This window comes from Botryllus schlosseri, chromosome 12 (assembly GCF_051294905.1).
Source record: "Botryllus schlosseri isolate E-star chromosome 12, Bs_hap1, whole genome shotgun sequence".
Classification (NCBI taxonomy): domain Eukaryota; kingdom Metazoa; phylum Chordata; class Ascidiacea; order Stolidobranchia; family Styelidae; genus Botryllus; species Botryllus schlosseri.
In genome coordinates, this window is record NC_137247.1 from 9,228,858 (window position 1) to 10,342,939 (window position 1,114,082).

Genomic DNA, 1,114,082 nt, shown 5'->3' on the forward strand with positions numbered 1-1,114,082 from the left:
TGAACTTGCGACGCACCGAAAATCGTAGCTATTATAACAACTTGGCCGGAGTGAAATTGGGAACGCAATTGACGCATTACGGATGTTAAAATTTATAATTTCATTCGAAATAATTGCAATATAAACACCGGAGAATAGTATTTGAGAGATTAGGCAACTGAGAAAGCATGTAAAATTGTAAGTGTGGTAGGGAACGAGTGAAGAGGGTTTGGAATATGGAAATGTCCCTTTCCATACCATACTATGTCATGTGTAGCAGGACTCCTGTTACCTCTGTTCATTATTTACGCTTCTCTGCTATACGGTCGACGTTTTGAGTTAGGCTAAGTCTTTCTCAAGGTCCTCACACTATACAAGCACGACATAACCCCTGAATCCACATTAATTGATAGGTCGTAATTCTAGAATATGACAGAGTGTGACATTCAGAACTCTCCTTTGGGCCATGGCTCGTTTTGATTTAGTATACCCTAATTACCAACCAATTTCTTTCTGGCGTTTCCTGATGTATAGAGGGATAAGGCGAATATAAAATAAGGTATTTTGGTATTTTCAGCTAGTGCCGTATTAAAAAAGGCCGCAAATTTCTCATTACAAAACAGTAATTTAACATCCCCGCGCTTAGCATATATGAGCTCTTGCTGGAATGTAAACACAGAAACTTCATCAGACAGTACCATTTCCACCTGACGGATATACTTTATTGCATGAAGATGAGTGGTTCAAACTACACAAGCAGCTAGTTAGATCCTCGCAACGAGAAATCTACGCATAGTCAAATCCGCTATTTCTCTCAAGATATGCACACAATTGATCGTATTCTTCGTTGTGCAGCGCCATTGCGAGTTCATCATCGAAATTTGTGTGCTGAGAATCGGGATAGACATGTTCTGCAGCTGTTGCATTAGTATTGAGCTCATCATGAGTTTTTACGCCGGCGGAGTTGCCGTATCTACTGGCGTCGTTCGTGCTACTTGTTCGCGCATATTCGTCTCGTGGGCGTGGCGTAGTGTTTCTTTTTTCCCTCTCACAGCCATTTTTGTTAAGTTGTTGGACTTTGCCTACATCATCCATGTACAATTTGTTTGCAATCGCGGCGTCACTTTCCAATCTCGATTGCGTCGACGCGTACCATTCATCGTAAGCTTGGTTCTCGAGGTGTTTATTAGTGAAGGTATCGTAATGGCCGCTGCTATGCCAAGATAGCCATATCGAGTCTCGTTGCGTGTAAGTTTGACTTCCGTGCTTTGTTGAGCTTGATTGTTCGTTATCGTTGTTGGTTTGGAAATGATGGAGCATCACCTGCACCTTAGGATTATCTCGCGATCCCCCTGTAAATATTTTAACCGTTAACAGGGACGTAGCCAAGGGGGCAAAAGACAGTGTATACCAGTGGTTCCCAACCTTTTTCGGTGGCAGGGCCAAATTTAGAATTTCAGAGTACGGCCGGGGCCGCACGAATACCAAGGCAATGAAAGGAACCCAAAATAGTCACCAAAATATGAAAATTGGGATTGTTCCGATCATTCGCTTGACGCCATTGTGTTGCCGAGTTCCCGTTGTTCAGAACAATCAACCTTTGCTGGCTATTTCGGAGTAGTTTTATTGCCCTGGTCAGATTTCAATTCGTATTTTTGGAATCAGTGCGACACTTGCTTTCGATAAACACCGACATATCAAATTATTCGGACGCTTGGGTCGCGAGCTATAGGACTAACAATTATGCTGCTTTTTGCTGGCTAAGCAGTACGCATCTCGGCGTATTCAATCGTGAGTCACTTGTTGCACATCTATTCGTAAATTAGTTATCAATACCCAGGGCCGTAGCAGCACTTCGTCAGCCCCCCCCCCCAGAAAAACGTTTCTCTTGTCCCCACATATAGGGTGATAAACAGAACTTCGAAGCCCCCAGACCCCCTCAAGCTAGATGACTGTTTACCGCTATTTATCATCTAAATCGGGTGTCCGTTTTAGGCAGCGTCTCTCGACAAATCGCGCGAAGCGCGAAAAATTTATATAATTCATGATTGAATCGGTGAATATAATCGGGAATTGCATATATCTTGGTATCAATTTTTATCCTCTCTCTGCTCATATAATCAGATTGGCCGGTTGAGCCGAGTGAGTTGTGTTTGAAAAGGTAGGACCCCTCAATAATACTTAAAGATCTTCGGGCGTATACCCGTTGGCAGGAACGAAACAGCACTTCGTCATGCCCTCCAAAACACTTAGGTCTTGAGCTCACATAGGGTGATAGACCGACCCCCGTGCCGTTGTTCGCTTCTGCCACGAAATCAGGATCCCCGTTTAGTGAGCCAGCGTGGAGCGCGAACATTTTCGATAATTCAAAATAAAATAGGTCAATAAGATCGGGAATTGCATATATATTGCTATCAATTACTTGTCCTCTCTGCTCACGTAATCAGATTTACCGGTAGAGCTGAGTGAGGTGTCTTGGAAACTGTAGGGCCCGTAAATAATAATTAAACATATTCGGACGGGCGGACTCGTTGGTGCGACTTCGTTACATTGTTATTATTGTTCTTTCGTGACCGCCAGTCTGCTATATCAAGAAATATAGAATCGCCCAAACATAGTAAACTAAAAGATGCACACGATTTCAAATTGGTAGTTCTTCACTGGCATATAATTCTTCCCTGCGGGATGGTAGCCTATTTGCCTCGTGACGTTCAGATTGCCAAGACACGAACGTTCGGCGCCAGTCATTTAGGCACAATTGTCAATTATACCTATATGTATTTCGAATATACATACCGAAGTTTTTGGTCAGCGTAAGGGCAGTCCTTTTCGGGCAAGGTTTTCTCGCTGCCGATCGTTCTGGCACACTTCTTGGAGTAATATGTTACATGGCCTAAAACTATATATGTTTTCGTGCGTCGTGGCGCGGCAATGGCCAACGCCGATATGCCCATTTCTATAAATCTTGCGTATTTTATCTTGGTCGAAGAGTACCCAATAATTAAGGTACTTGGAAACTTGAATTCGCGCGCAGCGCGAAAAATCTTTGAAAAAGTTGCATAAAATTTCATAAAATACTCTCTTTAATTTATGCTAATTCACTAAATAATTTTGGGCCCCCTTCGAGCTCGCTCCCCCCAATTGGGGGGCTTGGGGTGCGGCAGTTACGGTCCTGTCAATACCTATATCTATACCTGTATCTATAGGTACTGCCCGTTCAACTGGAAAGTTACGGCACATTGCATTGAAACAGCAGTGACGTAATCTTAGCAGTCTACTAACAACCTTCCCGCAATCCTAATTGAAAACTCCAGACTCCAAGCCAAGCAAGAGTATTTTATAAATATAATTTTTTTTCATAAATCGATTTCTCAATATTTTTGTGGGGGCCGCAAGAAGGCTAGCTGGGGGCCGCATGCGGCCCTCAGGGCCGCGGTTGGGAATCACTGGTGTATACCGATCAAGAGGCTGGACTCTGGACGCACTACAGCAGTGGTTGGTAAACATTTTCAAGTTGAGTGAAGATTCAGAATTATAGTGGCCAAAGGTCAATACTAAAAACTCACAAAATTCCAAGTTTTAATCTCTTCTTAACATGATTTCCTGCCGTACTGGGCATCCATTAGTGACCTTATAGTAGGCTTACCATACGTCCTCTTTTAAGAGGATTTGTCCTCTTTTTTGACTTTTTTGAAAGGGTCATCGGAGGACGCACAAAGTGGGAAAAATTCACCGTTTTTTGAGAATTCTACTCTGGTTTTGCAACTTGCTAATTTCTGAAAAAGTGTCCTCTTTTTGGATTTCCAAAATATGGTAAGCCGGTAAGCCTACCTTATAGGGTATGAGCTGCAATAAATTTTCAGTATTCTTTGAAGACCGTTACGCGCAAAAATTTTCAGTGCCTGTCTGCAGAGCAAAGAAGGTTGCCGACTCCTGCTCTACAGTTACACTATCTCGTTCGGACTGATCACCCATCGGATCGGTCTCCAGCAGTGTCGGCATCCAGTCACTGCCTTTGAGAAAAAAGTCAGTCGGGTCAATGCAAATTTTTACTGGAGTCAAGTCAAGTCACTTCAAAAGTATTCAAGTAAAATTGCACTTGTATACTGTCTTGTAAGCGACGTTTATAGACTGAGGTGCTGCAGTCCGGCTATATATCTATGCCAACCTCTTATATTTGAGCATAGAAACATTATGTTTGAAAGTGTGGGAGACAGAGATTTATTTCTTCGTCAACCGGAATGAACAGAATGAGTATGCAAAAAAAAAGACTCAAATCAAAAACCAACATACACAATAATAATAGCATGTAACTGGCTCTATAACGGTATAGACGGGTGCCGGCGATATGATCCTTACGATCTTCATGTCAAGCCGGAACCTTGGAGATTAGAAACAAGTATATAGATACATATACTCACGCTTACTAATTGAACGAAACAGGGAGAAATCTCTTACCAAATTTCGTTGACAATGCTAAAAAAATACCAACTTTCGTTCTTCCTAGAACATAACCTTTTAGTGAGTAACCATTCAACTGAATGTAAAATATATTTGTGCGATTTGGGTTGCATTCATCTCATCTACAAAATGGGCGACGCAGGTCATGAAAGCTTTCAGTGTGAATTTTAAATCAGCGAGTAACTTTCGAAGCGTAAACTTTATCTTTATTCAAAAACTATTTCCCTTGGTACTTGTGCAACGTATTTGCAATATGATTCAGGCTTGTCTTATACACAGATAGTCAACTGTGTGCACCCTCAACTAGCTCCACACAAACGATAATAATTTATTGAATAAAGTAACGCACGGTTTTAATGATATTATAATACCAGTCAAAGTATTTCGTCTGTAATGTAGCTGCTGATGGAGCTAACCAGTAACCATTAACCATAAATCAAAGACATAAAATTAAACGGAAAAAAGTCAATAATGAATTAGTAGTATCAACCACATGGCCACTTATGACGCGGTCGAGAGGTTTGGAATGCTTTGCAAAGTAGAATATTTAATGACTTCAATATTGATGGACTTGAAAATTAGTCCTTTTGTCAAGGGTCATTTCATATTTTCCATTTGTCAAGTCAAGCCATTTTGGGGTGGTGACCAACTGGTCAAGCGATGGTAAGTGATTTTATGTAATGATCAACCTGCACCATTATCACGAAGTGTATGCGATAGTTATAGTTAACAAATAATAAAATATTTATTTTGACGAGTGCAACTGACACAGTTTTCTTTCTAATCAGTTATCAAAATGTATATATTGGTTCATACCTATCAATGAAGACATAACAAGTTTAATTAGGAAGTTTAGGAACCGAAGGCTCAAATACTCCATTTTGCACTGCCCTACTAAACTACAAGACAGATTACATTTATAGAATCTCGTTACCTGTGGTTATATTGATATTGACATCTAAAACTCTTGATAAGGCAAGAATTTCCGGATATCCAGCCCATTCTCCTTTCAGCTGTGCAGCAGATAAGAAAACGTCAATATCGCCTTCAACCAATTCCTGTAAATAACACATAATTACAGCTTTTCAAAGGTGTCAATATATTATGGTGGGAACCAGGGCTTTGGAGCAGCCGTAAATTTAAACTGCTCCAGCTCCGGAGCTCTCTTGTATCATACATTAGCTCCGGCTCCAGCTCCGGAGCCGCATTATTACCACTGCTCCGGCTCCAGCTCCGGCTCTCAAATTATCGAATGGTCCTGTCTATATCAGTGGTGGCCAGCACGCGGGCCAAATGTGGCCCGCGAGAGGGTTTTGCGTGGCCCGCGAGGTAATTTCCTGTTATATTATTGAAAATGAATTGCTCAGATTGTGAACTTGCAATGCCAACCAAAAATTACAATTCTGGCTGCGACACTTGGGATGTTGATGACTAAAATATCAGTTCCAACGCATTGGCAGATCCAGGGTCCAGTCACATTTTCAGTAAATCGTCGTATATTACAATAAACTAAAATAGTAGCGAAATTTTTCTTCACGCTTTGTGTGTTTAATTGTCACACGATTTCTTGGTTGGTAGCCTACCCCTACTGAAAATGAAGAAAAAAAACGCACAATTTACCCGATTGAGTCTAACTGTATTCGCAATCACGGGAGAAAGTCTTTTTGCGTTTGTGCACGCATAGAAATCGTCGACGGTGAAATGTAGGCACAAAATGCTTGTCGCATATTATCGGAGACCTTCGATATCGATGTGTCCAGACGCCGAATAGTCGTGTCCTTGCAAACTGCGCCTATTGGGTGGTATACAATAGACCCGCAATACTCCCCTAGTTTGTTTATAAACTTAGAAAATCTTACCCGCTTGGCCCGGCTAGTGGACCGCGCACTCGACGTCAATTGCATTTGCCCCTGTAGCCGAAGAGGTTGGCCATTCCTGGTCTATATAGATTACTAATCACCCATAGGTTAGTTATCTATAGTAATCTAGAGTCTCTTAGCCGTCAGTAACATCCGATGTAGCAACGAAGACATATAGGTGCCGCCGCGCCGGCTTGTGACTTCATACTGAATACTTGTCAATTGTCGACAACATCATAGTTGCAGTAGAGTAGAACACACTTTACTATATGCCATTGCTGTACAATTATGATAAATCAGCAGATGTGGTTGTTGCATATATAATAGCATCTTATGAAATAGGTCGGAGCCGGAGCTACTCCTCAAACAACGAGCTCCAGCTCCGGCTGAATTTTATGTAGAGCTCCGGCTCCGGCTCCAGCTCCGATGAAAATGCACGGCTCCGGGGCTCCGGCTCCGGGCTCCGGCTCCAAAGCCCTGGTGGGAACGCATAAGAGGTGGTCAGTAAATGAGTAATTCTAATTCGAAATACTCAAGCAGGTTTTGCATACTTGAAGTTCTTACTCTTGAAAGTAAATCTAAATTTATAATTTATAATTACTTCTTGGCTACTTCACAGTATTCAGTTTTTGGGTAAAACTGATCCACTTGGTAGGCAACAACCCAACTACCTAATTGGTGACATAAAATCAGATCATCAATCCCACTCTGCAGTCGTACCATAATGTAACGGGTATAAATATTGACACCGTTCAAGCTAACATACAATATTGACACAGTCTTCAAAATCCGCAGAGCAATCACCAATGCCCTTGGGGAATACATTGCAGTTTTCGTTATCACTACCAATCGATTCAACGAACTGATAACCGATAGCACAATGCCATACCTTAAATTCTTCTTTATGCTCCCTGATATGATCAATGGCAAGTTGCCGTAACACTTGATGCTGATTTTGATCCAACAAACAAGCTTGGGCCACGGCTCGGTACAAACAATTGCCGTCTGGTATTATGAGATGTCTGCATAAAAGACACCAGTAACTTATTAGTTTCTATTGAATATTGATATATTATATCCATGTCTATTAAATTTAAAGCATTATTCTTATTAACACTACTAGTTGGTAACACTCTTTATGTGGATGAATCATATGCCATAAATTATAGACTGATGCTCATGCTCAATCACGATCATTATTCTTCGTCATTAACATTCAACTGTTCATCCCCATGCAATTTCTACACAGGACGTGATGTAATCATTGCAATATTGGTAATGGATGACATGTCACATGAGTCACATGTCGCAGTAGTTTGTTTACTGTGTACTCAAGGCATTATCTAGCTCTGGATATGTGCAGCCAAAGCTACTATTTACATTGCTACAAGCTCTACCATGATGCTGTTGGGCAAATGGTTCAATTGGATCTATAGTAGGCCTACTGTATTTTTGAAACTAAGAAAAAATAAATGCTAATTTACATGCGCTGACTTCAAATAGGTCAGAGATCCTGTGCCCAACCCAAAATGCCATTACGTAAACTTCCAAATTAAAACGATTCAGTAGGCCTAAGCCTTTTTACACCATATATTGGAATATTCTGAAGCACTACGCGGGGGATTTTGTAATGAGCAAAATCTCATGCACCGTTTGTACCCAGCCTTTATAAAACAATAGTTTCCACTACCTACTCCAGTTTTGTGTGACAGATCTTGAGACCGACATTTTTTATTCTGCTATTTGATATTCCACGTTTTATATTCTAACGCAATCCATCTCATCAAGATAATCAATGAGCAAAACAGGAATTTGATCGGGTTCTGAGAGAATTGTGCCTTTACAGTTGTCAATCCATAATGAATGTAACCTTGCTGGTAGGTGGAAGTGAATAGAGTGCAAGCGTATATCGTTAATCCCTCCAATTACTGAAAGTATGTCCATAAAATGACTGTAGGCAGCAAAGCTCTTAAAATTTGATTGAGCACATGCTTAACACTGAGAAAACAGTGAAAACTGAAAACGACTTCTTATTGAGAAAGTGTGTTTGGCATGATTTTCCATAAAACAGTCCAAACTGAATAAAACTGTGCTGTATGGCATCTTACAAACAATATTTCAGGATATAATCGAACACACGACTTAACATTTCATCATTACCGCACTTGTAACATATTAAGGATCAGTTTCGAACTATCAACAACAATTGTATTGATATGATCTATTAAAAATGATTACTGTGTATAAAGATGAACTCACAAAAGTAGAGACCGTACCTGTGCAATCTATAACTTTCCTTCATGAAATCATCCTGATGGGCAATTTCCAGCTTGTTATCCAGCTTCTTGTCCGCCTTTGATTGAGTTGCTTGCCTGTGATTTGCGACATCGTCCATTTCCTCATCCCTATACCCCGATACCATATCGTGCTTTCTACTTTCATAATTTGTAATCGGTTTGAAGTCAAATGAGTTATTATTGATTTTCGACTGATCTTCATATTGTTTATAATCGTATTCTTGTCGACGAAAGTTCGAATCATGATCAGCCGCCCAGTCATTCGTCACGAAGTCAGAATTCAGTTCAGGCGGGGCTCGTTGTGGAGATGTTTTCTTTGTGACACCAGATTTTGAAGAATTAGCGCTAGCGTTTCTTGCAAAATTACTGCAGTCGGGCAGTTCTGGATACGTAGTCCGCGGTGTTCTAGCGACGGTATCTTCTTCGGGGATGTGTTCGACAGTGATATTCACTCGGCCCGCATCCGATATTTGTTGAAGTAAGCGATGCGGTATGTCGCCAGTGAGGGATTTCTTTCTGCGAAAAATCATGAAGAGACGAGTAGCATTATTTTCTTCCGCTCAGATCACAAAACACATGCGACACAAAAGAAACAATGCATTGTAATGAGCACATAAGAGAATATATATTCTACTATATGTGTTCCATCAACCTGACCAGGTTCATTTCAATATGATTGTACTATTCAACTGATATTAAATAGTATTACCGTATGACACGGGGAAAGAGGAGTCCCGATAAACCCTAAATTCCTTGAAAGGTGCTAATGCTGAGATATAAACCGACACTTTCTCGCGTGCCGTTGGCATCAACCGGCTGTCCCAACTTCATCATATAATACAGCTACAGCATGACATCCGGGAAAATTAATGAACTAGTGTCAGAACATTAGATGTCATAGTAGGCCTAGTGAGGTTAGGGGTCGGGGTGGGGTTAGGAGTCAGTGTAGCTTGTGTGAGAGTTCAGGTTCTGGTAAAATCAGGTTGGCTTGGATCAGGGTTTGAAATAGCTTGTGTAACAAATAGCGTTAGTGGTGAGTTCTGGGATATTTGGAATGACTTGCTATGAATACACTCACTGAATTTTGAAAGTTAAGGTTTTGACACTTTTTATTTAGAATCTCTCATTTTTATGACACTAGCTGTTTAGATGTGAGCCCTACAAAATATATTGTAGGTTAAGATTGTGACCGCAAAAATGCCATCTTGATAGTAGTCTGGTGAACTCATATAACTTCAATTTGGTAGCATGTAATCCATGCAGCTGAAGATATCGACCAGCAGCAGAAGGTTTTAATCTGAGTTGAGAATTTTGTGGTATTCACTTTCATTCAATCAATATCATTATTCCCCAACAAGATTTGCAACTGATGCATGAAATGCAGTAAAGCAACACAAAACATCATTACCAGCATCCGATCGAGTCAATGCGATATCAATGCTGATGTATAGGAAAGAGATGCGCTCTTCTGCAAATGGTTCTACTTCTACTATTTGTTTTACAACTATCATTGCATTAAATTGATGCACACATACTCAGTAATTGTCACCTCGCTAAGCAATAGTGTTATTCGAGTTCACTCACGCAGCGCACCATGCAGATTAAGGTGAACTGTCATTATGCATGGGCGACATGAATGGTCTCATATTCATGGTGATGCAACACCAGATTACCAGTAACACACATTCCCAATGGTGTATCAATTGAATTAACTCCTGATATGGGGAAGAGAACTTTCTATATTCCGATTATTCACTGCAAGTAAACAAGTAGGCTAAATTATTTATTAGTAACTTCTAGCGGATTCTTGCAATATGGTTACAAGAGTTGGTCCGTGTCATCCTTCTTTTGCTTGCGGTACTGCCTGATAATTATTCGACTATAGTTGCATCATGGCACTATGAAATTCTGCTGTATGGCTATCAGTGCTTCAATAGCAAAAAACATTGTCACATCACAGTATAATTCGTTTCATGCGACTGCGAAGGCACTAACGTTTACCAATTGCGACATCACAAAACATCAATATCACATATATGTTGACACCGAAGCAATGAAATAATCCTAATAATCATCTGAAAAAATGAAATTTTCCGAACGACTTACACCAGTGGTTCCCAAACTTTTTTCAGACATGCCCCCCTTTATGATAGAGAAAAATTTCGCGCCCCCCTTATATCTTAATATTACAAAATCCAACCGGGATGCTAGCAACCTCAACAGATTGTTTGATGGCATGGAAGGTTATGACTGTTGATGAGAGAATTAAAAAATATGAAATTCGGTCTATATAGAGAGAAACACGCGAGAATTGGAGGTAAATCAAGCAGAGCGCGAAATTTTTTTTCAGTTGACCGATTCTTCGCGCCTCCCAGGTTGAGAACCACTGACTTATACTATCAGGTAATCACTTGGGCAAGTTTTTGCAATTAATTTTTTTCAGTTACTGAATACTAACAATTTATGTAGTCTGATGTTTTAACATGTTTAAAGGAATTTTATATTGCAACTTTTTCTGTTTTTTCATGCTACTTTTTAGCGCAATTGCACAAAATGTAACTGAGTGATTTAAAAAATCTGCTATAAAACTATTCCTAGTACGGTTCTCTATTTGAATTGGATAACAAAGAGCTATGTGATTGATTAGCTGCATCTCAATGTTATCTATGATGCGCGCAAGCAAGAAGTTCCACAACCCCAGCCAAGCACTAGAGTGCATGAACTATATGAAAATAGATTGCTTGATTGATACACTGTTGTTTAAATCTGACGAACGCCCAGGCGAGATCGCCGAAAATTACATTATCACTGGGTCACCTTTTCAGGCTATTGATTTGGTAAAGTCGCCAACACTGAGTATTGCTACAATGCCTCGGGCCAAATTTGCAGACCAATGGGATTTGGCTCGTGGTATTAGACTTGTTTTATGGGTTACCGATTTGCTGTTTGGATTTTTGCGAAAAATTATTCCCAGATTGCGTTATTTTCTTGCTGCGTACCGGGACAAAACGTAATTTTTGGCGGTCTTGCCAGTTCGTCCGTGAAAGGGAAAGTACCGAATTTGCCAGATCTGCAGTAGCTGACAGAGAACTGCTGTCATGTAGGTTTCAAACCTGATGAACACAAAAATGTATGCATATATTGATTGAATAGCCAAGGAAGAAACGGAACAAGCAGACACCCTGCAAATTTTAAACTGTTGGGTTATACAACGGCAGCTTTCGAGTACCTCGTACCCCAATAATTCTAAAAAAATATAAATGCAACTTTTTACCGCAACTAAGTACACTCACATATAAAACATCAATTAGGTGAATTGAATGTCATTCGTTTTATACACCCGTGATTCTTAAACTCTAAACATATTTTCATACTGTCCTCTAAAAACAACAGGTTACAAACATCCCCCCATTCTGACAAAAGCTTTTATTGTCACACACACAAACTCTGTCGCAGCTTATATCCTTTTTAGGTTGATCCAATTCATAGACAGCCCGATGATATAAACGTTATGTTAGCCAACCCTCTAAACCTGCACTCAATTGACTTCGCTGGCTAATAATTCTATTGCTGGTATTTGTTCGATTAGTTTGACTGTTCAAGGTTAGTTCACGACTTGAATAAAGTGACGTTATCAACGGGTGACGATATTATACCTTTTCTCATGACAGGGCAGACATTCCTCGCCTCGCAATTTTATCGTAGGCTATACTCATTGCTATTTCTATTTGTAGTATTGTGTTATCGACACCATATCATTCATTTTTAATGGAAACTGCTAATTCTAAACATTAAATTTTATTACCCAAATAGTTTTTGAATCATATCATACCTTAAACCGACTTTCAGATTTTCGTCCAGTGAGTCCACAATAAATGAATGAGAACGGTGAAGGGTGTAACATGGAGGCCTTCCTGCATCAGTTCGGTTCCTATTGGTGTTGCTCATTATTCAGCCCAAATCAAAGTCATACAGCGTCAAAATCACTCGCCAACTGGTCTCAATGTCCGTCCAGCCGTCACTGCAGCTACGCTTTAGAACCGTAGCTACAGGAAGAAGACAACAACATAAATAAGTCGGCGGGGAGTCCCCAACGAATTTACGCACATCTGACACGGATGACGTGCGTTGTCTTATGTCTCGGGGGCACTGAGCTATAACACAACCGCAACGCCGGTATGGTAATGTTTAAAAATAAAATTCTAATTCATTACATCATTCAAAGGCCCCCGTACGAATACATACCAATCGCCCCTATAGTGCCGCGCAGATAAGTTATTTGCTGGTAACGCAACTGTGAACTGTTGATATAGAAACTGACTTGTTAGATCTGAACAAGGATAGCATTTTCGGGTAGGGCTACTATAACTGTGGCAGACTACAGTTCGCAACGTCATGGTCTACATAACCCGTAAAAATAGTCGTACCCTACGCTGCGCACAAGCTATATCGACATCGTCATTTGTTGTATGCGATCTACGCGCATCCTAACCGGCTTAACATTTCTGGGCTATACCATTACCAAGATTGAGTTCCTCTTATCCGATGTAAAAATGCATGGTCGAACACTCACCAGTAGGTCGATGGATTGCAATCGTGCTACCGCGAAAGGAACAACGTGAACGTATTCGAAAAATATATTAATATTGAAATAACACCAAATATTTTCGGCTGACACTCGTCACAGGTATGCCTCCTAAACGTTGGCAACTACTATAGAATTTAACAGATTCTCGGTATCAAAATACTAATAATTCATTGATGAAGAAGTTCAAGGTTCTTTTGTTTCCCTGACCCCGGATCTCGTGAAAATATACGTTGCCCGAAAGTAACTACAAAGCTGCCCCGGACTTTTAGACAACTGCACTCCTTCCATACTGAATGCAGGCTATTTGAAGAGCTAATTATAACCTGGCATGCGAATTGAATGTTATAGTCACGGAGGGGACCCCAGCACGTATACAGGAATCGAACCTATCAGTCACCGTACATTTGAGATCATAATAACTATGGGTATGCGCATGGAGGTATGAGTCGAGTAATGCCGTATCACTAAGGAATCGAGATTTTGTGATCGCGCCACAAACTGCTTGCAACACCCAGTTTGAATTGTAATCGTTTCTCCAATCCCCGAGGAAATCTGAATACTTGATTGTACTTTGTCGGGGATACCGAAATCACACTGACATTTCACGATCACTCTAGATTTATTAAAAGAAAACCGCATAATTCCATCATATCCGCTACCAGACAAAGAAAGGAAAAGAAACGCAGAAGACACATAGGCCTACGACTGGAGCCAAGCTCCAGGCAACGAAAAGCACATTCATATAATGTAGGAACGAAATTCATAAATACTATAGACCACGAAAAATGGTAGTGATATAGGCTAGATGGATAGGCTCTCCTGCACGAAACGAAATGCACCAAGTATCGCTCATGTCTTCGAACCTTTCTGCAGCCTGTGGTAATCGGCGAGACTCAATTCCTTGGCGTAGCGCAGATCTTCGTCATCGCTGGAATCTGCACAAGGGAAGTCGGGTTAAACACGTGAAAGAACACCAGTAGGAAACGGCAGCGAGCCGTTAATTCCTTTCCGATTTTAAATAGGATAAGAAGTTGGTACTTCATACTTGGTAGAAAGCAGAGATGGTCGGTAACGAAGTGGCCTAATACTTTTTTAGTTATCTTGTAACGCAGGCTGCTCATGAATAGAGCTACAACATTATCACTGGACTGACTTGCATAGCCTTTTTGTGTTACAGTGTGTTAGGTGTAGCAATCAGAAAGCAGTTGACAAACTCGTAATTCAAGATAAGGCGCAAGAACTTCGAAGGAACATTGAAATGCTGCAACAACCAGAGGATGTCTTTGATTTTGTGCAGGGATGTTCAAAAATGACTTTTTTTTCTCAAATCGTACTTGATAAAATTGTTAGGTTACCTAATTCAAGCCTACACAACAACTTTGGTTCAATTCCAGCCAGTAGCCTCATTACTACAGGAGAAGAAGGTTTCTATTTACTATAAAAAAAATGAATAAATAAAAAATTGAAAATTTTCTGTTCACCCCATGAAAGTGTTAGGTTGTCTATAGAGACGTTGTTTACCAAATTTGGTTCAATTCCAACCAGTGGAAGCGGAAATATCACCATCGAAAAATTTGGATTATCAATAAAATAGTATTTACGGTGACCAATTCTTTAATACTAAATACATAAATACTATACGTAAATACTATTTTATTTAATCCACATTTTTCGGCGCCGATCACTCCGCTTTCACTGGTTGGAATTGGACCAAATTTGGTAAACATTGTTTCTATTGACAACCTAATACTTTCATGGAGTGAACAGAAAATTTTCAATTATATATTTACTTATTTTCATATAATAAACAGAAACTTTCTTCTCTTGTAGCAATGCGGCTACTGGCTGTAATTGAACCAAATTTGGTGTGTAGGCTTAAATTAGGTAACCTAACATTTTTATCAAGTAGCCAGTACGATTTGAGAAAAAAAAGTCATTTTTGATCACACCTAAAATGTGCACCTTAAATGATTGCTTGTAATTGATCACCATCAGAGGACTCATATTCGTTTTTGGAAGCCAATTTATTCATTGTATGTGTTTGTTTTGTGGAGTGGTGGTCAGTATTTGAAATTGGAATCAGATAAATTTACTGCGAGATACAGTACGACAATCATGAAAACGCTCGGACGTGTAAATGGCATGTGGGATCCGGTCAATTCCGAGAATTAAATTATGGAGAATGCTATTACTGGGAAGGACATTACAGTTAAGTTACTATATGCACACTACTGAGAGCGTTAGGACAGATGCTCCTTTGGTTAACGGTTGGGGGTTAGGGTCATTAGGGTTGGGGTCCTATAAGGGGGTTAAGGTTACGATCCATACTGTGCAGGTACTGTCCTTATAGTGTAATAGACATTCTCTATAGCCTCCATTCTCAATATTATCCTATCTCGGCATGTTTATTCTCGGTAATGTCCATTCACGGTGATATACATACTCGGTAACGTTCTTTCTCGGTGGTGCCATGTACCCATTCCTTGTATTGGCATAAAAGTTGCATGTCCAATGCTACAAGTGCTTCTCACTGCTACGATGCCACAATGAGCAGTAGTGATATTCTACCCAGAATACTTGGGCACGTAATTGGGCCCAGCCCCTAATAAAACACCAATCTCATACTTGGGGGATGCCATCATCAAAAACCAAGGACAGCCAAAGACCAGAAAATTTGGAAACTGATGACTAGGGCGATTTTTTTTGACATGTCAAAATAAGGCAACATTTTGACAAAATTGAAGCGTTAGGTTAGAAATTATTTAAATTGTTTACAACATAAAAAAATTTTTGACCCCTGCATTTCATTTGTATCGTAGATTTTGCACTGTCGGTAAACTATCATTAGACATTTTACAACTTGCAAGCCTACTTCAAGGCCTACCGTTATTGACTACTTCCCATCGTCTGCTCATTGTGAATCATAAACGGTCAAATGAACAAATAGGATGACATGGTGTTATGCTCAACGTACCGCAATATCCTAACTGAATCAAGACTGCTTGGGCATTGCATGGTTGTGATATCACGAAGCGCATGACAAATTTTTTGATGTAGACACCATTGTCAGAATGAAGCAACACGGTGTGTCACCAGCAGTAAACGCACAACTTCAGTGTTGCGTGCGAAAACACCTAATTTGCACACGTTACGTCCAAATTTGGTTAAAATTGAGTTTTTTTTAGGTAAAAAAATGACAAAATTTAGATTGTTAGATCTAAATCTTCCGGTTTTTAGGTTAAAAAAATCGCTTAACTGATGACTGAAAAAATGTCAAAACCCTAGTCCAGTCCAAATGCCACCTGTTCACCGCCTTTTTGGTAAGCAGATTCCAAAAAAATAGGTCATCATTTCCAATCAGTGCCAAAAATAAAAACACATGTCAAAAATGAGGACAATGAAACATTTTATGACATCTCGCCCCTCACCGTAGGAACAAATCTTAGCAAAAAGGCCGGTGTGGCAACTCTGCTTACACTACTGGCATGACAATCGACGTCTTACCTGAATAGTGCAAAGGACTCGTCCTCGACCTCGCGTAACGCAAACGTTCGTTGTGAACACCGTGGAAATGACGGTGGTGGTGATGCCGCGGAGAATGGTGGTGGTGACGAACGTGTCGGTCCCGTCTCGAATGGGAAGATCCTTCGATCGAGTCCTGGGATTCGCTCAGCAGTTTCGCAAACTCCAAATCGTCATCGACGCCTGCAATGAAGATGCGTTAAAAATTTGAAACGCAATTTCGATTCTCTGAGGGATGGCAACATGCAAATAATACCTGCGTCGTCGGATAGGCTTTGACGATAGCAAGTTGTAATCGACTTGACGCTAGCGATCCTACCACACTTGACGGTAAGTTTGCAGACACTTTTTCCAGTTTACAAACGTATATATTTAACAGAATATGCGGCCCCGACATTAACAAAACACTTGCTGTTGAAATCCGTCAATTGAGACGACAGGGACAGCAACAGGACCGCGTTAATAACGTAGCAGCAAAACATACAGAGGCGAAAATAAATAAACAAAAGTAATAAACAACAACACCTTTTACAGATACGAAGTTCAGAAAATTTTTCGTGGAGATGTGTCCAATATGAAAGAGTCATTATGAATAAGCCGAGCTTTTGCCTATTCATCAGCAATTCAGAACAGCAGTTTCACCCGGATTTTAGTAGTAACAGTAAACCTCAAATGCAGACAGCCACCACAAACACTTTCATATCCACATTCACTCGGCAAAATATGGAATGTTTTCCGGTTTTTTGTATAAGAAGTATTGCATGTGGGAGGGGGTAAAAACAGCAGCCTTTTACATCTACACCACCAGTGTTATAAATGTAAAGTAACTCTGCAACGCGGAATTAGAAAAAGAGAAAAAAAATCTTGACCTGCTTCAACAAAAATCCCGACAAATTGGTGTCACGAGTTTCTACATGTATACATCTGGTGCGAAGTCTTATGGGAAGGAGTTTAAATTCTAGTAGATCAAAAATACCTGAATCTAGTAATTGGTTTTAACAGCATACAAGGAATGTTGCGGGAGATTGAACGCCGTACCAGTGGAATAATCAAATAAACATAAGCCTGTAAAGTTACGTCAGTCGGAAGAGTATGGTCGTATAAAAGTATGATCCAGCACTATTGTACAACAATAGATACGTACCACCGTTACACCGTAGAACAAGGCGACAAACACACTAACATTGCGAAAATCGAACACACTGAAATAATAGAGACGCACTGATTGATAGAGAAAACAAAATGACGTGGCCAACGTGCCCCGCTATTTTGAGTGCAGCATTTCTGCACGGCACAGATATCAGTTTGATTTTTTTCATATTCAGTTAAGAGGAAGATAAGAGTCTCATTAATTAGCGATCTGCTCCATACCGTCAACTTTGACAGAAATTAATTGTCCGTTTTCACGAGTTTCCACCTTTTCCCGACCGTTCTCTCTCGTTCTGAATAAAGACAAAAACAAAACATCAAATACAGGTCAATATTAGGCCTACTAATCTCCCAACAGTGTGTGCATAGTGAAAATAACCATTGCTACTGAATCAATTGCATGGTAGAAACATACGATACCGTAGCCTAAGTGAGAACCAATTGTGCTTCAATTGTGCGGTATTCTTCACACTTGCGGCTCGTACAACTAATCAATTCAATGGATAGGCCCATCACAGCAAGTAACATCGAAGGATCCGTAAATTTACCCAATATATTGACTATGTTGAAAATTACGAAGAAAACAATAATCGAAGTTAAGGAATCTGACATTTGTAATAGAAGTCGACATAATACCACATACCTTTTCACTTCTAGTCGCTTGCCGTTAACAATCTTTGTCGTTTTGGACACCGATTTTGCGGATGGACCACCGCTTGACATGAATGTTGACGTGGAAGAGAACCTTCAATAATATGGACATCAGACTAACTCATGTGCTTAGCAATCAGTTGCAATGAAAAACGACAATTGAGAATGCGACACTTTTGAGCATCGAACACACTTTACAAATCCGAAACTAAACCCCAACCTCAAGCCTAACCCTAAATGTAATCCGTATGCTTGAATGTCACATTCTTATTAGCAATCGCAAATAGATCATGCCCAGGAACTATACTGATGCTATATTCCGTAAATACAGATTTGGACAATTCTAGTTATCTTATTAAGGATATTTGTCCTCGGATATTTTTTGCGGCACATACATCGACTCATGATATAGATACACACGATCTGTGCATATGCCGCTGGACAAGGAAGGTGCGGATATAGCATTGCAAGGCTTCTCAAGTCTTGCACCACCCCATCCCGGACATGCTGAGCGCCATGCGGAGAAGTCATGGATACCAGTGTTAGGCCTACTAATCAGGTCTTTGGTCTGACCCGGCCGGGGATTGAACCCATGACGTACCGATCAAGAAGCCGAACGCTTCGCCATTACGGTATGCCAAATGTTTCTTTGCTATAATTCAAATTCTAATCAATTTGTGAAATGTATGTACAGTGTACACTCTCTAATTTCAATTCTAGTCTAATTTCTGGTTTTCCTTGAAATGCTACAGGATAACTGTATAGTGGGATGCGTGACAAGCTTGCTGTACAGTAAGTCACCACTCTCATGCTTATGTGAAGGGACATTAAAGGCTGTATCAGACGAGGCGATGCCGGCGGAGCGTTAGTGTTTGTTTTATCATCGCTGCCATCGGCCAAATCGCCGCCGATTTTAATTGACAGTGTCAATTAACTCGGCGACATCGCCAGCGATGAGAGAAGTGGGAGATGCGCTCATGCGTATCCATATATAAACCAGTGTCGAGACTTGAATAGCGTCACTTTAGCTCAAGCCGTTTGGCGGACGGACCTTCTGGCGAGGCATTGCGAAACGAATTACTGCGATGTAGTACTAAATTATTGAGCCGCTCCACTTATCCAGTATAAGCCGGCGTTGCAATATCGGATGCACCCACCACCTTCGAGTAGCATCAGCACGCGCATATTCTTCTACAGCTATCATGGCAGTCAAAACTCGTGCTACCTTCAACTTTTTCGACCTACCCTTACAAATACCATACTACCATGGTTCAGAGAAGGTTTCATTCGACAAGACATTGCAGCATGAACACATTGGACAGACATCATAACCATATTGCAGAATTAGTTTCGAATATTTTCGGCTAGTTGTAACTTCGTTTCCGGATAATTTTGAACAGGCGTGACTTTTGACTTCAAGTCGAAAGAAAAAAATCGTCAGCTCGACAACCAAAATGGACAGTGTACCCCTTGTTATAGGACTGGTAGCGATCTAAAGTTGTTTTGTCAAAGGTCCAAGCAAATATAAACCAGCCAACTCTAGGTCGTAAATGTATCTAGCTCCGCTGCACAATTGGGATTCTTCGGAATATTTATTCTGTTCGGATTTTCTGGATTATGGACAAGATTTTTCGGATTTGCATGGGTATTTGGATGAGATTGTTCGTATTCGGAAGGATTGCTCATCAGAGCTTTGAGCTGTCGGATGGATTCGGATTCTCAGAAATCAATATCCGCCCATCACTGATCATAATACGGTAGTATGTACGTTGTACACTACAGTGTACCTGACCTGTACAACAGAGATGAGCGGATTTGGAATTTCTATGTCCTAATCCAATCCAAATCCGATACTTCAAATCCAAATCCGAAACCTAATCCATAACTTTTTCATTTTATAGTCCATGTCCAATCCTAATCCGATTCCAATTGAAAATTCAGAAAAAATGCTAATTTATACAAGGGAGGGATTGGAAAATTTACTTTCACAACCAACGATTCTCTTGATTTGAGATAACTTAGCATAGGGCTGCACGTCTCATGTTCATTTGCACCGAGTGAACCATAGTGTAGTGTACTATAAGTACACCAATAACTGATCTGAATAAAGTTTGTCGCCATTCGCCACACCAAATATTAAGCTCCCAGAAAATAGGTAAATCCAATCCAAATCCTAATCCGTTCAGAAAAAAATCTGTTATCCTAATCCAATCCAAATCCGACAAAATTTCACAAATCCTGTTTTTTCAAAACCTAATCCTAATCCATGCTCATCTCTGCTGTACAACAACCAAAAACCGATTCGCAGATGTCAATCATCCCCGAGCAGGTTTAAATGCAACGGGTCAACCCCTTCTGAAACTAATCAAGTGCAACGATCTCTCACATGATGGTAGAGAAATTATCGGCCGACATCGCCGGCATCGCCTCGTCTGATACAGCCTTAATTTGATATGAACTGAACTTATTCAATTTCGAAGTTTTCACTATTTCAGTAATTCTAACGTAATTTGGAAAAACCCATGTAATTCTAATCAAATTTGGGAAAAAACTGTGCATTTATAATTCTAATCAAAATCAAAGTTAGAAAAGTTCAAGATTTTTTAGCTGTCACAACTCTGCGTTGATATGCAATAACAAACATTGCCGGACTGGACCGCCGCAGCGGACAGTGTGCACCGCACGATACTCACCCGTTACCAAATCCTGATGACATGTCAAAGTTTGCAAAACCCGAAGGCATTCCAAAATTTCCAAAATGAAATCCATTCATTTCACGAGAATGACCAGATCTACGGCCAGTCTCAAACGGATCGTCAAACGGGCTGCCGCCGAAGTGGTGTCCTGAAGTGCAACGAGCGGGTCAGTTCGACGCGAGTATCTACCAAGCGGAGCACACTCATCGAGATGTAAGCAAGGCTAGCCTACTGGAACTGAAGTCGATTTATGTCACGTTGCTATGTCAAATATAGTTGGTTGTAGTTGGATTTGCTGGAACCAAAGAATCATAATGCCATGATATGATAGGCCTATGTCACTGAATAACTAACCCAGACTTGTGATATCTGGATCAAAAAATGGTAAGCTCTAATCGGAAAATCAATCACCGTAGGCCAGTGGTTCTAACCTTTTTCTTATCGCGTACCATCTCAAGGTTCTATGATTTTGTTGCGTATGGACAAATAACCGAAACATTTTACTTGAAATGTATATAGGATTATTAATATGGGTGGATTAGCAAATAAATCCGCCCAGCAATTTCGAAACAAATGCCGCCCATAAGCTTATCCGACCCTGATTATTATCGATAACACATACTAACAAGGAAGAATAAATGTGATGGTCGAAATTGTTTCTTCTCCGCAAGCTTATCTAGGCGGGAGGAATGCAACCGAGTTGAATGACGCATAAAGTATTATCTATCCATCTGATGAAGACATTTCTTACATTAGAAAAAAATTATGTTAACAATTTGTGAAAACTATCGTTTGACTTAAAAAGAAATCCCCACGTACCACAGGTTGACAACCACTGCCTTAGGCGTAAACCTACACCAGTGGTTCCCAACGTGGGCGATTTTGAGAAACAAGGGAGTGAAAATACCACAAAGTGGGCGAAAATGTCATAACGTCTTGTGATATAGATATATTTAATTACCACGGCCAAAAAATTGCATGCTAAGACGACTGATTTTGCATATGACGCGAAAGTTGACTAAATAAAAAGGTCGGGAGAACGGACAGAAGTCACGGAAACTGTTTTTTTAATTTTTGCAGTCGATTCACCAGCGATCAGAGTCAGGTGAATAAATTTCCCGCTTAGGCCTATATGTCCTCTTTTTCGAATCCGTAAATATGGGGGGGGGGGGGGCGGAAATTTGTGTCAAGCTTGATAAGGGGACGACGAGTCGAAAAAGGTTGGGAACCTCTCACCTACATCATTCATTTCTATACCATATATTGTTATTATTTGTATTTATCCTATTTCATCCTTACAAACCTGTGTGTCAGGGCATGCTATGGAATGGGAAATTTCCATACCTGCATCAATCGTTCCATACAATAATTACTTTGGATAAAATTATCCATTTAAACAGCCCCGATGCACTAATTCTATCCTCAATTTCTTTGTGGCATGTGTCAGCGATGTAGATTGCTAATCATCGAAGACGGAACATAAAATATATACCAGAATACTTCGGAATCACAACACAAGCTCATGACATGTAAAACTAGTGTGGTCATGGCCACGTACTATTGTCAGTAATATGGAGATATCATCTATACAGAATGACGTGGAACTAAGGTATTGCCCCATTAGAATATATCTTAGAATACAATATCACATCGCTACAATCACTAGGAATTTAGCGACAGTGGGTCAAATGTCTGATTCCCCAGCCAATGTGTGGGTCGTACTCATTAGCTAACATCAGAGTGTCGAATGACCATTCTAACCAAGATTGAATGAAGTTACAATGAGTGTTGGAGGCCAGCATGGCGTAACATATTGCATGATGATCATCTGAGCACAAAGCACGGAAAATGAGTTACAAGTTCAACAAATTGTTATAAATATCCATGTAGGCTAACTGCTGCATTCTCACAGTCTTATGATTTTAAAACTCCTCTTGGTAGCTTACGAAGTGGAAATAACGATAAGCGAAATGTATGCTGTCACGCGACAGCTGTCGAATATCGAATGATATCTTTTTATGGTATTCAGATTGGAATAATTATCATTAATATCATTTTCCTTCGTATGCGCATTGCTCAATATTTTATCTTCAAATAGATGTCGGTCGGAACGAGTGAGTCTGAGTCGCAATTTAAGATATGAACAAATAGACCTGTCAGTTAACGATTTTATGAGGTATGCCATCAGTTTGACGAACCGTAAGTAGGATCAATGTCATGGTTTTGGCAAGACTGCCAAAGTATGGAATGTATGGAAAAAGAATTCCATTATCATACTGATGTATCTCAATTTCGTTATGTGTTGATTGTTTAGTACCTCATTTATGGCTCATTGTAATTGGACACTATTTGACCATGACAGACGTAGCGCTTCGCAAGTATTCGCCAGGCTGCATGCTAAGTGCGGGAGCTAAAGTTGTTTGCTTGTATTTCTTAATCCTTTCAGATCATAGTGTGATTGGGGTTATTGCCTATTAGCATACAATAAAACTGTAGTCACATTCATACTAAGTATTGCGTGGGATTTATTACATACCATACTTGGATATTTCAATATTCCATACCATAACATACCATGCGCTGCAGTGTGCATTGAAAAAAAATCTGCGAAAGGGTCTCTTCCACCGAAAAATTCTGCAAAAATGTCTTGAGGTGATCGGAATGTGAAAGTATGCGAGTGTCCTCCTCCACCGCCTCCCCCTCTCTCTAACCCCTCTTTTCCGTATCTGTCATAGATTTCTCGTTTTTCCTCTGCAAATACATAATCACCGTGAATTCTACAGCACATATCTCCCAAATCGAAATATTCAAGATAAAGTGAGAAACCGGACAGTCAATAAATCATAAGACTGGAAAGTTGTTATTTTTTTCATTTTGTAGATTCGTTCATTTGGAGTTTTCTTTTACAACGAATATCTAGTATGCATTCAGAAATAGCACAAACTCTGTTGGCTGTTCGGTTGCATCAGAAGTGGCTCACTGGAGCCACTAGCCCGATTATGTGTTGGTGATTTTGCAGATAGGGGAATGATAACAACAGAAATATGTCCTATATACTTACTGTCTGATAAGATATCATAGGCTTCCCCAATTTCTTTAAATTTTTCTTCTGCTTCTGATTTACTATCTGGGTTTTTGTCAGGATGCCATTTCAAAGCGAGTTTCCTGTAACTGCAAACACGATACCGTGATCGATATGGGAAGGAATTACAGTTTTCTTGCAAGGAAACGACCATATAACCCATACCGTTACTTGTGTAAATGTATTACATTATGATGCCTCCTTCGATAAACCATAGACTGGCTTGGCATTCTAACACTTTTAACACTATTTCATTGGCCAAATAATCTTGAAATAAACTTACACAGTATAGGCCTACATAATATAGACGTGTAAAAGCACCTGAACGCCTTGACATGTACACAGTTGTTGATATAGTAGTATAGTACTAGTCATACATTTTATTATAGTTACCCTAAGCCAGGGGTGGGTAAACAACGGCCTGCGGGCCGCTTGCAGCCCGCAACACCGTTTTGTGCGGCCCGCGAAAGCCTCAAGAAACAATGTAAAAATAATGATAAAATGCGTACTATAAATCAAATTACTGTGTGTACCTACTTGATTACATTGTTTTTTAATATATTTCAACATGATAGCCCGACCTCTGGGCCCAGGCATTTTGAAAAATTTCAATCACTAAAATCACAGAAAGTGAAGCGTAAATGACTTAATTGGGACCACGAGTGTGATTTCAGAATGACAACACAAGCAAGTTTATTACTTTTAGTGCTGTACTTGGAAAAAAACGATTCGCGAGTGTGTTAGATAGATTTTTTCTTTGTATATATGTAGAAGTCTTTACATTCGTCATATTTATATATTGTAGAAACGTATTTAAAAGTAACATGGTAATTATGCTGTCAGTATTGTGTGTCCTGGAGTTAAACCAAAAGTACAATCAGCAAATCTATAAACAGATCGCTGCTCACAGACTCAAATTTATATTCAGTTTTAAGAATCGGGACAACCGAGTTTCACCACCAATTTTGACTATGAGAACGACAAGCTTCTAAATTCTCAATGTTTCTGACGCGTGTACGTTATCGTCAAATCAATGTTTGGTTTATTTTGAATATACAAATACATGTATATTATTTCCATGACATCGGTCACACTTTATATTATTATATTATAATCGAATAACAATATATTGGCTAAAGTACCATATCCCATTGTGCGGCCCGTGAGGCTGCGAGCTAAAAAGCTTGCCCACCCCTGCTCAGCTCTAAGCAAAGGTTTCATAATCACTTACGCTTTCTTAATGTCCGATTCAGAGGCATCCTTGCTCACTCCTAGAATCCTATAATAGTCTCCCATCGTTCAGATTTCCGTTTCAATTTGATTTGGATCAATTATTTAACAGACAAATCTTCTATCGAGGCAGATATTTCATACTAGAAGGATGGAAGAAATAAAAATGATGTCTGAGCAAAATGAGCATACACAACACACATTTATACAACAAGTAATCGTGCTATAGCTATAGACTGAAACTATTTATCACGAAGATTTTCAAGTAATGGCTCGCAAAGGCTATATAGATTTGGGTCGCCACCCTACCAGAACGAGCATTTAATATAAATGTTCGGTTAAAAAGAGCATAGATCGGTAAAACAATGTTGCCTTATTGGAGATTGGAACTAAAACATTACACTAAAATTGATGCCAGAAATGACACATTTGTTTTTGTGTTAATACTCGTGTCCCCTTGTCCCAAACGAATAGTCGAAATTGACTGGTACTACCAATTTAAATACTCTGATCAATAAACCTACTGATGTGTGTCCTGCGCCATACGGCATATATCCTTGGCCTTGCAGTGGCGGGAATGTAGATCATGTGTAACTACTAACATATGTGAAACCTATATAGTCCTCCAGATGGTGTTTCTATCTCCTCAAAATCAGTGGGCATGAGGCGCTCCCTAGAGACGGGACAAAGCCATTAGTGCGTCGCCATTGCGAACAACACTGGTACGGTAAGTAACATCTATAAATATACTAATCCGATCCGAGTAAGACAGTTCTCCATACACTTTCGCTACTACCATTTTATGTGCCACTAATCTATGACGGTCACTAGCCGAAAACCTCCTAAAATTGACTGCGTCACTTTCAATGACGAAGACATACTACAGTTCAATTAATTATGTAGTAATGTGCGCATACTGCTGAATCAAATTAACATCATCCTGAATGTACGAAACGACCTAAAACCTAACACAACAAACCGACCAAACAATGAATCACAGATACGCGTCATGCATCAGTAACTTTCTAGAATATTCTATAAGGGGAGCAGATAGGGAATTCACCTAGGTCTCAAATATCATGAACGCGTTATGTTGACGTCGACTTTGCACACGCACCTACTACGTACTAATACCGAGTGAGCAGCAAGCGCACTTCTAGGTGATACAGATCAGTCTGTCTGTCACCGAGCCTTACAATCACCATACACGCATTCATCGAACCCTTTGCAGTTGGCGTACTTCTTTCGATAAGTTTATATCTGGCTACACACAAAGGAAATGAATGACATCGATCTTAATTTTAAGCTATCTGCCACACTATTCCCGAAACGCAAATTGTTATCTAGTCAGGTCATGGAATCCCACAAAATCACCACCACCGATGAAAATCAGCGGTCCGCTATAAGACGAGGTATTTACACTGCTTTTACATCGTTCGGCAAAGAAATGCGTCCGGACGAAGTTGACCAGTAGCCGCGAAAAGACAATTCCAGACTTGCGCAATTTCAGATTATAAACTTCACTCTCATATCATTTTTGCAGCAAAAGTCCGCAGTTGTCCGTTGGTATTATATCTACCATACCCGTATGAGACTGGTCACTCAAATATCTTGCAACAGTATGCGAATCTCATAGGCTTGATTTCCGCCGAGACCCTTCCACTGAACACCTGGGGTTCGACTGAACCCTGTAAAAGAACCACTTATAGAGATAACGTGTGGCGACAGATCCCAGTGGAAGAAGACATCTCGTAATACTGTGACAATCTTATATCTCCTCAAATAATTGAATTGGATGCCTAGACTGCAAAAACAATACACTGTAGCGAACTTTCCTAAAATTGTGTATTCTAAAATCAGGTGTGCGAAATTAAGTAGGGCTGTGATGGCAACAGAAGCTGTTGAGCACCACAATCATAAACCCAAGATGGTTTAACAAAAACAAGTGCTGCATTCGTCGACAGTGCACGATCGAACTCCTGGTCCCAATCCTGTTCTGTAACCACATATTCTATGTCATCATTCATGTACTTGGATATTTTTCTGAAATATCAAGAAATCAAAATTCAAGTCTGAGCACAAATTGTAAATGTACCATCCATTACCCTCCGCAAGCAACGATGCAGCGTGTTAGAAGTCGTTGAATTGATTGCTCAAAATCTCCGTAAAGCAGAAACTGTTTATGTTCAAAGAAGTCAGGTAAAGGCGGTAATCCATCAGCTGAGAATACAAATAGAAAACAAACATATTTGATTACTTCTCTTGTGAGTTTCATGAAGACGTTTCTAACATACCAGATGGCTGATTAACTGCACCATTTTCTTCATCAGTACTTGCATCGTAAACATTGTCATTTTGATTGTCCTCTTCAATCTTCGGTTTCAATCTATAAACAGATACAATATGTCCAGTCCACACATTTCCATATCAACTATTTCAAAGTGTGCATAAAATTCTTTATGATATCTTAAAATCCATGAATCACCGATATGGACACAAAGCGGCATTTTAAAATTAATTGACAGAAACCAATTAGTCAACAAACCACGTTTTGGCGCGAAAAAGGAAAGAAACTAGACTACTGCCTATTCTGTGATAAAAAGATACCAAAGGAAAGCAAAAGACCCAAAACATCCCCTGAGAAAATGGTGCCACTCCAACCAAGGTGGCAAAAGGAATACATAGCAAAGGAAATATAAGCGGAATGACCCAAGAAAAGTGAAGGCGGAATAAGGAAAATGACACATTGTTGAGAAACTAAAGCCCGCAAGGAACGAAATAAAACAAAAAAATGCTCAAGTTTTGGCGTATAAACCCATCCAGCTACTTCAAAATTGTTTCAAACTCGCAAATGGCAACCCAAGAATGAGTGTTTAAACAAATTTTCACCAATTATTATTATCCATCTACAATATAAGGGATGAATTACAATAGTGATTCATGGTACCAAGAGTAACTAAGCATGGTCATCTTTCATTTCAATAGTGCATTACAGTCGATTGAGCGTGGTGATGCAATTGAGAATATTGGGGTAATACCGGGTTGGGATAACTAAAAATAAGTTGCAACAGGATTTGTTGCCAGTTTCGTCACCTTTTGGTGTGCATGCCTGCAGAGTGAACTAATTTCCCAATCAAACGGTATCAAACACTCATAAATCATAGTAAATGATATGTGATATGTTATTGCCTTGGTTGTGCAATAGCGCTACATGCATTTTATAATTGCATACTGAAAATATTAATCTATCGCATATCCCAACAACATATGAATGCCATACTTTTCTATTTCGTCCTCTGTGTCACCACCTTCATCTGTCGAACCTCCATATGGATCCTCATTGTCCGATTGAGCAGGATTTACATTCACTGTTGGTTCATCCTCACTAGACTAAACAAAGAGAATTGGATAAAGAAGCTGGGCAAAGTTGCCGAGCCAATGGGATTCGAGTAGTGCTGTCCTATTTCTAGAGCGGAATTCGTGGAAAACTATTGGATGTTAGGTTGCATTTGGATTCAGCCTTTGACAGAGTTGTAAATCGAGAAGTTTGTCAAAAGTATGACATGTCAGCAGGGTTGTAACCAAGTCACAAGGCTCCGAGTCACAAGTCAATGTCAGTTTTATAGTTTTGACTCGAGTCAAGTCGAGTCATTTCAATCCACCACCGAGACAAGTCCGGGTCCAAGTCAGCGAGCAGAGGGTCGAGTCCGAGTCATGGAATTATGACTAGAGTCCGAGTCCAAGTCATTGTGTTGACTGCGCAGTTTCCAGTTAAAGTCTTCTGAAACCGACTTTTATAACTCTGTTTGGTGATATCGAATGTTTCGCATTTATAATATACTAATTTTCCTCCCTTTTAGCAGTTTCTGGTCGCATTTTCAAGTACCAGTTCAAACAGACGAATTCTCAATAGTGTGTTGGCTTCGAAATTACAATGAAATGTCGGTCTTGGCCGTCTGAGTCTCGAGTCAATGACTTGGTTCGAGTCATGCGCAATGACTCGAGTCCAAGTCGAGTCAATACACAAATTGACTCGAGTCGAATCGAGTCATTTCCGTATTTTGAAAAAATGACTCGAGTCAAGTCGAGTCATCAGATAATCGTGACTCGAGTCGGACTCGAGTCGAGTCATGACTCGAGTCATTACAACCCTGCATGTCAGTAAACATTACTTCGATAGATTGTAGATTTGCATTTACTCCGTACCTTGCTAAAAATGGAGAGCTGACAAGAATTTATATTGAACTTGAAGCTACAACGTGTTTTTGGACAAATTTGATTTTATTTGAAACTGCGAGTGGTAATCAACCCTTTCCCACTTATCTTGAACATTTCAAGTTACCATTGTCAATAAAGTCGTCCAGGATAATGCCAAAACTAAATATCCATTGCGTCCAAACTGTGTATGGGCGACGGGCGTACACGACATCAATTTGCAGACTTTGTTTTATGCCAATGAAAACTCCTGATTTCAATGTATCATTGTACCTCATTATCTACAAAGTCGAGTCACAGGGTCAAATCAACAGCCACAAACATACCGCGTCTTCGAATTCAGATGACGATGACGAGCTTGAAACATCGGCGTTCATCGCATACTTTTTCCACGGCATCTGACGTTTCATTTTCGCACAGTCGTCGATCCACTCCTTCCTTACAATTCTACCCCCGGCCCCCTCGACTTGCCTGTACTTTGGGGTGTTCGGAAAAGCGCACCTGTAAAAGTCCCATAAGTCAGACACAATATCGCAATTAACCGAAAACACTTAAACCTCACACTAAATGCGTGGAGTCGCGGGTCCAGTCTTTTCTGTACTGCGCCCCCATCCTCAAAGCCTTATCTCTGATATCACCACGGAGCGGATTTTGAAAGCCGCTAATGACGAAAATCACTCCGCCAAGAATTTGATCGTAAGGCTTTGCGGGTGGCTTCTTTTTTTCTGCCTTGCGTTTCTTTGCTGAAGACGGTGGTTGTTTCGGCGGCTCTCTTTTCTGAGGTTTCGGGGGCGGAGTCTTTGTTTTCAATTGATCTGTAGTTGGATAAAGACTAGTGAATATCAGAAAGTTTGTATTCTTCAATGATGAAACAATTGAACACCTTAGTGATGAACGATCAATGATTTTAGATGAGATAAAAATAGTAGGGTGGTGTGACATACTCGCATACATGAATCAACATCTCGCCAGCCAGCAGCTGCAGGGGGTTTTGATACAAAGCTGATATAATTCCACAAATATCGATACCTTTCGGACGAAGATGAAATGATTTATGGCATTATAGGAGTTGAGAATGACTCTTTGCAAAAAGGTGCGCTTCAAAAAATACTAACCAAAATTCACTGGCGTTGCGGGAGGCCTCTGCTGTTTTGGTGTTGCGGGAGGTCTCGGCTGTTTTGGCGTTGCCTTCCGATCCAACTTTCGTCTTTTCTCTTCCAATTCTCTCGCATCCGGCGATCTGGACCTTCGCTTCAAAGAAAATTACAGAATTACGCCACACCCACAAACAGTTAACGTAATTAATACATACTGCACACACACAATACCTGAAAGCTGTTTTTTATAATGGAAGTTAATGTGTAATTGACCACACTTCCATATCAATGGCGCATTCAGATCGGAAAAACGACGCAGCTGATTTCGACCCAGTGTCCCCGAATGGAGTAGAGGGTCATGAACAGAACTTTATCACATGAATTGTTATGACATATTTTATAGCGTCAGTCATCATACCAGGGATGAGTTAGAATATTCTGCAAAATTCAACGGCATATCAGAAGTTTATAAGACGGGTTAGATTCCCACATAATATCACGCACTTCGACAATGAAAGGCCGTACTTCTACTGAGCTATATCAAGCTCAACAATTTTAATAACTGTACTGGTCAGACAGTATCTGCTTACCATGTGTTCCTTTTTTATCTTGCTTTCAGACGATTCATCTGTAAGGAAACATATTTTGGTAAGATGAACTCAGAAAACTTACACAATCGCATTATATTCGAGTAATCTTCTAATGCAGACCATCAATTGATCACGGAGGATTTAAGAAAGAGTGCTTAGTCAATTTAAAACTGTATATTGCACATGCATAATATCAACAAAAGCAATGAAATTGCAGCGAATTATTGGAATTGCCAACAATATTTCAGATATAGTAGCATGAGTAACGTCAAAATCATGCGTAAATAGATCATGAATATGATAAGTAAGCGACGATAGCAGCAATGTCACAAACGATTTCATGTTTTCTAATTGCTACAGGTAATACAGGTTACAACGCTGAACTACTGACTCCATCATCACTCAATGTAATATAACCAATAAATATAAATTGAAAATATGTATAAATAATTACACACCTTTTTTGGCCAGCTGCATTAGCTTGCCGGGATGGAATGTGGAAGACTTGGAAGTGTCATTGTCATCCTTCATTTTAAAGCTGCCGAAGATCTTTGGTTTCTGAATTGAAAGAGGACACACATTCTAACACGAATTTTGGCACTTCCCAGCTCATTCCAATGGTTTCCGAGTAAATGAGTTTAGGCTTTTCGGTAGCGGTCCAAAACACTTGAGCATCATATAGTTTCAATTTAATCTTGAGATTTCTGCAATCTACATATATGACATTACAGCGGAGCTAGACTCTTAGTTCTGAAAAAGGAGTCTAGACTTTTTCTGGAGAAGAATGCACCCATCCTAAAACCGATAACCCACAACCATTTTCAAATAATAAAATAATGATGCAAGACTGAGCTTACAACATCAGATGGCAGCGATGCCGAGTCATCCATACTTTCAACCCCTTTCTCCGACAATGAATGCAGTTTGACAAAAGTCAATCCGTACGACACCCTCTGAAAATACATAAAGAGAATTAAATTTGAAAGCAAAAAGTTACAACCTACAACTAAAATTACATTTGGTCAAATAGATATAGGTGATATTTGGCTGTCAGTGGCTACACCGACAAGCTTGACATGGTCGTAGACAGGAAATGAGTGAGGAAAACAATTTCATCAGTCACATGACATCATCACTTTGCTGTGATGTCAAAATTGAATATTGTCAGAACGAAAGAGACGATAGAAAACAGGACCTGCCTTGTTAAAGGGTTGAGTGCATACAATCTTGACAATGTCCCATTGTTCCGCTGCGACGTCAGACGAGAGTTTGTCGTGGCTGAAAATTCGAACTCTGGTCGGAGAAGTCCCAACCCTGCTTTCTTGTGGGCTCATAAAAGAAGATGCCACAAGCAAAACCTAAAAAAATGCAAGTATTTACGTCGGGCTTCTAATTCATTTGGCGCCAGTCATATTCTGTTGTACGCACGTTGACCAGTGAATTTGGCACGTTAAATTCGGTACTTGGTGGTCCCTAATCCTAATCTAGACCTACCCAATCTGAATTCTAACCGCGAACCGGAATACATTAGGAACGGTACATACATAACAATTGCCAAGTGACATATATCATAATTTCCACCAATATTCAGTGACGCATTACTGTATTTTCCAAATTTATTATGACAATATTGATGCATTGCTTTCATAATAATAATATTTGAAGAGCTTTTTGGAGGTACCGAACTTTAATATAATTCAATAGCAGATTCATATTGGAATGAACCGGAATATTTTCAGCCGACACTCGTCAGGGCTAATCGTCAGCAACTAGTGGAGAATTGAAAAGAAAATTGTATACCAACAATCGTATCAAGCCACCGGCATGAAATTTTGAATAATCAGGGCGAAGAGAGCGCTCAAATTCAATGTAGGCTACTATTTTTAGATGGTACACAAACTCCTTTGTAGGCAGACTTTGTTGGCGTATTTGGTAAAAGTAGACTCATAGGGACGGAAATGAAAGTTTGAACAGCCTTCAGAACAGGCAAAGGCCATAAATTCTGCCATTGGCAAACATTCGTCAAAAAATCCTGTTTACACCAAAAATTACCAAGATGACGGATTTCGGGTTCTTGGGAGAGGCCATTCAAACTTTAATTTGGGTTCCTTGGAGTCGGCTTAATTTAAATGTTTACAGAGTTCTGAGTTGGGAAAGGATTTGGTTGCGTTACAGTCAGCCTGTAAATACACACTCAATTAAAGATCTGAAGAAACGACTGGTGTGAAATGCTGGGGTCTGATAACTTGAAACTACTATTGCAAGGTTATAACAGAGCATTTACCTGATACTTGACACTTTCTTGACCAGACCGACCCACTAAGACTTCCACAAAGGCAGATCCGTCGTTTCCTATATCAATGCTGGATATTTTCGTACATTTCTCAAGCTGAAAAACTACACAGGCCTGCTTCTCTCCCGGTTCGCATCTCCACTTCTTGGTTGTATCGTTGCCCAACAGATTCTCAGCTTTGTGGGACTGAATTCACGACGGAATAATTTTCAGTTTCAACAAGAGGTAGTCAAACGGTATTTGAAGAAATCTATTGAAAATTAATAATGCATCTCCAACTGTTACATGGGATGCTATGGAAAACATTTCTGTGAATGCAATAGCGTTTTCCAGTTTCAAAGATGTTTAGTCATATGCACCATTTACAACTTACTTCCCAATGAAAACAATGTGATATGTCAATTATGGATAAGTCATCAAAAACAGTGATGCAGGTAGGACCAGGTAGACCAGCTCTGTCAGACAAAATCTAGTATCAACACACTGTACCTTATCTTCACTGCTGAAAGATACGATATGCTTTATCTTCACTTCAGGCATTCTTATCCACGGCAGCTTCGATAAAGATTATTCAAGATCTAAAAACACCAGAATTTGAACCATCACAGAGACATTAGGGAAGGAAATACTTGTACAGGAAAACAAACAATGCAGTAGGCATGTCATACAGTATCATATATCAAATATATTACATTTATCATCACTACTCAAAAGATAATATTCAAGCACATAACTAAAACTATCCTGATGCAAAACACCAGGGTATTCGGCCAGCTATGGTAGGGTTCAACAGGACACAGGGAGCCAAGTGTTCAGAACCAGCCAAGTACTTAATCTAATACCGGAAGTGTGACTTCAAGAGAAAGTTTCTTTTCTGAAAACGACAGTTTATATTGGCCTTTTCACAGACTTTTTGCAATCGTGACCATAGCATTGATTACAAGTCAGCAAGCCCATGTCATAGGTCTACTCATAAAGTGTACAAAAATATTCAGATTCATAGTTTATACAAATTTCCGGTACTACAATTTCATTATAAATCACTGTGACTTTGACCTGGCCCTGCAATCTTGAATTTGGTGATGATAAAATCGCGCATGTACAAATGAATACAATGTATAAGCCCATACTCCATTCAATAGTTTGCGTGAATTAAACATCAAAGTAACTCGTAATTAGCGCAAAGTTGTCATCTAGTAAGCTACTGTCTGAAATGTATCTGACTAAGCAGTGACAAAGATAGTCAATCGTACAAATAATCATCATCAACAAGTGCCTTAAACATTTGAAAATATCTATAACAAAGTAGGATCAAAACAAGTTGTTATCATATTGACATTAAATCTGGCAGTGTAGAAATTCTACTTGTGTGAATCCACACAGCAAACAGGGTAATTATGACAACAATATACCAGTAAGGTGAGCTTCTGCATTTTTGAAAATAATCATTTTTTTTTCTAATACGGGTACAATGCTGTATTGATCAGTGGAGAGAGAGAGAGAGAGATATGGTATTCTTTTTCGCCTGCACCATCGAGATGCTTTGACGACGGAGATGCGATACGGCCCCCCATGAGGTCATCTAGTCTGCGCCCCCGGTTTTTTCTCCTCCATGCTATCCGTGATTGCTGAGCGCCTAGCAGGATAGCCACGGATACCAGTTTTCGAGTCTTCGGTCTGACCCGGCCGGGGATCGAACCCACGACCTACCGATCGAGAAGCCGGACGCACAACCATTACACTATCTCGCTGGTTCCCAGCGTGTGCAATTTTGAGAAACAAGGAGGCCAAAATACCAAAGAGAGCGATAGGGGGTGAAAATGTTAGAACATCCAGTGAGATATATTTATATAACATGGTCAAAACATGCACATGAAGACTGCTTATTCTGCATATGACACGAAAAAAGGCCAACTCAACGAAAAGTAGACATGGAAACTGGTTTTCTGAGCACCTACCACCTCGAAAAAATAGCCTTTTTTTAGTAAATTCACCAGCGATCAGAGTTGGGTGAATAAACTCCCCAATTACATTCCCTTTTTTCTGATCTGTAAATATGAGGGGGTGAAAATTTGTGTCAAAATTGATAAGGGTGCGATGAGCCGAAAAAGATGGGAACCGCTGGCGTTGATGAAATTACATGCAAACGTTGATCGAACACAAAAATGAAACGTCAACTTCAGGTAACCCTTCAATACACCAATGCATAGCCTATTTTCCTGATAGGTAATAGTATTTGAAGTCAACTGACTTTAGCGTATATTTCCATCAGATAATATGCAGAAGTTTCATCTGTCCATCTTCATCTGTCAAACTGCAAATAACACATAATCTTTCACAAGTACAAATACAGTATGACATTAATGACAAAATAAGATAAAACTGACGAACATTTGAGCTTATGAACTGTGCTCGTTCCTGTCCATGGCAAGATAACACGCCGGACAACCAATTCCTCCAGAATTTCAATTGTCATAATAATGATGACAGTTTCCAGTCAATTTGCACACATGCATGCAAATTAGCATATATACTGCGAACAGTGGCTGAATTGTAGTGTCTGTCTTCGTTGGAACTAGGGCAACTTGTGCTGAGGCATCAATACTGTAACAGTAACGCACTAATATATCACCGTACCAACTTGGTTTCTGAATTCATGCTGGCCTCATAGCGTCTCCCAGAAGTCCCAACACCTAGCTACCTTTGTATCATGTACCGTTATGATCATGGTGCAAAAGTTCAAAGGATCCAGTTGAATTGGAACTGTCACTATCATCATCTTTACGAATCGATTTCATTTCAATAGAATTCGCTTCTTGCTGCCGTTTCTTCAATACCTTACCTCCTTGATACCCAACGACAGACCCCGTGACGCCTGCAGCCGCAACTGCCAAGCCCCCCAATTTCAGACCCACTAGCATCCCCACCGGTCCGCCAACGACCGCTCCCACAACTGGAAACATCGCCGCTTTTAACACAGTCGCTCTTCTTAACTGAGACGTCCCTGCCTCTATGTTATCACCGGCCCTCTCCACATTACTTGTGATATCATTTATAGTTTCTCCCTGGTCATGCACCATAGACGAAACGGTCTGCATCATTTCATGCAAATCAGTCATGTCCTTTTCCAATTTCTTCCAACTATCACCAAGATCGTTCAATTCGTCTGTAACTAATTGATCTTGAATCGGGGCATCAACGAAGTGTTCATTGTTAGTCAAGGTAGATTCAGAATCGTCGCAAGTGCTTTGAATTAAAAGTTGATTACCCTGCATAGTGACATGCCGAGAGTCTTCAACGGAAGAAAATTGGCGATTTTGTCTAACGATAAAGTTATCAGTCAGTAAAGATTTATCCATACTTTCAAGACCTTGTTTTAAAGTCAAAAAATCTTCGACAGCCTGCATAGCTTTCGTTTTAGCTGGGTTCAAGTATAAATCGAACGTATCCAAATCTTCAGCAAGAACCCTAGCACGTAAATTGTCCATATCTGCTAAGGTTCTTGTTATTTGCTTCACGGTTTGGCTCGAATTTTCGTATTCAATTTTCAACTTTGAGAATTGTTCGGAGGTACGCCATTTAATAATGTTCACTTTGTGTTTATGCAATCGTTCAACATCAACAGGCAAAGCGATTTCGACATAGTTCCGCACGGTACTTTCCAATCGTTTGAAAGGTACTTCCCGTTTCGTTTGAAATCTGTTGACTCCCAAATCATCGTCAGTGTCATTTACAACACCATTAGGAGGAGTCGCATCTTGGACGGTGTTAGAAGTAGGCTTTAGGAACCTTACCGGTTTCCACAATGCTTCCGACAGACTCCAATTCATTATGTAAGCCAAGATATTGAGCTTATTATTTCAGATACACATTTTTAATTCAAACTGCAATATAGAACAAAGATGAGAGAAAATATGTCAACATGCATAAAAGGCAACATAAAATACACTGGTATGAAAATCATAATCACTAAGTCCAGGACTCCGGATCAATCCTGAATTTTATGAATTGGGGCTTACGGGTGTTATAAAATACCTTTGGTCAAAATGTAGGCCTATATGAGATTTGATAATATGTCAATAACAGAGCATTGCGGGATATGCACATGAAAAAATCAAAACTATACACACTCAAATGATTATCTTGAAAAATTCATTTCAACAACGTTGTAAATAAGGACCAAACTGTCAAATGCATTATAGGAGTGATGGAGAAATTTGCAATAGGATTTTATACCAGGCCTTAACCTATCAATGAAAGGCTGTACATTTGTAAGGCAAAATGCAATTCTTTCCACGTAAGACAAGAGTCTGATAGCCCATTAGAATAATCAACGCATGACAAGTGACAAAATAATTGGTTGTATCAAAATAATTGGCACATATTCCGCATTGAATATAGTTGCAATGAGTTTGACGTACAGTCATCAATATTAAACATAAATTTACAGGACAAATTTAAGATGGAATAATTTCAAACTACTAAGTAGCAAACAATGGCTAACATATCTTAAAAGATCAGGGTATAAACATCCATCGGATGGATACACAAAACATAATCAATCATCCAACAAAATAGAATGTAGGCAAGCAACCCCTACACATGATGTTAACACCAAGTTGGGTGTATCAGCAAAAGCAAGTACACCAGTCAAAATCATGCATAGGTCATCATCAAAGAAATATTGTAAGAAGTTTTAAAACAAAATCAAAGATATCATTTACAGTCCAGGTAATCAAGAAATGGCAAGCAGGTCTAGTAAAACTTGAATGTCAACACACCTAACACCAGAGACTGCACATAGTAGGCCTATTACGTTGTTGATTTTAGTACGTACAATCACAGTTGCCAGCATTTTGCTGCGACATTCAAAGTGTTTTCATTGACACAAAATGTTTAAATGGGAAAATCGTCAGGATCGCTATCATCTTTCTCAATGACGGAGGCCCCAACAACGCCCCCCTTCTTTGAGAGTTGCAACAAAGTCTTCGGAATAATGTCTTGGTCCTCCGCTATTTCATCAGAAGAATCTAAATCCACGCTGACAAGGCTTTGGTCTTGGTATGATTGAGATTGCTCGCTACCTTTTGAAAATTCCTTACATGCCGACTGATCCGTTCCGTCAAACTGTTTCAAGTGTATTCGTAAATGTAGATTGACTTCTGCAGACCGACTGAGATAAGGAAAATTGCCACCGGACTTGAGATGGGCTCGTTTTGAATTGGGGAAGCACTTGTACATATCCTCCTTCACATTCGGCGAAAGCGCCGAATCATCAAAAACATCCAATATCGTCACTGGTATATGTTGTAAGGCATGCGGGAATCTTAAGTAATCGCCGTTGCAATGCAGGAGAAGACGCGATGATATTTCTTGTTGGGATAAGTTTTCCAAACAATCCACAACAAAATCAGTGGCGTCAGATTGTAAGGTGTCGGTTATGCCAGACGTTAAACTCCCCATGACAAGACGCTTTAGGATAAACGCAGGGATTATCCAAAACGCGGTGGCGGCACGAGTGTATTTAAATACTGTGGTGTCAGTAAAACCATTGCAAACAATCAAGGATGCCACCATAGACGTACTCCTCACTCTTTCCGCAAACTTAAGCGCGAGATAGCCACCAAGGGAGCATCCGAAAATATGAACTTGGTCAAGCCTTAAGTGATCGATAACCTTTCTCAAACCAGAACAAAACTCTTCGATGGTCCAATATACCGGATAATCCAATGCAATTACGCGGCAGCCCATTCCGGATAATCCAAGAACTTGCTTGAAAAACACATCTGCTTTTCCTGCAGCGGGTGGCAAGCAAATGATCGGGCATTTTATGCTTCTCGGGCCAGCATCGTATAGACTCCACACTTTGCTGTCGTCTCCGTCCACAACGATACGCTTTAAGGGTACAGCATTCCTGAAGCTCTGATACTCCACCGAAGCAGCAAGTCTATTCGACATGCCTGTATAGCTAAGTGGTCTGTACTGTGATGTTGATACACACAATCAGTCTACTTAGCGATAAAAGCCGCTGCACCGTTGGTCGGTTTTCACAAAAAGTGGTGAAAGAATCAGGAAGTCTGAACGCCGTCGAGTTGAAGTCGAAGCCGCAAGCAAGCAAGCACCAACAAAAGGAAAAATCAAAACAAATATAGGTCGTGTCCGGACAGGTCCGGATTCGGAAATCCGAATGCTTGCGTTTTTTTCAAACTCATGCGGTTCGGTTTATTAGCAATTTTTATGTCAGTTCCTACAGTACAGTTCAGTACAGTACAGTACAGTACAGTACAGTTCCTTTATTGATGCTCTCCATTCCGCGGCTCTTTCTCGCTCTTTCCATTCTTTGTGCGTGCGATATTTCATCGGGACTTTTTTTCTTGGCTTTTGTTTGTCACCGTAAGAACAGCGACGCGGGGAAAAAGGAGCCCAGAATAACCTCGGACGCGTAAGTGAACCAGGGCTGCCTGGAAGACAAGCGATTGTCGTCACCACTACGCTACCCCCCCCCCCCCCCCCCCTCCGGAACAAACCTCAATGAAACGGCGTGGAACAGAAAAATTTGCCCAGAGCTAGGCAGCATTGAGCAACAAAATACTATAAGCCTTTTATACCTTTCATATGTCTAACATAAGATTGGAATTTTTCTGACATAAGCCAACGCTATAACTGAAACTGAACAGACCTGAAACTTTCACAAGGCAACTGCCTTTAAATCAGCCAGGGGTCACCAACACGCGGCCCATGAAGTAATATATTGCGGCAAGAGGTAGGGTCTTTTCCAACCGCACAGTAGGCCTACGTACCATCCAACAGGTTGAATAGCAATGACCTTATTGCGGTTTCATCGCATCTCCTTCGCCCACGAAATTTATTTGTTATGAGACGACAATATTTAGGCGTACTGCCGTCCTCTTCCTCCAGCATCCGCCCACCCTCGAAAATGCGTCGTAAATAACTCATAAGACGATCGACGATCTGGTTATAAACATATTTTACTCTTTTTCTCTTGAAACATATCTTTATACATAGGTCTATACGAAGCACCTCCAATCCAACCATATATTCAATATAATGGAAAGTAAGGTTTGATTTCACGATGATTTTCATTAACCTACTTAAGTAGCCTAATCTACAATTTCACAAACTCTACACGAGATTGATGCCTCATAGCCGCATATCATCAAGGGAGAGCGAGTCATTGCTATACTCCCGCCAATTCTTGCAAATATCACTTCGCAGCAATGCTGAAATTAATCAAAATTACCTGAACCCTGAACCTGTCGCCTGTAGATGATGGCTGCGATTGCGACATGAAAGTAGGGTAGGGGGAGATGTGGCACCGATGAGACACTGGGACCGAAAATACATGACAAATTATCTATGATTACCCCATAATTACACTCCGTGAATTTGTCTACAGTTGCATGCTAGCAGAATCTTTCCTCGCATACAAACAACTTCGACCTGCATGAGTTATGGGGTCTCGGACAGATCTTTTCTGTTTTAGGGGGTGTAAAATAAATTTCGATCGACGCATACATTTTCTTTGTAACCTTCAACACAAACAAACCAGCAATCATTCTTAATGTGAAGTGTAGGCCTGTATCAAGATATATAAAGGCACATGTATTTTTATTCAATACCAACCTTGAGTGGCAGAGGTGGTCAGTAATGGAGTACTTCTAATTTTTGCAAGTACCAAAGTATAGTTTGCCTCAACTTCTGGTATTTACTCAAGCATATATGATTTTCTCTACTTTTACTTATACTTCGTAATATTTTGTATATTTGGTAATATCTACTTACTTACTTTTCGCTATTTTCAGTTTGTCAATAAGAAGTAGTTTAATCCCCCAATACGAAAGATAGCCTGAGGAATTTCGGGGCTGTTTTCACGGAGTACCAACATTTGTTATTCACAAAAGTCAAGTCAAGCCCAGAAATTTTGTTGCGCTTCGCGCACAGTGGTTATGGAGTGACAAATATGTTTCACGAAAGTATCAGTGAATATAATGCAGGTACCGGATTGCTTGGTTCCGCTCGCACCGCATTGTCTCCCACATCAAATATTTCATCGCAGTTATGGCCCACCATAACGTTTGAAACTACCGTTTCGCAATCTAGCAATCGCCTATCATATAGTAATCTAGCAGCCCATGACATGTCATGCTAATCTGAAAAATCCGGCTTTGTTGAACGTTACACCTGTTTTAGCAGATCACCTTTGAAGCTTCGTGGACAAAAGACATGATATATATTTTCCGCTTTTTAGAAGTGACATTTGTATTTCACTTTCAATTCCGAGTATCATACTTTGAGTTCTAATTACTTTATCAGTTCTTTTGTCTGCAGAACATACATGTTGAAGCATAAAAGCAAGTGCCTCCATTTTTCGAAAATAAAGCTACACTAAATATAAATTTTACGATCCACAATATTTGTTATTAACGTATACTAATCGCGCAAAGTGTTGAAACCGTATCCGATACAACTTCTCCGTATTGCTTTTCGCCTAAGCTTGGGGCCTTATAATATGGGGTAGGGCGCAATGCCATGATATTCTTTAAAATGGGGTCTTCTAGTATCAATAATATAGTTTGCATCCCATGATGCGGACGAATGCTAATTCTGTCAAAAATTGACACCTCCTCGGATGCATCAATGCGAATCAAACTCTCTGCACCTTCCGCGTAACTTAATTTGCAGCTTTTTGACAGTCCATGCGAACGAATTAAGACTGCTTTCACAACTACTTACTTACTTGAGTAGATTTAAAGTCAGTCAATCCTACTTCTGCTTCAAGTAGTTTTGGGTGGCTTATGGAAGAAGTAGGGGAGATGTGGTACCGATGGATCAAAAATTGGAAAATGATCGCTGGCCTCAAAATGTTCAGCCGAAAACAGCAGATCTTTTGCTGACTCAGCACTTTGATACAAGCTCTACCTATCGCGCACATATATATGAATATCCGTCTTTTCAAAAAAAATTTATGGACGTTCAAAATTTGTTGCTCGAACGTGTCATCGGTCCCCACCCGGTGGGTCCAATGGCACACCACCCGGGGACCTATGACACATATATCCTAAAAACTCAGATGTGACAACTTTTCTTGCTCAGTATTATAATCTAAGCTACAGCAAGCCAAAGAAGAATGTTTGATCGCAACCGTCAAAAAATAGAATAAATATTAACTCAAATGTTGTCATAAAATCACGTTACGATTCAGGCTCGGACTTATAATTTTGACGGTACATACATATTGCCCGAAAATCGACAGTGTGACTTCCAAATACCTCGTTATAGCGATAAAACATCATATGCAATTATTACATAAAGATTTTCTATACGCAGGCATGTTTCATTTGTTTCATGATTAGTATGCTTGATTATTTTGCTTGATTTGGCTATTGTATCATCGGTCCCCACCCTACGAATTTTATACATGAATCGAAAAAAATTCCACTCAAGGAAAGTACTGAAAGAAATAATAGGTGCCATTATATAGCCTGATACAAGCCCTACACTTCACAATAAAAATGATTGCTGGTTTGTTTGTGTTGAAGATTACAAAGAAAAATGTAGATGTCGATCTAAATTTACTTTACACCCCCCAAAACAAAAAACATCTGTGAGAGACCCCATAGCTCGCTCACGTCGAATTTTTTTGTATGTGAGGAAATATTTTGCCAGCATGCAATTGTAGACAAGTTCACGGAGTGTAATCATGGAATTATCATAGAGAATTTTCAAAGTATTTTCGGTCCCAGTGATCCATCGGTACCACATCTCCCCTACTCGTACTTGAGTAGATTTGTTCGCCGCTACTTCTACTTCTACTTGAGTAGCTTTCTTCACTGTACTCTAACCACCTTTGTTGATTTGATTTCTTTTCAATTCAACTACAAAATTTATAGAGTTGAGGCCGATGATATCATAGCCACATCAAGCAAAATAGTTGGACTAACTAATCATACAACAACAGAAACAGGCTTGCATAGCCTACATAGACGCTATATTTAGATTTACATGTGGTGTTTTATCGCTATGACAAGTTATTTGGAAATCAAAATGTCGATTTACTGGCAATGTGTATGTACCCAAAAATTTGTAATAATGTGCCTAGATCGACCAACGTGATTTCATGGCAACATTTGAGGTATTATTTATTCTATCTTCTCCCGACCCAACGGGTGGGGACCGATGATACGTTCGAGCAACACATTTTGAACGTTCATAAATATTTTTGTCAATGGTCGTATATCCATGTATGTATATATGCGCGGTAAGTAGAGCTTGTATCAAGGTGTTGATCCAGCAAGAAATCTGCTCTTTTCGGCTGAAGATTTAACGGCCAGGGATCATTTTGCAATTTTTTATCCATCGGTACCACATCTCCCCTATATGTGACAAGCTATACTTGACCTACTTGAAAGATCGTATAAATACAAGGATTTGTTCAAATCTCTTTCTTTCCTTGCGTTATGAAAGCTTATTTATGTAGGTTATTTATTTATTTCACATATCACGAATAGTAAGTGCCGCAGATCCATCTTATATTATGGTCCAAAAATATGGAATGCCATTCCATTAGCCTGGAAGGAATTGTCGTTTTCTGCATTTTGTCGTGAATACAAATCTCATTTACTTATACCGTATTGAAGTTAGTTGCTTTATATTGCAATTGCCGTTCATCCTATTTATCTCCTGTTTTGGTTGTATTTAGTCCTTTCAATCCTTTAGTATTTTGCCTGTTACTCCTTTGACGTTTCAAACCGCTATTCGGCCTGCTTACATTTTTTAAATATTTATTTATGACGCGAGATTCGAATTGAACAATGCCTAATTAGTTCTCCATTAATGCCGCTGACTGGATGATCCGCGGGAATACCTTAAGGATCGTATCGCTGCAGCATGTATTATATTTTCATTGCAATCTTGTTCAATAAAACTGTCTGTCTGTCTGTCGATACTATGGGGAAAATGACGATGAAGACATCCGTATAAATTAGATTTCTGTTTTAGTCGAAACATTCATCGCAAACAGAAGCGATATTTAAAGATAAAATGCAAGCTATTGTCAATTGGTAATTTTCGATACTCAACTATAGGCTACTGTCTTGAGATGAAACAGCAAAACTCAGCAATCAGCAAATCGTGTCGACACCTTCGTTTTATCATTGCAATACTTGTAGTATCTTAAATGAACAACGATGAGGATGATGATGACCCTAAGGTCTCGCATATATCATTATGTTGTTGTCAGTGGTGGCTTTTTGGGTGGGCGAGGTGGGCGGTCGGCCCCCCCTGGTCGAAGGCCCCCCTATTTGGCTGATGCGCTTTTTTTAAGGATAATAACGAATAAACATGGAAATCCGTGTACCAAGCAAGAATATGATTCCGTACAGATGTGTGAATCATCATCAAATCTTTGCATTTGTTAGAAAAGTCCCGTATCCCGACAATCATCACGTCTCTGCATGCGGTAGAATATCTTGGTTTTTAAGTAGTCCATCCTTGCACACATGCAATAATAGACATGACCGAATCCAGCACCTTACCGCGGTGAAAGATAGATAATAATAAGAGATGGGAAAAGGGGCTACGGTTAGATCCTTATAAGGGCCCCCCCGGTAAGTCTCGCCCAGGGCCCCCCGTTCGTAGGGCCACCACTGGTTGTTGTATAAATTTAATGAATGATGCTATTCCTTCAGTGATGATTGCGGGTATAGAAGGTTCCACATAAAAAGTGTTGATTGTGAAACTATAGCAAATTCTTGGCGCAAAGTCGGCGACTGAAAAACACTGTTCCCATCCGCAATGTTCACAATCATTTTATTAATACATATAGGCCTACATAGCGGGTAATGGATCGATCGATCGTATAATTGCAATGCAAATAAGGCATGCTGAAATTAGTAAGCGGTCGACAAAGTAAACTAACACTGTTATATAGTCGTCTCAAGACACAATTGTGTGAACTAGCAGCTACGAACGACATCGTGTATGTTTATGACTGTTTCACATACACGATATCTAATGAAACGGGCTGGGTGAGACGCTAACAGGCGATCATAGAGTGTAGTTTATCAATACGGAACTCTCTGATGCACCGTGGTGTCTGCCAGATCAATTAAGATATAGAAAGTGTTGACTATGAGTCTATCATTTGGTGCTGACAATGTCACAGTGGATATATATTCGAAAACACTAACTGTTGCGACGACACGAGGAAAGATTACGCTTGATTTGGGTATTCATGTCTCCAAGACAGAAGGTATTGTTGTGCTAATGAACTCTCTTCCCTTAATTACCACAAAAGCGAAGGAGATCACACCATCACATCAATATTCAATATTCAGAAGGTTGTATCAGACTACAACAAGATCCAAGCTGGTCCCGTTGCTGCCAGGCTCCATGCATATTTGAATTGACAGAGACATGTCGTTTAGTCCAGGGTTTCTCAGGCTACGGTATAATATAATCAGCAGACTTTAGTTACGGTCGCATTAATTACTTATATATGATGGCGTATAGTTGCATGCGAGTAGTTACCGTTAAAGGTATGGCAGCGCCATTGGTTCACGGAGTCTGATATCCATGTTAAATTGACGACTGTATTATGGGCTGGGAGTAGTAGGCTACCATCACCATTTCGTTGTAAAATACCTCACGCATGACATTTGCAAATTGCAGAACGCCTTATCCGCTGTTGAGAATCACTGCGGCTCGTTTATTACCAGTAGTGAAAACTTGGAAAGTCAATAAAGTTCAGTTAATATCAAATCAGAGTTCAGAGTTCATTCTCATAAACAGGAGAATGACAAATGTCCGCACAGCAAGCTTGGCTCGTCTCGCACGACACAGTTCTCATCTAGCATTCTCAGGAAAACCATGAGAAATTATTCCAGATCAACGAAACCATTCACAAATTAGATTATAATTAGATTACCGGAATTTCGCTTTAATTTATGGGTCACTAACACGCGGCCCGCGAGGTCATATTTTGCGGCCCGCGACCTAATGTGAGATTTCGGAAGAACGCTTAGTAAGGTTAGTTAATTGTGAAATGCTGAAATTGATCTGAAACTGATTGACGAACGAGAATAGAAGACGTGGCGACACTTGTCGGACAATGCAGTTTTCAAATACACACTGTCTTCCTGATCTAAGCACAGAGATAAAATGCCTTGGAAGTGTCAATCACAATTACAAATTGAAAACAACGCCATAGCTATCCACTTTCGTGATTGGTTAGTAGCTTTCTAGCACCTCCGTAAAAATGTAGGTGTGTCACGCAATGTTACGTAACGCCGTATGTTTTAAAAGTCGATTAATGCTTAGATTTTCAAAATCAGCGCGACAATTACATCTGATTAATATCAGTGATTATAAATTCTAAGGTGTTTACGATGAGTTGAGCTGTCACAGGTGTGGCTTGGCCCGTTTGTGCCTCATCTGAGCCTTACCTCTCCTTTGACGCTTCATTTTCGAACAATAGATATGAAAATTCCGTGATTTTGGGAATAAAAATGTGTAAAATCTAGTCATTCATAAACCATAACATCGATAGAAAATAACAATAATCATTGAAGGGTTCACAGTTCTCTTTCACTCGTCCCTGACGACATCTGAGGCACTGCCTCACGTTGCCCCCACTGACGTATCACGCGGCGGGTATGTGCTGCTGCAGCGACCATGTTTGGCTCCCCTTACCCATGTGGGCAGAGAAATATGGCGCACACGAATCCCATGTATTAGTGCTACCTCTACGCCACAGATATTCAATTGTGACGTCAACAGTTGATTGACATGTATGGCTCTTTGAGAGTTCCAATTGAAAATATTGGGTCAATATGGCTCTTCGGTCGAAAAAGGTTCCCGATAACTGCCATAGATAGAGGAACAATTATTTGATATGAATGATGGGCAATTGGGCATATTGCCGTGATGTGCAATGATGTCTCAGCATAGTGTCCTATATAGTGTCGACACATGGCAAATCTCACGCCTCAGTGAAATTGTATCACGTCACAATTTCCATTTGGCTACAGGCAATTTGACGGTCATTTTTGACCGGCTTGCCGAGCATCAAATTTGGTAAAACGGGTATCAATCGAAAGCTGACTCTGCACTGATTACGAAAATATAAATTTTATTCCGCTCGTGGCCCTGGAACTCCCACAATCGGCCTCGAATATTTCACTGTTATTGATATTGGCATTGGGACGCAACAATGCTGTCTGGGTGTTTTCTCTTGAGCTACTCTCTCTCGTTTCGCCAGACAGTATCGTTGCGTCCCAATGCCAATCTCCATAACAATGAAAAATTCGAGGCTGATTGTGGGAGTTCCAGGACCACGAGCGGAATAAAATTTCGATTTTCGATTGATACCTGTTTTACCAAATTTAATGCTCGGCAAGCCGGTCAAAAATAATAGTCAAATTGCCTGTAGCCAAATGGAAATTGTGACGTGATACAATTTCACTGAGCCGTGAGATTTGCTTGTGTCGACACCATATAGGACATTATGGTCTCAGACACTGCCAAAACCGAGACGCTTAGAAAACGACTTAGGGTTTATCCAAAAAAACAAGGCTTACCAGGAGATAGTTTTGCAGCAAGTGCAGTATCTAGCTAACCCCAATATCGATTCTTTAGTTGCTGAAAAGTATTGTTAGGTATCGTGCGCAGCTCATGGTTCAAAATAGAATGAAAGTGATGATCATGATATTTTTGTCGTATTTGTATTTCATTGATAAAACAATATTAGTTTTGTGGTAACTATGCCCGTCACCCATGTTAGAAAGCATAGCGTTGTACTGACGTAAAGTTTTAACACGTGGTTGTTAAACTGCGTGGCCTATAGGCTACTTTACCTCGATATTGAATTCCTGCGGCCCGCCGCCAAAAACGAAGTTTGAAAAGTGGCCCGCGACCCATTTTGAGTTGGTGACCCCTGCTCTATAATTAGTCAATTTAATGGAATTATATATAGGTGTCCAAGTCTGCTATATAGCCTACTTCTTTGTGCTTACCTTCGCACTGCGCCTTGTAGCGAATTACATACTGTGTCTTGAGCGGATGAATATAAGAACAGCTGATTATGAGGATTATTATGGGTAAAGATTCTCGAGTGTCAACAATTATGATATAGTGAAATCGCTCTCATTCAGGGTTTACGATAAAAGAAAGAACAGAAGATACCATTCACCTGATAGGATTTCTCAACGACTCAATAACTATATCACATCACCCGCGCGGAGAATACGATGTATACACCGTATCATGGCTCGACAAGGCTCCAAGTACTTCAAGGCGAATGTCCTGGCCATCAGACTCCTTCTCCCTTTCTGACGGTCATTGGTATGGCGGGCCCGAGACGCTCCTTCAGAAGTGGCCAATAGCCGAATCATCGATACCGTTGCAACCATATATTTCAAGAGATATGGTGTCTCATAAGGATGCTGTTTATGGTTCTTTTGTCGAGAGGTATTTTCTGAAGTAAGATGAAATGTCGATTAGGCCTAGTTCTTGCTTCAGGGAGCATCATATTGACTTGATATTGTGCTTTAGCTCCAATGGATGCAGCGTTATTATCGATGAAAATGTCCCTCTTTGGGTCGGCATTAATGAAAATGGGGATGGCCGAATAGTGTTATCGGGACGCCGTGATGAGCGCGTCTGTCCTCATAATACGAATGAAAATGTGCTGCTGAAGTATGATATCATTGTCGGAAGTGATGTCAAGGCAAGAATTTTTCAACTTCTTCTATTACAGATATAACCGACGAGCCCATGATATTTTATATTAATCATGACATGCAAAGTGTAGTAGATCTTGACATATAATGTGATCATATTTCAGAGTGTCCATAAAATTTCAATGAGGGAGTACTTCCAGCGACCGGTAGCCATACCAGATGAAAGGATGTTCCGTTATCCGATATGGTCAACATGGGCCAGATACAAGGTTCCAAGTGGAACATTGTGAAATAATACGCGCGGTGTAATCGATAGATGTACTTTTGTTCATCAGCAAGATGTATCCCAACAATCTGTTTTGGATTTTGCGAAAGAGATCGATAGCCGCGGTTTTCAAAATTCACAACTTGAAATAGATGATATGTGGTCAACGAAATACGGGGATTTTTTGTTTGACGATACCAAATTTCCAGAACCAAGGAAAATGATGGCGGCGTTGCGTAAATTAGACTTCCGAGTTACCCTCTGGACAACTCCGTTCTTCAATGTCGAATCCGAGGTATTATAGCAACTTATAGCTGACTTATCGTTAGATATATAGATCAAGCGTGACTTGCGAACCATATCAAGGTCTTAGAAGCACGGCTGTAGGATGCATATTGCATATGAGTCATATGAACGTGATCAGACAAGTGCCACAGGTGCACGACACTCTGAAAAGTGGATTCATAGTGGTGCAATTATACCCACGGGTGGTGTTGAATACCACATTGGCCGTACAGTTTACAGGCTACAGGTATATTCAAACTATACCGTAGGTCGCTTTCGAATAGTGTGTACTCCATACTTCGCTTTTTCTTAAAAATTGCTGATCAGCAGTGGAAGTAGTCTGAGAGCTTATACCCACTCGATTAAATGGTGCGACGGACATAACATACCTGGGGATATATAGGCCTACATTATATATTCAGTCCATTTCATATATCGTTTGATTTTCAATGTCATGACTTTATGGAGTTGACTGAGCTATACCAGAAATGTAGAAGTACAAACTTTCTGAGTTTTATTCATGTTCTATATAGACTTTGCGTAAATGTTTGGATCATCGGTGGATCAGAGATGGTCCAGAACCACCAGCACAAGCCTCGCTATTCGTCAGCGGTACCTCCGATTCTCCTGCACTGATTAGATGGTGGAATGGATACGGTGCGATGGTAGACTTCACTAACTCGAAGGCATCGGAATGGTACATTCGACAACATGCAACTGTACGTAAGGGATAGTTCATGAGATTATATATAGCCTATATCAGGGGTGAGCAATTGTTTTTCCCGGCGGGCCAAATGTGAAGCAGAAAATACGTTGGCGGGCTGAGACAAAATTTACACTATGTTCTGCGGCGTACAGATTTATTTCTAAATTTAAATCAGTGAATTACATTGTTAAATACATGTTGCTAAGCTAAGTGGATGCGGTAGTATTGGGCTGCATCCTTACTTAGCTCTGTGTGTTTTGGTCGAATAGCGTTGCTTATTTGCTCGCTTTGCTAGCAGGCTCGCATCAGCCAAGTGTATGTATTTACTGCATGGTTTTTCTCATAAAATGCCGACTCAAATTATATTCCTCAAACACGGAGACGTGCTCGGTACGCACTATAAACTAAAAAAAAACGATTCACGGCTGACTTCAGTACGCAGATAAATAGTGACCAAATCTTGTTGAACTGTCGGCCGCCTTTAGCCGCATTTTTCATTGCTTGGCATATCATCTTTTGTGAGTAGGGAGAGGATAGCCGCTAATCAGATGCAATGATTGCATTATATTGGGAATCAAGATTCGGAAATGTATGACGTAACAGTTTGAAGCACAGACCAGGCAACAAATGAGATTTGGACTTGAATATGGAAATTGACTCGTAACTTTGTTGGTTGCGGCTTAATTTGATATATTGGCTATATCTGGGACGAGGATCAGTTTATATAGTACTTTTTGTCTACAGATTAACATTAATAAATAGGTTTATAGCGTAAATGCCAAAGATTTGTTCGTGGGCCGCTCATGATAGCTTCGCGGGTCGCAGAATGACCATTGTCCAGATCTGGCCCACACAGGCCTATACTTACCCGTACCTAAGCCTAAAATATGTGTTTTCATTGGCGAATCTGGCGATTTTGTTTCCATAGGTCTCCCCCATTTAGTAGGGTACGCTGTCAAGGTTATTTAGTTCATTGGAATAAATATTACTGTATCCCGGTTATTTTATAATATGTTTCCGAAGTCGTGCTATGAGTTTACATTTTAATTGAACAAAGTTTACAGGTGAACGTAGTTCCATGAACGTGCATTTCCCATTGTATATCAAGTTGTAAGATAATCGTCTCTTCAGATTCTCAAGGATCTATCGATTGACTCCTTCAAATTCGACGCAGGAGAGGCTGAGTTTCTGCCTGTAACACGTGGCACCAAGGTAGGCGCGTAGAAGGTATCGTTTGCATTCGCTAAATCCCTTCTAGTTTTATTAAACTGTATAGGAGCGTGAATTGCGCGGGACTTTACTTTGATGCTACAAAATAAATCACACTTTAGCCTATACCTGACTAAAGGAGTAGCCTAGTATTTTTAAAACCAAACCCTATAAGCCTGCAAACCCCAATTCTTCCGATTGCTGTAGGATTTGGACCGAAATATTATATTTTCAGCGCGAAATTCACCATGCTTGCGACTTTTCCAAAGCGTATGTGGAATGTGTGTCGAAGTTCGGAGGCATGGTAGAAGTCAGGTCTGGATACAGAACCCAGAATTTGCCAATATTTGTGCGTATGATGGATAAATATTCCAACTGGAGGTAAAATGACCAATGACCATATATTTGATTTGACTCAAATTACTGTGATATACAAACACGGCTTATTAATGATAACGTTTCCAAACTTGGCTATAAATCCGGGTGCTGTAATTACTAGGGATGGTGTGAACATAGTGTCCTATATGGTGTCGACACAGGCAAATCTCACGCCTCAGTGAAATTGTATCACGTCACTATTTCCATTTGGCTACAGGCAATTTGACGGTCATTTTTGACCGGCTTGCCGAGCATCAAATTTGGTAAAACGGGTATCAATCGAAAGCTGACTCTGCACTGATTACGAAAATATTAATTTTATTCTGCTCGTGGCCCTGGAACCCCCACAATCAGCCTTGAATTTTCCATCGTTATGGAGATTGGCATTGAGACGCAACAATGCTGAACAATGCTGTCTGGCTCTTTTTCTCTTGAGTTACTCTCTCATTTCGTCAGACAGCATTGTTGCGTCCAAATGCCAATCTCCATAACAATGAAAAATTCGAGGCTGATTGTGGGAGTTCCAGGACTCGAGTCATTTTTTCAAGATACGGAAATGACTCGACTCGACTCGAGTCAGTCTGTGTATTGACTGGACTTGGACTCGAGTCATTCCGCATGACTCGAACCAAGTCATATGACTCGAGACTCAGACGGGCATGACCGATATTTCATTGTATTTTCGAAGAGAAGTAAAGTAACCACACTCTTGGGATTTCGTCTATTGGTATTGGTTCTTGAAAATGCGACCAGAAACTGCTTACAGTAAAGAAAATTAGTATATTATCAATTCGAACCATTCGATATCACCAAACTGAGCTATAAAAAGTGGGTTTAACAAAACTTTTACTGGAAACTGGGCAATCAACACAATGACTTGGACTCGGACTCGAGTCATAATACCATGACTTGGACTCGACCCGCTGCTTGATGACTTGGACTCGGACTTGACTCGGTGGTGAAGTGAAAATGACTCGACTTGACTCGAGTCAAAATTATAAAAGTGAGATTGACTTGTGACTCGTAGCCATGTGACTTGGTTACAACCCTGACAGTGACTTTCTACGAAATAAATACGTCTCTCCTAACAGTCTCGTTGCATGTATGAGCAAATGATTCGAACGGCAATAAGAGATCGGATTTCGACAATTCTGGTAATAACCGTAGAAATGTGTGAAATAGGTCTAGTACGTGTTATCAGGCACCGCCCTTCAAGATCGGTTTAATCAGCAAAAGCGGCTCAGAACGGTATGGCAATCATGGATCTATAACAAAAGGCTGGTCAATTACTCGCGCCAAAGCCATCCACTCTTGTCTTTTCCCCTCGACACAGGGTCGCCAGAGCTTTGCTCGCCTTGAAGCGCGATTGCGTGGTGTTTCGTGGTGCTCCCACTATAGGTGGGCGAATTTCAATTATGCCGCGAAGGCCATTGTCGTGCACGGTACCTTACCGTTGGCACATGTTAGTTCAGTTCTTCTCGGAGAACGGAGTCGCAGTTAAGCGCGATCGGACCAGCCTAATTCCTGCGAGTGGCTATTGGTATAAATATGCTTGATGATTTGGATTATATGATTTACGGTGAGCAATAGCAACACTGCAACACGTGTTATTTACCCTGTATGACATTTACACACCAGTCAACCTGAACGCTTGATTGACGGGCGAACAATGATTAAACGACCAGGAAGCAAACTTTGCAACGTCTGCCTCGAAGTCGCGTCGACAGTTGTTAACAGTTGTCATGCTGTACACACTCTGCACCGGAAAATAATAGCTCACAACTATACGCATTCACCAGTTACATTTACAATCTTTCTGTTACTGTTATTATTATTTTAGACACTATATTTACTTTTACCTCGGAGATATTTTCTGACCGGTCCGAGGTTCGGTATCAGTCACGCATCGTTGTGTGACGCAATGGTGAAGCTTAAAATATTTTTCTAGCATTACTATCAGCCCAGCTTCGCCGGATAGCATGGAGGCAGCGCCGTAACTTCCCCACCCCAACCTCCCAATTGAAGGGGGGGCGAGCTCGAAGGGGGCCCGAAATTATTTCGTGAATTAACATAAATTATAGAGTATTTTTTAAAAATTTGTGCAACTTTTTCAAAAATCTTTTGCGCTGGGCGCGATTTCAAGTTGCCCAATAAATTTGTTATTGGGTACTATTCCCTCCCAGAAAAAATGCGCGACATTTATAGAAATGGGCATATCGGCGTTGGCCATTACCGCGCCACGACGCGCCAAGACATATAAAGTTTTAGGCCATGTAATATGCGACTCAAAGAAGTGTGCCAGAACGATCGGCAGCGAGAAAACCTTGGCCGAAAGGGACTGCCCGTATACTGACCGAAAACTTCGTTATATATACCAAATACATATAGGTTTCATTGTCCATATGCGACTAAATGACTGGCGCCGAATGTTTCTGTCTTGACAATCTCAACCTCACAAGACAAATACCATCCCGCAGGGAAAAATTCTATGGCAATGAAGAAATACCAATTTGAAATCGTGTGAACTTTTACTTCAGCACGTTTGCGCGATTCGATATTTTTTGATATAGCAGACTCACGAAATAACATCATGTAACGAAGTTATACCAACGAGTCCGCCCACCCGAATATTTGTTTTAATTATTATTTACGGGTTTTACAGTTTCGAAGACACCTCACTCAGCTATACCGGTAAATATGAGTAGAGAGGACAAGAAATTCATAGCTATATATATGCAATTCTCGATCTTATTGACCGATTTATCATGAATTATCGAAAATTTTCGCGCCTCGCGCTGACTCACGAAATGGCACCACTATAATTTCGTGGCAAAAGCGAACAATGTGATTGGGGACGGTTTATCAACTTATGAAAGGCCATGACTCAAGTTTTTTAGGGGCCTGACGAAGTGCTGTTTCGTTCCTGCCAACGGGTATACATCTGGAGATGTTTAGTTATTATTGAGGGTTCCTATCTTTTCAAACACACCTCACTCAGCTCTACCGGTCAATCATATTACGTGAGCAGAGAAAGAGTAAAAATTAATAGCAATATATATGCAATTCCCCATGATATTGACCGTTTCAGTCATGAATTATACAAACTTCTCGCGCTTCGCGCGTTTAGGATAGAAAAGCTGACTCACTGAACGGACTCGCAATGCAGATGTAGCGGTAAACAGCGATTAGCCTGATGGGGATTTTTTGGGGCGAAGCCCCCCAGAAGTTAGGGTTATCACCCTATGGGGGCCCACGACCATCGTTTGGGAGGGGGGCTGACGAAGTGCTGTTACTGCCCTGCATGGAGGATAAAATGGTGGTGCAGACCAGATGACCTCACTTAAACGGTCGTATCGCATCTTCATCGTCAGAGCAGGCGAAACTAAATTTAAATCTCTCTCTCTCCCTCTTACCCTCTCTCCCTCTCTCTTAATATATATATATAATTATATATATTCACTAAATAAGTGTAGGATTTGGGAGTGTCAATGTATAGAAATTAAACATGGAACGGCAACGACCGATTTTGCAGCTTCGTTCCGCTTCGCCGAGGCTGGAGTGGAGAATTGTTTTGCGTAAGCGACTGTAGGATTTGTGGCAATCCAAAAGCTATCTTCCCGAGCGCAGAAATTACTGAATCTGGTCTTGATCGAAAGCTATTGTTGCACCGATTCCGAAAATATAAATTGAAATAATGATCAGGCACTGATCCACCTAGAATCCGCCCCCAAGTCTGAAATATCGGCATCGTTCAGAACAATCGGGTAACCGCAACACAATGGCCATAACAATGACCCGTTGCGATTCTCCGATTGTTCGAACAATTCCGATAATTCAGATTTGGAGGACGGATTCTAGGTGGATCAGTGCCTGATCAGTGATCATATTTTAATTTATATTTTTTGGAATCGGTGCAACAGTAGCTTTCGATCAAGGCCAGATTCAGTAATTTTTGCATTTGGGAAGATAGCTTTTGGATTGCCACAAATCCTGCAGTCGCTTACGCAAAACAATTCTCCACTCCAGCCTCGGCGAAGCGGAACGAAGCTGCAAAAGCGGTCGTTGCCGTTCCATGTTTAATTTCTATAGTCAATGTCTTGTCAGCTTCGGCGTCTAATTTACTTAATACAGTCCTACATGTAATTCATATTAGAAAAGCATACCTCAGCGCTCTTATTCAGTTCTCCTTTCTCCCTGGTCAGCATTCCAGGCGAGATTGGAGATCCACAATCTACAAGAATATGGTTACTCGCAACATAGACCATCGGTTCTTATAGGGATTGTGTGAACCTCTGAAAGGTTCATATGTTCGTGTGTACGCGAACCTTTTTGAAAGGGTCTGTGTGAACGCGGACGTGAACCTCATGACGTCACGTGACGTCATATTGCTAATTCCAACCCTCCGTTTAAGTGAAGTGATGGCCTATTTTAATGTACACAGAACCTACCAAGGTTCGTTTGTGAACGTGAACCTCCAAATTGCTGAGATTCACACACATCACGCTCACACCACCCCTAGTAATTGCAGTATTCAATTTTGGATCACACTGTACGCAAGTGCACTGTGTGTCAGTGTGTGGTGTTATATGAGTAGTTATGTAGATCGCTCGCGATTCGTAATTGTTTCTTATGGGTGCGGCGGTGAGGTGCCGAGAAACCGGGGGTGGCATGGTGACCCTTATGTCTTATGGCGGGGGTGGCATGGTGCCATTGTGTCTTATGGCTGCGGTGGCATGGTTACCTTTTCGGGTATAGGCTGCGGCGGTGAGGTGCCGTGAAAACTCGTGGTGGTGATGGCACCCTTTTACACCCCCTCTCGGCGGTGAGGTGCCATGTGTTCTTATGGATGCGGTGATGATGGCACCCTTTCGGGTATAGGCTGCGGCGGTGATGTGCCTGAAAACTCGTGGTCGTGACTCGCCTTTTTTGCTATGGGCTGCGGCGGTGATGCGCCATGTATTCTTACGCGATATGTGGTGACTCGCCATGTGTTCTTACGGGTGCAGTCGTGATTCGCACTTTCAGGCATCTCTCGCGTGGTGTTGAATAGTCACCAACAATAATCGCACAAACGGAAACGTGGCTTGCAAGAGGATTAAGCAGTGCGACCTATATTTCGAATGACCTGCGCGCTGAATTGTTTCACAGCCAACCGCGGTGGTCGTGACTCGCCTTTTTTACTATAGGTGGTGACGGTGATTCGCCTGTCGTGTATTCTTACGGGGTCTGTGGTGACTCGCCATGTGTTCTTATGGGTGCGGTCGCATGCGGCTATTGCGTCTTATGGCGGGGGTGGTGAGCGGTTATTGATGCTAACACGAAACCCGGGGTGGCGAGCGGCACTTATTTCTTATGGCGGCGGGTCTTATTTCTTATGGGTGCGGTCGTGATTCGTACTTTCGGTATAGACTGCGGGCGGCATGTCGTACTTTCAGCAAAAAAGGTGTGAAATAGTTTGCCAAGTCTAGGAATCACTTGCAAGGTAATATTTTGGTATTTAGTTTACCACAGAGACGGCGTAGACGGTGATTCGAATATCAACAATAACAACGCTCACGAATTAACACTTCAAATAGCTGTGAAATAGTTTGCAAAACCCCGCGATCGCTGACAAGATAATGTCTCGGTCATAACCATCTTTCACGACTTGGTGTCATAACCATACCGATCGCTCACGCGGTGAAATTTTAGTAATCAGTTTGTCACAGTACTTGATATCGCTGGTAAGATTTAACAAGTAACGAATAACAGACCGCGGTAACTTGAATAGCGACAAATTGTAACTTATTTCCGCTCTAACCCTAATCCTTTGTGAAGTGAACGCTTATTCAAAAGGGTGTGATATAATTTCAAAATCCAACAACCACTCACCCGATAATGCTTCAGACATAGCAATCCCTCATACCCGCTCACAAGGTAATATTTCGGTAATTAGTTTGTCACAGAACCGTCGCAGGTGGTGATTCGAAAACCAACAATTTGTCACTCGCCCGCGATCGCTATATGTTTCACGCCTCCAGAATAGTGGCTGACTTTAGTTGCGTGATAAGATCCATGAAAATATTCAATCAATGTGTTAGTTTATCAACTTGAAATGAAACTCACTACACAAATCAAGTCGATTCGTATCTTAATGTTTTAAATCGGTACAACTCTAATCCTTTGACAATTCCCTTGACGCGTTTTTGTTGAATCGAACGTAACCCGAATATTACTGACGCCGACTTTCAGCCGCATCGAATTATTCGCACATTCCGCCCCACTGTTTTCACACTTATAGATTCAATACCAACTATAACTCTACAAGAATCAAGAATCACAAGTATGTGCATTACACAGTTATTGTCTTTATTAACTTGAAATCAAACACTTAACAAAAACACGCAACTAATCATTTGGCAACTCTAGCATTACCAAAAAATTCCAGTATTGTTGATCGAAAATCCTCGAATCCGTATTATTAAGAATGTTATAGTACCGCATCGGAATCCATTCGCGGGATGTACTAAATGTAAATCCAGATAACCCAAAATGAAATATTTGGACTTTGACAAACATGACTACCAACTTTGATCCAGTCACATTTCAAGATCATACTTTGAAACAATACTTGAAACTTACAACTCTATTCACGACTGACTTTTCCGTTTATCAGTTAGAGTTTCAGTAAATACTATCGCGATATTTTAATGTGTTACTACACACAATAGAATCAATCAATGAAATAGCACCTGTTGTAAATATTTCTAACTTGACAACCACTTGTGCATACCGTGATCAAGTTGCGACGCGATGAGTTAAATCGGGATATTTCAATCTATTTATCGAAACCTTGAACAAACTATCAGGTTATTTTTTGTTGTAATCGAGTGAACGGAAATAGTATTACGTCTCAACATTTTAACATCTTCCCATACACAAAAGAGTAAAATACAAAAAAAAACTTGTCAAGTCAATCCGTTTGTAACTTACCCAACCAAAGCAAAAAGTATCCTTATGAAAAGTAGACAAGACTACGTGAGTAATCACCACAATCCAAAATCCAGAGCAAGTTCGGTTGCATTCATAGTCCACCAACTCGTATTTTTATTCCACTTTAAAAGTCGTTACTATTCCGCAAGACAAAGAAATTACTATGTGGTATATTTTGTAAGACAAAAGTAATTACTTCTCAGTGTCGGCGACTTGAGATTAACATAATATGTTTGAGTATACGAGATTTGATAGTCTGACCATCGTAGTTGAGAATTCATTTCTTACAATCGAACACAGGTGTTATATCAAAAGTTATCATACTGTAAACATAAGGATTGACACATTGATTTGACGTATGTAATAGTTGATCACGACTTGATTAATAAATTATTCGCGTTAATTAGACCCGCGTTGTGTTGAAAGTTATGACAGTAACAAACTTTTCGGAAACGTTGTTATTAACATATTGATTTGTAAAACTATACTTGTCTGAAATGTTCTTGATTTGGAAGATATTCCGTGTTGGTACAAATCACTCTGCGTATTGTGGATATCAGAAAATATTTTACAAATGTAACTGTTTCAGTACCCAAGACTAAAGATGAAACAACAATTTCGTTTTCTGATTAACAACCGGTACAATACTTTATCATCATATTCCGCGGTGAGAATTGAAACACTTTCGCGCATTACCCGGTGTCAAGATATCACACTAGGTGAATTGACATACCACCGCTAGAATAATACCTAATCCGTTCGCACCATTTCACATACTTTGATCATTACAAAAGTAAATTGTGATATGTTTGTTAGATGCATCCAATTCAGTTAGAAATGTCTGGTGCACAACAATCGTAATATCAAAAAAGTACTTGCTACACTGTTATTTGCTAAACGTGTTTTGCATTGTTGTTCATTTGTAGTATTGATTGAAATTGTTCTCGAACCCTCAAATAATAACTCCTGACATGAAACCAAGCCGCTGAAAGTCGTTACCATCACGAAGATACAATGTGTACGATGTTTGTCAAATGTATCCTACCTGGCCAACAGAAAACAATTTTCACTGACTCGAAATGAAACCAATGTGATGGTCTCCATTCGATATTTTGTTTGTGTCAAATACTTTGCAATGAACACATTCGCGTGGTTGAGCTTTACATCATCAAGCTGTTATTTGTAAATCAAGATTTCAGTAAACTTGTAAATGTATCGTTTAACTAACCGACATTTAGTGATTGGGGAACATACCAGACGATACACATCCATCTCCGAAATACTGCATTGATCTTAATTTCCATCATCGTGATAATCGAAGTACATTTCTTTCGAATTCGTAACAACCGACTACGACACGATAAATTTTTGACAAGTTATGCTTAGAAGATTGATTGCATATCGCGAAAAAAATAATATACCTCTCATATTGATACTGTTACTCCATTGATCGATATTTTCAAACGAGTAAAATTTATTACTTGAGTTTCTCCGCTTAATGTAAATGAAAACTCAGCCGTCTTTTAACATCACAAAGACATTGATAAAAAGTAGGCAATCAAACACAACACTTTGTACGACACTAATTATTGTTCCACACATCTCATTTCATACTAAGTGTATACGAAAGATATTCACGACACATGAAAATATTCCCATGCTACAAACCTGTACAATGATTGGTGGTGCTTTCAAACTGTTTCGATATCACAAGAACTTTATTGTCTGAACGGGTGTTCATGTATCTTAATAACCAACACAGAAATAGTACTAACAGAAACAGCAGAGTTGTTTACACAAAAGTTTGTATATGTACACAGCATGCGAATACCATGTGTAAGTCTAGCACAATTGCGGTATCCATCCGAGTTTAGTTAACACAAATTTATTACAACGGAGTCACGTAAACTTTCGTGAAAGAAAAGCATACTCACTCCTAGAGGGTTATGTCAATGCCATAGCAGTTCCCCAACAACAAAGTATATATGTTTTCTAGTCACGGTCCTTACATCTTTCACATAGATCAATCGACTTTGCTAACGAAAAGTGCTGAGTCATCACATGATCGCTCTCACAACAAAACAGCTAGTAGATATTATCATTCAAAATATTCCTAACCCTTTACACACCAGTAACAAATCATACAACGAATACGTTTTGTGGGTCGAATTGTTGTTCAGTGTCAAGTCTACCTGTTGAAACGTACATTAAAACAACACAGTCACAATTAAATTAAAACCACGAATCTATTTTCATTTCCTCGCAAACTGTCACATACAGAAAAATAAATTTAATTTCCCAAAACATACTTGTAACCAATCGTTTTCATTAAACGCACAACACCATAATAGTATTCACTTTCTACAACATAGACATTCCGCTGTAGTCAAGAAATATTTTTAATAGTCAAAATCATCGACTTCTGTTTACGGTGTTAGTGTGTGCATGTCATACATGTGGGCCCGTATTAAAATGGACACGACACGACTGACTGTAAGGAGATAGAAGTCTATCGCATAGATTTACATGTGGTCTTCGCTACGGTTCCAAAAAACGAATCATCTCTTTTGCATTGATCTAGACCGAGCAAGTTAGTTAATGACCATGATTGTGTTTGTCATATGCGAATGATAGGGTTACTGTCAAATCTACATACAACAACCTTCTGACGATCATAATAGCAATTTCATTTTCCACCCCTTCATAATTGTACAACTCGGTAACTACGTTTAACAAGACCAAACACACTACCAGCGTTGAACACAAGATACCTACCCAAGTAAAAATATCATTCTGGTTTGGACAACTGACGTTTACCTGTGTAAAATTATCATTTTCACTTGGAGGTCCACCGTTACCTAACTAAAATACCATTGTCCTTTGGAGATTTATCGTTTACCCAGTGTAACAATCCCCTTTTCACTTGGAAATCTATTTTTGCCCTGGATAACAAACCCCTTTTCACTTGGAAATCTATTTTTGCCCTGGATAACAAACCTTTTTCACTTGGGAATATATTTTTTCTTTGGGTAACAAACCTTTTTCACTTGGGAATATATTTTTTCTTTGGGTAACAAACCTTTTTCACTTGGAAATATATTTTTTCTCTTGGTAACAAACCTTTTTCACTTGGAAATATATTTTTTCTCTGGGTAACAAACCTTTTTCACTTGGAAATATATTTTTTCTCTAGGTAACAAACCTTTTTTACTTGGAAATATATTTTTTCTCTGAGCAACAAACCATTTTCACTTGGCGGGTCGTCGTTTACCTTAGTAAAAATATCATTTTCCTTTGGAGATCCGGCGTTTACCTAGTGTAACAATAAATTTTCTCTTGGTCATCTAGCTTTTCCTAGAGTAACAAAACCATTTTCATTTTGAAATCTGACAAACACACCTGACAATTTGGTATTTGTTGTATTGACGATAGTTTGAAATAGATTACAACGAACAGTGACGGAAATATACACGGACTACCGGTTACAGAGTATACCTCCATCAGTCGTATCACATCAATATCATCGGTTAACCACATACAATATACTCTGGTACACAGAAATGTATGTTTCGGAAAATTGGACAATAGGCTTCGATAGTTCTGTGATGTCCGGGTTCGTGCTTTGGATTTTCCAGAGTCAAAATGTCTGAATAAAACACCTCCTCGACGATGGTTGGTATGTGGAAAACGGTTGGATTTATGTTCCCCATCGCGCTAACAACACCTGGTTACTTGTGAGAGTTTCCTCGGGTCTGTTTACTATATTGTGTCTTTACTGGTCAATACATGTCGCTCCAGTCAGCTGAAACCGGGTCACCAATATGAGAAAGTGTGGGGGCCGGATCCGGATATTCACTCATGACCCAACGACCGATATTCAAGTAAACATGTTACAGACCGTGTTTTGTCTCCATGAAAAATACCAACCATCACATCAAGTACGTTACGATTGTTCACAAGTATTCGCGTAAACCAGGTGTACATACAATGTGTCGGTGTACAAACATCACGGGACACAAATTCATGTTCTCAAACCTCATCATGCGACGACTCTGTACATTCAATGTGGGCATAGATGACACATGGTATGATACAACGAACAGGGCATTCTGCGTACCGATATATTCTCAGTCAAATATGCGAACCATACACAACCATATACCCTGATTTTCGCTGAATATCCACAACACCAACAAATCTGTACATTTCTTTTCCCTCAACATCGATGATAGAGTTGTCATCCCAATGTATCAATCGAGTGTATGGTTCATCAGGTGTAAAATTCAAATCAAATGTCACCAAGGTATCGTTTTTCATTTTCAATATTTCCACCGCTGCATCTTGTCTGTGTCGTAAAACCACGGTGTGGGGCCAGAGGAATCTATGGAACGTTACGCGTAGTCCCATATTTACTCGTGGATATGGTCAGGCAACGACAACGTTTTCTCAATTGTCTTTGAGGGTACACCGTTTCAACAAGTAGCTGGATCAACTAGACCAAAAGTTTCCAACCGCGGTTTATGTTGACCTGTAGAATTACGAGACAGCGCCCTCTTGTGGCGTGATTAACACGAAATCAGTCTTCGACTCGCAGAGATTCACCTTGGATTACATTATCAAATCGTAATCGAACTCGAGATTCACACACACACACAGAGTCCATGTTTACGATTTCAATGCGGAGTCACTGCTCACGATGTTTATCTGTAGTCGTTATGTGGGAGTAGCGACATCTGACATATTCATCGCGTGAAAGATTGATAACGATGGTGAACGCCAAATACATTATGTCGGGTGAAACACTGCGGTCTCAGCAAAATAGTGCGCAGGTTATGACCAACAACGCTCAGGGATTGAGTGAGTTACGCAACACGATTATATCGAGGTCTTGATCACGATGCAAGTCTACTTGAGAATCCGTACAATCTTGCAAAATCAAGGTGTGAACCCGTGAAAGGGTTGTACTCGTGTGAGATTGATTTTTCACAAGTTGGGTGGAGGTCGGTTCATACTGAGATCATGTTACGTCCAAATATGGCTGCCTGCTTGTCTCCAAGTCATCTATGCCCACATTGAATGTACAGAGTCGTCGCATGATGAGGTTTGAGAACATGAATTTGTGTCCCGTGATGTTTGTACACCGACACATTGTATGTACACCTGGTTTACGCGAATACTTGTGAACAATCGTAACGTACTTGATGTGATGGTTGGTATTTTTCATGGAGACAAAACACGGTCTGTAACATGTTTACTTGAATATCGGTCGTTGGGTCATGAGTGAATATCCGGATCCGGCCCCCACACTTTCTCATATTGGTGACCCGGTTTCAGCTGACTGGAGCGACATGTATTGACCAGTAAAGACACAATATAGTAAACAGACCCGAGGAAACTCTCACAAGTAACCAGGTGTTGTTAGCGCGATGGGGAACATAAATCCAACCGTTTTCCACATACCAACCATCGTCGAGGAGGTGTTTTATTCAGACATTTTGACTCTGGAAAATCCAAAGCACGAACCCGGACATCACAGAACTATCGAAGCCTATTGTCCAATTTTCTGAAACATACATTTCTGTGTACCAGAGTATATTGTATGTGGTTAACCGATGATATTGATGTGATACGACTGATGGAGGTATACTCTGTAACCGGTAGTCCGTGTATATTTCCGTCACTGTTCGTTGTAATCTATTTCAAACTATCGTCAATACAACAAATACCAAATTGTCAGGTGTGTTTGTCAGATTTCAAAATGAAAATGGTTTTGTTACTCTAGGAAAAGCTAGATGACCAAGAGAAAATTTATTGTTACACTAGGTAAACGCCGGATCTCCAAAGGAAAATGATATTTTTACTAAGGTAAACGACGACCCGCCAAGTGAAAATGGTTTGTTGCTCAGAGAAAAAATATATTTCCAAGTGAAAAAGGTTTGTTACCTAGAGAAAAAATATATTTCCAAGTGAAAAAGGTTTGTTACCCAGAGAAAAAATATATTTCCAAGTGAAAAAGGTTTGTTACCAAGAGAAAAAATATATTTCCAAGTGAAAAAGGTTTGTTACCCAAAGAAAAAATATATTCCCAAGTGAAAAAGGTTTGTTACCCAAAGAAAAAATATATTCCCAAGTGAAAAAGGTTTGTTATCCAGGGCAAAAATAGATTTCCAAGTGAAAAGGGGTTTGTTATCCAGGGCAAAAATAGATTTCCAAGTGAAAAGGGGATTGTTACACTGGGTAAACGATAAATCTCCAAAGGACAATGGTATTTTAGTTAGGTAACGGTGGACCTCCAAGTGAAAATGATAATTTTACACAGGTAAACGTCAGTTGTCCAAACCAGAATGATATTTTTACTTGGGTAGGTATCTTGTGTTCAACGCTGGTAGTGTGTTTGGTCTTGTTAAACGTAGTTACCGAGTTGTACAATTATGAAGGGGTGGAAAATGAAATTGCTATTATGATCGTCAGAAGGTTGTTGTATGTAGATTTGACAGTAACCCTATCATTCGCATATGACAAACACAATCATGGTCATTAACTAACTTGCTCGGTCTAGATCAATGCAAAAGAGATGATTCGTTTTTTGGAACCGTAGCGAAGACCACATGTAAATCTATGCGATAGACTTCTATCTCCTTACAGTCAGTCGTGTCGTGTCCATTTTAATACGGGCCCACATGTATGACATGCACACACTAACACCGTAAACAGAAGTCGATGATTTTGACTATTAAAAATATTTCTTGACTACAGCGGAATGTCTATGTTGTAGAAAGTGAATACTATTATGGTGTTGTGCGTTTAATGAAAACGATTGGTTACAAGTATGTTTTGGGAAATTAAATTTATTTTTCTGTATGTGACAGTTTGCGAGGAAATGAAAATAGATTCGTGGTTTTAATTTAATTGTGACTGTGTTGTTTTAATGTACGTTTCAACAGGTAGACTTGACACTGAACAACAATTCGACCCACAAAACGTATTCGTTGTATGATTTGTTACTGGTGTGTAAAGGGTTAGGAATATTTTGAATGATAATATCTACTAGCTGTTTTGTTGTGAGAGCGATCATGTGATGACTCAGCACTTTTCGTTAGCAAAGTCGATTGATCTATGTGAAAGATGTAAGGACCGTGACTAGAAAACATATATACTTTGTTGTTGGGGAACTGCTATGGCATTGACATAACCCTCTAGGAGTGAGTATGCTTTTCTTTCACGAAAGTTTACGTGACTCCGTTGTAATAAATTTGTGTTAACTAAACTCGGATGGATACCGCAATTGTGCTAGACTTACACATGGTATTCGCATGCTGTGTACATATACAAACTTTTGTGTAAACAACTCTGCTGTTTCTGTTAGTACTATTTCTGTGTTGGTTATTAAGATACATGAACACCCGTTCAGACAATAAAGTTCTTGTGATATCGAAACAGTTTGAAAGCACCACCAATCATTGTACAGGTTTGTAGCATGGGAATATTTTCATGTGTCGTGAATATCTTTCGTATACACTTAGTATGAAATGAGATGTGTGGAACAATAATTAGTGTCGTACAAAGTGTTGTGTTTGATTGCCTACTTTTTATCAATGTCTTTGTGATGTTAAAAGACGGCTGAGTTTTCATTTACATTAAGCGGAGAAACTCAAGTAATAAATTTTACTCGTTTGAAAATATCGATCAATGGAGTAACAGTATCAATATGAGAGGTATATTATTTTTTTCGCGATATGCAATCAATCTTCTAAGCATAACTTGTCAAAAATTTATCGTGTCGTAGTCGGTTGTTACGAATTCGAAAGAAATGTACTTCGATTATCACGATGATGGAAATTAAGATCAATGCAGTATTTCGGAGATGGATGTGTATCGTCTGGTATGTTCCCCAATCACTAAATGTCGGTTAGTTAAACGATACATTTACAAGTTTACTGAAATCTTGATTTACAAATAACAGCTTGATGATGTAAAGCTCAACCACGCGAATGTGTTCATTGCAAAGTATTTGACACAAACAAAATATCGAATGGAGACCATCACATTGGTTTCATTTCGAGTCAGTGAAAATTGTTTTCTGTTGGCCAGGTAGGATACATTTGACAAACATCGTACACATTGTATCTTCGTGATGGTAACGACTTTCAGCGGCTTGGTTTCATGTCAGGAGTTATTATTTGAGGGTTCGAGAACAATTTCAATCAATACTACAAATGAACAACAATGCAAAACACGTTTAGCAAATAACAGTGTAGCAAGTACTTTTTTGATATTACGATTGTTGTGCACCAGACATTTCTAACTGAATTGGATGCATCTAACAAACATATCACAATTTACTTTTGTAATGATCAAAGTATGTGAAATGGTGCGAACGGATTAGGTATTATTCTAGCGGTGGTATGTCAATTCACCTAGTGTGATATCTTGACACCGGGTAATGCGCGAAAGTGTTTCAATTCTCACCGCGGAATATGATGATAAAGTATTGTACCGGTTGTTAATCAGAAAACGAAATTGTTGTTTCATCTTTAGTCTTGGGTACTGAAACAGTTACATTTGTAAAATATTTTCTGATATCCACAATACGCAGAGTGATTTGTACCAACACGGAATATCTTCCAAATCAAGAACATTTCAGACAAGTATAGTTTTACAAATCAATATGTTAATAACAACGTTTCCGAAAAGTTTGTTACTGTCATAACTTTCAACACAACGCGGGTCTAATTAACGCGAATAATTTATTAATCAAGTCGTGATCAACTATTACATACGTCAAATCAATGTGTCAATCCTTATGTTTACAGTATGATAACTTTTGATATAACACCTGTGTTCGATTGTAAGAAATGAATTCTCAACTACGATGGTCAGACTATCAAATCTCGTATACTCAAACATATTATGTTAATCTCAAGTCGCCGACACTGAGAAGTAATTACTTTTGTCTTACAAAATATACCACATAGTAATTTCTTTGTCTTGCGGAATAGTAACGACTTTTAAAGTGGAATAAAAATACGAGTTGGTGGACTATGAATGCAACCGAACTTGCTCTGGATTTTGGATTGTGGTGATTACTCACGTAGTCTTGTCTACTTTTCATAAGGATACTTTTTGCTTTGGTTGGGTAAGTTACAAACGGATTGACTTGACAAGTTTTTTTTTGTATTTTACTCTTTTGTGTATGGGAAGATGTTAAAATGTTGAGACGTAATACTATTTCCGTTCACTCGATTACAACAAAAAATAACCTGATAGTTTGTTCAAGGTTTCGATAAATAGATTGAAATATCCCGATTTAACTCATCGCGTCGCAACTTGATCACGGTATGCACAAGTGGTTGTCAAGTTAGAAATATTTACAACAGGTGCTATTTCATTGATTGATTCTATTGTGTGTAGTAACACATTAAAATATCGCGATAGTATTTACTGAAACTCTAACTGATAAACGGAAAAGTCAGTCGTGAATAGAGTTGTAAGTTTCAAGTATTGTTTCAAAGTATGATCTTGAAATGTGACTGGATCAAAGTTGGTAGTCATGTTTGTCAAAGTCCAAATATTTCATTTTGGGTTATCTGGATTTACATTTAGTACATCCCGCGAATGGATTCCGATGCGGTACTATAACATTCTTAATAATACGGATTCGAGGATTTTCGATCAACAATACTGGAATTTTTTGGTAATGCTAGAGTTGCCAAATGATTAGTTGCGTGTTTTTGTTAAGTGTTTGATTTCAAGTTAATAAAGACAATAACTGTGTAATGCACATACTTGTGATTCTTGATTCTTGTAGAGTTATAGTTGGTATTGAATCTATAAGTGTGAAAACAGTCGGGCGGAATGTGCGAATAATTCGATGCGGCTGAAAGTCGGCGTCAGTAATATTCGGGTTACGTTCGATTCAACAAAAACGCGTCAAGGGAATTGTCAAAGGATTAGAGTTGTACCGATTTAAAACATTAAGATACGAATCGACTTGATTTGTGTAGTGAGTTTCATTTCAAGTTGATAAACTAACACATTGATTGAATATTTTCATGGATCTTATCACGCAACTAAAGTCAGCCACTATTCTGGAGGCGTGAAACATATAGCGATCGCGGGCGAGTGACAAATTGTTGGTTTTCGAATCACCACCTGCGACGGTTCTGTGACAAACTAATTACCGAAATATTACCTTGTGAGCGGGTATGAGGGATTGCTATGTCTGAAGCATTATCGGGTGAGTGGTTGTTGGATTTTGAAATTATATCACACCCTTTTGAATAAGCGTTCACTTCACAAAGGATTAGGGTTAGAGCGGAAATAAGTTACAATTTGTCGCTATTCAAGTTACCGCGGTCTGTTATTCGTTACTTGTTAAATCTTACCAGCGATATCAAGTACTGTGACAAACTGATTACTAAAATTTCACCGCGTGAGCGATCGGTATGGTTATGACACCAAGTCGTGAAAGATGGTTATGACCGAGACATTATCTTGTCAGCGATCGCGGGGTTTTGCAAACTATTTCACAGCTATTTGAAGTGTTAATTCGTGAGCGTTGTTATTGTTGATATTCGAATCACCGTCTACGCCGTCTCTGTGGTAAACTAAATACCAAAATATTACCTTGCAAGTGATTCCTAGACTTGGCAAACTATTTCACACCTTTTTTGCTGAAAGTACGACATGCCGCCCGCAGTCTATACCGAAAGTACGAATCACGACCGCACCCATAAGAAATAAGACCCGCCGCCATAAGAAATAAGTGCCGCTCGCCACCCCGGGTTTCGTGTTAGCATCAATAACCGCTCACCACCCCCGCCATAAGACGCAATAGCCGCATGCGACCGCACCCATAAGAACACATGGCGAGTCACCACAGACCCCGTAAGAATACACGACAGGCGAATCACCGTCACCACCTATAGTAAAAAAGGCGAGTCACGACCACCGCGGTTGGCTGTGAAACAATTCAGCGCGCAGGTCATTCGAAATATAGGTCGCACTGCTTAATCCTCTTGCAAGCCACGTTTCCGTTTGTGCGATTATTGTTGGTGACTATTCAACACCACGCGAGAGATGCCTGAAAGTGCGAATCACGACTGCACCCGTAAGAACACATGGCGAGTCACCACATATCGCGTAAGAATACATGGCGCATCACCGCCGCAGCCCATAGCAAAAAAGGCGAGTCACGACCACGAGTTTTCAGGCACATCACCGCCGCAGCCTATACCCGAAAGGGTGCCATCATCACCGCATCCATAAGAACACATGGCACCTCACCGCCGAGAGGGGGTGTAAAAGGGTGCCATCACCACCACGAGTTTTCACGGCACCTCACCGCCGCAGCCTATACCCGAAAAGGTAACCATGCCACCGCAGCCATAAGACACAATGGCACCATGCCACCCCCGCCATAAGACATAAGGGTCACCATGCCACCCCCGGTTTCTCGGCACCTCACCGCCGCACCCATAAGAAACAATTACGAATCGCGAGCGATCTACATAACTACTTATATGATTGTGCGTCGCAACGCCACCAATCAAGTTTTTCAGGCTAAAATCTGCTTCGTGTTAGTGCACTAGTGTTGAAGAAGCAGGCTAGCCTGCGTCTTCTTACATGATGAGATTAGATAATTTTCGTAATCATGCAGCTATACCAACGGATTGAGAAGTCTGATACCAACCTGCTTGACGCTCGGAATTGTTGGCTATCCATTCATATTGCCGGATATGATTGGTGGAAATGCATATGGCGGAAGCCTTCCTACCAAAGAATTATATATTCGATGGATCGAGATCACAGCATTTATGCCATCAATGCAATTTTCTGTCGTCCCATGGCAGTACGACGATGAAACTGTAACTCGGATCGCAAAGAAATATGTCGACCTGCACGCTTCATACGTAACTCCAATTGTATTGAGGTAAGTCGTGCGTACAAGGACAGCTGCATTTCCTGCGATAGAAGGTTATTACGAAATAAGTTTTATCGCGCAACCGATGGACTGAAACCCTCAGTCGCGTGCCGACCACCGACCCAAATGACAGGAGTACAAAAATTCCGCGCTGATCATTGTCATTCGTGCAGATATGCCAAGCTGTCAACAATCGAGCATGGAAGTCCGATAGTGAGACCGTTATGGTGGGTGAATCGTGAAGACTCGGTGACATATACTGTGGGCGATGAGTTCCTTATTGGAGATGAGGTTCTAGTTGCACCGATTGTGCACGAAGGAACGACTTCTAGGGATATTTATCTTCCTGGTCCAGAAGGGTGGAAATGGAAAGATCAAAGAACGGGAGAGGTAAGTTATAACGACGTGGCTACTATAGTGTCAATTGTCGCTTAATTGCACCTTCTGAATTTAACAAAGTTTCTTCAAAAGTCTCCGTAGCTTTCACATATCACTTGTCCGAAACGAGTTGTATAGGCTACGTTTAAACAGTTCGTTATAACACTTGCACCACTCTGACGCTATACGCTAGGGCAGTGGTGTCAAACATACGGCCCGCGAATCAATTCTGGGTATATTGAAACATGCGTATATTATCCAGCACATTTGTACCAGATGTAAAGTTTTTTTTTATGAAATATTGCCATTAAGTGATCCCTCAAGACAGCCAATGTCGAGCAAGTCCCTCGGCCACACACACCCGACTGCGGTGCTCGTGTATCACTCTATAGTTACCACTAGGAACAAGTCGGTGACTTTGCACCGAATTTTGAGATGGCAAAAAGTGTACACTGAGTTCGTGGGAAAATGGACCAAACGTAGACCAAGCGAAAACCCCAATGCGGTACCTACGCAGTTTACATGGAGAATATATTGGTTTAAAAAAACATAATTCAAATATCTGTGGTAGCACTGCGGTGTCACATACAACTCAAAAGGTCCCCAGACCCCATACAAACCCGAATCGCGATTTAATAATAAGAATACAAATTCCCACGTCCGCGTTTACATCTCTTGTCTTCTTCACTCCTCATACGCAGACCAGATTACGACTAAAGCAAAGGGAGCCTGCCAAATTATATCGTCGTTAGAGCCATTGTTTTAGCGGTTTATATCTGCATTCAATCAATCATTGTGTTTTTATCAATTCCATTGTTCGCGAATAAAGGTATCTTGCTAGAATAAAACCTCTATGATCCGTGGCACAATCACAATGTAATATACTATTATCTATATATACTTGAAATAAAGTATTCAGGTGAAAAGATAGGGCATGAAGTAATATTTTGAAATCAGTTGACTGGTGCGGCCGGCGAACGATTTGAAGGTTTGAATCCGGCCCGCGGCGCGATTTGAGTTTGACACCCCTGCGCTAGGGTTACCATATTCTGGAATCGGGAAGGAGGACACTTTTCACAAATCATAAAAGCTAGTTTACCGATATTTGAAAAGTGCTGATTTTGACTTATTTAGTGGAAATTTTGTTGTGTTGACTAAAAAAAAAAAGATAATCACTTTGACTCAACTCCCGAATGACCCGCTCTAACGACCCCGTCACGCATTTCGCGTTATTTATGTTGATGTGCTGTTGACCCTGTACATTTAGTATGAAGGACATCTAGCAACCCTACGCTAGCCCAAACTAGACCATGAACTCCCTCCCTCACCATACAAAAATACGTCCCACACTTCTAAATAAATTTAAATTTTGATGTTTTATTCCTCTAGTACTAACTAATAGAAAAGCGCCCAAATTATTGCTCTCTGGAAATGAGATATATAATTCTAATGTATCTAGCGGACCGGGCGCGGGGGGAGGGGGGTAGCGTAGTGATGACAATAAACGTATACCCAGGCTGCCTCCTCCCCCACGTTGCTGTTCCTTACGGCGACAAAAAAGCCCAGAAAAATGCCCGATGAAAGGACGCACTCACAAGAAATGGAAAGTGCAAGAACGAGCCACGGAATAGAGTTTAACATCGAAAAAGAACTGTAACATCGAGCCCTAGGTCGAGGTCGATGCCAGTTTAAGATAACGCAACTGGTCGTTCGGCATTCTCCTATTTGTTTATTACGTCGCATTGTGTATTATCGCATTGTACATTGTGCGTGTCGTGATCAGATGAAAACGTAATCTGACGAATATTGATTAATGACCGACAGAAAATGTGTCACGGACCGGCGTTCGAGGATCACTGGTGTATCGAATCTTGGGTGTATTTGACCCGATCGTATTCTGCACTGGTCCGATAACACCATACTGTTTCAGATCTACTCATCGTCACAGTGGCTTTCAGACTACGAGATTCCTCTGGAGGAGATTGCGTTCTTCAGCGCCATCAAGCCCCCAGAAAATGACGCATAAAGAAACGGAATTTGCATGAGTCACGTGATCATACTGGTGTTGATTTGAATTTATTGGAGCTTGAATAGTGGGGGTTATATAATTCCAATAAAATACTTGTGTCGGAATATATCCGAAACCAATACTGACGATTGGGTTTGTTGAGCAGTAAGAAATTTACGCAGAAATTTGTTTAACAAGTTTGATCACTGATACGAGACAAAAGTGGTGAGAATATTGCAAACGATGACATGATTTACCCTGATAAATCGATTGTATTACTACGTCCACTGCAGAGGGCTCAGTACAGGACTACTTGCTTTTTCAGAGCATTCAAGTAGGTTTTGCATACTTGCAGTACTCACTCAGAAGGTAATGTTTTCTACATGAACAGTGAACACTTATCTAGGAAAAACAACCTTCTGCTTACAATTTCGATATCGATATGTATAAACTAGTTTTGGGATCAGTTTGTATCACTCTTATGAGTGAAATTGGTATAAGAACTAAGTACATGAATATCCCTGTACCACGGCAACAGAATATAGTTTCAAAATTAGCACCTATTTTTCGTGTCGACAGTCAAATGTCGTGAAGATAGACTACATCCGCGTCAGCGGTGTCTTACAAAAGCCTAGAGGTGGGCCGTGCTATAAGTCGGCAGTTACGGAAAATAAGAAGAATATCGGCCTGGTGTAAATGACCATGGTAGTCGACAAACACCATGAATACCCCAAGAACAAACAAACAGACTACATCATTCTATTTCGAACGTGGCCACTTCTTGATTACCACTAAAAGTATGCGACCCCTCGAACAAATCTACTCTTTAAACTATACTTAATTGAGTAGGCCTAGGCCTACTTTTCAGGCTGTAATTTCCCATTGAAGTAGTTTTGTGATGTCTTGGAAATCGCTCCATCTTGTAATTGAGTAGAGATTTAGTGCATTATTATTCGTCCTCTATTTGAGTAGCAATTGACCATTTTGACAATCGAACCTCTGGTCCGTTTTGACTCGCCAGTATTTCATCCCGCCATGTTGTCTGTCTTTTGTCTCGTGCACTGGAGTTGTATATGCTCGACGTGACAGAATTCTCGACAATGCGACCGCGCTCGTGTAAAGATACGCACAACAGGCAGGTTTGTTTTTGTGAACTGCTTTGTTGTAGTATGACACTCTCCCATGGCTTGTAATTACTCAACTCGTTACTTCGTGTGTTGGGTCGACTTGTACTCGAGTCATTATGCATGACTGGACCAAGTAATTTGATTGCAGACATTTCTATTTATGACTTGATACAAGAATCGTGCACCAGGACTGATAATTGATAAATAGGCCTAGAAACAGTTTAAATAAATTTCTTAAGAGTGAAAAAACTGAGCATTTATGAATGCGAGGCCTTCGATATCGCCCAAAAACTTCAAAAAGTAAGTTGGACATGACTTGAACTCAATAATGAATAGTGAACAAAATTACTTTTACTCGCACTCGAGTCTCGACATTATGACTCGGTGCATGGTGAGTTGTAAATGACTCGAATAGGAGTAGAAACTATAAAAGTAAGATTGACTTGTGACTCGGAACTGTGTGAGGTTGGCTACAACCCTGCACTCGCGCATTTTGATTGGTGGCTGGCCACTGATTCCTAACTGCCAACAGCTTGAGAATGATTCATTGTACCCCATCATCCATGGTTAGACACCTTTACTTAGGGTTACCATATTTTGGAAATCTAAAAAGAGGACACTTTTTTCAGAAATTTGAGACTTGCAAAACCGGAGAAGAATTCTCAAAAATCGGTGAATTTTTCCCACTTTGTGATCGGTTGACTAAAAAAAGGGCAATTTTCACGCTCAGAGCCCAAAATACCGTTTCTTCCTCCACATTGCCGGGTGGTTGACTAAAAAAAAAGGTCAACTTTTCGCCCAGCCGGAGCGTCACTTCTGTGCTAATTTACGGCGTACTCGTATTCTGCTCTAAATATGACCTAAATTTTCAGAAGAGGACAAAATCTTAAAAAAGAGGACAAAAAGGCGTCCTCCGAGGACACTTTCAAAAAAGGGGACAAATCCTCTTAAAAGAGGACGTATGGTAACCCTACCTTTACTTACGTCCACTTTTCCATCTGTAATCGGACGTATTAATAAGCACCGTCCTCTATTTGCTTGTTGTAAATATGCATGTATGGTTGTATACTGTCTAAACCAGGCGTCACCAACTCAACATTGATCGCATTTCCAAGAGAGCCAGTATTCCAACTTGGTAGGCGCCGCCGGCCAAAACTTGGCAATATCGAAAGGCAAAGGTTCTGCGATACTGCTATTGTCACTCAATGCACTCTATAACCCAAGGGTCGGGAACCTTTTCTATATACCGGAAATCTTGTGTCGACTAATAAAAGGTCATCGCTTTGTCTCGACTCCCGCATCACCCATTTTTTACGTCAGGCTACTTCTGGGGTGTTGACTAAACATTTTAAAGATTTTACTCCCGCGCAACCACCTTTTAGTCCGTAAATTAAGGTCTTCCATATGTTCCCGACCTCTGCTATAACCTTTTTACGTTCAGTATATGTCCTGGTGCTACATGCGGCCCACGAGTTAGTGAGCCCTGGTCTAAACAGTAGCTGTTTGTAACTAAATGATTTCCCAATCTGTTGCTACAGTCTGCTTTTGCCAAATATACCCATAGGTATTCTATAATAGCGGCCTGGAAGCAGTGTGTCTACCATACCCCCCAAATACGAAATACTCATACATTTATGATGCCGATGTATTATTATAGACGGCAACAATATAACACATCACACATGCAAATATCAGATCGATTACAATATGGTACGCCAGTCCCCGTTTCCAGCCGTGTCTTTAAAGAACGCTCTCATCTGAAATGCATCGCACCAGTATGAAAGTCAAAATCGAAATTATCCTTTACGGCTTCAGGCTTGGGGCGCACGGTGGGAGCAGATCTACAATTTACTTCATAAGAAATGGAGGCCGATGAATTACGGAATCAAGGTTGACAGTGTGTCCACTACATGGGGTGGGAAAAAATTAATTCAGCAGGATGTAGACATGAATACTGTTTAGCTACGAGAGGTCGTCAGAGTAGTCAGGCTTCCTACTCAAGTAGAAGCAGAAGTGATGTCTTCAAAGTTGCAGTAAAAAGTGGCATGGAAAAATAGAAAAAGTTGCAAATATATCTATATTTATAGCAATTAGACGACATCATGGTACCATAGTAAAGCAACGGCCAGCAGCGTAGCTATGGTAAAAGTTTAAATTTGAGGACACAGGAGGGTACTGTAAAGCCCCAAAACATCCATCGAAACTCACCATTGCCTTGCCATGGGAGCGCCAGTCACTTCCAGACTAGCGAAAGCAGACGTTTCCCCGTGTACATTCCTGGCGACACATCGATAAGTGCCAACGTCCTCTCTCCCACAGTTCTGGATTTCCAAGGACACAACCCCTGCAAAGAGAATGGTGAATTATATATGACACGATCAGCGTAAATAACAGGAGAGCACAACGCTTAGTAATCACTAATCACATTGGGTAAGATATGTCTTGAAAATAATTTCAAGGGCCAAGCAGGTTAGTAGTAGAAAATTGATAGCAAATTGAAAGTACCCTATTTGAAACCTCAGATAACTGACTGGGCTTACCGTCGACATCGGAGCTATTGTACTTTTCACCATCCACAAACAGCACCATGCCATCTTTGTACCATTGAATAGTAGCGGCAGGAAGAGCCCTGACGGCGGCTGTGAATTTGGTTTTCATACCGACGTGAACAACGTGCGACCTGTTATAAAAGGAACGAACAATTAGATAACGCTCAATCACAGAAGACCAGGTCTGATGAGCAGGGATGGTCACTGCATCCCTTTTGTGAGTGGAATTGTCATAAGAATAGTGTGATATAGCCCCTGCAGCTAAAAATATTTTGAAAGATTCAATTTATTTATAGTGGCATTAGTCATATTGTGTCAGTACGTAAAATTAGCCAATAGGCATGGTCGAAATATACCAAATATTCATTAATGTGATTTGGAATGACATTATATTCTTTATGGTCGGATAAAAGGTGTATATTTGATCTTTCCACATCTGTCTTAATGTTGTGACATCATACTGAGGGATACTCGAATACTCCAATCGACTCAAAGCCTAAGTCTCGATTCAGAATCGACTCATGCCTAGTGATAACTGGCAACCGCTATGGAGCGGTCGTTCACTACCCACCTCATTTTAAGCTGAAATTTCGGGGATCCGTCGGAGGATTCTTTGATTTCACACGGCTTTTCAGGACGCAAGTTTGAAAATCGGATACCTGACTTCTGTATTCTGAAAACAGACAAAAAATTACAATAATCCACGCAGTCAATAATGGTGTTATCAACAGAGGACAGTTGCGATCTACAGCCAGCTAAATTTTAACACACACAAAGCGACAGTATATATAGCAGTATAACATATCTCACCTTGCGGGTGGCCTGTGCGATTCCGGTATGATGGTATCGGAAGACGTCGATGAAGAAGATGACAAGGTACGTTTCCTGAGCATTAGATCACTCACAGGTCTGGTGAGTTCCTCGAATTGGAAAGATCTGAGAATAATCGGTGGGATAACATAACAAAACAGGTAGTTATCAATGATAAGTACAATATGTGCATCAGTCTTCACATAAGTTTGAATAATGGACACAAGATACATTGAATCCACCGCAACGGAATATGCTTCAATAGTTATCTTTAAACATGAAAAACTTATGAGATTCATATAGCCATTGAGTATATCGGGTTAGAATTATATGATATAAGAAAACGCCTGTAAGTACACACAGACACAATGTCTATATTACCTGCCCTACATTTGACGTTACCTCTTACGGATTTGGGCTCCATTTTCCGGCCTCGATTTCGACATCTTTTTCTTGGATCTGAGAGCGGAAAGTTGACCCTCGATCTCTTGTTCGAGCTCGCTGTCGCGGTCGTTCGCTTTCTGTCGCACTTTTTTCAATCTCTTCTCGTACCACGACTCGACCGTCTTTTTCGACTCTCTGTTTTCGGCGTGAGAGTTTTGACCGCAACCTTGGTACTGCGATATCTTGCCGGAGAGCGACCGAAGTAGATCGCTTTCTTGGATGGAATCTAGAGTTTCCGACCTGCGTGTATGGATTGCGTTGGGATGAAGTTCTATCTTCGATTCAAGAGTCAAGGGACTAAAATGATGGATAAAGGATAGGCACATATACACACTGACCTCATGTTGAGGAGCAGGGAAATAATCTTTGAGCGTTTAGAACAGTGATTTTTAACCTTTTCATTGTTGCCGCTGAATTGATAATATGAAAATGTTCCTCAACAACCTCTAAATTTGGTAAGGTTATTACCAAAAAAGGCTCCCTTCGCCGATACCTACTCACGGCCTATTGGGGTGCTGATTACTAAAAACAGGTCAACATCAACACCTTTGCAACCATAAGAAAAAAGGCAAGAAAGTAAATATACTACCTTAATGAACACATCTGGCTTCGTAGCATATGAACAGCCTACCTCGATTTGATATCGCTGTCAATAGATCTGTGCCTGTCCATCAATTTCTTCAAGGAAGTAGAAGGAGCATTTTTCGTCGGCATTTCATACGAAGGAAGCGGGTCGACATTTTGCCTTTTGCGCAATCTGTGAACGTTTCATTGGTAATACACCACTGATTTTGTAAACATTTGAAGAGATTCTTGGAGGTACAGAGTACATTCATATTGAAATAAACCGGAATATTTTCGGCTGACACTCGTCAGGGGTAACCGTCAGCAATTAGTAGAGACTTGGAAAGAACATCGCATATCAACAATCGTATCACAAAATATGACGTCTACCTGTTGCGACACGTGATTTGATCGCTAGTGACCTCTTCTTCGGCAAGGTATTCGATGCTCGACTGCTCCAGCAGATATTCGTCGACCGGCTTCAAATACTAAAATGAAATCCAGATTTAGACTCAAGCATAGATTACAGGAGACGGAATAGATAAATTGCTTGAAACATCCTGGAATCACAACAGACTTTGGTTTAATGTTGGCATGTGACCAACAAACAGAGTTGGTCAAGGTAATCAGCATTGGTACTCAAGCATAAGTAGAAGTAACATTGCTGCAATTTTTGAAAATATTTCACGTTTACGTGATAGAAATTCTAGTTCGCACAGTTCTTATGACAATTTCACTGAGAACGATGATGCAACATAGCCATAAACTACTTTCTAAATTCCTCAATGCCTCAATGCAAGGAGTCACCTTTTCATCATCCTTCATCGGACGGAAGAATTTCCTCCTGACAGCAGGCGGCGTAACTTTCCGTTCCGACATACCCTCGTTTTGCTCGTGCTTTGGAATCTTTTCCGTAGTCATCCTGTGCCCGGGCACTAGATACGCAGTATCGGGCAGGATATGCCGTTTGACGCGGTGCGATTTAACACTTGGCTGCTGGGTATCATGGGCGATGTACAGCTCATTCGACAATTTAACCTTGACAGAAAATAGTGCCAGCGAATAATCCAGACATATTCTTTACTTGTGGTGATAGAAAAGATACCTTTTTATACCACTTTGATGCGCTACGCGGCTCGTACATCATCAATTCTTTATTCCATTCTAAAGCGTGATCGTCATGTTCCAAGAGTGGTGGCATGACATACGGCATGCTCGCGGTTAGCTTCTCTTCTTTGATACGTTCTCTTTCGGCTTCATCCTCCAAGCTTATCTCTTGTACCGTTTCGAGCTCCATGAAACGCATGTTCGACGAAGCCGTGGCTAAAGCCTGTTGGGCGCTCTCGGGCAGATTGTGATCGTAGTTTTCGCCTTTCAACGCTGCCAGAATATCTGCTTTCTTGTAGCCTTGATCTTTCTTTGGCCGGGAGTCACTGAAGCAAAAAAAAACGATGTACAGAACTTGGGCAAACGTAATATTGTAATATATAACAGGGAACAACTGCATCTTTGTAAGATTTTTAGTAATTTATAATCAGTGTGAACTATGTTAAGACCAAAGTGGTCACAGCGGTTCATAATAATATTCAAGCACGAGAAGTGACAATTCGAAAAGCATGTTTAAAGCACTTCATGTAGAAATAGGATATAGAACGTTTTATAAAGTACCAGAGTAGCTTGAAAAAGTAGTTCGGAACATTGTGTCACAGATTTTTTTTACTAGCAATAGCCCAAGGTCCAAGGTTACTGCCACAAGCATCTTTACAAAATTCTAAAAGCATAAAGTAATTCAAGTTTGCAAACTGTTGAAGTATTGTTGCTTGTAGATACAATAGTAAAATCTCCCATACCTAATGCTAATACAAGAGAACTCAAAAGTATAATGACCATGGTTAGTGGTTGCTATCCAAATGTACTGTTCTATTACACAGGTGCGGCATACCAGACTCGCTACACTTACTCTTTCATGTTTTTCTTCAAAGGTTTCCTGATGGAGAGGGTAGCTTTACTGCTGGCAGAGCCTGCCGCATTGGTAGCAGTGACTTTATAAACCCCGGCGTCAGGCTGAAACACATCTTTCACAGACATGTAGAACGACTGCTGGTCTTCCCAGACCATCTCGTGATGAGCGTCAGCTGTCAATCGCCTTCCATCTTTCTCCCTGCGATCAGAGACGCTCAAAAAAGTGACTACAACAAATCGAAGCGGCACTTACCAAATTAATTCCGGTCTGGGTTGACCCGAGACTCGTATTTCAAATTTCGCGACCTGACCCTCGTGGACAAGCTGATTGGTCAAAAGTCGACGGAACGACGGACGCAAAATGACCTCGTCCTTGTCCACTTTTTCTGTTACAGAGCAAATCATGAAATTAATGAAAAAGGTATGTGATAACCAGAGGTGATGAAAGTAGTCAGTGGGGCTACTCAAGTAGAAGTAGAAGTTTAGCAGCAAATTTCTACTCAATTACAAGTAGAAGACATGGTTGTAATGACTCGAATCGAGATTTTTTGGTGACTTGACTCGAGTCCGTTTTTTTATTGACTCGACTTGTACTCGGGTCATTGTGCATGACTCGGGACTGGGACGGCCAAGACAGACATTTCATTGTAACTTCGAAGAATAATAAAGTTACCACATTATTGGTCTATCAGTCCCGATACTTGGAAAACAGGGCTAGAAACTGTTAAAACTGAGGCATATTACAATATTATGAATGTGAGACATTCGGGATCACTCGAGCAGAGTTAAAAAAAGTGGGTTGAACCGGATTGAACTAAAAGCTGAACAGTGAACAAATGACTTGGACTCGGACTGGACCCTCTACTAGCTGACTTGGACTCGGGCTTGACTCGAGTCAAAACTATAAAAGTGAGAATGACTTGTGACTCGAAACCTGTGACTTGGTTACAACCCTGCAAGATATCACTAAGAAACCCGAATCTTGATAACTTTTAACAACAATTTAACAGTAAGAGGCCACTTCATAAATTGCAGGACATATCTATGCGACTAACGCAAACTGAGGAATGACACTGGAAATAGGTAGATATTTGACAATATATCCGCTTACCGTGACACATGGGATATTTCATGTGATTCTAATGGCAATTTTAGTCGTAAAAATGATGCAAACTTATCACGAAAACCCAGGGTGTGAAAAGTAAATATTTTTTGCATAGCCACTGTTCAACTAGAAGTAGAAGTACTCTAAAAACACTTGAATAGACATGCCCAGTACTCAAGAAGTACTATGTGTTCCGAAAAAGTAGAATAACCTCGTTGTTGACCACTTCTGATAATAACAGTATTAATCAAATTTTTCTACATACTCTTCACAATCAAGCCGGCCTTGCAAGTGTCATCCCCATAGCTGTTGCGAGCAATCACCACAATATCCCCGGCATCATCATGATCACATTCACATATCGTGAGCTTGTAAAGGCCAGGCTCCTTATCCTCTTTGTATTTTTGATCGTCCGGTGCGAAGTGAAGACGTTTTCCGTTATGATACCAGAATATGATTGGAGTTGGGTGGATAGTCACTGTAATATTGTGTGATCAGAAAATGCTGCTGCTACAGCTAACATACACATTCCTTGACGGTGGTATGATTTTTAGTGATGATACCCGTACCATAGATAGCTCAAGAATGAAGGAAGTTCATAGAATATTCAATAACTAATGTTCAATGTTCATTGATGCAACTAGACCATATAATTCATACTTTAAAGTTGATTCACAATTTAATAACTGCCGCACAGCGGTGGTTACAGTACCTGTAACTGTGAAAGTCACATCACCGCCCTCAAACACAGTGCGGTTGTACAGGGGAAGAGTAAACTCTGGCGAATGCCGAAGAGATCTCATAACATCCAAGCCTGTGCGCTTGAGAGCGTTCTTGTGCTTTGCGAAGTAAAGACTGCGGGGTGACCGCGTCCATTTTCTGCCAAGATTTCACAGTTTTTCATTCAAACGACGGATGTATTGAGAAATCTATCATACCCTGATTTCAGATGGACGCAAAGTTCACACTGCCTCGTGGTTGATCCGAAAGAGTTTTCCACTTTGCATCTGTACGTGCTATCGTCGCTTTTCTGTATGTTCGTTATGAGAAGCGATATAGTGCAGTTTTCCTCGTCCCAGGAGAATTGATATTTATCGTTCTCTTCAAGACGAATGTTGTGTTTGAACCTAGAAATTAGAGATATTGCAGACCGGCAACAGGGCGGTACCTTTTGCTCAAATAATGCAGATGCTGCTGTTGGAATCAAAAGTACCTTTATCGGAAGTACAAAGTTAAAAATATATACCAGGCTGCAAGTATATAAGACTCAATTTTTGATATTGACACCATTTTTCTGGAAGAATCGAACTGTCAGAAGACTTGGATCATTCGTTTTTTGAATTTTCGAACAAAATATTATAAAACTTAACCTATTGCATATATAGGCTATATTTAGGCTGGTGCCAAAATCAACCCCACACTCACACATGTCTCACAATCACTGTAGTAATGGTCTTCAGTTTACTGAAACTGTAATCATTCCGGTATTCTTGGTAATATAATGAAATACTCCTACTATTTCTGAATACTGCAGCAGGTCTGCCTACTTTCACTTCACAGGCCTAGAATATTCCTTCTCACTTACTTTGAAATCTCTATTTCTACTTGCACTTGAGTAGAAATTTATGAAGTTACTTTTAGTTCTACTTGAGTACCCATGATGACTACTCAGGTGCGAAGTCACAATTACAGAATTACAGGCTTTTAAAATTCAAGTTCCCAATGCCTACCAAGTTATATTTTCATCCCCTTCTGGATCGTAGATCGTGAACTGCAGCAACGCATCACAACCCTCTTCCCCAAACTGATGACACATAACCCCGAGTCTGGGGTTCATGTCGACGCTCTCGATTTTGAGCTTTGCGACCGACTTTCCTTTGTATGATCTCAGCGACCCGCCAAACGCCAGACGTCCGAGCGATATGACCACAGTGGACGTCTCCAAGATTTGGTTTGCTTTGAAAAATTTACGATGTAGTATCGTTGGTATCACTTGCTCTCGCTTTGCGGTTTTCAAATCTCCGTCGGCGTGACAGCTTGTCTCCAGCCAGGGATGACGCAAGGCGTCTTCCGCAGACATACGTTCTCTCTTTTCGCGTGCCAAAAGCCTACGGAATTAAGAGAATGTTATGTTTGTATGCCATAATACGATTATAGGAATAGGGTGTATTTTCTTTCCCCGATGTTTATTCATCAACTCATGATATACATACACACAATATGCGCATATGCATGCAGTTTAAACATACTTTCTGAGGAAGTATTACAATACAAATTCGCCTACCTTTCTATGAAGTCCAGAGCTTCGTCAGAAATGTCGCTCCAAGTTTCGTGATTGAAATTCCACTCGGCTTCGGTAACATTTTTCAAGGTTTCGTTATCGTTTTCTCCTTTGAAAGGAGACAGTCCAGAGAGCAAGACGTAGGTAAGCACACCCACGGACCACATATCGGTTGCACGCCCGATGGCGTCATTCAAGATAACTTCTGGCGCACAGAAATCAGGCGTTCCGTACGCGATACGTAGCGTATCACCCGGTTTCAATTGCCGGGACACTCCAAAATCGACTAGCTTCAACACATCACTCTTCCTTGTTTTGAAAAGCAAGTTCTCCGGTTTGATATCCAAATGCGCGATGTTGTGCGCATGCAAGAATTCCAATGCCTGATAAATCAATCAGTCTTGAAATGCAACACAAATTTCATGATGGAATACATACTTGACATATCTGCCGTGTAAAATCTATACAAACGTTTTCCGTCAAGTCAAATACGTCGCTGGTAATCCGTTCAAACAAATCGCCGCCAGACACAAATTGCATGATCATAGTCTGCAGAATAATAAATTGTACGTAGGAAAGTATGTGAGGATGTATAGCACTTGAAGGAGTGGTGAAGTAGTAGTCTAATTTGAGACAGTATTGCACTCCCAGCAAAAGTATACTACTATCCACGTGGTGTTACCAAGTTAATCTCTGTCATCTCTGGGCAGCCTTTACTGACACTACAGTGTAAGCTGTAGTAAATTTTCGATGGTAAACATTTGTGGTTTCTGGAGACCGGTCAGCTAAAATAAATCAATTTCAAACCAGTCCGTGGAGCAAAAACGGTTGCCGACAGCTGTACTAATAGACTTGGAGAGCAATAGTCCTGGAAATGATTAGAATTCAAAATCTTTTTTGAATTTGAATTTTAAACTTGGGACCTTCATATACTTACTGAATAGCTATTCGCCTATATATGAGTGATCAAGCATCGAGATATACCACAACAAGCACAACAACAAAGTCATTAATGTTCATGCTGAATCAGACAAAAATGTGGATGTAAAATGATATCCAAATATATATACTGTACACTACACAGTTGTCAAAGCTCTTTTCATTGCTGTCAGGGTAATTTGATTGGACTGACGAAAATCTCACAAATAAATTGCAGTTATACAGTATTATAATCCTCACAATTTATTTCACCTATGATATCCCTCGAAGCAACAAACACTCACGGTTTCGTCTTTGGTTTCAAAGACTTCGTGCAGCATCAGCAGATTGGGATGCTCCAGCTGTTTCATGATTGCGATTTCCCTTGCGACAGCGGCTTTGTTTGCATCGTCGTCCAATTTTACGATTTTCGCGGCCCAAATTTTCTTTCCGGCTATTTCCTGAGCGCGGTGCACATTGCCGAAAGCGCCGCGACCAAGTTCCTCCAGGAGGTTGTAGCGCGTCAGAACGTTAACGTCACGATGAATCTAAGATAATTCATTGTGGTTATGGTCTAATTATAAGATACTAGAAATGTACTTTATTGCGAATTAATTTTTCTCCTTACACAAGGAAAATAAGAAGTTTTGACTGTTTTATCTACTTCGTAGGAGTTTCCTTCCATTCTAGGTTACATAACAGCTTTTTCAACAGTGCAGAGCTAATATTCGAGTCATTGAATTCGAACTTCAGAAAAAGTGACCCAAACAGACTAATAATATATTCTTCATCATGTGGGGAACAAATTGAATGAAAGTTTAGCATCAAAGATCTTTAGTTCATTGTGTCCTCGCAAGGTTAAGGTTAAGAGCCAAAAGAGAGAGAAAGAACAGTTCATTTATGCCAGTTATATCTGCCTGTGAGGCTGCGTCTATGGGAGAGTCTCTGAAAAAGTGGTGCTGGGAATAATGGTTATTTGATCCTTGGGTAGTGACGGCTCTAATATTCTCCAATATTTGGGGGTAGCATGAAGCATAAAACAGTGTTTGGAATATTAACAATTCAAGTAATGAAACGGCCAGCCAAATCTTACAAAAAGCTGGTTAGTCTGGAAAAAGTTGTGCCACCCTAGATCTCGGAAAATTCTCATTATAATAATACATTCATGTACCTTGACATTTCTAGATACACAATCCTCGCCGACATCCACCATTTCGTCATAAGTAGCCGCCATAGTCGGATCTTCTTTTGTGGTAACAATACCAGTCGGCACAGACGGCACGCTCCTCCCACATTCGTTCACCGCACAAACCCTGAACTGATAACTGGTTCTCCCGGACAGACCACATACAGTATAATGAGAAGTGCTCGAAGAAGACACCTTAATCCAACGCCCGCTAAACGCCATCGATTTTTCGATAACGTATTTCAACACCGCTTTGCCTCCGTCGTCTTTTGGCGGATTCCAAGACAAATCGACAGCGTCGCGAGATATGCAAGACACCTGCAGCCGTTCTGGTTGAGAGGGTACGTCAGCAACAATCAGTTCCACGGTTGCTTGATCGCTACCAAATCGGTTGTTTATGGTGATAGTATAGAACCCAGTGTCGTATCTCCAAGCATCTTTGATAGTCAGCGTTGTTGTAGACGGTGTAGTTATGATTTCATATCCACTTACTTCAGAATTGATAGCCTTGCCCGATTTAGTCCAAGTTACTAATGGAGCAGGGGAACCTTCGATAGGCACTTTCAATACGACACGTTCGTGAATTTTATACCAAATCGGCTCTTCTGACATATATTTCGGCACCAACACTTTAGCCGGTACTTGTATTATGACTCGTACCGTATTTGTGACGTATCCTCCGACATTAAAAGCTTTAACCGTGTACGGCCCTTCGTCATTTGCATTTGCTTTCGCGATGGTCATGTAATAATTGTTTCCTCGTCCGTACCTCATGCTGTGTTTAGAATCTTTTACGATTTCTCGCGTGCCCTTGTACCATTTGATAATCGGCTTTGGATGTCCCGTTACTTTGGCATATAACGTAACATTTTGTAGAGGTTTCGCGACTACATCGCGCATTCTCTCTATCAGCCTCGGCTTTGTGATATGCACGTTGTCCTTTATTGTGATAGAGGATGATACCTCAGATACATCTGACGTTCCGAATTGATTCTGTGCCGATATCCTGCAGAAAAACATGACACCTAAAACACCACAAACAGGATCTCTATACTCTTGGAATATTTCATTAGTGCTGTGTTGTTATTTAGTTATTTTTGTAGATAAATTTGGCTCTGTTATACATTAACTGTGCTTTGTTACATGAATATCACATGTAACATACCTGAATTCGTAGGACAAGCCCGGTTTCAATTGATATATGGGGCACACTGTTTCTGTAATGGTATTCTTGGTGGCGATTCTCCATTCTGATTGCTCCGTATCTTTGATTTCGATCAGATATTTTTTGACATGTGCCACATCTGCTGATGCCGGCTGACTCCAGTTCAGCAAACATGCATCCGCGGTAATGCCAACAACCTACAAATAATCAATGTAAAATCGATCGTCTGAAATATATTAACGTATCCTACCGATACTTTGCTCGGAGGCAAGGGTTTTTTGCCACGCACGTCGTAGGTGCATTTTTGGCTGGCGCCGCCAGTTATCTTCGCAGATTGCTTGATTTCCACAGACTCGCTGAGTCCACCTTCATTCGCCGCCATGATTTGAACCCGGTAAGAACCTTCTTCAATCGCCGTCACCGAGTAATGGGTGAATCTAATTGGATTGGTGTTGCATCTACGCCACATATCCTCATCCTAGAGCAAATTACGTTTGCACACTTCAATCGACTGAGAGAAATATAATATTGGTGGCTAACGTTAATAAAACATTGGTATATATGTAAATGATGATGGGTATGAAGCAATCATTCCGTACTGGTTTGATACACAAGGGTATTTATTTTTAAATCCAAAGATCTAATCCACTGAAATTCTTATATTTTCGTCAGATCGAGGTAAATGCCAATTTGTGAACTTGCCTTCTTCATTTCAATAAAATATCCCGAAACTTTATTCTCGTCGCAATGCTCTGGTTTATCCCAAGCCAATGATATTGTATTTTCAGTAATTTCCACAACTCTTGGATTTTGTGGTGGTGACGGTGGTTCCAGCTGGTCCCGACATAAAACCACTGCTGTCTGCTCGCTTGGCCTGGGAAACTGATAATGAAAGTGACTAGAAAAACATTGCGACTAATCGTAGCTTACCTTCCCTCTCCAATTTTATTGATAGCAATGACACGGTGCACGTAGCTGACACCTTCAATCAGTCCGTAACTGGTGAACCAAGTCTCTTTGACGGGAGTATGAGTTGCCTTTGTCCATCTCTTTCCCTGATAAAGTAATCCACAATTAGTGAATCCTTCACGTTGTAAATTAATATTGCATATATCATACTTTGCATAAGATAAGTATATATATATGTCTGACAATATTACACCAACCATGTTCCTGATCATTCTGTTTTCAGTTTTCTATGAGGGGGTTCGGGAGACAGTGTTGAACAAATGAGTTATATCATAATACAGGGCTACAGCTCTGCCTGCCTTGAGTTGGCTATATATATCCAGAATTAGCAGAAAATATTTACTCCAGTACGAATATTCACACAATTTCAATTCAATATAATTTATTGCTAAAAATTTTATCATCCGGCGTTATTTACAAGTCAAAACTTGAAGTAGTTATGTACAGTATTCATTATGTAAAGACGATAGTAACCAATATATGCGTTTAACTGCGTGCACTAAAACAACACCTTCATACAATAGCTCACTCCAGCCAACCAGTTGTATGACGGGGCAATAGGCAATATCACTTTCTTTAAGGAAGATGACTCAATCAAAACTACTGTATGTCAACTTGAAAGCGGCCAGCAAGATATGCTTGATCTAGAAATTTTGTATTAATGTGTATTTGCTCACATTTCTCGCCTTTCGTTCCACTACATATCCAATTATATCCGCCCCTCCATTATTAACAGGCTCCATCCAGTTAATCGATATCGAATCTCTAGTGACCTCGGTGACTTTAGGACATCCAGGCGCCCCTGGTAAACCTGAAAAAATTGACACTCAACTGTCACGATATCGCAACGAAATGTTACTTTCTTGGATCAATCAATTCAATAAACGTGAAATTAATCAAAAATACAAACTGTTGGACGTACTAAATTCGTATTTGGCAGTGACACTGTCAGATAGAAGAGGCTGACCGACACCAAATCGATTTTGAGCCGAAACTCTAAAAAGATATTCGGCGTTCTCCGATAGCTTTGTAATCTTCATCATATTTCTAAAAAATATGAAGCATATACGGTAATACTGCCGGCTACAAAGAACAATATAAAATTATCACCTTGTCACAGTATCGCTTACAACAGTCCAATTTTTCCCGTGCCTTTCTTTGCGTTCGACAATGAAATTTGTAACCGCAGCACCCCCATCGAACAACGGACTACTCCAGCTCAAGTGTACAGAATCTCCGGTGACATCGCTGAATTGAATTGGACCAACAGGAGACGATGGAACGTCTTTAAAACAAATGGTTATGAGATAACATGTCATGGAATTTGATCAATAGTAATACTCCAACCCTATGCTTTGAAAAAGAGAGATTATGAATAATATGGCTATCATACCAAGCACTGTCACATTGAAATCAATTTCCGAGTATCCTTCGCAGTTGGTTGCGTTCAGAATATAATTTCCACGGTCTTCCACATTACATTCTTTGACTATCAGGGTAGCCAAGCCATCTTCACAAATCAAGATTGCTCTGTAATACAATAGACATTGAATATGCACCAATTGGTGATGGTTAAACAATAAGTTGTGTGATATTGAATTATTTTACTCATGTCAGTGTATATAGTAATATAGAAATGCTATAAGTCACCTCTTGTGAATAATTTCTTTATCATCAACACGCCAAGCACAAGTTGGCAACGGACGACCAGATACTGCGACCTCTAAGCAAATATCCTCTCTCGCTTTTACAGAAACATGCTTTGAAGCATTGTTCACAATCTTCAACGTGGGTTTTGCTGAACATAGACACGTTACATAGTATGAGTTGATTTTCCACAAGATATAGAGTTAGTACCTGGCTGTAATTTGACGGTGATGGCGGATAATATTTCTTTGGCTGCACTGTAGCCGCATGCGTTCTTTGCTTTCACTCGGAAATGATATTCTTTGCCTTCTTTCAGTCCGCTGACAGTGTATTTGTGATGGTTAGTGGATGTACAGCTCTTCCATTTGTCAGATCCTACAAGGACGAATAATATTAGTAATGCGATTAATCACACACGAGACTACATTTGTTATAATTCCTTCTCTTCTCGGGAAGGGAATAATCTTCTATGTTGGAATCAAGTGACTTAGTGCATTTGTGATTTGGTATCTAATACATCCATGACACATTGCTGATTTTCAATAGCACAGGTGCAAAATTCAGGTTCACAGTTCCAAGTTCTGTTATTCGTAATTGAAAAATAACTAAATATAGTTTCTAATAGCTTAGCATCATAGCATATAATCAACATATTTTGGTGATCACAATCATCAAGTAGCAGATGCAAAGTGATAAATTTCGAGAAAACCAACCTTTTTCTTTTGCATCCAGCTGATAACTTTCTACTGGTGATCCACCATCTTGCTGCGGGCTCTTCCATTGTATAGTCACACTAGAGTTTGTCACTTCGGTAGCCTGAATCAGCACACAACTTTAGTATGAACGGAAAGGGTGAATTGCCAATAGCTTACTTCAATGCTAGAAGGTGGTGAGGGTGGTTCACAGGCTAGTACGGGTTTGTCGGTGTCAACGGTATCTCCTAATCCAAATTCGTTCTCAGCAGACACTCTGAAGCAATACCATACTCCTTCTTGCAAGCCAGAGACACGATACGTGGTCTCGCGGCACCTGTCAAAATAATATGAACATACAGAATCCCCACTGCGTCTTATTGCCTTTTCTGCCTAGTTCTATTGCTGTTGCACATTTTTTACATTTATATTGCTGCTGTACAGTTGAAAATGCTTTTTTTCTTGCTGCTGCATAATTGAAAATGGTTTTCTTCAATCACTTTGATAGGAATTTGTTTATAATATTGTTTAATGATATACTCCAGTGATTCTTAACTAAAGGCTCCTCAATATTTCCTTCACAATCCTTATAACTTTAGATGTGAATAAATAAATCACAGATACAATATTGTGAGACAAATACATTGAATATATCGCACTCAGTTCAATGAGAAAGATTATATATACATCATTTTGAATGCTTATGATTGTATGGAGAAATGGTAATAAATTAATATTACTCTTTTTCAACTGTGTTCCAAGTACGTCGAGACTGCTCTCTTCTCTCTACAACATAGCTTTTGATTACACTTCCCCCGTCAATCAGCGGTGGTTTCCATGCCAATAAGACGGAGTTTCGATAAACTTCTTTAACTTCGATAGATTCAGGTTTTCCAGGCGAGTCTGCGCGAAAAAGATATCATTATATAGAGAGATCATCGCGTAGAATCTACGTGCGGATATTACCTAAAACTTTGACGGTAATAGTCTCCTCTTTTGAAGACGAAGTATTTCTTGCTGATATGGTATATTGTCCAGCGTCAAACCGATTTGTCCTGTCAATCACCAACGATGCTGTGTCTCCGTGGTTTTCGACAGTTGATCTTTGTTTGAATGTACCGTCGTCTGGAGTTTTAGACCATGTCACAGTAGGTTTTGGACGACCTGAGACATCGGCCGTCAAACGCATTTGGCGTCCGGCTTTAAGAACCACAACGCTTTTCATCTTATCAGGTAGTGTAATGCAGGGATCGATCAAGATATCTTTCGATGTAACAGGGTCTGGAATCTATTAAAAACGCATTAGTATGACCTGTTGAAGAGGTTTTTGTCCACGGTTTGAATACCTTGGAAGGCATGTCGCTATCACCGATGTCGTTTACGGCGAATACACGGAATAGATACTCTTTGTTTTCGGTCAACCCTCTGGCCGTGTAATCAGTCCCTTTGACGTACTTTGATTTGTGGGCTCTGTTGAAATTTAGAGGTATAATAATGATAATGTCATATGGATGTGTAACGTATAAAATTTTCCGCACAGATTGTGGACTCAAATGGTAAATCACAAATTCGATTCTCTCCTATCAAGCCCAAAATTAGATATTGTCAGTAATCAACAATAGTACGATTCCAGAAATTCAATACTACTACAGCTGCGATAGCAGGAGTGCGAAAATTCCTCTTCAAATATAACTCAAAAAACATCGGAATTTATGACCATTGAACCCAATCTTAATATCATATTTAGATACGGGTGAATTTCAATTTCCCTAATATGCCTTAATTTGAGCTCAAATGAAATCAGCAAAAGGTTAAGTTTTATGTGGATTGTGTGAAATATGAATCACACACTATGTGATACAGCATGTTGCATACAATACCTCTTCCATTCCATATCTTCATCGGGTGTAATTTCCTTAATCTCCACAACATACCCGTGTATGCAAGACCCTCCATCATAACTAGGAGGTTTCCACGCTAAGCTAATGGTCGATCTTGTTGTATCGACAACGCGGAACCGATCAGGCGTGCCTGAGAATGTTTTTGTGATAACAATACTGAAAAATTATTTGATGAAATCTTGTATCCACCTGGTTTGAACTGCGGTTCTTGAACTACAACGGGAGCCGTGGGTTCGCTGTACGGTCCGGCGCCGGCAACGTTTTCAGCACATACTCTGAATCGCAACACCGCTGAATGCCGCAGATTAGTAATCTTCATTCTTGGTTCTGTGATCTCCTCATTTCTACCACATCTGTATGGGCACAGAAAATATAACACGGATGATATTTCATGTTTCAGGATAATGAATAACAAGCTGCCTGCTTCTGACGTTATTCAAATGTAACGTGGACAATGGGCATACAGTACATTGATGAGCCCTATTTACATGATAAACGTAGTTATTAAACACAAAGCCAACTAAATTGCATGTTACTCACAAACAATCCCACAGTATGAATCACAATGACACAGATACAAAAAACCGGATACTCCAATTTCCCAACCCAATCTCAATTCATATTAAATCGACATAGGAGACATATGAATATACCTGGTCCAAGTATGACCCTCAATTTGCCTCCTTTCCACAACATAATTAGTAATCGGAGATCCACCATCGTCGACAGGTCTATCCCACATGAGAGTGACGGAATCTTTACTGGTTGTGACGATCTCAGGCACATCCGGTGCATCAGGAGGACCTATGGTGATTTGAAAATAGTATCACCTACTCTACTTAGATGTGAACCAGATCAGGCAATACCAAATTGGTTTTTGACTACACAGCACTCAGACAAAAGCGGCGGGCTAGCACCATATTTGTTAACAGCCGACACTCTGAAGATGTATTCTGCGCCTTCTATAAGATTCTTGACGAGGCATCGGTTGGAAATGTGTTTGTCATCAACAGTAATCCAACTGAAAAGAAGTTCATAGTCATCTATGAAGTGGTAAAGAACAGTTTTTGATTTAGTATATGCATATTAGAGAATAGAGTTATTGAACATGAATGAAACTTCTTACGTTATTCTGGATATATCTTTCTTTTCAATGACATAATGTGATATCTCAGCTCCACCATTTTCCTCTGGTACACTCCAAGATATGCAACATTGGTTGCTTGATATATCAGAAATAACCATAGGACCCGACGGCGCCGATGGTACATCTGACAGATAAAAAGATACATGTAGAGCGCAACATTTCATTTGGTATATTACAAAGCAGTCGTACCAAGTATCTTGACGTTGACCGTGACCTTTTTTGTGCCCGATTTATTCATGACACACAAGGAATATCTCGCTGAATCTTCTCGATGACAGTCTTTGATTGAAAGTACGGTACTGGCAGATGTGCCAACTATTTTCACCCTATCTGTATTTTCCAATTCCTTTTCACCTTTGTACCAATGAACCTGCATATTAAAACATAAACGTCTTAAAATGATCTTCATAAAATCAGCCATTTGTGTAGTGAGAAAAAATACGCTAAGCACAGAAGGCGTAAGTAGCAAACTCATATACAGTACCCGTCACATGAATTAAATACTTACATGGGGTTCGGGTTTTCCATAAATTAATGCTTCCAATTGCAGCACATTACCCGCACGTATCCACAACACATCAGCCATGAGTCTACTGTCAAGGTCGATCATAGGTGGAACTAAATTGATCAGTAATATAACACATCGATCAGCACACATCAAACGCAGTACAACATTACCGTTATCTGGTTGGCATTGAATCGGACCAAGTACTTCCGACGGTAAACCTATCGTCCCAATAGCATTTTTAGCGGTGACTCTAAATTCATATTGGTCACTAGGTGCCAATCCACCCACAGTAAACAAGCATTCGTCGACTGCGGAGAAGTTGCATTTGAGCCAACGACCATCCGGTACATGGCGACGTTCGACATTGTATCTTTCATATCAAAGATAATTTGAAATACCCTGTTTTCGAATCTAAAATATCATATACGAACCCAACAATTTTACATCCTCCATCTGCGCTAGGTGGCTTCCATTTCAAACAGATCGACTGCGATGACATGTTCACTATTTCAGGAGTGCCAGGCATCCCGACAATGCTGACGGCCTTCACATATTCACTCTCGTCACTTGGTTTACCGATGCCGGCTGCGTTTTCAGCGATAACTCGGAACTTGTAAGAAAGCCCTTCTTGCAGACCTTTAGGAAAACACAATGTCCGTGGTAACATTGAAAAATATTATCCCATATTTGTCAATACCGTCAACAGTAGCACTTTTGCAAGAGATTTTATCTTCAAATACACGTTGCCATATCACTGAATGTTCTTCCTTCTTTTCAATATGGAAGCCAATCACGGGGCTTCCGCCATCTTGGGCAGGGTCTTCCCAAGACAGAGCCACCGTGTTACAGGTGGCACCCATTATGCGGGGGACTCCGGGCTGCTTGGGTGTGGCTAAATTAGAACACGTCACTTTGAATTATGTTATATATGTGGAACTGACGCCTGGGCTATACAGTTCTGTGAACATTACTTGATACAAAAGTCGAAAGCAAGGTTATCATTACAATGGACATTGCGTCAAGGTAAAAACGGAAATAAACTTACTAAATTGTGCATCTGCTCTGCAAATCTCAGATAGCAGTGGTTCTCCAAGTCCAAAACGATTTTCGGCCAGCACTTTGAATTGATATTGAGTGTAGCGAGCAAGATTTTTCACCTGTCACCAACAAACATTGAAGAAATAAAGACATTATTCAATGTAAACGGAAGGGTGGTAATGACTCGACTCGAGTCACGATTTTTTGGTGACTCGACTCGAGTCATTTTTTCAATTGCATGACTCGAACCAAGTCCTATGAGTTGAGGTTAGGACGGCCAAGACAGACATTTCATTGTATCACCGAAGATTTGTAAAGTCACCACATTACTGGTATTTCGTCTATCAGTCCTGATACTTGGAAAATAGGGCCAGAAATTTTTGGCAGTACCTCCACTTGAGTAACAAAGATGACCATTTTGACCATCTCCGATTTACCTTGATAGAAGTTTTAGTGGTACATGTCGTGTAGTTAGACCAAGTGGCACGTCCAAACTCTCTGAAGTCCACGCTGTAATTGGTGACGTCACTTCCCCCGTCTTCAGAAGGAGGTCCCCACGACAGTGTGATTGATTCTGAGTTTACGTCAGAAAACAGTATAGGTCCGGTCGGGGGTCCTGGTTTATCTAGAAGACATTACAAAGATATCACCGTCGAATTCCAGTAATGGGTCAACAAAATTCATAAACACATACCAAGCACAGATAAGAGTATTTTTGCGTCACACCCTCCATGCTCATTTGATAAATGAATAGTGTACACCCCACTGTCGGCTTTCTGCGCATTTCTTATGAGCAAGTGTACAATCTCTTGGTCGGATGTCACACAGTATTTTTCACAACCTAAAATTGATAGTTTGTTATATTTTCCATGATATATCAGCACGTAGAGACAGTAAAGCACATTACCTTTCAGAATAGCGCCGTTGAATGACCAGACAGCAGTTGGCAAGGGGATGCCACATATTGGTATTCGAATGCTTGTGTTTGATCCAGCGCGGCATGATACAACATTATCATATATTGAGGACAAATCCAAACTTGGTAAAACTGATCATAAAACATGGAGCATTTTGTCACAAAACTAATGATATATATAAGATTGGTATTGTTACCTATTTTGTCTTTGGTAATCACTGTCGAAAATGCATATCTCGGCTCGCTAAGCCCAGCCTTGTTACGTGCTTTCACCCTTAATTCATACTCAGTCATAGGCTTAAGCTTTGTTATTTCGTAACAAAGACAGTTAGGCTTCGTGGTAGCGCATTCAAAGAACTTATCCGATCCTTTTTCCGCAATCTCCAACACATAACCGGTGACTCGAGACCCACCATCGTGTGACGGTTTTGCCCAATTGACGGCTATCGATGTCTTGGTTACATCACAAATATTCAACATCAAAGGAGGAGATGGTATCTCCATTACTGTGATATCATCGGATAGTTGCTTTGGCACGCCTACGCCGTATTCATTCTCCGGAGTGACTCGGAAAGAATAAGTTGATCCTTGAAACGAATAGAAGTCATTCATCATTTGCACATATATAATTACAGAAACGTTTGCATGAAAAGTAAACTGTAAGGCACACACCTTCTTGCAGTCTTTCGACTTTGTAAGTAGTACCAGCACAGTTGGTTGTCACAGTTTGCCAGCTACGTCGCGATGCTTCTTTCTTTTCGACAACATAACTTCTGACGTGTGAACCGCCGTCGTTTAGTGGAGTTTTCCAAGCCAAAACAACGTAATCTCGATTTACTTCTTGACAAATAAGGTCTTGAACGGGACCGGGAGAATCTGGAATAGGTTTTTGTTTTGTTTTCAAACTGTGCTACATGGTGAAAATGGTATTTGCTTGACAAGGAAAGAAGATATGAAGCTACTACTTAAACCCTCGACCTACTGATTGAGAACCCGAGAGCTATATCTCGTATAATGTACACTAGGGTTGTTCAAAATAACCTTTTTTTTCTGGATTCTGGGGATTTACTGATTTAATTGTTGCCTAAATAAAAACGCTGCACACTAAATATGGCTCGACTCCAACTGGTAGATGTGAACGCACAGCAATTTATTATGAAAAAACTTTAAAAAAAACTTTAAAATTTTATTGCCAACCCATGAAATTGTTAAGTTGTATAAAAGCACGATGCTTACCAATTTTTGCTCACTTCCAACTGGTATGAGCGAAGTAATTACAGTTGAAAATTTTTTGTTCAGTTTTTTTTTGATAATAAAATAAAAATTTTCAAACTCTTGTGCTCAATTTGTTGTGCAGAGTTTTTTTTAGGCGACCTAACAATTTAATCAGTGAATCCTCAGAATCGGAAACAAATTTATTTTTGAACAACCCTAATGTACACAGACGAGATCATGAATGAATCGTTTCACAACAAAATTCATGCAACTATGAAAAAAACATGCTGTCAGTGTTGACAATATGATAATCTGCACTTATTATGGGTGGTATACCTTACTAAATAAAGTATGCAAGAGACATTCAAGAGATTGATTGCTATCGCTATATCAAAACAGCTTGATTCGCTGGTGTCTCTAAATAAAATGTACAGGTGTCTTAAAATCGCCTTCAGCAAATATCATCTAAGAATGAACGGAGCAGAACTCTTACCTAGCACTTTCACATTCAGTCCGATCGATCTCTCGCCAACGCTATTCTCAAGAGACACATAATATTTCCCACTGTCTTCCCGAGTGGCATGGTTCACCAAAAGCACCGTCTCGTACGTCGAAGTGTGAATTTCCGCCCGTTCGAAGAGAGAATCAACCCCCTCTTTCCGCCAGAGTACTTTCGGCCGGGGCCGCCCGTGATAACCCACAGCCAGTCTCAAAGGAGCTCCGGCCCGGGCCACGTACGTGCATTTAAAATCAGCGTCCACATTGAAATCAGGTGTTTCAAGTCTGTCGCACGCCACAAGCTGGAATTCCGTGTCAATAATTGTTATAGTCATATATGATTATCATCATATTCTTCAAATCCGGGGAGCAAAGTGGCCCCCTAACGAAAATTATTAGATTGAAGTAAAATTTTAAAATCTCAGTACTTGAATAAAATTGCTATTCTCACGCAATGCAAGATGATGATGGACTATATAATTGCGGTACATGAAGAATTGGAAATGGTTTTAGAGGTAGAGTTAATTAAAAATAAAGAATCGAAATGACAGAAGTTGCGCAATGATTTTCATGTCTATGTGTAAATTAGTCCATTGGCTCATTCAAGGTTTTCAAAAGAATATACAGGATTTCTAATAAATTGATTTTTTGGACCATGTCGAATCGAAAATTTCCCGAAACCTTCAGTATATGCTTCACTTGTTCTTTGTTTATTATTACAGTCATCATATATATACTATTATAATTTTAACTGACATCAGTAAAATTCAATCTGTCAAAAACATACTTTCCCGCTTGCATCGGTGGGTTCGCTGACCCCGGCGACATTCACAGCGCACACTCGAACGCGATACTCTCCGCCCGGAGTTAAATTCGGAATTATGTAGTCGCAGCCTTGCACCAGTTCTTCGTTGGCCCGGATCCAATTGTCAGAACTCTCAGATTGGTCGTCGTCCCCCTCTTCACTTGGCATATCTGAGATACGAAATTGAAGGAACTTATTTTATCATGTATACAACTATCGTAAAGACCATTGGTTCGCAGCCTATACACCGTGCATGACCGACTATCCTTCAGCATATATATTACAAAAATATGTAGAATTACCGTGATGATCCACGGCCATTGTTTCGATCACGTATCCAACGATAGGACTACCGCCGTCAAATATTGGGGGTGACCACACCAAAGCGATTGTTGTATTTGTTGAATCAGTGGCTCTCACAATCCCGGGTGAGTCGGGTTCGCCTGCAATAAGGAAACAAGGTTAGGAAAGTGGAAGCCAAACATTTCAGTATAGAGTAAATGAAGAAATTCAGAGAAAAGATAGAAATTTTCTGTTCTTACATACATACACACACATCTCTTCCAGCGAACTAGAGTTATGGTGGAAGAAATTGGATATACCTAGCTGCGCTTAGTCTATTGAACTGTGTAAGTAAACATAGTGGAAGTTGCCCGTAGTACTGTTGATTACATACCTAAAAGGTTTATGCAACTTCTATAGTACTTGCAATACTCACAAACCGGCTCCCTGCATATGATATACGGCGAAGCTTCGCTCGGCTGACTCAATCCGGCTGCATTTTCCGCATACACCCGAAATTCGTACTTGTTATTATGCACAAGATCAGTCACGGTAAATGTCAGATCCAATGTAGCGTCTCTCGTCACTTTAACCCATCTTGAACTTTTCCGTTCTTTTCTCTCGATATGATAACCGGTAATGGGGCTACCGCCGTCATTACCCGGTGGCATGTACGATATTGTGATGCTGTCTTCGTCAGCCGTGACACAAACTGGCTGTTCGGGAGCATCCGGGATTTTATAAGACACCTTGATGGCGACAGGACTTGACACCAGCCCAGGTCCGACTCCAAATTCATTTTGCGCAGATATGCGGAATTGATATTCCCGGTTTTTAATCAATCTCGAAACAGTGTAGGATTCAACGGTACAATTGGCCGACACCTTTACAAAAGGACAAAAAACATGAAAATTTTTATTCTAAACCCTTCACTTTGATTACTTACAAATGACCAGCTCAATCGAGACGTTTCCCTTTTCTCGATGACATAATTTTCTATCGAAACGCCCCCCGTATCTGAGCACGGACTCCACGCTAGCGCCACTGAATCATTCAATACGTTGCTGAAAGTGATCGGTCCTTCCGGAGCATAAGGTTTATCCAAAACTTCGACGATGCATTCCATGCTGGTAGCCGAGCAAGGATTGCGGGCGTATACTTCATAGCAGCCTCTGTCGACGCGAATTACGTCTTTGATAGCGAGCGTCGTTCCTTTGTCATCGACATGAATGGAAACCTGGTAACAATGATAATATATTCTAATTCGTTCTCAAAGTGGGCAATATTTCCCCCTGCGTTACAATTTGGAGACATAGAGGATGAAAATGTTGCAACATTCAGTGAATTAACCGTTTGGTTTCTTGCTGATTTTAAATATAATCGATGGATGTTGTTGGAAAAGCAGCTCAATACTTCATCCCAGCTCGAGAGAGGTGAATAAGATCAAATCGGATATATTTGCTTCAATTGAACTCGTGGATGAATTCTCTCAACATTGTAGCAATGCATCATTGAAGTGCATCCATAACTACTTTACTTGGCAATGTTAGTTATGCAAAAATTAGTATTTCAGCATCAAGAACTGATAAAGCAGGAGTGGTATACGAACAAAACTATTTGAGTAAGTGAAACAAGTAGAATAAATTTACTTCAGCACTACAGGAAAGTGCAAGTGCTTTGTTAGTAATGACCTCTGGGTTTTATGGGGCGATGAAGATTCATAACGGAGCAGTATAAAATAGTTTGGAAGTTCTGTTCTAATTGAACACAGGTTTACACACAACAAAGGCACATGGGATAAATAGGCGACCCTAGACCAGTGCTGTGTATTCAGGTTTATTCACTGAATAATATTAAGTCGCCCACTATCACAAAAAACTCCAAACCTGTGAATTCGGAGTAAGTTCCTTCCCGTCACGAAGCCACTTAATTTTCGGGCTGGGCTTGCCAGTGACGGCAGCCTTCAACTTCAGATTTGCACCCGACCTAATCGTCACCCCATCCAATATTGATGCATCCAATAAGATAGAAGGAGGTTCTATCAAAAGCAATATTACCAAGATTAAGAAAAATCAATGATAAAAAAAACACAGGCGACGTACTGAAATCGTCTCGACATACGACCTTCGAACTTGGTTTTGACGGTCTGCTCAGTGTTCCAGTGGTATTGACCGCTATCACTCTGAACTCATATGTGTCACCAGTATTTAGGTCAGTTATCAGGGCGTCGCAATCTGGTATCAGTTTGTAATTGCATTTTAACCACCGAGCTGTTAAACCTAGATAGATTCAAATTTTAGAAAATCGTTTGTATTACTGCATTCATAATATACTACCACATCTTTTCTCGACAGTATATCCTTCGATTTCCGAGCCCCCGTCCGACGTAGGCGGTGTCCAAGACAATTTGACGGAGTCGCGTGTCGAATCGAGACACGTGGGACAGCCCGGGGCACTGACAGGGTTATGGGCCCGTACAAAATCACTGGCCTCGCTAGGTTTGCTGAATCCGGCTTTGTTAACGGCGAATATTCTATACTGATACTCCAGGCCCTGAAAGCAAGAAAAAAGTATTAGAAAGAGTCTTTATTTTAATCCTAAAAATAGATAGATGATACAGTAGAGCAACTTATACACAGTATTTGATATCTATCTTGGAGGTAAAAAAGTCTAATCATATCCGCATCAAATAAGTAAACTACACACATGAATCTGCCGTAAAAATGATATCTAAAATGAAATAATAGTAGCAAACATATAAAATTAGACACAATGTCATGGCTGAGTAGGGTAACAGTGTTAGTATCAGGATAAGAGGTTATCAAATAAGTCTATATTAAATGTATTCTATGCTGTGGTAGTGAATTTGAAATGCTTGGTCTTTAGTAGTCAACCGATCTCTTGGCCAAGTTACTATTAAGCCTGGAATAGACGATCCGTACGAAGCGCATGCGTTTAGTGGGATTGGTGAGATAGTGAGATTACGTCATCGCAAGGGTAGTAAACAACATGCGCTCAGCCGTGACTTTCACGTATCGGTGATCATCACCTGCACAGTTGGGATTGTTGGGAATATTCACAAATGTTTATTGAGCCTGACAATATTGTCGCTTTGGTGTTTGAGCTTGAGGGTTCATTCGTTTAGAGAAGTATGCCCCGTTTCAAAAAAATGGGTAAAATCTCAAGCCTTAGTAATAAAAATGTTGATATTTTAGGTGTTCTGGCTGCTTTTATGTCTTCCTACGTTGGATTCTGAATATCGATGTGTACAATGCCGAGTATGCAAAGACTCCGCATACTTAACATATCTCCAAGTCCATATCACAGAACAATATCAAGCCAACTTGTATTCCGGGCTACCTTGTTATAGTAGTCTGAATTGGTGTGCTTGTACGTACAGTTCTATACACAGCGGCAATTATATTCTCGTCTTCTATATATTCATTTTGTTTTACAACTGAAAATAGCATAAAATCGCATGGTTAATCACTGCAACTTCAGAAAGTGCGATGTCCGATCACTACAGGCCTGCCAACGCAGCTGAGCGGATGGAAAATACGCGTGAAAGGGAACGCGTGCGCGTTCTCACACTTTTGCTCTTTCTGCTCCTCATTTTTCCTCGTCCCTCTTCTCTCTCGCACGCATCCGTTTGAGAAGAGAAATAAGGAGAGAAAGAGACGGACGCGTTTACGGATCGTCTATTCCAGGCTTAAGATGGGGCAGTAGATCACACAGTAGAGTTCAACTTATTTGAAAATTATATATAATTCAAAATCTTACCTCTGTGAGATCACTGGCAGTTATTTCTCGCTTTTCGACCGTAGTCTGTGTAATGCGTGTCCACAAAACGGCGTGCTTTTCCTTACGGTCGACGTGGTACCCAATAATTTTCGAACCCCCGTCAGTGTTGCAAGCGCCCCATATCACATTCATTGTGTGTGCCGTGCTCTTGATGACTTCCGGTTGCGGGGGTAGGCTCGGGACCCTTGCGTGAAGACAAAAGGTTTGAAATATAGCCAATAATGAAGTTGGTAAAATACTTTGAATAGTCTATTAAAATCTTGAATTCATCTTAATTCAGAAAGTTCTCAGATCATTTCTCTAGATCTGAACTCATAAAACCGTTCCATCATTGGTAATAGGGTTGCAATTTATATCATTTTTCTGTTTTCGAGTTTAATACGTTTACAATTTGCCTACCCAGTCTAATTTGTCAGCAAAGAGATTTCGTTTATCCTATGAAATTGCTCCACAATATGTACTATTTGCGTATACATTACATCTATTGTATTCGTGAGTGCACAATTTAATATGATATCATAATCTGTGATTGCTAGTTTTGTTAAAAAAGATGCAATTGAAATTACATTTATTATAGGAGTTGGTAACCCTTGAAAAGTGTCGGATTGAAAAGTTGTGGGTGAATAAGTCCAATACAGTATATTATAAATGTCCTCATTCCTAAGCCTTTCCTAGTAGTAATGTTTAGTTGATTAGGAACACATCATCACAGCAACCTGGATTGAGGCAATCAAGTCCACACTTAATCAATACTCATACCTGAATGGATATCTTGACACGACTCTATCAGACAACACAAATTCTCCGAGACCATATTTGTTTTCCGCCGCGACCCGGAACACATATTCACATCGCGGTGCCAGCCTGGTCACATTCAAGCTCTCTCCTACGCAATTGGCCGTGACCGCGACCCACGAATCTGCACCAGTCTCTCTTTTTTCCACGACGTAGTTTGTGATGTCACAACCTCCGGTGTCTTCGGGTGAGGACCATTTTAGGAGGACGCTGTCTGCTGTGATATCGCCGAATTCGATAACGCCTTTGATCTTCTTGGGGACTCCTGCATTTGAAAAGTATAAGGTGAATGATATTTGTTGATTCTGAGATAATATTTTGAAGTTTCTCAATTTTACGTTTTATATTCGTATTTTCTTGAAATAAATCCCGAAATTGTAAAGATAATAGCCCACTTTTCAGGCCTTTTGAAACCAGAATGAACATGAATAGCGAGTGAATAACTTACCATAGACATTCACAGTCATGCTGACTTCCTTACGACCCGCGGAATTCTCCATGGTGAAAAAATATTGCCCGGAGTCGGACCTTGCGAGATTGCACAACTGCAGATATGCAACATTCTTCGCTCTTTCGATCATGACATGTTCCGTAACTGGGATAAAAAACGTGCGATATGACATCGTAAAAGATGCGCAAAGCCAAATGTTTGTGGCCATTTGTTGGAACAGATGTAGCGTGGCCCAAATCTATGAACTTAGTTGTAATCAATGGATGTTTTATGAAATAACACACATATCGCTTGATAAAGACCTGGTATTTAACCCAAAACACCGAATGAGGAAAAATTGAGAGAGTATTGAGAGATTATGGCTTGAACAAGAATCTCTGATCTAGTATTAGTTAAGGCATAATTGCTACTATCAATGCTTCAATTCATAAAACACACACCTTTGAGAGGAATTCTGTTTTTGCTCCAAGACACAACAGGGCTCGGTTTACCGTAAAACGGAATTTCAAACTTGACACCGCACCCCTCCCTTGTGTCGATAACGTCTTTGACGAGGCTCAAATCAGCCTCCGGCGGTATCGTGATTTCTCTGATTCCGATTGGCCCGATAATTTCCGCATCACCGATCCCAGCCTCATTTTCAGCCGTCACATGAAACTCGTATCTTACGCCGCTTTTTAATTTGTTGATCGCGGCTTTGGTTTTCTTGCCGTTTGAAATATCCGTCCATTTGTCAGAGTCTTTTATGGTGTATTTAATGATGTAATTACTGACTGGAGATCCACCATCGTCTTCAGGTTTTAGCCACCCCAATATTACCGACGAGTTTGTCATGTCGAGTATTCTCAAATCTGAGACCACGCCAGGAACAACTGAAAATATGCAATAATGTAGAGATGTTTCGTACGTTACACAATTGCGATATTGCGTACCTGCTGCCACTACTGGTTTTGATAATGTAGGCAGTCCCAGTCCTTGGGCGTTTTCGGCCATTACACGAAATACATAGGTGGCGCCGGTTTTCAAGTTACAGGCCTGTTGCATCAGAATGACATGACAATGAAAATGCCAATGTGCCATTTAAATAACCGAACAATGCATTATCAACATTGTGAGATTATAATTTGATATTGAAAAGGAAAACTATAGTATTTAAAAAAATCTCTCCGCCCTGGTTAATCGAAATTTCATGCCGGTAACATCATATTTGGTGATATATTTGTTGATATACAATGCTGTTTTCAATTCTTTACTAGTTGCTAACGATTACCAGATTACAAAAATATTTGGCTTTATTTCAGTATGAATATATTACTTTATTGTCTTCATTTAACAAGATAAGGAAATAATATATATTGAGAGCTTATTGAGAGGTTGCAGACCAAAGAAGTATATGGTAATATATACTTTGCTATTATTCCGATGTTCTAAGACTAATAGCTTGCTAGATGATACTTGGCAGATTTATATCGCTTTCACAAATTCCAAGGCATATACATGTATCTTCTCATTGCTTGGCATTTGCAGAATACTTGGGACTTACTTTAAACGCAGTTTTTCTGCAGTCGCAAATTAACGGAGTCCAAGATCTCTGAGAAGTTTCCTTCCGTTCAACGGTATAACTCTCAATCTCCGAACCTCCGTTATTTAAAGGCGCAGTCCAAGTCAACGCAACAAAATCACGTTTGCGATCTTTTACAATCACACTTTCAGGTCGATCGGGCGTGTCTGCAATATCGCTTTGATTCAATCAAACAAAATAATCAGAAACACACGTGAAACATTACCGAGTATTTTCACGTTCACAAAAGTATCCACGGAACCGCAAGCATTTCTCAAACTGAGAAAGTATTTCCCGGTATCGTCACGGCTACAATCTTGGATCAGAAGAGTGGTTTTTGCATTCTCATTAACAACTTTGCATCTGTGTTCTGCCAGTCCCATACCCTCACCTATACCAGCAATTTGTAAGTTGGTTGATCGAACCTTATTAATAAATATGAAAGAAATATTTTCACCTCTCGACCACGATATGTTGGGAAACGGGCTTCCTTTGATTCCGACCGTCAATTTCACTTGACTACCGGCTTTAACAGTTAGAAATTTCCTCACAGCTGGGTCTATTTCATAGTCTGGCATTTCGAGACGGGCCTCTGGTTTCACAGCCTCTAAAATTTATTGTAACAAATGTTAATGTTTATTGTAACTAGAACTGCATCGTCGGTGTCACTAACCTTCTAATGTAACCGGGTCTGATATTCCACTCTTGGTAATAGCGGAGACTCGGAACACGTAAAAATTCTGATCCACAAGGTTTTTGAGCTCAATAGTGGTTTTAATTGTGTTGCTAACTAATGTCGTCCATGAATCTTCTTCCGTTTCTTGGGAACTTTCGTACTTGTCATTCGCATCAACAATTTTAGATTCTATCATATATCCAATGATAGGGCTTCCACCGTCCCATTCCGGCTTCGTCCATGTCAGCGTTATTGAGCCCTTGGTCGTATCTTTTACACGGATATTTTCTGGTTCATCAGGCGGTTCTAATGAAGACATGAATGTTAATTTACTATCATTTTGGATATACTGAGATCTATGCCTAGCAAGTTTAGATGCGGCATTGTGTCATTATAATTCATGGAAACTTCAGTTAATTAAATGGTTATTCCAAATTTAGTCTAGCTCGTAATTATGAAGCCAATTAGGCACAATCAATGCCGTCATATTCTTACTGCTATGTGGACAAGATCATCACAGATTGACAGAATAATGTGTTAGCTTTGAGTTAAGATAATTTTTGACGATACTCAATTCTATTCATAACATGATATCGGTAAAATAGAATGTTATGGCGTGATTATAAGGTAGATTGCTTACAACAATGAAACATGTCTCAGATATCTGCAAGTATTCCATGATGGGGCACATTAAAAAATTACAATATGTTCAGCCATTACATTCTTACCGATTGGTCTTGTCATCATGACAGGGACGTTACTGCAGACACAAGGACCGATTCCTGCTTTATTTTGGGCAGCGACTCTAAATTCATACTCTTTGCCAGTGATGAGACCGACTGCGTGGAACCTGAATAATATAATTTAAATAAATCACGACTTTATTCAGAGTTAGAAATATAAAAATACAAATCCTTATCTCAAGGAAAATTTTGGCCATTGATGAACACATGACCTGAATTGAGCTTATTCCAAATACAAATTTTTGCAGTCAACTTATAGTAACACGTAAGGAATCCAAGATTACAAATCAGATCTATATTTGGAGTCAAGATTCAACAGGATTCAGTATCCAAGATTTTACATCACAAAGCAGTACTGAGGCAGACAATAAAGATATCCAAACACAATTTCATGTATTTAAATTCAAGCGAAGTTGATAGTTTACCCACAAAATTAAAAATCTACTGGACTTGACCTAAATCCAAACACACAATTCATTTCTAACCATAACTCCTTAATCAGTTTCTTGGAGCATTGTATCCATCGATTTCCTTTCATTTCTTTCCTTTCCAAGTAATATCCTTGAATCCGTGCTCCGCCGTCAGATGCTGGCTCTTTCCAATGAACAACGCAAGAATCCTCCAGCACGTCGTCGATTTCAATAGATTCAGGCGCACCGGGCTCAGCTGTGACAAAAAAGTTTCATTCATAATATAAAATTATATAGAATCATATAATATAAATTGAATAGCTAAATACATATTATTATATTATGAGCTTCTAATGAAATCCTACCAAACATATTCCGTGCTGTAACAGTGTCAGAAACCAGTGCCTCCCCCTCTCCACAGTCATTGACAGGCCGTATTCGGAACTTGTATTCATTTCCTTTGATTAGCGATTTCGCCGTGAACTGACAATCTTCTTGACGTTCCGCTATTGTTGACCATGAAACTCTCGCCATGTCTCGCTTGGACACCACATAGTGAGTGACCTTTGAACCTCCGTTGTCGATCGGTGGATCCCAGTTGAGTGTTACTGAGTTGTTGCTGATATCGGAAAATCGTACGGGTCCGGTCGGCGGGCCTGATTTGTCTGGAAATATGTGTGGAATTACATGTTGCCATAGTTAGTAGTGGTAGTCAGGTAGTCAAACTAGTATAGTGGATAGGTATTATGAAGTAGCAAAGTAGCGTAACCTGTATATTGTAGATACTGCTGTGCTATACTTCACTTGTGAATCAACCTATTTTGTGAGATCTTGAACCAAAGAGATTGCTCAATACAGATTTATTAGTAGTTGTTTCAGTAAGTAGCGTTATCTTGAGTCTAAATTCTATCTGACACAGTCTCGCAGTTTTGCACTCTCTCAAACGAGAGAGTGACGTCATACAGGGACTGCGTCATTAAAAACTACTATAGCATGCACAATCTGTAGTACGTGATGTATTTGTGTAGTAAGCTCCATGCTAGATATCGGGCGTGTTAACTTAAGACCAGAGTGTTCGAAAATATATTTACTTACTGTGATACGAGGGCTATTACGCATGGTTCTTATGACAATTTCACTCCTAATGTGATGCATACTCATGCCACAACTACTTTTCACTTTTGAAAGTCAAGATTGCAAAAGGAAAGTACTCTGAGAAAATATATGTATGTATGTACTTTGCTAAGAACCGCCTCTGTGTGTAAGGCACACATTCCTCATCATTAGAATTAGTTTGGCTTAATGGCAGAAATGGATTTCATGTGATGCTGTAGCTATATGCTTCTACACTATATACAAGTTGACTGAGGATAAATTACAGCTGAACTGACGGCATTACCAGCATATAAAAGTACAAGGCGAAAAAGTTTTGTAGATTTGAAGACGAAACATTCGCGATTTCTTACCAGAAACCAGAAGTCTGACAGTAGCCGTTTTCTCCCCGCAATCGTTGGTGGCGGTCACTGTATAAATTCCGGAATCACCTTTGCTGCAATCCTTGATCAAAAGACTGCTGTGATCGGGAGCGGAATCGACGGACATTCGGAAATTTTCCATGATCCCACAACCGTCACGAGACCACGTCACATTCGGCACGGGCTCACCGCCGACACCAACATGCAAACGCACAGCGGTACTAGCCGTGACTTTGATCCCTTCCCGTAAATGCGGGTCGACGTTGATCTGTGGGGGTTCTGAATAAACGGGTATGTCATATTTTTTCAATCCACACCACTGTCACAAAACCCATTGGCAAAACCCGGTTTGTAATGCCAATTATTATTCATCAGTTAGATCGTTAAGGCATAGCTATATTATTTGTGATGCCACTAAGCGAGCTGATCCACCCACAATTATCTATGATGTGATGTGGAAAAGGCATTACTTCTTTTGTGGTCTCATATGGTATATATTTTCCATATTATCCATATTGTTATGATACTTGAATACTCAAGATCGAATCACACAGCCCCAGTGCACAGCACTCACTCATGTTATCTTCGCACTTGAATTCACCGGTGCTTTCTGACGGCTCACTGAAAATACCAGCCTGGTTTTTCGCGATGACGCGAAATTCGTATTCTTTCCCAGCTTCTAAACCTGGAACAGTACGCAAGAGAATTCCTTAATGACTGTAGCGATGTAACAATATTTGCAACCATAAACACTATCATGTGTAAAAGCAGTAAAATTTCAAATTTGGAATTGCGCGGTTTCCCGGAGTCGGAATTAAGATGAATTTGGTTTGTAGCATTTTTTTAGGCAGCGCAACATTATAATCGATATGCAAGTGAAGTTTAGACTTTTCTTTGAACAGTCATATCCGATAAAATCCATCCAAATAAGTAGGTTTTGAGGTCTTGCGCATTATTTTTTGCTTTGAAGATGAAATAATAATTTGGCAACATTGTGTGTAATTGCGTATGTTCGGGACAATTTTATTATCACTCGTTACCAATTCTGTTAATTAGACACAACGTAACAACGTAACTTTAGACAGCTTATTACTATATCATAATATTGTTTATTATGAGATGACGGCGAAAAAATTCAATTATGGAAAAAAATGGTAGAAAAGTGTTTTATTTGCCGCAAAACTAAAGCATTTCACTTCAACAAAATGTGTGCCATAGCAGAATAATTGCTGTACTTGATTGATTTAAACTTTGCCTTATGCTACTTGAGGAAAAACTACAATAACCAGAGCTAATTAAAACAAGACAAAGAAACATTTTATCAATTTCCGCACAACCAATGTCTCTTGAATCAATGCGAATAATATTGTGACTTTTTGAGGCAAATACCCACCCGTAAGAGTATACTCCCTGTCCGGTATCATATTGAACGTGGCTTTAGTCCATCGTCCGATAGGAGCTTCTCGCATTTCCACGATATAACCGACGATCCTTTGTCCACCGTCATACTCTGGCTTGTCCCATTGCACAGTACAAGACGATCGACTGTGACAAGCATGGAAGTCACTACTATTATAACATAAGGAGAAATTAAAGTAACAAACCTTAGATCTTTAACGCAAACATTGGGAGGCGGGTCCACTGGATCTCTAGTGAAGATACCATCACAAAGTCGACTAGCTTTGCCACATCCAGCTAAATTTTCGGCGATGACCCGTATTTCGTATTCCACACCCTCTCTCAGACAGGACGCTTTGAATTGCGTCGTTTTCACCGAAATTCGATTCAGTCTCTTCCAACCAGACACATCCCGCTGTCTGCATTCTACGTGGTAACCCGTTACGGGATTGCCACCGTCGTTTACAGGTTCTTGCCATTTGACGAAAACGCTTTCTTTCGATAGAATTTTCACGGTGACACCGCCAGGAGCCACAGGGGCCTAAAACGCAAGATTATCATGTATATACTATCTCTTACAGTTAATACCAGATATTGTGAATAAATATGATTGGTGGTGGTATAAGTAATCATCTGTGATAGTCCAGTAGAATTAGAAGTAGCGATTTTACAGTACATATAAAAAAGTATTCTTGGCCTAGGCTTGCCGAAAAAAAAGTGTTAAGTAAAATTGGAGGTAACCTAAATACAAAACCATTTGTCTAAGTAATGAAAGTAATCATAACCTACTTGAGTACTTCATTACTGGCCACCTCCTATTACGAATTTGATTTATCAAATCAAAATTTCATAATTATTAGTAAACGATGAAGGACACGGCAGAAAAAAAAGACCCACCTTGTATCCCAATTGTGGTATAACTGTCGGAGTTTGAGTAGGAGTACCAGACCCGAATCTGTTATTCGCACGGACCCTAAAAGTGTATTCTTGCCCCTTCGTAAGACCGATACACTTGTACGTATTGCGGACCACAGTGCAAGATATTTCCTTCCATTGCGGTTCTTCCGGTGTTCGATAATCGACGGTATAAGATCTGTGGAAGGTTATCGAAATGAAATTTTCGACGAAAATTTTTTCAAATCATTATTATCGATACCTTATTGCACAGCCTCCGTCTACTGAAGGCGGACTCCATGTAAGTTCTACAGATTTGTTTGTAATGTCTGTGGCTTGAAGATCTGATATTGGTCCCGGTTTTTCCAAGACGATCACTTTCACGGATGCGGATTTAGTTCCAACTGTGTTGGTCGCTATCACTTCATAGACACCAGCATCGTTCTGTGACAGTTAATTTAAATTACATTCATTCGCATATCTATGAGCATTGTGCATGTGTATTCTGATGTAATTCGCAAGGGCAAATACTACAATATGCATAAATGTTCTGAATATACGATAATGGAACCAATAACACAGCAATGACAAAATTTCTAATTGTGGAGAGTCATTGGTCCCTTCAACTATGTATAGTTACAAATATTCCAAACAGAATATTGATTAATTCCACTTCCGGATGGGTGGAGAGAAAATGGAGGTAATACTGATCTCTATAGGTGACAAAAAACCACAATATTGACATGACAGCTATCAAATTTTTAGACCCAAGTTATTTTATAATGATTGATGCACACTGATCCATTCCAATATTATGACAGGTTGATGTATTATGATATTAGCATCTAAATGACACCACAATCCTACCTGTGACATGTCAATGACTTTCAAACTAGTGACACCGACTCTGTCACTATCAATTGAAACCTGTTGCCCTTGCAACAAATCAACGTCATCCTTCCTCCACAATATGCTCGGCAGTGGTTTTCCAGAATAAGGAATCTTTGTAGATGGCAGGATTAGAAAATGATTTGATCGCAACAATATAATATCTTATACCTCGAGCGTCAAAGGTGCGCCTGCTTTTACGTACAACAGACCGTGCGCGATGGAGCAAGAATCTATCGTCGGCATTAAAAAGTTATCTTGAACCACGATCACCGAAGTCGTATCTTTGGGATCTGACATTCCGGCTTCGTTCAACGCCATCACACGGAACGAATATTCGGAACCTTCTTTCAAATTTTTGATCACCGTTTTTGTGTCTTTCACAGTGCCACGTTTTACCCATTTCTCTTGTTCTCTCTCCAAAGACTGTAATTTGAATTGTATGATATAGGATATTCATTCATTCGAGAACATATTTATCAGTCGAAAACATCATAGGATTGTGACACAACGAAAAGGAGTCGAAAGGGCTTGTAGCAGTCTTTCAATCAGACACCTACCTTGGCCTGTAACATGTAAATAAGATACATATGCACATTGAAAAATAACAGAAGATAACAGAAAAGGAATGTGATGGTAGGCAAAATCGATGTCAGATCTTGGTCCGGTAATCTCGAGAGCTGACAAGTTTTCATTTAATTCAATCTGCTTGCATTTTGACCTGACACATTTGCTTACAAGGGCTACTAAAAACGTGTTTAGGCTAATTTGAGACCGTAGCCATCTATAAGACAAATCCATAAGTACAAAGCAGGTGGTTAATTGTACCAAACTACGCAAAAAAGATTTTAGTAACCTGTTAGCATTAAAAGAAAGTATTAGCATCATGGTAATGGTGACTGGCCTGAAATCTAAAATCACCAGCATATGTTACATAGAACCACTGCGTCTTTTGCGCGACTATGTAATGCTAAGCCATAAAAGGAGAAATGCTGAAATTTTTCGTTACTTTCCACGTGAATGACTTACCTCAACAATATACCCCGTAATGGGGCTGCCCCCATTATGTTCTGGTTTTCCCCACTGTAGAGTAACCGACGAGCGATCGATGTCAATGGCTTCAACTCTGTTAGGTGAGGTAGACACTTCGCATGCCTTTGTTGGTCTCGGGGTTTCTATGTATTCTCCCATGCCTTGTTCGTTCTCAGCGCAAACTCTGTAATTTGAGTATTGTATTGGCAGTCTTATTTACAGTCATATTGGAATGTGGAGAAATATTAGTATTGGTCAATGGTATTTGATAATATAAAAGATGTATTCTGCAGAAAAAAGTTGATTACAATGATTGGAATTATAGTAATTTCGAAAACAGACCACTTTGGAACCCATAATTTTACATTTAGTAGACATTCCCTGCAATGAATACTAGCCCAAATCGGTCACAGAAAATCTGAAATATCTACGCACTGATAAACTAAGTATATCTTCCCGGAATCACCAAAATATCAAGTTATTTGCCAAAAATTTGATAATCGGCCTATCATGAACATATACCAACGCTATATGTAACATGAAATTTAAGTCGTTACCTGAAAAGGTAGCTTTTCCCTTCACCTAGTGATACCTTTACGAAGGTTTTCTCGCAAGATGGAGTGATAGTAGACCAAGTGGTACGATCTGTTTCCCGCTTTTCGATGACATAATTTGTAATGTGAGATTCTCCATCATTTTCGGGAGCCTTCCAGTACAGCATAACCGAATCTTTACAAACATTCTTCACCTAAGCAGGGAGCAAAAAAGGCGCGCATGAGAGAGCAGCGATCAAATTGTTGAAAGAAATATGACAGCAATTATTACTTCGAGATCTCGACAAGGTCCTGGCGAATCCAACACTCTGACAATGCAGCTTCCGGTGGCGGTACCAGAGTCGTTTTTCAAAGTCACAGTGTATTTCCCGGTGTCGTCTCTAGTAGCCACGGACTTGTAGAGCATAGTACGAAATTCGGTGGTATCTAACTCCAAGCCATCTTGAAGGTCCTTGTCATCTCTGGACCAAACAGCTTCAGGCGCCGGTTTGCCACGGATTGAGACAAGTATTCTGCAAATCCCATCAATTTAATGGTCAAGTGTAATAGAAGAGTATGATAGAAGGGAAATTGGAGAAATGAAATCGTTTCAAGGTACAACAGCGGAAGAACCTTTCAGAAGAAGCAGCGTCTCTCATCACCTGATTGGTTTCCCGGCTTTTATAGTTAAATTTCTGATTTCATCCAAAATTTCAGGAGGTTCAAACTTATCGATGATCTCAACGCTGGCGGGCGTCTCGGTGTAATCGCTTAATCCTTCTTCGTTGAAAGCAGCTACTCTGAAGAAGTAGCTTTCCCCAGTCTGTAAGTTTACAGAAAGTAATATTTGAAATGGCAAATAAGTACTAAGTAGTGGTTAGAGATTGCACAAATGACGAAACTTTGACGCATATCAAAGTGTTTTAGCGGATAGCAGATTGTATTTATAAAGGATTATGTTTGCATTGCTGGATTTGGCTGAATATCTACCTAATATTCAGACTTAAATAAAGTATTGCAAGATTGATCTAACACTTGGTATGCTCATAGATTTAGCAGTTGGCAAGGACTAAAATACTGACTTAAATAGCTACGTAACACCAGTAATGAATCAACTAGATTGACAGTATCACGACGAAAGTTTACAATCACGCCAAAAAGCAATCGCCATTGAAATTAATCTCAAAAAATTTCTTTTCAATTTCTTCCATTGAGTCTTACACAGGTCGAATTCTAGCTGATGGTTAATGACTTTTATCCCAAAAAAACACGGGAACACATTGGCATCAGCCATGGACAACACAAAAATACCAGTAACAGCCTCATATTTGTACAGTGGTCGATTACCATAGCAAATAAAATAGTGAAATTATCAATTCATAAGTGGACATTCAATAAGGTTTGAAATCTGTCAAGATCTTATATATACCACTCAAAGAAAAAAACACCAATCTTAGTAATCAAAAACTGCCTTACCACCAAATTAGCGATGGTGCAACTGCAGGATTTCACTCCAGACTCAGGAGTGCTTAATATCCACCCCTCTGGCTCATCGTCATCGGTTTCGCGCATTCTCTCTACCAGATACCCGAGTATTTCCGAACCGCCGTCGTCCTCAGGCGTGGCCCACGTCAACGAAACCGACGCAGACGTGGTATCGGTGATTCTCGGCGTGCCCGGAGCGTCGGGGATATCGATGGGATCTCGACATAGTGATGGCGCGCATGGTTCGGAAGGTTCACTCAAACCAGCTTCGTTCTCGGCAATGAGGCGGAATTCGTATTCGCGACCTTCTTTCAGTCCGGTTACTTTATGTTGCAGTGCCGCGATTGGTCTTAATATAGAACGAGAGTTAAAGTAAAGGCATGAGACTGAATTATATTCGATATCATTTAAAATGGATGTGATGCTGTAATGTACTTAGAGCTTATTGATGTGAACATATCAGAAGGTCCTCAAGTGCAGGTCTACAAGAAAACGAATGAATACCACCATCTACTCGACATTGTACAACACAATGTATTAATTGTAATCAAGTAGTGATAATGCCTAATCGCAATACACGTCAAATGTAACACTAATAGAGGAATATGCACCTCTTCACTGGTCTTCTCCATCTTTTAGCGGACTTGATTTTCGTTTCGATGATATAACCGGATATAAGTGTCCCGCCATCGCACTCTGGGGCGGTCCATGATAAGACTGCAGAATCTTTGGTCACACTGGTCACCTTCAATAACATATGGCAGTGATGCCTCAAACCGTTCCAGAAATTTACCAAAGAAAGATATTGCTAGCTATATATCAAGGATTTGTCCAAGTTTATCAACGATAAAGAGTCTCTCTCTCTCAAATGATATAATAGATGATATTGTCATATAATATTCAATGAGTACAAATTTCGCTTGCCTCCAAGCTTGGAAAAGCATCCAAAGCACTTACTTTTGGGGGAGCTGGAAGTCCCGGAACATTATAAGGATTCTTAGCCACGACAGGCTTGGATTCCAAAGGCACGCCGACTCCCAGTTTACTAACGGCCATCACGCGGAATTTGTATTCGTTATTTTTCAAAAGCCTCTTCACCTGTACAACACATGAACGTAGTTAACAGTAAAAGAAAACAAAACATTACAGTAACATACTGTATAAGAAGTTTCCGTTACATCAGTAGCAAGGAAGCTCCACGCCACACGGGATGTTTCCCTTTTTTCGATTAAGTAGTGAGTCACGGAGGCTCCACCATGATTCAAGGGTGGGCTCCAGGTTAATTTGCATTGGTTTGTTGTAACCCCTGTGATTTCCAAGGGTCCAACGCAAGGTCCTGACTTGTCTTGAACTACCACGGTAATCGTAATCGATCTGAATAATGAAAATAATTCGATTGTATTGCATTGCATGAGATAATTGGTATTGGAACAAACCTTGACCCTGCACAATTCTCCAAAAATAATTCATATTTCCCCGAGTCATTCCTGGTAGCATCCTTGATCGTCAGCAAAGTACTACATTCCGTATTATCAATTGCAACTTTCCAGTTATTTTCAAGCTCTTCTTTGTTAAACATCCATATAATTTTCGGTATAGGCTTCCCGAATACGGCGGCAGAAATTTTCACATTGTCACCAGGCTTACTGAAGACAGTATCTCTCAAATTTGGATCAAGGTCTAACCGTGGTGGTGTAAAATCATCTTTGCATTTGACAGGGTCAGAAGCGTCGCTAGGTTCTGATATTGAACCGGCTGCATTTTTCGCGGTTACTCTAAACTCGTAATCTTCTCCTTCAGTGAGACCCGTCACAGAGTACGCGCATTGTAACACGTTGCTGAAATTACACCTCATCCAGCGTGCTTGATTTGCGGCAATGCACTCTACGATGTATCCGGTGATTTTGGCGCCGCCGTCGTGCTCTGGCTTTCTCCATTTCAAGTCGACGCTGTTCTTTGTGACGTCTGTGATCTCTAAGTCTAGCGGAGGTGAGACCTGATCGATTGCTAGAATAGTATCGCTGGCCTGGCTTGGTTTGCTTTTGCCTGCAGCGTTTTCAGCCACGACTTGGAATTCGTAAGCGTGCCCGCTCTGTGAAAAATGATGCAATGTTATTAAATACAGAGCAGTCGTTGGTTAATTCTAGCCGTGGTAATATAAAAGAAGCAGTAGGATGAACTAATTTCATAGTAGTATTTTGAAGTTTATATATATGAGCTATAATGGGGTGTGCCTAAATATTCACTGTTTAGTTTTCAGAATATCAATGCATCAATAGAGATGGTCAAAGTCGTCAGCATTAGCAGTAAAGTTGGAGTAATGCCATAAATTTTTACTCAATTAGTACTAGAAAAGGTGATTTGCATGAATTTTAAAAATTTCTTCAAGAAGAAGTAGAAATTGAAGGCCTTGGGTCGCAAACATTTAACAGTTGACTGATGGCTGAAGATACATCTCTGCAACTAATGAAAATTACTGATGACACTGCAAGCAGGTGCCATTGAGTAAGTAGTAGAAAAGTCCTACTCCAATACTTCAAAAAGTAGGATTACTTTGTTACTGAGCACCTGTATCGATTATAATAATTATCGTGACCTTTGCGATTTCAATATCAGCACTACAGTTAAACGGCTGAACGCACGTTATCTGTACCACAATCATTACATTTCATTATTTACCTCCAGCCCTTTCACGGTGTACTTGGTCTCTAGAATATCCATATTGTTTGCTTTACTCCAAAACAGACCGTTCCTCTCCTTTACAGCAACATGATAAGCAATCACCGGGCTGCCGCCATCGTGAGTAGGCTCATGCCAAGATAGAGATATACTATCGCAAGACACACGAGTTGCCTACGTAAAGAAAACATGTTACGAAAACTATTCCAACAATCCATATCATGCGTCATACCCGTGGAATACCCGGCGACCCAGGCTTATTGAACGGGAATTTGACCACTATCTTTTCAGAGCATACGTATGGACCGCGTCCGAATCTATTCTCAGCAGCTACTCGAAACTGATAATCTCTGCCCAAAGTCAGGTTTGCGATCTGCAAATTACACACAGGTATGGTTGAGTCTGAAATCATTGGTTTACCCGACAATTCTTACCTTAATCCTTGGCCTCACCGCAGGAGAATATTCCATCCATTTTTCCGAGCCTACCTCTTTGTATTGCACCGGATAGTGTGTGATTTGGCAACCACTGTCCTTGGCAGGCGGCGACCATTTCAATGTTACGGAATTCTGGGTGACGCTTTCAATGAGCAAATCCGATATTTCGCAGGGCTTGTCATATACATTTAGTTTCACCTCGGCTGTAGAGCAAGGAATCGTAATGAATATGTGCATCTCATCTAAGGCTTCAAATGCAATTCTTGTAATGACTTTCTACTATGATACCTTAGGCCAGATTGCGATAAAAGATTTGACTGAATTTGCTAAAACCGCCTAATCGAACAAATATAGAGGTTTACATCTGTGAAATTGAGATTATGCAAGTATTATATGTTAACTGTATTACTTTAACTTTCAATCAAGGATCAGAGACTTCAAATTTGTATCATATTAATCAATGGATCATATCCAGACTGGTATCAACGCCCACCGAAAGTTATCACGCCAAACACATAATTATAACTTACCTGTCATAAAACCGGCAGTATTACTGGCCGTGATGCTGTAAATCCCGGCATCATTCAAGGAACAATCCTTAATATTCAAAGTGGTGTGAATCTCATCGTTAACGGTCGACACTCTTGAAGTTTGACGCAAATTTTGCCCGTTCAACTTCCACACGATGTCGGGAAGTGGCTTGCCAGAAGTAGGCAACGTCAGTTGCAGAGCGCTTCCCGCCTTTTTGTTGATTCCGTCTTTAGGAATATCTCTGACACACACGGACGGCTCTTCTACTAAATCTTTGACCGTTACTAGTTTTGAGAGCGTGGCAGGCGTGCCGAGACCCTTGTCGTTCTTTGCTCTAACACGGAATTGGTATTGGCGGCCTTCCTCCAAGCCTTTGACGGTGATTTTTAATTCTTCGACGGTTTTATACTGCTGCCAGTTGTCGAATCCGGCGAGAACCATTTCCACTACGTACCTGGATTTCATACCAAAGAAAATGTATAAAGTCGCTCCAGGAGGTGCAGAACTTCCATATACAATTGAATAATTGTTCATATTGAAATAAACCAGAATATTTTGGGCTGACACTCGACAGGGGTAATCGTCAGCAACTAGTAGAGAAATACTATATCTTTGGAACGTGTGATGCTATGCATCAAGATAACCTTAATACAAATGAGTTGTATATACGAGAGATTCTTAAACTATGGTGCATGGACTCCTTGAGGGTCTGCATACCTGAATTAAAGAGTTTATGAAATGCCAATGTTGACGCTACAACTATGAACCATATAACTACACCACTCTTGTAAGATATGTAATTATTTTTAGCCTATGTCCAACTACCGACTTATTTTCAGGATTCACCACAGGTCCCGATAGCCACACGAATGATAGGAATGCTGATAATTACATTTCGAGTCAGTGTTTAGGCAGCAAAGACATCAAGGACAAAAATATGTCCTTTTCTTGCTTCGATAGGTAATCTGGCCGTATCGAGGACTGGGCCAAAGGGATGACATTTTTTTATTCATCGGGTATCTTTTTAGGCATCAACAAAACCAGATGAAAAGTGACAGCCATTTTGTTACTTGTCTGACTATGCTAACTTTATTAAAAACTGAAGTCAGTATTGAATACAAAATCTGAAACAAGCACACAAGAAACCTACCCTTTAATATCGCTCCCGCCATTACTAAATGGTTTTGTCCACGCCAGAGACACGGAATTTTTTGTAGAATCCACCAATTTGATAGTGCCTGGAGCACCTGGTTTTGCAGACACCAATATCGGTATCTTAGTCTCACACGCAGTACCGATTCCCTGAGAATTTTCGGCTGACACACTAAAATGCATAAGACAATGATAGCAAATTCGTGCAGGATACAAGGCAATGAAAATCATACCGGAAGAAATAGCTGTCTCCCTCATTCAAATTAGTCACGGTAAATGTACTAGAAGCGCAATCGTCTGATATGGTAACAAAAGATCTCCTGGAACATTCTCTTTTTTCTATGACATAATTTGTGACGGGTGAACATCCGTCGTAACGAGGGGGTTCCCAGTTCAGTATGATCTCGTTTGCCGCTACGTCTTTCACAATCAAATCTGTAACCGCTCCTGGGCTGCAGATAACCTACGAAAAATTGATACACTGGTATACATAATAAATGTATACTGTATATTGTCGGATCCTACATGTACCATTGATAGATTTCTCTATCTCCTTTCCACATTATGGAGTGGAGAGTTTGCCATGAAGACCAAAGTATCAATTCACATCACAATTCAATTAAATAACTCAGTTACGATAACATTCTTACAGACGATACAAATCAGTATTTGCTATCAATATCTTACGATTTTTCTTCACAAATATGAATGGACTTGGCCATGGAGATCAAAGTATAAATCTACATCACAAGTTATTTTTAATATTTCAATATTCACAAATATATATCGTGACAGTCACATATTTAAAGAGTTCTAACAATCCATATACACAGCAACCATCTCACCTTGACTTGAAACACAAATTCTGCGTTTCCTTCTGTGTTTTCGATTGTCGCAACGTAAATGCCAGCATCTTCTCTCTCCGCACACACAAATGACAGTGAAGTAAAACAGTCCGATGTTTCAATAACACCGTGATCCTTGATGTTGGTCTGAAAAAGTACCGGTTTTAAAAGCGAAAAGAATTACGAAAGAAATGTCAATACCTCCTCTCCAGACTTTATCCAAGAGACGGTAGGACTCGGCCGTCCGATGAATGACAATTGCATTTTGATTGGATCACCCGTTTTTGCCAAAATATTTCTTGCCGTGGATTCGTCAATGATAAACTCTGGCGGTTGAAACACGTCCATACAAGGGATGGGGTTTCTGAAAAGAATAAACAAATTTCATATACGAGATTAACCGAATTAGGATTTGATTTTGTGTAAGGTGCCGGCAGCATCACAATGCATACCAAGGAAAGGGAAGGAAAGGACGTAGCTTATTTTTATCCTTGATGTTTTTACGGCATATACACCGACTCATGATACACATACACACGATCTGCGCACATGCATACCATGAGTGCATGATGTGCATATGCCGCCGGACAATAGGGTGCAGATATAGCCTTTACGGCTTTCTAGATCATGCACCGTCCCTCCATGCTATCCCAGTAATGCGTGAGCGCAAAGCAGGGAAGCCATGGATACCAGTGTTACTAATCAGGTCTTTGGTCTGACCCGGCCGGGAATCGAACCCATGACCTACCGATCAAGAAGCCGGACGCTTAACCATTACGCTATCTTGTCGGATCGGAGTGTCGGAACCAGGACAAATCTCCCCTGGCATAAACCTCAAACAGCAAATTAACACACCTTGAACCAAGCTACTGTATTCAATGATACAGATAGAACTGTAATTATACCTGAGTGTAATGTATGCTCCAGTACCAACTTTATTAACCGCAGCGACTCGGAACAGATAATTAGTCCCTTCTTTAAGATCGATGACATTGAAATCATAATCAATTAAATGCTTCGGTCCAGACACTTTCTCCCAAGCCAACAAAGATTCATTATCTTCTTCACAATCCGAAATGTCACAGCAATCTTCCTCTTCTAAGGATGCCTCGGGGAGTGTCTGCTCGATTGCTTCCACGATATACCCGAGAACGTCACTGCCCCCGTTTAGAATAGGAGGATCCCAAGACAAAAGCACGGAGGACCTGGTGGTGTCTTCGACTGAAAACAGGGACGCAATGAATTGTAGTTTAAACTTATGATACTTTCATCGCAACAGATTAAATTATGTATCGTTTTTGTTGTTTTGTTGTTGTGTTGAGTCACACCTAACCGTAAACCTATTCATTGCATTCATACAGTTATTATAAAGGAACTTGCACGCTACTGTAAACATTTTGCAAAAACAAGTTTATAAAGCAATTTCACAGCATACACTTTGTCTTATTGTGAGCATTTGGGTGAGAATCATTCTTGTGCATGGTACTATAATGATTATGTGTTCATATAATTTTAAAGTGTTGGATTCTATAAATTTGCAATTTCTGTAAACAAGAATACTTTTTGTGCTAGTAGCTGACAGTTCGAAAATATTTGGGTTCATTACAATATTAACATTTAGTCAATTGTATACTGAAGTTCTGTACGTCCAAGTGTTATAATATATGCAATATTGCAATATATGTTGTGATGAAAGCAATATAAGAGCTGTGTAACACGAATCCAGTTATTAAAAGTGAGATGGAAAACTCATACCTCGCAAACAAGCGGGCGCGTCCGGTGGGTAGATAGGGTCTTGAGCTATGACAAGTCCTGTCAAGTCTGATGCTTGACCAGGACCGGCCGCATTCAAAGCGTACACCCGGAACTCATATTCCTGCTTGTACACCAATCCTCCAACACGGCAACTTAGATCTTCGACAGGCTCTTTTGTGACCCTACAATGGCCGGCGTGAGACTATGCATCAGAAACCGCGTACAATTTTAACTCACGGCAGCCATTTCGGGCCTGTTTTTGCTCTCTTTTCGACCATGTAGCCGGTTATTGCCGCACCGCCATCGGACTTGGGTCTTGACCAGAACAGAGTCACCGATTCTTTTGTCACAGACGCGATTTCCGGTGTAGGGACTTTGTGAGGGGTGGAAAAAGGATTCATAGCAACGATATCACGCGATTCCAAGCCTTTTCCGACGCCATGTTTGTTTTCGGCGGATACACGAAATACATACTCGTTGCCAGCGATTAGTTTTGCTGAATAAAATATTATTAATAATTATCGGCAGCTCTGAAACATTCATCTGCTCAAGAAGTAAAATGCACAATATGATACATGAGTGAAAATGCGAAATGGTGAACAGTTATGTCATATTTTGGGAGGTCATATTTTGCGGCCCATGATCTCATAAGAGATTTTGGAAGAGCGCCAAGTAAAGCATTTTGCAATGCTGAAATTGATGTCAGTATCAAAATAATGTTGCTGTTTCAGAATAAGCTATTCACCTGTTTAGCTGAAACGGTATCGGCAGATGGTAACAGCATTCAACCGAGGGAGAATCAGCTAATAAGAATGGGTATATTGCTTTGACATGCAATGACCCAAACTCTGCCAAGAATGAGACGCGTAGAAAACGACTTAGGGCTTTCCCACAAGATCAAACTTTAGGAGGATATAGTCTTTCAGCTAGTAACGTGTCGCGCTAACACAAATATCAATTCCTTAGTCACTAAAACGCGTTGTCAGCTATCTGGCGCAGCTTATATTTCAAATAAAATGAAACTTATGATCATGATATTTCTTGTTGTGTATGTACTTCTTTAGAAAAATATTAATACTTCTGTGGTATATGTATGCCCGTTGTACTGACGTAAAGTTTTAAAAACGTAGTTGCGCATCTGCGTGGCCTACTTTGTCTCGATATTGCATTTTTGCACCCAGCAGCCTCTACGAAATTAGGACTGTGGTCCGTGACTTGCTTTGAGTTGGCGACCCCTGAGTTAGATGGATGTCGAAACAACCAAATTACAACTTGGCTGATCATTCAGATGCGGAAGCGTATATTTATCAATCGTGAAGTGTTTGCGCCAACGTGACATATTGCATTTGAAATATATAAACATATATCTATTGAATACAATTCAATTTAATAATCAGAATCATCGGTTCTAATATTTTCATCCGCTCAAGACATATAGTGCACAACGCGATGTAATGAACAGATACGGGGTTATCGAAAAAACGAATTGCGTTCTCTCAATCTAACATCCACCTTGGCCTATTGCCCGACGTAACAGGGTTCAATATTGATCTGTCGGCTGTCTATCATTTTTAGACGTTTTGTGAAGGTTTCAGAGTTCAGAGTTGGCCGGCACAATATTTTCGAAATGGAAATTGAGCTAAGGTTGGAAACCACTGAACAATGCTAACTACCCACCGGAATGGAAACTGCTAAAACAAAATACATACTGATATCATAGCTTGTATCCTTCACGCTAACGCTGACAAGCACCCACGCGAGATGACACGTTTCGCGTTTCTCCACTATATAATTGATGATGTCATCACCACCATCATCGACAGGCGGATTCCAAGCGATTGTACAACCATCGCAAGACAAGTTCGAGATCGTAACCGGTCCAGCTGGGGCACTGGGTCTGTCCAGAACTTTGACATTGACATGCAGACTCCTGCGTACAGATTTAAAAGTAACGCATGAACTTGAAAAAAGAATAGTAACCAAACTCACTGTGTCCCAGCTACATTTTGAGCTGTGACCTTATAACACCCGCTGTTCGACCTTTGTACTGCAGGAATTATCAGTGATGAGTACCCGCCAACACTTTTCGAGGCTAAGTCGGCGTTTTGCGATAATCTCTCATCCTCTCTCATCCAAGTCACAACCGGTTCTGGTTTTCCTAGGAATAGGAATAGTACAAGACTTTATATATTTTTGTCCTTGATGTTTGTACGGCATATACACCGACTTATGTTATACATATACATGATATGTGCATATGCATACCATTTGTGCATGATGTACATATGATGCTGCACAAGGAAGGTGCAGATATAGCCTAAGATATAGCCTAAGTCACCCCTGCATGCAATCACGGAAATGCTGAGCATCAATTACCAAGTTTTACTGGTCAGGTCTTTAGTCTTACCCGTACAGGGATTGAACCCATGACCTACCGATCAAGAATTCAGGTGCTCCTGCATTACGCTATCTTACCTCTGATGCCAGCCTCTAGTTTGAGAGTATCTCCCGCACGCATGGTTACAAGCTCGGCGAATCGAGCGTCCATATCGATTTTCGGGGCAATGTGCTCGTTCTTTGCAGTCACGGGGTCCACCGTCATGGCTGGAATGCTGATTGAGCCCGCCGCGTTCTTGGCGCATACCCTGAACTGGTACTGGGTGCCTGTGGTGAGACTGTCGACTAGATAGCTGGTGTCCGAAACGTTTCCGAAGTTGCATTTTTGCCATCTCCCGACAGGGTACTCCATTTTTTCGATGATATATCCTTAATACAGGCAGAGGAGGTTAGTACCGGACAGACTCCAGGGCACCCAAATGAAAGTGTGAGGCTTCTCTCGACAACACGAAATCTGTCGTCTCGATAATTCTTCGCGAAAACAGAATTAGCCAACAATTGTTTACCAATGGCATTAATTTATATTGGTATTGATATACGATATTGTCAAAACATAAGGATGATTTATTTGCTAGTGCACCGTATGAAATTACATCGATAATACATTATATAAACTAATATTCTAGTAATTGTTGAATTGACAAAGGACTTATCAGGGAATACCATCATAGAGACATTTTCTTGATAAAAATATGAATCACCCACCGGTAATTTTCGCACCGCCGTCATACTCTGGCTTTTTCCAACACAACATAACATTTTCTGCAGTAGTCTCGACAACTTCGAGATCTATTGGTGCGTCGACGGCGTCCTTGGTAAGGGCGGGATCAGAAACTTTACTGAATTTACCTAAACCAGCCATATTTTCGGCAACAATGCGAAATTCATATTCCACACCTTCCTTAAGACTTGTCACCTGATATAAAGAGATTAAAATTAGTCTTAGTCATAGTGATAGTCATATAAATACGGCATTGCAACCTTGCTTACCTTGTAGGTGTTACTTGTGACAAGGGACTTGTTGGCTTTCATCCAGTTTTTGGTGTTTTTCTCTTTACGGTCGATGTGATATCCCATGATTGCTGAACCGCCATTTTTAACCGGAGCAGTCCACTTGATCGTTAGACTTTGTCGGCTACTCGCTATCACTTCTGGGACGCCCGGTGATCCCGGAGCCTGATAGGACATATTTACGTCATTTAGGTGTTTTAATAAATGTATTCCTATGACGGATGTTGTGATGAAAGCAATTTGAAATTCTGTACCAGGAACCAAATGTATAAATAAACTACTTTGTATTGCATCAACCCCAGTACATTACAAGTCGAGATTAAGCTAACGCCATATCCCTGCTTAGAGACTGGAATATTATCTAGACTTGTGAACACTCCCCAAGATGCTCCAAGGCCATTAATTGAAAAGGTTTTAAGCAAAACGTATTGCTCTATTTTAAGTCGGCAGAAGTAAATTGAAACGGGTAATCCGGCTTGTTGTAAATCAACATAGCACTCAAAATGTAATGAATAACATGTAAATAATGATTCATAATCATCATTAGCGTCAATATAGCAAATTTTAAGAAACATTAATAACTACAATTGTACTTTTGCATAAAATCTGTACCAAACCAGTAGACATAGTTAACAAATGTTCATTCTCACTGCACATAAAATTATACCAATATGGTCCTTACCTTGAATGGAAAATTAACTTTCACGGTAGCAGACTCCAACGCCTTCCCGATGCCAAACCGATTTTCGGCCCTTATTCGGAAGCTATACTGTGCTCCAGTACGCAGTCTTTTCATTTTCAGCGTGGTACGCGCACTCGCACCAGTCACCATTTTCCATTCTTTCGCCTTATCGTCCTTATCTCTGATTTCAACGAGATAACTGCTGACAGGACTGCCGCCGTCTGAATGCGGAGCCTTCCAAGCCAACGTCAGAGAATCGTTTGTGATTTCTGAAAACTCGACGGGACCCCGTGGTATTGCCGGACGATCCAATACTCTTATAATAACCGGGACAGATTTACTGCCATGCTCATTTTCCAGGAGAAGAGTGTAATGCCCGGAATCTGTAAAAGTGTCGTGTGATAAAATTTCTTAATCTTGCGGAAGCTAGGGTAACAATTCACTGTCGATGTTAGCATCTTTTATCATAAGTTTTGCGATGTTGTCGCAGACATCAACATTTGTTCTACTCGTCATCTTCACGTCTTCAGTTCCGAGTTTCCATGTTGCTACTGGTATTGGCTGACCTTTAAACCGTACCTATAATAAAGTCAAAGCATATTGACGATTGATTTGAAGATTATGTAGATGTAAAATTGTGAGTATTATTCTACATCAATGTTAATAATGGAATATATCTTGCGACATTTGAAGAAGTAACCACAAAATTTTATCAGAATGTATTCTCTACATTGCTCTGAATTGAATTAAGATATAGTGCTAAATAGGACTTTCATATCTCATGCTTGTTGCGAGAAATATAGAAGAGAAGTGTCGTATGGTTAATGCGCTCCTATTTGCGTGATATATATATATATATATATATATATAAATGACTTGATCTGACCTAATAAGAACATTTTTCATTTGCAATTAGTTGACGAAACACAATGCGTTGTGGTAATGGTACCAAACAAAATCAGTGTGAACTACGGGTCCGTGTCAATGAGTCATGCCGTCGCGGTAGGTTGAAAGAACCAGGCCATTCTCGCATTTGAAGCCTGATGAATTGCGAAAGAATACAAGCCAACTTTTGGAGTCAGCTCATACGAAGAAGATAATAGACGCATAAAGCTTTCTTTCTGCCTTACTGCGTTCAATTTTATGGGCATGGAAGTCATGCTATTATTGACACCCAGGTTCAATTGTGGTCAGTCAAGTTATTTCATATCAGTATAGATGTCGAATATACTTTACGTCTCTACTTATTATTTCAATCTGTCCCGATAATCCAAGTATAAATATAAACACACCTCTGCTGTGATACATCTTCCTGCTTTTCCTTCGACGATTTTCTGCGACAGTCCGTCTAATTCAGCGTCAGGCGGCGATATTTGTTCCGCAACCAGTACGTAGTCGGACATGGTTATGGCAGGACTGAATCCCGTGCTGTTCTTAGCGAGAGCGCGAAACAAATACTGTTGCCCATCATTCAAATTTCGGACGGTACATGATAATAGATTGGGCTTCAGGGACACCGCCTTGGACCACTGATCAAAACCTGAGAGAATTTTTTTAATATCAGCAAGAGCCATAAGCAAGGTATTAGGACTAATGCATTCATTAATCTCAAGTCAAACATGGAAAAGTTTCTATGGCAATTCTGAAGTATTGCATGTCTATTTTCTCACCTTTCTTCTGCTGTTCAATAACATATTCCACAACCTCGCTACCTCCATCATAATCAGGTTTCGACCACTGTAGCTTCACCGTGCCTTTGGATATCTCGCTACAGTACAGCGACGCAGGAGGGCCCGGTTCTTCGGAAACTTTTATCGGAATTTGAGTAACGGATGGGTCGCTGATGCCATGATCATTTTCGGCCATCACTCTGAGAATAGAACAAGGTTCAGTATTAACCAGTGCCTAATATACATGTAATAAGCTTCAAAAGTATATATTGATCTACGATATGTATAATTTATAAGAATTATGTGCTTACAGTACCCAATATTAACTAGAACTCTTGGAAAGCAATGACCTTAGTAGTTTCAGCATTAGTTGAAAGAGTCAAGCGCACAACTCATTTCATAAAGATTCATTTCAAGAATTATGGCATCAACCGTGGTATCTTAAAGTTGATATGTATCTCTGTGTGTCATGTAAACATGTTATTACACAAATACAAACCTGAAATAATAACTGAACCCTTGGTTGAGATTGGTAAATTCAAAACAAGTAGATCGCCAGCAAGATTCAACGGTAAGCCACGACTTTCTGGTGGACTCGCGCTTCTCAAGAACGTAACTTTTCACAGGCGCTCCACCGCAACTTAGAGGTTCCTCCCAGGACACAGACACAGAGATTCGGCTGACTTTGGATACTTTAAAACTCTCAGGAGTACTCGGAATGTCGATTACGTTCACACTGGTTGTAATCGATGACATGCCGGCAGTGTTCTTAACAAGCATTATGTATTCACCAGAGTCATTGCTTGTGATATTTTTAAAGGAAAGTGTTGATTGTCCGGCGCAAGTATCTACTGAATAACTCTCAGACGGGATATTTTCAGGCACCAGCCACCTGGCTGTCGGGTCGGGACGTCCATGAAAGACATGGGATATCTTCAACGTTTTCCCAGCATATATCGTCAATCTTTTACCCTCCGTTTCATCACAAACAATGACCGGAGCTTCTGGGCAATCTTCAGGTTTCACTGCTTTCGATGACAATGCGGGCAACGATTTTCCGACGCTGTTATGGGCATAGATACGGAACATAAAGAACTTTTCCGACTTCAAATTGGAAACAACGCAACTCGTGGTACGCAATTGCGTTTGGTTAAAAGCTAAAATCCAGGTCCAGTTTTCTTCGTTGTCTTTGTAATCTGAATCCGAATCCAGTTCAGTGTATTCTATGGAATATCCTGTCAGATTAGCGCCGCCGTCGTAAGATGGTTTCTTCCATTTCAGAGATATCGATGATGAAGTCTTATCAAACACCTCGGGTGCACCTGAAAAAGGCAAATATAAATCAAATGTCGAAATATATTTCGGTGGACTTTGTTACAAAAATGATAGGAGAATGACAATTTGAAATTGGCGATATCGCAATTCTAAAATCGTAACAATGCAACTGGTCAACTTCGTCCAGATGCATTGTTGTCATACAAAAGAAACTCAGTGCCGATGGCTCGTTGTTTCACGGCACTGAGATTGTTCGAAACAATGTTAATTTTCATCTTTGATAGTGAATTTGAGGCGGTTCCATTGACCTGACTATATTACAATTTACATTTAGGTAGTAAGTGCTAATGAAGGCTTAAATCAAGACCAATTGTGTGTAGCCAGCTATAAGATCAATGAAGATGAATTTTATGTTATTTTCAACTGTTTATTCGGTGAATACAGGCATAATGATGGAGGGGTTAGGTGTCTTTCAGAAGGTTGAGAACCGCTGCATTGAGTGTAATAAGTCCATTAATTTACCTGGTTCATCTGGTTCACAGACGGGATCTTTCAGAGCAAAATATCCAGTCGGCTCACTCGCGGGTCCAACCCCGGCCTTATTCTGCGTATATATCCTGAAATTGTATTCTGTCGCAGTGGACAATCCAGAGATTTCGTATCGGAGGCCGGCAATCAGATTTCTGGAAGCTTTAATCCATCTCGGAGATTTTTTCGACTGATACTCAATGATGTAGCCTGGGTGAATACATTTTATCCATCAAATCATCTAAATGCAGCTTTTATCGTAAATGACTTGCCTTCTATGTCACAATCACCGCGATTATGCGGTTCCTCCCATGTCATGTTGCAAGCCCCGTCCTCAATATCAGATACCAAGAGTGCTGTTGGAGGCCCAGCTACAGTGAAATGATCCACAGCTCTGACCGGATCGCTCTCAAGCGCCAATCCTGCTCCAAATTTGTTTACTGCTCTCACCCGGAAAACATATTCGATATTACGCAACAGTCCGGTAACCTAAACAGAAGAGCAAAAATGGTTAAGTAGTCAGCCTTATAACTCGAGCTTCAAACATACATTTATTTACCCAGACTATTTCGTGCGATTTTCATGACAAATTCACTCAAAATAGGGACATAACTGATGCTACAGCTAATTTCTATCTTTCAATTTCTCTAATAACTGTTCCAGTAATCTGGGAATAATCTGAAAATATCGTAAATCAATCTTGGGCTGTTGAGGAATCATAGTTTAGATGCCGCAGTGGAATTAGTCTAAATCAGGGTTTATTAGAGTATGGGTCATGACTGCACCAGAGCAATCTTTTAATACGCATGTGATATTAGTTAATTTCTTGCAACAGAAAGTTTTCTTCATTTGTAAGGTCACTGTGCTGGTAACTCTAGAGATAATTACGCCAATAAGCGAGACATGGTTACGAAAATATAGCTCCATCATGAGAATGTGCCGATCTTTGTATTACACAGCTATGACGCTATGATAATGTTTGTCCGACATTAGCTTTTCTGGAAAGCCCAGACTTGTGCATCATAACAGGTATTTTGAGGCCGACCATGGGCCACGACACTTGCGGACATGAAGTTTTGACCAATATGCGAAAAAATGCGGTGTCAATAAAATCGGCGACGACAAAAACTTAACCGAAATTGATGGCAGCTGGCTGGCCAAAAGCTTCGATATTGATATGTCCAATTGGGGAAATGGTCGAAACCGAATCGTCCTTGTAATTTAAGCCTCGTTGTACAAATGTGGACAGCATGGACAATAATGCATCCCAATTTGTAATTGTGTGTATTGTAGGTGTGTATAGGGCGTATCACAACAGTGTATTTTCACGCCATAGTAGCACATGACGTAGACTTCCTATTGCGATTATATCGAGCATTTCTAAACTCGTGCAATAGCAAATTCGAGATGAGACTTCATGCAATCTACTGAAAATACGTAGAATAAACTGTGTATGAACAATATATCTCGTACGAAGAGTTCACGACAGTAACGAAGAGGACAATCTCTCTCAGTTAAGTACCAGACAGTGCAGCCTATACGCAAGGACATCTACTTGTCTGAGTTCTACTTACAGAGACATAAACCCAAAAACTGTTCATCTCTCTCGTTGTCTTAGTATTTAGACTTGATTAGTAAGTGGTATTGATTGGCTAAATGAATTGCTGTTGTTTACACCTATACGTTTTCTATTTACTTCCGCTTCATTGCATGTTCGCTCCCTCAAGCAAGGGATGCTGCAGGTGTGTATAGGGCGTATCACAACAGTGTATTTTCACGCCATAGTAGCACATGACGTAGACTTCCTATCGCGATTATATCGAGCATTTATAAACTCGTGCAATAGCAAATTCGAGATGAGACTTCATGCAACCTACTGAAAATACGTAGAATAAACTGTGTATGAACAATATATCTCGTACGAAGAGTTCACGACAGTAACGAAGAGGACAATCTCTCTTAGTTAAGTACCAGACAGTGCAGCCTATACGCAAGGACATCTACTTGTCTGAGTTCTACTTACAGAGACATAAACCCAAAACCTTATAAGTTACTGCAGTATCACGCATGTTTCATAAAATTTCGTTGCGTATAACTGATTGTATAAACCTTCTCTATTGCATGCATACCTGTAAAAGCGTGAGTTACTGACATTAAAAATACATTATTTCAATCCATGGCTCGCGAGATACCAATACGACTCAGAGTTGGGTCGCGGTCTAAAAAGTGCAAGAACAACTGGTCCTAAGTCATAACTCCTTGAGTTAGCAGTGCAAGTAAGCATAACCTACTCTAGTGCTGTGAAATAGTAGAAGTACTTCTTACTGACCACCTCAGCGTAAAAGCACAGGGAATCGAATGAGCACAGGCATGAACAAATCAACATGTTATTTCCAGCCACATCGTTGAAAGGAAACATACTTTGCATCGGCTATCCTCCACTCCATCACATACTGAAATCCAAGCCAACTTTGACGAATCTCGCTTTTCCACGACATATCCTGAAATCTTCGATCCGCCGTCTAACAAAGGAGCTTGCCACTCCAACACGCATTGCGCCGACGTGACAGACGACACTTTCAAAGGCCATCCGCATTGCCCGGGCGGCGATAACACCTGCACGTTGATTCCGATATTATGTTGACCGCCGCTGTTGGACACTTGCACACGATACACGTCGCTATCTTCTAGACGGCAATCTTTCAATTTGAGCAATGTCTCACAGTCTGCGGTCTGAAATGGAATACCTACTTGTCAGTACACGTGATTAGTTGTTGCAGGTTACCTCAACGTTCTCAATATCAAGAACAAATTACCATTTGTAGTAGGGTTTGAGTACTTCAATCAGAAACTACCATTAATTATAATGGCTTCAGTCAATTAATGAGATACAATAGCAGTTATATTACGATTGATAATTATAATTTCGATGCTTCTTCTCCATCCTGGCGCCTTGAACCTCGAATATTATCACAGTATACAAAACATATAGCACTAACCAAAGCATGTGGTGACTTTTCTGTGAAGATATGATCAACTCACAGTATTGTCACAATGTGTAATATCATATGTATCATAAAAAAATATCAAATTATCTTGAATGCGATGCAATATTCTCTTTAAAGTCGCCTAAAACGTACATATTCGAACTTTCCACATCATCCGTACTGTTGTGATATCATAAAGCGAGATATTGCAACACTCGTACGGAAGCCTACCCTGAATTAGGAATCAAATCACTAAGATGTTGGATTTTGCAAGCCTTTATATGTAGTGGTCTGCAATGAAACACTAAAATCTCATACCGATCACCACACATAGACTTAAATATCACTCGTTTACTTGTCACTCTGCGCAATTTGATTAAGCCCGAACTTACAATCCCACATGGTGATCTTATACTTACATTGATAGATATCTTGTTGCTTGAATTCAGAACAACACCACCTTTCTCCCACATCACTTTCGGTGCCGGATTTCCCTTGAAATACGCTTTCAACGTAACCGAATGCCCAGATCGCACGGATATCACATCTCTGTAGTCGGCGTCGACAAACACACGTGCCGGAATAACGTCGTCCTTCACCAAGACGGCATCGGTAGATTCTGACGGCATGCTTACACTACCCGCTGCGTTTACGGCGACAACGCGAAACTCGTATTCGTTGTTTTCCGTGAGATTGCCAATATCATATTCGCAATGGATAACCTGGAATGTGAGAAACCAAGTTGGTAAATTAAATCACATTTGATCATGGTGGTTTGATATCGTTCATTTTCCATAGCGGGAAAATTGAAAAGAGCGTATAGTTATTCATTCTATATGTAAGCAGAGTAGAATTATCCATTTATCAGATTTTTATACATTCAATAACTAATATTAGAACACGTCGTCCAATATTCAATGATTTTTATGTATTCTATGTTGCGGGAGCAGCAACCAGCGTACTTTAAATGAATCTGTCCAGCATGCCAGTGATTCCGGTAACAAGCGCACCTAAATCTGCTATTATTTACGCAAAACAAAGCCTTTTAGTTATCCTGAAAGAATAGAAACTGATTCCAATTTTGCAAATTTTCACTCTTTGATTTTATACAATACAATGTGACAGCAACTTGAACAATAAAGTGACATTGAAATATAGTGGCTGCTATAACCTGTGGTTATAAGTAGTGAAGTACTTTCTACTCTTGTCACATACTCAAGTAAGTTTTGCCATACTCACTCAAGGTTTCGATGTTAGACTATTTCAACTATGCGTTATTTGAGCAAAACTAGGCCTAGAATAGTAACTTTGAAATAGTTACATCTATTTGAGTACCAAGGGTGACTAAGTTTACCACCAGGTTCACTACATGGTTTTATTCGCCGCACCTTATTGAAATTAGCTTTCATCCAGTGCCCATCTGGAAGATCCAGTTTCTCCACAAAATATCCGGTAATTTTGGCACCGCCGTCATATTCTGGTTTTGTCCACTGTAGAGTTACGCTGGAATTGGTAATTTTCGTCGGCACAACGTCTCTTGGCGGTTCAATCGGATCTCGAGTCATCACCGGGTCCGACATCTTGCTTTTCTTGCTGAGACCTGCATGATAACAATCAAGGCATCGGGCAAAAAGCAACAGCCATTTAGTGTTTCAATAGTGCAAATCGAAATAAGCGCAAGATAGAATGTTTTAACAAAGTTGAAGGAAAATTGAAAATGATGCACAATATCATCCCTGTAGTGCATGAGATATATCAACTTTAGAGTCGGTATTGTAAGAGAAATTCAAAATATTTTCATCAAAGGGATGAATAATATCGTACTTGAGTACTGCAGTTATATATATCAATTTCAACGTTAGCATCAATCTGAACCATTTTAATCAAATGACTCGAATGAAAATTGTGGTCCCGCAATTTAGGTCGCTGAATTATATAGTGTGTAATCATAAACTTAATAAATTAATCGATTTGGCGTAATTGATGCCATCACGGTCAATATGGTTTTCAGGGTTGAATAATAGGTTGCTTTGAGACCAATGGAATTCACAGTCGATTTTATTGTTAGAATTATTTTCAACCATTCTAAACCAACTCCCAAACAGACTTCATTAGAATTTTGATACAGCGCAATGAAATCTAGTGAATTGTGTAGGATGCAGGCATTAGTTCAGTTGTGGGTTTAACAGATTTGGTATGGTAAGTGATAGCATGGTCACATTGGTCAGTGTGGCTTCTGGGTAAAATAAGTGTTTTGTGGCAAATGGACGTCGTTTTAGATTTCAAATTTCAGTTTTCTGGCACCCATTATAATCGACTCCACGATTGACTTGAAATATTCACAGCGCAATGTAATTTGTTAAGTTATCATCGATGCACAGTTGCACACATTACTTCAGTTGCACGAGTAACCAATTCGGTGTAATCGATGATCAATATTGTATTGAGTGTAATTGAGCGTAATACGGTGTTTTCATACAACAGACTATTATATTTATTTACCTGCAATATTCTCAGCCATAACTCGAAACTCATAACACAGACAAGGCGTCAGATTCTTCACCGTAAACGTATTTTCTTTTACAAGATAGCAATTCGCTTTCGTCCAAGAAATGGCGCTTGTGTCTTTGTATTCGACATGATAACCCAAGATCTCAGAACCGCCATCGCTAGTTGGTTCCTGCCAAGTCAAACGCGCTGATTCCTTGGTAACTGCAGTGGCTTTCGGAGTGCCGGGAATGCTCGGCCGTTTGAAAGGATGATTCGCGACGACACGTTTCGATTCTAAAGCGTCACTGATGCCGAACCGATTACAGGCTCGCACTCGGAACGTGTATTCACTTCCTTTTTGTAGTCTTGTTACTTTGTATGTCGTAGCGGCCACAAAACAAGACACCTCAACCCAAACGTTGCTAGAATCTCGCTTGTCGACCACATAGTGAGAAATTGATGCGCCACCGTCTTCTTCGGGTGGAGACCACAAAAGAACCGCGTGTCTGGATGAAATCTCGGATATTACAAGCGGACCGGTGGGCATAGAAGGTCTCTCCATAACAATGATTGAAAAGTTGGTGATCTTGGAACCGACACAGTTTTCAGCCTTGATGCTATATACGCCGGCGTCCTTTCTTACGAGATTCTTTAATGTTAATTTGGCGACATCATCTGAAAATAACGCGAGATATGAGGAATGTTGATATGTTACCTTTAAAACAGACAAGGGTTCCTAAATTTTTGTAGCAAGGACCCTTAAATGGTATTGGTGGTTGCGTGAACATCTGTTGTGACCTGGTTTGAGATAAATTTTGAACCGCATGACCATGGTTAACGAGGATTAAATTTTGAGTAGGTTAACTGTAAAATATGGACATATTAGGACCAAAAATAGGTCATCAATCACGTCCAATACCAATCCTAATGATAGACTCATTACCATCTAGGTCCAAAAAATTAAAAAAAAGTTCATCATTTTGGCCTAGCCCTTGTCAAAGACTGAATACAAGTTGAAGTACAATCAATAACTGTTAATGTTTGTAACGTCCGTTTGGATATTGTGACCCGTCAAGAGCACTGGAAATAAGACAAAATATTGACATATGTCAAAAATCAGGACATATCTTATGAACAAGCTAGTTTTAAAGTTTATGGTTTGTACTTTCAACATAGGTTATTTATGGACCCCTTAAAACTAATGCACGAGCCCTCAGGTTAAGAACCCCAGTGGCAAAAGAGAAATTACCTGAGATAGATGTGTTGACACGGCTTGTCTCCTTCAGTATATCATCGTTACGACTGAAGCTGACCACTGGCAATGGAGTACCAGAGAATGGAAATTCGATTGTGACGTCACTTCCGACCTTACAAGCAAGAAGAATGAATATTACGATTCACAATGCACTTTTGTATTGACATGAAAATAACATGCATTTTTACAGGCTTTTACGTCGGAAAGCAAGCACATATAATAATCGAGTGGAATTAAAGAGTAATGGCATACAGACAGAGCATTGTCTTACCTTCTGAACTATCGAACCACCAATTTTGCTTGTGTTGATATGTGGCGGGATCAGTACTTCTTTGATATTGACCATGTCACTTTCGCATGGATGTGATAGCCCGATTTCATTCTAATTCCGTGAAGAGCATATAAAATTACAGAACACACATAAGAACTAACTGTACATTCTCATATAACTATCCACTGACCTGTGCCCGAACTCTGAACACATAATCTTTTCCAGTGGGCAGTTTGTTCACAACGTACCTCGTTGATTTAGTGGAACCCGCCACTTTCCACGCCTCAAACCCGCCTTTCTGTGACATTTCCACCACGTATCCTGTTATTTGATTACTACCATCATGCCCCGGCTTGGTCCACGACACAGTGGCCGACGAGTCTGTGACATTTGTCACTGCAATCGATTCCGGGGTCCCGGGGACTTCTGAAATTCGGACGGCTTGCTTCGTCTCGCAAGGAGCACCGAGTCCGTACTCGTTCTCAGCCATGACTCGGAATAAGTACGAAGCCCCTTCCGATAGCCCTTCTATTTTTGCTGACGTACGGTATGTAGCGACAGTTGCGATTTGCCACGATTTCCTGGTGGCTTCACGTTTTTCGACGACACACTGTGATATCACAGAGCCTCCGTTGTTAGCAGGCGGTTCCCAAGAGATTGTGACGTGTTGCAGCGTGATATCTTTTACTGAAATGGCGAGACAAGGTCCAGGTGTGTCCAATATTTTCACATTTATCGAAACCGAAGTGGAGCCTGAATCGTTGGTGGCTGTAACTGAGTACCTGAGTACAAGAACAGAAGTCAAAACCTGATCAGTTATTGAAGTATTACTGTTAAAAACCCGATTTCAAAATAATTGTATGTTATTCGATATTGATTCTGTCCCGTCCAAATTCCAGGAATCCTAATCCAAAATCTACTAAATGCTCAACTTCAAGTAAAATTCGGCATGGCAAAGTGCATTACCAACTGCACCAACATCATTCCAATGGATACATGAATATCCCAGATCATCCATCCATAAGTAATTCATATCAGAACTGAATCCAAATACATGGTCTATCAATACTCATAATACAAGTTTATAAGACGCGAAGTCACACTTACGTTCCGGTATCATTTCTTGAAGAATCTTTTATAACAAGTGATGTGGTGTCATCAAAATTTTCAACCATCGCCGACTCATTGATATCTCCTTCCACTTTTTCCCATTTAACCTCGGGAACAGGACGTCCGCGTACTGATCCCGCCAATTTAACCTGCGACCCCGCTCTAACAGTAACATACTGTCCGACTTCGGAATCAATATCGATCTCAGGCCCGATTTTAATATCTCTCGGTTTGCAAGATTCGGAGAGTTGCAAAGGGTCTCCGATTCCAGCCTCGTTGATAGCTGAAATTCTGATGCTATAATCGATGTCGTGCAGTCCTTCCAAGGTGTGCACTAAGCCTTTGACGCCTTGTGGCGGAGTGACGGCTACCCAGTCTTGTTCCGCGTCTTCGGTGGAAACATCCAATATCTCAATTACATACCCGGTTACCTGTTGCATGAAGATAAAAAATTATTATGACAAAACAAAATCATAACTTGGCCTATTTTGCGGTATTGGACATACTTTAAAGACAATTATAGATCATTTCTTAACAATAGATGATACGATCAGAAAATAGGTTCATTTCATTGAATTTACATGCCTCACCACAGCGGGATTATTGAATTTTATCAATGACACCATGAAACAGCAGTTAGCCTATAATAGTATTAAAATGAACAACAGTGACAATTTCTAAATTCACTATTGCCGCTGTTGTAGACTCATCAGCTAAAAGTTCATACCATCCTAAGACGACATCATATCACACAAGCAGAAAAGCAATCATGGATAATTGAAATTGTTAATACACAAAGCATATTCCAGTTACCTCACTGCCGCCATCCGACAGCGGTGGCGTCCATTGCAGAGTGATGGAATTATTGGTGGTGTCGAGAACTTTGATCGATTTTGGTTCGTCAGGTGTGAAAATTTCGTCGAGCGCTTTCACTCTATCGGATATTTCGCTGGGCTTTCCGGTACCCTCAACATTTTCCGCAAATACCTGAAAGGTCAAATGGAAATATTATCTGCCGATATGGTTGGAACAGTCACGGACTCAACTGGTAGTAGAATTAATTTGTGTAAAATCAACCACATGTAATGTACAGGTAGAAATATTAATTTCAAAGGCAAGGAGAAACTATTTAAAAAAAAGCAAGGAAGGGTCGGAAAATTACTGAAGAAAGTATCCTTAAATAGAGCACTCTGCATCCAGAGGTGGTCAGTAATGAAATACTTCTACTATTTTGTGTACTGAAGAAAGCTTTGCCTACTTTCACCGCGTTCTCAAGTAGTTGCGACATATGACTAATTCCACTGCTACCTGAAAGTTTTCAGTTTTTTAGGCAGAACTAGGTGATATTTATATTTTTTTACTTTGTACGAAATGACTGTTTCTACTGGCCCTTGAGTAAAAATGTAAATTGTTACTAATACTTCTACTTGAGTACCAATAATGAATACTTTGACATTCCATATTTTTATAATACAAATCGTAAGATACTTTCTACATAAAAAAATGTAAGAATTGAATCATTTAGCTTTAGAAATTGTCAAACTGGAAGTATTATACAGCCAAACTACTAGATTTAGTGGTACAAATACATAAACGTGGTAGAGTACTCTGCTAACTACGATATTACAAGGCATGAAACACCCAAAAAATCTCACCCTAAACTCATATTCTTGATTATGGTGCAGACCAGTAACTCTAAACTTGGTGTCAACAATCGATTTAGCTGTAGCCCGAATCCAACGTGATCCGCTTGTATCTTTCCTCTCGATAACATAATTGGTGACGGGCATTCCTCCGCTGCGCTTTGGCGGTTGCCATACCAACAATACCGCATTCTTCGTGACGTCGCAAGGCTCCGGTTTACCGGGAGCGTCGGGTACCGTAAACGGATTAACCAATGCTATCGGTTCAGTCACGGATGGGTCTCCAAGCCCAAACTTGTTCTCAGCTCGAACCCTGCATGAAGAGCATACAATAACAGTAATATAATCAGAATAATTGAAATAGAAATATGACAGAATCAGTATTATGTAGAGGTGCAGCATTGGTACTCTGGTAAAGTACAATTATTGGCAAAAATTTATACTCAATTAGAACTATAGTAGCAAAGTCCACGGCATCACATAACTGCTTTAATTGAGAGTACAATATAAAAACCTGAAAAGTACTGAAATAAATAGCTTAAAAAGTAGATTTGGTCATGGGTTTGCCTACTTTTCGCAGTTTATCGGAGATGGCCACTTCCGAAATTGTACGATATACCTTTGTGACAAAAGCTTAATGAATCATGACACTAAAAATAGGTTCAATAAAAAAATATAATTTTGTTACCGTGATGCAGGCAAGTTTTTTGAGATTTCCACTCATAATAGTAATGAAAACATGTCTCAGAATGATATCTACGATATAAAATACATATTGTGAAAAGTAAGCAGTCTTGTCTACAGGGTTGTAACCAAGTCACAAGGTTCTGAGGCATAAGTCAATCTCCCTTTTACAGTCGTGACTCGAGTCGAGTTGAGTCATTTTAAATTCACCACCGATTCAAGTCCGAGTTTAAGTTATTGAGCAGAGGGTTGAGTATGAGTCATATTGTTGTGACTCAAGTCCGAGTCCAAGTCATTGTGTTTACTGTTCAGTTTTAAATTCAATCAGATTCAACCCACTTTATTCAAATCTGCTGAATGGCTCGCATTCATAAAATCGCAATTTTCGTCAGTCCTAACACTTTCTGGCCCTATTTTCCAAGTATCGGGACTGATAGACGAAATACCAATAATGTGGTGACTTAATTCTTCGAACTTACAATGAAATGTCTGTCTTGGCCGTCCTAGTCTCGAGTCACATGACTTGGTTCACGCACAATGAATACACAAACTGACTCGAGTCGAGCCATATTAGGCATTTAAAAAAATGACTCGAGTCAAGATGAGTCACCATAAAACGTGACTCGAGTCATTACATCCCTGAGTGCAAGTAAGCAAAATCTACTGGAGTACTTCATTACTGACCACCTCTGGTATTATGATACATACCTGAATACGTAGTCTTCATTTTTCATCAGGTGATTAATTCTGATAAACCTTTCGGTTAAATCTGCGTTTACTTGCGTCCAATTAACGAGATTGGACTGTCTTTTGTCAACGACATAATTTGTGATTTCACAGCCTCCGTCGTTTCCAGGGGCGCCCCAATGTAACGTGCATGCGTCAGCCGATATATCTTCCACAGTCAGATACCGGACTTTTGAAGCTACGTCAAGCACCTTGACATTTACCGTTAACGATCTTTCCCCGGCTTCATTACACGCTCGTAGAATATATTGACCTGGGGTACAAAGTAATAAACATCCAGTACAATGGTAATAGGGAATAGATGCAAAACGACAATATATAAAGTACACATAATTGCTCTTTGTGACAGACTTCGTTTTACCAGTGAGTTTCCACTGGGATAACACCTCCTGTATCTAATTGGATGTCCAATGATAGAGATCAATTTGAAATGAATTCATTGTTGATATACAATGTTCTTTCCAATTCTCTACTAGTTAACGATTACTCCTAACAGTATCAGCCGAAAATATTTGGGTTCCTTTCAATATGAATATACCATTCAATTGTATATTGATGTTTTGTACCTCCAAGAAGATCTTGAAATGAAATATCATGAAATAGTCAATTGTTGATATAGAAAACTATAGTAAACATGTGTTCATTCATGGAATATAAGAACATGAAATTATTTCGAGGATGACACAAGAGTGATTACTGACTCGCGATATGTCAAGCGGCTTCCTATAGTTTCCTAAGAAAACAATGTAGGTCTTTATCTGGTGTTAATGTCAGCATTTCCGAGATTGTTCACCATATTATACCGACTTCAACATTGTATGCTAATTTGACCTAATGCTACCCCCCACTGTGAAGGTCCTACTTCAACGATAGGCATACACAAAATATGTTTGCTACTCTGGCCAATCTAGAAATAAAAGATAACGAGAAAACAATCTGAACGAATAGAGCTATCTGAAACAAAAATAGAATGAGATATAATATTTACCAGGGCTGTAACTAAGTAACAGGTCTCCGAGTCACAAGTCAATCTCACTTTTATAGTTTTGACTTGAGTCAAGTCGAGTCATTTTTAATTCACCACGGAGTTGAGTCCAAGTCAGCGAGCAGAGGATCGAGACCAAGTCATTACATTAACTGCTCAGCTTCGAGTTAAAGTCTCGGCAAAAGCACTTTTCATAACTTTGTTTGGCGATATCGAATGGTTCGTAATTTAATTATACTAATTCCTTCACTTTTAACAGTTTTAGGTCGCATTTTCCAAGTACCAGTACCAATAGGCGAAATACCAACAGTGAGAATACTTTACTGTTCTTCGAAATTACAATGAAATGTCGGTCTTGGCCGTCTGAGACTCGAGTCACATGACTTGGTACGAGTCATGCGCACTGACTCGGGTCCATGTCGAGTCAATACACAGATTGACTCGAGTCGAGTCGTTTCCATATTTTGAGAAGATGACTCGAGTCAAGTTGAGCCATTACAACCTTGATATATACATCCGATAAATGTACTTTTCCAAATATAAATGCAAAAATTTTGGTGATTTTCAAAGTGAAGGATTATCAACATGGAAACATTTCATACATTGAGATCCAACCTACCAGTGTCGTATCTCGAACTGTCTCCAATAGCAACAGAAGTATAGTTTGACGTTGTCTCAATCTTCATTTTCTTAGACGCTGGTAGCACAACGCTGTCCTTGCACCAAGATATTTTAGGCGCAGGCTTTCCGAAAAACGAGGCAGAGAACTTGATTGTGTCACCAGAATGGACGACCAGTACGTCAGTCAGCGAAGAGTCATATTCAATGGAGGGAGGTTCTTGATCGTTTCTACACACAACAGGTGATGTTGGGTCACTCGGATCAGAGATGGAGCCTTGAAGAGAAATGGAAAAGTTGGATAAAATCAGTGAAAAATGTCACTATTAGCTAAACTGCAAAATTATCCGCAAACATCATAAAATCAATGGAGTTACATTCTGAGCAGGATTTAAACAGACATATTAAGATGAATTTGATACAGGTTTAAATTATAATGCTCACAAGTAGGGTAACGAATTTGCATTCAGAAAAAATATCATTGAATAGTATATTCATATTGAAATGAACCCGAATATTTTCGGCACACGCTCGTCAGTTTTAATCGTCAGTGACTATAGATTAACAATCATATCACAAAGTATTGTATACAATGTTCTTTCCAATTCTCTACTAGTTGCTGACGATTACCCCTGACAAGTGTCAGCCAAAAATATTCGGGTTCATTTCAATATGAATATACTAGACAATTATACATTGTAGTTATGTAACTCCAAGAGATCCAGAAAAAACAGCGCATCTGCATCTTATTTGTCTAATTTTTCAACCCAAATTCTAGGAAAGAGCCCAAATACTGCACCCCAAATAAGATATACACAATTAAATATCATAGCACCAACAGAAAGGAAAAATTGAATCAGCTAATTTTTATTTTGACAAACAATTTTACATATTCTTTAACATATGCAAGCGTATACACAGTGCATATAGGCTACAGCAAAATTACATGCGATAATGTTGGAAATTAAACTGAAATGACAATCATCAACTGTAGTATGAATATATTGCAAACAACTTGATTGCAAATGCAGTATTAACATAAGCTTACCAATCATATTTTTTGCGCTGACGCGAAACTCATATTCCGAACCTTCCTTCAGGCCGTCCACCGTAAACACAGTTTCAATGACGTTACAAAAATTACACCTCTGCCAACGGCCGGTGAAATTCTCCAGCTTTTCAATTATATACCCTGTGATATTACTGCCCCCATCATATTCCGGCTTCATCCACGTCAAAGTAACAAATGTGCTTCCAATCTGATGGACTTGAACCTCCTCCGGTGAATCCACGGGATCGCAACACAAAGCAGGATCTGAGCATCTGCTAGGCCGGCCTATTCCGGCTTCGTTGACGGCATAAATTCTGAACTCGTACTCCAAACCTTGCTCGAGACCGGTGACTTTGTAGGAAGTGTCTGGAATTGTGACTTTGCTAGATTTCTGCAAAAAAATTCAGTAATGCATCTCAGATTTGAGAAGAAAGATACCCAGTGGCTGTTAACCGGGCATGGTTATTTTTGGCGTTTCGGGAGTCAAATTCCAAAACTGCCAAGAATAAAATTTGGAGAAAGCCAAAAAAAATCTTTTTGCAAATATAGATTTTCATGAAAATTTCGATCGAAATGTCAACAAGAATTGACAGCAGTTTATATGAACTGGCAAAAAAGTATGTAAAGCAGAATTCTTAAATTAGAGTCCGTGAATCATTCGGGGGTTCGCAGAATACTACCCAGGAGATACATGAAAGTACAACTGAAGAGTTTGACATGGTTAATTCGAGTTTATGAATCCGAATTTATGGCGATGCTAAAATTGCCAAAAACAAGCTAATTTCGTTATTTTTGCCATGTGGCTGACCGTAAACTGACATTTCTGAAGCCGTTGTTGCAGGAAATAGTCTCAACGACAGAAAAATGACTTTTGGGAAAAATAACCGTGCCTGCTGTTAACTATAAGCATAATACGATAAATTGATCATTCCAAATCACAGGTGTACCATAATCTTCCTTATCTGCTATCTAAATAGTACCATGGTAAATATGTTTTTACAGTATATACTTCTGAGGAAATATTGCCAGACTAGATAATATTGATATGTGCCTTCAACATACTCACTTTCCATATTGTAGAGGCCTTGTCTTTGTGTTCGATAACATATCCGATCACCGCAGAACCACCATCTTTGACAGGTTCATTCCATTTGACATCGGCAGAATACTTGGTCACGTGTGTCACAACGGGCTGTCCGGGAGGGCCAGGAATATTAAACGGATGCTTGATGGATATGGAGCTCGACGTCAAAGCCGGACCGGTACCGAATCTGTTTTGCGCGCGAATCCTGAAAATGTATTCATTGCCCGTTGTCAGCCTGTCGGCTTTAATTGACGGATGGACACAATCTTGTGACACGTTCATCCAGACCTGTGGGAAAATAAAGATCATTGTGTGAATCAATCATTCAAATTCCACTTTCTGCATGTCATATGGTATAAATGGGAGATGTAGTCGATAGTATATCACAGAATCATCACTAAATGCAACAATGCAACAATATCACAACCAGACTACATTGAAAATGTTATGTAGCGTCGCTTAAGGACGGTTATTGTTACATATACCACTGTTAAAACTGATTTCCATGATAAGTAGTAATGGATACTCATAGCATGAACACATTTTATACAAAGCATTCGCAAAATATCAAAAATTCGGTGAAGTATCTGGAAATTGATGCCAAATTTCGTATAGCTAGCATGATTCTTGAATTCATATTAAAATTGATGTACAGTATAATGCTATTCCAGAAGTTGCCAAATCGAATCTGAGAGCATGTAATTTTGCCATGACCCAATTATAGTTGGAAGACACAAATATCAAATGAATGGGAGAAGACAAAACATTCCTTGGCCATATACCATTTAACTTTTCGGTAACCTAGTTTAAAAGTTACTAGGAAATAAGTAACAAACCCGACCTCACCTGGCTGACAGCTTCTCGTTTCTCAATTATGTACCCAGTCACCGGCAACCCTCCATAATCAGTGGGAGGAGACCAAGAAAGTATCACAGAGTTGGCAGTGACGCTGTCAAAGCTCACAGGACCAAGCGGAGGGCAAGGCTTGGCGAAAACGATAACTTTGATTACGATATCCGCACATCCTCCAACATTGGTCAGGGATAATTTGTAAGACCCTCCATCATCCACGTTACAATCTACAGGATAAGTATGCAGTATAGGTTGATTGGACGGACTTCTTCATTTGTGCATGAAAATTTGACGTTATATATCAGGAAAGGAATTTCAGGTAAATCTGTAACTACTGGTGGATGAATCATTACAATATTGGCAGTGGTGGAGGATTGTAGCTATTTTCTCAAGCAAAATCTTGTCAAATTTACTATACCTTTTACTGTCAACAGGCAAAAGTCTTCGTGAGTATCAGTGAACACTCTGCTGCTTTGAGGTAATTCATGTCCATTATGATGCCACACAACGTCCGGTATTGGTTGCGCGCTGAAATACACTTTGGCTGTCAAATCTTGGCCTTGCTTCACGTAGTTCCACAAGCTTGGTTGATTGAATTCACTAATCTCAGGCGCTGTCACCTAAATCACAAAGAGTAACCAGTGAAACACCATAAATGAAGACATGATGATAATGAGTATACCTCTTCTTTCACAAGGACAGGTTGCACCATTTCGCACGCATCACCCAATCCATTTCCATTCAGAGCTTTGATGCGAAAGTAATATTCCTTGTTTTCGACCAAGCGTTTCACTTCAGTACAAGTATCGTTAACTTGGCAAGACTGCTTCCATTGATCGGTTCCGGACTCTCGGAACTCAACCAAATACCCTGCAAAAGCATCGAGAATTGGTACTGTAACATAGCATTCTTAGTCTGTTTTAAACATCCAGATGAATACTGATTTGTCAAAGTGTTAAAATTACATTTCCATACATCATACACTGACAAATTTGGGGTTCACGAAACTTCTTCAAGTTAAATAAATTAAGATAAAATGAATGCAGTCCGGAAGGCAATATACAATGGTAATCACAGTGAAAACTGATATCTCACCTGTTACTTTACTTCCTCCGTCTGATTGCGGCTTTTTCCAAGACAAAGAAACAGATTTCGAGGTTGTGGTAACGACTGTGAGATTCAACGGTTCTGTTGGCAGTTCGGAGGCGATGACCGATTTTCTCAGCTCGCAAGGCACACTGCAGCCATGCTCGTTGACCGCTATCACACGGAAGTAATAGCTCAAGCCTTCGTTCAAATTGTAAACCTTCAATAAAATTTGTGCTGTATTAGAATAGCATCATTTACGGCAGTACAGATAGATGTCAATTTTCACAGAAAAAGTAACATGCAAACTATGAATAGGCATATCAGTAGATAAAATATTGTATTTAGAAGTATATTTTGTGCAAATTTGCATGTACTAATGTCATATTGCTGCGAAAGCTGACTCTGTCGCCGGAACGAACACCTCTACAGTCTTGGAAAATCTCACTAATATTCAGCATACTGATTTATAACTGAATATGTGCTAGTTAATCTTTGCTGTGTACCATACCATGCTGTCTAGTTGTTAGTTTTCGATATTATTATGACACATAGAGACTACTCCAAGTCGCTTTGGCGTTTTGATTTGTCAAAAGAATTTTTTAGAATGATGATGACGTCTGCAAAATAATTCCTATATTTCAAATTAAATTCACCGCATTACTGACACTTTCTATATTAGTCACTAAATTAACAATATGAAGTTATTGTTTTATGTAGTGTAAAAATGCTCTGACGATACAAATAATGGTCACACTAGGATGGAAACTACTAAAGGAGGAGTGAACATCTCTTACCTTGAATGTATTCTGCACACACGAGCTAGTCACAGGCACCCATGACTTTTTAGTAGATTCCTTCTTTTCGATCACATATCCCGTGATAGGACTCCCTCCGTTGCATAGCGGAGAATCCCAGCTCAAAACAACGGAATCCTTCATCAAATCTTTGGCGGAAAGCTTCAAAGGAGCAGACGGAACGTCTAAGATGACCACGTCTATTTCGGCGCTCTTTGAACCCGAAATATTGGAGACGGTGATGGAGTATCTTCCAGAATCCGACCTAATCACAAACAGAAGGCTTTAGATTAAGTAAATCCTATGTGATACTCAAAGAGATGGAATGACTTGCCGTATTATATATTATCACATAGAAAATCGTCAGAAACTAGTAGAGAATTGGAAAGAACATTGTATATCAGCAATCGTGCCACAAAATATGACGATTATCAGCACCAAAATTCTACGCTGGGGATGTAATATTTTAAAGAAAGAAATATTGCACTAAAGAAATATTTTCAATAAAATTAGGCAGTTGTGCTCGACTGGTGAGCATTTGAAAAATATGAAGTATCATCCTTATAAAATAAATTACCACACACAAAATCATGAGTCCTACTTCTCCACTATGATGTAAATATGTGTTATCCCAGTTCAAAGTCAAACAAATGTTGGCTAAAGTTGACTTGATATCTTTTACAACCAATGAATTATATCACCTGTTTGCTCCATTAATAATAATCGACGTGCTGGTTTTTGACATCTCAGTATGGATTTCATCCGGTAACTGGCCATTATTTTTCAACCACGAGACTTCGGGAGTTGGCTTGCCCAAATACCGGCATGATATCTTGGCTGTGGTGCCTGCTTTGATCTGTGAAAAATGCAAGACCATAATAGCAACAAGATACTCTATCAATTTCATTTCCAAACGGACAAAGATTGTATCTACAGCCAATAACCTCATAAATATTTAGTTCTAACAACTCTAACTCGGACAACATACCTTCAGTGCTTTGTGTGTGCTGACATCCATTTCAAGATCAGGAGCTACCACGATGTCTTGGGTCGTCACAGTACCAGAGACGTACGAAAATTCACTGGCACCTGCTTCATTGAGTGCTGATATTCTGAATATTGGCAAATAGATATACCTACACTAGCTATTACAGATAATAAAAATATCTAATGTACCTTATTCTATACTCTGTATCTTCTTTCAAATCTCTGATAGGGTAAGATAATTTATTTTCCTCTGCCGTCACAACGCATCTCGTCCACGAGACATCGATATCATCGTTCTCATTATCAATTTCCGTAGACGTATATTCAATGATATATTGTTCAACTAATTGCGGGTCCTCGGCGTCCATCTTCCATGACAAAATCACTGAATCTTTTGAAATCTCAACTACTTTGGGATCGATCGGAGGTTCTGAATTGGTAGAAGAAAAAGGAGTGATTTTTCGAAAATCATATTTTTGTGAGAAAACACATGAAAATAATATATTGTACCAATTATAAGGCTCACGACAAAATTTTATTGATATAATTACACAATGTCCCGACATGGAACTTGGTGCCCTTTTTATACATAAACAATTAAACTTGCTACATCAAGGATGTCAAACATCTGGCACGCCAGACGATTTCATCCGACCCAATGAATTTTTAGTATATTGAAAAATACTTGAATTATCTAGCATATTTGTAACAATTTTTAGGAAGAACACTGTCATTAAATGACACCCCAGTACAGAAAACGTGGAGAATGTTCAGTTCATATGCCAATTTATAATCCCCCGTCAGCGGTTGTTCTGATTTTACTCAAGCCACCATCGGGAACAAGCCGCTGACATTGACCCCCAATTTCGAGAAGGCAAAAATGTGCGTACTCAGCTTAGAGCTTATGCAAAAATGGGCAAAAAACTAGTTATTCACAGAAGCGAAATTGCAAAACGAAACCGTTGGTACAAAAAATATAATCCAAATATCCTTGATCGCACTACTGTATCAGTTCTGACCCAAAAAGTTCCAACCCCCCAGAGCAACCCTAATCGAGATTTAATATTGAACCAAATTTCTACGTCCGCGTTTACAGTTACATATCTTGTAGTCCTCACAAAGCATACGCACGACTGAAACAAACTGAGCATTGATAAATGCAGACATATATCGTCTTTAGAGCCACTGTTTTAGCAGATTATAACTATTCGAACAACGCAGTTTTGCCAATTTCATTGTTGCGAATAAACCTTTGCTAAAACAAAACCCGTAATCCGTAGTACAACGTAATAAACTATTACGTATATCAAGTGAAAAATAGGGGTATGGATTTTGAGGTAACATTTTGGAATCATTAGACTTGTTCGGCCCGCGACGCAATTTCAGTTTGACACCCCTGTACTACACAGTTTATGAGTAATATCCAACATAAATACATACCTGGAGGGTAAGCAGGATTCTTAATTTCCACAAGCCCACTTGATTCCGTGGGTTGACTGATTCCGGCAGCATTTTCAGCCAGTATCCTAAACTCCATGAAGGAGCCTTCTCTCAAATCATTCAACAGACATTGATTATCGGAAGTCTTTGCCGCTAGCAGCCATCTGTTAGAATGCCTGAACGGAATTGTGAATATCAGTATCGCATATGTAACATATCAACCAAAATTTCATTACTTGTATCGATGCTGGATGATGTAATTGGTAATTTGAGATCCACCGTTATTTAAAGGCGCTTTCCATTGAATTTCACACGAATCGTATGACACCGTTAAAATTTCAAGGTTTTTCGGACGGTCCGGTATTGTGAAGGAATTTTGGGCAGTCACGGAATCACTATCTGTAGCATCGCTGATGCCGTAGTTGTTTACGGCATAGACACGGAATTCATACTCGTTGTATTCTATCAGATTTGTCACAAACAGCATAGTCTCCATACATTCGCCGTCGACCAAGGACCAGGCTAATTTGCCAACTTCTCTCTTGTAAATCTTGTAATGTGACACGGTATCACCGCCGTTATTTAACGGAGCACGCCATGATATTTTAGCAGTGTTGGCAGATACTTCGGATATGGAAACTTTACCGACTGGTCCAGGGCGGTCTAGCACATTCACGCTGATTGTAGAAGATTTAGACCCGCCTACGTTAGTCACAGTTGCTTTGTATATTCCGGCGTCTTGAACTTTGATATTTCTCAACTGTACAGAGCTTTGCAAATCCGTCGAAACGATGCATAAGTTGTTTTTGGGAGCCAGCCTGCAATCGTCTTTCGTCCAAGACACTGTCGGGACTGGATTTCCCGTGATAAACGCGCTGAACTTGATGTTTTCTCCGGCTTTTACGTAAAGGCCCTTTTTGTATATCGGGTCGAATTGAACGTTGGGAATAACACAGTTGTTTTGACACACTGCCGGTTCAGATTCTTCTGAATATTCTGACTGACATCCTGCAGCGTTTTTGGCTGATACTCTGAAAATTAACAGCATATTTTACATCCATAAGCATTGACAGCAACTACTAAAGTCCATCACATCAGATAATGTAAATATTCAGGATTTTCTCAAACCATATTCTGAAATCATTCCATATCAAGACCAACTGTAACACCATATCAGCAAAAGACTCATCCATGAATATTTATAAATTATAAATAGATTTTTCATGTCCAAATCTGGTAAATCCCTCCAAATCCAAAATTTTCAACTTCAAATCTAAACCTACACTGATATTTGCAGACAATGAGTTAATTCGTCATATTTTGTGATACGATTGTTGATATACAATGTTCTTTCCAATTCTCTACTAGTTGCTGACGATTACCCCTGACGAGTGTTAGCCGAAAATATTCGGGTTCATTTCAATATGAATATACTACAATGAGTTGAATGAGCTGACTTGAAAAGTCAATGATCAGAGACGAGTGTAGCTGATTAGCCACAATAATATAATTTCGTAGGTAGTATTTGTATTCTGCCATTCCACTTCACTTTATAAGTCACGACAATTCGAAGAAATCATGAACTACCTGAATATATATTCACAATTTTCAGTGAGATCCACGACGTTATACGAAAGGTCGACAACATTGCTGAAGTTGCATTTGGTCCAACGCCCGGTGGGAAGCTCCCTTCTCTCAATAACATATCCTGGATCATTGAATGGAAAATTGTATAAACTACAACATAACTCTCATATAATAGTTCGTGCCTATGATTTTGGAGCCTCCATCGTATCCTGGCTTTTCCCACGTTATCTCCACGTGATTTTTCCCGATGGTCATAACTTCAGGTTGTCCGGGACACTCGATATTGTCCCGGCACAGCACCGACTCGGACGGCCTACTAAACTTTCCGTTTCCTGCCAAGTTCTCGGCGCACACGCGGAACACATACTCCAGACTCTCGGTGAGACCGAAAATCTGAGAATACAGAAGTAACTTTCATAGCCTCTTCCAAAGTATTGCTACTAAGGTGGATAGCTTTGACTTGTACATATTCTCCTTTATATTTTACGATTGCTCAAGAACATGAAATATCAAATTCAATCTGCTAGAGCAGATTCATGCGTAACAAAATTTTCTGGATCAGATTAACACTCTACAAAGTGACATTTTATTCTGTTATTCTTCAAGTTTGAAGAAATTTTACTATTAAAAAGTAAAATATAATTATGAAATTAGCAGCTTATTAAACTTCCACTTACAAGTTATAGTTTTATTCATTGCATGAGATTTCAGAAAGCTAGAAAAGCTAAGAATATTGCAACTTTGCATTTATTAATTAAATACCATGATAAATGATAAAACTGAAATGCAAAAGATTAGTGGCATTGACTAGCCTAATCTCTATTACGCCAACAACTCATACGACGCGGGCGCTATTTGTACATACGCACAATGAAAAGAGCAAGAAGAAGACGAGATGGGTATCCGCTCATCCGTTAAAGGAAGACATTAGAGAGAGAGAGAGAGGTGTTATCAAGAGATAATCACACAAAGACCTTAATTTTATCAAGAATACCTGCTTTCAGAAAAACAATTAAATAAAAATAAGAAATATACCTTGACAAAATTGCTTTTAATTGTCCCTCTCATGGCTGGACTCCACAACAAGGCATTGCGGTCTCTCTTTTCGACATGATACCCAACGATAGGTGACCCTTCAGAAATATTAATATCACAAGTCATTCATGATATAAATATATTTCTCCGTCCTACTGTATACCTCCATCATTGGTCGGTTCCCTCCACGTCAGCTCGACCGAGTCTCTGGTGCATCGGACGATTTCTGGTTCTGGCGGCGGCCCGGGTCGTTTGAACGGGTACCGGACCACCACGGACCTGGACACAGCCGGTTCCGAGCGGCCAAATCTGTTCTCGGCAAAGACTCGGAAGACGTAACGTTGGTCGCGTCCAAGTTGAGTAACCTGTGTGGCGTTTATAGGTAGCAATAAATGGGATATACACTGCATGCAATACACATGATCCAAATCCAGGAGCTGTACAATCGATTTATTAGCGATGGCGAGAGTTCTAAAATATTAGGCCAAACTGAAAAACCTCTCACTGAATCTAATGAAACGCCAGGATTCTGGAACAATTCTAATGATTGCTTACACATAAAACTGAATTGTGATGGAAATTCATAGCTTATAATATCTTCATTTTGTATTAGTGACACTCACCACTGATGTGATTCAAACAAAATCTTCTAGTGAATAAATGAACAATACAGAGACATTGTTTTGCGTAATTTTGAAGTCCTGAACCATGAATGGCTAGCTTAAATTTATAGCTTGAGGCAAGAAGTGTCTGATAAGACGACATCTATACACCGTACATTGGGTGGCAATGGTACTATGATGAAGTGCAAGTTTGAATTAGTGGAATTGTGAGTTTTCCTGGAAGAGAAATATCAACAAACTAGGAAATTGGTGCTTCCAGCAGTGTCACCAGTAGAATTTATACATATCACATATAAATCACAAATATTCAGGAATGCATTGATAATTATATTGTGTTACCTTCAATGTTGTTCTGAGAACAGAGGTAGCAACATCGCTCCATTGGTCTTCCTCTTTCAATTTCTTTTGAACAACGTAGTTGCTGATCTGTGCCGAACCGTCATGTGATGGCGGCTTCCAGTTGATAACCAGGGAATTCACGCTCACGTTCGCGAATTCGATATCCCTAGGCTGGCTAGGTCGATCAAAAACAATAACCTGAACACGCAATGAGCATTGGATTCCACGATTTTGTGACTGGATTCTCTCCATCGTTACCTTGACAGGTGAGCTTGTGGTTCCGATGTCATTCTTGGCGATAACTTCATAGACGCCAGCGTCCTCTCGGACGCATTCCTTGATGTTGAGGATAGCATCATTATTTTTACATTTGGAATTGATGCGTCGAGTCTCTGGCAAAGGGGTATCGCCTGTTTTCCACTCCACCGTTGGCTGGGGCATTCCTAAAAATTTAATCCGGAAATGTATACTTAAAAATGGTTAAGGTTCCCAGAGATGATAATATCAAATTTTGCTATAAAAGAGGCAGTGATGACCAAAATGTTCTGAAACCCATATGAATTGCAAAAGTGCAAGGAGCTATGAAGTATTTGCGGCAATTTTCCAAGTTAAAACGGTATAGTGATGACATAAAGAAAAGTCATGAATATTCCATGTCGTGACAATAGGATAGACTTCCATCCTTTCATGACTGTGACTATCTTCATAAGTCATTAGATTCAATCAGTAAATCTAGTACACACATTCTGTAAATTTGACTTTTTAGGGAATGGCCAGTTTTATGTAACATGTTTTCAATGATTAATTCCGGATTGTTCATCTGAAATAGTTTACTGTCAATAGATAGTTTAGTGACAACAGGCATTAACACTCTTACACTTGAATTAAGCGTTCAAGTTACTGGGGTATATATGCCCATATATTTTATGTTTGTAGCTACGAATTTCATGTTTGATGGAAACACGCCTTACCAGATACTGGTAACACAATCCTGATATCTTCTCCAGCCTTGGCAGAAATAGTCCCCATGTACAAGGCTTTGGTGTCAATAGCCGGCAGAGCGACATTGTCTTTCACCTCAACAGGACGATCGGTACAAGTCGCTTTGCCAGGTCCCGACGCATTCTTTGCATAGACGCGGAATAGATAGGAAACTCCTTCATTTAAGTCTTTCACTTCTCCACTGAAACATTGAAATATTCATCAATATGATACCATGAACCATATATAGCCGAAAATTACGTCAAATTTGGAGTTGAATATTTTGCAATCCAGGCTTCCATTCCTTCTCTTTGCATCTCCACGACGTAAAGTGAGATGGGACTTCCTCCATCAGTTTCGGGTTTTGTCCATGATAAGGTCACCGAGGATTTGCTAACAGCTGAAATTTCAACTGATTGAGGTGGCCCTGGAGTCTGAAAGATAGCGAGTACAATTAATAAAATGAGTGAACAATCTGAAATAAATGTTTTATCATAACTACTGACATGGCTGTCACGCTTGAATATGCTCTTTATAAACAATAAATTTTTCAGATACGTGGCAATGGTGATCATTCCTCTCTAATTGATATCACGTGGACATGCACAATTATACAGCAGTGGTTCTAAACCCCCTGTCTCCTAAATATAAGACTATTTCATATCCTAATGAAAAATGAAAGAAGCTGAACACTCGTCCATTAATTAGCAAAATGAAACCTCAAATTTTATGTTGAACGTATCTGAATATAGAGTTAATGGTCAGTTTTGGAATTGGTATAAGTTATAATGCTGCAAGTGACCAACCAAATTGTTCAAAAGTACCAAATAAAACTCTTCAGGCATTATGTGAAAGTTATATATAAAAACTAAAATGACTTTAGGAACAAAATCCATTAAATCCCGTAGGTACAAGATAGCAACATATGGAAGGCGCTAGCGAACAGGAAAGTCACAGTTCGTTCAAAATAAACCAAACAATCAAAGTTAGTGGTTTTTAACAGAAAACCCCCTTGAATAAACAATAGAATCATGTATAACATACATGATATCAAAACGCAGCAACAAATGCTCGTTGAATTGAAGCTTCCAAGTTGCACGTATATGTCATAATTGGGTTTTGCGTTAATTTTGATTTTCATCGGTCCACAAACTTTGTTTTGGAATTTTGCTGGTTCCCAAACTAAAAAGCTTGAGAGCGATATTTTCTAAAGTTGGCAACTACTAGATGCCCTTTCTTTTGGTCGTCGGTAATTAATGTGCATCACACCTCACCTCCGAAGCCCTGACCGGTTGCTTTGTCTCAGCCGGCGTCCCGATACCGAATTTATTTTCCGCCATCACACGGAAGAAATACTCTTCGCCTTGCACCAGACCTGTGACGCGGTACAATTCACGCGTCACGTCAGTAGCAACAACAGACCAAGACTTCCTAGTGGCCAGTCTTCTTTCAACGATATAATTCGATACGCAAGCGCCGCCATCGTGTGTAGGCTTGTCCCATTGAAGAAACGCAGCATTCTTGGTGATATCAACTACTTTCAGGTCACCCACAAGGCTCGGAGAATCAAGTACTTTCACAACAATATTGAGCTCCTTGGATCCAGCCACGTTTTGCAATGCAAGAGTGTACTTTCCACTGTCATCACGGCAACAATTATTGACGATCAGTAATGTGTACGATGGTGTAGTTTCAATAGAACATCGCTCAGTTGGTAGTCCTTCTTCCTTTCCCCATGTAGCAACTGGCGTTGGCCGCCCTTTCATTGTAACAAACAACCTGGTAGAACCACCAGCCCGCACTGTGACAGTTTGCCTCAAGTCTGCATCCAGCTTGAAGTCGGGTTCGTTCAAAATATCTACAGGTTGCAAAACATCGCTCACGTCACCAGGTTCAGACATTCCAGCCTCGTTAAGGGCAATGACTTGGAATCTGTAACCTCGTTTTTCCATTAAATTCTTAACCTCATGTTGTGTGGCTGTGATCTTGGTTTCTGTTAGAATCGTGACATAGTCTTCACTATCTTCAACCATCATTTGCAATAGATATTCTGATACGGGTGATCCACCATCGTACGACGGCTTTGGCCAAGATAGGGTGATGCTGGAATTTGTAGTATCAACAGACACGGGTTTGCCAGGCGGTTCGGGAACATCTGTAAATGATCAGGATATTAACAGGTTTCAGATATAGGTGTTCCAAATCAGTGATTCCCAATGTATGGGTTGTGATCGAATCTTGGGTCGCCTGATTCTATCTGCTTCGCTTGTCTTCAGGCATATCGTATATGAGGCGTGAAGAGATTACAAAACTTTAAAAAAGATACACAATGGGCCCAGTATTAAAGAAACATTGCTCAGTCATCTAACTCATTTCGCATCAAATCGGTATTACATCTATTTGTTCGGATCACAAAATTTTGATGTTCTATATTTGTTGAATAACTCGCGTTTGGAACTGCTGTTCTGAGTCATCAATGATATCACTATGGTATCAGTAAAGGTACTGCTCTGCAATAACTTGAAATATTGCCACACCATTGGTACTTGATCACCTCGAGTAGAAAGCCTGAGATATGTAAATCAATTATATATAAACTAGCTGTATGTATAAATCATTGTCTATCTTGTGGTGGGTTTGAATCGATGAAACTATCAATACACAATCACATTGGAAGTTATATGCTACATCTCCATGGCTAATGCAGGACGGGAGATTGCAGGTTCTACATTCCTCTACTTGCTGTACACTACCAGGCTGTAATAACTATCCAACTGATTTAATTAAAAAATACATGTACTCCCACCGAACACCATTAGGCCCTTGAAGAGACATTACAAGACAAAAAGATGGAAAGATACTTATTCATATCCACTGGAATACAGAAAACACATACAGTCATCTGACGTAAAAATGCATAAAAATAACTCACCAATAGGATCCCTGATTTTAATAGGTCCAGTTGATTCACTCGCCAATCCAGTCCCGACACGGTTCTCAGCAGCTACCCGGAACTCATATTCCTTATTCTCCAAGATATCAGTAACGGTGAAATGACAATCGGTAATTTTTACCCGGTTACACCTGTTTCAAGAGAAACCAGTTGATGATAGCAAACAATAATTCACATTCAGAAAAATACCTCATCCATTTCAGACTCTTTCTTGCTCTTTTCTCAACCCTATACCCGGATATTATATCTCCGCCGTCTGTTGTCGGTTTTTTCCACATGAGGCATACTGCATTCTTTGTAACATCAACCACTTCCAATTCCAGAGGCTCTCCCGGTGTTGCTAGATATAATGTAGGAATTTTTTATCATGGAAAGTGTTGATGAAGAATGAATTCTCACAGATTTTATCTTCTGCCGCGACAACTGACGAATTAATGGCTTTTCCGATACCAAATTTATTCTGGGCCGACACCCGGAAGATGTACTTGATCCCTGCAATCAGTCTCGGGCACCGATACCAGCATTTAATCCCAGATTCACCAACCTAAATAAACAAGAGATCAGAGCTACATATCAATGTCCACGGACATTTCATTGTACCTTCGAAGACGCAAAGTTACCACATTATTGGTATCTCATCTATCAGCCCTGATACTTGGAAAATAGGGCCAGAAACTGTTAAGACTGAGGAAAATTACTATATTATGAATGCGAGCCATTCTATCACTGGAGCAGAGTAGAAAAAAAGTAGGTTGGACCGGTATGATTTCGAAACTGAATAGTGAACATGACTCGGACTCGACCCTCTACTAGCTCACTTGGACTCGGATTTGACTCGGTATTGAATTAGAAATGCCTCGACTTGACTCGAGTCAAAACTATGAAAGTAAGATTGTCTGGTGACTCGGAATCTTGTGACTTGGTTGTAAGCTCGTTTTGGGTTAGGGATATTATGGTTAGGTTAAGGGTTAGTGATATTATCCCTCACAACAACCCTAATATATCTCATCTCAACCCTAATGTTGCAAACTCTCAACCTCAACCTAGCCGTAACGGTCATCACCCCCAACCCTAATATGTCTAACCCCCAATCCTACTATGCCTACCCTCAACCCAAAACACTATAAATTTTGGCGTTGTGTAAGTGTTCATGGAAAAAATTGATTGTACATGGGACTTATATCGAAGAAGAGCCCTATTTTTACCATTGAATATAACCATAGCTGTATCTCAGCTTACCATTGTCCACATCAATCTATCAGCCTCGCGTCTTTCGATGATATAGTTGGTGATGTCACTACATCCGTCATTCTTGGGCGCATCCCATTCTAGTTTGCATCCATCGATGCTAATGTCGCTTATTTTTATTGGGCCGGATATAACATCTGGCTTGTCTAAAATAATATTTCAAACATAACACTAAAGTACTCTAATAGGAAATTGAAAGAACTCTACCTAACACTCCAATTTTACACTTCGCGACTTTGATCCCGTAATGATTAGAAACAGTGACACGGTACTCTCCAGAACTTTCCATATCAATGTCTTTGATCGTCAGGCAGGCGTGAACTCCGTTCCGAGTCATTTTATAATCCTGCCCGTGCTTCAAGTCTTTCTCGTCAAGACACCATGAGACTTGGCGAAAAAGAAATAATGAACAGAGTGCTGGCAATTGATATTGCAATAAGGATGCCAATTTTTCTTACCTTTCGGAGCAGGCTTTCCAGATACAACAGCCTGTATTTGGATATCTTCGCCGGCGCGTACTGTGACGCCATGTGCCAATGTTTGATCAATCACAACATCAGGAGGTTCTTGAAAGAATCAAAACTTGAAATAACGGTCAAACAGAGATTTTTTTAGTCAACCTATCAATATCAGCAGCAATATTTCCAAATTTTCTGTAATAATGAGTGCTACTTCATCTTTTGTAAAAGCTACTTTTTACGAGTGAAATTGTCATGAGAACGGGGTGAAATAGCTGCCGTTTTTCATAACTGAATATCTTTTCGAAGATTGTACCAACTTCATATTACATTTTGCATTCTTACTAAAGATAAATGTTGTAATTTCAAAAATAGCATCCTCTGATTATATCTAGTAAAAGTATGCAAACCCAAACCAAATCTTATTTTTAAAAGCACCTATTTAAGTAGCAATTAGATTTTCTATTTCCATGTGCAATAGTCCTGGAAATGGCTGCTTCACCTTGAGTAGCAATGCTGACTACTTCAACCCCTCATGTAGTTGAAACGTCCCACATGTAATAAACCTACCGTATTCCTCTTGGCAGATGATCTGTTCTGTGCATTCGGAAGGCAGGGAAACGCAACCGGCAGAATTCTTTGCTCGCACTCGGAACATGTACCGACCCCCAGGATTTAAATTAACGGCCTGTGACGTGACAAATAGATTGTTGAATAAAAAAAGAACTACATAAAATATTAGGTTAGAGTGCCTTGTATTCAGTGTCTGATATGTTGACGTTGTTGATAGTGGTCCAAAGTTTTGACGGTAGACTCAACATTTCTACGTTGTACCCGGTTATTTTGTGGCCGCCGTCGAAGTCCGGTTCCTCCCATTTCAAACTTACAGACGTATCCGTGAATTCGTACGCTGATACCTCAGTGGGTGGATCTGCATTCAGCATAAAACAGTTAGTTAGACAGACTCTACATTTAAGATGTGCATAATAATATTGGAATCAAAGCTAGGTCAGTTAAAAGCAATACCTATCTGGTCAAGTGCAAATATGGGCACAGTTGCTTCCGACGGAATAGACATCCCAGCCTTATTGACAGCTTTGACTCGAAATTGATATTGCAGTCCTTCCGACAATCCTTCGATGACCGTGTCTGCAATATTCATACTATTAAAAGTTACATCAAGGTTAAGATTTATTTAAAACACGAGATATACCATTGCGCGGCGTTTCGGCGACATTCTTCCAAATGTTGGAATTGACTTCCTTCATTTCGATCACATATCCTGACACGGGAGAGCCACCATCGCGCCTGGGCGGATTCCAATTTAAAGCTACTGAATTTCGTTTCACTGATACTAGTGCTGGAATAGCCGGTGCGTACGGGACTTCTGCATCAGAAAAGGGCTGGTCAGAAATTAGTATTTCCAGAAAATACAATGTTACTTCTAGTTCTGCCTTAATAGCAACTTTTGAAACCCCATTTCCTACTCTTTACAATACAAATATAATACAAGAAAGAAAAAAAAAACTTACTGAAAGGATATTTGGCAACGATAACTTGCGACTCCACAGGAGAGCTGACTCCATATCTGTTTTCACTCATTACCCGGAACTTATACTCATTATTTCTGATGAGTCCTTTCGCGAGACATTTATGCTCCGTGACCGACGAAGAAACCAGATTCCAAACACCGTTACGGATATCGAACTTCTCGACTATGTAGTTTGAGATCTGCGAACCTGCAAAAAATGTGGCTATAATTCATAATGTCATGTCAAATAGAGTGGTGAAGTAAGAAAACAGTTCTTCCCTGTTTGGAAAAGCTGAAAATGAACCAACATAAGATATGGTTTAATATACAGCAGCATTGTAAACTCTATCAGTGTCCGTATGAAGTGAGTTAAATTAAAACATGAATAGAGTGATAATTCAGTATTCCATCTAGTTTATTATTCGAATTTTCCTATGCATGCCCCGGAGTCGAACTAGTTTTTACCAACATTAGTTCACCTATAATCTTAAATCTGCCTTGATTATCCAAATTTTCATGACGATGATATCATATTTAGTGATATGATTGTTGATATACAAAGTTCTTTTCAAACATCCACTAGTTTTTGATGATTACCTGACGAGTGTCAGCCAAAATGCTTTATTTCAATATGAATATAGCATTCGATAGAATACACAAATGAAATAAACAACCATACCGCCATCCTCTTTTGGAGATGTCCACGAGATTACGGCCGACTCGGCGGATATGTCCGTGACGTGAACGTGTCCGTAAACCGGCCCCGGTTTGCCGACCACTATGACTTTGATGGACGAACATTTCTTTCCAGCCATATTTGTTGCCGTGACGACATATTTTCCCGAATCCTCACGGCCAACCTCCCTGATCACTATACTTGTCGATATTTTTGTAGTGACTACCGACACGTGGTCATTTTCCACGATATCGTCGTCTCCTTTTGCCCAAGTGATCTCTGGCATTGGGGAAGCCGTCATTGGTATTTTCAATTTCATAGGCACGCCTTCGCGAGCAATAAACGTTAGATTCGGAAATTCAGACAGGTCAAACTGCGGCTCAATTAGCTGAACAAAGATTGTGAATTTTTAGCTGTAAACAGATGTAAAAATAATAATACACCTACTTGTTCCATTGCCGTAAACGTCTTTTCACGACATGGGCCGATTCCGGCTTCGTTTCTTGCAGATACACGTACGCTGTATTCCATATCTTCTCTTAAACCCGTGAGCTGCAAATATTTGAGTGTGTACGATGAGCATTATATGACATATAAAAACACAGGTGCCAAAATAATTTGGCTCAAATTTAAAACAACAAAATTTAAATTAGTAATTCTTTCAATTGGTTTCCTTTGTATATAAACTAAATATAATGTGTTTTTTTTTCACAAAATGTACCATTGTCTTCATCTCTGTGGTACCGAGCAAACTCTTATGTCATCGCTTCTTAAGTATATGTGAAATTTCAGTTACTTAAGTCATCTTGGTGTTTCAGAATCTCAATGTCCTTTTTACTCCAAATAAATTATTTCATATGCATTGCTGTAAGTGAATACTTGTGTGAAGAGTCACCGATGGACATCTCTGAGGCATGAAGAGTCAGCAATTACTACTCCACTCTTCCCATGATACCTAGGTACCGGAAACTGCATTCAGAAACAATAAATGACAATGATAGTTATATTTATGAATCGGGAATCACTACTAGCAACGTTTGAAAAAAATTAGAAAATATACCTTGTAAGACAACGCCTTAGTCTCGCCGAGATCCTCAAATTCATCCGAATCTTCACAGCACAATTGCACATCATATCCAACAATCCTACTCCCTCCATCGTGTATCGGTTTCTCCCAAGCTACGACCGCACTTGATTTTGTAACGCAAGCCACCTCAAATCGGAAAACCTGTCCAGGCTCTTTCGTGATTTTTATCGCGTCCTTCGTCACGCTAGCAACACCGACACCATATTCATTTTGAGCCATCACTCGGAACATGTACAGCTTCCCGGTGTCGAGTTTCGACACGGTCCAGGACGGTACTTTGCAAGTGGAGCTGACCAATGACCACGACGTTCGGTCGTCCTCTCTCTTTTCGATGACGTAATTTGTAATTTCCGAGCCTCCGTCGTTGAGAGGCTCTGACCAATCGAGCTGGACTGATTCGAGGGTGACGTCTTTCACCGATAATGGTCCTGGCTGTCCTGGCGTGTCTAGAATTTGGACTGACACGGTGGCAGACTTTCTTCCGCATTTGTTAGCGACACACATCATGTACTGGTCTAAAGTGAAATGATCCATATCAATGGTAATCAACCTTGATAATATTTTTAATCCTGAAAAGATTATCTACAACAGGGTTGATGCCTCTATTGAGTTAACCACATGTAGTGATAAAAAACGTATTGGCAACACTTTGACCCCAAAATTATCTATTGTTACTGGAACACTCTTCCAGTAGATTTCAGAAATTGAAACAACAGCGGAACAGAAATATATCTTAGATAACTAGATACCGATGTCGCCTTCTTTTGTCATGAAATGCTCATCGGTATGTACTGCACTCAAAAGGCATGGTACTGTATTTATGTTCCAATATGTTTATCAGTTGCATATATCTTGTTTTGTATCCTGTTTGAAATTATTTTTGAATTGCCTTAATATTTACATGTTATATCCAAGTTCTGTAACACATATCCATCTCTTGAAGCCTTTCTGTGTTTCGCAGTTTTTTACAGACAGGTTTATACAATATACGACGTAACTAACAATGTGGATTACTTCTTTCTGGGCAGAGCCTTACCTGTGTCATCTCTTGAGCAATTTCGTACAGTCAGCACGGTGTCCCAGTCTGAACATTTGACCTCGACAGAGCTTGACAAGTCTCCGTTCAGTCTGCTCCAACTTGCCCGAGGGACCGGACGCCCACTGACAGGAATTCGGAGAACAACGGTGCTCCCGGCATGAGCCACCACGCCATCTTTCAAATCAGAGTCCAGTTCAAAACTCGGGGACACTGAAATTATGACATTCACATCAAAATTTTAGTAATTTACAAAATTCAAGTTCCGACAATAACATATGTTGTTGTTTTAGTATTTACACTGTTTCAATATCTATGGCATTCATAACGATATTCTTATTTCGATTCCTTATAGTGTGGCCCATTTTAGTTCTGGGATTTTGCAGGGTTGTAATGACCCAAGTCACAATTTTTTGCTGACTTGACTTAACTCGGGTCATTCTCCTAAAAATGGAAAATGACTTGAATCAACACGAGTCAATTTGTGTATTAACTTGACTTGTATACAAGTCATTGCGCATGACTCGGGTCGTTACAACCCTGGTAAAAGTTGTACGAAATTTCACAAGATTTGCTAAGGAGGCAAAGATTTGAGATAAAGATAGGAAAATACATTATACAAACATAACATTCATGTATCCAAAGTTTACATACAGCACAGATAGGAGACATAAACTTACCCAGAACTTCTTTGGGTACTGCCGGTTCCAGTAAAGCTAGAGGTTCCGATTCCCCAACAGCGTTCACAGCCTTCACCCGAACGCTGTATTCCTTTCCTTCCTCTAAACTTGTAATCGTAAACTTGCAAGCGGCAGTGGCACCCACTCTATGGAATTTCTCATTTCCCGCATCGGCCATTTCGACCAAATACTGACTGATGTCACTTCCGCCGTTATATTCCGGTTTTTTCCACAACAGATCCACTGTGCTACTACCCGTGTCCGTCACCCGCAAATTTCGAGGTGAGCTGGGCGGATCTATAGAAAAAGGGATTAATCATTACTACACGTACAAATAAGTAGATCGATTATTATTATATACACATTAGAGTCCAATTGTGCTCATCATATCCAAAAATCGGCAAAATTGTCTCATGAATCCACTGGCTCGCACCACAATTTGGATGCTCGAGTCTTTGTTGAACATAAACCATAAACAGAGCAACTTAAATAGTAAAAGGATTAGGGAGTTACATATTTTTGTCCTCGATGTCTTTGTGTCATATTCATCAACTCATGATAAACATACACATGATCTGTGCATATGCATACCACGAGTGCATGATACTCTTATGCCGCTGGACAAGGAAGGTCAAAAAATAGCCTTGTTAGGCTTTCCAAGTCTTGCAACACTTCTCCATGCTATCTCGGAATAGCTGACAGCTATGATAGGAAGCCACAGATACCATTTTTACTGATCAGGTCTGAACCGACCGGGGATTGAACCCGTGATCAGCAACCAGATTGCAATTTTTTGTAGAAAATATACTGCAACAATCTTCTCAATCCGAGTAAATTTTCGTCTAATTAATTGCAGTTGTAGAAATTTGGTGATTTTATCAACATGAATGGACCAACATCAATTTTTACGAATTTAGTGGGCCATGAGTAACCCAGGTTGAAAATCCCTGGACTAGATCATCAAATTAAAAATATCTCTTCAAGTCGTTATTAAGAATACAACTTACACTTGGGATCTTGTGAAACTTGCGGCTTCGACGGGACGCTTGGCTCACTGATACCGACGCTATTCTCCACCAAAACACGAAATTCATATTCAATCCCTTCCGAAAGCCCCGTCACCGTCATTTCCGTTTCGTTCATGGACTTTCTGTTCAGCTTATGCCAATGTGTAGTGTTTGTTTCTCTCCTCTCCAGGAAATATCCGAGTATCGGCTTTCCGCCGGTGTTTTTCGGTGGCTTCCAAGCGACCGTCATTCCTTCCTTGTTGTATTTTACAACAACAGGGGACTCTGGCGGATCAGGGATGTCTGCAAGTAATTTATTGTTAGGGTGAGTTGAAAGATGTGATACAATTAATTTATGTGGTTGATTCTTTTAAGGTCATGCTATGGTATACTTTTATTTAGAAAGCTTCTTGGGCGTACAGAACTTCAATATACAATTGTATAGTATATTCATATTGAACTGAGCCCGAATGTTTTCGGCTGACACTCGTCAGGGATAATAGTCAGCAAGTAGTAGAGAATTGGAAAGAACATTGTGTATCAACAATCATACCACATAATATGACATATGAAATCTCATATACTCAGGGCAACCAAGTCTGTCTCTGCAGGAGTTCTTGTAACATTTAAAAATTGTGCATTAAGCTTAAGCTCTCTCTTTGCCCCGATTATTCGCGATTTCATGCCGGTGACCATTGCTCCCTCTAATTTTTTAGGAGTTTGCGCGCACTCACCAACTCACAGCGTGGTCCCTTGGACAACAGTGCGTAACGACACTTCGGATTTTTTGAGCGTAGCCTAGATTTTCTGTGCGCAGAGACCGTGTCAGCAATGCGCAATTGCGCACGTGCGCAGCTTAAAGGGAACATTGCCGATGGCTTCATATTTTGTGATACGAATGTTGATATACAATGTTCTTTCTAATTCTCTACAACTTGCTGACGATTACCCTGGACGAGTGTCGCCCGGAAATATTCGGGTTCATTTCAATATGAATATATTATTCAGTTGTATACCGTATTTAAGTTCTGAACGCCCAAGAAGCTATTTTATTTTAGTATATTCACATGCTGTAAAGTGCATTTATAAGTTCTTCACAAATTTTCGTGTCGAAAACCACAAATGATCTTACTGTACGGGCTTTTGACGGTGACAGCGTCAGTAACAATGCCGGCTCCAATCCCGAATTTGTTTTCCGCCGATATTCTGAATACGTAGTCTTTGTTTGCAACAAGACTGCCTACAGTCAACTCACATCCGATGACATTTCCACTGACCAAAATCCAAGTTACGTTAGAAGATTCGCGTCTGCCAAATAATAATTCACTGCTTAGATGGCGTAATAAATAGTATTAGCATACAACAGGACAGTAATTTTTTTCAATTCAATATTTCCAATGCAAATTGGTCAAATCATTCAACAAATAAACCATAACTCAACTTACTTTTCAATAACGTAGTTGGACACCGGGGCGCCACCATCTTCACACGGAGCTTTCCAAGATACAGTCACCCTGTCCGCCATTACATTTGAAAACACGCATGGACCTTCTGGCATTCCAGGTGCGTCCAAGACTTTGCACATCACCGACAGAGATGCAGAGCCACTGCAATTTTCAGCACCGATTGTATACACGCCGGCATCCACTTTTCTGCACAACCTGAGAACATATGGATTCGGATTATCAAAGTATCACTACTTTTGGTAAAAAACAGCTGACCTTTTAGACAGCGTGCTTCTCGTTCTTGTCGTGTCAATCTGAACAGTTCCGTCTGAAGTATTTTTCAATGAGCTATCGCCCAGTCTCCAAGTAACTTTTGGTTTTGGTTTTCCAGTAATGAAAGCATCTATCGTGAAATCGAGTCCCGACCGAACCTCAATTCCATTGGCGACAATCGGGTCCAGCATAATACTGGGTGCAACTGTAATAAGAGATTAACGGGTAGGTCAAGACAGAGTGAACAGAATGTATAAATTGTTGAAGGCAAGCAGACAGATTCATTATTAGTTCAATGCATGTTGGCACAAAAACCTGAAACAGACAATCACAGTAATACAACCTCATTCAAGAGATATGATCATCGAGCCAGTTGTAGTCATAGCGTACTTAAAGATGCATGTATACCATATAACTGATGGACACATTCAACATACTTCTATGCTTGAGGAACAGAAGAAAATAAATGCTTAAAAAATTCACAATTACTAATCCTATGTAGAAGCTGCATCCATTCAATCAAAACATGTGATAGCTTGCAACAATGGTAATATAAAACTATAGGGAATAACTATAAAGACTACAATGAAGAAAGTGCCATACCTAGTTCCTGTTTGATGAGGATTGCTTCTGTAGGTTCTGAAGGCTTGGAAGTAACAATGTCTGTCTTAGCCTGCACTCTGAAACAGTAGCTATGACCCTCTTCCAAATTCAGCAGAGTGACGCTATTGTCAGAATTTCTAAACACGGAAATAGTCATCGTGCTGACAAGAGAATCCGCATTATTATCGAACTCACCTTGTGGACACCACTCGAGTCCAGCGCGTGTCGGGTAGGTTTTGTTTTTCGATGATATAACCGAGTATCTTGTAGCCACCGCTACTTCTTGGAGGCTGCCATTTTAATTCCACGGAACAGTTTGTTACTTCAACGACTTCGGGTTTGCCAGGAGGATCTGAGAAATAAAAAGAAAAATCACTGGTTTTAATCAGTCGATATCTAAATATAAGTTTTCGACCTCGGACATCAAACACATACATCGGTACTCATAATAATTTTCAATTGAATAGTATATTCATATTGAAATTAACCCGAATATTTTCAGCTGACACTTGTCAGGGGTAATCGTCAGCAACTAATAGAGAATTTGAAAGTACATTGTACATCAACAATCGTATCACAAAATATTACCATTTCCAGCACCGAAATTTCATGCCGGTGACATCATATTTTGTGATAAGATTGTTGATATACGATGTTCTTTCCAATTAAATGTGTATATGGAAACATAATCATGCCATAAATCCAGTACGTTATCACATACTATCCGAGCACACTCTTACAGACTAAGTTTTTACAAAATTATGATCAATGTATATATAACATCTCGTGTCATCACGGAAACGCGCCATAAATAAGATATTTACAATACTTCATTATGAAAACCAACGTTTCGATGCAGTCTATAAACTAAGCTTTACAAATGGAACCACAGTAAAATTGATTCATTCGATGCATCAAACTCTTGACCTACCGCATTGTTCCCTTGCGATCGCAGCCTCTGTAGGTTGGCAGTAGGGGCCTAATCCGGCAGCGTTGACCGCTTGCACTCTGAACTGGTACTCGGTGCCTTCCAGTAGACTGCTGTCCGTAAATTCTCTCCGTTTCACAAGAGACTGTTACAAACACAAATTAAGCTCAATTCTGCATCATTGTTCTCAAAAGATTTACTCGAAAACATACAGTATGGTTATTTTTGCAAAAACATCAACATGAGCGTGTGTACCTTATTGATCTTTGTCCAAATGAGACTATTCGTTTCCTTTCTCTCAACGTGATAACCTCTCACCGGATTGCCACCATCGTTTGGCGGTGTTTCCCAAACCAAAGTCGCGGAATCTCGGCCGATTTTCATTAACTTCATATCTACCGGCGCTACAGGGGTGGCTGCGTAAAATAGTGTGATATACGTCATCGGCCGTCATCTCATCGAAATTTATTACGCAAGTACCAAAAGGATGGGTCGCTTTCACCGGTTTTGAAACCAGATACTGACTAGACCCGAATTTATTTTCGGCTCGCACTCGGAAGACATATACACCGTTTTTGGTCAAGTCAGAGACACGTAATTTGGTCCGGGAGACATTGCCGTTGAGCACCTGCGAAGAGAATGGAGCCTTTGATATATTTTAAACGTTTTTCACTTCACTAATTTACCTTGAATCCTTGATGATTGGACTCTGAAATCTCTACAATGTACTTTGATACAGGCACACCGCCGCTATCGTCAGGCGGATTCCATTTTAGAGTGACGGTGTCAACATTGATGTCTTTGAATTCGATAGGCCCCACTGGTATTGAAGGATGGCCTGAAAAGTGCATGAACACAATAAGAAGCATACCAAAGACATGTCCGATTGTGGGAAGTAACTTTGGAAAAATTAATTAGGGAGGAAAGGTACCATTTTGTTAGGAAAAACTACAGATTCTAGCTACTCTGACATGCCTTTAATCTCTATATTAAGTAAATTTCAGCCTTTCTCAATAATTCATTGAGCAAAATGGGGTTGGAACACTATCAAGCACACGGTTAGTACGGGGAGAAGCCTGTGTCATCATGGAATGCTTGATTTAAAAAAATTCTAGGAACGGGGTCCAGGGGCCTCTAAGCATACGGTAGAATGCTGGAAATTTCCAATTATACAAAAAAATTCACTTCAGCTAAGCAGAAACAGCTCTCTGAACCCAACCGTTAGAGGTAAAATTCTTGTGTGATATATCACAATACACTTGCGACAACAAGACTTCAAATTGTATCTCAGCGGTGTCACAGTTTGTGTATAAATACTAAAGCAGTGGTTCTCAACCATTTGGTCTTCGCGGACCCATTTTGGACTGTCACTGGTCTTGCGCAAATATTAAATGTAGGTTAGTGATAAACAGGGAAAAAAGACTTTTCTTGAAAATAACATCATGCTATTGTTCTTCTGGAATAGTGGTTATGTATATCACAGGACAAAATGGATCTTTCTTAACATTTCGAAGATTGACCTCACTATTCTTCACACCCCAAGAAAACATCTCTAAACAGCAATATGTTTGCATGAGTGGGCTATTGGCAATTCAAAGAAGTTTGCACAGTAGGATATTCCATCTCAGACGGCCGTTTCGTTGATGTGAGTCATGAAGTTTTAGCAGCAATGAAGCGTAACCGCCTTGTAATAAAAGTTAGGATATCAACGATCTTGCAAATTTCAAGGTTTCGTGGACCCACTGAAAATACTGGACCCACTGAGAACCGCTCTACTAGAGTGTCTCGTTTGTTCACTTACTTAGTACTTCCACTTGCACTTTATCCTGAGCCTTTCCATGCTGGTTTTCCGCTCTCAAGACATATTCGCCACCGTCTTCCCTTAGCGGTCTCTTGATCGTAAGAACGCTGCCTGACGCCGTGTTTTGTATGATGGTCTTCTCGCTGTCTTCAATTTTAACCTTTTCTCGCATCCAGTAACATTTCGGCGTGGGCTTCGCTTGAATGCTGCCTTCAATTCGCAGTTTGTCTCCGGCCGCGATTTTCAATTCTTTCGGCAGTTTCACAGTCGGGGATTCTGGAGAAGTTGGATTCAAGTAAAGTAATAAAACAACGAATATGTAATCAAGCGTTAAATTATGAATTCAATACCTATTTGCTCCTGAACCGTCACTGGGTCCGTTTCCCTACCAGGGCCGGTGCATTCTTCATTTTTAGCTTTGATGCAAAATTCATATTCCAAATCGGTTGACAAATTTACGACTGTTACTCTTGGCTCTGTCACCGTCCGGAATAACAGCCAGTCATCCATTGATTCGCTCTGGAGAAAGTCATTTTCGATTAAAAAACATTGATACCATCACTGTAGCAGTTATGATCACAACTTCATTGATATAATACGGAAGAAAAGACAGCTGAATAAAATTTTAGACGTATCGGGATAGTGCTTAAAATTGCTGATGGCGCAAGAAATTAGTAAACTGAAGACTAAAAACCGTCCTAATCACGGCCTCGTTGCCGAAAATAAGGACTAACAAGCCTCAAAGATGGACAAAATAAGGATACAAGTCAAAAATAATATATAATCTCATTAATAAGGCAATGTAGAGTTATCAGTAGGGCAATTTTTATTGACATGTCAAAAAAGTTGAAATTTTGTCAAATTTGTAGCGTTAGGTCAAAAAATTGTCAAATTGGTTTATAAAGTAAAAAACATTTGCAACCCGCATTTTGTTTGTATGTCGTTAAAACAAAGTTTTTTTAAGTAAAAGTTTGTCAGTTTCTAAGTGAAAAAGTTTTTTTCAGGTCAAACTTCTTCGTAAGGACAGACAGTTCCAGGATCATGTATCATCTGGGAAATAACGATGGTATAGCAACCCTGTAAGTATGAATATCATTACTTTGTATTCAACAGAATATCCGGTGATCTTTGCGCCTCCGTTGCGTTCCGGTAGGCCCCACGCTAGAGAAACCGATGACTTTGTAATGTCTATAACTTTCAGTTTGTTCACAGGACCTGGTTCGGCTGGAAATCAACACACTATAGTAACTTCAATATATAAGCATGCCACCATTAAACTCACTGATAGGCTGCCTGGCTTTTGCCGGCTTCACGGTAGAAACAGCCGGGCCAGTTCCGAATTTATTTTCAGCCATCACCCGAAAATAATATTCCTTCCCTTCCAGCAACTTTGGTACACGGAATGACGGAGTCTCGCACAGAGTCGATGCATTCGACCAGGTCTTCATGTCCGATTCCTTTTTCTCGATAACGTAATTGAAGACCTCTGAACCCCCGTTATTATCAACAGGCTCCCATTCCAGTAACGCCGACACTGCATTTATTGATTTCACTATCAGGTTTTTCACTGGGCTGGGAGTATCTGCCAAGGAATGTTGTATGAAGCATACTCCAGTAATGTATCATTGTAGATTTTCTACCTAATACTTTCACATTGAAGTCGACAGACTTGCAGCCTGTCGGATTGGAAACAGTCAAGGAATACAACCCGGTATCATATCTGTTGACTTCAGGAATCAGCAAAGTTGCTATGTCACCGGTGACGTCCACATTTGCACGGAGCAGCAGTACAGAACCCTATCGCAGCAAATGACAAATGAACAGTTAAACAAGCGACAAGGAACTGGTAATCTTCATAAAATGGAGTCCACCAGAGCATTGCTTTTTAAAAGGATGATGATAAGGGGAGACGGCTGCACATTTTATATTTGCCAAAAATATCAAACTATGGAAAACAGAAACAGTCTTGTTACAATATTGCTTACAAGTTAAATCTTTCATGAACTCAGAGTCATATTAATTCACACTTGTCCTGATAATGCTATAAAGATGGTGGATTCATATGAAAACCACTTTTACTAAATAATATATCATAGATAGGCAAGATGGTTGATTAATGGTATCTGTACATCAAAGTAGTTCGAGTTACAAAATTACAAATTAAGATCCAAGCACATGATAATCATAATAAAATTTAATAATAGGTGGTTATACTATTTTATACGATCATGACAAACAATGTAGGGACAATACAACACTTCAGACACAATAGATTGAGAGCAATCTCTTCCAAGTATATTATTGACATTGCCTCTGATTGATATGAAATAAATTCTATTCAGTAAAGTAGCATCATTCCATAACATTTTGATATTCAGTACTATGCATGAGTTGTGCCAACAATGACGCATCACGATTAGCATCACACAACCTACCTGCTTCGTCCATTTTATTTTTGGCAGTGGCTTTCCTTTCACGGTAGCCACCAACTTCAGCGCCGAACCCGCCTTGATTTCCAGAACATCCTCTCCAAAACTTCCATCCGGAATAATTTCCACATCTTCCAAGATATCTTCCGGTTTAACGCAACCAGGAACGTTACTGGCTGTTCCAGTACCGGTCTCGTTGCACGCGGAAACACGGAATAAGTACACCAGTTTCTTGCTCAAGTTATTGATGGTAGCCGACGTAGTTCTGAGTGGGCCAATTCCTGTGCTTTGTTTCTTCCACTCGTTTAGACCTTCAACGCAAGACTCGACAATATATCCGATAATGCGACTTCCCCCATTGGTTTCAGGAACGTCCCAAGTTAATGTTACCGTGGATCTGCAAAGAAATGTTAGTATCCATATGTCAGAGTGCTGTGGTTGTGCTTTGTAGCGACATTCATTCATTAAGTTGTAGTAACCACTAAAACAACATTCATTCAAAGAAGGAAGTGATCACTAAACTATAATTTTTCTTCATCATTCAAACGTGGAAGCATATACCCATAATTCTCTAAATTTTAAAGTGGCCTACAAGTACGCAATCATAGGTATGATGCATTGCAATTGAATTCAATTTATATATCTTCCAATCAATATTATCACCAGAATATAGACACAGATTCGAGCTACATACTTCAATATGGAATATTTCCGCACACCATTCAACTCTACACGATTTCATTTATGGCGGCCTTGCTGAGCGTTATTCAACTTGAAAACCTTTCAGTAACAGCAGATCAACTCTCTTACCCTGTAATTTCAGTCACACGAGCGTTCCTAGGCTCGCTCGGAGTCACTAGGGGTCGCTTTGCGACAATGACTTCAGATGGTGGACTTGGCTTGCTTCTACCGGCAGCATTTTCCGCAATCACGCGGAACTCATACGCGAATCCATAGGAAAGCTGATTTACTCGGATACTGAAGAAAATTTCATGTAAATCGTGTGCTGAGTATTTTGCAAGTAGCTAAATAAATTCAAAATCCCCGATCAGGAAAGGATAACCAAATGAGATATGGTAAAGAACTAATAGTTTATTCGGCAACTATACAAACATATGAAACCAAATCCAAATTTCAAGAAAAGCTACATTCAAATTCAATCAATTATAATCCTCCTCATATTTAGTTGTAGAAAATCCAGTAGCATAACAAGGAAAGGCAAATAAACATAGCAAATATGGTACGTTACATTTGAAGCAAAATTGTATATTCCAGAAAATCTGTATACCTCGTGTCTTTACAAGGCGTTGTGTTACAAACAGTCCAATTAGTTCCAGAATGTGTTTCTCTCTTTTCCACATAATATCCAGATATATCGTGCTTTGGTAATTCGTCCGCAATGGACCACGACACAACAGCAAAATCATCGCCGACTGTTTCTACTCTTGGTTTAGCCAACTGTGATGGTATATCTGCAAGGAATATGACAAATAGACGTTAAAGATTAGATCTCAAATTTGTATGATAAGTTTCACGTACTTATGCAACTTTTAGCGGTTATTACTTCCGATTCAATACCGACTCCCACACCCATTTTGTTTTGAGCGCTGACACGAAATTTGTATTGGTTTTCTTCAAGCAGTCTAGGAACCGTGTAATTTGTATCCAGCGCTGCGTTGGTCACCACCGACCAAATCTGTTTGTAACACATTATGATTATAAGAGACTCCAATGTACATTGTTTACATCAACATACCATTTTGGTAGCTTCACATTTTTCTACAATGTAATTGGATACGGGCACTCCTCCATTGTCTTTCGGCGGCAACCAACTTATCACACATCTTGAGCCACTCACAGAGATTATGTCGATTTTTCCAGCACAAGGACCAGGTTTGTCTTGAAAATGAAATATAACTATTGTTGACTGTGTTTAAATAAATCTTTTCAATATCGCGTGATTTAAGACATGGCGTATTTTGAGCCTTTCAAACACTATCTCCTAATCTCTATTACTTACTGCTTACCTATTACAGTCACGTTGACAATTTTCTCACAAACGCCATGCGCATTTGTTGCTGTCAACATATAACCGCCACTGTCGTTTCTCTTTGAAAATTTTATAACCAGCTGTGAAGCATTCTCGCCCCAGTTAATGGTGGATCGGTCAGACATCGTATCCCCGTCAATCAAGGACCACTTTGCCTCCGGTACCGGCTGGCCAGTAATCTACAATATTAACAATGGCTATGTATGATCGCATGTACAAATATATTGCATTATTTACATAAATCTGTATAATGGATATCAAACTTCAGAACTGATATGTAATGTATAAGAGAAAATGTGTAAAATCACTTGGGCACCATAACATTAGGGGAAAATATGAGAAATAAGGTATAAAACATAAAAGATACAGTAAACTATCTAGGAATCACATCACAGTTTAAATTTGAAGGATAAGAACCATTGTATACTGAAATACTAGCATGAATACGAAACAATTAATTTTGGAAATTACATATTTGAAATATGATATTTTCATAGAATATAGAATTTCTCATTTTCAAGACAACAGCAATCTTACACAAGCAGATATGGAAATGTCTTCCCCGGCGTTAACAACTATGTCCTCAACGGCATTCGTCATTTGTATGTCGGGCCCAGCTTTAGTTTCTGTGGCTGTTATATACTGTGGAAACACCGCCGGTGGACTGACGCCTACTTTATTTTTTGCCATGACGCCGATCCTGTATTCACAGTTCTCCTCCAAGTCCGTCAATCTGATTAAGGATAGTTGGAATCAGTTGAAAGCAGTCGTTGAAAATTTGAAGACTTACTTGTAAAAGCAATCCAAATCTTGCAGTGTGTGTTCCTTCCACTCCTTTGTGCCCCTTTTCATGACCACGACTTGGTATCCAGTTATTTTGGTGCCACCATTGTCTTTAGGTTTAGTCCAGCCAATGTCAATTGACGAGGCAGTGCTTGACAACACGTTGATATCTTGTGGAGGTTGCGGTTTCTGTAAGCAGTCAAAAAATTTCTTTCAAGTCATTGCTGCAATTCTGCATGGCCTTGATCAAACCTTGAAGTAGCAAGTGTATTTCCGTATGATAGTGATTATGCTAGGTACTTAAAGGCATTCACAACAAAATTATTAACACAAGTGGACAAAATCATCCTCATCCTTTCTATAACATCAAATATTACTCAATGAGTCTGATGTTAATTTACTCTCACAGGAAAATGACTGAGGACAAATCAAATGGTTGAACTAAGCTAAAAGGTTTCTGCTGTGCTAAGGACACAGCAATTCATGGATTACCCCTACCGTAATTTCCAGTCACATAGGGTATAATTCTACTATACAAATAAATTGATATTCTAGTAACGGGATTGTGGTCACAATGTTGATCAGTAAATAGGATAATGGAAATGGTGTGATTACCGTTGAATTAAACTGAGATGCTCTGCAATAATATTGGATATAAGCATCTAAAATACTGTGTGATATCATAAGTTGGGAAGGACACAATGGACTCTATTCCTACCATCAATTTTTCAACTATTAGTCAATCTGATTCCGAAATTATTCTAATTGGGTCAAGATCCTGTTACTAAAATTAGATTAATAAAAACCTTTGCCGGATCCACGGCTAGCACTGTAGATGGTATCATTGTCGGATCACTCAGCCCACAACGATTTTCTGCCGACACTCGAAAGATATACTCGTGATCTTCACACAGCGGCACGCGAATCATTTTTTTAGTTCCTGAAGAGACATAGTCGGAAATGCCATAACAACATAATGCCGATTATTGTCAGTTGTACCTCCGGGTCCAACGATGGTCCATCCAAGAGAGGGTATGGCGTGCTTGCTAGGTTCACGCATTTCGAGTATGTAATTTGAGATATCTATTCCTCCATTGTCAAATGGAGCTTCCCACGAAATGATGCATGACTTTCGTGTGATGTAGCTGGCTTTTAGATTTCGGCATTGTCCCGGTTTGTCTGAGTGCACAAAGGCAAGCATTAAAAGATGATTCTATTAAACTAGGATGTCACTCAGAAGGGAAAATACATGTAAAATTCTACCAACGTACAAATACAAGTTCGACTTGCCAAAATAGGATTCATGGAAATGTGATCCAAATAGGTAGTTTATTACAATTTGTTCCTGTATCAGTTAATTGCGGTGACAAGCTTAATATAACTACCAGCGCTACTAATTACTATAGCAGCTGTATTGTGTTGTGGGGTTGTGCAAATTCCATCCTAGACAAAAGTTAGAGCGCAAGTGATTTTTCCCAAGCAGGAGCAGAAGTGTCGAGTAAATACCACAAGCAGGTCCAACTAAATTTACAACACGAAATTGTTCCGTCACCTAAACTTACCCAAGACACAGACTTCTACTTTGGCAGTGGTATCCCCAGCCTTGTTGCTGGCCTTGATAGTGTAATACCCGGTATGATCCCTTTGTACATCCTTCAGTATCAATCTGGAATACGTTCCATCGTGTGATATCGTATATACGTTCTCATCCACAGGACTGCCCGATCTCATCCACGTTATTTCAGGTGCCGGCTTGCCATCTACCCTGACTTTCAATTTCAAGGTCTGGCCGACGCGGAATTTTACTTTTTCCGCCATGTAGCCGTCGAGATGTAAGGCTGGCTTCTCCACTTGATCTTTGATGATGACGCTTTCCGGTATTTCTCTAGATTCACCTTCTCCGATGTCGTTGACAGCTAATACACGGAATCTGCATATTCAAAAGACTGTTATCGTCATGAATGTTACTGGTAAGGTGGTTCTGGGTTATAAGTCGAGTAACTTGAAAATTTTGAATCTAATCATACCGGTCTAGTTCTACGAAAATATATTAAGATACTGTGATGAAGTTATCAATCCACACGGTTCTTATGAATATTCCACTCCACTCACAAAACTAAGTTCTAATATTCAAAATTTAAACCCCAAGTAGTCTTGTCTAAAATCTGATCAAGTAGAAGTGAATGTAGAAAAAAACAGACACTTGAGTAAGTATTGCCAGAAGACATTTATAACCTACTTCAGTAATCTGAAAAGGTAGACATACTTCGTTACTAACTAATCTTGTCCACACACTACTTAGATTATAAATACATAGTGCCGATTATTATCTTTAGGAGTAACTTATAGCATCAAAACTTACAAACCTGTACTCGAAATCCTCTCTCAAGCCAGGAGCTTTGAAATGACATTGCTGTATCAGTTTCTGATTAACGCGAGCCCACTTGGGTTTGGTGTTCGCCGACAATCTGCCAGGAGTCTTCAAGCATTCCACGAAATATCCCAGGATCGCCGTGCCACCGTCTTTTAACGGGGCTTGCCATGACAGAGTGGCCGATACCCTGTCGTAGTCCATGATCTTGGTGTTGACAGGGCAGCTTGGCACCGCTAAAATTCAAAGACATCCCATGATATTATGTAACGATGTACATGTGACAGCAAATTGTGAGTGTAGTTTATTTGGTAGCGTACCTAATGGTCTCGAAATCTCTGCAATGTCAGAACATTCAGACACATCTCCAATTCCAGCAGAATTAACGGCCGAAACTCGGAAAGCATAGCTTCTCCCTTGGAAGAGACCTTTGACCCTCAGATTCAAAGCCAGCATTGGCTCAGAGGTGATCTTCGCCCATCTTCCGCTGTCTTTATCGAATCTCTCCACGATATAGCTACAAGGCATAAGAAAATCTTTGCCAGGCAGAAGTTTGTGTACAAACAAAACCATAAATTAATGACTGCATTGTTAACTATGACAAATGTTAGATTACCGATGATGATATTTTTCCAATGAAGATTTGAACATTGAGGTTGAAGATTTTCACCGAATGCTAAAACAGGCCTACCTAATTTAGTGGTTCCCAAACTTATTCAGTTTGTGGCACTCTAGAAAAATCATAAACTCTCATAGCACTCTAGGGCGAGATAATATGCTTTAAAAATGATCAATGTTTTCTCTCGTTTGCAGCTTTTAATTTCATTCAAAACAGAAAAGTCATGTTCACGTAACCACGAGCATGCAAATTTCAACACAATTTTGATTGCTTTTGTACCAATCATGGAATAGGATTTGGAAGCAGACAGCGAAAATCATTCAATCTCTTTTGGAGAAACAGCTATTTTTAATGGGCATTTTCGTGAGTCAATTATCTGTTCTTCTGAAAAAATTTTCTTGATTTATTATGATGACCTAATTGGTCTCATTGTGACATGTGCTTCTTTATCAGCTGTTGAAGAAGTGAAAGCGCTTTCAAGTCGCATATGCTAGACTTGAGGCTTTTTTCAAAATATTTATACAGTTCTTTTCCAAAAATCCAAATATATTCGTGCCACACCTGAGAATCTGTGGCGGCACACTAATCTGCCACGGCGCACAGTTTTGGAATTACAGCCCTAAGCAGTAAATATTTGGATTTGGTGAACTAACAAAAGGTATACACATGACACGACAATATTAATAGTAATGTTGATATGCATAGATATAATTCAAAATTCAAAAGTTATCAGTATGCAGCACGGACATCCTGATCAAAAGATTACTACCAATCCACTCACCCAGTAACAGCGCTACCTCCGTTACTTTCAGGCTCTTTCCAATGGACGGTACACGCAGATTCCGTCATCTCCATGACACGTGGCTTTCCTGGTGCAGATGGTATGTCTACAAAAATAAAATACACTACACCACGGCCGAAGGCCTTCTATATTTACAAAACTCGTCCTACCGAACGCATGCTTTGCGATTTCCGGCACCGACTCCAACGCGTCGCTAAACCCGTATTTATTCTCGGCTCTAACTCGGAATTTGTACTCTCTGCCTTTTGCAAGCCTCGGAACCTTGCAAGTGGTTCTCTTTCCGTTCAAGCTAACAAGACCCCAGCTCTGTCGACACAGGAGATTGAAAGTTTAACATATTCGAACGTGTTTAAGCAAACTAACAAAATCCATTCATCAATGTGTCACTGATTCCACATAATTGTTTAAAGACAATGCTTCCCAAAGTCGGCAATATTGCCTCTTGGGTGGCGATTTTCAGGGACAGGGAGTAAAGAAAATGACGGCCTTGATAGCGGGCGAAAAGGTTGAAACATTCAGTCATTTTATATTTAAGGTACTGTTTATTTCCTAGCCAAGTTCAATTTAGCATCAATGAATTATGATAGAAATGCAGCTCAATTCTTGACTAATCCCAGCCCGTGCGTAGATTAGGGAAATTTCCTTCAAATTAACACCAATCGGACTAGTTTATGAACTACTGAAGTGACACAGAAAAGGAAACGTTCTTTGTTACTGATTAAAGTCAAGCTTTTAAGGGTGCAATAAAGACATATCGACCTTGGTAAGTGGGTGATAAGCCAAAAAAATATGGAAACCACTGTTTCGAAACATCACAAGATGAGAATAAGTGCAAGAAATCAGTGGGAAGATGAAGACCATCGATCGGACACCAATAAAATCATTGCATGCTCTTGTATCGAATAATCATTCAGTAGGGCACTCTCGCATCTTGTCCTGTATTTTCATATTGACTTGATGACTAACAGATACCTCTGTATCCGTGTCTTTCTTCTCGACGACATAATTTTGTATGAGCATTCCTCCGTCATCTCTGGGTGGCCTCCACGAAAGCACCGCATACTCAGGCGTTATTTCCTCTATGTTCAAAGGCCCGGTCGGCGCAGACGGACGGTCTGAGATGTGCCACAATTGAAAAGTATGTCGATACATTACAAACAGTACCAACAAACCTAATACGGTAATATACAGCGGAGCGGACTTGGTGCCCGAAGAATTTTTCGCCACTATCGTGTACTCCTGCGAATCGCTACGTTTTACATTTGATATCTTCAGAATACAGATCGGACCTTTTCTTTCCAACAGAAGCCGGTCGTTTGATTGCAGCTCTGCGCCGTCAACTGACAACCATTTCTCTTCTGGTTGTGGCAGTCCGTGCAAAGTCACAGAGACAGAGACACTTTCACCAGATCGAACTAAATAAAAACAGGAACATTTTCCGTGGTTATTGCAATAAGTCCATCAGAGGTAATCTATCAGTAATGAATTATTTTTATCTGCTTGCCATACTTACTCAATTAAATGACATTTTTAAGCAAAACTACCTACTGATGACACTGTGAAAGTAGTTTTCGGACAGAGTCTATCATAGAAGAACAATATACCGGCCTTGATACTGAATGCATAATTCGGTATTCAAACACAAATAACACAAATACCAATTATACATCAAAATTGACGCATTTTTACAGGTGAAATATGGTAACAAATTACGTTACATGGCATAATGTCAGTTGGTGGCGTGGAGCTGAAGTCATTCGGTAAATTCTGTACCTCGAAGACCTTCAAGGGCCTTGACATCCACTTCAATCGAAGGCGGAATTAGTTTTTCTTGCGTTTTGATTGACGAGATAACTTCCGGGTTGCTTTTTCCCGCTTCGTTTACGGCAGATATCGTTACTTTGTATAAGGAATCCGTTTTCAAATCTGAAACGAAATATAAATGCTACCTACCGCTTAAAAATTCAAGAAATATAAATAGTAGATGGATATCTATTTCATTTTCCTATCCCAGTAGCCTACCTCGAGAAAGTATTGAAAATCAACAGACCATTAATACTAAACAAGGTAAGCGTATAAAACACAAACAACTTACTGGTGATGTTACAATGATTATCCATGACATCAAAAGAATTCCAGTTCAAATCAGAGCTGCCGTCATCAACTACTTCTGCGTATGCAACGCAATACCCTGAATATAGTAATTCAAGCATTCAAAATATGCAATGTCGTAATGACGCAATAATAGTCTACCAGTGATTGGAGAGCCGCCGTGACTCGGTGGTTTCAACCAGGTAAGAGAGATAAAATCTTTTCCTGTATCGGATATTTCTATCAGTCTCGGAGAACTTGGCGGGTTGGCTGGGTTTACGGCTGTGATAACATCAGTCTCGACAAAATCACTGCATCCAAACTGGTTTTCTGCCCAAATTCTGAATTTATAGTGGTTCCCCTCGATCAAATAATTCACCATGAAGCTATTTTTCTTGGCCGCCAGGCAAACCGATTTCCACTTCCCACTCTCAACGCTGCATTTTTCGATCCTAAAAAGCCAAAAATCATGAATCTATACAGCCTACATTATTAACGCTCGCATACTTGTAATGCGATATCACAACTCCGCCGGTATCTGCCGGAGGAGACCATTTCATGTAGCATGAGTCGGCAGTAATTTCTGAAATTGTCACGTCACGCGGCGGCTGCGGAATATCCACTACTGTGATGGTGGTGGAGACAGCTTTGCGGCCGAGAGAATTTTTAGCGATCAATGTGTATTTTCCACTGTCTGCACGACACTGTCATAATAATACATGTTAGAATGCTACAATGAACAACAGCATGTGATAAAACAGAGGTTCATATAGTTCAGATTATTACCTGGAAATTTGAGGAACAAATATAAACTGGAAGAAATGTGAACCTAAATACTATATTGTATAATTCATATGAGAAGATGTTTTGACTTTAAAGTTTATGGTATAGAGATTTGGGCCAACGTCTAACAGGGCTAACTTTCTCATTCTGCGCAGGCCCCACAATGAGAAGGTATGATGGTCACAAAATTTGAAAAGTATGTTGGAAGCAATTGAGATTGACTTACGGCATTTTTCAAAACAAGCACTGCTTTCCCTTTAGTAGAATCCCAAGACGCAGTCATCCTCTCACTGTCAATAGCAGAGGCATTTTTAATCCAAGACACTGTAGGAGCAGGTTTTCCGGAAACAGTCGCGCTAAGATGTACTGAAGCCGTAGCCTTAACGATTTGTTCACGTGCAAGACTTGCGTCAGGGTGGATCTCAGGATAGTCTAAAAAGTAAAGATGAAAAGGTCAAGCAATTGGAATCCGGCATAGAATGCAGAAATAAGACGACAATTGCTCCAATTCTCAAGATTGCTTGAGCTTTATACTGTTCGCGCCAGCCGCATCAGTCTCATTATCATTGTTGTAAAAATGCAGAATCATTTACGTTTTATTATTCAGGCATGGGACGGAGTCAGAGGGCGCCGGTACTCAATTCACTGTCTAGGGGGGTGCCAGATCAAAAAAGTTTGGGAAACACTGATATACTAGAATAACAACTCAATAAATAATGCTTTACCATTACAAATATTCCTTCGAGATCAATAAATCTTAGGATGCATATTATACTTGGCACTTGAGTTGAGATTATTGTATACCTGAGCTCAGTTCAAGCATCTTCGTGATAGATAGATACGATTGTCAAATAATGACTCGCAATTATTAACTTCATTTGTCTTTTCTATTATTTCTGAGCTACCATTTCACTATATTAGCGATGGCTTTCCCACAACAAGTTTTTGAAGGTACAAATTCGTAGTCCTTACGAAATGAGCTTGAACATCTGAAAAATGGTTACTTTCACTTACTATCGTTCACTTTGATAAGCAACGCCTTCTTGATACAGGCCGTTTCGCTAGAGCCGGCTTTATTCACGGCAGATACGCGGAAAAAATACTCCGTGTTGGTCTTCAGGCTACAAACGGTGCAAGTGGTTTCTTTTTTGTCGTTGAGCGTACACGCCACCTCCCATGTTTCGCTGGCATTTTCCAACATTTCAACCACGTATCCGCTAATTTCGGCGCCGCCATCATGTCTAGGCACGGTCCAACTTATCGTGACGTCACTTTCGTTGTAATCCACGATTATCGGATTGACAGGCACTGTCGGCGGTGACACAGGGTTCAAAGCTTGAATGGTTTCAGACGGCTGGGAACGTCCACCCAGACCAATGCTGTTTTCGGCGCACACTCGAAATTGATACTCATGCCCTTCGTACAATCCAGTCACAACAAATCTGGTTTCATTGATAAGATCCTGCAAAGATTTACTTCCATCATCACGATATCCATATCAAGAATACATTTGTTATATCTCGAAGACTCTTTGGGTGCCTCTCATTGAGAATAATTAGCATACCAAGTTGATTCAAACAGACTCAAAAGTGAAACCTATATGGAAAAGTACGTTGTAACAACCAGAATTACAGACAATGAATTTCGCATTGTAACACTGCCAACAACAAAATTTGACATATGCTGTATAACAGCGGCACACAACCGTCATAATGGGAATTGCCATCAACATATATCATAAATTAAGGACATCGAAATACTGAGCATCATATGAAGCTATTGACTAAAAAAGGACATGAGCATGGCAATGAGCCGTGATTAAAGTCAGGAAGAAAGTGATGACCTTCTCTATTAGTCAGTACCATCATCATCTAGAGCAGATTTGTAATATGAGCCATGAAAGTCTGGGTTGATACGAGCATTTTTCCTAGTTATGAGCTTCCTGAATACCACACCCGAGATATCCAAATTGATAGAGTCCCACTATTTATCCCTTTCAGGGGGCTGTCAAAATTGTTGAGAACGACCGTGGTACAATAATAGCAACATAAACGATAAAAACAACATACACAAAACAAAGAAAACTAACGGGAGATTCCTAAGTTAAACAGTCATACTTTTTATTCACATGAACTGGGATCGGGAAACCGAGTTATTGTTGTTTCAACTTTTGCAATGACAGTGAACGTGTCATCCTTGTTCATTATATTCTTATTAAAATAAACCTGAATATATTGAATATATATATATAGACATGATGCATATTGAATTGTATATTGAAGTTCTGGACCTCCAAAAGTCTCTTTATTTCATCATTCTAGATTATTTTATATCACTACAAAACAGACAAATTAAAACACTGATTAATCTAACCTTTGTAACCCTAGCCCATCTATCTTCCGTTACATCTTTCTTCTCGACGACGTAGTTGAAAATGGCTTTGCCGCCGCTGTCCGGCTCGTTCCACGATAAATTGACCGAGTCTTTGCGTACTTCTTTCACGACCGGGGCATCGGGTGGGTTAGGTGCGCAGTACCGGTCTTTGATTGTTACGGTCGGCGTCTCGGCCGGGTCGGAGAATCCCTGCGCGTTTTCAGCCATGACTCTGAAGACGTATTGCGCTCCTTCCTCCACCTTGCTGATTCGAATCTCGGTCTTTTGTGACGTGGAATTCACCGTACTCCACATCATGCGTGAGGCATCTAAAATAAAATCATGTAGCAATGAATATGATCGAGTGGAAGTCAGCAGAGTCATACAGGCAGACAGGTAGAAGATCGGTGCTTACAGTTAAGCACATATTACATGCGTATAAGTGAATAGATCTCTGGAGAAATAACTCTTGAGCCAAATCTCAATCATGGATTTGCACATTTAGTATGCTATAATGTCGTTTTGTTGATGAACGATACTGAGCTACACAAGACTTACAGAAACATCAAACGTTGGGTGACTTTGGTGAAATATCAGGAGTATCAAATTTCAATAAAACATTCGTAAAATAAACAAAATTGAGAAGCATTTTTTCAAATACCGCATTTGGTCGTTAATATGTCTAGAGTTTCAAACAACCAATATTTTCTCTAACAATTAAAAACTTGCAGTAACGTGTCATTGAATTAGACCCAACACGTAGCATACCGGACACAGTCCATTGTTAGTAATGTAAGGCAATATTTCACCAAAATTGTGTTTATCACACCAGCGCGTTACCTCTTTTTTCAATCACATAGTTGGTGATGTCGCTACCGCCATTTTCAATGGGAGCGCTCCACGAAAGTATCACAAACGATTTACTCTTTTCCTTAACGTGAAGGTCTTGGGGCGGGTATGGCTTGTCTGAGAAAGTAATTTGTCAAAATCTGCTAGCTCAAATGTGATTCACAGAAAGCACTTACCAACGATTAATAGGTGAAATTTGGAGTCGCGGATTCCCCCCGCATTTTGTACCGTTACCTTGTACACGCCAGAGTCTGAACGCTTGCCACCTTTAACCACAATGCTGCTGGATTCCGCCGTGCTTTTTATCTTGGGACGAAGGAACAAGTCATGAACAATACTGTGACTTGGACTCGAGCCGTTGAACCCTGACTTGGACTCACTCGAGTCAAACTATATAAATACAATTGACTGGTGACTAAGGACCTTGTGATTTGTTTACAACTCTATTGCACACAAAATGATTCCAGAAACCACACAATATCATAAAAGTCACCTTAAATCGACTTTCATCGTTGGGCATGCTTCCACCAATCCGTTCCCACGTAACCTTGGGCCTGGGCCTGCCTGTGAACTTCGCCAACACCATAAACCTCTCCCCAACTCTCACGACGATTTTTTCGCGAGCTTCCAAAGTCAGACTGGGCGGTTCAATAGTGTCGTGGCAAACCACCGGCTTGCTCGGTATCGACGGCGGGCCGGTGCCTTTTTCGTTTTTGGCGGCGATACGGAACTCGTAGTTGTCGCCTTCGTTGAACCCGGTCAGAGTGAACTTGTTCTCTCGTACCATTTTATCGGTCGCCGGCAGGTAGCGGTCTTGTCCTATGAGACGTTTTTCGATGAAATACTCTGAGATTTCAAGCCCGCCGTCCGAGGCCGGTGGCTTCCATTGAAGAGTGACCGAATCCTTTGTGACATCGATGGCTCGGATTTCTTCAGGTCGTCCTGGCGTCGCTGTGGAAAGCACAGTGTGTCAAAGCACTATAAATTCACGAGGAGAAAGCAATCAAGTCTTTATTCATCATTCTTTTTTACTTATATGTAGTTACATATACATATTTCATCTAGTCTGATTGACAGCAGTAAATATACCAAAATATAGATATATATACAATTGAATAGTACATTAATATTGGAATGACCACAATATTTTCTGCTGACACTCGTCAGGGGTAATGGTCAGCAACTAGTAGAGAATTGGAAAACATTGCAATTCGTCTATCATATCACAAAATATCTCATATCATGTGATACGATTTTTGATATACAATGTTCTTTCCAATTCTCAACGATGACCAGTGTCAGCCAAAAATATTCGGGTTTATTCAATAGTATATTGAAGTTCTTTACCCTACAGAAGCTCATTAAATGTACATATACAATATGCGTATTACATTCACATATATTGTTAAACATATTATTCCATTATAACAGTGGTTCTCAACCTTTTTTTAGACACGCCCCCTTTATGATGATGAAAAATTTCGCGCCCCCTTATCGCCATATCACAAAATCCAACCGGGATGCTAGCAACCCCAACAGATTGTTTGATGGCATGGAAGGTTATGACTAGGGCAAGTTTTTGCCAACTTTTGCAACTTTTTTTTTACAGCTTCCGGCAGCTTCCTAAATACTCGTAAGATATGTAGAATGCTGTTTCAAGCTGTTTGAAGAAATCTTATAGTGCATCTTTTGCCCATTTTTTACATTCAACTTTTTGCAACATTTTGCAACGTTCTCGAATTTTCATCAAAGTATTTTCGATTCCGTTGAAATACACGGTCAAATTCGACTGAAACACCGTAAATCAGCACCGAAGTTAGGCTTTTACGGGTATTTCGGGAGCTGAGCCGGAAAATTGGCCTTTGTTTAGTCAATCTGGGAAGTTGACCATTTTTCAGTCAACCGAGCAAAATGTGGTCAAAATGCAACTTTTGCAACTTTTTCAAAAATAAATGCAACTTTCCACGGATTTAACCGCAACAAAAACTTGCCCTAGTTATGACTGTTGATGAGAGAATTCAAAAATATGAAATTCGGTCTATATATATTTCGTTTTTGCAGACACATAAAGTTGGGAACAATGCCAGGGCTGAGTATGGTAACAGTGTCCATATTACGATAACAGGTAATGAAGTAAATAATTGTAAATCTATCACACGGCAATTTGTGGATATGTTGCGGTACATCTTTTAGCTTGCTTACTATTAGCGTAGATATTTCCTTTTGAGGAGGATCTTGTATAACGAGAATGAACATCATTATCAGGTAGGAAAATGTTATCGAACACACGAGTTAAACTCTTGGAAAATATACATAAGATTAGACACTAAGGTTCCATAGTGTTCATTAACTTCATCTTCAAAACATGAGTTCACTTACAAACGGGATCTCGTGTGGTGAGGGGCAGACCAGATTCCAGCGGGGTACCAACGCCAATGATGTTTTCAGCAGATACGCGGAACATGTAGGATTCGTTTTCAATCAGACCCTGTAGAGATAATGTATCTTGTGTTGACCAGTGACCACAAATCAATAATTTCAACACATTGAGTTTAAAAATTTTTAAATACATATCGTCACGTTTTAAAGCCGACAATTGCGACTAAATATTTAGTAATTCATCACAGCACATCAATACAGACAGCAAACCTGCACTACAGCCGATGTCCTAGTGGCAATCATCGGCACTTTGGTCCAAGAGCGTCTCGAAGACTCCCGCTTCTCAATGACAAAATTTGTAATGGTGCAACCGCCATCGTCTTCCGGTAGATTCCATGATAACGTCACAGAGTGCTTAGTGATGTCATAACAGGACAGCGGCCCGACACAAGAACCCGGCACGTCTAGATTTGAGAAGAAATAAACAGGCATATTGAATTAAGAAACGTGGATTGATATGTTACTGAGATGCTACAAAAAAACATTTTGTTTCTGAACAACGATAACTTACCGTGAACTGTAATGTTAGCGTCAACTGAGGCATCACCGGCAAGGTTCTTCACAGTGAGACCATAATTTCCATTGTGGGATCTTAGACAGTTTCTAATGATCAATCCCTCACTATGCAAGCGCGCTTCTTCTGGTAAGTTGTCTCCTAAAAGGGGTTGTAGTGGAAATGAGATGTATGAACATATCAGCATATTGATTTATAAACATATTCCAACCATTGATTGCTCTTTGGTAAAACATTTCATTATTAGATCTTAACAAAACTCGTAATCAACATCTCGTAATCACCTTCATTTGAAAGGCATAAGATGCATGGATAAATGTAGTCAAATCGAGAAAACCACATAATAATTATATCAGAGAAATCACATGTTGAAAAATATCATCACATTCTCTTACCGTCTTTTGTCCAGACAATCTCTGGTGTCGGACAACCCGTGATTACAGTATTTATCCTGATGGTTTCACCGGCTCTTACCACGAGCGAATTCTTTTTGACTGGTGGCAAAAACTTGGCTTGGGGTAGTTCTGTCGACAATATCAGGCTTAGCAAGGCAATCACGGCGCTGACCAAATCAACGATTACCTAACGTTATACCAACGCATACGGCGCTGGGAAGAACTCCCGGTATCCCGCGGCCTGCAGAATTGATTGCGGACACACGAAACAGGTAAGACTTTCCCTCGCACAGGTCTCCGACAGTGATTTTCTTCCAGCGATGCTCATGCCCGCTGACTTTAATCCAATCCTCCTCACCTGTGTGTCGCATTTGACGGATTACCTTCTATTATTATCATTTGAAGTACATAAAATCTTATAGCTAGAATAAATGTGTTATGGTAGTGCACATTGATTCACACAATATGTGAGTTGCTATTCTCTCAAAGCTGCAAGAGACTTGATGACTAACTGGCTCTTTTGGTGTAGAAAGTCCATTGCTGCCCATATTTTATTCAGCATTTCATGTTTCACTTTGCTATTCATTGTCATTGTCACTGACTTAATTGAGAAGTAAAATTCCACCCAGCAGAGGATGTTAGTAACGAATTAATTCTATTTAACCACTAAGAAGCAGGAGTGCTAATAAGGTAAAAGTTATTCCTGGTCGATTTCAAAGCCTTGTCGCTAGATTGGATGGACCTTCTGGTATACCAAGCAATTTATAACCAGTGATATTGATACTAAATTAACGAAATTTGAGTCAAAGCATATTCCAAACTATCAGTAGAGAAGCCATAATGTGGAGTAATTGAGTACTAGCTCAGTATGAACCTTTCTTTTTAGTCAGCATGTTATTAGATAACGGTAGCGTCCGCATCTGAAGAGCAGATCGCATTTTGCCTAATAGTGAGCACCCCTGATCTATAGAAACGGAATAAATGCACACGCCTGATCCACAATCTTGAGAAATGGTCCGAACAACACAGAAACATTAATACTAAAATCGAATTCCTGGAGCAAACAGTATCTTTTACCTAAAATTGATGCAAATCTTACGCTACCTTCAAGCTGCTTTTCCACGAAATAGCTTGAAATTTTGGAACCTCCATCATCTTCGGGCGCTGTCCACTCTAGAGTGACCGAAGTCTTCCCAACTTCGGTCACAACAGGAACGGGAGCACCGGGACAGTTAACGGCCAGCACTGCAAACACCGGCAAACTCGTCTGGCTGAAATCTCCCTGACCGACTTGATTGACGGCAGCCACTCGAAAAACATATTCCTGCCCCTCTTGCAGACAGCTGGCCCGGAATTGCGTGCCGAAGATTTTTTCCGTTGTTGCTTTTCTCCAGCTTCTATTTAAGCGCGACCTCTTCTCCAAAATGTAAGATGTGACGATGGCGCCGCCATTTTCTTCGGGCGGGTCCCAGTATACTGTCATGGAATCTCGGGTGGCGCCTTTTATCTGTGGCCTGTCGGGACGGCCGGGACGAGTCCACGGCTCTTTCGCTGCCATTGGCGGGCTCAAAAGCCACTCGCTCGAGCCGTAGTCATTCACGGCTCTGGAAAATTCATTATTTGCAGATTAGAAAATAGTAATTTCTGGTAGATGTTTGAAAACAGCATAAGTTAATCAGCCCATGTGATAAATTCCCTGTACATACATTTCTCTAATATACGTGAGTCAGTTAAAGTCAGTTGAATCATGGACAAATCCTATTCCCCTAAATGGATTTTGTCGTCAACATTGTTCATTTATGAAATATTTTGTCACTACTCGAATATTAATCTCAATACTGCTGTTCGCAACACGGCTGCTCAAATCTTTAAAAGCTTCTACAAACTGAACGTTGGACTAGTCACAACAAGTAATTCAAACGCTACTCAATTCATTCTTGCTTTCTGGACAACATTCATTGCAATATAATATATTCCACCCAAAGAATCTTGTGTGTTCCATATCTAGAATTACCAGTACAATAACAAGAATATAAACTGAGAATAAAATGAAAATGAATTCGGCAAAGAAACTGACGTAACTGAAATTATTCTTGCCTCAATGCAGCATAATTTATTGAACACAAAAACTTTTCCAGTACCCCATATCGGGTGTCAACGGCAGTCACAATAGCAAGCATATGCAAGGATATGCAAATGAAAACCAATTTGGTATAGTACAACATAACAATGTGATTTTGAAAATATGGCTAGAGAAAATAACATTGCTACATCACACTCCGCCAAATTGATTTTCATTAGAATCGCTTTGAATATGCTGCTAAATCTTCAAGTAAAAAAAAAATTTAGTATCGTTAGCCACTTATTCAACAGAGGTTAGTCATTGTTGATACCCAACTATAGAAATAACAATTTCCAGGAAAAAGAATATACTGGGCCCAGTTTGATCTAAAAAGCTGATAACTATGGAGTAGAACCAGAAGTCGCCTAAAACCACTTTGAGGCAGTAGAGCAAGTGGGGAAAACAACTTGAGTACCCTGTTATACTTCTTTACTGACCGCTAGGTTTATTCAAAAAGAACTAGTGAAGACACAGGAGTTCGAAAAATTTGACGCGATTCCAACCCGTAGAAGAGATGTTCTTTGAGTTTTTCATGAATAATTCCGTGATTACCCACATGGACTTCGCTTCTACCAGTTGGTAAACATCGTTTTTTTGACAACTCAATAATTTCAAGGGTTTGACAGTGAAAATTTTATAAATTTTGTTTCAATTTTTTCATAATAAATGCAAAATATTCCCCTTCTTATACCTTGACATCTACCATTTGGAATTGAGCCAAATTTTCTGTGCAACGTTTTTTCACCCAACCTAACAATTCAGCTATTCAATTTATTCTGTACAAAATAACCACATATTCCGCACCTTATTCGATACACGTACTCCTTTCCGGCTTTCAGATCAGTGGCGCACACAGATAAATCCTTGACTTCGGCCACAACGTGCCAAGAGTCCCGGTCAGTCTCGCGTTTCTCCACGGCGTAATGTTTCACCCGGCATCCGCCGTCGTCCAGCGTGGGGTTCCAGAAAAACGACATGAGACTCGAAGAAATTCTCGTGAACTCGAACGGATTGCAAGGTGGGCCCGGGACGCCTGAATATTGCACGAGATGTTACAATGTGGGCAGACCAATTCGTACCTACTACCTTCTTCAAGTCAGGGTTGTAATGACTCGAGTCATGACTCGACTCAAGTCTCAATTTTTTATTGACTCGACTTGACTCGAGACTTTTTTTTTAATGGAAAATTACTCCACTCGAATCAATTTGTGTATTGCAGGGCACATCTTAACGACTAGCCCCAAATTACTAATACCACTGCAGATAGGTGCTATTTTTTTGAAATACCATTTAATTACCATGATATACATTCGTTATGACAATTTACCTCATAAACACGGTGGAAAGAAATCCCCTAACTACTTTGTAATTTACAAGATCCTAATTCTACAAAGTGATAAGTTTTACCAGAAAAACTGGTAACTAAAAGTGGACATAGGGAAAAAACATAACACTTTAAGTACTCTGTAAAAGTTGGACTACTTTGTTACTGACCACCCTCCGTACGGACGTACCTATTACTTCCACCTTTATGTCTTTCGTGGCTTGTCCCGTTGAATTTTTGACGATAACGGTGTAAACGCCCGTGTCTGATCTTGCCGCATTCGAAATCAATAGCTCCGTGGTTGTCGACGTCGATTTGATAGAAGATCTTGAAAAAGTTGATAGCACACTCAGGCGAGAGTAAAGAAGATTAATTGGGTGCCGGCCGCAATCAGCTTGAATAGGCCTTTAGAAGTACGGAACTTCAATATTCCAACAAACAATATGTTCATTGTTCAATGCTCATATAACGAAATTTATAGTGCTCGAAGCTTTTCGACTGACCGGGTCACACCAGAGACCTGAGCAGTAACACTGGTATCCGTGACTTCCCCGCTTGGTGCTTACCATCACCATAGCATGGTGGGATGGTGCAAGACTTCAACAGGCTTACAATTCTGTATCTGCACCTTCCATTTCCAGCTGCATATGCGCATCACGCACTCATGGTATGCATACGCACAGACAGGGTGAACATCAAGGACAAAAACATACAACGTCCTATTTGTCCTATTCCTACACCAAAATATTGTTAGAAATATAGTTCCTAACTGTAAAACACACCCTAGCACATTTGAATAATATATTCACACACCTATCCGAGTTCTTCAATTCTTTATCAAATCGGAACCATCCAATTAACGGCTTCGGCGTGCCTAAATACGTTGCCAAAATCGCTATATTATTCCCCGATTCAACCGACTGAAAATCAACGGCGTCGATAGTTGGAAACACTGTAAAAAACGTGTCATGGATATCAAAAGTTTCGCTTTGAGGAATATCGATTTACCAATGTCATCTTTGCACTCGACTGGGCCGACAACGTTCGAAGGAGGGCTCATGCCAACGATGTTCACTGACAACACGCGGAAACACGGTCTGTACCCCTTTTTTATCGTTTTCACGGTATGCTCCAACGAGGTAGTTTCATCGCATCTGGATTATGAAAAAATTTGGAAATGGAAAATTTGGGATTGGAAAAGTCCTTTATAATGAGCGGGGAGAGAATTGATCAACAAGGAGATTAAATAAACATAGATTTTCACAACAAATAACATATATTCTACGGCAAGCTTTCAATAGATTCTCATCAGGAATGTATGTGGCCTGAATACGACAAACCACTTTCGAAATATAGACATAATTTTGTCGGTGCGACGTAATATTGACAAGTAATCAGACTAGTGAACTGTAAATAACAACACACGGTCATGGTACAACGACGACAATTTCGGCTGTAACAACTTGACACTAACGAAAAATTCCAAGGCAATAGAAATGTTCTTTCTGGCGACAAAGTGTCGTTTGATGCAGTTTTGCGATAGTTGATCCATAATTTCAAGTTTAAATGAAAAAGAGAGCGACCACAACTACAGAAAATTGGTTGTTATCATAGGCATTACAATATTTGGTATATTCAGGATGTTTCTCGAGCTGTTGTCGAATGGTAGATTTCTCATACTATACGACTTTAAATCATATAATTTTAATGTCGCACAGCTTACTATTTCACAGTACTTCACAATTCCAGTTTTCCAATTTGCTTTACAAATGTATTAGTAGTTTCCCACATTTAGCAGCGTTTCCGAGTGTTTGAAGTTTACTGAGCATAAATTTAGGTGGATTTCAACCAATTGAAAAACCTCAAGAGTCAAATTCCAGGTTCAACTCCACAAAGAATGATTTACAATGATTTACATTTACAATGATGGTGACACACGACAATTTTTGGCTGGCGAATTTTCTAATTTTAAGAACATTCTTATTTGAATGCTATTGACTTGGTTATTGATACCTTTGAGCATAGTATTCACCAATACCACAAAAAATTAATGTGATACAATATCGCACTGAGGTAAGTTGTGTAAAATTGATCGATACAGTTGGTAACAACATAACGTTACTTACTTAATCCATTCTGCCTTTTCTCCGTCGACGAGCATTTCCACGAGATAAGAAGTAGCCGGATGACATCCGTATAGCTCAGGAGCGGTCCATTTCAAAGATACGCTAGAAGCCGACACTTCGGATATGCGCAATCGCGACGGGGCGAAGGGCGTGCAAGCCGGGTCATCGATGTAGACAGGTTTTGTGGTAGATGCCCATGGCCCTTGTCCGATGGCATTGACAGCACATATGCGAAAGTCATATTCATCACCTTGCAAAAGCCCCACCACCACGCACTCCGTAATGGAAAGAGTGGTTTCCACCTAAATACCAGCAAGGAGTCAGAAAGTAGTGTTTTAGTCTTGAGACTTGAAGAATCAGGATTGCGTCTCCCATCTAAATTTTTACCTGGTGGAAATTTATGTCAAAATATTACTGTATCATTCACATTTAGATGAACACTAGAAATAGCAAGTACCATGAGTAAAAAATGAGCCATATTATACCTGATTCACGTATAATTGTACAATTGGGCTGTTCAGAAAAATTTTTAAGTACTGCTGGCCTAAGCATTGAATCGTTAACTTGCCTATAAAACGCAAAAAATCAAATTCAGATCAATTTCAACCAGTAAAGTCTGAGTCATAACTAGGCCAAGTTTTTGTTGCAGTTAAATCCGTGGAAAGTTGCATTTATTTTTGACAAAAGTTGCAGTAAAAAGTTGCATTTCTTTTTCCACAAAAGTTACACTAAAAGACCACATTTTGCTCGGTTGACTAAAAAAAAAAGGTCAACTTTCCGGCTCAGCTCCCGAAATACCTGTAAGAGCGTTACTTCAGTGGTGATTTACGGTGTTTCAGTCGAATTTGGCCGTGAATTTCACCAAAATCAAAAATACTTTCATGAAAAATCGAAAAAGTTGCAAAATGTTGCATAAAGTTGCATGAAAAAAAATGGCTAAAAGTTGCAAAAAGATGCACTAGAAGATTCCTTCAAACAGCTTAAAACAGCATTCTACATATCTTACGAGTATTTAGGAAGCTGCCGGAAGCTGTAAAAAGTTGCAAGAGAAGTTGCGAAAGTTGCAAAAACTTGCCCTAGTCATAACAGTCTAGAAATTTGATAATTTTTTGAAATAATAGTATTTACGGTAGCAAATACCGTCTGGATAAATATATCCGGTAAATTGGCTAACAGTGCTTGGATAGTTATGTTAAAGAAACGGTCATACAACTCAAAAACAAAATACTTTCATCGTCGCAATAGACAACTGTATCAATTAATACCTTTCTCCATGCTCTGCCGTCGATTTTCCTTTTTTCAACTATATAATTCCGTATTTTCGACCCGCCAGCGTTATCAGGATGCCTCCAGTGCAGCGTGACTGATCTTTTCGTCACGTGCGACACTTCCAAACTGGCCGGGGCGCCCGGCGTGTCGATCACTTGCACTCTGCAGGAACAGAATCTCATCCCCGCCACGTTGGTGGACACGACGGTGTACGTCCCGCTGTGAACTCGGTTGCAGTTTTCCACAGTCACAAAATATCGGCCGTCCTTCACGTTGATCAAAACTGATTCGCTAGCGATAAGCGCGTCTTGGTCTTTTTTCCAGGATATCTGAAAAGCATTATGGTAAATCCCATCGGAACAGGCACGGGTATACAAAATAACATTTCTGTTCAAATGCAGGTGAAAGTAAGGATTTTAACACATCAAAACTACTAAAGTAGAAGTAGAAAATGAATGGCTTGAAAACAGCTCAAGTAAGTAATTTCAAACTCGAATCCGACTCTAGTGATTCGACTTTCCTTGAGACTTTTTTCAAATTGTAAAATGACTCGACTGACTCGAGTAAATTTGTGCATTGACTCTATCCAAGTCATAACTCGAGACTAGAACAGCCAAGATCGACATTTCATTGTAACTTCACAGAATAGTTAAGTCACCACATTATTGGTCTTTTGTCTATCAGTCCTGAAACTTGGAAAATAGGGCCAGGAACTGTTAAGACTGAGGAGAATTACACTATTATGGATGTGGGACATTCTATGTCACTGGAGCAGAGTCGAACGAAGTCGGTCGAAACGGATTACACTCAAAACTCCGACATACATAATGACTTGGATTCGGACTCGAGTCTTAACACTATGATTGTGAGTTGGTTACAACCCTGGAACGAGTTGTATTAAGAATGTGACACCGTACTCACCTCAGGTGTCGGCGTACCCGAAATGTCTGCAGACACGCGTAACGTCGCCCCAGCTCTTACTTCCAGATAATTTCTCAGCCCGACATCCATGTGGATTGAAGGCGGATCTTAAGAGACACCACGATCCATTTTGAACAGAGACATACCAGAGGTAGCCAGCAAGTACTCCCAAGTACTCAAGTACATTTTGCTTCATTACAAGTGCATTTTCTTTCAAATTTTACTGGCTACTTGACTAGATTGTTAAGTTGCCTGATAAGAACGCTTCACGCCAATTTTGAATCAATCCCAACCTATATAAGCATTGCTATAATAAAGAAAAGTTTTGGATATATTTAAGAAAAATGGATATATTATTTTCAAATTTTACTGGCTACCCCATGAAATCGTTTAAGTTGTCTGAAAAAAATCAAAGAATTTGCTACCGTCAATACTATTTTTTTTTTCAAATTCAAAATGTTGTATTCCAATAACTACGCTTCTACCGGTTGGAATTGAGTCGAATTTGCTGTGTATCGTATTATCACACAACTTAACAATTTCACCGGGTAGCCAGTAAAATTTCAAGAAATAAAATTACATTTATTTTTATTAAAGAAGTCCCAAACTGTTTCATTATATAGCAATGCTTATATAGGTTGAAGCCAAAATTATAGTGCAGGTCAACAATTTTATCAAGTAGCCAGTAACATCTGAAGAAAAAAGCTGTTGTTGAACAGCCCTAATGGTTACGTAAAACGTTTGTAGACTGCATTCACTTCTACTCCCGTTTTTTATTCAAGACCACTGACATTTTATACAGTGCTAAGATAATATACTAGTATAGTAGTTTTGGGTAAAGTTTGCACCGTTTTTTATGTGTGAAATCACAGAAATACCCATCACAGCAACTGCTGAATATATTTTCGACATATTTGTACCTTTTCGCAACATCAAAAATAATTGTGGTGCAGTATACTTTAAGATGCATATTAGAATTTCACCATTAGCCACCATCGACTAACTACCAATAGCATGCGAGCCATCAACAAATTCTACTTTTCAAAGCTTTTTGCTTCTGAGTACTTTCCATACCATCCATTTCTACTTCCAATCGAAATACCGTTGCCAGATCTTGAAAATTGCTACTTCTACGGTGTTACTTCCACTTCTACTGGAGTAGCAACACTGAGCACTTTGACCACTTCTGGATATAATTTTAAAAATAAATATTACCTATCATGTCCTTGACCAGGACGTGACGTGATGGCATCGACGGCGGTCCGGTGCCGATTACGTTCATGGCGCTAACACGGAAACGATACTTTGAGCCAGTTTTTAAATCACGTACCACCGTGTTCGTTTGTGACACAAACAGCTCATCGCCAAATTGCAATTTCTTCCAATCAACGTCAACCTTAGCAATGGCTCAAGTGAACATATGTGATTGCAAATACAAAAAAAATATCATACCTCATCTTGATATTCCAGCTCATACCCAAGTAATTCACACCCACCAGTTGATTTCGGCGGAGCCCATTCAAGCGTTACCGTTGTGGCATCTACATGGGTTATTTTAGGGGCAAGGGGTTGGGACGGTGTGTGCAGTGGGTTAGCGGCTTTATGCACGTCAGACACCTCGCTGTGGTGCCCGGTGCCTGCCTTGTTAACTGCGCTTACACGGAAGCAATATTTCAAGCCAGAGTCCAAAGAGTTGACCTGATAGAAAATAAGTATATACAGTTTGTATACTGCATACTGCAGTTGATCTACGTAACTTGGCATGGTATTAGATGAACGCCCCTTTTTCTGATATGAAGCCTATCAGTCCACGTACTACATATATGCTTCATATTATGGTAATCTGATATTATTTAAACGATGCATACGCTTACGATATTCTCCCGCAATATGCTTGACTACATAAACTGTGAAATTCTCTCAGTTCGAGAGGCACATATTACACAACCTACATTGATCGCACAACTATATTTTGTATCGAGCAATCTCTCTAGGTTGAGACATTGCAAACCAGGATTCAGGTCAACACGAGTTAAGTAAGAGTATGGCTTAACCAAATGTGGTTGGTTAGCATCTTTGTTACTTCAGGAACGCAACAAGTTCCCAATCACTACAATACATTCAAAAATAGCTGGCTTGTGGTGAAGAACTTGAAGATCGCAACACCCAATGCATGAATAAATTATTTAAAACTTGAAACATTATAGGTGCGTCTTATCAAGAGTCATCGGTACATTCTCCTAATAGTTTACTTTGCTTTGTGTATTTTGTCTGTGGTTTATAACAAATTATGTTGCTATTATACTTCAACCTTTGCTGTTGCCATTGTTACAATGCAAGTTTCATGGTCTCCAATTTTGATCATTACATCGTACTTTGCCATATTGGTTTTACTTACGAATATGTTTCAATCCCTTTAGTGTCCAATAACTCTTGAGTTTTAATAAATGTATTCATGCAGTGAATGTTTTATTGATAGCAATGCCTACTAAAATATATTAAATAATACAAATATTTTTACGGAAGATGTGGAATACCTTGTATAAGCAGGCAGATTTCATATGCCCAGCTACAGGCGTTCGGGAAACTTTCCTCCACCTAGAGCTGTCGCTGTCCTTCATTTCGAGCCAATAACCTTCAATCGGTGCCCCGCCGTTTTCTTTCGGCGGTGTCCAGGAGACCACCATAGAGGTGGCGGTGACATTAGACACAACTGGCGTAGAAGGCGCTTGGGGAAGCTCTTAAATTTTCATATATTTAAAAATAGCGTCATAAAACTATTTAAACTTGAGGTATTTTACCGTAAGGATCCTTGGCAATCGCGGATGGCGACTCAGAAAATTTTCCGACGCCTAATCGATTTTCAGCTGCGACTCGAAACTGGTATTCGACACTTGCAGTCAATTTTTTCACTCTGATTAAAGAAAAAATCTTAATGCAAAGATCCAATGGCAACAATATATAAATACCATAAAAATATTATATAAATATAACGGTATAAATATAAGCAATATAGATCAACTCCCTCACCTGTACTTAGTATCAATGACAGAATTGGTTAACGGCGTCCAGTTGCGGTTTTTGCCCTCACGTTTTTCCACGACATAACAAAACAGATCTGCCCCACCGTTATCGAGGGGTGGGTCCCAAGTTACTGTGAGGTGGTCCTTGGTGACTTTGACGAGACGTACGTTTTCAGGCGGCGCTGGTACATCTGTAACATTACTTCGTTTAGTGCGTATCCCAAAACCTTGCCACACTGTTTGTGAATGAGAGAATGCCAAGTTCAACGATCAAAAGTTTAGAAGGTAAGAGTGTCACGCATTAACAGTAACCATCAGTATTGATGTTCAAAATTTGAAACTTCAAATTAACGGATTTAAGGTGGGTAGATCATAAATAATTAAAGAATTGCCCACCGTGAATACCATATTTTCCAAATCCAAAATTTGCTATTCCAATTGTTTCACTTCTACTGGCTGGAATTTAGCCAAATTTCTTGTGCGTCGTTTTTTCAGTCGACCTAACAATTTCATGGGGTAGCCAGTGAAATTTGAAGATATTTTATATCTATTTTTATTAAATAAATCCAGAGCTTTTTTCTCTTATAGCAATGCCTATATAGGTTGAAATTGCACCAAAATTGGTGTACAGTGTATTTTAGGTAACCTAACAATTTTATCAAGTAGCCCGACATTTTTCAACATCCCTAGAGACCACGTCTAACAATTTTTAGTGGAGGGAGCAACCAAATGTCAACATGGTAAAATTTAAGATTTTTCTAGTAATTTCAGTAGATCATATCCGACCAAAAGTGTTTGCACATAAAAATACCTCAATAGCGAGATGCTCAACCGCATATTATAATATTAGATACACAAAAAACACAAATGGCGACAGAAGTAAAAGTATGCTTGCAAGGAACTAAATATTTAGAGTCTACTCACCGTTCACTATCACTGTAACTCTCACAGTCTTGGTGCCTAACGTATTCGACGCGGTCAGATGATAGATACCATTGTCCGTCCGATTGCTCTTGGGTATAAATATTGTAGCTTCGTTGCCTAACGATGTGCAGTGTTATCAAACCCACTAAACGCGACTTGTGACATCGACTCAAACCTTTGCGAACGACCTGCATACGATCGGTGCTACCGGTTATGGCTGTGTTCCTGTCTTTTGTCCAAGTAACGGTTGGTGTCGGGACGCCATGGATAATAGCCGGTAAATGAATGCAATCACCGCCTCGGACCTGGAGAGTGCGATTCACGCCAACGTCGAGGGTGATGTCTGGGGATGCTGAAAATAATGAAGCTGATGATATGTCTCAAAAATTCAGGAGCGAAAAGCTGACAAAAACGAATGGCATCAATCAGTTTACAGGGATACAATCTGATTTCAGGGATCACAAGTATTCTCATTGTCACTCTGGTTGTCGGAATTTCGATTCACCCTGGCTGAAGTTCCTAGCATCAGAAGCACAGGAAGGAGACCGCTAGGGTGAGTATGAGCTCCACAATAAATAAAGTACAACTTTATGAATCTGTATTTTGGGATCGATTACCTTCTCCATATCGCTGTATGTTAATATTTTCAGAGTGTGATTTTATGAGGATTAGCAAAATAGCGCTATCAACAAATATAGCTTATGGATAAATGAACTATTTGGTGGCACAAAGCAGTCATGGCAATTTTTAACGATGACGTTACATCATGAACATATAGTATTGAAATTACTTTAATTCTGATACATCACACTCTGAACACACTTACCAGGAGGCTCTCGCGCTTCTGTTAACAGCGTCAACACAGGAATACTATCCCCGACATTATTCACGGCCTTCACTCTCAATATATATTTCATTCCCATGACAAGATCTCCCACTTTCAACGACGTTTCCGTCAAAAGTCGCCTAACAAAACATCAATATTGTGAGGATTATGATTTTGGAGATGTCACGTGCTCATGCATAAAAAGAGGGTCTGATCATATTTTAAATGAAACATCAAATATTAAGCACTTCCGGACTAACGTATGAAGTTGGTTTCAGACCTGAAAAATATATTGATATTTTTGAGCCACACGAAATGGCATCATAGCTGCTGAAGGTATTTTCTCCCTTCATTAAAATTTGTTGCACCATGTTATCAAGCGCCTGGCCAATAAATATATACAGGTATTTCCCTATTTCCATATTCTCGGAGCACTTAATAGATGAGGTCAAAAAACCACAATGTTAGAAATTTCAACATATTGCAAGATTGACTGTCACAATGTTTCAACGTTTTCAACGCAGTCAAAGATATTTATTTGCTAAATAAACCAGGAATTTTCAGTGATATCATTATCATATCAAAATTTTCTTATTTCTGCAGCATTAATTACGATTAACAATTTATTGATTAATTATTTACTATCATTAATGACTAATGATAAATCACTGATGATAACGGATAATGAAAACTGCTACTGTTGAACGTTTTATCTACATTCTTGGCAAGCTACTTAGTAAGGACAGACACTTTCTACACGAGAATGTAGGAAAGTATCTTCCGTTGTACTACAACAAATTTTAATTATTTCTACCATAATGAGTGATGTAACTACAGGAATTCTTCATAGGTCAAGATTTCGTTGAAATAAAGTTTTTTCATGTAAAAATTTGTCAGTTTTCAAGTCAGAAAATGTTTTTCTGGCCAAACTTTTTCGTAAGAACAGACAGTTCCAACCAGAAATGAAGATAAGTAGTACAATTCTAACATTATGTGCGAAAACACCATTTAAAAACATGAGTGCAAAATTCTGTCAAAATCAAGTTTTTTAAGGTCAAAAAATGTCAAAATATTGATTTTTCAGGTCTAAGTCTTCCACTTTACGTCAAAAAGAAATCGCCCTATTGATGACATATGTGACATCGTACTTGCTGCACGGAACCCATTCACTGCTTCCTTGCTTCTTCCTGTCCACCGCATACCCATTAACCGCAGATCCCCCGTCGATACGAGGTGGATTCCATTTTATTAACAAAGAATCGTCTTTTTTCTCAACAACCCTCAAATATTCAGGCCGACCGGGCACAGCTGAAAATGATCCAATTAGATTGCTAATGTGAAATGGGGTGTGATGTTTTTTCGCTTACTGAGTGCATCTTGACATAAGACAGGTGGACAATTCACGAATGGACCTCGGCCCATTTCGTTTTCGGCACATATACGGAATGCGTACGTCGCCCCTTGAATTAGGTTTCCAACTTCATATTCAAACTGAAATGCAAAATTATACAATCAGCAACACACTATTTATATCTGCAGTGTTTCATTCATACCATCACTTATTCTATGTTATCATGATTACAATGGTCATAAACACATTATATTAAAGATATAATCAATATGTCATGGACACATCATATTATAATTCATGTTGTGAGTGGTTGTATGAATGAAATCAAATATGATATAATACATTGCTAAATATACTGAAACGCATATATGAATCGAAAATTTAATAGATCTGAGATCTTCTTGAAAAATTGTATCTCACCCGCAACAAATTGTTGGGGTTGAAAAGGTTTAAGAGAGAGTTGCTATGATCACAGTAATATTTCATCGGCCAATGATTTTCATATTTAAAAGACACATTAGGTACCTTTTCAGTTTCCTTCACAGACAGCCACGCCTTCATTGAAGTATTCCTTTTCTCGATGACATATTGCAATATAGGCAAGCCGCCGTCATCCACAGGAGCCCTCCATTTTAACCCCGCGGACGAACAGCTGATTTTCGCAGTTTCAAATTCCTATGTGGGCAAATATTACTTCATTAAAACTTGCATACTACTAAGTACTGTAATTTACTCACAGTTACAACACCAGGGACTTCAAGCACGTTAACGAAACAGGAGCACGTTTTTGTGCCGTATTCGTTTTTGGCTGTTATTATGTATTCTCCCCAATCAGCGCGGCAGGCTTTTTGAATTCGAAGTCTTGTTGCTAAAGTTGCAGTTTGATATAAAAATGCGGTATTGTATTCCAGTGTTCATAATCTTGACAACTGCAAATTCCTACTTATTAATATTGTTTTCCATTGGAGACATAAAGTCCTCCATGGGATTGGTCATAGTATGTTAATCCAAGTTTAAGCTTGTGAGTCTTCTCAAAACAACGACTTTGAAAAGGCACTGGTTCCATATACTGTTCTTACCGTTTTGAATTTCGGATACTTCCACGTATTCCGGCAGTTCCTTCGAATTCTTTTTCAGCCATGATATCTCCGGCCATGGCCTTCCGGAAATACCCGCGGTAATCTCTATAGTTCTACCGCTCCGCACAGATAGTCCATCAAGTATATCCGCTCCAAGCTCAACTAACGGAAGATCTGACAAAACAGCTCCTTTCAAAATCTTGAGTAAATTTAGGCGAAACGAGTAAAGAGATGTGGAAAATCAGCTTGATTTCAACATTTTCACCAGTACAATATCAGAGAGTGCGAAATTAAATATTGTAATAACTACAAACTGAATAAATACATGACTAATATATTATATGGTGTCATTGTAAAATATTGGAGCATTTAGTTGTAATAAGCCCAATGCAGACCTAGTAAATCAAAGGATGCACACATCGGCATCACAGTGACAATAAATATCCTGACAAGTTCACAATCGTTACATAGTCGCAGCATTAAATTAACCATGATCCACATGACACAACAAAATATTGACAGTAGCGAAATTCCGTAGTTACCTATCCTTTCTCTGGCAGTGGCTTCAATCTGAACCGGCTTACTCTCGCCAGCCCTGTTAACAGTCTTGACACGAAAATTATAGGTTTTCCCATCCTCCAAGGAATCCACGCAACACTCGAATTCATCCGTTTTCTTGTCGCAGCATTTCGTCCAAGTTCCATCATCCGATTTCAGTTCGACGATGTAAGACAGCCTGCGATCTCCGCCATCGTACCACGGAGCGTCCCAGGCCAAGGTAACAGTCGTCTTGGTCGAATCTCGGACTCGTAAATTGCTTGGTACGGCCGGGATACCTATCGGGTCTTCACAGGGGGTCGGATCGGTGGGGACACTGAAGGGTCCGGCACCGGCTGCGTTTTCCGCGCACACTCGGAATTGATACACCGAGTTTTCGTACAATCCAGACACCACCTGGAACAAGACATATTATCCTTGGGTTTGATAATTTTACAATAGAGAGAACATCGTTAGGAGTATTGAAAGTATACGACCCATTCCAATCAGAGTTATACTATCAACAGAATCAGACGTTCAATGCGTTTCTACCTACGTGGAAACCTTTAAATCTCAATTGGTCATATCACAGCATTCAAAACATGAAGTATGAAGCCATTTAGGTTGGAGAAAATGACATTCTATGAAGCCGTGATCAACCTACGCCCTACGGCATCGTCACAAAGTCCAATGAAGTGGATATGATGATAAAAAATTTAGCTTTTTGATGTTGAACTCACATTATTGTCTTTGGGGTTGCATGAAAGGTACATATTTGAACTTCCCATATAAACCATGTTCTTACAGCATCATCATTAGTGAATACTCGACTGGCGGCCTAATATAATACTCCCTTTGGGATCAAATCACTTGGGTACTCGATTTTGATCAGCGAGAATCATTGTACCTTAAACTCGGTCGAATGAATTAATTCTCGGACAAGTCTGGTCCACCGGTTCGTCAGGCTGTCTTTTCGTTCTAATCGGTAACCTGTGATGGTGCTGCCTCCGTCGTCTGGCTCATTCCAGACTATGTGCATTGACTTTCGGGTGGCTTCCGCAACTGTGGGTTTTTCTGGGGCTGCAGGCTCGTCTGAAAGGATCCTCCATGTTAGCATCAATCTCATTACTTATTTCATCAATTGAAAACACAGGATTTCGATACAATGAAACTATTGGTAGTATTCGAAATGACTTTTGGAGTGGTATTTTAGTCAGGCCTTGGTCTAGACAAGATGCAAATTAGAGATATGCACACTGAATGGGAAACAACTGAAGTTAACGTAAGAGGACAACAATTAGTGGAAAAGAAGTGGCCTGCATCAGTAAGGGAGGTTCATGAATCATATCGTTGTCTGGGAATCACGAGCCGACTGATGCCTCGATCTGACTGACGTTCTGATGAGTAATGTTTCTATGACACGAAATTTGGAGAGTGTCCGGTAGAATTGATAATAAGTGGATCACTACAACGCGGCAGATATATTACATTGGAACAGCAAGAAAATTCAACAATAATGATCTGCAACATTGGGAACAACTTTAACAATATACAGTAGACCGGGGTAATTTGGACTTGAGGGTAACTTTGGACACTAAGCAGTAAAACATTAAAGTGGGTATTGATGGAACAGGGTTGCCGCTAGATGTCCAATTCTGTTTAGGAGGCAACAGTACCACAAGTAGTCTCAATAAAAGGTGGATTCTTTTCAGTACCAGTTAAACCTGACCCATATTGATAAATTATTTGCGTGGGTGGATTTCATCAGAATTGACGGTAATTGAAATTCTTACAACCAAACATAGATAGCATGTGAGTCATAGATTCAAAACTCGGCAGCAGATACCGCAAAGTAGTCTTGACTAGGGCAAAAATCTCAGCGGACTCACCCTCAGATCAGTATAAGAAGATGTGATATTCAAAGTTACCCCCTCAAATTTCGTCAAAACGGGGTCACTTTGGACAGTAGAAAAAGTGATAGTTAGAGCTCTAGTAAGTGGCTGCTTCATCTGCGTCAAAGTGTATCGTCAACTATATAACTTGCCTCGTGGCTTTTTAAAATGGAATGAGAAGGTTAATAAATTAGGTAAAACTCACGCAACAGGCCAGAAATATACTATTTTGTTTCAGTTTTAGCCACTGCTCTAATCAACTCTTACCAAACAAGCCTCATTCAAGAGGTTTCGTAAACAATAGAATGTAAAGACATACCAAAAACTACATTGTCCAGAGTTACCGCACGTGCCGGGGTAACTTTGGACACAAATAATTTACAAAAATAAGGTACTTATTCATGACCATGGAGATTTTGGAGTAGTTAATTCTAATCTTCGCTCCATAACCCCTGAAAAACACAAAACTTGCCTCCCCTACACTCTAACATTTCCCAGATATTTATCGAAATTATTGAAAACTGTCCAAATTCACCCCGGTTTACAGGTATATTGTTTTGTCAAGCCAAAAGATATTTAGTTAGTATAGTTGCCGGAAATTTATCATTGACTAACAATATAAAACACGACGAAATGGCACTTACTGAACGCCATCTTCGCAACGTAAGGTTCGGACTCGAGCCAAACACCTCTGCCGAATTTATTTTCCGCAGCCACTCGAAACACGTATTCCGTTCCGGTGGTGAGCTTGTTAACACGACACCGATTTGAGGATAATGTCGTGGAAAATGTGGTCCAATTCTAAAATGACACAGAGAGAAGCAATAATAATAATCTAGATATGTGGCACGTGTAGAATTGTCCAAGATTCAAATAACATTAGATATCTCCATCAAGTATTTCATCACAATGTACCTTTTTCCCAGTTTCCCGAAGCTCAATGGTATAACTCAGGATTTCGAATCCGCCATTATCCTGCGGTGGTTTCCAACGAACCGTGACTGCTTCTTTAGTACGATCCTCAAAATTCCATGGCGACGAACATATCCCTGGTATGTCTACAGAGAAAGACTTTCAGCATTAAAATTAACCTTCAAAAAGGTTGACTTTACCTGACACAAATACTTCTACAGATGCAGTGGCTCTTCCCTGGTCATTCTCGACGCAAATAAAATATTTTCCTTTATCACATCTCCTGCACGGGTCAATTAGGAGCTCCGTTGTACCATCAAGTATCTAGCAAAAATAATACATTCGTAATTGGCATATGTAATTACCATGACACTAAGATCAATTGAAAATTACAGACATGCAAAATGCTATTAAAAATGTCCCGCCAAACATCACTTGATTAAACCACTTCCTCCACAAATACATTTTATCATTTCACCTCATTCAACATCTCACATTATGGCTACACAATGAGTATATAAACTTCTATGAAAAAAAAAATCACGCACACAGCTCTATTTGGCAATTTAATTACAAACTTGTGTAGCATAATCATATCATCATGATTGGCTTTTTTCATATATTATCATCCGCTGGTGAAAAGCGTTGAGGTACGATTATAAGATTCAAACATTCAATAGTTCAATATTATCACCTGGACAAGATTACGAGGAAAAAACATGCAAATTTACCTTCAATTTTCGAGTTTCCGAGTCTACAACGTCCGATTCTCCTTTGTCGTGATGGATCCAACGTACCTCCGGTTTTGGCATTCCGGTGATCACAGCGTTCAACAACAATCTGGAACCGCCCCGTACTTCGATGCCTCGTTTAAGGTGAGCAGCAAAACGTACTGATGGAGCAGCTACAAGGAATTTAAAAAGTAGATCTTGATTGATTGACCGTTTTTTTCAGTAGCAATAAAATGATGATTCTCGTTGATGACAGAACTGATAGTATAGATAGGAAAGTAAGCCACATGTGCAACTAATGATTGGCACTCATTACTAGTCCAATACAATGCATAGTCAAAGGAGACTAACGTAAATGCCTGAACGTAACAGTTCTCTGCAGTGGTCGGATTCAATTTTGTTGTCAGCCATTTCTATCACAAAAGTCATATTTTTCAGCCGGTTCTGTTACATAAAGTAACCAGTAACCATTAATACTAGCCAGTTGGCTGATGTCATGTATTTTTTTAGAGTTCTATTGAACTAGTGCAAATAGGCTGAATCCGACCACTGGTTTAAGGTCTCCTACTCTGATAACAAATCGACAAACACGTACCAATCGGGTCCTTTGCGAATACAGAATGTAAAAGAGCCGGCTGGCTCATGCCTGCTTTATTCTCAGCAAACACTCTATATTCATATTCAAGCCCTGGCGTCAGATTCTCCACAATATACTCCGTGTTAGGAAATTCGCTCGCGTCACATATCCAATTTTCCGACCCTTTTTCACGAAATTCCACGCGATACCCAGTCAAATGGCATCCACCTTCTTGACGCGGTTTTCTCCAAGACAGTGCGATTGTCCTAGATGTGGAATCGTTGTGACATAGTTGCTCCGGGCTTGACGGTGGGGATATCGGGTCCATGGCTTTGACTGTGGACTCCAACTCGGCAGGCTGTCCGCGGCCTATTTTGTTGTGCGCGAAGATGCGGAAGTTGTATGACTGCCCGCGAATCAGTTCTGGTACTCTCCATGTCATTTTTTCTGTGTTTAGAGTCACTGTTTTCCACGTGCGCCTACCGCATTCCCGTCTGTTGCAGACAACACGTGACTGTCAATGTTTTTGGAAAAGAAAGCACACAAGAGGTAGTCGTAGTCAAAGTCAGTATTAAAGTTACTGAAGCAACTTCAGAGCCCAACTTTTAATTCATCTGTGTTCGAAAAAACTTACACGCACCGCCTCAAATTTGTAAATATAATGATGAATTTCCTTTGTCTTTTAGTCAAAAAATCACAACTGATGGAGTTTTAACCTAATATCGTAACGGATGGATTCAAAATTGCACCTTACATTTATCGGAGTTCTATATTAAAATTTTCAAGTTTCCGCTGGGTTTGGATATTCAATTATCTGAATTATATCATGTCAGCCCATATTAACATGCTTTTCAATGGACTCATATTTCAAGCATATTGGTCTGCGTTGGAATTCGGTACTACTATATCATACCAGAAAGAAGGTTGCATGATAACATTTAACGGGATTCAAAACAAACTAATTCTCCAAATTACTGTGTGCCGTATACAGCATTTAACAGTTCCCTACAACTTACTTTTCAATAGAATAATACAAAATATGTGAACCACCATCGTCGACCGGCTGTTTCCATGACAAAACACACGATTCGTTACGGATATCGCATACCGTCAATTCTTTTGGACAACAAGGTCGATCTAAGAACAGATATTATAATAGGAGAAATGCATTGACCACGAGCGGAAAGAACTTACCAAGGACCGTCACTCTGCAAGACTTGGACACACTGTCCTTCTTATTTGTGACAGTTATATTATATATCCCGTCATCAATCTTGGATGCAGAAGGAATGAATATTGATGCGGTATTGTTACAAATCGATGTCTGTCCACAAAAAATATGAAGGTAATGTCAGCTGCCAAGACGTACCACATGTACACAACGATTATTTAGAACTCTCTTTTCCACCATAGAGCAAAGCTCTTCGCCTGCCAAGAAGTGTGGATACAACAGTACTATTCACAAATCATACCAACTATGATGTGTGAAATATATCACAACTATTCCCTTAAATGAATAGATAAATTCAAAAAAGTTCACCCACCAAAACATGTCTTGCCAGGTCTTTATCCCCGAGTTTCCATGATATATCCGGCACTGGTTTCCCGTCAAACTTCGTAAGAATGCGTAATCTCTCGCCAGCATTAACGATTAGATTTTCTGGTAAGTCTAACGTAGGCGGATCTGCACGGAGATCAAATCCCCGGTTAAAGCAGCAGTTTATTTGATACCGTGTGATATTTTTCATACAGTCAGGTTTTTCAACTAGTACTTCTTCCGATTCTTCGCTTGGATTACCGATCCCGACAGAATTGAAGGCGGATACTCGGAATTTGTACACACGTCCATTGCGAAGGCCTTCAATCTGAATTATAGAGTCAAAGCACTCAGTAAAACACTTATCGACAGGAAAAATGCTTCAAGGCCGATATCATAGTAAATAGTCTTTAAAAACTCAGTGAGTATAAATAGAGATTTTTCAACACACATTAATCCATTTTCTATTATCTATTTGATTAATGTTGGTAATTCAAGTGTAACGGTATGCAAGGTGAGCACAGGACTGAATTCATACAACAAAGCAATGAAAACTTTGTCTGATAAATCCTATTTACACACATCTAATAGAATTGTAGCACGTTTTATCTACCTAATCACAACGTATGTGTCTCATGTATACATGAAATACAGCAGTGATTTCATTTCATATTCATATTCCACAATTAGTAGTGTCATCAATGCCAATCCAAAATAGAATCAGTGTCTTAAAATAACATGCAGTCCCTAGAGCTCTTCAAAAAGGACTTTTTTTCTCAAATCGTACTGGCTACTTGATAAAATTGTTAGGTTACCTAATTTAAGCCCACACACCAAATTTGGTTCAATTCCAACCAGTAGCCGCATTGCTACACGAGAAGAAAGTTTCTATTTCTTATATAAAACTAAATAACAAAAATTGAATATTTTCTGGAATCGGAGTTATTACCGTCGAAAAATTTGGATTATGAATAAAATAGTATTTACGGTGACCAATTCTTTAATTATTTATTATAGTGGTGCCCACCGTAAATACTATTTTATTCAAATCCAAAAATTTTCGACGGCAATAACTCCGATTCCACTGTTTGGAATTGAACCAAATTTGGTGACAATCGTTTCTATAGGCAGCCTAACACTTTCATGGGGTGAACAGAAAATTTTCAGATTTTTTGTCGTTTAGTTTTATATAAGAAATAGAAACTTTCTTCTCCTGTAGCAGTGCGGCTACTGGTTAGAATTGAACCAAATTTGGTGTGTAGGCTTAAATTAGGTAACCTAACAATTTTATCAAGTAGCCAGTACGATTTGAGAAAAAAGTCATTTTTGAAGAGCCCTATTGTACACGTGTGATAACAAATTCGACATTTATTTTAGCTTACTGTTTCTCTTAGTCTGCACCAGCATGGTGCTTGGACAATGCGAAGAAACTGCGAGTCAGTACCACAATTTATCTCAGAGCGTCTAGCAGGGAAGTTTTTCAAGTCATTAGCCCGATCCTCCCAGGGATAGAACCCTTAACCAACCATTTGTGAAATCTGCGTTCTACCGCTCAGTTAATTCTTTGGTTTGAATTTGCGAAACATGCAAGTGATTGCTTATGAGAATTTTCTCTTACCAGTCCTTGAACGTTTACTAACGGTAGAACGTTACATCTGATCCAGCTGTCATCGTCAGCAAGACATCTATCCACGTAATAGCCGAGTATGTCGTCTCCGCCGTTGCGGGCTGGCTCGACCCATTTCAGCGTGACTGACGTTTGACTTTTATCGATCAGATACAAGCTTGTCGGTGGCCCAGGAGGCACTAAAATACCACGTAGAAAGACAATATTTGAAGGAATTCTTTTATGTACTGACTAAGTGACTACCAAAACCATTTAGAATCATACTTACATATGGGATCTCGTACAAGTATCACGGGCGTTGGTTCACTCGGCTCTCCATAGCCAGCTTCATTCACTGCCATCACACGGAATTGATATTCTGAATAAGGTGTGACATCTTCGCACTGAAAAGAGACACATCGTGTGACAATGGCAACCTAAAATTCACTGGCGATCTTACCTTGTACGTGCAGTTAGGTCCTGCGGTTTTGCCAGACTTGGACCATTTTTCACTTGTTTCAGACACGGCCTTTTTTTCAACGATGTAAAACTCGATATCGGCGCCTCCGTCGAAGGTCGGATTTTTCCAAACCAGGTCCACGTCGTAACGGGAAACGGAGGCGGCCTTTAGAAATCTTGGTTTTCCGGGCGCAACTACAGGGAAAGGTTCAGTGTTTACAAGCATCATCGATTTAGGAAATTGATTTACACGCATTGAAATACACTCAATAGCAGAAAATGGCACCAAACACACACTAACACATGACGGCTGTTATAAAATCAGTATTTTTAATTACCAAATGGTGTTAACCCATTTGTGTCTCAATAGTACATCGTAGCTCTGTGACTTTAATTCAGTATAGACACTGGACATGTAGCTAAAATGGTTTGAGGTGATTGCCGGCATATAAATTACATCAATGTATGACTCACAAATAAATTATCGTGCAGAATTCTTTTTTAAAATTGCATGTTATAATATATATGACACAGTAGCTTGGTACTTGATAGGAATGGCGGCAAGATTGAACAAAAATGAAATCAACTACTGCTTTACTACCTATGAGACATATAATCACTACGAAATGCTGTTTCGTATCAATAAAACGGAAATTCGACTCTTGCATTTCAAAGTTCCAAAAGTCAGTTGACTGCGCAGCAACTCCATTCAAATCCGTCCACACCAGACATCAATTTAAAATATCAATACGACTCACCAAACATACAAACAGCAGTCGCCATGGTAACATCACTCCATAGACTTTGCCCTCCTTCATTAACAGCCGCAACACGATACCCATGGGCGGCACCTTCTTTCAAATCAGCGTCACTGTACAGACAATCCTGGATATCGTCACACAACCGAGTCCACGTCTTCTGCTTGGAATCCGACTTTTCGATGACATATCTCGATATTTTACTGCCCCCGTCGTAATCTGGAAGCATCCATTGAAGGGTGATGGAGGTTTTTGTGGTTCCGACGCATTTGAGATTCCGCGGAGCGTCGGGCCCAGTAATTTTTGGCTTGCAAATCACCACGTTAGATTCTTCACTCAGTTCAGATTGGCCGGCTCTATTGACGGCTGCGATTCTGTGTAACAATTGAAGATCATTAACAACTGCACATGGTTTCTTCCTTGAAATAATATATAATAGGATGGAAAATAACTAAATGACTGTATATTGCAGTGGTTCTTATACTTTTGTAAGGAGCTAAGCCCCACAATTGTCATTCACCAAAAAGAATATGTACATTGTACGTATTTAGGTAAACCTACATCTCGCTACACATAAAGGAGATGAATGAAACCGGCCTGAATTTACCCTATCAGATACACAGATTCCGAAAATGTAAATTATAATCTAGTTATGACACCAGAACTCCAACAAAATTCACTCTCAAAGATGAAAATTGGAATTGTTCCGAGGAATCGCAACGCTGTGATACAATGAAGCATTAACGTTAAGTTTCCATTGTTCGGTAACAATGTGTCTGGACGAAGTTGACCAGTTGCCTGAGACGATTTTGGGAATGTGTGATTTCAAATTAGTTAGTGTCACTCTCATATCATGTTTGCAACAAAATCCATTGCTTTTTTCGATTTAACATCTACCATACTCGTATAGTATTCCGTATATAGGCTAGTACCGGCCCGATATCTTGTAACAAAGAGCAAGAGTTTCTCAAATGGTTACGAGTCTATGTCAACTTTGCATTTTTTTCGAACAACCCAGCATGCCAATGTAAGGCTCATATACTCAAACACGTTAAGTAAATAATGACAGGTTGAGATTGGAATTGCCAGTTACAACTTTATACAGAAAAATGACAATCATGGATACGCAACTCGAATGCAGTCCCATTTCTGCACTTACTTGAAAGTGTACTCGAACTTGTGCGGTATCAAATCCACTACGTCGTGCTCGCATTCGTGCACTGCTGCCTCCCACAAAACATAATCGCTTGTCCATTCCGTTTCACCCATGACACGTTTTCTCAGCATGACGACATAATGGGTGATCGCACCTCCTCCGTTGAATTCCGGCTCACGCCAGCGTAAGCGACATCCGTTCCTTGCCACCTGACGAAGAGACAGTATAATTTACGAATGGGCATGCGGACAAAGTAATGTGTGTCAAAACCACAAGTTTATATCAGAGAGGAATTCCAAATAGGTTAGGGATAAAGTCAAGAGTCATGAGTAAGGATAGGGTTAACTTGGTTTAGTTTGAATAACTCACATTCATGGCACTCGCTATTTTTAATGGCTGGCCATTTTGAATGACTCGGCATTATGAATTTCCGCTGATTTTAAACTCGCTATCTTAAATGACTCGCTGTTTTTAATTCGATTTATTGTTAACAATTTCATCATTTCAATACACCGCAAGACGGCGATGCAATGAAAGATAGGAAAGTGTTGAAACGACTTGGAGTAGTCTTCGAAATCAGACACCCACCTGGCCTAGGCAGTGTAAAAGGGAGGCCTGCACACTGAATGAAAGTAAAAGAAATTAATATAAAAGGATAGGCTACAAAAAGAGGTAGTACGTGTCGGAAGGCGTGATCGATATGTCATATGTATATGTGACATGTTGAACGATTACCGTATATGAAAGTACGCACTGCTTGAAATAATTTCGTAAGCCTAATTCGACCACCAATCGCGATTTGCTTCCAAAATCTCACCTCCACAACAGCAGGCTTCCCCGGTCTTGTCGGTGTTTCAATTGGATTATCAGCAAGAATCGGATCGGTCACTTCGCTGGGTTTACTCAGACCACACGTATTTTCGGCAAAAACCCTGAAATAGTCCGCAGGTTGATATCATAGAATATATTTGCGGAGGTGGTCAGCAACAATGTACTTGCAGTCAAGTAGATATTTTCCTAAAATAACCACACCCGATTCCTACTCTTGCTTGACTACTAACGCTAACTACTTTGACTTTGTATTCTGAATATTTGTGGACTAAATAACCGCACAGTAACTATACCTGAAACAATATTCCTTGGACTTTTGCAGCCCGGACACAAAGTAATGAAAGGTGTCCTCGTCCAAAGGCTCGTTCCTGAGTCTGATCCAGTTTCCCTCTGCACCCTGTCGCATTTCAACGTAGTATCCGGTGATGTCTTGACCGCCGTTATCCCGGGGTTCCTGCCACGTGACCGTCATGCAGTCTTCGGAAACGTCTTGCATCTCAACAGCTTCTGGTGGGACGGGTACGGCAAACGGATTTGCGGCGGTGATGTTAGTGGTGACGCACTCTTTGCCGGGGCCTAGCTTGTTGATGGCGCTGACCTATGAATAAGGTAATTAATTTGGAATTAATAAAAATTCAATTACATAGACTACTTAACCAAGCTTTTTTAGTGGCATTGTACATATACACAGACACTATGAGAAAAAACGTTAGTATTCTCCTGGCTGTAGAGTGGAGACAGATACAAAAATACCCAAATCACTTGTTAAATCGGCTAAACATTAACAGCGTCAGTTTAAACCAAAGAACAAACAAAAAACACCAAATTGCTATAAAATAGGCATATCCTATATGGTCGCATATCTATTATGTCTAGGACACCAAATCTTTTGAGCAGACATTTCTTTGACAGGCAACCAGGCATCTTTGGGGCCCGAGCAATGATACAGAGTACCAGTTGTAGTTTTTGCTGTGGGTTAAGTGCACTTTTACTGAGCCTTGAGGTACACCACAGGTAACCAGATGAAGAGAAGATAAAGAGTCATAAATTGCAACCATTTGTTGGCATCCAGTGAGGTAGCTTTACGTAAGCTCGAATTGTGGGCCTCTGAACCCGTAACGCGCCAATTTCAAAAGAAAAATATCATGATCTCACCCCGAAATCGTAGCAGCAGCCTTCCGTTAAATCTTCGACTCGATATTTCCTTGTTTCACTTCCAACCACAGCAAGCTTTGTCCACTTTTGACGCCCTAATTCGCGTCTCAAAATTTGGTAACCAGTAATCTCACACCCGCCGTCATCATCGGGTGCAGTCCATAGGAGATCACAGTAGCTCACGTTGATATTATCAACATCTAAACACAGCGCACAATTCAGCGGAGTAGTAAGAATATCAGAATTTGGCCATACCGAGGCTGACTGGAGCGGTAGGTTTGTCGAGGACTTGTACTGTGCATACTGCCGATACTTTTCCGTGTTCATTTTGGGCGATGATAGAATAGTCGCCGTGATCATCCCTTTTGGTCTGCACAGTGAAAATTATTGCATATCATTTCATTGCATTAAGATCAGGTTGAGGTATAGTAAATACTGTACAATGAGGAACAAGCAATCAAATATTCGCAGGGTTGCACGATTTTCTGATGACTCGACTTGACTCGAATCATTTTTTCAAAATACAGGAAATGAGTCGACTCGACTCGAGTCAATCTGTGTATTGACTCGACTTGGACTCGAGTCATTGCGCATGACTCGAACCAAGTCATTGACTCGAGACTCAGACGGCCAAGACCGACATTTCATTGTAATTCCGAAGCCAACACACCATTAGGATTTCGTCTGTTGGTACTGGTACTTGGATATGCCACCAGAAACTGCTAAAAATGAGGAAAATTGGTATATTATAAATGCGAAACATCCGTTATCACCAAACAGAGTTATAAAAAGTGAGTTTACCAAGACTTTAACTGGAAACTGAGCAGTCTATACAATGACTTGGACTCGAGTCATAATTCCATGACTCGGACTCGACCCTCTGCTCGCTGACTTGGACTCTGACTTGAGTTGTGCTTCAGTTTCATCCAATAATGTCATCTGTACCCAGGTTTCTGAGTAACTAATCTTTAGAACCAGACCAGTAATGCAGGATTCCCGCAAATAAACCTGAGCATGATTGCTGAATCAGCAGGAATATGAAGTTTTGATTTGTATATTCTTAAATGTGATTTACAATGATTTTCGAATGCATTTGTGCATCAAATAAGACAACCACAAATGTGAAGTTGGGAGTATTCCGCTAGTGCCAACCTTTAATATTCGCAGCATCGATCCATATTCGGTCCTTTCGATGATGAGAGATTTTTCAGACTGAAGGGGAACGTTGTTGCAAGTCCATCTGGTGGACGGATACGGACGACCTAATACTTTGGCGACAATTTCAACTTCTTCTCCAGCAGTAACTGTTATGCCGTCAGATGCACCGCTGACCAGTTCAATAGTGGGTAGTGCTGAGGAAAAATTTCAAAATTTAACACATTTGGCTCCATGTTAATAAAGTATATAAAAATAAACTACATCATTTAGGAAGAAAAAATTTGAAAGCCCACGCTACCAATGCTGCGAAAGATAGTGATAGATATAATATTCATTTAAATAATTAAATAATCTCAACCCTTCAGAACACTCTTCAGAAACGCTGATTGATTGATTAATAAATTACATTTAGCTTTCAGACGGGAACAACTATACGCTTAACCATATGTCATTACCCCTGTCATCTTGTATCAAAACAAGATCAGTTGCTTCCGACTCCTCTCCGGCCCCCGCTTTGTTCACAGCTTTAATTTGAAACTGGTATCTTGTGTCGGTTTTCAATTCTCGTAGTATAGCCTTTGTTTCGTATCCGTTCGTGCTAAGCATCACAGTAAAGTCTTCTTCATCCTCTGCGCGTGCCTCCACAATATAACCTGGAAATATGATCAACGTCAATAGCTGTGGCGCGCACACTTAAGAAGTCTTCTTCTATTTTGTAATACCTTCTATGCTTCTAGTCCCGTGATATATATATATGTATTAGGGCTGTTAAAAAAAACTTTCTGCCAGATTTCACTGACTGCTTGATAAAATTGTTAGGTTGGTTAAAAAAACGCTGCACACCAACTTCGGCTCAATTCCAACCAGTGGAAGCGATATTCTTGCAGTAGAAAGTTTTGAATTTATCATTCAAAAACAATAAAATACAATTTCAAAATTCTTCTGTCAAACCCATAAAATTGTTAGGCTGTCAGTAGACATGATTCACTCCAAATTTGGCTCAATTCCAACCACTACAAGCGAAGTTATTGCAGTAGAAAAATTTGGATTTGAATAAAATAGTATTTACGGTGACCAACTCTTTGATTATATTATTTATTATAAAATCATGAAATTACGGTAGCAATTTTTCTACTGCAATAACTTCGCTTCTAGTGGTTGGAATTGAGCCAAATTTGGTATGCATCATCTCTACTGACAGCCTAACAATTTTAGGGGTTCAACAGAAAAATTTTGAAATTTCATTTTTTTATTTTTAATGATAAATTCAAAACTTTCAACTGCAAGAATGTCGCTTCTACTGGTTGGAATTGAGCCAAAGTTGGTGTGCAGCGTTTTTTTAACCAACCTAACAATTTTATCAAGTAGCCAGTGAAATCTGAAGGAAAATTTTTTTTGAACAACCCTAATATGTATAACCAAAATTACTTGTCTATACACATTATACGCATATCTTCAATGTTCAATAAGGCACTGACAGTACTTGAAAACATCATAGCAATAAATTACATGATTGATAAGATAATAACAGTTCCTTCTAAAAAATATCACCACACATGAATTAACCCATCCAAAAAAACAGGACGCACATAAAATCGAGCGGTCGATTCTTACGTGTGATTTTCGAGCCACCGTCATATTCCGGCGGTGACCACACAAGAGTTAGAGAGTTCTTCTTGACATTCGAATATGCGATATTGGCAGGGGCGTCCGGAACATGCAACGGATCTTCAGCGACTATGATTTCCGACTCGTCCGAATACGGACCGCGACCGTACGTTGTCACAGCGCATACTCGGAACACATACGATTTTCCCTGTCGAAGATCTTGAACGCTGAATTCTTCAGCATCGTTACCCTCTGCGACCTGTACGAAAATTATTTATACATGACAGAATACAGGGAGTCGCCTGTCATCACTATATGGGTTGATAGACATAGGATAGACAAGGATGAGCAATATGTACTGTACATATACTCCTGCGTAGCAACACAATTTTGAAAATTGAAATTCAAAGTTACCGCCAGCCCATACTTTAGAAGCAAAGTAAGAATCTTCGGTGGCACAGGTACAAGACCATGCCAAATGCAAAGACATAGGACAGGATGCAGCTGATAGGATCAAAGGTGGTCAAAGTGGTCAGTGTTGCTAATCAAGTAGAAGAAGTGCATGTTGTCAAAACTTAATTCAGCAGTACTGATTAATTGTGGCTAGGATACTAAGATAGAAAATCCTCTGTTCATCCGCAGCATAGCAACACAGACTAGGGAATCAGTCATATCATTATTATTTGTATTACAGGATACCACAACCCTTCATTAAACAAATACAAACGCATAACAGTGAAATACCTTAATCCAAGCTTTGCGGTCAATCTCTCTTTTCTCAATGCAGTACGACAAAATTTTTGAACCGCCATCGTCAGCGGGAGCTTCCCACGACAGAAAACAAGACGCAGATGTGACTTCGCTGGTTTTCAAATTCAGAACTTTACCGGGTTTGGCTGCAAAGTTTATGTTATTCGGTCTGTAGACTGAAGCCCATATAAATTTACATTACCGTATACTGAGATAGTAAATGTACACTCTGCTGTTCCTTCCGCATTTTCAAGCAGCAGTTTATAATCTCCACAGTCGGTGATGCGATATGAATTCCGAATTTTCAAACTCGTGAAAGTGGCAGCGGTTTGAATGTCGCTACGTTCGTCTTTAGTCAACACTGTGTTATTTGAGGATTGTATCCAAGTCATCGTCGGGACGGGGCGTCCAAACACCGGAACCCGGATTGTAATGCTCTCCGGTTCAACGACCGTGATATGCTTCTTATCGTCTGCTACTCGGAAGCTGGGGCCAACTGTGAAAGAGAGTAGTAATTTGATGCATCGCCAGTTTTGCTAGATGAAGATATTTGAAGAGCTTCTTGAAGGTACAGAACCGCAATATACAATTGACAACTGACCAGTATATTCATATCGAAACGAGCGCGAATATTTTCGGCTGACACTCGTCAGGGGTAATCGTCAGCAACATTGTATATCAACGATTGATTAATATATTATTCAATCAGATGACGCTATCCTTTGCAGTGCATTTGAGTGCATCCTTTTTAAATGGGTAAATCATGGAATGCCCGTATATGACTCGACTGTGTTGAATATCAATCCCAGTTTGCGTTTTTGAGATTCAACTCATCGTATTTGGATAGGTATTGTAGCGCCAATGTGCTTAGCATACTAAATAATGTAACGTAAAAATACCTTCAGGAATTTTCTTTCGTATTTTATACTAATTACCCTATTGCCACAGATAGTACATTGTGTAGCATATTTCGCCCTATTATCAATAGTTCTATCCTTGTGAAAACAACAAAAGATTGTGATACAATGAAAAAATTCTTGAGACCAACTGTGACTGCAAGTTATGAGAGCGAATTCCTGAAGGTGTTTCGACATTACATAAATCACTTTTGCCCAGACATGATCAGTGATCACGGCCTCATTGTGTAATTATTAGCACTGTTAACGTCCGTGTGGCTATTTTGGCCTGCGGTGAGCAATGTGGTTGAGAACAGTGGAGTTTTATAGTTATAGTTTCAACATCGTTTGCTGGCTTCAGTTTAAGAACCCCCTGAGCAAACTAGAACAAATAAAAGATGACCAACCTCTGGCGTCTACCGCGGCAAGAAAAGGAGTTTCGTGACTCGGTTTCCCATACCCCACCCGGTTCTGTGCTTTCACCCGGAACGAATACTTTGACCCTTCCTCCAAGTCAGCTACGGTATGACTCGTGATATTATCTCCCGTTATTCTCACTCCCGTTGTCCAATTATCGGCGTCTTCGTCGTCAGTTGCTTTGCAGCATTGTTGAATCAGATAGCCGGTAATGGCAGAGCCACCGTCACTGAGAGGTTTGGACCATAATATGTCTATCGTGGAGCTGGTAGGATTTTCACAGATCACTTGTTGAGGCGATGACGGTAAATCTGAGATAGTACGAGAAATCAAATAAGAGAGATTTACTATCATCAGAGAAAGTGTTAGACATTCCAAGACTTGAGTACATTGAGCAGATAGGCTGTTCAAAAATAATTTTTTAGTTTAAAATTTGCGCCTACTTGATAAAAATGTCAGATTGGCTAAAAAACGTTGCACGCCAAATTTGTCTCAATTTTTCTAGAACATTTGAAGCTGTTTTGAATTTATTGAAAAAAATTCCAAACTTTACTGTCAGCCCAATTAAATTGTTAAGTTGTATAAAATAACAATTATTGCTCACTTCCAATGGGTAGCAGTGAAGTTATTACAGTTGAAACTTTTGGAGTTGCAAAAATAGCATTGACAGTGGGTAATCACAGAAATATTATTGAAAAACTCGAATAACTCTTCTTTCACGGGTTGGAATTATGTTAAATTTGTTTCTCGTCACTTTTGTAGACAATTCAACCATTTGAAGGAGCATTAAGTAAAAATTAGGAAAAAAATTACTTTTTATAATAAATTCAGAACTTTCAAACTTTTATAGCTTCACATCTTTTGTTGGAATGGAGCCAAATCCATCAATCAAGGATAATTCAAGAATTATTTACGAAAAACTCAAATAACTCCGCTTCTACTAGTTGGAATTGATTCAAATTTGTTTTGCATCGTTTTTGTAGACAAAACAACAATTTCATGGGGTTAACAAAGAAATTTGAAAAACTATTTTTTCAATTTTTCTTGATAAATCAAAAATTTTAATTGGCTCTGCGGCGGCTATACTTGTTAGAAGAATTGGACCAAATTTGGTGTGCAGCGTTTTTTAGGGTAACATGACAATTTATTCAGTGAATGGCTGGAATCCAAAAATAAAAAAGTTATTTTTTAACAACCCTACTGTACAAGCTCAACGTCACATCAAAACTTGAAAATATTTGAAAACATTGCTTTCTATCACCTCTGCCATCTATGTGACAAATTTACTTAATAAATTAGACAACAAATAGAAAATTATGCCGCTTCTCTGAATTGTTCCTTTGCGTCATTGCAAGAAAATCAATATTAAACCGTATATACTTTCCAGAACAAAAATCAATCTTACTAATCGTATCTTCCATCGTGATGAGAGGTGTTGACTCGCTAGCCTCGCTGGTTCCAAACTTATTCGTGGCACACACACGAAAGTAATACTGCAATCCTTCCTTGACATCAGGTTGGGTGATTTGCGCAGTGGTATCCGGGCCTTGCACTTTGAAGCATCCCATCCAACTAAAAATATAACTGATTCTTGAGTGTTCTTAATCGAAATGCATTAAATGTCTGATAACCTACCCAGAATTCATTTTTCCACGTAGCTCAACAATGTAACCCGTAATATCACTTCCGCCATCAAATCCAGGGGCTTGCCATGATAACGATATATGGTCATGTCTGACTCCTGTTACCTCTAATTCGAATGGTGCGTCTGGAGGACCTATGAAATGGAGTCATCGTATGCAAGTTCAAAATGCATTGAACACATAAATGTCATATGATGATGTAGTGTTTGGTCACCTTTCAAGATAGTATCGGATAGTTTTGTGAACATTCTTACTATTCGTTGATCATTATCAAGCAAATATCAATACAGAAGCTGTGTATCTGGTGCAAAAGAACGGTATTTTTCAATATTTTTCCTAATTTTTGTTCAATTAAATTCTCATATCAATTTGGTCGACCATATGTGTGAACCAAAGCGTATCGCATGTCGAGACATGCTGGATCAGTTGCGTTAAACTAGACAGGCCCATCATCAACATTCAAATTACTCGCAATTAATGGTAGCCAGTTTTAACAAGTGTTGAAGATAATGGTACGTATACAAGGTATGTACCAGTGAGAGGTATCACAATATACAGTATCATACGCAGATATTTATGTGAATCAAGTTGAATCACTTCAAGAGTTCCAATATGACAGTATCCAAATCAGAATAACTCAACTTACCATACTGTGCTCTAACAAGCACAGATTTTGCTAACTGTTCCGGGGCTGATAAGCCCACTGCATTTTCACTCGAGACTCTGAAGAAGTACTGGCATCCTTCGTTCAATTTGGTGACCTGTCATGAAGCGAAACGGATTGTAGGAGCAAAGAGAGGAACGTAAGAGAGAGAGGCAGAGAAACAGAAAGTTATTTCAACACACGGTCGACAGGATATCACACTGAATTTTGCGTGCCAAGTTTGGAAAGATAAAAGTCGAAAATGTGCTTTGAAGCAGATTATACAGGAAGTCATGAAAATAAACAGTATGAAAACAATGACCAACAGTGGTGAAACTAGGATCATTGGAGATGCTCTAGGTATGAATCATATGACTTATTTGTTAACCTGTGATTCAACTTGAAATATTTTCACCCTAACTACAATGCACAATCTCGATTGAGGGAAACCATGGTGTTAAATATTATACTTGAGGATCCGAACAAAAATATTTACCACAATTGACGTATCTTGAAAATTTTCGGACACGGTCTGCCACATTTTCCTTCGAATGTCGCGTTTCTCCACCAGAAACCCTGTTATTCTACTTCCGCCGTCGTCTTGAGGCTCTTCCCAAGTCAACGACACGGTGTTGGCAGTCACGTCAACCACGGCAAGATTGCTCGGAGAACTGGGTTTATCTACAATGGGAAAGGGAGCTGGTAGCTTAGACCCCGAAAGATTGAAAGAAAATCCATAAAGTTGTCAAAAATTCTGAAAATTTATCTGATTTCCAGAAATCGCATGGTAAGATATGTGGAAATATTTCAAATTCTGTCAGAAATACCAAAAGTTGGTAAATGTAAGCAACATCTGTGCGCATACGATAGTACGACAAAGTTCTGGTAAATCTCATTCACAGCTCAGAGATCACTGTACTACCATATCTGCTTCACCCAAGTGTTATTCGAAAAATAATATCAAGGAGGTAAACACAAGAAATGCGGTGACTGACAGCTTGACAGCGTTCAATAATTTCAATAAAAGCTTCAGAAGTAGTTTTGATTCAACATGCCAATTTACTGGCTAATCTCAGGTCAGGCATCTTCTGTACACGCTCGCACACAGAATATAAATTTTCAATAAAAACATTTCTGATCCCAGATGGATAGAGTATGGTGCAACGACTCTTGAAAATGCCGAAATTGGGATATAAAACCTACCTATCACTTGTACTTTGAAATCTGCAGACGCCTTCCCGTGCTTGTTTCCAGCGAAGATGCGGTAACATCCGGAGTAGGCGCGGAGTGGTTTTTGGATGAAAACTCTGAGCAAGCCGTCCGACTGGCGCAGGAAATTTTTATCGGCAGGCTCCACCGTGTTGTCATAAACCTGCAGTTTAATTAGTTATCGAAGTTTTGAACCTTTCAAAGTGACAAATCATTGAGGGTGATGCAACACAAAATTTGAGACCATGAGAATAGGATTCATGAATTTCGTTCAAATATGGTCACAAATATATTTTATATCTTGAAACCAACCTTGTAAATAGCTATTGAGGGTCTTGGCGTTCCTTTCATGTCGACTGGTATTGACAGGCAGGAAGAAGTCTTTGCTATGACGTTATCATTTGCGATGAATAGCGTAGGCGCGATGGCAAGATTCACAATGCCTTTCGTGTACGCATCTTTCTTTTTGGAGAAAGCCGCATATTTACCAACGTCCTTCACGTCAAATTCTGATACCACGAGGATGTGTTTTTTGCCCTGAAAAAACAGATATCACATACGGAACGTGATGTAGTGGATACAGTCCATTGCATGAACACTGCAGTCTTTTACAGTTATCAATCTTATCATCTTCACATTGAATTTGATGCGCTGCATCCTCACAGCAATCAATTACATTGACATTGCTACTTTCTGGTATTTCCTTGATCACATTTCTACAGATAAATCCACACATCATTTATTTACATAAATAATGCTCATAAATATGAGAATATTGACAACAGTGCACTAAATCTAAATACAAACAAATATAGATCACTCACATTTTCCAAAACTTTGATAGAGTGTCTGCGATCATCCTTTATAAGAACACCATCCAATGTCCATTCGATGTCATAGGCACTTTTATTGAGCTCACAAACCAGTTTCACATCGAGTCCAGGTTCGTAACTTGTATCGTAGAGTTTTTTGACGAATCGCAAAGGTGCCTGCGTCACTTTCAGTTCGGTTGAGCACGAATCATCGATCAAGCGGCAAGTGTATGTTTTCTATAGGAAAATTAATGGATCATAGACATCCAATAAGCATGGGCCCGAAATACGGTGACAGCATACGGTAAAGGTCTGGAAATGACATAGTATTAGAGCTACCACTATAATCCCAATTGGCAGTGGTGTCAAGTTAACCCAGGTTCACCACAGAATATATGCAAAAGTGTTGGAGAATTACCTAAGCTAAAAATCACCACCAAAACTACAGAAAGGAAAACTTAACAATTGATTACTTCATAATCATTAATTTAATAATCATTTCATCATTTCTAAAGGCCCCAATATTGTGATACATTGAAAAGATATCAAGCAGTCGACTTGGAGTAGTCTTTTAATCAGACACCCACATCAAGATCAAATTAGGTTTTTTAATGGACCGCCTCCAATCAATCTCTTTTAAAAATGCTGCTTAGACTCCAGCAAATATTTGGATGAAAATAGGTATTATCGGAGTCTGAAATGCTATACTTCTAACAATGGCGGGAAATTAAATTCTTGTCAGCTGGTTCTATTGTAAAAGTCTAATCTTTCAAGCAGCTTTGCTATTAAAAGTGATAGAAAGTAACAGGTACAAACCGATACAAAACAGGTGAATCTGTCCACTGACATTTATCCCCACTAGATCCAATTATCAGTGGGGAATAAAGCCACCAACCTCATCGAATCCAATTTGGACATCTTCGATGATAAGCGATCTTGTAAATCCCGAGGCGACAGCCTGAATTCGACTCTCCTCATTCAGACTGGAAATCGATTTTCCGTCGACAAACCATTCAACGATAGCTCCCTTTGACGACACTTGCAATGACAAAATAGCGCGAGACACCTCTTCTACAACAGTGACTTTGCTGAGCCGTGACACAAATTTCGGGAGCGCTTCAAACACGAGAAGGCGAGCATACGCTCGGCAATCGACAACCTGATATCGGAAAAAGCAGTGAGAGTGTGAAACGTTAGTAATGTGAAAAATCTTCATATCTTCTCAGAGATCGGTTATGGATTTATTGATGTTACACGGACTGAAGCGGATATAGGCCTATGCTGTGAAGTTGTATCACATTTTCAAGTAGAAATAGCATCTTTCAAGACAGGCAAAACCAGCTTCAGACCTTTAATATGTTATCATGAACCTGTATCACCAAAGCGGACTCATAAATAGTACTACTTGATGGTGTCATTCAAAACTATTTTCATTGATCATGTTATACGGGCTAAACTGGTTAGTGTTTATGTTCAATTGAGTATTAACAATGATGGAAATTTATCTATTTTACACTTGATACATACCTTAAGCCGTACTGAATGTAGTCTAATATCAAAACCACTTCATTGTTCAGTGAAGGAAAACGCTATCTAATTAAATCAGTACTCAGAACAGATAGAAGTATTATATTATTCACCACTGCCGAAAATGGTGCCCACAATTTCTTACCGAGTAACACAAACATTGTCATCAATTTATATTGGAGAGGTGGACTGAAAAATGTGTTATGCAAACTAAATTTCTAATGGGCCTATGGTAGGTTCGTAAATTGCAAATCATACATACCTGGGAAGTAATAACAGAGCAATCATCCCGCAAAGTACATCCCTTTATTCGGAGAACATACTCTCTGTCACTGTTTTCCATTGTGATATCCTCGCAAGGAAACATTTCTATGCCGTTTTTGTACCAGGTTACCTAAAACAATGCAATAATGATAGTTCACAACCGTGAATACCAGTGTTACTAATCAGGTCTTTGGTCTGACCCGACCGGGGATTGAACCCACGACCTACCGATCAAGAAGCCGGACGCTTCACCATTACGCTATCTTTTCGGCAATAGTGTGGGAATACTTACTTTCACACCGGCTTTGTTTGTGATGCATGAATATATCGCCATCTCCCCTTGCCGTATACTAGCATCCTTGGGCGGGACATCAAAGCTGATAGGCACAACTTTAATGACAGCGGATAACGTTGCATCTCCGCATATCGCATTCAGCTCTCCATTGTGACACAGATCCGCTTTACTGATCCGCAAGGCTCGATTTTTTCCTTCAGAACTCAGTTCGAAAGCCCCGTCATTTTCCAGCGGCATCCCGTTCAAATGCCACATAACCGGGTATTTTTCCTTGCTCACGGTGCAATTGAGACGTATTTCGTCTCCAATGCAACACCAAACGTCGCCGATGATAGATGTAAAGCTGGCCGGTAATTCTGAAATGAATTGTACGCTTTTGAATCCTAGAATAATCAAAGAAAATTTCAAATAACTCCGCTTCTACTAGTTGGAATTGAGTGAAATTTGTTTTGCATCGCGTTTGAAGACAGCTCAACAATAAATTAAAAATTTTTATTGGATCTGTGAGGTCTTATACTTGTTAGAATTGAACCAAATTTGATGTGCAGCGTTTTTTAGGGTAACCTGACAATTTATTCAGTGATTGACTGGAATCAAGAAAAAAAAAGTTATTTTTGAACAACCATATTGTGTATGCATAATAATTTAGTGACAAGAGTCCGAACATTCATTCAATACCTTGCACCGATAACGTTGCACTGGTTGAAGTGTCTTCACCACACACTCTGTTTGTATAGCAACCAGCCTGGTGGAGTTGTACATCATGCAAAACCAAGCGACGTAGCACTCCATCAGAATGGACATCAACGGTCGCGCCAGATTCAATGATTTTTCCATCTTTCAGCCATTCCACCTACAAACAATACATTAGTCAATCACATTATATTCGTGGGATTGTATGGTATGAATTTACATACCACAACATTCGGACGGGACACTTCACATTCCAACAATGTGCTCTCAAATTCGGTGCATGTAACATCAGAGAGAGTTGAAGCATAAAAAGCAGGCGGCCAATCCACCCACAACTTGGCACTTGTCTCATCATCACCAATGCAGCATGAAATAGTATTTCTAAGAACAAAACGACAGTAGTGAGTGATCGAATTGAGATAAACTAAAATATTTAATGTGAAAATTTAAAGCAATTTAATCATAGTTAGTTATGAGGATGTGTCCTTACTACTGTATATCAGCAGATGATCTAGTTCAGCGGTTCTCAAATTTTTTTGACACACCCCCTCGATGATGGCGAAAAATTTCAGGCGGCTTCGTGCCTCCCCTCAAATGCTTTCACGGCCCCCCATTTTGAGAACCACCGATCTAGATGGAAATACACCAACTATAATCCACTTATCCGTGAACAAAGTTACTGCTATAGAATGCGCCAAATTAAAGTGACTCAGGTTTTTTACTGTACATTCATGATCATTACTCCATTGAGATCGACAATGAAATCACAAATTCACACAAGTAACCAATTGAGTCGCAACTTATCAGTGAGAAACACTGTCTTTTCCATGCCCTATATGGTAGCAGTAAGAGTAGTACCTATCTTCCTCATTACAGTCGTTGATAACCAATGTTCTAGTCTTGAAATACTGAGCCATCGCATATTTGGAGGATGGGACCAACTCCACGCCTTGTTTGCCCCCGCTGTACCAGGTAACCTGCTGATCTCTCGGAGAGACAACACAAGAAAACGTGGCGACACCGAGATGCGGGATCGATACGTCTTTGATACCCTCCAGAAATCCACACGGGGCAGCTGCGTAATAATTTGAATCAAAATTCCATTTCTACGCATTGTCGAATACTGCAAAATACCTTTGACAAGGAGATCGGCAGTGCATTTCGCGTATCTAGCCACAGCTAGAAAGGTACCAGCGTTGGACATACTGCACCAAGGTATTGTCAGCGTTCTCTTGAATCCATCCGAGTTCACAACCATGTTCTCCCCGATCTCAACTGGTTCGCCGTTACAGTACCACTCGACAGGAATATCTTCGGATATTTCACACTCAAAGGTGACAGGATCTTTTTCGAAACTTTCCAGATTTTTGAGGGTTTTGAGAAATTTCACACCATCTGTAACAACGCGGGTGTCAATGATTACCAGACATGGAACAGTTGTATAGTTCTTACTTCAGCAAAGTGGTAGCTATTGGGTGCATTTATATCATAGGGAAAGTAGCACATATCGCCAAACATCTCTATGTCAATATAAGAAATGTCAGAGGTAATATCATCAACTACTACACAATTTAAGAATACATAAGTCGATACAAATATCATTCTAGACTAAATTTTCGGGGATATTTGGCAAAGTTAGGTTGGAATTTCGGAGAAAATAAACTGTTAGTCTTATCTCGTCCATTGACATGACTGCTGGTTTTTCAGTAGCAATCATATGCGAGAGATATTGCATTTCTGAATGGTATTCAGAGCCGGAGTGGAGTATAATTGGGGAACATTACAGGTTATGATAATGCTACTGTAGATCAAAAAGATACAACAATGCCACAGGGAACATCCCAAGTTGTGATATGCTAAATTCACTTTTGCCCATGCTGATTGTTGTATAGTTGTCGACAAGTGCACCTAAAACATACTTTCATATGAACTCACCTTTTACCGACAGCGTTCCCTTGGTACTTCCTGTTTCACATTTGCACGAGTATGACCCTGCATCCTTTCTCGTGACATTTTTTATGACCAGACTTCTGCTTTTTCCGGTGGAAACAAATTCGTATTTTCCAGAAGCAGTCGTCAATTCCTTGCCGTCACGATACCACTTTACTTGCCCCGATATACTAGAATGTAAACAGGTCACGATTACATATCCTGCAAAGAGCTATTCGTGAAATAAATCGCAAGGTTCACTAACCGATCTAAAGTGCATGCCATGGTCGTTGATGGCTGCCCATCTTCGGCGGTAGTATCACAAATGGGTTCCGCAATCTTTGCAGGTTTTTCTTTGACTGTCACTTCGCACGAAGAAGTAGCCTTGCGTATTTTGCATTCATACTCCCCTTCATCTTGAGGCTGAGATTTTCACAGAAGGGTGATAAAAAATCGTATAAATCGGAGAATAGATTACTATTCAAAGTGTCTTCACGCCCCTACAATGATACAGAATTCGGGCTACAATAAATAATACCCGGCAATCTCAACAAAATCATTCTGAAAAGAAAAACAAGTATAATATATGAGAAACGAAAACTAGGAACTAAGTATAATGTTATAGCTATTATAACCTCTGTTATATTCAAAAAAGTGATACTCTCCATTATTTACCTTGCAGTTTTTGATGACCATGTGCACATTCTTTCCATCATGACCAAACGCGAATTTTTCGGAGGCCTCCAAAAGATGTTTGTTGTATGTCCATTGGACCTTTACATCCTTTGCGGTGTTGATCGTGCATGATAAAGTAGCATCAGTTTCTTCCAATGCCTTCACGGATTTCAATGGTTTGGTGAAAGAAACTTCCAACTCTAGATGTTAAGTTGCAATTATAGTTAAGGTGCTCAATCTTATCAAGCACAATCTGTCATACCGAGGGAAAAGTTGGGTTCTCAATTAAGTCTTAATATAAACAGTAGGGTTGTCCAAAATTTGGAAAATCTTACAAATCCTCCGTTGTAATGTCTTAATCTATAGATTATTGATAAAAAACGACACTGGGCCTAAAAGAAGCTCACAGGAAGGCCGTTAAGATTTCGTGCAAAGCGTTTGAAAGTAGCTGCCGAAGAATGGGCGTGCCACCGACCATCGAACGGCGAGAAGACTAGTAATCACGAAACCACGGCTCTTGATTGGCTGATCGGCTATGCTTCAATGACCACGGCTGCTGCAGCTTGCTGATTATGTGATCAAGGAGTCTGCTACCGGCGGCGATTCTGAAAGCGCATTGTATGTAGGTTTACAATTAATGATTTAGGATTGATTCAGGGTATGTTGAGGTACGAAATACATGATGAACAAACAACAGCTGCTTCACAAAAATGTCTAAAGCATGACCGGTTTAATGTGAGGGACACCGACGTAGCCTATATGCCTTGTTTTCAACGAGGGAAAGCATAGGCGCTTATACAAGTGGCGACGGATTCCAAGTTTCAGAAAGGATCTATCATTATTGAATACAAATATAAAACTTAACAATGACACTACTTTGTCTGTGTGATCTTATTGGGCTCAGGTTGTAGTACATAGTTGAAGTTTTGAAAGCTCTAAGGATCGGCTGAATCAGCGGGTTATGCTTGGCACTTATCAGATGCTTACATCAAATTGTATTCACTTGCAAGTCTTGTCAAAGTCCTTAATGCTGACGCGGAAAAGGGGTGTAAAAGTAAGCACATACTATGCTTGATATGATATGTCAAAGTCCTTAATAATCGTGCAGAAAAGGAGTGTAAAGGTAAGCACAGACAACGATGCATAGTGCACAGTATCCAGCATAGTTTGTATATCATATCAATCATAGTCTGTGCTTACATTTACACCTCGTTTCTGCGGCATCATTAGGGACTTTGAAAACACTTACAGTTGAATTCAATTTGCTGTTAACATCTGATAAGTGCCAAGCTTAACTGTCTGATTCAGCCGATCCCTAGAGCATTCAAAACTGCAACTATGTACTACAACCTGAGCCCAATAAGATCACACAAATTATATTGTCATTGTTAAGCTTTATATTTGTATTCAATAATGATATATCCTTTCTGAAACCAGGAATCCGTCGCCACTTGGATAAACGCCAATGCTCTCCGTCGTTGAAAACAAGGCATATAGGCTACGGCGGTGTCCTTCACATTAAAGCGGTCATGCTTTAGACGTATTTGTGAAGCAGATGTTGTTTGTTCATCATGTATTTCGTACCTCAACATACCCTGAATCAATCCTAAATCATTAACTGTCAACCTACATACAATGCGCTTTCAAAATCGCCGCCGGTAGCAGACTCCTTGATCACATAATCAGCAAGCTGCTGCTGCCGTGGTCATTGAAGCATAGCCGATCAGCCAATCAAGAGCCGTGGTTTCGTGATTACTAGTCTTCTCGCCGTTCGATGGTCGGTGGCACGCCCATTCTTTGGCAGCTACTTTCAAACGCTTTGCACGAAATCTTAACGGCCTTCCTGTGAGCTTCTTTTAGGCCCAGTGTCGTTTTTTATCAATAATCTATAGAATAACACATTACAACGGGGGATTTGTAAGATTTTCCAAATTTTGGACAACCCTAATAAACAGTCACTAGTCAGTAAATACTAGATTAGATAATTGTAATCTCATATCATTCACTCACTCACTCGCATGACTAGCATATATATCAAACTTTTATGCGCTGTCCAAGTTTATTGTGAATATTTCAATTATCAGTTTTTCAATGTTTATATTCATTTCGGACAATGTCCACTCTCCATAGCTCTTTTAGGACTAAATTCCAATGCATATTTTACCGTTATTGTAGACCAGTGATTCTTAACCTTTTCTCTTCCCACTTTCAGAAATTCTTAAGGTCTGCCTCCCCCTCCCCTTCAAGCCTATCGGATTCGAGCCCAATGTATACACCCCGATTTCAATCTCACATTCCCATTTCATTTGTAGCTCTTGAATACCACATTTAGTTAATCATTGTGGCCAGGAAGATTCGATGCATGACTACTGTACAAATGTCTCAGACTCTTTAAAATGCAATAGAACTTCTGATTCTTATGTGCAGTGTGCTGCAAGATACAATACCACGTTTCAGACATTTAGCTGGTTTAACCGCTGTCTAGTGTGATGGAACTGTGTTCATACAGACTTTGCAATCTAGAAGTAGTGTACACGGAGCATAAAACCCACAATATATACGACAATTTTTGATATTCAATGAATTTTGTCGAACATAAATTTGTAAATGATATCCGGGACATATAGAACTATAGTTTTACTATAGCCCTTTGTATCCCCATGAGAACTAGTACACCTTCTATACTGCTACGCCATTTGTCTTGGGCGCCACCATAGCAACCACCCCACCCCCACCCCATGTTGTTCCCTAAGCATTCGGCCCCCTTCGAAATTCATATCACCCCCAGGGGGCGCTGGCGACAAGGTTAAGAACCACTGTTGCAGACCAATATTATTGGTGTTTGTGTAATTGACTTCACAGCGTTCTTTTAAATACAACAAGCATGAATCTCACCCTTCACTGTGAGTTTACATGTGGTTTTGGAGTCCACACCATCGCAAGTCCATTCGGTATCATCAGATAGATCGGTTTTTTGAATAGTCAAAGTGCGCTTTATCCCAGAACCACCAGTCTCAAACCTAAAAATAACTTAAAATATAAAAAAGGAACAGCAAGTACTAAACTACTAGAAGTAATTCAGGATCACGGAAACGTTGTTTGAACTGATCTGAAAAGTCTTACTTTTCATTATCAACAATCTTCATATTCGCCTTCCACCAAAACACTTCAGCATTGGGTCGGCTGACTTCACATTCCAACACAACTCTATCCATCTCTTCACAACTCCTGGACTTGAGGGCTTTTGGGAATTTTACCGGAGGTTCTAGCAAACAATATCCAAACAATTTATGAAGTATTCAACAGCGGGAAAGTACCGTTCATGGCTCACCTTTCACTAAGAGTTTGGCTTTTGATTCTGCCTTTTTCGACACAAACCTAATTTCTGAAGAATCCGACAGCTGACAGTCGTGTAATTTCAAAGTGTGACGCACGCCATCCTCCAGCATCTCAACCATTTTACCCCTCTTCAATTTCTTTCCATCTACCAACCCGAACAAATTAGTCATGATTTTTATAGTCGTAAAAGCTCTACACCAGTTACCTTTTAACCAGAAGTATGGTATATCATCATAATTGGTAGTCACAGAAAATTCAGCGGTATATTTCTCTACCACTGTGTTGTCGCAAAGCTGCTTCACTATTTTCACAGAGTACTCTGAATATAACATAAGCATTGTTTGTTATTGTTTGTCGTGTTATTTGCATTCTTTTACCTTCGACGTAGAACATTGCAGCACATTTCTCCTCTTCGGCATGAGCGGATATGGCCGTTGCGTCGTCATCGAGACAAGCATTGTGGAACACAAGCCAGTGTACGTAACCTTGCGATCCAAAGTCGATGTTTTTGGTCCTGGCCATTTTAGCGCCGTTTTTATGCCAGTTCACTTCCACGTCTTTGTGCGAGAGGGTGATTTCAAATCTTGCTTCGTCGCGCTCTGTCACCTTCAATTCCTTTAGGGGCTGCACGAATTTGATTTCACGTGCTGGAAAAAAATTCGATGATGAGATTTCTGAATCCAGCTTATCTCCAGAGATGTCAAGTCAGCATGATAAAATGCATCATTGAATAATCGAATAAGAAGCTTAGAGGCAGTCATCATCCCGTAGACTGTAAACACATTTCTGGTAGTTTCTGGGCCTGTTTGATGGAACCGAAAACCTTTACGCATCATAGAAAAAATGGGTAATATCATCACTAGGGCGATTTTTTTACCTAAGAAACGCAAGATTTTGACCTAAAAAATCAAAATTTTGACATTTTTTATCTTAAAAATATCAATTTTGACCAAATTTGACCTAACGTATGCAAATTAGGTGTTTTCCCACATAATGTAAGAATTGTACTGCTTATCTACATTTTTGGTTGGAACTGTCTGTCCTTACAAAGTAGTCTGACCTGAGAAAATACTTTTTTGCCTCAAAAACTGACACATTTTTACAAGCAAAAGCTTCATTTTAAAGAAATCTGGCCCTATGAAGAATTCGAATAGTTACATTACACATTATGGTAGAAATAATTAAAAAAATTTGTAGTACAACGAAAGATACTTTCCTACATTCTCGAGTAGAATGTGTCTGTCAAGTTAGTGGTCTTTAAGGGAGCTTTGCGACCTTCGCCTTACAGAAACTTCAATAGAACTACTTATAAATAACGAATGTAAAAAAGGTAGCACTGAATGTTGCCTATATTAAATTTGAGTTGCATACATTAATTGAATTCAGGGTTAGTTTCGATTTTTGAGGGTACACCAGTTCGCAACAATTTCTTTAAAGTTTTACCGGTCCACGAGGTCAAAAAAGTTGAGAACCACTGCATTACAGTATACAATTATTAAAAAGTAAGTTGTTTTGTCCCGTAGAAGTGAAAGTCGTTTGAAAATATAACTACTTGAGTAAGTACTGCAAGTAGGCAAAACATACTTGAGTGCTCTAAAAAAGAAGCGCACCCAAGAACTTCATCATCCGTTCAATATTTCTAACTCAGTCATTAATATTATGTACTCGTAAAATCGACTGATGATATCAACTTACGCTGAACTGTTAGCTTTCCGTAAGTTCTCGAGTCGTCTGCGTCGCACACGTATTTCTTCTCGTCTTCGAAAGTACAATTACGCAGGACTAGAATTCTCTGACACCCGTCCGCGATGACCGAGTGTTTCTCCGATTCTTGCACCAAAGTGCGTCCTTTGTACCAACGCACTTGCGCGTTAGGCCGAGAAACCTAACATGATAATGTGTCAAATCTACGGAGATACTGAATGCGCAGCAACATGATGTAGGCCAATATGAATTAAAATTGCAACTCGAAGCTATAGCAAAGTGATTATCCAGTCTACTGCAGCTGTATGGAGTAATTTGATATATATATTGCGCATTGCACTATAACAGTGAATTGCCATAGTGTAGATGCAAGAGCACAGGACGAGACAGATTAGTTATGGAACACAGGCAATATGTCTTTATCAAACATCAGACTATTTTGGCTGCAGAGGTGGTCAGTAACGAAGTACTTCTACTTTTTAAAGTACTTGAAGTAGATTTTGCCTACTAGCACTACTTATTAAGTAGTTATGATTTTAGACTACTTCTACTTCTACTTGACAGTTTTCAGTTTTTTAGGCAAAAACATACGTAGAATACCTACTTACTTGTGAACCGCCACTCCTACTTCTACTTGAGTAGAAATTCCTGCGTTACTTCTACTTCTACTTGAGTAGCGACGGTGACTACTTTGACCACCTCTGGTTGGCTGCCACTAGTTCATATTAGGAATACTCTCAACTTTTATACGATTCAATATGATAGTTATGATATTGAATTTTAAATACATATAAAGTGACGATGAGTGATGATTTTTTTCAGATACTGAACTGATACGCCCTTTTTCACTAAGAATTATACTATGTTAACTAGATTTATAGGTGTCAATTCAGTTCATTATTAAAATTTCATGATTTCAAAACACCACAAGACATAGAATGAAAAGATAGGAAGGTGTCGAAACGATTTAGAGTAGTCTTTGAGATCAGACACCCATCCCATAGTGACATTTCTTTCCGTAGTTGAATGCTTTAAACCTCAATAGATCGCTTGTAAGCATCCAAAACGTAGTACAAAGCTATGCACAATCGCTAAAATAGCATTTCTGCATGTTTCAAGTGGTGATCAGCCCACAGTATTGTCAGTTTAGTGTGCAATGGCATAGGTATGGTCGGAAAATTACCAAATAATATTGAAGTGGTGGAGAACTGGCATAATATTCTTTCTGGTCGAATATTTAAACTTAGCACATCATCCATACTTCTATGACATCACGATGGGAGACAATCAAATAATAATCGGCTAGTCTCAAAGATTAATACTCAGCATCAAATTTCTCTGGCGCTTGATTTTTTCCTACCATAAAAAAATGACAATAGTACTACAAATATCAGTACATTCTTGAAATGTGTTGGAATAAATCAGTACACTAACCTGACATTCGAATCTGGCATCGGACAATTCCTCCACAATAACATCCTTCAATCCTCCTACGAATTCCACAGGGGGTTCGAGAACTTCCAGTCGCGCATCGGAGGTCGCACTGCCGGCTTTGATTTTAACATGCCCTGATTGACTCGCGGTAAGATGATACAGCGTCATTCTGTGTTTTCGCCCGATACTTTCAAATCTAAATGTTCCATATTATGGTATTTTCATAAATTTTCACTTACTTGAAGATTTGATAGGCCGATATTGAATATAATCATTTCATCGAAATAGGTCTAATTGCAGAGGTGGTCAGTTACAAAGTCCATGGTGATTGCATACATATATGAAACATACCCTGTTGGTAGTGTCATTGGCATAATGATTTTTTTGAACGAAAAATAAAAATTTTGACGTTTTTGACGTTAAACAACTTGATTTTGACAAAATTTTGACCTTATGTTTGTAAATTAGACGATTTCACACATAATATTCGAATTCTCTACTTGTTGCTGACGATTACCCCTGACGAGTGTCAGCCGAAAATATTCGGGTTCATTTCAATATGAATATACTATTCAATTGAATATCCGAATTGTACTACTTATCTTCATTTCTGGTTGGAACTGTCTTCCCTTACAAATGGGTTTGGCCTGAAAAAACTTTTTGACTTGAAAACTGACAGATTTTTTGATGAAAATATTTAATTTTAACGAAATCTGGACCTAGGAAGATTTCCAGTAGTTACATCACGCATTATGGCAGAAATAATTAAAATTTGTTGTAGTACAACAAAAGATACTTTCCTTCATTCTTGGTTAGAAAGTGTCTGTCCTTACTAAGTAGCTTGCCAAGAATGGAGAAAGAACGTTGTTGGCTGGCAACACTGAACTTGTGTGTACACTGCTGATGACACAACGTGTTGCTTCATTATAGCAATGTTGTCTACATCACAATTTTTCATCATGCGCTTCGTGATATATAAACCAATGCCCATGCAGTCTTGCTTCAGTTAGGGTATTGCGGCACGTTGAGCATAACACCATGTCAACCTATTTGTTTCATTTGACCGTTTATGATTCACAATGAGCAGACGATGGTCTACAACGGTAGGCCTAAAACGAGGCTACAAGATTTGAAATGTCAAGTGATAAGTTCACCGACACTGCAAACATCATCGATACAAACAAAATGCAGGTTGCAAAATAATTTTGACTCTGCAAACAATTTTGACAAAATTTCGACTTTTTTGTAATGTAAAAAATTCGCCCTAGTCAATAGACATTTGGTGTTTGTGGCAAGTATTTCAATATGAATATACTATTCAATTGTATATTGCATTTCTGTATCTTCAAGAAGCTCTTCAAAGTTTAATAGTTAAATAAGATTATTCCACAATTCGTTAGTTGCCGATGGCGACTTACTTGACATTATCAGATGCAGTAAATAATTTGTCGTTGAGATACCATGTAACTGGCACATCATTATGAGAGACCTCACACTCAAAAGTAACATTGGTATCCTCGGGAACTTCTGTTTCTCGCAATCCTTGTCGGATCTTAACACCACGTTCTGAAACGAACAATGTTTGAGTAAATCTACTACTAATGATCAAAGGCATTACGAAGAGAAAGAGAAGGTAACCAATTTTTGATTTCACTTCTTGCCAGCAAAACTATAGCAGTCGTGAAGTCAGTTAAGTGATTATCACAGAATGCCCAAGATTTTTCGAAGGAATTTCTCATAACGATATATGCCGAGAGATAATATGCCAAGTTACCATCAATTATAAGGTTGCATGATGTAACATCATCCTCCGACTTGCACGAATACAAGGTCATGTCATCCTCGGTCACTTTGGAAACCACCAATCTCCTCCACCGTCCCTCGACGACAATCTCATACCGTTCGGAATCAAAGATCTCAACATCATTCCTGAACCATTTAACCTTGCCCAGGCTCTTGTTGACTTCGCAAGACAGCTCGGCTACATCCATCTCCGCTACACTCACGTCTTGAAGCTTCTTTGTAAACTTGACCCCGCATTCTGATCACAAAGAGATAGAAAGCATGTTGTTATTTCATCACAAAGTAAAAATCATGGTAAGCAGATTACCATTTATAAAAATATCCGTCGAAGTCTCAACACCTGCCACCTTGAAAGTATACTGGCCAGAGTCATCAACAGTCGTATCGTGGATGAGCAAAGACTGTTTAACGTCTTCAGTGCGGAATTTCACCGATTCCGAGCGGAACAGTTTATCGCCATTATGGTACCACGAGCCTAATGAAACAGATAGCCGGAGGTAATGAATGAAAGCCCTACTAAACCAATGTCAGAAGCGAACCGTGTAAGTTTGGCGTGTTCACAGTGCACACCAGCTCAATCGTGGATCCTTCGTCATATGTCCCGCCAGTAAGATGTTGTACGATTTCAACAGCAGAGGTGACAAGAATAAGGGGTGCAGCACTCTGAAAAAGTAATAATCAGAGATATCGAAAAACCAGATACAAGATATGATCAATCTATGATATCGAGTTACAAAAAAAATTTGTGCAAGAGAAGATCCTTTTTGCTGAGTGCAGTGGTGGAATAGCTATTTACTAATTGGAAAATCTCAGAAGGGGATCAAAATATCATCAATTACTTCAAAGTCAGCCTGAACAGGGACAGAGTTCCAGTACAGAAACTTATGGTATAATTTCAGTGCTTCTTCGTTTTACGATCATGACAAGCCAGTGTTCCCCATGACACCAACAAATAATTCCCATGAACACGAACAAAAATTTATAAACGTCAAAATAAATTGTTGTTTTTTTGTGCCTTTGGAGAGACGGATATTAGGGTTGGAGGTGGGTTAGGGTCAAAGTTGGGGTTAGGTTAGGTTAGGGTTACCATACGTCCTCCTTTAGGAGGATTTGTCTTCCTTTTTCGGGTTTTTGAAAATGTCCTCCGAGGACGCCTAAATATCCTCCTTTTTGGCAATTCGTCCACCTTCACAGCTTATTGAGCTAAGTTGATGGATAAATTCGAGTGGGCATACATGAAGCTAAACGGGAAATACGTGGTTCGAACGGAAATGGCGACCTTTTTTTCGGGATTTACCTCCGGTATTCTAAGTTCGAAAATTTTGAAATAGTGTCCTTCCTTCCAGATTCCAAAGTATGGTATCCCAAGATTAGGGTTGGGGGAGGGAGGATATTAGGGTTGGGGAAGGGGGGTATTAGGGTTTGGGGTAGGGGGGGATAATAGGGTAAGGGTTGGGGATGGGGGGATATTAGGATTGGGGGAGAGGGGATATTAGGGTTGGGGAAGTGGGATATTAGGGTCGGGGGAGAGGGGGATATTAGAGTTAGGAAAGAGGGATAACAGGAACCCCTATGGATGTGCATATCTTGTGAATTTGATGAATCGACAATGCAATCCTCAAATAAAACATTTTTAGAACCATCGCTCTTATTTGAAGAATAGGGCCGAGAAGTAAATATGTACAAGTGATTTGTGGTACAGAACTTCAGAATAACGCGAAACAATAACTTCATATTGTTAATTTATTCGCTAAAAGCTAAAAGCTAAAAGTAAATATGTGTACGGAAAAATTCATTACCGGTATACTCAAAAAGTGCCGCGAGACAAATCAGTTACATACCTGTAAGCCTTTCTCTGTTTTAATCTTAATCTCTCCTTCATCCCCATGTTGAACATTTCGCAAAACCAGGGTGTGTTCACATCCAGCTTTGGAAATGTTCACAGACTGACAGTCAAGAAGTCTCGTGCCATTCCGGTACCACGATACCGTAACATCCCCAGAAACTGTGCATTTATACGTTACATCACTCCCTTCCACAGCACGAACTTCTTCCAGGCCTTTCTCAATAGTCACATCACTGTTTCCAAATTCACTTTTGCTCGAATCTTTGCCATTTTTCTCATCTGATCCATGAGTTACAAGAGGGGCAGTCACAACTAAATTAGCCTCTCCAAATCCAATGACATCGCTCGAGTCGAATGCATCTATTTCACGAGTAGGCAAGTCCGGAGATTCTAATCCGACATGTGTCGCGGTCAGGCGAGTAATCACAGGGTCGACTAACTCGTACGTGATTTTTCCAGCCCTGTTCGACTTCAAGTTGCGAAGTTTGAGCGTATGGAAATTTCTGTGAATTGTTGAAAAATAATAATAAATCTGTTATCGCCAGTGATAGCAGAAATCAAGTAAATTGCTTTGTGCAAGATTGTAATAGATATCACTGTGCGATTTTTAGAAAGTGGTAGAGAATATCCATGTTACTTTGAAAAATTCCAACAAATTTGCTCAACGGTACCGTTTCGGTTTAGTTTTTGGTCGTTGTTCGAAAAGGTGTTGATACCTAATTTTAAAATTTGGTTTTGAATCATAGATTTGTGATGTCACCAGATAGAAAATCCTAAAATATTTAGAAACCAACCAAATTCTAATCTCAGCTATGATGTGAGAAAGCTTATACGTAACATCACAATTTTAAAGTATTTATAGACCTCAGAAATAATTGCAGATTGAATTTTCACCATCATTGCACACTCACCCTGTTTGTTGGATTTCCACATCGGGATCATTGTCCAGCTTCTCCCCGCACAGATACCAATTAATTTTGGTAGACTCTCTTTGAGTGGTTACCTCAAATGTGGCATCACCTCCTTCTGGAACGGACTTGTCTTGAAGGCCATCTTTTATGCAACAATCATAAAATGTTAAGATTCTATTGTCACAATTCAAAATCTATACACTGCAATTACTAGTACCGGTATCTAATTATTCGTATTTTGATTATCTACCTCGCCTGGAAAGGGTTAATTGTATCTTGTTCCTACTAGGATAATTTTGATTGATATATTTCCGGAATCAGTGTGATTACATAGTTACTATTTACCAATGCAGAAACAATTTAAAATGTTAAGTTAATTGTTATACATATGAGATGCTCATATATCATAGTGTATTTACTGTCGCCCGACCAATATTTGCAGAGGCCTCTAAAGTTATCAAGTGATCAACAAATGGCATGGTCCTTCCAAAATATCTTGGAATAAAGTCGCACATGTCTGAAACATAGGACTACTGGATGTCTGTGAACCAAATAATTGGGAAATACATTGTAATCACAGCCGTGATGAAAATTTTGGAGGGGCAACATGACAATGTGACACGCTGAAAAATATGATGTCACATTGTGTAGTTGAAAAATTAAGCCTTCTCCATCCCTAGGTATGCTATGCAGCATGTATCCAAGCAGCAGATGAACAAAAACCACCGAAAGTAACAAAAATCTGCCGACGGATAATAATTTAAAATGAATGAGAGATTATAAGTACACTTTTAAATCCCACTAATTGGAATATGATCAATTACAAGACACTTACACAAGGGTATCCTTGACTGAGACATTGCCAAAATGATTACCAAGGTCAGTACAGATACCACACTGATTGGGCAAATTACCAGATTGCACAAAATCTTGACTTGACACATCCAATCATTATGAAAAATAATAGTGACACTAGAACTGGTGCTTGAATTATATAAAAATCGTAATAATCGTAGGCTCTAACCAGGGGTTCCTAACCTTTTTTACACCATGACCCCCTTCGAGAACTTTGAAAAATCAATGCCACCCTCCCCCCCCCCCTATTTTTTATTCCTCCAGCTTCCCCGGATTCATTGACTCATTAGTTTGCACTGTTGAACATAGCATAAATAGAGGCTTGCACACTCCTTCTTGATGTTGTAGATGTATAAAGTCAAGCTTACGATAACTTTCACCATACTTTCTTTTTCCGCTGGAGTAGCCATTAGTCTAATTTCAAATACAAAAATAGTAGTAAAACAAATAAAGTAAACTCAAGTTCAAGAAGTTGCTTATTGGCGTACTAATATTGACAATAATTTTTAATCTACTTCTTTGTTATAGTAGAGTCGTCTTGCTGATGAAAAATGTTTCCATGGCCCCCTAGGTTAAAAACCGCTGCTGTTTATAGATATTATATATCAAGTAAGGAAAAAAACAAGTGGGAAGAGAGACTGACACGAACCAACCATTGTTTACAAAGAAGCATTATGGACAGTAAGAAACAGAGGACGACATGAAAGGAGTGAACCTAAAATTCCTTGAAATTTCTGAATTGTTGATGCGATGTTATAGGGTTACCATATTGTGGAATCGGGAAAGGAAGACACTTTTTCAAAATTTTTAGACTTACGATACTGGGAGTAAAATCAAGAAAAAATGGTAAAATTACCACAAAATCGTGGTTTGTTGACTAAAAAAAAAAGTCGTCGCGTACGTTCGAACCCCGAAATTCCTGCTCAGCGTCATTTATGCGTATTTTCACTCGAATCTATCCATAATCTTAGCTCTAAAAGCTGTAAAGGAGGACGGATTGCCGGATTTAGGCGTCCTCGGAGGACATTTTCAAAAACCTGAAAAAAAGAGGACAAATCCTCCTAAAGGTGGATGTATGGTAACCCTATATATTATGATTCACTGAAGTTTCTCTATTTGGAAAGCTCTGACCGAATATATTTATGTTCATTGTTCACTGTATCATACAGAAAATCACCTTTAACTGTGAGGGTTGCGGTGGTGGAGCTAAGTCCGGTGACGCATCTGTAATCTGAAGCGTCTTGCAACGTGCTGTTGTGAATAATAAGCGAACGTTTGTATCCATCCTGAATAACAGTGTATCTGAAAATATATGAGAATGCCATAGATGACTGCTTGCGAAATAGTCTACCGCCAGGAAAATAATAAATCCATAGTTTGCTTTTAACACATTGCATAGAAGATACAGCATAAAGTTCTACAATGGACAAGGACAATACTAGAGCACAGGGTTGTAATGACTCGAGTCATTTTCTTGAAATAAGGGAAATGACCAGACCCACCTTGAATCAATCTGTTTGTTGACTCAACTTGTACACGGATCATTGTACATAACTCGAACCGAGTCATATGACTCGAGACTTGGACTACCATGACAGGCATTTCACTGTCATAGCACTTTATCGGAGGTGGCCACTGTACAAATTCCTGGTGCATCTTCGTGTTTAATGTAAAATGACCAATGACACTATGAATAGGTTCACTTTTCAAAAATATATTCAGTATATATATAATAATATACAGGGGCTCTTCCACCCAATTGTCGTGACAACTTCACGCAAAAAGGGATGTATGCCTTAAAACTACTTTTACTCAACAAAATAACAAGTGTAAAAAAAAGTAGTTTTGACTAAAAATGACAAGTGGAAGTAGTCAGAAAACCAACTACTTGAGTAACTAGAACAAATCCGCGAATCTACTTGAGTACTCCGAACAAATAGAAGTACTTTAATGACCACCTCTGGAAGTATGTATTGCCCATACAAAATATAAATCATCATTGTTAATTAATTTTAGCCACAGACTTACTTGTCTGCGTTTTCCTTCAAATTGATAGCTTTCCCATCTTTGTACCAAATCACTTCTGCATCGCTGTCTTTCACTTCACACTCTAGTATCACTGTCTCCGTGACAGTGCAAGTGTAGGCGTCCAGACACGATGAGAACGCACTGGTGTCTTCCACTTCCAGGCCCGATATCAGCTCGTAATTGAGTTGTCGTAATTTATCAATATCGTCTGAAACAGAGGATGAAAGAAGTGCAAAGGTCGTCCAGCCTCATTATTGAAAATGTTACCTGCCACTTTCAGATTCCCTGTCGACGAATAAGGTCCGGCTACTATTCTATAGCGTGATTCATCTTCTTCGCCGACGCCCTTGACAGTGAGCCTATAGACATCGCCGATTTCTTCAATGGTATATTTTTCGCTCGGGTTAAGTTTGGAGTTGTCTTTATACCTGTTACGAAATCATGTCACCAATTCGTGCAATGCGGTGTCAAATACGAACGATCGGAAGCCAAGCTGCGACAGCGTCAAGATGTAGAATATGTAATACGAACCAATTAACTTCGATTTCCGGTAAATATGTTTTCAGCTGGGCTTCAAACGTAACATCTGTCCCCTTGAGTGCGTTGATATCGTGCAGGCCGACAATCTCCTTCACCGCGTCTTCGACGGACGTTCTTCTCGCCATCAAACTCATCAACCCGTGGATTTTCTCGTCGTCACCTTTCGCGATTCTCATCAAGTCACCGCCCTAATAGAAAGTCCACATATGGAGCTGTTTCTGTGTCAATTGTATTAGCTTTCACCGAAACGTCAGCCTAACTAGGTGTAGTTTGTCGGCACAAACCCTGGCCTAACGCGCGAACATAGCAACTCACTGCGCTAAGCGGTTATATTGCCACTTATCGCAGATAAGTCGAACTCTAAGAACTTGGATTCGGACACATACACATTACACGATATTGAGGCAGCAGCAAGATACAATCGCCTTCCAAAAATTCATTGTTACCTCAAAACTTTCTTGGAATTTGGAAAGCGTAGGCTTGAAGTCTTTCAGATTGTAAAACCTTGCATACTTTTCATATTCACGAGGATCGACCTCACGCAGCAATTCGATAATTTCCCAAATACCGTCAGATTTTACCTCCGGCCGATCCGTTGACGACACTCTGAATGTGGTTTATGGTTAAATTACAAGGCCAGGCATAGGCCAACATATTACATACTTGCGTAGACTGTCGAGCTCTAGCGTTTCCTTCATGAAGCTCTCTGACACGGATACTTGAAAAGACGAATCAGCCTGACCGTGCTTATTCGCCGCGACGCACCTGAATTATAGTGCACTCTCAATTTTTGTCACGTCCTCTCGACCGAGGCTACGAAATTACAAATAATATCAGCCAGCAAACCTGTAGACACCGGTATCTGGCACATCTACACTCGAGACGGTGAGGGTGTGAGTGTGAGTTTTCTCATCATGCTGCATCTTGAAACGACCATACCCGTGTATTTTCATCCATTTACCCTTAGTCCAGTGAACATTTGGTTTCGGATTTCCGTAAATTCTTGCAGTCATTACCATCGTTTGTCCTAGAGAAGGAACCAATTGTTTTAAACCGTACAGTTTCGTTGAACTGAAGTTTAGTATGTCTATACCCGAATGTTTTCGCTGATCTTTTGGCCGCTTCATAAAAACGGGAAGTGTGATTTCTGGGTCGGGTTCCTCGACCACATCATCCAGTCCTTCATCAGACTCTTCTGTTGACGACGGTCGATCAGCTGTTAACGATTGTTTATTTGTCAGTATCGACACCTCGTTCGCGCGATAACTGGATTATGATACTCACCAGTCAACAGGCTGAAACGATACTTGGTTTCACCGTGATTATTGGCGGCGTAGCAATCGTATACTCCGTAATCACAGTCTTCCACATGACAAATTGTCAAGACATATTCCTTTTTCAATTCATTATGAAAAATTGATATTCTCCCATCATCTTCCAACAGTTTTCCCTGTGTAAAAAGCGAGATAGAGGCCTTCTGGGAAACATCAAACATTCAAACATACATGGATAAGTATATACAAGCCTACGGATCGCATAGCTGTATATCGATATTCTATAAATGGCTGTCTTCACAATTCGTAAAATGCCCCAGACAAAATGTGCTTTTCGTTCATTCGTCTCGATAACGAAGGCCTACTAACCTGTTTCAACCACAAAACCTGTGGTGCTGGATTCCCCACGATACGACTACGGAATGTAACCTTGTCTTGCAATTTGGCGATCTCACTTTTCGGCTTTTTGGCGAACTCTGGCGCCGCACCTGTGAAGCAAAAAGTGCAACCTCGTCAGCTGCTGCGCAAGGATCGACATTGCTTATAGATCTACCTCTAGCATTAGATGGTGAAGCTGGATCCATTCCCCTGAGCTTCTGTATGACAACTCAATACGTGCAATCGACTTCATGTGAATAAAACAGCGTGTTAGGCGGATGGCCAGACATGTGCTCCGAAAACTTCGATAACAGGCATACCTGAATATTTGCGGTTACTTCGTCCAACGCGATACCGATCTTCGTATAGATCCGGAAACGTTTCGTGGACGAAATCTAAAATTGTCGTAACATCGTTGGTTTTGATATTGTATTTTTCTAATTGATTGCAGAATCATACGTACCAGTGTTGAAAATGGTAAAATCTCACTATTCCAGGATATCGTTTAATCAAGTTCATTATATCAGTTTCACGCAGGATAAAATGGTAATAATAGTAGTATGAATTTATAGGCAACGGCCAGCGTAAAAATGACAAATGCGTTACAATTAAAGTTCCAGAATCATAAATGTCAGTTATTATTCCATTTATGAATGCATCCACCACAGAGTTTGAACGGATTGTGCAAATAGTTCTGTCGCGCCCAGTGAGGGGCAATACGAACTACAGATTAGAAATCGAGTCTAAAAATTAGTGTTTTGCTTGATTCAAGACCATTCAAGTATAACCGGGCATTTCGAATATAGAATTCGGTAATTGGGAGCGGTATGGGAGATTGCTGTCTTACAACGAAAAAATGAGATATATATTTGAAAGAATAATTTAGACAAATAGCGTGGAGACGCCTCCAAGATATATCTATACATTCGAAATGTGTTGGCTTATCCTTTCAGACTGACTCGACAAATCCCCAACGAATATTGGCTGCTGTGGAAATTCAAGTTGGATATTATTGGGCGGATATAAATTGCCAATGTTAGGATTGCTAGCGGAGTCACTATATAATTTGGCGATGGCATCGATTAATCATATATTTGGCACCATCATGATATATAGGCAATTAGGCATACTACAGTCGGCGGTTGGGTAAGGTTGGCTTGGGTTAGGCCAGACCTGGGATAAGTGCGGCCCGCGAAGTTATTCTGTGCATCCCGCGAAAGGTTGCTTGGATCAGAATATAAAACTTGCTTTTTGATTGACTAAAACCATAGGCCGTATCAAATGAACAGGAAAATCGTTTACTTTGAAGCCTGTTCATTCATATGTCACGATTACGCTGCCTACGTACCTGACATGCGTAATCCAGATTCAAAATATAGACAATGTGGCAAAGTATGAGTAGCAATTGAAGTCACAAGAAATCACTCTTTCCATATAGTTTAGTTCAAACCATCCTTGTTGACATTGTAAAATTACGCATTATACGGTATGTGTTTCAATTAAAAATGCGATGTGTTTCCAAATCCCTAATTCGTAAAACAAGTCAATCAGTGCTCGCGATTACTATATGACCCATTATATCCATCGCCCATAAAGGATTAACGGGCATGCCAAAAAAAGAAAGTCGAACACTGAAATTCAAAGAAGGTCTAGAATTTAGAGCACTAAATATTCGTATACTGGAGTCAGGGGTAAACCCGTCCTTTCAGTTTTTGCCGATCATGTCGCCGAGATTAAGGATTTTAATTGAAGTCGGTCTTGTTACAAAGGCACGAAACACTCGGTCGAGGGACGGCGAAGTTCACAAAAACTGCAAGCTTCGCTCATCATTATAGCCACACTGCTCGGAAGACAGCGACCAATAAAATAAGCTTTGTACACAATTACATATACATTTCAGTGTAGTGGTTCTCGAACTGGGAGACGTGAAAGCATCAGAAGGGTGGCGCGAAACCGAAGTATACTGAAAATAATTTCGCGCTATGCGCGATATACACCCAGCTTATAGTCGTTGCTCTGTGTATATTATTGTCAAACTTTGATATTTCGCAATTCTCTCATCAACACCCATAATCTTCCATACCATGAAACTATCCGTTGGGATGGCTAACATTCTGGTTGCATATTTTCATATTTTGTGATATGATAAGTGGGCGCGAAATTGTTCACTATCATAAAGGGAGGCGTGACTAAAAAAGTTTGAGAACCACTGTTTTAGAACGTGGATAGGGGTTTAAAGATAGCTAAAATGTATCATGTCCAACATTATTTCGAATCATGACAGCTAATAGATATTTTTTAATTATTCGTCACTAAACTTAAATCCTGGCCCTAACCCCCAACCATAACCAGTAATATCCTTCTAATCCATCCATAGCGCAATCTAACCAAACCCATCTCCTTATACTTAGCCTAACCAAACCTTACCCGACCCCTGACACTATAATACATTATGACATCGCCAAAGTATATGCTGACATCGACAAATCCACTTCATATTTTTGTTGGCCTCTGAATAATAAATACTTCCTTCTAATTTCTGTCATTTCCCCCAGTACCAAATCCCTCGCCCTTTCCCAGATACTGACTATCGAACTGCAGTTATACAGTCCCACGCCAGTCAACGCTCTTTCTGAGCATCACACGTCTGTGGCGACGGCGTGAATTATATATACATGGACTTTATTGCCTAATTATCACCCGTTCAGAAGGTCACCGTGTTCAAATCAAGTATATTTCGTTGGCTGAGCAACTCGTCAGCTGCATGCTCGATGTGTTAAATATATGTCCTTATTTTTGGCACAGCCGAAGATAGCGACATATAGGCCTTCTAAAAATGCATATTATGGCTATAGAAACGTGTTTTTAATTTTCATGACCGACGTTTCAATGAATTTGAGCCAGTCTCTGATTTTGATTTGGACTTGTAGTTGAAGATCTTATCGAGATAAGAGATGCACGTGATCCGCATTTGGGATTGGAATAGGATTGCATTAGAAACCGTGGCGTTGGTTATGAACAAGCGTTTGATAGATTTACATTTCGGTCAATGTAATGTAATCTCTGTTATATAATTGTTTTCGGGAATCGTACGTGAATCAGGCAGCGTATTGAAACTGCGATTTCGGTTTTAGTGAAAGGGGTTTGAACACTGTTTCCACCAGTGGGTCTCGATGGGAATTGGTAAGAATAGAATTCTAGTGTTGCTACATCCTGTGTAGGTGTTTAAAGTCCGCTAACGCTAATCGCCTTTTCAGTTATCTGACGTGAATCCGGTAGCGTATGAAAGACTATAAAAACGATTTCAGTCTTAGGGGAGTTGGGATTTTACCCCTATTCGCCTCAGTGGATCGCGATAGAATTTGGGAGGAATAATGTTCAAGCGGTTCCACGTCTTGTGTATAGGTGCCGAAAGTCCGTTGCACAATCGTTTTTCGGTTATCTGACGTGAATCCGGCTGCTCCTATATAAATTCGTGATTTCATTCTGGGGAAGAAGCGGTTAGGATCCTAGGACGCCTAGATGTCCTCCTTTTTGGCAATTCGTCCTCCTTTATAGCTTTTAGAGCTAAGATAGTGGATATTCTAGAGAAAATTGCCATAAATGACGCTAAATAGGAAATTCGTGATTCAAATGAAAGTGACGACCTTTTGTTTTCAGTCAACCGACCGCGAAATGGGAAAAATCTGCCATTTTCAGGATTTTCCTCCGGTATTCTAAGTTTGAAAATTTTGACAAAGTGTCCGCCTTTCCCGATTCCAATATATTATATGCTAACCCTACGAAAAATGAACACCAAATCCTAGCAATGCAACGTCATAGTCAGAGTTCACGACTCTCATCTGTACCTTTACGTACCAATTTATCGCCTTACTACCGTAAGCATCGAATTTTGCGAGTTGATGAATTATATCGCTTCGAAGTATCGAAAGTTGTTCACAAATATTTTTCCAATAGTCTGCCTCCTGTGTTTGATGACTTTTTCATACCTGCTAAACATGTCCATTCCCATTACACGAGATCCTCGTTGTGGAAGCTCTAGCTCCCTCTCTCCTATCCGTATGGAGCAATCCTACATCACGTGACTTATCGCATAGTTATAAGCGAGCGCATATCGCATATTAGCCCTTTTGATATGAGACTCACGTACGCCGTATAACCTACTGCTTGAAGTAACCACCCGTCCAATACATATGGAAAAGGCAATTGTCGTCTATTGAACTACCAGTCAAGAGCTACACGCAGGACGTTCGTATCCGCTACTGCCAGCTAAGGATATTGGAAGCCGCTATCCGTAACATACGGACTTGCTGTATATACCATCGCAGAATATCCGACAGACAGCTCCTTTCACCGCATCGTCTAAAGGAAACATCTACTTACCCCCACCCAATAGCAACCTAACTAAGAGATCTATCGACTACTCGGGACCTATCATCTGGAATGCATTACCACCATATATCCGTGAATTGCCTTATAATAGATTTAAAAAAGCCCTACTTGATCACCTCTTGTCGTTACACTAACACTGTTGCCCTACCTCGCCCAGACATTGCTTCATTGATCATTTGCTACTATTGTTTGATTTTTTTTCTATTTTTCTTTCTTAACTAAACATTTTTTTACAGCCAGAATGTTCAGAGTCAAGTGTACCTGTTTGATGCTGGTGTGATCAGACTAGATGACCTTCACGGTCTTATCGATCATTCCTATCTAATACCGAATACTGTGCACGCATATTTCTGTACCACCATCACTGCCGTTTGTTATGTATTTTGGTTTGATGAAAATAAAGACTCTCTCTCTCTCTCTCAGTGGCAGCTTTCGAGTTTCGATTAGGTTGTGTCCGCACCATAGGACACTATGGTTGGATAATCCCGCCTGTGCGAAAAATTATCGAGACGACAGATTTCGCGTCATCGGGTGGGGGGGCTCACACTTTCATCTGTGGGCCTAGGAGTCGACCTTTATCAAAATACATCAGCCCAAGCTTTGTCAACAAAAGGAGTTCGTGTACCATCTTAAAATAGTACAGTGAACGCTCTCTTATTTGAGATCTCATTTCATGCTGGAGACGTCATGATATTCAATGTTGTTTCCTATTCTCGACTAGTTGCTGACGATTACCCCTGACGAGTGTCAGCCGAAAATATTCGGGTTCATTTCATTATGAAGATACTATGTTGAAGTTCTGTACCTCCAAGAAGCTAAAAATTTTGAAAAGGTCTCCTCTTTTCAGACTCCCAAAATATGCTAACCCTTCAATCTTTTCAATATATTGCAATATTGTAGTGGATTTGATTTTTAAAAAAGATAATTATTAATAATACTCTTTATCAGAGATGCATGGCTGAATCGTGGTTTCTCATGATCAAAATCCGGATCCTGTTTCCGCTTGTAATGTTATCCGGAACAAAGGAATCCTGCTCAAAGCTCTGACGCCCTTGCTCTGACTCAAAGCTCTGACGCCCTTTGTAATTGTGCCTCGAAAATGCATTGCAGTGGTGGTGCAATGATACCGAGCGATTTCAAATTCATACAGAACATCGAAGTAAAATGAGTGAATTTAGAAATATAGAATCCTGTTCTGATGCGGATCCTGCACTCGGCTAAACATGCGAATCCGGATCCAATCGTGTTTTAAAAAATATTGTCGGGTTTGTGTGTAACCTACGGAGGTTAGTTATCTATAGTTAGTGGTGTATGTATAGTGTACCTTAGTAATCTGTAGTGCGAGTGTACGATCTTTATTCCAAGATACTGCTTGTGTAAATGGAGAAGAACCTCTATCAGGGACAGTGTAATTGATGGCAACGCCATGCACAACTTTCCGTTTAATTTCTCAATTATTCTATGCACGTAACCCTTCTGTCACGCGCAACTTACTGCCGAAAACAACCATTGTTTCCAGTCTGGTATCAGATGGCCATAGTGTTCCTCAGTGTGTTGAATGCCAATGATGGAAGCACTTGTAAGTTATAGCAGCATGCGATTTTTAGTGATAGCTGAGAATTGAGATAGTGATAGCTGCGATGGCTGATTATATCCACGGGGCCTTGTTATACTGATTAGGCTACGAATATACAATTATTATATATTTTTTATTTAATTCCGCTTAAGTTGTTATAATAGCAAGCTTAAAGTTCCGTGTTATATATGCATTATGTCACAAGTGGAGTGTGATCTTTGCTTCTACCTCGTGAAAAAATACTATGGACGGATCGTGGCGACTGTCGGCCAATTTCTCTGCAAAAATAGATTGCAGACGTTGGGTCAAATCATCCACGGGACCAAGCTAAAACCTTCGTTGGTGCGCAAAGCGTTGTGTGTCCTGATCAAACACGGGCTAGTGAATTTTGCACGGAACAAAAAAAGGATGGAATACAGTTTTGATACCAACGGCACGACGCATATACTCATGATACCTAAAATCATCTATACTACCAAGTCACTTTATGGCGATCCCGGTGAGATGATCATCGAAGAAACCCTAATGCATGGCATGATAGAAAAGGACTCCATAATTAATACCGTGAATCGACGCTTGGAGGAGGTATCGCCCAAAGTTGAAAATGGTGTTGTAGAGAAAGTTTTCAATGATCTAGTCGCGGCAAGATTTTTAATTTCCGAACCCGTAATTCCATTGGATGATGAAAATAAAGAAAAAGCCGGGGACGACGTCGAAGTAGACGTTGGATCTAAAAGAAAAAGAATTTGCAGTGATGATGAGATTGAGAACATTGCTAAAAAAGTTAAAGTTCTGGACACTTATTCTGTAAACTTTGTGAGATTCAACCAATATTTCCGGGATCAATACATCGTAAATGGAATCAAGCAAAAATTTGGTGCGCACTGCGGGGAGATCTTACGTGCGATATTAAGAATAAGCGAAGTTACGACATCGCCACAAGCAGAGCGCACCCAACCAATATCAAGCAACGAGATAAGGCAAGCGTTGCCTGTACATTTAATCATGCCGATAATACACGTGGAGCAATATCTAAACATAATGATCAGCGATCCGGGCAATCTATTACAAAAAATTGAAGAGAGCAGCAGCAACCTCTATGTGGTTAATCTGAAGAAATGCGTCGAAGCCGTGTGCCAAGCGAACGTGCTGTCTTACATTCTGGAGAGGTATGGCAGCAAGAGTTGCAGGATTTTCAAACTTCTGTTGCTTAAAAGCCATCTGGAACAGAAACAAGTCGAGGATTTCGCTATGATCCCGTCGAAAGAAGCAAAAGAGCTGTTGTACCAATTGTGGTCAGATCACATGCTCATTATGCAGGAAATTCCTAGAACTGTCGACCACGCGCCGTCACGGACGTACTACTTGTTTAACGTAAACATCAACAAAGTCATCAGGACTTTGCTGACTCGATCGTATCGCACGCTGCTGAATCTTTTAGCCCGGCAACGTCACGAGGTAAAATCCAATAAAAGACTAGCGGAAAAGCAAGCGAGGGTGGAACACATCAAGGTTACGATTGAAAACGCGGACGAAGCTCAGCTGCAAGAGATCGACGAAATGCTGACTCCGGCGGAGCGTGACCAATTGCAGAAAATGGAACACTGCCATAATAAGCTTGGGAAAGCGCAAATTCAAGTTTCTAACACGGCGTTTTTATTTTCGTTACATTTGACTTATTAATATTCAAGGATGATCATTTCAATACTGTACTGAAATGAATCAATCTGAGCCGTGTCATTTGACTCGATACATGATTTGAAGAAGTAATGGACTCATGAGGGGAGTGGACTATCTGAGTCATTACTGGGTCATGACTCATGAGCCTGTCCGAAGATCCTACTACACTCAATCATTAGAGGGCTGGTCTGTGCATATCAACCCGGAACCGTAGTGTTGATATCTATCTAGACCAGTGGTTTTCAACCGTGGGGTCATTTGCCTTGAGTGTCGCTAAGCTGCTTTTTTTTTCTAAGTAATGAGCTTGCCAAATTTTTTTGGGGTCGTGGGTGGACCATTTTTAAATCGGAAATTGGGCCATAAGCCCATTACCATAATAGTAAAAGGTTATGAAACAGAAACTCTGGTCTTGACAGAAACTCTAAAGAGTTTCATTGCATTCAATGCACGTCATTAACCACAGGGCTTAGGTGCTCATACCGCCCAACTCTACGTTATGAACATTGACACATTTTCAAGTATTTTGACCTAGATCATTGTTTCAATGATCATAGGCCCATGCTTTGGGATTAGTGATTTCATTCCAACACTGTTCAACTTCAGTGCTTTTCAACTACTATTCTGCTGCTGGTATCTTAATTATATTTCTTTATTTAGTTTTAGATCATAGCACCACTAATTATATTGCAATGTCGCTTGGAGATAGCCCAGTCAAGAGAAAGAACGATGGAAAATGGTTCATTGACTTGACGCCCCGGAAAGGAGACAGGAATCGGGAATGCCCAGACCCACCTGGATATTCAACCAACAGACAACAACTGAAAGAAGCCTCTGGTGCAGCTAGAGAAGGCCCCGATCAACAATTGATCAACAAAAGAAGCTGGGACATTGCATTAGGCCCTATCAAGGGATTGCCGATGAATGTGTTCATTATGTATATGTCCGGTAATGCCATATCAATATTCCCAATCATGATGGTGGGAATGATGTTTTTCCGACCTATCCAGGCCATTATGGGAATAAAAAACACAATGAAAATGCTGGATAGAGCCGACAACAAGCATTTTCTAACATTCGTTTTTGCAATGGGCAATCTCTTGGCTATCGGACTGGCCGTGTATAAATGTCACGGAATGGGGTTATTACCGACTCACGAATCGGACTGGCTTGCATTCAAGACTCCGTTGGAAAGGCGAGAATTTGTGTCTGGCGGATTTTCATTATAATTCTCGTAACTGTTGAGAGACTGTATATGCTTTATTTTAAAGAAATGATATCTTACCGGCACATGCAGTTGAAACCTTGTTGCGAACAATACTACTAATATTTTCTATAAGGATTTGTTGTGTCAAAAGGCTATGTGTTGTTTTTGTGTGGGACGAATTGAATGATGTACCATGCAGAGAAAGATTGGGAGCGGTACTTTTAAGTTATGTGGGTAAAGGACTATGCTTTGATTCATTTTATTACGACTGATAGGCTACCATTCATGTGTTTCTATACGTGATTAGTGTAGCAGATGAAATAGAATTTGTGCAATAGGTAATTTAGTTTGTATGTCTGTGCTTCTCAACCTGTCGGTTATATAGGATATGGATATGTATCATATAAATATTTGTGTCATTCGGGAAGAATTTTTGCAGTGCGAATGAGTTTCAAAATTCCATGACAAAATGTTACAAAGATAAGTCTCGGGCAAGTTTGTTCCAGTGTCAATCATTAATTTAGTGAACACTAATTTCTCAGCCGAAAGTTGTACAATTGTAATTTCTTAATTTTGCTTAGCTGCTACATGGTGTTGTAGGCCTATATATATTTCACAGTAATCATTATCAATCATTCTATACTATCTTTTGACGACTTGCAGCTAACTCATTTCTAGTGATGTGTTCCTAACACCGCATCGATACTACCAGAGGTGTTGTGATGATTGTTATTGTTACATAGCTGATGTTGCAATGTTCTGTGTATCTTTACAGATTGTATTGTTTATGTCATGAGAGTAATTAAATCATTGTCAAAGAGATGGAGCTCATACAAGTACAGGTTTGTTCCGTGGATGAAGTTGAAGATACGCAGTCAGCCCACGACTAGAGTAATTGATGTCGAATCTGATAAAGTTGTTCCCGATGAAGAAATTTTTAGTCAGTTAAAAAGCCTTTTTGAGCACTTCAAGTCTCCTGGTGGTTTACAGTCATTTCATAAACTCAAAATTGCTGAAAGCACGATTGCTGATGCTGGATGTGGAGTATTTTTGACTGGTAGCAACCTTCCTAAAGGTCAAATAGTTGCACTGTATCCTGGAACTGTGTATCTACCATATGAGCCAATATTTCTCCAGTCGATATATAACAGATACATTTTCAAATGCACAGATGGTGTCCTGATTGATGGTAACAACAGAGGCCTGTCCAAGACGATATACAAGTCCTGTGAAGGCAGAGATAGAATTAGCCATCTACCAAGTGCTGACTTGACTTGGCTTGACCCAGAACCCACTGTGAGCGTTAACGTAGGCCAATTTGTGAACAACAGGTCCCTGTCAACGCCTGCCAATGTGTGTTATCAAGAATTTGATTTTCCTGTGGATTTTGACAGGGCCTTGAGAAAATTTATACCTAATGTATATTATCAAAGTAGGAACTTCCACCGTGGAATGAGAACTGTGGTCCTTGTTGCGGCGCGGGATATTTCCGAAGGAGAAGAGCTGTTTTCCTCGTACTACACTGTGATTAAATCATGAGTTCAATGCTACGCAAATTTATATCACCTAAACTTTTTACTTATGGTAAAAGTTCAGCAACATTAGCTGAACGACACCTGGCCTCCCAACCAGGCAATGGTGAAGATACCGTGAAGAAAAAGCCAGAGATTGGTGGCGTTTGTTGTATGAGTGGCTGCGCCAACTGTGTATGGATTAAATACGCAGAAGAATTGCTGGAATACTACAAAAGCGTTGGCGGTGCGGGGGTTGACCAAGTGATGGACGCGATCGATAAAGAAGTTCAAGATGATAATTTGAAAGCATATCTGAGATTTGAAATCGGCCTCATGCTCAAGAAGAAGTCATGATCGACTGGTGTCTCACGTAAAAGTGAGACAAACAACATCTCGTGTATGCCCAGCCCATGTAACTATACGGGGCATTTCTACAACCTACGCTAGCAGTCCAATTAATGGAGCTAAATATGTGTTCTCGAATTTTTTCATCGCATGGTCATGTGACATAACGTTACTGGTCCATACTGCCTCTTCGTGTCATGAAAATGTCCTTGCGGAGGCTGGCTACCGCTCCTTATTGATATTTAGTGCTTAAGAATCTTTTTCTAACACTCTCTTCAGTTTCTAGTATCCTAAAAGCTTTTTTATTCAATGAGAGAGTAATATAACGCAATGAACTTGGTTCAAGATGAATGTTCTTCTTTCCATTTCTTTTTAGCTTTCATAATAACTTTCCGGTCTAGCACCATGGCGAAGGAGACGGCAAGGATGTAATACAAACTGCACTTGTACAGTTTCGAAGCACTCGAACTGTTGCCTTTTCTGTATATAGGAAAACAAGTGTTTTTCAAGCAAAAAGCGGCCATCATTATTATGGATGAGAAACTTACCTATGAAATTTGATGGACTCCGTCATCAGCCACGCATTGAAAGGCGCAGACAGTGCAACAAACGCCCATGACGTTATACCGGTCAAGGGCGCTGCTAATGACAAACCGCAGAGCGCGAGTGAGTGTCCGACGGCCACATGCTTTGTTGCCTGCGGATGTGACAACGGGAGCATATGATAATTCCCTCTCGCGTAATCATTCTTTCTTCGCCATGCGAGAGCGAAAAAATGAGGAAACTGCCAGCAGTAGAGTATACCGGCCAATATGAATGCCCCTGAATAATAAATAGCTTGGCGTTCATGAAGAACAATGCAGAAATTTAGCACTGATGTTTCTCACCTGCATCCAATGATCCCGTTGCTGCAGTCCATCCCATTATTGGAGGTATGGCTCCAACAATTGAACCCGCCCAGGTATTGAACCAATGCCTTCTCTTCATTGGTGTATATATACCAGCGTATAACAGAATATTGGCCAATCCAAGAGCCGCCGTCAGCCCATTCACACCTACATCAAAATAGTGTATATCAATTATATGCCTATATCTCTTGTTTATATACTCACCGTAGTATAAACACGATACGCCGACAACTCCAGATGATACAGCAAACATAGTAGCATGCAATGGTGTTATAATACTTCTCACTAATGGCCTGTTTTTGGTGCGGTCCATCAGCCCATCATATTCGACTTCAATGATCTGAAAGTATCACTTCGCTAATAGACAATGTCTTTTGCATATTTATTGATGAAGATTACTCAAGTTGTGTTCTAACTTACTTGATTGAAGGTATTAGCAGCGCATGAACATAACACCGTCCCCACTGTAGCAAACAGGAATACTTGCTGATCGAACACTACTGGCGCCAAGCAGTATCCAGCATCGGCTGTCATCGCAACAAACACTGAAAAAGGTGGTTTTCAGGAATATTAGACATGCTGAAATCACATTCGAGTTCAATTACAAACAACGGTCAGTTTCGGTTTGTGGTACCAGGTATGTCCTGCTTGTGTCGTGTTTATTATGGCCTACTTATAAATGACATACTCTTGACTACTTTGAGGTACAGGTCCAAGCACACATTGCCAATATTATCACACAGAGTAGACAGGGTAAATTCCTGCCAAATGAACAAATTCCTGCCAAATGACAAGGGGGTTGCACCAAAATTAGATAATTTATATGAAATTTGGCACATTGGTTGATGTAGCTTAAGACATGCCAAATCCGATTTTTTTTCATTTATTAAAAAGTACTAAGTTATGAGGCTTCAAAGTTTCCACATTTTCTTTGTCACGCTTCATTGAACAACACTATCAATTATTTTTTCAATGTCATAATTTGATAGGAAAAAATCCGTCAACGTGGTTGAAATTTGGGGACATGATACTACTTCTTACTATTCAGTATTGATTAATTCAATAATTTCCAACTACACCAGTAAAAAACTGCAAACTAATAATTGGATTAGATAAACAATTAAAAACTTTCAGGTGATTGTTCACTGTGATGTCACAATGCATCCCTTGTTAAAGGTGGCTGAATGGAGGAAACTGGCCATGGGAATCACAGTACAGTTGTGGCTGAGAAACTAGTTAATTTTAGTGAGTGACTTTATTGTCTCAATTTTAACAGGTAAAAAACTCATTTGAATGTATAGTTAGAAAGGTGGTGTCTCAGCTTGAAAATTGCAGTAGGCCTATTGTAAGAAATTTGCCACAAATAAAATTTTACCGCGAAAACCGGGTTGATAAGTGTGCCGAGCTTATTGAGGAATGATCTTGAACCACAGTTATTATCGGCAGTAAAGTTGATGTAGATCGAATAAAATCATGAATACTATATGAACAATATACACACTGTGATATTTCATACCACACTGCAGCCAATGGGAGGGGGGCTGGTGCGAAGTCAGGTCAGTCTTGTTCACAGTAAGGTTAGTCCGTACATACAATCCAAATATCCAGGTTGTTCAGACTGCATTGGCACTGGGACAAGATGTGTTGGGACTGCGTTGTTAATCGGACATTATAACAAGAATAAGTAAGACATGTCGGCTATCAAGAAAGAGTATGTGGAATTATAAACGGACTACATATTAGAAATCTCAAACCTAAATTACACTAACCCTCAACTTATTGTGATTGCAACTGATCTTAATGTGAATCTAATCGCACCAACCCTGTATGTCAATGGCATTGGATGTCTGGATAACAGTATGATGATGGTTAATTTGATGCTTGGCTAAATATGAATTGGCAAATTCCGTATTTTCCAAATCACAATCACAGAAATTAAGGCACCAGCAGTTTCTACTTTTGATGTGAAATAACAGAAAACCACTGGTCTACACAGGATGGCAGAGACAACTTACGTGTCAGGTACCATTTCGACAGCGTCATATATATCTTTGGGTATTTGTACCACCTTGTCTCAATCTTACTCAAATCCTTTGACTTGAAAATTGAGCTGTCAGCTGGGCTTCCAATATTTAATGTGGGAAAGACAGCAGTGACATCCTGAGAATTGTCGATTGGAGGTGATTTTTGACTCCTTTTTTGACTGTAGGACGCCGCAACGCGACTGGAGAATGGTTGAAGAACGGCATTTTGAGAGTGGTTCCAGCATGGGAATCTTGCGACAACAGAAAGTTTTTGAAATTTTCCGCAGGATAATAGCCCGACTTGCGCAACTTTCCAAAACATTGCGATATCTTATTATCCAGTTCTCAGTGACTTTGGTTACATCTCTACAGGCACAGTGACATCACCATACTGAAAGTGAAAATGATCACCATCTGTAACAAAAAACAAACATTTTCATTCTGAAGAAATCTAGCTTTAAGAGGAATAAATCATTTGTTTGATTATTATCAATAGCCTGTACTAGGTTTGATCTAGTTTTCAAACCATTACATGAAATTTCTAGAGCCCTTGATAGTAACCAAGATATTCAAAAAAGTCTAGCAGTCCATTCAACACCAGTTGCAAACTTGCAACTGGAAATGAAAGCCAAATTTCATATATTGTGCATGCGCATTATACTTTCCAACCAACTAAAGTGATCAGTTTTGACTTTGTTGGAAAACGTCACATACAGCATACGGTGTGATGTGAACAGACAAATCCTATCGGATAACTGAATCAGCAGACCATTTCCGATGCTATACCATCAACATCCCCGAGGTCATTTTCCCCAAAAGCTTTCACTAAACCATCCCGAAGGTCTAGCACGATCAACTTTCAAAACTCTTGCATTCGTATGGACAGCATTGTCATTTTTATATTGAACAACCGTCTCCTCAGTGAGGTTCAGTCCCGCTTCCTGAAGCTTTTCCCGTACTTGCTGAGTCTCATATCTGGTCTGATTGTAGCATGTTTCGCACAAGTGAAATTTTTTCTTGAAACCACCACAGGAACCGCAAGGCACCAGCATATGCCAGGATTTGAGAAATGGATAAAATCTCCTCATATCTCGCTTCTTTTTGCGTCTCCTTTCGAGTCCTGGCTTGTGCTTCGGAGCACCGCCAAGTCCACCGTATAATAGAAAACCATCAAACTGCAGCGGGTCGTTGGTACCGATGTCATGGGCAAGCAGGCCAACGGGCTGTGATACAGCGGCAAGTGACAGTTGCGGGCCATCAGTCAATATAGAGAAAATTTGCCTCGATGTCCTATGTAGAGTCGCGATAAGATTTTTTATCAACGCCATCTAAATTTCTCGCAATCAAGAACAGTAGGTATTTCAGATCAGATACATTGCTGCGAGCCGGCGACTCGCATCACTGAATCTGGAAACACGGCTGCGAATCGAAGGTCAACATGAAATGTTCTTGTCATTAAGATAGTATACAGGCAATATGCATGATAGAAGTATTAATCCTAATCATATATTTATAAAAATGATTGCTTGGTTTACTAGCTACATGGTACATTGTTTTATTTAATTTTGGACATATTGAGCTACCATAGCTGTCTTAGATTCAGGCGCAGGAAATAGCTCAGTGAAAATTTTGTGAAAAAATGCAAAACATGGCAAGAATTTTTAAAGTTTGCAGGTACTGCACTGTACGGGCATATCATATGCTCTACAGCAGGGATCGTGGAATTACCTATTTTCGGGATTATAATCCAGCCAGCTGCAGCTGGAAATTTGAAATTCAGAGTCCGAAAAATCCGGCTCGATAATTTCTAATTCAGAGTACGAAATAATCCTGCTAATATCAGGCCATTTTTTTTTACATATTTCAGTGGGAATCAATCAATCGTCAGATTATATCATCATTTGCCCAAGACAGATGAGTGTTGTACAATGCGATATACAAGACACACAATGCGTTGTAATAACAGATAGGGGATGCCAAACGACCAACCAGTTGGGGTCTCTTGAACTGGCATTCACCACAGTCTTCTTCGATGTTATTCTTTCTTCGTCGGTCCTTTTTCAAGAAGCTGTGTCTTGCTCTTTTTTCTTTCTTTATCAGGTCTTTTTTCTGAGCTTTTTTTTCACCGTAAGAACAGCGACACGGAGCCCAGAATAACCTCCGACGAACCCGGGCCGCCTGCTTGGATGGCGCCGACGCTCACCAGTACGCTAACTCCCCCAACCGGCGTTCAAAGCAAATTAAAAAAACAGCACACAATCCGGCTACATCAGTTTATTGAGAATTTCATCATTTCAAAATACCACGACACGACGATACAATGAAAAGATAGGAAGGTGTCGAAACGAATAGGAGTAATCTTTGAAATCAGGCACCCACCATTAAAATTTGATGACATACGGCTCCTACTCCAGCTCCTAAACCGGATCGTGGCCAGGCTCTACAGCAGAGTATAGCTAATCTCTGTCGTAGAGCAGCGGTTCCCAAGCCAGGCACCATGAGGCATTATCATTATATAGGTAAGGGCGCTACGGCGTTGAACTTGGGAAATTCGATAGCCTTTGTTTTTATTGCTTCTTTATTTTTTTTAAACTTAATATGCGCTGTTAAATTCGGAGGTAGTCAAAGTAGTCAAGAAAGCTACTCAAGTAGAAGTAGAAGTAGCGACGAAAAAATCTCCTCAAGTACGAGTAGAAGTACTTCTTTCATAAGCAGCCTAAAACTACTTGAAGTAGAAGTAGAATATTGACTGATTTTAAATCTACTCAAGTAAGTAAGTAGTTGTGAAAACGATCGTAATTCGTTCGCATGGACTGTCAAAAGCTGCGAATGGAGCTATGCGGAAGGTGTAGAGAGCATAATTCATATTGATGCATCCCAGGAGGTGTCAATTTATGACAGAATAAGCAGTCATCCACATCATGGGATGTAATTGATAGTATTGATATGGAAATGCGATACTCGAACACCCCGTTTTAGAGAATATCATGGCATGGCGCCCTCCCCCATATTATAAGACCCCTAGTTCAATCGAAGAGCAATACGGATAAGTTGTGCCGGATACGGCTTTCACACTTTGCGCGATTAGTATATGTTAATTAAAAATATGGCAGATTGTAAAAATGCCATATAGTGTATAGCCTAGCTTTATTTTCGGAAAATATAATGCATTTCTACACTTACTTTTATACTTCAATATGTATGTTCTCCAGACAAAAGAACTGAAACTATAATTAGAACTCAACGTATAATACTGGTAATTGAAATAAAAATACAAAGAGGCCTACTACTTCTAAAAAGCGGAAAATATATTTCATGTCTTTTGTCCAGAAAGTTTCAACGGTGGTCTGTTAAAACAGGTCTAACGTTAAAAAAGTCAAAGTCCACTTTTCCAGATTATGACACGTCATGGGCTGCTAGGTATGAAAGGTAATTGCTAGATTGCGAAACGGTAGTTTCAAACGTTATGGGGGGCCATACTGTGACTGTCTTTCTTATTGGGGGATTAAACTACTTCTACTTGACAAACTGAAAATAGCGAAAATAAAGCAAGTAGTTCACAAAATATTTCGAAGTAGAAGTTGAAGTAGCGAAAAAAAGATCTACCTGAGTAAGTACCAGAAGTAGAGGAAAACTACTTGAGTACTTCGAAAAAGTAGACGTACTTCGTTACTGACCACCTCTGGTTAAATTTCAATATATGCGAGAGGTTAGGATTCTATTCGTAGGCTTGATCAGGTTTCTTTTCGCAACGGCGCAATCCTGTGATTTTGCTTCGATAAATGAATGAATATTGAATTATTCTTATGTAAAATCGATGAAAATACCGTCTACTTCTAAAATCATCGGTCATCGATGTATATCGTGGGAACCTATATAGACCATAACAAAACAATAAATAAATGATGGTGGTGGTAAAATAATAACATATGTCTGAATGTGCAGATTGTGCACCTTCACATGCTCATATTCATAATGTTCATACTCTATTGAAGAATATTGACATGTGTTCAATTATTTGGCGATAATATAATTCTTGGGAGGCCTACCTGGTTACTGAATTTTAGTTCATTCAATGGGCTGCCTAAGAACATCTATTTGACGACATATTATGTATACTACCATTTTTGCGCACACGTTCTCAACAGATCAACGCTTTAGGCTATATTTCACTCAATAGTTTCAGAGACGATAGGTAAGTCGACCGGTTATACTCAAGATCATTTTTGCATCGTCTAGCTGTGTTGGAGTGTTAGAGGTGTGCAGGAATCGTGCAAAATCCTAGTCATTGATCAATTTCTTGCATCGCATTGTGTGTCTTGTATATCGCATTGTACATAGTGCGTGTCTTGGGCAGATAAAAATTTGATCTGTCGATTGATTGATTGATATTCTTACTTTTCGGAATATACGTCTGTGTATTAATATTATGATATAGCGTATGTAACCTGCCGTCTAGCATCCCGGTACAGTCGTCCATTTTCGGTTATTGTGACAGACTTCATATAGTCGACACGTGAAATTGTCGCCATGTTTCAAAAAAGATATTGGCAAGGCTATGCACTTTGGATTATTCGAGCAATGTTGTTGCTGTCCGTTTTGAAGTTCGCGAAAGTACAATTGATGGATAACTGCAGCGGGTTCAATCATCGGAAGGCATATCTAGAAGAGCAACTTTTGGAATACAACGATACTTGTCTCTCTCCTCTCGTCGTAAATGGAATCTGGTAACAGCCTTTCGATTGAGACTTCTGTATGATTTCTCATTCTATTGATATTGGTGTTCGAGGGCAGCGCCGGGAAATCGTCCTATGCCACACTGAAGCTCCGTGACATGAGTCTAATGAAGCCACTGCCAACTGCAAGGCCGTGTTTCCAGTTTGTGCTGCAACCAACCAAGATTAACTCGGCAATTGAAGATGGCTTCCGAATTGGTACTGTGATATTATATGGCTTATGATAGTTACTCTATATGTGCGATTGCATTTCCTTAGACGCGCTACATTCAATGGTAGTGGCAGTAAAGTCACATTGGGGCAACTTCGACATGAGGGTGTTTGCGAGAGAAAGTTGGGCTTCCTATAAATTCTTTCGGGGAACTGTATTGCGAGTGTTTTTTGTTGTTGGATATCCTCCGAACGAAAGTCAAAGACAGTTGCTGAAAGAGGAAAATGATGAGTATGGCGATATACTGCAACTTGACATATCGGAAACTTATACGTAAGTCTCTATATATATATATATTAATCTATTCAGCCCTTTGACCTCACATCATACGAATATAATAAGATTTTCAGACGCGTGATGCTGAGATCCGTCGGTGTACAATACATGGGCAGATATAGCAAACGAAATTCAAATAGTAATGATGTGCAATTGCTCCGATTTCAACACCAAGTTTAATAATAATTATGAAGTGTAAATTATGATTGTTTTGTACTAAATGTGAGTAATTGAGGTGAGGATGGATTGTGATTTTGATATGAAAAAGGAAATCCGAAAGTATATGTTGGATTTGGATTTCGCGAAACAGATTATAGAACTTGATTTGGACGCAGCAGCTCGATTCTATTTTAATTTCCATGCAAATTTTAGTCGAATCTAAGTCAAGACCGCATACAGGGTCCGATATGGACTTGATGAAGAAGGAGACGCGGTTTGTTTTCGTTTGCACCAACGATGATGTGCTTTGTGATGGAGATGCGACGCAAGCGTTCGATTATTATTATCGAGTCAGTACCGCCAACTCCTGTCCACACAGTCCGGTAGTGATGGGCGCTAAAACTGGAAGCCGTGCGTACGAGTTTTACTGCCAGCATTTGGTCGGACAAACCGGTGCTCGCACTATCTAACATTATCTCGCCAACGATAAGAAATGAGTTTATGGGTCAGGACTTGGAATTATTTAATAAGCTCATTCGGAATAGATATAGAGACTAACTTGTCCAGCAGTGTTTATTATAGAAACTCGGAGCAGACTGGTGTTCGATTTATTATTTATGTTTACTTTTAGTGCCGTTGGGATGAAAACTCTTGGCAGCATGCAGTGGGTGGCAGAAAATTTCCCGAGGCAATGGATCTTCGCTTCGTGTGACGATGACATAGTGCCAAACTTGAGAGAGCTGTACATCTCAATCAAAAAACATTGGTTCCAAGGTGTAAATGAATCATCCCCCGTCTCGTCAATACAGTTCCCCATTTTATGCAACTATCACCTTCAAAGACACCAGAAGCCGATTCGCGTAGGAGATTCGGTGAAGAACACCGTACCGCATGATCTCTATCCTGTGGACACGTATCCGACTTTCTGCTCTGGAGGATTTTATACAATGTCTGTTGCAGTCAGCAAAGTCCTATTTCGACTGTCTAGATCTCATATGTATTTCTTCAATGATGACGTTTGGATTACTGGACTTCTCCGGTTAGCAGCGATTGATGCAGGATATTTGCCGTGTAGGGATATATCCCTTGAGTCGTGTGGCATCTCAACCATACCTAACCCATCTGTGAAACACTATAGAGGTAACTTGAAAAGGATGAAAAAGCAGTGGAATTTTGTTAAAAGAGTAATGCAGATCCATTAAGATGGAATGATATCCACGGTCTATCATTTTCGCGGCGACTTGAAGCCTGTTCGAGTCTCGCGAATGGTCACAGTTGTTCGTAACTCACCGCCATCGGTGCGGGACACTGGGGTTAGACTCTTAGCATTAGAGCACGTTCTGAATTGTCGGAGGTTAAACTGGGCCTGCGTCACTGACCTTATGGTGCCTTTACAAACAAAGACCAGCTGCTGAATGAAAAATAGAGGATTGAAAAGAGCGAGAAAAGCATAAAAAAGAATGACAGTCGAGAGCTCAAAATCGAACAATGTCACATTTGGTATGAGGCTGAGATTGAGGTTAGATTGTAAGACCGTGCCTGGTCGCTGTCTATATCTTCCTATCTGTCCATCATATCGCATTGTGTCTTGTGTATCTTGAGCGGATGAAAATTATGGAACACGCTGATTATAACTATGAATTGGGACGCTAGTCGCAGAAGTATTTGACATGACACGTAAAAATCGCAAATACAGTAGCCCGGTGATAACGATACCGCCAGTTGACGCTACAGGGAATGCTCAGAGACTCAGAGCCCTCTTGCCGTTGGCATACGTTACGTACCGCCTGTAGTCATGTACAAGAACGGAAAAACAAGCTGTCGTACACAGAAATTGCTGCTAACTGCGTTGCGACCTCTGTTGCAGGTGATGTCTCATCAAAAAGAACCGTAACGTAATCATTATACCAGACCTGACGTGTGGAACTGTATCCCGCAGGCCATCCGACAGTCGACGAGCGTGTCCAGATTCAAGTCGAAATACAAGCAATTACTACTAAATAAATACTAGTCCGTCCTGAAAATTACCGGACCACGACCTGACCTACCGATCTCGCCTTCCAACACATGCCACCCCATTTTTTGTCGCTTGCTTTTGTCTATACTATCTCCTTTTACTTTTCAGTCAGCGTGCACGCCTCCTCTCTACATCGCCTAGGCCAAGGTGGGTGTCTGATTCCTAAGACTACTCCAAGTCGTTTCGACACCTTCCTGTCTTTTCATTGTATCACATATTTTGTGCTGTATTAAACTGATAAAAATAAACCAAACTGAACTGATCGCCGTTTTTGATTTGTCATGTCAATTCGCTGCAGTGCTGCGTTGGATTAGGATTGATTACTCATAATATGTCTCAATCTAAATCCAATTGATATGAGCTATAGGCCCACCTATCCTGACTAACAAATCGAATCGCGAACAACCCTGCTACATTAAAAAATTGAAAAACAACTTGTCAGGCCGGGTTTACCAGATTCGTGCAGGTAGATATTTCGAGATATTCCTGGGTAAGGTTCAGAGTTTTCAAATCCCCACATCAAATAGCCTTCGTAACCCTCTCGAACATGTCCAATCAGATATGTGGGGAATATGCGTTCGAATCTTTCCATTACTGCGACTTCGAAGTACGCTAATGAAAGTCATTTCAAAATTCAAACATTGAAAGTAATAGGCCTACTGCTTTCAACAGCACGTTCATATTAACGTTTATTGACTCGCACGCCTCTTATCAAGAGCACACGGCACGATGTAGGACATAGCACAGAGTTAGATTCAAAACCAAATGGGGAATAAATGTAGAATTTATAAATATCATGAATGGAAACTGAACCAATGAATCAATGCAGCGTATATAAGTAACAAGCAGCGTAAAAGCATATAGTGTTCTATGGTGAGGAGTGGTGCTCGCGTGAGGAATCAAAATACAAATATAGTAAGACAATGTAGTATTGCAGAGGAAAAGAAAAAAACACGGATAGACACCAGCCAAACTACGACAGCTAGTAAGACATCTGGAGACTATACAAAATTTATTTCTGACAGGATATAGCGCACTTTGGTAACGATAGTAAGTCTATGCGTCAATCGGGAAATCAAATATCTAGTGTTCAGTCAAGATTTTCCAGCAAGAAAGAGCATGTTCGAAGTACAAATGAATTGTAAATTTTGCAGACTTAGCCTCTACTCAAAACTGTTCTGCATCGCTCTATTTCCCAGTATTTTATCGCCATTGTGACGTCTGCACTCGACGTCCTGCGGCGCGCTTTCATAAGTCATTTCAAGTTCCCTGACAAGCTCTGGCGTCCATTTTAGCCGATTGTAATTAGAGGCCAAGTTATTAAAGTTCACAGTTTGTGGTTGTCCGGTGAACCTTAACAAAAAATCAGGTTAAAATGCTATTACATGTGTCCGACGAGTTTGTTGGAAAACTTTCCGCCAGTCTGTATAGATCAGTGGTTCCCAACGTGGGCAATTTCGAGAAACAAGGGGGTGAAAATACCAAAAGAGGGGGCTGGGGGCGATAGGGGGCGGAAATGTTAGAACCTCCAGTGAGATATTTTTAATTAAAACTGTCAAAAAATACACGTGAAGACATCTTATTCTGCATATATCGCGAAAAAATATCAACTCAACGGAAAGTAGACGCGGAAACCGGTTTTCCAAGCACCTACCACCTCGGAAAATGGCCCTTTTTACTACATTCAGCAGCAATCAGAATTAGGTGAATATATTTAGCGATTATATATCCTCATTTCCGGATCCGTAAATATGAGGGGTGAAAATTTGTGTCGAGATAGATAAGGGGGAGATGAGGCGAACAAGGTTGAAAACCACTGGTACATGTATTGTAATGACGAAGCATGATGTTTTAGACATACATGCCACGGATATCTAGAATTATAGATATTCCTGATACATGTGATCTCAAATGTATAGGCCGGCCGGTTGGACGGAAGTATATAAAAGTAACATGCATCTACTTTGCAATGCATAGCCAACTTACAATTTTTGAAGAAGAAAAAATTCCCCGAGAGTCGGAGTTGAAATGGAGCTCTTGCACACCTCTACGGACGAGAGAGGGTAATAATGAAGATAGCTGATGCACATTTCTTGAAAAAGGCTATCCCCGGTCGTGGTTACGTTTGATCGTTTGGTGGAGTCATATGAGCAAGCTGTGACAAGTGAGTCCCCCTGAAATACTCGGTAAGCCATTATGAATATCCTGATGTACATTATGGTTGTTATCAGCTAGCTAATGATTTCGCTACGCATCTATGAAGTCTATATCGACGTAACAGTTTTGTACTTACTGGTAAAACTCTAACCGGCGGATAAATTTGTCTAATTTCTTGAAACGTGCTTTGATAATGGTTGTCGCGATTCAATTCGGGAAGATGTTTCTGCCCTCTTAAATGGGAAATCCAGACCTTTCTCCCCATCAAATGAGTGTGAAGTTGCGAGGCAAAGACATTGATTCCTTCTGGAGCCAAACCCTGTTGAGGAAAACACATTTAGACTATCTTTATGTAAATTGACCGTGTCTTTGCATAACAAGGAATGTGTTTGATGAACTTGATCGGATAGTTTCCATTGTCAGCCTTTCTGACCTCTTGTGTGCATTCCGAGGTACATATCCCTTTCAAAACGAAATCTTCATTTTTCGGTGGGATAGCAAGATTCTCGTTGTAACTGATTCCCACTTCCAACACGCCTGCGTCATATCTTCTTAATTTGTCCGTATAATAGAAGTTCATGCCGGATGAGTCGACAATGTCCACTAGTATATTTGGATTGTGGTAATGTATCTCCAAACGGAAATATCGGGATTCCCCGTACTCCCCAAAAGGTATTCCGGCTTCCTCGGGATAGAATACATCCTGTAGATAAAAGCCATGTTAGCAATAAGTTTGATCTCACTTGGTCAGCTTTCTAAAACACTCGTGGGTAGAATTTAAAACTATACAACTATCTGAAAGTACCTGGGCTCCTTTCGCCCACGCTCCAATAACTCTGTTGCATCTCTTCACATCATCAGGCTCGTTAACTCCATCACAAATTCCCGTGTACTGGGATACTTCTCCATCTTCGGGATCACAAAGAAAGACCTGTTATTGAAAAATTGCATCACGACTGTAGGATATTCGGCCGCAAGCTGATGCTCATGTGTTTGATAACTATGATTGCTTCAGTCATGGCATTTCCAGTTGTGACGTAACTGTGACATATGCGCGTATTTGAGGCGATCGAGTATTTACTTCCTACCAGGAAGCTGAGTAATAAAAAGCAATGACTTTACTATACCTCCATGTGGTGGACGATGTCTCGATTTGAACGGGTAACATTGGCTCCGAATCCAACCGCGTGAATCTTCGATTCAATAAAGTCTGGCAGCTTGCCTGTGGAGCACCAGTATGTGGTAACCTGTGTTGGCAGTGTTACGTTCGGTTGCAGAACGCTGAAGAACGATACGTGTTGCTCGTTGCCGAAGTAAGAAGGCGGTACGTCTGGTTTTAGCAGCTGTAGGCTTATCATTCTGCTTTCCACGTCGCTCGCGTTCAGTACTGTATCGGCGGCTTGTTTCAGAAATTCCTCTACGTCTGAGAAGCCGTATTTTCTCTGTGTCGTATCTAAAAGTATAGTATTTAGTATTATTTGTATTCACTGCAGCTTAAATGTTTTCAGCTTCATAATTTATTCAACGTAACGATAAGCTTTTACCAGCGTTGCCGGCGTCGGGATTTATCCTACATTTCGAGGTCACTTCGGGTCGTACTTTTTATTACAATGTCTAGCTGGAGGAAATATGTTGCAGTCAGGAACATGCTAGAGCTAGACTGTAGGGTAGGCCTACTACAACGCATGGAGGCGGTATGTGGTTAACGTTGGCGTCATGTTACGAACTTGATGCTTACACCATGTTGTACACGTAATTCTATGATCACGACACGGTGCGGTCCAAAAATATAGCAACCATTGAGAAATTGATATCACAAACGTAACGATTTTTCGTCTATTGATTCAGTGCACCGTATATCTTGCAGTCAAACCGTGGGTTTGCTTCAAAGCACCCATCTACCTATGAATGATGCAATAGTTCACACTGTAGAAGTAAGTCTATTTTCATTCGAGGATTATTCGTGTTATCAAACGGACTGTTTCTAATTATATCACGTACCTACGTTATTTTCACTCCAGCATTCTAAATTTAGAGCTGTGTACGATATAATCACATGCTGATAGTTGACTGGTCTACATACCTTGCACGAGCGTGAAATAAAACAGATTAGTTGTTCCATTCTCCATGACGTAATCTTGTTTGTCATGGGTGTCAATATCTCTTGAGAATGCAACGCTAACTCGGTCGTTTTCCACGCTGAAGTCTGCGAGGTAGTAATTCTGTTCATCGTCTTCAAGAATGTTTCCCGCCCGGTCGCTCCACGAGTCCTTCGATTTAATGAAGCATTTACAAATAGGCCTATAGCCGCCGCAATACGGCATTATCGTGTTAAAAGTCCATTATGATTTATGTTTATTGGTGAACTTATACATTAAACAGTCCTGCACAAATAAACAGGTTATTTGTCTTTTGTCTCCAAATCTTTGGCAAGTGTGTTCAGTGGTACATCACCGAATAAGGCCATTTAGAACTGCACTGTTTGGAGGGCACTCGAGTCCGAGGCGGGTTGGATGAGTTTAGAAATTTACATAAAGCACACTTACGCTTCAGTGCTTCGAGAAACTGTGCGCTAATTCATGCGAGGCGCGGAAGATATTCGAAGAGTTTTGTTACTCCGGTGTAGTTGAAAATCGTTTTCGTAATGTTATCCATAGGCACGGTATAGTTCGGTGTTTGTTATAAGAATTTTACGTTGACCATTTGCAATACATGTATCTAGTAATAGCGACTCCAGCCTTCATAGAAACAAGCAAACATCTTGCGTTCATGACTGGATAACGTCAATGGTGATAATTTTATGATTCATTTCGATTTAAGATATAGAAAATAATGACATGTTTACTGACAATCACCACCTGTTTGCCACTGACACAGGGGCAAATGGGACTTTCCATCTCGCTTAAACCGTGTGGGCTGTCATATTAGCCGATACCTGTAATATGTTGTTATCGTCATATTCTACGGTCGATGAACATGGCAGCATTTGTCAATATCTATGATACGCCAGGCACCTACAATACAAATTTTCTCTGAGCCGAAATCAAGGACTATTGCCACACAGGAATGACCTCAGCTCGCCTATGCAGTTCGCAGGGTGCGTTTCTCTTATGGGTTAAATTTTCCGTTGACATATGGCCTGCCGTTGAACGCAAATTGATACTTGATACGCCGCATCGTGACGAAATCGCGATTCGAAAGTTTCGAATAGTACAGGACAATGGATGCTGTTTCGTGAACTCAAATACTGCAAATACCTTTAATTCAATTCCATCTATCTTATACCGCATCACAACGATGTCAGCGTTCGTAGACTGCCCTCTATCTGACATTCCGATTCCTACTATTCGAGTTGACAACGTTGCCGGCCCGGAGATGTCCAGAATGAAGTTGACGACTCTGTCGGCGTAGTCCACGTTCCACCGCAACTGCATTTTCGGTGAGCCTAAGAATTGCCACTATCAACATTATAAGTTTCCAGAACTGACTCAGTCAAATGTATCGGATGCATAAATATTTTTTGCGGATATATGCTATGTGAAATCGGGTGTCTCGACCTTACAAACGCCGTCATTCGTTAGTATGTAGTAATATGGATAAGGATAAATGATAAATGATGATGCAATTCAGTTACTGAAAGTCATATTCTATTTACTGCAGTTTGGGGTTTGCGTTGAGCAGTGTTCCGTGTGCAATGTTGGGTCCATTCTACTTAGGCTTACCAGATTCCCTCAATCAGTACATGCTTTTATGTCGTGATCTTTGATATGATCGTGAATGTATTCAAACTCAATAGCTGCACTGCAAAGCCGTATAAAACTAGAATATACGATAAGTCCGTCAATATTACCTTACCTTATTGTTTCTACCAGCACCGTAACTGCCGCACCCCAAACCCCCCAATTGGGGGGGGCCCGAGCTCGAAGGGGGCCCAAAATTATTTCGTGAATTAGCATAAATCATAGAGTATTTTTTGAAAATTTATGCAATTGTTTGAAAATTTTTTCGCGCTGCGCGCGAATTCAACTAACCGTTTATCTATATTATTGGGTATAGGGCCATTACCGCGCCACGACCCTCCAAGACATACAATCAAGTTTTAGGTCATATAACATGCGACTCCAAGAAGTGTGCCAGAACGATCGGCAGCGAGAAAAGCTTGGCCGAAAAGGTCTATGCCCTTATGCAGACCGAAGACTTCGTTACATAGGCTATACAAAATACATATAGGTTTAATTGTCCATAGGCGCCTAAATGACTGGCGCCGAATGTTCCTGTCTTTGCAATCTGAACCTCACAAGACAAATACCATCCCGCTGGGAAAAATTTTATGCCAGTGAAGAAATACCAATTTGAAATCGTGTGCGTCTCTTAGTTTAGAAGCCTACGTTTGGGCGATTCTATATATTTTGATATAGCAGACTGGAAGTCACGAAATAACATCATGTAACGAAGTCATATCAACGGGTCCGCCCGCCCGAAGATGTTTAATCATTATTTACGGGCCCTCCCGTTTTAAAGACACTTCATTCAGCTCTACCGGTAAATCTAATTACGTGAGTAGAGAGGACAATAAATTGATAGCATAATATATATGCAATCGCCGATCTGATTGACCGATTATATCATGAATTATCGAAAATTTTCGCGCCTCGCGCTGACTCACAATACAGTACAGATAATTTCGTGACAAACGCGAACAACGTGATGGGGGGTCGTTTTATCGCCCTATGGGAGCCCAAGACCCATGTTTTTGGGCGCCTGACGAGGTGCTGTTTCGTTCCTGCCAACGGGTATACGCCCGAAGATGTTTAATTATTATTACTGAGTGCAGGTCCCACCTTTTCAAACACGCCTCACTCAGCTCTACCGGCAAATCTGATTACGTGAGCAGAGAGAAGATAAAAATTGATAACAATATGTGCAATTCCCGATCATACTGACCGATGAAATCATGAATTCTAGAAATTTTCCGCGCTTCGCGCGCTTATAGGCGACCAAAGCTCATTCGCTAAACAAACTCCCAATGAACATGATGGATAGCGGTGAGCAGTGTATCGCGGGAGGGGGGTCTGGAGGGCGAAGCCCCCCAGAAGTTCGGTCTATAACCCTATGGGGGGCCCAAGACCAAAGTTTTGGGGGGGGCCTGACGAAGTGCTGTTACGGCCCTGGTTTCTACATATAAGCATCTTATCGTAAAATCACCCAAAGCAGACCGGCACCCCATATATATAGGCCTCTTCGCTAATTAACCCTAATGCGATGCCCCTATGGGCCTAGATACTTTGGGCACTACTTCAGGACTTTACGCCGAGTGTCTTCGCCTGGTCGATCCTAATTTGGGGCTACAATAAATCCAGGCACGTATTCTATGGTCGGCTGATCACAAGAACAAATGCGAGGGTCTTGTCATATGAAATCTAGACACGCATTTCTTAAATATCTCACACATGTCTTTTCAGTCATGCGTTGTGTGGTGGCCTTTATTGCCGTACGTATTAAGGATTTTATATACACTCTTTGACTCTTAACAATATTTGTACTTTACCCATATTATACCAGTAGCTTTGTGCCGTGGGTAGGCATACGGACAAGTCGAAACGATGCAAAGGCAAACTCCCAAGATCCAAATTTACAATTACATGGTAGAAGACTGTGGTGTCGAGACAGCGTTGAACAAAGAAATAACGTTACTCTTGCAACCGACTTGTCGCCGACAGTGATTCAAACAGACACATATACATTTGGGATCTGAGCACGAGATTGGATTTAAGAATTTTTCGACACGGATTTGGATATAGATCTTAGTTGAGACTTCTCTTGCATTTTCAAGCGACCTTTTAACTTGATTGTGTCAGTAACATCCCGCAATTCGATATTTGCATCTTTAAAATATGCTTATGCGAACATATCTTGCAGGAATGCCTTGCCTGCATATTATTGTTACTAATACTTACTTTCTGGTAGCTCAACCACATAATCCTGTCGTCCCGTAACCGTCTCAAGGTGCGATATGATAAGTGAAAATGCGGTTAGGTAACCTATTTTTAGGAATAGCATAGTGTCTGACTGAAGTAAACAAATAATTGTTTCATCCGAATTAAAATTTTGATACGTTGAGCGTATACAATTCGGATTATTCGTTTGGAATGAAAATCTCAATCCATAAATTGTCTATGATCGTGTTCTTTTGTTCAATTGCTACTTATTAGCTTTTCACGGCGATATCATGATATATAATTGCGTTTATACGGAGTAACAGCGATTAAAGTTACTACATTATTAACGTTGCAGATCGGCCAATTTGGCAGGCTCGGCTAGCGCTATATGCTTTTGACAAGAGAGCTCTTTACTATTCGATTCGCATCATTATCATATATACCTGAACAATGAACGTGAACTGAACATGAACATGGATGTGCCAATATCACCAACCAAGTGATTTATATAAATATAACAAGAGTAGATTTTGTCTGCATCTCTGCAATATCATATCTGTCATGAACACTGTCTGAAATGCCAGAGAAATCCGACTCATCTTCACGGGGCTGTATCCTTATAAACCTACCCTGATGATTAGATTTGCGATATACGTGTTTTAGAATCCAATACCGCGATCATATTGTATTGGTTTTAATTTAGGCTCACGTAACCGTACGCCTTCCATGTGTCTCTATTTGATTTTATTTGGTTGGATTTCGTATCAAAATCAAATTCTGTAGCTTGTCCACCCGACTGTATGCAATCCACTTGACTTTCTTGAAATTATGTTATTTTCGGGCAATAGCTAACACAAATAACACCTTATGTCGTAAAGATTGTCACAGCGTCGCCATAAACCGCCTTACGAGTGTACAAGAGAATGCGAATTTATTGACGCAAAATGTACTGCGTATATATAGTATGATCTGTACGCGAATCTATAGAATCGAAGGAAATGGGGATTACCTGATCGATCATTTTTCGAATTATTTATTAATATTGTGATTTTCTCACCAATATATCTGTATACCCTACCTCGACTAATTTACTCTACGCGTTTATATCTGTACATCACCATCATGAATGACGATATTACTGCCTGTAATAGTGCCACTTGGTTGCGTTCATAGGAATTATATGTTATTTTTACAGATGTTTCACAGATTTCGGGAACTGTGCAGTGTGCACTGAGCGATGTGTATTAGTTGGTAGGGAGTTAATGAGAAGCAGCTTTTATACGATTCATAATTACTTCCTCATAGACATTGCAGCATTGATGCAAGATACTTGAGCGAATTCGTTCATTGAGTTATACACATGCGGATGGACATGAACCTCCCGGAAACGTAGTGAGGAGAAGCGAACCGAAGCAATATATAACAGTATACGCATCATATTCAAATCCCCGGATAATCGACTGCTGGAGATGAAATAGCTTGCCACAATCTCCGACGAACCGTTTGCTGCTAAAATGCAAACATTGACCGCCTACACTCCTACATCTTCGGTCTATCGCAGTGGTTCCCAACGTGGGCGATTTCGCCCCCCTGTAGGTGATTTTGAGAACCAAGGGGGCGACTGGGGGCTAAAATGTTAGAACGTTCAGTGAGATGTATTTAATTAGCTAACGCGGTCGAAAAATGCACATGAAGACGGCTTATTCTGCATATGACGCGATAAAAAAGGTCAACTCAACGGAAAATAGACGCAGACAAGTTTTCCGAGTAACAACGCCTTGCAAAAAATCACCGGCGATCAGAGTTAGGTGAGCACATTTTCCGATCATATGTTGTCTTTTTCGGATCCATCAATATGATAGCAAGATAAATAGGAAACACTTCATTCCGGACACTGCGTCAGACGTGTAGCTGTTCCTCAAACGCTCAGCGCATTGGAAGAGGGAGCTTGGTATCATCATTCGCGGAGCTGAAGTCTTGCTAGTGTTTCAGGTATACTATGAATTTAATAGTATTTACGGTGAGCACGAAAATTCTTGTCGCATAGCCGAAACCTACGACTGGCTACGAAGTACACGCATCATTGCAGAGTCGATACTATATTTTATCTCACCTTGCAAGAATTTATTTCAAAAATATATTATTGCAAATATCAATTAAATAGATATGTTAAAAAGTTTGCATACTTTAGTAATTCTTAAATTATAAATTTATAGAAACAAGAAATCCATTTTATGGTATTTATAATACAATACGTAGCTGTTGCTATTATAGTCGATAAATCTCTCGCGATGGCTTTTCGGGAAATTCCCCGATTGCATCACGATTGTTTGGGTACCCACGCGGGTAGAGGGTGTACTTGTCACTATATTTCCATTTTAAACGATGCAATGGCGTCTCTGAGAGTGCAGTGGACAGCTGGTTCGGTAAAATACTTGTCGTAAGCTCGCTTTGTGCAACCTCGGTGGGCTATGCTTGCAGCATCGTTTGGTAAATTCCATAGCCATGATGATATTTTGGAGGTAATCGTTGTGTTATCGATTGCGTTGATAAGCCAGCATTGAATCTTCGGTGAATGCCTGCAGTGATCCCGATACGACATACCTAGGTTATAAACCGCAGTAGAGTCTCAACTGCTCCAATGGCGATTTCAACGTTCATTTCTGGAATTTTAATAATAATACTTGGAAGTCAATGTGATACTTCATCATATGTTATAGGAATCTCACCTCTTCTTGTGCGAAAGCTGGCTCGCGCGGAATGTAATTTTCCGTACGTGTAAGGGAAAGACGCCTTCCCATTGATTGCTTGCGTTCTTTTCTGGTGTAATCTCGGGTTTATTTACGACGCCATGGTATGCGCTTTCATTCAAATGCTGTTTCTGCAGCCTTTCGTTGAATGCAACACCTTGAAATCACCACCACTTGATGTCATTCGAATCCGGTATTGTCGGGGGCTATGGTGTTCGGAACGCACTTACAGGCCACTGTAATGTACGCCAACCCGCTATGTGACACATCTCCGAGCGATCGGATAACGTATTTCTTCCATCGTCTTATAGGTTTTATTGTATAGTCACTCAGCACATAGCGAGTCAACGGATTGTAGCACGATCCGGAATGACATTCAACTGAGATGAACTTTGACGGCTCCATGTTTTTGCAGTGGTAAGCATTGGATATCCACGGAGATACGCTGTCGGTAACGTTTTTTGACCCGTTCGCTATGACATGGCACCTGAAAGAACCAGTTCAATTATCATGCGTCACATAAATGTATTTGAATCAACAGAGTGGTGCAATTATGGGTTTTCGCGGAGACAATGAAAAAAAAATAATCTTGAATACGTTGGTCAGCAATTCAAGTCATGGCTTGCAAAATTATTCGGACTGTAACAGGAAATTCCATTTGGCCTTAATTTTGGACAAGACTGACCAAGTACTAGGCATGTTTCTAATTTGCGTGTGCGTAATGCGCATCTGGCAATCAAAAGTTTGAACTGATATGCGAGCCGAACCGACGGGGGTATGTCCGAAATCGAGCAATAAACTATATCTTGGTGAATCATTGCACAATGGAATTGTTTAAATTGTTGGGCTTGGTGGATAGGAAGTAGCGAACAATGACCAGTTTATTTTTAACTTTGAAATTGATCTAGACCTGGCAGTTTCGATATTCCATTTAGTTTACTGTTAAGATCCGATTTGCATAAGCATAAACAATTAAGCATTGGTTAGACCACCCGTAAAGGCATAGGATCAATTACTTACTGCGGCAAATCTTTCATGGCGGTCAGCGGTATCCCCTCTGATGGCGTCACGGAAGATAATAGCGAAAGCGTGAAGTATACAGTTTTGAGTCTTGTGCTCTACAAAAAGACGGTCCTGAATAGGCTTTCATTCTATGCTACAGTTGACTTGGAAGTAAGTTTGACTCAAACCACGCGTGCTGGTAACAATGCGGCAAATTCCTCATTTGTTTGATAAGACCGTGCGTCCATTCTTGCTCCTGACATTCCCTCAATAGCATCGGAAACAAAATAGCTAAACCACGCGTGTTTGGGGACAAATATTTACTTTATGAATACCAATTCCTTTCTATGATTTCGAGATATTCTAACCTGTATTGATTGACAGCACCGGGTCAATGTTTCCGACAAAACGTCAGTAAATTGGACACGACCCGTTTCCAGAAATTCTACTACATATCATTAATCAGATCGGTGGTCCCAAGTAGATTTATAATGCATTATCGCACTTATTAAACTATAGCTACGTCAACTTGGCGTGTTCACATCGCGCGCCTGGCGTTACGCAATATTATCACTCACGTTGCACTGATATATTAGCTCATCGCTGAATCGCAGTATCGGCAACTTGTATTTCTTGTACTTTTGGAGAGAAGATATCACGCCGAACATTTTCAACTATCTGACGACGCGAGTTCTCGCTCGCGAATGCCTGTCTTTTAACGAATCACACAGTTTATATGTAGACAAGAGAAGACCGGCTAATCGCAACGCGTAACCCCGCGTGACGAAATTGAAATTTTACCCGGGTTAGCATCACTCGGCGATATGAAGGGAATTGTCGTAACCCGTAAAAAGGGTGTCATGATGGATTGCGACTTTTTAGTCTCGCCCCGCGTTAATTCTATTCAAATCTCTCGCACGGTAGTTCTTGGATATTCGCCATAAATTCTCCCTCATTCGAAGCCAAAGCGGTATGGATTGCGTTGTCACAAGGGGTCTTCATAACTCCATCGAGGGTAGAGAACATGCATGGATTCAAATAGTTGTTCATGATCGGTTTCATTTGACATATAATCACGTTCAATTTCATTCTGTATGTCTCAAGTTTCGTTCTGGTATACAATACGGATGCTCGCTGATGACAAACGGGACTGCTGTCGCTCTTTTTAACAAGCGTTTTTTTAGAGCTTCTTGGAGGTTCAGTATTTCAATATACAACTGGGGCTATCTCTTCGCCCCGATAATTCGACATTTTGTACCGGGTACGTTATATTTGGTAATACGATGTTGATATACAATGTTCTTTCCAATTCTCCGCTAGTTGCTCACGATTTTTGATTAGAACTTCTATGAATATACTTTAAATATTAAATGAACAGTACATACTTTATTAAAAAATACTTTAATCGCAGAAATATGAAATAAATAGGTGTACGCGATATAAATAAAAATTACCATGTAGAAAAGATAGTACACAAATCGGTCTCGTGTCATTACGTAAGAATTTCGCTGTAAAAACAATTCAAAACAATTCAATTAACAGTGTTACTTGGATTTTGCAAGCAAAATTCTTCAATAAATAATTGCATAAAATGGCATATAAAAATAAATAGAAATGTACTGTAAAATGAGTAATTCAGTGATAGTCACAGAAAAGGGTTAAAATATAGTTGATTGAAGAATTGAGAAGATAGTTTGTCTTTTTACTCGAAACAGTGACTTTCACTGTCTCACGCAACCCAGGACAGGGATCGGACTCGGTTGATATTATTGCACAGTTTGCACGACGAACAACAATACATGGCATCACGATTGGCCATAGCTGCACTGCCAAAGATGCTTGACCGCTACACAGGCACAATCACTGTTCACCAGCATCAGTCCTTTCCTGTTATGTCTGTCGTGATACGTCTTCTCTTTCACGACCGGTAAATTATATCCGGTATATGGCTCGCCACCCGATATACCTCTACATCGACTTTCCCGACATTCAGCGCTGTAGAACGTTGAAGGAAACATATTTTTACAATGATACACCTTCCATGTCTTCTGGTCATTTACTCTCGCTCTGTGTGTTACTCTGCACCTGTCAAATAGGAATTTTTTAGAACATTTATATACAAGGAATTATGACGCTGCACTGTTGCAACCGACATGACCAAGTGTTCTTGTGGTGATGCGTAATTTAGCAATTATTAATTTCACCTGATGTGTTCTGCTGCTTAAAGCCACATTGGTTACTTTAATAAAGTGACAGTAAGTTCACGACAATTTAAGCAACATAGAACGCAGCCGACAGCAGAACAGAAAAGAACAGAATGACATGGTAACGAGAAAGCAACACCGTACTGTGCAACTGCGGACTAATCAGATGAAAGTAATAATTGCTAAATTATGGGTCACCACTAGGGCTGGGCAAAATCGAGTACCTGAGTGATTCGATTCTGAATCACGTAATATGCTTCGAGTCGAGTCGAGTAATCGAGTATCACTCATTATGACGTCACAAAAGGATGTACTATGTCGAAGTTCAAATATGAACCTTTTATGCCACCACAAAGAACGTAATGCCTGTTATCCATCACATTAAAGATGCTTTGGTATTTTTTCGACCATACCGATTTCATTGCACTTCTTAACAATTTTGTTGGATGATAATGACTTCGGAAATTTGTTATTTCTAGTAACGTTCGTAGCTTTAAACTGTGCCTGATATGTTCAAACACGGCCAATCAAGGTTTCGCGGCTTCCTCAGTGGAAATTAGTATCAACACTATAATTCTCGTCAGTAAATTAACTTTCAGTTGCGAGGACCGTATAATTTTAGTACTCGGAAAAATCGTATTTTACTACTCGACTCGAATCATTAAAATTACTACTCGATTCAGATTCGAGTACTCGAATCATTTTGCCCAGCCCTAGTCACCACTTCCCCTAGCGTTATATAAATTAGTCACAAGATTAAATGATGAAAATTTTCAATGACTAACAAAAATTAAATTGAATTTTATAATTGTGAATAAATCTCTCAACAGCACGAAAATAGTCCCCCGTCAAGCTTTGTATGATTACTAATTATGGCGTGAAAAAGTCTTTTTTGTAACGAGCAATAGTCTCAGAATGGTACAAGTTGTTGTTGCTTGTGGTGGTCATGGTGTTTGTCGACTACTATGGCCATGGTCATTTACACCAGGCCTATTTTTTCATTTTTATTCCGTAGCTGCCGACTTGTAGCACGGCCCAATTCTAGGCTTTTATAAGACGCCGCTTACGCTGATGAGATGGCGATGAGAGGCCTAGATAAACCTCCAACATTTAGGCTGGGATTGTGGAGTCGGACTCGAACCCGCAATCCATTGGTGTTGCAGCTATCTCGCCACTGTAATGGTACACGTGAATGAAAAATGAATCGATCTATGAATTAACGACAGTAGACTGATGGAATGGATGAATACACGCTAAGTGTAGTCGTGATCAGATTCTGATATAGGTATCCCACGGAAATGACAGAAGTGCAATATCCCCGAATTTCGCTTGCTGGCGCAGGCGCTGCTAAATAATCAATTGGTCACGCTCATACTGATTGAAACATGCACATTGCACAAGCACATAAGTGGAGGATGAGACATAGCACCGCCTGACCGTAAACTGAGGAGATTCTACAAGCTTCTCATACTGTCGAGCTGGTCACCCCAGTATTCGCTGTGTGCTAATGTTTATTGCTGAAAGGCACTCTTGAAGGTACAGAACCTCAATATACAATATAATATTAGATTTCTGTTGAAATAAAGCTCGTCAGGGGTAATCGCCAGCCGAAAATATTCGGTTTATTTCAATCTGATCAGTTTATAGGTCAGTTCTACGTTACGGTTGACGGATTGCAGGCGGCATTCGCGCGAGATAATGTAAAAAGAAGTCAATGTACTGAACTGCTGTTGATGGATGAGCGCATGAGCATTGAGCAAGCATGAGTGCAGTCACGTATACGCAAGTTGGAAGAAATCGTTTGCTCGTCGAATTTACTGCTTGATTTTATGTTTCTCTCGCATTTTGAATTTGAGTATAAGCAAACTATTCATTGCTTAGATTTCACGGTTTAAAGCGTTTGTCTCTCAGCAGTATTTCGGCAAATTTCGAAATATCGGCCGGTCGGCGTTACGGTAGGCTGACAATTGGTTATCGTCATTTCAAATCTATTGGGCGGTTGACAATAGCCAAAAAATGTATTATAAACCGCGCAATCGCTTGGTTCAAAATGCGCGTACAATTACGCTGGTATTACTACAAAGAATAGGCCTACCTCAATGTTTCCTTCTGTAGGCGGCGCCCTACCTCTGATGCCACTCCCATCTACCTGATTAAGACTTAATTCCTGGCGTTGCGTACTGTACGTAAATATAATCAACAAGTACGAACAAACCAGCGAATAAGATTCATTTGGTTGTTGAGCAAATGTGAGTATCATTTCAGCTAATCTGATGAGCTGCTTTGAACGCACTGACCACAGGATAGATGTGGGTGTTGGTAGGGACTCTGATGAAGGGAGATGCCCTCCGTCTTCATATGATGGGGGTATAAGAAAAGTTAGTGAAATCAGAATTATGCAGCCTAACATAGGCTGTGTCAGACTCAGATATTGCTACGAATTCCAATATCTTTTCGTCGTTGAATACTAAGCTAGTGAATCTACCAGTCCCCTTCATTCATTTTGAGGAGTATGTGTGGAAGGGGTCTGAAAATACTACACTTCTACCCCTTTACTGGCGTTAATGTTACATCGGTTGTTATCGTCTTGGTTGATCAGTCCGTTGAAATTGTCGGGCCCGATTTTATAATGAGGTGCTCAGTGACTGTTTCACCACGAAAGGATGCATTCAAATTGTCAATTGGGCCGCTTCAAGAACGAACGACGTATAGCCTACCTATGTACTTGACGATTGCGTTTTCCGTAGCTCGATTTTAGACAGGTTTAGAGCAGTTTTCTGCCGAAGCCCTACCTGCTGCACCGTTTCCCATGTCAATCTCGGTTATATCTTTGAGCGAAAGGTGGTGTTGCATTTTCACTGACATTCTCAAAGCCCGTTATGGTAACGCTATATTCGGGAACATGTCACCACCACAATTTAACCCTTGCGCTGTCTATGCAATCCCAAGTAAATGGAATATTGGTAGCCAAAATGCCTTTGGTTTGCGTAAAGAGATTCCGCACTTTAAACAGAATTTACCCCTTCTAAATCACATTATTGTCTTCATTATTGAAGAACACAAAGTAAGCGGACCCACAATGTAAATATTGACTCAATGGAATTCTAAGGTGAGTACTAGGTCCATTGTATATATACTTTACCTTTATAAATGATCAAGGATGCCACCAACTAACAACAAAAGTTCCATTCTAGTATCACCCCAAAACATATCTCTATTGTGGTATGACACAGCAATATCAAGGCAGCAATTTACTTTAATTTACTCACCTTGTCACCTCCGAGATGTGTGGTAGAGCATTCGTCAAATAGATAACCGTGGTCAGACTCAGAATAACAATTGTTGCGTTGCAAAGCACTACGGCCATAGTTTATCGACTTCAGTCTCGTAAAAGTCCAGCAAATTATATGCTACTGCGAGGACAAGCTTTATAAATAGGTGAGCGATGCTTTGTTACGGAATTTATCATTTACCCATGGGTAATCCCATCGTCAGTTGCGGGGATTCCAGAATGCCGGCGCGTGCAGTCCGTGCATACATTCTGTTTTATCTGGTAAGGAATTTACTGCAACAAAATCCTTCAACTGATATCTTCGATCGATGCGATAGATCTGAAGAAAATCTCCGGGACGGAGTATTTCGCATATTGTAATATGAGAGCTTTTTTGAATTGGTAATATAATTTTACGTGCTGCTTTGTATTGTAAATGTATTTGAAGAAATCACATATCACCGAAACACACATATGGCCGATTTGGATCAGATATGGTGGACGATTGTGCACTATGTACAGCTGTCGAATACAAGGATTTTTAGAAGGCAATGCAACAATTCTTTGCGATACAATTTCCATTTTGCGTGGAGAAGCTAATGCCAGAATCATGACATGGCGAAACCAGTACTAAGATCCCCCGCAGTGTAATTAAATCTTCAATTTAACCATTTCAATCTTGATGGAATTGGTTTTTGCAGTATTATCATTGTTTTACCACAGGCACGAAATTTAACTCGCAATAGATGTGTCACTAGAATATATTTAAACTGACTAACTATTTGTGCGGCTTCAGATTATTTTAATTGTTATCATTTCGTACATTGGGGGAGGCGAGTGGCGACTGCGTTGCGACACCAATGGTGGCTGGTTCCAACCCGATTCGGGCTAGTTTCTACGTGTCGGAGGTTATCTGGGCTCCTCATCGCCGATCCCGCTGTACAGTGTCTTCAAAAGCCCAGACACACAGTAAGTCACGCTGTACGAACTACGAAGTCGGCACCAGTGATCAGCTGGATGGATGTGAGTGAGTCTGTGACTGATGAATGAAAGTGAAATATCGAAGCGCTTACAAGCGAATGAAGATACGAAGTCACTGAAACTGAACTGGTACAATATCAATGTCGTGAAGCAAAAGAACACAAATAGCGATAAGCGTCACTGAAATGTTGTGCATTGATAATAATTGACAAGTGGAACGTATCGCCTGTTAATGTCTTTGTACGCGACGACAATGCATTGGCAAAGTCCATGTGCTGTGACATCTGATGTAGCGCTAATCTTCGTTGGCGACTCCATTTTAAGTTGTAACGCAATGCGAACCCTTCAATCGCTCTTTTTCTCGCGTCCATCTTCGGGTAAATTCTGTTGACTTTCGAGCTGGGCATTCTCGGCCACTTAGCTTTTCATGACGCCAGGCTGTGCTAACATCGGGATCGCTGACTGGTGAGTACTGCTGCAGGTGATGGTCTGTTTTTATCACGAAACAAAGTTTGTATACGTCAGTCGGGACGACCCAGTATAGTGAAGTCAAATTATTATATGCGCAATGTGCATCCGTCCCAGCCTAAACAATAACAAAAAGCACATGTTACACTTTACTGCAGTGGCTGTTAACCCCTTCTCTTTGGTGTCACTAAACAAACTATACTTTGGTTCACGCCTCCCCTCACAGAAAATAAAGGATTAAGGAAAATGTGGCTTGTTCGAATTTATTGTGATCATATAATACTATGTGAGATAGCTGCAACCAAATTATTAATTTGTGGTTCAATTCCTACGAACTAATGTTAGTCTCTTTCCACCATTACTTCCAATCTTCCATATGCATTTCCATATTTTCTCAGTTGCCCAATATCTCAGAAAAGAAAATTCTATTTATGGCGTGTGGAGATTCTCCAGCGTTTTCAGTCTAATTATTTTGGATGGAATTATTAATTTGAAAAGCCCTGATGCCTCAATTTCATTCCCAATTTATTTAGGTCATATGTCAGCGATGTAGGTTGCGAAAGCATCGACGGCAGAACGTAAAGTATGTATGGGGCTATTTGCGAGTCACAATAGAAGCGAGATAGACTTATGACTTGTCACAGTAGAATATATCTCGGAACATAATTTTGCATCGCTACGTTCAGTAGGGATGCTGCGATAGTGGATAAAACGTCCAATTCCCCCGCCCGTGCGTGGATCATACATTATATTCATTCGCGAACACCAGCGGTACCTATTCTGTAATCCGGGAGAACCAGATGTAACGAAGTTAGAAGCCGTACTGGAGGCCAAAATGATTTTAACAGAGACCCATCCGTGAAAAACTTTCTGCAGTGTGCAATCGATTTGACAAACCGAAAGTAGGACATTCGTTATGGTTCTTGCCAAACTGCCAAAGTATGCATGTAAGGAAAATATTTTTCATACGAGATATGGAAATATCGTTGCCATACCATACTTACACATTTTCATATTCCATACCGAAATTTCGTTTCATACCATATGAATATATAGGCTACTATGCTCTGATTGGAAGTAAGGTATGCAGGCTTTGAAACTCATCACGCCGATTCCCCACCCACTTAATTTTAATCTGAGCCTTGACTGGACGATGCTCAATAGCTCAGTGCACAGTGCACACATGCGAGAAGCGCCTGATGCAACCTTACGATCATACTTGAGACGTGTGCACTAGGGTAATGACTAGAAAAAAAAATTCAAAATTTTGAGTGTCCTGTAGTCACAAATGATGAGCTTTTGTGTCCTGATTTCAAAACTCACAAAAGTTAAGACTGTTTGAACAAAAACCTCCCGCACAAAATTTTTCCAGTTTTCACTGTATGGAGGATAGGCTTTCTTTTGTAGATACAGACTATATAATTTATTTATCGACTGATTTGAATTTAACTGACCCAATTCCAATTGCGAAGATTTAAAATAGTATTTTGGTACATTTTGATCGCCCAGATTGAATTATTCATATCGTGTTCTCGTTTACAGTCAATATTAAATAATTAATAAATAATTATTAATTCCGATTTTAGATGTAGACAGTATATATCGTATAATTTCAATTTGTCTGGCACAAATCAAACTGGGTGTTCGAAAAGGCGAAAGTAGAACAACTCTAGGTATTTTCAGCGGTCTAGAAAACCGCTTAGAAGAATATGATGTACAGGAAAATTTGAAAATCTCATATATCATATGTGACACCGTAGCATCTGTTGATACTTGACGGCAGAATGGCGTTGTTTCGAAACTGCGAAATGCAATGATGAGCATGGGTTTTCATATCCCTTGCCAACATCATATTATCGATTCTTAAAGCATATTAGAGTTCTTCGATCCAACGTCTTCAAGAAATCCAACTCTCAGCTACAAATTTGGAGATGATGTGGAAAAACACTACGAAAACTAGGTGCAATCCACCAAGCACGAATTTCAGATGAAAATATTAGAAAACCAAGGATGTAGGGATGATTTTAAGTTTATGCCGTTCTTCCAAAGAAAATAGTATAGATTGCCACTGATCAAATGGCATAAACTTCCATCTCTACGCAATGCGAGAGGGTGCTCAAGGGTTGCGTTGCGTACTTCCACTTCCCCAGAAAGAGAATAACTCTGGAGATACTTATTTATTGCAAATGCTTGTCAGGAAGACTGGTATTCTAACCAGATGTCTAAGGATGGAATATACTAGAGCCCGACCGATTATCGGTTCGTCGATAATATCGAGACGATATCACACTTTGAAAGAATTATCGGTATCGGCCATTGGAGTTGAAAAATTAACGGCAATTTGCGTGTGACGTCACAACATGGCGGAAGGAAGCCAGAAAACTATAATCTTTGATCGCTAGACTGAGAATATTGATATATTTCATATAGCTTACACTTTACAGGTGTCCAGATGCAGCCTTTCTAGTTCATTTCATGTTCAAGTATAACAATGGCTGTAAAGATGTTCAAATAGATGCCCTCTGAAGATTTGAAAATGTGCTTATGTATACATCCAACTTCTTTTGAATATCGGCTGAATGTATTGGGGTTATCGGCTAAGGTGCGAGATATTGGTTTTATCGGTATCGACCCAAAAATCCAATATCGGTCGGGCTCTAGAATATACCAAAGATCATTTGCTGCTATCTTTGCGGTCGAAGGTGCTGCAGCGATAAAGTGCCCCAAAACCCCATTTGAAGTCGGATATGTCCGTCGTAGATGTCCCTGGCACTAACATAATAACAGAAAGGGAGGTCAAATTGATGAATGAACTTTACAATAAGTGGAAAAGGACATATATTTGAAGATTAAATTTGTAGCAAAGAATATCTTTGAATTTTAAATTTTTTCCATATTTGGACCAGTGTCGAAAATTTGATGTTAGTTTGTGCGGGACATTTTTTTCGATTTGAACAAAATGATTATGATTTTATTAATTTATACCAAAATGTTCATCAATTCCTGCTACAGGCAAATTTTTTTTTTCTAGTCATAACCCTAGTGTGCACTGTGCAAGTGTGCAGTGCATGGCCGTAAACCAGAGATTAAGTTGCAGAGCACGCCAGGGCTCGCGTCCCACGGTTACAAACTACTGTCTTAGTGCCACGAAAGGCTATAACAGTGCACATAAATAATAACAATATTCCGAATGAAGTAGGAGATCACGTAGAGATAGAATACAATTGCCACGCTCACTACCCAAAATTGCTCACCTAACTTCCAATGGTGTGTTCAGTATTTTATTTGGAAGCTAGCTGAGCGGCTGGTTTACCAAATACTCACTAGATATATAGATGAAATGTAATGACTAAGTTTGCAGATATATTTTCTAATTATCTCTCTTCACCGTGGTAATTCAGACCAGGCTTGCGGACCCTAATTTTGTTCGGATCCTCGTTTTTTTTGCCAATTTACATTCTCTTGCACGATATGCACGATAGGGCCAATAAATTGAGTAAGTCTAAGGAGAATCACGTTGTTCATTTGTTGGAATTGAAGCCCATATGAATGTTTGGTCGGAAGGAAGCAGTGTTGTATATTAAATAATATATCCACGTGAGACATGTTTGTTTTTAGTCTTCATTTGCAATAAAGAGGCTTGAGTATGGTTAGTAAAGGGGACGCCGAAGAAATAAGTTTAAATTAATACACTGACATATAGATGCATATGCCAATAGCATGTTATTATACTATTGGCATTTACCGTCCCGTAACTTGTAAGGTGTTTGTCGAATTCTGTCTCATATCTCGGTTCGCGGATGGTGGTATCCAACAAAAGTAAAATCTAACTTTTAAATCGCCCTCGATTACCATCATAACCCCGTAATACGGCGTGGTTCAAGTTTAAAAATAGCACACTACTGAATTGGCGAACTTTTTACAACGATTACCTCTGAATGGAATGGATATTCCCGTACTACTAGGCCGCTGTTTTGTGTCAAACACAACTCAATCTTCACACTTTGAAACTTGATACTATCACCCGTTGTATTGCGCTTGTAAGTCCCGTACTTCCAGCAATCCTCACTGCATCGATGGAGGCGAGTGAGAAAAAAAAACGGGAAACGAGATGCACCACTCGGCATCGCGAGTATCATGAGTCATTGGCTTGTTCTGTTATATTGTACTCTTCAATGCCCTGACAAATTCTAAACGCCGAAGTGGCCATTCGTATACAAGCTAGTTGCGAAGCAACTTGTAATTGTAATCATTACTGTATAGTTGTGTCAAGTGATTTATCCTATTATATCCGTATCACCAAAGTACAGGTACAAGGAAGTACATTCATTCAACGCTCACTTTGGCGATTCGAGGCCGGGGCTGCGTGGTGTTGAATGACGATCTACGAACAAACCCTGACAGAAACTAGGAGCCAGCAAAAGCAGGGAAATATTGGCAGCCTTAATATCTCTGGCGTTATAAGATGGCAGGGGGCCATGCGAGTTGGAGATTCAGAAGTCATTAGTTCTCAAGTCATCACAATGAATATTTGTGACGTCGAGCCGTTATTTAACAAAATCACCGTCACTATTTCCATTCTGGCTATGCCTATATGCAGAAAGCCATATGTAGTTACCAATATGCAGACATCACGAGAATTCACGACACCATTTATAAATGAATTTTGTTGACGCTATTCTGGATATAATTTTTCTTTTTATAGACAAGTAATGTCTCGTATCTTCATTGATCTTTTTATTGGTGTTATCTCTTACTAATGAGCCGCGCCATGGAAGGCCGATCAGTGCTCGATCTCACCACGTTTCTAGCTTGCGTAATCCAGCCTCCATTATCCACCATACTACACAATTACGTCAGCAACTCATGTAACTTCACACTTGAATGATCTCAGACATGGCCGTGTGCTGCACAGTAAATGGCTAAGGCCATGCTATTGTTAGTCACCGGTGGTGTTGGCGCGAACCGGAAGCATCTTGTAGCTTTATGGAGACTATGTTAACCTATGCATGTGGCAAGAATACAGATTTTCAAATATTCTGACGCACTATATGCGAATATTAAACAAGCGGGAAGCTTTCGAGCCGTTAATTTTTAATAAAACTTTTTAATAACCCGTACAAGACCAGACGTTACCAACTTAGATCACTTCATCATATTACCATATTACCTAGACAGTAGACATGTCAGTAGTTTCCAACCGGGGGTACGTGAAATGTCATTTTGTGTTCATGCAGTTTTCCCATTATAAATTCTACGGACTCTAAAGTGAAAATCCCTGATTGAATTTGACATTGAAGTTCTAATCGTAAAATATCTCAGCACGCTTCGTGAAATTCGCCAATGCGACCAATGATTAGTCGCCCCCTGAGCCGATCGCCCGGCGTACACGATGCATTTCCAGATAATTGTGAGCACAACAGTTCGATCAACATAATTTTGGAGTATGTGCTTTTGTAAAATGTGATTTACGACTATAGATAGTTAATTTATTCTCAACGATGATCCGAAATCCGAAATGCCCAATCTACCAGCACATTTATCCCTGATTCTTGACCCACACACGGAAAAATCTCGTTGTAATTCAGCTGTTAGCTCACGATACGGGTAGATAAAGATATTGAAAGGTTAGAAGACGAACAACAAGATCTGAGTACCAAAACTAGCAGTTGGTACTAGTCGAGATGGAATTTATGAAGCGCAACGATTCAATCGTAATATACATCCGCTCCGCATTTTGTGAATCTTGCATCGCCCAAACTCCTCAATCTCGGGTGGAAATATGCAAATTATACTTATAAATAAAGCTGTTGAACCGACTATTTTGAGGGTTACAACCATCCTATATCGTATACGTCGGCTATATAATTGAGTGGTATAATTGTCCTTATAGGCTCATACAACATGTTTTTGAAAAGTATTTACACAATTACGGCATAATTTTGCAACTAAAAAAAAGCACTTTTTTTAAAAAAAGGAGTTTGTTTAAACCACTGTTTAAAACATGTTTTAAACATAGTGCTTTAAACAACAATTTGTTTTAAACGCAACCCTATGCGTAGCTTATTCCGCCGCAGTTTATGCAGCTTGTGCGAGGACTAATAGTCATAGTTTCCGCGCTTGTGTGCCGTGCATTGGTGTGCAAAACCTTTTTCTACGGCTCTCGTTTTGACGATTTCATGATTTGCTTCGGACTCGTCTAGATATATTTTTAACTTACTGTGGCTTCGTAAACTAGAGCAAAGTTCGCACAGAAATATCAAGGAAATATCTAGATGTGTTAAATTCATTATAAAAGTTTTTTGGTATCATGTAAGGGGGTTGAGGGGAGGGAGTCAAGTGTTCCACCTACCTACACCTATAGAGTTTATGTGTCGTCATCAAATGACGTACCTTTGTTCATACCAAATATCAACAGGAAACGGGTCTCGTGATGTAAATTGACCAGCGAATAAACTGGACATATTTGTTCGAAAACCAACCACGCTATCTTTATATAGGAATACCTAACCAACCGGGGTCTACAAGTGCAAATTAACAGAAGATTTTTTCTAGAACTACCAGTAAACGGGTTTTAGTTTCGGGAAATTAACAGCGTATCACGTAATCGATCAGGAGACATGGTATTAATATCTTTAAAATACCCTATGTATGACGCAATACTCGCGTACATTCCGGAATCCTTTCAATACACTTTTAGAAAACAACGACCACTTTATCACTAGGACTCATATTTGGCAAACCGGTAGCGGATTTGGCTTGCTTTACACCTGTTGCGTTATACGTTACTAATTACCACTCTGTGGTGTACTTTTCCTCCGTACGTAATCCTTGGCATCACTGTTTCATTTTGACACGGCAATATTGGTTACAATAAAAACCGCGGTTTATCACATTGAATCACTATGTTAGAATCAGAAATGGTTAAATAGGGCTCAAAAACTTCACTTCCATCACACCTGTGGACATACGACACTATCAATTCCCACAGGATAGTGACATATATGTGACATTGCCATAAAATGTCTACGAAAGCGCCGAGTCGCAACAGTCCTACTGAGTGACACATAACAAGGATACGGAATCATATGATTTTTTTTTGCTAAGAACGGTTGTTCAGAGTCCAGGCCCTCGTTAAATCTGAAACTACTTTTTGTGCGCAAATCGCACCATGCTTCGAATACCCTGCTAATCACGGCTTGAAGTATAAAAGATAGTAAATGGTAATGTAAATGTTAAACCAATCCATTAAATGCTCAAAAAAATTGGCTTGTTCAAGGTCAGGGGTTCTGAAAGCTTCACAGCTATGGTGTTGCAACTTTTTAAATAATCGCTGTCGTGATCTCGTCACTTCATAAATACTATATGGCTGTGTTTGAATTACAATGGGTAACCGCGATAGAGCAGACGGAAACTTACATATAAAAGTCACTAAAACTGTTCAGGGATATCATAAGATGGCGCGTACGTGCACAGGATTCGGCTGTAGCCATAGGTGCTTTTCGCGGGGTCATTTCTCCCCAAAATCTGCTTTTGAAACATTGCGACATTCTGGCGAAATATCGCAGGCACATCCTTGTTATTTTTTAGTAGCGGTAACGAAGCAAGATTGAAATGATCACAGCATAACAACCACGCCGTGATCGGAAATGTCTTGCTCATATTGAATTTCAAGGTTTGTCAAATTCAAAAACAAGGGAATTACAAATACATATTTCACAATTCCATGGGTAATGACCTCACCTCATGGTGAAATGACGTTTGTACGCTGCATCCCGACAGAAGGTCGGCTATTGCAAAACATCAAGTCTATAACCGTCGACTTGCAGTCGATCTTGTTGAGCCAAGTAATCCACCTTCGAGAGCCCTGGCCACATTTGCATACAATCAACTCAATTTGAATGCTCGATACCGAGAATATAATCCCTTTCACTTTCACTAATGAAGAATTCCATTCGTGCTGTCAAATTCCAAATCTGAATCTCAACGAGCAATAGAATAACCAAGACGACATAATGATCGCGAGAGTGAATCAAGCCGCAATCTGGAGTGCTCCGTAGCTGCTGCGTCGCGAGCCAACATTACGATCATTGAAGCAAAGATGTGACTTCCGTCGTGGTCCGGATTCCCGAATAGCAGTTCTTGGGTGCAAAAATAGGTCGGTATGATCCTGAGAGAGCGAATCCACTCATCAACCCACCATATCCCGAACCGGATAAAGAGTTGGATAGGTTCATATAGAGTTAACTTCTTGGAGAAAATGCCAAAAATTTGTCTTGAACATAAACAACAATATACTACGTCTGTTGGACTGGTAAGCCCAACAGTATAGGGTTGCATTTAAAACGCAGAAGTGTTTTAAACAAAGACCATTTCAGAAAAAAAATTGTGTTTTTTTCAAGTTGTAAAATTATGCCATCATTGTGTAAATACTTTCCAAAAAACTTGTTGTATGAGCCTACTGACTTTACTACTCGATATAGCCGACGCATATCGATATGGGATGGTTGGAACTCTCCGAATAGTCGGTTCAACAGCAATAGTACAGATATTTCGTCAAAGGAGCTATATTTAACCTATATTTTTAATTGACAATGTCATCCACTATGACGTCACAATTTAATATTCGCGTCGTCATGACTTGAAAAGAAGCACACAATAAAAAACACGTTTCAAACATGTTTGTTTTAAATTGATATTTGTTTCATAGGCAAACCTACCTATTAGAATTAGTATCTTAATCAGCGCCAGTTTTATTTAAAAGAGATTGGGTTTCCATATTTTGGAATCGAGAAAGGGGGTCACTGTTTTCAAATGATAAAAGTACTACCGGAACTGAAAACATCTGGTTTTCAATTTTTACTGGAAATCTTGTGTTGAATAAAAAAATATCATCACCCCTACTCGACTCCCAAATGACCCGCTCGCACGTCCGCATTACATATTTCGAGTCATTTATGGCGTTTTTTAGTTGTCCCTGACCATTAGCCTAGTTGTCAAAGCTGTAACAGAGGACGAATTTCCAAAAGGGAGGATATTTAGGCGTCCTCGGAGGACATTTTCGATTTCCTGAAAAAGGAGGGCAAATCCTACAAAAGGGGGACATACGATAACCCTATAAATAAACGAAGTTTAGATTTGATTGATTTTTGAAATTACTGCCAATAATTAAGAGTTCTAATTGGAATATGTCACGAGGGCATACCGCATTGAGACTCCGTTAGCGATGGATATGACATGACTACATTCGGAACGCATTTGTTCCGTGTTCGAAAATCATATCAACTAGGTTTCGAAAATGGCTTAGTTCCGTAATTCCGGTCGCTCTGACGTCTCGTATCAATTGTCACTGCAATCAGAGATGTTTTCCAATAATTAATTTAATAAACGGACGAACAAATTCGAGTCAACTCACATATAATAATCAATGGGAAGAAATTGACTTTAATATTTTATGGTATGCCGTGGATTTTTGGCTGGCTATAACGCTTTGGCTACGGCCAGTGCATTAAGTGGCCTGCGGAACATTTCTAGGAAATAGTAATCGAAATGCAGCATTGTCACGGAGCGCTGTGAAATAGGTTTCATATATGGTCATTGGTCATTGATCAGAAAATGCCAACTACTTTTGATGACGAATTAGTGGCACCATTTTTCTTGTTGTCACATCAGATGTACAGTACCATCATTTACGATCTTTCCAGGTCATTAATACTGCTATGACATCATAATGGGTGTCACTCGCATACTCGACTAGACGCTGAATACTTTACTCGGATTCCAATCAACCAGTTAGTAGATTTTGTCCAGCCTGCCACCCACAGCATGATAAGCCGAGCTTTCGAGCAGAAACAACATGAATAAACTTCGAAAAAGCCGGAATTGACGTAGTAAAGTCTTATTATATCGCAAATGTGGTTTCGAAATTACTCGAACCATTTATGACATGCACCACATACGGTTCGCATGCATAATTGTAATTAAGAACTGATTACTGGAATGTTTCTCATATACCATGGGTGTCCACTGTCCAGCTGTCCACGTCCGATGTTTTTGCTATTCACGACCGTATTTCGATTACTTCTATAGCCTACGGCCACATGCCAGCGTATAGCCCCGAAGGTCCACCTGATGAACGCCAAATACCCATGTAAAATTTGGTATTGGGGGACTTTCCATTGAGGACAACCCTTGTGGTATTTCTTGATGGGGTGTATCATTTCTCTATGCGGGTCGCATTTGGCTCAAATTGCAAGAACAGACCGACATTCGAAATATACATATCGAAAGTCTAGCTCTGGGCAACCTGGCGGAGTCCCATGTTGACCGAAACTTCATATGCTGTGGTGTGTCACTGTGACATGGTGCCATAATGTCAAAACCGAATAGTCGAAGACCAGCAGATATCACGCCTTTAAAGTAAAGCATCTCAAACACATCAAGCACTATTAGAAATATGCCGTTCTCTAGTAATTGTGAATTAACTCGATCTCATTCATGTAACACAGGGCCGGCCAACCCATGGCCCGCGAGGTAATTTCCGAAATTGGTAATATTATCAAAAATGGATTGCACAGATTGTGAACTTGCAAGGCCAACCAAAAATTTGATTAGTCTGGCCGCAACACTTGAGATGTGATGACTAAAATATCAGTTCCGACGCATTGGCAGATCCATAGCCAGTCACATTTTGGTAGATCTTCGTACACTACAATGAAGCAGAATAATTTGCGATAGACTTATCAAAAGTAAAAATTTTCTACACGCTACGCGCAACATGTTGTCACTAGATTTCTTGCTTTTAATATTGTTACCCCTTTGTGAAAATGAAACAACGCCTAATGTATCAGATTGAGTCTAGCTATATTCGCGATTACGAGGCAAAGTGTCGTTCAACATATGCAACCTTGCGTTTGCGCCCGCAGAAAGACCGTCGACTATGAAACCTAGGCACAAAATGATTGACGCATGTTGGTCGAAGCTTTCGATATCGATATGTCCAGGCGCCGAATAGTCCATTCCTGGCAAACTGAGCCCAGCGATATACAGCAGGCCCGCAATATAGCCAAGTGACAATATTATTGACATATGAACTTTGAAAAATTTTCGCGCTTCGCGCGGCTAGTGGCCCGCGCAATAGTTCGTCAGTCAAGTGTGGCCCTTTAGCTGAAAAGGTTGGCCACCCCAGATGTAACATATGCGTATCTTTTCTTCGGGAACGGGGGAGTACAATCCAAATTCGGATTGCATGCTGACGGCCGTCAAAACATACTTATTGAATGACTCGTAACGGTCGCACAATTCCTCTTCTTCTCCGGCTGCAGGTTTGCCACCATTTTCATAGTCTCGTGAAAACGGGTGGACTTCAGAAATGATTAAATTTCATCTCACGGACACCTTGTTATGTCTTCAGGATTACGTAACCATTCACGGTTTTTGTTTGCTTTGTGTCTACATTATTGCTAAAGATTATACGAGAAATTTAACCAATTATGATCAACATGTGAATTGCTGTTTCGAGGTGAGTATATCGTGAGAGAATGAATGAACTTTTAAAATGAATAAGTTAATAGTGATCTACGAATTACCATTCTCGATGACGTATAATTTGTATGTATATATATTATATATGTAGCATCAGCACAATGGTTTGTACGATTTTCATGTCGAAGTCATAATAACATTATGCACCTCCGAAGTTGATCATTATGATCAACCTCACACCTCGCAGATGTACTGTGCATTGTGTATTGTACAACATTCGAATATGCTGTGTGTGAACTGGATTATCTTCTTCTCAGTCGCCTTCCTGCTCTTACACTTACAACATTACATCGCCACTCACCTCTCACGCCTTTGGCACGAGCCAATGAAAGATAGCCATCAGGCAAGAGTGGAATGATTCTCTAATTCAGTGAAACGTGTTTATTTATCGACGGGCAGGTAACGGGTCGGCTGCTTTGCGTTGCTAGTTCTAACACGTTGTTGCATCGGCAAAGGAGCAGTTAGGTATATGCGTTATTGCGTGCCTTGTAATAGCTACGCTGCGAATTGTATGCAGCTAGTCGCATGAGGCTATTGTCTTCCTGTGCGTAACGGATGATTGCTTTGCAATTAGGCCTTGTATCAATGCTGCTATGGATGTTATAATCGAATGCGTTCCAAACTTTAGCGAAGGCCGCGAAGCCGGTGTGATAAAAGCCATATCCGATGCCATCAGAGATACGCAAGGATGTGTTCTACTGGACTGCGATCCTGGCGTTTCTACTAATCGAACAGTGTATACGTTCGTAGGATCTGCTGATAGTGTCATAAACGGTGCTTTCGCAGCGGCTAAGGTAGCCTTCAAGCTTATAGACATGAGTCATCATCACGGCGAGCACCCGAGGATGGGCGCGTTGGATGTATGCCCCTTTATCCCCGTTAAGAACGCAACCATGGATGACTGCGTGCAATGCTCTGTTAAATTCGGTGAGATGTTGGCGCGGGAGTTAAACGTACCTGTATATCTGTATGGGTTTTCGGCAAAAGAAGAGAAAAGGAGACTATTACCTAGCATTAGAGCTGGGGAATATGAAAAACTCCCCGAGAAACTTCAGGACCCGGCGTGGAAACCAGATTTCGGTACGACTGATTTCGTACCAAATTGGGGTGCGACAGCTACCGGTGCTAGGAAATTTTTGATAGCCTACAATGTGAATTTGATCGGTACCAAAGAACAAGCCCACCGCATCGCGCTGGATTTACGCGAAAGTGGCCGTGGTCAGGGTCGGCCGGGGAAATTAAAAAATGTACAAGGCATCGGGTGGTACCTGGACGAGAACAATCTAGCGCAAGTATCCACCAACATCACCGACTACAATGTGACTCCCATTCACATGGTGTACGAAGAAGCTAAGAATTGCGCGCGAGACATTAACGTGCCTGTCACGGGGTCAGAAATTGTCGGCATCGTACCTCTAGAATCGATTTTGCAAGCCGCGAACTACTTCATCGAAAAAGAGCAACTATTCATTCTCGATGAGCGTTCTAAAGTGCGATTGGCGATAGCTAGACTAGGATTGAACTCTCTCTCTCAATTCGAGCCGGAAAAGAGAATTATTGAATACTGTGTGGCTGATGAGAGACGTGACTACCCGCTAGCTTCGTTGTCCGTAAAAGAGTTTATCAATGCCGTCGGATCCAGAACCCCGTCGCCAGGCGGGGGCTCCGTTTCTGCAACGGTAGCGTCGATGGGCGCTGCACTTGCTACCATGGCAGGTATCGTTTTTGTTTCAGACCGTCTACTGTAAACACACTATTCAGTACACTAGTGAAACAGAGAAGGTAATAGTAGTAATAACTAGGGCTGGGCACAATGATTCGAGTACTCGAATCTGAATCGAGTATTAATTTTAATGATTCGAGTCGAGTAGTAAAATACGATTTTTTCGAGTACTGAAATTATGCGCTCCTCGCAACTGAAAGTTAATTTGCTGACGAGAATTATTGGTCTGATACTATTTTCCTCTGATGCAGCCTTGAAACCTTGATTTGCCGTGTCGCAGCATAAGAGACATAGTACAAAGCTACGAACGTTACTGGAAATAACACATTTCTGAAGTCATGATCATCCCACAACATTGTCAAGAAGCGCAATGAAATCGGTATGGACGAAAAAATACCGACGTATCGTTAATGTGACGAATAACAGGCAGTATGTTCTTCGTGGTGGCATAAAAGGTTCATATTTGGACTTTGACATACTACATTCTGTTGTGACGTCATATTGAGTGATACTCGAATACTCGACTCGACTCGAAGCATTTTACGTGATTCAGAATCGAATCACTCAGGTACTCGATTTTGCCCAGCCCTAGTAATAACAATTCCTACGCGTATACTGTAGTTATATAAATGGAGGCCGTTATTTTAAAGGTTCGCCAAATTATTTTTCATAACTCTGAAGTGGAGAGGGAAAGATTTGTATAGTAATCAGATGGAAGTTGAGCAGAGAATTTCCGTAATAATTAGGTTATGATTGACAAGTTGCCGCGACTCTTCGGCACTATCTAACGATGGTCGAATCCTTTCGATGACATCGCCTCGCTTCGGGTCACAAGCGAAGCTTAGTTTTAAACTTTTACTGCTGTTCAGTGTTTATCAATGACACTGACTATATAGCTTATTTCGGCTAGCCCACATAATATATTAGGGTGGGCACAAATAATTGAGTTCTCGAATCTGAGTCATGTATTAGCCTACTTTCCAAGTCATTGTTACCAGCGTGATCTCGTGATAGGCGGTACTCGACTCGAACCCCAGCCGTAGTAATAATTATCATTGTCCAAAATCCCGATTAAAATGCGGAGGAGGACAATCAGCCATCGAATTTAGCTTTCTTAGTGACAACATAGTACAGTAATGTTTATTTAGTAGCCTAATAAATTATAATTATACATCCATATCCGTTGGGTGTGATTGTGATTCCATGGCGTTTCTGTTGTTGGTAATTAATGAGTATTTGCGTTATTTATTGGTCTACCCTCACAGCTATGATTGAAATACAACCGCATTCGTGCTTGCCACTCCTACTTCAGTATTTGTAATGTTTCTGCAGGGCTTTTGACATATGGGAAGCGGCAATGGGAATCCCTTGACGGCGTTATGAGAAAAAACATACCCCCATTATTTGGCGCAATGCAGGAACTTATTCCGCTGATTGACCGAGATTCGAAAGCGTTTGACGAGTACGTGAGCCCGATTACGACCATCTGCTGTTTATCTTGGCAGCGCTTATATTGACAGTAAGAACAGTAGAAGAACGACCCTTGTTTGAAGCGTAGCAACACATGTCCCAATTGACAACAAATAGTAACGGAAGCGGTGCAGAGGCGAAATCGGGCTGTTTACATTGGGCCCGAACCCGAACGTTGTTTGTAACCCGTATTGAGCTCAACAACTATTTCTTTATTCAGTCGAAAAGTTGTTTAACCAGATATTCAGAGATGGTCAGTGACGAAGTACTTCTACTTTTCGGAGTACTCAATTCGGTTTTTCTTATGCCCTACTCAATTTGTTGAAGATATTTCCGCTTCAACGTAACAGCATATCTTGGACAACACTTCTTACTTTTTAGATTTCGGATTTTGTAGAGTACAAAGTAGTTTGGGAATATCTTTCCATCGCGTTTCTAAGTGAAATTATCGCAACGACTGAGCGAGATCGCTCCCGTATAACATAGGGTTACCATACGTCCTCCTTTAGGGGGATTTGACCTCCTTTTCATGTTTTTGAGAATGTCCTCCGAGGACGCCTAAATGCCCTCCTTTTTGAGACTTTGTGCTTTTTTTTGAGAATTTTGGTCAAATTTACTGTCAAATTGGACTGCGATACCGTAAATCACCACCGAAGTAAAGCTCCGGCGGGTATTTCGGGAGCTGAGCCTGAAACTTGACGTTTTGTTGTTTAGTCAACCGACCACGAAGTGGGGAAAGTTTACCATTTTTCAAGATTTTTCTCTGGTATTCTAAGTTTGAAAATTTTGAGAAGGTGTCCTCCTTTCCCGATTCCCAAATATGGTAACCCAAGTATAAATGGAGCAGAATATATTCTGAAGATTACACGAGTTTATAGTGACATTGATCATTTTGCGCTACTCGCCAAGATGCAACCTGCAGTTTCTGTAACCACATGCCATCGACTATGAATAGCAGTGATCTCCAAACTGTGTGCCGCGGCACATTAGCGTGCCGCCACAAATTCTCAGGCGTACCGCGAGTCTTTCTAGGATTTGGAAGAACATACAAGCAGATGCGAATTTAAAGCGGTCGACCTTGCACGAGACCAATCATGCCGATGAATAGGGTAATGTTCACATCATGATTGGGTTGCTAACGCTGGATAAAATACTTTTGTTCGTTTCAAATCAACTCGTGAACAAGAAATCGTGCCGCTAATCGTGATATCATTGTCTGGAATTCAAATCGCACATCGACAATACTTCTCAGGATTTGCTGTAAACAAATATTTTATTGTCATATGCACCTTAATGAGTAGGCTATGTGAACATGTTTTCTTCTTCGTTTTGTCTGAAATTAAAAGCCGTAGCCGTGAGATACTGATTGGAAAACGACCAAATGCGTGTAGGCTTATCAACAATTAAACATCGTTTCAGCCGAATAAATGTTTTTATAAACAAGTACAGCCATCCCATTAGCACGTGAATAGATTTTTAAGCAACTTTCTTGTAAGTGTGCCGCGAGCGTTTTGTAAGTTTTCTAGTGTGTCACACGCAGAAAAGGTTTAGGAACCACGGATGAAAAGTATGCGACATCGCGACCAAATATACTTTATGGAACTACTTACTTGAGTACTTTCCAGATCTACATATCCTACTTGACGTAGTTTTGACGTGTCTTGAAAATCGTTACTTGTTATTGAGTTTAAATTTACAACCTAACGCTCACTGTTACTTGAGTGCCAGCAAGCAATGACTACTCTGACCACGTCTGCATATTCTCTGCAGTTGAGCCCGAAAAGCTCGACCTGACTCCACTTCTGCTAACTTGATGACAAAGGTCCTGATAAAATCAATGTCGTGGAGAGAATATGTGGTAGCCGAATACTGACAAACTTATTCTGTGTCTGCCGCAATATGACTACGAAGATAGAAAGGCCTTGCGACACCATGTGTCCAACACTTGCGTGGCACATATAGTATATTCATAGCTTGTCGAGCATTAAATTCGGTAAAACGGGTATCAATCGAAAGCTGACTCTCCTCTGATTACGAAAATATAAATGCGGAACAATGCTGTCTGGCTCTTTTTCTCTTGAGCTACTCTCTCGTTTCGCCAGACAGCATTGTTGCGTCCCAATGCCAATCTCCATAACAATGAAAAATTCGAGGCTGATTGTGGGAGTTCCAGGGCCACGAGCGGAATAAAATTTATATTTTCGTAATCAGTGCAGAGTCAGCTTTCGATTGATACCCGTTTTACCAAATTTAATGCTCGGCAAGCCGGTCAAAAATGACCGTCAAATTGCCTGTAGCCAAATGGAAATTGTGACGTGATACAATTTCACTGAGGCGTGAGATTTGCCTGTGTCGACACCATATAGGACACTATGGTATATTTGTCTGCTTGTCTGATGTTAGGTAATAGGCAAGTTGATTCAATGCTAGCTTGTCAAGTTATGTGTTATACTATAGAATGTAAACATAACATTATATAGTTATACTGAGTGATTGCATGTCGATAATAACGCTGATCATTATCCTCAAATTTAGCTATATGTCGGCATTAAAATTGCCGAGGAAGTCGGAAGAAGAAAAGGAGTGCCGCGACCGGGCTATGCAAGAAGGACTTGTCAAAGCTATAACGGTCCCTCTGTCGGTCATGGAGGCGATCAATAAATGCTGGCCATTCCTGATCGAAATAGCGCGTCATTGCAATATTTCTTGCGCATCCGATATACAGGTGGGCGGGATCATGTTTTATTTGAAGCTCTGGACGCGACATGGTCGCTTCATCATATCTCGTCCGCCCTAATACCTGGTATGTCGTCGGTAGGGCTGCATTTGAAACATACGGTGTTTTTAACCAATTCCTTTTAAAAGGAATTGTTTTTGTAAACGTATAATTAAATTAAGGCATAATTGTGTAAATACTGTCGAAAAAACATGTAGTATATGAGCCTACGGATGATTTGCACCCAATATAGTCGGCGTATACGCTGTGGAGTGGCTGGATAACCCTCGCAATCGTCGTCGGTTCAACTCAACAGTTATAGCATGTAAATGTAGATTATTGGTATGGAATTGGTGTTTTGATAATGATGACATCCGACCGCAAAAATGCTGCATAACGACGTAGTCCCGGTTAAAGATATTTTTGGTCCATTTACGACAGTGGCCGGAAGCCCTTTTCGTCGAAGGAGCCATATTAACCATATATTTTCAATTGTCTATATGTCAATCCAATGTGACGTCGCAATCAAAGATTCGTGACGTCATGGCTAGAAGAAAGAAAAAGGGCCTTGTTTTAAACACGTTTGTTTTAAATGCAACCCTGGTCGTCAGTATTCGTTTCAGAATGGAGAATTGGTTCTCCTCGCTGCCTTTGTAGATTATGTTTGCAACACTATGAGATTGACAAGATTAAAATAGGCCTTTATTTGCGATACGAACATTGGAAGATGTGTACCGGCTGCTTGCGTTGCAGTTCGGAGTTTAACATTGAGCGCTGAACGCTGAGTTTGATTCGACACGATTTCCGGTTTATCAGCAACCTAGACGTGTCTGCCGAGTTACTTCCTGCGGTGGTATGTTAAGTTATAGCTATAGTCACGGTTGCCATACCGTCCTTGTTTCTAGCATTCATCTTTGTTGTGAAGGGCGATGTCTTATTAAACTAAAATGCCCTTATTTCTAAGATTTTCCCTTTTTGATGACATATTGTCTTTATGTTCGGCACGGAGCATGTGGAGGAAAGTTGTGACCATTTTGTAGTCTCCAGTTTACAAATTTCGTGGTAAAATTACTTGAGTTTTAGCTGTTCCTAGTTTTTAATCCATATCTATGGCAACCCTGACTATAATGTTATCTAATATTTTATTATATATCCCCGGCAGCCGAGTCACGCCCCCGGATAAATCCCTGACCGTTTTAGTTTCAATGATATGTGTGTGGTTAACGTTCGCATAATTCCTACTACACGTAAAGTGTCGCGAACGTGTCTCAATTTAATATCCGAATAGGTCGGCGCGAAGTGCTTGGAGACTGGGTGTTGGGGAGCGTTGCAGAATGTTTTCATAAACCTGAAGGATCTGACGAATGAAGTCAAAAGAGTGGAACTCGAGAACGCCGGGAAGGAGGCATTCCAAGTTGCTAAAGAAAGCTGCGAATCGGCCTTGAAGATTATTGAAGAGAGATTAGCAAATAAATGAAATTACGAAACATCCCTCTACTTGCCGGGTCATAACTAAGGCCTCGTTTTTGTTGCGGTATTTGTCAAGTATTACATTGAACTTGGCAGTTGTGAGTACATGTATGCTGAATTGCTGATATAGCTGAATTCACAACATGGATAGACAATGTTGTAATGTATAACGCGGAGATCTATCCAGGAAAGGATTGACCTGGAAATTATTTCCCATATGCCATATTTGGCAAATAACAGTGCAGGACTGGATTAGCAGGTTAGAGATTAGCAACGGTCGTAAACTGGGCTATGGTCATGCTTGAATTCAGACTTAAGACACACCGGCTAATGAATTGTCACAGAACTCCAGCAATCGCATGTCGCAGTCACGTGGTCCGTGTCTATATAGCCTACATCCCTCTGGGGTGCATGAGAGGCATCACATGCAAGCTGTTAAACAGTTCTGCATTTTGAATTTTAATGTACGGCCTAGGACTCCACCCTCTATTCACTGACTCGGACTTGACTCGGTGGTGAATTGAAAATGACTCAAGTCAATATAAAAGTGAGATTAACTCGGAGCTTCGTGAAATGCTTACAACCATGCTTCTATGCTGCAAGCAGGCCACCTTTATCACAATCAGCCTACGGTACTATCTATTTCATGGATCCTCAACTTCCCATATACAACGGGCCGCATTTTAACATGAAAGTGCTGCGGTCAGCAAAACATTATTGCCATGTGATCGTAGGCTACTATTAAATTCACTGTAAATACCAGTCGTGTTATGTTCTTGATCTTGTTTGAACAATAACTCATACGACGAGGTTGCAATATGAAATCAGTATATTATCAGCAGAATATCTTCAAGACAGCGACACGATCCAGAGTGCAGTTAAACGAAAGACCAGCAGACAACAGAACACAGGGTATAAATACAAAGCACGACACACGAGGAAATAATGATTGGCAGTAATTACTAATCCCAGACAAATCGAAGACAAACGATACGAACGTAAAATGCACGAACATAACAATTCGTATACGGATGTTAAATACATGTTTATGCATTCCGAAGCATTAATAGACAGCGTTCGCAAGTTTGCAGTTGCTGTTATTTGTGTGAATATGATCTTAAGATGAGATATTGTATATATGTACTTTGAACTCCGGATGAAACTGTCAGTGATATCGTTTTAAACTTCGTCGTTTCGTTGCGACAACTGGTCTTCGACAAATAAGACACATCAGGTTTCCATCTATCTCTGCGAAAGCTAATTTGTTGTACCCAACCTATAGTTGAAAACTCAGTTTTCGTGATTTCATTTCCCTTTCCCTGTCGCGATCTGTTCAAGTCAGTGGTGGTGAGTGCAACCAGTGGCGGCCCTACGATGGGGGGGGGAGTGGCTGTGCGAGACTTCCGGGGGGGGGCTATAATTATTTAATCGCAGCTTCTGGTAGCTCTGCCCCCAGACCGCCCTTTCGCCGATATTATGACCAACCTTATATTGGTGCGCCATATGGAACGGAATTACGTGATGTGTGTATTAGGGTTACCATATTTCTGGAAAGCAGATTCCGGACACTCTCTAGCGCCCACTAGCGGATTTTAAAATTAGATATAGCTAACCGTCTGTCAATATGACGTCACACTAGCAAAACATTGCCAAAGGACTGTATACAGGAATGGGGTGGAACATGGGTCATAAATTGGGCCATTTGTTATATGATGGTGATTGATACTTGCTAGGGTCTGCAATAGATTTCTCCATTGGCCGGATGAAATCGTCTGGCCTGTCGGGATTGTGTTTGACAGCCCTGCTATACTGTTAAGTCGGGGCGGCTATCTGATTGTGAGTTTTTTTTAATCGGGTCCGAAACAACATTTTTTCTGCCTCCTTCCGCCTGAAAAAATGCACTGAAATTGAGCTCACCATAGGGCAGGGGTGGGCAAACTACGGCCCGCCACACCATTCTGTGCGGCCCGCGAGAGTCTAAAGAAACTTTTAAAAAATATGGATGAAATGCATACTAAAAATCGAATTAATGCAGGGACTTGATCAAACTTTTTAGTATATTTCACCATGATATTTTTAGCGAAGTGGTTCTCAAACTGGTGGGCGCGCCCACCTTGAGGGGGTGAAAGCATCTTAAGAAGGGCGCGAAGCTGAGAACAACTGAAAATTTTTTTCGCGCTTCGCGCGACTTACATCCAATTCACGGTTGTTGTTCTGTATTTAGTCTCAATTTGATATTTCAACATCTCTCATCCACAGTCGTAGCCTTCCATGGCATCAAACTACCCGTTAGGTTTGCTAGCATCCTGGTTGAGTTTGGTGATATGACGATAAAGAGGACACGTCATCTTTAACCATCGTAGGGGGGCAAAGTTTGGTCTCTTGCAAAGTTTGAAAACCACTGTTCTAAGGTAAATACTTCCGAGACTATTTTTCATTTTTAATGTCTGGCGCGACAGCCCGATAATAAAGCCCACGCAGTTTGAAAGGTTCAAACTGCTAAAAATCACAGAAATCGTAAACGAGATTGACGTAATTCGGGTCACGAGTGTGATTTCAGATTGGCCACTCAAGTTTCAATTTTTTCAGTGATGTTCTCGGTAGGTAGATTCGTTCTCTGTATGCGTAGAATTAGGGTATTTATATTTTATCCACACACAGCAGAAGCGTGTTTGAAGCTTACATGGTTACGATGCTGTCAGCATTATGTATCCAGGAACTGAATCAAAAGTGGAATTAACAAATGTATGAACCGATCGCTGCTGACAGGTTTAGATTTAAATCCTATTTTAAGAATCGGTACCACCGACTTTCATCCCTATACTTTTGACAAATTGGTTGTTGAGGTCCACCAGCCTATGAAATCTCGCCAGTGTTTCTGGCGCATGGACGATATAATCAACGAAATGCTTGGTTTGTTTTAATAGGCATCTACATGTCCTCACTAATCAAATACCAATATTGCGTTTTGGTTTATAATCCCAATTTTATATAGTGCGGCCCGCGAATGGATTCAGATGTCGAATGCGGCCCGCGAGCTCAAAAGTTTGCCCACCCCTGCCATAGGGTAATCGATGTAGCTTCTCGGGCAATTACTATAGGCCTATGCGTTTGACTGTTAAATATTTTAATTGAATTCTGTTTTGATTCTTCCATTAGGCTACTATGAAATGAACCAGCAGGTTGCACATCCGGTGATTTCCAACCTTTTATGGTCACGACCTCATTTCTAACTGTCAAACCTCATCGCGATCCCCAGATAAAGGCAAACGACCCCAAGATTTGGAGCCACTATCTATGACTGAAGCATCCAATCGGCCTTAACCAACTCTAGGAATATACCGTTAGCTTATAATTGCGATTACGATTAGACTTATTTCAGTAAATGATGGTTATTCATGTTTATTTTTGATTGCATTTTGGCAAGGGTGGTGCCTGGTGCTCATACTAATATCAATTATTACCTCGCGCGCAGCGCGAAGAAGAATTTCAAATTGCCTAGCTGAGCGAGATAGCGTAATGGTGATGCGTCCGGCTTCTTGATCGGTAGGTTGTGGGTTCGATCACCGGCCGGGTCATACCAAAGACTCGAACATTGGTATCCGCAGCTATCCTGCTAGGCGCTCAGCAATCACGGATAGCATGGAGGAGAAAAATGGGGGTGCAGACTAGATGACCTTACTTCAAAGGCCGTATCGCACCTCCCTCGTCAAAGCATCTCGATGGTGCAGGCGAAAAAGAATACCATACCTCTCTCTCTCTCTCTCCTAAATCTGCTTGAAAATAATATTGTTTATGTTGATTTCAGACATGGGGTGATTACTTCATGAATGTAATCGATTGCGATTACGATTACTTCTGAATCACGCGATTACGATTACGATTACGATTACAGCAAAATCGGGAAGTAGTCGATTACGATTACGATTACATTTGAAAAGTAATCACGATTACTCACGATTACATTTATTTTGCATCGTAGTAGTTATATTGGAAGACAATACATGGATTGCGCTGGAAAGGCCCAATGGTATAACAACTGTCTTTAAAAACGATGGGACATTTCCTTGTTACGTCATAATGTACCCATAGCCCATTTTATAGAGGACGGTTTATCGCACCCAATGATTTGCATTCTTGCCATGTCCATGACTGCCGCACCCACAATTCCCCAATAGGGTGGGGAGCGTGGTTGGAGGGGAGTCAAAAGTATTTTGTAAACCAACATAAATTATAGAGTATTTTCGAGAGATTTCATTAACTTCGAATTTCTCTTTGAGCTTTGCGATTTAAATGTCTCTAGATAGCTTGATTTCGAAATGCATATAGGTCTCCCCCTCAAGAAATAAAGCATGCATATTGCATAATTCATAGTAATAGGCATTTACGTGCCAGTCAATACCGCTCCTCGACACATCAAAAGACTTATGCAGTTTCGGCCAACATGAGACTTTACGAAGTGTCTATTAAAAAGACATTGGCCAAAACTTAGCGTATGTGTCCATTGTTAGTAGCCGCGCTGGGTGGGCGTGACTAATAGTCCATTCCTTCCAATCTGAGCCCACGATGCAAATGCCACCCGGGCACCCACGGAGCATTAGTTAGACATGGCAATTTGTGTGTGCGTCTCACGAAAGTTTTTCTGTTAGTCTGTTGTTTGGGCCACTACTTTTGGCTATATAACAGACCGGAGGTCACGAATTAACAACATACAAGAAATTAATTATTGCAAGATACCAGATGTTATAATTATGAATTACGCCCCCCCCCCCCCCGCTCTTCAGGTAAATCTGACCTTAGGGCGCTGAGATAGGATTAAAAATGCAATATAATGCAATTACCAATACTATTGACGAAACAAAATCGTCAACTTCAAATTGACTACCCTATGGGGGCCCAAGACCAAAGTTTGGTTGGGGGACGCTTTTGCTGTTTTGATCCTGATTCTAGCTACAACCGACGCTAACATGGTATATAAGCCGATGGCTATGGCGGCAAGTCCAAATGTTCAGTAAAGAATTGTGAAAGAGCGATTGGCGCCCGTTTTGAGTAGAATAATATGAGAATAACAGAAAGAGAACATAAAATTCTGCCTTCAACTTAATGCAGATAATGTAATGCAAGCTGCCATTACGAGAAACGGCAAAGCAACGGCCCAGTTATGATACATATCAGCAGCTGTTGATTTTAATGCTTCGTTGTGGAAACCGTAATGTTTTATTTGACGAGTACAAAATTTTAAACCTTTGTCTGCTGTATGTTCGTACCATATAGGTCTACTGCTCGCCAAGCAGCAACGGTGAAACTGCATTTAACTCTAGAATTAGAACTATTACATTCTATAGTTTAACTAAGCATAACCAAACATCAATACAAAAGTTGCTATTTTAACTTAGGCAGAGAGGTGATTATGATTAATTATCCTGATGCGAGGTAGTGGCGCCTGAAATGTATTGATAAACCGGTATACAGCACGGTGGGTTTCTTACAATCACACTAATGTACATCGAATATCTATTTGCTATGTGTGGACACTTCCTACGCAAAGACGAGCAAAGCTAATAGGCTACCTCTGACGTAATAATGAGCAGTGGCATTTAAAAATCAGACGTTTGTGCTCTCAATAACTGGTATAATACATCTTCCTTGTTCACGAGTGTTCAGTTTATGTCACAGTCCTTGCACAAATAAAAAGTAATCGTTCTTTCATAAAGAAATCGATTAAATATGGGAAGTAGTCGAATACGATTACGATTACTTCGGGATTTTTTCGAATGTAATCGATTGCGATTACGATTACTTGAAAATGCTGTAATCGTCGTAATCGATTACGATTACTAATCGCGATTACCCCATGTCTGGTTGATTTACGAAAAACTTTCGAGACTACTTCCAGTCTTCAAAATTCCGGACATTTAGGCATATTTTAAAAATTCCTCCCGGACGCAGATTTTTCAGTGAAATTCCGGACATGTCCGGGAAATTCCGGACGTATGGCAAACCTAGTGTATATGACATTATTACACGGCTTTGAAGCAGAGCTAAATAGTATAGCGATACAGCGGCTGCAGGCTAAATGGACCACACTAATCTGGAAAGCTATCGGTTGACATTAGTAAATAAGCCAGCACACCTCGTCAAGGTCTGAGCCAGGTGCTGGATTGGGTCATATCTATTATTGCATGGTTGCAAGGATAGATTACATTAAAACTAAGTACCCTTGCCGCATGCAGAGACTTGATGATTATTGGGACATCGGACATTTCCAGCAAATGCAGAGATTTGATAAGTGACCCATCGGTACGGAATCATCTTCTTGATTGGTACACCGATTTCCACGTGTATTCGCTATAAACCTTGAAATAAAAGGCGCTAAACCAAAGAGGCGACCGCCCACCTCTCCCACCCCAAAAACCACCACTGAGTGCAGCACTCTTTATATAAGTGTACTACCCAGCGGGATTCTCTTGAACCAGAGTCCATCAGACGAATACCGATTTATCAACGAACTTGAACTCGAGCGTATCAAGAAACCAGAATGAATTATTATCAATAAATAAAACAGAGACGGTGCGATGAGAGAGCTAAAAGTAGCTATATTTATATAACAATGCCATATCAGTAATTACTTTTATAATGGAGGATGTTGCAGGCCGCGTGTTGTGATTGTGAACCCCCGGTTTAAAAGAATAAAAATCCATTAATACAGTGGTTTCCAACCTGGGGGAATTCCCCCCATGCGCGGAATTTCGAATTTTTAGAGGGGAATCTGGCTTAATATTTTCAGAGGAAATCTGGCTTTGGCATTGTATCGGAAGATACACGGGGTTCACAAGGTTTTTAGATTTGTATGGTATAGAACTGTTAAGTAGAAATTAGTTCTTTACAATTGTATGTTTCTTTGGCGGATTTCAAGCTAGTTATATGTTTAAATGCCTTCCGTAGATATTACACCCCCTGATAAAGCGACGCTCACAAGACCATTTCGTTGGGTCCGCGACAGCCTCTCGACCAAATTGCTACTAAGCAGGAAAACGTCAAGCCGAATTCAGCACAAGGCCGCTGATGAAATTGTTTAACTCTTTAAGCCAACATATGAGCTAACGTGAAAAACATACCGTACCAAATTCATCGATTCAACTCAAGTCCGTAGCAAGCGGACTTGGTGATTTATTTTTCGTCAGCGGCTACCCGACCGGTCCAAAACGGGTCAAATTTGACTGTACTTTACCAAAGTTTAGTGCTGTCTGCATTCGCCATAGTTCGGACATATCTGAATCTGTTTGGCCATTAATTGCTCAGTCAACAAATGGTTACGCGTAAAAAGCACATTTTTTTAGTCACTGGCAAGGTTTTCATAGGGGGGAATTTTAGCTCAAATATCGGCCAAGGGGGGCATGAGACGAAAAAGTTGGGAACCACTGCATTGATACATAATTTTCACACAAAACGAAAACATTGTAATCAATGGCTTATTTATTACAAATCCTTTTGAATTCTGCAGTTCCCTTTTCGATACCAGCAGTTCAGAAATGCGAGGCTTTACTTTGAAAAGTGTCATCGTATTGTTCGGTCGAAACGCAACAGCGTGATACCAAATGAGCTTATAGATGTTGGAGATGAAATTCGCATTTCAGAAGGACGGGGTTTCAATTTCACATCGTACGACGTACTACCACAACGGCTAAAATTCGACTGCTGATCCGGCCTAATTGCCTGCAACCAATGGTGGCCGCATCATAGTATATCATTATTTGTTGCGTGCGCGTCTTCAGCTCCAGCCAACCCCTGATACTGGCTGAGGGAACCTCCCGTATGCCATGAAACATCGGTTAAGAACAACTGCTTTTGGCACTTATTGTGATTTGTGTGGGCATCGCACATCTTTGTAGTAACGTACTGCTTGCCAACGTGGTTCAATTTCATATGACGTAATAGAACACAGTTCCCGCTGCGGTGGAGTCTGCCTCGCGTCGTTGACGGAGACTGGAATATGCTTTCTCGAATTACATTGGTATTAGCTTTTGACAGGTTCTCGTGGCTCGCTGGTATCCTGGTGAGCTTGTGAAATAGGCTTGTGAATTAGGCTTGTGAAGTGCAGAAAGGGCGCAGAAAGGGTGTCGAATCCGCTTCGCCATGATCGTGTGGATGATCCTGACTATAGCTGTGACACTTTGTTCAGGTGGGATCAATATTTTCTGTTCACCTTCATTACTGTAGTAGCGTATGCGACGAGAGTGTCTGTAGGCAGCTGTGACTTTTTAATATTGTACGAATTCGAGAAGCTATCACATCTCCATCAGTGCTTCTCAAACTATTCAAATATGCCTAATTGTCTGCATATCTACGAAAATTGCGAGTTGCTGTACCGTCAAAGCTGCATGCGGCAGCCAGGGATATCTAGATATCTAGATATCCCTGGCGGCAGCCTTGATCACTAGCAAGTCCGATTGGAGCAGACCTGCCATCGGTATGATAGTATTACTTTTCATTTTATATTTGTAATTGTTTGGTGACTTATGTGAACTAACTGTCTACTCTAAACTAAGCCATAAATTCACCCGTCAGTGTATGCACCAGTGATGAGCGGATAGTGCTTTTCGAGACTCCGGACTTCGAGACGCTGGGCGCGACTTCCGGGCCCCTCTAAGTATGTAATCGCAGCTTATGGAGGGCTTATTTTACCAACTTAGTATTTGTGCGCCATATGGAACGAGATAACGTGATGTACAACAGTATAACACGGTTTTGAAGCAAGCCGGTGTTGAATTGCTCTATAGCTTAGAGGTAGGCAACCTTTTTGCTATTCACGGCCGCATTTTTATTACTTATGTAACCCACGGCCCTATTGCAGTGCATAAGCCGTAATGAACTAACTGGGCGTCAAATACCCATGTTAAACTATCCATGTCCATTTCTGGTCAACTCCGGACTAATCTACTTCCGCATATCAGTTTACTGTACACACCGAAATCGCGAGTGGCCATGTTTTGGATAATTAGTAGGAAACTTCATGGTCGCGCCAAGCGCTAAAATTTCTTCAGATTCACAGATGAATTTCGGCATTATTATTAGTATATTCAGATATTACAATCAAATATTCATCATTTATCAGCCTATGTGATCAGATTCACTGGTGGAGTTGATGGAGGCAGTGTGTCTTCGGAAATTTAGAGCGAGTTGCACATTAGGGATGTTCAAAAATGACTTTTTTTTCTCAGATTATACTGGCTACTTGATAAAATTGTTAGGTTACCTATAATTAAAGGCTGCACACCAAATTTGGTTCAATTCCAACCAGTAGCCGCATTGCTATAGGAGAAGAAAGTTCTTTATTTATTATATAAAATGAATTATAAATATTTCCAAATTTGCTGTTCACCCCATGAAATTGTTAGGCCGTCTATAGAAACGATGTTCGCCAAATTTGGCCCAATTCCAACCGTTAGAAGCGGAGTTATTGCCGTCGAAAAATTTTGTATTTGAATAAAATATTATTTACGGTGGCCAATTCTTAATCACTTATTATAAGTGTGCCTATCGCACACTTAAAATAAGGTAACCGAACAATTTTATCAAGTAGCCAGTTCAATTTGAGAAAAAAAGTCATTTTTGAACACCCCTATTGCACATGATGATGCATCTTCGAGTGGACCAATTGTTATTAGTCACTTTGTTGCATGCTATTATTTCTTGATCTACCATCAGGATTGTCGGTAGCCTATAGCGCAGTGGTTCTCAACCTTTTAGTCTTCGCGGACCCCTTTCGGACCGCCACGGACCCCTCGGACCCCCACGAAGTTTTAGCTCAAATTTAGCTCAATTATCGCGCAATCGTCATCTGTCGTGTGCAAATGATAACTAATAGCCTTAGAGATAAACATCAACAAAAAGTATTTTCTTGAAAATAAGATCATACTATTCATGTAGAAATTGGGTTGACTTCTCTTATTTCAAAGTGAATTCTGCAACAGCATTTCTTGAAATAAGTGGCCGTGTCTTGAAAATCCGCGCCTTCGATTTGACATGAACGAGTGCCGAAAATCCATTTCCACAAGTATAGATGGTGGCGAAGGTAACAATAACGCGGAACGCGTCCGACAACACATTTGGGTATGATCGCAACAAATATGGCACCAAAATGGACAAACAATTTTTTTTTATCTAGCAGCTTATCTTGAAATTACTATGGGAAAAATCGTTATCTATCACAATGTTGGAGGTGGAAGTGTTGGAGGTTTACCTAGGCTCCTACTCGACCCCTAATCCGCGTAAGCGGTGTCTTACAAAAGCGTAGAAGTGGGCCGTGTTACTAAATATAAATGAAGAATATCGGCCTGATGTAAATGACCATAGTAGTCGACAAACACCATGAATACCTTAAAACAAACAAACAAACAGGAGAAAATGGATTGTTGTAAGCATTTCGAAGTCACCGTTATTGACCTTACTCATCTAAATTTTCTTTCCCACAATCCCCAACAAAAATCGTTAAACAGCAAAATGCTTGTATCAGTGGGCAATTTAGCAATTAAAATGATCTGTACATTAGGATTTTTCATCTCAGACGGCCATTCTGTTGATTTGAGCTCTGGAGTTAGACTAGTAATGAAGCGAAACTTCCTCGCGATTTTCCGAATTAAAAAAATACAAATGAGGTTATCAAATATTTTAAGGCTTCGCGGACCCCCTGAAAATGCTTCGCGGACCCCCGGTTGAGAACCGCTGCTATAGCGGAAATAAATTGGAATCGCCCAAGCCAGTGGTTCCCAACCTTCCAGGATATCGGATGTAGGGACCGCATTTCAAACTTCAGAGTACGAATGGAGCCGTATGAAAACACTCGAGTATAGGCTACTTATAACGAAAATTTAAAGAGAGCTATAGCCTACCTCTGCTCTCACCATCCGCAGCTAATTCAAAAGCATGAACGTTGCACATGCACATGGACTTCTATAGATTCTGTATAGGTTATTATAGCATTGATACAAGCAAATTGGCGAGTACTATTATGTCATGGTGTGATAGCTCTTCATACAATACGCTGAGCAATGTTGGACTTATCGCAATTTGTGCTTGACTATGAGCCGTTATTTTGATATTAGTAAAATTGTGTCGAAATTTCCTCTTCACAGAGACGATATATAAAGGTCTATGACCAGCAGAGCTCAAGATACATCTTTGTCTGACGGGTATTCACTATTCATCCATACGTTTGACGCTGGTCTGCAAGAATTTTCTTTCCCGGTTTTCAGAAGCGGCCTTTGACGGCTTTATACATAACTAATATCCCTCATCTTAGCATTCATATACAGAAACTGCCTATAGCTATTCATAAAAACAAACAACAACTGTTGTCTATTATATTTTCGTGACATATTTAGAGATCAATCAGAGCCGCAGAAGGCTACCTCGGAGCCGCATGTGGCTCTGAGAGCCGGGTTGGGAATCACTGGCCTAAACGTACTAGAAACGAATTTCTTTCGTGGGAAGCACACTACTCCAAGTTAGTATTTCTACATGGGGTACATCATTTTTATCTGCTGCTCGCGTCCGTACTGTGGGGCTCAGATTGCAAACGCCGCTACAATTAAATTACGTGTCACGACCGCACAAATTTCCTTCTACGGCCGCAGGTTGCCCACTCCTGCCTAGCTCCTGAGCCTTCTCTTATCATACACTGTCAAATTATAAAAGAAGTGAACCAGGCGATCGCCCACCTCGCCCACCCCAAAAGCCACCACTGACCACGAGATATGTTAATAGTTGAATCTTTTACCAGAGTTGCACGTAACGTCGATTCTAAACACTATGGTTTTCGGTAATCGAAGATAGAATTAGATACTCAGTTACTCTGCTGTATCCCCATTCTCAATTTTTTTCGCAGTGTCTGTCGCCGCAAGGCGTTCTGACAATAGCTACCTCGTCATGCACTCGCCGGCAGACGTGACAGCTCGCCAAGGAGGCAGCGCTAGATTCAACTGCAGCATTGACACCGAAAAGAAAGTATATTGGCACTACGGCCGCCACAGCATTGGGCCATGGCCGGCTGTAGCACGTATGTAAACGCGCTATTCATTCGCTTCTACTTTTTGTAGTACTCAAGTAGATTTTGCCTACTTGTACTATTTACTCAATTGCTTGTGATTTAAGACTACTTCTACTTACCAGTTTCTATTTCATAGGAAAAAGTAGGCGTATAATACTTAGTCGGAAATTGATAGTTCTGCTTGTACTTGAATATATATTTACGATCCTACTTCTACTTTGAGTAACGACGATGAGTACTTTGACCACCTCTGTTCCTTTGTGAGTATAAAATGAGAGTCAACATTTCACAATTAAAGAGCGATTCTAGAGTCTTGAAATTTTTCAACATTCAGATAATCTTCACAATAACTGTTCGATATCTTTCACTACGTAACAAGCATTCCTGCCCTTCTCAGCCAATTATAAACGTACAATGACACCGATATACATCTACCAGAGTAATATCACTATCAGAGAGACATTTCCTTACCGCTGGATAGAAGGGAACCCAGCAAACGCTGGTGTGGCAACCTATGCATGCAAGCGTGTTTATTTGTTTGTACTCCACGCACGAAATTGCAAGCGGCAAGCATGCTATATCAATATACTATGCGCAATAAATAGGCTTCGGAAATTTAACCGCCACCATATCGTTCATAATCCTAGCTATCATACATCACCTTCGTGCGTGATCGAATATTTCGTCGCTGACAAACTCGTAAGTAAATGTAGAAAATAATGATACTTGATATGAGTCGATTTATAAGATCACCATCGTATCGCCGCATGACTCCGTGGCGCAACGGTAGCGCGTCTGACTCCAGATCAGAAGGTTGCGTGTTCAAATCACGTCGGGGTCACGTTTTTTCAATGTTTAGATCGGGAAGCGGACTACTCTTATCCCAGTGATGCATTGGTTCCCCTTCACCAGTTTGATATTGTTATCAATAATGTCACCCTTGGAAATCACGACCAGGCGCGCTTTCATTGCCGAACTGAAAGAGGTAAACTGGTGTCGAGCCATGCGAATCTGAAGGTTATAGGTAAGTATTTTTAAGTCAATGTATCTAGGTCACATTGAAGTAATTATCATTTTGATTTTTCGACATTCTTTTACCAGTAGATAGGGTCGTTTTACATAACATCCCAACAAAAATTATCCGACCAGTCCAGTCCTTGACCCTGTATGCACCCCATTGAAATCAACAACCAGTTGTCGCGCCCGCGCTATAAAACAACGGAAAAGTATGCTGGACTTATTTGCAGACAACCATTACTTTATTTTGTATTGTGAAAATGGTCATGTTTCCGGATAATCACGGAGCAGCTAATAAACAATACGCTGTCTATTGCGTTACAACAATGTATTCAGTGTGTGTTGCGCCGTATCCAGGTTCCGCGCCAGCAGTCAGTGATTTTGGATTACCTCACTATCTCGTGGCACCCCTTCAGTATTGCAAATGGCATGACTTGTCTAAGGACCCGGCAAAGCCTCCACCCTTAGTGGGAGACATACCCAGCAAGCCTACATTGTACTAACTCAGTGGTTCCCAACCGGTGTGCCGCGGCACACCAGTGTGCCAATTGGACTGCTCAGGTGTGCCGCGAGCAAATGCGCTAAACTGGGTCGAAGTATAACAAAAATCCAAATTTTGAGTCCGTCATTGTTGGAGTTTCTATTGAATTTACTATATCAAGACACGCGATGTACAATCCGATGCCGTGAATAGATACAAGGATGTCGCGACGGCCATAGTAACGTTACCTCAATTAGGCATTCCCATCAGGTCATGGATTAGGTCTTTTTCTGGTGGCTTTTTATTGTAAAGACGCTCTGAGCACAGCAACGTATAGGGTCGGAGAATCTCATAAATCTGCGACGCTTCGTAACTTGCTACTGCACTGCCATGAATGAAACTGGGGCCTCTACCTTCAATGGGTGTGATACACTAGTTTGCCCACATATAGTAGCATTTAGGACGGTGATAGATGGATAGATAACTAGACTCGGGCTATTGGACCGTGATGTTGAGGTGTGGCCGAAGGTGACCTTTTACTTGTCACCCCATCAGAACCGGATGCAGAACAGGGACGTGACGTAGTTGATGACCTTGTGTTTCTATTTGTAGTCGTATTCTTGCCATGTCTTCGTTATCGATGATGATTTTATACCATGCCGATATAACATATTTTGACTCCTGAGATGCCAACTTATAGCACGGTCCACTTTTTGTAAGATGCTGCTTTTACAGATCCGAGGACGAGTAGGAGCCAATATAAACCTCCAACACCTAGGAAGGCATCCCCACCCTCGAGAAATGTATACTCTTTTGGAAGTGAGGTTCACGTTTACAAATTAGAATTGCCGACATAGCCATTCACATTGCGATTGTTAGGTAGCATGCCAGCATTGCAGGTAAAATGGAGGCTCAGGGCGCAACGTAATGTTGCAGACGACAAATTTGAGAATTGAGAAGTAATGTTGATCAAATTATATCAGTTAACAAATTTCACCGGTCCTGAGGTTTATCATCCCGGTTTGTTGGAACTGCAATTGAACAGCAGCTGGCTGCCAGTAAGACTCTTGACTGAGGTATTGCTATCCTCACAGAAGCTATTCCACGATCTGTATGGAAACGCGTTTGGCTTCCAAGTATAGACAAGACACCTCTATACGCGTCTATATTTGTTAGTGACGATCGCGATTGGACTCTTCCATGCGACGGTTAATTACATCGACAACAAGGTAGTGGGCGCACTTTGTTGTCAAGCCAATCTTATGAAATTAACCTCACCCGGAAGTTTGAACGAGGTCTCAGCAGGCAAGTTATGTGGCAACAGAGGTAATGGTTGATAATTCAAAACCTCATACGGATTGAGAGAAATTCCTTATTCCTGCCTGCAATAAAATTGTAAAAAATGAAGAATTGAAAACGATCCCCATGTCAAATTATACCATTCGCAGACGTATTTGTGAAATGTCCGCAGATATAAAAGAAAACTTAATTTCTTCTTTGAAGCAGCGAAAAGCCTACTTGAGTACACCGAAAAGGCAGAAGTACTTCGTCAGTGACCACTGACCAGTGACCACCTATATAAGACTGTGGTCGCTGCTATACGCATTCTGTAGTTTGCTTTTGCCGTAAGCCAAAAGAGTACAGAACCACGGTGCTAGTGTGCCGCGAACTCTTTTTCATTTTCAAAGTGTGCCGCGAGGTCAAAAAGGTTGGGAACCACTGTACTAACTACTCACCAAGCTGCATTGGGCGACTACTTACGAAACAGGATTTTCCTGCCAGCTTCACATAATAGTGTGATTTTGGTGGGGCAGTGGTCTCGTGTTTAGATTGATTGATGCATGTCTCCAGATATTGGTGAAAACATTACACATGAATAACACTGGTCAACACATATTTTTAGGCGGACAAAGTAAGAGTGGTTTTGGGGGTTCTGAAGGGCACTGATTCCGAATATGACCTTGGTTTTTTCAAATTGGCTCTTGTTGTGGAGATAACCCATGGGGCTGTTTTGACCAAAATCTCCTATTTTCGCGGTAATGACTAGATGTAAAATCGTCTTAGTGGTACTATAAAGTTTAGAAATTCAATCTACTTGTTATTTTTACACACACAAGACTATATTAAATCAAAATACAGCAACAGCACTATATTTTGGGGTATTAGATTTATCATAGTTACAGACTTTCACGAATATCATGTACATAAATGAACTCCAGTCATGTATAGAAGCATTTACCTAGATACTCAAATAACGTGGCATTAATTCAATCAGTTTTACGTCAACCACCTATTGTAAATTTGAAATAATCAGTTGGAATACAATATTATTGATATATTTTAAATCGAAATTGTTTTTTTTGTACGGTTTTCGCCTGTAAACTATTTAGTGCAGTTTCTCGAAAGGTTCCGGCAACGGTCTGACATAATATGATCAATGGTTAATCTCATCTGCCCTGGTATCTTTCTATTGTTGGTCTAAAGTCTTCTTAGAACCTCTCCCCTTGCTAATCAACATGATGATCGGGAAATACATCAAGATGACTGAACAGGAAGCGAACTTTTATGCTCATGTTTGTTCCAAGTTTTCGATATGCAGATACGAATTTTCAGACCAACTGTTTGTAGTTGGGTGCTTTGTGATCAGCTAAAAAGTTTTATTTACTATATCTTAGGAGAAATTACATGCTGTGAACTCCTCCTAATGTGAAATTGGAATCTTTCATCGGTATTCGAATGTACCAGATAGCAGATTTAAGCTTCTCGTTTGATAGGGTTACTAGGTATACCCACTTCGTTGACTCAGTGGAAAATTATCCATTTACCAGTCAAAAGAAATGAGACACATATAAGTATTGTAGTTAAGCCTTTCAAGGACAAATTTTATAGTTTTATACTCCTCTTTAATCTTGGTAGAATGACCAATTGATAAAGGAGAAGATGAATTTCCGTTTTGGAAAAGTACAATTTTTAGGCTTGACAAACTGCTTTTTTGAAAAACAAATATTTCGCATCATGCCATGTTAATATTGATAGAATGACTGAGAATGACATGAGGGTTCTTCATAGTCAATTAGCCATTTATGCGCAGTATAAAATTAGAAAAAACTACGATTTTCTTCCCACCAAGTGAAATATTTAAGGCTAAATACAGTAATTTTGGGCTTTTTTAGGGGTATAAATATCTTCTGACAGAGAGCCAATCTGACAAAACTAATGTGATATTAGTAATCAGCTACCTCAAAAACCCCAGAAACGGCTCTCAGATGTTCTGCCTGAAAATAAAAATTTTCGTTTTGTTGACCAGTGTAATTAGACAGAGAGACAACGATGTTCCGCGCTGGCGTTGAAGATTGGCGTAGTTCAATCCTAATCACTTTCACTGTCCATCAAATAGTACCTCCCTCTGTGGACATGCAGCCAAAGCCGGAAAAGGGGATAATTAAAGTGAAAGCACCGCAAAAGAACGTGACTCTGACTTGCGTCACCAATTTTGCCGACCCTCCATTTGAAATTCAGTGGATAATCGGTAAGTAATATTATATTCGATGTAGTTATTTCAGTTACGAAAATTCGGCTGTAGTCGTAAGAACATCACGAAATTGTAAAAGATACACAATTCTTACTTAAATTAAGTCTCAGCCCCGCGGCTTGAATATAAATATAGCGGAAAAGCGACACATATTTCATCACGCGTAGCAGTAAAGAGGTCTTAAGAACCGGACCCTGCCCTATATATGCTGTACTGGCGGAATGCGATTTCGAAAATGCACCTATTTGTAGTACTATTGGTCCTTCTGCCTTCGCGAAGATTCATTTTCGGATTTTGAGAGCTGTCGCCGGCGCATGTGAAGTAGAAGTCTGCCACTCCTAGTCTGCTTCCTGTTCAGAAGTCTGCCACTCCTGCTTCAGACCACTTACTCCAGTACTTTTCATTGCTTTCGTGTACTACTTCTACACGAAGTAGGTTTGGCATGTCTTGGAAATTGCTGCTTCCTGTTCGGACTGTTGCCCTACCTCGCCCAGACATTGCTTGATTGATCATTTGCTACCATCGTTTAATTTTTCTTCTATTTTCCTTTTTCAACTAAACATTTTTACAGCCAGTCTGTTCAGAGTCAAGTGTACCTGTTTGATGCTGGTGTGATCAGACTAGATGACCTTCACGGTCTTATCGATCATTCCTATCTAATACCGAATACTGTACATGCATATTTTCTGTACCACCATCATTGCCGTTTGTTATGTATTTTGGTTGGATGAAAATAAAGACTCTCTCTCTCTCTCTCTCAGACTTGTACAACCTTGGTTGATGTTCAACTAACTAACGGTTTTTTGAGTAGTTCTAGTTCTAGTTGCACATTTCCACATATCAGTTGCTTAACAACTGGAATACACGTCTCGTGGTTTTGAGCGAATTGAGATGCCGGTGTTCTGTTGAATGATGTTTGTGCAGCCATCGCTCGCTCACAGCCGGTCCGTGGACATATGAGCATGCGACATTACAGCATGCGAGACTTGGGCATGCGACAATTTGGCATGCGACACATGAGCATGTTGGTTAAATTACGGGTTAGGGGTAGGTTAGGGTTGGATTTATGGTTGGGTTAGGGTTAGGCTTTAGGTTGGGTTAGGCTAGGTTAGGTTAGGTTAGGCTATGTTTCGGGTTAGGGTAAGTTTTTGGGTTATACAGTATCATGCTGAAGTGACACATGCTGATGTGTTCCATGCTGAGCTGTCGTTTTCCATTGTGTCGCATGCTCATATGTCGGGCAACCTTTCCAAGTCATTAAAGGTTAAGAACCGTAAAAACTGGATTTCATTCTCCTAGTCAACACATTAATTTTCATTTTATCGGAAATATTAGACATAGAATGGAAATTTCAAACTGACGGGATTTCGAGTTGGAAATGGGAGAAATTCCGGCCACGCCACTGTTAGAAGTGATGGCTGTGAGGGTTGCCCGACATATGAGCATGCGACACAATGGAAAACGACAGTTCAGCATGGAACACATCAGCATGTGTCACTTCAGCATGATACTGTATAACCCAAAAACTCGAAATCCCGTCAGTTTGAAATGTCCATTCTATGTCTAATATTTCCGATAAAATGAAAATTAATGTGTTGACTAGGAGAATGAAATCCAGTTTTTACGGTTCTTAGCCTTTAATGACTTGGAAACCCCTACGTCACAGATGTGCAACTACTCTCTGAGAATGACAGGCAGGAAATACTTTGGCGAGCCAAGTCAAAAGTTTAGACTATATTCGGCGGCGTATTAATTTCTAGTAGGCTAATTTATAAATTGAAATTAATGAGATCTACGTATTTAACACAAGCTTCTGGGTGGATGTGTTACTATCAGGCGATTACCGGTAAGAATTTAGAGTCAAAGTACAAATATAATATTTATCCCACGTAATTACTCGAAACAATGGTAAACAAGAAACATTGGTAACTCTTTTTCTCTAGTTGCGGATTTTGGAGTTCGAGATATCGTTATTCAAGTTTCGAAAATTGAAATGTTCTAGTTCTAGTTGCGCTTTTGAAAATCCAGTAGTTTGTACACGACTGTTCCTGTCGTGTTCGCGCATAACTTTACGGCGTTACTGCTGCTTTAGCTTGAGTATCAACAACGACAACAACCACGAATACATTTTCACCACCTCTGGTGTTTGTTTGATAGCAAGAGTGGGCGAACTCGAACTATGACTGATTCGACTCGGAATAGAGTATTCGATATTCACTAACCATAACGTCTTAGATATAGTGGAAACGAAATGCAACGTTCAATATTTACCTTTCATACGCTCGCAAAGACGCAAATATAACATCAGCACACCTATAGAAATAAATATTGTTTACCACAACAATCACATAGCATTCCTTGATAATACTACGGGCTGATCTCCACACAGTAACACAGTCTCCGTGAACGTAGCACCATGCTACATGCTTTGGATGTCACACGATGAAATCAATCGAAGTTTCGAGGCTTCGATGGCGGGAAAAAGTGTCGAAACAAAAGTTACCGCCGATACAACAGTTCTTCTTTTCGATTGGCGCGTATAATTTCGGTGCTCGAAAAAGATGGACTTTTACTACTCTGCTCGAATCATTAGGGGTAGAGTGGGGTGAAACGCCCAGACGATGTAAGACGCCCACCATCAATATGACAGAAAAAGCGAGCGCTGAGTGCGTCACAATATCGCAAATAATGCCTAATGGTCGGACGAAACTGACATTCTGATTTCCATGCCCTAATGAAGATTTGAAACATTTTATATGAATTTATGACTTTTACACATATTCTTACCAAAAGAGAGCCTTTTACAACCAAGTGAAATGTCGTATTTAGCGGATGCTACAGAGAGTTTTCCGATCCTATTTATGATTTCACGGCGCGCAGTTGGATTTAAGACACAGTCCGAAGGCGAATTCACACAATAACCACCTGGTAGCTGATCCACAATCATTGGCGACCTCGAGGCTAAAACGCCTACCCCGCCCGTGGGGTAAAACGCTCCACCCCTTGAAGTCTAGTAAATATGGATTTAGTAGCCGTTTATGGGTTCATCAAGGATGCCTTATCGGAGAGCGCCGTTTCTGTCAAAATTGATATTCAGCTGGCGAATATAGGCTATCCCTCTGACTAAACAAGGTACACTTCAAGAACTTCCGAACTTTTTTTTGACTTATCATAATCAGTTGGTATTTATGGATTAAATTTGTTTTCAAAAGATCCTGTACGCTATGATGAGGTGGAGAAGCGTGTAATGGTATGCATAGGGATTAAATATTTATCGGTTACTGAGTGGCATGCGGTATTTCGTAGGGTATAACGGGGTAAAAAGCCAATGGAGGCGTTTTGCCTCACCCATGTAACAAAACGTCAAATTGACGGACATAGATCGTGGTAGAGTTGGTACGATATCTCGCGCGCAAATCCCGAAATTCAACCGTTTCGACTAGTTTATTGGATATTATGACTAGGGCTTGGCAAAATCGAGTACCTGAGTGATTCGATTCTGAATCACGTATTACGCTTCGAGTCGGGTCGAGTATTCGAGTATCACGCATGATGACGTCTCAATAGAATGTATTATGTCAAAGCTCAAATATGTACTTTTATGCAACCACAAAGAGCATAATGCCTGTTATCCGTCAGATTAAAGATACATAGGTATTTTTTCGACCGTACCGCTATCTTTGCACTTCTTGACAAATATTGTGTGATGATCATGACTTCGGAAATGTGTTATTTCCAGTAACGTTCGTAGCTTTGTACTATGTCTCGCTTGTCGCGACACGCCAATCAAGGTTTCAAGGCTTCCTCATCGGAAAATAGTATCGAAACTATAATTCTCGTTAGTAAATTAACTTTCAGTGGCGAGGAGCGTATAAGTTTCGGTACTCGAAAAAATCGTCCTTTACTACTCGACCCGAATCAATAAAATTAATACTCGATTCAGATTCGAGTACTCGAATCAATCATTGGGCCCAGCCCTAATTAAGACGTTTCCCGCTTAGGGTAGGCGTGTTGCCCCACTCTACCCTACAATCAATACTCAACGCAGATTCGATTCAAGTACTCCCATCGTTGTGCCTAACCCTATTTCATGCAGATGGGTATACGAGCCCGGTATTGGAAACCAAAGAGTGGTACACGAGGCCGTCGAAGCGCAGACTACTGTGGAAGAAGGAATCCAATTACACGATTCCGCGACAGAAAACGGCGGATGACAAGGCCCGTGAAGGTGCCGCGTTCTCGCCGGAACTACTTAAAAGGTATGGTGTCTCTTCGAGGTTCATGGCTAATTAAAATTAAAATCTCGAATCTTATCTATATATTCTAATGACTACGCGCACGAATTATTATATGTCGATAATCGACTGGTGTTGAAGTTTGGAATAATCGTAGGCTATTATATTTTTGTCCGCTCAATACGCAATGCGATGCAATGAACAGATGAGGATGTTGAAACGGACAATTACTGCCGCCTTATCTTACATCCACCTCAGGCTATAGACTCTACAGCGAGGGTGGGCAAACTGCGGCTCTTCCAGCCTTTGATTGCGGCTCTTCCAGCCTTTGATTGCGGCTCTTAAATAATTGCACAATCCAAACGCATATATGCGTTTCGCCATTTTGCTAGCGTATTAGTTTAACCTGATTTAAAACTGATGCATTCTACCGCGTATCAACAATATGAGTATTGTTTTCGTGTTGTTTCCTTCCTTGGTTTACGCAAGACTTGTAAAATTTACGGGAAGGTACCAACCGATAAGGTAGCTCTAGGGTTAGAAAATTGCAATTGAACTCTCGAATCGAGTTCACATAAACGTTTTACTCGACACAATGGATGCCCGGTCATCAATCAATGATAAACCATTGTGTTCAACAATGAACTTGATAATGAATCACGCCAGCGCAGGTCACAACGATTTCCGGGATAGCATTGGTGAATAAGGCTCTTCCACTTGTATTGTAAAGGCTAGCAATAACTGCAAAGTTTGGCCAAGAAAATGTCGCCGAGATAACCAAGGTGATATCTTCCCTGAATTCTCATCAGCACTTGAATGAACTGCTCCTCACTGTTTGGACGTCATGTCAGTCTGATTTCAATCACCTTGCGGGCCAGGTGAAAACGCGCGGTATCACCTCACCACACAATAATAAACTTAATTCAATAGCCTACATTTCAGTGTGACGTCATAACTTCGTATTGTTGAATTTTTGTGTTGCGGCTCTTTCAAAGCTAAGATTTTCGATATGCGGCTCGCGCATGAAGCAGGTCTGCCCACCCCTGCTCTTTTGCATGTATTATGTGACAGTGTTCGAGTTTAATCTCGAGGCTCTCTTTCTCCAGGCGCTTTTACTCGCTGTTTTCATTCGCTTCATTGTATATACTTCCATCGTCAGATATTTTTATATGCTTAATTTCTGTGAGTACGCCGTAAGAAGTTACCGCTTACGCGGGTCGGATGTCCAGGGGGAACCTTGAGAAAAATGTAACTCTTAAATGGGAAATCTTGAGTCCACTTCGGTCTGACTCTAACTGGCAACCCATTGATATTGCAGCTGTTGAACGTACCATATAAGCTATCTCGCCCCACACTAGTATACATATAGATCCTAACATTTCCAATCACGCGCTGCATTTTACAGCCTGGGGCACACGAGAAAACTTATGGAGAAGAACTATTCTACGACATACCACGTCACTTGCAGAGTTGTGCGCAACGCCACCGCTTTAACGAATGCGACTCAATCCGCCTGGGTGCTTTTCGAAGGTGACACATGATACGTTACTTACCGAATAACATGGTCTGACGATATTGCCTTCTCTCGTTTAAGATCCAACATCGGTAGTGGAGGACAACACGGCCGAGACCGCTTTAGGGACTGTCTTTGCGTTACTTGCGTTGCTCTTGGTGACGGGGATCGTGGTGTATTTAAGATGTCGGCCCAAATGGATGGGTTTCGTTGAGAGTCGGTGGTGTTTTTTCTTCGAGTTTGGAGTCACGGCAAGCGTTAACTGTATATTTACTTTTAGAATGTCTTGATCGTATAACGAAAGAACGAGAGGTAGATTCGAAGAGCGTTACTCTCAAGTCTCATGGTAATTATGATGCAGAGCTTGTCGTCATTGGCAGTACTGCATTTATTAAGTTATTCTGTTATTTGTTTGTTAGTTAGTTTTATTCACACACACACATACAGTGGCACTTATCGCCTATACGGCCATTTGCGCCACGACAGTAATTTCAGTCAGGTTATTCTATTGATCACGGCCAGGCGTGGATTTGGACTAGTAAAACATGCATCAATGGATTTGTAACTGAAATTATATGCTTGATTTGGGCATGTTAACAATATTTCCTCGCACATCTGCTGCAGACTTGTAGAGATCATGGAATTTCGTCAGTAACATTGACTCCTAGGACGGATTGTGGTATTGAGCTTGACCCTATCATGAAAAATGTGCTAAATTCATTCGATCCTGGAAACTTCTTGAACACAAGGTAGGCCAAATGAGTATGACCGTTATTTCACGTTGCAGCGAAGTGAAACTTCATATTATCGCGAAGGCTGCGATATAATTTCTAATAAAATGTGTATGTAAGAATTAAAAATATATATGGATGAATTGAAATAATAAAACGCGGCACGAACATTCGTTATGACGGAGTGAAAACGAATGACGCCATACTGCCATGTCGACAATTCGGAGGGGCGTTCACGCGTTGCCCTTCCGGCTGCGTCAGTGGAGACATTTTGTTTAAAGAATAAACGCATTTAAGCGATTTCTTGTAAACTCTATAAGTAGTCAGATGCGGAATCACAATAAATAATATCGGCCTGATATAAAAGAATAATTAACATTGCATTCTCAACACCATAAATACCATAGAACGACAGCATGTAACCTGTGGTCCCGCTCTTTTCAGTCACCTGCACGGAAATTCCGGTTGTGTCAAATTCACTCGAGGTAGATCTTGTTTCCATGCCCGGCACAGAACCGTCGAAGAGGTATTCTCTGTCCGTGTTGCCCATATCAGCGAGAGGAAGTAGCACATCGCTTCAGGTACGGGCATGCTGATAGCAAGGCGTATTTTGCTTGGCATCCATATTGGTAGTGTTGAACGCGATGATTCGATTAGTGGAATCCGAATGGCGGAGCGAGAGACTGCTCATTGCTCAACCGAGTGTGGTAATTATACGCCCCTTGCCGTTGCGAATTATTTTGGCAATGAGAATAATAGTTCCGATACATTCTTCTCGCTGCGCAAGCATTGCATTGTCATCAAATCGCCATGAAATATATGATTGAAGAGTGCCAAATCATCTACAATGTAGTGTAACTGACATTATTTTATTTGTGGTCTCACAAAATCACATATTTGAATTTCTTTTATTCCAAGACGCGCAACGGACCTTTTCAAGGCGGAATGCAGGCGCGAAGTCAAAGCTACTCGACGATTAGACTTTCCCGTAGCAGTACGTATCCGATATCCTTGAGGAGTAATATTACAACGAATGATTGGAGTTCCGTATTCATAATAATCACCGGTACTCGTACTGTCGTCTCTGTAAGTTCAAGACAGAGCGTGTTACGTCACAGATGCAGTCTGGTCACTGTCGCTTGAATGATCATTTATTTCGAATCGGAACAGTAGAATCTGCAATATGTCGTCTTTGTTGGTATAATGAAACCATGTTTTTGTTTGTTTAATAAACAACAACACGAGGAGCCCACGCTAAAACCCCGTCAGCATTTCGAAAAGGTTTAGAATTCGTCTTATGCATCATTAGCCCCTTATACATATGGCCGGCCGCGAGAGAGCTGCCAATTTGTGGACGCTTTGAAACCTCGAAATTATTTTCAAACCGGTTCAATCTCTCTGTTTCAGGGTTTGTGCCATCAAATGCCGCGATATCAGAGTCACTACACGAATACCCGACGTCTGCGGTCTGAAATTTTCTCTGATGCAAGGTATGCCTACCAGTGATGAGCATCGGAGCGGAGTCCGAGTGGATTCGGAGTGGAGTTTTGCCGATTTTGTGACAGTCGGAGCGGAGTCGGAGTTTACTACAGATATTTTTTCGGAGAATTTCGGAGTATTGTAACTTTTGTCTCCGATATCTTTGGATAGCTCTGACCAGAATACACTATTGATTATGATTACAAACCAAAACACAGACAGTTGACATCTTGTAAAGTTGTAATATGACGGGTAACATGCAAAAATGATTGCCAAGTGCATAAAAATCAGCCATCTGCACTGCAATTGGGGACTGGAGAGTAAACAATACTATGAGGCCAACCATATTGTCACATGTACCATGTTGTACCATGTGTACCATGTACCATGCTTGCCACTGTTTCGGATACTTGACGAGATTCATCGGAGTATCTCGGAGTCTGGGATTGAGCTCTCCGGAGTCGGAGGGAGTTTTCCTCAGACATTAAAGTTGTCGGAGGGATTCGGAGTCTCGAAAAGCACTATCCGCTCATCACTGATGCCTACCGTATTCGCTATCAAGTCGCCAACAGAGATGGTCAAAGGCGAGATAGCGTAGTGCTATAATCCGCAGCTGTTACACCGATGGATTGCGGAGGTTTATCTATAGGTTCCTCCTCACCTCGCCATCTCATCCGTGTAAGCGGTGTCTTGTAAAAGCCTGAAAGTGGGCCGTGCTGCATGTCGGCATCTACGGATTAAAAATAAAAAAGAAATTGGCCTGGTGTAAATGACCACAACGTTTTACAAACACCATGAATGCCACAAACAACAACCGTGGTGGTCAAAATCGTCATCATTGGTACTCAAGTAGAAATAGAAGTAATGTAAATTTATTCTGAAGTACAATTACAAGTAGCAACTTCCAAGTAGGTAAAAATTACGTATTCTTGGTCCAGTTTGGCCTAATAACTGAAACTGTCTAAAACTCTAAAAAGTAAGTGGCTCTGCATAAAAAACAGTTCAGTAGAAATGCAAGTAATCTACATACATGATCAATTGGTTATGTAGTGGAAGTACGCAAAACCTACTTGAATATCCCGAAAAAGTAGAAGTGCTTCGCTCCTGACCATATCTGGTCGCGAACAGGTCATATCAAACCGTGGACTTGACGTGGGGGAGTTTAGCCTACCCGACATGTTTCACGAATTTCCCTGACCACTCTCACCAGTCTAAACCCGGTGGATAATTTCGATCGCCGACCTCTGGGCTAATTCTTCACTCATGTAGCTGGTTACAAGACAACGTGCTATTTTATATAATTGATCGGTTATGACGGTATATAACAAGGAATTATTTTTCCAGGTAATGGGAACCGATGCGACTGCATGGGAATTGAGAAAGTCTACGGTGTAGGCATAGCTTGCTCTGAATTCCCTAATTTTTCTTTCATATTGCTTCTTTGGTCGCAAAATTCGTTACAATGTCGCATGCATCGTGTAGATTGGGTGGTATTCCATGTGTGTTACGGCAGGTCAGTTAGCAAGGTAGTCAGTTTCGGTGTTTTAGGGCAGTGATCTTTAATCCCTGCGTCGGACCAGACGTGGATCGAGGAGCATTCGCAGATGGGCCGTATTGCCGCCGGTCTTGACCAATTTTCATTGCCACGTACGAGAAGGATTGACAAGCTATGGCAAAAAGATACGTAGGGTATGGTGGCGTTGATGTCGAAAATGATGTGTGTCCCTGTCCGTCTGATATTCACAAAGCTGGATGCCACCGCAGTCGTATTGCGGATCGGTATTATTGGTATACAGTGCATACATCTCATGAACGAAATCGGGTAACCTCAAGACAGGACAGGTTTTGAATCTGAAATCTTTAACTCAGCTCATGTGACAAACTTGACGATGAACCACGATTGATATATGCCAGATAACGACGTCAGAGTTGTCAGACATTGCAGGTGGTTTGTTGCTTAGTTGGATGATTTGCCAGCTGTCATCAAGATGAAGGACAAATCTGACGGTGAGGAACAGGTGTAATTTGCATGGAAAGAACAAAGACCGTTTATCATTATTTATCACAAATTGTGGGTCGACACTGTAACTACGGTACTCTACGATGTAAATGAGCAGTGAACACCTTTGTTGTAGTGTAGTGTTATATTCTGTTTGTTTTTGGGGTATTCATGGTGTTTGTCGACTACTATGGTCATTTACACCAGGCCGATATTCTTCTTATTTTTCCGTAACTGCCGATTTGTAGCACGGCCCGCCTCTAGGCTTTTGTAAGACACCGCTGACGCAGATGAAGTGGCGAGGAGGAGCCTAGGTAAACCTCCAACACTTAGGTATCGGAATTCGGAAGTCGACCTCGGTCGGACTCGAACCCGCACCCATTGGTGTTGCAGCCGCGGATTATACCACTGCGCTATCTCGCCACAGTGTTATATTCTAATTACCATTATATATCGCCTGGGTCATTTCACAACAGATTTAGTCAATTGCACTCTGCTTCGCCAGCAATACTCTTGAATGCAACCCGTAAGAGTTCGAAATACCCTAGCCTAGAGTTACCATATTTTGGGAATCTGAAAAGATGACACTTTTTAAAAATCTCCTGACTTATAATACAGGAGTGAAATCCGACAACATTGATAAATTTATCCCGAGTTTGCAGTTGATTGAGTAAAAAAAGGTCGTCGTTCTATAGCTCAAATTTCGAAAGACCCACCGGACCGTTACTTCAGTACTGATTTCCTATATCTCTGTTGAATTTTCTAATACATTTAACGTGGATGGATGTCTAGACTAGTAGATAGTGTAGATATCTCTGACATTTAACCAAAATTTTCATGAAAGAGGACAAATTCTTAAATAAGAGGACATTTGGCCGTCCTCCGAGGACACTTTCAAAAAGTCAAAAAAGAGGACGTATGGTAACCTTCCCTACCCTAGCTGGGTTACGGGCTCAGCCTTGGCTCGGAATGTTGATCGCCTAGCTAGGCTGTTGATGTGTCGCAGTTTTAGCCAGCAGATATGATTGGTGGCGTATCGTTCAAGGCTGCGTTTTACCAAAGTCACTCAACTATATAACCAACAACCGCGACATAACATGTGCGCGTGGTGTAGGTAGTTGACAGTAGATACCAGGCTTTTACAGAACCGCGCACGGCGATGCTACTAACAATCGTTATCTGGAACAGCAATCCGTGATTAGCACAGTCGCTAATGTGCACTGCTGCGCTTTCAGAGTTTGAGATTTCCAGCTATTCGACTACTTTGGGAAGCTTGCGCCTGTGACTGTTCCGTTATAACCTCTATAGTTCCATCATACTCGCAAGGTCACTGTACTTTTGTTTGTACTAAAGGTCACTAAAGGTTCAGGATAAAAGGTTTATTCTATCATTTGTGACGTCATGTATACATATCATTCAGAAACTTACTTCGCAGGAAAATGATGACGCAACCGTAACCACGTTGTAGAAATAGAGTGATGTGTAGATTGTTGACAGATCATCGTGGTATGTGGAGGCTATTCGCAATTATCTGCATCCGATTTGGATCGATCAAAGTTGAGAAAAGTCGGAAGCAAATTGCGTTTTGTTTATGGTACATTTTGAAGCGAGTAGTGAAGTTGGTTTTTATTATACATTACCGAAAGAAGTGAAGTCTGTGAACTACTAAATTGTGATGTGCTTTGTAGCGTATAGTTTGTATAGCATGTTTTATACACATTAGATCGATAACGAGTGCTCTTAGGCGTGCCTGATACTGAAAGGTTGTATTTTAGTTTTTTTTTAGAAATACTGGTAATATCAGGGCAGTCAGTGGCGCAGTGGTTGTACTAGTTACTGGTTCGAGCCTCGTCTCTTGCTTCGTTCCTATCAGTCGGAGGCTTTTCTGGACTTCTTTTCGCTGCTACCACAGCGTGTTGAAATGTCCAGGGGAGGGCGGGCGAGGCTCCGACGTCGGTTACATTATCCTGTACGTGGATTCGCGTAAGAGGGTAACTGAAGAGTGATATTGTGCGAGAATGGAAATCGTCCACGAAGTTTACGAAAATCAGGGCTACTTTCCTGGAGATTGAATTCAGGCCAATTGTATATCGTGAAGCTGTATAAGTTATACTTGATGACACTAAGGAGGCTGATCCGTGAGCAAAGTTTGCCTTGTTCATGCTCATCTTCGTGCCTCCTTTGTTGTGGAATCGTGACTCCGAATCAAGGGATAAAAATATGAATTCCACCGAGGATTCCGACCTTGTTTTGTAATCCAACATAAGCTTTATTGAACAATTGAAACGCGCTCCTCCTTATATATAGGGATACTTCGTGTAGTAATAATAATTAGGCATTATATTCGAAGATTTGGAACCCAGAGCCTTTTCGCAGTTGACGACCCTTGTGTGCAATAGTTTTCATCGACTTATCGAATTGTCCGCGTTTGTTTGCGATCTACTGGGATCGGAGCAGATTTTACCCATAGACGAGTAGGCCTATTAGCTGAAAATGGAAATGCTTACAGCTTTATTCGTCACAAGTCTGCTTTTACCTGGTAAGATGTATAATATATTACAATTTTTGTGGCGTAAATTACTCATTATGTGACCAATTGCCATATTGGATCGTAACCTCGTAAGCTTTTACTATTTGTTCACTTGAATATTCTTTGTAATGAGTTGACGCACACCTTTTTTGGATGGCACGTAGATTTATATGCGGAGACTTGTGAAATTATGTGATCTGATTAGCCTCAAACAATAATTCGTATCATGTACCCACACTGTCACATGTTCACTTGTTCACACACCCCGTTCTGCTTTTTTTCAGGTGGAAGATCAGAATGCACGTTCTGTGAAATCACAACATATCCTGAAGATATAACGGTAGTGGCCGGAGAACCTGCCAGATTCAATTGCACGATAGCCATTGACCTCGATCTTCATGCGGAATGGAATTGCGGCGGATTTGTCGTGGGCCCCTGGCCTGGTAAGATTGGTGAACTGCCTGGTGTCATATTGAAAAATCAACCCATCATTTACAAAATAGAGTCTAACCGTATTCGCAATTACCAGAGTACAGCATATCAGCCAGTCGCGTGTTGAGCGGTACCTGCCTGCGCATGCGCACTCTATTTAGCTGAGTTCATTTCATTTTACGATTACAGAGTACAAGATGGGATACGAATACCCTGCAGATGCAGAGATATCAATTGGCACCTATGACCTGGTCATACCAAAGGTGTCTTGGAAAGAGCACAACAACATGCAGTACAGATGCCAGATAAGAGAACTGCGAAAAGCGTCCGACTTTGCCAAGCTCACAGTCATAGGTCTGGCGAGTCCTACTATAAGCTAAAGTTGCATAAAATGTGTGTCTGGCGTGGATATTTATTAATTCGTACTGTATTTGCGTATTTTCCGGTCCAGGCGCGTATAGAGTGGCTAAATAAGTGACGGCGTTTCTCGCTTTAAAAACTTATTGCTAATCACCAGAGGTGGTCAAAGTAGTCAAGAAAGCTACTAAAGTAGAAGTAGAAGTAGCGACGAAAAAATCTACTCAAGTACCAGTAGAAGTACTTCTTCCATTAGCAACCTAAAACTACTTGAAGTAGAAGTAGAATTGACTGACTTTGAAAGTACTCAAGTAAGTAAGTAGTTGTGAAAACGATCCTAGTTCGTTCGCATGGATTGTAAAAAGGTGCAAATTGAGCTATGCGATAGGTGACGAGCTTGATTCATATTGATGCATACCAGGAGGTATCCAATTTCCGATAGCATAAGCAATAAGCATTCGTCCACATCATGTGATGAAAATGATAATATTGATATGGAAAAGCGATGCTAATCCTCTGTTTTCTCGAACAGCGCGTTTTAGAAAATAGCATGGTATGGCGCCATCCCCCATATTATAAGGCCCGTAGTTTAGTCGAAGAGCAAAACGTAGAAGTTGTATAGGATACGGTGTAAACACTTTGCGCGATTAGTAAACGTTAATAAAAAATATGGTGAACCGTAAAAATGCCATATTGTGTAGCTTTATTTCCAGAAATTAAAGGCATTACTACACTTGCTTTTATACTTCAACACAACATGTATGTTATCCAGACAAAAGAACTGATAATAATTGTAACTCAAAGTATATGATACTGACTGGGAATTGAAAGTGAAGTATAAATACAACTACTAAAACCAGAACATGTATTTCATGTTTTTAGTCCAGAAAGTTTCAAACGTGCGGTATGCTAAAACAGCTCTAAAACTTAAAAGAAAGTCAGAGTCCACTTTTCCAGATTGGGACACGCCATGGACATGCTAGATTACGATATGACAAGTGAATGCTAGATTGCGAAACATCAGTTTCAAACGTTATGATGAGCCATATATACTGTGATGAACTATTGCATATGGGTGAAGGGCGACAATGTGGTGTGAACGAAACCACGTCAACCCTCTACCTAAATTATATTCACCGATACTTTCGTGAAATCATACTGGCCACTACGAACCCACTGCGCGCGAAGCGCGACGAAAATTCTGGGCTTTAGTAAACTTTTATGAAAATTATATGTTGATACTCCGTAAAAACAGCCCTGAAATTCATCAGGCGATCTTCCTGATTGGAAGATTGAACTACTTCTACTTGACAAACCGAAAATAGCGAAAAGTAAGTAAGTAGATCACAAAATATTACGAAGTAGAAGTAGCGAAAATCAGATCTGCTTGAGTAAGTACCAGAAGTAGAGGAAAGCTACTTGAGTACTTCGAAAAAGTAGAAGTACTTCGTTTCTGACCACCTCTGCTAATCACACAGAGCGCAGAAATCTCATTGTCCGCAACTGGTCCAGTTATCTATAAAATGTGTGGTCGGTTAGGCGTATGCGGATTCTATTGCGTCTGGCCAATTACATTACGGCGCCTGGCACAGAAATACAACGTGCGAACCGTACATCGTGTTTTAAGTACAATCATAGTGATATTTGCAGGCGTCATAACTACAAGCATGCTACTATCAAGTAGATTTATTGGTCCCGTAAATCATCCGATAAGACCGACATATATTCACATGAACTTCATGGTCAAAAGGTCATATATAATGTGTACGTGAAATATCGAATGGTGGTATGAACCGTAAATGTTGTATTGATATGGTTTAACTGCAAAGCACGCTAAAACTTATTCTTGCCAATTTCTCCATTTCACAGTACCTCCCGCTATTGAGATGGCCCCGAACCATGGACTGATTACATACGATTGGTCAGAAAAGGAGGCGGAGATACTATGCTTCACTAATTACGCCACGCCTGGGTTTCAAATAGAATGGACTCTCGGTAAGCACATTATCTAAACCAGTGGTAATCGTACATCCCGATCAGCTGTTCACTTTATATCATAGTATCTGACAAAGTTCTTTGACAAAGAAATCGATTACTACTGATTTCTTTTTAAGTATAATCGATTGAGATTACGATTACATGCCTGGCTTCGACTGAAAATTTCCAGATCGTGATGGTGTGGAGAATATGACATCACAGATAGCTCAATATTCATTATTTGTAGAGTCATTAATCGTTTTGGTCACGAAGATGCACACTACAATTTCGTTAGTGACCTCCGATCAACTGCTAAATGCATGCCTGCCCCTTGTAATTGAGTTGAAATTTACCGCGTTAAGCCTACTTGAGTAGCAGCACTAATCACTTTGACCACCTCCGCACGAGGCGCCACCCACCCGTTTACGACACGTACTTTGTATTTAGACGGTCGAGCGATAAATAATGTCTCCGAAACAAGAAATGTGATGCGTGAACGTGGCGGCTATCTGATTCAACTTACCTCCACCATCGTCCTGCCGTTGGAAAAACGCTGGCAGCAGGACTCCGTATTACATGCAGACAACGCAACGGGAAAGGGCTCCGCGTATGTACTATGTATCTCATATGTATACGCAGTAGCATACGCGACATGCCTGTCCTCTGGATGTAATCGAAAGACACGATTGCGTAGACTAGATAATTAAAGCGAAATGCCGGTAAGCTAATTCGAACCTAACTTGTGCTTCAACTGAAAATATTTCATGAAAACTGTATAGCGCGAAACGAGCCAAGCTTGGTGTACAGACATTTTTTATCATGAGAATGGACTGGACACTGATCTGCAGGCAGTGTTATTTTTGGCATGTTTCCGATTTTATTTTTGGCAGTTTTGGCATCGCCAGGAATTCATATTTGTATAATCGAATTAACGATGTAAAACGCTGTACAGTGTAGCCTATCTTATCAAACGAAAGTCGCAAAACGTGCGGTATACTATCCACTTTGTGTCATCAAACAGCGGTAGTAAAAACCGAATTGACAGCAGGGTTGGAAAGTCAATTCGCCCAATACAAAACCGACCGACTGCTTCTGTAATATCTAATGCGAATAACGATTCGATATGCATGCATATTGCATATTTACCTGCATTCACGCACATCGCAATACCGCTTATGGTAACAATTCTAAACCGTTGCTGATACGTTTGAATCACATCCCGTTTGAATTGGTAACCGATGGTGGAAATCACGAGTGGCTTTAATATTCAATATAATATGAAACAATATTGAGGTTGAGAACCTCTGGTCTAGGGTTACCATATTTTGGAATCGGGAAAGTTGGTTTATCGAAATTGAAAACAACTGATTTTGAAATATTTACTGGAAATCTTGTAGTGTTGACTAAAAAAACGTCATCACTTTGACCCGACTCCCGAATTACCCACTTTTTAACGATATGGTATTGGCTAAAAAACATTTAGGCGAAGGGGTACATTTCTCCAAAAAGGAGTACGTATGGTAACTCTGCTATTGTCCGACGTGCATGATTGCTCGACATGCTGACATTTTCATTAACAAGTCGAAAGTAAATGGATTACATACGCGTCGACTTAAATGCAGCGTGGGTCGCGCATAGGCTTCATGATGTAGCAAAAATGCACGAGAGGTGACGACAGGAAAATTCCTTGGCATTTAGCTACATCCCTCTAATTGCTGGATATCATTTACTACCCGGGTTGATCAATCAACAGTATATTGTAAATCCAGGTATCAGTACTCGACTATTCGCATTACATAGACCCCTTGGACGGTACACCTCGGCCTTCCGAAGGGTTCACGGGCCTTCGTTTAGGAATTTAACGTTACACACTTGTTTTGTCGCTACATGCAGACTAATTTCAATACTTGTTGACATTTCTATCTGAAACGTTCATAAAAATCTATATTTGGTAGATGCCAAAAATAGCTTATTTTTGGGACTTTACACATATTTTGGTTCCCGAAATGCCAAAAATAACACGGCCTGCTGATTTGATATGAACTGTAGGCCTATTCTATTTTTGTGGTATTAATATCACAACAACAAAAAAAAACAATAACAACAACTCACAAAGGGGATGGTAACATGCCTTAAAACTACTCTCTACATTACAAAATCCTAAGTTCAAAAAGTAAGTTGTTTTGCCTAAAGAACTGTTAAATATGCGTGGTAGAAGCTGTCTAAAACGGTTGCCCGACATATGAGCATGCGACACAATGGAAAACGACAGTTCAGCATGGAACACATCAGCATGCGTCACTTCAGCATGTGACTGTATAACCCAAAAACTGACCCTAACCCTAAACATAGCCTAACCTAACCTAACCTATAGCCTAACCTAACGTAAACCCTAACCCTAACCCAACCATAAACCTAACCTAACCTACCCCTAACCCGTAATTTAACCCACATGCTCATGTGTCGCATGCCAAATTGTCGCATGCCGAAGCGTCGCATGCTGTAATGTCGCATGCTCATATGTCCACGGACCGTCTAAAACATAACCGCCTGAGAAATTAGTGGCTACGCCGGTGCTGCAAGCTATATACAGCAATCCGTTTCCCGTTCAGCTCTCCATCGCGCCCTCGCGACTACCGCGCGTTCCTACAGGAAACGTACGCCGCCGTCCGTCACGTGACTTGCCGCGTCGTCAGCAACGAAACCTGGGCGAAAAACAAGGAACAGTCGGCCTGGGTGGTGCGAAAAGGCGAATTTAAAAGTGCGTGTATCCTCATAGAGTCTGGTTACACAACCGGCTTTTTACCGGGGTCTTCCCGTTTCAGCTGTGGTGTCGGCTGGGCAACGGGTCTCGGTCAGGAATACGATGGATTACTTTGTGGTCGGCGGTTCTGCGATTCTTGTAGTGGTGCTTGCTGTAATATCCTTGCTGGTACTGCGGCGGAGATGCGGAACCCAGCCGGAGAATCCTGAAAAAGATAGTACGATGCGAACATCCTTTTTTCGTTGTTCGTTTAACCATGTATAGCTTGCGTTTTGTTGCAGGCGATGACGGAGAATATGGATTTCCCAACCCGTTTGGAGATGTTCCCGCTTCCGAAAAAGGTGATGCGTTATTGTTGGCGGGGACTTGGCTAGGATGAAATGGGGGGGGGGTATTTATTTTCGACTGTGACGTGACAAATGGATATAGGGTCGCGATGCGAGTGCTAATCGCCTGATTAAAAACTGTTACTGGTGGCGACCTATTGCGCTGGCCGCTGGGTTAAAAGTCTCACCAAAATGTTATCCAACTTTATGCGCCACGATTAACAGTTTTAATTAGACGATTAGCATTCTCCTGGATAAGCCTACTTTATTATCTCCGCCTTCGAGCAGTGGTTCTCAACCTGCGGATTCTCCACTCGAACATGATTATGGAATTAGTAAGGGGTCCGACTTTAGGAGTGTAAGGGGTAGCGGTAGGTACGCCATGAATTACGAAATTTTTCATGTTGTTATGGCAGAATGTTAAATATGACATTATAGTTATTTCCATAATCGTGCATACAATCTTTTGCGCCGTCGTAGGGTGGCACACGAAACACACTCCATAAGGGCTGGAGTATTCGACTCGTTTTCACCCATTGGGATGGGCGTGAAATCCAAATATTGTACTCAGAAAGTGCCGTTTATCACCTTACACAACGATGGAAATCGGCGAAATACACTAATCATACGTTTACATTGCAATATCCTACGATCCTGTGGTGTAGTCCTGGGAGTAGTGTTGTGACAATATCGCAATTCGTTATGTATAGTTCATTTACGCAAAACTGCTCTATTGTAGACGGCGAAGAAATGCTCAGCGTATGCAATTCCAGCCGCGGGGTGCGGCTATCGCAAGCGTTGTCGTCCCCCTTGACGGTATCTACGGCTGCTTCCGACACGGTAAAATCTTTTACTACCGCCAAAGTTGTCGCAAGGGTAATTCCCGACGAGTCGCGCCGCAGCTGTAATGCTGCAAATGCACACCGGCATGGAGCTGAGCGCATAATAGTCGCCATGGTGTTATTTTGAGACTATTTGACGATGATATTTATAGGCTGCTCATATATTTCCATAAACTTTGTCGGCCGCAGATTCGTAATTGATCTCTTACTTGACTGTATTTTGGCCTGTAGCCCCAGTCTATTACGCCATCATGTTGAACTGCGTGGTTATGAGCCAGCCAGCATGTACATATCGGAATCGAATAGCTGTTGTGATGATTCGTACCATTTATGCGACCACAAAAGATTTAATGCTAGCATTGGTATTATTTTCGTGCATTTTGTGACAATGCTGTGCTGGTATTTGATTATACGACTTCAGAGATATGTCACTCCCACAAACTCACGTACAGTTCAGTACACTATGATTACTGTTACCACCTCCGGGTAAGGGGACGGCTGGCTGTCTCTTGATTTCGGATTCGTTAAATCTCAGGAAGAAAACCCGCCGCCGAATCAGCCTGCGTTCAAACGCTTCCGTCGCTTTTCGCGGGCCTACAGAGACGCGGGAGAATGTGATCACGTGTCGCGACTCGGCACGCCGTACTCGTCGTTGCGGCGGCTTGCTCCGATGCCAAGCCTCGAACAAAGCCCCGTGTCGCACGCGAGCACGTTTCGAAGACCCGGATTGTGTGAGTACTGGGAAGTTACGCGAAAGACTTGTACAAAACTAGCGGTCTAGTTAGTTGACGGCTAAGTTACTACTGTTTTTTAGTAATTCTAGTTGCGCATACAAAAAAAATTGAGTTGGTAAAAAAACTAGAAATAGGTGTCATCGTTTATCGTGAATCATGATTCCGGTGTTCTTGTAAGGCTCCATTGCTAGCTCAGCGTCATCACGTCGCTATACCTCACTACCACATTAGTGGCAAGGTAGCGTAGCGGTATGACCATAGTGTCCTTTATGGAATTTTATAAAATTGGTATCAATCGAAAGCTAACGTGGTACTGATTGCGAAAATATAAATTTTGTTCTGCTCGTGGTCCTGGAACCCCCCAAATTCAGCCTCGAATGTTGCATTGTAACGGAGTTTGGTATTGTGACGAAACCATGCCGTCTGAGAGCATGTGAGACTCAGCGCAAACTGGAAGCGTATTCGCCATTGCTGTGCAACCGATTGAGCATTCACACTCTCACTCTCCCACTCTCATGGTTTCGTGCGTCACAATACCAAACTCCGTTACAATGCAACATTCGAGGCCGATTTTTGGCGATCCAGGACCACGAGCAGAATAAAATTTATATTACCGCAATCAGTACCACGTCGATTGATACCCATTTTATTCAATTTAATGCTCGGTAAGCCGGTCAAAAATTACCGTCAAACTGCCTTTGACCAAATGGAAAGTGTGACGTAGACCAATTTCACTGCGCCGTGAGATTTGCTTGTGTCCACACCATATAGGACACTATGGTATGACCCACAGCTGCAACGACGATAGAGGTTTATCTATAGTCGGTTGCGTTGTAGTTTATCTAGGTTTATTTGCAGACGCCGACCGGCCGTATCAGTTCGGCTACTTACCGCGGCCCGCTCTCGGCGCTGGGACTTTACCGCCGAGGCGAATCGCATCTTTTTCAGGCGGCTCACGCCCGCCCGTAACATTACGCGGAGAAGAAGCGGGATCACTGGTGTGAGATGCCGTGCTTTGGGCGCACGCTTCACAAACGCTGCGTAGCGTAATTTTTGAGTATTTTCATTTCTTTTTCGTAGTCTGCTCTCAGGTTCCATCGTTTTATTGTATTTTTTCCTAATTTGGCACGTCGATCCGGAAGATAGCAGTTTCGCCGCGGTAAAATGACTGGTGTGACGTCGCAATCTCCATAAAATCGAAAATAACTTCATAATCATAATCAGTGGTTCTATTATTCTTTCCCGCTAGAGTCACACAATGTACATTGTATAATGCAATGTAATGAATATTTGGTAGGACAGGGCTACTCCACCGATACAATTATAATTTGCTTACCGTTAATGGAATACTGTACAGTCATTTATATGCAACGCGGTATAACAATCCGGTTAGCAACAGCGTTAAGCGAACTGAATATATTGTTATGTCAGTAAAATCAACGGTAATGGATTCGTTATTTTACAAACAAAGTAAATACTGAGACAGATAAAGCTGTGGTTCAATACTGAAAAGGTCCGCATTCGGACCATGGTACGCCAGTCAAGTGGCCCTGTAGTGTGGTGTCTAAATGAGAAATCCATTGTCGATATGGTGTATCCGTAATCGCAATAATCGGCTCTCGCTGAAGACACAGGATGTCAAGGCGACCATGCACTCAACCACACACTGTTTACCGGTCCGACATATGAGCATGCGACAATTGAGCACGTGAAATAAAGTTTGAGTTAATTTAGGGTTTAGGGGTCGTAAAGTCACATGCTCATGCTCAAGTGTCGCATGCTTAAAGGCAACCCAATCTAACACCCCCTCGTCATAATGCCCGATATAGAGGTGTAACATCTTAATTGTTCGGCTGTCTTTCTTTTGATACGCTTTTGCTTTCACATCTCATTCATCTTTTGCTGGGCTTTTTTGCAATGGCCACGTAACAACAACCATGCCAGATCCAACTGTTTCCATTCGCCTTGTTTGGCGTTTACTGTCATTTAGAACTGTGATGCGTTGTGGAAATTAATGCAGCGCGATCTTGATCGGCTGTCCGCATATTGCTATTGGCCGCTCGGGCGTTTATCAATTGATGTGATCATGTCTGGTTTTTCGTTATTGTGATTCGTTGTAATGTGCCTTATCATTCGTTCGAATAAACGAGGTATTTTTGTAAGTTGCGTGTGTTCGCTGGCAGCAAGGATAGGCGTTGTAACAGTAATGTGGATGTAATGGAAGGAGAAAATAGAGTATAGAACAGTGGAGCCAGTCTCAGGGATTCTCTGGGGGTCAAGAGCAGATATTATCAGAGTCCCAGTATTCCGAATCCATCCGCCGGGTCCATTTCCGATTCAGAGTCCAAGATAATCCTGCTAAGACCAACACCTTTTGTCATATTTTAGTGGAGAAATCAGACTTTCAAGCAAATTCTTTATCCGGATCCAGTCTGGTTACATTAAAATTCGCCGTCATTGGTTGCACGTAATTAAGCCTGATCATTAGTCGAATTGCGACAGCTGTAGTGGTAAGCAGGGCTTTGGAGCAGCCGTAAATTTAAACTGCTCCGGCTCCGGAGCTCTCTTCTATCATACATTAGCTCCGGCTCCAGCTCCGGAGCCGCATTATAACCACTGCTCCGGCTCCGGCTCTGAAATTATCGAATGGTCCTGTCTATATCAGGGGTGGCCCGCGAGAGGGCTTTGCGTGGCCCGCGAGGTAATGTGCTATTATATTATCGAAAATGAATTGCTCAGATTGTGAACTTGCAATGCCAACCAAAAATTACAATTCTGGCTGCGACACTTGGGATGTTGATGACTAAAATATCAGTTCCGACGCATTGGCAGATCCAGGGTCAGGTCACATTTTCAGTAAATCGTCGTACATTACAATAAACTAAAATAGTAGCGAAATTTTTCTTCACGCTTCGCGCGTTTAATTGTCACACGATTTCTTGCTTGGTAGCCTACCCCCTACTGAAAATGAAAAAAACGCCTAATTTACCCGATTGAGTCTAACTGTATTCGCAATTACGGAATAAATGTCTTTTCGCGTTTGCGCTCGCATAAAATCGTCGACGGTGAAATGTAGGCACAAAATGATTGTCGCATATTATCGGAGACCTTCGATATCGATGTGTCCAGACGCCGAATAGTCGTGTCCTTGCAAACTGAGCCTAGCGGGTGGTATACAATAGACCCGCAATACTCACCTATAGTTTATTTATAAACTTAGAAAATTTTACCCGCTTGGCGTGGCTAGTGGACCGCGCACTCGTTCGTCAATTGCATGTGTCCCTTTAGCCGAAAAGGTTGGCCATTCCTGGTCTATATAGATTACTAATCTACGAATAGGTTGGTTATCTATAGTAATCTAGAGTCCGTCAGCCGTCAGTAACATCCGATGTAGCAACAAAGACATATAGGTGCCGCCGTGCCGGCTTGTGACTTCATACTGAATACTTGTCAATTTTCGACAACATCATAGTTGAACTAGAACGCAATTTACTCCATGCCATTGCTGTGCACAGCATTAAAATTCAGGCCTGCTGTTCAATTATGATAAATCAGCAGATGTGGTTGTTGCATACATAATAGCATCTTATGAAATAGGTCGGAGCCGGAGCTACTCCTCAAATAACGGGCTCCAGCTCCGGCTCCGGCTCCGGCTAAATTTTATGTAGAGCTCCGGCTCCGGCTCCGGCTCCGGTTAAAATGCACGGCTCCGGGGCTCCGGCTCCGGGCTCCGGCTCCGGCTCCAAAGCCCTGGTGGTAAGTCGTGTGCAGTGGCGTACTCGGGGTTGGTTGTGGTTCTAAATTGACACCCCGTCCTTCTGAAATGCTTATTCCGTCTCTAATATCTATAAGCTCATGTACAAAAAAAGCAATTGGCATCAAGCTGTTGAGTTTCGCCCCACCCCCCATCACTCCCTTTGGTATCTTCACCCCCTTGTTTCTCAAAATCGACCTCTTGGAGAACCTCTATTCTACAATCTAGATCAGTGGTCGGGTCTTTTGCCTTAATTCTCGCGGTCACGAAGGTGTCGACCATTTTTTATGACAAGCAGCTTACTAAAATGACATTTTCAAATAGGAAATTGTAGGCGACCATAAAAACGGTTGTGAGCCACTGATTTAGATCAATGGTTTGAATGGCTAATGATTCTGAACTATTGTCAAATCCTGCTAAAAGAGGTCATATGATATCTGGCCCTACCTAGTACGACACCTAAGACCGGATAAACTACATATGTAGTATGCGTAACGTACGATATATTAGTATGTGATGTGTTTACATTTTGTATCGAGCGCAGGAGAAATTCATAACGAATACCGCTACTTTAAGTCAATATTTGCTTATCGGGCCTGGAATTTCCCAGCCTTTTTATGTTCAGGGACCTGATAGGGTCATACCCCCGAATATAGACAAGACGTTCTATAGTGAGTGCCAGAGGCCAAGATTATGTATGAAATGTGACATTTTAAAATTTTCTCGTATAGTTCCACGCACACTATGTTATATATGGTACAATATCACGCCTTTCAAGACGGCAAAAAGTATGAAAATCTTCTGGTAAATTACACAAGGCCTCCGTATCCATCTCATACCTACACTTATCAAAGCGATTTCCCTGCCAGTGACATCACACCACACGTCTTGGAGCTCATAGCGTATCATTCTGCGCCTGGTAAATGCTTGAACCTATTTTGTAGAAGTAATTGTCCCAAATTTCGCATTCTTCGAAATGATGTGCAGCAACAATACAAGTATTGTATTTATTGTTATTTGCAGTATAAATAAATGGTAATATAAATCCAAGTTCTATATTATTGGAATAAGACCCATATTCATACGGGACTGTAACTTGGCAATATCTGATCCAATGATTGCTATAGGAGAGGAATAAGGTGCGCGACGCAATAATGAAGTTTCGGAGAACGAAAATTCTACACCAAAAATACAAAATAGAATTGACAACGATATCACCATGACCAGTTGATAGCAAATTACCGACACGCATTATAGTTTACTCAGTGCTGGGTTATTTGCATCGATATTTGCATAGCTAATGGTACAAAATGGTTGCAAGGTAGCAAGACTGCACACTTGAAATCGACACAAGTTCGCTCTGGGACTGTTTGTTGAATGACAAAGAATAGAAATTGCAATATGTTTAATTTGAATTAATAGAAGATTTATCTCTTCCGAAAGACGCACCGGCAACCTGTGCCTATTGTTACTGTGGTGTATCTCCCGCTATCCATTTTAATCAACTCCTGTTTCGTTATTCTTTCAACCCTATATTCGCCTTTGCTCTTCGCACTTCGAAGTATCTGCATGGTCACCGGATCTTGACAGAGTTTTTGCGGGCATAGTTTGGTGGTAAATTTCACCCCGCCCTTGCATGCGACCTTGGCGTCGATGTGCGGTACCATCGATTCGCTGACCATTGCTAAGCTGGTGATTTTGCAACGTCGTCTGGACACTTTCGGTACCGGCCTGTTAATAGTAATACTTTCATTACGAGGGGGCAGTATTTGGACATCACCGATCAATTCGCACGTTGGATATTCATAATGATCTAATCATAATCTCGGTATTTATCAATCACACATACCCGAATCGCAATTCTTTGGTAGGCTTGCATCCGCTCGTCGCGCTCAGTAGTAATAACACGGCAGTTATGCACACGGCTTTCCCCTGTGACAAAACGAAGGTTAACTTGTTTACTAGCGAAGTGAGTCCACAAAGTTCTTATCATCGAGGCTGGTAGGAGAAGTCGAAACGGATCATAGATAACGAACGTCGATTATCGTGACTTGTATGTTTATTAAACGGAGTATTTTCAAGTATAACGTAAACGTAATAAACGTCAAATGGCGCTGTAAAACGATTTCCATGGTAGGCGTGGATACTGAGTAGCGCATATACCTTCATTGTGTCGTATCAGCTATTGTCGTCTGTGTGTGCTGTCTGTCTTGGTATCTCGAACGTTCCTATAATTCTCATGCTCAGTACATCGGTCACACTTTTATACCGATACGACACGAAACTTGCCATTGATGTGTAGGTAGACTACAGTGTATTCGCGTCGGTACAATTTATAATTATGGGCAAATCCGCTCGTTGTCAGTACCATAATCAGTTGCTGTACGCTGAATTAATACCATAAGTACCACAGTACTCGCTTGCATTGTTGCTACCATTTCCAAATTTCCAAGACGTTGTGTTCGTCACTGCGTCTCAGAATGGGTCTGTTGCGTAAACTGTATCGTTGGGCATATTTTTTACGGTAACGTGACGGATCTATTCTCTAGTCCAAGTATCTACGCCGGGATTTATCTCTGTGACGATCTGCCTCTTGCGATGGAATGCGCTTTTATGGTATAACGAGTCGAACGGAAATGTTTGACGAGGCAGAAGGATATAGTTTATGTCATTCGTGTTTCTTGGCCGCGGAAACACGCGTATCAGACAATGGGATCGACTAATATTTGTCCCATCGGTTAACAACACTGGAAGGGTCGGGAGTGTACAATTTTGCGCGGAAACGACATAAATATCAACATTGAGTGGACACGTGTTGTTTTAAACCAGAGCTCGCTTTTCAATATGTGGTCTCAGTGTGTGACCCTACTGACTGAGATGGCATGCGCTTTTATATGTATAACGACTAACGAGTCGAATGGTAATGTTTGACTTTGGATGAAGATAGCTTATGTGATTCGTATTTCTTCGCCACGGAAGCGCGTGTATATAGTCAGTGACAGGTGCATATATTAGGTCCCCATGTTAAACAACTGTGTTCATTCCTGCATCACGATCGAATAGCTTCATAATCGCAGCTTTCCGTGGTATAGTAGCAAATGGTAGATAGAATTGTAGTTGTATAGTGCAGGGACCGGCAACTTTTTGTGTGCAGCGTGCCAAAATGTCAATAAATGCCAAATTATTTCCAGCTCGCGTGTCAAACATTCAATTAATTATTATTTAACGTTTCAAGCAAGGAATACATGCAATCGTTTTTCTGCACCTGGCAACGGCATCCGTTACGCCAGTGTTTCTTGAATTATATTATGGGTCGCGAAGGGAATAAGTTTGGTCGCTCCCGCACCCGACCTATCGCTTACAAATACAGGTACACCCGACTTATCGCTTATATTTACGTAATTTATTCTGAGTCGCACAATGGCCGATCTTCTGTGGTTAATTTGGTCGTTTCTACGGCCACCATGTTCGGTACCATATCTCACAAGGGACAGGCCAATCAGTGTTGTTACGGTGTTATGGTCTGATGCTGATGACAAATATGCCCACCCCTGTATATCATTCAAGTCGGTTTTGTGTCACAGTAAGGTTGGTCTGACACTAGATTTGTCTGCAAAGGATGCGGTAAAGCAGAAAAGATTGTCGTTGCTCCAGATATATTGGAATCGCTTGCACACTAGACGAATCTAAAATAATATCTCCTGCCGAGAGACGAACACGATTACAAATTCGCATTTAGACACGGGGCTCATTATTTCCCTCGGCGGTCCCATTTGATACGCGCGGCTTAAGCTGCGGTTGCTGGACTATTCAGCTCTGGTCACTTCGGCGCCTTGACAAAGGACAATCGGACTTATCAATGTCGAACGTTTTGGTCAACAGCGCGGCGGTTATTTTGTTTCAAGGTTTTATCGTCGCCAATCATTTTGGCAACGCATACACCGCACGGGAGTCGGATGGTCGCATGTTGTTAGGAACTTTACGTCTAGGTCAGGGGCGGGCAACTTCTCCAGCCGTCGGGCCGGATATAGGAAAATCAAGAACTTAGCGGGCCGAATTGCTGAATCGATATATTATTCGCCCGTTTATCCACTAAGACTAATACAAGGAATAAATCGTATTTAATGAATGTATTTTAACGACAGCAATGTCACTTCGAAGTCATTCCTCGCCAATAACGACGAAGACAATGCGGATTTGAGAACAGCATTGTCATACAGCACCACCATGTCTGCTTATCTCTGATCCATCAACGCACGGTGCAAATTCTTAATTAATATTTCAAGGCGTTCAATAAGCCCGGTACCCCAAATTCACCAAGATATCAATTCATTAGGCTTTAGTAGGTGACGAGATAGCGTGGTTGTTCAACTGTGTGGCCTATTTTATCTTGATATTGAATTCATGCGGCCAGCGGCCTCTACGAACTTTGAAAGCGGCCCCCGACGCGTTTTGAGCTGGCGACCCCTGACAAAAGCGATGTCTTACAGAAGCCTAGAAGTGTCCTGTGCTACAATTCAACGGTTACGGAATCACAAATAAGAAATATCGGTCTGGTGTAAATGACCATTGTAGTCGACAAACACAATGATTACCACAAATGACATTAGGGTTGAGTACATCGTAAATGCCGATAATGCAAGAAGTATTCTCGCTTCGACGAACTTACGCGTAAGCTCCACCCTCGCTCGCTGCGCATACATGTGTATAATGACATACAGTCCCTAAAATTTGACGTATAAGTAAGTAGTGCGGAATCTCGGAAGACTGGGGCCGCGGACCACACTATCATGTATAGAGCCCGACCGATATTGGATTTTTGGGCCGATACCGATAAAACCGATATCTAACATCTTCACCGATAACACCGATATATTCATCCGATATTCAAATAATGGGGAATCTACCACAAAAGGCGCATTTTCAAAACTTCAGAGCATTTATTTCAACAACTTTACAGCCAATTGTCATACTTGAACATGAAATAGACTAGAAAGGATGCATCTGGGCACTTTGAAATTGTAAGCTGTACGAAATGGAGCAATATTCCCAGTCTGGCAGTCAAGAATTATAGTTCACCGACTTCCTACCATCACGTTATGACGTCACGAAAATAGCCGATATTTTATCAGCTCCAATGGCCGATACCGATAATTCTTCCAAAGTGTAATATCGACTCGATATTATCGGCGAACCGATAATTGGTCGGGCTCTAATCATGTAAGACGGAAAACTGTCCGCGGGCCGGACAAAATCCCTTCGCAGGTCGTATGTTGCCGCCCCTGGTCTAGGTCGTGTCTTCTATTGCGTGAAAACGCCTACCAGCGCTGCCGTAGCCTATACACAGTGAACACTCCTAGACTAAAGCAGCCAATCGGTTTCATGCGATATTTGGTTGAAGTTCTTTCATAACTGTTAATAAGGTTGACTCATTTCCGAACGTTATGCATATTTTTTGAAAACATTTTCTATACACAAATATATGCTGCTGGGTTCCCACAGCATAATCAAGATATCAGGTTTCAATAAATCACTCGTAGTGCGGAAAAAAATTTCAATCCAAGTAAAATCTGCCCTAAAATACTATTTCATTTGATTTACGATAATAATTTTGGATCGCATACGAGCTTTGTACATTTTGAAAACTTCTGCTTCACTTTTTGCAAAAACATGGTCAGAATATGTCGTTAGCGTGAAATCATTCGGCGTACCAAGAAACGTCATCTCTCATGCCGCCCCCATTGTAGTATATAACATCTTTTCACTTATAGAAGCGATGCCTACATTGCCGGACCACGATCTGACATATATCAGCTTCGCTTATCTACCCATGTCACTTCTTTTAAATTATCGTCTTCCAACTCATTCCTATATTTTCCTTTTATCGCAATATTGTATGGTGCTTTGAAAAAATGAAATTATGATACACGGAGCTTAGCTAATATATTATCAACAGTCAAAAAAACCGCGGTGCATTAACAGGAAATACTGTTTTTAAACTACACATTTTCGCGTTAATTTCTGCTACATATATTTGCTTACACCAGAAGTGATTTCTTGAAATCCTTGATTAGAGTAAAAAACCATTACAAGCTCATTGCCGAGGCTATTGACTATCAAACTGTAAGTTCATTTGCATGTACCTCAATACAGTGGATAGTTTGAGAGTAGAACATCGTGCTTGTCAGGTTCTCATATATGGCATTATTTACTTTAACGTAATGTTTATTATAGAGCTGTGGATTGGCTGTCCGGCCGGATTTTCTCATTTTTGGCCAGAGCTGGTTCGGAGCCGGATCAGTACTAATTTCTAAGAATAGGCCAACCTTATTACCCTCTTCCACCCACGAATCAATAGTTGAAAGGGAATGTTCACGGAAGTATACTACATGCAAAGTCCAGGTTGCCATGATTACTTCAGAGAGGGTTGGACTTGATCTTCGAGTTATTAATTTCCTGTTTCCATTGTTTTAATCAACATTCAATAACATCCTGTGAGTAGATAATTATTATCGTTTTTTTCGGACCGGATCACGGTCATTTCTAGAATCCGGTCTAGGAGTCGGAACAGAGCTTTAAAATATGCAATCGGAGTATGCTCAGAGAATTTGTCGATCCGCTCCGCACTGTCAGATACCGGTTCAGAAATGCGAGGCTTCACAACGGCATGTGTCGTTGTATACTGTTCGGTACAAACGCAACAGCGTGGTACCCATTGCTTAATTACAAATGAGATTAATGTACTGAAGACAGAATTGGCACTTAAGAAATTGAAACCCCAACATTTGCTGCGTACGCCACTTACCACCACATCAGTCACGATTCGATTGCACTATCTGATCGGGCCTAATTTCCTGCAACCAATGATAACCAATACGTATCATCAGTTCATCACAAATCATATGTATGTGTTGATTGACTGTGTGTGGTGTTCAGTTGTTGTTGTTTGTGGTATTCATGGTATTCGTCGACTAATATATAGAGATCGACCGATATTAATTTTTGCAGGCCGACACTGATACCGATTATCGAGACACTCACAAGGCTGATAACCGATAATATATGCCAATATTAATATGGAATGAGCAGAGCGCCATTTCGCCAAAAATATGTGTTAGGCAAGATGACACTTGTACAATGTACATGCCACCGAAAGATGAACAACTAACGAGGAAACTGAAATTCAAAAGAATTATTGCTGAATTGTGGACATTCATTGGAATTTGGGCTACCCAAAAAGCGAAGTGTGGTACAGAATTGCAGATCAGTCCAGTAGAGCTAGATTGTAATACAGGAAGCACAGTTTCTCTGCATAATCACCCAGTTAAACTTGTCCTGCAAGTGTAAATCTGTCACATATCGCCCTTTGCATCGCCGATTTCTTGAGATTGAGAACACGTAGCATTGAATGTCCAATATTTTTGATTTTTTTCGATAAAAAATATCGGACGCGATATCGGCCTTCATTGGCCGATATCGATAATCGGAAAAGGTCCAAATATCGGCCTCGATAATCGGTCGACCTCTCGTTTACACCAGGCTAACTCTCTTCATTTTTATTCCGTTGCTGCCCACTATACCACGATTATACCATTACGCTATCTCGCCACTATCCTAGTGTTCCGTGCAACACCGATTAAAAACCGCTGTAATAGACGAATGGTTCTAATATGAAAACACAGTTTATATATGCGTATGGTGTTAAAGAGAATGATTGGAAAAATATGCCGGGAGAAAAGCTCATATAAAATTACGACGTCAAATCTGACAAAGATTGTAATGTGCGTAATACAAAATGCTCATCGGCAAGGCGTTAAAAATATCTGGTAAGTAGAGGCATGACGATAAATAGCAGCGTGAAAACCGTGCATAGCGAAGAAAATATTTTGTATACTTGTAGCTTTTAAATACTTGTAACTTATTTATAAACTAATAAATGCAAATGGCAAAATTGTCACAGGATAGGTTGTTGTCAAGTAGGTTACATCCTAACAAAACGGTAGGCAAGGTATGTTGTTGGATCTCTCCAGACCCTACCCATTTCGTAAATTTACAGAACCTGGGTTCTGACCGATGCAATTTATACCGTATTCGTACTTGGAACATCATTTGTTTTGAAAACACAACGGCAAGCTGTCGTAACAGTCACCGTTACAGTCCGGTTGTTGATCAGTCTGTCTTCCACAACTTGCTCGACTTCCCACACGCCGATACTCTCGTTTTGCGGGAGAACTCTCATATCGACCGGATCTTGGCATAGCGTCGCTGGGCATAATTTTGTAGTAAAATTCACTCCGCCGCTGCACTCGACACGCGCGTTGAAATGCGGCACGAACGATTCGCTGTCCATTTTGACGTTGGTCACTGCGCATAGGTGGCCTCGATGGCTGTATATTGGTCTGTAAAATGAAGTTGTGGTTTTAAACATTCAGGTGTTCACAGTTTTCACCGCGATAGCCAACTGTAATTTAAATTGGCACATGTCAATTTAGCTCATAGTCATGAATTGAGTCGGCAGCTGATTCATTGACCACCAAACCATACACGGCCGTATACAAGTAAAAAATACTTAATATGGATTCTGTGATCGTAGTAGCCCAATCATACCCAAATCGTAACTCTTCTATCTTCTCTATCGGCTTGCTCTTCCCCGACTGACTTGTCACCACGAGTAAGACCAATAAATGCACCGCTCCTACCTGGAATAGATAGAAGACCATGGTAGTTTTGATACATTGGATTAACGCGGAATCCAAATCTTACCTTCATATTACTTGTGTTTACTTTGATTTGTACGCTCTTTTGATGTATGTAGACTGGTGTAGTTTTCTTATTTCATTAGTGCTTGTTGGTATTTGTGCAATTTCATGGACTTATATAACGAGAAAGTTTGCTCTGCTCCGGTAAATTACCGGGCCTAGTTTTAGGTTAAACTTGTCAGTCGGTCCTTTAGTGCAGATCTAGCTTTATTGGTTGCTGTAAGTTTATTCAAATATTAACTCACTCGGCTACCGGGCGGTGATATACGTTTCCCCGATTGTGATATTTACATCGTTGCCGGCGATCAAAAGTACCAACGGTGAGCTATACATTTGACGGGAATTCACCAGCAGATAACCTGAACAAATATCTCTAAACGTATATCCATCCATCTAAGATTCGCCTACGCATCGTTGCATGCTCGATTTTTTAGACACATCGACGCCATAGGCCCGAAATTAATCAGCAGATAGCAACGCTGTACGCACCGAACGTAAATTGAATGAATAACGATGAACGAACAAGTGGTGTCTCAAAAATATTACGTGGGGTTCATATTCCTGAAAGGGGGCCGGGACTTTTTTCTATCCAGTCTCGAGGTCGACAAGTTTCCTGCCGTAATTTGTCATTATGTAAGCCTAGTTATCCATCAGATGTTCGCCAGTCAATCGGCTGTTTATAGAAATTTTTATCAGTTCAACCACAAGATTGCCCTATAATGAAAAGATAGGAGGGTATCGAAATGACTTGGAGTAGTCTTATAATGACACACACACCTTTCCCTAGACTAGAGCATGATAAGAGGCATGCACACATTACACAGTGCACTGCACACTGAATGAAAAGTAATGGAAGTACAAGCGATGTATGAGAATGTGGGCAATAAGTTATGGGTAGGGCACGTTTTTGTTGCAGTAAAAAGTTGCATTTCTTTTTCACAAAAGTTGCTCTAAAAAGTTGCATTTATGAACAAGTTTCTTGAAATTATTAGGGTATGAGATACTACAATCGATCCGTATCCAAGGAACTGTAGCGAAGCTGAGTGTTGGCGACTTCAACAAAATCAATAGCCTGGAAAATCTGACCCAGTGAAAATATAGTTTTCGCCGGTCCATAGCCTGAATGTACGTCAAATCAGAAAGGACCTCAAGTTTAAACGACAGTGAAATAATCAAGCGATCTATTTACATATAGTGACAGATATTATCAGTAAAAGTTAGTTGTATGAAAAAGCGAAAAAACTAGCAAAAAGTTTCATGAAAAATCGAAAAAGTTACTAAAAGTTGCATGAAAAAAATGGAGGAAAGTTGCAAAAAGTTGCAATATAAGAATCCTCCTAACAGCTTAAAACACCATACCTAACTTCTGAGTATTTAGGAAGCTGCCGGAAGCTGTAAAACAAGTTGCAAAAGTTGCAAAGACTTGCCCTAATTATGCGTTTTGAAGGACATTAACCAAGTTTGGTCGATTGATGCTATTAGCGTTCTTGCAGTCAAGTGTGGTGGAAGCCTACGTACGTGATGTCACATTATTAACTCTAAATGTCATAAAGGCGAAGCGTATGTACAGGAAAGGGTCTACCAGTTAGCATTTGAAAATTCATGATGTCACACTAAAAATACAAAATTTACCGCGTGAGTAATTGACTATAATACATTTTGCTCTGCAACTGTATGCGACCATTGCGATGTACTTCGCAAAGCTTTGAGTTTGTTGCGTTTATTGCATGGGATTCGGTTTCCGTTTATGTCAGCGAAGTGTGCTGGGACGAAACCGACAAAAGTAATTCTTTGCAAATGATGCCGATGATACGGACCTCGATTGCGCAAACACTGCTAGCTTCGTGACATATATATATATTTGACATTGCGATGAACTGGGCGATGTGACGCAAGTGTAATACAAGATAGCCGTGGCAACCATAGTCATTACCTTATGCTAATTGTAATTTTTTTCTCAAAAAGCAATTGCTGCTATAAGTCGAGTTGCTATGTGATGAGTCGTAGATGGGTAGATTAGTATTGGTATCGTGGCAGATTTTTTACCGGTGCCGTGTCGGCACGGTGCAGAACTACAGAAAATATTTATGGTGACGAATCCATCATCATACCGACGAGCAATGTTCCCTCTAAGCTACGGGCGTGCGCGCTGCATTGCTGACAAAGTCGCCGCGCACTAAAAGTTATCACTACATCTTTCGCAGAAGGCACTGATGATTATCACACCAAACTGACGACTATTTTAGATGTACACATGTAGGAAATGTAGTAAAATGCGATGAAAAACTCGACTATACGATGTAGCGAAAGTCAAAAATTGGGGAATTTTGGAGTCGAGTCAAAGTGATGACCTTATTTTTAGTCAACACCACGCATTACCGGAAAAAATGTGGGTAGATCGGGAGTCCAGACAAAATGATGACCTTTTTTTATTTTATATTATATTGGAAAAATAATTGCCCACCCCTGATCTAGATCCTAAATTACTAATTTTAGTCAAATGTACTAGTATTATTAGTAGTTTGCTTTGTTAATACACTCTAACTCTAACACAAATGAATAGAACGAAAAACGGATTTAATTTGCTAGATACAGCTGTTTCGTATAGAAAAGATTGTCTATATGCGGGGTATAACATTATTCATGGCATATTGGCAAATATGTCCATGTCCATTGCACATGCTCGATTGGACGATCTCGGCCATTTAATGGCCACCTAATTGGTCGAAATGGCCTCGCACTAACACGCCAAGGTAATGGATCTCAATTCGTATTTTCTGCATTTTTGAATTAATGTGCCGTTTCAACAGGCTGGGCTTCATGATCGCGTTAAAAACCGGCTTTCACAAACCACGCACAGTAGCAAACATTCTCCTCCGTATTCGATTACAGTGAATCCATACTGAATTTATTCTGGATTATACTCTCGTTTCGACATGATTAAAAATTGTCGACCTTGCTACACTGATACATTAGTATGTTAGCCCCCATTAGCCTAGCTAGCCAATATCACCGGATGCTTGCTTCTATTTGTGTGAATCCGGTGTGGCTCAATGATATCATCGTGAAATTGTTGCACAACTAGTAATTGTGCATCGTGTGTATTTATAGTGATTTACTGCGAAGTACAGCAAATTGTAGACGGGATACAATTAAAAATCGCCGATCCACTCGCCTACCATCTGGAAAGGTCTCGCGTACCACAGTTTGAGAACCCCTGCATTACAATATATCTTAAAATACACTTATACATCGCTACAATCCTAAAGGTGGGTCAAACTTCCAATTATCCCGCCCATGCATTGATCATATGGGCCTATGGTAAGTCCAATATCATACAGCAGCGGTATGAATTAGAACGGGGCAAGGACCAGAGACGGACAGGATATTCAGCGTTTTTTTTCATTCTTGGTCGGAGCCGGATTCATAATTTTTCTGATCAGAGCTGGATTCGTACTTTTTGGATATGGTCAGAATCGCTATTGATGAGCATGACTGTTGTAACTACCAACCAGTAGTCGTGACAGTTTTTATTGTCATGTTTCTTTTGTTGGAATATTCAATAGATTACCTGAAACCGTACCGCATGCTCTACTTCAGAGGCGGGCAACATACGGCCCGCGAAGGGATTTTGTCCGGGCCGTGGACAGTTTTCCGTCTTACATGATAATGTGGCCCGCGGACCCAGTCTGCCGAGATTCCCCACTACTTTGTTTCTACGTCAAATGTTAGTGACTGTATGTTATTATGTACGTGTATGCGCAGCGTGCGAGAGTGGAGCTTACGCGTAAGTTCGTCAAAGCGAGAAGACTTGCGTTATCTAGGCTTACCATACGTCCTCTTTTAAGAGGATTTGTCCTCTTTTTTGACTTTTTTGAAAGTGTCCTCGGAGGACGCCCTTTTGTCCTCTTTTTTGAGATTTTGTCCTCTTTTTTGAAAATTTAGGTCAGATTTAGATCAAATTGCGAGCGATATGCTGCAAATTAGCCGAGAAGTGACGCTCCGGTGGGTATTTCGGAGGGAAAAGCGGTGATTTTAGCTCTGAGCGAAAAGAAGACCTTTTTTTGTATAGTCATCCACCTGGCAATGTGGAGAGAAAAACGTTATTTTGAGCTGTGAGCGAAAGTGATGACTTTTTTTTTTTTTTTTTTTTTTAGTCAACCGATCACGAAGTGGGAAAAATTTACCGGTTTTTGAGAATTCTTCTCCAGTTTTGCATGTCTGAAATTTCTGAAAAAGTGTCCTCTTTTTACATTTCCAAAATATGGTAAGACTAGCGTTATCGGCATTTACGATGTACTCAACCCTAATGTCGTTTGTGATAATCATGGTGGTTGTCGACTACAATGGTCATTTACACCGGGCTGGTATTTCTTATTTTTGATTCCGTAACCGCCGACTTGTAGTGTAGCACGGCACACTTCTAGGCCTTTGTAAGATACCGCTTATGGCAGGGGTCGATAACTCAAAACGGGTCGCAGGCCACTTTTCCAATTTCGTAGAGGACGCGGGCCGCATGAATCAAATATCGAGATTAACTAGGCCACACGGTTGAACAACGACGCTATCCCGTCACCTGCTCAACCCTAATGAATTGATATCTTGGTAAATTTGGGGTATAGCGGGCTTATCGAACGCCTTGAAATCTTAATTAAGGATTGCACCGTGTGTTGATTGATCAGATAGAAGCAGACATGGCGGCGCCTGTATGACAATGCTATTCTCAAATCCACATTTTGTTCGTCACTATCGGCGAGAAATGGCTTTGAAGTGACAATGCTGTCGTTAAATTACATTCATTAAGTATGATATATTCCTTGCATATGTGGATAAATGGACGAATAATGTATCGATTCAGCAATCCGGCCCGCCAAGTACTTAATTTTCCTATATCCGGCCCGCCGACTAGAGAAGTTGCCCGCCTCTGCTGTACTTTGTAGTAGTTTACTAGACATAGGGAATCGTAGATGATTATTATTGGAGTTTTTCAGACCAGATTTCGGTCATTTCAAAATTCCGGCCTGGTAATCTGATCGGAGTCGGACCAGAGAATTTATCGATCCGCCTGCAGTAGTATCAATGCTTTGATCAGAGATTACCAGAGTTATGGAGGTTACAATGCGTGGAGGAAACCGACTGTGTATTGCGTATAGTATGATACTTTTGACCACAGAACACAAGTGAGTGACAGAGCTATCGTTTGTAAATTATGATGATGCATATTACAAAATCATTATAGCGTAATCATAATTCGAGCGAAGCGCAGAGAATGATTTCCAAGTTTAACAAGTTGGTATATATTAGGGTCACTGGCGTAGCAGCATGTGGTGCCGTCCCCGGCTCTCGCTTATAATGCCGCCCCCCCCCGAGTAGACAGCAGCAAATTTCGACATAGATGAATTTCCAAGCAATCTTGTCAATAAAAATAATTACAAATAATATGCCGTGTCTCAGCGTCACCGCCTCAACGTTAATAAGGCCAAAAATAATACAGACGAGAAATAGCCAGGGAATGTATTGTGCAAATAGAAAATCAATAGCCGCCTCAAAACTTAACTTTTCGGGCTCTCAGTGAAGCAAAATCACAAAAATATCCTCAAATTAGTTTTTGAACGTATAGTGTCTTTCTATAGACAGAATGTATGGAGCTGATGGCCGATCATCATTCATGGTAGAACGGAAATAATAAGTCTTAATCACTTTGAGCTTTGAGAAGCTCCTCTCACAGCTCGCAAATTGAAACACCAATGGTCAGATAAAGTTTCAGGCACGAGCATAAATATGGTATCGAATCAAGTAGCTTTGCATTAAATAACCACTGTAAAACATCAAACGCTGTTGCACTACGATCAAACGTGGTTTCACTGCTTCGCACCAGCCTCTTAAATCTGTCAATTTCCACAGCTAACTCCAAAAAGTCCACCTCGTCATCATAAGTGCTTTTACAAGCGCTGCTGAAAAAATTCTGACTTTCGCTTTGCAGCAGCGCGTAGGGATTAAAAAATCCAAACATATCATTTAAGTGGCGTATGCCGGTAAGCCATGCAAGTTTCAGCTTCAAGTTTAGCTGTCACACTTAAATGCCCACACAAGCATACTGCTGAGCCAGCTAAAAGCAGCATAATTGGTCATGGTCATCCTATAGTTGACCAGGCCCTCCGAGCGCTCAAATTTAACAATACTGATCTTAATCGAAAGCTATTGTTGCCCTGATTCCGGAAATACAAATTAAATGCTGCTTGGTCTGAAAATCGGCATTGTTCCAAATAATCGCTCGAAATAATTTCCATTATCATGGTCAATTGGTCAGTATGTTGCGGCGCTCCGATTGTTAGGAACAATCGGCCTTGACGGCTATTTTGGAGTGGTTCCATTGCCATGTTAACATATTAATTCGTGTTTTCGGAATCAGCGCGACACTAGCTTTCGATTGAGACCAGTTTGATTTAATTTTAGCTCACGGGGCGCCAGCAATAGGACTACCAATTACACTGCTTTTAGCAGGCTGTGCACACTGTGCAATGTGCAGCCTCATTTTGCCGCCCCCTTGGAGCCTGCCGCCCCTGGCGCAGAGCCAGAACCGCCAAGTGGCTGCTACGCCACTGATTAGGGTTACATATTTTGGAACCGGTAAAGCGGGACATTTTTATAAAATCATAGAAGTTAGTTTACCGATATTGAAAACAACTGATTTTGAAATATTTTTTTGAAATCTTGTCGTGTTGTCTAAAAAAAATCTGGACTGCCGAAACATCCACTTTTTAACGCTACTTCTCTGGTGTTGACTAAAAAAGGTCTTCAATCCGATTCGACTCCCGAATGACAATGACCCACTCGAACGTCAGCGTTGCGTATTTCGCGTCATTTATGACTCTGTCCATTAGTCTAGCTCAGTGGTTCTTAACCTTTTTCATACCGTTACCCCCAAGAAGAAAATGACAGGATGCAATTACCCCTTTTCAAAAAATAACAAATTACAGCTTGCACTCAAAGTGACGTCATAATGTACCCTGAAATGCCTGTTAAGAATATCAAATTAATTGGAATGCTGATGCTGTTTTTGTGTTATCCAGTGGTCACATCTAGACAAAGGGGAAGATAATAGATAGCATCTCATGCAATTGTCAATCACAAACTTATTTCGATATTTCGTTTTGATGGATACCATTGGCGGATATTCAATCAGAAAGTTCAATGCTATTATGACGAAAAATGGTCATTCATTTTGAAGGTGAACCCAAAAGGTTTCAAAATCTTCCCCTCGTTTCTTCGAAGGCACTTCGATGATGTCAGACATAATTTTTCTGGCTGGACTAGACCACTACACTTTCCAATACTAACAACTATATATTTACGATATTGTTACTGCATTATAGGCCTAAAACTGAACTTAGACGGCCCTCGTTGTCTTTCAATTTGCAGCGTCAAAAGTTTATGAGAAATGTCACGTCGAATTACCCCCCGAAAATTGGCAAATTACCCCTTTGGGAGTAATTACCCCCAGGTTAGGAACCACTGGTCTAGCTGTTAAAGCTGTAAAGAAATGACGATTTTCCAAAAACGTGGAACATTTAGGCATCCTCGGAGGACATTTTCGATTATCTGACAGAGGAGGACAAATCCTTCTAAAGGAGGAGATATGGTAATCCTGAGATGAATACTAATGTATAACTGCCACATTTAGAGAGTCTGCGATTTTAAGACTCATGGTAGGTCGTGGAGTGGAAGTAAAAATATACGAAATGTAAGACTAGAACTCGTAATCCATTTACAGTTTTATCAAGACGCTAATGCGCCCTGACAGAATATGCGTGTAGTGGAAGACGGTCATATAATAGCATACGCAATTATCTCTAATGAACACGGCAGCATTGCATATATGTGTCATTGTCGGCCTATATCCAGTCCCCAAGGTTGAATGTCGAATTGTTCAACCTTAAATGAGATCAATTGATAGTTCAGATCATGGCAAATAGAATTTAATTGGTCCACTTTCCAGACGGGAAAGACTGCGGATTATACCATCGGTGCATTTTCGGTTTGCATTAAAGTTGATATAGACGGCGCTTGTGTTTGGACTGTGACACGGGTGTTTGGCATGACGCTTTCCCCACCCAAGGCTGTGCAATTATTGCGTCACATTTTTTATATAATATTTGCTCTCTAAGCTTTTACCTAGTAGTACTTATTTCCTGCCTTAATGTAATGTATGTTACTAGTTGCTAAACACGGTTGAAGGATGACGTGCGACCTTATTAATCATCAACCATGATCAATCAACTCTGGTCAAATGATGAAATAATTATGAAATTGAGCATATGATCATACGTTCATACATAGTGGATTGATTTATGATCAGCCCCATTTCGCGATACTGCCGTTGATCTTTGATCGTTGACCTTTGATCGCGTGTATAACATGGTTGTGATGTTCATTTCGCTAAGTGGGTCACATTGGTTGCCCGAATAACCTGAAGATTTTCTCGGGTTATATACCACGTTGCGATGAGCGCAGCGGACACAAATGGCGAGACGTTGTGTTCCTTTTATCTAGTATCGGAAGTCTACAATTTGAAATACACACAATGATGATAATAGCTAAAATTAATGCGCTGAATATGAAATAGACACCGGTATATGTCTATGATGTCCACGAGCGCGCGACACGCGCTCCCACCGGGAATTCCGTTTTGTTAAGGCCTGTGAACGATACCAGGATATTTGACGTGGTGAAAATCAATGCGACAATGAGTAACCAACATCTTACGAGATGTATTCGCATAAATCTTCATGATACGTTCGGTTAATTCATCATTTAGAAAATGCATGATTGCCACGAGAATAACGATATTGTAATTGACACGGAAATACGCTACGTGTTAGGTAAAGGTATAGTTGTCGCTGCAACTGATACAAAAATATAAAAGTTTGTAATAAAAACAATGCAATGATCACATTTCCTAGATACAATCACGTGTCGGAAAGTTAGGTAGTGCCTGTCTGTTGAAGACGGATTATATAGAGTTGAATTTTCTGGACAAATATGATAAATTTATGCATATAAATACACACAGCTAATTAAAACACAATCGATTGAGGCACATAAAATTCCAAAAAATACACAAATTCGTGCTTTCCCGGTTTTAAATTGTTGGTGAAGAGGTGGTAGCATTAAGGCACGGCGGACATTCAACTTCGCATTTATGAATCGAATATCCGACTGCATAGCCGATGATGAAAGCTATCCAGAAGATGGTCAAGGCTACCGTCACCATAAGTATGATGCCTCTCTTTCCAGTGGTCCATTTCTCCCAAGTTGTCTGCGAATGTGTGTCCAATGTCTGTAAGAATATATGTCAATGTATGAATTACATCAATGACTACTGCATAGAAATGCACATGGAAAACGAGTCGAACACAAAATGAAATAGGTTTGCAGTTACAATCACATTGTCTGCTTTCGTCAATGTGACTTATTTTACAATTTTACAATCATTCTGAGATACTACTGACTGAGTTACATGTCATTCTATCTTTTCATAGTTACAAGATCTTATGGCGTTTTACAACGATGAAAAAGACTGAACGAATAACGATCATCTCCCTGTATACCCATTACCCAATTTAGTAACCTATGTAGGTATACGACAATACATGTTTATAAGTTTCATGCAATGCAACCATATATCTACGTTGATCAATTACTACCGTAATTTTCGAAAAGAAGTATTCAGATATTACGTATAAATTTACCACTGTACTGTGAGCAGATGCACCGTCGTCTTGCCAATTGCTATATCCATTGGAAGGCATAATTTAGACAAATAAATTAAGACACGAAAAACGAAGAGATCCCAAACGCTGAAGTTAAAATTTTAAAAATGTGAGACTTCAATATTACGTCAGTCAACTGATGATGGGTTACTGCTTGTCTCGTCTAGATCCACTGCCTATATCTACTGTTAAATACGGCATAAACGGCCTGTTGATAAGACATGCAATTTCAGATACAGGTTACCTACGCTCAACAATGTGAACTGACTGGAGTTGTTACTATATATATGCCCCGAAGCAATGTACCATCGTCTAGGTAGAAAACAGTCTATACTCGCTGAAAATTGTGGTCGATATGATATTTCTGGCTGAAATCGTCTCACGTCGTCATAAACCATGCCGCGCAAGTCACGATGACTGAGTAAACACAAGGCAGCGTAAACTTCAATCGGTTATCGGCTTGCTGTGTTTTTACACGTGCCATTGTGCAATTGTGCAATGTGCAGTCATGCTAACAACATTTTTGGCTAACTTACCATGTAGGCAAGTGACGCGTATCTGATTAGATGACTTACGGGTTGCGCAACAATGAAAGTTAGCGTGGGGTCTACGACCTACGATAACTTATCGTAGGCCGCGGTTAGCGTATTGTCTTTAGAGTTAAAATGGCCGGGATTACGGTAACTGGCACACCCATTGGCTATGGGTGATGGTAAATAGATTTATTCGAATAGTGTGATGATTCATCTGCAACTGTATAACTGCAGTCTATCTATATTCTATACATAGCATTGCATATAGCTTGCGTGGCCAGGACATAACTCCGAGGCATTTCACATGGTTCATCCGATGTTTATGAACTGGACGTAAAAATGACTTAGGCCATTGGTTCCAAATCTTTTTCGATCCATCGCCCCCTTTTCAAGCTCAACACCGATCATCGCCCCCCAAATTTTGTATACCGAAAAAACTATAATCACCGGCGGGTTGACTAAAAAAAGGTCAACTTTTCGGCTCGAAGCCTAATAATTTGACACTTTTTTAACTAAATTTCCGTGGGTTGACTAAAAAAAAAGGTCAGCTGTTTTGACGCGTCATCGCCCCCTATCGCCCCTTCGCCATTTTCGCCCCCCGTCGCCCCCTTTGTCCATTTTCGACCCCCTATCGACCCCTTCGTCATTTTCGCCCCCCTAGACCGCCAGATCGCCCCCTGGGGGGCGATATCGCCCACGTTGGGAACCACTGACTTAGGCAGTCCTTGATCGGTCGACCGCTTTGCCCCCAAGGCCCGCCTTTCGATGCTACTCGGCAACCAGACTTCATTCATATCAAAAGGCTTTGCGAACGTAGATTGGAAATCCAGCACGATTCTGGAAACAATTGCCGCGACGCAAGCTATTTACTCGAAACCAATGTTTCCTCTAATTTTTCACGAGTATGCGCAAGCACACCAACTCTGTGCGCGGTCCGTTGGACAATAGTGCGTGATATCAGACGTACGTGTATCCATTCAAGCCACATGATTAGATTGATAGAATCAAATATCCGTATTTACATTTGGTTTTATTACACGACACCAGATAATCACATTGTAAGTGAAGAAGGGGAACTGCGATCTAACCATGAAGTGGTCTCAAGTGAAGGCATCGAAGCCACTTTCTTCAGGAGCTACCTTATCCGAACTGTTGCCAAAAGATTTTTTCAAAAGGATTTTCAAACACACGTGCGACTCTGTGGCGCCGCAAAGGGCTAAAAAGTAATGATCCGTGATGATGATAAACTTCGACATAACGGATATTGCATGTGTGATAGTACATATTTCAAAAATCCTTTCGGTTGCAGTTTGAATTAGAATATGGTGACATTCTGCGGAAAATGACTGCCGCCAAAAATGGGTCACTTTGTTGCATGCTGTTATTTCTTGACCCCGCATCAAGATTGCCGGTATAGTGGAAAGATATTGAAATCGCCCAAACGCACCAGAAACAAATTTCTTTCGTGAGGAGCGCACGATTACAGGTTGGTATTTCTAGGGCGCAACATTTTCCTCTGCTTTCCTCTGTGGTGGTGTAGAAAAATGGTATTGGTGATAAATCGGTGCGTGCGCAACTCAAAAATACATTTGCGTCTGTGGCTCAGTTGAAGTTTGTCGCATTATAATCGACATCTACACATTGATCTATCGAATAACTTCTATCTTATTGAGGTCAGTAGGATACGCAACCTCGCGGCATCTGAATTGAATCTCAGATTGCTTCTGAAAATGTCGATCAATATTCGGATTCTTTTCATGCTTGGATTCGTGATCTACCTTAGTTCGTCTGGTAAGAGGAATTTGTGTTCCAATTCCAATCGGATTATATTTTATTTTTCCAGCGGAATTCTGCGTGAGAAAATACGTAAACGGTAGATGAATCCTGAAAGGGGACTGTGGGGTTGCTATACGAGTAGATTGCCGTCACCACTGAAAGTTCTATTCTGTGTACTTTTCATGACGGGCCCGAGAAGAATGTCGGAGATGCTGAAGGAACTTCAACGCAAAATTAAAGATGAGAAGAAGAAATGCATTGCAGGCTAGGGATGGACTGTGAGTAGCATTTCAAATCTTTCTTTTTCAACGCCGTAAGCTAACTTGCTTTATGACGAACTTCAAAATTAGGTTTGGCCCACAATCTTAAAGTCTCTAAGAAAATATGATTCGTGGCCTTTCGGAAACTTTGACTATTTGCTGACTTCCGTTGCAGGTTTTCCAGTGAAGAGTGAACGGAAACGTGGATTTCTACCGATATTGGGATGATTACAAGAAAGGATTCGGGGATTGTGATGGAGATATGTGGCTCTGTAGATTTTGATTTGATTCCTTCAAGATGTAGGACTTCATCGATCTTATCATGGTTATGACTATGGGGCAAGTTTTGTTGCAGTCAAATTCTTGAAAAGTTGCACTTTTTTCACAAAAGTTGCAGTAAAAAGCTGGATTTATTCACGAAAGTTGCACTAGAAAGTTGCGTTTATGTTCCATGAAATCATTAGGGTTTGAGATACTCGAATCGTCTCGTATTCGAGGCACTGTAGCAATACTCAACGTTGACGACTGCAGCAAAATCAATAGCCTGAAAAAGTTGACCGTCAAATCAGAAATGACCTCAAATTTAAACGACAGTGAAATAATCACATATAGTGCCAAATATTTCCAGTAAAAAGTTAGTTGCATAAAAAATCGAAAAGACTTGCAAAAAGTTGCACGAAAAGTCGAAAAGAGTTGGAAAAAGTTGCATGAAAAAATGAGGAAAAGTTGCAAAAAGTTGCTATATAAGATTCCTCCAAACAGCTAAAACTCCATACTACATAACTTATGATTATTTAGGAAGCTGCCGGAAGTTGCAAGAAAAGTTGAAAAAGTTTCAAAAACTTGCCCTATAGTGTTACATCTGTAATACAGCTTATTCAGGCAGAGTAGCTTGATTCAAAACCAACGCCTTCTACAATTTCGTAACGTTTGTCTGCTGGGCTTGAGGAATTGCATGAATGGACAAAGAAAGGAGACATGGAATTGGAAATCAACATGATCACAAAAGATACAGGAATTCTTAAAGATAAAAGATATAGGTAAATTTTACCACCGACTCCAACTCCGACTCCGACTCCGACTCTGGCTCCGACTCCTGAGTCTTTAAAAACACCGACGCCGACCCCGACTCCAACGGTACTACCAATCTAGAACATAAAAATCCTATTATAGTTTTTTAGTAATGCAAAAGAAATCTTTGAAAAGCAATTGTTTACATGATAAAGAAGTTGGAGTCGGAGTCGGAGTCGAAGTCGGGGTCATTTTCACTAACTCCGACTCCAGTCAGTATTTTTTCCACGACTCCGACTCCAGCCACTACAGTTTTCACGACTACTACTCCTACTCCGACTCCATCAAGCGAAAATTAGCGCAACTCCGGCCCCGACTCAACCGACTCCGATTCCACAGCCCTGTTTTGCAGCAATGGTTCTTGTGACCAAATATCTGTTATGAACGCATGCTCTATACCTGCGGTTCTCAAAACTTATTTGTCACCATGGACCCTTCAAATTTTAGTTCAAATTTAGCACAATTATCCTGCAACCGTCTTCTGCGCAAATATGAACAGCAGGCGAGTGACTGTATAAATTGCGTAGATTGTAATTTTGCGACTGTTGCCAAGATGCATGTTGTGAGTTTGAAAGTATAGCTTTGACCAGCTAATATCGTGCGACCCCCGATTCCGATCTACTTTTAGAAACTATCCGGCTGAGTTCTTCTCAAACCTTCATTTTCTATTTTCTCTTGAAGTAGCATTATCGTGTCTTGGAAATCACATATCACGCAACTCATTATTGGGTAAAAATGTGCGACGTGATTACTTGCCCGAGCTTAGAAAATGAAATATTAGGTGACCACCAGCTATAGGCCCACTTCTCATTATGATGACAATCCATGCCATCGTAACGAGAGCTAAGCAAAGCGATCGCAAGAACGGAAAGATTAGATTATTAAAGCGAAAAATCTGAAAGTGTGGCTGATAAATGATAAGTGCAAAGATATAGGCTACGGATAGCCTAGCTACGTGAACGTAAAAGGTTTATTCATAACACAGCATAAAACAGGAAATAATCTCAGTAATTGGGATATGACTCTGTCCAAAGCAACCCTACCATAGATCATCGGCGTAAAATCGGTGTATCTATCAGATTTACACCATAGCGTGGGGTGCCAATCAGGTGAGCGGGAATTTCATGCACCAATTATTAATGAATGAGCCAAACACACAACTTAGGGTTACCATAATTTGAGAGCCAAAAAAGGGGAGACCTGTCCGAAAATCTGAAAGCTCTAGTAAACGAAGAAAAACTGATGATATTTAAAAATTTTCGACTAATAGTACTGTTGACTCAAAAAAGGTAATATTCTCCACTCGACTCACAAATTATTCGCTTGTACCCCATTTCAGCGGTGTTGACTAAAATATGAAAAATTCATCTTTCCCATATGTACTCCCAAAATACCATTCGCGCCGTAATTTTCATCAATTGTCTTGCCAACTCTGGCCGAACGCCTGATTTCGATTTCTGATTTCGAATTTCTGATCGCATTTTAACAATTTTTATAGAAAAGAGGACATTCAGGCGTCCTCCGAGGTCACTTTCAATTTATTTAAAAAAGAGGACAAATCTACTTAAAATAGGACATATGCTAATCCCACACAAATCCAATTCTCAGTGTTTCCCGATCCTGTTTCTGTGAAAAAAGTGACAGAAAATTCATATCCCATTTTGACAACCGCTAGCGTCGCTCATGAGCATCCGGCTATTTTAGGGTTGTCCTCTCTTTCAAGAGGATTTGTCCTCTATTTTAAATTTTTTGAAAGTGTCCTCACGTCACGTCAATGATATATTATTAATTAATTACACATATACGGGGGCCGTTGTTATCAATTACACTGTTGCATGTTGTTATGTCGTGACCTCACGCCTGCTGTGTACTCAAAGATATGGGAATTGCCCAAACGTATACAAGACTAAACTAAAAGATAAACACCTTTCGTGCGACGCACAAGTTGAGCAACATTTCTTCTCGGGGTGCATCATATTCGCAGATTGACCAGAAAGGACTCTTCGGCACCGGCCATTTAGGCGCCTATATGGAAACTATTAGGAATTGGCCCATTTGGCCCTCTTCTTGTTACTCCTCTGACCCTAGTTGCAGTATCTTGCATAGGATATTATTGACAGGGCATGGTATGGAATGGAATGGGAATTTTCCATACTCCATACCCGCCCAATCGTTCCATACCATACTTGACAATTTTCCATACCATAGCAACATTCTTCCATACCATATTTGATACTTTTTCCATACTTTCAATACTTGCCCAACCTCTCAAGTGATATTCAATTTTGGTATGTGGAAATGTTGTGGCGTTTTTAATCTAATTATTTTATATGAAATCATCCGTTTAAACAGCCCTGATGAATCAATGATATACGCAGTTTCTTTATATTATATGTCGTCAGCAATATATGTTGCCTAATCATCGAAGACGTAACGTATAATATAGACCTACACACAGGATTATTTGGAAATCACAACAAAATCTCATGATATGTAAATCTAGTGCGGTAACGGACTGCTAGCAGTAACATCATCTACAAAATTACATAAAATAAGGGTATTGTGAAATTAGAAGATTGGTTCCCAACCCTTTTTTCTTTATTCCCCACAACTTGAAATCTATATTTCAACCCGTTAAAATTGACCCCCCCAATAACATTTGGTAAGACTTTGTTTTGTAAAGACTAGCTATTTGTGAAAGTTCAGACCCCCAGAATTGAACAGCACGCAATAAGATGAATGAGCAGTGAACTGGTAACAGTAAACGCAATGTTGCGCCTCCGTCAAATGTATGTGTAAGCCGGCAGACAAATAGGAAGGGCTTGAAATATTTTCAAATGTAACGAGGTAGCATCAATTCGCATGTGTAGGGTTACCATATATTGGAAATCTGAAAAGAGGACACGTTTTCAGAATTTTCAGAAATGCTAAACCGGTGGAAAATCATGAAATAACGCTAAATTTTTCACACTTCGTGGTCGGTTGACTAAAAAAAAGGTCAACTTTCTCGCCCAGCGACCAAAATAAAGTTTTTCCCTTTACATTGTAGGGTGGTTGACTAAAAAAAAGGTCATCTCCGGCTCAGCTCCCGAAATACCCGCCTGAGCGTAACTTCAGTGCTGATTTAAGGCATCTCAGTCCCTTTTGGCCGTAAATTTTTCCCGAAATTCTCAAAAAGAGGACAAAATCTCAAAAAGAGGACAAAAGGGCGTCCTCGCAGGACGCTCTCAAAAAGTCAAAAAAGAGGACAAATCCCCTTAAAAGAGGACGTATGGTAATCCTGCGCACGTGTAAATGCCAAACAATGCACGGGCCAGATAAACTTCCTGCTGTTAGATATAAGGCGCCATTAGCTACACTTTCGCAAGCTACAACTCAAAAAGAAATATTTCATTTCATCTGTAACGAGTCCGACTATGCTATCAATTAGGGAGTCCGCGATCTCCCTGAATACATATTCATATACATATGAACTCTAATTAGGCCTATAACAAATCAGGTGATTTCAATCACACGTACCATTTCGCATGCGACTGAATAACAACGTATATGCGGGAGATCGCGTGCCGCTGTCCAGTCGATTCTCGGCTCGCTAATTGGAGGCACTGATAATACGAATCGCTGGGCCTAATGTAAAGATTTTTTCCAAGTGAGACCAGATACCCCCAAATTTCCCACCGGTTCGAAACCAGTACATTACAATATATCTTGGAATATAGATTTACATCACTACATTCATTTTGGTACAGCGGATCACATGTCCATTTTCCCGCCAATCTGTGGGCCACACATTAGATTCGTTAGTCGAGATCAGGGTATGCATTCTTCTATCATAGATAACCAAATTTCATGAGGTTTATTGCGTGTTGGAGGCCGGCATATTATAACGTCGCTCCAAGATGAGCTATTTATATGTTTGAATTACAATGATGGTTATTCTATGTCAAATAGATATTGCGTGATGATCAACCTACCAAAGCGCAGAAAATTATTTCCAAGTTTAACAAATTGATTAAAATATTCATGTAACTTTTAGATTCTCATAATCTACGATTTTAAAACTCCCTTGGTAGTTCATGGAGTTGAAGTGCAAGTTGAAATGCAAGTTATAACGCGACAGCGGTCGAATATCATTCGTTTTTATAGCATTCAGATTTGATTCGATTATTCGTTATTAATATAGTATCTTCCTTCATATGCGCGTAGCGCTATACTTTGTTGTCTTTAAATAGATGTCGACCGGAGGGGGTCATGAGTGATAAATCCCAATTTCAGATATGAACATAGACATAGACAGTGAGCGATTTTCTGAGGTATGCAATCAATTTTACAAATCGAAAGTAGGATCATTGCTATGATTCTGGCAAAACTGCGAAAGTATGGCAAATTTCCATACCATACCATGGTCTGATTCTTGAGCAAATAAAAATTGTTGCACCGCCACTTGAATTATATTGGTTGCACGTCTTTATATAGCAATTTCCAGTGTACGCTGTAAATTGCTGTCTTTTTGATGCCTTCGTACACAATTCAAAAGATAACAGCTGGGTAGCAATATTTGAGTAGAGTTACAACGAAAGGCGCGCTCGGTCGTCTCTGTGGCGCAATCGGTTAGCGCGTTCGGCTGTTAACCGAAAGGTTGGTGGTTCGAGCCCACCCAGGGACGTCCTTATTTTCGATATAGGATTGCAGTGGTCATCGTCACTGGTTTATTAGTGATTTTTTGTCAGTTCAATACATCACAAAAATGCGATACAATGAAATGATAGGAAGGTGTCGAAGCGACTTGTCATACGGTTACTATCTCTCACAGCGGAATGCTCAAGACGTGCGCGTGTATTTTATTCTATTATAATTAGAGACCTGTGACTAAAGTAAAGAATATAATAATAGCAAAAGATGTGAAATTTCCACCTTTAACTAGGTAGAATGAACAATGAACATAAATAACCAACTACAGTACATGAAATGAAGCATCGATAGAATGAAGGAGCAGCTTACAGTATAATAAAGATTGAAACCTGAACTAGATTTTAGTAATCTGTATAGCGAGACCATCGTCTGCTTTTCCTAATCTAAGGGCTGCTTAAAGTACGGTGAAATTTTTGTGCAGCGACCAAACAAAGACAATTTTGCGAGGGTATACACTGCACGATTGATGTAACATAAGAACCAAAACAAAACATACATTTGCGGAAGCGGAAGACGTAGTACGCGCGTCGTACGGGAATAGTGGGGCTGCTTACAAGTAGTAAATCACGTTTGCAGCATTGGGGACTTCACAATGATGGGTACGTATTCTTAATTTATGACTGCAGGGAAAATACTTCAGTTTGAAAAAATGCATTACAATAGGTGTTTGAAAACTTGTGAAACGGAAGAGTGAATATAGTGATGTTACATGCTGCACATGCCGGTTTGTCAATGATAGTGAAACTAACCGACCGGGTGTTCCCCTGAACCTCAGGGATCCTAATCCAGTCTGGTGGGTTCCTTGCGGGTCACTCAACTCATACGCTACGTATGATGTGTGATGACACATACCTTTCTTGGCCATCGTTGGTTGCAGGAGGCCAGACTGGAAACGGTGGTGGTTTTCGCCTGGTTCGGCAATGAATTGCGCGTTACAGAAGTGCTTCTTGCATACAATAATGAGTAATTAAGTGGTTCCACTCTATGGCAATTAAGGCTAATCAGTAGGCAAATTATTAGGGAATGTCGAACGACACGCATCAGTAGCGATCCTTTACTCTAACATCCTACTTGGCCTAGAGTGCCCGATGTCACAGTTCTTTTCGATGTTGATATTTTTTGAAGCCGCGGCCCTTTCTACTAGTTCTTTCCATTCCTTGTGAGTGCTTTCTTTCGTCGGGTCTTTTACTGGGCTTTTTTTGTCGCCGTAAGAACGGCAACGGCGGGGGAAGAGGAGCCCAGATGAACCTCCGATAGGAATCGAACCCGGTTCGTCAGATTAGTGGGCGCTTATCGTAACCACTACACTATCTCCCCCGTACTGCCAATTCTGTATCCATTATTTGTAAGCTCGTTCACAATCAAGCAATTAGTATCACGCTGTTGATTTCGACCAAATAATACATGTACTCTCCAAAGCGACTCTTGCGTTTCGGGACTTATATCTGAAAGAGAGCGGCTTGAGTCACACAGAATTGTGATAAATAATCATTACAATGTTTTTGTTTTGTGTGAAAATCAGATTTGAATATTTATCTTCTTTTAACACTCTGTTGGCGCGCAGTTCATTTTTTGCATCAGAAATCCATGGTAATGTATTAGGCTAGATGTGTAGTTATATGTATATTGTGGCTCATTGAAAATTTATATGTAATATAATACCATAATATATAAAAATATTTATATTTGTATTTACGTATTTGTTTCTCTAATAAAGTCTAACAGACCAGATAATCCAGGTGATGATGAAACAAGCAGAAATGCCACAGCTAACTCGACTAGTATTCATTCGGATGCAGAACCGTCTAACCGTATTAGTCAAACAGGTATGATGCTTTACTTGCTTCACTTGCTTCACAGTTGTTGAGATTCTGTAAATTGGTATTCCTCTTGAAGTTGTTTTTTGTAAGTTGTAAGCATATAGTCGGGTATGAAGTTAATGTCGACTAATCGGTCTCGGACCACATATCTTAAAATTGTGTCACAACCTCGTGGAACATTTAAACTTACATGGTCAAGCAGTTGATTGCTAAACTAGCTTTTAAGAAAAATGCGATCATGGAGTATGTTAAACCTATGTATACCTTTTCAAAACTACGTTGACTCTGTTTGCACAAGAGTATATTTTTTGTCTTCTCGGGTTATGTCTAGACGTGTTGATTATACATGTATGTGGGAAAATTTATGTAGGTCTATGTTTATTTTCAGAAAACAACGTTACTATAGTCGGTGGGTCAGTTGACAGAGCACATTTCGGAGACAAAATTAGTGGTGAGTGGTGTTATCAAGTTCATCATGCTAGATTTTACCACGAGTTAAATACTCTGGATGAACCTGGAATCGACTCAACTTGCTGTCAAATTCTGCTACTTTTGAACCGCAATTGAACATTGTCGTTGAAGTAATTTCATTGCAACTTGTTCACTAAAAATAAAGGAATTCTTAATGAAGTACGATTTACATTAATCCCAGGCTTAGTTATCTCTCAAAGGAGTAGCTCTACTTGACTAATTGATTTTGTGACTCTTAAGATAGTGCTGCGTGTTTTGTCAAATATCTTTGCGTATTTTCGAAATATAGTACATTGAGCTTAAAGCAACTGATCGACTTGATTGTTTGCATTTTCAAGCAGCTTGTGACGTCATATTTGATGATACGACTGTAGATAAGCCAAGTTCTTTTGCATACTCTACCAGTTGCTGGCAACTGCCTCTGACGAGTGTCATCCGAAAATATCCGGGTTTATTTCGATATGAATATATTATGCAGTTGTATATTGAAGTTCTGTGCATCCAAGAGTCTTCATTTCATATTGTATTGTCTTACGATTGCATTGAATTGCCTATTGAATTCGCTCATGCAAGTCTCTATATTTTCAGAACACAAAAATTTTTTCATGGGGCCCACAACAGGTACAGTATTTTTTAATTTTATGCAGTTACTCTGTTCAGAACAATGTTTAAAAAAACTGCAGAATAGGCCTACGGAAGAAAACTGGCGATATTGTTTTTAAACCAGGTCTACTTAACTACCAAAATTTTGTCAAAGGGAAATTGTACTACCGTAAAAGAAATAGTAGCACACCTATCGCAATTATAGATACCGTATCAAGTTTGGCTTGCGGTTGGAGCAATCTGGGGACTCTAGTATTTTGCTGACAATATATTTGATCATACGATTGTTGATATACAATGCTCTTTTCATTTCTGTACTAGTTGCTGACGATTACCCCTGACGAGTGTCAGTCGAAAACATTCGGGTCCATTTCAATATCAGTTTATTATTCAATTGCCCTGGTATGGATACACTCAAAAACTGAAAATGGTCCCAATTTGCCATAATATTGATCATAACTTCGTCCAAAATCCCTCTGATCAACTAAAACAAGTGGATAAAGAGGCTCGAGACAAACATGTTTGCATAATCCAATCAGAGCAGCATTTTACAACCTTTCTGACCCACCATACTGACTTAGCTTTCAGTAATTTATATATTGTTTCAGTTATCCAGCACTCCGGGAGTTATGTTCCGCCTCAGCCGCCATTGGTAAAAGGACCTAGTAAGTGACCACTACAATTTTTTAATAGTGTCGCCCTTAGTTAGCTTAGTTGAAAACCGGGATTTTGTCTGTTGTTGTTGTTGTTGGCATTTTGTGGTCGGCTTGGTTAGTTGTGGACGATTACCCCTGACGAGTGTCCGGGCTCATTTCAATATGAATATAACATTTAGGTTAAATCCTCTGGTTAAGGATAAACGGACTTATACATGGAAGAACTGCTTTATTCATTTCAGACAACGGAAAAAAGCTAACCGACACAATCACCGCATACACGGATCGACCGATCTCCAGAAAAGCGCGCGTATACCCTGGAACGCAAGACATGGGCTTGCTGAAGCCGCGCGACATCGCCATCAAAGTAACGCAATACACGGACCGCAAGTTGCGTGAGGCCCAAAACCTCGTGAAGCTCCAGCCCCACTCTAACGTGGTGTCGGTGATACACGCCGATTACGTACCGTCGAATTTAGAAAAGACTTTGTACATCGCGATGGAGATGTGTAATCCGTTGACGCTGGAAGAATACATCCAACGCCGTAAAAAGGCGAAGATACCGTTTAATCCGACTCAAGCGGTTGATTTCTCAAAACAACTAATCGAAGGCATGAATCACATCCACCAGAACAATATCATTCACAGAGATCTAAAGCCGAGCAGTGTGTTGTTTTCTGCGTGTGGAAAATTCCTGAAAATTATCGACTTTGGAATGAGCAAAGCTCTCAAAAACGGATGCTCCGTAATGAGCGTGAGCACGTTACCGATTGGCACTGACGGTTACAGGGCGCCGGAGACTTACAACGAAGGCACTATTAAAAAGGAATCGGACGTGTTTTCGCTCGCGATACTGCTGTATCACGTGTGGAGTTACGGAGGTCACCCGTTTGGTGATATATCGCTGTGGAGCTATAATATCAAGGAGAATAAGGATCCGGTGCTAGCAGGGTTGTTAGTGCCTAACGAGGAAAGCGCGGAAGAATTGCTGAGAGGAATGCTCGCGAATGAGCCGGCGGATAGGAGTGACATCACTGCGGTCAGAGAACATCCATTCAATTCCCGTCGTGAGTTTATTTGTTTACTGGCCTATTTTGTTGGCAATATTTGTGATCGATTGTAACGTGCGCAGAGGCGGTCAGTAACGAAGTACTTCTACTTTTTCGACGTACTCAAGTAGTTTCGGGGTACGACTGCATCACCTTTGTGAGTGAAATCATCATACCAACTTGGTAAAATAGCTGCTGTACCACGGTAACTGAATTTAAAAATTCAAAATACAGAACTTTTTGTGTCATTATTTGTATTGCGTTAGTTGCTAAGATGAACCGTGCAGTTGCAAAAGCGATAACCTCGGATTCACTGCTAAAAGTATGCGACCCCCCTCCACCAAATTTACAATTTGAAACTACTTAGGCTACTTGAGTACTTTTCATGCCATATTTTGAAACTTCCACTTGAAGTAGTTTTGATATGTCTTGGAAATCGTTGCTTCCACTTGTACTGGCGTAGAAGTTTTACGACATTCATTCATTCAACAAAAACTACATTGACCACCTCTGAACATTGTCATTTATGGTGGAGTTCCTTCACTTACTCGTACCGGTAAGTAAATACTAATTGAATGTAGCTATTCCCCATTTGCTATTGTATCAAGTCATCCACTGTGTTTCTATACAGGCTAACGCCAAAACTAGTAAGCACAAGTATATGTATATACTGTGTATAATCTCCAGGGTTCCGGCTTGACATGAAGATCAAAGATCATAACGCTGGCACCCGTCTGTAGCGTTGTACAGTCATTCACACATAAATATTGTGTATATGTTTTTGTTTTTGGGTATTTTTACATGCTCAACCGGTTCTGTTATTAATGTTCTGGTTGACGAAGCAATAAAATCTCTCTCTATCTCTATACCTCTCACCTCCGAACGTGCGTGCGTTTGACTGGTTGAAAAGAAAGTGCGAATACGCGTCGTGTCACTTGAGTCTGAGGTTGTCCTGACCACTGATAGGATTTGCAATACGCGTACCGTGGTTGCTTGCCTGTAAGACTCACCGGTTCATGCATGGTAAACGCTGAGCTCTTGTACTCTTAGGAACAAGAATTTGTGGCTACACCACGCCATGCTTGGTGGCACTGGTGATATTGAAGCAAGTGCGGCAGTTAGGGATTGGCTAAATCAAATCACAGCTGGTTGCACGCCCAAATCATCGCTAAATTTCAATTCTTTTTAGTAGCCGAAATAAGATATCGTTGATGAACTGCACATATACTTTGTGTCATATTGTTTGCATGCGCCATCACTTCACTTTTAGCTATAGTATCGGTATATTTGCCTTGTGCAAGTCGAATCAAAATATAGTATTAGGGACTGTCATCAAAACTGATTTGCCCAATGAGCAATATTATCTACAATAATATCATTTCTGCTGATTGAATAAATCAGTAGTTCTTAGTGCCTGTGCTTGCACCTGACGTTAACAGATATTACTTAATCTTCTTGGATATAATTATTGCCTATGTAGCTATTCTCCCACCTTGATTTATTATGGGAGAAATGCTAATACAAAATCATCCCATCGTTCAAGCTTCAAATCATTTTCATTTCAGCGATGAACGATACTCTAACTAAATCAGTCGAAGCTTTGTGGGCTGGATCTATAGAGGTTGGCGATTTTGTCAAGTTGTACTTTATGGCTTGTCTAATCTACTTTTCACTCACTAGTCTGTCAGCCTCCGTGCCAAACTCGACAACTGCGTCATCTACAAAGAGAGTGATGTTGATGCTGTGGGGATCAACGCCTGGTCGAAGATAAAATTGAATATTGTGCCGGGCATTGGAAGGGTGCGTCCTAGTTAGAATGGGGTGCAAATTGGATAGGGTTGAAATGGACTGATGGAACTTTACATTTACTCTTCAATGCAGTTGATGTACATATTTTAAGCATCGTGGTGTATAAGAAACATTTCTTCAAACTACTTCAACTTATTTAAAATGTACACTGGGATATAGCCAATTGGCCAAGGCGCATTTACGTTCTCAAATTTGTGACGTTAGACACTGTGAGTCATATTTTTACTATGCGGTACCGTAATGCATTCGTGATGTCACGTTATTGTTGAAAGACCTGAATTTTAAAATGCCCATTTACAATTTCTCATCCAGGCTATATAGCTCTGCATGTACGCCAAATATTTTTATCAGCTGCGAGCGGCCTCTTCGATTTTTGATTGATCACTATTCACCTAACATATTACAATACAAGTTTAAAACACTATGAAGATGTACACCTCTTCCTATTTTGTTATGCTAGCAACCTTCATTTTCGTGTGAGACATTGCCCGGATTTCATTCTTGCAGGATATGCTCTGCGTGCCCGTTGAGAAAAAGCCAGACGGCTATTTAGGCATCAAGCAAGCCTGCTTCAAATGTTTGAGGGAAGAACTGAAAGACGAGACGTCGGTGGGTTGCTGGGTTTGGTCATTTTGCCCGTGTCGCACATTATCAATTTGCGGAATGCTGTTGTGAGGTAAATGTGCAACACATTGCATGGAGTGTTTTGTTTTAGATGGCTTGGATTGACGTGTTTGATCATCAGGACAAAAGAATCAGGGTGCTACTACTCATACGGCCACCAGGTATGTATTAACTATAGGTAATCAAAGTGGTAAGTTTTGGTTCTTATCTAGAAACCTAAGTTTCTACTCAATTAGAAGTAGGACTAGTTTGAATTAGTCTGAAAGCATAACAACTTGAGTAAAGCAACTCTACTAGGCAAACATGCAGATGCACTATGTTACTAAACACTGACCACCTCTGGTTTTGAATCATGGCATTTTATCACCCCGTGAGACGAGCTGGGCTCTAGAACTGTGACATGAGCAAGTTACTTGGACTGATTTTATGCTTTGTTTCGGCATTTTGTGTCCGAATGAAAACGTATAATATAAAAGACCGAAAATAATCCAAACTATATCCGTGTCACTTCAACGTTTATGTTATCCATAATGGACCTACATTCTGCCTGTAAATGCTGGATCCCTGGTGTATACTGTATATATGATACTCTGCTATCACAAATATGGAAGATATTTGTAGGATAGCCGTCTCTTCATGGTGCTATTATGCGAACCGCGCAATTCACCATGTTCTCAAAAGCTTTCAAATGCTCGTTGCTCACCCAGAGTTGGTCAGTAACGATGTACTTCTCCTTTTTCGGAGTATCCAAGTAAGTTTTGCCTCTTTTGCGCTACTGATTCAGGTGGTCATGAATTTACGCTGCTGCGACTTCACAGTTTTCAGTATTTGAGACAAAACTAGGTTTAGAATGCTTGCTTTTTACTCGAAAATTGCTAGTTATATGTGCAGTGTGCACTCGAGTAGAAAATTACGACATTGACGTCATGGCGTCCTTTTTTAAGGCTATGATGAACTTTTCGGTGTGTTCGTGAAGAATCCAGAGCGACTCGTGTCTGAGTGTGAAAGAAATCTCCAACCCGGTGATGAAATATCTTCCGATTTGCCTGGTGCCTGCGTTTTTTCATAGGAAAAACTTGCCATGAAATTTACCATGTCTTCAATTGATTGTCTAGTCGGTGTCCCTGGTGCCGAAGGAGCGTCCGAAGGAATGCAACTGACTTCCGACGCAGAGATCTCGACAGGGCCCTCGAATGGAGATGGGGTTTCGTTGCCTGGACCTGGCATGTCGACCGGTCAATTTCACAGTTACGGAGACACGCTTGAGGTTGTGAGTTTGGTATTTCGCAGTTAAACATTTCTATCGAAATTTATTGATCTCAAGTCGGCGAGTGTCATAATTAGTGCCAGACCGATTTATCGAGTGTCACGGTGGCAAGCCATTTAAAATGTCCCTAGCCCATATCGTCGCAGTAGAACCAGAGTAGCATATGTCCATTTTTCACATCTTGGAAAAATTAAGTATATGTAAAATGGCCGAAAGAAAATGACAATCTTTTTGATTTTCGCAACTCCGATTCCACTGGGACAATAGGCTGGAGGTTAACGCAAGGTAACCATAACTAGGTATCTTTTTATGACATGTTATTAGCACACCGGCTGTTTGATTTAGTTATTATGAATGCTTTGCTAATTTGCATGCCCCGTTACTATTTCACTTTTTTATATTTGCGACATCAATGGCCTCACATTTGCCGTAATGAAGAATGAGGATAACTTATCATGGAGACTGTTCTTAGCGCATGCGAATACGAGCATTTGGGTTCAGCACTGCAGGTTACAAACCGTGTTACTTCATCTGTGCTTGTACCGGCTTATGCGTGGCTGGCGATCCAGCGCTTTTTACATGGGATTTGTGATGATGGATTCCTTTCTATTGTAGGAAATGACTCCCCATCAGGCGGAACCAAGTCTTAATGTGCCGATTGGCACTCTGGGTGAGTCTGTACAATGTAGTGAAGTTTCTAGCTTGTGACGTGTAGTCATTGTTCATGCTCAACTATAAGTTGAAAGTGGTAACGTGTCGAAATTACTTCAAGTGGAATTTGAACATATGAAAAGTAATCAAGTAAAAAGTTAATAAAGTAGATTTTTACGGTGGTCCGCATACTTTTAGCAGTTACTCGGACGCCGATACTTCCAAAATTGCAGGGTCCATCTTCGCGACTAACACAAAATGACTAATGACTAGGGCGATTTTTTTTTACCTGAAAAACAGAAGATTTTGCGCTAAAAAACAGAAAATATTGACATTTTTTGACGTTAAAAAACTTGATTTTGACAATATTTTGACTTCATGTGAGTAAATTAGGCGTTTTCGCACATAATGTTGGAGTTGTACTACTTTTCTTCGTTTCTGGATGGGACTGTCTGTCCTTAAGAAGTAGGTTGGCCTGAAAAAAACTTTGTGACTTAAAAATGACAAATTTTTACGTGAAATCTGGACCTGTGACGAATTCCAGTAGTTACAGTACGCATTGTGGTACAAATTGTTGAGTGACTTTGCATAACACCATGCCAAACTATCCGTGTCATTCGACCGTTTACGATTCACAATGAGCAGACAATGGCCCGTCTACAACGGTAGACCTATAAAGTAGGCTACAAGCTGTAAAATGTCAAATGACAAGTTCACCGACAGTGACAATTCTTTGACATAATGCTACAATTTTTACAAAATTGTGACTTTTTTGCAATGTCAAAAAAAATCGCGGTGGTAATGACACCACAACTAGGTGCATGTTTCGAAAACATAATTACCATCATACAGAGGCTATTTGGCTCAGTCCGTACCATACTATTTTGTTATGTTATTGATGGAGTGATAGTCCGATCTCGCGGTCATGCACTTTGGAAGGTTTATATTGATAAACATCAAAGAAAGTGAGACATGAATGATTTAATTCGGACCACGAGTGTGATTTTAGATTGGCAACACGAGCAAGCCTATTGCTTTCAGTGCTGCACATGGAAAATTCGATTCGCGGCTGTGTGAGATAGATTCGTTCTTTGTTTGTTTGTGGTATTAATGGTGTTTGTCGACTACTATGGTCATTTACACCAGGTCAATATTGTTCAATATTTTCCGTAACTGCCGACTTATAGCGCGGCCCACCTCTAGGCTTTTTGCAAGACGCCGCTTACGCGGATGAGGTGGCGCAGAGGAGCCTAGGTAAACCTCCAACACTTAGGTTCTTTGTGTGTGTAGAAGTAATGATATTTATAATATTTATATATTATTGTGTGTCCTGTAGTTGAACCAATAGTGCAATCAGCTAATCTATGAACAGATCGCTGCTCACAGACTCAAATTTACATCCAGTTCTAAGGATCGGGTCAACCGACTTACATCCCTAGCTTATAGATTCTCGTGAATGTTTCTGCCGCTTGTACGTTGTCATCGAATTAATGTTTATTTCCATGTTGTCCGTCACGATATAATCATAGAACAATATTGAATTTCGGCTTAGTATCCCAATTTTATATAGTGCGGCCCGCGAATGGATTCAAATGTCGAATACGGCCTGCGAGCTAAAAATTTGCTCACCCCCCCGCGCTGTATGCAAGACCAATCAACACGCTATGATCCTCGAAATGTTGAATTTTGACAACCGTGACGTCACTCGATCTCTTGAATTTGCTTCTGCTCTAAAACGTGTTTTCGTTTTGGCTAAGGGAATTGTATTGGAGCTTGTGACAATGTTGCTTGACATTGAGTGATTATAAAAAGCTAGTAGACCTTTTGACGCTCCCTGCGGTCTACTGATTACCGCTCACATTTCATTTTTGTCTCATTTTGTTTCAGCGTTGATATCCTGGTGGATTCACGATCCTTCCGTGTGATCAACCAAGTGATTGCTAAATGGCTGCCGGTTATCAAAATTTCACTGCAGACCTAAGGCCGAAACAAAATAAACAAGTCCGCCAGATCGCGTTACTTCGGCCTGATGGCGCGAAACGTAATAGCGTGTCCGCTGCCAAGCCTGTGGCAATTGAAGAATGGCTTTTGATACATCTATGCCGTCGACGCTAGACACGCCACTGTTCAAAATCCTGGGATCTGGAGAAGAAAAAACCGGTCGTTACGCTCATTTGCGTATCGTCGTATAGTTGCTTATGTGTCCGGCTGTGCAGCGTGCACTGATTAACGTTTTTTTAATGAATATATGCATATAATACTTTGGTACGTAGCTCAAAGGTCGAGTATCGTAGTGGGTGGTGAGTATTTGAATAAGTTTCGCCTTTTGTGCTCTATAATCATGCAGTTTCTGTTACTATGATTTTTTATACTCGTACGTTTCATATAAGTATTCTTTTTAGTACTTGGTGTCGGATGTGTATTTGGCTAACGCTGTCATCGAAATGCAATGCAAGTATAACTGTCATGTCGGTCAATATCAGACACGTTATTTCTTCATATTAAAATGAAATACAAAATCAATCTTGTGGATGTGTTGCTCTGACGAACCTACGTAGGAAAGCAGTAACAACATAATCTCAATTTTGTCGAGCAGTGCTGCAGCAGCTACCGGAATGTCGGACAGAATTAGGTTACAGTGGCGTACCCCTTAGAGATAAAGCTGCGTAAGGTGCAACCATCGTAATTGCAAGAGAAAACACAGAAAACTATGTACTTACCTTCTAAAACATTTCGCGATGATCTCGCACTAAAGCTGTTCCTGATCACTTCAAACAAGTGGGTAGGAAGAGTAGAAGACTCTCGACACTTTTTTTACACTGCTGGATGCGACTTTACCATACAAGACCAGTTCCGTAAATTATACACTCTTATCATTGAACGCGCGCTACATAAGCGAAGCACCAAGTATTGCAAAAGCGCTAATCAAGTAGCCTAATGTAGAAGAGGCGATTAACGTTGCACAGGGTTTGGGGTATGGCAGTTGCGGCCCTGTTCATAATTTATAATGTCTGTCGTGACCGCTTCAGCGCAAATGTTTGGAAATACGAAAACCTCCATGAAGTAGTTATTTGGTCACGCAGTCAAAGTCGATATTTCCAATCGACATTGGTCGCATTTTAGTATGAGAGGTATATGCGATGAATATTTGCGCAGGCGTTTAATATACTTCTACAGTACGATTCAAGTGGCCTTGAAGGTTCCTTTGATTGATCAATATCGATCTCTGCTTTGTGAGAGGTCATAGTTGATAGTCCTTTTGAATACAAAGCCAAACATATTTAGTGGTGTTGCATGCCTAGTGCCCACACCTGTAGTTAACGATCGCCGCTTCGCTCAGTGTAATTACGCAGAGTAGCCTACGCCAGATTTTACGTGAGGCCTTTACAGTTCACAAAGCTACGGATCAACGGGATATAGGAAGACCAAGACATCATCATCATGCTGATGAACGCTGGATATGAATAAATAGGTATAATTTTCAAAGTTGATATTTAGTGGTTGTGGCAACCCAGTAAGTAGATGCGAAAAAATGAAGGAGATAGTCAGTGGCTGAAGATAATTATATACACACGACAGGGGTGGGCACTGGGCAAACTGTTTAGCTCGAGGGCCGCATTCAACATCGTAGGCTAATCCATTCGCGGGCCGCACTATGATAAAATCCGCATTGGAAGCCGAAACAACGCTACCTTTTCCTTTATTATATTGTAACCGAAGACATATAGATACTTAAGAAATCAAATATTGATGCGATGAAAAAGTACACGCGTCAGAAACATTGACGAGATCTTATAAGCTGGCCAATGGCCATCCTCAATAACCAATTTGAGAAAATTAGAGATGAAAGTGTATGTTACGCCAATTCTTAGAACAGCATGGAAATATGAATCTGTGAACACTGAACTATAGATAACTAACCTACCGTAGGCTAGATAGTAGTTATCTATAACTAGGGTTACCATATTTTGGAAACGGGAAAGGAGGACACCTTTTCAAACATAGAATACCGATGGAAAATACTGGAAAAATGGTAAATTCTTTCCACTTCGTAGTCGGCTGACTAAAAAAAGGTCATCTTTCTCCTTCAGCGACCAAAATACTGTTTTTTCCTTCACTTTATCAGGTGGTTGACTAAAAAAAATGGTCAACTTTCCACTCAGCTCCCGGAATACCCGTCGGAGCGTCACTTCGGTGCTGATTTGCGGTATCTCAGTACAATTTTGCTATGAATTTGACCAAAATTCCACAAAAAGAGGACAAAATCTCAAAAAGGAGGACATTTTTAAAAACCCGAAAAAGGAGGACAAATCCTCCTAAAGGAGAACGTATGGTAACCAGAGCTGTGGAGTCTGAGTCTGAGTCGGTGGAGTCGGAGTCGGTGGAGTCGGAGTCGGAGTCGTGAAAACTGTAGTGGCTGGAGTCGGATTCGGAGTCGGAGTCGTGGAAAAAATAGTGACTGGAGTCGGAGTCGGAGTTTGTGAAAATGACCCTGACTTCGACTCCGACTCCAACTTCTTTACCATGAAAACAATTGCTTTCAAATGTATCCTTAAATTACTAATAAAAACTATAATAGAAATTTTATGTACCATCAATCACTATAGTAACGATACGCAGATCAGGGGCGGCCAAACCGTGCCCTACAGGTCAAATGGGGCCTGCAAGAAGGTTTTGTGTGGCCTGCGAGGTAATTCTCGAAATTAGGTATAACATCAGGTAAAATTGCAAGGCCAACCCAAATTTGATTAGCCTGACCGCGAAATTTGATGATGACTTAAAGCATCATTTTTGACCCATTGGCGTAACCAGGGGCCAGCCACATTCATCGCAGATCTTCATATATGACCATAAAGTAGAATATTCCGTAGCAGATTTATTTGACTAGAAATTTTTCTTAGCACTTCGCTTGATTTATTGTCACATTTCTTGCATTTCGTATTGGAACCCCTCCTAAAATTATAAATACGCGCAATTTACAGAATTGAGTCCCACTATACTCGCAATTAGGAGATAACGTGTCGTCCAACATGCGACTTCGCTTGTGCGCTCGAAGCGAGATCGTCGGCGATGAAACATTTGCACAAAATGACATGTTCACCGAAACAGGCATGTTCACCGAAACCGTCGATATTGCCGTGCCTAAAACGCCAAATAATATCTGTCCATGCAAAATGAGCCCATTGCTATAGAGAGGCGACCCCCAATATATGCAAGTAATGTTATGTTCGTGCATTTACGTTTTAGTGTCGTGCACCTCTTTCTTTCTATAGGATTAGTAATTACCGCCAATCATTATTTCCTCGTGTGTCGTGCTTGTATTTATATCCAGTGTTCTGTTGTCTGGTGGCCTTTCATTTAAGTACACTCTAGATCGTGTCGCTGCCGTAAAGTTATTCTGCTGATAATATACTGATTCTGTATTGCAACCTCGTCGTATTGAGTTATTGTTGGAACAAGATCAAGAACATAACAATTGGTGTCAGAAGTCGGATTCATAGTTATTTCTGCGACGAACATATATCATGGAAGCAAGTATATCGAAGCTTCTAGAGAAGCAGCAAGAAATGATGGCGAAGCAACAAAGGCAGCATGAAGAAACCATGGCAAATCAAAAGGTACAGCTGGAGCAACAACAGGCACAGCTGGAGCAGTAAAATGCTCAGCACAGAGAAGATTTGAAGCAACGAGCGAAGCAGCAAGCAAAGCATGACGAAGCAATGGCAAAAGTCATGACAGAGATGGCGCAGTTAACACAGAGGTCGAGTCCCGGTGCTTCAACATCTGAAGCTACCGCTCCCAAGTTTGATTCGTTTGTAACATCGAAGGAGAAATGAGACCAATATCTGCAACGATTCAACCACCACCTTGCAGTTTACGGCATTTCCAATATGGAGAAGAAAAGAGCGTGTCTACTCTCATGGGTCGGACCTGAAACCTACTCGCTCCTACGTAATTTGTTTGGTGCTGCTGATGTCAGTGCGCAAACTTCCGACGCTTTGACTGAGAAGTTGTCTACACACTTCAAGTACTCAATTCATGTGCAAGCAGCCAGGTACGAATTTTACAATTGCAAAATGCAACCGGGGCAATCTTACGCCGATTGGATCGCTACTCTACGCGGAATCTCCAAGGATTGCAACTTCACATGCTCAAGAGATGGCTGTGATCAAAGCTACGTTGATGAGCTAATGCGCGATCTCATCAAAGAAACGCCGCACGCGGATGTGAGACGGCATTGTCTAACACGAACCAATCCATCCCTTGACGACGTTCTTAAAGTAGCCGCAACATACGTGAGAACGCTGGAAACTGAAGGCGAGAGTAGCGGTAAAGACACTTCCGTCGTCAACAAAATGACGGGAAGTTATCATAAGGGGAAAAAACCTTCCAAATCCAACCAAGGCAACTTCCCAGAAAGACTGAAATCCTGCAGCCGCTGTTTCATCGATCACCAGAGAAAAGACTGTCAATATCGACATGCAGTATGTCAAAAATGTGGTCGTAAAGGTCATATCAAACCTGTGTGCAGGTCTACTAAACCTAGTATCACGCAACAGGTCACATCCGTCAATTTCTGCTCAGTGCCACTCCTCTCCTTCGACATCGATCAACTATATCGACGCGTAGGAAACCAGCTCTGGATCAACTCCAGCATCAACGGCATTCCGTTGCCGACACAGTGGGACACTGATGCACCCTCCGCCATGGTGGGATTGACTGGGTACAAAACTTTGGGCTCTCCGAAACTCTCCGCATACCATTGCTCTTTCGTAGCGTACGGCGACAAGCCTTTGAAAGTAAAAGGTATTTGCACTGTAACTGTGCAGGTGGGTTCCGAAGTTCGAGTTGGCTTAAAATTGGTAGTTCTCGACGAACACCGTGGGCAAAACATTTCTGGTCTCGATTGGAGCGATGCTTTCTCCATGACCGCTAAGGGGACGTCCGCTTTGGATGCAATTTCCTCGCAGATGGTCAAATCGCAATCATGTAATACTATCGACATTTCTGATTCGAACGACAAATTGGTATCTTTTCAGTCCAAATTTCCCTCCGTTTTCTCTAATGTATTAGGACGATGCACCAAGACAAAGGTGACAATTCACTTGAAACCTAATGCCAAGCCCGTATTTAACAAGCCACGCCCTTTGCCGTTTGCAAGGCAAATCGCTGTTCAAACCGAATTGGATAGATTAGTCAATCAAGGTATCCTCGAACCAATCAATTACAGTGATTGGGCAGCACCAATTGTGGCCGTCACTGAATCAAATGGATCAGTACGCATTTGTGGTGACTTCAAAGCATTGAATCAACAAATTCAGATAGATCAACATCCCTGCCCTCCTTGGATGAAATTCTTCACAAGTTACAGGGTGGTTGTATTTTCACGAAAATTGCTCTTGCCGATTCTTATTTTCAGCTAGAATTAGATGATGATGCGAAGAATTTGTGTGTCAGCAACACGCAATTCGGTCTATTCCGTTATCGACGCATGTGTTTCGGAGTCGCATCTAGTCCCGCAAATTTTCAACGCTGTATTGATGCCATGATCGCCGGCTTACCCGGTGTTGCTAGTTTTATCGATGACATAATCGTTACTGGCATTGATGAACGCGATCATTTTCGCAACTTATCGCTACTCTTTGAGCGCCTCACCGAGTACGGTTTCACCGTCAACTTCGCTAAATGTGAATTTTTCAAAAGTAGTATCGAGTACCTTGGTCATATAATCGACAAGGACGGCAAACGCCCGTCTCACAAATCCGTTGAAGCAATCAAACAGTTGCCTAAACCTCAGGATGTTCGCCAGCTACAGGCATTCCTGGGCAAAGTCAATTATTATAGCGCGTTTATTCCTAATTTTACGAATAAAGCCGCTGCCTTGTACCATCTTCTTCAAAAAGACGCGGAATTAATTTGTAATACGGACTGTGATGCAGCTTTTCGCATTCTCAAAAACGCCGTAATCGACGCTACGCAGTTAGCTAATAATGATGTAAACAAGCAGCTCATTTTGTCAACTGATGCTTCTCAATTCGGAATCGGCGCTGTCCTCTCAATCGAGCACAATGGCGAAGAGAGAGCGATCGCGCACGCATCGAAAACGCTTTCCGATTCGCAAAAATCCTACTCTCAAATCGAGAAGGAAGCTCTGTCAATCATTTACGGAGTCACTAAATTTCGTCAATGCTTGTATGGCAGAAAATTTACGCTCGTAACGGACCACAAACCGCTTTTAGCTATTTTCTCGCCGGACAAGAAAATTCCCGTGATTACAGCGCAACGCTTACAGCGATGGGCACTAACGCTCATGGCTTACCAATACGATATTCGCTATAAACCGACTAATCAGCACGGAAACGCCGACGGTTTATCTCGCCTACCAAAAGGTCCAGACCCAGAGTTTGACGAACTGGAAATTCGTGAAAACGCGGAGATCGTTCACGCTATTAATATGGCATTCGATGGCTTACCGTTAACTCGCAAGGAAATTCGCGACGCGACGCTGAAGGACAAAACCATGAAGCTAGTAAAATTATCTGTCACTCATGGTAATTGGAATCCAAAGACGCACATTGATGATTTTTCTTGGTTTTCGACTCGCAAACATTCGCTTTCTCTGCACGAAGACATAGTCATGCTCAATATTGATGGTTTTCAGCGCGTAGTAATTCCGCAGTCACTTCGCTCGCGAGTCTTATCATTGTTGCACGAAGGACATTGGGGTATCGCGAAAATGAAGCAGATGGCTCGACGTTACATCGCATGGCCTTCCATTAATCGCGACATTGAAAATCTCGTGAAGAGTTGCGACGCTTGCCGCAAAGTAATGAAAGCGCCTGATCGTCAGTATCGCGAATGGCCTAAAACGTCTGAAATATTTGAACGAATTCACTTGGATTTCGCAGGTCCAATAAACAAAATGTTTCTTGTCATCGTCGATGCGCATTCGAAATATCCTTTCGTTAAAGTAATGAATGTCGGTTCTACCACAACCTTGTGTGTGGTCAACGCTTTGAGGGAAGTCTTCTCTATCGAAGGCTTGCCCATAACAATTGTCACGGATGGCGGGCCGCAATTCACATCGAATGAATTCGATACGTTCTGTTCCAATTTGACAATCAGCCATATCGTATCACCGTCTTTTCACCCTGCCTCGAACGGGGAAGCGGAGCGTTTCGTCCAGACTTTAAAAGCTGGATTAATAAAAAATTGCGACGGGGGAAAATATCTCAACTTCGCGCTCCAAACACTTCTCGCTACGTACCGATGTGCACCGCACCCGGGCATAGACTGGAAAACGCCTGCCGAGATTTTACATGGTCGACAGCCGCGCAATTTGCTTGCTAAGTTTGTGCTCGCCCTTCGATAAATCGAAACCCGTTACGCCTAGACAATCAGTCACTCATTTCGAGATTGGTTCCTCGGTTTACGCTCGCAGTTACCGAAGCGGACCAAAGTGGGTTGCTGGCGTGGTGACGGAAATACTGGGGCGTGTTGTGTACATTATAAAAACGGATCATGGGTATTGGAGGAGGCACAAAAACCAACTCCAACCACGCTTGATTTCAGCTGGCCATAATAATACAGCCACACAGGAAGTTGCTCAGCCTCCGCAGTCGCAAGCTGAACAACCATTGGTTAGGAACAGGGCACAAGTTCCTGCAGCTAATCCTTCCCATACGTCAGGTAGACGTTATCCTCTTAGGGACAGAAAGCCAACCGATTTCTACAAACATACGTAAATGTGGGCAACCCTCTCAACTTATAGGGGAGGACTGTTATGTTCGTGCATTTACGTTTTAGTGTCGTGCAACTCTTTTCTTTCTATAGTATTAGTAATTACCGCCAATCATTATTTCCTCGTGTGTCGTGCTTGTATTTATATCCTGTGTTCTGTTGTCTGGTGGTCTTTCATTCAACTACACTCTGGATCGTGTCGCTGCCGTAAAGTTATTCTGCTGATAATATACTGATTCTGTATTGCAACCTCGTCGTATTGAGTTATTGTTCGAACAAGATCAAGAACATAACAAGTAATATATTTTTTGATTTAATTCATTCATTACCTTTGAAAACATTTTGTGCCACGCGCGACCAGGGCATGACTGCACAGTGCACACTGTCAAGTTGCACACGGAGTTTTCATGACATAATTGTTATCAATATTAAAGCGTATAGTCATATAAGTCTTCTTTTCAATATAACCTAATGAGGTTCGTCCCTGTCGGACGACTAAAATAAAAGGTTATCAACATTCAAGTTGCCCGCGCAATGTTTCGTAAATCTCATGTGGCCCTTAGGCCGAAAAGGTTGGCCACCCCTGACATAGATAGAATTGGACATTATTTGCAAATTACAATTCAATTGCATCGAAGAAGAAAGAAGTAATATGCATCTTCGCGATGCAGTCACAAATTGATGCAATTTTTGGAATTATACCATGATATTGTGACAGAGCAAATATATCGTCTGGTTGTAAAATTGATGTAAATATGACCAAACGCTCCTTCCCATTTGACAAAATTGAAAATATTTGTGGTGTAGCTTAGCTACTTGGGTCGTACAAATGATTAAGAACGACTGCGAGTCCTAATGCATACTAGACATATGCTATTTGACTACTTCCTAAATTTCGATTATGTCCAATGTCTATTAGTAGTGCGAGTGTGTGTGCTTGTAATCAGTACAGTGTGTAATGAGAAAATTAGTAAGATGCATCTCTGTATTTGTTGCCGACTCGTAAACAAGAGCAACACTTCGATTGTTTCATCTACATTTTAATTATACAGGATGGGATATACGCCGTGTTTGAATGATGTATACACATCAAGTTATTAGAGAGTCCATGTTATAAAAACTGATAAAATATGAAAAAATGAAGGATAATTAGAAAGGCAATCTTTCATGCATGGTGAATAATTCAAGCTGTGCCTCAATGAAACAATTTTGCATGCCATCGTTAATCATATGTTTGCATATGTTTAATGGGTATATGATGGTTATATAACCGTCAATGTGGCATGTAAGTTTCGAAGTAAATTGGTAATACTGTTGGAGTCGGGGTTGGAGTCGTAGTCGGAGTCGGTAGGTTTAAAGACTCCGGAGTCGGAGTCGGAGCCAGAGTCGGAGTCGGTACGTTTGAAGGCTCAGGAGTCGGAGTCGGAGTCGGTGCATTGAAAATGTGTGGAGTCGGAGTCGGAGTTGGAATCGGTAGTAAAATTTACCGACTCCACAGCCCTGATGGCATCCCTATCTATAATTGAACAGCGATTGAAGCTTTTGGGTTAGCTTCAGAACACTGCTGATGGCGTCATAAATACGTTACCTTTGAATGCGTTTCTGCAAATGGCTTACTGTGTTAAACTTGCCTTCTTCGCGTTCTTTTGTGAATACGCTAGCAGCATAATTTAGTGTTGCCTCACACATCTTACTCCTGCTAATTTATTTTCAGGGATATCTGGACTAGTCTAGAAATCCCTGTTTATTTTCCACCTTACCACCATTATAACTGACAACTATCATGACGAAATATATAAAGAAAAAGTTTAATCAAGTCATTACAATAATTCGAATTTTACTACTCATACACTCAATATTTTTTATAACGTTTCTCAAGGCTTCCGCGGACCCCTGCAATACGACAATATCGTATATCGAGAGAGCGAAATAAGTGCGTGGTATAACTAGGGTCGCATTTAAAAGAAAAATCAATATAAAACAAACATGTTTGAAACAGGGCGGCCCTAATTTAAAACATGTTTTTTTAAAGCCATGACGTCACGAATATTCAATTGTGACGTCATAATGGATTGACATTGATAATTGAAAATGTAGGGTAAATATAGCTCCTTTGACGAAATATCTGTACCATAACTGTTGAACCGACCATTTTGAGGGTCCCAACCATGCCGTATCGATATACGTCGGCTATATCGGGTGGTAATTGTCTGTAGGCTCATGCAATATGTTTTTGGAGAGTATTTACACAATTATCGCATGATTTTACAACTTGAAAAGCACCATTTTGTTAAAGGGTCTTTGTTTAAAACACCGTTTCTTTTGAATGCAACCTTTTAGTCTCACGTCGCATTGTGCGTTGAATTACGATCTCATTCGTTTGATCATATCTAATTGTGGGTCGCGCCATGAAACGTGGATCGCGAACTGAAAAGGGTTGGGAGGCACTGTATAACATTCATTCGCAGTCACAGTAGGTACCTCTTTGTAGAATGGCTGACGATGCTCACTTTTAGATGTCACGACTTTCGCATAGGCTACAGGACGTAAGCGGGGTTTGGTGAAAACTACCTTCATGTGTGATTTACGAAAGGCATTTATTTAGAAGAGGTCAAGTACAAATAACTATAGACGCCCATTATTTAACATAAGCTTTCTGGTTGCAGCTACAAAAAGTAGTGCCGAGAATGATAGTAGTATACGGCGTAGCATTCTATTCAGAAAAGTTGAGCGGTAGACAGGCGAGACCTATTAATTGTATTCGATGAGTCTACTTTACAACCGAGAGCGGCGTAAGCAATCTCATTCTGTCACTGCTTGATATTCTCACGGGAGGCCGCGAAAATATTAGATGAATTTTAATCGGAGCGTCCGTGCATTGGTATTATTTTATGCTTCCTCTTAGTTCTTTTACCATATGATCTGATTTATTTGTTAAGTGGATGAGTGACAATAGTGTGTTAATCGAGTTGATTCGTCCTGTTATGAGGTTCTCAAATATGGTAGCACAATAACGTTGGTTTATACGTACTAGATATTGTCACATAATTATAAATCCAACGTAAAATGGCTCAATTGCTCATACTCACGAGATTCTCTCAGGGTACCTGGCATGGTGGCATCGATCGCGCCTATGGTTTGTGACTCATTTATTAGGACACACTTTCATGTCATTAGTCATAAATCTCATTTTAATTGATATCTGAAGACAACGGTCACGGATTTCTCAGGCAAAAGGTATGACACACAAGGTCTATGGCATAGCGACCTTCTCGAAATGATATTGTGCATGTTATCACCAAGCGTTACAAGAGCATAGTGAAGAATGAACCATTAGTGAAAGAGTTAAGTTGATTAGACTATCCATTTTCTGTCTATAAATACGACTACTTGGGATCGAGTTATTCTAGCTGTAATCACCTCAAATATAACCGATTGAATAGTCGTCATTGGATGTTGAAGGAGTTGGAAGAGGATTCGAACTTGAAAATACGAAATTAGATCTATCTATGGTCCGCGCGCTCGGGGCTTCAGATGTTGTATCAACATTACCAGCAGTTTTTCTCCCTTCCTCCCATGATGTATACGCACTACGCAGCGATGATTCAGAGTCAGTTAAATGTTATGGTCAGTCGGCGTGCTTTGTCTTTGTGTGCTTAAGTAGAAGTACCATGCCAAAAGTATTCTGCCCTGTTATAACGCTCTGTGGTTTTAATCGCAGAATTGCCTGCGTCCTTGAATAGTTGAAAATATTTGATTGTGTTTACTGGAAAATATTCCAACGTCGGGTGCTCGCTTGCAAGTTGACATTCGTCGGCCGGCTCCATATTGAAATGCTGCATTCATTTTTTTGTAATTCCCGTGTCATTGCAACTTTCAGTCGTGATCATTGTAATTTTCTAATACCCTTGCGCAGTATATACTGACTTTCTGGGCTTACGCAAATGCACAATTCTGAAATGTTGCTACCATAGTGTAATTCATCATGAAGTATTAACCGCCCTTCCGTTTAGAGATCACGCGGTTTATAAACCAGGAAATATGCTGATTTGCACAGTGCACAGTACACACCGTTTACACGTTTGATGTTACATACGCCGATCCCCTATGGTGCAGTAAGTTCAGTTCCTAATAAGGCTTCACAACAAATCCGAGTCCGGCCGAAATCTTCAGAATAAATATTCAAATCATATCCCACAAGTCATCTTTTCAATGGTACCATGCTTTGTGCATTATATTTTAGCAATATCCTACAATGCTATACGGACTCCAAGGAGTCGACTTTCGATTCCACCAAAACGACCACAAATACAAAAACACCGACTAATGAGCTGTCTAAAATTGCCATGATGTTTTGCTGGTTTATTGCACAATGTTTGTTGTTCACGGTAAAGTCCATCCACAACAACTATTAGCTCAAAATTATATCCATGTGCCCTCGGGTGATATTATATCAAAAGATGGCACCGCTAGAGTAGTCGTTTAGTTACGAGAATGTAGCGCCATTCGGGGTTACAGCCTATTTTCCATGACAAATTACAGATATCTCATGTCGCACAGCTTTTACTAGCAAAGGTTAATGACCGAGGAGTAAAATAGGAGGGAATAAAACTTAGGTGAACGAAGCATGAAATCGCATTTAGTTGCTTATTGACATGTAGTCAACCTGTTTTGGATAGGGGTATTCATAGTCGCAATACATTATTGTAGCATCCGTAGTGCGTTTTACTAGTAGGAGGTGGTTCCGGGTATAGCATTCTAGCTTATAGCTTATAGCTTATACCGTACAATTTTCGATGCTTATCTAACGTTTCCGCCATCGCTATTCGATGACCAATTCTATAAGTCTACATATCCCTTATTTAAGTTGATACAGGAATCAGAAGTGAAAAATTCCAAGGTCTAATGAAAACGACTATTCCTACCGAAACGCTTCGTAAACTCGTTCAAAAAAGTCCGTTTACGACAGACATTGAACGTTTACGGTCTTGGCTTTAATTAGTGGGAGTGAACAATATCAATTCACATTCGCATGACAGTGCAGAATTTAGAGAGGCAATCCTGCTTTATTTATAGCAATGTAGTAATTTCGATAATAAAGACGACCGAGCGTGTAATGATGATGACGTACAGGAGGGCGAAATGATATCATGCCACACCGGTGGTGATATAAGGATATTCTGGCGTGTCATATTATAAATCGATTACTGGCAGGTTGAGCAATCAATTCTATGTCACCGCGTTACAAAACATTTGTTTATGTATGTAATATATGCAACCTCATATTATAACTTAGGAACGCATGGCGGCTTGCGGCATTTTTGATCACGCCCGAGGTTTGCTGCGTCATTTACCATGTTTAACATTTATCTGATCTTTGCTATTTGTATTCGTCGTGATAGCATATCACGATATCTGGTCAGCGTGATCAGCCTCAATTTCACCGCACAGCTGTGAATGTGCTGATCGCGAAAAAGTGTATATACTTTACAATATAAGTCACATCACTAAGACACATTGCGTAGAAATTACGATGTCGGAACAAGTTGGATGTAGGACAATCGTAAAAAGAAGCTGTGTAAGATCCTGCCCGAGTGCCCAGTGTGGAAGTGAATGGACGTTGGTGAACGATTTCAATTTCTTGTCTAAGTATATGAAGAAAATGAAAGCGGCGTTTCGTGGTTCAGTACGCTACGAAAATGAGAATTCAGCTATAAGAAGCATGGCAGACTGCATTATCACAATGTCATTGAACGTTGACCACTGTGGGTGATCGCTAATACTTTCTGCGCCTTATACACGGCCTAGCAAAACCACTGAGCCCAGAATGTAACTGACGAATATTTCAGGTAGCGCAGGTAACATTAGTGTTGTGGTCAATTTATCGCAACAAAAGAGTGGTAATTTTGCCGTCATATAACGCTGATCAACGGTCATGCAGCATATTCAAAACGCGTTGTTGTTTGTTGTGTTCATGGTGTTTGTCGACTATTATGGACTATGGTCATTTACAGCAGGCCAATTTTCATCATTATTATTCCGTAGCTGCCGACTTGTAGCACGGCCCATTTCTATGCTTTTATAAGACACCGCTTACACGTGTGAAGACAATATTGCATCCTTAACAAAGGAATTGCTCATTCAATTACACCGTACCACGTATCTCGTACAATTGTACATTGCTCAATAACTGTAGGTAGTAAAGAGAAATTTGACACATCGAGAATTTCATATTGTCCGTAAATTCAACATTTCACCTGTTTAGGGTGAAGAGCGTGAAATAGATACATGCCATTACGGCTATTCCGCATACATGCAGCATCATGGTGCTTCGGCAAAATGTAACGCGATTAGGCTCTCACGATATGCACATCGCTTCGAGAAAAAATTCAGCTCGTTCTAACGAGTTTTTACTCATACTTGTAATTTGAATACTGACCTGCCGGTTGGTTGTCGTTTGCTTCGGAGATAGAAGATAAGCTGGGAGACAGATTGCAAAAGTTAAAATAATTATTTACGACGCAAGTAGGTTTAGCTGATTAGGATATGAGACATGAGGAAATCGGGTGCTTATCCATTTAATTGTAGTTGCAACATAATCTCACTTCTGATTTATGATTTACGATAAAAAAAAGTCAAATATACTGTGAACTAATTTTATCCTACAATCAATGCAACAAAATTGAAACTAGTTTAGTTGTATTAGTGATAGTAGCCAAGTTAGTGTCAGGTTGTCTGTGGATGCATGTAGTGGACGCATGCATACCAGGTAGATATCAGGTGTCAATGTTCACTATTACTGGTTTAGTAACATAGATTTGAGTGTCAGGATGGAGCTGCAGCATGCTATTATTGTATGGTACATGGATAATATAATCACAATCAGTTCCGCAGGTAGCGAGTAGTATATGCACTATGCAGTGGCAGGATTAAATTTTTTAAGCCTTTCCTTGGTTCTATCACGAATGTCACATTTTTCAGCCATTTATGCTACAAAAATGTACTGATAGTAACTAGCAAGGCTAACCGCTTCGCTGTTCTATTAAAATTTCGTGAGACGGTCCTATAGAACTGGCGCGAACCGATTGAATCTGACCATGCTATGGTTTTACCGTTTATCTATATTCGCAGAGCAAGGACGGTCCGTGGCATTCGTGCCTTCGCAATATTACCATTTATTATCTGCCGTTTTCATCATCGCCGCGAATAATCGCAGTTTATCGATTTAAACTGGAACGCTGTTGATCAAAAAGTACCGATACGAAGAAGATATACGTAATCAATTTGCTATAAATTCGGATAAGCAATGCGAATCCATACGAGCTCGTGTAACTGGGTGTGGTCGATATAGCTGTGGTACGAGAGTCTCTCGGGTGGTACACAATTAACTTCACCGTGCCTATAAGTTTATTAATTAAAAAAACTAAGTGAATAAAGATCTGTAATTAATGTTTTGAATCCAGGTAGGGTTATAATTACTCGAGACGGACTCGAGCCGCAGTTTTCAGGTGACTCTTCATGAGTCACTGTGTGTATTGACTCGACTTGTGGTCCAGTCATTGCGCATGAATTGACCAAGTAGTAAGACTCGAGACCAATCGGACCAGAAAGTGACTTTTATCTGTTTGAATAAGCGTGTTAAGAGTAGAGATGGTCAACGTAGTTATCGTTGGTACTGAGGTAGAAGTAGAAGTAACAACAGTAATTCACACTCAAGTACAAGTAGAAGAATAGCGATTTCTGCGTAGGTAAAAAGGTAAGAATTCTAAGCCTGCCCAGTAGAAGTAGCAGTCTAAAATCGGAACCACTTTAGGAAGTAGTGCAAGTAGGCAAAAGATGCTTGAGTATATTATGAATGGGAAGGTTTCGTTTCACCCAAGTAGAGTTGTAAAAATGAGTTGCACATGACTTGAACTCCAGACAGTAATAAAGAGTATGACTTGGATTCGGGTTCTGAGACACTACATCTCTCGCGATTTTAAACGATTCCATACTAGCTCACCGCACCAAACCATGCGACCCACATAGAGAGACATTCAAACGCCGTTACATAGTATTGGAATTTATACTTTATGTGATAAAACTGAACCGTGACGGAGACCTCATTTATAGCGAAGCGACTCTAAAACATGAACGTATCATCGGGTAATCCAGACTCGTAATCGTGTAATTCAATTATCGCTGACATATCAAGCTACCCAGTTTACATTATTTGAATTGATTCTCATTTCACATCAGTCGATTACTATTTAATTGTTTTTGCGCTTATGTTACTGTGCTGGGTGCAACGGTTGACGAGATATATTATCTCACTTATGACCTCACAGGAAAACGACTAGCACAAAACGATCCCCATATCACCTGCAATCTTGTCATGGTGACTTGCAGTTTTGTTGGTAACAGTATCCATTCAGCTACCCAGTCTTTAGATAGTGACGGGAATAACACTCCGCACTGTAGCGTAACTACTTAAAAGCATTTTGTGCGATTCGATCGACACATTGCAGAGAAAAGCAGGATGGAATGTTGATACAGTAATTATAATACTGGAATATTGCAGTTCTGACAACACCCGTGCCCGAACGGTATCTTGTCGTTGTGGGGCATACTCTTCGATTTGATTCTGCTGGTCTCTCTGAGCGGATTTAGGACCATAGTACACAGTCCAGCTTACGATCCAATTTGAAATCCAAATCCTCGATTCAGCTGGTGTCAAGTTCAAATCTCGGTCGATATTCACAGCCGTATAATTTCGGATTTTCATTTATTCGTGTCACTTGAAATCCGGCAAAAATTTTCAAATCAGTTTTCAATGACTGCGCAATAGGGGTGTTCAAAAAATACTTTTAAAAAAAAATCTCATCGGCTTCGTTATCAAATCGTCAGGCTACCTAAAAAAACGTTGCACCCCAAATTTGACTCAATTCTAATCAGTAGAAGCCAAGGTCAGTCAAATTGAAAATTCAGTCATTTTTGAAATAATAGTATTTACGGTGCCAATTTGGTCACACCGACATGACCAAAAATCGTGTTCCAGGTATGCCTGAAGAGGCAGGGATGTCTTTTCGACTTGTTTTGATCTTGACAAGGGCATATGGTGGAGTATGGATGAAGACATCGCCAGTAAACGAAAAATGATATGACACGGATTAGCTGGAAATTAGTCCACTTCATTGAAATAGACACGTTAAAACGATGGTGAGATAATTTTTAAACTGAGTACTTTACACACTGAAATTAACGACCTCGAAAAGGAAACGAACTGATAATAAGCACGTAAAATACAGGTAAATATATTTCTGAAGTGATAGTCAATATCTATATTCTTTGTCGCTCCAATGTAGATTTCTTCATGATACAATTTGATATAGTATGATATTCTATCATTTGCTTTGCAGCGCTCCTATAGCACTCTCACATGCGAATTATAAGACTAGGGCATCATGACATACCTTATTCCTATCAAAAGTTATCGTCCTCTCTTCATGTCATCCTCCGCATTAAGTGAATACCATCTAATTGTATCCATATATCTTGGTAAAACACCAATGCTTTTTATTACTCTATGACAAGAGGGGGGTTATTGAAAGACCAGAAAATGACAAATGTGCCTTATAAGCTCAGTGGGTTACCATTTAGTTTCCCTGAAGCTCACAAAGTATCGAGCACATAAAAGCTCTTGTATCAACGCTTGTGTGAAGTACCAGAAATGCTTCTACAACTCATAAATACTATTCATTGGCATAGCCTATATTCTCAATTGCAATCAGCACCATTTTTAACGCCCTGGATCAGTCAATGTCAAGTAGCAAAGAAATATTCGAACACTGAGCTGCTGAGGAATAAAACTGATGTCTCTGTGGATGAGATTTTGGGTATGGCGACTTTGCAATCAGTAAAAACTTCGAATCAAGGCAGAGAGACATCGGTATGCCTTGCATAACTGGGATGGATTTCGTGAAATCGAAATTGGCCCGACAAAAAATACTGCTAAATCTGATTATCACTAGAGAAATGTATATACCCGTATTTCACCTGCTTGTCAGTTCATTTCCTTTTCGTGGTCGTTAATTTTAGTGTGTAAAGTACTCTGTTTGAAAATTATCTCACATCGTTTTAACGTGTCTATTTCAATTAAGTGGACTAATTTCCAGCTAATCCGTGTCATATCATTTTTCGTTTACTGGCGATGTCTTCATCCAGACTCCGCCATATGCCCTTGTCAAGATCAAAACAAGTGAAAAAGACATCCCTGCCTCTTCAGGCATACCTGGAACACGATTTTTGGTCGCGACCATGTGACGAAATTGGCCACCGTAAATACTATTATTTCAAAAATGACCGAAATTTCAATTTGACTGAACTCGGTTTCTGCTGGTTGGAGTTGAGTCAAATTTGGCGTGCAACGTTTTTTAGGTAACCTGACGATTTGACAACTAAGCCAATGAATATAATAAAAGCTTTTTTTGAACACCCCTACTGCGCAACTATGTTCATCGCTGTTCTCGTCGCCTGTAGCTATCCGGCTTGATGATTTTGATTGTCAAATAAACGATGCCGACCGCGCAGGTCTACGTCATAATATTGCGGTTACAATTCATTGATAACGAGTATAACGACCCATTCGACCATTGACGTGCGTGTCATCGACGAAATATGCATGATGTGATATATATGAACCGTTTTCAGGCCCGGTCCATAAGGAATCCAAGGATATCCACCACATATTTCTGCATTCCAAACAGCCTGGAGTTACCTTCTGTACTGTGTACACAATTCATAATACACATGAATAGGCCTACTTAGGCTTTCGATCGACTGTTACCATAGACAACTCAAAGTCAAAATAGAATTTAGAACGACACCTTTACGCTCCGTTGACACTCAATTCCGCTGAGCGAGAATTCGGAATTTTGAGGTAGAATATGTGCGTGCAAGCTGCACAGTGCACAGTGCACACGGCAGGAATGCGAGCATTTCATACCGGTGAAATAAGGTTCCTGTTAAGCCCCGAAACAACATTTTCGTCAACAAAATCTTGTATCAAGTATGCTGCATTGCAGAGCGTGGTGCGCTTTACACACTGAGTGTGAGTTTGTTGAACGAAGGTTATAATTCAAATTGCTATTCAAATCTGAGGAATTACGTTTTCGCGATGTATTGATAGCATGCGCAATGCAGGTATGCACGACGTGTTTGAAACCCTCAATGTGTTGCTGTGGTTCCGGGTTCAAGTGAAAATACGTAAAATGCATCATGTGGTTAGATCGACTCATAAATTTGCGCATTCCTCACACTGCTTTTTCCATCGAAGGATTCAGATATTATCTTTATATTTAGAAGTAAATTACGTGGTTATACGTAGCAAGCTCAGTTTCTGATTCTTTTGATAAGTGATTAAGTATGAAGTCACAAACTGCCAACCATTGGCAACAGCTGTCATCGCATAAATTCTCGAAACTTCACGTCGTCTTATAGGGAAGTGCCATGCATTTTATTACTCTGATTTTGATATGTTCTGGTTTTCGGTAGGCTCGAGTTGATACTGCGTTTTGTTTTGATCTCCACTATTATTCGTAAGTTAACCCCAGTAGTGAAGTACGATTTTGCTCGATGATGAACAGGTCTCTTTGAGTACTTATATCATCAAGTTTAGAAGTATATTATCAAGCAACACGTAGAACGGTACAGATTCGGTACTTCATCAGATATACGAGTACTCTACATTCTACTGTGTCAGAAAGGCCATTCTAACGTATATTGTGGACGTTGTGATATTGTGATTCGCCTTACTCAAGCAACGAGGGTCTTTATTAAGATGTACAGGCCGAAATATTTTTTTCTGCATCAAGTGAGATTAAATATCAGTAAGAGTTTGTTTACATACAAGTAGTTTACGTAGAAATTATGACTCCGTCCTACCAAATAATTTTAAAGATGATATAAACCTGTCTTACCACGTCAGCGTAAGACACCTGAAGTATTCAGCGCAGGGAACGGGTGAACGGGCCACCATTCTCTGGGTTATATCTTTACAATACCAAAGAAGCAATAACTTTTTCCAGTACAAACAGATCACCTTGCCTATATGAGTTTATGCCGTGCCTTGTTCCGGTGAGATATTTGACTACTGGATCTTATTCAGGCATTCGCCAATAGCGGGATGAGAGTAATTAGCACACAAGCCTCTGTGGGATGAGGATACTTTTTTGCCGTTCTATTGCGTTCAATGTCGGTGGTAAAACTGCTTCTCGATCGGGGTGAAATGGGAGTTGGTTAACATTCGATCCATTCAGATATCGACTCAACTTCCATGATGGGAAAATTATCGCATCACTTGCATAGCATATGTTAACAGTTAACACCCATACCATGCCATAACTTGCGAGTTGCTTTCTTTACCGCCTCCAGCCATCGTTATCAATTATTATTGAGGAAGTACAGTCCGATCACGAGAATATGAATTATTGACGGTCATACCTTGGGAAAGGCTCAAAATCATTGGGATAACTACGTACGCTTTCCATATACTTCCCTGTTGCCGTTACAGGTGAAATCGACAGGTTTTACGAATAGGAATATCAAATGCGATGGTTTAGGCCGCTGTGGCGACGAATAATTATGACTTCAATGTTTAGATCTTTACATCTTGAATGTATGCTATTTCATTGTTTACTACACCCGCGTTTATCTTTTCAGTTGTATTACTATAAGCTGTGTAATACATAAACTCAACTGTAGAATGAAGATCGTCGTTGTCTTGGCGGTAAGTAATAAGTATGTTTTATTTACTGACAAAATGAAATCAAGGCTGACGAAATATGAAGATGTTGCTTTCCAAATTCTTTTTTAATCTGACGTATAGATGATGTAATGATATGTACTCTAAATCCAGTTCATTCTAATTTCGGTCGTGGAATATAATAACCATTACATTCGCAGTGTCTCTCGAAATGGAAAACGTCCGAATCTAAATCCGATGCGATTCCGAGTCCAGAAACGTCAAGTTCTGTTTTCCTACGTTCTATAAGACATCCATGCTCGCTCAATGCTCATTGCTCCTTCATCAAGTTGTTTTTACATAATCTTCTATAAGCTTACATATTGTTATGTGGGATGTGTAACTAAAGAGGCTATGTCTGCCAGACCAATATAAGTGCCTCAACTGCCGCATCCATTTCAATCCAGCCACATAAAATGTGAACGTATATGTAAATGAGTTATGTCTGAACCCTGATGAGCAATTGGGCTATATATACGCTTTCCTAACTGGGCTTTAATCTTGTCTTGACAAGATAGCGTAATGGTGAAGCGTCCGGCTTCTTGATCGGTAGGGCGTGGGTTCGATCCCCCAAGGTCAGACTAAAGACCCGATTAGTAACACTATGGGATCCATAACGTCCCCTCTTGGTTCATGCATTACTGGGATAACAGGGAGGGTTGGTGCAAGACTTAGAAAGCCGTACAAGGCTATATCTGCATCTTCATTGTGCAGCTGCATATTCGCAATGCACATGAACATCATGCACTCATGGTATGCATGTACATTGTGCACAGATTGTGTGCATGTATATCATGAGTCGGTGTATATGCCGCAATAACATCAATTTTCGTCAAATTCAATTGCTTTTCCAGCTGCTGAGCGCAGTCGACATCGTGCGAGGACATCTATCGCTGACTTTCCCACCCGCGCGGAAGTTTGCAATGGATTTTCTGGACAATGTGCGCACAAGTCCGCCTTGCGGAGGGATGTCCTACGGTACGCGGGTATACGAATAAGGGCGTATTGCTATCGAGTTGGACAACTAGGAAATTACCCGGTTTTCCAAATTCGATTAGAATTAGAATTATAGCTATAGAAAGTTTTTTTCCAAATTTGAGCAGAATTGGAATTATAGCTACACAGTTTTTTCTGAAGTATATTAGTATTAGAATTACTGAATTCTTGAGAACCTGGGCATTCAATCAATCCGTTAATACCAAATCATAGCTTATTCGAATAAGCATGAGAATAGAAAATGCCTATACGGCAAGTTCGTCTCGTTTCGCACTCCACCAGTTCCCCTGCGTCATTTACAGGAAAACTAGAAATTAGATTATAACTAAAGTTACGGCAAAAAATCATTTCACAAATTAGATTCGAATTAGATTACTTCCATTTCGCTCTAATTAGTCTAATGAGATCGCTAGAATTATATGTTGTTGTCGAAGTCTGATTTCGTGTGTTCGCATTCGCATTGCCTTTGACTAATACGCTGTTAGTCATTCCCATTCCCTAACTTCGAATGCCAATTCTGTCACAAGCTGTGTGCTCATTCATATATTTTCGGTTGTGATGTGTGACAGTGTCAGTAATGAGTATATAGAATGTATAACATTTGACTATTTATCACAATCGTCCTTTGATAGTGTATACTGCATATGATTATGAATAAATAGTTAATCAGCGTTAGATTTGCCTTCGAATATTATTGGATCAGATCAATAACAACTTTAATGTAATAATTATTGTGCCATAGTAATAGCACTGTTTCTTAACCTATTTAGCGATCGTACCCCTTGTGTTTTCAACAGGATTTCTCGTACCTCATGTCCATTTTCAACACAATTTCTGATGGTACCTATATTAAAATCAGAAAGCCCATTCACATAAAATCGAGCGTTGCGCGAAGAAAATTTTCCAGTTAAATAAATTGACCCAGAAAATATTCCACAGCATATGTGCCTAATTAGAGAATGCATCTCGTACCCCGAAGGGGTCTACGGACCCCTTTTCAAGAACCCCTGGGATAGAAATGTCCAATTGCCGAACAATTCATTAGTGTTACAGCTGTGGAGCGTACCACTACCGTACTTGCCACCGATAATAACATGGATAAAGAGAACATACAACACCCAGGATGTAGCCAAATATACGTCACCGGGGCCACAGAATGCCAAAGGTTTTCTTACTGACCTGATTAGATAGCTATGTATATACCCTACACAACGCAAGCTACGACCTTTTGAATTATTACTATTCCCCATGGCAGTTTCGTCGATTGTTGTGTCTGTATGATTACGAATTCACCGTTCCGAGTCAGAAGTCCGTCTCTGATTTTAACGACATTTGACCCGACTCAACTCGAGTCATTTTTATTTCATCACCCAGTCAATCCAAAATCGAGTAATTTTACGAAAGGTCGCATCAAACCAAATCATAATTTTCAGTCACGAATCATCAACGGGTCATGTTTTATCATCAGGAATTAGAAACGTGACGTAATAGTTGATCTTCTACCGCATGGTAGCTTTTAAAAGTGATGTGATAGTGAAGTATGTTAAGATTTCAGGTTTTTGTAGTAGTTTTAAAGTGAACTTTAAGTTCTGAAATCTGAAAAATATATATGACACTTGAATATATTGTCAAATACTTGAAATTCCAAAATGCTGTCGCGGGCTGCGCAAAATCTTCCCGCGGGCCGCGTGTTTGAGACCTCTGGTATACACCCTACCCTAAACTATATATTGCATATTCATGCTTTTCATAATACCAAAACTTTGTTACGTGGAAATTCGATGAGCATTATTACCGTTGGGTGATTTTCTTTCCAGATGGCAGCAAAACAACATTAAAGACTGGGGTGACAATCACTTTTACGTGGAAAGGTGTCTACCCGCACAGCGTGAGTATAGTATTGCCATTTGTACACACTTACATACTATTATAATCTCTTGACTGATCATTCGCAACGGCTCTTACAGGGTGGAATAAGATTCGAGCTATTGAATATGACTACCAATGAGGTTATCGCCAATTTGTCAGGAGATGATTATTTGTACACCAACGATTCAACGTAAGTTCCTTGCAACGGTTGAAAAGATACAAGTTTGAGTCTGTATAATGAGTTTTCGATCTATAGTCCATCCTTAAGATTACCGGACCACGACTGACCTATCGATCTCGCTTCCCATGACATGCCGCCCTATTTCTTGTCGATTTCTTTTTTTATACTATCTTCTTCACTTTCATTGAGTGTGCAATGTGCATGCCTCCTCTTTACATCGCCTAGGCCAAGGTGGGTGTATGATTCCATAGACTACTCCTAGTCGCTTCGACATCTTCCTGTCTTTTCATTGTATCGCATTTTTTTGTGGTGTATTGAACTGATAAAATTGCTAATAAACCAATGTTGATGATGATAATAGTGGTTAGCATTAAACGTGCAGGTTAGATAGTATAGTTGTAGTTCGCCAAGAAACAAAATGCTCACTACCGAACTAGATTCATTACAAAGAAAACGGGATAAGACGAATGCAAAAAAACTGACTGCGACTTGTCACCTGGCTTGTGTAAAATATGGATTCCGAAGTGGTTTGGTTATTATATCTATCAACCCGTCTATACTTCGTAGGCTGCCTCGGACTTTGCTAACATTGACTTGTAATCACTAATCATGAATAACCTGCCACCGGCCGTTGCCTAGCAAACCAATGTCACGGAATGTCGTTATCACTTTACGTACAAGTTGTGGAATAATTATTTCATAGTAGCAAGCATTGGCCTACCCTAGGATTAAACTAGACTTATTTCCTTGTGACATTGCGATCATTTCTCACCTGTGTCATCTTGCCCGTGTCGTCAATCAATACCCTGGCTTATTTTTCAGAATGCGACGCCATGAAATGACGATAGGTGCCGAACATGCGTGTGATCACTGTATATTACGTTTGATACGGCAAGCGGGGGAGTGGACAGCTAACGTACCGGGCGGTTATCTATTTTGGAGTTGTGCAGATGTATCTATAGTCAGTACCGGTAAGCTATCTTTGTACTACGGTTAGAATCGTTGATGTCATGTTACTGGAATCACTATGACTGGCTATCAAATCAAATATTTGGCTGGCCTGTAAGGAAGGAGAAAGTGTACCAATCAAAATTATATAGTTCTAGATACAGGCGGATGTTATGATGGACAATGTCTTAATGGAGGAAGCTGTTCAAATGGAGGTTGCAATTGTACAAAAACCTACGCAGGGGACAGGTTAGTTCTGATCCATAGAGAGCGAAAGAGCGAAATTTGTGTCATGCGCGCCAATGGTACAGCCTAGTCGTCAGGGCATGGTATGGTATGGTATGGAACGAGAATTTTCCATACTCCATACTTGCCTTACTCTCTCCATACCATACTTGCAATTTTCCATACCATACCAACATTGTTCCATACCATACTTGATACATATTCCATACTTTCAAATACTTCAATATCATAAGTAGAGTACCTTTTCTAGCACCTATATTATTGATATTTCGGATGTCGTTATTGCTTAAACTAGCCATGATGCGAATCTTACTCCTGGTAATAGTTTCACAGAGTCTGTTTTGGTGAGGTTTAGTTCACATTGGGGAGGTGCCGTGTACCTTTACTCTGTCTACAGCAGTGGTTCTCAACCGAGGGTCCGCGGACCCCTGGGGGTCCGTGAAGCATTTTCAGGGGGTCCGCGAAGCCTCTAAATTTGTAAAATGATTGACAACCTAATTTTTATTTTTTAATTAAGAAAAGCATGAGCCTTTTTCGCTTCATAATAACTAAAACTTTTGGAATCACATCATTGAAATGGTCGTCTGAGATGAAATATCCGACTGTGCAAACTCATTTTAATTGTCAAATTGCGAATAGCCTGCTGATGCAAACATATTGCTGTTTAGAGATGTTTTGTTGGGCCTTGTGAAAAAATGAAATGTCGGAGATAGCAAGGTCAAGCATAGGCAAACATTTCGGATTTGGAGTTGTCAGTCTCAGTAAATTAGTGAACAGTCGTTTAAAATAGAAATTCCTGAATTTGTTTTCCGCATCTGTCTCAATGAAGGAATTGAAACTTCGCCACGAAACCCATTTTCTCCTCTGATATACCACTAAATAACTTCAATATGAGATGCTAGATAGAAATGACTGTAGGCTGGACGTGAAATGTTCATTAAAAACTCACACCAAATTCTACCATCGGAAGCGTTACGCGTTACTATTACATTCGCCACCAATGCATCGTTGTGGAAATGGATTTTCGGCACTCATTCATATCAAGTCGAAGACGCGGATTTTCAAGACAATAAATACAGCTGGAAAATTCCCTTCGAACTAATAAAAATATACCCAATTTCTACATATAGTGTGTTGTTATTTTCGTCAAAAGTCATTTTGAGGCTGTTTATCACTAGTCTACATTTACTATTTGCACAAGACAGTTGACGGTTGCACGATAATTGAGCCAATTTTGAGCGAAAATTAGAGGGGGTCCGCGGGGTCCGTGACGGCCCAAAAGGAATCCGCGAAGACAAAAGGTTGAGAACCACTGGTCTACAGCCTCCGCGAGCAAATTGAGATAGTCAGGAGATTTTTACCTAGGACCGTCCATAAAAGGGACTGGCAACATACGGCCCGCAACGACATTTTGTCTGGCCCGCGGACAATCTCCCGTCTTTCATGATAATATGGCCCGCGGCCCCAGTCAGCCGAGATTCCCCACTACTTGCCTAAACGCCAAACTTTAGTGACCGCATGGTATTATATAGGTCTGCGCACTGCGCAGCGTGCGAGAGTGGAGCTTACCGATAAGTTCTTCGAAGCGAGAAGACTTGCATTATCGGCATTTACGGTGTACTCAACCCTAATGAATTGATATCTTGGTAAATTTTGGGTAAAGGGGCTTATCAAACGCTTTGAAATCTTAATTAAGGACTTCACTGTGAGTTAGTTGATCAGCGAGAAGCAGACATGGCGGCGCCTGTATGACAATGCTGTTCTCAAATCCACATTGTATTTTCATTATCGACGAGAAATGGCTTTGAAGTGACATTGCTGTCGATAAAATACATTCAATAAATACGATTTATTCCTTGTATATATGGGCGAATAATTTATCCATTCAGCAAATGCGGCCCGCCAGGTACTTAATTTTCCTATATCCGGCCCACCGACTAGAGAAGTTGCACGCCCCTGCTCCATAAGAATATCATTGCATTTCCGGTACATTGGCATGAGGCACATGCAAGTTTGAAGTCAATACTTTACATATAATTTATAATATAGGCGCGCCCATAAAATATCCCTGCTGCAGGCGATCAATACTGCAGCGATCTGCGTGATAATAATAGTACAGTATTTGGTTGGGGTTAGTGGCGAGAATTTCTAACTAAATCTACCCCATTCCCTGATCTATAATCCTAATGCGAGAGCGTTTGAAATATCACCAATAAGATATCTCGGTATGTAAATAGTATAAATGTGCGGATAATGTTTCAGAAGAAATGTAATTATCAATCACATTGAGCATTAAGTACGTTGCATCATGATTGCTTGTAAGTTCTCGTCACTGAAGGAATGAGGTAGTTGGAGTTGCCAACATTACCAATTATTGCGTCACATGATAGACTATGCTCGGAGACGTCGTGTCTAGACCAGTGATTCCCAACCGCGGCCCCTAGGGCCGCATGCGGCCCCCAGCTAGCCTTTCTGCGGCCCCCACAAAAATATTGAGAAATCGATTTATGAAAAAAAATATATTTATAAAATACTCTTGCTTGGCTTGGAGTCTGGAGTTTTCAATTAGGATTGCAGGAAAGTTGTGAGTAGACTGCTAAGATTACGACACTGCTGTTTCAATGCAATTTTCCCCAGAACTTTCCAGTTGAACGAGCAGTACCTATAGATATAGGTATTGACAGGACCGTAACTGCCACACCCCAAGTCCCCCAATTGGGGGAACGAGCTCGAAGGGGGCCCAAAATTATTTAGTGAATTAGCATGAATTATAGAGTATTTTATGAAATTTTATGCAACTTTTTCAAATTTTTTTCGCGCTGGTCGCGATTTCAAGTTTCCAAGTACCTGCATTATTGGATACTCTTCCACCAAGATAAAATACGCAAGATTTATAGAAGTGGGCATATTGGCGTTGGCCATTACCGCGTCACGACGCACGAAGACATATAAAGTTTTAGGCCATATAACATGCGACTCCAAGAAGTGTGCCAGAACGATCGACAGCGAAAAAACCTTGGCCGAAAAGGACTGCCCTTACGCTGACCGGAAACTTCGTGATGTATATACAAAATACATATGGGTATAATTGACCATAGGCGCTTAAATGACTAGCGCCGAATATTTCTGTCTTGGTAATCTGAACCTCACGAGACAAATAGGCTACCAGGGAAGAACTATATGCCAGTGAAGAACAACCAATTTGAAATCGTGTGCATCTTTTAGTTTAGTACGTTTGGGCGATTCTATGTTTTTTGATATAGCAGACTGGAGGTCACGAAATAACATCATGTAACGAAGTCGTACCAACGGGTCCGCCCGTCCGAATATGTTTAATTATTATTTACGGGCCCTACAGTTTCCACGACACCTCACTCAGCTCTACCGGTAAATCTAATTACGTGAGCAGAGAGGACAAGTAATTGATAGCAATATATATGCAATTCCCGATCTTATTGACCTATTTTATTTTGAATTATCGAAAATTTTTGCGCTCCACGCTGGCTCACTATACAGTGATCCTGATTTCGTGGCAGAAGCGAACAATGGGACGGGGGGTCGGTTTATCACCCTATGGGAGCTCAAGACCTAAGTGTTTTGAGGGGCCTGACGAAGTGCTGTTTCGTTCCTGCCAACGGGTATACGCCCGAAGACGTTTAATTATTATTGAGTGGTCCTACCTTTTCAAACACAACCCACTCGGCTCAACCGGTGAATCTGACTACGTGAGGAGAGAGAGGATAAAAATTGATACCAAAATATCTTCAATTCCCGATTATATTGACCGATTCAATCATGCATTATAGAATTTTTTTGCGCTTCGCGCGGTTAGAGAAGTTGCCTAAAACGGACACCTGATTTAGATGATAAATAGCGGTAAACAGCCATCTAGCCTGAGGGGGCCAAGAGCAACGTTTGGGGAGGGGGTGGCTGACGAAGTGCTGTTACGGCCCTGGGTATTGATAACTAATTTACGGATAGATGTGCAACAAGTGACTCACGATTAAATACGCCGAGATGCTTACTGCTTAGCCGGCAAAAACAGCATAATTGGTAGTCCTATAGCTCGCGACCCAAGCGTCCGAATAATTTGATATGACGGTGTTTATCGAAAGGAGGTGTCGCACTGATTCCAAAAATACGAATTGAAATCTCGCCAGGGCAATAAAACTACTCCGAAATAGCCAGCAAAGGTTGATTGTTCTGAACAACGGGAGCGCGGCAACACAATGGCCAATGGCGTCAAGCGAATGATCGGAACAATGCGAATTTTCATATTTTGGTGACTATTTTGGGTTCCTTTCATTGCCCTGGTATTCGTGCGGCCCCGAACGTACTCTGAAATTCTAAATTTGGCCCTGCCACCGAAAAAGGTTGGGAACCACTGGTCTAGACTCAACAGAATATCGGATCAACATTACTGTTGTCATTATTACATCACAAAATCATGCCATTCCAAGTGCTCCTAAAACCGTCGCACAAGCGTGTATTTGATCCTACCTACACAGCGTTCAATAGTTCACGTTCACACATAACAAAAGCAATCGTATTCCGTGAACAGCGAACAACGTACGCTTCATGAAGCTTGCACAGATCACGATAAAATGTATAAAACACCAAAGTATGGAAGTATGGAAATGTCATTCCATACCATAGATTAAAATCTTCCATTCCATACCATACTTGCATTGTTCCATATTCCATACCAAAATATCGATCCATACCATACCATACTTCCATACCATACCATACCATACCATGCCCTGCTAGTCGTTCTTCTCTGTGGTATTCACGCCGCGGTCATTCTGATATTTACCATCTCAGGTGTCAGTACAAGAACGATTGTGACGACGACACAGATTGCAACAACAACGGCGTTTGTACCGACATACAATCCACATACTATCCCACAAAAGTATGTTTTTGCCGCGGAGGAAAGATGGGAAGACTCTGTGACAGAGGTTGGCGCATATTAATTAACCTGATCAATGGAACGGAACGGGATAATTTGTTGACCATTTACTTTATGAATACCGATGCAAAGTTCACCAACCGTGGGCTGTTTTATTTGAATTCGTGTTAATGCAAATTCACTGTTACACATCATCGCGTGTAGTGAATTCTAAAAGCGGTTGTCAAATGCCATTTAAAAATCATGTTCTCTACGGCCGAAACTTATATGTAATTAGAAGTATTTCAGCTATTTCCGTGCCATTGCTTATATCCGATGTACATAGGACTACGCATACCCGATTGTGATTATATTTGCGATGCCTCAGTGATATCTTTGCATTCCTTGTTATCCCCCTCATTGCAACGGTGTCCTATTGACAGATTCCCCCGTGGAAAACGCCGTCAAAACCACCGATGAGTTGAAGGAATATTATCATTCGCAACTGTACGGCGACCCGGCCTACGAGTGAGTGCATTGGGGACTCCATATTACCGCCTGTACCCCCATCTTATATGGTTTTTTTGTCTTTAGTTTATACTGGAAAGTGCTGGGATCTGAAATCGAATTTGTTATCCAAGTCAAAACCAACAATTGGGTGGGTCTAGGATGGAGACCGAATTCTGTGACGGGAGAATGCAGAGTAAGTCTCTTTACGAAAAAATTAGCATAGAGTTGCGAGGCATATGCCGATATCCGCATGTCCCAATAAATTCATCTTTAGTAGTGTTAAAAGATTCTCTGCTATGAATGACACACTCTAGCGAAAAACTATGTCACAAAAGCTGTAACAGGCAGGCCCCGTACAACCCAAAAATATGCTGCACCTAAACACAACTTACTACCCCCACTGGAGTAAATATCCATATGAATTGGTCATTGATATATTTGGCTCAAAATCACTAACAAACAGTGATGCGGAAATAAACTTTCGTGCCATAAAGTGCGGCTAACCTGAATTGCACTGTACGGCACAGTGGGAACCGGTAGAAGACACGATTTTAGATTACGTTGCATTGGTGTCTACTGATTTGCAGTGGCGGCTCGTCCTATAGGGCAACTGGGGCATTGTCCCACCTAAAATTCTGTTCAATAACAATTTAACCATTTATAGACGCACAGCAATCAGTATATACCGAGATCACGGCGAAACCCGCATTATTCTTGTGCTTTCGCTAACAAATGCCCATACATAGCTAAGTCTCTGCGAAAATCGAATTCTCTTCTGTGTTTTCGCTTTGTGAATGCCTAGCCGGGGCTTGCCCCGGTAGCGCTCATAACAAGCTTTCACTATCTATTCTCTCAAAGCCGCGCACAATAAAGAAACGGTGATTTACTCTCTCCTATTCGTAAAATGGCCGAGCAAGTGGGGCAACTATGCCTGTCGCCCTTAAGGTGTGATGTAACAATCGTATCTATATCTGAACTCGGTTACCGTGATATACGTTGACTCGACCTTTGCTGGTATATGTCGATTTTGACGGTGTTTCGCACCATGATAATTCTTGAAACTTGGTACGATATGTCGTGAAGGTAGTATTTAGCACTGCTCCAAGTTTCAGGCTTGCTACTCAAAGATAAGGGAGGTAATTTCGTTTCCGAAGTTCAGTGTGTGCTGATCTATCATGTACATTGTACAGCAAATAGATTTTACTCAAAAGCCGGTATTGGTCTCCATTGATTTTGACGATGTTCCATACCGAGATCGGTCATGATATTTGGCACAGTAAGTCTTAATGTTGGTATCGACCGCTGTAATAAGTTTTAAGTTTGTCACTGAACTATGTGGGTGGTAATGTCGTTTCCAAAGTCGAGTGAGAGCTGACTCTTCATTTATCGCTAACAGATTTACGCAAAAGCCGTTATTGGTCTCTATTGATTTTAACGATGTTCCATACCTAGATCTGTCATGAGCTTTTGCACGGTATGTCTTGATTTTAGTATCGAACGCGGTGCCAAGTCTTAAAGTTGACGCTCAATGATTGAGGCAGTTATTTCGTTTTCGAGGTCGAGTATGGTAGAGATGCGAGCTGATCTGATACTTAGCCTACCTACATCATTGCGGATCTCACGGAAAAGCCGGTGTCTCTCTGTGCTAATCTAGTCTGCGTTCCATAACGAGATCGGTGATGATATTTCCAATGGTATATCTCGATGATCGCATGAAACAGCTAACTAAGATTCTCGGTTTGCATTCAAATATTCACATAATTTTATGTTCGCCAATGTGCATTTCACTGTGAAATTGTGGCCTTCAAACCATTTGCTTACAATCCCCTGTCAAATGCGATAGCTATTTCATTTTCGATGTCGGCTAACAGCTGATCATTCGATCAGCCTATTCCTCGATCTATTTTACTCAAAGTTCGGTGTTCGTCTGTTTGAATTGATTTTGACAGTGTACCATGCCGGAATGGGTTATGAGATTGCGAATGCTACTTCTCGATGATTTCATGTAACAGTATGCTAAGTTTACGGCTTTCATTCATGTATTTATTGATTAATATATTTTCCAACGGCGATTTGGCAGCAGACAGTAAGCCGTATGTGTTGCGTCACAATCTCCAGTTTCAAGGCCAAAATGTACTATGTTGTTCCGAGACCGAAGTTCCGAGGCTGCTGTCCTTAGTTCTTCAAAGACCATTCAAATTGATGTTCTGGATTCAATATGACAGGCCCAATCTATGAGATAACAATTGCGTATGTGTCCGAAGTCGTTGACCTTTGCAGTTAGCGCAATCTCTCGAGTTCTAGTCATTGGAATTAGTCTGGTCAAGTCAAGTGCGAACATGAATCGTATTGAATCTTTGCTCCGTACGTAGGCTAGTTTACGCAGTTGCCTTTAGAGCGAAAATTAAAGGTCTAGAAGACTACTCCTTGTCGCTTCGACATCTTCCTGTCTTTTCATTGTGTCGCATTTTTGTGGTGTATTGAACTGATAAAATTGCCAATAAACCAATGATGATGATGATAGAAATTGTCCAGTCCATTGATCCAATCGTACGCCGGGTACCTCCGCTTTGGTTGCCTATCACCTGGTCGTAACTCGTAACCACCAGCTCAGTGGTCGTAACACACCAGGATCGTGTACGAAACACTTTCGGACGGCCTATCGATTTGCGTAATCTCTAACTCTACCATGAAATCATAACGCATGCTACTAAGGATGACCTGATAATTGATTCGTGGCATAGGGACGATTCTTAGTTCACGTACATTATGTAAAATAATCCTTTGATTAAAAAAAAAATGAATAAAACATTTGTTACCACACTTCAAGTCACGGCTCACCGGCAAACCTCTCGCGGCACCTACGTTAAAATCACTGTTGTCGGGAAATTCATGTGACCATCATATTAAAGTTACTTTTTTACGTTGGAAAACGCCATTTTGACGTCATGTTGATAAAAGTCGCTCGCAGCCCTTGCCCCACCACCCGATATTGTCACGAGCCGCCACTGCTGATTTGTGAATACACTATTCTTCATTGCGATGACGTGGTATATACTCTTTCTATATATAACTTTATTCAAACCTTGATATTACTATTATTTGCTGCAAATAGCTACGTTTTAACGTACACATTTTAATATGATCCATCAACTAGTATCTTGTATAATGTCTCTATGTCAACTATTTATTACAGAATTTCCCGGTGAACACTGCTGTTAATAACGACGGTGCGGCTCCGGAATCGAATCCGGAAAGTAACCCCGAAACTACCCCGACTCCGGAAGCCCCTTGTACGTATCATACTTTCTTAAAATATGCTGTAATGCCAAATTTAGGCTTGATAACGGATTCTGCACCAGGAAAGATATTTGTTATTTTAAAAGCAATGCATGATCAATTTTTGCCAATAATAATTATAGCCTTGAACATCGTGAATATCATGAAAACTTCAAATATTGAAAATAAATAATAATACTGGTGGAATGGATATATGTTAAAGAGCAAATGTCCCCGTTACCTAGCACATGCTAGTATTAGAAAAGTGATATGGCACCGATTTAACACTTTATCAAATAATACACCGCCAATTAAATAAAATATTTGTTACTACCGACTGTTGTTATCCAGGCAGGCCATACTGCAGGTAGTATCATGACATAAGGTAATGTAGATATAAACAACCAAATATGGCACTGCATGGATAGAAACCAGTATATTGTATCCCGACATGATTTGTGTAATATTCTACCTAATTTCAGCCCGCAGGCGCCGCGCACTTGAATTCAGAATGATGGATACCGTCGCCAGAAGAGTAAAAAGACAGGCCGAGGTATGTACGCTTTCATAGAGTTCGTATACTGACCTGACAGCCCTACTTACCGCATTCTGTCGTACATGAAGGTCAACATCTTGAAAGATCTGTGCCTCGCTGGAAATGTTTCAGAAGCCCTCGATTGGGCCACCAGAAACTACAACGCAGATGCTTGTGAGTAATTGCATATAGGCAGAAGTGATCACTGATCAGTAACGGAGTGCTCCCGCTTTTTCCGAGTAGTCAAGTAGGTGCTGAAATCTGGCACATCTTACTCAAGTGATTATGTTCTTAGATTCTACTTCTACTTCTATACTTCAACAGTTTCAAGCAAAACTATTTCCTTTTAACGCTGAGCATTGTGAAGTAGAATATTGTTTTGGAATAAGTTTGTATCGCTTTTATCATTATCATAAGAAGCGAGCGAAACAGCGCCTATGCATTGTCGTGAAATTACGAAAATAGCGGCCTACGATTAACTGCTCAAGGTATGCGACCACGCGACCAAATCTTTTTGAAATGACTTACTTGGGTACTTTCAGACCCTCAATTTTAAATTTCCACTTGAAGTAGCCTTGAAATGTATTCAGAATTGCCACTTTAACTTTAACTTAGTAGACAATTTAGGCTACTACAGGCTACTTGAGTAGCAATGATTACTATATTGAATACCTTGACATATAGGCGTCGCAAACACTATTTATAGCCTTAACCTCTCACTTCCATTTCGCAGCATCTTCTGTTCCGGAGCCTGAGCCAGAACATCCTCCCGCGCCCGAGGGAGAATCACCCGCACCAGAATCGCACCCGGAAGGCGAGGGGACCCCGAAGCCAGAGGGCGAAGGGACACCGGTCCCCGAGGGGGAAGGGGAACCGACCCCCGAGGGTGAAGGGGAACCGACCCCCGAAGGAGAAGGGGAACCAGAACCGGAGGGTTCGAGTCCTCAATTTCACGCCATGGACTGTCAAGATATTATAATTAGTGAGTTCATATTCACATTCATAATAATTAGGGGTTCCATTATTCCCCGCTCTTGACCAGAGTTGAAAAACTAGTTTCCAAATCACATTAGAATTTAAATTATATCTCTATAGCGATTTTAAAATAGATCATAATCTTAATCTAACTCGCAACTCGCAAGAACCTGGAAATTGAATTAAGTTCTTAATTAGACATCTAGAATTGTGACACTCGATCTCACCATGTTTGTTTGTTTTATTCATGGTGTTTGTCGACTACTATGGTTATTTACACCAGGCCTTCATTCCTCATTATTTTCCGTAACTGCCGACTTATAGCACGGCCCACCTCTAGGCTATTTGTAAGACGCTTACGCGGATGAGGAGGCGAGGTGGAGCCGAGGTATCGGAATTCTGAAGTCGACCTCGGTCGGACTCGAACCCGCACTCATTGGTGTTGCAGCCGCGGATTATACCACTGCGCTATCCCGCCACTATCTCAACATGTGATCCGCGTCGGAAGATAGGGAATCACAAAGAAGAATATTGGTCTGGTGTAAATGACCATTGTGTCGAAAAGCACCACGAAAACTAACTACAAAAACATCTAGATATATAAAGTTTTCCAAGTCTGCTCATAACATACAATGTACAATGCGGTACACAACACACAACGCGATGTAATGACCAGATAGGAAGATGTCGAAACTGCCAATTCAACATTCGACTCGGCCTACTGGAATTGATAGTGGTAATGCCCGATGTATAACATCACACTTCAGTCAGACCGCCTGCCGAAAGCTCCTTATAGGACCAGCGGAGTCTTAACCGGGCACTGGCATATTCGCACGAAACCCAATCATACGGGACACTGCTCTTGCCCGTTGCGGTTTTGAGGCTAACCGACTACTCCAAACGCTTCCATCCATCAACACTCAACACTCAACAGTTGCCGCGAACGAAGACGGCCATCGCATTCTCGACAGCTACACCCGCGATCGATCCACGCCGATGCCGGATTCCTTCTTTGGCGGTAGCGACGATCTCACTGCGGCCGTGGCTGCTCGCGTTGACGGCGTTCTACATGCCGTTTTCAGGAGGTGGGTGTCCGCATCATTATGTCGCGTACTGCGTTTATTAAGGGTAGAGGCGGTCAATAACGATGTATAGTACCTATACACTACTTACCCATGCGGTGAAGTTTTTGTATTAAACTCCCATTTCTACTTAACATTTATTTAGACAAGACTACTTTCTTTGTCGGCATTGGAGACAGCAGTTTTGGGGTAGGATTTGTTCGATTTTATGAGTGAAATTCCCATATCTCAACTGGAAGAAATAACACGTTAACCGAATTTATTTTCGACAATTGCACTCCGCAATTTCAAAAGTATAGTCACCTTTGATTTGTCGCGACCAAATCTATGTATTGAAACGACTTCATTTTCTACTTCTGCTTGAAGCTGTTTTGACATGCCATTTTGAGATGTCACTTCTACTTCAGTATCAACGATGACAACTTTGACCCGTTCTGGCAAGCACTACCTCGATGGCACAGACAAAAATGAACTCTCGTCCTTTCTTCCCTTCTTCCTTCCACTCTGATATATCATCTATTTTTAAATTGAGAATTTTGTACGCAGAAAAACGATAGCTACCGAGTCTACCGACCACATCATCAAAGACGAGCCGAGCACAGTGATTTGGGCCAGGGGCCAGAACCCGGTCCGTGTATATCACCGACCGTTTACCGGAATGGAAACGTGTCAGGCGTCGAACTACGATTTTTACAAGTAAGAATTATACGTTATTTCCGCAGTCCGTGCGCTGAATGTACCGAGTGCATATTCTACGAAATGTAAGTAAATCTATGTGAGATAACAGGATGCAATTTTAGACTGAACGAAGTGAAGTATCACGGCACCAAAGATTCGCAAAGGGGGTCGAGGACATTGAACTTTTTCCGTAAGTATTATAAAGTATGGACACGCTGGCCAGCAGGTATCGATACTAACTATGGATACAAATACATCGTTTTTGACTTTTCAATCCCATTCCTATTGATATTGTACATCCAGTTTATGCAAACTTTTCCAACTCATAATTGGTATAATTGTTATAAAAAGGTATTATTCGACTCATTTTGCTTGCTATACCGGTTCCCGTCCGTACACAAACATATATATATATATATATATCGCAACTGGTGGAACGAACATATTAAAAGCGATTAAGCTTTCCCGCTCTATAGTTACCATTCTATGTTCGGTCTCGCAATGTCACCAACTTTTCCCTGACTTAGCCGCTCTGTAGAAAGCCTGAACCAGCGCGGCGTGTTTCCCTATTGTGTGTCACCTCACTTACGAATTCCTCTCATTTAGAAAACCCGGACGGAAGCACATCCGCAGAAACCGGTGAACATCGCGCGCAGTGTACCGGCGATCAGTGCAATTATGTCGCGACGTGGTCCCACGACAAAGAGCAAAGCTCCGTTACTTTCACAATCACCGCGAGAGTGTCCGTAGGTCAATGGGTGGCAATTGGGTTCTCCGACAATGACAGGATGGTGAGTTGTCATGGTGGTGTCTATGCATGTAAGTAATGTTGCCCATCATCACAATATCAGGAGCATAATATATTGGTATTTTATCGCCAATAAACACGAGCTACAGCGATGATCTGTGGCTAAGAACATTTTCCATTCTGGAATACTAATGCCTTTTTTATAGTTCCACTGTGCATTCAAATGGTTGAAATTGTGGAATATTTAGTTTCTATCCTGCTTTCTATATAGATTCTATGCTACTTCAGCAGTTTTTGAAGTAATACCTTTTACGTTTCAGTTCTATCTTTACCAATAGAAAGTTATTAGTCACTGCAACCGGATAACAGAATGTAATTATGAAAATGCATCTGCAGCGTAATCTGCCATTACGCGATGATTGCAAATATATATCTTTAAATTTAAATCTCGCTCTTCAAATTATACCCAATTGATTACTTTCACACCTCTTCATCTACATGTACTTGATGTAGATTTCATGCCTCTTGGAAGTCACTTCTTGTATATGTTGTAACTAGCGTTCGGCATTGCGTCTCGAACACTCTAATTTGAGTCGATTGTTGCATCGAACCAATTCGATATGGATTTTTAGGACGGTACCGGGAACACAATATTTTGATCACTTTTAAAGATATTATTCCACAACACTTTTTGGGTTATAGATGTGAGGTTAGACTAGTCTTGTAAATTTAAAGGTGCGCATAACGTTGTTAACTTTTTGAAAGCGGTTCACGGTTGAAAAGGGGGTTGGAAAACACTGCGTTTTTTTTGTTTTTTGTTTAAGTCGTCTTTGATCCTTACTACGAGCATATGTAACGTTTTCTATTCGATATGCAGGTTGAAACCGACGCACTGATTGCCTGGATGGACTCTGCCAATTCCCAGCCAACCGTGTCCGACCGTTACATCACAGCTTATGATACTGCCGGTGTTTCTCCCACTGACGACACGCAAGACGCACGCGTCAACCAAGGAAGCTACTCAAACGGAATGATGACTGTCTCGTTCACGAGACCCGTCGATACTTCGGTTGGTTTTAGTATAAACTACAACTAAACTAAAACTAAAACTAAACTAGCAAATGCTACAAGAGTCGTAAAGACTAGTAGGGCACAAACGAAACATAACACTACTATATCTTGGTTTCTTTTACAGGATTCGAAAGATTTAGCTTTGAACGAGTGCCGTTTCTTACTTTTCGCTTGGGGCGGCAGTGCTGCTAACGGTGACCTGGCATATCACGGTTCCGGTAATAAAGAGAGCAGCACTTCGAAAATATGTATAGGTAAGAGTAGAATGACAATGCTGCACCAATTGAACTGCATCTACGAAAGGATGTATACATCATTAGTAACTCAGTAAGTCTACTTTTCCGGGGGACTGAGGATTGTACTACTTTCTCTAGTAGTTTTGTTTGTATACTAATTATACTTTAACAGTTTCAATGCAGAAATACTATTTTTTCGTATCTAGTTTTGTCACGTGAAAAGTAATTTTTGATGGACTTTAAACAGTTTTTGAGAGAATCAATCATGGATATCTAGAAGTTCTAGATATCCCTGGAATCGATCAACAGATGAGCCTATAGCCCCGGGTATACCTATAGGCAAGGGGTCAAGAACTCAAAATGGGTAAAGGGCCACGTGCAGCGGGCCCCAATATTGCAATGTCGAAGCAAAAAACGCCGTACGCGCTAGTAAAGGTTTTACTCGAACTCGGGCGGTAGAGATATTTCCTCACTACATTAAAAATAACGTGAACAAAAATCTAGAAAAGCAGATATTATAATGATCACTCGGTTTACATTTTGTATTAGGAGTCGCACCCGATGTCTGGCAATGCGTAGCAGAACCTAAGGAATCAATATTGGTTCAGAGTTGCCGAGGGTTATTCTAAGATCGTTTGCAAACAATCATCTGTATGTGACGAGCGAAGTTTGTAATTTCGTTGAGATTCGGAAAATATTGCGCTACCTAATGAAACATTTCCTGTGATAACACTTCTATTCACGAATAGTTACTGAGTATTTGTTTGTCTCTCCTTGCGTAAAGCTGACGTCCACATCTGCTTTAAGGTTAGATTTGGCTACATAAATTTGTAAACTTTAAGCATCACATCTATTAATGGCGAGTCCATTGGCCAGAATGTCATACATATTTTCCGCTTTTTTCAGCATCAGCATCCGGACGAGCCATCATGTCCAACTTCTTGTCGTGGTCGTGGACGATTTGCGTGGTTCTGATAGGACAATTTACAAGATAAAATACTGGGCAATGTGATTCTACAATGCGGTTAGGAATGGAGGGCAGCGATTCGAATTGATGCCATATTCGATATACGGAGACAAGAAATATGAAAGCTATACCCTGCTGGATTCAGACTTTTGCATCCTTCTTTTATATCTTGATGGTTGTTTAAAATCATATACCTCGTATTGTGCAGCTAATATTCCACGGTCATAGCAGTTTTCTTCTAATATCCATATCCACATCACCTTAACTTCATTCAAAGCGGATTCCGAATGCCAAATGCGTGGCGGGCATCAATCAGCGAACAGGCTGGCTTGCGGAATAGATTTTGAATGTCAGTATGGCGACCAGGCCATGTGTCTCCAGCCTAATAACGACGATGCGGTACTAATCAAGAGGCACAATATAGGCAATATGGTCAGCTGCATGCAGTCGCGGTATTGCATTTGGTAAATATACTTTTAATCTGACGAAAACGTGGTCAAGTGGATTACGAGTCATGGTCAAGAAGCTCTACGTATTGCAATTAGCAATAATTGATACAGGAATACGAGAATCAGATAATACGTGCTTGCAAGGTATTGGTATCGTGAAATTCGCAATGGCGTTCGTAGTTGGTGAAGGAGATGGCGAATAGAGGCTACATTACATGCGCACACGTATTGATACGATGATACCTATCAGGGCAAATATTCGTCATCGTGCTGGTATTTTGCGGAGTTTTTCGGCGAAAGAAAGTTTAAATTTCCAGCTAGAAGTTTCACTGCTTCGTTTTGAACAGATTACCAAGCGGCGAGAGCATTGTTTTCATTACCTGGTGTCCGGTGTTTGGTACCCACGGTCCCACGTTTTAGCGTGGTGCAAATGTAACGAACAGCTTCAAACCCAGTTTGGCATTGGCTTATAGTAAAGATTAATCCACGAGCAGCGAAATTGGGCCCTCGGAACTATTATACATCCACCAAATCGCTGATTAATATACTGGTTGATCAATTGAAGATAGCCTATTTCATGAATATGATTAGCGTGTAGTCTCTCGGATATGCAATGAAATTATTCGATGTCATGCTGCTATATACCTTTAATTCTTTATATTCATATGAAAGAAAGAGAAGCATTAATGTTGCATGAATAATGAATTGGTCACGGTCGTATATAGCTCACGAAATTGAAATTGAAACTACAGCCTTGGCGCAAGACATCTGTTCAGCTTAGTAACAGTGCAACCGCTTTCATGACTTGGACGGATGGGCTTGGGCAGTCAACAGATCCTAGATTAGTCGGGGATCTTATATAGCTGTCAAAGAGAATAAACCTCTTTTGAGTATGACAACTGCCGTTGGGCATAGTGCGATTCTTATTGAATTGAATACCGCTGGTTGATATCTTATATATCGCTATAACATTGCGATGCATGGTTAAAGCTGATAGAAGTAGAGTTCCCATATTTTGAGATCCGAAAGAGAGGACACTGTTCAAAAATTCTGAGAGCTCTAGTACCGGAATAGAAAACTGGTGATTTTGAAAAATTTTAGACCAATAGTACTGTGTTGACTAAAAAAAGTCATCTTTCCCATCTCTGCTCCCAAAATACCCCTCGAGACATATATTCGTTGATTTCCTTGCAAATTCTGGTGCTCGCTGAATCGGAGTCCAGGTTTTGATCGCATTTTAACACATTTTATCTAGAAAAAGAGGACAAATTCCCAAAAAAGAGGACATTTTGGCATCCTCCGGGACACTTTCGATTTATTGAAAAAGAGGACAAATCCTCTTAAAAGAGGACATATGGTAACCATAATAGAAGCCATTGTCGCATGCAACACATAGAATACGCTCAGGCTAGGTAATTGTGTTATGGCGAGGTCACATATGCAACTTCAGGTCAAAATGAAGCATTTCTTATACCCTGGAATGGCGGTTCTCCACGAGATGAGTTAAGCGAGACATTGTAAATCTGGAGAGAAAAAGTCAGTTGCATCCTTTCACGCTATCATTCGTGTCGATTCGGGCATGGCTGCATTGGCTATCGAGAAGCTAGAATTGGCTATTTATTGTCAATACGTTGTGATTATCATTTACTGCTGGATGGTTAGCAGAACGAATATTGTGAAGATCAGATGTAGATATAGGCTATCTTAAAACTGAATGTGGCTGCTGGTTTAATTTTGTGGTGTTGTAAACATGTGTATATAGATACCTATGATAATATTCGCCAGCACAGTTCCGCGTAAGTTTGTTGCCCAATGATTGAAAGCCTGGCTGATATTTTAAGATGCGGCCTAGTACCAGTGCTGGCATTGGGTAGCTTACGTGGCTATTTCAATATAATATATTCATTCTTCTTAACCCCTATACTCCCTTGTCGCAATAGATTTAGGTATATTCTGAAATATCGAGCATACGCGTAGCGGCCACGTGCTTAACATGTAAGTTCTATCTACTATTCCACATAGTTTCTTCATAAATAGCGCACGTGTTTGACCCAGGAAGTAAGTACCATTGTCATGTCAATGATTATACTTGACCAACCTCCAAATAAGGTGATCGATGATGCGTCACGACAGGGTACTTAGACTCATTTAAACACAGACTTCGCTATTAATGCGCACTGCGCAGTCATTATCCCGAAAAGACAGTCGGCAATTTCCCATATATACCCCGCAGGCTTACTTGCACTGCGTACTTGATTAAAATGCCTTATACGTGAAACTGCCAAGTCTGTGGACTCTGAAAATAGTTGCCATGATAATATCACTGTGCAAACATAACAGATAAAGTCGGTGCGTGCGAAAACGGAAAATTAAGTTGGATTTAAGCATATGAGAGTGCGCCTTTTTAAGTGACACCGACACGTTTATACTAGGAAGACAAAGAACATATACATGCCATTGCATATATGCGGACAGCTATGTCAATCCGGGCCGCGTCAGGAGAAGCAACGCAGACTTGTAGCGTTTACGAAGTCATGGAGTTGCGAGTAGATCAGCAAATAACCACGACTAACCGTACTCTGCATTTCAGATGGGATCAAACTTATCCGCTACTAGGTCCAATAGGGTCGCTAGCACGGAAACAGAGGTTCAGAGAAAAGGTTTTCCGTGCGTGAAACTGATAATCTTTCTAATGGGAGCGATAATGGTCGCTGTCGGCTTCGCCACTAAGTTTCATCAAACCATACTGTCGGCCACTGGATTCGTTTTGATGGGGTATTCTGCAGCTGATTTACTCGTCAGGAAGCTATCTGCTATGGAGCGTAAGAGATCGAACAGGAGGCGAAACGCAGCATCGTCAAGTGGAAATGAGATACGGATTTGCATCATTGCTGGCCAGAACACACCGGATGGAAGATTGCCCGCCACCCCTCAACCCAGGCCTTTGCAGTCAAATACTAGCCCGCCGCCACCACCATATACACACGAAGATGTTAGGATAGAAGAGGATGTTTCCCCTCCTTCATATGATGACGCGACGAAAGGCGATATTGAGATAATTGATGAGGACAAATCGCCATGATCAGGGTCGATGTGCATGTGTCTCTCATCAATATAAATCGTCAGACGGTGCGTGATATTTTGGACAGGATGAACTATCTCGGCTGCTACTGATCACAGACAATTAAAAGACATGGTTTGGACGTATTGCGTGGATTATGGTGCTCTGTACGTAACTCGTGGGCAATTCATATGTGGGAAACATAGGCAATTATAGCTGGAAATGGGCGAGCAGCATCTTTCATGTTCCATCTTACATCTGGGAAATTGGCGGTGTACTTGGCCAGAGTTTTGCGAAATGTACGGTTACGAAAGAAACAGGCCGCCTGGAGTTGATGCATGCAATAAAATAGGGCTCGAACTGTAGAACATTGAGAAGAAATGCTTGAAAACCTTTTGCAACGACCTATTTTTGTAGTCACAATACGACGATTCGGTAAATACATGTTTGTGATGCCGTATAGACCTATGTAGGTGTAGGGTTGCATTTAAAACAAAAATCGACTTAAAACATACATGTTTAAAACACAGCCCTTGTTTAATACATGTTTTTAATTTTATTTCTAGCAATGACGTCAGACATTCTCAATTGTGACGTCGCAGTCGATTGACATTGACAATTTTAAATATAGGGTAACTATGGCTTCTTGATGAAAAAGGCTGCCGACCGCCTTCTTAAACGGACCAAAAATTCTCTGTAACCAGGACTATATCTTTATACAACTTTTTTACGGTCGATTATCATCGTCATCAGAACATCAATTTCGTACCAATGATCTTTATATATCTGTGCTATAACTGTCGAACAGACGACGATTTCGAGGGTTCCAACCATTACGTATCGTATGCGTCGACTATATCGGGTGCAAATCGTCCGTAGGCTTATACTACATGCTTTGTCGAAAGTAGCCTATTTACACAATTATAGTATAATTATGCAACCTTTGAAAAAAAGAACACAATTTTGTTTCTTTTAAACGGTATTTAAAAAAATACTGGTTAAAACATGTTTTAAAACATCAATTGTTTTGAATGAAACATTACCCATATGATTATGCAATTGAATGAGTTCTCTCGCATTTATGCGACACAAGAAATTTCTGAAACGGAAAAATAACGCGTGATGTTCTGTGTTCTGATGATTTGTCAAATGGCACTTTCACCAGGCCGATGAGGATAGGATAACGGTTAGCTCTAGATAATATCAACTGTATTTGATATCCGTAAAAAATTTTGGGATTATGTTTTATCAGTTCGCTACATTTTCGACCACTATAACTAAGACATCCGAGGTACCGATACATTGCCAATCGATAATGATCGCTAAATTGGTGATGCATCAATTCCTTCAAAACTGCTGAATAAGCGTCTAACTGGCAGTGCGACGAGTGCGTGTTCAAGTGAGCTGCGAGAGAACAGTGTAAATGAATCTTTCACCTGAAACCTGACACATATCACTGCATTAATCACTGGCGCACTCTTATAGCTTAACCCTAACTTACCCGCATAATTACGTAGTTGTTAGCACGATAGTGTGTTAGCGGAACAAATTATTTCATATCAACGAGGTCCGCGCGATATTGCGCTGCAACGATCTACTATAAATTAAGCATTCCTGTGCGAAAGCTCGCCACCTGCAGTTAATCATAATCATATTCAGCGAATCAATTATTTTGATCCGCTCATGACATATACTGCACAAGGCGATGTAATGAACAGATTGGATGATGTCGAAACGACCGTGTGATGTTCATCAATCTAACATCCACCTTGGCCTATACCGGTATAGTACTGATGCCGGACGTGACAGTGTTATTGGAAGGCATATCTACGTTTAACGTGGTGAAAACGTGATAGTTCGATTGTAATTCTACTCAACGTAGCGATGCAAATACATTACTTTCTTTTTATATTGTTCCCTTCCTCACCTTGTTCGTAATAGTCGCAATGACATCTAGTGGCCTCAGAAGCATGCGAATCGAGACAAGTCGACTCGTGAGCTATTGAGGTCGCCAGAGTGCTGCAAGAGTTGTGAAAGCGCGCTTTACGAAAGCTGCAGTTGTTAAAAAGACACGTGTGACCACCGCAAGTAACAGTCAGAGTAGAGAGTGCACAGCGCGAGGATGCTCTTAATGTTTTAGTATTCGTGGAGTTTAGACTATATACAAGAGGTCGTTATTCTTTGTATGATGCCTGTGCTGTCGAGTTTTTGTTCTGGGCTTTTGTAAGACTCCACCCACGCAGATTGGATCGCGTAAAGCAACACGACAACGCTCGTAGGTAACTGTTCTCTCCAAGATAGCATGTAGTTACTATACACTGTAAATTCTGAAGTGTTACTCAACCCGGAAAATTGAACACGAAACGTGATCCAAAAATTGAACGCCTAGAAGTGTTGCGAAGTGTTTAAATTAAAAGTGTTTACCTAAAAAGTGTTCAGCCTCAAAGTGGCTGGTTGACTAGTCACCGGAACGCAGGGCTCAAAATAAAATCAGATTTTATTGATCCATGAATAGATGACGCTTATAATACCCAACCTTGGTGATTAAATACGTGCAAACATTGAAATTTCCAATAGCTGCTGTGACAGGGTTTCATAAATTCAGATCAGCAGTTGAAACCGTTTCCGGAATAGTCCATGAAGTCACGAACATCACAAATGATCAAGAGCAAACTCACTACAAATATCATGCAACTCGTTCAATCATGAAAATGAATGCATAGGGAATTACGGATAGTGATAACAAAATATCATTTAGTATCTTTAACTTTCGTGACAATGGCATGGAATCAAATTCATTGGTTACGTCCGTTAACGGAAAACATGATCAACACAAATCATTAAAACATATTTATAATTGATCAAATTATGGCTTGTAAATTTCTAATTTTATTGTAAAAAAACAAACAATGAATATATCAGTTTCACTACCACTACCATGATAAACAAGTAACAAAGTATTTTTTTACTCTTAATGAAATTGGGCCTGCTAACCAGGCATCAAAAATATTCTTGGGCTTGCATTACAAGGATTTATATCAGGTTAATGCCAATCACTTTTGTTTAAATAACAAAGAAATCGTTTCTTTGAGTCCATACAAATTTTGCAGATTTACAGAAAAGATTTTGTTGTTATTTGCCAGTCTGCTGCAAAATATGAAATCTGGAAGTCATTAGGGCACTGGTTCATGAACATATTTGGACACGCCCCGTTATGATAGCAAAAAAAATTCACACACCCCTTATCGTCGTATCATGAAATTAAAAAAGCAACCAGAACGCTAAAAACCCAACTGATAGTTGGATGGCAGTGACGGTAATAGTTGTTGATGAGAGAATATTCAAATATTAAATTCTGACCATACACAGAGAAATAAGTAGAAGCTGCCATGTGCGAAAAAGATTTTAGTTGACAGCGGGTTCACGCCCCTTCAAATGCTTTCTCCTGTTTGAGAACCACTCCTTCAGGGTATGACAATCCAATGCATAGTAGCTCAAAACGTCAACAATGTTTCTGAATACTTCATTTTCACTGAAGCAGTTTTATATTCTTGGCATCAGCTACAATCCAGGATCGGTCAATCTCTGATTCGTGGCGTGCCATGATGTTTGCTTCTTTTCTACTGGTCGACTCCAAGTTGTGCTCCCTGAAAATGTGATTAAATTCCAAAGTTTTGAATATGTCAATGAAAATTCTAAATTTTATGCAGAAATAAATATAAATATTTCACACATGCAGGTTACACAAGCGCAGGAAAGGCGCTCGGGTACATGTGAAATCCTATCACTGAGAAGGACTAAAATTCGCATAACGACTAATAAAAATATCTTGAATTAGGTCCGCGCTTTTTTCAATTCGGCCATTTTGACATTTACATTGACATTCAGACGCACAGGCCACAGTGAGAATGCAGAACTGTAACTCAGGATGAAATTTATAGCAGAACGTCTATGTACGTCTACGAACGGTCTATGTATATTTGTATGGTCCACAAAACAGAAAGATTACGATACCTGTTTCAATAAGACATGCGCTTGGGTCTTGGATTGTATTTGCTTGTCTCTCAATTTGGCTTGGAGAAGAAGACAGTTGACTTCATCAACCTCGTTTTGCTGAAAATGCAATTGATTGCAAACAAGATCCGAAAATAAATATAGTAGAATCGTTATTCCTATGGGTTTGGATTTCCATTACAATAATTGACCAGACAAAGGACACATTGATTGTCTTTAGTAAAGACTTTGTGACATCTTATCGAAGGTGTTGAATACTTTTCCTTCATTGCAGTAATTGTAATTGTTCTCAATCTTTCAAAATACTTCCTTCCTGATTAAATTTAATTAACGAAATTATTTGGAATTAGCATGGTGTTTGCTTCTTTTCTACTGGTCGACTCCAAGTTGTGCTCCTTGAAAATGTGATTAAATTCCAAAGTTTTGAATATGTCAATGAAAATTCTAAATTCTATGCAGAAATAAATATAAATATTTCACACATGCAGGTTACACAAGCGCAGGAAAGGCGCTCGGGTACATGTGAAATCCTATCACTGAGAACGACTAAAATTCGCATAACGACTAATAAAAATATTTTGAATTAGGTCCTCGCTTTTTTCAATTCGGCCATTTTGACATTTACATTGACATTCAGACGCACAGGCCACAGTGAGAATGCAGAACTGTAACTCAGGATGAAATTTATAGCACAACGTCTATGAACGGTCTATGTATATTTGTATGGTCCACAAAACAGAAAGATTACGATACCTGTTTCAATAAGACATGCGCTTGGGTCTTGGATTGTATTTGCTTGTCTCTCAATTTGGCTTGGAGAAGAAGACAGTTGACTTCATCAACCTCGTTTTTCTGAAAATGTAATTGATTGCAAACAAGATCCGAAAATAAATATAGTAGAATCGTTATTCCTATGGGTTTGGATTTCCATTACAATAATTGACCAGACAAAGGACACATTGATTGTCTTTAGTACAAAAAACTTTGTGACATCTTATCGAAGGTGTTGAATACTTTTCCTTCATTGCAGTAATTGTAATTGTTCTCAATCTTTCAAAATACTTCCTTCCTGATTAAATTTAATTAACGAAATTATTTGGAATTAGCACGACATGGGAAATGATCTCAATTTGATGTTCCAAGTATAGATCAGTAAGCAGTAGTTTAAATACAAGTTACCCCAGCTCTTTACATTCAACAACACCTCTGTTCAATGTACACAGATCAAGCCTCTCTTCAGCTCATATCGCATATATAGATAGTTATTAAGAAAATTAGGACTGCAAAAACCAGCACATTACATGATCAATGGTGATATATGAAATGAGTAAATAGACTTACATGATCACATGTTTCCATGGGTTCTTGAGGCAAAAGTATTATCGCAAAAGATGACTGCACCGGCACAAAATCCGTTCAGATGACTCCTCACGTCACTATCAACATTGTCTGTTAGCACAGGCACGGTAGAACCAGGGGGTCTCTTCGAAGAGTCGACACCAGTTGGATGAATTTGAAGATCAATCCAAGACTGTTGAAAAGAAAATACTTGTTTCAAAAATTTGCAATACAAGGGAACTATTCAATATTCGAACAGCTTCTTCGAGGTGCAAAACTTCAATATAAAATTGAATAGTATATGCATATTGAAATGAGCCCGAATATTTTCGGCTGAGACTCGTCAGGGGTAATCGTCAGTAACTAGTAGAGAACTCGAAAGAACGTTGTACATCAAAAATCGTATCACAAAATATCACGTCACCGGCATTCAGTATTACGCAGATAACACACTGGATACATTTGTATGTGACAAAAGGGTGTCTTTCATAGAACAAATAATTGTTGTAATGGAAAGTTGCATGTGACCGTACCACCAATTTTACTACCGCACGAGTAGCATACTTTCCTGGATTGTTAATCATTTTAGTGGAATTTTACCAGCAAACATTCATAAAAATAACCAAATGCAGCAGAATCAAATTCATTATCTAAGGATATACCAGTTTACTTACGAAATACCGCGATGCTTACCAGTATTTAAAACAACAAATGCATTTCAAGAAGGTGCCAATTGCAATACATACTACCTGCACATTAGGGCATTTTTCATATTCTTTCCATCAGCCGCAACCCAGGCTTGATGAGTCCCTGATTCGTGGCGTGCCATGGCGGATCTTTTTTTTACTGGTCAAATCCAAATGCTGCTCCTAGAAAATACGAAACATTACAAAGGAAAATTGTAAATTTGATGCAGAAGTAAATATAAATATTTCACACAGATAGGTTACAGAAGCGCAGGAGAGGTGCTCAGCCCCCCAGGTTGAGAACCACTGACCTAGCCCATTATAGTTCAGTAAGCAATAGTTAAAGTACAAGTTACACGAGCTCATTACGTTCAACTACATCTCTGTTCAGTGTACACAGTTCAGGGTACACTTTACTGTGCAGTGTACACAGATGAAGCCTTTTTCAGCTCATATCGAATAGCCCGTAAGCTACTCTGCGAGATAGTTCGTGAGAAAAGTAGGACTGCAAAAACCAGCAAATTACATAATCAATGGTGATATATAAAATGAAAAAATAGGCTTACATAATCACATGTATCCATGGGCTCTTGAGACAAAGGTCTGTATCACATAAGATGACTGTGCCGGCACAAAACCCGTTACGAACGACTCCTCACGTCACTGTCAACATTGTCTGATAGCGCAGGCACGGTAGACCCAGGGGGCTCTTTTTAAAGAGTGGACATCAGTTGAACGAATTTGAGGATCAATCCAAGACTATTGAAAAGAAAATATTTGTTGCAAAAATTCGCAATTCAATTGAACTGCTCAGTAATCACGCAGATATCATACTGGATACAGTTTTTTTTTTCTGCAATAAGTTGTGCATGACAGAAGGGTGTATTTCATAGAATAATTGAGTAATGGAATGGAAAGTTGCACATGACGTTACCACCAATTTTACTCTGGCACAGTTAGTATACTTCCTGGATTGTTAACAATTTTTGTGAAATTTTACCAGCAAACTTTCATAAAAATCTTTTTCACAAAGATAACCGATTGCAACAGAATCGAATTCATTCTCTAAGGATATACCAGTTCACTTACAAAACACCGTGATGCTTACCAGTATTCCATACAGCAAATGCATTTCAAAAAGGTGCCAAGTTCAATACATACTACCTGCAAAATAGAGTTTAACTCAGTTACCGTATCACAATAAACTCAGAAAAGTCAAATTTGGGGATTGGGCAAAACAAATACTACCCCTTGTGATCCATGGTTTGTTGAAAAGATTGTTTGTTTGGCTGTGCTATTATCGGGGCGATTTTTTGGACCTGAAAAGGTAAGATTTTGACTAAAAAATTCAAATTCACACATATTTTGATGATGAAAAACTTAATTTTGACCCCATGTACTTAAATTAGGTGTTTCTCACATAGTGTTAGAATTGTATTACCAGAACTTATCTTTATTTCTGGCTGGAGCTGTCTGTTCTTCCAAAGTAATTTGATCTGAAAAAATCTTTTAGCATGAAAATTGACAAATTTTTACATGAAAAAGAACTTATTTTATCGAAATCTGGACCCATGAATAATTCTAGTATTAGTTACATCTCGTATTATGGTAGAAATAATTAAAAATTTGTTGTAGTACAACGAAAGATACTTTCCTACATTTTCGGGTAGAAAGTGTCTGTCCTAACTAAGTAGCTTGGCAAGAATGAAGAAAGAACGTTCACCAGCTGCAGTTGTTGGCCGGCAACACTGAAGTTGTGCGTACACTGCACTCTCTCTCTCTCATTATGACAAAGTTGTCTACATTGCAAGTATTCATCATACGGTTTTTAATAGAAGAACCAATGCCCACGCAGTCTTGCTTCAGTTAGGATAGTGCAATAGGCTACGTTGAGTAGTTGTTTCATTTGACAGTTTATGATTCACAATGAGCAGACGATGGTCCGTCTACAACGGTAGGACTATAAAGTAGGCTACAAGATGTAAATTGTAAAATGATCAGTTCACCGACAGTGCAATGATCTATGATACAAACGAAATGCAAGTTGCCAACAAAATTTTGATTTTGTAAAGAATTTTGGCGATTTTTGACCTAACGGTACAATTTTGACAAAATTCTGACCTATTTTGACATTTCAAAAAAATCGCTTTAGTTAACACCTTACCACTTGGAATAAACAGTAGGCCTACAGTCTAAAACGTGTTGCAGTTGAAAAACAATCAAAACCGTTGCATGACTGTCATACCGGCATTCAATTGCTGACATTGCAGTACTTGTCCACAATGGACCACAATATCGCCTACATAGTGATATTTCAGTGTGGATAGAGAGAACATCCCTTTATCCATATGTCAAAAAAGTTAATTTTATAGCAGCTTCCCATCAGTACCGTAGTACTGGACCTGGTCGCAGCCTGGTATATTATCAGATTCGAAGCTCGATCATCCAGCAATAATATCAGACGAATCATATACTACAAAACATCTAAAGAACATTATATGAATAAGGGATATGAGTAGCCTGCTAAAACATCTAAAACAAACGACGTTACTGCAATGTCAAAACGAGTTAATTTTATGACTATTCTCACATTACATACATTCAATAACATTTACCGCATCTCCATACCTTACAGTACATGGAATTTATGATCCTTTACGCCATCAGGTAGCAGAAACTGCTTCAATATATCCATTTCGCCAAGTTTTTTCGTGTACCTTACTCTCTGCCTGAAGCCTGACGAACCACCAATTCAAATCCAAACTGAAATCGAGCGCGCTCTACCGTGACGAAGGTTGTGACCCCTCTGCGTCACAGGGAAATATGTATATTTCATTGAAATATTACCCTTAAACTTAGTGTTGGGTCAAGTGAGTAATATTATTTTACATATACCGTGATTTAATGTGATTTCCAAACGTAGCGATGGTTTATGAATGCAAAATTGATGATAAATTACCAAGTATAAATTTTCTTGAAAATAAGCCGCAGTGACGAAGTGTTACATGTAAACGGAGAAATACGCAGAAGCGTTGCGACGATAATGGCCCAATGCGTTTATATGCCCAAAAAGTGTGTCTGTACGCAGAAAAAAGTGTTATGAAGTGTTCAATACGACCTTGCGGATTTACAGTGTATTTACCCAATAGTATTGGTGTTAACAGTGAAACCCTGACACCCGTATGACTGACTGCATGCTGTCAAATGGTAACGACAAATCCCACTTCATTTTCCTGTAAGCCCGACGAAAATTGCATATGCATGTTCAGTGTTCACATAATGCATCACTCCCAATTAATTTGTCTACAATTAGCACACGCATACGAATACACAGGCTCGTTCATGATAAAAGTTTGGAACCTCTAACGGGAATAATAATTCAATTGATTGACCCTAATCTATTGAATACATAGTGAATCCACTCTATGACCTTATTAACTGCGAAAGAAAAGGAATCACTGTTTCACAGAACTGCGTTTCAGTCGTGGTGCTATAGTGAACTTATTTCGTAATAACCATGTTTCCGTATGCTGTGTTTCCAGGTGAGATTAAACTTATCGATTATGTCAGATAGCGTCAGCAGTGCGGATCAGGAATTAAGTGAATGCTGTCTAATATTTCAATGCCTGTTCGTCTTCAACTTTGTATCATCGGCGATTGTCATGGGGCTCGTCGTGATGGAAACAGTACCGTTGATCATCGGATTTTTTATGCTAGGATGTGTGGCAGCCTTATTACTCGCGCTCGCGATCAGCGATAGACGTTCGAAACGAAACGAACAGAGGATCGTTGCAGCAAGACGGGGTAGAAGCTCGCGGGTGCGCTCAAGAACAGAAACCAATGCATCAACTGGAATATTACCCGCCGCCACTCGACCTGCGTCTGTCCTGTGGACCGATCGTACACCACCGCCGCAGTATACAAGCCGAGAGGATATACCGCCGCCAGCCTACGATGAATCCACTCAAGTGGACCGCCTAATAATCGTTGTGGATAGATAAGAAATATTCCATGAGTGCCGGCGTGGTTCTCACCTCAGTTTTCGTCTCAAGGCGCTGTGTTATACTTCGGAAATGGACGAGGAGTTGGGGTCTTATTGATTCAAAATCAGAGAATTTTCGATCTACGATTGCAACGCTTTCGAAGCGAACTATCAATTGTAATTTTCATTATGGACCGACCATGCGCTTTTGTGGTCGTCCGGGTGTGACAAACGTGAATATGACTCTGGTATCGAGCTTTGAAATTGGAATTAAAAACGATTTGAATATTCCGATTAATACCAAAACCGTACAGTACACGTTTGATACCTGAAATGTGTGATCGCAATTCGCACGTAAATTGTTAAATGTAGTGGAATTGTATGACATACTTGTAACTGATATACTCCCAATAATTGGGAGAAGCGAAACGTTTTCATCGCAAATGCAGTTAATTGGTTATCTCATAATACGTATTGTACTAGACTAGAATTGAAACTAGAGCGCAAACGATATGTATAGCCGAGATTAATGGCGACGACTTCCCGCAGTGCGACTTATCACATGAATTGGCCGGATGCTTGGATAAGTATCAAATCGTACTTTGTAGACATTGCGGTCAGCAGTCGGATTAGCGTGGATTATAGTTGATATCATTTGGCTATATATCATCATAATAAATTCATTACCACTGGTGTTTGCCATATCGTTGCATCGTCAAGTTCGGTTATTTGACTGTGGAAGCGTGCTTTACGAGAGCGGGCGTCGCTAAAAAGACACGTGCGACCAACGAAAAGAATAGAGTGGACAGGGCGAGGCTACTCTTGTATTTGTATTCATGGCGTTTCGACTACACATTAAGTCATTTTACACCAGGTCGATCCTCTTTCTTGTGATTCCTGAGCTGATAACTTTTTGCTGCGTACGGTGCGAGCCCCAAGAAGGCTCATGTCCGAGTGACCTGTAAGTGAACAATTTAAATATTGTAGACACCTGAAATCTGGCATAATATCACCAAATTATGCCTATATGACATACCCTCAGCTAAGGTATAGTTTCAAGCACAACAGTGCGTTGACGGAATAAATCTTCACAACAACGAAGGTAGCGCGGCCACAGAACGCGATATTGGGCTGCAGCACTCTTCTACAAATTAAAACCATTGAAGCAGTGTTGTACAAGGAAAGTTCTGAGAGGCCCGAGAGATGTTTTCCGGAATTACGTATATATAATTATATAATATACAATGATTGTGTACGTAATTTATGGTGAAATAACAACATGCTTCAACAAACTCATTAATAACAATGGGGCCACCGGAAGCTAACTAGGCAGAACCTCACAAATAGTCTAGGGTTGCCATACGTCCGGAATTTCCCGGACATGTCCGGAATTTCACTGAAAAATCTGCGTCCGGGAGGAATTTCTAAAATATGCCTAAATGTCCGGAATTTTGAAGGCTTGAAGCAGGCTCAAAAGTTTTTCGTAAATCAACATAAACAATATTATTTTCAGGCAGATTTATGCTATTCAAAATTGTTCTTCGGGCCGCGCGCGAGTTTGCAACGTATAAGGATATTAGTATGGGCTTCAGGCACCACCCTCGCAAAAAAATGCAATCAAAATAAATATAAATAACCATCATTTACTGAAATAAGTCTGATTGTAATTATAAGCTAACGGTATTTTCCTAGAGTTGGTTAAGGCCGATTGGATGCTTCAATCACATACAGTGGCTCCAAATCTTGGGGTCGTCCGCCTTTATCTGGAGATCGCGATGATGTTGAACGTAATCAGCTTCCTATGCCGTGTGTAAGTTTGGGCAAGCTGAATTTTTTTAGTAATCAGCTTATCAAGTTTTGAGCTTTGCCACGGAACATTTTCAAGTGGGAGATGAGGTCGCGAGCATAAAAGGTTGAAAATCACCGGATGTGCAACCTGCTGGTGCATTTTATAGTAGCCTAATATAAAATATAACAGCCAAATGAATATAGTAAGTGCCCAACAAGTTACATCGACTACCCTATGGTGGGCCCAAGATCAGTGCTTTTTGGGCGGGAGGGGGGGGGGGGGATGGGGGAGAAAAAAAATGTTGTTTCGGACCTGATTAAAACACATACACAGATAGCCGCACCGATCTAACTGTATGGCAGGGCTGTCAAACACAATCCTGACAGGCCAGGCACGGCCCGTCAGATGATTTCATCCGGCCCGTGGAGGAATCTATTGCTGAACCCTAGCAAGTAGCAATCACCAGAGCTCACAATACAGATGGCCCAATTCATGACCTATGTTCCACTTCATTCCTCGATGGGCAATGCTTTGATAGTGTGACGTCATATTGACGACCAATGTGTTACACCTCAGTTTAAAATCCGCTAGGGGGCGCTAAAGAGTGTCCGGAATTTGCTTCACTAAAATATGGCAACCCTAAAATAGTCTTTTAAACCGTTTAGCATGAACATGGCTGATGAGTCATTGTATGCCCTTCATCAGCTCTACCGGTACATATGATCACGCGGGTTGACAGACGATAGCAAATTAATAGTAAGCCTAATACAGTGGTTCCCAACCTGTGGTACGCGTACCACTAGTGGTACGCGAAGGTCTTCCTGGTGGTACGCGAGTAGATTATGTTTTTTTTTCGACCGAAGTTTAAGTGGGATTGATTTTGAATTTTTTGAAGTTTTTTGACTAGTGGTGAAAAAACAATGCCATGCATCTTATCAACCCGGGCTGATAATGCCTAGTTTAATAGAATTTGTTATTACTAGGGCGATCCTTCACAAAATTCAGTGGTAAGTCAAAAAATTGTCAAAATTGTTTACAAAGTCAAAAAAAATTTGACCCCTCCATTTCGTTTGTATCGTAGATTTTGATATTTTACAGCCTTATAGCGACGTTTTAGGCGGCCCATTGTCTGCTCATCGTGGATCATAAACTGGTAAACGAAACAAATAGGTTGACAATTGACATGGTGTTATGCTCAACGTACCGCAATATCCTAACTGAAGCAAAGCCTGCTTGGGCATTGCATGGTTATTTTATCAAGAAGCGCATGATGAAAGATTGTGATGTATGACAACATTGTCAGAATGGAGCAACATGTGGCGTCACCAGCAGTGTACGTACAGCTTCAGTGTTGTCAGCCAACAACTACTGCTGTTACACGGTATTTCTTCATGATTGGCAAGCTACTTAGTAAGGACAGACACTTTCTACCCGAGAATGTAAGAAAGTATATGTTTCGTTGTACTAAAACAAATTTTAATTAACTCTTCCATAATACGTGGTGTAACTACTGGGCCAGATATCGTTAAAATAAAGTTTTTTCATGACGAAATTTGTCAGTTTTTCAGTCAAAAACGCTTTTTCAGGTCAAACTACTTCGTAAGGACAGACAGTCCCAACCTGAAATGAATATAAGTAGTACAATTTTAACATTATGTGCGAAAACACATAATTTGGGTACGTGAAGTCAAAATTTGGTCAAAATCAAGTTTTTTTACGTCAAAATCCTTCAATTTTTCAGTAAAAAATCGCCCTAGTTATTACACTTCACATAGCTCAAATACGTGAGTATGACGTCATAAATGGTGAAAATATTTTTGACCGCCTATACGGCGTGCGTAAATTGTGTAGGTGGTACGCGAGCACTGCATAAAACCTCGAAGTGGTACGTGGGTGGAAAAAGGTTGGGAACCACTGGCCTAATATATTATTATCGACAAAATTCATTCATTAACTTTAAAAATAATTCACTCCTCGCGAAACTGCACAACCAATGCACATGGATATTTCATATCATTGATACTCGCGATTTAAGGGCGCAGTAAACCAATATAAATAGACTATATATATTAATTTCGCGTAATGATGGACTCAGATTGTTACGGAAAGAGGGTGTGTGTTTGTGAATCGGGTGAAGTGATGAAATTATCTGTAGAAAATAAGGGAGTCTGGAGGCGATGCCCCCAAAGATTCAACTGATCTCCCTGTGGGGTGCCAAAGACCTGGATGGGAGTCTGAAAGAACCCTGTTACGGCCCTGCTTATACGACGCTCTAGTGCGGGGGTGGGCAAACTTTTGAGCTCGCGGGCCACATTCAATATCTAAATCCATTCGCGGGCCGCTCTATATAAAATTGGGATTATTAACCGACTCGCAATATTGGTATTTGATTATATAGTGAGGACATGGAGATAATATATATACCAATTTAAAAAATAACAAACATTGCTTTGATGATATCGTACACGCGCCAAAAACAGTGGCGAGATTTCATAGGCTGGTCGACCTCAAAAACCAATTTGTCAAAATTATAGATATGAAAGTCGGTTGTCCGGAGTCTTAGAACAGTATTGAAATTTAAATCTGTGAGCACTGAGCAGTGATCTGTTCATAGATTTACTATTTCGACTTTTGGTTCAGGTCCAGGACACACATGTTAGCCTCTAACACAGTGGTTCTCAGCCGGTGGGGAATTCAATGGTTTCTGGTGGGGAATAGACGTATTTGTTAAACATTATATACAGGACAGTCTACATATTTACAGAGACACATGCGCAATTGCCGTTACCAGTTAACTGCTCTGGAATGTATGTATCGAAAATATTGCGTGTTGTTCACAAAAACGCATTTTAAACTATGGATAACCAATCCTGGCGTCCCTGGCACGACCAGAATGACGTGAAATAACGGTTTCGCTAAATTTTGAGGGTCACCAGTAACGGTTCCCAATATGTTTTATGTTGCAGTCATAGGCGATTGTCTTGCGTACTGGTGTGGTTTTGTGTTGTTCAGTCAAACAAGTAAATAGCTGCTCCGTAATGACAAAACTAGCAGACCTAATGGATAGTTTGATGGCATGGCAGGTTACGAATGTGCATGACAGATTAAATATGAAATTCAGACTAAATACAGAGCAATAATTAGGAATTGGATGTAAATCGCGCAATGCGCGAAAAATATGTACTTTCACGCCCCCAAGTGAGGTGCGCTCCCCAGTTAGAGCACCACCGCCTTAGAATAATCATGGTGAAATATACTAAGAAAAAGTTTAATCAAGCCCCTGCATTAATTCGTTTTTTAGTACCCATTTTATCATTAGTTTTAATAAGTTTCTTTAGACTCTCGCGGTCTGCGCGCCGTAGTTTGCCCACCCCTGCTATAGTGGATTCCGAAGCCTGCGAATCGAGACCGCGTCGACTCTTGATGTCGCCTGAGTACCGCTTGCAGTTGCATCACTGTGTGTCGTGAAAGCGCGATTTACGAAAGCGGGCGTCTATAAATATGCACGTGCAGCCACCGCGAGTAACAGTAAGATATGAGAGGGGACATCTCGGGTGTGTTCTTGAAGTTTGGTATTCACGTCGTTCCGACTATGTATCCGTGATATCCTACCAATCCCATCTTCGTTTTCGCGTGGAGGCACCTAGATGGACCAGACAGAAAGAAAGACGTGAGTTAACTGTTGTCTGCAAGGCATCACGTAGTTACCATATTTACCGAATATTGTTTGGCACGCGTATGGCTGCGTTTAAGATAGCCATTGTTTTTTTGTTAGCTTGTGGGCTGAGTCCGCCGAGTCTCAAGAGTCCTGAAGGTCCATATTATATTATTCAACAGAAGTAGACCTGATTAATTATCAAAATTTCAGTGAGCTAATATGTATGCAGTGAGATGTATATCGGCAAATGACTTCCCAATATTCAATGACAACCTCTGGTGTAAACCCGCGATATATAGTTTTGCGTTATATCTCTAGTGTAGCCATGATGAAATTCTTTAATGACACCGTTTTTATATCTATTCGGGGCGTCATGAATATGAGCGACTCGATAAAGCTGAAATTTGCAGGCGCTACATCCCTCACTCGGATTGAATGTAAACGAATATTATATTCGTGAGATTTCCCTGTTGAGGTAATAAAGCGTCGTTACGGGCATTGTACACGGCAGTAATGCTCGGTGTCAAAGGGGTGCAGAACACGGGATTAATTCGTCAATTGCCGAGTCTTCTCATAACCTTAACCAATGCATTGCGCTGATGCTTTATGACTTATTCAATAGTCTGGCATGCACATTAGAAACCTAGTTAGCAAATCCAGTGTTTTGTCACGAACTCCCAGTGGTAACACTGGGTGCCATTATCTCGAAAATGCAGTTGGCGAATTAGCAGTAACCCTCTATCACACAATGGCTAACTTAGATGAGAATACCAGATGTGTAGGCCTGCTACATCGGAATATTACCGTCATTAGTATCTTGTGATAAGCATCACCGTACAGTGGACATTGAGATTATATAGTTTGATTGGCCGAGTAACCTTATAATACTGTTTTCCAGGAGAGATTAACTTTATCGACTACTATTTCATATTGCGTCAGAAGTGCGTGGATGGAAGTCGATCAACCTCTATGCATGATCTTTTGCAATGTCGGAATATTTATATTTGTTTTGGGGATCGTCTTCGGGGACACATATGCGTTGGTCATCGGAATTTTATTGCTGGGAAGTCTGACACTGACAGCCGGAATACTCGTCATCGAGTGCATCATTGACCGTAGGAGAACTTTAAACGAACAACGGATACTGGCATCAACACGTGGGAATAACACGAGGGTGCGCTCAACAGCATTAACGAATGCATCATCTGGCAGACTACCCACCGCTACTCGATCCACATCTGAGCTGTCGTGTAATCGCACACCACCGCCGCAGTATACAAGCCGAGATGATATACCCCCGCTGTATACAAGCCGAGATGATATACCCCCGCCTACCTACGATGAAGTCACTCAAGGTGACCACTTGGTAATTGTTCTGGATCGATGTCTTGCATGAGTGCAGATGCGGCTTTCTCGTGAATTTTCGTGTCAGAGCGGTGTGTTGTAATTGGGAAAAGCACGAGCAGTTCGGGTTTGACTGCTTCCCAATGCTAGAAAACTGAAGAACCTTGACCTACGATTGTTATGATTTCGAAGCGAACTTTCAATGGTAATTTTGATTTTGGATCGAACAGGCGCTCTTGTGATCGGCGGGCTGTGAGAAACGAGGGTGACGCTGCTGGTGAACCATTCTACATCGTCAGACGTTGGCGCTCTGAAGCTTTGGAATTGGAATTACGGACGATTTTAATTGTCCAATAAATCTCAAAACCGTATGGTGCACGAATGATGCATGAAATGTGTGTTCGCAATTTACACGCAAACTTTTGAATACACAGTGAATTTGTAACTTTTGAATACACAGTGAATTTGTAACTTTTGAATACACAGTGAATTTGTATAACATACTGATATATTCATCAATAATTGGGAGAAGGGACGCGTTTTTTTTACGACAGTTGTGAACTGGTTACCGCTGCTGGTATGCCTTGAACTCAGTTAGAATTGAATCTAGAGAGCAAAGGATCTGTATAATCTAGTACAGTGCTATTCAACCTGTTGTATGCACGCACTTGTGCGTATGAATAAAGTTGCAGAGCGGATGAGAGACATGGCGCGGAGAAGTGCGAATGAGAATCGTAAACAATTGTTACTTTTACTGACGTGGAATAATACAAACAAACCTAATATGAAATTCAAGTCCTCTGGCTCCATAACCTTTGTCGTTGCGACGCAATTGTAAAAACTCGTTTGACTTACGACGCACCACTAATCCTGGCTTTTACAGTAACTTAGTCTAGCACTATATTTGTTACTTAATTAAATGTCCGCTTCAAAAGCGGGTGTAGTGGCAGACATACAGTGCATCAGCCCTTCTGAGCATGCGACACGCGGGAGAAATGACGTGAAGGTGACTTGCTGCTTTCTTTCTCTGGCCAATCATAATACTTTCCGTAATAACGGTTCGATTAGCGCAGGGGCGGGCAACTTCTCCAGTCGGCGGGCCGCATTTAGGAAAGTTGAGTACTTGGCGGGCCGGATTGCTGAATCGATACATTATTCGCCCATTTCTCCACATATACAAGGAATAAATCGTATTTAATGAATGTGTTTTAACGACAGCAATGTCACCTCAAAGCCAATTCTCGCCCCTGATGGCGAAGACAATGTGTATTTGAGAATAAAATTGTCATACAGGCGCCGCCATGTCTGCTTTTATCTGATCAATCAACACACGGTGCAATCTCTAATTTAGCTTTCAAGGCGTTCGATCAGTCCGGTAACCCAAATTTACCTAGATATCAATTCATTAGGGTTGAGTAGGTGACGGGATAGCGTCGTTGTTCAACTGTGTGGCCTAATTAATCTCGATATTGAATTCATGCGGCCCGCGTCCTCTAAGAAATTTGAAAGGTGGCCTGCGACCCGTTTTGAGTTGGCGACCCCTGGCATATGCGGTGCAAAAAGCCTAGCAGTGTGCCGTGCTACAAGTCGGCGGTTACGGAATCAAAAATAAGAAATATCAGCCTGGTGTAAATGACCATTGTAGTCGACAAAAATCATCATTACCACTGGCGACATTAGGGCTGAGTGCATCGTAAATGCCGATAATGCAAGTCTTCTCGCTTCGACGAACTTCCGCGTAAGCTCCACTCTCGTAATGCTGCTCATACACGTATATAATAACATACAGTCACTAAAATTTGACGTAGTAAGCAAGTAGTGGGGAGTCTCGGCAGACTGGGTCCGCGGGCCACATTATCATGCAAGACGGAAAACTGTCCGTGAGCCGGACAAAATCCCTTCGCGGGCCGGATCCGGCTCGCGGGCCGTATGTTGCCCGCCCCTGGATTAGCACGAGACACCAAGATAGTAGGCCGAGTATACCATCACTACAAACTCACTTTTGCTGCAAGTTACTGTAACGCAAATTCGCCTTATTTAAAGGTTCTTAAAGTATGGGTCGCAAAGGGTATAATTTTGCGTCGCTACAGCACCAAAGTGGTCTGGTAAAATTTGTGGGATTTCTTCGCGCTTCGCGCGATTAGATATGGATTGTTTTTACATATCCAAGGTCACTGTGTATAAGCGTATCATAAGGTATAGATCTCTAATGTGCTTACTCTCCTTAATAATTTTGGACCTTATTTCCAAAGTCATATGGCAATAGTATTAAAACAGACATGAGGATTTTCACCCCTTCGATGAACTAAAGCCTCCGAAGCCTTTGTGTCATCTTCTTAAAAAAGATATCGGCCAGCAAGCATTTTTTCCTACATTCCGGGGTAGAAAGTGCCTGTTCTTAATAAGTAACTTGCCGAGAATGGGGAATGAACGTTCAACAGCAGCAATTGTTGGCTGGCAACACTGAAGTTGCGCGTACACTTCTGTTGACACACAAGCAGGTTGCGTCTTTCAGACTATGTTGCCTACATCAGTGTTCTATTGAAGTTTCTGCAAGGGCCTGTTAAAGACCAATAACCCGATAATGATTGTTCGGTCTCCTTTGAACGAAATGCGACTTTGCTATTTGCTATAACCTCCATGATACTGCCAAGCGCCGAAATTTAACAGAGTTTGTGCAAAATTATCTGCAGTTTGTACATAATATTTGCCCAAAAGAAGTTGTAGGCTACTTTTCATCAGCTGCACAATTGTAACGCACGCCCAAGTATACCATAAACCCTATATTGGAACAACATACAAAAAGGCACGTTCCACACTTCTTATTAAATTAGATATTTTATATCTTTCATTAATGGACAAGCGTCCAACTTCATACATTTCGGAAATGAGATATAAAATTATAATACATCTAGCGGACCGGCAGGAGGAGGACACTTCCCACGGTCCGACACCGGTCCGCGGACCGGTGGTTGAGAACCACTGCTCTACATCACAATTATTATAAAGGGTCATCAGTAAGGGTATCATTCTTCCTTTCCATAGTATTCAAGTAGATTTTATCCACTTACTCAAGTAGATTTGGTTCCATACTACTTTTACGTCAACAAATTTTTAGCCACGGTCACTCGAAATCCTCCCTCAGGAGACGATATCACCCACTTTGAGAACCAATAGTCTAATTCAATGACAACGTCGTAATGCGTGTGCGTTGCCCCGTCGAGCAATTATCGGAGGTTTGAGCAAGCTGAAAAGCATCCAATTGCATTCGAACGACTGTGTTTATCCTAAGATTACCATACGTCCTCTTTTTTGATGATTTGTCCTCATTTTTGAAAATTGTCGTTAAATGTATGCTAAAAATATCTTAGTCAACCATCGAGAAATTGATGCAAAGTAAGTATTTCGGGTGTCGAGTCGGAAAGATGACTCTTTTCAGTCGAGTATGGTAAGTCTGAAATTTTTAAAAAAGTGTCCTCTTTTCAGATTCCCAAAATATGGTAACCCTAGTATATCCGAGCGTAAAAACTGATATCTTCATATGTCGTACGACTTCCACAGGTACGATTCGTCGAACTTTTTCTCGTAGTTGAATCGGCGATGGTTCGATAACCATGCATCACTCCCAATTACTTTGTCTTCGAGCGGTGCGTGCGTACAAAAACCCGGCCAGTCTCTTTCACTATACCATCAGTGTTTGGAATAGCTGACGAGGCGAATAACTCAAATGATTAACCGTCATCTCTTCAGGCGTAGTGGTATGACCTAAATCACGGTCAAAAAGGAATTATTATTTCATTGCGGTTCGCACGTCTGGCATGCAATAGGAATAGAAGAGATGGTACAAAGGATCCGCTTATAGCCGAGTATAACGCCCAAGTCGGGTCATATATACTGAAGGCTCTCGTTTCACCAATAGGATAGGTGGCAAGCGGCATTTTTGTACCCGTGCCATAGCTTATAAACAGTCTAACCAACAACAGATGAGGCTATTATTATCGTATATCGTATCATTCATATTTATATTTGTGAATATTGGCAACTATATGCGTGTGTACTATGCCAGGGCCGCCCGACCCGTGGCCCACGAGGTAATTTCCGAAATTAGTACTATTATCGAAAAATGGATTGCACAAATTGTGAACTTGCAAGGCCAACACAAAAATTGATTAGTCTGGCCGCAACACTTGAGATGTGATGACTAAAATATCAATTCCGACACATTGGCAGATCCATGAGCAAGTCACATTTTGGTAGATCTTCGTATAATAAAGCAGAATAATTTGCGATCGATTTATCAAAAGTAAAAATTTTCTACACGCTTCGCGCAACATGACGTCACTCGATTTCTTGCTTTTAATATTGTTACCCCTTTGTGAAAATGAAAGAACGCCTAATATGTCAGATTGAGTCTAACTATATTCGCGATTACGAGACAAAGTGTCGTTCAACATATGCGACCTTGCTTTTGCGCTCGCAGAAAGACCGTCGACTATGAAACCTGGGCACAAAATGATTGACGCCTGTTGGTCGAAGCTTTCGATATCGATATGTCCATTGTCCAGGCGCCGAATAGTCCAGTCCTGGCAAACTGAGCCCAGCGATATACAGCAGGCCCGCAATATAATCAGGTGACAATATTATTGACCTATGAACTTCGAAAAATTTTGGCGCTTGGCGCGGCTGGTGACCCGCGCAATAGTACGTCGATCGAATGTGGCCCTTTGACAGAAAAAGTTGGCCATCCTTGCACTATGCTATACGTATGTTTATTAATATAATAATTGGTACGGGCCATGTCGAATCCACCACTGCTGTGTGATGTTTCCGTATCGTAACGGAATTCAGTTATGCATAAAAGCCAGCTTATCCTACGTCAGTGGTTCCCAACCTTTTTCCACCCACGTACCACTTCGAGGTTTTATGCAGTGCTCGCGTATACCACCTACACAATTTACGCACGCCGTATAGGCGGTCAAAAATATTTTCACCATTTATGACGTCATACTCACGTATTTGAGCTATGTGAAGTGTAATAACTAGGGCGATTTTTTACTTAAAAATTGAAGGATTTTGACGTAAAAAAACTTGATTTTGACCAACCCATACAGCGAAGATGATTACTTAATATTAGAATGACACTCGCAGATCTCAATCATCACAATCGTAGTAATTACGGAGAAACCGAAGTTGAATGACGTATTCATTGGAATACAGATTATTCCTTGGTCGATTGTACCGCCGATTGATAGATAGATTTGGGGAACACGAGGAGCACCTTCTATGTTCAAAGAAATTGACTGTAACATTCTTAGTTGAAAATATGCAAAATATCAAGGACAGCAGTTATAGACGGGTACCAGTGTGACATATAAATACGGCAAGCAAAGCAGTTTCGCTGTTCGGTAAACGTTGTAACTGTGTGAGATGTTTGAGACAACTGTTACCTAGTTCTTTTATCAATGGTTGACATCAACACAGTGATATTTTACAAAAAATATGGTGGTGCCATTACGTGGGAACGGATCGAATATGACGCCTATACTGAACCCATTATGGTAGATTCGATTTTATGCTAGTCTCTCCCTCCTAGCTAACTAAAGTAGCAATATACGAAGAAGGGAAATCTTACTGTAATTTTTCGTGCGAAATCCTTGAACTCAGTGCCGCATATCACCTTGCCTGTTCTGGGTTATGGTTACCAATACTTCCATGATTGTTACATTTACATGGTTCGCACCTCCCTCCCCACCTCATCCTACTCAGTGTTCAGTGTTCACCGTTCGCTCACTACTTCACACTGTAGGTGTCGTCCGCTTTCGTAAGCCGACAAACCCAACATCGCTCAATAAAAGCGTCACTGCCGTGCTGTGCGCACGCAACAGAGTGACCTCGCTACCTCTCGACGCTTGCTTGGATTTCTGTTCACCAGTTTTTCATGCAATGAAGAAGAGGATATTGGACATCCTATGATCGGTCTGGCAAGCGGGTTATTCAGGTATATTATTGAGAAACCCGGAGACAGGCTTGTGAACATCAACCCCGAAACAGACTCACTATAAACTACGGACAAGCCGCTATCATTTCGAAACAATTGAGGACATTTTCTTCTCAATCTTCGACACCCATCAGTGGCCACTGCTCTGCGCCCAGCCACTGTCAATAAATATTCTGAGTTGTAAAACCATCAACAATCCCCAACATCTGACCAATCCTTTGCGACTAGGTCTACATCATGATCAGGGATATATATATATAAAAGAAGTAGGACTCGCGAATATAACGCTACACCCTTCGAGGTCCAATATATTTACCGTAATGACAAGCGAAGGTTCGATAAGCTGTTGAAAAAGTGTATAAAAGATCTCCTCAAAATGTCAGCGCTGGCTAGCTATTGATGTCACTGGGTAAGAAGGTGGCGTCATAATATCGGTAGGCATACGTTTGTCAGTGCCGGCTTATTACAAAGGCACCAAAATACGCCGTCACCAGTCTCTCTACGTGAACTAGAATGTAAAGATTGACCTAAGGGGAGATGCGGCGTTAAGATTTTTAACACGTCAATACGATGAATCACCACGGCTACGATACTTATAAGTAGGCCTGGTATGCAAAGTTCGCAGTAATTTTGCTCCGGATGGGTTCAAGTTTAATATGCGGGAGGAGGTCACGAGTAAACAGCTTTTACGTTCAATAGACACTTACGTGACCTTTGACACGAACGAATCAGGTTGCAGTAGGATGTAAACAAAGAACAAGCCCGGGCAAGCTTACTATGAGCTCTTATGGAAAAGGGTTGAAAAATATAGGTTTTTAGCAAAATTACATTGAATTGGGAATAGCTGGCTTTGGTGAATGGTAATAACGTAGAGCTAGTATGTATATGCAGTGTTATAACCTACAATAAGCATGAATGATGGCAAGCACGCATCAGCATGGTATGTCCAAATGAATGAATTTCTGACAACTTTTCGGATGAAGCAACTATTGCTGTATTATCCTTAGTCGTATACTATAGGATTGTTGTAGCGAATAGAGTGTATTAGAGGAATATTGAGTCAGGATATGTGTGGTATCCATTATGTGGCGTTATATGCGTTCTATTTATGGAATCGACATTTGTATATAGTAGTCTACAGTCTGTATCATTATCTAGCAAATTACTGTTACACTGGACACTTGTCTGCATATTCAATGATCATATTAATATGATATATGTTAGGCAACATGATCTGTTCCCGGCTGAAATCGTCATTTTTTGTTCTAGCTCGTGTATTGAATCTATCAGGATAAACACTGTGCTAATAGCCTGCGTAACATGGAGATGGCTACCCAGACCTTTCCTGGTGTGCGCTTTTACCTTTCCCAGAGCCAATGACATGCATGGAAGAATGTAAAATCTGGATAAAGGCATGTGGACTTCCTTGTAGTCATCTGAATTCTCATTTTATTAAGAAAATGACATATCTATTATTGTACCAAAAATATTGAATCGTGACATAATCTAGAATCTAGATCAGTCGTTCCCAACATGGGCGATTTGGCGGTCTAGGGGGGGGCGAAAATGACGAAGGGGGCGACAGGGGGGCGAAAATGGACAAAGGGGGCGAAAATAGCGAAGGGGCGATTCGGGGGGGCGATGACGCGTCAAAACGGCTGACATTTTTTCAATTTTTTTTTTATTTTTAGTCAACCCACGGAAATTTAGTTACAAAAGTGTGTCAAATTAGACATCGAGCCGAAAATTTGACCCTTTTTTTTAGTCAACCTGCCGATGATTACAGGTTTGTATGCCCAATTTTCGGTACACAAAATTTGGGGGGCGATGATCGGTATTGACCTTGAAAAGGGGGCGATAGGTCAAAAAGGTTGGGAACCACTGATCTAGATGAAACAATTCTGTGTTTCAAAATGAGTCCAATCTGAAATGCAGTCACACTTGATGCCACAATCGACTTGGTGTGTCTCGTTTTATTCCACTCCAGTTTTGTTGCTTGATGGTGTGTAATGTATTGAAATTGTTGAAAACAATGTATTCAATAATGAGACGAATAGTTGAAATTGGTAGCGGTGATACGTTGTACGAGTCGGACGAGTACGCCTTGATAGGTGCCTGCACAGCAGTATTGCTCTGTAAAATAAACATATTATATATTTTGTGCAGGCTTGATGGATATCTTTTATGAAGCTGCAGAAAGAGGAAGTCGATGGATAAAACGCAAGAAAATCAAATTTCTGGAAGAAGCATAGAAGCACAAAACAGTAAACTCGTCCAGGAAAATTACAAATTGACGGACAATTATTGCTAGTGAAGTTCAGTTCTCAGAGGAGCATCATAATGTCAAAAGATGCGGAGAAGCTGAAATTTTATGCTAGACTACATTAAATTCTTTCTGAATTGCCCGACTTATCCTACTGACGTCAAATTTATAGTATTGCTGTAAGCATAGTATTTAACCATTGGGTCAGCCATATGTAACTGCTTCATTAAATCGCGATTTGGCCATGTAGATATGTGGTTCTTGAAAATGCACCATTTGCATTCATTCATGATTTCTCAAATCTAGAATGATTATTGACTGTCAATAAATCACATACAACTTTGAAAGGATTGATGGATTGTGGTACACTTACTTTTGTGCAGGAACTATTTACAGGGAGCATTTCAGATCGAAATATTAGTTAAATATGTGGATTCGACAAGAAATGTAAGAAAATGATGGAGTTCAGCTATGGTGAGCCAGGCAATGCTATCATGGCAGAAAAGGGATTCACCATTGAGTCTGAAATCAAGAAATTGAATCTAGATTTAAATATTCCTGCACGTGATTTACACACCGTCAAATGCCTGAGCCAGACTGTTCCACAACAAGAAAGATGGCGAGAGAACGTATTCATATTGAACAGCTGATCGGAAGAATCAAGGAGTATAAAATTTTGTCTGGTGTCATACTATGCAGCATTGTGTATCACAACTAACCAAATATATATGGACTAATTGCATACTCTAATTCAAGATTGAAAATTAAAAATGAATGACGCAACATATTCGGCAATTGTGCAAATTCAGTTCCATTGTCAATATCGTAATGCCTAATAGCATGCTACGGATCGTAATTGCGCGGTGCCATGGTCAGTCTGTACCAACAGTGCATGTCTAGATATTCCAGTGGTGTGTATTATTGAAGCTCATTTAGATGCCCAATTTGTTGAATGAACAATTCTCCAGATGAAAATGTTCTAGGATTATTTGTGTTTGATGGAATGTTATAAAACTGAAGACACCAGATACACCAAAATCTACCTTGAGGCAGGAGTTGATCGGTTGCGAGTACGGTGGAGAGATTGCTTGTCAATCACGATGGAGCTCACTGATGCTGATGCAAATCACAATGTAGTCCTTTTAGCTTCAGGTGCTGGATTGTCTTAATCAATGCATATGCATGAGAGCATATATCAGAACCTAATATGAAAATAAATCATGGTTAAAATATCTATTGAAGGAGTCTCTGAAAAATGTCTTTTTCCTTACTTACCCTGTCTTACAAGTGCAAGACGAATCAATAATGGATTTTCCGAGAACGTGTATTTCCATTGAGTGTGTTATCTCACTTTTCCGCAAGTTGCTATAACATTGGCTGTTCACTAGAATATTGCTTCTAAAAAGAGTGGATTGTCTCCTCAATCTTTATCCCTAAATCGTGTGCATAGCGCTCCATGAAATACTTCGTAGCTTTCTCCGCGGTGTTAGAAGAAGATGCTGTTCCACTCAAATCCATAAATTCGATAGAATCTCCATAGCTTTCAAGTTTCATAATCAATACACAAAAATTGTGATGTGTGGCAGCAGCTATATTTTATAGTATATATATTTCTGAACATGAGATATGCTTGAAAATTTTGCTCGAGACCTGGAGCCTATGAAATCGTCAAAATATGCATTACCACAATCCTATAGTATAGTATACAACAATCGTCGCCTAATCAGAAAAGTTGTCAAAAACCCGTGCATTTGGACACAGCACGCTGGTGCGTACTTGCCACCATTCATGTTCATCCTAGATTAAAAGCTGCAACCACATACTAGCTCTACGCTATTACTATTCATTAAGGCCAGTCATCCCCAATTCAACGTAATCTTGCTTAAAACCTTCATTTTTCAACCTTTTTCCATAAGAGCTCATAGTAAGCTTGCCCGGGCTTGTTCTTTGTTTACATCCTGCTGCAACATGATTGGTTCGTGTCAAAGGTCACGTAAGTGTCTATTATACAGCTATTTTACCACCGCGTCCAGTAAATGAGAACACGTGAATGTCGCAGGAGGTGTCCTGTCTGTCTCAACAGATGTGCTCTCAGATACCCCACTGAGAGACAGTGATCCATGACTTATTATCACAATAGGCCGTTGCCCGACTTGTTTGCAGACGACACTGGGTGTGATTGTCTCGAAGACACAACCGTCGAATTAATAGTATATCCCACAGACTTTCTTTCTTGTGCGACGCAGTTGATTGGGATGGCTTATAGATAGAACACCAATTGCGTACTTGGAATACTGTCGTCATTGATATATTGTGCTAGTGTGATTGATCCGCGTGACTACGAAGCAGCCTGTGAGATTGCGCCTTCTCTGGGGTCGCCGGCAATTTTATTGCCAACTTGAGGCGATGTGTACTGTGAAAGTCATATATATAGGCTATGCCATCTGGATACATCTAATCACCCCAAAAAATTGCTCACTTCGCAGTATGGGCAATTACAGCCAAATGATCCATCATCACTGGGCCGAAAGAAAAAGCAATCAAAGCAGCTACCAGAGTCTATTTTGCCACACATCCTGCCACTCTGACTCTGTAAGACGTGGTTCTCAACCTGGGGGGCGCATCCCCCTTGGGAGGGGGGGCGTGAAAGCATCTGATGGGGGCGCGACGAAGTGGTCAACCGAAAAAACAAATTTTGCGCTCTGCGCGATTTACCTTCAATTCACGCCTGTTTCTATATATAGAGACCGAATTTTATATTTTTTAATTCTCTCATCAACAGTCATATAACCTTCCATGCCATCAAGCAATCTGTTGGGGTTGCTAGCACCCCGGTTGGATTTTGTGATATGACGATAAAAGCGGCGCGAAATTTTTCACTATCATAAAGGGGGGGGGGGGCGTGTCTAAAAAATGGTTGAGAACTATTGCTGTAAGAGGTTGTCGGATGAATCTTTATTGAAGAGATGCATTGGTGGACTGGCCCATAATGAAAATGAGTCATTGAACATGACCATATGGCGAAGGTGTCTGAAAGAAGGGTATTTTGGAACTGCAGCAGTCAAACGGGCTGTGGCGCTGCGTGTGCTCACCTAAAATGTTGGATGTAGTGGTTTTTTGATGTTTTTGATAGCCTAAGCTTACCAGTTGATGCTTCCACAAAAATGCACTGGTTTTAGTGGACAAAAAATGAAACACTGCATGTCAACAGTTTTTCACTGTCATGAAGCTAAAAACTGAAAGAGGTCGAAAGTCTTTGGGCACACCCGACTAGGTACCTGACGGGTATTACCGGTCGATTTGTGTTAGAAATGGTTCACTGTGTGATGCAAATCACCTAATGTGACCACTGTCCATTGATCTCATGAGCAGCGTTCATGTCATTGTTTTTCGAGGTTATTGTGGTTGTACTTTTAAAACGCGTTTTTCTCAAATTGTACTTGTTCTGCACAAAAATTGTGTCTGCTCCGCACCTGCTTATCTGATTACATTGGAATTTTGCAAGAATGATGGTTAGGGTATATATAATAAAATGATGGTGGGTTTTCTCAAACTTTTGTTCTTGGAGATTTTTACAGAGCAAAGAATTTCGTAAAAAATCAAAATTTAGGGGTCGCTGACGAAAATTTCACAACTTTTGTTAGCAAACGTTTTTTTGAAAATCCCACCATTGTTTTGTAGACATATGTCTGTATAATCACTACACCAATATTGGAAGGAATATTTCAAGGGCCTTTTGACTTTTTAGGATTTTTAGCACGGAGGTGAAAATTTTCATAATTTTTCGAGCTGGTGTACCGTTGGGGTATATGCAGAGGTGGTCAAAGTAGTCACTGTCGCTACTCAAGTAGGAGAAGAAGTAACGCCGAAATTTCTACTCAAGTAGAAGTAAGAGTGGCGATTGACAAGTAAATAAGTAGGTATTCCACGCCTATTTTAGCCTAAAAAACTGAAAACTGTGAAGTAGAAGTAGTAGTCTAAAATCAAAACCACTTAATAAGTAGTGCGAGCAGAAGCACTTCGTTACCGACCCCCTCTGGGTATATGCCAGTATTTCAACATAAAGGCCATATTCGAAAAGGACATTTCCTGCCCTTTCCAACAATACGTGGATCATCTGGCTTGCATCTACTGTTCGGAATGCATGACCACAAACGTGAACACCTGTTAAATTCATTTTTAAATAGAAGCTTATTTCTAAATATCCATATAACCGTGTACTATATGTTTTTCAGGTGAGATTCAGCTTATCGACTACTATATCAGATATAAACAAAAGTGAGCAACCGTATTTGACGATTATAGTCTTACAACTATGCCAATGCACGATATTCTGCTCTTTTGAGACATATTTCATTGCCCGAGGGTTTGCAGGAAGGGAACTAGTATGGTTGGTCATGGGATTTCTGTCCCTAGCATTTGACGCGGACGCATTCTGCGGGTACATGCTCTATAGTACTATACCAGTGGTCTGGAACCTATGGCTCTTTTGGGTACAAGATATGACTCTTTGCCAAATATCTATTTTTGTACTGAATTGAACAATATTGCAGCAACCTGATAGTAAGATTTCATCACAGCAAGAATAATTATTCTCGTGACAGTAAATCATGTCTGTGAGAGGTAAAGACTATGCCGTCATCGGGTTTAGGGGATTGGACCCCTCTTTTCAAAATCCTCAAATTTAAGTTACTATCGCGCCGGCGACCAATATCACTCGCGAATTCGATGTACCCGACTCGAAATCTTGGATTGCACGATACGTTGATTGATCAAATAGAACAGCAGACATGGAGAGGCCCATATGACAACGCATGCAGTTTTCAAATGCACTACCTTCCTGATCTACGGCGTGAAATGAACTGCCGTGGACGATACATTCACAATTACAAACTCGAATTTCAAACAATGTCATAGCTATCCACGTTCTTGATTGATAAATAGCTCTGTAATACCGGCGATAAAATTAAGCTTTCGGAATTACTTATATATTCTTATTTAATATGCTATTGATTGTCTACGTAATTTATGGTGAAATAACAACATGCTTCAACAAAGTAATTAATAAAAATGGGGTCACCATAGAAGAGCTAACTATAGGGAGAACCTCATGAATAGTCTTTTTAACAGTTTGACATGAACATGACTGATGTGTTATTATATAGGCGCTCCATCAGGTCTACCAGTGCATACGATCCCGCTGGTTGACAGATGATAACAAATTAATAGTAAGCCGAATATATTATTGGCAAAATTCATTCAATAACTTTAAAAAAATTCTCCCTCGCGAAACCACACAACCAATGCACATTGATATTTATTATCATTGATACTCGCGATTTTAGTGAGCCGAAAACAAATATAAATAAAGGTATGAATTTTACGTAATGCCGGACTTGGATTGCAACGATATTACCCGCAGAGAATAAGGGGGTCTGGAGGCAATACCCCTCAAAATGAAACTGATCTCCGTGTGGGGTACCAAAGGCGTGAAGGGAAGTCTGAGAGAGCGCTGTTACGATCGTGATTATACGACAGGGTTGAGCAATTATTTTCCTCCGCGGGCCAAACGAGAAGCAGAAAATACGTTGGCGGGCCGAGTCGAAAATGTTAGCTGTATTATCAAACCTAATAATTTTATTTTTAAATTTAAAGCAGTTAATTACGCTGTTTGCTAATAAATGATGCACAGTGTCTGTGTTCATATTAGGGAATGAGAGAGTGACGGTTAATTACCAAAAAATATTTATTTGCCGTCATTTTTCGAGATAATGTTAAGCATGATACAATTCGAACTCTCTTTAAACCCCTATCCGCGTTTTTCTATCAAGACATTCAAATGTCTCTGGGATACTGCTGCCTTCCGATCAGTGTGCATCTTGGTGAAATAATCTTGCTTTTGAGCAAGGCTTGCAGTTATGAAATTCGCCCCACTTGACAAAGTGCATGTCTTCGTGTTTTTGTTATCAGACCGACTGAAATTATAATTCGCTGCTCGGCACTAACTATACTAAAAAGACGGGCTTACCCCTGACTTCAGTAAACAAGTATTTAGTGCTCCAAACATCTTTGAATTTCAACTTTCGGTTTTCGGGCATTGATTGACTTGGTTTACGAATTAGGGATTTGAAAACGTATCTCATAACAATTTGAATAACAGACAGACCGTGTAATGTGTAGCCTTATGTGACAATGACAACAAAGACTTGTGACTTTAATTATTACGGCATAATTCACCACATTGACCTTATTTTGAATCTGGATTACGCGTGTGAGGTACGTAAGGCTGCGTAATCGCACAGCCGCTCATTTTCTCATGAGCAGCGGTCTCGTTTAGCCAGACAGCATTGTTGCGTCACAATACGAATTTCCACAACAATGAATAATTTGTGGCTAATTGTGGGGGTTCCAGGGCCATGGGCGGAATAGAATATATATTTTCGTAATCAGTGCAGCGACAGTTTTCGGGTGATATCTGTTTATTCAGAATTAATGCTCAGCAAGCCGGTCAAAAATGACCGTAAAATTGCCTTCAGCCAAATGGAAAGTGCGATGCAGACAAAGCGCAGTGAGCAGTGAGATTTGCTTGTGTCCAAACCATGTACGACACTATGATGACATCTAGTGGGTTCAGAAGCAAGCGAATCGAGACCCAGTCGACTCTTGAAGTCGCTGGAGTACCGCTTTCAGCACTGTGTCGTGAAAGCGCGCTTTACGAAAGCGCGCGTCTATAAAAAGACACATGCAACCACCGCGAGTAGCAGTTAGATATGAGAGGGGACAGCTGGGGGCTGTTCTTGATGTTTTAGTATTCATATTGTTTCGAATATATATTCGTGATTTCCTGCCAGTCCGATCTTCGTTTTCGCGCGGAGGCACCTAGATAGACGTGAGGTAACTGTTGTCTGCAAGAAAACATGTAGTTCACATATTTACCGAATATTGTTTGACACGTGTATGACTGCCTCTAAGATAGCCATTGTTTTTATGCTAGCTTACGGGACAAGACCGAGTCTCAAGAGTCTTGAAGGTCCATATTATATTATGCAACCGAAATGAATATGATTTATTATCCAATTAGAGTGAGCTAATATGTATGCAGTCATGCAGTGGGATGGATATCGGCAAATGACTTAACCCAATATTCAATGACAACCATATAGGTGTAAACCCGGGATAACTAATTCTGTGTTATATCTCTGGCGTAGCCTGGATGACACTTTTTTTGACCACATTCTCATATATATTGGCGTGACGTCTCGAACATGAGTGACTCCATAAAGCCAAAATTTGTAGGCACCATATCACTCATTCGGATTGGATGTACATTGTACAATTGTACATGAATATTATATTCGTGAGATTTCATCGTGAGGTATTAAAGCGTTTTTACTGGCAGATGAAATACTCGGCAATATTATCCGATGTCGAAAGGGCGCAGAATACAGGATTAATTCGTCATTTGCCGAGTCTACTCATAACCTTAGCCAATGCATTGCACTGATGCCTTATGCCTTATTCAATAGTTCGGATTACACATTAGAAATTTAGCGTTATTTATAGTTAGCAAATCTAGTGTTTTGTCACTAACTGCCAGTGGCAACACTGGGTGTCATGATCTCGAAAAGACATTTGGTGAATTAGCAGTAACGCACTACGGCTACGCGATAGCACACGTGTAGGCCAGCTACATAGGAATATTACCGTCAGTAATATCTTGTGATGAGCATTACTGTACAGTACACTGTACAGTTGACACTGGACATTGACCTTATATAGTTTGATTGGCAGTGCAACCGTATAATACTGTTTTTCAGGGGTAATTTATCTTATCGACTACTATGTCATATGGTGTCAGAAGAAGGTGGGCGATCGCTGTCATTTTTGGAATATCGATGATTAATTATGGATTCATCGTAAGGGACACTGCAGCGTTGATCATCGGATTTTCAATGCTGGGATGTCTGGCAGCCGCAATACTCGTCATCATGTGCATCGATGGCCGTAGGGAAGTTTTAAACGAGCAGCGGATGCTTGCAGCAACACGTGCTAATAACACGCGGGTGCGCTCAACAACAGGAACGAATGCAACATCTGGCAGATTACCCACCGCCACTCTATCCACGTCTGAGCTGTCGAGTGATCGCACACCACCGCCGCAGTATACAAGCCGAGATGATATACCCCCGCCTACCTACGATGAAGTCACTCAGGGAGACCGCCTGGTAATTGTTTTGGTGCATGAGGGCTGACTGCTGATGCAGGTCTCTCGACTCTCCTGAATTTCTGTGTCAGGGCGGTGTGTTATAATTCGGGAAAGCACGAGCAGTTGGAGATTGACTGATTCCCAAAGCTGGAAAACTGAAGAACCTTGATCTGCGATTGCAATGATTTCGAAGCGAACTCTCATTGGTAATTTTGATTTTGGATCGAGCAAGCGCTCTTGTGATCGGCGGACTGTGAAAAACGAGGGTATGACGCTGTTCGTGAACCAGTCTACATAGTCAGACGTTGATGCTCCGAAGCTTTGGAATTGGAATTACGCACGATTTTAATTGTCCAATAAATATCAAAACCGTATGTGTGTTCGCAATTGACACGCAAACTTTCGAATACACGGTGAAATTGTATAACATACTGATACATTCATCAATACTTGGGAGAAGGGGAGCGTTTTCGTTTCAACATATAGCGAAAAGGATCTGTATAATCTAGTGCGGTGGTATGGTATACGCACTTGTGCGTATGACTGAAGTTGCAGAGCGGATCAAACACGCGGATAAGAGAGAATGAGAATCGTAAATAATTGTTACTTTTACTGACGTGGTATAATTGAAATAAACCTAATGAAATTCAAGTGCACTGGCTCCATGAACTTTGCCGCTGCGACGCAATTGTAAAAATTTGTTTGACTTACGACGCAACACTAATCGTAGCTTTTACAATAACTTTGCCTTGCACCAGCTGTGGTGAATAAATATCTGCGCACTATATTTATTACTTCATTAAATGTCTGTTTCGAAAGCGGGTGTAGTGGCAGACATACAGTGCATCAGCCCGTCTGAGCTTGCGACACGCGGGTGAAATGACGTAAAGGTGACTTTCTGCTTTCTTTCTCTGGCCAATCATCATATTTTTCGTAATAACTGTTCGATTAGCACGAGGCACGAAGATAGTAGTAAATAACATCACTACAGACTCACATTTGCAAGTTACTGTAACGAAAATTCGCCCTACTTAAAGGTTCCTAATGTATGTGTGTAACTTCGGGTCGCCACGGCACCAAAGCAGTCTGGTAAAATTTGTGGAATTTCTTCGCGCTTCGCGCGATTATAGATATGGATTGTTTTTACATATATCCAAGGTTACTGTGTATCAGCGTATCATAAGGTACATAGCTCTGATGTGCTTACTCTCCTTGATAGTTTTGGACCTTATTTACCAAGCCAGAAGGCAGAAGCATTAAAACAGACATGTGTGGATTTTCAACCCCTTCGATAAACTGGAGCCTCCGAGGCCTTTGTGTCGTATTCTTACAAACGATATCTGCCAGCAAGCATTTTTCACTACCGAAAAATGCGCTGTATTTTTATAAAGACCTGGCCATCCACGCACTAGAAGTTATTGTACAAAGCGAAACGCTTATTTGACCGAAAAGGGTTTTAGTGCACTGAATAGTTGAAATCAAAACGAGTGAAAAGAGTTGCCTTTTTAATGAGAGACTGCATGGCCCGAACCGGGCGCGTACTTGTTGCACAATGCACATATGAACAAAGTATTGTTATGTATCTTTATTTTCTCTTTGCATAACGATTTTCGGTAACGCGTAACGCGATAAAAACGTGATAGTTTGAGTGGATTACTATAGTCAGAGTAGCGACGAAACGATATAGAAATTGCTATTTTTTGGAGTGATAATACTTCCCCCACATTGTTCTCAATATGTCCACTGACATAATGGGTCAATAATATTTTTTACAATTACTGAGCTGCCGACTTTTGGCGCGGTCAATTTTTTAAAGGACGCCACTTAAACGCTTCGGACCGCGCGGAAGAGCCTATAGTTATACATGGAGCAAAAGGAAAATTTCAACTAAACGCTTAAGCGCTAACGCTAACTAATCGTCTTTAAATTCAGTGGTTGCAAAACTTGTCTAACTTATCGCTCCGTTATCAGGCTCAACATTTCTTTATCGCCCCCTAAAGAGTCATCAGTAGGGTATCTTTCGTCCTTTCCGCAGTATTTAAGTAGGTTGCATCCACTTACTCAAGTAGATTTAAGTATATACTGATTCTACTTCAACAAAGTATTCGCCACCGTCTCTCGAAATCGCCCCACAGGCTACGATATCGCCCACTTTGGGAACCACTAGTCTCATTCAATGATAACGTCGTAATACGCGTGCATTGCCCCATCGAGCAATTATCCGAGGTGAAAACTGAAAAGCATCCAACTTTGTTCGTATGACTGTAGGTTTATACATCCGAGCGCAAAAACTGATATCGTCATCTGTCGTATGACTTTCATAGGTAGTATGCACTATGCATGTATAGACCTATATAATTATAGAGGGCCATGTTTACGCATCGTAAAGGAGTTGGTTACGCCACTCCTAAGTAGGGCGGGTATGCACCATTCACAGTACTTTTAACCTTTAGATTAAACCTCCGCATAGCTTGAAGTTTAGCGTCTGATCCTGAAATAATATACGCGAGGACGTCACGTGTAAACAGCTTTTACGTTAAATTATACAGCTACTTTTTACCCCCGCGTGCAGTAGAGGAAAACACATAACTGTCGCAGGAGGTGTCCTGTCTTTCTTAACAGATGTAGCCTACTCACAGATACCCCAAGAGAAAGTGATCCATGATATAGAATCAAATTCAAAGTAGGCCGTCGTCCGACTTCTTTGCAGACGTCATGCGGATGTCATTGGGTGTGATTATCTCGTAGATACAACGGTCGACTTGATAGTATATCCCACAGATTTTCTTGTAAAACGCAGCTGATTGGGATGACTTATAGCTAGAATATTAATTGTGTACTTGGAATACTGTCGTCGTTGATATATTGTGCTAAGCACGTGCACGCACAGTGCACTTACACACTGAGTAGATATAGAGAGTATTGGTGTGATTGATCCACGTGAATACAAAGCCGGCTGTGGGACTGCACTTTCTCTGAGGTCGCCGGCAACTTTACTGTGCAATTCATATATATATCCTCCAGGGGTCGCCAACTCAAAACGGGTCGCGGGCCACTTTTCAAAATTCGTAGAGGTCGCGGGCCGCATGACTTTAATGTCGAGATGAAATAGACAGCGCATAGTTTAACAGCCACGTTTTGATAACTCTACGTCAGTACAACGCTGTTCTCTCTAACATGTGCGACGGGCATAGTTACCGCAAAAGAAATTTTATTGAAGAAATACAAATATCCTACAACAAAAAAATCATGATCATCACTTTCATTCTATTTTGAACTATGAGCTGCGCACGATAGCTGACAGCCCTCTTCATCAACTAAAGCAGATGTGGCCAAACGTTTTGCTATTCACGGCCGGATTTTGATGATTTATGTTGGCTATGGTCGCATTCTAGTGCATAGTCGTAATGAACTAACTGGAGGCGAAAAACCCACGTTAAACTGTCCAGTGTCCGTGTCCAATTGTCCGTGAACTCCGGACTTATCTATTTACTGATATCGGCTTACTTATGCGCACCCAAATCGTGAGTAATAGTCAAGTTATGAATAAACGCAGGCATACCGGGCGGGCCGCGTGTTGGTGAGCCCTGGCCTATGCCATCTAGAAACACCTTTGGAGAAGAAGTATAGATTCATTGTTTTTACGAATGATGTTATAGTGAACAAGTGATTTGTGGTACAGAACTTCAGAATAACGCGAAACAATAACTTCATATTGTTAATTTATTCGCTAAAAGCTTTTCGACTAACTCTCATCAGTAGCGAACGTTAGTGATGGGGTGAATCAAATTCGAAATGTAAGAACTATTCTGTCTGTTATAGTGAGTCACGCGATGCTAATGAACTGATTTCTAAATATACCTATAACCGTTCCGTACTATATGTTTTCCAGGTGAGATTCAGCTAATCGACTACTAGGCCTATGTCAGATATAAACAAAAGTGAGCAGTAGGGTTGTCCAAAATTTGGAAAATCTTACGAATCCTCCGTTGTAATGTCTTATTCTATAGATTATTGATAAAAAACGACACTGAGCCAGAAAGAAGCTCACAGGAAGGCCGTTAAGATTTCGTGCAAAGCGTTTGAAAGTAGCTGCCGTAGATTGGGCGTGCCACCGACCATAGAACGGCGAGAAGACTAGCAATCACGAAACCACGGCTCTTGATTGGCTAATCGGCTATGCTTCAATGGCCACGACAGAAGCAGCTTGCTGTGTAGGTGATCAAGGAGTCTGCTACCGGCGGCGATTCTGAAAGCCCATTGTATGTAGGTTGACAGATAATGATTTAGGATTGATTCAGGGTATGTTGAGGTACGAAATACATGATGAACAAACAACAGCTGCTTCACAAAAACGTCTAAAGCATGACCGCTTTATTATGAAGGGAACCGCCGTAGCCTGCATGCCTTGTTTTCAACGAGAGACAGCATAGGCGCTTACGCAAGTAGCGACGGATTCCTAGTTTCAGAAAGATATCCTTATTGAATACAAAGATAAAGCTTAACAATGACACTACAACTTGTGTGATCTTATTGGGCTCAGGTTGTAGTGCATAGTTGAAGTTTTGAAAGCTCTAAGGATCGGCTGAATCAGCGGGTTATGCTTGGCACTTGTCAGATGCTTGCATCAAAATGTATTCACTTGCAAGTGTTGTCAAAGTCCTTGATGATGACGCAGAAAAGAGGTGTAAAAGTAAGCACATACTATGCTGGACATGATATGGCAAAGTCCTTAATGTCGCGCAGAAAAGGGGTGTAAAAGTAGGCACAGACAATGCTGCGTAGTGCATAGCACCCAGCATAGTTTGTACATCATATCAAGCATAGTCTGTGCTTGCATTTAAACATCGTTTCTGCGGCATCATTAGGGACTTTGAAAACACTTACAAGTGAATTCAATTTGCTGTAAACATCTGACAAGTGCCAAACCTAAGCGACGTTTGATTCAGCCGATCCCTAGAGCATTGAAAACTTCAATTATGTACTGCAACCTGAGCCCAATAAGATCACACAAATTGTAGTGTCATTGTTAAGCTTTATCTTTGTATTCAATAATGATATAGCCTTTCTGAAAGTAGGAATCCGTCGCTATTTGCATAAGCGCCCATGCTTTCCCTCGTTGAAAACAAGGCATATAGGCTACGGCGGTTTCCTTCACAATAAAGCGGTCCGCTTTAGACGTTTTTGTGAAGCAGCTGTTGTTGTTGTTTATCATGTATTTCGTACCTCAACATACCCTGAATCAATCCTAAATTATTATATGTCAACCTACATACAATGCGCTTTCAGAATCGCCGCCGGTAGCAGACTCCTTGAACACCTACACAGCAAGCTGCTGCTGTCGTGGTCATTGAAGCATAGCCGATTAGCCAATCAAGAGCCGTGGTTTCGTGATTGCTAGTCTTCTCGCCGTTCTATGGTCGGTGGCACGCCCATTCTTCGGCAGCTACTTTCAAACGCTTTGCACGAAATCTTAACGGTCTTCCTGTGAGCTTCTTTCAGGCTCAGTGTCGTTTTTTATCAATAATCTATAGAATAAGACATTACAACGGAGGATTCGTAAGATTTTCCAAATTATGGACAACCCTAGTGAGCAGCCGTATGTTACGATCATAGCTTTACAACTATGCCATTTAGGGTTGCATTTAAACAAACGGTGTTTTAAAACACTTTGTTTAAAACGTGTTTTAAGCAGTATTTTAAACAATCCACTTAAAAAAATGTGTTTTATAAAGTTGTAAAATGATGCGATAATTGTGTAAATACTATCCAAAAAACATTGTATGAGCCTATGGACAATTACCACCCGATATAGCCGACATATATCGATATGGGATGGCTGGAACCTTCAAAATAGTCGGTTCAACATTAATAATACAGATATTTTGTCAAAGGAGCTATATTTACCCTATATTTTCAATAGTCAATGCCAATCCACTATGACGTCACAGTTGAATATTCGTGACGTCATGGTATAAAAAACACACTAAAAAAAATGTTTTAAATGAGGGCCTTGTTTTAAACATGTCTGTTTGAAATTGATTTTTGTTTCAAATGCAACCCTAATGCCAATGCACGATATTCGTCTCTTTTGGCACATATTTCATTGCCCGAGTGTTTGCCGAGAGGGAAAGAGCGTGGTTGGTCATGGAATCTCTGTCCCTGGCATGTGACGTAGTCGCACTCCGTGAGTACATGCTCTAGTACTATACGATGGAGAAGATTAAACGAACAGCAGATAGTTGCAGCGACACGGGGTAGAAGTATGCAGGTGCACTCAAGAACCGGAACGAATGAACCATCTGGAAGATTACCCGCCGCTACTCGACCCATGTCTGTGCTGAGAGGATACAAGCCGAGGGGATACATCCCCACCTCCCTAGGATGAAGTTACTCAAGGAGACCGTTTGAGAGTGAGAGTTGTTGTGGATAGATGTGCTCCATGAGTGTCGGTGCGAGTCTGTCCCCAGTTTTCGTCACAAGGCGGTACGACATGCTTCGGATAAAGACGAGGATTTAGGGTTTGACTGATTCCCCCTAGGAAAAACCTGAATAATATTGATCTATACGATTACAATGATTTCGAAGCGAACTCCTAATGGCGATCTTGACTTTGGTTCAACCATATCGCTCTTGTTGTCGTCGGGATGCAGAAAACATGAATCTGGCGCTGCTTGTGAGCCAGTCTACATCGTATGAGATTGAAGACATACAATGAGACACTACTACAAGTAGACTATGCGTCAAAGTTAAAAATCTTTAACGAGGCCAATTTTCCGATTTTTTACCTCAACTGGACAGTACACGTTTGATATATGAAATCTGTGTTCGCAATTTGCACGCAAACTTCTAAATACACAGTGGAGTCGTATGACATACAGATATATCCCTCAGCAATTAAGATTAGCTTGCGTTATCATCGCAGAAGGCTCAATTCGTTACCGCTGGTATATATTGTAGTCGACTAGAATTGAACCTACGGCGCATACGATCTGTAGACGGGTGTTATGGCAACGACGTGTTGTAATGCGTTTTATCTCATAGGCTGGATGAATGGGTATCAATCAACCCTTACTTTGTAGACATTGCGGTCAGCAGTCTGATTAGTCTGGATCATTGCTATCATTTGGCCATATATCAGCCTAAATAAATTCATGGTCACTGGTTTTATCCATATCGTTGTATCGTGAAGTTTGGTTATTTATCTGTATGTCAGTTAGTCTGGCCTTCGAAAATCCGACGACAATTTCATTGATTTGAGAGATAAATCTTGTCTGCGCAACATTTTTGGAACCGTTCGGCCGATCTTCAAAATGACTCTTAGCCAAAAAAGTTGTCGGACCTACCCGATGTACCAGTGTCATTTATAGAGCTCGACTGCTGCTTTAACTCTATATCTGCGTCATACGCGTTTAACATGAAGAAAACTTGTAAGTTCGAGGGAAATCCGAGTCAGGGTAGCGACGCCTCAACTTAAACTTGCTTTTTGAGTGATATCCTTGTATATCCTTATACATGCCTTGTTCCCTTATTCCCTAGTTCGTATACTTACAATAACATATATTGTGTTCAGACTCGTCCGAATCGAGACCGAGGTGACTCGTGAGCTTTTGAGATCGCCAGAGTACCGCTTGCATGTGCATCGTGAAAGCGCGGTTTGCCAAAGCGGGTGTCGATAAAACGACACGTGCGACAACCGCGAGTAGGAGTCAGAGATAAGAGAGGACAGAGCGGGGCTGTTCTTGCCGTTTTAGTATTCATGGAATTTCGACAATATATTAGTGATATCCCACCAGCCTAATAGTCGTTTTTTGATTTGAAGCGCATGTAGATAGACGAAGCACAAAGGAGAACGTGAGGTAACAGTTAAGTGCAAGGTCACATGTAGCTACGATATAGTTACCGAATATTATTTTCAGTGACATGTTGGTACGCGCGTATGACTGTCCTTAACTGGCCTGCACGTCAAGTCACACTTTAATCCATTCGAGAATTAGCAAGATCATTTTTTTCACGTTTCTGTAAGTCCTACAAACAACTGCATAATGTATGGCTTCCGTGGATATCACCTTCTTAAATTTAACGGCGAATCTGACGATTAGTATAGGAGGGCGACTGGGATTAGCGATAGTTTCCCAAATGTAACTAATCACCTCAGTCAATGGCAATGTCTATATGCGTATGAGTTGCAGCCATGCATGCGGTGTTTCCCCGACCAGCAATTGTCCAAGGTTTAAGGTAGCTAACAAAGTATTTAGATTAATTTGAATGACTGTAGGTTTATACATTCCAGCGTTAAAACTAAATTAGTCACACATTCTACCACTTTCGTAGCTATGATTCGTTTTTTTTTCGCAGCATTAATGATTCGATAATAATGCACTACTCCGAAATAATTCGTCTACGAGCGTCCAATGCATACAGATAATAGTTATCCAAGTTTATGACTTCTATCGGGAAGAATAATAATCAAAGTGATCAATCCAAAATCTGTTGAATATTTAGTGGCATCGCCGTTAAATGCTAAAAGACAGGAATCAACGGCGTTACAAGAATTATGGTCGCCGTAAGTGGTGTCTTTAAAAAAAGCCTAGAACGAAAGTGAGCCGTACCATACGCAAATAGAAAATATCGGCCTGGTGTAAATGACCAGTCCCTGGTGCCATTATGCAACTTTGTGAAATAGGAGACTTTGAATTCATAGGATCGGGAATTGTTTGGGAATTATACCCCCGTTTTACCCCCGCAGATGTGTTGAAACACATAAAATTGGGTGCTGCCTATTTTCAAGCATAGGTCCTGATACACGAGACTTTAATCAAGTAATATGGAATGAATTGGTCGAGTCATGCTCAATGACTCGAATGCAAGTCGAGTCGTAGAAGTTAAGTTGACTCATATCAAGAAAATTAGTCGAGTCAACGGAACATTCCGACTGGAGTCGAGCAATGGATAGTTATCGTCTTTGCGAAAGATGTTTCAGAGAGAGAGAGAGAGAGAGAGATCAGATTTATTCTCGTCGGCACCATCGAGATCAATGTTCCCTCTAAATTCTGTTAACGAGTCTGCGCACACCCACCAACTCACTGCGCAGACCATTGGACAACAATGCGTAACGACTAATTAACAAAAGGTCATCACTTAGGATGTTTTGTGCGCAACTTAGATTTTCTGTGCGCAGAGACCGTTTCAGCACTGCGCGTTTGCGCACGTGCTCAGCTTAAAGGGAACATTGATCGAGATGCTATACAACCTTTAGGTAAAGTTGTCTAGTCCGCCCACCATGATTTTTCTCCTCCATGCTATCCCTGATTGCTAATGGGTCTGATCTGTCCGAGATTGAGCCCACGACCTACCGATCAAGAAGCCGTACGCATAACCATTAGTCCATTACTCTATCTCGCAAAGTTGCGAGGACGCTGCCGTGTCCGTGCTATTACCAAATAACCACGTAACCATATACTATGTTTTCCAGGTGATATTAAGCTTACCGAATAATATGTCAGATAACGTTAGCAGAACGGAGAAGGGCATTGCAGAATGTTTTCTAATAGGTCAATGCACGATCGCCTTAATTGCTGCAACATCGACGATTTTCTGGGGGTTAGTCAATATGGATAATGCTGCCTTGATCCTCGGATTTTCACTCCTGGGATGTTTGGCAGTCGAAGTTCTTCTCGCCTTAGCGCTCAACAAAATACTCAATGAAAGATTAGACGAACAGCGGGTCGTTACAGCAACACGTGGTACTAACACGCGGGTGCGCTCAATGATAGGACCGAATGCATTACCTGGCAGATTACTTGCCGCCACTCGATCCACGTTGACGCTGTCGAACGAGCTCACACCACCGCCTCAGTACACAAGTCGAGAGGATATACCCCCGCCTGCCTACGACGAAGTCACTCAAGAAGACCACTTGATAATTGGTGTGGATAGATGTCTTGCATGAGTGGCGACGCGGCTCTCTCCTGAACTTCCGTCTCAGGGCAGTGCGTTATAATTCGGCAAAGGAAGAAGAGTTGGGGGTTTGACTGACTCATAATCGGAGAAACCAGGAGAATTTTGATCTACGATTGCAATGATTTCGAAGGGAACTCTCAACGGCAATTTGGATTTTGGATCGACCATAGCGCTCTTGTTGTCGTCGGACTGTGTTTAAAATGAATCGGACGCAAATCCTTGTGAACCAGTCTACGCCTTGTGAGGTTGAAGCTATATGGTGTTGAGGTTTGACATCGGAATTACGAACGGTGTGTTTTAATTTACCCGCACGAGCCACGAGTGCACGTGGACACGACATGAGGCACTACCACAAGTGAACTGTGTATCAACGTTTGCAATCTCTCGACGGGGCAAATTTTCCGATTAACATCAAATCCGTTTAGTAGGCTACACGTTCGATACATGAATTGTGTGTTCGCAATTTTCACGCAAACTTTTGAATACGCAGTGGAATTCTACGACATATTGATATATTGCTCAGGGAGAAGCGAAGCGTTATCATCGCGAAAGTTATGAATTGGGCACCGCTGGTATGTCTGGTATACTCGACTAGAAGCGCAAAGAATCTGTATAATCGAGTGTTATGTCGACGACGTGCCGCAGCCACATTTATCTCACGACTAGGGTAGATGGGTATCAATCCGTATTGTTAGACATTGTGCCCAACATTGTGATTAGTCTGGGTCATTGCGATCATTTACCAATATATCAGCCATAATAAATTTATGGTCACATGTGTTTTCCATGTCGTTGAATCGTTAAGTTCGGTTAATTCATAAGTAAGTCTTACTTCAGCCTTCGTTCTCGAAAATATGACGACAATTTTTAGATATAGTTTTATAACAGAATCAGAATATAACTGGCTCTTATAACACAGAATACATTGACATCTGTGGTCCTGAGGACCCCATGGATCGATATTCAAACTGAGCCCCTCTTATGAAAAGTTGACAAACGTAACAGTGTCATTGATTGAGTTTGACTACTTGAGTGAGTCTTCATCTGCGGCATATACGTATACGCTTAACGTCATGAAAACGTGATTGTGTCAGTGAATTACTAGTCAGAGTAGCATCGCAACGACTTAAACTTGATTTTGAGTGATATATAGTTCCCCCAGCTAGTTCGCAATACTCGCAATGACAGCTAATGTGTTTTTTTGTGGTATTCATGGTGTTATCGACTCCTATGATCATTTAGAACAGGCCAATTTTATTCAATTTTATTCCGTAGCTCCCGACTTGTAGCACGGCCAACTTCTAGGATTTTACAAGACACCGCTTATCGGATGAGATGACGAGGAGGCGCCGCCTACATAAACCTCCAACACTTCGGTAGGAATTCGAGAGTCGACCTCGGACGGACTCGCAGCCGGAACCCATCGGTGTTGCAGGTGTGGATTATACCACTACGCTATATCGCCACCCTCTAATGCAGAGGTCTCAAACTCAAATGAGCTCGCGGGCCAATTTCCTAGTTTTGATGACGCCGTGGGTCGCAGCACAAACAATGAGGATATTCAATGTATTATTTCCAAGTAGGCCTTTTTTGACGGGACCTTGTAGACAGGGCATGGTATGGTATGGTATGGAGGTATGGTATGGTATGGATCGATATTTTGGTATGGAATATGGAATAACGCAAGTATGGAATGGAATGGAAGATTTTAATCTATGGTATGGAACGACATTTCCATACTTCCATACTTTGATGTTTTATACATTTTATCGTGATCTGTGCAAGCTTCATGAAGCGTACGTTGTTCGCTGTTCACGGAATATGATCGTTTTTGTTATGTGTGAACGTGAACTATTGAACGCTGTGTAGGAACAAATAGGCCTACACGCTTGTGCAACGGTTTTAGGAGCATTTGGACTGACATGATTTAGTGATGTAATACTGACAACAGTAATGTTGATCCTACATTCTATCGAGTCTAGACACGACGTCACCGAGCATAGTCTATCATGTGACGCAATAATTGGTAATGTAGGCTACTCCAACTACCTCATTCCTTGAGTGACGACAGCTTACAAGCAATCATGATGCAACGTACTAAATCAGTGGCTCCCAACCTTTTTCGACTCATCGCCCCCTTTTCAAGCTCAACACCGATCATCGCCCCCCTAATTTTGTGAACCGAAAAATGGGCATACAAACTGTAATCATCGGCGGGTTGACTAAAAAAAGGTCAACTTTTCGGCCTGATGTCGAATTTTACACTTTTGCAACTAAATTTCCGTGCATTGACTAAAAAAAGAGGTCATTTATCTGATTTGACTCCAATATAGCCGTTTTAACGCGTCATCGCCCCCTTCGCTATTTTCGCCCCCTGTCGCCCCCTTTGTCCATTTTCGCCCCCCTATCGCCCCCTTCGTCATTTTCGCCCCCCTAGACCACCAAATCGCCCCCTGGGGGGCGATATCGCCCACGTTGGGAACCACTGTACTAAATGCTCAATTTGATTGATAATTACATTTCTTCTGAAACAATGTCCGCACATTTATACTATTTACATACCAAGATATCTTATTGGTCATATTTCAAACGCTCTCGCATTAGGATTATAGATCAGGGAGTGGGGTAGATATAGTTTGAAATTCTCGCCACGCTAACCCCAACCAAATACTGTACTAATACTCACGCATATCGCTGCAGTATTGATCGCCTGCAGCTGGGATATTTTGGGGGTTCGCATACATTATAAATTATTGTGCGAGTAGTTACTTCAAACTTGCATGTGCCTCATGCCAATGTACCGGAAATGCAATGATATTCTTGTGGAGCAGTGGCGGGTAACTTCTTCAGTTGGCGGGCCGGATATAGGAAAATTAGGAACTCGGCTGGCCGGATTGCTGAATGGATAAATTACTCGCCCACATATACAAGGAATAAATTGTATTTAATGAATGTATTTTATCGACTGCAATGTCACTTCAAAGCCATTTCTCGCCGATAATGACAATATGGATTTGAGAACAGCATTGTCGTACAGCCGCCGCAACGTCTGCTTCTCTCTGATCAACTGACTCACGGTGCAATCCTAATTAGGATTTCAAACTTTTGATAAGCCCGGCACCCAAGATTTACCAAGATATCAATTCATTAGGGTTGAGGGCATCTTAAATGCCGATAATGCAAGTCTTCTCGCTTCGACGAACATACGCGTAAGCTCCACTCTCGCACGCTGCGCAGTGCGCACACCTATATAATAACATGCAGTCACTAAAATTTGACGTTTAGGCAAGTAGTGGAGAATCTCGGCAGACTGGGGCCGCGGGCCACATAATCATGTAAGACGGGGAATTGTCCGCGGGTCGTATGTTGCCACTCCCTTTTATGGACGGTCCTAGATAACAATCAGCTGACTATCTCATTTTTCTCGTGGAAGCTGTAGAGTAGACGTACAAGGCACCTCACCATCGTGAACTAAGCCTCACCAAAACAGACTCTGTAAAACTATTACCAGGAATTAGATTCGCATCATGGCTAGTTTAAGCAATAATGACATCCGCAATATCAACAATATAGGTGCTATAAAAAGTACTATACTTATGATATTGAAGTATTTGAAAGTATGGAATATGTATCAAGTATGGTATGGAACAATGTTGGTATGGTATGGAAAATTGCAAGTATGGTATGGAGAGAGTAAGGCAAGTATGGAGTATGGAAAATTCTCGTTCCATACCATACCATACCATGATCTGCTTGTAGACAGGCATTCCACAATCACCTTATATATGTAATTTACTATTGTAATGCTCACGCTTGACACGGAAAAATTCATATTATCAAATATTTGAATATAATTGTTTTCGTGGCGGGCATAATTTTTTTAATTAATGAGTTATAGACATCATAGGAGAGGATACAGCATGCACCCCTTGTGATTCCAATGAGATTTTAACACAATTTCTGATGGTACCTATATGAAAATCAGAAAGCCCGTTCACATAAAATCGCGCTCCAGTTGAATAAATTGGCCATGAAAATATTCCACAGCATATAGGCCTAATTCCACAATGCATCTCGTACACCCTGATGTGGGTGCTTCGTACCCCGATGGAACCCCTGGAATAGAAATGTCCAATCGGCAAAGAAATCATTGGTGTTACAGCTGTATATAGCGTACTAATATATTACTCGCACGAGCGAGGTAGTGGTTATGCGTCCGGCTTCTCGAGCGGTAGATCGTGGGTTCGATCCCCAGCCGGGTCATACCAAAGACTCGAAAATTGGTATCCGCAGCTATCCTGCTAGGCGCTCAGCAATCACTAATAGCATGGTGGAGAAAAAAACCGGGGGCGCAGACTAGATGACCTCATGGGGCCGTATCGCAACTCCGTCGTCAAAAGCAGGCGAAAATGAATATCATTTCTGTCTCTCTCTCTCTCGCAACCGATGATAACATGGATAAAGAGAACAAACAACTCCCAACATGTAACCAACTATACGTCATGGGGTCACAGAATGCCAATGGTTGCCATACAGACCTTATTAGATAGCTACATATCCTACGCAGGGTTGTAACCAAGTCACATGGTTCCGAGTCACGAGTCAATCTTATTTTTGTGGTTTTGACTCGAGTCAAGTCGAGTCATTTTCAATTCATCACCGAATCGAGTCCGAGTCCAAGTCACCGTTTAGAGGGTCAAGTCCGAGTCATAGTGTTATGACTGGAGTCCGAGTCCAAGTCACAGTATTGAAGTCATGTTCCAGTTAAATGTTTTCAATCTTGCTTGGGTGAGATCGAATTTCTTGCTTGCCAAACACGTTTATTTTGTCCCTATCAGAGTCTTTGCACGTGTTCATTTAGGCATATAACGGACAATTCCTGGCCTCATTTACCGATTCTATAGATAGACGAGACAAGCCGCCAATATGATAACTTTACTAATCTTAGAACTTTAAATCAAATATCCGTCTTGTCAGTCTGATGCATCACAAATACAAGCATTCAATTTTTATTACGAGCACATCTCGACGACAGCTCACAAATAGCTTATAGAGAACCAGCGAATTCATGTCTACATACTATCTGATAGACAACAAACGAATTCATGTCTAGATACCAGCTGATAGAGAATTGGCAGATGCATATTTATGTAGAGGTAGAGTTTTTCTTTCACATTATCAGGTGGTTGACTAAAAAATGGTCAACTTTCCTGTTCAGCTCCCGAAATAGCCTCCGAAGCATTACTTCAGTGCTGATTTACTGTGTCTTAGTCGAATTTTCCCTACATTTAAAAAAATCTCAAAAAGGAGGACAGAATCTCAAAAAGGAGGCTACTTCTTAAACATTTTATATTGCATAAAAGAACTCAAATTCGGCTCAACTCCAACTAGTAGAAATAGCAATGCTATGAGAGAAAATTTTGGATTAATTACAAATAGAGATTTTCGAATTTTATCGGCCATCTCATGATATTGTTGGATTGTGTAAAAATATGATTAGCATAGCAAATTTGGCTCAATTCCAACTAGAAGAAGCGACGTTATCAGAGTGGAATATTTTTGATATGGAAAAAATAGTCGGCTTACCACTAGTATGTAATTATATATTATATGAAAGAATTTCTAACTAAAAATACTCCATTTATTTTCAAATCCAAAATTTTCTCCTCCAATATCATTGATTCTACTTTTTAAAATTAAGCCAGATTCAGTGTTCTTTTTATGCAACATGACAATTTTATCAAGTAGCCACCCAGTAAAATAAAAAAGAAGTTATTTTTGAACAGCCCTATTGTACAAACATCACACAGCATTAGTCACTCATTATTACTCACGTGCACAACGCACATACCTAACAAGACGTCGAATGGACGGAGGGTATCGTGTGTTTTCACAGACAACAGATCAAATCAATGCGAGTTACACTTCAAAAATGGTCTTGGAATAAATCCACATCTACTGAATAGACGTTCCCCTGGTGCACTATATGCAGGAATTGACAAGCATTTTTGAACCACACTGAAGAGCATTGGATACTCATTTTTTCTAGTCATCCAAAAATGCAAAGAATCATCCCTTCAAATCTACACATGAGCTTATCAGTCTCTTCCAAGTACTTGACCTGCTAGATCATTTCATTGGCTCTAATTGAACTTTGCTTCTATTGTTTGCTTGTATAATCGAAAAGTCTTGAGTACTTTGATCGAGGATCTATTACCTCTTCATCACTGGATGATTTTGTACAATGCATTGCTACTATGTACCATTGTCTGTTGTTTTTACGGCGGCATATCTGATATCAGACGAGTGCAACGAAAGCAGTGGTGACAAATAGCGATGTCGGCAGAATTCGTCAGATGCGTTGATCTAGCCATTACGATTCGCAAATTTCTTCATCTTCAAGTCATATAAAACAAACCGAGTCAATGACTTGGGTCGAGTCATGTGTAATGACTCGAGTACAAGTCGAGTCAATCCAAATATTGACTCGAGTCGAGTCGAGTCAATCCAAATATTGACTCGAGTCGAGTCGAGTCATTTTCTCATTTCAAGAAAATGACTCGAGTCAAGTCGAGTCACAAAAAAATCGAGACTCGAGTCTGACTCGAGTCGAGTCATGACTCGAGTCATTACAACCCTGATCCTACGCAACGCAAGCAACGATGTTTTGATGTATTACTATTCCCCATGACAGTTTCATAGATTGTTTCATCCGTAGGAATACCAAGTCACCGTTCCGAGTCGCAAATCCTTCTCTGATTTTACCGTTTGACCCGACTCAACTCAAGTCATTTTTATTAACTCCCCCAGTCAATCCCAAATCGATAATTTTACGAGAAGGTCGCACCAAACCAAATCACAATTTTCAGTCACGAATCATCAAAGGTCATGTTTTATCATCATGAATTAGAAATGTGACGTTATAGCTGATCTTCTACTGCATAGTAGCTTTTACAAGTGATGTGATAGTTAAGTTTTTCGGGATTTCAGTGATCTTTATAGTAGTTTTAGGGTGAACTTTAAGATCTTAAGTCTAAGAAAGATACATGATAAGATAGCGTAATGGTGAAGCGTCCGGCTTCTTGATCGGTAGGTCGTGTGTTGGATTCCCGGCCGGGTCAGACCAAAGACCTGATTAGTAACACTGGTATCCATGACTTCCCTGCTTGGCGCTCATGCACTACTGGGATAGCATGGAGGGGTGGTGCAAGACTTGGAAAGCCGTAAAAGGTTATATCTGTACCTTCCTTGTCCAGCGACATATGCACATCATGCACTCATGGTATGCATGTGCGAAGATTGTGTGTATGTGTTCCTGTATACATGAGTCGGTGTATATGCCGCAAAAACATCAAGGACAAAAATAAACTACGTCCTTTCCTATATGGCACTTGAATATATTGTTGAATACTTGAAATTCCAAAATGCCGTCGCGGGACGTGCCGCCGCGTGTTTGAGACCTCTGGTCTAATGAGTTCAGAAGCCTGCGAATCAAGACCACGTCGACCATTGTGCTCTTGAGGTCGCCAGAGTGCAGCACGCATTATGGAAGCGCGTTTTACGAAAGCCAAAAAGACACGTGCGACCACCGCAGGAAAGAGTCAGTGAATCCAGCGGGCAGCCCGAGGCCATTCTTGCTGTTTTGATATTCACGGAGTTTCGAGTAGATCTTTTTACACCAAGTCGATCGTCTGAGCAGGCGAGTATATAGTCCTACTAATCAATGTCGCTACGCGTATGCGTTGTATCTACGCATGTTATCCCATTGTCCAAGGTTTGAGCAAGCAAATACAATATTAAAATTTATTTGAATAGCTGTAGGTTTAATTACAATCAACCGTAATCTCTTGAATGTGCCATGGTATGACCTTAATAACTGCGAAGGAAAGGGAATTATTACCGTCACACGAATTAACATTTCGTTACGGTTCGCTTACCAGGCATGCAATTGGAATTGAAAAAATCGCGGGAAGGATCCGTGTATCCTGTATAGCCGAGTGCTGCACCGAGACTGACCAAGTGACCATATAGCGAAGGCTACCGTCGCGGATATATTATAGCGGTCCAGAGATGATATTAGGATCGTATATAATATCATTCATATGTCACTTGCGAATATTGAAAAACATGCGTTGCTTCAGCACTATATATGCATCATAATTCGGGTCATGTTGAAACCATCAGTGCTGTGTGATATTTCCGTATCGTAACTGAGTTAGATTATGCGCGAAAGTCAGTTAATCCCATAACATACTGTGAGGATTATTATTGATAAGGTTTGATTGTCGTCGTTGCGATCGTCGTCCTGGTATTTAAAGGGTAGAAAAGGCATCAACTTTGTTATTACACATCAATACCTTACAATACCACCGCCACGCCACCTAGAAGTGTAGTATAGTTGTTGTTAATGCAGGAAAATCTGGAAACATTCATACGCGCATCGGGGAGTCATCGTGGAGTTCAGTGTGCAATCTGGGTTGAAATGAAATAACTATATTTCTCACGGGTGCCAATATTAAATTGGATTTTGAATTCATGCGGTTTGAAGTTGTTTGGCAATTATATCGTTGGATCATATCTCGCCGTTCACAGTCCGTTTAGTCTCTTGACTTGCCCGGGATAGGTTTGGGCTTAGCGTATAATCCCGAATGAATATACGCGAGAAGACGACGTGTGACCAGATTTTACCCTTAATTATATAGCTATTTACACCCGATTCCAGTAACGGACAGTGCGTAAATGTCTCGGGAGGTGTCCACTGTTCATCTTAACAGATGTAGACTCGGACACCCCAATACAGAGTGATCCATAATGTCTAATCCCAGCAGGCTACTATTCGTCTTGTTCCCAGATGTTTAGCAGATGTCATGTGATGCAATGTGCGACTATCTCGAAATTTGCAGTTCGCGATACAGTACGCACCCCGCAGATTGTCTCGCAAGGCGCGGTTGATGGAACGGCTTGTAGATGAGAAGACCAGTTGTGTACTAGGAATACTGCAGTCATTGATATATTGTGCTAAGCATCACTGCGCTGTGCACATTGAGTGGATGTAGAACGTATTAGTTTAATTGACCCACCCACGTGAATAAGAAACGTTAAACCTATAAAATTGCGCCGATTTTAGAGTTGCCGACAACTTGACTGCAGACTTAAATCGATGTGTACAGTGCAATTCCTTTATATATAAGCTATATCATATAGAACCACATCAGTAGAGGTAATATAGATCTAGTGTCTCTACGAATGATGTTAGGGAGCCGCACTTGTCTATCGCTATGTTAGTACAATTATAATTTTAAATACCCACGTAACGGTACTATGTTTTCCAGGCGAGATTCAACTTATCGACCACTATGTCAGATAGAAACAACAGTAAGCCGCCGTTTGTGCTGAGCATAGCTTTTCAATATTGCCAATGCATAGTCTTCAGCTCTTTTGGAATATTTTTCGTTGTCAAAGGATACAACGAAATGGAATCATTATCGATCGTCATGGGATCTCTTTTACTGGGATGTGGGGCAGTCTTATTCCTCACGTACAGGCTCAATACTATGCGCCGGGAAAGATTAAGCGAAAAGCGGATCATTGCAGCAACACGGCGTAGAAGCACGCGGGTGCGCTCGAGTACAAAAATGACTGCATCATCTGGAAAATTACCCGCCTCCACTCGACCCACGTCTGTACTGTCGAATGATCGCACAACACTGCCGCAGTATACAAGCCGAGATGATATACCCCCGCCTGCCTATGGGGAAGCTACTCCAGTAGACCGCCTGATATTTGTTGTGGATACTTATATTCAACGAGTACCGGGGCGGGTCTCTCCTCCGTTTTCGTCTCAAGACGGTGTGCCATACTACGTAAAAGAAGAAGAATATTTGGTTTGACTGATTCTCAATGAAACAAACCTGAATAATTTTGATCTACACTTGCAATGATTTCGAAGTGAACTCACAATCTTAATTTTAATTTTGGTGCGCCTGTATAGCGCACTTGTGGTCGCTGGCTGCGAAAACGTAGTTATGGCCCCCATTAACCCATCCACACCGCAAAAAGTTGAAGCTCTGGTATCGAACTTTGAAATTGGAATTACAAACGGTACTGTTTACAAGCGGACTTTTGAATACCCAATACAATTCGGTGACATACTGCTACTTTACTGAATATTTATGGGAGACGCGGCGCTTTATCATTAGCAAACGCTGTGAATTGGTTATCGCTGTTATGCCTTACACTCGACTAGAATTGAAACCCAAGCGCAATTATAAGTTAAGCTTCATGACTGTTATGGGGATTATGACGTTTTGCAGGTTCGACTGTTCTCGTGTTCGAGATGGATGGGCATTAGGGCTGTTCAAATCTTGCGGGCTACGTGATTAAATCGTTAGGTTGCCTTAAAAAACGACGCACACCAAATTTGAATTCATTCCAACCGATACTCGCGGTTTACGTAGAGTTTGAAAATTTTGAATTTGCCCAGAAACGCAAAAAAAAATTTTTTTCAAATTTTTTTGCTAACCCCATGAAATTGTTGGGCTGTCTTCAAAAACTATGCAAAACAAATTTGACTCAATTCCAAGCCGTAGAAGTGGAGTTATATCAGTTTTTCTTTGATAATTCTGGGATTATCCTTTATCGGTGGATAATCCAAGAATTTTCATCGAAAAACTGGATTAACTCCGCTTCTACGGCTTGGAATTGAGTAAAATTTGTTTTGAATAGTCTTTGAAGACAGCCCAACAATTTCATGGGGTTGGCAGAAAAATTTGAAAAAAATTTTTTTTGGCGTTTCTGGGCAAATTGAAAATTTTCAAACTCTACGTAAACCGCGAATATTGGTTGGATTGAATTCAAATTTTGTATGCGTCGTTTTTTAAGGTAACCTAATGATTTAATCACGTAGCCCGCAAGATTAAGGAGAAAAGGTTATTTTTGAACAGCCCTAATGGGCATATCAAATCGTGCTATGTTGATTGTTGATATTGCTGCCAGCAGACTGATTAGTCTGGATCGATGATTTAGCAATAATAAATTCATGGTCCCTCCGTCACTGATGTTTTCCATATCTTTGTATCGTCAAATTCAGTTATTTCACTCAATTCACTGACTGTCAGTAATAATAGCATTCGTTCTCCAACAGCTAAAGTCTATTTCATGGCGTTGAGATATAAACCTACCTATACGTAGTTCAGAAACGGAATCAGAATACACCTTACATTACAGGCTAAATTCATCGTTCGACCCCATCGTCACCGCTAGCGAGGGTGCCGGAAATTCAGGCGGAGGCCAGCTGCAGCTTGTAAAAAGTGTAATGCGCTCTGCTTTCGAAAAAGAGTGGTCATCTCAGTCCTAGACTTTTACAGTAGCGGCGCCTGCCATTTTTGGGATGAGCCGGAAATATGACCTTTTTTAATCAGCAGGCGGCTTTTGTTAGGAGTGGATTTCGTCTCGAATATCGGCCGAAGGGGTCAACGGAATAAAAACGATTGGGAAATAGTATGCTACCGTTCAGCGTATATAATATTTAATATAGCATATTGACATAATGTATTCAGAAAAGAATAAACACGTCTTACGTCGGTATTTGCTGGTTCGCAAGCAATGAAAATCCACGGATTAGATCCATGATTAAAATCGCCACGACGCGTAAATACCACGTTTGCTCACAATATGGCTGCGGGTGATCTATCTATTGATCAATCTGCATTTGAATTAGGGTGTGCAATTTTAACGTAGGTGATATGCCAAATGAAAGGATCATCACTTTCACCCTGGCCTAATTTGAGATGCATCTCCTATCCAACACTACTGATTGAGGGCGTTATAACTTGCTCCGCCATGTCACGCGACAAGGGTTGTATTTATAACAAATATCTATAGGGTATTGAATATAGGGTAGTGAATTGTAGAAAATACCGCTATCAAAGAGAACGCTTACGACGTCATGCAGAGTCGAAGAATGTAAATTTCGACATGCGAACCCTACTGACTGATCCACAAGTACTGCGATATGTTGTTGAATATGTTAGATCGACTCGAGGAATATTGTAAAACCTTTTTATGTGCATATGTGTAGGCCTAACTATCTCAGTTATATATTATGAACTTTCTGTTTAACTTGTTTCTGTCCGTGGCGCAAAAAGCCTTCAGTTGTGATAAGCGCCACTCATGCCAATGTTTTTACCTATAATAATAATAATAGGGTATTTTTACGGTCGGCGGTCATCATCATCATCATAACATTCCTTCTGTACCAACGACATATATCTACGTAGTATAGCAGTTGAGCAGACAAATTTAAGGGTTACAACCATTCCATATCGTATACGTCGGCAAGATCGGGTGTAAATCGAACGTAGGCTCATACTACATGATTTTTTGTAAAGTATTTACTCAATTATGGCATAATTTTACGACTAGGAAACAGCCTTTGTTCAAAACACTGCTTAAAACATATTTTAAACAACTTGTTTGAAACAATCATTTGTTTCAAATGCAGCCCTACACGCGATGAGTAGTGCTTAGCGATCTGCCGAAGATTTGTAGCGATGTCCAAAATGGCCTCTCTATAGTAGTGCTTAGCGATCTGCCGAAGATTTGTAGCGATGTCCAAAATGGCCTCTCTATAGTAGAGGCCGACCGATATTGATTTTTACTGGCCGATACCGATATATCGACACACTCACAAGGCTGATAACCGATATCATAGGCCGATATTAGTATGGAAAGAGCAGAGAACAATTTCACCAAAAATATTATATATTGGGCAAGATGACACTTGTTCATGCCACAGAAAGCTCAACAACAAACGAGAAAATTGAAATTGAAAAGAATTATTACTTAATTGTGCACATTCGTTGAAATTTGGGATAACCCAAAAAGCAAAACATGATACAGAATTGCAAATCAGTCCAGAAAAGGTAGATTGTAATGCAGGAAGCATAGTTTCTATGCATGCTCATTGCTCACTCAGATAAACTCGTCCTGCAAGGGTAAATCTGTCATATATCGGCCTTTGCGTCGTCGATCTCTTGAGATTGAGAACACGTGGAGCATTGAATTTCCAATAGTTTTTAATTTTTTCATATATAAAATATCGGGCGCGATATCGGCCTTCATCGGCCAATACCGATAACCGGGAAAGCTCTAAATATCGGCGTCGATAATCGGCCATGTCGATAATCGGTCGACCTCTACTTTATTTATAGAAACTGGTGATGGCGTATTTTGGTGCCTTTGTAACGCATAAGCCGGCACTGAAAATCGTATGCCTATCGAAATTATGACGCCACCTTCTTACCCAGTGACATCTAGAGCTAGCCAGCGCTGACATTGTGAGGAGACCTTTTATACAATTTTTCAACAGCTAATCGAACCGTCCCTTGTCATTACGGTGAATATCTTGGACCTCGAAAGGTATAGCGTCCTATTCGTAACTCCAACCTTTTTTAAGCAATTGTCGATTGTCCTTATCATGATGTAGACCTAGTCGCAAATGATTGGCCAGATGTTGTGGATTGTTGACGGTTTTACAACTCAGAATATATATTGACAGCAGCTGGGCGCAGAGCAGTGGCCACTGGGTGTCGAGGATTGAGAAGAAAATGTCCTCAATTGTTTCGAAATGATAGCGGCTTGTCCATAGTTTATAGTGATTCTGTTTCGGGGTTGATGTTCACAAGCCTGTCTTCGGGTTTCTCAAGTAAATACCTGAATAACCCGCTTGCCAGACCGATCATAGGATGTCCAATATTCTCTTCTTCATTACTTGAAAAACTGGTGAACAGAAATCCAAGCAAGCGTCGAGAGGTAGCGAGGTCACTCTGTTGCGTGCGCACAGCACGGCAGTGACGCTTTTATTGAGCGATGTTGGGTTTGTCGGCTTACGAAAGCGGACGACACCTACAGTGGGAAGTAGTGAGCGAACGGTGAACACTGAGTAGCATGAGGTGGGGAGGGAGGTGCGGACCATGTAAATGTAACAATCATGGAAGTATTGGTAACCATAACCCGGAACGGGCAAGGTGATATGCGGCACTGAGTTCAATGATTTCGTAGGAAACTTCACAGTAAGATATCCCGTCTTTGTATATTGCTACTTTAGTTAGCAAGGAGGGAGAGACTAACATAAAATCGAGTCTACCATAATGGGTTCAGTATAGGCGTAATATTCGATCCGTTCCCACGTAATGGCACCACCATATTTACTTTGTTTATCGCTCCTGTTTTGAACTAATTTGCGTACATTTTGTAAAATAGCACTGTGTTGATGTCAACCCTTGAAAAAAGAACTAGGTAACATTCGTCTCAAACATCTCACACAGTTACAATGTTTACCGAACAGCGAAGCTGCTTTGCTTGCCGTGTTTGTATGTCACGCTGGTACCCGTCTAACTGTCCTTGATATTTTGCATATTTTCAACTAAGAATGTTACAGTCAATTCCTTTGAACATATAAGGTAGGGAACATATATTTGTTTCCCCCGTGTTCCCCAAATCTATCTATCAATCGGCGGTTCAAACGACCAATGAATAATCTGTATTCCAATGAATACGTAATTCAACTTCGGTTTCTCCGTAATTACTACGATTGTGATTATTGAGATCTGCGAGTGTCATTCTAATATTAAATAATCATCTTAGCTGTATGGGTTGACCGCGAATGTCGTTTTCCACGTGCGAAGTTGGATGTTGCCCCTTCCCCAGATCATAATTTATACGTCCCTAATAGATATCGGATTATGCCATATCACTTCCGTCTGGATACTCTTCGCTGATCTTCTTACGATTCGGTTGTCCGTGAATAATCATACAATGCCTTGACTTAATTTGCCAAAAAGCCGCGCCCGCTTACGCGAACACGGAAACAGGATATCCGCGAAAGGAAATGAAAGCTCAAAATCATCACCACTACAAATGCTCCATTTAACACGTAGCATCATTCGATGACCCCAATAACTACGAAATAAGTAGAAGGGGAGCATCGTGCAATTGGAATTGAAACCAGTAAGCCAGAGATCTATGCATAGCCGAGCGGAGAGGTTGTAGCGAGAAGTCGCTTGGGATTATAAAACGATATGCCATCGTTTTTATTAATCATAGCCAATGGACAATTAGACATATGTAGTGTAGACAAAATATGTAAAGGGGCATAAAGATTATACTTGAATATCCCAAGACAAAGCGATCGGTAAATCGTCATCTCACCACGCTACCATGCGACCTGTTTAAGTGCAGATGTCGTGCGGACTCATCTGTCAAAAAGGCAGTCGAGGAACATCCTGTTTGCCCCGCGGGCATTATTGCATAACGCGATTGATTAGTATGGCGTATTACTGAAAGTACCCCTTTTGTCTTAGGAAAATTTACCATCACTGAGTAGATCAAATAAAGTTTGATTGGACTATGCGATAGAGCAGGGTTTACCTCTGTGAAACCATGCTTTCTTCAAGTGACCATGCTTTCATCCACACAGTCCGCAAGGAGCCGCGTCAGGAAATTTAATGTAGATTTATAGTCTTTGCGAAGGATATTACGTACACGCGCTACTGTCGTGATTTTACAGTTATTAGTCAACCTTTCCGTGTGATATTACGTAGACGTGAGAATGTCGTGATGCTGCAGTCATTAGTCAAGCTATCTTTAATTTACCAAGCATACTGTCCTTTTCAGATGAGACCTAACTCAGAGCCGGCTAGTTCCCGCAGCGGCGCCACTGCGGCATGGGACTGGAAAACACAGCATCGAATACTTCAATACGCTACAATCTTTGCATCGGGAACAGTATTGGTTATATTGGGCCTTGTGGAATTGAAACGCACACTGATAACACTTGGAGTTCTCATGAATGGATGTTTAGCCGTTACTCTGCTCGTCGTGAAGCTGATAGCCCGGATTCGAAAAAGGTCGAACAGACAGCGGATCCCCACAGCAGCGCGTGGTAATGACATGCGGGTATACTCCATCACAGGGCCGAATGCATCGTATGAAAGAATGCCTGTGTCCAGCAGACGAATGCCCGTGCACAGTGTGCAATCGAATGATAGACAACCGTCGCCGCCGTATGCATGTATCGATATACCGCCGCCTTCCTACGATGAAGTCACGAAAGGCGACAACGAGATATCTGTTGACGTAAACACGCTTCATGAGTGCTGATGGTGGTCTCTCTCCTCAATACATGCAGTGTCTTGTATTTTGTCGAGGATGGATGCGTCTCAAGTGCGGCCTGTCTGAAGCCCAGTGGGAGAACACCCAAAGATTTGTGGTTACCAGTGACGTCTTCGAAGCGTACGCTGTCGATTGTTGATTTGATTTTGCAGCGTCCCAAACGTACATGGGATAAGTTGATTGTGGGACTATACAGTATACATCTCTGCTTTTCGGCCCGTCTATATACGCTCCGCTATGTAAGCATTTCATCTAGAATTTATATTGAAATTGTGAACGAAACGGTTTAAGCCGCACCTGCATGCAAACACGAAACGGGACGTAACTTCAAATCTGAACTATTTGAACTGTATATTTCGCAAACGCGATGAGCACGTAATATTTTGAATACACACTGGATTCAATAAATATGGAAAAGCGGGCCGTCGTCATTTCGTCTATTGTGTATGGGCTTAGGGCAACGGTGGACACTAGACAAGTGGACATGCAGCTAGAAATTAAAATATGGGGTCTAGACTCTAGGTTGGAACGTAGGTAGGCCTACAGTGTACTCTGCATAGCCGATTGTCTTGGGATGAGGATCGCTATGTGACGGAATTCAATTTGATATTCGTACTCATTTTTGTAGTAATTATTACATTGCAATATATTTCACCTAAGATCATGAAGATGCTTGGACCCTGCTGCCCACGCCTAATTGGTCTAGTCACTGTTATTTTGGAGTTGTGCACATGCAAATGTTAAAGGGGCACTGCACTCTAAAATGATGTGGTCTCAAATTGAAGGGCAAAACGAAAGAAAAATTTTGGCCGCAGCCGTTTTCTTCAGAACGCCCCCGTAATAGAGCTGCAATGTATTGAAATTTCCACAGGGGCGTCACGCTCCAGCAGTCACGCAGAGATCGAACTTTATATAGTTGTCAGCTTGGCTTGTTCTTTTTACGCCCTCAACTACACGAGGAATATTACTTCAGATGAAACCAAATAAAATATATTAGAGGTTGAAGTGGAAATATATTTCGCAGCAGAGCGTCGGAGCATGGACTGTGATGTTTTTGAGTTACTTAGGTTATCATACGTCCTCTTTTAAGAGGATTTGTCCTCTTTTTTGACTTTTTGAAAGTGTCCTAGGAGGATGCCCAAATGCCCAATTAAGATTTTGTCCTCTTTTCTGAGAATTTTGGTTAAATACAGGGCAAAATCCGACTGAGATAAAGTAAATCAGCACTGACGTAACGCTCCGGCGGCTATTTCGGGAGCTGAGCCGAAAAGTTGAACTTTTTCTTTTTTCTAGTCAACCGACCACGAAGTTGGAAAAATTTATCATTGTTTCAGGATTTTCCTCCGGTATTGCAAGTCTGAAAATTTTGAAAAAGTGTCCTCTTTTCAGATTTTCATTTAGATTTCCAAAATTGTTTTCTTCATCTCAAGACTGCTGCAACATCAGCTCCATCGTAAAGAGTTTTCAGTCTGTATAATGCGAAACGAGCCAAGCTTGTTGTACAGTACAGACGTTAGCCATTCTTATATGCTTGTGATAATGAACTCTGATTGGATATGTGATAAAGTAGAATGTTGCTGTATTTTTTCTCATTCGGAACATCATTCAATTTCCAAGTTTTTGCCAATGCAGTAATTCTAATTCTAATCTAATTTGGAAAAAACTGTGTAGCTCTAATTTAAGTTGTAATCCAATTTGGAAAAAATCGTACAGCATTAATACCAATTGTAATCTAATTTCGGGAAAGACTGGGCAGCTCTTATACTAATTCTAATCTGATTAGGTGGATCCGAACATTTTCTAGTTGTCCAGGTCTGCCCGAATGATTCGGTTCCGAATCATAGGCGCCGTGTCGAATATTCGAGTTGTGACGTCACAACAGCGTGGAAGATATGGCACGTTCAAATATTTATCTTTTATGTGACCGCAAAGAAAATAATGCTGGTTCTTCACCGCATAAAGGAAATTCTGTATTTTTTCGGTCATACTTAGCATGTAATCTTATAACTAGTTTTGCCGACAAACCGAAGTAGCCCAAAATCACAGCTACATCAGGAAGTAGTGCGAGTAGGTGAAATCTACTTGAAGTATATTACGTTACTGACCACCTCTGCAGATATGTCATTTCCAAGAACATGCGTAGCTTTGTATTACATGTTTGGAAGCTGATGTAATACGAGCATACGAGGTTTCAAGACTACCACAGTGGGGAAAAGTACAGAGACTATAATTCTCGTTGATAATATAACTCATCATGGAATTAGGCGTGTAGTTTCAGTACTCGAAAAAAACATTTCTCACTAATCGACTCGAATTATTCCAATTAATAGTCGATTTAGATTCGAATTCTCCAATCATTGTGTCCAAGCCCTGGCCTACTTATAAGCCCAATTTGGTATGTTACTTCATGACCAATCTAAATGTAGTTCGAAACTTTCAATATAGTTTAAATTTATGTTCGAGGCAGACATGGGGTAATCGCGATTAGTAATCGTAATCGATTACGACGATTACAGCATTTTCAAGTAATCGTAATCGCAATCGATTACATTCGAAAAAAATCCGAAGTAATCGTAATCGTAATCGACTACTTCCCATATTTAATCGATTTCTCTGTGAAAGAACGATTACTTTTTATTTGTACAAGGACTATGACACAAACTGAACAAGTGAACATTTGTGAACAAGGAAGAGATATTATACAAGATTCGTGATAGCACAAGGGTCTGATTTTCAAACGCCACTGCTCATTATTACGTCAGAAGCCGCAGTTAGCTTTGCGCGTCATTGCGTAAGAAAGTATCCACAGTAAATAGATGTTCGATGTACGTACGTCGTACACTGGTGTGATTGTAAGAACACCTGCCGTGCTTTATATCAGGTTATCAACACGTTCCACACGCCACTACCTTGCAGCAGTATAGTTTGTCTCCGCTCTGCCTAGTTTAAAATAGTACCTTATGTGTTGATGTTTAGTTATGCTTAGTTAAACGCAGTTTGACCGTTGCTGCTTTGCGAGCAGTAGGCCTATCTAGTACGTACGGACACCGGACAAAGATTTGATATTTTGTACTCGTCAAATAAAACATTGGGGTTTCCACAACGAAGCAGTAAAATCAACAGCTGATGATATATATATATATATATATATATATCATAACCGAGCCGTTTTTGCCGTTTCTCCTAACTGCAGCTTGCATTATTAAGTTGATTAAGTTGAAGGCAGAATTTTATGTTCGCTTCTTCTTGTTCTCATATGACACTACTTGAAACGGGTGCCAATCGTTATTTCACAATTATTTACTCAACATTGGGATCTACCGCCATGGTCATGTGCTTATATATCATGTTAGCGTGGGATGTAGCTGGAATCAGGACCAAAACAGCAATTCGTCCCCCAGTCCAAACGTTGGTCTTTGGCCCCATAGGGTGGCAATCTCAAGTTGAAGACTGAATTTCGTCAATAATATTAGTAATTGCATTATATTACTCTTACTTTTCAATCCTCTCTCAGCCCCCGATGGTCAAATCTACCTGTGGAGTTTGTTTGTTTGTTTGAGGTATTCATGGTGTTTGTCGACTACAACGGTCATTTACACCAGGCCGATTTTCTACATTTTTGATTCCGTCTCTGCCAACTTGTAGCACGGCCCACTTCTAGGCTTTTTGTAAGACACCGTTTACGCGGATGAGGCGGCCAGGAGGAGCCTAGGTAAACCTCCAACACTTTGGTAGGAACCATTGATGTTCCGGCCATGGATTATACCACTGCTCTATCTCGCCACGCAATTACCTACCAGTAGAGCTGGGGGCACGTAATTCATAATTCATATTATCTTGTTATAATTACTTTAGTGTATGTTGTTAATTCGTGACCTCCGATTTGTTATATAATCAAAAGATATTGTTGTGGCTCAAACGTAGCAGACTAAATGAAAAACTTTCGTGAGACGCACAAACAAATTGTCATGTCTTATATCATGACTGCATGTCTAGCAACTCAATTTGTAAATTGCTAGGGTCAGTGGCCACATTAACTACAATAGGACTTGAAAACAATTTCATCATGGGCAAAAAAGCATTCATTCCGTCAATGCGACCGTTGAACAAAACAATCAAGTCAAAGATCCATTGGTTTGATGGTCAGATAGCGTTGTAAAATGTATTGTAACACCACTTGCTCTTAATCAAGTCCGATGATAAGCAAACTTAAATCTGAGTGCCCATCCAAACGCATTTGAGTGTGAGCATACTTTCTGACGTGAGTTGAGTAACGAAATCGTTGCCGAGTAGAGAATCGTTACTCGACAGCAAAGGAATTGGTCTCCACCCTTAATTATAAACTCCAGTTTCCAAGCCAAGCAAGTGTAATTTTTAATATCATTTTTTTGTTTGTTATAGATTTATTTTTTATTATTTTTGTTGGATTTTCCAACGTCAATGTGAGCTGCAAGTAGGCTAGCTGGGAGCCGTAGCTGGGAATCACTGATCTAGAGAGGATTTTCAAGTTAATTAGACCTCTCGAAAATACTCTATAACTATTTTGGTTTACGAAATACTTTTTGAGTCCCCTTCGAGCTCGCTCTCCACCCTATTGGGGAATTTGGGGTGCGGCAGTTATGGCCCTGGCAAGAATGCAAATCGTTGGGCGCGATAAATTGACCTCTATAAAAATGGGCAATAGGTACATTATGACGTAACAAGCAAATGACGCATCTTTTTTATAGGGAGTTTGTTATCTCATTAGGCCTTTTCAGCGCAATCCATATATTGTCTTCCAGCATAGCTTCTAAGATGTAAAATAAATGTAATCGTGAGTAATCGTGATTACTTTTCCAATGTAATCGTAATCGTAATCGACTACTTCCTGATTTTGCTGTAATCGTAATCGTAATCGTAATCGCGTCATTAGGAAGTAATCGTAATCGCAATCGATTCCATTCACGAAGTAATCACCCCATGTCTGGTTCGAGGTAGCCTATGTTAAAATTGGTACAAGCAATTGTATCCCGCTCACAAACTCTACAATAGCTGACGGATCGAGCTCAGTTTGATACCGAGAGACGCGGGATTTTACGCTGGGGTTACTGTGTCGCTATGCAATGCTGTTTCGAAACAAATCAATGTGTGGAATGTGCACGGAAAACAATTTTCGTCCGACTGAGCCTGCTCAAAATACACCGCTGAGTGACAACGCGTCTCAGTTCAACTCAACCAATTTCTGTACACATCCACCCATGTCTACCGCAAAAAGAGCAAAGAAGCTACAAATATGTTGATCATGCGTACACCGTTTCAATATCCCACTGTATGGGTTGAATTTATTGCAAACAAACCATTTGAAAAGAGTTCTTGTCATAACTATAATGCACAAATCATAATGCACTTGTTTCGTGTAGATGTGTGTAGAGCAGACCTCTACGCGGCCTTTTTAAAGTTCATCCATCGACTGCCTGAAATCGACCGAAGAGCAACGACACCTAGCGTTCATCACGTTTTGCCATTGGAATAGTCCAGAGAGCAGCATGAAACGTTAGCGTCAAACGTGCTCAAGTCCACTCAAGAGGTCCCTCTTGTTATTAGATTCCATTCGTCCATTGAGGGTAGCTGAGCGAATCGTGCGGGCTGCTTGTACGATATTACTTCCGTCATTGATGGAATAATACGTAACCAAGGCGGACGCCGTTTCGTCGGTGCAGCACAACGGTACCGTGCTTTGTACTGAATATGATAATCGAACATTGCTGGCTGCATCTTGATTAACTGCGAGTTTTGTTGCTGATTTGCATTGGTACCGGGTAAGCCATGATAAGACCAGGAAAGTTCCAGCTGTGAATAAGGCGATCCCGAAAGCATAGATAGTCTTGCCAGTTATTTCCGAGTAAAAGTTCTCGTCATCTACAGTGCTGACTTGATTTTTTTGACCCGCATCCACCCCAGCCGGACCAGGATGTCGTTCGTTGTCACTATACCTCTCTTTGATAGTGATGGCCGCTCCTACCACAACGAGGAAGACGCCAAAAAACAGAATCATTTTCCAAATGCTGTCGATAGAGATGCGGCCCGCTGCTTTGGCCAAATCGTTATTGTTTTTCTGTAACCCCGTGTCACGGTCACGCTTAAGTAACATACACAGCCGCTTCATTTTGCGTGATTCAATGTAAATCTCTGTCAAAAGATGGGATTATAATGATTATTTATTCTCATCGATGTGTCGCTCAATAAGGCAAGTTGAAAATACAGTCATAACATCGTCTCGTATATACGTAGCCCGCCATAGATGAAGACCAACGCATACCATGTATATCACCATTCTTACACAATAATCACGATATATGTACATAAAATGTACTATTTAATGAGCGGTAGCCGCATTTAATAGTCGACTACACTTCATCATAACTACTAAGACTCAGACAGACGAAAATATTGACCCAATATAATATAGGCCTAAATCACTGTTTACTTGTTCAGACAAAGTCGCCTTCGAGTTCATAATACCCTTCCTAGCATCGCCAGAGATGAAATATACAACTATATATATTTCTTACACATCCAATCCTATAGAAGCTAAGGGTAGTCTATAGTAGATCTCTATCCTCTGACTGTATGCAGGAGCAATGTATGCACGTAATATTTCACGGAAACATTGAAAGGTGAAATTTTATGCACTCTAATACTTTGCTCAATAGAATAGTCCTTAAGATAAACTCAATATAAATGAATACAGCTTCAACTGGCGCTTTGAAATTGACAATCAGAACTTCTAGTCTTCGTAAACCATGAACCCTACAACCACGCGTTACTTTCATCGACGCTTGACTGACATTTTGCCGTCATCTCGTCGTTTCGTAAAGTCGTCAGAGCTCAATTCATGATCATAACCTGTCTCTAAAAGCCCACAAAATGCAACATACTAACCAACATGACAGAAAAAGGGCAATTTACGACTACATCTGATTGGACGGAGAGCAGCATTACACCACCGTGCTACTCTTGCTTAGGGACATATACATTGCAAGCATGCTATTTTATGTGTCACACCATAAAAGCTAGCCGCCCACCATAATTGTCGGTTTCAACTGTTACTATTATGCCGTTAATTATGATACATATATCTCTTATGCATTTGTATACGAGTAACAACAATTGTAAATAATAGCTGCTACTAAACGAACACCAATTATGCATGTATATTAAGATCGGTGCGACCACAAGCGCAAGCAGAACGAGTGATACGACGAGGATTAGTCATTCAAGATAGGCAAGTTGGTAAACATTGCGTGGCCTACATAGGCTATTTGCTGCGATTCGCTCCTGGGTTGGTGCGACCGATGCCCAAGTAGGACAGTCCCGGATGGCTTCAATTTTTTTTTTCAAATTCCAATATTTAAGTTTTGCGCAGCATCATTCAACAATGCGAATGCCCTTATTGCACCAGCCCTCTTCGCGATTACGACGTTTGACACCAGCACATGGCAACATCCAACTTGTGCGGTACGATGTGAGAGTGAATAGTAGTGTTAGCGTCCAGTAGGTCACATGAAGTGCGTGAATAGAATGAAACCAGGCTATGTAAAGTCCCGGAAGTGTTTAATCTGGGATGGATCTGCTAATTCCAGTCGCGACACCACTTACAAGCTGGCCAGAACAACGCATACAAATGTGCATCATCTAAATTTATGATATCATTGACACCCGTTACACGGATTTAAGACCTGACCTTGTGATTTGACATTTTACGCAATAAGGGGAACGCGTTGTCGTTGTCATTGCCACATTACGTATATAAAGCAAAGATGTCATACATACACCACAGAATAAGGTTACTAACACTATATACTCGTTTTACTTCGATATTTGTCTGAATCGCTATTTCGTTTTTCATTTTATTCAATGTTGTCGAGTATAAAGTGGCACCACATATTGTCGTATTTTCTGCCAGTCAAAGTGATCGGAAAAGGGAAAAATATGATAAGACGACACGTTGCGCATCTACATCTGCATTTATACATTTCCTATTTAGATCATACACAGTGTTATTTTGGTTTTCTTATATACCGGTACTCAGCTTTTATTCAACTGGAAACAACATATCTTCGGAAAATGAGAATTTATTCGTACACTCGTCTTTACTCAGATACAGTGTGCCAATTATGTGTGATTACCCTCGTTACGGATAATGATTTATTTAGAAAGTTGGATACCTCCTTGCGTAAATAGCGGTTCTCATCTGCATCTTGACGACAAATGGACCAGCATGGCGTATTACAACTCATTTATTCCTAAACGACTGTGGCGAGATAGCGCAGTGGTATAATCCGCGGCTACAACACCAATGGGTGTAGGTTCGAGTCCGACCGAGGTCGACTTCCGAATTCGATACCTAAGTGTTGGAGGTTTACCTAGGCCCCTCCTCGCCACCTCATCCGCGTCAGCGGTGTCTTACAAAAGCCTAGAGGTGGGCCGTGCTATAAGTCGGCAGTTACGGAAAATAAGAAGAATATCGGCCTGGTGTAAATGACCATAGTAGTCGACAAACACCATGAATACCCCAAAACAAACAAACAAACAATTCCTAAACGACCCTGCTATGTGGCTGTTGAACTATGACAAACGTTGTCCTGTTGTCGATGTCGAAACAATCGAATCATCATAGTATATCTATCCTTGATATAAAAGTTTCCCAACTTCTGTTCGAAAGAAATATAAAACGGCTAGGCTGGATTAGTCGGGGACATATCGATACTCAGCTCACTACCAATCGTGCAACATCGTGATTATGGTTATATGATAACCCTATTTTGGTACACTCGGCTATACCGTAAGAAGTGTTGAGAACTGACTAATATATTGGGTGTAACCTTGGCGTGCGAATTTTAGCAATCATCGTCAGCCGAGTTGTAGCATCGTCCATGTTTAAAAGATACCGTGTTTCTTTCATGGATTGATTTCGTTCTGCTCTAGTATATATATAGTCACGAATCCTAAGATAGCTGCAAAACTATCGACTTCCGAATTTGAAATCTTCATAGTAGAACAAACGGCCACGTGCGATACGTCATACGTCACACGGTTATCATGGAAATACTATCTCATATGTCTGCGTCAAGTCAACCACTTTATCAGTAACCACACTAATCTGTACCTGTGATCACTGAAGCTAAAATATAATTTAGTATTGAACTGAATGATCGCTGCTTTCTCGAAAATATCGCATTCGTAGCTGTACTAGTGTACTTACACTATGTCGATAAGGCTCTCTCTCGTCCATTCCCTAGGCTGAAATAGTTTTTCGTCAGCACTGCACAGTGCACAATAGCACAAGCACATCTATCATGGTTAATGCGTATAGGGTTGACTTTATATAGCGTCGTGATGATGGTTGGTATTAGTTTGCTTTACTCTGGTAAGTAAACAAAGCAGAGTGTTGTGAAAATCTTAGCTGTGACCTCGTTTGTTGATGACACTCGACAATAAGGACAAGTGATTTATCACGTAACTGTACTAATTACTCTTGACTTCAATCCTATTTTATTGCCCTATCTGGCACGGTGCTTGTTAGACAGGCTGCCAGACGGCACGCATCATCGTCCGCGTGCATGATGTAAAACTTGACCCAGACAGAGCAATGAAATGAAAATTGCTGTCCCTATACTAAAACGTGCAAGCCTGGTATAACAGATTTCATAGTTAGCACAACAGTTTAGTGTTCGATTCGCTTGGGGTACGTCGTGATGCGCCGCGCAAATTGTAAATACGCTGTCGGGAGTTGGATAATTTCATGACTTTGCAGTAAATAGAGACAGGCCTATACCAAACGCACCCGACATATCAAAACAGCTAAACCACTTACACTTCAGTCTATACCAGTGTTTTTTTTCTTCACATTTTGGGAAACATTGAACCCAGAATGAATGAATTCATCAAACCCTTCGAAGGTTAAAAATAAGACGCGATTTGTTCGATCTTACACCTTGTGACTGCAACAATACGGAACTGCTCCATCACATTCTTTTGAATCTCGCGATTATCAACAATTTTGCAATCAAAACATGAGTTGAATTACGATAAAACTACCCAGTCTCTGCTACATGATGAACATGATGAGCATTCTATGTATTCTTATTTATTGGTCTCATAATTAGCAAACAAAGGCATGTCGACCCTTAGCACAGTGCGACAAATTGAAAGGAATCATCATTGATTACAGACGTTGTATATAGAAATGCATTACGTTTTAAAGTTTATATAAATGCAATAAGTACCATACTTCATTAAAGCACTAATAAAAAAGTGTACGAGAAACGTACGTACACACACGATCGACCAAAGATAACTAAAATCCATCATGGACAATACAAACACAAAATATCTTAACTTAATGTATAGTGTGCATAGAGTTTGGAAAATGGCTCAATGTAAACGTAGATATAGGCTCCACCGAACATAAGTATTGTCTACATCCTACATGTAATTGCATAACGAACAATGTACCATAGATTAGCAACAGAAATACAGTCAGGCGCAAGAAAGGCACTCAATTATTGTAAAAACTGATCGTGAATTTACGGAACAACTGGTTGATCCAGATTTAGATTTCACAATCTCTTCAAATTGAAAATGTCGATTCCTAGACTTCATCATGGTCTCTCGCGATGCATCTGAAATATAATGTCACATGTCACATGCACGTGGTTTTGTAAACCTTTTTTGACTGGGTCTATTATGAGAGTAGCCTCGAAAAGATAATATGATATCCAAAGTCTACTTTGACTAGATAAATTTAAACATTTTGGTAAAGCGAGAAGGTAAACTCGGCAAACTTATCCTTCGTGAATGGCCAGTTGCAACCTTTATGGGTAATGGGTATACATCGCTAGGCTTCGACAACTGTAGAATTGGTATTCGTTTCTTATATAATGTCCTTGTGTAAGACTCGACATTCCAAGCCGGTGACTGTCTATATACCTGCAAGCAGCTGTCAAAGACATCGATATGTCCCCGTCCAGGTCACTGTGCATTTGTTGATTGTAACGTACTTCTTGGGTTACATAATGCCCATCATCCAGCTCGCGGCCAGTTACTGGATCGAGACAGTGCCGAGGGCAAATGGAGTCTGTGAAAATGCTTGGCGAAAGATTCCGGCATGTAATGCTGCAATGAAATAAAACGAATAAGTGTGATTTTAAAGCAGTTTGCGCAATGCACATGTTATGCGCAAAATTTTCCCACAGCCAACACCAAAGCCGATTGACAATCACATTGGGCTGGTAGTCTACAGCGACAGCGTCAGGATGGAAATTGAAAAAAATCGGCCGCCTGCTAACCGCTTCGCTGCCAGTTGCCACTTTCTATATATATCGAGTTCATGTCGGTATGTATCGCTATAGGACTACTGTATTCCCACTGTATAGTGCACTAGTGCAGATTGCAGTAGTAATATTATCTCATATTACCAATCTCATATTACCAATTACCAATCTCATATTACCATATTACCAATGCAATCCTCTACGTATCTATATACGCCGCTAGGGGGCAAGATGTTCTCCTGGTATCTCGAAATTTTGGATCTTGGTTATTATTGTGACGTCATAGTGCACCGTAGATGATTCATAACAGTAGTTGTATTATCTAAAATCCCAATACAACCTTGTACGTAACTAGGGGGCAAGACCTTCCCCTGCTCTCTCCAAAGTGTGGATTTTGGTGATTATGGGGACTTCATTTCAGTTTAATGCGTTGTAATATCTATCCACCCATCCGTAATGCCTTAAATCCCCGAAGACTCTTGGAGGTGCAGAAATTTAATATACAATTGAATAATATATTCATGTTGAAATAAACCCGAATATTTTCGGCTGACAAGCGTCAGGGGTAATCGACAGCAACTTATAGAGAATTCAAAGGAGCTTTGTATATCAACAATCGTATCACCAATTGCGACACATGTACTGATTTATTCGTCTTTATTGCAACAAGAATCTATTATTCAGATCTAGCATTCATCACAACGTCCACATATGCGACAACAATCTTAACTCTGTAAGGGAGAGATGTGAAATAGTGGAATCATCATATGTATTCTGTATCCAACGAATTACTGGCACTTCATACAGCTCGATAATGAGATTATCACCGATGCGGCCATGATTAACAAAACATTCCGTTGAAATCCAAGTGACACCATCACTATCTAATTGTAAACTTACGTTTCTTGAGTGTAGGAAACGAATCCGCTTTCTTCTGAGCTAATATCCGTTATATAACAGTCGTGTCTTCTGAAGAAGCGAGACCTAACCGCAGAGAGAAATGAAGAGTGATGACGTTCCGCTGGTTATCATTCGGGTGAAGTAGTTCTACTGACCTTCGATCAAACGCTGATGCTTCAGTACACAGGATTGATATAAAAAACGCTGATAATATCTGCCGAACAGAATGTAATCATTATTAATTATTCCGTATACCACATTGTCTAAATTCGTTATTTTAACGCCTAAAAGGCATGGTTACACAGCATCATGCACTGTTATTTCACTAACCTAGGACTGACTCGAACGTTTATGTGTGTTTTAACATAAAATATTGTGTAAAGGTATTCGTATTGTTTCGGAGAGGTACCATACTACTTTAAAATGCAATATAGATGGGTATATAGGGCCGAACACGAAACTCAGGAATGAGATTAAGTTTAGATTTACAACGGAGTTACAAAACAAACACTATTTTGGCGATCTCAACCGTATTTGAGTGTATTTTCATTTCTGATTTTCGAGTTTTCAGCATTCGGATTTAGGATATTTAATCTGCAATGATGGGAGGCTTTTGAACAGGAGTGGCTCGCTACTGGATGTGACGTTTTCTTGTCAATTGAAAATGTGAAAATTAAATGATGTGGACTTTAGCTGTATATAGTGTTATTAATTCCTTCATATTGACTTTACAAATCATGTCCCCATCATACACTTATGAATTTGCCTCTTAGACATTAGCTTGTCCTCAAGTTTTCATACTTTTGTTATTGTACACTGGGGTGAAGTTTACGAAAAAATACTATGTCACCTGATTAGTGAAGAACGCAATATCGGGACTTGGTGATCTAGCGTGTTGCACGATTACCCACTTCTCGTCCTGCTACTTTCATATACATTGAATTGACCTCAACTAATCACGGAATACTTTTCTAGGCTCATGCCCGACCAATTACCAAGGTCTTCATTGTGTCATCTCAATATTATGTAACATTTGGAAACACTTCGACGAAAAGAGAATTTCCCAATACCCACCTAGATTAAATATGACAGAATAGGCCCTTTCTGTACGTTTTACGCCCACGTATACCATTACACAACCAAGAAGTGCGTCAAGTCGGTGGAGTCTGTTTTATCGCAATGTAAGCACCACAACATGTGGCGCATTGTTCACATCAAAACACGACAGTTTAAGTGCGGAGCTTATGTGACAGTGACATATGTCTCGCCATGTTTTCGCGAGATAATGGATCTCTCATTTTGTACATTTGGCGTTCTGAAGTCTCAAGTACCGGTTTTCTCCAACGAATTCGCTATGAGAACATCTATGCTATGTCATTGCTATGAGAACCGACATGTGCCACGTTCCACATTAATCGTTTTACGCGCCACGTTCCACATTAATCCTTTTATGTTTTCTCTCATCATTTGCCATCCAGTTCGCATGCCTCTTATTTAAATGCTCTCTAGGCCAAGGTGGGTGTCTGATTGAAACGCTACTCCAAGTCGTTTCTTTTCATTATATCGCAATATTGTGGTGTTTTTTTCTGATAAAAATTTCAATAAATATATCACTGACTGAACACGTTATATATGTAAGGCAGAGGTCTCAAACTCAAATGTGCTCGCGGGCCAGTTTTCCAGTTTTGACGACGCCGCGGGCCGCAGCATTTATAGGGTATTCTATGTCTTTCCAAGTAGGCCTTATTTGGCGGGAATGAATAGTCCTATTGAAAGTGAGCCGATCCAGCAGACTGACAGTAAACACACATCGTCAAAATGTGATTTACTATTGTATTAATTCAGGCCTGGCATGAAAAGAATCATCACATTTATAACTATTTCAATAGAATCGTTGTTGCACTTGATATGTATTAATTATAAGATATAGACACCATATGGGCGGACAAATGTATGATGCCATCATAAAAGCTATCGGGTCATAATTTTGCAGCTACTATTGAATATTTTGACTAACAGATTGATAATAGAGACTGATCTGATATCAAAACATTTTTCGGTTGAGCTGTGATTCCAATCCAAGATTCGGGTATACTTCTGATAAGTGGGCTATTAATCTCATGGTGAAATATCTTCAAATATAGGAGCAGAAAAAATATAAATATAATAATGAATGTGTCCTATTTATTGAGATGTCGGAACGCCGAACGACCCATTGTTGTTACATCGTTGGAGCGTACCACATACGGTACTCGGTACCTTTAAGTGACCTTAAAAACATGGTTTAGCGACCAAAAAAAATGTAACTAACAGAATGCCAATGGTTGCCATAACCACTTGTTTAGTTAGCGAAATACCAATCTGCCACCTTCTGACCTATTATTACTCCCCTGATACGCGATTAGTTTGTTGCGCCCATGGTTCTAACAAATTCACGGCATTCCGAGTCACTCCGAGTCTGAGTAATTCTAAGAAAGGTCGCGTCCAAGTCCAACTCACAATTTTCAGTCACGAATCGTCTAAGGGTCAGGTTTTGTCATCATGAATGGGAAATGTGGCGAAATAGTGAATCTTTCACTGCATATGGTAGCGTTTGCAATTGATGCAATAGTGAAGTTTGCGGAATAGTGAATACCTTCAGACTTTCAGAGCAATTTAAGAGGGAATTTTCACTTTATAACCTCAAAAGATATGTGACACTTATTTGTTGTCAAATTATTAAAAATCTAAAATGTCGTCGCGGGCCGCACAAAATGCTCTGGCGGGCCGCATGCGGCCCGCGGGCCGCCTGTTTGAGACCTCTGATGTAAGGCATGGAAGAATTATGACTGCGATATTCTGCTCAGTAAGAAGATGGCCTGGTGTAGTAGGCATATCCAGAGAATACTATTTGAATCTTTCCGCGTTTCATACATTACTCAAAGTAGTTAAACCTTGCCTAGACTCATATACTTGCAAAGCATAATTTCACAGTTATACGGGCCGGAGAGCACGAACTAATTGTACGAACACTGAAGGAATAGGAGATCTCGACCACAATGACAAGTAATGACATAACTCTTGACAATAAATAGCAAAAAATACTTACGACTGTGCTGAAATCCATCTTGACAAGATTTGTAGAAATTGAAGTTCTCCTGGTTCGCTATTGGCGATTTATATACCTTCTTTTTTCCGTGCACCGTGTCTCTATAGGTGAGGCAGCTGGGCAAGAATGAATAATCCAGGGTGCTGGTGCCGGCCTTTTATTCTGAAGCAGAAGGCGTTGCAGCCTCTTCAAATGTTTGTTTTTCGGCACCGATACTGGGACCCTGCATGTTTGAGGTATACGTAGCGTGCGCGAAATGGGTGCTATCTGTGCGCGCTGCAAGTGTTTACTAGGAAAATATTTGTCGAAATGATATCGGAGAAATTACGGTCCTTTTTACGACTTCTAATTTAGCGAATGAGTGGGATGTGCGGTACCTTTGAGAATATACTCAATATCTCGCTTGAAACAAAGATCCTAGTGATGACGTGGCTTGTTGATGCAGTAATGTGGCAAAATCGTTCTGAGCAGCGATAACAAATAGGTTTCATCAAATATTTGAGTGGTGTTGCTACGGTGAGGTCATTTCGAATGTGTATTCCGGGAAATTATGCCGAGGTGGTTAGTAACGAAGCGCATCGACTTATTCAGAGGATATTGTCAATATAGGTTTTCTCTACTCACACTGCATCCTTAGGTGGCTATGTTTTCAAACTATAATCCCAATTCCACTGGACGGTTTTTCAGTTACATTACTAAATATTCAAACTCGAAATTCCAAAGAAAGTAGTTTCAGATAAGTCAGCATTATCTTTGCGAGTGAAATTATCATAAGAATAGCCGCTGCATCACGGTAACAATGTATTTCCGGACATTGTATTGCGAAAAGGCATCTTGCAATTTGGAATGCAGTATTATGCGAGCAACTGCACAACCATGGTCACCGGTCGACCAGATCTACTTTGAAACTGTTTTCTCGAGTACTTTTCAGATCTTTAATTTTCTACTTGAGGTAGTTTTGAGTTGACCTGGAAATCGCTTCTTCTATACTTCTACTTGAGTAGAAATTTTCGGCACTGCTACTTCTGCTTCTACTTGAACAGGTGTGGCCAACCTGCGGCCGCAGAAGGACCTTTATGCGGCCGTCGACACATAATTCAACTATTATGTGTTGGCGGCCGTTGACATATTAATTGAATTTACGAATTAATTCCTGAATTTTGGAGAGACTTTAGTTAATCTTGTAATTGTCTTCTCGGCACGCGCGATTCAGTGCGACTTCATTTTTCGGTTTTAATATAGTAGCATCCTTTGCAATCTGAGCCCCGCACTACAGATGAGAACAGCTGAAGAAAATGATGCGTCCCATATAGAATTACCGACTTGAAATCATACACTCCTCACGAAAGAAATTTCTCTCTATTGCATTTCGGCGACTCCAATATCTTTCCACTATACTTTCAATCCTGATGGGAGGTAAAGAAATAGCAGCAACAAAGTGACCAACAACAATTGGCCCACCCGAAGATGCACCATAATTTATAACTTTCCCTAAATTTTCGAAAACACTCCCTCCCATCAACTGTACCGGTGAATCTGAACACATGGGCTGAGAAAGGATAAATATTTGATAGTAATATGTGAAACTACTAATATTCGTGACGAAATTCCTTCGTGAATCTGAAACAATTTTTGCGCTTGGCGCAACCATAGCGAATCCCAGAACTGTTGATGACATAAACGGTCGCGATTTCGGTACGCATTATAAGCCGCTATGGAAAAGTCAATGATATATATTACGTATAAAATTTGAAAAAGTTGATAAATGCTGGGTTCACCGGAAATGACATAGACAGTTTAACATAGTTAGTTGGCGCCCAGTTAGATCATTACGGATATGCCCTGGAATGCGGCCGGAGGCAGTACTCGAGTATCAATGCTGACTACTTTGATCACCTATTAATTTATGATTTGCTGCAATGCGGTGATTTTGAACTATTTTTTCCGTATGCCTCCTTCCTTTACCATTGACCTATCTGCGTTAGATATAGATGTTAAGAGATGTAGTCTCGAGTCTTACGCAACAAAAAAATTTAGAGTGATATCGTTAAATTGACAGTAGAAAAAATGGAGAAGATTTTGTGATATCTGGGACTCGTCCTGTCCATGTCAAAAGTCTTACCGAACGTTGTCAAACTCGCCAAAAGAGTAGTGATTGTTTAATGTTTCTATATCCCGCCTCCCCGCTGTACGGATTCAATCTCGAGCTGATTAATTTACGTGTCTCAACGCAATCATTCCATCTATGCATGCGACTCGATGCAGCAGATATCTCATTCACATCACAAGCTATATCCCATGGCGCAGGCATCAAAAAAGACCTATAACTGGGTATTTGGTGTTTTCAACGCCAGGTGTGCTCAAGCGGCTTCGTCACTTGGATGCTATTGAATTTAGGCGTAGTTTTCTATTAAATATATAAAAGAAAACATCAAGGACAAAAATAAACTACGTCCTTTCCTTCAAAAGTTTATGTCTCATGGGTGGTAAATGCGTGGGTTTGTATGTCGTGGACCAAGGAATATAGTCATGGGGCGGAAGGCCATCGATCTAAAACTTGGAATTTCGACGTTGGGACGTTGTCACATTATATTTGTCATGCCACCTCGTTGTCGAAACGTTTTTGCCAACACCGCGACTTTTGTTTCAGACCCTGTCCTTTTGTTTTTGTTTTTTGGGATATTCATGGTGTTTGTCGACTACTATGGTCATTTACACCAGGCCGATATTCTTCTTATTTTCCGTAGCTGCCGACTTATAGCACGGCCCACCTCAAGGCTTTTGTAAGACACCGCTGACGCGGATGAGGTGGCAGACCCTGTCCTAACTGTTCCGATAAGTTGTTAATACTACATTTGTGCTGGATCAGGGAACGTTTTGGTAACATGAACCGGCGAACACAAATACAACACCACTATAATAGTAACAAGAACGTGTGGCTTCAGCAGTTGGTTACGCACTGCAGTCACGACACCGATGGAAGTGGGTTCGAATCCCGGTGCTGACCAACTTCTACGTGTCGGGGGTTCCTCTGGGCTCCCCTGTGCTTACCGACAAGATAGCGTAATGGTGAAGAGTCCGGCTTCCTGATCGGTAGGTCGTGGGTTCGATTCCCGGCCGGGTCAGACCAAAGACCTGATCAGTAACACTGGTACCCATGACTTCCCTGCTTGGCACTCATGCGTTACTGGGATAGCATGGAGGGGTGGTGCAAGACTTAGAAAGCCGTAAAAGGCTATATCTGCATGTTCCTTGTCCAGCGGCATATGCACATCATGTACTCATGGTATGCATATGCACAGATTGTGTGTATGTGTATCGTGAGTCGGTGTATATGCCGCAAAACCATCAAGGACAAAAAACTACGTCCTTTCCTTTCCTTCCTCATCGCCGATCTCGCTACTACGGTAGTGCATTGAAAATCCCAGACTGAAAGTGAGCCGTGCTATAAGTCGGCAGCTGAAATTTTAAAAATTTACTCCACTTTCCTTTAGGAGCAGGTTGCTCCCCGGATTATGTGCGTATTACCAGTTTTACTGTGAATAAAGAATATAATACCAACATGGCTTCAATCAGAAACAATCGCTTTATGCTGACAATATCCGTCATGGAGCCACAGAGAACTTATTCGAAAAGTACAAAGAAACGGTTGTCTTGTGCACTGTGATTATATTTTTTTTATCTATATAGAAACAGGTTAGTCAATAAAATAATAAAACTTAAATAGAAGGACTCGCAATGAGCACTAATCGCGACATAAATTGATTTTCGCACTGAATAAATAAAGATTTGCTTTAAATATAAATAATTGTATGTATGAAAATAGACAGATGATGCGAAAAAGTACTCATCGAACAAATGGCAAATATGCTATTACTATAGAAACGTCAATTTCGCGAGATAGTAGTCACTCAGACATCACAGCACATGTACGGATGTACCAATAAATAAATAAAATATGAAAAATTGGTACGCAATCATACAAAAATATGCATTACACAGCATATAGAGTATAGTCCTATTAGAACGTTCGTCATCAGCAACACATTATTGAAGTAACTTTCGATTTTACGTGTTGACAAAACATTAGGTTCCAATGCATTTTCGTCGAGTTAGAGGTAACGCTGGTGGCAGTAGTTGTGTTTTCGACGGATGCAACGGTGGTATCTCGTGGTGTCGTTATTCGCCGTTGTGTTATCGATGGCTTCGCATCTAAAATCAAACGCATTGCCGTCAAATTTCTAGCATCTATCAATCTGAATGTAATGAGATATTTGGGTTGTCGTTTCACGTTATCGTTTGTACTAATTCCGGCAATCGATGGCCACCCGTGAGGTATTTACTCCGTGTTCTACATTATGTTGATAAATGGAGTGGCATTTTAGGGAGTCTAAGGCCAAATAAATACTGTATTGACGCATATCTATCTATTGATTTATAATATGTGTGTATAAACCTCGCTACGTACTGCGTAAAGCAACCATGCAGGCGATAAGTCTGTAGCTGATACAAGGTAAGATGCAAGGTAAGATTCAAGTAGCATACCCCCCCCCCACGATGCTATTCGCGATTGGCGTTGGATTACGGGCCCATTTGCCGCGCACCTGTACCTTACCTGCACCCGATTATAAGACGCACATCCAGTCGTTTGCCAGTGCCGATTTCGTAGAATGAATCCAGTTTCGAAGTTCGTTTAACAACGTAATGAGTGGTGGGTAGGTCGTATTTTCCTACTGGCTCTCGGCAACTGCTGTGGCACGTGTAGTTCAAGAATGTCCGAGGCCTCAGTGTTTGGTTGCATTGAATTCTATTGAATATCGCGGTCGCAAATGAATGAACTCGTTATAAACTTTCCTTTCGTAATGCTCCAACCTTTTCACAGTGTAAGGCGCGAAACTGTTGTCGTTCGATTTAATATCCTCGCTGGTACAGTGGTATCTTTCTTCAAATGACGCCCTGTATAGCAAAACATAAAAGTCCTAAAATATCATTGCAACAATATATTGTAAAATTGTATTAGCTTATATACGCGTTAAACACTATATATATTACACAAGGTAAAATTTTCCGATTTTACTTAAATGAAGAAAAATTCAATAGCGCTTTTGCAGTTTGTATATGCTATATTTACTCACCCTTTCCCGGAGGTTACGCAACATACAGCAAACATGATGATCACCCCAAATACGTTACCCTGTGCATAGATTGAATAAAAAGTAAGCATAAGATAGTTCAGTATGTAAGTAAATTCTAGTATGGCAAAGGATAATCACAATAATAATTCGGAATTCATCAAAATTTCAATATCTATAGGCTACCTACGATTGTTTATTGCCATTAACTCACTTACCCAAAGCGAGGCTATGTTTACCATCTTGTAAGTCCAAGTTTATATGAGCGAACAGTGAAAACGATAGACTTGATACGATTGCAGCCATGGACCTGGTAATATATACGGGGAACGGACTGGGAATACCGGGGAATGAGACGAACTTGGGTAAAAAGTGAAAAAAGTGGAAATCTTAGAGGATATTATTTTTACCCATGGATAAATTTGAGTATAGTAAAATACAACGCTGCCAGTCGGAGAAAGCGTGAAGATTGCGTAAGCGTAACGGTAGGCTGCTAATGGGTTACGGAGTTGCGTAAGATATTAACGGCGCTAAGGAATTTCGATGCCCAAAACACCTCAAAACTCGGCGATCTCGCTGTATCGTTCTGAAAAAGCATATATACGTAAAGGCTACTTTCTTCATCATCCTGCGGATGGATTGCGAACTACGAGAAACCAAATGAAAAACGTCACTCATCTACGCAAATTCCTGATGGCAATGTCATACCGGGCCAGTATCTCCGCACATCACACTCAGTAATCCCTGTAAATATATTTCATTGGAGTAATGTTGCATCTCTAGAGCGAATGAGTCAACTGGTGGCGTTACGAAATGTGGCCATAGTAAGACTTCGTGAAGACTCAGAAAATGGATTTCGACGTCGTTCTTTCGGCTCAAAAAATAATGTTTCATTATCACTGGTAAACAAAATTTGGTTAACTTTGATCAGACAATTGATTTCGACTAATTTTGGGCGCTGAATTCAAAAATAACTTCCGTTTTTTATCACGTCAAGTTTTGGGTTAGGCATCCACCACTTTGTCTCATAATCCGCATAAAAATAGTACTTTTAATATTTTGTGTTTATTGTATAAAATGTTTCAAAAACCACAGGCAGTCGAAAGCAAATCAATAGACTTCAAATAAACATTTGCGCCGCCTTATCTGGTTGATTTAAACCGATATTGCTTCTGCAGGACAAATAAAGTGCGAGTTTCAGGGTCCAAAATTACGCAGTAACTCATAATTATTTGGGTTGTCACGTTTGATGCGTAGACAACTTGATAATTACGTGGGGTAAACAGTAAAATTTGAAGAAAATTAGTATTAATTTTTTTTATTGAATTCAAAAATTTCAATTGACTCTGCTGGTTGGAATTGAGCCAAATTTGGTGTGCAACCTTTTTAAGGCAACCTAAAAATTCAATCAGTGAATCCCCGGAATCCGAGGAAAAAATTTATTTTTGATCAACCCTACGGCGTCCAGTCAGATCAGGGGCGGGCAACTTCTCTAGTCGGCGGGCCGGATATCGGAAATTAAGTACTTGGCGCGCCGGATTGCTGAATCGATACATTATCCGCCCATTTATCCACATATACAATGAATAAACCGTATTTAATGAATGCATTTTAACGACAGCAATGTCACTCCAAAGCCATTTCTCGCCGATAATGACGAAGACAATGTGGATTTGAGAACAGCATTTGTCATACAGGCGCCGCCATGTCCGCTTCTCTCTGATCAATTAACACACGCGGTGCAATCCTTAATTAAGATTTTTGGCCGTTCGATAAGCCCGGCACTCCAATTTACCAAGACATCAATTCATTAGAGTTGAGTGCATCGTAAATGCCGATAATGCCTCACGCTTCGACGAGCTTACGCGTTAACCCCACTCTCGCACGCTGCGCACACACGTATATAATAACATACAGTCACTAACATTTGTCGTAGTAAGCAAGCAAAGGGGAATCTCGGCAGATTGGGGCCGCGGGCCACATCATGTAAAAAGGGAAACTGTCCAAGAGTCCATACCGTTAATTTCGGGATATTGTTTTTTTTCTTCATATTCTCTGGTGCGGCAAATTCAATAAACGATATATATTTATCTATCAATATAGTCTGGTTGTCTGCCTGGGCGTTGGTATGCTGAATGAAAAGCCGACTTGTAGCAGCAGGTGTAACGGGCGTGATCGGACTATAGTTGATCCTACGGTGTTATCATTCCTATATACGATACGTAATACTGTGTTTGCGTATCTTAGAGCTGGCCATCATGATTCGAGTCGAGAGATGATTTTGTCGAGTACTGAAATTTTACGCACCTTGTCATTAATCGTTGACCAACGATGATTATTTTTCCACTGTGGACTCCTTGAAACCTCGATTGGTCGCGTTGCAGCATGCAAAACATGTGATGCAAAGCTATACGCACGCTAGTGAAAATAACATACATGTGAATTCGTGTTGAACCCACATCATTGTCGCAAAGCGCAATGAAATGTAAATGGTCGAAATAATACCAAATTATCTTTATTGTGACGTAGAACTGGCATTACATTATTTGTGGTTACATAAAAGGTACATATCCGAATTGCCAACATATTTCATTTTGTTATGATGTCTTAATCAGTGATCCTCGAATGCTCGACTCGATTCGACTCGATTCGAAACCTAATACTCAATTCAGAATCGAATGGTACTCTATGTCCCCGCCCATCGTTATTATTGTGGTTATTTGTTGCTGAAGGATTTCTGTTTGAAGAAAGAAATAAGAATCCCTGTCTCTCATTCTCTTGTGGCAGCGGCTTTGAGTTCGTTGGTGCCTTTTGCGATGACATATCTCGCTGAACAGTGATTATTATCGGTCATCACGGTTATAAAGACAGGACCGTAACTGCCGCACCCCAAAACCTCCAATTGGGGGGGGGGGCGAGCTCGAAGGGGGCCCAATTTTATTTCGTGAATTAGCATAAATTATAGAGTATTTTTTGAAAATTTATGCAACTTTCAAAAAAATTTTCGTGCTACGCGCGATTTCAAGGTGCCAAATATCATGATTTTGGGGTACTCTTCCCCCAAGAAAATAACACGAAAGGTTTTTAGAAATGGACATATCGGCGTTGGCCAATACCGCGGCACGACGCACCAAGACATATAACGATTTGTGACATATTACATGCGACTCGAAGAAGTGTGCCAGAACGATCGGCAAAGTAAAAACCTTGGCCGAAAAGGACTGCCCTTACGCTGACGGAAAACTTCGTTATAGATATAAAATACAGATAGCTTTAATTGTCCATAGCCTAGGCGCCTAAATGACTGGCGCCGAATGTTTCTGTCTTGGCAATCTGAACTTCAGAAGACGAATTCCATCCCGCGGGGAAAAATTATACGCCAGTGAAGAAAAACTAAGTTGAAATCGTGTGCGTCTTTTAGTTTATAGTACGTTTGCCCGATTCTATATTTTTTGATATAGCAGACAGGAGGTCACGAAATAACATCATGTAACGAAGTCATACCAACGGGTCAGCCCGCCGAAGATGTTTATTTTTTTTTTACGGGCCCTACAGTTTCCAAAACACCTCACTCAGCTCTACCGGTAAATCTGATAAAGTGAGCAGAGAGGACAAGAAATTGATAGCAATATATATGCAATTCCCGATCTTATTGACCGAATTTATCATTAATTATCGAAAATTTTAGCGCTTCGCGCTGGCTCACTAATCAGTACGGCTGATTTCGTGGCAAAAGCGATCAACAAGATGGGATTAGGGGTCGGTTACCGGGGTCGGTTTATCACCCTATGGGAACCCAAGACCCAAGTTTTTTTGGGACCTGACGTTTTGGGACCTGACGAAGTGCTGTTTCGTTCCTGCCAACGGGTATACGCCCGAAGATGTTTATTTATTAATGAGGGGTCCTACCTCTTTAAATACATCTCACTCAGCTCTACCGGTAAATCTGAATACGTCAGCAGATAGGGGATAAAAATTGATAGCAATATATATATGCAATCCCCGATGATACTGACCGATTCAATCATGAATTCTTGAAATTTTTCGCGCTTCGCGCGTCTAGGCGACAATGGGAGGCCCACTAAACGGACAGCGAATATTGATGACAAGTACGCCCAATGAGAGGGCAGAGAAGGGGGGTCTGGGGGGTGAAGCCCCCATAAGTCTGGTTTATCACCCTATGGGGGGCCCAAGACCAACGTTTTGGGGGGGGGGTGACGAAGTGCTGTTACGGCCCTGTATAAAGACAGCAGCTACAAAATACCTTCAGTCATCGGATGCATCCTCACCATCTTCCAATTGAGTTTTGAACAGCTGTGTGATACAAAACAACGGTAATCGGCCGTCGCACATTAGAACGAAAAGAAAGTTGCAGTGGACTTCTGCTGTTGTAGATTTGCGATAATTGTACTGTTTTGAGTCGGTAGCAAGTCAGCAGGATTCTTATTTAAGAATCATAATTAGTCTGTGATTATGGTGCCAAGACGTGATATCCTGTCAAAAAAAAGATTATTCTTGTTTTGTGGTATTCATGGTGCTCGTCGACTACTGTGGTCATTTTCATGAGGCCAATTTCCTTCATTTCCATTTCGTAGCTGCCGGCTTGTAGCACGGTCAACTTCTAGGCTTCTATAAGACAGCGTTTACACGGATGAGATGGCGAGTAGAAGAATAGGTAAACCGCCAACACCCGGGAAGGAATTCTGGAGTCGACCTCGGTCGGACTTGAACCCGTAACCGATTATACCACTACGCTATCTCGCCACTATCAAAAAGGAATAAGAACTGCTGTTATAATAAGAACGTAGCGGCGTGGGTCATTTTAGAAAAGTAGATGAGTGTAGGGATGGTGTGAACCTCTGAAAGGTTCAGGCTCGTGTGAACGCGAACTTTTTTGAAAGGTTCTGTGTGAACGCGAACGTGAACCTCATGACGTCACGTGACGTCATCTTGCTAATCCCATTTCAGTGAAGTGTACACAATACCTAGCGACGACTCGGGCCACATATTGCCACAATGCTGAAGTACATATTGACGTTTTAAACGTCGCCAACTGTATCAACTGGGGCAATAAAATGATATAATAATCCCTTAAAATGATATAATAATCCCTTAAAATGATATCTTCCGTCGCTTTGTCAACAATTTCGACGATGACTTGCAAGACAATATGAGCGTACGCCTAAACTACCTACGCCAGACCGGACAAGGTATTCGGCGTCTGAGTATTGCTATGTTGATATTGAGCAGAGTGTAAAACGGGTTTCTATACTTGATACCGATATTACCCCATCATCAAGTTATACTGCTGTAGCCAACACCCCAATAGCACGGATTTGGTTTTTATCATACAATAAACATATGAAATGAAGATTGAATCCGTGCGCCTGCTAGATTTTTTACATCACACAACGACATCAATTTCATTGATTGGTTGAATAAGCATCATTCGATGACTATACCTACATGTAGCGTATTTCGTTCTTGATGCTGTGTGATTGCTGGGCAAGCTCACAGCAGAGAGCCACTAAATATTCAGAAACGTAAAGCTAGATATTTCGAGCAAACTTTTGTAATAAGGCAAGTAAAATTTTCGAGATTTTCGAGGTGCATGCTCGTTTCGTGTTGATTGTTTTTATGCTGCCAGCGCTATGCATAGAATGGCCCGCATTTAAAATGCAACAAATTTCAACCAAAGATGTTATAATGAAGTGAAAATTGTAATATATGAAAAAGGTTCACAGTGCAGAACCTACCAAGGTTCGTTTGTGAACCTGGACCTCTAAATTTATGAGGTTTACATACAGAACGAAAACGCGAATCTCACGTTCACACCGTCCCTATATGAGTCTTTAGTGTGAACTGTGAGCTTCGCAGCACGGAACCTCGCTGTTATACTTACATCGTTACAAGAAGCTCGTTAATCTATGCGAGCAATTTTAATCACTCTGAATGCCTGTTTAAGACATGTTTAAGTTGATATGGGCATTATTGAATAGATATTAAAAAGGGGGCCGATCCGAAGGAGTGCACAATATGGGCAATACAGCTAATCCTCCAAAAGATGCTTCAAACAAAAATCACTGTGCGAAACCCATTTTTATATCCAATCTGTAAATCGGCATTTATTGCGTACCGTCTCATACTTGTTTCCAGCCATAGTTTCCAATTCCTTGTCTGATGCAAAAATATGAAATTGTCCCGTATGTTCAACTGTTCATGGAGAAATACAAATCCTCGCTTTGTATTTGTTCATGTCGTTACTTATTCGTCCTAATTTCAACCTGAAATATGTGTTTACCTACGCACATTACTACCCCAACGGAGAATTTGAATGCCCTTTTTATCGCCATTCGAAATTTAGTGACTGCCATAGATCCACATCTTGAGTTTTCATTTTCATCATTCCTAATTCCATGTCCAAGGGCAAGGCCATCACATGAACACATCGCGCGCAACAACACCTGTCCAGAAATGAGCAAAGGCGGCTTTATCCTTAGCAATTAGACGACATTTGCGTTTCGCCTGGATGAAACATGGTATCCGTATCTCACATATTTATACTGGTGACTATAAGAAGCTTTCTTGGACGGCGAGATATCCGATTAAGGTATCACGAAGTGTGCAGGCAAATCGTCTGTCAACATATTTGTCACAAACGAAACAGGGCGCGCATCTATAATTATGCATTAAACCTACACGCTAACCAGGCCATGATTTGTGGGATTTCGGTCATTAACTATGTATATAGCTATCCCCGTTTATGCATTCTGAAAACGAAAGCTATATCGATCTTTCGTTTTCACAATTTTCGTTTTCATTTCGATCTTAAATGATTCATGATTAAATATATTTCTTAGCCGAACACTCCTATTCATGATGATAAATACTCATTAACACTATACAGGATTAGGTAATTATAACTTGCATCCCTATTATAATGCTATGAATACACGCGGGTACAGGCAGGATAATGGGTTTTTTTTCTACACACATCGAATTCACCACTTACTTGTATTGCCGCGATCAATTAGGGGCATACTATTTCCGGCGTAGCCTGCTGCCTTAGTTTTCCTGGGTGGTCGTAATCGAATTATACGAATGTACAGTATAGTTTTAGAGCTTGTTAAATGGCGCTGTACATTTAACCAAGTGTTTAGGTCACCAATAAATTGATTATGATCCCGGAGTAAATCTATAAATCCTAATCATTTATTTCCCACATTAATTTTCAATCCGGTTCAACATTACTTCCAATTGCTCAACATTCTTCCAGCATATGGCATGGGCTGCAATCAATATGAACCCAAAAATAAAGGCAACTGAAAAATACTATCTCTATCATAATTATGAAGCACGTATAAACAATGGTATATATACTGTGTCAGCGTTTGAGCTCCGTTGAAGGGGTTTCGCAAATTTAGTCATTAAACTTCCTTATCCCTGAATTTAAGTTGTTTTATGCTTGTTGGGGAATGAAATTAAATACTGTCCAACCAGGATGTCACCTTCTTCAGCTCAATATTATTGGTAGGGAAAATTTTTGCAACTTTTGCAACTTTTTTTACAGCTTCCGGCAGATGCCTAAATACTCAGAAATTATATAGTATGGTATATTTAAGCTGTTTTACGAAATATTAAATTGCAAGTGTTTGCAACTTTTATCCATTTTTTCGTGCAACTCTTTGCAATTTTTTCGATTTTTCATGAAGCTTTTTGCGACTTTTTTTGATTTTTTCGTGCAACTAACTTTTTACTGGAAATATTTGTTACTATATGTAAGTAGATCGCTTCATTATTTCACTGTCGTTTAAATTTGAGGTCCCTCCTGATTTGACGTATATTCAGGTAGACCGCCGAAAATTATATTCTCGCAGGATCAATTTTTTCAGGCTATTGATTTTGTTGAAGTCGACAACACTGTCTTGGATACGGATCAATTCGAGTATCTCATACTCTAATAATTTCAAGGAACTTGTCCGTAAATACAACTTTTTAGTGAAACTTTTGCGAAAATAAAAGCAACGTTTTACTGCAACTTTTGTGAACTTTCCACGGATTTGACTGCAACAAAAACTTGTCCTAATTATTACATAAACACTTTGCGGACCAGATCATTCGGGCAATCTTTTCCATAATAGTACGACGTAACAGATCCATAGCGGTGTGTTGAGTCGTCCATATGTCGTGTGTATGTCGTGCACATGTTGTCCACATGTCGTCCATATATCGTGTGTTGAACTGACCACGGGCTCCATAAAATCTAGCCGTCCTACCCACAAGCCCGGTGCAACTTTATGATTTATGACATCACACAGCTATGTTTGCTTTCGTGTTTGATTGGATGTTTTGTGGGGTATTTTTGCACAGTGGGTTCGCATATGTAACAGACATTCGTCTGTAGTTGATCACTCACGATACAGCAACTGCTGCAGAGACCTCTTTATGCGTCCGATCGCTGAAGCGGCCAGATATAAAAAAAAAAGGCAGATACAACGCGAGACATCATTGCTATAATTGACACAGGGAGCAGTATAGAGCACGGCTGCCACATATCAGACAACTCCACTACCTTTCAAAATATTGATAAATCTTTTAAATGAGGACGTTATGACGACCCTGCCTATAGCAGACAAAATACCTGTTGCAGTAGAACTGCATCGATTCGACATGGGCCATTAGTTCGCATTGAACAACGTATTATATTAGGTGCAAAGAAGGGTATTGTCACTGATAAGCAGTGGCTAGCTTTTTGAATGTCTACGTTTAGTACGTTACTACATGGAATTACCGGAACATCGGTTTAGTTCCTGCAAATATGGACTAGAAACATTACGTAACGGCCGTATACGGAGCAATTGTGTCGTTTTCGAAAGAGGGTTTGATGTAATATTTTAGAAAATCCACAATCCCACTGTCAGTATCAGCTTATTATGAATTTCATCATTTCAAAACATCACAAGACTGCGACGCAATGAAAAAATAGGAAGGTGTCGAAACGACTTGGAGTAGTCTTTGAAATCAGACACCCACCAGTGCCTTAGGCGTTGTAAAGAGGAGGCATGCACACACTGAATGAAGAGAAAAGAAGATGATACAGAAGGACAAGCGACAAAATAGGTGTCACGTGACGAAAGGAGAGATCGATACGTCAGGTCGTGGTCCGGTATACTTGAGGGCTGACTAGTATTTATTCGGTAGAAATTGATTGATGATTATTATCTTTCATGTAGGTTAGCACGAAAATTACAACTTCGGTAATGTGTTTTGCAATAAGTCGGAAAATCCACCGCTATCGGTATGCTCGAGTCGACGGTATACTTGATAGCATGTGATGATGGAAATACTTCTAATCTGTAGATGTATTTGTATAAGGTATATAGACGTGGGCTGCGTATTTGCTAAGCGCATACTTTTACTTAATGGTAGCAAACACCATGACCAGAGAAGCCGGTAGCGTTAGTTCGTCAATCACCCATGACATCATTCACAATGCTTTGCGGATAGGCAGCCTGATCCGTTGGGATCTTCCAGTGTGCAGTATTATTTTAGCTTGGGGCGCTATTACAATGGTCGATTATTATCATTAGGTACCTGTCTGAAACGCCGATCGTCGATCGAACGCCCTCTTTTCTACACTTCGGCTACGACGTCGCATAACAATGTTATAGCATCATTCACGTCTATAGAATGAGTCTAATCGACATTTCACCGGGTTGTTCCCCGCGACGTCTCTCACGGTCGCCACCAGTTCGAGAGATCAGCGAACTGGATCGAAAGCATAAATTCTACACGTCATGTCTCGAGAATGCGTGTGGTTGTTAGTCAAGTTATTTATTGATGTATTCGTCGATTCAAAAACACCAATAATGCGATATCATGAAAAGATAATAGGGTGTCGAAACGAACTGCAGTTGTCTTTTAATTCGGCACCCCTTGGCCCCGAACATTTCTCCCTCGCGGCACCCCTTTCAAATCATCAATCAATTCTCGAACCCCTTATAGAATTGCTTAAATAACCATATTTTTCGGTAAAAAATGTAAAGGTATACTGAACATAGCCTTCATTACACTTTTTCGTTTTGGGTCTTGTTGAAAACAAAGGTTAGTGGTATTAAAGTTCAATTCAAAACAATATACAGTACCTGAAAAAAGATGTTATTCAACGAAATAAATAGCAAATACTGTAAAATGTGTCTGGCTGGATTCGAGAGAAGAAAAAAACAGGCGAGTGATTCAGTAGGCCTAAGCACGTAAATTCAAAATACTAACAAACAATATATTCAGATTGCCTAATTTATTCCACTCAAAGCTTTTCGACTGACTTTCACCAGGAGCGAAAGTCGGTAAATGAAGTAAACTGAATTCGAAATATAGCAAAAATATTGAGACGTAATAATGACAAGTACACAAAATTGCGAACGGCAATAACAACGTACTGTTATGTTATGGTACAACGTAGACAAATCTGGCCATGAGGTAGCTGAATAAGAGCAAATATGCGAATTGGGCTTTTGTTGAGTAGGTCTAGACCTAGCCAAACTTAATGATTTAGTTAGAGTCTCCGCATCCCCTAGAAACAGTTCCTGCAAGAATCCATGGTTAAGAACCCTTGCCTAGACTATGAGAAAATCATAGATATAGACACACACTGACAAAAATGTAACAGAAGACTGCATAAAAAGGCACGCGATGGAAACTAATCTGGCATGCGTCGGTATAGGAATTTAGCTCCTCAACTTAACTAAACGAAGGTGGTAATAGTTATTGATTTCAATGTTGGGTAGCGACAATGGAACGGTCGTGACAAGAATGACCGCGAGAACTTGACAAATGACAATAATTGTATCCGAAAATGCTCTTCCGGGGGCTAAACTGAATAACAACCAGTCTTATAGTCATTATTTAGTAATCGTGCCGGGCGTGGAGGTTTAAGCGAAGGAAATTTAGAATATTCCCATCACCGTGTCATCGACGCTGCCAGAGGAAGGAAAGAGTCCTGGCCACCATAAAAATTGTCTTGCACATCATGACCTCAAATGTGCTCATTGCATCACATTTCATCCTATATTACTGTTTTACGACCTTTGAAATGACCGTACACGCACATTTGCTCAATCATCCGCCAATCCTTTTTGCAGCATAAACGTTACTCACTTTATGCCGTCTACTTTATAAATTAAACACGTTAGGTAGATGAAAAGACATAAAAGAAATACACGAAATTAAAATATCTGTGGTTATTGTGTGACAGATTCTTATGGTGTTTGTTACGATAATATGTAACTCATATTGGGATTATCCAATTGTTAATTGCACCCGACTGTGGCAGTCCTTTCACAAGTGTAATGCGAAAATACCCGAAGATATACATCTGCGAAAACTCAATATAGTTCCTCTTCTTCAATTTCAATATGATGGTAAAGAAGCATTACGCGAGGTCATCGTGATCATATGATATCGTCAATTGCATCATCACAACTGCGAGTTCATCTCTAATTGACGAAAATCGGTAACGTATTCCATCCCAGGGGTTACCCCTTGCCATGCGCAAGACGAATGGTTGTGGTATGTGTGATAACTGATGAGTGATAATTCATAATCGACCAGAAACGGACACAGCGCGGCGGCATCAAAAATAACGTGGCGGTAATTTCTTAAATGCCAGACATATAACTTACTTCCGGCATGTGAACAAAAGGTTTTTCATGATGGATCATGTACCGTTTATTGCGCAATAAGACTACTATCAAGGGCGCTTTCCGCCGCATATAGTTTAGCCTACCGAAACTGAGTAACGCTAAATTGGCACCGAGAAGTGTGCACGTTATAGAACGCAATCAAATTGTGAATATTTCTAAAGGATCCATGTGATAATGAAACGAACAAAATTATGCAAACAAATATGACTAATCGTTGATTACAACAGTATACCACAATAGATATATGTCCCTGTAGGATTGATTCATGAATTCTTTCTTAGTGAGACATAATTACCGTAGTCTTCCGCAATTAATATTTTTCTGTTCAGGATTGATTCATGGATTCGAATTAATGAGACTTGCTGGGTTTTAAACTATGCTAGTAACCAGAGGTGGTCAGCGACTATCGTGCCCGCCAATCTATTCGATACTCACTGGCATAGGTCTGTGGCATAGATGAAAGGGGTAGAATTACTGTCGGTTAATATCTTAAAACATGGGAAGTAGATGAAGACACATGCACAAGCATGTATGGCAACGAGTTTTATATCGCGCTACTCACGGGTATTAGTGTCGACAATCTGTGCATCCACGTGTAAATCATGGGAGATTTTCACCAACGTTAAGAAATTTACCAAAGCACCTCCAATCTCCACAGATCTCCAATCTTCCTTAATCGTGGCTCAGCAGTATAATTAGGACAGTTCTACATGATAAACTTAATGTTTTTGCAGTAAGATTCAGGTTACTTATGAGTTATGACCTGGTTTGTAAAAAAAGTTCAAAAACACGGTGCCGTATTCGTATCAATTTGAATTAAATTGGAATTTGCTTTGCAAAATTGGTAATTTCAAGACGTCTACCATGTGCTTGGAGTAGTGCGGAGCGGATTCTATTCCGATCCGGTTTTTCAAAGCTCTGGTCCGACTGCGGTCCCATTCCTAGGCCGGATTCTAGATATGACCGTGATCCGGTCCGAAAAACTCCGATAATAATCTACTCACAGGATGGTATTGAATGTTGATTGAAACAATGCAATCAGGGAATTAAAAACTCGCAGATGAAACCCAACCCTTATCTGAAGTTATTATGCCAACTTGGACTTGGCATGTGGTTTATTTTCATAAATGTTTCACTTTAACTGTTGATTCAAGTGTGGAAGAGGGTGAGGCTGTCTTGTACTCAGTAAGTAAAAAGTACTTATTCGGCTCCGATCACTCTCCGGTCGTATCAGAAAAAAGTACAGATCCGGCTCCGTGCCAGCTTCTGAAAAAAATGTAAAAATGTGGCCAATATATCCAATACAGCTCCGGTCCATGCTCCGCCCTGGCTTAGACGCCCCTGTACACTTTGTCAAGCATCAATTGGAATTTTTCACGCATTCTACCAAGAAATAACACCCGTACCCATTTCTGAACCAATACAATGTTGTGAATGGTTGACATTAACACAGCATGGAAAGTATAGTACAAGGAGCACTCATACCGATTTTCAAGAAGCTAGACCAGTGGTTTTCAACCATTTTTCAGACACGCCCCCCTTCATGGTGGTGAAAAATTTCGCGCCCCACTATCGTCATATCACAAAATCCAACCGTGATAGCAACCCCAACAGATTGTTTGAGGGCATGGAAGGTTATGACCGCTGATGAGAGTATTTAAAAATATGAAATTCAGTCTATGTAGAGAAACACGCGTGAATTGTAGGTACATCGCGCAGAACGCGGAAAAAATTTCAGTAGGCCGCTTCTTCGCCCCCTCAGGTTGAGAACCACTGAGCTAGACTGTATAGTTTATGAAATATGGCCTTCAATTTGAACAAACGAAAGTCGACCTTCCCCTTGAGAGCATTATAATAAAACTATACATATTTCTTACACTTTTCATTTTGTAAAGTAAAAATTAGTCTTGGGGTATGCTTTCATCACGTTTATATGGGAAATTGTCGTAACAGCTGGACGACATAGTCCCTGTGTCACGGTTACAGAATTTATTTTCGACAATGACATCAGTTTGTCGTGTCAACAGTCATTCGGCGTTGGTCGCTAAGAGGCATTTTGCAATTTCGGAAGTAGAAATCTCTAATATACTGCTTAAAGTATTCGGACATTCGGTCAAATCTACTTTTGAAACTACTGGCTTGAGTGCTTTTCGGAATTACATTTCGTACTTACGCACTTGAAGTAGTTATGACATGTCTGGGGAATCGTAACATCCACTTGGACTCCAGTCGAAATTTCTGCGCTACTTATACCTCTACTTTACAATTGAAAAATATAATCATATTGAAATGAACCCGAATATTTTCGGCCGAGAATCGTCAGCAACTAGTAGAGAATTGAAAAGAACATTGTATATCAACAATCGTATCAGCAAATATGACATTACCAGCCTAAAATTTCGAATAATCGGGGTGAAGAGATCGCTGCTTTAGATGGTACGCGAACTGCTTCTTTTGGCAACTCCAGAATCCATATACTTAAGTGTTGGAGGTTTATCCACTCGACATCTCATCCGCGTAAGCGGTGTTTTACAAAAGTCTAGAACTTAACCATGCTACAAGTCGGCAGTTACGGAATCAAAAATAAGGAGTATCGGCCTGGTGTAAATGACCATTGTAGTCGACAAGCACCTCGTTCTCGTAAAATATTACGTTGGTCTTCACCGTGTCGTAACACTTACTGATCGCAGAAATCAACATCTACTTTAGCATTATCACTAACTACTTTGACCGCCTCTCCTCGTACCCAGGACCATGTTACATTTCTACTACTACTAATAGCCATCTCAAAGCCGTTGATTGAATAAATTTGGTCATCTCAATTTAATTACACCTGTTTCACCACTGCATCATATCTTACTATACTTGAACGATTCTTCGGTGCAAAAGGCAGGCGTTCATCAAATGGTTTTATTTTCGTTGTAAAATCATACAAAAGCTCTATACAGGCGACAGCGATAAAAGACACTAAAAATTGTAAACATTGCTAGAAATATGTATAGTAGCGCCAGCTTTCATGAAGGAGGCACGCAATTTGATAAACGTGCTACGTTGCTACACCGATTGAATTTCCGTTCAGGAACAGTTTACGAAAGGAATGAAAATTGCGCGTGTGCTTCGATCATCTCATGCACCACCATGTTTTACGCTAGTCTTTCAGGTTTTGCGTGGCTACGATAATAGATGGCGCATATCGGGAGTTTCAGTTGATATTCAGTATCGGAAGGAATATAATTTACAATACATAGAGGTACGATTTCACGCGAGCACAGACGTTTCAGCTTATCAACTAAGAAGAATTGCGATTAATGATATAAATCTGTTGTTTTTGCATCATCGTTGTGTAACCAGACGTAATGCAACCAGGGAATAGACACATAACCAGCGGTACAATCGATCGACTTGACTGGCGTCAGTTCAACGATAAAAATAAACATTCCGCAAAATATTATATACAAATTCATGATTGTTAAATAAGGTGGATAAACGATTCAATAAATATTTCGGAGAGAAATTAGTCCTTGTGAAAGCGTCACTGCGGTATCGACTGTTTCGAATCAGACGAAACGCAATTCTTCCGTATCAAGCATCGGCGAATTGTACACGGTTTTGATTTCTTGCGATTGGTTTCAACGACGCATCTGCGAAAGTAAGATCCCAACTCAGTCGGAGATGGCGAGTGCCAACATAAAATAAACCACGCGTACTATATATAGAGTATATCCTATATTGCAAAGTTCAGCGGGCTTCTAGTTAAGAGAAATGGCATTTTAACACAAACTAATAGATGATATCTCTTCTATCTATGGCCGTTATCCCGGGAAAGTCAACGTGACTCACGCGCTGGACTGTTTTTTAAACATAAGTAAATGAAATACAGGGATTCGATACGGAGTCGAGTGTAAGCTTCTCGTCGAATTGAGTATTCGAGCAACAGTGATTATCACGCAATGACATTAGCAATGACTGAGAAAGACCGAATGTATACTTTAGATTTGACTGCAAGGAATTGTTGCAGGCCATCTATTTCTGACCTTGATAATTTCACTGCGCTTTACTACACGATACGACTTGATCACTATATACTTTACAGAAATGTCGTTTCAACGATTATTCGTAACAATGAGCAACATGCTTAGAACGAAATGTTACAAGCAATCGAGCTTACAAGGCTCTCGCGGCGGAACGAAGTTATCACTTATCAACACTGTTGCCACATGCATTTCCGTTACTCGAAAAGATACATAGGCTGCCTGCTCGGCGCGAATCATTACAGCTAGTACTTGGATGGCACATTCTATGCACCTGCAAGACACTGTAAGTTCCTCCGTGAAATTCGCGCCCGACCTCGGAGAAAATGTTTGTTGAAGAGTAATCGGCGATGATTTGTAGCATTTTTTCGACAGCTGCTTGCCGGTGGCAGCGTCGCGACATCTTGACTCACAAAGCACTTGTGAGAATGTCGCTGGGATGAGGTTACTGCATTCGTACCTAAGGTAAGTGATTGTTAGTGTCATTTTTGATTTGATCTCTTCGACAATACGTGAAAGTCGTTCGAAACGACACATTACGTGATCTCCCGGAACAGTACGAATCCTTTCTTGTCATTATTCAAACCGACGACACTACAGTTGTAGTTTTCAAGACGAGATCTGTAACATGTGTGCACATATGTTATAAGCTGTAGTACATATCGCAAAATTGTGCTATTCATATAAGGAAACGCGCGGTTAAATTATTATGAGATATGAAGTAGTCTGATTATTGTGAGCAGTCAATGATAACTATAAATTTCAAAAGCTGCATTTTCCCGTTATCGCAAAGTAATGAAATATAGATCTAAATATGACGCTTATTCATAATTAGACATTCAAGCTATTGGCAAACCAATAACAGTTTCTAGAGGACATATTTTTTGGAATAGGCGGAATGCATATCAGATACGCAAACTGCACAGTTTCGGCAAATTCAAGTGTATACTCTTACCCGGGACGCAGTCCTGGCAATTTACTTTCTTCACCGTTGCCACACGCCAAAATTACGGTCAGTAGGAATCCCTGTACAGATATGAAGCAGATTATCCACAATGTCAAATATTGAGAATTAGAGATATATTCAACTGGACCTTTATGGCTTGATACATAACGTGACTGCATTACAGTTTCAGTCCGAAGTATTCCACATCACTATTTCAATTCAAGCTATACCTATTACATTTCCTTGAACCAGGGAAACAGTACTTGTCCTTTTGCACATCGCGTACGAGTTCGGGTATGTAAAGGTTGAATGAAATTCAATCATCAGATATAATTTTATAAATGTTACGCAGTGTAACAGAAATAATCATCTTGAAAACATTCACCTTGAAAATATTCATTTTTTAGCCGAAGTCTTCGGGATAGCTTCTTCTGGTAGATAGTAATCGTTGTCTTTGGTTGCTTGTCTGCTTCCATCGCCGAATCGCGGAGACTATATAGCCAGCCTGCCCGGGACAGTATTTTCGACTCCAGGCAGAATTTGTTGAAGGGAAATGGCATTTTCCCATCCGCGTCACGATCGCTACATTCTATATTTCTATTAATTGAATCATGACCATTGTGATACCCTGTATTCTGTGTAGCATGTCTTCGGTGATGCAATTCGTATCTTTTTTTAACGAGAAGTTATCCCCCTCCATTCTCGCACCAAACATATCCAACTTTCAGCCCTATACTTTCGTCTATTAGGGAATTCGACCATTGGCGAGAGCTTCAGGCGAAATCAATTGATCTCACAATGAAATAATGATGCAATGTGAACAACGGAATTGCGTCAATGCAAGGGAAGATTGAACTTCCGTATTTTTCAATCGCATTGTAGGCGCGAGAGTGTCTAAAATCTGTAAATGCACTCAAAATTTTCCGAAGGCATTATCAATTGAAATTGTCTACAATTGATATTTAAAAAGACTGGAACTGTCTTTTCTCGATACCGAGATACATAGATATGAACAGATATGAACAGATATGAACTTAGATATCTACGAAAGAATGGAGGACAAAAGAATTTGTGAAATGGGGTAACAAGTGACGAACCTGGTGTTAATGTACATTTACATTACGTGTGCTTTGAGCTGGAATCCGACGTTACATCCGTAACTTGGTCTATATGTGTATTGTGGTATTTTGTTATTATCTAACAGTGTACTTTTGACATTTCCATAACCGTTATGAGACAGCGATAAATAGCAACTAAAATGACTGTCACTTAGATATATTGGGAACATATAGTAAAGAAAGTAACTTCGTACACGTTCATGTCATAGTTCTAGCGCAGATTATATCGGATGTTTCATGTATGTGTATAATGTATAATTGTATATGTAATATTTCAAAGTCTATGCGGTCTTGCTACGAATAAACTTTGGAGTATCATAATTAGATCCTAAACAATTTATGTGATGTTTGAGTTGAGATGCTCTGCGAAACCTGCGGTATATGTGACAAAGAGTCTCGCACGATATATTTTCTATAAGAGCTATATCTAGATTCATATTTGATAGGAACATAGTCAAGTATATAAGCAGTTCTTCAGCCTCTTAACAAAGACTAGGCCTTATTGATTTAATTACATGTCTCCAGTTCACCAAAGTGATCGCATCTTGTCATAGGCGCCAATATCAAATATCTTTCTATCTTGCACCAACCAGAACCGCCTGTTCTATTGGTATCGTAACGCCTAATTTCCATTCTGTACGTTGATTAATTCAGCAATATTCTCTTTCTTTCTTTGCTTCCTGGCTGCAACTAGCTCTTATAACTATGACATTTTAAACTTTAATATATATTTTAATAATATATTTATTACGTAGATATATAAAAGTTATGTACCCGTTATGTATACAAAAAGTCTCTTCAGACACTATAACTATAAATTGAAAAAGCGTTTTGTAAACACTTACTTGCTCAACATCAATAATGCAGTTGCTAGGAATCGCTACGTTTAACATGTACAAATAAATTAAGAAATAACTTAAGAAAATATATTATTAGTAATAACAATACATATTCAGAAAAACATTTGTGCAATATCGAATTCAATTGAAAACGTCGCGTCGCTCGTATTGATATATGTGTTGCATGACAAGATATTTTAGAACTTACTTTCGAAACTGATCCCAATAGTTATCTACCTATAAACACATTTAATAATAAATATTGTATAAAAATATAGTTGAAGAAATACATTGTGATAAAGCAAAATTAATAGAAGTAAAGTCTTTGTGATGGACCTTGTCCAAATCCCTTTTTTCTCCTCGTTTACATAGATGACGCACACAAGTTACTGCCTTCATCTGTTGCGACGCACCTGCGCATGTTCAACAAAATCTTCAAAGTACTTTAGTTTCAAATATGTTAATTTTGTGACCAGCCGCAGGGAGCCTATGCTGTGGTAGCTGGTTCATTACTTCGGGTGCGGGAGTAAGTGATAGGGCAGGCATTTTGCGTTATTCATTATGTGGGCGACTGGTGGTATTGTTGGGTCAGTGAACCGTTTTTATTGCTCCGAAGAAGCATTGGTAGGGAGTCAAAAAAGAGGTCGAATCCTCTTAAAAGAGGACGTATGGTAACTCTGTGCTAGAGTATTCCTAACCAGTGGAAGTACTTCGATAATCACCACCTCTGTGTATACAGCAGCATGATGCAGCATCTCTAACGGGATTTTGCAAGAGGAACAAGTGAGATTTGGATGTTTTCCCTGCATCATCTCCATGATGATATATTAGTTTGGTATAGTAGTATTAGTGTAAACAGCTTATAGACATAAAAATATATTTAAGTTCGAAATGACTCTTCTACACGTTTCTGCGATGCAGCCCAATGTCGCATTTTCATACTCGATTAAAGTCACCTGACAATCCCGAGTCAAAACTCAACTTTATTTAGTACTCGCAACCCTCGACTATCAGAAAAGTTGGTCAAAAAACTGCTTACCGGCATGACGTTGTCACGAAAACTCCGCGAATCGCGATATTATGCAGCTCTTGACGTACGGGCAACGATGCATAACGGGTTGTGGGCAGTTGCTCTCTCGTTACTGGGTTGGTGCAATGATCATCGCAGGTCTTGTTGAAGTAGGAAAGTCGCAGATCCTTCCGGCACTCTATTCTGAAAGGTTCATAATATAAATCATTTTACATTGCCTCGCAATTGATTGATATCAGGAAATGTCGTGCTCATAATCGTGACATCTCGCGAGCGTTGGTCTGTACTTACGTGTGTACGACTGTACGAGTGTACGTGTACGTATACCAGAGATGAGCGGATTTGGAATTTCTACGTCCTAATCCAATCCAAATCCGTAATTTCAAATCCTAATCTAAATCCTAATCTATGCTTTTTGTATATTTCAATCCGAGCCCAATCCTAATCCGATTCTAACTGGAAATTTGGAAAATATACAAAGTTTTGCAAGGAAGGAATTGAAAATTTTTCTTTCACAACCAACAATTCTCTTGATTTAAGATAACTCGGCATGGGGCTGCACCTCTCATGTTTATTGGCACCGGGTGCTAATTTATGACATAATATCTGTATTTGTTAATGCAGGGTGTGATCAGACCAGTTGACCCTACCTAGAGTCATATCGGACGCACCCTGTCCTACACCGTTAAGTTCATTTATTGTTGTTTCATGTGCCAATGTTGTTTTGTTTACGGTTGGATAAATCAATAAATCTCTCTCTCTCTGTGTGTGTACCATAGTGTAGTGTACCATAAGTACATTAATAACTGATTGTCGCCATTCGCCACACGACATGTCAATCTCACCAAAAATCAGTAAATCCAATCCAAATCCTAATCCGTTCAGAAAAAATATTCAATCCTAATCCGAAAAAATTTCAAATCCGTTTTTTTCACATTCTAATCCTAATCCATGCCCATCCCTGACGTGTACCTAATGCTGTAACGGGTGAATAACGATGGTCACGTGTCGGCGTTTTCGCTGTGCACATGTTTCTTGCTTGATGATAATAATTCGAGATGAAGAAATGTGTAGTTGGAACATTTGGTTGCATTAGGAGTGAGTTGAATAAATCGTTTACTTTAATATGACAGTCTAACTACATCCAACTACATCTAATTACATCCATCTGCCACAAATGCATATACCTACTTCGATTCCATGTATTTCACGAATCCGTCGTGTATTTGTTTCGATTCCACTCTGCTGCAGTCGTGGTCTGCCATAAATCTCGTGCTGGATGAAAAACAAGGTGCATGAGCACTTACCTAGATGGCAGTGGCGGGATATTTGGGCAATTTTTCAAATGGTTTAAACCAGTGATTCCCAAGGGCGGCCCCCAAAATAGCCTTCTTGCGGCCCCCAAAATATATTAAGAAATCGATTTATGACAAAAATAAAATTTATATTTATAAAATACTCTTGCTTGTCTTGACCTCTGTGGTTTTTAATTATAGAATTGCAGGAAAGTTGTGAGTATAGACTGTTAACGTTATGTCACTGCTGTTTCAATGCAATGTGCCCTAACTTTCCAGTTGAACGAGCAGTAGCTAAAGATATAAATAGGTATTGATAACTTTCAAAACCGGAAGAAAATCTCTCCCTCGTGGTCGCTTGACTAAAAAAGAAAAAGAGGCTCAAATCCCGTAAAATACAGTTTTTCTTTCACATTAACAGGTGGTTGACTGAAAAAAAAAACTTCCCGGTATATGTAACCAAAATCCTAAAAAAAGAAGACAAAATCTCAAAAAAGAAGACACTTGGGCGTCCTCCGAGGACACTTTAAAAAAATCAAAAAGAAGACAAATCATCTTAAAAGAGGACGTATGGTAACCCTATGATAACTGGATGTGCAACACGTGACTCACGGTTGAATACGCCGAGATGCATACTGCTTAGTCGGCTAAAAGCAGCATAATTGGTAGTCCTATATTCAGGGCCGTAACTGCCGCACTCCAAACCCACCAATTGAGGGGGCCGAGCTCGAAGGGGGCCCAAAATTATTTCGTGAATTGGCAATTGGCATAACTTATAGAGTATTTTTTGAAAATTGATGCAACTTCTTCAAAAATTTTTCGCGCTAGGCGCGATTTCAATTCGCCGCATATCTTGATTATTGGGTACTCTTCCCCAACAAAAAATACGCAAGATTTATAGAAATGGGCATATCAGCGTTGGCCATGACCGCACCACAACGCACCAAGACATATAAAGTTTTAGGCCATGTAACATGTGACTCCAAGAAGTGTGAACGATCGGAAGCGAGAAAGCCTCGGCCGTAAAGGACTGCATTTATGCTGACCAAAAACTTCGAAATACAAAAAACTTCGTTATATATACAAAATACATATGGGTTTATTTGTCCATATAGGCGCCTAAATGACTGCCGCCGAATGTTCTTGTCTTGGCAATCTGAACCTCACAAGACAAATACCATCCCGCAGGAAATAAAATTATATGCCAGTGAAGAAATACCAATCTGAAATCGTGTGATCTTCCAGTTTAGTAGGTTTGGGCAATTCTACAGTTTTTGATATAGCAGACCGGATGTCACGAAATAACATCATGGGGTCTGCCCGCCCGAAAACGTTTAATTTTACGGGGTCTGTAGTTTCAAAGACACCTCTCACTCAGCTCTACCGGTAAATCGGATTACGTGGGCAAAGAGGACAACCACGCAATTCCCGATCTTATTCACCGATTTTATCATGAATTATCGAAATATTCGGGCGTCGCGCTGTCTCAATAAACAGTACAACTTTAATTTCGTGGCAAAAGCGAACAACGTCATGCGGGGTCAGTTTATAACCCTATGGGAGCCCGGGGTCCTGACGAAGTGCCGTTACGTTCCTGCCAACGGGTATACCCCCGGATATATTTTTTATTCCTATTGAGGCGGCCTATACCTTTACAAACACACCTCACTCAGCTCTACCGGTAAATCAGATTACGTGAACAGAGACAAGATGAAAATTGATAGCAATACATGCAATTCCCGATCATATTGACCGATTCAGTCATTAAACTAAAGAAATTTTTCGCGCTTCGCGCATTTAGACGAGAAAAGCTGATTCACTCAACGGACACCCAATGCAGCAGATAAGTAGCGGTAAACAGTGTACAGTTTTGAAATCTCGCCAGGGCAATAAAAATACTCCGAAATAGCCATGACGACTGTTTGGGTCCGTTTCATAGCCGTAGTATTCGTGCGGCCCTGACCGTAATCTGAAATTCTAAATTGGGACCTCACACCGAAAAAGTTTGGAACCACTGGTTTAAACAATCACTCCGTCAAATCAATTTATCGTAGGCATGCATATGCCAGCAGTATAGTCTCCGCAACTACCACCGAACGATAGGAAATGCCGTACTTTCTTTCACTCATGCAGTATCCATATACAAAAAGCGTTATAGTTCGTGTGGTTCGCCATTGAATATATAACTATATATGCTGCTAATATTCCCTTTTACATACACGAGTCGAGTTAGCAGCATCACGAATTCAATGATTTATAGTCAAAAGCTTCATTCTAACCACTCGTGCCCGTTTCTCGCGAATGTGAGCAATTCCTTGTTTGGGAGCCGTGAAGGCGCATTTTTTAAAAACTAAATCACATAATGAAATAATTAGTGAATCTCACTTAAAACTTGGAATTGCCATATTCGAACTTCGGCCCCTCCGGTGACATCGAACATAGTTCGCTGGAGTTGATGAACAACCGCGAAGGACGGTGTTTTGAAAGAGAATCAACCCGAATAAAACCTGTAAACAATATATTACCTACAATATGTCGCTTTTCAAAGTAATTGGAATTTCATGTTGAATATTTGATTCAATCACCTACCTTTAATAGCATTCTCTTTACCTTTCCCTCAATTGTCGCGAAGTAGAGATCTCTTTTCTGAGTCCGAAAATCATATGATATCCTATGGTGCGGGCACCGTTTTATAGACTTTTTTATCTGAGGTTTTCCCCAGCAAAGACACTCCTTGAATAAAAAAAAAGTTAATCTTCCGAAGATGATATTTCGATATCTTTGAAAATTAGCCCAACGTTTTTTGCACTGTTTCAATTTTGCTATGACAGTAAATACCGGATTGCTTATACCGTCAAGTATATGGAGATATCGTACTTGGAACACCATTTTTATATTTTTTGATCAATACGGAGTATATATGATAGATCTTTCTACGTGATGTCACGAGCACGTTAGTGCACTCATAATAGACCGACGCCGGGAAACGATTACGTAATATCACGTCTATGGTCATTGCATTATCCGTCTTGTAAGCTTGAATTACATATGAATTCCCACAAACGATTTTGTCCTATGCATCTTTGGATGATGCAACCAGGGTTGCCCATTACGTCGATTGCGATCTACTGATCGACTGATCTACTGATCTATTGGACTAGGCCTACTGATCTACTGATCTACTGGTCGATCACAAAAGCATTCCCGGTAGATCGCAGTGTCCTTTTCACAGAACGCGAAACAGTACTCACGCAGGGCAGAGTAGATGAAACAATCCATATAAGTCACAATTGATATCAGCAGCTAGGAAATAAACCTCAATTTGATAACTATGTTGCCGGAATTATATAGCTGAGCGCGCTTGATGACTTTTATAGTCAGCAGCGTCGTAGATTGTAAAATTGGTCCATGGACATGTGAACATGCGGCTCAATATAGCGTAAGACACATCACCATGCAATTTATGAGCATGTGGATTGATTATATGATTAGAAATGTTTTAGGGTCGGGTTGGGCTAGGGGTTCGGGTTAATTCTTGTGTTAGAAATTCCCGTGTTCGGCTGTCTTTTCCGACGAAAAGAAAGGAAAGTCCGGTATATTCATTATATTGCGCAACATGACATAAAGAGTGTTTTTAGTTAAAATTCTGGATTTGCACGGAAAAATTTATAGCGCTTCGACATAGGGAATTTTCCGAAAGTATTCTCGCGCTCTAGTTCGGACTCTGATTAAGTCAAAATTGCCGAACTTTTCGCATTGCAATCAGCATCTGTACATGGAGCTTTTTCTTAATTCTTGTCATCGCAACACCGTTCGTTTCTATGGGGAATCCATGGAAGTTTATTTAGGCTGCTCGCCGAAGCGCAAAATGCGCGGGCCTTGACCCCAGAAATGCTCTCAGCTGGCCAAGCTTGGCGTGACCAGTGGTGTATGTTAGTCGGAAATTCAATTAATCAATTAAAAATGAATTGATAGGTTTGGCCATGTTGATGGCTACAATATATTTAGTAGAAATACAGTATCATACATTCTCTTGTATTATACGCTGTCTTCGAAATGCATTGCGTATGGCTGGGATCTCACGCTATAGACCTTGATGACCGTTGTCATGCCAGCCCGGATATGTATTTCGTTCGTGACAAGTGCTCGCCATTTGCAAATGAATATATAAAAAGTAATGCGTGGATTTGTCATGCTAACGAGTGAATAAACTTTCGTCAGTGCTGCTCGAGAGACTTCTCGCGGGAAGACGGCCTTATTTAGTTGCAGTTAGTGATCGGTCGTTTTCATTTCGTATAGCCCGGGGGCAATGAATCGATATTGAAGTCAATGTTGTTTGTGGTATTCATGGTGCTTTTCGACTATACAACGGTCATTTAACACAACGCCGATAATCTTTATTATGATTTCGTATCTGCCAACTTGCGCACGGACCACTTCTATGTTTTTTAAAACACCGTTTACGCGAATCAGATGACGAGGAGGAGCCTATAGCTAAACCTCCAACACTGTGGATGGAATCCTGGTCCGTCGGACTCGAATCCGCAGCTTGGTGCTGCAGCCGTGTATCATACTACTACGCTATCTCGTCGCTATGGTTGGCGATGGTGGTGCTACTGAATGCTCTGCTTTCTATGCGATCATCGATGTACCGCCGCCGGAATTCTCCGCGTGAACGATTCTGTTGGTTTGGCAGGCGCTCGATGTACGATCAGTGTACTCGAGATTGGTTGATATTCAGCAAAGCCGCACTCCCGAGAAAATCCGTGCAAATTTGCCTTATCCTTCAAATCGTACGATGCATTTCGAAAACTAACGGCCGTTCAGCGTACGTGGACGATAGCAGCGAACTAAATGACTGGCCTTCGCGAGGATCGACCCGAAATGCTTCAGTCTATTAATTTGTTTCTTCATAGTCTTACTATAAAGAGTGAGATGTGATGATCATTGCCGACTGGAGGCTGTCCTTGTCTTGAATTTGTTTTCAGTGAATATAAGTCGGTATCTATAGTTAGAATAATAACCAAAGATACGTTGAGTCGTAGTACGTTTTTAGTGTACAGCTAGCAAGTAATTTACTGATAAATTGTGTATGTATTTCTGCAGCGAGTAGAGTAGAAGATCGCTACATGTGCACAAGTGATCCACATTCATCATCGCCATGGAAACTTGATGATTTATTAGGCATAGGAGATACACCGTATGACTTCGAATAAACGGCAACAGTGGTCGGAGAGTCAAGCGAGTCGCTCTTTAACATAGGGATTGCAACAAGAACTAACCCTCGATATAGGCAACTAACGCAGGGTTACCATATTTTTTGTGGATCAACTTCTGGACATTCCTTAGCGCCCACTAGCGGATTTTACAATGAGGTGTGAACACATTGTCAGTCAATATGACGTCACACTAGCAAAGCTTCGCCTATCGGCTGTATACAGGAGTGAAGTGAAAAATAGGTTTTGAATGGGGACATCTCTAATGTGAGCTCTGGTGATTGCTTGGGTCTTCAACAGATATCTTCACGGGCCGAATGGAATTGTCTATAGTGGACCTTATCCGGTCCGCCGGTTGTGTGTTTGTTGTGTGTTGTGTGTGTCGGCTGTCGGTGTTAGGTTATCTAGTTGTGTGTTGTAACCAGGTCCGAAACAACATTTTTCAGCCCCTTTCCGCCACAAAATCACCAATCTTGGGCGCACCCTGGGGTAATCGATGCAACTTCTTGCGGGCCTACTATATGCATCTGCTTGTAAAATTTTGTGAATGAATTCTGTCAATAATATTGGTTCTTCCATATATTACTATAAAATATGCCAGTAGATTGCACATCCGGTAGTTTCCAACCTTTTTATGGCCGCCAGCTCATTTCCAATTTGAAGAAGCTCCGCGGTCCAGCTCAAAAGATAGGCTGATTACTAAAAAAATCAGCCTGCCCAGACTTACTCACCTCCTAGTTTGGAAGCTGATGACGTCTAACATTTTTGTGATCCCCAGAATAAAGGCAAACGAACCCCAGGTTTATAGAACAACTGTCTTCGACTAAACTAATGCATCCAAACGGCCTTAACCAACTCTGGGAATATACCGTTATCTTATAATTGCGATTAGAATTACACTTATTTCAGTAAATGATGGTTATTTTCATTTATTTTTGATTGCATTTTTGCTAGGGTGGTGCGTGTTCCCCATATTGATATCAATGTACGTTAAGTTTCAAATAGTATAAATCTGCTTAAAACTAATATTATTTATGTTGGTACGAAAGCATATTGAGCCTACTTTAGGCCTTCATAATTCCGGACATTTAGGCCTATTTTATAATTTCCTCCCGGACGCACATTTCACATTGAAATTCCGGCCGGGAAATTCCGGACGTGTGGCAACCCTAAACTAACGCCGATATTAAAGCGTGTCGAATTCCGGGCTTCTAATCTAATATGACAAAATATTCGAAGATGAGTTAAGTTGTTCTGTTCAGAAATGGAGTATATAGGAAAATACGTAGTTTATTTTCGTCCTTGCTGTTTTTGTGGCATATAAATCGGCTCATGATATACACACATACACGATCCGTGCATATGCATACCATGAGTGCATGATGTGGATATGCTAAATCTCTGCAACGTGTCGATTGCGTACTACTACCCAGCAAGCAACATTAGGACCAATTGGTCTACGGTGGAAAGTGACTCTAACCACATTCTAATTAATGAATGCTATAGTCTGCGCCTGAAATTACACGACATCGATCTGACATATCTATTTCTCCTAACGATACATGTCGTGTAGCGAGATAGCGTAGTCGTATAATCCAAAGTCGCCAGATACGGAATCAAAAATAGGAATATCGGACTGGTGTAAAAGCCATAGTATAGTCGACAAAAACCATGAGTACCACAAACAACAACAGCCACCGATACATGTCAACATGTCACTTTATTTTCATCACTTTTTATGTTATCCTCTGTTACTTTTAATTCAGTGCTACATACCTCCTACCTCATGTGTTAGGTCAAGACAGGTGCAGGTGGGTGTCTGATGGAAGACTACTGCAATTCTTTTCGACTTCATCTTCTCGCAATCTTGAATCGCAATCGCGAAATTGTTAATGAACTCAACTGAACTAACACAAACTGGACTCAACATGGCTATTTTCGCGAATGGTAGTATTCAATTCAATCCGCAGCAACAACCTTATAGAAATCCAATTGTTTTAGTGCAATTTATGTTTTATTAAACAACGTCGATTTTCCAGCAGCAAATTTAGAGTGGTAAATAAATAACAAAATGGACAATAATACTTTTATGATTGTAAATTATACCGTTTACTGATCGATACTAAAAGAACAGTCGTATAGAAAAATAAATATGTAGAAAACGTGTGCATAAGTTGAAGCATCATAGAAAAAAATTCATTTATAAATAAACGTGATCGTCGTAGAAAAAGCGAGGAAACGATAATAAATATAATGGCACACTTGTACAAAACAGAAGAATCGATAAGATATCTAAGAACAGTGATTATAAACGTTGCTTCGCTCGCAATGTCAGGAGCCGGAATTTTCAGTTCCCGCCCTTTTCAATAACTGCATTCGAATTCTGAGACCAGCGATTGTAGCTACGCACCTGTCAAAGAACATTATAGTTATGAGCAATGAACATGTTCGCCGATGCGTGGCGGCTGTAGCAACGCGAGGATATCGCGATATACCGAAGAGCAATCCTGTCAAATTCTGTCTATGGGTAAATGCATCAGAGATGACCATGGGTTTGGATTTGAGTTTGATGATTTGAAATCCACTCGATCTCTAACAGGCATGCATATTTCTTACTATATACAGTACCATACTATACAGAAATATATGTTTATACGGCTGGAACCGAATTATAGACAAGGACCTATCAGCTAAAACAGCGAGGATTCGTGATGGTGAGACTCTGAGTCATATCACAAACCTGCATGATGCTGTCAGCTTGAGATCGATGGTCTTTCCAGAGCGCGCGACGAAAGTCTGGTATCGTCCCACCGTCTCTGTTTTATAGAAGTTTCGAGGCAGCACCTTGTTGGTAACTGGGTCTTTGCATCTTTCTTCGCATTCCATATTGTAGAATGAGTGAGGAGTAATGTCTTTGCAAGAGTACCTAGTATATGGTTGTGTAGACGAGGGTAAAATACGTTCATTCGTAAACTTGGCTATGATGTTACGCAATGAATAGTCGCTTAAATTACATCTTGGTAATACTGTTTTATATTATAAATTTTATAAAATATTTGTGCAGTAATTCCAAACAACAGAATTTAAAATTCAGGATTCGGGTGATACATATAAACAACCCTCAATGGAGACGCCATATTCATGCCGATAGCCATATCTAAGTATAGTCGGACGTGTAATTGTTTAAAATAATGATGTCTGTGGCGCAACAAATCTTTCCCCAGTACCTCTCCGATATGGCCACCGAGTATTTCTTCTGTAGTTAATCAGGGAATAGTAATATGCCAACTCGCTATTTCCGAGAATACTGTACTAACCTTTTAAGTGTGTACGCCACGAATCCATCCTGAACATGTGTTGAACTGTCTTTGCAATCGTGCGTTGTCAGCATCGATCTAAATTTTGGTTAATATTCAATTGCTTGCCAAGGCATGTGAATGAATGCCAATATCGCATTCAATTGCATATAGTACGGCATATACATTATCGAATCTTCCGCCAGTAAGAACATAAAACGAAGTTACTTACGAGGATATCTCACGTGACTGGATCGTGCTGGCGAAGTTGTAGAGCCAAATTACTGCGAAGGCCTTAAAAACAATACATGTTGTATTAAATATCAAAAACGCATCGATATAAAGACCCATAGATGCATGCTGCGATGTTGTTATCCATAGGCTATGTACCATAAAAATTCTGATAAAACATCAATATAATACTATAAAGCAGTGGATCCCAACCTGTGGTACGCGTACCACTAGTGGTACGCGAAGGTCTTCCAGGTGGTACGCGAGTAGATTCTGTTTTTTTTTTCGACCGAAGGAAGGTATTAGTTCAGTTGGGTTGATTTATAATTTTTTAAAGTTTTTGACTAGTGGTGAAAAAACAATTTCATGCATCTCATCAACCCGGGCTGATAATGTATAGTTTAATAAAATTTGTTATTACTAAGGCGATTTTGATTTACAAAATTGAGCGTTAAGTCAAAAAGTTGTCAAAATTGTTTACAAAGTCAAAATTTTTTGGACCTCTCCATTTCGTTTGTATCGTAGATTTTGACATTTTACAGCTTGTAGCCCACTTTATAGGCCTATACCGCTGTAGGCGACCCATTGTCTGCTCATCGTGGATCATGAACTGTCAAACGAAACAAATAGGTTGACAATTGATATGGTGTGTGTTATGCTCAAGGTACCGCGATATCCTAACTGAAGCAATACTGCTTGACATTGCATGGTTATATTTTCAAGAAGCGCATGATGAAAAATTGTGATGCAGGACAACATTGTCAGTATGAAGCCACATGTTGTGTCACCATCAGTGTACACGCAGCTTTAGTGTTGTCAGCCAACAACTACTCCTGTTAAACGATATTTCTCCATCTTGGCAAGCTACTCAGTAAGGACAGACTCTTTCTACCCGAGAATGTAAGAAAGTATATTTCGTTGCACTACAACAAATCTTAATTAACTCTACCATAATACCTGGTGTAACTACTGGGACAAATATCGTTAAAATAAAGTTTTTTCATGTCAAAATTTGTCAGTTTTTAGGTCAAAAACGCTTTTTCGTAAGGACAGACAGTCCCTACCAGAAATGAGTATAAGTAGTACAATTTTAACATTATGTGCGAAAACACCTAATTTGCGTATGTGAAGTCAAAATTTGGTCAAAATCAATTTTTTATGGGTCAAAATCCTCCGATTTTTAGGTAAAAAGTCGCCCTAGTTATTACACCTCACATAGCGCAAATACGTCAGTATGACGTCATAAATGGTGAAAACATTTTGACCACTTACGCCCTACGGCGTGCGTAAATTATGTAGGTGGTACGCGAGCACTGCATAAAACCTCGAAGTGGTACGTGGGTGGAAAAAGGTTGGGAACCACTGCTATAAAGGCATCGATGAGCAATCGAGCATTGCATATTTTCAAATTGCTTTTGAACTCTCAGTTTAAGAAATCCAGAAGGCTATTCCACTGACTTCCTATTCGCTCCAGTATGCTAAAACATCGTGACATGGCCAACCTTTACGGACCATGGTGCACTTTACGAAATAGCTATTTCCATTGTGCGTAAGACACGCGTGAAATATCCTTATGCATATGTAAGCACGGATTTATTTACTTTTAACCACGAATCGCAGCACATTTATCGAAGTTACTATGGCTATCTTCAATTCCAATTCAATATACAATCATTTTACCTTTTTTAAAATATCCATGCCCACTCTGATGCACGATAAGATCTAATCCGTTCAGCGGTGATAGCATTAGCATGAATACGTCCAAAGTCATCTTTCGGCTCCTATATATGCTGAGTATCGGGGAGACCCCGCGATTTTGAGTTATTCTGCATGTCTTACAGAATGGTAAAAAAAAAATACCACAGAAGAACCACGTGAACGAGTGATTCGCCCGTTATTGGTAATTCCCCGGTTTCTTGATCCCAAATGTATCTTCTACATCAAGAGGATAAGTTATACTGTAGTAGCGTAATGAATATGACGAGAAAGCTTAGCTAATGTGACGTCACTTACATATTCGCAATTGCAAAAATAGCACGTTGCATCAGTCACGAGTATATCATAAATATACCACGAACCACAGGAAGCGAATGTCAAAACTATAAATGAATGGAATATTAGATGTATTGTGCGCGTGGGGAATTGCCTGGAAACATATTGTGAATTCACAGTTATATTTCGTATTTCATGAAGCAAATGTAAAAATTGTACGTTCATGCATGCGGAATATTACTATGCGAGTTGGGATTTAACGCCATTGATGTCGCGTAACGTACATTTCGCCATTGGGGACGAACTAAATTAATTAATTTTAGAATACTTGGAATTCATCATTTTTGTAGGGATACATCGATATGTATCTCAATGAATGTGAAGTGCATCGCTGCTCCAATCAGCATAAAGACATTTTATTGTAGTTTGTGGTATCATCGTTGTACAGTTGCGATTTCTACCACTATACATATATACAAGTATTATTGATTTTAAGATTGCCGTGAGTGATTTCAATTTTGGGTGAAATTTTGTTATGATAGTTGTAAAGTATCGATTTCATGGCGGTACTGATACAAGGCGATTACGGTCTTTACGAACATTGCCTTATATCAGTGGTCGGGAACCTATGGCTCGCGAGCCATATATGGCTCTTTTGGGTAAAAGATATGGTTCTTAAACAAATTTTTGAATTTATAACGAATTTATCAATATTGCAGCAATTTTTTGGCAAATTTTCATTACGTCTAGAATAATTATTCTCGTGTCAGCCCAAACATGTCTTTGGGAGGCCAAGACAGTGGGGTATCCAGGGTTAGGGTCTCGTATCACTTTTTTCAAAATCCTCAAATTTTTAAGTTGCTATCGCGCCGGCGATTAACATCACTCGCAAATTCGATCTACCCGACATCGCGCGCCTCGAATTTTTGGATTGCATGATACCTTGATTGATCATAGATAATAACAGACATGGCGACGCTTTTATGACAATGCAGTTTTCAAATACACATTTTCTTCCTGATCTACGCTGAGAAATGAACTGCCTTGGAGTGACATTCACAATTAGAAATTCAAATTAAAAACAATGCCATAGCTATCCTTGTTCTTGATTGGTAAGTAGGCTAGCTTTCTAGTATCCCCGTTAAAATGTAGGTCGAGATAGGTGAGAAGTCGATCAATATTAATATATACGTAGTCAGCGCGACAATGAAATTCGATTAATATCAGTGATTATAAATGCTAAGCTATTTACGATGAGTTGCGCTATCACAGGCAATGTTCCCTCTACGCTGCGTACGTCCGCAATTGCGCAGTGCTGAGACGGTATCTGCGCACAGAAAATCTAAGTTGCACACAAAAAATCCGAAGTGATGATCCTTTTTTATTTTTATTTTTTGTCGTTACGTACTGACCGCGCGGTGAGTTGGTGAGTGCGCGCAGACTCGTGAAAAATTAGAGGGAACATTAATCACAGGTGAGGCTTGGCCTCACCTGTGCAGTACCTCTCCTTTCGCGCTTTATTTTCGAACAATAAATTTGAAAATTGCTTGATTTTGGGAGTAAAAATGTTCAAAATCTTGTCATTTATAAACATCAATATAGAAAATACCAATAAATCAAGGTTTCAATATATATAGCAGTGGTCGGGAACATATGGCTCGCGAGCCATATATGGCTCTTTTGGACATAAGATATGGCTCTTTAATAAATTTTTATTTTTGTGCCTTATTTATCAATATTGCAGCAACTTGTTAATATATCTTCAACACGACAAGTAGCCTATAATTATTCTTGTGTCAGTATAAAAACCACTTTGAGAGGTTAACACAGTGGCGTATTCAGGGGTAGGGGCTCGGACCTCCTTTTCAAAATCCTCAAATTTAAGTTGCTGTTGCGCCGGCGACCAATATCCCTCCCGAATTCGATATGCCCGCCAAGAAATCTTGGATTGCACGATACGTTGATTGATCAAAGAGACTAGGAGGCATGGCGGGCCATGGCTATCCACGCTCTTGATTGAAAACGTAGCTTTGCAGTTGCTGTTGAAATGTAGGCGTGTGGCTCAACGTTATGTACCAACTAATACTTTGAGAATTGACAAGTCGAATCGGAATCGGTGCGACAATTGCATTCGATTAATATCAGTTATAAATTCTATGATATCCACGACGAATTGCGCTATCACCTATGCCCTACCTTTCTTTTCACGCTTTATTTTCGAACAATAAATAGGCAAGTTGCGTGAGTTTGGTAGTAGAAAGGTTCAAAATCTAGTAGACAGGGGAGACACTGCCTCACTTGCCTCTCCTGACCCCACGTCACTGACGCATCACATATTACAGTGGGTATTGCTGGATAGTGACCATGTTTGACTCCACCTACGTCTGTCATCATGGGTCCTCGCATTAATAATAGCATCAAGACGAACCTACGATCTCGTATAACTGACGAAAGTCTCAAATTTTGTATGAAGCTCAACCTCAACAATTATCAAGCAGACTACAAAGCCACCAGGAATACCATGCAACACCAAAAAACTCACGAACTGTGAAAAGCATGTAAAAATTAGATTCATACTTTTACTGTTGTCTACGTCTGTTGGAAATCTAAACGTAATTGTGTTAAGCTTCGAAAATTATCATATGCCTCTCAGTGTAATACAATTAAAAATATATAACCTTCAAAATATCTATGTAACTCAAGTATTGCAGACTCAATACTCAAAGAAGGCAACCAGCATGACTAGTACGAGTTTTTACAGACAAAATACGGTGCGAACGACGAATCCCATTTAGTGATTTTGAATTTGCGCTACCATGACGTCACGATTTTTCAGTTGTGACGTATTCGCTGATTGACAATATGTCTTTTTGGAAGTTAAAATAGAAAATACACGGTAAAAAAGGCTCTTCGTATGAAAAAGGTTCCCGACCACTGGTATAGACAGCATTGTCAGAATGAAGCAACCGGACGGTGTGTCACCAGCAGTGTACGTGTACGCACAACTTCAGTGTTGCCAGCCAACAACTGCTGCTGTTGAACATTCTTTCTCCATTCTTGGCAAGCTACTTAGTAAGGACAGACACTTTCTACCCGAGAATGTTAGAAATTGTCTTTTGTTGTACTACAACAAATTTTAATTATTTCCATCATAATGCGTGATGTAACTGCTGGAATTCTTCATAGGTCCAGATCTCGTTTCAATAAAGTTTTTTCATGTAAGAATTTGTCAGTTTTTAAATCAAAAAAGTTTTTTCAGGCCAAACTACTTCAGAAGGACAGACAGTTCCGACCAGAAATGAAGATAATTAGTACAATTTTAACGTTATGTGGGAAAACACCCAATTTACATACATGATGTCGAAATTTGGTCAAAATTAAGTTTTTCAAGGTCAACAAATGTCAAAATTGTGAAGTTCTGGTATAATTATTTTAGTCCAAGTGTAAATTATTCCACTGGTGCGTTCAAGGTCTTCCGCAGAATTTGCACAATCCGCCATATTTAATTATTTATTATTATTGTAGTTGGTAGTGAGTGATAATAATAAGATGTTGGCGATAAGATAAGATATTCGGTAAAATTGTTTGCAATGGAGTTTGGACAGAGTTATTGAACAATTGAATTGAATTAAATTGTTCTTCATTAAAGAAATGTGGGCTGAATAATTCTTCTGGCTCTGCCGTCTTGAAAAATGGCGATACCACTATTCTACAGACGTGAGATATTAAAAAAGTATAAATACGTCTGGTTAATGAATTTATCCATCGAGTTTTCAATAAAAGTTACCTATATGCAGCATGTGTAATGCAATGGAATACACCAATGAAGACACCATTTATTTGAAAATATAATTTATTGAAAAATATCGATATTTTGGCAGCGCAAATCTATGCAGCACCCGTAGCAGTTTTGCTACATTTTCGTCATTCGTAAAAGCATATTGACCACATATATATGAAGCGAAAAACATGTGTAAATGTAGGCACCGCTAATGAACACATGGAATAAATAACACCAAGCAATAAATAAAATAAATATCAGTGGGAATAAATTAACTCATAACACAACAGGACAAAAGTTTGACATAGGTAACCTAAAGAGTTGAGACTGGAAAAAGGCGAGATCTGTTTTTTTATTGCACTGTTTTGGTTGACTCGAGAACAGGCTATTAGTCAGCCCGTCTACTGTGGTGGTGCTTTCTTCTGCTGTGTTTCTCCCGGCTCGATTTAGCTCTTCGTGCTTTCTTCAATCCTTTTTTAGTCGCAACACATCTGCCAATGAGAAAATTACAGTGACTTTTTTATTGTGCGCTTTGTTGATTTCGTTCGGGCGGTCGTTTTATTCCATAATCAGAATCCATACGAGTTTATTACAACGACGGAATACGATAAAGATGTAGTTTGGAACTGATATTTTGATGTCGAGTGGGGATCCCCCAACTATGATCCGCTGCAGTTTTAAATCGACGCTTGGTAATTCCCATTGAGCTGATGTATGGATTTGAGATGTTGTTGAAAAACGGATATGATATTTAGGATTTTTTCATACAGAATACCAAAAGTAACTGATTATGAATCCAGGTTCAAGATCATATTTTGGTCTCAACGACTTGTCCGACTTGTCCTGTAGATATATGATCTCGCTTTGTTAAATCCCCATGTAACATTTAGAATACAAAACTTCGTAATAAAAATGTTGTGGTTTATTTACCTGCATGATATTGTGATTCTCTCCTGGAAAGTCTCGCCTTCGCGTGTCACGAAAGTTTGATATCGTAGGGGAGACCGGGGACAAATGTAACTAGGGGCAAATGTAACAATCGACCTCACTGCTAGTAGGATGGAGAAATCAGCTTGATATTTTAAGTGCGCACGCAGCAGTTATCTCTCCTATTATACCTGGAGTTACGTTGAGCTACGATGCGAAACCCCGGAATAATTTGCAAAAAACGAAATTTTTGACCCTTGAGTAAAGTTTTTCTGGTCTGGAATAATTTGTCTAGACGAATAGTACCTCAAGTAGTTACAACGTAATATGTGTAGCTGGAACAATGTTACTATAGTCTACCGTGGTGATGGAAAGAATAGGACTTGCATCGCCGGGAAGGTACCATACTGAGACGCTAATCATGGTCAAGCGTGTCAGGGGCAATCGTAACACTCTGTTACTTTTGCCCCTTTCCACGATGTTATCAATTCTGAATGTCTTTGTTCATATGTTGGTATTACCATTCATCTACTGCAGAATAATCTTGCAACAGCCAGAAGTTCAACAGAACAGATACTGCTTTGCGATACCAATTCTAACATGATCATCTGCCGAAACGGCCATACAATAGTGGTGATGTGAATCTGACGGTTCGGTTATTTTCGTGATTCAACCACCCTTTCTTATGTTGATCGACTTTTGGTGTGTCGAACTTCAATATTCATGGCTTAATTCTCGTTCTCTGACTATGATCATGGCCCACTTACATTTCGATATTTGATGTGAACAATTTATGTTAATTTTCTACAGCACAGATAAATGTCATTATAGCGTTGACGCCACACAATGTTGCGTCCTCGTTTTACTATAATATCATCGGCCCATTCAACCAAGATATGTTAGCCAGGTCGGTTTCGCACCTTCGCAGGTGACCGAATGACCAACCCATTATGCCCAAGGAACAACACTACCTTGGTAGAAGAGGCCGAATATGTGTAGGGAGATGATGGAATGAATGTGTCTCTTGTACACTTTAAGCTTGAACAAGACTCGAAGGGTGATATTGCATTCAGATGCCATAAATGCGATGGGGCGTAGCCTGGAAGCGTTCAAACGTCTCTTCCTTTAGTTTCTTGCAATATTACAATTTGTGCTTCCGTTTTCGTGGTTCATTTAGTTTCTGTTTAGTTATAAATAACACTGTTACAATTGCCCCGCAAGGGTGGTACAATTGCCCCTGGGTACGGGGCGATTGTAACATTTCAGCAGCGATTTTTGCGACCCAAAATTTCCGTGATTGATTGTTGATTGAGTTCCAATTTAGTTTTCATATCAACTATCGAGTTGTTGGCGTCTTTATATAAAACTTTGGAAGTGAAATTTCCACGAGAAAAACACGTAATGTTGGAAAATACGAAAAGTGTTACAATTGTCCCCGGTCTCCCCTACGATAGGTTTGGCGACGTAGTATTTCTTGGACAGGGGCTTTTGCTTCACGGGGTCTCTGCATCTTTCGTCGCACGTAACGTTGTAGTATGTGCTCGGGGTAACGTCTGAGCAGGTTATTCTGAACGCAAAATTATACTCGGTCAGCATATATTAGGGTCAAGTTTACAGTCATCGCTGAACAGTGTTTGTAATTTCCAGTATAGCCAGATAGCAAATGCTTTAACGGGAATTGTGATCCTTTCAGCCTCGATATAAGCATATAAGCAAATCGTTAAAGACAGTAAAGTGACCACAGAAATAAGAAAAACTATGTACTCTAGCGATGACTTAACGATGAACTTACAGGTATATGTCATGTAGAGTGAACGTATATTTCGAACGTATGACAAGTATATATATTGGCGCATTAACGATCAAATTCACCGAATGGTGTACGCAATCATTAGCTAAAAATAGGTCCAGTCAATTATGTAGAAGTACTATTTATTGGGTTATATTCTGGAATAAGGAAACAACCCGAGTTGCCCGTCAAACGAAAATAGAATTTGAGTTTATACCGATCATAGTTTATAGTAGACCTGAAATCGTACCTGGTTTCTGTATAAGGAGCAAATCCGTCTACGACTTTGTCCGTCGACTCCACTTCACATTCGAGATCTTCGATGGGTGATCTATAAGCATAGCCGTATATATAAAGCTATATTTTAAGCTATATCAATGGAGGTTGGTTACCAATATATGTGTCATACTTCCTCCAAGTCAAACTTAAGTTTCAAAGTAAAGTATACTTGAGCACTCACCGATGCCTTCTCCTCAATGGAGAGGATGTTGCGAGATGGAGGAAAATACCGATAACGAATATCTTATAAAAATCCATGATGTCTCGAAATTTCTAGTCTTTTATTTATCTGAATACTACCGAAAAGTATTGTCTTTCTTTGCTTGCAAGTTTGATTTCCAATTGGAAGTCACGCTGGATCGTATTCGAAGTGCAATGTTTCGATAGTCAGGATGCATCTTGATTTTATACAATTTATCGTCTCGCTACCTTTCGCTCGATCGTCGCTAATTCCAAACCCCACGCGCTACGCAATTTACGCGAACACCGGAATGTAAATACGGATCTATAAATATTGTCGAAGTCTCTCCTTTTATTCTCTCGTATTATCCCGGTACCAGCTCTAAAAGTAATGACCCTGAATAGACATCACCACGACAAGCATACGCGGCGACCGCTCTTTCTACCGGTTAACCCCGAATGAACCAATTACCAATGACACCGACAGCATCGAAATGTAGCATGCACAATTGCGCATATCTACATTAATCCGTGCACTATTTCCGCACCCTTATCGATATATATTTTGTTTCTCCAAATATAGGCACAGAAAGTGACGGGTTTTTTAACGAGTAGCACTCATCACCGCCTTCTTTTTACCCTCGATGGCTAGCTTGGATGCATATTTCGACTATAATCAGTTCAAAATTCCATTCCGCAATACGTTAGATACGGATGTAGGCCTACTATCGCTGGCTTTTTCCATAACCAAAATCCGTATGAATGAGACGATGACGGATCATGTTCAACAAGCGGATAACAACGGAATCTACCGGGCCCGGCACGAAATACCAAAGTGATTAGTAGGGTGATTTATTTTAATTTAAAAACGGAGGATTTTTACCTAAAAAACCCTAGTGACCACATACATTTGGAACCTATGGATGTAATCAACACGCAGTCCTCGAATTAGTTAAACGGAGTGATGGCAGAGAATTAAAAATATCCAACAGCCCTTCCGTGCTGCTGTCATCTAAAATTTTCGCGTATATCTGTAGATCACTGGATGACATAAGCCAATTCCTGCAAATTTAGCAAACGCTATAAAAAATCGCCAATATAAAACTCTTAGACTCAGATGATTGTTTATGTAGCCTATGCATGTATGCGAAAGCCATTTATACGCTACACACTTTCGAGGCTTGCTATTTTCCATATGACACGATATCCGTTCCAAATAGCGAGTGTCATAATCAGAGGTGGTCAAAGTAGTCAAGAAAGCTACTCAAGTAGAAGTAGAAGTAGCGACGAAAAAATACTCAAGTACGGGTAGAAGTACTTCTTACATAAGCAACCTAAAACTACTTGAAGCAGAAGTAGAATTGACTGACTTTAAATCTACTCAAGTAAGTAAGTAGTTGTAAAAACGATCGTAATTCGTTCGCATGGACTGTCAAAAGCTGCAAATAGAGCTATGCGGAAGGTGCAAAGAGCTTGATTCATATTGATGCATCCCAGGAGGTGTCAATTTTTGACAGAATAAGCAGTCGTCCACATCATGGGATGTAAATGGTGGTATTGATATGGAAGTGCGATACTAATCCTTTGTTTACTCGAACACCACATTTAGAGAATATCATGGCATGGCGCCCTCCTCCATATTATGAGGCCCGTAGTTCTGTCGAAGAGCAATACGGAGAACTTGTGTCGGATACGGCTTTAACACTTTTCGCGATTAGTATACGGTAATTAAAAATATGGCAGACCGTAAAAATGCCATATAGTGTATACCTTTATTTTCGGAAAATATAAGGCATTATTGCACTTGCTTTTATACTTCAACATGTATGTTCTTCAGACAAAAGAAATTAAATTATAATTAGATTCAACGTATAATACTCGTAATTGAAAGAAAAATGCAAATGCGGAAAATATATTTCATGTCTTTTGTCCAGAACGTTTCAACGGTGGTTTGCTAAAACAGGTCTAACGTTAAAAAAAGTCAATGTCCACTTTTCCAGATTAAGACACGTCATGGGCTGCTAGGTATAATATGTAATTGCTAGATTGCGAAACGGTAGTTTAAAACATTATGGGGCCATACTTACTGTGATGAAATATTTGGTATAGGCGACAAGGCGGTGTGAACGGAACCACCCGGTATCCAAACTATATTCAGCGATACTTTCGTTAAAGCATATTTGCCACTTCATATCTACTGTACGCGAAGCGCAACGAAAATTCTGGGTAATACATGACTTTTATGAAAATTAATTGTTGGTACTACGTGAAAACAGCCTCGAATTTCCTTCGACTATCTTTCAAATTGGGGGATTAAACTACTTCTACTCTACAAACTAAAAATAGCGAAAATTAAGTAAGTAGTTCACAAAATATCACGAAGTAAAAGTAGCGAAAAAAATTTACGTGAGTAAGCAGAGGAAAACTACTCGAGTACTTCGAAAAAGTAGAAGTACTTCGTTACTGACCACCTCTGGTCATAATACCGCCACATTCTAGATTCCGAGTTATCAAAAATTGTGAGTTTTGGTCAGGTGTCTGGGCTAGGGCTATAGATTGGATTATATGATTTATTTAGAGCCTTGAGGAATAATATGAGGTTAGGGTTAGGATGGGGGGGCATGGAGGTCTCTTCTGCAGTGCAGACACTTCGATAACACGATTCTTACGAAAATATCGAGATAACTAAAAATAAAAAAATCGAAACTACAGAAGTCCTAGTATCATTTTTTTAGTCCAAGTGTAAATTATTCTACTGGTGCGCTCAAGGTCTTCCGCAGAATTTGCACAATCCGCAATATTCAATTGTTTTTTTAATTAATATATATTATTTTGTAGTTGGTAGTGAGTGATAATAATAATATATTCGCGATAAGATAGGATATTCGGTAAAATTGTTCGCAATGGAGTTTGGACAGAGTTATTGAACAATGAAACAATGGAATTAAATTGTTTTTCACTTGAGAAATGTGGGCTTAATAATTCTTCTGCTTCTGAAGTCTTGAAAAATGACGATACCAATATCGTACCGACGTATAGTATACACAGATATTGAAAATATAAATAGGCCTGGTTTATGAATTTTTTCAGCGAGTTTCCAATAAGTTACCTATATGCAGGATATGTAATGCAATGCAATTGACTAAGACGCCATTTGTTTCAAAATAAAATTTATTGAAAAATATCGATATTTTGGCAACGCGAATCCATGCAGCACAAATAACAGTTTTTTTTTATATTTTCGTAATTCGTAAATGCACATTGACCACATATATATGAAGCGCAAAACATGTGTAAATGTAGGCACAGCTAATGAACATATTGAATAAATAGCACCAAGCAATAAATAAATAAATATAAGTGGAAATAAATTAACGCATAACATAACAGGACACAAGTTTGGCATAGGTATCTTAAACAGTTGAGGCTGGAAGAAAGCGAACTGGTCTCTTTTTTATTGCACGTCCACTGGTTTTTTCTTGACTCGAGAACAGGCTATTAGTCAGCCCGTCTACTGTGGTGGTGCTTTCTTCTGCTATGTTTCTCCCGGCTCGATTTAGCTCTTCGTGCTTTCTTCAATCCTTTTTTTGTCGCAACACATCTGCCAATGAGAAAATTACAGTGAATTTTATTGGACGCTCTGTCAATTTCATTCGGGCTATCGTTTGATTCCATAATCAGAATCTATACGAGCTTATTACAAAAACGGAATAAGATTAAGATGCAGTTTGCAACTAATATTTAGAACTAATATCGAGTGGGGATTCCCCAGCTATGATCCTCTGTAGTTTTAAATCGACGCTTGGTAATTCCCATTGAGCTGATGTGTGGATTTGAGATGTTGTTGCAAAACGGATATGATATTTAGTATTTTTTCATACAGAATACCTGAAGTAACTGATTATGAATCCAGGTTAAAGATCATATTTTGGTCTCAACGACTTGTCCTGTAGATATATGATCTCGCTTCGATATATCCCCATGTAACATTTAGAATACAAAACGTCGTAATAAAAATGTTGTGGTTCATTTACCTGCATGATATTGTGATTCTCTCCTGGAAAGTCTCGCCTTCGCGTGTCACGAAAGTTTGATATCGTACGATAGGTTTGGAAACATAGTATTTCTTGGACAGAGGCTTTTGCTTCACGGGGTCTCTGCATCTTTCGTCGCACGTAACATTGTAGTATGTGCTAGGGGTGACGTCTGAGCAGGTTATTCTGAACGCAAAATTATACTCGGTCAGCATACAATAGGGTCAAGGTTACAGTCATCGCTGAACGGTGGTTGTAATTTCCAGTATAGCCAGATAGCAAATGCTTCAACATAAATTATGATTCTTTCAGCCTCGATATAAGCATATAAGCAAATCGTTAAAGACGGTAAAGTGACCACAGAAATAAGGAAAACTATGTACTCTAGCGACGACTTAACGATGAACATACTTACAGGTATATGCCATGTAGAGTGAACGTATATTTCGAACGTATGACAAGCATATATATTGTTACATTAACGGTCAAATCCACCGAATGGTGTACGCAATCATTGGCCAAGATTAGCTCTAGTCGATTATGTAGAAGTACTATTTAGTATTTACTGGGTTGTATTCGGGAATAAGGAAACAACCCGAGTCACCCGTTAAACGAAGCTAGAATTTGAGTTTGTACCGATAATAGCTTATAGTAGACCTAAAATCGCACCTGGTTTCTGTAAAAGGAGCAAATCCGTCTACTACTCTGTCTGTCGACTCCACTTCACATTCGAGATCTTCGATGGGTGATCTATAAGCATAACCGTTTATATAAAGCTATAGTTTAAGCTATATCAATGGAGGTTGGTTGGCAACATATGTGTCATATTTTCTCCAAGTCAAACTTAAGTTTCAAAGTAAAGTACTTGAGTACTCACCGATGCCTTCTGCCCAGTGGAGAGGCTGTTGCGAGATGGAGGAAAACAGCGATAATGAATCTTTTATAAAAATCCATGATGTATGGAAATTTCTTGTCTTGTATTTATCCGAATATTATTAAAAAGTGTTGTCTTCCTTTGCTTGCAAGTTTGATTTCCAATTGGAAGTCACGCTGGATCGTATTCGAAATACAGTGCTTCGACAGTCACGATGCATCTTGATTTTATACAACATATCGTGTCGCTACCTTTCGCTCGATCGTCGCTAATTCCAAACCCCACGCGCTACGTTTACGAGAACATCGTAATGTAAATACGGATCTATAAATATCGTCACAGTCTCTCGTTTGATTCTCTCGTTTTATCTCGTTACCGGCTCTATACGGAATGCCCCTGAATAGACATCAGCACGATAAGCATACGCGGCGACCGGTCTTTCTACCGGTTAACCCCGAATGAACTAATTACCAATGACCCCGATAGCATCGATATGTAGCATGCGCATATCTACAATAATCCGTGCACCATTTCCGCACCCGTATCGATCTATAATTTGTTTCTCCAAATATACGCACAGAACGCGACGGGCTATTACGAATAGCACTCACCCCGTCTTCTTTTTAACCCCATGGCTAGCTTGGATGCATATTGGATGAATATCAGTTAAAAATTCCATTGTTCAATACGTTAGGTACGAATTTACTGTACATTTATCCCTGACTTTTTCCATAACCTAAATACGTATGAATGAGACGATGACGGATAATGTTTTAGGAAGTGCAGAATAACGCAATCAACCGGGCCCGGCACGAAATATCACGGTCATTAGTAAAGCCTAGTATGTTGTATATGCTATAGATTTAGTTACCAATATATAAATCGATATATAATATAAACGGAAAATTCATATGTTATGCGTCACATGAGTAACTTCTTGAATATAACTCACGTAATTAGAGAGTCTGCGTGTAATTGCTATGCCTAGTATACCGTCAGATTTATCTTTTGTAATTCTGTGCACTGGTAGAGAATCCCCACGAAAAGCAAGGGACCCGTACTCGGAACTTTTGTATACAATTACATAATATTAAATATGGTAATGTCCTATACATACGTTCAAAATGTTAGCATATAGTGACGTTACAGATTGAGATTTCCCAATCTCTACAGATATTGACCAAATACATGCTTAGTTTTTAATGTTTACACTCACTCATTTTTGTAATATATGCTATATTTGTGATTGTTTGACACTCGCTGTATAGCCGCTCATATTTACATAAGCAACATACCATGGGTTGATCCAGTACTATCGCTACTCCAAATAAACGTTATGATATTTAACGTAAGCAAGTAGGCATACATTCAAGATATCATTGATATCCGTTTGGCAAATTGAGCTTGAAAACATTTGAGAGACATAGCGATGATTGTGAACACTGACATTGCCACCAGGACTTTTCAAGTCCAGAGTTCAAATAATATATATATATCGGCTTTCAATTAAATAAAAGGGCAAAAGAAAACAGGAAACAAAGGAACATCAAGATATCAGTTTTGGGCCCTTATCAAGCGCCTCCAGCGTGGGCGGTCGTGGGCGTCTTCGAGCGATAGCCCGCGTTGCGCTAGCTCGGTCTCTATTGTTGAGCGCCATGTGGTTCTATTCCAGCCACCTCTGCGCCATGGCTCTGTCGGAATGTGGTTGATGATGGCGGCGGCTGGTTGATCGTCTTGATGCCGCACTAGATGACCGATTAAGCGTAAGCGTCGTTCAGCAGCCAGCAAACGGCATGGGACTGTTTTTGTGAGTTTGCGCAGAGCATTGGTGGATATGTGCTCCGGGTGGTGGATGCCGAGTGCGTAGCGGAGGAGTGCATTGTAGTTGGCGTTGAGTGTCTTAGCCAGCTTTTCTGTCAGCGAGAGTGCTTCTATTCCGTATAGAAGAACCTGCTCGACAGTGGCACGGAGAATGCGGGTCTTGAGTTGGGGTGAGGCACTTGAGTGGAAGAGGCAATGTAGCCGTCTTGCCGCGCCCCAGGCCTTTGCTCGCCTCGCCTTCAGTGCTTTTCCAGAGTCCGCGACGTCAATACCGAGGTATATAAAACTCTTGACATTCTTGAGCCTGACTTCTCCCAGTTGAATTGGTGTCGCGTTCTCCGGCAGAGCTGGTATGGCCAGAACCTCAGTCTTCTTGGCATTGATCTGGAGGCCAATAAGAGCGGCGGCGGCCTCTAGTTGGTTGATGAGGCGCTGTGCCGACGCGGTATTCGGGGCAAGCAAGGCGAGGTCATCCGCGTAGGCAAGAATACCTACGTGGATAGCCTCGCGAGTCGTACGCGTACGCGTTCCTTGCCGTGGCCGCCATTCAAAGAAGTCCGAGTTGTCCGGGAAGGCCGTTCGTAGCACGAAGTCAAGGATTATCACGAACAAGAATGGTGCCAAGGTGTCACCTTGAAGCACGCCAGCCGAAGTGGTAAAATCTCCGCTTGGACCGTCGTCTGTTCGGACTCGCGCTCGTGTGTCAATGTAGAGGGCCATAATGGCGTACCTTATCACCTCAGGAATTCCATAGAATCTGAGGATCTTCGCCATGGCTGGGCGCGAGACCGAGTCGAAAGCTTTCGCAAAGTCAACAAAGACAGCCACAACATTCTTTTTGTGTGCGCGGCAGGTGTCAATGATTGTGCGCAGTGCCAGGATATGCTCTGTCGTACCGCGGGATGGTCGAAATCCATTCTGGACATTCAGGAGCTTGGTAGATACTTGCTCACGTATGCGAAGGAGCAGTACTCGGTTGAACAGCTTGGCCGCGGTCTGCATGAGGGAGATGCCTCTGTAATTCGCTGGGTCACTCGCAGCGCCTTTCTTGTAGATAGGCACGATTTCGCTCTCGAGCCACTCGGGCGGCACCGGGCCGCCTTCGAGGACACCGTTCATGACGTCGAGGAGAAAAGGTGCAACGCCCGAGGTGTACGCAGCCGTTGGGATGCCGTCCGTACCGGTGGCCTTGAATTTTGGTACATCACGCATGGCTATCCTGAGCTCAGCTAGCGTGATCAGGTTTGTATTGATTGCAAGAGGAATTGCTGCTAATGAAGGCGGTGCAACGAGCACATCGATGTCCGGTGAAGGTGTAGATAAGAGAGTCTCGAAGTGTGATGCGAGGTCTTGCGTACAGGCCTTCACGCGGGTCCTCTTGGAGCCAACTAGTTCACCGATGGCTTTCCAGGCTGCTCTTGACCGGCCTGCTTCCAACTCGTTTTCCACGGAAAGAGCAATAGCTTCGACTCGTTCCTTGCGAGCAACGTTGTAAACGTTAGTCAAGTGCAGAGCGGCCTCGTTATCATCGCTATGTGCGTCCAGTGTTCCAGAGGTGTACGCGGCACGTCTGAGAGTCTTGAGGTTCTGGCGTGCAGTGAGCACCGCTGGGTCGGACTCCCAGGCTAATTTTGGCCGTGACTTGCTTTGTGCCTCATCGAGCGTTTCATGGGCTGCGTTCTTGACTGCTGCCACAAGTTCAAATAAAAGAATAAATTGAACGTTAGCTATACCAAATGGTTAACAATGGCTATATGACTTTGAACCCAAATGGAACATGATTTTGGCTTGAACACTCAGAACGTTAGTTTGATCGCAATCTTCGAAAAGGACGAAGAAAGGCGTGTGGGTATCTTCGTGTATCAGTTAATCGTGATGCTCGACATATTTGCTCGTGTTACTTAAAATGCTTCACAAACCAAATGTACATGCAATACTCAATATACATTGGGTATGGTATCAATGTAATGTTCGATTTTTTGGTGGAGGTCAACAACAAAAGCGTACAAGGTGATAAAATGGGAAAGATCGCGTCATCGCAATGATGCTATCGCCTACCGTTGTCTAGTTGGCTATAACCATCATATGTAATGATGCAACTCTTTCGTGAGAAACAAGAGACAATGATGGATGGAAATTCTACATTACGCAGTTGATCTCGCAAGACGCAAATATTGGCATTCGATAAGCTTGAGCAGCTCATCACGCGGGACAAGATAAACAAAGCGTTCACCGCCAACAACTTCTTGTCGTGTTTCAACTACTTCTACAAATGCATATAAATTAGCCTTTCACAAAAAACGAAGACGTTACATCAGCTTAGCCGTATTTGCGGTTATCGGCTGATGCTCCGACTCGACGGCACAACAGCAAGCCCGTGGGTACATTCCCGTGCGGGGAATTGAGGAATACGAGAGAAGTTTTATCGCGGGGAAAGTAAATACTATCGTATACGAACGTGACGCGGTACGTAGCGGCCCACGCACTACGGTTCAATTACAAACTTATGGCGGGCTTGATATGTCTGAGTCTGAAACTAGCTCTACTAGCCTATTTTCCCAACCACTAGATAAGGTTTTTGCCAAACAACTTTGAAACGGTGAATCCAACACGGTCGTGGGACGAATCTGTTGTTTCGGCGTGTAAGTCACAACCATTTCGTATGTGTGAATTGAACCTTTGGTAAGTGGCATTGATTTAGCTGTAAAAGCAGTCGATCTCGCAACAACCTCATCCCACCCATCACACCAGCAACCCGATACCACAAATCGTAAGGCAGCAGATCATCTTTACCAATTTATAATGATTTAATTAGCACCATATTCAACAGAGGGTTATGCAATGTCGTAATTTAGCACCAAGTTGCAGCACTATCAACACGAAAAGACGTCATTAATAATACATTCAGTTTACAACATGCAATAAATAACCGCAATATCGGAATAAATAAATGCACCCCGTAACCATACTTTAAAAGTATGAGATACGAGTAGAATAAATACGGCAATAATTGTGCTTTTCAAGCGATGCATACAGAACGGTAACAAACAAGTAGTTTTGCTTCAAAAATGCGTCGCCGCGGAAACGAGCAACAAACATGTACGTTATTCTCTGCTTAGTACGAAAAACTAGACTATTAGTACGGTTTGAAGAATAAAAGTGGAGGTAATTTAACTTCGGTGATTCGGCGATATCCGCAGGGACTGTCGAAATTCGCTCTATTGATATCTTTTTCTTCCGTGTCGCTTCCGTTCGCGCTTTTTCAAGCCTCTCTTCGTCGCGACGCACCTACAGCATGTTGCATTCATAAATGGTCAGTGCCGAAGCATCTCTAGTTTTCGGGAGAACACAATTATGTTTTTCCTACGTCCACTTCTACTTAGAGTTTTTAAACAAAACTAACTATAATGCGGCATATGAATCACAATAACATATATCGGCCTGCTGTAAATGAGCATAGTAGTCGAAACACCGTGAAAACCAAAACCAACAACAACTACTTTTTATACTTTTGTATTTTGTTAAGTGTAATGTAGTTCGGAGATATGTTTCCACCACATTTATGAATGAATATGATATATTTTTCAATTTCCAAACTATAGCCACCTCCGACAAGTGTAATCTCTCCGTCATATCTACTTTTTGGAACTGCATACTTGAGTACTTTTGAGACCTGTCGTTTTGACATATTTCCGATATCAATACTTCTACTTCCACATGAGTACCAACGCTAACTACTTCGGCCATCCATTTCATTTCAGTAATTGCGCGAGTAGCGCAAATCTTCTAGCACTCCGATTTCCCGAATAGAATATACAATGGTATCGCAATTTTCGCTGCATAACGCTTATTGCGCAACCAAATTAATAAACGCACTTCACCTGCACGAAATTGTGAGGCGCTCCTGAAATACTTCGCCGTTTCTGGCGGTGAAGCCTTGGAAATAGGCGATCTCTTCGGGTCGGTAAAATTTTTTCTTCATGATGGTTTTCCCACGCACGGGATCGCGACATCTGTCCTCGCAGGTAGCAATCAAAAACTGGTCGGGAATAATGTCTCTGCACGACACTCTGAACGAGATGGAAGACATTAAGTCTTCTGTTATCATTATCGCTGTCGCGCAAGTCGAGTCTTTTTCATTGCCATGCAATCAATGCCGCACCGAAAGCTTAATCATTACCGGCGAGTTTCGCCTGTACGTTTAATGATGACCCGAATATATACCAGAAAAATGCTTACCTTTTCAAAACGTAAGGCGCGAATCCATTTGTTATTAATTCTGATCCCGTAACTTCGCAGCTGTGGTTTGCCAGCTTGGGCCTGAAAAACACATCAGATGAGCAATTGAAACATTGATTAGGAAAAGGCGAAATCACGTAACTATGGATAACTGGCTCCGCCGACGCGGTGGAAAAGTGCCCAATCCTTTTACGTCTAAAGCAGGAAAAGACACTCACCCAAGTTCCGTATCAAGAACAGTGGCTTGCGATATGTGGAAGACGACAAATGTCACCAGGAGAAACTGTTGAAAAATCAAACAAGTGGATGATAATGAATTCAATAATTAGAATCAAGGCAAATGCCAAGGGTAACGACGTCTTTTCATCAGTTTACGTACATCGTGGCCTGATTAAACAAACTAATTCGAATTAGCAATACGTGTTGTATCATTTCATGAATGTCGTATACAAAAATGCTATCTAATTTCATGCTCCAATGATGATTACCTTCAAGATATCCATGGCTGTCGAATCTTTTAACTGTCGGTACGTAAACTCACAATTTTAATCGGCGTTCTAGTTTGCAATATTGCGCTTCTTTGGCAAGTAACCATTGCCGGCGAAGGCGTGCATTTATATTCCGTGCTTGGACCATCTCGCGTATAGGGGGCTATTCCCTACATGTCCGCCTTGTTTAAATGTGCGAATCCGCCGAGAAATATTATGCTGAATGTCTTATTCTGACGTAATCGTGAACTCGCACGGCAGTCCCGTAGCGATGGCCGCCAGCTGACTTCGGAATTCTCTCGTATATTACGTAACGCCCGGTAAATGTCGTAAGGGAGAGCCCCTACGCCGATACGAGGCAGCGTCACGTGGAGCGTGTGGACTGCGGATGTTTAGTTTACGGACGTGTCGAGCCGTCTGTCAATCCTCAGCATGTGATCAAGATCAATAAGTGGCTGATGCAACGGGAAATAACTGGGCAAAGTGGATTATTATTAGTTGGATTATGTGCACGCGGTAGACGTAATATTATATTTCTTTGATGGATTTGCGCCGCAGGCGTGTGAAGTAATTTTTCGGCTTCGTGTGTTTTCGAGGTTCCCCCGTAAACTTTTCAGGAAATTCAGGAACTGTCGGATTCAGGAACTGTTGGATTCTCGTATTTGTACAAACCATGAGAACCATTGCGGATAAGACTGATACGTTATATTTTTATACGCTGTATTTCTACAATCGCACAAGAGACATAGATAGTTAGATACTCCCATATTTATTGTAGAAGTGCGTTTCTCCCCATTTTAAAGTACATATCATATAATTCGATAATTCGTCGTTTTCGATGTTCTGCATGGGTAATCGTGTACTACAGTTGCTGTATTTTTATTATCAGTGTTTTATGTTTGTGTCTTCCGATAGATGTTATTGCGTGTTTCAGTTTGCGATACTGCGCTGAATTCTATGTATCAAACACGCGAAACCATTCAATAATTACATCAGCTGCCGTACTCAACATATATCTGCGCCGGACATTTGTAGTTCCAAGGAATTGATTCAGCATGATGTACTATAGGAGCGCAGAAGTACTGCGCTGTCGAAAGCCAACGCTGTCGACATGTATAAACTACCCATTTAGTTAGGTGACGTTCAACTAACTAATGGTTATTTAGTAGTTCTAGTTCTAGCGTGTACTTAGTAGGCCATGATTCTAGTTGCGAATTTTTAAAAATGAGTAGTTCTAGTTCTAGTTGCGGTGTACAAGTCTGCAACGCTGTCAGCGCAGTAACGGTGTCTGCTGCTATAAAAATTTACCGTGACGTCATTTACTGATTGCGTGTCTCGCGGAATACTTACGTGTCCAAAACGGAGAGTCGACCGGTGTTGTCATGTCGTCTAGCGCAAAAGCAGCATCTTGCGGCTCGTAATTGCTAGTTGTAGCAAGGTCGTGTGACCGAGCAGTGGAAATATTTTTCTAGTTTTTTCACTGCGCATTTTCATTTTTCATTGCGCACCGGTCACATATCATCATAGCATACAGCCCTATGCAGTTCGTTCAATGACCTGAAGGTGAAGTAGTCGTTGAAATTTGAGGAACAGTGACCACAATGAAACTGATACATAAACTTGGCGATTTCTAGCTTCCTCATATCTGCTATGTTTAAAACACCAAATCCTTTGAGTAGCGATTCATCAGTTGCACATCCGGGCCCCCGTGGGGATTTGGCAATGATACGGATGATCCGATGTTGTAGCTTTTGCAGTGGGTCAATCGTATTCTTGCAGGCAGCAGTGTGTGACTGCTAGTGCTTGTCAACCAAGGAACGCTCCATTGTTGGAATGACTCGTGTCATGACTTGGACTCCACGTATAAAAGATAAGCAATTTCTCATGAGTCATATAAGGCTACTCATGACTCAGAGACAAATCATCAAGTCAATTTTCAACTCATCAAGCGCTCTACTTCGCAAAGTCAGCATTTGTTTAATTTAGTGAATCTAGAGCAGTGGTTCTTAACCGGTGTTCCATGGAACACTAGGGGCTCCGTTAACCAGTCCCAGGGGTTCCACACTCAAGTCATGCACATATGATTTGTGATGATGTTCGCCCATCGTAGCCATCATTGGTTGCAGGCAATCAGGCCTAGGACTGTGCCGATGGTACGTCGTGTCATATGCAATGGCGTCGGCTACACTAGGGATGTTGGCGTTCGAAAAGTGAAACCCAGTCCTACGGAAATGTCCATTCTATTCCAATATTTGTGAGCCCATCTGGAATTAAGCTATTGGCATCACGCTATTGTATTTCGACCGAACAATACAATGACACTTTCCAGGGTAAAGGTCTTATATTTCTGAACTGGTATCTGAAAGGACACAGCATAAGTTACATTGATTTTCAATAATTATTCATTATAAGGTTTTGATTTTGCGCGATAATTATACTTTATTGCAGTGCTTTTCAACCTTTTTCAGCTTCATTCGCACTTTTTTCGTAAAATAAATTTCATTCGCACAAACTAACCGAAAATTGTTATACAAAAAGAATATGAAAATACAACATTTATTTGATCAGATTTGCAACAAATTGGTGTATCTTAAGCTATCAAGTGTCTCATTAAAAAGGGTACTATTTTCGCTCGTTTTGATTTCAACAATTTCACTAAAACCCGTCTCGACCAAACAAGTTGTTGGGTTCTGTACAAGAACGTTTTTTAGTGCTTGGATGGCCAGGTCTTAAAAAATCTGTTCTGCACTCCTATCCAAAATCAACGTAGGCCCACAATTGAAAAATGCTTGCTGGAAGAAATCGATTTTGAGAGCTGACAAAAAGGTCTAGGAGACTCCACTATGTCGAAAAGGTGAAAAACCCACTTGTTTGTGTTGAGGCTTTTGCATTATGTTTTGGAAAATAAGGTCCGAACGATGAAGGAGGGTAGGCACATTAGAGCTCGCTACCTTATGATAAGTTGCTCCAACTTTTTTTTGATTTCCCATTTTCTGTCTCGCGAGTATGTGGGAAGAGCAAATGAACTCACGATACAGTGTGTTCTGCTCTTGAACTTAATCTAACTTGAGAATTCATAACAGTTTAATAACGTCAAAGCTGCTTTTTGGACTAACACCAAAATCTGAGTTTTTGTGGCATCTCACGACCCGAGCCTCACCCATGAAAAAGAATTCATTTTTAATATTACAGTAGTATATGCTACGATTTTACGGACAATCGGACATGTATGACATACAGAACGCGCACACCACAATTCTATCCAACTCAGCTCCACAAAACATGTCTGACGCACGCGATCTCAAATTAGGGTGAATTAAATTCCTCTACGTGTCGCAGTTGTATTACTGCAGTCAACTCAGATTGCAAGAACGGGACTACTCCGTGCCGACAACGGAGTATATCCATATCGAATGGTTTGGCCATCCAGCATCGGTCATTTGCGGCCAAGGTTTTGTCGACGCTTATGTTTTGGCACCTCATTTATATCAGCGGTTTGTTGGCCAGAACTTTACGTCTTCATGTAACCCAACGCAGAACGGGTTGGCCTTGAAATGAATGAGTCTCACAGACCTGAACTCGCTCGTCGCACATCTCTAGTCCCTACACTAGCTCATCCGAACGGTCATCATCGACCCTGTTTACCAGTCGGACAAAGCTTAGCATGATAAAGCCATATTTTCTGCGTGTCTCGCTTTTTGGCTACAGTACGAAACACCGTGACCTTAGATTTGTAAAAACTATATCGCAGGATTTTTTGCAATAAATTCAACAAATATTACATACATATTAACAAATAGCTCTGGCATCGTATCGACCTTAAATTATACCCTTTGCGGTCCATACCTTAATAACCCTTGAAGGGGTAAAAATTTGCGTTACAATAACTTTAATGATGGTATTTACTACTATCCTCGTGTCTCGCACTTATCGAACAGTTATTACGAAAGATTGTTTAGCGAGAGAAAGCAGGAAGTCAATTCGACGTCATTTTTTCAGTCTGTCGCCGGCTCGGACGGACTGATATACTGTATTTCTGCCACTACACAAGCTTCCAAACCAGGATTTTGGTTAGGTAATATTTATAATGAGAAATATTAATTCACTACGGCTTGTGAGAGATACGATTGGTGGTGGGTCGTAAGTTAAACAAGTTTTTGCAATTGCGTCGCAACAACAAAAGTCACACTGCCCTTGAATTTCCTATTAGGTTTACTTGAATTATTTCAGGTCAGAAAAATTAACAATTAATTATTCGCGATTTTCATTCGCACTAATCCGGGATTTTCATTCGCACCATTCGCATCGCCTTCGTCATTCGCACTCATCTGGGATTTTCATTCGCACCGTTTGCACCACCTTCGTCATTCGCACTGCAATTTTTTTCATTCGCACAAGTGCGAACCGTCACACAGGTTGAAGAGCACTGCTTTATTGCATTTGCTCTTACAATACTTCGTTGATGCACAGTTCGTTCTGTACACTAGTACAGGCAAGTTAGCGTAACGGTGAAGCGCCGCGACTTCTTGATCGGTAGGTCGTGGGTTCGATCCCCGACCGGGTCAGACCAAAGACCTGGTTAGTAGCACTGGTAGGCTATCCATGTCTTCCCCGCTAGGCGCTCATGCATTACTGGGATAGCGTGGAAGGGTGGTGCAAGACTTATTAGAAAGCCGTTCAAGGCTGTATCTGCACCTTACTTGACCTGACCAGCTACATATGCACTCATGGTATGCATATGCACAGATAGCGTGTATGTAGGCTATATCATGAGTAGGTGTAGGCTATATGCCGCAAAAACACCAAGGACAGAAATAAACTATACGTCCTTTGCTAGTAATAAATAGTAGGCTACACTAGTAATGACGTGTAGGCTAATTGTGCCTTGTAGTAGATTTTTGATTTATGACACACCGAAATCCGGGGTCTGTGAAGGCGAACAGATTAACGTTAAGTGTTCCCCGAGTTAGTAAAGGTTGAGAACCACTGCTCTAGAGTTTTTGCATCTTTTCTTAGTTCACTTAAGATCAAGCGTATACCATTCCATAAGACAAATCGGAAATCCCAAGGAACGCACACCATTTAAAATTGGTACTTCTACGAGGACCGTCATTTTTTTATTTGCAGCTGTAGCACATAGCACATCACTGATCTAAATGCATGCACCGTATTATGTCGTTTAAATCAGTGCTTCTCAACCTTTTTGACCTCGCGGATCGGTAAAACTTCCAAACAAATGTTGCGGACCAGTGAACTTTCAAAAACCAAAATTTACTCGTCCGTAGTGGCGGTCATTTGCGATGCGGCTGACAAGCAAACAGTCGACTAACTCTAATTCCATAGTGGAGCGATAGTGTTTCTAATATTACCCGAGCATGATTCATGTTTCAGTATAGTACCTTCACGGCAATGCAAGTCCTAGTTTTTCTGTCATCACGGTAGACTATGGTAACATTGTTCCAGCTACATATATTACGTTGTAATCACTTGAGGTACTATTCATCTAAACCAGTGGTTCCCAACGTGGGCGATGTCGCCCCCCAGGGGGAGATTTGACGGTCTGGGGGGGGGAGAAAATAACAAAGGGGGCGATAGGGGGGCGAAAACGGACAAAGGGGGCGATAGGGGGCGAAAACAACGAAGCAGGCGATAGGAGGGCGACGACGCGTTAAAACGGCTATATTGGAGTAGGAGCCATAACTGCCGCACCCCAAACCCCTATTTGGGGGTAGGGGAGTGAACTTGAAGGGGGCCCAAAATTATTTCGCGAATTAACATAACTTATAGAGTAATTTTTTTAGAAATTCATGCAACTTGCAACAATCATTTGCCAGTAAAGAAATACCAATTTGAATTCATGTGCGTCTTTTAGCTTGGTACGTTTTGACGATTTCCATATCTTCTGACATAGCAGATATAGACGGTCACGAAATAGCATCATGTAACGAAGTCATTATAACAACGGGCCCACCAGAAGATGTTTAATCATTATTTAAGGGTCCTACCTTTTCCAACACACCACACTCAGCTCTACCGGTAAATCTGATTACGTGAGCATAAAGAGAGGATAAAAAATTGATTACAATATATATGCAATTCCCGATCATATTGCCCGATTCAGTCATGAACTATAGAAATTTCTCGCGATTGGCGCGTCTAGGCGAGAAAAGCTGACTCACTAATATCGCCCGATTAAGTCATGAATTATATAAATTTGTCGCGCTTCGCACGTTTAGGCGAAATACGGTGACTCACTAAACAGTATACATGAAACCGGGTATAGCTGCTATGTAGCGACAAAAAGCCCACTGGCTGAGGGGGGTCTGGGGTTTGGTTTATCGCCCTATGGGGGCCCAAGACCAATGTTTGGGGGGGTGACGAAGTGCTGTTACTAGGCTTACCATATTTTGAAAATGTAAAAAGAGGACACTTTTTCAGAAATTTCAGACTTGCAAAACCAAAGAAGAATTCTCAAAAACCGGTGAATTTTTCCCACTTTGTGATCGGTTGACAAAAAAAAAGGTCATCTTTTCCGCTCAGAGCTCAAAATACCGTTTTTCTCTCCACATTGCCAGGTGGATGACTAAAAAAATGGACATCTTTTCGCTCGGAGCTAAAATCACCGTTTTTCACTCCGAAATACCCGCCGGAGCCTCACTTATGTGCTAATTTGCGGCATATCACTCGCATTTTGCTCTAAATCTGACCCAAATTTTCAAAAAAGAGGACGAAATCTCAAAAAAGAGGACAAAGGGCGTCCTCCGAGGACACTTTCCAAAAAGTCAAAATAGAGGACAAATCCTCTTAAAAGAGGACGTATGGTAAGCCTATGTTACGGTCCTGATTAGAGATCAAGTCGGAGAAATGACCTTTTTTTTTCAACCCATGAAAATTTAGCTGTAAAAGTGTAATTTCGAGATCGAACCGAAAATGGAACCTTTTTTTTATTAGTCAACTCGCTGGTGATCTCAGTTTGCATGCTCATTTTCCGGTCCCAATATTTGGTGGCGATGATCGGTGGGGAGCTTCAAAAGGGGGTGATGAGTCGAAAAAGGTTGGGAACCATTGGTCTAAACAAATTATTCCAGACCAGATAATATTTACTCAAGGGTCCAAAACTTCGTTTTTATCAAATTATTCCGGGGTTTCACGTCGTAGCTCAACGTAACTTCAGGTATAATAGGAGATATAACTACCGCATGCGCACTTAAGATATCAGGACGATTTCTCCACCCTACTAGCAGAGATGAGCATGGATTAGGATTAGGTTTCGAAAAAACAGGATTTGTGAAATTTTGTCGGATTTGGATTGGATTTGGATTAGACATTTTTTTCGGAACGGATTAGGATTTGGATTGGATTTACTTATTTTCTGGGAGATTGAAATGTCGTGTGGCGAATGGCGACAAACTTTATTCAGATCAGTTATTAATGTACTTATGGTTACTAAGTTATCTTGAATCAAGTGAATCGTTGGTGGTGAAAGAAAATTTTCGAATCCCTCCATTGCATAAAATAGTATTTTTTCTGAATTTCCAGTTGGAATCGGATTAGGATTGGACATGGACTTGAATATGAAAAAGTTATGGATTAGGATATGGATTTGGATTTGAAGGTTCGGATTTGGATTGGATTAGGACATAGAAATTTCAAATCCGCTCATCTCTGCCTACTAGCGGTGAGGTCGATTGTTACATTTGCCCCTAGTTGCATTTGTCCCCGGTCACCCCTACATCATGTATAGCCTACTCTCATTTGCGACACCACACAAATAAAGACGTTCCAAACTTCTAAATACGTTCAAAATTTCATGTTTTATTATTCTTATTGCATTCTGGAATTGAGATATAAAATTCTAATATATCTGGCGGACCGGCAAGGAACCTGCTACGGACCGGCGCTTGAGTAACACTTGTATGGTGAACTCTCGTCGTATGGCAACGTGTGCCCAGAGGTGGTCAGTAACGAAGTACTTCTACTTTTTGAAGTACTTGAAGTAGATTTTTTCCATTTTCACTACTTTTCAAGTAGTTATAATTTTAGACTACTTTTACTTCTACTTGACGGTTTTCGGTTTGTAGGCAATAATAAGCGCAGAATACCTACTTACTTACTTGTGAACCACCACTCCTATTTCTACTTGAGTAGAAATTTCGCCGTTACTTTTGCTTCTACTTGAGTAGCGACGGTGACTACTTTTGACCACCTCTGCGTGTACCCCGCTATATAGTCGTTAGTTTTGCTTTTCATCATAAAACTAATTTTAGATTTCGCCACTTTTCACAACTGCCAATAACGGTTTCAATTACTTGACGAGTTTTACCTTCAATTAAAAATATGATGGCTAAAAGTTGCTATTATCTACAATCAATATAACAATTAAAATTACTCCAACTCTGCTTCAGAAACGGCATCGTACCACGTTTGACAAGTTTTAGGCGGTGTATCCTATATGAATCATCCAGCGCACCAGTAAGTTTAAGTAGTCTGACTTGACTGGTAGTGCTCTGGTTCTCGACGTCAAAACGTTACAATCAGGCTGCAATATGTTCGCCACGCAGTAAAAGAGAACTTCTGTCTCTATCAAGTAGGCCCTATGGCGGACTAAAACTACGGAAGTATTTAGCTGACGTCCGCGTTCAACTCAGCAGATTCTACCGATTGATCACCGTTCTGCGCTTGAGAACAATGGACCACGATCTGACATCTGTTTCGCCTGCCAACGCACGCCACTTCGTTTCAAGTTACCTTCTGTTACGTTTCATTCAGTGTGTGAGAGAGAGAGAGATATGATATTTTTTTCGCCTGCACCATCGAGATGCTTCGACTATTGCTATTGATTTTATCGTAACCCTCTGATGATGATTAAATATCATATAAATTGTACTGAATTTCACATCACACGACACAGGTTTTTTGAATAAAAAATATATTTGCTGAAAATAGTTCACGTGATGTTGTTTGCCTTCAGCCGATCTTGAAGCATTCGGAGAACGTCCATCTCAAACTCGAGAAGGGCGGCTGGCGGCAATTGGATGGCCTTCTGCAATATTCCTTTCAAAACTGGCGATTCGGAGAAGTCGTCCGTAGTGGCGGCCATTTGCGATGCGGCTAACAACAAGCAAACAGTCGACTAACTCTACACCAGTGGAGCGGTAGTGTTGCTAATATTACCCGCCGCGAGAGCCAACATGGCTTTCTCCAGTGGACTCTGTTCCGGCGTGCTGGATAGCCTCCGGCGTTTTCTCGGAGTTTCTGATGTAACAATTATAATATATTTAAAGAGAGCCGAATATAGCAATGCATCCCAAGGCCAATAAAATATATAAAAAAAAGTATAGATATGTATAAGCGACACGAGTGCATAGCTATATGAAATGAGCTAACACTGCTGCAGGGTGATGTATCGAGATGGATACTTGTGTGACCCAGAGGTGGTCAGTCACGAATCAACCCTACATTTTCAATAGGACACAGCTAATAGTTTCGCTATTCGATCGGTTACAATTTCACATTTCTACAATTTCTACTAACCCAAGGCTTGGCAAAACGTTTTCGTCGGCATGCCACATCTACGTATATGAATTTGCAGGCCTCCCAAATTAAGGTGCTCACAGTAACGAACTACTTCACATTTCGAAGAGTAGGCTACCCAAGTAATGTGGTTTACCTGCACAAATTAACATTGTATAGAGTAGGCCTACTTAAGTAGTTTTTGTAGTCCCACAACTGACTCATGTAGTTACAGTGTATAATTACTTCTACTCCAACACTACAACAGTTTTGTAACAAAACTAGATAGGGATATAGGGGACATATATCCATATGTATCTTTACATTTTACAGTTCATCAACAAAGAAGTAGTCTAGTGCTTAAGAAGGCTTTCAAGACATATCGGGACAACCAGCTGTAACACTGCTCCAGATTATAATTTCAAATATTATATGTTTGTTGCGAGTTTCCCTTCGTAACTATGGCATGACGAAAATTTAATCAAAAGTGGTATTGGCATTTCATTTGTCACCGAAATATCGAGAATCGTCCTCGAGGGCTGAAGTCGCTTGCGGGCTGCATTTTGGTCATCTCTACACCATCCCATTCTTGAAGCAAAACTACCGACTATTCACACTTTTGATTTAGCAACGTAGAAAGTATTTTTTGGCAGAGACGGTTTAGTGAAAAAGTAAGTAGTTGTCTAGGGATACTTTTGCCTAAAAATTGAAAACCGCAAAGTAGAACTAGAAGTCGTTTAAAATCACAACCACTTGAATAAGTAGTGCAAGTTGGCAAAACATACTCAAGTAGCTACTTCAAAGAAGCAGAAGTACTTTACTACTGGCCAACTCTGGATTTGAGGCAGGTCTGCGTCACTTGATATTGTAATATCAACTGGGCGAAATAGTGTCAAGATAGCCGATTACTAGGGCAAGTTTTTGTTGCAGTTAAATCCGTGGAAAGTTGCATTTATTTATTTATTTTTGACAAAAGCTACACTAATAAAAGACCACATTTTGCTCGGTTGACTAAAAAAAAAAGGTCAATTTACCGGCTCAGCTCCCGAAATACCTGTACTTCGGTGCTGATTTACGGTGTTTCAATCGAATTTGGACGTGTATTTCACCAAAACCGAAAATACTTTCATGAAAAATCGAAAAAGCTGCAAAATGTTGCAAAGAGTTGCATGAAAAAAATGGACAAAAGTTGCAAAAAGTTGCACTATAAGATTCCTTCAAACAGCTTAAAACAGCATTCCACATATCTTACGAGTATTTAGGAAGCTGCCGGAAGCTGTAAAAAAAGTTGCAAAACTTGCCCTACCGATTACATTTTCGAAAATCGCACATTTTCGAAGTGTTGGTGGTCCTTTTGTGTTAGTTAGTTTGCAAAGAAGTGTCTCGCAATAAAGGAAGCAGCCTGCCTTCAGCCGATCAATGTTAGTAGCATAGAAACAACGCCTTGAAAACCAATAGAGTGCTTTGGACACCTTTCCTTTTTAGTTGATATAGTTTTCTAATGACTCGAAAATCACCACTTTTATTGTTGTAATCATGTCAAAAATTATGAATTTTTCTTATACTTCTACTAGAGCGGCAACTGCGATTACTTTGACCGACTCGTGCAAAGGATATTGTGGACTTACCAAGAACAAGTGCCTCAGCATCGTCTTCCGGTATCGGGTCTGTTACATTTTCCGTCGGTGTGGGATTCGTTACGTGGAAATAGTCGTTGGGACTCTGGGCAGAAACGGATGCGTCAGATGCGCTCGATTGGTCAGAACAGTCGTTGTTGGCAGTGGCGCTGTTAAAAGAATTCAAGTGAGGACGGGCAAAATCGAGTACCGGTACTGGAGTAACTAAAATCCAAGTCACGTATCAAGCATTGAGTTGCATAGGCGGCTACTGCTTATTATGACACCACATTAGTAACACGACTTGAATGTTTCAATTTGAACATATCTTTTACTCCACAAGGAAAATGATGCCAGTTGCATTGCCACGTGAGCCAAAACTATTTTGTTGCGTTTAGTGGCTCAGTGAGGGTCTAAAATTACGACAGAAATGATGAACCATGAACATTCGTAGCCTTATGCTACTGTTTTTAGAGGCATATATTTTAATTACTCGTAAAAATCAACTGTTTGAATTGAACCATTAAAATTGATACTTAATTCGAATACTCAAATCAAAGAGACTGGTCCTATATAATAATATTTTCGGATGGTAGCGGATTGAGACTTCATGTAATTATGTTGCAGAACGTGGGGTACATGAAACGGGGGAATAATAGTACTACCTTTTGCAATCTACATATGGATCTAGAAACGACATCTTTTCATAAAGATCCCATCTCGGGAGGTGACTTTGTCCTGCCCCTAATTTGGCATTGTCCTCTCTTTTTTTCTTAATTCTCCGGTATTTGTCTCTCAGCATTTTCCATCTGGATTTTACGTCTGGCACTAAAACAAAAGACAGTAAATTTCCTTTTCTAGCCCCTGAATCAAATCAACAAGTGCAGCACTCACTTGGGATAGAAAGTACATTAGATATCGCATTCCACGCTTTGGCCTTTACAAACTTGCTGTAGTAATTGACGTTGCCGGGATCATACAGACAAGGAAATTGCCTGACAGCTTGAATTATAATCTCAAACGATTCCATTTTTGTATCTACGTCACCAGCACTACAACGAAACTGGGTTGCCAGCAGGAAATCATGAAAAAACAGACGCAAGCACTAAAACAGTTCCAATAACAATCTCAGTATGCCACATACTACTCCTACAATGAAGTAGCTGCAAAATATAGAATACAAGCCGTCACTGCCAATGCGAAGAAACTTTCAGTTCCTAATATCGATATTTAGGCCAAAAATGATGGCACTTCTTCGTTATTCCCCACACATCAAGAAGTGATCCCAATGAAACCAATAAATGTTTCCAATAAACGTCAAAATAAATGGTTTTTTGCGTTGGGGTGGGGTAGACGGATATTAGGGATGGGGGAGGGAGATACTAGGGTGGGTTAGGGTCAGCTTTGGAGTTGGGATATCCTAAGATTAGGTTCGGGAGATATTAGGTTTGGGGGAAGGGGGTATCAGGGTGCGGGTTATGGTCAAGCTGAGGCTAGGATATCTTAAGATTAGGGTTGGGGCCTGGGGGTATTGATGTGGGTTAGGGTCAATGTTGGGTTTAGGGTATCCTAAGATTAGGGTTGGGTAAGAGGATAGGGTGGGGAGGGGGTTATTAGGGTGGGTCAGGGCCAAGGATGGGGGTTGGGATAACCTAAGATCAGAGTTGGGGGAAGCGGGTATTAGGGTGGGTTAAGGTCCAGGTTGGGTCTAGGATACCCTAAGATTAGGGTTTGGGGAGGGGATATTAGGGTTGGGCGTGGGTGATATTAGTGTTGGGGTATCCCAAGATTAGGTTTTGGGAAGGGGGATATTAGGATTGAGGGCGAAGGTTATTTGGGTTTAGGGTATCGGAGTAATTCCCTCTCAACATGCAAACGCCCGTCTCCACACCATTTCAGATCAAATTGAAAATTTTCACATCGATCAGGCATTAAATTTAGTGCATAGCAAACTTTGTTTCAAGAAAATCGGACAATTCGTTACAGAGTTATTGAATTTGAAAAATGACATTTTGTGCTCACTCGGCCGTGACGCTATACTGCTTGGAACCTGTGTCTAATTGTAATTAACATTATAGTGATAGACCTAAATTTTTAAACTTTAGTAATGGGGTTAGGGGTCAAATGTCAATTCAAAGTCATCATGTTTTCAAAATCAGCCATGCGTAACAAATATGCAACTCTGCCTAGCGTAATTCTATTTAAACCGATTTTTTCGAGGAAGGTGTCAAATGGAAGCTTAGAAAGAGTAGAACGTTGCTGAATTGGTTTTGCATGTGATATGTGACTGCCACTTGTCTAAAACTTCATTGAAAAGATGCGCTCTAAATAGTGCATGACCTGTTCTGCATGAAGTGTCAAAGTATATTTTTAACCGTGTTCCTGTCTTATATTCAATTCATAACCAATTCTGATGGATTCTAATTGGTAACAGCTTTCATATGACACCTTACTTATGAATTTTGAGTTAGATAGAGTTGTGCCAGAGAGTTCAGAAATATCGTCACGCATCACTGATTTTAACATACTGGTATGTCAATTTTCAAATCAAGATTTGAACCTTGATTCTGTAATGCGGAGGGGAATTCCTAGTGAGTGAAGAACATGTACCACCAATAATTGCTTACCAGCATTACTACCTGCAGCCTGTATAAGTAATGATTTTAGCAGTTAATATTATACGCAAATTTCATGGTTGAGTAAGCACGAAATCCTCATTCTTCATACTGCAATTGCTCAAGAACCGATCAATAAAGTTATATTAATTAAATTCTATTCTAGTCAGAATTGGGTACTTTAGTTGTACATGATATTGCAGAGAAATCTGAGAGGGTGTGAAGACGAATTGAAATATTATTTGGATGTTGACTCGAATTACCGATAGTCGGTAAACCCAGAAGCACCCTTGCAAGCATAATGCACATGCAATAAATAAAAGTACTCTCTGAGCATGGCAATAATTATCTACTGAAACAAATTATCATATAAGGAGTAGAATAATGGCAAAATCAGATAATCACTGAATTAAAATAATTAAATTTAATTAAAAAATGACCTATTTTGCATTATGCACCATATTATATTTTTAACCATGTTGCTGTCAAATATCAATAATAAAACTAAGTTTCGTGCATTCTAGTTGGAAACAGCTTTCAAATGACACCTTGCTTGTGAATTTTGGTTTAAATAGAATTGCACCAGATGAGTTGAAAAATATCGTTATGCATCACCGATTTCAACATATGCCAATTTTGAAATCGCGTTTTGAACCTTGACCCAATACTGTGGAGCGGGGAAATTCGTGGTAAGTGAAGAAGATGTACCAAAAATTATTGCTAAATATCATTCAAACCTTTACTCTACGTAACCTCTGAGCTATATCAGTTACAATCACACACAGGTTTTGTGTTGCCAAATTTCATGGTTGAGTAATCACAGAATCATCATTTTTCAAACTGCAATAACTCGAGAGTCGTTCAACGAAATTTTCCGAAATAAATTCTGTTGTGCTCAGAACTAGATAATTTAGTTGTATATAAATTTAGAGAAAAATCTGAGAGGGTGTGGAGACGGATTTAAAAAATATTTGCATGTTGACAGGGAATTACTCATCGTGTCCCTCTCCCCAACCCTAATCTAGGGATACCCTAACCCCAACTTTGACCCTAACCCACTTCAACCCTAATATCCCCCTCCAACCCTGATATCCCCGAACCCTAATATATCTCCTCCTTAAACTCTAATGTCCCCCTTGCCCCAGCCCTAATATCCATCTCTCCGAACCCTAATATCTCCCCTTCCCAACCCTAATATGCCACTCCCCCAACCCTACTATCCCCCACATCCAACCCTAAACCCCCCCTCCCTCCCCTAACCCTAATATTGTACTTGCCCAACCCTAATATCCCCCTGTCCCAACCCTAATATCCCCCTCCCCTAACCCTAATATCCGTCTCTCCAAAGGCAAAGAAACAATTTATTTTGACGTGTTCACGGGAAACATTTCAAGGGTATCACTTCTCGATGTGTGGGGAATACCAAAGAAGAACCTAAATTGTTTCTAGGGAAGTAGAAGTAAGGAACTACACTATACCCAAGTCACCATTTAGTATACACGATATCTTTCAGGCGGATGTTTGAATTCAGTGTTCACTATGATAGCTCTTAACCAGTGATTCCCAAACTGTGTGCTGTGAGCCTTTCTGGGATATTGGAAAAACAACATTCAATAGGCCTATACGGCATGCAGATAAGCAGATGCGACTTGAAAGCGGTATAACTTCTTCAGCAGGCTGATAAATAAGCACAAGTGGCCGTGTCCATGAAACCAATCATGGCATTGCGATTGCCAATGAATAGTGTAATGTCCACATCATAACTGGACGTCTATGTCTGGATAAATTTTTTGATTCATTTCAAATCAACTAATAGACTAGAAATCTTGCGACAAATCATGAGCAAGTTTTCTGGAATTCAACCTACTTCAACAATATACTCTCCAGGATTTCCTGTAAACAAATAAAGGTGGGTAGTCAATCTATTTGGAAGCCATAAATCAAGCAACCGTTTTGCAGAAGACCATCTCATTGATTTTCGAAACGCCCAGTTTTTTGAATCCCTGTTTTCGCGAAAATTTGTATTCCATAAGTGCAATCAAAATTTTATTGACATTTGTACCGTAAAGGGTTTAAATGTTTTTGTTGTTTTTTTCATTTTGACATTTGATTACAATAAAAATATGCGACCGAGACACATTGGTTGGAAAACAACGACGGAATGCGAGTAAGTTTGCAAACACTATTATTAAACATTGTTCCAGTCAAACATATGGCTGCATAAACAAGCATAATGCGTACCGTACCCATCGCATTAACACGTGAACACGCGAGCGTTATATCATTTTTCTAGTGTGCCACAAGACGAAAAAGTTTGGGAGCGACTGCTCCAGGCTCTTGCCATATACTAACCGCTAGGCGCTAACAATAATACTAGTCAAAGTCATCAGACTGAATACTATGAACGTCCTACGGTTTTCAGATAAACCAATCATTTTCATACACAGATTTCATAGCCTCCTCAATCAAGGAATAAACATTGATTTGATGTAAGTTTACAACAAGCTCCCACCTCGCTCAAAATACAGATAACTAGCCTAGTAATGTACTCAAATAAAGCCAAAGCTTCACTCTCATCATCGACATTGCTATCTGTCAAGTATAATATCAGTTATAATTGTTTGAATATAAGTATATAGCACGGTATATGTTCGTATATTGTACCTACATTGCGCCGACATTGCCGACATTGCGCCGACATTGCCGACATTGCCGACATTCACAAAGTAGATGGACCCATCAGCCTACCATCACAAGAAACATGGAAAACAGAATGGGTTGTTTTTGACATGCATCGCTGATCATTCCGCGGTCCGGTGTTTCTCGAACCATAGTGTCCTATAATATGGTGTCGACACAGGCAATTTGACGGTCATTTTTGACCGGCTTGACGAGCATTAAATTTGGTAAAACGGGTATCAATCGAAAGCTGACTCTGCACTGATTACGAAAATATAAATTTTATTCCGCTCGTGTCCCTGGAACTCCCACAATCAGCCTCGAATTTTTCATTGTTATGGAGATTGGCATCGGGACGCAACAATGCTGTCTGGCTCTTTTTCTCTTGAGCTACGCTCTCGTTTCGCCAGACAGCATTGTTGCGTCCCAATGCCAATCTCCATAACAATGAAAAATTCCAACATCTTTTGACACAGCAGATAGGGGGTCACGAAATAGCATCATGTAACGAAGTCATTATATCAACGAGTACGCCCGAAGATGTTTTATTATTATTTAGAGGGCATATCTATTCCAACACACCTCACTGGATCAGCTCTACCGGTAAATCTGATTATGTGAGCAGGGAGAGGATAAAAATTGATAGCAATATATATGCAATTCTCGATCATATTGTCCGATGCAATCATGAATTATATAAATTTTTCGCGCTTCGCGCGTTTAGGGACGCTGCTACTAAATGGGCACCCAATGTAGAAGATAAGTACCTGAAAAGCCTGGAGCCCTTGGGGGTCTGGGGGGCGAAGCCCCCCAGTAGTTGGTTTTATCACCCTATTGGAGAGTGGTTGCGCACTGTTGTCCGAGGGCCTGCGCAGTGAGTTGGCGTGTTTGCGCAGGCTCTTAAAAAATTAGAGGGAACATTGCTGGTGTGTGCTCGCTTTTAGCGAAGCGCATAGAAAAAGTATCAACAGCGCCACGCATCTCTGGAGCCCTACGCAACAAGCGGGCTAAGGCAATCGATATCATAATAATCTGACATATCCAATGTAGACTACTTAGACGTAGCCTACATATATCTCTATCAGCTGAAGGATATTGCGCGAAAATTGGTAGGGACCTAATACATTCCGTGGACCAAGTTCTACCCTTACAAGTCAAGGAAAGGCTGGTGTGTGCTCGCTTGTACCGAAACGCATAGAAAAAGTATCAACGGCGCAGCGTTTCTCTGTGGCGCGGTTGCACATTGCTATTGCCGCGACGTCAGCTGATCCCACTCTCGCCGCTCGGCCGCATCCTTGCTCTTGAGCTAGTCTCTCGTTTCGCCAGACAGCATTGTTGCGTCACACTGCCAATCTACTCGACAATGAATAATTGGGGGCTGATTGTGGGGGTTCCAGGGCCGCGAGCGGAATAAAATTTATATTTTCGTAATCAGTCCAGAGTCAGCTTTCGATTGATATCCGATTCATCAAATTTAATGCTCGGCAAGCCGGTCAAAAATCACCGTCAAATTGCCTGTAGCCAAATGGAAACTGTGACGTGATACAATTTCATTGAACCGTGCGATTTGCTTGTGTCGACACCATATAGGACACTATGGTCACACGTTCAGGTTCGTGTGAACGCGAACCTTTTTGAAAGGTTCTGTGTGAACGCGAATGTGAACCTCGTGACGTCATGTGACGTCATATTGCGAATTCCAACCCTACATTTTAGTGAAGTGATAGCCTATAGCACGCGTCCCTAGAACTAGATATCCCAGTCCAAATCCCTCCATTTGGCGTACCGATTCTACAGAAATTTTTAGGTAATCCTATTATACTAGGATTAGCATATGCATGCATGCACAGATCGCGTGTATGTCTCTCATGTGTCTGTGTATATGCTGCACAAACATCAAGGACAAAAATAAACTATGTCCTTTCCTACTAAGACAATTCTGTTTGGAAAAATCCTACGTCCGGATCCAGTCCGGCTATGCTGCAATCATTGATATCCTAGTCTCGTTCCAGTTTCTGAATCATAATGTGATCACTTCTGCTACAGAGCTGTGTAGAGAACTTAGCAGTGCTGCGTACGCTCATGAAGTCAATCGAGGATAATCCGAGATTTATCAACGAAAAACCCAAATACCTCCGCTTCTACTAGTTCAGGGTTCTCAAAGGGTGGGCCACAGGAGCATTTGAGGTGGGCCACAGAGCTATTTGGAATATTGTAGAACTAGTGAAAATTTGGTTATATTTGTTATGTTATTCACTCAAAAATATATTCATATTAAGTTTTTCATCGGACTCTGATGGGACATAATGGCACGTATGGAGTCACAATCTACAAGTCGAAAATGGGAGGAGAAACGGAGGCTTTTATCCCCCAGCTACGACAGCCTACTGATAACGGTGACGAAAATAATTTCGATTATATATTACCTTGAAGTTAGTGCTGAAGTGACCAAGTATTCTGGCAGGGTCGTATGTCGTATGCCGTTGAAAGGGGTGTGCATTAAACTGGGACAGAAGTGTATTTGATGTGGATTTACGGCACCTTGGCAGGTCCCATTATTGTAATATAAAAATAGTCATAATCGCAATTTATTATCAATTCAGCTTCCTATCGAAGTATACGGCACCACTACAACGAATCGTAATGTATATTGAGGATTTAGAGCAGCATATTAATGTTTGGAGTCGGTTTAAAATTTCCGGCCTTGAAATCATTGTACATAATGTAAGAGCCACATGAAATGATTGTACCATTGAATTGAATGTTCTGACATGGCAACTTCAGTAGATACAGGACATACTATATGTACAATATGTACATTGTACAGCTTGAACATTGAAATTTTCTTTCTCGACACCTGTGCAGTATCCTTTTCACCAAAGAACTGTTGGAAGCTGGGCCCAGCCCCAATCCGCACCATAGTGGAAGTAAAACCGCAATCACACAGTGGATGCGGGGATTAGATTATTGGGCTTCGCGGCGTGAGTGGAACAGCGGCCATATGAATGTACACAATACTTATACGATCTACCAGGACCGTAACTGCTGCACCTAAAACTCCTAATTGGGGGAGCTCCAAGGGGTCCAAATTTCTTGTGTCGTTTGTTTGTTGGAGGAGATTTATTCAACTTGTTCAACTTTTGTCGCGCTTCGCGCGATTTCATTACATTCAAGGTCTACATTTGTAATCATCAGTGAGAGAATAATGCGCATATTTTTAAGAAATAGGCATATCGGCGCCAGCGATAACCACGCCTCGAACGGGACTATGACTCTGGGATAAGAGGTCGGCAACAAAACATTTTCAAACCGGAAAATGGGCCACGGGCAAAGAACGGCTGAGAACCCCTGTACTAGTTAGAATTGAGTCAATTTTTTTGCATCGTCTTTGAAGACAACTTAACAATTTCACGGCGCTGACAGAAAAATTTGAATTTGTAATTAATTTTCCCCAATAAATTAAAATTTGTATTTGGATCTGCGAAGTCCTATACTAGTTAGAATTGAATCAAATTTGGTGTGCAGTGTTTTTAGGGTAAACTTATAATTTAATCAGTGAATGGCTGGAATCCGGAAAAAAAGTTATTTTTGAACAACCCTAGCGTCCATATATTCCTGATTTTGTATGAATTTGTTGGAACGATTAGGAGCTGGGGAACATTTACGCCAATCTTTCAGCCTAACCGCTGCAAAAATCTACAATAAGACACATATAACTTCACCCTACCTACAGTCTACACACATAATGCATTGCTGTAAATTGCTGGTGTACGACATTAACTGTGCAGACGCATCAACAGAGTTTTATAAGAACAAAGCCAATAAAATATGGGCGAAAGCAGCATTATAACGAATATTCAGGCTATTGCAAATCAGTGTAACTTCTGCAGTTCCCTTTCTGATACGAATGCGGATATGCGAGGCTTCACCTCGGAAAATGTTGCATCAGCGTAATACCAATTGTGTAATTGCAGATGAGCTTATAAATTTTGAAGATCGAATTGGCAATTCTGCAGGGCAGGGTTTCGATTTCGAAACCCAACCTCCCCTAGGTACACCACTGCACACGACGTAACACCACACCAGTCACGATTCGACTGCCTTTATCGTTCCTAATTTTCTGCATGGCCAATACATATATGTGGTCTCAAATCTTATGTATGAGCAAGTGTCTGTCATTATCTCCAGGAAACCATATGGACTAACTCAGGGAAGCCCTGGGGTTCCCAGGAACACGAAGAACCGTTGACTTATACATTGCGACACTGCCACCTATGGACTGCACAGTGCACGGGCGCGTGACAATAACACAATGCAACAAAAAATGTTTTTGTTGTTTTCAGGTTCTACAAAGTGTCGAAAATCAACATTATTTCATATAAACTTTGTTTTTGATGTTTAGACAGAATGAAATTCTAAAATCGCAATATTTTTTAGAAAAGATATCAAAGATATGGCTAAAGAACATCCAAGATGGGTGTTAATCACTTTCAAATATTATTATAACTCTTCCCCTGACTCATTCAGTCTACCTGAAAGAAGACGATGAGAATGTTAAGACTTTGTTGAATGTTTCAAAGTACAATCAATATAACTGGGACGTAGGCCTGATTGGGGACTTTAAAATGGTAGCGATTTGATGGGTGTGCAAGGGGAGTTCACCAAGTATCCCTGCCGTCTTTGTCTGTGGGATAGTAGGGCTACCACAGAACACTACATCAAGAAAATATGACCAAAAAGGTCATTCCATACACAAACAACCGATGTACACATCACTACCTCTTCAAATCTCCTGAAATTTGGTACACGCATAGATGAGCTAATTCCAAACAGGATGAATTTTATTTTATGAAAATTGGACTTTGGGATCAAAAGTTACGTCACTTTGAAAATTGACTATTTTCTGCTCATTTCCGGTCTGCACATCTCAGGTTTTATCAATGAAATATTCAAGAAGGTGTAGCTAGATGTTGGGTGTCAGTTTAGATACGGCACTTGGATTTATCTGAAGCTTGTCTGATCGCCTATATTTCCAAGTGAAATTTAACACCCTGCAGGTTAGGGCCAATGGTTAAATTGAGGGGGAAATCTAAAATCAGTCAGGCGTTACACGATTTAGACTGCGGATTGTTCAAAAATTTATTAAAATATTTTGGAAAACACGATCTTAAATGAAAGTTTGCTTCAAAGAGAATTCGTTCATAGCTGTTTGAGTTTGGTTTTGAGACTGTAAAGTGATGAAATTGCAGTTTCAAGAGCACACTTCATTTGTTTGTACATGGAAATGCAGTACTAGTAGGGCGTGTTCAGAAACGAGTCTGGGGTGTGAGCGGACATCATGTCTCGGGTGGGTTCGGACTGTGTTGCCATTCGGACATCGTGTCTGGGATGAGTTCGGACTGTTTTGCCCCTCGGACATCGTGTCTGGGGTGTGTTCGGGGCATCATGTCTTGGGTGCGTTTGGACAGTTTTGCAACTCGGACATCGTGCCTAGGGTGTGTTCGTAATGTGTTACCATTCGGACATCGTGTCTAGGGCGTGTTCGGACATCGTGTCTAGGGCGTGTTCGGACATCATATCTTGGGTGTTAGGACTGTGCTGCCACTCGAACATCGTGTCTGGGGGGTGTTCGCACATCATGCCAGGGATGTGTTCGCACTGTGTTGCCATTTGGACATCGTGTCTGGGATATGTTTTGTTTGTGCTGCCCCAGACATGCCTCAGACCTGATATCTGTGCACTGTTTTTATCCGGACATGCTCCGGTGCTGATACCTGCGCACTAAATACCCCCAGGCATGGTCCGGACCGGATATCTGCGCGCTTTATGGACACCGACAACATGCGTCCGACGTGATACCTGCGTCCTGAACCATGCGTGGCCTATATATGACCCATATGTCTGCGTTTTTTGCTGATATCTGCGACAGCTGGGTATATCCACAGTAGTGATAGATGAGTATATGTTTGTGATGCGCACTATTTTAATCTGGACAGGCTTCGGAGCTGATACCTGCGCACTAAATACCCAAATAGCTATTTTTGGGGTTCCAACCATCCGATATCGTATGCGTCGGCTATATCGGGTGGTAATCGTCCGTAGACTCATACAACATATTTTTGGAAATATTTACACAATTATGGCATAATTATAAAACTTAAAAAAATAGAGGCTTTTGTTTGAAACACTTTTTAAAACATGTTTTAAACAAAGTCTTTTAGACAAAGTGTTTTAAATATCCATTTGTTTTAATGCAACCCTAACTAGAATGAGCGACTCTGCTGGATGTCGTTTGTTTACTACAAGTAACGGAAGTGTGCAATTATAGCCAGCGTCGTTGATAGCAATGAAAACGATACCAAGATATAAATTTTTACATAAACGCAAGTAGTGCTGGCCATGGCGAATATAATTGAACTGCCAAATCCAGCAAATCCGGTTTGAACGATGTAAGAGGAATCTATATCATCAAAATACACGCTTGAAGCAACGTAAGACACTATTCTACGGAGAGCATGAGTAACTCCAATGATTACAGCTAACACATACGGAACGTAAAGAGAACTGGCATCAGGTTCCCAAACGTAGGCAACGAGGTAAGTACACAGCTCGAACCCAAGACCCCAAAAATACAAAACCGGCATAGACACCGAAGACGTGAGTCGGGAAAACCCAAAATTCACGATAAACGAAACCATATAAGCTATGGAAAGGCATACGCCAATATGGTCGACACCAAGGCTGCAAGAGACATAGGCTCGTGTGAACTCGGACCACAAAAAGGCAATGAACGCTCCGAACTGGATATGAATTGGAATCGTGAGCACTCGTAGCTTCGAACGCATATGCACAAGTAATTTTGACAATGAACCACCCAGTAGCGACCGTACCTTCTCTTTCTCCTCGTCACCACCCAGCAATGCATCATTCGCTGGTAGGCGTGTCCCGGCATTTTCACCAGGAACCGCAAAACAATGCACCATCATTCCGAAAGTCTGAAGACTTCCAAAAAAACAAAAAAACGCCACCAAGGAGCTACGGGTAGGAATGAGATGACGAAATTTATCCGAATTCTGCTCGAACGCATAATCCATCGGACAGTCGTTTCTTCCACAGTCGGAGATTTCACCAACCCACAGCGATCCATTGCTGGCATCCGATCGAACAGCGACATCGTGTAGCATAATTCCAGGTATAATGCTAGTAGCAGCCTGCCCGCAAGCGAAGATAGTTAAAAACACAGAAGTCGATTGCTTTCTGATGGTGCCATCTGATTCGCCGTGATTAAATGTGTTCACGATAGCTCCCGCAGCTGACATCATAATACTTTCGGCGATTCCTATCAAACTGGATGCAATTGTCATTGTCCAAATGTTCTGATAGAGCAACGCCAAGGTGTAAATAACTGAAGGAACCTCTCCGAGGATCAGACATTTCTTTCGTCCAATCCACGCTACTAATGGAACGTATGCCAACACGGATACGGTACACAACATGCAGTATACGAATACATTGGACGATCCAAGTGATTTTTTTATACCAATGCTCGTTTGCAAGCTTATCAGAGTAAACTGCGGCGCGATGACTAGACTAAATGCAATGGATGTCATGTACAAACGCCACTGCATTGTGGAAATCTTCTCGTAAATGGAGCTTCTACTTAGCATGATGTCTTCAGAACCGACTTCAGCTTGACTTTACAGTGAATCCATCACAGCTTCGAGTATCTGCGACGCGAGATTGTAAGGGATATCCGGATTCATATCAATTTTCCAGCATATCGATTTGGCCTACGACTGACAGTATACTATGATTGAAGGCACAAGATCATGTTTCTATACAGTGGAGACTTCCGACCACCGAAGCCACACCAGTTGCAAATCGAGACCATTGCTATCCAATTCAATCTATTTCCAACATCATATACACTACAGGATAAACGCAGTAATTCTTTAGCGGAACAGGCGGAACTTACAATACCAAAAAGCGGACCAAGGGGAACTGCCGATCAGGCGAGTCAATACAAAATGACTCAAATCTATGCGACGGAATTAGCGGGCAGGGGGCAATCACAGGCAAACGGCGGGCCGCGGAACAGGCACCCCTCTCAATATTCATATTTTCTAGTGTGATTTTGCTTTGGTACTTCGACAATTGTTGAAGTCTTTATTTCATTTAAAAAATATCATCAAGGAATGTTCTGCAACGTCGAGTCACCATTAAATATTACTTTCTGACCCTGTCATATTGCACGATATATGTTTTGCAATTGTATGTAATCAACGTTTAGAGGGAAAATGAGCCAAAACGAAACGCACATGAAAGACTGTTGAATTTATAAGCCCCCCTCTGGGTGGGTTTCAAAATGTAGACTTATGCCCATTCTCAGGCTTAAGCCACGTCACTCAGTCACAAGTCCGTTTCAATACTGCGACTTGAGGGATTTCACCCGCAATGTCGGGCTTTGCTGAGACCGATTTCTAAGCCTGCTATGGGGTAGGCTGAAGTTGTCTATCATGGTTGGTTTTGGTATGTACTTGTTAGTTTCGTATGCTACAAGCCAGTTTATGAATTCAAAATTCCTTCTAGGACACTCGATATAAATATTTTGTAGATGCCGAGGTAAAATCCCTAGTTTCACATTTTCACCGGTGGCTTGGCTGTAGCAGCACGTTAGTAGTTACATCATATCCTTTATAAAGGGTATGGTTGCATCGACCTGATATTATCCTGTTGTGGTATCATCTGATACATGTGGTGCAGATATCGAAAGCAATCGGAATGCGTATAGAATTGATCATCACTGTGCAGTGTGCAGTGCAAATATATGTATTACATCATATTATAAGGGAGTCAATTCCAATGTAAACCAGATACCGGTATACACAACAAGCTGCATCTGTTTCAAAAGAAATGTCAAGTAAATTCATTCTCGTTCTTCAAGTCAATTGTAGAACAGTCTGAAACATGCTTCTTGGCATAGCCCCAAATATGACCTTATTTCAGCGCTATTTCATTCACTTGAAATGATGAAAGGCTCAAACAACTACACCTTCGCCGAAGTATTGGCGCATGCTGCCCCTGAGCGTACGTCCGCATATCGATTCATTATCATGGCAGTAACAATGTGATGTAACTAGATCAGCTACGAGCCACGATCATTACGTTGGGTAGCAGCAACCGTACGCATAGATTCACTTGTTCGAAAACTTCTTTTCCCGATTCTAGTTCCTAACAAGCACTTGTAGTTGGGCCCATCACCAGTTGCACCATATTGCTTTATATTCACGTATAATACTATTCCCCTCTTTCGAAAGCAACTCCGCACACTCTCTGCACGCTTACATCAAGTAACTGTAGGCCTACTACGAATCAATTCCCAAAACCCCACTTCGATTGCCACAGTCAGACATGTTTCGACACGAGTAAACGTGCATGACGAGGCATAAATTGGTCTTAAGTCAAGCACAGACTGACTTGCTCAAGTCCGGTGACGAATCAACTTTTGAAACGGAATTAAGTCAGCCGTAACCAACCTACTTGAGCAAGCCATTCACCGGTTTTGAGCGCGAAGCGAGAATAATACCCCTAGACCAGTGGTTCTCATCATTTGTAGTGCCATTTGGAAATAGAAAACAGTTCGCGGTGCACCAGCACAGTGGTTCTGAACTTTTTTGTCTTACGGCACCTGCAAACTACCAGAATACTTAACATCACTCACTTCAGTAGTAACGATGATTCATGTGACCATCCCTGTAGTCAATCCAAACTATGTTTCTGTATTAAATTCAACAGTTCCAGCAAAAACAAAACAACATTTCACAAATTTTATTTGAATTTGATTATTCGGCATTTCGCACTAATTAGTAGGGATGGTGATCCGAACCCTGAGAGGTTCTGGTTCTTGTGAACGCAAACGTGAACCGTTACGTCATAATGCCAATTCCAACCCCATGCATTCCGTAAAGTAATATATTAATGTACACCAGTGGTTCTTAACCTTGCCTCCAGCGCCCCCCAAGGGGCGCTGGCGATTTTGAAGGGGGCGGTAACGCTCAGGGGGCGATATGGGGGGGGCGTTGGGCTCAGGGGGGCGATATGGGGGGCGCTGAATAAAAATGGCTTCGCAGTAGATGATGTGGTAGTAGGACATATCCTTAATGAGTATTCACAGCAAATCAACATTCCACAGAACATGTCAAATCCCGAAATGTTTGGTCGCGCTACACGACGATGTTTGCTACATGTTTTCATAAATGAAGTGGGTTATTATCATTCATGTAAAATGAATTGCGCGTCCTTTTAGATCGCCAATTTCCCGTTAAAACACTGCCGTCACGCTTTCTAGGTTTATTTTCAACAAAATGTTTCGAATTAGGTATTATATCCCGCAGCGCACAGCGTGTGAAAATCGAAGAAGGAGGCACTGTATATCAATTTTGAGAGTGAGAGACCCTTTCTACATAAAATAAGTTTTAAAGCTTTGTGCACGAAATGAAGAACTAAATACAGTTGTATTTGAGAGATACAAAATTAAAACGTCAGAATATTTCTTTATCGTATCATATAGCATAATACTATCTAGTGTTGTGGTTCACAACCTCCCATGAACGTTATAATATATAATATGGGTACTTTGTTTGGAATACATTCATGTTAAAATTAATAACTGGGTACAGTACTAAATTCAATGTGAGCAGATATTTGCATCCGATTCTCAGTCTCCTTACTTATAGTTACACGAAGCATTAAGATAAAATCCAATACCATTAATTTCCCCATATTGCCAGTCGCCGATGTGAATTCGGGAGTGTTCGAACCACAGGCTATGATATTGTACCTGATTGTTGTTATAACAACCTTGATTTGACCCTGGATATACCAAACAAAATTATTATATGGTTTGTTATAGTCGAATGGTCCTTGAGCGAAATTAAAGCGCGAAATATTTCCAATACCAAGGTCCCAAAAAGACCGACTGAACTTTGACCTCTTACCAAGGCCAAAACTGCTGCAACCCAAACCCTCAATCGGTTAGCTCGAAGGATGCCCTAAATTATTTCGGCGAATGAAGACAAATCAAACATCCTGTTTTGACGACTCTCCCACGGAAGAATACGCATAATTATAAAAAATAGAAATAGGCATTTCGGCGTCGGCGAATACCGCGCCACGATGCACGAGGACATATGAAGTTCCGGTGAATATGAGACTCCGAAAAGTGTGTCAAAAAGATCGCCAGCGAGAAAGTCTTAGCCGAAGAGGATTGCCCTTATCTTGAGCGTAAACTTCGATGTATGTAAGTCTAATTTTCCATATTGGCTTAAAACACTTGTGCAGAATTATCATGTCGTCGCAATCTGCACCCCACAGGACAAATAACATCCATCAGAGAAAATTATTTGCCAGTGAAAAAATACCAATTTTGAATCGTTTACTTAATTTAGTTTAATACGGTTATGCGTTCCAATATCTTTTGACTATATAGCGCGCAAGAGGTAACAGAATGGCATGTAACGATTAATTGTACCAACGGGCACGCCCGAATATGTTCAATTAATAATTATATGGCCTTCATTTTCCAATACAACAGCTCACTCAGCGCTACTGGTACATCTGATTACGTGGGCTTAGAGGATAAAAAGTTTATAGCGACCTATATATGCAATTACCACCTATTCATTCATGCATTATAGAAAATTGTGGCGCCTCGGGTGACCATAGGCCACACAAACTTTGTTGACCATCGAAATCACGCGACGGGGTTCTTCGGGGCGAAGCCCTCAAAAGTTTTGCTTATAACGCTATGAGTGCGCAAGACGATCGTTTTTTAGGAGGATAACGAAGTGCTGCTACCGCCATACCTCTTACCAATTGTCTTTATTACAGTCCTTACAATATGAGGGGGCGCTGGAGCACGATAATTTTTGAAAGGGAGCGGTGGAGGAAAAAAGGTTAAGAACCACTGATGTACACGATAACTAGCGACGACTCAGGTCATATTATGCCACAGACGTTTAAACGCCACCCACTATCAACTGCAACAATCAAAAGCCACAATAATTTCACAAAATCTATATCTTCCGTCACTTTGCCAACAATTTCGACGAGGACTCGGCTAAACCGGACTTGTCTTCTTGAGAGTGAAACATGGGTTTTTATACTTGCACCGGATATTATCTCAAAAACAAGCCAACACCCCAATCGGGCAGATTTGGTAGCATGAGGATATCAAATCAAGATAGACCCCGTACAGCTGATAGATTTTTACATTAGGCCTAGCCATCGATGCTTTCTTTCTTTCTATCAATTTTGTTGATGTAAATAATTGATTGGTTAACTAAGCACAATCCGCCGTCTTCCTACATGTAGTCTGTTCCGTCCTTGCTATTGTGTGATTGCGGGCAAGTCTCACAGCATAGAGCAGGGGTGGGCAAACTTTTCAGTTCGCGGGCCGCATTCAACATCTGACTCCATTCGCGGGCCACACCGTATTTAATTGGGATTATTAGCCAAAGTGCAATATCTTTATTTATTTATATAGGAACAAAGGAAGTATGGAGATGATGTCTGTCAAATCTGTATATATGTTTAAAACTAATCAAAAATTAATTTAATGGTAACATACACGCGCCAGAAATAATGACAACATTTTTGGTCAACCTGGTCAAACTCAATAACTAATTCAGGTAATATCGGCCGATTCTTAGCAACAGATGTAAATTTGAATCTGTGAGAATCGATCTGTTCATAGATTTGCAGATTCTACTTTGGGTTTACCTCCAGGACAGACAATGCTGACAGCATAACCATATCATAACCTTAAATATACGCTTCTACAATATATAGTTTCCATAAATATAAAATACATCTATACACATATGTAGGGCAAATCTATACCTAATACACGCGCGAATCGGTGTCCCAAATACAGTAACAATAAAATTGCTGGAGTTGCCAATTTCAAATCGCGCTCATGATCCGAATTATGTTATTTCCGTTTTTAATTTATGTGATGGTTACCAATACCAGTGCAACCTATGAAAATGTGTGAGCCTTGAAATCGGGCTACTATGCCAGCAATAAAATATACATCATAGTAGGAAAATAACTCATAATTGTCATGTGGAGATATATATTAAGAAAAAGTATTGCGAATTGCTGCAAAAAATACATTTTAGTACGCAGCATATTTTCTCGAGGCTTTCGCGGGCCGCACAAAATGTTTTTTTGGGCCGCATGCGGCCCGCGGGCCGTAGTTTGTTCACCCCTGGCATAGAGGCACTAAAGATTCACAAACGGATAGCTGAATATTCCGAGCAAACTTTCGAGCAAATATTTTTAAAATTGGCAAAGTGCATGCTCGTTCAGTGCTGGATTTCTTTTCATCCTGCCGGCGCCATGTGGGCTGCGGCTATAGTGGTCCCAAGTTGAAATGCAAAAAATTTTGACCAAAGTTGTTATATTGACGTAAAAAATTGTCATACATGAAAAAGGTTCACAGTGCTGGACATTAGAAGTTTTCGGTCAGCATAAGGGCAGTCCTTTTCAGTTAAGGTTTTCTCGCTGCCGATCATTCTGGCACACTTCTCGAAGTCTCATGTTACATGACCTAAAACTTCATATGTCTCGGTACATCGTGGCGCGGTAATGGCCGACGACGAAATGCCCATTTCAATATATCATGCGTATTCTTTCTTATGGGAATATTTAATCGAGCGCAACGCGAGAAAATTTTGAAATTTGCACAAATGTTCAAAAAAATACTCTATAATTTATGGTCATTCACGAAATAATTTTGGGCCCCCTTCGAGCTCAGCCCCCCCAATTGTGGGGTTTGGGGGCGGCAGTTACGGTCCTGATTAGAACATATGTATGCGTCTCGAAAACAAATCTTTGAAACTTCAATTTACTGAGAAATATTTAACTGACTTTTGTTATCACGAGTGTTTACGTCAATTACGTGTTATATTGAAGTTTCTGTAAGGCGAAGTCCTGTAAAAAACACTAAATTGATTTTGATTGTCATGATTCTTTTGAAAAGTACTGCAACTTGCTAGCTACTATTATACTGCCAATGTCGCTAAATCGAACCGATGTATTCGTAGCTCTCAGTTTAAACTGGTATAACACTTGCATCATCGTAACTTACACCAAGTCCGAGTAGTCCATTAACTTCATATTCCGACACGATCCAGAAAAATTCGTTTCAAATTTCCAAATCAACTGAAAACTTTATGCTTCATTTCTATAATTAATCTGCGAGCGCCCAACGTCTTGCATTTTGCAATTGAGATCTATAATTGTAATAGACTGGGCGGACAGGCAAGAATGTTGACGCTGTAACGTCGGTTGAGAATTTGAACCACTGGTCCAATTCAACTGCGAACATGCTCTGAACGCTACAGAGTAACTTGCACATTTCTCCGATCATCGGAAAATGTTATCTCCAAAGCAAACATTGCCAAGTACCCAGTGGTGGCTTTTGGGGTGGGCGAGGTGGGATTTGGATTTTGCGCTTTTTTCAAGGAGAATGACGAATAAACATGGAAATCCGTGCACCAAGCAAGAATATGATTCCGTACAGATGTGTCAATCATCATCAAATCACTGCATTTGTTAGAAAAGTCCCGTATCCCGATAATCATCACGTCTCTGCATGCGGTAGAATAACTTAGTTTTGATGTAGTCTATCCTTGCACACATGCAAAATAGACATGGCCGAATCCAGCACCTGGGCAAACCTTTGCGGTGGTGAAAGATAGATAATAATAACCGAGACGGAAGGGGGTCTGGGGGCGGAGCCCCCCAGAAGTTACGGATAGATACTTATAGGGGGCCCCCGGTAAGTCTCACCCCCCCCCCCCCCGTTCGTAGGGCCACCACTGCAAGTACCAATATCCACGAATGAGTAACCTCTCCTTACATTTACTGCAACAGCTTCTCCGCATAGTTCATGGAAATCGAGTGATTTCAAAAGCGCTAGCGCGCGTTTATTCGACGACAGATAACAAATATTCAACGAGATCAAAGGGTAGAAGTAGCAATTAATAAAGCAATAATATAATCAATGATAAAGATGTACGTATAAAAAGCGAAGGATTGTTTCGTCAGATCAATAGAATTAGGAATCCTCGGGGATTGCGCTAAATATTTGTTTCCGGTGTCTGTACACCATTAGCGCTATCTGGGTCGTGTCATCATGAAGAAAAAACGCGTCACTTGAAACATGGATTTCGCATTGGTTGATACAATACATGAGTAAGCCAATCCAACTATTTTGAGGATTCAAATGTTTCGGGAATGAGAATGCCGCATTCGTACCAGTGATCATAGGAATCAACACACAAAAATTGTAGTAAGTCCGTAACTCATGCTATCAATCATGTAATTACACTCACGAGTAAGTAAATAAGCTTGATCGTGACGTTGGCAAAAGGAACTAGCAGAGTTCCCCGCATAATTATTCAAGATTAAGCTTGCGACTCCATTGTTCAATGACGCCATTAAGATCCCATTCCGGACATTCAATGACTATCATTTTGGCGATGCTACCTTCTCGATCACGCCTGTAGAAACAGTAGCAAATATTGCTTTTCACGTTCGGCTACAAATAATGTTCTTCTAGCGCGATACCGCGTCGGGGCCTGCGTGTCCGCTATGGCGTCAACAATGCGTCGATACAATCACTCGGACATCATCCTCGACCGTGAACAGTCCGAGTAGGAGATCCAGCATATCTTTGTGGTTTTAACCGCAAAGTTACTTCACTATGGCGCTAACCCGAAAAGTTACGGTCCACCGGGTTCGTAAACGGTGTCGCGGTCCGGTTATTGGATCCGGTCTTCGGGACGTAAGGTTTCGGTCCTAACAGCGGCGATGTCAAACTAGTGGACTGGTTTGCGACATTGCTGCCATCGTTGTCCTCCTCCACCGGCAAACCAGAGTCGCAAGATGGCGCTTTCGCACTAGACGACGACGACGATGACCGCGTCTCGTCGTTTTCAGCTTTTAGCGTGATTGACGACGGCTGCGTCTGCTGTTCGCTGTCAATCTGTGACGTCGCAGTCGCTTCATTATCGCTGTAGGCGTTGCTGGGAAACGGCGGCGGGCCTGTAGATTCAACGTGATCGCCTGTGTTTATTTGTGTGCTGTTTTCGTCCTCTGTAACACCGCTGAGAGGCCTGCGAAACCCTTGGTTTTGTTGGGTCTGCTGTTGGAAATGCGCCGGCTGGCAGTCGACCACGCCGTAAAATTTATGCTGCGGTTGTCCACCGTATTGGAACGAATGGCCGGCCGAGCTGGGTCGAGAAACCGCGCCGAATTCGCTGCAGGAAGACGCGCAGCTGCTAGCGCTTCTACTGCTCTGCGTACCTGGCCTTCGCCCGGCGCTCATCGCGTAAGCCTGGTTGTTTTGATGGTCCGCGTAATATCTCGGTTGGAAGGTGTTCATTTCGTAGTTCCCCGGGTATTCCTGCGGCTGTAAGTCTATGCGTTGCCCGGTGTATGATTGGGCGGACACGTTAGGTCCCGGGGCGTAGCCGTTTTGCGGGTGGTTTGGGATGTACTGCTGTTGTTGCTGCATGTTGGGATACAGGCTCACCCCGGTGACGGCGTTGTATGTGGGTGGCGGAGATGGGGTACCGTAACTCGGGAGGCTGGAGTCTCTGAAATATAAGGATTTTCGTTACTACACCACGTAAATTTGCTTTATGCATCTATTCGAGCAGTGGTTCTTGAACTGAGCCAAGACATTCTAAGAACCACGGAATCCGAGTCGTGAGTGTGGTCATGGCCATTAGCGATGTAGTTCTAGTTCCGCAGAGCTCAAGTAGCTTTTGTGTACTTACAATATTTACTCAAGTGGTTATGATTTTTCACTACGTCCATTACTACTTGTCAGTTTTCAGTTTTTTAGGCGAACCCGGTCCTGGAAAACTTACTTTATTACCTAGTTGGAAATTGCTACTTCTACTTGTACCAGAGTAAAAATTTACGACTTTTCTTCTACTTCTACTTTGAGTACCAACAGTGACTACTTTGACCACCTCTGTTCGTATATTTGTTATGGGCAGAACTCGCATATCAGTTTCGGGGTGGCGATAATTTTGAATTCGTTTTGACTTTTGAGTATTCCAGTCGCCATGTAACTAATGTAATTAGACCGACAATGGCTTGAAACTACTCATTCGAAATGAGGTGCAGCTAATAGACGGAACGAAGTCAGATTTGTACTCACACTATTAGTGCTATAGCTCGTGACCCGAGAGCTGAAATTTAATATAACTGGTCTTAATCGAAAGCCAGTGTCGCACTAATTCCGAATATACATATTAAAATATTGTCAGGGCAATCGAAGTATGGAACCGCCTCAAAACATCCCTCAAAGTCTTAAAATCGGGATTGTTCCGAACAATAGCTTGACGAAGTTGGCCATTGAGTTGCAGCGCTGCCATTGTTGGAACATTGTCGATTGTCGGGGTGGTTCCATTGCCCTGACAAGATTTTTATTCGTATTTTTGGAATCAGTGCGACACTAGCTTTCGATTACGACCAGTAGTATTAAATTTAAGCACAGGGGTCGCCAGCTGTAGCACAACCAATTACGCCACTTTTAGATTGGTCCGCAATAAGAGACACTGGTTGGCCAAGCGAAACGACCGGAAGTTGCGTATCTATCTATGCGTAGATTAGTAATCTATACTCACACTCCGGAATATTGGGCGTACTGTCCTTCGCGCATGATGTTCGACACTTGCCGGTGGATTCCTCTCGCTAATTGTGACGTCACACGAGTGACATTGGCGTTGTCCCAGCCGCAGAGTTTGCCGTAGATTTCCTGAAATACCACCCAAAATGATTTAATAAAACCGACATTATATATAAATTATAAAGTCAATATTTAGATAAAGCCATAAGGGAAAGTATAAAACTTTACTTGAAATATCAGTTTCTTTTTGACATTGCTATTAGTATTACGACGTGGTGGCAAAAATCCAGAATTGACAGAAACACGGATGGTCAAAGTAGTTGGCGTTGCTATTCAATTAGAAGTATAAGTAACAATAACAGAGACATGTCAAAGTTAATTCAAGTAGTACTAAAAAATGATGATATGAGTAGTACTCAAGTGGCAGTGAATCGGAAGTGACCGCAATTGCTTCATGATTAACGCAAAGTGACAAATAGGTGTATTGTCCAAAAATATATTCACTTATTCAGTTACCGTGATACAGGGGCTGTCACTCATGATTCGTTGCCACGACGATTTCAATAAGGTGATGCATGTATAATGTATATCTAAAAACCCCATACTACTTTACAAAATCGAAAGTATGAAAAGTCAGTAGTTTTGTAGAATTTTGTCAAGTAGATGTGGAAGTAGTCTAAAGACATAACCACTTGAGTAATTAGTACATATATGCCAAACCCTACTTGAGCACTCGGAAAAAGTAGTATTGGTCAGCTGGGGATAGCAACCATTGTCCTTGATAGTAATTCGTGAGTGGACGTCAACACAGCTCCAAACAAATCAGGAGATGAACAATACCTCACCTTAAAGTTGGGCCTCGTGGCTGGTTCTTGAGCCCAGCATTCGCGCATCAGGGAATACACCCGCGCGGGACATTGGTCAGGACACGTCAAAAGTTGAAATTGCGTCACCATGTCCAAAACCTGCCAAAAGAGTACGCGGTTACGCCGGCGACTTTACAGAGCTTGGCCGTCACGACAAGATTATTTCGGAAAATTTAAGAGTGTCTCACCTCCTGGTTGCTGTATCCGCAGTACGGCTGCATGCCGTAGCTGTGAATTTCCCATATCAGAACGCCAAACGACCAAACGGCGGTCTTTTCGGAGTATGTATTCATGCTGATGCATTCCGGAGCCATCCATCTGAAGGAAAACGTATCCGTATGAACCGACCAGATGGGATTGTCAACACAGCAGAAGGAAGAATAATTCGCGGGTCAGTGAAGTGTAAATCAATTTCCCCTGCTCGCGTCAACAGCACGTGGAACGCATTTTGGGCGAATACATAAAGTTTCCCGCGCGCGCGCTCACCTATTTAATTAGAGTCTCGCACCGTGAGAACTGCGAAAGGTGGTGCACGTAGCATTGTGAATCGGGATACCGTATCTTAAAATGCGAAATTCCCGACCATGATTAGGGTATTTAACCATAGGATATAACCAGCACCGTAACTGCCGCACCCCAAACCCCCCAATTGGGGGGGGCCCGAGCTCGAAGGGGGCCCAAAATTATTTCGTGAATTAGCATAAATCATAGAGTAATTTTTTTAAATTTATGCAATTTTTTCAAAAAATTTTTCGCGCTGTGCGCGAATTCAAGATGCCATTTGTCTTTATTATTGGGTATTGGGCCATTACCGCGCCACGACCCACCAAGACATACAAACAAGTTTTAAGCCATATAACATGAGACTCCAAGAAGTGTGCCAAAACAATCGGCAGCGAGAAAACATTTGCCGAAAAGGACTGTGCCGTTATGCTGACCGAAGACTTCGTTATATATACAAAATAGGCTACATATAGATTTAATTGTCCATAGCGCCTAAATGACTGGCGCCGAATGTTCCCGTCTTGGCAATCTGAACCTCACAAGACAAATACCATCCCGCTGAGAAAAATTTTACGCCAGTGAAGAAATACCAATTTGAAATCGTGTGCGTCTTTCAGTTTAGTACGTTCATGTGATTTTATATTTTTTGATCTAGCAGACTGGAAGTCACGAAATAACATCATGTAACGAAGTCATATCAACGGGTCCGCCCGCCCGAAGATGTTTAATTATTATTTACGGGCCCTCCCGTCTTCAAGACACTTCACTCAGCTCTACCGGTAAATTTAATTACGTGAGTAGAGAGGACAAAGTGATAGCAATATATATGCAATTGCCGATCTGATTGACCGATTTTATCATAAATAACCGAACATTTTCACGCTTCGCGCTGGCTCGCTATACAGTACAGCTCATTGCGTGACAAACGCGGGCAACGTGATTGGGGGGGGTCGTTATATCATCCTATGGGAGTCCAAGACCCAAGTTTTTGGGTTCCCTGACGAGGTGCTGTTTCGTTCCTGCCAACGGGTATACGCCCGAAGATGTTTACTTATTATTGAGTGGTCCTACCTTTTCGAACACACGTCACTCAGCTCTACCAGCAAATCTGATTACGTGATCAGAGATAAGATAAAAATTGATAACAATATATATGCAATTCCCGATCATACTGGCCGATTCAATCAAGAATTCTAGAAATTTTTCGCGCTTCGCGCGCTTAGGTGAGAAAAGCTGACTCACCCAACACCCCCCCAATGTAGATGATAAGTAGCCATAAACAGGGCAAAGCCTGAGGGGGGTCTGGGGGGCGCAGCCCCCCAGAAGTTAGGTTTATCACCCTATGGAGGGCCCAAGACCAACGTTTTGGGGGGGGCCTGACGAAGTGCTGTTACGGCCCTGGATATAACACGATGTTAAGAGTGTCGTAATCTTAAAAACGCATGAACGTTAGGATACTCGTCACAAACGCGGTGAAATTTGCATATTGTGTTGACTAAAACGTAGGGAGCTATGGAAAAGAGTTTCAGATCTAAGGAAATGAGCATCTTTGCGACATCGAAAAACTTAAAAAGACGTCTTGAAAATTATAAAACTTGCACAAACTACACTTTTTCGGAATCCCTGACATTTCCCCTGACCCCAATTTTGCCGCAGAATTTCCTATCGCCTGGCCATCGTAACTGTGTATGAATCGTAAGGTTTGTATAATTATGATATTTTTTGGATATGATTTATACATCAGAACAGGACTTTGCTGTTGTATGAATGCTAATTGTCACCTTCGCATTGGGATATATTCAACAACAGTGAAGTATTGTGAAACGTATCTGTCAATGATGTGTGATGTCCATACCTAATCGGGAGCATTCTACGGCGTTGCGGCGACCTATAGTAGCTCGACAGATAGCAGTCTCTGACGACGTCAAGGTTGCAGATTTTCAGGACATTATTCTGGCACACGAGAACATTCCTTGCCGCCAAATCGCGGTGAAAGTAACTGTGCGATGTGAGATATTCCATCCCAGATGCGATCTACAAAACAGAAAACATTGTTTACGGGTCACAGTATATCTGCGGGTTGCTTCATTCTGAAAACGCCGGGGCAAAGCCTGTAACTTTAAGAGTGTTGAGTTATATTCCTTTTTGATATGTACGCAAATCGTTCTGTCGCGTCGATTCGCGAGATGGATGAGCGATTCGGGAATTGTTCATGTGATGTCACAAGCGTTCGGACGACGGATCAAATCAAGCGTAAACGCCCGTTATCCGTGCTGTCGACCGTGTTCGGTTAAGCGTTTGTTTACTCAAAAATACGATTACTCGGGGCAGTTACAGTTTATGAATTCACAGTTCACACCTCGTTGTGTTGGACGAGTGGTGGTATGGAAAACCTAACACTGTTGCCGTTGAACAGCCTGAAGTGCTGTATTCATTCGAACAGACCAGACGCTGTGCTAGACAACGGTTCGTAATAAAAAGGATATGGTGATTAGATTGATTACACATCATTAAACAAATTATTGTAGAAGTATAGAAGGGTATTTCCTAATTGCCAGCGATTTTACAATTAGGAAAATATAAGATTAACGTATTACGGGTGGGACCAGAGATGACGGAAATGACGAGGTCCCGTACTTGGCAATCATGATGTGTTTCCGTCGAAGATATACGAAAATCAGGGTCGTATCAAATGTTCACATTAAGATACTTCGGGCTAGTGCCAAGGATTTGGTTGCATATCCAACACTGTGTATATATTGGTTACTACCATCTTCGACATTCAACTGACTGGACAAACGAATTTGACAACGGGATGGGTGCTGCCTTCTGCTGGCATTGTAAACACTGTGTATCCAGCTGCTATCGGTGCTTTCGTTCGTGATTACTAAAATATGACTTCACAGAAAAGGGCAAGGTATTGAGCAAAAATTTGATATTTTGTCATTCAGCAAAAGACAGATAGGAATGAACAGCTTCCCTATGTTTTCTGATATCATGAACATCACATGAACACGAAACGAAGCACCAATAATTACAAAAAGAATGAGATGAAGATCCGAAATGGACTATACGAAATCGTTATGTGGCATCGATACCGTTGTGACCGAATGATTGGGAGATGCAAGTACCAAAAGATGACAAAATTATGACACTTGCTGACATATCAAACAAGCTGCCTTACCCATAATATACCTATCGCATCAGCTGATGATACGTTGCGGGCACTGACCTGAGTCATCATGTTGATAAAGTCATTCGACTCCAGTGAGCTCGACGTTTGGCTGCTGGCGCTGCTCGACAGCTTGGTGGGTACCACAACGTCTGAATTTGGCGAGTGGAGATTCAGAAACTCGTTAAGGTCAACGCGGTTCGTGTATTCGAATATCATGCACTGTCGCCCGGGATGCATGACGACAGCCTGAACAAAGGCAATGGAAATTGATCAATGGGCACCAAACGGAATTGAAACGCAGTAAAGCAGAGTGATGATATTGCTAGATAAAGTAATCGCTGTGGAGATTCATACAACGCAAGATCCATTATATTTATAGGCATGTCAGCTGCCGCAAGCGGTCTGGGTATGTTAAATTCTAACATCGTCCTGCGGATCCAATTACAGATTCCACGAAGAAAAACCAACCATCTGACACTCATATCGGAAAATGGATCAACTTAGTCGGAAATTTACGAAGTTATAGAGGATTTCTAGTCTTGGAAAAACTAGAAAATCTCAAGAATTTTGATACCAGTCCGCCGCATAAATTTCGCGAGAAAAATACTAAATGATATTTTCAACACACCTTCAAACAGGCCACATTCGGGTGCTGCAGCTGGCTGAGCTTGTCCATTTCGCTCTGGAATTCGTCGATTTGGCAAGGCAAGGAGCCTTCGTTGAGAGTCTTCACCGCAACCTGAAATCCAAAACGTGTCTTGACCGCCGATAATAAGGACGATTGTGTTGTTAACAAATTGGATAACGAAATCCGTTTCCTCTTCATCGATGGTATCGGAACCGAACAGAAATAACACAGTCTAAATTTCCACTTGGAAAGAGTTGTAATATCACCGGAAAATTCAACTTAATCGAATCAAAGCTAAGCACTTTGTAACCACAGACTCTCCAGAAAGTGTCGGGAATAAATAATTACCAATTGTTTCACATTGCGATTCGAGACGACGCAATTCTATCAATGTGCGGGACTGCACAATCGCAACTAGTAATGGGGTAACCATTTATAGGTCTCGTCGACCCCGACAAAAGTTCACAACGCCCCACTGGGATCTGAATTTATATTAATCGGCGAAATAGTCGACTTCCTCGCAAAAATAAATGAATTATGCTCTAGAGCAGTGGTTCTCAACCTGAAAGCATTGAAGTGAGGGGGGGGGGCGAAGAAGCGGTCAACTGAAAAAAATTCGCGCTGGCGCGATTTGCCGATAGTTCACGCGTGTTTCTCTATATACAGACCGAATTCCATAATTTTAATCCTCTCATCAACACTCATAACCTTCCATACCATTAAACAATCTGTTGGGGTTGCTAGCATCCCGGTTGGATTTGGTGATATGACGATAAGGGGGGCGCGAAATTAATCACTATCAAAAAGGGGGCGTGTCTAAAAAAGGTTGAGAACCACTGCTCTAGAGGCCTCGCCGTCTTCATTTCCGGTCAATTACCAAAGTAAATTGGGACCAAATAGCAGGTTTGTGTATTCGTGTCGGTCTGAGCAAGTTTCCTTTGTTCGTTACAACTTTCTTGTCATGCACGAAGTTATACCGATATGCCTCGCGAGCTTCCTTTTCGTCGGAGGAGAATGTCCCTATTGTCAGGTGTAAGTTTTGGTTTTTACCTAATCACATATTAAATGACTATTTTCGTGATTTGGGTTATTTTTGTCGACTTTCTAATAATTTCATTCCATATAATTTTTGACGTTTACGTTCTAAATATCGCCCAGCGAGTCATAAAGCGATATGTAAATGACTTACACGCGTTGCCTACATTGTACATAAAAGGCCCCAATAAATTGCGATGTTCATCGCATGTAAACAATACCACCAGAAACATATCTTAACGCGAAATCTTGTTCTAAATCGATTTGTGAACCAATTATAGCGCCATTACATCTTTGCATTCCTGAGAAAGGAGTACGTGCGTGGACCGAAAGCTCAATATCCACAAAATCTCTTTCGAGAAATCTGTATTTTGAATTGAAAACACCGGTTTAAGATCCTTATCAATTAATCCAACACATTCTTGTTAACGACAGGATTTCTACTGTGCTTGTTTCTAAATAGAAGTGTCGCATAATTCCAACGTGATAAACAAACCAAGCATTACATGTTACACCAAAGTGAGCTGTTAGGCTTTTCTAGCGACAAGCGAAAAGTCCGAGTTAGCGCAAATGATGGGTATCAAAGTCGGAATGTCCACGGATTCAATTGGCGTGTTTTTGAATGTGATTGCGGTGTCTGCAATATTGCAACTGTCAATATTAAATATTAACAAAAAGCGTAAGTCAAAACTGTACTCGATTTGTCATTCCTGTATAATGGATCGACTTGAGCGATGCAATAATTGCTCATTGTTTATAGAGGTATGCATATAGACAGCGATAACAGTATACGTATGAAAATCAATGTGATTGGTTATAACAAAACGCATTGTCACGACATCAGTTATTTATACTGTATCAATGCATTCGATAAAACATCAGCAGAAAATAGTCTGATGATAGTTCGGTTCGTTAAGTTACAGTGCTCCGCCATCATACAATAGAAGAGCACCAATTTCCCAATTCGAAAATACGCTCTGTCCAGTAGGTCAAGGATTAAGGCAGATCGTAAACTCATAGCACGGCATCACTTAAGAACACGAAGAGGTGCTTTTGAAAGACCGAATTTTGAGAGCATGTTTATATGATACAGATATGGTCAAAGTGCGATATGGTTGCGGAACCCGTAATCTAACACTACGCCAGAGTCATACGCGAACATATATCGGCACGCGATGTATATTAAGAGCGTTTCCTGTCTCATTCGTCAACATTGTAGGATCATGTAACGGAAATGCAACTTAAGGGGGCGTGATGTGATACCATATCCCGTCTTGTGTGGTTATTTGTTATGTAATTGAACTCTTACTAATGCGTCTTGAAGATGAACTGCACCTTTCTGGGCTATGTTGTCGCTGATTTTTGAATTGACATATTTGCCGCACATACGTCACATAGTCCCGAACATGTATTCAAAATGGTGTACCCATAATACGTGTGGGAAGTCACTCTTTTTAGTTGATTAAAATCCAGTGCGTGATACGCGTGTGCATTTTCAGTAAATATAACTCATTGATAAATATTTTGGATCTGATGATATTTTTAGCCGCCATCCTATTCGTAATCAAATAGAATAGGTATAAACTGCCGGTCCTCAAATGACCAATGTACTTACATCTCTACGTAGCATACGATGGCAATGATGTACATCTATTAAAGGAGTTGAATCGTTGCATATATAAACCATAGCTGTGTAGTGTGCACTGTGTATTCCAGCTCGATCATTAAGCATGATATATTCAACGTTCGAAGATACATTCAACGCCATTTAGGATACTGAAAGCGATGTTTACATTTGAATAACAATTTCATAAACGTCAAGAGTCTGTAAATAGTTGTCTTTCTATCAAGATGAAACGCGACCGGAGGCGCGAGGAATTCGGTGGCTGATTGCGTGTTCGATAAGGCGCGCCTGTGTAAACAGTAGCAAGCGATACGCCAGATCTCAGAAATTCAATTATTTACAACCATTACGGTGTTAGTATTGTGCGAGCCTATTGACGAGTTGACATTGCAGTAGATGGACTGTCGTGGCACTATGAAATTCAACTTGGACTACGATTCTACTCTATCCAATAGCCAATATCACGTTTACCTCCACCTTTACGCTGAGGCTGCATAACAGCATGGCACGCGTCTTGTAACAACGTGGAAACGAGTTCTATCAGACCATAGATAACTAACCTACGTAGGTTAGTTATCTATAATCAGTCTGCGCACGCGGTGTGCGTACATTGTGACGTCATAATTTCACGGTTAAATAAATACGCCTAGTGTATTTCCAATTGTACTGTTACGAAAAACGGGAAAATGTCGGACGTATGTGTATCGACAGTTCGACACGCTGTCAAATCAAATTTGCCGGGTACGTGACTACTTCTTTGAATAGGTATTAGAAGTGTACCGGTATGATTCACACCATGTAAACCTTACATTCTCCATGTCGAATTAAAACTAAACGACAATAGTGTTTGCTAACAAACCAACTACGCTTCTAACAGCCGGCGGCTAGACTAAAGCTTACGCAGGTGGGATGTTCTAACACCGCAGTATAGGAAACTATCCGTCGGTGAGAATCTACATTCTGCGAAACTCGCAAGAATGCATTGGAGCCGGCGAACAGTAAACAGTGGCTGCATCCGGATCCTGTACGTAACAGGAAGAAATGTTTTGCTGAGCAATCGTGGGTTGGCTTGACAAATAAAAATAAGGGTCAGACAAAGATAATTATCAAAATTGGGAATGGTGAGAAAGGTAAATCCTATCAACGGAAAAATACTTCTGTTTGGAGTCAAAGGTGGTCTGGTACAATAAAATTTTACGTTTACGATGTACCCCATGAGAGTTCTGAGTAGCCTACTAAAATGTGCATTATAGCCAAATCCCCGAAATTTATTCCTTTCGACTGAGCGTAGCACCATCATAGTTGCAATTCGTCACTTCATAACCACATATATTCTGTATTGGCATCGTGGATATAATCTAGCTATGTCCGCTTATCATCGGCTGCATGACTACCAACCGCGCACAAACTCGACCATCTCACGACTGTGACAACACCAGTATTGCGCAAGCAATCCATTGTCAGGTTCAAACCTGCTATTTATTTGTAATACTAAAATATCAAATGGCAAAAAAGAGTTAAAAGAGAGATAGGAAACATCAAATATAACATCAAAATAGTGAAAGTCAAGTACAAAAGCAATGAAGACTTCAACATGTCAACGGAAGAACGTCTGTACGGCATTCAACCATTCTGCACAAAAGCGAAATAGAACATGGGCAATTCACGGGTACAGCATCAGTCCATATATTCTGGCATGTACACGGCGGCGTCACAGTGATAAGTCTAAGGATCACGGTTTCCGCTGTTATAGAAACGAGAAGGCCTACATCCGCGAATAATCTTCCCCTGACATTGAAACCTTGGGGTTGGCAAATAACTCGCCGGTTCTCAAAGCCAGCAGTATTCCAGCGTGATGACATAGCGCTGCGGTAACGCTTCCACCACAAAACCCGCTAACCGCGCGCTCAAGCCGTTAATTACAGTCCATTCGCGAATTTGTTTTGATGCAGTCTCTCCTTATTTCCGGTTAGAGGCGGGAATTACATCCAATTATAGCCGGGCTTAGTCGGAATAATCTCTGTTTTACTTACAGGAAAATTCGAGTTGTAGGTCAGATTTTGAGAGAGCTGGGCCTTGTACACTTTGCCGAACTGTCCCTCTCCCAGGTCCATCGTGAAGCGGAGGCTTTGTGGATTCACGTGGGGTATATTTGTCATCTGTAATCGCAATACATTACCGAGGATTTGTCGCACAGTATTTGCAGTTTGTAATCCGGAAGATTGATATCAGGGCGTCAAAGCGATAAATTGTGAACGAATGGTCGGTAAATATGTGTGCATTATATTGTTCTATTATATCCCGGAAAGGTGATGGTAATGAGTTTAAAAAACGTGACTCTACCCTTTGTACGATAATCCTCGACACACAGCGTAATATTGTAGCGTTTCTCACGTTTTTGGGCGCCATTGTCATTTCCACCGAGTGAAACGCGGTGCCACTATCCACCACCTTGCCGGGTATGCCCTTTTGCGGCCTTCTAGTCTTTCTGCCGCGGCAGCAAAAGATGAATGTTCCCACGGCGCACAGAATCAGCAACGGAACCGTTACGCTCGGTATGAGAATGGTGATCAATCCGGATCCGTCAGTCGAGACCGCTGAAAAGATATACCACAATGGTGTTGCCGCGATAATGTTATAATACGCATAAACAGTGTATATACTTCGACACTTAATCCACTATATGTGTCAAAACATGAAAGATACGCGGAATATGTCACGTAATGTTTTTAATCCTACAGTTTGAATCGTTTAGCGCAGTGATTCCTAAACTGTGATACGCGGGCAACCATAGCTTACCTATAAATTTATGAAGCTTGCGAATTGATGAAGCAATATTTGCACTGACTGGCTCATTTCCAGAAGCTCAAAATGGCACGAGATTTAAAAAAAATGGGGATCGCCGGTCAGCGGTTGCATTTTACTTGTGCGGAGGCCTTCACTTTGTGATAACGCGCTAAAGTCTATATAAAATAGGCTACATGTGTCGCTGGAATCATATCTTAGCATGGGTATCACTTCATATCTAGCCAATCTAGCATCAGCTAATGAACGGCCCGGAATGTTTTGCATTCAAATAAAAAAGGGAATTTACATTAAAATGCCATTACCATTAGGGTTGCATTTAAAAAAAACGGTGTTTTAAAACACTGTGTTTAAAACATGTTTTAAACAGTGTTTCAAACAAAGGTCTTTTAAAAAAAAATGTGTTTTTTTAAGCGATAAAATTATGCCATAATTGTGTAAATACTTTCCAAAAAACATGCTGTATGAGCCTACGGACAATTACCACCCGAAATAGCCGATGTATATCGATATGGGATGGTTGCAAACCTCAAAATAGTCGGTTCAACATTAATAGTACAGATATTTCGTCAAAGGAGCTATAGCTACCCTGTATTTTTAATTATTAATGCCAATCCACTATGACGTCACAATTCAATATTCGTGAGGTGATGGCTTGAAAAAAAAACATGTTTTAAATTAGGGCCTTGTTTTAAAATGTTTGTTTTAAATTGATTTTTGTTTTAAATGCAGCCCTAATTACCATTGAACACGAGGTCAGAAGAAGAGGGGAAGAATCATTCGTTACAGTATGATGTCATTACAACATGCTAGACTCTTGCTGCCTCCTGGTTACAGAAGAAAGAAGCAACCATCGTCAGATCTACGACACTGCGGCAAAATGAAACAAAATCTCAACACATTTGTAACGCGCGGTAAATATTACGGAGAGCTGCACGTAGTCTCGCTCATCCACAAACACATTTCCTATTACCAATTACAAACAGTCACCGGAGATTAAAAGTTTTCGAATCATCTTATATCCCGAACTGTCGAGATTAAAGTTTCACATCGTGACATGAACTCACCGCAGTGTGAAACGTCACACGTCGCCCTGACTTTTCTAGCCTCATCCACGAAACACCAGGGCCGCTCCTCCACGGCACCAGGATTCCGGCAGAAATTGTGACCACCAGACAATTCAGGATACTGAAAACAAAAGAATTTAAGCTTAGATGGATAACAGACTTAATAAGCTCAATTCTATATCATCACGAAATCGCACAATAAATCACGATGGGATGGTTTCTGTTTGGTCGATTGAATATTATTATAGCGACCAGAATTGGTGAAGGTTTCCACAACTTCCCTAAACTATGAGTTTAAGTGGAAGTAACCAATAGAAGAGATGAAAACTTTTTAAGAAGTAGTAGATTGTTAGCAGTTAATCGGAAGTGTAAACTTTCGACATTGCAAGATTTCTCTTCGTGACTAACGCATAATGGCTAACGACATTGCAAATTGGTGCAAACTTTTCAAAAATATATTCATTTACCAGGAGCCATTACGCGGTTCATATGACAAGTTCTCTCAAAACATCTATCGCAAAACTACAGTCTGAAATTATAACCAGTACAGTGAAAAATGCAAGCAGGCACAACACATTTGAGCATTACAAAAAAACTGAAGGACTGCGTTGCTGACCAGTGAGCAGTGACCACCCCTTATAGCAACACAGATACACGCTTTATCGTGGGAACGTCTACAAGACTCAATTCGTTACCTCTTGGACCAAATCCAGAGGCCAGGTTTGGCACTTCAATCCCGACTCGGTCGATCTTTTTGCGCCTCTGTACCCGGTGCCCGTGTCGTTATAGCAACCGTGCTGGCGGTTGACGACCGATGGCAGGCCTACTTTCAAGCAGGACGCGCCGCGGGGTGTGGTGGGCGGCAATTGAGAGCAGTTGGCTGTAGATGCGATTTCCTGTGAAGAGTGATATATATCAGATCCATGTCGATTGATTTACATGCTAACAGACAACGCCGTAAATTAGCAACGATTTTAACTGATCTGATTTGCTCACTGGTGAATGCATTTTATTTTGATATTTCGATGGGTATTGCCGTAACGTTTTACACAACTACAAATATTTTATCTTGTATTTCCACCGGCGAAATGATACCAAAAAGTGCAGATGGCCTGATTTGCACCTCCCGCTATGGCGCTAAACCGGTAATTAAAACTATTTTCCATTATGAATTCACAGCGTACTAGATTATTCCAGGGCAGTTTATTCGATTTTCATGATGAATAACATACACTAATGTCCACGCGAAGGCTTACGGTTATACGTCACAAACATCAGCATAGCTTCTTAACAGCAATTTTTTTGTCCGTAAATTTTGCGACCTATACCCAATTCCTTACCGACCGGTACTGCAGTGCCGAGAATGCAATCTTATACCTCCATGAACACATCGTCGTCCGGGTTCGCGAATTCGTCCTTGCACACGTCGTTCATAAGAAGTTCGCAGTCCTCTCGGCAAAGCCGCGAAGCTCTCTCCTCCGGTGATTTCCTGCCGTTGAACGCCGACATGACCTCGTCTTCGTCTTCGCAAATCGGGAACACGTAGTAGCAAAGGGCGGGCACCGCGAACTTATGACAAGTGGCGGATATGATGTCTGGATCTTCTGTGGCGAGAGAAGGGCTGGGTGAGACACGACTTCGTAACGGGGTACGTTTCTGGTTTACAGAAGCAGGTTTTGCATACTTGGACTACATAAGTGGTCTTTTTATTCAAAACTACATACCTTTTACACCTTTGATTTTGTAAAGTTAATTTAAGGGTAAGGTTGCAGCATTTTCACGGGTGGAGAAGTCATAAGGACCGCGGAAATAACTACTGCATTACTGTAACTCAAAACACCAATGTGCAGTGTCACCAGTCATTTTGCGTTTGTTTCGAAGATATATCACGTGAATTTTAAAAGTTCCCACCTCAGATTTACTCATAAAAGGTATCCGAATCGTCTAAGAAATCCACTTTTTTAAAGTACCTACTTGGAAAATTTTCATGCCATTCATTTTCTATTTTCATTTGAAGTAGTTTTAACCTGTCTAGGAAGTGGCTATTTCTACATGTAATTGCGCAGCAACGCTGACTATTTGGACCCGCACTTCTGGGTAAGACTTGAGAGTAAGAACTACTTTAATGCCAATGGTTGATAAGACGGCTGTAGTTGCGACGACAGAGATTAGACACCTACTTATGCGTTTCACTGCCACTGATATGAGTTTCTCCACCTCCATTTGCGATTGATAAGGATCGATGTAAACGTTCTTGCCGCCGAGAAACGGCCGGCATGCGTATCCCACGTACTTTTCGCATCTTCCTTGCGGTATTATTCTGTAACGAGAATGTGGAACATACATGCATTTTGCGAACCAGTAACTTGACAGAGGATAATGCATGAGATAGCGGTTGAAATGGCGAAGTGGCAGGCTAGCTGCGTTTTGAACCCGTTACAACTTTCAGTCAGCTTGAGAATCAATACAAAGAGGACTATAAATCCATAGATTGTGTAAAGCGTGATTATGTCATTGATGTAGCAGCAAATACCTTTCACATGGATGATGCCATAACCAACTGACAATAACCAGCCTATCGTACCTACGACCAACTAATGTGATCGAATTAAAGTGCGGGTGAAATTATGGACCATGGTCCATTATGAAGGCTCACTGACGAGTAACAAACAACAAGATCGGCAGAAAAACATGAGAAACGTAATGGTCCGATCACACCCAGACATCACACCTTGCCGTAATTTAACGGTGAGTGGCCTATTTTTATGTCCACTGTTTTAATTGCATATTTCTCAGAATTGGACAGGTAATTAGGTCATACAAACAGCACGCCTTTAAAGCAGACCTTTGATTTAGGAGGGTGAGCGTATCTATTTCAGAATTTTTAAAAATTCGGTACTCACGGCTCTTCGTCTGTTGCTGGCGGCGGGGGTTTCACTGTCAACAAAAAAAAAGACACAATGATTACTGGTGAAATATGTCGTGAAACAGTCAAGTTGGAATATCAAAAATCGTACACAGGCTATTCAATCAAAGTGGAAACCGTTGTCAAAACAACTATAACATTCTCACGCGCTCAACGTCAGGACAATAAATATGGAATCACATTAGACTGCGCTAAACCGGATAAACCCAGTGACATATTTGACGAAAGTCTTCGTCTTAATGATAATCTTCGTAAGCCAGAGAATGACCAATGTATCTAATCTTGCTGATGCAGGCTAAGAGGCTTAACGACTGCTTAGTGGAAGTTGATGAAATTGCGCTAAAACGCTGATCTTCGTCAACCCCGGTGGCGGGCGATGAATACCAGTCAGTTCTTTGTGGTGCCAGTCGACCGTGTGATAAATATGATTTATAACCATTGAGGTTTTGAATTGCCATTGATTGGAACAAAGCTTTATAGATCGCACTCCGGTGGATTTTCGGCTATATCACGACACAGTTATTAACCAATATTTGCGTAAGTCTGATTTGGATCAATTCTTTTGCTGATGCTTGATTAGAGGATTAACAGTTGACCACCCATATATCCAAACCCTCAACCCTGAAGACGTGGTTACTCTCGGAATAGCCACCACAGGGTTTGGAACATCTCAAATATCATGTGGCGACCACATCCGGTGTGCTATGACGTCACAGTTCACAAAAAGGTGAGCTGTACCTCACCCTTAGTCGATGCGCAAGCCAGCGGTTTCCGCATCGCAATCACAGATAACGCCAACACCTCATCTGGATAATGTCACCGTCGATATGGGTGAGCGCAAGTCATCCTGACTTGAGCAACTTCAAGTCAACTCTTCTGCTTAAAATGCGCGGGTACTTGAGCTCTTACCGACAGCACGGTTATGTTCAAGGTGGCCTTGAATTTCGGGATGTAATGCGAACCGATATACCGTCATTTGGGGTCGTAATTAACAGAGAAAAGGGCTCGGGTTACACTTTGGTTCACCAGTCTCTCGTCGGTGACCACGAAACACGAAGCTAGTCTGTGTTTCCTCGTTCAATGCCACACGCAATCAGATGCGGTAACGAGTGGTTTGAGTGAGTTGCATTATTATTTCTATCAGAGCCAAGGACATTGCATTTTAACGCTTCTCATATTTTACATTTGATATCCGTATACCCATTAGACATAAGTATTTTGTAATTTAGCCACTGGCTCTAACCGGAAATGTTACATTTTGTCCGTGGCCACAGGCTTGGCATTCTTGCACATCACAGCGAGTGACATATCGATTAACGTCGATGAAAATGTTGTGTACATTAAACGTATAAAGTTATACTTGAACATGTAACCCGATGGTAAGTTGATAATAATCCATACGCACGTAATCCGTACACCATATCCGTAATTACGCAATTGCAATGTCCTAAAACCAAGCATACCGTACTGGAACTCAGCGCTTTGCCTAACGCAGGACCTTATCGTGTTGTGAGCAAGAGTTTGATAACATCAGATAAGGTCGGATTGAAATTTCAACCAGGCATCAATCGCCCTGACGCTGTGATACCAGCGAAACCAACGTTAAAATATTCAATCATGCATCAGTTGAGAAACCCTTTGGCCAAAGCGGTGCATATTCTAGTTTTCTATTTTACCCACTATTATATTCCGCGATGGGCTCACAAAATCTCAGCTAATTACGCATCTTCTTACAACAAAGCGCATAACACGGTGTCGAAAGAATATCAGGGACGCGTCCGTTATCACCGCGATAAAGCACACATAAGATAAAGCGGAGGCGCGCGGTTCGCTGGGAACGGTACTCAGAGCAAAGTCCGCAATTAACAACAATGGAAATACAGGGGAGTGCTATCCACTCCAACTGTGGTGCATATCGAAAGGGGTGTTTGCCTTGCTATGAAACATTAACTGTTGAACTCATTAATTCAGATATCCGTGTGAGTTTTTCAATGTATTTCATATATATTCCACGGCACAAGCACGTAGCGCACATTGACACTTTCCCGATTCTACTTATACCACGGTACGATAACTGAATCTCAAAATAAGTCGTTGACGAAGTGCCGCGTGACAACTTGAAATGTGAAGAGGTAATTCATTCGAATCGGTGTCATTAACGAAAGATATGGAACATTAGCCGATTACTAACGATTCCAATACCATTCTCAGATCCTGCTGTTTGAACGGGCCTGACGTTGTGAATTGACGACACTTGACTAAATTCTATAATTCATATGACAAATGAGATTCGTGATCTATCGCCATCACTACAGACCCAGATGATCATATCGCGCAATTGGCGAGACTTGTGCAACTTAAAGCCGTGATATTAATGGGGCATATGGTAGCTTAGCGTACAACCGAACCTAGGCCAGTATGGTGATGACACAAATATATACGTTGCAAGTTGCAGTGAGAGTCTGTGCTGTTGCACCATGCTGAAGCAAAGTGGGCGACGCATCACAAATTTTCCACGTAATAACTAAAGAAATCGGACAAAGACGTCACGTCGAGAAAGTGATACAGTGAAAAAATGCATGCCAGAAATTTAGCAAAGGGTTAAGAATTGATGAATGATGACGCGTGATGGTGATACCACAGAGATCGCTAGAGCGCGGCAGGACCACTAGTGAATACTGCAGTTAGAATACGATGACTTTCTGAGGAGAATGGCTATACTGTAAATATTGTTTTCACGCCTACAATTTTATTCTGATACCAAATCATATTTAAAGCCTCTTTGGAATAGCGAGCGAATTCACAGATATTTGTTCCTATCGTTAAGATTTACAACGATGCATACCAGGTTTACTAATCACGATTATGCGAGAACCGATCAAAAGGCCATTATCAACCCATCGAATCAAAATGTCTTTGGTAACGATCCGTTAAAAAGGGGTGCGGATTTTCCGTGCAAGTTGTAAAGAACAGGCGATAGTATCACCCCGTTCTTAACGACCGTGTCCAGTCAGAGCGAAATCCGTGCTAGTTATGGTCACGGCCGAAATGGGATAGAATGCCTCCGACTTTTGGCATCGGTTTACTCTCACGCGACCATTTCGAAACGCGACGCCTCGTCAGGAACAGGCCAACATAAATATCCCTACGCCACTGCAGTTGTCGATAGAATCGTATCAAGTCCAGTCGCTTTAAGCATCGAATCTGCTAAAAATACATCAGGCTGCAACAAGCACTTGAACAATAAATTCTCACAAGCGCCGCATCAAACACGCGATTTCGAGAACTGGGCAGTGGGCAAGCTTTCTATTGCGTGCGTGTCTTATTACAAGAATGCCACCAATAGCGGAACACACGGTATGTATTTTTTTAATGCGAGATATCTTCAGAGAAATGCTTAATTCTAACACCTTCTTCGCTTAACATATGAATATTGCATGAGAAAGGTGACACCAACTTATAAATCACTTGGATGAAAAAATAGTAGATCGCATCAGGTACATATAGCTCACCGCCCCATAACTTAGTGACAACTAAACTAAAATAGGCGACCGAATGGAAGAGGCGGACCCTATAGGTGGGGTTGCATTTAAAACAAGAGGTGTTTCAAAACACTTTATTTATAACATGTTTTAAACAATGATTCAAACAACTGCCATTTAAAATATATGTTTTAAACGAGGGCAATGTTTTAAACGTGTATGTTTCAAATGCAACTCTACCTATAGGCTGGAAAAAGTACGTGGATGCTGACACCGTAAGTGACCCGAGGTCATTTGGGGTTGGGAGTTGCTTGCCCTCAATATTTTTACTGAAATGTTGCACGGTGGAGTTTCGCAGTAAACTTATGCAGTATGCTGTGACGTTCCATGTTCAAATACAAACGGTCCATGAGTACAGTTTATGATGCGTCAAGGATATAGATAGGCCCACCCAGCGGTAAACGTGGCAGCCAAAGATACCAGTTTTAGTGATCGGGTCTTGGGTCTGACCCGGCCGGGGATTGAACCCACGACATATCGATCAAGAAGACTATCCACCATTACGCCATGTTTTTCGGTATACATCGCGAAAATAATCGCACCCTCCTTTTCGCCCAAATCCAATCGTACCGTACCAAATATTGTACCGTACCAATTCCTTGATCGGTATTCACATTCTCGCAAATACACACATCAAAAGACGGGCTATGTACATCTCAATTACGAAAACAATTTTGCATCCTCGCATTCAGTAATTCGCTATAAATAGACTCCTGTTATGGACTGAATAATAACTTCGTGCAAGTCAATGGATAGTTTGTTTGCTTAAAAGTTTACGTTTTCGGTGTCGACCCACACATCAAAAACATTTCACTCAAATCCAGTTTAGCGCTTCATTTCGAGGCCGCCCCCTGTCAAAACTGTTTGTAATTGCCAAACTGCTTACGCTTCAAAACGTATACAATTTCGTCTTCAAACTTACACTGTAAGGCTATTGCGGTCAGCCAAACGTATACAGTGTACATTGAGGCTAGCGTTGACAACAATGAACGCATTAGGGAGGCTATACACATTATGACCTCAAAATATCCCAACCCCATGCGAAGGCTTTGTTCGCAATGTTCAATTCCATCGCATCTGCGTACGCAACCGACGCGTTTGATGTGCGAATATATTACGGAATAAATTCTCATTCTCAAGGTGCCGCACGGTTCGGCGCAAATAAATTTATGTAAAATATCAACCGCTACAGTGATCAAAGAACACGTGAACGCAATCCTAAATGATCCTAGCTGAATACTCATCGGGCTCAAAGCGTCAACAGGGGTTGCGGCAGATGTGGTCATGGCCAGTAGCGAAGTATTTCTACCTTTTAAAATTACTCAAATAGGTTTCACCTTCTCAAGTGGATATGCGTTTAGACTGCTTAAACTTCTACTGAGTTTTTCAGGCAAAACTGCTTACTTTTTCACTTTGGATTTAGTAAAGTAATTTTGGGATGTGCTTGCATGAAAACTGCGCAGAAGAGCCCCAGTGTCACGGTAATTGTAATAATTTCGAAATTTTCATCTGTTTTTAGTGTCGTTGTCCATTTCGAGTTAGTCACGAATATCAATCCTGCAATTTCTAATGCGGTCACCTCAGATGGGTTCCATACTATTACCGAGAAAACCATTACCGAGAATGTCATTACCGAGAATGGACATTACCGAGAATGGAGATAACCGAGAATGGTCATTACCGAGAATGGACACCACCGAGAATGGACATTATCGAGAATGGCCAATGTCAAGAATATAGCTTACTGGGACTGACGTTGTCGAGAAATTTATACCTGAGCATCGATACCGAATGAGGCAACGCCGTGGTGCACACACATGACCTGTTCATGTGCATAACATGCCTGCATTGCATATATTGCATTCTCGGTAATGTCCATTCTCGGTGGTGTCCATTCTCGGTATTGGCATTCTCTGTAATGGTTTTCTCGGTATTGACCGGACACTCCTCAGATGAACTGCTAAAAGTAAGCCACCCAACGACCAAATTCACTTTAATTTGCAATGCTTATTGATTACTTCTCCGATCTTCATTTTGTATTTCTACTAAAATTAATTTTGACATGTCTTGGAAATTGATACTATTACTTGCTATAGTGTAGAAAGCTATGGCGTCACTTCGACTTTTACTTGAGTAGCAACGATGAATACTTTGACAATCTGCCGGAATAGTAGTTCTGGTTTGGCATACCAACAGTAATTGGATCCTGTGAAACGGCCGGTGAGATAATAAGGTACACAGTTTACGTTTTGACATTGTTGATGCGATGACGCTGTCAAATCAGAAACAAAAATCTACCAGCAACCTAAAGCGGGATTAATGAGTCGTCAATATGTAATCCCTCTGTTAGTAGGTTACACCGCTGTGTTTCCGCATAGAGGCGATATGACAATAATCCCGGCGTTACTTTGAAGCTAGGGAGAAACGATTATGACGCGTACTACGGTTTCAGTCAATTCACTCCGCAGGAACAAGGAGTGATTGTGCGGGCAACACGATTCTGCAGGTTGCCGAATATCTAACCTGGCTGTTGTGGGTCAACAGCCCGGGGTCAGAGTCAAGTAAACATATCTAATTGAAAGCAATACAATGCATTATTGCGCTATTTACTATTGGGCGGATATGATCACGAGATATTCGCGGGGCTTTTGTTTGTTGGCAAAAGTTGATAACAATCTTAGACAATACAACGCGGTTCAGAGCATCCAATATACGCATTTGGGGTACTCGCATAAGGGTCACAAGTTATTCGCATGCCTACGTGTTAGGGTGCCCGAATCGTAATAATAATATACTAAAGAACATTGATAGTCATTCATTTCAGGGCCAATTTATATTAAATATGTCTTAGCGCTTTCAAGTCCTACTTGATTGGTCTTGTAATACTTACACTTAAGTCAATTCTTAATAAATTGCTCTTAGGTATTTATTTAACCTTTAATAACACATGCCAATGACTACCTAGCTGAAGTTATGTATCCGAGTGTCATCCCAACTTCATACACTAGTAAACTGACTATACTTAGATTTTTACGATGTTATTGATAAGCAGAGTTTGAATTCTTACAATTCTACCATACTATGGGCCGCGTTTCAGTTTCATTCTACGAATACCTTGATTTATCCACAGTTACCGAAGAATTGCAGCCCGACGCGCGAAAATACACTAGAACTTATGCATCGGAAGTATATTAAAGCCGCATAATCCCGACCAAACAGTTTCAATGGCATTTCGCGTTCGCCCGAGCCATTCCTTCCGGTAAATCAATATGACCAGTGACCACCGACCGCCAGATATCTCCAATTCTATAAGGCCTTACGAAAACATCATTGTGAAATGGCAATGCGGCGTGTAACAGAAATAAAACATTTATCACCACCCGGACACTTTCTCTCAACTTTCCATCACTCCTCGATGATGTAATCATGATATATCATCCCCGCCAATAGCGCAGCGATCGGTCTGGTTCGCTAACGAGGCGTCCAACGCAAAAGACGCATGCATGATCAGATCAGGGTTACCATTATATTCAACGGCTTTATTACACCAGCTCGCGCTACTGCCAAGAGAAATCGCGCTCCATGCACAGGAGTCCTGGCGTATTCTATTACCATTGAATAATATATACATATTGCAACAAACCCGAATATTGATAACATTGATACACAGTGTTCTTCCCTATTTTCGGCTAGTGGCTGACACTTGGCCCTGGCGAGCGTCATCCGAAAATTTTCGGGTTTATTCCACTATGAGTATATTATTCAATTGTATACTGAAATTTTGTACCTCCGAGAGTCTTTTCAAATATTACTATTGGTCAATCCGACAAAGGCTATATCATTAATTCACTATGCTAAGACTATGATAATTGATAACTCTTGAGCAGCTGCGCCCGAGAAGTCTTCGAGTTACGATTAGGGCCGGGCACAAGGACTCTGATATCGATTGTAATAGTACGAGTCGAGCATACGGTCGATGTTTTCCGAGACGCCGGTTTTCAACTTACCGAATCCGACTTTGAGGTAAGCTTTCGTGGCTACTCTCCTAAATCCGTTCGACGCCTCGCATCTGTACTTGCCCGAGTCCGCAGTGAAGACGTCCCGGATCTGAAACCTCGAAGTGCCGTCTCTCTGACGGATCGAGTACCGAGGCTCTTCGTCTACATTTATCACCTGGTTGGACCGGTACCTGAGTAGAAATTGGAAAGCATTAGTGGTCAGCGACGAAGTACTTATAATTTTTCGGAGTACGTAAGCAGGTTTTGTCTAATTGTTCTAGTTCATCAATTGGTTATGTTGAAGACTCTTTTCAATTCTACGTGAACAGTTTTTTAGGGAAAATTCCAGACTTTTTACACAGGTAGAAAGTCGTTTCGTGATGAGTTCATATCTGCTCATTACATCGCAGTGTGTATTGCATATCGCGTTGTACATTGTGTGCGTTTGGATCGGTTGAAAAAAAAAATCACGGCGTTGTTTCCATACTTCTACTTAGCCACAACACTGACTATTTCGATCACCGCTGCATTTTATGCTATAGGCAATGTCGTATATGCAGTTATGCACCTTAAATTGAATATGTAAACGACCGTAATTGTGTCGGACACTCGCGCAATCACTCTCAAGTTACGTAGCGTTACCTGAGCCAACACAAGGAGAACAAAATTTCGGATTCTACTCTGGGCTACAAGTGGCTTTGCGCGGTTGCCACAATATCTGATTTGGAGGTGGATAATCCGACAAATGGGCCTGATCGGATCAATTCCGGAGCGGCGCATTTGCCGAATCAAACGCTCCGGTGATCCGTGCGGTTTAATCCTGGTGTAGAACCTCTACGTCTGCAGGCGGGCCACACCAAATCGCGGTTACTATAAATCCAAAACAATTGCCTATGAGTGCTAAAGCCTAAATATATTGTTGCCCGTAAGGATTATGTGGGCAGATCTGGAATGTATAATGAACATAAGTTACCATACTAGTTTAAATAAGGTTCAAATAAATAGATCATACAAGACCCTGCATCTATACATTCATGATTCACTGAGGAATAAACAATATAATTGGGGTCAATCGTAGAGAACAATCCACGAAATATACATTATAAAACGACGACAAGGCTACTGGGCAATTTGACCACCTCACATTTTCGTCGATTAGTTATTGAGCAGTTCGGTTTTTAACACTTTTATATGATCGCGGCAGGGTTGTAACCAGGTCACAAGGCTCCGAGTCACAAGTCAATCTCATTTTTATAGCTTTGACTCGAGTCAAGTCGAGTCATTTTCAATTCACCACCGAGTCAAGTTCGAGTGCAAGTCATCGAGCAGAGGGTCAAGTCCAAGTCATTATGGTGAATGCTCAGTTTCCAGTTAAATTCTACTTAAACCCACTTTTTATAACTCTGTTTGGTGATATCGAATGGTTCGCATTTATAATATACTAGTTCTCCTTAATTTTAGCAGTTTTTTAGCGAATTTTTTCAAGTATACCAGTACCAATAGACGAAATCCCAATAGTGTGGTTACTTTACTATTCTTCGAATTTATAATGAAATGTCGGTCTTGGCCGTTTGAGTCTCGAGTCTTATGACTTGGTTCGAGTGATGCGCAATGACTCGAGTACAAGTCGAGTCTAGACACAGATTGACTTGAGTCGAGTGATTTCCGCATTTTGAGAAAATTACTCGAGTCACGTCGAGTCATCAGAAAATCGTGACTCGAGTCGAGTCATGACTCAAGTCATTACAACCCTGGATCGCGGCAAAGAAATTACATCACATTTATCAAATCCGCCCGGTCAAAGTGATGGGAAGCGTCACAGGTGTTATAGCTACAGCATGATGAGGAAAAAATACGTATTTTGAGTCAGACTGGTTACTATGTTACCAGCGAATGGCATTGAGCGGGTACCCAGCTATTTGATTAGTGTGCAGAGTCCGAAAATGGAGCAATCTGCTACGGCTGAAGACCTTTATTCTGTTCTACCGGTTTCTTCGCAGTCGCACAGAAGCCAAACATTAATCTTTTACCAAACTAATGCAAACGATATCACCGCGGGAATTACTTTTTCTCAACGTTACTGGTCGTAACAGTGATTAAACATCGAAATTTGGATCCCAATAATCAAGCGCTCTGAACTGCTTCGTGCTTATACAATATACACACATCACAGCCATCCCATTATATGATTCGGCATTGGCTAGGCTAGATCATGTTCTCGTAGCTCTGCAGACTTCTTAACGTTACGCATCAAAGCCTAATCCGTTGCAATTAACGTAACCCGTCTACATGTGATCGTGACCAATTGACCGGCACATCAACACGGAGTGCGATCAGAAACACCGAGACCACGAGACTTTGCATACAAAAATGCATCGATTCGCTATATCCTACGCAAGGTACCGTTTCTAATCTATTGTGTCCGTGTGTTACTGCAACAAATCGAACAATGGCGGCGCTGAGTACTCTGCTCGTGTTGAGTAAATGGAGAGATTATCGTGTGAAGAATTAAAGGCTTTTCGAACGCCCTTTGCACTCGGCAACAAACGTGGTTCAGTTATGCGTATAAGCAACTTGTATTCACGGCACCTCTCCAGTGTATTTAGGCCTAATCGAAACATCGACCACCAATGTTGACTCAAGGATAACGCGCTGCTATTATACCATCATTAGACGATCAACTATTGTTGTTGCGGGTGTTTGCAAAACAGCAAGGATATCACTGGTATCTGTGGAACCAAGAGTGACAAACGATCGGGGCCGGGACCCTAGCGCCTTTGATGAATGGATGTGATTGCAACGCGCGACGCTTGCACGCAACGCCTTCAAGCAGTCATGCAGACAGGGAGGTATGACCGCCCTTCACTGTTAAGTTCACCTGGCATATCTGAGATTTTCCAACAGTTATACACTACACACCCGACAAAAGGTATCGGTAATATTCATAATGTGTAAAAATGTCCCTGCCGATATCAGTACGAAATGCAGACATGCCTACACTGCAGAAACACATGATATCTGTTTAGTGAAACTGTCCACCGTTGGTGTAGTAAACATTCAAATATGCGAGGGGCGAAGTAAGGGGTGTATATAAATTTATTTAACACGGCTTGGGGCATGAATGCTTTGTGAGGCTGTGAGCATAAATAATGTCACATTGTCAGAATCCAAGGTTTTTGGGCCGAGTTGTCAATAACAAATTGTCCACTGATCTAGCGTTATGAACATTGTGCTTGTGTGATATGCCCGGGTTTCCGTGGATTTCTCTCGCGCAAGGACCGAGTAAACTGACCGGCCATTACGTCACCCGTCTAGGATAGCTTATTACAACCAAAAATCACTCACCACGTAAATTTGAGGTCGTCAGTCGGGAAGCCGTCGACCTTGCATTTGAACTGCGCCTTGTCACCGGAGTAGAGCGTTTGGTTCTGCATTTCTGACACGATGCGCAGATAATGGTCTGAAATGACGTAATCGTTGACGTAATTAGTAAATAGCGGGCGACGGACAGATTTCAACACGAAGTCCGCGCTCTGAACACGTTTATTCTACACCCTTTTTCACGCAGCGCCTACAGACTATTCAACGGAGCTCTATCCGTCGTCAAATACCAAAAGTACCTTCACTCGGTGGCTGCGATTAGGTCACGTATGTTATTACAGCTTAGAAGTGCGTGTCCGTGTAAAGGAAATTTTAATATCGTCCGCGAGATTGCCGGAGCGGTGCTGATTTATCGCTCGTGGTTTAACTTCTGCTTCAATGACGGGGCGGATTATCGATGGCTTTTTGTTGCGGGCTATTGAACATGACGAAAGGCTGCTTAGTGGATTAAGCCGGGAAGTTGACAGTTTCGAGCCCCGAAAAATGGCACGCGGCATTGCGCATGTTGAGAAGGTGGTATTGATCAAATAAGTCGGGATTTCAACACTCTGATTGATGCCTGGTTAGTAAGCATCGCAAATGGAGACATGGGTATCTCCTACATTTCGGAGTTATTCCAATTGAATAGCCCCCGCCAGATCACAGTTCTTCGTAATGATGATACTGTATACGGCAACCGCCGGAAGCAAGGTTAGGGAGCCCACCTATTGTGATCTTGGCAATATCACCACAAGAGTTGACCTCGTACAGGGATAATCGGTTTAGTTAATCAATTACGGCGGGAACTATTTCACACAGAGCTTCCATGGATGGTGTTAAAGTCCGGATCAGTTTCGTACGCCGAAAATGCTACATGATGTAATTATAATGGTGATGTCAGTTGGGATAATGGTATCAGCACAAGTCTTGTATGGTGTAGTACTGAAAAACCACCAGAAGCTTTTATATCCGTGCGAAGACCAACTATACATCACGTATAATTTCAAATGGCCCATCCTCGTAGAATCCGCAAAGGGCCGGCGGTAAACGGGTCGGCCCTTGTGAAATCACTTCTCCACAACTCGTGCGTGGCAGGCTTTGTTATTTCCCGAACAGGTCACGGGTGTAGGCCTCGCAGCGTGTTTTGATTTACCAGCGTATAAGACACAGGCGAAATAATGACGCTACCAAAAAAGAGGTCCCTCGTAGAATAATCCTCAAAGCTATTTATCGCCGTGTTTATTTTAGATTACACTCCGCGCAGTTGCATACGATCCCGACTGGAAGAGGTTGTTTTACGCGGGTGTATGTCAACAATAGTTTCTTCCCCGTGAAAGGGACTTTATGCCTTCGTGCCTTCCTGTGCTGTCACGGATAGATGTTATGATTTCGAATCTATAAACACACGATGAATGACCCCCGACAATCTGTGCCTGATGGAATTCTCTACTTGGACGCCAGAACCACACTGTCACTCAATTAGGGATTATATTGCCCCAGATATTCCGATCAATACAGTTACTAAGTAACAAAGGAAGTTGCTAAAATCTATTGAATCCGAACCTATGTTCAAAGCCGCAAATATTTCGAGGGTCAGCAAGCGGACGTGATCCCGCTCAAGTCAAAAAGTTTGTATTCTGCATTTTTTTAAGGTGCTGACTTCAGATTTCGCCAATCTTCGCTTGTCGACGCGATAGCATCCTTATTATACATTAGATATGCCGGGGAATGCAAATTGGATATGGATATGAAATAAAATCTGTGTCTCTGGCTGACATAGTATTTTCACACATGGGTACACTCGCTGATACAAGTATTATGCCGTACGTGTTCGAAAAGTAATTGAATCACCGAGTGACAGATAAATATTGTATGATTACTTATGTTGGTGATAATTACTTTTCTTGAAAACAACTTATGTTTATGATTCTGCCTTAGTAATGATCGATTCGGTAATGCGCTTCAACTTGCGGCCAGTGGCCGGAAGGCAAACGCATAACTATAAATGACTATTTGCTGCCTTGCGCGTCCAGTAAATCATGTTTATAAGAAATCCATAAATCGCCCGGACGCACAGGTATTTTGTTTTCTTTTTGGAAGATGTAAGCAAAAACCAATTTCTTGAAATGACCTAGGGATACCCTGACAGGTTATATTTTTATATTATCATATATTCCACACCGAAGCGAATGTGCCGAATGATTGGTATATTTGTCTATGCAGCAAAACCACATTGCTAAAAGTGAGATCATAGTACTTACTCTCATCGCCATTCTTCCGTCTTCCCGGGTTCGGCCCACTGCAATAATTTGATTGGTTTTATTTACGTATAGGCGGCAGAAAAGTTGACCGATGAGGCAGTGACCATCTCTTTTATCAAGAGAGCCGAAATCAGTTAGCGAAATGTGCCATTCATCAAAATTACAATTATGACAGAAGGATGAAAAGGATCAAATTACGGTTTCAATACGAAATGGACAGTTCCAAAGGCTACACCTATACCATAACCATTGCTAACTTTGCGCCGTCCGAATATCATTACGCTGTGATGTATTCATGCGATTGGCCGGTCGAAGCCGGGAGCGGACTGGATACTTTCATTCTGCAGTTGCAGTAAATGCGCATACGTAAGTCTGAGATTTACAGCTTTCTAATGGTTATAATTAGACCCAGTCGATATTGTATTCTAAGAAGCTTGTATACATAACAAACCAAATTGCTTCCGAAGTATAATTATCGGGTATAGGTCAGTGTATATTCCATATAAATCCGACAAGGGGCTCTTTTGAACGAGATGGGGACTATACGTCATAGGGGTAAAGGTTGCGTCTCGCTTTACAAAACATAGCTGAGACCACATGTAACGAACATTCTGCAAATAACTGTACAATGTACATTGCATACATGACGCAATAGCAACAACAACAAAAATGGGGTATAACATCATTTCATGTAAACGGTAACGGGTACCATGTGGCTCGTACCGTCACAACGGTCCAAAATTTAGAATTTGATCCGTTGTGATCAGGTGAGTGATACAACATTTCACAGAAGCAATCGTATAAGCAACAAAAGCATTCTTTAAATTTAATTTAAAAAAGCGGGGGCTACGTGGATTGTGGAATCAGGCGTTACAATGTATGACACGCACCCTCAGCAACGATCCAACATACCTGATACGGTATCAAAATATTATTTCTACGTGACCAGCACAGTCGGGATTGACGCTTCATATTTCAACAGACCTTCATTAAGAACTGAATATCTTTACATCTATCTCATCGCGATCCTTTTCAAGCAGGTGGAGACATGCGCATGCGCACTGCCCAATTGTGTAGCCGTAGCGTATCTATTCGCAACTCTCTCACCGGGTAGGTACAAACCTCCGCGGAATGCGCACAGTGATACATGCATTTATAGAGCAGCTACCGAAGAATGTTTTGACTCAATCGATACAATATCCTTATCTCCCCAGTATTGAGAAGGTATTTCGAGTATATAGCTAAACAAACATAATAAAATTACCTTTCGGCAAAGTTGGTCCCCCTTACTGTGTTGATGCTAGGAATTTCGACGGGATCTTTCAAAATTGAAGTGAATCCCGTTTCTGCAAAGAAGAATGTCTAATACAGTCTTATACATATTAGGAAAGGAAAATAATTAGATATAACACAACACTACCCTACGCATGTCTTGTATATGTATGTATTGTATACATATACATACCGTATGCATATTTGGTATACACAGAGCATGCTACTTTTGCAGAATGCAGGCACTGCAATGTTGCGGCGAACAGTATGTAATGACCGTAAATTTCAATTTACTATAATGTAGCTAAGAATAATATGTTTTCGGGTATAGTTTCGCTACAGTTTGGTAGGAGCAAAGGCGCATTTCGACACCAACAAAAACATTTTTACCACCAGATTACAGGCTACAAATATAGGCAGAACTATGACAAATCGATTTCCACTTAAGCACACAGTGGCTGCGTAATTTTTTTCGCGGTTGTTGTACGGCCACAGACCAGAAGCTGCAACGTGACCTAGACTATTCTGGGTTATGCGAACTTGATTCAAAGCATTGTCAGTCTGGTAATAAAAAAGAATCCAGAACTTTAATGACGCTATTAATAAACAGCTCGCTCGACTCCGTGTGTTATAGCAATTTTTGCAGAAAAGTACAGGTGGCGTTTTTACTTTCGGGAAATATCTACAGCTCGGCAAATCAAAAGTCAGCACATATCACTATCGACGCAATAGACGCAAGCACGGGTGCTGTTTTGGTCATTCGGTATATTTTAATCGGTCTAATATCTCCAATGTCGCTGTCTAACTAATCGTGGCGATAAAATGCTCGAAATTCTTCGCCGACAGAAACTGTCACTTCTACGAGCGCGGTAGAAATGTCAGACACATTTAGAAAGGTTCAGTAGACAGTACACGACTTATCGACATTGATTGTGACGTCCGTTCGCATCGCTAACTCCCTCGCGACTGGTTTTACGGCAAGATTGCATCACTACGAAATGCGACTTGTCCAATATTTGAAGATTTGCTAACTGGTTTCCGCAATCTTAGATTGACGCGGACACGTCACGATATTGTAGCAAGTTTATAAGAGTGTCATGTCGATGTATTCTGGATTGTTCCGTATCGCAATCTCAATATCCAGTTGCATTAAGCACTAAAACGTTTACAAAAATAACTACTTAAACAATTCACGAGAAATCACCTATATTTTTTGTAGCTCATCGTTGCGCTGCAATTCGGATATCGCATCAAAAAACTTTGCGATTATCGAATAATTTTCGCAATAAAACAGACCACGGGTATGAAAACTTTGCGTGCGCTCTGCACCTTCACGCCGCTTTCATCAAGAGATTTAAAGAACCGTCGACTGTCAACCATGTTCGCTCTTCCCTGTCATATTGTAATTTCGCGGATGTAAAATCGATCTGGTAAACGGTTCGTAGACATATGAGCTTGAGCATGCGACATTATCGCATGCGACACATGAGCATGTGGGTTAAATTACGGGTTAGGGTTAAATTTAGGCTTGGGTCAGGACAAGACAAGGTTTGTGGTTTGGACAGAGATAGCAAATAATTTCAGGGTTATGTTTAGTGTTGGGGTTGTAAAGTCAGATGCTGAAGTGACACATGCTAAAGTGTCCAATGCTTAACTGTCGTTTTCCATTGTGTCGCATGCTGATATGTCGGGCAACCATGGTAAACCACCCGATATTTCATGACCTCACACACAGACAATATTCGGAAGTAGTACGGGCTGTAATAAACAAAACTCGGATTATTTTCCGTCTGTTTAGCGAGGTTCCTGTTCAATCACCATTCCCCATCGGGTGGTGTCAAAGACGTAATTGTGTACTCGCGCGACACGTAACTTCCTACGCAGTCACATTTCTTGATTGGCGACGCAAACATTACTATAATGGCAACATGGGCATTGGACAATATGCGTTGCGCATCAGTTTAACTGAGCGAAGCTTTAGTTTTGAAATCGGAGATGGGTTTTAATGGTGACGTTTCAGTATTAGCCAGCGCTTTGAGATCGTGACTTCAATGAAACTGCCGCGTGTCACATTGGAATTGTACTGTGTCTTTATGTTGAGTACTCTATACCATCTTTTAATAAACCATATTAGATCTCATCATTGTTATGGTGTCCCCGCATTGGCACTTGTACGCGAAACATGTTCTATGATAATACACAGGGGTGGAATTTATACCCGGGGGGTATATTAATTCATATTTGATAATATCACCCAATTACTAATACATAACACACATAACAACGATATGAATCCCGTGAGAATTGAAATGTGTTTAGCCATAGTTTCGAAATGTCAATCGTAAATGACGACCAATTACATTCACATTTTGTATTCAATTCAAACACAGTTGCTTCAGAAACCAGCTGCACAAAGTTAGTTACCAGTTTTTTTTATAGAAAGGCATCATAAAGCATCACTTTAACGCTATATGTCGTTGGTCGGTTCAGTACATCGTGCAGATCACGCCAATAATGAAGCATACCAAGAAAGGACTTTATTGATTCGCTTTCGATTGGATTCTTCGTTCTGGGAAGATTGCACTTGTGGTCGACTTATAGCCTCGTCATAATCTTGTTACGGTTACCGGGCCACACGAAATGCGCGCAGCGCGTCTGACATTAGCACTCGTACGACAAGTACACCGTCGTAGTGGGCAGTTGTGTAAATACCGTCGAGTTTTCCGCGTGTCTCGAATTCATTTGGGTGTTGAGACCCGGCATTTTGGCTGTGATGAGACCAGACGTTCGCGACTTGGTATTTATTGGAATGACTGGACCCTTGAAACACCTACTTTTTCAAGACTGGTAACACGTAATACATTCCCATCGATCATGTCTTGTTGGTATAAATCCCCTCGAATTGTGTTTTTCCTACGGATTAAGGGGAAAATTCTACTTCATGGCGTCGCGGGTATGTTTCATGTTGTCACACACGTTCAACGCGTCTGGAACGGGGATCACCGCCGACCGACGAATGCTGTTTCTAGCATTAGAATAATCCACTTTGTTTTCATTGCCTTCCCAGCCGTCTTGATTTTGTACAAAATAAGGTGATTCAATACACGCAAATCCACCGTAAGACCGGTGTGAAATGGGGAACCGCGCTATTCGTCAACCTTTCGAAAGCCCTCTAGCCCACTCAACCAATGGAACGGGGACTCGGCTTTTGAAACGAAGAGCAACAAGCATACTCGAAGAATTAATACTTTTCCATTCCCATGTGAGCCACAGGCTACTTCAAAAGCGCGCCTTTAACACACATCGCCACCAGCGCCGAATGGTTGCAATTTCTATGAAAATCTACCAAAAACAGAATTTGCAAAACTACGGATTACCAGCTTTATGACTACATTACAATAATGGTATCCCTACACAAAACAGCGTGGCCGATGGCGTGTGTTCTTATCTGTATATCAGTTCTATACCTCTTCTATAAGAAATATCAAGGATTATAGATGCTATAACCCTATATTACCATGTCTACACTACATTTCACGTCCTATGTCAGTAAACTAATTAAAGTCAATCCCAAAGTTTCAAAGCGAAGAACTACGACATCCGGATTCCAACATGGAATCCGAAACCACCGAGACACATCCGCAACATATTTTAATGGGCCTAATATTTGTTCCGAATCAGTTAATGAAGGCTTTGCATCGTTTTAGGAGACCTATCACTTTTTGCCGCAACGCGCGTAATTACCGGCGTGGAAGGCAAAATATCGTGAAAGTATTTGTTCAACGCCATGAGATCGGCGAGGTTTAAATCGATCGCGAAAGTTAGATTTACATTTCACAAATAGAGAGCGTTTGGATAACACGGAAAGTCGACAACATACCGGCAGCAGTAACATAAAGTGATATCTAATATGTCACTTCGTGTAAAACCGCAACCATACGGAGCGTGAAATTGCGAACGTGACAGCATCTTGCATAGGCATGCCAGTGGGTGTGCGCAGTGTGGTGTCGACAGGGATTCTGCTAAGAGCAACCCTTTATCGGAGCAGCGTTGAGGTACCGAAGTTTAGTTGAGGATGGTTCTCGGTGGAAATTCTGAATCCAACACCGAAACCATGCTACGTTATTTTTTAATATCCACGCCACAGAACTGACAATAATTCACAGTTGATCTACCACGATTGTGAATCGCGCCAACCCTCATTTTTATATCTATTTTTGGTGAAAATCAAGCATTTCAGAATTGAAATGCTGCATCACCTTTAAGCCCTTCCGTCAGTATATCAAGTTCAACCTGACGCCGCGCCATCCGGTAGCGTATCTGATGAGGGTTATCACTTTTCCTTTGACCCAAAAGCCCCCATGAACATTCCGTCCGAAAGTGGTTCATTATACTCAACTTGTCGCTGGCGATGACCCGAATCTTGAGTGGCATGTCGAGCGGCCAGCACTTGGCATGATTCCGTTCGTTGGAATTAGCGGGTGTTGCAGTCGCCATGAACTCTATTTAACCGCGGCTTCACTGATAGCTTGCGTAGATAAACAATTCCGAGTACCAGCCACTGCGCAATACCATTCGCCTTTGAGGCGATTTAAACCGGTTGGAAGTCATGTATTTACCTATAGAGCTTAGTGATTTCGCCCGCACAGACCAGGCTTGAAATTACAACGCAAAGGCATATTAGTAACATTTGTCAAGATACAAGACGACACAGTTCAGGTAGTTGGGTTAGTTGATAATATTTATCCCACTTACTTACTATGACGCAAACACAACCCGATTTCACAAACTTTCCTGAAATCTGCAGGTATATTTCGACTTGTATCAATAGACCGTGCTACGCTTGAGACATAGAAAGTATTTACGTTGAATTTTCAAAGGTGGATCCGTTTACATGAAAGTGCAAAGTAATTTAAAGTCCTTCATAGCAGTGACATTATCTCTTGTAAGATCTATTTAGCACACAACCCCTCCTCATGTGGGCGTAGAGTGCCCCTTTCAACTACCGTAACCTAGGTGGAACGTTACTCTGCCTGTATGAAAGCAAAGCCACTCCAAATTTGTTTGCATGGCACGAAAGATTTACTCATGCTTAGATGATAGTACGAAAGGGAACATCATACGCTAAACGGCCTCACATTTGCGCACCAACAGCGTGATAACTGAGAAGTGTAACGCGGAAGACATTATATAAATAAGGATGCCTATGGGTCCTGACTAGCTCGATAGGTGATTATCAGCAATATATGGCTAGGTAGTAGGTATTGGTGGGAGAGTAGGCGACTGTACTGTTGTTTCAGGTTGTCCACGTATAAGATTAATATTACGTCATTATTCCGCGCTTGATTATGTGATTTGTTTCTGATTGCAATTCATTCATTTTACTTCTATCGTTCAAGTAGCTCGAAATAACTATGGCGATGTAGATGCATCAATAACTACCGCCCACCGCTTATTTTTTATGAAAACATACATTTGCGGATACTAAACTAGTCATTCATCTTGGCGGCGTAGCATAAGAAGCTCATGTTGAACTACAGCTACTGGGGTAAGGAAATGATGCTGACGTGAAACGTGCTTGCTATCCTGCGATAGCTTGACTGATGGACGCCTGAACAGCCTTGCGAATGTGCAAACTGTAATAAATAGACAGAACACCGGTATTTTTGACATTCTGTTTGCAATCACTCACCATACCGAAATATCGATGTTATCGAGAGTCAACAAAATCATCTTCAAGCAGGGTCTGCATGAAAATGCTATGTCCTGAGTTGAAAATATAATTTTACTCTGAAAGCAGGTTGGAGCTTGGAGGTAATATTATTACCGATGTTGGCTGACTTCAAGTAGTAGATGGCAGCCAATGACATTTCCAAATTGTGTGAAATTCACACTGTGTGTGTCCAAACATCTTGATGATTGCAATTATAATACGATGTATAAAAAACACCGAAAATGCCCCGAGGAGCAATTCGAATTTGACGAACAGTAATGAACTATAATCGGGTATTCAGCGACTGGCGTTTGCGGCTGCAATTTCGACATATCCCCACACATTTTAATCTTCCGTAATCCGCTATCGTTTCTACATAATATGGAAGACGCTTACATCCCAACGTACTCCGCAATCACGCGGTGGTACCGTGGATGTTTGTAGTTCTGAGATTCCAAAAGCCGGCATACACACAATACAACAGGAGTGATAATGTTATGAAGCCCCAGAATTCAATCGGACAAGTCAGGACGATACTGCCAATCGAAATGTCTGCGCATTGACAAGAGTCAAGTGTTAAGAGTCGATGGGTACTTCCCACGACCGTAACGACAATAAGGAAGGCGTCAAAATGCAGTATCCCAGCTGAGGGAGGCTTGCATGATAATTATATCAAACGGCTTTTCGCTATATCGCCATTACTCATTACTTTGCGGAACATTTGGACACATAAGTAGCACCGGGAAAGACGCGTTGAGCTTCGTCTAGCTGCAAGAGTCGAGGCAGGGTTAATTCCTTCTTAACCGCGATAGCGAAGCAACAGAGCATAATGAAGCTCTATTATCCCCAGAGAGCTAATCAACCAGGCTTGGAGATCTGAGTTGGTTTTCTCTCAAACATGAATTAACAAATTGATCGCTAATAAGGAAGCGATCCAAATCGCATCAGTTCTAGCTGGTGCCCTTCTGCTGTTACATGTGTCATAAAACTATAGTCGGCTTGCAATAGCACAACGCAATACACATGATGCGCGCAATAGAGATATGTGATTATTACCACGTCCAGCATTGCCGTATTTCAATCATATGGAATCCTACATATATCGAGTCCTATTATGTGGATGTTCTATGATAGAACCATGAAGCCATTTAACTCACTAATATTCAAAATAAACTATATATCATATTTGGAGATCGTGTGAAATTACAGAAAATGATCGCGAGTAACGGCCGTGTGTCTATTGTTGTTGCGATGCCTAATTAACGGTTGTCTCCATCATTTACCGCACAAGCATCACTTGAAGTCCTCAGGAAAAGCTTAACCCTCGAATTCAGTCCAAACACGATCTCCACAGGCCACTTGACATTGCTAACCCCTCTCTTTTAGCACTTCGCCCAATTCTTTCCGTGGCCTACAGTGACCTTTTGTTGTCGAAATTGAAACGCTTCCTGTCATTGTCGTGGCATAAAGGGCGATAAAATGCGGAAAATGAAATGTCTGGTTTTGTCTAATTTCTTTGTTTTACCTTACTAGTTCCCATGACCATGAATTAATGTAATATCGACTGGCATTAATCGAGGCTACAATGCGATTTGGGATAGGTAATCGATTATATTCGCTGAACCTACTTACAAAAAAAATTTGATCAGTTGCGAATATGCTGTAACAAGGGAGGGGAACATAAAATATGTGAAACTATCGGATTATTGGATTTCTTTGCATGTAATCCGCTATTCCAAGTCACCCGCGATAGTGCCACGAATCTGCCGCAGGATTAATAATATGGTCTTTGGTCTGCCAAGTTACGCCATGTTTGAAAACCCATTCCTGCATCTTCTACGCTACATACGCCTGTAGCGTAATGTTGACCTCAATCTGTTCGCAAAGTTTGGTTAATATGTAATCCAAGAATGTCACAAGAAACAATAAGGTTTGCCATGCATAGACATCACGCAAAGTCTACAATTATATTCCTTTTTGGATACATATAAGTAACTACATATATAGCCGCCGTTAAAATTCGAGCCATCAAACGACAGACATATTTGATTATTAACCGACAGGAATCACGCAGCTTCTGTGACAGTATATGCCCAATAATTCGCCTTCATACTGAAACTAACAAGTCAAAAATGCGCGAGATTGATGGAACACGAAATGGCACTACATTCGGACATCTTCAAACAGAGTGTGCGATTAACCGCAGCGGTAGAAATGACATAAACATATTCCTAATTGGGTCTTCAAATGTTCACTTCGATCACCGGTGAGCCAGAAAGCGACAATGCGAAGCGGATCAGCGATTCAGCGGTGGCCAAAGCAAATTTACAGACGACCCGAACGCCAAATAGGCAAAGATATGCGAATCCACACCCAGTCGCCCATGCTGTGTGTGATGAGAAGATTAAATACTACAGTCATGAATATCACGTTCCGGTGATAGAAGTAGTTCGGGTACATGTTTATTACACACACATTATTGAAGAATAGTTATTGGAATAGTATCGTTCAGGACGGCTGATCGATTGAGTCTAATTAGATTTTGTTATCTAGAGACGTCTAAGAGTGGAGACGTAGATTAATGACATAGCCTTTATTAAAGTAACCTTTTCTGGCCTCCTGCAAATCCGTTGAGTTAGATATAGCAGCAACTAGACAGTGACAGAATTCGAGCAAAGAACAATTGAAAAAAATCATGGTTTCACAGGCGCGTTACAGTAATTCTTATGACGTCATAACAATTCTTGTATATTTTTTCGGTTCCAAACTGAAATTCGCTGGTATAAGAATGGCGAACTTTGGATATGCGATGCGGAACAAAAGTGTTGAGGTGACTTTGGCACTTAATTAACGACCATCATTCGATTCATTGCGATTCGTAATGACATCTTGGTACCACCCAGCAAAGCAATGCATCGAGCTTACCGCGAGTCTGTAGCACTAATAAGTAATTTGTCTTCAGAAGATTGGGTAAACATTGTGCTTTATCATCATACGCAGTCCGTAATGCCAAGAAACAGAGTGGCGTGATATCAAACCTGTCTCATAAAAATGCGATACATCTCGTGTGTGAGTAATTAACAAACTGAATGACATACGTCTTTCGTAATATAAAATGACGCAGCATGCTCCAATCGAGGATGTACCAACACAAATATGATTAACCTTTTTGTTGTTTAAATAATGGCAGCCAGCAGGCCAGCGTTATGAAAAGGAGTGGGTATTACATTTGAATGAACTCCACATGTCATAATATCAGTTACAGTTGATTTACTCCCGTGTCAAGAATAGTTCACACTTATGTGCATTGGACAGCAGTTTGTTCTCTATCTACAGTTTGGATCATAATATATTCGCTAGTATTTTGTATACTAGGTCGCAACGGAAGATCACGAAATCCAATACACAACGATGATCACAATATTTTTGAACAAGACAAGTTGAGTATTTTCCGACTTTAAAGGGTCCGAGAAATCAGGGTGGGCTACGTTGTTGTGAACAGTATGGACTGATATGTGTTCCCAATTCCACCAATCGATAAAACATCAAAACATATACCTTATCGAAGGATTCCGACTATCTGGCAACACTGCGCTTTGACAACAAAGATTTCGCAGCGACTTATCAGTAAACGTTTCAACACCTCGCTTCCCGTAGCATGTACGACAGAAACGATATCAATCCCGTACGCATCCGAACCAGTGCAATTATTATCGAATCTACTCAGGCACAACTTTTAAACGGCTTTGAAATTGTCATTAACCGGTAGCGAATTTGTTGTCGCCTACTCTAGTGAGGGGTATAAATTATATGTCGCTGCGCATCGTCATATTAGTAGGATTGACAACTGCCATTATACAGATGTGTAACCTTTTACCGTGCTTAGACCAACGGATTACTGACATAAAATTGCTGCCATTCCCTGTGTGCTTCCGAAAACATGCTGAGGCCTACAACAAAACAGGCTGCGGTAACACCTACATTCTACAATCTATTTTCTTGCATATAGCGACGGTATCAAAACTGAGATGTCGCACGGTCACTATGATGTGACGGTATCATTCAATGTTAACATGTAGTGTCCACTGTCCAGCTGTACACTGTCCATGTCCAATGTCCAACCTGTGTCATGGACTTGCGCTACATCCGAACCCGATGCTAAAAAGGTACTGCAATTCATTCGCTGTAGTAACTCAAAAGCTCCTTCCAAAGAATGAATGGGTCATTCGATCCCCGCCGGTTAGCGATATCAAACTATAGTACACCTCACCCATCTTAATCAATAACACGATTATGTATTGGCAATCCTGTAATAAATAATCATTGAATATGCATATGCAATTATGCATGTGCTGTGATTAATTATTATAGGCTACTGCGACATGGCAAGAAATGCAGGAATAGAAATTTTTATAGGACAAGTATATACCTTATATACACGCTTCTATTTCAACAAAACCCCATATAGACAAAGGTGGGTGCGAAATGTGTCCACTTCGTGACTGCGCCGCAAACCAGTAGCGTATAAGCAAACACACGAACAGATGCAGTCTGTTTGGACATATGTGTGTACAGAGTGCTCAAATGTCAATAACGCAAGTGGCGATTACAACTGGAATATAAAGGAAAGGTACAAAGTAACTACCGCACCTCATGCGTAATTTAGCATCTATTGATTTGTGGAATTCACGCCGTGCACCCTTTCGTAAACAATATTTCAATCGTAGCGCAACAGTGCTGGTTCTTAGTAAGGATGCCTGGTAGGGCTTTTGCTGAGGTCGGAGCAAGTTGAGCGTGACTTATTCTGGGTCGCTTACAGCGATTCAACAGTAATATGACTCATAAGCTATACTAAAGCTATATCTTAAGACAGGGTAACTAAGCTATGCGAAAGTCTGCAAATCACATGCATTGCATACGAGAGTCAAGGCACATTTCATTCCAAACTGGTGATATCACCCAAGTCATAGCCAGACACCAATGATTTTTTATTACTATTCATAGAGAATCAAGGACTGGAAATGTGAACCTAACTGTTCCTGGGTATGACATTGATATCGTATCTGCCGTTACGAAATGAGTAAAGATGTACGTTGTCAAGCGTCACGCTTCCGACGCATTTCACGCATGTGTACAGGATATAGCATTCGAAACACGTCAACTGTCGGTAGGCTAAATTTACGAAACGGTACACAAATACTATTCCCAACATAGGTGAGATCGGAAACCGATTTTACGAGCCATTCAATTTTACGACTTGCTCATAAAGTTAACGCTAAACTGGGCATTAAATCTAACGCGACCACAATAAACCAATAGCTGATTCCTTGTGTACACAACAAGAGTTTGATTTCAGCGTGGAATCCTAGGTCCCGTACAGGTGAAGTGACACCGTACGCATATCAATCGGCGCTCGAACACAACTTGGTTAGCATTTCAACATACCCGAGCATGGTAGCAATCGATGAATGCCAAGCCGCCCAGAATTGCATTATACCACACACGGTTGTAATCACGATCAGTTATACTTATATGAGCCGTACTTCAGGTGATTATCAAGATTCAATGCAAAGGATTTGGTGATGTAAAATTCAGCAACTCGGACGCGTGATTTAAAGTGTGACGTCATACACTAATTGCGCTTCACGGCTATTCTAAATTATGGGAACGTAGCCCATCTCCTTCCTGGCTACGTGTCTGCTGACAGAATCCCAGGATTGAATCGCGAGACAGTCAGACTGCAATCCGTGAAACCAAACCGCCGTTTATGGATCCATCTATATCACCTTGCATCATTTCACCTCTAGTATTTGCATGAAGGGGGCAGCAAGTGGGGCACGCTGATCTGGTATCAATAGCTTGCTAAGGGCATTTTTTTTTTATAAGAAAGCAATGGTAAAACTAACTCTACGTGTTCAGATCTCGCCAGCAATATCGTATTTCGGTACTCAACCGAAGGTCACAGACTTACAGGCGTGGATAACAAAATTTCGCGGACCGCTCACGTTTTTGTGAGAAAACAACATAGCAACAAGTAAACAAATAGCCCTACGTCTGCTGAACACAATAGGTGAGAACTACTATTAATCTATGTGGTTTTACAGTAGAATTCCAGATCAGTTGGTTTGAATTTCTGTACGGGCCTTATTAGCAGGGAGTTCGCAACATTATTGCATTGCACGTTATGCACCAGTCGATAAATTTACCATTTTTCAAAAACGAGAGGATTGCGGGACGAGTTATGATCATCTACTTCAAAGGAAAATGCCGTTCGAAATAACCGAAGCGTACATAATTCCTAAAACATATTCTCCAAATGTTTTTTTCAGGATTTGGGAAGTGCTACGCGGAAAGTAGGTAAAGTAACTGTGGTCATCTCTTACATAAGTTCCAAGAGCGCGATTACCCAATCAATGTTTGGCCTGAAAGGCTGCAGTCTTGAAAACGTATGATTCGCTGCGCATAAAGCAAAACAATCGATGCTGCGCCTCAATCATCAATATACAAGGATCCTCGAAGTCCAAAATCACAATAGGTGCATAGCCTAGCGGTTACTAAAATATGTACGGGTGGTCGATTAAAATCAGCAATTCGAAAAGAAGGTACCTCCAATAAAATTCATTCTTTCAGCTACTTGTCATTATCGACAAACACTATATCCAAAATGTACAGACAATGGCTTGGACATTTCGCCGTGTAACAATCAAATATACAAAACGAAAACAAACTACAAGAGAGCGATGCGAAACGCGGTCTATATATAAGTATATATTTGCACAGCGGACTCAAAAAAACTTCATTGGAAATAAATGGCATTGAAGCGCTAAAAAACAATTGGTCAAGTGTGTAACTGAACGATGGTGACGATATACAAGGTTTTGCACAATGTCGATCATATTCGTGTGTTTTCTTGATCGCGGTTTCAAACGAGTATATATTTCGTTGATCTGGATTACAGACAGTCGTGTATGTAACACCCATAACTTTTATTAACCCATCAATTTCTCATCCATAACACCAGGCATGTGTAATGTAACCACTACATCACATATCTTGAGCGATTCTGCCTCTTTGCTTGCCATAATCGTATTCGCACTATTCACAAAACCTCCTTCACAATGTCAAACTTCTCACTCTGATAGCGACATGACCATTTCTCCGAGATGATATTCGGTCAACACAGACTGACATTTTTGGTGCTTGGGGCAAACAAGACACTGACGGATCGAGACATCTTTAAATATCAGTAATGTCTCTGAAGAAAATATGGGAATTGTGTTGTGTTCAGATGAGTACGCTACCAAATTCAAGACCAAAACTAGCCTGTCTTCAGATTTTACGTGGTGACAATTGGTAATGAATTTCACGACGTTCCAACCAAAGCAAATCGAATCAACCAATCATTTTTTAGAGAGAATCGCCTATATACTCTGAATATCAAAGTTTCGAAAATAGCCTCTCGCAATGTTCGTAATTGGTTAGACACCATGTAAATATATTAAGACAAATGACGTGGTTCGCCCCGTTTCAAAAACGTAGTATGCTGCGTTAATACGATCTGAGAAATGTACTGCGCCTTTACATACTCGGTGTGAAATGATATAGCAATATAACATAGCTAGCTTATTAACGGCGGGCTATTATTAACGGAGGAAAATGGAAGTGTCTGGCATTACCGTAGAATTTCAGCTAATTAAATGGCGCCAATCCAGTAACTGCGTGTGTAATTACTGCCCTTAACTTTACGCGAAGATCTGCCCGCAAAACAACCGATTCTCAAGAGCCTCGAGGCTTCGTGCACGCGCCGCCGCATATCGATTTCGGCCGTTCGGTTGAAATACAGAACGAGCGCCGAGATTACCCACGTAGCCAACTGATCAGAGCACTCACCAAAATTTCCAATCCACAGAGCCACAATCAGAATGAGGGAACGCTCTTTCATCTTGATCACTTTTGCTGAGTGAATTGGTGCGTTTGATTACCTCTCGCTTCCACTGTTCGCAATAATTCCAATCAACTTCCGACGCTATACTGAAATGACGGTAACACCTCTGGTATAAAGCTGAAGACTGGAGCGCTATTTCGAATGGTGCTATATTGACTGTAGTAGAACAGGTATGTAGTTAGCAAGATATGCTTTCCAACTACGTGCAGCGAAAGCGTATAAACAATCATACGTTATTGATAATGGCAATGACAGTTTCCAAACCCCAGTGTCCTTCGACCCGCAATAAATCAGAAGTTCTGCAGCATAACACCTGTCTCTTGTCTGATAGTGAGTTGCCTCTACTGTGCGCGATACCACATGTCGTGAACACGACAATAAAATATTACATATATATCACCCACAAGTACTAATTTGTGACCGGCGCTGAGCAATATGCATAAGCAATTAAGCATACATGAGATGCGACGCACAATTGCAGTTTCTCTGAACATGTGTGACACGAATCTCGTTATTCGCTTCTGTTCGGCGCGCCACCAGCCAATCTGCAAAGCGCTGTTGATAAGTGGATACCATTATCTGTTTACGCCAGTGGTCATACTGACAAGGACACCGCTCTGATCTGATAAATGATAAGCTATCTGCCTCAAGATCAAGCAACAACTGGGGACTACTCGAATGGAATTCAACTAATGTGAGCGTTATGATGTGCTGGTTGAATGCTCTATTTTGGTTAATGCGAGAGAAAAAGGGCAACTAACGATTTCGCGAAGAAAAAAGATAACGGAGAGAATATCGAACGGATTGTAAGAGATTTTAGTTCTCTTCATCATTACCCAGATGCCAAGCTCCCGAATGATCTGGATTACGGTATTTAAGGCAGGGCTATTCGCTGACTACTGTGCAGTGCATAGACAATGGGAAAATTGAATAAATACGCCTGTTTCGATTGCGCCCTGTCGATTTATAGTAATCTCACCTAGTATGCATTTACGACTAATAACACAATCGTAAATCTATTTAACGATGTCATCAAGGTAATTTAACCATAACAATAGACAAATTATTTCATTAAATCTACCGTTTCGGTCTATTCAAGAGGTCATGCACACGTGACAAAGTAAACATGCAGTGATATTTGCCGTAGGTTAACTACAGGTTGCTCCCCTATTATGCAGAAACGTGTTAACCGATTCCCACGTTGAATCAATCCTATCGCAATGCATCATTCCAAGGGGAAGTGTACCCAACCACTCTTCCACGAAGAAACGTATGTCTTGTTAATTGTATCTATATTCTTCAAAGCTGTACTGTACAATGTACATAGTACAACTAAGGCATGGCTTCGATTTTTCGATCATCCATTAGCATACCGCCAAAGTAATGGAGCTTTGGTTTGATATCATATATTGCTGTATTATCATTGTCATTCGCGAGACTAATCAGGGCCTTACTTTTCATTCCGAAACAGTGCAAGACTGCACAAGGGCGGCTTATAGCAGCGGTTCTTAAACTTTTTGACCGGGACCCAAATGTGAGTTTAGTGGCATCCCGCGACCCAAACCTCACACTTCTAAATGATTGCTGCGTTTGTCCGCTCAAGTATGACATCGAGAAATCGCAGATAACTTGTTGTACACAACGCGGTTCCATGAAACACGTGTGACCATGGCCATGGTGTGACGCACGCGATTTAAAATCGGAGTGTGTTATTTTCCTTTCCTGGTCGCATTTGTACTGCACGGCTTAGATTGCAAACACTGGACTATTTGGTGCTGACCAATCCGACACGACCAGACATATCATATCGAAGGCTTTGACCAACCAGCGACGGTCATTCTGTGCCAAGGTTTTATCGCCGTCTATCTTTGTGGCACCGCACTTTGCCCAGCGGCAAGTTGACCAAAACTCCATGCCCCCATGTTTTCCAGTGCAGAAAGGGTCATATCCAAAAAAGTTGTGTTTATTAGTCTCGCACCCGCCGAATGCCACCCCTAGACTAAAGCATCTCAACGGTCTCCGTTGGTGTTAGGCGATAGTATGAATATGCCATTCGTTCACAAATGCAATTAGAGGTATAGCTTCATTTATGTGAATTATGCCTATTCAAACCATATATCAGGTGTGTCAATTACGGCCCCGCTATTCCCCTCACCTATGGCCTGACCGAGTATTACTCGCGCAGGTTAAAAGAATTTTGTTGCAAGAAATTCACCAAATAATGAAAATATATATTAAAAGATCGCCCTGGTGCGGTCGAGACCCCAATTTATACCCTTCACGACTCATGTTTGGGTCGCAACACATACTTCAAGAACCCTGGCTTTTAGCAATCATGATCAGTATTGTATTGAGCAATTAACGTCCAATCATCATTACTTTTTCGAATTGGTGTAACTGTACTTTCCCAGTCGTGAATAAAATAATGGGCTAGTAGCCCGAAGATGAGTGTTTACTACCGCAGTGGCGCTCTGGCTAGGAGAGGTACGATGCCACGTATTCACTTGGCTATCTACATTATAATTTGTGTTTGAAGGCAAAGGAGTAACCAACATAATTCATAACCAACCCGCCCTCGTACCCAAATATACCTCTGAATAGTTGTAGCTACCTAATCCCATTACATCCCAACTGTTTCACGTATATGAATAGAACATATGGAATGGTTTGAACCATTCTGTCATCGATGTATATCCGAAATAATCCTATTGTTATATGGATTACCGCATTCGGAATTTGATATAACTTTGCATTAATTTGCTTACCCGTAATATGGTGGCAGTTGAAACTATACATTTTTGTTGTCATTGATCAAGATCCAGTACCAATATATGTGAGTCGTGACTATCACTAGTCACTTTTCCGCTCATCTTACCTTTACAAATGCACTGTTAGTAGAATGCTTCCACGTGGCCTAGCATACTGATTGTAACCACCAAGTAGGGAATAGCTGAGCAGCATAATCATACCAGAGAAACGTGACGTATAGCGTCATTATGACGAACTTTGTGTTTTCTTTATGTTATGCAATATGCATTTGCATAACCATAAATCCAAACTTATTCCCGATAAAAGAATTGCAATGGTGCATTTCAAGATTTTTCATCTCATTCTTCTTCCACATTCTGTGGCGGTACACTTGATACCGGTCACGGAAGTTCGTAATCCGTCAAACGCAATGAGAACAGACAAAAACTTCCTGGCGGACTGTCACACTTTTTACGTCAAGGATTCCGATGTAAAATCGTATATAAATCAGTATACCTGCATGATTGATTTCGGGTGCTTACGTATATCCCACAATTTCATAAACCACAAAACAGGGGGGTATACCCCGCGCATATTCATAAATCAGCATTGAAAATGCGGGCATCGTAGGGTGAGATGGGATGAATCGTCTCCCGAAACATTATCCATGTCAATAAAATATACAGCGACAGTTTTGGGGGTTCAGTGTCGAATCAAAATATTTTTAAAATCGCTGTTTTGACACTAGCTATTTGTCTCAGATGCAATTTAATTGATACACAGACACGCATACTGGAATTGGAAAGAACACTGTATAAGTGTATATCATCAACAACCTCATCACCAGATATGCTGTATTCCTTTGGTCAGAAGACCCATGGCTGCAAATAGATTTCGCGAAGTCATATTTGTGCGAGTCGGGATTTTCATCCTTAGGCGACACTCGACACCGGTTGGATGCAAAGGGTGACATGGGTTGGTGCTGTATCAAAGACGAAATCATAATTTCTGGTTATTGTTGGAGAAAAACAACAGCATCTATCACATTATACATTAGTGATATTGAATCGAAGATGTAGCAATACAAATTGCAGTCGATTTTCTTAAATTTAAGAATACAAGCATTTTGTTACCAATTACTTCAACTTAATTGCGTTATGTCCAATTAATGAAATTCAAGTTTATTTCTAGGACTAGGTCACAATGGGTGTCCACTGTCCATGTCCACGCGAACTCCCAGATATTTGGGGGTCCGCGTTAAAAATGAGTTTAAGAACTCTTGCTCTGTTTTATAAAGTCTATGCGCAGAAGTGATACTCGAATTAAAACGGTTTGAAATCTTGACAATACGTTCAATTTTGGCGTCAACGGGGGTGTTTAGAGTCGGGACGCACGAATTTCATTGAAACTAATCTTATGAAACAGCTCGTACGTACGAATAGCCACATTTCCACCCAAATGTTATTGACGTCATGGGTACAGCGTGAGATATCTCCATCGGACGTGACGTGAGAGTGGAATTTTCCTTTCCAGAATACTATTACACGTATTCTCATATTGATATTAATATGAATGAGAAACCGTATCTATTCAAATATAATGCCTATGTATGCAAACGCATACATGCACTTGCAATTGCTCATATTGCACAAACGTCCGAAATCCATCTTGAATTACATCGCTTTGTGTCGTGCGTAGCGCATTGTACATTGTGTGTATTGAGGGGATAAAAATGAAAGAAGTACTGATTATAATTATGATTAATCAGGCAAAAAAGCAAAGGGTGCGAAATACATCATGCGAATTCCTGCACTCGCAATTGGCGACGTTCATGCTGGTGTTTTGTAAACAATGTCCCCGTGCCAAATGCGGCATTGCTTGTCTGTAGTCGTAAAAAATCCTCATTATCCACCGGTTCAGCGTGGTTAAGTTCCGTAAATGGAATCCCGGGTTAGCAATGCGACGATATTTCACAGTATCAGGAACTGGAACCGCAATGTTCACTTCAGATTGAGAAGGTTGAAGTCCGTACCTGATTCATGATGGCGCGTGTTATACAGCTATTAAACTATTTGTTGTCCTGAATTATACGGTAAAATACGTGACTGGTTAGGTGCTATATTATACTCAGATGGTTCCGGACGAAACTTTCAAATTTATGGATATTCGCATCGTCGTCACGTGATTTATAGCTCTTAGCTCTGTTTGCCATCAGCAATCCCGCACCACACATCAGCGTAAGTATAGCGGATTTTAACCTAAGATGTAATCCAGTATCGCGTGTTTTTGCAAGTAACATGAAATGTTCTGTCTTCGGAGTTTATACTTGAAATGACAATATATTTTATACAGAGTTCTAAACTCAAGACTAAGATATTTCATCTATGTAGCATTACTCATCTCGATTTAGAATGAACGCATTGCTAACTCGGCAGATATTTGCTTTCTGTGAGGTGAAAATCCCATAAGCGGCATTGGTTAACCACATAATATAGCGTGATGATCAGCGTTAAAGCATGATCAGCGTTAAAGCATCGCTGAGACTAGGAGAGCACTTTATCCGCGTTTTATGGTCGCGTTATACGAAATCATTTTATCAGAACTACTACTGGAGGTATTGCTAACTTCGAGTGTTAAAATATGTGACGGTATCACCCGTACCACTCCATATTGAGGTCGTCTGCGCGATAATTTGCCGCGACTTCTTTGATCTCGAAAGTGTGCAGGGTCCGAATTGATATTAAGTTTCAAATATGATCTCCTATTCTCAAGATAGTACGCGAGAGTCAATTTGATATAGCTTGAAAACAGGAATGTCCGACAGAGCTTCCGTGATCGAAAAATGCGGATGATGAATATATGAACCCATCGCTCATCGTTTGCTGATATGGATTCAGCCGACACACTTCGAAGATTTAGGGTATTTATTATGGCTTACCACTGAAAGGTATTAGATGAAAAACAAATACCAAAGAAGATAATTGAGTACCGGTACCACTGCGCTGACGTGATATCACCATCAAAGTGGGAAATGTATGCATTCTGGATTCTATTTCTGAATCACATTCATGAGCTTATTATACTTTTCATTCGCCGGTATGAACGAAGTTGGAGTAATTTCTTTATACTGCATTGCTTAGTATCCCATTTTGGAGAGCGATAAATCTCGGGTTTCACTGATTTCTCCAAGTCGAACGAAAGGGTAAGTGGTAACAGAAATATTGCGAATCGGTCAGTCATGACTAGCAATGTCTGATAGCTCCATATGTTATGGAAACATAGTCTGCCGCCGATCTCATGACACTTGAGTGATCTGTCATTCGCATGTGAAAGTAAAGTAGAGAATTTCATACGAGGCTTATAGCGGTTAGTTTTGTTCGGAGTGGTAATACCACGTTTTGAGTCGGCATAAAAGATGCTTCTTAAGACTCGGTACCGGGATTCTGTTGATCCATAACCCCAAAAAATGCCGAAGAAGATCGAGTTTTAGTTGTGAATCGACGATACATCACACATCTCAGTGCCTCGCTAGTTGCGGGAGGCATACATCCTTACCCAAAGCCCCAATTGTGGGGGGAGCAAAATATTTACGTATACAGCATTTTAGGGCAAATGTATATTCAAATTGAATTCAGTGTATAATGAGATTTTTTTTCCAAAGTTGTCCGCCTCCCATAAAATATGCATTGCATAGGTTACAGAAGTAGGTCAAACTGCGTTGGTCATCGCAAAAATCGAAAGAGTGAGATCAATTCCTACGTAAGTGTCAGGTTTTTTTAGGTCCCTTCTCACCATCTGATTCGCGGAATCAGTGTCCTAAAAAGGCCTAGAAGTGGTCCGTGCTACAAGTCGGCAAATACGGAATCATAATAAAGAATAAATGGCTTGGCGTAAATGACCAGTCGAAAAACACCACTAATACAACAAATAAGTCGAAAAACACCACGAATACAACAAATAACAACGAAAGAGTGGGGGTCTCTCTTATGGCCATTTGAATGTTTTAGTCGTCTGTTTTTGACGTCATCAATGCGTATACTACGTGCGTTTAATTAGTACCGCAAGCCCTTTTGAGGATCACACACGCGAAGTCAGGTGATGTGAGGGTATCGCGTGTAGTAGAAAGGTGGGCTTGGGGATGACGCCGCCCGAATATTGGGTCGATCACCGCATAGGGGCACAAGACCAGAGTTTTGGGGGAGATGATAGGACCTGATATAACGATACGTCTTTCAATTTCGGATCGCGATATGCATCAATGCATCGTACCGGCCGTACAGATTAGGCATTAATTGCGGCTCGGACTGAGATATAGCTAGTCGCAGGTCCACACCAATGTTCCCTCTAATTTTCCACGAGTCTGCGCGCACTCACCAACTAACTGCGTGGTCCTTTGAACAACAATGCGTAACGACTAAAAAAAGTCATCACTAGGGCAAGTTTTCACAACTTTTGCAACTTTTTACAGCCTGCGGCAGCTTCCTACATACTCAGAAGCTATGTAGTATAGTGTTTTAAGCTCTTTGGAGGACTCTTATATTGCAAATTTTTTCATGCAACTTTTCGCAACGTTTTCGATTTTTTATGAAACTTATTGCAAGTTTTTTTTCACTAGTCAATTTTTTCAGGCTATTGATTTTGTTGAAAAGTCGCCAACATTAAGTTTTGCTATAGTGCCTTGGATGCGGATCGATTCGAATATCTCATATCCTAATAATTGCAAGGAGATTGTCCATAAATACAACTTTTTAGTGCAACTTTCCACGGATTTGACTGCAACAAAAACTTGCCCTTGTCATCACTTTGGTTGGACTGCCGAATTACCCACTTTTCTCGTAAATTGCGTGGTGTTGACTAAAAAAAAGGTCATTACTTCGGCTTCTTTGTGCACAGCTTAGATTTTCTGTGCGCAGAGACCGTGTCGGCACTGCGCAATTGCGCACGCGCGCAGCTTAGAGGGAACAGCGGTCCTCACAAATATGTGCTGTTCCTGGGAGCTTCTACACTTACTGGATGACATTGCATCGTGATTTTGAGGCCTCGTGTATGTAGTTGAGATGCTCACTGCTCAGTGCTCAATTGCTCAATCATGTCGAACATGGTAGCACTCTGGCTTGTCTTTCATCCATCCAATCCCCTCAAAACTTACATCCAACACAAATATTGACTCAGATTGCGACTAGACATATTGTTTTTAATCTGGACGAAACAGACAAAGTTGTAGTATAGGCGCCGCTTCGATCATTAATGACCATATGTGCATGGCACAAAGCTGTGAAATCCCTATAGTTGTAGAGCAATCCAAATTAATCGTCTAAGTTAATACATCAGTAGTTGAAGGCCAGCAATTACTCGAACGCCCTTAATCCGGCGCAACAACAGCACTTGTAGCTCATTATGACGTCATTATCATCCTGTGGCACGAAGTCAATGGGTACCATGCAGGCAGCAATTAGGTGTCATTAAATAACAAAAGACCAACAGTGTACCCCGTTTCCATTGTCTTCCCCGTGATTTCTAAATGCCTTAATCCGGTTAAAATAAACAAATAGACCTACTGTGTAAACATAACTCCTACCAGCAGCCGTTTCTCGGTAATTTTAAATGTTAAGAACCATGTGAATGATCGGTGCTGGTACGAGGCAACTGATTATGCATGCAGTGTTTTCAGAAAGAGAGGCAGATTTCCTTAGTGCCCTTCATAACCACCTGTTGCCAAATGCAGGAAATCCTATGCGAAAGAGCGAACAACGACAAGACCTCAATCTTTCAATGGATTATCATGCCCGTGGGAATCTTGGGCTAATACACGTGGTTATTGTATACAATGTAGTTCTGAGAATTCAGGTTAGTCCATTTTACTCGTAAAGATTTGACCATGATCAGAAATGAAAGCCAAAATTTGGTTACTAGTGAAGGTCACACGGCAGATCATTGCAATCTGGAATCTGGATACTACTTGGACATTTCTAGTCCACATACCTGTTCAAATATACGAAAACCGTCGTATTTCGGCTTGAAGCCACCGGCTGGATTCATCATTTTGTGAAACCTTTGGCTTATTTGAAGTGAAATGAAGGTTTGCTACTAGTGTCCCGTGAACGCTCATGGCGCTATGGTCACGGTCAGTGGTCACTACGACAGTATAGCCCGTCACACGAGATCCATAAACACATTCGCCAATTCGGGCCTGTCAACTTGTTCATTGGCTCAGGAGAAAGCACCACTTTTTTGGAGCTTGTGTGATGTGGGATCGGGTGACTGTCGAACGCAATATTTTGATTTGCAAGTGGTATTATTTGACTATATCCGGCAAATAACCCATATTTATGCTACACGAGTTTCAAAGGTTCACATCACGGTTATGATTGAAATGCCAGCACTACTATGCTTGGTGTTTGTTTCTTTGTCTGCCTTTCGTAATATAAATATTTTGGAATCATCGTATTTTGACAGCTGAATGCCATGAGGTCATTGAATACCTCGGTTAATTTTGTAGTACGAATTCAGTATCGCCTTAATGATGGCATCACAAAGGGAGAGACGACATGCTTCTGGAATTCTCTTTTAAACAGCAACTTATCCAGCCGAGATGACGTCAGTTTTTAAATCATACATACCCACAATCCCACACGAACTACATGAACAATGACATTGTGAATTCAGCTGCAACAGACTGCATTCTGCATTTTGTGGGTGCCTCAACAGTGTTGAGATGTTTACCCAAGTGTAAAATGTATAGGCTATTATAATAACGTATAGTAACATTGCGATAGTCGTTTTCTTATAAAATTATCCAAGTAGGAGTAGGGCATTGAAATCAAGTATGCACAAAGTCCAATTCTTCGAAAGCACGCGTTGAACAAGTTATTTGAGAAATCAGACATATAATAGTGTTTCAAGTTATTATTTGAAATCAATTGGACGACTTGATTATGACTTGAACTATGGCGTACTTGAAGTAGCCAATACTTAGTCAGTGACATCAAACGAAGAGGGGAAATTGAAATAACTATTAATTTCCTATATTTCTATGTATCTCCATTGTTCAATCCATCAGAGGTCCCAAATTCAGGCGTTTCCTTTCGTGGGTCGAGCTGTCGAATCTTGTGTTTCCGCGTTTGCAGTGCGCTGGAGCAGAGTAGGCCTAGCCGCTATCTACACGATGCCAGTGATACTTAGGTTCTCAACAGGTGGTATGCTTCATCAGTGTTCTTAATTCTTTTACGAGATCACTATCTGCAAACAGGGATGTATCTCGTTCAATAACAACAACTCGTGGTCATAGGTGTAGACAGGATTAAGATATTTGGGAGGCAGTTAACCATAGGACGTCACAATGTCCGACTCACAAATTCGTGGAGGAGCCTTTAGACCACCTGGCTATGCTTATGCTCGTACTTTAACAAATATTTCAGATAGCATTGAACACTAAAACGAAATGCGATAGCTACGGAGATCTAAATCAAGTCGCTATCAATGCGATAAATGACGATAGTGATCACAGGCAGTCAGCAAAATTAGAGCGTATCTACATTGTCATGCTTGGGTTTCTGTAAATTACGGGCCTACAACACAGGAATATCTAGTTCTAGTTCTTGATGTCCCTGCTATAACATCTTTTAATCAATGTAAAAACCATCGTGGACCGTGCTACGTGTCGGCAGACCAGGAATGCTAATACAGAACATTATGTAAAATGACCAACGCAGTCGAAACACCATGACTACCAAAACAACAGTAACAAATACACCCATAGTGGCTGAGATCGATGGTACATTAACTCACCCTGTGCTACAATTTCATTATCAGTAGATTCGAATTTGATCTGTCGAATCACTGCAACTCCCGTGATAATTCTAAATAGTCTCTTAGATCATGAATGGGCTTCTCCGGATTATGTGTCTGTCATATTCTTAATGTTGGTCACGATGATCAAATTAGGTGGTTCGCCATGTGAGTATTTATTAAGGGCTCAAAATTTTCAAAGACACCATTTAAAATTTGACAGTAGTATGTGCTATTCCAATTTCATTGACCGAACTCAACCATGAATTTGATTTTTTTTCGCGCTTTGCGCGACTAGACAACACTAGTTCCCTGTGGACCGATAACAGGAGAACATCGTTGTGATAACACACGCCACCAAGGGGGGTTGGGGATAGAAGCACCCATAAGCTAAGGTTATCACTCTATGGCGGGGCCCAGACCAGAGCTTTTGTGGGGGCTGAAGAAGTGCTGCCGCAGGTAATTCATGACTGCTCTCTACTGTCACCTGTCGATATGACGAAGCAAAATAACATGTTAAGTCAAAATAAAACGCGGGCTCGTCCGGGATTTGAACCCGGGACCTCTCGCACCCAAAGCGAGAATCATACCCCTAGACCAACGAGCCGCCGCATTAAAGACGGGTTCACACAGCGATCACCAAACTCCTATTTGTACTAACTCAATAGAAAATATGCTCAGCAGTCGGTAGAAATACCTACTTGTTCAACACTTGAGCATACTTGTGTTGTTTAATATGACTGTGAGAGCACACCGCTGAACCAAGTTTCCCGGGCCGCAATTGTGGAATGATCAGAGCACATCCTGCGTCTACCGTAAAACAAATTTTATTGAATCAATACTAGCCTGCGCTCGAGGTAACAGAACTGCATCTTTTTTGCCTTCTGCAGTTCTGCCCCTCGATGTCAGTAAACAAAATATTTCATCTTGTTCAGTATCAGTAGGCCTATCAGTATTATTAATAATTTCATAAATTCAAAACACAACAAGTTTCTGATACAATGAAAAGATAGGAAGGAGTCAAAATGACGAGGAGAAGTCCATTAATCAGACGCCTACCTTGTCATAGGCCTGTTTGTTTGACCCTCATTAATTACCAACGAATTGAGTGGCATCAATCAGCTCCGTGCGTAGGCCTATACACATTTGTAAAATATATGGTAGAATTTCCTTGCGATATCCACGACAGGCTGTGCAATTGACATACGTTTACCGTCAGTTAGTTTTTCATATCCGAGATCGCTATCTGCAAACCGCTACATGCTTTAACTGTTATTTCATACCGCAAGGACTAAATCGGAATTCGATAGTAGTCGCAACGCTATATAAGTAATCCTAATTCGTCGCTGTCATACGCGATTAAGGCGCGATAGTGATCTGAGAAGAAACTGTCAGCAAACGTTGGAATGTATGTTTTCGGGAGGCCGTATTTCAACGCAGACACTTACAGTAGGCCTATAGAATTACGTAATTATGTGTCGAAATAGTTAGTCTCTATCTCAGGGCCGGCCAACCTTTTCAGCCAAAGGGCCACATTCGATTCACGAAATATTACGAGGGCCACTTACCGCGCTAAGCGCGAAAATTTTTTGAAGTTCATATGTCAATAATATTGTCACTTGATTATATTGCGAGCCTGTCGTATATCGCTGAGCTAAGTTTGCGAGGAATGGACTATTCGGCGCATGGACATATCGGTATCGAAAGCTGCGACCAACATGCGTCAATCTTTCCGTCCCTAGGTTCCATAGTCAACGATCTTCCTGCGAGCGCCAACGCAGGTCGCATATGTTGAACGACACTTTGTCCCGTAATCGCGAATATAGTTAGACTCAATCTGATACATCAGGCGTTCTTCCATTTTCACAAAAAGGGCAGCAATATTAAAAACAAGGAATCGAGTGACAACATGTTGCGCTAAGCTTGCAGAAAATTTTTACTTTTGATAAATCCATCGCAAATTATTCTGCTTTATTGTAGTGTACGAAGATATACCAATATGTGACTGGCTGATGGATCTGTCAATGCGTCGGAAGTGATATTTTAGCCATCACATCTCAAGTGTTGCGGCCAAACTAATCAAATTTTTGGTTGGCCTTGCAATTTAACAATCTGTGCAATCCATTTTTGATATTAGAAATTTCGGAAATTACCTCGCGGGCCACTCAAAACCTTCTCGCGGGCCACAGTATCGCATTTTTGTGGTGTATTGAACTGATAAAATTGCTAATAAACCAATGATGATGATGGGTTGGCCGGCCCTGCTCTATCTCCTCGTATTAAAATTATGGACTGCGTTAATCAACACGGTGGGGAAATAGGGAAAATAAAATTGTCTAAGCAGATGGTTTCCACTCTTTTATGATCTCGGCCCAATTTCCGACTTGAAAATAACTGTGGCTTACCTCTAAATTTGTTAAGCTGCATGATTACGATGGAAAAAAGGTCAATATCGTTTTTAGGCTAACGACATTCATGGATTAGCCTACTCATTATGAGTTTAGTATTTTACTTTACTTCAAATTAATATGTGACATAGCTCTCAAATCCGGGTTATTCCACGCCAAGCCAATTTTGTGATCAGGGTCAAAAGATGTTTTGAATTTTGGCAAGTGGTATATTATCCCTTAGCTGAATACGGTGGATTATTGGAATCTAAATTTTGAGCATTCGTGGTAAAGATATCGAACATCGGCGAACACCGTTTTTTTCACAAAACACACCATCATATCTTTATTTATGTATATACCTATTGAAGGTAGCCTACATGATGAAGTTGAAATGGGTCAGTTGAAAGTATATATACAACTATGAGAATCACTGAAGCGGATCAATTCAGTTCATTATTAATCGGCCAACTGTAGCGTAACCGCTCCCTGATTACGTTGATTACCGACCGCACTGATCATCAATCATGTTGCTGTTTGCGAACATATGTTGTGCAGTCGCATTTTGTCACCGTCCGAGGCGCAGTCGACTTTTAGTCACCGTCGGAGGTAGTCGTCTTTTTGTCTCCGTCGGACGAGCATCGTCATGTTTTAGTTATTTTATTAAAAGAGCAATGCTGACTTGTCTACTTTGACTTATCGAGCCGCGGACCTAGAAGAACGCGTGCCCACGATAGAGCACGCTATATTTTGGTGACCCCGACGTGAGCTGACGTGATTTCGCTATTCAACGTGATAGCCGACGTGATGTTTTAGGAAATGCAATGCCGCAACTCGACCAGGATCAATGATAGAAAGCGATGAACTCACGATATGCGAAAACGAGATTTGTACTAGCTACATAGGAATCCCGATGCCACTCAACATCTGCGTCAGTTTAATTTTGATTGAGTACGCCATACCGCTGACAGAAGACTCCAGAACAACTCCAATCTGCATGCTGAAGACTTCACCGAGTACAACTTCCTTCATCGACTCGCATATTCACAGCTTGACGACGACATGACCGAGCCTTACAGCGACCACGTACACTGAATTCTCTTCGCAACTTCATATCCCCGATCGCCCGACATACTTGTTTTTCTACGTAGATAGAGGCAGCTATACTGTATCTGTCTAACTACGTATTCCAACTGTAGAACGAAAGATGAGCCGAACGAAACTCTACACAACCGACGGAACCATTATTCATGATGGGACCATGAACTGAACCGAATCGAATCACCTCGACATCGACAGAGACAGCGGAAATGCGCTCAAACGCAGATCACCCTTTACTTAGTCTTGTCGAGATAACAGACGATCTACAACCAACCTATCACCTTGATAGGCATATTCCGAATGAAAACGCTCTTCGTCTCAGTATTATGTGGCAGACGCTTCCGACGTTCTGTTCTACATTACCCGCTCACGCATCCGAGAATCTACCAGACTTCTCACGGACCTCAACGACAGAAATTGCGAAATATGGAGCACGACAGAGTTAATTCGTGAAACGTCAACGTGCTGGTCCAATAACGCTCGAAGTTCAATCGAAATGTAGGGATTCTCTTAATCCATTGCCAGTGTACTTGTCGAACAATTCCGCTCCGTGATGTTGATAGACGTTCCCCTAGCAATATCTGCATATTCAATTCATTTATTCCATGTGTATTGACCGTTTTTCAGTTGACTCTTTTTCAGTTGAATTCTTATACTTGACATGCCTAATGCTTATCGTAATTTTTCGTTTTTTACGCCATCAGTCACGACTAGACGTTACGTATCCCAAAACTGTTGTAAGGTTGATCATCACGTGATATGATATTACTAACTTCGACTCGTGTTAGCGAATTATGACGTTATCTCTTACGCCCAAAAGCTTTCGCAGCCCATACCTACTTGCGTACCGTATAGGTATGAACAACGCTTGTAGTCGCGCAATTCAAAAAAAATCTCCTCCGCCGTTACTCGATCAACCATACTTTTTCGCCATCAATTAGTCGACCCCTCTTCTAGTATTATTCACTATTCACTCCGATGGTGTCGGCTACGCTAGTAAATCCAAACGCTTTTTCTCTAGGTTGCGCAGATTCCAGATAACTTTATTCGAATTCAAAATCACACTTCGAATTCAAAATCACGCGCCCCAAACGATTATACAATTACGCACACGTGCATTGAAATGTACATCACTCGATCCAGTTTATTCTGTCCACATCAAGTTTTGATCCGCACTGAAATCTTTTTTCACAATTCGAACGAATAACTGTCCGCATGACGCCTCAATGGATTGTCTTTGTTAATATGCCAGTGGCCGTATTATTCGTACCCCACGTCACTTAAATGATTTTGTGTAGTCACCAGCAATTAAGATGGAAAATTACCGTTGTACTCCTTTTCTTTTCCGTCATCACTTGTATTAGTTACGCTGAAGGCTTGGCATGTCACGAGTGTCCATTATTGAGCCTTTCACATTGCAAAGTGCATATTTGTCGCTAAACGCATCGTTTTGTCGTTTATAGCTTTGCCACCACACCCACTTCGCTTTTGTTAATCGTTAGAACATTATTATTGTACTCGTGTTCGAATCTTAATCTGTAACCACTACCGTGTCATATTTGTATAGTACTTCACTTGTAGTTGAATCGTTTACTGTTGTCTATAATATCCTAAAGCTTTTACCAACCAGGGGGGCCCTTGTAGCGTAACCGCTCCCTGATTACGTTGATTACCGACCGCACTGATCATCAATCATGTTGCTGTTTGCGAACATATGTTGTGCAGTCGCATTTTGTCACCGTCCGAGGCGCAGTCGACTTTTAGTCACCGTCGGAGGTAGTCGTCTTTTTGTCTCCGTCGGACGAGCATCGTCATGTTTTAGTTATTTTATTAAAAGAGCAATGCTGACTTGTCTACTTTGACTTATCGAGCCGCGGACCTAGAAGAACGCGTGCCCACGATAGAGCACGCTATACAACCTTTTATTGAATTAGGCTATGGTATTATTGATGTCAAATTGAAAAGTCTGATTTTTTGTATTGTTAGTTTGCTCCAAATTTACTCAAAATTAACGTTTTAGACTGGAGCACGGACATACACAAATATTAATCAAAAATGGTTCAGTATGAAATGGAACGAAACTTGGACTGACCACAGATGTCTCATTGACTCCATCATCTGTTCACGTATAGCTCATTCAAGAAATAAGTTTCTTCCTTCATGTCTTTTTATTGCCATGGGTTGCCATATTTCATGTCAAATATTTCTTAAGCGTAATAATCAGTGGATTTATCATTTTCAACATCAACAGTGTTCAACTCGATACGATAAAAAGATAGGATGTCGAAACGGTTTACCTGTAGCTGTAAGCCATGTTAGGTAGGCAATCCAATTGAGACTCCACACCTCATTTTCGATCCTAATCGTATCGCAGTCCCCGTGGCATTCATCATCGACAAATGATTCCGAAGCCTCTCTTTGTCAGTAACGCAACAACCAGAAGTGGTCGAAGTAGTCACGAAAGCTACTCAAGTAGAAGTAGCCACGCAAAAATCTACTCAAGTACAAGTAGTCCTTTTAAAAGCAGCCTAATACTACTTAAAGTAGACGGAGAATTGACTGACTTTAAATATACTCAAGTAAGTAAGTAGTGGAGAAAACGATCGTAATTCGCTCACATAGACTGTCAAAAGCTGTAAATTGAGCTATGCGAAAGATGCGGAGCTTAATTCATATTGATGCATCCCAGGAGGTATAAATTTTCGACAGCATAAGCATTGGTCCTCATCATGGGATGGAAATGATAGCATTGATATGGGAATGCGATACTAATCCTCTGTTTATTCGAACACCCCGATTTCGAAAATATCATGGTATGGCACCATCCCCCATGTTATAAGGCCTGCATTTTGATCGAAGAGAAACACGAAGGAGTGGTGTCGGATACGTTGTTAACACTTTGCGCGATTATTAAACGTTAATAAAAATATGGCTGATCGTAAAAATGCCATGGTGTAGCATTATTTTCGGAAAATAGAAGCATTACTACCAGGGCATTGGAGCAGTCGTAACTTTTAAACTGCTATTGAACATGGTTACTGGTAAGTTAGAAAAGGTGGTGCCAACGAGCAACAATTCTTAATTTTGTGAACGATTATCGTAAATTATGTGAATTCAGCCATCAATAAAAACATAGCATCTTATGAAATAAATCGGAGCCGGAGCTACTGTTTATACAACCGGCTCCAGCTTCACTTGAATTTTATGTAGAGCTCCGACTCCGTTGCAAATGCACGACTCCGGTTCCAAAACCCTGATTACTACCCTTGCTTTTATACTTCAATATGTATGTTATCCAGACAAAAGAACTGAAACTAATTAGAACTCAAAGCATGATACTGGGAATAGAGAGATAAATATTAATACTACTAAACCGGAAAATATATTGAATGTCTTTTGTCCAGAAAGTTCCAACAGTGGTCTGCTAAAACAGGTGTACACCTAAGAAGAAGTCAAGAGTTCACTCTTCCAGATTAGGACACGCCTTAGGCTGCTTTAATTAAGTTATGAATGGTAAATGGTAGTTTCAAACGATATAATTGGGCGACGTGAACGGAACCACGTAACCTGCTACCCAAATTATATCTATCGACTGTGCGCGACGGAAATTCCAGGCTTTATACTCAACTTAAACAAAAAATTAAATGTTGATACTCAGTGAAAACAGCCCGGAAACTCCTCGAGGGCTATCTTTCTGACTGGAGGGTTGAACTACTTCTACTAAACCTTCTGAAAATAGCGGAACTTAAGTAGATCACCAAATATTACAAAGTACAAGTAGCAGGAAATTAGATATATTCGAGTAAGTACCCAAGTAGCGGAAAACTACTCGAGTACTTCAAAAAAGTAGAAGTAGCCTACTTCGTTACAGACCACCTCTGGCAACAACAGCATGCTATCTCTACTGGTAAGCCACACAACTCAGCAATTAAACCTATACATGACCAAGAAACCACGCAAATGATAGACTTTTATTCGCAAAATAAGATATCCCGAAGCCGACCTTGCCGCATTTTTTATTTTATCCCACAAATAGGCACGTGAAAGGTCCCTCATTGCACATGAAAGGGTAGACCATCTGCTGCACTTTTGATATCTGACCACGACCTTTGTCGTCACACCGATTGCGCTTGATCGTTCAGATTCTTCGCGATAAGCTCAATAACCTCCAATGCTGCCACTGGCAGCCGTGTTCCTGGTCCGAAGATGCTCGCGACGCCGGCATCGTACAAGAACTGGTAATCCTGTGGAGGAATTACTCCTGCAACGACCAATATTTTAGTAAGAGAATATGAAGGAACGGGTGCAGCGGAATACACAACCGTCGCAGAAACACAGACGATAATCCGGTTCCAACAGGTTTCTCACTCTAGACTAAAGCATATCAATAAGATATGGCTCGAGAAATTTCCAATTTTGTACTTAATTCATCAATATTCTAGCAAATCGTTGGTAAATTTTCGTGACAGCGAGATAAATTAGTCTCGTAGCAGCATATACATGTCTTTTAGAGGTCAAGACAGTGGGTTATCCAGGGTTAGGGGCTCGTGCCACCCTCTTTTCAAAATCCCGAAATTTAAGGTGCTGTCGCACCGGCGACTAGCACCACTCGCGAATTCGATCTAACCACCATCGTGCGCCTATAAATCTCTGATTGCACGATACCTTGATTGATGAAAGAGAATAGCAGACATGGCGACACTTGTAGGACAATTCAGTTTTCAAATACACATTGTCTTACTTTTCTACGCTGAGAAATAAAATGTATTGGAAGAGACATTCACAATTATAAATTCAAGTTAAAAACAACGCCGTAGCTGTCCATTCTCCTGATTATTGCTTTCCAGCACCACCGTAAAAATGTAGGTGTTTAACGCAACACTGCGTTACGCCGAATAGTTTAGAAGTCGATCAATACTTGGATTCTCAGAATCAACGCGACAATTACATTTGAATAATATCAGTGATTATAAATTCTAAGCTATTTACGATGACTTGCGCTGTTACACACAGGTGAGGCTTGGCCCGTCTGTGCCTCATCTGAGCCTTATCTCTCCTTTTGTGCTTTATTTACGGACAATATATATATGAAAATTCCGTGATATTGGGAATAAAAATGTTCAAAATGTAGTCATTCATAAACATCGATAGAAGATACCAATGACCATTGAAGAGTTCACAATTTTCTCAACTCATACCTGACGACATCGGAGACACTGCCTCACTTTCCTCCCCTAACCCCACGTCACTGACGTATCACTCGGGGGGACTGTACTGCTGTAGTGACAACTGACCATGTTTGGCTCTACCTACCCAAGTGGTCAGAAAAATATGGCCTACACTACGAATCCCATATATTAGTGCTACCAATACGTCACGGATGTTACATTGTGACGTAACGGTTGATTGACAAGTATGGCTCTTCAGTCGAAAAAGGTTCCCGACCACTGCCATAGGGAGTGGTAACCAGATTGAAAGCAACAAATCTCTTTACACAAAACGCGAGGTCAAATGTTAAAAGTTCAGGAAATGCACCCAAAATATTCTACTTGATGTTGATTTTCAAAGAACTTTTGGGTCTGAAAAAGTGTATCATTTCGCACTGCATCTCGTACCCTCTGCATTTGTGCTTAGTACCCCTAAGGGGTCTACGGACCCATGGTTAAAAACTACTGTACTAGCTGTGCTAGAGTAAAGCAGGAGTGTTCCAAAACCGACCACCTCTGCATCCGCATCTGCAAGAACGCTATGACATCACATCTCGTTAAAACGAAGTACGAACCTCCGGTTATGACGAGTATGTCCGACCTTCCCCTTTCCCTCAACGCCTTCACAAGTTCGGGCACGAGTGTCTTATGCCCTGCGGCCAACGAGCTGACCCCAACGCAATGCACGTCGGCGTCGATGGCTTGCTGCGCGACTTCGGCCGGTGTCTAAAATAGAGAGAACGGCCGTTCAGTTCATCGAGGCTTAACTATACCGGAGTAAGCAGTATCTAAAAGTAGATCGCTCGACAGGTGCTTTTTTTCTGACTAATGACCAGGGTTGTAATGACCAGTCCGAATCGAGTCACCATTTTCTGACGACTCGAGTCATTTTCTCAAAACACGGAAATTACTCGACTCGAGTCAACCTATGTATTGACTCGACTTGGACTCGAGTCATTGCGCATTACTAGAACCAAGTCATATGACTCGAGACCCAGACGACCAAGACCGACATTGCATTGCATTTTCGAAGAATAGTTGAATAACCACACTATTGGGAATTCGAGTATTGGTATACTAGTAGGCCTACTTGAAAATGCGACCAGAAACTGCTAAAAGTGAGAAAAATTAGTGTATTATATAAATTCGAAACGTCAATATCACCAAACAGAGATATAAAAAGTGGATTTAACAAGACCAACTGTGCAACTGGAAACTAAGCAGTCAAAAGAATGACTTGGTCTCGGACTCGAGTCATAATAGCACGACTCGGACTTAACCTTCTTCTCGCTGACTCGGACTTGACTCGGCGGTGAATTGAAAACGACTCGACTTGACTTGAGTCAAAACCATAAAAGTGAGATTGACTTGTGACTCGGAGCCTTGTGACTTGGTTACAACCCTGCTAATGACCAATGACATATAAAATAGGGGGCAAATTTCGAGCATATATTCAGCTACCCTGATACAGGAGCTCTTTCACCCGGTTATCACGTCAATTTCACTCGTAAAAGTGACGTGAGCATCAGCATATCCCAAAGCGACTTCTCCTTTACAAAATATAAAGCGCAAAAAGCAATCAGTTTTGGCTTAAAAATATGTTAAGTGGAATTGGAGGTAGACAAAAAACAAATCCCCACGAGTAAGTAGTAGCAGTAGTCAAAACCTACTTGGGTACTCGGAAAAAGTATAAGTACTTCATCATGGTTCCACATGAACATACGGCGTAAGAATTTTCAAACCTGGAACAGTGGTCCAATGTCCACGTCGAAGCCGAGATCGGCGAACCCTGTCGCGATGACCTTGGCCCCCCTGTCATGTCCGTCCTGCCCCATTTTCGCAACGAGTATTCTTGGCCGGCGGCCCTCTTCCGCCGCAAACTCTTCGACGCGTTTCAGAGCGGTTACGATTTCTGCATCGTCCCCGTACTCGGTCCTGAAACGGAAAATGCTCGCTAGAAACATCCTCTGTCGCGAGATGGAAAGAGAGAGGTAGATATAGAGTCTTTCGGAGTCTCTCAATTGTCGTACGTGGAGTGGTCATGGCACTAAATCTCAAATCAACACGTGACTGTGAGTCATACCCTTCAGTTTTGCAATATTTGAAGAAAACTACTGCGCCTTTGGAGATACAGCATTGCAGCAAATCTTAAATAGAATGTCTCTGTGTACATAAATAGTGCAGCAAAACCAGGGCTGTGAAGTTGGTCCACTTTAAAACCGACTCCAGACATTTTCAATAAACCGGCTCCGACATTCCGGTAATTATGTTTATTATGTTTTTCGGTATTATAATTATTACCAAGTGAATCAATCTATTTTATTAATTAAAAATAAATGTTCTCGTAGAAAGAAATTAAGTTTCCAAAGGTTGGCCTTTGTAAAAATCTGGAACAGTTTTTAGTAGCATTAGAGATTTAAAGTGCTTAGATTCAGATTTGGAGCAATTTATCAAACTGCGGCTACAGCCAGTATGTTTCCCCAATTCCGACTCCGTCAAGAGACACTTCAACGTAACTGCAACTCCACAGACCTGAGCAGAACGTAACAAGATCTGGCCACGGTAAATTGTGTTTTGTAAAGCATAACCGATGACAACAGCCCTTTTACTTGCAGGAAATAAGCAACGATTCCAACACACCTGTAAGCTCCACTGACCATTCGGTCGCTGGCTTGGTGTCGACCGAAAACGTTTTCCATCGCGGTCGATATTTCTCCCACAGTACACCGGCACCTTGCCGCTTCCACCGCCAAGCCGAGTAAATTACCTTCCCTTGTCCTGGAATTGTATTTGTAGAAGATTACGTTGTCGTAGGGAAACGTAGCCTTCCTCAAAACACAGAAATTCGAATGCTCAAATAATCTAATCTCTCAGGTAGGCTACTCGATTTTGTTAAACCTTACTTATAAGTACTACACGCAATTTACCACAATAGTGGAAGAGCCCATCATCAATTGCAGAAACCACCAGCATAATAACGCAGCCAGTCGCACATCAAGGCACTGTAAAAGCGAATAACTACTACTGCTAACCTTCAGCTTTTGCCCTCAATGAGGTCACCATTAGATAAAAATGGAAACGCGTATACTTGTTCTTGATAGAGCAACAAAAATTGTATGGGCCTGCACTACCGTGCTACTTAGAAAACTAAACGGTACTGATGACGAGCATCTTACTTTGCGCACTCGGTGATAGCTGCCAAAGCGCTTTGTGCTTTGTTTTCGTCCCGCGTGGCTCTCAACTGCTTCAGTTTACTTATCTGAAAAAACGTTAAACGCTCAGATTGAATAACAGACACAAACCAAGATCGCAAATCATAAGCGTTATATCAATTTCATGTCAGTAATAATAGGGATGGACAAAATCGCGAACCTGAATGATTCCATTTTGAGTCGAGTATTCGATCACCGATTATTATGACGTCATAAGAGTAAGAGCAAACAAGATTTAGCAGACATAGTGGCTTAATACCAAGGCCAGAAAACGCAGACCACTCAACGACCGAAAATATCCCACCAGAAACATTCATCGATCTACCGGGCATCCCAGTCTGAATAGATCAAAAACATAATTCCCAGACCAACTAGACATACTGTGAGATCACTTTATCGACAGGTCAAAGTGCATCCACTCGTTTACCTGACTCTCTCGCACTTCTGCGTTATCAATAGACAAAACTTCGACTTGCTCTTCTTTTGCCAGCCGGTACTTATTCACGCCCACAATGGTCTCGGCCCCTGAATGACAATGAGGATTGGTTTAAACCAGCGGCTCTGAACCGCCGGTTCCTACCAAATGCAAGATGATTAGAAATGAGACATCAGCTTTTAAATTGATATTGAAATTTCGTACGCTTTTTCCTGCATCGCGTTTTGATATACAGTTCATGCTATGATTTGGACTTAGCATATATCACAATGCTGCAAGTGTTGCATCAAACTGTCTAAAAGTAGCCTACGGCTCATTTAATACCAGTTATATGTCAAAAAGACTTCATATCTTCATTTAGCCATATGGAAGTGGCTGGCAAACAGCAGTTCTTTGAAAAAAAAATTAGTGGACAGCCAGTGGTTTGCCCTTACAGAAACTTTAATAGAACCGCAAAGAATGTAAATAGCCTGTAGTAGAAGCAAATTTCACGCTACATTGAAGTTTCCAATTTTTTGATTTTGAGTTGCAGACATTTGTCGCAATTACATTTAATATTAAAAACTTTGATTTATGAAGGTATGCTGGTTCGCAACCGAAGTCAAAAATGTTGAGACACTGGTGACTGGTTCAAACTACACGTCCTGCAAAAATTCGACCAAAACGTCGACATCGGCGAGCATGCAGTACACAGAATGCAGCAAACCGGAGTCAATCCTGGCCTGTCGTCTGGCGGCGCATTCTTCGATTCTCAACTTTGGAAGTCCTTCGCCCACAGCCTTCGCCATTCCTCCCATTGCCTCGATTTCTTCCACGATCTGAAATACCGGAGGTGGTCGGTAACGGAGTACCGATTCCCATTTACTTTTTCAAAGTACAAAAGTAGGTTTTTTCTGCATCTGTTACTTACTCGGGTGGTTACCGTATGTTTTTAGACTGCTTCCATTACAGATTTGCGGATTTTGTAAAGTGAAAAGTAGTTGAGTAGTTTCGTGAAATGTGTGCATTACCCATAATTATGAGCGAAATTGTCATACCAACCAGGCAGAATTGCCCCCTGCACCATAGTAACGGAATATACTTTCGAAAACCCCACATATTTGTAGCATCAATAATCATTCCAAGTTGGTCGCGAAGATGCACCCTGCAATTCACCAACTAGACCTAGTCACCTCTGATTTACTACTAAAAGTTTACGACCCCTCGACCAAATGTACCTTGAAACGACTTACTTGAGTAGCCCACATTTCAGAACTGTATTTTCTACTTCCAACATAAACATTTTTGACATGTCTTGGAAATCGGAACTTGTATTTATACTGGAGTAGAAATTTACGACGTCGCTTAAACTTGTACTACAGCCAATGACAACTGCTTTGACCACCTCTGGAAATGGCTCACGCAGTCATAACCATGCCTCCATCGAAAAGACGAGCAGGAGTTACCTGTTCTACCTCATCGGACCGCAAATTACAGACATACATCACAGACTGCCAAGATAGAAGAAATTCGGAAGGCGCATTGGAAGTATGCGTTTGAAAGAGTCATGAATTCGACACATCATTTCTAGTGGAATATCGGATTGTGATATACGTAGTCCTAATAATTGGTGTCTTGTGTTCTCGTTCGTATTTAAGTTAACGTCATGCGAGTAATAAAGGACTTTCGCTCACAATCACTTGTCTGCATGTTAGGGTCTCGGCTAAAGACAGATATATTACATGGCGCTGCGAGCATAGAATGAACATACGATGCCGCCGAAGATAGATTGGTCGCTGAAGAAAGTTCTTGTGAAGCAAGATCTCGATCTTTCTATTCACACGGGTCAATCGTTCCTGACATGGAAACGGCAATTCCAGAATTTTGCAAGAGAATCGGGAGTGACAGCTGACGGCGTAGATTGGGTCGCTAAATGGGCTGCTTTTGAAGCTTGTGTCACCGAAGACACATTCTTGAAGATAGAAGCGTTGCGATTGCAACTTCCGATCGACAATCGGGAAACTCTTGACGAGATATTGAAAGCTGTTAATAGTATCGCCGACGCCGCGGAGAACGTTTGGATCAGACGACATAAGTTTGAGGAATGCAAGCAACAAGCTGGACAATCGTTCCAACAATACTATGCTGAAATTGTAAGCCTGATCTCACCATGCAAATTCGACGATGGGATCTGCAACGCAGACAAGCAGAAGGTACTCGACATGTGGTTACTCTATAAATTGGTGTTCCACACAAACAATCAAGCAGCGAAGAAGAAACTGTTTGAAGAAACGGAGCTGACATTAGATCGCGCGAGGCGAATTCTCGAAGCATTTGAATCAGTTCAGAAAACCGAAGATGCTTTCGCTGGAATTTCGACTCAGCCCGGCATCAGCAAGATCGCTGCTCCACACAATAAGACAGTGAAGTCGACGTACAAAGTGAATAAGAGCAAACCATGCCAATCATGTGGAAGAAAGCACAGCAAGCAAGAAACATGTCCCGCAGATAACGTGGAATGTTATTTTTGCGAACGAATGGGTCATTTCGCTAAACTTTGTTTCAAAAGAAAGCGAAAAGGTGGTAAATCCACGGGCTCGTCTGGTACAGTTGCAAAGAAAGCAGGTACCAGAACGAAGACAATTCAAGCCACAGTAGACACTGGATGTTTGAAGATCGTGATGACATTTACGATTGATACTGGTGCTGACTGGATCGCAATCGGGGTTGAAGATATGAAAGTGTTGGGAGTTAAACAATCCGCCCTACTCAATCCGACCGATGATATGCGCAAAACCAGAACAGCGGCAGAAACACTCATGGAGCCACTAGGTTATTTCTACGCACGCGTTACCATTGCATCGAGACAGGTCGACGAGAAAATCGTGGTGTTTCGAGGAATCAAGATGCCATTGTTATCGCTTGATGCGTCTGAAAACCTTGGTCTTGTAAAGTTCTCCGATGAAGTCAATCGAAATAATCCGAAGCTACGACTTATGACCCCACAAACGAATCCGCTACCAACGATAGAAGTTGAGAGGATGAAGCTATTGGACGAATTCCAAGATGTGTTCGATTCAAAGCAACCTTTAAAAGGTGAGAAATTCAAAATTAACCTGACTAACGACGCTGTACCATGTTGCGTAAGGACAGCGAGGAATGTTCCGCTAGCATTCAAAGATCCTTTGCGAAAGGAATTGGATTTGCTGCTGGAAGAAGGTGTAATATCACCAGTTACAGAACCGACCGAGTGGGTCAACCCAATCGTAGTGGAGCCGAAGAAGGACGCCAATGGAAAGTTCAGTGGAAAGGTGAGATTATGTGTTGATTTTCGCCACTTGAACAAATTTTGCCGCAGAGAGATTTACTCGTCTCCAAGTGTTCTGGAAACTGTTCAGCAGATATCAGGAAAGATCTTCAGTGTATTTGACGCGTGGAAGGGATACCACCAGATACAACTGGATGAATCAAGTAAGAATCTGACGACTTTCATTACACCATTTGGGCGTTTCCGCTACGAGAGAGCTCTGTATGGAATCAACTCGATTAGTGAGCACTTCAATCGAAGGATGACTGAGGAATTGAATGGCTTGCGTAATCACGTTAAGGTTGTTGATGATAATCTCATTTATTCGGGAGACGATTTGAAATCGCATGTTTCGCTCGTGCGCGCTTTCCTGCAGAGATGTAGGGAGAGCGGAATTCGTTTGAATAAAGAGAAGTGCAAACTTGCGCAAAGTGAAATTAACTTTGCAGGGGTAGTATTGAATGGGGATGGCTACAGAATTCAAAACAAGATCTTGAAGGCCATTCGCGAATTTAAGACACCCGAATCATTAACTGACCTAAAATCATTTCAAGGTATGGCCAACCAATTAGCGCCGTTCAACCGAGACTTGGCGACAGCGATGGAACCGCTGCGACCGTTGCTCAAAAAGAGTGATAAGTTTGAAATGAATGATTTGCACAAAGCTGCATTTCAGAAAGCCAAAGACATGCTGGTAAGCGAACAGGTAATTGCGTACTACACGCCCGGTTCTCCTCTACATCTATATACGGATGCGAGCTTGAAAAATGGAATTGGTTTCCATTTAAAACAGAAGCAGAAAGATGGCACGTGGAAGGTAATCCAGACAGGATCACGGTCATTGCAGGACGCTGAGACGCGTTATGCACCAATCGAATTGGAACTTTTTGCTGTTGTGTACGCTACGAGAAAGTGTAAAACATTTTTGGCGGGCACAGAATTTAAGGTCTTCACTGACCACAGACCTCTTGTTGCCATATGCAATAGGAAGCGACTCGATGAAGTCGAGAATGTAAGAATTCTCAGATCACTGATTAAATTGATGGATTTCAATTTCACAGTTGAATATATACCAGGAGCCCAGAACAAAGCTGCTGACGCGTTTTCGAGAAACCCAGTAGACGCTCCTGACAAAGACGACGAACAGAGTAATGACTTCGGCAAATTTTATGTGAGTACTATTCGCCACGCAAACGCTGAGGAAGCAGATTATTCTCTCAGGTTGGAAGATGTTCGCCGGTCAGCAAACGAAGATTTGGAATATCAGTTGCTGAAAAACCAGGTAACCAACGGGTTTCCAGAAAAGAAACAAAAACTGAACGAAATTCTTAGCCCATACTGGAATGTACGGCAAGAATTACAGGTTAGTGACGATGGCTTTGTGATGAGAGGAGTCAGATTGGTGATTCCCAAAGCGATGCGAAAGGGCATCCTGAAAGACCTCTATGCGGGCCACAGAGGCATTGAAAGTTCAAAAGCCCGAGCCCGGCTCATCGTGTATTGGCCAAATATGAATAATGCGAAGTTCCTGGTAATTGTTGATTGGTACTCTGGCCTATTCGAAGTTAAAGGCCCTGTTACAAACCCAGATGCCACCACAGTGATTAGATACTTACGAGAGTGGTTCATTAATGATGCGGTTTGTGATTACTTTTGGAGTGATGGCGGTCCTCCATTTGGATCGAAGGAGTTGAACGATTTTTTTCAAAGGTGGAAAGTGAAATGGTCCCCTTCGTCACCATGGTATCCGCAAGGTAACTCCATAGCAGAGTCCGCTGTGAAATGGGCGAAAAACTTGCTACGTAAGTGTTGGAAACCTAATGCAAAATTCCCATTTAAGGCGACTGATGAATGGACCAAAGGTGTACTACAATGGAAGAATACGCCTCACAAAAGCACAGGATTGTCCCCCGCAATGATGCTGTATGGTCACTCTGTACAGGATGCAATACCTTGTCACAAACGATCGCTCATGCGAAGTTGGCACGACGAGAAACTTCGTGTTGACAGGGACGCTGCCAAGCGAAAGCAGATGTCTGCTAGATATTATAACCAGCGAGTTAAGTATTTACCTAAAATGCATGTTGGTGACTATGTATCTATTCAGAATGCGATCACAAGAAAATGGGACAGAAGCGGATGGATCTTGGAATGTTTCTATGACGAAAGAAGATACCTCATCCGACTTGAATCTGGCATGCTTATAAAAAGAAACCGGAGACACCTGCGGAAACTTGTAACTGATGTGGAACTGAAGCTGGAACCGGTCGTGGAAAGGACTATACCTGAGAGGACGTCGACGTCGCCACAACCGTCGTGCTTCAATGACGTAGCTGCCTCCGTGGTTGCTGATGAAGCAACAGGTATACCCACTACACCGCAACACATACCACGAAGATCAGAGCGTATCCGAAGAAAACCTAAATACTTGGGGGACTACGTAACTTAAGCATCTTGGGGTGAAAAGGGATGTGATATACGTAGTCCTAATAATTGGTGTCTTGTGTTCTCGTTCGTATTTAAGTTAACGTCATGCGAGTAATAAAGGACTTTCGCTCACAATCACTTGTCTGCATGTTAGGGTCTCGGCTAAAGACAGATATATTACACGGACGAGCCTATACCTAAGCCGAATCTTATTGACAGCCACAGAATCATGGTCAGCAACCAAAGTGAAGCAATCGTGTATTGTATGAGGTTATACGTCTGGATCTCACTCCAACGTGTTATCAATCGTGTACATTTGCACTAACCTAGTTGCATTCGTAAATCTGATGTGCTTCTTGCAAATGTAGCTTACATCAAAATCACATACCTACAGCGTGAATAATGAGCCAACTTGTACTATAAAAAACATCGATAATGGTCTAGTCCTGTCCTGTCAATCTCTATAGTCACATTCCTTATCAATTATTTATCAACAACGTCAAACAACTCGTGTAACAAAAAAGGAAGCAAAGCCATCAAATCTTACCTCGAGAGCTTGATCGTACACCATATCTGTAAGGTTCTCCATCATGTACGAGCCGCCCCAAGGGTCTGCAACGTGGGGTATCCCCGTTTCCTCCTGTCAATTATAAGACATTCAAAACGGTTATGGGGTGGGGTAGTCAATCAGTTCTATGAGAGAGCAAAACCTTGACACCTAATTTCCCAAAAAAAGGCAACACACTATTTTGCATGCGGCGTTTAGACGTATTCAAATCTGGTAATATCTCAAGCTGTGATTCAGAAATTTTCTGAAGATGCGCGTGCCTTGAGCTAATCACAAGAGCAGTTTTTATCCAAAAATCTTTCATTCAAACCAGATTCCAAATATTTTCAAAATTTGATAATATCTAACAGACTAACATTAAGTCACTAAGTGGCGATAATGTAGAAAAAATCAATTACTGTAAAAAACTATCGAATTACACTGCTATAACATATATCATCCGCATACCATTCAATGAAGTCAAATTTTCATGAAAGTAATAAGTAATGGTCGACTAATTTTAATTTTACATCTTGCTATGACAGATTTTCACCGCTACGTACCCAAAAATTTGATTCACCACAGTTCCGTGTTCATTTCGCTCAAACGTGACTTACTTGGAGAATAATTTGAGTGTTTCGGGCGATCCTGGCGCTGGTGACCGTCGGAAGTCCCAGGGCCTCGTCGAAGGAGTTGGTGTGCAAAGATTGTGTGCCGCCGAAAACGGCTGCCATGGCTTCGATCGTGGTTCTGATAATGTTGTTGTACGGATCCTGTTCTGTCAAGGACCACCCTGGAAGTTGAAAGAGACTGGTCAGTGGTCAGTCACAGCCGCGAGTAATGTCTGCGTCTTGCGGATATGAAAATAAGAAAACCCACCCGCGTTGAAATCAAGATGATCAAAATATGACTCATGAAAATGTACAAATTATAGAGTTTTATGTAGGCCTATTGTGAATTTGCAATAGTTCAATACCGACCCCAAAACAGAATTGTTGGACCATCAAATATCTTTTATGCAATGCAATGCATCCCACCCTTTACAACAGGGGAGTCATACTCAATCACACCACGACCACAGGATCAATCAGCACATCAGCCGGCAGCACTGCTCGGTCTTGATATAAACTCTATACGATGTGGTAGGTTTGGTACACCATACATAGCGACATGAGTTCCCCTGAAAAACTTGACATTATGGAACAAGATGAGGCTATACATTTTGTCACAATCGGATTGGTAGAAACAGCTGCCCCTGCGATACGATTGGATGGATCGGACCTATTGCTTTTGTATTTGAGTTGGGAATTGTCGATTTTGGTGCTTGGTATTATTTCCAGCAAAAATGCAGTTTTCAGTAACATCGTGTTCTCGATCCAGTTATTTCCAAGCCCGCCCCATGTTCCCGCGGGCCACGAGTTTGACACCCCTTGCTTTATGACGACAATGTTTTGCGTCAAGTCCGACGGCATGATAGAGCAGCGCAGTCCTAAGCATACTCTTGATTCTAACAATGGCCAAGTGCTAAAGGTACGGCACAGTGCACAGTGACTCTACCGGACCATGGCCTGACATATCGATTTCGCCTAACGCCACATCACTCACATGCCACCTCATTTTGTCGCTTGTCCTTTTATATTAACTTCTTTTACTTTTCATTCAGTATGCATCCCTCCTCTTTCAGGGCCTAGGCCCAGGTGGGTATCTGATCTCAAAGACTACTCCTAGTCGTTTCGACACCTGCTTATCTTTTCATTGTATCGCAGACATGTGGTGTTTTGAAAAGCCGAAATTTCAATACTTAACTGAATTGAACAAACACCTCAAAACTGTTACACTACCATCAAAACGCAATACTAAAAGTGACAACTTGGAAATTTCCAATCCACACCGATATAGGTGGGCTACCTGAAGTTTGCGAATGCGTACGCAGCAGGCAAGACTTCGGATTTTTTGGACTGAACTTTTCCTGGATCAAGTGAGCCCACAATCTTCTAGCAGCTCTCATCTTTGCGATTTCCATATAAAAGCTCATTCCGATGCCCCAAAAGAACGATAATCGAGGCGCGAAGTTGTCAATGTCGAGGCCAGCCTACAACAATACCAATAGACATTGTCAACATAGATAAAAAAAACAGGACGGCCAAGACAGACATTTCATTGTAACTTCGAAGAATAATAAAGTCACCGCATTATTGATATTTCGTTTATCAGTCCTGATATTTGGAAAATAGGGTCAGAAACTGTTACTACATTATCAATGCGAGCCATTCTATATCACTCGAGCAGAGTTGAAAAAGTGGGTTGAACAGGATTGAACTGAAAACTGAACGGTGAGCATAATGACTTGGACTCGAGTCAAAACACGATGACTCGACCTTCTACTAGCGGACTTGACTCGGTGGTAAATTGAAAATGACTCGACTTGACTCGAGTCAAAACTATAAAAGTGAGACCCGGAACCTTGTGACTTGGTTACAACCCTGTCATATTGTGAAGGGAGTAGAATTTCAGTAATATCCACTCTTACTCCTGGACTAGACTCAAATTTGAGTACTTAAATTGTTATGCCCAGCCCAGAATCGCGACAAAACACAATCTCACCTCGATTCCGGTCTTACAATATTGAATTCCGTCGGCGATAGTGTAAGCCAACTCCAACACAGTGTCGGCGCCAGCCTCCTGCATGTGATATCCGCTAATAGAGATGCTGTTGAACCTGTGCAAGAGTCAAATCGTTCATTTCGGAGGAAACAAATGATAGAAACAAAACCAAACGTACATACTTCGGCATGTGATTAGAAGTGTACGCAAAAATATCGGAGATTATCCTCATGGAGGGATCGGGCGGGTAAATGTATGTGTTGCGTACCATGAACTCTAAAGGCGAAAAACGAATGTTACAAATAAACCATAGTTGGACCGGCAATGGAACACTTAGTACAAGGCTGCTATATTTCCAAAACATCTACAATACAAATAAATAAAAATATGACATCATACACCGTAAAATGAATTGCAAAGTTTTTAAAGTTGTACATTTCTCCAAATTAAAATGAAAATAAAAACCAGTTACATGTACCAAAACCAATATTTTCCAATCTGCTAACCATACTCAGATACTCATGACTACATAGCCACTCACTACATAAAAGGGTCATTTGTATGAGTATGTGTGCCCCCTACTAGGCCCGCGTGTTTTGATGTTGTGATCAAGTCAATTGAGGTCTCAGGTCTTACAGCCAGTTGAAACGATAGACTTCTGGTCTTTGTCACCAAGGTCGTATAGTTTTCGTACTCAAAGAAAACAGACAATTAGCGTACTGCTCGAATCAAATTATTGCAATCAACACTTGATTCGGATTTGAGTACTCAAATTGTTGAGTTCAGTCCTATTTCCGAGTAAAAAATAAAATCCTGAAAACGTGCAGACCTTTGAGAATATCATTTTGAATGGTCCCAGTGAGTTTTTCCGGACCAACACCCTGCTCCTCGCCGGCTACGATAAACATTGCCATGACTGGAATAACAGCCCCGTTCATCGTCATCGACACGGACATTTTATCCAAAGGGATGCCCTCGAACAATCTACAAAACGACACAAAAAGAATTTGTACTTTCGAGTCAGAGCCATACTGCGGAAGAAGTATATAATTAATAATTTCACACCTTTTCATATCTTCGACGCTATCGATAGCAACGCCGGCCATGCCAACGTCGCCTTGAACGCGCTCGTTGTCCGAATCGTAACCGCGATGCGTGGCGAGGTCAAAGGCGACGCTCAATCCTTGTTGGCCAGCTTTGATATTGTCTCTGATAAAATGAACCTTTATTGTAGTGGTTTTCTAAAAAGGGTTGCCGTCGACATATAGCCTAACAAAAATTAAGGACATCTAAAGTCTGAGTCATCAATCAAACTCATCATTTCATACACTCAAACTGGAAATGACGCCTTATTTACGGTTTGACCCAATATGACGAGCAATTTTTAGTCATAAGATTCCCAAATCTCTCACTTAGGGTGCCCTGAAAGTGCTGGGGTGCCTTTCAGAGGATGTCGCGAGATAAAAACGGTGGAGAACCACTCCTTCATTAAAATCAGCAGGCTAACCATGCAGCTTGGGTGAGAAAGGTGATGGGTGATGAAATATATATATAGCCCATATATAAGCCTTGCCTACAGGTGGCAATGGTTGCGAGATAACGTACCGTAATACATAAATAGAGTTATTGTCATTCAAAATTGTTTCAGGTTTCCGGTCCAGCATACTTTAGTGATAGTCAAAGTAGAGGTTTTAACTAGTTTTGAACATGAAATATAGCAATAAGTCTCAAATATTCGTAGCCTACATCCATGAAAGGTAATTTTCATGTTGGAAACTAGGCTACCAGAATGTCACGGAGACGTTGATTAGCACGTTTAGTATGCCTTCAACAACAGTGACAACGCAAATGATTAGCACGTTTAGTATGCCTTCAACAACAGTGACAACGCAAAAGAGCAGTAGCATATCTCATTGTCACTTCATTAGGTTTCAGTCTATCAAGTAGGCCTACAGTTGCGATAAATGCTTATGCTGATTGCACATAAATTCGATAGGTCGTTTATTTCGCCCAGTAATGCAACCTACGTTTTGTTCTCTCCCTATTATTGCTACTGAGAAATAAATCCATGGAAGAGAAGCTTTAGTGTATCACTGCTATTATGGCAATGACCAGTATTTGTAGAGGTACTAAGTAAATTTCAACCTTCACTTAGGTATATGCAAAATAATCGCACCGAAAAGGCTTACCTGTAGAATTTATTGCTTGCTTCTACCGTACTGAAACCGGCATATTGGCGGATGGTCCACGGTCTGTTCGTGTACATAGTCGGGTAAGGGCCTCGCGTATATGGGTATTTTCCTGGAAGAAATACAGTGTTAGAACACTTCAGTCGGGACCATAACTAAGGCCATCAATGAGTTGGTAAACTAATGTGTATTGCCTGACAAATCAGACTTATTAGCACCAACAAATCAACACCTGCAAAGTGACTGCTGAAGGCTTGCAAACAAGTAGACCACATTTAATACAGTGAGAATTATGAGTTGTGATACATCTGCATCCTAGCACAAATTGGCGGATAAGTCTCAATTGACTCGAACTTGACTGGAACTTAAATTTAGCAGTCGTGATAGATATTGCTTTTGGCAAGTTCTATCATAACCCATCAAAAGTCATCAACCTTACCTGGCAGCTCTCCACCATGATCATCTGTGTCCTCCTTAGAATAAAGAGGCTTGACGCTAATCCCATCTGGAGTTACCCAAGTCAGTTTTTTCTCAGGATCAGCACCCTTGAGCTGCTTTGAGGCTAACGCTGCCCATTCAGGGTTTAAAGGTCGTTGTGACGACTTCCCCGATGCTGCGCGCCGTGAGTTTGAACTTAAGTACGGTCTGATTTTAACTAACACAGGGCCACGTGAGATTACGTTCATCTCATCACTGTGCTTTGGACCAATATGCTGAGAGAAAAGTCTGATTAAAACCAATACTGAAATACTTTTTTTACTTTGTTGTTATGGCTTTTGATGACTAATACAGTAACAATGATATCTTGAGGATTTCTGCTAATAGAGAAATTCTGCATTCAGTTGATATAAATCATAGAAACAAAACAGGTAATATGCTGCACTGGGCACGATGATAATTTCAGAGCAATACAAAATAGAAAGTCAAAGCGTCGCAAAGTATAAAATACATGTGTCACGAAATAAATCAGGTTTCCGAGGTCGATCTTAAATTCATTGTTTGGTATAAACTGTCAAAGGAAATCACTCTTCATTCCGGTCTTAATGGAGCTCATACAAAAAACTAGGTGACTAGGGTGTAATTAAAAATATGTTTTTTTGTCAAGGCGGCAATGAGTTTGATTTCAAGAAATTGCCAGTTGGAAATTTGTGACTATTTATTGCTCAAGATGTGGCTTGCAGCGGGGTAGTGACAAGCCTATGAATAATAAAATGAAAAGGATATACTGTGTAAAAATGCACCATCGTGACCAATGACGCGTAGCCCACTGAAGATGATGAATTCCTCAGCAAGGACTAACTATCTAAAACGATCCATTACACTGCCAGCAACAAATCCAAAAATTAGTAATAAAACACTTCCCATGTAATTATTTTCTTGTTTTGAAGCATTTAGAATAGCCTAAACGCTGGCCTACACATAAAAAGCATTTATGAATAATGAAAAATCACAGTCAAGCATTTGGTGAAGCACCAAATAGTGAAATAGAATCAGGAAATTTCATTGTACCAATAAGATATCAGCAATATTGTAAGGATGCACACAAGGAATTGTTGAAATAACAATACAAAAGAATGATACTAAGAGACAACTCTCATTGAAAGTCAGATTGAATTTATATAACAATCTGTTAAGGGCATACAGCATTAACGTGGCAAGGGTAGATTGAGCAATGCTTTATGAGTACCGGTAAATAATTTGAACATGATTAGTGAGAAATTTTACGGAATATGTTACAAGAATGTCCCATTATATGATTGCTTGGGGTCAGTTAGTGCATATTGAATTTGATAAGATATAAAAGTGTCCCGGGAAATACTCTACACAAGAATACTAAATATTAATTGCAAAACGGGCAGAATGGATTATAGATGTGGTTTCACACCATCACCCACGGAGTATAACAGACGTGCTTCATTTGAATCCACTTCAAGAGAAGAGCAATGTATTTGTAAAGTCAATTAATCATTGTATTAACCATAATCGTGAAGTCACGCCCGATTAACGGCTAAAGCTCTGCGAGTTCTCGATCAAATGTAATGCTCGAAACTACTTGAGTACTTTTCTGATATCCATATTATACTTCGACCTGATGTGGTTTCGACAAGTCTTGGTAATCACTAATTATAATTGAGCAGAAATTTACAGCATTACTTCTAATTGAGTAGCAATGCGGAATACTTTGATCACCTATCCATGCTACAAGTAACGGTCAGCATTAATTTTGTACTTTCTGACCAAGTCACCGACAAAGTCAGATTTCAACGTAGACACACAATGCCGGTACGCTTCCGACGTTCTAAACTGTCGCAAATCAGGACTGGGCAGATGTGGAAGATGTACGAGAAATCCATAGGGTACTACGGAAAACGTGAATCCGGCAGCATTCATCTCCATAATATGAGACACCTTATTCCAGCCAAACCCAAAAAAGCGTCTATCATAGAGTGGACAGAGAGATTTCGGCACCACAACATAAGGTTCAAAATTTCTACTCCATGAAACTGAATACGCACGCTTTGAACGCTTCCATTTGGGATAATTAGTAGAATTATGGCCTGCTGGCCACATGTACGTCCTAAAAGGCACAACAGACCCAGAATCCCACTGCCGTAATAGCTGCGACTTTGTGTCCGGTAATGCCCCACCGTATCGCAACATCTCAAAAGCTGGAATAACGTACGCAGTTTGATTTTGTTTGTTTGCAGCAGGTAGAATAAACCTGATGAGGTATTTATACAGACCACTAGATGGAGCAAAATCAGCGTCGCATAAAAATACAAAATCTGTCATTGCTTCTTGCAACGCGATATTACGTATCATGTTGATCGGGTAACTACTATCATCCTGCTCTCCAAATACTAAGTGATATCCTATATTGCTTCTGTGAAATAATGTCGGCGAATTAGTCACAAATTTTTCTACTGTGGCAGTGTCTTGATCTGAAACATAAATGGCCACGCTGATGGGGCCCGCCCAGCGTTCACCCATAATCTCCAACATGGAAATACGATCCGTTGACAAGTGCATTACAAGTGTGACGTCAGATTGCATTGTCGGACTGTCTTGAAAATGCATAAAGTATAAATGAACTTTTCGAAGTTTGGATGCATCATCGATCATATTCTGGCAGAAATCGGTGTGCACCGTGTCAAGTTTAGAGTGTGTAGTTTTCCTACACTTGTCCACAGGTTTGCGCAATATATTACTATCGAAAATAGAATAGCTATAAAAATACTGATATAAAAACTCGGGAATATTACCACTCTTGAGTCCTCCAGGAGTATTCCAATGTAACAATTTGATTTTTGACACATCTCCCTTGTAACAAAAACGGGCCCGGGAATATCTTGATAACTGCAGGTTCCAAACACATGGTAGAACGTGTAAGAAACCGACATTTATTTTCAACAATGCATTGACAATATCTTGATCCGCCAGTGACACAGCGTCGTAATATTTCAACTGCTCTTCCGTCACGGAACGCCATGAAGCATACCAGTCGGCCTTACGTAATTCTTCCATCTTGTAAAGTACAACCCCAGTGTTATAACCTCTACCTATCGCCGGCCAGGGTTTTACGACAATATCACCAAGGTACCAATTGGATTGATTTTCCACCAACCCAATGAATTGACCCTTTTGGAACAACGTAAATAGATTCCACAAATCAGCAATATCGCTCAAGAAGAGCAAATCGGTATCCAAAATGATAATTTGCTTGATGGAAGGCGGCAAAATGTCAGGAATACATAGCTTCATTAGCCCGTAAACACCGCCGTAATGAATATTCGGTATCCAAGATACTTTCCGTTCTACCAATGTAGTGCTGTAAAACGACACGGTCAAATCAGGTACATTCCAAGTTCGGAATAAAGTACTCAAAATCTTCTTAGCAGGGGGATCGACGATTAAGTGAATATGCAACAAAACACTCCGATGATACAGTAGAGATTTTATCAGTGTCACTACTTCCCGACTAGAGTTATACCCGGCACACACGATTGCAACATGCACCAGTTCCGAAGTACATTCCCCGGTATTCACCGCCTCACCAACACTTTCCGATTCTTTCACAGCATCAATGTGAATAGGATTTTGTCTTGCAAGGAAATTCACGGGTGAGGTGAAGAAGAAATAGTATGGTAGTATTAGAAGCAGGGTTAGTGAACAGCTGATTGCGAGTCGATGGCGGAACAGCAGCTTCAACACAGCGCCCGCGGTCCGGTGCATATTTTCGAGATGAAGTTACGTCTGAATATCCAGTATCTTGTTGCGACATCATCCATCCAGCAGCCCGGCCATTGCCGTGACGTTATGAAAACATGTGGCCTAAAAGTAGTTTTATAACTGTCAAGAATTTGCGTTCAATTCAAATTATCACAGGATATGATCAGCTAATCAATATGTGTGCAACACTATTATTAAACACGTCACACAACACAAACCGCAAAGCACATACTTCCATGATCCCAACAATAAGACACATTTGAATTTTTTGTAGATATTGGCGCAATTGTAATTAATCGCAAATGATAGCATGGGGATTGTTCAAATCAACTTCACAAATTAATCCCGGTATCTTCAATATGGATCCACAAGTACAGGTGATGTAACTGCCCGAATGGTATAACCATATGTAAGTTACTGTCAGTTGAAGATATACAATACTGACACATATGTAATGAAAAGTGTCAATGGTACATTTTTACCACAACGTTGCAATTCAGATGGCGCATTGGCATTACTACTAGGGATGGTGTAAATCCTCAAAGGTTCCAGTTTGTGTGAACATGAACATATCAAATAACAATGCTAATTGCAACACACATTGATCAAGTCTTTGCCTTTCTGTCTGTAAAAGATATTGTCGAGTAATAGTCATCAATTTCAGTATGCTTGGTGTCATTGGAAAGATATCACTCACAACGACGAGACTGGAGCGAACTGTCCTATCATTATCTTACATCTTGTTGGTTAAATTTCATCAAGATCCAGGGTTAGTTTTCGACCCCAAACGACCCGTTATTCACACCCAGTATTGTTGGGCTCCAGGTTGCCCAGAGAATCTTTGGACCCAATATCATTAGTAGTTTTATCAGGAATTACCAACTCTGCCACAATGCGGCAATACAAAACCCATAATCTCATTCTAGCCTTTCTTTGCGCCCAGCACTTTGAGCTGAGGGTGTCATTTATTCTCGACCATAACAATGTGTTATCTCAAGCAAAATTTTTGAGAATCAACAAACTTTATACCTAATGCTAGGTTTATATTAGTTTGTGTTTGTATGCAGGTTATCTTGATCAAATATGCTAAGATTATTGTATAAAATTCTGCTATTTCATCATAAATGTTCACAGCATAGAACCTTACTACTGAGGTTTGCACAACGGACACAAGCATGAACAGAATGTTCGCACAATCCCAATTAGTAGCTTACCCCATATTGCCCATCAATTCTAGCAATGCACCCCTAACCCTGGTCATACCACAGCATAGCACAGATTAGAACATCAACATGATTTCATGTTTCAACACAATTTGCCCACAACCTATGCGTAGGGTGTAGCAGACGCAGATAACAAGTAGTTTGGTAAGGATATGATATCATGAACACCCTGGCATGAGATGGCCAAGAGCTATTAGACAACAGAATACTATCGCAAAAACATGAATCAGAGAAAGGTGCATTTTTCACTAGAATGTCTCCTAAAATCATCACTGTAGAGCGGCTACGAATGATCGAGAGCAGATCGCTTAGCATTCGAGACACACTTCGTGAAATCTGCCACGCTCTGCGAGCAGTTGAGAGTTTGTTTGGGATGTTGCTGATAACAAGCCAGCACGTTATCCCGAAAACTCTCGCAAATAGGAGATAGCGACGGTTTTTTCAGTTTTTTCTCTGTTTTCTCAAGAGCCTCCTCGTATTCCTTCATAGTGAGATCGTAAAAATTATGGTGTTTTTTCTTCTCTTCCTCAAGCCTCTCCTTCCAAGTTTCGACAAGGTCGTTCATCTGCTGCTCTCGGTCTTTGAGAAGCTCTCTAGTTGCTGCCGCGACCCGTTCAGATTCCGTAACCTTTTCGCGTTCTTTCAAAATTGCGTCGGTCGCTTTCTTACGGAGGGTGTCCATATCTTCGGAAGATGCTTTGCTAGGATTCTGGTCCATCATACGTCCCAGTAATGCCGGCGACAGTTTTATTCCATCGGAAGTGATGACGTATTTGTCATCTTCCTTTTCTATAGTGACATCGTTGCTTCCCGAATTTCCCATTGTTGCTTTAGAAGTATTAAATATCTGAAATGTGGGAGGAAGCCATGTTAGATGTTACATCTACGGATTTGACTGTTTGGGTATCATTTGGATAAATGAAATACCGATTCGGGTACTGCATTCAGAATCATATATTTGAAATTTTCATGAAGATATTCAGCACAAATAATATGTATATTTTCATGTCCATTCAATTGCTTGTGTCATCAAGTTCATTTAATATATTGTGTTTATTTTAAAAATATCGATTGTTTATATTGTGGATCGTTCCGTCTGAATAAATTTCGAATGGGTAGATACTTCTTTGGGGCACAGGGGAACGTCAGTTCAGCTCAATTCAATTAAAAAGCCTGAACTGACGTTCCTCAAGAAATGGATATGAAGTGACAAGTATGTTTTACAATAGTATCTGTGAAAGTAACAGGTTGCGCCGTTTCTTTCACACCGCGTTGTATTTATATTCAATTTTATGCATGCTGGTATCATTACTTTCAGTTCTTCAAATACCTCCAAGTTTATTTGTCTGGAGCACATGCATATACAAGTTTTAAACTAAGTGCAGTGTTGTCCCTATTCTCCGGAAACATAATTATATGGAAATGGCATTTTGACGATCTACCGTATATTTTAGTTAAGTAAGTTAACATATTTTAATCGCGCTAAATCACAAAGCATTGATGCAATACAGATATCCGATACAACTTCTCCGTATTGCTCTTCATCTTCGTCTAAACTACGGCCCTAATAGTACGGGGGAGGGTGCCATTCCATGACGCTTTCTGAAACGTCGAACAAGCGAAACTCTAATTTGCATCCCTTGATGCATTCGAATGCACTAATGAAGGATTGCTTATGCTGTTCAAAGTTTATAATTCTTGCGATGTAGCAAGCAGGTCTCTGTACAGGTACCAGGTATCTGCACATTCCACAAAAAGTTGTGCTTTCAAACCAGAATCAGAGTCGCTCGTTATTTACTCACCTTACCAGTCGAAAAAACGACACTGTAATAGATTATAATAGATTCAAAAAAGCCCTACTTGATCACCTCTTGTCGTTACACTAACACTATTGCCCTACCCCGCCCAGACATTGCTTCATTGATCATTTGCTACCATTGTTTAATTTTTTTCCTATTTTCCTTTCCTAACTAAACACTTTTTTACAGCCAGACTGTTCTGAGTCAAGTGTACCTGTTTGATGCTGGTGTGATCAGACTAGATGACCTTCACGGTCTTATCGATCATTCCTATCTAATACCGAATACTGTGCACGCATATTTTCTGTACCACCATCACTGCCGTTTGTTATGTATTTTGGTTCGATGAAAATAAAAGACTCTCTCTCTCTCTCTCTCTTCAAAACAGCGTCGGACTATTCGTCCACTGAGTTTGCTAACTTTGCTTGCTTTTCGTAAACGCATTGAGGCATTCAACAGAGGTGACCACCAGAGGTGGCCACGATCCGGTTCTGGAGCCGGAGTAGGAACAGGATTTTTACACTGAGCTATATTGCAGAGATGAGCATGGATTAGGATTAGGTTTTGAAAAAACAGGATTTGTGAATTTTGTCGGATTTGGATTGGATTTGGATTAGACATTTTTTTCAGAACGGATTAGGATTTGGATTGGATTTACCTTTTTTCTGGGAGATTGAAATGTCATGTGGCGAATGGCGACAAACTTTATTCAGATCAGTTATTAATGTACTTATGGTTACTAGGTTATCTTGAATCAAGTGAATCGTTGGTTGTGAAAGAAAATTTTCGAATCCCTCCATTGCAGTGCTTTTCAACCTTTTTGAGCTTCATTCGCACTTTTTTTGTAAAATAAATTTCATTCGCACAAACTAACCGAATATTGATATACAAAAAGAAGATGAAAATACAACATTTATTTGCTCAGATGTGCAACAAATTGGCTACAATATATCTTAAGCTATCAAGTGTCTCATGAAAAATGCAACTATTTTTGCTCGTTTTGATATCAGCTATTTCACTAAAACCCTTCTACTAGTTAACTAGTGCTTGGGTGGTCAGGTCTTAAAGCAGGGGTCACCAACACGTGGGTCGCATGAGGCCCGCGATGTCATATTTTGCGGCCCGGGATCTATCTTCAGAAGAACGCCCAGTACTGAAATTCATTTCTGTTTAAAAATATTGTCGACGTTGTTCAAAATGTGCTATTCTCCCTTTAGAAACGCGAAACCCCCTCCTTAAACGTGAAACCCCATCTTTTTAAAAAGGCCCTTCAGACCCTAATACTCGGTTGAAATTAAATAAGTCGTATTATCAGTGTTGCGCGCGGCTAAATAACGAAAGGCGTGATACCAATTAGCGAGATTCGTCGTTGCGCATTACACTGCAAATGTAACGTGACACGAGTGACACGATCTCCCGCTGAGATAATTGCGAAATCAGGTCATTTATTGCCGCGCACTCGGCAATCGTTGCCAGCCTGATTTATCGCGTCTCCAACAAGTCCAGTTCCGCTGGCTTGAATAATCGCATCTGCAATTGGCCCTGTGTGCACGATATCATCGCTGGTCTACACAATCGCATCTGCATTGGCTTGATGCGCACGATATCATCGCTGGCCTGCACAATCGCATCTGCAATAGGCCTAGTATACGAAAGATATCGATAGCCTAACTACCGCGTCTTGGCCTACCATACTTTGGCTGAGGCTACGTAAGACGCATTGGTCAGCGCGCGTATTTTATTGTTCGATGCCTTGATAAGCGCGGGTATTCAATTGTTCACGACAGATCAGGGAGTCGCTAATTAACAGCCCTTTCGGACTCGTCGACAAGCTTATCATACGCGTATAATCGTCAACACGAGGATGTTGTATAATCGTTATTTACGCATGTACTTAACCCTAATGAATTGATGCTATATTACCAGGGCCGTAACTGCCGCACCCTAAACCCAATTTATGCAACATTTTCAAAAATATTTCGCGCTGGGCGCGATTTTAAGTCGCCAAATATCTTGATTATTGGGTGCTCTTACCCCAAGAAAAAATACGCAAGATTTATAGAAATGGGCATATCGGCGTTGGCCATTACAGCGGCACGAAGCACAAAGACATATAACGTTTTAGGCCATGAAACATGCGACTCCAAGAAGTGTGCCAGAACGATCGCAGCGAGACAGACACACAAGACAAACACCATCCTGCAGGAAAAAATTATATGCCAGTGAAGAAATACCAATCCGAAACCGTGTGATCTTTCAGTCTAGTACGTTTGAGCGATTCTATATTTTTGATATAGCAGACAGGGGGTCACGAAATAACATCATGTAACGAAGTCATACCAACGGGTCCGGCCGCCCGAAGATGTTCAATCATTATTTACGGACTGTACAGTTTCAAAGACACCTCACTCAGCTCTACCGGTAAAACTCATTACGTGAGCAGAGGGGACAAGACATTGATAGCAATATATATGCAATTCCCGATCTTATTGACCGATTTTATCATGAATTATCGAAAATTTTCGCGCTTGGTGCTGGCTCACTGAAGTTCGGTTTATCACCATATGGGGGCCGAGGACCAACGTTTTGGGGGGGGCTGACGAAGTGCTGTTACGGCCCTGTATATTACTAAATTCGGTAAAAATCGAACCCGCCCTTTTATTTCAACCACCCTCCCCTTTTTTCGGCTGGCTACGCCGAACAGATAGATAGTCCTGGCACCGTGTCGACCCAAAATTATACCCTTAGCGGTCTATACTTTAATAACCCCTGAAAGGGTAAAATTTGCGTTACTGTAACTTGCAAATGGCAGTCTGTAATGATAGTATTTACTACTGTCCTCGTGCCTAGCACTAATCGAACAGGTATTACGGAAGTATTGATGATTGTTTAGCGAAAGTAAGCAGAAAGTGAATTTAACGTCATTTTCCCAGCCTCAGACGGGCTGCTATATGTCTATCACTACACCAGCTTCCAAACCAGGCTTTTGGTTACGTAATAATTATAGTGCGAAAATATCGATTCACTACGGCTTGTGAGAGCTACGACTAGTGGTGCGTCGTAAGTTAAACAAGTTTTTACAATAGACACTTACGTGACCTTTGACACGAACCAATCAGGTTGCTGCAGGATGTAAACAAACATCAAGCCTGGGCAAACTTACTATGAGCTCTTATGGAAAAGGGTTGGAAAATGAAGGTTTTTAGCAAAATGACATTGAATTGGAGATAGCTGGCTTTTGTGAATGGTAATAACGTAGAGCTAGTAGGTATTTGCAGTGTTATAACCTAGGATAAACATGAATGGTGGCAAGCACGCATCAGTATGGTATGTCCAAATGAATGGATTTCTGACAACTTTTCGGATGAAACAACTATTGCGGTTTTGTCATTAGTCGTAAACAATACTGTAGGATTGTCGTACCGAATAGCATGTATTCGAGGAATCTTGAGTCAGGATAGGTGGGGTATTCATTATGTGTGCTCGGTGTTATATGCGTTCTATTTAGGGAATCATATATGGAACAGTCTGTATCACTATCTAGCAAATTATACTGTTACACTCAGGGTTGTAATTAGGGCTGGGCAAAATCGAGTACCTGAGTGATTCGATTCTGAATCACGTAATATGCGTCGAGTCGAGTAATCGAGTGTCACACATTATGACGTCACAACAGGATGTACCATGTCGAAGTCCAAATATGAACCTTTTATGCCACCACAAAGAACGTAATGCCTGTTATCCATCACAATAAAGATACTTTGGTATTTTTTCGACCATACCGATTTCATTGCACTTCTTAACAATTTTGTTGGATGATAATGACTTCGGAAATGTGTTATTTCCAGTAACGTTCGTAGCTTTAAACTGTGCCTGGTATGCTCAAACACGGCCAATCAAGGTTTCACGGCTTCCTCAGTGGAAAATAGTATCAAAACTATAATTCTCGTCAGTAAATTAACTTTCAGTTGCGAGGACCGTATAATTTCAGTACTCGAAAAAGTCGTCTTTTACTACTCGACTCGAATCATTAAAATTACTACTCGATTCAAATTCGAGTACTCGAATCATTTTGCCCAGCCCTAGTTGTAATGACACGAGTCACGATTTTATGATGACTCGAGTCATTTTCTTAAAATACGGAAATGACTCGACTGGAGTCAATCTGTATATTGACTTGACTTGGACTCGAGTCATTGTGCATGACTCGAGACTCAGACGGCCAAGACCGACATTTCATTGTAATTTCGAAGAATAGTAAAGTAAGCACACTATTGGGATTTCGTCTATTGGTACTGATACTTGAAAATGCGACCAGAAACTGCTAAAAATGAGGAAAATTAGTATTATAAATGCGAACCATTCGATATCACCAAACAGAGTTATAAAAAGTGGATTTAGCAAGACTTTAACTGGCAACTGGTCACTGACTGACCAGTGGTCAGTCGACACAATAACTTGGATTCGACCCGAGTCATGGTGGACTCGGCCCTCTGATCGCTGTCTTGGACTCGGTGGTGAATTGAAAATGACTCGAGTCATAACTATAAAAGTGAGATTGACTTGTGACTTGGTTACAACCCTGGTTACACTGGACACTTGTCTGCATACTCTATAATCAACATATTACTATAATATATGTGTTAGGCAACATGATCCGTCCCTAGCTGAAATTGTCATTTTTTCTTCTAGCTCATGTATTGAATCCATCAGGATAAATGCCGGATAAACACTGTGCTAAACTGCTAATAGTCTACGGGTGTAACTTGGAGATTGCTACCCAGACCGTTCCTGGTGTGCGCTTCTACCTTTCCCATAGCCAATAACATGCATGGAAGAATGTAAAATCTGGATAAAGGCATGTGGACTTCCTTATAGTCATCTGAATTCTCATTTTATTAATAAAATGCCGTATGTATTATTGCACCAAAAATATTGAATCGTCACATAATTTAGTAGATAGAACAATGAGTCCAAACAGAAATGCAGTCACACCGCTTTCGTTGTTGATGCCACAATCGACTTGGTGTGTGTCTCATATTATTCCGCTCCGGTGTTGTTGCTTGATGGTGTAAAATGGATTGAAATTGTTGAAAGCAATGTATTCATTGATGAGATGGATAGTTGATGACATTGGTATTGGTAGGTGTCGACATGAGTCGGACGAGTAAGCCTTGATGGGTGCCTGTACAGCAGTTTTGCTCTGTAAAATAAACATATTGTATATTTTGTGCAGGCTTGATGGATATCTTTTATGAAGCTGCAGAAAGAGGAAGTCGATGGATAAAACGCAAGAAAATCAAATTTCTGGAAGAAGTATAGAAGCACAAAACAGGAAACTCTTCCAGGAAAATTACAAATTGACGGACAATTATTGCTAGTGAAGTTCAGCTCTCAGAGCACCATAGTGTCAAAAGATGTGGAGAAGCTGATGAAATTTTATACTGGACTACATTAAATTCTTTCTGAATTGCCCGACTTATCCTACTGACGTCAAATTGCTATTATTGTAGTAAGCATAGTATTAAACCATTAGGTGAACCGTATGTAACTGCTTCATTAAATTTCGATTTGGCTCTGTAGAGATGTGGTACTTAAAAATGCACCATTTGCATCCATTCACGAATTCTCAAATCTAGAATGATTATTGACTGTACTGAACTGATGAAGACAAGTTACCCCGCAGTGCTCATTGTGTCTGTCTATAAATCACATACAACTTTGAAAGGATTGATGGATTGTGGTGCACTAACTTTTGTGCGAGAACCAGTGTTGGGATGACTCGAGTCATGACTTTGACTCGAGTCACTTTGCTAAAATGACTTGACTTGACTCGGCATGTCAGAAGTGTGGATTGACTAGTGACTCGGAGCAAAATTCATGAGTCAATTTCAAGTCATCAAGTAATCGGTGTCAATAAAAACCACTGTATCTTGCATATACCGTATGTTCGGACTGTTCACGAAACGCTGGTGTAACCCGTGAGAGCGACCAACCATTCAATGATCGTGCGTTTAACTGAGCCTTCATTGTTCTCTCACAAATATATTTTTATCGCAAACGAATCTTACAGCTTATGTTGTCGTAAACTAGTATAGTAAAGTAATTTAATAGCAAAATGTATATTTCTGTAACGTAACCAAACTTCTTGTTTTATTGAAATTGATTAGAATATAGTTTATATAGTCCTTAACCATTGACGCAGGCTCGAATTGTATCATATCAATTTGTCAATGGGTAATGTATTGCATCTTATCAATTCATTTCTTTATTCTCTATTTTGGATGTTAACTGTAAACTGAGGCTATGCAATCACGTAGTTTAGCAGTTCTACGTATACGTGAGCGATACAGCGCCTTCTTGTGTGTATAACTCTATATTCGTTCATTGGTTCAAAATCAACGGCCACACAATCTGTATTTCAGACAGCTAGCAAAACGAAATGACGTAATCATGCCTCATGCTTCAAAAAGGCAACTTGACTTGAAATGTGACTTGACTCGAGTCACTTCCAAAAATTAAGTGACTTGACTTGGGTCGAGTCACCTTCGAAAATCGATTGACTTGACTTGACTAGAGTCAAAATGTGCAATGACTCGTGACTCGAAGGTAGTGACTTGATCCCAACACTGGCAAGAACTATTCACATGGAGCTATGGTGCACCAAGAGATGCTATCATGGCAGAAAAGGAATTCGCCATTGAGCCTGAAATCAAGAAATTAAATCTAGATTTTAATATTCCTGCACATGATTTGGCACATCGTCAAATGTCGGGGCCAAACTGTTCCACAACAAGAAAGATGGTGAGACATCGTATTCATATTAAACAACTGATCGGAAGAATCAAGGAGTATGAAATTTTGTCCGGTGTCATACTATGCAGTATGCAGCATTGTGTATCAACTAACCGAATATGGACTAATTGCTTACTCTAATTCAAGATTAAAAATTAAAAATGAATGACGCAACATATTCAGCATTTGTGAAAATTCAGTTCCATTGTGAATATCGTAATGACTAATAGCATGATACAGATCCTAATTGCATGGTGCCATGGTCAGTGTGTACCAACAGTGCATGTCTATACATACTATATTCCAGTGGTGTGCATTGAATCTCATTTAGATGCCCAATTTGTTGAATGAACAGTTCTCCAGGTACAGATGTTGTAGGATTATTTGTGTTTGGTGTAATGTTATAAAATCGAAGACACCAGATACCGTACACCAAAATCTACCTTGAGGCAGGAGTTGATGGGTTGCGAGTACGGTCAAGAGATGGCTTGGCAATCACGATCGAGCTCACTGATGCTGATGCAAATCACAATGTATGTCTTTCAGCCCTTGTAGCTTCAGGTGTTGGATTGTCTTGATCCGTGCATCTGCATATGCATGAGAGCATATCAGAACCTAATCTGCAAATAAAACCATGGTTACAATATCTATTGCATGAGTCTCTGAAGAAATGTCTTTTCCTTACTTACCCTGTCTTACAAGTGCAAGACGAATCAATATTAGATTTTCCGAGATATTTCCATCGGGCGTGGTATCTCACTTTTCTGCAAGTTTCAATAACATTGGCTATGTTCACTAGAATATTGCTTCCACAATAAGAGTGGATCGTCTCCTCAATCTTTATCCCGAAGTCGTGTACGTAGCGCTCCATGAAATACTTCGTAGCTTTCTCCGCGGTGTTAGAAGAAAATACTGTTCCACTCAAATCCAAAAATCCGATAGAATATGCATAGCTTTCAATCAATATATACCAAAATTGTACTGTGTGGCAGCAGCTATATTTTTCTAGCATATATTTCTGAGCACGAGATATGCTTGGGAATTTTACTCGTCAAGTATGCATTACCACAATCCTATAGTATAGTATACATCAATCGTTGCTTAATCCGAAAAGTTGTCAAAACTCCATGCATTTGGACACACCATGCTGATGCGTACTTGCCACCATTCATGTTCATTCTAGATTAAAACGCTGCAACTACATACTAGCTGTACGCTATTACTATTCATCAAGGCCAGCCATCCCTAATTCAATGTAATTTTGCAAAAAACCTTCATTTTTCGACCCTTTTCCATAAGAGCTCATAATAAGCTTGCCCGGGCTTGATGTTTGTTTACATCCTGCTGGAACCTGATTGGTTCGTGTCAAAGGTCACGTAAGTGTCTATTGCGTCGCAACAACTAAAGTTACACTGCCCTTCAATTTCGTATTATGTTTATTTGAAAAGCAATTATTATTCACGATTTTCATTCGCACTAATCCGGGATTTTCATTCGCACCGTTCGCACCACCTTCGTCATTCGCACTCATCCGGGATTTTCATTCGCACCGTTCGCACCATGTTCGTCATTCGCACTGCAAATTTTTTCATTCGCACAAGTGCGAACCGTCACACAGGTTGAAAAGCACTGCTCCATTGCATAAATTAGTTTTTTTTCTGAATTTCGAGTTGGAATCGGATTAGGATTGGACATGGACTTGAATATGAAAAAGTTATGGATTAGGATTTGGATTTGGATTTGAAGGTTCGGACTTGGATTGGATTAGGACATAGAAATTTCAAATCCGCTCATCTCTGCTATATTGCAGAGATGAGCATGGATTAGGATTAGGTTTTGAAAAAACAGGATTTGTGAAATTTTGTCGGATTTGGATTGGATTTGGATTAGACATTTTTTTCAGAACGGATTAGGATTTGGATTGGATTGACCTATTTTCTGGGAGATTGAAATGTCGTGTGGCGAATGGCGACAAATTTTATTCACATCAGCTATTAATGTACTTATGGTTACTAAGTTATCTTGAATCAAGTGAATCGTTGGTTGTGAAAGAAAATTTTCGAATCCCTCCATTGTATATATTAGTATTTTTTCTGAATTTCCAGTTGGAATCGGATTAGGATTGGACATGGACTTGAATATGTAAAAGTTATGGATTAGGTTTTGGACTTGGATTTGAAGGTTCGGATTTGAATTGGATTAGGACATAGAAATTTCAAATCCGCTCATCTCTGCTATGGTGTCCGGACAATACCGAGAAAACCATTACCGAGAAAGCCATTACCGAGATTGGACACCACCGAGAATGGACATTACCGAGAATGGACACCACCGAGAATGGACATTACCGAGAATGGACACCACCGAGAATGGACATTACCGAGAATGCAATATATGCAATACAGGCATGTTATGCATATGCACAGGTCGTGTGAGTGCATCACGGCGTTGCCACATTCGGTATCGATGCTCAGGTATAAATTTCTCGACAACGTCAGTCCCAGTAATCTATATTCTTGACATTGGCCATTCTCGGTAATGTCTATTCTCGGTGGTGTCCATTCTCGGTAATGACCATTCTCGGTAATGTCCGTTCTCGGTGATGTCCATTCTCGGTAATGGCATTCTCGGTAATGTCCATTCTTGGTAATGGTTTTCTCGGTATTGGTATAGAACCCTCTGCTATATTGTAGCCGGCCTGGATCCGGAGTAGAATCGCAATCAAATCATACTACAAGGTGCAGCGATACGATCCTTGGGGGCTCCCGCGGATCATCCGGTCTGCCTCGTTGATGGAGTACAGAAGCATGCTATAATATTTTTAATTTGCTTTGAAAGTCCGATTTTAGTAAAAATTTTCCACTGAAACATAAAAAATTTGCATAATATTAACAGGATTTTTTTCGGATTGGAAATATCAAATTTCCAGCCAGACGGGAAGGAGTCGGATTCCGAAATCTGAGAATCCAACCATCTCTGTTGACCTGAGCTGTGAGCTCTCTGTTGACCACAACTCCAGAGGTGATCACAAATCATAATCCGATTCAGGGAAGGACCAGGATTGGATTCGGCAGGCGGAATTTTGCAGGATTTTTTTCACTTTATATGAAAAACATAACATTATTTCAGTCGGATTTTTCGGACTGTGAATTTCAAATTGCCACCCAGAGCCGGATGGATTCGGATTCCGAAATTTAAGAACCAGCTCATCAGCCGTGTCTGACCACAACTGGGCTATATTTAAAGGTAATGTCCGACACGAATGTCGAACACCACGAGTGTTGCGAATTTAACGGTCTAAGTGCCAAATTCAGCGACTTTTCATGCTGTTTAGCGACTGAAAATTTGAATATAGTGATTTGCGCTTTGCCTTCCGGTATTTCAGTTCGGTTTATTAGCAATTTTTATCATTTCAATGCAATAAAAAGTTGCGATACAATGAAATGATAGGAAGGTGTCGAAACGACTTGGAATAGTCTTTGAAATCAGACACCCACCTTGGCCTAGGCCAGTGGTTATCAAACTGGGGGGCGTGGAATCATTTAAGGGGGCACGAAGCTGCGGTCGAATGAGAAAATTTTCACGGTCCGCTCACCTTGAATTCATGGTTATTATTGCTCTGTGTAAGTCCGAATTTCATATTTCATATTTCTCTCATCAACAGTCATAACCTTCCATATTCCATTAAACTACCCGCTGGTTTTCTAACATTCTGGTTGCCTTCTGTGATATGACGATAAGGGGTGGGGGGGGGGGAGTATTGTACTGTTATAAGGGGGGCGTGTTTAAAAAAGTCTGAGAACCACTGGCATAGGCGATATACAGAGAAGGCATGCACATTGCACATGCACACTCAATGAAAAGTAGAAGATAAAATGAGGTGGCATGTCACAGTAGGCGAGATCGAAAGGAGGTCGCGGTTCGGTAATCTTTAGGGCGGACTGGTATTCATTTAGTATAAATTGCTTTTCGACTTGAATGTGGATCGACATGCTCGTCGAATGTCGGACAGCCGGCGAGATACTATTCCAGACGCCATGCTCGGCATATTTGATAGAGAGATGATATTTTAGGTCTACCATATGATAATTGAACTACGTGGACGTTGTTATGGTGCAGTCCAATGCCTTACTGAGTAGTCGTTCCATCGTCGTTATCAATTCATAATAATATGATGGTCCTTTCTACTACAATAAAGCTTATGTGCGGCCCACGGTTTTTCGGCTTTTTTGCATTTTGGCACCGATTTTCCAAAAGGTTGCAAAGGCCCACCCCAGGGTTAAATTATTCAACATTCCGGTCATGGTCCAATCGCACTCGCATTCGACTGCTGCACACACTGCACAGCTACGACGTCATGCATGTACATTAGCCTACCATCACCATCACGCACGAGATCAGGGGCGACCAACCTTTTCGTTCGAAGGGCCACGTGAGATTTGCGAATCATTGCGCGGGCCACTTGAATGCTGATGACCGTTTTTAGTCGTCCAATAGGAGTGAGCCGGATTAGGTAACGATGTAAACAAGACTATTACTACGCATCAAATCGATAACAATTATGTAATGAAAACTCATTTTGCACAGCGCACACATCACCTAACCACGCGAAGCGCCAAATTTTTATCAAAGGTAATTAATGAGTTCGGCCAATACTAATGTCACTTGCATATATTGCGAGTCACATCTGCACACCGCTGGTCTCATTTGGCAAGGACAGGACTAGTCGGCGCTTGGACGTACAAATACCAAAGGTTTCGGCTAAGTTGCATCTACCATGTATCATTTTGTGCAAAGGTTTCATCGCCGACCATTTTTCTACGAGTGCAGACGCGAAGTCGTACGTTGGACGACACGTTCTCTCATTATTGCGAATATAGTCAGACTCAATTCAGTACATCGGTCGTATTTGTAATTTTTAGGAAGGGTTACTAAAAGCAATAATTTGAGTGACAATGAATGGCGCGAAGTGCCACGAAAAATACCAAGTCAAATATATCTACCACGAAATATTTTACTTTCTGGTGACACACGAAGATTTACGAAAAATGTGACTGTCCCCTGGCTACGCCAATACCTCGAAACTGATATTTTAGTCACCAATGTCTCAAATTTCGCGAACAGGCTAATCAAATTTCTGGTTGGCCTTGCAAGTTCACACTAAATGATCCGGGTAATATATTATTTGATATTATAACCAATTTCGAGAATTATCTCGCGGGCCACTCAAAATCTTCTCGCGGGCCACGGGTTGGCCACCCCTGCACTAGATGCAGCCTCAATCGTCACTGTCCAGTGTCCAGTGTCCAGTGTCCACTGCCCAGCTTGCAACCCGCAAACGACGTCTCTCGCAGAAACGTCCATGCTCATTGTCATTGAGAGTTGCCGACATGCTGAGAGACGCGATTCGTTGATTTTTAATAATTTACCCCTGCAAGTTAGGTCCTGTGCGCAGACCGGAAGCCATGTCTGACTACGTGAACTCGCCCCGCTCGCTTATCGACAGTATATTTGACACCGATATCGCCCAGGTTGCAACGTGAACACAATGTCGAAATGTGTGTGCGTGATGTGTTTCATACAATGACGCTACAACAGACGATAGGATTCTGGTTTATTTTTTATGCTGATCACACCCAATACATTTATTGAGCCATAATTGCATTGAGATTTTATACAGTTAGATTTTGAAAATAAAATCAGGCTCATCAATTAATAAATTTTTGGAAATGACGAGATAGATATTACTGCGATCGAAATATATAGCAATGAGCCTGTAAGCATTATATTGTTAAACTTGCTACGAGTGAGAACAAGAGGTGATGACCTACATCGTGATTTCTGTTTGCGGATGTGTGACTATATACCTCGCTGACCTACATCTAATTCACGTGTTGTTTATAAAGCAAGTCATTGAATAAGGTTGAAGGCCTATGGAAATTAGTAGTAATCTAGTATGCTCGCAATTATGTTAAAGTACCGTGTTAGCGATGGATAGCGTTGTCAACGGAGTAACGTACTCTGCGAATTGCGATAGGACATATATCGTATCTTCGCTTAACCGACGACTTTATTTGCAGTATAGCCTATAACGCATCATTATCCTAAGGATTATCTTCAACATCGCCAGCGAAATTGTGTGCCAATCAACCGAATACTATCATGAGATACAGTTTGATAAGAATTCCATCGGTAACAGACATTGAGCAAGTAGTCGAACCTCGGCCTGAAAATATATTTTGTACTTCGTGGAATGGAGTGCTTTTATCAGGAGTCGTATTCTTATTGGCCGGAGGAGGCCTCGCAATGCACGAATGCTTCAACACGGACAAATATAGTGAGCATGGCATTCCTTTGTATGTTATCGCAATCCCTGCCATGCTTATAGCGATCGGAATCATTCTTCTCATGTCCTGGTTTGTGAAATCGAGAATGCAGTCAGGTTACTACCGAAACGATCCTATGTTGCTCTCCACAATACCGACGGTTTTTCCCAGGCAATATTTGGAACAATCCGCCCATGAACGACCATCTTCCAATCCCGATGGACGCAAGACATCATCGAAATCCTTGCAAACGCACTACGGTTCTATTTCGGAAACGGAATCGTTGCTGATGACTGCATGAATAGCAACGGATAAAATGCGCGTTAATTTGCGAGAAAGTCGACACGGGGAAGCAGACTGCTATTACTTCGAAATTTATAGACTGAATAAGGTCAATTGCTCGTTTCTCTTCTGCATGGGGATGCTCCCATTGTTCACGCATTCATTACAATATGACCAATTGACCATTCGGTAATGATGTCAATGTTCTTAATGATAATACAGAACAGATTGATATTCAAATTTCAAGGTCATTCTCCTATGATTCTACTTGGGTGCGGAAAGAGATTGTTTAGTATCTAATTTACATGTACAATTCAACGGACCACGATATCTTAGCGTTTCCTCTATAGCTCGATGCATAAACCATAATATTGACCATGGTTTTTGAGGGATTAATCAATCGATCATGGTCACGAGGGCGCTTAGATATTATCACTGAATTCAAATGCCAGCGATGTTACGGAATACGGAACACACGCAGTCAGGCCAAAAAATATTTTAAGTTATTTTACAAGTTATTTCCGTTGGTACCGTCTCGAATCTGTTCTCAGTCATGTAGGCTATTTGTTTATGCAGAGTTACTTTAAATTCGGCTATAATATACAATTTTAATCATGACGTATTCTACTAAATCAGTGGTTCTTAACCTTTTTTCCTCCAGCGCCCCCTTTCAAAAATTATCATGCTCTAGCGCCCCACAACCTCGTATTGTAAGGAATGTAATAAAGACAATGAGTATAAGAGGGAGGGCCGTAACAGCACTTCGTCAACCCCCCTAAAACGATTGCCTTGCGCACCCATAGCGTGATAAACCAAACTTCTGAGGGCTTCGCCCCCAAGAACCCCGTAGCGTGGTTTCGATGGTCATCAAAGTTTGTGTGGCCTGTTCGCCCTAGGTACCAAAAGTTTCTATAATGCATGAATGAATAGATGGTACTTATATAAGTCGCTATAAACTTTTTATCCTCTCATGCCACGTAATCAGATTTACCAGTAGCGCTGAGTGAGCTGTTGTATTGGAAAATAAAGAACACGTAATGAATAAATAAACATATTCGGGCGTGCCCGTACGTACAATTAATTCGTTACCCGGGCCGTAACAGCACTTTGCCAGCCCCCCAAAAAACACGTTTGTCTTGGGCCCCAATCGGATGATAAACTAAACTTCCGGGGGGCTTCGCCCCCAGACCCCCCTTCGGCTATCCGCTATTTGCTGATACTAGTCATCTAAATTGGGTGTCCATTTACTGAACCAGCTATTCTCGCCTAGGCGCGCCGAGCGCGAAAAATTTCAATATTTATTGATTGAATTGGTCAATATGATCGGGAATTGCATGAATATTGATATCAATTTTTATTCTCTCTCTGCTCACATAAACAGATTCACCGGTAGAGCTGAGTGATGTGTGATTGAAAAGGTAGGACCCCTCAATAATAATTATACATCTCCGGGCGTATACCCGTTGGCAGGAACGAAACTGCACTTCGTCAGGCCCCCCGAAAAAACTTGGGTCTTGGGCTCCCATAGGGTGATAAACCGACCGCCCCCATCACGTTGTTCGCTTTTACCGCGAAATCAGCTGTACTGTTTAGCGAGCCAGTGCGAAGCGCGAAAATTTTCGATAATTCATTATAAAATCGGTCAATGTGATCGGGAATTGCATATATATTGCTATCAATTTCTTGTCCTCTCTGCTCACGTTACCAGATTTACCGGTAGAGCTGAGTGAGGTGAAATGTTCTCTCTAAGCTTCGCACGTGCGCAGTACTGACACGGTCTCTGCGCACAGAAAATCTACGTTGCGCACAACAAATCCGAAGTTATGACCTTTTTTTTAGTTGTTACGTACTATTGTCCAAGGGTCTGCACAGTGACTTGTTGAGTGTGCGCAGACTCGTCAAAACGTAAAGGGAGCATTGTGAGGTGTCCTGGAAACTGTAGGGCCCGTAACTAATAATTAAACATATTCGGGCGCGCGGGTCCGTTGGTATGACTTCGTTGCATGATGTTATTTCGTGACCTCCTGTCTGTTATATCAAAAAATATAGAACCGCCCAACAGGGATGTCTAGTTCTATATATCCCTGTCGCCCAATCGTACTAAACTTAAAGACGCACACGATTTCAAATTGGTATTTCTTCACTGGCATATAATTTTTCCCCGCCAGATGGAATTCGTCTTACGAGGTTCAGATTGCCAAAACAGGAACATTCGGTGTCAGTCATTTAGGTGCCCATGGACAATTAAACCTATATGTCTTTTGTAGGCTATATATAACGAAGTTTTCGGTGTTAATTTGCTCTGAATACTCATTAAGGATATGTCCTACCTCCACATCACCTACTGCGAAGCCAATTTTCTCCAGCACCCCCATATCACCCCCTGAGCCCAGCGCCCCCCATATCGCCCCTGAGCGTTTCCGCCCCCTTCAAAATCGCCAGCGCCCCTTGGGGGGCGCTGGAGGCAAGGTTAAGAACCACTGTACTAAATAGACCTATACCATCTCACGTCACATTATATTGTTCGTCAGCATTCGCCGTTCGTTTAGAAATGTTGGGCGTTAGTCATTTGAAACCATGCTGTAAACATAGCAAACAAAATCGAATTATTAGAACCACGATTGTTTCACCGCCGCTTCTCTGGCGTCATAGTAGCATATTTCTGCGGTAACACGTTTCTTTGAAAAATGTGAATCATTTGCATCAAACAATACGTTCATATTGCCAAATTTATTCCACTCGAACCTTTTCGACTGACTTTCATCAGGAGCGAACGTCAGTAAATGAGGTTAACCAAATTGGAAATATAGAAATGATTTTGTCGTTGTGACGTAATAATGACAAGTACAAATAGTCGTGAACGGCAGTAATATAATTATATCAATGTAGGTATCTCTCCTTGAGTCACAATGTAACATAACAAAATTCCAGTTTGCTGAAATGTTCATCATGTCAGGACCGGGTCATGAACATTGACCAGCTGCCTGCAGGCTGCTAACAAGAGAAAAGTGAACCGTAGTCATGCCATTGCAACCCTACAATGGTCTTGTCATCATAACGGATCATCAGATATATTGTCTTCAATAGAATATACTGTGCTTCGGGCGAATAGATCTACGGAGACAAATTCATGGTACTGATGGTTGAAAAAAGTGTGCCCAAATCTTCTCATACAGCGGTCCTCAATCACCGTTCGGTGGCAACATTCCGACCAGTCCGCCAGATCAGGGATATCTAGATAGTTATGGTTATCTCTGCGTTAAATATATATAGGTCTAGCTCTGTCTGCGTTCAGACTAAGAGCACCATCACCGAGGTGATGGAAGAATCCATCGAAAAAATACATAGCATCAAAGATTTCAAATATAAATTAAATTTCCCGTGAAAGTGCTGCTTTCGAGAATGTCCTGATTTCGGTGTCGTTCCGATTAAGGACATTGTTCATCAGCTTTGCAGAGGTTCTTCATTTTTTGGTTCTCCTTTCATCTTCAAAGGTTATTGACTTCACGACACTGTCATTGGGTTTTCGAATTATATGTGCAAGAAATTTAGCTTGTTGGTGATCAATGAATGATGAGAGGTCTTCATTCCGACAGATTTTATGAAGATTTTCATTTACTATCTTAATTCCAAAATGCAAAAGTTTGGACGCTTGGTCAATAGGCTAATTACAAAAAATTGAATGTCAAATTTTAAATGGATTTAGAAATTGTTAACGTATTTCCGTCGAGCTCGTATAGAGATCATAATGCTCTACTTTACACTGGCGTACGCCACGCAATGTTGCAAGTGTTGTACGAAAGTGCTTGAAAGTATCGCCTCTACAACTCAACCAGTTATATCATATGTGAAAGCTGCCAAGGTACATTTTTCAATAAAATTCGTGAAATGAAAAAAAGTCATCTTTCCGACTCGACTGCTTCATTACCCACTTTTTAACGATACTGCTGGAGTGTTGACTAAAAACAGTTCATTTTAGAGTCCTACTTCCAAATAATCTGCTCGAACGTCCGCATTACAGATTTCGCGTTATTTGTGGCAATTTTTTAGTTGAGCCTTGCGTCCATTAGCCTGGCTGTCAAAGCTATGAAGGAGGACGAATTTCCGAAAAGGATGATATTTATAGGCGTCATCGGAGGACATTTTCAATTTCCTGAAAAATGAGTACAAATCGTCCTAAAGTAGGACACATGGTAACCAATGTTCCCTCTAAGCTGCACACGTGAGCAAATGCGCAGTGCTGACGCAGTCTCTGCGCACAGAAAATCCAAATTGCGCACAAAAATATCCGATGTGATGACCTTTTTTTAGTCGTTACGCACTGTTGTCCAAGGGTCTGCGCAATGAGTTGGTGAGTGTGCGCAGACTCGCCAAAAATTAGAGGGAACATTGATGGCAACCCTAATGTACGCCGACTCATGATACATAGCCTACATGTATGTAGGCCTACATTGTACAAGTAGGCCCCTACACGACATGTGCAATTGTGCATGCATAATATGAGTGCATAATGTGCATATGGCGCTGGACAAGGAAGGTGCAAATATTGCCTTGTATTAAGGCTTTTAAGTCTTGCACCACCCTCCCTATTCTATACCGGAAATGCTGAGCGTCAAAGTCATAGTTGAGTGACTTTGGTCTGACCCGCCTGGGGACCTACCGTTACGCTTTCAGTGGTTCCCAACCTTTTTCGACTCATCGCCCCCTTTTGAAGCTCCACTCCGATCATCGCCCCCCAAATATTGGGAACCGAGAAATGGTCATTGGTCATACTAACTGGGATCACCGGAGAGTTGACTAATCAAAAAAAGGTCAACTTTCCGGCTCGGCCTCGAAATTACACTTTTACAGCTAAATTTTCGTTAATTGACTAAAGAAAGGTCATTTCTCCGACTTGACTCCCATCAGGACCGTAACAGCACTTCACCAGCCCCCCCCCCCAAAAAAAAACGTTGGTCTTGGGCCTCCATAGGGTGATAGACCAAACCCCAGACCCTCCTCAGCCAGTGGGCTTTACGTCGCTACATATCAGCTATACCCTATTTCATGTAGGCCCTACTGCTTGGTGATTCACCGTATTTCGCCTAAACGCGCGAAGCGCGAAAAATTTCTATAATTCATGTTTGAATCGGTCAATATGGTCAGGAATTGCATATATATTGCTATCAATTTTTTATCCTCTCTCAGCCCACGTAATCAGATTTACCGGCATAGCTTAGTGTGGTGTGTTGGAAAAGGTAGGACCCTTAAATAATAACTAAACATCTTCGGGCAGACCCGTTTGCTATATTGACTTCGTCACGATGCTATTTCGTGACCTCCTATATCTGCTATGTCAAAAGATATGGAAATCACCAAAACGCACCAAACTGAAAGACACACATGGTTTCAAATTGTTATTTCTTTACTGGCAAATAATTTTTCCCTGTGGAGATGACATTAGTCCTTTAGGGTTCAGATCGCCAGGACAGGAGCATTCGACGCCAGTCATTAAGGCGCCTATGGACAATCAAACATATATCTATTTGTAAATATATCGGAGTTTTCGGTCAGCACAAGGGCATTGCTTTTCGGCCAAGGTCTTCTCGCTGCTGTTGGTCCTGGCACATCTTCTTGGAGTCTTATGTTACATGGCCTATAACTTCATATGTCTTGGAGCGTCGTGGCGCAGTTGTCCTGAGGGACGAGTTTCAGCTCCTTGACCGAGCTGGACGAGAGTTTCTGGCTGATAGTATTTATGACTGACTTCCGATATCCTTAACTAGCTTGCCAATCCAGAGACAGTGTCTTTCCGGTACTTTGTATTGACGAACAGTGAGCACGGATCAACTAACCCAACTTAATAACAAGACGTTAAAAAATACTTGCAATACTGCAAAATAAAAACACATTACGTCAATGCCCGACCAAACGAGGAGCAGCTCATGACCCTGCTAACTACACGGCCGTCGAAAGAAAAGGAGTGAAACGTGGTCTGCCGTCCGATGAGGCGAGTCGAGCGTGACCATTGTGACGAAAGAATAGCATTAAAGAACCACCGTGACATAGCCGACCCTGTTGAGAATTGTAAATACGGAGACATTAAATCAATGAGCAACATATCTGTGGGAATGGTGGTGATCTAGATATGAAATAGGGCGGCAGAAATTACAAAATGTTCACAACTAGACGTGCATTGCACGACGCGAAATCTAGCACAGCTCCTGAAGACTCGATTTTTCTAATGTCGCGACTATCGCGGTGCGGGCAGTCACTGCCCTGTGGCAAAATGTCAATGAAGCTGACAGTTATCAGCAAGCAACAAAATAGAAGCAACAGTGGTGCTCTAAATATGAATAAGGCGGCAGGCAACAAAACTAAGGAAAAAATTAGACTCAAATACGCATGCAATGTATCGCACAGAATTTTCTGTAGGATCAGTCTTGCAGGTAGAGAGAACGAGCCGAGGTAACCCAATGGAGTGAAGACTTGGGCGATCCGACTGTCAATGCCTCTGCGTCTGAAAGGCTTAAGCTTAGTGTTCGTTCTGGCTTCGAGTGTGACTTCGTTTATATTCCCGGTAACTGCTGGTGTCTGCTCGTCGTCTGAGTTCTCGAAGTCGAGGTTCACCAGATTGGAGGCGCGAGCAGATTCAGGGATCTGTGACATAATTTCGTCATTTCCACTGCCAAATTTCGTATGATTGATGCTATTGTTGGCAGAAAGCGCGGAAAAATCCTTGATGACGCGGATTGACGTTTCAAGGTTGTCTGCTGAGTGCAGTATGTCGTCAACATAGGTGTTCTGGCGCAGACAGAATTGTGCAATTGGTGAGGATGTGCTTCCGAATAGATGTGGAGTCATTTGATAGTCTATCGCCTTTTCATCGAGATGACAGTCTTCGAACAGGAGACAGTGAATTAAGTGGAATGGCCGAGTTGTAGGAGTGAGTAAGTCTGACATAACGACTTGCGCATACCCCGGAAAATGATTTTCATTCATCTGCTTGTATTTGCTGAATAGTTCTGGTTCCTTGACGACCTTTGAACACTGAGTTTCGGGCGTCTTCTTAACTGCTCCTCGGTCATAAGGTAATTTTTTCTCCTTCATCCGCCATGGGAGGCCAACTTGAAATTGACTGTTCACGATGGGCGCGGGTTCATCCATAGCGGCGAGGGCCTGCTCGTATTCGATAGAGTTCTTTGATTCGTAGGCGTCGGTAGAAATGTCAGAAAAATCGGCATTACAAACAGAAGACATTGGCAATATAGGCGAGACACATTGTTTGGAGAAATTATCGACATGTACGAAATTTGCATTAACAAAATTTACACTTTTGCGCGCGGGGACACTCTTGGAGAGTGACTTGTCAAGGCCGCCCAAGCACCAGCCGAAAACTGATAGCTTGGCACCTGGCAGTTCATTTCGCGGTGGTATTACTTCGGTGCAGGGGTAATTCATGAGGAAATCGTTACCCACAAGGAGATCGACATCGCTTGTCTGAGCAATAGGAATGCTTATGTGGCTGAGGTGATCGCACGCTGCGATGGTATCAACATTTGGCGCGTGAACGTTGACGTTCGGAAAATACGGGGTTGACAGCACGTCTTCGAGATTAAAGACCGTGCTCTGATCGAGGCCCTGTACCGAAAGCGACACAAATTGCGCGGCGCCCCCGGCAATGCCAGTTGCGGTTTCCATTTCATGGTCAATTTGATCACCATGAACATTCAATTTTTCTAGGAGGCGCTCGGTACAGATGCACGTGCCGCATCCAGGATCTAGAAAGGCATTAGTAATCACTACAGCATTCGAATCGGGGGACGTGATTTTTACTGGAACGACAGATAACCGCACAGGTTTCTTATTCATAGTTGCCGATGCCAACATGGCATTTACATCGACAACTTCGGTAGGCCTATTACGGCAATTTGTGACATGCCTTGTCACATTTTGAAATGCTCCGTGAAGGAGGCTATGATGCGGTGAGCCGCAATTATCGATATGACATCGATAACTCGATCCGCAACTATGGTGATCGTGACCGTAGCTCAAACAATTGGTGCAGAGCGATTTTTCTTCCACGTATGCGTTGCGATCGGTCGGGGTCTTCTCTCTGAAAGCGTCACATCTGTAGAGAGGGTGAGCGCCGTTACAGAGTAGGCAAGGAGGCAGCTTTTGGTGAGAAGTACTGCGTCTTTGGACGTTGTGGTCGGGATAGTGTATCGATGCGGCATGCACTTTCACTCTAGTCTTTGGCGAAATGTATCTTGAATTCGGCAGGCTATAGACGAATTGTGCGGTTGGAGTTCTTGCGGTGTCGGCTGCGCGTTGTACGAAGTCGACGAAATCTTCAAACGTTACGTTGGAGCCTTTCATTTTTTCTTCGTGTTGGCCCAGGAACCGTTGTAGGAAGTATTTAGGGTAGCGACCCATTATCTCGTGAAGAACTCCCAGCGCATTGACTTGCGCCATTGCTTTGCATTGGGCGAGGACGTGTCTGGCAGACCGTAACTGGTCGGAGGCATCTATCAGTGATTGTCTATTATTAGGGTCGACTGGGTCCCCATTTCCTAATTGTTCAATGAATGCGTTGGTAACATAGGAATTGCGCCCATAGTTATCATGCAGGATTTTGCGTGCATGTGTATACGCCTGCTTGTCATGACGACCAGCGCGGCAGCCTGCGAGAGCTGCCTTGGCAGGGCCAGTACAGTATAGAATGAGCTTATTCAACTTAATTCTATCAGGATGAATTTCACTAGGATCTACACCTTGGGGTTCGAAGGCGCTATCAAACTCGTTGATGAACCGGTGATAGTCTAGAGGGTCTCCGTTGAAAGAGGAGACTGAGATCGTTTGAAGGTCGAAACCACGTTTGATGGAGCCTAATATATTGTTCCACGGGTTATTATGGTTATCACTATGGCGTGTACCCGAACTATAACCCGAAACTGGCATTGAAGGACCTAAATTTTCTGATGTTTGCTGGCTATACTCGACAGGAATATGGCCACCGCTGTGTACAACAGGCGGGAAGTCATTTAGAGGCCGCGGGGCGAGCCCGGCATTAGTTATAATCGGGTTACCAAAATTATATGACTGTGAGTAGCTAGAATCAATGGGGATACGGCTGCTGGCATTGTGGGCCGCATCCGAAAAACCAGTCTGCACGGGAGGCGAAACTACCCCGTCCATGGGCATTGCCGGCCCAGTAGGGATGCGCTTATAGGCAGCTTGAGTGTATGGGGTTTGACTAAAATCACGAGCCTGGCCACGAGACCGAGCTTCCAGGCAGCTGTCGGTCGCCGGGTTGCTATAATTATATAAGCGGGCCGAACTTGGTTCAAATTTTATATGACTTGCCGGTGCGGCCGACTGTCTCGTAGTCATCACAGGGTGAGTCACCGCCGGCCCATTAATGGGCCCCTGAGCAACACTGTTAAGTGTCACAGGTGCAGGCGTGTTCAGAGTCACAAAACTTTTCCCAAGGGTAGAAGGCATGTATAAAGGATCTGTACTCACTGCGCTGTTTACTGGGGCAACAGGCTCGACATACTGCGTCGCGACAGAACCACTACAGGACGATTTGGCGTTGATGATTTTCAATCTCTTAGTGGCTTCGAGGAGCTGTCGCTCGGTTGCGAGTTTCGATTCTTCACATCTAGCTTCAAGTTCGGCTTGTTTTTCCTCAGCTTCAAGTTCAAGTTTGGCTTGTTTTTCCTCGGCTTCAAGTTCAAGTTTGGCTTGTTTTTCCTCAGCTTCAAGTTCAAGTTTGGCTCGTTTGGCCTCAGCTTCGGCACGCTTCGCCTCGGCTTTTAATTTCGATTGTTCTTCTGCTGCTCTTATTCTTAGTCTTTCAATTTCACACTCGGCGCGAATGCGTTCCACTGAGGCGTGAGTTCTTACGGAACTGGCGGTCTTGCCAAATCGACGGCTCGACGTTGCATCCTTTCTGAAATGCTGTCGGATGTCTCCGAGGTCAACACTTGCTGCAGAATTTGTGCTTTCGTCTCTGAATTCCTTGTAAGCATTATTTACTCGGCGTTGGCCGTTTGCAATCCTTAAATTCAGTTCCCTTATCGTGCGGATACTCGAATGACCCGGTTCGTGCCTTTGGAGGGTTTGCTCCAATTCATTCAAATCATCGTAGAGTTGAATGCATAGATCGTCTAGCGCAGTGGTTCTCAACCGCCGGTCCGCGGACCGGTGCCGGTCCGCGACAACATTCCTGCCGGTCCGCGAGGAATATTACAATTTTATACTTTAATTTCAAGATGCAATGTTGAAGGCTTGTCCTTTGATAAAATAAATAAAACATCTAATTTTAAACTGAATCAAAACTTCGTGAGGTAACATTAGGGCTTGAAACATGTTCGATTTGACTTAAAGTACAATACGTTTCATTTGACGACATGCGAGCGACAAATACAGAACAGATACGAGCTCACTCATCGCTAAGCAGCGCAGTTTGATCATTGGATTTCGATTCATTTATTTTGTGCAGGACCGTAACTGGGGCACCCTAAACCGCCCAATTGGAGAGGGGCCGAGCTTGAAAACGGCCCCAAATTATTTCACAAATGAATATAAATCATAGCGTTTTATTTGAAACTTTTCCCAACATTTTTCAATTTCTTTTCGGGCTTTGCACGATTTAGTGTCCCTAAATGTCTTGCTTATTAGGTGCCCTTCTCCGAGAAATACGCATGATTTATAGGCATTTCGGAGTCAGTCATTGCCGCACCACGACGTATCCACACATAATGAAGTTTAGGTTAACATATGGGACTCCAAAATTTAGGCCTAAAATTCGACCGCGAGAAAAGCGCTTCAGTCGTGAATGATCGAAAATTGTCGCCATTGTCGCGATAAGCTACGTAAACTATCTGCTTACGCTCAGTAGAATGGATGTGATCACAAGTACAGGTGAAAACATCAACCCAAGTGTAGGGTCTTGGGGCGAAGCCCCCGGAAGTTTGGATTATCGCCCTGTGGGGGCCCCAAGACCAGCGTTTTTTGGGGTGGGCTGACGAAGTGCTTTTTGGGCCCGGATTTGTGAATGGCCGGTATAGCTGCTGTAATGTGTTTTCTTGCGACACGCACTGTAGTCGCAGTTGCCGGAGTAGCCTGAGTCTGATGGCAGTGGGCAATGAGCAAGGTAGCACGACAAGGTGCTTGGTTCGACTCCGATACGCTTCTATTCTTGATATTGTCGGTCGGTATTGAGTTGGCATGGCCGTTTAAACCCACGACCTTTGTCGCGAAAGAATGTAAACGACTCTCAGCGGTAGCACGTTTACCTGGACAAGGCAATTTTACCTCGACTTGGCAGACTCACTACCATAAAATCACATAGATGCCATCATGAATATTATTAAATACGATCAAAACCCTCTAAATGTCACTCTCTAGCATCATATAATTGCCAAAAACGGTTGCATACTTCACATTTTGGCTTCATTTTAATTTTGACAGTTCACCGGTCCGCCAGACATTCTTTGAAATTTTACCGGTCCGCGAGGCGAAAAAGGTTGAGAACCACTGGTCTAGCGCACCTTTAGACTTGATGATGAGTGGGTGCGAAGACGCGCTGTTGATTGCAGTGTAGAAAGCGCGGTCTGCTGTCTCGAAAGCAGCGCTGGATTCCTGCATGACTTTGTCAACGTGCTGCTTGTTGAATGCTTCTCGATCGGCTGCTTGCCGTGTTGAAACCATCTTGACGTCAGTCAGTGCTTCATTTTTTAACTATGTCCTGAGGGACGAGTTTCAGCTCCTTGACCGAGCTGGACGAGAGTTTCTGGCTGATAGTATTTATGACTGACTTCCGATATCCTTAACTAGCTTGCCAATCCAGAGACAGTGTCTTTCCGGTACTTTGTATTGACGAACAGTGAGCACGGATCAACTAACCCAACTTAATAACAAGACGTTAAAAAATACTTGCAATACTGCAAAATAAAAACACATTACGTCAATGCCCGACCAAACGAGGAGCAGCTCATGACCCTGCTAACTACACGGCCGTCGAAAGAAAAGGAGTGAAACGTGGTCTGCCGTCCGATGAGGCGAGTCGAGCGTGACCATTGTGACGAAAGAATAGCATTAAAGAACCACCGTGACAGCAGTAATGGCCGACGCCGAAGTCTCCATTTCCATAAATTGTGCGTATTTTTGTTTGGGGACGGCCTACCCCCAAATCCAGATAGGATAATATGAAATCGCCAGCGCGAAATTTTTTTGAAAAAGTTTGATGAATTTCTAAAAAATTACTCTATAATTTATGTTAATTCACGAAATATTTTTAGGCCCCATTCGAGTTCGGCCCCCAATTGGGGGTTTCGGGTGCAGCAGTTATGGTCCTGACTCCAATATAGCCATTTTAACGCGCCATCGTCCCCTTCGTCCGTTTTTGCCCCCCCTATCGCCCCCTTCGATATTTTCGCCCCCCCCCCTAGACCGCTAAATCGACCCCTGGGGGGCGATGTCGCCCACGTTGGGAACCACTGAAATAAATGATGCAAAAAGTGAAATTATGAAAATATATAATTATCAATTGCGGTTTATCGACTCAGGCGACATGTGTCACATGTCGAATTCATATTCAAATGCTACATGTACGGTCTCGGTATGCTTCAAAAACATGATGAAACTATCGAATGTGACTAATGTATGTAATGGTTATAGTGGCGAAGCAGATATTATATAGACCGACGATAGGACCGGCAAAATCTCGTGTATTTATGGGTCGCATATTGTTTGAAGCACGTTTCCGATTGAAACATGGTATTATTCGAAGCCGCCACGGTTACTCCACCAAATCTCCAATGAGAGGTAAAGAGAGAGAATTTATTTTTCGTTGCAAAAATGGAACAAAAAAAGACACAAATTTTGATTGGATGCAGTTCATGAACCGCATACCTTTTCTTAACATGTTTACATAGCGTCCTTTATTTAGGCTGCTAACCCCAGTCCCAGTGTGCTAACCACATTGGACAGTAGAATCTCGCTTCTGCTGGTTGGAATCACTGAGCAAAGTGAGCATGGACATTGGAATGTGAGGTTAGGAGAATCTCAAATAACCGTGACGATAGCCGGATGACGTAAGTTGACGAGAACAGCCCAGACGAGGAAACCCGACTGACAACAAGAAGTGTTTGCCAGCGAACAGGATTGTCAAGCTATTTTATGGTGTTTTTTTTGGTTTATGGGTGCCGCAGGAAGATTAGGAAATTAAATTGAAGGAATGTTTGTAACTAACGTTTTATGCAGACGTCTAAATAACATCAAGAGGAAGCCAAGTATCTAAGTGGTAAGCGACACCATGCCTAAACAAATCGTCCACCGCTGTTCCCCTGCCGATTGCCGAAGTGCCCATGATACAGTACACATTATCATCCGTCATTTTGTGATTATTCTGGAAGAACTGCGACTTGGTAGGAAGCCATTGTAGCCTGTTATATAACGATATCTCTTGTACATGTACAGAACCAGAGCAAACACAAGGTCTGTCACATTACCATGCCAATTTATATTGCAATTATTATAAGGATAAGGGACAAGGGTGTTGTATTTCGGTAGTAGCAAGATCCTTATTTTAATGTGATATCTTTCACATCATAGAGCAGTGACTCCCAGCCGTGCCTCAAAGCTAGCCTGCTTGCGGCTTTCATTGACCCCTAAAGGCCCCACAAAATAATAGCTGATTTGTTGTGTCTTTATATATATAGTTTTCGTCAAATTATAGGCTATAAAACGGAACAGATATCGGTTACGTCTGAGCCACTCAGCAAGGTCAATTCTAATAACCCGGGAGCGGGTAATCATTTCCGCAGAGCAGACTAGCATCAAACGCATGCGTACGAACCGAATACCTGTCAAATAACGATGATCGACATTTGTAACTTTTCTAGATTTTAGATACGTATCTAATTTGTAGTAATGATGTGCATTTGCAGTTTGTTTCATTGAATAGCACTCAACGCTCTGTGTCTAATATAGAATCTATACAAGTCAATGCGCATGCTTTAAAATGTATGTTATAGGTGTACCAGAGTATTTCCATATGACTCCATCCGTATTCTGAAGTTTGAAATGCGGCCTGACGCCAAAACAGGTTTGGGACCATAGTTATAGAGTGCTTGTTTGACTTCAAGATATTCCCACAGGCCACAGCCACATCAGTAATAGCTCACTTTTATTGAATTGACTAATTAGCTACCTTGCTTTTGCACTTCTACCGGTTCACGCCTCAAACAAATTTATGTCGAGAAACAGGAGTTGTTACTATCCAAAGTTTATCATCCCAAGAGTCAGTTCTATATCTTGCACCCTAAACCAGCCTGAAAACATATTTATGTGTGTCCTGGCTGCTCAATTGCTTTATGTGCCTGAGTCAAAACTATTATACATAGATACTTGGAGACTGCTAATACTGTTTGTACTTGACTTGCTTCTGGTTTTTCTAGAATATTTTTATAACATTTAGTTAGTTCTTTCCGCCTGTCAGGAGATGAAGCCACACAAGCCTTGACGGAAAATATTTCATCTCCGAAATCAATTGAATGGTTTCAATTGCATGGCAATAACATTCTGCGGATTGCCACTGCGTGCACATCCTGATCTGACAGCAACATTGCTGCCATGGATCACTCAAACATGCAAAACAAATCAAACCAGGATATTTCTATTCGCTGGCGTATTCTTCATCGTATTTATTAGTGTATTTGCATTCTTTCATTCGTCCTCTCAAATTTACAATGCTCCAATCACGAACGATAATTCCGTATTTCGGAATCGGAAATCTTTGGATTTCTTGTATTACGATAAATCCGCTCAGCAGATGCTGGATTACAGTGATCCAATACTGGTTGATGTACCGCTAGACCCTACTGGGGCGGCCCTTCCACTCAAAGTCATTGACACTTCACAAACTGTGGATTTATCATACGGAGTTGTAATCGATTGTGGAAGCAGTGGCTCGAGAGCTTTTATATATTCCTGGAAACGTCACTCCGGTAATGCCAAGGACCTTCTACAGATTAAGCAAGTTGTGAAAAATAACAAGCCTGTCGTGATGAAAATCACCCCTGGGATATCAACATATTCAAGCTCTCCCAACAGCGTGAATTCATACTTGAGGCCATTACTGAAATTCATCAAGGATTCGATACCGCCTGCAAAGCATAAAGATACACAGCTGTATGTGCTATGTACTGCCGGTATGCGTATGCTGACTAAAAAACACCAAGGACTGATTTTGGACAAAGTTGAATCTACCATTCATCGATACACAGATTTTCAGTTCTCAAATTCACATGTCGAAGTGATCAGTGGACTCACCGAAGGTTTGTACTTTTGGTTAGCAGTGAACTATATGTACGGCAACTTGCAACAATACCATCACCCGGTTCAGAACAATGGAATAGACCGCTCGCCTACGTTCGGCGTCTTAGATATGGGGGGTGGTTCCCTCCAAATTGCGTATGAGGTGGAAGGGGAAATGCGTGAATTATACCCAAAACATGTGCTGGAAATTGACGTAGGCTGCACAGATAAGAGTCACGGTCATGCTTACAACGTTTTCCTCGACACATTCCTGCATAAAGGTGGAAACGCCGCGAGAGATATGTACGAGAAAGACCTGATTTCGAATTCCACTGAAAAATTGTCGAGTCATAGTAGGAATGTCTCTAACCGCATTCACGATCCTTGCTTGCCAAAAGATTTTACGCAAACAATCACGCCGCGAAGCAAGTATGAAGATTTTACAGTTATCGGCACAGGAGATTTCCATTTATGCAAGCAAAAACTGGTCAATTATTTAGAAAAATCTGATTGCAAAGACTATAATGCTGGTGCCAAGAATTGCATACTAAACAGTAGGTTAGCACCTCGTATCGATTTTAATAAGACTAAATTTATTGGGATGTCCGAATTCTTTTATAGTATGGACGATATATTGCACATGGGTGGCATATATGATAAACACCACTTTGAAGCCAAGGCCAGTGAATTTTGCAAAACTCCATGGAATATATCTTATCAAAAGTATGTAAATGGGGTATACCACGCTGACAAAAAACGAATGACGCTACAATGTTTCAAATCAGCTTGGGTATCGACTGTTTTGCATCAAGGCCTTAATTTTCCCGATCATTACAAGGGCTTGAGCTCTGTCCAGCACATAAATGGAAGCGAGGTGCATTGGTCTTGGGGGGCTATATTGTACAAAACTAGATTCCTCCCGTTATTGGAAATACAGCGACAAAGCAATCAGATTTACCATCCTTTCAAATCCAGTTATTACCCGGCAGCTCTACTTGCGCACTCGGGAGTGCTGATTTTCATGTGCATAACAATTGTTCTGTTCTATCTCCTGTTGTCACTTATCAAATTCTGTGTACATTCACGCGGTATCAAGCGTCAAACCCTGAAACGGGTCGGTTCCTCTTTTGCTCATTTTGTGAACGAGGAGGTTTGACATGCAGCGACGCATACTTTCTGCTAGTACGTGTGAGTGTTTATTCTTTTCTTTCGCACCTTAATTTATTATAGTACCGTTTTTAGTTGATTGAAAATTGGTGTATCGCTGTGCAATATAGCTTGAAAAGGTACAGCTCTGTGCTGGTAGATTTCTAGCGACTTGATATGTTGGATGGGTTGAGGAGATGTGATGTATTTCATCTTTATGACGGCCATCGAGATTCTAAAAATGCCCCTTTTCCATACCTATCTCGTAATAGTCTTTTTTTTCTATCCATAAAGCGAGTTGTTATTGTATAACACCACTGCTACTCTGCTACAGGTAAACATTGCAGATGTCTTGGTTTTGTATATGCCGTCTACTAATATATCTGTAGTCCCACACAGTTGCTAGTAATTTTTTCGCAATCCTTCCCTCTCCTTGAAAGTTATAATTTAATACTTTATTATACTCTGTGTGCTGTGTGGAATTCCTTGGCATTTTTTCATATGCCTAGAATAAATATAAAGTTAATTTTGGGAATGAGATGGTTGGTAATATCCGGCAGGGGCGTATTCAGGGGGGGTAATCGGTGTCCGGTACTCCCCGTTTCCAAGCTCGATTATCCCCATTCCTAAATCTATTTCCATTGATCCATTATTTCTTATTCTACTAAATCGATAATCCCCGTATTGCCGCGCAGCATCATCACGCCAGCGATCACGCAGTGCGGTGATGATTTATTCTCGTATTGTTCTCTCGTCTACGGAAGCCCGAAAAGCGCATCGTCACATGGCTCTCTCGCCTCATCTGAATGCTATTATAATTATCTAGTTACAACTTACAATAACACTCGCTGCACACTGCTGCTGCACACTGGCTCTCGCAACACGACAAAACGAGAGAATCGCGCATGTCAGTGACAAAACCATGCACGCCGAGTCGCCAGACTATACGCAACAAAGCGTCGGCGAGCGGGCTGCGCAACTCGCCGACAAAGTTGAAAAATTCCAACTTTGTCGCGAGTTGCGGGTTCAGTCGCACTAGAAAATAAGAGCGCGCTGGTATTTCGACGGTGCTGTTGCAATCCTTTCTAATCGTTCAACTTCCTAATTTAACATACTCATGTACCAGATGCATAATTTATCTTGGTATTGACTCAGGGCGCTGTATGATATCCAACAAGCCCAGAAAAAGAATGATTCAACCTCAAGTTGATAACTTAAAGATGGATGAACGAAATGAAGATATATTTGATAATTAAATTACTTAATGTTCACAATACAAGATGAATAACAGAGAACATGACCGCTAGCCCGCCAATGCCACTGACATGCTTGACATTACAAAAACGGAAGTACCGGTAGGCCGAGAAGAGTAGGCCTATATATTATAAAGATATCTGATTGATGGACTATGTCAGGGCGTTTCAACGATTAGACTCCTTCTTGTTTATATTCTTTGTATCTTGGGTACTGTATATTGTGCATCTGCGTCTTGAGCTGAAATAATATAATGAGTTTTCGATTTTGAGAATATCTTAGTGGCATTATGGTGTATTCCTTATCAAAATCCAGAGCATCAGCAAAATGCTGTCAGTACACATAGAAGACACATATGTGTAGGAAGTATCTTGATGTGTTCTTCAATAGTAATAACTAGGGCTTTTTTTTTTTTTGACATGTCAAAATTTGTCAAAATTTTGTCAAAATTGTAGCGTTCGGTCAAAATTGTTCATTGAGTCAAAAATTTTTGACGTCTGCATTTCTTTTGTATCGTAGATTTTGCACTGTCGGTGAACGTATCATTTGATATTTCACAGCTTTTACCCTACTTTACAGGCCTACCGTGGTAAACGGCTAATTTTCTGCTCATTGTGAATCATAAACGGTCAAATAAAACAAATAGTAGACATGGTATTATGGTCAACGTACCGCAATATCCTAACTGAAGAAAAACTTCTTGGTCATTGCATCGTTCTTATATTGAGAAGTGCATGATAAAAAATTGTGATGTAGACATCATTGTCAGAATGAAGCAACACGGTGTGTCACCAGCAGTGTACACACAACTTGAGCGTTGTCAGTCAAAAACTGCTGCTGTTGAACGTCCTTGGCAAGTTTCTTAGTAAGGACATGCACTTTCTACCCAAGAATGTAGGGAAGTATCTCTCGTTGTACTACATTTCCCACCATAATACGTATTGTAACCACTGGAATTCTTCATATGGGCAGATTTCGTTAAAATATTGTTTATTTCATGTAAAAAGTTGACTGTTTCTCAGCCAAAAACGTTATTTCAGGGCAAACTACTTCGTTAGGACAGCCAGTTCAAACCAGAAATGAAGATAAGTGGTACAATTTTAACATCATGTGGGAAAACACCTAATTTGCATACGTTAGGTCAAAATTTGGTCAAAATTCAGTTTGTTTAGGTCAAAAAAAGTCAAAATTTCAATTTTTTAGGTCAAAATCTTCTTTTTTTTAGGTCAAAAAAAAACGCCCTAGTAATAACCAAGAACCTATACTGTTACGAAATCATTAAGCTGGTACAGAACAGATAGGCCTACGTTACGAGTGTACGACTCGGTGTCCCAGTGTGCAGCAAAACGCAACTACCGCGATCGTGAGCGCGACACGCTGTTTTAGTCGTGTCGCAAAGCCAGTGTGCAGACGCCATGAAATTTCGATGCCGCGCGAGTTGGTTTTCGTGTTTAACTATAGATAACTAACCTACGTAGGTTAGGTTAGTTATCTATAGTTTAACAGTTTATTATCAACAAATGTTTAGAACGGAAGTGCTGTCAGTTAGCGAGTCCCTGATCGCTAGCGAACAATTAAATTCGCCGATGATTATCAACGCGTATTACGTAACCTCGGCGACGATTTGCGCAAGGCAAAATGTCCGAGTTGGAATCTGTTCTATAATGGCACCGGTTTCAGGTTGTTCAAACCTTTCTCGTCTTTTACAACTCGAGCCTTGACAGTTGACACACATCTTCTGATGGTTTTGTTTAGATCAGGCCGTGTTATTTTTGGCATTTCAGGAGCCAGATGCCAAAACTGCCAAAAATAAAAATTTGAAAATGCCAAAAATAACCAATTTTTGGCATATGCCAAAAATAACACGGCCTGCCAAATAGCGTATTTCGTTCATGGTGTTGTGTTAACAGGACCGCGTTACAAGCGAGAAGAGCGTTTGTGAAAGGCATGTTTCTTAATTTGGGTCCAACCCACCCATTAGGGGTGAAAGCATGGTGTCCTAAATGGTGTGGGCACAGCGAGATTGAACGGCTGACTGCATTTGGTTTACGTCATACTTTCCATTTGTCCAAAGGCAAGTTTACGACCATTTTTGACCGGCTTGTCGAGCGTAAATTTGATAAAACGGGTATCAATGAGAAGCTGCCGCAGTACTGATTATTAAAATATAAATTATATTCTGCTCATGGAACTGGAACCCCCAAAATCAACCACGATTTTTGCATTGTGATCGAGGTGAACATTGTGACGCAACAAACTGTCTGGCTATTTCTGAGCTGAATAGTCTCGTTTTTCCAGACAGTCTTGTTGCGTCAATGTTCTTAAACAAGCTAACCTTCCCAGGACTCTTCCATGCGAGTTGGTAATATTGAAGCCACCTGAAGTGACAAAAGTCCTCCGAAAATATATCGGCAGACTGATGGAGAAATGATAGTCGGGCAACTAAATAGAATGTGTTGAGAGACAACACAGGAAACTCCTAGAAAAGGATCGGGAAGAAAATTCTTTCCGCGATGAAATCGATGGCACTGGCGAAGTGATCTCTTTTCATGATGCATGGAAGGCGGTTCGGCCCTCCAAAGATTTTGAAGCTCTGAAAACCTTTTGTGGATGAATGGCAACATTCTTTCCCTAAATGGCTACTGTTGAAGCAGATATTTCTCAGATTCGCTGGGCGAGAAATGAATTCAGAAGAAACTTAGCTGACCTGAGTTTGGAAGCACTGTTACAGTGCAAACGATTTAAGTCTATTCAACAGCTATAATAATCAGTTGTTGAGCGTGTTTGTTAGGCTTTTCTTTCTTTTTTTTGCTTATTGGCACCTATTCTGGTGGATACTACACATTTTGTGGTTTCGTTTGATATTATTAACCTATGAAATCGTTAGGTTTTTTCTTCTTCTTATTGTTTGTTGGCACTGATTATACGTGGATGCTGCACATTTTGTGGTGTCTTTTGACAAACTAGCCTAAATAAAGCGTTTTTGTGAATAATTCAAGGCTGAAACTATCTATTTAGAGGATGATGCCAAAACTGCCAAAAATAAAAATCGAAAAATGCCAAAAATAAGTTATTTTTGGCAGTTTTGGCATATGCCAAAAATAACACGGCCTGGTTTAGATATTAGTGGAATTCACTTACGCATGCACGGCGCACGCACAATCGCACATGTCTGCGGACATACGATGTCATTCAGTTCAGCAACGTCACTCTTTAATTACAATCGCTAATCAGCAAACGGTTGTCACCAAGCCATCGAGAGATTGGAGCCAACGCATACTAGGCTCGAGACGCGACAGTTGGCCATGGCCAGCGATGATATCTTTCGTACCAGGCCTGTTGCAGATGCGATTGTGTAGGCAAGCGATAATATCGTGTGCGCCAATGCAGATGCGATAGTGCAGGCAGCGATGGTACAGTTCGCACCGGGCCACGGCCTACTGCTGATGTGATTGTTCAAGCGAGTGAAACCAGGCTTGTTGTAGACGCGTCCCAGACAAGCGTCCCAAGCGATGATTGCCGAGCGCACGGCAATCAATGACATAATTTCGCGATCATCTCAGCGGAAGATTGCGTCGCGTTACATTGTGCTGTGCACAGACGAATCTCGCTAATTGGCCGCAAACGCATTTAGGAATGCATTTGGATTGCGAGCCTAAGCCTGCGGCGGGCCACTGTTATTCACGTGACGCAATCACACAAGCTCAAGCGTTAATTGGTCTTTACCATCTCCACACACCAAAAATACTACACTATTAATATGTGGCATATCACACGCAATTTGCTCTAAATCTGCTCTAAATCCTAAAAAAGAGGACAAAATCTCAAAAAAGAGGACAAAAGGGCGTCCTCCGAGGACACTTTCAAAAAAGTCAAAAAAGAGGACGTATGGTAAGCCTATACTACACCATCTTGACAGACAGTAGATATCATATTGATTTAGAACAAAATTAATCCAGACCATGTGCAAAAACAGGCTGAACAGTTGACACAAACGAAAACAGACTATAATTCATTTGTGTATCTTTACTGTCGAGTGTTCGTAGAATCGTAGTTGAGCGCGAATGGAGAGGTCTCCCGCTGTGCTGTAATATGATCTGCGCGCACTGTCATGATAACATCCTCGCTTTGGTAATTAAGGTCAAGATACCTGACTGTCTCTCTTTCCGATGTTATCTTCACTTACAGGTTATAATGTTATGTTTAGTTGTACTTAGTTTTGTATATGCGAATGAAGAAGTCACAAACATGATTAAGATTATCTGACCATGGTAATATCTGTATTTGTGCATACATTTATCCTGATCAATCGGTTAGAACTAGGAATACCCTCTCCTTTTAAAAACACCCCCCTTTTCTGAAGGTACCCCCCCGTTTTTTTTGCTAGATACGCCCAGGGTTGTAACCAAGTCACAAGGCTCCGAGTCACAAGTCAATATCAGTTTTATAGTTTTGACTCGAGTCAAGTCTAGTCATTTTCAATTCACCACCGAGTCAAGTCCGAGTCCAAAAAGTCACCGAGCAGAGGTTCGAGTCCGAGTCATGGTATTGTGACTCGAGTCGAGTCCAAGTCATTATGTTGACTTCCTAGTTTACAGTTAAAGGCTTGTTAAATCCACTTTTTATGACTCTGTTTGGTGATATCGAATGGTTCGCATTTATAATATACTAATTTTCGTCAATTTTAGCAGTTTCTGGACGTGTTTTCAAGTACCAGTACCAATTGACGAAATCCCAATAGTGTGATTACTGTACTATTCCTCGAAATTACAATGAAACGTCGGTCTTGGCCGTCTGAATCTCGAGTCATATGACTTGGTTCGAGTCATGCACAATGACTCGAGTCCAAGTCGAGTCAATACACAAATTGATTCGAGTCGAGTCGAGTCATTTCCGTATTTTGAGAAAATGACTCGAGTCAAGTCGAGTCATCTGAAAAACGTGACTCGAGTCGAGTCATGACTCGAGTCATTACAACCCTGGATACGCCCCTGATATCCGGATATTGTTGCAAATAAAAAGACAGGTTTCGCAACTTTGAGTTTTGTGTCACTTGCGATTAAGCTAGAATGTTGCCTGGCATATCACAGTTTTGCACTGATGTGGGAAATAGGGTACCTGAGTGATTCGATTGTGAACGAGTATTAGGCGTCGAATATAGATGCTCAACCTTGTGCAGGATATTTTTAGATATAGATTTTGACATTTGAGACGGAAACCGTATCCAGATTGGGCCAGGATTCCATTTTCTTGAAGAGGATTAGATCCGGATCCCGAAAAACCATGATCCGTAGGCCTCTCTACCAAAAATGTCATTCTCGCTAACATGCATGGGTCTATAATAACAATCAATAATTGTCAGATTATATTTTCATCTGCTCAAGGCACACACGGTAAGTGTACCAGGGACGGGCAACATACGGCCCGTGACGTGATTTTGAGCGGCACGCAGAGAGTTTCCGGTCGTACATGATAATGTGGCCGCGGCCACAGTTTGCCGTAATCCCCCACCACTTGCTTCTTACGTCAAAGGATAGTGACTGTAGGTTATTATTTAGCGTGCGTGTGTGATTAGAGCGCGAGAGTGGAGATTACGCGTAAGTTCGTCAACACGAAAAGGCTTGCATTACCGGCATTTACGCATGTACTCAGCCGTAATGAATTGGTTTCTTGAAAATTTGGATAAAATTTACATTACATACGATTAAGCCTTGTATAGGTGGATAATGTAACAGTAAGGCGGTGTCGTGCTGGAGCAGTAGGTAGCTGAACGACTTGCTGGTAGCTTGCTGTCTCGAAGAGAGTTGGACAAAGAAAAGAAGAACAACCGGTCTTGATCGGGAAGAAACTGCTGCGCTGAGTGGGAGATGATGCCGCGGCTCGAGTTCCTGCGTCCGCATACGACGAATAGAAAGTGACTTGGCAAAAATGTCAATAATATCCATCGATATCATTTCATTTTTTTGTCAGAACTACTTCGAATTTCAGCAGTAAGCGAAGTGCCGTAGTGCTGAATTCAAGGTACAGTCGGAGTAATATTGCAGCATTCGTTTGTAATACAACTCTCGAACTAATTTTAGTGCAATATCCGACAATGAACAGTCAGATGCGGGATGTTCAATTCAATCCGATGGCTTCCCAGGTTCGTAGTTTTCAAGCTCAATAAAAATTAATTTGACGCGTCATATTTACTACCCTATACCTATAGCTAACCCAGAATATACAACATTGGATTTATCGGCACTGGGTCCTGATCAGAATGACGAGTTTCTGCTAGAGGATACAGCTGAACCACCACTCGCTGCTCCTGAGCCGTCAACCAAGAAGCGCAAGACAACTGATGACCAAGATTTGACACAAATTTTGGGAGCAATAAATATTCTAAGTGAGTCTTCCAAGTTCCAACTTATGCGTGCTCTATTCATCAGTGAGTAGGCTACTTCTATCTTTTCAGACTACTCAAGTAGTGCTATTTGTCACATATTTTCATTACTTATCCAACCGGACTACTTCAACTTCTACTTGAATAGCAACATTAACTACTTTTACCACATCGGTAAGTGCTCATCAAATCAAATGTTTCATTTTCCAGATCGTCCGCAACAATGTGAGCAGAATAGTGCTGCGATGGTCTTTTTACGGGGCTTGGCCAGCCCTCTATCCTCTTTGAGCCCTCAAAGGCAGATGAAATTTAAAGTTCAAGTATGGAAGCTCATGGAGGGGGATATTGAAGCGAACGACTAGACACGTGTCTCAATTAACTCTGAATAAATCTTGTGAAACTAAGAAAACAGTGTATTCGTAAATGTCAGGAACATGCAAGGCAATAATAAATTATAGTAAAAAACAACTGTAAGACTGAACAGCAACATAACACAAAACACGTGTTGCTCTCCTACATCAGAAGTCCCATCAAGTTCTAAAGACATGATCTGACTGCCAAGGCACAGATCCTTCACTACCCACGAAGTAATCAGCATAGGCAGCGCGAACTCTGGCTGCTTCAGAACTGTATGGTCTCCCCACTATCCGGAGCCTAGTTAAGTCTGTAGCGAGGTATGCTGATTCTTCATTGTCTGTAGGTTCAGGCATACCAATTTTCTCATCGCATAAAAAATTATGAAGGACTGTGCTTGCTTTGACGAACGTGTCGACATGTTCAGGTGCTGCATCAATGCGTCCATACAGTACTTTAAATCGAGCAACCAATATGCCAAACGCCATTTCAACGACTCGACGCGCATGAGAAAGTCTGTAATTGAAAATCCTTTTCTTATCATCCAGATTAGAGCTGGAATATGGATGGAGTAGATTCCGCTTTAAAGGGAACGCCTTGTCCCCAATAAACACTGGTGGAACGGATTCAGTCTGACCAGCTAGAACTTTATCTGAAGGCAAGTCCAACTCTTCATTAAAAAGCATTTTGCCAAATGTAGATGATTGTAAGATCCGAGAATCAGGACACTTTCCGAACCCACCAACATCTACCACAACAAATTTACAGTTCGCATCGGCTACGCCAAGAAGTACGACACTGTAAGTTTTTTTGTAATTGAAATACATGGAGCCTGAATTTTTTGGTGCACGGATTTGGATGTGTTTTCCATCTACTGCTCCTAGGCAGCTAGGCAGCTGGGAAATTGACATTTTCTTTCAAATTCCTTGGCAATCTTCGCCCATGATTCTTTTGCTGGCGATGGCATCACAATTGGCTGCAGAGCATCCCAAATGGCTTTGCAGGTTTCAGGAACAATTTTTGACAAAACTGTCTTGCTCATTCTATACCTTGTTGCAAGATTTGTATAGGATCCTCCGTGAGCTAGAAAGCTGTAAAATATAATTCAAATTCGAGGACTTGACATTTCAAAGCGCGACAAAAAAACGTGTTCACACGGCCATGATATGCAACAAGTAATGGAAAGGGATGAGCAAAATCGAATCACAGCCAATACAAATCAGTCTAAGACAGGTCGGTTCCCAGTAAGAACTGTCATTGGAAGTTAGCAATGAAAAGCGCAACAACAACAATGAGGTCATCCCGTTGATTCGATTCATACATGATGAAAAATCATTAAATTTAGGACAGTAGCCTACTAACGAACCTCAGTATCTCTTAAGCTAATCTGCAAGCTTTCAAGAAAACACTCAGTCATAATAACAAAAATCTTGGCCTCTTGTCAAGTTACTCTGGTTCAAAATTAGTGATTCAATTTACCCACTCCCACGACAATTTAAAGAGAATCTTCCATCCATTCCCAAAATAGAATTTCAATGATCACATCAATAATCAATATACTTACTGCAGGGTTACTGCCAGGCGCTCTTCGGCACTGATAGGCTTCCTCATGTTTGTTGTAATCTTGGTTATAGATTCTTTGACATGATCAAGGAGTTTATAGAATGTTTCAGCTGGCATTCTAAAATATGTCCGGTACTTTTCCGGTCGGTGCAATCTCAAGTCCGGCACTAATATATGATATTCACCTGTAAATCAAAAAGAGAATATGTATATCAAGGTATTAATTCAAAATATGTTGTTACTACGCAATAGAAAGATACACTGGTCAACACGTTTTTTGTGTAAGATTTTACAGGAAATTGGCCACCAACGCTAATTTATTATACAAATTAATGCACATATATAGGTTGTGGGCAATATTTTACATATTTTTCTAATATTATTTGTAGGGCCATTTTTATATGACCTTAAAAAATCAATTGTATGACTTTATTTAATGAAAAATATGACTTTATGTGAAAATAGTGTATTTTTACAAGTAACCAACGTCACTCATGGAACTGCATGACGAGTAAAACAAACACAACATAGCAGTAATACGCATCCATTTTTATTTTAAGCCACTATTGTAGTACAGTTCCATGTTTTGTGGAATGTTGGAGTCTTTAAAGTGACAATTGGGACGTAAAATGACTTTAGTAAGGAAAATGAGCGCTCCACAGACGCTGATGTGGGTTGACACTTCTGCAGTTTTGCATACAGCGCTGGTGAAATGTCTTGCCTTTGTAGCTCCATAATTTGTTTCACATCGTTTTTGTCCACTCGCTTCTTAACCATTTCAAAACGGCCGGCCTCGAGTCCAAATTTCAATGCATTTGGAAAAATGTTCATAAAATCCGAACCACGAGACTTGAACCGACACCCAATATATCGCTGTAATCGTGAAACAGCCGCCTAACCAAAGCGAGAGAGAAACAGGTGATGCCCCTATACCAAGAAGTGTTCTCAACTTTTTGAAAATAAAAGAGAATTTGCTTCTTGAATTTGCGACTACGTCATACATAGACGTGCTCGGGATAGAATCATCGCCTGACTGATTTCACAGCAATATCAGGATTCCAAAATGACCTGAGTGAGGTTCTTACGATAATACAATCGACTGTAACGACCGCTGATATACCGATGGCTCAGTTGGCTGTAGCGCGATTGATGCCAGGCGTCTCGCATTCATCGCACATACACGCGGGGCGCCGCGTGTTATTGTAGTATCGACGGCGTTCAATGATTCATTTCACAGTGCCGATATATCGCTTTGTACGAGTTACTAAGTACTAGATAGTGCTTTGTCGAAACACACCTTGCTCTTGTACAACAACTAGAACTGAATATATAGTGGTTGGATTGACAGGTAGTCATACCTGCAATATAAAATACAGTGTTTCACTGATATTTTACTGGGCATTTGAAAAAAGATTAGGTCATATTACGCAAGCCTTTCATCGACAATGGTGATGTAATCAATCGCTTTGAGACAAGGGCTGTCTATTGAACCAATAGGCATCCTGAAAACCCAGCTCTCACGACATGCGCATCGCAGCAATCAGTTTCGAAGTGCACAACTCGACCGCTGACTCTACACACCTATTTTATTCGCTAATTTGACAATGGACATTGGACATTCAGCCATATTTTGCCTTTGTTCTCTACCATGGGCCAGATCTGAAACATTTTCACCAGAAGTGAAGCCATTTACGGACATAACTTTGCTGTCATATCGATTGCGCATTGGAGATCTTGTAGCTGTATTAGTATGAAAAGCAGCAATCGATATGCCTAATCTGCAACAGCGAATCTGCGCTAATCACAACAGCAAATATATTACCGCGTGTTATTGTTTGGGTAATAACATAGTATCGCGGACGTTCAAATGATTCATTTCACAACGTCGGTATATGTAATCGCTTGTCCATCCTTTGTACGAGTTAGTGCCATGTGTTGAAACTAACATTGCTGTTGTACAACACGCGCATCGCAGCAATCAGTTTCGAGGTGCGTTCGTGACCGCAGACTCTACATACCTCGATCCGCTAAATTGAAAATCGACATTCAACCATATTTTTGTAAAAGAATTTATTGCATGGCGCAATATATCATGAAATAATGCACCACGTGTGTAATGCAATAGCAAATCGAAATAATAACAAACCAGATCCAACTCCAACAAACGGAAAAGACATATGTCACGGGTACAATTATGGCTTCACTGGCAGACACTGCAATGAAAACATGTCAAATGTTTTGGCATAGTTACACCGACATTTATTACCTCTCTCAGCCGAACAGCGCAATAGTGAGACTAACGTCTAGTATATCAGGTAGGCTATGCAATATGCATATCGGCATATGTAGCAATGACATGTCGAGTCGCGTGACACAATATATGAAATAATGCATCACACGTGTAATACAACAGCAAATCGAAATAATAACAAGCCAGCACATCTAGCACCAACACATGGAAAAACGTAAGAAACCATTATAGCATTGGCAACTGAAGGTATTGCAATTATATTCGTTGCCCACACTGCAATGATAATAGGTCAACTGCTTTGACAGAGTTACGCCGAATTTTCGTGCCTCTCTCGTGAATCATGGACGAATAAAATACTTTGAATCAAGAAAGTGCATTGATTAGATGGAACCGGGATTTGATGCCTGGCTTTGCTGGTCGTCAAATTTTCATAAATGACCTGCGCGTTGTGGACGGAAATCTCGAGCAGACACGAAAATACCTTTCAATACCAGAATCGCGACCGGAGCTTTGATGTTCGCTACTACGGGAAAGACGTGAAACATTTCCACCAGAAGTGAAGCCATTTACGGACATAAATTTGCTGTCATATCAATAGCGGAGATCTTGTAGCTCGCTGAAGAACATCATGGCAGTATTGGTGTATTAGTATGAATAGCAAAAATATTCAATATGCGTAATCTTCAACAGCAACAGAAAATACATTGCTAAAACCCGCGCATGTTATTTCGTAACATATTTTTACTTCCAGTTCGAAGAATCTTCTGTGCGACTAATTTTTGATTATAAGTATTCCAATACATGGGCATGGGCAATGGGCATAACCAACACATGTTAGGAGAAAAGATCTGCAAATGAATTTGATGTCTCGGAGATGCGCTGATTTAGGTCACGGGCGCTGGTTTATCTCACGCGCGCACATCCACGCGAACGTCGTGGCGAATTGTATTTTGCGCAAAACGTTTTTATGTATTCAATCTGCATTTTGAACAGGCTATTCGATAGTATAAGATGTTATTTATGGCTCGACGTATGCGTATTGATATTGGCTATCCATCTGTAATAGTTGTAATTGTCTACGACCAGAACAACCCAGGAAATTTTGTATTAAGTAAAGCGTGTTCGTGAAAATACGCTCAGTTATCATTAATGAGTATGCCGTTTCGATCGGGTGTAATTCTGAAATCAAGGGCATTTAGATACGCATTAGCCTCTCTGATGGTGTACGTACAACTTTCCATTTCCATCAAGTTTGAAGTATTGTTGTAGTGGAGGCATATTTCGGTGACCAATTCTTCAATTATTTATTATCGTGGTGCCCATCGTAAATACTATTTTATTCATATCCAGATGTATTTGTATATAACTAGACTAAGATAGAGCTTTTTAGCCTGCCTACCCACTGACTGAACTTCAAATGACGTCCTACTTCTAACTTCTGTGCACAGAAGTAAAACAGATTGTGTAGCAACACAATGCAATGTGTGACCTCATAGGTCTGTGACTGCCAGGTCTGTGACAATCCTGATGGGAGGTAAAAAAATAACAGCATGTAACAAAGTGATTAAAAACAATTGGCCCAGCCGAAGATGCATCATCATTTATATAACTTGCCCTAAATTTTCGAAAACACTCCCTCCATCAACTCTACTGGTGAATCAGATCACATGTGTTGAGAAAGGATAAATATTTGATCAGTAATATGTAGAACTACAAATATTAATGACAAAATTCATCAGCAGCGAATCTGAAAATTTTTTCACGCTTTGCGCGACTGTCGACACTCGACAATCCCATTGGCATGACCGCTGACCACTCGGCATTTCGGTGCGTAGAGTAAGCCTACGTCATTATAGAGATTAGTGCTGAGTGTATACCGGAAATATACATGTACAGTTTAACATGGGTATATGGCGTTCCGCTAGTTTATTATGACTACGCCGTGGAATGCGGCCGTATAAGCTACATGAGCAGTCGCAATGCGGCTGTGAATGGCACTAAATTAAGGTTGGCCACCCCTGACATAGATTCTCTGCTTACACTGAGTAGAAGGAATGTGCTCACAAGTACAGGTAAAAACAGCCACCCAACTGTGGGGTCTGGGGGCGAAGCCTCCGGAAGATTTGCTCATCTCCCTGTGGCGGCCCAAGACCAACGTTTTTTTTTGGAGTGGGCGGACGAAGTGCTTTTTCGGCCCGGATTTGCGGATGGCCGGTATAGCTGCTGTAAGGTGTCTTAGTGCAGCGCATTTTATTCGTAGTTGCCAGAGTAGCCTGCGTCTGGTGATAGTGAGCAATGAGCAAGGTAGCACGAAAAGGTGCTTGGTTCGACTCCGAAACGCGTCTTCTCTCGATATTATCAAAGGGAAGAATATTGTTCGAGTTGGCGTGGTCGGTTAAACCAACGACCTTCGCCGCGAAAGACTGTAAACGACTCTCGGCGGTAGCACGTTTATCTGGACAAGGCATTTATACCTAGACTCAGCAGACTCGTAAAGATAATAATTTATTACGATTAAAACCTAAAAGTCACTCTCTAGCACCACATAATTGCAAAAAAAAAACGGTTGCATATTTACATTTTGGCTTCATTTCAATTTTCGAAAGTTCACCGGTCCGCAAAACATTTTTTGAAGTTTTACCTGTCCGCGAGGTGAAAAAGGTTGAGAACCACTGATCTAGTCTGCTGATCACACCAGCATCAAACAGGTATACACTTGACTCTGAACAGTCTGGCTCTAAAAAATGTTTAGTTGGTATATTTATTTAATTATTTCTTCCAAATAGCTTCAAAGCATCTTTCAGTTACAAAAGCCACCACTGTCAAAAGTTGTGCAAAAGTCGATTTCGACACGCAGTGCGCTGCAGGATATAATACCTAGTTCAAAACCTATTGTGGAAAATAACCGCAGCTATCAGTATAACTATCAGTTTAATAATATTTTCATCATTTCAAAACACCACAAAACTGCGATACAATGAAATTATGGGTATAGGCCAGGGGTCACCAACATGCGGCCCGCGACTTGATTTTAAGATTTCGGAAGAAATCTAATAAAACCACTTTGAAATACTGAAATTGACTACAGTTTCAATTTCAACATATTGTTGTTGTTTCAAAATAAGCTATTCTCCTGTCCCCAACATCACTATTCGTTACTAGCTAAAACGGCTTTGGCGATAGTACGCCTATTCCATAGAAGGAGAATCAGCTGATATGAATGGCCAGCATGGCCTGGCCATATTGCTTTGACGTGCAATGGCCAAAACACTGACATGGACAACTAGATAATTCTCGTTGTCTAATTTCACTAAATCGGAGCGAAATGCCAGTAATCTAATACTATTCTAATTTGGAAATGCAAAAAATTTTCTAGTTGTGCAAGTCTGTAAGCACTGCCAAGACCGAGATGCTTAGAAGACGGCTTAGGACAGTGGATCTCAAACTGGGTGCGTGGCAGCATCTGAAGGGGGCCCGCAGCCGCTACGGAATTTCAAAAGTGGCCCGTGACCCATTTTGAGTTGGCGACCCCTGGTATAGGCCTAGGTTTCGAAGCGACTTAGAGTAGCTAGCGTAACGGAAGAGTTGTAACGGGGAATTCGCAGTCCAAATTCATTTTACATAAATTAAAATAAACCACTGCATTCACGACAACAGGGTCGGTGGATATATCGCAATGAGCTCAACGACCAGGACAAGGTTTAGAACCACTGCTGTAGAGTGATCCATTCAGAGATTAGGAAGTATGGATGATCCTATAGTCTCCGAAGTATTGTTTTCTGTGGTAGGCTAATCAGCATATTTTGGAATCCGTGAACGAGAGTCCGAATTTGTGGGTTTTGCGCAGTGACTGGGTATATATTATTGCTGTCACCGCTCGTGCACTTATAGGCTATCGTATAGCCGTCGCGCCCGTCCCTTGGTACCAAATTCTGTTCACATTTAACTGGCGATTGAAAAATGCCTATACATGGTTAAATCAACGATAGCGTTTGCAACGTTGTGTAATAGGGACATAACATAATGGTGCAAAGTCCTCAGTCGCCTGGATACAATACCATATATACGTATCATTTCATAATACATGGAAAATTGAAGCCACCTATGGTTACTAATGGCTTGGTAGTGAAGGGTGCGATGCAAAAGTATCAACAAACCTTTTCAATTTTTATGATAGCTGGTATTATGATCTGAGTGAATGCCGGTAATTTTGTACGAATATGGTGAATCTAATATTGACATTCATTATTGCAGAAGCAATCGGTTTGGTATGGGAGAATTCACCGTCCAACATAGTTATCAATTCATATTTTTACTTGTAGCCGTTCATTGGTCCACCGAATGGACACTGCATGTTCTCTGACTTCCTGTTGATAAGTAAGACAAAACTAAAACGTTTTAAATGGTTAATTCGAGTCTACAAATATTTAATCATGGGTGCCAAAATTGCCAAAAATAACACCTGAAAAATGCTAAAAATATGCTATTTTGGGACTTCGGCATATGTCTTAAAATCTACGTCCTTTGTACATTGAAGATGTTTTGATGCTTTTTGGCCAAAATGATTAACAAATATACTTGTATTTGAGAGCTATACCAAATTAAATCCTCAGAATATTTCTTCATCGTATCGTGAAGGATGATATTGGTTAGTGTTGTTACCCCCAAAGAGCTTGGTGCAGAACTAAATTTCATTTGAACAAATCCCTACCACATTCTCAGTTGATTTGATAGTCACACAAAGCAATAAAACAAAACCCAATACTATTAACTTCCCATATTGTCAATGGCAGAGGAGAATTGGGGATCTGTACATCGGTCTCGGACCAAATGCTATATGGGCCAGTAGGCCTTAGATGGTTGTTATAACAACCTGAATTTAGTACCGAAAATAGCACAGGCCAGGTGGTCTAATAGTGAAGTCCAAACCCGAAACCGGACTGCAACCACTTACCCATTGTTTTTGTCAAAGTCCATGAGATAGGTGGCGTCGGAGCGAGGAAGTTTTTGAAAGGGGGCGCTGGAGAAAAAAAAGGCAAGAACCCCTTGTCTAAGACATCATAGTGTCTGATCTATCATTGCACCATTAGGCCTAACTTTCCCATAATTATATACTCAGAATTAGGAATTAAAATTTATTTTGAAGTAAACTTACTTCAATTTTGTTTCTATAATCTGATGCGCTCAGCAGAGTTGACTTGATTATCATGGTACAATTCTGCTTTGTAATTGTACTCAACCAAATGTACACCAACATGCTCGTGATATTTCTCAGATGAGAGAGAATTCATGATTTTCAGGAGGCCTGATTCTAACTGGTGTCTAAGAACAACATAAAGTACGTACGGAATTGGCAGACATATCCCCGTTTTACGCAACAAGGTATATCGTTCCATCGCCCTATGGGCTGCCGGCGGCATTAGTAATAAGACAATCTTCATCCCCATCACTGTTACTTGGCTCCCAACTGTCCCTGGAATTTTATCTGTTTCAATGCAATTTACCTATAACCACATGCTACACTATAAACTACCATATAGGTTATATTAAACCGAACCGTGGGCCCACTGTGTCATACGAAGCACCGAAGCAGGGTCACGAGGTGCATCGTGGAACTAGGCCTATATGCTATTTAGAGCCTAAATTAATTCCCTAACCAAAAAAGAGAAATAATGTCTGGCCAGATTTATTCACCTCATATAAATTTCGCAGCGCTACACACGACCTTATGTCAATGGTATTTTTGATTTTAATATAAGTCCCATCGGAAGTTGTGTCGAAAATGGACAGGAGGTACGAGAAATTTGATTAAAAGCTCTAGGGATACGAGCGCAAAAAAGATTAAGATATATTATTGCGATAAATTTCGGTCGCATTTTCTCCGCTGGCGACATACGTATAGAGTAGGGGTCGCCAACTCAAAACGGGTGACGGACCACTTTTAAAAATTCGTAGATGCCGCGGTCCACATGACTTCAATATCGAGATATAAATAGGCAACGCAGTTTAACAGCCACGTTTTGATAACTCTACGTCAAGAGCTTCTGGAGGTACAGAACTTCAATTTACAATTGAATAGTATATTCATATTGAAATGAACCCGAATATATTCGGCTGACACTCGTCAGGGGTAATAGTCAGAGAATTGGAAAGAACGTTGTATATCAACAATCGTATCACAAAATATGACATCACCAGCATGGAATTTCAAATGGGAGAGCGTTTAATGTACTATTATTAGGTGGTACACGAACTCCTTCTGTTGACAGAGTTTTGGTTAGTGTATTTTGATAAAAGACGACTCCAAGGCCCACAAGTGGAAGTGTGAACGGCCCCTTCCGACAACGCAATATCTGTGGTCTCGATAATTATTCGCCCAAATCGGATTATCCAACAGATGTTTGCCGAAGGCAGAATTTATGGCCTTTGATCGCTCAGCATCAAGCTTGAACGGACGAGGTAAGGGTGATGACGTGTTTGGGTAACCGTTATCAGGTAGGATTTTGCGTCATTGCGACGCTGCGTACTCTAGCATGGGCGACTGGCATTATAGTTATCCCGAAATAAATAATATTTTATTGAACAAATACGAATACAACAAAAAAAATCATGACCATCACTTTCATATTATTTTGAACTATGAGCTGCGTCCGATAAATGACCCGGAGATACCATCGGAAAGTAAAGCATATTATGTGGCCAGCCTTTTTCTATTCACGGTCTTAATGAGCTGACTGGAGGCAAAATGAACACGCTGAACTGCCTGTGTCAGGGGTGGTCAATTCTAATTCAACCGCGCGTAGCGTGAAGAAAATTTCAAGAATAATTCAAACCTCTCATGGATTAGAGAGTCAATTCGTAAATTCACTTTGCATATTGACGGCAGCCAACACATCATCATCATCATTGGTTTATTAGCAATTTTATCAGTTCAATACACCACAAAAAATGCGATACAATGAATAGACAGGAAGATGTCGAAGCGACTTGGATTTGTCAATGGAATCGTACACCCACCTTGGCCTAGGCGTAAGAGGAGGCATGCACACTGAATGAAAGTAAAGAATACAGTATAGAAAAAGAAAGCGACAAGAAATAGGGCGGCATGTCATGGGAAGCGAGATCGATAGGTCAGTCGTGGTCCGGTAATCTTGAGGATGGACTGTATTTATTTAGTAGTAATTGCTTGTATTTCGACTTGAATGTGGACATGCTCGTCGACTGTCGGATGGCCGGCGGGATACTGTTCCACACATCAGGTCCGGCATATTTGATGGAGCAATGATCTTTTCGGTCGACCATATGATATTTGGACGACGTGGACGCGCGTGTGTTGTACTTGTGCGCTTTTGATTCAGAGGTAAAGAAGTCATTGAAATATTCGGGGCAACGACCGCAGTGAAACTGATACATAAACTTGGCGATTTCTAGTTTCCGCATATCTTCTATGTTTAGGACGCCGAATCTCTTCAGCAGCGACTTATTGGATGGGCAGCCAGGCCCCTTTGGGGCCCTAGCTATGATTCGGAGCACTTTATGCTGTAGTTTCTGCAGTGGCTTGAGTGCAGTTTTACTGGCAGCCCCCCAACAGAGGATGCCATAATGTAACTTCGATTGGATTAAGGATTTAAAGAGTATCAGGAGAACCCATGCTGGCATGAAGCGCCCAAGGCTGTAGAACAGGCCGCACTTCGGTGATAATTTAGTTTCTAGGGACTGAATATGACTCTTCCAGGACATGTTCGAGTCCCGTAAAACTCCGAGATATTTGGCATTATCTGTGTTGGAAACGGGCTGACCAGCGATATTAACGGTTAGGTTATTTTTTGAATTGACTGTCAGCAATTGCGATTTCGAGGCGTTTATGCAAAGGTTGTTCTGGGCCGTCCACTCATGGACTTTGGGCATTTGGTCACCAGTCAGGGCATCCAGCTCTGCCGTCGAAGATGCGGAAGAGAGGAGGTGAGTATCATCAGCGAACAGTGTGGTGTTCAATGAGGAGGTTTCAAAAATGTCGTTGACATATAAGGTGAAAAGGACCGGTCCAAGTACTGAGCCCTGGGGCACACCACAGGTCACCGGGTGAGGAGAGGACAAGGTGTCTGAGATCGCAACCATTTGTTGGCGTCCAGTGAGGTAACTTTTCATGAGCTCAAGTTGTGGGCCCCGAAGTCCGTAACGCGCCAATCTCGAGATGAGAATTTTATGATCTACGCATCCTAATCGAAATAAGTGCCTACTGCTGCAGATAGCCCCCTCTGGACCAAGACATCTATATTGGGGCACGGTACCTGATGGAAAACTATCTGATCGTATGACTTGGTATTTCGGGGGTATCGAAGTAGTTTTTCAAGCCTCTCGGTGGTGGAAGCGGTGGGTCATTGCACTGGGTCATGCCCATTGATATCAGCGAGTGAAATATTACCATCGCCGAAGCTGTGTCAGCCAGTGAGGAATAGGGACATTGGGCACAGGATAGAAGACAGAAGATCATATCTTGTCCATTTGCAAAGAAGCGACATCAGTTCATAACTGACTGCGCGGCTGCTAAATGTATAGGTCCTGCCCTTGGATTCAGAGCCCCGCAGTACAGATGCGACCCGAAGAGGAAAACACATCATTTAGTCAAGAAATACGAATTTGTACTCGTTCGAGCAACCTAGCGACAATCTTTACAGGAGGTCACGAAATAACACCATGCCTCAACGAATTAATGGGGATCGAGCCGAAACTTCATTGATAAATCATTACTATGTGTATAGGCTAGCATGAGTATGCTAAATTTTCGGAGACATCAATTTCATCAGCTCCAGCAGGAAATCTGATCACGTGTATGGTAGCGGACAGAGGGAAGTACTGATAATATTGATCAAATTCATACAACTCCAACTCGACTTGAGCTCGTACTTGACTCAGTGGGGAGTTGAAAATGACCCGAACTGACTCGAGTCGAAACCATAAAAGTGAGAGCATCTTGGTTACAATCCTGTTCATAGGTACCGTTCTACTCTATAATCATGCTGAACGTTTGTGGCTCTCGAAAGAAAAAAAATATTGTAGTTTTTTTCGCCCATTTTCGATCGAATCTCGGGATACAATTGAGAAAAAAGAGGTCGAATTTCATCTATACGGTCATACGACCAATGACAAAACTTACGAACAAAAACAAGGTATTAAATTGATATACCAGCATTAGCGAGAACCAGTAAGGTTAAGAAATCAAAACAACTTCAGCATGATGAGCGCAGTGTTACTTTCTTCGAGATACTTTTCACACTAATACACACAAACATATGTGGGAAGCGAGTGGCGCAGTTGCTTAAACACTGCTGTCACGACACCAATAGTTGGTGGTTCGAGTCACGGCTCTGCCATGTTTCTATGTGTCGGAGGTTTATCTGGGCTCCTCATCGCCGATCTCGCTGTATATACAGCGCCTTGAAAAGCCCAGAAGAAGAGAGAGCCGAACTCTGGAAAGATGGCAGCTAATGAACAGAAAGACGAAGCAAGACCGCAATAGACATTGCGTTAATGCAATTCATGTGCTGGGCGCAAATAACCATATGTGCGATAAGCGCCAATGTTGTGAATAAAACAAACAAAACAAACAAACACAAACATATGTCATAGGGGTCGCCCCCGTCGCAGACCTGGATCTACTTAAATACACTTCGAAATGCGAAATACTGGAAAACATCAAATCCATATGCCTAGATTTCATGTTTGAACGATATGGGGGCAGTGTGGCAATCTACACAGACGGCTCCAAAAATTCCAATGGCGCTGGTTACGGGGTATATATTCCGGTACATGATATCGCAATCTCTCGTACCTGGTCACCGATATGATCAGCCTTTACAATGGAATTGAAGGCGATTCGGCATGCATTATTTTGGATACTCGACCACGGCACGCGAAACCACACTTACGTCATCTTCTCAGATTGCCTATCCGCATTAACGACGGTTTCTAGACCTCTGAACCGACCATCAAATAACGTGATTGTATCCATATTGGAAATATTTAAACATATACATGATACCGGTATCGCTGTTGAATTTTCTTGGGTTCCAGGACACGCAGGAATTTCAGGTAACGAAAAAGCAGACGAACTAGCCCGAGTAGGCTCGTCAACGCAAGATCAATCGAACCAAACTCCAATCATTACCGTGCCCAGTTACCCAGGAGATCTGGCAATGCGAATACTCTGCCGATGAACGGGGATCCCACTACAAGCAATTTCACAGCACACTCACCACAGGACCCGAGAAAAACGGCAGTCGCCATATCGAACGCCTGATATTTCGACTACGTTCAGGACACTGTGGAGTAGCATCCCATTTATTCAGAATCGGCTGCTCGGACTCTCCGATGTGCGAAGAATGCGATGTCATCGAAACAGTCGAACACTTTTTGATATCGTGCATTAAATACGACTTTCATCGATCATTTTTAATAACCTATTGCAATCAGTTACATGTACCGTTCACCATACGCAACCTACTCTCGTCATCGCAATTGTCCACTGCCGTCGCTGAGTTCGTGATAAGTTGTAATAAGTTCATTTAGTTACTGCTTGATTTGAATTTCCTGACGACCGTGGCGCACAAGGCCATAAATGGCGAAAAGCACCACTCATGTTTGTGATAATAATAATAATATTAAACATTTTAACATCACCACTTCGACAAAAAATTGGTACGATTACAGCCCAGCACCAGTGACAGAAAACGAACAAGTAAAAATTCTGTGGGATGTACCAGTTATAACTGATCGCGAAATCAGGAGCAACCGCCCGGATATAATCGTCAAACTAAAAAAGAAAAGAGAATGCTTATTCATTGAACTGGCTGTCCCAGCTGATCACAACCTACTGCAAAAAGAATCAGAAAAACACTCCAAATACGCAGACCTCAAAATTGAATGTGAGAAAATGTGGCGATGCAAAATAAACATTGTACCGATAGTCATTGGTGCTACAGGGGTCGTGAGCAAAAAACTCATGAGGCATATCCCACAAATTCCGGGTAACGTTCGATTCGACATGATCCAGAAGATCACATTATTGGGCACTGTGCACATTCTTCGGAAGGCCTTGAATGCACCACTGGACTAAAATTACACTTGTGAATCACAGCATAATTTCTGTAATTTCGATTCTTCATCTTCAATCATCTCTACCTCTGCTCTGTAACCCTTGCCAATTCTTCATCTGCTGCAATTCTGTAATCTGACCTCTCCGTGTATTGCATAGGAATAACAATTTGAATGTATTACTGAAATTTTAAAAATTTACTCCAATCTCGCCATTTTCCTTTGGGGGCAGGTTGCTCCCCGGATTATGTGTGTATCTACTAGTTTTACTGTGAATAAAGAATATAATAATAATAATGTTCATGAGTTTTCGGATGATATAAAAATGAAATTTGGCTTGGATAAATGCTCAAAACTTACCATACGACGTGGAAGAGCCACCAGCACTGGCGACATGAACTTCAAAATGGGTGAAACCATAACAGAATTGAATGCTGAAGATCACTATAAATATCTAGGGATCTGTGAAAGCGACAACATTAAACATGCTGCAATGAAATCAAGTCTAAAAAAAGAATACATCAGCAGGCTCAAGTCAATTCTCAAAACTGAACTCAATTCCAAAAACAAAATCAATGCCATAAACAGTCTTGCAGTGCCTGTCTTGAGATATAGCTTTGGTGTGGTGAACTGGCGCAAAGATGAAATTAAAAAATTTGACACAAAGACGAGAAAATTGATGACAATGCACCACATGCATCACCCAAAATCTGACACACAAAGACTGTACATCCCCAGAAAAAAAGGTGGTCGAGGACTACAAGAAATTGAACAAACTTTCAAAACAGAAATCATCGGCTTGTCACAGTACATCAACAACAGCGATAACATTTACTGCAAACTCATTGCACAGGAAGACAAACAGCGCAAAACAAAATCTCTGAGCTATCGTCACGACAAGTACGTCAAAGAAGTCAACATAGAAACAGCTAACCTGTACACTGCAGAAAACACTGTTGCTAAACCCACAACAATAGCAAAAGCAGCACGAGTCCGATACAAAAATGCAACGCTGAAAATGAGAGAAACGATATGGGAGTCGATGCCTCTTCATGGACAGCACAAGAAGTTAACTTCACAGCCCCATGTAGACGAGCTTTCATGGACCTGGCTATCCAGCTCTGGCCTGAAACCGGCAAGCGAAGGATTCATTTTCGCAGCACAAGACCAATCGCTTCCTACAAAATACTATCGCAAAAGAATTCTGAAGCAAAACACGGACAGCAAATGCAGAATGTGCCACAACCAAAATGAAACTGTAGCACATCTCATGTCCGGCTGTGGTGCACTTGCAGCTACCGAATACACATGGAGACACAATAGGATTGGTCACTACATTCATCTTGAATTATGCAAACATTTTAACATCACCACTTCGACAAAAAATTGGTACGATTACAGCCCAGCACCAGTGACAGAAAACGAACAAGTAAAAATTCTGTGGGATGTACCAGTTATAACTGACCGCGAAATCAGGAGCAACCGCCCGGATATAATCGTCAAACTAAAAAAGAAAAGAGAATGCTTATTCATTGAACTGGCTGTCCCAGCTGATCACAACCTACTGCAAAAAGAATCAGAAAAATACTCCAAATACGCAGACCTCAAAATGGAATGTGAGAAAATGTGGCGATGCAAAATAAACATTGTACCGATAGTCATTGGTGCTACAGGGGTCGTGAGCAAAAAACTCATGAGACATATCCAACAAATTCCGGGTAACGTTCGATTCGACATGATCCAAAAGATCACATTATTGGGCACTGTGCACATTCTTCGGAAGGCCTTGAATGCACCACTGGACTAAAATTACACTTGTGAATCACAGCATAATTTCTGTAATTTCGATTCTTCATCTTCAATCATCTCTACCTCTGCTCTGTAACCCTTGCCAATTCTTCATCTGCTGCAATTCTGTAATCTGACTTCTCCGTGTATTGCATAGGAATAACAATTTGAATGTATTACTGAAATTTTAAAAATTTACTCCAATCTCGCCATTTTCCTTTGGGGGCAGGTTGCTCCCCGGATTATGTGTGTATCTACCAGTTTTACTGTGAATAAAGAATAATAATAATAATAATAATGCACCTTGAATGCACCACTGGACTAAAATTACACATGTGAATCACAGCATAATTTCTGTAATTTCGATTCTTCACCTTCAATCATCTCTACCTCTGCTCTGTAACCCTTGCCAATTCTTCATCTGCTGCAATTCTGTAATCTGACTTCTCCGTGTATTGCATATAGGAATAACAATTTGAATGTATTACTGAAATTTTAAAAATTTACTCCAATCTCGCCATTTTCCTTTGGGGGCAGGTTGCTCCCCGGATTATGAGTGTATCTACCAGTTTTACTGTGAATAAAGAATATAATAATAATAATCTGACCTCTCCGTGTATTGCATAGGAATAACAATTTGAATGTATTACTGAAATTTTAAAAATTTACTCCAATCTCGCCATTTTCCTTTGGGGGCAGGTTGCTCCCCGGATTATGTGTGTATCTACCAGTTTTACTGTGAATAAAGAATATAATAATAAAGCAGTCCAAATATGCATACCTCAAAATGGAATGTGAGAAAATGTGGCGATGCAAAATAAACATTGTACCGATAGTCATTGGCGCTACAGGGGTCGTAAGCAAAAAACTCATGAGACATATCCGACAGATTCCGGGTAATGTTCGATTCGACATGATCCAAAAGATCACGTTATTGGGCACTGTGCATATTCTTCGGAAGGCCTTGAATGCACCACTGGACTAAAATTATACTATTGAATCACAGCATCATTTCTGTAATTTCGATTCTTCATTTTCAATCATCTCTACCTCTGCTCTGTAACCCTTGCCAATTCTTCATCTACTGCAATTCTGTAATCTGACTTAGACTCCATGTATTGCATAGGAATAACCATTTGACTGCATTACTGAAATTTTAAAAAATTTACTCCAATCTCGCCATTTTCTTTTGGGGGCAGGTTGCTCTCCGGATTATGTGTGTATTTACCAGTTTTACTGTGAATAAAGAATATAATAATAATAGGGGTCGCCAACTGAAAACGGGTCGCAGTCCACTTAAAAAAATTGTAGAGGCGGCGGGCCGCACGACTTCAATATCGAGATAAAAATAGGCAACATAGACCAACAGCAACGTTTTGATAACTCTTCGTCAGTACAACGCTGTGCTCTCCAGCATGACCGTCGAGCATAGTTGCCACAAAAAAATAATATTTTATTCAATGAATACAAATACGACAAAAATATCATGATCACTTTCATTTTATTTTGAACTATGAACTGCGCAGGATACCTGCTTATGAAGCACACGTCAGAGTGCTGCTTGGAAGCTTCTAAGCCCTTGGAGCCCTGATGTACGTGAAAATGCATTTTCTGAGCTCTCATTGGGATTACTTTCCAGTCGACTGTGATGATCACAGCGAAGAACAAGGAGAGACATTTCACCAAAACAAGGATACTGTGATTTAAACAGGTTTGCAGATTACCGTTGGTGCTTGAAGATAGGGTTACCATATTTTGGAGATGTGAAAAGAGGTTAGAGGACACTTTAAAAAAAATCCGACTCACAATTATGGAGTAAAATCCGGACAAAATTGTAAATTTTCCTCGACTTTGTGGTTGGTTGAGTACAAAAGTCAAAAAAGAGGATAAATCCTCTTAATAGAGGACGTATGGTAACCCCAGTCCTATGCTTAACGATCTAGACTCGGCCTGAGATCAACAATCCAGTCCAAGAGGACGTATGGTAACCGTATTAAAGAGAGATCTGCACATAACTCCAAACACGGAAGAGAATCTTTAAAGCTACATTTATTCCAGCATAAATCATTTGTATCTTATATTGTCATTGCATTTATGGTCGGAATATCAGGATCAGTTTCTTATCTCATCATGTTACGCACAACGATCTCGTTGTTAAGCTATTTTGAACACTTCGTTGTCATTTCACACTTCACACATTGATGTTGGCAAGGATTTCGCATTTAAAACGCATTTGTGATGTTAATGTCTTCACGTACCTATAGTGTAATATATTAACTTCCACCCTCTTCTGTTAGTTTTGGCGCGATTGAACAAAATTATGATTTATTGGTTAGTTGTAAGTGCCTTTATTTCAACTGTGTTATTATATTTTAGTAGTATTTGAAACGGCTTTCATTGCAGAACCTAGATTTCAAATGAAAATACCATCTAGCAAAAATTGACAACATCATGACCGATCAAGCTACCACAGAATTTAGCTTCTTTCTGTACAATAATGTCCAATAGCTAGCATAATTGAATATGTCATGAAGAAAAAACTTGACCTGTTTGAAAATATTTCTTGCATTTTTGAGTTCTGCGCAAAAAAAATTGATCCAGAAACAGTTGAAACATCTTTGACCTTTGAAAATTAATAAACGCAGCAGCACAGTGTTATTGATTAATCAAGCACTAAAATCACTGCAGTAGAAAAATCACAGATATCGCACTCCTGTTTTTCTCAAGGTGTACGTTGCTTTTTCCGGGTGCATAGTGCAGTGATTTTCTTCGAAGGTTGAAGGGCGAACTCAAGAACAATATTCACTCGCAACAATATCACTTTTCCACTAAATCAACACGTTACGTCATCGCGATGTGAATGTGTTTGTAGTATAGTAGTAGTAGTAGTAGTGTTCGTAGTACGTAGTAAAATATACCGACTCTGCAGCCCTGGTTCACTCACTGGTGTCCAACATTGTTTGGACGATCCGATAAAGTACCTGGACGCGACTTGCACAGTACAGCTTCGTTTACAGTAAAAATCATGCAGATAAAACAGAATCTAACTTACCAGTTTGTCCATTGCATTAATGTGTTGTCCACCCAACGCCATTCACCCTGTGACCTGAAATCACCCCCGCCGATCCATGTAGATACGCCATTAAACATCACATTTGTACCATCATACAAGCAGATGAAAACAAGTATTGTAGTTATAAGTTGGGTACCAGCATACAATCACATAATCCATGTGAAACGATCGTATTACGGCTGTGGTACTGCTAGCTAGACTGTGTCATGCAGCAAACGGCTCTATTGATTCAGGAAATAGGGTGCTATATTCTGAAAAGTCTCAATGCTGTGTTCTCCTAATTCTACTATCCAGTGGTTCTCAACCTTTTTGGCCCGCGGACTATTCTCAAGCTCGCCAATAGATCCGCGGACTCAAGCTATATATTAACGAAAATTAGGTTTTTTGATTTCTAACCAAGAGAGTTTAATACGGTATCAACGAAAAAATCAAGCACTGTTTTTCACTCAACACGCACTCAATTAGAGCCGTGTCCTTGAACTTGTTTGACAAGTTTATCGAATTCCGGAATTATGGTTGTTAATGTAGGCCTACTACATCTGATGTCATCTACCGATTGAAGTCTTTTGGGATACTTCTTTTGATCATCGTCAGGGTTGAAAAGTCAGATTTACACAGGTATGTGGTTGGAAATGGCAAAAGAGCTGTTGCAGCTTGCTAGCAAAGATCTGAAAGACTATGCTCCATCGACTGCACATTTGCCCAAAATTGAGTCAAAGAAGCCTTTTTTAAGTTGTCTTTCCATATCTGTCGGCTTTGCAATGCAAACAACTGTTCATGTTCATTGTTCAGTAATGTAGTTCATATTTCGAGTTCTACTGAATAGACAACTATAGATTGTTTCTGTGATGAGCACATGTCCCTACGATTTATCAATATCCAAATAACGTCTACAAGTGGACCATAAGTCGCAATAAATACAACAACACTCAGCATATATCGCGCCGAAAACGCGTGCAAACGTGTGTATGAAGAGCTGTCATAGGGGTTTATACCTGACATTTTCGGTGTGTGAATACTCAGCGTCAAATTCCGAATCCAAGCGTACCAAATTCAAGTCAATCCGACCAAAATTGTATATTTATAACCAGGATAGAATTGATTATGACAATTTTACCAATGGGCTACCTCGGGCATAAATGTAGGGCATTTTGAAAAATTCCAGTTGGCGATAATAAGGGTTTATATAGGCATACCTGACATATTTGGTATCAAGCCAGGAAGATGCTACAGATGTGCAAAGCACACCCGTCTTGCCTGTGACACTTGCAACCAACTGGATTGCCCAAGACACAGAACATTTCAAGAGAACGAATATTGCTTGGAATGCTGAACAATTTGTTGTAGAGCTTTATGTTTCGTTGTTCTTGCGTTTGAAATATACGTGGCGAAACATCGCTTATTGAGGTATCTCTGATATTGCTTTCCAAACTACATTCATTGTAGTATAATTTATTAACTTGAAGGCATTTCGTATGACCCTCATCAAGAGTTAACGGCACAATAAGAAGCATACAGAAATAGGTTCTAACGAAAACCAAATTGGCAAAATATGACGTAACAATGTATTATTAAAAAGGAACGCTAGCTGGCCAAAGTCAGCTGTACCGGTAGTCTAATAAAGGGACAAGAGAAAACAAAATTATACAATACACGGAAGACGTTACACAGACAATTAGCGGTATATATTTATGGCATACTTAACGATTGTAGACAAACTCTTTCTCCTTCTTATTGTATATCTCTTGATAAGGGGAACGCGAAAAGTCTTCGAGGTAATAAATTCTACTACAATGAATATAGTTCTGAAAGCACTATTCAAGCTCAGTACCGCTAGTCACATATTTGGGTATCTTTGCATTTTATATGACAGCTATTAAGGTGACTAACAGTTCAAGAGTTGTATTTTGCGAATCACCCATCAAGGTTGAAGCCCAAGTCTCAAATCTGAATTTGACGAACCCGGACCAGTACGGGGCTCATGCACTTTCGGACCAAAATGCTATTTTCTCTGCAAGGCTGTGATGACTTTGGTCCGAAAGGGAACGAGCCCCGTAGGTCCGTCAATTACATATTCTGAAATCATATCGGAAATTGAAGAAAAAACTGTAAATTTCGATATTTTTTATGGATTTTCGACATGCTCAAGCTAAAACTATGTCCGTTGACCTCCAAATTAAGATCTATGATAGTTTGGTAAGGTTTTATCAATATAAAATCATCTAATATAACACATTCAAAATGAGACTTCCGCTTTTCCATTGAAAAACATGAGGAAATACCAGGTTGACAATTTGTCAACGTGTGTGTCGATTAATTTACCGAAAATCCATGTGATCGCGGACTCATCCATGTCCTTCCACGGACTCATTTGAGTCCGCGGACTCGGGGTTGAGAAACACTGAATGGCAAGCTTCGAGACGCGGGGTCACAGAAATTGATTTCGAATAGACATTCCATCTCATTGAAATTTATTTGTCTGGGCATGCTGGCATGCGTGTAAAGAGCTACGTACCGATAATAGTGCAATTCCCCAACCTTGTCATGCCAGTAATAGCAACATTTGATGAATAGTCAGTCTTTGGGCATTGCGGGCACCCCATTTGCTCGATGGTGATATTCGCTGCACATCAGTATTACGGCAGCAAAGTTGACGGTATCGTGATTGCCGGCGAAGTACCTGTATTCATATCCGTTGTGCACGTAGATACCCATGAGATCTGAAAAGGGATTATTTTTAGCCTTCTTTTTGTATTGCTGTATCAGCTACTGATCGGTGTGTCGAAATGGATTCTTCATATTCTTTACGGGTTATATTGATTCCCGAATTGCTCGCAGGTTACCGATACTGTGGGCAATTACTAGCGAAGTCGTCATTGGATTTTTTATGGAATCAAGTACGTTTTGCTCTAATATGCAGATCGAAACGATTGTCGAGCCTCACGTGTGATAGCGCAATTCATCATTAACAGAACGGGAGTTGTAATAGCTGGTAATAATCGAATTCTATTGTCACACTGATACCGAGAATCTAAATGTTATTAACGTCCGAACACCAGAACCGCATCCAAATTGCCAAGGAATGTGAAATTCGGCATCTTTACGAACATTGCCAGCGCAGTGAGCCTCATATGGGTTTTTCTGGCATACTGTTGGCTACAGTCCGAGAATCCCAGCGCAGTTATATAATGCGTCAGGATACCGAAAAACGTCAGCATAATGCACGTAATGTTACTTCCTTCCTAAAATTGTCGCAAAAACGTATACACTAATCATCTCAACGATGACTTATATATTTTTATCAAAAAATTATCACAAGATGACGTGAATATGTGGGATTATGTCACCTGTGAGAAGTATTTCCTGCAACAAGGTCTATGTCAAAAACAGCTATATTATCTTCGAGTTATCATTGCCATCAGCCCCTTAGCAAACGACAAGGAAATGTTTGACGCACGGGAAAACTACAGCTCTCGCACACATTGCTACATTGTTGTACACACTGCAACGTCGTGTGAAATATTAATGGTCACACAGCAGGTCCACTGTTCTTTGCTACATGACAGCAATATTTCACTCACCGTCTCTCTCAGCATAGTTTAACGGCTAGATAATGCTAGTTGTGTAATATTAGACTAATTAGACTGAAATACCCGTAATCCTATATTATTCTATTTTTTCAAATGTTTGTTTGCTCAAATTCTAATTCTTAGGGATGGTCTGAGCGTGAGGTTCACGTTCGCGTTCTGAGTGTGAACCTCAGAAATTTAGAGGTTCGCGTTCCCAAACGAATCTTTGGTAGGTTCTGCACAGTGAACCTTTTTCATATGTTACAAGTTTTCACGTCATAACAGTGATGGGATAAAGTCACTACCTTTGAGTCACGAGTCCTTTCGAGTCATTGGCGTCATTGCACATTTTGACCCGAGTCAAGTCAAGTCAATCGATTTTCAAAGTTGACTCGAGTCAAGTCATGTCATTCGATTTTTTGAAGTGACCCGAGTCAAGTCGAGTCGAGTCAAGTCAAGTCAAGTCACGAGTCAAGTCACAATTCAAGTCAAGTGGCCTTTTCGGAGTATGAGGCATGATTACGTCATTGCATTTTGCGAGCTGTCTGAAATACAGATTGAGTGGTCATTGATTCCGAACCGATGAACGAATATAGAGTTAAATGTAGGGATGGTGTGAACGTGAGGTTCACGTTCGCGTTCTGTGTGTGAACCTCAAAGATCAAGAGGTTCACGTTCACAAACGAACCTTGGTAGGTTCTGCACTGTGAACCTTTTCATATATTATAATTTTCACTTCATTGTAACATCTTTGGCTGAAATATATTGCATTTCAACTGCGGGCCACTGTATATGCATGGCGCTGGCAGCATATAAAATCAACGCTATACGAGAATGTACCTTGGCAATCTCAAAAATTTTACTTGCTTTGTTACGAAAGTTTGCTCGAAAATTTAGTGACTCTCTGCTGTGAGCTTGACCCGCAATCACACAGCATCAAGAGTGGAATACGCTACATGCAGCCCATGCAGGTAGTCAGCGAATAATGCGTATTCAACCAATCAATCAAATTGATATCGTTGTCTGGTATAAAAAATCTAGCAGGCGTACAGGGTCACTCTTGATTTCATGTGTTTATTGTATCATAAAAACCAAATCCATGCGATTATAGGGTGTTGGCTAATGCTGTATAACTTGTTAAATGTTTAATATCGGTAGCAATTATAGAAGCCAGTTTTACACTCTGCTCAATATCAACGTATCAATACTCAGACGCCGAATACACTGTCCGGTCTGGCCTAGACCGTTAAGGTGTATCTTACATTCCCTTGCAAGTCCTCGTCGAAATTGTTGGCAAAGCGACGGAAGATGGTGATTTTATGGGATTATTACAGCATTTGATGGCCCAAGTTGAGACATTTGGTTACGTTTAAAACGTCAATATGTACTTCAGCATTGTGGCATTACGTGGCCCAAGTCGTCGCTAGGTATCGTGCACATAAATATAGGCTATCACTTCACTGAAATGTAGGGTTGGAATTAGCAATATGACGTCATGTGGTTTGGTCATGTGGTGACGTGAGGTCATGAGGTTTACTTTCGCGTTCACACAGAACCTTTCAAAAAGGTTCGCATTCACACGAACCTGAACCTTTTAGAGGTTCACACCATCCCTACTTGAATGTACATGCAAGAAGGCGCTGCGTAAGTAATTGCACAGCCTCAGTTTATAGTTACCACTCAAAATAGAGAATAGAGAATAGAGAAACGAATTGATAAGATATGCAATACATTACCCATTTATAAATTGATATGATACAATTCGAGCCTGCGCCAATGGTTTAGGACTATATAAAGTATATTCGAATTTAATTTCCTTGAAACAAGAGGTCTGGTTAAGGTAAGAGCAGAGAACAGAAATGAACATTTTGCCACTCAATTACTTTACTATACTTACTAGTTTACGACAACGTTAGCTGTAAGCTTCGATCACTTCGTTTGCGGTCAATTTATTTGTGAGAGAACAATGGAGGCTCAGTAAAACGTACGATCAATGAATTTTTGGTCGCTCTCACGGGTTAAATCAGCGTTTCGCGAACAATCCGAACATATGCAAGATACAGTTATTTTTATCGATACTGATTACATGATGACTTGAAATTGTCTCGTGAATTTTGTTCCGAGTCACGAGTCAATCCACATTTCTGAAGCGTCGAGTCAAGTCAAGTCAATTTTGCAAAGTGACTCGAGTCAAGTCAAGTCATTCGAAAAAGGTGACTCGAGTCTGACTCAGGTCAAGACCTGACTCGAGTCATCCCAACACTGCGTCATAACATCTTTGGTTGAAATTATTTGCATTTAAACTTCGGGACATTATATGCATGGCCCTAGCAGTATGATTAGGCAAATCTACATGTAGCGTGTTTCACTCTTGATGTTGTGTCACAGCGGGTCAAGTTCGTAACAGAGAGTCACTAAATATTCACCAACGGAAAGCTGGGGATTTCGATGAATCTTTTGTAACAATGCAAGTAAAATTTTTGAGATTGGCAAGGTGCATGCTCGTTTAGTCAGTGTTGATTATTTATGCTGCTAGTGCCATGCATATAGTGGGCGGAAGTTTAAATGCAATTAATTTCAACCAAAGATGTTATGACGTGAAAAATTCTAACATATGAAAAAGGTTCACAGTGCAGAACCTACCAAGGTTCGTTTGGGAACGCGAACCTCTAAATTTCTGAGGTTCACACTCAGAACGCGAACGTCAACCTCACGTTCTGACCATCCCTAAGAGTTAGAATTTGAGCAAACAAACATTTGAAAAAATAGAATAAAATTGGATTACGGGTATTTCAGTCTAATTAGTCTAATTACACAACTAACATTATCTAGACGTTAAAGTATGCTGAGAGAGACGGTGAGTGAAATATTGCTATCATATAGCAAAGAACAGTGGACCTTTTGTGTGACCATTAGTAATATTTCACACGAAGTTGCAGTGTGTGCAACAATGCAGCAATGTGTGCGAGAGCTGTTGTTTTCACGTGCGTCAATCATTTCCTTGTCGTTCTTTTCTAAGTGTCTGATGGCAATGATAACTCGAAGATAAGATAGCTGTTCTTGAAAGAGACCTTGTCGCAGGATATACTTCTCACAGGTGACATAATCCCACTGGTTCACGTCATCTTGTGATAATTTTTGATAAAAATATATAAACCATCGTTGAGATGATTAGTGTATACTTTTTTTGCGACAATTTTAGGAAGGAAGTGACATTACGTGCATTATGCTGACGTTTTTCGGTATCCTGACTTTACTGGGTCTCGCTAATGCAGGTAAATGAATATATTATTATAATTTATATCAATAAAATTATTAATAATACAATTAGCATTTGGTCGTACGAAAATATAAATTATTTTCGGACCTTGGTCGTTGCAAGTGAATTCTATTATCGATATTCAATCGAACATTGTTCGTAAAACAATGGAAATGGTTTGTTTTGAGAGCCGCAAACCTCCGGCATAATTCGATAGCAGGACGGTACATATCGAACATCATATGTTCGATGTCACTATGATTCATGCCCCAATTCATGTATATGAGAAAACATCTGTTCGGCGCTTGAAACACCAGAAAATCTCTGATTTAGTGATAATAATTCACGGTATGGGATGATCATGCGTTTTAGGATACCATCATCCATAGCATCATGTAGCCTACCGGATGCGCATGCTGCATAAGTCTAAGGTTTGTACATTCTTATCACGAAAATCAAAAGGTGGTGGTTCTAACTCAGCTGAATATCCTTTTAGACCGGGGGATTTCTTGTTAGAAATCAGACTTACAATTATCGCAATGGATTAGAAATACGACAGACCAAAATATTTATTTGACGGCAACGTCGAAAACACAACGGTTTCGGGTTTAAACCTTCCGGTGTTCAGACAACGTTATTCTAAGTAGTGTAACCAAGTGTTATTACTAACCCTTTCCGAACATCATTCCTATGTAAAACGCAGGAGTATAATATTCTGAGGATGCTAAAATGTCTAGTTAGCACACTGCTATCGCAGTGACCACACCACAGAGCCTGGGGCTGTGGATAAGAAATTAAAAAAAAATTGTATTTGTAGTGTGAGGGGGTTAAAAGTCAAGTAAAAAGCAATTTCTCTCGCCAGGATATGTCGACAGGCTGGATCTGATGGCATATTTGGTGAGCCAAGGATAACAGCATTCTGAAATAAAGAGTGTTTCCTTTTCTTAATAATAAATTTATAAAGATAATTAATAATAAATTGCACACGGTCTGTATAAACTAAATGCTGTATATTTCTATGAAGGAAATCAAAGACTGGTAGTATATAGGCCTTCAGTCGGAGATTTCTCTCCCGCCGTGACGTGCGGTGAGGTTCAGGGTAGGTTTACAATCATTATACCTAATACCTGATACGGTCGCGGATTCATCCGTTTGTTATCACATTAGCACTCTAGAAGCTGAAGAAAGTACTATTCATATCCACAATAGGAGGTATAGTTATGGACGGCGAATACATAACATATATATATCAGTAAAGGAAAGTGTTCGGTCTGCACTACGTGTTGGCCTTCACAACCATACGATTCTTACTATACGCCGTCGGTTTGCGAAGCCGATAACGCATTGTATAACTGCGCTGGGATTCTCGGACTGCTAGCCAACAGTATGCGAGAAAAAAACATATGAGCCTCACCTGATCATCGTTGCTCTGCGCTGGCAATGTTCGTAAGGATGCCGAATTTCACATTCCTTGGCAATTTGGATGCGGTTCTGGTGTTCGGACGTTAATAACATTTAGATTCTCGGTATCAGTGTGACAATAGAATTCGATTATTACCAGCTATTACAACTCCCGTTCTGTTAATGATGAATTGCGCTATCACACGTGAGGCTCGACAATCGTTTCGATCTGCATATTAGAGCAAAACGTACTTGATTCCATAAAAAATCCAATGACGACTTCGCTAGTAATTGCCCACAGTATCGGTAACCTGCGAGCAATTCGGGAATCAATATAACCCGTAAAGAATATGAAGAATCCATTTCGACACACCGATCAGTATCTGATACAGCAATACAAAAAGAAGGCTAAAAATAATCCCTTTTCAGATCTCATGGGTATCTACGTGCACAACGGATATGAATACAGGTACTTCGCCGGCAATCACGATACCGTCAACTTTGCTGCCGTAATACTGATGTGCAGCGAATATCACCATCGAGCAAACGGGGTGCCCGCAATGCCCAAAGACTATTCATCAAATGTTGCTATTACTGGCATGACAAGGTTGGGGAATTGCACTATTATCGGTACGTAGCTCATTGCACGCATGCCAGCATGCCCAGACAAATAAATTTCAATGAGATGGAATATCTATTCGAAATCAATTTCTGTGACCCCGCGTCTCGAAGCTTGCCATTAGTATAGTAGAATTCGGATAACACAGCATTGAGACTTCAGAATATAGAACCCTATATCCTGAATCAATATAGAGCCGTTTGCTGCATGATACAGTATAGCTAGCAGTACCACAGCCGTAATACGATCGTTTCACATGGATTATGCGATTGTATGCTGGTACCCAACCCAGAACTACAATACTTGTTTTCATCTGCTTGTATGATGGTACAAATGTGATGTTTAGTGGCAAATCTGCATGGATCGGAGGGGGTGATTTCAGGTCACAGGGTGAATGGCGCTGGGTGGACAACACATTAATGCAATGGACAAACTGGTAAGTTGGATTCTGATTTATCTGCATGATTTTGACTATAAACGAAGCTGTATGTGCAAGTTGCGTCCGGGTACTTTATCGGATCGTCTAAACAATGTTGGACACCAGTGAGTGAACCAGGGCTGTGGAGTCGGTAAATTTTAACACGGACTCAAACTCTGACTCACTTACGGTATTCCTTCTGTATCCCAATTTAAGATTAATTAGACCGTTGAAACTTATTCCTCTTTATGTATAAGGATATTTCTGATATTAAAGATAATTTGGCATTATTTTAGTCAGTTTGCCAATATTGTACGATTGCCTTAAGAACCATACCGCGGTTGGCATCCCTATGACCGATATAACTATATTTGTTACTGATGAATCTTAAGTATGTGATACCTATTCAAGAAGGTATAAGTGTTGGCTTTGACAACCACAAGGATACCGCACGTTGCTCTTACTGGTATATCAATTTAGTACTTTGTTTTTGTTCGTAAGCTTTGCCATTTGGTCGCATGACCGTATAGATGAAATTCGACCTCTTTTTTTCTCAATTCTATCCCGAGATTCGATCGAAAATAGGTCGGAAAGAACTACAATATTTTTTTCTTTCGAAAGCCACAAACGTTCAGCATAATTGTAGAGCAGAACGGTACCTGTGGACAGGATTGTAACCAAGCTGCTGGTTTCGACTGGAGTCAGCTCGGGTCCTTTTCAACTCCCCGCTGAGTCAAGTAGGAGCTCAAGTCGAGTTGGAGTCGAGTCCTAGTCCAAGTCATAGGGCGGGGATCATCAAGTTAGATTACCCAGAAGAATGCTAATCGTCTGATTAAAAATCGTGTTACATCGTGGCAACCGATATACTTCGCTGGATTGAAAGGTTCACCAACCTACCCGGAATAATGCTCGCGTGAAATCGTGTCCATCTTTTAATCAGGCGATTTCGCGCGATCATTGTTCCGAGTTGTCTGGTGAAGTTTTTGTATGAATTTGATCAATATTATCAGTACTTCCCTCTGTAGGCTACCATACACGTGATCAGATTTCCTGCTGGGGCTGATGAATATGATGTCTCCGAAACTTTAGCGTACCCATGCTTTACATAATAATGATTTATCAATGAAATCTCGGCTGGATCCTCATTAATTCGTTGAGTTATGGTGTTATTTCGTGACCTCTGGTAACGATTGTCGCTATAGGTTACTCGAACGAGTACAAATTCGCATTTCTTGACTGAATGATGTGTTTTCCTCTTCGGGTCGCATCTGTACTGCGCGGCTCAGATTCCAAGGGCAGGACTATACATTTAACAGCCGCGCAGTCAGTTATGAACTGATGTAGCTTCTTTGCAAATGGACAAGATATGATCTTCTGTCTTTCATCCTGTGCCCAATGTCACTATTCCTCACTATAGCTGATACAGCTTCGGCGATGGTAGTATTCCATTCGCTGATATAAATGGGCATATTGTCTTGAGGTGACAATGACCCACAGCTTCCGCCACCGAGAGGCTTAAAAAACTACTTCGATCACCCCGAAATACCAAGTCATATGATCCGATAGTTTTCCATCGGGTACCGTGTCTAGCTAACCCCAATATCGATTCCTTAGTCCTGGGGTGGCCAATCTGCGGCAGTAGACACTTATTCCGATTAGGATGTGTTGGCTGCCGTCAATAAGAAAAGTTAATTTACGAATTGACTCCCTAATCAATGAGGGGTTTGAATTATTCTTGAAATTTTCTTCACGCTACGCGCGGTTGAATTAGAATTGATTTTCGATTTTAAGATAAGAGCGTCCTTTGTAATCTGAGCCAGAACACAGTACAGATGCGAACAGCGGAGAAAAATGATGTGCCCCATAAGGAATACCGATTTGTAATCGTTTTCTTCTCATCACGAAGGAAATTTATTTCTGGTAGGCCTACGTTTGGCCGATTCCAATATATTTCCTGCATACCGACAATCCTAGTAGGATGTCAAGAAATAATACCATGCCGCAAAGATAATAGCAATTGATCCACCCAAAGATGCAGCACAGCCTTGATAAATTCCCTTAGCTTTCGAAGACAGCCCCTACATCAACTATATTCGGTGAATTTGATCACATGGGCTGAGAAAAGATGAATATTTTATAGTAATATGTGAAACCATACTAATATTACTGTTTAAATTTTCTCAAGATTATGAAAAAAAATTTCGCGCTTCGCGTGACTAGACAACGAGTACACGTGGCTATTCATAACATGACTAGTGACTACTCACGACTTCAGTGAGTAAATATAATAGTCCGCAGTTCACTGGTAATGGACAATTGGACATAGACAGTTCAACGTGTTCATTTGGCCTCCAGTTAGTTCATTAAGACCGTGAATAAAAAAGGTTGGCCACATAATATGCTTTACTTTCCGATGGTATCACAGGGCTGTTTATCGTGAGCAGCTCATAGTTCAGAATTAAAGTGATGGTCTTGAGTTTTTTGTTGTATTTGTATTTGTTCAATAAAATATTATATATTTCGGGATAACTATGCCAGTCGCTCATGCTAGAGTGCACAGCGTCGTACTAACGCCAAATCTTACTTGATAACGGTTACCCGAACACGTCATCAACTGCGGTATGGAGAGGAAATTAACGGAATTCAACGCAGTAAAATCAACAGAGCCCACCGAACGAACAACCAAAGATGTTTATATCCATCTACCTTAAATTGGTCCCATTTCCACCCGCTTTGAAAAGCAATTGACATCTGCGGTCAGTAGGTATTACGACACAGTCAGGACCAATGTGATTTTTACGACTACACAACTGCTCCCTTCAACACGCTAAGACGTGCTTCCTGCATTTCAGCAAAGTAATGTAGTGTACGAATATAAGCGCCACTGTGATTGCGGCTAATGTGGCTACGTGGGAAGAACGTCAAATAATTTGCAGGAACGCATAAACCAGCATGTCCCCAGATTTATCAGAACACGTGCATCACGCTCGGTAAAAAGCTCACCCTCTAACTCATCCGCCCAAGCTTGATGCTGAGCGATCAAAGGCCATAAATTGTGCCGTCGGCAAACATCTGTTGGATAATCCGATTTGTGCGAATAATTATCGACGCGACAGATTTCGCGTCGTCGGGCCGTTCACACTTCCACTTAACTTATGTGCCTTGGAGCCGTGTTTTATCAAAATACACCAACCAAAACTCTGTCGACAGAAGGAGTTCGTGTACCACCTAAAATAGTACATTGAACGCTCTCTCATTCGAAATTTCATGCTGGTGACGTCATATTTTGTGATAAGTCATTTTGATATACTATGTTCTTTCCAATTCTCTGACTGTTACCCCTGACGAGTGTCAGTCGAAAATATTCGGGTTCATTTCAATATGAATATACTATTCAATTGTATATTGACGTTCTGTAACTCCAGAACCTCTCGACGTAGAGTTATCAAACGTGGCTGTTAAACTGCGTTGCCTATTTATGTCTCGATATTGAAGTCATGTGGACCGCGGCATCTACGAATTTTTAGAAGTGGTCTGTCACCCGTTTTGACTTGGCGACCCCTACTACTATGTCGCAATCGGACAAAATGCGATCGAAATTTGTCGCAATATTATTTCTTAACCTTTTTTTGCGTTCGTACCCCGAGAGCTTTCAATCAAATTTCTCGTACCTCCTGTCCATTTTCAACTTTGGATGGGACTTATGTTAAAATAATCAAAAATACCATTGACATGAAGTCGTGTGTAGCGCTGCGAAATTTATATGAGATGAATAAATCTGGCCAGACAATATTCCTCTTTTTTTTTCTGGGGAATTAATTTAGACCAGTGATTCCCAACCGCGGCCCTGAGGGCCGCATGCGGCCCCCAACTAGCCTTCTTGCGGCCCCCACAAAAATATTGAGAAATCGATATATGAAGAAAAAAAAATATTTATAAAATACTCTTGCTTGGCTTGGAGTCTGGAGTTTTCAATTAGGGTTGCACGCAAGTTGTGAGTAGACTGCTAAGATTACGTCACTGCTGTTCCATTGCAATGTGCCCGAACTTTCCAGTTGAACGGGCAGTACCTATAGATATAAGTCTAGTTAGAGGTATTGACAGGACCGTAACTGCCGCACCCCAAGCTCCCCAATTGGGGGGAGCGAGCTCGAAGGGGGCCCAAAATTATTTAGTGAATCAGCATAAATTATAGAGTATTTTATGAAATTTTATGCAACTTTTTCAAAGATTTTTCGCGCTGCGCGCGATTTCAACTTTCCAAGTACCTTAATTATTGGGTACTCTTCGACCAAGATAAAATACGCAAGATTTATAGAAGTGGGCATATCGGCGTTAGCCATAACCGCGCCACGCCTCACGAAGACATATAAAGTTTTAGGCCATTTAACATGCGACTCCAATAAGTGTGCCAGAACGATCGGCAGCGAGAAAACCTTGGCCGAAAAGAACTGCCCTTACGCTGACCGAAAACTTCGTTATGTATATTCAAAATACATATAGGTATAATTGAAGGGAAGAATTATATGCCAGTGAAGAACTACCAATTTGAAATAGTTTGCATCTTTTAGTTTAGTACGTTTGGGCGATTCTATATTTTTTGATACAGCAGACTGGAGGTCACGAAATAAAAAATAACATCATGTAACGAAGTCGTACCAACGGCTCCGCCCGTCCGAATATGTTTAATTATTATTTACGGGCTCTACAGTTTCCAAGACCCCTCACTCAGCTCTATCGGTAAATCTGATTACGTGAGCAGAGAGGACAAGTAATTAAATAGCAATATATATGCAATTCCCGTTCTTATTGACCTATTTTATTTTGAATTATCGAAAATTTTCGCGCACCGCGCTGGCTCACTAAACGGGGATCCTGATTTCGTGGCAGAAGCGAACAACGGCACGGGGGTCGGTTTATGACCCTATGGGAGCCCAAGACCTAAGTGTTCTGGGGGGCCTGACGAAGTGCTGTTTCGTTAGTGCCACAGGGTATACTCCCGAAGATGTTTAATTATTATAATGAGTGGTCCTACCTTTTCAGACACACTCACTCGGCTCAACCGGTCAATCTGATTACGTGAGCAGAGAGAGGATAAAAATTGATACCAATATATATGCAATTCCCGATTATATTGACCGATTCAATCATGAATTAGAGAAATTTTTCGCGCTTCGCGCGATTTGTCGAGAGAAGCTGCCTAAAACGGACACCCGATTTCGATGATAAATAGCGGTAAACAGCCATCTAGCCTGAGGGGGTCTGGGGGCTTCGAATTTCGGTTTATCACCCTATGGGGGGCCAAGAGAAACGTTTTTTTGGGGGGGGGAGCTGACGAAGTGCTGTTACGGCCCTGGGTATTGATAACTAATTTACGGATAGATGTGCAACAAGTGACTCACGATTGAATACGCCGAGATGCGTACTGCTTATTTAGCCGGCAAAAATCAGCATAATTGGTATAGTCCTACTCCTATAGCTCGCGACCCAAGCGTCCGAATAATTTGATATGTCGGTGTTTATCGAAAGCAAGTGTCGCACTGATTCCAAAAATACGAATTGAAATCTCGCCAGGGCAATAAAACTACTCCGAAATAGCCAGCAAAGGTTGATTGTTCTGAACAACGGGAGCGCGGCAACACAATGGCCAATGGCGTCAAGCGAATGATCGGAACAATGCCAATTTCCATATTTTGGTGACAATTTTGGGTCCCTTTTATTGCCCTGTTATTCGTGCGGCCCCGGCCGTACTCTGAAATTCTAAATTTGGCCCTCACGCCGAAAAAGGTTGGGAACCACTGATTTAGACTCTAGATAGCATATAGGCCTAGTTCCACAATGCACCCCTGCTTTGGTGCTTCGTATGACACAGTGGGCCCACGGTTCGGTCTAATATAACCTATATGGGGATTTATAGTGCAGTATTTGGTTATAGGTAAATTGCATTGAAACATCTAAAATTTCAGGGACAGTGGGGAGCCAAGTAACAGTGATGGGGATGAAGATTGTCTTATGATCAATACCGACGACAGCTCAGGGCGATGGAACGATCTACCCTGTTGCGCAAAACTGGGATATGTCTGCCAATTCCGTACGTAGTTTATGTTGTTCGTAAGAACCCAGTTAGAATCCGACCTCCTGAAAATCATGAATTCTCTCTAATCCGTGAAAAATCACGAGTAGACTACTGTTGGTGTACATTTAGCTGAGTACAATTACAGAGAAGAATTGTACAATGTTGATCATGTCAACTCTGCTGAGCGCATCAGATTAGAAACACAATTGAAGTGACTTTGCTTCAAAATAAATTTTAATTCCTAATTCTGAGTATATAATTATGGGAAAGTTAGCCCTAATGGTGCAATGATAGATCCCACAATATGATGTTTTAAACAAGGGGTTCTTAACCTTTTTTTCTCCAGTGCACCCTTTCAAAAATTTCCTGGCTTCGTTGCCACCTCTTTTAAGGATTTTGACAAAAAACAATGGGTAAGTTGTCGAAGTCCGGTCACGGGTGTGGACTTTACTATTAGACCATCTGACGAATTACCGGTATAATTGTATGTGCTCTTTTCGGTACTAAATTCAGGTTGTTATAACAACCATCTGGTAAGGCCTACGAGCTCATAGCATTTGGTTCGAGACCGATGTACAGATCCCAATTCTCCTCTGCGATTGGCAATATGGGGAAGTTAATTGTATCGGGTTTTGTTTTATTGCTTTGTGTGACTATCAAATCAACTGAGATTTGTTCAATTGAAATTTAGTACTGCACCAAGCTATTTAGGGGTAACAACACTACGCAGTATCATCCTTCATGATACGATGAAGAAATATTCTGAGGATTTAATTTTGTAGCTCTCAAATACAAGTATATTTACTTAATCATTTTGAACAAAAAGCTTCAAAACATCTTCAATGTACAAAGGACGTAACTCTCAGAAGTTGAACACTACAATGACTTTTCGATATCGACACGCAATGCGCTGTAGGATACAACATCTAGTTCAAAATATGTTGTGGAAAATAACCCGAGCTATCAGTATAAGTATCAGTATATTAATATTTTCATCATTTCAAAACACCACAAAACTGCGATACAATGAAAAGATATGAAGTTGTCGAAACGACTTGGAGTAGCTAGCGTGGCGGGAGTGTTTTAACTGGGAATTAGCAATCCAAATGGGTGTCCGGTCAATACCGAGAATGCTATTACCGAGAATGCTATTACCGAGAAGGACAATACCGAGAATGGACATTACCGAGAATGTACACCACCGAGAATGGACATTAGCGAGAATGCAATACATGCAATGCAGGCATGTTATGCATATGAACAGGTCGTGTGTGTGCATCAGGGCGTTGCTACATTAGGTATCGATTCTCAGGTATAAATTTCTCGACAACGTCAGTTACATTAAGCTATATTCTTGGCATTGGCCATTCTCGGTAATGTCCATTCTCGCTAATGCCCGTTCTCGGTAATGTCCATTCTCGGTAATGTTCATTCTCGGTAATGTCCTTTCTCGGTAATGTCCATTCTCGGTAATAGCATTCTCGGTAATGTCCATCTCGGTAATAGCATTCTCGGTAATAGTATATGGAACCATCCAAATGTACGCCAAATTCATTTTACATGAATTAAAATAAACCACTGCATGTAAATATCGTCGGTAGATATTTCACGATGAGCGGAACGGCAGATTTTGTCGAATGTTAGTTTGCAATGAGAACTCATGGATATATAGAACTATTGCTCTACTATATAATCACAGGTGCTTACTGCACCATCTACGGCGAGACTATTTTTCTCTAGCGCCCCCATACCGCCCTCTGAGCCCAGTGCCCCCATTTCTCCGCTGAGCGCTTCTGCCCCCTAGGGGGCGCTGGAGACAAGAATAAGAGCCACTGTTTTAGACGCATAGCCTAACCGTCACATTCGGGAATGTGGTCAATTGGAGATCCTTCAAAACTGCGGAAGGTTAGGCGGGCGTTAGATACATATATATACAATTACAGACCACAGAGATAAGCACACGGTCACCATGATGTCAAATCCTCTACATTTGATCCATACAGGCACATAGGCGTGGCCACGACAAATGTATCAATCAACTGTGACGTCACAACTGAATATGCGTGACGTCGAAGCTTAAAAACAACAATAATACACTTGTTTTAAACAAGGGCCTTGTTTTAAACAGGTTTGTTTTAAACTGATTTTTGTTTTAAATAAACACAACCCTAGACGCCACACATATTCATTTGAACTTGGTGAAACCTATGAATTCATATTGCCCGTGTCCGAAAATTTTGGGTAGGCATGAGGGTCTTTCTCCTCCTGGCTATGGCACACTGGACTCGAGCAACGTTGCAACGCTATTACTGTCTATTCTCACAGCTCACACCTCTCTCCGAAAGTACGATTACAGCGTGCTGTCAAAATCGGACGAACCGGCTACTTTCAAAGAAGCCAAATCGCAATGCGCCTCGAAACTTAAGAGATTGGTGGAAATTGACGATACCGAAGATTATCAAGATCTCTTCCGAAAATTGAGCGAGTATGTATATCCGATGTTCTTCTTGGACCACGATTCTATGCAGTTAATATGACAACACGATAAAGGATACGGAATATCCTACAAATGCGCAGAGTTGATTCGTGCTTCATATCGTACAATACGTTAATGCAGTGGTTGTCAACCTCTCGTCCACGAGGAGTTAGCTACGGGTCCGCGAAAAGCATACTTTTCCAAGTTGAGTGAGGTTGATAATTATAGCGTCCAAAATCAGAAATACCCTGAGTATTGTGATCACTGTCATCACATTGCACGTTCATAAATTCATTCGTTATTTATTCCGGGTGTCGGAGAGCTCGACGGCTATGATTACTTTTGCATGGTCTTACCGCTAACATTCTCTTCACACATGCCTTACCAAGTTATGGCGAATCGAATATATACGCCACTTTATTATTACTGTCAATATGGTGAGAAGAGGAGTGACGCTTTGCGCCTGTAAGGCTATAGGTGCGTCACGGACTAGGATGTGCAGGCGGTAGGCCACATTTTGACTCTTCTCTTATCTTTTAGTCGACGATATGCCTCGTATAGGGGTATATATTACATGTGGGGCCACGTATACTGACTTGATGAAACAGCGAAAGGACATAATGAAAAACATATCGACTGAGACCGATGGCTTTACGCCATCTGACTCTGCTACAGACATCCGTTAATTTTGAATAAATGAGGCCATTTCTTGGAAAGCGACATTGACATGTGAACGATTGTAAATAGAAGTTTTGAAAATCTACGGTTTCTTCATATTTATCGATTACTGTCAATTTCCTTAGCGCTTCGCTGTTGAGATATTGGACCAACAACGCGAGAAAAGCATCCGACTGCTTTACCGCTTCCTCGTCAGGAATTTCCGCGGAGGAATGCAACGCAAGGTTACCATATGTCTGCGAAGCAGGTTAGTATATTATACATAAAAAGAGATTGTATAATGTATATATATATGTACAAAGCATGCCTCCTTCGCAGTTGCTCCCAATTCTATTGCTATCTCGAACGAGCGCCCAATCCTCCAAGTTGGCTCCAGCGTTGAACTTGAGTGTACCGCTTCGGGTTATCCTTCTCCGAGCGTCGCTTGGTACGACAATGATTCTCTGATCGAAACGCAGAGCATCTTTAAGGAACGCGCAGTGTTGCAGCTGAACAACGTAACTGCGGAAAATAGCAAAGCTTACCATTGTCGAGCTGTCAATCATATTGACGGGGAAGAGCATATGATCACCGGCGTTGCGGTTCTTGAAGGTTTGCATTCATAATAATTGTTTCATCACTAAACTTTGCCGAATCAATTTATCCGCTGCACGATTATATATTTGGGCAGATTTTATCACCGATACCTTAGTCTCGCTGATAGCATCCTGATAGCTCAGTTATATTTTAAATACATCGGACTCATTATTCACCAAAATGTTTGGCATCTGTACTAAAGGGTACACCGTTATCTATAAACCATGCCGGCTTTTCGTAATGAAAATCTTTGCAAGCGAACGTCGAAATATTATTTCGAATATTTGAAATTCGTGTGAGAAAAAGACGTCCATAAACTTCTCCTTTCTACGGAAGTGCATATCGGATTAACCAATCTTTTCTTTTCTCTTTCAGTTTTGCCGTAGTGGCATGAAGAGATCTCTTCCCGCTCGTCGATGAAATCGCACGTCGGTATTTGCTCAACAAACAAACAAAGCAATTAATTAATTTGTCATAATTATTGATATTATTCCTTTATTCGCCAATATTTGTGAAGTAATGCGGAATATATGAATAACACTATACGCATCGAAAGTTGCTTGTAGGCTACTTATTGCAGATCTGATCGATGCAAGGTCGTGATGAAGCAGACTCCATACAATATTGAGTATACATTCTCCAGGCATATCTAGATATCCCTGACCTACTCTTACACGGATATTGTAATAGAGTGGATTTCAGTGGGTTTCGGTTTCTTTAGTTTAGGGCAGGAGTTCTCATAACCCGCGGATCGCAGACGTAGGCTGTAGGCTATCTCAGCTCAGCTGTAGTATTAGGATTCCTCCATAACGTTATTCAATACGGATTTTTAGGATTCCTGGGATTAGGACAGATTGGTTCCTCAGCTGTACTCAAGCTGTCGGACGGATTCGGATTGTCAGAAAGTAATATTCGCTCATCATTGCTTCCCATTGATACACATTTTCCTAGGGGTGGATTGCACAGATGTCGATTAAATGGTAATCGCCGATTAAACGTCAGTAATCGGCTTGCACAGATAACGATCAGCCACTAATCGGTGAATTTGAAACGGCCAAATGTTATCCGCCGAGCGAGGTGTCTAGAAATTAATCGGCTGTGCACTTCGCGGTGCGGCTGCTGTCGGGGCTGGTTATAGACACTAAGTGCAGTGGTTCTCAACCGGGGGTCCGCGAAGCATTTTCAGGGGGTTCGCGAGACCTCCAAATTTGGAAATTGTTTGATAGCTACATTTGTATTTTTTGAATTGGGTAATTCACGAGACAGATTCGCTTTATAACTGGTAAAACTACACGACTCACGTTACAAAAATTGCCGTAGGTTACTATTAGATTCACTGTTTTTACCAGTCGTATGCGGACGCTTAATACGTGTTTATGCATTCTAAAGCATTAATGGACAGAGCGTTCGCAAGTTTGCAGTTGCTTTTATTTGTGTGGATATGTTATCTTCCAGTAGCGAAAATAAAATCACGCCGATTTTTCTCTTAAAAATATGCTTACTATTGGTAGCAATTGGTATATACTGAACCTTCCAACCCCTCCGCAACGGAACTATCTCTTTCAATGCGTGAGCGAGCAAGTATCAAATTACGGTAACTGTTTTCCTCACAGAGGTCATTGTCGCTTCGAGCTCTCCACTTCTCATGCAAAATACAGTGATATGAGAGGAATTTTGGGGTTTCGGGGTCTCTTTTGAGCAAACCAATCAATCTATTCTGCACAGTCTGCTAAAGGTCTCTCAAAACCGATCTCGTCAAGCTGACTTCTTGCTTCAGCAACATCCCAAGCAATTTCGAGCTGTGCCTCTGTAACTTTGTTGGCGATTTTAACAATGTCCAGAAATATGGATTAGCCTACTGGACGTGACACTTAGCTAGCAACGATATTTTCCTAAGAGTTTGATACGTATTTTTGAACTCCGAATAAAACTGTCATGGGTGTCGTTTTGAACTTACTCGCTTCGTTACGACATATGCTCTTCGACAAATAAGACACATCGGGTTTCCATTTATTTCTGCTAAAGCTATTTTATTGTTCCATAGTGAGTTGAAAACTCAGTTTTAGTGGATTTAATTTCCCTTCCTTGTCGCGATCTGTTCAAGTCATAGTTAGTGTAACCATCTTTAAAAGTGTGGTGTTATGATATGCTTGATTGATCCCGGCGATGGGTTCCTGTATTGTTTTGATAACGGACCTGCATGTGGTCTGCTGAAGGAATTCCCTTCGAGTTCGGCTTGTCAAGGTGTCTGTATAAGTCATTTGTTCACAACCTTTTTCCACCCACGTACCACCTCGAGGTTTTATGCAGTGCTCGCGTACCACCTACATAATTTATGCACGCCGTAGGCGGTCCAAAATGTTGTCACCATTCCTCCTCGCCACCTCATTCGCGTCAGCGGTGTCTTACAAAAGCCTAGAGGTTGGCCGTGCAATAAGTCGGCAGTTACGGAAAATAAGAAGAATATTGGCCTGATGTAAATGACCATAGTAGTCGACAAACACCATGAACACCCCAAAACAAACAAACAAACAAACCATTTATAACACCATAATCACGTATTTGACCTATGTGGGATGTAATAACTAGGGCGGATTTTTTACCTAAACATCGGAGGATTTTGACCTTAAAAAAATTGATTTTGACCAAATTTTGACCTCACTCACGCAAATTTGGTGTTTTCGCGCATAATGTTAAAATTGTACTACTTATATTCGTTTCTGGTTGGAACTGTCTGTCCTTACGAAGTAGTTTGGCCTGAAAAGGCGTTCTGACAAATTTTGACATGAAAAAACTATATTTATATATGGCCCAGTAGCTACACCACGTATTATGGCAGAGTTAATTAAAATTTGTTGTAGTACAACGATAGATACTTTCCTACATTCTCGGGTAGAAAGTGTCTGTTTTTACTAAGTAGCTTGCCAAGAATGGAGAAAGAACATTCAACAGCAGTAGTTGTTGGCTGACAACACTGAAGTTGTGCGTACCCTGCTGGTGAGACACCATGTTGCTTCATTCTGACAATGTTGTTATGCATCGCAATTTTTCATCGCGCGCTTCTTGATAAAAGAACCATGCAATGCCCAGGCAGTCTTGCTTCCGTTAGGATATTGCGGTACACCATGTCAATTGTCAACCTATTTGTTTCGTACTTTCGTTTGACAGTTTATGATCCACAATCAGCAGACAATGGGCCGTCTACAACGGTGTATATAAAGTAGGCTACAAGCTGTAAAATATCAAAATCTACGAAACAAACGAAATGGAGAGGTCAAAATTCTTTTTGACTTTGTAAACAATTTTGACAATATATAGCTGTCGCGCTCTTCCAATGACGCATTAAACCAAATTCTCTTCACCTTTAACTGGCGACTGAAAATGCCTACATGGTTAAATCACCGATGGCCTTTGCAACGTTGTGTAATAGGTACATAGCATACATGGTGCAAAGGCCTCAGTCGCCTGGATGCAATACCATACATACTTCCCGTACAGACATTCATTCCCATTCTTAGAGTTTGCCCCTCCATGTGGGTATTATTTCATAATACATTGAAAATTAAAGCCACCTATGGTCACTAATGGTGTGGTAGTGAAGGTAGCGATCCAAAAGTATCAACAACCCTTTTTTATGATAGCTATTGTTATGATCTTTGCGAATGCCGGTAATTTTGTACGTATGTGATGAATCTAATATTGACATTCATTATTGCAGAAGGAATCGGTTTGGTATGGAAGAATTCACCGTCCAACATAGTTATCAATTCATATTTTTACTTGTAGCTGTTCATTGGTCCACCGAATGGACACTGCATGTCCTCTGACTTCCTTTTGATAAGTAAGACAAAACTAAAACGTTTTAGATGGTTAATTCGAGTCTACAAATATTTAATCATAGGTGCTAAAATTGCTAAAAATAAAATCTGAAAAATGCTAAAAAAAGCTATTTTTTCACTTTGGCATATGTCTTAAAATCATTATGACTGCGTAGGATTACGCTTTCTATATATAGGCCGCTTTACAGCTAAAACGTTTTAGATGGTTAATTCGAGTCTACAAATATTTAATCATGGGTGCCAAAATTGCCAAAAATAAATTATAAAAAAATGCTAAAATAAGCTATTTTGGGATATGCCAAAAATTCACGATGACTGCATTGAGTTACTCAGTCTGTATAGGCCTATTTACAACTCGTGCTCAAAGGGTATGAAGAGACACTGATACGTTGAGGCTCTCCATAACTTCTCGTTTTATAAATTCAAGTGCAAATGCCGAGTGGCGGGGAATTTTATTAGACCGCGTTGTCAACATGGAAACTGACCTAAAAGTAACAGGACGTCTGCGCTTTTGGCTTTAACACAAAGTACATTGAGGCGATCACAGGGGGCTGTTAACCGTTCGTTTGCTCCTGCTGGTTTAACGTATTCAGAGTTGACCCGTTACGTAGGCCTACATGTCACTGTGACTATCCGAAACAGTGGCAGAGCGCAATGCGATACTGACGCGGAGTGAAAAGTTGGAGAATATAGTCAAGGACTGTAGCGAAAGTATGGAAATTAGTGCGGAGCATGGCCCGGTGCCGGATTGTATATCCGGCCGGATTTTTCAATTTTGAACGGAGTCGGAGCTGTACTTTTTCTGATACGGCCGGAGCCGGATCAGTAATTGTTTGACTCGGGTTCGGACGGCCAGGACATCCGTTTTGTTACAATTTCGAAGAATAATCAAGTTAGCACATTACTGGCTGTTATTCTATCAGGCCATATTTATCAATTGATAAATTGGGCTAAAAACTGATAAGAGTCAGCAAAATTAGAATATTAGGAATGCGAGGTAATCGACATCAATCAAGCAGAGCTGTAAAAAGGGGGATGAACATGACTTGAAGCCGAAACTGAACTATGAACACAATGACTAGGACTAAGATCCGAGTCTTAACACTATGACTCGGACTTGACCCAGTGCTCCCCGGCTTGGACTCGGACTTGACTCGGTGGTGAATTGAAAATGACTCGACTTGACTCGAGTCAAAACTATAAACGTGACATTGTTACTCGAAACTTCGTGACTTGGTTCCAACTCTGCTATGTATGCTTAAGTCAGTCTAATTCGCACCCTGATCATTCCTACATCAATCGATTTTCAATCTTTCAATTCTAGAATATAGTTAGATGCTTGCTTCTCGGATTTCAAGTGCTCAGCACGGTACCGAAATATGTCATAATCACAATACGGAGGAAAATGCATGATATGCAGTGGATTTGGTACGAAATTGAATTCCTCTATTCTTACATCACAGTAAAAAGGGCAAATACACGCACGTATAATCTGTGGAGCAACTTGCCTCCTAACAAGGAAAATGGCTAGATTGAAGTAAACTTTTAACATTTCAGTAATAAAGTCAAATTGTTTTTTCCCGTGCAATGTATGAAAAGGCAAGATTACAGAATGCGGTAGATGAAGAAAGGGCGAGGGTTGTACAGTTGAGATGATTGAAAGTGATGAAACGAAATTACAGATTGCAAATTGTGCTGTAGTACAACTGTAATTAAGTCCAGTCTCATGAGTCTCATGATTATCGATAAAATCTGTACTTTGCTATTGTTAATGTTATTATAACCTGCTAATGCATTGACGAATCCCTTACAGGTGTAGCCTACAATCAATTTGTTTTCAATATATTTGGTATCTGTCTGCATTCTCGCGCATTTCGCGATACCGGTATCATCTTTTTGTTCCACTGATTTTCAAAATGACACCGAGTACTCCTACAAGAAGGATATTATTTCATACTGTATTGAATATTAAAGCCACTCATTATTTCTAAACATTGGTCAGGTAGTAAAGGTTGCGTGATGCAAACGTTTCACAGCAACCATTTTGAATTGTTATCATACGTGCTATTATGATGTGTACGAATGCGGATAATTTTGCACGCATATCGAATCGACTATCGAGATTAAATATTGCAGGAGCAGTCGGTTCTGTATTGGGTGAATTCTTTCTCCAACACAGTTGTCAATTCGGTTTTTATTCTCGCTGGCATAGAGTGGATAGGCCTACTGCACGTTTGTGACTTTCGCTTGATATGAAAGACCAAGCTAAAGCGTTTTACGCTGTTAATTAGGGTATACAAATATGATTTCATGGCGATGCCAAAATTGATTAGAATATAATATGAAAAATGCCAAAAATAATCATGGCGGTGTAGCGGATCGGCTACCTGACGTCCATATTCGATTGTCAAGTAAAGAGACTGATATCAAGTTTAACTGAACCTATTAATGAAGCTGAATAGTTGACATATTGGCAGGTATGGTTATTTTTGGCATCTCGGAAACCAGATGCCCAAACTGCTAAAACTAAAATTTTGAATATGCCAAAAATAAAGCTGTTTGAAAATGTTGGTGTTTATGAATTTTTTATTAATAAGGTCAATCAAAATTGAAAAGAGATTGTACGAATCGGCAAAACATGTTTGTAAAGCAAAATTCTTAAACCGGGATCAGTGAACCCTTTGGGGTCCTTTGGTGTAATTAAATCTGGATTTACGGCCATTATGTGGATTTATCAATCCAGAGATTAAGACGTAGATAATATTTGCCCCCGAAGTAGTGTTATGCTCTCGTCATCAGCAGCATATTTTGGAATCCGTGGACGAGAACCCTAGTTTGTGGAATATGCGCAATAACTGGGTATTAATCCTGTGGTGGCTCGTGCATTTTATTATAGGCTATCATACAGCCGACATGCGCGACCCATGGTGCATTAAGCTTAATGTGCACAGAGATAGCAAATTACATTCACCTTTAAAGTGTCATTGAAAATTGGCTACATGGTTCATTCACTGATTGACTCTGTAACGTTGTGCAATATGGACATAACGTTTATTCAATGAAAAAGTGAACATAAACATACATAGTGCAAAATGTCTCAGTCGCCTCGATAAAACCTCTGTTTATATGTTCCTGTACGTTCTTGGTTCAGACTTCCTAGATTTTGCTTTACGATGTGGATATTATTTGATAATATTTTGAAAATTGAAACCAAAGGGTTACTAACCATTGGTTGGTGTCGTGTTCACCTTTCGAAAAATAACAGACATACGATTTTCTAGGATTCCTTTCACTAAAAGTGTACACTATGCTAAAAGGATATAATCATTAAGACACAAGTAAATCAGGAAAACACATGCTGCTCTCAGAATGCCTTACACCAGAATGATCAATTGGCCGACGGACGTAATAATTACTAGCGGAAATGAATCAAACGTATAGGCTATATAGGCACACCTAACGCATTCATAAAACACCACAATCTCCACGGCCTATAAGATCCTCTGTAATGCAGTCAAGTTGTGCGATCGCCATAGCAGTCTGCCGCACGTCGGATTATGGATGACCTTTCGACCGTTGGCTCTACGACAGAAAAGCATGACTCGTTATCATTGATTGAAGTATTGTGGGAGGCGTTATGAGCAGCGGAGGAGAGTTTGTTTTCTGATCTGAAGAGTTTTGAGATAAACCCTTCTGGTCCATAATTTCTTCGGGATGCTTGTCGAAAGCGGGTTCGTTAGAACGGAAATCAACACTGTTTTCGTTCTCTTTATGTGGACATGGGGCTAGATCCTTCACCGATACGGTAAATTCTAGGGATGGTGTGAATGTGAGGTTCACGTTCGCGTTCTGTCTGTGAACCTCAGAAATTTAGAGGTTCACGTTCACAAACAAACCTTGGTAGGTTCTGCACAGTGAACCTTTTTCATATATTACAATTTTCGCTTCATTATAACATATTTGGTTGAAGGTTATTGCATTTCAACTGAGTGCCACTCGTTGCATGGCGCTGGCAGCATAAAAATGATCAACACTAAACGAGCATGCACCTTGACAATCTCAAAACTTTTACTTGCTTTATTACAAAAGTGTGCTCGAAATAACCAGCTTTTCGTTTATGAATATTTAGTGACTCTTTGCTGTGAGATTGACCCGAAATCACACAACATCAAGAGTGAAATACACTACGTGTAGGACTGTTGGTAGTCAACGACTGATGCTTATTCAACAGATATCCAATTGAATACCATTCAATTGTATATTGAAGTTCTGTACCTCCAAGAAGCTCTGCTGGCTACTGCTGTATAACTAGTTAGGGGTAATATCGGTAGCAAGTATAGAAACCCGTCTTACACTCTGCTCAATATCAACGTAGCAATATTCAGACGCCAAATACATTGTCCGGTCTGGCCTAGACCGTTAAGGCGTGAGCTTATAATATTCCCCTGCACGTCCTCGTCGAAATTATTGGCAAAGCGACAAAAGATATTGATTTCATGGGATTATTATATCATTTGATTGCCCCAGTTCATACATTTGGTGACGTTTAAAACGTCAATAAGTACTTCAGCCTTGTGGCATTATGTGGCCCGAGTCGTCGCTAGGTGTCGTGTACATTAATATAGGCTGTCACTTCACTGAAATGTAGGGCTGGAATCAGCAATATGACGTCACGTGACGTCATGAGGTTCACGTTCGCGTTCACACAGAACCTTTCAAAAAGGTTCTCTTTCACACGAACCTGAACCTTTCAGAGGTTCACACCATCCCTAGACTAAATTCCGTCCCGTCCCTGTGATGAATTGGAGCATATATCGGGTTAGCATCTAGAACGGAGGTCACCAACGCGGTGCCCGCTATAACCAAATGAGTCAGCCGCGGTTGTAATAGCAAGTATTCGGATGAGAGATTTGAAAGTCGAAGCGCAAAAGGGTTTCATATGAACAGCAGGGTTGTTCAAAAATTTTTTTTTTCCAAATCTCACTCGCTTCATGACAAAATCGTCAGGTTGTCTAAGAAAACGATGCACACCAAATTTGACTCAATTCCAACCAGTAAATGCCGTGCAATCTTGAATTGAAATTTTTAATTTATTAGTAAAAATTTAAAAAAAAATTCAATTTTTTCTGTCAAACCCATGAAACTGTTAAGCTGTCTTCAAAGACGATGCAAATCAAATTTGAGTCAATTCCGACTAGTAGAAGCGGAGTTATTCGACCTTTTCGTTACCGGATCAAGGATAATTGAACAGCAGTTGAACGCCTGTCGACGTTAAGGAACACACGAAAATTTTCACTATCATAAAGGGGGGCGCGTCTAAAAAAAGGTTGAGAACCACTGGTCTAGGTGAAGAGATCCGTTGAGCACGGATAAACAGCGCGAGTAACTGGCAGCCCGTCGCATTAATCAGTACCCAAGAAGTAGCTCTTAGTTTCACTAAGGTTGGTGACCCCTGTTCTAGAAGTCTACTCTCACGACTGCAGGATCATTCTTGTTGCGAACTAAGTTTCGTAGCAGAACAATACCACCGCACAGGAACCAATCAGGTATCGACACACCTAACATGGATCTCTGTTTAATTCTGAAATATATCGGCCATGAGGACGAAAATTAGTAGAGGTGCAGAGCAGAGTTGGATCAATTACAATATTTTAATTCAATTACAATTACAATTACTTCCTTGTATGTTTCAATTACATTATAATTACAATTACTCAATGCTAAAAATATCAAATTACAATTACAATTACAATTACTTTTAAACATGTAATTAATTACAATTATAATTACAATTACTTTTAAACAGGTAATTGATTCAGTAAAGAGGTGTTCTTTGACAACCATAGCGACGTAATTAGCAACAATCTCAAGCTATTCATGTTTCATTCCTGATATGTAGAATACTCTCAAATTAAAAAACTAGAACGTATTCGTACTATCCCTAATCATGAGTACTGAAGACTACAAGCACAGAAAAATGTTTCAAGCGACTGTTAAGAACCAAAGGTTTGAGCAACTAACAGCGAATAGGCTACAGGACAGTCAATGAAATGTAATCAAACGATTAGGCTACTCAGAGCTGAGTCAGGATAATGAAATGTAGTTGTTAAGGCGTCAGCGATAAGGATGATACCGATAAGGTGCGTAAAATTAAAATAAATGCAAAAGGAAAGAACCTCCTGATAACTAAGAATTACAATATTTTGATTCGCATTTACATTTTCACTTGCTCGGAAACTGTTAGATTGCATTTGGTGAACGTTAGGTTGCGAAAAGTTTCTGGCCCCAGTAAATCTGGCCAAGATTGGAGGTAAGATTGGGATAACATCTCTACAAACGCGTGATCAAGTTTGATGAAGACTTGGTTGGAATGTTGAATTTTTTTTGCTATTGTTGCAACAAGCCTCGGTACTGGTCTGAGATTTAAAAAAACTTTGACCGTGGTGTAGGAAATGGTTCAGCACAGGTTTCAGAAGAGTTTATTTGCTGTTCATCCATTTTCGAAATATTAAGATTTAGTTTAGCCCACTGGTTCTCTAACTTTTTTAGACACGCCTCCCTTTATGACAGTGAAAATTTCGTTTCCCCTTATCGTCATAGCACACAATGAAACCAGAAAGTTAGCAATCCTTACATATAGTTTGGTGGTATGGAAGGTTATGACTGTTGATGAGAGAATTATCCAATACGAAATTCATACTATACACCGAGTAATAACCATAAAACGGAGGTGAATCGGGTCACGCGCGGAAAAGACTTCAGTTCACTGGAGCGTCGCGCCCCGTTCAGATGCTTTCACGCCGCCAAATGGGGCACGCCCCCAGTTTGAGAACCACTGGTTTAGCCTATATTGTAATTCACTAAGGTTTCTGGTGCTACTGAAGTATGGGAAACAGTTTAGCGTGACTGAATTATCAAGTTATAACGAAGCACGCATAGAACACCGATGTAAATAGGCTAATTATTACATGTGGTGACTGTTTACTAAGGCCTTAAGGCCCTTCGTCGTCATCCTGGTTCATACCGGATTTATACTAGTGCGACGAATAAATGATTGATTAAATGATTATTTTATGATGTGATTGTCAGGTTTCCATGAAAATGTAATTGAGATTGTAATTAGCAAAATTTTGATCAAATTACAATTACACAAAATAGAAATGCTTCAATTACAATTACAATTACAATTACATGAAAAAAGGTAATTAATTACATTCAGCTCAATTACAAATTACAATTGATCCAACTCTGGTGCAGAGAAATGACCTTATTGAATGCAGCGTATCGGGTAGGACGTCTTCCCGCAACCGTTCAGGCAACCTTTGAGTATCTTAGCGAAGTTTCTCTCCAGAGGGTTTCGCTGAAACGTTCAAATCGAGAATTACCCATTGAATTGCTTGCAAGTTATAACACCTTTACGCGCCATGAAGACCGTCTTCAGATAGGAATAAAGTCCCTCGATCACTGTGGACGTATTCTCCGGAAGTCCGACAAAGGAAAAACGATGCAGACGGACAATTGATTACACAGGTCATGTCACGACACGTACAAGAAAATACGGTAATCATATATATGTTCGTCGATTATCACTAGAATAATCCGTCTGGATCCGGTAAAAGGACCTTTAAAATCATTGCTTGCCCAGGGTCAAGTGCGTTAGTTCTCAAACTTTTTTAGACACACCCCTCGATGATAGTGGGAAATTTCGCGCCACCCTTATCGCCCTATCAATAAACCATTTAAAAGAGCAACAAGAATGTTTGAAATGCCAACGCATGGTTTGATGGCAATGACTGTTGAGAGAGCTCTCGAATATGAAATTCGGACTATACACGGAACAACATTTATACTAACTGGAGGTAAATCGTGCGGAGCACGAATAAATGTTCAGTTAATTAATTTGTCAAATAACCATGTACAATGGCAGCACGTAGCATATACATATTTCCGTATCGATAACTTGCTGTTCCTGAGTTTGCCTGGGTGCGTTATTCGGAAAATAAATGAAAGCGCCTTATGGTCTGTGATCAACCGGAAAATGTTTTTAACCAACACATAGCCCCATTTTCTAACAGATTCTATAATAGCCGACGCAGCTTTCTATACAACCGAATATTTGATCTCGCATTTGGACGATGTTGTGGACATAACGCAACTGGTTCTTGGAATGGTTCATCGTCACAAATATGACTTTGAAAGGCACGTAGTAAGTCACCTTTAGGATTATGGTTGGCCTGGAGCTGAAAACCAATCAAAGGGAAATCGCAATTCTTATATAATGGTTTGGTTTTACTTGAGAACGACGGGATCCACTTTGAATAGTATGCCAACATTCATATGAAGCGTTTAAATTGCGTTTATCGTCAGAAACTGGCATTTCAAGTAATGGTTTGATATGGTCAGAGTCTGGCTGAATTCAGATATGCGATATAAAATATCCAACTAATGATAGTTTCGACATCGACACTCAGAACAGCCATTTATCACGATTTAGAGTTGATCCGCAATTCGCCGCAGCAGAAATGAAAGCTTTGAAGCCTTTTATCATGCTCTTTCCGATTTCCCACATAAATGTTGACGTTATCCAGATAGGCAACAGTACCATTTAGTTCATGCTCAGCAGTGAGATTACAAATATAAATTACAGATATCGCATCAAGGCTGCCAAAAATAAAATCTGTAAATGCTAAAACAAGCTATTTTGGCATTTTTGACCTATGCCCAGAATCATTATGACTGAATCTGCTGGTTTCTCTCTATATGGGCCTATTTACAACTCGTGCCCAAAGGGTACGATGAGAAAGCTGTGCTGGCTTCCCATAACTTCGCGTTTCATAAATTCAAGTGGAAATGTCGTGTGGTCGGGAATTTTGAGAGACCGTTCTGTAAATAAGGCCACGGATTTAAAAGTAATAGCATGTCTGCACGCAAGGCTTTAATACCATATAAATGGAGGAGATCACAGGGACTGCTAACCGTCCGCTTAATACTGCTGGTTTAACGTTATCAGAGTTGGCCCGTTGCGTATATTTCACTGTGACTAGAAACAAAGGCAGAGCGTTATTCGACACTGATGGGGAGTGAAAGAGTTGGAGAATAAAGCCAAGAACTATAGCCGATGGATCGAAATCTGTAGTTTTCGAGCGACATTTTACCTTCAATTTTTTTCGAATGGAAATATTTTGAACGGTAGAAAGGCGAGATGTAAGCCTACATCTTAAAATCAATCTAATTCGCACTATGATTAATCATACATTGACTTTCAATTTTCCGATTATTATATTCTATAAACGGGTAAATACACATATAATCAGGGAAAAATCAGCCCCTAAGGAAAATGGGGAGATTGAAGTAAACTTTTAAAATCTCAGTAATAGGGTCAAATTGTTATTTCTGTGCAATACTTGAAGAGGCAAGATTACAGAATTGCGATAGACGAGCCATTATTATTGTAATTTGCTACTATATTGACGAATCCCTTACGCAGGTGTAGGCTATGACTATCAATATGTTCTCAAAATCTTTGGTATTTGTCTGCATTCTCGCGCATTTCGCGATATCGGTATCATCTTTTTGTTCGACTGATTTTCAAAACGATACCGAATACCCCTACAAGAAGTATCAACCAGCGACTGCATATGACGAATCAGACACCGGAGATTTGACTACATACCAGCTTCCGACTGGTATGATTTTGAATCTCATTATTTCCTTATAAGTTTTCCACGCTCGCTCCAAGTCTACGAACCTCGTTCTTTTCCCTATTGGATATTCTTTCAAAACAGGCTGCAGTCCTCAAGCAATGGTCATGGTCGTACGCCACGGTGCCAGATATTATCCAACAAGCGATGAAGCAGAGAAATTTCAATCGCTAGAAAGCGTACAAGCGTTGATAAACGATTCGAATGCTGAGATGTGTCCTGAGGATCTTGAAGTAGGTATAGGAAAGTTGTTTTGCATGTATTACATGTTTGTTTATTTTATATTTTGTTGAACAATTTTGGCGCTTATCGCCTATTCAGGTTATTTGCGCCATTATATTGAAGGTAAGAATGTTCATCAGTGCCTTTGCCTTTGGTAGGCTACTTTTCTACGGACGACTTTCGACCACGCACCATTCACCAGCAGTCACACTCACTTTCAATCGTATAACTTGTTCTTTGCTGCCGACTTTTTGGTACGGCTCACCATAACACTGGCCTTTTTTGAAACACTGCTATGGCAGTGAGGTTAGTATTACATGTTGACGACTGTTGAAGTCGCAGCTCTGATGTTCGATAATACGGCTCATGTAAATGGTTATTGTGTGCTGTGTGTTCAGGTAAGGTTTGATACGCAGAAACGAATTCTAACTGAGTGCTTTATGCATCTCGGGCGATTTGTGAATGAACAAACACAAGGCTTGCCAAAAAACACAATAACGTATCCATACTGCATTTACGATATGACCATGTTCTCTCACCTCCTACCATCAATACCCGCAGTTACATATGATGATAAGATATGAACCGACGTAATGCAAAAAGGAACATGCAGATCTATCTTTACCAAGACTTGACCTATTCCGGGTACACTCACTACGACATTATATAAGTAAATGTCAAATCCAGTAAACAATAAGACAATGCAAATTGCGCAATACACATAGACTTACATGGTTCTTTGGATCACATCGAATTTTGATAGCAGCTATCCGCAATCCAAACAAGCGTATTTATATAGTATATGACATCCGCGTCTAGGAAGGAGTGATGCCTAATTGTTATTTCTTTACTCAAGAAAACGTTTTTATTGATTGGCTACCGACTAGTTCATGTGAATCAAAGACATCTCATATATCTCTTCCACTCTATACTGATTTATAATATCATTCTTTAAGTGTTTAAATTCAGTACGGCCTACTCGCAACGCGACACTGTTAAATTACGATGTTGCACGAGTACGTATAGTCATAATAGTACGGCCGAACTTCGAATTACTCAAACGAATCGACTCCGAAGAACATGCGATCCGTTTGTTTGTGATGGTCCAGTTTCACAAAGGATATCATGTCGTTATCTTTAAACGATGAACGCACGAAAAAATTAATACACTCTTTACCGGAATCTATAACTTGGTTCTGAATGAAATGTATGAAAGGTGGTATTATGTTCGAGTGTGACCTCTCTTTCTGCCATTTTACTACTCGTTGCCATATTTACGCATTCGCAACTGATATCGCTAAATCGTAAGTTGCGGACAATCTGATTATGCTTGTTTACCTAAAATGTAGTGGTTGATAGGACAGAGGAAAACCTTATAATTAGCTGGGAATTTACAATTTTGAGTTACGATATCTTATGCTTCTTTTTCATCGAAGAAAATTAAGGCCTGGCAGAGTTGGTTCAATACAAGCTTGGGGTCTGACTTGACGTTATTGGGATACCGCGAGGCTGCTGGGCTCGGTCGGAGATTTTCAGAAGCGTTTCCCGTTCTATTTGCGGATGATAGTCCTTACGAGTAAGTTTCTATATTTATCGCAGTCATGGGTGTTATTATTACTCAAGGAGGTACACTCTTCGGAGAAGATAGGGAGATATTGAGCTATATTTAAGCATGACGGAATTATAAATTACTGAAGGAATGCAAGAAATTATTGGACAAGCCCAGAAGTAGGCTTTGAATCGCAAACGATGACAGAGCAAAACGAAAATTATACTTCGCAATAGGAATAGCGGTGATCAACAACGAAGTATTTCTGCTTTAACGGAGTACTCAAGTAGGTTTTTCCTGCTTGCAGTACTTACTCAAACTGTCGTGACCACCGGGAGAAATAGCCCTGTATCACGATAACTGAATGTATTTTCGAAAATTGCACCTGTTTGTATAGTGTCGTATATTCTTTTTAGTTATTCCAGAATATGCACGCTGTAATTCCGAAAAACCCCGAATACTTGCTAAAACTATCCTACTTCTCTGTACCACACCTTCTTTTGGAAACTACTTGTTTGAGTACTTTAAAACCTCCGTTTCTACTCTCACCTGAACTACTTTTGACATTATTCGGAAGTCACTACCTTTACTTGTAATTGGGTTGGAATTGATGGTTCCAGTAACTTCCTCGAGTTCTTTGACCACCTCTGAATAGGAACAGGCCAATACACATAGGATGCTAACATGAAATATAATCCTACCTTTAGTTATTTTTGTCTGACAACGGTACATTTGCAACCTAAAAAAGGCATAATTTATGGGCTCCAGCTTACCTCCTCTCCTCCAATATGGCTGGGGGCGTGGGGGGGGGGGGGGGGGGCGAGTATAGTGGTGCAGGTTCAGACGATTTATATATATATCTATGTCAATTTTTTAAAGATTGATCTCATCTGACACCCACCGCAGTCGCGAGTCAGCTCTGAGCTTCAGGGACAATTCATACAATTCCAAGAATGATCTGATTCTGGACACCGAGTTGATCAGACCCGATCTTAACTGTACACGGTATCAAGAAGAGGTCAGCGGCAACGAAACGCTATTCTCCGAAAAGGAAATGTTTGCGAATGGTATGGCGAAGTCAACAGCAATCAGTTTCCGTGGTCGTTTTAGCGCGTATATCGTCAGTGTTGAGAACAGAGAATTCGAGGTAACATAACATGATACCAACTCCCTACCAATTTGAACACGTACAATATTTGTTTTAGTATATCGATTCTCTGTGCCTATAAACAGACATCGGCGTAACTATAGCGGGCGCAAGACACCCGTGCTAACCAAATGTTTGGCCTGGACACTGCAACATATCAGCCAAGTTCACTATATCACTCGAGATTATTGCGATATTTTTAAATTATTAAAATATAATCTTCACCTTTATACTCCCAAATTTTTGTTCCTATACCATGGTCGTGCAGAACATGTATGTCTATATTTTCCACAGTCAGTGGGGCTGATGCAAATGGTTCTTGCTGAATAATGTAGAAAACTACCATCGTGGTGCTTGTTATTTCAGGTGAAGTATTTGTCAATATGCGTGCAGCTGTTTCTAAAAGACTTGGAATACCGGAAGCAGACATAGACATTAATACTCTCAGCGTAATACAGCAAGAAGGTTGTGCCGAGGACGAAATAAGGAATGGGACTAACAGCCCATGGTGTCTAGCATTTACGACCGACGAACTTAAAGGTTAGTTTCATATTCGTTATGAACATATCGGTAATCGATTGTACCAATTGAGATCAGATCAAACCTGTGGACTGCAAATGTATTTACATATAAATCAAATTCCGATTCTTGTAACGCATAATTCTTGTCGCTTTGTTAAACAGCTTTTGAATACCGAGATGACATGGGAGAATATATGTTATACGGATTCGGGACTGACCTGAGTTACAAGTTACATTGCCCCACCAAGAGATTTATCCTGTCTGCCTTGAACGACATCAACAATGGAAGTGAATTGAATAAGTTCTTATTTGGTCATCACGACGTTATTCTCCGTATGCTGGCAGACATGAAGTTGATTGAGCCTGAGGTAAATATGCTGAATTTCCTAATTCAATTTCATCATGCGCAGATACCGTTCTTAGTGGGCTATTTGCTATGCTACTTCTAACTTGTCTCTGAAGGGGGTTACTCATTTCAAAGATGTTGGGATCGGATTTGAAACTGTCGTTGCTATTGTTAAAGCGCTGGAATACGATTTGTCTCATATAGGTACAGCTGTGTTGTGTACTATAATAATGGAAAGGCTGAGCTCTCGTCAATCGTGTTACTGGATCGGTGCTACAGTTTATAAAAAAAGCCTTAGGAGTTTGCTGGATAATTATCTAATGTAAACTAATGCGGACAACATCCGATTATCACTGTTCTAATCAAATGTGACGTTAATACCTGTTGTCCCGTTACTTTCGATTGGAATCAAACGTGTGCAGACAAACATGAGCCTTTTTGATCAAGGATTGGAGGAGGGTCCTCTGCAGAGGTGGCGAAAGTCGATAGCATTTAACACTGCAGTAGAAGTAGAAGTAATGCCGTCAAAATTCCACTCAATTACAAGCAGAAATAGGAATTTCCACGACATGGAAAAGTGCCTTTAGACGGAATAAAAAGGCCTGAGAACTGTTCCATTAAGTAGTTTCAAAGAGTAGAAGTGCATGGTCGTGGGCTTTTATACTTTCCGCAGTTCATTGTAACTGGCTATTTTCGGAATTGCAGGGTGCATGCGACTAACGTACTATGATTAATGACACGATAGAAAGGTAGACTTTTCGAATATATATTCACTCACTTGGACATAGGGTTGCTTCGACAAGTTTTTATGGCAATTCCACTCATAAAAACTGATGCAAACAGGTCCCAAACTTTCTACTTTTGAAAATATGATTTGGTATAAAAAAAACTGCGAAGTAAAAGTGGAAGTAATCAACAACCGTAATTACTTGGGTATGTATACTGAAAGTAAGCAGAATCTGCCTGAGTACTCCGACAAAGTAGAAGTACTTCGTTACTGACTACCTCTTGTCCTCTATAGTGTAAGTAATGCGTCTGGATTCACTCAAGTATAAAAGTGCTCTTCCATCAACTTCATATTTTTCGCAGGCGGATGGCCCTTTCAAAGCGGAAGATTATCCAGAACGTCTTACCCGTACTTATCAGAACTCCATACTAGCGCCGCTGGCCGGAAGCATTGCGTTCCTGGTGAACGAATGTCAAGGTGATTGCTTGATATTCGCGTGGTCGGGAAGCGGAACACTAAAGAAAACTTTGGCGCTTCTATGTTATTATCATTGTGAGGTCAAGCGTGAAGTCAATAGGGAATCTGTCTTGGTTGCGAAATAGTCCTATTTTACCGGCCATACCCCTTTAGAACAATATACATACACATGCAAACGATGCTTGCCTTGGAGGCCAAATATGATTCTATACACTGTCACGCCACCTATGTCGTGACGTCACATTATAGTATGGTTCAGAAGTGCTCAGTAACGATGTAATGAAGTAGGTTTGGCATCTATTGGTCATACTTTTTAGAATGCACCCACTTATGATTAACAGTGTTGTAGGCAATACTACATAATAGGGATGGTGAACCTCTGAAAGGTTCAGGTTCGTGTGAACGCGAACCTTTTTGAAAGGTTCTGTATGTACGTGAACGTGAACCTCATGACGTCACGTGACGTCATATCGCTAATTCCAACCCTATATTTCAGTGAAGTGATAGCCTATTTGTACACGATACCTAGCGACGACTCGGGCCACATAATGCCACAATGCTGAAGTACGTATTGACGTCTTAAACGTCGCCAAATGAATCAACTGGGGCAATCAAATGGTGTAATAATCCTCCGTCGCTTTGCCAACAATATCGACGATGACTTGCAAGGGGATTTAAGCCTACGCCTCAAGGGTCCAGGTCAGACGAATAATGTATTCGGCGTCTGAGTATTGCTACGTTAATATTGAGCAGAGTGTAAAACAGGTTTCTGTACTTGTTACCGATATTTCCCCATCAACAAGTTATACATCAGCAGCCAACAGCTAGATTTTTTACATCAGGCATCGATATCAATTTTATTGATTGGTTGAATAAGCATCATTCGCTGACTGCCTACATTTAGTGTAGTCTATTTCGCTAAACTGTCACTAAATATTCGAGCAAACTTTTGTAACAAAGCAAGTAAAATCTTTGAGATTGTCAAGGTGCATGCTCGTTTAGTGATGACTTTTTTAATGCAGTCAGCGCCATGCATATAGTGGCCCGCAGTTGAAATGCAATAAATTTCAACCAACGAAGTTATAGTGAAGTGAAAATTGTACTATATGAAAAAGGTTTACAGTGCAGAAACTACCAAGGTTCGTTTGTGAACGTGAACCTCTAAATATCTGAGGTTCACACACAGAAAGCGAACGTGAACCTCACGTTCACACCATCCCTACATACTGTTTAGACTTTGTATTTCGTTGAAAGTAGGTTTTGAGTATGTTTGGATCTCTTTTATGAGTGAAATTGTTATCCTAACTGGGAAAATTAGCCGCTGTACCACGGTAACTGAATCTATTTTCGGAAATTCCATCTATTCGTTGTGTCATTAATCACTTTACTTTAGTCGCGTGGATGCCCGATACTAGAGCGGGGCATGGACCGGAGCCGGAATGGATATCCGACCGGATTTTCTCATTTTTCGCCAGAGCCGGTTCGGAGCCGGTTCGGAGCCGGACCAATACATTTTACTAAGAATAGGACAGTCTTATACTCTTCCCCCATCGACTCAATACTTAAAGCGAAACGTTCATGGAAATAAACCCCATGCCAAGTCCAAGTTGGCACAATTACTTCAGATAAGGGTTGAGCTTGATCTTTGAGTTTTTAATTTTCTATTTGCATTGTTTCAATCAATACTCAATGCCATCCCGTGAGTAGATAATAATTATTATCGCAGTTTTTTCGGACTGGATCACGGTCATTTCTAGAATCCGACCTAGGAGTCGGACCGGTGTTGGACCAGAGCATTAAACAACAGGATCGGAGTAGGACCAGAGAATTTGTCGATCCGATCCGCACCAGCAGATACACGCTGCAATTTCGGAACCTACGATAACCTGTTGAAAGTATACGCTCACTCGACCAAATCTACCTTTTGAAACTACTTAGTTCAGGGCTTTTCAGACACTATTATTCTACTTATTCTTAAAGTAGACTTGACACGTCTTGGAAATAGCGACTTCTACTTGTATTTCATTATAAATATATGGCGTTACATATACTTGAGTGTACCAACGATGACTGTTTTGACCTCGACTGGCATTGAATGCATGTCTAAGTTGATTATTCTGTGATAATATTTTCGCTTTATTGCTCAGACGGGAAGAGACTGCAAGTTCTGCACAATGAAAAGAAATTAGATCTGCCCCTCGACAACCCACTGTCTGACGGGATACCGTTAAACGAAGCGCTCGAGTACTTCGGCTACAATGACCAGAACGATTGTAGCTGGGATGAGTTGTGTTATGGACGGAGCCCTGTTACGGACCCTACTGCTGCTACTACTACTATTACTACTACTGCTACTACTACTACTACTACTGCTACTACTACAAGCGGAGGATATTCCTCAATGCACTGCACCATCTCGACGATGCTGTTACTGCTCCAAGCCCTTAACTTACTTTATCCATTGAATTAGGAATCTATCAGAATGGTGGTGCGGGTGAAAGATTCGCTTTTCTTGTTCTTTTACGCAATATCTTGCTTGCGAAAGGTGGATCTATCTGAAACCTCAAACTTTTCGCCATGCAGTTACCACTTTCCAACATAGAAATGTTACATATAGTTATATAATTCGTTTCGTTAGATAATTCGGTAAATCATTTTCTCTTCCTTCTTTTACTTCCTCATTTGTTGTATCCAGTCCATTATAGAGTCTGATACTATGCCCGTGTTTAATAATCTTTGAAATGGCATGGCTGATTATTTCAATGTGATCGATTGATTAAATGCGAGTAATGCCTCGAATTAATATCAAATTATAGCATACTCGATGTAGCAACGATATTTCCCGACTGCTGGTGGACTAATCATAAAGCAGGCCAATAAACATAAACTATATAATTAATAACGGAAAGGACTCGGAAATGACCTCTAATACTGACTTGGTTGGTCAACGCGGTGATTTGATACCGGAATACCCAAGGAGATTCATTTTAATTAATTTGCGAATACTCTGGGAGGCACATAGCCTCAATATAATTTGTCGCACCAACATATAATTTTCCATCAAATGTTTTTCAATGTCAGAATTGATGGTCTTTGCATGTTCTGAATCAAGCTTCAGGTGATGGGTTCATTGCTCGCAACATGTATGGTCATATATATGACTATAGTCGGCCATGGCACTCATATGGGAGTGGAAGTAAAACGAATACAAATGTAGGTACATTGGCGGCGCGCAAGCTAATGGTTCGAAAAGCACTAAGGTAGTTAGCTGGACAGATACATATACATATCCGACATATACATACCAAGACAGACTGACAAATTCTGATATCGATAACAAATTATGAAAGTAGGTCTGTCAATAGTTGAAATTCAAACCTGGCAAGGTATCCAAAAGTATAGGATACTCGTCACAACCACTTGCACGCACAAGCCTGTTTCGCATTTACGTTAAATGTGTGTGTGACAATGACAATGTGACATCGTATGAGTCACGCCGTATTCGAATATTTGGCTCACACTGCACCCATTAGTTTACAGCATATGGTTTTATTTGCAAGTCGTATAACTCATGTTCCCTGGACAAAGTAACTTATACCTATGACAACTGGCGTCGTGATATAGGATAGAAACGAAAATTATACTGCAAATATGCTGGTTACAAAGTCTTGAAAGGCTTCTGAGTGCTAAAACATGTTCGACGAGACGACCATTTGACTTTGTACTTATCGGTTTTACAGCTCGGTTTACATGACGGTACTTTCTTTCATGTGATCCATTTATACAATCTTCGATGAATATAAATACGCATCAACAATAAAGAAACTGCAAGGAGTGCGTCATCGACCGCGGTAGGTTGCGGAGGTTAACATTACCGTTTCGTGATAGAGAACTCAATCTCTTCATACCAGTTCACAGAATAGTCAAAATGGGACAAAACCTGCGCAGACAGTGCTCTTTGAAAGTCATAACACTTGCAACTTGCAAAACCGGAGTAGAATTCTCAAAAACCTGTGAATTTTTCCCACATTGTGATCGGTTGTCTAAAAAAAAAAAAAAAAAAAAGTCATCTTTTCGCTCAGAGCTAAAATTACCGTTTTTAACTACGAAATACCCGCCGGAGCTTAACTTCTGTGCTAATTTGCGGCATATCACTCGCAATTTGCTCTAAATCTGTCCAAAAATTTCAAAAATGAGGACAAAATCTCAAAAAAGAGGACAAAAGGGCGTCCTCCGAGGACACTTTCAAAAAAGTCAAAAAAGAGGACAAATCCTATTAAAAGAGGACGTATGGCAAGCCTACATATACTCGAATCGAGACAGCGATGCTCCGATTTGATCAGGTATAGAAAGCAACACACGTATTCCGGGTTGCCACTCCTTTAACGTGGAGGCGAAGGCGCCTTTCACGCTGGCCACTCTTATGTCTACATATCTTGCGACTATCAGCGTTGTACTTCACCATGCAGCGTAAGTTACAGTGCGGATGGTTAAGGAATGGCTGGATTAGCACAGTAACACCTGTTCCAATCAACTGTAATCATTAGCGTTTTGCTGGAGCTGGTCTGGGTGACGGTCTGACTGGTTAACTCGTTCAGTCAACGATCAAGATATCAGTCTCACGGGTATACGCTTGTCTAATCGCAACTGTGTTAGCAGTCCTAGCGTTGATGGTTGATCCGTCCATATTGGGTCTATTTCCTGATAACGTTTGGGTTTTCGTTATCAGTTCTGGAATTGTGCGATTATATTATTTCTTGAAAATGTTGGCTGCAGCCACATTGTACTGATTGAAGTCCGACCGATTCTAAACAGGATAGATACCTAAGAGAATGAACTCGTAGGTGCAATTTAATTTTCTTCGAAGTGGAATTAACAATGTCACAACGGGTTATATTGTGGGGCAAAAAATGGTGGGAGGAACAAATGATGGGATCAGAGGTGGTCGGTAACGAAATACTTCTACTTTTCAAAGTGCTCCCAGTAGGTGTTGTCTACTCGTACTACCAACTCAAGTGGTAATGAATTTAGACTTTGTCTGCTACTACTTTACGGTTTCCAGATTTGAGGACAAATTAGATCTATAATAATTGCTATTTTACTTACTTGGAAATCGCTACTTCCATATTTCTACTTCTACTTGAGTACCAACGATGAGTACTTCCACTAGATCTGGATAGGCTCTCTGCCAGATTTGGGAGCAATTCGGACATTACTCATATTTCTATATTCAAAAATGGATGCTTTCATTTTAAATCGTTGAACCAAACGCCGCTTAGAGGTGGAATGCCTCGTACACTTGCAGTATAGCAATTGCGACATTAACCTATCATATCATAAACAATATAAGCAATCAAAATGAGGCACAGCACAGCAGCAGCACAGACGCTTGACGCTTGACAGACAAGACAAAAAAAGCATCGGCTAACACCTGAATAGTACATAGATGCATCATCAGCTAATCCTAATTCAGAGACATCTTCTGAACAGTGCAAGGTCAGGTATCAATCACAATCTAGCATCGGCGTATGGACATTTAAAATCGCAATATAATTAGGATTATTGAAATATGGTGCTTTCAAGAATAATTAAACTCTTTCCAAGATCATAAACTTCATTTTTCTCAGCCAACTTCGCGCCCCCTTCAGATGCTTTCACGCCCCCCCAAGTAGTGCGGAGCGGATCGAAAAATTCTCTGATCCGAGTCCGATCCTGTTTTTCAATTCTCTGGTCCGGCTCCGATCCGGCTCCGGCTAAAAATGAAAAATTCTGGCCGGCTATCCAATCCGGCTCCGGTCCAAGCTTCGCCCTACACGGTATGGTGGTTCCGTGAAATTATAAATATGGCTCGTTTATTTTTGCACTGGTATGGCGGTTATTTGCGTGTGGTTGGTTGGTAGTTATTTAGTTACAAAAGTCATGCTTATCAATAAAAATTCTATAGCCGGATCAAAAAATTACTGATCCGGCTTCGATCCGTCTCCGGTCGTATCAGAAAAAGTACTGATCTGACTCCGATCCGGCTCCGGCCAAAAGTGAAAAAGTCCATTCGATATCCAATCCGGCTCCGGTCCATGCTTCGCATTACCCCAAAGGGGGCGCCCCCCGTTTGAGAACCATCTGTACTATAGGATTGAATAATTTTAGCATTCCAGTCACACGAGAAAACCGATTACTGATATAAAATGAAAAACGAAATTTATAAAATGTAGTTGAGGAGTGAGATATAGCTTATGTCCATGCTTATATCCATTTTGTACATTGTGTGACACACCTCTGTGACTAATACAGAATGCTACAGTGTTGGGATCAAGTCACTACCTTTGAGTCACGAGTCATCTCGAGTCATTGCACATTTTGACTCGAGTCAAGTCAAGTCAAGTCAATCGATTTTCGAAGGTGGCTCGAGTCAAGTGACCAGTCAAGTCACAATTCAAGTCAAATTGACTTCTTGAAGTATGAGTGATCATTCAAAGTAATTACATTTTGCTAGCTGTGTTGAAACAGATTAATTGACCATTTATCTTGAATCGAATAAGTTAAATACGCATGCGCAAATGCGTTGTATCGCTCACGCACACATTGTAAGCCTATACTGCTAATAAAATAATACGTGAGTATAACTGTATAGCTACATGCTACATTCCGTTATTATCAGCCGAAATAAAGAATCGAATACGAAGCATCGAGAAGTTGAAACAAATTAATAAGATGCAATACAACAAACATCTACACATCCGTTACAATGTAAACGGATATATACCATATTCGTTCCATTCAAATTATATAAAAGGGTTCGTAAAGGTGAGAGCTGTGCCATCAAATTCACAGAGCTGTCTAATAAACTATAGATACTGGCTATTAGAATAATAATCTAGTATACTATTACAACAAGGTTACCATATTTTTGTCGACCAAATTCCGGACACGAGAGGGCGAACGGTGAATGTGCGGGAGAACTGAAATTGTCCGCAAATCATACGATTGTCGAAGACCCATCGACATAACATCACAATATTTATTATCGTGATGAAAATAACTTAAAAGGGCGTAACACGTCAATGTAACGTGTGTAAATTGAGAAACACAGTACTGCGATGATCCGTTACGATTTCACATAAAACTAAGTGCATATTCTAGTGAAACGAATTCAATACCCTAACCATAATTTGGATATGATTGATTTATGACAAGTGTTCTTAAACTTACTTCTAGAAAATCATACATTTTCAGATGCAATAGAATTTCCATTCTATTGCCGTACAGTAAATATCTTTAAAAGAACACTGGTCACGCCTCACATTTACTGAATTATAAATCGGCAGCGGCAAAGGATCAATCATCAGATATTGCAACTTTTAACCTGGCGTTTTGTGATGTTCGCGTGGAGATATTCTGGGCTTCAAAAATGCATAAAACTATACCATCGCAATCGTTACGCAAGGTGATGTCAAGTCGATATTAACCCGAATCAAGTTCTAAGAAGAACTCTTTTTGGAGGAATGAATTTACATACTTTCCTGTCAGTGACATAGTGAAATTTGTGTCGCTTCTGCCGACATTTTTGCAGGGTTGTAACCAAGTCACTTGGTTCCGAGTCACGAGTCAATCTGACTTTTGTGGTTTTGACTCGAGTCGAGTCGAGTCATTTTCAATTCATCACCGACTCGAGTCCGAGTCCAAGTCACCGTTTTAAGGGTCAAGTCCGAGTCATAGTGTTATAACTCGAGTCGAGTCCAAGTCACAGTATTGAAGTCATATGTTCAACTTATGTTTTCAATCCGGCTTGGGTGATATCGAATTCCTTGCTTGCCAAACATGCTTATTTTGTCCCTATCATAGTCTTGGCACAAGTTTATTTAGTTAGGCAGATAACAGACAGTTCCTGACCTCATATACCGATGCTACAGATAGACGAGACAGGCCGCCAATACGATAACGTTACTAATCTTAGAACTTTAAATCAAATATCTGTCTTGTCAGTCTGATATATCACAAATAAAAGCATTCAGTTTTTATTACGAGCCCATCGACGACCGCTCACAAATAGCTTATGGAGAATTAACGAATTCACGTCTACATACTATCTGATAGAAGACCTACGAATTCACGTCTAGCTAGATACAAGCTGGTAAAGAATCAACAGATAAACGCTTATGTAGAGGTACAGCTTTGCTTTCACATCATATCAGGTGGTTGACCAGAAAAAAGGTCAACTTTCCTGCTCAGCTGCCGAAACAGTCGCCGGAGCGTTACTTTAGTGCTGATTTACTGTTGTCTTAGTCTAATTTGCCCTACATTTACCAAAAAAATTCTCAAAGCTACTTCTTAAAATTGTTAGATTATCTAAAAGAACTTAAATTTGGCTTAATTCCAACCAGTAGAAAGCAATGCTAAGAGAAAATATTTTGGATTAATTACAAATAGAGACTTTCGAAATATACCGGCTACCTCATGATATTGTTAGATTGTGTAAAAATATGATTCATAGAAAATTTGGCTCAATTCCAACTAGAAGAAGCGGAGTTATTAGAGTGGAATATTTTGGATATGAAAAAGTAGTCGACTTACTGCTAGTATGTAATTATATTATATGAAATCATTTCTCACTAAAAATACTCCATGTATTTTCAAAACCAAACTTTTCTCCTCTCATTTCATTGATTCCACTTTTTCAAATTAGGCCAGATTCAGTGTTCTTTTTATGCAACGTAGCAATTTTATCAAGTAGCCACCCAGTAGAATGAAAAAGAAGGTATTTTTGATCGGCCCTATTGTACAAATATCACACAACATTCGCCATTCATTATTATCACGTGCACAATGCACATACCTAACAAAACGTCAAATGGACGGAGGGTATTGTGTGTTTTCACAGACAGCAGATCAAATCAATGAGTTACACTTGAAAAATACTAAAGTGAAAAGGAGATTCTCATATATGTTGAGGCGGCATGGCCTTAGAATAATCCACATCCACTGGATACACGTTCCTCTGGTGCGTTAGATGCAGGAATTGAAAAGCAAGTTTGAACCACACTGAAGAACATTAGATACTCATCCATTCTAGTCGGCCAAAAATGCAAAGAATCATCGCCTTCATATCCACACATGAGCTTATCAGTCTCTTCCAAGTAGGCTACTTGACCATCTGAGTCATTTCTTTGGCTCTAATTGGACGTTGCTTCGGTTGTTTGCTTGTATAATTGAAATGTCTTGAGTACTTTGTTGGCGGAGGATCTATTACCTCTTCATCACTGGATGATTTTGTACAATGCATTGCTCTTTGCTACTATGTCCCATTGTCTTTTGTTTTTACAGCGGCGCACATCTGATATCAGACGAGTGCAACGAAAGCAGTGGTGACAAATAGCGATGTCGACAGAATTCGTCACATGCGTTGATCTAATCATTGTGATTCGCAACTTTCTTCATCTTCAAGTCACTTAAAATAAGCCGAGTCAATGACTTGAATCGAGTCATGCGTAATGACTCGAGTACAAGTCGAGTCAATCCAAATATTGACTCGAGTCGAGTCGAGTCATTTTCCCATTTCAAGAAAATGACTCGAGTCAAGTCGAGTCACAAAAAAATCGTGACTCGAGTCTGACTCGAGTCGAGTCATGACTCGAGTCATTACAACCCTGCATTTTTGAGTTCGAGTGGTCTTTCCGTTGTGCTTTTTAAAAGCTTTATTTACAGCGTATATATATATATAAGTGTATTGTTAGGTAGCCTATATTGAATGAATACGTCAACTATCCAACGTATTCCGCTTATCAACGGAAATACCTTAAATACAGTACATACATTTCACATTATGTATAGGGGTGTGCCACTGTAGTGTAGCCTACATGCAATCCGTGCATGAATACGAAATGCGCTTCTTCCGTATCTTCAGACTTATATATGGACAAACCTTTTTCGTGTTTTCTGTATGTTGTTGAGCTGTAGTCACGGACTCCAAAAAGCACGTTACTCTATAATTCCGATATTCGCTTTACCCAGATGGACGTATCTACAAAACCACTGCATTACATGTTTGTGTTCCACCTTTTGTCTATAGAAGCATATAGACTGAGAACGTTTCTGATGCATTACGCAGCCGTTTTAGTATTGATGCGTGTGGCGGTAGCAACGTCGACGTTTTGCTCCACGAATTTTCAAGGCGATCCGGAATATCCCTATAAGAAATACCAATTTTTAACTGCTTATAAGTATTCAGGAAGAGGGGATATCACACAATATGAAACCCCGGAGGGTGAGATATATCGTTTTTTCTATTTTGATTTTATCGCCTGACGTTGGAGGTCCATTTTGCAAATGTATAGGGCTATTTATTATATTCCGATACTAGTTTATTTCGACGTTATCTACTTCGTTTCGGCATTTCAGCCAAGGTAAAACTTTGCAATGATACTTAATACACAGACTGTCATCTATAGGCTCAAGCTTGCATTTGGAAAATCCCATCAAAATCCACCGGCTCTTGGTCGCTCAGTTCTATGTCTATACCGGTAGTACCCGACCATTCTCGACTCATCACCCCCTGTTCAATTTCGACACAAATATAATCGGGAAATTTATTCACCTATAACTCTAATCGCTGGTGAATTTACTAAAAAAGGGGCCATTTTTTCGAGGTGATAGGTGATCAGAAGGGATGGGCACAATGATTAGAGTACTCGAATCTGAATCGAGTATTAATTTTTATGATTCGAGTCGAATAGTAAAACACGATTTTTTTGAGTACTGAAATTATACGCTCCTCGCAACTGAAAGTTAATTTACTAACGAGAATTATAGTTTAGATACTATTTTCCACTGAGAAAGCCTTGCAACCTTAATTGGCCGTGTCGCAGCATACGAGAAATAGTACAAAGCTACGAAAGTTACTGGAAATAACACATTTCCGAAGTCATGATCATCCCAGTTTCGAAATCCCATCCCATAAGTTTCGAAAATACAATCAAATATATCGAGCTTGCGAAAGCTTCCGGACCCCCGCATGCTGAGATGTCGGGCAATCGGCTTCATTAGTGCTTTTACAGCGAAAATATGACCCGCACGACGATTCGCATGTAGTGAATTTTGATTTCGTGCCATAATGAGGTCACTAATCTTTAATTGTGACGCATTATTTGATTGAAATCATTAAATGACACTTTGGGAGTGACATTAGAAATATAGTGCCAATATGGCTCTTTTGATCACACAGGTTCCCGACCCCTGAGCTATAACCCCCAACATTATATACTCCACATATCTACTACCCAAAAGTTGTGATTATCTTCATGCAATGACCACAGAAAGAATGCATCTGTGACGTCACTTATATTAGATTCCATAACGAAAAGCGAGTAATCGAATGGTAAGACTCCAGTGAATATGTTAACGTTGACGGAATTCTGAAATAATAAATTCTTAGGAGGGTAATTTACACATAAAAATTTACCCAGGATTGTACGGGAATAAAAAGGTTTGAGACCACTTAGTTAGTAGATCAACTCCAATAAAATGTTGTTTATAATATACTGGTCCACACCTCAATTGCATATGCAATAGGCGTAGGCGATATACAATACATATACATATCATTGGCCTACATTATGAATAGCGCAAACCGAAACCCTAGCGCACACGTGGTCGGTACATTCATAATTCCCTGTCTATGTACGTGCGGACTTGCCGATTCATGCGGAATATCTAGAACTAGGGTCAGTGTTGGACCTCACTAGTATTAAACTTTACTAGCATGTGTAATATGTATGACATACATATATATATTATATCCAAAATGCTAATCAATCTCACAAATCGCACTACTATTTCTTTATCAGAACTACGATGTCTTTACGACGTCTAATGTTATTCCGTAATACATATTTATGTACAATGAGCCACGTAGGCTATACTTGAGGTGTTTGTTGAAAGAGTTATAATGCCATTTGCAATTTCCTCCCACTATATTACAAATTATCATTCTGTTACTACAGGCTCTACAAATGCAGGCATCGTCATCTTCACCCGTCACGGAGAGCGATACTATCCTAGCATATATGGCAACGATGTAGCAGAATTCAGCACTCTGGAGGCAATCAGGGATATCATTAATGTTACGGGAAATGCAGAGTCGTGCGACGGAGATCTACAAGCAAGCATATACCATACATCTTTTTTCATATATGCGACATTATGATTATAACGAAGTGAATTAGGGTATTATACTTGCTACATATGGGTCAGTTCTCTGCACGCTAACACAGTTATTGTCAGTTACTCGAACTCCGTGACACGTCGTCGGTGTTGGGATGATTCGAGTCACGTTTTTCGAGTTACTTGACCTGACTCCAGCAGTCAGTGCCCTGAAATGGCTTGACTTGACTCGGACTCAACGTGAGAGGAATATGAAATGTATGATGACTCAGAGACCAATTTTCAAGTCATAAAATATACTACCTTGCAAAACCGTCTTGAACCACACACAAAGCTGTACACTGTAAATGGCCACGTCATCAATACCAATCCGTTATTCACTGGATTCCATGTCGGTTTACAAGATCGTATAGTTTGTTCGGTAAGTTTCATTCTCGTGGGACAAGACGAAGTCCTGCATGGATATATGGATGCATACAACCCCAACGGCACAAATAGTGAATATTCTGCTGATTAAAACGTTCTGTATCTCCAAGTCTGTCCTTGATTAGCCCTTTCGAATTTACGGCTAACAAATTTGTCCTACACGCTTAAACAGTATATTTCTGTCTACACCTATGAGTGTGGGTGGGATAGCGTAGTGGTATCATCCACAGCTGTAACACAAATGAGCTGTGGGTGGCGAGATATTGCAGTGGTATAATCCGCAGCTGCAACACCAACGGGTTGTGGGTTTGAGTCCGACCGAGGTCGACTTCAGAATTCCTATACCTAAGTGTTGGAGGTTTATCTAGGCTCCTCCTCGCCACCTCATCCGCGTAAGTGGTGTCTTACAAAAAGCCTAGAAGTGGGCCGTGCTATAAGCCGGCATAGTTACGGAATACAAAATGAAGAATATCGACCTGTTGTAAATGACCATAGTAGTCCACAAACACCATGAATACCACAAAACAAGACGACTACATGAATACCATACTACAAGACGACGAGCCAAGCCTGACTTCGAAGGAAATCATTAAAATCATACGAACACATGTATATGAAGAGTGGAACTCGAGATTTGCAGGGTCCGAAACTGCAGAACATTTCAAAAAGTTTGTTCCCGATGTTTATTCAGCTGTTAGTCTCTTTGAAATGCCGAAGAAAAGCCAGTCAATTTTATTCCGCCTACAAACCGGGCATTGTGGATTAAGAGCACATCTCAACAGAATTGGTTTGTCGGATTCTCCAAATTGCGAGTGGTGTAATGAACTAGAAGACGTATCACACTACGTAATGTACTGTCGAAAGTACCGTCGCCAAAGGAAAGCGCTAATTAACAAATGCTCGCACCTCAAAGTACCAATGAAATTGGAAGTAGGCCTACTACTGACAGACGCACGTCTCTTCAAGCATGTAATAGATTTCACTCTATCAACGAATGCAGTCATCTAATGCATGAACACTGAACAGTTATCACAAAAATGGCGAACAAAACCATTGAGTTAAAATCGCCAATCAAATCATACTCAACAACAACAACCACAAAACAAACTAATGAGCTGCGTGTTTGAGTCCTACCGAGGTCGACTCCAGAGTTCCTCTAAGTGTTGAAGGTTTATCCGGCCTCCTCCTCGCAGGGTTGTAACCAAGTCACAAGGCTCCGAGTCACAAGTCAATCTCACTTTTATAATTTTGACTCGAGTCAAGTCGAGTCATTTTCAATTCACCACCGAGTCAAGTCCGAGTCCAAGTCATCGAGCAGGCATTGGAGTCCGAGTCATGGTATTATGACTCGAGTCCAAGTTCAAGTCATTGTGTTGACTGCTCAGTTTCCAATCAAAGTTTTGGTAAACCCACTTTTATAACTCTGTTTGGTGATATCGAATGGATTTCATATGTAATATACAAATTTTCCTCACTTTCGACAGTATCTAGTCGCATTTTCAAGTACCAGTATCAACGGACGAAATCCCAATAGGGTGGTTACTTTACTATTCTTCGAAATTACTATGAAATGTCAGTCTTGGCCGTCTGAGTCTCGAGTCATATGACTTGGTTCGAGTCATGCGCAATGACTCGAGTCCAAGTCGAGTCAATATTCAGATTGACTCGAGTTGAGTCGAGTCATTTCCGTATTTTGAGAAAATGACTCGAGTCAAGTCGAGTCATCAGAAAATCGTGACTCGAGTCTGACTCGAGTCGAGTCAGGACTCGAGTCATTACAACCCTGCCTCCTCGTCATCAGATCCGGGCAACGAGTGTCTCAAAATGCCTAGAATTGGGCCGTCTGCAATTCGGCAGCTACGGAATCAAAATAAAGACAATCTGGACGGTGTAAATGACCTCTATAGTCGGCAAACACCACGAGTAACACAGACAAACAAAGAAACAAACACATGAGTTCGGCATTGCCTAAACCAGTGGTTCCCAACCGAGGGGGAGTTACCCCCGTGGGGGGAATTTTGAAATTTGTAGGGGGGAATCTGGCTTACTTTTTTAGGGGAAATCTGGCTTTGGTAGTAGCGGAAGATACACTGGGTTCACAGGGTTTTTAGATTTTTATGGTATAGAACTGTTAAGTAGAAATTAGTTCTTTACAATTGTATGTTTCTTTGGCGGATTTCAAGCTAGGTGTATGTTTAAATGCCTTCCGTAGATATTACAACCCCTGATAAAGTGAGGCTCACGAGACGATTATGTCGGGTCCACGACAGCCTCTCGACCAAATTGCTATTAAGCAGGAAAACGTCAAGCCGAATTCAGCACAAGGCCGCTAGTGAAATTGTTTAACTTTTTAAGCCAACATATGAGCTAACGTGAAAAACATACCGTACCAAATACATCGATTCCACTCAGGTCCATAGCAAGCGGACTTGGTGATTTATTCTTCGTCAGCGGCTATATACCCGACCGGTCGAAAACAGGTCAAATTTGACTGTACTTTACCAAAGTTTAGTGCGGTCCGCATTCGCCATAGTTCGGAAATATCTGAATATGTTTGGCCCTTGATTGCTCAGTCAGCAGGTTGCGCGTTAAAAAGCACATTTTTTTAGTCACAGGCCACTTTTTCACAGGGGGGGGGGATTTTAGCTCAAATATCGGCCAAGGGGAGCACGAGACGAAAAAGGTTGGGAACCACTGGCCTAGACTAAAGCCTTTGTGCAACATTGCAGTCAATCAACGTCGCTTATATTGAGAGAGAGAGAGGGATATGGTATTCTTTTCCGCCTGCACCATCGAGATGCTTTGACGACGGAGTTGCGACCCACGACCCACCGCTCGAGAAGCCGGACGCATAACCATTACACTATCTCGCTCGGTTGAATTATATTCTTATGGTATTCACCATAAGGTATGCCCCAACAGCGTCTTACATAAATAACCGTGACTGCTATCGTCTTAGTAGATGATAAATAGGATATGGAGCCAAGTATGAAAGTACATATTCCCCCGCATTCGCAGTCCACGCATTAAAATCAAATGACACAAACAGAAATTACTTTGAAATTGCCTCGAAATCGGACAATTAAATTTCAATTGTTTTGATTCGTGTCACTTCAATGATTTCGATGGCGGAATTTGTGACTTGTGAAATTTAAATTGAAGTAATTAAATTACTTTGTCATGACTCGAAATGACTTGATGTCAACACTGTCATATAGCCTATCTAATCTAAAAGCTTTTTTGATATTTTACTGATTTTATGTGCCTAGAAAATAAGAGAGTGGAAAAACTGGTTGAATATGGACAATGGAAGAAAGCTTACAGAGTTGGGCAAACGTGAAATTTCCGAACTGGGATATAGATATTCTCAGGCTTTTCCGCATTTGTTCGCTGAAACCAGCCATGCCATGTAAGTGACGTTATTATATGCAGTATACGTTAGTATTGACACTGCAGATGTGGTCAGTAACAAAGTACTTCTACTTTTTCGGAGTATTCAACTAGGTTTTGCTTACTTGCACTACTTTCTTGAGTGATTTTGACTTTAGACTGCTTCCAATTAACAGTTTTCAGAATTGTACGCTAATCATGCCTAGAATATTTACCTTTTACTTCCTTGGAAATTAATACTTCTGTAAGAACTTGATCACCTTTTCTGGAGGGGGTGAAAAGAAGGTATAGAACCACTGTTCTATAGCAAAGCTATCATTTGCATGACACGTTCTGACCGAATCCTTATACTGTTGGAAATGTATATCGTCGGCTTGGGGTGTAACTAACAACACACGCGGTTAATGAACGCGTAGGCTATTTGCGACTGCTTATTTGAGTAGTTTTGGAAGACAGCATATTCTACTGCTATGCGATTGTCGTGTACAGGTATCTCTCATCAAACACACAGCAGGGTCTAATGTCTGCTGAAGTGTTCGCGAAAGAAGTAAACACGACGCAAGCACCGCCTATCATTATCGACAATGCAGTTGTACTGCCTATTACTCACTATGGTTGCGAAAGGTATCGTCAGGAAGTAGTCGAAAATGACGAAATATTGGCGGAGGAAAGAAAATTTTTGAACGGTACTATGTATAGAATTCAAATTTACAAATAAACATAATTCTTTAGGTTTTATATAGGGCAGTGGTTCCCGAACTTTTTGGATGTCGGAGCCGCATTTCAAACATCAGAGTATATGTATGGAGCCGCGTGAAAACGCTAGAGTAGGCGACTTATAACGAGAATATACAGGTAGCTTGCCTACCTCTGGATCTCGCCATCCAGCTAATTCAAAAGCATGCAAATAGACTGCTATAGATCTATATCGGTTATTTTAGCATTGATAGGCGCAGATTGGCGAGTGCTATACATTGAAATAAACTGAAAATGCATATCATTACTACAACATACTATTACATCGTTATGTGATAGCTCTTCAGTCTTCATACATTCCAGCACTTGATGCACATGCACAAGTTTGCGGTGGATTATACGCCAAGCAATATTGGACTTATTCCAATTTATTCGACTTTGAGCCGTTATTTTGCGGTTAGTAAAATTATGTCGAACTTTACTCTTCACAGAGACGATATATAAAGGTTTACGACCAGCAGAACTCGAGATATATCCTTGTCTGACTGATATTCATCCATGCGCTTGACGCTAGTCTGCTAGAATTCTCTTTCCAGGTTTTCAGAAGCGGCCTTGAACGGCTTTAATAACTAATATCCCTCATTTTGGCATTCATATACAGAAATTGACTGTACTTATTCGTAGAAACAAACAACAGCTGTCGTTTATTCTTTCTGGCACATTTATAGGTATATATCAGAGCCACAAGAAGGCTACCTTGGAGAACCGCCGTTGAGAATCACTGATATAGGGTATAGTCTCTATAGCAGTGCTATCCAAACTTTTTGTATGCGCGTACCATCTCGGGAATTATTACTTGGAGGAAGGCGTCAGGGACTTGACCACAAATTATAGCAACCACATGTTACCACTTCAATATGCTTCCTCATCCAGAAGTGAGCTAACGTACCTCCTCTTCGTATTAACCGGAACAGTCGTTTCCAGCTCGAAACTGCTGAGGGCAACCGTTTTAGCTTGGTCACAAGTTAACAGTACCAATATCATGAATAAATAGTTTGCTGCGAAGGCAAGATTTGATAGGCTGATCTGTTATGGAATATTTTGAAGCTGTGACAAGGCATGGTAATTAACAATCCACGAAAAATCTCGCGAAGCGCAAGAAGTTTTTTTCAGGAATTTGAAATAATTGTTCACAAAAGTTCTTGCAGCTGTTTTAAAATAACCTTTTCTAGCTTTGTGGAATATATGAAACTCTGCTGCCTTGTTGCACAATGTTGACCACCGTTGTACGAGAGAGAGAGAGAGAGAGAGAGAGAGATTTATTGATTTGTTCAACCGTAAAGAAAACAAACATTGGCACATGAAGCAACAATAAATGAACTTAACGGTATAGGACAGGGTGTGACCGATATGACTCTGGGTAGGGTCAACTGGTCTGATCACACCCTGCATTAACAAATACAGATATTGTGTCATACATTTGGTTGCAATTGGATGGGATCAATCAATTCAGCTCAGCATAATAATAAAATATTAAGAAAAGACCAATTTGGTGTGAGACAAGCGAATCATTGGTAATGTACGTCTGATTATAGTTTCAACCACGGGCGAGCATTGGCGATTTTCAGTAACTTGGGCCATGAAGCTCCCTGCCTCACTTGTGCAATATACTTTGGTAGGCCCAGTGGCAATTGGATACAAAGCAAATTAGAAATCTTGATCTACATATTTTTCTATTCAGAAATGTGTATATAGGTTTGCTTAAGTTTCTGGCGCACGGCTTGAGATGCTCCCGTGTGCCACTAGTGGTACGCGTACCACAGTTTGGGAAACACTGCTCATGTAGTCATTAATGGCAGTATCGATTTGTAAAGACGCAACCTAATGATTGATCAAATCTTTCACTTCCTTACAAGCAAGTATAGCCCTTTGGCGAATACTTGTAATTACCATATACCTTGCTCATTTGATTCGATCTTCGGTATACGTCAAATTATTTTAGCGTGACACTGACAGGCGTCTAACGTGACGTCCCTCTATTTATCATCCAGGCCCGGTCTTTTCCACAATGGCATCCAACCTCGCAAAACGGCTTGGACTTCCAGAAGACAACATCACTCTAGACACCCTGGATATATTGTACCGCGAAGGGTGCGCTGAGCAGGAAATTATTAACGGCGAAGACAGTCCCTGGTGTGCGTTATTCACCAAGGCGGACTTGCAAGTTGAATTGCATGATGCCGTAAATACAAAATGATTAGGACTGTAAGACTGGTCCAGTTGTAAATGTATCTACGTAAATATCTATTAATTACCTTCCTGAGAGCAGCACTGCATTGGAATTCTGGGAGCGACATTGATTTGATTTTACACCTTGCAATATAGCACTCTTGTCATATTGTTACTTATTAGCTTTCGAATACCGTAATGATCTGGGGGACTACTACCAATACGGATTTGGCAACAACCTCACTATCAAGTTAAATTGTCCGACAAAGCGTTACATCCTGTCTGCATTGAAAAACATAAGTGACGGAGATGAGGTCAATCAGTATCTATTCGGACATTACAACGTTCGTTTGCTTGCAGATATGAGATTGATTGAGGTGAGATATGATGCATGTCGATATTACGTATCCTTCATCATTTTTTGCACAAGTTATCAAAGACGATATAGATCGAAAAATATCAGGTAAATAGTAGTGTAAATGACAGCGGTTCTCGACCTGTATATAAGATAATTAATTCATTTGCCAACATACGCTATTCAGTGATATGTGAAAACGCCTTTCTCCCACCGAATTATGAATATGTGCCTATGGAGTGTCATAAAGGGATTGATCACCAATCTGAGATTCGAATTAATTTTCTGAACAATAGTAAACGATGCCGTGTTTCACCAGGACGGCGGATCTTTCTATGCGGACGAATACCCGGACAAGTTCAGCAGTCAACCATACCGAGGCACCTTCATATCACCATTATCTGGAGGTGTGGCATTTCTAGTGAATGAATGCAATGGTGAGTATGAACAGTCTCTTTCACAGGTGGTCAGTAACGAAGTACTTGTACTTTTTAGAAGTACTCAAGTAGTTTACCTCTACTTCTGGTACTTACTCAAGTAGATCTGAATTTCGCTACTTCTACTTCTACTTCGTATTTTTTTTGTGATCTACTTACTTACTTTTCGCTATTTTCAGTTTGTCAAGTATAAGTAGTTTAATCCTTCCTCCAGGAAGATAGCCGGAGGAATTTCGGGGCTGTTTTGACGGAGTATCAACATTTATTTTTCATAAAAGTTGAGTAAAACCCAGAATTGTCGTCGCGCTTCGCGCTCAGTGGATACGGAGTAGCCAGTATGATTACACGAAAGTATTGGTGAATATAATTTGGGTAGCGGGTTGGCGTGGTTCCGTCCACACCGCATTGTCGCCCTTTGCCCATATGGAATATTTCACCACAGTATGTATGGCTCATCATAACGTTTGAAACTGATGTTTCGCAATCTAGCATATACTTATCATATCGTAATCCAGCAGTCCATGGCGTGTCATATAATCTGGAAAGTGAACTCAGACTTTTTTTAGTTTTAGAGCTGTTTTAGCATACCGCCTTTGAAACTTTCTGTCTTTAGATATGAAATACATATTCCGCTTTTAGAAGTAGTATTTACATTTCACTTTCAATTCCCAGTATCATATACTTTGATCTCTAATAATATCAGTTCTTTTGTCTCGATAACATACATGATGAAGTATAAAGCAAATGTAGTAATGCCTTTAATTTCCGGAAATAAAGCAACACAATATGGCATTTTCACCATATTTAATATTCACGTTTTATAATCGCGCAAAGTGCTCACACCATATCCTATACAACTTCTCCTTATTCCTCTTCGACTGCACCACGGGCCTTATAATATGGGGGAGGGCGCCATACCATGATAGTTTCTAAAACGGGCTGTTCGATTAAACATAGGATTATAGTATCGCATTTCCATATCAATATTATTATTTTTATCCCATGATGCGGACGTATGCATATGCTGTCGAAAATTGAATACCTCCTGGTATACATCAATATGAATCAAGCTCGGCACCTTTCACATTGATCAATTTGCACCTATTGACAATCCATGTGAACGAATTACGATCGTTTTCACAACTACTTACTTACTTGAGTAGATTTAAAGTCAGTCAATTCTACTTCTACTTCAAGTAGTTTTAGGTTGCTTATGGAAAAAGTACTTCTACTCGTACTTGAGTAGATTTTTTCGTCGCTACTTCTACTTCTACTTGAGTAGCTTTCTTGACTACTTTGACCACCTCTGGTCTCTTTAGACTTGCGCCATATTCACAGACATATCTTGTACTTGATATTGAATCTTCAGTTTATAAAGTGGGCGACGACACACTCCCAATGCACCGTGTTCTAGAACCTGCTGACTTCGAGTTTAACGAACCCCCAAGCTTGTTTATACGCGAACGATATGTTGTGCGATATCTCGCTCACGGTCAGGAACACGCAAGATCTCGCGTATGAACAACTCCCGAAGTAGTTTAAACTCAAGTTTTTTCATTTCAATTATATTGTGCTGCAGACGGCCCATATTTAGCACACATATCAATTGAAAACACTGACTTAACCCAGTCATTGTGACTGGTACTGAAAAGTTTAGCGAAATATCCTCCTCGTAAGAATACGCAAGCACAATACTTAGCATTTATGATGCTACGATCGAATTCTGATGCATCATATGAATCACGTAAATTGATCGTATATAGCAGTGGTCGGGAACCTATGGCTCGCGAGCCATATATGGCTCTTTTGGGTATACGATATGGCTCTTTACCAAATATTTCCTTTTTTATTGCATTGATCAATACGGCAGCGACTTGTTGGTAAATTTTCATCACGGCCAGAATAATTATTTTCGTGGCAGTGTAAACATGTCTCAGAGAGGTAAAGACAATGTCGTTTTCAGGTATAGCGGCTCGGACCTCCTCGTTTCAAAATCATCAAATTTAAGTTACTGTCACGCCTGCGGCTGATATCTCTCGCGAATTACGTGTACCCGACTCGAAATCTTGAATTGTGCGATACGTTGATTAATCAAAGAGCATAGCAGACATGGCGGCGCCCATTTCGAAACGCAGTTTTCAAATACGATTGTCTTCCCGATCTACCGCGCGAAATGAGCTGTCGTGTATGTGACATTTACAAACTCGAATTACTAACTATAGGTCACAGCTTTCCACGTTCTTGATTGGTACGTATAGCTCTGCGTAGTACCGGCGATAAAATGTAGGCGCGTAGCGCAACATTATGTTACCGCCGAATACTTTGAGAATTGAGAAGTCGATAAGTATTTAGATTTTCGGAATCAGTGTGACAGTCACGTTCGGTTCATATCAGCTATACTAAATTCTAAGCTTCTGACGATAAATTGTGTTATCAATGGTGTGACTTGGCCCGTCTGTTCTATACCTCTCGTTTCGATCTTTATTTTCGAACAGTAAACAGTCTAGGGATGGTGTGAACGTGAGGTTCACGTTCGTGTTCTGTGTGTGAACCTCGGAAATTTAGAGGTTCGCGTTCACAACAGAACCTTGGTAGGTTCTGCACTGTGAACCTTTTTGGTAAATTGTAATTTGCACTTCATTATAAGATCTTTGGTTCAAGTTTATTGCATTTCAACTGCGGGTCACTCTATGCATGGCGCTTGCAGCATAAAAAATCAACACTAAACGACCATGCACCATGACAACCTTAAAAGTTTTACTTGTTTTTTGTTACCAAAAATTTCTCGAAATATTCAGCTTTCCGTTTTGAATATTTAGTGACTCTCCGCTGTGAGTTTGACCCGCAATCACACAACATCACGAGCGATATACGTAGTCAGCGAATGATGCTTATTCAACCAATCAATGAAATTGATATCGTTTTCTGATGTAAAATATCGAGCGGGCGTACAGGGTCAATCTTGACTTCATATCTTTACTGCATCATTAAAACCAAATTCGTTCGATCAAGGTGCTGGCTACTGCTATATAACTTGTTGTTTATGGTATCAGTAGCGAGTATAGAAACCCGTCTTACACTCTGCTCAACATCAATGTAGCAATACTCAGACTCCGAACACATTGTCCGGTCTGGCTAAGACCATTGAGGCGTAAGCTTATATTTCATGGTAAGTCCACGTCGAAATTGTTGGCAAAGCGACGGAATGTATTGATTTTATGAGATTATTATATCCTTTGATAACCGCGGTTGATACATTTAGCGACGTTTAAAACGCCAATATGTAGCCTACTACAGCAATGCGACATTATGTGGCCCGAGTCTTCGCTAGGTATCGTGTACATTAATATAGGCTATCACTTCATTGAAAGATAGGGTTGGAATTAGCAATATGACGTCACGAGGTTCACGTTCGTGTTCACACAGAACCTTTCAAAAAGGTTCGCGTTCACACGAACCCGAACCTTTCAGAGGTTCACACCATCCCTCGTAAACACCAGTTTTAGTGCTACGATGACATCACGAATTTTCGAATGTGACGTAACAGTCTCTTTGGGAGTTGAGATGGACAAAATAGGGCCAATATGGCTCTTCGAACCAAAAAGGTTCCCGACCACTGGTATATAGGCTCTGCAGGTCATGGCCTTGGCCGAATTATGTATCTATTCGAAGCTTTTCGAAATAAACATAGAGGTTCAGCATTAGAATAAACTATCGTAAAGTAAAACTGCTAGTGATTTTCATATATGGTTTCATTAATCATTGATATTATACATTGGAAAAACTATAGCATTCCAATCATACTAGAAAACCTGCGTCTGTTATAAAATGGAAAACAATATGTTTAAAAAGGTGTCGAGAAGTTAAATGAGTACCTATAAAATGTGACTTATGTTCATGCCACTTATAGATATCTCATGCGACATTTTCCTTCATCTCTACCTTTTTGACTGCTGCAGAATTCTTTAAAGCCGAAGGCTACGAAAATAGGGCTGAATACGATAATATTTCCACGAACATGGTTCATATAAGTACACGGTTGTGGTCTCCACTTCGTTATTACCGCCTTTGGATTTTCCATCTCTGAACACAGGTACGAAGAAACTGCAAGTCTTCCACAATGAAAACAAATTGGATTTACCTCACAGCAATCCAGTCACAGATGGCTCATGGGACTTGGATGAAGCTCTTGATTATTTTGGATTCAACGATCCAAATGATTGCAATTGGGATGCAATGTGTGCTTTAAGAAGTAGTGTTACTACGCCCCGAACAGATACAACGACACCAACAACAACAACATCAACAACAGCAGCAGCGACAACAACAACAACAACAACAACAGCAACAACAACAAGCGCTGCATATTCGTACAAAGCGTACTGTCGATATTTAGCGTTACCGCTGATAATTGCCACGTATTCGTTGATATGATTATCACGCATTGTAGGCCTACCGTAGATCGATCTGCAGCGTTTGTAAAGTTTGATAAGCAAACGTAATGCATTGTCTTGTATTGCCTTCCGTCTTTATATAACTTTATATTGCGATAATACTGTATTAATTTCACGGAAAATTTTGTAATAATGATCTTTTATTTTATAATTTCCAAATATAAAATGAATTGAAGATCGGGGCGTGGCGATCAAGGTAGCAAGCTAGCAACTCAAATAGGCCTACGAAAAGTTTAGAAATCATGAATAACAATAAGTCACTCAGAGACGACTCTTGGGATTTGGATGAGGCCCTCGATTATTTCGGATTCAACGATCCGAATGATTGCAATTGGGATGCAATGTGTGCTTTAGAAAGCAGAGCCATTACTGCTGAAAGAGAAGTAACAAGAAACGCTGGATATTGGTACAAAACGCACTGTCGCTATTTAGCGCTGCCACTATACTGTATTTCCCCTTGTGAGCATATATGTGTCAGCTTCAGTTCACGACGCAACGGCTCATAGCAGAATTCGAGTTCGAACAAACTCGACATTACGACCGCAAATGTCTACACTTTTACCGACGCCAAACCACCTTTTACATCACCAAACCATCGCAAACATGCCCCATTAACTTTTGGGCGAGGATTCTATTGGGTAATAAAATCTGTTGTAGACAATCCAGCGTCGTCGCTATTATTTTGTGACTTTATGGCAATTATGGATCATGTGGATGTGGATGTGGATCACTATGGACCGAGTCAAACAATTCTAAAATGTTAACCTTCAAATCCATACCTTTATCTTTCACTGGGATGCTTTATTAACAAGCCTAAGTATACAATATATTAACGATGATAGGGCCTGTAGCAACACCTTTATTCGCGATCGACGGGTCTGTCTTGATCGTAGTAATCTCGAGTCACATGACTTGGTTGAGTCTTGCACAATGATTCGAGTACAAGTCGAGTCAATGCACAAATAGAATCGAGCCGACTCGAGTTATGTTAACTATTTGAATACATGATTCGAGTTAATTCGAGTCACCAAAATCGAGAATCGAGTCAGACTCGAGTCGAGTCATGACTTGAGTCATTACAACCCTGATAAGCTGACGTATTGCTATATCTTCGCTTGACTTAAGTCGTGATTTGGAGTTGGTCCTGCGTATAGGCCTATGCATATTGAAGAATACCAGGGATGTAAACGCGGGTGTTGGAATCTTGTTCGTCATTATTTACATCACCATTCAGCTTGTAACTTTCATATAGCGGATTCGCATTGGAGTTGTCGCCTCTATGAATACATACTTTTGGTTGACTTTCCCAGAAAAGTCTGAACTGAGTGACGCACTTGTTTGCCTTCTCGGAATTTGGCGTCAATATCACCGATTCGTTTCTAATGTGTTAGCTAGACTGAAAACGCAACACTGCCGTTCGACGGTTATGATGAACATGGTCTGGTCAATATTTGCTGTCTTACGGGATTGCTTACGTGAAAATATTTAATAAATAAGCATGAACTATGTTTAGAAATGTGGTGAATATTATAAGCATTTTCTGTTTACGCAAACTTGTTTCGCGGGCCAGATAAAATCGCGTGACGGACCAGATGTGACCCGCGGACGGATATTTTGACATCCATGCTATAAAGCAGTGGTACTGTTCAGGATGGTAAATATATGAGCTCAAAATGTTCGTATCTTATTTCAATAATCGTGACCCAGTTACCAAAAGTGCGTAGATTCAATGCCGAAACGCGCGAAGGTTGTAACATATAAGACATATATAACGACATAAGACATTGGGAATAGAAGACGCATCTGCTCAGCGGTGTGGCGCGGCAGCGCCTCATGGCGCCTTTCCTACCAGATTTACGAAACTTTACCTACAACAGGCGCCGAAAAATGCGTTGTACTAAAGAAATGTTCGGGAACATAGCGTGTTCTTGCTTTATTGACGTTCTATCGTGTCTAAGAGATCATAATCAGGTTGTGAGTGGCGCAGTGTACCGACGCCGCCGCAACAACAACAGCAGCATTGTAACACGTTTAAGACCCAGTTTTGCCTATGTTTCAATAGCGTGTGCATGGACAGCTTATTCCATGTCGGATCAGATCCAGATACACACTTTTACCGACAGGGCCGGATTCGGATCAGAGCCGGATTTACTTTTGACATAGCCGTAGTCGGATTCCATTATGGAGAAAGAGGATCGATGTCATACCAGGGAATTTTGCGATATGGCTCGCACTGTTATAGTTTCTATATGCCGGAAGGTTATCTGGGATCCGTATCGCCAACCCTATTGCGAAAGTGGTGAATGCCAAAGCCCATGAACTGAGCCGAGATTCGAAGTCGATACCGCAAAATACAAACAGGGTCGCGAGAGAAACAGACGGTGAATATGGGCGAGGGAATTGGCAGTTGTGCTTACCGAAGTCCAAGTCCCATAGCCTACCCAAAGTGATAACCTTTTTCTATAGTCAACAACACCGGATATTATCGTAAAAAGGTGGGTAATTCGTTTCGTTTCCTGACTGGAGCCGAAGTGATGACCTCAACACCACGCATTACCGGAAAATCGGGTAAATCAGGAGTCCAGCCGTGGCAACCCTATGTTACGCACTCTTGCGCAAGGGACCGCGCAGTAAGTTGGTGAGTTTGAGCAGACTCGTGAAAAATTAGAGAGAACATTGCCTACACCGTTACTTTAATCATCGCGGTGCAAATAATATATAAAAGGGCTATGCAAGGTTGTAACATATAAAACTAAGTTAAGGTTTTAATGACACAAAATTTAATATCAGCAATCCTAGACGCAAGTGTCGTTAAACCTGCTGTTAGAAAATCTTAAAATTTTAGATGCAGTTGAATTTCCACTCTATTGGCGCGTCTATGATGGAAATGTTTATAAAAGGATTCTGGTCATGCTACGCATTTACTGAATTACAGTTCGACAGAAAATGTACCACTTTTAGGCTCATGTTTTATGACATCGTTGGATTCTCGGTGGTACGCGACGAACGGTCTACAATAGACAGGCAGGTCTTAACCCCCGTGTCTATATTCACAGTTCTGCACTTACGGAGGAATTTGGGTTAGTGATTCGTCACCAACTCTCCTACTACTGGTGTAGCAAATGCTTTGCTACCAAGCAGAACAACATCTTTAAAGGAACCAACGACGATAAATTCATCGTCATCCCGAATTAAGCTTTTTGAGATTGTGGGAACATAGAATTGTGACCGTGACCGTCGACTTTTTCTCTATATATTTCGAAAAAATGAACTGAAATATTTTGAAAGGAGCCGCTGATACCATCAGCTGGGCATTCTTGTAATAGTCATTGCTATGTAATTTTCGTCTCCGCGAGTCCAGAGAGTAGGCAAACGACCCCATTAGGGTCACGACCCCTGATTTCGGAACCCCTGTGTTAGCAAGAACTATCATGCTGAAATGTATTTTAAAGTGACATGCGGAACAAATACCGAATGTGAAATCAGGGTGTCTCGAGTTATCCAAAATAGTGAGTAATAGCGATGCATTCAATATAGTAGGTCTTTCGAATAGTTAGGGTTGGGGCTGCGGGTTAGACTCGGGTGGGGGTTTAGATTAAGTCAGATCACCTAACCTACAATCTAATGAAGGATAGGTTTTTACACTAGCATGTTTCGACATAAGAGATTTGACTCATTTGAATGACTTGAAATGATGACATTCGCTATCTTAGGTGACTCACTTATTTGGGATGGAATTGCTATTATGACACTCGCAGCTTTGACACTCGCTAGTTTGTACAGTAGCCTTTTCAACCGCATTGCTACAGATTGAGACTTAGCTATATTGCGTGAGTGCACCAATAAGTATACGTCTCCCACTTAACGACATACCCCTACTTTATACTTAATACCACAAATTTAGTACTGCATCGTTGCCATGGATAGACTCAAAAAAGTTCTTTCTTTTAGTCTTGCGATATTGCATTTGCCAAATGCACAATGCAAATATGTACAATACATGATCGTTACATGCTTATGTTTACTCTTCTAAGTTTAGAAGCATATCCAATTGAAACCAGTGTGATGTATCACGCACACGTTTTAGCATTAATAGGTGTAGCGGCAGCCACGTCGCCGTTTTGCTCCACAAATTTTCAAGACGATCCTGAATATCCCTACAAGAAATACCAATATTTGACTGCTTATAAAGATTCAGACAGAGGAAATATAACACAATATGAAACCCCGGATGGTGAGATATATCGTTTTCTGATTATAATTTAGACAACAATGCTTTGGGTATACAATACATGTCGCAAAAGTAGGCTATAGGCCTATATACAAAATGATGTATTGCTAACTTATTGCGCTGAAGGCTACACCATTTTGGAATCTCTTCCTAATTCCAATTTGGTTTGCAATTGTACGTGTTACACACAGTGGCGTAGCAGCCACTTGGCGGTTCTGGCTCTGCGCCAGGGGCGGCAGGCTCCAAGGGGGCGGCAAGATGTGGCTGCACAGTGAGAGAGAGAGAGAGAGAGAGATAGTTATGGTATTCTTTTTTGCCTGTATCATCGAGATGCTTTGACGACGGAGATGCGATACGGACTTTTTAAAATAATAAGGTCATCTAGTCTGCACCGCCGTTTTTCCCTCTGTCCTTGTTGTCCACGACCTATACCGATCAAGAAGCCGGACGCATCTCCATTATACACTATCTCGCTCGGCACAGTGTACACAGCCGGCTAAAAGAAGCGTTAATTGGTAGTCGTATAGCTAGCGTCCCGTGAGCTAAAAGTTAATCAAGCAGGTCTCAATCGAAAGCTAGTGTCGCGCTGATTCCGAAAACACAAATTAATATGTTAACATGGCGATGGAACCACTCCGAAATAGCCGTCAATGCTGATTGTGCGGAGAGTTCGCAGAAAAAGGAGAATGCCTGGCGAACAACCACAAGATGCTGGCCTCAGTGTTGTCGAAGAAGTTAGACGATGCATGTTGCAAAGCTTTGGACAGATTTAAACTTGAAGCTGGAACTAGGTTTACCGGCATACACCACTTGAATGATAAGTTTGGATTTTTGAATTCCCACGCGCTGCTGCAAAGCGAAATTCACAATTTATTCACCAGCGCTTTTAGAAGCACTTATGGCTACTAGGTGGACTTTTTCGGAGTTGACTGCGAAAATTGTCATGCCTTATACCTTCGAATCATTTAAATCAGAAGATTGCTAGCTTTTCGTACAAACCAATATGAGGCCTCTAGAACGGACACAAATTAAAATATGATCATATGAAGTTGTTCAACTTGAGATTTTGAAAGGGTTAAGAGGCTGGTGCGGAGCAGTGAAACCACGTTTGCTCGTAGTGCAACAGTGTTTGAAATTTACAGTGGTTAGTTAATGCAAAGCTACTTGATTCGACACCATATTTATGCTCGTGTCAGAAACCTAATCTGACCATTGTTTCAATTGCAGCTGTGTGAGGCGAGCTTCTTAAAGCTCAAACTGATTAAGCCTTATTTAGATTCTACCATGAATGATGATCGGTTATCCGCTCCATCCATTCTGTCTATAAAAAGAGACTTTGTTCAAAAACTTGAATTTGGGGATATTATCGCTGATTTTGCTTTGAGGCGGCTATCGATTGTCTATTTGCACAATACAATCGTTCGCTATTTCTTGTCTTTATTATTTTTGGCCTTATCAATGTTGAGATGGTGAGGCTGAGACGCGGCATATTTTTTGTAATTATTTTATTGACAAGGTTGCTTGAACATGAATCTATGTCAAAATTTGCTGCGGTCTACTTAAGGGAGGGGCGGCATTTTAGACGAGAGCCAGGGGCGGCAGTACATGCTGCTACTCCAGTGGTTACACATGCTGCCTTCTATTAAAACCATCAAATCGGCCTGCTCTCAATCGCTAGGCTGTATATACGTTTCTTAAGGACTTTACTGTGTGGTGCTGTTGCGTGCTTTCAGGCAAATACGAATTTTCGTAGATCGGGTCATTTCTTCAAATCGACCTATCCTCCTCCAACTGAGATACCGCCTGAAATAGGATTAACTGCTAATCATTAGATTCTATTACAATAAACGAGTAACTATATCCGAATACCATATAACTGATTAAATTGTACCTTGGCGACAAACACAACTGTTTCCGGCGTGACCACGATATATGTAAAGTTCCTGATTATGATGCAAAGCGTTTGCACTTTACAATTTAACAATGCTACTCTAGAAGAAGCAATGCGAATGTGAAATTGCTCGTTACTTGGGAAAGCCCCCGTCTGATACGCAGATAAAGGTTATAATTCGAAATTGTGACAATACCTTCATAAGACAATGATTTTGCATTGCTTAAATATTACCCAAATCGAATTTAATATAATTATGCAAACTTGGCCAGTAGTCAAGATTTATTATGGCTTCCTGCTTGACAAAAATGGTTAGTCTCTGGGTTAGTCGCACGATCCCGTGTTAGAGATTTTTCTGTTTAGTCTCCTGGTACCCGGCTAAAATGAGTAGGCAGTAGGCTTTCCTTACGAAAAGCTTTGAATAAAACCTCTTCTAGATAATTAGGGTAGGTGTATTTCAGAAGTTCTTATGGGGTCACATCTCGGGTTACGTCTCTACAATATGATAGTTAAGCCTATCCGTAGGTCCCGTCTGGTGGACTTCTGGGAGATTTCAAATACACGCGGTGTTTTGAAATCCAATTTTATCAACATATATATGCCATACATATATCCAATATGGGAATCACTCACACGAAGCGCACTATACTCGCTCTTTTATCAGAACTGCGATACATTTTACGAATTTGAATGATACTCATTTCCACATATTTATTTATTTATCTACGTGCTCTACTATAGAGGTGTGTGTTGAGAGAACTACAGAGTCAAATGGCGTGTAGTTTCCATCCAACAAAGTACCAATTATAATAATTATATTACAACAGGCTGTAGAAATCTAGGACTCGTCGTCTTCACACGTCACGGAGAGCGATATAATCCAACGAGCAATGAAGAATCACGATTCCGCACACTGGAGGCAATCAGAGATATGATTAATATTACCGGAAATGCAGAGTCTTGCGATGGAGATCTACAAGTAAGCATATGACTTGTATTCTATTTTATATGCAATACAATATTTAGGACGAAGTGAATTTGGACATTATACTTTTTACATATTGCCCAGCAGTGGTCTATACGTTGACATACTTATAAAATCAGGTAGGCCTACTCTGATCAGTGTTGGACACGAATCACATATTTTTTCAATGGCTTGACCTGGCTCGAGTCACGGCCCCAAAATGACATGGATTTTATGACTTGAAAATTGGCTTGAAAATTTGTCTCCAAGTCAAACGTCACTCCGAGTATGGGTCTTGAAAGTTACTGCCCTGACATGATATGACTGTTATGCGGTAGACCTATGATGGATCAGTACATGGTCGACTTTGGAAACGAATTTAATAAGCTAATTATTGAGACTTAATCTTGCAACTTGGCACAGTTAACACCTATAACAGCTACCAAATGCGACAGCTTTAGATAAGTACCATACCAAGTTTCAAGACTTATACCGGTGAGGAACACCGTCAAAATCGACAATCGACATAAATTAGCAATAGTTGATATTCAATGATTCGGGTTTAGTGATATAGGGTTCAGATACAGACACCATTGTTATATCATAGGTATACGTGAAAAAAGGAGAAATCGAAAGTGTCCCGATGTGCTCATTAATTTCAGCGAGTCAGTTAAATAAAGAAACTTTAATCAACGCTTCTTTATTGTGAGCGGATTTCGGAGAACGGGTGAGCAAAGCTAGTTATAAGCACTACTAGCACAAGTAAACATATTCCGGCTTTGCATTTACATGTGATGAAAACACATAGAATACCGCGATTTTCGCCTCAATTTTCATTGCTCTTCATCTATTAATATAAATTGTTGGTAACATAATTTTGCGTATCGCAATGCCGCGATTTCCCCACTGGTATAAGCATGCAAGTGACCAGCGTTCTCAGCAACTTGCATAAATGACCAATTGACCAGTGACTCTTCTTAGTAGCTAAGAAGTGGCATGAAACAAATTTTGACTAGTATAATTAGATGTAGCCAAAATGCATTCACATCTGCATCCGGACATTAAACTACAACGACAAATTTAAATTCAATTTGACTCGAAATCGGAAACTCTGGCATAACATGACTTGGGCGGAGTCATTGTGGAAATTTGCATGACTTGACTTGACAAATCTTGAAATGACTTGACCTGTTCGAGCCGAAATCTTCGGTGATTTAATATGAACTGATCCCAACACTGATATACATCTAGTACATATTGAGTGTGCGTGTATTGCGTGTGTGTGTGTGTGCGCGTGTGCGTATTGTCGCCTATACACCTATGATTTCACTCTCATTCAGATAACATTGTTACATAATTCCGTTCAGCGAATATGTATATATTGCTTTCAGAACTACATTCGTTGTAGTGGAATTTATAAACTCGGAGACTTTTCGTGTGCCTCTTATCTAGATTTAACGACACAATAACAAGCATATAGAAAGTGATCCAAACGAAAACCAAATTGGCAAAGTATGACGTCAGTCACATATTCAAGAATATGCATATATTTGAAAACGTATTTTAGATCATGCACATACTTCAATAGGCAATAGGACGTACAAAACTTCAATGTAGCAGCAAACAATTTTGTCATATTGCCAAATCTTTTCCACTGTAAGCTTTTTGACTGACTCTCGTTAGGAGCAAACGTCAGTTAATGACAAATACACATCGAGTCACTAACGGCAATAACAAACGTACAACGGTAAAAACATAGACGAATTCGGCTATAAAATAGTCGAGTAACAACCAGAGGTGGTCAGTAACGAAGTACTTCTACTTTTTCGAAGTACTCAAGTAGTTTTCCTCTACTTCTGGTACTCACTCAAGTAGATCTGAATTTTACTACTTCTACTTTTACTTCATAATATTTTGTGATCTACTTACTTACTTTTCGCTATTTTCAGTTTGTCAAGTAGAAGTAGCTTAATCCTCCAATCAGGAAGAAAGCCTGAGAAATTTCGGGGCTGTTTTCACGGAGTATCGACATTTAGTTTTCATAAAAGTTGAGTTGAGCCCAGAATTTTCGTCGCGCTTCGCACGCAGTGAATGTGGAGTATCCAGTATGATTTCACAAAAGTATCGGTGAATATAATTTAGGTAGCGGGTTGGCGTGGTTCCGTTCACACCGCATTGTCGCCCTTCCCCATATCAAATATTTCATCACAGTATATATGGCTTATCCTAACGTTTGAAACTGATGTTTCGCAATCTAGCATTTACTTATCATACCGTAATCTAGCTGTCCATGGCGTGTCCTAATCTGGAAAAGTGGATCGACTCTGACTTTTTTTCAGTTTTAGAGCTGTTTTAGCATACCAACCTTCGAAACTTTCTGGACTAAAGACATTAAATACATGTACCGTTTTTAGATTTATATTTCACTTTCAACTCCCAGTACCATATATTTTGATTTCTAATTAATATCAGTTCTTTTGTCTGGATAACGTACATCTTGAAGTATAAAAACAAGTGTAGTAATGCCTTCAGTTTCCAGAAATAAAGCTACACAATATAGCATTTTTACGGTCAACCATATTTTTTATTAACGTTCACTAATCGAAGAAATGGTTTACACCGCATCCAAAACAACATCTTCGTATTGCTCTTCGACTAAACTACAGACCTTATGAAGGAGTGTGCAATACCATGATATTTTCTAAAACGTGCTGTTTGAGTAAACAGAGGATTAGTATCGCATTTCCATATCAATACTATCATTTTCATCCCATGATGTGGACGAATGCTTATGCTATCGAAAATTGAATACCTGCTGCATGGTATGCATCAATATGAATCAAGCTCGTCACCTATCGCATAGCTCAATTTGCACCTTTTTATAATCCATGTGAACGAATTAGGATCGTTTTCAAAACTACTTACTTACTTGAGTACTTTTAAAGTCAGTCAATTCTACTTCTACTTCAAGTAGCTTTAGGTTCCTCATGGAAGAAGTACTTCTACTCGTACTTGAGTAGATTTTTTCGTCGTTACTTCTACTTCTACTTGGGTAGCTTTCTTGACTACTTTGACCACCTCTGGTAACAACACAGCACTAATGAAATATTCCCAGGGTGTACTTCAATACAGAATGTTACGAATGCCCCACCTCATTAATATTACAACTAGCACTGCTGATTTCGATTCGTTCATGTTCGGGATAGATTATTCTTTTATGTGATTTTTCTACTTGTGTGTATCTAGAGAATAATAGAATGGGAAAACTGGTTTGATGAGATCGATGGAGTGGGATTCAACCTTACGCCGTTGGGTGAACGTGAAATTGTCCAACTTGGATATAGATATACTCAGGCATTTCCTGAATTGTTCGCTGAAACCAGCCGTGCCAAGTAAGTGACATCCATGTATATTTATATACAGCCCTTTACTATTGAAACTGCGCATGCGGTCGGTAGCGAAGTACTTTTTTTTCGAAGTACTCAAGTAGGTTTTGTGTACTTCCACTAATACTTGCATTCAAGCGATTATGATAGTGTAGAATGTCGTCCACTTCTACTTAACATTATTCAGTTTTTGTGGCAAAACTAGCCTAGAATACTTATTATTCTACTTTCTTGGGCATTTAATACCTCTACCTGTACTTGAGTAGTAATTTACGAGGCTACTTCCACTTTGACTTGAGAGTTAACGACTACGGCTGGGACTGCAAGTTCAATGAATAAGCATGTCTTTTCATTTTTAGTTTGATTATAATATCAGGGCGGTTGCTCCCGATTTCGCGGTCGGTTTAAAACTGGTTTATCCGACAGTATTTTATTTGGTAGTTTTCAGAGGTGATCAAAGTAGTCACCGTCGCTACTCAAGTAGATGTAGAAGTAACGCTGGAATTTCTACTCAAGTAGAAGTAGGAGTCGGGGTTCACAAGTAAGTAAGTAGGTATTGTACGCTTATTTTTGCCTGCAAAACTGAAAACTGTCAAGTAGAAGTAGAACTAGTCTAAAATTACAACTACTTAAAAAGTAGTGTGAGTAGGCAAAATCTACTTCAAGTACTTCAAAAAGTAGAAGAACATCGTTACTGACCACCTCTGGTAGTTTTTTGCCACTCGTGCTGCACTGTAATCATACCAATTTTTGTCGAGGTGGTGATGTTGAAATGCTTGCAAAATTCAAAATGAATGTATTAGTCACCGATCCTGTTGTGTCTCGAAGTGTATTCTCTCGCTGCAAGTGCGCCACAACCGGACATGAGATATGCTATAGCCAGGGTTGCCATACCGTCCTTATTTCTAAGATTTGTCCTTATTTTAAAGAGCCACGTCTTAGAAAACTCGACTGTCCTTATTTCTAAGAAATTTTAGCAGTAAACAGCAGTACCAGGTTTCTGCTGTTTAGTCTAACGCAGCATAAGCTGTAGGGAAGGCAGCATTTATTGCGTACCGAAAAAAGGCGTTGACACTTGGGTTAAAAAGTAAAGCTATAAGTCATTCATAAATTTATCTAAATTATATTGTACGTATAGTGTTAGCTACTAATAAGGCTAAATCTGGTAGTTAAAATGAGCAGGCGTAAAAACGTTTTTGTGACGATTATGAGAGAGAATTTAAAGGTATCAAACGACGCTTGAAGGGCAAGTGCTTCACACATTGCAATATCTGCAATTGCGACATTAACCTGGAGCTGGAGACCATAGGAAAGACCGGTATTTCAACTCCTATTGATACCCCAAAACACAAGAACTGAGTCATATTGATTAATTCGAGCCAGTCGATGAATAATTTTTTCGCAAGTCCATCAGCACCAACGACCACAGACTACAAAGCTGCTGCTGCTGAGGGTATCTGGGCATTCCATACTGCAAACACCACCAATCATTCCGCACCAACGATTGCACATCGAAATTGTTCAAAGCAATATTTCCCCATTCCAACATCGCAAAGAAGTTTGCTTCGGCCAGAACTTAGACTACAAGCATTGTTACTGGAGTTCTTGCTCCACGATCAAAAAGTGATTTTGTCTAAACTTGATGTATAGCTTTTTTCCATATTGTTTGACGCCTCTAATCAAAACGAGGTGAAGAGGTTTGGTTTATCACCCCATTGGGGGGGAGCAAGACGAACGTGTTTTCTTTGGGGGGGGGGCTGACGAAGTGCCGTTTCGGCCCTGAGTAAAGGTAAACCTAGACTTGAGCTGTCGCGAGGTCCATGAAGCACTTTATACTAACAAGGAGTTGCTGTAGCAGGTTGTTTCTGGAATGTAATATGCCACGGCTGGTATAAATAGAACGTATATGTACAAAAACGCTTTTAATGCTAATCTAATTTTTCGACTGTCCTTATTTTTGGGTCCATGTCGATGGCAACAGTATACAGTTTCATTTTGGCCGTGCCACATTCTGCATTCTCCGTTTATGCCTTGCTTCTGGATTCTTTTTCGGTATAGTATTTGGTCAGGAGCGATTTGCTTTGTGCGGCTTCAACCTTCGTTTGCCGGTTTCAGGCCTGGTAATAAGATATTAGGCCTAAATACAATCCGGGGAACGACTTGCTACCTCATGAAAATGGTGACATTGAACGTATCTTTTTATAATTCCTGTGAAGTAAAATTGTTATCCTAGTGCAGTAGATGCGAATAGATTGCGAAATCGCGTCAAAAGAAGAATTTGTATGATCAAGGGTCTAGTAGAGCCCTAGGGATATGTTGTTGTTGTTTGTGGCATTCTTGGTGTTTGTCGACTACTGTGGTCATTTACATCATGCCAATATTCTTCATTTTTATTCCGTAGCTTCTGACTTGTAGCATGGCCCACATCTGGGATATTATAAGACAACTTTTACACGGCCTAGATAAACCTCCAACACTTAAGTAGGATTAGCGGAGTCGACCTCAGTCGGACTCGAACCCGCAACCCATTGTTGTCGCAGCTGTGGAACGTACCACTACGTTATCACGCCTCTAGTAGAGATATAACCTAACCGAAAATGACGATCCAAAATATAGAAGTTATATGCTATGATATTTGAGTTCAAGCTCAAATTAATGGAATGGTGTATTCTACGTTTTTTTGCGTAGAATACGCGCAAGGAGGAGGGTCGCAACAGCACTTTGTAACCACAGCCATATGAAAATCTTGGACCCCATAGGTTGATCAATACAACTGCGCGTGAAGTGGGTGGGGGATAAAAAATTAATAGATGATCAGGTAAACGTCTAAATTCGACTGGTAAAGTGTTCCAGATTTCCACCAATATAATAGAAACTTTTCTGGGAGGACAATTTTAATGCAAGCGGCAATGATAACCCATTAGTGGAAGCGGAGCTAGTGTAGAGTGGGTGAGTGTATTTGTTTTCTAGTAGGGCGAAGCGTTGAATTATATTAAGGCTCATTAATGAAATTGCTAAGACCATGTACCGGTATCACCATGGTGAATTCCCTTCTGCTCTTAGCCGCATCTTTACGCCATCTGCCGGTGTCCACTCTCACGGAACTCTCACGGAACCCTAACCCTAACCCTAACCCTAACCCTAGATCCGCCACAGCTGGAAATATCTTTATACATAATTTAGCCGCTAGTGTGTGCCAGAGATCCTTAACTTTTGTTGGTCCAAGGATTTGGAAGTTGGAACTCCTCATCAATAGAGCACAGAGGTTTGTCATTTGCATCATTCTGTCGGAATTTTAAGTCTCGGCTCATTTCTACATATTGAGACCTGAGAGTACGGTCTAGTATTTATTTTGAACTAGTTTTACAGTTTTATTTATTTATTTTTCTACTACCACTGTTTTGCGTTTGCGTTTTGTTGTTTAATTTTTTGTTGAAGTGTTACTGACCGACAGTTGCATGATATAAATGTACTATCGTTACGCCTTGACTACAGCTGACTTGAAAACTACACATCTCGATGTGGTCGTATCGCTGTGATTGTCTTTTTTACATATTTGCGTGAACTCTCATCGTACGAATAAAGAATCTGTCTGTCTAATGAAGTTGATCAATACTATTGATACTTGCATTTATTGCAAATATGTGATCAGATTTATCGGTAGAGCTGATGGAAGTGGTGTCGTCCAAAATCCGTGGCACTTAATATACAGTTCATCCTAAGACTTAAGTCATGTTCATCCACCGGTTAAAACTATTCATGAGGTTCTAGCGGGCAAGTCACGGGAGCGTCCATTTTAATAATTACCTTGTTGAAGAATGTGTTGTTTTCCGTAAAGTAGCATAGTAGTGCACACGATACCTAGCGACGACTCAGGCCATATTATGCCACAGTGCTCAATTACAGGCTGACTTTTTAAGCATCACTAAATATATTAACTGGACCAATCAAATGCTATATTAATTCAAAAAAAGCTATTTTTCCGTCAAAAATTTCGACGACGACTGGTAGGGGAGGATAGACTTACGCCTAGGTATGGTGTGAACGTGAGGTTCACGTTCGCGTTCTGTGTGTGAACCTCAGAAATTTAGAGGTTCACGTTCACAAACGAACCCAGGTAGGTTCTGCACTGTGAACGTTTTTCATATATTACAATTTTTTTACTGTCATTATAACATCTTTGGTTGAAATTCTTTGCATTTCAATTTCGGACCACTCTATAGATGACGCTGACAGCATAAAAAATCAACACTAAACGAACATACACCTTGCCAATCTCAAATATTGCGGCCCACGAGCGGATGCGTGGAATTCAAAACATAAAACCTGCTTTTTGAATTTTGAATTCAAATCATTATGACGCCATAATTGAATATTCGTGACGTCATGGGCCTTGTCTTAAACATGTTTCTTTTAAATTGATTTTTGTTTTAAATGCAACCCTATATATACAGGTATATTTCATCCAGCTTAGTTCAAGCTCTTTCTTCTGCCGAAATATTCGAAAACGAAGTGGGCACAACGCCGGCGCAGCCTATCATTATCGATAACGATGTCGTATTATCGTTTACTCGTCCGTGCGAAAGGTATGAAAAGGAAGTAGTTGAAAATGAAGAAACATTGGCGGAGGAAAGAAAATTTTTCAACGGTACTGTCGCCTATATCTCAAGAAAATATTTTAGGTTTACAGAGACATGCCCGATTCATTAAAATGCCCAACCAACCGATTATTCAGTAGCTCCCAAGCTTTTTTGACTCATCACCCCCGTATCAAGAACAACATACCTATATCGCACCCACCAAAAAGACCAGAGGTCCTCAGTAAGGTGATCCTTCTACTTTTCATTGGTATTGATGCAGGCTGTATGCCCTAACCATGGTACTTTTGCTTGTATACTACTCTTAACACTTTTGTCTCCCCTTCCCTCAAAATCGGTCCACAGGGTGCGATGTCGCCCACTTTGGGAACCCTAGATTTGATCAAATCATAAGTGAAATAAATATATACTAGGCGACGTTAAGGATCATACCTCTTGGTGAATTCTCACAAATACGATACATCTTGCGGGTTTGCTTCTAGCGTCATTACGTCAAACTTACGATTTACTATATGAAATAGCAATGGAATGAATGGATCACTGACCGTTATGTCACGTGACATCCTTCTATTCATCGGTCAGGTCCTGTATTTTCCACAATGGCTTCCAACGTCGCCAATCGGCTAGGCATACCAGAAGACAACATCACTTTAGACACCCTGGTGACATTGTATGGGGAAGGGTGCGTGGAGCGGGAAGTTATTAACGGCGAAGACAGTCCATGGTGTACGTTATTCACGAAGGAAGACTTGCAAGGTGAAGTCGAAATGCAGCATGCAATGTATTCAAAACGTGTAGGCTTTCGCGTGGGCAATATCCAACTCTTATTATTATTCTCCTTAGCGTTCGAATACCGGAACGATTTGGAAGACTACGCACAATATGGATTTGCCAACGATCTCAATTACAAGTTAACTTGCCCGTTGAAGCGTTACATCTTGTCTGCATTGAAAAATATAAGCGACGACAACGTCGTCAATCAGTATATATTCGGACATTTCAGCCTTCGTTTACTTGCAGATTTGAGATTGATTGAGGTGAGATCGGATATATATAGTAGGGATGGTGAGGCTCACGTTCACAAACGAACCTTGTTAGGTTCTGCCCTGTGAACCTTTTTCATGTGTTACAATTTTTCACGTCATTATTAAATTCTTTGCATGTCAACTTCGGAACACTCTTATGCAAGGCGAATGCAGCATGAAAAAATTCAACACCAAACAAACATGCACCTGCCAATCTCAAAAAATTTACTGGCTTTCTTTTAAAGGATTGCTCGAAAGATCAGCTTTCAGACTGTGAATATTTAGTGACTCTCTGCTGTGAGCTTGACCCACAATCACACAACATCAAGAACAGAGGTCTCAAACACGCGGCCTTCGAGAACATTTTGTGCGGCCCGCGAAGGCATTTTTCAATTTCAAATATTCGACAATATATTCTAGTGTCATATATCTTTTTTTAGATTTAGGAACTTAAAGTTCACCATAAAACTACTAGAAAAATCTGAAATCTAAACAAACTTCACTATCACATCGCTTCCTAAAATCTACCATGCAGTAGAAGATCGCTATCACGTCACATTTCAGGTTCATGATGACAAAACATGAACCGTTGATGATTCGTGATTGAAAATTGTGATTTTGTGTGGTGCGACCTTTCGTCTAATTACTCGATTTTGGATTGACTGAGGGATAAACTAAAAGTGACTCGAGTTGAGAAGGGTTGAACGTTAAAATCAGAGAAGGACTTCACTCTAGGAATAGTGACTTGGCAATCCTACGGACGCAAAAATCTAGAAAGCTGTCGTGGGGAATAGTAACATATCAAAATCCCTTAGCTTGCGTTGCGTAGGGTATATAGAATATAGAAATCTAATCAGGTCTATATTGAAACCATTGGTATTCTGTGGCCCCCGTGACGTATATTTACATCCTGGATGTTGTTTGTGCTCTCTGTCCATGTTATTATCGGTTCCGAGTAAGGTAGTGGTACGCTCCACAGCTGCAACACCAATGGATTCTTCCGCGATTAGTCATTTCTATTCCAGGTGTTCCTAACCAGGGGTCCGTATCCCCTTCGTGGTACAAAGAACCATAGGGGGTACCAGATGCATTGTGGAAATTGGCCTATAAGCTGTGGAATACGTTCTGGGCCAATTTATTCGACTGGAAAATATTATTCGCACTACGCGCGATTTTATGTGAATGGGCTTTCTGATTGTTATAGGACCCATATCAGTAATTGTGTTGAAAATCGACAGGGGGCACTGGAAATCGAATTGAAAGTACAAGGGGTACGATCGCTAAAACGGTTAAGAAACAATGCCGTTACTATGGAACAATGATGATTATATTTTAGTTGTTATTGATCTGTTCCAATATTAATCGACGAAAACTTAACGCTGGTTTAATTTGACTTTGGCAATGACAGTAACAATAGCCTATACTTATCACGAGTATATCAGAAACCCCGATTAGGCTACACCGCTCACATGCTCTGATATCAGATCAATCTTTGGTGAATTCTAAAATATTCTACATAAAATTGTGGCATTTCAAAAGTCCACTAGCTGCAAAATTACAACTCGACAGCTTTTACGATGTCTTGATGCATCGTCTCGCATGATGTCTAAGCTCAATATTTCTAACAAATTTTGCCCGGTACAAGAACTATTTTATTCAAATATTTGAAAATGTGATTTGTTCGTGCCAAGCGTGAATAGTATAATAGTAAATTGCATTTTCTCGATGGTTGTGGAATGCCTGTCTGCAAAGTGCCGTTAAATAAGGCCTATAGTTGGATATTATATATTGAATACCCTATTTATTGATGCTGCGGCCCGCGGGTCATCACAAATTAGGAAATTGGCCCGCGAGCACATCTGAGTTTGACACCTCTGATCAAGAACGAAATACAGCACATGTGATAGTCATCGAATGTTTCTTATTCAGCCAATCACTGAAATTGATATAAGGAACACGTCGTCGTCTAATGTAAAAAAATCCGGCAGGCGTTCGGGGTGACTTGATAGGTTTATTGTATCATAAGAACCAAATCCGTGCGATTGGGGTGTTGACTACTGTATAACTTGTTTATGGGGTAAGATCAGTAGCAAGTATTTATATAGGTCTAGCTCTGTCTGCGTTCAGACTAAGAGCACCATCACCGAGCTGATAGAAGTATCCATCGCAAAAAGACATAGCATCAAAGATTTCAAATATAAATTAAATTTCGCGTGAAAGTGCTGCTTTCGAGAATGTCCTGATGTCGGTGTCGTTCATATCAGTGTTGGGATCAAGTCACTACCTTCGAGTCACGAGTCATCTCGAGTCATTGCACATTTTGACTCGAGTCAAGTCAAGTCAATCGATTTTCAAAGGTGACTCGAGTCAAGTCAAGTCACTCGTTTTTTGGATGTGACTCGAGTCAAGTCAAGTCAAGTCGAGTCGAGTCACGAGTCAAGTCACAATTCAAGTCAAATTGAATTTTCGAAGTGTCAGTGACGATTCAAAGTCATTACATTTTGCTAGCTGTGTCAAAGACAGAATAATTTGCTATTTATCTTGCATAAAATAACTAATATAAAGCTAATATGCATGCAAGAAGGCGTCTATCACGCACACGTAAAACCGCAAATATAACAAGTGACTAACTGTATAGCAATGCTACAGTCTGTTATAATATCAGCCAATAGGTTCGAATACGAAGCCTCGAGAAGTTGTAACAAATTGATATGAATTTGAATCTTTCAAGAGGGTTGGTAAAGGTGATCACTACGCAATGCTAGCACTGAGCCGTCCAAGAAACATAGATATGGTAATTGCTATTGTATTCATATTCTTATTCCACTACTACTATACTACTACGACAGCGTAACCTGTGATCATTTCGTCTGTGGTCAATATATTTGTGATGCAATAATGGAGGATCATTCAAATGTACATTCAGTGAATGCCTGGTTACTCTCACAAGTGATACAAGCGTATCGCGAACAATACGAACATATGCAAAATACACTGATTTGATTGTTACCGTTTACTTGATGACTTGAAATTGACTCGTAAATTTTGGTCCGAGTCACGAGTCAATCCGCATTTTTGAAGCGCCGAGTCAAGTCAAGTCAAGTCATTTCCGCAACGCGACTCGAGTCAAGTCAAGTCACACGAAAAAGTGACTCGAGTCTGACTCGAGTCAAGTCATGACTCGAGTCATCCCAACACTGGTTCATATTAAGGACATTGTTCATCAGCGTTGCAGAGGGACTTCCTTTTTTGGTTCTCCTTTCATCTTCAAAGGTTATTGACTTCACGACACCGTGATTAGGTTTTCGAATTATATGTGCAAGAAATTTAGCTTGTTGGTGATTAATGAATGATGAGAGGTCTTCAGTGCGACAGATTTTATGAAGATTCTCATTACTAATTTTGAAGGCGTGGGGTAGCCTTCATGCATCAATTTACGCAAAAATTGTCTGTAGCAGACATCCAGGACGTTTCTTCGACTTTCTGAAAGAGACCATACGCTGCAGCCATATGTGTGTCGACTTCTCACAAAAGCATTTAAAAAATTTATTCTTGTACCAATCCAAATTCTGAAGTTTCGAAGCAGGTATTTATAGGTTTGGAAAGCTGCATGAGCCGAGCTGTACCTATTGTTGATTTCGGATATTCCCACATTCGTTTCCTTGTAGTGAATGATATACACCCAAGGTATTTGAAAGTTTTCACGTTTTCAATATGATGACTATGCAGAGAGCAGATTGAAGTCAGGTAAGCCAGGTCGTCATTGTGGTTAAATCATAGTTTTTGTTTTCGAGTCATTAATTTGTAATCCAAACTCAGTAAGAATTTCTCATAGTAGTTTTAGGCCTTCCTGGAGCGAAGTTTGGTCTTTGAAAAAGAATTCAAGATCGTCCGCATAGCCTGAGCCCATGTTGATAGCTGTTCGTTGGTAGTTTCTGTCCTTTTTATTTTCTCGTGCATATTCCGGTGTGCGAAAATGATACTGGCTGAAAGCGATATCGGTTAGTTCCGATCTGTACAGGACAACTCTCACGGCATAGTCCATGTAAAGATTGAAGAGGATAGGGGATTCGGGACCGCCCTGTCGAACTCCAGATATTGTGGAAAAAGTTAGGTTAGGGTGGCTGTTCAGTTCGGTTGTTGTGGATCGATACAGAGAGGCAAGTAAGCTCACGATTTTGGTTCCCTTTTTCTCACCGATTCGATTTCGTAGCGAATGAATTAGCATCGTTCTGTTGACGTGGTCGAACGCAGAGGACAGATCGACAAACCAGGCATATGTTTGTACATCAGTTTTTTCAGCAATGATTTGACACTGCTTCGTGACATATATACAGTCGGTAGTTCCCTTCCCTTTTCTAAAACCACATTGGAATTCGAGAATTTGCGGATTATACCATTCCTCTATTCTTGATATGATTATTTCTATTAACAGTTTGCAGAATGCGCTTCCAACTTGAATAGCGCGATATGTTGATGGATCGCTTTTGCTTCCTTTGTCTTTCCATATGGCAGTTAGCTTGCTGTGGCCGAATGATTGGGGTAATTTTTCAATCTTCCATATTGTTTGGAACAATTCTGTAACTTTATCCATGATCAATTTTGATGACGCCATTGCTCTCAAAATCCCCGGTGGTACGTCTGAACTGGATTTCTTACGCTTCAGTTTTTCAATAGTTCGTTTAATTTCCTTGAGTGTTGGTGGGTCTTCATCGATAGTGGAGCTATCTTCTTGCATCAACTTTAAAGCATTTGGAATGTTCTCCAGATCATTTGGCATCCCAACCGGTTTCTCATTTCCTTGTGCGCAAAAATGGTTTTTGAAAAATTCAGCCAGTTTACTCGCCTGGCAGGAAACTGTGGTATTGCCTTTACCCGGAGTACGACCGTGTGCTTTAGCGTTTTTGAACAGAGTTGCGGTTTCCCTGTTTATCGCATTTAGATTTATTTTTTCTGCTTCAGTTTTCCAGTGCCTGTTCATCAAAAAGTTTTCCCTTTTTCTAATCTTCTTGCTGAGGAGTGTTATGGCACTTTGAGAGTCCGGATTGTTCCGTCCCTCGTATTTCAGTTTCTGTAGCAAATCGTTCAGTGATCGATCACATTCCCATAAGTTTCCAAATTTTTCCTTTTTATATTTCGGGAGTATGTTCTCTGTAGAGATTTGCATCGATAGTGCTAGGTTTTCGTTTAGCGTGTCGACATCATTTCCCTGGCAGTCAGTTGAAAGAGATTGTTCTACATCTTCGATTAGCCTGTTTTTGTAGTCGGTATTGTTTAGGTAGCCGAGGTCCGGGGCCCCGCTCTCTTTTGCTTTATTAAATTTCCGTGGTCAGAAACGTTCTTGTCTTGTAAATGGTGCTTTCATTTTGCCACTAGAATTGTATGATCTGAATTTATTTGAATAGATTTTTTGTACAGCAGTCCGCCATATATTGCCTCAGCCGGGATTCACAAAGAATGTAGTCCAATTTTTTTTCGCGTTTTGCCATCGGGGCTGATCCATGTTGTTTTCTTCCGTTCGTGATGTATATAGAACGTGCTAGATATGCATAGGCCCTTCTCTCTGCAGAAGTGGATCAGGCGCTCACCGTTATCATTGTATGTGCAGTTCATTTGCTCTTCTTGCCATTGAAAGAGCTGTGCGTTTCGCATATAGGTTCGTCGTAGCATTCATATCTCCCATTACAATAATTTTTTGGTGTTTTTACCGTCATCTGCTTGGCAGATTTGGGAGAGACTATTGTAAAATTCTGCTTTGGCTGATGACGCTTTGTCTTCCGTCGGGGCATAGCCGATAATAAATTTTGATCAACGTTGTGCACGGTAAGTTCTTCCATAATCAATCGGGGGATAGGTTGATTACTTCTTGTAAACCGACGATGTCTAGGCCTGCGTCGTATATTGCTTTGACGACTTCGTATGCTTTCTCGTCCTCTCTCATGGTTCTGACATTTATGGTTCCAAATATCCAGAATCTTTTGTCTTGGTCTCTGATGGAAACCCGTTTACACTCTGCTCAATCTCAATGTAGCAATTGTCAGACGCCGAATACTATGTCCGGTCTGGCCTCGACCGTCAAGCTTATATTCCCTTGAAAGTGCTCGTCGAAATTGTTGGGAAAGCGACGGAAGATATTGATTTCATGGGATTATAAGAGCAATTGATTGGTTGAGTTGATGCATTTGGTGACGTTTAAAAAGTCAGCATATTGACTTCAGCATTGTGACATAATGTGGCCTGAGTCGTCGCTAGGTATCGTGTAAATTAAAATATCACTTCACTGAAATGTAGGGTTGGAATTAGCAATATGACGTCACGTGACGTCATAAGGTTCACGTTCGCGTTTACACAGAACCTTTCAAAAAGGTTCGCGTTCACACGAGCCCGAACCTTTCAGGGGCTCGCATGCACCATCCCTATATATATAGCATTTTGCATGTTCCATCATATTTACACGAGCTTATTAAGGAAGAGAACCGCACCTCTCGGAATAGATAGTGGTTCAGTTACCGATTGGTTCATTTACACTGGTTCCAGACCCGCATATAAAGTATAGCCAACTCCTTCGTTAACATACGACAGTTAGCTTAACCCTTATTCCCTAGCGAATCATGCCAATAAGCCGTGCGTAGTGGAATCAGTCAGTATGATTGATCAGTGATCTCTAGGGCGATTATTTTTACCAAAAAACCGAAAGCTTTTGACCTGAAACTCAAAATTTTGACTTTTTTTTATCTTAAAAAACTTGACCAAATTTTGACCTTAGGTATGTAAAGTAGTTGTAGTACAACGAAAGATACTTTCCTACATTCTAGGGTAGGAAGTGTCTGTCCTTACAAAGTAGCTTTCCAAGAATGTAGAAAGAACGTTCAACAGTAGGCCTAGCAGTTGTTGCCTGGCAACACTGAATTTGTGTATACAGTACACCGCTGGTGACAGACCGTGTTGCTTCATTCTGATAATTCTGTCTACATCCCAAGTTTTCATCATGCGCTTGTTGATATAAAAACCAATGTCCATTGCCCATGCAGACTTGCTTCTGTTAGGATATTGTGGTACGTTGAGCCATGCCAACCTATTTGTGTCATTTGGCCGTTTATGATTCACAATTAGCAGACACCGGGCCGTCTACAACGGCAGGCCGATAAATTGGGCTACAAGCTGTAAAATATCAATGATAAGTTCACCCACAGTCTAAACATCTACGATACAAACGAAATGCAGGTTGCGAAAAATTTTGACTTTGTAAATAATTTTGACATTTTTTGACCGAACGATACAATTTGGACTAAATTTTGACTTTTTTGACATGTCAAAAAAAATCTCCCTAGTGATCACCAATCTCAGAAGCTTTCGAGAAATCCATTTTCTGAACGATCGTGTTTCACCAGGACGGTGGCCCTTTCTATGCGGACGAGTTTCCGGAGAGGTTCAGTACTCAAACATACCGAGGCTCCGTTCTATCGCCCTTTTCTGGAGGTGTGGCATTTCTAGTGAATGAATGTAATGGTGAGTACCGTCTTGTCGGGCATAGGACATATTCGCTGACATATCTTGAAAATATAAAGAGATCGAAGATACATTTCTAATACACCGTGATCTATAACAAAATTCAACGTGTAGCGAGTTAGCGTAGTGATATAATCCACAGCTGCCACCAATGGGTATCGGTATCTGACAGAGGTCGACTCCAGAATTAATACATACGTGTTGGCGGTTTATCTAGGCTCCTCCTCGCCGTCTCATCCGTGTAAGCGGTGTCTTAGAAAAGGCCTAGAAGTGGGCCGTGCTACAAGTTGGCAGCTACGGGATAAAATGAAGAAAATTGGCCTTGTGTAAATGATCATAGTAAGGTCACCAAACACCACGAACCTCCAAACAATTGGTGTATGTTCGGGTGCCCAAATTAGCCCGCGGCCAAAATAAGGTTGCGAACCACGGTCATTAGGTGAGGTTTAGAACTGGACAGATGTGGTGACCGTGCCATCGTCAAAACCGCGATCAGGTGTGCGCACTGCGCACGCGCTTGCATTAACCGTTTCCAGTATTTCATCTCATATATTATTCAAAGACTGCGATCGCATTTGCTTTTCAAAGGCCATTCCTAATGATATTACATCACATCTATTTCCCACATTTATATTCCGAGATAGATAGCAATGAGTTTAAATATTCAGTCTGATGACACAACGATATTATGTGTCTGTCGCTGCTCGCAGCTTACGGAATCCGCGACCGCGATATACTGGTATCCGAAATTCAATATCGCCTAAATAACGATCAGTTGCTAATTTTAGCTCTGTTAAAGTCGAAAAAGTATCCTGTCTACGAAGTAAGGATCAAAACTAGCGGTATAACTATATCGCGGTCATTTAATCATGCCTTACTTCTCACCCTTCATATCAGATTGGGAACTGATGAGCTTGTCATAGACCAACTTTTAGGGCCACTGTTTCTCCGCGCACATTTTGTTAAATTTCATCCCCTGATTAATGACTAAAACTGAGAGAGAACTTTGCTAATTTAACTTTCGTTGCCGCACAGCTGGGAACCTCTCACCGCATACCAATGTATTTTGGACCACCGACTCAAGAGCACGGCTCTTGAGGACCAAAGTGGCACCACAATGAAATTATACTTTCACGTCAGGATACGCCATTTTGACCACAAAATATTTTCCGAGTTACCACTCATTGCCCCACCACTGATGAATTATGGGACGAGTCGCCACTGCTGCTGACTACGGGCGACTTAAAAAAATCTCCAAGCTGGTTTAACAGCAAAAGATCTCTTTTGCGAGATCTCGGTCACGGTCAGGAACTCGCAAGTTTTCGCGTGTAAACAAGCTCGCGAGGTTGTCGAGAGTCGAGAGTCATTTTAACATGAGTTACTGCAGACGGCCCATGTTCGGTATTCATGTCAAGAGAAAACACTGACTCAATCCAATGACCGTGACTGTTGTATCGCATTGACAGGTCTAGCGAAATACCCACCTCGTATACGCCTCCGAAAACACAATAGGCCTACTTAGCATTTAAGATATATCTTTCTAATTCTTATACATCCCACGAAGCATAAATCTACAGTAACCTACGTTCTATAAGTTATGACCCAAGAGTACATATATTGGCAGCCTTGTCAGAGAAACATAGAGGTTCAATATGATATATACGCTATGGTACAGAGAAACTCCGAGACGTTTTCATCAGTGGTTAAATTATTCTCTGACACTATAAAACGGTAACACTATAGCATTCCAATCATATTGGAGATCCTGCTAATGGTATAAAATTGAACACGAATTTAAAGAAAGGAGTTTAGAAGGTATATAACGGGCGTGGACAAACTGATGCGGCTATTTCAGTCCTTGATTGCGGCTCTTTGATGATTGCACATTGCACATGCGTTTCGCCATTTAGCTAGAGAGGTTTAACCTGATTATAAATTGATGCATTTTATCGCGTATTAACAATATGCGCATTGTTTTCGTGCTGTTTCCTTCCTTATGGTTTACGCAAGACATGTAAAATTTAGGGGAAGGTGGCACAACAGCATTAAAAATTTGCAATTGAACTCTTGAATCGAGTTCACAGAAACGTTTCGCTCGCAACAATGGGTGCCTGGTCATGCAGTGGTCATCAATCAATGATAAATCATTGTGTTCAACAATGAACTTGATAATTGATTACGCCAGCGCAGGTCACAATCATTTCCGGGCTAGCGATGGTGAACGCTCCAGCTCAGCTCTCCCATTTGTATTGTAAAGTCTAGCAATAACTGCTGAGTTTGGCCAAGACAATGTCATCGAGATAACCGCACTCCGCTCTGCTTGGACGTCATATCAACCTGATTTCAAACACCTTGCAGCCCAGGTGGAGACCCATCGTATCCCCACACAATAATAAACTTCATTCGATAGCCTACATTTCATTGTGGCGTCAAACATTCGTATTTTTGAATTTTTGTGATGTGGCTTATTTATAGCTGATATTTTCGATATGCGGCTCGCGAATGAAGCAGGTCTGCCCACCCCTGGTATATAAGTACCAATAACAATGTAGCTTATGGCGATGCATCCTAGTTGTCTTATAAGATACACCTACCACCTTTGTGATCAATGCATAGAGTGCTTACAAATGGTAGAAAATAGGGTTGGTTTCGATAGTGTATCCGTGATCATGGTGTATGTGAGTACTCGACTGTGATCTCCACATCGTTATGACCTAATTTTTGCATTCTCCATATCTGAAAACAGGTACAAAGACATTGCAGGTCTTCCACAATGAAAACAAATTGGATTTGCCTCACAGCGACCCAGTTACAGACGGCTCTTGGGACTTGAATGAGGCTCTTGATTATTTTGGATTCAACGATCCGAATGATTGCAATTGGGATGCAATGTGTGCTTTAGCAAGCACTGTCAGTACGCCCAGTACAGAAGCAACAACAAGCGCTGGATATTCGTACAAATCGCACCGCTGGTATTTAGCGTTACCATTACCACTGATAATAAATGCCGCCTATTCGCTATTCTGAATATCAATACCCTCAGTCTTCATATAAATATATATTGATATAATATTGAATCAATTTCATGAAAACCTTGCAAATAAAGATCCCTAATTTTATCATTTCAAAATAAAAATGAGCTGAAGGTCGATGTAGCAACTGAGGTGGGTATACAAGAAGTGCAGAAATCAGGAATTATGGTACACGATGGTAGCGTCTTACAACGATTTGTCTATAACGCAGCGGTGGGCCGTGCTTAGTCGGCAGTTCAGCAGGCTATATCAACAAATATAATGTGATCACGGATGCAGGCGCATTATATGACATTACAATATATAAAACAGTGATGACTGATGAGCAGGCCTGTTTATTTTTGGATTTCTCCAAAATTAACAAAAATAGCTTAGTTTTGGATGTTTTCAAATTTTATTTTTGGAGAATCTCCAAAAATAAGAAATGAAGGTGTTTTTAGCCCTAATACTACATAGAAAACTTCACCGAAAGTATGTTATTATCATGTATTCATGTTCTTCAACACATCGACATCATCAGTGATCTTGATCTAATGTTCTAATACTTTCATCACAAAGTCTTTGGCCTGGAGAATGCCATCCAAATAAAAATCAGTGGGTGACGCCCGGTAGAGACCTTTCTCCCAGTTGATTTTCCAGAAATCGGTTTCGACCGTCGCAGTTGTGGGAAACATCGAGTCATGTGGGTCCAAAGAACTGTCGCTCGTCAATAATGCGCTTGAAAGTGACGTCCATTTTGTATCGGACAGACATGGGTTGGAAGAAGTGTTTGTTCTGTCCTGCCTACGAGGTTGCACCACTTGATGTGGTAGACAGGGCAGAACCCTTTCATTGTCGGCAACTTCAATTTCCTTTATGCCGTCGATGAGCCCTGCTATAAGGCTCCTGACTGCCTCGAACGTGGACTGCTTCTCTTCTTCGTCGATATTCTCGAGAAGATCGAGGACTGCGCAGTGCACACTCTGATCCTCCACGAAATTGCGTGACTCAGTGAACTTGATAGCCCAGCACCCTCTGACCAGAGGACCTTCCTGGCCGCGGATGTCATTGTCCCAGCCCTCAGCTGGGCACCGAGCTCGAAGGCGTTCGACCAGGCGATGGAGCTCATCCTGATGCTCCACGATCAGATGGCCAAGTCCCTGAATCTTTGTGACGGTGGTGCTTAGTTGGATCCACTACTGCAGCGAAAGTGCACAGGCCGGACTTTCATCGTTTATAACCCCGAGGAGTTTGTTACGGTGTCTAGTCAACCAAGTGGTCATATTCTTAATTGACAACCAACATCTGTCTACAAACTTGGGGCACATACTTTTCTTTTCCTGGATCAAGTCCTGTTGCCGTTGGAGGTAGAGATTCAGTTACATCATCGTGTGGACGAAGTTATTGTTGCATAGGTGGCAGTATTCGGCCTGCGTTACAAGGTCCCGCCCGCACCACACTCGCACGATTTCATACCATGCCGCCTCTTCAGCCCTTGTCGTGTCGCCTCTGATTCTTCCAGTGAGTGGAAGTACTCTTAGCGTTTCGGATACCCCCTCCCGCACACACATGCTGTTTTGGTGTGTGTTTGTGAGTTTCCTGGTTGTTTCAACAGTATTTACACTGCTATGACTCGTGCATTTCACTAAAAAAACTTGAAAAAACATCATCCAAAAAATGCTTATTTTTGGATGTTTTCAAATCTTATTTTTGGAGAATCTCCAAAAATAAAACCCAACATCCAAAAATAAACAGGCCTGCTGATGAGACATAGTCAATATTACCTTCGAGTCACAAGTCATCTCCAGTCATTACACATATTGAATCAAGTCAAGTCAGAATTCAAGTCAAATTGAATTCGAAGTATTGGGCGTGTCGAAGTCATTTCATTTTGCTATCTGTTTAAACGACAGAGCGATTCATCATTTATTCTGAATCAAGGAACGAATATAAAGTTAAATATAGATGGAAAATGCGTTGTATCGCTCACGCAAGCTTAGAACTTTTAATTAAATACAGAAGTCGCTTAACAACATCAATCTGTAATTATTATCCAAAATAGAGTATAATATGAAACCTCGAGAACTAGAAATAAATTGATATTATGCAATACAACGATGAAGCTACAAAATCAGTTACGTGTTGCATGATATTGGTGTTTGTCAGTAAGTTGTCATCAAACCATACTGCAGTAACGACGTTTCTGTGTGTCCCGCTTCTTGGGTAGGCTATATTATTCAGGGATATCTAGACTAGATATCCCTGATATTATTATTGGTTTTAATTTTTTATGGCTCATCACTCGCCATCTAAAATGATTGTAGCACACCTGCGTTTCATTTCTTAAACGACGCGCTGGTTTTTGTTGCTGTTGTTTAGTATTTATTGTATATTTGTCGTCATATGGTCCGTCTTATCAGGCTTTTTCCAGCTATTTTTCAACGGTATTTCAATAAGATATTCGTCCACTCTGTCGTCTTGTTTCGTACCAGTTGGGATGGGGTGTCAAGAGCCTTCCTACTGCAAGCATTCCCTTCTTATGTCTCTTTTTGAAGACGGTGATCTCGGATATTTATATACTGTCGACAGGAAATCACGCGAAGTGCTAAGAATTCTTTTATTGCAAGAAATGCAACAAATATTAAATACACATTAAAATATCACTCTTTTGCCGCGGCGACCAATAATTATACCGTTCGCGATCCATATTTTAGAAACCCCTGCCACAGGGGGATAAAATAGCTGTACAGATATCTTGTTCCAAATGTGAGTCGGGAGTAATGGTATATCCTACTATATCTTCATGTCTCGTGCCATTCGAACTGTCATTACGAAATTACGATGATTGCTGAAAGAAAGAATGCAGAAAGTCACTTTATGCCATTTTTCCACATGTCGCAGGCTCAGATGAACTGATTCGGTGTGTGCCTGCCACCGCATCCGCATTCGAATCAGAGTCTTGATGACGGAATAATAATATTGCGTAAATATATATCTCCAGACAAAGTTATTGTAAAAGCTACGATTAGTGGTGCAACGTCATACGATATTTTATAAGTTCTTCGCAACAACAAAGGCTAGGGAGCCACTGTTTTCATATTAAGTTTATTTTATTTATACCACTTCAGAGAAAGTAGCATCATCCACACTCATAAACACGACGTTGGCCGTCCGTACTGCGATTTTACTAGTCTGCACAAGTGCGTACCATCCCAATGGTTGAAAAGCACTGCTCTAAAGCATTGGTATTGCTCAGCATCGTAAATATGAACTGACAACGTTCGTTCCGTATTTATATTATCGTGCTCCAGTTAACAAAGGTGTGTCGATTCAATGCCTAAACTCGCGAAGGCCGTAAACATATAAGACGATAACGCATCTCCTGAGTGATGTGGAGCGGACGCATTTAACTTTTTTCAAACCAGATTTACGAAACTTCCGACAAGACTCGCCGACAAATGCGATGTACAAACATTGAAAATTTTCCGCAAACAGATCGTGTTCACATACTTTTATTGACGTTCTTCTATCTCTATCGTGCTATGGAGATTGCAGTCTGGTTGCGAATGGTGTAGTTCATTAAACGACGTCAAACGACGCCAATGAAAGCATGTTTAAGTCGCAGTTGAGCCCAGTTTCTAGCGCTGGGCATCGATTGTGTCCATGGACTGGATATTGACCTTTTTTTTGTGGAGCCGGATGAGGCCGGGTACGGATCGGAGTCGGAATTATACTTTTTCCTGAAGTGAAGTGATGTGCTGGATTTAGCCAGATGGGTGGATATTGGCAGGATTTTTGTATTTTTGGCCGGAGCCGGATTCGAAGAAACGGCATCGGATCGAGTCTGACCATAGAATTTATCGATGCTGCTGTTTGTATGGTAGCCTGCTCATGGTATTTGTCGACAGCTATGGTCATTTGCACCGGGGCAAAGTTGTGCAAGTATAGCGGAATGGAATATTAGTACCTTCGTATCCGTTACAATTAGGTCTACCTATTTGGATTGGGCTGCACGACGGTGCACGTTTTGGCTTTGGATATCCAGACAGTTTCTGTGTGACTGCCAAACCCAGTCCGTTCTAGGAAATATTTCAGTCTATAGGAAAGTATTGGGTGAGTCCAAGAATTAAGTTAAATCTATATTGGTAACAATCTTTACTATGGACAGATAAGTTTTTCAACCTGTAAGTCGCCGGTAATTAGGTGGCCACGTATAAACTGATGGTATTTTTCTGATCGTCGATACATACACAACGACATAACGGTTATCGCACCGAACATTATCGAAATTGAGACTTTGTGTGCGTAGTTTCCTGAGCGTATTTCGTCATCTCTCTCGTTACTATAGCAAACGCATCATGTGTATCCAGGGTTGCCATACCGACATTATGTCCAATATTGTCATTATTTTTAGGGGCGGTGTCTTAGAAAACTATATATCGTCCTTATTTTGACGTATGTCCTTTTTTCGACACTGAGGCCGTGGTTAGGACTGGAAGAAATTGATTACTTTTTTATTTAGTGCCCAGCTCACAAAAGGTCGTGAACAGGCGATGCTAGCATCGGTCAGAATTCAATAAGTCTTTGAAACTCTTTACTTTTGGACCATTGTTGATGGCAACCTTCTGTATACATGTTTCCAAAGATGTCGGAAACCTGTCCCAGCTGTGTCTAATTTCTAAGTGCCGGTTTGTCGTGCGCTCCTCCTTGCCAATCTCACTGCTAAGGCAGTGTATACAAAATCCCAAACGGATGAACTGAGCAGAGCGTCGAAGTCTGTAGTGAAAGGCACTGAGCGCGGTAATAAAAATGTCGGCAAATCTTACAACAGTCGAAGACCCATAATATTACAACATTCATTGTCATGGTGCAAGTAACCTGAAATGGCGATAAACACCAATATATAATGTGTGTAAATTTAGCAAACATAGCTTATCTTTTGATGATCCGTCACGAACTCGCCAAAATGTGGATATTTATAATTCACGACAAGTGTCGTTAAGCTTACTGTTAAGAAATCATAAAATTTTAGATGCAGTCCAATTTCGATTCTATATGCGCACCCATGCAGTAAATATTTATTAAAGGATTTTGGTCACGTCACACACCTATTGATACAGATCTGCAGCAACCATGATATAGCACAGTGGTTCCCAGCCTCTTTCGACTTATCGACCCCTTATCAAGCTCGACCTCCATATTTATGGATCGGGAAATGAGGACATATATACGGGACATTTATCACCTAACTCTGATCGCTTTTGAATTGACTAAAAAGACTGATCATTTTTCCGAGTTTAGGTGCTCGGAAAACCGGTTTCCGCGTCTACTTTAGTGCGGATTTGAATAAAATATAGTATTTACGGCAATTAAAGAATTGGTCACCGTAAATACTATTTTATTCATAATCCGAATTTTTCGACGGCAATAATTCCGCTTCCACTGGTTGGAATTGAACCAAACTTGATGAACATCTTTTCTCTAGAAAACCTAACACTTTCATGGAGGGAACAGAAAATATTCAAATTTTTCGTTATTTATTTTTATATAATAAATAGAAACTTACTTCTCCTGTAGCAATGCGGCTATACCAGTTGGAATTGAACCGAATTAGGGGTGTAGGCTTAAATTAGGTAACCTAACAATTTTATCAAGTAGCCAGTACAATTTGAGAAAAAAAAGTCATTTTTGAAGACCCCTAATGCACGTCATCCGTATCTACTTAGGCCGATATAGAAATATATGGAATGGACGATAGACCTATTTTCTGTATCATTGCACAGCAGTCATAGAGTTAAAGAAGCCCTTTCCTCCAATAGCGCTGCGATATCTCCACTTCCCGGATGCACAATGCACATGTGTACAACACATGAGGGTTACATATTTTGTTCCCACTTTTACTTCAGAAGCATATCCTCTTAGAACGAGTGTGATGCATTACGCAGCCGTTTTAGCATTTATAAGTGTAGCGGCAGCAACTTCGACGTTTTGTTCGACAAATTTTAAAGACGATCTGGAATATCCGTACAAGAAATATCAATCTTTTACTGCTTACAAAGATTCAGGAAGGGGGAATATAACGCAATATGAGACCCCGCATGGTAAGACATATCATTTTCCGATTTTGCTGTCGCGAAACATGTTGCAAATGTATAAGCCCGTATGCATAACGACCAGGTGCTAATTTATTGCTTTGTAAGCTATATCTTTTTGGTGTTGTTGCCAAACGCAAACTTGGTTTGCAATTACGCGCTGAGACGCACGCTGGTATCCAGAAAACTCCATCGAATCCATCGGTTCTGAATCGCTTAGTTCGATACGCTTTAAAACAACTTTACGGTAAGGTGATGGTGATGGTGAGTGGTTTCATACAGGTAGGAAAGCTGGGCAAGTGCGCACTGCGCATACATCGTGTCGTTTCTTGAAATCGACCTATATCTTCCTAATATTTTCTGAAATATAGTCATTCGAAAATGGAAATCTATAATCACACCATATAGCCTGTGCAAATACACTTCTTCTTCCAAACTATATATCGGCAAATAAATAAAACAGATTTATTATAGACCCCCTTGTATCATCGACACATTCGCTCCGCGGGTAAATCCAACCACGCCCGTCCAACATCCCACCGACGGAGAAGACGTTGAAGGTCTAGTTCGTCGTTGGTAGAATGATTTCAGTATAGCTAGATATAAGTCTATAATTCTATGTATCATAGGCCTACCTTATGAAAAGCGCAGGACGAAAGATTAGCATACACGGGGTTGGTACATTTCACGTGCCCGTCTGGTTACATCTCTAAAATACGATAGATGACCCTATATCCGTAAATAAGTCATCTCTGATCGACTTTAGAAAATTTGCAGATTGCATAATCCTGCCACGTAACGTCACTGACACCATACTGCGATGTATGCGAAATGGAATTCCGAAATTAGGTGTGTTTTCCAACTTAAAAGAGCTAGACTGCAGTGGTTCCCAACCTTTTTTGACCCATCGCCCCCTTTTCAAGCTCAACACCGATCATCGCCCCCCAAATTTTGTGTACCGAAAATTGGGCATACAAACTGTAATCACCGGCGGGTTGACTAAAAAAAAGGGTCAACTTCTGCCACTTTTCTAACTAAATTTCCGTGGGTTGACTAAAAAATTAAAAAATAAAAAGGGTCAGCTGTCTTGACGCGTCATCGACCCCTATCGCCCCCTTCGCTATTTTCGCCCCCCGTCGCCCCCTTTGTCCATTTTCGCCCCCCTATCGCCCCCTTCGTCATTTTCGTCCCCCTAGACCGCCAAATCGTCCCCTGGGGGGCGATATCGCCCACGTTGGGAACCACTGAGCTAGAGCGTCAAACACAGTGCGTAATATTCTACAGGTATATTACAAATTAAAATTATGTTACAACAGGCTGTAGAAATCTGGGCCTCGTCATGTTCACGCGTCACGGAGAACGATACTTTCCAAGCGGCAACGATGAAGCAGAATTCAGCACTCTAATGGCAATCAGAGATATGATAAATATTACCGGAAATGCAACGATGTGCGATGGAGATCTACAGGCAAGCATATGCCATACATCTTTTTTTATGTATGAAACATAATTAGTCACAAAGTCATAGTCATATAAGTTGTAACACGAGAAATGGTCAAGTGATTGTGAGCCTCACAGCTCAGTAGTGCCCTCTCTGGTTGGATTTTCCCCTCGTGTCTTGATAGTAACTTGTTCAAGTTTAGTCGCTTTGTTGCTTGTAACATCATTGGATCAGTGATTGAAGTTAGGCTAGATTTGGGGATATAATGTACCATAGGGCATTATTTGTATTGTATAAGTATTGTAAGTTTCGGCCATCATTCAGGTGATTGTATTTTATTGATTTATATTGCAAGTTTGGTGCCTAGAGAGTTAACTGTTGTTAACCGCTATTGTGACTATTGCCTCGATGTCGACGTGATCTTTCTATGTAGTAAATTGCTATCCTATTCTGTAATTGTTTGAGTTACATTTGACCGGGTCGCAGGGGTAGGCTCGGATTGTAGGAAGCAAAGAAAGTGAGGTGGTAGTCTCAATTCGAGTTGGCAAGCTACTCGACAAGCCTAAATTGTTACAGCCAAAACTCTAATCAAGTAAATATAACGAACTATCGTTTGAGCTATAGGCAACGACCAAAACGTACGTTATATAAGTCATATAATATTATATTTCGCAAAGCATTCTGAACCACAAAGCCGCATTAGAAATGACCATGTCATCAATACCAATCATTCATTTACTCGGTGGTTCTTGACCTTTTTTCCTCCAGCGCCCCCTTTCAAAGATTATCGTGCTCCAGCGCCCCCCAACCTCATATTGTAAGGAATGTAACAAAGACAATGAGTAAAAGGGAGAGCCGTAACAGCACTTCGGCAAGCCCCCTAAAAACGATAGCCTTGCGCGCCCATAGCGTGATAAACCAAACTTCCGAGGGCTTCGCCCCCTAGAACCCCGTAGCGTGATTTTGATGGTCAGCAAAGTTTGTGTGGCCTGGTCGCCCTAGGTGCCAAAATTTTCTATAATGCATGAATGAATAGGTGGTAATCACATATATATGTCGCTATATCCTCTCACCCCATGTAATCAGATTTACCAGTAGCGCTGAGTGAGCTATTGTATTGGAAAATAAAGGGCACGTAATTAATAATAAACATATTCGGGCGTGCCCGTAGGTACAATTAATTCGTTACCATGGCCGTAACAGCGCTTCGTCAGCCCCCCAAAAAACGTTGGTCTTGCCCCCCCCCCCCGTAGGGTGATAAACTAACATTCCGGGGGGCTTCGCCCCCAGACCTCCCTTCGGCTATCCGCTAATTGCTGATACTGGTCATCTACATTGGGTGTCCATTTACTGAGCCAGCTATTCTCGCCTAGACGCGCGAAGCGCGAAAAATTTCAATAATTATTGATTGAATTGGTCAATATGATCGGGAACTGCATATATATTGATATCAATTTTTATCCTCTCTCTGCTCATGTAAACAGATTTACCGGTAGAGCTGAGTGATGTATGATTGAAAAGGTAGGACCCCTCATTAATTATACCATACATTTTAGGGCGTATACTCGTTGGCAAGAACGAAACGACACTTCTTCAGGCCCGCCGAAAAAACTTGGGTCTTGGGCTCCCATAGGGTGATAAACCCACCGCCCCTCATCACGTTGTTCGCTTTTGCCAGTGCAAAGCGCGAAAATTTTCGATATTTCATGATAAAATCAGTCAATAAGATCGGGAATTGCATATATATTGCTATCAATTTCTTGTCCTCTCTGCTCACGTTACCAGATTTACCGGTAGAGCTGAGTGAGGTGCAATGTTCCCTCAGACCCTCAAAGCTGCGCACGTGCGCAGTGCTGACACGGTCTCTGCGCACAGAAAATCTATGTTGCGTACAACAAATCCGAAGTTATGACCTTTTTTTAGTCGTTACGCACTGTTGTCCAAGGGTCTGCGCAGTGAGTTTGTGAGTGTGCGCAGACTCATCAAAACGTAGAGGGAACATTGTGAGGTGTCTTGGAAACTGTAGGGCCCGTAAGTAATAATTAAACATAGTCGGGCGGGTGGACCCGTCGGTATGACTTCGTAGCATAATGTTATTTCGTGACCTCCTGTCTGCTATGCCAAAAAATATAGAATCGCACAACAGGGATATCTAGTTCTATATATCCCTGTCGTCCTATCGTACTAAACTAAAAGACGCACACGATTTCAAATTGGTATTTCTTCACTGGTATATTATTTTTCCCTGCCAGATGGAATTCGTCTTCTGAAGTTCAGATTGCCAAGACAGGAACATTCGATGCCAGTCTATGGATAATTAAACCTATATGTCTTTTGTCGGCTATATATAACGAAGTTTTCGGTGTTAATTCGCTCTGAATACTCATTAAGGATATATCCTACTACCACATCATCTACTGCGAAGGTATTTTTCTCCAGCGCCCCCCATACCGCCCCCCTGAGCCCAGCGCCCCCCCATATCGCCCCCTGAGCGTTTCCGCCCCCTTCAAAATCTTGTTGGCAAGGTTAAGAACCACTGATTTACTGGATTCCAGTTACGTTAATGTCATCAGAAGCGACATTGAAGACACAATAGGTTCGACCTGGCGTCATCACAGCGTTGAATGACGGCATAATTATGTCATGACAACGAGCAAGTATAAATTTGTTCAATAGTATCGTTTGTGTGGAACTAGTTGATCCTTGCCATATTTGAATATATATGTGCGTCTCATATGCCTGAATCCGCCTGGCGCTATCTGCGGCATCGCAAATAAACAGCATTTACGATCTCCAGTAAAATCGGCGATAATTCTGGACTAACGATGTACTATGTGCGCGCTGTTTCGGAATTCGGTCGTCATATTCGAATCCAGACCGAAAACCTGCGTACAGCCCCAAAGGAACAAATAGTCAAAATTCAGTTAAAGATTGTTGCTTAGAAAGTAGCGGTTTCAACATTTAAAGTTTTTCCTTTATTGGCTATTTCAACAAAATTTCCAGCTATTACGGGTAAATTTCTCCTATGAGCTCAAACAGTCTTTCTTTACAAGTTGAGTTCGGCACCGCCAACAGCCTTCGTGCAGCATTTGAGTCAATATAATCCGTGACCCATATCGTCTTAGTATGTTTCGAAATGGCATGGAACCAAGTTTGACAATCATGCCGAGATGTAACCAATAAGCATAAACATATACACGCGATCATTGTTACGAAACGACACAAACTGAAAATATTTTGTGACTTGAAATTCAATCGAAAATTTGAGATTAGAATCATCCTATTGCTTGATTCGAATCACTTTAAAAATTTTCGTGACTTGGATTGAAACATTTTAAAGATAACTGGGTTGAGTCGAGCCAAGATTTGCGGAGCCTCGAAATGAGCAGATCCCATCACTGGTATATACTATATACACGCTATGTGTGTGTGATTTCATTCTCATGATTTCATTCTCATTCCGCCAATATGTATTTGTAGCCGCAGAATTTTTAAGCCTATAACCTTCCCAAATGCTAGTTGGCGTGGGCTAGTTGGCGTTCCACCGCTTTTGAATGTGGATGCCCCTCCCCTATACGTCCCGGTGCTGACAGCGTCGTTACAAAAAAAGGTCCGAGAAAATACCCGATTAAGGACGGTTTCAAAGAAGAGAATGAAAAAGAGCGAGGGAGCCTAAAAATGAAATATAAAGATCGAACACTGCTGCGTCGGGCATTAGGCAGAGGTGGATGCCAGATTGAGAAACCGAACTTGGTCGTTTCGACATTCTCCCGTCTGTTCAATACATCGCTTTATACATTGTGTGTCTTGAGCGGGTAAAAATAATACAACCACCGATAATGCCACAGTCATAATTTGGATGCTCCCATTTTTGTTATATGTCAAGCCATGGCCTAGTAGGCCATGGTCTACCGTAGTTACCGCATTTTCAAGTGGCACCCTTGAGCAGTTCAATCGGCACACCGGCCTTACTTCAATGCACAATGATACGAGAGGTCATTCTTACATCATTAACATTACGAATATAGCACTGATGCTTTCAATTATTTTCGATTGGGGATCGATTATATGCATACATGGTGAATCTTTTGTGACCTTTCTGCTCGTGTGTTTCTAGAGAATAAGAGATTGGGAAAACTGGTTTAATGAGGGCAATGGAAGCAAGCTTACGACGTTGGGCGAACGTGAAATTTCCGAACTTGGATATAGATATTCAAAGGCCTTTCCTCAGTTGTTCACTGAAACCAGCCGTGCCGAGTAGGTGACGTCTATATATATACAGTCCTTTTATATTGACACCACAGAGGGCGTCAGTATAACAAAGTACTTTTTCGGAGTACTCAAGTAGGTTTGGCCTACTTACAGTACTGTCTCAAATGGCTCTGATTTAATGGCTATTACTTCAACTTATTTAAAGGGACACTGCGCTCTCAATATGATGTGGTCTCAAATTGAAGATAGAATTGGGAAATATTTTGACAGCGGCCATTTTCTTCAGAAAGCCACCGTATTTGAATTGCAGCTGAAATATTTTATAAATGTACCATAGCACATGTGCGATCTCGGGGTCACGCGATTACTCGATTTTGGGCGTAATAAAATACGGTAGTTCTAGGGCTGCCTTATTTCTGTTGCTCAAATTCCGGACGCTCTTTAGCGCCCGCTAGTGGATTTCAAAAAGAGGTATGAACACATTGTCTGTCGATATGATGTCACACTAGCAAAGCTTAGCCTATCGACCAGAGGGGGTCTCGTCACGATCCAATTCTGAAATATATGTGGTTCTGTGTTGTAACCATAGCGCCTGATCGAAACCACATTTTTCAGCCCCCGCCCGCCCAAATAAACACTGGTCTTGGGCCCACCATAGGGTAACCGATGCAACTTTTGGGGGGGACTTGCTATATGCACCTGGTTTCTATATGCATCTGATCATTAATTTTTTGAATGAATTCTGTCAATAATATTGGTTCTTCCATATGTTACTATATAGTTTTGATCCTCTCTCCGCCCACATGATCAGAGTGTGCGGTAGAGCTGTTGGAGGATGGTGACTTGCAGGGAGCGTAATTGTACATCGTTAAGTCATGTTCATGTCACACCGATAAGATTATTTATCAGCCTAATAGTACCGGTGCGCACCACTGAGGTATATAGGCCTAAACACCACACACTCGGTGGTTTCCAACCTTTTATGGTCGCGACTCCATTTCCAATTCGAAAATGTTCTGCGGCCCAGCTTAAAATTTTATAAGCTGATTACTATGGCGTTTTTTTTGACATGGCAAAAAAAGTCGTAATTAGGTCAACATTGTAGCTTGTAGCCTACTTTATAGGCCTACCGTTGTAGACGGCCCCTTGGCTGATCATTGTGAATCATAAACATTCAAATGAAACAAATAGGTTGACATGGTGTTATGCTCAACGTACCGCAGAGAGAGAGAGAGAGAGAGAGTCTTTATTTTCATCGAACCAAAATACATAACACACGGCAGTAATGGTGGTACAGAAAATATGCTTGCACAGTATTCGGTATTAGATAAGAATGATCGATAAGACCGTGAAGGTCATCTAGTCTGATCACTCCAGCATCAAACAGATACACTTGACTCTAAACAGTCCGGCTGTAAAAAAGGTGACAGTAGTTAAAAAAATAAAATAGAAGAAAAATTAAACGATGGTAGCAAATGATTAATGAAGCAATGTCTGGGCGAGGTAGGGCAACAGTGTTAGTGTAACGACAAGAGGTGATCAAGTAAGGCTGTTTTGAATCTATTATAAGGCAATTCACGGATATGTGGTGGTAATGCATTCCAGATGATAGGTCCCGAGTAGTCGATAGATCTCTTAGTTAGGTAGCTATTGGGTGGGGGTAAGTAGATATTTCCCTTAGACGAGGATCTCATGTAGTGGGAGTGGACATTTTTGGCAGGCAATATCCAAACTGAAGCAAGACTGCATGGGCAATGGGCATTGCATGGTTCTTATATCAAGAAGCGCATGATGAAAAATTGTGATGTAGACACCATTGCCAGAATGAAGCAACACGATTTGTCACCAGCAGTGTACGCACAACTTCAGCGTTGTCAGTCAACAACTGCTGCTGTTGAACGTTCTTCCTCAATTCTTGGCAAGCTAATCAGTAAGGACAGACACTTTCTACCCGATAATGTAGGAAAGTATCTTTCGTTGTACTACAAAAATTTTTAATTTATTTTACGATCACGCGTAATCCCGTAATGTAACTATACCGGAATTCTTCATAGGGCCAGATTTCGTTAAAATAAAATCTTTTCATATAAAAATGTGTCAGTTTTTGAGGCAAAAGAGTTTTTTCAGGCCAAACTACTTCGTAAAGACAGACAGTTCCAACCAGAAATGAAGATAAGTAGTACAATTCTAACATTATGTGGGAAAACACCTAATTTGCATACGTTCGGTCAAATTTGATTAAAATTTAAGGTCAAAAAAGGTCAAAGTTTGATTTTTTCAGGTCGAAATCTTTCGTTTTTTATGTAAAAAATGGCCCTACTGATTACTGAAAAAAGGTCAATATTTAAATTTGCCCAGACCTACTCACGGCCTATTTTGGAAGCTGATTGCGTTCAACATCTTTGAGAAACCCAGAATAAAGGCAAACGACCTCCAGGTTTAGAACCACTATCTGTGACTAACGCATTTAAACGGCCTTAACCGACTCCAGGAATATACCGTTCGCCTAAAATTGCGATTACGATTAGATTTGTTTATTTTTTATTGCAGTTTTTGCGAGGGCGGTAGTCCCCATATTAAAACAATATACGTCATGCTAAAATAATGTTGTTTAGGTTTATTTACGGAAAAATTATGAGCCTACTTCAAGCCTTCAAAATTCCGGACATTTAGGCATATTTTAGAAATTCCTCCCGGACGTACTTTAAACAGTGAAATTCCGGACGTATGGCAACCCTAAGTAAGGGTTGCATTTAGGGTCACAGTGGGTTGACATTGTCGCTTCAAAATACAGACTAAATATAGCTCCTTTGACGAAAAAGGCTTCCGTCAAGAATATCGCCCGAAAATATCTTTAACCAGCACTTGTCATGAAGCATATTTACAGTCGGCGGTCATCATCATCAGAACATCCATTTCGTATACCAATGATATATACCTACGTGCTGTAACTGTTGAACCGACTACGATTTCGAGGGTTCTAGCCATTCCAAATCGCATACGTTTACTCCGCCGGGTGCAAATCGTCCGAAGGTTCATACTACATGTTCTTTCGAAAGTATTTACACAATTATGGCACAACTTGAAAAGTTTTGAAAAAAATCGTTCAAGGTATTTTTTTTAAACACCGTTTAAAACATGTTTGAATCAGAGTGTTCTACAACACTATTTGTTTTAAATGCAACTCTATAACGTTAGTACAACCAAATCGACATATGAGACGGTTCATGTCACTTGAATATTCCATTATACAGGTATGTCTCATCAAACAGAGAGCAAGCTATTATTTCCGCCGAAATATTCGCAAAGGAAGTAAACACGACGCCGGCACAGCCCATCATAATCGACCAAGAAGTAATACTGCCGCTTACTCAGTATCGCTGCGAAAAGTATGACAAGGAAGTTTTCGGAAATGAAGAAACATTTGCGGAGGAAAGGAAATTTTTCAACGGTACCTATATCGCAAGAGAAATACCTTCGACGCTATCTATATTTAGAGCTTTATATAGAGACGCCTGATTCGTGATTACGCAACCAACGCAATAGATCGAATCATAAGTAAAAGAAATTTTGCTCTTACATTTACATCTTGTGGATTGGATTGGATCGTCATTACCTTAAACCTTTTGGTTTATTGAATAAAATAGGAATTGAAGTGATGGGTCACTGCCCGGCATCTCACTTGACATCATTCTATTCGACGTCCAGGCCCAGTGTTTTCCAACATGACATCAGACGTCGCAAAACGGCTAGGACTGCCAGAAGACAACATCACTCTAGACATCTTGAATATATTGTACCGAGAGGGGTGCGTGGAGCAGGAGCTTATTAATGGCGAAAACAGCCCGTGGTGTGCGTTATTCACCAAGGAGGATTTGCAAGGTGGCGACAAAATGCAGCTTGCAGTATATCCAAAACGTTTAGGCCTACAGGTGTTTGTGTTGTATGTGGGGTTAATGGTGCTCGACTAGTAAGGTCTTGTGCACCAGACCACTTCAAAAATAATATATCCGCAAAAATTAGATTGATCGGGTGACTAACACGAATTCAATAACAGGCTGAATTGTATATGGACTTCATAATAGGGCCCGTACGGTCATATCGACATTGTTTCGTCTATATAGCCGCACTCTCCAAATATTGTCTCTGAGGCCTATAGCGGCTATAGGTCTGGTCCCGTTTATAAGATATGCCGACTTAGAAATAGAGATAATATTCTAAGCGCAACTATGCATTGGAATGCTGGGAGCGATTTGATTTGGTTTAATAGCCTGGCGATATCGAACTCTTATTATTGTTACTCCTCAGCTTTCGAATACCGCGAAGATTTGAGAGACTACTACCAATTAGGATTTGGTAGCAATATTACTATCAAGTTAAATTGCCCGACGAAGCGTTACATACTGTCTGCCTTGAAAAACATAAGCAACGGCGATAAAGTCAATCAGTATCTATTCGGACATTACTGCGTTCGGTTGATTGCAGATATGAGATTGATTGAGGTGAGATAAGATGTATAGTGTATATATACAACATTGTACAATCCAGCGCTTCTACACAAGTTTATCAAAGAAGACAGTCGCACTTGCCAATCGATATAACAAAATATTTGGTAAATAATAGTGTAAAGGAGTTATAAAAAAGAAGGTATAAATCACAGTGGTTCTCGACCCGTATGTAAAATAGCCAAACTGTTTTGCCAACATACGACATTTAGCAATATATGGAAACTCCTATTCCCTATTGCGAGTCACGCAAGTGTCCAATTCGGTGTGGAATCAATCGAAATGACCACCAGTCTCAGAAGTGTTTGAGGTCCATCTTCTGAACAACAGTAAATGATGTCGTGTTTCACCAGGACGGTGGGCCTTTCTATGCGGACGAATACCCGGAGAGGTTCAGTACTCAAACATACCGAGGTTCCTTTATATCGCCATTATCAGGAGGCGTGGCGTTTCTAGTGAATGAATGTAATGGTAAGTACACTCTCTTCGTACTTAGCCCATATTCACCGACGTAAATCTTGAACTCGAAATTGAGTATATAAATGTAGGTTGAAGAGGCATTTTCAACGCACCGTGGTCTAGAACCTGCTGAATTCGGGTTTAACAAACCTACAAGCCTGTTTAAACGCAAGATATATATTGTGCGAGATCTCGATCAAGGTCACCATCTCGCGAGATCTCGATCAAGGTCACCAACTCGCAAGATCTCGCGAGGTTGTTTTAACTGAAGTCTCATCGTAACCATTGGGTTGCATTCAAAACAAAAATTCATTCAAAACAAACATGTTCAGTACATGGCTCTTGTTTAAAACATGTTTTTTATAAACGTGGCGTCACGAATCTTTAATCGTGACGTGATCGTGGATTGACATTAAAAATTGAAAATATAGGGTAAATATGGCTCCTTTGACGAAAAAGTCTTATGCCTCCTTAATAAAGGGACAAAAATATCTTAAACAGGACTACATTGCTATGCAGTAAGTTTACGGTCGGCGGTTATCATCATCAGAACATCCATACAGTACCAACAATATATATGTACGTGCTATAACTATTGAACCGACGACAATTTCGGGGGTTGCAACCATCACACATTGTATAGGTCGACTTTATCGAGTGGAAATCCTTCTTAGGCTCGTACTACGTGTTTTTTCGAAAGTAATTACAGAATTATGACATATTTATAAAAATTTGAAAAAATAAAACCATTGTTTTAAAACATCATTTGTTTCAAATGCAACCCTAATTGCAAATATATGTTTATGCAGACGGCCCATATTAGTACATATATTAATAGAAAACGCTGACTTAATCCCGCCGTGATCATGGTTATTACAAAACTGTGATCTCCACTTCGTCATGACCGCCTTTGTATTTTCCATCTCTGAAAACAGGTAAAAAGACATTGCAAGTCTTCCACAACGAAAACAAATTGGATTTGCCTCTCAGCGACCCAGTCAGAGATGGCTCTTGGGATTTGGAAGACGCTCTCGACTATTTCGGATTCAACGATCCGAACGATTGCGATTGGGATGCAATGTGTGCTTTAGAAAGCAGCTCCACTACTTCTGAAACAGAAGCATCAAGTCCGACTCATCTAACTGATACTACAAGTGCTGGATATGCGTACAAGGGGTATCGATATTTAGCGTTACCCCTGATAACTACCTTATATTCCATGATCTGACGGACCTGCGTTGTATCTTCATATCAATTTCCCGTACTCGTGAAATCTGATGACCAAATGTATTGCATCGTTTTCTGTTTCCTTTCGTCTTTATATAAATATAAATATTGCAATATTATCTAATTAATTTTGCGAAACCAATTAATAGTAAGTAATTTGTAGTTTTATAAATTACAATATATGTGGTGTTCAAGATGTTCAAGTACAAAAAGTCGGTATTTTGATTTCTGGAGGTTGTATCTTACAACAGTTTATCTCTATAGTGGGCCGTCTTAAATCAACAGCAACAAGCATAAGGTTAGTATGGACCTCAGCGCACTACGAAAATACACAGTCAAATCAAAGTTGGGCAAGTATAGTTCAATGGAATACTACTATCTGCATGTCCATCACAAATAGGCCCACCCCATTGCATTATAGGTTGCGCGTTTCGGCTTGGTATATATGTGAGGACAGTTCCTACTCTCGAGTCCGCGGACACATTTCAATCCTTGGAAAGTATTAGGAGAGTCTGAAAACATATTAATTAATCTTCATTATTATGAATCTTTACTGTAGGCAGTAATGTCTGCCAACCTGTACGTCGTATAGGGGCCACGTATATAAACCATGATCTGCAGTCTACAACATAGCAACCCTTCGGGTGACTACAATGCACATAATTCGTAATTCGTTGGTTGGCGTCAAATAGATGAATTTGCGGGTTCAAAAACTCGAAAATCTTCTGCTAGGGATCAATAACTAAAAGAAGTTGGGAACCATTCAGACATGGGGTAGTCGTAATCGATTACGAGGATTACAACATTTTCGAGTAATCGTAATCTATTACATTCGAAAATATTCCGAAATAATCGTAATCGACCATCTCACACATTTTCTGTGTGAAAGAGCGCTAATCGTTACCAGATTACTGGTTAGATTTACCGGTATAGAGCTCGGGACACGTAATTCATAATTATAACATCTGGTCTGTTGTAATAATAACTTTTTTGAATGGTCATTCGCGACCTCCCGTCTGCTATATAATCAAAAGATATTGGAGTCGCCCAAACGTAACAGACAAAAAGAAAAACTTTTGTGAGACGAACACACAAATTGTTTTCATTCCTCTGTGGGTGCCCCGGGTGGCATTTGAACTGTGGGGATCAGATTGGAAGGACAGGAGAAACCCAGTGCGGCTATTGTCAATGGACACATTCCCAAAGTTTCGGCTCAGGTCTTTGGTAGCACACTTCGTGGAGTCGCATGTTGGCCGAAACCGCATATGTCTTTTGTTGTGTCGTGGCGAGGTAATGACCGGCAGCCAAATTCCAATTTCTATAAATCATGCATATTTTTTTTTTCTTGAGGAGGAGAGGCATGCATTTCAAAATCAAGCCATTTAGAGACATTAAATCGCGAAGCTCTAAGAAAAATTTCTAGTTAATTAAATCTTTCGGAAATACTCCATAATTTATGAAATACTTTTGAGTCCCTTTCGAGCTCGCTGCCCATCTGATTGGAAATTTTGGGGTGTGGCAATTACGGACCTGGCAAGAATGCGAATCGTTGTGTGCGATGAATCGTCACGTATGAAGTTGGGCAATGGGTATATTATGACGTAACAAGCAAATGACGCATCTTTTATGAAGAAAGTTGTTTTCTCATTAGGGCTTTTCATCGCAATCCTTATATTGTCTTCCAATAAATCTTCTAAGATTAGTTCCAAGAAGCAAAATAAATGTAATCGTGAGTAATCGTGATTACTTTTCCAATATAATCGTAATCGTGATCGACTACTTCCTGATTTTGCTTTAATCGCCATCGCCATCGCTTTATTCAGAAATAATCGTAATCGTAATCGATTACATTCATGAAGTATTCACCCCATGTCTGAAACCATTATAGTCCAGTGTTTGGATCAATTCAACTATATAGCTTTGAGTCGCAAGTCATTTTGAGTCGGGGCAAATTTTGACTCACGACTCAACTCAATTTTGAGTCAACTCACATCTTCTGAAGTAACCAAATCTTTTCAGCTTAAATCATCTGATTTTAATCTGTGGATGAAGATGTATATGGATTTTTACCGCAGGGGTCGGGAACCTATGGCTCTTTTGATGATATAATATAGCTCTCTGATAAATTTTTTACTTGGCACTTACTTCAAATTTATCTATATTGCTGCAACTGTTTTGTAAATTTTCATACTGGTCGTCATTATTATTCTTTTACTAGCTGGGATGAGTCTTTGTTAGGTCAAGACAGTGGCGTATCCGATGGTTTAGGGGCTCGCTCAAAACCCCCCTTTTTCGAAGTCCTCAAATTTATGTCAAATACTGCCTTCTGATATTTGCTTAATTACCTATAATTGCCACAATCGTGTTTTTTTTTCTTCATAATAAGCAAACACGGCACCGAAGTTTGTTTAATTGCAAAGTTGCTATCGCGCCGACAATATCATAATTCTCTGTACCCAACATCGCACGCCTTGAAATCTTGGATTGAACAGAGAGAAAACCAGACATAGCGACACCTGTACGAAAATGCCGTAGTACAAGTCGTCAGATGCCGAATAATTATAAAAAATATCAGCTTGGTGAGAATTACCATTGTATAGTCGAAAAACGCCACGAATACCACAATCAACAACAGCTTGCTGACTAAATAACGTTGCACGTCATCGCACGTGTTAATTGGGACGGCGGGACAGGTGTTATTCGACACATATGGTAAGCATATAGAGAAGTATTAAAATGTAAAACGGGCAGCGATGAATACGAAGAGGTATCTTTCGATATGCGGGCATACTGACAAAATTAATCCGACAATCCAAAAACGCATCTTACCATTATATGAATAGAAACAACATCGCTTGTAATCTCTTTTCCGGCAGTGGTGGCTGTACTCGCGCCCTCCTTCAAGGAATCGGAAATGTCCTCCGATGACGCCCAAATGTCTTCCTTTTTGGCAATACGTCCTCCTTCATAACTTCGAGAGCCAGGCGATAGTACACGGACAACTAAAAATGCCAACAATTGCGAAGAATCTGGATTGGTTGACTAAAAAAAGATTAACGTCAACCGATTTTACGTGGGAGCTGGCCCTTCGGGAGTACAGTTCATAAAAATTACCTCATTCTTTTTAGTCAACCCAATGGGCTATACTTTTCGTCCAAGGTCAGTGGTTCTCAAACAGAAGCTTCACTATAGGCATTGTCAGGAACGCTGCGAAACTTCTAAATTTGCAACATGATTCATAATTATAGTTATCAATCATGTTATAACTCGATTTATTATTTTTTTCTGAGCTGCAGATCGTATGAAGCAGTTAGTCTTTATAATTGAAATAATGCTAACATCAAACATGATGGTTATTGATGATAAAAAAATATCATCATTTCAATTATTGGTAAGCCATTAAGTCAACGGTCAGTCTCTAAACTCTAAGTCATCGCACCACTTAAGGTGGTTACTGTTTAAACTTGGCAATACAGAAGTTTAAGTAGTAGCGTAATTAGCTAGCAGCGAGCTCATTATTTTGACCAATTAGGGTAACTTCGGTATAAATAAATTATTACAGGATTTTAAGCTACCAGTTTCAGTACACAAATAGAGCAGGAAATTGGTAAAAAACAAGGTTCCCTCTAAGCTGCGCACGTGCGCAAATGCGCAGTGCTGACACTGTCTCTGCGCACAGAAAATCAAATCTAAGTTGCGCACAAAAGTCCGAAGTGATGATCTTTTTTAGTCGTTACGCACTGTTGTCCAAGGGACTGCGCAGTAAGTTGGCGAGTGTGCGCAGACACGTCAAAAGTTAGAGGGAGCATTGGGGAAAAAAATGAAAATTTACAGTCTCTAGAAAAATAAATAGGTATAAGAAGTATAGGCTATTTCCTGATCTATCCAAAGGGTTCGAGACCTAGCCACGGAACCCACTTTCTTATGTGATAGATAAGCAGTAAAAATACTTTCAAATTGAACTGCTGACTTTCAGGAATGACGCGGCTGGACATTACATTTTCAATTTTAACTCAATTTCACGATGTCATGTTGTTACCATATCCAAAGTTGCCACCGGAATCGTTACGCCTTCATATTCCATTTACTTTTAGCTATCTGTGTGAAAACGTATTTTTGTTCCCGTTCATGTATCATATCGAAGGCGCATAACCAACTAGACCTCGACGATTAATGCGACTATAGCTTTCTAAGACACAAGCACGTATTTTCAGACTTGCTTCTGACATGCAGACGCCGAAATCTAAAAGTGAATTCGCTTCAAAACAGTAGCCTGAAAGTCTTCACAAATTCCGCATATAATATGATATGGTTTACAACTCAAAATAAGCACAACTTTGGTTGCAAGAAAATTGAGCTAAATTATAAGCAACACTTAGGATCCGTGACCGCCCTGGTGGACCAAAAGGAGTCCGCAACGACAAAAGGGCTGAAAACCACTGTTCTATAGGATTTTGTAAGACACTCCTTAGAGCAGGGGTTCCAAACTAAGGGTCGCGGCCGCAATGGGGTCGTTTGCCTATTCTCTGTGGTCGCGGAGATGACAATGAAATACCAATGACTATTACAAGAATGCCATTTAAAGCGCCAACTTCTATAACTTAGAGTTGGTGTCTGGCCATCACTATGAACATTAAAGTGTGTAGGAACAAAATAAAAATCAGACGGTAATTTGTCCTTCCGGGAATACTACAAGTGACCGGTAGTGCTATGTGCATTACCAACAGAATATATTCAAACACACTCGGCGCGGCTGAATCGTTATCTGTTGATCGCGTGACACAGTATTTCACGTGGCAGTAATTGACTATACTTCGATTGGATATAGATAGAAATCGTTCCAAAAGACCTAACACGTCGCTATAATATTGATTGAGTTTCTTAATCTAAGGACGGAGGTTGGCGAGTTCGTAGTTGCTATTACTCCGCACATGGTCGTCAGCTTCACACTTCAGGAGGTGGTGACCATTTTTCGTAACCAGCACGTCAAAGTGAGAGGTGGGGTCGCGCAACATTTTCAAATCAAAATTTGACGTCGTGGCCATAAAAGTTTGGATACCCCTGGCTCACAGCGATAGGGTCATGTAGGGTGCAGATGGTCGATGATTCACTGGATATTCACATTCATTGAAGCTGTTGTAGCCGACTTGAGAGTGCCGTGACATATCCTTGTAATCATTAGCGTTTAGCTATAACCTGTCTCTGTCTGGGTGCTTGGTTAACTCGAGCAATCAACATATCAGTCTCGCGGCTACTTGTCGCCACGACGTTAGCAGTGTACCGATGCCTGCAGCTATGCGTCTATTTGATAACAACATTTCGTTGTTCTTTGACAGTTCCGCCTTTATTTTCTGAATACTATTTCTCAGTAAGCTGCCTGGTTTTCAACCATTTCATCTCACATTGAACGGTGCTTTAGCTAGGCGTCTGATTCTAAGCGGGGCTTGTTGAAAGAATGGGGAACTGGTGAGTGCAATTTGATTTCTTCGTAGCGATATGACAATGCTGCGTGGACTGCTATCCTTTCCCAAGTGTCCAACCTTGACTATTAGTGTGACCATTACGAGGATCAGTATCATGGCATGGCATAGTATCGTATGGAAAGAGCATTTTCTATGCTCCATACTTGAACCAGCTCTTTCCATGTCGTGCGTATGATTTTGATACCATATTTGTTCCATACCATTTGTTCCATGTCATAAATGTAATATCTTTTTTAACCCACTAAATGCATCAGATGTTCATATTTCAGATGTATTTATAAAGAATATAATCAAACTCCTAAACCTACTCCAGCGCTTCGTAATTGCGCGTACTGGTGTTGAAGAATCCGTTCTGCTAAACGTCAACATCAAAGTGGCTTACTCAAATTGAATATGATTAGGGACACGCAATACCGTGGCTCTTATCCAGTGCCTGATTGTGATGACCCCATCCACATGACTAGTGACTACCATGGTCTTACGCGTAGCATTCTCGTTACCACATCGGCGTGAGGCCTGCGCACTTGCAAATCCACTATTAGCGCAATAACGCACCTACAAAATACCGTGTTGGGGTTGGTAGCATACTATGAAAGGTACAGAGAACGAAGCGCTATTCGCTCGCAGGGGATCATTTTGTTGTTGAAGGAGGCGTGGCGTAAACTTCAAACGATCCCTACGCCTATACAGTATACACCCCACTTCGCTCTGGCTCTAATCGTGGTCGGAGAGCGACCAAATTCAATCCGTCCAATTTCCATGCCATATACTTGCCCATAGGGGTGCATTTAGCCCATAGGGGTGCATTTAGCCCATAGGGGTGCATTTGAAACAGACGGTGTTTTAAAATGGCGGCTGGAACCTAGAAATAGTCTTCGGTTCCACAGTTGTAGCGTGTAAATATAGATCCATCGGTAAGGAATGGGTGTTCTGATGATGAAGACCGTCGTCCGCAAACATCCTGCATAACGATGTAGTCCTGGTTAAAGATATTTTGGGTCTGTTTATGACAGTGGTCGGAAACCACATTCGTCGAAGGAACCATATATTTTCAATTGTAAATTACAATCCACTGTGACGTCACAATTAAAGATTCGTGACGTCATGAGTAAAATCATGTTTTAACATGTTTGTTTTAAATGACTCTACTTGTCCATTTCCATCTTACATATACTCGTGCCGTATCGTACTTCCGTGCTATACCATGCTATGCCCTCGTCAGTATTTCGATGAAGTTCCATAATCATTTACATTTCCGACGATATATTCTATAGTACCGCGGGATTGCATCAAAAATCCGCCTCACGTAGGGCAGTCCTCCGCAACAGGTGCGTCGCGCAGCGATGTTAGGTGTGTATATGTAAGCGAAACATACTCTTTCCTGCAGACGACGACCTGTCCTCTGTCAACCTTTACCAATTTTAACGGTACAGCAAACCATGGCAATTATACCTAATCTAATTCAAGACATAATTAGAGTGTTTTAGAACGTACGTTGGTGCTGTCGACAATGGCTATGGTTATTCTGCGCGTTTTAGTAGTCGGCAGCGTGTTGCCAGCTTGGAAAACAAAATTCCCTATTGGATTTGATTTAAGAACGCCTCCCGTTGCAACTGTAGAAGCATGACCATGTGTTTTCCACAAATAACAGGGAAAACGACGGTCAATTATTTAAATCCTTCTGCTGCTAATACTAAAATATGAGCTAAATAATTGTCCCTGCCATATTCGGGGTTTTTGAGTTATCTACAAAACGACGCAAAACAAATTTGACGATTAAGCGAAGTTATTTGAGTTTTTCATTATCAATTCTGGGATGACCCACCGTCCATATAACGCTATTTTTGCGAATCCAAAATTGTCAACTGCAATAACTTCGCTTCCGCCGGTTGGAAGTGAGCAAAAATTGTTAAGCATAGGCCCTAGTTCTTTTAGACGACTTCACAATGCCACGGGTTTGACGATAAAATTTCAAGAAAATATAATTAAAAATTTTTATGATAAATTAAAAATTTTCAAACTGAAATGCGTTCACATCTGCCAGTTGGAACCAGGGTTGTGGATTCGGGGTCGGAATCGGGGTCGGTGGAGTCGGAGTTTGGCTAATTTTCGCTTGATGGAGTCGGAGTCGGAGTCGGAATCGTGAAAAGTCGGAGTTGGAGTTTGTGAAAATGACTTCGACTCCGACTCCGATTCCAACTTCTCTATCATGAAAACAATTGCTTTCAAAGGATTTTCAATAAGAGTTTTTATGTACCACCAATCACTGTTATTATTAAACATACGAATCATGTGTTGCCAGCTCATGGCACGCAGGCCAAATGTGGCCAGCGAAAAGGTTCTGTGTGGCCTGCAAGGTAATTCTCGAAATTATTTATAACATCAGGTAAAATTGCAAGGATAACCAGAATTTTATTAGCCTGACCGCGAAACTTGGTGTCGGCTAAAACGTCAGTTCTGACGCATTGGCGTATCCAGGGGCCAGTCACTTTTATCGAAGATCTTTGTATATTACCATAAAGTAGAATATTTCATAGCAGATTTATTTGGCTTGAGATTTTTCTCGGCACTTCGCATGATTTATTGTCACTAGATTTCTTGCATTCAGTATTGGAGCCCCCTTCTGAAAATTATAACATGTTATTTACTGAATTGAGTCTTACTATACTCGCGATTAGGAGATAACGTGTAGTCCAACATGAGGCTTCGCTTGTGCACTCGCAGCGAGATCGTCGACGACGAAACATTTGCACAAAATGATGGAGGTTTAATAACCGAAACCGTCGATATTGCTATGTATAAACGTCGAATAATCCTGTCCTTGCCAAATGAGCCCCAATATATGTCAGTAGCATAATTTATTGATGGAATTCATTCATTACCCACGAAAAAAATTCGCGCTTGGCGCGACAAGGGCACAACTACACAGTACACAGTTGTATGACATAATTGTTATCAATTTTAGAACGTAGTAATATAAGTCTTGTTTGCAAAGTTACCTAATTCGGACGACTAAAAAAAGGTTATCAACATTCTAGTTGCCCGCGCATTGGTTCGTAAATCTCATGTGTCCCTTTGGCCGAAAAACTTGCCCACACCCGATATCGATAATATTAAACATTACTTGCAAATTACAACTCAGTTGCATAGAGGAAGAAAATCGCAATATGCGCTTTCGCGATGCAGTAAAAATTGATGCAATTTTTGGAATTTTACCATGATACTGTGGCAGAGCAAATGCATCGGCTGGTTTTGCAGAATTGTAAAATTGATGTAAATATAACCAAACGATACTTCCCACTTGACAAAACTAAAAATATTTGTAGCGTAGCTTGGCTGTTTGGGTCGACCAAATATTTAAGAAAGACTGCAAGACCGACTTAGTCCTTGAATACCTGACTGTATAAGTATATACATGCGGACTAGACATAGTTTTTATCTACATTTTTATAATACAGGATTGGATATATGTCATATTCGATATTACAATATTAGCGAGTCCATGTTAGAAAAACTTATAAAATATGAAAAAGGAAGATCTTTAGCAAATCATTCTTTCATATTAATTGAATAGTAGATAATTCGAGCTGTGCCACAATGAAACAATTTTGCATGCCACCATTAATCATATGTTTGCATTTGTTTAATGGTTGTTGATAGTGTGGCATATGATATTCGAAGTAAATTGGTAATACTGCTGGAGTCGGAGTCGGATTCGGTACGTTTAAAGACTCGGGAGTCGGAGTCGGGGCCGGAGTCGGAGTCAGAGTCGTACGTTTAAAGACTCAGTAGTCGGAGTCGGAGTCAGTATATTGAAAATGTGTGGAGTTGGAGTCGGAGCCGGAGTCGTTGGTAAAATTTACCGACTCCACAGCCCTAGTTGGAACCGAGCCAAATTTTGGCGTGCAGCGTTCTCTTACGCAACCTAACAAATTTATTCAGTGAATCTCCGGAATCCGGACCAAAACGTATTTTTGAACAACCTTAATGTGCAGCAATGTTGGCTTAAGGAACGGAAGCATGCTCAACGATCATGAAATCCGATTGTAAGCTGACTAATTCTTCAGTCTATTCTTTCAGTTGGACCACAACTCGTGAATTCCTCGTACCTTTCTTCGAGCCAGAGAACGACGATGAGGATATCGAAATGCAGATTATTACGGCTCCAGAAGTTTACGACGATCCACGTATGTAATAATATAAAATGTTAGTTGTTCATAAAGTTTTCGACGGGCAGCCCGTATGCCCCGACCAGCCGTTGACGCCACATGACGTAACAGTTGTTAACTGCAAAAACACCATGTCATATGTAGGCACGGCACTGAATATTGTATGCAAGATGTGATGTCATCTCATCGAGCTCTGCTCCACTCTATCTAATTAAGCTTTCTTGTTTCCACTTCTACTGTGCATTATATTATTCTCTTTGTGACTTGAGACTGAGACGGTGGGGAATTTTGGGGGCTTGACTTCGCATTTCGGAAAGTCGGAAGCAAATCTTTAGCTTTCAACACAGCATCCATTGTAGTAAAAAATTTAATAAACTCGAAGACTTTTCGGGTGCCTCTTTTCAAGAGTTGACGGCAGATTGAAGGGATTTAAACATATTTAAAAGCAGAACCAAAAAGGTTAAGTATGACGCAACAATCAAAATCGCACACCATGAGATTCGTATTGTAACAATGGCAACAACAATAAACACCATGAGATTCGCATTGTAACAATGGCAACAACAAAGTTGGTTGTTATTGCGATTGCTACAATGCCAACCTCGTGGTGCGTGATTTTGATTGCTGCGTCATACTTCACGTTTTTGGTTCTGCTTTTAAATCTGTTTAAATCCCTTTAGTGTGCCGTTAACTCTTGAAAAGAGGCACCCGAAAAGTCCTCGAGTTTGATGAATTTTCTACTACAATGGATGTTGTATTGAAAGCTATGTTCAAGTTCTGTACCACGAACCAGCTATTCAAGCAAATCGCCAGCTGCGACTTTACATCACAGATCTCTTGTGACGCGAGGCTGGATCGATTGCGGTCTGCTCGTGTAGATTAGGTTTGCCATACGTCCGGAATTTCCCGGACACGTATGGAATTTCACTGTTAAAACTGCGACTTTTGAAGGCTTGAAGTAAACTCGTAATTTTTTCTAAACAATATTATTTTGGGGCATATTGATGCTAAATGAAATTTTTCTTCGCGCTGCGCGCGATTTAGTACCGCATATATTGATTTTATTATGAGGACTACCCCCCTCGCTTAAACTGCGATCAAAAATGAATATAAATAACATTCATTCACAAAAATAAGTCTAATTGTAATCGCAATTACAAAGATAACGGTATATTCATAGACTCGGTTTAGGCCGCTTAGATGCTTTATTCAAAGATAGTGGTTCTAAACCTGGAGGTAGTTTGCCTTTATTCTGGGGCTCGAGAAGATGTTGAAAGTAATCAGCTTCTAAAATAGGCCAGGAGTATGTCTTGGCGAATGTGGCGACCTTTAATTAGTAATCAGTAGGGCAATTTTTTTTTACCTAAAAAACGGAAGATTTTGACCTAAAAAATCTGAATTTTGACCTTTTTTGACCTAAAAAAGTGAAATTTGACCAAATTTTGACCTCACGTATGCAAATTAGGTGTTTTCGCATATCATGTTAAAATTGTACTACTTATCTTCATTTCTGGTTGGAACTGTCTGTCCTTACAAAGTAGATTGGCCTGAAAAAACGTTTTTGGGTCAAAAAACTGACAGATTTTTACATGAAAAACTAGTATTTTAACGAAATCTGGCCCTATGGAGAATTCCAGTAGTTACATTACGTATTCTGGTGGAAATAATTAAAATTTGTTGTAGTACAACAACGAAAGATCCTTTCCTACATTCTCGGGTAGAAAGTTTCTGTCCTTTCTACGTAGCTTGCCAAGAACGGAGAAAGAACGTTCAACAGCAGCATTTGTTGGCTGACAACACTCAAGTTATGTGCAGCACACTGCTGGTGACAAACCGTGTTGCTTCATTCTGACAATGTTGTCTATATCACAATTTTTCAGCTTGCGCTTCTTGATATAAGAACCATGCAATGTCCAAGCAGTCTTGCTTCAGCTAGGATATTGCGGTACGTTGACCATAAAACCATGTCACTATTTTTTTTTTTTTTTTTTTTTTTTAGGGGTCTGGAGGGGCCACAGCCAACCTCCCCCCGTGGGGATAGTTGTGACTACAGCTGAGATATTCCACCCAGCTGTAGGCACTCCCCGGTGGTAATAGGGTCTAAGTGTCGAAAGGACATGAAGAACCCATGTTACTTCGGTTCGTCTTCTTTTTCTTCTTTCATTTGTCTTCGGTACTAGGTGCGACCAACAGGGGTTTTCTGGGAAAAAACCGGAGGACCCGGCGAAAAAACCCTGCCCTGTTGGCTCCAAAGAGCTGGCACAAGCAGGCTTTGGCTGGGGGGCCCTGTGGAGCCTTGTCCCGCCGCTACCGTGCTTGTGCCTGGGATACTGGCCAGTCGAGCTGACGAGATCCCGGTTTCGGAGCATGAAGGCGTGACGGCCATACTTCTCCTGGGTGTGAGAGTGCTTGGAGAGTCTGGTTCAATATTAAGGGTCAACGCATCGCAAGGGCTCACGGCTCACAATACGATGCTTACCTTAATACAACCAAATACTCCATTTGACCATTTATGATTCACAATGAGCAGACGATGGTCCGTTAGGCCTATAAAGTAGGCTACAAGCTGTAAAATATCAAATGAATAAGTTCACCGACAGCGCAAAATCTACGATACAAACGAAATGCAGAGGTCAAAAAATGTTTGACTTTGTAAACAATTTTGACAAATTTTGACCTAACGCTACAATTTTGACCTAATTTTGACTTTTTTTGACATGTCAAAAAAAATTGCCCTATAATCAACTCATCAAATGTTGAGCTGGGCCACGGAAGATTTTCAAATTGGAAATGGAATCGCGACCATAAAAGGTTGAAAACCACTGGATGTGCTATTTTTAGTGGTGCAGTGCCCAACGGCATTAGGCTGATAAATAATTCTGTCGGTGTGTCATGAACATGACTTAAGGATGTATAATTTCGCTACTTGCATTTTGGAAACCATTATACTTCTCCAGCTCTACCGCTAACTCTGGTCATGTGGGCGGAGAGAGGATCAAAACTATATAGTAATACATGGAAGAACTAACATTTTTGACATAATTCATTCAAATAATGTAACGACCAGATGCATATAATAACTAGGGCAACTTTTTGCAACTTTTACAACTTTTTTTACAGCTCCGGCAGCTTCCTAAATACTCGTCAGATATGTAGAATGCTGTTTTGAGCTGTTTGAAGGAATCTTATAGTGCAACTTTTTGCAACTTTTGACCATTTTTTTCATGCAACTTTTTGCGACATTTTGCAACTTTTTCGATTTTTCATGAAAGTATTTTCGATTTTGGTGAAATACACGGCCAAATTCTACTGAAACACCGCAAATCAGCACCGAAGTAACGCTGAGCCGGGAAATTGACCTTTTTTTAGTCAATCTGGGAAGATGACCTTTTCTTTGTTTTTTTTTAGTCAACCGAGCAACATGTGGTCTTTTAGTGCAACTTTTGTGAAAAAATAAATGCAACTTTTGTCAAAAATAAATGCAACTTTCCACGGATTTAACTGCAACAGAAACTTGCCCTAATAATCAGGGCTTTGGATCCGGAGCCGGAGCCCGGAGCCGGAGCCCTGGAGCCGTGCATTTTTACCGGAGCTGGAGCCGGAGCCGGAGCTCTGCATAAAATTCAGCCGGAGCCGGATCCGGAGCTGGAGCTAGTTATTTGAAGGGTAGCTCCGGCTCCGACGTATTTCATAAGATGCTATTATATATGCAACAACCATATCTGCTGAGTTCACCTAATTCAACAACAGGCCATCGCGAAATTAAGAATCTTTTCCTCTTTGGCGCTGCCTTTTCCGACTAACAATTGTTCCTGGGGATTTACCAGCAGGGCAGTCATATGTTCAATATTCAATCTTCATACATGAGCGCCGAACCTCGGTATGCTAGATATGCCTGTGAATATTGTGGGTATTCAGCATACCCGCAATTTCATCATCAACACAACCTTGTTGGCCAATTGTGCGTTTTGAAAATATAATCACTATGTATTACGCGAAATGGGAGAGAGGATAAAAACGTGATTTCGTTGCACATGTCGATATGACGAGCACGAGCCGGGAAATGCCATCTCATCGTTGCTATGAATCAATTGAGCAAACAGGCTACTCGTTCTTTCGTGATAGTTCTTTAATCGGGCCGCGAAATTGGACAGTGTTATCAAGTATGCGATTATGCATGCGAATTGGAATTCATTACTGCGCATGATCGTCATTCACTCCAGTAAGGATTTTCGAGCGTGAATAGGGGATGGCAGAAGAGTAGCCCAAAACGCCGTTACACTCAGCGAACAATTGTCGCGGTGCGAGCTACTCAATACGATGTCAGGACCCGATGATATTTTATGTTGGAGGCAAATTACTGATTAGATACGCGATTTCTAATTTGTAATCATCTGTTTCGTAAATTCATTCTTGATGTCTGCGTGATACTGTACTATTTCCGGATTAACGCGCACTGTGACTTGTAAATGTGCATAGTTTAGTTCGTTACGGGCACGGCGCAAGGTGCATGGCACAGTGATTAATCAAGTTGCAATAATAATGAAAAATCATATTCTCCGTGCAATTGCTGGTTATGGGCATGGCGCAATGTGCATGGCACAATGTTTAATTCGATTCGTTTCAACGGGAAAATATTATCTTCCGATAAACTTGATCGACACCGGATGGACTGGTAACGAGTGCTATAATATCGAACGTCAAACCATTGGCCATTTAGTGCGGATCGAATTTTATTGATCAGGCCGTGATGTCCGCCCATATTGCTCTTACTACAGTTACAGTTGAATAATAATCGCTTATTGGAAGATTGAATTGACGTGTATGGCTTAATGTTAACGAGTACAACAATGGCATGGATTAAGGTGCGTTCTACTGCAACTGTGATGTTATCTACAATTGTCAAGTATTCATTATGACGTCACAAGCCGACACGGCGACACCCATGTCTTAGTTGCTGCATCCGATCTTACTGGCGGCTGACAGACTCTAGATTACTATAGATAACTATCCTATGGGTAAATTAGTAATCTATATAGACCAGGGGGGCCAGCCTTTTCGGCTAAAGGGCCACATGGCATTGACGAACTAGTGCGCTGCCCACTAGCCGCGCCAGGCGCGTAAAATTTTCTAAGTTATTATTATTATTACTTGGATATATTGCGGGTCGACTGTATACCGCCCGCTGGGCTCAGTGTGCAAGGACAGGATTATTCGGCATCTGGACATATCGATATCGAAGATTTCCGCTAATATACGACAATCATTGTGTGCCTACATTTCATCGTCGACGATCTTTCTGCGAGCGCAAACGCGAAAAGACTTCTTCTCGTAATTGCGATTATAGTTAAACTCAATCGGCTAAATAAGGCGTTTTTTTCATTTTCAGGAGGGGTAGGCTGCAAATCAAGAAATCGTGTGACAATTAAACACGCGAAGCGTGAAGAAAATTTTACTACTCTTTTGGTTTATTGCAATGTACGACGATTTACTAAAAATGTGACAGGACCCTGGATCTGCCAATGCGTCGGAGCTGATATTTTAGTTATCAACAACATCCCACGTGTCGCGGCCAGACGAATCATAATTTTGGTTGGCCTTGCAAGTTCATAATCTGACCAATTCAATTTCGATAATATAACAGGATTTTGATAATATAATAGAAAATTAGCTTGCAGGCTACTCAAAACCTTCTCGCGCGCCACATATGGCCCGCAGACCGCGGGTCGCCCACCCCTGATATAGACAGACACCTTCGATAGTTTTCAGAGCCGGAGCCAGAGCTGGAGCCGGAGCAGTGGTAATAATGCGGCTCCGGAGCTGGAGCCGGAGCTAGTGTATGATAGAAGAAAGCTCCGGAGCCGGAGCTGGAGCAATGCAAATTTGCGGCTGCTCCAAAGCCCTGCTAATAATAACCAAATACATCAACAGATGCATGCCACAGCACTTGCATCGATTACCCTACAGTGGGCCAAGATCAGTGTTTATTTGGGCGGGCGGGACTGAAAAATGTGGCTTCGGCTCTGGTTACAACTTACGCACACAACCACATACTCCTGAACCGGATCGTGACCACCTCTAGTCGATAGGCAAAACTTTGCTGGTGTGACGTCGTATTGATCAACAATGTGGTCCTATCTCATTTTCAAATCCGCTAGTGGGCGGACCCGATCTGACTGTCGTAGAAAATATTCCATTACCATGCACCAGTGAATGTCGTTCGATGCCGCAATCGCGATGGACACGATACGCTATCTACGTAGAGGTGGTCAAAGTAGTCAAGAAAGCTACTCAAGTAGTAGTAGAAGTAGTGACGAAAAAATCTACTCAAGTACGAGTAGAAGTACTTCTTCCATAAGCAACCTAAAAATACTTGAAGTAGGAAGTAGAATTCACTGACTTTAAAAGTACTCAAGTAAGTAAGTAGTTGTGAAAACGATCCTAATTCGTTCACATGGATTGTAAAAAGGCGCAAATTGAGCTATGCGAAAGGTGATGAGCTTGATTTATATTGATGCATACCAACAGGTATATAATTTTCGACATATTTTCCTGAAGTTAAAGGCATTACTACACTTGATTTTATACTTCAACATGTATGTTATCCAGACAAAACAACTGATATTAATTATAACTCAAAGTATATGATACTGTAAATACTACTTCTAAAAGTGGAACATGTATTTCATGCCTTTAGTCAGGGTTGTAATGACTCGAGTCACGATTTTTTGATGTTCGACTTGACTCGACTTGACTTGACTGGGTCTACCAAGACGGGCATTTCATTGTAATTTCGAAGAATAGTAAAGTTATCACACTATAATTATTTTTTCTATCAGTACTAATACTTGAAAATGCTACCAGAAACTGTTATAAGTGATTAAATAGTATATTCATATTGAAATGAACCCGAATATTTTCGGTTGACACTCGTCAGGGCACGGAATGTGTTCGCGATTCGTTCACGTTCGCTGGTGAAATACGAAACCTGGATTTGCCGAATCCAGACGTGTTTCTGAGCTCATTTGATATCTCTAGTCTGTTTACGAACGTTCCGCTGCATGAGACTATTGATATTTGTGCCAACGCGCTGTACGGTGGTAAGTTACCACCACCATCAATCCCGCGTAACGTCTTTGTTGAACTTTTACAAGCGGCAACTGGCTCCGTGGAATTTAGCTTTAACGAGGTCATGTTTCGCCAAATAGACGGCTTAGCCATGGGTAGTCCCCTGGGACCTATTTTAGCCAACATTTTCGTAGGGTATTACGAGGGCGAGCTTCTCTCCCAGAGTGAGTCCGCCAAACCACTATTGTACCGCCGATACGTAGATGATACATTTGTCATTTTCAGGAATGAATCGGAGTGTGACCAATTTCTCATTCGTTTAAACTCGCTTCACCCGACCTTGCAATTCACATTAGAAAAAGAACGCAATAACTCATTATCATTTCTGGACGTATTAGTCGAAAAGCGCAATACCAGCAAATTTGAAACGTCTGTCTTCAGGAAACCGACATTCACAGGCCAATACCTTCGCTGGAATTCATTTAGTCCTCGGCGCAGAAAAATTAACCTCATAGGCACACTCGTGCAAAGAGCGTTGATGATATGTTCGGGTAACAAACTGAGTTTAGAACTTGACTACATCCGAAAAATCTTACTGGATAACGGTTACCCTGAACACGTCATCAGCCGCGGCATGGAGAGGAAATTAACGCAATTCAACGCAGAAAAACGAACAGAGCCCACCGCACGAACAATAAAAGATGTTTGTACCCATCTACCTTGGATTGGCCCCATTTCCACCCGCTTTGAAAAACAATTGATTTCTGCTGTCAGTAAGTGTTACGACACAGTCAAAACCAATGTGATTTATACAACAACACAATGCTCCCTTCAACACGCAAAGACATGCTTCCTGCACTTCAACAAAGTAATGTAGTGTACGAATATAGGTGCCACTGTGATTGTGGCTACGTGGGAAGAACGTCAAGACGTCTGCAGGACCGCATAAACCAACATGTCCCCAGATTTATCAGAACACGCTCAGTGAAAAGCTCACCCTTAACTCATCCACTTAAGATTGATGCTGATCGATCAAAGGCCATTAATTCTGCCATCGGCAAACATCTGTTGGATAATCCGATTTGTGCGAATAATTATCGAGACGACCGATTTCGAATCGTAGGGCGAGGCCGCTCACAATTCCATTTGTGTGCCTTGGAGTGGACTCTTATCAAAACTTAACACCAGATAAGGCTGTATCAACATAAAGAGTTCGTGTACCACCTAAAAATAGTACATTGAACGCTCTCTCTTTCATGCTGGTGACGTCATATTTTGTGATACGATTGTTGATATACAATGTTCTTTCCAATTCTCTACTAGTTGCTGACGATTACCCCTGACGAGTGTCAGCCGAAAATATTCGGGTTCATTTCAATATGAATATACTATTTAATTGTATATTGAAGTTCTGTACCTCCAAGAAGCTCTCCTGTTATAAGTGAGGAAAATTAGCATATCATAAAGGCGAACCATTCGATATCACCAAACAGAGTAATATAAAGTGGGTTTAAACAGGGGTCGCCAACTCAAAAGGGGTCGCGGGCCACTTTTCAAAATTCATAGAGGCCGCGGGCCGCATGACTTCAATATCGAGATTAACATAGCCAACGCAGCTCAACAACTACGTATGATAACTCTACGTAAGTACAATGCTGTGCTCTCTTACATGGGCGATGGGCATAGTCACCACAAAATCAATAATATTTTATTGAACAAACACAAATACAACAAAAATATCATGCTCATCAATTTCATTATATTTTGAACTATGAGCTGCGCACGACACCAAACACTCTGTAGCAACTAAAACAGGGGTGGGCAACCTTTTTGCTATTCACAGCCGCATTTCGATTACTCATGTAGCCCGCGGCTGCATTCCGGTGCATAGTGGTAATAAACAAACTGGGGCCAAATATCCACGTCAAATTCACCATGTCCATTGCTGGTACACTCCGGACAAATCTGTTTACTCATATCGGCTTACTATGGGCACCGAGACCGCGAATATAGTCATGTTATGAAGAGCGACAGGGATTCGCATGTTTTTTTCGCACGATTTTTTCATGTTTATGAGTGAATTTCATTTAATATTAGTATAGTTTCACATATTAATATCAAATATTCATCCTTTCTCGGCCCATGTGATCAGATTCGCCGGTAGAGTTTATGCAGGGGGTGTCTGCAAAAACTTGGAGAAGTTATTAATGATGGGGTGCATCTTTGGGTAGGCCAATTCTCATTAGTCCCCTTTGTTGCATGCAGTTATTTCTTGACCTCCCATTAGAATTGTCGTTATAGTGGAAATATATTGGATTCGCCCAAACGCAGCCCTACCAGAAAAAAATAATAATTCGGGACGAGGAAAACACGATTAAAATTGGTATTTCTTTATGGGTCGCATCATTTTCTCCGCTGTTCGCATCTGTACCGTGGGACTCAGATTACAAAAGACACTGATGTATTAAAATCCAAAATCAACTCGCATTAAAGCGCGCGTAGCGCGAAGAAAATTTCAAAAATAATTCAAACCTCACATTAGCGAGTCAATTCGTAAATTCAATTTGCATAATATTGACAGCCACCAACACATCCTAATTGAATTGAGTGTCGACGGCCGCATAATTTTTCTTCTACTGCCGCAGATTGACCACCCCATGATTAAAGAATCGATATTGGGGTTAGTTATAGACACGGTACGGCGGTAGCTTATTTGCTGGAAAACTATCTACCAGTAAAGCATGGTCTCTTGGAGAGTCCGAAATCTTTTATCAAACCTCCCGGTCTTGGCAGTGGTGGGCCATTGTACGCCAAGGCAATATGCCCATTCATATCAGCAAATTAATCCGCCATATAATGATATTACCATGCCAAACCGAAGGATTAGTGATATTGGGCACAGTAGAATGGCTTACTTTGAACAACAACAACAATATGTTTAAACTGAAATCAATTTCGGCATTTCGAAATGGTTTTCTGACCGTTCTTCCCAAATTTCCCCAAATCAGGCCGCGGGCCGCAAAATATGACCTGGCGGGCCGCATGCGGCCCGCGGGCCGCGTGTTGGAGACCCCTGGAACTTTAACAAGACTTTAACTGGAAACAAGAGCAGTCAACACAATGACTTGGACTCGGACTCGAGTCAAAACACTATGACTCGGACTCGACACTCTACTCCGTGACTTGGACTCCGACTTGACTCGGTACTGAATTGAAAATTACTCGACTTGAATCGAGTCAAAACTATAAAATGGAGATTGACTTGTGACTCGGAACCTTGTGACTTGGTTACAACCCTGTCTTTAGTCCAGATAGTTTCAAAGGTGATATGCTAAAACAGCTCTAAAACTAAAAAAAAGTCATAGTTCACTTTTCCAGATTAGGACACGCCATGGATATGCTAGATTACGATATGACAAGTAAATGCTAGATTGCGAAACATCGGTTTCAAACGCCATGATGAGCCATAGCCTATATACTGTGATGAATTATTTCATATGGGCCAAGGACGACAATGTGGTGTAAACGGAACCACGCCAACCCGCGACCTAAATTATATTCACCGATACCATAGTGAAATCATACTGGTCACTCCGTATCCACTGCGCGCAAAGCGCGACGAAAATTCTTCGCTTTACTCCGTGAAAACAGCCCCGAAATTTCTCAGGCTATCTTCCTGATTGGAAGATTGAACTACTTCTACTTGACAAACCGAAAATAGCGAAAAGTAAGTAAGTAGATCACCAAATATTCTGAAGTAGAAGTAGAAGTAGCGAAAATCAGATCTACTTGAGTAAGTACCGGAAGTAGAGGAAAACTACTTAAGTACTTTGAAAAAGTAGAAGTACTTCGTTACTGACCACCTCTGGGGTATAATTATACTTCGGCTTTCCCAGGTTGCATCAATGAACACCGAAGGATAACCATAAACATATCGGGACTTCGCTTCGAAACTCAGACAGAGACTTTGGGGAGATTCCCGGATACTTTGCTCGGTAACAAGTACAAAAGGATGAAATATTTCAATTCAGTCGCACGGGAATTTTACTTCGACCGCAATCGTTCCGCCTTCGACGCCATACTGTACTATTACCAGGCAAGTACAACGTCAATCGTGTACATAGGGTTAAACTAAATGAAGATGAATATAATACACAAATGTTACGAACAGGGCTTATGTTTAAAACTTGTTGATTTTAGCCATGATCACAGCACCGAAAGATGAAAATAAAATCTGAAATTTTAATATTTTGGTTCACACTGCTTAACACACATTAAAGGTACTATACATACAGTATATAAAACAAAACGATTGCTTTGCTTGCCGCTTCCAAGAAATATCATTACGTGGGTTTCATAGCAAACTGAGCTGCGCATACAGTTACAATCGCTGCATATTTAAGCATTCTATACAACAATACCATGCGATATTTAGCCAAGTCAGTTGCGACTGTTCGAATTTTGTTTTCCTATATTACCACTAGCGTTTCTGTGGTGTTGAACTTGCCTACCCCACCCCGCCTCCGATGGAATCAAAGGTCACCAGTTCTCAAAACGTCGAAATGAGATCGTCAGGTTTCGGTAAAAACGTTTCCCGAGTGATCGTAGGCTATACTTCATTTATCCTGGTTTAGTGAATACATAACCTGACATGACGCAACTTGTCATTTATTAGGAGTAAGTCAAGGGTTACATATCGTATGTGTGTTATTAATAATGAAAATAGATCTCACGAAAATGAATGACGTCAAAATTTCCAGGACAAAACCTAGGCGTGTTCGTGCTTGTATCCACATGCAACGCCCATGTTCACCCTATGTCTTTAGAACGTATTTTTAATAACGGCACTCCCGAAGTAATTATAGATCTTTTCGCTTGCGTTTTTCGTATGACTTCGTTCGGTCATCAATTTATGGGTGTCCGATCAAGAAGCCGCTGTTCAGTGGTCCGAGTATTTATGAATAACAACGTTGGTGTGAAAGCAACGTTGTAACAGAATGGTGTTCAAACCAGAGTTGGATCAATTGTAATTTGTAATTGAGCTGAATGAAATCAATTACATTTTTCATGTAATTGTAATTGCAGCATTTCTATTTTGTTCATCGGGAGCTTCTCTCCTTTTGCATATAAATTAATTTTACACACATTATCGCTATCGTCCTTATCGATGACTCCTTACCAATTACATTTCATTCGCCTTATACCAGTGGTTCCCAACCTTTTTTGAAATAATCGCACCCTTCTCAAGCTCGACACAAATTTTCGCCCCCCCCCCCCCAATATTTACGGGTCCAAAAAAGAGGACATATATACGGGAAATTTATTCTATTCAACTCTGATCGCTGGTGAATTGACTAAAAATAAGGCCGTTTTTTCGAGTAGGTTCTCTGGAAACCGGTTGGCGCGTCCATTTTCCGTTCAATTATGACTGGGCGATGTTTTTTTTACCTGAAAAGGGAAGATTTGGACATTTTTTTACCTCGAAAAACTTGATTTTTACCAAATTTTGACCTCATATATGTAAATTACGTGTTTTCCCACATAATATTACAATTGTACAACTCATCTTCATTTTTGTATGGAACTGTCTGTCCTCGCGAAGTAATTTGACCTGAAAACAACTTTTTTGACTTGGAAACTGACAAATATTTACATGAAAAATCTTCATTAAAACGAAATCTTGACCTATGAAGAATTCCAGTAGTTACAGCACGCGTTATTGTAGAAATAATTTAAATTTGTTGCAGTACAACGACAGGCCCTTTCCCACAATCATGGGAAGAAAGAGTATGTCCTTCAATGAAGTTGTGGGTACACTGCTGGTGACACAGCGTATTGTTTCATTCTGACAATGTTGTCTCGGGGCCTACGTAGGCCTCGGTCGTCTACAACACAATTTTGCATCCTGTGCTTCTTGATATAAGAACCAATGTCCACGCAGTTTTGCTTCAGCTAGGATATTGCGACACGTTCAGCATAACACCATGTCAACCTATTTGTTTCATTTGACTATTTATGATTCGCAATAAGCAGATAATGTGCAACGGTAGGCCTATAAAGTAGGCTAAAAGCTGTAAAATGTCGTATGATTATGATAAGCTCACCGACAGTGCCAACATTTGCCATGCAAACGAAATCCAGCTGACAAATAAATCTTGACTTTGTAAACAATTTTGACAATTTCTTAACCTAACGCTACAATTTCGACAAAATTTTGACATGTCTTGACATGCCCTAGTTATGAACTCTTTTTAGTAAACTTTCGTATCATAGGAAGAATAAGCGGCCTTCGCGTGTATTTTTTGGCCGTGATAATTGAATGTATCTCACAGGACGTTCTAACATTTTCGCCCCCCCCCCCCGGTCGCTCCTTTGGCATTTTTGCCCCTTTGTTTCTCAACATCGCCCACTCGGAGGCGATATCGCCCATGTTGGGAACCACTGCCTTCTACTCAGCTTAGTGTACTCGCTTGATTACATTTCATTGCATGTCTTGTAGTCTATTCGTTGTTAGTCGTCGCCAGTCACTTAAAGAAAATTTCTGTGTTCGCATTTTTCAGCACTCATGATTTTTTTCAATTAATGGATATTCCACGTATCATGAACGAAACATGAATTTATTGAATAGCTTGTGATTATTGCTAATTACGTTGTCACGGTTGTTAAAGAGCACCTCTCTCCCGAAGTTTAAGTTATGATTAACCGATTACATTTTTAATAGTAATTGTAATTGTAATTTTATATTTTAGCAGGGAGTAATTGCAATTGTAATTGAAATTCTGCTGAAATATGTTAGACATCCCAGTCCCAACACTAAATCTGTGACTCGTTCTGCAACAGCACCGTGCCAGCTCCCCTGAAACACTAGTATTTTGACCCAATTCTCAAGTGCTTCATCCCCCAAACCGCCATTCTCAGTTACGAAGTATATTTTTACCGTTCCTCATTACGCACGTGACTTTTTTGTCAATTTAGAAAACTTAACAGCGCTGGAAGCGAGCGCAGCCATTCGTTAATATTTAGGATTTTCCATGTAGGCTACAATCCACAGTTTCGAGATTGGCACAATTCATTTGAGCGAGATAGTACAGTGGCATAATCCACAGCTGCAGCATACATGGGTTGCGGGTGTCTTATAAAAGCCTAGAAGTGGGCCGTGCTACAAGTCAGCAGCTACTGAATGAAAATGATGAAAACTGGCCTCGTGTAAATGACCATAGTAGTCGACAAACGCCATGAATACCACAAACAACAATTTGAGAGAGACGGTGATGATCACGACATAATGACCTGTGTATAAGGTAGGGTTACCATATTTCTGTGAACCAAATTCCGGACACTCTGTAACGCCCAAAATGAGTTATGACGTCACACTAGCAAAGCTTTGCCCATAGACCTGTCACATTTTTTCAGCCCCTTCCAGCCAAAATAAACAATGATTTTGAGCCCACCACAGTGTAATCGATGCAACGTATGGGGGAGGTGCTTGCTATATGAATCAGGTTTCTAGATGCATCTGGTCGTTGAATTTTTTGAATAAATTCTGTCAATAATGTTGTTTTTTTCCATATATTACGATGTATATAGTTACTACTCCCCGCCCACATGATCAGAGTTAGCGGTAGAGCTGGTGGAGGATGATGAGTTCGGAAATACAGGGAGCGTAATTGTACATCGTTATGTCATGTTCCATGTCCCACCGATAAGATTGTTTATCAGCCTTATGTCGGTGCGCACCATGGAGCTTTATAAACACCCCCACATCCAGTGGTTTCCAACCTTTTATGGTCGCGACTCCATGTTTAATTTGAAAATATTCCGGGATCCAGATAAAAATTTGAAAGAATTCCGCACCTATATGCCCAGACTTACTCACGGGCTTTTTTGGAAGCTAATTACGTTCAACATATACGCGAACCCCGGAGTAAAGGCAAACAAACCCCACGTTTGGAACCACTATCTTTGAATAAAGCATTTAAACTGCCTTAACGATCTCTAGGAATATACCGTTCTCCTTTAATTGCGATTACAATTAGGCTTATTCCAATAAATGAAAGTTGTTATTATTTATATTATATTGCCGTTTTTGCGAGGGTGGTAGTACCCATATTAAAGTCAATAAATGCGATAATAAATCACGCGCAGCTCGAAGAAAAATATTCCCAAAAACAATGTTTCTATGTTGATTCACGAAAAAATTATGAGCCCAAGTCAAGTCTTCAAAATTCCGGGCATTTGGCATATTTTAGAAATTCCTCCCGGACGCTAGTTTGAACAGTGAAATTCCGGACATGTCCGGGAAATTCCGGACGTATGGCAACCCTAGTATAGGGTTGCATTTAAAACAAATGGATGTTTGAAACACTTTGATGAAAACGTATTTCAAACAGTGTTTTAAACGAAGGCCTTTGAAAAAAATTGTGCTCTTTCTAAGTTGTAAAATCGTGCCATAATTGTGTAAACACTTTCCAAAAAACATGTTGTATGAGCCTACGGACAATTGCCACCCGATATAGCCGACGTCAACGACATGGGATGGTTGGAACCCTCAAAATCGTCGGTTTAACAGCTATAGTACGTAGATATTTCGTCAAAGGAGCTATATTTACGCTACATTTTCAATTGTTAATGTCAATCCAATATGACGTCACTATTGAATATCCGTGACGCAATGGCTTAAAAAAACAATAAAAACTATGTTTTATAGAAGTGCCTTGTTTTATACGTGTTTGTTTTAAATTGATTTTTGTTCTAAATGCAACCCTATACCAGTGTACCACTATGCATGTCGATTGTCCGTGTATTTTTTCGCAGATGAAATAACATATAGCAACATTATAGTCATCTTCCACAGTACTTAGGGTTACCATATACAAACTTATAAAATCGGAGGAAAATCCTGAGAGAATGGTAAATTTTTTCTCACTTCGCGGTCGGTTGACTAAAAAAAGGCTATAAATTCCCGAAATACAGTTTTTCTTACCTATTATTCGTTGGTTGACTAACAAAAAAAGTCGTCACTTCCGTTCGAGCCACGAATTTCCTGTTTAGCGATGCCCATTTGCTCTCGAATCTACCCATCATCTTAGCTCGAGAAGCTGTAAAAGAGGACGAATTGCCAAAAAGGAGGACATTTGGGCGTCCTCGGGAGGACATTTTCAAAAACCCAAAAAAGGAGGACAAAAAAAGGAAGTATTCTGGTAACCCGAACAGTAGTCAATCCTAGGGAACTAATAAAACATGCGTACAAAACGCTTTGACGATTATACAAGAATACAATTCTTTAACACAGGTAACACGGGGCTTTGCTGTGATTGTTCAAGTTTATTGTATATTTTCGTCTCACTGACGATTATGTTGTGATGATGCAATATATTCTCCAGTCGAACGCCGTTTTCGTGCTACTCACATCGATAATCCAGGCAGCTTTTTGTATGCATTTATGGACCCGACCCCACTTATATCGATTTTTATCGACATTTATCAGAGCGGGGGAAGGATCCGGAGACCGCAGAATGTATGCGTCGACGATTTCATAGATGAAATTGTTTTTTTCGAGCTTGGCGATGAAGTAATGGAGAAATATAAAACGCAAGAGAACTATTTGGAGAAAAAAACTTTCGAAGATATGACCTGTAAATGGCGGAATTTAGAGTGAGTAAGATACTTTGTTACGGCCCGAGATCACATTGTTTATATTATGGCATTATAGATCGCGAGGGGTATAAATTTGGGTCACAACAATGTGTATTCAAAGTAACGTCGGGTTGTTTTAAGCGCAGAAGTTTTTCTCACATCCGATTGTCTATCTCTGGAATTCTCTAGCTCCAGTAGCTTGTGATTTATATATGCGAGCATGCAGTGTGAGGTATTGGCGTTGGTGTGTTAGTATCAGAGGCGTAGCAGCCTCTTGACGGTTCTGGCTCTGCGCCAGGGGCGGCAGGTTGCTATGGGGCGGCAAATGTGAGGTGATGACCTTTTTTTTAGTCAACACTACAGAAGTACTGAAAACGTGGGTAGTGCGGGAGTCGATGCATAGTGATCATCTTTTTTTAGTCAACACAACAAGTTTCCAGTAAATATAATTGAAAATATTGAAATTATTTCCAAATTCGGGCGGCATTTTCAACGAACGCCATGGGCGGCAGCATATGCTCCTACGCCACTGGGTAGTATACGCATCAATGTCAATCACTCGGCACTGTGCATTACTCCAGGGTAACCGTTTATTGTTGATGGCCGTAGCCTTGCATAAAAAGCACTAAGTTTAAGTGGAACAGTAAATGTCTCTACACTATAACATAATGCAGAAACAAACAAACAATCAATCATTTACTTGCTATATAAAGGTCCTGATGCAACTAATTTAAGCCTACATACGTCGTGTTAACAACATGAGGCCGAAAGAAATGAATATCATAGCGCAGAAAATTACTTAAGCGTGACACCCATTGTTACGTTTGAGCGTGCGAGTAACGTGCAGCCGACAGGCATTTGAAGTCTGACCACTGACATCACAGTCACGTTTGCATGCCGGTGAGCTTGTTAATGGGTTGCTGCAGGATTGGGTAAAATGGGGTCTCGGAAAAGTAAATTACAGAAAATTAACCGTTCGCATGCCACGTTGTTCAATGCGCAGTTTCATAAAGTGTAGTATTATCATTGGATAGCGTCAATTGCTGACCTCACTTCGTTAGACTGCAGGGCTGTATTGACTCGAGTTATGACTCGATTCGAGTCCGACTCGGTTCGCGATTTTCTGATGACTCGACTTGACTCGATTAATTTTCTCAAAATACGGAAATGACTCGACTCGGCTCGAGTCAATCTGTGTATTGACTCGACTTGGACTCGAGTCATAGCGCATGACTTGGACCAGGTCATATGACTCGAGTCTCAGACGGCCAAGACCGACATCGAAGATTAGTAAAGTAACCACACTGTTGGTATTTCGCATAACGGTACTGGTACTTGAAAATGCGACCAGAAACTGTTAAAATTGAGGAAAATTTGTATATTTTTAATGCGATCCATTCGATATTACCAAACGGAGGACTCGGACTTGACTCAGTGGTGAATTAAAAATGACTCGACTTGACTCGAGTCAAAACTATAAAAGTGAGATTGACTTGTGATTCGGAGCCTTGTGACTTGGTGACAACCCTGTTAGACACTCCCTTCACTCCTGATTCTATTTCAATTCATGTTTTACAGACAATGGAATTACTCCTACTGTTCTCTCGCCATCTTTTGGATCACAGTTATCGCGCACGCAGTGACGTTACTTTGCTTCTGCGTGGAAAGCCTGTCGCATGACTTTGTCACAGAACTAGTGCATAAGACGTTCCATTATATAGAGATGGGTTGCATGGCCGTAATTTTTCTTCAGTTCGTAGCACGCGGCTGCTGCTGCCCTGATAAACTTGCTTTCTGTCTCACCTGCTCCAGCATTTGTGACGTAGCATCGATGGCAGGCTTTGGTGTTTGTACGTATATGTACTACAGCTATAACAGCGACGAAGAAATCAAGCAGAATTGGCTCCACCTTCGTCTCACTTCCCTTATCAAGCTTGTTAACTTGGCAGGAATTCTCGGAGCCAACAAACGGTTGCAGACGATAATAAATTCTTTCAAGATATCGTGGCGTGAGCTTCTCCTATTGGGGGCAATCGTTGTCTTTGCGGTCCTTGTGTTCTCGTCTATGATATATGTTGCCGAAGGTCAGACGGGCTGTACCAAGTTTCGCTCCATTCCCCATTCCTTTTGGTGGGGTATTGTGACAATGACGACCGTAAGTATAGACTTTTAAATGTTCGCTATTGTAACTACTAAACACTATACGTTAGTTCCGTTGCGTATTCGGTATCGCTCATTATGATGTTATAATGCAGGAGCGGGTAGTTATTTTTCCCCGCGAGCCAAATGAAAGCAGAAAATACATTGGTGGGAGGAGTCAATAATTGTAACTAGATTCCGCAGCGTATTAATTGTATTTCTAAATTGAAAGCAGTGAATTACATTAATACATGGTGCACAGTGGATGTATTGATATTGGCAATAAGTGATGGTCAATTAACAACAATAAGATTTATTCGCCGTCATAATTCAAAACTATGGTTGACATGATACATTTTACACTTTTTTTAACCTACAAACACGATTTTTATTAAGACAATAAAATGTATTTAGGATACTGCCTCCAGAGCTGTATACAGCTTGGAGAAATAGTCCTTGTTGATTGAAACTAGCAGTGCTTCCGAAATTCGCCCTCCCTCTGTCGAGCGTCTGTCTTCGTGTGTGTTTTTTTTTATTATACCCCACGGCAACCTGCTCGCCACAAACTAAAATGACGTGTCCAGCACCCCTAACTCTAGTAAACGAATGTCCGGTTCAGTTTATATAGGCTATGATTTTAGTCTTCTGATTAACACGGATTGCCATTCAAAAGTATAGGCTTTATGTTTTGAATTCCAGGTAACTTTTCGCTGGCCAGTCAAAATCTCGTCGTGGGCCGTATTTGGTCCGCAGGCCGCGCTTTGCTCAGGTCCGTTATAAAGAGTAAATGAAATGTAAGGTTCTAATATGTACCTTAAATGTACGATAAAAATATATTGCCAGTAATTATAGCTCGCAATTCACATTACCGATGTGCTGTGCGTTGATCACGATGTCACTCGCATTTACGTCATTTTCGCCAACGTGCGTAGCTTCGAACACTCTATATTCAAGGCGTGCAGTTAAACAATACATTTCAACATATTTATGTGTTAGCCAATATTGTGTCTATCAATGCCTAATGTGATGTCTAACTCTGAATGTTACGGAAAATGTCACACGTTATGCACAATATTGGCTAACACGTAAATATGTTGAAATGTGGTGTTTAACTGCACGCCTTGAATTTAGAGTGTATTCTGCGATACGATGAATCGAGGTTTACAGCCCTCCACAGTGGAAAATAGTATCGAAACTATAATTTTAGTTGATATATTTACTCTTAGTGGTAGTGGTAGTGGTAGGGGCGTCAAGTAAAACGTAGTGTTTGAATTGATTCGCGTAACTATCAGGAGTAAAAAGAGGGACAACCTGACGATGTATATGCGACTACTTTTTTGCGGTAATCGCGAAGATTAATCGTATAATTTTGTCGGCAGCTTCGCTTTGTTTCGATCTACTTGTTACTTACTTGTGGAATTTCAGACTATTCGCGTTCTACTTCAATTAGTTTAGCTGCGTCTTGAAACCTCAACTCGTAATGCAGTATAGTATGCCTAATCTATCGCATAAATTCGACTTGTGGTATAGTGTGTAATAAATAATTACTTTGACCATCGGCGAGAGTTACAGGGTGGCGGGGTGGCGCAGCCACCCCATGAATCGTTTATGGGGTGGCGGTCACCCCATACAATAAGATTAAACGCCCGGCGTCTGCGATTTGAAATCCTCAGCGCTGTCAATTAGCGAGTCCGTGATAGCGCATAAATGCCAACTATTTACCATCAACCGATACGCGCGCGAGCAACTGAATACGCAGCCTCGTTGGCGACGACAAACCAGTGTATTGTAATCAGTGATGAGCATCGGAGCGGAGTCGGAGCGGAGTCGGAGTGGATTCGGAGCGGAGTTTTGCCGATTTTGTGACAGTCGGAGCGGAGTCGGAGTTTACTACAGATATTTTTTCGGAGAATTTCGGAGTATTGTAACTTTTGTCTCCTATATCACTGGATAGCTCTGACTAGAATACACTCTTGATTATGATTACAAACCAAAGCACAGACAGGTGACACCTTGTACAATTGTAATATGACAGGTAACATGCAAAAATGATTGTTAAGTGCATAAAAATCAGCCATCTGCACTGCAATTGGGGACTGGAGAGTAGACAATACTATGACTCCAACCATATTATCACATTAATTTATTAAAACACATTACCAAGTGTACCATGCTTGCCACTGTTTCGGATACTTGACGAGATTCGTCGGAGTATCTCGGAGTCTGGGATTGAGCTGTTCGGAGTCGGAGGGAGTTTTCCTCAGACACTAAAGTTGTCGGAGGGATTCGGAGTCTCAAAAAGCACTATCCGCTCATCACTGATTGTAATCCGTGATTAGTAATCAGACAATCGAAGCAACCTCGTTTACGTCGATTTCGACAGGCATGCGCTGAGAAACACCATATTCTCTCTCGACCAGGAGCGAGTTCACATTCTCCTTCTCTTAATTAAATTGTATTTGCGCCCATATTCGTTTACAAAATAATTCTTGAGTTAGTTCCGTGATTAGTCTCTTTAATTGGAGGCTTGAAGCTAGCGTTGGGACCCCGAAAATCCCGATCCCGTGATTTGTAAACAACATTTTCCAAGGCTTACGTAGCGCCATACCTCTTATTTTGGTAATAAAGCAATGTCACAAACTCTGCTGATTGTCTAAAACAATTCACAACTATTTGATATTATAGTCAACTATGTCATAACAATAACTACACAATCACTTCCGTCGTAGTCTACGAATCATAACAGTGTAACTGAGTATCGGAAAGTCACAAGGACGGTGCTGTGGAGGTGAAATACAGGTCGAATAATAGCGAATTTCGAAGATGTCAATGCGAAGAGAAAATCACGTTTTGGCGAAACTGTTTGTTTTATAGATCTACATAAAAAGCCAAATGCACAAGACGTTTTGAAAGCTTCAATGTCTAGCACAAAGGGACTGATAACGCATTTAAGGTCCGTACAAATGATAGTAATTAAACCATGCATGATTCAATCGGACGCGTCAAAGAAAGATCAGCCAAAAATGAAAATGAGGAAGATCGATTCTTATAAAATAAATCGCATGAGCCTCGCCTCAATGAACTTCTTAACCAGTTAACTGCTGTGGACGGGTTAACATTTATTCAATTACCCAAAGTGAGTGAATTGGTCGGGCCTTCAAGACTTATGGCTATGACTTGTCAAAATGTCGCAAACGGGTTCGTGACTTGGTGATCGAGCACAGCAAATAAATCCGTAAGTGGGTGAAAGAAGAGCTTATGGCAATGAAACACAACATTGGACGTTTTCCGATCACGTTTGACGAATCAACTTTTACACGAAACAGGCGGTACATGAATTTAAACGCTCATTATCCGGGTGGCTGCGGTCGCTGGGTTTCATTCGTATTCACGGGAGCATGTTTCTGCGTCAATATTACAAGGAATAAATGTTGTGTGTGTACTGTGTAGCTTGTATATGTATTTTACTACTTTCTTAATCCCGGGAAATCTCGGGATTGAGAAGCGCAAATCCCGGGATTTCAAATTTGATCCCGAACCCTACTTGGAGCGCGAAATAGGAGTATAGGACAGTGTTTGTGTGTGCCTGCGAATTGAAAGTCATTCCTGCGCAAAGTGCGCATATTCGTTACTCTATAACAGTGGTTCTTAACCTTTTTTCCTCCAGCGCCCCCTTTCAAAGATTATCGTGCTCCAGCGCCCCCAACCTCGTATTGTAAGGAATGTAATAATGACAACGAGTACGAGGGAGGGCCGTAACAGCACTTCGTCAACCCCCCTATAACGATTGCCTTGCGCACCCATAGCGTGATAAACGAAACTTCTGAGGGCTTCGCCTCCAAGAACCCCGTAGCGTGATTTCGATGGTCAGAAAAGTTTAGGTGCCAAAATTTTCTATAATGCATGAATGAATAGGTGGTAATTACATATATATGTCGCTATAAACTTTTCATCCTCTCAGCCCACGTAATCAGATTTACCAGTAGCGCTGAGTTAGCTGTTGTATTGGAAAATAAAGGGCACGTAATTAATAATTAAACATATTCGGGCGTGCCCGTAGGTACAATTAATTCGTTACCAGGGCCGTAACAGCACTTCATCAGCCCCCCAAAAAACGTTGGTTTCGGGCCCCCCATAGGGTGATAAACCAAACTTCCGTGTGGCCTTCGGCTATCCGCTGTTTGCTGATACTGGTTATATCTACATTGGCAGTCCATTTACTGAGCCAGCTATTCTCGCCTAGACTTGGGTCTTGGGCCGACCGCCCCCCATCACGCTGTTCGCTTTTGCCATGAAATCAGCTGTGTAGCTACTGTTTAGCGAGCCAGTGCGAAGCGCGAAAATTTTCGATAATTCATGATAAAATCGGTCAATAAGATCGGGAATTGCATATATATTGCTGTCAATTTCTTGGTTGGTGAGTGTGCGCAGACTCGTCAAAACGTAGAGGGAACATTGTGAGGTGTCTTTGAAACTGTAGGGCCCGTTACTAATAATTAAACATATTCGGGCGGGTGGACCCGTTGGTATGAGTTCGTTGCATGATGTTATTTCGTGACCTCCTGTCTGCTATATCAAAAAATATAGAATCGCCCAACAGGGATACCTCCCAACAGGGATGTTCTAGATATCCCTGTCGCCCAATCGTACTAAACTAAAAGATACACACGATTTCAAATTGGTATTTCTTCACTGGCATATAATTTTTTCCTGCCAGTTGGAATTCGTCTTCTGAGGTTCAGATTGCCAAGACAGGAACATTAAGGATATTTCCTACTACCACATCATCTACTGCGAAGCCATTTTTCTCCAGCGCCCCCATATCGCCCCCTGAGCCCAGCGCCCCCCCCCCATATCGTCCCCTGAGCGTTTCCGCCCCCTTCAAAATCGCCAGCGCCCCTTGTGGGGCGCTGGAGGCAAGGTTAAGAACCACTGCTCTATAACAAGGCTTTGCCAACTTTTATCGGGAAAAGCAACAATGCAGCTCAAACGTCGTTATAATTAGCAAACAATTGTCGCGGTGTCAAAACAATTGTCGCGATGTCAGACTTGGAACCCCATTGTGGTGTACGCGAGTTGAGAAATTACTGATTAGATGCGCGCTTTCTCGTTTGCTATATGTAGGCTACTAATTCTTGTCTGCTTTATACACTCGTATTCCCTCGGTGTCACTTGACTTGATTTGTTATTAATACTGCGCATTGTGCAGTGCAGCGCGTTGAATTACGTAGTCAAAAATTGATGTAACACGAGATTCTCGATGGCGCAAATTCTGAATTTATTCGATTAGTTTGAACGGAAACCTTCTATGTTCCTATAAACTTCATTGCTGGACGGACTCTATCGAGCGCAACCATATCGCGGATCGAATTTCAAACCTTTGGAATATGTATTTCTATTGATAAGGTCGCGGCATGCGCCCATACCGCTCTTACTTCAATAACACGTGGATAATTAAAAGCGCACCATTTTACGATCAAATTCGAGTGGCTGATCGGGGCCTACGTAGGCCGTAGGCTCCGGGCTGATATTAACCAGCGTGTTGTCGGCATAAAAACCCCAGGTGCGTAGCCAAGGAGTTTCTCATTTATAACTAGAAATCCCGTCATTTTGAAATGCCAATTCACTAATTCGCATTATCGATGGTACGTACTGCAAATTAGCGAGAATCATTCGTATGCGAAATGGGTCATGGATATCTCATGTGCAGTATCGTCGGTGGTTTGATTTAGCGCGTCCGCAGGCACGCCTGCTACCGTCCGCAGAAACACTTTCGCCAAACAGTAACAATCTCTGAGTGTAATATTGTTTGTGTTTGTGTATCTTACTTATGCCCGCGTCTTAACAAATTGTGCTCGTTGCCATTGCCGAATCTGGGTATTTAGGTATGACTTGCTCACCCTGTAATTGTAATTATTGCAGGTTTGCAGCAAATCTGCAGTTTCGTTATCAGCGCAACTTTGCCGGCCGATTGTACGGTCCGACAAAATTGATCACTACTATGTAGTTCGCACAGCGTACTGATGCTGATTTCAGCAGACTAATGATCCTTATTAGGTGTACAAATTCGACCTCGTCGTTAGAAACGTGGATTTCATCGCGCGCTCCGAGAAACACCATCTTCCATCGCGATTTGACAACCAAATATACGTCCACCTTCTACCAATGAAAGTGCATTATTTGCATCGATGAGGGCCGCAAGCCGCGTTTAAAATATTTCGTGGACCATTTTTGTGATACATATTCTCGGAGCGCAAAGTTGGACAGTGTTTTAATGTGTGTTCCAGGGCCTGCTAGTTGGAATTTATTCCAGTGCCCATAATAGTAATCCAACTATGCTTTCGGGAAATGCAGAAATGCAGTCAAAATCGATGTTTTAATCAGCAACCAATTGTCGCGATGCGAGCTACTCAATACTAAGTAAAAAGCCATTGTGTTGGCGGTAAGGGATATTGGCCGCGCGCGTTTGTAATCATATTTCTTATCTGTCTTTCGTGTTCCAGTCCAGAATTGTCGCGCTGTGGTACTGCTCAGTGCAGCGACAAATGACGAGTACGCGGCAATCAATGACCTAATTTCGCAATCATCTCAGCGGGAGATCGCGTCGCGTTGCATTGTGCGATGCGATATGCGTGCACTGCACACAGTGGTGACTTTTGGGGTGGGCGAGGTGGGCGGTCGCCCGGGGCCCGCCCTGGTCGAAGCCCCCCCTCCCCTATTTGGATTATGCGCTTTTTTTCAAGGATAATAGCGAATAAACATGGAAATCTGTGTACCAAGCAAGAACATGATTCCGTACAGATGTGTCAAACATCATCAAATCTCTTCATTTGTTAGAAAAGTCCCGTATCCCGATTAGAAAAGTCCCGTATCCCGATCATCGTAACTTCTCTGCATGCTGTAGAATTACCTAGTTTTGTATGTAGTCTATCCTTGCACGCATGCAATAATAAATAGAATATGGCCGAATCCAGCATCTGGCCAAACCTTGCCGTGGTGAAAGATAGAGAATAATAACAGATGCGAAAGGGGGGTCTGGGGGGCGTAGCCCCCCCCCCCAGAAGTTACGGTTAAATACTTATGTGGGTGCCCCCTGACGGTAAAATACTTATGTGGGTGCCCCCTGCTAAGTCTCGCTCAGCCCCACCCCCATTCGTAGGGCCACCACTGCGTGAATCTCGCTAATTGGTCACGGCCTCGTGTAACACTGATAATACGACTTGTTGAATTGCAACTGAATATTAGCGTCAGAATGGTCATTTCAAAAGGACGGGGTTTTGCGTTTCAGAAGTAGGGGGTTTCGACACCCCCCTGGATACGCGCCTGTCGCCAGCCCATGCAAAAATAAAAGTCGGCACCTATGACTTTGACCACGGCACCTATGACTTTGACCACCTTTGGTGCAGAGTGCAGACATTTTGTGAGTCTATTGTTGCAGTGGACACGACCTTGTCCCGCGATAGGCCAAGGCGACGACGAACACTGTGGTAAAAATGAAGCAGAAAGACATTAAATTTAATAGGTGGCGATGTGACTGAAAATTTCTTATGTCTCTAGCTGAGCTGTTGTAAAGTACTTTGAACTTACCTGTGCGAAGTGAGAGACTCAGCGTGTCTTCGTCACGTTACAGGTCGGTTACGGGGACATGACGCCTACGACTATTCTTGGAAGAGTCATCGGTGGAATGTGTGCCGTCGTGGGTGTGATATGCATCTCGTTGCCGATTCCCATTATAGCTTCCAATTTCGAAACTCTCTATCAGCGGCAGCGTAATGAAGATAAGGGGATCGGTTATATCGACACGCGGCATGCCCCAGAAGACGGAGATGTTGCACCACAACAAGAAGGGGGGGCGGATGATGATTGCATAGAGGTTGCGGAGGAATCTGACGCATATGATGAGGATGGACTTTCCGTAAGATTGATTAAGGACCACGGATCCTTGAGACCAGTCGTCCGTTATAAGCCTCCGATGTCGTGTTCTCCCAATATTCAAACCGAAATGGCAACCGAATCGGAAGTAGCGATGTCAGCTGACTTGAAAGCCGGTGGCATGGCACGGGACGCGTCTGACGAGGGTGAACATTTCGATAAATTAAGTAAGCACCCCGAATGTGACAAGGCACGGCAGAGGGGCAGAGAATCAAACGACGCAACGGTGGTTGAAATGGAAGTTGGAGGAGAAATATTTGCATACCCGGGATCCAGAGGTTTCATGTGTCCTACGAACGGTCGCAGAGTGGCAACTCCATTGACATGTCCAAGTGGATCACAGTGGCATCGATTCAAAAGCAAGGATTCCAATAAAAACACCAACAGCAATAATAACAATAACAACAGCAATAATAACAATAACTACAAAAGTATCATACGCGATGAAAGCAATATCGCCAACACTTGCGACAGACGGCGAATCTCTGGACCGCTGCGGGGAAAGGAAAATAAAGAAGTGTCAAGACTTGAAAGCGAGTTGTGTGCCTATTTTCCCGAAGTCTGCAACGGCGGCGTCCGTTTCAGTGATTACAAGATTGATTACGTAAAACGCGGGGATTACGGTAGCGCCGTCGCAGACAGCAATAAAATCGGGCTGCCGATCGATTCAGATTGGTGCCTTCGCGCTTACCACAAAGTGGCGGTAAGATGTCTCAATCGCGTGGCCGCTGAACTGTGGCATGGGACCATGCATGAACATGAGGGTTTGCATGCTTAGTGAAGAATTTGAAAAGCAACGTTGGAATAATGCTGATATTTTTTCTAACATAGCTCATTCCACAAACGTTTCTGGTATTGGCTATGATTACTTGAGACTTTGTCAGTTGGATTGTGATGACACTGTTTTGGGGGGGATTCGCTCGTTCACGCCGATTTTGTTACCCTGCGAGTCCCTTACCCATGCTGTATCATCAGAATGTTATGTCTTGCGATTATTTTCATAATTTGACATGTCATTATGTCTAGAGTCATTGACTTTAGACTCCCCAGTTTAGTTGATAGTGATTTATGCTTTATTTTCGAATATCAATTCGTTGTGTGAAGTGATGATAATAAATTACCTACCACCTGATGTATCTGCGGTCTGCTAGGGAAATGAAGCGATCTGCGGAACATTTCAGCCTTAACCCGCGCTATGGTAAAAATGAAGATATTTAAGTTTCCCTGTACATCGGATCAAACGCCGTTTTATCATAGGGATGTGTAGCAAATATCTGGTGGATTAAGCCGACTGAGCGGCGCGCCTTGAACTGTTAAATGTAATATGATATTGCGTCCGGAAAATGCGCACTTAATTTGTGGTTTGGTGGCAGTGTTGGGATGACTCGAGTCACCTTTTTCGTATGACTTGACTTGACTCGAGTCGAGTCACTTTGCTAAAATGACTTGACTTGACTTGACTTGACTCGGCGTATCAGAAATGTGGACTGACTCGTGACTCGGAGCAAAACTAACGAGTCAATTTCAAGTGATCAAGTAATCGGTGTCGATAAAAATCTGTATCTTGCAGATGTTTGGATTGTTCGCGAGACGCTGGTATTACCCATGAGAGCGACCAATCATTCAATGATCGTGCGATTTACTGAGCCTCAATTGTTCTCTCACAAATAAATTGGCCGCAAACGAAATGATCAAAACTTACGGCTTACGTTGTCGTAAACTAGTAGTAAAGTAATTGAATGGCAAAATGTCTATTTCTGTTCTCACCTTAACCAAATCTCTTGTTTTATTGAAATTGAATTCGAATATAGTTTATATAGTCCTAGTCCCCAACCATTGGCGCAGGCTCGAATTGTATCATATGAATTCGTAAATGGGTAATGTATTGCGTCTTATCAATTCGTTCTCTATTCTCTAATTCTCTAATTGGGCTGGTAACTATCAACTGAGTCTATGCAATTACTTACGTAGTTTACCAGCCCTACATATATGTGAGCGATACAGCGCCTTCTTGCGTTTATATCTGAGTCTATATTCGTTTAGCGGTTCAGAATCAATGACCACTCCATACGTAGGCTATTTCAGACAGCTAGCAAAATCCAATAACGTAATCATGCCCCATACTTTGAAAAGGCAACTTGACTTGAATTGTGACTCGACTCGTGACTTGTCTTGACTTGACTCCAAAAATCGAGTGACTTGGCTTGACTCTCGTAAAAATTCTCTCGTAAAAAACTCTCTCGTAAAAGTAATGATCACTCCATATACGGCCGTAAACCAAACTTTACGCTGATTGGTCGAGAGACAATGGCCATGGATACGGCGCAACAGCGGAGGACGCTTCATTTACGTAAGCCTAGTTGACACTAAAATGTACTCCTATGGTAGGGTTACCATATTTCAGCAACTCAAATTCCGGACACTCTTTAGCGCCCACTGGTGCATTTCAAAATTAGTCATGACGTCACAATAGCAAAGCTTTGCTCATAGACCAGAGGTGGTCACGATCCGGTTCAGGAGTATCTGACTGTGTGTGTTTTATAATCAGCGTAAAGTTTGGTTTACGGCCGTAAGTTGTGTATGGGGTGTGAAACTGCCATTCGCCCTGAATTAAACGTTCGGACGTCCACGAAACGCAATCTTCGATTGCTGGTAAAATTTGAATTTTACCGGAAAATTTGTACTAACGATTGAAACATAAGTCGCGATATTATGACTAATATTAAACTATTCAAAGTAAACACCATAAACATTTCATATCTCGCGCATGCCTCGCAGTTTTGACAGAAAGTAGTGCGAGGACATGGTCAGGTGATTTCAAATTCACTGGTTCAGTAAATATCGTGTGAGGTCGATTCGCAAAGAATGGCTATGGGTCGTTCCAGTTGAACGCTTCATATACTCGCTGGTCACTGATTGTGATCAGTAATATAATAATTTATTTATTTCTAATGCAATGAAATTGATGGTCTCCATTTGAATATTAAGATTATGGGATAACCTTTTTTATCCGGTTTGTCGCGGTTGGCCTTGGATTTTCAATTCATTACTGCACAATGGCTTCATTGCGAAATAGCTTGAATGAATATTGGCAACGAAAACGACCGCAAAACATGGGATGGTGATATCAGCGATATCAGCGTGTGTAGAGCTTGATTGGTCTATATCAGGGGTCGGAAAACTTTTTTGTCCAAAGAGCCATATTGGTCCTATTTTTCCATTTTAACTCCCAACGAGCCATAAATGCCAATCGACTGTTCCGTCACAATTGAAAGTTCGTGACGTCATGGTAGCACTAATTCGAACTCTCTACATGGAATTCGACGTTTGCGGCACATTTTCTCTGTAAAAACTGGTATTTATTGGTCAAAAATATAGCTCGAAACGAGAGGTAAGGCACAGACGGGCCAAGCCTCCCTATTGATAACGCAATTCATCGTAAATTGCTTTTAATTTATTATAACTGATATTATTCGAATGTCACACTGATTACGAAAATCTAAATACTGATCGACTTCTCAATTCTTAATGTATATTCGGCGGTAACATAACGTTGTGCCACACGCATACATTTCATCGGCGGTACTGCAGAGCTACTTACCAATCAAGAAGGTGGATAGCTATGGCGTTGTTCGTAATTCGAGTTTGTAATTGTAGATGTCACGTCCACGGAAGTTCATATCGTGCCGTAAAACAGAAAGGCAATGTGTATTTCAAAACTGCGTTGTGATATGGGCGTCGCCATATCTTCTATGCTCTTTGATTAATCAACGTATCGCACTATCCAAGATTTCGAGTCGGGTACACAGAATTCGCGAGTGATATTGGTCGCCGGCGCGACAGCAACTTAAATTTGAGGATTATGAAAATAGGGGCTCTCTGAGCCTCTAAACCTCTAAACCTGAAGACGTCATTGTCTTTACCTCTCAAAGACATGTTTATATTGCCACGAAAATAATTATTCTGGCCGTTATGAAAATTTACTAACAGGACGTTGCAATATTGATTAATTCAGTACAAAAATAAATATTTGGCGAAGAGCCACATCTTATACCAAAAAGAGCCATATATGGCTACCACTGGCTATATCGATCTATATCACCTGTGGTGCGCAATTGATGCATATCTTTTCAAGTAAAAATTACAATTTTTCACAAATGATTAACGTAATATTTCCTGATGTAAGAAATATCTTCATCGAATGCATAGATAAATACTTCATGCGTCGCTCGACTCTGTTGCACCACTCCTAGATCAGCTTGAGAAGTAGAAATAATTGCGATTGCGACCATCGCATTAATTTTCCCTGGTGTGCGTGTTAAGGGTGGATTAGCTCGTGGGCCGCATTTGTATCGAAAGTTCCGGGTCGACTTATTTGCTAATACGCCCATGTTGGTAATCCTATATACTTTTCGAGTAAAGTTGAGTTATCCGAAAATTTGTTGTTACGCAACAAAATGATATAGGACCTCGAGGTGGTACGCTGTAGGAAAATGGTTGAGAACCACCGGTCTACAATGTACAATGTTGATATCGTAAAAACTGGACAACCGCTTTTCGCGCGAATTACAATATGGAAAAAGTTATGAAATGGGTCTACCCAGGTAGAATTGGATTGATTCTAGTCTTTACTCTGCTAATGAATTGAAAGTTAGGACTAATTTTCCCCAACCCATTTTGATGTATGTACAGAAAGCATTTACTAAAATGTGGCCCGCAACTGTACACAAGCTATAGCTGACAATTGACATTATAATACCCCTGCTGTAGTTGTCTATGTCATTTTAAGCCTGATCATGTGATTTGCGTACTGCAGATGATGATGTTGAAGCAGCGAAAAGGCAGATTCCACGTTGAAATTGCTCCAGTTTTTTAGGAAAACGAGGTTGAAACGACCCCTTTACGCCCAGCAATATTCTAAATCCAAAAACCCTATGTAAAGCTTAATAAGCCCAGATTTTGGTAAACTAACGAAATAGGTAGGGTTACCAAAAGAATTCTTTGGGGTTACCATATTTTGGAAATCTGAAGAGAACACTTTTTGGAAATTTTCAGACTTATAATGCTGGAGTAAAAACGGGAAATATGGAATTTATATGACTGTTTTCGATGGTTGACTAAAAGAAGGTCATTTTTCTGGCTCATGTCCCGAAAAGCCCGCCGGATCGTCATTGAGCACTGATTACCTATATCTCAGTCCCATTTCCGCGTACATTTAACAAAAATTTCAAAAGAGGACAAATTCTCAAAAAGTATGACATTTAGGCGTCCTCTGAGGACACTTTAAAAAAAGAGGACAAATCAACTTAAAAGAGAACGTATGCTAATCCTAAAAATAGGGCCCTGTGGATATACGCAGTTCACGCAGCTCACGCAGATCACGCAGGTATCACGTATGTATCACTCTTCCACGTTGTTCTGGTGCTCAGGTATCAAGTCTGGAGTGTTTTGGGGGATGTGTTCAAGTTTGTTTAGTAATCAGTAGGGCAATTTTTTTTTGACCTAAAAAACGGAAGATTTTGACCTAAAAAATCTAAATTTTGACCTTTTTTGACCTAAAAAAACAGAAACTTGACCAAATTTTGACCTCACGTATGCAAATTAGGTGTTTTCGCATATAATGTTAAAATTGTACTACTTATCTTCATTTCTGGTTGGAACTGTCTGTCCTTACAAAGTAGATTGGCCTGAAAAAACGTTTTTGGCTCAAAAACTGACAGATTTTTACATGAAAAACTAGTATTTTAACGAAATCTGGCCCTATGAAGAATTCCAGTAGTTACATTACGTATTCTGGTGGAAATAATTAAAATTTGTTGTAGTACAACGAAAGATCCTTTCCTACATTCTCGGGTAGAAAGTGTCTGTCCTTACTACGTAGCTTGCTAAGAACGGAGAAAGAACGTTCAACAGCAGCATTTGTTGGCTGACAACACTCAAGTTGTGTGCACACTGCTGGTGACAAACCGTGTTGCTTCATTCTGACAATGTTGTCTATATCAGTGGTTCTCAACCTTTTTCGCCTCGCGGACCGGTAAAATTTCAAAGAATGTCTGGCGGACCGGTGAACTGTCAAAATTAAAATGAAGCCAAAATGTGAAGTATGCAACCGTTTTTGGCAATTATATGATGCTAGAGAGTGACATTTAGAGGGTTTTGATCGTATTTAATAATATTCATGATGGCATCTATGTGATTTTATGGTAGTGAGTCTGCCAAGTCGAGGTAAAATTGCCTTGTCCAGGTAAACGTGCTACCGCTGAGAGTCGTTTACATTCTTTCGCGACAAAGGTCGTGGGTTTAAACGGCCATGCCAACTCAATACCGACCGACAATATCAAGAATAGAAGCGTATCGGAGTCGAACCAAGCACCTTGTCGTGCTACCTTGCTCATTGCCCACTGCCATCAGACTCAGGCTACTCCGGCAACTGCGACTACAGTGCGTGTCGCAAGAAAACACATTACAGCAGCTATACCGGCCATTCACAAATCCGGGCCCAAAAAGCACTTCGTCAGCCCACCCCAAAAAACGCTGGTCTTGGGGCCCCCACAGGGCGATAATCCAAACTTCCGGGGGCTTCGCCCCAAGACCCTACACTTGGGTTGATGTTTTCACCTGTACTTGTGATCACATCCATTCTACTGAGCGTAAGCAGATAGTTTACGTAGCTTATCGCGACAATGGCGACAATTTTCGATCATTCACGACTGAAGCGCTTTTCTCGCGGTCGAATTTTAGGCCTAAATTTTGGAGTCCCATATGTTAACCTAAACTTCATTATGTGTGGATACGTCGTGGTGCGGCAATGACTGACTCCGAAATGCCTATAAATCATGCGTATTTCTCGGAGAAGGGCACCTAATAAGCAAGACATTTAGGGACACTAAATCGTGCAAAGCCCGAAAAGAAATTGAAAAATGTTGGGAAAAGTTTCAAATAAAACGCTATGATTTATATTCATTTGTGAAATAATTTGGGGCCGTTTTCAAGCTCGGCCCCTCTCCAATTGGGCGGTTTAGGGTGCCCCAGTTACGGTCCTGCACAAAATAAATGAATCGAAATCCAATGATCAAACTGCGCTGCTTAGCGATGAGTGAGCTCGTATCTGTTCTGTATTTGTCGCTCGCATGTCGTCAAATGAAACGTATTGTACTTTAAGTCAAATCGAACATGTTTCAAGCCCTAATGTTACCTCACGAAGTTTTGATTCAGTTTAAAATTAGATGTTTTATTTATTTTATCAAAGGACAAGCCTTCAACATTGCATCTTGAAATTAAAGTATAAAATTGTAATATTCCTCGCGGACCGGCAGGAATGTTGTCGCGGACCGGCACCGGTCCGCGGACCGGCGGTTGAGAACCACTGGTCTATATCACAATTTTTCAGCTTGCGCTTCTTGATATAAGAACCATGCAATGTCCAAGCAGTCTTGCTTCAGCTAGGATATTGCGGTACGTTGACCATAAAACCATGTCACTATTTGTTTCATTTGACCATTTATGATTCACAATGAGCAGACGATGGTCCGTTTACAACGGTAGGCCTATAAAGTAGGCTACAAGCTGTAAAATATCAAGTGATAAGTTCACCGACAGCGCAAAATCTACGATACAAACGAAATGCAGAGGTCAAAAAATGTTTGACTTTGTAAACAATTTTGACAAATTTTGACCTAACGCTACAATTTTAACCTAATTTTGACTTTTTTTGACATGTCAAAATTTTGCCCTAGTAATCAGGTGTCTCGCAGGTGAATCTCCAGCACTTAGGTATCGAACTCTGAAGTCGACCTCGGACGGACTCGAACCCGTGTGTCTGCGGTGTGTTCACGCTAGTTGTCATGTCTTGTGTATATATTTGTCGCCGATTTTTAAATTCGTTGAATTTACATTTTGCCAGATGGTTTGAAGCGGCTGAAGGAGACACTTTGCTCGAGTGAGCTGACGACCTGGACTAGCATCGAACAGGCGGCCTTGGAAGCAAAATCTATACTGCTACCGGTAGTGGTGACTTCCAACATTTGGAACGCAGATCCCAAGCGGCGAAAGTTCATATGTGATCCTTGATGAAAGAGCGAAAAGGAAGCGAATGTGAAGGACGGGATTTCGTATCTCAATTCCCAAATACATCAAGTTGAACGCTTGTCCATTAATTAAAGAAATAACACCTCAATGTCGTCATAGTCAATTCATGGTCTACTTTGAACGCACGTCAAAGATGCGAATTTTCGGACAGATAATATGGAGTTTGCGTTTGCGCAGCTGTTCTCAGATTAGTTGATATCATTATTGACGTAGTGGAATAATTAGCTACTATATAATTTATTTGCTGTTCATAAATATAATTGGCAACCTTCGTTGCGAGTTACTTTCAAAGAGTAAGCTAAAACCCGTTCCAGACAGATGATAAATGCGTGTGAACTGCGTATATCCACAGGGCCTTTTTATATGCGGGCAGCCTCACGCACCCTGTATGTTCGACTCGAAAACTCATCGCATGGGTGGCTCTGAAAAGAGCCGTTGGTTTTGTGGGTCCGCTCACTTGGAACTGGTGTACTTGGTCACAGCCTTCGTGCCTTCCGACACGGCGTGTTTCGCAAGTTCGCCAGGAAGCATCAGACGCACGGCGGTCTGAACCTCGCGGCTGCTGATGGTGCGGCGCTTGTTGTACATGGCCAGCCTCGATGATTCCGCGGCGATTCTTTCGAAGAGATCATTGACGAATGAATTCATGATGTTCATGCTCTTCTTGGAAATACCGGTATCTGGGTGCACCTGCTTCAGTACTTTGTAAACGTAGATGCCGAAAGACTCTTTGCGTCCGCGACTTCTCTTCTTCTTGCCGTCCTTTTTGGTCGGCGCTGGCTTTACGGCCTTCTTAGCTCCCTTCGACGATACCATTATTTCTTCTGCGACTTTTCGATAATGTCACGAATATACCAGATGTTACAAAGGACTTCCGTATATATACCCACTGTATGCAAATTAGGTACTTCGTTGAGACTATAGATGACTAAACAATTAAGAAATTGCGGTAATTTCGTTTCGGACGTCGTCGAAATGCAACATTCGGACGTCGTCGAAACGAAAGATTAGAAAATAGACGAATTCACAGTCCGACATGGATAACTAGAAAAATATCGTCTTTTCCCGGCTAGATTAGAATTAGAAGTAGAATTGCAAAGATTCTCCAAATTTCATTAGAATTAGAGTCGCTTGTTTCGCAAAAAACTTGGAAATTTAATTTAATCCCAAATCAAAAAGAAATACAACAGAAATCATGTTAACTTCATATCAAATTAGAGTTCATTCCCATGGCAAATGTCTGTACACGTAGCTTGGCTCGTTTAGCACTTATACACAAGCATGGTTATTTTGGGCATTTCACAAAATGAATGCCAAAACTGCCAAAATAAGGTTTTTTTGGAAAATATAGATTTTTATGAATTATTTGATGTAAATCTCGACAAGAATTTACAGGAGGTTGTATGAAGCGACAATACAAGTGTTTAAAGCGGAATTCTTAAATTAGGGTTCGTGATTCCTTCGGGCATCCGCAGACAACCTTCCAATGGGTCTTAGGCTTGAGGCCAAAAAGTCCGGTGATGAAATCTGGATTTGCTGCCACTGTGGTGTGGATTGATCAATCCAGCGATTAGGAAGTCGATGATATTAAGTGATTACGGAGTAGATTATTTCTGCCCGCAAAAGTAGGGTTCAGGTAGTGATCAACATATTTCGGAATCTGTGATAAAGAGCCCTAATTTGTGGATTTAGTGCTAGTAGGCATTTTCCCGCGTTCACTGCTCAGTGCTCATGTATTTTGTTACATGATGTGGCCGCCACGCACGACCGCTGATGCATTTAGCTCAATGTGCATTGCGCATATACCAAATTCCATTCACCCTTTAACTTGCAATTGAAAAATGTCTGCATGTTGATTGTTTAATCACTGATATATTGTGTCACGTTCAATAGGGAGATGGCTTCATCAAGGAACAGACATGGTGCAAATGGCCTCCCGATCTATACGTATAGGCACGAAATACCATACATACATAAATGCATTCTGTCATTTCCTAGATTTTTCCTTGTCGGATGGGTAATTTTTCATACTATATTGATTAGCCACTCATGCTTTTTAAACATTGGTTAGGTAGTGACGGCTGTGATCCAAACGTGTCAGCAACCCTTTTAAATTGTTATCATAAGTACTGTTATACCATGATATCGAGACTTCTAGACATCCCTGTGTGATACGTGTGAATACCGGTAATTTTGCAGGCAAAGCGAATCGACTATTGAGATATTACAGAAGCACTCGGTTTTGTATCGGGTGAATTTGTGACTATATACATATGGAGTAGTTTTCCGGTCCGCAGATGTCATAGCCATGCAATCGTGCTATAAGGTAGCTCGAATTCACAAGTTTGGAAACTTTTATTATCTCAGGCTTTACGATAGTCGGACAAACTGTCTGTGCAAAAGTCCGACAGTTATATTTATTTATGTATGATGCAATGCAAGACGGATACGACTAAAAACGAAAATTCGATCGCTACGTATGCAACACTTTTCCGTGAGCAAGGGATATGCCGATAGGCCGATACGTCACAACAAAACAACTCCTAGGTATATTGTGTATTGTATTGCGTCATATCAAATATTTTCAACTTTCTGCGAGGTTTCAAATGCTATCATTTATTTGACTGAGAGTAACCGACGTATATAGTTTAGCAGTTCTACGTACATGTAAGCCATACAACGCTGCATTGAAGGTATAATTATCTCGATATTCTTTACTCAATTCAGAAGTAAGAGCTGCTCAATCTGCACTTCAATGATCTTGCAACATGCAACGACTATATAGACTCGTGCCTCGTACGCCGATATTTCGACATGAATTTGTGGCTTGACTCGTGACATGACTGGACTCGACTTGACGACTTGACTTGATTCGAGTCACCTTCAAAAATCGAGTGACGCGACTCGAGTTAAAATGAGCAATGACTCGATGTGACTTTTGACTCGAAGGTAGTGACTTGATCACAACACTGGTTATTTGTTCTCTCTGTGTTCTTTGTTTCTGTTTTCGGCTTTTAGTTAAAGCATGTTATGCTCCGTCACAAAGGGCCTTTCCACTTTTACTTCGCAGTATCATGCCTTGCCTCATGGGGAAAAATAAATCAAAGATTCAAAGTGAATTTGATTAGTGTAATAATTTAAGGCGGAACGGACACAAATGATACTGATTGTTAGATAGTTATTCTTTAGATACATGTTTTCTGTGCGTTTTGAGGCTCGTTGTTTTCGGTTAAAATTAGACCAAGAGTTTTTACGTCATACATGCAGGATGCAGCCGGAGTTTAAAGAACTTGTTGACAACTTTGATCGACTACAGCTAGAATACAGGTGTGTGTTTGACATCAACAGCTATTGGAAGTACGTTACGTTAATAACTTCATTGAACATTTTTATTGGTATCTATGCTTAAAACTTAATGTTACGACCTATTCCTTGTATTGCTGGATAAATACGCAATTAATTTATCGATTTAGGAATCCGGCCTGCCAAGTACTTCATTTTCCCATAACAGGCCCGCCGACTGCGGGGATGTTGCCCGCCCCTGGCCTATATATAGGAATATGATCCTCTCCTGTACTGCAAGATGTTTATATCCCAGATCAGCACTCAAATCCGCCCTATTCCGATAGGATGAGCTCAGCATGACATTAGGTTGTTGATGAATATGGCATGTCGGAGCAATTTACCAACAATTTCACCTGGACGAGTGTTTGGAATGCAATTTTGAAGAGGACTAAACGGCGAAAGTGCGAGCGCATGTCTTGATCGTGTTATTTGCTCAGTCGGGTAAACGAGCCCTTGAGCCTCACACACTCGACCGTAATAGAAAACACGGCAGTCTGTTTTGGCAATTCTCTTTCACATCCCAGTTGCTAGATTATTTGATGTGGAAAAATAGTAGTTCTCTTGAAATGTTTGCGTGATTCGTTTCAGATGGAGGAAATCGGAGATATAATACATGAGCAGAAAAAATGAAAGGATGTATTTGCGCGTTTGGTGCAATCGTAATCGCTTGTCTGGCAGGTATGTTGTTTGTTATGCAAATGAATTTAACCTAATTTATGAGCAAATAAATCTACAGGTCCGGTTTTGTAGGCAATTAGAAAAAAGGACTTTAAAAGTAGACGGGTGTCTGAAAGAATATGCATAGAAATGGTTGTATATAATATTTCTGTCGTGTCAAAACTATTGAAGTAAAGTGTAATTTAGTCGTGGTGTAGTTCTATACATAATATAATGCAGCTGAGTTGAGGTATACTTTTTATGAAATGTATTAATGCGATATATACACTGATTATTAGTTTACTAATAATTTACTAATTACTTTTCGATTGAGAAGTTACAGTGATGGTGAATCACTGTCCCGCCATGTGAATTTCAGTACTCGTACTTTTAAAACGTTATACTAATTACTAGAACAAGCCCAGAAAATGTAATGAAAGAACACATTAAATTCATGGTCTTAAAGACAATGTGCGAATGCTTAGTGGCTGAATTGAAGAGAGCGACCTGTGTGCTCGGGATAGACATGGTCATAGAGAATATTGTGTGTGTAACTAATAACTATGTCGATTGGGCTCCTTAGTATGAACGAGAAACATGATGGATTTGTCCAGCTACTGAAACAGGAGTTGAACCGCATCTTGGAGTTTCAATTCATTCGTCCTTTTGCACTAAATAATTGTAATATAGCCTTTCTGCATTCTGCGAGATGTACTAGTCCTAAATTAGTAGAAGTATTTTGTTACTGGCCACATCCGGCCGTTGAAACGCATACGCAGGACTGCTCCCGCGAACCCACAATTAAAGGCTATAAATGAGCTATGAATGCCATACATTATAGCGAATGTTTCCGTAGAGGCGTAGACTGTCCAGTGTCCAATTTGAAAGTCTTGTGTCGTCCAAGTGGGAACGATTTCTTTTTCATTTGTTTCGAAATGGAAATGATAATTCAGAAAAGTGCAATAAGAAAAATATATTGAATGATACAAAAAAGTGAAGTAAAAGTTAGTATAGCGACTTTCCAGAATTTCACATAAGATTTATCAACAAATTTCCCATTGATGTTGACATTATAAAATCCGTGACCCAGTATGTTTCTTCCCAAAATTGTGATCTGAGATATAACTCATTTCATGAAAAAATGTTAGATATCCATTCACGGAGCAGAAGGTAAAGGTAAATAAGGACAAATACACTTTATTGTATGTGACAGTGACAGCACAGCCCCCTACAAAGACAATGGACTTACTCTTCGCGCAGAAAATATATTTGCACCCTGATAGGCCTGGTAGACAAAACTTAGGAAAAAACTTAGGACTGTAAACCGTATTCGGCCTTTCATTTTATTACATCAACTATCTTACCGAATACATATCAATCATAACAGATACTGCAACAAGTCAAGCTTGCGGCGGTGATTTACAACGTACTCAGGGGTTGGTCATGTCCCCTGACTACCGCAGATCGAGATCATATCGCCCAAATCTTTATTGCGTTTGGAAATTCCTTTTTACCGAATACCACCAAATATCGGTAAGTGTTTCGAAACCGGCCGGTATTCGAATATTCATCTTCATGACTAACGCAAAATTATGTATAGACGAAATAAACGCGGTCAGAGTGATACGTATTGCGGTTGTTTCGCTACATCTAACAGATTTCGCGACATCTAACAGATGCGGTTTGCGGAAATGAAGATACAAAACGGAGGTGGTTGTCCGCGTGATTACGTTACGATATCGTTTTCCGATCAGGAACCGAAACGCCTGTGCGGGTTCAATACGCCGAGAACTATCTTTTCGGGGCTGGGTCCGGCTAATATAACATTCGGATCCGACGCAAGAATAGCATTCCGTGGCTTTCACTTAAATTACGGAGGTGCAACATAATGAAACCTGAACATAACCTCAGCTGGTCTATAAAACTCTCTATACATACATTTTCGTAGTTCGAGAGACCGCGTGCAAGTCTGGCCCGTGCCAAAATGGTGGCACTTGCGTCAACATGAAAGGGGGTACCGAGTACGAATGTGAATGTCCCGAAAATTTCAGGGGCACCCATTGCGAAGGTAAGTGGACTTTTCTTGAGATTCGAGGAATCTATATACGTATTATGGTATATAGTTTAATATTCGTTATAACAACCGGATGGTAATTGAGGCCGTAAAGTTATGCACAAAATAGATCGCGAGCACTTACAAAATACTGACTGGCTTGGTCACCTGATTACAACGAACTTACAAAGTTCTTGCGAAGCATCAATATATTCAAGAGATTCCCGTTTCATGCAAAGCACATTGAGGCTTCTGCTAAGTGCTTGGCCTATAGGCCTATTATCCCTCGTGACCGCAGAGTTATCTCTGTCTGATGAATAAGAACTGATAAATTTGGGTCAGTGGTACTAAATAGTTCCTGGGCTCGGCGATTATCTCAGCAGCCCTGCAATATTCGGTGCCAATACGTCGCCCGTACGAGCACAACATCAAATTGGCGCCCCGTGTGCTATCATAGATTCGGTTGCCCGATATGTGAACAATTGAGCATGCAGCACAATGGAAATCGCCAGTACAGCATGGAACACGTCAGCATGCGTCACTTCAGCATGTGACTTTATGACCCGAAAACTAACCCTAACCCGAAACATAACCTTGAAATTAACCACTATATATATCCTAATCCCAAGCCTTACCCTAACCCAGGGGTGGGCAGACTACGGCCCGCGGGCCGCATGCAGCCCTCCACACCGTTCTGTGCGGCCTGCGAGAGTTTTAAGAAAATTATAAAAATATTGATAAAATGCGTACTAAAAACGAAATAATGCTGGGACTTGATTATATTTTTCTTAGTGTATTTCACCATGATAATTCTAAGGCAGTGGTTTTCAAACTGGGGGTGCACACTCCTTGGGGGTTAAATCATCTGAAAATAGGCACGAAGCTGAGCTCGACTTAAAAAAATTTTCGCGCTTCGCGCGATCTACATCGCATTCATGGTTGTTATTCTGTATGTGTAGTCTGAATTTCAAATTTAAAAAACTCTCATCCACAGTCGTAACCTTCCATGCCATAAAACTATACATTAGGTTTGCTAGCATCGGTTGCATTTTGTGATATGACGATAAGGGGAGTGCGAACTCTTTTACCATCATAAGGGGGTGGGGTGGCGTGTCTTAAAAAGTTTGAGAACCACTGTACTAAGGTGAATACTTCCTATATCATTTTTTGTTTAATTTCTGGCGCGACATTCCGATCTCAAGGCCCCGCAAGTTTAAAGGTTTCAACTTCTAAACATCACAGAAATCTTAGACGAGATTGACATAATTTGGATCATTAGTGTGATTTCAGATTGGCCAATGCAGTTTTAATTATTTCAGTGATGTGCTTATAAAAAACGATTCGCTCGTGCCTCAAGTAGATTCGTTCTATGTATGCGCGGAATTGGGGTATTTATATTTTATCTACACACAGTAGAAGCGTATTTGAAGCTAACATGGTTATGATGCTGTCAGAATTGTGTGTCCTGGAACTGATCCAGAAGTGGAATTAGGAAATCTATGAACGGATCGCTAGTCACAGATTTAAATTTCAATCCTGTAGTATAAGAATCGGGACAACCTACTTTCATCTCTATAGTTTGACAAATTTGTTATTGAGGTCGACCAGCCTATGAAATCTCGCCGCTGTTTCTGACGGGTCTACGATATCATCAAAGCAATGTTCAGACTGTTTTAAATAAGCATATCTCCTTGTCCTCTCTATATAATCAAATACCAATATTCCGTTTTGGTTTATAATCCCAATTTTATATAGTGCGGCCCGCGTATGGATTCAGATATTGAATGCAGCCCGCGAGCTCAAAAGTTTGCCCACCCCTGCCCTAACTCAAGGCGCGGGCAAAATACGTCCCGCGGGCCGGATCCAGCTAGCGACGGGATTTTGTCCGACCCGCGGACAGTTTCCCGTCTTACATGATAATGTGGCCCGCGGTCCCAGTCTGCCGATATTCCCCACTGCTTGCTTACTTCTACTACGTCAAATTTTAGTGACTGTATGTTATTATATACGTGTGCGCGCAGCGTGCGAGAGTGGATCTTACGTAGGGTTACCATACGTCCTCCTTTAGGAGGATCTGTCATCCTTATTCAGGTTTTTGAAATTGTGCTCCGAGGGCGCTTAAATGTCACCCTTTTTGGCAATTCGCACTCCTTTACAGCTTTTACAGGCAGGATAATGAACAGGTTCGACTGAAAATCGACATAAATGACGCTAAATAGCTAATACGGACGTTGGAGCTGGTCATCCGGGAGTCGATTTAGAGTGAAGGCTTTTATTTTAGTCAACACCATTAAATTTAAGTAAAAAGTGGGTAAATCGGGAGGTTTTTTTACTTTTTTAGTCAACTTCACAAATTTTCCAGCAAAAATAGCAAAATAGAATCGGCTGCTTTCAGTATTGATCAACTAGCTTTTCTGGTTCGGTAAAAGTGTCCTTCCTTCACGATTCCAAAATATGGTAACCCTAAGCTTACGCGTAAGTTCGTCGAAGCGAGAAGACTTGCATTATCAGCATTTACGATGTACTCAAATCTAATGAGTTGATATCTTGGTAATTTGAGGTACCGGGCTTATCGAACGCCATGAAATCTTAATTAATGATTGCACCGTGCGTTAATTCATCAGAGAGAAGCAGACATGGCGGCACCTGTATGACAATGCTGTTCTCAAATCCACATTGTATTCGTCATTATCGGTGAGAAATGACTTTGAAGTGACATTGCTGTCGTTAAAATACATTCCTTGTATATCAGTGTTGGGATGACTCGAGTCACCCTTTTCCAGGGTTGTAACCAAGTCACAAGGCTCCGAGTCACAATTCAACCTCATTTTTATAGTTTTGACTCGAGTCAAGTCGAGTCATTTTCAATTAACCACCGAGTCAAGTCCGAGTCCAAGTCAACGAGCAGAGGGTCGAGTCCGAGTAACGGTATATGACTTGAGTCCGAGTTCAAGTCATTGTGTTGACTGCTCAGTTTCAAGTTAAAGTCTTGTTAAACTCACTTTTTATAACTCTGTTTAGTGATATCGAATGGTTCGCATTTATAATATACTAATTTTCCTCACTTTTAGCAGTTTTTAGTCGCATTTTCAAGTACCAGTACTGTTATCCGAACTCCTAATAGTGTGGTTACTTCACTATTCTTGGAAATTACAATGAAATGTCGGTCTTGACCGTCTGAGTCTCGAGTCATATGACTTGTTTCGAGTCATGCGCAATGACTCGAGTCCAAGTCGAGTCAATACACAGATTGACTCGAGTCGAGTCGAGTCATTTCCGTATTTTGAGAAAATGACTCGAGTCATCAGAAAATCATGACTCGAGTTATTATAACCCTGCCTTTTTCCTATGACTTAACTTGACTCGAGTCACTTTGCTAAAATGACTTGACTTGACTTGACTCGGCGTATCATAAATGTGGATTGACTCGTGACTCGTAGCAAATTTCACGAGTCAATTTCAAGTCATCAAGCAATCGATGTCGATAAAAATCACTGTATCACTCCATTGTTCTCTCACAAATAAATAGACCGCAAACCAAGTAATCGAAGCTTACAGCTTACGCTGTTGTTAACAAGTATAGTAAAGTAATTTAATAGCAAAATGTCTATCTCTGTTCTCAGTCCTCCTTCCCTTAACCAAACCTCTTGTTTTATTGACATTGAATTCGAATATAGTTTATATAGTCCTCACTCAACCATTGGCGCACGCTCGAATTGCATCATATCAATTTTTAAATGGGTAATGTCAATTCGTTTTTCCATTCTCAATTTTGGCTGGTAACTATAAACTGAGGCTATACAATTACGTAATTAGCATTTCTACGTATATGTGAGCGATACATAGTACCTTCTTGCGTGTATATTTACCTTTATATTCGTTCATCGGTTAAGAATCAATGCCCAGTCAATCTGTATTTCAGTCAGCTAGCAAAATGCAATGACGTAAGCATGCCTCATACTTCGAAAATGCTACTTGACTTGAACTGTGACTTCACTCGTGACTTGACTTGATTTGACTCGAGTCGCCTCCAAAAATCGAGTGACTTGATTTGACTCGAGTCACCTTCGAAAATCGATTGACTTGACTTGACTCGAGTCAAAATGTGCAATGACTCGAAATGACTCGTGACTCGAAGGTAGTGACTTGATCCCAACACTGTTGTATATGTGGATAAATGGGTGAATATCGTATCGATTCAGCAATCCGGCCCGCCAAGTACTTAATTTTCCTATATCCGACCCGCCGACTGGAGAAGTTGCCCACCCCCGCCCTAACCCTAGCCAAAATTCAACCGTAACCCACCCCTAACCCATAGTTTAACTCACGTGCTCACGTGTCACATGCCCAATTGTCGCATGCCGAAGTGTCGCATGCTATAATGTCGCATGATCATATGTCCACTGACCCATAGTTTCGTATGCTTTGATTGTAACATTCAGCGTTTAATATACATATTACAAATCTAAATACATTCGTAATAGGCTCTACAATCTACATCACATTTGGATTCCAGTCCTAACAAGCGTTTTCATGAAAATTCTATAGAAGTAGATGAATGATGTTTCATTCGCTCTTAAACTGTGACGTATAGAGGAATTGGTGGTAGAGAAAAAGTCCCTGTGTGAGCCGAATCCGTGCAAGAACCAAGGAACATGCCGGGACGTGGATGACGACTACGAGTGCACCTGCACGGGGGGATGGCAGGGTAGAAATTGCGAAGAAGGTCAGTCAACATTGTCTCTGATAAGAAATTTGCACATTTACGTAATTTTAATTCTGTACTCACATGGCTATGGTATACTCCAGTATATACTCTATATTATTTTAAATGATATGGTAGCCGTGCATCTAGCTTCGGTAATAACATACGTGGCCGGTCAAAATAGTCGCAAAGTAACGCAAAATAACTAATGACGAACACGCACACATGACCTAAAATACCTCTCCGGTGCTTCAAATTAGATTTTGATGAATGCGGCTCCAACCCTTGCCAGAATAACGGAGTGTGTGAGAACTTGCGAAATCAATACAAATGTCAGTGCTCTGGTGGTTGGGAAGGGACGAATTGCGAAACAGGTCAGTCGGGATGTATTTATACTCTCAGCGTAGGCTATGTCTTTTCGTTGACGTGGAAACCTTATCTTGTCTGTTAAAATGGTAGACATAAACGAGTGCTTGTCAAATCCGTGTCAGAATTCTGGTGTTTGTGAGAATTTGGAGGACAAATATCGTTGCCAATGCAAAGCTGGCTGGGAAGGAGTAAATTGTGAAATGGGTGAGATGTAGCAAAACCGACTATCGAAGCTTTGGCAGTCTTTGACAGGGCAAACTCGAATTGATGAAAAGCTATTTCTACACCATTCATCAATCTCAAAATGGAGACTTCTAGCACACCGCTTATATGCTGACTGCTGAGCTTACTTAGTAACAGGAATTGGCGTTAGGCCTACATTTATAGATTCATAAGCCTGCTACTTTGTAATGCAGAGTAATTGCGGTGAATTTCGCCCATGCTTTTTTGCGTACAATACCATCATATTACAGTCTCATTGCTGCAATGGCATTATAGTTTGAACGAATTTTTTCTACCGCTCCTTCCAAATGTTCATCGTTCATCGCCTGACAATAGACTATGCAGGGCCGTGACAGCACTTCGTCAGCCCCCCCCCCCCCCAAAAAAAAAACTTTGGTCTTGGGCCCCCCATTGGGTTATAGACCGAACTTCTGGGGGGCTTCGCCCCCCAGAGCCCCCTCCGGCGATACACTTTTACCGCTATTCATCATATTCATTGGGAGTTTGTTTAGTGAATCAGCCCCTGTCGCCTAAGCGCGCGAAGCGCGGAAAATTTCTAGAATTCATGATTTCATCGGTCAGTATGATCGGGAATTGCATATATTGTTATCAATTTTTATCTTCTCCCTGCTCACGTAATCAGATTTGCCGGTAGAGCTGAGTGAGGTGTGTTTGAAAAGGTAGGACCACTCAATAATAATTAAACATCTTCGGGGGTATACCCGTTGGCAGGAACGAAACAGCACCTCGTCAGGCCCCAAAAAACGTGGGTCTTGGGCTCCCATAGGGTGATAAAACGACCCCCCCCCCATCACGTTGTTCGCGTTTGTCACGAAATTATCTGTACCGCATTGTGAGCCAGCGCGATGCGCGAAAATTTTCGATGATTTATGATTATATCGGTCAATCAGATCGGCGATTGCATAAATATTATGCTATCAATTTATTGCCCTCTTTACTCACGTAATTAGATGTACCGGTGGGGCTGGCTGAAGTGTCTTGAGAACGGGAGGACCCGTAAATAATGATTAAACATCTTCGGGCGGGCGGACCCGTTGATATGACCTCGTTACATGATATTATTTCGTGACTTCCAGTCTGGTATATCAAAAAGTATAGAATCGTCCAAACGTAGGCTTCTAAACTAAGAGACGCACACGATTTCAAACTGGTATTTCTTCACTGGCATAAAACTTTTCCCAGCGGGATGGTATGTGTCTTGTGAGGTTCAGATTGCAAAGACAGGAACATTCGGCGCCAGTCATTTAGGAGCCTATGGACAATTAAACCTATATGTATTTTGTATATATAACGGAAGTCTTCGGTCTGCATAAGGGCGTAGACCTTTTCGGCCAAGCTTTTCTCGCTGCCGATCGTTCTGGCACACTTCTTGGAGTCTCATGTCTTGATTGTATGTCTTGGTGGGTGGTGGCGCGGTAATGGCCAATACCCAATAATATAGATAAAAGGCTACTTGAATTCGAAATAATTTTGGGCCCCCTTCGAGCTCTCCCCCCCCCCCCCCCCCCCAATTGGGGGGTTAGGGGTGCGGCAGTTACGGTGCAGAGGCTATGTGTAGTACTTTGCCAAGTCTCTCGTCCCGGAATTAGCTACAACGCTTCAGCATATTCGCAAGGCCGGTCGCAGATTCTCGTTCTTTCGCAATTCATAGTATATGTTCGAGACGCGGTCGATATCAAGATAAACCATTTCGTCTGCAGACGTCAACGAGTGTTTGTCCAATCCGTGCAAAAACGGCGGAAGGTGCAATAATTTGGCGAACAGTTATTCTTGCGAGTGTAGTAAAGGCTGGTCGGGAACAAATTGTGACCAAGGTAAGATATACATTTTGTCGATAAGGAACTATCCCAACAGACCCACAATATATCGCAAATGATTACCTTCAACTTCCATCCGAAAGATATCAATGAATGCACGCGAAACCCATGTCGAAACGGCGGTACATGCAATAACTTACCCGGAAGCTATGCCTGCAAATGCGCTGAAGGCTGGGCGGGACTACATTGTGATACAGGTCCAGAATGACTTTTTTCGCGAGAAGAAATATAGCTTGTCGAATGCCGATAAATCAACTATGCGTTGATATGCATTGTACAGCACTTTGCCGGTATAGTCGGCCACCTCGATTTCTCAAGGAGACAGATCATGCTTAGTGGGAATTATCCGGTTGTTTGGTCGTTATAGCAATACTTTGTGCAGTGCATGCATGTTAGTTTTAGCTCTCCACTGTCGCTTTTGTAGGGTCAATAATGTACTGTATGCTAGTCGTTCCTGCTACGAATTCGTAAGAATATCTCGTACAGATATTCTGTTTCGATGAGTTGACAGAAATCACAAGCTTTCTTAGGCATTTATTAGCTTGGCGACATGGTGCGTCAGTCGGCCGATAGTTACTTCGACTTGGACATTACAGATATGTTGTATATATAAGATTCATGACTGAAGACAATAATCAATTTGACTAGACAAAGACGATTGCATACCGAACCCTTGTAAAAACCGAGGCATCTGCACTGACAAATTCAACGACTTCGAATGTTCTTGCCAGAGCTCGTGGACAGGGAAAACGTGTGAAGAGAAAATAGTATCCAAAGAAGAATCCTCTCATCCAGAGAAAGGTGACTTGAATTTCAATATACATAGCCCTCGCATATATAAAAGAGCATTATCTCTTAAATACTCATTACTCATCTTATTACGTCACAGAGGAAGAGGCAGTCACGACCGACCCTAATGATCCTTGCGCATCTAATCCATGTAAAAATGAAGGGACTTGCCTTGATATGGAAGATGGAACCGTGTTTTGCTTCTGTCACGATGGCTTCAGTGGCGATTTTTGTGAAGAAGGTTTGTAGAAGTATTTTTGTATTCAATCGAAAGGGCTGCGGTCGTGTATTGACCTCGGCACCAGCCTCAATATGGGTTGGTGTGATAGTATAGATGCGTGACGTATGGCTGGAATAACAATGTAAGAATTTCTTTGTCACTTGGATTACTACCCTGTAATGATTCTTTACCAAGCTACTAAAGTCTTGTATTGTGAATCACAGGATCAAATGTCTGCATTCCCAATCCGTGCGAGAACGGCGGGACTTGCCTTGCTTGGGATGAGTCGTTTACCTGCACATGCGCTGACGGATGGCATGGAGAATCGTGCGAAAGAAGTAGATTTTTTAACCTCACCTTCGTGAATATGTTCTAAGAAGGGAATTCTCCATTAAAGATATTGACGAATGTCATTCCGACCCATGCAAAGAAGGTCTTGCTTGTTTCGACCAAGTTAACGGTTACGTCTGTCGCGAACCTTGCGATCCTGGTTATACTGGGGAAGATTGCGACATAGGTACGTTCAAGCGTATACCACGAAAATCACCACCTGATATATAAGTGTATTTGAATGTTTGAATTTGGGTTGAAGTTTCAAAACATGAGCACCTCTGACGTCCGAACGCAAGGCAGAAATCTATACGGATACGCAGCAGTGATCAAAGTAGTCAGCGTTGCTGCTCAAGTAGAAATAGAAGTAGCGTAGCTTCGCGCCTACAACAAAATGACTAAATTTTGGTGATGTCTTCGAAAAATCGATTGAGTTACCGTAATACATGAGCTAGTTTACGGAGATTTTAATGACAATTTCATTCATAAATGTTATCTTATCCCAAACTACTCTCTCTCTACTACTAAAAGTGTAAAATGAAAGTAATTTTGCATCAAAATTGATCAAGCAGAAAGTTCTCTAAAATGCAGAAGTAGTGCAAGTAGGCTATAGGACAAATCTACTCCGAAAAAGTAGAAGTAGCTTTACTGACCTCTGTCGACACTTCAATTAACTCTATTCTGATAAGTCGGCTCGAACTCCCGAAATCTGCTTTTCATTAAGCCCTTGCGCTGGGTTTCTGTTGCCATAATTTCGTTTTGGAATGTCCCGGTCGGGGCTATATTGCGGTAACGATAAAATCTTCGTTAGTCACACGTGTTTAAACAGAAATCGACGAATGCGAAAGTGACCCGTGTCAGAACGAAGCGACCTGTAAAGACATATTCAACGCGTTCGAATGCGAGTGTCGCGTTGGCTTTCGCGGAACCTTGTGCGGTAAGTCAAGTGTACGGGTGCCGTTATCAGATGACTCTGACATCCTTGTTCTGTAAACAGAAATTATTGACCCTTGCGACGGAAATCCGTGTGAAAACGGCGGTACTTGTCATGTTAATCCGAAAAACGGGACGAGTTATATCTGTGCGTGCCAACTTGGTTGGACTGGCAAGACATGTGAAGAAGTCGTAGGTAAATATTTGCATCTGTGTCAGTAAATCAGTATCAGTTTATTGATAATTTCATCATTTCAAAACACTACTAGACTACGATACAATGAAAATATATAGGAAGGTTTCGAAAGGAAACGACTTGGACTAGGCTATAGTCTTTGAAATCAGACACCCACCTGGGCTTAGAAGTGATGTACATAAGACTGGATATAAAGGGCTGCATTTAGAACAAATGGTGTTTTAAAAATAAATGCGAAAAAAAATTAGTATGAGCCTACGGACGAATTGCACCCAATATTAATTTTTATTAATTTCCGTTGACTAACTTTTACGATTTGATAGTAGTGTCCTCCTTTCCCTGTCACAAAATATGGTAACCCTGTATTTACCCTATATTTTCAATGGTCAATGTCGATCCACTATGATGTCACAATTAAGGATTCGTGACGTCATGGCTAAAAAACATAAAACATGTTTTAAACAAGCTTGTTTTAAATACAACCACACCGATATCCCTACTGTCATATCGAGGCCCTTCTACGATAATCCTCATCTGATAGTCCACAACGCAGAACAGAGTTTTAAGCGGTAAAATATCATCCAGAAAACGGATGCCCTAACCCGGAAGACTCAGGTGGCGGACAAGTTCCATACGGGGTTTCATTGGAATTCTTTTGCGGCGATGGCACGTCGCTATCTGGACCCGGGATCGTGACCTGTTTGGAGAACGGAACATTTGACCATCCAATCCCTGAATGCCTGGGTAACTATTGGGTAGCGTCGCGTTCTGCGTTCAGTTCAAGATGTGTAAGTCTCTGTTCAAGGAGAGGGATATTCCGCGCGAGGCTCGGAATCGAAAAATACGAGCCCGTTTTCTTCACCGATGATAATTAGTATGCTGGCAGCCACAGGAATGCTCATCACTGCCGCGGGAGGGTTGGTTCTATATATATTTGTATTTGCGTAAGTATTCTAGTTCTAGTTCGTTATTACCTCACAATGGTCACGAAGCTCTACGAAATAGTTATGGTACAGACATATATAGGACGAAATATTTTCCATGACTGGTTGTATTTTGCTTGCGAGTTGGGACGGTAAACTAAAAGAGATTCGTATTTAAATTTTAGAGTCATTATTGGGAGGTAGTCGAATCGGAATTGAATCACCTGGGTAGTCGATTTTTCTCAGGCGTAATGAAATTCCAAACGATCCCGAAACAGCAAAGATTCTTAAAATCACGTTCGAGTCAAAATTGTGACCTTACTGCCAATGCTATTTTGCAGGCCATGGAATCAAGTGACGATTGTTCCACCAACATGACGGAACGCGATCTATGATTATCTGGAACTAACAATTATCAAGCTGCAAGCAATCGAATTGGGAGAAGTTCGTATCCGTGGATGAAGCGCCTCTTACGTATAGATGTTCAACAGCCTCTGCTAATTCAATCCGACATGGCATTAGCAACGATTCTTTTGCCAATTCTGTAATTTCCACTGAATATACATACATATTTCAACGCGCCCTACACAACCCGTCTGGAGCTCCCCTGGTCAAGGCGTGACTATAATTTCATTCCTCTCAATCGAATCTGCCGTACCATATTACGGGTCTGAGAAAACACAATCTTCCTCGCTAAATAAAAAGGTACTTGCTTAACAGCATGAAGATTCGATTTAGAGTTGCTTTATTAAAAAAAGCACCACAGTCGGCGCATAAGCTTATAGACGAATGACGAAATCCACACATTCTTCGACTTCTCGCAAAGGATTCCGAGTGGTTCGGTTGATGAACGAGTACGGCGAGTATCATCCAGATCCTTGCTACATTTCAACGGTCGTCCAAATTCCTATTTCGTCTCGGCGTGCCTTGAAAAATTACAGAGAAAGTCAGAAAAAGTCCCAATGTCCATGCCCGGTAACCAAACCAGAAACGGAAATCGGAAATTTAAAAATTTGTAGCAACGCGAAATTTCGTCCACGACAGGATTGCGACACAGTTTATTTACTTTGAAATCACTGCTTCTTGTAATTGAGTAGAAATTTACATTACTTCTGCTATAAAACAAACGATTACTTTGAGTTGACCCCTCTGATGATATACCGCACATAGAAGCAGTTCTCAAATACCGCACATATATGCAGTTCTCAAATTTGGTCAAAATTCAAAATCAATTCAATTTGGGATGCTTCATCCCTATAAATAATGGGCAAGCGCCCTTCTTGCACCTTGGAATTTAGATATCAAAGTCTAATACATTTGGCAGGCTGGAAGGAAACTTGCTGCGGACCGACGTTCGAGAACCACTGATATATGCTATACAATGGGTTAAGATTAACAAAATCACAGTATCAGTAACATTTAGCTTGGATTTGACGACCTGCAATACCCCAACTTAGTCAATTCAATTTTGGATTTGAATAAAATAGTATTTACGGTGAGCACAACTATAATAAATAAACAAAGAATCGGTCACCGTAAATACTATTTTATTCAAATCCAAATTTTTTCGACGGCAATAACTCCGCTTCCACTGGTTGGAATTGAACCAAATTTGATGAGCATCGTTTCTATAGATAGCCTAACACTTTCATGGGGTGAGCAGAAAATTTTCAAATTTTTCGTTATTTATTTTTATATAATAAATAGAAACTTTCTTCTCCTGTAGCAAAGCGGTTACTGGCTGGAATTGATCCAAATTTTGTGTGTAGGCTTAAATTAGGTAACCTAACAATTTTATCAAGTAGCCAGTACGATTTGAGAAAAAAAGTCATTTTTGAAGAGCCCTAATATATATGTCTTATCCTCTCAGCCCACGTAATCAGATTTACCAGTAGCGCTTAGTCAACTGTTGTCTTGGAAAATGAAGGCCACGTAATAAATAATTAAACATATTCGAGCATGCCCGTTGGTACAACTACTTCATTACATGTTGTTATTTTTTTACCTCTTGTCCGCTATATACTCAAAAGATATTGAAACGCATAAACGTATTAAACTTAAATAAGAACATGATTCAAAATTGGTATTTCTTCACTGATAAATAATTTTTCTGTGATGGATGTTATTTGTCCTGGGGGGCGCAGATTGTGACGTCATGATAATTCGGCACGCGCGATTTAAGAACCTATGGACAATTTGACTTATATACATCGAAGTTTACGGTCAACATAAGGGCAATCCTCTTCGGTTAAGGTTTCCTCGCTGACATTTTTTTTGGCACACTTCTCAGAGTCCCATATGTCTTCGTGCATCGTGGCGTGGTAATGGCCGACGCCCAAATGCCTATTTATATTTTCTATAGTTATGCGTATTTTTCCGTGGAGGAGTCGCCAAAACATGATGTGTAATTTATGTTCATTCCCCGAAATACTTTAGGGCTCCCTTCACAAGTTTGGCAACTTTTGATATCTCGGATTCTCAGACTCGTGGCTTTGTCGTTAGTCGGACAAAACGTCTGTGCAAAAGTCCGACACATATTTTTATTTATGATGAAATGCAAGACGGGTAAAACTAAAAACGAATATACGATTGTTACGTATGCACCACTTTTCCGTGAGCAAGGGATAGGTCGATAGGTCGGCCGTTTAGTCTGTTACGTCACCATGAAACCACTCGTAGGTAGATTGTGTAATCTCACTGTAATACAATGCCTCATATCAATTTTTTTCAACTTTCTGCGAGGTTTCATATGCTATCATTTGTTGGACTAACAGTAACCGACGTATAGTTTAACAGTTCTACGTATATGTAAGCCATACAGCGTCCCATTGAAGGTATAATTGTCTCGATATTCTTTACTCAATTCAGAAGTAAGAGCTGCTCAATCTGCGCTTCAATCATCTTGCAAAATCCAACGACTATATAATCATGTCTCGTACGTCGATATTTCGACATGAATTTGTGACTTGACTCATTACTTGATTCGACTTGACTCGATTCACCTCCAAAAATCTAGGGACTTGACAGTCCCTACACTAAACTATCACCGAAGTGTGGCCTGTTCTGCAGCCTTACACGTTTCATGCCAGCCCGGGTTCTTCTGATACTCTTTAAATCCCTAATCCAATCAAAGTTACAATATGGCATCGTCTGTAGGGGGGCTGCTAGTAAAACTTCACTTGAGCCACTGCAAAAACGACAACATAACGTACTCCGTATCGTAGCTAGGGCCCCAAAGGGACCTAGTTGTCCATCCAACAAATCGCTGCTGAAGAGATTAGGTGTCCTTAACATAGAAGATATGCGGAAACTAGAAATCGCCAAGTTTATGTATCAGTTCCACTGCGGTCATTGTCCGGAATATTTCAATGACTTCTTTACCTCGGAATCAATAGCGCACAAGTACAACTCACGCGCGTCCACGTCGCCCAAATAACATATGATCGACCGAAAAGGTCATCGCTCGTTCAAATAAGCCGGACCTGACGTGTGGAACAGTATCCCGCCGGCCATCCAACAGTCGACGAGCATGTCCACATTCAAGTCGAAATACCAGCAATTACTATACTAAATAAATAGATAATAGTCTGCCCTCAAGATTAAACGACCTGACCTATCGATCTCGCCTTCCGTGACATACCACCCCATTTTTGTCGCTTGTTTTCTATTATACCATCTTCTTTTACTTTTCATTCAGTGTGCACTGCGCATACCTCCTCTTTACATCACCTATATGCCACTGTGGGTGTCTGATTCCAAAGACTACTCCAAAGTCGTTTCGACACCTTCCTATATTTTCATTGTATTGCATTTTTGTGGTGTATTGAACTGATAAAAATTGCTACTAAACCGAACCGATTGACTCGAGTCACCTTCAAGTATCGAGTGACTTGACTTGACTCGAGATAAAATGAGCAATGATTCGAAATGACGTGTGCTCGAAGGTTGTGACTTGATCCCAACACCGGGTATTTGTTCTCTTTGTGTTCTTTGTTTCTGTTTTCGTTTTTTAGTCACGTGAAAAGCATGTTATGTTCCGTCCAGACATGGGGTGTTTACTCCATGAATGTAATCGATTGCGATTATGATTACTTCTGTATCACGCGATTACGATTACGATTACAACAATATCAGGAAGTAGTCGATTACGATTACGATAACACTGGAAATGTATTCACGATTAGTCACGATTACATTTATTTTTCTTCTTAGAACTAATCTTAGAAGATATATTGAAGAAAATATAAGGATTGCGATGAAAAGGTCTAATGAGATGACAAGTTTCCTTGTAAATGATACGCCATTCGCTTGTTGCGTCATTAGGTAACAATTGTCCAACTTTATTGGGTATATGCTTTATCGCACCCAACGATTTGCATTCTTGCCAGGTTCGTAACGGCCACACCACAACTCCACAATGGAGTAGGGAGCGAGCTCGAGGGGGGCTCAAAATCATTTCATAAATCAACATAAATTATGAACTATTTTCGAGAGATTTAATCAACTTCGAAGTTTTTTTCGAGCTTCGCTATTTAATGTCGCTAAATATATTGATTTTGAAAATTGTACCTCTCCCCCTCAAGAACAAAAGGTTGCATAATTTATAGGAGCTGGCATTTCGGTCCCGGTCATTACCGCACCACGACACACCAACATGCCAACATGCGACTGCACGAAGTGTGCTACCAACGAAAGACCTTGGCCGAAACATTAAATATGTGTCCATTTTGAATAGCAGAACTGGGTGGGCGTTACCAATAGTATTGTCCTTCTAATATGAGCCCCACAATACAAATGCCACCCGGGGCACAAACATAGGAATGAATAGATAACGATTTGTGTGTGGGTCTCACAGAAGTATACGGATATTGCTTGATGCTGTGACGACTTACGAGAAACGACAAAGAACGGCTCGGTTGTGGAAATCATATGTTTCATTTGATGAGTACAAAATTCAAAATATATTTCCGGTGTGCGTAGGTAGGGGAGATGTGGTACCGATGGATCAAAAATTGGAAAATGAACGCTGGCCCCAAAATGTTCAGCCGAAAACAGCAGATCTTTTGCTGGCTCAGCACTTTGATACAAGCTCTACCTATCGCGCACATATACCTGAATATCCGTCTTTTCAAAAACTATTTATGGACGTTCAAAATTTGTTGCTCGAACGTATCATCGGTCCCCACCCGGTGGGTCCAATGGCACACGACCCGGGGACCTATGACACATATACCCTAAAAACTCAGATGTGACGACCTTTCTTGCTCAGTATTATAATCTAAGTTACAGCACATCAAAGAAGAATGTTTGGTCACAACCGACAAAAAATAGAATAAATATTAACTCAAATGTTGTCATAAAATCACGTTTCGATTTAGGCTCGAACTTATAAATTTCAGGGTACATACATATTGCCCGAAAATCAACAGTGTGACTTCCAAATCCCTCGTTATAGCGATAAAACATCATATGCATTTATTACATAAAGATTTTCTGTACGTAGGCATGTTTGATTTGTTTCATGATTAGTATGCTTGATTATTTTGCTTGATTTGGCTATTGTATTATCGGTCCCCACCCTACGAATTTTTTACATGAATCGAAAAAAATTCCACTCAAGGAAGGTACTGAAAAAAATAATAGGTGCCATTATATAGCCTGATACAAGCCCTACACTTCACGATAAAAATAATTGCTGGTTTGTTCGTGTTGAAGGCTACAAAGAAAAATGTATATGTCGATCTAAATTTAGTTCACACCCCCCAAAACAGCTGGGAGAGACCCCATAGCTCGCGCACGTCGGATTTTTTTGTATGTGCGGAAAGATTTTGCCAGCATGCCATTGTGGACAAGTTCACGGAGTGTAATCATGGAATTATCGTAGAGAATTTTCAAAGTATTTTCGGTCCCAGTGATCCATCGGTACCACATCTCCCCTACGTATATATGCTTAGCCTATACTGCTCGCCAAGCAGCAACAGTCAAACTGAGTTTAACTAAGCATAACCAAACATCAATGAATAAGTTAATATTTGAAACATGGCAGAGTGGTGATTATTATCCTGCTGCGACGTGCTGGCGTTTCGAGGACAACGATAACCAGGTATATGGCATGTCGGGTCTTCTTAGAATCAGGCTACAATGTAGGCCTGCATCGAATATCTATTTACTATGTGTGGATACTTCTTGCGCAATGACGAGCAAAGATAATAATTCTGAGATTTGACGTAATAATGAGCAGTGGCCTTTAAAAATCAGACGTTTGTGCTATCACTAGCCTGGTATAATATCTCTTCCTTGTTCACGAATGTTCAGTTTATGTCATAGTACTTGTACAAAAAAAAGTAATCGTTCTTTCACAAACAAATCCGTTAGATATGTGAAGTAGTCGATTACAATTACGATTACTTCGGAATTTTTTCGAATGTAATCGATTGCGATTACGATTACTTGAAAATGCTGTAATCGTCGTAATCGAATACGATTACTTATCGCGATTACCCCATGTCTGGTTCCGGCACAAAAGGCCTTTCCAATTTTCCCTCGCATCCTTGCCTCAAGACGGAAAAATAGATCAAAGATTCAAAGTGAATTCGTGTTTAGTGATTAGTGTAATAATTAAAGGCGGAACGTACACAAATGATAGTCATTGTTAGTTATATTCTTTAGTTCTTTGCTTTCTTTGTGTTTTAAGACTCTTTGTTTTCGGTTAAAATAAGGTTAAGAGTTTCTTCGTCATAGGCCTACATGCGGTCAGAGTTTAAAGAACTGTTGACAACTTTGATCGACCATCACACACATCAGACATGAGATGGCAGTACACTACAATAAATTCATTGAGCACTGTTTTTAGTGTCTATGCTGTAAACTTAAAGTTACTGTCTATCCCTTGTATAGGTGGATAAATACGCGATTAATTGATCGATTTAGGAATCCGGCCTGGCAAGTACTGCATATTTCCATAACAGGTCCGCCGAGTCGAGATGTTGCGAGTTCCTAGCCTATATTAGAATGTGATCCTCTCTTGTACTGTAAGAGGTTTATATCCCAGTTGGGCCCCCAAATCCTTCCTATTACGATATAGGATGAGCTCAACATGACATTAAGTTGTTGATGAATATGGCATGTCGGAGCAATTTACCAACAATTTCACCTAGACGAGTGTTTGGAATGCAATTTTGAAGAGGACTAAACGGCGAAAGTGCGAGCGCATGTCTTGATTCTGTTATTTGCTCAGTCGGATAAACGAGCCCTTGAGCCTCACACACTCGACAGTAATAGAAAACACGGCAGTCTGTTTTGGCAATTCCCTTTCACATCCCAGTTGCTAGATTATTTGATGTGGAAAAATAGTAGTTCTCTTGAAATGTTTGCGTCATTCGTTTCAAATGGAGGAAATCGGAGATATAATACATGAGCAGAAAAAATGAAAGGATGTATTTGTACATTTGGTGCAATCGTAATCGCTTGTCTGGCAGGTATGTTGTTTGTTATACAAATGAATTTAACCTAATTCATGAGCAAATATATCTACAGGTCTGGTTTTGTAGGCAATTAGAAGAAAGGACATTAAAAATAGAAGGGTGCCTGAAAGAATATGCATAGAAATGGTTGTATATAATATTTCTGCCGTGTCGAAACTATTGAAGTAAAATGTAATTTAGTCGTGGTGTGGTTCTATACATAATATAATGCAGCTGAGCTGAGGTATACTTTTTATGAAATGTCTTAATGTGATGTATACATATTCACTGATTATTAGTTTGAATAATTTACTAATTACTTTTCGATTGAGACGTTGTGATGGTGAATCACTGTCCCGCCACGTGAATTTCAATGACCCACTCGTACTTTTAAAACGTTATACTAATTACTAAGACAAGCCCAGAAAATATAATGTAAGAACACATTAAATTGATGGTCTTAAAGACAATGTGCGAATGCTTAGTGGCTGAATTGAAGAGAGCGACCTGTGTGCTCGGGATAGACATGGTCATAGAGAATATTGTGTGTGTGACTATGTCGATTGAGATCCTTAGTATGAACGAGAAAGATGATGGATTTGTCCAGCTACTGCAACAGGAGTTGAACCGCACCTTGGAGTTTCAATTCATTCGTCCTTTTGCACGGAATAATTGTAATATAGCCTATCTGCATTCTGCGGGATGTAGCCTACTACTCCTACTTTAGTAGAAGTATTTTGTTACTGGCGACATCTGGCCGCTGAAACGCATACGCAGGACTGCTCCCGAGCCCACAATTAGAAGCTATAAATGAGCTGTGAATGCCATACATTACAGCGAATGTTTCCGTAGAGGCGTAGACTGACCAGTGTCCAATTTGAAAGTCTTGTGTCGTCGAAGTGGGAACGGTTTCTTTTTCATTTGTTTCGAAATGGAAATGATAATTCTGGAAAGTGCAATTAGAAAAATATATTGAATGATACAAAAAAGTGAAGTAAAAGTTAGTATAGCGACTTTCCAGAATTTCACATAAGATTTATCAACAAATTTCCCATTGATGTTGACATTATAAAATCCGTGACCCAGAATGTTTCTTCCCAAAATTGTGATCTGAGATTAACTCATTTCATGAAAAAATGTTAGCCAGCCATTCACGGAGCAGAAGGTAAAGGTAAATAAGGACAAATACACTTTATTGGATGTGACAGTGACAGCATAGCCCCCCAAAAAACAATGGGCAATGGGCTTACTCTTCGCGCAGAAAATATATTTGCACCCTGATAGGCCTGGTAGACAAAACTTAGGATCAATGACTGTAAACCGTATTCGGCCTTTCATTTTATTACATCAACTATCTTACCGCATACATATCAATCATAACAGATACTGCAACAAGTCAAGCTTGCGGCGGTGATTTACAACGTACTCAGGGGTTGGTCATGTCCCCTGACTACCGCAGATCGAGATCCTATCGCCCAAATCTTTATTGCGTTTGGAAATTCCTTTTTACCGAATATCACCAAATATCAGTAAGTGTTTCGAAACAGGAATATTCATTCTCATGACTAAATCAAACTTATATATTGATGAAATAAACGCGGTCAGAGTGATACGTACTGTGGTTGTTTCGCTATATCTAACAGATTTCGCTACATCTAACAGATGCGGTTTGCGGAAATGAAGATACAAAACGGAGGTGGTTGTCCGCGTGATTACGTTACGATATCGTTTTCGGATCAGGAACCGAAACGCCTGTGCGGGTTCAATACGCCGAGAACTATCTTTTCGGGGTTGGGTCCGGCTAATATAACATTCGGATCCGACGCAAGAATAGCATTCCGTGGCTTTCACTTAAATTACGGAGGTGCAACATAATAAAACCTGAACATAACCTCAGCTGGTCTATAAAACTCTCTATACATACATTTTCGTAGTTCGAGAGACCGCGTGCAAGTCTGGTCCGTGCCAAAATGGTGGCACTTGCGTCAACATGAAAGGGGGTACCGAGTACGAATGTGAATGTCCCGAAAATTTCAGGGGCACCCATTGCGAAGGTAAGTGAGACTTTTCTTGAGATTCGATGAATCTATGTTTTTGAAACCTCCTCATTGAACACCACACTGTCCGCCAATGATACTCACCTCCTCTCTTCCGCATCTTCGACGGCAGAGCTGGATGCACTGAATAGTGACCAAATGCCCAGAGTGCATGAGTGGACGGCCAAAAATAACCTTTGCATTACATAAACGCCTCGACATCCCAGTTGTTGACAGTAAATTCAAAAGAAAACCTATTCGTTAACAACGCTGGTCAGCCCGTTTCCAACACGGAATATGCCAAATACCTCGGAGTTTTACTGGACTCGGACATACTGAAAGAGTCATATTCAGTCCCTAGACACCAAATTATGACCGAAGTGTGGCCTGTTCTACAGCCTTAGACGTTTCATGCCGGCTTGGGTTTTTCTGATACTCGAAGTTACAATATGGCATCATCTGTTGTGGGGCTGCTAGTAAAACTGCACTCGAGCCACTGCAAAAACTACAACATAACAAACTCCGTATCATAGCTATAGGGCCCCAAAAGGGGCCTGGTTGTCCATGTCCATCCAACAAGTCGCTGCTGAAGAGATTCGGTGTCCTAATTATAGAAGATATGCGGAAACTAGAAATCGCCAAGTTTATGTATCAGTTCCACTGCGGTCATTGCCCCGAATATTTGAATGACTTCTTTACCTCGGAATCAAAAGCGCACGAGTACAACACACGCGCGCCCACGTAGTCTAAATATCATATGATCGACTGAAAAGATCTTCGCTCTATCAAATATGCCGGACCTGACGTGTGGAACAGTATCCAGCTGGCTGGCCACCAGACAGTCGACGAGAATGTCCACATTCAAGTCGAAATACAAGCAATTTCAATACTAAATAAATATACTAGTCCGCCCTCAAGATTACCTGATCACGACCTGAACTATCGATCTCGCCTTCCGTGACATGCCACCGCATTTTTTGTCGCTTGCTTTTTATTATATTATCTTCTTTTACTTTTCATTCAGTGTGCATGCCTCCCCTTCTTTACATCGCCTAGGTCGAGATGGGTGTCTGATTCCAAAGACCACTACAAGTCGTTTCGACATCTTCCAATCTTTTCATTGTATCGCATTTTTGTGGTGTATTGAACTGATAAAAATTACTAATAAACCGAATTGAAGTATATGCGAACTATGGTATAGTTGAATATTTATAACAATTGGCAGGTATTTGAGGCCGTAAAGTTATGCACAAAATAGATAGCGAGCACTTACAAAATACTGGCTCGTTTGGTCACCTGATTACAGCGAACTTGCGAAGTTCTTGCGAAGCATCAATATATTCAAGAGATTCCTGTTTCATGAAAGCGCATTGAGGCTTCTGCTAAGTGCTTGGCCTATAGGCCTATTATCCCTCGTGGCCGCAGACATATTCTATACCTCTGTCTGATGAATAAGAACTGATAAATTCGGGTCCATGGTCCTAAATAGTTCCTGGGCTCCGACGATTCTGTCAGTATTCCTGCAATGTTCGGTGCGAATACGTCGCCTTTACGAGCACTATATAAGATTGGCGTCCCGTGTGCCATAGTTTCGGTTGCCCGGCATATTAGGATTAGTATGCGACAAAATGGAAAACGACAGTTCAGCATAGGACGCTTCAGCATGCGTCACTTCAGCATGTGACTTTATAACCCCAAAAACTAACTCTAACCCGAAACATAACCGCGAAATTAACCGCTATATATATCCTAACCCCAAGCCTTACCCTAACCGAAGCCAAAATTCAACCGTAACCCACCCCTAACCCGTAATTTAAGCCTCATGCTCATGCGTCGCATACCCAATTGTCACGTGCCGAAGTGTCGCATTCTATAATATCGCATGCTCATTGCTCATTGCTCAATCGCTCATATGTCTAGATTGTCCACGGACCCATAGTTTAGGCTTACCATATTTTGGAAATAAAAAAAAAAAGAGGACACTTTTTCAGAAAATTGCAACTTGCAAAACCGGAGTGAAATTCTCAAAAACCGGTTAATTTTTCCCACTTTGTGATCGGTTGACTAAAAAAAAAAAAAAAAAAGGTCATCTTCTCGCTCAGAGCTAAAATCACCGTTTTCCACTCCGAAATACCCGCCGGAGCTTCACTTCTGTGCTAATATACGGCATATCACTCGCAATTTGCTCTATATCTGCTTACATTTTCAAAAAAGAGGACAAAATCTCAAAAAAGAGGACAAAAGGGCGTCCTCCGAGGACACTTTCAAAAAAGTAAAAAAAGAGGACAAATCCTCTTAAAAGAGGACGTATGGTAAGCCTACCATAGTTTCGTATACAGCGTGCGTACGTACACTCGTACAGTCGCATTGTGTCTTATCGCATTGTACATTATGTGTGACTTGGTCAGATGAAAAATATAATCCAACGATGTTGTGTTATGTTATGTTACGTACAGCGTAATACCGTGTCTCTATAGTGATATAGAAAAGTGTCTGATTTGTTTGTAGCATACAGCGTTTAATATACATATTACAAATCTAGCTACAGTTGTAATAGTCTACAATCTACATCACATTTGGATTCCAGTCCCAACAAGAATTTTCAATTTCCATGGCAATTCTATAGAAATAGATGAATGATGTTACATTCACTCTTATTGTGACGTATAGAGGAATTGGTGGTAGAGAAAAAGTCCTTGTGTGAGCCGAATCCGTGCCAGAATCAAGGAACATGCCGGGACGTGGATGACGACTACGAGTGCACCTGCAAGGGGGGATGGCAGGGTAGAAATTGCGAAGAAGGTTGGTCAACATGGTCTCTGATAAGAAATTTATACTTTTACGTAATTTTGATTCGGTACTCCCGTGGCTATGGTATACTCCAGCAGAAATACTTCGTCAATGACCACCTCTAGTTGGTTATAGCCAAGTTGGCGTTTCAGATTTAGACCTAATACCTCCCTATGCTTCAATTTAGACTTCGATGAATGCGGCTCCAACCCTTGCCAGAATAACGGAGTGTGTGAGAACTTGCGAAATCAGTACAAATGCCAGTGCTCTGGTGGTTGGGAAGGGACCAATTGCGAAACAGGTCAGTCGGGGTGTATTTAATATTTATACTCTCAGCGTATAGCCTATGCCTTTTCGTTGGCGTGAAAACCGTATCTTGTCTGTTAAAACGGTAGATATAAACGAGTGCTTATCGAATCCGTGTCAGAATTCTGGAGTTTGTGAGAATTTGAAGGACAAATATCGTTGCCAATGCAAAGCTGGCTGGGAAGGAGTAAATTGTGAAATGGGTGAGACGTAGCAAAACCGACTATCGCAGCTTTGGCAGTCTATGACTGGGCTAACTCGAATTGATGAAAAACTATTGTTACACCATTCCTCAAGCTCAAAACGGAGACTTCTAGCAAACGCTTATATGCCTGAGCTTGCTTAGTAACATGAATGGCGTTAGGCCCACATTTACAGATTCATTAGCCTGCTATAATTTCGTACCAAGATGATGAAGTTACTTTGTAATTCCGTTGCCGAATTTCGCTTGTGCTTTTTTGCGTAAGCTACTGGCTACAGTATCATCATATTACAGTTTCATTGCAGCAATGACTATATAGTTTGAGCGAAATTTTGTTTTTTTTTTGTTGTTTTTTCTATCGCTCCTCCCAAATCATCCTAGAATTGGCTATAACGTTTCAGCTTGCTCGCAAGGCCGGTAGCAGATGCTCTTCCGTTTGCAATTCATATAGATCAGTGGTTCCCAACCTTTTTGTCTTCATTCCCCACTTCAGATTTATTTCGAGCCTTCATTCCCCACCAGGACCGTAACAGCACTTCGTCATCGCCCACCAAAAAACGTTGGTCTTGGGTCCCCACAGGGTGATAAACCCCCTTAGCCCCGCTGAGCCTGTACGCTTTTCCCCGCTGCTTATCTCCTACATTGGGTCTACTGTTTAGTGCGTCGTCTTATATCGACTAAACGCACGAAGCGTGAAACATTTATATAATTTGTGTTTGAATCGGTCAATATGATCGGGAATTGCATATATTTTGCTATCAATTTTTTATCCCCTCGTAATCAGATTACCGGTAGAGCTGAGTGAGGTGAGTCGGAAAAGGTAGGACCCCTAAATCAGAATTAAACATCTTCGGGCGGACCCGTTGGTATATTGACTTCGTTACAATATGCTATTTCGTTACCTCCTATATCTGTTATGTCAAAAAATATGGAAATCGCCAAAATAAAAGTCACACACGATTTCAAATTGGTCTTGCTTTAATTGCAAATAATTTTTTCCTGCGAGATGGCATTTGTCCTGTGGGGTTCAGATCGCCAGGAGAAGAACATTCGGTGCCAGCCATTTAGCCGCCTATGGACAATCAAACATATATGTATAAGTATATTGTATATATATCGAAGTTTTCAGTCACCACAAGGGCATTCCTTTTCGGCCAAGGTCTTATCGCTGTTGTTCGTTCTGGCACACTTCTCGCAGTTGCATGTTACATGGCCTATAACTTCATATGCCACGGTGCGTCGTGGCGCAGTAATGGCCGACATCGAAGTCTCCATTTCTATAAATGCTACTATTTTCGTGGGGGAGGGGTATCCAATAATCAGATATCCGTCAATAGTAAATCGCGCAAAAGCGCGAAAAATCTTTGAAAAATGACATAAATTTCTCAAGAAATACTTAAATTTATGTTAATGCACGAAATAATTTTGGGCCCCTTCGAGCTCGCCCCCCACAATTGGGGGGTTTGAGGTGCGGCAGTTACGGTCTTGTTCCCCGCTACCCAAGTTTTATAATCACAGAGCAGCTATTTGCTGGTTTAACGACACAAGACACACATAACCGCACCAGTACGCAAGACAATCGCCTATAACTGCAACATAAAACGTATTGTGAACCGATACCAGTAACGCTCAGAATTTCGCGAAAGTTTTATTTCACGTCAAACTATTCGTGCTGGATGCGTTTGTGACGCCATGATTGACCAATGACCATCCAGAGTTAAAAATTAGGTTTTGTGAACAACACGCAATATAATTTTCGATACATACATTCCAGAGCAGTGAACTGGTAACGGTAATTGCGCATGTGTCTCCGTGAATATGTAGACTGTCCTGTATATAATTTTGAACAAATGCGTCTATTCCCCACCAGAAACCATTGAATTCCCCACCAGTGGGGAATTCCCCACCGTTTGGGAACCACTGATATAGATAAATCATTTCGTTTGCAGACGTCAACGAGTGTTTGTCCAATCCGTGCAAAAACGGCGGAAGGTGCAATAATTTGGCGAACAGTTATTCTTGCGAGTGTAGTAAAGGCTGGACGGGAACAAATTGTGACCAAGGTAAGATATACATTTTGTCTATACGGAACTATCTCAATAGACCCAATATATCGCGAATGATTACCCTCAACTTCCATCCGAAAGATATCAATGAATGCACTCGAAATCCATGTCGAAACGGCGGTACTTGCAATAACTTACCCGGAAGCTATGCCTGTAAATGCGCTGAAGGCTGGGCGGGACTGCATTGCGATACAGGTCCAGATTGACTTTTCTTCGTGAGAAGAAATATAGCTTGTCGAATGCCGATAAATCAACTATGCGTTGTAGTAGCAATAGTTTGTGCATGCATGTTAGTTATCGCTCTCCACTATCGCTTTTGTAGGGTAGGGTCATTGATGTACTGTATGTTAGTCGTTCCTGCTACGAATTCGTTAGAATATACAATACCTCGTACATATATTCTGTTTCGATGAGTTAACAGAACTCACAAGCTTTTTTAGGAATTTATTAGCTTGGTGACATGGTGCGTCAGTCGGCCGATAGTTAGTTCGACTTGGGCAATACAGATATGCTGTATATATAAGATTCATGACTGAAGACAATAATCAATTTGACTAGACAAAGACGATTGCATACCGAACCCTTGTAAAAACCGAGGCATCTGCACTGACAAATTCAACGACTTCGAATGTTCTTGCCAAAGCTCGTGGACAGGGAAAACGTGTGAAGAGAAAATAGTATCCCAAGAAGAACCCTCTCAGCCAGAGAAAGGTGACTTGAATTTCAATATACATAGCCCTCACATATAAAAGAGCATTCTCTCTTAAATACTCATTACTCATCATATTACGTCACAGAGGAAGAGGCAGTCACGACCGACCCCAATGATCCTTGCGCATCTAATCCGTGTAAAAATGAAGGGACTTGCCTTGATATGGAAGATGGAACCGTGTTTTGCTTCTGTCACGATGGCTTCAGCGGCGATTTTTGTGAAGAAGGTTTGTAGAAGTATCTATGTATTCAATCGAAAGGGCTGCGGTCGTGTATTGACCTCGGCACCAGCCTCAATATGGGTTGGTGTGATAGTATAGATGCGTGAGGTATGGCTGGAATAACAATGTAAGAATTTCTTTGTCACTTGAATTACTACCCAGTAATGATTCTTTACCAAGCTACTAAAGTCTTGTATTGTGAATCACAGGATCGAATGTCTGCATTCCCAATCCGTGCGAGAACGGCGGGACTTGCCTTGCTTGGGATGAGTCGTTTACCTGCACATGCGCTGACGGATGGCATGGAGAATCTTGCGAAAGAAGTAGATTTTTTAACCTCACCTTCGTGAATATGTTCTAAGAAGGGAATTTTCCATCAAAGATATTGACGAATGTCAATCCGACCCATGCGAAGAAGGTCTTGCTTGTTTCGACAAAGTTAACGGTTACGTCTGTCGCGAACCTTGCGATCCTGGTTATACGGGGGAAGATTGCGACATAGGTACGTTCAAGCGGATACCACGAAAATCACGACCTGATATATAAGTGTATTTGGATGTTTGAATTTGGGTTGAAGTTTCAAAACATGAGCACCTCTGACATCCGAACGCAAGGCAGAAATCTATACGGATACGCAGCAGTGATCAAAGTAGTCAGCGTTGCTACTCAAGTAGAAATAGAAGTAGCGTATCTTCGCGCCTACAACAAAATGACTAAATTTTGGTGATGTCTTTGAAAAATCGATTGAGTTACCGTGATACATGAGCTAGTTTACGGGGATTTTAATGACAATTTCGTTCATAAATTAATGTAATCTTATCCCAAACTACTTTCTACTACTAAAAGTGTAAAATGAAAGTAATTTGGCATCAAAATTGGTCAAGCAGAAAGTTCTCTAAAATGCAGAAGTAGTGCAAGTATACGACAAATATACTCCGAAAAAGTAGAAGCAGCTTTACTGACCTCTGTCGACACATCAATTAACTCTATTCTGATAAGTAGGCTCGAACTCCCGAAATCTGCTTTTCATTCAGCCCTTGCGCTGGGTTTTCTGTTGCCATAATTTCGTTTTGGAATTTCCGGTCGGGGCTAATGCGGTTACGATAAAATCTTCGCTATAGTCACACATGTTTAAACAGAAATCGACGAATGCGAAAGTGACCCGTGTCAGAACGAAGCGACCTGTAAAGACATATTCAACGCGTTCGAATGCGAGTGTCGCGTTGGCTTTCGCGGAACCTTGTGCGGTAAGTCAAGTGTACGGGTGCCGTTATCAGATGACTCTGACATCCTTGTTCTGTAAACAGAAATTATTGACCCTTGCGACGGAAATCCGTGTGAAAACGGCGGTACTTGTCATGTTAATCCGAAAAACGGGACGAGTTATATCTGTGCGTGCCAACTTGGTTGGACTGGCAAGACATGTGAAGAAGTCGTAGGTAAATATTTGCATCTGTGTCAGTAAATCAGTATCAGTTTATTGATAATTTCATCATTTCAAAACACTACTAGACTACGTTACAATGAAAATATATAGGAAGGCTTCGAAAGGAAACGACTTGGACTAGGCTATAGTCTTTGAAATCAGACACCCACCTGGGCTTAGAAGCGATGTACATAAGACTGGATATAAAGGGCTGCATTTAGAACAAATGGTGTTTTAAAAATAAATGCGAAAAAAAATTAGTATGAGCCTACGGACGAATTGCACCCAATATTGATTTTTATTAATTTCCGTTGACTAACTTTTACGATTTGATAGTAGTGTCCTCCTTTCCCTGTCACAAAATATGGTAACCCTGTATTTACCCTATATTTTCAATGGTCAATGTCGATCCACTATGATGTCACAATTAAGGATTCGTGACGTCATGGCTAAAAAACATAAAACATGTTTTAAACAAGCTTGTTTTAAATACAACCACACCGATATCCCTACTGTCATATCGAGGCCCTTCTACGATAATCCTCATCTGATAGTCCACAACGCAGAACAGAGTTTTAAGCGGTAAAATATCATCCAGAAAACGGATGCCCTAACCCGGAAGACTCAGGTGGCGGACAAGTTCCATACGGGGTTTCATTGGAATTCTTTTGCGGCGATGGCACGTCGCTATCTGGACCCGGGATCGTGACCTGTTTGGAGAACGGAACATTTGACCATCCAATCCCTGAATGCCTGGGTAACTATTGGGTAGCGTCGCGTTCTGCGTTCAGTTCAAGATGTGTAAGTCTCTGTTCAAGGAGAGGGATATTCCGCGCGAGGCTCGGAATCGAAAAATACGAGCCCGTTTTCTTCACCGATGATAATTAGTATGCTGGCAGCCACAGGAATGTTCATCACTGCCGCGGGAGGGTTGGTTCTATATATATTTGTATTTGCGTAAGTATTCTAGTTCTGGTTCGTTATTACCTCACAATGGTCACGAAGCTCTACGAAATAGTTATGGTACAGACATATATAGGACGAAATATTTTCCATGACTGGTTGTATTTTGCTTGCGAGTTGGGACGGTAAACTAAAAAAGATTCGTATTTAAATTTTAGAGTCATTATTGGGAGGTAGTCGAATCGGAATTGAATCACCTGGGTAGTCGATTTTTCTCAGGCTTAATGAAATTCCAAACGATCCCGAAACAGCAAAGATTCTTAAAATCACGTTCGAGTCAAAATTGTGACCTTACTGCCAATGCTATTTTGCAGGCCATGGAATCAAGTGACGATTGTTCCACCAACATGACGGAACGCGATCTATGATTATCTGGAACTAACAATTATCAAGCTGCAAGCAATCGAATTGGGAGAAGTTCGTATCCGTGGATGAAGCGCCTCTTACGTATAGATGTTCAACAGCCTCTGCTAATTCAATCCGACATGGCATTAGCAACGATTCTTTTGCCAATTCTGTAATTTCCACTGAATATACATACATATTTCAACGCGCCCTACACAACCCGTCTGGAGCTTCCCTGGTCAAGGCGTGACTATAATTTCATTCCTCTCAATCGAATCTGCCGTACCATATTACGGGTCTGAGAAAACACAATCTTCCTCGCTAAATAAAAAGGTACTTGCTTAACAGCATGAAGATTCGATTTAGAGTTGCTTTATTAAAAAAAGCACCACAGTCGGCGCATAAGCTTATAGACGAATGACGAAATCCACACATTCTTCGACTTCTCGCAAAGGATTCCGAGTGGTTCGGTTGATGAACGAGTACGGCGAGTATCATCCAGATCCTTGCTACATTTCAACGGTCGTCCAAATTCCTACTTCGTCTCGGCGTGCCTTGAAAAATTACAGAGAAAGTCAGAAAAAGTCCCAATGTCCATGCCCGGTAACCAAACCAGAAACGGAAATCGCAAATTTAAAAATTTGTAGCAACGCGAAATTTCGTCCACGACAGGATTGCGACACAGTTTATTTACTTTGAAATCACTGCTTCTTGTAATTGAGTAGAAATTTACATTACTTCTGCTATAAAACAAACGATAACTTTGAGTTGACCCCTCTGATGATATACCGCACATAGAAGCAGTTCTCAAATACCGCACATATAAGCAGTTCTCAAATTTGGTCAAAATTCAAAATCAATTCAATTTGGGATGCTTCATCCCTATAAATAATGGGCAAGCGCCCTTCTTGCACCTTGGAATTTAGATATCAAAGTCTAATACATTTGGCAGGCTGGAAGGAAACTTGCTGCGGACCGACGTTCGAGAACCACTGATATATGCTATACAATGGGTTAAGATTAACAAAATCACAGTATCAGTAACATTTAGCTTGGATTTGACGACCTGCAATACCCCAACTTAGTCAATTCAATTTTGGATTTGAATAAAATAGTATTTACGGTGAGCACAACTATAATAAATAAACAAAGAATCGGTCACCGTAAATACTATTTTATTCAAATCCAAATTTTTTCGACGGCAATAACTCCGCTTCCACTGGTTGGAATTGAACCAAATTTGATGAGCATCGTTTCTATAGACAGCCTAACACTTTCATGGGGTGAGCAGAAAATTTTCAAATTTTTCGTTATTTATTTTTATATAATAAATAGAAACTTTCTTCTCCTGTAGCAAAGCGGTTACTGGCTGGAATTGATCCAAATTTTGTGTGTAGGCTTAAATTAGGTAACCTAACAATTTTATCAAGTAGCCAGTACGATTTGAGAAAAAAAGTCATTTTTGAAGAGCCCTAATATATATGTCTTATCCTCTCAGCCCACGTAATCAGATTTACCAGTAGCGCTTAGTCAACTGTTGTCTTGGAAAATGAAGGCCACGTAATAAATAATTAAACATATTCGAGCATGCCCGTTGGTACAACTACTTCATTACATGTTGTTATTTTTTTACCTCTTGTCCGCTATATACTCAAAAGATATTGAAACGCATAAACGTATTAAACTTAAATAAGAACATGATTCAAAATTGGTATTTCTTCACTGATAAATAATTTTTCTGTGATGGATGTTATTTGTCCTGGGGGCGCAGATTGTGACGTCATGATAATTCGGCACGCGCGATTTAAGAACCTATGGACAATTTGACTTATATACATCGAAGTTTACGGTCAACATAAGGGCAATCCTCTTCGGTTAAGGTTTCCTCGCTGACATTTTTTTTGGCACACTTCTCAGAGTCCCATATGTCTTCGTGCATCGTGGCGTGGTAATGGCCGACGCCCAAATGCCTATTTATATTTTCTATAGTTATGCGTATTTTTCCGTGGAGGAGTCGCCAAAACATGATGTGTAATTTATGTTCATTCCCCGAAATACTTTAGGGCTCCCTTCACAAGTTTGGCAACTTTTGATATCTCGGATTCTCAGACTCGTGGCTTTGTCGTTAGTCGGACAAAACGTCTGTGCAAAAGTCCGACACATATTTTTATTTATGATGAAATGCAAGACGGGTAAAACTAAAAACGAATATACGATTGTTACGTATGCACCACTTTTCCGTGAGCAAGGGATAGGTCGATAGGTCGGCCGTTTAGTCTGTTACGTCACCATGAAACCACTCGTAGGTAGATTGTGTAATCTCACTGTAATACAATGCCTCATATCAATTTTTTTCAACTTTCTGCGAGGTTTCATATGCTATCATTTGTTGGACTAACAGTAACCGACGTATAGTTTAACAGTTCTACGTATATGTAAGCCATACAGCGTCCCATTGAAGGTATAATTGTCTCGATATTCTTTACTCAATTCAGAAGTAAGAGCTGCTCAATCTGCGCTTCAATCATCTTGCAAAATCCAACGACTATATAATCATGTCTCGTACGTCGATATTTCGACATGAATTTGTGACTTGACTCATTACTTGATTCGACTTGACTCGATTCACCTCCAAAAATCTAGGGACTTGACAGTCCCTACACTAAACTATCACCGAAGTGTGGCCTGTTCTGCAGCCTTACACGTTTCATGCCAGCCCGGGTTCTTCTGATACTCTTTAAATCCCTAATCCAATCAAAGTTACAATATGGCATCGTCTGTAGGGGGGCTGCTAGTAAAACTTCACTTGAGCCACTGCAAAAACGACAACATAACGTACTCCGTATCGTAGCTAGGGCCCCAAAGGGACCTAGTTGTCCATCCAACAAATCGCTGCTGAAGAGATTAGGTGTCCTTAACATAGAAGATATGCGGAAACTAGAAATCGCCAAGTTTATGTATCAGTTCCACTGCGGTCATTGTCCGGAATATTTCAATGACTTCTTTACCTCGGAATCAATAGCGCACAAGTACAACTCACGCGCGTCCACGTCGCCCAAATAACATATGATCGACCGAAAAGGTCATCGCTCGTTCAAATAAGCCGGACCTGACGTGTGGAACAGTATCCCGCCGGCCATCCAACAGTCGACGAGCATGTCCACATTCAAGTCGAAATACCAGCAATTACTATACTAAATAAATAGATAATAGTCTGCCCTCAAGATTAAACGACCTGACCTATCGATCTCGCCTTCCGTGACATACCACCCCATTTTTGTCGCTTGTTTTCTATTATACCATCTTCTTTTACTTTTCATTCAGTGTGCACTGCGCATACCTCCTCTTTACATCACCTATATGCCACTGTGGGTGTCTGATTCCAAAGACTACTCCAAAGTCGTTTCGACACCTTCCTATATTTTCATTGTATTGCATTTTTGTGGTGTATTGCACTGATAAAAATTGCTACTAAACCGAACCGATTGACTCGAGTCACCTTCAAGTATCGAGTGACTTGACTTGACTCGAGATAAAATGAGCAATGATTCGAAATGACGTGTGCTCGAAGGTTGTGACTTGATCCCAACACCGGGTATTTGTTCTCTTTGTGTTCTTTGTTTCTGTTTTCGTTTTTTAGTCACGTGAAAAGCATGTTATGTTCCGTCCAGACATGGGGTGTTTACTCCATGAATGTAATCGATTGCGATTATGATTACTTCTGTATCACGCGATTACGATTACGATTACAACAATATCAGGAAGTAGTCGATTACGATTACGATAACACTGGAAATGTATTCACGATTAGTCACGATTACATTTATTTTTCTTCTTAGAACTAATCTTAGAAGATATATTGAAGAAAATATAAGGATTGCGATGAAAAGGTCTAATGAGATGACAAGTTTCCTTGTAAATGATACGCCATTCGCTTGTTGCGTCATTAGGTAACAATTGTCCAACTTTATTGGGTATATGCTTTATCGCACCCAACGATTTGCATTCTTGCCAGGTTCGTAACGGCCACACCACAACTCCACAATGGAGTAGGGAGCGAGCTCGAGGGGGCTCAAAATCATTTCATAAATCAACATAAATTATGAACTATTTTCGAGAGATTTAATCAACTTCGAAGTTTTTTTCGAGCTTCGCTATTTAATGTCGCTAAATATATTGATTTTGAAAATTGTACCTCTCCCCCTCAAGAACAAAAGGTTGCATAATTTATAGGAGTTGGCATTTCGGTCCCGGTCATTACCGCACCACGACACACCAACATGCCAACATGCGACTGCACGAAGTGTGCTACCAACGAAAGACCTTGGCCGAAACATTAAATATGTGTCCATTTTGAATAGCAGAACTGGGTGGGCGTTACCAATAGTATTGTCCTTCTAATATGAGCCCCACAATACAAATGCCACCCGGGGCACAAACATAGGAATGAATAGATAACGATTTGTGTGTGGGTCTCACAGAAGTATACGGATATTGCTTGATGCTGTGACGACTTACGAGAAACGACAAAGAACGGCTCGGTTGTGGAAATCATATGTTTCATTTGATGAGTACAAAATTCAAAATATATTTCCGGTGTGCGTAGGTAGGCCTACGTATATATGCTTAGCCTATACTGCTCGCCAAGCAGCAACAGTCAAACTGAGTTTAACTAAGCATAACCAAACATCAATGAATAAGTTAATATTTGAAACATGGCAGAGTGGTGAATATTATTCTGCTGCGACGTGCTGGCGTTTCGAGGACAACGATAACCAGGTATATGGCATGTCGGGTCTTCTTAGAATCAGGCTACAATGTAGGCCTGCATCGAATATCTATTTACTATGTGTGGATACTTCTTGCGCAATGACGAGCAAAGATAATAATTCTGAGATTTGACGTAATAATGAGCAGTGGCCTTTAAAAATCAGACGTTTGTGCTATCACTAGCCTGGTATAATATCTCTTCCTTGTTCACGAATGTTCAGTTTATGTCATAGTACTTGTACAAAAAAAAGTAATCGTTCTTTCACAAACAAATCCGTTAGATATGTGAAGTAGTCGATTACAATTACGATTACTTCGGAATTTTTTCGAATGTAATCGATTGCGATTACGATTACTTGAAAATGCTGTAATCGTCGTAATCGAATACGATTACTTATCGCGATTACCCCATGTCTGGTTCCGGCACAAAAGGCCTTTCCAATTTTCCCTCGCATCCTTGCCTCAAGACGGAAAAATAGATCAAAGATTCAAAGTGAATTCGTGTTTAGTGATTAGTGTAATAATTAAAGGCGGAACGTACACAAATGATAGTCATTGTTAGTTATATTCTTTAGTTCTTTGCTTTCTTTGTGTTTTAAGACTCTTTGTTTTCGGTTAAAATAAGGTTAAGAGTTTCTTCGTCATAGGCCTACATGCGGTCAGAGTTTAAAGAACTGTTGACAACTTTGATCGACCATCACACACATCAGACATGAGATGGCAGTACACTACAATAAATTCATTGAGCACTGTTTTTAGTGTCTATGCTGTAAACTTAAAGTTACTGTCTATCCCTTGTATAGGTGGATAAATACGCGATTAATTGATCGATTTAGGAATCCGGCCTGGCAAGTACTGTGTATTTCCATAACAGGTCCGCCGAGTCGAGATGTTGCGAGTTCCTAGCCTATATTAGAATGTGATCCTCTCTTGTACTGTAAGAGGTTTATATCCCAGTTGGGCCCCCAAATCCTTCCTATTACGATATAGGATGAGCTCAACATGACATTAAGTTGTTGATGAATATGGCATGTCGGAGCAATTTACCAACAATTTCACCTAGACGAGTGTTTGGAATGCAATTTTGAAGAGGACTAAACGGCGAAAGTGCGAGCGCATGTCTTGATTCTGTTATTTGCTCAGTCGGATAAACGAGCCCTTGAGCCTCACACACTCGACAGTAATAGAAAACACGGCAGTCTGTTTTGGCAATTCCCTTTCACATCCCAGTTGCTAGATTATTTGATGTGGAAAAATAGTAGTTCTCTTGAAATGTTTGCGTCATTCGTTTCAAATGGAGGAAATCGGAGATATAATACATGAGCAGAAAAAATGAAAGGATGTATTTGTACATTTGGTGCAATCGTAATCGCTTGTCTGGCAGGTATGTTGTTTGTTATACAAATGAATTTAACCTAATTCATGAGCAAATATATCTACAGGTCTGGTTTTGTAGGCAATTAGAAGAAAGGACATTAAAAATAGAAGGGTGCCTGAAAGAATATGCATAGAAATGGTTGTATATAATATTTCTGCCGTGTCGAAACTATTGAAGTAAAATGTAATTTAGTCGTGGTGTGGTTCTATACATAATATAATGCAGCTGAGCTGAGGTATACTTTTTATGAAATGTCTTAATGTGATGTATACATATTCACTGATTATTAGTTTGAATAATTTACTAATTACTTTTCGATTGAGACGTTGTGATGGTGAATCACTGTCCCGCCACGTGAATTTCAATGACCCACTCGTACTTTTAAAACGTTATACTAATTACTAAGACAAGCCCAGAAAATATAATGTAAGAACACATTAAATTGATGGTATTAAAGACAATGTGCGAATGCTTAGTGGCTGAATTGAAGAGAGCGACCTGTGTGCTCGGGATAGACATGGTCATAGAGAATATTGTGTGTGTGACTATGTCGATTGGGATCCTTAGTATGAACGAGAAAGATGATGGATTTGTCCAGCTACTGCAACAGGAGTTGAACCGCACCTTGGAGTTTCAATTCATTCGTCCTTTTGCACGGAATAATTGTAATATAGCCTATCTGCATTCTGCGGGATGTAGCCTACTACTCCTACTTTAGTAGAAGTATTTTGTTACTGGCGACATCTGGCCGCTGAAACGCATACGCAGGACTGCTCCCGAGCCCACAATTAGAAGCTATAAATGAGCTGTGAATGCCATACATTACAGCGAATGTTTCCGTAGAGGCGTAGACTGACCAGTGTCCAATTTGAAAGTCTTGTGTCGTCGAAGTGGGAACGGTTTCTTTTTCATTTGTTTCGAAATGGAAATGATAATTCTGGAAAGTGCAATTAGAAAAATATATTGAATGATACAAAAAAGTGAAGTAAAAGTTAGTATAGCGACTTTCCAGAATTTCACATAAGATTTATCAACAAATTTCCCATTGATGTTGACATTATAAAATCCGTGACCCAGAATGTTTCTTCCCAAAATTGTGATCTGAGATATAACTCATTTCATGAAAAAATGTTAGCCAGCCATTCACGGAGCAGAAGGTAAAGGTAAATAAGGACAAATACACTTTATTGGATGTGACAGTGACAGCATAGCCCCCCAAAAAACAATGGGCAATGGGCTTACTCTTCGCGCAGAAAATATATTTGCACCCTGATAGGCCTGGTAGACAAAACTTAGGATCAATGACTGTAAACCGTATTCGGCCTTTCATTTTATTACATCAACTATCTTACCGCATACATATCAATCATAACAGATACTGCAACAAGTCAAGCTTGCGGCGGTGATTTACAACGTACTCAGGGGTTGGTCATGTCCCCTGACTACCGCAGATCGAGATCCTATCGCCCAAATCTTTATTGCGTTTGGAAATTCCTTTTTACCGAATATCACCAAATATCAGTAAGTGTTTCGAAACAGGAATATTCATTCTCATGACTAAATCAAAATTATATATTGATGAAATAAACGCGGTCAGAGTGATACGTACTGTGGTTGTTTCGCTATATCTAACAGATTTCGCTACATCTAACAGATGCGGTTTGCGGAAATGAAGATACAAAACGGAGGTGGTTGTCCGCGTGATTACGTTACGATATCGTTTTCGGATCAGGAACCGAAACGCCTGTGCGGGTTCAATACGCCGAGAACTATCTTTTCGGGGTTGGGTCCGGCTAATATAACATTCGGATCCGACGCAAGAATAGCATTCCGTGGCTTTCACTTAAATTACGGAGGTGCAACATAATAAAACCTGAACATAACCTCAGCTGGTCTATAAAACTCTCTATACATACATTTTCGTAGTTCGAGAGACCGCGTGCAAGTCTGGTCCGTGTCAAAATGGTGGCACTTGCGTCAACATGAAAGGGGGTACCGAGTACGAATGTGAATGTCCCGAAAATTTCAGGGGCATCCATTGCGAAGGTAAGTGAGACTTTTCTTGAGATTCGATGAATCTATGTTTTTGAAACCTCCTCATTGAACACCACACTGTCCGCCAATGATACTCACCTCCTCTCTTCCGCATCTTCGACGGCAGAGCTGGATGCACTGAATAGTGACCAAATGCCCAGAGTGCATGAGTGGACGGCCAAAAATAACCTTTGCATTACATAAACGCCTCGACATCCCAGTTGTTGACAGTAAATTCAAAAGAAAACCTATTCGTTAACAACGCTGGTCAGCCCGTTTCCAACACGGAATATGCCAAATACCTCGGAGTTTTACTGGACTCGGACATACTGAAAGAGTCATATTCAGTCCCTAGACACCAAATTATGACCGAAGTGTGGCCTGTTCTACAGCCTTAGACGTTTCATGCCGGCTTGGGTTTTTCTGATACTCGAAGTTACAATATGGCATCATCTGTTGTGGGGCTGCTAGTAAAACTGCACTCGAGCCACTGCAAAAACTACAACATAACAAACTCCGTATCATAGCTATAGGGCCCCAAAAGGGGCCTGGTTGTCCATGTCCATCCAACAAGTCGCTTCTGAAGAGATTCGGTGTCCTAATTATAGAAGATATGCGGAAACTAGAAATCGCCAAGTTTATGTATCAGTTCCACTGCGGTCATTGCCCCGAATATTTGAATGACTTCTTTACCTCGGAATCAAAAGCGCACGAGTACAACACACGCGCGCCCACGTAGTCTAAATATCATATGATCGACTGAAAAGATCTTCGCTCTATCAAATATGCCGGACCTGACGTGTGGAACAGTATCCAGCTGGCCACCAGACAGTCGACGAGAATGTCCACATTCAAGTCGAAATACAAGCAATTTCAATACTAAATAAATATACTAGTCCGCCCTCAAGATTACCTGATCACGACCTGAACTATCGATCTCGCCTTCCGTGACATGCCACCGCATTTTTTGTCGCTTGCTTTTTATTATATTATCTTCTTTTACTTTTCATTCAGTGTGCATGCCTCCCCTTCTTTACATCGCCTAGGTCGAGATGGGTGTCTGATTCCAAAGACCACTACAAGTCGTTTCGACATCTTCCAATCTTTTCATTGTATCGCATTTTTGTGGTGTATTGAACTGATAAAAATTACTAATAAACCGAATTGAAGTATATGCGAACTATGGTATAGTTGAATATTTATAACAATTGGCTGGTATTTGAGGCCGTAAAGTTATGCACAAAATATATAGCGAGCACTTACAAAATACTGGCTCGTTTGGTCACCTGATTACAGCGAACTTGCGAAGTTCTTGCGAAGCATCAATATATTCAAGAGATTCCTGTTTCATGAAAGCGCATTGAGGCTTCTGCTAAGTACTTGGCCTATAGGCCTATTATCCCTCGTGGCCGCAGACATATTCTATACCTCTGTCTGATGAATAAGAACTGATAAATTCGGGTCCATGGTCCTAAATAGTTCCTGGGCTCCGACGATTCTGTCAGTATTCCTGCAATGTTCGGTGCGAATGCGTCGCCTTTACGAGCACTATATAAGATTGGCGTCCCGTGTGCCATAGTTTCGGTTGCCCGGCATATTAGGATTAGTATGCGACAAAATGGAAAACGACAGTTCAGCATAGGACGCTTCAGCATGCGTCACTTCAGCATGTGACTTTATAACCCCAAAAACTAACCCTAACCCGAAACATAACCGCGAAATTAACCGCTATATATATCCTAACCCCAAGCCTTACCCTAACCGAAGCCAAAATTCAACCGTAACCCACCCCTAACCCGTAATTTAAGCCTCATGCTCATGCGTCGCATACCCAATTGTCACGTGCCGAAGTGTCGCATTCTATAATATCGCATGCTCATTGCTCATTGCTCAATCGCTCATATGTCTAGATTGTCCACGGACCCATAGTTTAGGCTTACCATATTTTGGAAATCAAAAAAAAAAGAGGACACTTTTTCAGTAAATTGCAACTTGCAAAACCGGAGTGAAATTCTCAAAAACCGGTTAATTTTTCCCACTTTGTGATCGGTTGACTAAAAAAAAAAAAAAAAAAGGTCATCTTCTCGCTCAGAGCTAAAATCACCGTTTTCCACTCCGAAATACCCGCCGGAGCTTCACTTCTGTGCTAATATATGGCATATCACTCGCAATTTGCTCTATATCTGCTTACATTTTCAAAAAAGAGGACAAAATCTCAAAAAAGAGGACAAAAGAGCGTCCTCCGAGGACACTTTCAAAAAAGTAAAAAAAGAGGACAAATCCTCTTAAAAGAGGACGTATGGTAAGCCTACCATAGTTTCGTATACAGCGTGCGTACGTACACTCGTACAGTCGCATTGTGTCTTATCGCATTGTACATTATGTGTGACTTGGTCAGATGAAAAATATAATCCAACGATGTTGTGTTATGTTATGTTACGTACAGCGTAATACCGTGTCTCTATAGTGATATAGAAAAGTGTCTGATTTGTTTGTAGCATACAGCGTTTAATATACATATTACAAATCTAGCTACAGTTGTAATAGTCTACAATCTACATCACATTTGGATTCCAGTCCCAACAAGAATTTTCAATTTCCATGGCAATTCTATAGAAATAGATGAATGATGTTACATTCACTCTTATTGTGACGTATAGAGGAATTGGTGGTAGAGAAAAAGTCCTTGTGTGAGCCGAATCCGTGCCAGAATCAAGGAACATGCCGGGACGTGGATGACGACTACGAGTGCACCTGCAAGGGGGGATGGCAGGGTAGAAATTGCGAAGAAGGTTGGTCAACATGGTCTCTGATAAGAAATTTATACTTTTACGTAATTTTGATTCGGTACTCCCGTGGCTATGGTATACTCCAGCAGAAATACTTCGTCAATGACCACCTCTAGTTGGTTATAGCCAAGTTGGCGTTTCAGATTTAGACCTAATACCTCCCTATGCTTCAATTTAGACTTCGATGAATGCGGCTCCAACCCTTGCCAGAATAACGGAGTGTGTGAGAACTTGCGAAATCAGTACAAATGCCAGTGCTCTGGTGGTTGGGAAGGGACCAATTGCGAAACAGGTCAGTCGGGGTGTATTTAATATTTATACTCTCAGCGTATAGCCTATGCCTTTTCGTTGGCGTGAAAACCGTATCTTGTCTGTTAAAACGGTAGATATAAACGAGTGCTTATCGAATCCGTGTCAGAATTCTGGAGTTTGTGAGAATTTGAAGGACAAATATCGTTGCCAATGCAAAGCTGGCTGGGAAGGAGTAAATTGTGAAATGGGTGAGACGTAGCAAAACCGACTATCGCAGCTTTGGCAGTCTATGACTGGGCTAACTCGAATTGATGAAAAACTATTGTTACACCATTCCTCAAGCTCAAAACGGAGACTTCTAGCAAACGCTTATATGCCTGAGCTTGCTTAGTAACATGAATGGCGTTAGGCCCACATTTACAGATTCATTAGCCTGCTATAATTTCGTACCAAGATGATGAAGTTACTTTGTAATTCCGTTGCCGAATTTCGCTTGTGCTTTTTTGCGTAAGCTACTGGCTACAGTATCATCATATTACAGTTTCATTGCAGCAATGACTATATAGTTTGAGCGAAATTTTGTTTTTTTTTGTTGTTTTTTCTATCGCTCCTCCCAAATCATCCTAGAATTGGCTATAACGTTTCAGCTTGCTCGCAAGGCCGGTAGCAGATGCTCTTCCGTTTGCAATTCATATAGATCAGTGGTTCCCAACCTTTTTGTCTTCATTCCCCACTTCAGATTTATTTCGAGCCTTCATTCCCCACCAGGACCGTAACAGCACTTCGTCATCGCCCACCAAAAAACGTTGGTCTTGGGTCCCCACAGGGTGATAAACCCCCTTAGCCCCGCTGAGCCTGTACGCTTTTCCCCGCTGCTTATCTCCTACATTGGGTCTACTGTTTAGTGCGTCGTCTTATATCGACTAAACGCACGAAGCGTGAAACATTTATATAATTTGTGTTTGAATCGGTCAATATGATCGGGAATTGCATATATTTTGCTATCAATTTTTTATCCCCTCGTAATCAGATTACCGGTAGAGCTGAGTGAGGTGAGTCGGAAAAGGTAGGACCCCTAAATCAGAATTAAACATCTTCGGGCGGACCCGTTGGTATATTGACTTCGTTACAATATGCTATTTCGTTACCTCCTATATCTGTTATGTCAAAAAATATGGAAATCGCCAAAATAAAAGGCACACACGATTTCAAATTGGTCTTGCTTTAATTGCAAATAATTTTTTCCTGCGAGATGGCATTTGTCCTGTGGGGTTCAGATCGCCAGGAGAAGAACATTCGGTGCCAGCCATTTAGCCGCCTATGGACAATCAAACATATATGTATAAGTATATTGTATATATATCGAAGTTTTCAGTCACCACAAGGGCATTCCTTTTCGGCCAAGGTCGTATCGCTGTTGTTCGTTCTGGCACACTTCTCGCAGTTGCATGTTACATGGCCTATAACTTCATATGCCACGGTGCGTCGTGGCGCAGTAATGGCCGACATCGAAGTCTCCATTTCTATAAATGCTACTATTTTCGTGGGGGAGGGGTATCCAATAATCAGATATCCGTCAATAGTAAATCGCGCAAAAGCGCGAAAAATCTTTGAAAAATGACATAAATTTCTCAAGAAATACTTAAATTTATGTTAATGCACGAAATAATTTTGGGCCCCTTCGAGCTCGCCCCCCACAATTGGGGGGTTTGAGGTGCGGCAGTTACGGTCTTGTTCCCCGCTACCCAAGTTTTATAATCACAGAGCAGCTATTTGCTGGTTTAACTACACAAGACACACATAACCGCACCAGTACGCAAGACAATCGCCTATAACTGCAACATAAAACGTATTGTGAACCGATACCAGTAACGCTCAGGATTTCGCGAAAGTTTTATTTCACGTCAAACTATTCGTGCTGGATGCGTTTGTGACGCCATGATTGACCAATGACCATCCAGAGTTAAAAATTAGGTTTTGTGAACAACACGCAATATAATTTTCGATACATACATTCCAGAGCAGTGAACTGGTAACGGTAATTGCGCATGTGTCTCCGTGAATATGTAGACTGTCCTGTATATAATTTTGAACAAATGCGTCTATTCCCCACCAGAAACCATTGAATTCCCCACCAGTGGGGAATTCCCCACCGTTTGGGAACCACTGATATAGATAAATCATTTCGTTTGCAGACGTCAACGAGTGTTTGTCCAATCCGTGCAAAAACGGCGGAAGGTGCAATAATTTGGCGAACAGTTATTCTTGCGAGTGTAGTAAAGGCTGGACGGGAACAAATTGTGACCAAGGTAAGATATACATTTTGTCTATACGGAACTATCTCAATAGACCCAATATATCGCGAATGATTACCCTCAACTTCCATCCGAAAGATATCAATGAATGCACTCGAAATCCATGTCGAAACGGCGGTACTTGCAATAACTTACCCGGAAGCTATGCCTGTAAATGCGCTGAAGGCTGGGCGGGACTGCATTGCGATACAGGTCCAGATTGACTTTTCTTCGTGAGAAGAAATATAGCTTGTCGAATGCCGATAAATCAACTATGCGTTGTAGTAGCAATAGTTTGTGCATGCATGTTAGTTATCGCTCTCCACTATCGCTTTTGTAGGGTAGGGTCATTGATGTACTGTATGTTAGTCGTTCCTGCTACGAATTCGTTAGAATATACAATACCTCGTACATATATTCTGTTTCGATGAGTTAACAGAACTCACAAGCTTTTTTAGGAATTTATTAGCTTGGTGACATGGTGCGTCAGTCGGCCGATAGTTACTTCGACTTGGGCAATACAGATATGCTGTATATATAAGATTCATGACTGAAGACAATAATCAATTTGACTAGACAAAGACGATTGCATACCGAACCCTTGTAAAAACCGAGGCATCTGCACTGACAAATTCAACGACTTCGAATGTTCTTGCCAAAGCTCGTGGACAGGGAAAACGTGTGAAGAGAAAATAGTATCCAAAGAAGAACCCTCTCAGCCAGAGAAAGGTGACTTGAATTTCAATATACATAGCCCTCACATATAAAAGAGCATTCTCTCTTAAATACTCATTACTCATCTTATTACGTCACAGAGGAAGAGGCAGTCACGACCGACCCCAATGATCCTTGCGCATCTAATCCGTGTAAAAATGAAGGGACTTGCCTTGATATGGAAGATGGAACCGTGTTTTGCTTCTGTCACGATGGCTTCAGCGGCGATTTTTGTGAAGAAGGTTTGTAGAAGTATCTATGTATTCAATCGAAAGGGCTGCGGTCGTGTATTGACCTCGGCACCAGCCTCAATATGGGTTGGTGTGATAGTATAGATGCGTGAGGTATGGCTGGAATAACAATGTAAGAATTTCTTTGTCACTTGAATTACTACCCAGTAATGATTCTTTACCAAGCTACTAAAGTCTTGTATTGTGAATCACAGGATCGAATGTCTGCATTCCCAATCCGTGCGAGAACGGCGGGACTTGCCTTGCTTGGGATGAGTCGTTTACCTGCACATGCGCTGACGGATGGCATGGAGAATCTTGCGAAAGAAGTAGATTTTTTAACCTCACCTTCGTGAATATGTTCTAAGAAGGGAATTTTCCATCAAAGATATTGACGAATGTCATTCCGACCCATGCGAAGAAGGTCTTGCTTGTTTCGACAAAGTTAACGGTTACGTCTGTCGCGAACCTTGCGATCCTGGTTATACGGGGGAAGATTGCGACATAGGTACGTTCAAGCGGATACCACGAAAATCACGACCTGATATATAAGTGTATTTGGATGTTTGAATTTGGGTTGAAGTTTCAAAACATGAGCACCTCTGACATCCGAACGCAAGGCAGAAATCTATACGGATACGCAGCAGTGATCAAAGTAGTCAGCGTTGCTACTCAAGTAGAAATAGAAGTAGCGTATCTTCGCGCCTACAACAAAATGACTAAATTTTGGTGATGTCTTTGAAAAATCGATTGAGTTACCGTGATACATGAGCTAGTTTACGGGGATTTTAATGACAATTTCGTTCATAAATTACGGTAATCTTATCCCAAACTACTTTCTACTACTAAAAGTGTAAAATGAAAGTAATTTGGCATCAAAATTGGTCAAGCAGAAAGTTCTCTAAAAGGCAGAAGTAGTGCAAGTATACGACAAATATACTCCGAAAAAGTAGAAGCAGCTTTACTGACCTCTGTCGACACATCAATTAACTCTATTCTGATAAGTAGGCTCGAACTCCCGAAATCTGCTTTTCATTCAGCCCTTGCGCTGGGTTTTCTGTTGCCATAATTTCGTTTTGGAATTTCCGGTCGGGGCTAATGCGGTTACGATAAAATCTTCGCTATAGTCACACATGTTTAAACAGAAATCGACGAATGCGAAAGTGACCCGTGTCAGAACGAAGCGACCTGTAAAGACATATTCAACGCGTTCGAATGCGAGTGTCGCGTTGGCTTTCGCGGAACCTTGTGCGGTAAGTCAAGTGTACGGGTGCCGTTATCAGATGACTCTGACATCCTTGTTCTGTAAACAGAAATTATTGACCCTTGCGACGGAAATCCGTGTGAAAACGGCGGAACTTGTCATGTTAATCCGAAAAACGGGACGAGTTATATCTGTGCGTGCCAACTTGGTTGGACTGGCAAGACATGTGAAGAAGTCGTAGGTAAATATTTGCATCTGTGTCAGTAAATCAGTATCAGTTTATTGATAATTTCATCATTTCAAAACACTACTAGACTACGATACAATGAAAATATATAGGAAGGTTTCGAAAGGAAACGACTTGGACTAGGCTATAGTCTTTGAAATCAGACACCCACCTGGGCTTAGAAGTGATGTACATAAGACTGGATATAAAGGGCTGCATTTAGAACAAATGGTGTTTTAAAAATAAATGCGAAAAAAAATTAGTATGAGCCTACGGACGAATTGCACCCAATATTAATTTTTATTAATTTCCGTTGACTAACTTTTACGATTTGATAGTAGTGTCCTCCTTTCCCTGTCACAAAATATGGTAACCCTGTATTTACCCTATATTTTCAATGGTCAATGTCGATCCACTATGATGTCACAATTAAGGATTCGTGACGTCATGGCTAAAAAACATAAAACATGTTTTAAACAAGCTTGTTTTAAATACAACCACACCGATATCCCTACTGTCATATCGAGGCCCTTCTACGATAATCCTCATCTGATAGTCCACAACGCAGAACAGAGTTTTAAGCGGTAAAATATCATCCAGAAAACGGATGCCCTAACCCGGAAGACTCAGGTGGCGGACAAGTTCCATACGGGGTTTCATTGGAATTCTTTTGCGGCGATGGCACGTCGCTATCTGGACCCGGGATCGTGACCTGTTTGGAGAACGGAACATTTGACCATCCAATCCCTGAATGCCTGGGTAACTATTGGGTAGCGTCGCGTTCTGCGTTCAGTTCAAGATGTGTAAGTCTCTGTTCAAGGAGAGGGATATTCCGCGCGAGGCTCGGAATCGAAAAATACGAGCCCGTTTTCTTCACCGATGATAATTAGTATGCTGGCAGCCACAGGAATGCTCATCACTGCCGCGGGAGGGTTGGTTCTATATATATTTGTATTTGCGTAAGTATTCTAGTTCTGGTTCGTTATTACCTCACAATGGTCACGAAGCTCTACGAAATAGTTATGGTACAGACATATATAGGACGAAATATTTTCCATGACTGGTTGTATTTTGCTTGCGAGTTGGGACGGTAAACTAAAAGAGATTCGTATTTAAATTTTAGAGTCATTATTGGGAGGTAGTCGAATCGGAATTGAATCACCTGGGTAGTCGATTTTTCTCAGGCGTAATGAAATTCCAAACGATCCCGAAACAGCAAAGATTCTTAAAATCACGTTCGAGTCAAAATTGTGACCTTACTGCCAATGCTATTTTGCAGGCCATGGAATCAAGTGACGATTGTTCCACCAACATGACGGAACGCGATCTATGATTATCTGGAACTAACAATTATCAAGCTGCAAGCAATCGAATTGGGAGAAGTTCGTATCCGTGGATGAAGCGCCTCTTACGTATAGATGTTCAACAGCCTCTGCTAATTCAATCCGACATGGCATTAGCAACGATTCTTTTGCCAATTCTGTAATTTCCACTGAATATACATACATATTTCAACGCGCCCTACACAACCCGTCTGGAGCTCCCCTGGTCAAGGCGTGACTGTAATTTCATTCCTCTCAATCGAATCTGCCGTACCATATTACGGGTCTGAGAAAACACAATCTTCCTCGCTAAATAAAAAGGTACTTGCTTAACAGCATGAAGATTCGATTTAGAGTTGCTTTATTAAAAAAAGCACCACAGTCGGCGCATAAGCTTATAGACGAATGACGAAATCCACACATTCTTCGACTTCTCGCAAAGGATTCCGAGTGGTTCGGTTGATGAACGAGTACGGCGAGTATCATCCAGATCCTTGCTACATTTCAACGGTCGTCCAAATTCCTATTTCGTCTCGGCGTGCCTTGAAAAATTACAGAGAAAGTCAGAAAAAGTCCCAATGTCCATGCCCGGTAACCAAACCAGAAACGGAAATCGGAAATTTAAAAATTTGTAGCAACGCGAAATTTCGTCCACGACAGGATTGCGACACAGTTTATTTACTTTGAAATCACTGCTTCTTGTAATTGAGTAGAAATTTACATTACTTCTGCTATAAAACAAACGATTACTTTGAGTTGACCCCTCTGATGATATACCGCACATAGAAGCAGTTCTCAAATACCGCACATATATGCAGTTCTCAAATTTGGTCAAAATTCAAAATCAATTCAATTTGGGATGCTTCATCCCTATAAATAATGGGCAAGCGCCCTTCTTGCACCTTGGAATTTAGATATCAAAGTCTAATACATTTGGCAGGCTGGAAGGAAACTTGCTGCGGACCGACGTTCGAGAACCACTGATATATGCTATACAATGGGTTAAGATTAACAAAATCACAGTATCAGTAACATTTAGCTTGGATTTGACGACCTGCAATACCCCAACTTAGTCAATTCAATAAATTACTGCAACTTATGCAACCGACGATGGCAACTGTGACCACTTTTGGACATCACCAATCCACTGGGACACAGTGAACACCGACGACATAACATCAGAATCGATGATTTGTGTCTGCACCCCCAGGAGCAATACATGCAAAAAAGCAGCAGCGGCAAAAATGGTTATAAATTTTGGGATTTCAGCCTTGTAACATTGCGTATTTATGGCATTACTTCATCAACAAAATATTTTCCTCATCACATCCGGCTAACCGCAGCGTCACGAAATGGTACCTTCATCTCCTGTCTTGTCCTTGTTAGTTTCGCGCGCCTTCATTCTCGTGATGAAGCCCTGGCTTTTCGACTTGCGAAAACTCTCGTAGGGATCGCCGGTCGGCATTCCCAGTCCCTTGAACTGGTCGTACTTGTCCCGCACTTCGGCGTGGTCGATCGGGTTCTGGACGAAAAGTGAGAGAATGATGCGAGCGATATAGACTAGACGCGTTTATCGCAAGACAGATGACGCGTGCGAGATAGAATGTATCAGAGCGGCAAGACTTACAGGTGCCAGAGATTAGAACTAACGAAACAAAGCCTCGAGAACTTGTCAGTTCTGAGAAAGTGCATGAGACAGGGTTGTAACCAAGTCACAAGGTTCCGAGTCACAAGTCAATTTGACTTTTGCAGTTTTGACTCGAGTCATTTTCAATTCACCACCGAGTCAAGCTCGAGTCCAAGTCGTAGTGTTTACTGTTCGGTAGAGTTCAAATCAGGCTTAGCAGAATAGTCTAAAATCCCCCGGAGATGGACATGGACAGTTTAATATAGGTATTTGGCGTCTAGTTAGTTCATTACGGCTATGACCAGGAATGCGACCGTGATTAGCAAAAAGGTTGCCCAAATGCCCACCTCTGCTCTAGAGTGATATTGAGCACCTCGGATTCATAATATACTCGTTTTTTCTCACTCTAAACATATTTATTCAAACAGATGAAGACAAGTTTCTGCACCTATTTTTCAATTGTCGCTCCTCATATACGAGACTTGAATATGTCATATAGAAGGTGACGAGTCAAATGACTTGGTCGAGTCATGAGTAATGACTAGAGTCTGGTCATTTTCCATTTTTAAGAAAACGAAAAATTGCGACGAGTCATTACAACCCTGGTGTGACGTGTTCCTAACGTTATGCATAGATATATTTGCAACCAGCATGAAGTCAGATTCCAAACTAGCATGTGGTCTCAATACTTTTGCGCACAAGCGGCAGTGGCCAGTAAAGAGGCAGGTTATGCCTGCCCACACCACTTTACATTAAGAGTTGATTTATCAATGAGAATTGTAGTTCCGATACTTTCTTGCCAAAGTAGAACCCTCAACAGGTGGCATCCTACCTTACGAACATGGAGTACAAAGCAGCGCAATGCGCACGTTGGTGGAAACAAAATTTATGTTAAGTGATCAACATTGTCGCTGTCCAAATTTTCTTTAATGTGGTGTAGAGATCTGTTAATATTTTTGCTCGTTCAAACAGTGCATATTTCAACTTTACAAATCACTCATAATCTTATGACGACATAATGAGTGAGGAAAATTAGGTAGTTTATGAAGGCTAATGCCTCCTTATTCATCCCTTATCTCAATATTCCCTCATGCCTTCACCAATTGGGACTTATAAATAACATATGGTGATAAGGGGTATCCCACTGTTAGTGTCAGCAATTGACAGCAAACATTAAGCATGTTACCGTGATTTATTGCCGATTTCAAATATATTACTGTTCTTTAAAAGATAAATTTTCCCTTTCTTATGGATGTATTGTCGTAATTTACGATATCCCATATTCAGCAGGCGCATCTTTAGGAGTATGTGATAAGTTTTTGAAGTAGCTTACACCCGATTACAATCTTTCAGCTCATTGCCTACCCATTGTTTCATATTTTGGCAAACTCTTAATTTATTAATCGTCTCATTCCATTTTAAAAAGCCATCAGGCCGGTCATAAGGAATATAGTTGACGAAACACTTTGACACAGATGAAGCAGCCACTTTCCAGAGCTCTAAATATCACATTTTCCACTGTCCAAAGTTACCCCGTTTTGATAAAATTTGGTGGGGTAACTTTGGACATCACATTTTCTTGTATTGATCTAAGGGTGAGCCCACTGAGATTTTTGCCATGGATTAAGACTACTTAGAGGTATCTGCTGCCAAGTTTTGAATCTATGACTCACATGCTATCTATGTTTGGTTGAAAGAAGTTTAATGACCATCAATTTTGATGAAATTGACCCCCGCCATTAATTTATCAATGTTGGGTTAAGTTTATCTGGTCGTGAAATGAATCCACCTTTTATAGACACTACTTGTGGTACTGTTGCCTCATGAAAAAGAATTGGACATCCAGCGGCAACCCTTTTCCAACAATAACCATTTAAATCTTTTCCTGCTTAATGTCCAAAGTTACCCTTAAGTCCAAAGTTACCCTGGTTTACGGTACTCGATTCCGAATCAAATCACTCAGGCACTCGATTTCGCCCAGCCCTAATAATAACAGCCCCGGCATCATGGTGACAAAACATATTTTCGAACATTACTCTTGACAGTAAACCCGACAATGCACACCTCTCGCCCTTGTTCTTTCGCGCCGAGGCCAGCACCTCCCCACCCCATTCTCTTTAACATCTGAGCTCCCCGGTTCTCATCGCCGAGTCGCTGCTCGTTGTCTTGCGGCATCAAGCCTGTTCTACCGGCGAAACTCCTGCAGAAATAAACGGATTAGCAAGGCACAGGCGGGGTACAACCCATTTATCGCTGACGTACGGAGGCGTCGTAGATCTGCCCCTTGACCGCGACCGTCCATCTCGTTCTGGCGTACGCGATCTGTGTCGCGGAGATCTGCTTGTCGACCTGTCACAAAATGCAAAACTCAAAATTATCTTGGCTAGGCACAAATTTACCGGAATGCCAATAAATTGTAAATTGCCATAATACAGGTAATAAACGAACTAAGACAGACAGAAGTAGAGAATGAACTTGCTGCCAGTATTTGGAAATTTAAGAAGACAGTCTGGGGTAACAAGGAGTAGATTCGATTTAGTCGATATAATCAATTACAACACAGAAGAAATTACAGATTTGTCACAGCAATAATTTATTGAGGTAATAGAACTGCATATATGTGCACTTTCAGACCAATTATCCACAGATCGTAAGTGGGCAGTAAGTAGCAATGTTCCCTCCAAGCTGCACACGTGCGCAATGCAGACGGTGTCCGGTCAATACCGAGAAAACCATTACCGAGAATGCCATTACCGAGAATGGACACCACCGAGAATGGACATTACCGAGAATGGACGCCATCGAGAATGGACATTACCGAGAATGGACACCACCGAGAATGGACATTACCGAGAATGCAATATATGCAATGCAGGCATGTTATGCATATGCACAGGTCGTGTGTGTGCACCACGGCGTCACCACGTTCGGTATCGATGCTCAGGTATAAATTTCTCGACAACGTCAGTCCCAGTAAGCTATATTCTTGACATTGGCCATTCTTGGTAATGTCCATTCTCGGTGGTGTCCATTCTCGGTAATGACCATTCTCGGTAATGTCCATTCTCGGTAATGGCATTCTCGGTAATGGTTTTCTCAGTATTGGTATAGAACCAATGCAGACACGGTCTCTGCGCACACGAGAAAGCCGAAGTGAAGACCTATTTTTTAGTCAACACCACAAAATTAACGAGAAAAGTGGGTAATTCGGCAGTCCGACCAAGGTGATTACCTTTTTTTTTACAATCCGACACCTGCCTACTTCAAACGACTAACTTAGTAGGTTAACTTGTGTAGCCCAGCGAACTGGCCTCCTCATTCTGCTACAGAGATGGGCTTGGATTTGATGAAACTAGACTTAAAGATTTTGGTCGGATTGAAAATTTACCCCGGACGCGTAATTTCAAATAAGCTACAATTTTGTTTAAATAAATTTCAGTCATCACCAGATATGGACACGATATCACAAGGTATCTGAATTTGGGCTTGAATAGCAAAATCCGCGGCGGGATTTGGAGTGAAAATATTGAAGCATCTCATATCTCTACCATGAGAATGGACGAAGTATCACCACAAGTTCTTTGTAAAGTCAAAAGAGGATATATGAAATCGCGCAAACTGAACCAAAGTGATGCCCTAACCTGGATGAACGTGACCTTGATCGTGACCGTGACCGACTCCTTGATTTGGACCGGGACGTCGACCTCGAGTAGGATCTGTTCCTTGAACGCGATCTGAAAAATACAAAACACGTTATTCAGGATTATTAAAAACATTGCGCTCTCGAGATCAGAGCAGTTCGATCTAAAAGTTCAGAGAGATAGAATGTGAAGCATTGACAGGTGTGCTTAAAGAAATGGGTGTCGGTACTCGAGAGTGTATATTTCTGCTCAATTACAAGTGAAAACAGAAAATGAACGTCCGGAAACTAGCAGAGTAAGAAATTGCATCGGCCTTTTCATGCTTTTAGAAATCAATCGGGGTCTGGCTACTCTCGAAATTGCAGGGCGCGTCCTCGCGACTAACACAAAATGACACTACAAATAGATGCAAGTTTCAAATGTACTCAGTTACTGTGGTACGGGGGCTATTTTGTCAAGTCGTTATGACAATGTCTCCCATAGAAGTTATGTAAGCGTATCCCATACCTACTTTCCATTTCAGAAAATATAAAGAGTATAAAGCAGTTTTGAATGAAATATCCAAGGACTAAAAAGTACTTAGTTCTACCAAAAAACTCCAATATAAGCAGGGTTGCCAGATTGGCCCTTGTGAGAGCCAGTTGGCCCAAAAAATTAATTTGGCCCCTTGACCCTTAATTTTCAATATTTGGCTCTTTTTGGAAGCAGTTCAGACTTACATGAAACTAGCTATTCACATAAATGTATCTCTCAAATTGAGCTGACAATGTTTATTAGGGTTGTCCATAATTTGGAAAATCTTTAAAATGCTACGTAGATGATTGATAAAAAAAACGACAATGGGCCAAAAAGAAGCTCACGGGAAAGCCGTTAAGATTTCGTGCAAAGCGTTTGAAAGTTGCTGCCGAAGAATGGGCGTGCCACCGACCATAGAACGGCGAGAAGACTAGTAATCCCGAAACAACGGCTCTTGATTAGCTAATAGGCTATGCTTCGATGATCACGACAGCAGCAGCTTTATGATTAGGTGATCAAGGAGTCTGGTGCCGGCGGTGATTGTGAAAGCGCGCTGTAGGTAGGTTGGCAGATAATGATTTGGAATTAGTTCAGGGCATGTTGAGGTACGAAATAAATGATAAACAAATGCTGCTGCCGAGATCATTGAAGCATAGCCTATTAGCCAATCAAGAGCCGTGGTTTTGTGATTACTAGTCTTGTCGCCGTTCTATGGTTGGTGGCACGCCCATTCTTCGGCAGCTACTTTGAAACGCTTCACACGAAATCTTGACGGCTTTCCTGTGAGCTACTTTTTAAAACATTGTTTTTTTTTATCGATAATCTATAGAATAAGTCATAACAATGGAGCATTTTAAAGATTTTCCAAATTATGGACAACCCTAACGTTTATGCCAATGTCAAAGATTCGAGTGGAAACACTGTAGAAGATGAAGATTTGAAATTGTTTTTGTAGAATGTAGACTGTGTTGGAATTGTAAATACAGATTTGTGAACAGGTGGACGAAAAAGCATCGAACATGGGCGGAAGCCAATAGCAGAAAAAGTTTGAAGAAGAGTACCCTTATAGTACTTAATGATTGAAAGAAATTTCAAAGAAAAAAACTTTAACATAACCGGAGAGTTTTTTAGTGAAAAACCTAAAAAAGCATAGAGTTGGATAACTTTCAACTGTAAAGAAACTATTCTCTCAATTTTTATTTAAAATTCATAAAATTTAATCAACTCTCATATTATAGCACAAAAAGTTTTATTTTACGATTTTCTAGTCAGTTGGAAAAGGCTTGAAATAATAGCAGTTATTGTACTTGGATCGAGACTACTTGTAGGTAGTGGATTTGGTGTCCCACAACAGAATCAACAATATAAAACTGGAATACAGGTGATTGACAGAAGGTCTATGGGTAACGTTGCAACGTTATTGCAGAATTTGGCCCTTTTAGGCCCTTATCGGCACTGCTTGGCCCTTTTTCTCAAAACCTGTCTGGCAACCCTGAATATGAGGGGAGGTACCATCTGCAATCTGCATACTCGAGTGCTCCAAAGAAGCAGTATCTCGTTACTGACCACCTCTGAGCATCAATAATACAATGATCAAACCTTGATCGTGATCTTGATCTTGATCTGGACTTTGATCTTGATCGCGACCTCGAACGGGATTTCGACCTAGATCTGGACCTGAGAAAAGCAGTGGCTCCGGAGAAATTGACTTTTGAATATCCCGAAATCAACCTACCTGGATTTTTGTCCTTCCTTGCGCCGCCTGGCGCGCACTTTCGCTCGGTAGAACTCGAAAAGACCGTTGCGTTCCCAGCCGTCACTGCAAACAGACAGATAACGGTCACATGACGTCGACTCAAGCCACAGGCACAATCAGAAAGTCAAAAATTTCTTAACAATGTGAATCGGGAATAATTATTACCAAGCTAATTCTTCACTAAATATTCTCTACTACTCGGTGCAAATCAGAGAATCGCCGTGAAATACACTAGACACACGCACTTTATTGGGCATCCTAAACTACTTCAAGCGGAAAAAGCACAAAATAATAAGACTCAGGCAGATATTGACAGGTGGTTCGGGCGATGCGTGCATGCTTCTATTATCATGCGGACCATCATGCATGCCACAAAATACACCATCACGTCGTGCCTGAGGCTATTTCATACACAAGATTGATACAAAACTTCTCAGTGAACACAAGACAAAGAGCGAAGGCGGGCTACTTCCGTTTTCAAAATCTCTACCAATCGAGGACCACCGCGGTCGTCGGCACCACACAACACAGTTGAGCAGATTTGATAAGTGCAACCTAAATTCTGTTTCGTATTTGTGATTCCAAGACCAAATCTCATCAAAAATGTATGCCTCACGTCTAAACCCAACTCCAGTTTAAAAATTATAATCACAAGTTCACCTACGATCTAAATACATCTAAATCTTAAAATGTGTTTTAAATATCTCGCGACAAAATGTCCACAAGTACGAAAAGACATCTCACACGTCACGCGGTCTTTCATGAGACGGGGGCCCGTAAAACGCTTCCACGGCGGCCAGCAGTCTGGCGGAAGGCGGTATGGGCGCGGGCAGCCTGATCAGCTTCGGGTTGAGCGCGAGGTAATCGCAGTCTTCAAGCTGTCGATAAAATCGTCAAAAATTCACGCGTCGAAGCATCATGACTCGACTCGAGTCTGACTCGAGTCATGATTTTCTAGTGACTCGACTCGAACCAAGTCATATGACTCGAGACTCAGACGGCCAAGACCGACATTTCATTGTAATTTTCAAGAATAGTAAAGCAACCACACCATTGGGATTTCGTCTTTTGATACTGGTACTTGAAAATGCGACCAGAAACTGCTAAAAGTGAGGAAAATCAGTATTTTACAAATGCGAACCATTCGATATCACCAAAAACAGTTATAAAAACTGGATTTAACAAGACTTTAACAGGAAACTGAGCACTGAGCAGTCGACACAATGACTTGGACTCGGACTCGAGTCATAATACCATGACTCGGACTCGACGCTCTAATCAGTGGCTTGGACTTGACTCGGTGGTGAATTGAAAATGACTCGACTTGACTCGAGTCAAAACTATAAAAGTCAGATTGACTTGCGACTCGGAGCCCTGTGACTTGGTTACAACCCTGGTGGTCAGTCGCAAGTACCCAAGAGCCTACCGCACTTACTCACACAACCAGTTATGTTTAGAGGTAACTTCCACTTTCACTGGAAAGTTTTTCAGGCAAAACTACATTTTGCACTTTGAATTTTTATTTCTATTTTTTAATTAAAGTAGTTCCGACTATCCGACACGTATTGGAAATCGCACTTGTACATCTGATTGAGCAAAAATTTCCAGTGTTCCTTCCAGGATTGTAACCAAGACACAAGTTCCTGAGTCAGAAGTCAATTCTACTTTTATAGTAGTCGAGTCAAGTCGAGTCATTCACAAATACCCACCGAGTCAAGTCCGAGTCATTCTGCTCACTGTTCATTTGAGTTCTGAATTCATTTTACCAACACCAGTACACTGATAGACAAAATATCAATAATGTGGTAGCTACAACAAGTTGCAACAAATGCGTTTCTTGACCGGCCATGGTTAAGTCATATGACTTGGTCGAGTCACGCATAATGACTCGAGTAGAAGTCGAGTCATTACACAAATTGCCTCAAGTCGAGTCGAGTCATCAAAACATCGCGACTCGAGTCATTACAGCCCTGGTTACTTGTACTTGAGTGGCAATGCTGACTAGTGACTACTATGGCGCACCTTCACCAGCGGGCACATCAGCCCGGCGGGCAGATCGTAGTAAGGCACCGTCGGTATCAGAGCCGGGTCTGGCTCCATGCGAGGACGCGGGCCCCGTGGTCTTGGACCACGTGGGCCCCGAGGACCGCCCCACGGCCCATCCTGCCACGGGCCGCCCATTCGAGGGCCTCTCGGGCCTTGATTCCACGGCGCTGGCGGGCCAAAGTCGTCTTCGATCCACTCTGGCTCCTGCCACTCGGACGGGTCTCGCGAATGGCTGTAATCGATAACTTGCGGTCTGAATGCGAAAAAGTTCTTCTTACAGATGCATTTGATGTAAAGATAGGAGGGCCGCGTGAGACAGAGCTGGACCTCTAAAGAATTTTCTTCCAAATTAGGAGTATGTGTATTAAGCGATCTCTTCGCCCCAATTATTCGAAATTTTATGCCGGCGCCGTCATTTGTGGTGATACTATTGATATCAATGCTCTTTCTAATTCTCTACTAGTTGCTGATGATTACCCCTGACGAGTGCCAGTCGAAAATATTCGGGTTCATTTCAATGGAAATACAATAATCAATTGTATCTTGTATTGAAACTCATTACCCCCAAGAAGCTCTTCAAATGAAGTTAAGTTCATATCAAATTACTTTTTGAAAATTTCATTTTCGACTTCTACTTAATGTAGTTTTGACATATCTTGGAAATTGCAACATCTGCTTGAAATTTATGGCGTTACTTCTACTTCTGTGTCAAAATCACATTACCAGAGCGAACTTACTTGTCGTTGTAAGTGTCGTTGCCGTAATCATACCCGGCCCTGTTTTCGTCTTCGTTGTAGTTGTCGGCCCAAGGCGGCAGTTCTTGATTGCCTTAAAAAACACGGTTTTCGAATTCTCGACCCAAATCGGGGTCCGGTATTGCTCGGGACTTTCATGTGGGTGTAGCCGACAGGAATTAGACTGTATTATATCGTGTGGAGAGTCGAATGACGCGATTAATCACAGCGGCAATAGGTTTAGGGACACTCGTGAAATTTAATTGAGTGGAGCTCATCAAGTGAAGTGCCAATGATGTAATCGTTGCGACACTGGAAAAATTATAAAATATCACCGTCAAATGCCAATGATTAAGTTTGAGAAACATCACTGGCTGGTAAAATACCTCCTCTAGAATTGTAATTATACGCGATTTGATACGCAGTATCGCCATACCCGAACAACGGTTAACCGAGACAAAACAGAACATAAAATCCGTCGCATACTTATCGAAATACCTTTTGCAGCCTCCTGAACAAGAAAGGAACAACAGACACTTAGTCGCATACGGAAGAAATGAAAAAGATCACAGCACAGCGACATAACAACATCAACAAACGTTCTCAAAAACACCCAAAAACGTGAAGATTAAAGTTGGCAGCAAATTGAAATTTGGGCATTGTAACGTCATGTTTTCATTAAGTCATTGTTGAAACAAAATAGCCCCAATCTTCAAATTTTCATGCCTATGAACCGCGATACTTGACCTAATAAGCTCATTGCTCAATGGTATCAAAAATTGGTTCCACACTTTCACTTATGGCAAAAATTTCAAACCATATTGTCTATAAAATTAGGTAAAGGACTGCACAGTACGAATTTCGTTTACCTGTTCCTCCAGTTTCGCCCTGTCTTGTCTCTTTTTCTCAATCTCTCTCCTTTTGTCCTCGACAAGCTTCGAGACGTGGTTCGCGTACTCGTTGTGCTGCTGCTCGTAGCTGTCGTACTGCTCCTGGATTTCACGCTGGACTTTTTGCACTTCCTTGGCGTGCTCGATAATCAAGCCGGCCTGCGTTAGGAAATAATCGTGTTACCGCCAGCAAAATCTCCTCACAACGCCAAAGTTTGAAACTAGTTTGTAACTAGCATCGGCACCTGATACTCGGAAAGAGAATTTTCGGGGTCTTTCAACTTGGCCAGCAGATCTTCCTTGAAGTACTTAAATTTCTGCCAGAGGCCGAGCAGTTTCGATAATCTCTCCTTTTCGTCTTTAGTCGCATCTGAAATAGCGCGGCCATGCAAGAACGAAGTTGTGTCTACACAAGGTCTGGAGTCTAACGTGACGAAAGCGGACACAGCACCCTTCGTTGAGAGTTCAAGAAAGAAAAATCAAAGGCCAGAGAGCTCTTACCACAACTCTCCGGAATCATGCCAGAAACAGCGAAGTGGCAGTTCTTTCCGAAACCAGACAATCAAAATCAAGTCAGCAGATTTCAACAAGATTTCACATAGCAGAAACTTCAATACAACCCCATAACGTGTAGTATCGAAAAGGCAACAGTAAATTTCTCAAATTAAAGTTTCCGTTACGTGCTTTCGAGTTGCACAGATTCATCGGAATTACATTTCGAGTGTTGGTTTCCGGTGGCGTTTGTCGACTACTGTGGTCTTTTATACCGTGTCAATTTTCTTCATTTCAATTCCGTATCTGCCGACTTGAAGCACGGCCCAATTCTAGGCTTTTATAAGACACCGCTTACACGGATGAGATGTTAGGTGTTTCATTTCGATTTTGATTGTTCACCGGTCGGGAAATCGGTGAACAGGTCCAACCCACAGCCCACCGGTCAAATATCACGAACATGAAGCAGCTACGAGGTAACATCGTCAACCCCTGGTCAATGTCCGATGTATCAAACACTCCCCCTTGATCAATCCACCCTCACTTAAATCAACGAATGAGTCGGACATACTTGCGCTCGCCATACAGAAAATCGGCAGTATCACCGATTGTAGCGCCGTGGAGAGATCCTCCAAGTTCTTGCGCGACGAATGATGCAGAACGTCGTTGATGAGGTAAACTATATGCAATTGATGCTCAAACTTTGTTCTCACATTTTCACTCTGGCAAGTAAAGTAAAATATTATTTTGTACGTGTGCACTGTGCATCTGTCAGTGCATCTGTAGGGTGTCAAGACAAAATATGTTCTTGGCACATAAGATCGAGAGCAGCATATTTCAGATGTCTTTAGAAATTCAACAATCGACAGCTATCAACTAGATACATTGAATTGAGCACTGAAAATTTTAAACCCTAATATTCGGTATTGTTCCACGATTTGTTGCGACTTTGGAATCAATATTAAATAATAATAACTAATAACTTTCACTGCATAATATGAATGATGCCGAAGTCACAAAAAGGTACTATTCAGCTTATCGCATATTGATATCATATATATTTTATATGTTACCGCTGAAGACCCCAGCACAAAAATATGAGTGAAAATGGCATCCTTACCTCTTCCAGCGACGATTTCTCAGCTTCCAAAACCCTTTTCAAAAGATGGAACCCGATAACTTCGCAGTGTTCCTTCGTTTTTGCGTGGGTTAAAATCCACAGTTTACCAGCCTTAATAGAATACAACGCAGTCAAAGCCATCACACGTCTACGTGCTATAAGAAGTAGGTTACCGATATGGAGTCTTTTGTGCACGTGTTGATGATCGGCTGAAGCACGGCGTCAAAGTCGGAGGTCATGATTCCGGTGTCGGAGGCCAATTCGCGGAGTTTGGCATCTTGAGCGTTCTGTATCGCAACCTCGATCTTTTCTTGCTGCTGCGACATCAAAACCTGCCGAAATAAGCGACGATTCGCATATCAATAAATATCATTCTTAGGAAAATACAAGCAAGATTCGCAGCATTAGTCGGTTCGTTCTGACGCCCACATCAATCCGCAAATATTAAAAAGAAAAATCACCAGAATTGCAACAGCGAAAGACCACTATTACAAGTTCACTGACCCCATCTATATACCGTCTCTTTCATCAAGTAGCATTGCACCATATAATAACAGTATGTCCGGTTTACTCAGCAGCATATAAATGAAAAATATTTGAAGAGCGTCTTGGAGGTACAGAGCTTCAATATCCAATTCACCATTATATTCATATTGAAATGAACTCGAATATTTTCGGTTGACACTCGTCAGGGGTAATCGTCAGCAACGAGTAGAAAATTGGAAAGAACATTGTACATCAACAATAGCGATACAAGCAGAAAATATCCGGGCTCATTTCAATATGAATATACGCAAAGCAAAAACACAACACAAATTTACCTAATCAACTTTTCATTTATGAATAACGTTAGCCTAACATTAACCTTATATACTTTTCAGTAGTCTTTTTTCAACACATTGGCATGAAAATACAGGACACATTCTCAGTGTTAATTTCCTTTCAACATTATTCTAGATACAATCGCTGCTTATTTTACCTACAGGATTACTCATATATTTTCCAGAATATAATGATAGAATAGCAAACATTAATAGAGTCTACAGCACAGAGCATCTATCTAATGAAGCAAGGACAGAGATGTATTAGAGTAGACTAATAAATTTGATGTACTCCATTACCAACAACATCACTGTAAAACAGATGATGAATAATGCATGCAGGACGATTACTTGCCAAAATTCCAGCAAAAACAATCTCTCAGCAAAACAAAATACACGAATTTGATGTATCAAATACATAACCAACTTACTTCATACTGCTGCTTCAAATTACTGCTACTTTCGTCGATTTTCGTCCGTGCATTTTCTTCTTCTTTGGCTAGTTCTTCGTCTTCTTCCTCTGCCAAAGACTTGGCCAAATCACCATTACTGCTGTTGAAATTGTTTTCCGGTAGAACATTGCCAGGCTGATTGAATTGCGTCGGCGGCATCAGTCCGGATTCGAATGGCTGAAACTGATTTTGTTGCCCCGGCGGAAACTGTCCCTGCGGCGGCATATTCGGGGGCGGTTGTTGAAACATAAAATTCCTGGGTCCCAATTGCTGGTGACTTGGTGGCATGTCTAAAAGATTTGGTGTTAGATCGATGATTCGATATCTACGAAGCAGTAAATTCAACTTTAAACACTTACTGGGCCCAGAGTTCTGATTATTACTAGGAGGTGGGCCTTGGAACATTTGCCCAGGAGGTTGCCCCATACTTGGGTGCATATTTGGCCCTGGTCCAGGCGGCCTGAACCTCTGCATGTTCATTGGTGGGCGACTCATCGGTGGATTTTGCCATGGCGGCATATTGGGCATAGGCTAAAAAGAGAATTATTATTTTATCGAACAGTCGTGTTCAAAGTCTCAAGGCCATGAGTTTTCAAACATACCATTCTCCCTCCCATTTGAGGCGGGCGGGCAAATTGACTCATCAGTGAAGGCGGCATAGGAGGTCCTTTACCACTTTGTTGAGGGTTGCCGGGTTGTTGCCAAGGTGCGTTTTGCAGCGAATGCTGTATCATGTTGTCCTGGACTTGTTGCTGACCGAATACTAGAAGACAATGATGATATAGATGTATAATATAATAGATAATCATCGACAGCGATCAAATATGCTGATATTATACCAGTAGAGTTTTGGGAAACGCAGGCACTGAACGCGATTAAAATGAGCTCATTTTGAAATTTGGAATAAGACATGATTTGTCACTCTCACAGATGTGGTGGTCACTACTTGAAATTGGCAAATGGTATGCCAGTATTTGAATAAATTATTTCAACTTATGTTATCGTCAGCGTTGGGATCAAGTCACTACCTTCGAGTCACAAGTGATCGCTCATTTTGACTCGAGTCAAGACAAGTCACTCGATTTTTGGAGGTGACTAGAGTCAAGCCAAGTCACGAGTCAAGTCACAATTCAAGTCAAGTTGTCTTTTCGAAGTGCGAGGCATGATTAAGTCGTCGCATTTTGCTACCTGCTTGAAATTCTGACTGAGTGCCATTTATTTTACGAGGGGTGAATATAGAGTTAAATATATATGCAAAAAGGCGTTGTTTAGCTCACGAATGCGTGGTACTGCTAAACTAGACTTAACTGTTTTATAACCTCAGACTTTAATTATCTGTCAAAATAAAGAATAGAATACGAAATCTTAGATAGTGGAAGCAAATTGATATGATGCATTACCCAACTAGTAATATAAACTTGTAAACTATATTCAAATTCGATTAGGATCATACAAGAGATATGATTAAGGTGATCAGCTAGCACCAAAGACCAGTCTATAGTAAAGACATAGATAACTTGCTATTATATTATACTTTACTACTGTATTTCTGAATCGCCAAGTCAAGTCAAGTCATTTTTGCAAAGTGACTCAAGTCATCCCAACACTGGTTATCGTAGGATTAAAAGTGTGCCTTTCTATTCTACTTTGTAACGTCAGTTATTTAAACCCCCTTTTGCTCTTAATCACGCTCATCACCCGACTCACCCATCATTACTAAAATTCCCATGGGGACAGGACATTCGATAATATAGGCTATCGCTAATGCCTGTCAGTTTCTTTCATTTTCACTCAGAAAATATGTCGTATGCAACTAGATCGTCAATAATCAGAAATTAAACTTCAGGTTCGACAAAATTGTCTGAGCAGCCTTGAGAAGAAAGATTGCTATACATAGTCACAATGAAAGTAACAGATTCATATGACAACAACCACTTACTTTGTCGTTCAGTATTCAGCTTATATTGATAATAATTGAAATGGTCCCCTCCGAAGAGAAACGAGAATTTAGGATTTTGTTGCTGCTTGTCCTTCGTCATCTTTTCGAACTCCATGCCGTTTCTAGCAACGAAATTGGCCAATTTGTCAATGATGTTCTTCGTCTCCAGATCTAAAAAAACAGAATTCCGTGATTAGGCAATCGACAATCTATTCAGAAGCTCAAATTTTTAGTAGCGAGCTAACGACGACCGATTATCCATGATTTTCATAGCACGCAGCACTTTAGATACTGCATAGGTTGGAGAAAAGCGAGAATATATTATGATAAAATAACAGTTTGCGTAATACAGTTAGTGGTAAGAATAGGAAATGGTCGAAGAGTAGAGGACGGTAGCTAAAAATATGCACAAATAAATATTATTTCAGGTTCTTTGTTTATTATACCTGTCGATGAACTACAGGCCAATACCAGCAACATTAGGACACAAGAATAAATTCAGAAGTAACATCCAATTGATGAACAGATCATATAAAAAGCACTTACCATCGGGAGGTGGCGGAATATCCATGATTTTCAGATTTATCGCATACAAATATAGCCAGAATTGGCATCAAACGGTGTTGACTTCGTCTTTATTTAAGGTTTCAGCCTATATAATCTTTGATGCATAAAATGATGGAAAAATGTCATGATCGGATTGAAGCAATAAATTGCGTACAATATATTTATCAAGTCCTCAAACCTCCATATATTGGAACACAAGTTAATTAAACGGAACGAAGTGGGTCTATACAATTGTTTCTTAACATTTGACTGGAATTCTAAAGCGGGTTATCAACTTCAGTATAGAGCCTTCGCATACATGACTACTCAACTGACTAGTTTGACATGCACTGCCTGTCCCTGACTATACTGTGATTAGCCACAAATATCACATTTACGATACGAGAGGCGCATTCCTTCCATCCTTCATTACCGGCAAAAGTGCATGCATTGTGCAAATGTACATTAGTACCGCTTGGCGCTTGGAAGTGCAACGACTGCAACCACTGTATAAAATTACGACGGTAGCGATGGTAATTACGTAGGCTATCTAAAGATACACCGGACAGAACAAGGAACTGATGATATGGAAGCAGGTGAGCGACAAGGATCAAGAATATTTGAATAAATAAGGTAATCGCCGTCAATATCAATCAATCAATAAAACAGCGAAAAAACAATATAGAAAATATCGTCGATTATAGCCCAAAGCGTGTCGTTCGATATCCTCCTATCTGTTCATTACATCGCATTGTGTCGTATCGCATTGTACATTGTGTGTGACTTGTTCAGATAAAAATAATATAACCAAACGAAAATTATTATTATTAATATAGCCATAGCCCAGAAACTGGCAATGCCGATACGCCTGAAAAACGACTCGCGACGCGGCCAGCGACCAGCGGCTTCCCCACCATAAGCTTCACGACGAGATAGTTCTCCAGCAAATGCCTAAGTGTGCTCAATATCGATTCTTTAGTCGCGGAAAAGCGTTGTCGAGCCTCCCCCTCCCTTTGAAACGCAAGACCTCGTGCTTTCGAAATAACCATTATGATGCTAATATATTCAGTTGCAATTCCATAAGTCGTATTTTATCAGTGTTGCGCGAGGTCGCGAGATTCGTTCGTGCACAACGTAACGCGATGCGAGATATCGCACTGAGATTATAGAAATTAAACATGGAACGGCAACGACCGATTTTCCAGGTGCAGATGTGCCATATTGACCAACCACAACGCCGTGGACCATGGAACGATGGACATTATTTCAAGATCTGATGACGAACTGCCTAGAACTGTCAGTGACACCCAACCCATTTGCTGGATATGAAAGGATCATGGCGACCCGGAGATCTTTCATTTTAACCGGGTTTATACCTTGGTCTCCATGGTGTTCTCATGCACCAAACCCCTCACTTCCAGTTGTGCCCCGGATAGCTCTGCATAACTGGCTACGTTCATTGTCTACGTGCCTAACTCGTCAATATACATAACGCACAGAACTGCCGAAAGTTGATCATTTATTGAACAGATGGGAAATGAAAGGATTGCATGCCATGATAGAATAGCAGTCAACCATGCCTCAAGACTTGTGTGTATCCTCCCTTCAGTGTGCTAGAGGATTTGTGAATATATACGCATTGTCATTGAACCTTGTAATAACGTTTCGTTCAGACCTTGCGATCGCTAGCTGCGAAGAGAGAGACAATTGGCACTGCAGATAGAGCAGCGCAGATAGAACGTCAATCAGAAAACTATAATAGCATATTAGGAACAACAAAGGACCTAGTTCCAGATTCCTTAGAAACTACATGAAAAGTAATTCAAACAAATTAGCCTACATGCTACAGTTTTTAGATTGCGAAATTCAGACAAATTACATAACAACTGCCAAGGTACTAGTTTCCAAATAGCAAAATATAATAGCATATTAGAAACAACAAAGGACCTTGTCCCAGATGCATTAGAAACTACATAAAAAGTAATGGAGAAAAGTTACATGGTAGGAATATTCAAGATAACGGGCCCCTGAAGTTAGTGAGAAGGCATGCCACACACCACAACTGATTAGCAATATCCTTTTTTCCTTGTTTCTTCTTTACCAGTAAACCTGTGAAAAGATAAATTCATCGTCATTCTTGAGTCATTGTTGCATTTTGGAACGCAACAGTGCAAATGGGATCTTCCTTTCACAGTCCGCGGTCCCTTATCTGCATTTATATCCGATTTCCTATAAGCTATATAAAATAGGCTATAGAATTTTTAACGGTACTTTGCAAATCAACCTGTACAGATAAAACATAAAGATTATTTGTCGAATAAATTCACTACTTTATATGCGTTATGACCAACTATTTCACAGATAGGGTTATGCTATGGCCTCAAAGTCTATCTGGTTTTACTTCTTGGTCCTGTGGATATACAGCTGTCGAGTCGAGTCATCAGAAAATCATGACTAGAGTCATTGCCGCCTTGGCTGTGATACAGCTAATACCTGAGTGATACAGCTGATACTTGGGTGATACAACTGAAACAGCTGTGATACAGCTGCATATCCACAGGGCCTTACTTGTTCCCCGACTTTTGTGAGTGAAAAGTTGTCACACACCGGCACAAGAAAGCTTTGTAAAACGACTGTAAACCAGCTCGGGTTTTCGCTCTAAAACATTGTATAGTATTGATGAGTATTTTATCAATACTTATTTTGCACCAAAACGCGGAACCACCATAAAGCGAAAACGCACGGCGTTAAATAACGTAACCTACTCCAAAACAGCTACCTGCGCCTATGAAGCTCGATTCAGCTCTGGCCAACCATAGGCCAAGATGGCGGCGCCCGAGAGCAAAAATGAAAATCGTCCATTTATCGCGTCTACGAGCCCAGTTCCGCTGGCTTGACGAATCGCATCTGCAATAGGCCTGGTGCTCTCTATACCAGTGGTTCCCAAACTTTTTCGGTGTGAGGGCCAAATTTAGAATTTCAGAGTACGGTCGGGGCCGCACGAATACTACGGCTATGAAACGTACCCAAACAGTCATCATGGGTATTTCGGAGTAGTTTTATTGCCCTGGCGATATTTCAAAACAGTACACTGTTTACCGGTACGTATCTGCTGCATTGCGTGTCCATTGAGTGAATCAGCTTTTCTCGTCTAAACGCGCGAAGCGCGAGAAATTTCTTTAGTTTCATGACTGAATCGGTCAATATGATCGGGAATTGCATGTATTGCTATCAATTTTCATCTTGTCTCTGTTCACGTAATCTGATTTATCGGTAGAGCTGAGTGAGGTGTGTTTGTAAAGGTATAGGACACCTCAATCGGAATTAAACATATCCGGCGGTATACCCGTTGGCAGGAACGTAACGGCACTTCGTCGGGACCCCTGGCTCCCATAGGGTGATAAAAACTGACCCCGCATGACGTTGTTCGCGTTTGCCACGAAACTAAAGTTGTACTGTTTATTGAGACAGCGCGACGCCTGAATATTTCGATAATTCATGATAAAATCGGTGAATAAGATCGGGAATTGCGTGGTTCTCCTCTTTGCCCACGTAAACCGATTTACCGGTAGAGCTGAGTGAGAGGTGTCGTGAAACTGCAAACCCCGTAAAATTAAATATCTTCGGGCGGGCAGACCCCTAGGTATGACTTCTTCACATGATGTTATTTCGTGACATCCTGATGTCTGCTATATCAAAAAATGTAGAATTGCCCAAATCTGTACTAAACTGGAAGATCACACGATTTCAGATTGGTATTTCTTCACTGGCATATAATTTTCTTTCCTGCAGGATGGTATTTGTCTTGTGGGGTTCAGATTGCCAAGACAAGAACATTCGGCGCCAGTCATTTAGGCGCCTATATGGACAAATAAACCTATATGTATTTTGTATATATAACGAAGTTTTTGGTATTTCGAAGTTTTTGGTCAGCATAAAAGCAGTCCTGGACGGCCAAGGCTTTCTCGCTGCCGATCGTTCACACTTCTTGGAGTCACATGTTACATGGCCTAAAACTTTATATGTCTAATTGGTGCGTTGTGGTGCGGTCATGGCCAACGCTGATATGCCCATTTCTATTCAACTTGCGTATTTTTTCTTGGGGGAGAGTACCCAATAATCAAGATATGCGGCAAATTGAAATCGCGCCCAGCGCGGAAAATTTTTGAAGAAGTTGCAAAAATTTTCAAAAAAGAGTCTATAATTTATGCCAATTCACGAAATAATTTTGGGCCCCCTTCGAGTTCGGCCCCCTAAATTGGGGGTTTCTGGGTACGGCAGTTACGGCCCTGAATATAAGACTACCAATTATACTGCTTTTAGCCGACTAAGCAGTATGCATCTCGGCGTATTCAACCGCGAGTCACGTGGTGCACACCTATAGTTATTATAATGTTACCATACGTCCTCTTGTAAGATGATTTGTCCTCTTTTTTGATTGTTTTTAAAGTGTCCTCGGGGGACGCCCAAATGTCTTCTTTTTTGAGATTTTGTCTTCTTTTTTGAGGATTTTGGTTACTTACAGGGCCAAATTCGACTGATATACATTAAGTCAGCACTGTAGGAACGGTACGGCGGCTATTCCGTAGCTGGACCGGGAAGTTTTTTTTCAATGTTAAAGAAAAACTGTATTTTCCGGGAGTTGAGCCTCTTTTTCTTTTTTAGTCAAGCGACCACGAGGGAGAGATTTTCCTCCGGTTTTGTGAGTTATCAATACCCATTTATATCTATAGCTACTGCTCGTTCAACTGGAAAGTTAGGGCACATTGCATTGAAACAGCAGTGTCATAAAGTTAGCAGTCTATACTTACAACTTGCCTGCAATTCTATAATTAAAAACCACAGAGGTCAAGGCAAGCAAGAGTATTTTATAAATACATATTCTATTTTTGTCAATAATTGATTTCCTAGTATATTTTGGGGGCCGCAAGAAGGCTATCTGGGGGCCGCACTTGGGAATCACTGCTCTATACCATTTCTGGTCTACACAACCCCATCTGCATTGACCTGGCGCGCACACCATAATTTCGCTGGCTTACACAATCGCATCTGAAATACGTCTGGTATACGAAAGATATCATCGCCGGACTAAATATCGCGTCACGGGCCTAGCATGATTTAGCTAATCTATCTATCGAAAGCTTGGAGACGATGCCGTTTGATTATGCTGATTAACGACGAACTCCCTCAAACATGTGCAAGTGCATTCGTGCCCGCGTAATTGATTTCCGCTAATACTTGAACATAACCTTCAGAAAATGTGTGTCAAGGCTTGAGCTATAAAATATGAGAAAGGTTTGAATAACCTGAAATCGGTATAGAACAGATTCCATGACAAATCGGACATTTTGACTCGCGCAAATCGTCGCATAGGCTACGCATTACGTGTTGATAAGCGCGCGTATTTAATTGTTCGCGACGGACTCTTTGGCAAGCTTGTCATACACATAGTATAAGTTTGCTAATACGAGGAGATTGTACAATCGTCATTTACGCACGTACTTAACCCTTATGAATTGATGTTGTATTTTAGGCTTACCATAATTTGGAAATCTGAAGAGGACACTTTTTCAGAAATTAGAGACTTGCAAAACCGGAGAATTCTCAAAAACCGGTGAATTCATCTTTTCCGCTCAGAGCTCAAAATACCGTTTTTCTTTCCGCATTGCTAGGTGGATGACTAAAAAAAAAGGGGGGGGTCATCTTTCCGCCCAGAGCTACAATCACCGTTTTTCACTCCGAAATACCCGCCGCCTGTGCTAATTTACGGCATATCACTCGCAATTTGCCCTAAATCTGACCTAAATTTTCAAAAAAGAGGACAAAATCTCAAAAAAGAGGACAAAAGGGCGTCCTCCTAGTACACTTTCAAAGAAGTCAAAAAATAGGACAAATCCTCTTAAAAGAGGACGTATGGTAACCCTATTATATTTGTACATTCGAAAAAAATCGCCCCCCCCCCCCCTTTATTTTTCGGCTGGCTATGGCTACGCGCATGGTATGATCACGATAATTTTTGTAGTATTCGTATTTCTTCAATTAAATAATATTTATTTTGTAATAACTATGCCCGTCACCCATGTTAGGTCAGAGAGCAGAACGTTCAGCAGGTACACTGACACAGTTTTAAAAACGTGGTTGTTGAAATGCGTGGTTTATTTTATCCCGATATCGAATACTTGCGTCCCACGTCCTCTACGAAATATGAAAGAGGCCCGCGACCCGTTTCGAGTTGGCGACCCTCAAAGTGGAAATTGAAAGAGGATAGTGGTCCAAAAGTAGGCAACTCAAGCATACTTTTAGCAGATAATCGGAAGAGACCGCATTCGAAAATGCGTCGAGATAGCGGTTATGATCCGGTGTCCGGTAAGCGGTGTCTTATAACAGCCTAGAAGTGGACCCTACAAGTCGGCAGCTATACGGAATAAATATGAAGAAAATTGGCCGTGTTTAAATGACCATAGTAGTCGACAAACGCCACGAATAACACCAACAACGGACAAATTGCAAGATGTATCCTCGCGATTAAAGCGAAATTACTAATGATGCTGCAAATAGGTAGGCCTGCTATCTTCATGTCTATATTCCGTTACCCTGATAAAGTAGTTATTTTATTCGATTCTTCCGAAAATTCATCTCACAAAAGTGATGCAAACAACTACTTTTTACTTTTTAAAATCTAATCATAAATTTAAAATTTTTTAAATCATCATATTTTTTCCAAAAAAAATTACTGCTCAATTAAGTAAATAAAACCTACCTAAAAACGTCATTACTGACGACCCTCGCCAATGCTCAATGAATTCACAGCAAAAATACATACCACACAATTTTAAGAAAAATATGTTATAAAAAGTGGCGAAGAGATTTAAAACAGTGATAGACATTAGAAACTATTACAAAATTAATGACTCATACAGCAACGCGAGCAAAAGCAGAATTTGGCCACGGGCCAATACTCGGTAGCGGAGTTGAAACATATCATGCCAAATGTGTTACCGCTATCTATACCACAAACGACGGAAGATATATTTAGTATTTTGAGGACAAATAGGTGGCTTGCACATTTGAGTTCTTTGAGCTTCTTCATTGTAAATCCGTCGACTTTCTAAGCTCCACCCTAAATCAGCTACGAGAGAAATGGCTCAATGCATTTACGGAATACTGTTGGGTTTCCGTGCCAATCAACGTGCTTCACGCCGTGCACTGTACATTCGAAGGTGGCGTTTGATTCGTCCAGAGTGCGCAAGCCGAACGTGTCCTCTTGATAGATCTTCGAAACAAGAGTATAATGAATACGGGCTGTCTTGACTCAATATAGCATATTCTACGGGCAAGTCAGCCCTGCTTTTGGCGGGCCACACCAATAAATATGAAATCACGCAAGGATAGCAGCTTCTTGGAGGTAAAGAACTTCAATATGCAATTGAATGGTGTATTCATATTGAAATGAATCCGAATATTTTCGGCTGACAATCGTCAGAGGTAATCGTCAGCAACTAGTAAAAAATTGGAGAGATCATTGCATATCAACAATCGTATCACAAAAGATGACGTCACCAGCATGAAATTGAGAATAAGAGAGCCTTCAATGTACTGTACAATGTATCATCTAAAATAGTACATTGAACGCTCTCATATTCGAAATTTCATGCTGGTGACGCCACGTTCTGTGATACGATTGTTGATACACGATGTTCTTTCCAATTCTCTACTAGTTGCTGACGATTACCCCTGGCGAGCGTCAGCCAAAAATATTCGGGTTCATTTCAATATGAATGTACTATTCAATTGTATATTGAAGTTCTACTTCTACTTGTAAGGAAGTAGAAATTTACGGCGTTACTGCTTCTACTTAAGTATCAACCATGATTGTATTTAAACCACCTGTGATATCGGTTGTGTCGTTCGTAAAACACCAAAGGAATAGTGGTTGGTTTTCATTTAACAACAAATGATAGGATTTGCATTACATTCTTCAAGTTCAAGTCTAAGAGCTATCCCCTAGTTATCCACCTTCAACTGCCTCATTGGCACAACATTTTCATTGGCATCGAAACATCCAAACTGCGCGCTTTGCCAAGGCGTAATCACCCCGTCATCCTTTCCGCCTACCAACACCAAACGGCGTAGCCTCATGAAATTCGCCTTCCACGAAGATTGAAACCGACACTTTCCGGGCACGGTCTCGTTGTTTAGTTGCGCCAGGTAGTCGCTGTACCTCCGGTAATCGGGCACCTCGTGTGGATCTGCAATAATGAAGCATAGCATGAATACATTGGATACATTTCTAATCCGATAACACAGGATATGCACATTGCACAATACAGGGTATATACACGCTTCTTGTTTGCAACTCAATCATCAGGATGTGAATAAGTTCGCATGTTTCATCGGAATCATCGATTACACAACTTTAACAATCACCAGCGGAGCAATTAGGACAGACAACTTCATCCCGCATTCAACGCCGAACAGCGGCAAACTTCGTCCTTAGAATAGAACGTAATTCAAAACTATCCGTCACGAAGCCGTGAGCTATAGCGGCGAAATTATGACACGACATCTATGTTGGGATTGTTAGCTGCTAGGTGATTATTGATGAGTCCTAACTCGGCTAACAATAGCAGCATGGATGTCGCGTCATAATTTCACCCCGTCCGCACGGCTTCGTTAATGATAGCATTAAACGATGGGCCGCAGAATGTTTTGGGGATGTCACAGAGCTGTTTGTAAAACTGCGAAACTGGTAAATGGTTAAGTTTTGTTTGCTTCGTAATATAGTTTCACCTTTCACGACTTTATTCCAGAGAACAGCATATTCGTCTTGCCAAATTACTCTATTTCAAACTTTTCGGCTAAGCGTTATCAGGAGCGAACGGCAGTAATTGCGGCAAACCAAATTCGAATACCAGAAGTATACTGTTTCGCCGCGGTGTAACTATATCAAGCGACTCGGAATAAACGCCCACTTTTTGTATTCAACCTACCAGCGATCGCCAATGTTCTTACAGATATCCAGTTTTAATATTTGTTAATGTTCCTCGAATCTCAAAATATGGTAACCCCGTAGTTGACAGCAACTCAAATTTTCAACTGCTTACCCAAATTCTAATGATGAACTCGCCAATATGTCCGGAACTTACGGTATTTCCGAAATATCGGCTAGTACACGAAATACTAATCCGATACATCTAATACCGATAGCTCAGTATCAATTCAAACTGGTAACAAACCTTTCCAATAATTCCCGATCGACCATCGTTGTCCGTACGACGAGTAAAATACCTTGTACAGTTCTTCCTTCATCAACGACGGAAAAAGCCATTTCAAATAGGAAGTGTCTAAAAAGCGACGGAATGTAGGCCAGGTTAAAAGTACCTTTATCGACGCAATACTTTACCTCCATATTGCCCGTTTAGAGGGGACGACAACGAGATAAACGTGTGTATATTATGATTGTCGGAAGTATGGATTATGCCCCTTGCCACGAGCCCTCCTGGTAAACGGAAATGAATTAGGATCGATTAGATTTGAGGTTATAAATTTTGGGGGTTTGCGTGGACGGTGGACCCTCATTGCAACCTAGTCCGAATTGTTGGGTTGATCGATTGACGGATTGGCCGTAAGTGCAAAACTTGATTGCTCGGTTTTTAACCTAGACCTGAAATTTTCATTGGCCTTTCGTGAACGTCCAAAACTAGTCCGCGGACCCATGTTTTAGAACCCTTGCATTAGATCAGTAGTTCTCAAAACTTTTTTAGACACGCCCCCCCTTTATGATAGTGAAAAATGTCATGTCCCCATATCGTCATATCACAAAATGCAACCAGAATGCTAGCAATTCCAACGGATAGTTTTGTGGCGTAGATAGAAGATCATGACTGTTGAGTTGATGAGAGAATTCTCAAATATGAAGTTCGGGCTATACACTGAACGATAGCTATAATTGGGAGGCAAATCGAACGTAGCGCGCAAAAAATTTTCAGTTGACCGCAGCTTCGCGCCCATTCATTCTTAAATGTTTGTTGTGCAACGTCAGAACAAACGAAACAAGTCGTTTACACCTTGAATACGAGGGCAAAGGTTGCGTTTACTCATTCAAGTTTGAGTTACCAAACACAATGCGGAATGATGGCCTAAATGTGAATGATAAAACTTATGACTAATATGAAAAATAACCAGGGCGCACAGATTGCTCCCCATGAATTATACCAAGTAACTAGTCACGGGTGCACGATACAGGATGTCACTGACCTACTAACTATACGAGGTAAAATTGATACCTTGCGAAAAACCGATGAGATTAACTCCATTCTGCGCCGACCTCATAATGCCATTGGTCACGTTGCGTACCGTTTCGACTTGCTTCCAAAGGGGATCTAAACTTTGAACACTGTCGAAAAGGTCGATGACATGCACGGGAGTTCCGGGAAAGGCCTGTAAAAGCGCACATTACGTTTATACTTTTAAACTTCGTATCACAGGCGCTCAACAGAGCCTGGATTATCTGTGAGAAAAAAAAAACGTTCTGGTACCATAATGCCATTTATTCAGCGCCATTCCAATTCTTCAAATGAGCCCTAGCAGGGATGTGTCGGTTTTAATTATCCATGAGGTCACGCCCGCACATCGATTTGTGATGTACATAGTGATGGCGTGATGTAAGCGAAAACCATGTCGTATGGTAACTCTTTTAGACATCAATTTAGTGCTCAGAGAACGTGTACTACGGTGCAGTAATATTTCATATTCAGTTAAAATGACACACTGAAATTAATGGCCACTAGTCATGGCTATTTGTCACGGTCGTATAAACACGAATATATATCAGACTTGCTACAGCTGAATCAGCGTATTAACGCTAGAGATGTGAAAAAAATAGCAGACCGTTAAAAAGTAACAGTTAAGCTTTTCAAGTAGCACTAGCAGTTACCTGCTAACCCAAATCACAGTTAACGGAATAGCACTTAAGCACATAGCCTTGACATGCAATATAGCCTACATTTATCCTTGACTACCGGACGGAATAGTGGTAGTTCTCTGATGTGTTTCATTATTCGAGAAAAGAGTGCCACTACAGTACAGTCTCAACCATGTCACTACATCACACTAGTGACAATAGCAGTGCTTATTTTCAACCACCACCCAATTTGACTGAATGACATCTTCGGCTGCAAAATTAAATGTGTCATGTGCATGCCTCATCTGTACATAGCCTAGGCTCAGGTGGGTGTCTGATCTTAAGACTACTCCTAGTCGTTTCGGCATCTTCCTATCATTCTTTGTATTGCAGTCTTGTGATGTTTTGAATTGATGAAATTGTATGAATAAACTTGAACGGCATAATAACGGGTGCGGTTCCGCAAAAATACCCCCATGAATGGATCTTCTTCAAGCTCTATAGTAAGATGAGACTAGACGACTCTGTGTGATTATGACTTCAACCATAATTAATTGTTAGATCAAAGTTGAGGTTTGATATCGTCGAGTTTAGAAGTAAACGAATACATTTGTACTTTTTCGACTAAATTTGCGGTCAATTGTGACGTAGGATTTACCTCCAATATAACGGCGAAAAAGTAGCAGTTGAAAATAACAGTTAAGATTTCGAAAGTAGCAGTTCGCAACTGCTACTGCAAAATATCGGTTAAGCCCATCTCTAATTAACGCTAATATCTAGCGTAATTACCGCCGGGTGCGAGATATTATTATGACGATTTCAATGACATCTAGATGAGCTACTATTTACGTAACAAAGTTGATGCGTAGATTACCGTCTGGATGTTATTCTTCAAATCGCCCATCTGCGATGCACCATCAAAGATGCCGTGAATTATGATCACAGGTCTGATCGCAAATACTTGAGTGGTTGCCAGCGATACCAGAATACAACCAACCAAGCGGGATCGTAGTGATCCATCGATACGCAGCGTTCGTGGCATGGCCCACATTTAAGACAGTCACTATTAGGCCTATATATTCTGCAAATAGAATATAAACATAACAAAATAAAAAGCCCAGTATAATTAAATACCCATTCACATAGATAAATATAACATATTCCAAGAAGATCCGTTAAAATCTTAATTCAACCTCATTCTTTCAACGATATACTTAAACGACCAATATCAGCTAATAAAATTGCTATGCTAAATCAGATATCAAACACGCGTCCGTTTCGGTATTGCAGATTCAAAGCATGTCTGTCCTTTTGCTCTACTCGGTAAGGTTCGAATCATTATTTCCGTGTGACCGAATGTAACCGCGCGTTGATCGCGCTGCTTCGTGACTTTGAGTAACCCCCGAGAAAATAACAGCTGATGGCTGGTCGATCAAAAGTCGTAAAAAAGAATATAACGAATGTCACGAACGCCCACACTACAAAGACAGATTTAAAATTTCATTAATACCACGATACCCATAAAGGCCACGCTTTATCATTAACAATCATTGAGTACCTCTATATATCTAATCGAAGATACCTTAATGAATCAGGTATAACTGTATTGTAGCCACACTTGCATTATCCTTTACTACAAATTCTTTCATACGCGTACTCATTGCTGGCTGGTTAGGATCATGAACTTCGACCTATGTGATTTCTAAAATGTATCGCGACGAGATCTTGGTTACGAAATTAAAAGTTGATTACGTTGAATGAAAGTAGGACTTTCAGAACACGTTGAAAATCCTACATAATCGAAACGCTATGCTGCTGAGATTGCATGTAGAGGTGACTTGAATGAAGTCGCATTTTACACATCGATTTGTTATTGTTACGTGCTACGGACTGTACTGTACGCCATGTCGATTTCTAAGAGACGAGTTCCGACTATGTGTATATGACCATGACTATTCGATAATATGACAGTATTCATTTAGAACAGGGGTGGCCAACCAGTAGATTAGTCCGGATTTCATCGGAAATGGACAATTGACCTGGACAGTGTGGACACTGGACAGTTTAACATGGGTATTTGGCGTCCAGTTAGTCCACCACGGCTATGCCCTGGAATGCGGTCGTAGGCTACCTAAGTCAACGAAATGCGGCCGTGAATAGCAAAAAGGATGGCCAGTTGGCCACCCCTTATTTAGAAGTAACTGCTATAATTATAGCTTGAATGTGAACATCACGGTTCGTAGGAATTTTGTCTGGTGATTAGGGTCCGTTGAGCAATTGAGTGCGATATGTTTTCCACATATAAATTCAATGTATTCGTGATTTTTAAACCTTTCCCTTCTATGTCTGGATGATGGAATCGCATAAGCAGGCGTAAAAGTAATGTTAGTTGCCTGCCTGATTATATTGAAATGGAGAAGCCGTGTATGGTGTATTTTGCCATGGCATTCACCACAACTGGACCGATACACCAATTCTACCATTGCTGTGGCATCCTCTAATCCGCAACTTGAGTCAACAGCTTGCAGTTGGACAAAATAACTCACTGGATATTCCTAAATCAAGTAGCCTGTTCAAGTGTCCCCAAAATAGTTTGGATCACATGTATTCAAATTTTTTTTTCTTCGTGCTTCGCGCCGAAATTGCACATAGAGATGATGTGTATGCCCTATGCAAGTTGGCTAGACCACAAAAACTTCTCAAAATTAGTTTCATTCCATTCTAAACTACTTTAGACCAGGGGATCTCAAGTGGTACGCGAATATACCACCTTTAGTTCTTAAGTAAAATAATAACAACCAATTAACCTGACTTTGTGGTTGTACGTACCACTATATCTCCAAAACCCATGTGGTAATTCGGTGTGAATACGAATTCAACGACCGTCTTCCGAAACAGCGCGCAAACTGGGTATTTGATTTCAAAGACTGTCCAAGTCGTTTCGACACCTTCCTATCATTTCATTGTATCTCAATATTGTGGTGTTTTGAAGGGATCGATTTATAAATAAGCTAGGGTTACCATACGTCCTCTTTTAAGAGGATTTGTTCTCTTTTTTGAGAATTTTGGTTAAATATAGGGCAAAATTCGACTGTGATTGTGAACATGTTTACATTCTATAATGATACAGTAAATCAGCACTGAAGTAACGCTCCGGCGACTATTTCTGGAGCTGAGTCAGAAAGTTTACCTTTTTTCTAGTCAACCGACCACGAAGTGCAAAAAATTTGCAGTTTTTCAGGAAAATTTTGTTAAAGTGTACTCTTTTCAGATTTCCAAAATATGGTAACCCTATAAATAAACTGATGATGACGTACAAGTATATTGCTATTCTAAAACTATGGCCCAGAACGGTACAGATTCATAAGTTTATAAACGTAATAAGCAAAAATCAGAATGCTTTGCGAAGTAGGATATTTGAAGGCACAAAAATTATACTCGAGTTATTCCACATTTCTCGAATCTGACTCAAGTCAACTTATTCAAAAACGTTACTCGAGTCATCCCAACGTCCACACGACCATCGTGATGGGCCCACCCCCAGCGGTTCTTCCAGGGATCCATGAACCCCGTGGGGTGTGGAGCACCAAAATAGGGGGTATGAGATACAGTGTGAAACTACTCGCAACTATAAGAGTATGGTTGCTTGAGACCGTTGGGATGCTTTAGTCTAGGGCTGTGGAACCTACTGGCGCAGTACTATCATATAGACCGGCATTTCGGGACCGGCTGTAAATTACGCTACAGAACACGCCAACTACTCGGCCACTCCTAATGCGCAGTGCGCACTTTACATAAATACAAATTTTTGCGGGCGTCCCAGGAAAGGAGATTTCTTTTTAGGTTGGTTAGCATGTGCGTTGAGATATACCATTATCATTTGTGTAGTGACAATCTTTACCTGACGTCATGAATAGGCTATGTTGGAAGTCCGATGGCCCCAACGGGAGCCCAGGACAAGCGTTTGCGGACGGCCTGGCAAAGTGCAGTTCCCAGCCTAGGTAGGGGGGTACGAGAAAATTTCATTAAAGCTCAAGAGCGTTAAAAGGTTTAGAAATACTGTATTATGTAGTTATGCACGCAAGAGGCCTATCCGCTGTGCAGACATCTGATCCACAAACACTACACTCACTGATGTGGTAATCTACAAAAGTATTCTACTTCCGCGCACCACAAAACTGCGATGAAGTCTATCAATTACTCAGCTATTCCTTGTCCTACTGATCAATCAATAGGAAAATCACATAAAGTTTAAATCACGTTACTACTCGACTACTCGGATTTTTTGTGCGCAACTTAGATTTTCTGTACGCAGAGACCGTGAAAGCACTGCGCATTTGCGCACGTGCGCAGCTTAGAGGGAACATTGGTCATTAGCCATATTGCATGTGCGTAAGCATTAAGCCAGGAGCGGGCAAACTACGGCCCGCAGGCCGCATGCGGTCTGTAACATCGTTTTGTGCGGCCCGCGAAAGCCTCAAGAAACGCTCTAAAATATGTATATTGATAAAATGCGTACTAAAATCAAATTACTGTGGGTACGTAATTGATTAAACTTTTTTTAAATACACTTCAACATGATAATTATTTGTTATATTCTGACCATAGTATTTATTTTATTTCATTGGTGGTGCGACAGCACGACCTCGAGGTCCATGAATCATTTTGAAAGGTTTCAATTGCTAAACATCACAAAAAGTGAAACTTAAATGACCTAATTCGGATCACGAATGTGATTTTAGATTGTCAACACGATAAAGTTTATTACTTTTAGTGCTGCTTGGAAAAACCGATACGGGAGTGTGTTAGATAGATTCGTTTTTTGTATGTGTAGAAGTATTTACTTTTAGTGCTAATTGGAAAAACCGATTCGGGAGTGTGTTAGATAGATTCGTTTTTTGTATGTGTAGAAGTATTTATAATTCGAATATTTATAAATTGTAGAAGCGTAGTTAGCATGGTTATGATGTGTCATCATAGGTGCCGAGTTACGGGGTGGCGCCCCCCCCCCAAACAGTAACATTAAACGCCCGCCGTCTGCGATTTCAAATCATCAGCGCTGTGAATTAGCGAGTCCGTGACAGCGCGTATGCCAACTATTTACCATTTACCGACACGCGCGCGAATAATTGAATACGCAGCTTCGTCGGCGACGACGAACTAGTGCTTAAGACACTAGTGCTTAAAACGCCCCAATAAATTGTGATCCGCGATTACTTGATTAGTAATCAGTATAGGGCAAGTTTTTGCAACTTTTTTTGCAGCTTCCGGCAGCTTCCTAAATACTCGTAAGATATGTAGAATGCTGTTTTAAGCTGTTTGGAGGAATCTTATATTGCAACTATTGTCCATTTTTCCCATGCAACTTTCTCGATTTTTCATAAAAGTATTTTCGATTTTGGTGAAATACACGGCCAAATTCGACTGAAACATCGTAAATCAGCACCGAAGTAGCGCTTTTACGGGTATTTCGGGAGCTGAGCCGGATAATTGACCTTTTTTATTAGTCAACCGAGCAAAATGTGGTCAAAATGCAACTTCGCAACTTTTCAAATTTTTTCGAAAATAAATGCAACTTGCCGCGGATTTAACTGCATCAAAAACGTGCCCTAGTAATCAGACAATCGAAGCAACCTCGTTTACGCCGTCGATTTCGACACGCTTTTGCTGAGAAACACCATCTTCTCTCTTGACCAGACGGACGAATTCACGTTCTCCTGCGCAAAGTGCGCATATTCATTGCTCTAACAAGGCTTTGCTATAACTTTATCGGGAAATGCAGGAATGCAGCTCAAACGTCGTTATAATGAGCACACAATTATCGCGATGTCGACGCGGAACCCCATTCTGCTGTACGCAAGTTGAGGAATTGATCAGATGCGCGCTTTCTTCTTCGCTATCATCTGTCGGCTACTAATTCTTGTCTGCTTTATACACTCGTGTTCCTTCGGTGTCACTTGTCAGTGTTCGATTTGTTATTAATACTGCAGTGCACGGCGTTGAATTACGTTGTCAAATATTGATGCGACACGAGATTCTCGGTTGCGCAAATTCTGAATTTATTCGATTAGTTTGAACGCAAACCTTCTATGTTCCAATTAATCCAATAAACTTCATTGCCATATCGCGGATCGAAGTGCAAAGATCAAAGATAAAGTTCAAATAGATTTGTATATCTATTGATAACGCTGTAATGAAACGTGGATAATTAAAAGCGCACCATTTTACGATCGAATTCGATTGGCTGATCGGGGCCTAGGTAGGCCGTAGGCCCGGGCTGTTATTAACCAGCGCGTTGTCGGTATTAAAACTCTAGGTGCGTAGCCAGGGAGCTTCCCTTATATAACTAAAAATCCCGTCCTTTTGAAATGGCAATTCGCTAATTCGTATTATCGATGCTGCTTACTGCAAATTAGCGATAATCATTTGTATGCGAAGTGGGTCATCGATATCTCATGTGCAGTGTGCACTCTGCACTATCGTCGGTGGTTTGGATTTAACGCGTCCGCATGCAGGCCAGCTACCGTCCGCAGAAACACTTTCGCCAAACAGTAACCATCTCTGAGTGTAATATTGTTTGTGTTTATGTATATTTTTGATTAAAACTTATGCCCGCGTCTAAACAAATTGTACTCGTTGCCATTGCCGAATCTGGGTATTTCGGTATGACTAGCGCACTACGTTCACCTTCTAGAAAGTAAAGTGCATTATTTGCATCGATGAGGGCCGCAAGCCGCGTTTAAAATATTTTGAGAACCATTTTTGTGATAAATATTATCGGAGCGCAAAGTTGAACAGCATTTTATTGTGTGTGCCTGCTAGTTGGAATTTATTCCAGTGCTCATAATATTAATCCAATCATGCTTTGCGAACGTAAAGCAGGAAATGCAACAATGCAGTCAAAATCGATGCAACCGATCGTCGCGATGCGAGCTACTCAATAGTCAATACTAAGTAAAAACACATTGTGTTTGCAGTAAGGGATAATTACTGATTGGCCCCGCGCGTTTGTAATCATAATCATCATTCTTGTCTGTCTTTTGTCCCAGAATTGTCGCTCATGTTACTGCTCAGTCCAGCGATGGATGCCGAACGAGCGCCAATCAATGACCAATTTCGCAATCATCTCAGCGGGAGATCGCGTCGCGTCACATTGCGCGATACAGCTGATACAGCTTTATATCCACAGGGCCGTGCGATATGCGTGCACAGACGAATCTCGCGAAATGGTCACAGCCCCGCGTAACACTGATAACATGACTTGCTGATTTGCAACTGGTTATCAGTATCAGAATGGTCATTTCAAAAGGAGGGGGTTTCCGGATTTCGACACCCCATGCCTACGCGCCTGCCGCCATACCATGCAAAAATAAAAGTCGGCGCCTATGGCTGTCATCATTGTGTGTCCTGGAGTTAACAAAAATTACAATCAGCAAATCTATGAGCAGATCGCTGCTCACCGACTGAAATTTTAACACAGCTCCAAAAATCTGGACAACCGATTTTCATCTCCCGTGGGAACGACCAGCTTATAAATTCTCGTCAATGATTCCGACGCGTGTATAGTAACGTTACCATCAAATAAATGTTTGGTTTGTTTTAAGTATACAAATAGCCTATACATACGTTATTTCCATGTCGTTGTCACTATATAATCAAATAACAACATTTAGTTTCGTATTAGTATCCTAATTTTATGCAGCCCGCGAATGAATTCAAATGTTGAATGCGGCCCACGAGCTAAAAAGTTCGCCCACCCCTGCATTAAGCAATGCCAGGCCGTAGATACGCTTCACTTGTAATCACCAGTTAGGCCTACCGATTCCCGTTCACGACAATAAGCAGAATTAGAGATTGCGATTGTGAGTTTGGTTTGTACGAACACTGCTGTCAACGGCAAGGAACGCTTTATAATCTTAGCCAAATCCTCAATTAGCACAAAGGGCCGAGACATGGCTATGGCCCACTGCTTAGTGCTCATTCATTCAGTAGCCATCTTGAAGAGCAATGCAACGTAGCGACCCCTCGGAGTCAACGATGTGCTAGCCATTCGCCAACCACTCAGCTCACAATACACACATACGTTCTCCCATCATGCGATTATACCGATGGACTGACTGCGTTGCGCGAGAAAACTGGATTAGCAGATTTGCGGCCTTGCTATACCTGTTCGCATCTGAGTATCATAATAATTGGTATTCGTCATCACCGCGTCTTCTTTTATACACGACCGTCAACCAACTTACAGCACCTGGTGTAGGCTGCGCCTCTAAGCGAATCGGCACTAGCTGGTCTACACGTCTAGGCTGCAAGGATTTGTTTTCATTCTAATAAAAATTTAATTCCAAGGATCACAAAGATATAGAAGAGCATCAAAAAGCAACGAGTACAAGAGATCATAAGCAAAGGCATGTAATGTAATGGCTTGAACCAGGCGTGCATGGGGAACATAATACGCGTTGCAGTCAAGAACTTGTACAAAACCTGATACAGACACCAAGAACGGAACGAATAAGTAAAACACGTAGACGCATAACTAATAAAAACCCAAGCCTGAAGTTATATTACCAGGTACATCACCTGTACTTGTTATAAGGCCCAAAATCAAGCATGTAGGAAATATAAGGTGGCTGGTAGCACACGGGATTCGACACGGCCTGTGTAACTGGCGGCTTCGTCATTACAGGCGGAATGACGTTGACTGAATTGAAGTAAGCCGGAAAACCTGTCGCGGTTGCGGGACGCATGACCGGTGGCTGAGGGGGGGTCGGCAAGACAGGCACGATGATGGTGCTCAGGTTGGCGTAACTTCTCTCTCTAAAAATCTCTACTTGCGAAGTGCCTCCATAGAATTTGACAAGGTCGTACTTCCCCCGGTACTGCTTCACTTCAGTAATGTTGCTTGGGATTGCTTTCTTCGGCTTGAAGAGCGCCCTTTTTATCTTCAAGGCATGTCCGGCAATCTCAAACACGTCAGCTTTGTGAACGGTTGCGGTTAGAACATTCTCTGCCGAACGGGCATCTTTGAACGTGACGAATCCGTAATTCTTCGAATCGTTACAAGGAAGGACATTGGTACTTATTATATCGCCATAATCTTTGAATACAGCGCTTAGTTCTTTCGAACTGGTGCCAGGCGGAAATCCGCCAACGAACAGCCTGTTACACACATAATGGCAACGATTCTCCAACGGCTGTGGCACATATCGCGAGGTAGATATCGATGTTACACTTTCAGGTGTTTCGCTGATGCATATTTCGTTCCATTTTCGATAAACCTCCTCGGATTTCATAGACGGCGACATCTTTTTCATCTTCATACATAGACCAAGCACTCTACTGGCGGCGCACGTGCTAATTACTACTACAAAGTTCTTCCGCTTTCTTCATCCGTTTTTCTTCTTAATTTTCACGCATGACTTATTCGCATTTATGACGAACCGAGGGAAACAAAAAAACCGAGGAATCTTCAATAGGCTATATTCCGCGACAATGGCATCGGAAGCGATCTTGTTGGACCGCTCAGTGGTACCTCATTTGTGCCTTCGATACCTAGTTTTCTAACGTGGTTCGCCGTCCAGTTGTTGGATTTGAACAGCTTCCCCCTCTCACAGTTTACCAATGACGCAAAAATATGCTGGTTTGAACCTATGCCTACAGGATATCAAACTCAATTTGTGTCGCGGGCAGGATTCAGACCATTTTTTTTCGCTTGAGGCCTGGACCAGCCAAATAGTCCCAAAATGTCATCTCCAATCGCATTCATTAATTTTTAGTAGGCTACGTCAGTTCCAAGTCGCCACATAATGTTACAGAGCGTTGGGGCTATATTCTAGCAACTACTTTTATACGCAAACAATGGAATTTATACAAATAAAATGATTGGCCGATTGAATGCAGTTACAAGCCAATTATACGACAGTGGCTCTAACGTTCAGGTCATGACTAAAGTTGTCATATTTAGGCTTACCAGATTTTCAGTAGGCCTACCAGAAAAACGGACATTTTTATTGCCGACATGTAAAATTGCTGCGTTTGACTTTGATATTTTACATTACAGTTACTGGCAAGGTTATGAAAACAGACATAAAAACAAACAAATGAATATATATTTTCAGACTCAGCCCATTATGATATGAAGACTTTGTGGTTCCCTTAACTTTTTCTAATAAGGAATGATCATTTTAACAAAATTGTGCAATCATATATAGTCCTACACGAGATTGTAAATATATAACCTACAACCGTTACTATTATGCTCTGAACTGACGCAACTACAAGACTGTCTCTTTCTTTGTAACTTGTGGCTGCAACAAAGAAAAATCGCAATCTATATTTGCATTGTGGGCCATAATGCTGAAATAACTTTGCGCGATTTTTAACATAGTTCACTAAACATTTCTTCGATTCTGTAATGCTGGAAATATTCTATCCCTTTTTTCATTTTCCATCATTTGAGAAATGCATTTGTATCAGTTTCATGCCGCATTTTCACAAATCTTTTGGTACTGGTCGAAGAGTTTATTAGCATCATGAACGTCAACGCTTTTCTATGCCAAATAAATTACACATGACTCGACGTTAGCCCATTCGTTGATCCTGTGGGCAATCTGTTGGAAAAACTTTTGTTTAATCAGCAATTCAGCAAGTTTTTTGAATACTCTGTCTCACCTATAGGAAGTCTTGTTGGGAGTAAGAGCAATTAACGAAATGCGAAAAAAGAAGACATTCGGGCGTCCTCGGAGGACCAATCTCTTTTTTTATTGAGAAAAGAGGACAAATCGTCCTAAAAGAGGACATGGTAAGGCTAGTAGGCTATTTCTATGCTTCTCTCGTTTTATTATAGTAGCCTAATGCGGCGTTGGCTTTGCGCATGCAATGTGAGGAATAAAAAGATATTGTAGGCTACTATATACGCGAACTCATCGAAATTGGTTCATTATTATTTAATCTCCATTCTGGTGTCCATACGGATATAATTGTGGACCGCGGCAGAACATGGTTGTTGAACCGCTGCACCACAATACACAAACTGGAGAGAGTGATGATCGACTTTTTTACCGTCCCTGACGTAGCCGAGGCTACTGAAACTGCATGTGGGGACCTTCAAAGTCAGAAGTGCTCCACAGATATTATAGCCATATATTATCTAAGTAGCCTACCGTGTAACTTCGGTTTAGCATTGGCGTTTTCCGACATAACTATAGCTACTTTTGTGACCATTTTCATGAAAGCTAGTCTGAACTGCATATATCCTTACCTTCTCGTAATTTGTTGAACATATAATTCACACACTCGTTGTTAGCATAGTAACTGTATAAAAACGCAACATTGTGCTTGTGTGATATGAACTTGTTCGATATTAGCAATCTCGAAGGGTGATTTGCGTGGAAGAATTTTTTATTACAAATCTTATATTTTTACAAAAACGTGCTTGACAATGCATGCATTGAGTCATTGCTTTGCGGGGCGGATGCAGCCCTCGCCCCTCGGGCCGTATGCGTAACACGCCTGCTGCTGCTATATAGGCCAACGCGTTCGGTTCAATCGAATGCTTGACACAAATCGCTTATCCTTTAGGGATGGTGTGAACCTCTGAAAGGTTCGGGTTCGTGTGAACGCGAACCTTTTTGAAAGGTTCTGTGTGAACACGAACGTGAACCTCGTGACGTCATATTACTAATTCCAACCCTATCTTTCAATGAAGTGATAGCCTATACTAATGTACACGATACCTAGCAAAGACTCGGGCCACATAATGTCACATTGCTGAAGTACATATTGGCGTTTTAAACGCCGCTAAATGTATCAACCGCGGTTATCAAAGGATATAATAATCTCATAAAATCAATATGTTCCGACGCTTTGCCAACAATTTCGACGAGGACTTACCAGGGAATATAAGCTTACGCCTTAACGGTCTTTGACAGACCGGACAATGCGTTCGGAGTCTGAGTATTGCTACATTGATATTGAGCAGAGTGTAAAACGGGTTTCTATACTCGCTACCGATACCATAAACAACAAGTTATATAGCAGTAGCCAGCACCTTAATCGCACGGATTTGGTTTTAATGATACAGTAAAGATATGAAGTCAAGATTGACCCCGTACGCCCGCTCGATTTTTTACATAGGAAAACGATATCAATGTCATTGATTGGTCGAATAAGCATCATTCGCTGACTACGTATATCGCTCGTGATGTTGTATGATTGCGGTTCAAGCTCATAGCAGAGAGTCACTAAATAGTCACAAACGGAAAGCTGGATATTTCGAGAAATTTTTTGTAACAAAAAAGCAAGTAAAACTTTTAAAGTTGTCAAGGTGCATGCTCGTTTAGTGTTGATTTTTTATGCTGCCAGCGCCATGCATAGAGTGACCCGCAGTTGAAATGCAATAAATTTGAACCAAAGATCTTATAATGAAGTGCAAATTACAATTTATCAAAAAGGTTCACAGTGCAGAACCTACCAAGGTTCTGTTGTGAACGCGAACCTCAAAATTTCCGATGTTCACACACAGAACGCGAACGTGAACCTCACGTTCACACCATCCCTACAGTAGATTTAATGAATATAGGCTTACTCACCATACCCATGGGGGTATAATGAATGAAATGTATTAGGCGACATTATCCTGGCCACAGGCCTGGCGATCACATTAGCGCAGCATATTGCAAGAGTTTGCTGAAATGGATTTTCACATCACCTCTGGATATAGGCCACTATCGCACTGCACCTCACGCCTTGGTATGGTAACGACGCAACGTCCATGGCAGTAAGTCAACGCTACAACTGGGCACAAGTATCCTACGCAAGTAGAATAGCGGCCGATCCTTCATCACGTGAGCCAGCATTGATGCACTGTATGCAGCATGTCATATCGAGCTTACATCGCATTTCACCGCGTTCTATTTTTTTGTGTAATGAGGACAGATAAATATTCTCTCTCCATGTAGTACAATTTTTCACTTGCAGCACATGATTGACCGAAATATGGTAGCACTGATATCGTGATCTTTTCATGGTATATCTGACATTGCCTGTTCAGTGTTCAGCATCGTACGAGCCGCGGATGGACTTTTCGACCACATTTTGGACTTAATAATGTAGATCACGGCGATGAAAAAAAACTATATTCGTGAATCGTTCGACCCAAGTCACACGAATGATAATAGTAATGTCATTATTTTTTATTTAGTTCGTATAATGTTACGTAACTGCTGTAATGAAAAACATAGTTCTGCCGAAATATCGAGTTCAACCTCGGACTGATGAAACCGTATCAAATGTGCTCCAGTACACATCGAATTGGTGATGATTTTTTTTAGTTAATCTGACAACGGTGATACTTCACAAAACATTGATATTCTCGACCTTTCAGCGGTATCTAGCAACCTGTCGACTAGCACGTCCTCGATTCACGCGGGATCCAGCATCATCATAACCAACACTGATAGGGCCCCACTCGGTAAATGAAGCTTCCTGCAGCTACCCTTCGAACGGGGACCATGATACATTGCCATATTTATTCGACTTCCACATGATAACAAAAACTGAACAAAGCGGGTTGAATAATTACACTAATAAAGATTGACACAACAGCAGCAGCGGCGCACCCCAACCAATCTCAAGCCGGTGTGAGAAACGAAAAAATTTCACCTCGAATTCGGAGATGCCACCGTAGAGGCGGACACTCCAATGGTACGCCGCCGCGCAGTCGTGAGCAACACGGTCTACGATGAGCACGCGACGGACTAGTCCACGACATTGATGAGGTAAATTGGTAATCTTGACCACGATACATGATAATTTCAGATTATGCGGGAAGTAAAACGAGAGCCATAAAAGTTTGGAATGCGCTTGTTGCTATGAAACGCGCAGATCTGCCGAAACGAACATCGCCTGCTATCCTATCATTGAGGCCGAGAGCACCCATGCATGATACCGTAGTCGGAATACCAGAGTTTATGCGGACATCAAATGTGCAAAAACCGACGCCGGGATCAGTTTTCAGCACCAATTACACACTACCACAACAGCACGATATGACAGTAAGTTAAAACCGTGAATAGAAAAAAAGGTACACAATTAGTTCTTGAGATTTTGCAGATCCGCATTTGGGACGCATGTAAAAATAAAGCTATCACGTTAAAACGCTAAAAAATATTGATAACAGTCACACGATAAACTGGTGATAAAAGAAAAACGGACATAGACATTGATGTGATTGATTTGGAATCCTGTCGAGTTTTAGAGCACTGCACACGCTAGCATTGATCTACACGCAGAACTACTTTTTTGCATGTTAGAGTGCATCATATCTTGTTAGTGTGCGTGTCACCACTGGCTCGGTAATGTGGAGGCTAATGGCAACCCGTTTGTATCAACCACAAGACTACTTCAAACCATACTTTGTTGTGGTGCAAAATTAGTGTGCCAGGGCCCAGGGGTTTAAACATTGCTTCCAGAAGTAGAGGAATAATGGCAGCGGGTGACTTGAACCTTTCGAGTAGTAAAATGCTATGAATAGGTCCACCATCCCTATTTAGCACAATATCACTTGACCTGTGGATTCAACATCACCATAAGATTCTACGTTCACTATCACAATAATAGTTTCCAGCAAAAATTACCAACAAAACAATAGATTGATTCATACAGTTCAGAATTGAGAAGTAAAATAGGCAAGTTCATACGAACTCCTCATCACATACAGCAACCGAGAGCCCGCCATGCCGGACGCGCGTGGGATTCAAAAGTTCCCAAGGCAACCCTAAAACATTGAACGCGTCGGATCTTGGAAAAAAATATCGGAACACTTGATCAAACCATTTCTGAAGTCAGCGGTATGAGGGCGCTAAAGCAAAAAATAAAACGTAACATTGAATGACAAAAACGGGGTAAATTTCATCAGGCAACAAACAAGGACATTGCGAAATGAGTAAAATTACAGAAAGATCACGAGACTGACAAAAAGGTAGAGCTGTGAGAGTAGTAGAGGCTGGCGGTCGTTTGAATCGGGACCAAAACGGCAGAGAACCGACAAAACCAACGCCAACAACTAAAGTTCAAGGGTGGCATGGAAAAATTGAGGTTAGCAATCACAAATATGTCATTCAAAATTAAAATCAAAACAGTAACATGATCACAAGTATTAAAACAGACTGACAACACAATCGGAAAGTCAGCCAATCCGACAAATCTTTAAAACTTCAAAGTGGATGCTGACCAAAAAGTCATTTCTCTGGCTGTAGCTCAAGTATCAAACTATCCCCACAGGTGCGGTCCATATCAAGATATCAATTCATTTTACCAAAACACTCGAATGAAGCAGAGAGAATATAGTTAAAAACAGCGGCTTGTCGTTAGCACCAAACGCGTGCAGTGCACCCCACGAAATAAAAGGTATGGAACATGAAGATGAGTCGTGGTTTTAGGCACGCGTACAAACTGATCGAATACACAAACGTAACGGAACACCGGAAAAATTCTACTTCGAAAGACCACCCCAGAAAAAGCGGGGAGGTTAAAAAAATCTGAAGATAAACACTAACCCTACCGAGGCCCACCGTCACATAGCTCGCCGAGAAGTTACGTAAGAGAAACGGCCACGAAATAGGAACAGGGTTGCTTATCGCCGCAAAGCCAGAGTGCGGTGTGTTGGTGATTACAGGGTGACACTAGTAGGGGTTTCATCAAAGTTTAGACTTGTATTACGACACGAAGGCCCGCCGGAGTCAGCAAGCAATCCCCATTCACCACCAAAGCTCACATCAGCTTATCACGGATTTAACTACTATGTCCATGTCGATCACAGTATATATATGAAGCCTTACAGGCGAAAGTCAAATGGCCTTGCTCCCCGGCTATCCGTCAATTTATCAAGCGAGCGTCGAACAACAATTGTGTTTACAGCCAAGGGAGGTAACGCACCGTTCAAAGTAAACAAAAATCAAAGTAATATTTTGCTACACAGTAACAAGATATATGGACTTGCACGGTTGGCGATCGCCGTTCCGAATGACGCATATATTTCGGGTTCGACTACGTTAAAGTGGGCATGGCGCAGCGAACAATATCTTTGGTTGAAATTCGCGGGCGAAGCTAAAGCGCGGCGTTATACACATTTTCTCTAAAGATAGTTGGTACATTTTTTCAAAATAGCGTCTCTTTTTAAAGATTGTGTGCGGAACCCAGGTGTATATATTATTAATTTGACAGGTCTAATCTGAAATCGATAAAGGAATAACGTCGCGTAAAAACACAAACGATTTTACGCGGAGGCGCAGTTCCGTACCGCGAGCGAGCGTGCGCCGACTCGGTTCATGCACACCATCACACATTTAGACACAAATACGTCGTGTCGGTTCGCGCTCAGCACCGAATAAGTTGTCCCCTTTTTTCAGCACCCTTTCACGGAACTACTACAGTGTGTGTGCGGTCCGGCTAATTGAGAACGGACGACTCGTCAGTATTTTACGGCATGTTGTAGTTTTGCGAGCCTCCCACCGACGACGTCTGGCCCGGCTGCATGCGCTGGAACGTGGCGTTGTTCATGTGGCAGCCTCCCATCATCAAGTCCACGGACGAGCCTATTGAAACGATGGATCCACTCAAAACCAGGCGTGATCAGAGGGGATAAAAGCACCTTCACACCCTTATTCACACCCAATACTTCACATGAAAGGTCAACTGCTTCCAATTCAGTTTTTGTGGCTACCCTTAAATTGTAAACTTGGCCACGTGGGTGCCTATGGGAATTTCGGACAGGATAAATATTCCGCCAAAACCAAATCCCCGATTTGGCCCTAGTTTATGGATACTGAAGCTATTCCAAAAAAAGGCAGGGGGTGGCGAGTGGACAACGCACGCTTATACAAAGAGGGTCAGTTGAACAACGGTCGTAGGCACGTCAAAAATTGAATATAAGCATTTCGACCCTTTCATATAGAGTCACAAATGCGCGAACGCCGTGCTATTTCAAGCCCCATGCTGCGTAGACAAGTTTGCGATACCACTCTCCTTGTCATCAGCTGCGTAGGTGCGTATCACCTAAGATTGTCCTTCGCACTCTCTCCCAGTCATGGTCTGTCAAGAGGATAATATGGCGCTACTGAATAGGGGGGGCTGTAATACTTACAGCTAACTTTTCTACTTTCTATCAGTTAACAAGTCAATAACCATGATTTTGTGTGCATTTCGGGAGTTGTTAACATTAAATCAGGGTTGTAATGACTCGACTCGCGATTTTTCAGTGACTCGACTTGACTCAAGTCACTTTTCAAGTGCGTAAAATGACTCGACTTGTACTCGAGTCATTATGCATGACTAGAACCAAGTCATATGACTCCAGACCAGGAAGGCCAAGAACGACATTGTACATTGCATCTTTGAAGAATGGTCAAGACTGAAAAATATAGTTATATCATAAATGCGAGCCATTATTTCACTCGAGGTGGGTTGAACCGAAAATTGATCATAATGACTCGGCACTCTACTAGCTGACTCGAAGTCGAACTTGACTCGGTGGTGAATTGAAAATGAATCGAGTCAAAACTGCAAAAGTCAAATTGACTTGTGACTCGGAGCCTTGTGACTTGGTTACGACCCTGATTAAATTAGCGAACAGGCGTAACTTAGTGGGAGACGCTAATACTATTTATCAGAATAAGAGATTTCGATTGAAGCGTGAACCAAAACACACCAGTCTGTATATGGACACCATGGCCAGATTAAGTTTGGCGATCTCTGGTCCAACCGCTAAGATATTGAATCGATAGATATCAACATTGTGAGACGACCCTCGTTAGCAGCATAATAGCCATTTGATACAATATACACAAGAGCAAAAAATCTCACCAGGTGCCGGGGTCGTCATGTAATCGTCAGGATTTGTACACATTTCAGGCTGCATGCTCGACATCATAGTGTTGTTGTTGTTCACCATACGGTAGTTGTCTAAACGACATATTTTTAGACGATATCTAACCACTATATCTTCGACAGCAGGTAACGCTAAACGCGCCAACTGAAATCCGACACTAACGACATCAGATAAAAATACCACAGCTGATCGCCAATCGCCCATTTTCGATCAACTCCAAGAATACTAGAAATAACATCTGAAATTTCTTATAAACTACATCACATTGTTTTTATATATAAGATTGGCATTAATTTGTGTTATTTTCAGTGCCCAGTCCACAGGTCACAATAATTACACGTATGATACGAAGAAGATGCTTCAACTAGACCTGGTGGTAATGAGGCCTTGATTAGAACACGACAAAATTCGTTGAGTTCTAAATAGGCCGTGACTGATTGAATAAAACTAAGAGTGATGATTTTTTGAGAAAACAGTTTCAGCTGTCCTTAATTTTTTTTCCTTGTCGGTGGCAACCCATGCTATGTTTAACAAAAAACATGTATTCCAATATTTGCCTTGCGGAACAAGTAACTTGAAAAGTAATTATCGGAATTACCGTGTATACAGTAGGGGTATTCAAAAATGAATTTTTCTCTCAAATCGTACTGGCTACTTCATAAATCTGTTAGGTTACCTAATTCAAGCCCGCACACCAAATTTGGCACAATTCCAGCCAGTAGCCGCTATAGGAGAAGAAAGTTTCTATTTATTATATAAATATAAATAACAAAAAATTTGAAAATTTTCTGTTCACCCCACGAAAGTGTTGGGTTGTCTATAGAAACAATTTTCACCAAATTTGGTTCAATTCCAACCAGTGGAAGCGTAGTTATTGCCATCGAAAAATTTGGATTATGAATAAAATAGCATTTACAATGACCAAATCTTTAATTATTTATTATAGTGGTGCCCACCGTATTACTATTTTATTCAAATCCAAATTTTTCAGCGGCAATAACTCCGCTACCACTGGTTGGAATTGAACCAAATTTGGTGAACATCGTTTCTATAGACAACCCTTTCAACACTTTCATGGGGTGAACAGAAAATTTTCGAAATTTTTTGTCATTCATTTTTACATTATACATAGAAACTTTCTTCTCCTGTAGCAATGCGGCTACTGGTTGCAATAGAACCAAATTTGGTGTGTAGGCTTAAAGTAGGTAACCTAACAATTTTATCAAGTAGCCAGTACGATTTGAGAAAAAAAGTCATTTTTGAATACTCCTAGTGTACAGCCTATCCCTGCCCGTCATTCAAGCGGTACTTCGGCCAGACAGCACGTACTTGGGTCATCTCTTTGCCACAAGTCAGGCTCCACATCCATTCCGGAAATGTCGCTCATCACGGTCGAGATGTCGAATTCACCAGGATCAAACAATCCGTTCGGGTCGATATCGTTGAAGTCGCCAGAATAAACGACGTTCTCATTCATCGACATCAGATACCCGGATGGATTTTCGGACTGCGCGCATAAAAATAGTGGGCGCTAACGGAAAAAGGAGGCGACTCTACACAATCTCAAAATATCTACCATTTGTTGTTGATTTCCGCCATACGGTTGAACGTTAGCCGGTTGGGCATAGTTCATCTAGGAAAGAAATAATGCGGTTTACACACAGCGTTACAACCCTGATACGGGGAAAGAACTCGAAACGGATTGCACTTGAAAAATACCAATTTCTTTCCTATTCTGAGTGTTAAAACCACAAACGTCGGATATCACATTGGTGTAAGGAGTGTGCCATCAAGTTTGTTTACGAATCATGTTTTTCCATCTGGTCAGGCATTTTGTAACGAATGATATATATATACCCGATGCACTCGCGTATTTTTAAGCGAGCTCAAATAAAGAATATCCGACAATCACTAACGGTGGTGTATCTCAATATTCAAGAATCGCACAGTGTGAAAAACGTGACTTTCAGCGTCCGGTGGGCTCCCTAGAATTTGCAGATTGGGAAATTAGCGTTGTGTAATTGCCGGTGTCAAATAGGATATAATTCAAGATACTGTCAGGATCAAGTAAAAGACCCGAGGAATTCCTTTTGCTGCTTCCAAATCAGTTACATACAAGTAGCAAATAACTACTTCAATGAGAAAAGATGCCTGTATCTGTAACTTGCATGTAGCACACGTTAAAGCACAGTATTTTCTATTAGTATTCTGGCGATGCTACAAATCCTCAAGCAACTGCATAATTCCTCTGTATTCAAGTACAATATACATAATATATGTACATATTCGCCTTCAAAGTACGCCTAGATATCAGAGAACAATATACCTGGCCCTGTTGTATCGGCTGTGCCGGCATTGGTTGGTACGACTGCATGCTGTACCGGTAATCCTGGCCGTTGTCGCAACTCTGCCCTTGAACCTTAAACACAAAGATTCTGGAATTGTAACAAGTCGACTTATGACAGACTATACAAGACAGCTAGCTACAGTTAAGGCTGCACAGCTGGAAAGCATACTGCCAAGGCTGGGTATAATTTTTTGTCACGAATTGCAAGCGAAAGGCATCATGAAAATGCTTACTTGTGAGCGAATCGGCATCGAGTACTGAGGAGCAGCAGTCTGCATCATAGGCCCCAACTCCTAAACGAGGCATAGAATACAAATGAGAAACCCTGGAGCCGTGGGCGAATAGTGGTAGGTGTTAGTAACCTAAATGTGACGATAAGATCGACCACTGATGCATCAAAATACTTAGGAATAGCCACTTCTGCCTGTGAAAGCAGGGGAAAGATAATATCCTGTGGACAAGCAGCAGAAGTCTAAAGGATCAATTTGATAGCCGACCCGACACTAGTGATTTCCCAAACTGTGTGCAGCGGCACATTAGTGTGCCGCCAGATAACAGGATGTCTTTGGAACTTTAAAAATAACTGTATCAATATTCAAAATACAGCATGCAGACAAGCATATGCGACTGCTTCTGAATCCTGTTCATTGATCGTGTGGAAGCAATGAAAATGATATTGCCATCAGACATGGGGTAATCGCGATTAGTAATCGTAATCGATTACGACGATTACAGCATTTTCAAGTAATCGTAATCGCAATCGATTACATTCGAAAAAATTCCGCAGTAATCGTAATCGACTACTTCCCATATCTAATTGATTTCTTTGTGAAAGTACGATTACTTTTTATTTGTACAAGGACTATGAAATGAAATATTCGAGAACAAGGAAGAGATGTTATACCAGTTACGTGATAGCATAAGCGTCTGATTTTCAAATGCCATTGCTCATTATTACGTCAGAAGTAGCCTATTAGCTTTGCTAGTCATTGCGTAAGAAGTATCCACAGTAAATAGATATCGAATGTACGTACATTAGTGTGATTGTAAGAACACCCCCCCCCCCGTGCTGTTTATCAGCTTATCAACACGTTCCACACGCCATAGTACCTCGCAGCAGGATAATTAATCACCACTTTGCCTAGTTTAAAATAGTAACTTGTGCATTGATGTTTGGTTATGCTTAGTTAAACGCAGTTTGACCGTTGCTGATTGACCGAGCAGTAGGCTTATGTAGTACTTACGTACACCGGACAAAGAGTTAAAATTTTGTACTCGTCAAATAAAACGAAGCATTAAATATCAACAGCTGCTGATATATATCATAACCGAGCCGTTTAGGCCGTTTTTCGTAACGGCAGCTTGCAGTACATTATCAGTATTAAGTTGAAGGCAGAGTTTTATATTCTCTTAATCTTATTCTCATATGACTCTACTGCCATCAAAGCCATGGGCTTATATATCATGTTAGCGTGGAATATAGCTAGAATCAGAACCAAAACAGCAATTCGTCCCCAGTCTAAACGTTGGTCTTTGGCCCCCGTAGGGTGATATTTTCAACTTGAAGACTGAATGTCGTCAATAACATTGGTAATTGCATTATTATATTATTATTAATCTTTAATCCTCTCTCTGCCCACGATGGTCAGATCTACGTCTGGTATCTTGTTATAATTACTTTAGTGTATGTTGTTAATTCATAGCCTCCGGTCTGTAATATAATCAGAAGATATTGTTGTATCATAAACGTAGCAGACTAAAAGAAAAAACTTTCGTGAGACGCACACACATATTGTCTTGTCTTTAATGCTCTATGGGTGTCCGGGAGTGGCATTTGCATTGTGGGATTAGATTGGAAGGACCAGACTATAGTCACGCCCACCCAGCGCGGCTATTGACAATGGGCACATACCCTAAGTTTCGGCCAAGGTCTTTCTTTAGTAGCGCACTTTGTGAAGTCGCGTGTTGGTCGAAACTGCATATGTCTTTTGGTGTGTCGTGGCACGGTATTGGCTGTAACCTAAATGCCTACTACTATAAATTAGGGTTGCTTTTAAAACAAAAATAAATTTAAAGCGAACATGTTTAAAAGAAGGCCCCTGCTTACAGCCCTTGTTTAAAACATGTCTTTTTATTATTTCTTTTTTTTTATGCAATGACGTCACGAATGTGGATTGACATTGACAATTCAAAATATTGGGTAAATATAGCTCCTTTGACGAAATATCTTTAATATAACTGTTGAACCGACTATTTTGAGGGGTTCCAACCCTCCTATATCGATGTATGTCGGCTAAGTCGGGTGGCAATTCTCCGTAGGCTCATACAACATGTTTTTCGAAAGCATTTACACAAATATGGCATAATTTTACAACTTGAAAAAACACAATTTTCAAGTTAGATAAATTTCTCAAAAATACTCAATAATTTATGTTGGGTTACGAAATACTTTTGAGTCCCCTGCGAGCTCGCTCCCCACCCTATTGGGAAATTTGGGGTGCGGCAGTCATGGACCTGGCAAGAATGCAAATCGTTGGGTGCGATAAATCGTCCACTATAAAAATGGGCAATATTTACATTATGACGTAACAAGCAAATGACGCATCTTATTAATGGAAGTTTGTTATCTCATTAGGCCTTTTCAGCGCAATCCATAATTGTCTTCCAATATAAATAAATGTAATCGTGGGTAATCGTGATTACTTTTCCAATGTAATCGTAATCGTAATAGACTACTTCCTGATTTTGCTGTAATCGTAATCGCGTCATTCAGGAGTAATCGTAATCGCAATCGATTACATTCATGAAGTAATCACCCCATGTCTGATTGCCATTTTGCATTTTCATGGCTATGTGAACATGGTTTGTCTGCCTTCACTGAAATTAAAAACTGTAACCGAGCGGGTTCTTCAAATTGACAATGAAATGTGGGTGTGCTTGTCAACAATGCCACCTCGTTTAAGTCGCATAAACAAGCACATCAATTGCGTTAACATGTGACATGCATGCGTTTTATAATTATTCTAGCGTGTCAAAAGCTGAAAAGTTTGGAAACCGTCCAACGCCAAAGATGCGAGTCTGGTCAGTAATTCGACAGGGTCTAGTGCTTATCAAACGGCATCCGCAACAAGACAAACTATGGCCCACGCCGCCGAATCGGCCCGAGCAACAAACGCATTCTCACATTGTTCCCGTTCCACTTTGGCTCGTGCTTGGGGATCTGTTTCTGACTCTCAGTCAACGGCCGCTCGGTCTGGAGCAGTTTCGCCAGGTGCGGGGTGGTCTCCGTGACATCCTGAGCCTTCCGATTCTGCCGACGCGAAACAACAAATGCGATTACACAAGACACATTGGTTGGCAAAAAATACAAAAGCGGACACAAACTATGACAGAAGGCACGTCGCACGGACTCAAAACAGTCAACAGTTCACAGCGCCCAAACGGTAGCAGTACGCAAACACGAAATAATACCACAGGAAGCATCCTTTGTTGACAAGAGATACCAAATGTACTGTCTGGTCGATAATTACAACGGAAAAAACGTAGAATTACACGGTGGCATCGGCACCGAGATTCCATGCAAACGGAATGTAATCTCACCGCAGGTGTCAGCACAAGTAGCCGACACTCATTTAAGTACGTCATTTTATAATGGCTCAAATTGCCCGGAGCGATCTGATTTATAACGGCTTTCGAAATAAAAAGGAATGCGGTCGCGCATACAGGGCGGCGCGAATTTGCAGAAAAAAGCAGCGAAACTTTTCGCGGACAGCCTGATTACCTCTTATCGTCATATCAACTCTGCTACCCTAGACTTAGCCCTGAAATTGTTTCTAATTTTCTAATTTTGCTACTATCTACTTTTTAAATTTAATTAACATTTCTTACAATCAGATCGTGAAAAGACAGACAGTGTACTTGTTTGATGTGGGCGTGATCAGACTACTTGACATCTAAGATCGTGTCAATAATCCCTACATCCGATACCGAACACTGTGTTTGCGTACCATCAATGATGCTGTCGACTTGTTATGTATGTCGGAAGAAAATTGAGACCCTTACTCTCTCTCTCTCTCTGACGGACGAAAATCCTGAAAAATTACTTGTGTGCCTATCTCACAGACTTTGAGCGAGAGAAAACCTAGCAGCTCGAATCAACAAGCAAAAACGGGCGGGGTATAATCAATAACACCGGCTACGGCAATGACTCGCAGCAGGCATGACTGAAGCGGTTGGTTTCCTTAGCTACAACTCGCGATATAACAATGGCCATCGATGTAAACACACCGCGACTCGAGATCCCGTGCTAAAGACCTCACGATCTCCGAAAACGTAAATTTCGGCCCGAGCAGTAGTAATCAACAATGGGCGCTGTAATTCACAGGAAGCAGAGGACTTAGAAATCGATGAGTCATAGTCATACCCTAATCAAGGTAGTAGTCATCAATTACGGGCATTCTGGGTATTTTACTACAAGAACATGGAAGATATAATTCAACATCCTCTTGTAAACGATACAAAATTTTCCGGGTATTGCTCAATGTCAACATTAGACTGTTTCGTAACATCAGCGTAACATATTCACACTGTAGGCGCGAGTGTACGTTCTGACGCACACGAGTTCATTATCCGATTGTGAAATCACCGCGAAATGATTTACTCCTAAAACCCCGTGATTCCCTGCAAGCGTACACGCCTATACAGATGATTCGCTTCGGTCGAATTGTATGACGGACGAACAGGATTCAGTGACAAACAACGTGTTACGTTAGTGAAAACATCTTACCTGTTGAGGCTCTCCTTGCCCAAGCTGACCATAGCCGGATGGCCCTGCTGAAAAGTAAACAAAAACCAGTGAGCCGTGGTAGGAGAAACATGCTGGCGTGGCAGAGGCAAGGAAAGCACACTCGTGGATGGTAAGAACTAAGCGCCACGCTAATACCTTGATCGGTATCTATATCAAGTTGAAAGTAATTGAGAAATGAGGATGTCTGAGCTTAAAATTATGGAAACGACTAATTTAGGAATACCTACCATACTAATACCAAGAATCAACAGCCACATGTTCCATTATACTGTGCATCAATCCGAAATCAAACCGCCACCTACGCTTACTATGGAATAAACTGTCGAACAACATTCTTTCCCAAGGCGGTATTGTATTACAACAACAAGCCAGGGGAATTTATGATAACGTCACGCTCGCGATACAGCTAACCGTTCCGATAATTCGGGAGGAAACACATCTTCACACCGCGCTACAGTCGATCAAGAAAGTGTTTACCAAGCGAAAACCGGCCCTGTTCCTGTCCGATCACAAAGCAGGAAGCTATCAGCAATTTTCCGCAGTGACATCACTGAGCTAATTTTTATCAAATAAGCATAATCTCATAATGGGCGGTGTGTCGTGGCTAGCGGCATATGGTGGTACAACAACGTGTGTCAGCCAATTCATTCGATATAACATTGTATCCCTATGAATCAACTGTTCCGCGTGGCGAGCCCGTAAAATCTTTACAGACAGAAATAGTGTAGAGTGTTTACTTTTTCGTCATAAAACCTACATGTTTTCCTGTCATATCAAGTTGGATTTCACAGAATATCCGACTAAAAACAGGGAAGGAGATAATAACGAGATATGGAGATTCGCCTTTCATAAATCTAATGTATATTTAGACCGTTCACAGGATCAATATCACGGTGATGTTATTGGTGATGTTTTTCCGTTGTACTTGCGGACATTGCAAAGTCAATAAAAACAAAGTGGCCAAGCCCCCGTCCGTGCACGAAACCGAAACCAAACACCGTCAGAACATAATGCCCGAGAGAAAATGGCTATTCATTCACGCCTGTCCAGTTAAACTTTACCTGAAAATTGATGATTCAGGCTACCTACCTCTATTAACAAATCAGGATGACTCATGCTATGGACGCGATAATACGCCCATATCCAGTAGGTAATTTAACACTCTGTTTGTCAGAGAGATGCACATTAATATTAAAAATTTCACGTGGGATGTCCGTTATGACAAAAACAACAAGTGACCAACACTTGACACTTATTTCTACTTAGTTAAAAGTGAATGGTACGATTTGCAGGTTTGCGAGTCATTGATAACCACAGCTTTTACAAATTATGCAACTCCTTACAAGTAGGCTACATTATAGTGGAAAAAAACAGGCAAAGGCAATTCTTGCAAATTATTCACGAAAAGGATGACACATCTTCAGTGTAATATAACCCTTAATACTATGCCCTAGCAGTGACACTGGATAGTGGATATATCATTCGTGATATAGGTCAAATAAAAATATAGCTAGGCGGCAATAACACTGTTGTTTGTTCAAGTTGATAATGTGATTATGTTATCTCTTCAATGAATTAACAGAATTGTGGATCGGATGCATTGAAATACATTGGTTACCACTTCATTGAATACAATGCAAGGCCTCGTAGAACAATTAAGCGAATAATCATGTAGAAAATTAGAGTTGTCGGTGACGGAGCAACCTTATTCAAAATTGGCAGCAAGTTATCACCACAGCTAGCGTGCATTCACAATGATTCATCACAAAAATTCGCCTACATCACATCGTCACCGCATTTAAAGTGATTTTGCAATGCGGCAAATTTGTTTCTGCACAGCTCGCTGGGATTACCGATCATTTACAGCGAGCACATTATTGTCGGCAATCCAATCGCCAGCGACGGATCACATATCACACGGTGCGAGCCAATTTTATTTCAGCAAGATGGTAACACGACCTTAACAATACATATGCCGACCGTTGGTAAGTTCATTCGATACAACGGCGGCCTGGCCTTCTCACACACAAAACGTTATTGTATAGACTAACGGCAATTGATTCATCACTAATTTCAACGTAAAAGTCAAAGTCAAGGAACCAGAATAATCAATGCAGCATCTGAACTCTGTGCATACTTCAAAATCTTTCAATCCACTCATCAGAGAGATATCAGTAAACAGTATACGGTATTCAAAGTTACAGATGCCATGGCTGATTTCAGAAAGAAGACCGACACCAAAGTAAACCAGTCTCTGCTGTACAAGCAACCCACCTGACAGACTCATCTCGGTAAACTTTTCAGGTATGGAAGACGTCGGACAATTTGGATATCTCGGCCTATCCAGCAGGTTGCCTGCTGAAAATGAAACGGACCGACGTTAAAGTTATGGTAAATTCGACATGGCTGGCTGCGAGATGGGGTAAGTGATTTCCAACATCCGAGCCGTAGCTAGTAGACTATTGCAATTAAAACAAAGCTATTGGTCAAAGGAAGGATCTAGTCGTATCTATTACAATTTGCAGTGCCATAAACACAATATAAATGCGCGAGAATGCAAAACATAGCACTCACCGGAAGGCAGGGACCCTAAGTTGCTGGGTCCAGTGTAGGAGCCAACAGCTGGAACAAATCCACCGTCATCATCCAAGTCACGGGCAGAATAACTCCCGACAATGCTACTTGCATGGGAACCGGACCGATCCCTGTTGAAAAATTGATTTTGAGATTTAAAATTACCAGACTATTTCATCGGTTAAACGCAAGCCTACGAATGCCGCGCCGACCAGAGAAGTACCTGAATTACACATTTACTGGGCCAGCATAGACTATAATAAAGCATAATCGAAAATAGAAATCGTTCATTGTATCATTTTCAATGTAATTAAAATGAATCAAAGCACCATGGATTACACAAAGTTAACAATTCCAATTCTTTTGAGTAGCCTCAAACAGGATTAGGGGCACAGTAATTTTGATATCTCCATCCAAATGCACCCTCAGCACGCTGTGATTGAATTGTAAAAAGCACACACACAAAAGGGGGATTCAGTGAAAATCGTACCACGCTTTTCAAGCACATACATGTGTGTGCACAGTGCGATAACACAAATCTAAACACCACAAATCTCTATTGTACGGACAAAAGACTGAAGCAGCACGGCACACGGCAGACACAGCAATCATCCAGGAAGTATACCTCGAGGAATGGCCAGGAAGACAGGAATCCTATAAAACCATATACGGCATAATCTTTTGATTGGCCGGCAAATGATCTACAATTGATGGTCGCAATTGTATCCAATTCAACAAAACCAAAGCGACTGTATGTGATAACACAGAATATAATGTCAGACAATTTATGTGTGGAAGTCTCCGAGCGACAAGCTTGTTGAAAGCTATATCCTCTTCCTGAATTACCGTCGTCAAGGCTCGCCCGGGTTGTTAAACAGGTGATTTCATGAGAATATAGCAAGGCCTGATATGACCGTCACTTTATGAATAATAGGCCTACAGATGGTTGAGTAATTGGATATTGGAAACTTAGCATAAAACGACTCATAACGATAAACCAAGTTCCCATAGTTACACAAGCCACCGTATTCAACAAATGCACTGGACATCTCACGAAAAGTGAATATGGATAACAATGGTCAATGGTCACTATCATGATGAACACACAGCATGAACCTGACATGTGTTCGATTACCCAATACCTTTCCAAAGCTTACAAACAATCCCAGATGTTAGGCATCAACATATTGCCATATTGGCCAATCGCCAAAACTAGCACTTGTGACGCAATACGCTCTGGGTGATAAAATCATCCGACTAGTCAGACTTGGCATGACATATTGAAGTAATTCCTGCTAATGCAAGACGCGCACAGCGTGATTGATGTGATTTCAAAATTGCACGACTGCCCTCGAGTTACCTCTACAATCTGCAAAACCACTAGCTGACAAATTACTGATGTTAGCACTACATGCGTGTTAAAAATGCAGTGTCAAGCGATGCTGCATTGGCTAACATCTAACTAAGAAAACGCTACAGCAGTGCAAAAATTGAATGTACCACAGTTAACCTCGGAGCAAGCAATAAACCAACAAATGGGATTGACAATTAGCGCAAAGAACAAGCCAATGAAGAAACCACACCACCATACCGGCTACCGCAGTCACATTTTACATAGCAGTAGCCTAAATTGATGCTGGAACACTTGCATAGAAACGCCTGTCGATTTGAATTTTGCAATACCCGCATATTGAGATTCATTAGGTAAACTTGATTAATTCACTGTCGCCAATGTACATTGTTAATTCACATTGACCTATGCCCTGTCATGGAAATTTTGATTATTTGAGATTTGCACCGAATACGATTTCATCATTTCGCAAATAATAACAAATAACTTGGCTACATATCCCAAAGACAAACAAGCAGATGTATAATAATGATAGACGTCACAAATTGATTCGTACCTGAACTCGTTGCCCATGTTTTTTGGCAGAGAGGAGTCCATTCCGCTAACGAAAGCAGTGTTGGGGTCCTGGGTTTTGGTGCTGTGCTGCTTTTTAAGAAGATTCGCCTGTTGAAATAAATCATCCATGGCACCATGTTCAATCTCGTGATCAAAAATGATTAAAGAATCGAATACAATCGATGTCTGTGATTTCAACCCAACACAGCTTGGTGAGATTCGACGGACTGAACCACAAAATAAGGATTAGTTAGCAATTGAGACATGAATATTTCATTGACTTGGTTTCAACTTTGATGGAGTCGTGTGTATTCAAGGAACATTCTCCTTGTAGTCTTGTAGTGAGTGGACACACCAATTAGAAACATGTGGCCATAGGCACAAAAGAGCAACATGTTACATGGCTACAGCCGAACACAATTACCAATACCAGCAAGTCAATAACAGTACCCCCTTGGAATCTGGTTAACTATGAGGTGGCTTGCTCGACAATATAGGAATAATAACAAAAAAGAATTTACTGTAACAATACTCAAGCTGTACTCACATGATAATGCGAGATTTATAGAGTGCATTTTTGAGTTACAAGGACTAATGAGTAGGGCAAGTTTTTCCAACTTTTGCAATGTTTTTAACAGCTTCCGGCAGTTTCCGAAATACTCAGAAGTTACGGAGTACGGCAATTGGTCTTTAAGCTGTTTGTCGGATTTTTATATTGCAACTTTTGTCCATTTTTTTATGCAACTTTTTGTAACTTTTTCTATTTTTCATTTAACTTTTTGCCATTTATTTTGATTTTTTCAAGCAAATTTTTGCAACTTCTTTCGATTTTTCGTTCAACAAACTTTTTACTTGATATATTTGGCACTATATATAAATAGATCGCTGGATTATTTCACCGCCGTTTGAATTTGAGGTCCGTCCTGATTTGACGTACATTTAGGCTAGACCGCCAAAAATTATTTCACTGGGTCAATTTTTTAGGGCTATTGATTTTGTTGAAGTCGCCAACACTGAGTTTTGCAACAGTGCCTTGGATACGGATCGATTCGAGCATCTCACACCCTAATAATTTCAAGGAACTTGCAAATGCAACTTTTCAGTGCGACTTTGTGAAAAGTAAATGCAACTTTTTAGTGCGACTTTAGTGAAAAATAAATGCTACTTTCCACCGATTTGACTGCAACAAGAACTTGCCCGACTAATGAGTAATGACCGGTCATTTAAACATACTGTACAGAGTACTGGTTTGCTGAATAAACAAAAGTCCAATTTATGCAAAAGACCTACGAAAATTGAAATCACATCAGAAGTTTCAAAGTCGGGTACAATCAATGTGCCATTCTACACGTGCATTTCCGGTGTTAGCGTATTGTATTGTACGACACGCAAATGTGATATATGAACTAGCCCCAAACCATTCATTTTCTTTCAGTCTTATTTACACACCACGCTGTTGTTAAGGCGTATTCTTAAACCTTGTAGCAAAATACATAACTCTATCATAAGCTACAATGGATGACGGACGTCCCCACCTGCAGCCCACATACAGTGAATGGTATGGTATGATACAATATTTATCTATGCAACAAATAATATTCACAACATGGTTGCGGTTTACGAAATTCGCACACAGTCTCTACCAGGATCGACCAATCCGGTTTCTCCCACGTGCCAAATTCAACAAGACCGACAAAGAGAAAGGATGTAGGATTGAGCGAAACAACAAAATGCGAGCAGAAATAAGGTTGCGTAAATATCGACACCAGCAATATTACCGCTCGTTATAAATATCGATGAAATGCTGATAAGCAATGTACATCAAATTCTTTGGCAATGACCAGGTCGAATAACTTGTAAAATGCCGGTAAAATTCATGTTGATTAGGTCGATTTGCAAAGACGTTCGTTTATACACCGTTTTAGCTACTTTGCCGCTATTCCACGAACATATACACCAGCTCATACGCTTGGATGATAAAGCAGACGGTCTTGAGTCATCTTTTTGACCCAGGCTGTGGAAGGCTAGAGACGGCGATGATGATTCATCGCAAGTTTACATAGAAGTTAATAGCGGGACTTTGGCGAAAACAAACTTGAGTCAAACGTCTGCGCTCGGAGAGTCAAAACAACTTTAGTCTCGAACGAGCCTGATAAGATCCGATTCAAGCATTCCGTTTGGTCAAAACAGTATAACAAAACGATGGGAGCGCACAGGGTTTTACGATCAGATAAGATACATGCCACTTGAATTCCGAATCACAATGTCTGACATTGAGCTAATTCAAATTTGTTTCGAAGTTTGGAAAATGTAGAATACCTCTATTCACGTTGCCCACATAAAGAGGCTGACCGATGAACATCAACAGTTCAAACATAGCTTACAAACTAGAAATGGAAATTGACTCGAATAAGATCTCCACTGGATAGAAGTAATAGGATGTTAGACTATGCAGTCAACACGATCAGGGTATACAACCTCTACAAGGCATAGAAAACATTGCCACAATGTACTTATATAACACCGGAGGTTATCAAAGTAGTCAGCATTGCTGGTTTGCAAAAATTTCTACTCAATTACAAGTGGTAGTGATCTCAAATACACTTTAAAAGTATTGCAGGCAGAGGTATCAGAGTTTTCAAAAGTCAATTAGGTCGACGTGTCGCATAGTAGTAAATCGGAGAGTGGTTACCTTCGAAATTCAAAACAAATCTTTGTTACAACGTAAAATGATTGATGACACTGCAAATAGGGCAATTTTGGAAAATACAACAAGTTTCCTTGATACAGGGGCGTTTTCGCCTGGTTGCTATGCTTATTTCACTCACAATTAAGTGATGCCAACTAATCCAAAATAGACTATACGAAAGCATATGTGTAAAAATTAAGTTAGTTTTGTGGCAGAAACCGTAACAGTAGTCGGCAATACCTACTTGAATACCATATTACACATACCTTGCGTTTCGCAGCGTTCTTCTTAGCAGCCATGCTCTTGGCATTGACTGCATCGACGCTGACAGCCCGGCGACGCGGCGCTTTTTCTTGCTTGGCGTCGTAGTTCACAACCCACCACGAAGACTTCCCTGTCCCTTCGTTCTGGACCCGTTTGAACTTGGCGTGGAGCGACAGATTATGCCGGATCGAGTTCTGGTCAGAGCAAGGCAAGGAAATGAATATCGATTCAAACTTACGATGAGAGCTTCGAGTTACGCCTTTCACACCCAACAAACCCAGCAGCATACTGATATATCTCAACTTTCGTTAGACTGGGAAATATGTGTCCTACATTTTTTATGGCTCATTCCGAAATGACAGACGTTGTGCTTGCAGTCCCCAAGATTCACGCAGGAGGTCAACGATATTTGGTACCATTTAGATCCTATGCTGGCTTCACAGCAACAGTGTAAAACGCCACAATACGCCGCCTTGAAAATTAGACAAATGATGTACCGTAATTTTCCATGTCACATACGCACATTTCAATCAATTTTTTGTCCTAAAATCGGGGGCCGTATTATACATGGATGGGTACAAGATTTTTAAAAATTTCCCTCGAAATAAAACTTGTCAATCGCGCATCACATCCAGCCATCGTACCCGGAATCTGATGGAAATCTGATTAACGCACCTATTTTCCACCCCTGGTAGGTGTATTCGACTCGTTCACACCCATTGGAAGAGTGCGAAAGTATCGTTTGCCTGGTTGACACCCCACGCTGTGGTGGCTATCTAGTTAATACATACACCTTTCTTCTCTGGTGGTTCAAACACGCTCCATACGAACACAATGCTCTCATATCACCCGCTCGTACAGGGGGTGCGTATTATACACGGGTACAGGCTTTTCCCCAGTTTTGACATGCCATTTTAAGGGTGCGTATTATACATGGGTGCGTACTATACATGGAAAATGACGGTAGTCAAAATCCTTACTCAGATACTCACTTTCCAACCCGCGCTCGAGTTGCTGTCGCCTTTATCTTTAAAATAAGGAATATTTTTCACCATCCACTCGTAGATTTGCGAGAGGGTCAGCCGTTTGTCAGGCGACGATTCGATGGCTTTTGTAATCAAGTCGGCATACGACAAATTCCCCCAAGCGTTTTTCCGTGTCGATTTCGCTTTCGCAGACGACCGCGAGGTACTGGGCGCGTTCGACTGGGCCGTGACGACAGTGGTACTTTCTTGCGTTTTGAGATAATCACCGGTGTTAGTGCTACTGATACTGACGCCCAACGTACTAACGGCGGTAGCTGCAGTCTGTTGGGGCATTGATTGATCAAAACCAGACGACTCGACCGGCGCGGTTAAGTTTGCAAAGACAGGGGTCGCCCCGCCACAGTACTCTGCGCTTCCGCCCAAAAAATCACCATTGTAAGTGGTGACTGATAGAGTGGTGAAATTATCCCATAGACTATTTGGAGCTGATGGTGGTGAAAGGTGATTCAAGTAATCATCTCCAGGCATCGCGTCCTGAGAGTAGTCCGGCAATTGCGGAGTCGATTCTTCGGGATGGGCTTCCAATATCCGTACCGACGTCCCGTTGTTTGTTAAGTTGGGCCGATACATCGGTCCTCCCCCCGACTTGGGCCGATACATCGGTCCTCCCCCCGACTTAGGCCATGTCCCGGCCCTTGGCCGATATGGGTTGTCAGGGCTGTTGTCGACGTTCAACATGTCGGCCATAATATGGCTCTATACGGTATCGTAGTTATCAGAGGGTATCGTTAGTAACACATCAATATCCAACAATTCGTGCTGAAGATAGAAAAGAGTGTGTTGAAATAACAAGTGTATTTAATTTTGAAGTAAGAGTAAAGCAGTGTAGTTTGACCAGCCTATCTAACCCACTACCACAAATTCTCAAGTGATCTGAAGTGGATCATGTTCGATTGCGGTCAAAACGCAATCATCGATTGACGGCAGATTGCACTAGTCTATCATGTTAGCAAATGACAAGTTAATGCTACCATGTAACAACACATTAACATATCCTACATACATATCCTTAAGATCATCGGAAAGCTGCCAAATGTCATCTTCAATTATTTCACATTTGCTTCGACTACATCGATTTTTTGCGACAAAAACACAATTTCGTAACTCGAATATATTGTGAATGTGGTCGTGAACATGGGATATCACAGCGACACAGTCAATGATGATATTGCTGCAATGACACACTAAATCAGAAAGCCTGCAGCACATGCCAGTTGAAAACAAAGCTCGCATATGACTCATATTTGAAGGTAACTTCTGTGCTATCATATGCAATGTGTATTATATCCACATCACACTGTTCCAAGTAATTGAGACACGACATTATATAAGCCCAATCATCATAATCATTATTCAATAAATACTTTTGAGTTTTGACACCATGTATTAGATAGTTTTTGGGAATTCAAAGTGCGAAACGAAGCCAGTGCAACGCAATTCAAATATGATAAAATTACACCGATGCCACATACCACATGTTACGTAACATTACACACATTCTAGAGACAATCCAGGACAAAGAAGCGGAGTTCTTGAAGAAGAAATGAAAAAAACCAGTCAACCGTACTTTCTGAACTTCTACTCTCTCATGTCCATGGCCTGAAGCAGGTGTTTGCACGTCCTGCCGTTCATTAAAAGCGAATAATCACTGGTATTGTAAGTAGGTTCGTCACAGGATAAAATTTTCAAGCATATCTGACCGCTTATCATAAGTGTCGCCAGACTCATATGCCACAGTACTATTGTCCAGAAAGTGATAAGATAATGGGCCCGGGCTATGTTACACTCTCTCCCTCAGAACTCGGACTAGTAAAAGTAACCAGCAAAACCATGAATTGGCTCGCTAACCATGGTGGGTAAATTAGTGATTGTAGGTAGCTAGACTTTACAATACTATGTTACTCATCGACTGTTCACACAGAGACCATATCACCCATTATCAAAGGTAAATGAAGTGAGTAATGCGATTATCATAACAATCCCTCTGCCTTTCCACTAGAATACACTGTACATTACCAGAATGTAATGCAAAATATTTGAGTAAGAGGTAGCAAAATAAATCAATAACATGAACCCGGTTTCGAGATGAATGCAAACACCTTATTGCCAATATTGAACACGCCTTTAGTGACGAGATAGAGAAGAAAGTTCATCACATAGTCATGAGTTCAGCAACATAAATCCATTCTATGAAGAACAATGCAGTTGATCTATCATTGTTCCTAAATCAATCCAGCATGCTGGCTATATATTTTAACTTTTACTGTGCTAGACAAGGTTCCGGATATCGTAAACTGTCAAAAATCTACATGCAAAGCCATTTATAAGCAACAAAATGCATGTCAATTTACTGAAACCTACAACAAGACAATTAGGATTGCTTATTACTCTACAAATCAGCCATTCCAGTTTCCGCAATTTTGAAAATGAACGTTGCACGGAAGACCGAGAAAAGCAGAGCGTATACCAATAATTCAAAATCTTTCTGTATTGAAACCACCGTACAATGACCTTGCTATACTTCCGGAGGCTGAATCAACTATTGCACGCATGAGCAGTCAGCTAAATATAGATTCGCAAGGAGAATTAAATGTCCGTTTAAGCAAGGTAATCTGAAGTATTATCTGGACATGTAAAATTGAGCGGATCATTTTATCATCCATGAAAACAATGAAGATAATTTACTTCAGTATAGAAAAAAGCTATCACATATGCACAGAATAGCGAATATAGCCTACAGCATGTAGCCCGTAAATTGTGTTCTGTGTTCATGCTAAAGTATGTAGTGTATATTTCTCAAATATCTGAAGACCATAACTTCATAACCGCAATCTACAGTTCATCCATTGCTTTATCACTGGTGATGGAGCCAGTAGGCCTATGGATACTCCCCTTTTAATGACATTTTTATCTGTTATCTGTTACCACGTTCACATCAGCTTACAAGTATTTATCTTCCATGCAAATTCTGACTATATTAGATAAAATATTTCATAAAATAAAATGTCAAAAGGCCTATATTCGACAATAACTGCTGGATATTCACTGTAACAATCCTTCAAACTAGGCACATTCCTCTATTGAACAGCAAAGTAAACAACAAAGAAATGTAAGAGGCACCAAAGCAAACGGGATCAACAACAAATTTCGGCAAGCCGGACTATTTTGATAAGGAAAGGATTGAATTATTTTTAACATCGCAAATGGCAAGGACTTTTGTTACCAGAAAACCTCCTGAAATTCCATTGCAAGAATAGCAATTGCTGCGTGCCACGCTGACACTGTACCAAAAAAATATTTAACTTCTTTTCACAATTTGAACTACAATCACTGACGTTGAAAATCAGAATCCCCAGTCAAAAATAGATGTGTCATGCTTGATCAATGAGTGTATAATAAATCACAATGGATAATAATCGGTGCCTTCATTCAGTGGTTTCATACAAAACTTTTCGATGAAACTGGCGTAAAATTAGCATCTGTATTGATAAATGTACAATGACATCAGGTGCGCCATACTTAGATGAGCTGTGAAACGCTTTTCAAGTTTATTTGTCAATGTACGGATTGTAGGGTGGTATTCTAATAAGAGCTACCCCTAAAATCATGTCAGCAAACACTCACGCTGAAGTAGTTTACAGGTGTCATATTTCACAGGTTCAAATCCTTCAACATTAATCAAGCTCAATGTGAATCGAATTAGGCTACTCAAACATCAAATTACCAGTACTCATCATGTCGCAAGTGTTTAACAAATGATACACATCACACATCCCCTACCAACACCGCAGTAACTTCTATAACTCATTCAATTTACATGGGTTAGTATGAATTTCTTACAAAAAAATGGTAATTCAATTGAATGAAATCAGGTGATGGGTATTTAAATCAGATGCAAATCAACTGAACTACTCTGATTTCATTTTGCGTGGTCACTACTCAATGATACCCCGAATTTAAATTCAGCGAGAACTGCTAACTAGTCATAATGCAACCGTAAGTAGGCTTTCATGCTAATTGTGGACAGAATGAAGAATGTCATTCATTTGTGCACCTGGCTTGTCTATACATGCACGTTGCTTTATTGTACCTGCTGCAATTGACCGGGAAGGAAATGAGCCTATTGCTCATTTATGAACTGACGTACACTGCCTCTCTACATGCTGTAGAATGCTGCGTCAAAATCATGGCAACACGAGACAAAAACCAATTATTATACTATTATCTTCAGATTTCGCAACATATCAATTGAGAACATTCGTAACCCCAACATGGCATACTGTGATGTGGGTTATTTTTCAATATCAAATGCCATCAACAGATTGAAAAGTTTTGAACTTGAATTAGGCTTTTCTACAACAAATTTAATCGTAGGGGGAGCCTCTGAGTATACCGAAGAGTGTCTACCTGTCTACACTAAAACTGATCTGAGAGCAATGAGATTTGGAATTGACTTCAATATGAATGCCCTTCCTATTCCATGAAAGTAATGGATGATTTACTGCAACATGAATGCAAAAATGTCAAAATCCTTTTTAACCTACAAAATAGTTTCAAAAAAGACCGTAACTAGGCATCTAGAACACTGAGGAGGCAAAAATCAATTTTGCAACGCAGAAATCCGAAGTAATCAATATATACTGAGCTGAGAGCAAGAAAGTCACTCATATCTAATGGAAGAGAGCCTTGACAGATAGATATATCGACAAGACTAAGTCAAAATAATGATGCTGAAATATATATATACATCACCTACATCTCAAGACTCCATGCTCTAAAAATACACTAGTTACTTGAAAAACTTGTGAATCTAGACTGTAATGCTTTCATGAATACTAGGCCTATTCCATATCACTAAAATGACAACAACAAGTTCATACAAATAACTATGCCGCAGCTATATTGTTCGAACTGTTTGGCAATACTGACAGGATTCCTTCATGAAGTGCTATCACAAGAGCTTGATTTTTAGTAGCCGCACATTTTACGCTATTCCGAATCACTATGTAAGCCATGAATAATAAGAGTAAATTCGATGTTAGAACGATTACCTACAATAAGTGACGTTCCGAAATACTCAACCACGGCTCATTTTTTCAGATTAACAACCAAAACGTGACCAAAAATTTACATTCCCTATCGCAATTACGCCTTCAGGCAACGCAACAAAGCTACGGATTTATATTATCAAGGATCAAAGTTGACAACGATCAATCGCACAGTTCAGCGATGAATGTGAAATGTCCAAAATATTAGCAAAAGAATTGCGACGCCAATTATGCTAACACTCTGACAAGAAAGATTTCAATATCAAAACTTCCAGTTCAAATGGCTTTAATTGATCTTGAACTAGTTTGAGTAGCTTTACATCTCCATTATAACGTTGTAAAATAGTAATAGTAACATGTTATCACAGGCATATATCTATTAGCTGCTTTCATGGTATGTTGATTAAAATGTATTGCTGGTGTTGACGGTTTTATTTTTATAAAATTACATTAATGTACAATATCAATATCAAGTACAGCATCAATAACATGCACTCATTAATAATAATATTATCATCAGTATTCTGTGTTCTGCTAACAATGAATACTGCTAACAATGAATAAAGCTACCTTATGTCAAACTAACAATGCATCGATCATCGCCCATACATGCTACTTGGGAATGCAGCAGCAAGAGCATAAGCTACAATTTTCAACAAGTGGTAAACCTATTTGACTACTGCACTTGATGAATATGAATGGAAGTACTAGCTGAACTGCAATAGCATAGCCTTTGCCACACTGCAACCTCGGAAAATACAATTCTCGCCGCTAAACATACTCAACTGCAACAGTATTATAGCTTTAATGGCATTATCACATAGCCCTGTGGACCCTGCTGCAATGTTTTTACCGACAATATTATATATCCAATTTCTTGCACAACGAATAGGTTTGCACAAAACATAATTCAAGTAGAAGCCCATCGACGAACGAATCCAAACGTATATCACCGGAGATACATCGACTGACCGCACAAGGTGAAACGCTACACGGGCAACGAATCGCGCGCGTATCAAAAAGAAACTCGGCGTCCATCTTGAGTTCACGCGAATCGTGCGCTGCTGAAAATCGTCAAAACCCTCTCAGCGCGTACCATGAAGCACCCGAAAGTTCAAGATCGGCGGTTGCGTAACGACTAGTTTACATACCAAAGTCACTTCAACGAGTGACTAAACACTAAATCCAGCCAGCGAAGCCAGCAATGAATCGGTCAGTATCAAATGCCGGCCTTCGCATTACATCAAGACGGCATGCGTCAGACTGTAGTCACTCATTCACTGAGTAAGCAGGTCCAATGCAGCGGGCGATTTTTTTCCCTGGCACGAGTGCGGAGGTTGAGCACCTCTTCAGACATAAAGCTACAGTTTACTTTCCTTCGATGTAACAGACAACTGAATTGAGATTTGTCTCTTACGCACGGGCTTGATGTCATCAAAGCATCAATAACGGAAACGCATTCTGACCGTCACAGTGTGTACACTAGAGACGAGTCGGTCGCTGGCGAGCATAATAACAAAAAGAGCGGCTGCGCAGCGATCAAAACAAAGCAGCGATTTCGCAACTTTGCTAGCATAGCGTCAATATCTGTCCCCGCATATTTTCGAATATTTATATAAATTGTTTGTCGCTGTCACGCTATCGAAGTGTCGATAACTAAATTTATCTATCCAACCATAATCTTTGAAATCAAAATATGCTTGATCTCGGTCCTCCTACGAACAAGTAATCGCGGAGTAACTCAGAGGTGAGTAAACACGCTCCTACTATTGCGTATGACGTGTGTGCTAACAATACTTGAGAAACGCTCGGGCACGAAATGGTTTCGTCATAACAAAGTGGAGGATCAAAACAAGTTGGTCACAATCGAAATATCTGAATGGTAACGAGCCGGCGTGTACCGAAGTAGATATGAGTGATACTTGATTGCAGTTTTAGGATACCTGGTATGTGTTAATATGACCAGCAAGTTGTACGCTTCCTGAAACACATGAATTAACGATCGCTTGCGACTTTCGCTTTGAACTCCATTGAGTTCACGACGCTACTATTCTCTGTCACGGTATTAGTTCACAAGACTTCATCTCCCTCCAGCGTATTGTCAATCGAAGGAAAGAGTAGGTCATCTATATCAGTGGTTCTCAACCGCCGGTCCGCGACGACATTCCTGCCGGTCCGCCAGGTATATTACAATTTTATATCCTAATTTCAAGATGCAATGTTGAAGGCGACAAGTACAGAATAGACACGAGCGGACTCATCGCTAAACAGCGCAGTTTGCGCAATAATACATTTTTGATTCATTTATTTTGTGCAGGACCGTAACTGGGGCACCCCGAACCGCCCAATTGTAAAGATGCCGAGCTTGAAAAGGGCCCAAAATTATTTTGCAAATGAACATAATTCATAGAGTATTTTTTTGAAACTTTTTGCAACATTTTTCAATTTTTTTTCGCGCTTTGCGCGATTTACTGTCACTAAATGCCTTGCTTATAGGTGCCTTTCTCCGAGAAATACGCATGATTTATAGAAATAGGCATTTCGGCGTCAGCCATTACCGTGCCACGCCGTACCAACACATAATGAAGTTTAGGCTAACATGGGACTCCGAAAGTTGTGCAGCGAGAAAACCGATTCGGTAATGAATGATCGAATATTTTCGCTCTTGGTGCGATTAATCTACATAAACTCTCTGCTTACACTGAGTAGGATGAATGTGCTCACAAGTACAGGTGAAAACATCCACCCAACTGTAGGGTCTGGCGGCGAAGCCCCCGAGGTTTGACTTATCGCCCTGTGGGGCCTTAAGACCAACGTTTTTGGGGATGGGCTGACGAAGTAATTATTCGGCCCGGATTTGCGCATGGCCGGTAAAGCTGTTGTAAGGTGTTTTTTTGCGGCACGCATTTTATTCGTAGTTGCCAGAGTAGCCTGCGCCTGTGGGCAGTGGGCAATGAGCAAGGTAGCATGACAAGGTGCTTGGTTCTACTTCGAAACGCTTTTTATCTCGATATTGTCAAAGACAGGAATATTATTCGTGTTGGCGTGGTCGGTTAAACCCACGGCTTTTGGTGCGAAAGACTGTAAATGACTCTCGGCTGTAGCACGTTTATTTGGACAAGGCAATTTTACCTCGACTCAGCAGACTCACTACCATAAAATCACATTTATGCCATCATGAAGATACTTAATTACGATCAAAACCCTCTAAATGTCACTCTATAGCATCATATAGTTGCAAAAAACGGTTGCATACTTTACATTTTGGCTTCATCTCAATTTCGAAAGTTCACCGGTCCGCCAGACATTTTTTGAAATTTTACCGGTCCGCGAGGGGAAAAAGGTTGAGAACCACCGATCTATATTGAATTATTGATGCTAAATGCACTTGCAAATATGCTAAAAAAATATTGGATAAAATCTAAACTCAATCGCAAATATCGAAACGGTGTCACGCGAAGAAGTCTTGTCCCTGGGAGCTATGCACGATTGTACATTTTATCAGAACAACAGTTACGATTTCGTTAGTTCGATATTCGTTCATCCACCAATGTATTCCGAGTTGTTCGAAAGACCACCATATCGCGACAAAATGAAAAGAATGATAGAAGCAGGGTTGTAAGCAGGGCTTTGGAGCAGCCGTGAATTTTTCTATGCTCCAGCTCCGGCGCTTTCTTCTATGATACATTAGCTCCGGCTCCAGCTCCGGATCCGCATTATTATCACTGCTCCGGCTCTGAAAATTATCGAATGGGTCTGTCTATATCAGGGGTGACCAACCAGCGGCCCACGGTCCAAATGTGGCCCGCGAGGTAATTTTCTATTATATTATCGAAATCCTGTTATATTATCGAAAATTATTTGCTCAGATTGTGAACTTGCAAGGCCAATCAAAAATTACAAGTCTAGCTGCGACACTTGGGATGTTGATGACTAAAATATCAGTTCCGACGCATTGGCAAAACCCAGGGTCCAGTCACATTTTTAGTAAATCGTCGTACATGACAATAAACTAAAATAGTGGTGAAATTTTTCTTCACGAGCCGCGTGTTTATTGTCACACGATTTCTTGCTTGGTAGCCTACCCCCTCCTGAAAATGAAAATGACGCCTAATTTACCGGATAGAGTCTAACTGTATTCGCAATTACGGGAGAAAGTCTTTTCGGTCTTGCGCTCGCAGAAAGATCGTCGACGATAAAATGTAAGAGCAAAATGATTGTCACATATTACCGGAAACCTTCGATATCGATGTGCCCAGACGCCGAATAGTCGTGTCCTTGCAAACTGAGCCCAGCGGGCGGTATACAGTAGACCCGCAACATACTCAAGTAATAATATTATTGACCTACCTAGTTCATTTATAAACTTTGAAAATTTTACCCGCATGGCGCGGCTAGTGCACCGCGCACTCGTTCGTCAAGTGCATGTGCCCCTTTAGCCGAAAAAGTTGGCCATCTCTGGTCTATATAGATTACTAATCCACCCATAGGTTAGAGTCTGTCAGCCGTCAGTAACATTGGATGCAGCAACGGAGACATAGGTGCCGCCGTGCCGGCTTGTGACGTCATAATGAATACTTGTCAATTGTCGATAACATCATAGTTGCACCAGAACGTACTTTACTCCATGCCATTGCTGTGCACACTGCACAGCATTAAAATCCAGGCCTGTTAAATTATGTGAAATCAGCAGATATGGTTGTTGCATATATAATAGCATCTTACGAAATACGTCGGAGCCGGAGCTACTCCTCAAATAACGGGCTCTAGCTCCGGCTGAATTTTATGCAGAGCTCCGGCTCCGGCGAAAATGAACGGCTCCGGGGCTCCGGCTCCTTAGCCCTGGCTGTAAGGACTCGAGTACCCGACTTGGATTCGCGCGTAAAGCCGCATGACTGGACACATTTTATATGACTTATTCAAGTCTCGACTCTAATGTAAGACCGATAATAGAAAAATAGGCCCAGAAACTGCCATTCATCTGTTTTAATGAACATGTTGATGGTAAAAAATTAGTATATTATGAGAGGCCTTTGATATTACCCAAAAGTTTCACAGAAGTGAGTTGAGCCTGACTTGTACTTGCTGATACTGAACTATAAGACTCGGATTCAGACTCGGCCAATTGCTCCCTGATTTGGACTTGGATTTGATACTCGGTGATGAATCAATGGACCCATGGATATGCTCGGGCGGATACTTCAACGATATGTATTGTATTGAATGAAAGTCGCAAATCACTAGTACGACGAGAGCGCCCAGCCTGGTCTGGTAGGTCGTGGATTCAATCCCCGGCCGGTTCAGACAAAATACTCGCTTGTTTTTGCCTCAACAGAACAAAAACTTGATCAAAGAAGTGCATACGGCTATTCAGATAGGCCAGCAGCACTTCAAGAATACGAGGAGAGGAGAACTGGTGTTGCCCGATAACCTTGCGTTTCCTTCGCATCACCGTCGTCTACGGACAGTGCTAACGAAAATAAACTGCCTTCCTCTTCATCTAATGAGAATTTCCTGTTTCAATATCAATAATCGTCAGATTATATTTTCATCTGGACAAGACACATACAAATGTACAATGCGAACAGATAGGAGGATGCTGAACGACTAGTTAGCAGTCTCTCTAACTGGCGTTTACGTCGACCTTGTGAGTGCGTTATTCTTTCGTCGGGTATTTTTTCTGGACTTTTTTGTCACCCTAAGAACAGCGACACGGGGTAAGAGGAGCCCAGAATCGCATCCGACCCGGAATTAAACCCGGGTTCAAAAAGCTTGATATTTTGGTATTCGTCTTTCGACTAAACAGGACGTTCATTTCCTACTGTGATTCCGAGCGAGCAGTTGTCAAAATAGTCATCGATACAATACTCCGACAAAATTAGAAAAAAAAAATACCCCCACCCCCAGAGCTAGCAAACATTACAAATGAAAAACGGACGTTTGGAAAGTATTCAAGTAGATATAGGCTATCTAGTAAGGATGGTGTGAACGCAGTGACGTGCGGTGAGGTTCATGGCTGGTGAGGCACGGAGCCCCCCCCCCCCCCCCACACACACACGCACACAAACACACACGCGCGTAAAGTAGCCTACCTGATAAAGAGATCCAAAATGTGACTAACAACAGCAACGGGTATAAAGAGCATTTTCTTTGCACACTGATAGCCGTTGCAATTCCACATTATACAATACATGTAGGACTGGTATTGTGCTAAATGAGCAAGTTTAGACGGATAATAATTAATATCTCTTCAAGTACCGGTAGAAATTATTTGAAGCATAAAGCAACGACAATGCAGCCTATGCATAGGATAGCTATCACATACCACAATTTAACGAAAATTAAATAACAGCTACATAAGTAAGGGAATGTATTTTCTCCGCATTACGTATTGGCCGTCGCTACTATATAATTCCAAAAGACAGTCAAGAACAAGGGTGGGCAAACTTTTGGGCTCGCGGGCCGCATTCAACGTCTAAATACATTCGCGGGCCGCACTATATTAAATTGAGATTATTATCCAAAAGGCAATATTGTTATCTAATCATATAGCAGTGGTTCTCAGAATTTATTAGACACGCCGCCCTTACGATAGTGAAAAATTTCGCGCCTCCTTCATCGTGATATCACAAAATATCCAAGAGAGAAATCTTAATGCTAGCAATCTCAACGAACAGTTTGATGACATTGAACGTTGTGGCTGTAGACGAGAGAATTCTCAAATAGGAAATTTGGATAATAAACAGAGCAGTAACCATGGATTGGAGGCAAATCGCGCCGAGCGCGAAAAAAATTTCAGTCCGCTGCGGCTTCGCGTCCCCTTTTAGATGCTTCCACGCCCGGCAGTTTGAGAACCGCTGCTGTCATATAGTGACCGAAGAAATATGGAGATAATTTATAAGTGGATCGTCCTTAGTAACCAGTTTGTAAAGAAAAACACTCGCGGACCGAGTTATATGTCATTTCCGTTTTGAATTTCTGTGATGTTAAGCAATTGAAACCTTTTAAAATGCGAGGGCCTTGAGGTCGGGCTATCGCTCCAGCAATGAAATAAAAATATAGTGGAGTCAGAATATAACTTATAATTATCATGGTGAAATATAATGAGAAAAAGTTTAATCGAGTCATTGCAGCAATTAGATTTTTACTGCGCATTTTTTAAATATTCTAAATACGATTCTTGAGCCTTTCGCGGGCCGCACAAAACGGTGTTGCGGGCCGCATGCGGCCCGCGGGCCGTAGTTTGCCCACCCCTGGTCAAGACTGTTGTATTCCGAAATCGATAGCGCGTTTCACTGTGTTGCGATTGTCCAATTGTTAACGAATAGTGCACGACGCAAATTCGTTTGTGCCTCACCATGGCTATTGTCTCTCTGCGATGGCATTGTTTGTAATAAAGCCGAATGTCACCTTCCTTGGCGATTTTGAGGGGGTTCTGGTGGTCTGACACTGTTAATATTTGGATTTTCGGAATCAGTGTGACGATAGCATTTGATTGATACCAGTTGTTATGAATTCCGAGCTATTTATGATGAATTGCATTGTCGCAGGTGAGGCACGACCCGCCCGTGCTTCACCTGTGCCGCAACTCTCTTTTCGCGCTGTATTTTTGAATTGTAATTATGCAAATTGATGATGTTGTGTGAAAAAATGTTCAAATTTAGTTATTTATGAACATCGATGTAAAATATCAATATAATCATCGACTCATGGAGGGTTTTCACAATTTTCACTTATTCGCCCTGACGACAGCTAGGTGAGGCAATGCCTTACCTGCCTCATTGCACCGCACGTCACTGTGTGAACGTGAGGTTCACGTTCGCGTTCTGTGTGTGAACCTCGGAAATATAGAGGTTCACGTTCACAAACGAACCTTGGTAGGTTTTGTACTGTGAACCTTTTTCATATATATTACGATTTTCACTTCATTATAATATGTTTGGTTGAAATTTATTGCATTTAAACTGCGGGCCACTCTATGCATAGCGCTGGCAGCATAAAGTCAACACTAAATGAGCAATTGAGCATGCACCGTGACAATCTCAAAAATTTCACACATTATCAAGAGCGAAATACACTACATGTGTAGTCACTAGTCAGCGAATAATGCTTATTCAACCAATCATTGAAATTGATATCGTTGTCTGATGTAAAAAAATGTAGCAGGCGTACGGGGTCAATCTTGATCTCATATGTTTATTGTATCATAAAAACCAAATCCGTGCGATTGGGGTGTTGGCTAATGGCTACTGCTGTAAAACATGTTGATAGGGTAATTTCGGTAGCAAGTATAGAGACCCGTTTTACACTCTGCTCAACATCAACGTAGCAATTCTCAGACGCCGAATACATTATCCGGTCTGGCCTAGACCATTAAGGCGTAAGCTTATATTCCCTTGGAAGTCCTCGTCGAAATTGTTGGCAAAGCGACGGATGATATTGATTTTATGGGATTATTATATCATTTGATTGCCCCAGTTGATACATTTGGCAACGTCAGTATGTAGGCTACTTCAGCATTGTGGCATTACGTGGCCCGAGTGGTCGCTATAGGTATCGTGTAGCCTTATAGGCTATCACTTCACTGAAATGTTGGGTTGGAATTAGCAATATGACGTCACCATGTTCACGTTCACACAGAACCTTTCAAAAAGGTTCGCGTTCACACCATCCCAACTATCTAGTATTCGGTAGTAATTCAAGACAACAGACACGTCCTGCTAGAATTCTACTGTCAATGTACCCAGGCGTGAATATTTTTGGCATTTCAGATACTAGCTGTCAAAACTTCCCAAAATGAAAGTTTTAAATACCAAAAATAAATCTTTTTGAAAATATAGATTTTTATGAACGTTATTTTTTATAAATGCCAAAAATAATCATGCCTGATATGACCCAACAAGTTTCATGGATTCGATTGCAGAACCATGGCCAGGGGTGGTCAATGGTCAGCGACGATGAAGTAGCCTACTTCTACTTTTTTAATGTGATGATTAGTGCGATTATTTTTTAACCTACAAAACAGGAGATTTTGCTCAAAAAATGAAAATTTGGATATTTTTTTACATTAAAGCACTTTATTTTCCCTTTTTGTATACATGTAAAAAAAAATTTCCCTAGTGATGAACTATCATTAGTAGTGTCTAAGTTGTCCTACTTACTCGAAGTGTTAATGTTTTAGCCTACTTGGACTTTACAGCAAAACTACTTACCCTCTGCACTGGATTACATCAAGTACTAAGTAAATTTTGGATAGCTTGCATGACTTTGATGAGTGAAATCGTCGTCGTGACAGTAACCCAAGGCTACAGAACAGGGTTTATCATACGTCCTCTAGGATTTGTCCTCTTCTTTGAAAGTGTCCTCGGAGGACGCCCAAATGTCCTATTTTTTGAAAATTTTCGTTAAATCAAGGTTAAAATTCAACTGAGATATAGGAAATTAGCAGTGAGGTAACGTTCCGGCAAGTATTTCGGGAAGTTGCCCTTTCTTTAGTCAACCGACCTCCAAATTTACCATTTTTCCGGATTTTACTCCAGTCATGTAGCTCTGTAAATTTTGAAAGAGTCATCCTCTTTTCAGCTTTCCGAAATATGGTAACCCTACTATAGAATCCCGCATCAGTTTCACGGAATATAGTTTGAGTTACCTTCTTGCGACACAATTAGCCACAAGCATCTTGCAATTTTGAAACTTGTCGTCGGCAATTGACTGCTTACTCCACGCCAAGTCTCAATCAGCAATAATCAATAAATCACAGAATGAATATATCACATAGCCGAGTCATATCTACAAGAGATTTCATGTAAAACTGTATATTTGCGCTCCTGCTAGTACATCAAAAAAGTACTGAAAACAACTGATAATCAGCAGATTCAGCACGTACCGAACAGCCCCAGAAATATCAGGATTCTAGGTCCAAATATCAAAGTGCAACAAGTACAATTCAAAGCTGCCAAGTTAACATAGCAAGGGCATTTGAATCAATCAAGAGTATACCGGTAAAACTATCTGTAAGTCAGACACAAAACTATATATATGCTATAGTTGATGAAAAAATTTAAAAAAAATTCAAAGAAAACACGAAAATGTTACGGAAAGATGAGTGAATTGTTTTTAATTTAGCATGCAAGATTCATATGTCGGGACCATATATTTGATGTTGATGCGTCCGTGCCGTTCGAAGGCCTCCAGCGTTTCTTGTATTAGGTCTCCAATGTTTTCCCTTTTCTGTTGACATCTGTAATATCATCAGTAATCAGGGTTATAGTCCGATTTAAGTCAATTCTAGAATCCCTGCTTAAATTATAGCTGGTTTCATCTGGTTCATCATAGCTATCTGATATGCACAAATGCAGTTACTAAAAGACGGCAGCTAAGGATTCAATAAGAAATAGACAATCGCCATAGGAGTTACACACAATGAAAATCATATTACATGATATATAAATACTTTGTTGCGCCGATAGCAGACGATATATATAAAAACGTAAGACCTTGGTAGCTTTCACACTCTATTTAACGTCCACTTGCGAATGAATATAACTTTATTAGTTACACGAGCTTTCGGAGCGCTGCTCCTTCATCACATATTTCTCTCAAGGTAACTTTCTTCTCCTGCTAAGCGTGCCGCGTGCGTTTTATAATTATTCTAGTGGGTCACAAGCTGAAAAGCTTGGAAGCCACTGCTCAACGCCAAAGATGGGCGGGAGTCTGGTCAGTAATTCGAGATGGGCTAGTGCTTATCAAGCAGCATCCGCAACAAAGACAAACTATGCCCCACGCCGCCAAATCGGCTCGAGCAACGCATTCTCACATTCCACTTTGGCTCGAGCTTGGGCATCTGTTTCTGACTCTCATTCAATGGCGCTCGGTCTGGAGCAGTTTTGACAGGTGGGGGTGGTCTCTGCGACATACTGAGCCTTCGATTATGCGAACGCAAAACATTAAATGCGATTACATAAGTCTAATAGGTTGGCAAAAAATACAGAAGCGGACGTAAACTAGCGTATGTTAGAAGGCGCGTCGCACGAACTCAAAACAGTCAAAAGTTCAAAGTGCCCAAATGGTGGCCGTACGCAAACACGAAATGATACCGTAGGGAGCATCCTTTGTTGACAAGAGATTCCAGAAATAATTTTTGGTCGATATTTACAATTGGGAAAAAACGTACAATTACACGGTGGCATCGGTACCGAGATTTCATGCGAACGGATAGGGCATGGCAAAATCGATTTCCTGAGTGATTTGATTCTGAATCCCGTAATATGCTTTCTGCTTCGAGTCGAGTTTTTCGACGATAAATATCATGATTATCCCCCGATCAAGGATAATCCCCGAATTATCAAATAAAAACGCAAATAACTTCGCCTCTACGGGTTGGAATTGAGTCAAATTTGTTTTGCATCATTTTTGAAGACAGGCAACAATTTCAGGGGGTTGACAGAAAAATTTGAATTTTTTTTTTCTTCATTTTTCGGTAAATTCAAAATTTTCAAACTGTACGAAATTCGCGAATATTGGTTGGAATCAGGGCTTTGGAGCAGTCGTATATTTTAAACTGCTCCAGCTCCGGAGCTATCTTCTATGATGAATTAGCTCTGGCTCCAAACTCCGGAGCTCATTGATACCACTGCTCCGGCTCCAGCTTCGGCTCCGGCAACTATGGTTCGGTTGTAGCCGTCGCAAGGAACCATCATTTTGTGGGCGTATGAAAAGTCCTGTGACGTAATAATTACTTCGTGATGTCTGCCGATGACATCATATCCGCACGATAACGCAATTTCCTCCATGCCATTGCATATACTGTACAATGTACATTGTACACAGCATTAAAACAGTGACGTGATGTTTTGATACCGGTACTGCGCTCGTTAATATCAAGCCATAAAGTTCAATTCAATCTTAAAAGGGTGCGATTTGTTCAGATGTGACAGCAGAAATGAGCGCATGTTGCGACCTTATCAGCAGAAATCCACTTTTTACCCAATATACTCAATGGCTTCAAATTCGATATTGGTGCGCTCGTTACCAGTCCGTCCGTCGTCGATCAAGTTTAGTGGAGTAGGTTATAGAAGGTTCCCCTTCAAACGAATCGAATAAACTCGAAATTAGTGCCACCGACAATCTGGTGGTGCGCCAATATTTGAGAACTTAATTCAACGTCGTGCCCTGTACACTGTACAAGTCAGTAATCAATTATACTGCAAGCTCGCAAGTGACATTGCGCGGCAATTCAAGAATACGAGCATATCAAGCAGACAAGAATGAATACACAAAAGTGATGATTAGAAATTGGAAAGCGTGCATCCTATCACTAATTTCCCTATTATATTCAACATGTGCACCAGGGCAGAGTTCGGACACCGCATTGTCTAGCTCGCATCGCAGCAATCGTAGGCTATATGCATACTATAATAGCTATCTGGGCTGCTTCGTTGCATTTCCCTATTTACGTTCACAAATCGTTACTGGAGTAAATGATCGTGCACTTGAATGAATTTCAATTCATAGGCAAAAATGATAACACACTATCCAATTTGGCGCGACGAATAAAAAACTATCAACGAAGAACGTGCATTTGCTTGTCCAATTAGGAAGGGAGACAATGTTTCTCGGTATGCGCCTCTAAATCAACATGTGTAGCAATGCCATGGTTATATCCCATGGCGTCGCTTATATATTCGACTCAATTCTAATTAGGTATATTGCTCATCTCTCATAAGCAGGCCGTGTTATTTTTGGCATATGCCAAAACTGCCAAAAATAACTTATTTTTGGCATTTTTCAATTTTTATTTTTGGCAGTTTTGGCATCGTCCTCTAAATAGATAGTTTCAGCCTTGAATTAGTCACAAAAACGCTTTATTTGGGCTAGTTTGTCAAAAGACACCACAAAATGTGCAGCATCCACGTATAATCAGTGCCAACAAACAATAAGAAGAAGAAAAAACCTAACGATTTCATAGGTTAATAATATCAAACGAAATCACAAAATGTGTAGTATCCATCGGAATCGGTGCCAATAAGCAAAAAAAAAAATGCCTAACAAACACGCTCAACAGCTGATTGTTACAGCTGTTGAATGGACAACATGCAGCTTTGGTAATGTCAGTGGCAAGTTTCGGCTCGGCAGTAATGGTGCCCCGGAACACTCTCCACCGTGCTGCCATCACGCCAAATGCGTTTTCAATGACACGCCGTGCACGTGATAATCGGTAATTGAAAATTGATTTGTGTGATGGCAATTGTTTGCCGGGCTGGGGTCTCATCACATTCCTGCGTAATGGAAATGCCGCATCTCCAACCATGACGTAGGGAACACGTACATCTGTCCCAGGTAGGCAGCCATCATCAGGCACATTTAGTTGACCATTCATGAACTTACTTCCGAAGGTCGAATTCGAAAATACCCCACCATCACTATGTCTCCCCGAATCACCTATGTCTGCCAGAGTGAAGCAAAGCTGTGAGTCACATGCAGCGAGAAGCACAATACTAAAATTTCCCTTGTAGTTATAAAATTCTGATCCCGACTTGGCAGGGGCCTCAATGCTAATATGTTTTCCATCGATGGCACCAAGGCACATTGGAAAATGCTGCACGGGCTACACTGCCAACAAGGACTCAATATCACCGTCCTCCAACTCCACGTCCATTTCCAATGCTCCTTCCACGTCCATTTCCTTTCCAGCCAGTCAACAATGTTTTGATCGCAACAATATTTTGATCGGCCCGCGAAAACGCGGTCCGATACACACCAATGAAGCGGAAAGCCGAAAGCCTGCCGAAAGCCGGAAACCTATGCGCTTCGGCTATAGGCTAGGTTTTCGGCAATAGGCGTCCTGTCTGGCGATCCCTTAACTCGTTTGCACTGTAACAATGCTTCCAAACTCAGGTCAGGTAAGTTTCTCCTAAATTCATTTCTCGCCCAGCGAATCAGGGTAATATCGGCTTCAACAGTAGCCGTTGAGGGAAAGAATGTTGCCAGTCATCCACAAAAGGTTTTCAGAGCTTCAAAATCTTTGGAGGGCCGAACCGGCTTCCATGCATCATGAAAAGAGATCACTTCGCCAGTGCGATCGATCTCATCGCGGAAAGAATGTTCTTCCCGATCCTTTTCCAGGAGTTTCCTGTGTTGTCTCTCAACACATTCTATTTGGTAGCCCGACTATCATTTCTCCTTCAGTCTACCGATATATTTTCGGAGGACTTTTGTCACTTCAGGTGGCTTTAATATTACCAACTCGCATGGCAGAGTCCTGGGAAGGTTATCTTGTTTAAGAACATTGACGCAAGACGCAACAAGACTGTCTGGCAAAACGAGACTATGCAGCTCAGAAATAGCCAGATAGTTTGTTGCGTCACAATGTTCAACTCGATCGCAATGCAAAAATCGTGGTTGATTTTGGGGGTTCCAGTTCCATGAGCAGAATATAATTTATATTTTAATAATCAGTACTGCGACAGCTTCTCATTGATACCCGTTTTATCAAATTTAGCGCTCGACAAGCCGGTCGAAAATGGTCGTAAAATTGCGTTTGGACAAATGGAAAGTATGACGTAAACCAAATGCAGTCAGCCGTTCAATCTCGCTGTGCCCACACCATTTAGGACACCATGCTTTCACCCCTAATGGGTGGGCTGGACCCAGATTAAGAAACCTGCCTTTCACAAACGCTCTTCTCGCTTGTAACGCGGTGCTGTTAACACAACACCATGAAAGAAACACACTATTTGGCAGGCCGTGTTACTTTTGGCATATGCCAAAAATTGCTTATTTTTGGCATTTTCAAATTTTTATTTTTGGCAGTTTTGGCATCTGGCTCCTGAAATGCCAAAAATAACACGGCCTGCTCATAAGCATCAATCCGATTTTGTGACAAGCATAGTTTTTATCATTTTTCGAACCACACAGTGGGCCATCGGTGTTGTACTGATTACGAATTTGAGGTTATATCTATAATACAGTGTATAATTACGGAGTAAGCGCGGTAAATCCAGCCTACCAAGGTTTGGCGCATGTGTATAACCAATTAAACATGGTTACTGGTTATTTAGAAAAGGTGGCGCCAACAAGGCAACAATTCTTAATTTTTTGAACAATTATCGTAAAATTATGTGAATTCAGCCATCAGTAAAAGCATAGCATCTTATGAAACACATAAGATGCTATGTTCCGCTGAAAATGCACGGCTCCGAGTCTCCGACTCCTGGCTCCGAAGCCCTGGTTGGAATGAATTCAAATTTGGTGTGCCTCATTTTTTAAGGCAACCTAACGATTTAATCACGTAGCCAGCAAGATTCAGGAAAAAACGTTTTTTTTAACAGCCCTAATGGACACGATAATACGCCCATATCCAGTGGTTGATTTCACACTCTGTTTGTCAGAGGGATGCACAACGTTTAACAGCAGCAGTTGTTGGCTGGCAAAACTGAAGTTGTGCGCACACTGCTGCTAACACACCGTGTTGCTTCATTCTGACAATGTTGTCTACATCCCAATTTTTCATCATGCACTTCTTGATATAAGAACCGATTCCCACGCAGTCATGCACAACACCATGTTAACCAATTTGTTTGATTTGGCCGCTTATGTTTCACAAGGAGCAGATAACAGGCCTTCTATAACGGTAGGACTATAAAGTAGCCTACAAGCTGTAAAATGTAAAATGAAAAGTTCACCAACAGAGCAAACATTTATGATACAAACGAAATGCAGGTGGCAAAAAAATTTTGATTTTGTAAACAATTTTGACAATTTTTGACCTAAAACTACCATTTTGACAATGTTTTGACTTATTTTGACATGTCAAAAAAATTGCCCTAGTAGTCAGTTTCAGCTGTCCTTAATTTTTGATCCTAGTCGATGTCAACTCACGCTATTGCTAACAAACAACACATATATTCCGATATTTGCCTTGAGGAAAAAGTAACTTGAAAAGTTATTATCGGAACTACTGCGTATTAGGCCTATCCCTGCCCGTCATCCAAGTGGTACTTGTGCCAGACAGCACATACTTGGGTCATCTCTATGCCTCTAGTCAGGCTCCACATCCATGATTGTGCCTGAAATGTCGCTCATCACGGTCGAGTTGTCGAATTCTCCAGGATCAAACAATCCGTTCGGGTCGATATCGTTGAAGTCGCCAGAATAAGTGACGTTCTCGCCCATCGACATCAGATAACCGGGTGGATTTTCGGCCTGCGAGAATAAAAACAGTGGGCGCTAACAAAAAAGGAGGCGACTTTACGCAATTTCAAGATATCTATCATTTGTGGTTGATTTCCACCATACGGTTGAACGTTAGCCGGATGGGCATAGTTTATCTAGGAAAGAAAAAATACGGTTCACACACAACGTTTCAACCCCAATACGGGGAAAGAACTCGGAATAAGGATCGAGCTACACTTGAAAAACATCGATGTCTTTCCTATTCCGAGCGCTAACACCACAAACATGGGATATCACATTGGTGTAAGGAGTGTGCGATCTAGTTTGTTTACGAATCATGTTTTTTTCTTTCTGGCCAGGCATTTTGCAACGAATGATATATTTCGGCCCGAGCAATAGCAATCAACAATGGCCGCTGTAATTCACAGGAAGCAGAGGACTTAGAAATCGACGAGTCATAGTTATACCCTGATCAAGGTAATAGTTACCAATTACGGATAGATTGGGTATTTTACGACAAGAACACGGCAGGTATCATTTGACATCACCTTGTAATCGAGACAAAATTTTCCGGGTACCGCACAATGTCAACATTAGAGCGTTTTGTAACATCAGCGCAACATATTCGCACTGTAGGCGCGAGTGTACTCGCACAGAAACACCAACATTCTGCCGCACACGAGTTCATTATCCGATTGTGAAATCACCGCGAGATGATTTACTCCTAAAAATCCGCGATTCCCCGCATGCAAGCGTACACGCCTACAAATGATTCGCTTCGGTCGAATTGTATGGCGGAGGAACAGGATTCAGTGACAACAATGTGTTACGTTCGTGAAAACATCTTACCTGTTGAGGCTTCCCTTGCCCAAGCTGTCTATAGCCGGATGGCCCTGCTGAAAAGTAAACAAAAACCATTGAGCCGTGATTGGAGAACATGCTGGCACGGCAAAGGCAAGGAATAGCACACGAAAACTAAGCAACATGCAAATACCTCGATTGGTATCTATATCAAGTTGGAAGTAATTGAGAAATGAGGACGTCTGAGCCTAAAATTGCCGAAACGACTAGATTAGGAATACCTAATACCAGGAATCAAGAGCCACCTGCTTCATTATACTGCGCATCAATTCGAAAGAAAACCGCCACCTACGCTTACTATGGAATAAACTGTTGAACAACATTCTTTCCCAAGGCGGTATCGTATTACAACAACAAGCCTATTCACTAAAGGGATGACACGTCTTCAACGTCTTCAGTGTAATATAACACTTAATACAGAGGTGGGCAATTATTTTCCTACGCGGGCCAAATAAGTAAAAAATACCTTGGCGGGCCGAGTGAAAATTTTTTGCTATATTATCCAGCGTATTTCAATTTTATTTATAAATCACATTGTTAATAAATGCTGCTGAGTGAATGTGTTGATGTTAGGTAATGAGAAAGTGGCGGTCAACTAAAAAAATATCTATTTGCCGTCATGATTCGAAACAATGTTAAACATGATACATTTGTTACTCTCTTTAGAACCCTTTCCACGCTCTTCTATTAAGACACTAAAACAGTCGTTCTCAAACTTTTTGATATCACAACATATTAAAAAAGAGTAACCAACATGCTGGCATTCCCGACGGATAGTTTGATGGCATGGAAGGTTATGGTTGTTGATGAGAGATTTCTGTAATATCAAAGTCGGACAATAAACAGAGCAGAAAACTATAAGCTGTGGTTAAATCGCGCCGAGCGCGAAAATCTTTTTCATTCATCTTCAGCTTCGCGCCTCCCTTCAGATGCATTCACGCCCATCAGTTCGAGAACCACTGCACTGAAATGTATATGGATAGTACAAAGCTTGTCTTGGTTGCTGCATTCCGAACAGTGTGCAGCTCAAATAGCCTTGATGTTGAGCGAAGTTTTCTTAAATTCACCCTCCCTTGACCGAGTGTTTCGTGCTCAGCAAAAACTTAAAGGACTGGTTTTTACCCCCAACTCCAGTATACAAATATTTAGTGCTCCAAACCTTCCTTGAATTTCAGCTTTCGGCTTTCTCTTTTTGACATGTCCGTTCATCCTTTATGGGCGATAGATATATGATGAATCATATAGTAATCGCGAGCACCGGTTGACTTGTTTTTCGAATTAGGGATGTATTAGGGATGTATAATGCGTAATGTGACAATGACAACAAAGAAGGTTTGACCTAAACTATATTGAAATAGTGATTTCTTGTGAATATAATTGTTACTCATACTTTGCCACATTGCCTTCATTTTGAATCAGGATTACGCATGCGAGGTACGTACAGGCAGCGTAATCGTGGCATTTGAATGAACAGGCTTCAAAGTAAACGAATTACCTGTTCAGTTGATACAGTTTATGGTTTTAGTCCATGCATCAACATTCAAGAAGCAGGTTTAATTTTAGGAATTCCAAGCAACAAACAAAATGGCTTCGCGGGCCACATCTGGCCCGCGGGCCGCAGTTTGCCCAGGCCCGACTTAATACAATGGCAATATGCTAGAGATGACACTGGATTGACATACTTCTTGATAAAGGTCAAATAATATTATAGCTATTAGGGGGCAATAACACTGTTGTTTCTTCAAGTCTATAATGTCACTGTGGATTTGATAATGTGATTAGGTGATCTCTTCAATATATTTACAGAATTGTGGATCATATTCATTGAACTGCAATGGTTATCTCTTCATTGAATACAATGCAAGGCCTCATAGAACAATTAAACGAATAATAATGTGGGAAATTTTGTTTTCGATGACAGTGTCACCTCATTCAACATTGACAGAAAGTCATCACAGCAGCTAGCATGCATTCACAATGATTTATCACAAAAATTCGCCTACATCACCGCGTCACCGAATTTAGATGTGTTGCAATGCGGCAAATTTGTTTCTGCAGAACTCGCTGGGATTACAGATCATTTGCAGCGAGCAAATTATTGTCGGCAATTCAATCGCCAGCGACGGATCACATATCACACGGTGCGAGCCAACTTTATTCCAGCAAGATGGTAACACGACCTTCACAATATGCCGACCGTTGGTAATTTCATTCGTTACAACGGGGCCTGGCCTTTTCAGACACAGTGTTACTGTACAGTACAGACTAACAGTAATTGATTCATCACTAATTTTAACGTAAAAGTCAAAGACACGGAACCGGAATAATTAATAAAACGTCTCAATTCTTTGCATAATTCAAAATCTCTCAAACCACTCTTCAGATGAAAGATATTAGTAAACAGTATATTCGAAGTTACAGACGCCATGCCTGATTAAAGAAAGAAGACCGACACCAAAGTAAACCCGTATCTTCTGTGCAAGCAACCCACCTGACAGACGCAACTGTTCAAAGTTTTCAAGCATGGAAGACGTCGGACTGTTTCGATTTCTCGACATATCCAACAGGTTGCCTGCTGAAAATGAAACGACATTAAAGTTCATGGTAAATTCGACATGGCTGGCAGCGAGATGGGGTAAGTGAATTCCAACATCCGGGCCGTAGTTAGCAGACTAGTGCGATTAAAACAAAGCTATTGCTCGCAGAAAGGATCTATTCGTATCTATTATAATTTGCAGTGCCATAAATACAATATAAATGCGTGGAAATGCAAAACATAGCACTCACCGGAAGGCAGGGACCCCAAGTTGCTAAGTCCAGTGTAGGAGCCAACAGTTGGAACAAATCCACCGCCATCATCCAAGTCACGAGCAGGATAACTGCCGACAATGCTACTTGCATGGAAACCAGATCGATCCCTGTTGAAAAAATGATTTTGAGATTTAAAATCAACAAACTGTTTCATCGGTTAAACGCAAGCCTACAAATGACGTGCCGACTACAGAAGTATCTGAATCTGAATTACACATATATAGGGCCAGCATCGACTGTATTAAGCATAATAGAAAATATATATTAATTGTCTCATTTTCAGTGTAATTTAAATGAATCAAAGCACCATGGATTACACAAAGTTAACAATTCCAATTCTTTTGAGTAGCCTCAAACAGGATTAGGGGTCCAGTAATTTTGACATCTCCATCCAAATCAGGGATATCCCTGATCCAAATGCATCCGCAGCACGCTATGATTGGATTATAAAAAGCACACACCCAAAAGGGGCATTCAGTGAAAATGTTACTACGCTTTTCAAGCGCATACATGTGTGTGCACAGCAGAGGTGGTCAAAGTAGTCAAGAAAGCTACTCAAGTAGAAGTAAAAGTAGCGACGAACAAAATCTACCCAAGTACGAGTAGAAGTACTTCTTCCATAAGGAATCTGAACTATTTGAAGTAGAAGTAGAATTGACTGACTTTAAATCTACTCAAGTAAGCAAGTAGTTGTGAAAACGATCGTAATTCGTTCGCATGGGCTGTCAAAAGCTGCAAATGGAGCTATGCGGAACGCGCAGCGATCTTGATTCATATTGATGCATCCCAGGAGGTGTCAATTTTTGACAGAATAAATTGTCGTCCACATCATGGGATGTAAATGACAGTATTGATATGGAAATGCGATACTAATCTTTCATTTACTCGACCACCCCATCTAGAGAAGATCATGAATCATGGTAGGGTGCCCTCCCCCATATTATAAGGCCCCTAGGTCAGTCGAAGAGCAATACGGAGAAGTAGTGTCGGAAACGGCTTCAACACTTTGCGCGATTAGTATACGTTAAGTAAAAATATGGCAGACCGTAAAAATGTCATATATAGTGTGTAGCTTTATTTTCGGAAAATATGAGGCATTACCACACTTGCTTTTATACATCAACATGTATGTTCTCCAGACAAAAGAACTGAAACTATAATTAGAGTTCAACGTATAATACTCGTAATTGAAAGAAAAATAAAAACACTACTTCTAAAAATCGGAAAATATATTTCATGTCTTTTCTCCAGAAAGTTTAAACGGTGGTCTGCTAAAACTGGTCTAACGTTAAAAGAAAGTCAAAGTCCACTCTTCCATATTAGGACACGTCATGGGCTGCTAGGTGTAATAGGTAATTACTAGATTGCAAAACGTTAGTTTCAAACGTTATGGAGGCCATACTTACTGTGAGTAAATATTTGGTATAGGCGGCAATGCGGCGTGGACGGAACCACGCAACGCGGTATCTAAATCACATTCTGCGATACTTTCGTTAAAACATATTGCCACTCCTATCTGCTGTGCGCAAAGTGCAACGAAAATTCCTGGTATTACATGACTTTTTGAAAAGTAAATGTTGGTACTACGTGAAAACAGCCCTGAAATTCCTTCGGCTATCTTTCTTGTTGGGGGAATAAACTAATTTTACTTGACAGACTGAAAATAGCAAAACGTAAGTAAGTAGTTCAAAAAATATTACGAAGTAGAAGTAACGAAAAAAGGATCTACTTGAGTAAGTACCAGAAGTAGAGGAAACTACTTGAGTACTTCGAAAAAGTAGAAGTACTTCGTTACTGACCACCTCTGGTGCACAGTGTCATAACACAAATCTAAACACCTTAAATCTCTCTTGTACAGACAAGGAAATTAATCAAACGGCTGAAGTAGCACAGCACACGGCAGACAAAGCAATCATTTAGGAAATATACCTCGAAGAATGGATAGGAAGACAGGAATCCTATAAAACCATATACGGCATAATCTTTTGATTGGCCGGCAAATGATCTACAATAGATGGTCGCAATTGTGTCCCATTCAACAAAACCAAAGCGACTGTATGCGATAACACAGAATATAATGTCAGACAATTTATGTGTGGAAGTCTACGAGCGACAAGCTTGTTAAAAGCAATATCCTCTTCCTGAATTCCCGGCGTCAAGGCTCGCCCAGTTGTCAAACAGATGATTCCATGAGAATATGACAAGGCCTGATATGACCGTCAGTTTATGAATAATAGCCCTACAAATGGTTGAGTAATTGGATATTGGAAACTAGCATAAAACGACTGAAAACGACAAACCAGGTTTCCATAGTTACACAAGCCACCGTATTCAATAAATGCACAGGGCAATCTCCCGAAAAGTGAATATGGATAACAGTGGTCAATGGTCACCATAATGACGAATACACAGTATGCACCTGACATGTGTTCGATTACCCAATACCTTTCCAGAGCTTACAAACAATCGCAGATGTTACAGCATCATCATATTGCCATATTGGCCCATCGCCAAAACCAGTACTAGTGACACTGACACAATAAGTGCCTGGCGATAAAATCAGATGACGAGTCAGACTTGGCATGACATATTGAACTAATTCCCGGTAATGGGAGCCGCAATGAGCAACGTGATTGATGTGATTTAAAAATTGCACGACTGCCCTCATGTTACCTTTAAGTCTTCAATCTCCAAAACTACCAGCTGACAAACTACATATGTTGGCACTACATGCGTGTTAAGAATGCAAGTGTCAAGCTGAATTGGCGAACATCTAACTATGAAAACGATGCAACAGTGCAGAAATTGCATGAACCACATAAAACCTCACAGCGAGCAATAAACCAACAAATGGGATTGACAATTAGCGCAAATAACAACCCGATGAGGAAACCACACCGCCATACCGCAGTCACATTTTAAATCGCAGTAGCCTAAATTGATGCTTCAACACTTGCATAGAAACCTTATTATCGATTGAATTCTGCAATACCTGCGCATCGTGAATCACTGGGTAAACTACATTAATTCACCGTCGCTGATTTACATTGCGAATTTACGTTGATCTCTGCCCTGTCATGGAAATTTTGATTATTTGAGATCTGTATTGAATATGAATTATGATTTCATAATTTTGCAAATAATAATAAATAACTTGGCTGCATGTCCCATAGACAAACAAGCAGATGTAGGTATAATGATGATATAGTTTAGAAATTGAATGGTAAGTAGATACCTGAACTCGTTGCCCATGTTTTTTGGCAGAGAAGAGACCATTCCGCTAAAGAAAGAAGTGTTGGATTCCTGGGTTCTGGAACTGTGCTGCTTTTTAAGAAGATTCGCCTGCTGAAATGAATCATCCATGGAGCCATGTTCAAAATCATGATTCTAACATCAAAACGAATGATTAAAAAATCGAATACACAATCAATTTCTGTGTTACCAACCCAATACAGTAGAATTTGACAGATTGGACCACAAAATGAGGATTAGTTACCAAATGAGACACGAATATCTCATTGACTTGGTTTTAACTTTGATGGAGCCAGTTTTTATTCAAGGAAACTCCTTCTTGTATAGTGAGTGTACACACTAATCAGAAACATGTGGGCATAGGCACAAAACAGCAACAGGTTACATGGCCACAGCCAAACATTATTACCAACACCAGAAAGTCAATAACAGTATCACCTTGGAATTTGGTTAACTGTGAGGTGGCATACCTGACAATCTAGGGCAGTGGTTCTCAACCGGGGGTCCGCGAACCCCTGGGGGTCCGTGAAGCATTTTCAGGGGGTCCGCGAAACCTCTAAATTTTAAAAGTGACTGAAACCTAATGTTTATTTTTTCCAATTAAGAAAAGCATGAGACAGTTCCGCTTCATAATTGCTAAAACTTCAGGACTCACGTCATTAAAATGCTCGTCTGAGATGAAATACCGTGCAGACTCATATTAATTGTCAATTTACCAATATCCTGCCGATGCAAACATATTGCTGTTTAGAGATGTTTTGTTCAGGGTTTGCAGAAAAATAAAATGTTGGAGATATAGCATTTTGGATTTGGAGTCTCATCAAATTAGTAAACAGTCCTTTGAAGTAGAAATTCCTGAATTTTTTCCTAATCCGCCCCAATGATGGCATTGAAACCTCGCCACGAAATCCATTTTCTCCTGTTTGTTTGTTTGTATGTGGTATTCATGGTGTTTGTCGACTACTACGGTCATTTACACCAGGCCTACATTCTTCATTTTTATTCCGTAACTGCCGATTTGTAGCAAGGCGCACTTCAGGGCTTTATATAAGACACCGCTTGCACGGATGAGCTGACGAGGAGAGTTCAAAATAAACCTCCCAAACTTGTGATATAACCACCAAATAACTTCAAGTTGAGATCATAGATAGAAATGACCACGACGGACGTGATATGTTCATAAAAATTCAAACCAAAAGCTGTCGTCGGAAGCGTTACGCATTACTATTACATACGCCACCAATATATCTTTGTGGAAATGGATTTTCGGTACTCGTTCATATCCAATCGAAGACGCGGATTTTCAAGACAATAAATACAGCTGCAAAATTCGATTCGCAATGTTAAAAGTCTACCCAATTTCTACAAATAGTGTGAGGTTCTTTTCAAGAAAAGTCATTGTGTGACTGCTTATCACTAGACAAGACACAAGACAGATGACGGTATCGCGATAATTGAGCTAGTTTTGAACGAAAACTCGAGGGGGTCCGCGAGGTCCGCGGTGGTCCAAAAGGGGTCCGCGAACGCAAAAAGGTTGAGAACCACTGATCTAGGGTTAATGAGAAAACAATTCACTGTGACGATACTCAAGCTGTACTCGCATGATAATGCGAGATCTACTAAGTACATTTTGAGTTAGCAGGACTAATGACCGGCCATTCAAACTCGCTTGCTGAATAAACAAAAACACGATTTTTGCAAAAGATCTACCAAAATCGAAATCACATCAATTTTAAAGAAGTGTATAATCAATGTGCTATTCTACAGGTGGATTTCCGGTCTTTTAGTGTATTGTATTGTAGGACACACAAATGTGATAGATGAACTAGCCCAAAACCATTAGTTTTCTTCCGCTGTTATTGACACACCAGGCGGTTGTTTAAGGCGCATTTTTAAACCATAAACTTGTAGCAAAATAAATTACCCTATCATAAGCTACAATGGACGACGGATATACCCCACCTGCAGCCCACATATAGTGAATGGTATGGTATAATACAATATTTATCTATCTATGCAACAAATAATATTAACAACATGGTTGCGGTTTACGAAATTCGTACACAGTATCTACCAGGATCGACCAACCCGGTTTCTGCCACGTGCCAAATTCAACAAGACCGACAAAGAGAAAGGATGTAGGACTGAGCGAAACAACAAAATGCGAGCAGCAATAAGGTTGCGTAAATATCGACACCAGCAATATAACGAGCACATACACCAGCTCAGAGAGCTCATACGCTTGGGTGATAAAGCAGACGGTCTTGAGTCATCTTTTTGACCAGGCTGTGGAAGGCTAGAGATGACGATGATGACTTGAGTCAAACGTCTGCGCTCGGAGAGTCAAAACAACTTCAGTCTCGAACGAGCCTGATGAGATCCGATTCAAGCGTTCCGTTTGATCAAAACAGTATAACAAAACGATAGGAGCGCACAGGGTTTTACGATCAAATAAGATACATGCCACTTGAATTCCGAATCACAATATCTGGCATTGAGTTGATTCAAATTTGTTTCGAAATTTGGAAAATGTAGAATCCCTCTACTCATGCATGTGAGCTTGATCAATACGCATTTGCCATATAACAGGCACTTTCTCTATTTCCATCACTAATTTGATAAAATACAGCTAGCTAGCAGAGGGAATTATTCGATCATAAGATTGTCATTTCGGAGATGGAAATTGTGGTTGATATTCATGTTGCCTACATACCGAAATCGACTCGAATAAGATCTCCACTGGATAGAAGTAATAGGTTGTCAGAATGTAGTCAACACGATCAGTGTACAGACTGTACACACGGCCTTGACAAGGCATATAGGATACATTGCCACAATGCAATTAATACCAGATGTTGTCAAAGTAGTCAGCATTGCTGGTTTGCTATACTCAAATAGAAATAGAAGTTATTAAGCAATTACAAGTGATAGTGATTTCAAATACACTTCGAAACTATTGCAGGTAGAGGTATCAGAGTTTTTAAAAGTCGATTTGGTCGATATGTCGCATAGTAATAAATCAGAGGGTGGTCACTTTCGAAATTTCAGAACAAATCTTTGTGACAACGCAAAATGACTAATGACAATACTAATAGGTAGGGCTGGGCACAATGATTCGAGTACTCGAATCTGAATTGAGTATTAATTTTAATGATTCGAGTCGAGTAGTAAAATACGATTTTTTCGAGTACTGAAATTATACGCTCCTCGCCACTGAAAGCTAATTTATCAACGAGAACTATAGTTTCGATACTAATTTTCACTGTTGAAGCCTTGGAGCCTTGATTGGCCGTATCGTAGCATACCAAACATATAGTACAAAGCTACGAACGTTACTAGAAATAACACATTTCCGAAGTCATATTTATCCAACAACATTGTCACCAAGTGCAATGAAATCGGCTTGGTAAAAAAATACCAAAGTATCTTTAATGTGATGAAAAAAGGAATTATAGTCTTTGTGGTCGCATAAAAGGTACATATTTGAAATTCGACATATTACATTATGTTGTGACGTCATAATGGGTGATACTCGATTACTCGACTCGACTCGAAGCATTTCACGTGATTCAGAATCGAATCACTCGGGTACTCGATTTTGCCCAGCCCTACTAATAGGGCAATTTTCGAAAATATATCAAGTTAATTTGTTACAGGGGCGATTTCGCCTGGTTCCTGTGTTTATTTCAGTCATAAAAGTGATGCAAACTATGAAACTAATCCATATTGACTTTACGAAAGCCCAAGTTGTGTAAATGCTAAGTTAGTTTGTAGCAAAAAATGTAACAAAAGCAGGTAATACCTACTCGAATACCATATTACATGTACCTTGCGTTTCGCAGCGTCCTTCATTGCCGCCATGCTCTTAGCATTGACTGCATCCACGCTGACAGCCCAGCCGCGGGGCGCTTTTTCCTGCTTGGCGTCATAGTTCACAACCCACCACGAAGACTTCCCTGTCTCTTCGTTCTGGACCCGCTTGAACTTGGCGTGGAGCGACAGATTATGCCGGATCGAGTTCTGGTCAGAGCAAGGCGCAGAAATTTATATCGTTTCAAACTTACGATGAGGGTTACGCCTTTCAGATCCAACAAACCCAGCAGGATATTGATATATCAGGGAAATATATTTTCTTCTTACATTATGGCTCATAATTGTTAATTCCAACGTGACAGACGTTGTGCTTGCACTCCCCAAGATCGGCGCAGGAGCTTAACGATATTTGGTACCATTTCATTATCCTTACACATCTCAGTGTGATTGGGGTCATTACCAATTAGCTTGCAATAAACGAACAGACACGCCTATACTGCGTGTGAGATTAATTCGATATATTTCATTTTGATTTCAAAGTCTACAGATTCGGACCGAAATTGCTTCCGATTGGCACCGGCTGCAATTTTCGAAAAATTTTGCTGCAATTTTCAAAAACAAAAAACTGTACCTTAATGGGATTGGAACACGGTAGCCAAGGTGTCGTTCGAATCAGAACGTCAACGCGGGTCCAATTGCACCACTCAATTCATTTTGAGCCCTGTGTCTGGCCGCTCATATCAAGAGCAAGCCGAGAGTTCGTTGATGAGAAACGTATTACATTTACTGCACTCTTTATAAACCTTAACATGGATATCTGGTGACATAGGCTTCTTGTGAATCATATCTACGAGGAAATCATGATCATGGAGATGGCTCAGTCGATCTAATACGCCCTAATATCGCCATTATGCAATAGATACAGTACTGACGGTTTGCACAATAAACACGCACCAGGCCGCAGAGCGAATGAGTCATCGGCGAGTGAGCGAGTGACGCGCGTGTATTTATTATGTAGCGTAGCCTTCCAGGGCATTTACAAAGCTTATAGAGCACGTAAATGGGTCACTTTAGTATTGATAAACGGAGATTGTCAAGACCTAACTATAAGGACAAAACCACAAACGCAGATCTTTCTACTACGTAAAGGTTTATGACGTTAGTTGGTAGCACTTCATACAAACATGATACACACGTTTGCGCGGAATACACAGCGTGTAGAATTGGTCTTGTTGGCTTATATACATCACTATTAGCTGTTAGTCTGATGTAGATATAATCTTTTGGGCATGTACTCTCCTCAGAAACAATCTAAGAATGTCAACTACCGATAAAATTCAGGATATAACACATTATGTTACGGATATTCGTCCCCGCGTTTGACACTAGTGTGGTAGTCTGCAGGAATTCTCTTCACGATTTTCAGAAGCGGCCTTGGGGTGACATAGGCATAACTAATGTTGTTTATTTTGGCCTTGAAGGTGGAGATTGGCTAGTTCTATTGAAAGAGACAATCCGTAGATGGCTTTCATTACTACAACGTAAGATATATATCGTTATACGACAGCTCTTTGTATATCGAGATGCACACTTTTGCGCAGGTATGTGCGCTGAGTAATATTGTATTTATTCCGAATTATACTTGACTATTAGCCATTATTTAGAATAGTATGGGCAACAACTATTCACAGACACAATCTATGAATGTATATCACTATTAGAACTCGATATATATCCCGTTATGTGACCAATATTCATCCATCTGCTTGAAAGCTGGTACGGTATAGGCTGCGAGAATTCTCTTCCCGATTTTCAAATGCAACCTTGAGCGATGCAGACATAACTAGTATAGTTGTTTTAGCAAGAAAATCAGAAGCTGACAAGCGCTATTCATAGAAACAAACTACAACAACTGGCTATGACGAATACAACCAAATATACGACAGGGTATATGATGGGTATCGGGAATGCGCGTTTCCGCGAAATGATGCGGTCGGCGGATATCTTTGTCACGCGGCCTATCACATAGATTTTGAACACCTTATATGTAACTAATATCAGATATGAAGATATCTGTGAACTTGTATGGACACTAGCTTTTTACAGAAAGAAACAACTATGCTCTAAGACGGCTAGAACAAAACATACAGTACGTTATGTGATAGTGGTCAATGACGCGCGCGTTGCCGAGATAGTGTATTTTGCAGCATATTTATCTACGGTATTTGATATCCGATTTCGACGTCTTAGATATAATATATATCAAATAATATGGTATCAATGAACTTTCACAAACAATATATATCCGCAGAAATGAACAGCAGCGACCTAGCACGATTAGAACGGGATATATAGTGGTTCTACTACAGTACGCTTCCCTCGTACTGGCAATGGGTAAAAATACCCACGCCGGCGCCAAACGGTTCCGGTGGACTTTCTGTCAGACTGTTTGTCTCGTGCTGTTAAGACAATTCCCCTCAACATTACGAGACCCTCTTTAATCTTGTTTCGGGTGTGGGGTTACCAAAGCAAATCACTGCTCTTGCTCATTGACCCGCAGAATGATTTTGCTGAAGTTTTACGTGAGATGCCTTTCCTGGATCAGCCCAGGTTTGCGACCAGCGGGGTGACCATAGGCGCTGAGCCTGGGTATGCAAGGTATGCCCCGCATACTTAAACATTTCTTTAGGTATGCAGCATACCTAGAATTCGGTTTAGCATGCATCGGCATAAACCCCTGTGTTATTTGGAGCAAATCGCAATGTATTTACGTTTACGACATTACCTGCTCCCGCTTATGTGAGCGAGGTAACCAGTTGCGCGCGGCCAATGGACGATTTTCATTTTTGCTCTCGGACGCCGCCATCTTAGCCCATGGTTGGCCGTAGCTGAATCGAGCTTCATAGCCGCAGGTGGCTGTTTTGGAGTAGGCTACGTTGTTTAACGCCGTGTGTTTTCGCTTTATGGTGGTTCCGCGATTTGGTGCAAAATAAGTATTGATAACATACTCATCAATACAACACAATGTGTTTGAGCGAAAAACCGAGCTGGTTTACAGTCGTTTTACAAAGCTTTCTTGTGCCGGTGTGTGACAACTTTTCACTCACAAAAGTCGGGGAACAAGTAAGGCCCTGTGGATATGCAGCTGTATCAGTTGTATCAGCTCTATCACTCAGGTATTAGCTGCATCACTCAAGTATCAGCTGTATCACAGCCAGGGCGGCAATGACTCTAGTCATGACTCGACTCGAGTCACGATTTTCTGATGACTCGACTCGACTCATTTTCTCAAAATACGGAAATGACTCGAGTCGAGTCGAGTCAATCTGTGTATTGACTCGACTTGGACTCGAGTCATTGCGCATTACTCGAACAAAGTCATATGACTCGAAACTCAAACGGCCAAGACCGACATTACATTATAAATTCGAAGAATAGTTAAGTAACCAAACTATTGGGATGTCGCTATTGGTACTGGTAGGCTACTTGGAAATGCAACCAAAAACTGCTAAAAGTGAGATAAATTTGAATATTATAAATGCGAACCATTTAGTATCACCAAATAGAGTTATAAAAAGTGGGTTAACAATACTTCATCTGGAAACTGATCAGTCAACACAATGACGTGGACTCGGACTCGACCCTTTGCTCGATGTCTTGGACTCGGACTTGACTCGGTGGTTAATTGAAAGTGACTCGATTTGACTCGAGTCAAAACTATAAAAGTGAGTTTGACTTGTGACTCGAAGCCTTGTAACTTGGGTACAACCCTGATCTCAGTTGTATCAGTCAAGTATCAGCTGTATCACTCAGGTATCAGCTGTATCACTCAGGTTCCAGCTCTATCACTAAGGTATCGGCTGTATTACTCAGTGATCACTCTGCATAATAAGTATCAAGCAAGAAGCGTGTTGCCAATTAGCGAGATTAGTCTGTGCAAAATGTAACGCGACGCGATTTCCCGGTTGGATGATCGCGGAATTATGCCATTGATTGCCGTGCGCTCGGCAATCATCGCTTGCCTTATTTATCGCGTCTCCAACAAGCCTAGCTTCACAGGCTTGAATAATCACATCTGCAATAGGCCCGATGCGCTTTATACCATCGCTAGCCTGCAGTATCGCATCTGCATTGGTGCGCACGCCTTAATCGCTTGCCTACACAATCTCATCTGCGGCAGGCCTGGTACGAAAAATACCATCGCTGGCAAACTATCGCGTCTCGGGCCTATAGCTTATACTGCAGTGGTTCCCAAACTTTTTCGGTGTCAGGGCCAAATTTAGAATTTCAGAGCACGGTCGGGGCCGCACGAATACCAGGGCAATCAAACGGACCCAAAATGTCATCAAAATATGAAAATTGGAATTGTTCCGATGAATCACTTGACGCCATTGGCCATTGTTATGGTCATTGTGTTGCTGCGCTCCCATTGTTCAGAACAATCGACCTTTGGAGGCTATTTCGGAGTAGTTTTATTGCCCTGGCGAGATTTCACTTTGTATTTGTGGAATCAGTGCGAAACTAGCTTTCGATAAAGACCGGACCTATCAAATTATGCGGACGCTTCGGTCGTGAGCTATAGGACTACCAATTATGCTGCTTTCGGGGCGATTTAGTGAGTCAGGTTTTATCGCATGGACGCGCCAAGCGCGAAAAGTTTCTGTAATTCATGATTGAATCGGTCAATATGATCGGGAATTGCGGATATATTGCCATCAATTTTTATCTTCTCTCTTCTCACGTAATCAGTTTTACAGGTAGAGCCGAGGGAAGTGTGTTTGAAGAGGTAGGGCCCCTCTATAATAATGAAACATCTTCGGGCGTATATTCCCGTTGGCAGGAACGAAACAGCACTTCGTCAGCCCCCCCCCCCAAAAAAATAGTAAACTTGGGTCTTGAGCTCCCATAGGGTGTTAAACCTATCCCTATCACCTTGTTCGCTTTTGCCACGAAACTAGTTGTACTGTTAAGTGAGCCAGCGCGAGGCGCGAAAATCTTCGATAATTCATGATAAAATCGGTCAATTGCATATATATTGCTATCAATTTCTTGTCCTCGCTGCTCACGTAATCAGATTTGCCAGTAGAGATGAGTGAGGTGTCTTGGAAACTGTAGGGCCCATTTATGATTCCGTAACATGTTATTTCGTGATCTCCTGTCTGCGATATCAAAAAATATAGAATCGCCCAAACGTAGGTTTTCTACACTAAGTGACGCACACGATTTTAAATTGGTATTTTTTCACTGGAATATAATTTTTTCCTGCCGGATGGTATTTGTCTCGTGAGGTTAAGATTGCCAAGACAGTATTTTGTAGGGATAGTGTGAACCTCTGAAAGGTTCAGGTTCGTGTGAACGCGAACCTTTTTCAAAGGTTCTGTGTGAACGTGAACGTGAACCTCGTGACGTGATAATGCTAATTCCAACCCTTCATTTCAGTGAAGTGATATATCCTATTGTGCACGAGACCTAGCGACGACTCGGACCACATAATGCCACAATGCTCAAGTACATACTGACTTTTTAAACATCGCCAAATATATCACTTGTAGCAATCAAATGATATATTAAACCCATAAAATCAATGTCTTCCGTCACTTCGCCAATAATTTCGACGAGGACTTTCAAGGGAATATAAGCTCACGCGCCTTACCGGTCTAAGGCCAAACCGGACAATGTATTCGGCGTCTGAGTGGTTCTAAGTTGATATTGAGCAGAGTGTAAAAAGGGTTTTACCCCATTAACAAGTTATACAGCAGTAGCCAACACACCAATCGCACGGATTTGTTTTTATGATACAATTGACGTATGAAATCGAGACGATGGACCCCGTACTATTGCTAGATTTTTTACATCAGACAACGATATCAATTTCATTGATTGATTGATTAAGCATCATTCGCTGACGACCTATGTAGTAGCGTATTTCGCACTTGATGTCGTGTGATTTCGGGTCAAGCTCACAGCAGAGAGTCGCTAAATATTCACAAACAGAAAGCTGGATATTTCGAGCAAACTTTTGTAACAAAGTAGGTAACATTTTTGATATTGTCAAGGTACATGCTCGCTTAGTGCTGATTTTTTATGCTGCCAGCGCCATGCATAGAGTAGCCCACAGTTGGAAGGCAATAAATTTCAACCAAAGATGTTATAATGGCGTGAAAATTGCAATATATAAAAAAGGTTCACAGTGCAAAACCTACCAAGGTTCGTTTGTGAACGTGAACCTCTAAATTTCCGAGGTTCACACACAGAACGCGAACGTGAACTCCAAGTTCACACCATCCCTAGTATTTTGTATATATAACGACGTTTTCGGTCAGCATAAGGGCAGTCCTGTTCGGCCAAGGTTTTCTCGCTTGGTGCGTCGTGGCGCGGTAAAGGCTAACGCCGATATGCCTAATGCCCATTTCTATAAATCTTGCGCATTTTTTCTTGGGGATGAGTACCCAAAAATCAAGATATTTGGCAGCATGAAATCACGCCTACAGCCAAAAAACTTGAAAAAGATGCGTAAATTTTCCAAAAAAAAAAACTCAATAATTTATGCTAATTCACGAAATAATTTTGAGCCCCGTTCGAGCTCGCCACCCTTCATTGGGGGTTAGGCGTGCGGCATTTATGGTCCTGTCTTTATCTATATCTATAGCTACTGATCGTTCTACTGGACGTAACGATAGCAGTCTACTCACGACTTTCCTGCAATCTTAATTAAAAACTCCAGACTCTAAGCCAAGCTAGTGTATTTTATAAATATAAATTTAATTTTTTGTCATAACTCGATTTCCTAATATTTTTGGGGGCCGCAAGAAGGCTAGCTGGGGGCCGCACTTGGGAATCACTGGCTTATAGCATGCGTTGGCTCCTATCTCTCGACGACTTGTAGACAATGCTGATTAGCGATCGTGATTGAAGAGTGACATCGCCGAACTGAATGACATCGAATGTCCACAGACACGTGCGATTGCGCGTGCGCCGTGCATGCATTTGTTGTTGTTGTTGATTATTATTTGATTGGCGATTATAACGCAAGTGGTTTTGTTCGCCATATCCAAAAAGTCATTTATCATCTAGGGGTGGGTATTGCATTACAAAAAATAAACTCAAATATATGGCTTCGTTGCGAGAACGAATTCCACAACGTATGGAAAAATATGCGTGTCAGTCAAAAAGTTTGTTACGGTGGGGGCGATATTCTTCCTCCGACACGTGTCCTCGAGAACTCTTCTCTGGTGCCTATAATTTCGACACGTCAATAAATAATGGGCGACACTCTCTTCTTGGCGGCACGTTGAGCAATTGGCTGAATCTGCTATTCCCAATTTAAATAGATGTGCTTTTAGTCCACAATGTCCGGTTTGTAGTGGGAACATAATCGCTTGATACCTTTTCGGTAGTCCATTCACGTCTGCTCTGTGGTATACGGTTGGAAAACATTCCTTATATTGTTGTGACTTATCCGATTGTGAATAGCGGTTATTCCATAGCTCGATGCACGCCTTCCGACGCGAAGCAGCGATGTCTCGTACGGAAGGTTTGAATTCAGTCGTTTGCACACCAGACATGGGGTAATCGCGATTAGTAATCGTAATCGATTACGACGATTACAGCATTTTCAAGTAATCGTAATCGCAATCGATTACATTCGAAAAAATTACGAAGTAATCGTAATCGTAATCGACTACTTCCCATATCTAATCGATTTCTTTGTGAAAGAGCGATTACTTTTTATTTGTACAAGAACTATGACATAAACGCAACATTCGCGAACAAGGAAAAGACATTATACCAGGGTAATGATAGCACAAACGTCTGATTTAGAAACATCACTGCTCATTATTACGTCAGAAGTATTAGCTTCGCTCATGATTGCGTAAGAAGCATCCACACATTGTATGATATTCGACGTACATTGTAGTGTGATTGTAAGAACACCTGCCGTGCGATATATCAGGTTATCGCAACACTCCAGACGCCACTACCTCGCAGCAGGATAATAACCACCATTCTTCCTAGTTGCAAATGGTAACTTATATATTGATGTTTGGTTAAAGGTTATGCTTATAGTTAAACGCAATTTGTCTGTTGGTGTTCGGCGAGCAGCAGGCCTATGCAGTACGTACCAAGGATGGTGTGAACGTGACGTTCACGTTCGCGTTCTGTGTGTGTTGAACCTCAGAAATTTAGAGGTTCACGTTCACAAACGAACCTTTGTAGGTTCTGAGCTGTAAACCTTTTTTCACATATTACAGTTTTCACTTCATTACAACAGCTTTGGTTGAAATTTATTGCATTTTAACTGCTGGCAACTCAATGCATGGCGCTCGCACCATAAAAAAAATCATCACTAAACGAGCATGCACCTTGAGAATCTCAAAAATTTTGCTCGAAATAACCAGCATTCCGTTTGTGCCAGAGAATTATGCTTATTCGACCAAACAAACGAATTGATATCGTTGTCTAATGTAAAAAATCTAGCAGGTGTACGTGGTCAATCTTGACTTCATATGTTTATTGTATCATAAAAACAAAATCCGTGGGATTGGGGTATTGGCTACTGCTGTATAATTTGTTAATGGGGTAATATCGGTAGCAAGTATATAATCCCGTTTTACACTCTGCTCAATATTAACGTCATAATACTCAGACGCCGAATACATTGTCCTCGTCGAAATTGTTGGCAAAGCGACGGGAGATATTGATTTTATGGGATTATTATACCATTTGATTGCCCCAGTTGAAACATTTGCCGACGTTTAAATCGTCAATTTGTACTTTAGCATAAAGTGGCATTATGCTGCCAGAGTCATCGCTATAGGTATCGTGTACATTAATATAGGCTATAGCTTCACTAAAATGTAGGGTTGGAATTAGAAATACGTCGTCACGTGACGTCATAAGGTTCACTTTCGTGTTCACACAGAACCTTTCAAAAAGGTTCACGTTCACACGAACCTGAACCTCTCAGAGGTTCACACCATCCCTAGTACGTACGTACACCGAGCAAGGATTTGAAATTTTGTACTCGCCAAATAAAACATTACAATTTCCACAACGAAGCATTAAAAATCAACAGCTGCTAATGCATATCATAACCGAACCGTTCATTGCCGTTTCTCGTAACGGCAGCGTGCAGTATCTGTATTAAGAAGAAGACAGAATTCTATGGTCACTTTATCTTATTCTCATATGACTCTACCATAAACGGGCACCAATCGTTATTTCGCAATTCTTTACCTGCTGCCATAGCCATCCGCTTATATCCCATGATAGCGTGGGTTGTAGCTAGAATAAGGACCAAAACAGCAATTCGTCCCGCACTCCGAACGTTGGTCTTGGGCCCCAATAAGCTGGTCAATTTTCAAGTTAAAGACTGAATTATTGTCAATAATATTAGTAATTGCATTATATTACTCTTCATTTTTAAGCCTCTCTAAGCCCCCGATAGTCAGATTTACCAATGCAGCTGAGGGAACGTAATTCATAATTATATCATCTGGTATGTTGTTGTAATTACTTTATTGTATGTTATTAATTCGTGACCTCCGGTCTGCTATATATAACATCAAAGAATATTGCAGTCACCAAAACGTAGATGACGAAAAGAAAAACTTTCGTGAGACGCACGCACAAATAATTTCCCTGTATATATTCCTCTGTGGGTGGCCCGGGTGGCATTTGTATTGTGGACATTTGTATTGTGTATCTTGTAAGATTAGTTCTAAGGAGCAAAATAAATGTAATCGTGAGTAATCGTGATTACTTTTCCAATGTAATCGTAATCGTAATCGACTACTTCCTGATTTTGCTGTAATCGTAATCGTAATCGCGTGATTCAGAATTAATCGTAATCGCAATCGATTACATTCATGAAGTAATCACCCCATGTCTGTTGCACACTGGCTTGACTCGCTCGTCTGGCCAATTCATCTGCCTTTTCATTCCCGGGAATTCGATAATGACCAGGTATCCAAACAATAGCGATCTCGTATCCTGCCTCCATCATCGCTTGCCTACACAATCTCATCTGCGGCAGGCCTGGTACTAAAAATACCATCGCTGGCAAACTATCGCGTCTCGGGCCTATAGCATGCGTTGGCTCCTATCTCTGGACGGCTTGTAGACAATGCTGATTAGCGATCGTGATTGAAGAGTGACATCGCCGAACTGAATGACATCGAATGTCCACAGACACGTGCGATTGCGCGTGCGCCGTGCATGCATAATTGAATTCCGCTAATACTTGAACATAACCATCAGAAGATGTGTGTCAAGGCTATAACAACTCGGACATGTTGCCTTGCGCAAATTATCGCCGAGGTTACGTAAAACGTGTTGATAAGCAGCGTATTAAATTGTTCGTGAGCGATCAGGGACTCGCTAATTGACAGCACTTCCGGACTCGTTGACAAGCTTATCATACGCGCAAGTTCGTTAACACGAGGAGATTGTTTAATCGGCATTTACGCATGCACTTCACCCTAATGAATCGATGCTATATTAACCTTGATTATCAATCCCGTCGCATTATGATGTCAATCCTTTGTGACGTCATAGAACCCGCATACCCAAGAAAAATTAGCGTCCGGCGCCTATGGGGGTGAATAATGATTAGCAAAACCAGAGGTGCGAACTATGCTGGCGTCATAGCAACACAGTAAAACGCCAAAATACGCTGCCTTGAATACAATACAAAATATAATACTCAGAATCCTTGCTCAGATACTCACTTTCAAGCCCGCGCTCGAGTTGCTGTCGCCTTTATCTCTGAAATAAGGAATATTTTTCATCATCCACTCGTAGATTTGCGAGAGGGTCAGCCGTTGGTCAGGCGACGATTCGATGGCTTTTGTAATCAAGTCGGCGTACGACAAATTCCCCAAAGCGTTTTTCCGTGTCGTGGTAGTTTCTTGAGTTTTATGAAAATCACCGGCGTTAGTGTTACTGACGCCCAACGTAGCGACGGCGGTAGCGCCAGTCTGTTGGGGCATTGATTGATCAAAACCAGACGACACGACCGGCGCGGTTGGGTTTGCACCATTGTAACATTTGACTGATAGAGTGGTGTGATTATCCCATAGATTATTTTGAGCTGATGGTGGTGAATGGTGATTCAAGTAATCATCTCCGGGCATCGCATCCTGAGAGTAGTCCGCCAATTGCGAAGTCGATTCTTCAGGATGGCCTTCCAATGTCCGTCCCGACATCCCGCTGGTTGGTACAGTAATCCCCTTCGACTTGGGCCATGTCGTCCTGTCCCTCGCCATTGATTGCGGTTCAAAGCTGTTTTCTGCCATAATATAGCTATATGGTATCGTAGTTATCACAGGATATCGTTAGAAGCACATCAATATCCAACAGTACGTGCTGAAGATAGAAAAGGGTGTGTTGAAATAACAAGTGTATTTTTGAAGTAAGAGTAAAGCGCTGTAGTTTAGCCAGCCTATCTAACCCACTACCACAAATTCTCAAGTGATCTGAAGTGGATCGTGTACGATTGCGGTCAAAACGCAATCATCGATCGACGGCAGATTGCACTAGTCTATCAGGTTAGCAGGACAAGTTAATGCTAACATCTAACAACACACATTAACATATCCTATTAAGGATACCAGCACGTACAAAACTTAAGATCATCGGAAAGTTGCCAAATGCCATCTTCAATTATTTCACATTTGCTTCAACTGCATTATTTTTTTTGCGACAAAGACACAATTCTGTATCTCGGGCAGGCGCGTCGCCAGCCGAAAAGTAAGGGGAGTTGAAATACAAGGGGGGGGGGTCGATTTTTTTGAATTTAGTAATATAGCATCAATTCCTTAGGGTTAAGTACACGCGTAAATAACGGTTATACAACATCCTCGTGTTGACGATTATACGCGTATGATAAGCTTGTCGACGAGTCCGGAAGTGTTGTTCATTAGCGACTCCCTAATCTGTCTTGAACAATTAAATACGCACGCTTATCAATGCGTCATACGTCTTACGTAGCCTCGACGACGATTTGCGCAAGTCAAAATGTACGAGTTTTTATGGAATATGTGCTATAATGACGCCGATTTCAGGTGGTTCAAACCTTACCTCTTTTATAACTCGAGCCTTGACACACAGCTTCTGATGGTAATGCTCATTGGCGTAGCCAGGGAACAGCGAAATGGGCGATCGCTCCCCCAAATTTTTTGAAAATTTTCGTTAAATCAATAATTATTACAGTATTGTGGGGAACATGTATGCAACCTGAAATTTTTATTCGCGCTTCGCGCGATTTAGTGTCCATTGATGTCTCATCATCGGTATCCCGAAAAAATATTCTCTCGCAAATTCATCCATAACTGAATTTAGCTGCATTCTCAATTATGAGAATACAACAGTACCAGTAGATACACTATCTATAGAGTAGCCCGAGGTCGTTGAGTTCGGGGCGTCAGTTCAGTATGGGGGTTGGGGACATGTTAGTTCAGGCAATTTCCGTTCCGAGGCACACGAGGACATATAGAGTATAGGCTACACGTGACTCCGCAAAGTGCGCTCTCAAAAGTATTGACGGCCATAAAACCGACGCATGTATTCCGAAGCCTTCGATATAGATTTTCGGGTGCTTAAATGGCTGGCGCAGGGTTGTAATGACTCGAGTAATGACTCGACTCGAGTCACGATTTTCTGATGACTCGACTTGACTCGAGTCACTTTTTCAAAATACGGAAATGACTCGACTCGAGTCAGTCTGTGTATTGACTCGACTTGGACTCGAGTCATTGCGCATGACTCGAACCAAGTTATTGACTCGAGACTCAGACTGCCAAGATCGACATTTCATTGTAATTCCGAAGCCAACACACTATTATATATATATATCGGCTTTCAATTAAATAAAAGGGCAAAAGAAAACAGGAAACAAAGGAACATCAAGATATCAGTTTTGGGCCCTTATCAAGCGCCTCCAGCGTGGGCGGTCGTGGGCGTCTTCGAGCGATAGCCCGCGTTGCGCTAGCTCGGTGTCTATTGTTGAGCGCCATGTGGTTCTATTCCAGCCACCTCTGCGCCATGGCTCTGTCGGAATGTGGTTGATGATGGCGGCGGCTGGTTGATCGTCTTGATGCCGCACTAGATGACCGATTAAGCGTAAGCGTCATTCAGCAGCCAGCAAACGGCATGGGACTGTTTTTGTGAGTTTGCGCAGAGCATTGGTGGATATGTGCTCCGGGTGGTGGATGCCGAGTGCGTAGCGGAGGAGTGCATCGTAGTTGGCGTTGAGTGTCTTAGCCAGCTTTTCTGTCAGCGTGAGTGCTTCTATTCCGTAGAGAAGAACCTGCTCGACAGTGGCACGGAAAATGCGGGTCTTGAGTTGGGGTGAGGCACTTGAGTGGAAGAGGCAATGTAGCCGTCTTGCCGCGCCCCAGGCCTTTGCTCGCCTCGCCTTCAGTGCTTTTCCAGAGTCCGCGACGTCAATACCGAGGTATATAAAACTCTTGACATTCTTGAGCCTGACTTCTCCCAGTTGAATTGGTGTCGCGTTCTCCGGCAGACCTGGTATGGCCAGAACCTCAGTCTTCTTGGCATTGATCTGGAGGCCAATAAGAGCGGCGGTGGCCTCTAGTTGGTTGATGAGGAGCTGTGCCGACGCGGTATTCGGGGCAAGCAAGGCGAGGTCGTCCGCGTATTGGGATATCGTCTGTTGGTACTGGTACTTGAATATGCGACCAGAAACTGTTCAAAGTGAGGTAAATTGGTATATTATAAATGCGAAACATTCGATATCATCAAACAGAGTTATAAAAAGTGGGTTTACCAAGACTTTAACAGGAAACTGAGCAGTCTACACAATGACTTGGACTCGGACTCGAATCATAATTCTATAACTCGGACTCGACCCTCTGCTCGCTGACTTGGACTCGGACTTGACTCGGTGGTGAATTGAAATGACTGGACTTGACTCGAGTCAAAACTGTAAAAGTGAAATTGACTTGTGACTCGGAGCCTTGTGACTTGGTTACAACCCTGGGCTGGCGCCTAATGGTCCTGTCCCAGCAATCTGATATAATCCTATATAAATGCGACTGGTACAGGAAAATATCACCGCCTTCCGTTAAAAAGTGCTAATTTGAAATCGTGATCAAAGGAGTTTTTTTTTTAATTTGGTCTGGTGTGTACCAACGATTCCGATCTGTAAAGTAGCGTCAATCTTTACCAGAGGTTACAAAATAACCGTTCTTCAACGAAGTACTTAATAAGAATGGCCACCACTTGCTTATATACACGCACCAATAATATTGATCAAATTCTTCCATTTATTAAAAAAAAACATTTGCGCTCCGCGCGACTAGGCCCGAAATTCACACTGATTGTTCATCACCTAGTGTCAGCGATTTGGGCTCGTCCGTGAAACGATCGACGAATATACAAGCTATAGCTGGTAACTAGAAGCTTCCATAGGGTATGTGTGTGTGCGTCAAAGAATCGTATGTATAAAAGGGTAGTGATGAAATTGCCCATGGAAGGATGTATTGTACATGTACGGTTCTGCGAGGTGTTCCCACGGGGGAGCTCCCCCAAACTCATAAATACCCCCCAATTGTTTTTCTAGCTACGTGGCGCCATGACCTTGCGTGTGAGCGATCTCTGGAATGATGACAGCTTTCTCCGCAAGTCATGAAGTAACAGCAATAAATGACAACTGTCCCCCCGCCGCCCACCCTCTAAAAATTCATAAATAGTGTTGGCGTGTGGTATGAACATAGTTCAAGATCCCCCCTGAATGTTCGATGACACCCATTCCATCAGCCCTACTGGTAAATCTGATAATGAAAACGTATTTTCAATACGCAAGTAACAATATAATGAACCGATTTCATGCATTAACCATGAAAAAATTTCGCAGCTGGCGCGAAAGTGCTGACGTCCGAGTTTTCAACAATCATTATATTATCACATCACTCTATGTCTGTGAGTGAAATATATGTACAACGATCGCCCCAGATGTTGTGTTAATAATCCAATAAATGCCCAAGAACATCGTTTTTCACCTATTTTTTACTTATCTTTAAGAGGGGGGGTATTTTTGTCATAGAATATTTCGCCCCTCCCAAATATTTTTTCTGGCTACGCCCTTGGTTATGTTCGAGTATTAGCGTAAATCAATTACGCATGTACGCACGCATCGCACCTGTTTGCGGATATCGATGTCATTTAGTTTCAAGATGTCACTCTTTAATCACAATCGCTAATCATATAATATATTTAAAGGCATTTTATCCAAGCCATCGGGAAATAGGAGCCAAAGCATGGTAGGCCCGAGACGTGGTAGTTATCCTAGCGATATCTTTCGTACTATAGGCCGATTGCAGATTCGATTGTGTAAGCCAGCGATGATATCGTGTGCACCATAGGGATGGTGTGAACCTCTGAAAGATTCAGGTTCGTGTGAACGCGAACATTTTTGAAAGGTTCTGTGTGAACGCGAACGTGAACCTCATGACGTCACGTGACGTCATATTGCCAATTCCAACCCTATCTTTCAGTGAATTGATGTACACGATACCTAACGACGACTCGGACCACATAACGTCATAATTAGGGCTGGGCACAATGATTCGAGTACTCGAATCTGAATCGAGTATCAATTTTAATGATTCGAGTCGAGTAGTAAAATACGATTTTTTCGAGTACTGAAATTATACGCTCCTCGCAACTGACAGTTAATTTATCAACGAGAATTATAGTTTTGATACTATTTTCCACCGAGAAAGTCTTGAATCCTTGATTGGCCGTGTCGCAGCATACCAGACATAGTACAAAGCTACGAACGTTACTGGAAAACACGCATTTCCGAAGACATGATTATCGCACAAGATTGTCAAGAAGTGCAAGGAACTCGGTATGGTTGAAAATACCAAAGTATCTTTAATGTGACGGATAACAGGCATTATGTTCTTTGTGATGGCATAAAAGGTAGCCTACATATTTGAACTTCGACATAGTACTTCTTTTGTGACGTCATAATGAGTGATACTCGATTACTCGACTCGACTCGAAGCATATTACGTGATTCAGAATCGAATCACTCAGGTACTCGATTTTGCCCAGCCCTAGTCATAATACTGAAGTACATATTGACGTTTTAAACATCGCCAAATGTATCAACTGGGACAGTTAAATGATATAGTAATCTCATAAAATCATTATCTTCCGTCGATTTCCCAACAATTTCGACGAGGACTTCGAAGGGAATATCATCTTACGCCTTAACAGTCCAGGCCAGACCGGGCAATGTAATCGGTGTCTGAGTATGGCTACGTTGATATTAAGCAGAGTATAAAACGGGTTTCTGTACTTGCTACCGATATTACCCCTTTAACAAGTCATACAGCAGTAGCCAACATCCCAATCGCACGTAATTGGTTTTTATGATAGAATAAACATATGAAATCAAGATTGACCCCGTACATCAGACAACGATATCAATTTCAATGGTTGATTGAATAAGCATCATTCGCTCACTGCCTGTTATTTCGCTCTTGATGTTGTGTGATTGCGGGTCAAGCTCATAGGAGAGAGCCGCTAAATATTCACAACGGAAAGCTGGATATTTCGAGCAAACTGTTGTAACAAAGCAAGTAAATTTTTTGAGATCGTGAAGGTGCATGCTCGTTTAGTGTTGAGTTTTTATACTGCCAGCGCGATGCATATAGAGTGGCCCGCAGTTGAAATGCAATGAATTTCAACCGAATATGTTATAATGAAGTCAAAATTGTAATATATGAAAAAGGTTGACAGTGCAGAACCTACCAAGGTTCGTTTGTGAACGTGAACCTCTAAATTTCCGAGGTTCACACAGAGAACGCGAACGTGAACCCCACGTTCACATCATCCCTAGTGCACCAAGCCAATGCAGATCTGATTGTGAAGGCCAGTGGTTCTTAACCTTGCTACCAGCGCCCCCCCCCAAGGGGCGCTGGCGATTTTGAAGGGGGCGGAAACGCTCAGGGGGCGATATGGGGGGGCGCTGAAGAAAACTGGCTTCGCAGTAGATGATGTAGTAGTAGGACATATCCTTAATGAGTATTCAGACCAAATTAACATTCCACAAAACATGTCAAATCTCGAAGTTTTTGGTCGCGCTACACGACGATGTTTGCTGCATATGTTTTCATGAATGTAATGGGTTATTATAATTCGGGTAAAATGAATTGTGCGTACTTTTATGTCGTCAATTTCGCGTTAAGACACTACCGTCACGCTTGCTAGGGTTATTTTCGACAAGATGTTTCGAATTCCTGCAGCGCACAGCGTGTGGGAATCGAAGAAGGAGACACTGTATGTATATCACTTCTGAGAGTGAGCGCCCGTTGTACATAGAATATGTTTTGAAGCTTTGTGCACGAAATGAATAACTTACTATACTTGTATTTGAGAGCTATGATTAAATCGTCAGAATAATTTTTCATCGTATCATAAAGGGTGATACTATCTAGTGTTGTGGTCCACAACCTTACATGAGTGATATATAATATGAGTTGCCTTGTTTGGAATACATTCATGTTAATATTATTAACTGGGTGTAGTACTAAATTCAATGTGAGAAGATATATGAATCCCATTCTCAGTTGACATAAACATAAATTACACATCATGTTTCGACGACTCCCCAACGAAAAAATACGCATAATTATAGGAAGTAGAAATAGGCATTTCGGCGTCGGCCATTTCCATGCCACGATGCATGAAGACATATGAAGTTCCGGCCAATATGGGACTCCGTGAAGTGTGCCAAAAAGAACGTCAGCGAGAAAACCTTAGCCGAAGAGGATTGCCCTTATATTGACCGTAAACCTCGATGTATATAAGTCTAATTGTCTATAGGTGCTTAAATCGCTCGTGCCGCAATATCATGTTGTCGCACCCGACAGGACAAATAACATCCATCTTAGAAAAATTATTTGCCAGTGAAGAAATACCAATTTGGAATCTTGTGCTTATACCATAGTTTAGTACGTTTATGCGTTTCAATAACTTTTGACTATATAGCGGACAAGAGGTAACAAAATAACAACATGTAACGAAGTAATTTTACCAACGGGCACGCCCGAACATGTTTAAGCATAAATTACGTGGCCTTCATTTTCCGAGACAACAGCTCACTCAGAGCTACTGGTAAATCTGATTACGTGGGCTGAGAGGATCAAAAGTTAATAGCGACATATATATGCAATTACCACCTATTCATTCATGCATTATTGAAAATTTTGGCGCCTAGAGCGACCAGATCACACAAACTTTGCTGACCATCGAAATCACGCGACGGGATTATTGGGGGCGAAGCCCCCAGAAGTTTGTTTTATCACGCTATGGGTGCGCAAGACAATCGTTTTTAGAGGGGCTGACGAAGTGCTGTTTCGGCTGTCCCTCTTACCCATTGTCTTTATTACAGTCCTTACAATGTGGTGTGGGGGGGGGGGGGGGCGCTAGAGCACGATAATTTTTGAAGGGGGGCGCTGGAGGAAAAAGGTTAAGAACCACTGGTGTAGGGCAACGATGATATCGTGAGTACCGGGCCTATTGCAGATACGATTATTCAAGCCAGCGGAACTAGGCTTGTAGGAGACGCCATGAATCAGGTTAGCAACAATTGCCGAGCGCGTGGCAATGAATGACCTAATTTCGCAATCATCTCAGTGGGAGATCGTGTCGCATTACATTGTGCAGAGCAATGCGCACGGACGAATCTCGGTAATTAGTAACACGCCTTTCGTTAATTAACCGCGCGCAACACTGATAATACAACTTATTGAATTGCAACCGAGTATTAGCGTTAGAACGCTCAATTGAAAATGACGTGGTTTCGCGTTCAATTAGGGGGTTTCGCGCGTCTAAAGGGGGGGGGAGGGGTTTCGACCCCGACCCTCCCTGGCTACGCGCCAGATCTTGGATATTGTGATTGTGGTCGTGGACATGGGTTATCACGGCGACACAGTCAATGATAATATTGCTGCAGTTTCACACTAAATAAGCAAGCCTGCAGCACATATACAAACAAAGCTCGCATATTTGAAGGTTACTTCATGCTACCACGTGTATTATATCCACAGCAGACTGTTCCAACTTCCAAGTATTGGGATGCGACATTTAATAAGTCCAATCCTGATAACTAGGGCTGGGCACAATGATTCGAGTACTCGAATCTGAATCGAGTATTAATTTTAGTGATTCGAGTCGAGTAGTAAAAGACGAATTTTTCGAGAACTGAAAATATACGCTCCTCGCCACTGAAAGCTAATTTAGTTAGTTTATCAACGAGAATTATAGTTTCGATACTAATTTTCACTGTTGAAGCCTTTAAACCCTGATTGGCCGTATCGTAGCATACGAAACATATAGTTCAAAGATACGAACGTTACTAGAAATAGCATATTTCCGAAATCATGATCATCCCACAACATTGTCACGAAGTGCAATGAAATCGGCATGGTCGAAAAAATACCAAAGTATGTTTAATGTGATGGATAACAGGCATTATATTCTTTGTGGGGACATAAAAGGAACATATTTGAACTTTGACATTTTATATTCCATTGTGACCTCATAATGGGTGATACTCGATTATTCGACTCGACTCGGAGCATAATACGTGATTCAGAATCGAATCACTCAGGTACTCGATTTTGCCCAGCCCTACTGATAACTATTATTCAATAAATACTTTTAACACTGTATGTAAGAGTAACATGTTATCAGTTATCACAATTCACAGGCATATATCTATTAGCTGCATTTATGGTATGTTGATTAAAAGTATTGCTGGTGTTGACAGTTTTATTTTTATAAAATTACATTAACGTCCAAAATCAATATCAAGTGCAGTATCAATAACATGCACTCATTAATAATATTATCATCAGTATTCTGTGTTCTGCTCACAATGAATAAAGCCACCTCATGCCAGATTAACAATGTATCGATCATCGCCCATACATGCTACTTGGAAATGCAGCAGCAACGGTATAAGCTACAATTTTCAACAACTGGTTAACGTATTTGACTACTGCACTTGATGAATATGAATGGAAGTACTATAGCTGAACTGCAACAGCATAGCCTATGCCACACTGCATAACCTCAGAGAATTCAATTCTCGCAGCTAAACATACTCAACTGCAACAGCTTCTTTGAGGTACAGAACTTCAATACACAATTAAATAGTATATTCATATTGAAATGTACCCGAATATTTTCGGCTGACACTCGTCAGGGGTAATCGTCAGCAACTAGTAGAGAATTCGAAAGAACAGCGTATATCAACAATCGTAACACAAAATATCATCTAAAATAGTACATTGAACGCTCTCGTATTCGACATTTCGTGCTGGTGACGTCATATTTTGTGTTACGATTGTTGATATACGGCATACGCTGTTCTTTCGAATTCTCTACTAGTTGCTGACGATTACCCCTGACAAGTGTCGGCCGAAAATATTCGGGTTCATTTCAATATGAATATACTATTCAACTGCAACAGTATAATAGCTTTAATGGCATTATCACCTAGCCCAGTGGACGCTGCTGCAATGTTTTTACCGACAATATTATATATCCAATTTCTTGCACAACGAATAGGTTTGCACAAAACATAATTCAACTAGAAGCCCATCGAAGAACGATTCCAAACGCATATCACCGGAGAACATCGACTGACCGCACAAGGTGAAACGCTACACGGGCAACGAATCATGCGCTCAGCAAAAAGAAACTCGAAACTCGGCGTTCATCTTGAGTTCACGCGTTTCGTGCGCTGCTGAATAACGTCAAAATCCTGTCATCACGTACCGTGAAGCACTCAAAAGTTCAATATCGGCAGTTGCGTAACGGGTAGTTTACATACCAAAGTCACTTCAACGAGTGACTAAACACTAAAGCCAAGATGCGAAGCCAGCAGTGAATCGGTCAGTATCAAATGGCGGCTTTCGCATTACATCAAGTTCAAGACGGTATGCGTCAGTTAGACTGTACTCACTCATTCACTGAGTAAGCAGGTCCGAGGCATCGGGCGATTTTTTACCCTGGCACGAGTGTGGAGGTGGAGCACCTCTTCAGACATAAAGCTAAAGTTTACTTTACTTCGATGTAACCATAGTGTCCTATATGGTGTCGACACAGGCAAATCTCACGCCTCAATGAAATTGTATCGAGTCACAATTTCCATTTGGCTACAGGCAATTTGACGGTCATTTTTTACCGGCTTGCCGAGCATTAAATTTGGTAAAACAGGTATCAATCGAAAGCTGACTCTGAACTGATTACGAAAATATAAATTTTATTCCGCTCGTGGCCTTGGAACTCCCACAATCAGCCTCGAATTTTTCATTGTTATGGAGATTGGCATTGCGACGCAACAATGCTGTCTGGCGAAACGAGAGAGTAGCTCAAGAAAAAGAGCCAGACAGCATTGTTCAGCATTGTTGCAAGCCGGTCTAAAATGACCGTCGAATTGCCTGTAGCCAAATGGAAATTGTGACGTGATACAATTTCACTGAGGCGTGAGATTTGCCTGTGTCGCACCATATAGGACACTATGATGTCATCAAAGCATCAATAATGGAAACGCATTCTAACCGTCACAGTGTGTACAGACGAGTCGATCGCTGGCGAGCATAATAACAAAAAGGGAGGCTGCGAAGCGATCAAAATAAAGCAGCGATTTCGCAACTTTGCTAGCATAGCGTCAATATCTGTCCTCGCATATTTTCGAATATTTATATAAATTGTTTGTCGCTGTCACGCTATCGAAGTGTCGATAACTAAATTTATCTATCCAACCAACCATAATCTTTGAAATCAAAATATGCTTGATCTCGTCCCTCCTACGAACCAGTAATCGCGGAGTAACTCAGAGAAGGTGAGTAAACACGCTCCTACTATTGTCCATGTCATCAAACTATACCCGTTAGGTTTGCTAGCATTTACGATATCATCAAAGCAATGCTTGGTCTGTTTTAAATAAGCATCTCTATGCCCTCACTATATAATCAAATGGACAAATACCAATATTGCATTTTGGTTTATAATCCCAATTTGATATAGTGCGGTCCGCGAATGGATTCATATGTTGAATGCGGCCCGCGAGCTCAAAAGTTTGCCCACCCCTGGCCTATGACGTGTGACGGGAGTGTGCTAACAATACTTGAGAAACGCTCGGGCACGAAATGATTTCGTCATAACAAAGTGGAGGATCAAAACAAGTTGGTCACAATCGAAATATCTGAATGGTAACGAGCCGGCGTGTACCGAAGTAGATATGAGTGATAGCCTACTTGATTGCAGTTTTAGGATATTGGTAAGTGTTAACGTGACCAGCAAGTTGTACACTTCCTGAAACACATGAATTAACGATCGCTTGCGACTTTCGCTTTGAACTCCATCGAGTTCACAGCGCTACTATTCTCTGTCACAGTATTAGTTCAGGAGACTTCATCTCCCTCCAGCGTATGGTGATTCGAAGGAATGAGTAGGTCATCCATATTGGTGCTAAGCGCACTTGCAAATATGCTAAAAAAAACCATTTGATAAGATTTAAACTCAATTTCAAATATGGAAACGGTGTCACGCGAAAAAGTCTTGTCATTTGGAGCTATGTACGATTGTACAATGTAGATTTTATCAGAACAACAGTTATTCGTTCATCCACCAATATATTCCGAGTTGTTCCAAAGACCACCATATTGCGACAAAATTAGGGTTACCATATTTTGGAAATCTGAAAAGAGGACAGTTTTTCAAAACTTTCTAACTGGCGAATTGCGACACCGGATGAAAATCCTGAAAAATGGTCATTTTCCCACTTCAATCAATCAATCAGGTTTATTAATATTTTCATCGTTTCAAAGCATCACAAACTGCGATACAATGAGAAGATAGGAAGGTGTCGAAACAACTTGGAGTAGCCATTAAGATCAGACACCCACCTTTAGCCTAGGCGAAGTAAATAAAAGGCATGCACACTGAATGAAAAGTAATGCAAAGAATATAAGACGCAAGCGACAAAATGAGGTGGCATGTAGCGAAGGGCGAGGTCGATGTTAGGTCGGTTGTCTAAAAAAAGGTCAACTCTCCGGCTCAACTCCCGAAATACAGGTTTTTCTGCCGTATGATCCGTTGGTTGACTAAAAAAAGGACAACTTTCCGTCTCAGCTCCCGAAATAGCCGCCGCTGCGTCAGTGCTGATTTACTGTATCTCAGTCGGATTTTGCCCTATTTAACCGAAATTCTCGAAAAAGCAGGACATTTGGCCGTCCTCCGAGGACACTTTCAGAAAAGTAAAAAAGAGCATAAATCCTTTTAAAAGAGGACGTATGGTAACCCTAGACAAAATGAAAATATTGATAGAAGCAGGCAGGGCCGTAACTGCCGCACCCCAAAAACACCCATTTGGGGGGGTCGAGCTCGAACAGGGCCCAAAATTATTTCGTGAATTAGGATAAATTATAGAGTACTTTTTTAAAATTTATGCAACTTTTTCAAAAATTTTTCGCGCTAGGCGCGATTTCAAGTCGCTAAATATTTTGATTATTGGGTATACTCTTACCCAAAGAAAAAAATGCTCAAGATTTGTAGAAATAAGCATATCGGCATTGGCCATTACCGCACTACGACGCACCAAGACATATCAAGTTTTAGGCCATGTAACATGGGACTCCAAGAAGTGTGCCAGAACGATCGGCAGCGAGAAAACCTTGGCCGCAAAGGACTGCCCTTATGCTGACCGAAAACGTCGTTATATATACAAAATACACGTGGGTTTAATTGTCCATATAGGCGCCTAAATGACTGGCGCCGAATGTTCCTGTCTTGGAAATCTGAACCTCACAAGACAAACACCACCCCGCAGGAAAAAAATTATATGCCAGGGAAAAAATATCAATCTGAAATCGTGTGATCCTTTAGTTTATTACGTTTGGGCGATTCTATATCTTTTGATATAGCAGACAGGAGGTCACGAAATAACATCATGTAACGAACTCATACCAACGGGTCCGCCGTGAAAAGATGTTCATATTTTTACGGGCTCTACAGTTTCAAAGACACCTAGCTCACTCAGCATCTCTCGGTAAATCTGATTACGTGAGCAGAGAGGAGGACAAGAAATTTATAGCAATATATATGCAATTCCCGATCTTATTGGCCGTTTTTAACACGAATTATCGAAAATTTTCGCGCTTCGTGCTGGCTCACTAAACAGTACAACTATAATTTCATGGCAAAAGCGAACAACGTGATGGTGGTTATAGTTTATCACCCTATGGGAGCCCAAGACTTAAGTATTTTTGGTGGGCCTGACGAAGTGCTGTTTCGTTCCCGCCAACGGGTATACACCCGGAGATGTTAAATTATTATTGAGGGGACCTACCTTTTCAAACACACCTCACTCAGCTCTACCGGTAAATCAGATTACGTGAGCGGATAGAGGATAAAAATTGATAGCAATGTATACGCAATTCCCGATCATATCTCCTGATTCATTAATGAATTATAGAAATTTCTCGCGCGTTTAGGCGAGAAAGGCTGACTCACTAAACGGACGCCGAATGTAGCAGATAGCAGTAAACAGCTCATAGGCGGAGGGGGTCTGGGGGGCTTCGCTCGTTTGGTTTATCACCAAATGGGAGGGGGGCAAGACCAACGTTTTGGGAGGGCCATGATTAAGTACTCTTACGGCCCTGGAAGCAGGGTTGTAATGACTCGAATACCCGACTTGTATTCGTGTCACCGCGCATGACTCGATAGCCTACTCAAGTCTCGACTCTAACGTAAGACCGATAATTGAAAAATAGGCCCAGAAACCGTCATTCATCTGTTCGAATAAGCATGTTGATAGTGAAAAATTAGTATGTTATGAGCCCTAGGCCTTCGATATTACCCAAGAGTTTCACAGAAGTGAGTTGAGCCTGACTGAATTATAGGACTCGGATTCAGACTCGACCAATTGCTCCCTGATTTGGACTTGGATTTGATACTCGGTGATGAATCAATGGACCCATGGATATGCTCGGGTCGATAGTCGAATACTTAAACTATATTGTATTGTATTGAATGAAAGTCGCGAATCACTAGTCATGTAGTCGCCTATCACTGGTCTGGTAGGTCGTGGATTCAATCCCCGGCCGACTCAGACCAAATACTCGCTTGTTTTTGCCACAACAGAACAAAGACTTGATCAAAGAAGTGGTATACACGGCTATTCAGATAGGCCACCAGCACTTCAAGAATACGAGGAGAGGAGAACTGGTGTTGCCCGATAACCTTGCGTTTCCTTCGCATCACCATCGTTTACGGACCTCGACAGTGCGAACGAAAATAAACTCCCTTCCTCTTCATCATATGAGAATTTCCTATTTCAATATCAATAATCGTCAGATTATATTTTCATCTGGACAAGACACACACAAATGTACAATGCGATGACAACGAACAGATAGGAGGATGCCGAACGACCAGTTGCAGTCTCTCTAACTGGCATCTACGTCGACCTTGTGTGTGCGTTCTTTCGTCGGGTCTATTTTCTGGACTTTTTTGTCACCCTAAGAATAGCGACACGGGGGAAGAGGAGCACAGAATAGCATCCGACGCGGCATTAAACCCGGGTTCAAAAAGCTTGATATTTTGGTATTCGTCTTTCGACTAAACAGGATGTTCATTTCCTAATGTGATTCCGAGCGAACAGTTGTCAAAATAGTCATCGATATAATACTTCGACAAAATTGGAAGAAAAGACCACTAACCCCAGAGCTAGCAAACATTACAAATGAAAAACGGACGTTTGGAAAGTATTCAAGTAGATATATTTAGTATTCGGTAGTAATTCAAGACAGCAGACACGTCCGGCTAGAATTCTACTGTCAATGTACCCAGGCGTGATTATTTTTGGCATTTCAGGAACTAGCTGTCAAAACTTCCCAAAATGAAATTTTTAAATTTCAAAAATAAATCTTTTTTAAAATATAGATATTTATGAAAGTTTTTTTGTATGAATGCCAAAAATATTCATGCCTATGATAATTAGGACCCAACAAGTTTCATGTATGCAAAACCATGGCCAGGGGTGGTCAATGGTCTGCGACGATGAAGTAGCCTACTTCTACTTTTTCAATGTGGTGAGTAGTGCGATTATTTTTTGACCTAAAACACAAGATTTTGCTCTAAAAAATGAAAATTTGGATATATTTATTTACATTAAAACACTTAATTTTTCCTTTTTGTAGACATGTCCAAAAATAATTGCCCTAGTGATGAACTATCACTAGTAGTGTCTAAGTTGTCCTACTTACTCGAAGAGTTTTATGTTTTAGACTACTTCGACTTTACAGCAAAACTACTAACCCTCTTCACTGGATTACATCAAGTACTAAGTAAATGATTGAAATCGTCGTCGTCACAGTAACCCGCGGCTACAGAATAGGCTTATCATACGTCCTCACTTAGGATTTGTCCTCATTTTTATAAGTGTCCTCGGAAGACGCCCTAAAATGTCATCTTTTTCGAAAATTTTGGTTAAAATTCAACTGAGATATGGGAGATGAGTAGTGAAGTAGTGTTCCAACATGTAGCCCTTTCTTTAGTCAACCGACCTCTAAATTTACCATTTTTTCCGGATTTTACTCCAGTAATGTAACTCTGTACAGTTTGAAAGTGTCCTCTTTTCAGATTTTCAAAATATGATAACCCTACTATACAATCCCGCATCAGTTTCACAGAATATAGTTTTTCGAGTTCCCTTTTGCGCAACGATTAGTTACGAGGATCTTACAATATTGAAACTTGTCATTGGCAATTGACTGCTTCTTGCACGCCTAGTCTCAATCAGTAATAATCAATAAATCACAGAACGAACATATCAAATAACCGAGTCATATCTACAAAATATTTCATGTAAAACTGTATATTTGCGCTCTTGCTAGTAGATCAAAAAAGTACTTAAAACAATTGATAATCAGCACATACCGGACAGCCCACAAATATCAGGATTCTAGGTCCAAATATCAAAGTGTAACAAGTACAATTCCAAGCTACCAAGTTAACATAGCAAGGCCATTTGAATCAATCAAGAATATACCGGTAAAACTATCTGTAAGTCAGACACGAAACTATATATATGCTATAGTTGATAAAAATCGGAAATTTTTCAAAGAAAATACGAAAATGTTATGGAAGGATGAGTGAATTGTTTTTAATTTAGCATGCAAGATTCATATGTCGGGACCATATATTTGATGTTGATGAATGCGTCTTCCCCTCCGTGCCGTTCGAAGGCCTCCAGCGTTTCTTGTATTAGGTCTCCAATGTTTTCCCTCTTCTGTTGACTGTAATCGATGCCATCTCCAGAGTTAACTACAAAAGAAATATGCTTTCCAATACATGTATTGTATAGTTACAAGATTGCGGTTTATGGTACTTAAACTCTACACCACCGCATGCTGAGGTGGTCAGTAACGAAGCACTTTTATTTTTTCGAAGTACTCAAATTGGTATTGCCGACTTCCACTTCTACTCAAAATTTATTTAGACAAAACTAATTACATTTCACTGGGGATTTTGTATAGTATATTCATATTGAAATGAACCCGAATATTTTCGGCTGACACTAGTCAGGAGTAATCGTCAGCAACTGGGGATGTATATGAAGTAGAAATTAGTTTAAGAACATGTTTGCATCACTTTCACTCATGAAATTGTAATAACAACCCCACATAACAATAACTGAATATATTTCTTAATATTCCACCTAGTTGTAATGTCTTGTTCTAGTGTCTCATTTTGTACAGGTAATCACATCTGGAATATCATAAGTGATCAGGGTAACAGTGCGATTTAAGTCAACTCTAGAATCCCAATCTTAAATTATAGCGGGTTTCATTTAGGTTCATCATAGCTATCTGATATGCACATATGCAGTTTCTGAAAGACGGCAGCAGAGGATTCACTAGGAAATAGACAATCGCCATAGCAGTTATACACAGTAAAAATCAAACTATATCATATACAATCTTATTCAACCATATGATAAATAAGCTACTGTGCGACTTTAAGCATATCAGTAACGGGTGGTTATTCACAGCAACACTGTTGAATTTGCACTGATCGACAATTGGGGATATAGAATATATTGTAACTTGTTACTTGTTTGACCTGAGCACACTGAGAAATAAAAGGCTAAAAAACAAACAGTAAAGCTTGAAAAAACATTTATACATAGCTGGCACCACCTTCCTGGCTCATTAGGTGGCCGGGGACTATTGGAAAGAAGGGATTAGCTGACATTAATGCATATATTTGAAACGCTCTGAACTAGGCAAACATATACTTGAGTAAAAATTCATAAGTCAGCGTAGCCTACGGTTATGGTAGCAGTAGCCTATACGTTGCCTGCACTTGACGTGCCAGGTTAAGTAATACCGTATTTCACAAAATCTGATTTGGGAAGACATATATCAGTGGTGTTTACACATTCAAAATGATTTTTAATCGAAATATTATATTCTTGAGTGTAATTTGCGCATCTCCTAAATGTCGCAAGACTAGCTAGTGTTACATTTATGAAATCACCAAACATCAGTGATTTTTCAATAACAACAGTAATGGGGCATCAGTGGAGCCATGGTTTACGTTATTCATGCCAGAGTGCTGCGGACTGTCCATGAACACAAAAAAGTCCCGAATAGGCACAAAAATTCGATGCACTACATATTGTACGCAGCAGATAGGTCTATCTTCTCTATGTTAGAATACTTACGATTCTTATTCTTGAATATGTTTAAAATAGGAAGAATCTGTCGGTAGTACGGAACAAGTGCCTCTCCCACCATATCTCCCGAAACCACCAAGTGCTGGAGGACTTTCAATGTCGTGCATATCACAGGCGGACATCGCGTGTTTAGAGCATCTGGAATATTACACTATCAGTAGATGCGAGAATGGAAGACATATAAAACGTACTCTTGATGGGAATGATCAATTGCGGGATGACGGGCAGGATTTTCGATCCGCCGTGTTCGAGCATGTCGTGGACTCCTTGCCTTGCGAAAAATTCGTACGGGTGGGTCGTTTCGCATAATCCATCGAAAAATAATGGCAGGTAGTGGTGATAATCGAGTTTTTCAATTTCCACCTTGAAAACAACACCAACATTAAAATGCCTGTAAAACTCAACAATAAAACTAATTTTCTTACTTTCCATGCTATTCGGTTTCCTTTTGTGTCGTGCTCGAGGGCAATTGGGAAGTCGCCGCGTTCGTAAAATTTCCTGAACGCTGTAGGCTTTGCTGGTCGCTGTTTAAATGCTCCCGCATTCGGTGGGCCGACGACCTGTTACAATATTACATGCTAGCAATGTTCAAATTTAAAGTCACGTTACATCGCTAGGCATCGATCCTGAAGCAGAGCTGGATTTAGCAGATGAGTATAATGTAATGCAAATCCAGCTCAGTATTAATAATGTAACATATTAAAGAAGAGGTAAAAAGGTAAACGAAACATAACTGGACTATAAATATCGAATGGTTATACAATGTGGCTCTAATGTTACGAGTTACTAGTCCAGGTTAAATGTGCTAAACTGATCCGTGGATTAGATTATATAGTTTACAATATAGAATTGGTTTAGCATGGTTTGTACAATCTGAATGATGTGTAGGCCTAATGTTTAAATATGATAAGTAAATATAATTGAATGAGATAACTTTGACAGCAATTAACCAATCAAAATGAAATATATCTGGACTATTATATAGACAGCATTAAGTTACACAATGCACATATGCAGCATCATTAGTTTTGAACCATATATCTTTGATATTTGTAGCCAGGTACAGGTAGATATTAAGATAGAAAACAATAATCTTGCTATTGCATGATCATGGACTCTGTCATATAGTAACCAGGTATATTGCATTCTCACCTTTGAATTTTTCATGTAAGCCTTCAAGGAAAATCCTTTGGTTTCCATCGCCAAAGCGGTCATGGACATGGTGGATTCTTATTATTTTTTGGATTTATTTTGAGAATATTGCGTTTGCAGATTCTTTATGCCTACCGACAATACGATATTTCTGTCACGCCACAACACCTCTGAAGCAAGTTTAGTTGAATGCCTCTAACGCTGGAAAACGGATAATGCACGGTTAATTTCAATTGGTTCTATCGCGCGGGCGATTTTCGACTTATTCTATCTCGCTGTTTGAATATTAAAGTAGGAATTCACTCTACTCTATGAAATCGAACAAGCAAACCGAAACTCGAGAACTTTGGATAAACCGTCGACAACAGAGAACTCGTCACGAGCAGTCTGCGAAGAACGGAACGTACTCCATTTCGTTACTAGGCAACATATTTGACAACCAGCCAATCTAACGCCATCAAGTGTTTTTTTATGAAGGCTACCGTAAAACCTCTCAGCCAGGGATACCTAGATATCCCTGCTCATAGCTATGCTTAAATTGGATTACAGCGGTGTTATTGACTTTCAACTACACAATGACAGGTAATACCTGATTACTGTCCTTACCTACAATTTGGCATTACTCTCGTTTGTAAGAATTGCATTGCAATGAACTAGTCCCTAAATCAGGGGCGGGCAACTTCTTTGGTCGGCGGGCCTGATATGGGAAAATTAATTACTTGGCGGGCCGGATTACCAAATCGATAAATTGATCGCGTATTTATCCACCTATAGTCAACCGGTCATAAAGTGGGAAAAATTCATCGGTTTTCGAGAATTCTACTCCAGCTTTGCAAGTCTCAATTTTCTGAAAAAGTGTCCTCTTTTGAGATTTCCAAAATATGGTCAGCCTATATTATATTGACCTATGTAAGCTACTTCAATAGCTGTGGAACTTATTGAGATCAAATTTGTCAATAAGTTCTTCGAACTTTGGCTGCATGTGGATGTTAAAACCCTTAGTAAAGAAAGACTGCTCGTGAACTAGGCTTACCATATTTTGGAAATCTAAAAACAGGACACTTTTTCAGAAATTTGAGACTTGCAAAACTGGAGAAGTATTCTCAAAAATCGGTGAATTTTTCCCACTTTGTGATCGATTGACTAAAAAAAGGTCAACTTTCCGCTCAGAGCTCAAATCACCGTTTTTCACTCCGAAATACCCGCCGGAGCGTCACGTCTGTGCTAATTTACGGCATATCACTCGCATTTTGCTCTAAATGTGACCTATATTTTCAAAAAAGAGGACAAAATCTCAAAAAAGAGGACAAAAGGGCGTCCTCCGAGGACACTTTCAAAAAAAGTCAAAAAAAGGACAAATCCTCTTAAAAGAGGACGTATATGGTAACCCCATCGTGAACATCAGTTATATTGAAACGCAGCCTTGTCATGTTAATCTTCATGGTCGAAAATGTTCGCTCGCGAATGAGGCCCGAACAGAACAAGTAGTTTCAAGACCACCTTTATCAGATAGGCAAACTTGGATTCATTCTGTGAGGCATCAAATTTTTCCATACTTTCAGACTTGAATTTCACTTTCAGAGTAGAAACTCTCTGCGGGCCACTCAAAATCCCGTCGCGGGCCGTATGTTGCATGCTCCTGCTCGAATTGGTTAATCTTTTATAGAAGTAAAAGAGGCTGTATCTTTGTTTGTCCGTCGTGGCGTCGTCGAGGTCGTTGTAACATAGCCGTTTACAGCTATGGTTGTAAGATTTTGCATGGCGATGCCATATAGTAGCCTACACGGAACCAGGGTTTTTCTTTCTACATAATATCCTCAGTATTTCGCAATATGCGACCAAAACGCAAATGACTATTTCCTATTTACGGCGCTTCACGTTTCTCCGTGTTATTTTCAACGATTATTCCGAAACTAAACATCGTACGCTCATGAAACTCAGTACGACAGCAGATGCCATAGAAGACTATAAAATTGTATAGTTGTCATTTCCATTAGTTGGATGTTAGCCATTTTACAGTGACGTATGTCCAAATCATTAACACAAAATTTCCGTATATTTTCAATAACTTATTACCAATCAAATTACGTTTCGTTGACGTCCGAACGTTAATCCAGGAAAATTAGCATTCATCCATCACGTTCATTTGTGCGTATGGCATTGCACATTTGCACTTAGCAGCGAAGTCGAGCTCCTCACTTCACCATAATCAGTTAATCACCATTCACTTTCGCGCAAAGTAACATAACTGAAGTCTCTTTACGGGTCTAACACCCCGTAATATGTTCGATGAATGAACAATTGAACAGTGAATTCTCATTAGATATCCCGTAATCAAGGTCCCATATACGGTGTTTATATCGGTCTAACTAAACTTATGCGATCAAATAGGGTTTCATTTAAAACAAATTGTTGTTTAAACAAAGGCCTTTTTTACGTTGTATAATTATGCCACAAGTGCTGTGTAAATACTTTCCCGAAAACATGTTCTGTGAGCCTATACGGACGATAATTACCACCCGCTATACTAGTGCATCCTCAAGATTACCGGGCCACGACTGACCTATCGATCTCGCTTTCCATGACATGCCATCCCATTTTCGTTGCATGCTTTTTCCATACTATCTTCTTTACCTTTCATTCAGTGTGCATGCCTGCTCTTTACATCGCCTAGCTAGGCCAAGGTGGATGATTACATAGAATACTCTAAGTCGCCTCGACACGTTCCTACCTTTTGATTGTATCACATTTTTGTGGTGTATCGAACTGATAAAATTGCTAATAAACCAATGATGATGATGATAGCCGACGTATACGATATGGGATGGTTGGAACCCTAGAAATAGTCGGTTCAACAACTATAGTACGTAGATATAGATAATTGGTACGGAATGCACGTTCTGATGATGATGACCGCCGACTGTAAAAATGCAGCATGACGATGAAGTCCTAGTTGAATATATTTTTGGTCCGTATATGACAGGAGATGGAAGCCTATTTCGTTAAAGAAGGTTTATTTACCCTATACTTTCAATTGTCAATGTCAATCCATACTATGACGCCACAATTGGATATTGGTGACGTCATTGCTTAAAAACACAATGTAAAACATGTTTTAAACAAGGGCCTTGTTTTTTTAGGCTGACCAACTAGTAATCAATAATATTACTTAGTAGTTCTATTGTTAGTTTCCGCTCAATACACACAATGCGATACACCACACAATACGATCTAAAGAAGAGATAGGAGGATTACGAAACAATCATAAATCGAAATGGTCATTAATCACTTCGTATAACGCACTCTGACTCACCAAATTTGAAATATGCATTATGTAGTATATGCTACTATATCAAGATGCCTATACTAATTAGATGACATATTTTTTTTTTCATATCCTGTTTTATCTATAACGTATATATACCGGATTCGTTTTTGGCTTGCTGGAATTTTTCCTGGATCGTGAAGATTCCTCTGCTGCGTAGCAATACCCGCACCCTTTGGGAAATCTGGTGTACCGAATTTTAGGTGCTACAGCTTTGTTTCTTGGATGCTTCCATGCTTGCGGAAATATGTAACTTGATATATGATGGATCCTATACAATAAATGACAGCCTGGAACTAAATCTAGGAGAAAGACTCAGTGGCGCAGGAGCATATACGCTGCCGCTCCAGGCTTTCGTTGAAAATGCCGCTCAAATTTTGAAATAGTTTATATTTACTGGAAATCTTGCTGTGTTGACTAAAAAAACGTCATCACTTCGCCTTGAATCCCGCATTACCCACCTTTTTCATTACTTCTGTAGTAACTTCTGTAGAAGGTCTAAGGTCATCACCTCACATTTTGTCGCCTCCTTGCAGCCTGCCGTCCATGGCGCAGAGCCATAAACACCAATTGGCTGCTACGCCACTGGGAAGACTACGTCGGTCGAATTGAATAAATGATTGTGCTTCAGAATTTTTACTCGGTGTTTGCTTCAGATGCAATATTACATTACCCCAGTAACAATATGAAGCGTGACGCCCCATCCAGTAGGCAGACTCAGTGCCCAAACCACAGCTATATGTAATAGCCTAAGCACATACTAACCTCAGTCTACTCTCACAAACGCCTTGAATATTCGAAATCTTGTTGTATTTAGCGTTGTCGCTCTCGCTAGGACGTGCATCCGTCATTGTATAGTCGTTGAATTATGCACCGTCTAATGCAACTGAATGTGTGCTTGTAATCTATTCTATTTTGTCACCATATTCTATTATCGATTTACACGTGATTCTTTCGATTTTCAATTGATCCATTCATGATGCGGAAAGGTCCAAGAGCTTTACATGAACCACAATTTATTGACCAACAATATGTCGAACATGCATAATCGAGAGAGACTGAAGGTCCCTGTATTACTCAGCGCACAGGCCTATCAAATTTATTCCCTACTACACCTGTACGTGTACGTTAGGGCTGTTCAAAAATAACTTTTTGTTCTGGATTCCAGCCGTTCAGTCATTAAATTGTCAGGTTGCCCTAAAAAACGCTGCACACCAAATTTGGTTCAATTCTAACAATTATAGGGCTCCGCAGATCCAATTAAAATTTTTAATTTAAATAGGAAAATTAAAAAAAAAAAAATTCAAATTTTTCTGTCAACCCCATGAAATTGTTGAGCTGTCTTCAGAGACGATGCAAAACAAATTTGACTCAATTCCAGCTAGTAGAAGCGGAGTTATTGGAGTTTTTCGTTGATATTTCTTGGATTATCCTTGATTGGTGGATAATCCGAGCCCCTAACCCTGAATACGCCCCTGCATTAACCTCTCAAGAATAATTATACTGGTCGCGCTGAAGATTTATTTACAAGTTGCTGCAATATTGATAAATTAGGCACAAAAATAAAAAAATTCGCAAAGAGCCATATCTTAAGCCCAATAGAGCCATATATGGCTCGCGAGCCATAGGTTCCCGACCACTGCTTTACTGTGTACACTGGTTAGGGATAGGTTGTAAGGCTATATGCTTTTATGTCTTGAAGGGTCCGTGGACATATGAGCTTGAGCATGCGACATTACAGCATGCGACACTTCGGCATGCGACAATTTGGCATGCGACACATGAGCTTGTGGGCTAAATTACGGGTTAGTGGTTGGTTAGGGTTGGATTTATGGTTGGGTTAGGGTTAGGCTTTAAGTTAGGATATATATATGTAAGGGTTAATTTCAGGGCTATGTTTCGGGTTAGGGTAAGTTTTGGGGTTATATAGTCACATGCCGAAGTGACGCATGCTGATGTGTTCCATGCTGAACTGTCGTTTTCCATTGTGTCGCATGCTCATATGTCGGGCACCCGTCTTGAAGATGCGGATTGCGAATATTCTTTTGTCGGGGCCATCACGACATAATTGGATGTATGACGTCACACGTTATACCCTTGGACGAGTAAACGCGGAAATATATCTGGAATGTACCAAACAAACGATAGCATATGTCGCAGAGATATGGGATGTAGCTCATACGTTGGTTGGGACAGGGGTGTGCATGTGAAACCAGTGATACTCAAGAAAAATTGGGGGGACCCGCGAAATTAGTATATATTTTAGGTTGGTCTGAAACGTTTGAGCTATGTCCAAGTGGACTAAATGGCCAAAATATCGGTAAAATGTGCGTATGTTGACTTCGCATGTAAAACGAGGCAGGATTTACGTGTTATTCTGCTCGCGTTAAATCTCTTCTGATGTGCTGTTATTAGGTTGAAAATATTATTCTAGTATACCTGTCTCAATCTTGCTAAATTGGCAATAACGAGAACGTCGGTGAAAAATGAAGAGGTTTATTACAAATTGGTTATCGTCAATTGAGACGGTGTTGTGCTGCCATCTGAAATCTCCATTATCGATGAGCTGGAAATAAACTGCTCTCCCAAATCCGACGAATACGCGGAAGAATTGGAGTAGTCTGGAGTCATCGGCGGTAAGAAGTTTTCGTCATTTGATAAGCCAGTTATGGGATCACTGAATGCATAATTCGTAAGATAAATCATAACAGTCATAAGAAATAAATAATCCATATATGCTATACAATACATACCCGCGACTAAGTCTTTCCAAATGATTCGCAGATGACTTGAATGAGCTAAATGTATTATCGCAAATTGTCGACGGTTGCGAAAAAGGCACCGGCCACGCGGAGCAGTGAGGTGTACTGTCGGAAACGAACGACGTTGACATGTGTGGCATTGCCTGGGCGCAACTTGTGGAGCTCAACGTGGAAGAAGAGTTGCAATAATTTAATTGGAAATCAGATGCCTCTGAGCATTGGTAAGTGTCGAAACCGATGAGATTGCTATGCAATAACATCTGATTGCCGGGTACAGACGGACTGTCGTTTGGATGCATCAAATGAGCCTGCAATTCGCTTCCAGTGTTGAAATTTGAATACAAGTTTGGGTCACTACTGCGGTCGGGAAACGCACTGTAAAACTGTGCTTGTGATTCTGTTAACCCATTTATTATGTGTTCGTATGGCACCGAGTGTGACAAAGTCTCTTTTGCAGCATCGCCATTTCCTGAAAACAATGACGGCTTAGTATCGCGATTGTGTGCGGAAATCACGAAATAATGGTCCTTCGTTCTATCCACTCACCGGATTCTATGCCGCTCACTCGATGCGTGGGAATTGGATAAGGAAAACTTCTATTTTGTCCGTAAGTACAAGACCTCGAAGGGCGTTGGTAAGAGAAATGATGCTGACCGAAATGATGATTGGTGGTCGCGTACGTGCTGTTGTATTGAAAAGGCGACATTGTCGAATGTCCATTTCGTAGTAAATCATTCGTAATGTCGTCGGAGTTCCAGTGGTTGAATGGTTGTACTGAAAAATATCAAGTGGATATCAGTGAACTTGGTTTTATCACACACCGGCACACGGCTAATTAGTATAGGTTCCTTCGCTAACAGAATCTGAGGATACATTGCGGTGCGCAGAACTCTACTAATATATCGACAAACGGGTCTAACCATATATAGGAAATGTATAACGCATAAAAGGACTATATGTCGATACGAAGTTTAAAATACAAAACTGTGGCGAGAAGTAGGCTACCCGATCTACACGTCGAACAGTAACGTATTGTCTGGATACGTGATATCACAAGGTAGGACGGAACATAACAGTATAAACACATAAACGTATAAAAGGGCTATATGTCGATACGAAGTTTAAAGTACGAAACTGGGGTGAGAAGAGGTACCCGATCTGCACGTCGAACAGTAACGTATTGTCTGGATACGTGATATCACAAGGTAGGACGGAACATTTTGAAGATTTTTTGTTCACCCCATGAGAGTGTTAGGTTGTCTACAGAAACGATGCTCACCAAATTTGGTTAAATTCCAACCAGTGGAAGCGGAGTTATTGCCGTCAAAAAAATTGGAATATGAATAAAATAGTGTTTATGGTGACCAATTTCTTTAATATTTATTATAGTGGTGCCCACCGTAAATACTATTTTATTCAAATCCAAATTTTCTGACGGCAATAACTCCGCTTCCACTAGTTGTTCAGTTAGCCTACCACAAGATACATCCTTACCTTGAGAGCATGAGTTTTGATATAAAGTGCTGTCAGTACTTTCAGGCCTAAAATGCAAAGCGTACAATTAGTATGATAATTATTTCATATTATCAATATATACTGTATCGTCATGTATATTACCTGTCCTTGGTGTCCAGAAAAGCTTTCGCGAATGGGTTGTGCTTAATTTTAAGAGCAGTCACCTGAAGACAGATTGCATATCGTAACATCTCATATCACGTATAGGAAGTTGATGCAAACCTCTTCATTTTGATACGCTGTTACAGCGATGAATTTCGTCTCAGGAAACGAGAACGTGGCGATGGTTCTCTGTGACGAGGAATCGACTCCAACTTTGACCACTTGAATACGTGGCTCATATTTGTGCAGTGAATTCAGCATGATTTGCTGGGAAATATCAATATCACATATCAATGTATTAGGAATCTTTACAAGAAGTGCATTTATTGGGATTACGTATCATTCCACACGATGTACGCATCACAATATTCAACTTACTTGACTTCCTCCATTTCCTTTGTTAGTCAGTTTCACTTTATTGAAGCTGACCGGTTGCTTCATCCAATGTGCGCCGAAATTCGGCGAATCCGGATGCACGTATACGCAAGGTGGAGTATGCGGTTCTGGCTTGCCACCAGGAATCCAGTCTCCGTTGACATACTTCCATCTGCACGGAATGGCTCGTATTATTGAGAGTCGTCGTGGAATATGTTAGTACCTTTTTGTAACTGCTCGACAAAAATGCTACTGTTTTATTATTAGACGCATTTTCACGTCATAGAAGCAATACATGCTGGCGGATCGGAATATATTTTGAAATAAAAGGGCTGTTTCTCGGGCTGCATTGTAAACAAATGGTGTTGTAAAACACTATTTAAAGAATACGATACGGAGTGGTTGGAACCCTCGAAATCGTCGGTTCAACAGTTCTAGCATGTAGATATAGATCATTGCTATGGGGTGGGTGTTCTGCTGATAATGACCACCGACCGTATAAATGCCGCTTAACTGTGTAGTCCTGGTTAAATATATTTTTGGTCCTTTTATGACAGGGGTCGGAAGCCTTTTTCGTCACAGTAGCCATATTTACCCTGTATTTTCAATAGTCAATGTCAATCCAAATCTAATGTAACCCCACAATTAAAGATTCGTGATGTCAAGGATAAAAAACAAACAAGCAAAAATAACATGTTTTAAACATGTTTGTTTTAAATTGAATACTGTTTTAAACGCAACCCTAGTTGTTTCTACCATAGAAATCTACTAACATCATTCACAAGGTATTTTACATTACTCCGTTATTGACGATTTTTTTCATATGTGTCCAATTGCGACCAACATAAACACCAGGAATGTCTTATGCACCAACAAAATGCACCAAAACCTATTACTTTGCAAACATCTTTCGAGCGCTACTGCAGTTTTAATAGCAATTCTGATGCGATTGAAGCCGGTCGCGGAAAACAGACAAATTATCATCGGCTAATCGAGATTAGCTGGAAATACATAATAAGTGTTGTGTTTCTCCACATCAAATGCTTTTCAACCCGTGGACCGGCACTACCGGGGCCTGCCTATGCACGAGCCGGAATGAATTAATATTCACGCGCTATTATTTTCACGTAATAAAAAGTCTGACTCGAAAGCGGGTACAAAGACGTGGCCATCCATCAAGCACTAGAAGCAGGGATATCTAGATATCCCTGACTAGAAGTCCATATACAAATCCCCATAACTTGTTTGTTCGGAAAGATCTTTAGTGCACTAGTGGACATCAAAACGAGGAAAAGGAGTCGCCTTCTTGATTAGACACTCGACTGTCTAATGCAGTGAGCTTTGGAGCATGAAGTTGTGCTTATCTGGTCTTACATTGCCAGCAGCCACCGAGTCATTGAGAAACTGATAATCCACTCGCTAGATAACTGTCTTCATGTTTGTGTAATAATATTCGGTTAGTTGGTGCGGATGAAATTTTTGAAAAAATAAAAATGCTGGAATTAAATGATGTAAAGAGATAGATGATAAAGACTTCGCTTTTGATATAACGCAGCGAATGTTTCCCCTAAGCTGCGCACGTGCGCAAATGCGCAGTGCTGACACGGTCTCTGCGGACAGAAAATCTAAGTAGCGCACAAAAAAATCCGAAGTGAAGACCCTTTTTTAGTCGTTTCGTTATGCACTGTTCTCCGAGGGTCTGCGCAGTGAGTTAGTGAGTGTGCGCAGACTCGTCAAAAATTAGAGGGAAAATTGAACGCAGCTACCGCTTATGATGATGGCAGTTACCTGTGCAGGTCCGACGAGGCAAAATATAAATGGAACGAGTACATGGAAGTAGGTTCCAGTCCGGTGGCGGTAACTTTCAGTACAGGGAACATACGTCGTCCGCTTTTTGTCACTATCATTTCGTTCGTGAACGAGCAAAATTTCGACCACAGGCCCCTGTCGTTCAACGTGACCTGCAACACCAGACATTTGAAAAGAAGGTGAATGCCGGAAATCGATTACCGCACTCACTTTGACACTTTCTTCGGAGCTACGCGAGTATTCGCATGCAGCAGACATTCCGCTGTTCTGATGATGATTGCTTTGACGAATTTTAAAATTACCGGTAAACTCCCAGATGTTCAAAGTTCATATATTACTGCTAACATGTTGTCGTTTAGTAATTTTACTCCGAAGGAATCATTAATCGATTCAATATGGAATTTCGGGTTCCCTAATATGCCGTTGCCGCCTAAATTATATTTTATGGGCAGATCATGACCAACTATTTATTCATCACATAATTTTACAACTTTAAAAAAACACATTTTTTAAAAAAGGCACTTATTTAAAACACTGTTTAAAACATGTTTTAAACAAAGTGTTTAAAAACACCGTTTGTTTTAAATGCAACCCTACGCGGAGACAAGTCACCCACTCATAATTCCTCAATTATTTTACACTTCATTAAATTTATATGTGCTTAGTATCATTATACCGAAAATTCCTCAAATCATGGAAAGCAAGGCAATACAACTCCGTCTATACTCCCAAAAGATCATTATGTTTACATATTGTATATAATCCGTATAGATGCAAGTGAACAGGGTGCTAATCAGTATCTTGTCGATCACGTTCAAAATTCTCAGTTACCGTTTGAAATCTTACACTTTGATGTCATCACTCAATTACCACATATTCTAAAAATTTCTAATCGTTGCGATAATTTAAACCACTCGCATTTTGTTCCATTGAAATCTCATCCCAATTCGCTACATATCACACTGTCCTGCTCATCTCACCGCGCTGACGGAACTCGGGCTTGTCCTAATATTCGCACGATCTTGTCATTATAGACACGCAGGTCTGAATTGAGCGAAGAAGTTCATTTGCACTTTTTCTCCTGCTTGTTTCATAACACCTAGCCTCGAAAAATGGAGACCAACATCGAACTAGCGCTATATGTATGTAACAAATTCAGTACACTCCTATAACCCTTAAACACCCTAACGCGAAAATGCACGTCAACAAATGAAATTTCTTTTACGTCGTATAGGAAGTGCTGTTTGATTTATCATGCTGCGTTCCCGAATATGTATGTATTTGTTTAACATAATACTTACATAATGCTATAAGAGATCTTAGATTGGTTCTTTATAAGAGTGTAGTTTTGCGTGGATTTCTCCACGCTCGGTGGGGAACATCTTCTGCGATTCCCCAATTAGTCTAGACTTGCGATACATCATGCATGCGAAACATCTCATGAAGATGAATGAGATATGTTTCAATATTATAACTGATTTTTAGCAAAATTAAACTATACTTCGTTTTTGATGTGCTACTGGTTGTATTCTCACTTCCTAATTTACCAATTGAAGAAAGTACAACATTTGAACCAGCTTGACACGAGTGCAGTTGGTGGCGTAATGTGCAATTGGACATATCTATCGCTAAACGAACTAACTAGGGTTGCATTTGAAACAACCGGTGTTTTAAAACACTTTGTTTAAGACATGTTTTGAACAGTGTTTTAAAAAAAGGCCTTTAAAAAAAATTGTATTTTTTTTAAGTTGTAAAATTATGCCATAATTGTGTAAATACTTTCCAAAAAACATGTTGCATGAGCCTACGGACAATTACCACCAGACATAGCCGACGTATATCGATATGGGATGGTTGAAACCCTCAAAATAGTCGTTTTAACATTAACAGTAGAGATATTGCGTCAAAGGACCTATATTTACCCTATATTTTCAATCGTCAATCCAGTATGACGTCACAATTGAATATTGGTGACGACATGGCTTAAAAACATGTTTTAAGCATGTTTGTTTTAAATGCAACCCTAGAACAACCATGTTGAAGTCTCATGAAATTCACCCCATAAACTATATGTACTGAGATTCTGGAAAAAATAGGTGATAAAAACCCATAAAAAGTGGAAAATATGAACAGCTGATGATGCGTGAAACATGCGGATCTGGATGGGAAATGACGCCAGTGGGATACATGCCTCCAGTAGCATAGCAGGGTCAAGCCACGAATATTCGCTTCGCTAGCGCCACCCAATATCCATCATACGTTCACTTATATCTTTCAACCTCGCGAATTTAATATGTCTGTCTGATGACGGTTGATGCCTACAGTAATTTGAAGGAGCTATTTCCCACGATCCCACTACGATTTTGCCAGTTCGTCCACGTGACGTAATTGGGCTTAATCTGCCAAGTGATACCATGGGAATGTGTGTTTTCGACGATATTAATATAGACCCATTAGGCTGAGCAAACAACACTTCCGGCCGTGCTAAAACTTGAACATGGCCCCGCTGCGTTGCATTTGATATCTGCGGTCGCGAGACAATGGGAACATTATTCATTACTAAACAGAAGCGCAAAATGCGATCGGAAATGAAGTCGTTTCAAAACCGATCGAATACCTATCTCCTTTGAAGTACGCATTGTGATAAGGAAAATGTATAGGCTGTGGAGATTAGGGCATTTATTGCAGTACGTAAACTTGCTTAGGCAATTCGCGAATGCACACGAGACCATCAAATTCCCCGCGGAAAATACTTCAAGATTAGTCGAGTATATATATTCTGGCACTTACATAACATATAGTAACCCGGATAAGGCAGGTCTAAACCAATACGAATAAACATTGAACTTGAGCCAATTATGTAGCAACACAGAGATAGAAAACGTGCAATCTTATACGCTATTTCAATACTTTTTGACGACACATTCTAAAAATGTGGCAGTATATTAGAAACATTACTATCAGGACGAATACGAGGTAGACTACGTACGATAAACAGAATAACATTGTCAATATTAATGCTGTGATGATTATTTCTATTTAAATATAAATTGATAAATCACAGTTAACAAGGATTTAAATTTCATTTCACGGGGATATTTGGATTATTATTCTTCGACAAAATACACAAATACAGTGATCGATAAGGTATACGTCCCATGGACGAAAAAGTTCACCATACCATAAGGTAAATTGCGCACGAATATTTGGATATATTTGCATTTTTCGGCAAAAGATGTCACTTGAAAGTGTATATCATGCAACAGAGCAGTACAGATATAGGCTATACCGGGGCCTACGATATCGTAGGCCCCGGCTATACGTATGCTTTTTTAGAAGAGTCATGATAATAACGGGCACAGGTAATATATTTGGCATCAAAGAAAATGTCATAGATTGACAATGGACTTGACAGTTTTAACACAAAAGAAATGAAAATAAGGGCTAGTTATGAAATCGATGCTATATTTAGAAGTAAAAGTATTTTTATACGCCAAAAAAGTCGCAGAGGAACAACTGCGATGGAATTTCGCCAATCATTTCGGAACAAATAAACGTGAAATACTTCTGATGAATTTTGGAAAGCCAATCCATAACGTGAACTTATTGTGTAATAAATGTCGAATTGACGAAGTTCAACGTTCTTCATGATAAGCAGGATATACTATAGTGAACTATAGCGTTCGGAATTGTTGCAGTGAAAAGAGGAACTATCTAACAGTGCTATTGACACCGAGGTGTTAAGAGAGACAAAACAACACAATCACGTAACTCTACAGGAACTTCGATACAGAATATATGCCGGCGACGAGGCGGCTATCTTTGCATAGGCTGTTAGCGCGGTCATTTGACAGGGAGAGGCAGAATGCGTTTGCGTCTCGACTTGGAAAAGGGTATCAGATCGGAGAAGAAGACAGTTATGTTCTTCTTCAGGCTTTTTCTGCTAACCGTAGACCCGATTGAGTGTGTGGAAGCAGACGCGACGCTGCTGTTGCAGTCGCCGTAATTCGGAGTCGGGCTTCGAGAAGCGGGTTGCGGGAACGCGGCTTGCCCGTTTGGAAGGCGGGAAAACGCGTCGCGCTTGGCCGATTTCGACGAGATTTCGAACAGCTGAGGCTTTGGCGTGGACAGTACGGTAGTCGCGTGGGCAGGCTTCAATTTTGGCGTGCTCGGGATTTCTCGGATCAACTGCAACGCCGAATTGGGCGGCGTGCTTTGTCTCGAGGTGTACGACAAGGAAGAAGACGGCCGGCTTACATCTGCGGAAGCGCAATTACCGAAATACTCTTGGATTTCTAATCGCTCTTGTTCTTTTTGCTGATGCGGGGTGGAGGCTCTAGTTCTGCGTCGACTCGTGACGCAAAACACGTCTGCGCAGCCGGATTTACCTGACTCTTCCTTAAAAGACGCCGATTCTTGTTCTGCGTGCGTTTGTGTCGTGCAGAACGAATCGCTACGCCTTCGCCCGGTCAGAAGGAAGCTCCGAGGCTTCTCTGGCGACAAAGACAGGGTAGATTCCGAGTCTTTTTCGGAGGTAGCCGCAGACGAGTTTGTGGTATCCTGTTCTTCGGGCGGTTGGTCGTCTGCGTCGTCGCGCTGTGCGACAGACTCGTCGTCGTCTGGTTCGTGTTCAATTTTTAAGGATTCACCGAAAGCCCCGAACGACTTATCGTCTTTGTCGTCTGAATATCGAGGTTACAGTCTCGGTTTTGGATGATTTAGTATTTAGTATAGTGTTTCGACTGTACTGCTGGCTATTTGGCTACAAGTGAATTCGGCATTTGGCGGAGCCTAGTAATCCGAACCATGACCTAACCCTAACCAGAGTACATCAATAGATACGCCTACACTAAGTGCCGAATTCACTAAATGCCGTGCATCACAATTCACGCTCACATTCAGTGAAACATCCACTTACGAATTTATGAATACAATATTGATGCATCAGTTTCATCATATTAATAGCCATTGCATTTTCAATGCCAAATTCATCATGTACCGATTCAAACATGCCAAATAAATAGCAACCGGCTATTTAACACCATGCCGATATTCTTTATCATTAATCCTGATCTGCGGACTTTTAGCACGGCCAATTTCGCGCTATACTTTTATAGGACACCGCCCACGAGGATCAGATGGTGAGGACGACCATCAAACACTTTGTTAGGAATTCTGGAGTGGACGTCGGTCACACGCGAACTTGATTCCAATTGGTATTGTAGATGTTGAACGCGTCACTGCGCTATCTCGCAGCCATCTCGCCATTTCAGTGCGTCGCACAATTCACACACGCGATTGATAACAGATGTTGTCAACAACGAATCACTTCCTACTTTTTCGGAGCACTCAAACAGATTTTGCAAATAGTTGCACAATCTACTTGACCGGTTACGATTTCAGAATACTTCCACTTCCACTTGCTCATTTGCTGAGGCTAAACAACTCTGACTTTTGAAAAGTTGAACGTAGTTTTGAGATAATGTGAAATTGGCATAAAAACGGATATAAACGAATATACCACTTGTCACAGTGACTTAACTGAACAGGGTTGTAACCAAGTCACGAGGTTCCGAGTCACAAGTCAATCTCACTTTTATAGTTTTGACTCGAGTCAGGATTTACAAGTCACCACCGAGTCCAAGTCAGCTAGTAGAAGGTCGCGTCCAAGTCATAGCGTTTTGACTCCAGTCCAAGTCATTATGGTCACTGTTCAGTTTTTAGTTCAATCCGATTCAATACACTATTTTCAACTCTTCTCTAGTGACGTAGAATGACTCGGATTCAATGATATAGTAATTTTCGTCAGTCTTAACAGTTTCTGGCCCTATTCTCGAAGTATCAGGCCTGATAGACGAAATGCAAATCATGTGGTAAGTTTACTATTCTTTGAAGTTACAATGGTGTCGTTACAATGGTACAATGGTACAAATGTCTGTCGTGGCCGTCCTAGTCTGGAGTCATATGACTTGGTTCGAGGTATGCACAACATTGCGTATGACTCGAGTACAGGACGAGTCGATAAAAAACTTGACTCGAGTCGAGTCATTTTACGCATTTGAAAATATGACTCGAGTCAATACAACCCTGTGACTGAATACATTTTCGAAGATTGTACCCATCTGTAGAGTCATCTGCCATTGTGCGTTGGCCCAGAAGATGAATCTTATAATTTCGTAGCATGGTAGCCACATCCAATCACAGGCTAAAAGCATGCGACCACTCGGCTAAATCTCTACTATGTGAAACTACTCCCTCGAGTACCTTTCAGACTTTTCAATTACTACTTCTACTAGGAGTAGTTTTCAAGTCTTGGAAATTGCCACTTCTACTTGCAATTTCATTGAAATTTGCGTCGTTACTTCTTCTTTACTTGAGTAGCAACACTCATTACTTTGACCACATCTGATCGATAGTGCTACGATAGACAACGTGCATAATGTGTCGAGGCGGGACCACTAGCACACATACTGTGCTGGAATAGTTGCTTCTTTCTTGAGCTAGAATCGATTAGAAACGCATTATCTTGCAATATAGAATAACAAGAAAATTTATCAATAAGTCATTATTTCTTACAGTGGTTCCCAAATGGTGGGGAATTCCACACTGGTGGGGAACAGAGGCACATTTGGAAAAATCTTTACAGTAATATTCTCCTTTAATAAATGTCGTTTTGAAATGCCGACCGAATATTTCATAGCTCATTTGCAATTCAGCGATTCATATTATCAGTGCCTCCAATTATCGAGAATCGCCTGGATAGCAACACGCGATCTCCAGAAATGTTTTTATTACTTTGTACACCATCATCGGCCACGAAACGTAGCGATAGAAAAATTCTGATTCATTGTAATAAGAGCTCATATTTCTGAACAATGAACATGTATTCAAGTGGACTCGCTAATTGATAGCACATCCGGATTCGTTACAAATGAAATTACATATTTATGTTATTTCAAGTTCTTTTAGTATTGTGCGAAAGTGTAGTTTACGGCGGCTTATATATATATATCGCACACATGAGTTCGTCAACATCAGGAAGTTTATCTGACCCATGTATTATTCGGCATTTACGTATGTAAATTTATGCGACCCTGCAACATTTGGGAAATTTTCAAACCCCTCCTATTTTTCTGTTGGCTGCGCGCCGGGGTAGATACATATATCTACGGAGGTGCGTTTACGGTTACCAGTTCACCGCTGCGTTAATTTTATTGTGTGCTGATCAATTCCGGGGATCTTACTTAACAATCACCAATAGTACGTTCTACATACTGTTTACTGAGCAAGGACTTGCAAAATTTTATTGGAGCTAGCACTTTGAAGGGTAGATATGGATATCGAGATTTTTGGTGGGGAATAAAGGCTCGGAATAAACAGGAAGTGGGGAATTAGGATAAAAAGGTTGGGAACCACTGCACTAGGAGCTCACCCCAAATTTATAGGTAACCAACCCCACTGCTCAAGAACTTGAAACATAAATTGATACATCATAATTTCAATTATGTCAACGTGAATATGTAATCAGTAAAGACAGTTAAAATATCGGATTTGCAAAACTAGAAGCCCAAAAAACTACCTCAAGTTGAAATGGAAATGAATATTGATAATAACAGCAATGGAGAAGTCAAATTTGAAACAATATGATTTTGAACTTGGTGTGATGATATAAACGATTTGAATCAGTTGGCGGCAGATACCTTGGGTTCGCCTTTTTGTCTTTGATAACATCTTAGTCGACATGATTCGTTGGCGCGACTCGATCATGAGCAATCGCGCCGATTTTTTGGCAGGTGCGTTGAAGTTGATATTGCTATTTTTCTGTCTATTCTCTCTGAGTTTTGGCGGTTTTGGCAATGCTATTTTCAATGTTGGCTCGGAGGGAATCGCTTTCGCGTTTGCTATACCATTCACCCTCAACATGTTTCTGTAAAGCAATTGTATAGTTGTTATTATAATTTAGTAAAAATGCATCTGATGCCTTCTTTACCTCATATATTTCTTGTAGTTATTCATGTCTTTAAGAAAGTACGGAACCTTAATGCAGCCAAGCCTGGCAAGTCGCTGCACCCGCGAGAGGTCGTCAACGGTGATTTTCCCAGAATACAGCAAGATAAAGTTGATCTCATCTGAGTTGCGTAGAATATTAACAGCACCTGGTATGCAAGAGGACTTTGATTTCGCCCGTCTATGCCATGACGCGAAAAATAATAATGTGTACTGCTGCGATACAACCACCATATCGAGAATTACATCCCATGGTCGATCAGACCATTAAACAGTGCTTCACATGACAATTTTTCAATGAGCTATACTGGGACTAGGGGTTTTACTTGCTCGTGACATAAATAGATGTAGGACCCCGTTAAGGAAGTATGTCTAGATTTATGATTCGCCCCCCCCCCCAGAAACGTGACATGCTATTAACCCCAAAACCTAACCAAAGTCAGTGCAAGTGCATTGATGAAGTGCCATGGAAAGCACTGTTAAATAATGTAATAATTGGTTATGGGGAACACCGCCTGATGTGGTGGGTGTATCGAAGTACCAATCAAGTTTAGGAATAGAACAATCAGGATACCGGTACCATCATTTTCCAATACAACACACAAAATTCCAAATCGCAGCCAGACAGGTCAAGGTCAAGCATACTTTTTCATAACGTACAAATGTTTTGTTAAAATTATTGAGAAAGTGATATACCCACCACGGAAATAGCACTGGTCCTTTCCGCAACCTCCCAATTGAGAGGGCGGTCGACCACGCTTGACCCTGACCACCCACTTCCATCGAATTTCCGGGTCGGCGACGTAGTGTTTCAAATGATCGAAAAGTTCTTTAAAATTCATCTCCATTGACATGCAAGCGATATCTAAATAAACAAACCATCACTTAATCGAGGCGTGCATACAAATACAGCTTGCCTAATCCCATCAGGAGTATCTCATAATGCCACAAGTAAGATGACACATGTCTTCTTGTCCGATTAGGTACATAATTAGTCCTGGCACAAATATCTTTATAATTATACAAGAGTGTGCGAGAGAGTTGATATCAGGTATTTGATAAACTGTATTGAAAAAAGAGGTACGGGTACCGTAAAGCAAGAAAAGCAACTTAAACACATATATGACTAATTAGCTTGTTGAGAAAGATGATGCAAACGAATGTTATCCACCGATGCATACTTAGCGGCTTGCTGGGTCCTAATTGTAGAGGAGAGAGATCGGAACCATGTTACTAGTTCACATTAATGAAAAATGAAATGGTAGACGGAACTACTCTCTACTCAATAAATACTAGGATATATACTGATATAATCAGATTCCAACTATTGCATATCGATCTGAACTAGCTCGTGCCTGAGCTTTGTTTTCATTTTTTATGTGATTATTTCAGCATTTTCCCACTCGTTGTCGATGACCCTAATAGGAAAAGAAATTATAAAAATGTCAAATGGAAGTCTTGCATTATCTGTTACAATTGAATAGTATATTCTTATTGAAATCAACCCGAATATTTTCGGCTGACACTCTTCAGGTGTAATTGTCAGCAACTAGTAGAGTATTGGAAGGAGCATTGTATATTAACAGTCGTATCACCAAATATAAATTGATATACAATGTTCCTTCCAATTCTCTACTATTGAATGGTATATTCATATTGAAATGAACCCGAATATTTTCGGCTGACACTCGTCAGGGGTCTACTAGTTGCTGACGATTACCCCGACGATTGTCACCCGAAAATGTTTGGGTTCATTTCAATATGAATATACTATACAATTGTATAGGCTATTGAAGTTCTGTTACTCCAAGGATCTCTTCAATGATCCGTTACCCAACTGAACTTGAAATGTTTTAGAAAATAATTTCATTTCTACAACTAAATGCTCTGTAGGCCTGCTGAGAGGAAATAAAACTCACAATATAACATCGCCGGTCCCCAAATGTACTTCACTTTTGATTCGAAGGCTGTATTCAGCGATGCTAAGCCCTCTTCAGTATCTTTCATGGATTGACATTTGTACGAGCCAAGACCAAACTTGAGACGATTGGCAAACCACGGCTGTAGTCCGTCATTAATGGAACGAAACTTGATGGAACAATTACATTAAGGAAAACTTTCTCTATAAATTCATACATTAAGCTGAAATCAATTCTGAGCGTAAATTACATCAATTTCACCATGCTCTTGCACATGTAACACACTACAATTATCCCAACCTCCTTTATGCCTGGTGTTTCAATGGTGAGGAAATTGTATGTCTTCAAATTAAGTTTACTGACAAATAAAAAGCTTAATTTCATGACTTGAATACTTATGTCAGAGTCGGACTATATTTCTATAAGACCCTCATAACATTAAAAATTATATTTATAGAATTTAGTATTTGACAAACAGAAAGTAGTGTAAACTCCTTTATGATCTGAAGTATTGATTATCTGAAGGATACAAAATGAGTTCCGATTTCATGATTCGTCAGATTCAGAATTCCCGTCTCTCTGAAGTATATATTGTCACTAGTAGCCTTAACCCACATGGAGTAGTTCCGTTTCTCGGGCTGATTATACTTGGTCATTGGTCCTGTCCATTGCATCTTTCCGCTGGAGATAAAATGCAGGTTGTTAAATTATATTGCGCTACGACAATGAGAAAATACTGAACTTTCAACTATTACTGACCTACAATCCATTTCTGAAGTGAAATATACTGACATCATCCCATCTATGCCATGTTCAACTAAATAGTTGTGTATCACCTCACTAGCTCGGTTGATTGTAATCTTTTCCCCATAGGCCGCTTCAATGAAACTACCATCATTTCCATACTGATCTCGTACCTAGGAAAAATATGATATTCATTCGATCAGTTAATATGACAGACGCCGTGGAAATCGGAGATTAGGTCAGTGTAGCCATTTATATGAATTAGTAGGTCAATTTACTTTGCTTATATGCATAAAAAACTCGAATGTAAATCCACCTACTGAAGTCACAAGGTGCAAACATGGACATTGTCCAGGGACAAGCTACTGTTATCCCAGCAACTATAAGGTCCGTTAGCTATGGCCACAGTAGTAAAAATTACACATCGAGGACGAGAATAAAGGTATACCTTGTTGAGAATTGTGATTGCTTCAGGTAGAAGTTCTGTTTCTACAGCAGACTGCTTCTTCTGCAGTAGTTTTTCACTTCTCTGGGTGCATTTAAACTTTGGAAGGGTACCGTGCGTTAAAAATCTGAATGAAATGTATAATATATCTCCGTTATGGGTCCGGGGCGGGAAGTTGATGCTTACTTTTCCTTTTCTTCCTTTGTTATGGTAGGGTTGCGTTTGGCTGCTGTTTTGTAAGTGAAGCGGCTAGTTTTACCCCAAGGTGCACTAACTGATTCGTTTCTTCCAGTTGACATAACTTCTAGACTCACCTATGTCGTTTGACATTTGGTAGTCTGGCAATGTTACTTGAAACGCACGTTACCACAACCGACCAGGCCAGGACCAATTCATCACCAGCATATGAGAGACGACCCGTCAGTGCGTGGCGCCGTAGTCATGGACACTCTATGGAGTAGCTATAGCGATTTAGGGTAAGATCACATCATCGAAAACTGAAAATTGCCTAAATCACATGTTTGACATTTAGTTAGGTCAATAATATATATACGGTTCAGGTAATCATAATCAGCGGTTCAGTTATTTTCATGTGCTCAGGATACGCAATGAACAATGCGATGTAGCGGGGGAGATAGTGTAGTGGTTACAATTAAATAGTATATTCATATTGAAATGAACCCGAATATTTTCGGCTGACACTCGTCAGGGGTAATCGTCAGCAACTAGTAGAGAAATGGAAAGAACATTGTATATCAACAATCGTATCACAAAATACGATAAGCGCCCACCAATCTGACGGACCGGAAGCGATTCCCGTCGGAGATTTATCTGGGCTCCTCTTCCTGTTGCCGTTCTTACGGCGACAAAAAGCCCAGTAAAAGACCCGACGAAAAAAAAAACTCACAAGGAATGGAAAGAACTAGTAGAAATGGCCGCGGCTCAAAAAAAAGATCAAATCTCAAAAAGAACTGGGACATCGGGCACTCTAGGCCGAGGTGGATGTTAGAGTTAGAGTAAAGGATTGCTACTGATGCGTGTCGTTCGACATCCTCCTATCTGTTCATATGACATAGCATTGTGTCTTATCGCATTGTACATTGTGTGTGACTTGTTCAGAAGAAAAATATAACCCAACGATGTTACGTAATGAACAGATATAAAGATGTCGAAACCACCAAGTAGGCCTACCTTATACCTAGGGACAGGGTTACCAATACCATACGCACACGTTCTTTGGGAGTAGTTCTCCAAATTCAAGAAATCGAAAATCTCCCTCGAGGTCGCCCAAATGTCATTCTTTTTGGCAATCCGTCCCCCTTTAGAACTTTGACAGGCAGGCGATGGCACAGGCACAATTAAAATCGCCACGGGATTTTGACGGCAAGGATGACAAAAAGTGAAGTTAGAACGGGTCTAAATATCGTAATGCAACAATAACCATCTATCAATCTAACATCAACACGGCCCGATCTTGATTTCTCGGAAGATGCACCAGTTTTGTACCATAGCACCTGTAAGAAGTTGCGTAACCCTCTTAAAAAGCGATTGATTATATGCGAAATGGCCGATTACTCGAGAATGCCGTAATATATCACATCACGACTACCCCATGCCTGGCGTCGATGACGGCCACAAGCTCGCTTTCAAGCTAGGTGTCCACTTAACTTTAATCAGCGGTATCGGTAAGCAGCAAATCCACATTGGGACGTCCACAATGCCTTCATGACTCACAACAGCCTCAACGTCTCCCGCAACATCATAAGTTTGAGGAAAAAAACTGTCGAATATAGCAATCCATTTGTGATTGATATTTATTGACTCACCAAAGGAGAACAATTGATTTTTAGCGTAGTCTCTTTCTATAATTACATCAAAATTCTGATCTTGTGTCATATCAAATGAATGTATGTATCTTCTTCACTTCATGACTCGCGTATTTACAACTGTCTGTATCATAAAACTCCTCTTCACCGAGGCTCTGTGAAGTTCTACTGATATTCACTAAACAGCAATCTTATTGGTTTGGATCTCTGAAGCCGCATAAGCTGTCCATTCCTGAGATCAAGCACTGTTTAATATCATTCTCAATATGTCAAAACAAACATACCACTAAAAACGAGCCAACAGGTGATCATCAAAAACATGACTATGTAGTTCTGAGGTTGGACAACTTAAGAGATAATTTTGTAGTCACACAATTATTCTTAAACTTGAATAACAATGAGGTTACTTCATTGTACCATGAGAAGGTCAAGAGCTCGTGAAGTATACTTGAAGGTAAGCGTAGGCCCTTTGCCGGCTCGGGCAATACAACAAGTTAGGAAATGTTAATGACCGTCAATACTTCATCAAGAATTATACCTTGAAAAGTTAGACTAAATCATGACACTAATGTCTGGACTGTAGCAAGTATGTTGACTGCAGTACAATGCTGTAACTTTCTCCACAGAAACAGCTTTTGATTAACGATTGTGGTGGGGAATCATCAAAAATGGCATGAGATTTTACACCACAGAAACAGAACGGGTACAAATATCAATCAGATACAGATTTGTATCGCCGGATAGACTGTGCGTAAATTTATCTGCTCTACACGTGGTTCATAACTTCATGTTTCTCTTAATTTTGCAAGTCGCTGTGATAATTCGTCCTGCTCGTTTGACGCAACGGAAGTGGCAATGGATGATGATGCAGCACCTGGCAACTCCATATTCAGATCGAGGCTGAAAATCAAGATGTATAAATTAAAATTCAGTGTAGTCGCAGGAAAATCTAGTGACACATAAGGTCAGGGCTACACCTATGACTTGGCAAACCGGAGGCCCTGGCTGCCTCACAAGAGCCCGGCCGCTGATGAGCAAAACCAGTGCCGGTCCCAAGCCTGTGTAAATTGGTAGGATTGCAACTTGTTACAGGACGGACATCCCAAGTAAAACTTCAGCCATTGCGCGGACAACCCAGCAGCAAGCGCTGATCTTTTGTGGCAATACCACAATCGGGAGAAGCCAGGAGACAGTAAGGGCATCAAAAATTGCACACAAGAACCCACTATTGGAAGTAGGCCTATTATATATAAAAATTCTGCATCCACATAAAATAGGAAACAGTAAAATGCAGGTAAATCCTAAATTAATCTGCAACCAAACAGACAATATCACTGTAAAGGGCACCCAACTTGATAAACTTAATGCTGTTATATGGATCAAGTTGGTACAGAATTGTAGAAAAAAATGGGTTTATAAATAATATGAGTCAAAATGTTCTGCAAGTCGCCGTCATTAAAAATGAGAACGAAAATAGAACAAGGAGTTTTTGGAGAACAAGGAGATCTTGAACTTTAATTAGCAACCTTCTCGAGGGGGGGGGGGGGGGGGAGACAGAATTTGTTTAGGATCAAGTAACGATTGAAATGGCACACAGATCCTACGAAAAACTGCCAATCTGGTCATTTATACCTAGTAAACATACCGATGAATGCTCTCAGCCGATAGCACAACATAAGATGTTCTTCTTAGGTTGTTACTATTATAGAGAGTAAGAAAAACGCTGGAAACTTACCCGGCTTCATCAGCTGCTTTTTGCATGAGACCGCTCACTTCATTTTCAGGAACAAATTGAGTCGTCGTACTTGTCATTGCACCTTCCATGTACTGCGACTGGACGTCAAGGTTCTCAAATTGCTTTTCAAAGCGGTCCATAAGTTCTGAGATCTGAGGCAAGAAGGTAGAGATGAATATAAATACGTAGTAAGAGACAGTGTTAATATTTATTATCCAAAGAAAACGGTAAGAAAAAAAAAGAAAAAAAAACGCTCTGACAAACATGAATCAGTCATGTGTGGGTCTGGGCCACAATGATTTATAAATTCTAAATAATAACAATAACCAAGGAAGATTTAGTACGCGGTAATCCAGTATGTCCCAACTATGGGCTTTAACTCTGGCTGTTTACCTATCAGATAATACAAATCGCATCATCTAAAAATTGGGAGTGGGCAAAACGTTTGAGTATTCGAATCCGAATATGGTATTAGTCGTAAAGTTCCGATGATTTGAGTCAAGAAAGTTTTTTGCTTTATCAAAACGGATTATAGCCTAGTTTCACCGCTACTATAAGACTGTGGGAGCACTGAGACCCCTCTCAGCACTATTAAAACACACAAAACACATACGGTAATGCAAGGTTACGTTTGTTCATAGAATAGGCAAGTCTGCAACGCCATCGACCGGCATAATTTTCTTTGTCGTAGCAAACAATATTCATATTTCGCTTCAGTTACGTACAACACGTATTTGAGTATTTTTATCAGTATTGGGATCAAGTCATCGAGTCACAATTCATTGCACATTTTGACTCGAGTCAAATCGCTCAATATTTGGAAACGATTTGAGTCATGTCAAGTCAAGTCACAAGGTCATGTCGAATTTTCGAGGTTCGAGTCATGATTCAAACCATTGTATTTTGCAAGGATATTGCAGTACAGATTGATTCACTATTATTTATGAATCGAGTAACAAATATCAAGTTAATTACTCCTTCAACGGGGCGTTGTATGGCTGACATATACGTAGATCTACTAGGCCACGTCGGCAACTGTTCGCCAAATAGATGATAGAATATGAAACCTCAGAAAGTTGCAACAAATTGATATGATGCAACACAAAATCCATGTACACACGATACAACTTGAGCCTGTAACAATTGTGATGAGTAGTATAAGTGTATTGCTTTCACAACTACATTCATTGCAGTAAAGAATATATTAACTCGAAGACTTTTCGTGTGCCCCTCATTGAGAGTTAACAGCACAATAACAAGCATACAGAAAGAGATTCAAACAAAAACCAAATTGGCAAAGTATGACATAATAATACAACAATAAAAAATGAACGCTGGGTAAAGTGTATAAACTAATATACAGGTCGATTAGCACTGAGCGGAAAGACACTGCTACAGATAGAATACAAGTAATCCAAGACAACGTAAGCTCTAATCACTCCGTTTGCGGTCAATTTATTTGCGAATCGGCTACTCACTTAGATCATATCGGGTGTAAAGGACATGTATGTACTGGTACAGCGATATATAGTTGACATAGATTACTTGATGACTTGAAATTGACTTGTAAATTTTGCTTCACGTCACAAGTCCATCTACATTTTGGTGACGCCCTATCAAGTAAAGTTGAGTCATTTTTCCAAAGTGACTCGAGTCAAGTCACGGCTCGAGTCGTCCCAACACAGATTTTTACCATACATGATGTCACTATGTTTAGCACTCAAAAATTCTACTGTACTCCCAGGCAATCACTCAATTCGGTAGGTAGTACTAAAATCCCTTTAATATTCTATGAAATTAGAATTCACAGATCCAAGAATGATACGATGTACAATACCTAGTATCAGTACTCTGTGTCAGTGACCTGAACCAGCATCACAACAGCATCAACACATTTATCATTCTTAACAATGCAAACATAGCACAAACCTTTTCAAGATTCATCGACTTCATTGCTCCTTCCATTGATTTTACGACACCTGCCATATTCTTAGTCACCTATAAAAATGATACATTCACTTTCACAGTGAAGATATTGAGACGCTCTGCCATAAAATGAATACTTACACTCTTCATAGAAACTGCTGTTTGAACTCGTGAACACACTGCATCCACACGTGCACTCATTCGCAGAAAATTCAAAGCTTGATTTTTCTGTCTGATCGCATTTTCTGCATGGATCCTTGCTCCCTTAGAAATAGGAAACATGGGTATTCAAATGATTTGAACGATTCAAAATGGTCAACAATTTCTGAATGATTTTGTTTTTGACAATAGGCTACAACATAAATTCTGTAATGTGACAATGGAAATGAGCAATTCAATTCAGATTCAATCAATATATAGTTATAATGGGTTGACAAACATCACAAATTGCAAATTGCCAAAGTTTATGCATCAGTGATATAAAAAAGCATATATGGGAGTGCTTTCATTCAAAATGAATTGCTAGTGTACTAGGCTAGTAGAAATTACTATCAGACTATCAGTAGGCAGTAGACATCATACCTCCATATTATTTTTCTGGATCGCCTTTTTTAGCTTGCCCTTTTCCGCTTTTTCCTCTTTCTCACAGCGGTGTGATTCTCTCACCAGTTGCTTTGTAGCGAACTTCAAGTTGAAAAGACATTCTAAATAGAATTTACCGAAATTTCATAATAATATAGGGATAGCTGGTAGCAGAGCTCACTAGAAATTTTGATATATGTAATGACCATTCAAGTACCAGGATCTGTTGGAAACTATGATAGCGCGAGATTGTCTGTAAATTATCAATCATGTTTCATTTGAACAAATCACCATCATTAAATTCTTGCTCACTTACCTTGTAATTTATCCGGCATTTTGATGAATTTCTGTTATCTGCACAGCTGTTGTGGGGAAGTTATATGCTCTTTTTCAATCTATCTATAATATAGTAAGTTAATATAATGGACTTCTAACTGATGGCTAAAATTGGTGGGGCAGAACAGTCGATTATTTGGATCAATATATTGGCAAGGTCAATAATAAAAGTGAATTCGAGCTAGACGTTTGTTCCGTCAGAAAACGACAGTTCTTATTTTGGGATAAAAGTAGACCTTCTGCTTCTGCATGATTTCACATATTGGCTATTGCTATATAGCATTATACGATATCAATTTTCACCATTATAGTGTCTGGTGTAGGCTAACACTATGACCTAAATAATCTAGAAATCTAGAATCACTGAACTTGCGGTACAACTGACCAGCGCATAAATGCCTGATCAAGAGCATTTTAATCAGTAACGGTACTAACAAAATAAGTATATCTAGCATTGATAAATTAAGCACCAAGTTCAAGTTTATTCATAAGATTTCATGACTTCAAATCATCGCAAGACTGCAATTCAATGAATGATAGGAAGATGCCGAAACGACTATAGGCTTAGTCTTTGAGATCAGACACCCAACATCACATCGTACATCGCCATCTATTTCATGCCCCCCAAAATCTATGCTTACTCGAGTATAAACTTACAAGGTATTATCAAAGTACCAAACCAACGGTAGCCTATACCTATACACCTGACCAAAAGAAACAACTGTGAAAACGGAAAGCCTCAAAGAGTTAGAGTTGGAACACCTTTACTGACTTCACACCAACGATATAACGCTCAAACGAAGTGCATGTGAACTATGTAATACTCACAACATATCAAAGATGTGCTCAAATACAGGGTCACTTCTTGCCCCGAAAATAGAACTTATTAAACATCATATGAGACTAGTGACGATAGTCACAAGACCCAAGCTATCTTGACAAGAACTCTTTCCTCTTGGAACGTCATGTGACGTCAGACAATAACAATATATTTTGTTGAATGTCTTGCCACATTTATCATTTCAAAGACCGTACTTTAATCTGATTAATTGTAGGGGACAGTCTCTAGTGCAAATTTTGAAGTGAAGTAAAAATTTAGTTTATATAGTTAATAACGAATTGTGGATAACGTTATGACTCAACGAGCACTCCGGATGATCCAGCTGAGTGACTTGACCGCGCGAGCGAATAAGGGTATTCCCCTGTATTTCTGCGGAAAACATCAATGTAAATTGCAAATTTGCGCAACAAGTACGGAACGTGCAAAGGGCCGTCTCGATTCTATTTATATGGGGAAAGATATGAGTCGATAATCGGTATGGTCCTGGTATTTAATTGATAGTGTTGCAGACTCTTTGAAAATTTCATGTAAATTGACCGTGATTCGGACTGAGACTGAGAACAATGGTTAGAAACTCCGACATTGATCAACTCGTTTTGGGCAAGTACATACGTCGATTTGGTACGGCCGCGCATGCTCCCGCGCATACTCACTAACATGTACTTGTTTACACAGGTTACATTGCTGAGCGGAGATATATTCAGACGAGGAACAAATTATTTGAGGAAAGCCCGGATTTACCAGCAAAAGTTCCGATATTGCCATTGTTCGGTGAGATTGACCAATGTCCCTTCTCTGATATAAGCTTTAAATGTGGCGTACCGTTAGGAGACATATCGTCGCAAAAGAGACTTCAAACTATATTAGAGGACTATGTAACAATGAGGACAAGGAATATATCTGCAAAATGCGCAATCTGCAACCAGTGCGACTCTTTATCAGCAATGTGGGATTCTTTCGATATAATAACACGAAAGATCAGGTAAATCAATTAATTTATACGATTTATTATGAAACAATACATTCTACTTAATTTTCCGCTGCTAGGAAATACACCTCGTCCCGGAGTCACTTCAGTTTTCTTGATCTCATTGATGTGCCACTGCTATACCTTATCTTTAATGAAATCGATTTCATTCTCTCACTAAGATCGCTACATTGCTTCAATTTCTGTGCATGTACTTCGTAAAAGAATTTATTGTAGAAAAAAGTAACGAGATTCCATTCGGGCTCTGGTCTATCAAGACTTAGAAAGCCTTTCATGGCTATATCTGTACCTTCCTTGTCCAACGGCATATGCACATCATGCACTCATGGTACGCATATGCAAAGATCATGTGTGCGTGTGTATCATGAGTCGGTGTATATGCCGCAAAAAATATCAAGAACAAAAATATATAACGTCTTATTCTTATAACAAAGACCATTAATCATCCATTATAATCTGTTCCTTCTGACCATGTCTCTACGTCTTTAAGTCCCTTGTAGGGTGGAAACTGCTGATCACACCCCATGTTCCAAAATAAATTTATTTGACAGCACCTGTAATAGTAATTTTTTCCGAAATTGGAAGTGAGGTAAACATGTCTTTTTCAGAAAATTCACTCTCGATCCGCCACCCGCTTCAATGCCGATAGCTTCTGACGATTCAATCGGTAGTTATTTCTTATTCCGAACATCGAACTCTTGAATCAGCTAATCGCACAAAACTCTTTTTCCCAGGGATGCAACAATACAGCCCAATGCAGTTGTGCTCAGAAAATACCGTCCCAGGTACTTTGACAATTCAATTAAATAGATCTGTTGTGTGCATTAGTATGTATTCGATTCGGTGGTATTTTTTGCATGTGTGTGTCTCTAAGGTTGGCTTGTTGAGTGTTTGAAACTGCTTTTAGTGATAACATGTAGATATCGAGATGCTGATATATGTGCTTTTGTACTTGAACATATATATCTACTTATATGTTCAAATATTATGATGACAGTCATGATTAAAATTCTTCAGTTGCTGACTGACCTAAGCCTTAAGCCAGATCACTAAATGCTTTGTACCCATATGGCTACGCTATGGACCATTTGGTTTTGCAGGAAGCTCATCGTTCGAAAGGAAAAAGTTGAATCCAGTCAGCAATGAATTTGAGAGAATTACTATAGAAAAAGGCAAGCAAAGCGGAAGCGCCAAAAGAAAAAACCACCTCCTCCCGAAAAGGAATAGACATCCCAATTCCGAAGAGGTACAATCAATGGTAGCCAAAAAGTGGTGCGATTTACTTGAATTGTGATGTAACAGGGTCTCGCGGGCTTGCTGCAAATTCCGGATCCCAACGATGCTCTGGCATATGTTGGCGTCAAAATTATTTCTAATATGAAGAAATGTGTCAACAAGGCGTGAGTATTTTAACTTTCTGGTATGATGGTAGGCTATTCACCCTCGGGAAGGGGATTTTTAAAAACTTATTATACTCACTGCATTATTAGTAAAAGTAATTATGCGCCCTTTTGAGGACGTCGCAAGAAACAGTGACATGCTATATTATGTTGAGGCTCTATTCGTCTATGTTCCTTTCATGCCACGTTTTTCTGACTATTTTCCATGACAGAAGTAAGGGCCCCCTCTGTGTGCCGTATACTGCATTGAGACCGATTGCGCCGTGCCTTGTTGTTTGATTCATGAACTGTCAACAAATATTGTGCTCTTTCGTAGGTTTGATGGTGCAATGGTGATTTTGATATTTTAGAACTACGATGCCCAGTGCCAAAGACACGCAGTCCAATCTAAACGAGGTTACGCCAGCACAAGCTGCTTTGCAACTGCCCGGGCCATCTCTTGATGTAAACGACGTAAGAATATGTATATTATCGTTTCTTCATCACCTGATCTTAATCAGTATTGTAATTACTACTACTCATACATTGCATATACAATGTTGGTCGATTTTATGACCAAATTTCATGTTTAGATTTTCGAACAACAAAAGTATATCATGTTACAGATCAAAAACAGTCATAGCATGAAATCGGAAATCTGTTGTTAGCTAGAGATGAAAGATATGAAGCTTTACAAAGTTTTCATGCTAACCGTTATAAATATGGTGTTTTTCCTCTTGTTTTTTGAGGTGTAGCTAGACCATGGCTGGATTGCATTCAGTAAATAATTGTTTTTTCTGCACAGCTAATTTCCGACGAGACGAGGCAAGGTCTGGTGGAGATGACGTTGAATTCATTGATGGACACAGCAGGTAAGAGTGTTCCTAATTGGAGAACAGTCAAGAAGTAAACGGGACTGGGCTAATTGTTATTCTCCGCTATCATGTCAGCCCCCACCGCGTCGCTGGAGCAGGATAACCCGCAGATATTGAACGACGACCTGTCAGAATTCCGAATGCTCCTTGATGTCGGTATGGCGCAATCGAGCCAGGGGATGGAATTTGGCGATGTACTACAAAATCAACCGGGTAGGTACAGGTTATTCAGTCGTAGTAATTTGACTCAGAGCTGGATCGAATTTTTGATATTGTAACACTGTTGGAAGTTTTCTAATGTTTAACGACAAGATAGCGTAATGGTTGAGCGTCTGGCTTCTTGATCGGTAGGTCATGGTTTCGATCCCCGGCCGGGTCAGACCAAAGACCTGATTAGTAACACTGGTATCCATGATTTCCCGACTGGGCGCTCATGCATTACTGGGATAGCATGGAGGGGTGGTGCAAGACTTAGAAAGCCGTACAAGGCTATATCTGCACCTTCCTTGTCCAGCTGCATATGTATATCATGCACTCATGGTGTGCATATGCGCAGATCGTGTGTATGTCTATCATGAGTCGGTGTATATGCCGCAAAAACATCAGGGACAAAGATAAACTACCCCCTTTCCTAACGTTATGATCCCAGCGTCGGTGGAAATGGACACTTTGTAACTGGAAATGGGTACGAATTTAAACTACACAAAACCAATCGGTAGTTGAACATAAAATTAGTGTTGTTGTACAGTTTTTCCCATGACTTTTGGTATTTTGTAGTCGCTTAATTTTTTTTCATGATTTTTTATGGCGTTATCATTTCGTTCTCACACGTGTCTTTCTAATTAGTCAGATCTCCAATCTTAAATCCATGCTGACGTTTTTAAAACTGTATGGCACAGTGATTGACGATATATGTGAGTCCCCTACGCTCTCGAGACAATTTAGGTACAAAGCACTACGTCATCGGAGTACTTGAGAATGTTTTCCTGCTTGTACCAGTAAGTGGTTATGTTATGGTTCGTGTCTGACATACTTTTTTTTTCACAGCCGACGATACAGACATCATGGAGATCATCAAGGAGGACAACAACACCCCCAATAAGCAGCCGGCTTGTCCGCCCGCAGACCTTTTACTGTACGACACAGACGAGAAGTCCGCTGTTTCCGGCTTGCTGGCGATGCAGAACTCGCTAGGAGGCAGCGATACGACTCCAGGTGCTACCGGAAACGTGTCCCATGCTATCGACATTGAGTTGCCCTCGATACGCAATGTCCGTTCGGAACTGACCGAGATCGCGGCCGATGTATGCCGCCAGGAGTCGAGGTCTTCGTACAGTAGCTACGCCGATTTGCGCAGCATCGATCCAGACGATCTGATGGACGCGTGTGCGAATATGCCGCCGAAAAAGAGATTTCTGGCCAAGGAGAACATGACCCCGGAAAAATTTCAGGGACGCAGCAACACTCAGAATCAGCGTAGGAGAGTTGAAACCGTCGCGGTGTCTTCTGAGACAGACTTGGCGGGGAAAGATGTATCGAATGGTCGAACTTCGGTGTTTGATGTTCCCGAGCAAAATTCGGGAGCGCCAGTTCAAAATCTAAATTTGTCAGTCAGAAATCAGAATATAAGTATAGAGGGAGTAGGTAATTACGTTCCAAACATGCAGACTTTGGCGTTCAACGTCCCCGAGCAAGATTCGCGAACGCCAGTTCAAAATGAAACTGTGAGTGTGGGTGCACCGAACTTGCCTTCGTTGCTTGTGGACGACAATAATTGTCTCGCGCCAAATCGAAACCAACCCCAGTTACAGCCGCGAGTTTCTAATGAAAACGACGTCTCTATCGAGCGAAACCACGCAGACACGACCGTAAATTCCGTACAGCAGAGTTATGTTATGCCGACAAACGTGACGGATCTTGTCTCTGACGCAGTGAACCAAACCATTAATTCTGTATTAGGCGCAACAGACCTGGAGATTACGACTTGTGCGGAAAATATTATGATCCCGATCACTTCCGTTGGCGTTGGTAGCGCTTCGACATTGACCCAATGTCACGTCGACACAAGTTCTCAATCTACAGTGCCAGCTTCGGACGATGGCCGTACCGTTGAGCATTTGGGAGTTAGACGTAGCAAGAGACAGATAAAACAAAACCTTGCTAAGGGAAATCAAATTTCTAAGAGTAACGACAGTCGAAAACCGAATACCTCCAAAAAACGGAGAGGCCAATCCGCGAACAAGGACAGGGTGCTTCAACCGGGCGAGGGCAGGGTCGTAATCAACCTGAAAAGCGACGGCCGTATGCCGATAGAGGTTCCCGGAATCATAGTTCGGCCGGAAGAAAGGCGGAAATTGTCGAAGGAAGACATCATCCGGAAATTAGTGAGCCAAATGCAACAAAGCGATACCGCCTTGCAATCGGAGCGAATCCAAGACCGGCCCACGGAATCTGCTCCGCCCAACCCGTCACTTCACTGTCCCGAGTCAGTCCTCAACACCAGCGAGGACGACGCGTTGATGATCGACGAGGGCGGACAGACTCCGAATCCTGAAACCGCGGCTAATTCGCCAGCTCCGGGACATTTGTTGCCGCGGTCGGGCATTGAAAACTCACCGCAGGTTGCCGACGGTAACGTGCAATGCGAAGTTGAGATACAAGCCAGCTGTGATGACTCGGGCGCTTCTGATAAGTCAAATCTAATCTCAGACTACGGTAATGAAGCTAATGTGCCCGGTACGGTCGCAGCTGTTGTTAACGTAGGAGAGCTCTCGGATATTAATGATCGGCATGTCGTCGTGGTAACTCAATCGCACGATCTGATAATAAATTCGAACTCTCTGCCTGTGCAAAATCAGACTTCGGTATTTGAAACAGACTCGACGCGCGATAGAGTTTTGAATTTTTACGGGGATACTGGCTCACCGAGCAAAAGTACGCTTGAAAAGTCAGTGCCGGCGACTTTGGCTACGCCTCTGAAACGAAACACGCATGTCTTTTCTACGATATCGCCTTCGTCTGGGATATTTTCGGTCATTGACAACGAAGGATCGTTGATTTTTTCACCGAAGGCAAAAAAGTGCGCGACGTCGGAGACTCAATCATTTTCGTCCTTATTAACTGAGAACAGCGTTGAACGATCGTTAGCTACTCTTGTTGAACCGTCGCAGGTCATAGACTCTCAGAAAGTATATTCCGCGCCTGCCAATGAAGCTAGCCGGGAGTCGATTTCCTCGGAGATATCTGACGGTGTGTCGTTTCAGACCTCAAAAGTCTCAGGTATTTTTTATTCTTGTTTTGTGGTCTCTGTAGTTTTGTCATCGTTTGCTTGTACTGGCCAGGGAAGAAATGTTCGTCGATCAGCAAAAGGGGAGTGTCCGGCGCTGTGGTCGGCAGCCAGACGAAGAGTATGGTCCGTGCGGAACCGCAAAGCCGGGTCGTGTCGATAGTGAAACGGTGCTTGGTTCAGTCCGGGTGAGTACACGGATTTTCTGGGTACATTTCTCTCAGAGATAGTCAGTATAGGAGTATTTCTACTCGAGCTGGCTTCACCTTCGCTGTACTTGCTCAAAGTTACTTCCAATTTCACTCCACAGTTTTCAGGCAACTCTACTTATTAATAGTAGAAAGTAGTTTGCAACGCTTTTATGAACAATAATCAAGTCGCCACTGCCCACTGTGTCATGGCATCTGAATATATTTTTGAAGATATGTAGCGCTATGGAGCAATAGTCGAAAGTAGCGAGTTCCGAATCATTGCTAAAGGTATGTGACCCCATGACTTAATGTCAGAGTTTTAATCAAGTCACAAGGCTCCGAGTCAGAAGTCAATCCCCCTTTTTTAGTTTTGACTCGAGTTATTTTCAATTCACCACTGAGTCGAGTCCAAGTCAGCGAGCAGAGGGTCGAGTCCGAGTCATGGTATTATGAATCGAGTCCAAGTCATTGTGTTGACTGCTCAGTTTCCAGTTAAAGTCTTATTTCACCCACTTTTTATAACTGTGTTTGGTGATACCGAACGGCTCGCATTTATAATATACTGATTTTTCTCACTATTAACTGTTCCTGGTCGCATTCTCAAGTACTGCTACCAATTGACGAAATACCAATAGTGTGGTTACTTCGCTATTCTTCGAAATTACAATGAAATGTCGGTTTTGGCCGCCTGTGTCTCGAGTCATATGACTTGGTCCGAGTCATGCGCAATGACTCGAGTCTAAGTCGTGTCATTACACAGATTGACTCAAGTTGAGTCATTTCCGTATTTTGAGAAAATAACTCGAGTCAAGTCGAGTCATCAGAAAATTGCGACTCGAGTCGAGTCATGACTTGAGTCATTACAACCCCGCTAAATGTACTTTTGAGACTATTTACTGGAGTAATGTCAGAATTTCGGTTTTCTGCTTCCGCTTGAAGTAATTTTGATTTATCTTGGCACTAAATCTGGATGTCCTCTTTACTTTGGAAACCAAACTTCCAGTATATCGCCCTGTTTTGAAAGCTATGTTCCTGCTCATACTTCATTGATTTCATCCGGTTGCCACTCGGTGATAATCAGCGGAATTCCTGTTCCAACTCTTCAGGTTTTCTTGTTTTTGTCGTCAGCACGTCGAAAGAAAACGCTCCCGGCGAATCCAAAACTCGTAAGACAAGGAGCGGAAAAGTGTTCGGCAAAGAATCTTCAAACGTCAACGCCACCAGTGACGTCCCCGCCGCGCAAGCCGCAGAATCGACACAGGGACCGGCGCCCGTAACCGCGCGCCCAAAATCAAACTCCGATGGCGGTAACTCGAAACGGAAAAAGAACGGCCACTCTCAGGGACAGAAGAAAAAGCTGCGTCTCAATTTCGCCGTGTCCAATCCGCTCGTGAACTGGTCGTACGAAGAAATCCAAGCTAAACTGGACGCGATACACGGCAAGAGAGACCGACCAGACGGAAAAAATCAGCGCAAATCCACCGTGCAAGGACATAATAATTATTCGTCTGAAACAGGCGAACAAAATCAAAACGAATCCACCGTGCCTGAGGCTGACCGGTGTTCAGCGTTAGGCCGTGATGATTCTTCACCTCTGGTTTGTGATCCAAATGCGCAAGAGACACACTTTGCGAATGCTGCGCAGCATGTGGGGCTCCCTGTCGTTAGTGACCCGAGTCTGTTGCAGATCGAATCGCGATTAAGCGCCGATCGGTGTCGTTATTCGTCATCGGATCCACGGAAAAGATCCCAACCTCGTTTGATTAAGGTGAATATACAAGGAGTGTTCCATTACATGCAGGTCCCCTTGGACGCAGGCACTCCCAAATATTTGTGCCGGTAGTCAGTAACATGGTACTTTCACATTTCCGAGTACTCAATTAGGTTTTGCACACTCGTACTAACTCAACTGGTTGTGTTTTTAGATTATTTTCACTTCAAAGCTTATAACTTTTTACACTTTGTATTCTGTAAATTACAAAGTTGTTTTGGGAAATGCTTGTGTCACTACTGTCAGTGAAATTGTCATGGCAACTTAGCGAATCAGCCTCTGTATCGGGATAACTATATATTGCACTTTCTGTGGTGTCATTGGTCGTTTTGAGTTGGTCGCAAAGCAGGGTTGTAACCAAGTCACAAGTCAATCTCACTTATATAGTTTTGACTCGAGTCATTTTCTATTCACCACCGAGTCAAGTCCAAGTCAGGGAGCAGAGGCCCGAGTCCAAGTCATTGTGTCGACTGCTCAGTTTCCAGTTACGGTATCGTTAAACCCACTTTTTATAACTCTGCTTGGTGATATCGAATGGTTCCCATTTATATTATACTAATTTTCCACACTTAGCAGTTTCTGATCACATTTTCAAGTACCAGTACCCAAAGACGAAATCCCGTAAGTGTGGCTAGTTAAGTATTCTTCGAAATTACAGTAAAATGTCGGACTTGGTAGTCTGAGTCAATGACGTAGTTCGAGTCATGCGCAATGACTTGAGTACAAGTTGAGTTGATACACAGATTGACTCAAGTCGAGTCATTTCCATATTTTGAGAAAATGACTCGAGTCAAGTTGAGTCATCAGAAAATCGTGACTCTAGTCATTACAACCTGGTCGTGAAGACGCAACCTGAAGTCTTTAAAGTGACCGCCTCCGACTGCAGCCCAGCGACCAAAACTACTTGTGTACTTTTCAGATCTTTATGTTTATTTCCATTTGGCATGTCTTTGAAATTGCTACTTTTACTTGTAATTGGGTGGACATTACGGCATTATTGTACCAGTTTCGTGAACTATCCAAGGGGTGCTGACTAAAAAGTAACATTCATCATCTTCATGCGGATCACCGAACATGGTACGAAGCCACCACGGCCAACCAATCTTGGAGACAATTGGTGGCTTTACATTGTTTTCTTTCCCCCCTTGAATCCCAGTTTACTTATCGCCGGATCTATAGTTTTATAACCGTCTGTGGCAGCCAATGTGGTATTGTTACGCGTTGCCGCATGGAATTTTGGTTGTAGATAATACCTTAATCAACACATACGTCCTACTCTGTTCCTTTGCAGTCCAAGCCAATGGAATTTCCTTTGCCAAGATGGGCGAAAACTATCCCACACGCCCAAAAGTCAGTGCTTTTAACAGAACCTGTCAGCGAGGCTCCCGCTTCAAGGTAATCCGAACGATTTTGTTTGTGTAACGGTAGGGTGTTAACGCCTCTTCTATCGTCAGCAATATTCCTCGGGGAAATTCTGTAACTGCGGCGGACAGATATCCGAACAACGTGCTGTCCAAGAAATTGGAAAAACGCAAAAAATCCAAGACGAAATCGAAAAAGAAGTCTTCGAAATTCAAATCTTTGGAGGTATTTGCTTTTGAGTTTTGCTTGTGGTCTGATGGTAACTGGCGGGTGTTTCTGAGATTTTATGGCGAATCACAGCCTGGTGTCTTCTTCCTATATCATTTGTGGCATAATTTCAAAACACCACAGGATTGCAATAAAATGAAAATATTAGAAGGAGTTGCAAGGGTTTGAAATAGTCTTGCAACAGATCTTGACCTGGCGAAATATAACTGGCTCATTACGTCGTCAACATGAACTGGGTTTGATCGCGAATCTATCTACACTAGGGTGGAGTGAAAATGACTTTTTTTTTTCAAATCAAAAAAGGCCTTCCTCAATCCTGACAAATGACCTAAAACTTCAATAAAAAGTGACTTCAGGGTGTTGCCCCCATTTTCCAGCCGGCAACCCCCCAATTTCTGCGCGTGGGGGGGGGTAAAATGGCCCATCTCGGCAACCGCTGGTCGTAGAGTCATGATATATAGCTCAAAATCTGCGGAAGCATCATGTTTCTATCTGTCTTCTGAAGAAAGTTTTCTCTATTGTGAACACAAAATGAGTTATAGCCAAAAAACTATATATACGCACATTTTTGTTGAAATTCAGCATTTATTCTGACAAATTGTGATCTGTCATTAGTTTTTTTTAAAAGTAAAGTAACACACTGGCAATACCGAATATTGGGCCCATATTACAAATATATTCACAACACAGTCCTTTTAAAATCGGTTCAAAACATCATAATGAGACATTCACATTGAACGTCTTATATTAAAAATGCATTCTTTTGTCAAGTTTTTTCATCAGTTTACGAGACTTAATTTTTCGGCGAATGAGGCCATCTCGTCTTTGAAATCCCGAAACGTGCCCTGATGCTTCTGTTACGAGCTTTACATGATGTTCCATGCACTGTTTGATTGCGGCATGGATGAAACAAAATCAGAGGCTTCTCGCGGCATTCTTCTAACTCTGCATCAGTTAAGTGCTCAATCGCTGGAGAAAGTTGTTGATATAAGGTTCAATATCAACCAACTCGTGGTATACCTTTGCTTCCAAGTTCAACTTTGATACGCAGAATAAACGAACAGGACCGCAGTTCAATTGGTTGGAACCGCTTTGACTCTCAATGTCCAGGAGTGAATTTTATTCAGCGGCATGTTTTCGAATCGCCAGCACCTTGGTCACACCCAATTGAAAAAAAAAACTACGTGGAAGTGTATCTTGTTGGCCAGTTACTCAATTCAAAAAGCTCTCGCCACCACTTATGGCCTTTCAAAAGCTCCCATAGGAAATTGTTAGTGACTTAAGTAAGGACCAGTTATATGCTTATAAATGTGCTGGGCAATTATTCAAGGAAATGCTGATAATGATCTGGCTTACTTGGAGGTTGGACCACCGGTTGCGCATTGAAGATGGCTAACTTTAGGATGCAGTGCAGAGTTTTACGGTATTATGTAACAGTTAATGAACCGCCTTTAAACCTGGAGATTCTGGTTCGTTTTTGCTTTGAAGTATATTTTCCAACTTGGTTTGAGATCAAGGGAAACAAACATATAACACATGGACCCAGAAACATCTTCAACTTGATTAAACAGGTTTTGAATTTCTCTGACCGAAACGTTCGAAAAATTGCTCCGAATGTGGTGATAAGAAACGGTTATTCCGCACACCCCGAAAATATTATGATTGCAATGCTGGTAGATGATAATGAAGACATACGAAATAAGGGTGTGACCAAGGTGCTTGCGTTTCGAAAACATGCCGCTGAATAAAATTCACTTGTGGACATTGAAAGTCATAGCAGTTCCAACCAATTGAACTGGGGTCCTATTCGTTTATTCTGTGTCCCAAAGCCAAGGCATACCACGAATTGGTTGATATTGAACCTTATCAACAACTTCCTCCAACGATTGAGCACTTAACTGATGCAGAGTTAGAAGAATGCCGCGAGAAGCCTCTGATTTTGTTTCATCCATGCCACAATCAAACAGTGGAACGACATGTAAAGCTCGTAACAGAAGCATCAGCACTAGTTTCGGGATTTCAAAGACGAGATGGCCTCATTCGCCGAAAAATTAAGTCTCGTAAACTGATGAAAAAACTTGACAAAAGAATGCATTTTTAATAAAAGTCGTTAAATGTGAGTGTTTCATTATGATGTTTTGAACCGATTTTAAAAGGACTGTGTTGTGAATATATTTGTAATATGGGCCCAATATTCGGTATTGCCACTGTGTTACTTTACTTTTAAAAAAAACTAATGACAGATCACAATTCGTCAGAATAAATGCTGAATTTCAACAAAAATGTGCGTATATATAGTTTTTTGGCTATAACTCATTTTGTGTTCACAATAGAGAAAACTTTCTTCAGAAGACAGATAGAAACATGATGCTTCCGCAGATTTTGAGCTATATATCATGACTGTACGACCAGCGGTTGCCGTGATGGGCCATTTTACCCCCCCACGCGCAGAAATTGGGGGGTTGCCGGATGGAAAATGGGGGCAACACCCTGAAGTCACTTTTAATTGAAGTTTTAGGTCATTTGTCAGGATTGAGGAAGGCCTTTTTTGATTTGAAAAAAAAAAGTCATTTTCACTCCACCCTAATCTACACTACACCTATCGAGTCCTGTCTGAGCCTGACTTGACCCGACCTGATTCCTCCTCTAATCAGCCGTAGTCATGTACAGAATGCTACTTGTCCCACGGTAAATGTAAGCGTACAACAACTCTTCACTTCGCACTTCAGGATCAAGTGGCTCGCAATCTAAAAGAGATGGACGTCTCAAAGTTTTTGGACTTGGTATATGAGAAGAAAGTGAGCTGAGCACTGCCATGGTGGTTTCGTCTGTGTCGCTCGACGGAATGAAGCATAGCATACTCCATTACGCCTTTTTCTGGATCATCTTTCATCCGCATCAATACCCAATTTTATTTTGTTGGCCAGATATCTTTCTTCCGCGGTCAGACCAGGTCGATTTGAATATATGAATTGGCTTCCGCAAAAAAAGTATTCATACAAGAAAGCGTTCTTTATATTATTTGCGTGAATGGGATTTTTGCATTTCCAAGTGCCATCAACGAGGGCATATACGAAGGCTAGGGAGAGTTTTCGATCAATAGAAGTGCGACTGGGAAATGGAGAACTATACACGTTTGATTAAATGGTGGTGATAATGTTAGACAATATTCATAACGGAATGTTATGATCAAGAACGATAACTTTTTGCAGGTCAAAAGAATACGGAATAGGGTGGTGGTTTGCAGTTGATGTTCGGAACCTTGGCGTGTCCGTCCCGTTTTTTACCGCAAGACCTAGTGTCCCAGTAGCTCCTACGTAGCGCTCAATGCAGTCACAATTTGTACGCGGCGCTACCATCATTCGGAACGATGCCAATTTCAGACTTGTATGGGTGGCAGCCAGATTAGAAATCGCTATTTTCGTAATCAGTTTGACAGTAGCCTTCGTTTAAGATCGGTTCTACTGTGCACGCTGGTCACGAGGCGAGGCGAGCCATAATTGTTGCGAAGTGACCAGTATCATTTCTAGACGTATCCAGCAGCCCAACCGCACAGTCAGGACTTTCGCATCTATCAGTAGGTTAGTTAATAGTTATCTATAATATGACGCCGCAGTCCGAAAATCGACACTAGACGAGAGAGCCGTATCCCCTGGCTACGACAAGTAAATCATCCGAAATTCACTGTTTGCAAGACGATATTGCTGGCACGATGTCCAAATATATTACCGAAACCCGCCATAACTGTGGGGCTTGAATATCACACCGTTTGTATGCAAATCAGTTTGACCCTGTGCTGCAGTTTACACTCGTCACCAGGCGCGCCATGGCTTAATATATTTACCAGGGGTGTGGGTAATTATTTTCCCGTCGGGCCAAATGTGAAGCAGAAAATACGTTGTCGCGCCGCGACAAAAGTTTATACTATATTCTGCGCGAGCAGTTTTACTTCTAAATTGAAAGTATAGTAAATTACATAAACACAAGCTGCATCCCAACATTCCCGAGCCCGAACCGGGTGTGGCCTGGTAAAATAGGTATCCTGTTTTGATATCTTCGCTAACAGGCCCGCATCAGCCAAGTGTATGTAATCCACAGTTTCACTGCATGATATTTCTCATAATTCCAACTCAAATTAAATTCCTTAAACACGGCGACCTGCTCGTTGCTCATCATAAGCTAAAAAGACCGGTTCGCGGCTGACTTCAGTAAACAAATATCGAGTGATCCAAATCTTTCAGTCGCACCTTAATTGATTGACATGACTTAAGCTATAATATCGCTTGTGAGGATGACCGCTAATCACGGGTAGGCCTATACTGATTGCATTATTTTACGAATTAGGGCAGCGGTTCTCAACCGGGGGTCCGCGAAGCAATTTCAGGGGGTCCGCGAGACCTCTAAATTTCTAGAATGGTTGATAACCTATTTTTTATTTAATTTTTTAAATTTGACAAAGCATGAGGCAGTTTCGCACCACAACTGCTAAAACCTCATGACTCATATCATCATAATAATCGTCTGACATGAACTATCGTAGTGTCGAAATTCATTTCCATTGCCAATTTTCCAATAACCTGCTAATAGAATCATATTGCTGTTTAGAGACGATTTGTTGGGGTTTGTGGAAAAAATAAAAATATGGAGATAGTAACGTCAATCAGGGTGACTTCGTAATGTCTGCGAAACCTTCTCGATTTGAAGTTGTCAGTCTCATCAAATTAGTGAACAGTGGCTTGAAATAAAAATTTCCGAAGCATTTCCCTAATTTGTCCCGTTGCCGGAATTGAAACCTCGCCACCAAACCCATTATATCCTGTAGTATACATAACCACTATTTGAACAGCTTCTTGTAGGTACAGAACTTCAATACACTATGGAATAGTATATTCAATTCATATTGAAATGAACCCGAATATTTTCGGCTGACATTCGTCATAAATTGGACAATGATATACCAGCTCCTAAAGCTTGGCTATCAGATTTGGTGCATTCTTATTGCGGATGCCCTATCGACAAGGCTGGTTATTTGATGAACAAGGAGTGTTTCGTTGCTATCAAAGCATTACGCCCCAACCCTGTCATTCATATCACCAGTTATATTGGTATGCAACCTTGTCTTGTTAATGTTTCATTGTTCATGGTCGAAAATGTTTCCTCGTAAATATATATATATGTAAACCCGAACAGAACAAGTCGTATCATGACAGTCTTTCTCAAGTTGGAAAACTTGGATCCATTCTTTGGCGCATAAAATTTGTCTATAATTTTAGATTAGGATTTCACTTTGACGGTAGAAACTCTCTGCGGGTCGATCAAAATGCCGTCGCGGGCCGAATCCGACCCGGGGCCCGTTTGTTGCCCGTCGCTGCGCTAGATGCTGGGCGTGATATGTTCATAAAATATATGTTTCCTCATTTTGGCGCCATAAATGTTGCGATCACACCAAAAGTATCTTAGGAAGCGTTATGCGTTAATATTGCACTAGCTTCCATCTATCTTTGCGGAAATGGTTTCCGGCACTCCTCGTTCATATCGAAACGAAGACGCGAATTTTCAAGATACGACCACGTACTTCAAGAAATACAGCAGCAAGATTAATAAAATAATAAAAGGCTACCAATTTCTACATAAATAGCATCATGTTATTTTCAAGAATAATTATTATTTTGCTGTTTATCACAAGCCTACAGTTCATATTTGCACAAAACAGATGAAGGCTGCACCATAATAGAGCTAAAATTGAACTAAAACTTGAGGGGGTCCGCGAGAGTCCGTGACGGTCAAAAGGGGTCCGCGAAGCCAAAAAGGTTGAGAACCACTGAATTAGGGTTTCAAAACGTTTGACGTAACAGTTTAAAACACAGACCTTGTCATTCCTAATGTAATAATGGCAGCAAACAAGATTTGAACTTCAACATGAAAACAGTGACGTTTAACATTAATTATTACGGCATAGGCTACTTTGCTATATTCACTTTATTTTGAACCTGGATTACTCATACGACCTTTGTAAGATACGTAACCACAGTACTAAATGAACTCGTCTTCAGAGTAAACACATTTTCGGTTCAGTATACACTATTATACACTTATACAGTCTACAGTAGGTAGGGTGTTACCATATTTTGGAATCGGGAAAGGGGGACACTTTTTCAAACTTGAAATACCGTATGAAAATATTGAAAAATGGTAAATTTTTCCCTTCCTGGTCGGTTGACTAAAAAAAGGTCAACTTTCCGGCTCAGCTCCCGAAATAGTCGCCGGAGCGTTACTTCAGTGCTGATTTACTGTATCTCAGTCGAATTTGGGACTACATTTAACCAAAATTCTCAAAAAGCAGGACATTTAGGCGTCCTCGGAAGACATTTTCAAACAACTGAAAAAGGAGGACAAATCCTCCTAAAGGAGGACGTGTGGTAACCCCAACAGCAGGGGTTCGTAAACTTTTTAGACCGCAATCCAAATCTGAGTTTTATTTTATCTCGCGACCCAAGCCTCACGCATCGACATGAATGCATTTTTAATGTCAGTAGGCTATGCTACGTATTTACGGGCATGTATGAAATAGAGAAGGCACAGACAAGCAGTTGTACGCAATGCAGTTCTATGAAACATGTGTGACGAACGCGATTTCAAATCGGGTTGCATTATTTTCCTGTGCGGCCACATTTATACTGCGGGGCTCATATTGCTAGGATGAGAACGTTCGGTGCCAACCATTCCGAAGACCGGACATATCAATATTGAAGGTTTTGGCCAACCAGCAACGGTCATTTTGGGCCAAGGTGTTATCGCATTTATCCTGCGTTTTAACGCCGCATTTTGGCCCCAGCCGCATGTAGGCCAAAACTTTATGTTTCATGTGTCCCGGCGCGGGCGAAAAGGGTGGCCTCGAAATACATTTGCATAGTGCACACTGCACGCGCTTAGATTAAAGCAGCCCCAACGGTCGCCGGCAGCATTAAGCGATATTAGGAATATTCTGATATTTCACAATTGCTAATAAAGTAGATTCATTTCTGTAAATTATGCGCGCAAAAAGTATCGGGTGCCTCAGTTACGGTCGCGCTCTTTCCTCCCCTCCACCATGCCCGGATATTTATTACCAGCGTAGATTAGACCTTCCAGAGAAACCAATGTCAGACAATTCTTATAATGACAGCAAATCAATTTGTGCAGTACTAAGATCGGTACATTTTCATGATCACGACATTGTAGTAACGACTTTTCTGCGTGTCTCGCTTATTGGCAATAGTACTCAACACAGTGGCCTTCTATCGATACAAACTAAGCACAGGATATCGCGTGAAACGCGAAGAAATTTTGCTGCTTCAAGAAACTCGGCAATCGCTTTGGGCGGTCGCCACCCAAATTCAAAGCCTTCGCGACCCATACTTGAAAACCCCTGGTCTACAGTTTTTGTCCACGCAATAAATAAATTCTAAGGAACTTTTCGCGGGCCGGTCAGAATCACGTCTTGGGCCACGCACTTTATGCGACTAAACTTCAATGTTACGATACGGTATACACAATTACACATGTTGTAGGTCGTTTTCATATACCTCAATATCGAGACGTCCTCAATTTGGGTTACCAGACCACCCTTCCTCCTTTGGGAGGATTTGTCCTTTTTCAATAAATCGAAAACGCCCTCTGCAGACGCCCAAATGTCCTGCTTTTTGGCAACTCGTCCTCCTTTATAACTTTGACAGCCAGACGATTGGACAGGCACAATTAAAAAACGCCATAAACAACAGGAAATCAGGATTACGACGGCAGTGGCGGCAAGGATGATTTAAAAAAGGTTGACCACAACGTTGGGGCACCTGGGGCAGGTCTTCCGGGAGTCGAGTTGGAAAAATGACCCATTTTTAGTCAACACGACGGTATTTCCCGCGAAAATTTCAAATTAACCCATTTCTGGTCCGATATAAGTTTTAGGATTTGTAAAAAGTGTCCTCTTTCCCGGAGCTCGAAATATGGCAACCCACCTGTGGATAACTAACCTACGTCGGTTAGTTATCTATAGCAGTGGTTCTCAACCGCCGGTCCGCGGACCGGTGCCGGTCCGCGACGACATTCCTGCCGGTCCGCGAGGAATATTACAATTTTATACTTTAATTTCAAGATGCAATGTTGAAGGCTTGTCCTTTGATAAAATAAATAAAACATCTAATTTTGAACTGATTCAAAACTTCGTGAGGTAACATTAGGGCTAGAAACGTGTTCGATTTGACTTAAAGTACAAGACGTTTCATTTGACGACATGCGAGCGACAAATACAGAACAGATACGAGCTCACTCATCGCTAAGCAGCGCAGTTTGATCATTGGTTTTCGATTCATTTATTTTGTGCAGGACCGTAACTGGGGCACCCCAAACCGCCCAATTTGGAGAGGGCCGATCTTGAAAAGGGCCCAAGATTATTTCGCAAATGAATATAAATCATAGCGTTTTATTTGAAACTTTTTCCAACATTTTTCAATTTCTTTTCGGGCTTTGCACGATTTAGTGTCCCTAAATGTCTTGCTTATTAGGTGCCCTTCTCCGAGAAATACGCATGATTTATAGGCATTTCGGCGTCAGCCATTGCCGCACGACGTATCCACACATAATGAAGTTTAGGTTAACATATGCGTCTCCGAAATTTGGGCCTAAAATTCGACCGCGAGAAAAGCGCTTCAATCGTGAATGATCGAAAATTGTCGCGATAAGCTACATACACTCTCTGCTTATACGCTGAGTAGAATGGATGTGATTACAAGTACAGGTGAAAACATCCACCCAAGTGTAGTGTCTTGGGGCGAAGCCCCCGGAAGTTTGGCTTATCGCCCTGTGGGGGCTCCAAGATCAACGTTTTTGGGGGTGGGCTGACGAAGTGCTTTTTCGGCCCGGATTTGCGGATGGCCGGTATAGCTGCTGTAATGTGTTTTCTTGCGGCACGCACTGTATTCGCAGTTGCCAGAGTAGCCTGCGTCTGGTGGCAGTGGGCAATGAGCAAGGTAGCATGACAAGGTGCTTGGTTCGACTCCGATACGCTTCTTCTCTTGATATTGTCGATCGGTATTGAGTTGGCGTGGCCGTTAAACCCACGGCCTTTGGCGCGAAAGACTGTAAACGACTCTCAGTGGTAGCACGTTCATCTGGACAAGGCAATATTACCTCGACTTGGCAGACTCACTACCATAAAATCACATGGATGCCATCATTAATATTATTAAATACGATCAAAACCCTCCAAATGTCACTCTCTAGCATCATATAATTGCCAAAAACGGTTGCATACTTTACATTTTGGCTTCAATTCAATTTTGACAGTTCACCGGTCCGCCAGACATTTTTTGAAATTTTAGCGGTCCGCGAGGCGAAAAAGGTTGAGAACCACTGATCTATAGGATACCCTACTTCAATATATGTATCGTCAATCTGTGTATTACGTCACAGCAGAATCATGTCGCCACCTTGCCAGACATCACTGAGTGAACGTTGACCAATGACCATGGTTCAAATATATACGTAGGTAATTGAAGTATGATTTGACTATCGAGGCTGTAATAATCGGGTAATAATAATATTGTTTGACCAAGGTTTCTCCTGGCGTTTGGATTTTGGCACTGTCAGTCAGGGTTGTAATGATTCGAGTCATTACTCGACTCGAGTCCGACTCTAGTCACGATTTTCTGATGACTCGACTTGACTCGAGTCATTTTCTCAAGATACGGAAATGACTCGACTGAACTCGATTCAATCTGTATATAGAGTCGACTTGGACTCGAGTCATTGCGCATGACTCGAACAAAGTCATATGACAGAGACTCAGACGGCCAAGACCGACATTTCATTGTGATTTCGAACAATAGTAAAGTAACCGCACTATTAGGATTGGTACTTGAAAATGCGACCAGAAGCAGCCAAAAGTGAGTAAAATTAGTATATCATAAATGCGAAACATTCGATATCACCAAACAGGGTTATAAAAAGTAGGTTTAACAAGACTTTAACTGGAAACTGAGCAGTCAACACAATGACTTGGACTCGGACTCGAGTCACAATACTATGACTCGGACTCGACCGTCTGCTCACCGACTTGGACTCAGACTTGACTCGGTGGTGAATTGAAAATGACTCGACTTGACTCGAGTCACAGCTATAAAAGTGGGATTGACTTGTGACTATATTGGTAACCACCCTGCTGTCAGTGGTACTGTCGGTTTTAGATTTACCTTTTTCAAGCGTGTATTCGGTTATGACAATTATAATAATTCACATTTTCATGTGACCATATATGGACTTCTGGTTTCAGATTTGAAAATATTTAATTCGCTCAACTTTGCTCTCCACTAGTCTCAGTCAGTCTTCATCTTCCAATTTATCTCAGCCAGTGTCACTGAATTGAGAGGGCTGTGTTTTATACGCCCATTATCCTGATCGTAAAAGCTATCAACATGCTGCGCTATCGATTACATATGTGATTTAGTATTTATGCTGATTTACCGCGTGGAGTAGGAATAAAGGCATACATGCAGGCGGGATACAGCCTCTTCATATAAACAATATAAATCACCACCGTAATAGTCTCGTGATGCGTTTTTACAGCGACAATGGAAACAATATATTTCATAATAGTTGATCAGCCCGATCTTCAAACCAGTCTAACTATAAAATTAGATACGGAAATAATATGAAATGATTGGTTTCAGTTATACCCGCCGCCTAATCGAAAATAATTCAATTCCTTGATGTGTATTCAAAATATTTATTATTATACTTATAAAATTTGACAGTTATATGACATATATGGCACACTCAATAATGATAATAATAATAATAATCGCTAGTCGGCGGTACTACTATTATTACCACTACTACTATAACAAAAGCGGCGCAATCGGAATCCTGTGTGCTCCTGTCTGCGTGGCAAGTTGATTTTCTCCCGTGGATATTGAATGAATAAAGAACAGAAAAATGTCCTGTAAACAGGCCGGTCGCTGGTTATTTATCAATACATGTACAAACACCGAGTAGAGTTTACTGTAGTAACAGGTAATTAATATCACCAACCTTCATTAGTAGATTCGTGATTGTTTCGAAACTTGTGATTAGGTGTTTACAAAAGTGTTTTACAAAGTGTCTTCTCTCACCACACCTGGATGAAATGTGTACATGTACAACACAGTCAGGTAAAGGGTGATGCGGCGTCGCCTCAAACCATATTGATTTTTGGTCAATCAATTTTGGCTTCCTTGCAATGCATATATATGAAGTCTATACCTACATTGATATCCATATATTCGTTCTCCGTGTCCTTTCAGCCGTGGATACAACGGTCGGTGTGCAACTGTGCATTTGGTACTATGATCTGGCTTCAATTTATTACCATACCTATCCCCGACCCGCGTAGAAGAAATCTAAAACTTGAACTGGAAATCTTGAGCTAATTCCATTTATCCTCATGCCCACTCCTACAGGCCGACCTGCACACACCGACTTCTGAGACTGCGGTACTGCGCCAGGTTCATGTCAGGTGCAAGAAGTGCTAAATAGGCCCTGGTGCAACCGATTATAGTGTTTACTGATTAGTGAGTAACTGATGCATATCAAGTGCAGAGTGCAACTCCGACATCTGTTTTGACACCACGCTAGAACGCCTAACGAGCAGTGGATTAATTGGATTCGTCGTTTTCAATAATGAAGGGAATTATTTGCTGTTGATTACCGATATAAGCAAAGGCGTGGATCGCGGTTAATATACGATCGTGAATTGTATGTAAGTCTGTATACATTAGATCAGTGTCGTACTTTGGCATACCGCAATTGTTTCGCGGCTGGTATCGATTGTTGAGTTCTATTGGCCTGCATCGCATTGATGGTTTATTGGATCAATACGTAGTCCACTGCAGTCCAACTCCGTTTGATGAAATCTTGTATTGTGGTATTATGAAAAACATTGCAGGTACCTCTGTGCTAGGGTTACCATATTTTTGTAAAGCGAATTCCGGACACCCTTTAGCGCCCACTAGCGGATTCAAAAATGAGGTGTAACACATTGTCTGTCAATATGACGTCACACTAGCAAAGCATTGCCCATCGACTGTATACGAATGGAGTGGAACATAGGCCATGAATTGGGTCATCTGTAATGTGATATCTGGTGATTGCTACTTGCCAGGGTCTGCAACAAATTTCTCCACGGGCCGGATGAAATTGTCTGGCGGGTCGTGTCTGGCCTGTCCGGATTGTGTTTGTCAGCCCTACTATACTGTTAAGTCGGTGCGGCTATCTGGTTGTTTGTTTTAATCAGGTCTGAAACAACATTTTTTCTGTCCCCTTCCGCCCAAATAAAGCCCTGATGTTGGGCCCACCAGAGGGTAATCGGTGTACCTTCTTGGGCACTTACTGTATGCATTTGGCTGTTAAAATTTATCAATGAATTCTGTCGATAATATTGATTTTTCCATATATTAGGCTACTATAAAATGCACCAGCAGGCTGCATATCCGGTGATTTCCAACTTTTTATGGTGGCAACGTCATTTCCAACTTGAAAATGTGCCGTGGCCAAGCTCAAAACTTGATAAGCTGAAGCTAATTACTAAAATATTTCAGCTTGCCCAAACTTACTCACGGCCTAGGAAGCTGATTACCTCCAACATCATCGCGATTCCCAGATAAAGGCAAACGACCAAGATTTGGAACCACTGTCTGTGACTGAAGCATCCAAGAGGATTTGTCCTATTTTTTGACTTTTTGAAAGTGTCCTCGGAGGACGGTCAAATGTCCTCTTGTTTGAGATTTTGTCCTCTTTTTTTAGAATTTTGGTTAAATATAGGGCGAAATTCGACTGAGATACATTAAATCAGTACTGAAGTAACGCTCCGGCGGCTATTTCGGGAGCTCGGTCGGAAAGTTGCCCTTTTTTACCATTTTTTCAGGATTTTCCTCCGGTTTTGAAACTTTTAAAATGTTAAAAAAAGTGTCCTCTTTTCAGATTTTCAAAATATGGTAGCTCTACTTAACCAAGTCTAGGAATATACCTTTAGCTGATCATTGCGGTTACAATCGGACTTATTTCAGTAAATAATGGTTATTTATATTTATTTTGATTGCATTTTTGGGCGAGAGTGATTGCCTGGTGCTCATACTAATATCAATATAAGTTGCATTAACTCGCGCGCGGCACGAAGAAGAATTTTTATTAGCATAAATCTGCTTGAAAATAATATTGTTTATGCTGATTTACGAAAATCTTTTGAGCCTACTTAAAGCCTTCAAAATTCCGGACATTTAGCCATATTTTAGAAATTCCTCCCGGACGCAGATTTTTCTGTGAAATTCCGGACATGTCCGGGAAATTCCGGACGTATGGCAACCCTACTCTGTGCAAAAGTCGACTATTTCACTTGAGAATCGTCTCAAAACCACACGCTACTTTTGGTAGCGAATCCGCCAAATATGACGGTGAAACTTCGATGCTCCTCGAAGCACGCAGGAAATCAGTCTCCACCCGGCAGCAACACAGCATCAGATCTATTCGAACCAGCCTTCCGAGTTAGCGACCGATTGTAAAATTCACTTTGGTCTTCACCCGTTGTATTTCGAGTCAGGTAATTGTTGTCTATAATATGCTCTGACGAGGCCCGCCCAAAACCTTCGGTGCTGGCAAGAGATATATTAAATCAGTGGTTCTTAACCTTTTTTCCTCCAGCGCCCCCTTTCAAAAATTGTCGTGCTCCAGCGCCCCCCAACTTCATATTGTAAGGAATGTAATAAAGACAACGAGTAAGAGGGAGGGCCGTAACAGCACTTCGTCAACCCCCCTAAAAACTTGCGCACCCATAGCGCACCCTTGCGCACCCATAGCGCACCCTTGCGCACCCATAGCGTGATAAACCAAACTTCTGAGGGCTTCGCCTCCACGAACCCCATGGCGTGCTTTCGATGGTCAGCAAAGTTTGTGTGGCCTGGTCGCCCTATGTACCAAAATTTTCTATAATGCATGAATGAATAGGTCGTAATTACATATATAAGTCGCTATAAACTTTTTATCCTCTCAGCCCACGTAATCAGATTTACCAGTAGCGCTGAGTGAGCTGTTGTATAGGAAAATAAAGGGCACGTAATTAATAATTAAACATATTCGGGAGTGCCCGTCGGTACAATTATTCGTTACCAGGGCCGTAAGAGCACTTCGTCAGCCCCCCCCCCCCAAACAAAAAAACGTTGGTCCTGGGCCCCCATCGGGTGATAAACCAAACTTCCGGGGGACTTCACCCCCAGACCCACATTCGGCTGTCCGCTATTTGCTGATACTAGGTATCTACATTGGGTGTCCATTTACTGAGGCAGCTATTCTCGCCTAGACGCGCGAAACGCGAAAAATTTCACTAGTTAATGATTGAATTGGTCAATATGATCGGGAATTGCATGCAAATTGAGATCAATTTATCCTCTCTCTGCTCACGTAAACAGTTTTACCGGTAAAGCTGAGTGATGTGTGATTGAAAAGGTAGGATCCCTCAATAATAATTATGCATCTTCGGGCGCATACCCGTTGACAGGAACGAAACGTCACTTCGTCAGGCCCCGAAAAAACTTGGGTCTTGGGCTCCCATAGGGTGATAAACTGACCTCCCCCCCATCACGTTGTTCGCTTTTGCCACGGAATCAGCTGTACTGTTTAGCGATCCAATGCGAAGCGCGAAAAATGTCGATAATTCATGATAAAATCGGTCAGTCAGATCGGTGATTGCATATATATTGCTATCAATTTCTTGTCCTCTCTGCTCACGTTACCAGATTTACCGGTAGAGCTGAGTGAGGTGCAATGTTCCCTCTAAGCTACGCACGTGCGCAGTGCTGACACGGTCTCTGCGCACAGAAAATCTACGTTGCGCACAACAAATCCGAAGTTATGACCTTTTTTTAGTCGTTACGCACTGTTGTCCAAGGGTCATCGCAGTGAGTTGTTGAGTGTGCGCAGACTCATCAAAACTTAAAGCGAACATTATGAGGTGTCTTGGAAACTGTAGGGCCCGTAACTAATAATCAGAGGTGGTCAAAGTAGTCAAGAAAGCTACTCAAGTAGAAGTAGAAGTAGCGGCGAAAAAATCTACTCAAGTACGAGTAGAAGTACTTCTTCCGTAAGCCACCTAAAACTACTTGAAGTAGAAGTAGAATTGACTGACTTTAAATCTACTCAAGTAAGTAAGTAGTTTTGAAAACAGTCTTAATTCGTTCACTTGGACTGTCAAAAGCTGCAAATTGAGCTATGCGGAAGGTGCAGAGAGCTTGATTCGTATTGATGCATCCCAGGAGGTTGCAATTTTCGACAGAATATACATTCTTTCGCATCATGGGATGCAAATTATAGCATTGATATGAAAATGCGATACAAACCCTTTGTTTACTAGAAGACCCCGTTTTAGAGAATATCATGACATGGCGCCCTACCCCATATTATAAGGCCCCGAGTTTAGGCGAAGAGCAATACGGAGAAGTTGTATCGGATACGGTTTCAACACTTTGCGAGATTAGTTTACGTTAATAACTAATATTGTGGATCGTAAAATTTATATTTAGTGAAGCTTTATTTTTGGAAAATAGAGGCATTACTATACACTTGCTTTTATGCTTCAACATGTATGTTCTGCAGACAAAAGAACTGAAAGTAATTAGGACTGAAAGTATGATACTCGGAATGCAAAGTTAAATATAAATACCACTTCTAAAAAGCGGAAAATATATATTTCATGTCTTTTGTCCATAAAGCTTCATAGGTGATCTGCTAAAACAGATGTAACGTTCAGAAAGCACTTTCCAGATTAGCCCGACCCGTCATAGGCTGCTAGATTACGATATGATAGGTAATTGCTCGATTGCGAATCGGTAGTTCTGTAATCTTATGGTGGGCCATATTTACAGTGATGAAATATTTGATGTGTTGACAATGCGACAATGCGGTGTGAGCGGAATCAAGCAATCCGGTAACTAAATAATATTCACCGATACTTTCGTGAAAACATATTTGTCAATCCACATAACTACTGTGCGCGAAGCGCAGCAAAATTTCTGGGCTTTGCTTGACTTTTATGAATATTAAACGTTGGTCCTCCGTGAAAACAGCCCCGAAATTCCTCAGGCTAGCTTTCGTATTGGGGGATTAAACTACTTCTACTTGACAAACTGAAAATAGCGAAAAGTAAGTAAGTAGATCACAAAATATTACGAAGTAGAAGTAGAAGTAGAGAAAATCAGATCTACTCGAGTAAGTACCAGAAGTAGAGGAAAACTACTTGAGTACTTCCAAAAAGTAGAAGTACTTCGTTAGTGACCACCTCTGCTAATAATTAAACATATTCAGGCGGGCGAACCCGTTGGTATGACTTCGTTGCATGATGTTATTTCGTGACCTCCTGTCTGCAATATCAAAAGATATAGAATCGCCCAACAGGGATATCGCCCAACAGGAATATCCCTGTCGCCCAATCGTACTAAACTAAAAGACGCACACGATTTCAAATTGGTATTTCTTCACTGGCATGTAATTTTTCCCTGTCAGATGGAATTCGTCTTCT

General features: G+C 40.8%; 56 protein-coding genes, 9 long non-coding RNA genes and 3 other non-coding genes across 99 annotated transcripts; 31 read left to right on the forward strand and 37 right to left on the reverse strand.

Annotated features, from left to right (window-relative positions):
- Positions 1-689: 689 nt before the first annotated feature.
- On the reverse strand, positions 690-12,704 carry LOC145451934 (uncharacterized). The gene is made up of 5 exons (XM_080330152.1): positions 12,429-12,704; positions 8,576-9,112; positions 7,189-7,321; positions 5,375-5,498; positions 690-1,331 (listed from the first exon to the last, which is right to left on the reverse strand). The coding sequence occupies exons 1-5, from the start codon at positions 12,542-12,544 to the stop codon at positions 766-768; spliced, it is 1,476 nt and encodes a 491-aa protein (XP_080186278.1). The 5' UTR covers positions 12,545-12,704; the 3' UTR covers positions 690-765.
- A 1,080-nt stretch (positions 12,705-13,784) lies between these two features.
- LOC145451935 (dnaJ homolog subfamily B member 6-like) lies at positions 13,785-25,692 on the reverse strand. Its single transcript, XM_080330153.1, has 8 exons — positions 25,516-25,692; positions 24,264-24,373; positions 23,777-23,953; positions 21,200-21,350; positions 18,499-18,600; positions 18,078-18,148; positions 16,689-16,889; positions 13,785-14,119 (listed from the first exon to the last, which is right to left on the reverse strand). Exons 1-8 carry the CDS (start codon positions 25,578-25,580, stop codon positions 14,034-14,036), a joined length of 963 nt encoding a protein of 320 aa, XP_080186279.1. The 5' UTR covers positions 25,581-25,692; the 3' UTR covers positions 13,785-14,033.
- Positions 25,693-27,333: 1,641 nt separating this feature from the next.
- LOC145452060 (DNA repair protein XRCC1-like) lies at positions 27,334-34,471 on the reverse strand. Its single transcript, XM_080330272.1, has 13 exons — positions 34,199-34,471; positions 33,701-33,895; positions 32,616-32,774; positions 32,274-32,369; positions 31,875-31,974; positions 31,417-31,454; positions 30,845-30,980; positions 30,292-30,544; positions 30,056-30,230; positions 28,795-28,904; positions 27,809-27,900; positions 27,620-27,734; positions 27,334-27,557 (listed from the first exon to the last, which is right to left on the reverse strand). The coding sequence occupies exons 1-13, from the start codon at positions 34,247-34,249 to the stop codon at positions 27,371-27,373; spliced, it is 1,707 nt and encodes a 568-aa protein (XP_080186398.1). The 5' UTR covers positions 34,250-34,471; the 3' UTR covers positions 27,334-27,370.
- Positions 34,472-35,327: 856 nt separating this feature from the next.
- On the reverse strand, positions 35,328-37,539 carry LOC145452062 (syntaxin-17-like). The gene is made up of 2 exons (XM_080330273.1): positions 36,351-37,539; positions 35,328-36,313 (listed from the first exon to the last, which is right to left on the reverse strand). Exon 1 carries the CDS (start codon positions 37,537-37,539, stop codon positions 36,418-36,420), a length of 1,122 nt encoding a protein of 373 aa, XP_080186399.1. The 3' UTR covers positions 35,328-36,313; positions 36,351-36,417.
- Positions 37,540-37,593: 54 nt separating this feature from the next.
- On the reverse strand, positions 37,594-39,831 carry LOC145452063 (maspardin-like). Its single transcript, XM_080330274.1, has one exon. It carries the CDS (start codon positions 39,665-39,667, stop codon positions 38,606-38,608), a length of 1,062 nt encoding a protein of 353 aa, XP_080186400.1. The 5' UTR covers positions 39,668-39,831; the 3' UTR covers positions 37,594-38,605.
- A 5,720-nt stretch (positions 39,832-45,551) lies between these two features.
- On the forward strand, positions 45,552-73,678 carry LOC145452197 (alpha-galactosidase MYORG-like). The gene is made up of 11 exons (XM_080330422.1): positions 45,552-45,980; positions 48,880-49,207; positions 49,280-49,454; positions 49,572-49,676; positions 49,743-49,967; positions 50,491-50,676; positions 51,795-51,875; positions 52,108-52,253; positions 70,882-71,154; positions 71,319-71,535; positions 73,454-73,678. Exons 1-11 carry the CDS (start codon positions 45,860-45,862, stop codon positions 73,547-73,549), a joined length of 1,953 nt encoding a protein of 650 aa, XP_080186548.1. The 5' UTR covers positions 45,552-45,859; the 3' UTR covers positions 73,550-73,678.
- A 2,611-nt stretch (positions 73,679-76,289) lies between these two features.
- On the reverse strand, positions 76,290-88,152 carry LOC145452387 (titin-like). 2 transcript variants are annotated; one of them, XM_080330581.1, is made up of 22 exons: positions 87,893-88,152; positions 87,643-87,839; positions 86,463-87,483; positions 85,597-85,839; positions 84,812-84,922; positions 84,377-84,756; positions 83,823-84,200; positions 83,031-83,219; positions 82,805-82,971; positions 82,358-82,570; positions 81,241-81,373; positions 80,986-81,186; positions 80,131-80,458; positions 79,833-80,063; positions 79,416-79,513; positions 79,093-79,218; positions 78,420-78,701; positions 78,018-78,143; positions 77,779-77,880; positions 77,199-77,338; positions 76,867-77,002; positions 76,290-76,415 (listed from the first exon to the last, which is right to left on the reverse strand). In XM_080330581.1, coding segments are annotated over exons 1-22 (5,022 nt in total). In that variant the 5' UTR covers positions 88,112-88,152; the 3' UTR covers positions 76,290-76,414. The 2 variants fall into 2 exon arrangements, with proteins under 2 accessions (XP_080186707.1, XP_080186706.1); XM_080330580.1 differs by having other exon boundaries at positions 76,290-76,410; positions 76,863-77,002.
- Positions 88,153-88,270: 118 nt separating this feature from the next.
- On the reverse strand, positions 88,271-90,425 carry LOC145452389 (immunoglobulin superfamily member 22-like). Its single transcript, XM_080330582.1, has 7 exons — positions 90,262-90,425; positions 90,005-90,141; positions 89,722-89,896; positions 89,534-89,658; positions 89,289-89,422; positions 88,573-88,697; positions 88,271-88,516 (listed from the first exon to the last, which is right to left on the reverse strand). The coding sequence occupies exons 4-7, from the start codon at positions 89,652-89,654 to the stop codon at positions 88,300-88,302; spliced, it is 597 nt and encodes a 198-aa protein (XP_080186708.1). The 5' UTR covers positions 89,655-89,658; positions 89,722-89,896; positions 90,005-90,141; positions 90,262-90,425; the 3' UTR covers positions 88,271-88,299.
- On the reverse strand, positions 90,261-247,404 carry LOC145452386 (titin-like). Its single transcript, XM_080330579.1, has 267 exons — positions 247,308-247,404; positions 247,163-247,234; positions 246,979-247,097; positions 246,620-246,785; positions 246,429-246,551; positions 246,182-246,362; positions 245,999-246,100; positions 245,782-245,941; positions 245,327-245,523; positions 245,063-245,223; positions 244,796-245,003; positions 243,945-244,069; positions 241,913-242,054; positions 240,997-241,504; positions 239,695-239,818; positions 239,463-239,630; positions 239,127-239,393; positions 238,771-238,918; positions 237,353-237,548; positions 235,910-236,099; positions 234,592-234,861; positions 234,420-234,533; positions 234,207-234,359; positions 233,999-234,140; positions 233,771-233,895; positions 230,876-231,075; positions 230,466-230,623; positions 230,207-230,391; positions 229,406-229,666; positions 229,130-229,346; positions 228,496-228,652; positions 228,257-228,431; positions 227,576-227,934; positions 227,282-227,413; positions 226,388-226,651; positions 225,505-225,729; positions 224,993-225,217; positions 224,675-224,843; positions 223,968-224,152; positions 223,475-223,589; positions 222,821-222,962; positions 222,591-222,757; positions 221,176-221,496; positions 220,075-220,368; positions 219,867-220,018; positions 219,129-219,381; positions 217,970-218,167; positions 217,509-217,708; positions 216,612-216,726; positions 216,357-216,556; positions 215,495-215,799; positions 215,188-215,302; positions 214,374-214,579; positions 213,215-213,588; positions 212,458-212,651; positions 212,287-212,401; positions 212,010-212,197; positions 210,605-210,719; positions 210,399-210,538; positions 210,049-210,178; positions 209,871-209,991; positions 208,873-209,348; positions 208,278-208,450; positions 207,747-207,870; positions 207,550-207,692; positions 207,279-207,435; positions 205,650-205,834; positions 204,748-205,159; positions 204,206-204,379; positions 203,864-203,994; positions 203,652-203,801; positions 203,143-203,266; positions 202,924-203,083; positions 201,776-201,915; positions 201,125-201,301; positions 200,950-201,066; positions 200,033-200,216; positions 199,804-199,916; positions 199,540-199,742; positions 198,455-198,700; positions 198,218-198,398; positions 197,003-197,109; positions 196,078-196,410; positions 194,813-195,114; positions 193,695-193,840; positions 193,500-193,638; positions 192,877-193,013; positions 192,167-192,395; positions 190,345-190,844; positions 189,428-189,598; positions 189,241-189,369; positions 188,843-188,986; positions 188,542-188,735; positions 188,272-188,380; positions 186,386-186,843; positions 186,069-186,198; positions 185,884-186,009; positions 185,044-185,372; positions 183,685-184,132; positions 182,897-183,102; positions 182,395-182,591; positions 182,050-182,339; positions 181,892-181,987; positions 181,570-181,722; positions 180,969-181,211; positions 180,769-180,911; positions 179,946-180,102; positions 179,776-179,881; positions 178,696-178,892; positions 178,371-178,611; positions 177,567-177,934; positions 177,004-177,183; positions 176,811-176,944; positions 176,012-176,193; positions 175,759-175,954; positions 175,199-175,400; positions 174,928-175,070; positions 174,711-174,867; positions 174,460-174,643; positions 173,982-174,149; positions 173,178-173,568; positions 172,383-172,539; positions 172,025-172,324; positions 171,842-171,966; positions 171,093-171,261; positions 170,743-171,018; positions 169,628-169,779; positions 169,422-169,569; positions 169,197-169,357; positions 168,945-169,086; positions 168,209-168,365; positions 168,014-168,150; positions 167,414-167,615; positions 167,138-167,353; positions 166,825-167,000; positions 165,693-165,995; positions 164,686-164,982; positions 164,006-164,218; positions 162,943-163,484; positions 162,330-162,434; positions 161,886-162,270; positions 161,208-161,414; positions 160,889-161,062; positions 160,702-160,824; positions 160,428-160,606; positions 160,246-160,363; positions 159,676-159,783; positions 159,425-159,604; positions 159,209-159,363; positions 158,369-158,513; positions 158,159-158,309; positions 157,949-158,100; positions 156,291-157,171; positions 155,278-155,450; positions 155,007-155,218; positions 154,294-154,478; positions 154,036-154,233; positions 153,237-153,438; positions 153,074-153,171; positions 152,221-152,431; positions 152,039-152,159; positions 150,688-151,482; positions 150,452-150,627; positions 149,201-149,441; positions 149,013-149,136; positions 148,726-148,880; positions 148,025-148,289; positions 147,237-147,447; positions 146,824-147,011; positions 146,560-146,761; positions 146,136-146,368; positions 145,272-145,577; positions 144,203-144,596; positions 143,156-143,431; positions 141,513-141,804; positions 140,133-140,433; positions 139,291-139,464; positions 138,475-138,908; positions 137,558-138,149; positions 137,368-137,478; positions 137,091-137,208; positions 135,854-136,516; positions 134,740-134,951; positions 133,771-134,073; positions 132,786-133,097; positions 130,637-130,853; positions 130,359-130,574; positions 129,061-129,883; positions 128,562-128,761; positions 128,184-128,431; positions 127,335-127,470; positions 126,892-127,274; positions 126,189-126,374; positions 125,904-126,114; positions 125,277-125,567; positions 124,791-124,959; positions 124,511-124,731; positions 123,039-123,297; positions 122,802-122,983; positions 121,952-122,267; positions 121,248-121,410; positions 121,047-121,193; positions 120,435-120,664; positions 120,200-120,373; positions 119,049-119,503; positions 118,516-118,721; positions 118,314-118,454; positions 118,082-118,255; positions 116,839-117,494; positions 116,560-116,776; positions 116,360-116,500; positions 116,014-116,147; positions 115,394-115,751; positions 114,580-114,740; positions 114,210-114,450; positions 113,942-114,132; positions 113,382-113,568; positions 112,524-112,778; positions 112,332-112,466; positions 111,727-111,908; positions 111,468-111,663; positions 110,777-111,111; positions 110,566-110,717; positions 109,747-109,857; positions 109,164-109,451; positions 108,063-108,362; positions 107,773-107,953; positions 107,273-107,394; positions 106,542-106,850; positions 106,326-106,475; positions 106,095-106,259; positions 105,851-106,035; positions 105,240-105,342; positions 104,748-105,179; positions 104,305-104,451; positions 103,821-104,121; positions 103,041-103,245; positions 101,597-101,813; positions 101,363-101,539; positions 101,147-101,298; positions 100,207-100,497; positions 99,697-100,144; positions 99,281-99,421; positions 98,961-99,148; positions 98,169-98,475; positions 97,133-97,336; positions 96,658-97,047; positions 96,452-96,592; positions 96,239-96,385; positions 95,982-96,169; positions 95,552-95,663; positions 95,204-95,398; positions 94,938-95,142; positions 94,677-94,876; positions 94,507-94,616; positions 94,188-94,368; positions 93,978-94,122; positions 93,718-93,872; positions 93,505-93,655; positions 93,041-93,204; positions 92,831-92,981; positions 92,297-92,420; positions 91,917-92,238; positions 91,691-91,853; positions 91,131-91,287; positions 90,972-91,074; positions 90,261-90,633 (listed from the first exon to the last, which is right to left on the reverse strand). Exons 2-267 carry the CDS (start codon positions 247,191-247,193, stop codon positions 90,425-90,427), a joined length of 56,967 nt encoding a protein of 18,988 aa, XP_080186705.1. The 5' UTR covers positions 247,194-247,234; positions 247,308-247,404; the 3' UTR covers positions 90,261-90,424.
- Positions 247,405-253,038: 5,634 nt separating this feature from the next.
- Positions 253,039-254,766, forward strand: LOC145451924 (DNA-directed RNA polymerase III subunit RPC3-like). The gene has a single exon (XM_080330141.1). It carries the CDS (start codon positions 253,151-253,153, stop codon positions 254,636-254,638), a length of 1,488 nt encoding a protein of 495 aa, XP_080186267.1. The 5' UTR covers positions 253,039-253,150; the 3' UTR covers positions 254,639-254,766.
- A 499-nt stretch (positions 254,767-255,265) lies between these two features.
- On the forward strand, positions 255,266-256,101 carry LOC145451927 (ER membrane protein complex subunit 4-like). Its single transcript, XM_080330145.1, has one exon. The coding sequence runs from the start codon at positions 255,325-255,327 to the stop codon at positions 255,859-255,861; it is 537 nt and encodes a 178-aa protein (XP_080186271.1). The 5' UTR covers positions 255,266-255,324; the 3' UTR covers positions 255,862-256,101.
- A 380-nt stretch (positions 256,102-256,481) lies between these two features.
- LOC145451926 (SET domain-containing protein 9-like) lies at positions 256,482-257,518 on the forward strand. The gene has a single exon (XM_080330144.1). It carries the CDS (start codon positions 256,632-256,634, stop codon positions 257,376-257,378), a length of 747 nt encoding a protein of 248 aa, XP_080186270.1. The 5' UTR covers positions 256,482-256,631; the 3' UTR covers positions 257,379-257,518.
- Positions 257,519-257,977: 459 nt separating this feature from the next.
- Positions 257,978-261,071, reverse strand: LOC145451925 (protoheme IX farnesyltransferase, mitochondrial-like). Of its 2 annotated transcripts, XM_080330143.1 has the most exons (6): positions 260,622-261,070; positions 259,027-259,151; positions 258,811-258,946; positions 258,586-258,753; positions 258,247-258,520; positions 257,978-258,178 (listed from the first exon to the last, which is right to left on the reverse strand). In XM_080330143.1, exons 1-6 carry the CDS (start codon positions 260,950-260,952, stop codon positions 258,040-258,042), a joined length of 1,173 nt encoding a protein of 390 aa, XP_080186269.1. In that variant the 5' UTR covers positions 260,953-261,070; the 3' UTR covers positions 257,978-258,039. The 2 variants fall into 2 exon arrangements, with proteins under 2 accessions (XP_080186269.1, XP_080186268.1); XM_080330142.1 differs by having other exon boundaries at positions 258,586-258,946; positions 260,622-261,071.
- Positions 261,072-261,433: 362 nt separating this feature from the next.
- Positions 261,434-261,958, reverse strand: LOC145452716 (large ribosomal subunit protein bL32m-like). The gene has a single exon (XM_080330876.1). The coding sequence runs from the start codon at positions 261,956-261,958 to the stop codon at positions 261,434-261,436; it is 525 nt and encodes a 174-aa protein (XP_080187002.1).
- A 2,809-nt stretch (positions 261,959-264,767) lies between these two features.
- On the forward strand, positions 264,768-268,291 carry LOC145452948 (beta-1,3-galactosyltransferase 1-like). Of its 2 annotated transcripts, XM_080331074.1 has the most exons (5): positions 264,768-264,825; positions 265,129-265,357; positions 265,425-265,564; positions 265,625-265,850; positions 266,644-268,291. In XM_080331074.1, exons 2-5 carry the CDS (start codon positions 265,161-265,163, stop codon positions 267,212-267,214), a joined length of 1,134 nt encoding a protein of 377 aa, XP_080187200.1. In that variant the 5' UTR covers positions 264,768-264,825; positions 265,129-265,160; the 3' UTR covers positions 267,215-268,291. The 2 variants fall into 2 exon arrangements, with proteins under 2 accessions (XP_080187200.1, XP_080187199.1); XM_080331073.1 differs by lacking the exon at positions 264,768-264,825 and having other exon boundaries at positions 264,881-265,357.
- Positions 268,292-268,692: 401 nt separating this feature from the next.
- Positions 268,693-276,793, reverse strand: LOC145452945 (dopamine beta-hydroxylase-like). Its single transcript, XM_080331071.1, has 9 exons — positions 276,144-276,793; positions 273,444-273,631; positions 272,270-272,456; positions 271,314-271,639; positions 270,992-271,117; positions 270,620-270,889; positions 270,323-270,505; positions 270,016-270,203; positions 268,693-269,382 (listed from the first exon to the last, which is right to left on the reverse strand). The coding sequence occupies exons 1-9, from the start codon at positions 276,244-276,246 to the stop codon at positions 269,193-269,195; spliced, it is 1,761 nt and encodes a 586-aa protein (XP_080187197.1). The 5' UTR covers positions 276,247-276,793; the 3' UTR covers positions 268,693-269,192.
- Positions 276,794-278,208: 1,415 nt separating this feature from the next.
- LOC145452949 (uncharacterized) lies at positions 278,209-285,475 on the reverse strand. Of its 2 annotated transcripts, none has more exons than XM_080331075.1 (5): positions 285,351-285,475; positions 280,456-281,962; positions 279,896-279,993; positions 278,855-279,362; positions 278,209-278,788 (listed from the first exon to the last, which is right to left on the reverse strand). In XM_080331075.1, exons 2-4 carry the CDS (start codon positions 280,543-280,545, stop codon positions 279,056-279,058), a joined length of 495 nt encoding a protein of 164 aa, XP_080187201.1. In that variant the 5' UTR covers positions 280,546-281,962; positions 285,351-285,475; the 3' UTR covers positions 278,209-278,788; positions 278,855-279,055. The 2 variants fall into 2 exon arrangements, with proteins under 2 accessions (XP_080187201.1, XP_080187202.1); XM_080331076.1 differs by lacking the exon at positions 285,351-285,475 and adding an exon at positions 282,082-282,277.
- Positions 285,476-298,724: 13,249 nt separating this feature from the next.
- On the forward strand, positions 298,725-305,819 carry LOC145452946 (formimidoyltransferase-cyclodeaminase-like). The gene is made up of 4 exons (XM_080331072.1): positions 298,725-300,061; positions 301,401-301,530; positions 304,074-304,263; positions 305,543-305,819. Exons 1-4 carry the CDS (start codon positions 298,939-298,941, stop codon positions 305,729-305,731), a joined length of 1,632 nt encoding a protein of 543 aa, XP_080187198.1. The 5' UTR covers positions 298,725-298,938; the 3' UTR covers positions 305,732-305,819.
- Positions 305,820-313,670: 7,851 nt separating this feature from the next.
- On the forward strand, positions 313,671-332,231 carry LOC145452184 (uncharacterized). Its single transcript, XM_080330414.1, has 12 exons — positions 313,671-313,906; positions 317,612-317,782; positions 318,633-318,797; positions 322,669-322,800; positions 326,900-327,062; positions 328,444-328,568; positions 328,633-328,767; positions 328,832-328,897; positions 329,727-329,863; positions 330,201-330,276; positions 330,690-330,772; positions 332,106-332,231. Exons 1-11 carry the CDS (start codon positions 313,861-313,863, stop codon positions 330,752-330,754), a joined length of 1,281 nt encoding a protein of 426 aa, XP_080186540.1. The 5' UTR covers positions 313,671-313,860; the 3' UTR covers positions 330,755-330,772; positions 332,106-332,231.
- Positions 318,543-318,614, forward strand: Trnaw-cca (transfer RNA tryptophan (anticodon CCA)). Its single transcript has one exon. It is a non-coding gene; the product is annotated as a tRNA-Trp (tRNA).
- Positions 332,232-335,161: 2,930 nt separating the features above from the next.
- LOC145452183 (uncharacterized) lies at positions 335,162-344,884 on the forward strand. The gene is made up of 11 exons (XM_080330413.1): positions 335,162-335,299; positions 335,575-335,733; positions 335,912-336,076; positions 337,949-338,074; positions 338,504-338,663; positions 340,669-340,817; positions 340,882-341,037; positions 341,102-341,161; positions 341,886-341,986; positions 342,524-342,719; positions 343,581-344,884. The coding sequence occupies exons 1-11, from the start codon at positions 335,254-335,256 to the stop codon at positions 343,724-343,726; spliced, it is 1,464 nt and encodes a 487-aa protein (XP_080186539.1). The 5' UTR covers positions 335,162-335,253; the 3' UTR covers positions 343,727-344,884.
- Positions 344,885-345,827: 943 nt separating this feature from the next.
- Positions 345,828-349,822, reverse strand: LOC145452190 (uncharacterized). Its single transcript, XR_013919232.1, has 2 exons — positions 348,326-349,822; positions 345,828-348,207 (listed from the first exon to the last, which is right to left on the reverse strand). It is a non-coding gene; the product is annotated as an uncharacterized LOC145452190 (long non-coding RNA).
- Positions 349,823-354,127: 4,305 nt separating this feature from the next.
- On the reverse strand, positions 354,128-355,441 carry LOC145452186 (uncharacterized). Its single transcript, XM_080330416.1, has 2 exons — positions 355,084-355,441; positions 354,128-354,875 (listed from the first exon to the last, which is right to left on the reverse strand). The coding sequence occupies exons 1-2, from the start codon at positions 355,194-355,196 to the stop codon at positions 354,557-354,559; spliced, it is 432 nt and encodes a 143-aa protein (XP_080186542.1). The 5' UTR covers positions 355,197-355,441; the 3' UTR covers positions 354,128-354,556.
- Positions 355,442-364,764: 9,323 nt separating this feature from the next.
- Positions 364,765-372,524, forward strand: LOC145452189 (uncharacterized). The gene is made up of 3 exons (XR_013919231.1): positions 364,765-367,027; positions 367,385-367,595; positions 367,753-372,524. It is a non-coding gene; the product is annotated as an uncharacterized LOC145452189 (long non-coding RNA).
- Positions 372,525-373,240: 716 nt separating this feature from the next.
- On the forward strand, positions 373,241-373,314 carry Trnan-guu (transfer RNA asparagine (anticodon GUU)). Its single transcript has one exon. It is a non-coding gene; the product is annotated as a tRNA-Asn (tRNA).
- Positions 373,315-373,637: 323 nt separating this feature from the next.
- LOC145452182 (uncharacterized) lies at positions 373,638-751,214 on the forward strand. 4 transcript variants are annotated; one of them, XM_080330411.1, is made up of 14 exons: positions 373,638-373,939; positions 375,058-375,166; positions 375,549-375,611; positions 376,220-376,252; positions 376,843-376,899; positions 377,133-377,957; positions 379,505-379,560; positions 379,620-379,739; positions 380,256-380,357; positions 380,464-380,533; positions 381,317-381,421; positions 381,488-381,642; positions 382,255-382,309; positions 384,178-384,813. In XM_080330411.1, exons 4-14 carry the CDS (start codon positions 376,237-376,239, stop codon positions 384,213-384,215), a joined length of 1,599 nt encoding a protein of 532 aa, XP_080186537.1. In that variant the 5' UTR covers positions 373,638-373,939; positions 375,058-375,166; positions 375,549-375,611; positions 376,220-376,236; the 3' UTR covers positions 384,216-384,813. The 4 variants fall into 4 exon arrangements, with proteins under 4 accessions (XP_080186537.1, XP_080186535.1, XP_080186538.1 ...); XM_080330409.1 differs by having other exon boundaries at positions 375,080-375,166; XM_080330410.1 differs by having other exon boundaries at positions 373,644-373,939; positions 375,080-375,166; positions 381,488-381,639.
- Positions 397,369-424,515, forward strand: LOC145451755 (uncharacterized). 2 transcript variants are annotated; one of them, XM_080329992.1, is made up of 20 exons: positions 397,369-404,797; positions 405,667-405,790; positions 407,626-407,696; positions 407,776-407,867; positions 408,681-408,829; positions 408,965-409,055; positions 413,877-414,013; positions 414,387-414,471; positions 414,538-414,646; positions 417,650-417,746; positions 418,215-418,285; positions 418,357-418,441; positions 419,001-419,249; positions 420,177-420,327; positions 420,871-421,020; positions 421,125-421,192; positions 421,609-421,793; positions 422,628-422,819; positions 422,946-423,075; positions 423,964-424,515. In XM_080329992.1, the coding sequence occupies exons 1-20, from the start codon at positions 404,774-404,776 to the stop codon at positions 424,050-424,052; spliced, it is 2,349 nt and encodes a 782-aa protein (XP_080186118.1). In that variant the 5' UTR covers positions 397,369-404,773; the 3' UTR covers positions 424,053-424,515. The 2 variants fall into 2 exon arrangements, with proteins under 2 accessions (XP_080186118.1, XP_080186117.1); XM_080329991.1 differs by having other exon boundaries at positions 397,372-404,797; positions 408,959-409,055.
- On the reverse strand, positions 430,014-436,708 carry LOC145452242 (uncharacterized). Of its 2 annotated transcripts, none has more exons than XR_013919260.1 (7): positions 436,201-436,708; positions 434,681-434,736; positions 434,139-434,331; positions 433,636-433,755; positions 432,302-433,079; positions 431,549-431,647; positions 430,014-431,181 (listed from the first exon to the last, which is right to left on the reverse strand). It is a non-coding gene; the product is annotated as an uncharacterized LOC145452242 (long non-coding RNA). The 2 variants fall into 2 exon arrangements; XR_013919259.1 differs by lacking the exon at positions 436,201-436,708 and adding an exon at positions 435,014-435,570.
- LOC145452188 (uncharacterized) lies at positions 452,193-454,570 on the reverse strand. The gene is made up of 3 exons (XR_013919230.1): positions 453,882-454,570; positions 453,650-453,808; positions 452,193-452,476 (listed from the first exon to the last, which is right to left on the reverse strand). It is a non-coding gene; the product is annotated as an uncharacterized LOC145452188 (long non-coding RNA).
- LOC145452846 (uncharacterized) lies at positions 458,947-461,243 on the forward strand. 2 transcript variants are annotated; one of them, XM_080330982.1, is made up of 3 exons: positions 458,947-459,207; positions 460,424-460,470; positions 460,528-461,243. In XM_080330982.1, exons 2-3 carry the CDS (start codon positions 460,448-460,450, stop codon positions 460,856-460,858), a joined length of 354 nt encoding a protein of 117 aa, XP_080187108.1. In that variant the 5' UTR covers positions 458,947-459,207; positions 460,424-460,447; the 3' UTR covers positions 460,859-461,243. The 2 variants fall into 2 exon arrangements, with proteins under 2 accessions (XP_080187108.1, XP_080187107.1); XM_080330981.1 differs by having other exon boundaries at positions 458,947-460,470.
- On the forward strand, positions 486,267-487,365 carry LOC145451642 (uncharacterized). Its single transcript, XR_013918975.1, has 2 exons — positions 486,267-486,683; positions 486,749-487,365. It is a non-coding gene; the product is annotated as an uncharacterized LOC145451642 (long non-coding RNA).
- On the reverse strand, positions 497,072-500,012 carry LOC145451507 (uncharacterized). Its single transcript, XR_013918934.1, has 4 exons — positions 499,319-500,012; positions 499,164-499,247; positions 497,920-498,105; positions 497,072-497,612 (listed from the first exon to the last, which is right to left on the reverse strand). It is a non-coding gene; the product is annotated as an uncharacterized LOC145451507 (long non-coding RNA).
- LOC145451739 (uncharacterized) lies at positions 521,982-523,600 on the reverse strand. Its single transcript, XR_013919019.1, has 2 exons — positions 523,391-523,600; positions 521,982-522,726 (listed from the first exon to the last, which is right to left on the reverse strand). It is a non-coding gene; the product is annotated as an uncharacterized LOC145451739 (long non-coding RNA).
- On the reverse strand, positions 525,937-531,609 carry LOC145451545 (uncharacterized). Of its 2 annotated transcripts, XM_080329757.1 has the most exons (5): positions 530,934-531,609; positions 530,730-530,851; positions 528,241-528,324; positions 527,059-527,232; positions 525,937-526,432 (listed from the first exon to the last, which is right to left on the reverse strand). In XM_080329757.1, the coding sequence occupies exons 1-5, from the start codon at positions 531,231-531,233 to the stop codon at positions 526,384-526,386; spliced, it is 729 nt and encodes a 242-aa protein (XP_080185883.1). In that variant the 5' UTR covers positions 531,234-531,609; the 3' UTR covers positions 525,937-526,383. The 2 variants fall into 2 exon arrangements, with proteins under 2 accessions (XP_080185883.1, XP_080185884.1); XM_080329758.1 differs by lacking the exon at positions 530,934-531,609 and having other exon boundaries at positions 530,730-530,912.
- LOC145452958 (uncharacterized) lies at positions 535,482-538,819 on the reverse strand. Of its 2 annotated transcripts, XM_080331085.1 has the most exons (5): positions 538,768-538,819; positions 537,089-537,150; positions 536,878-536,955; positions 536,301-536,486; positions 535,482-535,970 (listed from the first exon to the last, which is right to left on the reverse strand). In XM_080331085.1, exons 1-5 carry the CDS (start codon positions 538,783-538,785, stop codon positions 535,892-535,894), a joined length of 423 nt encoding a protein of 140 aa, XP_080187211.1. In that variant the 5' UTR covers positions 538,786-538,819; the 3' UTR covers positions 535,482-535,891. The 2 variants fall into 2 exon arrangements, with proteins under 2 accessions (XP_080187211.1, XP_080187210.1); XM_080331084.1 differs by lacking the exon at positions 538,768-538,819 and having other exon boundaries at positions 537,089-537,208.
- Positions 549,121-551,210, reverse strand: LOC145452424 (uncharacterized). Its single transcript, XM_080330612.1, has 4 exons — positions 550,947-551,210; positions 550,739-550,819; positions 550,070-550,255; positions 549,121-549,636 (listed from the first exon to the last, which is right to left on the reverse strand). The coding sequence occupies exons 1-4, from the start codon at positions 551,021-551,023 to the stop codon at positions 549,534-549,536; spliced, it is 447 nt and encodes a 148-aa protein (XP_080186738.1). The 5' UTR covers positions 551,024-551,210; the 3' UTR covers positions 549,121-549,533.
- Positions 580,196-581,240, reverse strand: LOC145452546 (protein unc-93 homolog A-like). The gene has a single exon (XM_080330715.1). The coding sequence runs from the start codon at positions 581,234-581,236 to the stop codon at positions 580,214-580,216; it is 1,023 nt and encodes a 340-aa protein (XP_080186841.1). The 5' UTR covers positions 581,237-581,240; the 3' UTR covers positions 580,196-580,213.
- Positions 588,883-851,591, reverse strand: LOC145452180 (tyrosine-protein kinase transmembrane receptor ROR2-like). The gene is made up of 20 exons (XM_080330408.1): positions 851,570-851,591; positions 634,291-634,501; positions 620,680-620,761; positions 619,416-619,453; positions 617,140-617,254; positions 613,804-613,985; positions 606,232-606,265; positions 605,509-605,648; positions 604,706-604,932; positions 604,024-604,224; positions 603,329-603,449; positions 601,851-602,053; positions 601,490-601,615; positions 596,798-596,908; positions 596,227-596,415; positions 594,850-595,028; positions 592,679-592,808; positions 592,470-592,589; positions 591,623-591,753; positions 588,883-590,581 (listed from the first exon to the last, which is right to left on the reverse strand). Exons 2-20 carry the CDS (start codon positions 634,340-634,342, stop codon positions 589,693-589,695), a joined length of 3,270 nt encoding a protein of 1,089 aa, XP_080186534.1. The 5' UTR covers positions 634,343-634,501; positions 851,570-851,591; the 3' UTR covers positions 588,883-589,692.
- On the reverse strand, positions 645,417-645,488 carry Trnap-ugg (transfer RNA proline (anticodon UGG)). The gene has a single exon. It is a non-coding gene; the product is annotated as a tRNA-Pro (tRNA).
- On the reverse strand, positions 652,485-658,708 carry LOC145452717 (methylmalonyl-CoA mutase, mitochondrial-like). Its single transcript, XM_080330877.1, has 8 exons — positions 658,670-658,708; positions 657,931-658,042; positions 657,216-657,313; positions 656,753-656,835; positions 656,217-656,354; positions 655,319-655,511; positions 654,152-654,302; positions 652,485-652,630 (listed from the first exon to the last, which is right to left on the reverse strand). The coding sequence occupies exons 1-8, from the start codon at positions 658,706-658,708 to the stop codon at positions 652,485-652,487; spliced, it is 960 nt and encodes a 319-aa protein (XP_080187003.1).
- On the forward strand, positions 658,976-662,959 carry LOC145452718 (uncharacterized). Its single transcript, XM_080330878.1, has one exon. It carries the CDS (start codon positions 658,976-658,978, stop codon positions 662,957-662,959), a length of 3,984 nt encoding a protein of 1,327 aa, XP_080187004.1.
- On the reverse strand, positions 663,224-670,674 carry LOC145452719 (methylmalonyl-CoA mutase, mitochondrial-like). Its single transcript, XM_080330879.1, has 11 exons — positions 670,524-670,674; positions 668,717-668,890; positions 668,278-668,389; positions 667,154-667,297; positions 666,918-667,072; positions 666,271-666,364; positions 666,089-666,203; positions 665,393-665,576; positions 664,102-664,277; positions 663,485-663,577; positions 663,224-663,325 (listed from the first exon to the last, which is right to left on the reverse strand). Exons 1-11 carry the CDS (start codon positions 670,672-670,674, stop codon positions 663,224-663,226), a joined length of 1,500 nt encoding a protein of 499 aa, XP_080187005.1.
- Positions 672,635-675,561, reverse strand: LOC145452185 (MICOS complex subunit MIC19-like). The gene is made up of 2 exons (XM_080330415.1): positions 675,533-675,561; positions 672,635-674,577 (listed from the first exon to the last, which is right to left on the reverse strand). Exon 2 carries the CDS (start codon positions 674,551-674,553, stop codon positions 674,014-674,016), a length of 540 nt encoding a protein of 179 aa, XP_080186541.1. The 5' UTR covers positions 674,554-674,577; positions 675,533-675,561; the 3' UTR covers positions 672,635-674,013.
- LOC145452313 (ectonucleoside triphosphate diphosphohydrolase 7-like) lies at positions 702,963-705,527 on the forward strand. Its single transcript, XM_080330520.1, has one exon. The coding sequence runs from the start codon at positions 703,490-703,492 to the stop codon at positions 705,392-705,394; it is 1,905 nt and encodes a 634-aa protein (XP_080186646.1). The 5' UTR covers positions 702,963-703,489; the 3' UTR covers positions 705,395-705,527.
- On the forward strand, positions 712,459-712,999 carry LOC145452108 (uncharacterized). The gene is made up of 3 exons (XR_013919201.1): positions 712,459-712,552; positions 712,609-712,659; positions 712,719-712,999. It is a non-coding gene; the product is annotated as an uncharacterized LOC145452108 (long non-coding RNA).
- On the forward strand, positions 739,555-752,601 carry LOC145452721 (uncharacterized). The gene is made up of 8 exons (XM_080330880.1): positions 739,555-739,569; positions 739,915-739,987; positions 741,802-741,979; positions 748,376-748,500; positions 750,811-750,970; positions 751,765-751,886; positions 751,958-752,230; positions 752,591-752,601. Exons 1-8 carry the CDS (start codon positions 739,555-739,557, stop codon positions 752,599-752,601), a joined length of 957 nt encoding a protein of 318 aa, XP_080187006.1.
- Positions 765,546-773,360, forward strand: LOC145452437 (multiple inositol polyphosphate phosphatase 1-like). Its single transcript, XM_080330622.1, has 8 exons — positions 765,546-765,740; positions 765,840-765,988; positions 767,414-767,553; positions 768,406-768,593; positions 769,040-769,213; positions 769,357-769,562; positions 770,630-770,744; positions 772,892-773,360. Exons 1-8 carry the CDS (start codon positions 765,551-765,553, stop codon positions 773,212-773,214), a joined length of 1,485 nt encoding a protein of 494 aa, XP_080186748.1. The 5' UTR covers positions 765,546-765,550; the 3' UTR covers positions 773,215-773,360.
- Positions 780,521-784,147, forward strand: LOC145452647 (uncharacterized). The gene is made up of 2 exons (XM_080330825.1): positions 780,521-781,005; positions 782,741-784,147. Exons 1-2 carry the CDS (start codon positions 780,753-780,755, stop codon positions 782,941-782,943), a joined length of 456 nt encoding a protein of 151 aa, XP_080186951.1. The 5' UTR covers positions 780,521-780,752; the 3' UTR covers positions 782,944-784,147.
- On the forward strand, positions 786,004-789,669 carry LOC145452722 (multiple inositol polyphosphate phosphatase 1-like). Its single transcript, XM_080330881.1, has 3 exons — positions 786,004-786,735; positions 787,206-787,402; positions 789,464-789,669. The coding sequence occupies exons 1-3, from the start codon at positions 786,626-786,628 to the stop codon at positions 789,667-789,669; spliced, it is 513 nt and encodes a 170-aa protein (XP_080187007.1). The 5' UTR covers positions 786,004-786,625.
- Positions 789,822-795,043, forward strand: LOC145451488 (uncharacterized). The gene is made up of 3 exons (XM_080329700.1): positions 789,822-790,018; positions 790,316-790,433; positions 794,527-795,043. The coding sequence occupies exons 1-3, from the start codon at positions 790,004-790,006 to the stop codon at positions 794,865-794,867; spliced, it is 474 nt and encodes a 157-aa protein (XP_080185826.1). The 5' UTR covers positions 789,822-790,003; the 3' UTR covers positions 794,868-795,043.
- LOC145452500 (multiple inositol polyphosphate phosphatase 1-like) lies at positions 805,113-821,841 on the forward strand. 3 transcript variants are annotated; one of them, XM_080330678.1, is made up of 6 exons: positions 805,113-805,365; positions 809,814-809,945; positions 810,540-810,713; positions 810,801-810,994; positions 818,374-818,491; positions 821,238-821,841. In XM_080330678.1, exons 2-6 carry the CDS (start codon positions 809,912-809,914, stop codon positions 821,516-821,518), a joined length of 801 nt encoding a protein of 266 aa, XP_080186804.1. In that variant the 5' UTR covers positions 805,113-805,365; positions 809,814-809,911; the 3' UTR covers positions 821,519-821,841. The 3 variants fall into 3 exon arrangements, with proteins under 3 accessions (XP_080186804.1, XP_080186803.1, XP_080186805.1); XM_080330677.1 differs by lacking the exon at positions 805,113-805,365 and having other exon boundaries at positions 809,696-810,007; XM_080330679.1 differs by lacking the exon at positions 805,113-805,365 and having other exon boundaries at positions 809,776-809,945.
- Positions 829,113-839,544, forward strand: LOC145452795 (multiple inositol polyphosphate phosphatase 1-like). The gene is made up of 7 exons (XM_080330938.1): positions 829,113-829,359; positions 833,153-833,296; positions 836,502-836,698; positions 836,956-837,129; positions 837,556-837,749; positions 838,106-838,223; positions 839,147-839,544. The coding sequence occupies exons 2-7, from the start codon at positions 833,181-833,183 to the stop codon at positions 839,437-839,439; spliced, it is 1,092 nt and encodes a 363-aa protein (XP_080187064.1). The 5' UTR covers positions 829,113-829,359; positions 833,153-833,180; the 3' UTR covers positions 839,440-839,544.
- Positions 851,592-881,204: 29,613 nt separating the features above from the next.
- On the forward strand, positions 881,205-884,012 carry LOC145452271 (uncharacterized). The gene is made up of 2 exons (XR_013919276.1): positions 881,205-881,294; positions 883,620-884,012. It is a non-coding gene; the product is annotated as an uncharacterized LOC145452271 (long non-coding RNA).
- A 267-nt stretch (positions 884,013-884,279) lies between these two features.
- Positions 884,280-884,840, reverse strand: LOC145452270 (histone H2B, gonadal-like). The gene has a single exon (XM_080330486.1). It carries the CDS (start codon positions 884,767-884,769, stop codon positions 884,407-884,409), a length of 363 nt encoding a protein of 120 aa, XP_080186612.1. The 5' UTR covers positions 884,770-884,840; the 3' UTR covers positions 884,280-884,406.
- Positions 884,841-887,753: 2,913 nt separating this feature from the next.
- LOC145452670 (inactive serine protease PAMR1-like) lies at positions 887,754-894,922 on the forward strand. Its single transcript, XM_080330842.1, has 5 exons — positions 887,754-887,976; positions 889,343-889,488; positions 889,632-889,833; positions 889,904-890,023; positions 894,603-894,922. Exons 1-5 carry the CDS (start codon positions 887,925-887,927, stop codon positions 894,920-894,922), a joined length of 840 nt encoding a protein of 279 aa, XP_080186968.1. The 5' UTR covers positions 887,754-887,924.
- A 228-nt stretch (positions 894,923-895,150) lies between these two features.
- LOC145452756 (uncharacterized) lies at positions 895,151-901,255 on the forward strand. Of its 2 annotated transcripts, none has more exons than XM_080330910.1 (11): positions 895,151-895,286; positions 897,026-897,139; positions 897,791-897,943; positions 898,032-898,172; positions 898,376-898,489; positions 898,549-898,668; positions 899,311-899,418; positions 899,479-899,610; positions 900,196-900,354; positions 900,416-900,554; positions 900,875-901,255. In XM_080330910.1, the coding sequence occupies exons 1-11, from the start codon at positions 895,166-895,168 to the stop codon at positions 900,909-900,911; spliced, it is 1,338 nt and encodes a 445-aa protein (XP_080187036.1). In that variant the 5' UTR covers positions 895,151-895,165; the 3' UTR covers positions 900,912-901,255. The 2 variants fall into 2 exon arrangements, with proteins under 2 accessions (XP_080187036.1, XP_080187037.1); XM_080330911.1 differs by having other exon boundaries at positions 900,416-900,527.
- Positions 901,256-907,802: 6,547 nt separating this feature from the next.
- Positions 907,803-936,482, forward strand: LOC145452671 (uncharacterized). The gene is made up of 32 exons (XM_080330843.1): positions 907,803-908,011; positions 909,380-909,525; positions 909,659-909,860; positions 909,931-910,050; positions 912,703-912,834; positions 913,010-913,123; positions 913,218-913,331; positions 915,280-915,393; positions 915,478-915,591; positions 915,955-916,107; positions 916,194-916,334; positions 916,538-916,651; positions 916,711-916,830; positions 917,468-917,575; positions 917,636-917,767; positions 918,353-918,511; positions 918,573-918,711; positions 919,565-919,665; positions 929,905-930,036; positions 930,212-930,325; positions 930,420-930,533; positions 932,481-932,594; positions 932,679-932,792; positions 933,156-933,308; positions 933,395-933,535; positions 933,739-933,852; positions 933,912-934,031; positions 934,669-934,776; positions 934,837-934,968; positions 935,554-935,712; positions 935,774-935,912; positions 936,233-936,482. Exons 1-32 carry the CDS (start codon positions 907,960-907,962, stop codon positions 936,267-936,269), a joined length of 3,966 nt encoding a protein of 1,321 aa, XP_080186969.1. The 5' UTR covers positions 907,803-907,959; the 3' UTR covers positions 936,270-936,482.
- On the forward strand, positions 924,970-929,171 carry LOC145452758 (inactive serine protease PAMR1-like). Its single transcript, XM_080330913.1, has 4 exons — positions 924,970-925,216; positions 926,586-926,731; positions 926,865-927,066; positions 927,137-929,171. Exons 1-4 carry the CDS (start codon positions 925,165-925,167, stop codon positions 927,262-927,264), a joined length of 528 nt encoding a protein of 175 aa, XP_080187039.1. The 5' UTR covers positions 924,970-925,164; the 3' UTR covers positions 927,265-929,171.
- A 137-nt stretch (positions 936,483-936,619) lies between the features above and the next one.
- Positions 936,620-953,007, reverse strand: LOC145452754 (calcium homeostasis endoplasmic reticulum protein-like). Of its 6 annotated transcripts, none has more exons than XM_080330908.1 (21): positions 952,856-953,007; positions 952,310-952,480; positions 950,973-951,133; positions 950,730-950,901; positions 950,350-950,660; positions 949,271-949,429; positions 949,098-949,208; positions 948,549-948,699; positions 947,731-947,855; positions 947,465-947,644; positions 947,094-947,106; positions 946,599-946,689; positions 945,838-946,093; positions 944,560-944,693; positions 943,795-943,878; positions 943,659-943,736; positions 941,544-941,636; positions 940,165-940,251; positions 939,967-940,102; positions 937,635-937,797; positions 936,620-936,817 (listed from the first exon to the last, which is right to left on the reverse strand). In XM_080330908.1, exons 1-21 carry the CDS (start codon positions 952,878-952,880, stop codon positions 936,780-936,782), a joined length of 2,739 nt encoding a protein of 912 aa, XP_080187034.1. In that variant the 5' UTR covers positions 952,881-953,007; the 3' UTR covers positions 936,620-936,779. The 6 variants fall into 6 exon arrangements, with proteins under 6 accessions (XP_080187034.1, XP_080187031.1, XP_080187033.1 ...); XM_080330905.1 differs by having other exon boundaries at positions 945,838-946,114; XM_080330907.1 differs by having other exon boundaries at positions 947,082-947,106.
- Positions 953,008-959,671: 6,664 nt separating this feature from the next.
- LOC145452757 (lysosomal thioesterase PPT2-A-like) lies at positions 959,672-964,872 on the reverse strand. Its single transcript, XM_080330912.1, has 6 exons — positions 964,633-964,872; positions 963,142-963,295; positions 962,259-962,354; positions 962,092-962,199; positions 960,872-961,104; positions 959,672-960,128 (listed from the first exon to the last, which is right to left on the reverse strand). Exons 1-6 carry the CDS (start codon positions 964,807-964,809, stop codon positions 959,985-959,987), a joined length of 912 nt encoding a protein of 303 aa, XP_080187038.1. The 5' UTR covers positions 964,810-964,872; the 3' UTR covers positions 959,672-959,984.
- A 7,201-nt stretch (positions 964,873-972,073) lies between these two features.
- On the reverse strand, positions 972,074-973,279 carry LOC145451499 (heterogeneous nuclear ribonucleoprotein D-like). Its single transcript, XM_080329714.1, has one exon. The coding sequence runs from the start codon at positions 973,076-973,078 to the stop codon at positions 972,335-972,337; it is 744 nt and encodes a 247-aa protein (XP_080185840.1). The 5' UTR covers positions 973,079-973,279; the 3' UTR covers positions 972,074-972,334.
- Positions 973,280-977,273: 3,994 nt separating this feature from the next.
- LOC145452265 (uncharacterized) lies at positions 977,274-998,270 on the reverse strand. 5 transcript variants are annotated; one of them, XM_080330476.1, is made up of 14 exons: positions 997,899-998,270; positions 997,225-997,868; positions 996,235-996,426; positions 993,281-993,387; positions 991,374-991,504; positions 991,074-991,154; positions 988,779-988,822; positions 987,177-987,302; positions 984,226-984,285; positions 983,972-984,064; positions 983,222-983,278; positions 982,975-983,152; positions 981,621-981,719; positions 977,274-980,353 (listed from the first exon to the last, which is right to left on the reverse strand). In XM_080330476.1, the coding sequence occupies exons 1-14, from the start codon at positions 997,963-997,965 to the stop codon at positions 980,238-980,240; spliced, it is 1,995 nt and encodes a 664-aa protein (XP_080186602.1). In that variant the 5' UTR covers positions 997,966-998,270; the 3' UTR covers positions 977,274-980,237. The 5 variants fall into 5 exon arrangements, with proteins under 5 accessions (XP_080186602.1, XP_080186600.1, XP_080186601.1 ...); XM_080330474.1 differs by having other exon boundaries at positions 988,779-988,825; XM_080330475.1 differs by having other exon boundaries at positions 991,074-991,157.
- Positions 998,271-1,012,125: 13,855 nt separating this feature from the next.
- Positions 1,012,126-1,044,801, reverse strand: LOC145452267 (forkhead box protein O1-like). 6 transcript variants are annotated; one of them, XM_080330482.1, is made up of 8 exons: positions 1,039,967-1,044,793; positions 1,029,252-1,029,443; positions 1,025,407-1,025,516; positions 1,022,148-1,022,278; positions 1,021,852-1,021,932; positions 1,019,349-1,019,392; positions 1,018,346-1,018,529; positions 1,012,126-1,012,566 (listed from the first exon to the last, which is right to left on the reverse strand). In XM_080330482.1, exons 1-7 carry the CDS (start codon positions 1,040,531-1,040,533, stop codon positions 1,018,365-1,018,367), a joined length of 1,290 nt encoding a protein of 429 aa, XP_080186608.1. In that variant the 5' UTR covers positions 1,040,534-1,044,793; the 3' UTR covers positions 1,012,126-1,012,566; positions 1,018,346-1,018,364. The 6 variants fall into 6 exon arrangements, with proteins under 6 accessions (XP_080186608.1, XP_080186607.1, XP_080186606.1 ...); XM_080330481.1 differs by having other exon boundaries at positions 1,019,349-1,019,395; positions 1,039,967-1,044,792; XM_080330480.1 differs by having other exon boundaries at positions 1,021,852-1,021,935; positions 1,039,967-1,044,790.
- An 11,345-nt stretch (positions 1,044,802-1,056,146) lies between these two features.
- Positions 1,056,147-1,059,533, reverse strand: LOC145452269 (parkin coregulated gene protein-like). The gene is made up of 5 exons (XM_080330485.1): positions 1,059,178-1,059,533; positions 1,058,451-1,058,585; positions 1,058,217-1,058,388; positions 1,058,014-1,058,163; positions 1,056,147-1,056,611 (listed from the first exon to the last, which is right to left on the reverse strand). The coding sequence occupies exons 1-5, from the start codon at positions 1,059,244-1,059,246 to the stop codon at positions 1,056,451-1,056,453; spliced, it is 687 nt and encodes a 228-aa protein (XP_080186611.1). The 5' UTR covers positions 1,059,247-1,059,533; the 3' UTR covers positions 1,056,147-1,056,450.
- Positions 1,059,534-1,064,982: 5,449 nt separating this feature from the next.
- LOC145452266 (T-box transcription factor T-like) lies at positions 1,064,983-1,072,348 on the reverse strand. Its single transcript, XM_080330478.1, has 9 exons — positions 1,069,276-1,072,348; positions 1,069,045-1,069,217; positions 1,067,260-1,067,428; positions 1,067,002-1,067,148; positions 1,066,882-1,066,943; positions 1,066,759-1,066,805; positions 1,065,811-1,066,038; positions 1,065,256-1,065,733; positions 1,064,983-1,065,179 (listed from the first exon to the last, which is right to left on the reverse strand). The coding sequence occupies exons 1-9, from the start codon at positions 1,069,321-1,069,323 to the stop codon at positions 1,065,002-1,065,004; spliced, it is 1,530 nt and encodes a 509-aa protein (XP_080186604.1). The 5' UTR covers positions 1,069,324-1,072,348; the 3' UTR covers positions 1,064,983-1,065,001.
- Positions 1,072,349-1,072,785: 437 nt separating this feature from the next.
- Positions 1,072,786-1,080,620, reverse strand: LOC145451889 (uncharacterized). Its single transcript, XM_080330109.1, has 9 exons — positions 1,080,367-1,080,620; positions 1,080,184-1,080,307; positions 1,079,751-1,079,908; positions 1,079,522-1,079,672; positions 1,078,992-1,079,160; positions 1,077,773-1,077,937; positions 1,077,056-1,077,221; positions 1,076,766-1,076,992; positions 1,072,786-1,073,747 (listed from the first exon to the last, which is right to left on the reverse strand). The coding sequence occupies exons 1-9, from the start codon at positions 1,080,477-1,080,479 to the stop codon at positions 1,072,909-1,072,911; spliced, it is 2,112 nt and encodes a 703-aa protein (XP_080186235.1). The 5' UTR covers positions 1,080,480-1,080,620; the 3' UTR covers positions 1,072,786-1,072,908.
- Positions 1,080,621-1,082,235: 1,615 nt separating this feature from the next.
- LOC145451890 (charged multivesicular body protein 1b-like) lies at positions 1,082,236-1,086,724 on the reverse strand. The gene is made up of 6 exons (XM_080330110.1): positions 1,086,566-1,086,724; positions 1,086,250-1,086,371; positions 1,085,809-1,085,931; positions 1,085,671-1,085,739; positions 1,083,742-1,083,893; positions 1,082,236-1,082,906 (listed from the first exon to the last, which is right to left on the reverse strand). Exons 1-6 carry the CDS (start codon positions 1,086,582-1,086,584, stop codon positions 1,082,792-1,082,794), a joined length of 600 nt encoding a protein of 199 aa, XP_080186236.1. The 5' UTR covers positions 1,086,585-1,086,724; the 3' UTR covers positions 1,082,236-1,082,791.
- A 1,066-nt stretch (positions 1,086,725-1,087,790) lies between these two features.
- Positions 1,087,791-1,100,512, forward strand: LOC145452099 (uncharacterized). Of its 3 annotated transcripts, none has more exons than XM_080330315.1 (16): positions 1,087,791-1,088,047; positions 1,088,102-1,088,197; positions 1,088,255-1,088,408; positions 1,089,023-1,089,081; positions 1,089,149-1,089,199; positions 1,089,515-1,089,660; positions 1,089,717-1,089,814; positions 1,090,165-1,090,267; positions 1,090,599-1,090,665; positions 1,090,744-1,090,881; positions 1,091,716-1,093,947; positions 1,094,010-1,094,142; positions 1,095,274-1,095,913; positions 1,097,208-1,097,311; positions 1,097,371-1,097,503; positions 1,100,236-1,100,512. In XM_080330315.1, exons 1-16 carry the CDS (start codon positions 1,087,990-1,087,992, stop codon positions 1,100,311-1,100,313), a joined length of 4,290 nt encoding a protein of 1,429 aa, XP_080186441.1. In that variant the 5' UTR covers positions 1,087,791-1,087,989; the 3' UTR covers positions 1,100,314-1,100,512. The 3 variants fall into 3 exon arrangements, with proteins under 3 accessions (XP_080186441.1, XP_080186443.1, XP_080186442.1); XM_080330317.1 differs by having other exon boundaries at positions 1,087,791-1,088,030; XM_080330316.1 differs by having other exon boundaries at positions 1,087,791-1,088,026.
- The last annotated feature ends 13,570 nt before the right edge of the window (positions 1,100,513-1,114,082 follow it).

Excerpts from the sequence above, each read along its gene's own strand:
- LOC145451934 (XM_080330152.1), bottom strand. The coding sequence starts at position 12,544 with ATGAGCAACACCAATAGGAACCGAACTGATGCAGGAAGGCCTCCATGT. Across the intron at positions 5,499-7,188 it reads AGCATAAAGAAGAATTTAAG|GAATTGGTTGAAGGCGATAT; the intron begins GTATGGCATTGT and ends TGTTATTTACAG. Across the intron at positions 1,332-5,374 it reads CAATATCAATATAACCACAG|GGGGATCGCGAGATAATCCT; the intron begins GTAACGAGATTC and ends AAATATTTACAG.
- LOC145451935 (XM_080330153.1), bottom strand. The coding sequence starts at position 25,580 with ATGGGAGACTATTATAGGATTCTAGGAGTGAGCAAGGATGCCTCTGAA. Across the intron at positions 23,954-24,263 it reads CTATGATATCTTATCAGACA|AGGAAAAACGAGAAATCTAT; the intron begins GTAAGTATATAG and ends ATGTATTTGCAG. Across the intron at positions 16,890-18,077 it reads AATTTCTGTCAAAGTTGACG|GCGTCGATGACGATTTGGAG; the intron begins GTATGGAGCAGA and ends TCTTCATTGCAG.
- LOC145452060 (XM_080330272.1), bottom strand. The coding sequence starts at position 34,249 with ATGCCTGAAGTGAAGATAAAGCATATCGTATCTTTCAGCAGTGAAGAT. Across the intron at positions 31,455-31,874 it reads AATGCAGCTGGCCAAAAAAG|ATGAATCGTCTGAAAGCAAG; the intron begins GTGTGTAATTAT and ends GTTTCCTTACAG. Across the intron at positions 27,735-27,808 it reads TGCAGTTAATCAGCCATCTG|CTGATGGATTACCGCCTTTA; the intron begins GTATGTTAGAAA and ends TTGTATTCTCAG.
- LOC145452062 (XM_080330273.1), bottom strand. The coding sequence starts at position 37,539 with ATGAATTGGAGTCTGTCGGAAGCATTGTGGAAACCGGTAAGGTTCCTA.
- LOC145452063 (XM_080330274.1), bottom strand. The coding sequence starts at position 39,667 with ATGTCGAATAGACTTGCTGCTTCGGTGGAGTATCAGAGCTTCAGGAAT.
- LOC145452197 (XM_080330422.1), top strand. The coding sequence starts at position 45,860 with ATGAGTCTATCATTTGGTGCTGACAATGTCACAGTGGATATATATTCG. Across the intron at positions 51,876-52,107 it reads CTGTAACACGTGGCACCAAG|CGCGAAATTCACCATGCTTG; the intron begins GTAGGCGCGTAG and ends TTATATTTTCAG. Across the intron at positions 71,155-71,318 it reads GTAACTCCAATTGTATTGAG|ATATGCCAAGCTGTCAACAA; the intron begins GTAAGTCGTGCG and ends TCATTCGTGCAG.
- LOC145452387 (XM_080330580.1), bottom strand. The coding sequence starts at position 88,111 with ATGTGGCGTAGATGCAACACCAATCCAATTAGATTCACCCATTACTCG. Across the intron at positions 84,923-85,596 it reads TTGAAACCAAAGACGAAACC|ACTATGATCATGCAATTTGT; the intron begins GTGAGTGTTTGT and ends ATTATTCTGCAG. Across the intron at positions 80,064-80,130 it reads CATCAAAGTGGTATAAAAAG|GTTAAATTGTCGAATGAGCT; the intron begins GTATCTTTTCTA and ends TTTTCTGTCAAG.
- LOC145452389 (XM_080330582.1), bottom strand. The coding sequence starts at position 89,654 with ATGATGAAGATTACAAAGCTATCGGAGAACGCCGAATATCTTTTTAGA. Across the intron at positions 88,698-89,288 it reads TGGAACGAAAGGCGAGAAAT|GGAAAGAGATGGACAAAGGC; the intron begins GTGAGCAAATAC and ends TTACTTTATCAG. Across the intron at positions 88,517-88,572 it reads AATAAAATTGGAGAGGGAAG|GCCAAGCGAGCAGACAGCAG; the intron begins GTAAGCTACGAT and ends TCAGTTTCCCAG.
- LOC145452386 (XM_080330579.1), bottom strand. The coding sequence starts at position 247,193 with ATGGATCCAGCTTCACCATCTAATGCTAGAG. Across the intron at positions 175,071-175,198 it reads TGTCAACGTGACTGTAATAG|ACAAACCTGGTCCTTGTGCT; the intron begins GTAAGCAGTAAG and ends TTCATTTTCAAG. Across the intron at positions 109,858-110,565 it reads CAGGGAGTATACTCTTACGG|GTTTAGAAGCTGGGAAAGAA; the intron begins GTGGGTATTTGC and ends GTACTGTTCCAG.
- LOC145451924 (XM_080330141.1), top strand. The coding sequence starts at position 253,151 with ATGTCACAAGTGGAGTGTGATCTTTGCTTCTACCTCGTGAAAAAATAC.
- LOC145451927 (XM_080330145.1), top strand. The coding sequence starts at position 255,325 with ATGTCGCTTGGAGATAGCCCAGTCAAGAGAAAGAACGATGGAAAATGG.
- LOC145451926 (XM_080330144.1), top strand. The coding sequence starts at position 256,632 with ATGAGAGTAATTAAATCATTGTCAAAGAGATGGAGCTCATACAAGTAC.
- LOC145451925 (XM_080330142.1), bottom strand. The coding sequence starts at position 260,952 with ATGTTTTGGAAAGTTGCGCAAGTCGGGCTATTATCCTGCGGAAAATTT. Across the intron at positions 259,152-260,621 it reads GTCGAAATGGTACCTGACAC|TGTTTGTTGCGATGACAGCC; the intron begins GTAAGTTGTCTC and ends CACCTTTTTCAG. Across the intron at positions 258,947-259,026 it reads CTGCTAATACCTTCAATCAA|ATCATTGAAGTCGAATATGA; the intron begins GTAAGTTAGAAC and ends TGATACTTTCAG.
- LOC145452716 (XM_080330876.1), bottom strand. The coding sequence starts at position 261,958 with ATGGCGTTGATAAAAAATCTTATCGCGACTCTACATAGGACATCGAGG.
- LOC145452948 (XM_080331074.1), top strand. The coding sequence starts at position 265,161 with ATGTTTCAAAAAAGATATTGGCAAGGCTATGCACTTTGGATTATTCGA. Across the intron at positions 265,358-265,424 it reads CTCGTCGTAAATGGAATCTG|CGCCGGGAAATCGTCCTATG; the intron begins GTAACAGCCTTT and ends GTTCGAGGGCAG. Across the intron at positions 265,851-266,643 it reads GACATATCGGAAACTTATAC|TGCCGTTGGGATGAAAACTC; the intron begins GTAAGTCTCTAT and ends GTTTACTTTTAG.
- LOC145452945 (XM_080331071.1), bottom strand. The coding sequence starts at position 276,246 with ATGCTATTCCTAAAAATAGGTTACCTAACCGCATTTTCACTTATCATA. Across the intron at positions 271,118-271,313 it reads ACATCGTCCACCACATGGAG|GTCTTTCTTTGTGATCCCGA; the intron begins GTATAGTAAAGT and ends TTTCAATAACAG. Across the intron at positions 269,383-270,015 it reads TTTTTTCTTCTTCAAAAATT|GTTCACCGGACAACCACAAA; the intron begins GTAAGTTGGCTA and ends TTTTTTGTTAAG.
- LOC145452949 (XM_080331075.1), bottom strand. The coding sequence starts at position 280,545 with ATGTTCGGCGTGATATCTTCTCTCCAAAAGTACAAGAAATACAAGTTG. Across the intron at positions 279,994-280,455 it reads AGCTAATATATCAGTGCAAC|AGCACAAGACTCAAAACTGT; the intron begins GTGAGTGATAAT and ends GTCTTTTTGTAG. Across the intron at positions 279,363-279,895 it reads GCCATGAAAGATTTGCCGCA|GTGCCATGTCATAGCGAACG; the intron begins GTAAGTAATTGA and ends TGGTTCTTTCAG.
- LOC145452946 (XM_080331072.1), top strand. The coding sequence starts at position 298,939 with ATGGATGTTATAATCGAATGCGTTCCAAACTTTAGCGAAGGCCGCGAA. Across the intron at positions 300,062-301,400 it reads TGCACTTGCTACCATGGCAG|GGCTTTTGACATATGGGAAG; the intron begins GTATCGTTTTTG and ends ATGTTTCTGCAG. Across the intron at positions 304,264-305,542 it reads CTTGCGCATCCGATATACAG|GTCGGCGCGAAGTGCTTGGA; the intron begins GTGGGCGGGATC and ends ATATCCGAATAG.
- LOC145452184 (XM_080330414.1), top strand. The coding sequence starts at position 313,861 with ATGATCGTGTGGATGATCCTGACTATAGCTGTGACACTTTGTTCAG. Across the intron at positions 318,798-322,668 it reads TGCGAATCTGAAGGTTATAG|TACCTCCCTCTGTGGACATG; the intron begins GTAAGTATTTTT and ends TCCATCAAATAG. Across the intron at positions 322,801-326,899 it reads TGAAATTCAGTGGATAATCG|ATGGGTATACGAGCCCGGTA; the intron begins GTAAGTAATATT and ends TATTTCATGCAG.
- LOC145452183 (XM_080330413.1), top strand. The coding sequence starts at position 335,254 with ATGGAAATGCTTACAGCTTTATTCGTCACAAGTCTGCTTTTACCTG. Across the intron at positions 340,818-340,881 it reads GCGAAAAGGCGAATTTAAAA|CTGTGGTGTCGGCTGGGCAA; the intron begins GTGCGTGTATCC and ends TTCCCGTTTCAG. Across the intron at positions 341,038-341,101 it reads GGAGAATCCTGAAAAAGATA|GCGATGACGGAGAATATGGA; the intron begins GTACGATGCGAA and ends GTTTTGTTGCAG.
- LOC145452186 (XM_080330416.1), bottom strand. The coding sequence starts at position 355,196 with ATGGTCTTCTATCTATTCCAGGTAGGAGCGGTGCATTTATTGGTCTTA. Across the intron at positions 354,876-355,083 it reads ATAGAAGAGTTACGATTTGG|ACCAATATACAGCCATCGAG; the intron begins GTATGATTGGGC and ends TTCATTTTACAG.
- LOC145452182 (XM_080330409.1), top strand. Across the intron at positions 380,358-380,463 it reads AACTGAAAGACGAGACGTCG|ATGGCTTGGATTGACGTGTT; the intron begins GTGGGTTGCTGG and ends GTTTTGTTTTAG. Across the intron at positions 381,422-381,487 it reads AATATCTTCCGATTTGCCTG|TCGGTGTCCCTGGTGCCGAA; the intron begins GTGCCTGCGTTT and ends TTGATTGTCTAG.
- LOC145451755 (XM_080329991.1), top strand. The coding sequence starts at position 404,774 with ATGAAGATCGTCGTTGTCTTGGCG. Across the intron at positions 414,014-414,386 it reads GGGAAGACTCTGTGACAGAG|ATTCCCCCGTGGAAAACGCC; the intron begins GTTGGCGCATAT and ends TCCTATTGACAG. Across the intron at positions 422,820-422,945 it reads CGAGACCCGTCGATACTTCG|GATTCGAAAGATTTAGCTTT; the intron begins GTTGGTTTTAGT and ends TTTCTTTTACAG.
- LOC145452846 (XM_080330981.1), top strand. The coding sequence starts at position 460,448 with ATGTCATATGGTGTCAGAAGAAG. Across the intron at positions 460,471-460,527 it reads TCATATGGTGTCAGAAGAAG|GGACACTGCAGCGTTGATCA; the intron begins GTGGGCGATCGC and ends ATTCATCGTAAG.
- LOC145451545 (XM_080329757.1), bottom strand. The coding sequence starts at position 531,233 with ATGGTGTTCCAAGTACGATATCTCCATATACTTGACGGTATAAGCAAT. Across the intron at positions 530,852-530,933 it reads TAAAGAGAATGCTATTAAAG|GTTTTATTCGGGTTGATTCT; the intron begins GTAGGTGATTGA and ends TATTGTTTACAG. Across the intron at positions 526,433-527,058 it reads TTCGTGACAACGTCATGCCG|GTGCGTCGCAACAGATGAAG; the intron begins GTAAGCAGTTTT and ends GAACATGCGCAG.
- LOC145452958 (XM_080331084.1), bottom strand. The coding sequence starts at position 537,207 with ATGGGTCTTTATATCGATGCGTTTTTGATATTTAATACAACATGTATT. Across the intron at positions 536,956-537,088 it reads CAGTCACGTGAGATATCCTC|ATCGATGCTGACAACGCACG; the intron begins GTAAGTAACTTC and ends ACCAAAATTTAG. Across the intron at positions 536,487-536,877 it reads GTGGCGTACACACTTAAAAG|GTACTCTTGCAAAGACATTA; the intron begins GTTAGTACAGTA and ends ACCATATACTAG.
- LOC145452424 (XM_080330612.1), bottom strand. The coding sequence starts at position 551,023 with ATGGATTTTTATAAAAGATTCATTATCGCTGTTTTCCTCCATCTCGCA. Across the intron at positions 550,256-550,738 it reads GCTCCTTTTACAGAAACCAG|AATAACCTGCTCAGACGTCA; the intron begins GTGCGATTTTAG and ends TTTTGCGTTCAG. Across the intron at positions 549,637-550,069 it reads AGAATCACAATATCATGCAG|ATGTGTTGCGACAAAAAAAG; the intron begins GTAAATGAACCA and ends TCTCATTGGCAG.
- LOC145452546 (XM_080330715.1), bottom strand. The coding sequence starts at position 581,236 with ATGATGTCAGCTGCGGGAGCTATCGTGAACACATTTAATCACGGCGAA.
- LOC145452180 (XM_080330408.1), bottom strand. The coding sequence starts at position 634,342 with ATGAAAGAGCGTTCCCTCATTCTGATTGTGGCTCTGTGGATTGGAAAT. Across the intron at positions 604,933-605,508 it reads AGTGGCAGTGAAACGCATAA|AAGATCCAGACATCATATCC; the intron begins GTAGGTGTCTAA and ends CTCTCGCCACAG. Across the intron at positions 595,029-596,226 it reads TTATCAACATGATGACTCAG|ATCGCATCTGGGATGGAATA; the intron begins GTCAGTGCCCGC and ends TCTGTTTTGTAG.
- LOC145452717 (XM_080330877.1), bottom strand. The coding sequence starts at position 658,708 with ATGTATGTCTGTAATTTGCGGTCCGATGAGGTAGAACAG. Across the intron at positions 657,314-657,930 it reads ACAGGCCAGGATTGACTCCG|GGGCCGAGACCATTGTGGGC; the intron begins GTTTGCTGCATT and ends ATTGTCATTCAG. Across the intron at positions 656,836-657,215 it reads CAGAAGTGCGAGAGAGTCAG|ATAAGTAAACTGAAGCAGTT; the intron begins GTAAACGAGTGG and ends ACGTTTTTTCAG.
- LOC145452718 (XM_080330878.1), top strand. The coding sequence starts at position 658,976 with ATGCCGCCGAAGATAGATTGGTCGCTGAAGAAAGTTCTTGTGAAGCAA.
- LOC145452719 (XM_080330879.1), bottom strand. The coding sequence starts at position 670,674 with ATGGAGATGAATGCTGCCGGATTCACGTTTTCCGTAGTACCCTATGGA. Across the intron at positions 667,298-668,277 it reads GCAAGCAATAAATTCTACAG|AGACAATATCAAAGCTGGCC; the intron begins GTAAGCCTTTTC and ends TCATTTTATCAG. Across the intron at positions 664,278-665,392 it reads TACGCATTCGCAAACTTCAG|GGTGGTCCTTGACAGAACAG; the intron begins GTAGCCCACCTA and ends TTCAACTTCCAG.
- LOC145452185 (XM_080330415.1), bottom strand. The coding sequence starts at position 674,553 with ATGGGAAATTCGGGAAGCAACGATGTCACTATAGAAAAGGAAGATGAC.
- LOC145452313 (XM_080330520.1), top strand. The coding sequence starts at position 703,490 with ATGGCAATAACATTCTGCGGATTGCCACTGCGTGCACATCCTGATCTG.
- LOC145452721 (XM_080330880.1), top strand. Across the intron at positions 739,988-741,801 it reads ACTGGGTCTCGCTAATGCAG|ATCTCATGGGTATCTACGTG; the intron begins GTAAATGAATAT and ends ATCCCTTTTCAG. Across the intron at positions 741,980-748,375 it reads GCTATTACTGGCATGACAAG|GGACAGTGGGGAGCCAAGTA; the intron begins GTTGGGGAATTG and ends CTAAAATTTCAG.
- LOC145452437 (XM_080330622.1), top strand. The coding sequence starts at position 765,551 with ATGACTATCAATATGTTCTCAAAATCTTTGGTATTTGTCTGCATTCTC. Across the intron at positions 765,741-765,839 it reads TACATACCAGCTTCCGACTG|GCTGCAGTCCTCAAGCAATG; the intron begins GTATGATTTTGA and ends CTTTCAAAACAG. Across the intron at positions 765,989-767,413 it reads TGTGTCCTGAGGATCTTGAA|AAAATTAAGGCCTGGCAGAG; the intron begins GTAGGTATAGGA and ends TTTTCATCGAAG.
- LOC145452647 (XM_080330825.1), top strand. The coding sequence starts at position 780,753 with ATGGACGTATCTACAAAACCACTGCATTACATGTTTGTGTTCCACCTT. Across the intron at positions 781,006-782,740 it reads ACAATATGAAACCCCGGAGG|GCTCTACAAATGCAGGCATC; the intron begins GTGAGATATATC and ends CTGTTACTACAG.
- LOC145452722 (XM_080330881.1), top strand. The coding sequence starts at position 786,626 with ATGGACAATGGAAGAAAGCTTACAGAGTTGGGCAAACGTGAAATTTCC. Across the intron at positions 786,736-787,205 it reads GCTGAAACCAGCCATGCCAT|GTATCTCTCATCAAACACAC; the intron begins GTAAGTGACGTT and ends TGTCGTGTACAG. Across the intron at positions 787,403-789,463 it reads GGAAAGAAAATTTTTGAACG|GCCCGGTCTTTTCCACAATG; the intron begins GTACTATGTATA and ends TTTATCATCCAG.
- LOC145451488 (XM_080329700.1), top strand. Across the intron at positions 790,434-794,526 it reads TCTAGTGAATGAATGCAATG|GTACGAAGAAACTGCAAGTC; the intron begins GTGAGTATGAAC and ends CTCTGAACACAG.
- LOC145452500 (XM_080330677.1), top strand. The coding sequence starts at position 809,794 with ATGCAACCCTATATATACAGGTATATTTCATCCAGCTTAGTTCAAGCT. Across the intron at positions 810,995-818,373 it reads CAGATTTGAGATTGATTGAG|GACGGTGGCCCTTTCTATGC; the intron begins GTGAGATCGGAT and ends GTGTTTCACCAG. Across the intron at positions 818,492-821,237 it reads TCTAGTGAATGAATGTAATG|GTACAAAGACATTGCAGGTC; the intron begins GTGAGTACCGTC and ends ATCTGAAAACAG.
- LOC145452795 (XM_080330938.1), top strand. The coding sequence starts at position 833,181 with ATGAGGGCAATGGAAGCAAGCTTACGACGTTGGGCGAACGTGAAATTT. Across the intron at positions 833,297-836,501 it reads AAACCAGCCGTGCCGAGTAG|GTATGTCTCATCAAACAGAG; the intron begins GTGACGTCTATA and ends TCCATTATACAG. Across the intron at positions 836,699-836,955 it reads GGAAAGGAAATTTTTCAACG|GCCCAGTGTTTTCCAACATG; the intron begins GTACCTATATCG and ends TTCGACGTCCAG.
- LOC145452270 (XM_080330486.1), bottom strand. The coding sequence starts at position 884,769 with ATGGTATCGTCGAAGGGAGCTAAGAAGGCCGTAAAGCCAGCGCCGACC.
- LOC145452670 (XM_080330842.1), top strand. The coding sequence starts at position 887,925 with ATGAAAGGATGTATTTGCGCGTTTGGTGCAATCGTAATCGCTTGTCTG. Across the intron at positions 887,977-889,342 it reads CGTAATCGCTTGTCTGGCAG|ATACTGCAACAAGTCAAGCT; the intron begins GTATGTTGTTTG and ends CAATCATAACAG. Across the intron at positions 889,489-889,631 it reads CCGAATACCACCAAATATCG|ATGCGGTTTGCGGAAATGAA; the intron begins GTAAGTGTTTCG and ends GACATCTAACAG.
- LOC145452756 (XM_080330910.1), top strand. The coding sequence starts at position 895,166 with ATGGTAGACATAAACGAGTGCTTGTCAAATCCGTGTCAGAATTCTGGT. Across the intron at positions 897,140-897,790 it reads GGGAACAAATTGTGACCAAG|ACAAAGACGATTGCATACCG; the intron begins GTAAGATATACA and ends CAATTTGACTAG. Across the intron at positions 899,611-900,195 it reads GACATGTGAAGAAGTCGTAG|AAAACGGATGCCCTAACCCG; the intron begins GTAAATATTTGC and ends AATATCATCCAG.
- LOC145452671 (XM_080330843.1), top strand. The coding sequence starts at position 907,960 with ATGAAAGGATGTATTTGTACATTTGGTGCAATCGTAATCGCTTGTCTG. Across the intron at positions 916,652-916,710 it reads TGGAGAATCTTGCGAAAGAA|ATATTGACGAATGTCAATCC; the intron begins GTAGATTTTTTA and ends TTTCCATCAAAG. Across the intron at positions 934,032-934,668 it reads GGGGGAAGATTGCGACATAG|AAATCGACGAATGCGAAAGT; the intron begins GTACGTTCAAGC and ends ATGTTTAAACAG.
- LOC145452758 (XM_080330913.1), top strand. The coding sequence starts at position 925,165 with ATGAAAGGATGTATTTGTACATTTGGTGCAATCGTAATCGCTTGTCTG. Across the intron at positions 925,217-926,585 it reads CGTAATCGCTTGTCTGGCAG|ATACTGCAACAAGTCAAGCT; the intron begins GTATGTTGTTTG and ends CAATCATAACAG. Across the intron at positions 926,732-926,864 it reads CCGAATATCACCAAATATCA|ATGCGGTTTGCGGAAATGAA; the intron begins GTAAGTGTTTCG and ends TACATCTAACAG.
- LOC145452754 (XM_080330904.1), bottom strand. The coding sequence starts at position 952,880 with ATGGATATTCCGCCACCTCCCGATG. Across the intron at positions 943,737-943,794 it reads AAGGAAGGACAAAAATCCAG|GTCCAGATCTAGGTCGAAAT; the intron begins GTAGGTTGATTT and ends TGCTTTTCTCAG. Across the intron at positions 940,252-941,543 it reads TCAAGGTCACGTTCATCCAG|GTCGACAAGCAGATCTCCGC; the intron begins GTTAGGGCATCA and ends ATTTTGTGACAG.
- LOC145452757 (XM_080330912.1), bottom strand. The coding sequence starts at position 964,809 with ATGTGGGCCATGCCACGAACGCTGCGTATCGATGGATCACTACGATCC. Across the intron at positions 962,355-963,141 it reads TCTCATCGGTTTTTCGCAAG|GAGGGCTCGTGGCAAGGGGC; the intron begins GTATCAATTTTA and ends TCCGTTTACCAG. Across the intron at positions 961,105-962,091 it reads GATCGGGAATTATTGGAAAG|ATCCACACGAGGTGCCCGAT; the intron begins GTTTGTTACCAG and ends TCATTATTGCAG.
- LOC145451499 (XM_080329714.1), bottom strand. The coding sequence starts at position 973,078 with ATGAAGATGAAAAAGATGTCGCCGTCTATGAAATCCGAGGAGGTTTAT.
- LOC145452265 (XM_080330473.1), bottom strand. The coding sequence starts at position 997,965 with ATGGCCGACATGTTGAACGTCGACAACAGCCCTGACAACCCATATCGG. Across the intron at positions 984,065-984,225 it reads CGATGCCGATTCGCTCACAA|GTTCAAGGGCAGAGTTGCGA; the intron begins GTAAGCATTTTC and ends TTTGTGTTTAAG. Across the intron at positions 980,354-981,620 it reads CATGACGACCCCGGCACCTG|GCTCGTCCGTGGACTTGATG; the intron begins GTGAGATTTTTT and ends TCGTTTCAATAG.
- LOC145452267 (XM_080330479.1), bottom strand. The coding sequence starts at position 1,040,533 with ATGGCAGAAAACAGCTTTGAACCGCAATCAATGGCGAGGGACAGGACG. Across the intron at positions 1,029,444-1,039,966 it reads ACTCGAGCGCGGGCTTGAAA|AACTCGATCCGGCATAATCT; the intron begins GTGAGTATCTGA and ends TGCTCTGACCAG. Across the intron at positions 1,019,396-1,021,851 it reads TGAACAGTTGCGTCTGTCAG|CAGGGCCATCCGGCTATAGA; the intron begins GTGGGTTGCTTG and ends TTTACTTTTCAG.
- LOC145452269 (XM_080330485.1), bottom strand. The coding sequence starts at position 1,059,246 with ATGTCCATGACCGCTTTGGCGATGGAAACCAAAGGATTTTCCTTGAAG. Across the intron at positions 1,058,389-1,058,450 it reads GAAACCGAATAGCATGGAAA|GTGGAAATTGAAAAACTCGA; the intron begins GTAAGAAAATTA and ends GTTGTTTTCAAG. Across the intron at positions 1,056,612-1,058,013 it reads CATATTCAAGAATAAGAATC|TTAACTCTGGAGATGGCATC; the intron begins GTAAGTATTCTA and ends TTTCTTTTGTAG.
- LOC145452266 (XM_080330478.1), bottom strand. The coding sequence starts at position 1,069,323 with ATGTCTGCTGCATGCGAATACTCGCGTAGCTCCGAAGAAAGTGTCAAA. Across the intron at positions 1,069,218-1,069,275 it reads GCTCCGAAGAAAGTGTCAAA|GTCACGTTGAACGACAGGGG; the intron begins GTGAGTGCGGTA and ends CTGGTGTTGCAG. Across the intron at positions 1,067,149-1,067,259 it reads AAGGAAATGGAGGAAGTCAA|CAAATCATGCTGAATTCACT; the intron begins GTAAGTTGAATA and ends GATATTTCCCAG.
- LOC145451889 (XM_080330109.1), bottom strand. The coding sequence starts at position 1,080,479 with ATGTCAACTGGAAGAAACGAATCAGTTAGTGCACCTTGGGGTAAAACT. Across the intron at positions 1,079,909-1,080,183 it reads CAATCACAATTCTCAACAAG|GTACGAGATCAGTATGGAAA; the intron begins GTATACCTTTAT and ends TATTTTTCCTAG. Across the intron at positions 1,079,161-1,079,521 it reads ATGAAATCGGAACTCATTTT|TTTCGTTCCATTAATGACGG; the intron begins GTATCCTTCAGA and ends TGTTCCATCAAG.
- LOC145451890 (XM_080330110.1), bottom strand. Across the intron at positions 1,085,932-1,086,249 it reads TCCAGAAAAATAATATGGAG|GGAGCAAGGATCCATGCAGA; the intron begins GTATGATGTCTA and ends CCTATTTCTAAG. Across the intron at positions 1,085,740-1,085,808 it reads CAGCAGTTTCTATGAAGAGT|GTGACTAAGAATATGGCAGG; the intron begins GTAAGTATTCAT and ends TCATTTTTATAG.
- LOC145452099 (XM_080330315.1), top strand. The coding sequence starts at position 1,087,990 with ATGGTTAGAAACTCCGACATTGATCAACTCGTTTTGGGCAAGTACATA. Across the intron at positions 1,089,082-1,089,148 it reads AGCTTCTGACGATTCAATCG|GGATGCAACAATACAGCCCA; the intron begins GTAGTTATTTCT and ends TCTTTTTCCCAG. Across the intron at positions 1,090,268-1,090,598 it reads CATCTCTTGATGTAAACGAC|CTAATTTCCGACGAGACGAG; the intron begins GTAAGAATATGT and ends TTTTCTGCACAG.